The sequence below is a fragment of the Lacerta agilis genome, chromosome 17 (genome assembly GCF_009819535.1).
Source record: "Lacerta agilis isolate rLacAgi1 chromosome 17, rLacAgi1.pri, whole genome shotgun sequence".
Lineage (NCBI taxonomy): Eukaryota > Metazoa > Chordata > Lepidosauria > Squamata > Lacertidae > Lacerta > Lacerta agilis.
Genome location: NC_046328.1, coordinates 28,917,927 through 30,035,625, shown reverse-complemented (window position 1 = coordinate 30,035,625; position 1,117,699 = coordinate 28,917,927). Strand labels below are relative to the sequence as shown.

General features: G+C 47.4%; 54 protein-coding genes, 5 long non-coding RNA genes, 15 other non-coding genes and 1 pseudogene across 96 annotated transcripts; 44 read left to right on the top strand and 31 right to left on the bottom strand.

Moving 5' to 3' along the window:
- Nucleotides 1–1,912: 1,912 nt before the first annotated feature.
- APOA2 (apolipoprotein A2) lies at nucleotides 1,913–7,771 on the bottom strand. The gene is made up of 4 exons (XM_033136094.1): nucleotides 7,647–7,771; nucleotides 5,352–5,433; nucleotides 3,920–4,070; nucleotides 1,913–2,165 (listed from the first exon to the last, which is right to left on the bottom strand). Exons 2-4 carry the CDS (start codon nucleotides 5,401–5,403, stop codon nucleotides 2,051–2,053), a joined length of 318 nt encoding a protein of 105 aa, XP_032991985.1. The 5' UTR covers nucleotides 5,404–5,433; nucleotides 7,647–7,771; the 3' UTR covers nucleotides 1,913–2,050.
- A 7,348-nt stretch (nucleotides 7,772–15,119) lies between these two features.
- On the top strand, nucleotides 15,120–32,233 carry TOMM40L (translocase of outer mitochondrial membrane 40 like). Of its 2 annotated transcripts, none has more exons than XM_033135757.1 (9): nucleotides 15,120–15,674; nucleotides 17,777–17,841; nucleotides 19,877–19,969; nucleotides 21,272–21,373; nucleotides 23,790–23,895; nucleotides 27,624–27,746; nucleotides 29,130–29,206; nucleotides 29,296–29,398; nucleotides 31,428–32,233. In XM_033135757.1, the coding sequence occupies exons 1-9, from the start codon at nucleotides 15,569–15,571 to the stop codon at nucleotides 31,565–31,567; spliced, it is 915 nt and encodes a 304-aa protein (XP_032991648.1). In that variant the 5' UTR covers nucleotides 15,120–15,568; the 3' UTR covers nucleotides 31,568–32,233. The 2 variants fall into 2 exon arrangements, with proteins under 2 accessions (XP_032991648.1, XP_032991647.1); XM_033135756.1 differs by having other exon boundaries at nucleotides 15,121–15,674; nucleotides 17,774–17,841.
- A 1,482-nt stretch (nucleotides 32,234–33,715) lies between these two features.
- NR1I3 (nuclear receptor subfamily 1 group I member 3) lies at nucleotides 33,716–57,194 on the bottom strand. 3 transcript variants are annotated; one of them, XM_033174954.1, is made up of 10 exons: nucleotides 57,062–57,194; nucleotides 56,591–56,681; nucleotides 54,806–55,021; nucleotides 53,612–53,742; nucleotides 44,188–44,384; nucleotides 42,385–42,599; nucleotides 39,692–39,837; nucleotides 37,296–37,412; nucleotides 36,209–36,329; nucleotides 33,716–34,798 (listed from the first exon to the last, which is right to left on the bottom strand). In XM_033174954.1, exons 3-10 carry the CDS (start codon nucleotides 55,006–55,008, stop codon nucleotides 34,660–34,662), a joined length of 1,269 nt encoding a protein of 422 aa, XP_033030845.1. In that variant the 5' UTR covers nucleotides 55,009–55,021; nucleotides 56,591–56,681; nucleotides 57,062–57,194; the 3' UTR covers nucleotides 33,716–34,659. The 3 variants fall into 3 exon arrangements, with proteins under 3 accessions (XP_033030845.1, XP_033030847.1, XP_033030846.1); XM_033174956.1 differs by having other exon boundaries at nucleotides 36,209–36,314; XM_033174955.1 differs by having other exon boundaries at nucleotides 56,605–56,681.
- A 20,681-nt stretch (nucleotides 57,195–77,875) lies between these two features.
- On the top strand, nucleotides 77,876–120,727 carry PCP4L1 (Purkinje cell protein 4 like 1). 2 transcript variants are annotated; one of them, XR_004425725.1, is made up of 4 exons: nucleotides 77,876–77,997; nucleotides 108,699–108,753; nucleotides 118,374–118,642; nucleotides 120,394–120,727. XR_004425725.1 is itself a non-coding variant. In XM_033136012.1 (3 exons), exons 1-3 carry the CDS (start codon nucleotides 77,989–77,991, stop codon nucleotides 118,520–118,522), a joined length of 213 nt encoding a protein of 70 aa, XP_032991903.1. In that variant the 5' UTR covers nucleotides 77,876–77,988; the 3' UTR covers nucleotides 118,523–118,859. The 2 variants fall into 2 exon arrangements, 1 of the variants encoding a protein (XP_032991903.1); XM_033136012.1 differs by lacking the exon at nucleotides 120,394–120,727 and having other exon boundaries at nucleotides 118,374–118,859.
- A 16,463-nt stretch (nucleotides 120,728–137,190) lies between these two features.
- Nucleotides 137,191–153,057, bottom strand: MPZ (myelin protein zero). Its single transcript, XM_033135805.1, is given in 6 exon segments — nucleotides 137,191–139,777; nucleotides 140,421–140,478; nucleotides 141,687–141,822; nucleotides 142,796–143,009; nucleotides 144,194–144,360; nucleotides 152,839–153,057. Coding segments are annotated over 6 exon segments (906 nt in total). The 5' UTR covers nucleotides 152,909–153,057; the 3' UTR covers nucleotides 137,191–139,516.
- A 3,722-nt stretch (nucleotides 153,058–156,779) lies between these two features.
- Nucleotides 156,780–171,618, top strand: SDHC (succinate dehydrogenase complex subunit C). Its single transcript, XM_033174700.1, has 6 exons — nucleotides 156,780–156,863; nucleotides 161,983–162,039; nucleotides 162,803–162,904; nucleotides 165,171–165,232; nucleotides 167,693–167,856; nucleotides 171,034–171,618. Exons 1-6 carry the CDS (start codon nucleotides 156,844–156,846, stop codon nucleotides 171,136–171,138), a joined length of 510 nt encoding a protein of 169 aa, XP_033030591.1. The 5' UTR covers nucleotides 156,780–156,843; the 3' UTR covers nucleotides 171,139–171,618.
- Nucleotides 171,619–174,808: 3,190 nt separating this feature from the next.
- On the bottom strand, nucleotides 174,809–181,052 carry CFAP126 (cilia and flagella associated protein 126). The gene is made up of 5 exons (XM_033136258.1): nucleotides 180,979–181,052; nucleotides 179,863–179,925; nucleotides 179,369–179,449; nucleotides 177,793–177,969; nucleotides 174,809–175,960 (listed from the first exon to the last, which is right to left on the bottom strand). The coding sequence occupies exons 1-5, from the start codon at nucleotides 181,003–181,005 to the stop codon at nucleotides 175,307–175,309; spliced, it is 1,002 nt and encodes a 333-aa protein (XP_032992149.1). The 5' UTR covers nucleotides 181,006–181,052; the 3' UTR covers nucleotides 174,809–175,306.
- Nucleotides 181,053–186,473: 5,421 nt separating this feature from the next.
- On the bottom strand, nucleotides 186,474–188,174 carry LOC117039152 (tigger transposable element-derived protein 1-like). The gene has a single exon (XM_033136221.1). The coding sequence runs from the start codon at nucleotides 188,172–188,174 to the stop codon at nucleotides 186,474–186,476; it is 1,701 nt and encodes a 566-aa protein (XP_032992112.1).
- A 16,950-nt stretch (nucleotides 188,175–205,124) lies between these two features.
- POLR2G (RNA polymerase II subunit G) lies at nucleotides 205,125–275,331 on the bottom strand. Of its 3 annotated transcripts, none has more exons than XM_033135837.1 (8): nucleotides 275,238–275,331; nucleotides 273,218–273,327; nucleotides 271,669–271,828; nucleotides 271,153–271,203; nucleotides 270,917–270,982; nucleotides 270,652–270,723; nucleotides 270,157–270,190; nucleotides 205,125–205,308 (listed from the first exon to the last, which is right to left on the bottom strand). In XM_033135837.1, the coding sequence occupies exons 1-8, from the start codon at nucleotides 275,247–275,249 to the stop codon at nucleotides 205,295–205,297; spliced, it is 519 nt and encodes a 172-aa protein (XP_032991728.1). In that variant the 5' UTR covers nucleotides 275,250–275,331; the 3' UTR covers nucleotides 205,125–205,294. The 3 variants fall into 3 exon arrangements, with proteins under 3 accessions (XP_032991728.1, XP_032991727.1, XP_032991726.1); XM_033135836.1 differs by lacking the exon at nucleotides 205,125–205,308 and adding an exon at nucleotides 231,762–231,938; XM_033135835.1 differs by lacking the exon at nucleotides 205,125–205,308 and adding an exon at nucleotides 269,533–269,715.
- Nucleotides 210,417–210,607, top strand: LOC117039331. Its single transcript, XR_004425752.1, has one exon. It is a non-coding gene; the product is annotated as a U2 spliceosomal RNA (small nuclear RNA).
- On the top strand, nucleotides 252,984–253,105 carry LOC117039339 (annotated as a pseudogene).
- Nucleotides 256,582–256,772, top strand: LOC117039335. The gene has a single exon (XR_004425756.1). It is a non-coding gene; the product is annotated as a U2 spliceosomal RNA (small nuclear RNA).
- LOC117039325 lies at nucleotides 261,036–261,226 on the top strand. Its single transcript, XR_004425747.1, has one exon. It is a non-coding gene; the product is annotated as a U2 spliceosomal RNA (small nuclear RNA).
- A 2,787-nt stretch (nucleotides 275,332–278,118) lies between the features above and the next one.
- On the bottom strand, nucleotides 278,119–303,373 carry LOC117061951 (phospholipase D3-like). 3 transcript variants are annotated; one of them, XM_033174960.1, is made up of 13 exons: nucleotides 303,217–303,373; nucleotides 297,564–297,767; nucleotides 296,342–296,536; nucleotides 295,275–295,532; nucleotides 293,040–293,224; nucleotides 291,886–292,069; nucleotides 289,574–289,688; nucleotides 287,606–287,733; nucleotides 285,953–286,153; nucleotides 284,921–285,060; nucleotides 282,263–282,428; nucleotides 280,594–280,693; nucleotides 278,119–279,524 (listed from the first exon to the last, which is right to left on the bottom strand). In XM_033174960.1, the coding sequence occupies exons 1-13, from the start codon at nucleotides 303,304–303,306 to the stop codon at nucleotides 279,334–279,336; spliced, it is 2,157 nt and encodes a 718-aa protein (XP_033030851.1). In that variant the 5' UTR covers nucleotides 303,307–303,373; the 3' UTR covers nucleotides 278,119–279,333. The 3 variants fall into 3 exon arrangements, with proteins under 3 accessions (XP_033030851.1, XP_033030852.1, XP_033030853.1); XM_033174961.1 differs by having other exon boundaries at nucleotides 296,342–296,419; nucleotides 303,217–303,371; XM_033174962.1 differs by lacking the exon at nucleotides 296,342–296,536 and having other exon boundaries at nucleotides 303,217–303,370.
- LOC117039330 lies at nucleotides 290,483–290,673 on the top strand. The gene has a single exon (XR_004425751.1). It is a non-coding gene; the product is annotated as a U2 spliceosomal RNA (small nuclear RNA).
- Nucleotides 303,374–305,951: 2,578 nt separating the features above from the next.
- On the top strand, nucleotides 305,952–310,653 carry ZBTB3 (zinc finger and BTB domain containing 3). 2 transcript variants are annotated; one of them, XM_033174722.1, is made up of 2 exons: nucleotides 305,952–306,148; nucleotides 307,773–310,653. In XM_033174722.1, the coding sequence occupies exon 2, from the start codon at nucleotides 307,826–307,828 to the stop codon at nucleotides 309,197–309,199; it is 1,374 nt and encodes a 457-aa protein (XP_033030613.1). In that variant the 5' UTR covers nucleotides 305,952–306,148; nucleotides 307,773–307,825; the 3' UTR covers nucleotides 309,200–310,653. The 2 variants fall into 2 exon arrangements, with proteins under 2 accessions (XP_033030613.1, XP_033030614.1); XM_033174723.1 differs by having other exon boundaries at nucleotides 306,069–306,144.
- Nucleotides 310,654–312,039: 1,386 nt separating this feature from the next.
- LOC117061766 (microtubule-associated proteins 1A/1B light chain 3C-like) lies at nucleotides 312,040–315,905 on the bottom strand. The gene is made up of 4 exons (XM_033174724.1): nucleotides 315,590–315,905; nucleotides 315,292–315,347; nucleotides 312,789–312,895; nucleotides 312,040–312,295 (listed from the first exon to the last, which is right to left on the bottom strand). Exons 1-4 carry the CDS (start codon nucleotides 315,627–315,629, stop codon nucleotides 312,133–312,135), a joined length of 366 nt encoding a protein of 121 aa, XP_033030615.1. The 5' UTR covers nucleotides 315,630–315,905; the 3' UTR covers nucleotides 312,040–312,132.
- Nucleotides 315,906–321,984: 6,079 nt separating this feature from the next.
- On the top strand, nucleotides 321,985–342,896 carry LOC117061811 (dapper 1-like). Its single transcript, XM_033174787.1, has 4 exons — nucleotides 321,985–322,404; nucleotides 336,871–337,156; nucleotides 338,377–338,619; nucleotides 340,037–342,896. Exons 1-4 carry the CDS (start codon nucleotides 322,225–322,227, stop codon nucleotides 341,488–341,490), a joined length of 2,163 nt encoding a protein of 720 aa, XP_033030678.1. The 5' UTR covers nucleotides 321,985–322,224; the 3' UTR covers nucleotides 341,491–342,896.
- Nucleotides 342,897–350,256: 7,360 nt separating this feature from the next.
- On the bottom strand, nucleotides 350,257–353,766 carry TTC9C (tetratricopeptide repeat domain 9C). The gene is given in 5 exon segments (XM_033135956.1): nucleotides 350,257–350,640; nucleotides 350,643–350,708; nucleotides 351,825–352,007; nucleotides 352,339–352,594; nucleotides 353,643–353,766. Coding segments are annotated over 5 exon segments (552 nt in total). The 5' UTR covers nucleotides 353,664–353,766; the 3' UTR covers nucleotides 350,257–350,614.
- A 2,825-nt stretch (nucleotides 353,767–356,591) lies between these two features.
- Nucleotides 356,592–376,303, top strand: HNRNPUL2 (heterogeneous nuclear ribonucleoprotein U like 2). Its single transcript, XM_033135903.1, is given in 19 exon segments — nucleotides 356,592–357,019; nucleotides 357,022–357,290; nucleotides 363,404–363,458; nucleotides 363,461–363,536; nucleotides 364,029–364,061; nucleotides 364,063–364,100; nucleotides 364,891–365,035; nucleotides 366,180–366,265; nucleotides 366,379–366,491; nucleotides 366,892–366,999; nucleotides 367,001–367,156; nucleotides 367,842–367,871; nucleotides 367,873–367,965; nucleotides 368,775–368,903; nucleotides 369,529–369,697; nucleotides 369,836–370,036; nucleotides 371,769–371,860; nucleotides 372,428–372,535; nucleotides 373,278–376,303. Coding segments are annotated over 19 exon segments (2,229 nt in total). The 5' UTR covers nucleotides 356,592–356,763; the 3' UTR covers nucleotides 373,350–376,303.
- Nucleotides 376,304–378,282: 1,979 nt separating this feature from the next.
- LOC117061615 (adenylosuccinate synthetase isozyme 2-like) lies at nucleotides 378,283–390,668 on the top strand. Its single transcript, XM_033174523.1, has 13 exons — nucleotides 378,283–378,539; nucleotides 379,648–379,750; nucleotides 380,672–380,740; nucleotides 380,982–381,032; nucleotides 381,140–381,206; nucleotides 384,028–384,135; nucleotides 384,451–384,532; nucleotides 385,063–385,189; nucleotides 385,742–385,896; nucleotides 386,005–386,129; nucleotides 386,991–387,088; nucleotides 388,597–388,746; nucleotides 389,252–390,668. The coding sequence occupies exons 1-13, from the start codon at nucleotides 378,309–378,311 to the stop codon at nucleotides 389,302–389,304; spliced, it is 1,419 nt and encodes a 472-aa protein (XP_033030414.1). The 5' UTR covers nucleotides 378,283–378,308; the 3' UTR covers nucleotides 389,305–390,668.
- Nucleotides 390,669–392,272: 1,604 nt separating this feature from the next.
- Nucleotides 392,273–401,005, bottom strand: GNG3 (G protein subunit gamma 3). Its single transcript, XM_033174524.1, has 3 exons — nucleotides 400,671–401,005; nucleotides 394,239–394,344; nucleotides 392,273–392,701 (listed from the first exon to the last, which is right to left on the bottom strand). The coding sequence occupies exons 2-3, from the start codon at nucleotides 394,335–394,337 to the stop codon at nucleotides 392,573–392,575; spliced, it is 228 nt and encodes a 75-aa protein (XP_033030415.1). The 5' UTR covers nucleotides 394,338–394,344; nucleotides 400,671–401,005; the 3' UTR covers nucleotides 392,273–392,572.
- Nucleotides 401,006–403,196: 2,191 nt separating this feature from the next.
- BSCL2 (BSCL2 lipid droplet biogenesis associated, seipin) lies at nucleotides 403,197–427,099 on the top strand. The gene is made up of 11 exons (XM_033174871.1): nucleotides 403,197–403,383; nucleotides 406,988–407,626; nucleotides 411,354–411,435; nucleotides 413,796–413,939; nucleotides 416,885–417,019; nucleotides 417,459–417,556; nucleotides 418,230–418,371; nucleotides 419,058–419,133; nucleotides 420,785–420,865; nucleotides 424,620–424,703; nucleotides 426,711–427,099. The coding sequence occupies exons 2-11, from the start codon at nucleotides 407,418–407,420 to the stop codon at nucleotides 426,869–426,871; spliced, it is 1,212 nt and encodes a 403-aa protein (XP_033030762.1). The 5' UTR covers nucleotides 403,197–403,383; nucleotides 406,988–407,417; the 3' UTR covers nucleotides 426,872–427,099.
- An 8,630-nt stretch (nucleotides 427,100–435,729) lies between these two features.
- LRRN4CL (LRRN4 C-terminal like) lies at nucleotides 435,730–439,794 on the top strand. Its single transcript, XM_033136260.1, has 2 exons — nucleotides 435,730–436,078; nucleotides 438,411–439,794. The coding sequence occupies exon 2, from the start codon at nucleotides 438,416–438,418 to the stop codon at nucleotides 439,292–439,294; it is 879 nt and encodes a 292-aa protein (XP_032992151.1). The 5' UTR covers nucleotides 435,730–436,078; nucleotides 438,411–438,415; the 3' UTR covers nucleotides 439,295–439,794.
- A 24,599-nt stretch (nucleotides 439,795–464,393) lies between these two features.
- LOC117039268 (zinc transporter 1-like) lies at nucleotides 464,394–468,640 on the bottom strand. The gene is made up of 2 exons (XM_033136360.1): nucleotides 467,779–468,640; nucleotides 464,394–465,875 (listed from the first exon to the last, which is right to left on the bottom strand). Exons 1-2 carry the CDS (start codon nucleotides 468,317–468,319, stop codon nucleotides 465,160–465,162), a joined length of 1,257 nt encoding a protein of 418 aa, XP_032992251.1. The 5' UTR covers nucleotides 468,320–468,640; the 3' UTR covers nucleotides 464,394–465,159.
- A 2,119-nt stretch (nucleotides 468,641–470,759) lies between these two features.
- On the top strand, nucleotides 470,760–482,418 carry UBXN1 (UBX domain protein 1). Its single transcript, XM_033174770.1, has 10 exons — nucleotides 470,760–470,885; nucleotides 472,858–472,952; nucleotides 473,685–473,738; nucleotides 473,837–473,958; nucleotides 474,935–475,013; nucleotides 475,379–475,570; nucleotides 478,208–478,259; nucleotides 478,937–479,065; nucleotides 480,153–480,336; nucleotides 482,044–482,418. The coding sequence occupies exons 2-10, from the start codon at nucleotides 472,897–472,899 to the stop codon at nucleotides 482,091–482,093; spliced, it is 918 nt and encodes a 305-aa protein (XP_033030661.1). The 5' UTR covers nucleotides 470,760–470,885; nucleotides 472,858–472,896; the 3' UTR covers nucleotides 482,094–482,418.
- Nucleotides 482,419–483,873: 1,455 nt separating this feature from the next.
- LOC117039135 (distal membrane-arm assembly complex protein 1-like) lies at nucleotides 483,874–486,250 on the bottom strand. Its single transcript, XM_033136204.1, has 2 exons — nucleotides 485,920–486,250; nucleotides 483,874–484,296 (listed from the first exon to the last, which is right to left on the bottom strand). Exons 1-2 carry the CDS (start codon nucleotides 486,233–486,235, stop codon nucleotides 484,232–484,234), a joined length of 381 nt encoding a protein of 126 aa, XP_032992095.1. The 5' UTR covers nucleotides 486,236–486,250; the 3' UTR covers nucleotides 483,874–484,231.
- Nucleotides 486,251–488,199: 1,949 nt separating this feature from the next.
- LOC117061726 (ubiquinol-cytochrome-c reductase complex assembly factor 3-like) lies at nucleotides 488,200–488,985 on the bottom strand. The gene is made up of 2 exons (XM_033174680.1): nucleotides 488,825–488,985; nucleotides 488,200–488,525 (listed from the first exon to the last, which is right to left on the bottom strand). Exons 1-2 carry the CDS (start codon nucleotides 488,942–488,944, stop codon nucleotides 488,394–488,396), a joined length of 252 nt encoding a protein of 83 aa, XP_033030571.1. The 5' UTR covers nucleotides 488,945–488,985; the 3' UTR covers nucleotides 488,200–488,393.
- Nucleotides 488,986–495,348: 6,363 nt separating this feature from the next.
- Nucleotides 495,349–497,973, top strand: LOC117061785. The gene is made up of 3 exons (XM_033174751.1): nucleotides 495,349–495,605; nucleotides 497,056–497,470; nucleotides 497,888–497,973. Exons 1-3 carry the CDS (start codon nucleotides 495,417–495,419, stop codon nucleotides 497,929–497,931), a joined length of 648 nt encoding a protein of 215 aa, XP_033030642.1. The 5' UTR covers nucleotides 495,349–495,416; the 3' UTR covers nucleotides 497,932–497,973.
- Nucleotides 497,974–498,547: 574 nt separating this feature from the next.
- On the bottom strand, nucleotides 498,548–501,870 carry CSKMT (citrate synthase lysine methyltransferase). The gene is made up of 2 exons (XM_033136332.1): nucleotides 501,773–501,870; nucleotides 498,548–500,141 (listed from the first exon to the last, which is right to left on the bottom strand). Exon 2 carries the CDS (start codon nucleotides 500,122–500,124, stop codon nucleotides 499,474–499,476), a length of 651 nt encoding a protein of 216 aa, XP_032992223.1. The 5' UTR covers nucleotides 500,125–500,141; nucleotides 501,773–501,870; the 3' UTR covers nucleotides 498,548–499,473.
- Nucleotides 501,871–502,952: 1,082 nt separating this feature from the next.
- LOC117039329 lies at nucleotides 502,953–503,143 on the bottom strand. Its single transcript, XR_004425750.1, has one exon. It is a non-coding gene; the product is annotated as a U2 spliceosomal RNA (small nuclear RNA).
- A 1,476-nt stretch (nucleotides 503,144–504,619) lies between these two features.
- Nucleotides 504,620–504,810, bottom strand: LOC117039327. Its single transcript, XR_004425749.1, has one exon. It is a non-coding gene; the product is annotated as a U2 spliceosomal RNA (small nuclear RNA).
- A 5,854-nt stretch (nucleotides 504,811–510,664) lies between these two features.
- Nucleotides 510,665–510,805, bottom strand: LOC117039352. The gene has a single exon (XR_004425768.1). It is a non-coding gene; the product is annotated as a small nucleolar RNA SNORA57 (small nucleolar RNA).
- A 5,202-nt stretch (nucleotides 510,806–516,007) lies between these two features.
- Nucleotides 516,008–519,567, top strand: C17H11orf98 (chromosome 17 C11orf98 homolog). The gene is made up of 4 exons (XM_033136283.1): nucleotides 516,008–516,084; nucleotides 517,295–517,419; nucleotides 517,760–517,857; nucleotides 519,180–519,567. Exons 1-4 carry the CDS (start codon nucleotides 516,049–516,051, stop codon nucleotides 519,332–519,334), a joined length of 414 nt encoding a protein of 137 aa, XP_032992174.1. The 5' UTR covers nucleotides 516,008–516,048; the 3' UTR covers nucleotides 519,335–519,567.
- A 1,002-nt stretch (nucleotides 519,568–520,569) lies between these two features.
- INTS5 (integrator complex subunit 5) lies at nucleotides 520,570–527,880 on the top strand. The gene is made up of 4 exons (XM_033174795.1): nucleotides 520,570–520,621; nucleotides 521,308–521,481; nucleotides 521,967–522,393; nucleotides 523,424–527,880. Exons 3-4 carry the CDS (start codon nucleotides 522,206–522,208, stop codon nucleotides 526,230–526,232), a joined length of 2,997 nt encoding a protein of 998 aa, XP_033030686.1. The 5' UTR covers nucleotides 520,570–520,621; nucleotides 521,308–521,481; nucleotides 521,967–522,205; the 3' UTR covers nucleotides 526,233–527,880.
- Nucleotides 527,881–530,145: 2,265 nt separating this feature from the next.
- GANAB (glucosidase II alpha subunit) lies at nucleotides 530,146–562,454 on the top strand. Of its 2 annotated transcripts, XM_033174796.1 has the most exons (25): nucleotides 530,146–530,196; nucleotides 534,192–534,293; nucleotides 534,986–535,094; nucleotides 535,915–536,042; nucleotides 536,780–536,959; nucleotides 538,359–538,424; nucleotides 542,531–542,630; nucleotides 543,047–543,140; nucleotides 543,367–543,463; nucleotides 543,716–543,896; nucleotides 545,748–545,901; nucleotides 546,650–546,885; nucleotides 548,751–548,877; nucleotides 550,233–550,312; nucleotides 550,411–550,554; nucleotides 551,953–552,049; nucleotides 552,917–553,018; nucleotides 553,861–554,104; nucleotides 554,576–554,640; nucleotides 556,756–556,832; nucleotides 557,301–557,375; nucleotides 559,254–559,367; nucleotides 559,896–560,008; nucleotides 560,584–560,684; nucleotides 561,442–562,454. In XM_033174796.1, exons 1-25 carry the CDS (start codon nucleotides 530,168–530,170, stop codon nucleotides 561,549–561,551), a joined length of 2,925 nt encoding a protein of 974 aa, XP_033030687.1. In that variant the 5' UTR covers nucleotides 530,146–530,167; the 3' UTR covers nucleotides 561,552–562,454. The 2 variants fall into 2 exon arrangements, with proteins under 2 accessions (XP_033030687.1, XP_033030688.1); XM_033174797.1 differs by lacking the exon at nucleotides 538,359–538,424.
- Nucleotides 562,455–566,647: 4,193 nt separating this feature from the next.
- On the top strand, nucleotides 566,648–573,533 carry B3GAT3 (beta-1,3-glucuronyltransferase 3). Of its 2 annotated transcripts, none has more exons than XM_033174868.1 (6): nucleotides 566,648–566,853; nucleotides 568,183–568,272; nucleotides 568,751–568,928; nucleotides 570,187–570,517; nucleotides 571,642–571,932; nucleotides 573,032–573,533. In XM_033174868.1, exons 2-6 carry the CDS (start codon nucleotides 568,191–568,193, stop codon nucleotides 573,128–573,130), a joined length of 981 nt encoding a protein of 326 aa, XP_033030759.1. In that variant the 5' UTR covers nucleotides 566,648–566,853; nucleotides 568,183–568,190; the 3' UTR covers nucleotides 573,131–573,533. The 2 variants fall into 2 exon arrangements, with proteins under 2 accessions (XP_033030759.1, XP_033030760.1); XM_033174869.1 differs by having other exon boundaries at nucleotides 566,648–566,869.
- A 7,732-nt stretch (nucleotides 573,534–581,265) lies between these two features.
- On the top strand, nucleotides 581,266–620,144 carry EML3 (EMAP like 3). Its single transcript, XM_033174562.1, has 24 exons — nucleotides 581,266–581,434; nucleotides 591,409–591,591; nucleotides 592,002–592,101; nucleotides 593,263–593,856; nucleotides 596,485–596,592; nucleotides 597,940–597,968; nucleotides 598,118–598,147; nucleotides 599,179–599,302; nucleotides 600,795–600,944; nucleotides 601,723–601,792; nucleotides 602,810–602,920; nucleotides 605,716–605,811; nucleotides 607,013–607,147; nucleotides 608,809–608,947; nucleotides 611,177–611,328; nucleotides 612,160–612,285; nucleotides 612,374–612,505; nucleotides 613,534–613,601; nucleotides 613,868–613,956; nucleotides 614,693–614,790; nucleotides 614,877–614,964; nucleotides 618,833–618,931; nucleotides 619,289–619,419; nucleotides 619,932–620,144. Exons 1-24 carry the CDS (start codon nucleotides 581,404–581,406, stop codon nucleotides 620,127–620,129), a joined length of 3,081 nt encoding a protein of 1,026 aa, XP_033030453.1. The 5' UTR covers nucleotides 581,266–581,403; the 3' UTR covers nucleotides 620,130–620,144.
- Nucleotides 620,145–623,246: 3,102 nt separating this feature from the next.
- On the top strand, nucleotides 623,247–643,074 carry MTA2 (metastasis associated 1 family member 2). Of its 4 annotated transcripts, none has more exons than XM_033174231.1 (18): nucleotides 623,247–623,447; nucleotides 629,438–629,505; nucleotides 630,653–630,746; nucleotides 633,418–633,535; nucleotides 634,914–634,977; nucleotides 635,225–635,342; nucleotides 635,470–635,572; nucleotides 635,668–635,767; nucleotides 636,653–636,841; nucleotides 637,571–637,645; nucleotides 637,837–637,895; nucleotides 638,007–638,104; nucleotides 638,385–638,524; nucleotides 638,946–639,174; nucleotides 639,264–639,353; nucleotides 639,998–640,140; nucleotides 640,859–641,007; nucleotides 642,150–643,074. In XM_033174231.1, the coding sequence occupies exons 1-18, from the start codon at nucleotides 623,420–623,422 to the stop codon at nucleotides 642,319–642,321; spliced, it is 2,037 nt and encodes a 678-aa protein (XP_033030122.1). In that variant the 5' UTR covers nucleotides 623,247–623,419; the 3' UTR covers nucleotides 642,322–643,074. The 4 variants fall into 4 exon arrangements, with proteins under 4 accessions (XP_033030122.1, XP_033030123.1, XP_033030125.1 ...); XM_033174232.1 differs by having other exon boundaries at nucleotides 623,248–623,447; nucleotides 639,998–640,116; nucleotides 642,150–642,321; XM_033174234.1 differs by lacking the exon at nucleotides 640,859–641,007 and having other exon boundaries at nucleotides 623,248–623,447.
- A 3,103-nt stretch (nucleotides 643,075–646,177) lies between these two features.
- On the top strand, nucleotides 646,178–658,028 carry TUT1 (terminal uridylyl transferase 1, U6 snRNA-specific). The gene is made up of 10 exons (XM_033174635.1): nucleotides 646,178–646,309; nucleotides 648,594–648,784; nucleotides 650,524–650,733; nucleotides 651,334–651,448; nucleotides 651,541–651,671; nucleotides 653,000–653,232; nucleotides 654,068–654,177; nucleotides 655,295–655,417; nucleotides 655,840–655,932; nucleotides 656,858–658,028. The coding sequence occupies exons 1-10, from the start codon at nucleotides 646,204–646,206 to the stop codon at nucleotides 657,904–657,906; spliced, it is 2,361 nt and encodes a 786-aa protein (XP_033030526.1). The 5' UTR covers nucleotides 646,178–646,203; the 3' UTR covers nucleotides 657,907–658,028.
- Nucleotides 658,029–660,441: 2,413 nt separating this feature from the next.
- Nucleotides 660,442–663,472, top strand: LOC117038837. The gene is made up of 4 exons (XR_004425720.1): nucleotides 660,442–660,491; nucleotides 661,920–661,956; nucleotides 662,669–662,703; nucleotides 663,356–663,472. It is a non-coding gene; the product is annotated as an uncharacterized LOC117038837 (long non-coding RNA).
- On the top strand, nucleotides 662,393–662,467 carry LOC117039345. The gene has a single exon (XR_004425762.1). It is a non-coding gene; the product is annotated as a small nucleolar RNA SNORD26 (small nucleolar RNA).
- A 293-nt stretch (nucleotides 663,473–663,765) lies between the features above and the next one.
- Nucleotides 663,766–666,327, top strand: LOC117038838. Of its 2 annotated transcripts, XR_004425722.1 has the most exons (6): nucleotides 663,766–664,100; nucleotides 664,397–664,466; nucleotides 664,825–664,880; nucleotides 665,344–665,443; nucleotides 665,682–665,831; nucleotides 666,277–666,327. It is a non-coding gene; the product is annotated as an uncharacterized LOC117038838 (long non-coding RNA). The 2 variants fall into 2 exon arrangements; XR_004425721.1 differs by lacking the exons at nucleotides 663,766–664,100; nucleotides 664,397–664,466; nucleotides 664,825–664,880 and having other exon boundaries at nucleotides 665,105–665,443.
- Nucleotides 663,883–663,950, top strand: LOC117039348. The gene has a single exon (XR_004425765.1). It is a non-coding gene; the product is annotated as a small nucleolar RNA SNORD31 (small nucleolar RNA).
- LOC117039350 lies at nucleotides 664,188–664,315 on the top strand. Its single transcript, XR_004425766.1, has one exon. It is a non-coding gene; the product is annotated as a small nucleolar RNA SNORD22 (small nucleolar RNA).
- LOC117039346 lies at nucleotides 664,546–664,614 on the top strand. Its single transcript, XR_004425763.1, has one exon. It is a non-coding gene; the product is annotated as a small nucleolar RNA SNORD30 (small nucleolar RNA).
- Nucleotides 665,520–665,590, top strand: LOC117039347. The gene has a single exon (XR_004425764.1). It is a non-coding gene; the product is annotated as a small nucleolar RNA SNORD31 (small nucleolar RNA).
- Nucleotides 666,026–666,156, top strand: LOC117039351. The gene has a single exon (XR_004425767.1). It is a non-coding gene; the product is annotated as a small nucleolar RNA SNORD22 (small nucleolar RNA).
- A 2,854-nt stretch (nucleotides 666,328–669,181) lies between the features above and the next one.
- LOC117039218 lies at nucleotides 669,182–673,418 on the top strand. The gene is made up of 2 exons (XM_033136306.1): nucleotides 669,182–669,788; nucleotides 672,061–673,418. The coding sequence occupies exons 1-2, from the start codon at nucleotides 669,533–669,535 to the stop codon at nucleotides 672,438–672,440; spliced, it is 636 nt and encodes a 211-aa protein (XP_032992197.1). The 5' UTR covers nucleotides 669,182–669,532; the 3' UTR covers nucleotides 672,441–673,418.
- A 1,477-nt stretch (nucleotides 673,419–674,895) lies between these two features.
- On the top strand, nucleotides 674,896–683,722 carry WDR74 (WD repeat domain 74). The gene is made up of 11 exons (XM_033135820.1): nucleotides 674,896–675,037; nucleotides 676,243–676,352; nucleotides 677,254–677,375; nucleotides 678,169–678,232; nucleotides 678,924–679,067; nucleotides 680,058–680,159; nucleotides 680,437–680,537; nucleotides 681,140–681,195; nucleotides 681,995–682,137; nucleotides 682,388–682,444; nucleotides 683,108–683,722. Exons 1-11 carry the CDS (start codon nucleotides 674,977–674,979, stop codon nucleotides 683,306–683,308), a joined length of 1,161 nt encoding a protein of 386 aa, XP_032991711.1. The 5' UTR covers nucleotides 674,896–674,976; the 3' UTR covers nucleotides 683,309–683,722.
- A 4,437-nt stretch (nucleotides 683,723–688,159) lies between these two features.
- On the top strand, nucleotides 688,160–690,880 carry LOC117061883. The gene is made up of 2 exons (XR_004428161.1): nucleotides 688,160–688,235; nucleotides 690,535–690,880. It is a non-coding gene; the product is annotated as an uncharacterized LOC117061883 (long non-coding RNA).
- Nucleotides 690,881–693,730: 2,850 nt separating this feature from the next.
- Nucleotides 693,731–707,852, top strand: STX5 (syntaxin 5). The gene is made up of 11 exons (XM_033174613.1): nucleotides 693,731–693,882; nucleotides 698,591–698,813; nucleotides 700,351–700,421; nucleotides 701,222–701,277; nucleotides 701,921–701,991; nucleotides 702,259–702,375; nucleotides 702,874–702,930; nucleotides 703,520–703,601; nucleotides 703,737–703,837; nucleotides 704,687–704,808; nucleotides 706,010–707,852. Exons 2-11 carry the CDS (start codon nucleotides 698,610–698,612, stop codon nucleotides 706,167–706,169), a joined length of 1,041 nt encoding a protein of 346 aa, XP_033030504.1. The 5' UTR covers nucleotides 693,731–693,882; nucleotides 698,591–698,609; the 3' UTR covers nucleotides 706,170–707,852.
- Nucleotides 707,853–717,754: 9,902 nt separating this feature from the next.
- Nucleotides 717,755–735,662, top strand: NXF1 (nuclear RNA export factor 1). The gene is made up of 21 exons (XM_033174198.1): nucleotides 717,755–717,981; nucleotides 719,325–719,538; nucleotides 721,026–721,167; nucleotides 723,706–723,789; nucleotides 724,792–724,896; nucleotides 725,309–725,389; nucleotides 725,759–725,828; nucleotides 725,980–726,068; nucleotides 726,528–726,635; nucleotides 726,748–726,857; nucleotides 729,357–729,393; nucleotides 729,486–729,554; nucleotides 729,775–729,830; nucleotides 730,588–730,695; nucleotides 731,286–731,344; nucleotides 731,819–731,934; nucleotides 732,433–732,475; nucleotides 732,597–732,669; nucleotides 733,847–734,029; nucleotides 734,188–734,248; nucleotides 734,838–735,662. The coding sequence occupies exons 1-21, from the start codon at nucleotides 717,951–717,953 to the stop codon at nucleotides 734,874–734,876; spliced, it is 1,878 nt and encodes a 625-aa protein (XP_033030089.1). The 5' UTR covers nucleotides 717,755–717,950; the 3' UTR covers nucleotides 734,877–735,662.
- Nucleotides 735,663–736,942: 1,280 nt separating this feature from the next.
- TMEM223 (transmembrane protein 223) lies at nucleotides 736,943–739,516 on the top strand. Its single transcript, XM_033136219.1, has 2 exons — nucleotides 736,943–737,417; nucleotides 738,908–739,516. Exons 1-2 carry the CDS (start codon nucleotides 736,943–736,945, stop codon nucleotides 739,198–739,200), a joined length of 768 nt encoding a protein of 255 aa, XP_032992110.1. The 3' UTR covers nucleotides 739,201–739,516.
- A 666-nt stretch (nucleotides 739,517–740,182) lies between these two features.
- SLC3A2 (solute carrier family 3 member 2) lies at nucleotides 740,183–766,972 on the top strand. Of its 2 annotated transcripts, none has more exons than XM_033174285.1 (10): nucleotides 740,183–740,475; nucleotides 755,812–756,273; nucleotides 758,430–758,603; nucleotides 758,893–758,993; nucleotides 759,823–759,891; nucleotides 760,237–760,301; nucleotides 761,766–761,970; nucleotides 762,881–763,024; nucleotides 764,770–764,880; nucleotides 765,888–766,972. In XM_033174285.1, exons 1-10 carry the CDS (start codon nucleotides 740,385–740,387, stop codon nucleotides 766,233–766,235), a joined length of 1,770 nt encoding a protein of 589 aa, XP_033030176.1. In that variant the 5' UTR covers nucleotides 740,183–740,384; the 3' UTR covers nucleotides 766,236–766,972. The 2 variants fall into 2 exon arrangements, with proteins under 2 accessions (XP_033030176.1, XP_033030177.1); XM_033174286.1 differs by lacking the exon at nucleotides 740,183–740,475 and adding an exon at nucleotides 754,793–755,066.
- Nucleotides 743,813–745,198, top strand: LOC117061447. The gene is made up of 2 exons (XR_004428094.1): nucleotides 743,813–743,913; nucleotides 744,796–745,198. It is a non-coding gene; the product is annotated as an uncharacterized LOC117061447 (long non-coding RNA).
- A 2,266-nt stretch (nucleotides 766,973–769,238) lies between the features above and the next one.
- On the top strand, nucleotides 769,239–778,715 carry LOC117038826 (calmodulin-1). The gene is made up of 6 exons (XM_033135772.1): nucleotides 769,239–769,472; nucleotides 771,991–772,021; nucleotides 772,683–772,826; nucleotides 773,683–773,789; nucleotides 775,463–775,598; nucleotides 778,059–778,715. Exons 1-6 carry the CDS (start codon nucleotides 769,470–769,472, stop codon nucleotides 778,085–778,087), a joined length of 450 nt encoding a protein of 149 aa, XP_032991663.1. The 5' UTR covers nucleotides 769,239–769,469; the 3' UTR covers nucleotides 778,088–778,715.
- Nucleotides 778,716–783,008: 4,293 nt separating this feature from the next.
- RPS6KA4 (ribosomal protein S6 kinase A4) lies at nucleotides 783,009–815,423 on the bottom strand. 2 transcript variants are annotated; one of them, XM_033135770.1, is made up of 17 exons: nucleotides 815,032–815,423; nucleotides 809,743–809,814; nucleotides 808,002–808,220; nucleotides 806,420–806,535; nucleotides 802,275–802,382; nucleotides 800,424–800,504; nucleotides 796,114–796,217; nucleotides 794,976–795,126; nucleotides 793,842–794,003; nucleotides 792,312–792,437; nucleotides 789,675–789,808; nucleotides 788,490–788,583; nucleotides 788,060–788,230; nucleotides 786,616–786,807; nucleotides 785,024–785,183; nucleotides 784,551–784,714; nucleotides 783,009–783,931 (listed from the first exon to the last, which is right to left on the bottom strand). In XM_033135770.1, the coding sequence occupies exons 1-17, from the start codon at nucleotides 815,081–815,083 to the stop codon at nucleotides 783,722–783,724; spliced, it is 2,316 nt and encodes a 771-aa protein (XP_032991661.1). In that variant the 5' UTR covers nucleotides 815,084–815,423; the 3' UTR covers nucleotides 783,009–783,721. The 2 variants fall into 2 exon arrangements, with proteins under 2 accessions (XP_032991661.1, XP_032991662.1); XM_033135771.1 differs by lacking the exon at nucleotides 815,032–815,423 and adding an exon at nucleotides 814,588–814,607.
- A 3,569-nt stretch (nucleotides 815,424–818,992) lies between these two features.
- CCDC88B (coiled-coil domain containing 88B) lies at nucleotides 818,993–851,475 on the bottom strand. Its single transcript, XM_033136218.1, is given in 27 exon segments — nucleotides 818,993–819,248; nucleotides 820,030–820,287; nucleotides 821,472–821,617; nucleotides 822,823–822,918; nucleotides 823,518–823,663; nucleotides 824,841–825,027; nucleotides 827,047–827,190; nucleotides 827,942–828,287; nucleotides 829,681–829,807; nucleotides 829,987–830,130; nucleotides 831,135–831,216; nucleotides 831,713–831,837; nucleotides 833,488–834,375; nucleotides 835,130–835,531; nucleotides 836,243–836,389; nucleotides 836,948–837,106; nucleotides 838,703–838,747; nucleotides 838,749–838,785; nucleotides 839,297–839,397; nucleotides 839,399–839,416; nucleotides 839,765–839,896; nucleotides 843,169–843,252; nucleotides 844,115–844,173; nucleotides 844,895–844,964; nucleotides 846,135–846,243; nucleotides 850,139–850,278; nucleotides 851,354–851,475. Coding segments are annotated over 27 exon segments (4,299 nt in total). The 5' UTR covers nucleotides 851,414–851,475; the 3' UTR covers nucleotides 818,993–819,201.
- Nucleotides 847,549–847,739, bottom strand: LOC117039326. The gene has a single exon (XR_004425748.1). It is a non-coding gene; the product is annotated as a U2 spliceosomal RNA (small nuclear RNA).
- Nucleotides 851,476–853,988: 2,513 nt separating the features above from the next.
- On the bottom strand, nucleotides 853,989–862,950 carry PRDX5 (peroxiredoxin 5). The gene is made up of 6 exons (XM_033174588.1): nucleotides 862,726–862,950; nucleotides 860,954–861,088; nucleotides 859,944–860,075; nucleotides 856,918–856,956; nucleotides 855,411–855,475; nucleotides 853,989–854,345 (listed from the first exon to the last, which is right to left on the bottom strand). Exons 1-6 carry the CDS (start codon nucleotides 862,876–862,878, stop codon nucleotides 854,240–854,242), a joined length of 630 nt encoding a protein of 209 aa, XP_033030479.1. The 5' UTR covers nucleotides 862,879–862,950; the 3' UTR covers nucleotides 853,989–854,239.
- A 1,174-nt stretch (nucleotides 862,951–864,124) lies between these two features.
- On the top strand, nucleotides 864,125–866,761 carry TRMT112 (tRNA methyltransferase subunit 11-2). The gene is made up of 4 exons (XM_033174587.1): nucleotides 864,125–864,296; nucleotides 865,577–865,678; nucleotides 866,264–866,356; nucleotides 866,585–866,761. Exons 1-4 carry the CDS (start codon nucleotides 864,216–864,218, stop codon nucleotides 866,684–866,686), a joined length of 378 nt encoding a protein of 125 aa, XP_033030478.1. The 5' UTR covers nucleotides 864,125–864,215; the 3' UTR covers nucleotides 866,687–866,761.
- Nucleotides 866,762–870,107: 3,346 nt separating this feature from the next.
- Nucleotides 870,108–883,308, bottom strand: ESRRA (estrogen related receptor alpha). Of its 2 annotated transcripts, XM_033174596.1 has the most exons (7): nucleotides 883,105–883,308; nucleotides 879,355–879,700; nucleotides 875,529–875,645; nucleotides 875,235–875,360; nucleotides 873,481–873,648; nucleotides 871,448–871,717; nucleotides 870,426–870,673 (listed from the first exon to the last, which is right to left on the bottom strand). In XM_033174596.1, exons 2-7 carry the CDS (start codon nucleotides 879,686–879,688, stop codon nucleotides 870,426–870,428), a joined length of 1,263 nt encoding a protein of 420 aa, XP_033030487.1. In that variant the 5' UTR covers nucleotides 879,689–879,700; nucleotides 883,105–883,308. The 2 variants fall into 2 exon arrangements, with proteins under 2 accessions (XP_033030488.1, XP_033030487.1); XM_033174597.1 differs by lacking the exon at nucleotides 883,105–883,308 and having other exon boundaries at nucleotides 870,108–870,673; nucleotides 879,355–879,688.
- Nucleotides 883,309–894,233: 10,925 nt separating this feature from the next.
- LOC117039074 (transforming growth factor beta-2 proprotein-like) lies at nucleotides 894,234–904,630 on the top strand. Its single transcript, XM_033136109.1, has 7 exons — nucleotides 894,234–895,050; nucleotides 896,267–896,430; nucleotides 896,920–897,052; nucleotides 898,534–898,644; nucleotides 898,753–898,918; nucleotides 900,629–900,782; nucleotides 904,310–904,630. The coding sequence occupies exons 1-7, from the start codon at nucleotides 894,693–894,695 to the stop codon at nucleotides 904,466–904,468; spliced, it is 1,245 nt and encodes a 414-aa protein (XP_032992000.1). The 5' UTR covers nucleotides 894,234–894,692; the 3' UTR covers nucleotides 904,469–904,630.
- Nucleotides 895,460–895,532, bottom strand: TRNAV-UAC. Its single transcript has one exon. It is a non-coding gene; the product is annotated as a tRNA-Val (tRNA).
- Nucleotides 904,631–915,666: 11,036 nt separating the features above from the next.
- LOC117039306 lies at nucleotides 915,667–919,298 on the bottom strand. The gene is made up of 3 exons (XR_004425743.1): nucleotides 919,257–919,298; nucleotides 916,807–916,847; nucleotides 915,667–915,739 (listed from the first exon to the last, which is right to left on the bottom strand). It is a non-coding gene; the product is annotated as an uncharacterized LOC117039306 (long non-coding RNA).
- Nucleotides 919,299–924,558: 5,260 nt separating this feature from the next.
- Nucleotides 924,559–928,964, bottom strand: LOC117039149 (dentin matrix acidic phosphoprotein 1-like). The gene is made up of 4 exons (XM_033136217.1): nucleotides 928,947–928,964; nucleotides 927,726–928,238; nucleotides 924,739–924,780; nucleotides 924,559–924,624 (listed from the first exon to the last, which is right to left on the bottom strand). The coding sequence occupies exons 1-4, from the start codon at nucleotides 928,962–928,964 to the stop codon at nucleotides 924,559–924,561; spliced, it is 639 nt and encodes a 212-aa protein (XP_032992108.1).
- Nucleotides 928,965–932,812: 3,848 nt separating this feature from the next.
- On the bottom strand, nucleotides 932,813–952,047 carry KCNK4 (potassium two pore domain channel subfamily K member 4). 3 transcript variants are annotated; one of them, XM_033135872.1, is made up of 7 exons: nucleotides 951,997–952,047; nucleotides 944,661–944,977; nucleotides 942,835–942,955; nucleotides 939,514–939,674; nucleotides 938,884–939,070; nucleotides 938,211–938,350; nucleotides 932,813–934,912 (listed from the first exon to the last, which is right to left on the bottom strand). In XM_033135872.1, exons 2-7 carry the CDS (start codon nucleotides 944,916–944,918, stop codon nucleotides 934,382–934,384), a joined length of 1,398 nt encoding a protein of 465 aa, XP_032991763.1. In that variant the 5' UTR covers nucleotides 944,919–944,977; nucleotides 951,997–952,047; the 3' UTR covers nucleotides 932,813–934,381. The 3 variants fall into 3 exon arrangements, with proteins under 3 accessions (XP_032991763.1, XP_032991761.1, XP_032991762.1); XM_033135870.1 differs by lacking the exon at nucleotides 951,997–952,047 and adding an exon at nucleotides 951,817–951,933; XM_033135871.1 differs by lacking the exon at nucleotides 951,997–952,047 and adding an exon at nucleotides 951,469–951,671.
- A 3,111-nt stretch (nucleotides 952,048–955,158) lies between these two features.
- On the bottom strand, nucleotides 955,159–968,712 carry LOC117039147 (GRIP and coiled-coil domain-containing protein 1-like). The gene is made up of 11 exons (XM_033136216.1): nucleotides 968,638–968,712; nucleotides 968,250–968,366; nucleotides 967,858–968,050; nucleotides 967,446–967,582; nucleotides 964,790–964,867; nucleotides 962,175–962,283; nucleotides 959,292–960,271; nucleotides 958,503–958,701; nucleotides 957,719–957,886; nucleotides 956,652–956,808; nucleotides 955,159–955,471 (listed from the first exon to the last, which is right to left on the bottom strand). Exons 1-10 carry the CDS (start codon nucleotides 968,710–968,712, stop codon nucleotides 956,666–956,668), a joined length of 2,199 nt encoding a protein of 732 aa, XP_032992107.1. The 3' UTR covers nucleotides 955,159–955,471; nucleotides 956,652–956,665.
- LOC117061862 (centromere protein F-like) lies at nucleotides 968,656–981,009 on the bottom strand. Of its 2 annotated transcripts, none has more exons than XM_033174844.1 (3): nucleotides 980,323–981,009; nucleotides 970,445–970,641; nucleotides 968,656–968,903 (listed from the first exon to the last, which is right to left on the bottom strand). In XM_033174844.1, exons 1-3 carry the CDS (start codon nucleotides 980,521–980,523, stop codon nucleotides 968,759–968,761), a joined length of 543 nt encoding a protein of 180 aa, XP_033030735.1. In that variant the 5' UTR covers nucleotides 980,524–981,009; the 3' UTR covers nucleotides 968,656–968,758. The 2 variants fall into 2 exon arrangements, with proteins under 2 accessions (XP_033030735.1, XP_033030734.1); XM_033174843.1 differs by having other exon boundaries at nucleotides 970,449–970,641.
- Nucleotides 981,010–983,482: 2,473 nt separating this feature from the next.
- Nucleotides 983,483–994,160, bottom strand: GPR137 (G protein-coupled receptor 137). The gene is made up of 7 exons (XM_033174822.1): nucleotides 992,636–994,160; nucleotides 990,266–990,315; nucleotides 988,647–988,872; nucleotides 987,355–987,504; nucleotides 986,860–986,988; nucleotides 985,635–985,729; nucleotides 983,483–983,885 (listed from the first exon to the last, which is right to left on the bottom strand). Exons 1-7 carry the CDS (start codon nucleotides 992,999–993,001, stop codon nucleotides 983,720–983,722), a joined length of 1,182 nt encoding a protein of 393 aa, XP_033030713.1. The 5' UTR covers nucleotides 993,002–994,160; the 3' UTR covers nucleotides 983,483–983,719.
- A 1,621-nt stretch (nucleotides 994,161–995,781) lies between these two features.
- BAD (BCL2 associated agonist of cell death) lies at nucleotides 995,782–1,003,649 on the top strand. Its single transcript, XM_033174903.1, has 4 exons — nucleotides 995,782–995,964; nucleotides 999,721–999,939; nucleotides 1,002,417–1,002,586; nucleotides 1,003,484–1,003,649. Exons 2-4 carry the CDS (start codon nucleotides 999,795–999,797, stop codon nucleotides 1,003,607–1,003,609), a joined length of 441 nt encoding a protein of 146 aa, XP_033030794.1. The 5' UTR covers nucleotides 995,782–995,964; nucleotides 999,721–999,794; the 3' UTR covers nucleotides 1,003,610–1,003,649.
- A 578-nt stretch (nucleotides 1,003,650–1,004,227) lies between these two features.
- LOC117061912 (glyoxal reductase-like) lies at nucleotides 1,004,228–1,005,609 on the bottom strand. The gene has a single exon (XM_033174902.1). The coding sequence runs from the start codon at nucleotides 1,005,568–1,005,570 to the stop codon at nucleotides 1,004,746–1,004,748; it is 825 nt and encodes a 274-aa protein (XP_033030793.1). The 5' UTR covers nucleotides 1,005,571–1,005,609; the 3' UTR covers nucleotides 1,004,228–1,004,745.
- A 19,396-nt stretch (nucleotides 1,005,610–1,025,005) lies between these two features.
- On the top strand, nucleotides 1,025,006–1,042,964 carry LOC117038840 (sodium/calcium exchanger 1-like). Its single transcript, XM_033135785.1, has 6 exons — nucleotides 1,025,006–1,026,773; nucleotides 1,033,284–1,033,390; nucleotides 1,034,799–1,034,920; nucleotides 1,036,332–1,036,431; nucleotides 1,037,163–1,037,435; nucleotides 1,041,220–1,042,964. Exons 1-6 carry the CDS (start codon nucleotides 1,025,020–1,025,022, stop codon nucleotides 1,041,594–1,041,596), a joined length of 2,733 nt encoding a protein of 910 aa, XP_032991676.1. The 5' UTR covers nucleotides 1,025,006–1,025,019; the 3' UTR covers nucleotides 1,041,597–1,042,964.
- Nucleotides 1,042,965–1,044,595: 1,631 nt separating this feature from the next.
- PLCB3 (phospholipase C beta 3) lies at nucleotides 1,044,596–1,114,745 on the bottom strand. Of its 2 annotated transcripts, none has more exons than XM_033174196.1 (33): nucleotides 1,114,548–1,114,745; nucleotides 1,100,809–1,100,886; nucleotides 1,094,651–1,094,719; nucleotides 1,092,648–1,092,791; nucleotides 1,089,739–1,089,818; nucleotides 1,089,041–1,089,094; nucleotides 1,087,562–1,087,637; nucleotides 1,087,188–1,087,288; nucleotides 1,085,817–1,085,983; nucleotides 1,083,875–1,084,021; nucleotides 1,083,233–1,083,390; nucleotides 1,081,821–1,081,903; nucleotides 1,081,597–1,081,681; nucleotides 1,080,415–1,080,598; nucleotides 1,074,401–1,074,508; nucleotides 1,073,147–1,073,211; nucleotides 1,072,319–1,072,415; nucleotides 1,071,143–1,071,227; nucleotides 1,069,582–1,069,706; nucleotides 1,068,617–1,068,771; nucleotides 1,068,023–1,068,184; nucleotides 1,067,296–1,067,395; nucleotides 1,065,122–1,065,226; nucleotides 1,063,753–1,063,844; nucleotides 1,062,576–1,062,714; nucleotides 1,061,950–1,061,985; nucleotides 1,054,322–1,054,505; nucleotides 1,053,368–1,053,479; nucleotides 1,051,927–1,052,003; nucleotides 1,051,212–1,051,304; nucleotides 1,049,496–1,049,553; nucleotides 1,047,911–1,047,997; nucleotides 1,044,596–1,046,063 (listed from the first exon to the last, which is right to left on the bottom strand). In XM_033174196.1, exons 1-33 carry the CDS (start codon nucleotides 1,114,644–1,114,646, stop codon nucleotides 1,045,899–1,045,901), a joined length of 3,570 nt encoding a protein of 1,189 aa, XP_033030087.1. In that variant the 5' UTR covers nucleotides 1,114,647–1,114,745; the 3' UTR covers nucleotides 1,044,596–1,045,898. The 2 variants fall into 2 exon arrangements, with proteins under 2 accessions (XP_033030087.1, XP_033030088.1); XM_033174197.1 differs by having other exon boundaries at nucleotides 1,062,576–1,062,711.
- Between the last annotated feature and the right edge of the window lie 2,954 nt (nucleotides 1,114,746–1,117,699).

Below are 1,117,699 nucleotides of genomic sequence, written 5' to 3'. Positions count from 1 at the left end.
ACAGTGTGAGGAGGCACATCTCTTTGGGGCAGGAGGCAGCTCAGAGACTGGGGAGGGCAGCAACAGCTGCCCAGAGGACTCCCAAGGAGAGGGGAGAGGAGAGGAGGCTGAGGGAACACTCCACAAGGGAGGGTGTTCGGAAAAAAGTGAGAGGCTGCCAGCCCCACAGGGGTGCTGCAGAAAGAATGTAATTGGTCAAGGGAGCCGTGGACTCAAAAAGGTTGAAAACCTCCGCTGTACAGGAATATACACAGAGAATTATAGAGTTGGAAGGACCATGAGGTTCATTTAGTCCAACCCCCAGCAATGCAGGAATCTTTTGCCCAATGTGGGGCTCAAACTCATGACTCTTAGGGCTGCCATATGTCTGAAAAATCCCAGACATTGCTGGGATTTGAGTTCCAAAAACGGCGTCCTGGTGGAATTTTCAACATCCATTGTAAATGTCCGTGAAAACCTGGCAATCCATGTTGTAAGTGGGTTTCTTTTGTGTTTTTTTTTTTGTTTCGGCCAAAAAAACAACAACAAAAAAAGCTTAACAACTTGGACACACACAAACCCTCACTTTTGTGATCAGATTTTTCACTTTCTGAAATACAGCAACTCTAACGACTCTGAGATTAAGAGTCTTATGCTCTACTAACTGTCCTATCCCTCCCAGCAGTGTGTTTTAAAGATGTTGCTTAACCCCGTGTTTGTAAACCACACTGGGTGCTTCCATTTTAAACAGAGTGTGTTTTATATTAAACAAACGGAGCGTTTGCTGGATCAGAGCAAACTCTACCTTAGTGAACAATATCAGTGGAGGGCAGTTGTAGTGGCAAAGCTGCATGCTCCGCTACCGGGGGGGCAGAGAGCAGGCGGGGGCGTGGCTGGCGCCCTCGGGGGGCGCAGCATGCTGCCCACAGGGGCGTGGCGCGCGTTCTGGGGGTGTGGCACACTGCCTGTGGGGGCGTGGCACGCAGGGGGGCACGCCGTGTGTCCGTGGGGGGGGGGTGCCGCCATGGCACCCAACTGCAATAGTGGTGCCGGGGGCAGTCTGCTCCCTCCACACCCCTGTTCCTCCGCCAGTGGGCAGTTGTCTTCAAGTCCTGCTTGCAGGCTTTCCAGAGGCACCCGGGTGACCACTGCGGGAAAGAGGAAGCTGGAGGAAGCAGCCCTTTCCTCTGTTTGGGGTGGGGTGGGGGCTCTTCTTGTAGCATTGTTCAGAACAGAACCTTCAGTGTAGAGTGCCAGTCTACCTCGGGATGTGTGTTAAATGTACCGTATTTTTCCGTGTACAAGACGCCCCCTGCTTTTGGGGACCCCAAATGTAGAAAATGTGCATATGCACTAACCGTGTATAAGATGCCCCCAGATTTTTAACCTTATTTTAAAGTAAATAAAAAACACCCTAGTATTATACACAGGAAAGTACGGTACTTTAAATGTACAGTGTGGCTTTTAATCAAGGGTTGTTGTTGTTTAAATAGTTGAAGTTCATTACAACAGCTTGAGGAACAGCAAACGGGGGTGATGTACCAGTGGGGCAGGGAACTGCATGGTATACAAGAAACAGATGAACATGGAGGGGGCTGTAGGGTCCCCGTTTGGCACCCACCCCATTGCTTGCCATTTTAAGTGGAGTGGGCATGCAATATCTTGCACTGAGGCTGCAGAATTTGGATGTCACCAGTGGTGGAGGAAGCCTCTCCGGCACCTGGGACTGGGCAGCATCCCATACAGACTGCGCACGCCCTCGGCCGCTCTACAGCTGGGGGGAGGCAGGGGCCATTTTGTCACCCCCCTCCCCGAGTGGCACCCAGGGCGGCTGCCCCCTCCACCCCCCACTTCATACGCCCCTGGATGTCACATAGTCCTGAACTCTGCTCGGCCTGTATCAAAACCCAGACACATGTACACATGCACACACTTAGAGAATAAGGAGCCTTTAATACAACCAGAGTAAGATCCAGCCAGTCTTTGGAATACAAGAAGGTGCTAGGTTTTCCCTAATTGCCTTTTCAGCAGATGATGGGGACGGAGCCTCTCTGAACGCAGCTTCCACTCTTTACTCGGTCTTTTTCTGGAAGGTATTCAAAAGGTTGGAGAAGAACTGGGTAGCCTGCTCCCTGATTTGTTCAGCAACAGGAGTCATCTGCTCTTGTGCCTGCTGCACGTAAGCCCTGTCAGAATGAATAAATGGACGAATAAAAGAATCAATAAGTGGATCAGGCCAAGGGCTTCCCTCCGATCCAGGCACCCCCCAAATTCGGCCCTCCAGATGTTTTGGGACTACAACTCCCATCATCCCTAGCTAACAGGACCAGTGGTCAGGGATGATGGGAGTTGTAGTCCCAAAACATCTGGAGGGCCGAGTTTGGGGGTGCCTGCTCTAATCCTATCCATTTCCAACAGTGATATGATGGACACTTTGGGGAAGCCAACAAGCAAGAGCATGAAGGCAAATGGCTCTCCCCTTTGTTTGGTAGTCCTCAGCAGCTGTTCTTTGGATAGACTGCCCCAGTGCATGGGGGTTCCATTCCTAGCCATATTGCCGATTACGAGTTAATTAATTACATATTTATGCAAGTGGTTAATGCCCAGACTGCTTCTAAGCAGTTCACAAAACGTAAGAACCAACTGCACAGTATGTACATGCAGTTTTCAGAATGCAATGCGTTCCTCAGGAAATCGTTCGTTAGGCAAGAGTTTGCATAACGACGACTTCCGTTATTTGCCATGGGAACATTTCTGATCCGTGATTTGTCCAATCTCTCTTCTCTCTCACTCCATGGCTTCATCCTGAAATGGCCGCAGCCAACCAGCAAAAAGAGAGACAAAGGACAAACTGATTTATCCCTTCTCTCTGCCTGTTCCCCTTCTTCATGCTTTCTGCCCGAAAATGCCTTCGACTGACCAGCAAAGCACAAAAAAGTAAGGAAGTGGGCAAACACCAGGTGTTCCGATATCTGAATCGGATGTTGTTTGGGCATAATTCTTTATGTTTGGAATTTGTAGATAAGGAGCATTCTGATAGTGGGACCTGTGTGCACTGTTAAAATACAGACTCATTTTTAAAGATTCGGTATAATTTAAATGCATGCTGAAACAATCCAACTGAAACATTAATATATAAACGGCCATAATTAACATGTGCAGTGAAACGATCCAATTAAAATGAAACTTCAATTAAAACAAGAGGCTCAGGCTGAGAGAACAAGGGAATGCCTGCATAAATGAGTGTCTTCGAAAGCCGGCAGCATGCCAATGAAGATGGAGCATCTCCTATATCAGCAGGGGGATTGCATTCCACAACACTGGTGCTATCAGGGGAAAAGCCAGTCTCTGTCTGATTCACCACCAGCCAATAACCATCAAGCCCTGGTAAAAGTCCTGTATATTCTGGCGTATAAGACTACTTTTTAATCCAGGAAAAGCTTCTCAAAAGTCGGGGGTCGTCTTATACGCCGGGTGGAGAATCTGCGGTCGAGTATATCTCAAACTCTATATTTTAACTGGAAAAGTTGGGGGTTGTCTTATACGCCCAGTCGTCTTATACACCGGAAAATACGGTAACAGGGTTCCATATGTAGATTTTGGTGCCTTTATTGGGCAAAGGGGGGGGGAGGCTGTATTTCAGGTTACCTGATCCAGAGGTTTTTTTTTAGGACTGTATAAAAAGGTCCTCACTCCATTTCGGTTGAAATGCGATTGGATCTGGTGCTGTTTCGTTCATATGAGTTTTCGATCCGCCTTTTTTTGCTTCGAATTGAAATAATGCCTCTTTTGTACAAGTTTTATTTTTAATGCTTCATCTCCTTACCTGACCATGCTCAATCGCTTTTCGTTCTGTCTGTCTTTCTGAATTGTTGGACTTTTAGTAAAGATACATTAATAAATAAATAAAAAAGATGTGGGTGGGGGAAGAAGCTCTTACAATGTCTGGGCCTTGAATTCTTCTAGCTTCTCTTGTGGCACGAGATCCTTTTTAAAGTACTCAGAGATGCTAGAAATGTAGCCCTGCACTTGCTGCACGACATCAGAAGCCGGGGCTGGAGCCTGTTCCGCTTGCCGCCTGACCACAGTCCCTGCAAGGACACACACAGGGAGACTCGTAAATAGGGGGCCACCCAACAGTACAAAGGGGAAAAGCCGTTAACCAGTACACCTTCTTAGTTCATAGGGAGCTGCCTCATACTGAATCAGACCAACTAGCTCAGTATCGCCTTCGCTGACTGTCAGTGACGCTCCAGGGGTTCCTCCCAGCCCTACCTGAATGACAGGAGCGAGCCAGCAGTAAATCCACACAGTGCATGTTGGAGTTAAAGCTTTATTTGCAAGAACAGGATCTGCAAAGACATGGCTGAGTAACAGGCCTAATGAACATAGGAACCCACCTCCTGGTAGTTTCGCCCCCATGAATCAGTTGCCGAAAGTAAACATCCCTGCCTCCCCACAATTGTCTAGGTCTCCTCCTCTCCAGGGTTCCCCCCCCCCAAAGCAATCAGAGACTAAGCCGGCATGCAGCCTGTCTTTGCTACTTCCACTTCATGTCTCTTCTGGTTCTAGGAGACCAGAGCTTGTCGCAGCAAGAGGGGGAGTCACCCACGACTCTTCAGCAGCCTGATTCATCTCTGCCTCTTGGCCTCTCTCCTCCAACTCTCCTGCTTCTGCCTCCGATTCTGGACTTCTGTATGCCACAGAATCTCCCAGCTCACTAAGCCCTGTTACCCCTTCAGTTTCCAGCACCTCCTCTTCCCAGTCTTCTCCACTGAGATCCAGCGCCGAGGGCCTTCTGTCGGTTCCCTCACTGCGAGAAGCAAAACTACAGGGAACCAGGCAGAGGGCCTTCTCGGTAGTGGCGCCCGCCCTGTGGAACACCCTCCCATCACAGGTCAGGGAAATAAACAACTACCTGACATTCAGAAAAAACCTGAAGGCAGCCCTTTTTAGGGAAGTTTTTAATGTTTGATATTTCTGTATTTGATTTCTGTTGGAAGCCGCCCAGAGTGGCTGGGGAAATCCAGCCAGATGGGCGGGGTACAAATAATAAATATTATTATTATTATTATTATTCTCCCTCTCCTCCCTCTCACCACTCATTGTCGTCCCACAACCACTCCCTGGGCTCTCGGAGATGCCCTTGGGGACTGAACCAGGGACCTTCTGCATGCAAGGCAAATGCTCTACCTAGAGAGCTTCAGCCCTGCTCCTCACGCATGCAGTACCCCCTCTCCTGGGTCCACACTGTGTCGTTCCAAGTTCATTGCCAATGACCCGTTTGCAAATTAAGTTCCACCTGGAAGCTCTCTTCGATTCCCTCACAGTTTGCAATGGAGAACGCTGCCAGCCCCCTTGCCCTACAGTACCTTCCATGCAGCAGACGCTGATCAACAGGATCGCGAGAGCAAACACCTTCATTTTGGCACACCTGGAGCACTCCTCTACTTTCTGGGGGGGAAAGGGAGGATGGGGAGAGGTTGTGAGAAAAGAGGAGAGGAGGCAAGACCAAGCCTTCCTTGCTCCACAGCAAATGCCGCGCACTCTACGGCTTGATTCGTACGCACTGTACCTTTAAAGCGCATTCAAAGCACACACACACACACCCTCAAAGAATTCTGGGCACTGTAGTTTGTTAAGGGAATTGCTGGGAATTCCGTGAGGGGTGAAGTCTCGAGCCCAGAATTCCTTGAGAGAAGAAGATGTGCTTGGAAGGCATTGTGTGTACACGGGCTACACTCACAGTGTACACCTGACACGTGGCTCCCCCCCCCAAAGTATCCTGGGAATTGTAGTTCGTTAAGAGTTACTGGGAACTGAAGCTCTGTGAGGGGTCAACTACAGTACCCAGAATTCTCTGGGGGGAAAGAATGTGCTAGAAAGCAGTGGTACTCAAAGGGATGGCCCACAAACCATTGGCAGTCCACAAGCTATCAGCTCAAAGGCCACGGAGACCCTCCAACAGCTCAGGTTGGGTAGGAAGCTTCAGAGACCAACTATGGTGCTAGTCCCTGGCACAATGAGGCTGGGGGGAAATGATGGCCCACCATATCAGATAGCTTGATAGAAGCATTGCTTTAAAGGTATAGTGCAGGGTTTTCCAAACTCGGGTCTCCAGCTGTTTTTGGACTACGATTCCCATCATCCCTGACCACTGGTCCTGCTAGCTAGGGATGATAGGAGTTGTAGTCCAAAAGCAGCTGGAGACCCAGATTTGGGAAACCCTGGTATAGACTTAGTTGACCAAGTGAATTCTCAGGTTTTTCGTGAGGCAGGTTGTTGTTTTTTTTGTTTGCTAAATACTTTACTGTTTTAAAAACAAAGAATATAGTAAATATGTGAACTTTGTGTACAATTTCCCCCCTCCCCCCCAAAAAAACACTTCACATTTTCTGCCCAACCGCATGGCACACTTAAAAAAAAACCCCAAAACTTTTCATGAGGACTAGAAACTATTGTATCCCTTCTTTTTGGGCAATAGAGAGCAGCCATTCTTGAAGGCTGCAGTGCCTGTGTTAGAGAGGAGACTGAACAGCTAAAGGTGGCAGAAAGTGGGGGGGGGGGACAAAAGGAGAAGGGGGCTGCAACCGTCTACCACCCAGACGTAATAAAAGTAATTTAGAAATCCCAAACTCAGAAAGGTGGCACAGGAGCTTTCTCAATGAAAAATTAAAATGTACGTTGGTGGTGTTGAATAATGAACAATAGAATTTCACTTCCCCCAGTTCAGGTGCTTACGCAACCAAGTTGGGACTAGGGTAGAGGGTTTTAGAGCTTTTTAAAAGGAAATTCACCAAAATCTAAACTTCCGACATGGGTTGCCATATATGCCTGGATTTTTCCTGGACATTTAAGCAATTTTCGCCTGGACACGTTTCTGATTGCCAATGTTCGGGAAATTCCGGAAGTATGGCAGCCCTCGCACTGGGGGTAATATCAGCAGGCTGGGGGAGCCCCCAAGGTTTGCAGAAATAAAGAAAACATTGTGGGGGGGGGGGAGCCTACAGGAAACACCAGTAGCAGCAGCTGAGGACTGAGAATGCCGACTGACTGTTGGGAGGGGAACGGAACCGGTTGATCCCAAGTCAGAGTACTTCATGCTACAACCCTTTGTTGCAGCCTAGTCTAGTAGCAGCCAAACAGCAATTGTCAGGGACAACCCCTCTGTTTCACATTTGTCACCAGCTTCCTTTTTGATTTTCCACTTTCTCATCCTTCTGCTGCTCCAACCTTGACACCTTCTTCCCCTCTTGAGAGCAGGCTAAAATTAAAACTGGGGCAGTGGCCCCCAGCACCGCAGCAGCACAGCGGGGCATAATTCTGACATCCATTGCACAATTGCCACACTTCAGACCCATATGAACACCCAGGAGAGTGTTTTTTTTTCACCCGCCCACTGAAATAACGAGTGCCCCCACACAACAAGGTTTCAACAGCAGGGCTTCTGGATTCAAGGGGAGCATTTCCAGATACACTTGAATTCGGCCGTAATCCATAAAAAAGTCAAGCTCTATTAACAGAAGCTCCACCGGTTGGATTTCTGCCTGTGTCACATAGCTGGTAAAGTTTCAGGATTTATGCCAGGGGGTAAAGTGACAACTCCATTGCTCCACCCCCACCCCAAACCCTTTCTTCTTAAATAAAGTAAGTAAATTCATTCTTACCCAAAAGATCAATTACAAGGAGCCAGTCAACATAGAAGTGATTGTTAGTTTGAGGTTGTAGGCTCTTATATAGGGCATCAAAAGACCAGCCTGTTTCACCCGATCTATTCTCCCTGTTGATTGGTGCTTTTGTCCTGTCCCGTCCCTCCTCCTCCCCTTCAACCTGCCACCACATTGACTGTCCCCTTTGGAAGTGCAATGTGCAATTTCTGCAACTGCTAACTAAGGCAATTCCCATATCAACAGCTCCGGGGTCTAAGGGTTAAGTACACACAGAGGCCCACACTCACTTCAGTGATAACATTTAGCGTGGGCAAGGGAATCGTGGCCATATCAGAGTTACCGTAATGCAGAATGCAAGCCCTGACTTGAGGCAAGCGCCCTCATATAAACCTTTTGGTGCAGTCACATCTAGAGTAACGTGCGCAGTTTTGGCTTCCTCCTTTTTCATGATCCTGGCCTACCTTACAAGGCCGTTGTGTAGGGATGATAAGAACAGAGGAAGAGCCTGGCTGCAGTGGACTGGATCAGGCCAAAAGGTGAACAATTGGTATTCAGAAAAGTTACTGTCTAATAGCCATAAACATCCATGAATTTTTGTAACCCCATTGTACAGTCAGGGAGTAACAAGAGTTTTAACTATGTGCTTCATTTTGTCTCTCCGTTCCTTAATCTTCCAACTTTCAGCTCCATTGCATGATTCTGAGTTCTAGTATTACACAAGAAGGAGAAAAACTACCCAGGCCCCGTGTGCACCAAACATTTAAAGGAGTATTCAAGGAGTATTTAAACGTTAAAAAGTCACGTCTTTTCCCCCAAAGAATCCTGGGAACTTTAGATTGCAAAAATGCACAGAGAGTTATTAGGAGACCCCCCTCACAATGCTACAGTTCCCAGAGTTTCTCCTGAAGAGGGATTATTAAACCACTCTGGAACAGTAGCTCTGAGAGAGGAGCAGGGATCTCTGAAAAACTCCCAGCATCCTTAGCAAACTGCAGACAGTTCCCAGCATTCCTTGGTGGTGGTGGGGGGGGAAGCCATGCTTGTTTAAAGTAATACAATACTGCTTTAAATGTAAAGTGCAGATGGAGCCTGGCCTCACTTTGATTCCCCCTCAATAATGTTATACACCTTTTCGAAGCTAAAAATCCCCAAACCCAAATGTTGTCATCATTCCTCACAGAGGAGTGGCTCCAACCCCTGAACATTTTGGCTGTGCTTTTCTGGGCCTTTTTAAAATAAATAAATAAATAAATAAATTGAGATTGGGCGACCAAAACTGAACAAAGTGTTTTGTGTACATAGTAAGTTTGTCACATGACAGATAAAAATGATGCTTCAATAACTTTCCTAAGGTTACAGACTTAAAAATAAATGGTCCTGACAATAGAAACAAATTCTGCATCTTTCCTCTCAACTCCCCCCCCCTTCATTTCCATGCCAGGAAAAGTTTTATCTTGCTGAATTTGCCAACTGTGATTGCTGTTAAAGGCATGGGAGCTTTGCTGGGGGTGGGAAGGTGGCAACCCTAGACTCTCCTGCAGCTGAACTGGAGCAAGCTCTGCTAAACAATTCTTTGTTTCAATGTTGTCATGTTAGAATCTTCCTCTCTTATCAGTTGCCAACTGATGAAGGGGGAAAGGGGCCTAGCCTGCTCTTGTGCATTTTAAAATAAAGTGACTCTCCAGAAATCAACAGGGGGGAGTTGTTTTCCCCTTCACCTGCACAGAGGATGAGATGGTTGGGCAGTGTTCTCAAAGTGACTAGCATGAGTTTGGCCAAACTGCGGGAGGCAGTGGAAGATAGGCGTGCCTGGCGTGCTCTGGTCCATGGGGGTCACAAAGAGTCGGACACGACTGAACAACAACATTTAAGGCACTATGATGCCACTTTTAACAGTCATCGCTTCCCCCAAAGAATCCTGGGAGCTGCAGTTTGTGAAGGGGGCTACGAGTTATAAGGAGACCCCCTAGTCCCTCTCAGAGTTAGCTACCATTCCCAGAGTTCCCAGGGAACTGTCGCTCTGTAACAAACCTACATTTCCCATGATCCTTTGCAGGATGGCGTGACTGTTAAAAGTGGCATAAGAATGTTTTAAATGCATGCTGTGGATGTGACCATTGGCTGCCCACATTTGGAGACCGAGCTGCTGCAAAAGGCAGAGGTCCTTGCAAAAGAATGTGGCGACCCTCCCTAAAGGTCTTGTCAGCTCACATGAGGCTGGCCAGGGTTTAATGGCTGGGAGGTGAAGGACAGAGTTTGGCTCTAATCTTATCACTGGACATTAACCTCCAACATGTCAGGTTGACTAATAGGGGCAGATGTGGAAGTAGACAAAAGGGGGAAAGCAGTGTCAGCAGAAAAGGAAGCCGGGAGTCCAGGACGTGTAGAGAGGTCCTTAAGAAACTTGACAGACCTGGTCTGTGAGGGAAACCTGTGAGGCAAACAACTCCCTCCCTATCAAAAGGCAGACGGCAACAACCGAAATCCAGATCTTTGGTGTCTTTCCCTTTGACCTCACATGGAATGTGCAACCGTAGTTTTGCTTGGAGTTGCAAATAAAGGTTTTATGGAGGAATGGTTTAAGCCAGTGGTTCTTAAGCTCTCTCCTCCCCCCCCCCCCGGGCCACACTTTCGGAATAAGAATTAGCTCGTGCCACACGGATTTTTTTTTATTGGTAAGAAATATGTTGGGAAACAAAAAGAAACAACAACTAGCAGTGCTTGACTTATAACACAGAACACAAACTACCTTAATAATAGGATCGTGGGACAGCCAGAAAGTATGAAACAATGCAGCTACATTGTGTACCTTAAGTATGTATACAAACTCGGTGAGAGGTGCGAGCTTGCAGTTGAACTTGATGCTCTTGCCCTCATTTTGAAATTTCATTTCCATTTCCTGCAAACAAAAACAATTATTTTGATACTACTGTATGTTGTTGTTGTTGTCGTTCAGTCGTGTCCGACTCTTCGTGACCCCATGGACCAGAGCACGCCAGGCACCCCTATCCTCCACTGCCTCCCGCAGTTTGGCCAAACTCATGCTAGGAGCTTCGAGAACACTGTCCAACCATCTCGCCCTCTGTCGTCCCCTTCTCCTTGTGCCCTCCATCTTTCCCAACATCGGGGTCTTTTCCAAGGAGTCTTCTCTTCTCACGAGGTGGCCAAAGTACTGGAGCCTCAACTTCAGGATCTGCCCTTCCAGTGAGCACTCAGGGCTGATTTCTTTAAGGATGGATAAGTTTGATCTTTTTGCAGTCCATGGGACTCTCAAGAGTCTCCTCCAGCACCATAATTCAAAAGCAATACTACTGTATACTGCGTTGAAATGTTTAAATGTTTCTTTGCTTGTCCTTGAACCTTCCCACCACCTCTCCTGCCACACCAGTGTGGCACACCAAACCCTTTGAGAACCACAGGTTTAAGTAATTTGATGTTTGCAAAGCCGGCTAAGGGCCCACCCACACCTCAGTTTAAGATGGGCTGTGAATCCTGAGTGCCTCCCTTAATTCCCCCTCATTCTTGCAGCGTTTTCCTCCAGCTACTGCTGCCCTAGACTTTTCTCCTCTTCAAGTCCAGAGATTTCCCTTTGCAATGGACGTGGCTTTCCTGTTCGGATTTTCAGGATACAGGGAACCTCTGGGTTTTTGCAGGAGTGGTTCACAATCCACGTTAGGCCCCAAGACTCAGGCAGGCTTGGGGAATAATACACGACTCTCAAACTGGCACAGCCTTTGTGCTTGCTTCTGTACTCTTTCATCTTGGTCAACTTGTGTACGTTTGCAAAACAAGCGAATTTTCAAAACCAGTTCCTCTTCTACTTGGGGGCGGGGGGGGGGGGAAGCTGCCCACTTAAGAGAGGAGGGAGAGGGAGGGGGGAAGCATGGCTAGCACTGCAAGAAAGGCTGGGACCCAGAGGAAGGCCGTGCAACAGGAGACCACAGAAGAGAAGATATTACTTCTTTATTTTTTTAATAACTTTTTTCAGTAACTTTTTCCTCTCTCTCTCTCTCTCTCTCTCTTTTTTAAAAAAAATTGATTGATTGTGTCCCCGGCTTCATTGAAAAAAATCTGGTAACCTTAGCTTGGCTATCTGTGTGTGAAAGAAAGAGGAAACAAACAGGAGACATCAGCGCATAACTATGAAAATTATTAAACACATCAGGATTTCAACTCTCCCCCCTGCAGAAGGGCTCCTAGGCCTTCAACACCTGATGATCATCAGCACCTTCCATCTCGAACTCTACGATCGTCAGGTGAGGCCCAGTTGGCACTGACCTGTGACAGGGCCTTTTCAGTGATGGCTCCCCATTTGTGCAATGCCTCCCCTACTGAGGCGCGCCTGTCTCCATCACTATTAATTACCAGGAGGAATATGACAGCATTCCTGTTAACCCAGGTTTTTGGTTAAATAATACTGTCCCTGTTTTTAATTGATGAACCTGTTTGCATGATCCAAATATTCTTATTAGCGTAAACAAGAGGGTAACGAACCTGAATCAAGTGGGTGGGTGGGGGAGGAAGGAATGAGGGAGAAGAGGGGGGAGGGAACCGTTTTTGCTTCATCCCCAGCATCGAAAATTCTAGGAAATTGTGCATTACAAACCATTGGCTTGGCAGGCATCGGGGCTATTGTACATAAACATGGTGGGCACATTCGGCCTGCTTCTTCCGTCACCACTGCACATCATGTCCCCCTGTGTTTGAAGAGTCGCTGTGTGCTCTTCAGTCCAAAGGCTCAGTTAAGCAATCATCACCCCCGCAGTATTTGACAAAAATAAAATAAATAGATCACCCTCGTCCAAGCTGAAATAATTGGAAAGCATTTTTTTGACAGCTCCAGGGTGCTCCAGGAAAGAAGTCTTAGTTTATTTTGGGGGAGAAAACACAGAAAAACCACACAATATTGAACATCCACACAATATTGAACATCCTAATCCCGAGCAAAATATTAACGTCAACGAAACAGAATCAGCCATCAAAAAACAGACATAAAAAATAATGCACAGGTGAAGGTGGCTCCCAGAAAAAAGGGAATTAAAATAATAAAGGAGATGGAGCTACTCCCGTAAGGAAAGGTTGCTTTCTTTGGAACTTGTTTAGTGAAAAGGTGAGCAGGAGGTGGCATGGAATAATAGAACTGTAGAGTTGGAAGGGACCCCAAGGGTCATCTAGTCCAACCCCCTGCAATGCTTGAACCACCACCAGCCTTCTGGTTAACAGCCAGGTGCACTGACCCATTGCGCCACAAGATTGAAGTTTATAAAATTTACGCCTGGCATGGAGAAAGTGGATAGCGAAAAGCTTCTCTCTCTCTCTCTCTCTCCTTACATAACACTAGACCTTGCGGACGTCCAGTGAAAGTGAATGTTGAAAAATGCAGGGCGGAATCACGCAGCACATAGTTAAACTATTGGAATTTGCTCCCGGGGGAGGCAGTGATGGGCACCAACGAAGAAGGCTTTAAAAGAAGATCGGGCAAAATGATGGAGGCGGCTATTGATGGCTGCTAAGCCTTGGTGGCTCTGTGGTCGGAGGCAGATGCTTCTGAATCCCAGTTGCTGGAAACGACGGGAGTGGAGAGGGCCCTTGTGCTCAGGTCCTGCCTGCAGGCTTCCCTTCGAGGCATCTGTTTGGCCACTGTAAGAACAGGATGCTGCACTAAATGGGCCATTGGCCTGATCCAGCAGGCTCACCTTGTGTTCCAAGGAACCAGAGCTTGGTTCCTAAATTCTGGTTCCTTATTTGACACAGCAGGGCACGAATTTAAGTTTCTTTGCCCTTGCACCCCAAAATAAATACTGGGTTACCTAGCAATCTGGACCAGTTCACATTCAAAGCCTTGATTCTAGCAGGAAAGGCAACAATAGTGCTGGGGTGGAAGGATAGAAAAAAATGGACAGAAGAGGTCTGGTCTAATTATCTTTTTGATTTTATCCAATCGGATATCATTGTAGTCACGAAACAGGAAACGTCATGGAAGGTCAAGGCTACGATGATCAAGACCAGATGGAAGCTCTATTTACAAAGGATAATAACAACCGGAAAAAGACATTCGGTGGAAATTAATGACTCTATGCCCTTGGCTGAGGTCTATTGTTTGAACCCTTGCAATGGACCATGGGTGGGGAGGGGGGTGGGAAGGGAAAAAAGAAAAAAAAAACTGTACGGGAAATTCAATACTTGACGGAGATTATACAATGTATGTAAAAATTCTCGTACAATAAACAATTAAAAAAAAAAACACCTAGCAATCTGAATGTGGCCCTCAAAGCCTCTCTGTCTGGTTCTTATGACTTTATTTATTTAAGCAACACCTCCTGGCCTCTGAGCCTCACCAGCTCTCAGCTCCCTCACTAATTGCTTGTGATTGCCTGGAACAGGCATAGGCAACCTTCGGCTCTCCAGATGTTTTGGACTACATTTCCCATCATCCATGACCACTGGTCCTGTTAGCTAGGGATCATGGGAGTTGTAGGCCAAAACATCTGGAGAGCCGAAGGTTGCCTATGCCTGGCCTGGAAGGTATCTTGGGTGATATCATCCCACACTGACACCACCTTGAACTTCTTGGAAGGAAAAGGTGGTAGAATCATATAACTGTAGAGGTGAAAGGACCACCACCCTAAGGGTCATTTAGTCCAACCCCCCCCCCAATGCAGGAATATAAATGTCAATAAATAAAATTACTACGATTCCCCCCCAACCTTTCTTTTTTTAAAAGCATACAATACAAATTAAAATCCACTAAAAGATTAGAAGGCACTTTTAAATAAAAGTGCTCATCCTGCAGTCGCGTAAAAAGGACACGTTGTCTCCCACCCAACTTAAAAGATGAACACTCCAATTAGGAGCAAAATCTCTGGGTAAACATTTAGTTCGAAGGGAACCCGTTGCGCTCAGTGAGTGCGGAAGATTGCGGCCCGATCCAATGCATTCCTACTCAGAAGGGATCCCAAGTAAGCATGGATTTTAGCCTTCCTCCCCAACAGGAGCCTAGATGGAAAGAACATCTGGAGAGCCACAGGTGTCCCTGATTTAGCGGCTTGAAGCGAGAGCGGCGGTTTCGGAATGTTGAATGGAAGGAAGAAGGAGGCTGCAACATTTCCACCCAATCACAGAACAGTTCCGGGCGGAGGAGAAGGAAACAACAACATCGATTGCAACATTCCTATCCAATCACAGCCCTTGTTTGCTTCCTCTCCTCCGCGCGTTTGTGTGCGTGTGTTGCGTGCCCGTTTCAAACATGGCCGCTGAAAGCACGTGTTGGGCTTCAACCGCTGAAAATCGCTTCCTGGAAGAGGGCGGGTGGGGTCAAGGGGCCCCCAAGATGGCTGCCCCCATCAAGATCACAGAGTGGGTTTCTTCCTAGAGTCTAGTTTCTGGCTGATGCCCCTTATTCCCCCCCCCCAAGCTTCCCCCCGCTTTTTGCCAGGACGTTGCCTGTTGGTTGTTTTTTTGTTTTTTTTTGTATATGTGCCCAATTATCCTAGCTTCTCCTTCTTCTTCTGTGCATGCTCCAGATCTTGCTTTAGAAGCCTCTCTGAGCATCCAAAGCATGCACTGACGGGTTTCCCCCTGCTCAGTACCCTCGTATCCTTTCTCTTCCCTTGCAAACCCCGCACCCCGCAAACCAGGTCCTGTTTTATGTAGCTTCTTGTGAAACTTCGTTAACTCGTTGGCAATAAATATCCGAAGAAGCGAGTCGCCCTGGGATGTTGGGAGTGGTTATCATGGCTGCGGCTGGTGTTAAAGAGCTCCTCTGCTTAAAACCTGGCGTTGCTGTATTCTTTTCTTTAAACTGAGAGGCAGGAAGTGGGACGCAAGAGTTCGTCCAAATAGATTTTTACCTTAAAAAGCAAACAAAACGCCAAACCAATGGGCCAAAGCTAAGCTTCTTAGCGTGGTTCTAGAGGGCCATGGGGAACATGCTGTCCCCTATGCCTGGGCTGCGCAGGGGGGCGCATCGGAAGGAGCCGCTTGCTAACCCGGGCAGCTTCGATGAGCTCCATCGGAAATGCAAAGGTAAGCCGTCGTTTGCTCTTCTCATCCCTCCTCAAAGCTCTCACCTTTCTCATGAAGCCTTTGGCGCAGGCAGCCCCCTAGTCCTCATGATGGTGTAAATCTGTGGTGGGGAACCTCGGGGCTGGGGGCATGTGCTGCCTTCCCCAGGCTGCTCTGTTTGGCCCTCGGACTTCTCTGCTTTGCCCTCCCATAGCTCTGTAGGTAGAGCATCTGCTTCGCATGCAGGAGACCCCTGGTTCAGTTCCTGGCATCTCCTGTTAAAAAGGACCAGTAGGGGAGAGGAAAGGCTTGAGACCCCAGAGAGCTGCTGCCAGTCAGAGTAGGAGTCGCTGCACACTTCCAGACCCCAAGAAACTTTCCCTGTTGCCCGCATGATCTCCCTCTTCATTCCTTCCCCGCGGCTGAAATTCACGAGAAATTCATTCATACCGAACCACAAGGATCACAATGGCTACTTATAAGGAAGATTCCTATGTTCCATGTGGAAGGTCCCCAGGTTCAGCCCCCCAGCATTTCCGCATAGAGCCGGGAGATGTTAATCTGCATAGAATACTGACTCGGGTACAAGGCAGCATCCTACCTTTGAAGGTGACTCGGAAACTACAACTAATCTAGAATGCTGCAGCTAGACTGGTGACTGGGAGCAGCCACTGGGACCATATAACACCAGCAGTCCTGAAAGAACTACAATGGCTCCCAGTATGTTTCCAAGCACAATACAAAGTGTTGGTACAGAATTTTAAAGACCTAAATAGCCTCAGCCCAGTATACCTGAAGGAGCGTCTCCACCCCCATCATTCAGCCTGGACACTGAGGTCCAGTTCCGAGGGCCTTCTGACGGTTCAGTCACTGTGAGAAGTGAGGTTATAGGGAACCGGGCAGAGGGCCTTATCAGTAATGGTGCCCACCCTGTGGAACGCCCTCCCATCAGATGTCAAGGAAATAAACACTATCTGATGTCCCATCCCACAGCTAGGTATTTTACTCAGCTCGAGGTCCCATCCCACAGAAGGGCGTTCACACTGGCCCGAAATCATGTCCTGCCATCTGCCGTATTGGATGGGAAGTATAGGGGGGTTCCTTTGGGCGACAGACTTTGTCTATGCGACTCCGGAGAAGTAGAGACTACAGACCACGTACTTCTCCGTTGCTGCTTTTATAGGGCTTTACGGAATGAACTTATCTCTCCGCTATTATGTGAGTCTCCTGGATGCCCCGAAGAACACTATACTTATTGGCTCCTCTCAGATACCAACCCTAAGGTCACAGCTGCGGTGGCAAAGTTCTGTGCTGTCGCTTTTAAAGCAATAATTATTAATTTTAATGTACTTTAATTTTAAGGCGGCCAACCCCTTTTAGATCAAATCTCAGATCAATTTGAAATTGCATTTATTATTGATTCTGTATGTGTCTTTTTGTGTGTGTGTGTGTGTGCTGGTCGTCGACCGTAATAAAGTACTTACTTAAAACACTATCTGACTTTTAAAAGACATCTGAAGACAGCCCTTTATAGGGAAGGGTTTTTTTTTTTAAAAAAAGTACTGTATAATGTTTTGTATATAGGCTGGACGCCATCCAGAGTGGCTGGTGCAACCCAGTCAGATAGGCAGGGTGTACTACTACTACTACTACTAATAGTACTGTAATAGTAATAGTAATAATCCTCCTTGTGGATTATTCCTCCTTGTGGATAATCCTCCTTGTGGATGTGTCCTTGAGCTATGATAATTCCTCTTTCTTGTTGGGTGGAGGTTGGAGAGACGTGTGCATGCAGAAACCTATCACTTTTTGTGGCTGCAGAACAATTGTGCCTTTGGACAAGTGACTGGCTTCTGCATGTGCTCACACACACTTCTATCGTCCACGCAGGTATGTGTAGGAGGCATTAAGGGAGTTCAAGGATGCATTCCAGTCAGGCAAAAACACTCAAGGATGGGGTGAAGCAGAATTCAAGAGGGGTGTGGCCTGGGGAGAGGGCCAGGTAGAAGAGGATTGGAGGGCCGCATCTGGTCTAGGAATTCCTGGATTGTTCATCTTCTTCGTTTTGTAAGCTTAAACACTGCTTCTGTCTCTCTTCTCCCTCCCTGCTTCTGTTCCAGAAGTCTTCCCCCAGCAGACAGAAGGAGTCAAGCTTATCATTAATAAATCCCTCACCAGCCACTTTCAGGTGCGTACCCTTGCCGCTATTAATCATGCTGGTTATTTTTAGTCGTATAAAGTGGAGAAATGGATCCAGCTCCCAGGGGAAGCGCTGTAGCGCAGTGGAACAGCGTCTGCTTTGCCGGGAAAAAAGGGAGAAGCGGGAAATACTGTTCAATAGTTACCATATTGCTCCCGGTAAGGTGTAAGGGGTGTTAGGGGAGGGGTAGTTCCTCTGGTGGGGGGGGGGAGGAACACGTCATGCTCTTTCTGGGGCAGTGTTTCCACCTTTGATCCCCAGCCTGCACTCAAATCTCACCTATGGCTCCCAGAAGCTGTCACCATGCGACAGCGGCCACACTCTGGCAACGGTTTCGACTGGCAGGCTAAACCAGGTGAGGGGAGCCAGTGGGTCTCAAACCCTCAATGAGTTAGGGGCCTCCCCTGCGCACGAAGACAGACTCTAAAGCAGGCATCCCCAAACACTGCCCTCCAGATGTTTTGGGACTACAATTCCCATCATCCCTGACCACCGGTCCTGTTAGCTAGGGGTGATGGGAGTTGTAGTCCCAAAACATCTGGAGGGCCGCGTTTTGGGGTGCCTGCTCTGAAGGATTGAGTGGACAAGACCAAGCGTGGGTCCGACGGTCAGGAAGGCAGTTTCTGCATGTTCCTGTGTAGAGGGAAGTGAGGGGCAGGTGTGGCTCGTCCACCTGGGAAGGTAGCCCATCTAGGAGAAGGAAACTTCTGGTCCTAAACCTCCACTATCTTCGGGAGAAGAAAAGCGATGGGGTAAAACCTACGCAAACCCAGAGTGGCATCCCTAAGACGGTTGGATGGTGCCTTGTACACTGGAGAGCCAGTGTGGTGTAGTGGTTAGGAGCGGTAGACTCATAATCTGGGGAACTGGGTTCGCGTCTCCGCTCCTCCACATGCAGCTGCTGGGTGACCTTGGGCTAGTCACACTTCTTTGAAGTCTCTCAGCCCCACTCACCTCACAGAGTGTTTGTTGTGGGGGAGGAAGGGAAAGGAGAATGTTAGCCGCTTTGAGACTCCTTCGGGTAGTGATAAAGCGGGATATCAAATCCAAACTCTTCTTCTTCTTCTTGTACGCCTCCTTCCATCAACTCCTACAGCCAAGCTGGTGCCAGACATCTTTCTCTGCTTTCCTTTGGACCACACCAGCAAGGCCAAGAGGAGGGTCTTGTTGTCTGGGCAGCCCAGGACCCCCATGCACACTGCACAGACTTGAACCCGGGAGGCCACTTCAGTCCTGCTAACATAGTGCTTTGACTTCACCCCCTCGAGGTCCACTGCATTGTCTCTTGAGACAGATGGATGCCAACCAAAAATAATTCGCCTAGGGGTGGATTCCTCAAAGGAATTCTCCAGAGAGTTTCTTTTTGGAATAATAGGAAGGGGGGGGGGGATCAGGTTTTTTTGCTGAGGGATGGAGATCTATACACTCCATATAAGGTTTCTTGTGTTTTCCATTGCAACCCAACGAATCAGATAAAAATTTAACACTGCATAGATTTAAGTAATTTGATAATGTTATAAGATAAGTTAAGATATAGATGATATTAATGGATAAATTTTGTAAGAAATTAGAATAGAATTATAAGATTTCGGAAGTTACGAAAAAGGTATTAACAAGGGACGCAGGAGGAGGAGACAGGAGGAAGTCCCACTAAGATGTGAGGAAAGATCTATTTTGTTAAGAAGAATAGTAAATGGTTGTCTTTGTTGTGTTTTTATGTTTGTTATTGTTGATATGTTGTTTATGCTTTTTGTTATGTGAAATTTTTTAATAAATATATATTTTTTAAAAACTAACACTGCAACAGGTCCTCTGTGCTGGGACCACATGCTAAAACATACTTCTGTGTTACTTGTATTTTTGTCTTGGTGTCTTCAAACACCCTGGCACCCAGCCTTACAGATCCCAGAGCTCTCAAACCCGGAGTATGGAGCTATTCTGCTGGATCATGGTGTTCGTGTCTCAAAGACGATAAGATTATCTTCCATCAACGGAGTGCATCTTTTCCTTTTTCTCCTTCCAGGTGACTCATACAATTCACATGAGCACAATTGGCCAATCAAGCTATCATCTCAATGCAACGTATGTGGGAGACCAGCAGTTGAGCCCCACAGAAGTGAGCAAAGCATTTATTTTTTCCCCCTGGGGGTGGGGTTATGACAAGTGGGGAAAGTGCTGAGAAGAGCAACGTGCTTCTAGATATGTGGTCTTAGGGGGGGAGGGTCGTGAAAAGTGTTAATAAAACTGTATTTTTTTAAAACGATCTAGGAGTTGGAGCAACTCCACTGTGAGGAAAGATGAGAAAATCGGGCCTTTTTCCTGATTTAGAAAAGATGTGAAAAGGGGGAATGGGCATGATGGAGAAAGTAGATGAGGAGAAGCTCTGTCAAGATGCTTAGAATCACAGAATTGTCAAGCTGGAAGGGACCCCAAGGGCCATCTAGTCCAGGGGTCAGCAAACGTTTTCAGCAGGGCGCCATTCTACTGTCCCTCAGACCTTGTGGGGGGCCGGACTATATTTTGAAGGGGGAAGAAAATGAACGAATTCCTATGCCCCACAAATAACCCAGAGATGCATTTTAAATAAAAGGACACATTCTACTCATGTAAAAACAAGCTGATTCCTGGACCGTCCGCTGGCCGGATTTAGAAGGCGATTGGGCCGCATCCAGCCCCCGGGCCTTAGTTTGGGGACCCCTGATCTATTCCAACCCCCTGCAAGGCAGGAATCTTTTGCCCAAGGTGGAACTTGAACTCGGGGTCATTCCATGAAGCCACAGGTTGCCCAGTCCCCCAATTTTATATTTAATTAATATTTGCTGATGTTTTGAGAATTCATTTTATTGTGTACTATTATATTCTGATCGATTATTGAATATTACTTTTGAAGTTACGTTTCATTATGACTTTCTGTATTGGATCGGATTGCTATAAGGTGTGTGTTCTTTCTTGTATATTTTGTTGCTGTAAACTCCCTTGTGTATAGAAAGGCAATATACAAGTGAAAAGTGAAATAAATATGTTCTACCCAAAATCCCCCCCCCCCAAAAGAAAAGGCTGTATTTCCTTTCTTCCTTCCATCCTGGTGTTAGTCAGCACCTCTACAGAGGCAGAGATGCTTCCAGAATGGTACTTGGCATGTATATTTGCTCACCCTGACGCCATCTTGAACAAGGTGGAAGAACAAAATGGCAGCATCGATGCGCCATCTGCTCTCTTGAGCGTGGGTTTCTAACTTATTCAGCCTTCCTTCCTTTGAGTGCCAGTTTCTGGAACACACAGGTGGGGAGGCTGCTCTCAAGCTCTAGTGCTTCTTTGGTGCTAAGTTTCAGTGCTTGGGCACAGTGAGGAGAGATGGGCCTCGATCCAGCAGCCAGGCTCTCCTTACCTTCTTCCATTTTCCCTGCTTCTATCATAGGCCTTCCCGACACTCATTGGAGACATTAATAATGCCGGGAGCCTCAATGCTCAGGTGCTCCACCTACTGGCTGAGCGGATACGGACAAAAGCTGTATTCCAGGTAAAAACTACACAGGGAGTGTTTGGGTCTTGAAGGCAAGATCTTAATGCTTTCGGTATTGCCAGGCTGGAAATTCATCAGCGTATATTATTATTTTTGAGTGTTCAATGGTAAGCAACAGGCCTATGCAACTGTTAATTTTTTAAAACCATCCTATCTCCCCCCTCCCACTGTTTTTAATGGTGTTTTGCACTATGTATATATATTTTTTTTACTTTTTTTAAAAAATTATTTATTTAACTTATTATTACATGTGGTTCCTGAAGAGGTTTACATCACTAGATCCATTCAAAGTACATTTCCCCCCCTAGTCCTTCCCCCTCCCCTCCCACCCTCCCCTCTTGACAGACCTTCCTTCTTCAGATTTTTATCCATGTACACAGTCTGTTCATTCGAGCTTGTATGTTTGGGTTGGCTTCACCCCTTTCTATCCAATTCCTGTAAAATGCCCATTTATTTGTAATTCTTTGGCATTTATTTTCCCAGCTATCCTCTGCCGCTATCTGTGCAAATATTTCAGATTGTACGTATTCAAAAACATAATCATTCCATTTTTCCATTTTCCATTTAGCCTTTTCTTTCCATCCCAGTGCAATAACTGCCATTCCGGCTAGAATCATAATCTTATACAGCTCTTGCATATTACTTTTTACTTTGTTATTTCCCAGTATTCCCGAAAATAGCAAATCCCTGTTCACTTCTATATTTATTTGAAATAATCCAGAAATTACCTTTGTAATCTTTTGCCAATATTCCTTAACCAGACTGCATTCCCACCACACTATGTATATTGTTTATGAATTGGTAGTATGAAAATACTTTTCTGAATAAAAATGAATCCTAAATAAAGAAATTCAGAGGTGGCATCTCGCACGCCTGTGAGGCTTTGTCACGTTAACAACGGCATCCTGTCTGAGAGGTTGAAGAGGCTTTAAATCAGGGACTGGGAACCTGGGGCCCTCCAGATATTGTTGACTGGGGTTGATGGGAATCGGAGCCCAGCAGCATTTGGCTGGTACCTATTGGGACTGGTAGGGTCCCATGGAGCCCAACAGTGGGTGGCGCCAGAGCTAAAGACAGGCAGAGCCAAATAATTCTAGTTTTGCCACCACCCTCCTCCCTGCCGTTGAGTTTTGTAAGTGGCAATGCGGCAGTGGCCCAAAGGGCCATAACAAATGTAATAATGTGAACCCCTATAAATCATTGAATATGCCTCTAATAGGAGAGTTATGGTAACCTGCTGCTTTAAGGAACCGGTGATTTCGGCAAGATGCCGTCTCACACTGAGTTAGAGGAGAAATGACGCAGAAAACTTTTGGTGAATGGAAAATATTTAAAGAATACATAAGAATATATTGCAATAATAAGGCCATATTAGCAGAACTAGAGTGATACTTGTAATTAAACAAATATTGAATACTATTGAAGATAAAGGAGTGAGAAATGAAGATCAAAACTGTGCAGACAAACAATGATGTAATGAAAGTACATTAAGAAAGATCGGAAGATTTGTATGTATGTGAGAAGTGGTTATGTAAACCAATTTTAACCTTTTTCTCGTGTTTTTCTTTTTCTTTTTATTTGTTTTCTTTTTCTATTTCTTCTTCTTTTTATTTGTATTGATGAGACTGTAAATATTTTTTAATGTGTGTAAATAAAACCAATAAAGATTACTAAAAAAAAAAAGATAGAAGAACAAGCAAATACGTCAATCACAAAGATGCAATTCATAAGCTAGAACATAAGTTGATACATGGCTAACACAGGTTCCCATACATTGCATGCTAACAAATTGGAACAAATTTCTGAGAACCGAGGTTTAGTTAGCAATGCTTATTGCGCATGCGTATTAAACTGAGAATGAGGTAATGATGGACATGCATACTAGACTAGAATGAAGTAATGAAGAACTTGATTGGTTCAATTTGAAATCCTTTGTTTGAAATGTTATAAATACCCCTCCCTGGACCTTTGGGCGGGGTTACAGGTTTGCGAAAGGATTCGACTGTAACCTTATTGCTTTGCAATAAATGATAATGGGCTCCTAGCTCCTCTAGTCTCTGAGTTTTATTGGCGTAACTCAGAAGATAGGCCATTTTGAGCCTTGCAACATTAACACTGAGACTAAGGAGGGGGGAAGCTGGTAGGCCGTACTGCCACCCCCTGGACTGGTGGTTGGTAAGGGAGGCAGGTGGGAGCTGGGGGGGGCAGACGAGATGGGTGGGGCAGTGTCCCATTTGCCCTAATGGACCAGCCTCCGCTAACATGTGGTCCGCCACCCCTGCAGCCCTGACCTACAGCCCCTTGGGAGCTTTTGCATCTCTGAGAACTAGGCTGTAAACTCAAACTTTTGAGTAATATTCCATGCCCAACCCTGTTCCTGCCTCCCCGCCCCTCCACTTTTCTTATGTTCCAGACTCAGCAGTCCAAATTCGTGACTTGGCAGTTTGATACTGAGTACCGAGGAGATGACCACACTGCCACCCTGACGCTGGGCAACCCTGACTTGATCAGCGAGTCGAGTGAGTGAGTGCCCGTCTGCCATCTTGGCAGTCTTCTGCAATTGCCGTAGGCTTGTTTGCACCCTGCCCCACCCCTCTTTGAAAAATAAAATAAAATCTTAGTTCTTTGGTTGGCAGCTTGTCCAGGAAAATATACAAATGTGTGTGGTTTGCACATGCACATAGATAGATACAGGCAACTCTCCGTTTATGCAGTGGTTACGTTTTGAAGCACCACACAGTTAAGTGAAATCACATATATTGGGAACGCGATTGGAAAAAGCCTGAAAACGCCGCAGTTGCTCTATCCCAGCCTCCTTCCTCAAACTCCCAACTCTCCATGGCCCTCAACGGGCAGTGCAAAGGCTCATGGGATTGCACTTGCAAAGGCTTGTGGGATTGCTAGGTGCTGTTTTCATGCCATTTTTTGTGCCCTTCCGGGGGCCATTTTTGCCCCTTCTGGGTTCACGCGATGCACACATTCGTAGTCACTTGTGCCTTGACTGCGCGCAAATGGAGAGTTGCCTGTACAAATGTAGAGAAGCAGGCAGAGAGAGAGGCTGACATAATGGAGAGAGAGAGGAAGGCAGGCAGTGAGAGGGAGCCAGACACTCTGGATGAATGCAGAGTAAATAGGACATGATGCAGGGTTTCCCAAATGTGGGTCCCCAGCTGTTTTTGGACTACAATTCCCATCATCCCTAGCTTGCGCGGCCACTGGTCAGGGATGATGGGAACTGTAGTCCAAAGACAGTTGGAGACCCTAGTTTGGGAAACTCTGTGGTTAAGAGTGTTGGACTAAGACCTGGGAGGTCCCGGTTTGAATCCCCACTGGGCACGAAACTCACTTGTAGGTAACCTTGGACCAGTCAGCGTCTTTCAGCCTAACTTACCTCACAGGGGTTGTTGTGAGGTTAAGATAGGAGAAAGAGAACCGTGTAAACCACCTCGGGGGGGAAAGGTTGTAAATAAATGTAGCAAAAATATATTTAAAAAGACATTTGGAGGCCTAGAATGGGAGGGAGCCTCCAAGACCAGTGTTTCCCTCGAATGACCACTAGAGGGGGCAACTCTTCCGCAGCTGCTGTGTTGCTTAGCAACCAACCCTAGAGAAGGATGGAGTTTCTACCATGTAACTTAGGGCCTGCTAGACAGTGAAAGGCCCTATGTCACTTGGTGGCAGCTTCTAACATGGGGCAAGAGCACCATGGCTTCTTTGTGGCCTACAGCGAGGCCTGGAGAGGGGTGGAGTAGTAGCCTCGCAGTTGCCCCCTGGGTGGGACAAATTTGCTTCAGTCCTCAACTCCTGACTAGTCTGCTATTTTATTTCTTTATTGAATTCCTGCCCCACTCTTCCTCTCCCAAGGACCCGAGGCAAACGGATTTGCACAATTTAAAAACGGATTAATATTCTACAGCCTTTTGAATGCGTCTGTGGGAAAGGGGGAGGTTATTGTTTGGCTGTTTTGTTTTACTTGTTTTTCATGTTTTTATCCGGTAATTTTTACCCTGTGAACCGTCCTGAGATCTTAATGAGGGTATAGATCTAATAAATAAATCTTAACAAACAAATAAAAAAACAAAAATGAAGCAAAAACATTCTGGAAGAAAGTAAAACGTTCTTAAAAACAGCAACAGTTGAAAACCTCTCAAAGCAGTTCCAGGTAAAAGCATTCTAGAAGCACCCTCAATTAAAAACATCTTCTTAAGTTTCCATTAAATTTCAGCATGGCTGCTTGTAGCATTTTGAATGCCGGGTGTGTGGGAACAGGGAAATTGCCCTGGATCACTTTTGATGAACTACTGAATGAACTGGGTTGTTTCCTTAAGGGACAGACATGAACTGGAATTGGGTTCCTTTTCGGACATGTTGAACTTGAACTAGTTCCTTTTTTAAAACGAACTTCCCAGGCTCTGCTCAAAACTCTGCCCTTGAACTCTGATAATTCCTCTTGGCTTGCCCGAGTGGAGGAGATAGTGTGTTTAGAAGGCTGCCTCCTGTGCAAAGTACAAATTTCCATGTATTGCTTTGTCTACTTTGGCCTCTGGCCCACCCGTCGTTGGCATGTGACAGCTCTTGGGAGGCTGCCTTCGGACTAGAAAAAGTTCCCTCTGTCCGTGCTGATGGACCAGACCTCAACCTAACAACCGTTGCTCTAGAGAAGCCATGGTGATTTGCTCCAACTCTGCTATTTTCCAAGTTGGTGTGACCTATAGAGCAGGCATGCGGAACCTTTGGTGCTGGACTACAACTCCCATCAGACCCAGCTTCTTTTCCAACCCTTCTTTGCTGCTCACAGTAAAATACTTCCCCCCCTTAATTTATAATACTTTCCCATCCATTGCTATTTCCATTGACTCTGCATGTTCAATTCCTCCTTACACTTTTTATCTATTTCCCCAGTCAATCAAGTAGAGTTCATCTGTCCATATAAATCATTAATTGTAATTGCAAATCATATTATCCTCTCATAAATAATATCTGAGTTTTGCAAACCTCACAAACATCCAGAAAAAAAATCTCCTAGTCTACCTTGTTATGCAGTTCCTTTTTCACAAAACAGACCGGTCACCATCCACTTCCCCAGGTTTAATACACTTCCCTCCCATTATTCACAGATTTTCTTTGTTTCTACTTCCATCGGCCCTGGCCAGCATGGCTAGTGATAAGGGAAAAATCGGAAGCTCAGCAAGATCTGGAGGCCAAGAGGTTGCCCATCTCTGCTGTAGCTGCCCCAACACTTGGTTAGCTCAGTCTAGAAGGGGACACAGGAAGCTGGCTTATACTGAGTCGGGCCACTCACAGTTGTCCAAGGAGGCGCAGGTTAATTCTGTGTCCATGGCAGCTGTCTACCAGCTCCATCTGGTATGCAGGCTGAGACCCTACCTGCCCGCAGACTGTCTCGCCAGAGTGGTGCATGCTCTAGTTATCTCCCGCTTGGACTACTGCAATGTGCTCTATGTGGGGCTACCTTTGTAGGTGACCCAGAAACTGCAATTACGGTAATCCAGAATGCGGCAGCTAGACTGGTGACTGGGAGTGGCCGCCAGGACCACATAACACCGGTCCTGAGAGATCTACATTGGCTCCCAGTACGTTTCCAAGCACAATTCAAAGTGTTGGTGCTGACATTTAAAGCCCTAAACTGCCTCAGTCCTGTATACCTGAAGGAGCGTCTCCACCCCCATCGTTCAGCCCGGACACAGAGATCCAGCACCGAGGGCCTTCTGGCGGTTCCCTCACTGCGAGAAGCAAAGCTACAGGGAACCAGGCAGAGGGCCTTCTCAGTAGTGGCACCCGCCCTGTGGAACGCCCTTCCATCAGAGGTCAAGGAAATAAGCAGCTATCCTATTTCTAAAACACATCTGAAGGCAGCCCTGTTTAGGGAAGTTTTTAATATTTAATGCTGTATTGTTTTTAACACTTGATTGGGAGCTGCCCAGAGTGGGTGGGGAAACTCAGCCAGATTGGGGGGGGGTACAAATAATAAATTATTATTATAAAATTATATATTATTATTGTCTAGCTCTGTACTGGCTGCACTGAATGGCAGTGGCTCTCCAGGGTTCCAGGCAGTGATTTCTCCCAGCGCTGCTCTGCCTGGAGATGCTAGGGATTGAACCTGTAAGCAAAGCAGATGTGCTACCACTAAGCCACAGCTCTTCTCCAAAGGGTGTTGGTTATTTTGCAGCTGCATGCAAGTCTTCTTTTTCGGGAGGGACACTGACTTGCTCTTCCTTCTTTGCAGTCATTGTCGTGGCACACTTCCTGCAAAGCATCACTTCGCGGTTAGTTCTTGGCGGGGAAATGGTGTACCACCGGCGGCCGGGTGAAGAGGGGGCCATCGTCACACTTGCTGGGAAGTACACAGGTTGGTTTCCTTTCGCTGAAAGTTTGGGGCGTGATTTGAGGGGCAGGCGCTGGTCCCCCACATACTTGGCCTCCATTTTCCATCCTGATTCTTCAAAGAGCAGCTTCTTGATTTTGCCCGATTCGGCATCAGATGCGTTCAGCATGAAAAACCTTCAGCCCTCCAGGTGTTGCTGAACTACAGCGCCCATCATCCCTGGTCCTTGGCCATGCTGACTGGGGCTGGTGGGAGTTGTAGTCCAGCCAACATCGGGTCGGCTAAAGGTTCCCCACACCTGAACAAGAGCGCACAGAACTGATTGAAACACTTGCAAAAAGGCTAATTTCTCAGTTGCTCTCAGACTTTCCTGTTTCAGGATGTGGCAGGAAGAAGCCTGCATATCCAAATGCTTCTCTCTGTCAGAGGCTTAGTATCAAGGGCAGAATCAGTTTACGGCTGCTAAATTTTCCCCTTCTTCCTTTGCGCCTGGGAGATACTGTGAATAACCCAGCTTCAGACACACACACACACACACACAAAAGAGAGCAGGGATAAAGAACCCTGTGGCCTCCCAGGTGATGGCCACATCCACACCATACCTTTAAAACACTATTGTACGTCTTCCAAACAGTCATGTTTAATTACTGGCACCCAAAGAATCTTGGGAACTGTAGTTCACTAAGGGAACCGAGAGTCATTAGGCTATCCCCCTATTCCCCTCACAGAGCCATAAATTTCAGGAAGGCTTAATAATCAACTTCTCTTCCCAGGGAATTCTGGGATGTAGCTCTGTGAGGGGAATGCGGGGGGCATCTCCTAACAATTCTCAGCACCCTTAGAGAAATAAGTGTGTTTTACTTTCTGAAGGAAGGTGGAAGGAGAGGCAAGGAAAAAGATCTACCCTCCCTCCTTTTTCCCTAAGGATTCTACTCACCCTTCCTCAAAACAGCAGCCCAGTCTGACAGCAGATATTTTAGTTTCCCTGGAAAACTGCATAACGGTTCAAGTGGAATCTTGTAGCCAGGAAAGCTGCATCAAGAAGTGTCTGCCTAGTCTAACACTCCCTAATCTGAACAAAATAAAATAAAAATTTCCTTCCAGTAGCACCTTATCTGAAGAAGTGTGCATGCACATGAAAGCTCCTACCAAGAACTAACTTAGTTGGTCTCTAAGGTGCTACTGGAAGGAATTTTTTATTTTGTTTTGACTATGGCAGACCAACACGGCTACCTACCTGTAACTCCCTAATCTGGCACACTCTTAGCCAGGAATAGAGCCAGGATAGAGGTGTTGTTACAAAGATGTCATTATTACACAAATCTGCCCCCCCCAAACCCTCATTGGGGTCCATGAATTTCAATGTGTTCCTATGTGCTGTGTGTGTTTTTTCCCTCTTTTCTATAGCCCTCAAATGGATAGCCACCCTGAACCTTGGCTATGGCGGGGCTCACGCCAGCTATTATCACCGTGCCAATGACCAGGTGAGTCAAAAAGGAGTTTCTTCAGCACCCCCGCCCATTTCCCACTTTCCTTGGCCAAGTTTGACCTCTTGATTTCTCCCCCTCAACAGATCCAGGTTGGGGTAGAATTTGAGGCCAACACTCGGCTGCAAGACACAAGCTTTGCCTTTGGTTATCAGCTCACGCTGCCACAGGCCAACATGGTTTTCAGAGGTGAGCGAAGGGCTGGGACGCCCTCCCTGTGCGAGGCCAGAGGGTGATCGAATGCCTGACCCTTCCTGCCACAGGCCCTGCTTCCCATAGGCCCTTTCTTCATCCGCCGTTGCCTGTCTTCCTGCGGCAGGAAATGAGTTTGGCAGGGATAGGGAAACTGAGTTCCCGCCTGTCGTGAGCCCTGTGGAGGTGTCGTGGGTGGGGGAAGGGGACGGGAACATCCTGAGGAGGTGGGGAATGAGATCAGTAGGGGCCTCAAGAAATGTCTGAGCTGAGGGGGAGGGCTGGTGATTGAGGAAGCCAGGAGCTGAATCCCGGGAAAGCGGATTGTCAGAGAGATGTCCCATCTTGGACGTCTTCCCTAAGTGTGAGGTTCTGCTGAAGCCAAGCTTGGGGGGCTCTCAAAGCCATCCACTGGAGTCTGAGAGAAACCGGCCAGACTTTTAAGAGCAGAGATAGACTGCATCTCAGCAGCTTGCTTGAGAACTTCCAGTGGTGGGAAATTGTAAACTGGGTGGCTGCTATTGCCATCTTAACTTGGGGGTCCCCCGCTCCCCTGAGGTTCAGGTGGCCTTTACCAGGAGCTGAGTCCCTAGTGCAGTGGTGGCGAACCTTTTAGAGACCGCGTGCCCAAACTGTAAACCAAAACCCGCTTATTTATTACAAAGTGCCCAAACTTCTTGAGATTTTTTTGGGGAGCTTCTGGAGGAACTGCAAGGAGATGAGACCGGCCGCCACTCCCGTCGCCCAAGAGGGAAACATGAGCACAGCGGCCGGGGCAAAAAAAAAAAAAAAAAAACCAACGACGACGGTGCGCGGATTGGAAAGCCTTTTTTCGGGAGACCAAACAGGCGGACAAACAAACACACGCCTCCGCCTCGCCAAGGGAGCGGGGAGGAGCCAGTCACCCGAGGCGCCCGGGAAGCCTCGTAAAGGAGCCGGGAGCGGAGGGAGGGCGCGGGCGGACGCCGCTCAAAGGAGATGAAGACGCAGCAGCGGCTCTCCTTTTGAAGGGGCTTTGGGCCCCACACCTGCTGCTGCCCCTGAAGAAGCGGAGGGTCCTCGTTCCCTCAGCGGACTTGAGGCAGCAGCAGCGACTTCTCCCGGCCGTCCCAGGAAAGCGGCGCCGGCGAAGGCGTGGAGAGGCTGTTGCGCGCGCGCCTCCTTCGTCGTCTTCCCCCTCACTCACTCAGCCCTTGCATAAGGCGACGACCTCTGGCTGCCAGCGTCGACTCCGCCCCTTCACCCGAGGCGGCGGCGGGAGCGCGAGCCGCCCGCCCTCGCCTCCCATCCCGGAAGCACTGGAAGGGCGCGCAGAGCCCCGCGCCGCTCCAGTGCCACGCCCCTCATCCCCCGCTCGCCCACCCCCCTCCTGAGGGGCGGCAAGCGCGGGAGGGAGGCAGCGGAGAGACGGCACGTCGGGGCACCGGAGGGATCGCTGCACCACGGCGGCCATCTCAAGACCTGGGCCGATGGTGCGCGTGCCAGCAGTGAGGGCTCTGCGTGCCAGCTCTGGCACGCGTGCCATAGGTTCGCCACCAGTGTGACAGGACCTCCACTATGGAGCTCCTTGCCAGCAGAATGCCAGCAGAAGTCCACCCTGCTTTCTTTGAGGCACCTTTTAAAAACCTTACAGTTCAGACATGGTTCTCTCTCTGTGTGTGTGTGTGTGTGTGTGTTTTACCGACCAATTTTTATTGATGTTATAGTTAATAGGGTTGCCATATTTCCAAAATCTCAAGAACAACAAAATGAAGTTTTTGAGCTATTTTTAAGGAAATTCGCCAAAATCGCTGTATGTCCGGATTTTCCCAGACATTGCAGCCATTTCCACCCGGACACTGTTTCCGAGTGCCATATTCTGGCTATGTCTGGGAAATTCCGGACGTTTGGCAACCCTATTGTAGTAATACTATGTTTTTCCATAGGGCCCTGATGCCTTATTATCCTTTTTAAAAAATAAAAATCAAATTACAGTTTGTAAATATTTAAACCTACACAAAATGTGCCCCCCGCTTTCCTTTCCTAGGTTTCCTGGACAGTAGCTGGTGTGTAGGGGCTGTCCTGGAGAAGAAGCTCCCCCCTCTGCCCGTCACCCTGGCCTTGGGTGCCTTCCTCAACCACTGGAAGAACCGGTTCCATTGCGGCTTCAGCATCATTGTGGGCTGAGCGCCCTGAAGATCCATCTCTCTCGACTGCGTGAGGCAGTTGGATTTGATTTTGCGAAGCTGCCTGGTCAGAGGGACCCCCGTTCTGTCCGTGTGTCTGTGTGTTTTGTGTGGGCAGAGCGGGGCACTTCACCACAGACTTCTGCAGTGGGGCAGCAATGATTTGGGGTCCCCAGCATCCTCTCAGAGTGTCTGCATCACAGCCCTGCCTTGAGGAGGTCCACAGATTTTTATTTTTATTATTATTATTATTTTGTCTCCAGAAGGACATTTAATGTTATTGGTGTGGCAGGGAGGGAGATGTGCTTTCCTCTGAAAACATGACCATGTATTGTTTTCTTCCAGATTGCGCAAGGCATAAACTCCACGGCAGGTGTTATGGTGTGGGTGACGGGGCAGGGTGCTCATGGAAGCACGGATGCCTTCGTTTGCTGGGGCTTGGAGGATGTCAATCATGGGATTCCCTTGAGGAACTGGGAATCGATGCCATCACTACGTCGGTTCTGGCCCGAAGCTCTGAATTTTGAAGAGGGTGGCATGCCTTGGTGGGCTTGTGGGCATCGTGCCACTCCCCTTGCCTGGGACCGTGACGAGGGCAAGGGCTGTGGCTTCTGTGTAGTGATGGCTTGGAATATAATTAAAATCATGCTGGGGACATTCCACCCCCCTCAAAAATGTGTGTCTTGTTGGTGCTTATTTGGGGGACCTGCAGGAAGTTTTGCCTGTGATGTACTTTGCCCAGGCAGTCACCAGGCAGGAGAAAACTAAGGCATTGCATCTAATACAGGGGTCAGCAAACTTTTTCACGAGGGAGCCGGTCCACTGTCTCTCAGACCTTGTGGGGGGCCAGACCCAGCCCCTCCCAGTGTGGGTGTGAGAGCCAGTGTGGTGTAGTGGTTAAGAGCGACTGACTCGTAATCTGGGGAACCGAGTTCGCGTCTCCTCTCCTCCACATGCAGCTGCTGGGTGACCTTGGGCTAGTCACACTTCTTTGAAGTCTCTCAGCCCCACTCACCTCACAGAGTGTTTGTTGTGGGGGAGGAAGGGAAAGGAGAATGTTAGCCGCTTTGAGACTCCTTCGGGTAGTGATAAAGCGGGATATTAAATCCAAACTCCTCCTCCTCTTCTTCTTCTTCTCCCGAAACGCCCCCCCACCAATGCCACTCACGCCGCAGCCACTGATGCCACCTTGTCTTCGACAGCGGCAGCGTCCTCTGTCTTGGCAGGGCTCAGAGCCCATGCCGCTGGTCTAGGCAGTGGAGGCAGTCTCTATGCCACTGCCACTTCATTCCTGCTCAGCTGCCTCAGCGGGAAGGAAGGGGAGATGCCCAGAGGTGTCCGCGGCTTCTTACTGGCTGCAGGAGCCAATCAGAAGCCATGCCGCTTCACGGAAGTCAGTCTCCACACCGCGCTTGTTTAGCGCAGGGACTGACCGAGCGGGCGGCAGGGTGGGCAAGGTTCACTGGCCGGATTAACGAGCCCAGTGGGCTGTATCTGGCCCGCGGGCCTTAGTTTGCCGACCTCTGATTGAATATGTTAGCTGACTTCTTCTAAAGCAGGGTTTCCCAAACTTGGGTCTCCAGCTGTTTTTACACTACTGTTTTTTGACTACTATTCCCATCATCCCAGACCTGTTAGCTAGGGATGATGGGAGTTGTAGTCCAAAAACATTCACGTCCTCAAAGCCATTGGATGGGAAACAGAATTTTTCGACTTGACCCTGGGGGGTGATCCAGCAGGGCTGCTGTTCTGTTCTGTCAAAATTCCTTGGGGGTGATGGAAGAGCTCAGCATAGGAATGATGGAAAGAAACAGGAGACCTCAAAGGTGTACTAGGAGCAAATTTTATTAAGGCTTCAAGCCTTTGAGCTGCAGTTCAATTAACTTGCCCCTGAAGAAATCTCACAAAGAGCTAGCTAGAAACCTCTTGTACGCTGTCTATTAGTAACTATTTCTGGCCAGCTTGAGGGCCTTCTGGTAGTTCCCTCACTGCTAGAAGTGAGGTTACAGGGAACCAGGCAGAGGGACTTCTCAATAGTGGCGCCCACCCTGTGGAACGCCCTCCCATCAGATGTCAAGGAGATAAATAACGATACAACTTTCAGAAGACGTTGGAGGGCAACCCTGTATCGGGAAGTTTTTAATGTCCGATGTTTCGTTGTATTTTTATATTCTGTTGGAAGCCACCCAGAGTGACTGGGGCAACCCAGTCAGATAGGTAGGGCATAAGTAATAAATTACCATTCAATTTTTCCTGCTCAAAAGTCACTTGGAAAAGTGTGTGCTGCAGCAAAAAATGGCACTGCCTCATTTTTAAAGTGCTGCCAAAAGAGTCTAGGGCCAGAGTGGGGGGGGGGGGACAAGATAGCTTTCCATACTCTGAAGCCTGCTGCGTTTAGGTGCCTGTACTGATTCTGTTCTGGCCCTGGCTTTGCATCTGATGTGCCCCCGGAAATCCTTCTCGAGCTGTAAATAAACACATTTAAAACACACACACACACACACACACACAAATATGCCATCACTTTTTTGGGTGGAGCTCTTTTCCTCCCACAGGAAACCAGCTTCATATGCAAAAGCTGCCCTGAAATTCTCACTGTCTGGGGGTGGGTGGGGAGCCCTGGCAGTCGGGCTTTGCTTTCATGATCTCGGAAGCCTAAAGAGGGTTTTGAAGGGGCAGTGCAGGGGGAGCTTAAAGAGGATCAGTGGATCAGACAAGGTTGGCTGCAAGGAGGCTCAGATGATGCTTGGCTAAGCCGGGATCAGCTTGGGGGTGAGGATGGGAGGAACAGGGTTGGCTGCTATTGGATTAGCTGTAGAAGGAAGATTAGATTGTTTGGGGGGGGGGAACGGGAAATAAGGGTTTGCAGCAGATGGAGGGGGAAGAGACTGCAGTTCTGCAAAAGTAACCAGCCCTTGCTCAGGGTAGCAGCGGAAGGGAGCAATGCCTGACTTTCCAGCAGATCCCTAAAACTACCGGATCTTGAGAGAAGTCTTGGAAAACTTCTGGATCTGGTCTTCCAGCACATATGTCCCTTTTTACACCTAAAGCAAAACATGAATGAAAGATGCAGCATTCTCCTGGTGCAAGCTTTCAGCTGATAATTTCTGAAAGCAGTGGCGTCATGGTGGTGAGGTCCTGGGTGTCGTGGATATGGAGGATCTGCCGCGTATTTTCGACTTTCAGCGTCCTCAGCTCTGTCAGCAACAAGAGAAGTTTGGCATAGAGGAACCTGGAGAAGTGGAAGGGAGAAGGAGGCAGCCATCAGTCCTTGCCATTCCTGATGTTTGATGCTCTCTATTACACACACCAAATTGGCTCCTTGCCTGAGCACCACTTAGGGCCCCATCAGCACCACACATTCAAGTTACGCTGCTTTAAGCAGCTACGGCTTCCCAGTGTGGTGTAGTGGCTAAGAGCGGTAGACTCGTAATCTGGTGAACCGGGTTCGCGTCTCCGCTCCTCCACACGCAACTGCTGGGTGACCTTGGGCTAGTCACACTTCTCTGAAGTCTCTCAGCCACACTCACCTCACAGAGTGTTTATTGTGGGGGTGGAAGGGAAAGGAGAATGTGAGGCGCTTTGAGACTCCTTCAGGTACTGATAAAGCGAGATATCAAATCCAAACTCCTCCTCCTCTTCCCCCCTGAATCACCCTGGGAACTGTAACTTGCTAAGGGCGCTGAGAGTTGTTCAGGAGACCTCCTTGCAGAGCTACAGTTCCCAGAGGGATTTAACAATATCCATTCCTCTTCCCAGGGAATTCTGGGAATTGTAGCTCTGTGAGGGGAACAGGGGGTCTCCTAACAATTCTCAGCACCCTTAATAAACCACAGTTCCCAAGATTCATTGGGGAAAGCGAAGGTTGCTTAAGGGATCTTAAAAGACTAAGGCCCCCATCCGCACTGTATGTTTAAAGCAGTATCATACCACTTTAAGAGGTCAGGGCTTCCTCCAAAGAATCCTGGGAAATGTAGTTTGTGCTGAGCAGCGGTGCCAACTTGAATAAAATATGGGGAGGGGCCCAGGTAAGCCCCGCCCCACATAATCACAGAATGTGATGCACACACAGTATTTGAATGGCAACACCCACCAACTTTGGGTGGGCGACCCCTTCAAATGTTTTATGGGGGGTGTGGCGAAGGGACCTCGGCCCCTAGGAGTTGGCTGCTATGGTGCTGAGAGTTGTTTGGGGACCCCTATTCCTCTCACTTAGAGCTACAGTTCCCAGAGTCTCCTGGGAAGAGGGATCGATTGGTAAACCACTCTTGGAATTGCAACACAAACACGCACACAGCACAAACCTTCGTTTTGCCCATTGTGAAGCATGATAACTAGGGGCTGGGACGTTGGGTTTGTGAGAGAGTGGAGAAGCAGTAACTGTTGGGACAGGTCAGAAAATACATAACAGAAATGTTCTGTGAAAAACTGACCACAGCAGAACACCTATGGCAATCCTAAAAAAACAGGGAGTGTGGTCAGTTGCATACTGGTTGCACGAAAACAATCGCATTTGCAAAATAAAGAGGCCATCTGGAAGCCCCCAAGCAACATCTGGACGGCCACAGGTTCCCCACCCCTTGTAGAGAGCGCCCCCCACCCATCCACCCACCCACCCGCACAAAGCACTTTCCCTGCTCACCTCCCTTCGGGCAGAGCATGTCGCTGGTCAATGTAGTTTTTTAAGGTTAGAGCGATTTTCTCTTGGGTCTGGTCAATCACCTCTCGCTGCGTGACGTCCACGTGGTCTGCAAAGTCGCAGGCTTGGGCAGTGAGAGACAAGGCAGAGAAGAAATGGGGCAAAGGGCGCAGAACTCCCCTCTTGCCCAAAGGGAACACTGGCAAAAAAAAAAAAACCCACCCACCCAAATGGGTTGCTACTTAGTGCATGCTCAGAGGCACATAGGAAAAACATCCCCCTCTTGAGGAAGATATACTCTGCATGCACCCAGAGGCCCTTGTCTGGAAATGCCGGACTTCTTGAAATAAAGAACGAGGTTGACATACTGTGCTGTGAGATACACACACACAAGCAAACAGCACTTTACCCAAGCTTTCTCTGCATCCCTTTTGAGATTCAGTTAATCACGGGAATAATAGATACAGGCCACTGCCCATTTACGAATGGGGTTATATTACGAGGCACCACATGTTTAACTGAAATTACGAAATTGGGGAAGCCTGCAAACACCACCATCCCAACCTCCTCGCTCAAACTCCCAACTCTCCACGGGACTCAACGGTCAGTGCAAAGGCTCATGGGATTGCACTTGCTAAGCGCCTTTTTTGCCCTTTCCTGGGCTCGGTTTTTTGCCATTTTAAAAGTCATTTCCAGGTTTGGCGCAACGCCCGTGCGGTCACACACCAACGGGACATGCATCGACTGGCTGTTGCCTGTATAATACTGCGATTAACAAAAAACATTTATTTATTTTTAATCACAGATATATAAGAACACCTGCATTTTTTATTTCACCTCTCCTTCCAACGAGCTCTAGGTGGCTATACGGTTCTATCTCTGTGCTGTCCTCTGAACAACCCTGTGAGGTGGGCCATGCTGAGAGGCTGCGACTAGGTCAGCCGGTGAGCTTCCTGGCTGAGTGGGGATTTGAACCCTGGTCTGCCAGGTCTTAGCCCAACGCTCTAACCGAGCAGGTGTGGGGACCTCCTGCCTTTCAGAAAGGGTGGCGATGGTGCAATCTGGCGCTACTGGGATGCGGAGGACTTACCCGGGTAGAACAACACCAGGGCTTGGAGCAGAACGTACTCAGCCTCGTGCAGCCTCAGCTTCTTCAAGCTGATGTGGAACTTTAGCAGTGGCTCCAGGTAGACCTGCTGGAATCCAGCTGGAGGAGAAGACAGGGCGGTTGATAAAGTGGGCCTCTGTGTATTGTGGGCCTGTGGTGCTTATGGCATGTAGTGTAGTGCAGGGGTCAGCAACCTTTTCCAGCCGTGGGCCGGTCCACCGTTAGGGTTGCCAGGTCTGCTTCCCAAAAATGGCGGACAAGTGGGGGGGGTGTTAAATTAAATTAAATTATATATTTTCTTACAAACATTTTAACACGTATTAAAATACCATTTCATCATAAAGCTTTTGAATAAAAAAAATGTCCACTATTTTGTGGGAAAAAATAGTGGACATAATGTGAAAAAAGTGGACTGTCCACTCAAATAGTGGACACCTGGCAACCCTATCCATCGTCCCTCAGACCATGTGGTGGGCCGGGCTATATTTGGTGTGGGTGGGTGGGGGATGAACGAATTCCTGTGCCCCACAAATAACCCAGAGATGCATTTTAAATAAAAGGACACATTCTACTCATGTAAAAACATGCCGATTCCCAGACCGTTCGCGGGCTGGATTGAGAAGGCGATTGGGCCACAACCGGCCCACGGGCCTTAGGTTGCCTACTCCGGGTGTAGTGGAACAATTTGCCCACAGAAGGAACCAATCTGAGGTCACACAGGACTGGCCCCTCCAGGATCCTCTGCTGTGCTAAATACTCCCTCTGACCGCAGGAGGGAGCATTCACACAACGTAATCCAATTATGGGTCTCTTGCTAGATTGATTGTATGAACCCCATGAGCAAAATTGGTTCCAGAAGGCGGACAGGTCAGGACTAGCAAGGGGTGAAAGAACCCAGGAAAGAATCCAGTGCCCTAACAGGGCTCGTTTTCCCACTTGGCATCATTTGCCTCAGAAAACAGGAGCGGATTATTATTATTATTATTATTATTATTATTATTATTATTATTATTATTATTTCTAGACCGCCCTTCATCAGAGGATCGCAAGGTAGTTTGCCATATAAAAGCACAAAAATGCATAACATAATAACAAACAAAAAACAATAGCTCATGTGAATTCTCCATGAATTCATGTACCCACACTGCTGCTTCCAGGGTAATCTCTCTAACCCTGCCCAGGAAGCATAATCACAGCAGCCATAAATTGTGCTGCATGCATTTTGTTTGATAGGAATGCTAACAACTGGATTGTACAGACTGAATACTAAATTTATGAAAGTACTAGTGCCTGGAAACAAAAACTGCAAAACAAGACAGCTTTCCTTTGTACAGTTAGCAAAGAGGCTAGGAAATTGATATTCGGAAGTTTTGTGGGAGTTTTAAAATGCTAATGGGCTGGGCCAGTCGTGGCCCACAGTGGCAGCCAGAGCCGTCTCATCCATTGGGGCTGGTGGCGCGGCGCACCAGGGCGCAATGGCCTGGAGGGCGCCTCCGCCCTCCAGCCCCGCTGGCAGCGCCTGCCGGCAGCGCCCTCTGACTCCCGGCAAGGGAGCTGGCCGGCCACGCCACGCCCTCTGGCTGCCCAGCAGAGCACAGGAGCTCTGCGCACCCTTCCAGCGCTTCCGGGACGGGAGGCGAGGGCAGCCGGCTCGCGCTCCCGCGCGCAGCCGGATGGCGCGGCGCAGCCGGGCAGCTCGCGCTCTGCGCGCAGCCGCCCGCCCGCCCGATGCACCGCGAGCTGCCCAGCCACGCCGCGCCGTCCAGCTGCGCGCGGAGCGCGAGCTGCCCGGCTGCGCGCGGGGGCGCGAGCCGGCCGCCCTCTCCTCCCATCCCGGAAGCGCTGGAAGGGCGCGCAGAGCCCCGCGCCGCTCCAGCGCCACGCCCCTCATCCCCCGCTCGCCCACCCCCCTCCCAAGGGGCGGTAAGCGCGGGAGGGAGGCGGCGGAGAGGCGGCATGGCGGGGGCGCCGGAGGGATAGCCGCGCCAGGGCGGCAGATCCCCTTAAGACGGCTCTGGTGGCAGCCACCAACTTAGATGTTTTTACAAAACAATTGAACATATTCATGGAGGAAGAAGCTATCAGTGTCTACAAGACATGATGACGGTGTCCTGTCTCTACTCTTGGAAGGTGGCATGCCTCAGGATACCAACTGAGGGAAACCACAAGTGAAGAAAGTGCTTTTCCACTCAGATCTCATTTGTGGGCTTTCATTAGGGATCCGGTTGGCCACTGTGAGATCAGGATGCTAGACAAGATGGACCACGGCCCTAATCCAGCAGGGCGCTCTTATAGGTGAGCCTGAGAGAGCCCTTGGATGGTGTCCTGCTTCCAGTCACATGGCAGCTGCGGGACTATCTAGACTTCCTGTGACTTACTCAGGGCACCATCTTGGATGGTGTAGCAGTGCTGGCCGCATTCCCAAGCTTTGGTCTCCTCATTGAAGACTGTGTTGAACCGGATCTGACAGATCTCCAGGGTGGCGCCTTTGAGGAGTGAGATTTGATCATCGATTGGCAAACTTCTGGTTGGGGGAGAGAGAAAAAATATGTTAAGCGGTAAGACGGGCTCAAAGTTTCGGAACCAATCGTTAGCCTTGAGGTGGGAAGCTTGTGACCCACTAGATCAGGGGTCAGCAACCTTTTTCAGCCGCGTGCCAGTCCACCGTCCCTCAGACCATGTGTTGGGCTGGACTATATTTTTTCGGGGGAAATGAACAAATTCCTATGCCCCACAAATAACCCAGAGATGCATTTTAAATAAAAGCACACATTCTACTCATGTAAAAACGCGCTGATTCCCGGACCATCCGTGGGCCGGATTGAGAAGGCGATTGGGCCACATCTGGCCCGCGGGCCTTAGGTTGCCTACCCCTGCTCTAGATGTTGTTAAACTATTACTCCATCACCCTTGACTTAGAGATTGGTTCATCTGTCAGTTCTGGTTTCTCTCAGCTTCTTGTCTTTCCAACATCCTCCACATTTCCACATCAGTATTGCAAATTTATTTAAATAATAATAATAATAACAGTGCAAACTTCTCCTAATATAAACATTTGTATGCCATTTTGCCTCATATACATAATTTTGCAGAGCATTTTTCCCTAACAGAATGCATTTTTGCTTGTTGCGTTCACTATTTTTTTTTTAATGCTCGATTTAGTAAACCTTTAAAGTCAACCTTTTCGTTCATGTGACTTGGCGAAAGAACTGTGTTGCAAAACTTGGAGAAGTGCAAATTTCAAAGGCCAGCTGCGTTTTGGTCTGCAGACTGTTTTGGAAAGTTCTAATCGCAGAATTGTAGAGTTGGAAGGGACCTCGAGGGTCATCTAAGTCCAACCCCCTGCCATGCAGGAATCTCAGCGAAAGCATCCAGGACAGATGACCATCCAACCTCTGCTCAAGAACCTCCAAGGAAGGAGAGCCCACCACTTCTTGAGGGAGTCCATTCCACTGGCAAACAAGCAGCTCTTCCTGTCAGAAAGTTCTTCCTGATATAGTGGTACCTCGAGTTACAAATGCCTCAGGTTACAAACGCTTCAGGTTACAAACTCCGCTGACCTGGAAGAGTTACCTCGAGTTGAGAACTCTGCCCCAGGATGAGAACGGAAATTGTGTGCTGGCCCCATTAGCGAAAGCACGCCTCTAGTTAAGAACAGTTTGAGGTTAAGAACGGACCTCCGGAACGAATTAAGTTCGTAACTAGAGGTACCACTGAATTTAGTTGGAATCTACCTTTCTTGTGACTTGGACTGAGCATGTGCTCAGAGGCACCCTGTTCACAGAGCGGCTATTTTGCACCTGGTTCTGGTTGGCAGGTCTCAGTTCTAGATGGAAGCAAGAAGGCAGGGCAGGTGGGGACCATAGCTGTCAACTTTTCCCTTTTCTTGCAAGGAATCCTATTCGGAATAAGGGAATTTCCCTTAAAAGGGGGGGGGGGGAGTTGACAGCTATGGTAGGGACTGGCTGAGGATGGTGGGAGAATTGTTATTATTTTATTATTTATTAAATCGTCCAAGGATCACAGGGTGGTTTACAATATGAAAACACAAAAATACATATCACAGTAGCAAACAAACACACACACACCAGTATTTTGTTGTTTGTTATAAATCCCCCTGTATCCATTATTTAAGCCATCAATCACTGGCTGCTGAGCTGTAAACAACCCCTTTCCCCTCCTCCAAGACAGGGGATGCTCTCCAGTAACTGATCCTTAGAAAGGTAAAGGGAGCCCTGAAACATTAGGTCCAGTCATGTCCGACTCTGGGGTTGTGGCGCTCATCTCGCATTACTGGCCGAGGGAGCCGGCGTACAGCTTCCGGGTCATGTGGCCAGCATGACTAAGCCGCTTCTGGCGAACCGGAGCAGCGCACGGAAACGCCGTTTACCTTCCCACCGGAGCGGTACCTATTTATCTACTTGCACTTTTGACGTGCTTTCAAACTGCTAAGTGGGCAGGAGCTGGGACCGAGCAACGGGAGCTCACCCCATCGCGGGGATTCGAACCACCGACCTTCTGATCAGCAAGCCCTAGGCTCTGTGGTCAAGTCTTTTAAAATCAGTTCCATAATTAATTGATAATTAGTTTTAGATTAATTTCATTGTCTTACAGTGGAGGTGGCTGCCTTAAACACACTCTTTCGGCATTCATCACCCGTGAGTTATCAGCAGGCAATAAGGGACAGAGGTAACCTCTGGGTGACTGGTTTATTGCGCACCCACCCTGATCTGTTTGCACAACCTTCCCGGAGAGTTCAGACAACATTGCGTCAAGCAATTGCCTCCCCACACTTTCCAGCATGTTCCCGCAATGCTTTTTCTTATAGCAAAAAAGGGAAGGGGGGGTTGGGGGGGAAGGAAGCAGGTCTGATGCACGGGAGCGACTTTAATCATATGACCTAAATATGTCCGCATGTGATTGAATCTCCCACACGAAAATAGCAACAGTGTGGAAGCTTCCTTAATTTAGTTCAGAGTTCCCCATTAGTAGTCACATATTGACTCCCAGAGGACGATAGGACTTTGCAGGGGGTGAATAAAGACTCTTTTATTCACAGTGAGGTACTCACCTGAAAGACGGTATGGCCTTGGCAAACTGGATCACTTGCTGGATCATGAAGGTGCTGATGTCGGCAAAGAGCGGCAAGAGGTTGAACACATCGGGGAGGACCTCCTCCGGAAAGCTCTCCATGTGTTCTTGAGGACTGTAGGGGCACATGGGAGGGACGGCAGCATCCTGGGGGCTCTGAGATCTCTGGCTGTGGATGTAGAGACGCACCGCTGGCTGGAGGGGAGACGCTGGTTAGGGGGGGCTCACAATAAATTTCCTTTTGTTGAACCCCAAGACCATCTCAGCTTTCTTTCTTTCTTTCTTTCTTTCTTTCTTTCTTTCTTTCTTTCTTTCTTTCTTTCTTTCTCCCACCAACTTCTGATCCTAAGCATCTAGTCCTCATGAGAAATGCCTGGAAATTGGTCAAGCGGGCCTGTAAGGCAGCCATTCGCCTGATCAGTCGCAGTGAGTTATGGATCATTATTTGTTTATTTGTTTAATGCCTGGCTGGGTTGCCCCCACCGCCCTGGGCAGCTTCCAACAATTATGAAACCACAGTCAAACATCAAAACCTCCCTATACAGGGCTGCCTTCAGGTGTCTTCTAAAAGTTGTGTAGTTCTTTATCTCCTTGACATCTGATGGGAGGGCGTTCCACAGGGCGGGTGCCACTACCAAGAAGGCCCTCTGCTTGGCTCCCTGTAACTTCATTTCTCACGGTGAGGAAACCGCCAGAAGGCCCTTGGAGCTGGACCTCAGGGGCTGAACTATGGGGGTGGAGACGCTCCTTCAGATATACTGGGCTGTTTTAAGGCTTTAAAGGTCAGCACAAACACTTTGAATTGTGCTCGGAAGCAGGGGCGTACCCAGGATCAAAACTAGGGGGGGGGCAAGCCATGGTCGTTCAGGTTGTGACATTTCAGCAAAGAAAGGCGAATGAAACCAAAATTTTAGGAAAATTATATATAATTATAGCAGTGCTTTATTACGGTAGTTATTACGATTATTTGCTTGAATTTTTTTTATTTTTTTAATTCTAGTTACATGTCTTATACCAGGGGTGGCCAACTCCCAAGAGGCTGTGATATACCCCCGTTTTTTGGGGTTCAGCTCAAAGTTGTTGACCTTTTTTGGGGATGAGGAATGCCCCGTTTTTTAGGGGTTCAGTTCGTTTATAGATTACTGACCACATTATGTAAACAGCAAACAAAAACAGCATCAAAAAACAGAAAAACTTTCCCCCCCCAAACAGAAAGCCCCCAAATGGCTGAACAACTCAGTTTCCCAGGATCCTCAGCCCTCGCAAAGGAACTACTCACCATGCAAGGGAACTCAGTTTCCGAAGCTCCCTTGCAACGGCCAAGTGTCGGCCAAGAGCTCAATTGTTATTGAGATTTTGGGAGGGGGAGAAAGACCAGTAGTTGAGCTTTTTTAGGAGAGCTTTTTTTTTCCTTTTAGGCTGCCGATAACCATTTAATTTTTATTATTTTTTGCTTCTGGGGAGGCAGCTGCCCCCTTGCCCCCCCCAGGTACGCCCATGCTCAGAAGCATACTAGGAGCCAATGTAGATATTTTAGGACCGGTGCGATATATTCTTTCCAGCAACATCTGCAGAGCATCGTGTAGGTCTCTCCTGGTCCATGAATCAATTCAGGGATGAGGGACCCCTCTCTAGAAGATGCTGAGCTCCAGTTCCCATCACCCTTGACCATTGGCCAAGCTGGCTGGGAGCTGGAGTCCAACAGCAGCACCTGGGGGGGGCACAGGGTGTTCCTCCCCCTTCATTCCTGAAATAAACCATCTGGAACTCCTGCAAAGCTCACCTGGTAGTGGTTGAACTGAGAGAAGCTGGAGTCAAAGGTTTTCTTGTGGGCTTCGGTGAGTATCTCAATCAGCTGTTCCTGCTCCGCTGTGAGGCCGCTTTCCTCAGGTGGCTCCACTGGGGCCGGACTCTGTTCTTGGTGCTTCTTTTGCTGCCTCAGCGCACGCCTCATATGCAAAGCTTCCTCTGACATTATCACTGTGTCAGAAACGAAAAAGAAGCAGTGCTCAAAGGAGAAGCTTGTGCAGATCCAAGCTGAGTGTCGACCTTGGGCAGGGAACTACCAGGGACCTGATAAACCAAAGGCCCCACCAATAAGGGTGGGTAGTATAGGGGTGAGGGAGGGATTTGATTCACGTCTCCTCTGAAGCCGAATCTTTCCAATCTACACTTTCCGAACGGACCATAACACAGCCATCCTACGAAATTCACACTTCCCTGAATTTTACTATGCGGGTTGTCAACCAAAAAAACCCCCCAGATCTATTAGGCGAAAGGAGGCATGAACATATTGGTAAAAACGGCACATGCACAAAAGCATTATGTTAGGGGGAATTGCTTGCAAAGATGTGTATGTTAAGCAAAACTCCATATAAATATGTGCTCGTTGGGTCACATTTGCACTAAAATGCTGGTGAATATTCACGAGAATTTATTTTTTTTAAACAGAATTTATTGACATTTTCACAAAATAACACAAACCCAACCCCCACACCTACAAATATCAAAACAAATACAAATACACATAATGTCAGGATTCTTCTTCTTATCTGTATACCTTACTAAAAAAAAAATTCTAGTTCCAAATCTTGACGTTTGACTTCCCCCGCCTGTACACCTTCGGTTTTAAAACAATACACTATTTCCTTAACAACTTTTCTCTATAAAAATTTAGCATTACTTAAAAAAAAAAGGAAAAAACACCTTTATCTTAATCTTTGCATTATAACCTAAAACTTAACCAAATATTCTTACAGCTAGACTTATTTCTTCTATCATTTATCATGCTGCTTTTAACTTAGATTCAATATCTCCTTACTTATTTAAAATAAACTTATAATTAACAGACTTCACACTCCGATTTCGGAAACCATGGCAGACCATCTATGTTATACTTTAATTGATTCAGCCCACTCCCCTTTTGTCCATTATCTTCTCCTGTCTTTCACCAGAACCGGATCTCCTATTGTATTCTTCTGAGTGTCCACAGATCCTGATTGCAACCACAACAAACCCTGCATCGAGCTCCAAGATGTTCGCCCTCTCCAATCTGAGTTTCTCCGTGTCTTTGTACCATACTTCTTCTTCTTGTAGAAATCTTAATTCTATGTCCCTCGACCCCGAGCTGCCACCTCGAAGTCTGGATATTAAAAATCTTTCCGTTCCAGGGTTACTGCCACCCCCTGAACTCGGCCCCTGTTCCAGACGGATTTGCTCAGCCATCTCAAACCATCCTTGCAGCACATCTTCCAACTCTTTGCAAAAGTCTGTTTCCATTGAATAAAACTTTCGAAAAGCCTCCTCTGTGGAAAACAAATTCTTTCCATTTATAATCGCACTCAAGGCTCTTAGTTTTCGATCAAGCAGTTCCAGTTGAAAGACAGTAAGCTTTTCCTCCTCCTCCCAGTCCTTCAGTGCCAGCATAAATGCAAAGTCCAGCATCTTCGGGGGGAGGTGGGTATCAGATTGCATTTCCTGTCTTTTCCTTCCTTTGTCTGAATTTTTTCCTACGCAAGTCCGAAACGTCGCCATTTCTTCCAATGCCGGAGTATAAAGACCAAAACTTCAGATGGAGATATTTTTTCCTCAGTTAACCCCCAAAAGGAGATCTCAACAGACTCAGCTTTCAAATTCCAAGTACTTTCAATTGATTGTTGTAGCAGCAGTCACTTAAAGAGTTAATTTCTTTCACCACCCGAAGGGAGAGAGGCGGGCTGCCTTTCTTCTCTTAATCCCAGAGCTTTCCCGGAATACAAAGAGTCAGTCAATTACTCACAGCTTCTGGTTTCTTAGCAACTCCTTAATGATAGGTAGAACAGAGACGCTCATCACGGACTTTGCCGCCGCATGTAAACATCCCGGTTGGGGCATTTCCCCTAAGGCCCGGCTCCGTGGTCCCTTCACCCCCACTCCCCCTTTACAGGGGGTGCGGGGGAAGGGTTCGGAGCGCAATGGGCACAGCCGGGGAGCCCAGGGCACGGGACGCTCTTCCCGTGCCCCAACTGGAGCCCGCTATGCGGTAGCGGAGCTCCTAACCCCCGGGATGAACTGGGTGCCTCGCAGCCGAAGCAACCCACGACCATCCATGATTGCGCCAGCCGCCGGAAGTCGAATATTCACGAGAATTTAAACAAACAAACCCCACAAATTGCTGCAAAATGTGGCAAACTGATTTTAAAATGGGAAAGATGAGAAAACAGAGAGAATCGGAATGAACTGACCCTTCCATCCCTGAGTGAGTGGGATGCGTTTGGTTTCTCTCAGTTTCTCATTTTCCCAGTCTCAAGTACAGTTCTCCACATTTCCACAGCAATGTGTGGATATTTTTTCAAGTCCTCAGGAAAATTCATCAGCATTTCATTTTAGCACAAATTTCTCCTAACAGATACGTTTATATGGATTTTCCCCCTATATACTTTTTTGCAAAGTTCCCTAGTAAAATGCATTCCTATACACACTTTAGGGACTACTCCAATAGCTTCCAATGATTAAATGTGTAAATATGTAGTCTGGGAGCGTTCCAAGGGCCAGACAGAGAGCCATGGAGGGCCACAATTTGCCCCTGGCCGGTGGTTCCCTACCCCAGCTCCTAACCATGGCGCCATGCCGACTCTGTTATTACACACTCTCCATTATTATTATTATTACACATTCCATGGCTAAATTGTAGCTCTTGAAACCAGCTTCTAACCCCCATGGGCTTTGCCACTGTCCAAATTAAGCCCTGTTGCATCATCCCTAGGCTTGGGGGGTCATCTGCCTGTGACAGGCAGGGCACAACACTGTCAGAAAGGTTTTGCCGCTGCATCGGCCTCTTTGCAACGCTGCTTTCCTTCCTTCCTTCCTTCTTTTTTTTCTTCCCCCGCTGTCAGTGTCCAGCTTGCTTAAGATTCTGCAGAGAGAAACCCCAATTGATTTGCAACACTCCTTCCCCCCCCCCCCGGCCGCCCTTCTCGATTCACTTTACACGGGTGCCTCTCGCTAGAAGCTCCTTAATGGAATTCTGCAGAGAAGGTCAGGTGCGATTCGAAGCTGTTTGCGGGCAGATCGAGGCGCTATTTCTTTTCTTTTCTTAAACAACAACAACAACAACAACGTGTGTGTGCCCACGGCTACATCACAGTCCGACTGCAGCACGGAACACCCTCTTGTGTAAGGAGACTGCAATGCATCACCCTCTGACAGTCTCTCGCACAGCGCTGATGCTCCTCTCTCTCCTTCCTCTCTCCACAAAGCCCCGGGGTGGTGTGCAGCAGGATTCACCCTGGACCAAATTATTGTCTGCCCACACACACACCTCACCCCACCCCACTGCCCCCATCAGATTAATCTGTGCTCAGGCAGAGGCCCGTTTTGTGTGTGTGTGTGTTTTTTAATTGGTTTGGCTCTGCTGCCAGCCTGCTCTGAGAGCGAGATCTCTCTCTCCCACCCCCCTTTTAAAGTGTCTCGCTTCTGCAGCTGGAGGAGGGAAATGACTCTATTCTTGCTCCTCTCCGGCATTTCTTTTAATGAAATCTGACCCTTTGGGCCAGTCGATGCAGAGGAAAAGCTGGCTGGGCGGCCTCAAATCCACCCAGCTTTCCAGCGCAGTGTATCGTTCCCTGGAGAGAGGATGCGGATTTGCTGACAGCCTCCTCCTCCTCCTCCTCCTCCTCCTCCTCCTCCTCCTCCTCCTCCTCCCCTCCCTCTCCGCACAACCCTACAGCTGTTTCCAATCCTTCTTTACTGAGGATGGCTTTGCAGAAGCAAACAAGCTGAAGGCTTCTTCTCCTCCTCAGGATGACTCCGACAGATCCTTTGAGAGTGCCCGTCTCCTGCTGTTTACGTGTGTGTGTGTGTGTGTGTGTGTGTGTGTGTGTGTGAATGTTGTTGCTATCATTATAGAGCTGGGGAAACTTTTCCAAAAGGACCACCAAAATACTCAACAAGGGGCTGCAGAAACTCCCGTGTGACAACAATTGGGGACTTTTGGGTTTCAAGAAAAGGCAAGGAAGAGAAGACATGACAGGGTGTGTGTGTGAAACAAGGCTTGGTGTGTGTGGGGGGGGAATGGACAGAGAGGTCTCTCTCATAATATTAAAACTTGGGGACAACCTATGAAGCCCAAATAGAACCTATGAAGCACAGTGGAACCTTGGTTCTCGAATGGCTTAGTTAACAAACAAATTGGCTCCCCGATGCCACAAAACTGGAAGTAAGTGTTCCGGTTTTCTAACATTTTTCGGAAGCCGAACATCCGACGCAGCTTCCACTTGAATGCAGGAAGTTAGTTCCTGCAACCAATTGGAAGCCGCAGCTTGGTTTTCGAACGTTTCGGAACTCGAAAAGGACTTCCGGAACGGATTGCATTCGAGAACCAAGGTAGTTCTTTGCACAGTGCAGAGCCAAACTGTGGTAGCTGCTCCCGCAAGAGGAAGCGATGGCCACTAGGTTGGCCAGCTTTAAAAACAGCTGGAAACAGCTTTAAAAGCAGAACATTGACGACGACAACTAAGGATTAGTTTTTCAACTATACAAAATGAACCCCTAAGGCCAGAGACCTTTCCATCCTCCTGGAAAAGCCTATCAAAACAAACATGCCTTCAGCTTTTTCCTGTAAGTGCAGATAATGGTCTGCCTGTCATATCTCTATATGGGATAAAGGTAAAGGGACCCCTGACCGTTAGGTCCAGTTGTGTCCGACTCTGGGGTTGCGGCGCTCATCTGGCGTTACTGGCCGAGGGAGCTGGCGTACAGCTTCCGGGTCACGTGGCCAGCATGACTAAGCCGCTTCTGGTGAACCAGAGCAGCGCACGGAAACGCCGTTTACCTTCCCGCTGGAGTGGTACCTATTTATCTACTTGCACTTTTGACGTGCTTTCGAACTGGTAGGTGGGCAGGAGCAGGGACCAAGCAACGGGAGCTCACCCCGTCGCAGGGATTCGAACCGCCGACCTTCTGATCAGCAAGCCCTAGGCCGGGGGTCAGCAACCTGCGGCTCCGGAGCCGCATGCGGCTCTTTTACACGGCTGCCGCGGCTCCTGGACTCCGGGGCGGATACGCCCGCCCACTTCTCCAGCTGGCAGCGACCGCCCTCCAGCTGGCCGGCGGCCCGCCCTCCGGAGGCTGAGGGCGCTGCTCAGGGGCGTACCCAGGATCACCTGGCCTTGAACAGCGGGGCAGCAGGGCTCGGAGGCGGTGGGGACGCAGTAGAGGTGGCGCAGCTCAGCCGAGGGCTCTGGCAGGGAGCGCACGCTCCTTCGGGAAGAGATGGAGCTGGGCGAGCGGGAGGGGGAACTTTGAAGACCCCGCCTCCGCCTCCGAAGCAGGCGCCCATGGGAGAGGCTGCCCCCGAGCCTGCCTGGTGGAACCAACCCTGCCCAGCTCCGGGAGTCTTCCTAGCGTGGGAGGCGGCCTTGGGGCGGACAGGGGAGCTCCGGGGTCGGCGGGTATGTGGGACCCCGCAGCATCCAGAGGCAGCTGGGAGACGGGACGGATGGGGGCAGGAAGGGGGCCTTCAGACGCGTCCCTGCACGGGCACTGGAGGCCAGGACTCCTCGGCTGGGTCATGGGACCGCGGGGGAGGGCTGGCCGCGGTTCCTCTCAGAAGGCTGCTTGCTGCTGCGTCGAGGCGACGACGAGGTAGGCAGCTGCGGGCTGGGCCAGGGGCAGCGGGTGGCGGGCGAGGGGGGAAGCCCTCTTTTTAAAAATGGTCGAGGAAGCGGCGCCTGTTTCCCTGCCGCTGCCTCCTTCGCTCCTGGTTCCGCTCGCAGCCTCAGACCGCGCTCTTGCGGGCGCGCGTCTCTCTCCGCCCCGGAGCAAGGCCGGGACGTTTTGCAGTTTTTCCTCTGTCCTGAGTGTGTGTTAGGGGAGCCTTGACAAAGCACCTGTTGGCGTGGAAGAGAGGAGTCCTAACTTGGATCTGTGTTCATGTGCAAAATCTATCGCCATTGTCATTAAGGGGGCAGGGAACTCCCCTAAAAAGGTTTGAACACTACGAACTACTACAGCCACCTGTATGCAAGTCAGAATAAACATCACAGGCTTCTCTGGTGCAATTCTGTGCTTTATTTAGCAAGAGAGGAGGTTGGAAGAGGTGAACATAGCCTCTGGTCTGGAATATTAAGGGTAAAAGACACTAAGATTATTGTAAAAGCCAGCAGTCTTCAATAAGACATGGGACAAACATTTAACACAAGTGTGCAGTTGAGGACTCTTTTTTTATAAAAAACAACAACAACAACAAATCAAATATTTGTATGCTGTTGCAACCCACCTTGGATCAGGCTGTGACCTGGTAGTGGTCCCCAGGGTGGATAAAAATGAATGATTTTTTTTTTATAAAAAAAAAACGGATTTTTTTTATTTAAATCAGATTTTTTAAAATTTAAATCGGATTTTTAAAAATAAAATGCAGTGTTATATTTGTTTTAAATGTCGCAATGGTTTTGCGGCTCCCAGTTTGTTTTTTCCCTTCGGAAACGGGTCCAAGTGGCTCTTTTGGTCTTAAAGGTTGCAGACCCCTGCCCTAGGCTCTGTGGTTTAACCCACAGTGCCACCCGTAATAGGAGTTTAAAGAACCCCACAAGCCAGGGCATGAGGGCAGAAGCCATCTAGCCTGTTTCTAAATATATGGAGGATGGGTATCACAAATGGGATATGGTAGGAAGATTCAAATCCACCACAGCTAAACTTGTTTAGGCCATAGGATGTAATTAGGATTGGGTGAATGTGTCAATTTCAGTTTCTCTCTGTTTCTCGTTTTTCCAATCTTAAGTTCGGTTCCCCAGAGTTCCATATCAGTTTGAAATTATTATTATTATTATTATTATTATTATTATTATTATTACTCAGAATCCTCATGAAAATTCATTAGCATTTAGTGCAAAATTTAGCCTAAAATACACATTCTGTGCAACCCAGTTAGATGGGTGGAATATACTGTAAATAATTAAATTACTATTACAGTCTTTTTTCAAAGCATATTTCTTCACACACACACACACACACACACACTTTTGCATATTAATTTCACTAATATATGCATTTATACGCACACTTTCCCTTAACACATAGTGATGCAAAATTAAGAGAAGCGCAGATTTCTAAAGATGGCTCTGTTCCACACTCCCTAGTGTTTTTAGAAGGTGCAAATGACACAGGTTTGCCTCTAAAAGCAATCTGAAGCAAATTTCTGCCTCATCCCTGGATGTAAGGCAGGGAGTTGGCCTCTGTACCATCGGCCATTTTTAGAATTCAATCAATTCTAATGTTTTTTCTCATTATGCAGCCAAAGGAGTGAAGGAATGGCAAGAGGGGCTGTCGGTGTCCAAAGATGCGACGGGGCAGCCATATGTATTTTTTCTCTCTGTGTGTGTGTCAGCCCCACAGGCAGCTGCTCAGCGCCACTCTCTTGCCTCAGAAGACCTTACTGGGAGAACCTAAGAACATAAGCTTGTGGATTGCTCTCCCCAAGGAGTCACGCCAGGCGCCATCTTTATCTATTTTTAGATAAAGGCAAAGCCTTTTCTCTTTACCCAGGCTTTTGGCCTTTCATTTGAAGGGGGGGCACTGTGGCTGCTTTTAATGGGGCTGTTAGTCCTGCCTTTTATCTGTATAGCCGTGTTATTGGGGGTTTTACTCGGTTGTTCTGAATCCATTTTAATGTATGTCACTTTGCGTCAGTCTGTGGGGAAAGTGACTTAAATTAATAAGATTAGGAGTAGTAACAGTCCATCTGCAGGATCAGGCCAAAGGCCTATATAGTCCAGGATCCTTTTCTCACAGTGGCCAAACAGGTGCAGATGGGAGCTGTTGCCTAGCAACCTCCAACAGGGAAAGCCTGGCCTCCACAAGGACCTGAGTGAGGCCCAGCTGCTACCGGTAAGTATCAGTCCTTTGCCTCAGAGGATCTCAATGGGAGTTTTGTTTTTGATTTTGCCTTGCACGCAAAAGCATCCTAGGGACATCGCTTTATTTCTTTTCCTGATACTAGTCTTGAATGTGATTTTTTTTAAAAAGAAAATTGTGATAATCTGCTATAAGCCACTTTAAGAGCCCCTATAAAACAGGGTAGAAGTTTTCTGAATGTGTAAATAAATAAATAAAACCTAGTTGCATACCCTCCAACATTTCTCTGATGAAAATAGGGGTGTCCCGTTCCATCATGATAATTTTACTATTTATACCCCACACATCTTACTGGGTTGCCCCAGCCACTCTGGGCAGCTTCCAACATACATAAAAAACATAATAAAACATAAAAAAACCTTCCCTATGCAGGATTGCCTTCAGACGGCTCTGGGGTCAGATAACTCCATACCCTCCAACATTTCTGCAATGGAAATAGGGACATCCCAAGGAAAAGTGGGACATTCCAGGATCAAATCAGAAACCAGGATGGTTTCTGCACTGAAAAGGTTGAAAAGGTTCTGCATTGCCTGGTACAGTGGTGCCTCGCAAGATGAAATTAATTCGTTCCGCGAGTCGCTTCGTCTTGTGAGAATGTCGTCTTGTGAAGCGTGGCTTGCATTGAAACGGCTGTGCAGGGGGGAAAACCCGCAAAACGTTTTCGTCTTGCAAAAAATGGCCATAGAAAAAGTTGTCTTGCGAGTCACCACTGCGATCGCAAAACCCTTTCGTCTATCGGGTTTTTCGTTTCGCGAGGCATCCGTCTTGCGAGGTACCACTGTACAGTAATTTGCCTGTCAGGGACTGGACAGAGGAGGAGGAGGAATGGCGGAGACTGCCTCCCCATCCTGACCCTTCCAGGGAGGAGGAAGAGGAAGACAGTATAGATTTATAACAGGGGTTTGAGGGAGGTCACAGCTCAGAGGCAGATGAGGGGAAAAGTTGGGAAATAATGGGAGAGGAGGAGCAGGCAGAGCCGGAACAGCAGCTGGCTGACACATTGTCACTTGAAAGCATTCCAGACCCTCCATCTCCCAGAACCCGGCGAGCCTTTAAAGTAGGAGAGCAAAAAGCTCAAAGACAGAGGGTACTTAGCGGCACCCGTAAAAGTGACGAATGAGGAAGTGGGAGAGACGGGGTGGGGTGGAGATTCACTCGGGACAACACCATTATCCAAGAGGCTGGGTTCTATAGCCTCTCTCTGCAAAGTTTGAAATAAAAAAGGACCGTAATAAACTTTTCCTTGCCTTTATACTTTCCACTGACATTGCCTGGCCAAAACCAAGCAAGGAAGAACCCTGGCCAGCCACACTTACTGTCTTTCCTCATGCCCACGACGAGGCATTTCTGGTAGCGACACGCCTGGCACTGCCGCCTCTTGGCCTTGGTGATGGTGCAGCTGCGGGTGAAGGGGCAGGTGAACTGGATGCCCTTGATGACGGTCCGCCTGCAAGACAAGGGGGGCGGGAACGGAAATTGCCTCACAGTCACAGCGCCACATTTCTCTGACTTCTGCAGCCGCCTGATGTGTATAAAAATGCGTAGACTAAAGTGTGCCTATAAATGCCGCATGTTGGTGACGACTGCACACAAAAACGTCTCTCTAATGTCTCTCTAAGCCAGTGTTTTTCAACCTTTTTTGGGCAAAGGCACACTTGTTCCATGAAAAAAATCACGAGGCACACCACCATTAGAAAATGTAATTTTTTTTAACTCTGTGCCTATATTGACTATATATAAAGTAATTTTTCAATTTTTCCCACGGCACACAACGCAACATGGTTGAAAAACACTGCTCTAAGCACACTAACCTCAGTCGCGAAAAGGTGGGGGGGGGACCCAAACACTGAGTCTTTGCATGCAGGGAAGATGCCCCCTGGATCATTTTCAGAAATGGGGTTACAGAAGCAGTGCTGTCAAGTATCCCGTTTTCCCCGGGATTCTCCCTTATTTCAAGCAGTTTCCTGCTGCTCTCCCTTATTTTTTATTTCCCTTAAATTTCCCGTTTTTAATGGAAGCAGCTCCTCCCCTGCTGGCCAGGGACTGGGTGGGAAGACCTTGCCTACTTGGAGAGAAAAGCCTCAGCCCTCAAAGCAAGTGGGAGCCATTTCCCGTGCTTACAGGGGGGTGCATTCCTCCCCCTGCATCAGCCCCTAGCCGTTGCCACCAAGCCCCTCAGCCGGCCAATAGGGTTAGCTGGTGGGCGGAGCCTGGCTGCCTTTGAGCAGCTGCTGCTTCCTGTCCTGTTTCGATGGGATCAGACAAGAAGACGATGGGGCTCCATTGCGCGGAGCACATGGCTGCCCTCCTCTATGCTCCGCTCCGAGCCTGAGCCCGCTTGGAGTTTACATTGCTGCTCCGCCCACTTTTGCTTCTGGCCCCGCCCACCACTGACATGTGACTGTCCCCGGGATAGGTGAGACTGCTGATCCCTTGTTTTCAAATCCAAAACTTGACAGCTATGTACAGAAGTGGGAGGAGGAGTGGAAACGGAGACGGGGGAACTGTACCGAAAGAAACCCTTGCAGCCTTCGCAGGTCATGACATGGAAATGGTAGCCTGTGGCGCGGTCCCCGCAAACGGCGCACGTTTTCTCCTCCCCGTCGAGGTCTGTGTCGCTGCGGCTGGAGGCCGTGGTGGCTGGGCTGCCTCCGCTGCAGCTGCTCTCACCGTCGGAGGGGCACTGCGCGGCAACCCCACGCGCCGAGGCCATGTGAGCTGCGGTCCTGGTGATGATGTGAAGGGAGGAAAATCGGTGGCAGGCAGGCCCACCGGCCTATGACACATCAGTGCCTGAGACTGAAATTCCAAACAAGCCTATCCCACATTTCACTAAGGTTTGAGAGGGTTTGCCCTGGGCAAAGCGTCCTCTACTGAAGCCCACCTTCTGTCAATGGGTCTGCGGACCATTTTAATTTCCCATAATGCCCTGTGGGACATTAAAATGGTGGCTAGACTAGCCCATCCAGTTCTGCTCAGAGTGCCATGCAGTGGTTTGGTTTTTTACAAAAGGTGGGCTCTGATGTCCCATTCCATAATGATAATCTTACTATTTATACCCCACACATATTATTGGGTTGCCCCAGCCACTCTGGGCAGCTTCCAACCTATATAAAAACAATAAAACATAAAACATAAAAAACTTCCCTATGCAGGATTGCCTTCAGACGGCTCGGGAGTCGGATAACTCCATACCTTCCAACATTTCTGTAGTGAAAATAGAGGCATCCTAAGGAAAAGTGGGACATTCTGGGATCAAATCAGAAACTGGGATGGCTTCTCCAAATCAGGGACGTCCCTAGAAAATAGGGACACTTGGGGGGTTTTCCCCAGTTGATGCCAGTTGCTGAGGCTGGCCCTGCATACAATCCAGCTGCCCCTGTTTTTTGGCCGGATGTGGCCAACTCTGAATTCTTGAATGCGTGTCTCTATTCGTCAAACACGGCTCTGCAGTGTTCGGGCTCCATAAAAGAACTGGCATTGTCTTAAATTTGTCAATTTGGCCGTATCTACACCATACATTTTTAGGGGATGCGGGTGGCGCTGTGGGTTAAACCACAGAGCCTAGGGCTTGCCGATCGGCGGTTCGAATCCCCGCAACAGGGTGAGTTCCCATTGCTTGGTCCCAGCTCCTGCCAACCTAGCAGTTTGAAAGCACGTCAAAGTGCAAGTAGATAAATAGGTACCGCTCCAGCGGGAAGGTAAACGGTGTTTTCATGCGCTGCTCTGGTTCGCCAGAAGCAGCTTAGTCATGCTGGCCAAATGACCCGGAAGCTGTATGCCGGCTCCCTCGGCCAGTAAAGCGAGATGAGCGCCGCAACCCCAGAGTCGTCCGCGACCGGACCTAATGGTCAGGGGTCCCTTTTCCTTTACCTTTACACCATACATTTAAAGCACAACCACTCCACTTCTAAAATCCATGTTCTGTGACTTAATCCCAAAGAAACCTAGGAACTGTAGTTCGTTAAGGGTGCTCTCCTACTTCAAAGCAAGTAAAGGGGAATTACCGGAGTTCAAGGAGACATCGCAGCCAGGCGAAAACACTACGGAGGTTGTGGAGCAGGGCAGGTGAGGGGTGTGGCCTCAGGAAGAGGGGGTGTGGCCTGGGGGTTGTTCCGAGGGTCAGGGAGAGAAGCTTAGCAGGGGACATATAAGCCTCTCAGGCCTGAAGTGCCCCATCCTTGCTGCAAGCAGCGGCCATAAAAGTGGGAATGGAGTGACACCTCTTTGGGGCAGCTGGGGGATGGTGGCTGCCCCAAGAACCTACAGTGCCTTATGAATCTGCATTAAGGCACCTTGAGTTTACCACCTGTGCGAATGTCACATCCAGCTCCTTCCAAGCGCCTGCGCCTTTGGGTGTAGATAAAAGGGCAGCCGTTACGCAACCTGGAAAGGAAAGAGAACGGGGGAGGGGGGAGAGAGAGAGAGAGAGAAGGAAAGGAAAGGTCAAGAGAAGAAAGCAACTCTCTCCTGAGTGTCTGGCTCTGCGGCTGGAGGAGATAAACAAAGAGCTGTGAAGAAGAAAGCAATAAAAAGACAAACCCCGTTTGCGGTCCTGGTTCATTCTGCCCATTCTTCCCCACTTTTGGTATATACCTGTTGTGTACTGAGAAAGGGGGGCTTTGGGGAGAAGCAGCTTTTCCTGACCTCTGAACTTTCCTAGGTCCTCTCTCCCCCTGTCCTGCTCTTCTTCCTCACCATGCCTTCCCCCACTCTTCCAAAGCCACCCCCCCAAAAGAAAATCCACCCCATAAAGCTGGGCTTACCGGTTGAGTTTCCAGCAGCGTGTGTGTTTGTGAGTGGGTGCAAACAAGGGGGGGCAGCTGGGAGGGTGGAGGGTGACGGTCTCCCCACAGGGCTGCCACTCGGTGCCGGACTTCTTGTTTGTCACCCCACTGGCGTTTGTGTCTCCGGGGGAGAGAGAGCAAAGGATCTGCATTGTGATAAGGCTACGTTGAAATTTGTACTTTGGCCTCGAGGGCATGAAGGATTTGGCAGGCACAGCTGGCGTCTGCAGGGCGGAGGCAAGAAAAGCCAGGGGGGGGCACAAGGTGAGGTGAGGGAGGTTAGGAACCAATACGGAAAGAGAGGGAACAAAAAAAAAAAAGAGGGCTGGGTGGAATCATAAAAGGGGTCGGTGGGTGGGTGCTGCAAACAGGATCCTGGCACCGCTGGCTCCACTCCTGCCTTGCTTTTGTAGCTACATCTGTTGGAGTTTGGCCTGTCATGCAGCTGCTACACAAGTACTGGAGCCCTGCCTGATGTGCAGTGGTGGAAGCGGGGGGGGGGGATTAGCGTGAGTAGGAAGAGAAGGGGCAAAGTTTATCTCTAGTAGGGTGAGTTGTGTCCCCCATGTTAAGTTCTGTGAAAGGAAGAAAAATATCAATTTATGTTACTGACGGGAGCTCAGCAACGGGGGAAGGAGTTGGGGGTGAGCTTCTTGTTGGGGGGGGTGCTGGCCTCCCCCTCCTCTGGCACCACCCACATTGATAGTAAGGTAAGAAAATGAGGGGGCGGGGAGAGAAGAAGAAGAGTTTGGATTTGACATCCTGCTTTATCACTACCCTAAGGCAGTGTTTTTCAACCTTTTTTGGGCAAGGGCACACTTGTTTTATGAAAAAAATCACGAGGCACACCACCATTAGAAAATGTTAAAAAATTTAACTCTGTGCCTATATTGACTATATATAAAGTAATTCTCTTGAATAGGAATCAAATAAACACAATTTTTCCCACGGCACACCAGGCAACATCTCGCGGCACACTAGTGTGCCGCGGAACAGTGGTTGAAAAACACTGCCCTAAGGAGTCTCAAAGCGGCTCACAATCTCCTTTCCCCTCCTCCCCCACAACAAACACCTGTCCTTAAGTCAAAACAAAATAAAAAGTAATAAAATAATAAAATCCTTCCAGTAGCACCTTAGAGACCAACTAAGTTTGTTCTTGGTATGAGCTTTTTTTTTGACTATGGCAGACCAACATGGCTACCTACCTGTAACTGTCCTTAAGTGTGTGTGTTCACTGACTACCATTTTTAGGGTTCCTTTATGTGCTTTCCTTCCTGGGTAAGATGAGCAATTCCTGCAGTTTCCATTGTTTCCCCCCAGAGTTTCTCACCTCGCTCATCTTGCAAATTAAGAGTTTGAAAGACTCTCATCCTAGTGGGCTGTGACTGAACTGGTTATCTTTCGACTCCTCTTTCCCTTCAGATTATCCTAACATTATCTTGATGGTCTCCATTCAAGGGCTGAATAGACTGTACTCAGGCAACTAAATTTGCATGTGCTGACCTTTCTTCAAGGTGTGAGGAACTCAAGATATCCCCCAAATGCCTTTCAGGAGACAAGAAGCTGGGATCAGACTGGTACCAGCATCACCAAAGGTCAAGATAAAGTATCTCTTGTCATATTAGGTTATGTCAACCTTTCAAACTTCTGTCATAAACCAGGGTTTCCCAAACGTGCACCTCCAGCCGTTTTTGGCCTACAGTTCACATTTTCCCTGACCACTGGTCCTGCTAGCTAGGGGTGATGGGAGCTGTAGTCCAAAAACAGCTGCAGACCCACGTTTGGGAAACCCTGACACAAACCAGTTCAGACTGACAATTATCTGTTCACAACTGCATGGATCTGACTGGATGTCTTAGAATCATAGAATCCTAGAGTTGGAAGAGATCACAAGGGCCATCCAGTCCAACCCCCTGCCAAGCAGGAAACACCATCAAAGCATTCCTGACAGATGGCTGTCAAGCCTCTGCTTAAAGACCTCCAAAGAAGGAGACTCCACCACACTCCTTGGTAGCAAATTCCACTGCCGAACAGCTCTCACTGTCAGGAAGTTCTTCCTAATGTTTAGGTGGAATCTTCTTTCTTGTAGTTTGAATCCATTGCCCCGTGTCCGCTTCTCTGGAGCAACAGAAAACAACCTTTCACCCTCCTCTATATGACACCCTTTTATATATTGGAACATGGCTATCAGATCACCCCTTAACCTTCTCTTCTCCAGGCTAAACATACCCAGCTCCCTAAGCCGTTCCTCATAAGGCATTGTTTCCAGGCCTTTGACCATTTTGGTTGCCCTCTTCTGGACACGTTCCAGCTTGTCAGTATCCTTCTTGAACTGTGGTGCCCAGACCTGGACACAGTATTCCAGGTGAGGTCTGACCAGAGCAGAATATAGTGGTACTATTACCTCCCTTGATCTAGACGCTATACTCCTATTGATGCAGCCCAGAATTGCATTGGCTTTTTTAGCTGCTGCATCACACTGTTGACTCATGTCAAGTTTGTGGTCTACCAAGACTCCTAGAGTTGAACGTGTGACCAGGCTTGGATTTTGGGTAGCGAGGTCTGGTTATGGCTTTTCATTTCTTCTGGAGAGGCAGAAGATTCCTGTATTGAGCAGGAGGTAGGGGGTTGGAATGGATGACTTTTAAGGTCCCTTCCAATTCTGTGATTCTGGAGCAATGGGGAAACTGTGGCTCTTCAGATCCTGTTGAACTCGCAACTCCCACCAGCCCCAGCCGATGTTCAGGGTGATGTGAGTTGTAGTTCAATAACATGCTTTGACTACAGTTCCCAACCACCACAGCCAACAAGGCCAGTGGACGGGGATAATGGGAGTTGTAGTCCGGCAACATCTGGAAGATCACAGCTTCCCCATCCATTCTATAGTGGGTTGTCAGGAGATATGCTCCTATCTCCCTTTATTTAGCTGAGATGGTCCCTATTTCCTAGTCCCTGGTAAATCATTTTTTGGGAGGGATGTGCATCTTGTTCATATTTTCTGATGGGCATATATTGCTGTCATTGCTATCCTTCAAGCTTCTGCTGTACCCCCAACCTTGGGTTTCCAGAAGTAAGATCATGCATCTTGCCTCTATTGTGCATGCACCTCAATCCATGCGCATAAACCAGGCAATGCACAACCTGCTGTTTTACACCTTGTGCTGGCTCAGAGTGTGCTTTGAAGTGTCCTGCTCATGGTGGCGACTTCTCAGGAATCAGGAGCAGAAAACATGTCTGAATGTGTGCAGTGTATATTTTTTATTCATTACAAACCAGACCTCACAATTTATGGAATTATGGGGTGAGCATTTCAGTCTGGCATCTGAGCTGGTGAAGGTGGGCATGGGACTTCCTGGAGATGCCAGGGAATGAGCCAGCCCTGGCACCCATCATTCAGCCCCGAACACTGAGGTCCAACTCTGAGGGCCTTCTGGCGGTACCCTCACTGAGAGAAGTGAGGTTACAGGGAACCAGGCAGAGGGTCTTCTCGGTAGTGGCGCCCACCCTGTGGAACGCCCTCCCGTCAAAGGTGAAGCTTTTGCCTGTATGAAGGCAATATTTACATTTTTTGCTCCATCCACTTTTGCTTCTGGCCCTGCCCAGCAGTGGCATGCGGCCCCTAAAAAGTTGCCCAGAAGGGATTGTGGCCCTCAGGCTGAAAGAAGCTCCTTAAGGCTGATCCGTATTCCTCGAAATCAGTTCTCATCCCCATGGTGGATTTCCTTTCTCCATGGCCAGCTCTCCTTTCTTCCTGGGCCCGGCACATTTTCCCAGCCAGCACCTGCCTCTTCAGGGTTGCCACTTTTTCTCCCTGCTCCTGCTCCTCTGCCTTTAGTCAACTGCCTGACACGCAGACACTTGCCAGATAATGTCCCTACCCTACCCCACTACCAATTTTAACCTTCCTCTCCAGGCCAATGCAAAGGTTCACCCACAAAATCCCGGCTAAAGACTAATTAAAGAGGTGGCAATCCTGAGAGGAGAAAGGAGAGGAGCAGGGCAGAAGGAAAAATGAACCAGATCCCATCTTTCATTCCCCAGCGTCTGATTAATCCCCCAATCCCCCCGCAATGAAGACCAATTTCCTGCTAATGAAACTTTGAAGAGCTTGATTAATCTGCACTGAGGCAAGCCGGGCCGATCCATTCTTCCCACCGCCGTCTCTCCACTGCACACCCTCCCCACCCCCCACCCCATCTCGCCGGTGGTGGTTGAGGCGGAGAGGATAATTATATTTCAACAGGATGTCTTCATTTTCCTATGACAGCTCCATCACATCCTAGCTTCCCACCCACCCTGCCCTCTCTCCTCCCTCCACAGCCACACAGACCCCTGGGATTCGGTTGGCACAGGAGCAATGTCAGATAGAGAAAGATGGCAAAATCAGAAGTGGTTCCGTAAATTCGCTGAGCAACACACCCACCCACCCTTATTCCCCAGGGCCCGAACTCAGGAACAGAGTGCATGCTTGCATTTAATAATAATAATAATAATAATAATAATAATAATAATAATAATTTATACCCTGCCCATCTGGCTGGGTTTCCCCAGCCACTCTGGGCAGCTCCCAACAGAATATTAAAAACATGATAAAACATCAACATTAAAAACTTCCCTAAACAGGGCTGTCTTCAGATATCTTCTAAAAGTCGTGTTGTTTATTTCCTTGACATCTGATGGGAGTGTGTTCCACAGGGCGGGCCCCACCACCGAGAAGGCCCTCTGCCTGGTTCCCTGTAACCTCACTTCTCTCAGTGAGGGAACTGCCAGAAGGCCCTCAGAGCTGGACCTCAGTGTTCGGGGCTGAATGATGGGAGCCAGGGCTGGCTCATCCCCTGGCATCTCCAGGAAGTCCCATGTCCTCAACCCTGGAGTCAGTGGTGCCTTCAGCCCACCTTCCTTCCTGGACCACTCCCTGAGGGCTGCAGGCCAGAGATGGGCGGAACCAGTGGGCAAAAGTGGGCGGAGCAACGAATAGGATGTTTACCTTTGCACAGGGTGCTAATTTCTCGAGGCGCACACCCTCTCCATCCTCTACCTAGACAAACAAAGAGCACGAGGGCCCAACAGAGAGGACCAGAGGGCCTCACACCCCTGTGGCACATGCCCCTTACCTGTTACTGTGATCATTATACCTGCTGAAAGCACAGAAGTCCCCCCTCTCCCCTCCTGCAGCCAGTAGCCTAATCTTATGAAAACTATGCATCCTTTGGTGAGATGACGCACTTACCCTGTCGCACTGAAGATTGAGCAAAGCTTCTTCCCAGATCCCTTACTGCTCCTGTCGCTGGGGTGGGGGTGCTGCCTGCCTGCCCCCTCCCATAATGGTTGTGGGCCTTGTCCACTCCAGGAAATCCAAATCTCTGCTGGGTTCTCAGCCTGGCGGTTGTGGCGGTCAGCCTACGGAGCCTTCGGGGATCACAGGTGTGGCCAGCGTCCCTCCGCAGTTCTGCTCCAGGGCCCACTTGCCAGGAAATGCCTCCCATAACAAGCTGGGAATGAGACCGGACTGGTTCAGGTCTGGCAAGATACAGGCAGAAACTGGACAGTTGACACCTGACTCTTGCTTAGGATGGGGCCAGAGTGGGGGGAGGAAGATGAATGGGAGGTTGCCTGCTTTTGATGGGGTTAGACGCTCTCTGAAGGAGCGGCTTGGGGGTACTTCTGGATCCTTTGCTGTCACTTGGGGCTCAGGTGACCCAGCTGTGCCCCAATCAAGACAGAGATAGTCCAACTACTGCTGCCTATGCTCTGATAACCTCTAGGTTAGATTACTGCAACATTTTATACTAGGGCTGCCTCTGAAGATGGTTCGGAGAGCCAGTGTGGTGTAGTGGTTAAGAGTGGTAGACTCGTAATCTGGTGAACCGGGTTCACTTCTCCGCTCCTCCACATGCAGCTGCTGGGTGACATTGGGCTAGTCACACTTCTCTGAAGTCTCTCAGCCCCACTCACCTCACAGAGTGTTTGTTGTGGGGGAGGAAGGGAAAGGAGAATGTTAGCCACTTTGAGACTCCTTCGGGTAGTGAGAAAGCGGGATATCAAATCCACACTCTTCTTCTTCTTCAGCTGATGCAAAATTCAGTGACCGGGTTGCTCACAGGGGCAAGACAACTTGAGCATATTATACCGATCCTGGCCCAACTGCCCTGGCTGCTGCTGAGCATCCGAGCCCAATTCAATGTGCTGTTTTTGACCCATAAAGCCTTAAATGACTCAGGGCGACTATATCTCAAGGACCGCCTCTCCCCAAATGAGCTGACCAAGATCCTACGATCTTCCTCTGAGGCCCTTCTTCACGTGCCTCCTCCACGTGAGGTCTGGAGGGTGGCAACACGAGAACGGGCCTTTTCTGTGGTGGCTCCCCGTTTGTGGAATTGCTCTCCTCAGGGAGGTTCGACTAGCACCTTCATTATACATCTTTACAGTGGTGTGCAGTGAAATTTTCCGCAGGGGAACAGTTAGGGCTAGAGGCACCAGTTTGTGAGGGCGATTGCGGGGCGTGTGTGTGTGTGTGTGTGTGTGTGTGTCGTGACGTCACTCACATGAGCATCATGCCTCCCTAAACCAGGCAGAAGCTTCCCTAGCTTTGGGAAGGAGGTGCTAGGCTTTAATACTTTAATTTACTGGGAACATTTAGGGAACTAGCCTAGACCCCTTAGTCCACTGACCGCACACTTCTTCAGGCGCCAGTTCCTCTTTGGCTGATTAATATTCCATGGCCTTTTAATGTGTTGGGTGTGTGTTATTGTGATATATATGGAGACTTGAGATTAAGACTGGAAAAATTAGAAACTGAGGCTGTGTGCACGTTACCATTTTAAAACGCACCTGTGTCACCCTGTTTCTCAGCTTGTTTGGTGGGAAACACGTCAAAATGAGGTAATGTATTTCCTCAGAAATGACCAGCTAGATATGGATTGTGGCTCATGTCATGAGTGTGTCTGCACCTGAGAGAAACCAAAATTGATGGATTTATTCCTCCATCCCCGAGGGGAGACGTTTCCCGCTGACGGCTGTTTTGCTCAGATTTTTATCCCCTGGGGCTTCAATCCATTTTCTTCTTCCTTCCAATTGAGGGGGGGAGAGAAAAAGAGAGATTTCTCCCTGTAAATCTCTGCCTCCCTTGTCACGTTAGAGGCACTGTTCTCCTTTTCCAGGTTTTCTACCTCTGCAGCGAGTGCGTTTGCTTTGCTGATAAGGCGGTGCATCCTGGATTCGGGTATGGTGTTAGGTTTGGAGCCATACTGGAAATACTTCAGCAGGTAAAAAGTGGAGGGAGGGGGAAAATTGGATACATAATACTAGAACCTGGGGCCTGCCAATAAAACTGAATGTTTGAAGATTCAGGACAGACTTACAGATTTACCCAACGCCTAGTTAAACTGTGGAATTTGCTTCCACAAGAGGTAGAGACGGCCACCAACGGGCCATGTCCACACCATATATTTATGTAATAAGCAAAAATCTGCCCTTCTTCCCTTATGGGGCACACAAGAGCCCTTGCAAAGTCCTTTGCAGGTTCTCCATTGGTAGGAGTAAAAAACAGAGGCCAACCAGAGAAGATTGAGAAGCAAAGCAGCTAGTAAGCTTGATCTTTATTGAAGCTGTGGCAACAATGGTGTTTCTCAGGGGAAAAGACCCAGAACCCAGCAGCCATGCTCTTATAAAGACATTTCAAAATCCCTCCTGGAGTCTAGCCCACCACCCAGAAACAGCATCCAATCACAGAAGAGGTGTAACCCAAGACCACTATTTCCCCAGATACATCAGAGCTACATCACAAATTGGGGAGGGTCAGAGGAGGTAACTTGGGAATTTTCCACACCTGTGCCATCTCTCCTTGACCCCTCCCAGACACACATTTCTGCAAAACAAAAGGTTTCCTCCCTGGCTGGTAGGGCTAATAGCTGTTCCTTTGTGAGGGAAATGGCCCATCATGTGGCCCTCAGGCAGAGACTTCTCACCTCCTCCCTGCAGATGAAAACACTTGGACAGCTAGGAGACAAAATGGAGCGAGGCCTGTCTTTCTGTGCTGTTTTCAGACATGTGGCCTTATTTGTTTGGTGAATTAATAACAATTATTATTATATATATATGTATAATTATTTTATATCGTGTTTTTAATATTCGGTTGGGAACCGCCCAGAGTGGCTGGGGAAACCCAGCCAGATGGGCGGGGTATAAATAATAAATTATTATTATTATTATTAATGTGGGGCCTTTTTTGCTCTACCACTAAGCTATGCCCCAAATATTGGTGGTTTGGGAGGAGGGGGGGAGTTGCAGCCTATAGCCAACAGGGGGCAGTATTCCCACATTGTTGTTCATCCATCCTAACCACAGGTGCCTCACTACATCATCTAAGGTTGCTGGCTTTGTAGCTCCATAAGGGATAAACTACAATTCCCAGGATTCTCTGGGGGAAGCGACACACTTTGAATGTATGGTGCGGTCGTTGTGGCCAAAGAGCAGTTCCAGGTGGCGCTGGCGGTAATCCTGCACAGCATTTCCCCATCCCCACACCATCTGGGTGCTTAACCTTCTGCCCAACACAAGCTACACACTTTCAGAGCTTTATCTTAAGGACTAGAAACTTGTTTCCTTTTAAAGATGACTCTCGAGATGCTGGCTCGTACTTCCTTGTTCAATGCTTCATGGGACTGCAACATTGCAGAACATGCACATACATATCTGTGGATGCCTTGTGTTGACAAATAGGTGAGCAAGAGGCAAATTACTCCTCCCCAATTTCTCATAGACTGCCTAATGCAGGGCTGAGGGACCATTTATTAGCCCCAGGTCTGCATTCCCATCCAGGTAAGCGAAAAAGGCACGATCAGAGTTCGAGGACACATTCCAGCCAGGCCAAAGCACCTGAGTAAGGTGCCATAGCAGGGCTGGTAAGCGGTGTGGTCTGGGGAGAGTCCTGGGGGCCAGGTAGGGAGGCTAGGAGGGCCCACATTCAGGCCCTCAGACCTGAGATTCTCCAGTAGAGGTGGATTTAGAGGAGCGTAACTGGACGCGGGTGACACTGTGGGTTAACCACAGAGCTAGGGCTTGCCAATCAGAAGGTCGGCGGTTCAAATCCCCACGACGGGGTGAGTTCCCATTGCTCGGTCCCAACTCCTGCCCACCTAGCAGTTCAAAAGCACGTCAACGTGCAAGTAGATAAATAGGTACCGCTCCGGCAGGAAGTTAAATGGCGTTTCCGTGCGCTGCTCTGGTTTTGCCAGAAGCGGCTTAGTCATGCTGACCACATGACCCGGAAGCTGTACGCCGGCTCCCTCGGCCAGTAAAGCGAGATGAGCACCACAATCCCAGAGTTGTCCATGACTGGACCTAATGGTCAGGGGTCCCTTTAACTTTACCTTTAACTGGTTCACCCGCACTGGGTGCTGAGTTAAGAGGGCACCGTGGGGGACATGGCAACAATGAAGAGCAACAGAATACAAGAGGCAGGGAGTGCCAAATTTTGGCATTGCACAGGGTGCCACTGAAATTTTAAAGCCCAAAGGTTGCCGCTGTCCCAACCCCTGACCTAACGGTTGCTGGAACCTTTGCAAAGAATCCGGTTGCTTGAGAAGGTCTGCACCTTCTGAAGAAAAGGTGACTTACACATCAACTGGGTGTGAACTTTTGCTTTGCATGTTTAAAAGGCTCTGATGGGCCACAGGGATCCTAGCACACACACCCACACACCCACAAATACACACACAACACAAACACCATCAGCATTCTCACAGTGGCCCAACAGATACGACCGGGAAGCCTGAATGCATGGCAGCGCTGCCCATTTGCAATTCCCAGAAACAGCTATTCGGATCAGAGGCATAGGGCTTCCAACACCGAAGGTAGCTGTGTTCTCCTCCGTGAATTTGTCCAACCCTCTCTTAAAGCCATCCAGGCTGGTGGCCATCACTTACTCTTATGGTCTTATTCATCGGCGCCGGGTATATGGGGCACAAGGGGCCTCAGCCCCTTCAATATTTTGAAGCAGGGGGTACAGCCCCCTCCAATATTGAGGGGGCTACCATCCCCGCTGCCCTGGACAAGCACCAGCGCACCAGGTGGGATGCTTGGAGGGTGATTTTCGCCCTCTAAGCCACCCGCCACTATTGCCAGTGTGTCCCAGCAGGTGACCACTCGTCTCGGCACACGTGGCCCAATGGGGGCAGGGCGTCGCATGTGTCATGTCATGCACATGCAGCAGCCCCCCTCCCCAATATGTGGGGCCCAACTTGGCATGGTTGGTCTTATTTAATAGAACTAGGATAACTCTGTTGGTAGAGCAAGAGACTCCTAATCTAGGGGTTGCGGGTTTGAGCCCCACGTTGGGCAAAAGATTCCTGCATTGCAAGGGGTTGGACTAGACGACCCTCGGGGTCCCTTCCGATTCTATGATTCCACTGCTTTAACTACGCACTGTGTGAAGAAGGATTTTGTTTTGAGTGTCCTGAACCTTCCTGTGTTTTGCTTCATTGCATGTCCCCGTGTTCTTGTGTTAAGAGACAGGGAGAAAAATGTTTCTCTCTCCACTTTCCATATACATATACATATACATATATTCCTGCCCCCAACCCTGCCTTCACACATGGATGCTTTAGCTGAGATTTCTGCAATGCAAGGGGTTGGACTAGATGACCCTCGGTTCCCTCCCAACTATACAATTCTATGATTCCCCTCAAGGCATCTGCCTGGCAACTATGAGAACAGGATTCTTGACTAGACGTGCCTTTGGCCTGATCCAGCAGCCAGGCTCTTCTTATGCTTTGATGTGTCTCCCCTCCCCCACCCTCCATACTGAAAAAGCCCAAATGTTGAAACCTTGCCCCATTAGAGAATTGCTCCATTGGGGAGCACTGCTTTCCCCATTAGGGAATTACTCCATCCTTTTCCGAACCTTTTCCAGCTCTGCGATAGGTACCCTTTTTGGGACGAGGCGACCAGAACCGCATGTGGATTTCCAAGTGTGGTCTAGCCATAAATTTCAGAGCCAGCCTCTCTCTCTCTCTCTCTCTCTCTCTCTCTCTCTCTCTCTCTCTCTCTCAGCGTATGAGCAGGGCCTGCCTATATGGGGGTGTGAGTGCATCGCTGCGAGCTCACCAGTGGGAGTATAATTGAAGCTGCTGATGCATGCCAGCCAGGTGGGTAGGCTGCAATCGGAGAAGGACGTGTAGATCCGCACTGCTCTGTCCCCATCAGATCTGAAGCACGCGCCCCGAGTGAGAAAGAGGGAGCCGCTCCAGAGCAGCGGAAGAAGGAAGCCCAAGACAGCCCGGTGTTTGCTTCCTGATGCTTGGAGAGGGACCCGAAACCTGGGCAAGATCATGAGTTCAGTCCACCTTCGCCAACCCGACACCCTTCAGGCGTTTTCAGCTACGGCTAGCAGGGGCTGATGTGAATTATAGTTACAGATAGGGGAAGGCATTCGATGCAGCTCGCATTTAAACACAGACCTGCCCGACGCTTTTCTGAAACAAGTTGCAAACCAAAAACGTGGTCGTTTTTCGAAACCTGCGCTTCTCCGCATGTCAGCAGGTCAGTGTTAAACAAGCACCGGTGCCAGTGAAGTTAACTGGGGAAACCCAGCCAGATGGGTGGGGTATAAATAACAAATTATTATAACTGTTTATTCAAAGAAACCCAAACAGCAGCATAGGCCTAGGGTTTCCAGGAACTCCTCCCAGTAGGTCTTGACCCAATGAGGCAATGGCAAGGACTGAAGTTGCCTAAGTCCCCTCCTCTCCAGGGTTTTTTCCCCAGAGACTGCGTCTGCATGCAACCAATTTGATCCTTTCATTTTTCTGCAGGTTCTGGAAACCACCAGGAACGGGAGACTCCCTGCTTCGGCAGCCTGCCTCATCTTTGTCTCCTGGCCCACACTTCCCTCCAGCCTCCGCTTCAGCCTCGGATTCTGGACTGCCTTCTGCCCCAGCTTCTTCCTGCTCACTAAACCCTGTTGCCTATTCAGCTTCCAACGCCTCCTCCTCCCAGTCTGCTACCTCTTCTCTCTCTGACCACTCATTGTCTTCCCACCACCAGTCCCCTGGCTCTGATTCTTCTTCCCTCCCACCACATCTGTGCATTCAGCCAGTCCATGACACCAAACTTTGCACTGTAAATTGCTCAGCCCAGCAGCTTGTGCACACAAAAAAAGGGCATATGTTAGGCTAAAGTGCGTATTAAAATGCATACTTGTTAAAAAACATAATGTACTAAAATGCATTGCATTGGTGGAAGTCGCTTTGCAAAATAAAAAAAAAAAAGAGGAGGGGGAAAAGAGAGGAGAGATTCGTACGGCACTGCTGGCGAATTTTCAATAGGACTTGTGCTTTTTTTAAAAGCCAAACGAATGAATCGCAAGCTGATACGAAAATGTGTAGAACTGAACTTGAGAGTGGGAAAACAAGAAACCGAGAGACCCTGAAATTTGCCCGTCCCAAGTTGCAGTCCGAAACATCTGATGGGCACCAGGTTGGCGAAGGCTGATTTAAGGCTGATCTGCTGGGTCCATTTAGTCTCCAAGTGACCCAGCCATAGATGCTTCCAAGAAGCCCAAGAACCGGGGCGGAGGGAGGCAAAAGTCCTTCCCTCCCTGGTTCTCCAGCCACAGAATTCGGAAGCGGGCTGCCCCTCATCACACAAATTCACGAATTTGAGTTCTGCACTAACTGGGTCTTGAACATCTAACACTCACAGAGCTGACTTCCCAGAGTCCCCAGGGAAGGGAAATCAGTTGTTAAACCACTCGTGAGGATTGTAGCTCTGGTGGGACGGGGTCTGCAACCAGCTCCCTTAACATACAGTACTTCCCATGATCCTCTGGGGGAAGCCATGACTGTTTAGAAGTGGCATGACAGTGCTGTAAACATGTAGTGCGGATTCAATGTAAGGCTGTTCATGCTTCCTCCTCCTCCTCCTCCTCCTCCTCCTCCTCTTCTTCTTCTTCTTCTTCTTCTTCTTCTTCTTCTTCTTCTTCTTCTTCTTCTTCTTCTTATCCCACCCAACTGACTGGGTTGCCCCAGCCACTTATTGTGAAAACATAATAAAACATTATTTGCTTCTGAAAAGGATCTGGGAAGGAAAGGGGAGCCAACTCTTGCCTCCTTTGATTCAAGGACCATTGATTTGGAAGAGGTGAGCATCATTGGATGAGGAGTGTTAGTGACAGAGTCAGCATTTTGGCCTGTTCCCTGTCTCTCCCCCCCCCCCCGCCCGCAGGGTCTGGCTGTGCCACATTAATCTTTTATCACCTGCTTCTTGGGCTTTAAATTAAACATGAGGAGAAAACAGAAAGGGAAAGCCACCAAAAATATAAAGGCCTTTAATCAGCTCTAAATGGGCCACGGTGGGTGACGGCAGCTGGCACAACGCTGCCTCTCTCTGACATCTGATGTGCTGGGAGTGCAATGGAAGGCGGTGGCAAGGAAGCAACCAAGAAGTGTCAGGCTCACCGGCTCACCCAGTGTCACCTACTCTGACTGGCAGCAGCTTTCGAGGGTTTCAGGCAGGATTGTCTTCCAGGCCTACCCAGAGATGCCAGGGATTGAACTTGGCACCTTCTTCTGCAGGAGCCTTCTGCAGATGCTCTCTGACACTGAGCTACGACCTGTCCTTGTGCTTGGGATCAAAACCAGGGCCTCGGCCGTGCCGCTTCTGCACATCCGGCATTTCTAGCCCGCTTTTCAAGTGCTCGGAGTAATTCGTGCAAATTATCCCTGGAACCCTTGCAACAACCCTTTAAGGCGGACCAACAGCAAGTTGCAGGCCAAGAGAGTTGCAAATGGGTGTGCTTTTTGCTTGCTAATGTTTCACTGAATTTCACAGGAGATTAACAAAGACGTTAATAGTACAATTAAAAGAGTCGAGAAAGGATAACAATTTTGGCAACTCCTATTGCATGAAGGCAATTTGCCCTTGGGTCACTTACCTGATTAAAAAGGTAAAGGGACCCCTGACCGTTAGGTCCAGTCGTGTCCGACTCTGGGGTTGCGGCGCTCATCTCGCATTACTGATCCATGGAGCCGGCGTACAGCTTCCGGGTCATGTGGCCAGCATGACAAAGCCGCTTCTGGTGAACCAGAGCAGCGCACGGAAACACCGTTTACCTTCTCGCCGGAGTGGTACCTATTTATCTACTTGCACTTTGACGTGCTTTTGAACTGCTAGGTTGGCAGGAGCTGGGACCAAGCAACAGGAGCTCACCCCGTCTCGGGGATTTGAACTGCCAACCTTCTGATCAGCAAGCCCTAGGCTCTGTGGTTTAACTCACAGCTCCACCTGCGCTTAACATCCCTCAATTAAATAGTTTTTTAAAAAAAGGATTGGACAATACAATATTAGTTTAGAAGGGAGAAAGTGCATATGTGTGTGTCTATTCTGTTGTGCGTTCATGATGAATTGTGCACCTGATGTTATCAGCAGAGTAATAAGTGGTTTTGCTTTCAGTACTGTTCACAACTGCAAAAGTTTCAGGGCAGACAGATTGCCTTGTTTCTAACCCGTGCAATGCCCTGTAACTCCCTGCTGAAATACAGTAGCTTTTCACGCCACAAACCTTCTTTTTAATCCCGCTTTTGATGCACTGTAAAACAAAAGCCCTGTGCTGGCCCTGGGGGTTTGTCCGTGAAGTGAAGTCCAAGTCCAGTCCTGGGTCTAGGGGTCCAAAGGAGGTCAGTCCGGCAGGGAGCGAGATAGGGAGCAGGTCAAGGTCCAAGGCAGGTGCAGGCACAAGGTTGCAGGTCAACATACGTTTGCAGCTAAGTTGCTCACGCAACTTGGGCTGGGGCTGGCTGGCTTTTATCTGGCCCTATGCTTAGGGCAGCCCCGTTCCTCTGGAGACTCGCCTCTCCTCCGGGCCTGGAGGCAAGCACTCCTCCTGTAAGCACTTAGCTCCCTTCGCCTCTCTGCCTTGAGCCTCTGCAGCTCAGGAGAGGCTGGTGGGTTACTGGACCCAGGGGCTGCATCAGCTTCCTCTGATGAGGCTGGGAGTGGAGCACCTGCAGGCAATGGGTCCACCCTCCGGTCAGGAGCCTGAGCAGACTCCGCTGATGCCTGCACCTGGGGATCCAGCACAGGTGGGGATCCTTCAGGCTCAAGCCCTGGCCCTGGCTCAGCTGGTTCTGGAGGCGGGGAATCCTGTGCAGGCTGGGATCCCTCAGGTTCAGCATCTGAGTCTGACTCCCAGGCCATCACAAGCCCCTTTTCCAGATGGCATTAATGTAGCATCACTGCGGAAGCACAGCAGGACGACTAAGGAAGCAGAGTGATGTGTGGCTGGTCCATTATAAATCCATCCCTAATGCACTATTATTACAGCAATGACATTTTTATTATTATCACTACTACTAGTATTCCATTTATAGCCCACATTTTCTCCAAGGAGTTCACGGTAGCACGCCTAGTCCTCCCCATTTTATCCAGACAACAACCCTGTGAGATATCTTAGCCTAGGAGACAATGACTGGCCCAGGGACTTCCAGGGCTGAGTCGGGGTGAGAACTCGGGTCTCCCAGGTCCTAGTCCAGCACTCTAACCACTAAGCATCACTGAATACACCAGCAAAACAACAGCACACCAATCTGAAGGCGCTGAGTGGGAGAGGAGTTGTCTTCCTGCTCCTAGCCTAGTTACAGGTAGGTAGCCGTGTTGGTCTGCCATAGTCAAAACAAAATAAAAAATAAAAAAATTCCTTCCAGTAGCACCTTAGAGACCAACTAAGTTTGTTCTTGGTATGAGCTTTCGTGTGCATGCACACTTCTTTACTGGAAGGATTTTTTTTTCATTTTTTACTTTTTTGTTGCTCCTAGCCTGACATTCTAACCCAGGCTTCCTCAACCTCGGCCCTCCAGATGTTTTGAGACTACAATTCCCATCATTCCTGACCACTGATCCGGCAAGCTAGGGATCATGGGAGTTGTAGGCCAAAAACATCTGGAGGGCCGAGGTTGCGGAAGCCTGTTCTAACCACTACACCACACTGCCTTAGTAAGATAAGCAAGAGAGAAAAGGCCGTATTTCCCTATATGAACCTGCCCGGGTTTTGAGATCTTCAGGGGACAACTTTCTCTTGGCTCCACCAACCTCGCGGGAACATTTGGTGAGGGCACAAGAGGGGGCCTTCTCCATGGTTGCTCCCAGATTGTGGGATTCCCTTCCATGGAAGTGTAGGCTGGTCCTCTCTCTGCCTTTCTTTCGCCAGCAGGCAAATACTTTTTTGTTTGACTGTTGGGGGAGAGCTGGACCATAAAGAAGGCTGATCGCCGAATAATTGATGCTTTTGAATTATGGTGCTGGAGGAGACTCTTGAGAGTCCCATGGACTGCAAGAAGATCAAACCTATCCATTCTTAAAGAAATCAGCCCTGAGTGCTCACTGGAAGGGCAGATCCTGAAGTTGAGGCTCCAGTACTTTGGCCACCTCATGAGAAGGGAAGACTCCCTGGAAAAGACCCTGATGTTGGGAAAGATGGAGGGCACAAGGAGAAGGGGACGACAGAGGATGAGATGGTTGGACAGTGTTCTCGAAGCTAGTAACATGAGTTTGGCCAAACTGCGAGAGGCAGTGAAGGATAGGCGTGCCTGGTGTGCTCTGGTCCATGGGGTCACGAAGAGTCGGACATGACTGAACGACTGAACAACAACAACAACAACAACAACCTGATCCAAAACACCCACCCTCCCCACTCAAACATGAAAACAAAGACCACCACAGCCGACCACGAATGAACAACGACACCCTAGGCCAACCCCAACCTCTCTCACCACCAAAGGAACACAAGCGAACAGCAGAGAACCTGCACAAGCAACGCTGACATCAAACCCTACATATATATTAAGTAAAATAGAAACATCGTCACACGACCCCACCCCCACCAATCTTCCCCACCCCCTCCGCCTCTTTCCCCCTTTTCTTCCTAACGTCTCAACAAATTTGTAAATATGTTACATGGGGGGGGGGGAATATGAGAGAGAGACATTGCACATACTTTTGTAAATCAAGAAAATCTTTAATAAAAATACATTTTTAAAAAACTGTTGGGGCAGGGTCTTTTCGACGGTGGGCTGTTGTGCGTTTTCTTCTCTTTCTGCTGTGTTTTAAATGGCTTTAAGTTGCTTTCGTCCAGTGCTGTTTTTCAAATGGAAACCATTTCAAAAACATAAACAAAGTGATTGGTGGGGAGGACAATTTTTTTTAATTTTAATTGTATATGTTTTTAATTCATGTTGTAAGCTGCTTTGGGTCCTGCACTGGTGGGGGGGGGGAGAGAGAGAGAAGTGGGATAAACATTAAAATAAAATAAAATAAAATAAAATAAAATAAAATAAAATAAAATAAAATAAAATAAAATAAAATAAAAATAAAAATAAAAAAATAAAAATAAAAATAAAAATAAAATAATAAAGTCCCTCTTCCCAAGAGTTTACAGCGTACTTTCCAACATTGCCCGTGGCAGCAAAGGAAGGAAGGGCAGAAGGAGGCAGATTAATGTCAGGTTGAGGAGACAGCCACAGAAATGAGAATCTTGCTGCTCCCTATAAATACAGGCTTGTATACATCGTGGGTAGGGCTGCCTGTCTCTGCTGTCTTCCTGCATTTTGGATCTGCTAGAAGTTGCATTTCGAGGATTAGTTTATATAGCACTGACTTTCCCCCTCCTCTCTTTATCTTATCTATTTGTTTTGTGCCTCTTTCCAATGGGGTGTGTGTGTGTCTTTTTATTCCATGTTTGTGTCTGTGCTTTTTACAATATTGCAAGCAGCTCAGATATTCCTTTGAAAAACGGAGCAATATATACGTGTTAAATAAATAAAACAAGGGGTTTTCGCTTTTCCTGGGGGGAATTCTACCGCGACAAAGGGGTTACATTCAAAACACGGGCTAGAGCTATGATAGCCATAAAGGGGCTGGACTTCTGTATGGCGCATGTTTAATGGTGCGATTTCAACCCTTGATATCATCGTGTAGCCAGTGGCACAGGCTAAATGCCTAATCCCACATACCTGGGAGTAAACCCCAACGAATTCAAAAGGTTACTCTAAGCAAAAAATTCAGAAAGAATGGAAAATATTCAAAGATTATTTGGAACAACATCACAATTCTGAACACCTGGCAGATATAGATTGATCCTTGTAAGATAAGAAATAGAATGTTTCCCTTTACAATATTTGAAAAAAAATGAAGAAGCAATTAATCAAACTGATTCTGTGTGTGGAGATAATGGGAAAAAATGTTATAATGAGTACAAGTGGAAGTCAGCATTATTCCCATTTTTATTTTCATTTTTTCCTTCTATTTTTCCTTTTGTTTTTTGGTATCTCTTCCCCGCCTTTTTTGTTCTTTTCTCCCCCCCCCTTCCCATTCTTTTCTCCCCCTCCTTTTTCTTTGTGTATTTTTATACATAAAGAACCGGCTAAGAAGGAACTGAGGTGAAGAAATTATGAAAATTTTTGAACATGAAGAAGAGGTAATGCATAATTGTATAAGCAATTAAGTATTAAGTACTGTTAATTGTTAAAGTGAGTCAATTTGTGACTTTTCCTTTCCCCCCCTTTTTTCTTTTTTCTTTTTTTGGCCTTTTCTATATTTTTGTGTATGTGTGTGAAGAACATCGATAGTTTTGCTCTGTTACTGATGTTATTGTTATTAATAAATTCTAAATAAAGTTTTTTTTTTTAAAAAAAAAAGACATCTGAGTAGAGAGGGTTAGGCCCAGGGCCGTCTTAAGGATATCCAGCACCGTGGTTCAAAGATCCCTCAGGAGGCCCTCCCCCCTTTCAAAGATCCCTCCAGCGCCCCCCCTTTCACCTTTTTACAGCGCTGCCGGGTTGGAGGGCAGCTCCTCCTCTGGCGGGGAAGAGGCGGAGGCAGCAAGCTGATGCCGGGAGGCACCGCGTCCAGCCTCCGCCTCTTCCCAGGCGCCCTCCAGAACTTGGCGCAAACTTTTAGCCCTGGTGCCCTGCGCCACTTGCCTCTATGGGCAAGACGCCCCTGGTTAGTCTTGGTTTTGCTGTTAGTTGGGTGGATTCTTGCCAGGGGCGGTTGGGGCCCATTGGGGCTGATAGAGGAGAAGGCAGGGAGCCCAACAGTAGATGGCGCCAGAGACAAGGACAGGCGGGTCCAGCTCCTTTGACTTTTCTCCCCATAGGAGCCCAGATCCCTTCAGCCCCCCCCCCCAATAAAATATTTGAAGAGGCTGCCCCCCAGTTGATGGGCAATGCCGTTCAAATGGTGTGTGTGCACCCCCAATATTTTATTCAAGTTGGCACCCCTGTTTGTCCCCACCCTCTTCCTCTTTCTCCTTCTCCCTGCTGAGTTCTACAAGGGGCAACACAGACCAAGAAGGAGGAAGCTGACAGGCAGGGCCACCCCCTGGGCTGCTTCTTGTAAGTAAGAAGGCTGGCAAGTGGGGAGTTGGCTGAGGGCAGGGTGAAGTCGGTGGGCAGGGCCGTATTTGTTCTAATGGGTCACCCTGGAAGGAAGGGGAGCTGTTTAGACGATAATGTCATAAATCACAGAATCGTAGAGTTGGAAGGGACCCCGAGGGTCATCTAGTCCAACCCACTGCAATGCAGGAACCTTTTGCCCAACGTGGGGCTCAAACCCATGACCCTGAGATTAAGAGCCTCGTGCTCTACTGACTGAGCTATCTCTTCCGTGTATTGCTTTGCTTATTTCATCACGGAGTAAGCCCACCCTGCTGCATTTGGGGTCTGCCCCAAAGTCCTGCCACTGAGAGTAGTCACTATTTTAAATTGAGCGATCTGACATAAAAGTGGAATTCACTGTATGTGTCCCTTTGAGACAAGGGTAGCCAATGCCTTAACCTGCAGATTTAATAGACTCCAGTTCCTTTCACACACACACACACACACACACACACCCAGCATGGTGAGGGGCAATGGGAATTACCTTCCGAAAATGGCTGGAGGGCACAACATCGGCTGCCCCTGCCTTAAGATATCTGGAAAGGATGCAATTTGATTTGGGTAGGAGAAACTTAAAGGGACCCCTGACCATTAGGTCCAGTCGTGTCCGACTCTGGGGTTGCGGTGCTCATCTCCCGTTACTGGCCGAGGGAGTCGGCATACAGCTTCCGGGTCATGGATGTGGCCAGCATGACAAAGCCGCTTCTGGCGAACCAGAGCAACGCACGAAAACGCCATTTACCTTCCCGCCGGAGTGGTACCTAGTTATCTACTTGCACTTTTGACGTGCTTTCGAACTGCTAGGTGGGCAGAAGCTGGGACCGAGCAAGGAGAGCTCACCTCATCGCGGGGATTCGAACCGCCGGCTTTCTGATCAGCAACCCCTAGGCGCTGTGGTTTAGCCCACAGCACCACCAGCGTCCCAATGGCTTCCCCCTCCCCAATTAACTGAACAACCCATCCCCAAACTTGCACCCTCTGTGATCATCAGCTCCTATGGGGAAATCGCATAAATAATTGCTCCCCCCCTTTTAACTGTCTTTTTTCATTTTTAACATGTTTGAAGATTTACAACTGCCCAGCATTCAACTCTGGATTTCAGAAAAGAAGAAATAAATAAATGTCAGGTTGGTGGAAGTTGGGGGGGGGGAGCAGGGGGGAGAGAACCACGTTGATAGTTTAGAATCAACAAGGTGGCAATTCTCTCTCCTCAACGTCTGTTTACTACCTCCATCCCGCTGTATTAACCCAGTTTGCAAATGCAGCAGAAACCACGGGTCTCTCCCATTGGCTGCCTGCACCTGCCACTCAAAGTCCCGGGCTTCTTTGAGTCCGGCAATATGCTATATATGCGAGTGAGCCGGAGACAGAGGGGGGGCAGTGTGTGAATGAGAGCGAGCGAGCGAGAGCGCAAGAGAGGAGAGAGGACCAGAGCATCTTTCTTGGAGCATCCCTATAGGGTACCATCCCGGCGCCATGAGTAAGGTGAGGGGATGCGGGAATTTGGAAGGAGATGGGATGGAGAGGGTCTTCTGAGGAGGGTTTGTGCCAGGAGGGGATTTTTTTGGGGGGAGTCTGCTCCCCTGCTTCCTAAGGGATGACCATTTGGAGGAGGAGGCTTCTCGCCGCTCGGCATCCCCTGGGCAGATTGCGTGACGGAGGTGATTCCCGGGCACTGGAGGCTGGGGGTGGGGAGCGTGGACCAAAGTGGGGAGAGAGAGAGAGAGCTTCATTGTGTGATGCATTCGGGGTGCAGGGAGGAAGGGGGTATATATATAGAGAGAGGAAGACAGGCTCTGCTGTCACCGTCTAATCCATCTGGCTGCGTGTGACCCGCACACTCGATCCTCTTGTGCAAACAGCTGATTGCGTCTGGAAAGAAAAGGAGAGAGTGTGTTTGTTCACAAAGGTTAGCAACCTGCATGGCTAAGGGGTGTGCGTGTGTGTGTGTGTGTGTGTGAGAGAGAGAGAGAGAGAGAGAGAGAGAGAGAGAGAGAGAGAGAGATATGAGTAGTGAGTGTATGAGTGAGAGAGAGAGAGAGAGAACTCACTTGTATGTTGATTTTTTGTAAGTTTGGGGTGTGTGTGTGTGGGATGCCGCTTCTTCTTCTTCTTCTTCTTCTTCTTCTTCTTCTTCTTCTTCTTCTTCTTCTTCTTCTTCTTCTTCTTCTTCAAGTAACCTCCCCAGATAGGGACAAACCGCTAAAATAAACAGAGAAGTAAGCAAACGGTTCTCCAGCAGAGGAAATTTCAGAGAGTGCAGCTTTTTAAATGCACCCTGAATGAAAAGATGGGGGGATCTCCTCTTCCAAACAACAGTCAGAGATACAGCAAGCAACCCATTCCTGTTTTGCATCTGGTTCGCCATATAGAAGGGTGCCTATGTGAGAGAGTGACAGGGGTGCAAAGAAGACCCCTATCCTGTATTTATGCCAAAGTGAGATACAGCTCTGTGCACACAGGAAATTTTGTGTGTGTGTGTGTGTGTGTGTGTATGAGAGAGAAGACTATAAAGTGTGTGTCTAACACAACCCCATGTCTGTTAATCCATAAATTCTGTCTCTGGGTGGAACATAGGAAGCTGCCTTATACTGAGTCAGAGTCAGACCGCTGGTCCATCTGTCTAGGCTAGCTTTGTATTGCTTACACTGACTGGCAGAGTCTCTCTAGGGTTTCCGACTGGGGAAATTCCCAGCCCCACCTGGAGATGCCAGGGATTGAACCTGGGACTGTGTGCATGCAAAGCAGATACTCCAAGCACTGAGCTACCACTTTCCCCAACCCACCTCTCCCTCCTTCTCTGCACATATAGACAAACACACACACACACATTGATCCAAATGCATGTGCTATTAACTCTGAAGCTTGCATTAGTACCTACCATGTGTGTAAGATCCAAACCTGGCAGGAGGAATCCCCATGTCTGGAGCGCCGGGGGGGGGGGAACCCTGACAAAAGCCATGGGATTGTGTGAGATGCGTAAACACACTGTGAGCTGTGCGGTGTGAGAAGTGGGCATTTGGTTATTTATTTTCTCCCCCCCCCCTTCTGTGATATAAGGACTGGTGGGGTGGGGTGGGGTAGTCATTGCCCAACAAGGAGCCACTTTCTCAAGCAATCTGGCATTTTAATGTAGGGAATTCTCTGCCCTGAGATGCGCTGATGGCTGAATAAATAAATTAGGCAGATTTAGGAAGGCTCGCACTCCCTCCACAATCCTCAAGGGTATTTACTTGGAAATAAGCCCCATCTGCATTCAGCGAGGCTTACTCCCTAGCAGATGTGTTTGGGATTTGCAGCCTCGAGGTGGTGGCTAATCTGGGTAGCCTCCATGTTCAGGAATAGCCTACCTGTGATTAGCAGTAGCTGGGGGAGCTAATGACTGTTTGCCTCTGTTCCTCATGGGAAGAAGAAGAAGAGTTTGGATTTGATATCCCGCTTTATCACTACCCTAAGGAGTCTCAAAGCGGCTGACATTCTCCTCTCCCTTCCTCCCCCACAACAAACACTCTGCGAGGTGAGTGGGGCTGAGAGACTTCAAAGAAGTGTGGCTAGCCCAAGGTCACCCAGCAGCTGCATGTGGAGGAGCGGAGACGCGAACCCAGTTCACCAGATTACGAGTCTACCACTCTTAACCACTAACCCACACTGGCATCTGGAAGACAAGCATTTGGCCTTATCTAGACCTAGCTGCTCTTACATGCATGTCAGCTAAGATAGACTGCCTCTGTCCATGGAGTTTGCATACATTGTGTAAATAATTTTTGTATTCATAAAGAACTGCCTTGCAGGATCAAACCAAAGGTAGCCCAGCCTCGTGACTGCAGAGAACCTGGCAGAGAGGGTGTTGATGTTGTGGTTAGTGTTGGACTGAGAGACAAGGGTTCAGATCCCCACTCAGCCATTAACCTCACTTTGGGGGGGGGGGGAAGTGACCTTGGCAGAGGGGAAGCAGGCAATCATATTCTCTTGGTATGGCCTACCTCACAGGGCTGTTATGGGAATGAAATAAAGGAAATGGGGAGCTTTGCGTGCCCCCATTGAACTCCTTGGAGCAAAGGTGGGATAGAATTGTAATCATAAATAACATCATTAGCCCAGGTGCCTCTGGGGTCAGGGAAGGAGGCAGTGAGCAGCACCTCTTATCAGTAGACTGTCAATCTCTTTAAGATATCTCTGAAGGCATCACACATGTGCACCAGAGGAGCAATGGGCCAGACAGACCGTGAGCCTCATCCTATGAGCTTCTCTCCTTAGCAAACTTACTCTGCAAGCACCACTTGTGAAGACCTCCCAACTGTTCTGGGGTACTCCTAGGCTACAACCCCTGATCTCCTAGGCTACAACCCCTGATCTCCTATTGGAGGCAGTACATTTGGGAAACCCCAGGAGTGGAGAGAAGTCCTGTCTGTGAGCGTCCCATAAGCACCTGGGTGGCCGCTGTGAAAACAGGATGCTAGTCTAGATGGGCCACTGGCCTGATTGTCCATGTTCTCCTCTTTGTGTGGTCGCCAGGGCGAGGCCTCTGGCTCACCCTGGTGCTTGCGATACTTGCCTCCAGCCACGGACCTCTTTTCCTGAGGAGGAAGAAGAGGAGCTGGAGGAGGAGGAAGAAGAAGACACAGTGGAGAGAGCCGTTGAGGCGGTCTGTGCCTAAGCAGGGATGACAGGAGCTATTTAGGCGTGAACAGGCAAGGGCTGATTCTCTTAATCATGGTTAATTGCCTCGGAGAGCCCGGCAAGAACCGTAGCTGGTGCTTTGGGCTCAAGGCCGGGAATTGGCACCGCCACCCGCTCCGTCCAGATGGACACAGCCGATTAAACCGGCTCACGCCAGGCTCTGCCAACTCCTCACACCCTCCCACAGCCTGATCGTCCTCGGGTGGGAATGCGTCTTCCACCACTGCAGTTCCTGCTGTAGACCAGTTCATTTCACACCAGCAAGGCACCAGGCCCAGGCTTGGAACCCACTGGCCGCCTGTGGCGAGTCGGAATCTCCTCGTGGCGGGTAGGGAAGAAAGCTTTTTCCCCTAAACAAGAGTTCTTCCTTCCCACCTTTAAGGCTGTGGATATGCCACAACTGACTGGGGTGTGTGTGTGTGTGTGTGTGTGTGTGTGTGTGTGTGTGAAAGAGCAGTAACTTTTTTGTGTAGGTGTATGCACTAGTGGCTCGGCCGACTTAACTGCTGGAGTGCACCAGGTGTTGTGCAACACGTACAGAATTAATGCATTTAAGTTTGGTGGGGGGCTAGTAATCTATTATAATGAACGCGGCTAAGGGGAAGAGAATGGGTTAGGCTTTGATAAAGGACTAAATAGGCTTGGGGCAGAGATATGCGGAAGATGTTCTCTCCACCACAAGCAGCATCTACAGTTGTAATTTCTCTGCTGTGCACGAGACCTTGATCCCCTACTACCCTGAGACCAGGTGGTTTGTAATCCTGTTAAGGGAGTCCCTCCTTGACTTTCCAGTTGAGGGTTCACAACTTGGAGGCCCTCCAGATCTGTACTGAACCACAACTCCCATCAGCCCCCAACCCACATGGTCAACAGTCAGGGAGGATGGGAGTTGTAGTCCAGCAACATCAGGAAGTGCACAAGTTTCCCTACCCCTGGAAAGAACAAACAAGCAGATTTGGGTGATAAAGCATTGCTGGCATGCTGGCAGCGTCGCACAATGGCTAGCATGGTTGGGTTCACTGTGGGAAACTCAGAGTCCATTCCCTGCTCAGTTTTGAAGCTCGCAGGGTAGCCTTTGGAGAGATGTCGTTCCTAGACTTAGCTGACCTCTCAGGGTTGCTGTTGAGATGAAATACTTGAGGAGGAGCAGGGTACAAAGATGGAGACATGAAGACAGAGGCAACTCTCTCTCTTGAGATGAGAGATATTGGCTGCATACAGACCATACATCTCAAGTACATTCTCCCCATCCCACCACCCAAGGAGTCCTGAGAACTGCAGTTTGTCAAGGGTGCTGAGAATCGTAGCTCTGTGAGGGGTAAACTACAATTCCCAGGATTCCTTTTTAAGAGTGTGTGTGCTTTTAATATATGCTGTGTACGCAGCCTAAGTCTGCATCTAGAGAAGAGTTATGCGTAAACTGTAAGCCTACTACAAGCCTCTGTCCATTTCCCTCACTTCCTCCTCCTTCCAACTATAAGGTTGGTTTATTTATTTATTTATTTGCCTCAGCAAGTGCTGGATTTGCAGAATTAATTGTCCTTCGGCATGCATGCATGCCCCGGGAAACTGGATCCACTTTGCAAAACTCAAACACTAAAGCGGTTCTCTCCCTCCCCCCTCCCCCAAAAAAGCCCATCACAACAACATGAAATTTTGAGAAGATTGAGAGAGAGAGAGAGAGAGAGAATACAAAGGCAAATACAAAAAGGCACACTTTTGTTTATCTGCAAAGAAAGTAGCAGATGAAATTTGCAAAGGTATAAATATTCAGAGTTTTGAGGGACAATGAGAAATCTCTTTTCAGACCAGAATAGAAAGCTCGTATCTTTTGAATGACTTCTCAGACTTTGCACAAGGACAGCTATCTCCGGTCTTGGCGCCACTCCAGATGGTTTGGGCTACAATTCCCATCACCCCTCCCTAACCATTGGCCAGGCAGGCTGGGGTTGGTGGGAATTGGGAGTCCAACAACATCTAGCAGTTGGGGAGCCATTTGAGGAAGACTGTCCTGGGGACTGAGCTCAAACTAGGATGTATCACATGGTGGTTTTGGGAAATGTCAACCTTACTTAGGAGAACCTAAGAAGGGCCCTGCTGGATCAAGCCAGTGTCCCCTACAGCCCAGCATCCTGTTCTCACTGGGGCCAGACAGATGCAAACGTAAAACCCGCCAGCAGGTACCTGTGTACAGCTCTCCCCATTTTTGATTCCCAGCGACTCTTGTTAGAACAGGGTAGAGATGACAATGCCGATAATTTTCGCAGCATTTATGCAGTGATTTTCTTTACCTTTCTAAAGTACCGTATTTTTCGCTCCATAAGACACACTTTTTTCCTCCTAAAAAGTGAGGGGAGATATCTGTGCGTCTTATGGAGCGAATGGTGGTCCCTGGAGCCGAATTGCCCAGGGGCCAAAAGCAGATCATGCTTTTTATTTTACAAAGAGAAAAGGGGGTGTTCAAAGGATCCCGCTCAGCAGCTGATCAGCAAGAGATCGGGAGAGAGATAAGAGTCCCGGCTCCCTTTCAGCCCCGCCCTCTTGCCAAGGCCTCCTTTGTTGAATGTGCTGCAGAGGGAGGTTGCTTGTTTCCCCAGCGACATGTTACTGGCTGATTAGATTATCTGTCTGGAAACTGTAGAAAAGGCTCCCTTTCCTTTAGAAGCTGCAGGAATGTGAGTTCAACCCCATAAAAATGGAGCTTTTCCTCTTTGCTTTTTACCCCTTTGCAAAAGGAACTGCAAAACTTTTAGCTGATCCTAAAAAAAAACAGGGTTTTTCCCTTTGCAAAAAAGCTGCAAAACTTTTAGCTGATTCTCAAAAAACCAGGGCTTTTCCCTTTGCAAAAAAAGCTGCAAAACTTTTAGCTGATCATCAAAAAAACAGGGCTTTTAGAGGAGGAAAACCAGAAAAATATTTTTTTTTCTTGTTTCCTCCTCTAAAAACGAGGTGCACCCTATGGTCCGGTGCGCCCTATGGAGCGAAAAATACAGTATTCATGTACCTGTACATATAATGTTTCATTATATAGCCTCACAACAAAATCTGAACCGAGGACTTCATATTTCCACCAGGCAAAGAACTTCAGTCATTTCAAGTCAGAGTTGTTGTCTATAGGGGTACTGGGTCGGCGTGAGATTGTGTCCAAGCAAGACTTCCATTTGGGGGGGGGGGTAGAGTTGGTTATTGTCATGTTTTTGCCTTATTAGGTGTTGAGAAAGAATTGTCTCTGCCTTGCCTCCATCTCCATTCCAACTGGAACACGCAGCTTGGCTTACTTGCCTGAGTTGCCTGGAGAGGATCCCCTAAGCACTTTGGTTACAGCACAGCTTCCCACAAACTGCTAGCTAGGGATGGTGGGAGTTGTAGTCGAAAAACAGCCACAGACCCAAGTTTTGTAAACTCTAGTATAGGGTGAGGAACCCGTGGCCCTCCCGGTGTTGATTGACTACAACTCCCATCATCCCTGACCACTTGCTGTGCTGACTGGGGCTGATGGAAAATGGAGTTGAAGTATCCAGAGGACCGCAGAGTCCATGGTTTAGGAGCTTCCATTAGGTTCACACTTGGCCTCCTGTTAGCTTCCTGCAATTTCATGCAGTGCCTGTTTTGTTCTCAGTGACTAATCTTGTAGCCATCTTGGTATTTTACAACCCTTTTCCATCTCTACCCCTCAGGCTGACTGGTTGAATATTAATAGACCTGTTTATGTGGCCCTATTATTTAAAGCTTCCTTTCAGTCCTTTTTTTAAAGGCCTGTGTATAAGATTTGGACACAGCACTGCTTCTGTTTTAATCAAGGCCTGGAGGGGCCTGACCTTGAACAGGAGTTATCTGGCCCTGCAAAGGAGTGTGTGTGTGTGTGTGTGTGTAAAACAGGGGTAGTTAACCTCCAGATGATGGTGGACTACAACTCCCATCAGCCTCAGCTAGCATAGCCAATGGCCTGGGATGTTGGGGGCTGTAGTTCAGCAACATCTGGAGGACTATAGTTTCCCCATCCCTTGTTTACGAACTGGGTTCTTACCTCAGCGATTGCAGGACCATGGAGAGCTCCCAACAAAGGCAGATGTTGCTCCAAGGCGGCGTCTGGCCCCTTTTATACCTTAAGCAGCATCACATGAACAAGCAGAGAGCCACCCCTCATGCAAAGTTGCAGAGAATTTAAGGAGATGGTGATGTGGTTTGGACCTTCTCAGGTGGTGGGACCTTTGAGGACACAAGCTTGGATGATGTATGGTTTGCTCCTGGCTCCTCACTCTGGAGACATCCTTTTTATTGGGCACTTGTGATTACTTGTGCTCATGATGGTACAAAGGCAATTAATTATATGCAAACCTTTTTTCAGTACTTGCTTGTGGCTGCAATAGTTTTGGGGTGGTTATACTGCTTTGTTTTCTATCAGTGCATGTTTCTGTAACTTCTTTGTAACTTTTTATATCCCCAGTGTTCTCCGGGGAGGGAGAGATTATCCTGGTGTTGCTGTGCTATAACTTCAAAAGTGCCCCCCCCCCGATGGAAATAATGCAACAACACTGAGGTAGTCTTACAGAACAACGAATACAGAGGAATTGATGTGTGGAGAGTCCAGCATAAAATCATGCCCAAATGTGCTGCTACTACATCAGTGACATGTTGCAGCATACACCTGCAACAGACCCGCAAAAAGCCCTGAGATCTGGAGGCTTCAAACTCCTCCTCCTCTGACAATCTTTGGGGAAAATCTCACTGAAATCCAGTGGATTTCAGGGCCAGGGCAAATTTAGTTCTACATTTTCAAAGCTGCCTCCTGGAAGGTGCTGACCTTATTTTTAAAAATACTGATAGCACTATAAATCCGACCTGACCTCCTGTGTGCCTGTTCGTACGCTGCTCTAAAATTGCACAGCTGAGGGAAGGATTTTTTTTTAAGAGTCTGTTTTCTTAGTTGGAAGTTAGGCAGTCTTGTGGCAAAGCTTGTGTTCCCTGTATATATCCTTATTTCTTTTGCTCTGGTGTCATGTCTGGTCAAGGTATTGAAAGCTTAATTTTCCTATTCTCTATCTATCTACCAGTATCTATCTATCTACCAGTATCTATCTATCTATCTATCTATCTATCTATCTATCTATCTATCTATCTATCTATCTATCTATCTTTTTTGGAACTGCCTAGCAGAAGCTGTTTGGGTGCTGCTGACCTTGTTACCGATCATTTCTACTGTTTACTTGTTGCTGTGCAATATCCCCCTTGTAAAATCAGCTAAATTGTGCAGCTCTAAATAAATAGATTATTTTTAAAAAAACAAAACAAAACCCTAGCCTTCCCCAAAATCAACATTCTGCAGTGCTCCGTCATCCAAAACGAAGACGACACTGTAAACGGCTGGGCTGGAATTTCCCACGACCCAGAGGGAGCGGGGAGGGGGGGGAATCTGCACCACTTTGCTTGAAGGCTCTGGTGCTGAGTCGCTCTAATGTTTTGAGAGGAAACGGCTGCATTTTGTGTGAGGCAGAAAGATTGGCAGCGATTCCGGAACCCAAAGGAAAGAGAGAGGTGTTGTTTTCTTCCTAGGTTGGTCTTGCGGTGGAGCTGCACCGTGCGAAGTGAAGGGGTCAAAGAGTCTTGTTTATGCCAGAGGGCCATGGACAAAGAAGCAGGTGAGCCTCTGGCTGCCATTGGCTGGGCTGCTGTGATGCAAGAGAGGGTGACGGCGGAGCAGCCTGTGGAAACAAGGGGAGAAGAAGGAGAGGAAGGAGAGATGGAGGAGCAGGGCTACTATGAGAACTTTTTTCAGCTCAAGGGCTGTATTCTCTCATAGGGACCTTCCAGGAGCCCCATGTCAATCGGGGTCAGGGCCAGAAGTTAAAGTTGTGGAGCAACAAATGTAACACTCGCTTGGACATTCCAGCCACACAGAAGTCAGAGGTGTCTTCACACACCAGGGCCGGATTTAGGTTTGATGAGGCCCCAAGCTACTGAAAGTAATGGGGCCCTTTATATGTCCAGCTGTCCTTTGTCAACAACAAATTGTCACTGTTTTTTGTGTTGAATATATTGTATATGGTAATTTATGGACACTAGGTATCTAAAGCCATTTGCGCATGTTGCCATGCAACCAGTCCATGCAGAATGTAGGCACCCTATATATAGAAATGAGCAAACCAGTGATACTTTAGGGAGCAGGCCAGCAGGCAGGGCCCATTTCTTACAACATAGGAGCCTACACAACACAAAACACTATTGCTGTATGTAGGTTTTATCTTATTTGTTTTTTATCTTATATTTTGGAAATGTACATCCAGTTTTTTCCCCTTTAATTTTTTTGGGGCCCCCAAGAGAGTAGGGCCCTAAGCTATAGCTTGTTTAAAGGTAAAGGGACCCCTGACCATTAGGTCGTCATGTCCAACTCTGTGGTTGTGGCACTCATCTCGCTTTACTGGCTGAGGGAGCCGACGTACAGCTTCCGGGTCATGTGGCCAGCATGACTAAGCTGCTTCTGGTGAACCAGAGCAGCGCATGGAAACACTGTTTACCTTCCTGCGGGAGCGGTACCTATTTATCTATTTGCACTTTGACGTGCTTTTGAACTGCTAGGTGGGCAGGAGCTGGGACCGAGCGACGGGAGCTCACCCCATCGCGGGGATTCGAACCACCGGCCTTCTGATCAGCAAGCCCTAGGCTCTGTGGTTTAACCCACAGCGCCACCTGCTTGTTTAGTTTATACGTAATCTGGCACTCACTCTCACACACACACACCCTTCTGTCATGGACGTGTTGGATGCAGAGGGTGCGAGGCACCAGCTGGGGAACCCCAAAGGGAAGAAGGCTCAGATCCCGGGGATTTTTGGCGGGACAACAGTGAGTGGGCAAAGGGAGAAGATTGGTGGGAAGAGGAAGCTAGAGGGGCAACGGGGTTTAGTGAGCAGGAAGAGGCTGTGGCAAAGAGAAGTCCAGAATCAGAAGCTGAAGCTGAAGCAAGAGAGGAGGGAGGCCAAGAGGCAGCGATAAGTCAGGCTGACGAGGAAGCCAGGTCTCTCCCTCTCCTGCCACAACAAGCTCCCAGGACCAGAAGAGGCATGAAGAGGGAGGAGCAGAGACAGGCAAGTAGGCTGAGTGTCAGATTGCAGGGGAGACTTAGGCAGCTGTGGGAAGGCAATCTTCAGCCTCTGCAACTACCTCATAGGGGCAAGACCTACTGAGAAGAGTCGCTGTGCACATTAGGCCTGGCTTCCCTGAGTAGGCCTTGTTTCTTCTAACAAAGAAGTGGTTTGTTCAGTGACATCCACTCCTGACCCCCTCCATCCAGACAAGCATGAGGCACTGTCACAGTCCAAGGACACTTTGCAGTCAAGCAAAAACACTTGAGGAGGAGGAGGAGGAGGAGGAGGTCAGGGCTGGCGAGGGTCGCAACTCCGGGCAGCGGAGTCTGGAAAGAAAGATGTTATTTATGATGGCTATATTTTGACTTTCCTCCAAGAAGCTCAAAGCTGTGGGTCCCCCCTGCAATGCTGAATCTTCCAAGGAACCCTGAAAGGTGGGTTAAAGAAGGAGGGAGGGAGACTGGCCCAGGCTGCCCAGTGAACATTGATGGCCGAATGTCCGTTTGGGTCTCCCCAGTTCCTAATTCAAGGCCTGGGACCTCACTGCCCTGGCTCTCTGTAATAGTCCTAAGATAGAAGCAGAGGAGAAACCTCCAAGGACAAATGAGAGAGAAAATGAGAGAGTGAGGTTGCATACACACCATACATTTGAAGTGTACTACCTTCCACCCCAATAATATTGAGAACTGTAGTTTGTTTGTTTTTTAAGGGTGCTGAGAACTGTAGCTCTGTGAGAATTGAATTACTGTTCCCTGGATTCTTTTGGACAGCATATGCTTTAAATGTGCTGAAAAAGTACAGTATGTACGCAGCCTGGATGAATGAATGGAAGTGCACAGAGTCGACAGCTGCAGACGACTTAAGTTCCATATATTGATCAGGAATAACCAGCCGCATTTTTGGCTGCCAGCCCTCCGAGACTGCAACATCATGCATATTTATCTGGGAGTCTAAGCCCCACTGAAGTCAATGAAGCTCCAGGCTGGGGGTGGGGGGCTTAGGCAAAGTGCCCTCTTCTGGGGTGGGGGAGGGTGGGGGGCCGGCTGAGAAGTAGCCATAATTCACGAGTTACTGAGCTTCTGGGCCGTTGTCAGTTCCCACCTTGTTAATGCGCCTTTTCTCTTCACCCATGTGTGTGCAAACATAGCAAATTCCCAGAATGCCCCTGGTGGTGCTGTCGCTTGGGGGCATTGTGGGAAAGCAAAAGGGAACCTGGAACCAGCTGCTCAGAGGGCCTGGATTAGTGGTAGGCACTGCCAAGGCCCCGTCCGTTGCCCAGGGGTGCCAGCAGGGCTTAGTGACGGCCCTAAATTAGCTTTACCTCCAGAAACATTTGGGCAAGAAGCAGGGTGTCTTGTCAGTTTGAACGGCAAATGCAGTCACGTGACAGGCTCCTTTGCTTTTAACAGGCAGAAATCCACCAGGTGAAGTTCCCTTATCACCGCTTCTCCACGCTAGAGGGGAAGAAATGTGCCGGCACCTGTTGAATTTCTGACTGTTATGCAGCAGCTCAGAGCACAAGATCCCTACTCCGGGTGGGGAAAAGTCAAGTTGGGCAATGAACTCCTAAATTGTATAGGACCTTTGTGTACTCTTTGCTTTCCTGCCCCTCTTTTTGTCTGCACCACATTTTTGTAGTTGTTCCATGAGCTCTGATTCCTATTGAATTCTCCGAGTTATATATATATGGCTGTGCTGATCCAATCCTTGTGAACAAAAACGGGAAAAAGCTTCTCAGCCCCCTAATAGCTTTCTATTATCTTCTCTCCCCCCACCCCCCGCCGCCGCCTGCTGTTTCTTCCTTGGGAGATTACCCTGAGCATATGCCTCTTCTTTTCTTCTTCTTCGTGTGTGTCTGCATGCAATTGAGATCATTATGGGATGGGCTGCAGTTGCCTCGGCAACGGCAAATGCAGAAGACCCACAGCCCCAAGCAGAAATATTCAAAACAGCGCAGCTTCCAAGACAATTGGTGCGGGTGGGGAGGAGAGAGGGAGCGTGGCACAACTGCCGTCTCGCCACCCGGGGGCGCTACAGAGAGCGAACAGGAGGGTGGCAAAGGAGGAGTTTTGGCTGTGATCATTTCCAGGTAGGGATGAGTGAACAGGTCCGTTGTGTTTCCGTCCCTTTCCTCATTCTTCCAGTCTTGAGGTCTGTTCTCCACGTTTCCACATCAGTTCATGAGATCTAATCCTCATAGAAATTCATCAGCATTTAAGTGTAAACTTCTAAAATACACATTTTGGGGGTGCAGTTTTGCCTAATACTGTACAGTGGTACCTCTGGTTACGCACTTAATTCGTTCCGGAGGTCCGTTCTTAACCTGGAACTGTTCTTAACCTGAAGCACCACTTTAGCTAATGGGGACTCCCGCTGCCGCTGTGCCGCCAGAGCACGATTTCTGTTCTTATCCTGAAGCAAAGTTCTTAACCTGAAGCGTTATTTCTGGGTTAGCGGAGTCTGTAACCTGAAGCGTATGTAACCCGAGGTACCACTGTATAGACATTTTTGCAAAGCATGTTTTCCCTGATTCTTATATGTTCCCTAATAGAATGCATTTTTGAGTGTCATTTTCACGAATAGGTGTATTTTTTAAGCACACTTTGTTTGCAATTTTGCCCATTAGACGCATTTTCTGCAAAGCTACTTTCCTTTACACAATGCATTTTTTTTTCACCTGTTATTTTCACCACCGTTTGCTTCTGTGCACACTTTATTCTAGTATATATATTTTTGTCCTTGTTACTTGACTGGAAAACTGTGTTGCGGAATCCGGAGATGTGCAAATTGCTAAGGATAAAACTGCATTTCAGTTCACATATTGATTGAATGAGAATTTGTCAGGTTTGCCTTTAAATGCAAACTTAAATCGATTTTCTCCCCCATCCCTAGTGGGAATCCCAACATCTGGAAGGTCGCAGGTTCCCCACCTCTGCTCTCAGTTCCTGGTGAAAACACAGTTTGCGGATACCTTGTTAAAGTGTCGCTTGTAGGAGTTCATGGACTTGGGTTCTTAAAAAAAAAAAAAAAGTTTATTATTACATTTATATTCCACCTTTTCTCCAAAGAGCTCAATATGGCATACATACTTCTTCCCAGTGCTATTTTCCTAGAAATAGAGGGCCTGAACTCACCATGAACACCTCCCTCATTCTCTTAGAATGGCAATGGCGCCCACCTGAGAGGTGCCGAAACTGAGTTCCGGCAAATTCTGCCTGGGAAAAACGCGCTGTGTGCAGGAGTCAATTTGGAAGATCCATGACAGACAGGACTCCTTCCTGTCTGTCATGGATCTTCCAAATTTCATTGGGTGAATTTTTAGTTCTGGGAATTTTTAGTTCAGGTGGCAACCATTTTGTGTGCGTTCAAATGACACATGACCGCTGACGTACTGGTTCTTTTGGACCCGGAAGAGGGCAAAACAGGGGTGTAGTGGGTCATGGTGGTCTTATGCATGCTCCGCCAACATGTGCGGGGGCCAGGAATGGGACCCCTGTGCAAAGCGGTCACTTTACTGTATTACTGCAGTGGGGTTGTGGAGAGACGTACCCGTATACTACTAGTATCCTCCCTTGTGCCTGGGACAAATTAGAGGCCGGATCAGTCTGTGTGGCATTGGGGGGGGTGCTCGTGAAATACACATGACATCACATTGCACATGTGATGTCACATTGCATGTCTGATGTCACACCGCATGTGTGACACCACACATGTCGGAAGGCGGCTTCAAGGGGTCCAGCCTTTCAAGATTGGGGGTGAGACCTCAGCCCCGTCCCCGCATACTTTGGGAAGCTGATAGTTGGCACATATGGATGGGAGTTGGAGTCTCCCAATGTTGGGAGGAGCCTACAGATTTCCTACCCCTCTGGTTTAATTGGACAGCCGCCCAATCCCCTTGCTAGCCAACCCCCAGGTCCCTTCGCATCTTTCGGTGAAGAGAAAGCATCTTTTGGGGCCCCAACTCTTAGTATATGTGCTGCCGAAGCAAGCACATGACCCAAACTCTTTATTCCTTGAGTGCGTCTCCCTCATGCCTGGTGCAGAAAAACGGGGCGAGGGAGTTTTAGCAAAAACCGCTTCTCTCTCTGCTTTCCGTTTTTCTGCACAGGCTCCAGCACTCTTTGTCTGTGCAGGGGCCCCCAGGCACTGCTTCCTGTCAAGCGGAAGATAATTTATTTTTCCGCAAGATGGAGTGCTCCAGTTGTACACTGCGCTCTCTCTCTCTCTCTCTCTCTCTCTCACACACACACACACACACCACACACACCAGCACATCGTAGCAGCCTCTCAACCCCCTCTTTCCTTTCTGCCGTTTCCCACTTTGAGTTCATCTTCGTACTCCTGAGCATAGTGGAAGGACAGTATCAAGAATTTTGGGGAGGTCAACTCCACACACCCAAACATTGTCTCCACCTGCATTCTTTTCCCTTTGCTGCATATCTCCTAAGTAAAGGTAAAGGGACCCCTGACCGTTAGGTCCAGTCCTGGACGACTCAGGAGTTGCGGCGCTCATCTCGCTTTACTGGCCGAGGAGCCGGCGTACAGCTTCTGGGTCATGTGGCCAGCATGACTAAGCCACTTCTGGCGAACCAGAGTAGCACACGGAAACACCGTTTACCTTCCCACCGGAGCGGTACCTATTTATCTACTTGCACTTTGACGTGCTTTCGAACTGTTAGGTGGGCAGGAGCTGGGACTGAGCAACAGGAGCTCACCCCATTGCGAGGATTCAAACCGCCGACCTTCTGATCAGCAAGCCCTAGGCTCTGTGGTTTAGACCACAGCGCCACCACTAAGTAGGGACGTGCTAATCTGTCAATTTCAGTTTTCACCAGTTTCTCAATTTTCCCGAGTCTTAAGACTATTCTTCCACATTATCGCATCAGTTTGTGATTTATTTTTTTAAGTCCTTGGAAGTATTGACCAGAATTTTAGTGCAAATTTCACTTAGTATTCAAATCTTCGTGTGCTGTGTTGCCAGATATAAGCATTTTTGCAATGCAGTTTCCCCCGAAATAATGCATTCTTGTTATGATATTTTTCATGAATACATGGTTGTTGTTTTTTAATGCAGTCTTTAACTCCAGTAGATGCATTTTTGTCCACAATACCTGACTTGGAGATCTTGCGTGGCAAAATTCGGAGTAGTGTGAATTCCGAAGCAGATGCCTGGTTTTCAATTTGCACATTGTTCCAAAAAGTGCAAACTGAATAATATTTCTCTCCCTTTGCTCCTCTGAAGGCTGCAATCTGACACACACTTCCCTGGTGAAAGGAAATCCCATTGAATACAGGGGGTCTTAGCCCATGGAGCTCAGCTGGAAGACCACAGCCATTGCACACTGGTGTGATTTGTCCTATCATACAGCTGTTTCAGCCTGAGGGCCACATTCCCTCCCGGGGGCCGCAGGTCATCGGTGGGGCAGGGCCAGAGGCAAAAGTGGGAACAGCTAATTGCATGAGTTTTAGCTGCCTGATTGATTCAATCAGCACAAACGTACCTATAATCTGAATTTGCACTCATGGTGGTATTGGTGTAACTGTTTGAGATCAGGGTTAGGGTTTGTTTCCAATCGATGTGTGTCCTGTAACTTCGTGCTGCAGTCCTGTAACTTTTTCTACCACACATGTTCTGGTAGGATGGGTGGTTGTTGCCCTGTCTTTGCGACAAGCGCCCCCTCCAGTTGGCAGTAGTGCAGTAAATCTTGAGGACACATCGCAGAGCAACGAATAACGTGAACTGTCTAGTATAAATGCACCACTTATGCACTATTATTGCATCAATGATACTATTGCATCAACGACAGGATACACCTGTTAAACAAACCCATACAAGTCTGGGGGGGGGGGACGACATGTTCTTAAAAATGCTTCCCTGCTAGCATCACTCTCCTGTGAAAATAGGAGCTTCCCACGAACCCTAAGAATGCTCCCTCCTAGTACCTCGCCATCCTGGAGAAAAGTGACAAATGGAGTGCCACAGGGTTCTGTCCTGGGCCCGTTGTTGTTCAATGTCTTTATAAATGACTTGGATGAAGGAATTGAGGTGATGCTCATCTAATTTGCAGGTGACACCAAACTGGGAAGGGTAGGTATAGTGGTACCTCTGGTTAAGAGAGCCAGTGTGGTGTAGTGGTTAAGAGGGGTAGACTCGTAATCTGGGGAACCGGGTTCGCGTCTCCGCTCCTCCACATGCAGCTGCTGGGTGACCTTGGGCTAGTCACACTTCTCTGAAGTCTCTCAGCCCCACTCACCTCACAGAGTGTTTGTTGTGGGGGAGGAAGGGAAAGGAGAATGTGAGCCGCTTTGAGACTCCTTCGGGTAGTGATAAAGCGGGATATCAAACCCAAACTCTTCTTCTTCTTCTTCCTCTTCTTATGAACTTAATTCGTTCTGGAGGTCCGTTCTTAACCTGAAACCGTTCTTAACCTGAGGTACCACTTTAGCTAATGGGGCCTCCTGCTGCCTCCGCGCCGCCGCGCTGTGATTTCTGTTATCATCCTGAGGTAAAGTTCATAACCCGAGGTACCACTTCCGGGTTAGCAGAGTCTGTAACCCGAAGTGTTTGTAACCCGAGGTACCACTGTAATGCAGCAGGAGACAGAATCAGATTGGAGAAAGGTGCCAAAACTAACAAAATGGATTTCCACAGTGACAGATGTAAGGTTCTGCACTTAGGCAGGAAGAACCAGCTGCACAAATTTAAGACGGGGGGGACACCTGGCTTGCCAGTAGCACATGTGAAAAGGGTCTAGGGGTCTTAATGGACCACAAGCTTAACACGAGTCAATAGTATGATGAAGCAACAACAAAAAAAGGGCTAAGGATATTCTAGGCTGCATCAACAGAAGTACAGAAATATAGAAATACTTTATTGTCACTGTACCACATGTTTACAGTGAGATTAAATGAGCCCCCATCCCCCCCCCAATCTCTCAGTCCTTGTTACACTCTATGTGCTGTTGTATGATTTGGACAGAGTCCAAATCAAGGGAAGTAATAGTATATTACTGTGATATTTTAATATTTGTTGGAAGCCGCCCAGAGCGGCTGGGGAGACCCAGCCAGATGGGCGGGGTACAACTAATAAATTATTATTATTATTATTATTACCGCTCTGTTCTGCCTTGGTCAGACCACACATGGATTACTGTGTCCAGTTCTGGGGGCCACAATTTAAGAAGGCTATTGACAAGATTCCTGCATTGCAGGGGGTTGGACCAGGTGACCCTCAGAACCCTCGGGGTCCCCTCCAATTTTACAGAGCTATGCTCATGTCCTATTTTATTCTTCTGCCGATGGACAGTCATAGTTATATAACGAAACGTTTAGCATTGTTTGGTTCTGGCCAGTTGTGATTTCATGGCTGTAGTTGCATTACAGGGTTGGGGGAATCTGCGGCCCTCCATACATTGTTGGACTACAGTTCCCATCAACGCCCGGCAGTAGGCTGTACAAGCTGACACTGATGTGAGTTTGAAGTTCAGAATATCTGAAAGGCCCCATCTCCGCTGTATTCTATTCTGTTTAATTTGTACGCCACGGTGAGAGGTCTTCGCCCTCTCAAGGCAGCCTAGAAGCAAATAATAATAATAATAATAATAATAATAATAATAATAATAATAATAATATAGGCAGCAATGATGGCTGCCTATGGCTGCAGCAAGTCAGGCAGAAATTAAGAGAAGTTCCAGCTACTATCTGCGGGGTGTGGAGATGGAAGCAACGGCCCATGTTTTCCCCTCCCTCTCCATAGCTAAGCCCTCTCCTTCCCCTCAGCCCACGGCTCGCCTGTCCTTGACTGACGGCTACAGGATGATGGGTGATGTTATCTCAGCAGGGGTCCAGCCTCTGCAACAGTCAAACAGACCAAAAAAAAAGGGAAGAGAAAACAGCTGGTTCTCGGTGCTGCGTACAGCCCATGGGTGACCCAGTGGGGAGAAAACACATTGTGGCAGAATGAAAACTAAGATGATAATACGAGCTATTTCTGGAAAGGAGCAGGCATGGAAAACAAGACGTGGTTGGAAAACAAAAGGGAGGCAGAGAAAAGCAGGAGAGCTCTTTCCTGTGGGGCTGTGGTTTCCCTCCCTCCCCCCGCTGCGTGCTGAGGAATTATTGGGGTTCATTGCTAGCATGTCCAGGGGTTCCACAATTAGTAGTGCTGCCAGGGATTCCTACACAAGCAGTTGGCAGCAGAGCCTGTGCTACCTCGAGTAACTAGTGCTTCAGGTTACAAACGCTTCAGGTTACAAACTCCGCTAACCTGGAAGAGTTACCTCGAGTTGAGAACTTTGCCCCAGGATGAGAACGGAAATCGGGTGCCAGTGGCGCAGCAACAGCAAGAGGCCCCATTAGCGAAAGCATGCCTCTAGTTAAGAACAGTTTCAGGTTAAGAACGGACCTCTGGAACGAATTAAGTTTGTAACTAGAGACACCACTGTAATTGGACTCCAACTCCCATCATCCTTGACCCTTCACCAGGCTGGCTGGAGATGCTGGAAGCTGGAGTCATCCAGAGGACCACACGCTCCCAATCCTTCCGTTGGAGTAACAGATAGCCTGAGCTTCCTTTCTGTTAGACTGGAGAAAGACAGTGTGGGCCTGAATACTGAATGGGTTTTGGAGTGATGTCCTTTGGCATCTTAGCGCTGAAACTTTGCATTCATTGTTGTGTGTGTGTGTGTGTGTGTGTGTGTGTGTGTGTATTGTCGTTTCCTCTACAGAATGGTTACTGACATAAGCAGACACAAAGTGCAGTGAGAATGATGAGTGTAACAAATAAAAATAAAATAATAACTGAATCTCTACAGCATGTAATGTTCAATTGCCCTATGTACAGATCAATACGTGTCAGTATATTAAATCCGATAATTCAGTCCATTGCTGATAAGCCAGTTGACCTACGTCTTGCTTGGGTTCTCCAAGATGTGGACCCTTATATAACTCTACAGGTTGCTAGATTCCTAACAGCCGTCATCTCGCACAAGAGACAAAATGGGATGTTAGCCGATTACTGATAATTAGATATGTTTTTCAAAAATAGAATTAGACATTGGTTTTAGTTTTGGGTGCCTAAATTTTAACCTTAATTCTTTTTTAGATATGTTTTATCGAAGTGAAAATATTGATCCCTGTGAGTCATGTTATTATATCCGCGGCCTGTATTGGGTCGTTGTTTTATTTGATTTTATCTGATTTTTGATTGACTGCTTGTTTTGTATTGTATGATTGTATTGTAGGATGGACACAAATGCCGAATAAACATCTATCTATCTAAAATAAAATAAAACAGTGGGAATGCAACAGAAAGCATGGAGGACTGCTGCTAAGGACCCCAGCTGCTCTTCCATTTCCACTCAGCCATCCTTCTAAATTTGCACTTCTCCAAGCTTTTGAAATGCAGTCCTCCAGCCACACCGCTGGGCTAGCCCAACAAACTCTTCTGACTTTCTTAAGTGTTCAGGAACACTCCTGACATGGAGGAATACGAATCAGGCCCTCACTAGGGCTGAGCGATATATCATCCCAAACCGGTTTGAAATCCATATTGTGGTCTTGGTTTCATAATTTTTGACCTGGCAATACATTGTGAATCATGGTGTGTGTGTGTGTGTGCGCGCGCGCGTGCATGCTATACAAAATCACGATGTGGGGGAAAACCAGGATGCCAACCAATGCCCCTCTACATGGCTCCTTCCTTATTTCAGACACTGTGATGTATTGGTATATCACAATGTTTAGCTGGTTGTTATGTATTGAAGTTCTCACGCTAGGCCACTAGGGGTGTTGTGTATATAGTTTCACTCTGCCTACTGTGGCTGCAGTTCTCACTCAGGTCCGCACATGCAAATGAAGGATTGAGAGTGCCGCTCACGGATTGGGTAGCTAGGGAGAGAGTTGCTACTGTTGCATGTTACTGAGTACTATATAAGCAGGCTGGCTCAGCCCTTCGGTTCAGTTCTGTTCCAGCCTGAGAATAAAGAGAGCTGCTTGGAGAATCATTGTGTTGTCTGCTATGTCCACCCACTATTTAATACTGGTGATATACCACAGTGTTGAAAACCAGATACAGTGGTACCTTGGTTCTCAAACTTAATCCGTTCCAGAAGTCCATTCCAAAACCAAGGCATGCTTTCCCATAGAAAGTAATGCAAAATGGATTAGTCCTTTCCAGACTTGTAAAAAAAAACCCCTAAAACAGCAATTTAACATGAACGTTACTATCTAACGATACCATTTATCCATAAAGTGAAAGCAATAAACAATGTACTGCAGTCACACAATCAATCAATCAATCAATCAATAGCAGAACTGGATTCCACACAGTACCCAAAACAAAACGAAAACAGCCGTAAAAAGAAAAAATCAATAAATAGCAAAAACAGACAGACCTCAGCGTAACACTCAAAACAGAAGTGTAACACTCAAAAAACGGAGCACATTCGGCTTCCAAAAAAAGTTCGCAAACCGGAATACTAACTTCCAGGTTCGCAGTGTTTGGGTCCAAAGTTGTTTGAGTACCAAGGCATTTGAGAACCAAGGTATCACCCATTCCTAGTCCTCACCCTTTCTTTAAGGGGCGGGGGGTGTCAGATCAGCCCACCCCTCCTGCTATGTGACTAGAATGCAAGGTTTTTGTTTTATAAATTACCTGAGCTAATATGGAGGGTTTCTCCCCGCAAAGTTATACTCAGAGAATGATGGGGGGGGGGAGGAGAATTTGATTCCATTTGTATTTAAATTCCACTCACTTTCCAATACAATACACAGACTGAAACGTTTCCTTTGGAATTCCCCGTTCTCCGGATTTGGCATCGCAGTTCTCCAGCCACGTCATGCGTACTCAGGTGCACACAGAACAGTCAACTATGCAGGAAAAGGCATATAATGAAAACAACGTTCAGAAATGCCTTCTATTTGCAAAAAAAAGAGAAGACCCCATAAAGCAAACTCACATTGAAAAATGTGAAGCACTAAAATGCTGGTGGGTTTTCGTGAAGATTTAAAGAAGCAAAATTGCAAATTGGTGCCCCAATGTGGAAAACTGAATTTAAGATTGGGGAAAGGAGAAAATGAAATGGGCAGCTGCTTCCATCTACATTTCTTCTTCCTTTCTCGCTCTATGTGCTTTCTCGCCACTCCCAATCGTCTCCCTCACCACAGAGCCACAGGGGGAGCATCAGGTGTGTTCTTGGGGCCCACATGCTAATTACACAGAATGGCCGGGGAGCCGGGGAAATCCCCTGCGAGGATCAGGTGCTCTGCAGCAGAACTTGGGAGGCTTATCAGCACATAGCTTGACAGGGAGCGTGGCCTCTGAAGGGAGGAAGTTTGGAAACTGCCATCACAGAGCCTTGGGTAGGCAGTTTGTTGGCCTTTGCGTTTATTTTTAAAACAAGCTGGGTGGGCCTGCAACAAAATGTTGCAGCGCAAAATGCTCCTCTTCTGGATTTGTGGCAGCCAGCCGGCCACGCCACCTTCTCAGTTACACCACTTCGTTCCCCCTCCTCTACAGTTAGAATTTAGCAAATTGTAGAGTTGGAAGGAACCCCAAGGGTCATCTAGAGCAGTGTTTCCCAACCTTGGGTCTCCAGCTGTTTTTGGACTACAACTCCCATCATCCCTAGCTAGCAAGACCAGTGGTCAGGGACGATGGGAATTGTAGTCTGAAAACAGCTGGAGACCAAAGGTTGGGAAACACTGATCTAGAGTCCACTCAGCTTCTGTTCCTGAGGTTCTGGCACAGCTGATATGGAGCTCGATGGACCACTGCTCTGACTCCTAAGGGTGCTGTGAGGAGGCTTGGCCAGGCATAGCCTTTGGGTGCCAGCTGGAACGAGAAGACGGGATCCTGGGCAGATAACGAGATTTGGGAGGCTCGGCTGAGCAATAGCAAGGCAAAGTTAAGCAGATTAAGAGATTGCTGATCTGCCTTAGAGTAATGGAGAGTTTCTGCATATTCACGTGACTGCGGAGAGTAGTGCGGTGTGTTTGTGAATGCTTCCACGATGTAACCTAGGTTTAATGTTGTTTTGCGGAGAGTAGTGCTCAGATGGAGGAACCTGTGATTGTGGACTCCATAACAGCCCCAGGTACAGGAATGCTTTTTTGCAGCTCTTCTCGGAGAGCTGTGGTCCAGAGCTGTGGTCAGCAGACAGGCCCAGACCCTTGGATGCCTCTTTGAATGAGTTCCCTGGGGTCAGTGCAGGTGGCTGCTTAGCTGTAGGGAGTCAGCCCTGCAGCTATAAATATGCAGCTTTGAATTACATGTGCATATATGCATTTACTTATTAAAGGCTTCCAGAGCTGCTTGCAAAATATGACAGTCTCTGCCAGCAAGCTTACGAGCCGGAAGACATGACACAAACAGAAGTCTAGTGTCCAAATCAAGGGAAGTCATGGTACCACTCTATTCTGCCTTGGTCAGAAAACACACCTGGAATATTTGTGTCTGGTTCTGGGCACCACAATTTAAGAAGGATGTTGCCAAGCTGGAAGGTGTGCAGAGGAGGGCAACCAAAAGGATCTGGAAACCAAGCCTTATGAGGAACGGCTGAAGGAGCTGGTTATGTTTAGTCAGGAAAAGAAGAGACTGAGAGGAGATATGATAGACATCTTCCAATATTTGAAGGGCTGCCACATGGACGATGTAGCCAGCTTGATTTCTCCTGCTCTGGAGGGCAGGACTCGAACCAATGGCTTCAAGTTGCAAGAAAGGAGATTCCGACTAAACATCTGGAAGAACTTTCAGGCAGTAAGAGCTGTTCACGAGTGGAACAGACTTCCCTGGAAGGTGGTGGACTCTCCTTCCTTGGAGGTTTCCAAGCAGAGGTTGGGTGGCCATCTGTCATGGATGCTTTAGCTGAGATTCCTGCATTGCAGGGGGTTGGACTAGATGACCCTTGGGGTCCCTTTCCAACTCTATGATTCTAAAACACTATTAACAAAAGAGCAACTTAAAAAAAAAAAACCCCACAAGCTGTCCATTGTGTGTTTGTATTGTTGCTGGTGTCCCTCTGGCTCAGGAGACAATGGTGGAGTGGACCTTTGAGGGTGAAGTCAAACTGTTGGAAGGTTGCAGCATTGAGGTGGTAGAAAAGTTTGTCTTCCTGGGTTCCAACATGACCAGCAGCCCCTCCATTGATACTGAGCTGGACAAGCCTATTGGCAAGGCCGCTGCAGTAATGGCTCACCTCTCCGAAAGGCCGTGGGAGAATGCAATGCCAGCGTCCGATCCCAAGATGAAGGGCTGCCATGCTTCTGTGCTGAGAATGCTGCTTCATGGAAGCGAGTCCTGGACGACTGACAACCATCAGGAGCAACACCAGATACACTGCGTCAGGAAGATTTTGGGTATCACATGGCAGGACAGAATTTCCAACACAGGCCACATTCCCAGCATGTTTTCATACGCACATCACAAAGGATTTGTTTAGGAAGGAACGTAGCTGAGAGGCAGGACACAGGTTGCAAATGCACACGGTCCACCTTTCAATCTCTTGCATTTCGGGTTAAGAGTTGGATGACACTCCAAAGAGGGATGAGTGGTTAGAGCAGGCAGCACCGTGCTCAACGGACTAATGGTATATCCCATGGGTGGGGGACTTCCTGCCCATGGGGTTATATTTGGTCTCTGTATTTGGCCCGCCAGCCGTCATACGTGACATCAGATCTGGGGCAGGAGGAGACATGTAGCCACTTTCTTCACATAAAGCAGGGCTGATCTCTCTGTGCACCATCTGATAAACTGAGGATTCAGTTCTGCAGGGAGAGCTCAGTTCATATTCCCAAACCCTGCAGCAATGGCATAGCATGCGGGGGGGAGTGCATAGGGGCGGTTGCCCTGGGCACAAAATTGTTAGGAGCGCAGAATTTCTACAGCCGGTGCTATCTCAAAACAGCTGCATCCTTCCATCGCTGGGCACTGTTGAAAACTTGCGAACCAAGAAGTGACCTCTCCAGACAACGGAGCAACACTTATTTTCTTATTTCTGAGGTTGCGATCTCCTGGGTTAGGCAGTTGAATGCGCATGCATACTCCCTCCCACCGCGCAGCCTTGGGCTCTGGCAACCTACGCAACGCCACTACCCTGCAGGAGCCAGACTGAACAGGCCACGCACCACCCACAGGTGATGCTCAGTCTGGCTTGGTGACCATCTCCCTATACCCACCTGTGAAAGCTGACCCCCCCCCCTCCACCGGGTCCTTCCACCTGTCACAGTTTCCCCACAGGGTGCGGGGAGATCGGGATCTGGCCTCACCCGTGGAATAGCCACCGATGGCTTGTCTCATTTGGGGAAGCCTCATTATATCAGCAACAGAGCAGAGGCTTAAGGCAGAGCAGCTGGAACAATAATGCCATTATATAAATCCAACAAGTTGTGGCTATAACCTAGATTACAGCATGTGGAGGCCGTTTTTGACCCCATCTTTAAAAGGGGACACCACAGAGCTCGGAAAGGGGCAGGCAAGGACATCCAGAACCACCAAGGGGCAGAGGAAAGTCTCTTCCTTGCGAGGAAAGGATAATGTGTTTTTTTTTCTTGTGGCTATTTGTCTAGAGTGGGTTTTGGGAAGAGGGAGGTTTGTAAAATTATGGATGACGGATAGAGAGCAGATATAGATAAATTCCCTCTCACGTTACACTACAGTGTGGGCCTGCCAATTATTAGTAACTGATCGGCGGCAGATTCAGGAACGTGCAACAAATTGGCTTTTTCACACTGACATAATAATGTACGGGATTGGATGCCGCACAACTGTGACTGTCACAGGCCTTATTAGATGGCTTTCAAAATGGGACTGGATATGTTCGTGGAGGAGGGAGATAAATGGATCCTGCATGGTCAGGGGCAGCCTATAGTATACCATGGGTAGTCAAACTAAGGCCCAGGGGCCGGATCCAGTCCAATCACCTTCCAAATCCGGCCTGTGGACAGTCCGGGAATCAGCCTGTTTTTAGTTTTTACATGAATAGAATGTATCTGTTTATTTAAAATGCATCTCTGGGTTATTTGTGGGGCATAGGAATTCGTTCATTTTTATTATTATTTTTCAAAATATAGTCCGGCCCCCCACAAGGTCTGAGGGACAGTGGACTGGCCCCCTGCTGAAAAAGTTTGCTCACCCCGGTCTATACCAATCAATGGGGTGGCAGCCACAGGGGGGAGGGCCGTTGCTTTCCTGGCCTTGCCTTTGGAAGCAGGATGCTGAGATGGACTGGAAACCTCTGGAGGGCCCCAGGTTGGCAAAGCTTGCTCTCTGGGGATGTCCCTGAAGAGCAGAAGACTTGCAGGGTCCTGGAAAGCCGACAGCTGCCCTTCCGTGAACCATTTCCCCTTCCCTCACCCCCCCCCCTTACTAGTTGTCCCTTGTCCTGCAGCCTTCTATTCTCTCCCCCCACCCACCCGCCCCCAGTTCATCTCCCTGCTGCGCTTCTTCCCAGGATTGCTGAGGTTTGCAGAGCAGGGGCTTAATTGCTGCTTGAGAGTTTAATCACCCACTAGGGTGTAATAAAGAAGCAGATGCTGCAATGCTGCAACCTCCCCGCACGCACAACCGCAATCCCTCCACAAACCATGCAAAAAAAAAGGCGGGGGGGGGGAATGAAGAAGAGTTGCCAGCTTGCATTGTAATGCTCAGTCCCAGCCAAAGAGCTGCCCAGCCTGGGACACGGACTGTTCCTCTTCCCCCTCCCCAAAGCTGACACAACTGCACCCTCGGGCTCAAACGCCTCGTCTTCTCATTCATTTCCTTTGTTAGCTGCAATTGCGTCTATTATTGCTGATGTTCGGTTGGCGAGTGCCGGTGTTTTACGTAGCCAGAACCATCTGCACTCAGGAGGGACATTATCAGCAGATTCAGAGGTGGGGATCCCCGGGTTTGCAAAAGTACACATAAAATCCCCAGGGGGGAAGGGAGGGGGAAAACCCCAAAACAGCCCAGTGAGAACTGAGCGTGACGCACAGAATGCAGATTTACTGGGGGTCTTTTGGAGGAGGGGGAGCAGAGAGATAAAACGGGACATGGCTGAACGGGAACGCTCCACACACCAACACATCACTGCGAGTCCAACTTCTTTCCTATGTTCTGTGAATGTGCTTCATTATTATTTTTTAAAGCTGCCTAAATTAGGGTTACAGGCTCACAGCCAGGCTGTACGTTCAAAGGGCATGAATTTTCTCCAAAGCATCCTGGGAAGCTGCAGTCTACCCCTTACAAAGCTACAATTCTCAGCCTCGCTTAGTGAACTACTGCTCCCAGTATTCTTGCTGGGGGGGGGGGCAAGCTATCTGCTTCAAACGTGTGTTAAATGTGCAGGTGTCACCTGTGGCCACATCTTGTGGCAGTGAGCTCCACAGGCTAAGTGACACATGGAACGAAGAACCACTGGCTTTTCACCCATGCCAGCTCAATTGCCAGTCGTTTGGCTTGGACAAGTCTTGGTATTTCAAGGCCCGAACTACCGGTACATATTACATGCCAATGTGGGCAAAGAGCTGCCCAACAGCCCATTCAGATCTGCTTCTGTTTGGGGCAATCAAATGTGGAGAAGATTCAGCAGAAGGAGGCACTTAAACCTTGCCCTTTCTGCTGTTTTCCAGCTCAAAATTGCCCCCCTCCCCCCCGTGACTTTCTCTTGTCCTCCCACTGTGGAGATTTGAAAGCCTCCCCGTCAGGGAGGATTAATTTAAGTTGAGGCAATTGAACTAATAATTTAGAACACCAGAGGGGAGGGAAACCAATGATTAAATCGGGTTCCGTATTTTGTAAACCATGCGTTTTCTGAAATAAAGACTGCATACCCGTCGGGCTGCGATGACAAATCCAAGAGATAATGGTTTGCAACCAGATTAAGTAGTTGGACTTCCCTGGAGCAACATGCAAAACCACTCCAATCAATGCAGCTCACAAGTGTGTTGAGCAACCCAATTATGTCTGTTTTGAGACACCCGAGGCAATTGTGAGATCAACAGATTTGTGCCATTTCGCTGTACAAATGCAAGGACAGTGAGCAAGACCACTTTACTTGAAGACAAAAAACAACAGAGTGTTGCATCACCTCAAAGCAGCAGTGGGGGAACCTGTGGGCCTCCAGACATTGTGGTACTCCAATTCCCATCAGCTCCAGCCAGCATGACCAATGGTCAGGAATGAAAGGAGTTGAGGTCCAGTAATTTCTTAAGGTTCTCCACCCCGGTCTTAAAGACTAACAAATATATTTTCTAAACACAAGGGCCATAATCAATAACAAACTGTACTGTACAGACCGATTTTTTTTTCAGATACAAAGCTAGTAATTGGTGGAGAAAAACAACTTTTCTCCAGGAGATGAAATGTAAATAACCACGTGGATTACGGAGCCACAGGTATTCATTCTTTGCCACAGCTCTCAACACGTGGAGCTGTTTCCAGTGTTAGACATACTCAGACCCACTGGAATTAGGGAAGATGACTAAGCCTGTGGACACATTATCTGCTTAAAACGCAGCTAAGTCATTACTTTTATCAATTCAGATTGAAGCTGGCTTGGGGATAATGCATCAAAACATTGCATTTCTTTAGAAAAAACGCAGGATAGATGTGGATTTTGGCTAATGCTATGTGAATGGTGCTACCTGAAGCAGTGGTGGTGGGAACACACTCGATGCAGAGTAAACAGGTGTGCTTACAGAGCCTAACCTAGATGCATTAATTTTATCGAGTCAGCTCTGAGTAGGACTTAGTTGGATCCTTGGTTTATAATTTAACTTGCTTATCAGTATTCAAATTCAGACTTAATTTATTATTATTATTATTATTATTATTATTATTATTATTATTATTATTACCCTGCCCATCTGCCTGGGTTTCCCCAGCCATTCTGGGCGGCTTATAGCCTGAGCCTAGTATACCTGAAGGAGTGTCTCCACCCCCATTGTTCAGCCTGGACACAGGTCCAGCTCCAAGGGCCTTCTGGAGGTTCCCTCACTGTGAGAAGTGAAGCTACAGGGAACCAGACAGGGGGCCTTCTTGGTAGTGCCGCCTGCCCTGTGGAACGCCCTCCCATCAGATGTCAAGGAAATAAACTGCCTTTTAGAAGACATCTGAAAGTAACACCGTATCAGGATTTTTTTTTTAATGTTTGATGTTTTATCACTTTTTGAATTTATTATTATTCTGTTGGGAGCCGCCCAGAGTGGCTGGGGATACCCAGCCAGATGGGCGGGTTATAAATAACAATTTGTTTGTTTGTTTATATTATTATATCAAAACATAATAAAACATTAAACATTAAAAACTTCCAGATACAGGGCTGCCTGTATTTAAGCTACATCACATTTTTAAAAGTGGCATTTAATATAACTGGTAGTTTTTTTAAAAAAAAAACTGAATTAATTGAAAACTATTTTGAGCATTTAATTTAATTTCACTTAAAATAATTTTTATCCAGCTGTCTGTGGAGTGTGGAGAGGATTTGGAATGGGGAAACTGCATGAAGCGAAAGCACGGAGGGAACCTTCCTTGTTCCAGCTTCATCTAATGAAGCTGAACATTGAAAAATTCGGGACCAATAAGAGAAAGTCCTTCTTCACAAAGTGAATAGTTAAACTATGGAATGCGCTCCCACAGGAGGCATTGAGGGCCACCAACATGGCTTGCTTTAGAAGAGGATTGGGTAATGTCAGGAAACCCCCCTCCTCGCGGCTGGTAGGGTCGCGGGAGCGTTTACAGTATAGAGAACCCCCTAAGCTGATTACCAATTCGTCCTCCCCCCCCCCGACAGCACCGGAAGCGACCATTCCTCCAGCGGGGAGGGGGAGTTAGAGGCAGGAAGGCAGTGCAGGGGCTCTGAGAGGATGGCAGGCAGAGCCTGAGCACCAGAAATATAGCGGGGAACAGGGTCAGGTTCCCACGCTCTGAGGGCGCAGACGGGAAGGACGGGGCAGGGGGAGGCGTGGGTTTAGAATCCCGCGCCTCTTTTGCTGGACAAAGAACAGGAAGAGCTCATTCCTGGACTCTGCGGAGTGAGGAGATGGATGTTTGATCTTTTGCTCCACTGTACATAGCTGTGCACAATAAAGAACTTAGTTTTTAGAAGTTCTGCGTCTGGCGCTTTACTCATGAGCAACCACTGAACGTCCTTACAGGTAAATTCACAAAAGCTATTGATGGCTACTAGCTATGCTGGCTATGCTTTTGAGGCAATAATGCTTCTGAATACCAGTTGCTGGAACCACAGGATGAGAAAGTGCTCTTGTTCTCTGGTTCTGCGTGCGAATTTCCCACAGGCTTCCTGTTGGCAACTGTGAGAACAGGATGCTGGACCCGGATCCAGCAAGCTCTTCTCACATTCTCATCTTTCGAAACCACCCAAAAAGACTTTGCCCGGTGTAGATCACCTGCTGGCAGAGGTGTAGGAAGGTCAGGTGGTACCCAGTGCGGAAAATTTCTTGTTACCCCCCCCCCCCCATTGGTTCCCCCCCAGCAAAAAATGGCTTTACGTTATTTCATATTTTCTTACAAAGGAATAATAACAAGTAATAATAATAAACTTTTATTTATATCCCGCCCTCCCCAGCCGAAGTCGGGCTCAGGGTGGCTAACATCAGATACATAACATTGGTATAAAATCAAGCAATAATTAAATCACCTCCTAAAAACACCTCAGAATCAAATTAAAGTCTAATTAGATGGCTTTCCACAGGGTTAGGGTTGGGAACAGTAAGTGCTCCACTGAACTGAAATTTCAGCCTTCACAGCATAGGAAAACAGCCAAGTAAACAGCTAATTTGGTGGAGGAGGCTCAAGATATTAACCGATATGCATGAAATTTCATATATAGCTATATAATCCCTAGTATAGTAAGATAAGACCTTTGGAGCAGGCAGTTTTTTTTAAAAAAGGGTTTTTTTATGAACCGCCCTAGTAGGGCAGTAATTGTTCCTTGCTAATTTTTCACTCCCTCCTTTATGGAACATGGGGCGGTCTGCCCCCTACACCCCCCCTTGCTACGCCCCTGCCTGCTGGACTTTTATATTACAGTACACACATTTTTGGAACAGGCAGCAGCAAACTGATCAAGGGGCTTAAGCAACTCCCATACAAGGAAGAAAGGTTTGGGATCTTTTCATTGGGACAAACTTGGCGTAGAACAAAAAAAGTGTTTCAGGGTTAAATCATTTTAAAGAGGAACAAAAGATGCAGAGAGAGAGGTCAGCACATCCCTAGAGGTGCCCGTGAGACACCCACCCTATATAAAGTTCCTCTCCTTCCCTGGCAGCTATTCCGGAAGCTTCTCCTTGCGTGACGTTGACAGGCAAACACGCACACAGGGATGTCTGAATGACAAGGGAGCTTGGAGGCAAATGAGGCCATGTGCCCGAAAATACAGTACGTTCTAATGGAGTGCCCTTTTCTCTCTCTCTCTCTCTCTGCAGCTCAGCTCCAATGAGTCACCGTCCCCCAGTGAGATTCCAGGCCAGGAAGAAAAAGGTGAGTGAAGGCAGCTGGCGCACACACACACACACACACACACACTCTTCATCGTCTCCTCTTCTTTGTTCCAGGCTGCCAACTTCTCTGCCAGTCTCAGGGGCATCATCCCCACACACCCCCATCCTGGGAAAAACCAAGGGTATTTATTTATGTCGCCTTCCACACACGTTTCAAGGCAAAACGCAAAACATGCAATTAAAAACAGCTGGGAAATAGTTTTTTGTTTTTTTTTAATGATGCAGAAAATAACAGCAGATAAATCTGAAAACAATAGCAAGTAGAAACCCATAGGAAAGACCTAGACCTCCAGCTGGGAAAGTTTGTAGGAACAAAAAAATGTCTTCTGTTGTTTCCGGAGAGCACAGATAGTGGGGCACTTACAGTATGTGGACAGGAATGGTGTTCTACGGTACGGGGGGGAGGGAGGGCTGTTGCGGTTTAGTATAGGGTGGCTTCTGGTCCACTGCGGAGGCTACGGCGGACGTGTTTCGCGTCATTTCCGTTTAAGAAACAACGCAGTGCTGGCTAATTTGAGGTTGGGGGTGAGTGCCAGGGCTAGGCACCCCCCGAAAAACCCCCACAGGTTGTTGGGGCTCTAAGGGTCAAGCGGAGCGACAGAGCTCGTTCCTGCCCCAATCTCCCCGAGCAGAACCACTGAAAATAATGGACATGACTCACTTAGGCCACATTCATGCCATACATTTAAAACAGTCATTGACTTCCCACAAATAATGTTGCTGCTGCTGCTGTTTAGATTTATATAGTGCCCTTCATCACAAGATCTCAGGGCGGTTCACAGGATAAATATACAAGGTAAAAACACAAGTAAATTGTTAAAACAACAACAACAACAACAACAACAACAACAACAAACAAACAAACAAAACCCTATCCACACATTTAAACAGCTATAGAATTAGTTAAGGGTGCTGAGAGTTGTTAGGAGACATACACACACCCCATTCTGCTCACAGGGCTACAATTCCCAGAGTGGTTTAACACTCACTCCCAGATAATTTTGGGAATAATAGTTCTGTGAGGAGAATAGGGGTCTCCTAACGCGGGTGACGCTGTGGTCTAAACCACTGAGCCTCTTGGGCTTGCCGATCAGAAGGTCGGCAGTTCGAATCCCCACGATTGGGTGAGCTCCCGTTGCTCGGTCCCTGCTCCTGCCAACAGAGCAGTTCGAAAGCACGCCAAAAAGTGCAAGTAGATAAATAGGTACCGCTCCAGCGGGAAGGTAAACAGTGTTTCCGTGCGCTGCTCTGGTTCGCCAGAAGCGGCTCAGTCATGCTGGCCACATGATCCAGAAAAACTGTCTGTGGACAAACGTCGGCTCCCTCAGCCTGTAAAGCAAGATGAGCGCCGCAACCCCAGAGTCGTCCGCAACTGGACTTAACTGTCAGGGGTCCTTTACCTTTACCTTTTAACACCTCTCTGCATCCCTAACAAACTACAGCTCCCAGCATTTTGGGGAGAAGCCATGGCTGCTTGAAGTGGCACGATAATGCTTTAAATGTATGGTGCGAATGTGGCCTTAGCCTCATTATTTTGAATGGGTCTACTCTGTGTATAACAGGAGACAACCCATAAGACAGACTCCGTAGAAGGCAGCATCCTATGTTCTGATGAGTCTCTATTAAGCCTTCATTAAAAGGAGCTGCTGCTGCACTAACCATGGAAATGCGACTCGACAAGGTCTGACCGAGGGCACTCAATGCCACTTGGGCAAATTGCTGTAACGAGAGAGCGGACGGAAAAAGGGCAGGCAATGGCATCCTGGAGTGCTGGAGAGGAAGGGAAGGCTCAGAGGAGAATGACACTCTGCAGCTGCTAACAGATCCCCTTTGCTGAGCATGACAGCTTATTCCTCTAGGATACTCTTGCCAGACACTCGGCTGCAAAGGAGAAGGGCCTTGATCGCTTAGGGGCGGAACATCTGCTTTGCAGAAGGTCCCGGGATCAATCCCCGGCATCACTGTGCAGAGTTTGCCATTGTCCCCTGTTTGAAACCCTAGAGAGCTGTTGCCGGTCAGAGTAGACAGTACTGAGCTACATGGACTCAGTATAAGGCAGCTTCTCCTGTTGGGGAAGGGTCACAGTTCCGTGACTGATCATCTGCTTTACACGCAGGTTAAATCTCCAGTAGCATCAGGTAGACCTGGGAAAAGGCTCCTTTCTGAAACCTAGGAGAGCTGCTGGCAGTCAGTGCAGACAGTATTGAGCTAGATGGACCAATGGTCTGTTTGGGTATAAGGCACCAAGAAGGAGCTGCCATAAATTCTTTCTCCCCTTCTCTACTGGCTTGTTGCTTGAGAGTTAGTTCTGTTAGCTTCTACCTTTTCTCTAAGGCACTCAAGGCGCCGTGCGTGACTCTCCCTCTTCCCATGTCACCCGCACAACAATCCTGCGAGGTGCTTCATGGCTGAGTGCGGCATTTGAACTCTGGTCTCCATCTCTTGCTCCAGGCCGGCAGTTAGGTCTGGCAAAATGTAGAGCAAATGTAATCAGGACCATGGAGATTTCTTTTAAGGGCCAGGTGCAGGAAGAGGCTCAGTACTGAGAAGCAGGAAGTTTGGAACATAATCGCTCCAACATTTGAAATTCTGAATGTTCTGCAAAAAAAAAAAAAGAGAGGTGGGGGGTTACATCAGAACAAGGAGGGGGAGAAAGCACCCCTCTTCTGTATTTTATTTCGAGTGGAGAGCAGGACTCGGGAGGGCTATGTGTGAAACTCGTCGGTTGTCTTCTTCCCTGCAGGATGGGGAATTAGGACTTGGCAGCAAGAACAGCAGTAAGGATCTGTGGAATGCTGGCAAAATCTGCACCCCAAAAAAATCTCCCCTGCAACTTTCCACAGAGATCCAGCTTCCTTTTGAAATTCATTTGCATTAGAGGCCTGTGTATATCATCATCATCATCATCATCATCATCATCATCATCATCATCTTATTTGTATGCCACCTTTCCATAGCTAAAACCATGATCTAGGCAGCTTACAACATGTAAAAATTTTTACATATTTACAAACATAACAAAAGTAGTCATGGACAATAAATAAATAAAACACACCAGGAAGCGCACAACCAAACTGAACAATTTCGACATAAATCATACGTACTGTATAGTGTAAAGGTAAAGGGACCCCTGACCATCAGGTCCAGTCATGTCCGACTCTGGGGTTGCGGCGCTCATCTCGCTCTATAGGCCGAGGGAGTCGGTGTTTGTCCGCAGACAGCTTCCGGGTCATGTGGCCAGCATGACTAAGCCGCTTCTGGCAAACCAGAGCAGCGCACGGTGACATGCTTTCTGTTAAATAGTGGGTGGACATAGCAGACGACACAGTGATTCTCCAAGCAGCTCTGTTTATTCTCAGGCTGGAACAGAGCTGAACTGAAGGGCTCAGCAGCCTGATTATATAGAACTCAGCTACAAGCAACAGTAACAACTTTCTGTAATTACCCAATCCCTGAACGTCACTTTCAATCCCTCATTTGCTTGTGCGGACCTGAGTGAGAACTGCAGCAGAATGAACTATATACACACCCCTAGTGGCCTAGGGTGAGAACTTCAATACATAACACTTTTGAACTGCTAGGTGAGCAGGAGCTGGGACCGAGCAACGGGAGCTCACCCCGTCGCAGGGATTTGAACTGCCGACCTTCTGATCAGCAAGCCCTAGACTCTGTGGTTTAACCCACAGCGCCACCTAAAAGTAAAATGCAAAAAGATAATATCACCAACACAAAACCATCTAAACAGTGCCCCAGCCCCAGAGTCTGTTCAATAACCTCAGCTTTTCCAGGTGGAATGGGTCGTCTTCCTTTCCATCACACTTCCATTTACTCTGAATTCAGCGCTCTCCCATCACTGGTTTGGAAGCAGTGCACAGAAAACATGAGCCAAAATCCCTATCGATCCTGTCATTTTTTAAAAAATGAAATACTGCATACTGGTGTGTTGCTGCCCAGACTGGCTTTGATCCAAATTGAGAAAAAGAACAACCCAGATGCATGTTAAGCCTGTAATATGTCCTCAGACTTAATTAAGGGCAAGAGAGTTAATTACTAAGCAGCCCATTAGAACTTAAGAACTTACAACTGATTTTTTCATTATTAAACTTGACAGTATGCCTTTGCTTTGGGTCAGGTAACATAATCAAAACAATGTTTTTCCTACATGCACACACACTCTTTTTAAGAGTATTTCTAGGAGTCGGAATCAAACATGGATTACCTCAGGAACATAGGGAGCCGGCTTATACGAAGTGAAAACATCAGCCCACCTGGCTCTGTATAGTCCACAGTGATTGGCAGCAACTGACTGGGCTTCAGAGATGGTTCTATGGTTCTCTCAGTCCTACCTGGAGATGCTGAGGAATGAACCAGAGACCTTTTTCTACTTGAGAGTAGACAGCAGCCCAAAGTGTGAATATCTATTATTATTATTATTATTATTATTATTATTATTATTATTATTATTATTCAATAATAATACTACAAAAATGGTTAATGTGAAATGATGGTGGATTTTTTTGTTATTCATATATTAGTTTCCTTTCATTCCTTTTTTTTTAAAAAAAAATGTTGTGTGTGTGTGTGTGTGTGTGTGTGTGTGTGTGTGTATATATATATAATTTGTCCTTTACCCCCCCCCCAATATTTGTGAATAAAAGATTCCCCCAAAAAATAAAAATAAAAATTTATTTTTTAAAAGGTGGTATCAACTGATAGTGGGGGGGTGGGGGTGGAATTATGTTCAACTAGAAGAGAGAAGAATGTGTGGCCCTAGATGTTGCTGGACTTAAGACTCCTATCCTCCCGAACAACTGGCCACGCCATTTGGAGCTACAGTGGTACCTCGGGTTAAGTAGGCCTACTTATAATTCGTTCTGGAGGTCCGTTCTTAATGTAATGGGATACATAATAATGTGGGGAAGTTAATGTGTGAGCAACACACCCCACTTCCAACTTTCGACGCCCACCCTCCACACACTTTGTCCCTGTTCTAGGCGGCGATTGTGGCCTGAGGAAGGCGGGCTGTCATTCACAGAATGCCAAGGGAAGAGAGGGTGGGAGGTATAGAGGCAGTGGTACTTAGGCCTCATCAGCTAATGGTTGCTAGGCAACCTGGAGGCTGCGATGCTTTCTGCCCTTGCAGCTCTCTGCCTGCGGTTGCTAGGCAACCCAACATCCATGCTGCTGCCCTGCCCACCTCTAGGTCAGGGCTAGGCCATGAAGGCCAGCGACCACAGGGTCTACTGAAAAGAGTAGACTGTGCTCTGGCACCGATGTCCCAAGTTCAAAACACAGGCAGGCCGCACCCCTGGTGGAGGGCAGCCATAAATGGCTACTTCAAATGTCCTGAAGAGTCTTGATCCTTTTTTGGCTTCCCATTTGGATGCTTTTTTTAAAAAAAAGTGCTGTATTTTTATTGGGTTTTTTATGTGCTGGAAGCCAGCCAGAGTGGCTGGGGGAACACAGATAGGAAGGGTATAAATAATAACATTGTTATTTTATTTTTACAACTGACAATTGGCACATGTACATGTTCTCCTAAATCAGGGGACACCAATGTCGTGCCCTCCAGAGGTTGCTGGATACTAACTCCCATCACCCCAGCCAGCATGGCCAGTGGTCAGGGATGATGGGAATTGTAGTAGTCCACCAATATCTGAGGGCATCACATCCGATACCCTCACCCAAGGTTCTTGCCTACCAGCAACTGCTTATTCAGGGCCGGATTAAGGCCCTAAGCACTGAAAATATATGGTTCCCCCCCCCCCGACATGTAATTCAAAATGAAAGCAGTGCTAAACCATACAAAATAAATTGTTTTTCAAAATCACACAAAACTGAGATGCATGCTGAAATTAAAGCAGCTGCTTCTAGATGATGACTTTGATGCTTTTTTAAATATCAAATGTCAAATTCTTCAATAAATCTTTCTTTCGCTGCTGCTCTTGGCTGACACCCTAAGCACGTGCCAAGCCTGTTTATTGGGTAAACCAGCACTCTCTGTCGATTTGATTTAAATATACTGACCTTGTGGAGTGGGAGGAGGAGCAGATCCAGGGCAGGATTTGGGTGGTTGGGACAGAATGAAGACTGAACATGACAGCTTATGTGGGTGAAGCCTGGCAGCATCCCGCGTTTATTGGCTCTTAAGAACCACAACTACCTAGTAGCTGGCAAATGACTGTTATATTGTTCGGGTCTGTGAAACAGGGCCAAGGTAACCTGTAGTCATGGGTAGGCAAACTAAGGCCAGGAATCAGCGTGTTTTCCATGAGTAGAATGTGCCCTTTTATTTAAAATGCATCTCTGTGTTATTTGTGGGGCATAGGAATTTGTTCATTATTATTTTTTCAAAATATAGTCTGGCCCCCTACAAGGTCTGAGGGACAGTGGACTGGCCCCCTGCTGAAAAAGTTTGCTGACCCCTTCCTGTAGCCCTTCAGATTTTGTAGGAGTGCAGCTCCCTTCATCCCTGGCCCACGGGCCATGCTTGTTGGGTTAATGGGAGCTGCAGTCTGACACACTTAACTAACCAATGGCTGCTTGGCTGAGAGGGATCTGTACTTCCCTTTGTAGTGGTGTCTGCTGCCGGTGGACACAGAAGCCGTGGTCCTCTGTCCCCTTCAAACAACAGTTGCTGAGTTACACCGTGCAGAACAGGGTCATTTCGGTCATGTCAGGGGTAGGCAATGTGGTGACCTCTAGCTGTTGCTGGACTCCAATCCCCATCAGCCTCAGCCAGTACGACCAACGTTCAGCGTTGATGGGAATTGTAGTCCAACGAGAAGGTTGTCTTGAAAGACAATGGAACACACCTCCGGAGGCCAAGTCAAACCACTTGATAATCACAGTGCCAGCTATGACTGCAGAGGCTAGTAACTCATTACTGCTGCCTTCTGCATGGTTTTTGATGCATTAGAAGCACCAAAATGACCTCTCTGGGGCGCAAATCTGGGCAGTGTGTATGGAGGTCCTGGGCTGCCCAGACAATAAGACTCCCCTCTCAGACTTTCTGATGTGGCCCAAAGGAAAGCAGAGCAAGACATTTGGCACTAGCTTGGCTGCAGGAGTTGCCAGAAGGTGTATTAGGCGCCAGCCAACCATCTTAGGGATTCCACTCTAGATTTGTGTAGAGTTTACTCATTTTCTTTTCCCAAAGATGTCCTGCAAGGCAGTGGGTAATGGATTTTTCCTCAGGGTTTACTCCCGAAGCCTTCCTCACGGATTGGTACAGCTGCAAGGCAGTGAAGGTTTAGGATGAGAGTTTTCCTCTTCCTAGATGAGCTACCTTCCCAGGTGATGAGTCCCACCTGCCCCTCACGTTCCTCTACAGCACGTGCAGAAACCGCCTTCCCGACCGTTGGACCCACTCTTTGTCCCGTCCACTCATTCCTCCAGAGCCTGTCTTCGCATGCAGGGGAAGCCCCTAACTCATTGAGGGTTTGAGACCCATCGGTTCCCTTTGTTGTAAGCCAAAAATGGTTTATCTTCTGAGTTACGCCAATAAAACAAGACAAGACAAGAGGAGCTAGGAGTCCATTATTGTTTATTGCAAAGCAATAGGTTACAGTCAAATCTTTTTGCAAAACTGCAACCCCGCCCAAAGGTCCAGGCAGGGGTATTTATAACATTTCAAACAAAGGATTTCAATTTAACCAATCATGTACGTCATTACCTCATTCTAGTTTAATACGCATGCGCAATAAGCATTGCTAACTAAACCTTGATTCTCAGTGATCTGTTATTGTGTTAGTATGCATGTTGCGAACCTGTGCTACCTGTAGCCCTTTGTACCATGGATCAACTTATGTTCTAGCTTATGAGCTGCATCTTTGTGATAGAAGTATTTGCTCTTCTTCTATCCCAGTGTGGACGGCATTTTTGCCAAATCATCAGTTTCTTAAAGCGACAGGTTACCATAACTTCTCTATTAGAAGCATACTCAAGGATTTATAGGGGTTCACATTATCACATTCATTATGGCCCTTTGGGCCACAGCTACACCCTCACCTGGTTTATTCTTTTATCTGCCTGAATCATCAGTTTTCTTGGATGTCCACAAATTCTAGAATTATGAGGGAGAAAAACTCTATATCCACTTTTCTCCTTGCCTAGCATAACTTTATAAACTTCTATCATATTGCCGCTTGTTTGCCTTTTCTCTGAACCAAGAAGTCCAAAACGCTGCAACCTTCCCTTGTGGCGGAGTCACTCCACACTCTCAATCACTTTTTTGCGAACGTCCGCTATGGCAGTGTTTTTCAACCACTGTTCCGCGGCACACTAGTGTGCTGCGAGATGTTGCCTGGTGTGCTGTGGGAAAAATTCCAGCCAGAATATCAGCTTTGTGTTCAGCCAAACAGGCCCTGGTTGCGCACTGAATAAAGTATTTTATAATTTTTCATATTTCTGTTTACTATTTCATAATAAAGTAATTATAAAATACTTTCTTTGTGTTTATTTGATTCCTATTCAAGAGAATTACTTTATATATAGTCAATATAGGCACAGAGTTAATTTTTTAAACATTTTCTAATGGTGGTGTGTCGGGGTATGGGTGCTGGAGCTCCTCGTGCACGGCCTTGGACTGGTTATGCACGAGGTACCAGTTGCGGGGAAAGCGGCCAGCGTTCCGCGTGCTTTTGAGCACGGTCGCCGGCCAAGCCTCACAGTCTGAAGGATAATGAGTAAGCCAATTGAAGACTCTGATGGTGTGTGAGTTCCTAGTTGCCTTCTTTAAAGAAAAGTTGCCTCGTGAAATAAAATATATACCCTGACTCTGAATAGGCGGACCCAATTAAAGAAATTAAAATTTTTTACTTTACTCCCCCCTTTAACCCCAAAGGAAGACAGACACCGGTTGTATCTTTAGTGGCTTCGGCAGAACCCGCGTAGGCTCGTCCCCTAAGCTAAGTTCTCCTAAGCTTAAAGACCCTGCGCGCCCGATCTTCCGCGAGGCTAACTAAATAAACTAAAACCGAAATATCTTCCGCGGGCCTAACCCTAGGCTAACCTAAAAGAACCTAACTAAAACTAAAACCGAATGATCTTCCGCGATCTAACTCTAACTAAAGAAAAACCCATCCAACCCGTCCAGCCCGCTCCTAGCCCCCTAAACTTGACTTCAACTAAAACCCAACTAAAAGACATAAACGAACTTCTCCTGCCTAAGCGGGGTGCCTCTGCCTTTTATTAGGGAACAAACGTGACATCATCATTAGTACTTTAACCAATAAAATCACTGTTGCTGCCCTCCAAAAAGGCGGGAAGCAAGTTTAACGCTCATTAACAACTTTGAACATGACCGGATCTACAAAATAAAGGCGGATTAATCTCATAAGTGAACCACACTATTCATTCATGCTTTCACTTTCGCTTTTACGCGCAATTATACCAAAAGTAGACCTCGAAAAACTTATAAAATAACCAAATAAATATGAATCCATGGCGGATCCGTGAAACGTATTCCGACAGTGGTGTGCCTCGTGATTTTTTTCATGAAACAAGTGTGCCTTTGCCCAAAAATTGTTGAAAAACACTGCGCTATGGTGCCATTCCCTACTGTGTTTTCAATGGTGCACCTGTTGATTCTCCACACAGACAAAGCGGGGAGTGCCAAGAAGGTGGTAGAAGCAGAAGAGGAGGAAGTAGACATTGACCTGAATGCGCCCGAGACGGAGAAGGCCGCCCTCGCCATCCAAGGGAAGTTCCGGCGCTTCCAGAAACGGAAAAAGGACCCCAGTCCCTGAACAGCAGCAGCTGCAGCGGGCACCAAACCCACCTCTCCCGTCTCCCATGCCACCCCCCACCCCTCCGCCACGAGACACAGCCTGCCTTACCCTAACGTCCCCTTATCCTACCCATATTAGGTGGGGCTAGTGGTATTTATTTTTTGCACGTACTGTAATATATTCAAAGCAAGGGTGGGACTTGGACCCTCTCCGGAGTTTGGGGAGGGGGGTAACAAACAAAACAGGGGGCTGCCCTCAAGCTCACGTGCCACTCGCCCACGGGAGGGCGCTCCCCTCTTTCCAATAGCCATGATGATAGCCGTGTAGCCAACGTCCCTTCACTGAAAGCCATTGAGAAAGCGCTAGATTGCAGTGGGCAGGGTGGGGAGAGGCAGGGAAGAGAAGGGGGCAGGCCAGCCTTGGGACAGAGGTAGAGAAGATAGCCATTGCTAGACTTGTAATATTTTAATGCATTTTTTTAAAAAAAAAATGTCTGCACTTTGAAAAATTAGCCTGCTGCTACCCCCCGCTGTGGTTTGGCGGGTCAGGTCAGACTTTCCCACTGCCCAATTCAGGGTTTGTTTGTTTGCTAGTAAACAAAATGAAAAGCCTTATAGCTGCTCTTCCCCCACCCGCTCCAATATATAGAGATATAGATATATAATTATACTAATAATAGTTTTTTATTTATATGCTACCCATCTGACTCTGGGTGGCTTCCAGCAAAATATAAAAACACCATAAAACATTTAAAACTTCCATATACAGGGCTGCCTTCAGGTGTCTTCTAAAAGTTGTATATTTGTTTGTCTGTCTGGCATCTGATGAGAGGGCGTTCCACATATATTTGGGATCAGGAAAGCAATTCCCATTAGAAATGGCAAATTAAACAGCCATTCTGAGAACATTCATAGGGAAAAAAAGATAAGTTATTTATAGGTTTTGTGCTCCGAAACTAAACACCATAGTATTATATCCAAACATTAATGGCATGAACGCCACCATTGAGACACGATCCACAAGTCTCTCCCCCCCCCCCCCCCGCCCCAGTGTGCAAAACACACCTCATGTAAAATCCTTAAGAGCAAATGTTCAGATTTCAAAACCATCAATACTGAGACATCCAAACTTGTCAGGTTTTAAATCTCTCATTTTAAAAATATTATTGCATTTTTATCCCACCTGTTCCTCCAGAGAGCTCAAGATGACTTAACATGGCTCTCCCCTTCTCCTTATTATCCTCACAACAACCCAGAGAGTTTTAACATACGCAATCAAGATATGATCTGCCAGAGGTCAGCTGCAAGCTGGTGAAAGTTAGAATCTGCCCAGAGAGCAAATTCCATCGAGCTTTGTGCCACCTGAGCATGTCCTCAAAATTCTAATAGACTTAATTGGCATCTGATCTCTTGCAAACTATATCTCCCCCCCACCCTCCCCAGAATATACTCAATTCCTGCAGACGTGGCAAAAGAAAGCAAACCTTCATGGATTCCTTAAACCATCACAACAGCAGCTAATTCAGAGCCCATTGCTAAGACTCAGAAGTAGTGAGAAGGGAGTAAATATCTGAACTAAGAATGGAAATTTACTGGTCCAGATAGCTAGATTAAAACTGGGGCTGCATATTCACCATACATTTAAACACACACACGGGCAACCCCCCAAAAAAGAATCCTGGGAACTGTAGTTTAAGGGTGCTGGGAATTGTAGCTCAGGGGGTGGGGCAGCAAACTACAGTTCCCAGGATTCTTTGAGAAAAGCAATGTGCTTTAAATCGATGGCGCATAATGCAGCCTGGGCTACAGAAAGCTGAAACAGATCTGCTCCCACAAGATGGGGAGAGAGGAGGGGCAAATCCTTAAACCATCACCAGTTTTAAATTCCAGCGGGTCTCATTTCCCTATTACCAAGCCCTGAGCTAAACCTACAGCCCAGTGACAAGGGCCCCGCAATCCTACCGACGGGAAAGTAATGTCCTTCACGAGATCCACGCACCCTCTGCTCCAGGGCCAGCCTGCTGTTGGGCCAGAAACCGCTCCAAAGATGGCCGCCACATAACTCTCGAGCACTGGCAAGCCGCTCCACCACCCCTACTCCGGTTGCGGAAAACCTCCAACGGGCCCCTCTGCAAATGGCAATCGGCGTCACCACGGGGCACTGACAGAAGCTGCTTTGTGGACTGACTTTTAGCATGTTAATAAAATAATCAGGGGGGAAATGGTTGTGCCTGGTTTTTATCCTTTACATTTACACAAACACACACACAAACACTAATTTGTGGAGCCCATTTGAGTCCAAGGATGGGCTGATATGTGGAGCACTCCAAAACCTGCTCAGGCCCACAAGAACAGATGATCTCAAGAAGTTTTTGCAGAAGCCTGGCAGTTATCACATGACCTGCTCCAAACATTTTTGACCCCACCACCAGCCTGAGTTTCTCCACCTCTGCCCTATACTGGGCCAAACAATAGTACAGTCAAACCTCGGTTGTCAGATGTAATCCATTCCGGAAGACCATTCAGCTTCCGAAACGTTCAACAACCAAAAGCGGAAGCCTCGATACAATAGGGAAACTCAAAACGGAAGCTGCGCAGCACGTTTGGCCTCCAAAAACCGTTCGAAAACTGGAGCGGTTACTTTCGGCGTTTGGGAACCAAGGTTTGACTGTAGAGGCCCAGAACTTGAAGCCCTCCATCAGGGGTTCCCAATCTCTGCCCCCCCCCCGGCTGCTTTAAAAATTGCTGAGGGCCTCGGCAAGTCACTTTTTTTCCCCTCTCCCTGTTGTAGCCTCTGATTTACTGCGCTAGACACCATGTAGTTTTTAACTTCATTTGTATCGCTTCCTTTCCTACACTGCATTTTGTGGCATAAACATCCGAATCCCATAGAAAACAAATCTGAGACACAATAAACAAATGATCAAATGCAATATGAGAAATTCAAAGCAGTGCAAATATAATTGAAATAACAGGATCTGACTATTTCATGAACTGTGCCCATTCACAACCTCTGCTCCCCGACCCACCCTGCTGCCGACCCCTAGCCGCTCGCTGAAAGGATTAGCACAACCTGCTTCGCGGTGTGCTTTTGGCAAAGGACTTGTTTGAGGCTGGAACCCAGCGCTAAGGATCCAGTAGCCCTGTCTCCCACCCCCAGTGGCTGATGTGACAGGACAATGATCCTGCTGGTTCTGGGTGTGCCAGAGCGCTCTCCTGTGCGTCTGAAACTGCTCAGTTCAGCCACACAGGGCAGACAGCAAGAAGCTGATAATGAAAAGGCTCTTTCCTTTGAAAGGAAGCAACAACAACAACAACAAAAATCTCTTCCCATTATCAGCATCTTGCTGCCTGCTGGGAGCTTTGAAGTCCTGACACATGGAGCCAAAAAAATTCTACACTCCTGATGTATAAAGATACATGGTGCGCTGTGCCATAATCGGGAACTAGGCGTAGCTCAGTGGCAGAGCACAGGCAGGCAGAATGTCCCAGATTCCATCCCCAGCGTCTCCAGGTACGGCTGAGAATATCCGATTTGAAACCTGTGGCAGCTGCTGCCAGCCAGTGTAGTAACACTGTGCCAGGTGGACCAATAGTCTGATTCAGTATTTTAAAAAAGCTTCCTGTTTCAAGGGCTGCTAACAAAGCAAAGCATCTGCTTTGAACCTGGGACCTTCTGCATGCCCTAATTCCTAAGACCAGGAATTATGCTTGCCTGGAACCTTGGGAAGCTGCTGCCAGTCAGAGTCGACAATACTGAGCACGATGGGCCAACAGTCCCACAAGGCAGCTTCCTAATCATGTGAGGCTGCAGTGCTCAATACAGAGAGCTCATAAAGCAAGCGAGAGACAGACTTTAAAAATTATCATTGGCAGAAATGCTACTGAAGCAGCAATGCATACAGATTTGGACCAGGCGTCTCCCTTGGCTCCAATGAAAATTCTTTTTTTCGCTGTATTTTATTCTCTTTCTTTGGGCCCCACCCCAAAATACGGTCCCCATCTCCACAAGCGTGCTAATTTAAATATGCAACATCAGAGCAACTGATATGGCTGACTTTGGCTGTGATGTTGTTCCAAAGGAAAGAATGGAATTTGGTTGTCGCAACAATACCCTCCACAGTTTAGGAACGACACAAGTAGCCGACTGGTTCGTAGCGTGCAGATCCGCAGCTCTTCTGAAGAAGGACTTCATGTGACAGAGAAAATTAAGGCAAGCCATCTCTTCTGCGGCCCCCTCTGGGACAGAGCCCTGCTCCAGAACACATGCTCTGCGGAACCCCCAACCCCCTTTGCCAATCTGCTCACGCAGATGGGTATTTTTACTTGGGAAGGAGAAAACATCAAAATATTGTCAAGGCCCGCCTGGCGCATTCAGCAGGATGCCAGCCATCTTGATACTGCAAAGCAAGGAGAACCTCCCTCCGGAGGCCCAGAGCCAAGGAATAATACAGAAGCATATGGGTGCCCCCACCTCACAAGAACAGTGTGGGTTAACAAAAAGTATACGGGGTGTTCAGTGTTGGTTCTACTCAAAGTATCCATTGACTAACCCGTAAGGTAAAGGTAAAGGGACCCCTGACCATTAGGTCCAGTCGTGTCCGACTCTGGGGTTGCGGCGCTCATCTCGTGTTACTGGCTGAGGGAGCTGGGTCATGTGGCCAGCATGACTAAGCCGCTTCTGGCGTACAAGAGCAGTGCACGGAAACGCCGTTTACCTTCCCACTGGAGCGGTACCTATTCATCTACTTGCACTCTGATGTGTTTTCGAACTGCTAGGTGGGCAGGAGTTGGGACCGAGCAACGGGAGCTCACCCCGTCGTGGGGATTCGAACTGCCGACCTTCTGATCAGGAAGCTGTAGGCTCTGTGGTTTAACCCACAACGCCACCCACGTCCTAACCCGTAACTGGTCACTAATAATTTGCAATCACCTTGGCTTATATTACTACTGTAATAATAAACCTAAAACATTTTAATTAATAAAATTATTAACATTTATTATTACCCGCCCTTCACCCTAAGGACCAGGGCAGATGACATTTTGAGATACAATTACAAAAAACACATCCACAAAACGTAACATCTAATAAAAAGCAACAAAATTCGTACAGTTGCTTATGTTAAGATTTAGATTTCCAATGTAATTTTTTTTTTCAATCTTCAAGGCTGCTTTCTAAAGAGAGTTTCTTTTCCCATGTCACAGTGTGCCAAGACACCTTCTCATACTGCTTTCAAGTCAGACTATTGAGCAGAAGGGAGCTTTCAAAATGGCGGGAAGGGATGCCACACCCCATTGCTGCGATGAGGCCAAGAGGAAACGAGTTGCCGAGCCCTAGCAAGCTTGCCTGGCCTGCTCCTTTTTTCTCTCATGCAGAGGCCTCCTTTTTGCGGCTGACCATGTGCTGCATCAGAAGCTCGCTCAGCTGTGGAGAGGCATTGCTGTGCTGCTACATTAGTAGACAAAACATTTGTCGCAAACGGGGCACATATGCACCGCTTGGCTTCAGGCGGTGGGCACGGGCTCTGCCTCTTGGTGCATGCAGCGGGGGACGCCTCATCCTCTTCTGACTCGCTTGCCTCTCCTTCCTCTTGCTAGTCATCCTCTGAGCCCCTTTCCTCTCCTGCATGACTCCCTCCCGCTACTTCTGTGTACATCACTTGGGAACGGGCCTCTTGGAGGTTGCAGGACTTGGTCGGTGGCTGCAGGTGAGGTGGAGCCGCTGGTGCCGGTTCATGGGGGGCCGCTGTATTCTTCATACTGAGTTGTTCACCCACTCTTGCTAAACAAACAAGAACATATCTGTTGGTTACATTTATGGCCAGAGCTGTGGGCAAATGGCCCCTCAAGATTTCCAACTGTATTGGTGGGCAGAGAAATTGGGGAGGGGCCATTTCTTCATTGGGGGCAGAGGGACATTAGCAAGAGGGACATTGTTAATCAATTCTGGGAGGGGAACAAGGGGTCTCCTCACAACTCTCAGATGGGCGGGGTATAAATTATTATTATTATTATTATTATTATTATTATTATTATTATTATTATTATTATTATTATTATTATTACATTGGCTCCCAGTACGTTTCCGAGCACAATTCAAAGTGTTGGTGCTGACCTTTAAAGCACTAAACAGCCTCGGTCCAGTATACCTGAAGGAGTGTCTCCACCCCCATTGTTCTGCCCAGACACTGAGGTCCAGCTCCGAGGGCCTTCTGGCAGTTTCCTCGCTGCGAGAAGCCAAGTTACAGGGAACCAGGCAGAGGGCCTCCTAGGTAGTGGCACCCGCCCTGTAGAACGCCCTCCTACCAGATGTCAAAGAGAAAAGCAACTACCAGACTTTTAGAAGACATCTGAAGGCAGCCCTGTTTAGGGAAGCTTTTAATGTTTAATAGATTAGTTTAATAGATTATTGTATTTTAATATTCTGTTGGAAGCCGCCCAGAGTAGCTGGGGAAACCCAGCCAGATGGGCGGGGTATAAATAATAAATTATTATTATCTCAGCACCCAGAATGAACTACAGTTCCCAGGATTCTCTGAGAGAAACTATGACTGTTACAGTTAATAGCCCTTTAAACCTATGGTGCAGAGGTAGTGGAAGAGGGAAGGGGGGGAACAAAAGTTACCTGGATCATGACATGACACCTTGCAGTTGTGCTCCTCCAAATATTTGGTTTGGCAGTTCGGGCACGTCTGGGACATCAGTGTGGGCACGGTCTTCTGACCAGGGATCTGTAACATGACTTTGGTGCCCGGAGGCAGAGTTTCCATGTTCAGCAGTATCAAGTTTTTATTTGCAGCTCCATTGGCAGGGCTCATGTTAGAAGACAAGGCTGACCCCAGACCACTGACGGTCACCTTTTCTGGGCCTGAATTCACCAGAGGGACAGGAACCAACTGAGGGACTGATATGGCAGGAAAGGCAACCAGAGCTTGCGACAAGGGCTGACCCAACACCAGAGCTGTAGGCCGAGGAGGCCTGGCCAAGGACCCAGCAACCGGTTGGGCTGACCCCAGACCACTGAGTGGGAATGTGACGGGCAACAGTTCTGGGCCTGAATTCACCACCGAGACAGGAACAAATTGAGGGGCAGATATGGCAGGGAAAGCGACTGTAGCTTGGGACAAAGGCTGACCCAACACCAGAGCTGTAGGCCGAGGCCTGGCTGACACTTTGGGCGAAGGGCCAGCATCCGGTTGGGTGCAGCTCCCAGCTGGAGGTACGTCCCCACTTTTGGCCCGTGGTGCACCTTGGCAGATGTGAAACCCGGAGACCCCACAGTGTTTGCAGCAGTGCTTATGGAAAGCCTTGTGGAACCTGTATGCAAACTTATGCATGAAAGGCTCGCCGCAGACTTTGCACACAAAGCGGGGGTTGGCGAGCTGGTGCAGGTGGAGGCCCCTCTTGCTGTCGCAGTCTTTGCAACGCAGCTGCCCCGGAGGGTGGCATCCCCCCTGGGCCACAGCGTGGACGTTGATGTGGTTGGCAAGTTCAACCTGGCTGAAGTAGCGTTTCTCACAATGCAGGCAGGAGAAAGGGCGGGTGCCCTGGTGGCGGCGGAGGTGGGCATCCAACTCGCCCTTCGAGTGGAAGGCTTTGGGGCACTGGGAGCACTGGTGGTGGCGCTCCCCCCTGTGGTAGAGCTGGTGCTTGGCAAGGTTAGAGGGGTCCAAGGAGGCCTTGCCACAAACGTGGCAGCCGTAGGGCAGCTCCTCTTTGTGGATACGGAGGTGCTTCCGCATGTTGCTGTTGTTGGAGAACTTCTGCCCACAATTGGGACATGGGTAACACTGGGGAGCTCTGGGAGGGTTCTCTCTCTGCAGAGCGTTTTGGAGAGGCCTTGCGTCAGCCTCCATTTCTTCAGTTTCTTCTTCACTATCACACCCTTTGTTGCTGGCTGACCCATCTGCATCAAAACCCCCACCATCTTCATCAACAGTGGTGCTTTGATGGCGTAACTTGTACGGTTTTGAGGAATCCCGTTCCCAGATAGAAGGAGAATTTTCTGAGTCCTCACTTTGTTGTCCTGGAGGGGAACAGGAGAAAACACACATACACCGTTAATGGAGCAGTCTTCACAAGGGTTTTCCCCAAGCAATTGGAGACTGCCCCTGTGTGAAGCCAACCTCTCCTCCGCCCTTTTCATGCCTCTTCTGGTTCTGGGAAACAAGCAGGGAGGGGGGTTTGTCACAGCAGGGGCAGGAGACACCCACGATTTTTCACCAGCCTGGATAATCTCTGCCTCTTGGCCTCCCTACTCTCCTGCTTCGGCTTCCGTTTTCTGATCATGGACTGATCACAGACTCTCCCAGCTCACTAAGCCCTGTTACCTCTTCAGCTTCCGACACTTCCTTCTCCCAGTCTTCTCTCTTGGACCACTCATCATAGTCCCATCACTCCCTTAGCTCTGAGCCTTCTCCTCTTGGGGGTTCCCCAGCCTGTGCGTCCCACCTTTCCTCTGCATCCAACCAGTCCATGACTGTCAAAACTGTTAATATTAAAGCTACACGATGCAAGGAGATGCCTCCCTAGAAATCCCACACAACAAACATGTCTGTTCTCACAGAAGCTCTCCGAAGGCTGCCTGCTCCAACCTGACACCCTACTGATGTTGCTAAACTACAGCTTCCATCAGCATTGCCCATTGCCTGGGACTGATGCGAGTTGACAGTCCAACAATATCTGGGGGGCACCAGGCTGGAGATGGCTGGTCTAAGACAGATGGTGTTTTTTTACCTCTGTACATCCCTATTTGTCATTATTGTACAATTCTAAGATGGCTGTATAATTGTCGAAGGTCACACAATCTTAGCAGGGGGCATGGCTGTGACTATCATGAAGTGACCCTGAATTGCCACTGCACTACAGCTGTGGACACCCTCCTCAGCGACACTTACTCATCCCATTGGTTCCCAGGTTCTCATCTTCCATCTGTGACCAGCAGTCCCAGTATGCCAGGAGGGTTTCGATCTCTCTGTCCAGTTCCCTGGATATTTTGTCCAATTCGCTCCTACCAACTTCAAGGGAGAGCAGAGCAGCTGTCATCGGCTCCAGACACTGAGCTGTGGTGTGCGGTGCACAGGATCAGAGAGTGAGAGAGGGCGAAACTGAGTCACCAAGAGGCAAGCCACAAGCGATCACATTTAGCAGCCTCTCTTTCAATAGTTCCATGTGGTTCCTATGAAACGGTGGCTCTGAAATACTGAAGATCAAATCAATAAATGAGGGCATTGGGGAATGTGCTCAACTAAGACCTACTCAAGAGTCAACCCACTGAAATGAATGCACCTAAGTCAGTTGTGTCTATTCACTTCAATGGGTTTACTCCGAGTAGGACTAGCATGGGATGACAACTTCCACATGGTTGGAGCTCGGCTGTGCTGATTACCCCATTCATTCAGATGAGGAAGAAGCTTATAAAACTGCTGTTTTTTTTTTTGTTTTTTAAATGAACTGCCTCACCATTCACCTTCCCAGCCAGCTAGTAGATCATAATAACCCCAATGCCTTTATAGCTTACAGTGCTTGCATTGTGCACATTTGTTTCTAAAATCTGTTTATTTGATCTATAATTCGATAATTGTGATATACTGTTCTCAAAAGTCTCTTTTTAATGGCTATTTTATATAATCTATGTTAACCCGCTTACAGTTTGTTTTTATTAAACGGCATACAGACCTCCCTTAAAAAAAAAAGTAATAAATATCGCCACCCTGTACAAATCTTCCAAAGGCGTCTGCCACAATCCTAGGCAGCCCCAAATCCCCAGGAGGCTGCAGTGCAACTCTAGACGCAATTTCTCCAGGAGCGAAATCGATCACGAGCTCTGACGCGTCTTACAAATATCCCAACCCGATCGATGGCGCCCAATTCCGGAGGAGTGATAAATCCCGCCGGGATCGATAGGCGGGAGTAAACAGGGCCTGGATCCAGCCGCAAAACCGCGACTTGCAGGCTCGGTAAACCCAATATTTTCTTTATCCAATGCCCTTGCCTGCCTCCGCCCTCTCCAAGCCTGGCGCGCCTTTTCAAACTTCCCGTCTCCAAACCGAGCACCCAGAGCGCTAGATCGCCCGCTTGGCATGCAGAAATCGCCGGCATCTCCCGGTAGGGCAGGGAGAAGACTACCCCCGCCTGAAACCCCGGGGAACGCTGCTGCTGCCAGTCAGTGTGGACAAGAATAGACCAGATGGAGCAACAGTCTGACTCGGTACAAATCCACCTTCCTAATCCACGCGGCGCACGGTGTGCTCACCTGCGTCCCGTAGCGCACAATTCGGGGAAGAAAGACCCCCCCCCCAAAAAAAGCTCATAGATATTGCATTGGGGTGTCAGCAGGGGGTGGGGGAAATCAGCTTACCTTGCAGGGCGAAGGCCGGATGTGGGCCGGGAGGGTGGAGGTGGAGGTGAAGGGGGCCAGGCCTGGGCAGCTTTGCAGGGCGGAGTAGGGTGGGCTCTGGAGGCAGCAGACGCCCAGAATAGTTGGCAAGGTGATCAGCGAGCGGAGGAAGCCCCAAACGCTAAACGTGATCCAGCCTTTTAAAGCTGGGGTCTTCCTCACTTTGCAGCTGTGTTGGAATTGGATTGTTGTTGTTGTTGTTGTTGTTGTTGTATATATAGAAATTGACTTTATTCAAACAATTTGTTAACAATTAAAGAAATATACATTTTTCCAATTAACATCCCACACAAAATCCTACTTTTAGCAACGCCACAAACAGGTTACAATCAACTGGTTCAAGTGAATTGGCATCAGAAGGCTGATGTTAAATATACAACTAATATCTCTTTTTCAACTACAGGTAGGTAGCCATGTTGGTCTGCCATAGTCAAAACAAAATATAAAATCAAAAAATCCTTCCAGTAGCACCTTAGAGACCAACTAAGTTTGTTCTTGGTATGAGCTTTCGTGTGCATGCACACTTCTTCAGATACATACCAAGAACAAACTTAGCTGGTCTCTAAGTCTAAGATGCTACTGGAAGGATTTTTTGATTTTATATTTTCTTTTTCAACTGGCACTTCTCTTCTGCCTTTAAACAGCCACCCGACACACATCCTTAAACTGACAAATCTCCTGATTTAGGTGGAGGTGAAACAGAGGATACAAGCCCACATGAAGCTGCACATAGACACGGCCAGTTATTTGTGGGGTTGGTTTTTGTTTTTGTTTTTAAGAAAGTTTGTCAGTAGTTTTGCACTGTTTTAGATGGCTTAGTCCTGTTTTCAGATACTTGTATGAAAAGGTCTACATCCAGACTTTTACCAAAGTGTGAGCAGATGGTTTTTGGAGAAGGGTGTGGTGGAAAAAGAGGCGTCAGCTTATACAGTAGGTAGTTACATGATGGGGCTTTAAATTCTTATACAGCTGATCCAGAGGGAAAAAAGTCAAGTACTCTAGTATCTGGAGTATGGGTAGAGGACCATGGCCTATTCCTTCAGTCGAAAACAACCCTTGAACACTGCTCCTTGGGGCTACCCACTCAATACATAGAGTAGGTATTTGCAGGATAGGTATGTGAACCTTAGCTTACACAACTGATATGGAGAAAGAAAACATAATATGTTTTGAAAACATAATATCATTCCTTTTTAATAGTTGCTCTTGGGCCACCAAGCTTTTTTCATTTTGTTTACAGCTTCTGCACTTTCAAGAGAAACCTACCATGTAGACAAAGACACTCTTCTCATAATTTTGCATCCAATGGCAATAATTTCAATGGCTTAAATTTTTGCCATCTGTTGCAACAGGGCCTCCACTCACCACATGCAGGAGGGAGAAGAACCCTGAACAATGGTGCGCAAGCCCTTATATAGACTTTTGAAATTGCCCATCCTGTAGCTCAAGACCACCCCCCAAAACATCATACATACATCACAGGAGGAGGCAGTCCCCAACAGAAATACATCACAAGGAGGCGGTCTACAACAGAAATCCTGTTACAGGTAGGTAGCCGTGTTGGTCTGCCATAGTCAAAACAAAATAATTTTTTATTTTGTTTTAACAGAAATCCTGTTTGTCAGGATAGCTGACAATCATCACTGATTGCTCCACCTGGGCCATGCCTTTTGAGATGCTAAATACTTAGTTCCTGAATCCAGGTCACAGGCTCACCCTATTCATACACAAATACACCCTTAAGACAGGTTTTGAGTAAAGAGACAATAAGGAGGCTATCCCATTTCCTTCCTCCCCGCAGAGGAATATTTGAGGTCACTGGGAGAGTCAAAATGGCTTCAGGATTGCTCTCCTGTACTATTTCAGACACATGGTTTATATACTTACGTATGTGTTTGCCTTGTACATTTATGAACGTTTATTTTATACTTGGGACCTTAGAATTCTTATAACATTCGCTTACTCAATACATGTAATCCTCTTGAAGACAGACGGCCATTTCTCCTTTTACTCTTGGGAACGATTCCTCCTTCATTGGCTACGTCCCACCCATGGGGCGGGGAAAAGGAAAAAGTAAAAAAGAAAGCTGGCCAGTAAACAGGAGTGAAAAGGATTGGGAACACCATGCAGGTGTTAGAATTGTAGAATTGAAAGGGACCCTGAGGATCATCTAGTCCAACCTCTTGCAATGCAGGAATATGCAGCTGTCCCATACAAGGATCGAACCTGCAACCTTGGCATTTATCAGCACCATGCTCTAGCCAGCTAAGATATCCAGTCTTATGCTGCACAAAAAATAATAATTCATTTTTAGTGTGTGAGACCCCAGAAGCAGAGACTGGTCCTTTAGCTCTTCATACTTGGGATTCTGGGCATGTCCAGAGTGCAGACTGAGATCTCCTGGCTCAGGCTGGGTGGACAGAGCGGGAGCAGTTTACTACCTTAAAAGGGTTGGTTTTCCCCCTTGGGTGTTGGTACTGTCAGAACCCCAAGGAAATGCTGTCTGGGTTTTGGGGTAGGGTTTACTGGTTTACATACCTGGTGGGGGGTGTCAGAATTTTGATAATCTGTACTTCTTTCCAGTCAAGTTGGATTCTGGCACATAAGAAGTAATGACATCATCAGGAGTGGACTTTAGCGCAGAAGTCTAAAAAAAAACCTTGCAGGAGAGCAAGCAGGAGGGCCCCCCAGACATCGCAGGGCTGACGTATCACAAGTAAAGTTATACACATTATAATCTAAATTTTGGGGCTCCGCTAAGACCAGATGTTGCCTAAAGCATCACCAATTAGTCTCAGACTAAGGTCAGGAGAACATGATTGAATACCTTTTATCTCCCTGCTTTCTCCTGACAGGCTGCTGAGATAGTAAGAGTGCAGTGCCTCTTATCTCCTGGTTCCTTTTCAGATGAAAAGTAAAAAGAAATGGAGAGTGCCAGACAGGCTCTTTTGACCACTTTACATTTCCAGCTAGGAGAGAGCAAAAAAAATTAAAATACCGGTACCTTTCAGCCTCTGTAGATGTTATGCCCTGATCTTAAGTGAGTCAAAATGAAGGATGTTTCAGATGGTTGCTATTCTGCAGATCAATCACATACAGACCAGTTAATTAAAGTGGATTTTTCACTGGTGTGCAACAAACCTCCTTCCAGTCCCCCCCCCTTTTTGCATGCAGGATGTCCCAGGTTCAATCCCCACCATCTCCAGGTTGATCTGGGAATATCGCCTGCCTGAAGCCATGGAGAAGCCACTGCCAGTCAGTGTAGACAGTACTGAGCTAGAATCATAGAATCGTAGAGTTGGAAGGGACCCCAAGGGTCATCTAGTCCAACCCCCCTTCAAAGCAGGAATCTCAGCTGTCATCCATGACAGATGGCCACCCAACCTCTGCTTGGAAATCTCCAAGGAAGGAGAGTCCACCACCTTCCAAGGAAGTCTGTTCCACTGCTGATCAGCTCTTACTGCCTGAAAGTTCTTCCTGATGTTTAGTTGAAGTATCCTCTCCTGTAACTTGAAGACATTGGTTTGAGTTCCTATCCTCCAGAGCAGGAGAAAACAAGTTTGCTCCAACTTCCATGTGACAGCCCTTAAGATATTTGTAAATGGCTATCATAGCTCCTCTCAGTCTCCTCTTTTCCAGGCTAAACAGCTCCTTCAAGCATTCCTCGCAAGGCTAGATGGACCAGTGCTCTGACTCAGTATAAGGCAGCTTCCTGTATTCTTATTTGTATCAGCCGTTCATCTGGAACAATGAAGACCAGAATCTTACTTTATTTTAGGAGAAGGACCCAAACTCAGCAGAAGAGCATCTGTCGGATGCAGAAAGTTACAGGCTCAATCTTCGGCATCTCCATGTAGGCCTGGGAAAAGTTTTCAGTCTGAAATGCTGGAGAACCGCTGCCATTCAAGTCTAATACTGAGCTGAGATGACCAATCCTCTGGCTAGCTATAAGGCAGCTTCCCATGCATAGCTTCATGGCTTGTTAAAAGAAAAGTTGGTGTCTGTGGTTGGAATCGTTCCAGCTCCCAGGAGTGAGAGGATCTCCCCGTCTTGCTGAGCTTGTTTTCCGGTGACTGCCTTCCGACTGAAGCCAGCTAGCAAACGCATTTAGATGTGCTAATAGGACGCTCTTGGGGGTTGCAATGTAATCAAGTTGGTGTCCATAATTGCATTAACTAGCCTGAGCTAATTGGACAAGCCCCTAGTTGGTGATGATGTAGGAGTGACTCAACCCCGGTTTCCATTTCTTAAGCGGAGAGCTTGCACTGCAGCTAGGAGAGTATAGAACAGCACGGACTGTTTCCAGCCCCCTTTATAAAATCTTTACATGTTTTCATGTCAATGATCAAAATGTTCTGGCAGCCCTCCCTTAAGTCCTCTTCTTTCACCAGTCAGCTCTTCCCAGGTCTTGTTTCAGCCTGTTGCCCCTTTCCACAATGTTTCACAATCTGGTGCAGATCACTCACACAAGCTTAACTGCTCTTTCCTAGCCCTTGTGTCAAGACAATGCTTACCAGGCAACGCTGAATGCAGTATTTGCTGGGAGAGGGAGGGACAGCTGTCCCAATGATGGGCTTCAGCCAACATCTGATATAGCCCTTTACCACTCTGACTTTTTAAGTGGAGATAAAAAAAATTGCTTTGTTGGAAGACTCCAGTCTTATCCCTGTATCTGGCCTTTTCGACTCTCCCCAGACCACACTCCCTCTTGCTAAATTGCACCTCTCACCAGCTCTCCACCACACCTTGAGTGATTTAGCATGACTGGAATATGTTAGAATAATTCCAAGGGGCCATAAATGAAATGAATGTTCAGAAGTGCACGCATAAACCACATGTCTGAAATAGTACAGGAGACAGCAATCCTGAAACCATCTTGACTCTTAATGACCCCAAATATTTCTTCTGCAGAAGGAAATATCTTAGAAAAATCTCTCCAAATGCTTCTTTTCACTTACAAATCCTGTTTCAAGGGCATATATTGTGTGTGAATAGGGTAGTCCTATGACCTGGATTCAAGAACTAAGGTATTAACATTTCAAAAGAATGGCCCAGACTGCCCAGTAATTCAATGGCCCAGACAGGAGATAAGCCACTCTCTTAAATGTCTCTCTGTGATATATGCATGATGCTTTTGGGTAGTCTTTGGCTAAGGGGTTGGGCAATTTCTGAAGTTTTAAAAGTTATACACACCTTTGTTCTGGGTCCTCACCTCCTTGCAAGGGGTGGGAAACTCTTATGCAACAGAAAAATAAAAGATCTGCCTTGCTTTCACGAAATCCTGCCTCTATCCATTCTTGTCTGACTTATAATGGGCTTAGGGGACACCCCTTGATGGAGAGCTGGGCTGTGAAAGCAAACCCCATTTTTTTTCTATAACATCTTGACTTTAGCAACCTAAAGGCACACTCCATTGTCTTCCGAGACATGAATGCCAGTACTTTTGCCTTTGGATCTGCTCCTGCTGGCATGCAACCCCTGGAAGGGAATGTGGCCCTCAGTCTGAAAATAGTTCCCAACCGTAACCCACCCACCCCCAACTGCATGGGATAGATCTTTCTTGGCCTGGGGCATTAGAGAGCTATTGCCAGTCACAGGTCCAACCCTACCATTAGGCAAAGTGAGGCAGCTGGCAACCTTAGTTGGAGCTGATACTCTTGGAGCTTGTTTTCTGCTAATTGCCTCCTAATTGAAGCTACCTAGCAAATGCATTTAGATGTGCTAATAGGACACTCCTGGGGGTTTAAATGTAATCAAGTCAGTGCCCATAACCGTGTTAACTAACTAGTTTGAGCTAGTTACAGGTGGGTAGCCGTGTTGGTCTGCCATAGTCAAAACAAAATCGAAAATTCTTTCTAGTAGCACCTTAGAGACCAACTGAGTTTGTTCCTGGTATGAGCTTTCGTGTGCATGCACACTTCTTCAGATACACTGAAACAGAAGTCACCAGATCCTTAAATATAGTGGGGGAGTGGGGAGGGGTATTACTCAGAAGGGTGGTGGGAATGGGTGATAGGCTGATAAGTGTGGAAAACCTGTTGACGACTCTAAACGGCTGCAGTTAGTCTTGCAGGGAAATGCAAGGGGTGAGATGGCTAAAGATGGCTTTGTTATGTATAATGAGATAAGAATCCAATGTCTTTGTTCAAACCAGGTTTCTCCATGGTTTTAAGTTTGGTGATTAGTTGCAATTCAGCCACTTCTCTTTCCAGTCTATTTCTGAAATTTCTTTGTATTAAGACAGCTACTTTGAGATCTTTTATAGAATGTCCTGGGAGATTGAAGTGTTCTCCTACTGGTTTCTCTGTCTTGTGATTCCTGATATCAGATTTATGTCCATTTATCCTTTGGCGTAGGGTTTGGCCTGTTTGTTCAATATAGAGAGCTGAAGGGCACTGTTGGCATTTGATTGCATACACAATGTTGGAAGATGAGCAATTAAATAGTCCTGCGATGGTGTGTTTGATGTTGTTGGGACCAGTAATGGTGTTATCCGGGTTTATGTGGCAGCAAAGTTGGCATCTGGGTTTATTGCAGGCTCTGGTACCAGTGTCCATGTTGAGTCCTGTTTTTGTATTATTGTGGGTGAGGAGCTGTTTGAGATTGGGTGGCTGTTTGTATGCAATGAAGGGTCTTCCTCCCAGAGCTTGAGAAAGAGAACTGTCATTGTCTAGGAGAGGTTGTAGATCTCTGATGATGCGTTGTACTGTTTTAACTTGGGAGCTGTATGTGATGACTAGTGGTGTTCTGTTATTTTCTTTTTTGGGTCTGTCTTGCAGCAAGTTCTCTCTGGGTATCAGTCTGGCTCTGTCGATCTGTTGTTTAACTTCATCAGGTGGATATTTTAGTTCTAAAAAGGTTTGCTGTAGATCTCTTAGGTGAGAGTCTCTGTCTGTAGAGTTGGAACAGATGCGGCTGTAACGTAGGGCCTGGCTATATACAATGGATTGTTTGGTATGTTTGGGATGGTAGCTAGAAGCATGTAGATATGTTTGTCGGTCAGTTGGTTTACGGTATAAGGTGGTGTCTATGTGTCCATCCTGTATTTTTATAGTAGTGTCCAAAAAGTGTATTTCTTGCATAGATTGGTTCATAGTTAGGTTGATGGTGGGGTGAAAGTCATTGAATGTCTTGTGGAAGGTGTCCAGGGTCTGTTGACCATGTGTCCAGATAATAAAAATATCATCAATGTAACGCAGGTACAAGAGAGGTTTGAGTGGGTAGGAGTTTAGGAAACGTTGTTCTAAATCTGCCATGAAGATGTTGGCATACTGTGGGGCCATGCGGGTGCCCATTGCTGTGCCGTTGATCTGAAGGAACAGGTCCTCACCAAATTTGAAGTTGTTGTGGGTAAGGACAAAATGACAGAGTTTCGTAGCAAAGTCTGCTGTGTTTGAGCTAATTGGACGAGCCCTTAAGTGGTGGCGAGGAAGAAGAAGAAGAAGAGTTTGGATTTGATACTCCGCTTTTCACTACCCAAAGGAGTCTCAAAGTGGCTAACATTCTCCTTTCCCTTCCTCCCCCACAACAAACACTCTGTGAAGTGAGTGGGGCTGAGAGACTCCAAAGAAGTGTGACTAGTCCAAGGTCACCCAGCAGCTGCATGTGGAGGAGTGGAGACACGAACCCGGTTCCCTGGATTACGAGTCTACCGCTCTTAACCACTACACCACACTGGCTCGAGCCTGCTTTCTAGCTGCTGCCTTTAATACTGGGACTCATCTCTCATAAAACCAGAACTCTGGGCCATAACCAATGGAGCTGAACGTTGGAAGGTTCAGGACAGACAAAAGGAACGACTTTTTCACACAGTGCATTGTTGAACTATAGAATTGGCTCCCAGAAAATATAGTGGTGGCCGTCAGATTGGAGCGCCCCAATTACGTAGGGGTGTCAAACATAAGCAGGGTAGGAGGAGAGTGGGGGTGCCCAAGTTCTTATGTTGGGGGTGCTCCCGAAAAACGCCACTTCCGGGATCTGAAAGTGACTAAGCTGGTTGTGGACTTTTGAGCTCTGCACTGTACATATCTCCACAGTAAAACCTGTAAATATACAGGACCTAAGTCGAGCCTCTTTACTCGCGAGGAACCACAGCAGAACCCTTACATATATCCTCCCTCCACTGTCAAGAGGTAGCTATGTGCCTCTGAATATCCCTGAAACGCAAGCAGGGAGAGTTGTTATTGTGGCCAGGTCCTTCTTTAAACACATTTCAGCTGCTGAAATGGATCCTAGAACAGAAAGGAGACCATCTCTGTATAGAAATGTCAGTCTTTTTATTAACTTCCTTTTTTTTTTAAATTGTGTCATGTATCGTTTTTGGTTGTTGCTGCTGATTTTGAGAAAATGTACACAAAGTTGAGAAAGCCCCACTACCCCCCAAAAAAGGAAATGAAATACACCATCTTACATAACATTTAAAAACAAGAAAACCAAAACACAAAGGCAGTTGACTGCTACGCAGAAAGTATGTGTGTGTGTTTGTGGTTGGCTATATACAAAATATGGAGACGAATCTATTTGCTAGGCCCTACCAGTTGCCAGTGTTGTTAGATTCCTTGCGCACAACTGATAAGGAAGGTTCTGAAGCATTGTGGGGGGAAAGTGTGCAGATACGATATAGCAGAGGATGCAATAATATGTCCAAATGCAAGTACAAGTTTGGGTAGGGGCCCATCCTCAACAGTATGGCGTTTTCCTGGCCTAGCAGAACGATTGGCCTCCAGATCTTTTTTTTTTGCTCACTTAGTGGCCGTTGGGCCTACTAAGTTACGGAGCATGTTGTCATGGGTAACAAGAGTTAATCTGAAAACAGAGGAGGACACATCATAAAAAAAAGAAATGAGGACATAGAAGGTGAAAGACTGAGGCCTCAATATGAAGAGATATTAACCGTGTGACGTCATGTGGCGTTCGGTCACCGGGGAAAGAGAAGAAGAAAGAGAGACTAACAGAAATATATCGGTGGTTAATAACAACTAATAACAACCCTCCTGTGGGTTGAGGATCACACTGTAAGGTTTAACCACTGTCGAGAAGGCTTGTTTCCAGGATGGCTTAATTTCCCTCAAGGGGATTAGTGAAGATGCAGAATGAACCAGAATATCAATGATAAAGGCAGGGAAGGAGAAGGGGATTAGGCATAAGGATGCATGGGAATCTGCCTGAGGCATTTTTCTTATCAAAAAGCCTCATAATTTCCCCCCTCCCTCAAACCTTCACCCTTTGCCTAGAATTCAGCTTTGGGCAAAATCTGGTGACAACCTGGAGATGGGCGAAACCCCCTCCCTGAGGAAATTTGGGGGGTGCTTTGTTTTTCTCACTTCTCCCAAAATTCCTCAGATGCTTCGCTCAAAGCAGGAGCCCCTGAGTGTGTCTAAAGCAAAATTCTGTGGCAAATGCATTGTGCCTTATTTCATTGATAGGCCCTGTGATGTGCTTTTGCAAGGATTGGGGCAAAAGAGAGCTGGCGCCCGAGAGCGAAGGTTAGGCAGAGATGGAGCGCCAGCAAAATACTATCTTGCCTTCTGGAAAATTAGCATTTTCACCTGTTAAGCAGCCAAACAGGAGCTGAAGTAAACAGACAAAAGTGGAATGGTGTGATCTGCGATTGGGGAAGGGAGCTAAACCATCCTTCTGAATCTCAGAGACACGTATATATATATTTGATCCTTGGATTAAAAAGGGGGGAAATAGGAAAAAAATACACCTGTGCTCGAAAAACACCGAGCGGAAGAGGGTTGTGTCACAGCCGTTTGGGCAGTAGAAGGTACCCCTGTCAGGGGGGGGGGGTTGCATGTCTTTCTTGCCAATATTTGGGGGGATTTTGAGGGAAACTAGAAATAGGAGGACACCTGTCTATCCAGGCCTCAAGGCATCGTATCGGGCCTAGTGACTGATGGGAGTTGGACCCCTGTAGTTTAGGGTGAAGGTTCACCCTAAACAGAAGGCCAGGTTCCCATTTACAAAACCAGAAAATAAGCCCAGTCTGTTATTGTCTATCTACAGCTTTCGCATGGAGGTCTTGAAGTTGACAGTGGCGAGACTGGGTCACTCAGGAGAGTCGCCTGTGCCTCAGAAAAAAAAGTATCTGCATGGTATTCAACTAAGTTTTACTCAGAGTAAACCTGTTGAAATGAATGAACCAGGGTCATTAATTTCAGTGTGTCTACTCTGAGTAGCAAAGCATGGGTGGAATGGTGTTCCAAGATGCTGAACCAGCCTGTTTCTAGGCTTAAAAGAGAAGAGGCACCTCATAATGGGGAGGGGGCATCGTTTGTTCCCTAGGATTACCCTGCCTCAGTTTGCCTCATGGTTTTAATGTGCACACAAAGTCCTAGGAGTTATTAATAATGTTAAGTCACTTAGGTGGGTGCAAATTCCCTATGCTTTGGATATACGTATATGATGCGAAAGGCTCTCCATCTTAATAGGGACAGAGACTGGGCAGGAATATGCCCAAATCCCATCAGCCCCAGACTAGATGGGCTATAATGAAGTGTGTAAGAACATGGCGGGATACAAAACCAAGAGGGTTGGATGCAGGGGCGACTATTCCAGGCCTCTCTCCTCAGGACGGAGGGCTGGGATCATCGCCACCTTTTCAGTATCCAATCACTTTTCCGAATCGCTTTTGATGATGTTCATGAGGGCGTTTTTCAGGCTGTTCTTGCTTGGGGACTTGACGGCGGGCTTGAGGCCTCCGGCCTCGAGTTGGTCCCTCTTCAGTTCCATCTCGATGGTCATGACGACCTTCTTCTCGCCCACCTTCTTCTGGGTACCTTCTCTGCCGGCTAACCGCTATTTCTTGGACCTCTTATCGCTTGCCGACTTGGTGAGGCGGCTGTGGTCCAGCATGGCGTACAGGACGGGTTGCTACAGGAGCAGAGGGAAGAATTCAGCAGGAGAGGGGAAACAGGGAGGGTTAAGAGAGTCTTGTCACCACGCAGGAAGCCATAAAATGTGGGCCTGCTTGTCTAGGCCTGCATCCTTTTCCTCAGAGGCCAGATGCCTCTGAGAAGCCAACAAGCAGGAGGATATCAGTGGCTACTAGCCAAGTGGGCTATGCTCTGCATCCACTGTCAGAGGCAGTAATACTTCTGCATGTGGAAGCCACAGGGCAGGAGATAGCTCTTGTGTTTGAGTACTGTTTTCGAGTTTCCCTCAGGCATCTGGTTGGCTGCTGTGAGGACAGGATGCTGGACTCGATGGGCCACTGTCCTGATCCCCGAGGTTCTTATGTTCTTATCATTGGTGTTACATTGAAACACATATTTAAAGCACATGGTTTCTCACAAAAAAAAACCTGGGGACTGTAGCTTACCCCTCTTGGAACTACAATTCCCAGCACCCTTAACAAGCTACGAGTCCCAGGATTGTTTTGGGGAAGCCATGCCCTTTAAATGTTTGGTGTGTGGTCATGACACAGGTTTCTTAAACCAGCATAATATTATTATCCCTCCCACTCATCCCCCCCCCCCGACACATTTCCTCCCCGCTCTCTCTCACACATACTCACCTGACGGCCTCTTTTTGAAGAATCCTTTCCCAGCCTCAACTTCCCTTTCTCCATAGCACTGAAATGAAATGGAAACAAACAAGTCATGCCCTTTGTGCTTACTAGAATGCATGAATGGTCCCTCACATTGGATATGCTTCTGTGCAAGCGAGGAAAGGGCTACACATTGCCAAAGGAAAAAAAGGAGAATACAGGTTTGCCTAAAATTTCCACATGCTTATTTGTATGCATAGATGCAGCTTTAGAAATAATGAATGTTATTTAGAAATACATCTCCCCGGAGAGGTGCAAGCCTGTGTGACTAGGGCCACATTCACACCAAACATATTAAGTGCTATGACACCACTTCTAACATTCATGGCTTCCCCCAAAGAATTCTGGGAGCTGTAGTTCATTAAGGGAGTTGTTAGCAGACCCCTTATTCCCCCTGCAGATATAGAATTCCCATAGTTCCATGGTAAGAGGGAATGATTATTAAACCATTCTGGGAATTGTATTTCTGCAAGGGGCCGAAGGGGTCTCCTAAAAGCTCTCAGGATTTTGGGAGGGAAGCCATGATTGTTTGAAGTGGTATTACAGTACAGTGATTTAAATGTATGGTGCAAATGTGGCTCAGGTGACTTGTGTGCTTGCCTACTTGCTCAGTCTGCTGCTCAAGGGTTGATGGGCAGCATCAGACTTTATGTTTAGACTGGACTTGTGCCAGACAGACTCCTTCAAAACAGAGGACTGTCCTCTATGAATGAGGACAATTCTGATGGGGCAATTTTGGGCATCCCCCATGCCCCTGAGGTCTGGCTGGGCTTCACCAAGAACCAAGACTTTAGTATGGCAGGCCTTGCCCTGTGGAACTCCTTGCTAATAGAAAGTTGTTCAGGAGTCATCCCTCCTCTCTCTGAGACATCTTCTGGAAACTGTACTATGTGGACAGGACTTTTGAACCTGAGATTCTCTCCCAACCAGATTTCCCTGTTATGTTTGACTTTTAAAATTGTTTTTACTGCAGTATTGTGTGCTTTTAGGTTGCCTACCGCCCTGCAATAATTTATAATGCGGTCTATAAATATTTAAATAAACGGGGATGGCAAATGTCATAGATCCCTTTGACTACAGCTCCTGGCACTGTAGTGTAGGGAAGTCTCTGAACGAAGCATTCTCCATGCCCTTAAAAATCTTAACAAGTAAGGAGTGTGTGTATATAGCAGCCAGGGCAACACTCATGGTTTCTGCCCTTCTATGACATGTCCATCCTCCTGGGTGCTTTACCTGAGTCTCCGCTGGAGAGTGGCTTGTCTCCTCAGCCAGCAATACCGAATGAGATAGGCGATCACCAACACAACAAAGACCACGAGCAGAACACCTCCAATGACGGCTCCCAACACAACACCATACCTGGTAGGTACTACAAAGAAGAAGAAGAAGGGAGAACTTTGCTGTTAAAGATGAAAAAGACCTTGAACTGGAGCTTCCAGCCCACAAGCACCACCTGCACCCGGGATGGGGAGCCTCCAAACACCGGGGCCAAACCTGGTCCTCCTGGCCTCTCAGGCTGAGTTCTTTGGTTCTCTAGGGGGTCACCTGAGTCATCAGTCAGCTGACCTCACAAGAGCCAATCACTGTCCTCCAGGCCCTATAAAGCCCTGGCCGCAGGGTTTCCTCTTCAGACAGAGCAATGTGTCTTTAGCATAAGGTCTTTGCTTAAGTTTCTGCTGCTGCCTAAGCTGCTGAGGAGAAGGGCTTTTGTATCTGCTTTGCAGGCAGCAGGTCCCAGGTTCAATTCCTAGCATCCATGCAGTGTTCTTATAAGTAGTTTTCTGACTTCATATACTGTGTTTTAATTCCTTAGCAAGTATTCATACTCTTTTATACACATTCATATCTCTCCCGGCTGCCCCCTAACTCTACCCCACCCCTGGGCCAACTCCTAACTCAGAAGTGGGGAACTTGTGGCCCTCTAGATGTTGCAGTACTCCAACTCCCATCAGCCCCAGCCACCATGGTAAGGAATTATGGGAGTTGTAGTCCAGCTACGACTGGTGCCTCTTAGGTTGCATCCTGCTTACAACATCTTCCTCCTCACACTTCTCTCTTGGACTTACCAAGATGATGGGGTCACCTTGGATCTACCATCTGAGAGAGAAAAAGCAAGCATGATTGCCCTTGCATTCTCTAGATTAGTCATTTTGGAACTACCGGTAGACTTCTCTATCCAAGCTTTGTAATTCCTATCATAAGCAGCTGTGTTATTTTCTTACCCTACAAGCATCTCTCTGTGTTTGAGCGCAGCAGGTAAAGTCTGCTTTCTTAACCAGATTCACAAGCTGTGCTCTGCATACCAATATGATCAGACATTTCACCTGGAAGGGAAACCTTACCATTTTCAAAGACGTAGAGCACGACCTGAGATGACTTCCCCACAATGTCAGGGGGGTTCTTGACATCACATGTAAAGGTGCCGTTGTCTATGTACTCCAGGTCATGGATGACGATGGAACCATCTTTCCAGCGAGGATTACCAATCCACTCAACGCGCTCCTTGAAGCGTCCAATGTCGTCTATGTAAGGCTGGCCTTTGGCATAGTGGAATATCTAAGATGGGATGAGATACAGTCAGAAGGAGTGGATGTGCCCTGGAGGAACAGCTGCAGCTCAGTGACAGAACGGCTGCTTTGCATTCAGAAGGTCCCAGCTTCAATCCCCAGCATCTCCAGGTAAGGCTGGGAAGGACTCCTGAAGCCTGAAGCCCTGCCAGTTAGATCACAGCTACAGCATATATTTAAAACACTCTGATGCCACTTTAACAGTTATGGCGCCGAGCCTCCAAAATTATCTTGGGAACTGTCATTTTTTTAAGGGTGCTGGGAACTGTAGCTCTGTGGGAGGGGGTGTCTCCTGACAACACTCAGCACCCATGGCAAACTACATGCCATAAATTGCATCAGGATGCTTCATTGGAAGCAATTCATAATATTAATAAGAGGAACAGTAAATTGTGCATAAGATGCAGTAATAGTAAAACTAACGTACAAAAATGCAATATATTAATGAAAATTGCATTGCAAAACTGTCAGGGGAAATTGTGGGCAAGCATGTATGTTAATAATGGGAAAATAAGAAACCGAAAAAACGAAAATGAGAGCTTTGCTCATCTCTAAACATGACGACACAGGAGAGAGAGGAAGATGGGATTTCAGGGCCCCTGTCAGACCACAAACGTTTAGCTCCTCTCCTTTCATCTTCCTATTCCATCTCGCCATTACAATAATTCTGTATTTAAGATCTAGTGCCTGGGTTTCCTCTTTTTCCCTCCTCCTCCTCCTCATTCACTTTTTCTTCGTAGATCTATGGGCAGCGACAGTCTTACACCAATATTTTGGTTCTCCCTTCCCCACCTTTTATTTTTATTGGAAATGTTCTGCAATACACAACACGGGAATATATGCACATATATAATGCCGTAATAATCTATTTTGTTGAGTATATTGTGTATATAATCAAAAGGCATAAGGGGAAAGTCCCTAACAAAAATGTACAGGACAACATTATCTTGTATTTTGTTGCAACAATAATGAATAAAAAGGCACCCCCCTTCTCTCTCTCCCCCCCCCAATTGATTATTGTGTTGTGTTCTTTCTTGGATCCTTACCGGATTTGTCAGTTTCAGTTTTTAAACTATCACTAATATCTGCAAGCTGTTCCAGGAGGCTTCTCCCCCTTAAACTGAAAAGCAAAATGAGCTAAAAATGCTTCAGATAAATGCTTCAAATGCTTACCGAAACAGAGTCTCTGCCATTTTCTGGCTGAAAATGCCAGGTGATGGAGATGTCATCGGAGATCCATTCCCTAGACCAAAAGGAGCAGGAAAGTGTAACTTTGGAGCCTACTGTGCCATGGACTTCCCGGTCTGTGTAAACGTGGATGGCCAAAGTTGGAGTTAGCACTGCAAAGGAGAGAAAATAAGAGACATGTATTGCACTCTTTCCTCGTCATTTAATATAAATTAAATTAAACAACCAGGGAACATCACTGCCAGCTAAAGAACAAATTAAAGAGTAAGGTAATTTATACAGTATTTCCAAAAACATTCTTGAATATCTTTGACTGTGGTCCTCTACTCATTCATTGAGCAAAACAAAACAAAACTGCTGTACTTGTACAACCATATGAAGCAGAGAGAACAATTATAAGTATAGATTAATAGTAAAATAAAAAAACAAAACTATAAAATAGGCACATAGAGTGAGTGTAGTTGCATATGGGTTAAAGTCCAAGTAAAGACTATCAGATTATTAGAGCTGCCATACAACTGGATTTTCCTGGACATTACTGGGATTTCAAAGTTGGAAGTGACCTCCGGGGAGAATTTCCGGAAGGCAGCAGCTTGTCCTGAATCTTACTTCTCACTTTTTGAAATATGGCAGCCCTACAATTATGAAGTTTTGTTCCAGATTTGCCAGGCTTGTGACATGGGTTGTCTTTAAAACAATGGATTTGCTATACAGCATGCCATAAAATAATGCCAAAGCATATAAAAAGTGTCTGGGGGTTCTAGTCCTGGTTGAAATCTCACGTTATGCATAATTTTCTCCATTATAGCTATATTTCAGAGTGAGTGATTCCTTGACAAACTGCAGTCATGTGGTTTAAATGTGTGGTGCGGATGTGAGCACAGAGAGAGCCTGGTTTCATCAAAACTTTTCCTAGCAACTGATATTTTCCCTTCCTGTAAGGAAAGTCATTTTCTACCCAAGACCAGGCAAATAATTTTTGTATCAGAGCCAGTAAGGGACTTGTCCCCCACCCTGGCAGTAAAAAAAAAAAGAACAACCACACACCAATAATAATGAATAAAAATCCCACTAATATTTTGCCATCTTTTCATGACAGTTGAAATCAGCCGTCACCAGTGAGTTCACTCTCTCTAATGGTAGGACCGGCCCTCTTAAATCACTGCAGAAACAAGGTGACCTGGAGAGATGCTCAGGCATGTCATATGCTTCCTCTGGCCCGGCGTGTGATAGGCAGACCTACGTGGAGTAGCCATCCCGGGGCCCCATAACCCGAGGTGGAGGTGTACACAGCTCCCTTGTTTGGAAGGAAGAATATGCAAGGCTCTGACTCATGAGACTGGCCCAGTGTGACCGCTCTCTGTAAGACTTTGTTCCTGTCTCCACACCCCCTCGCCCATCCATCTGTAGCGTAGGAGGTTCCTTCTGCAGAACCTTGCTGTGGTCCACCATCGCCACCAAAAGGGGCTGTGGAACATTGCTGATCTACCCAGAAGCCTCCAGGGTGACATTTGGAATCAAAGAGGGCATTGTATGCCACACAATCCCGTCTTTTTGTCATTCCACCCCCGGGTACAAATTCCAACATGTCGGGCAATTTCCCTGAGCCAGGAGATTTTGTCCCCGTTCTTTTTCTTCTCCCCGGCATGGCCAATAAAACAGGCCTGCATATTGTGCGAACACATCCGATCCAGGCCAAGGCCTTTTGCTGCCTGAGGCAAAGGGGCAAGATGGCACCTCTCTCCCTCTTTCCATGTACTGAAGCTGGCTGGAAAGGGAGTTCAATCTTAGGGCACTTTCTGACTGTCGCTATTTTAGGAGTGGGATTCGGTCACAGGCTAGCAACTTTCAAGTCACGCAGTTATTGTTGACCTGCTTCCCTCAAAAATTGGACTTTCTGCCATAAGGAAAGTGAGCAGGAAAAGGCGGGACAACACTTGTTTTGGTACATCATCCACCACAAACAACTCAGGACAGATGCTCGATGGACAGGTCATCCAGAAGAGCCTATGTTCTGACAGAGGTGGCGTCACAGTGTTTTCCACCAAACCTGCCACCCCCTTAGGGCAGTTGGGGAAATTCAGGAAATTCTTACCTACTTCCTGAGGTGGCCATCTGACTCCACCTGGTCATGGAGCCATCCTTGCAACACACCAAAAGCAGGCCGTCAGCCTTGAGTATTATGGCCTGACAGGCTTCCTGGTGGGTTTTGTGTTCTGTTTTGTTTTTGCAGTCCCAGGCAGGCAGGATAGACATAATTATCAAGAAAGCCTAGCAGACCACTGTACACAGCTTGTGTGTTTGCTGCATTTTCCTTGGAGACCTGTAATTTGAGGTTCACTTTACACTGTGTAGAGAAATACCTGCCTTTGTCTTGAGCTTACTGCTTCTCAGGATTTTACTGAAAGCAAAACTTTCCTGGTACTTGTATGCGAGGAAAACGTGGTTGCTTATTTCCTAAAACCAAGCTGGAAATGGCTGACTCCAAAATTTCATTGGGTACGGTCCATAAAACTCTGTCTCTTTACAAATACTGCATTAAACTGGCACGGGGTGGGGAACCCATAAATTTGGCAAAGCTTAACGACTCAGCAACTATAATTTTGGTGGGAACCTGTTTGGATTGTTGTGGTACCTTTCCAAACGGCCTTGTTTTAAAATGCACAATAAATTCTCACTGTAAAAAAAACAAGTAAAGTGAAATAAAGCCCCTAATTCTACATTTTGAAATTATTTGCACAACATGTCTCGATTGGCACATCCCAGATGGTATCATTAAGACGCCCGTAATTGCTATGCTTAGAATACCAAATCCAGAAAGATGAGGGGATTTGTACAAAATAGTCCTGGGCTGCAACACACCATACATAGAAAGCATACCCACCTCACTCCCAAATAAGCTTTATTTTCAATTTATTTTTATGGCTTTTTAACAGAATGGGATTGCAAAAGCAGAAGCTAGCCATATCTAGTGTTTCCATAGTGTAAGTAAGTACGTAAATAAATAAAAACAGAAGTTGTACGTGGCATATCCACTAAAGAAGAAAGAAGTAAAAAACGCAAAAGGGCTAGAGTAGAAATTTAAACTTGCATGGTATTAGTAGGTAAACTGAGGACCAGGTTCCCAGTATTTCCACAGAAATGCATAATGCACAGTTCCACAGTTGCATTATGCATTTCTTGTTGCTCTATCCCAGCTCCTGCCAACCTAGCAGTTTGAAAGCATGCCACTGCAAGTAGATAAATAGGTACCACTGTGGCGGGAAGGTAAATGGCGTTTCCGTGCACTCTGGCTTCCATCACGGTGTCCCGTTGCACCAGAAGGGGTTTAGTCATGCTGGCCACATGACCCAGAAAGCTGTCTGTGGACAAACACTGGCTCCCTCAGCCTGAAAAGCAAGATGAGCGCTGCAACCCAATAGTTGCCTTTGACTGGACTTAACAGTCCAGGGGTCCTTTACGTTTACCTTCTTGCACAGTTGCTGCTTCCACAGTTGGAGGCAGCAATGCTTCTGAATTGCTCCTGAAACTACAGGAGGGGAGAGTTGCTCTTGTGCTCGGGTCTTGATTGCGGGTTTCCCACAGGCATCTGGTTGGCCACTGTGAAAACAGGATGCTGAACTAGATAGGCCATTGGCCTAATCCACCAGGCTCTGCTTATGTTCATATGCGATTTGTAAGATTCACTCATCAAATGGGTAATGAATGACCAGCAGAGAGTCACAAAGTCTTATGGGTCAGCCTCTTTTCTCTCTGCCTTTAGATAATGCTTTAACTTTTCTGATACTGCTATGAGTAAAAGCGCCCCCACTGTAGTTTACCCCTCACAGAACTACAATTCCCAGCATCCTTAACAAACTGCGATTCCCAGGGTTCTTTGTCGGGAGAAATGTGCTTTAAATGTCCTAATTAAATGCACAGTTCGTACAATGACACACATACGCAGTTTGTTCTCATGTTCTTATTGCCTTGGGAAACTTATGCAGAAGGTGCAGAACAGAAATACATTAAATAAATACACTCCCTCCCTCAGATATTAACATTCTTACGAGTAACCTATTTCTCCTTGGTAAGGAAAGATGAACTTTACAAAATTGTCTAGTGCACCTTAACTACTATATTTTTAAAGTTGCTAGTGGAGACATTTGCACATTTCTCACCCTGTACAGGGAATATGGAGTGTACAGTAGTTCAAAACTGCTACATTGCATATACTAGACGGAAACTAGTATAACTGTGGCCCAAGAAACACTTTCTTACTGGGGGTGGTATGTCAATTTAAAGCACATGCCTTTCTGACAAAGAGTCCTGGAAATTGTGGTTTGCTAAGGATGCTGGGAACTAGCTCTGTAAAAGCTAAATTTCAGTTCCCATGATTCTTTGGGGGAAGTCAAGTGCTTTATATGGGCAGGGTGTATACAGCCATGTGCAATCTGAAAAAGGAGGCATTTTATGTCTCTTTGTAGAATGGTTAACAGCACCGTCCAATTTATGTCTGCCTACCTGTAAATTTTATTGAAATTTTTAGAGTGAATGAAAGTGAATATGAAAAAAGAAAAGAGGGGGGGAAATGAAAAGGAGGAAAATACATAAAAAACAAAAGCCGAGGAAAACAACAATAACAAAATAACAAATAAAATGTAATTAAGTTTACAGAACTATGCAGTATATATGTAAGCAGATAGACTTCTTATTTCCCAGTTGTTGTTGTTGTTGTTGTTGTTAGTCTTTATATCCTTCCTTTCTCCCAAGCTAGGAGTCAAGGAAAAGTCTGCCATTATGCAACCTGATCTTTACATCCAACAACACAATCAGAACTCAGGACATGGAATTTTGCAGACCAGCCTGAGACCCTCCTGTCTGGCTCAATGCAGTGGCTGCTTATAGCTGCAGCTTCCAGAGTCCTTCCCTGTCTCTTCCCACCTCGAAATTAGACTGGGGGGAAAGTGTTCTATTGTAACCAATAGCTATTGTAGCTTGTTTGTGGTCAATGGTAGCTATTGAACCTTTGGGACTTTCAGGGCAGAAAGCAGGGAGCCCAACAGTAGGTGGCGCCAGAGGCAATGGCAGGCCGAGATTGCTAATTCTAGGCAGTCTACACATTGCCACTTAACGCCATTTTCAGCGCACTCACACTCCTAGCCTTCTGAAGCTGCTGACATGTGACATTTGCCACAAATCCATATCGAGCCTGTTGTTTCCCGAGAAGTACTGTCGCTTGATGCGTTTTCCCTCTCAAACCCAGGTCCTTGCAGTGCAGCTGCCAGTCAAAGTAGACAATATTGGGATAGATGGAGAAAGAATCCAACTCGGGAAAGGGCAAGCTTCTTATGTCCCACTGATCTTTCACATTCCATTCTGAAGGAACAGCCATATAGCTGGGTGGCAGGGCTACCACTTAGCATGCAGGAGGTCCCAGGTTCAATCCTCAGCATCTCCAGGTTGGGCTGGGAAAAACTCCCTGCACAAAAGCTGTTGCCAGTCAGTGCAGACAGGAATGAGAAAAATGGACCGGGAAAAGCCAGCTTTCTATATTTCTGTTAATGTCTGCATACCCCATACATTTAAAGCGCACACATATTCAAGAATTCTAGAAACTAGTTTGTTGAGGGTGTTGGGAATTGAAACTCTTGTTAGGGGAAAACTGCAGTTCCCAAGATTATTTGGGAGGGGGTGCGGATTCCCCTCCCACCACATTTTCTGTTTCTTGAGTCCACTGCTGTGTTTAGACTGCATTGTGCCACGTGGTTTTTTTCTAATTTCCTTATTTTTAAATTGTCATAACCGTAAACCACACTGGGGGGTGGCAGCAGAGGCACGTTCCCACCGAACCAAAGGGTAGGATATTGCATTTTATTAAATAAAAAAAATCCTGGGGGCCTTCTGCACATCCTCTTCACCATGCAAAGTCTTGCTCAGGCAGCAAAAAAAGGGGGGGGGGCAATCTTAGAGCTCCATCCAACTGGAGACTGGAAAAAAAAACAAGAAAGCCAAGGAGACCACAATCATGTATAAATTGAACTTGTCAGTAAGGTTGCCAGGTTAGGAGCACCTGGTGGTTTCAGGGTCCAGTCCTGAGACCTAGGGATGGCTTCTGGTGACGTCACAGGGGCAGGCCCTGGAGACGGAGGTTAATTGGGAAAGGGGAGCAAAGGAGGGCAGACCCCCACCCCCAACAGAGTCTCTGCTATAATTTGCAGCCAGCTCCTTCTGGGCTGAAGCTTGCAAGCTGCATGCACAGTGCAAACATGTTTTATTATTAAAGGCACACCACACACACCTGGAGATTGAGTCTCTCCACCTGCCACATAGAGGAGGCCAGGCAAACCTGGAGACTTCAGGTCAGACACGGAAGTCTGGCCATCCTCCTTGTCAGGAGGTCGGGGACAGTTAAAGGACATGTATTTCCTAATGGCTTGCTTTGCTTGCACTCACTCTCTCACGCACACACACTATTGATTTTCCAAAAGAGAATGGAAAGAGGTCCCAGAGCAATATAAAATGCATCACTTTGTTCTTCTAACACACTTCTCAGTTGAGATGGAAGCAATTTAAGTTACGACTGCAATAGGTCTTTGTGGCTGTTTAAAAAAAAGAAGGAAAATGATTGGTATTTGGGCAATTTCTGTCCCTGTGCCAAATCATAGAATTGTGGAATTGTAAAGTTGGAAGGGACCACGAGGGTCATCTAGGCCAACCCTCTGCTATCCACCCTGAAAACAAATCAGGGTGTTTGTTCAATGAACAGGTAATCTGAAAGCACCCTGGGATTTTAGGCTTCAAAGTATAAATAGTGACAAAACATATAATGCTAACCCTAACCCTGCGGAAAGCCATCTAATTAGACTTTAATTTGATTTTGACCTGTTTTTAGGAGGCAACTTAATTGTTTGATTTTATACTAATGTTATATATCTGATGTTAGTCACCCTGAGCCCAACTTCGACCGGGGAGGGCGGGATATAAATAAAAGTATTATTATTATTATTATTATTATTATTATTATTATTATTATATCTCATGCTAATACTGAGTCACCATCCTGGACTTCCAGGGATGCCAAAGTTGCATCCCAAAATCACAGGGCTGGGTAGGATCCAGAAAGCCATTACTGTCAACTCCTTTCCTAGATAACGAGATCATCTCTGGATCACCCCAGCACCCCACCATTGCTGCCCAGATCAAACCACATTATAGACTACCACTATGAGGCACAAGTAGCAATAAATATGGGGCACCCAGACCAGGATTCCCCCCCTCCCCCCCCAAAAAAAGATGAACAGTAGTTTCAGGATAGATACAATACATATTTCGCTTGTGGAACTCTTTTCGACATGATTAGACCTATTAAAACCAATTAAGATAGTCATGGTCGTTGATTTCAATGGGTCAACTCTGAGTTGGGTTTAGTTATTATCATTGGGCTGTATCTAAGTCCTACTCAGAGCAACCCCACTGAAATGAATGAGTTTTAGTTAGTTAGTCAGTCAGTCAGTCAGTCAGTTCACTTCAATGAGTCTACTCTGAGGACTAGCATTGGATGAAACTTCTTATTTTTGCTGCTACACATATTACTGTTTTGGTTACAGATTACATCAAGATTAAAATATAAGATTAAAATCACTTAAGTATTCCCCCCCCCAAGTGCCGCAAACATTTTCAACAACAGAAAAAAATAAATGAAAAGGATTAGAGAAAATCACAGAGAATACACAGATCTACTTGGCGTAATAGCTAAACAGGTGCTCCGTGTACAGAATCAGAATTAGCATGAGCAATCACAGCTAATGGTGAAACCTCCAGGTTCAGGGGCAGTCTATCTCTGAATAGCTTATGTGAGGGGAGGAAAGAAGGGAAAGCCATTGCCTCAATGCCCTTCCATTGTCACATCTGGCTGGCTGCTCCTGGGAGCACTGTTCTAGTCTGCAGAAGCTGTGAGCATCCAGATGTTGTTATCAGCAGCTCTCATCAGCCCCAGCAAGCATGGCCAATGGTCAGGAATGATGGGTGTTGTACTCCAACAACGTCTGCAGAGCCCCAGGCTCCCCGTTTCTGAGCTGCGTGAATTGACAAGGCAGCCCGTATGTTCGTAAGGAGCGACTATTCTGCACAATAGCCACGGTGGAATTTGAACGCAAGTCCAGTGGCCCACACTAAATTGAATCACAATCAAGGGGAGCAGGCCCCTTGCGATAGCAAAATGGAGCCTCCTCACTCAGAAGCAGTCTACCTCTGAACACCTCATCATTTGAGTTCTCCTGATGACCACCACCTTCTCCCTCCTTCCCCATGGTTATTAAGAGGAGTTGCAAAGGGGACTGTCCAGTATCTCTGTATAGGTAAAAGACTTGTCCGTTGCTCAGTCCCCGGGAGTGTCCCGATGCCTGCAGCCCTGGAGAGACTCTGCCAGTCAGTGTAGATCGCACTGAGCTAGATGGAACAGTGTTTTGGCTCGCTATAAGGCAGCCGCCTTCCTAGGTTTCCTAACAAGCGGCAAACACTCCTTCGCTTGGAGGTACAGAAGCAGAGATCCAGCGGCCACCTGCCAGAGAAACTTTACCTCTGCATCAATCCGCTGGGGTCAGACTAGATGACCACCACGACCCCTTCCCATCGAAACAGTGACTTACCCATTGTCGAAACCAGTGCCGTGAGCAGAAGAAGGGCTCTCTCCCTCCCTGAGCTGCCTGGGGTCCCCATGGCTTTGCCCCCCTCTCTTCTTTCTTTTTTGGTTACTGTACAATCCCTACAGCCACATGGAGGGGAAGAGTTGGTGATGGAGGAGACGGCGGTTCCTTGGTGATGGGTGCCTCGGAGGGTGGCACCCTTGGTTTAAGAACCTGGCCGGCTCGGGAAGGATGCCGTCTCGGCAGAAACGGCGAGCCAATGGGAGCCTGGCATTCAGTTTCGTGGGGTGGGGTGGGGTGCTTTGGAGCCAAGAAGGGGGAAGAACAAGCCAGAGCGGAACAAAAGTGAAAAGGGCGCATTTATGCCCGCTGGCTCGTTAAATGTTGCTCCACACGCTCCGGCGACATAGCTGGGCAAAAGAGCGGCCATTGTCAAGCCGCATTCTCGGCTGAGGTGTAGGCGATGTCACGGCCTCCAGAAGGAATGCCAGAGGAGATGAAGCCTCAGGGCAAGAACAGTGGAACAGCCTGGTCAAAGCCCTGCATCCCTCTCTTCAGCCTCCCAATGGGTCGTTCTTATAATTCTCCTTATGTATTAAATTTATTGGTCACTTTTTTAACTTAAGCGGCTTACAATGTGTAAAACAACTGAGCACATGATGCTTTCAGACGAAAAAGACAAACAAAGACAACCCTACTTTTAAACGGCAAGATTAAAACATCCCCACCCAACTCAAGGAGGCCACGGACGATTACAAACCAAAGGCCTGGCACAAAATAACATCCCCTCCAGCATTTCTCTGATTAAAATAGCGGTGTCCTAAGGGAAAGCGGGACATTCCGGGATCAGAAACCAGGACAGCTTCTGTAAATACGGGAGAGTCCTGGGAAAATAGGGACACTTCTTGGAGGGTCTGAAATAAATGTTTCTTCTGCGCACCTAAAGGCGTCTAATGATGGCACCAGGCAAACCTCCCTGGAGAAACCATTGCATAGGCAGGGAGCCACCACAGAAAAGGCCCGTTCTCATGTTGCCACCTTCTAGACCTCTCACAGAGGATGCACACGAAGAAGGGCCTCAGATGATGAGATCTGGGTCAGTTCATATGGGATGGGGCGGCCCTTGAGGTATTGGGAGTCCTGAGCCACATAGGTCAAAACCAGCCCTTTGAACTGGGCCTGGAAACTGGCTGCCAGTGCAGTCAGACCATGAATGGTGTTGATTCTACAACCCAGTTTGCTGAGGAGTGAAGCAGTGAGGGCTTGGATTATTCACCCTGAGGGCCACATTCCCTTGTGTGGGGCCACATGTCAGTGGTGGGTGGGGCCAAAGGCAGAACTGGGTGCAGCAGCAAATGCAAAATTTACATTTAATATAATAATATTAATTTAGTATTTATGCAGCCTAGCTTCCAACATAATAATACCGCAGCAAAACATCAAACACTAAAAACTTAATGATACAGGGCTGCTTTCAGATGTCTTTGGAAAGTTGTGCAGTTATTCATCTGACTGATATCTGCTTGACATTGGTCTGTTTGACATTTGTTCAGCAGTTACTTCAAAATTAATCCCACAAAATATCGGCTAGTTTTGGCACATGCTCACCCGCCCACCTACTTTCCCAGAGTCCTTTTAAGATACGTTTAAAATACACCCTGCAAAAATCCTGAGCTGGCATATACCCCCAAAGAGAGCTACAATTCCCAGCACCCATAACAAACTACAGTCCCCAGGATTCTTTGGGGAAGTGGAATATGCTTTAAATATATGGTGTTTACAGAGGTCCTGGAAGCTTTTAGATAGACTTTTATTGTGGGGAAGATGAATGGGTCGGGGATCACCAGGGCAAGCTCAACCCCGAAGCGCATGATCACTCCCTGATCCCTCGAAGCCTTGATCATGAGCCGTGCTTTCCGTGTGATCTAGATCCCTTGCTTGTGCTTGTAGGCACAACATTCCACAAAGCTGGGGCGACTGAGTTTGGACTGACAAAGGAAACTTTGATTTTTTTTTCCAGCTGGGCTAAGCAGTCCAAAGTGGGCGGTTCTGAGGCTTGGTGCTGCAACAAGGACGGCTGGGTCCAAGGCAGGACATCAGAAAGGCAAGGGAACGAGACAGGCTAGGAACGTTGGAAGCTGCTTTTATACAGAGTCAAACCATTGCTCCATTTAGCTCAGTATTTTCTACACACTGACAGGCCGCGGTTTTCCAGGATTTCCATTAGAGATCTCTCCCAACCCTACCTAAAGATGCTGGGGATTGAACCTGGGACCTTTTGTGTGCTCCACTGAGCCCTGGCTACAAGAACAATGGTACCCCAGCCTGCAGGGGGTGTTTATAAGGGAAACCACAGTTGCCAGGATTCTTGCTTAGAGCGTTTAGCCCCAGAATGTCCATGATCTTGGAGGGCAGGTGGGGGCTTGTCACCTCTCCCTTCTCCCCCTTGATGGAGAAAACTGGGATGAAAGTTGTAAAAATTGACTAAAGAGGCAGCACTCCCTATTTGGTGAAACAGTGGAATTATTCAACCTGGGGTGCCAGCATAGCAATAGTGGTGAAAGTGTTGGATTGGGATCTGGGAGACCAGGGTTCAAATCCCACTCGGCCATGAAGCTCACTGGGTGACCTTGGGCCAGTTTTTATCTTTCAACCTAACCTACCTCACAGGGTTGTTGTGTGAATAGATAAAACAGGAGGACCGTGTACTCTGCCCTGGGCTACTTGGAGGAAAGGTGGGATATAAATGTAATAACCTTGACTTGATCACTCACTTCTCTCATTCTCAGTCTAACTTACCTCACAGGGTTGTTGTGAAGATCTAGTGGCAGTGAACCATTTACTCTGCCTCAGGCCACTTGAGAAGCAAGGCTATATTGTTTCATCATTTTACTTCGACAATCTGCCTTTCAGCATTTGGATCCCTGTTGCTTTTGTATTTTGGAAGTTGCTTTGGGCAACTCCTTCATAGATGCGGGAAAACAGCACAATAAACGGTTGAAATAATAAATAAAATACTGTAAAATAAATGGAAATAACCCAGCAGACGTTGAATGCCAGCAGGGCAGCAGTATAAGGTGCCTGAATTTGAAAGACCTCAACATATGCTCAGAAAAACAAAAGTGTGCAATCTCTAAACTTGTAGGTGCCAACCCTTGAACATTTGGCTTAAAATTCAAGTGTTGCCGGCCTGCTCACTCACAAACAGCTGCATAGGATGTGATTTTTCTCTCTGGGCTACTACAATGGAAGATCAGCTGTACCTAACTAAATTCTACTTGGTATGAGAACCAGTGTGTTGTAGTGGTTAGAGTGTTGGACTAGGATTTGGTGGGGGGACGAATGGGCCAGGGGCTCTAATCGTCACTCGGCCATGAATGAAGCTCATTAGGTTTAGGGTAATCATGAACAGCACTTTTGAGCTCCTTGGAGGAAATATGGGATAGAAATCTAATAAATAAATATCCAGAGACCCGTTGAAATGAATGAACCTGAGTTAAGCCATGCCCTTTCATTTCAGTGTGTCTACCCTGAACAGTGAATCCAACTCTGGTGTGGATCTGATAAATTTTATATATGTACATAGTTTTAATTCTATCAATGTTTAATTGTTTTTTTTAAACGACTGTCTTTTTCTAGCTGTTCTTATTTTTACCTGTAAGCCGCCTTGAGAAAAAAGGCGGGGTGTAATATAAATGTGCACATATTATAAATATATAAAATTCCCCGTCCTCCTTTGAGCCCCATGCAAATTAATAGTCCTTGCTCCCGAATAAATAATCAAAAAGAACACAGGTTCTCAGCCTGCGGGAACCGGCAGGGGACGAGAAACCTTTAACGTCTTAAGCAGACGCGCGTTGCCCCCTCTCCTCCGCCGCCTGCTGAAAAGCGCCCTTCCGCCCTTGCTTGCCCTTTGACGACGGAAGTAGGGCAGTGACGTCACCCTGCGCCCTCTTCCTGCTTGGGGAGGGGGCGGGGGGACACTGGAGCGAGTGGCGCCTCGGCAAGATGGCGGTGTCTCTGTTAAGGTGACTGCGGGGGACAGAAGATGGGAGCGAAGCGCTGGGAGGGAAGACAAGGAGTGGGAAGTGGGGTGGGGGTCATTCCTGTCTGTCTGGGAAATGGGGTGTGTTTGTGGAGGGGACTGTTTGTGGGGGGGCACCTGTGCCCTTGGGTGCGACTGGGTGACATTGGTTTTTACCCTAAAGGTGTGGGGTTTTTTTAGCGCCGTTCCGTTATCTTCTTGCAGAAGCTGAAATGCAAACCTAAAGGGTTTTGTCATCCTGCTGCATGTTCGAAGTGCGTGTTCACATGCGTCAGCAGGCTGTGCCTGCCTTTCTGCTTGCATGCACACGCCCCACAACAGTTAGCACATGGGTACATAATGTTTTTGAAGTGCCACATATCTGTGTGCGCATTTAAAGTTGTGTGTGCAGAGAGATGTAATCTGTGTCTGTTTGCGCTCATTCACAATCCCCGCAGAAGTAAGATGCATGCATTTCAGCATTATGCGTACAGCTAAGTATATAAGTATATGCATATAAGTATATAAGTATATGCTGTTGTTCATATTATTATTTAATTTATTACCCACCCTTCACCTTAAGGTCCCAGCGTGCATTACAGCATTAGAACACAAAATTGCAACGCCACGTTAAAACAGTTTGATACCACTTACCTACATAGTTTCAAACATAGTTAACGACAAAGTTCAGTTGGTATAGCATGGGTTGTGGGTTCGAGACCCACATTAGGTGAAAGATTCCTGCATTGCAGGGGGTTGTACTAGATGATCCTTGTGGTGTCTTCCAACTCTACAAATCTATGATTCTGTGTAGAAACAGGTGCTCATTTAGACATATGCAAATGTGCATTCGGAGATGTATAATGCATGTATTTCTGCTTTATGTGCATTGCCATAAATAAAATGTATGAACATGCATCCATTTGCAAGCGGGTGTGTGCACACATGTACACAAGCCCCACACATGCATTCCATGTATGCTTTAATTGAGATTCCTGCATTGCAGGGGATTGGACTAGGTGACCCTCAGGGTCCCTTCCAGCTCCACAATTCTATGATTGCATGTCAGTGTTATGTGCCTATGCACATTTCTGCATATGCATTTATTTGTGACACACCTACCCATAGACCCCCCCACAGCTGTGTTACACTTATGCATTCATTACACATCCACAGGCATTTCCACAAACTGAGACACATGTGTTTGCACACAAGCAGACATGCTGGTGGGCCTTCTCCACACACAGAAGCCATGCACACAGAAGGAGGCAATGAGACTACACCCCTTACCCTGCCTCTAATGTCCTATTCTGTGTCAGCCCTGCCCCGTGGACATTTTTGTGCTGTTATAGGTACCTGCACCAGGAAAGCCTATGTGTGAACAACATTTCACACATTGGTGTTCCCATGATCAGAACCCCTGATCATGCATGGGTCCAGATCACATGCAAGCCTATGCATGACCTTTCATTTGCCTGTTGGTTTTCCCAGTATAGACATCAGTGTCAGTGTGCCATGCATGATGTCAGCAATGCAGTCCCACCAGCCTCTTCTCCATGTGGGCAAAGCTACATGTAAAGCACATGTGACACCTTAAAAAACAACCAGCAAACTATTAGGAGCACACTTTGGTTGTTTGTTTCCTCCAATGCATGAAGCATAATCCTAAATTATGGCAGCTGTGTGTATGCGCTTTGATGGGCAGGGATGAAGAGGAGCGAGGCCAAATGGAAAGGAATTTCATGAAAAACAGACACCGATAAAAGCAGAATAGTTACTATTACTGTCACCAAGGCAATGTTGGTGCAAACGCAAATATCCTGGCACTGGTGACCTAATTAATACCATGTAGTGTGATAAAAAACACACCATTATCTTGATTCAGTCACAGGTTTTCGTTTGATTGAATTTCTTCATCAGTTGTGATTCAATTTCACACTGGAGTTTCCCCAGAAAGCTCTTTGTTTCAGAATGGCTACTTGTAAGATCAGTAGGCTGAAATATTCTCCAGCTAGTTTCTAAATGCTGCCCTTTCTGAAGCCTGGTGTGTGTTCATCTATTCTTTTGTGTACATGTGCTTGCTGCACTGCAAACACGGGTCTCTGTTTGTGCATAAGCTGAAATGCATGCATGTGTTTGTGAGAGTGTTTGCTTTGCATGCGTACACTTATGTGTGTGCTTCATTGCAGTCAGATGTGCATACGCTGAATTGCACGAAAAATATATTTGTGGCACATGTGAGCATGTGTGTGGTAGAACATCTGTGTGTGTCCATAAGTTTAAATATATGTGTTGGCTTGTGGCATTGTGAATACATCTTAGTGTATGCATGCTTTATTGTATGGAAGTGTGCAGTAGTCGTAAAGCATATGTAACAATTTTGTGGAACTATGCACAGGCTGTGTATATGCATCTCTGAACACATGAACTTAAATGCATGTGCAGGTTTATGGCATTGTAGTCATATATGCCCATGCTTTATCAATGTGGGTTTAGATGCACACATCTAAATTTAACATTCGTAGGTTTGTGAAATTGCAAATAGCTGGAAGACCACCTGTCTGTCTGTGTGCATGCGTGCATACAATATGAAAGGTGTGCATACATGTGCAACATTGAACACATGTGCCTGTATGTGTGAGTTGGTTCCCACATGTATGTGCATCACTTATCAAGTGGCAACTTATGTGTGAATGAGCTGTCACGGTTCTGCCACCATGCTCAAGAGTTTTCTTTTCACCCAGTGCCAGTTCAGAAGCAATGCTTTTCCATGGATCTACTTCACATTCTCAACCGCCCTGCAGAAAATACCGGTAATAATGGAAAGCGTCTTAGTTACAGAAAAATAACCATCATACTTTGCCACTCGCTTCCTACGAAACATGTTCATCACCAGGCTTTCAACTGGTCTCAGTTCTTATTTCTTTGCCCCTCTTTCCTGCCTCATTTTGACCTGCCTGTGTCTCATTTCTAGGGAAAATCGGCAAAATTGGCACTGTCGACACGGGCTGCCATATGTCCGGATTTCCGCCCAGACGCTTCTGACAAATGCAGTATTCTGGATATGTCTGGGAAATTCCAGACGTATGGCAACCCAAATTTTACCCAAACTTCCCAGAATTGTCCCTGACTTGGAAGGAACCTGATCTGGCAAAGTGGGGTAGCTGGAAACCGGAGAGAAAATCCTTCACACAGTGAATTGTTAAATTGTGGAATGTGCTCCCATGGAAGGTCAGGATGGCCACCAACTTGGATGGCTTTAGAAGTGGAATAGACAAATTCATGGAGGAGAGAAGGCTACCAGCTGCAGTGGCTTTATTCTGTCTCTACTGACAGAGGCAGCCATGTGCCTCTGAATACCAGTTGCAGGGAATCTCAAGAGAAGAGAGTAATATTGCACCCAGGTCCTGCTTGTGGGCCTCCCACAATAATCCGGAAGACCACTGTAAGAACAGGATTCTGGGCTTGGTGGGCCTTTGGCCTGATCCAGCAGTCCTCTGCTTTCCTTTTTTATGTGTTGATTATCTCCAACACTAGTGTGTCCTTTAGACAAAGTCCACTCCAGTCCCCATCTCTAAACTCCTTGAGCTATGACAGGCTGCCTTGTGAACCGCTGGTTTTTTGCTGGTGTGTCACCTTTGAATGTCAGCCTGACAACAGCTTGACGGGATCTGTCTAGCATAGCTTCTGTAGCTTGCAGGGGTGTGTGTGGGTGTGTGTGGGTGTGTGTGCCTGTAATAAAAAAAGAAAGAAACTGAAAGCCTTAATTTACCTCTTGCTCATGGTGTCAGTTTGGGACTGAAATGTGATGCTCACTGCACTGAAAGAATGACCTGCTATTTTGCTAGCGCTTCAGGTGTGACAAATGGCATCTGCAGAATGAAATGAAAGTTTGTTTTCTTTCTCCCTTTCGCCCCACCAGAAGCCTGCAAACCTTTACCCTTTAGGGCAGTGTTTTTCAACCACTGTTCCGCGGCACACTAGTGTGCCGCAAGATGTTGCCTGGTGTGCCGTGGGAAAAATTGTGTTTATTTGATTCCTATTCAAGAGAATTACGTTATATATAGTCAATATAGGCACAGAGTTAAATTTTTTAACATTTTCTAATGGTGGTGTGCCTCGTGATTTTTTTCATAAAACAAGTGTGCCCTTGCCCAAAAAAGGTTGAAAAACACTGCTTTAGGGGTCCAGGCATGAAATAAACTCCTTTTTGTTATTGGCAGGGCTGGTTTTTCTCGCCCATCTTGGATATTTTGTGTTCACATATGCACATGAATATACCCCCCCTTTTATTAATTTTTTAAAAGAAGATTTAACGTACTGATGGACAAATACATAGCAAGCATTCACCTTTCAAAATTATGTACACACATTCCTTCAGCTCGATATACATAGATTTATATTAAATCTGTAATATGTCACTGTTAGGTCAATAAATATTTAAAACCTTTTATGAAATCCATATATAGCGTCTCTTCGGATGGATCTGTGAGAGTTTTGCAGCGGAAGTTGGGGAATTGCAACCAGCTCCGTTTCTGTCCCTTAACGGTTTGAATGGGTGGTTTCACATTTTATTTAAAAGCCTGGGCAGCCTGAACCTAGATGTAAGCAGACCTGAAATATAATCCATTTCAGACTCATCCATCTAATAGCTGTTATTGTTTGCCACTGAAGAAGACTGCCTGGTCAAAATGCTTTTGGCAATATTGGATTATGATTTACTTAAACCAATGGGTGGCTGGTGATATATTTCTCTGGCTGTGTAGTACACACCATATATTTAAAGTACATTCTCCCCATCCCATTTTTTTTTTACTTCTTAAAGAACTATAGTTCCCAGCACCCTTGACAAACTACAGTTCACAGAACTCGAGGGGGGGCAGACAGGCCTGTACTTTAAATGTATGGTGTGTACACAGCCTTAGTTGCAGTGCCAACATTTTATTTTGTTATTGTGTTGAAAGGTTTTAGACACATACACACCCCAATATAATAACAATAATGGTTTCTGCGTGATTATCAAGCAAAACGTGTTGTGTTTTCATGTTTCTTGCCTTGCACTGTGTCTTGGTGGGAAGAATAAGGCTTCAGTTGTGAATTCAAAGAGCACTTTTGTCTTTCAGATTAGCCAGCCGGCGATGCCTCTGTGTTCGTCTCGGACCGAGACTCTCCACAGGGCAGTGAGTTTATGACAGTAAAAAAAATGGGCTTTTGTTAATTCTCCTCCTGCTGTTTGGATCCTTGCAAGATTCACTCCTCTGCCAGTTTGTTCTCCCATAATTCATGGGCCATTAAAACGACTGGCTAGCTGTTAATGCTGTGATTGGCACTTTATAGAATCTGCAGGTGCTGCTCACAGGAAATATAAATCAAAGGGCGTTCGCTGGTTTACTTGCCAACGACTTGGCTTCAGATGGTCTTCTGTGCCGCTTTCCATTCACCCTATGTCTCTGTGCCCCTCCACCACACCATTATTTATTGAAAATAAAAGTTGCCCCTAAACAAACTTCCGTTCAGAGCCCTACAGGAGAGGAAGTTGGTGCATCAATTTTATTTTATTATTTAAATAATTTTCCTCTTCTTCTTTTTTTTTTAAAAAAACACCTGCTCTTCACCTCCACAAAACTCATTGCAGAAAACAAATGAGGTAGATCCTATCCTCAGACTTACAGTGTCCTATTTTAGATGACAAAAAAGGAAAAGGGTTAGGCAGGAAGGAGCAATAACAGCAACAGCAAAAGTTATGCACCTCCGGTTTGAGGCATTGTTCGTTTAACAAACCATGAGCCGCCCACGAGTCACCCATGAGATGATCGAACCATGGCTTTCCCTCCCATTTTAGGACCCGTCCTGTTCTCTTGGTTGCAATGCAGTATCTTCCCGTGTTCCTAAGCACGGCACAGACCCCAGCGCCATTCTTCTCTCCTGTATTTTCTTTTCCAGCGTGGTCCCCATGGCAACGACGGCAAAGGAGGAGATGGCCCAGTTTTGGGAGAAGAACACCCGGTCCAACCGTCCTGTGTCCCCTCATGTCACCATCTACCAGTAAGAGCTGGCTTTGTTTAAGAAGGGAGGTGTTTGCATTTCCAATTAATTGAGATTAAGAGCAAGATTTAGGACTGGCACAAGAGAAGGGTTGGTGGGTGATTTTTTGCAGCACGCCGTCAACACAATCATATTACATTGGTGGCAGATTTATACTGGGCCATCCAGACATCATTCCACTTTATTAGTTGTTCTGCAAGGCTTCCCCAAGGCTTACTGCATTATTGCCATCTTCTGCTACAGGTTCAGAGTTCCTGTGTTAGCTATACAAAGCCCTAAGCAGCTTTGGCTCAGGATACCTTAAGGACCACCCGAGCCTTCATATCCCAGCTGGATCACTGAGATCACCCAGAGGAACCCTTTGCCACATTGGCAGGAATCCTGAAAGGGCAGTCGAAGAAAGAGCAGCTTACTTAGAGGGAAAGGGGTGGACATTCGGCTTTTATGCTACTGCACACCACAGGGGAAGGTCTGCACCTCTGTGGGTAGAGCATCAGTTTTGCATGCAAGTTCAATCCCTAGCTTCCCCAGGTAGAGCTGAGAGAGACTCCCTGCCTGAAACCTTGGCTCACTGTAAAGCAGTTTCCTATATTCCATTGGCTCCCTGGATGCGGAATTCGCACCCTGTTCCCCTTGCAACATCCTATTCCTTCCTTCTTCACAGTGGTGCTCGGAAGGTCCGGTGCTTTCCCTTTAAGGCAGCCCCTCTCTCCTCCACCGCCCCTCCAGGATTCCTGCCATTGTGGCAAAGTCATTCCTCAGCCACCTCCATAGATTCCTCCATCCCTTCTCCTTCTCATCTGGCTGGATTCCTGGCATAATTCTAGGAACAGGCACAGAATGAGCTGGAACAGTTTCTCCATCCTGGGTGGTTTACACTTGGAGAGTCACCGATTCTCCCCCCTCCTTCCCCAAATCAGTTCTGTTTTGAGTTTATTAATAGCCCACATACACAAACAAGATCCGAAACTCAATATTTGACTCCATATAGTGAGGGGAAAATAAAAAAAAAAAGTACAAGCAATTCCACTAACTGCAACTGTGCATTGCAGCTGAGGAGAGGGCCTTCTCTCTGGTGGCCCCTAAACGGAGGAATTCTGTCCCCACCACAGAGGTGCATTGGGCACACCTTCATTCTTCAGTTTCTGTCATATGCTGAAGACTTACCTCTTTAGCCTGGTCTTTGACACCTGAGAGATGTACATATATGCTTTAGGACCTGCTACCAGCTGTTGTGGCCATTAATCGCCTCCTCGTCCAAGGATTTGTCTAGCCCTCTTTTAAACCCACCCTAGTTGGTGGCCATCGCTGCTTCTTATGGGAACAAACTGCATCGCTTTTTGCACTGACTACATCATCAGCCGGAGACCTCTTCCCTCTCTCAGCCCTTTTTATTTTTTTCTTCTAGTGAAGTTAGATCTGTGCAAAATGTTATTTTTTGGGTTTTACTTTATGCTGATCTGTGTTTTTGGTGCCATCTGAATGCTGGGTTGTGAAGGTTTTATGTCGTTTACATAGGGATTTATTTATTTTTGGTGTGTCTTAACTGATTTCTGAAAACAGCCCAGGGACTTCGGTTGATAGACAGTCTAGAAACGGAGTAGTTGAATAATCATTTGAACAAAGGCTTTAAGACCAGAGTGGGGAGCCATTTTGGCCCCTGGTTATCTCCTTCCACCCTGTGTGCCAACTTGGACAGGTGGGTGGGGTCACCCACCTGTCAATCACCTGATGCTGTGATGATGTCAGGTGACCAAAGGGTGGCTTTCCCCCCTTCCACCTGCCAAAGATCTAGGGCAGAGAGCAGGGTCTGCTTTGCCGGTGCATTCCCTGCGAGGGAACATGTTAGCGAAGCAGCACCCAGTAGGATTTAACTCTCCATTCATCAGCTGATGAGCGGAGGGCTCAATCCTGCTCTCTGCAGGGGTCTGCTTTGCCAGTGTGTTCCTCAAGGGGAATTCGCTGGTGAATCTGCAGCCAGCAGGACTTAACCCACCTATCAGTTTACACCAGCCAATGACACCAGCTGATTAGCCAGGTGAGTGTGGTTTGGAGGAAAGGGACAGGTGGGCCAAATAAGAATCCGCTGGCAGGCCAGAATGGGCCCATTGGCTGCAGGTTCCCCACCCCCTTTATTTAAAAGAGTTTGGTGGGATTGGGTGGGGGAAGAAAGACCTGTTGTGAACTGAACGTTGGTGGCGGTCTGGCTAGACTGGTGCCTTGCTTTGTGCCCAATCTCACTGGCCTCTGTTTCTTCTTCTTTCAGCTGGTCCCTGCCCATGATGATGTCTATTTCTCACCGTGGCACAGGAGCTGCAATGAGCCTAGGTACTTTGGGGTCTGTCCTTTGTCACCTTCCTCTGGACCCCACTCCCATTTTTCAGCGCCCTCCTTACAGCTGAGACCCCCTCACTACAGAACGGCCTGTAGCCTTTCTGCTGTGCTTGGGCTTCCCAGAGGCACCTGGAGCAATGGGAGAATGCTGCTGAATTTCAGGAAATGTATTTTTTGACTTAACATGGGGCATACATATGTGTCATGCATTTAAAAAGTGCTACCCCCCGCCCTTTGCAGTCTCAAGTGGTACAGCCCACTCTCATGCCTGTCAACCAAGAGGCACCTCACCAGATTCATCTCGAGCAGCCAGGGGAGATCGGGGAGCAGAAGAAGATTTTTATTTTTTTTAATGCCCTGGTCAAGTCAGGTCAGGCATGAGAAGCATGACCACTGGGAAGCAGCAGGACAGCTTGGGCCACGTTGGTCCTGCGCTTTGCAGGATGCTCCTTTGGCCGGGGTAGCGGGTGAAGTGTCCTGGGAGGGTTTTGCTGACCAGTGATGGGCAGGTGGGCAGGAAGGGAGCAGATCTAAGAGCAGCTTGGCAGGCTTCGCTCTTGCTAGCTCCGCCTGCCCTTCCCCACTGCCCCTGCCATCCATTCTGGCAGTGCCATCTGGAAACAGCAAGGAGAAGCCTTGAGGCTTAAAAGGAAGGAGCTGCTGCCGCCACTGCCACTCTTCCAGCCAACCCAGGCGCTCTCATCAAGCTGTCCTTATTGCATATCAGCTGTCCCCGGCGCATGTCAATCCGGCTCTGCGTCCCAACTCTCTCCCGCAGGGTTTGCCTCTCCTTGCTCAGCTAGCTGAGGTTGCCTGCACATTGGTAGCTGATCTGTAACTTGCCTGGAAAGGAAACTTTCCTCCAGAAGCTTTAAAGGGCTTTGTCAAAGCTTGAGCCACTGCTAATCCGGCCTTGCTTGTAGCTGTTCTGTGTCTCGCCCTGATGGATGCTCCTTACTCTAGTTGGTGGCCTTATAAGCTGAGCAGGGCCACGGTATTAAGCCACTTGGATTGAATTTGCCATTTTACTGTTTTGTGGTGTCTGATGGTTGGCATTGGCAGAGTGCTCTGCCCAGGGCTGTACAGGGCTGATTGGTGCCTGCAAAACGGCCCACCTGCTGCGCACTAGATGTCATATACTGTATGGCTTGTCTTGGAGGTGTGTGCTGGGCGTAGGTTCTCCTGCAGCATGTAACTTGCATAGCACAGGTAGCAAATGTGAGAGGTTTTTCAGGGTGGTATGTCTGCCTCCCGTATCCTTAGCATCCCTGGGTGATCCCAGACATCCAGAATTTCACAGGAGGGGCTCAAGCTCAAACTGAAATCGAAGGTTTTTGCAAATAAAGCAGATTAAAGTGCTCTGTTGCCATTGCGCAACAAATCCACTTTGCCTCCCCCTAAGATAAGGTCTTTTTAGGGACGCGGGTGGCGCTGTGGGTTAAACCACAGAGCCTAGGGCTTGTCGATCAGAAGGTTGGCGGTTCGAATCCCCGCGACAGGGTGAGCTCCCGTTGCTCGGTCCCTGCTCCTGCCAACCTAGCAGTTCGAAAGCACGTCAAAGTGCAAGTAGATAAATAGGTACCGCTCCGGCAGGAAGGTAAACGGCATTTCTGTACACTGTTCTGGTTCGCCAGAAGCGGCTTAGTCATGCTGGCCAAATGACCTGTAAGCTGTAAGCCGGCTCCCTCGGCCAATAAAGTGAGATGAGCACCGCAACCCCAGAGTCGTCCGCGACTGGACCTAATGGTCAGGGGTCCCTTTACCTTAAGGTCTTTTTGCATATGAACATAAAAAGAACGTGTTGGTTCACGCCATTGTCACATCTAGTCCAGCATCCTGTTCTCCCAGGGGCTAAACAGATGCCTCAGCAGGAAGGCCTTGAGCAGGATCCCTTCACAAGAGGACTCTCCTGTGGCTTCCAGAAAATGATATTCAGAAGCATTTCTGTGTCCTGTGGAGGCAGAGCATAGCCTATCAATGGCCTTCTCCTACATGAATCAGTCTAATCCTCTTTGTGGGTTGCCGTTACTGCCTCCCGTGAGAGTAGGTTTGCAGTTTGTAAAGCGAAAAGCTGGGCAACATGTTGAGAAGTGGGACAAATGAATGATTTAATGGGGAAACAGCCAAACACCCTGCAAAAAGTTCACGGCGGATGCACATTGCTGTATAACTGTCCTATGAACGGTGCTTTTTTAAAAGGAAAAAAAGGTGCCGCTACTCACCATGAAGTTGTTACAGTAAGTGCCACACTTTTCACATGGGGGGGCGCTTTAAGGTGCCAGTACTGCGTATCTTTGAGTACCACCAGAATAAAGCACTGCCTATGAACAAATCGGAATGAATGCTCAGACAAAAATCAGGCGTAGTCCAGCCACCACATCAGCTTTGTGCAGAAGATTGCTTGATAAACAAGTTGTCCAAAGGAGCCCATTTCTCTTGTGTTTTTCTCCCCAGGGGTGTCCCTCTTCGGCTTAAGCGCTCTGATCCTCCCAGGACACTTTGCCGACCACTTGGAGCTGATCAGGTCCCTTAGCCTGGGGCCTGCCCTCATCTACTCTGCAAAGTTTGCCCTGGCTTTCCCCTTGACCTTCCACACCTGGAACGGAATCAGGCATCTAGTGAGTAGCTCCTTTGGAATATGGGTGCAGCTGGGGAGCCTCGCAGCATAAAAGAGGCAGTGGTGGTGTAGTGGTTAGAGCACTAGACTGGGACCTACAGATCAGGGTTCAGATCCCAACTCAGCCATTGAAATCTGGTTGACCTTGTCCTAATCTTCCTCGCACCGTTGCCGCTGTTGTTAATATTAATCATTTATTTCATTCATTATTTATTAAATGTATTTGTTTCTTCTTCTTTTTAACCACCGTTACAATATGGAAGTAAACAAACAGATTGAAGCCAGCAAAAAAAGCAAAAAAAAAAAAAAAAAAAAAAAATCTAAAGGGCAATCCTATTTTTAAAAGGCAGGAATAAAACATCCCACCATACCAAGAAGCCCACAAGCCAAAGCCCTGGCTAAATGTTTTTGCCTGATGCCTAAATATATATATATGAATTCTTCCCATGATGCATCCTAGAGCCATTTGCAATATAATGACATAAGTAATCACTGAGGTCTTGGGAGGAGTCGCTGTTTATGTGTTCAGGATTGCAGGCCCATTTTTATGGAGCTTCCTCCCAGCTGAGGTCAGACAAGCCCCCCCCCCCCCCCGGTTTGAAATTGTAGCCTTTACCAAAGACTTGCTTTTTTTGCTAGCAGGCATTTTAACTAAATTCTGATTTTATAGTTTCAGCTCAATTTTATTTTCACTCTACTGAGTCTGCTGTACACCGCTTAGAGGCAACTGTGATTTAAGTGGCATACAAGCTGCTGAAATAAACATATGAAAATAATTAAAACAATAGCAAAAAAATATAAAAAAAATTTAAAAAACAGATTGAAACAACAGCACATGCACAAAATTGATTCAAACCAAAAGCAGGTGCCGAACGGGATAGAGATTTTAGAAGGCTTATTGAAAGAAGAACTTTTTTTAGCACATATCAGAAAGGCAATAGAGAAAGCACCTGTCTGAAAGCGCTGTGGGAGGGAGTTCCAAAGAGCTGGGGGCTGCCAGGCTGAAGACATAGAAGATAAATTGGGGAGTGAGGAGACCCTCAGGTGCCACCTGGAGCTCCTTGGAGGAAAAGCAGGATAGAAACGTAAAAGGTGGCTGTCCTGGTATTCAGTGATATACTGCCTCTGTACATGGAAGCTTTGCATTGGGGATTCTGCCAGAGGAACATTGCTTGCCCACACATTCAGCAAACAAAAGAGTGAGGTTTGGGCTAGTGGCAGGATGTCTCTGTGTGGGTAGCAGCCTGAGCCAGGATTAACTCGTGCAACTGTGACCAACAGCTTAAAAAAACAACAGCCAGGTGCCTAAAAGCAAAGGGATGGAAAGAGTTGACTTCCTTACTTATTTACTTCCTGCATTTGTATGACCCACCTATCCTTCAAAGAGCTCAAGGTAACACACATGGTTCTCCCTCATTTTATCCTCACAACAACCTTGCGAGGTAGGTCAGGCTGGGGGGCAGTGAGTGGCCCAGAGTGGCCCAGTGAGCTCAAAGCTGAGTGGGGATTTGAACCATGGCCTCCCAGGTCATAGTCCAGCACTCTAACCACTACACCACACATCCTGCACCCCCGGAGCAAGGAGCAATCCTATCGCATGTTTGCATCCTTCTCTGCCCTTTGCAGTGCTGTGAAGTGGCACTTCTTTTCAAAGCAATTAGATCTGTCAAAGTGTTTTCTCTCTGTGAAGGGGTGGGGGGAGAACAACTGCTCTGATTGCTCACTTCCGGGACTCTGCAACATTCCCTTGAAAGCAACTGACTCTTCAGTACTTACCCGGGGCTGAGATTTGGGACAGGCGGTTCTCCCTGGGAGAAGTGTGAGCTCTGTGTGTATGTGTGCGTGTCTGTTTTTCTCTTTAGAGGGGGGGGAAAAACCTTATAAAGGCCAACCCACTGACTCCCTTGCCCAGCTCCTGGGCATCTTATGCCTCTCCGAATGAGCATCTTCTCCTCCTCTTGACTCCAGATAGTATGCATGGATTCTTCTGCCTGCCCACCCCTCCCTTTGCTTTTGAAAAATAAGATCTGGAGGGCGTTCTGGTTTACTGAGAGTCACAATCAGTGGCTGCCCCCTGGGGCAGGGGATGCCGATTGGTGGGCGCTGGGCTTGACAAATGGATTTTGCTCCCTGCACATCAAGTGTGCCCTTGTACATTATTACGGAGGCATAGAAGCTGCTGTCACTCGATACAAACGGCTGTCATCAGAAGCTGCCACAGCTAGAGAGAAGAATATTGCCAGAAGAGAGAAAAGAGTGATGTGTGCACTTCTCTCTCTCTTTCTCTCTTTCTCTTTTTCTCTCTTTCTCTCTGTCTCCATCTCTCTCTCCACACACGCACACACACCAGCATACAGTTGCAGAAAGCAAGAGTGATCTGAGAGAAAACCTCACAAACCTGCAACACTGCACCCCAATACCATACACCTGTCAATTATAGTGCAGCAGATTGGACCTGCTTGCATGCAGAGAAACTAATCTGTGAGCCGAGAAATGCCTTGTGGTGTTGAAAGCAGAGTCGTAAGTAACAGCACTTCCCTGGACACCTCTGGGGAGTAGGAATCTTTTCCAGGGGACGAGGCTAGAGAGGTCTACAAACATTAGTTGTATTTCTCTTTGAGGCCGCAAATTACTGGACAAGACAGGCATGGGATGGCTGCAGGCACGGGTATGTGGATTCATTTATGTATAGATGTATGCCGATTGTATGTCTGGTGTAAATTATGCAAATTACACCACTTACTTTGCAGCTGTCATCATGGTGGTGGAAGTGGGAGTGCAGCAGTGTCCAGAGGGGCCCAGGTTGAGGAAAGCTAGTAGCGTACATGGTTTCTTACCCACCCATCCCACATTATCCTCCCAAGAGCCCTGCGAGGTAGGCTAGTTTGAGATGCAGTGACCAGGCCAAGGTCACCCTGTGAGTGGGGATTTGAATAGTCTCCCTGGTACTAATCCAACATGGGGATGTCTAGTCTTAGGCTCTCCAGATACTGTTGGGACTACAATTCCCATCATCCCTGACCATTGGCCATGCTGGCTGGGACAGATGGGAGTTTATTATTTATTTCACAAAATGCATATAATGGTTTGCTAAAAGAATAAACCAATGAAATAATCAGTTAAAAACAACACTATTTAAAACAACACTTTTGCTTCCCTCTCTCTCTCTGTCTTGTAGGCATGGGACCTGGGCAAAGGATTCAAAATACCCCAGGTCTACCAGTCCGGAGTCCTCGTTCTTGTCCTGACAGTATTGTCCTCCATTGGGATTGCAGCAATGTGAAGCTCTGGCGGAGCAGTCCTTCTCTCGTCCTCTACCACTCCTGAAGTCCTGTTCTCTTCCATCTCTTGAACGGTTTAGTTCATCAAAATCTCTGGAGCAGTAGAAGTTGAGGGGCAGCTTTTGGGCTAGGGAAACAGTCAGGGGTGGGGGCAAATGGTTCACAAATCTGCACATAGTTTAATAGTAAATGGTAATGAGGTGATTCTTCCCTCCCTTCTCAGATCCTCCCAGATTATTGTAGAACCACTCCTTTTTCTGTTTTTATTTTAATGTCCCACATTATCACCAGCCAGAGTTCAAGAAATCCCCCCTCGCCCCCCCCCCGAAGTAAAACCTAGGGCTGGATGCGCAAGACTGCATAGATGGCCAACAGCAGCTGAGTCCTGATTGGCTGAGAAGCTGGCATACCCACAATGCACTGCTTGAGCCATTGCTTTCCTCAGCCGCATGCTTCTTTTTGTTGTTCTCTCCCCCCCCCCACTCCCAGTCTTCCCTCCCCCCCAAAAAGGCTTGAGACAATACCAGCCTTTGTCCCCCGCCTAGGGGCTGAGGGAGCTCCATTAGCACACTGTGTGAGCGAGCGTGTGGGTATATTTTTCACGAGGACAAGGGTGCCCATTGATAAGCGAGGCTCGCAGGCAAGGGCAGCACATTCAGCCGAAGCCACCTCCAGCGGCTGTCCTGTGCCTCACCCCTTTATCCCCAGAATGGTGGCAGCGGCCGTGAGGCTTCGGGCCTGTGGCCTAAGGCTGCCTCTGCTAAGGTTGCTATGGCAACATGCTGAAAGGCTGCATTGCTCTCTTTGTAGGTGTGGGCCGCCAACATGGGCCAGGGGGAAAGAAAACGATGTCATCTTGGGCAAGGGCTGGCCTCGCTGCTGCAGGTGTGAGGGAAGCCTTTGGCCCTCCAGCCAGACACTGCCAAACTACAACTCCCATCAGCCCCAACAAGTATGGCCAGTGGCCAAGGATGATGGGAGTTGTAGTTTGGCAGCGCCTGAAGGGAAAAAGCTTCCCCACACTGGCTCTACTTGGGTGGAAGAACTCGGGTGGTGTAGTTTCAGACCACTTTATCCTGCTCGCCATCTTTGCAGATGGATCCGTCCTGATAATGGGGAAGCTGCAGCCCTCCAGATGGCGCTGGACTACAACTCCCATCACCGTTTGCCATACTCACTGGGAATGATGGGCGTTGGAGGCCTCACATCTGCAAAGGCCACATGTTTCTCCAACCCTGTCGCAGACGAATTATCCTCTCAAACTCTGTAAATACAAGCCCATACTGTACTACCACCTCCTGAAATGTTAAAGCCACACAGCTCCCCCCCCCCCCATGAATGAAGCTGGGTTGCCTCTCTCCACCCTCTGTTCTCCACAAATGAAGCGACTTACTTCTCTGCGATCAGAACCATTGTTTGGGTTTTGTAAAGTTTCCACCTGTTTCTACTACTAATAAATTGTCCTCAGCCTTTTGTGGGGCACATAAAGTTACTGGTGCTATTTATTTGATGTGTTTCTGAATAATCAGGGTATATCACGGTGGGTCTCATCTCACTCAGCTGTTGTATGTCTTGGGTGCAGAACCTGGCCTGGTTTAAAAATACTTGGGCAATTCCAAGATCCCCTGCTGCCCAAGTTTTGGGGAAGAGATTGGTAGCTTCCAGCCCTTCCTCCTCAGGTAGAAACCACAAACCCAGATCTTGTGTATGCAAAAAATGTTCTCTGTTGCTGAGCAGAACTGGTGTGGTGGTGTGGTTCGGCTGCTGCACTAGGACATGGGAGACCAGGTTTCAAATCCTCACTTTGCCATGAAGCTTACTTGGTAACCTTGGGCTAGTCACTGTCTCTCAGCCTAACCTACCTCACGGGCTTGTTGTAAAGACAAAATGGAGCAGAGAACTATGTACATCACCTTGAGCTCCTGGAAGGAAAGTTGGGGTTTAAAAGGTAATATTAATAAATTGTAAGGGTGTACGGCCCACCTGTCCTGGGTTCTTTCAATTCAAACTCTCCATGACCATCTATCATAGGTGTGTGGAATTTTTGGCCCTCTGGATGCGGCTGAACTACAATTCCCATCATCCCTTGCTGCTAGCTATGCTTGCTGGGACTGATGAGAGTTGTACTTCAATAAGACTTGGCCAAAGATTCCCCACTCCTGATCTACCACAATGATAGGGATATTTGCCCATATCAGGTGAGGTTGGTTGATCAGGGTGCAAAACCAGCTGGCAGCCTGTTCCAAAGTACATCTGGACACGTACTTGGTTAAATTAAAATGGAACGAGTGGGTCCCATAAACGGCTTTCAACTGTGACCCAGCTCCAAAAAAGGGCTGGTGACGAGGACCTGGGGGAAAAAATGTTGAGAAAGTGTTCCAGCTGGCTGTGCCTTCTTCCAGGATACAGTACTATATTCCATTTTACCTCCACCCAGTTCCACATGTTTCTCTCACACAAAGACACACACACTCCTATTTCACCAAGATCTCCCCTCCCTTTTCTGCATTTCATGATTGAACAAAATGGGCCCACACTGATCATTTTTGGGTGTGCCCCCCCAAGCCTTAGAAGTTCTAACCCAATATGGTTTTGTACTTCTGCAAACCTTGGGATTCCTGCCCCAACAAGCCTGCTGTTATCTCCCCCTTGCTGGGGGACCACAGCATTCCAGTTTATATCCATCTTCCTCAGACACACACAATATATTCCTGAGCGTTCCCTGCAGCCTTGTATCCTGGTACGCTTCAAAACTAAATCTGCAGTAAAGCATTAATGTTGAGCATAGATGAAGAAACCCCCCCCCCCACCTGACTTGGCAGTGCCTGAATTTCTGATTCTAAGAAAACGGGGGTTGGTGGTGGGTGGTGGGAAAGAAGATCTAACCTGTCTCTCTGTGTGTGTCTTCACATCTCACAGTCTATTAAAAAGGGGAGACGAGTCCCAGATCCCCCCGTGTGTTTTCTGAAAGCCTTCTCTTAAAAGCCTGGCTGCTTTGATGATCAAAAAAAAGATGATCTAAGGCTTTCCTAAGGAACAGGACCTGTGACGGCTTTGCTTCTGTTAAATCAACTGTGCGTATCTATATTACTGGGAAGAGTTTTACTGTCTAAATTTGCCCACCCCCCCAAAAAAAAAAACACGTTAACAAAAGAAAGAGATAATGTTCTGTACGTGCAGGGCGTTAATGAGGATGGAAGCCTTGCGAGTCCCAGAACCAGCAGCTTTCAAGTCAACCAATTAGCTTGGTTTCTCCCAAACACACATCCCTTTTTAAAATGTGCTTGGCATTAACAGATGAGGTTGTGGGGTTTATCTGTTGCTTTCTGCAGAGGTGGTTTCAGGGTGATGCAACTGGCGTGACCTCGCTGCAGGGGGTGCCACAGCAATGCTGTTGCTTTCAGGATTGCCGGCTCTGTCTGGAAACAGACAGATATTTTTTTCTCTTCAGACCAATAACTTCTTTACTTGTCCACAAATGGGCAGCTTATCCTATCCTTGTCGACTCCAAAGAAAGCCCAATGGAGCTTCTGCCCGGATAAATCTGTACAGAGGAAGACGGCCTTAATGAAATCAAAGTGCACACGACAAATTGATTTGACATTCCTTCAAGCTGCCGACAGCCCTCATGGTTTTCCTTAAAATAAAAATAAAAATCAAGACCTATTGGGAAACTGAGATTTTTGGGGTTAGCTTTATTTAGTGTCTATTACCATGAAAACACCCATTCCATCATCAGCGGCCCCTGTGGTTGTAATTATTTAATTTTCTGATTGGCAAAGCTCGGGTTGGTTGTCTTGCTGCCCGCTTGTTCGGGCAGGTCATCTCCTGGGCAGTGTCTCTCAGGCAGGGCTTTAACCCCCTCCTTTTTTCGTTTTTCCTGAGGTTCAGGCGAGTGGAGAAATGCATGGCTCTCACTTGTCTTGCCGGACCGGATGGAAGGTGTTTCTTGGTAGATGGAACAGAGAAAGGGAACTGGGGCTGAGTGGGGAAAGGACAGGGAGGGGGTGGAGAGAAGCCCCAAGGTGGGGCAAGGTGAGAGGGTAGGAGACAGGGAAAGAGAAACACATCCAGGCACCTCAGGACGTCTCGACAGACTGAGCAGAATGGCTTGTTTTCAACTTTCAACTCATTGGTAATAGAATTTTTCCATTTCCAGGCGGACTGGTTCTAACTGGACAGCTCCTCCAGGCCATGGAGGGGTCGAGGAGAGGCTCCCTTCTCCTGCCAATCCGCATCCATGTCCAGCGGGGTCTTCCGGACATCTGGCGCTGCAAGGCTGCCCTTCGTGGTGGGCCGGCTGGACGCCAGGGCTTCGGCCAAAAGCGGGCTCCGTGGATTGGCTTCCATGGAGCCCGGGCGACGCGAAGCCAAGAGCTCAGGGGTGCTGACCCCTTTGGGTTTCCCTTCCAGCGACCGGTTCCAGCCTGAAGCAGGGGCCTCTGCTGAGGCAGCCCTCCTGGCGGCAGGCTCCCTGGAGGTGGGGCGGCTCGGGGATGTGATTTTGGGGCTCCCGTTTTCTTTCATGCGGACATCCATCGAACCGGGCTGGCGCGAGACTGGGATTTCGCTGGTGGCTCGAAGTCTGGGTTCCTTGGGCTCCATCTGCTGGGCATCCGGCAAGTCGTCGTTGTCTTTCATGCGGACGTCAATGCAACCGGGCTGGCGGGAGAGGGGGCCGTTGGGGGTGGCGGGTCCTCTGGCTGCGATGTCTTCCTGAGCAGGCATTTTCCCCGCCGAGCCGGGGTGCTCCGAGGCTTTTCTGGACGATGGGCAGCCTTTGACGGGTGTCTGTTTGCAGTTGCGTGCTGGAGGGTCGCTTGGCTGTGGGGATTTGGGAGGGAGAGAATAGGGGGTTGCCCATCACTGCATAAATCGCTAATAAATAAATCTAACAAAATACTTAATTAAACACATCATCCTGCAGCAGTGAGTTCCATCGTTTAAATACACTGGGAGTGAAGCAGTCCACCTGTCTGTACTGCATCTCCTGCCAATAGGATTCAGTAGAGGATCACTGTTGGTCCATCTATCTCAATATTGTCTGCACTGTCTGGCAGCGGCTCAGAAAGAGAGTCTTTCACCAGCCTTCTGCATGGAAAGCAGATGCTCTACAGCCCTTCCCCAATTCTCCAAAGGCTGCCTGGTTTCCTAAACATTTCTTGTGCCCTCCATCCTCCTTAGCTATCTAAAAAAAGTTTCCTTATACAGGTAAATGTATCCGGGCAGAGTACAGCGATATACAAACAGAAAAAAAAAACCATTAAAAGCAGTACAGATCAATCATTGAAATGACTGGCAACTCAAGAAAATGTCAAAACAACTGCACAAGTCTGCCAGGATAAAACTGCCTCACTCTAGCATTTCCTTTCAACAGTTTTAAGGAACACTTTACAGTTAACCTTTCTGTGATCTCACAGCTATCAGTATGGCAAGCATGAGATTTGGGTTGCATCCACACCGTATACATTTATAAAGCACGCTTGGCAAACATTTAAAGCATGTGGCACTTCTCCCAGAGAATCCTGGCAACTCTCGTTTGTTAAGGGTGCTGGGAACGGTAGCACTGTGTGCAGTAAACTACAGTTCCCAAGATTCATTGGGAGGAGTCATGCCTTGCACGTGGCCAGAAAGATAGGCCTGTCTACGGCCAGCTTCCCTAACCTCATGTCCTCCAGTTTGTTTGTTGGGACTACAACTCCCATCATTGATTATGCTGCCTGCAGCTGATAGGAGCATATCGCAGCACTGCCAACACTGACTGGCAGCAGCTCACTACCTGGAGATCCTGGAGATTGAACCTGGGAGCAACAGCCCTTCAGCAAATACAGGAAACTACAGTTCAGAATTATCGAAACTTCCAGGCAGCAGCTCTCCAGGAATTCAACTGCTGTTTCATACCCTCCAAGATTTCTCCAATGAAAAGAGGGACATCCTAAGGAAAAGCAGGACATTCCAGGATCGAAACATAAATAGGGAAGGCTTCTGTAAATCCAGGACTGTCCCTGGAAAATGGGGACACTTGGTCTGCTGTTTGTTAAGGGTGCCCCCATGCCAGGAACGGCAGCTCTTTGTAGGGTGCAGCCTGTGATTTACAAGTGTGTTAAGTTACAGGTGGGTAGCCGTGTTGGTCTGCCATAGTCGAAACAAAGTAGAAAATTCTTTCCAGTAGCACCTTAGAGAGCAACTGAGTTTGTTCTTGGTATGAGCTTTCGTGTGCATGCACACTTCTTCAGATACACTGAAACAGAAGTCTGTTTCAGTCTGACTTCTGTTTCAGTGTATCCGAAGAAGTGTGCATGCACACGAAAGCTCATACCAATAATAATAATAATAATAATAATAATAATAATAATAATAATAATAATAATTTATTATTTATACCCCGCCCATCAGGCCGGGTCTCCCCAGCCACTCTGGGCGGCCTCCAACAAATACCCAAATACAATACAAAGTCACAAATTAAAAACTTCCCTAAACAGGGAAGAACAAACTCAGTTGGTCTCTAAGGTGCTACTGGAAAGAATTTTCTACTTCATGTGTGTTAAGTGTGCTTCAAATGAATGGTGCAGCAGAGGTGACCTTGGATCTGACCTACAGGTGTCTCCAAGAGGGGGACTCCAAACCCCTACTCCCGCCAGCCCATCCCATTTTACCTTGCCGGTGACTTCCGGGCAGAACCCGTTACAGGCGTTGTTCAAGGCCGTGGACTTGTTGATCCACTCGGTAAGATGGGCGGCTGCATTCACCGAGCGGGACGTGAGGTTGACTTTGGCCGGGGGGATCTTCAGGGGCATATCCCATGTGCCCATGTATGTTCCCCAAGGGGAGGCCTGTAGGGGGAGGCGAGGAAGGACAGGGCTCAAGCACACATGTAGGACGCAAGGACGCAAGCCAAGAGCCCAGCGGCTGGCTCAGGCCAAGAAGCCCATCGGGTCCAGAGTCCTGTTCTCGCCGTGGCCAGCCAGGTGACTACGGGGAAAGCTGCCAAGTAGGACCTGAGCACAAAGCGGCCTTCTTTCCCAATGGAAGAAGAATGGATTTTGAAGTTAATGGACTATGCAGAGATGGCAAAGTTGACAGCAGAAATAAGAGGTCAAAAAGATGAGAACTTGGTTCAAGAGTTGGAGGTTCTAGTCGGACTATTTGATCAAAAACTACAGCCAAATGAAATCGCAAGTGGGATTCGGATAACAGGCAAGGGAAGGAGAATAAATGAATGATGGTAAAGTAACAGGTGGGTAGCCATGTTGGTCTGCCATAGTCAAAACAAAATAAAAAATTATTTCCAGTAGCACCTTAGAGACCAACTAAATTTGTTCTTGGTATGAGCTTTCGTGTGCATGCACACGAAAGCTCATACCAAGAACAAACTTAGTTGGTCTCTAAGGTGCTACTGGAAATAATTTTTTATTTTGTTTTGATGATGGTAAAGTAAGTAATAATGCAGTAGAAAATAAGTAGCAGCTATGGCTGCAGATAAAGGAATACAACAGGAGCATCGCGGATGTCAGGATGGGAAGGCAAAATGTACAAAGTCATTACGCCCAAAGTGAATTGAATAATGTCAAATTTTCTGTAAAAAACTAATCAAGTTATACTTTAAAAATACCAAAGCGCAACAGCAAATCTCCAACGTTTTGTGATTCCCAGAAACTCAGTGGCACATTGCTGCCTCCCACAATGGAGGGAGAACATAGCCATTGCAGCTACTAGCTATTGATGGAATCGAGCATCCTTTTCTCACAGCGGACAGCCAGCTGCTCCAATGTGCAGCAAACAAGCAGGACTCGAGAGCCACAGCAACTCTGCCCACTTGTGAGACCCAGAAACTGGTATTCAGAGGGTGAACACTGGCAAGTGAACATCGCCATCACAACTTGTAGCTGTTGATAGCCTTATCCTCCAGGAATTCGCCCAATCCCCTTTTTAAATCCACCTAAGTGGGTGGCTATCACTACCTCTTGTGGGATCAAATCCCACTGTTTAACCATGCGCTATGTGGCAGGGCTCCAGCGCACACCATCCCTGCCCATTGGCCCGCCAGCTGGGGTTGGCTAGGAAGGCATCCATCCAGGCAAAGCAGAGGAATTATCAGGATTTAACGAGTGTGGCAGGCAGTCCGTAAGGGGCATGGCCTAGGGAGAGTCCTGAGGGCCACACAAAAGTCCTGAAGGGCCGCATTCAGCCCCCCAGGCCTGAGATTTCCCTGTCCCTGGAGCGGAGTCTCACCTTGGAGCGTGGGACTGTCGGAAGCAGGTGTCCTCGGTCATTGGCTATAAACTGTGTGTAACCTTCCCGGGCAGTGGGGTGCTGCAGAGAAGAAGATGGGAAGAGAATGAGGGCAGGAGGAATGGAGGAGGAAGGCCAAATGGAGAAGGAGCACAAAAAACCCAAAGATGCATTTTAAATAAAAGCACACATTCTACTCATGTAAAAACACCAGGCAGGCCCCACAAATAAACCAGAGATTCATTATAAATAAAAGGATACATTCTACTCATGTAAATTCCTGGACTGTCCGCGCGCCGGATTTAGAAGGCAATTGGGCTGGATCAAGCCCGCGGGCCTTAGTTTGCCTACCTATGCAATAAACAGATCAAAGCAAATATAAGTTTCCCCAACACTGGTAAAAGGGTGAGGCTTATTCTGTTGTAGGAGCGCACCAGACCTCAACCTATCTCCAAAGTCCACTCCTTCCACACTCGCTTCCAGAGGAAACTCACCTCCTTAGCAACTCTGGGAAGGTTCCAGTTCTGCAAATTCTTAGGAATGTACGCATCTTCATACTGCAAAACAAAGGGGGGGATTTGAGATGGGACAACGAAACCTCAAGGCAGCAGAGCTGAGATGCAGCAGATTTAGTGCTGGTCCCACAATACCGAGCGATAAAGAGGAAGTGTGCGTATGTGGAAGGGAACCTTGTCTTTCACTTGCAAAGAGATCCAGTAAGTTCCTAGTCCTCATGGTCATGAAATGAAATATATGGGCAAAATGGGGCAGAAATGTCATTGGGGGAAGGGGGTTGCTGTAGAGCTCATTACCCCCTCCCCAGGAAGCAGAATATATTATGCCAAAAGCAGCGGGGGGGGGGGAGAGATGGAAGGAGCAGTTGGGAAATGAGGGGAGGGGGTGGTGGCTCATTGCAACCAGGTCTTGCTTGCAGGCTTCTCATGGGGGCATTTGGTTGGCCACTGTGAGAAGAGGGTGAGAGGGTTTTTCTTCCTGGGGAAGGGAGGGAGGGGGGAAGGTAAATAGGTAGGTTCCCAGATGTGAGGAAGTGGAAAGCTTGTGACAGATAGACCCTGGAGGAGAGTTTAAACGGGGCAAGGGGCGGGCGAGCTGCAGAGACTGTCCTCTACAAAATGAGGAGGGGGGGGTCTCACTCCAAGGGAGGGGGCGAAGAATTCCTCCATGAGGGCTTTATTGCACATGGTTGTTTGTGGGATACGTTGAAAGTGTGGAGAAATTTGCTTCTTCATAGGAGTTTAGGAGCAAATAGGAAAGAAGGATGCCTCTGAACTAAGGAGGAGGAATGGAACTTCTCACAGTAGGGAGAAAAGGGGGGAAGAAGAAGAAGAAGAAGAAGAAGAAGAAGAAGAAGAAGAAGAAGAAGAAGAAGAAGAAGAAGAAGAAGGTGGTTTTCCCAGCCACTCTGGGCGGCTTCCAACAAAATATTAAAATACAATAATTCATCAAATATTAAAAGCTTCCCTAAACAATTTCTCCTTGCCCTGAGTAATCCCATCCTCCCCTCGCTCTTTAATTCAAGCGTTTTATTTTGGAAATATAAGGGGTGGTTTCAATGGGGGGGCCAACCTCTTTTCTCCCCCCCCCCTCACCTGGCCAGAACTGTAGTGCGTTGCCATGCCGCCTCCTCTGCGCCTTTGTTTGGGGAGTATCCTAGCAACGGGGGCTGTGGGCGTGGCTGGAAGGAGAAGGGAGGGGAAACGCGCCAGCCAATGGGAAATCAGGCTCATAAGCCACGCCCAATCTCCACCCTCCTCCCTTTCCTCCTTTTTGTCATTCGAACCAGAGTTCTAAGCCACGCCTCCCTAGTCAACTCCCCTTTTCCCCTCCGCCTTTCCTGCGCAGCTGGGATGCACATTAGGAACTAGAAACTTGTGTTTAGGACTAGAAACTTGTTTTCTTCATTATTATTATTTTTAAAGGAAAAATATCGTCTATTTTTTCAGGAGACTGGGTATCACACCTAGCCTAGCGGCATAATGTGTATTGGAGAAGGACTGCGGGCGGGGAGACCAAGGTTCAAATCCTTGCTCAGGCTGACCTTCCCTATAGGGTTGTTGTGGGCATAAAATCCCCCTGGAGCGCTCATTAGAAGAAAGACGAGTTGGTGGTGGTAGTAGTAGTAATACCACATTCTGTATTTATTTTCCTGCGTGTCTGTAGAATTTCAGTGCATTTGTAACTCCGGTCCTGACTTAATCCTGAAAACGCTGCCAGTCGTGATTTCTAAGCAGTCACTCACAAGCAGCCCTCTCTACCAGCCAGGGCTTGCCACAGCACTAGGTGAGGTGTGTTTGTCGTGGGGGATACGCAGAAACGACCAAGAAAAGCGCCTCCTGAGCATGGGCAGAGTAGTCAGTTCTTGCTACTGAATAACCACAGCCAGGTAGGACAAGGAAATACCAACACCTGAAGCCCTGGAGTACTGCTGCCAGTCAGTGCAGCCAATACTGGGTGGGCCAGTAGTCACTACTAAAGCAGCACCCTCGGTTCCTGTTTAAATCTGATCATTGCTCAAAATCAGAACTATAACCTCACTTTAATGTTAGAAGAAGGGCCATAACTCACTGACAGAGCAGCTGCATTTCATGTGGAGGGCCTCGGGTTCAACAGCGTCACCGCCAGGTAGAGCTGGGCCAGGCCTGACGAGCTGCTGCCAATCCGTGCAGACAGTCCTGGCTTAGATGGTGCAATGGCTTCTGACGCACTATAAGGCAGCTTCTTTTGTACCTAACGAGGCTTTCCTGGAGCTGGAGGTCACCTAGCCCAGCCGAGGCTCCGAAAGCCTGCGGCCGCGCTACATCACCTCTTAATTTCATTATTGCATTTAATTAATCACTGCCTGCAGCAGCAGCAGCACTGAGAGTCGGATCTGTGCGGTATAAATCACCTTCTCCTTTTCCTTCCCCACGTTCCCCAGGGACGCCTGTTGCTGATTTCCCTAATCAGTTTGTGCCATATTTCATGGAAGCCTCGCTCTCTGGGGAGATGAGCCGGCGGCAACCGTGGCCTCTCTTTCGTAGGGAGCGAGGGTGAGCCGGGAGCTGTGTGCTTTTCCTTTGCCCCAGTGAGCTTCTGCTGCCAATAATTAAATTGCATTTGCATGCACTGAGCGAGAGCGACGGATTAATTTACAAGGATAATTAAAGCGGGCCAGACGCTGCCTGGTTTTTTGTTGTTTTTTTGTGGGTCCCGCTCCCCCCCTCCAGCAACGGCTGCCTGCATTTTATGGGAAGACACGTCAAGCAAACAGGCTTCGCTTGCTAATGACTTGGACGCTGAAAGCTGCCAACTTTGCATCTCCCGAGCTGGGAAGCCAAGAGAAGCTCAACCCATCCATTAGAAGAGCCCTGCACCTGCAGGATCAGACCCATGGCCCATCTAGTCCAGCATCCTGTTCACCCTGCAGCCAACCAGATGCCTGTGTGAAACCCACAAGTAGGGTTGCCATATTCCAAAAAAGTAAAAACCAGAAAAACCCCCAAATTGCTGAGCTTTTTTTTTTTTAAGGAAACCACTGAAATACTTATGTATTTTTTGCACAATCCCCAGAGCCACCTTAAGCCACCCAAGCCGTACATATAGCAACCGTACATGATAAGCAAGACCTGAGTGGAAGAGGAACTCTCGCCTCCTGCGGTTTCCAGAAACTGGGGTTCAGAAGTATTGCTGCCTCAGACCTTGGACGCAGAGCATCGCCCTCGAGGACAGTAGCCACCGATAGCCCTCTCTTCCATGAACTTGTCTAATGCTCTTTCAAAGTCATCTGAGTTGATGACCATCCCTGCATCCTGAAGCAGTGAGTTCCACAGTTCTGCTCTGTGCTGCGTGAATTAGGACTTATTTTTGTCACTCGGCTTCATTAGATGTCCCTGTGTTCTGGTGTTATGAAAGAAGGAGAAATGCGTTTCCCTAAACCCACTTGCTCAATGCCTGCTTTTAATAAAGAGTGATTTAATTATAATTAATTGTTATAACTGAAATCTTTAAAATTGTATTATTCAGTGGTTGGAAGGTTACACAGCCTACCTCCCAAGGTTGGCAGGAGGTTAAAATTAAGGGGAGGATCTTTAACACTGCCATGAGTTCCTTGCAAGAAGAGTGAGAATTTTAAAATGTCATAAATAAATTAAGCCTCAACCCCACTTATTGGTGGGGAGGGGAAATCCCTGCCTTTGATTAATCAACTTGAAACTTTAGTTTGATTAATCTACTGCTGAAAGCTTAAAGGCTGAATGAAAACATGAAAAATCCCTGTTGTTGTTTTTAAAGGGTTTATTTCACCATTAAAACACGCACACTCAATTTTCTAAAACAAGTTATACATCATTCTACAGGTCATTTTAAGTTTTTTTTTGTTTTGTTTTTTGAGGGAGGCAGAGGAATTGGCACACGAAGCCACAGAAATTAGGACCAGCACCTCCTCTTCTAAACAGCACCCCCCTCCAATAATTTTATTGGTTTTCATGTAAATACAAGAACTACAGTACTAATACAGCATTTATGACAGCAGTGTTCCCTTCAACTGTCGACTGCAGCTGGTATAGCCACCAGCCAATGATGCCCAGCAGAGGAGAAGAAGGGTGTCGGGGAGCTACAGAGGTTCCAATCCAATCATCTGGCGAGTTTCCAGCTTTCCTGGACACCAGCAAGGCCAAAGGGAAGGTCGCTGAGTTCCTGCAGAGAGAAGAGAGGAAATAGATCTGCAAAGATTGTTTTCTGAAGCAGTGCAACAGTGTCCCCCGGTGGCCACTTGGGGTTATTCCAAACATGACATTTACAAGAACGGGTGCGATTTAGGATCCCGACGGATGATCCTGAATGAACCATAGCCCGTTGTTATTATTTTTAATCATTAAGATGCAAAATCAAGCATGCAACAAAGTCATCACAGAAAGCAGGTGTGAAATCTTGAAGGAGAGAGAGAAAAGGCGAGCAGAGGCGGTAACACTTGCCAGACTTTGGGTGCAATAGAAATTATAAGGTAAAGCAAAATAAAAAATAAAAAGTTCCTTCAAGTAGCACCTTAGAGACCAACTAAGTTTGTTCTTGGTATGAGCTTTCGTGTGCATGCACACTTCTTCAGATGTCCTTTTATTTAAGAAGTGTGTGTTTATCTGTTTATCTATCTATCTATCTATCTATCTATCTGAAGAAGTGTGCATACACACGAAAGCTCATACCAAGAACAAATTTAGTTGGTCTCTAAAGTGCTACTGGAAGGGATTTTTTTATTTTTTTATTTTGTTTTGACTATGGCAGACCAACACAGCTACCTACCTGCAACTGGAACTATTATAAGGTAAAGGTAAAGGGACCCCAACAATTAAGTCCAGTCGCAAACTACTCTAGGGTTGCGGTGCTCATCTCACTTTAAAGGCCAAGGGAGCCGGCGTTTGTCTGCTTCCGCAGACAGTTTTTCCAGGTCGTGTGCCCAGCATGACTAAGCCGCTTCTGGCAAAACCAGAGCAGCGCATGGAAACATTTTACCTTCCCGCCAGAGCGGGTACTTTTTTATCTACTTGCACTGCATGCTTTCAAATTGCTAGGTCGGCATGAACTGGGACTGAGCAACAGGAGCTCACCCCATCGCAGGGATTCGAACCACCGACCTTTCGATCAGCAAGCCCAAGCGGCACAGTGGTTTAACCCACAGCACCACCCGCGTAAGACATGCCAGACTTTTGGTGCAATAGAAATTATAGCGTCTACAAAAACACCATTAACATGGATAGCCCTTATTTCCAGGGGGAAATATCTGCACAGATATTATGCTTCCAGAGAACAGAAAGCTATCAAGCAAGGGAAATCCTTATGAACAGACATTGCTATATAGATCACATGGAAAACTTGTCCCCAGAAGTAAATGCTCTTCCAGTTGCTCAGGTACTGCTAAGTAAATACCTGTCAAGTTATGCTAACACCACCCACAAGCAAAATCCTTCCGACCCTATTTCAAATGTATTTTCTGGTAGGGATGAACGTGCTTGAAGCATGCTGAGTTAATGTGCAGGCAGAGTTACCTCAAATTTATTTAAAGAAAACCAATGGAAATGAAGCGGTTCATAATAATTCAAGGCATGGCTGTACATTTTGTGCTCAAATCAAAGCTGAAAAGGACTTCTGGTTGGGCACCGAGCTGCACAGAAGCCTCGGCTCCGAGGTTTCTCTATTGTTGAGGGGGGAGGGGGAGTCGCAACTCCTCTTCATCCTGGAGAGAAGTGACTAGTGGGGTGCCACGGGGTTCTGTCTTGGGCCCAGTCTTATTCAACATCTTCATCAATGACTTGGATGATGGGCTTGAGGGCATCCTCATCAAGTTTGCAGATGACACCAAATTGGGAGGGGTAGCTAATACCCCAGAGGACAGGATCACATTTCAAAATGACCTTAACAGATTAGACAACTGGGCCAAAGCAAACAAGATGAATTTTAACAAGGAGAAATGTAAAGTACTACACTTGGGCAAAAAAAATGAAAGGCACAAATACAGGATGGGTGACACCTGGCTTGAGAACAGTACATGCGAAAAGGATCTAGGAGTCTTGGTAGACCACAAACTTGACATGAGTCAACAGTGTGATGCAGCAGCTAAAAAAGCCAATGCAATTCTGGGCTGCATCAATAGGCGTATAGCATCTAGATCAAGGGAAGTAATAGTACCACTGTATTCCGCTCTGGTCAGACCTCACCTGGAATACTGTGTCCAGTTCTGGGCACCACAGTTCAAGAAGGATACTGACAAGCTGGAACGTGTCCAGAAGAGGGCAACCAAAATGGGCAAAGGCCTGGAAACAATGCCTTATGAGGAACGGCTTAGGGAGCTGGGTATGTTTAGCCTGGAGAAGAGAAGGTTAAGGGGTGATATGATAGCCATGTTCAAATACAGTGGTTCCTCGCAAGACGAAATTAATTCGTTCTGCGAGTTTTTTCGTCTTGCGAATTTTTCGTCTTGCGAAGCACGGTTTCCCATAGGAATGCATTGAAAATCAATTAATGCATTCAAAAATTGAAGGAACAATAAATTAAGTTTCTAAACATGACAAAAGCATTTAAAAATCACCAAAGTGTACTGTACATACATTTTCTAAGACTCTGGGGGACGACTCGAAGAAGGTTCCTCTTCTACTCTTTGCTTCTTGCTGAAGAACCTGTCCATGGTCTGCTGCTTCATCCGCCTTTTCAGCACCTCCCTGAAAGACGACATGACCCTTGTGTCAAAAGTGTTCGCAAGGTCACATGTCAGGTCCTTGTCAGGGTGGTGCCGCTGTGCAAAAGCCTGCACATCTTTCCACTTCTGGCAAATGTCCCTCAGTTCTTTGGAGGACAGCCGTTCCTCAGTTGCTTCCTCCTCTTCCAGCGAGGCCTGCTCCTGCGCAGCCTCTGCCTGCAGTTCGACCAGCTCCTGGGTGGTCAGCTCATGGTCATGCTCCTCCACCAGCTCGCTGACGTCCTCCTCGGTGACCTCCAGGCCCATGGTCCTCCCCAAGGAAACAATGTCCTGCACCACTGTTGACTCTGGTGCATCAGAGTCACTTGGTGCCACACAGTCCGGCCGCAGGCTGCGCCAAGCGCAATTCAAATTTCTCTGGCTGATCCCGTCCCAGGCCGTGGTGATCATCTTCAAGCAGGTGACGATGTCGAAGTGGTCCTTCCAGAATTCCCGCAGGGTGATGTTGGTGCAATCAGTCACCTCGAAGCATCGCCTGAAAAGCTCCTTGGTGTAGAGTTTTTTGAAATTGGCGATGAGCTGCTGATCCATCGGCTGGAGCAGTGGCGTGGTGTTAGGCGGCAGGAACATGATGTTGATGAAGCTGAACTCCTCCAACAAGCCCTCCTCAAGGCCTTTAGGATGAGCAGGAGCATTGTCCATCAGAAGCAAAGCCTTCAGCGGCAGGTCGTTGTCCAGCAGGTACTGTTTGACAGCAGGGCCAAAAGCAAGATTGACCCAGTCCACAAACAGCACACGTGTGACCCAAGCCTTACTGTTGGATCGCCACATGACACTCAGCTGCTCCTTGTCGACCTTGTGTTTCTTGAAGGCCCGTAGGTTCTCCGAGTGGTACACCAGCAGGGGCTTGATCTTCAGGTCGCCGCTTGCGTTGGCACAGAAGAGCAGGGTCAGACGGTCCTTCATTGGCTTGTGGCCAGGCAACTTGGCCTCCTCCTGAGTGATGAAAGTCCTTTTGGGCATCCTCTTCCAAAACAGCCCGGTCTCGTCACAGTTGAAGACCTGCTGTGGAAGGTAGCCCTCCGTCGTCACAACCTCCAGGAACTCCGCTGCAAAGTCTTCAGCCGCAGGAACATCGGAACTGGCAGCCTCTCCATGTCTGACCACGCTGTGGATTCCAGATCTCGTCTTGAACAGGTCAAACCAGCCTCTGCTTGCCTTGAAGACTTCTGGCTCGCCTGAGGTTCCTGGCTGTTGCCGGACGAGGTCTGCGTGCAAGGCCTTGGCCTTCTCACAAATGACGGCCTCAGTCACTGTGTCCCCTGAACGCTGCTTCTCTTCTAACCAGATGAACAGCAACTTCTCCACCTCCTCCAGAACAGCTGGGCGGTTCTTCACGATCCTGGTGACCCCCTTGGCTACATCAGTCGCAAGGATCTTCTGCCTCATCTTCAGGATGGTCCCGATGGTCGATGGATTCCTCCCGTACTCCCTGGCGAGGTCTGTCACACGCATTCCACCGTCGTGCTTCCGGATGATCTCCTTCTTCATTTCCAGCGTAACCTTCTCCTTCTTCCTCTCGCCGGACTCTGCAGCAGCAGTCTTCTTGGGCCCCATGGCAGCACAGCTCCTACCTTCGCAACCCCCCCCCCCAAAAAAATCAGTGCTTCACATCCAAAAAATTCAAAAGAAAGCACCAAACCTCCCAGAACCTTCCCACCCCCTACTCCTAGACTCACAAGCCACCCCCCTCCCCAAAAGAAAAACACAAAAAAGTTTGGTAAAAACAGCAGTGTCACCCAATGGTTGCAGAGTAACTCCAACTGCCAAAAAATTCAAAAGAAAGCACCAAACCTCCCAGAACCTTCCCACCCCCTACTGCTAGACTCCCAACCCACCCACCCCACCAAAAAAAACGAAAAAAAGTTCTAAAAGTTTAACTTACCCCATGGTTGCAGCTTTAAAAAACAGCACAGTCCCCCAATGAATGCAGACCCCAACTGCCAAAACATTCAAAAGAACACACCAAACCTTCCAAAACTTTGCAAACACCTTCCCACCCCCTACTGCTACACTCCCAACCCACCCACCCACCCCAAAAGAAAACCAAAAAAATGTTGCAGAGTCAACCAATGGTTGCAGAGCAACTCCAACTGCAAAAAAATTCAAAAGAAAGCACCAAACCTCCCAGAACCTTCCACCCCCTACTGCTACACTCACAACCCACCCACCCACCCCAAAAGAAAACAAAAAAATGCTTTAAAGTGTAACTTACCAAAAGGCTGCAGTTTTTATAAACAGCACCGTCCCCCAATGTCTGCAGACCAACTGCAAAGAAATCCAAGAAAACACACCAAACCTTCAAAAACATTTCCATGACTCCCCAGCCACCCACCACACAGAAATCCAAAGCCAGAAATCTTTTTTTTAACAACAGCAGAGTGCCCCAATGGTCACAAGAAAATCAAAAAAATGCCAAAAAACACACCCAAGCTTCCAGATCCTTGCAAACCCCTCCCCAACACCAAGTCCTTGAATCCCAAACACCCCAACCCAAAATCCAAAAACCACAAAAAAGTTTTAAAAGTTTAACTTACCAAATGGCTGCAAAAGAAGTTCTGGAAAAGCTTGAAAAATCACCAAAGTCCTCAAAAACCTCAAAAAAGGCTCCCAGACCTCGTGCTATGAGTTGCTTCTCGAAGTCAAGTCGCAACTGCACCTCTTCAAGCAAGGCACCCTGGGTATTAATGGTTTTACGAAAAAGAAACAAACTTGCAAGACGTTTTCGTCTTGCGAAGCAAGCCCATAGGGAAATTCGTCTTGCGAAGCAACTCAAAAAACGAAAAACTCTTTCGTCTTGCGAGTTTTTCGTCTTGCGAGGCATTCGTCTTGCGGGGTACCACTGTATATCAAAGGGTGTCATATAGAGGAGGGTGAAAGGTTGTTTTCTGCTGCTCCAGAGAAGCAGACACGGAGCAATGGATTCAAACTACAAGAAAGAAGATTCCACCTAAATATTAGGAAGAACTTCCTGACAGTGAGAGCTGTTTGGCAGTGGAATTTGCTACCAAGGAGTGTGGTGGAGTCTCCTTCTTTGGAGGTCTTTAAGCAGAGGCTTGACAGCCATCTGTCAGGAATGCTTTGATGGTGTTTCCTGCTTGGCAGGGGGTTGGACTGGATGGCCCTTGTGGTCTCTTCCAACTCTAGGATTCTATGATTCTACCAGGCTTGTAATTCTGTCAAAAAATGAGATCAGATTGGTCTGACATCACTTATTTTTCAGAAACCCATGCTGACTTTTAGTGATCACAGCGTTCCTTTCTAGGTGCTCACAGACCGTTTGCTTAATGATCTGCTCTAGAATCTTTCCTGGTATTGATGTCAGGCTGACCGGGCAGTAATTGTTTGGGTCCTCTCTTTCCCCCCTTTTGAAAATAGGGACAACATTTGCCCTCCTCCAGTCTGCTAGGACTTCGCCTGTTTTCCAGGAATTCTCAAAGATTACTGCCAGTGGAAGGTAAACGGCGTTTCCGTCCGCTGCTCTGGTTCGTAATTTTACACAATGAATTACAGTATGATTATGTTATTTTACAATGCTCATTTCAGTGCAAAGGCCATCCATTTCCGTGCAAAGGAAATGTCATGCAGATGGGGACATCTGCCCATTTAAAGGAATGGCCACTGCCACACCAACCTCAATCTGTCCTCAGCCAGCCCCCTTCTGCCTGCCTTCCTAGGGAACAACCAGGGTGGGCAGGGCTGCCTGCCAGCTTCCTCTTCCTTAGATTCAGACTTGACTTTGCAAAACTCAGCTGGGAGGGGGAGGAGGAGAGCAATGCGAGAATTATCTGGCCCCACCTGTCATTCTGGCTCCACCTCCTGCCTGGGCTCCCTGCGTTCCCGCTTCAGTCCCAATGCAAACCAGGCACCACGGCCTGGAACCTGCAGTTCGTTACAGTTGCTTGGAATAAGGGAAATATTTATTCTGCAACTCTGCTTTGTTTGGCTTGACAGCCGAGTTTTTGCAGGATGGCTCTCAAGGCGAACAGGAAGTTAGGAACGGGAAACTTAGGGGACCTGTGTGTGTTGTTGTTCAGTCGTTCAGTCGTGTCCGTATCTTCGTGACCCCATGGACCAGAGCACGCCAGCTGCTCCTGTCTTCCGCTGCCTCCCGTAGTTTGGTCAGACTCATGTTGGTAGCTTCGAGAACACTGTCCAACCATCTCGTCCTCTGTCCTCCCCTTCTCCTTCTGCCCTCCATCTTTCCCAAAAATCAGGGTCTTTACTAGGGAGTCTTCTCTTCTCATGAGGTGGCCAAAGTACTGGAGCCTCAACTTCAGGATCTGCCCTTCCAGTGAGCACTCAGGGCTGATTTCTTTAAGGATGGATAAGTTTTAATGAGGGTGAAAGAGGAGAGCGCAAAATATGGTCTGAAGCTCAACATCAAAAAAGCTAAGATCATGGCCACTGGTCCCATCACCTCCTGGCAAATAGAAGGGGAAGAAATGGAGGCAGTGAGAGATTTCACTTTCTTGGGTTCCATGATCACTGCAGATGGTGACAGCAGTCACGAAATTAGAAGACGCCTGCTTCTTGGGAGAAAAGCAATGACAAACCTAGACAGCATCTTAAAAAGCAAAGACATCACCTTGCCAACAAAGGTCCGTATAGTTAAAGCTATGGTTTTCCCAGTAGTAATGTACGGAAGTGAGAGCTGGACCATCAAGAAGGCTGATCGCCGAAGAATTGATGCTTTTGAATTATGGTGCTGGAGGAGACTCTTGAGAGTCCCATGGACTGCAAAAAGATCAAACCTATCCATTCTCAAAGAAATCAGGCCTGAGTGCTCACTAGAAGGACAGATCCTGAAGTTGAGGCTCCAGTACTTTGGCCACCTCATGAGAAGAGAAGACTCCCTGGAAAAGACCCTGATGTTGGGAAAGATGGAGGGCACAAGGAGAAGGGGACGACAGAGTTGGACAGATGGTTGGACAGTGTTCTCGAAGCTACTAACATGAGTTTGGCCAAACTGCGAGAGGCAGTGAAGGATAGGCGTGCCTGGCGTGCTCTGGTCCATGGGGTCACGAAGAGTCGGACACGACTGAACGACTGAACAACAACAACAAAAGTTTGATCTTTTTGCAGTCCATGGGACTCTCAAGAGTCTCCTCCAGCACCATAATTCAAAAGCATTAATTCTTCGGTGATCATTCTTCTTTTATGGTCCAGCTCTCACTTCCAAAACACACACTTACAATTTTATAAAACAAGTGATACATTATTCTATGCAACAGGTGATTTTAATTTGTTTTTTTGAGGGAGGCAGAGCAATTGTCACACGAAGCCACAGAAATTAGGACCAGCACCTCCTCTTCTAGACAGCATTTCTTTTGTCCAAATAATTTTACTGGTTTTCATGTAAATACAAGAACAACATATAACTGCAGGAGGAATACAACATTTTTGACAGAGGTGGTTGCAATCCAATCATTGGGCGACTTTCTAGCTTTCCTGCTGGACACCAGCGAGGCCAAAGGGAAGGGTGCTGAGTTCCTGCGGAGAGAAAGGAGGAAAGAGATATGCGCGGAGAGAGGCTGATTGACGGGCAAGGATTGTTTTCTGAAGCAGCGCTACACTGCCCCCCGGTGGCCACTTGGGGTTATTCCACGCGTAACATTTACAAGAACAGTGACGTTTGAAAGCGGAAAACTCAAAACGAAAACTGTGTTTCCAGTTAGTAAACGGAGACCGAACTCGTTACAGCAACATCGCTTGAAAAGCGAAAACTGAAGGATTTCTTCAAAGGAGACCGAACTCGTTACAGCAACATCGCTTGAAAAGTGAAAACTGAAGGATTTCTTCAAAGGAGACCGTACTCGATATAAAAGCCACTTTTACAGTGAAAGCCGAAGGATTTCGGCAACGGAGACGCAGACTGTTGTGCCTCCGTCGTTTTGGTAAGCAGCTGTTCTGGTACTTGTCTCTGATGGATACATCCTCTTTTACCCGCAATGTTATTGTTTTATGTTGCTCTGATGTTCTCCATTATTACAATCTCTGATTATACAGCACATAATGGGATGCCAGCAGAACCTTGCCATGGGAAGTCGGAGGGTGCCTTGCTGCTACGAACAAGGGGAGGCAAGGTCTCCCAGCCGGATGCCAGCACCCTAACCCTAAACTCAGCCCTAGCCCTAGCCCTAACTGTAACAATAACTTTAAAGTTCAACTTTAATCTAACTCCTCGATTCCATAAAATTCCGCATTACAGCTGACGGCTCCTTGTTGGCCCCCCAAACCTAAAAGTAGTTGAAAAAATTATAACCGAGGAAAGAAAACTATGGACACGACAAAAAAAGACCTCAATGTGCTTCAAAATTTTTTATTGTAAACCGGTGGGTGGATAGAACATGAGACTTTTATTCTCAGGGTCATTCTAGAATTCTCTGTTCTACGGTATCCAATTTTCTTCTTACAATTATGATCTTCAGATTTGTTGTCCGTGTTCTCTGTTGGATTGAACGATCTGCTCCTCCGTAGTTTGTAGATTATTTTAAACGAAATGACGTCTGATAATTTCAAATATCAACAGCCTCCTTCTCCGTGTGTACATGCGTATGTATGTTAATGCGTAGCGTATGTACAGCGATTAGACTTTTCCATATGTCAGATCATCTTACTCCACAATGACTGCATCAAGCGGAGCCGACGAGTTTCTAGGCGAGATATATTCAAAGCTCGGGCGCAGTATATTTAAGCTCCAGCGCAGTGTATTTCGTATTTGTAGAAGATGTGTTATCTTTCTCCACAAAGACTGTATGAAGCGGAGCCGACGAGTTTCTATGCGAGATATATTCAAAGCTCCCGCGCAGTATATTTAAGCTCCAGCGCAGTATATTTCCTATTTGTAGAAGATAGGTTATCGGGCTGTATCTGAATATATATCGACGGTATGCGAGATATATTCAAAGCTCGGGCGCAGTATATTTAAGCTCCAGCGCAGTATATTTCATATTTGTAGAAGATGTGTTATCTTTCTCCACAATGACTGTATGAAGCGGAGCCGACGAGTTTCTATGCGAGATATATTCAAAGCTCCCGCGCAGTATATTTAAGCTCCAGCGCAGTATATTTCCTATTTGTAGAAGATAGGTTATCGGGCTGTATCTGAATATATATCGACGGTATGCGAGATATATTCAAAGCTCGGGCGCAGTATATTTAAACTCCTGCCCAGTATATTTAAGCACCAGCAGCGTAGTATATTTAAGCTCCTGCCCAGTATATTTAAGCTCCTGCCCAGTATATTTAAGCTCCTGCCCAGTATATTTAAGCACCAGCAGCGCAGTATATTTAAGCTCCTGCCCAGTATATTTAAGCTCCTGCCCAGTATATTTAAGCACCAGCGCAGTATATTTAAGCACCAGCAGCGCAGTATATTTAAGCTCCTGCGCAGTATATTTAAGCTCCTGCCCAGTATATTTAAGCACCAGCGCAGTATATTTAAGCACCAGCAGCACAGTATATTTAAGCTCCTGCGCAGTATATTTAAGCTCCTGCGCAGTATATTTAAGCACCAGCGCAGTATATTTAAGCACCAGCAGCACAGTATATTTAAGCTCCTGCCCAGTATATTTAAGCACCAGCGCAGTATATTTAAGCACCAGCAGCACAGTATATTTAAGCTCCTGCGCAGTATATTTAAGCTCCTGCGCAGTATATTTAAGCACCAGCGCAGTATATTTAAGCACCAGCAGCACAGTATATTTAAGCTCCTGCCCAGTATATTTAAGCACCAGCGCAGTATATTTAAGCACCAGCGCAGTATATTTAAGCACCAGCGCAGTGTATTTAAGCAACAGCAGCGCAGTATATTTAATCTCCTGCCAAGTATATTTAAGCTCCTGCCCAGTATATTTAAGCACCAGCAGCGCAGTATATTTAAGCACCAGCAGCGCAGTATATTTAAGGCCTGGGACATAGCTGCTGCCGCTTGCTGCGTGAGTGTTGGGAAGGCCGCTCCCTTCCTGCTAATTCCAACTGGTTTGGGGGGCGAGGCCTGCACTCACTGCTGCACTTTTAATTTGTTTTAATGGTGGTTTTTATATCATTTTATTATTTTTTGTTGGGGGTGGGGCAAATGTTTAGTTTAATTTTAGCGTTGTTCTCTGTTTTTTATTTGTATTATTTTGTTAATTTAGTGTATGGTCTTTATTTGTTTTTTAAGGGGATAGGGGTAGGGCTGCCTGGGATTGGGCCTCAGCCAACAGGATGGCTGGGGCAGGTTCCACAGGGGGGGTAGTCTTGGAAAGACACCCGATCTCAGTGATCATGGGCAGGAGGAGGAGTCACGCTAAGACCAGATCATGTCATTACCGAGGAGGCAGGTTTAGTCGTTGTCTGAGGACTATCCCTGCCTCCAGGTCTGGTCCTGACCGGATGGATACTGGAATCAGCAGGGGATACCCACATGACCTGAAAGTGTTGCTGTGTAATGCCAGGTCAATGATTAACAAAACCACTGCCATCCACGACTTGATTGTGGATGGAGGATTTGACCTGGCATGTGTAACAGAGACTTGGTTGGATGAAGCAGATGGGCCTGTCCTTGCCGCTGCTTGTCCACCAGGTTTCTCTTACGCACAGCAACCCAGGCCATCTGGGCGGGGAGGGGGGGTTGCAGTGATTTTTAGGAAGTCATTAGTTTGCACCAGGCGTCCTATTGGGAAGACCCAGTTTTCTGAGTGCATGTTCTGGAAGTTGGGCAATAGGGGCAGTACAGGATTCCTTTTGGTGTACCGACCTCCCCGCTGCACCAAGGATTCCCTGCCCGAGCTGCTTCAGGTCGTGGCGGATATGCTCCTGGAGACACCTAGTTTGGTTGTCTTAGGGGATTTTAACATCCATGCCGACACGACCTTACAAGGGGCCGCTCGGGACTTCGTGGAAAGCATGGCCTCCATGGGGCTGTCCCTGAATAAGTCTGGTCCAACTCATAGCCGCGGACATGCCTTAGACCTGGTGTTTACCTCTATGGATGTTGGTGATCTGACACTAAGTAAAAGTGAAACAAAAGAAGTGCCATGGTCAGATCACTTCCTGGTGCAACTGGACTTCTCTGCGACCCTTCCCCTCTGCAGGGAGGTGGGACCGATTCAGATGGTCCGCCCCCGCTACTTAATGGATCCAATTGGCTTCCAGAGAGTGGTAGGGGATGCATTATCCCATGTTGATGGCCTTTCAGTTGATTCCCTGGTGGCCCGCTGGAATGCGGAGTTAACCAGGGCTATTGACTGTCTGGCTCCGAAGCGCCCTCTCCGATTGCATGGAGCCCGGACAGCTCCGTGGTTTTCCCCGGAGCTGAGGGCGATGAAACAGTCGCTGAGACGGCTAGAGCGCCGGTGGCGGAAAACTCATTCTGAATCAGACCGGACACGGGTTAGAGCTCAACTTCGAGCCTACCAAGTGGCAATGGCGACAGCGAAGAGGACCTTCTTCGCTGTTTCTATTGCATCTGCAGAAAACAGCAGCAGGAGACTCTTCCAGGTGGTTCGCAACCTAGCAGAACCACCTTTGTCACCGGGGTCTGGTAGGGACCCCAAGATCTCCTGCAATGCTTTTGCAAAGTTTTTTGCAGATAAAGTCGCTCAGATTCAGAAGGAGGTAGACTCCACCGTGGGAGCAGGGCCGGGGCGGGAGAGTGCTAGAGCCCTGTCTAGTCATGTTTCATGGGATCAATTCCAATCTGTTACCTCCGAGGATGTGGACAGGCTGCTTGGACGAGTGAAACCGACCACCTGTCTCCTAGATCCTTGCCCATCCTGGCTTATAAAAGCTAGCCGGGAAGGGCTGGGCGATGGGCTCTGCGCGGTGGTGAATGCTTCCCTCTGCGAGGGAATCTTTCCAGACCCGCTGAAAGAGGCGGTCATTAAACCGCTTCTTAAAAAAACATCTCTAGACCCGGCCAATATGGCCAACTATCGCCCAGTCTCAAATTTACCATTCTTGGGCAAGGTGATTGAGCGGGTGGTTGCTGAACAACTCCAAGCACGCCTGGAAGATGCGGACCATTTGGATCCCTTCCAATCAGGATTCAGGCCTCATCATGGGACTGAAACTGCCTTGGTCGCGCTGGTTGATGATCTCCGGCGGGCTAGGGACAAAGGTGAGAGCTGTTTCCTGGTTCTGCTGGATCTCTCAGCGGCCTTTGACACCATCGACCATAACATCCTTCTGGACCGGCTAGAGGGGTTGGGAGCTGGGGGCACTGTTATACAGTGGTTCCGCTCTTTCCTCCTGGGCCGTGTTCAGAAAGTGGTGGTGGGGGATGAGTGTTCAGACCCCTGGGCTCTCACTTGTGGGGTGCCTCAGGGTTCTGTCCTCTCCCCCATGCTTTTTAATATCTATATGAAGCCGCTGGGAGAGATCATCAGGGGGTTTGGGTTGGGTGTTCATCAATATGCAGATGACACCCAGCTCTACCTCTCTTTTAAATCAGAACCAGTGAAGGCGGTGAAGGTCCTGTGTGAGTGCCTGGAGGCTGTTGGAGGATGGATGGCGGCTAACAGATTGAGGTTGAATCCTGACAAGACAGAAGTACTGTTTTTGGGGGACAGGAGGCGGGCGGGTGTGGGGGACTCCCTGGTCCTGAATGGGGTAACTGTGCCCCTGAAGGACCAGGTGCGCAGCCTGGGAGTCATTTTGGACTCACAGCTGTCCATGGAAGCGCAGGTTAATTCTGTGTCCAGGGCGGCTGTCTACCAGCTCCATCTGGTACGCAGGCTGAGACCCTACCTGCCCGCAGACTGTCTTGTCAGAGTGGTGCATGCTCTGGTTATCTCCCGCTTGGACTACTGCAATGCGCTCTACGTGGGGCTACCTTTGAAGGTGACCCGGAAACTGCAATTAATCCAGAATGCGGCAGCTAGACTGGTGACTGGGAGTGGCCGCCGGGACCACATAACACCGGTCCTGAGAGATCTGCATTGGCTCCCAGTACGTTTCCGAGCACAATTCAAAGTGTTGGTGTTGACCTTTAAAGCCCTAAACGGCCTCGGTCCTGTATACCTGAAGGAGCGTCTCCACCCCCATCATTCAGCCCGGACACTGAGATCCAGTGCCGAGGGCCTTCTGGCGGTTCCCTCACTGCGAGAAGCAAAACTACAGGGAACCAGGCAGAGGGCCTTCTCGGTAGTGGCGCCGGCCCTGTGGAACGCCCTCCCGTCAGAAGTCAAGGGAATAAACAACTACCTGACATTCAGAAAACACCTAAAGGCAGCCCTGTTTAGGGAAGTTTTTAATTTGTGACTCTGTATTGTATTTTGATATTTGTTGGAGGCCGCCCAGAGTGGCTGGGGAGACCCGGCCAGATGGGCGGGGTATAAATAATAAATTATTATTATTATTATATTATAAGCTCCTGCCCAGTATATTTAAGCTCCTGCCCAGTATATTTAAGCACCAGCAGCGCAGTATATTTAAGCTCCTGCCCAGTATATTTAAGCTCCTGCCCAGTATATTTAAGCACCAGCGCAGTATATTTAAGCACCAGCAGCGCAGTATATTTAATCTCCTGCCAAGTATATTTAAGCTCCTGCCCAGTATATTTAAGCACCAGCAGCGCAGTATATTTAAGCACCAGCAGCGCAGTATATTTAAGCTCCTGCCCAGTATATTTAAGCTCCTGCCCAGTATATTTAAGCACCAGCGCAGTATATTTAAGCACCAGCAGCGCAGTATATTTAATCTCCTGCCAAGTATATTTAAGCTCCTGCCCAGTATATTTAAGCACCAGCAGCGCAGTATATTTAAGCTCCTGCCCAGTATATTTAAGCTCCTGCCCAGTATATTTAAGCACCAGCAGCGCAGTATATTTAAGCTCCTGCCCAGTATATTTAAGCACCAGCGCAGTATATTTAAGCACCAGCAGCGTGGTATATTTAAGCACCAGCAGCACAGTATATTTAAGCTCCTGCCCAGTATATTTAAGCACCAGCGCAGTATATTTAAGCACCAGCAGCACAGTATATTTAAGCACCAGCAGCACAGTATATTTAAGCTCCTGCCCAGTATATTTAAGCACCAGCGCAGTATATTTAAGCACCAGGAGCGCAGTATATTTAAGCTCCTGCCCAGTATATTTAAGCACCAGCGCAGTATATTTAAGCACCAGCAGAGCAGTATATTTAAGCTCCTGCCCAGTATATTTAAGCACCAGCAGCACAGTATATTTAAGCTCCTGCCCAGTATATTTAAGCACCAGCAGCACAGTATATTTAAGCACCAGCAGCACAGTATATTTAAGCTCCTGCCCAGTATATTTAAGCACCAGCGCAGTATATTTAAGCACCAGGAGCGCAGTATATTTAAACTCCTGCCCAGTATAGTTAAGATCCAGAACAGTATATTTAAGCACCAGCAGCGCAGTATATTTAAGCTCCTGCCCAGTATATTTAAGCACCAGCGCAGTATATATAATATTTTTATAAAATAAGTTATGCGGTCATGCCATTCTGTCAACGTATTAATTAACGGTGCCAGGTTTTCGGTGATGGAAGACATGTTTGAAAAAAAAGGCCAATCCATAGTGGAGGACACCTGGCAAATTTCCACTTCTCGGTTTTATGTTTCGGTCTGTAAAGGATTCTTCTGAGACACGCTGCCGCCTCTTCCTCTGCAACCCCGGCGATCTTCCAATGCGTTCACACTGGTGCAGCTGGCTTATTTATCTCTGTATTTAAATGACGTCATTATACCTCACTTTCCCACGAAACTCTACAAGATTTTTCTAAGAAAACGACAACCCCAGTGGCCACTTGGGGTTATTCTACGCGTACCATTTACAAGAACAGGGCCCATTTACAAGAAAACCGAAAACTCCAAACGGAAGCTGCTTTTCCGGTGAGTCACCTTAGGTGGTGCTCAATAGAAAATATAAAAGTTTACAGTGAAAACCGAAGGATTTCGTTTTGGTAAGCAGCTGTTGTACTTGTCTTCACCTCTTCCCGCCCTTTCTTTCCCACCCTTTCTTCCTATTTACAAGAACAGGGCCCATTTACAAGAAAACCAAAAACTCAAAACGGAAGCTGCATTTCTGGTGAGTCAGCGTAGCCGCTGCTCAATAGAAAATCTAAAAGCTTACAGTGAAAAACCGAAGGATTTTGAGTTTGTAAGCAGCTGTTGTCTCTGAGAATCCTCTTTTTCCTGAACTGCTGCTGTTTTATGTTGCTCTGATGTTCTCCATTATTACAATATCTGATACAGCACATAACGGGATGCCAGCAGAAACTTGCCATGATGGGAAGTCGGAGGGTGCCTTGCTGCTCATACCAAGAACAAACTTAGTTGGTCTCTAAGGTGCTACTGGAAGGAATTTCTTTTATTTTTTATTTTCTTTTGACTATAGCAGACCAACACGGCTACCTACCTGTAACCTCAACTTAGCCCTACCCCTAACCCTCACCGTAATTTAGCCCCAGCCCTAGCCCTAAAGGTAATCCTAACTTTAAAGTTAAACTTTAATCTAACTCTAAACCTAAACCTAAACCTAGACGCATTCTCAGCGTACGGACCCGGTGGCCTAACAGCAGAATATTATACAAATTAAAGGAGTTTGAAGAAGTTAGGTTACAGATTGGTTACAAATGTTTTCCACTAAATGAAACTTTAAAAAATGACAAAAAGAAAGGATTTAGTCATGAAGTATCAAGATTTCCGAGAGAGATATTAGAACATAATACTAAATTATTGCCAGAAATGTATAATCTGCTCCTGGAATGGGGCACCAAAGAGGGACAGGTCAAATCTGTTATGATAAAATGGGCAAAAGGTGTGGGATACAAAATCAGGCATGTCCACCTGGCAAGCTCTGTTCAGCTTTAAACTCAGGTGAAATCGGGGCCACAAAAAAATCTCTCCCTTCTGCAACCACCTGGCAAGCTCCATTACAAATGATAGACTGGCAAAGGCTTTGGATAACAGATCTGAAATTTACAGCATGTACTTTATTGAAATAGAATTACATGAAAATGATGTACCGGTGGTTATTAACCCCGGTTAAATTAGCAAAAATGTACAGAACAAGAGCAAATATGTGTTGGAAATGTAAAGAAACAGAAGATACTTTTTATCATATGTGGTGGAAATGTAAGGTGGTTAAAAAATCTGGGAAATGATTTACAATGAAATGAAAATGTTTAAAGCAGCTTTTACTAAAAACCAGAAGCTTTTATTACTAGGAATTGTAGGTAAAGATAAATTGAAAGATCAGAGAAATTTGTTTATGTATGCTGCGCCGCCTGCCCGGATATTGTTAGCCCAAAGATGGAAAGAAGAAAGAGTCTCAACCAAAGAAGAATGGCAGACCAAGCTAATGGAGTATCCTGAAATGGTATAATCAACCAGGAAGCTCAGAAGTCAAGATGACAAGAAATTTTAAAAAGAATGGGGAATGTACATTATGTATACAAACGTATCGTAGGCAGATTGACACATTGGCAGAATTTTAAGAGCATTTGTAGTTTTAGAGATTGTACAAATAATTTAGGAAAAGAAATTTTGGAGTAGTAATGATATACAGCTGAAATTAAAATTGATGGAACCCAGGGAGGAGGTTAGAGGGAACAGGCATTCAGAGCATCCCATTATACGGATTTGATATTGTTTGTGTGTGTGTGTGTGTGTGTGTGTGTATCTATCTATCTATCTGTCTATCTTTCAATCTATATACTGCCTTTATCATTTTTGTTACGTATACTAAAAATCAAATAAAAATATATTATAAAAAAGAAAAAGAAAAAGAAGATCAGCTCTGCAAATATCCTTTGCCGGCAGATGCACTCAGGGAAAGGAGGCTGGAACCCCGACTGTGATGTCCACATTGCCAATATGCTGCTGTTTCCACTCTAGAAGGCCCTGTGCCCAACTGAGGAAGTGACTCAGTCTCAGGCTATTGTTCTCGACTGTTCCTTTGCAATAAAGATACTTCTCTGTTAAGCAACCCTTTTTGGCCTGGCTTCTTCTCTGAAATAACCAAACACTAATGAAGAGTGCTGAAAATAATGCCAAGGTATTTCACATCTGGCAAACAATGGACCCCTTTGGTTTCACATAGTACATGGGTAGGCGCGAGTCTAAAAAGCCTGGGACACCCATTTTCACAGCCCTCTAGCAGCTACGGTGGCTCTTTTACCAGAAGTAATGTATTTCACATTAACTCTGGAAGTGTAGACTCAATTCTGACCAAACCAAGCCTCCTAGAGCAAAATGTGTACATCAGGCTGAGTTTGGTCAGAATCAAGCATACATGTCCAGAGTTAATGCTAAATACATTACTTCTCGTAAATGAGCTGCCATAGCTGCTAGAGGGTAGTGGAAATTGTGGCCTGGGCTTTTTAGACAAATATACCCCAGTACTATCTGAAACCAAAGAGGTGCATTGGTTGCCAGATGTTTTTCCTCTTGAGGGAAATATTGCTTGTACCAAGAGACGGATGAAAGCAACTGAAACCTGCCACCAGGTGATGTTTAGAGGCAATGGTGTTGGGAAGTCTCAGAAAATGTCCCTCCCCAACCACACACACAAGTAACACACACACACACACACACACACACACACACCCTGCTTAACGAAAATGTGGTGCTTTCTCTCTACTTTAAGCAATGCATGTAACCTTGCGATGTTCCCCTTCGTCTCGCTGGAGCCCTCGCATGGCCAAGGACTCGCCATCAAGGAGGTGGGAGGAATTCAGTTCTGCTCCCCTTTCAAGCTGCGTTTAGCAAACCCACACCTTCCAAAACAATTCAAAACACAGCCACTCTTAAAAATTCTCACTGGTCCGAAATGCACCATGCAGTTTCTCCAACCAGCCAATGTTTGTGCCTTGTGAGAAAATGACAAAAAAGTGCCTTGTATTAGAAAAAAATTCTTGCCAAACTCCATGGAAAAATGGGATTCTTAGGAGTGACTGGCAATAAAGAGCTGGTGAATGTTCTTCCTAAAGTAAAAAATAATAATCACAGATTGCTCAGAAATGCAGGGAACCAAATTTAGTACCAGGAAAATGGGAAGCATTCCTACTCGCAAATGAAGGGGCCAGGTGGCTAAAGGCAACTGGCTTGGCTCCAATCTCCCTTTCTAGACATCCCATAGCCTTGGCCTGCCACTCATCTGTCCCCAGAAGGCCTTGCTTCACCCACTCCAAGCCACAAGGGAGCTTGTTCCCTGCCGGAAATCCTGGAGCACCTCTGCCAGTCAGTGAAGACATAACTGAGTTGCATGCATGGACCCACATTTCTGATCAGGAAAAGGAGGCAGCTGCCTGTTGAAACCAGCCCTTCCCTGAGATCCATGAGGACAAGAATCTATATTTTAGAGGATTTTTAGCAGCTAGAAGACCATCTGCTTTGCATGCAGAAGGTCCCTGATATAGTCAATGGCAGGGCTGGGAAAGACTCCCTACCTGAAACGCTAGAGACCGGCTGCCGGTCAGTGTAGGCAGTATTGAGCTAGGTGATACCGCCCTTTCCCCCGAAATTAGGATTATGAAAAGTAAAACGCTCTTTCTCTCTCTTGTTTTATCTTTCCTTCCATCAGTATAATAGAAACATTGCCACCCCGACCCCACCCCCACTCACCGTGCCCCCCTCACCTCTTTTCCCCCTTTCTTCTTAATGTAACACTAATGTCTCAACAAATGAAACTGATCTGTGGAAAATGTAACTGGGGGGGGAGAGAGAGAGAGAGATTGCACATATTTTGTACACCAAGAAATCTTTAATAAAAAATATGTTTTAAAAATTAAACTCTACAAGATTTTTCTAAAAATAAAATAAAAAAACCCAGTGGCCAGAACAGTGACGTCATTATACCGCACTTTCCCACGAAACTGTACAAGATTTTTCTAAAAAAACAACAACAACCCCAGTGGCCACTTGGGGTTATTCCACGCGTACCATTTACAAAAACAGTGCCCATTTACAAGAAAACCGAAAACTCCAAACGGAAGCTGCTTTTCCGGTGAGTCAGCGCAGCCACTGCTCAATAGAAAATATAAAAGCTTACAGTGAAAAACCGAAGGATTTTGAGTTTGTAAGCAGCTGTTGTCTCTGAGAATCCTCTTTTTCCTGAACTGCTGCTTTTTTATGTTGCTCTGATGTTCTCCATTATTACAATATCTGATACAGCACATAAAGGGATGCCAGCAGAACCTTGCCATGATGGGAAGTCGGAGGGTGCCTTGCTGCTCAGGCCAAGAACAAACTTAGTTGGTCTCTAAGGTGCTACTGGAAGGAATTTCTTTTATTTTTTATTTTGTTTTGACTATAGCAGACCAACACGGCTACCTGTAACCTCAACTTAGCCCTACCCCTAACTCTCAGCGTAATTTAGCCCTAGCCCTAGCCCTAAAGGTAATCCTAACTTTAAAGTTAAACTTTAATCTAACTCTAAACCTAAACCTAAACCTAGACGCATTCTCAACGTACGGAAGTCCTAATGGCAGACACTAGCATTCCCTTTGAGAAACAGCCCAAGGAAGCCGAGAAGATAAGCTCTGCGGGTTTGAGAGGCAACTAAACAAGCAAAGATCGGAAAATCACCAGGACCCGGTGGCCTAACAGCAGAATATTATACAAATTAAAGGAGTTTGAAGAAGTTAGGTTACAGAGTGGTTACAATGTTTTCAACTAAATGAAACTTTAAAAAATGACAAAAAGAAAGGATTTAGTCATGAAGTATCAAGATTTCCAAGAGAGCTATTAGAACATAATACTAAATTATTGCCAGAAATGTATAATGTGCTCCTGGAATGGGACACCAAAGAGGGACAGGTCAAATCTGTTATGATAAAATGGGCAAATGTGTGGGACACAATATCAGGCATGTCCACCTGGCAAGCTCCGTTCAGCCTAAAATTTAGGTGGAACGCTGGAAGTGTATAGGACTTAGTTGTGACCAAAATATAGCAAAATGTGTACATCAGGCTAGTTTGGTCAGAATCTAGCAAATGAAGGGGGCAGCCAGCTGAAGGCAACTGGTTTACCTCCGATCTCCCTTTCTAGACATCCCAAAGCCTTGGCCTGCCACTCATCTGTCCCCAAAAGGCCTTGCTTCACCCACTCCAAGCCACAAGGGAGCCTGTTCCCTTCTGGAAATCCTGGAGCACCACTGCCGGTCAGTGAAGACAAAACTAACTGCATGGACCCACATTTCTGATCAGGATAATGAGGCAGCTGCCTGTTGAAACCAGCCCTTCCCTGAGATCCATGAGGACAAGATTCTATATTTTAGAGGATTTTTAGCAGCTAGAAGACCATCTGCTTTGCATGCAGAAGGTCCCTGGTATAGTCAATGGCAGGGCTGGGAACGACTCCCTGCCTGAAACCCTAGAGACTGGCTGCCGGTCAGTGTAGGCAGTACTGAGCTAGGTGGACCCAATGGTCTGGTTCAGTGTGAAGCAGTTTCCAGTGTTCCTAATCCTGCCCCACCCCATGTGCAAAGGATGGGAGCAAAAGGAGGTTGGACAGGGGGGCAGGGAAGAGGGAGGGGGGGAAACGGAGGAGGCAGACTTGAACACAGAACAAAAAACCCTTTAATGAAGGGAGGGGGTCATATCCGTCCAGCCTTCCGTCACTCAGCTGCCAACAGTCCAGGATAAAAGGGGTTCGTGGGTTATATAAATACAACTCTAGAAGCCACAGGCCAGGATCTTCCGCACACAGCCAAGGGACTGGTTACTTCAGCTGACAAGGCCTGTGGGGAAAAGCAGGAGGGGGAGATGTGAGCCCACCAACCCCAAAGGTGCAACTGCAATGAACTCCCATTGTGGTTTGAACCTGCATCATGTCCAAAAGAAGCACAAGTCCCCCGAGGGTCAAACAGGGTTGCATTTTAGCCCCGGCCCTATTTAATTTATACATCAATGACATGATCAACTGTCTAACAGCCCCGGAGTTCCACGCCCCCAAATTGGCTGAAAAACCAATGTCAGCGCTCTTGTACACGGATGACGCGGTTCTCCTTTCACAAACCAAAATTGGCCTCAAAAGATTGATGAGGGAATTTTCGGCTTACTGCAGGAGAGAACAATTGCTGGTGAACTGCCAGAAAACTAAGGTTATGGTGTTTGCTAGGAGACACAGAACACACAGATGGGCAATGGATGATCTGATAATAGAGCAGGTCAAGGTCTTCAAATACCTGGGAATCGTCTTCCAGTCAACAGAGTCGTGGGTGGCACATCAAAAATATGCCAGTGAAAAAGCATCTCAAAACGCTAAGATTCTGTTGCACTTTTTCTATACAAAGGGAGGCAGGTGTATCCCAGCAGCCTTAGAGGTATTTCAAGCAAAACCTCTGGCACAATTACTCTACGGGGCTCCAATTTGGACAGGGAATCAGTGTAGCATTCTGGAAACGGTCCAATCAAAATTTCTAAGACAGATTTTTGCCATTCCGCCATGCGCACCAAATGCGGCTCTGCGTCTTGAGGCCAGCCTTCCATCTGTTGAAACACGGACTTGGCAAAGAACACTAAATGACTGGCTCTGTCTAAATCTAAATCCATCTGGGCTATTGCATCTAGTCACACGGGATGTACACAAAAGCTCATGGGTAAAAGCTGTACACCAAAAACTCCTCTTGTGTGTCTTGCATGCACAGCATTTACTCACAATGGGCCTATCCAAGGCAAAAAGCCTCATAAACCAGCGCCTGAAGAATATCGAAGAGCAAAATAAACCTGGCCATCATTAAGAAATTCAGTGCATGGTACATTCATCTTCCCCCCTCCTACCTCGACTCCCAGGCGACATACCTGTCCAATTTAACTATTCCAAAATATAGACGAGCTTTTACGTTGGCCAGATTAGATATGCTACCTTCCGCTGTTCTTGAAGGCCGATTCTCAAAAACACCATTCCAGAATCGACTCTGTCCCTGTGGAGTCGGTAATGTGCAGACTGTGTCATATGTACTCCTGTCTTGCCCCTTATATAAAGACTTGAGGGAAGAGATCGTCACGCTGCTTATACTTGCCATTCCGGGCCACTTGTCTGAGGACCAGAATACCCAGACAACGGAGAAGGTAGCCAGATTTGTTGAGAGGGCCATGAAATTGAGGGCAGCCAGCTGAATGATAACAGCGCCCCCTCATAATTAAAATCTCATTTATTCTTGTTTTAATTGTGCTGAATCCAGATTCAGCTCATTTTATTGGTTTATATAGGGTTTTTATCAGTATCTGTAATATGTGTCTTTTTGATACAATGGCCTGTAGGCTATGCAAATAAAGGGTTAGCCAGGAGCTGTGTGCATTTCCTCTGCCTTAGTGAGCTTCTGCTGCCAATAATTAAATTGCATTTGCATGCACTGAGCGAGAGCGACGGATTAATTTACAAGGATAATTAAAGCGGGCCAGACGCTGCCTGGTTTTTTTTGTGGGTCCCGCTCCCCCCTCCAGCAACGGCTGCCTGCATTTTATGGGAAGACATGTCAAGCAAACAGGCTTCGCTTGCTAATGACTTGGACGGTGAAAGCTGCCAGCCTTGCATCTCCCGAGCTGGGAAGCCAAGAGAAGCTCAACCCATCCATTAGAAGAGCCCTGCAGGATCAGGCCCATGGCCCATCTAGTCCAGCATCCTGTTCACCCTGCAGCCAACCAGATGCCTGTGTGAAACCCACAAGTAGGGTTGCCATATTCCAAAAAAGTAAAAACCAGGAAGACCCCCAAATTGCTGAGCTTTTTTTTAAAAGGAAACCACTGAAATACTTACGTATTTTTTGCACAATCCCCAGAGCCACCTTAAGCCACCCAAGCTGTACATATGGCAACCGTACATGATAAGCAAGACCTGAGTGGAAGAGGAACTCTCGCCTCCTGCGGTTTCCAGAAACTGGGGTTCAGAAGTATTGCTGCCTCAGACCTTGGACGCAGAGCATCGCCCTCGAGGACAGTAGCCATCGATAGCCCTCTCTTCCATGAACTTGTCTAATGCTCTTTCAAAGTCATCTGAGTTGATGACCATCCCTGCATCCTGAAGCAGTGAGTTCCACAGTTCTGCTCTGTGCTGCGTGAATTAGGACTTATTTTTGTCGCTCGGCTTCATTAGATGTCCCTGTGTTCTGGTGTTATGAAAGAAGGAGAAATGTGTTTCCCTAAACCCACTTGCTCAATGCCTGCTTTTAATAAAGAGTTATTTAATTATAATTAATTGTTATAACTGAAATCTTTAAAATTGTATTATTTAGTGGTTGGAAGGTTACACAGCCTACCTCCCAAGGTTGGCAGGAGGTTAAAATTAAGGGGAGGATCTTTAACACTGCCATGAGTTCCTTGCAAGAAGAGTGAGAATTTTAAAACGTCATAAATAAATTAAGCCTCAACCCCACTTATTGGTGGGGAGGGGAAATCCCTGCCTTAGATTAATCAACTTGAAACTTTAGTTTGATTAATCTACTGCTGAAAGCTTAAAGGCTGAATGAAAACATGAAAAATCCCTGTTGTTGTTTTTAAAGGGTTTATTCCACCATTAAAACAACACACACTCAATTTTCTAAAATCATTCTACAGGTCATTTTAAGTTTTTGTTTGTTTTGATTTGTCTTGTTTTTGAGGGAGGCAGAGGAATTGGCACACGAAGCCACAGAAATTAGGACCAGCACCTCCTCTTCTAAACAGCACCCCCCCCTCCAATAATTTTATTGGTTTTCATGTAAATACAAGAACTACAGTACTAATACAGCATTTATGACAGCAGTGTTCCCTTCAACTGTCGACTGCAGCTGGTATAGCCACCAGCCAATGATGCCCAGCAGAGAAGAAGAAAGGTGTCGGGGAGCTACAGAGGTTCCAATCCAATCATCTGGCGAGTTTCCAGCTTTCCTGGACACCAGCAAGGCCAAAGGGAAGGGCACTGAGTTCCTGCAGAGAGAAAAGAGGAAATAGATCTGCAAAGATTGTTTTCTGAAGCAGTGCAACAGTGTCCCCCGGTGGCCACTTGGGGTTATTCCAAACATGACATTTACAACAACGGATGCGATTTAGGATCCCGCTGGATGATCCTGAATGAACCATAGCCCGTTGTTATTATTTTTAATCATTAAGATGCAAAATCAAGCATGCAACAAAGTCATCACAGAAAGCAGGTGTGAAATCTTGAAGGAGAGAGAGAAAAGGCGAGCAGAGGCGGTAACACTTGCCAGACTTTGGGTGCAATAGAAATTATAAGGTAAAGCAAAATAAAAAATTAAAAAGTTCCTTCAAGTAGCACCTTAGAGACCAACTAAGTTTGTTCTTGGTATGAGCTGTCGTGTGCATGCACACTTCTTCAGATGTGCTTTTATTTAAGAAGTGTGTGTGTTTCTCTATCTGTTTCTCTATCTATCTATCTATCTATCTATCTATCTGAAGAAGTGTGCATACACACGAAAGCTCATACCAAGAACAAATTTAGTTGGTCTCTAAGGTGCTACTGGAAGGAATTTTTTTATTTTTTATTTTGTTTTGACTATGGCAGACCAACACAGCTACCTACCTGCAACTGGAACTATTATAAGGTAAAGGTAAAGGGACCCCAACAATTAAGTCCAGTCGCAAACTACTCTAGGGTTGCGGTGCTCATCTCACTTTAAAGGCCAAGGGAGCCGGCGTTTGTCTGCTTCCGCAGACAGTTTTTCCAGGTCGTGTGCCCAGCATGACTAAACTGCTTCTGGCAAAACCAGAGCAGCACATGGAAACATTTTACCTTCCTGCCAGAGCGGTACTTCTTTATCTACTTGCACTGCATGCTTTCAAATTGCTAGGTCGGCAGGAACTGGGACTGAGCAACAGGAGCTCACCCCGTCGCAGGGATTCGAACCACGGACCTTTTGATCAGCAAGCCCAAGTGGCACAGTGGTTTAACCCACAGCACCACCCGCATAACACATGCCAGACTTTTGGTGCAATAGAAATTATAGCAAGTGTACAAAAACACCATTAAAATGGATAGCCCTTATTTCCAGAGGGAAATATCTGCACAGATATTATGCTTCCAGAGAACAGAAAGCTATCAAGCAAGGGAAATCCTTATGAACAAACATTGCTATATACATCACATGGAAAGTAAATGCTCTTCCAATTGCTCAGGTACTGCCAAGTAAATACCTGTCAAGTTATGCTAGCACCACCCACAAGCAAAATCCTTGTGTTGGTCTGCCATAGCCATAGTCAAAACAAAATGAAAAAATTCCTTCCAGTAGCACCTTAGAGAACAACTATGTTCTTGGTATGAGCTTGGTGTGCATGCACACTTCTTCAGATACCTTCAGATAGTTTCAAAGGATCTATGAAAAACAGACAGGTCTGCAGTCATTATATGCTGGCAATTCCTTTTGCAGCCTTTAAGGGTTTCACAGGAAATATTTTTCTTGCGAACACCCCTTTGCTAAAGAGCGCTAATGTTAACTTCAGCACTAATGGTCGGCTTGCACGCGTGTGTTTACAGGATGCTCTCGAGTGAACAGGAAAGGGAAACATTTGCGACCTCTGCTGGCACGTAGCGAGTTAACGGTGGCGCAGCGAATGGCGGGTAAATGGGCGGGTTTATGCAGATTTAGCACCAATGGCCATCAGAGCAACCAGGCAGACGGCTGAGAAATTGACAAGGTCGACAGAATCCACTATTTTTGAGATTGAACTGTCCATCAAGAGGCTGCTTAGCTGAACAACAGAAGCAGAAACATTTTCAGAATGTATTTTGTGGAATTGGAAACGGTGCTGATTCCGAGGGGGCAGTGAGAACTTTGCAGCACCCAGGTACCCACCAACAGTTCAAAATCCGTCCCGAAAGGAGAGCCGCGTAATTTTTGGTGTGTTTGGTATCGCTTCTCGGCCTTTTGGCTAAGATCAAGTGTAGTATCTGTTCTTATCAGTTTAATATCTGATATGTCCTCTATTTGAGGACTATATATTAAATGGATTTTTGGAGCTGGGAGATGGAATAGGGGCTTGCTCCGTCCACTCCATGCATCGACCTGGTATTGCAGTACCTCCAGGAACGGTGCACCTCCCTTTGGGGGGAATACTATTGGTACTAAAAAACAGATTTAAAGAGTTTGCCTGTTTTTTTGCCTCTAGCACATTAGACAAGAAGGCATTCTACTAGGAGATTTGCTTGCATCAACCTGGCGTTGGAGTATTTCTGGGGAGACTATTGCTGCTTCGAAAAGCAGATAGACGTGACTGTAATCTCTCAGCAATGTTAGAAAGGTGGTGCGTCTCCCTGAATCTCTGCCGAGTGGTAATAAAATTCCAGCAGGCCCCAGGCACCCCCTAGGGTCGTGCTTCCTTTGGGAAATCAAGGCACAGGAGACACTAGGATCCTCCCAATCCCCAGCTCAGCTCTCCTATACAGACAAACCACACTGCTACGAAGCAAGCTCTGGGGCCTCCAATCTCTCGCGAACACAATGCAAGAGAAGAAAATAGCATTCTCCCCATCTCTCTCCCTTCCTCCCTCTCTCCCCTCTCCTTTTCCCCAGTTTCACAATTTCCATTACAATAGTGCCTTTTACCGAATGTAAAGGAACTGTGAAAAAGACTCTATGAATTAAATGTGGAGACGCTATATGTACTTTTCCTTTTTTTATTTGTTTACTTTGTAGCACAAGAAAACATTTAATAAAAATTAATGGGGGGTGGGAAATATGATTGTACATCTGGGTCTACTTTGGATACAGTTCACAGCCTTCGCATTTCAGGAGGAGCCCATGCTTCACAGCAGCCCAGGCATCTCTGTGCCTCTCGCCCAGCGTTTGAGACATGTTCAAGTGACAGCCCCACCCTGCCATTCCAGCACTTCACACGTCAACTCACAATATCGCTCTTGTCCCCAAGAGTCTTCACAATCTTCAGCCTGATCCCATCGACTTGCTGGAGGGAGGAGACAATGCAAGACTGTGCTCAGTGGTTGGCTGGTGCCTGTTTGGGACTGGTAGGGTGGAGGGCAGGGAGTTCAACAGTAGGTGGCGCCAGAGCCAGTGACAGGCAGAGCCAAACAATTCTAGTATTGCCCCCATCCTCCTCCTCCCTTCTGTGACACGAGAACGAAGCTGATATAGGGAGGTGCGGTGTCCTACACTAGTTGATTGTTAGAAAGACAGCAGGCAGAGACTGGCTGAGGTTAGTGGAGCCCTGACTCCTTTGCCCAAATTATAGATCAGCCCCCAAACAAGTTTCAAATCTATCTGGCGAAACCACATAGATTTCCCACAGGCATTACATACCATAAATTCCTTTTTGCGGCATTTCAATGTTTTATGGGAAACATTTCTCCTGCAAACACGCCTTGGTTAACATGCTCAAACGTCGATGTCTTCAGGATTTTTATAAAGAATTGTACCAGAAAGGAGATAGATGCTTATCTAGAAAATAATCTACCAAATAAAATTTCAAGAGAAGATCAAGAACAGCTAAATGCATTAATAACAAGAGAAGAATTACAGGTTGCAATTCAGAGTCTCTGACGTCTTATCAGCAAAGTATTACAAAGACATGGCACCACAATTAATCCCGATATTAGCTGAAGTAATGAATAAGATCTTAATTAATGGTCGAATACCAGACTCATGGAAAGAAGCTTTCATTACATTAATCCCTAAGCAAGATACGGACTTATCAAATGTAAAGAATTACCGGCCAATCTCACTACTAAATTTAGATTATAAATTGTTTACGAATATTCTGGCAGAAAGATTGAAAAAGGTATTGAATAAATTGATTCATAGGGACCAAGTAGGTTTTTTACCAGGACATCAAATGAGGAATAATGTGAGAACAGTAGTGGACGTAATTGAATATCTGGATATGAGAATTGAAAAGAAGGCGGCTCTCATCTTTTTAGATGTGGAGAAAGCATTTGATAATTTATCGTGGCAATTTATGGTGAAGACATTAAAAAAGATGGAAGCTGGAGGGAACTTTATAAATGGAATCAAGGCTACTTATACAGATCAATCGGCAAAATTAATTGTTAATAGGACATTATTGGATAAATTTAAAATAACAAAAGGTACAAGGCAGGGCTACCCTATATCTCCACTGCTGTTTATTACTGTTCTAGAGGTCCTGGCAAATAAATTAAGAGAGACAAAGGAGGTAAAGGGTATTAAGATTGGGAAAAGAGAAATTAAACTAAAGGCGTTTGCAGACAATCTGGTGATGATGGTCGAAGAACCACAACAAAGTGTGGGAGAAATGTTAAAGGAGGTAGAGGAATTTGGAAAATTAGCTGGTTTTAAATTGAATAAAGGAAAGACAAAAATGATGGTAAAATATCTGAATAAGAGTGAGAGTGATGAGCTGCAACAATGTATGGCATTATGGTGGTTAAAAAGGTAAAATATCTAGGAATCTGGTTAACACCGAAAAATATAAATCTGTTTAATGATAACTATGGTCCAATCTGGAGAGAAATTAAAAGAGATTTAGATATTTGGAGCAAATTAAATTTATCACTGTGGGGCCATATAGCGAGTATAAAAATGTCTTTACCCAGAATTCTATTTCTTTTCCAAATGTTGCCGGTGATCAAAGGGACGAGTCAGTTCAAAGAGTGGCAGAGGATATTATCAAAGTATATTTGGCAGGGCAAACAACCAAGAATAAAACATAAATTGTTGGTAGATAGAAAAGAAAGAGGGGGGTTTGGCCTGCCGGATTTGAAAATTTACTATGAATCGTCCTGCCTGATATGGCTAAAAGATTGGATGGTGTTGAAAGATAAAGAAATACTGGATATAGAGGGATTCAACAACGGATATGGGTGGCATTCGTACCTCTAGCAAGATAAAGTAAAGGTCCACAAAGAATTTTTAGTGCATGTGTTCCAGAAGCCGTTATATGAAGTGTGGCAAAGATATAAAAATTTATTAGAGAGAAAAACACCAAGATGGTTATCGCCTACGGAAATCTTGACGATAAAAAGTTAATATAGGAGAGAATTGGTTAACGTATGATGAGCTATTAGTATAATCGGAAAAAGATGGAAAATCAAACCATTTGAGCAAGTGGCAAATAAATTGACAGGCTGGATACAATATTATCAGGTATATAATTTATTAAATGAGGAGAAAAGAAAGCTTAATTTTGAAATCAATAAATCCAAATTCCAAATAGAAATATTGGAGGGAAATAGAAAATTGCTATCAAAAATGTATAACTACATATTGGAATGGTATACTAAAGATGAGGAAGTAAAAGAGGTCATGATAAAGTGGGCGATAGATCTGGGACATAACATACAGTTAGAAATGTTGGAAAAGCTGTGGAACCACCATATAAAATTTACAGCATGTACAATTCTGAAAGAAAACATTATGAAGATGATGTACCGTTGGTACTTGACACCGGTGAAATTAGCCAAAATGTATAGGAAAAGTAGTAAAAAGTGTTGGAAATGTGATCTAAAAGAGGGTGATTTCTACCATATGTGGTGGGTATGTGATAAAGTTAGAGCGTATTGGGAGACAATATATAATGAATTGAAAAAGATACTTCAATATACATTCCCAAATAAACCCGAGGCATTCTTGCTTGGTCTGGTAGGTGAGGAAATTAAAGGGAAAGATCAAAGATTTTTCTTATATGCCACCACTGCGGCTAGAATTCTATTGGCACAGAATTGGAAACTGAAAGATTTACCAACAGTAGAAGATTGGAGAATGAAAGTACTGGAATATTTGGAATTAGCGAGGTTGACTGCTAGGATAAGAAACCAGAGAGACCAACAGGTTCAAGCTGACTGGAGTAAATTTTTGAGATATTTAGAAATCTGTAATTCTGTAAATCACTAACAGATATAATGAAGTACCTGCAACCTATTAGAAAGAATGATCATAGATAATGGTATTGTGATGTGGTATATAGAATATGGGATTAAAGGGAAAGCGGATGAATGATGGAATTTAAGAAAACTAAAGTAGAGAGCTGAGAGTGAGAGTGAGTACGGAAGTGAGAGCTGGACCATAAAGAAGGCTGATCGCCGAAGAATTGATGCTTTTGAATTATGGTGCTGGAGGAGACTCTTGAGAGTCCCATGGACTGCAAGAAGATCAAACCTATCCATTCTCAAAGAAATCAGCCCTGAGTGCTCACTAGAAGGACAGATCCTGAAGTTGAGGCTCCAGTACTTTGGCCACCTCATGAGAAGAGAAGACTCCCTAGAAAAGACCCTGATGTTGGGAAAGATGGAGGGCACAAGGAGAAGGGGACGACAGAGAATGAGATGGTTGGACAGTGTTCTCGAAGCTACTAACATGAGTTTGGCCAAACTGCGAGAGGCAGTGAAGGATAGGCGTGCCTGGCGTGCTCTGGTCCATGGGGTCACGAAGAGTCGGACACGACTGAACGACTGAACAACAACAACAAAAGTAGAGAAGGAGGGAAGTCGGAAAACTCGGCGGAGTTTAGACATTAATGTAAAGAATAATCTGACAAATGTGTGTTAAACTTTGTTTATTATTTGAAAATAAAAATATGTTTGCCAAAAAAAAACACGTCGGTCGATGTCAGCACGAATGTTTGGCTTGCACAGCTGTATTTTCACAGACTGGCGTTGAAAGAGCAGGAAGCTGTGACAGGATAACTTTTGGGGACATTCCAGGGACACAATTGCGCAGCGGGTAAATGGGCAGGTTTATGCAGATTGCGCCCCAAAGTAGTCGAGCAACCGGGTAGATGGCTGAGAAATTGGGAAGGTGGGCAGAATCCACAATTCTGGAGAATAAACTGTGCATCAAGAGGCTACTTAACTGGACAACAGAAGCAGAAAAGTTGCCAGAGTGCATTTTGAGGAATTTGAAACGGTGCTCATTCCAAAGGGGCTGTGAACATTTTGCAGCATCCATGTGTTCTCCAAAAGCTCAAAATGCATCCAAATTCTAGGCGGGGAGAAGCAAATATTTTTTTCTTTTCCTGAAGCAGCGCAGTGACCCTCGGTTGCCACTTGGTAGTACCATTTACAAGAACAGTGTACCATTTACAAGAACAGTGACGTTTGAAAACCGAAAGCTCAAAGCGGAAGCTTTGTTTCCGGTGAGTCAGCGCAGGCGGTGCTCAATATAAAAGCCCTGTTTACAGTGAAAACCGAAGGATTTCGTCAACGGAGACGCAGACGGTACCACGGGTATTGTGCCTCGCTCGTTTTGGTAAGCAGCTGTTCTACTTGTTTCTGATACTGCATCCTCTTTTACCCGCAATGTTATTGTTTTATGTTGCTCTGATGTTCTCCATTATTATAATATCTGGGATGCCAGCAGAACCTTGCCATGGGAAGTCGGTGGGTGCCTTGCTGCTACGAACAAGGGGAGGGAAGGTCTCCCAGCCGGATGCCAGGCAGCACCCTAACCCTAAACTTAGCCCTAGCCCTAGCCCTAACTTTAAACATAAACCTTAATCTAACTCTAACCCACTGGCGGAGGAAGATGGTGGTGGGGCCCCCGCACCGCTCCGGGTGTCATTCCTGAGCGGCGGAAACTTTCGGTCAGCTGCCCGCCCGCGACTCTCCCACGCCTACCGCGAGCCGTCGGGGGAAGTAGGGAGCTGCTGCGCTGCTTTGTCGGTTCCTTCCTCTCCCCTTCCCGCTCGCCTGCCTCCTCCAGCCGGCCGGGAGCGCAGCTGCTCCCCCCTTTCCCTGGCGGTAGGCGCGGGAGTCGCGGGCGGTGCGCCTTGCCCCGTGCTCCCGGCTGGAGGAGACAGGCAGTCAGGGGAGAGGACGGGAAGGAGGCAGGCCATCGGGAAGGGGAGAGGAAAGAAGAGGGATCCGTGGGTGCGCGCGCGGCTATCCCGCGCCTGGGAGGGCACCCTCTGCGCCCCTCGGGAGCGCGTCTGCCTTGGGCAGCGCGGGCATATGCTCCGCCACTGCTCTACCCTAACCCTAACTTAGCCCTAGCCCCAGCCCTAACTTTAAACATAAACAGTAATCTAACTCTAAGCATTCTTCTTCTTCTTCTTCTTCTTCTTCGGCGATCACTCCTAGCTGATTGTGGGGAGTTTCCCTTTGACGTGTAGGATCATGGGCGTACGGGGGGCAGGGGGGCAGTGCCCCCCCCCAAGCAAAAAACAATTATTTAAATGGTAATTGGCAGCCTAAAAGGGAAAAAAGATCTCCTAAAAAAGCTCAACTACTGGTCTTTCTCCCCCTCCTAAAATCTCAATAACAATTGAGCTCTTGCGCCGACACTCTGTGTGTGTGTGTGTGTGTGTGTGTGTGTGTGTGTGTGTGTGTGTGTGTTGCGCCTGGCTGATCGTTGCAAGGGAGCTTTAGAAACTGAGTTCCCTTGCATGGTGAGTAGTTCCTTTGTGAGGGCTGAGGATACTGGGAAACTGAGTTTTTCAGCCATTTGGGGCTTTCTGTTGGGGGGGGGGTTTCTGTTTTTTGAAGCTGTTTTTGTTTGCTGTTTACATAATGTGGTCAGTAATCAAATAATTCAGGATTTAGTGTGCTCTTGCTAAAGTTTCTACTGTTTAGAAAATTAATTAAAAGGAATAAATATTTTTTTTAATAATCATTGTGCAGTTTATGTTATCAAAGAGAGTAATTGAGCCATTGGTGCTTCAGCTTGTCCCAGGTTCCTTTTGTGGGGCAGGTTCCAGCCTCCATTGGGGGTGGCATTGTTTTGATTTCTAGGTGGTTTGCCTGTGCAGTTGCAGGGGAATACAGATTTTGTTTTAAGTTCATTTCTGAGGTTAGCTACTACATTTGCGTTTAGCTTTTTGGTTTACTCTGGAGGTAGTGTGGTGTGGGTACAGTTGTTCGGGTGCCATATGTGAAATCAAAGGCCTAGCACGCATCAACTGCCTCCTCAGATCTGTGTAAACTAGTTGGTTTTCCTTGTCTGGGTGTTTTGTTCCTCAAAGGTTGTCACACTTTACAAAGCAGACACTCTTGTGTGTTGCTGAGTTAGTTTTTAAATCAATTATTTCAGAAGGTCTAGTCTCTAAAAAAAGCTCAAAGCTCAACAACTAAAAACGAACCAGACCAAACGGGGCATTCCTCATGCCCAAAAAAAGGTCAACAACTTTGAGCTGAACCCCAAAAAATGGGGCTAGATCACTGCCAGATTTTAATTCTGAAAGTAGATCACAGTCTCTTGGGAGTTGGCCACCAGAGCCGTCTCATCCATTGGGGCTGGTGGCGCGGCGAACCAGGGCGCAATGGCCTGGAGGGCGCCTCCGCCCTCCAGCCCCGCTGGCAGCGCCTGCCGGCAGCGCCCTCTGACTCCCGGCAAGGGAGCTGGCTGGCCACGCCACGCCCTCTGGCTGCCCAGCAGAGCACAGGAGCTCTGCGCGCCCTTCCAGCGCTTCCGGGACGGGAGGCGAGGGCAGCCGGCTTGCGCTCCCGCGCGCAGCCGGATGGCGCGGCACAGCCGGGCAGCTCGCGCTCCGCGCGCAGCCGGCCGCCCGCCCGATGCAGCGCGAGCTGCCCAGCCGCGCCGCGCCGTCCAGCTGCGCGCGGGAGCGCGAGCCGGCCGCCCTCGCCTCCCATCCCGGAAGCGCTGGAAGGGCGCGCAGAGCCCCGCGCCGCTCCAGCGCCACGCCCCTCACCCCCCGCTCGCCCACCCCCCTCCCAAGGGGCGGCAAGCGCGGGAGGGAGGCGGCGGAGAGGCGGCATGGCGGGGGCGCCGGAGGGATAGCCGCGCCAGGGCGGCAGATCCCCTTAAGACGGCTCTGTTGGCCACCCCTGGTATAAGACATGTAACTAGAATAATTTTTTAAAAAAAATTTCAAGCAAATAATTGTAATAACTACCGTAATAAAGCACTGCTATAATTATATATAATTTTCCTAAAATTTTGGTTTCATTCGCCTATCCGTGCTGAAATGTCACAACCTGAACAACCATGGCTTGCCCCCCCCCCCTAGTTTTGATCCTGGGTACGCCCCTGTGTAGGATCATCATGGCAATGAAAATAATGAATAGAGTTGGAGTGATAACACGACCCTGATTAACACCTGATCCCTCTGTGAATGGTTCACTTTGTTATCTGCGATTGTTGCTGTCATATTATCATGGAGGAGCCTAATGATGTTCACAAATTTATATGGGCAGACAATTTTCAGACGGACAGTCCACAGGGCATTATGATTTACATTGTCGAAAGCCTTAGGTCAATAAATGGCATATACAGGGGTTGGTTTTGCTCTCTGCAATTTTCTCTGCACCGCTGTTGAGTGGTGAAAATCATGTCCACTGTCCCCCTAGAAGGCCGAAAACCATTTTGGGATTCAGGAAGGAACAGAAGTACTGTTTTGGGGGGACAGGAGGTGGGCTGGTGTGGAGGACTCCCTGGTCCTGAATGGGGTAACTGTGCCCCTGAAGGACCAGGTGCGCAGCCTGGGAGTCATTTTGGACTCGCAGCTGGAGAGCCAGTATGGTGTAGTGGTTAAGAGCGGTAGACTCGTTACCTGGGGAACTGGGTTCGCATCTCTGCTCCTCCACATGCAGCTGCTGGGTGACCTTGGGCTAGTCACACTTCTCTGAAGTCTCTCAGCCCCAATCACCTCACAGAGTGTTTGTTGTGGGGGAGGAAGGGAAAGGAGAATGTTAGCCACTTTGAGACTCCTTCAGGTAGTGAAAAGCGGGATATCAAATCCAAACTCTTCTTCTACTCTTCTTCCATGGAGGCACAGGTCAATTCTGTGTCCAGGGCAGCTGTTTACCAGCTCCATCTGGTATGCAGGCTGAGACCCTATCTGTCCGCGGACTGTCTCGCCAGAGTGGTGCATGCTCTGGTTATCTCCCACTTGGCCTACTGCAATGCACTCTATGTGGGGCAAACTTTGAAGGTGACCCAGAAACTACAACTAATCCAGAGTGCGACAGCTAGACTGGTGACTGCGAGCGGCTGCCGATATCACATAACACCGGTCTTGAAAGTCTTACATCGGCTCTCAGTACGTTTCTGAGCACAATTCAAAGTGTTGGTGCTGACTTTTAAAGCCCTAAACGGCCTTGGTCCAGTATACCTGAAGGAGTGTCTCCACCCCCATTGTTCTGCCTGGACACTGAGGTCCAGCGCTGAGGGCCTTCTGGCGGTTCCCTCACTGTGAGAAGCCAAGTTACAGGGAACCAGGCAGAGGGCCTTCTCAGTAGTGGCACCTGCCCTGTGGAATGCCCTCCCACCAGATGTCAAAGAGAACAACAAGTACCAGACTTTTAGAAGACATCTGAAGGCAGCCCTGTTTAGGGAAGCTTTTAATGTTTGATGGACTACTGTATTTTAATATTTTGTTGGAAGCCACCCATAGTGGCTGGGGTATCAATTATTATTATTATTATTATTATTATTATTATTATTATTATTATTATCTTTTAGAAGTGTGGTACCATCGGCTGAGCCTAGGGGGAATATGCCATGATTTATTGGTTCACAGATGATCTTTGTGGCTTTAAAGAAATTCTGTGCATCATGAGTGTCGGCTAAGTGCTGGATCTCTTGAGCTTTTTTTAATCCACCAGGTATTTTTTAGTTCTCTGGTTCGTCTTTGAACTTCAGCCTTAGTGTTGGCATAGGTTTTTTTTAATTAGTGGCACAGTTTCTGTCTCTTTGCCAGATCTGAAAGGCCTTCCTTTTCTTGTCAATCATGCGTTCAATCTCACTGTCTTTCTCATCAAACCAGTCCTGGTGTTTCTTGGTTTGGTATCCAATGCTGTAGTTTGTTCACAGGCTGCAATAATGGATGTTTTTACCTTGGTCCAGTGTTCCTTTATGAGGGAATTCCAAAGGCAGATGGACCTTAAGAGTCATTTGGAAGCAATCCCGCTTAATGGGATCTTGAAGGGTTTGTGTTTTCATTTTGCACCTTGGTTTCCTTCCTTGAAGCCTGCGTTGAGGCATAATCTTGATAGCCGTAGTGGAGCGAATTAGTCAGTGATCTGTCCAGCAGTTGTCGGCAATCGTCATAGCTCTGGTAAGAAGCACATCACAGTGATCTTTAGCACTAACATAGTCCAAGAGGTGCCAGTGGTTTCACCAAGGATACCTCCATGAAATTTTAAATTTATTTTTCTGTTGAAAGAGTGTGTTGGTAATAGCAAGGTTGTATGCTGCACATATGATCAAAAGTAAGATTCTGTTATGGTTGCTGTTGCCAATTCGTTCTTTCCCAATAGTCCCAGGCTATTAAATAGAATAGAATAAAAGAGAATAAAAGAAAAAAAATACAAAATAGAATAGAATAGAATAGAATAATTGAATAAACTAAAATAGAAAAGGATAGAATTTGAATAAATTTAAATTAAATAGAATAAAATAATAGATTAAAATTAAATATAATATAATAAAAAAGAATAATAAGTATATATAAAAGAATATAAAAGAATAGGGTAGCATAGGATAGGATAGGATAAAATAAGATAGAATAGAATAGATTAAAATTAAACAGAAGAGAAGAGAAAAATGTAGAATAGAATTGAATTAATTAAATTAAATTAAATTAAATTAAATTAAATTAAATTAAATTAAATTAAATTAAATTATAGAATAGAATAATATAAAATAGAATAGGATTAAATTAAATTAAATAATAGAATAGAATAGAATAGAATTTAAATTGACTTGAACTGAATAATAAAATAAAGTAAAATAAAATAGATTAAAATTAGAATAGAATAAAAGAGGACAAAATAGAATAGAATAGAATAGATTATAATAAAATAGAATAAAATAAAATAAAAGAGAATAAAAGAGAACAAAATACAACAAAATAGAATAGAATAGAATAATTGAATAAAGTAAAATAGAAAAGAATAGAATAGAATAGAACACATTAAAATTAAGTAGAATAGGAATCGGAATAGGAATAGAAGAGAAGAGAAGAGAATGAAATAGAAGAGAAGCGAATAAAAGACACTAGAATAACATAACATGGAATAGAATAACATAAAAGAATAGAATGGAATAGAATAGACTAGAATAGACTAGACTTAAATTAAATTAAATTAAATTAAATCAATAGAATAGATTAAACTTGAAAAGAATAGAATAGAATTAAATAAAATAGGAATAGAATAGAATGGATTGAAATTAAATAGAATAGAATAGAATAGAATAAAAGAGAATAAAAATATAGAATAGAATAGAACAAAGAAGAGAATTAAATTAATTAAAATTAAATTAAATAATAGGATAGGATAGGATAGGATAGATTAAAATTAAATAGAATAGAATGAAAGAGAATAAAAGAGAACAGAATAGAATAGAATCAAAAAGAACAGAGTAAGAGAACAAAAATAGAACATAGAATAGAATAATATAAAATAGAATAGGATTAAATTAAATTATAGAATAAAATACAACAAAATACAACAAAATAGAAAAGAACAGAATAGAAAAACTGAATAAACTAAAACAGAAAAGAATAGGATAGAATAGAATAGAATAGATTAAAATTAAATAGAATAGAATAACATAAAATATAGTATAATAGAATAGAATAGGAATAGAACAAAATAGAACAATATAGAATGGAATAGAAGAGAAGAGAAGAGAAGAGAATAGAATAGACTAAAATAGAACAAAATAGAATAGAATAGAATAGAATAGAATAGATTAAATTTTAATAGAATACAATAGGATAGATTAAATTAAAATTAAATAGAATAGAATAAAAGAGAATAGAGTAAGAGGACAAAATAGAACAAAATAGAATAGGAATAGGAATAGAATAAAATAAAATAGAACAATATAGAATGGAATAGAAAAGAAGAGAAAAGAAAAGAAAAGAATAAAATAGAATAGAATAGATTAAACTAGAATAGAATAATATAATATAGAACTGAATAGAATAGAACAGAATTAAATTAAATTAAACTATAGAATAAAATAGAACAAAATACAACAAAATAGAATAAAATAGAATAGAATAGATTAAACTAGAATAGAATAGAATAATATAATATAGAACTGAATAGAATAGAATAGAATTAAATTTAATTAAATTAAACTATAGAATAAAATAGAACAAAATACAACAAAATAGAATAGAATAGAATAGAATAGAATAGAATAGAATAGAATAGAATAGAATAATTGAATAAACTAAAACAGAGAAAAGGATAGAATAGAATAGAAGAGAGTACAATAGAATAGAAAAGGATAGAAGAGAAGATAACTAAATTAAATTAAATTAAATTAAAAGCAAGAATAGAATAGACTAAACTTGAATAGAGCAGAACAAAATTAAATTGAATTGAATTGAATAGAACAGAATAGAACAAAATTAAATAGAATAGAATGAGATAAAATAGAATAGACTAGAATAGAATAGAATAGAATAGAAAAAGAGAGAAGAGAAGAGAAGAGAACAGAATAGAATTTAATTGAATTATAGAATACAATAGAATTAAAACTAATAGAGTAAGAGAACAAAATAGAACTGAACAGAATAGGAATAGAATAGAATAGATTAAAATTAAATAGAATAGAATAAAAGAGGATAAAAATATAGATAATAATAGAATAAAACAAAACAAAATAGAATTAAATTAAATTAAATTAAAGGATAGTATAGGATAGGATAGAATAGAATTTAAATTAAATTAAATTAAAGAATAAAAATAAAAGAAGAATAAAATTGAATAGAAGAGAATGAAAGAGAAAAGAATTGAACAGAATGGAATTAAATTAAATAATAGAATAGAATAGAATTAAAAAGAATAGAGTAAGAGAACAAAATAGAATAGAACAGAAAAGGAATAGGATAGAATAGAATAGAATAGAACAATATAGAATGGAAGAGAAGAGAATAAAGTAGAATAAAATAGAGCAAAATAGAATAGAAAAGAAAATAATAAAATAGGATAGAACAGAATAGAATAGATTAAACTTGAATAGAATAGAACAGGATTAAATTAAATTAAATTAAATTATAGAATAAAATAAAACAAAATACTACAAAATAGAATAGAATAGAAGAGAAGAGAAGAGACTAGAATAACATAAAATAGAATGGAATGTAATGGAATTAAATTAAATTAAACTAAATTAAATTAAATTAAATTAAATTGAAACAAACAACAGAACAGAAGAGAAGAGAATTTAATAAAATAGGAATAGAATAGATTAAAATTAAATAGAAGAAAATAGAATAAAAGATATAAAATAAAATAGAACAAAATAGAATAGAATAGAATAGAATAGAAATAAGAAAGGGATAGAATAGAATAGAATTATATAAAATAATAGAATAGAATAGAATTAAAAAGAATAAAGAGCAAAATAGAACAAAATAGACTAAAATAAAAATAGAATAGGAATAGAATAAAATAGGACAATATAGAATGGAATAGAAGAGAAGAGAATAAAATAGAACAAAATAGAAAAGAAAAGAAAAGAATAGGATAGAATAGAATAGAATAGAATAGAATAGAATAGAATAGAATAGATAAAATAGGAATAGAATAGATTAAAATTAAATAGAAGAGAAGAGAATAAAATAGAATAGAAAAGAAAATAATAGGATAGAATAGAATAGATAAAATAGGAATAGAATAGATTAAAATTAAATAGAAGAAAAGAGAATAAAAGATATAAAATAAAATAGAACAAAATAGAATAGAATAGAACAGAATACAATAGAATAGAATACGAATAGAATAAAATAGGGTGGAACAGAATAGAATAGATTAAACTTGAATAGAACAGAACAGAATAGAATAGAATTAAATTAAATTAAAGTATATAATAAAATAGAACAAAATACAACAAAATAGAATAGAATAATTGAATAAACTAAAACAGAAAAGAATAGGATAGAATAGATTAAAATTAAATAGAATAGAATAGAATAACACAAAACAGAGTAGAATAGAATAGAATAGAATAGAATAGAATAGAATTAAATTAAATTAAATTAAATTAAATTAAATTAAATTAAATTAAATTAAATTAAATTAAATTAAATTAAATAATAGAATAGAATAGATTATGCTTGAATAGAATAGATTAAAATTAAATAGGATAGGAAAGGATAGGATAGATTAAAATTATAATAGAATAAAAGAGAATGAAATTGAACAAAATAGAACAAAATATATTAGAATAGAATGGAATAAAAGATAATAGAATTTAAATTAAATAATGGAATAAAGTAAAATAAAATAGATTAAAATTGTAATAGAACAAAAGAGAACAAAATAGAAGAGAAGAGAAAAGAAAAGAAAAGAAAAGAAGAGAATAAAAGAGAACAAAATAGAATGGAATGCAATGGAATGGAATGGAATTAAATCATATCATATCAAATCATAGAATAGAATAGATCATAATTAAATAGAATAGGAATAGAATAAAATAGCATAAAATAGAATAGAATAGTTAAAATTAAATATAATAGAATAAAAGAGAACAAAACAGAATAGAATAGAACAGATTAAAATTAGGTAGAATAGAATAGAACAGAATAGAATTTAATAAAATAGGAATAGAATAGATTAAAATTAAATAGAAGAAAAGAGAATAAAAGATATAATATAAAATAGAACAGAATAGAATAGAATAGAATAGAATAGAAATAAGAAAAGGATAGAATAGAATATAATAGAATTATATAAAATAATAGAATAGAATAGAATTAAAAAGAAATAAAGAGCAAAATAGAACAAAATAGACTAAAATAAAAATAGAATAGGAATAGAATAAAATAGGACAATATAGAATGGAATAGAAGAGAAGAGAATAAAATAGAACAAAGTAGAAAAGAAAAGAAAATAATAGGATAGGATAGAATAGATTAAACTTGAATAGAATACAAAGAATAGAATAGATTAAAATTAAATAGAATAAAATAAAATAGAACAAAATAGAATGGAACAGAGAAGAAGAGAAGAGAATAAAGTAGAATAAAATAGAACAAAATAGAAAAGAAAAGAATACAATAGAACAGAATACAATAGAATAGAATACGAATAGAATAAAATAAAATAGGATAGAACAGAATAGAATAAATTAAACTTGAATAGAACAGAATTGAATTGAATTGAATTGAATTAAAGTATATAATAAAATAGAACAAAATACAACAAAATAGAATAGAATAATTGAATAAACTAAAACAGAAAAGAATAGGATAGAATAGAATAGATTAAAATTAAATAGAATAGAATAGAATAACACAAAATAGAGTAGAATAGAATAGAATAGAATTAAATTAAATTAAATTAAATTAAATTAAATTAAATAATAGAATAGAATAGAATAGATTATGCTTGAATAGAATAGATTAAAATTAAATAGGATAGGATAAGATAGATTAAAATTATAATAGAATAAAAGAGAATGAAATTGAACAAAATAGAACAAAATATATTAGAATAGAATGGAATAAAATATAATAGAATTTAATTTAATTTAAATTAAATTAAATAATGGAATAAAGTAAAATAAAATAGATTAAAATTGTAATAGAACAAAAGAGAACAAAATAGAATAGAATGGAATAAAGAGAAGAGAAGAGAAAAGAATAGAATAAAAGAGAACAAAATAGAATGGAATGGAATGGAATTAAATCAAATCATATCATATCAAATCATAGAATAGAATAGATCATAATTAAATAGAATAGGAATAGAATAAAATAGAATAGAAAAGTTAAAATTAAATAGAATAGAATAAAAGAGAACAAAACAGAATAGAATAGAACAGATTAAAATTAGGTAGAATAGAATAGAATAGAATAGAATAGAATAGAATAGAATAGAATAGAATAGAATCGATACATTATTATATGGAACAGGTCATTTTAGTTTTTTGAGGGAGGCAGAGGAATTGGCACAAGAAGCCAGAGAAATTAGGACCAGCACCTCCTCTTCTAAAGAGAAATTTTTTTTCCAAATAATTTTACTGGTTTTCATGTAAATACAAGAAGGACATATAACTACAGGAGCAATACAGCATTTTTGACAGAGGTGGTTGCAATCCAATCATTGGGCGACTTTCTAGCTTTCCTGCTGGACACCAGCGAGGCCAAAGGGAAGGGCGCTGAGTTCCTGCGGAGAGAAAGGAGGAAAGAGATCTGCTCGGGGAGAGGCTGATGGATGGGCAAGGATTGTTTTCTGAAGCAGCGCTACACTGCCCCCTGTGGCCACTTAGGGTTATTCCACGCGTAGCATTTACAAGAAGAGTGACGTTTGAAAGCGGAAAACTCAAAACGGAATCCGCGTTTCCGGTGAGTCACACCGCAGGCAGTACTCAATATAAAAACCGCGTTTACAATGAAAACCGAAGGATTTCGTCGGCGGAGACCGTACTCGTTACAGCAACTGCATTTTAAAGAGAAAACTGAAGGATTTCTTCAACAGAGACCATACTCGATATAAAGTCTCTTTTACAGTGAAAACTAAAGGATTTCTTCAAAGAAGACCGTACTCGTTACAACAACCGCATTTTAAAAGGGAAAACTGAAGCATTTCTTCAAAAGAGACCATACTCGATATAAAAGTCTCTTTTACAGTGAAAACTAAAGGATTTCTTCAAAGAAGACCGTACTCGTTACAACAACCGCATTTTAAAAGGGAAAACTGAAGCATTTCTTCAAAAGAGACCATACTCGATATAAAAGTCTCTTTTACAGTGAAAACTAAAGGATTTCTTCAAAGAAGACCGAACTTGTTACAACAACCGCATTTTAAAAGGAAAAACTGAAGCATTTCTTCAACAGAGTCCATACTCGATATAAAAGTCTCTTTTACAGTGAAAACTAAAGGATTTCTTCAAAGAAGACCGTACTCGTTACAACAACCGCATTTTAAAAGGGAAAACTGAAGCATTTCTTCAAAAGAGACCATACTCGATATAAAAGTCTCTTTTACAGTGAAAACTGAAGGATTTCTTCAAAGAAGACCGTACTCGTTACAACAACCGCATTTTAAAAGGGAAAACTGAAGCATTTCTTCAAAAGAGACCATACTCGATATAAAAGTCTCTTTTACAGTGAAAACTAAAGGATTTCTTCATAGAAGACTGTACTCGTTACAACAACCGCATTTTAAAAGGGAAAACTGAAGCATTTCTTCAAAAGAGACCATACTCGATATAAAAGTCTCTTTTACAGTGAAAACTAAAGGATTTCTTCAAAGAAGACCGTACTCGTTACACAAAACCGCATTTTAAAAGGGAAAACTGAAGCATTTCTTCAAAAGAGACCATACTCGATATAAAAGTCTCTTTTACAGTGAAAACTAAAGGATTTCTTCAAAGAAGACCGTACTCGTTACAACAACCGCATTTTAAAAGGGAAAACTGAAGCATTTCTTCAACAGAGTCCATACTCGATATAAAAATCTCCTTTACAGTGAAAACTAAAGGATTTCTTCAAAGAAGACCTTACTCGTTACAACAACCGCATTTTAAAAGGGAAAACTGAAGCATTTCTTCAAAAGAGACCATACTCGATACAGAAGTCTCTTTTACTGTGAAAACTAAAGGATTTCTTCAAAGGAGACCGTACTTGTTACAACATTTTAAAAGGGAAAACTGAAGCATTTCTTCAAAGGAGACCATACTCGCTATAAAAGTATCTTTTACAGTGAAAAGTGAAGGATTTCTTCAAAGGAAACCATACTCGTTACAACAACCGCATTTTAAAGGGGAAAACTGAAGCATTTCTTCAAAAGAGACCATACTCGATATAAAAGCCTCTTGTACAGAGAAAACCGACGGATTTCGTCGACGGAGACGCAGACAGTACCACTGTATTGTGCCTCCTTCTTTTTGGTAAACAACTGTTGTACTTGTCTCTGATACATCCTCTTCTACCCGCAATGTTATTGTTTTATGTTGCTCTGATGTTCTCTATTATTATAATATCTGATACACCACGTAATAGGATGCCAGCAGAACCTTGCAATGCTAAATCGGAGGGTGCCTTGCTGCTGCGAAGAAGGGAAGGCAAGGTCTCCCTGCTGGATTCCAGCACCCTAATCCTAAACTTTAATCTAACTCTAAACCTAACCCTCACCCTCACCCTAAACTTAACCCTAGCCCTAACTGTAATCCTAACTTTTAAATTAAACTTTAATCTAATTCTAACCCTCACCCTCGCCCTCACCCTAAACTTAACCGTAGACCTAGCCCTAATTGTAATCCTAACTTTAAAATTAAACTTTAATCTAACTCTAAACCTAACCATCACCCTCACCCTAAATTTAACCCAAGCCCTAACTGTAATCCTAACTTTTAAATTAAACTTTAATCTAATTCTAACCCTCACCCTCACCCTAAACTTAACCGTAGACCTAGCCCTAATTGTAATCCTAACTTTAAAATTAAACTTTAATCTAACTCTAAACCTAACCCTCACCCTCACCCTAAACTTAACCCTAGCCCTAACTGTAATCCTAACTTTTAAATTAAACTTTAATCTAATTATAACCCTCACCCTCACCCTAAATTTAACCATAGACCTAGCCCTAACTGTAATCCTAACTTTAAAATTAAACTTTAATCTAACTCTAAACCTAACCCTCACCCTCACCCTAAACTTAACCCTAGCCCTAACTGTAATCCTAACTTTAAAATTAAACTTTAATCTAATTCTAACCCTTACCCTCACCCTAAACTTAACCGTAGACCTAGCCCTAACTGTAATCCTAACTTTAAAATTAAACTTTAATCTAACTCTAAACCTAACCCTCACCCTCACCCTAAACTTAACCCTAGCCCTAACTGTAATCCTAACTTTTAAATTAAACTTTAATCTAATTCTAACCCTCACCCTCACCCTAAACTTAACCGCATCCCTAGCCCTAACTGTAATCCTAACTTTAAAATTAAACTTTAATCTGACTCTAAACCTAAACCTACACGCATTCTCAACATATAGAAATCCTAATGGCAGACTTCAGCATTCCCTTTGAGAACAGAAAAACAGCCCAAGTAAGCCAAGAAGATAAGCTCTGCAAGTTTCAGACGCAATTAAACAAGGAATGATAGGTAAATCATCAGGACCCGGTGGCCCAACAGCAAAATATTATAAAAATTAAAGGAGTTTGAAGAAGTTGGAGAAAATGGAGGCACAAAAAATCTCTCCCTCCTGCAGCCACTTCAGAAGCCCCATTACAAATGATATACTGGGAAAGGCTTTGGACGATAGATCTGAAATTTACGGCATGTACTTTGTTGAAAGAAAATTACATGAAAATGATGTACCGGTGGTACTTAACCCTGGTTAAATTAGCAAAAATGTACAGAACAAGAACAAGTATGTGTTGGAAATATAAAGAAACAGAAGGTACTTTTTATCATATGTGGTGGAAATGTAAGGTGGTAAAAAAAATTCTGGGAAATGATTTACAATGAAATGAATAAACATATTTAAAGCAACTTTTACTAAAAACCAGAAGCTTTTTTACTAGGAATTGTAGGTAAAAATATACAATGGTTGCCCAGATATTGTTAGCCCAAAGATGGAAAGAATGGGAAATGTTCATTATGTACTTACAAAAGTATTGTAAACAGATTGAAACATTGGCAGGATTTTAAGAGCACTTGTAATTTTAGAGATTGTACAAATAACATAGGAGAAATTTTTTTTTGGGAGTAGTAATGATATGCAGCTGAAAAGAAAATTGATGGAACCCAGGGAGGCTGTGGAGGGAACAGGCATTAAGAGAATACCATTTTATGGATTTGATATTGTTTGTGTGTCTATCTATCTATCTATCTATCTATCTATCTATCTATTGCTTTTATCAGTTTTGTTATGTTTGTTGAAAATCAAATAAAAAATATATTAAAAAAGAAGATCAGTTCTGCAAAGGTCCTTTGCCGGCAGTTGCACTCAGGGAAAAGAGGCTGGGACCCAGACTGCGATGTCCACATTATCGATATGCTGCCGTTTCCACTCTAGAAGGCCCTGTGCCCAACTGAGGAAGTGACTCAGGCTACTGTTCTTGACTGTTCTTTTGGAATAAAGATACTTCTCTGTTAAGCACACCTTTTTGGCCTGGCTTCTTCTCTGAAATAACCGGACACTAATAAAGAGTTCTGAAAATAATGCCAAGGTATTTCACATCTGGCAACCCATGCACCCCCTTGGTTTCAGATAGTACATGGGTAAAGGTAAAGGTAAATGGACCCCTGACCATTAGGTCCAGTCACGGATGACTCTGGCGTTGCACACTCATCTCGCTTTATTGGCCAAGGGAGCCAGCGTATAACTTCCGGGTCATGTGGCCAGCATGACAAAGCAGCTTCTGGCGAACCAGAGCAGCACACGGAAATGCCATTTACCTTCCCACTAGAGCTGTACCTTTTTATCTACTTGCACTTTGACGTGCTTTCGAACTGGTAGGTTGGCAGGAGCTGGGACCATACAACAGGAGCTCACCCCGTCACTCAGGATTCGAACTGCCTACCTTCGGATCAGCAAGCCTTAGGCTCTGTAGTTTAACCCACAGTGCCACCTACGTCCTAGTACATGGGTTGGTGAGTCTAAAAAACCTGGGATGCCCATTTTCACAGCCCTCCAGCAGCTACAGTGGCTCTTTTACCAGAACTAATGTATTTCACATTAACTCTGGAAGTGTAGACTCAGTTGTGACCAAACTAAAGTAAAATGTGTACATCAGACTGAGTTTGGTCAGAATCAAGCAAATGAAGGGGGCAGCCAGCTGAAGGCAACTGGCTTGCCTCCGATCTCCATTTCTAGACATCCCATAGCCTTGGCCTGCCACTCATCTGTCCCCAAAAGGCCTTGCTTCACCCACTCCAAGCCACAAGGGAGCCTGTCCCCTGCCGGAAATCCTGAAGCACCACTGCAGGTCAATGAAGACAAAACTGAGCTGCATGCATGGACCCACATTTCTGATCAGGATAATGAAGCAGCTGCCTGTTGAAGCCAGCCCTTCCCTGAGATCCATGATGACAGGAATTAGTATTTTAGAGGATTTTTAGCCAACTAGAAGACCATCTGCTTTGCATGCAGAAGGTCCCTGGTATAATCAATGGCAGGGCTGGGAAAGACTCCTTGCCTGAAACCCTAGAGACCGGCTGCCGGTCGGTGTAAGCAGTACTGAGCTAGGTGGACCCAATGGTGTGGCTCAGTGTGAAGCAGTTCCCAGTGTTCCTAATCCTGCCCCACCCCATGTGCAAAGGATGGGAGCAAAAGGAGGTTGGACAGGGGGGCAAGGTAGAGGGAGGGGAAAAACGCGGAGGAGGCAGACTTGAATACAGAACAAAAAACCCTTTAATGAAGGGAGGGGGTCATATCCGTCCAGCCTTCCGTCACTCAGCTGCCGACAGTCCAGGATAAAAGGGGTTCGTGGGTTATAAATACAACTTATAAAAGCCACAGGCCAGGATCTTCCGCACACAGCCAAGGGACGGGCTGCTTCAGCTGACAAGGCCTGTGGGGAAAAGCAGGAGGGGGAGACGTGAGCCCACCCACCCCAAAGGTGCAACTGCTACGAACTCCCATTGTGGTTTGAACCTGCATGAAGTCCAAAAGAAGCACAAGGAACCCGAGGATGCGGGTGGGAATACGAGCCTACCGTAAAGTAAAATTCACATCCATTGCTCCACCCACTGTCACCTCCCACTCCATCCGCCGCAAGCAATGTGAACCCCATAAATTTACCCAGAGGGAATATGTCCCCCCCAAGCTGAAATAGGCCCCCCACTTCTGTAATGGAAAGATAATCCCATCACACGGCCTGGCTATACTTTAACCCTTAGTGATCATTCAAGCTCCCCCTTCCCCTTTTAAAGTCCCCCCCCTTGAATAAATCAATTATTTTTAAACAGGGTCCCAAAGTTTTCATGTGCTGCATGGATCTTTTGGAATCCACCATGCTGGGAAAAGACGGAAACTTACCAGGGTAAGCAAGCATCCATGAGGGACCCAAATGAAATGAAATGAATAAAATAAAATAGTGAAATGAATAATGAAATAAATAAAATAAAATATATAATAAAATAAAATGAATATAATAAAATGTTAGTTGATTAATCTATTGCTGAAAGCTTAAAGGCTGAATGAAAACATGTCAAACAGCCGCTGTTGTTTTTAAAGGGTTTGTTTCACCATTAAAACACACGCTTACAATTTTATAAAATAAGTCACACATTATTCTATGGAACAGGTGAGTTTAATTTATTTTTTCGATGGAGGCAATTGTCACACGAAGCCACAGAAATTAGGAGCAGCACCTCCTCTTCTAAACAGCATTTCTTTTGTCCAAATAATTTTATTCGTTTTCATGTAAATACAAGAACAACATATAACTACAGTAGCAATACAGCATTTTTTTACAGAGGTGGTTGCAATCCAATCATCGGGCGACTTTCCAGCTTTTCTGGACACCAGCGAGGCCAAAGGGAAGGGCGCTGAGCTCCTGCGGAGAGAAAGGAGGAAAGAGATCTGCGCGGGGAGAGGCTGATTGATGGGCAAGGATTGTTTTCTGAAGCAGCGCTACACTGCCCCCCGGTGGCCACTTGGGGTTATTCCACGCGTAGCATTTACAAGAACAGTGACGTTTGAAAGCGGAAAACTCAAAACGAAAGTTGTGTTTCCAGTGAGTGAACGGAGACCGAACTCGTTACAGCAACATCGTTTTAAAAGTGAAAACTGAAGGATTTCTTCAAAGGAGACCGTACTCGTTATAACAACATCGTTTTAAAGGTGAAAACTGAAGGATTTCTTCAAAGGAGACCGTACTCGTTATAACAACATCGTTTTAAAGGTGAAAACTGAAGGATTTCTTCAACGGAGACCGTACTCGATATAACAACATCGTTTTAAAAATGAAAACTGAAGGATTTCTTCCAAGGGGACCGTACTCGATATAAAACCGCTTTTACAGTGAAAACCGAAGGATTTCGTCAACAGAGACGCAGACCGTACCACTGTATTGTGCCTCCGTCGTTTTGGTAAGCAGCTGTTCTAGTACTTGTCCTCTTTTACCCGCCATGTTACTGTTTTATGTTGCTCTGAGGTTCTTCGTTTTTATAATATGATACACCACATAATGGGATGCCAGCGAGGGAGTCGCTGCTCGTCCCACCAAAGTGCGCAATGACGGGCAGGGCTTCGCTTTGCGCCGCGTACTCTCCCTTCGAGCGAGCCCGCTGTTTAGGAAGGCGCTGGGGTTGCTGCGCGCTGGGACTGGCTTCCCCCCTTACCGACGAGGACGCTTTCCATAAGTTCCCGCTTCAGGATTCCTGCTGTTCGGAGTGTGCAGGGAAGCGGAGCCGACAGCAGGCTCTCGTATGGGGGGGGGGGGCTCGGCTCTGCACTCCTCCCCGCCGCATCAGAGCACCTCGAAGCGCGCCGCACTCGTCCGGATTGGAGCCATGCCCCCCCCCGGCACTCCAGCGCGCCGTCGCCGCCCTCGCGTCAAATGATGTCTGAAAATTTCTAATATCAGGAGCCTCCCTCTCCATGTGTTAATATCTGCTGTATAGCGATTAGACATTACCATGTATCATAGATCATCTTACACCACAATGACTGCATCAAGCGGAGCCGACGAGTTTCGATGCGAGATATATTCAAAGCTCGAGCGCAGTATATTGTAGCTCCGGCGCAGTATATTGTAGCTCCAGCGCAGTATATTTTGTATTACTATAAAATAAGTTATGCAGTCATGCAGTTTTCTCAACGTATTAATTAACGGCGCCAGCTTTTTACACTTGATGCTAAAATCTTCAGGCAGCATGCAAAAGCAGGCTGCTAAAACTAAAAAGCCGCAAAATAGACCCTTACGGGTGTATCTATTAACAGACAGAGGCCATATGATATATATCCTGGCTGATGGAAAGGATGTTTGAAAATAATGCCCAGTCCATAGTGGACGACGCCAGGCAAATTTCCACTTCTTGGATTTATGTTTCGATCTGTAAAGGATTCTTCTGAGACACACCGCCGCCTCTTTCTCTGCAACCACGTTGTTCTTCTAATGCATTCACTCTGTGCAGCTGGCTTATATATCCAGGGCAGACCTAAGCTCCGCCCCTCTGTATTGAAATGCCCCCATCATATCGCACGTTCCCCCGAAATTCGCCCGTCGACGGAGGCCGCTCCTCCCCCGCCGCCTCGCCTCCGCCGGGAAAGGAGCAAAGCGGGCAAGGCGGACTCGCCAGCGGCTCCGAGGGGTGGGTGGGGGCGCCATGTGATATATTTCAGAGCTTACAGGGACAGGGTTAAACCGCTCTGCTCTTGTTACGTGCTGTACTCTGGGTGTGTCTACATACCAGTTTCTGTTCTTTGTGTGTGGGCAACTTTCTCTTTCTGTTCTGCGTTTCCGGGAGTCAGCCAGGCCTTCGCTCTCTCCCGGGAGTCGTAATGCTTCTATAAGTAAATGCTTTTAGATAAGAAAGAAGCTGTCTCCGGAGAGAGTTGTTGCTGCAAGTCCTTACACACAGAGACCTCTTTCGCTGCGTGAGTGACTTTGAAATTACTCCGCTGAAGCCCTGAATCCGGGTTGGAGAACGTGGCGCAGCTGAAGTGAGCTTGATGGTTCAAGGTGAACTTTCCCAGCAGGTTTCTGGACACCGCCCCTCGACGGAGGCAGCTCCGCCGCCGCCGCCGCCTCGCCGCCGGGAAAGGAGTGAAGCGGGAGAGGCGGACCCGCGGGCGGCTCCGTGTGCGTCCTCGATGCGCCCCTGCTGGGCGGACGCTGTGGCGCAGGGCGCCACTGAGCCGAACGGTAAAGAAGCCCCTGAATATGGGGTTTCTCAGAATCATGGGGAGCCACTGCTACAAGGGAAACAAAAAATAATTTTAAAAAAATGAAACTGTGTTCATAATAATTCCGGGGATGGCTGTGCATTTCGTGCTCAAAGTTGAAAGGGCTGACTCAAGGTAATCTTCGGGTGATTTTTGAAGTATCTGGCTCTATAGGTAAATCGTTTCAAACCCGTCCCTTGGCTCTGTGCGGAAGATCCTGGACTGTAGCTTCTAGAAGTTGTATTTATAACCCACGAACCCCTTTTATCCTGGACTGTCAGCAGCTGGGAGAGAAAGGCTGGACGGTTATGACCCCCTCCCTTCATTAAAGGGTTTCTTGTTCTGTGTTCAAGTCTACGTCCTCCGTGTTTTTCCCCTCCCTCTTCCCTGCCCCCTGTCCAACCTCCTTTTCCTCCCATCCTTTGCACATGGGATGGGGAAGGGTGAGGAACACTGGAAACTGCTTCACACTGAGCCAGACCATTGGGTCCACCTAGCTCAATACTGCCTACACTGACCGGCAGCCCGTCTTTAGGGTTTCAGGCAGGGAGTCTTTACGAGCCCTGCCCGCCATTGAACCAGGGACCTTCTGCATGCGAAGCAGATGGTCTTCCAGTTCCAGCTGCTAAAAAATCCTCTAAAAATAGAGATTCCTGTCCTCATGGATCTCAGGGAAGGGCTGGTTTCAACAAGCAGCTGCCTCATAATCCTGATCAGAAATGTGGGTCTATGCAGCTCAGTTTTGTCTCCACTGACCGGCAGTGGTGCTCCAGGATTTCAGGCAGGGGACAGGCTCCCTTGTGGCTTGGAGTGGGTGAAGCAAGGCCTTTTGGGGACAGATGAGTGGCAGGCCAAGGCTATGGGATGTATAAAAAGGCAGATCGGAGCCAAGCCAGTTGCCTTTAGCTGGCTGGCCCCTTCATTTGCGAGTAGGAATGTTTCCCGTTTTCCTGGTACTAAATTTGCTTCCCTGCATTTCTGCAGCAATTACTATTTTTTACTTTAGGGAGAACATTCACCAGCACTTTACCAGCCACTCCTAAGAAACCCGTTTTTGTATGGAGTTTGGCAAGAATTTTATCCTAATACAAGGCACTTTTGTTTATCATTTTCACTACAGTACTGTGTTCATCTCCATGAACACTTTCCCCTCAAATGCACAAATATTGGCTGGTTGGAGAAACTGCATGGCGCATTTCGGACCAGTGGGAATTTTTAAGAGTGGCTGTGTTTTGAATTGTTTTGGAAGGTGCGGATTATTTGATAAACGCAACTTGAAAGGAAGGGGAGCAGAACTGAATTCCCTCCGCCTCCAATGTTGGCGAGTCCTTGGCCGTGCGAGGGCTCCTGCGAGACGAAGGGGAACAGCGGAAGGTTGCATGCAATGTTTAAAGTAGAGAGAGAGAGAGAAAATCACATTTTCGTTAAGCGGGGTGTGTGTGAGTGTGTCTGTGGTTGGGGAGGGACATTTCCCCCAAAAGGAAAAAGCAGCACCATTCCTGGAGACACTGCAACCCCAGGTCCATGTGTCGTGTGGGGAAAGGTCATGATTTTGGCATACTATTTGCCCACACCGCAAGCTCCCTAGTTGGGTGGGAGAGCTGGGGGGGGGGAGAACATCTGGCAACTAATGCACCTCTTTGGTTTCAGATAGTACACAGGTATATTTGTCTAGAAAGCCTGGGACACACTTTCCACGACCCTCCAGCAGCTAGGGCAGCTCATTTACGAGAAGTAATGTATTTAGCATTAACTCTGGATGTGTATGCTTGATTCTGACCAAACTCAGCCCGATGTACACATTTTGCTCCAGGAGGCTTCGTTTCCGAAGTGGTTGCAGGAGGGAGAGATTTTTTTTGTCCCTCCGCTTTCAGCTGAGCTCCAAAGCGCGCGCTGGCAGGTTGAATGAGGCTTCCGAGGTGCTTGCAGGAGGGGGAGATTTTTTGTGTGTCCGTTTTCTCTAACTTCTTCAAACTCCTTTAATTTTTTTAATATTTTGCTGTTGGGCCAGCGGGTCCTGATGATTTTCCTATCTTTGCTTCTTTAATTGCGTCAGAAACTTGCAGAGATTATCTTCTTGGCTTCCTGGGCTGTTTTTCTGTTCTCAAAGAGAATGCTGAATTGTACCATTAGGATTTCCGTATGTTGAGAATGCATGTAGGTTTAGGTTTAGGTTTAGGTTTAAAGTTGGATAAAAGTTTAACTTTAAAGTTAGGATTAAAGTTAGGGCTAGGGCTAGGGCTAGGTTTTGGGTTAGGGTGCTGGCATCCGGCTGGGAGACCTTGCCTCCCCTTGTTCGTAGCAGCAAGGCACCCTCCGACTTTCCATGGCAAGGTTCTGCTGGCATCCCATTCATTATGTAGAGTATCAGATATTATAATAATAGAGAACATCAGAGCAACATAAAACAATAACATTGCGGGTAAAAGAGGATGTATCAGAGACAAGTACAACAGCTGCAAAGTAACGAAGGCACAATACAGTGGTACAGTGCTACTGTCTGCATCTTGACGAAATCCAGTTTTCCCTTTTAAAATGTGGTTGTTGTAAGGAGTACGGTCTCCTTTGAAGAAACCCTTCAGTTTTCACTGTAAAAGACTTGTATATCGAGTACGGTCTCCTTTGAAGAAACCCTTCAGTTTTCACTGTAAAAGACTTGTATATCGAGTACGGTCTCCTTTGAAGAAACCCTTCAGTTTTCACTGCAAATGCGGCTTTTCTATAGACTACGTCACTGCTCTTGTAAATGGCACCCCAAGTGGCAACCGAGGGTCACTGTTGCGCTGCTTTAGGGAAAAAATAATTATTTGCACATCTGCTTCTCCCCGCGCAGAATTTGAATGCGTTAGAGCTGTTGGAGAACACATGGATGCTGCAAAATGTTCACAGCTCCTTTGGAATGAGCACACCGTTTCAAATTCCTCAAAATGCACTCTGGTAACGTTTCTGCTTCTGTTGTCCTGCTAAGCAGCCTCGATGCACAGTTTATTCTCCAGAATTGTGGATTCTGCCCACCTTCTCAATTTCTCAGCCATCTGCCGAGTTGCTCGACGGCCATTGGTGCGCAATCTGCATAAACCGGCTCATTTACCTGTCAGCCGCTGCACAGCTATATGCCTGGAAAGTCCGCAAAAGTTCTCCTGTCATAGCTTCCTTTCTTTCAACGCTAGTCTTTGGTCATTTTAGTTTATTTTTTTTGAGGGAGGCAATTGGCACACGAAGCCACAGAAATTAGGACCAGCACCTCCTCTTCTAAACAGCATTTCTTTTGTCCAAATAATTTTACTGGTTTTCATGTAAATACAAGAACAACATATAACTACAGTAGCAATACAGCATTTTTTTACAGAGGTGGTTCCAATCCAATCATCGGGCGACTTTCCAGCTTTCCTGGACATCAGCAAGGCCAAAGGGAAGGGCGCTGAGCTCCTGCGGAGAGAAAGGAGGAAAGAGATCTGCGCGGGGAGAGGCTGATTGATGGGCAAGGATTGTTTTCTGAAGCAGCGCTACACTGCCCCCCGGTGGCCACTTGGGGTTATTCCACGCGTACCATTTACAAGAACAGTGACGTTTGAAAGCGGAAAACTCAAAACGAAAGCTGTGTATCCAGTGAGTGAACGGAGACCGTACTCGTTACAGCAACATCGTTTTAAAAGTGAAAACTGAAGGATTTATTCAAAGGAGACCGTACTCGTTACAGCAGCATCGTTTTAAAAGTGAAAACTGAAGGACCTACCTACCTACCTCGACTGTTCCTTTGCAATAAAGCTACTTCTCTGTTAAGCACCCCTTTTTGTCCTGGCTTCTTCTCTGAAATAACCGGACACTAATAAAGAGTGCTGAAAATAATGCCATGGTATTTCACATCTGGCAACCAATGCACCCCTTTGGTTTCACATAGTACATGGGTAAAGGTAAAGGGACCACCGACCTTCTGATCAGCAAGCCCTGGGATCTGTGGTTTAACCCACAGCGCCACCCGCGTCCCTGTACATGGGTAGGTGAGTCTAAAAAGTCTGGGACACACATTTTCACAGCCCTCTAGCAGCTACGGTGGCTCTTTTACCAGAAGTATTGTATTTCACATTAACTCTAGAAGTGTAGACTCAGTTGTGACCAAACTAAAGCAAAATGTGTACATCAGGCTGAGTTTGGTCAGAATCAAGCAAATGAAGGGGGCAGACATATGAAGGCAGGCAACTGGCTTGGCTCTGATCTCCCTTTCATTTTGGGGGGGCACTGAAATTGACGTTTATTTAACAGATATACAATGTTTGCCATAATTGTACAATAAACGTTCCAAACGCAAATAAAAAATAAACAACAATTATAATTACTGTATTTGCTTGTTTTGTTATTACCCCTAACCGGTATCCAATTCTATACACTTATAAAATACTACAAATAAATCAATAATATTTTAAATAAGATAAACCAAAAATAACATATCATTGAACGGAAAAGAGAACATAAAAAATAGAAAATCAATAAAAAAGGAAAAAAGGAAACAGAAGAAAAACGAAAAAAACCCCAAACACCCCAAAATTTAAAAAAAACACAATACCAACGAATTTCCCAAACCCATCCGACTTCCTATCAAGCCCAACCGTATGATTCACTCTTACTTATGAGTGTAGTTCAACATATCCACATATCTTCATATATATCCTTATTACACTGTAATATCAACCGGTATCCAATTTTCAATTCATATCCTTCTTTCTACTTCCAAGGCTACTGAAAAGCTGGCATAACTATCCAACCCCTACTGTATTTCTGAACATATATTATATATCTAACCCAATTTAATTGAAATTTTTGTTTTGATCCCCCTCTCAAACTACTGTATTAGTTAACTGGGCCATTTCGGCAAACTCTTCCCTCTTGCAACTTGTTTTGCCATTCTATTATCGAAGGTGGTTCTAGTTCTTTCCACCTGACTCTGATCTCCCTTTCAAGACATCCCATAGCCTTAGCCTGCCACTCATCTGTCCCCAAAAGGCCTTGCTTCACCCACTCCAAGCCCCAAGGGAGCCTGTCCCCTGCTGGAAATCCTGGAGCACCACTGCTGGTCAGTGAAGACAAAACTGAGCTGCATGCATGGACCCACATTTCTGATCAGGATAATGAGGCAGCTGCCTGTTGAAACCAGCCCTTCCCTGAGATCCATGACGACAAGAAGAATCTCTATTTTTAGAGGATTTTTAGCAGCTAGAAGACCATCTGCTTTGCATGCAGAAGGTCCTTGGTTCAATGACCCACAGGGCTCTGAGAGACTCCCTGCCTGAAACCCGAGAGACCGGCTGCCGGTCAGTGTAGGCAGTATGGAGCTAGGTAGACCCAGTGGTCTGGCTCAGTGTGAAGCAGTTTCTAGCGTTCCTAATCCTGCCCCACCCCATGTGCTAAGGATGCATGGGCGTACCCAGGGGGGCAGGGGGGGCAGCTGTCCTCCCCTAGAAGCCAGCTGCCCCCCTAGAAGCAGCCTTGAGTCCCTGGCAGGACATGGAAATACAAACACGCTTCATGCTGCTACTCTCTTTCCTCCTGATTTCCTAATCATGGGTGTACCCAGCGAGGGGCGGGGGGCAGCCGCCCCCCCCAGAAGGCGCCTGCCCAGCAGGGGTGCTGCTGTTGCGCCAAACAGCGGCTGCCGAGAGGGACGTTTCAGGGCAGGGGGATCGTTTCCTTGTTCGACCGCCCTGCTGCCGCTACCGGGCTACTTTCAGGGGCAGTGACAACGCCCTCCTCCCGCCTCCTCTGAGAGAGCAACGGAAGGGAGAATCGGGGCTGGAGGAGGAGACTTCCAGGCGGGAGAGCTTTAGGCAGGCAATGGGAGGGAGGGAGGGAGGGAGGGAGGGAGCGGGTGGTGGAGCTGAGGAGAAATGGGGGGCTTCCCTCCCCGCTCTTCCCCCTCCCCAATCCCAGGGCCTGTCTTGGGAGGGGCACGGGTGGCGGATGCAAGAGGAGCAGCTCGGAAGAGGAACACGATCCTGTGACGTCACGACGCCCCTCCCCCGGGGCGTTTCCTTTGCCTTCCCGGGTACCGCGGAGCCTTACTCCACCACTGGTAGTATCTCCAAATCTGGGAGAGTTGTGTACAGCTAGCTATCAACCAAATGAAAAACAACAAAGCCAGCAGACCTGATGGGATACCTGCCGAAGTCTTCAAAGTGGTTGGAATTGAACTTACACAACAACTTCACAAGCTCATCAAAAAAAATCTGGGCGAGAGAAGAGATCCCAGCAAACTTTAGGGATGCCAAAATTATAAATCTCTTTTAAAAAAAGGTGACAGAATGATTGCGGGAACTATCGAGGCATCTCTCTATTAGCTGCGGCTGGCAAAATTCTGTCAAGGGTCTTAGCAAACCATCTCTTAAAAATATCCGAGGTGTCCCTTCCTGAATCCCAAAATGGTTTTCGGCCTTCTAGGGGGACAGTGGACATGATTTTCACCACTCAACAGTGGTGCAGAGAAAAATGCAGAGAGCAAAACCAACCCCTGTATCTGGCATTTATTGACCTGACTAAGGCTTTCAACACTGTAAATCATAATGCCCTGTGGATTGTCCTCCTGAAAATTGTCTGCCCATATAAATTTGTGAACATCATTCGGCTCCTCCATTATAATATGACAGCAACAATCGCAGATAACAAAGTGAACCATTCACAGTGGTATCAGGTGTTAAACAGGGTTGTGTTATTGTCCCAACTATTCATTATTTTCATTGCCATGATGATCCTACACTCAGTGGCGGAGGCATGGGCATACCGAGGCAGGGGCAGGGGGGGCAGCTGCCCCCCTAGAAGCAAGCTGCCCCCCCAGAAGCAAAATGATCAGTCGTCTCCTGTGTCTGGCTTAAAAAGCAGCGCTGCTACCATTGCTGAGTGCTTGTTCACTGAGACTGAGCAAAGAGGGAAGTGTGAGATCTCCCTGATTCCCCCCTCAAGCTTCCTTATCAATCTGCAGACGTTTTCACCCACCTTAGAGACTGCTTGATAAGAAGCAGGCTACTCTGTGACCTATTAACGCCTAATCCCAGTTGATGGCCCGGGTCGCTAAAACTGACTCCTGCCCCTCCCCCTCGCCCCCACCCTCCATGGTTGTATGATCTCTGGAAGGGAAGATGGAGCTTTTTCTGTGCTGCTGTTTTGATCCACAGCAATCTTTTTGTGAGTGACTTTACCCCCTTGTCCATTGCCTTTAACCCCCTCCCCACCGCCGCCTTTTTTTAACCCCTAAGAAAAGTGTTTGGATGATTTTTCAAATCTAAATTAAAACTAAACAAAGTCTACCTAACTGGTAGTAAACAAACACACATGGTTCGGTGTGCTTGTGTGTTGATGTACTTTCTATTGCTGGATTGATGACTGGAGTATAAATACAGGTAGGTAGCCGTGTTGGTCTGCCATAGTCAAAACAAAATGAAATAAAAAATTCCTTCCAGTAGCACCTTAGAGACCAACTAAGTTTGTTCTTGGTATGAGCTTTTGTGTGCATGCACACTTCTTCAGATACACTGAAATAGAAGTCAGCAGACCCTTATAGTATGTTACTGGAAGGATTTTTTTGTTTTATTTTGTTTTGGAGTATAAATAAGCAGTGATGTTTTCCTGTGCTTTTCAAACAACTCACTTCTTTGCATTTCAGAATACATCTTGTCACTTAATGGTTAACGCTTGCATGCAAATAATTAAAGTAAATTATAAGCTATTTAGTCATAAAGTGTTAGTGTTCTGATATGCTGCTGCATGGAAGAGGTGTGAGTTGCTATGTCTCCTTGCTTTCAGATTCTTATAAAGTAGTTGAGAAGTAAAGGAATATATGAAGAGATGCCAACTTATGTGACCAACATCTGTGCATACTGCACCTGTGAAACTTATATTATGGTTCCTAGCAATTTCACTGCTTGAGTTCACAAATTGTCAAAACCTCATAGGAAAAGCCTGTGTGAATAAATTGGCCCATAAAATCTATGTGTAAGATTGGCTTAATTATCCTAACAGGAGTTATAATTTTTTCCTGTTTAATATTTTGTTTTGAGGTGGAATGTGCTGCTGTTTGTGAGACCAAAAGTATTTTTGGGGGTGGGTAGGGGCCTGCTTTAAATAAGAGTTACCTTAAAAGGCTAACAAATTTAGTATGGTGTAAGCCAGTGGTGTCCAAACTTTTTCCAAAGAGGGCCAGATTTGATGAAGTGAAGGTCCGTGAGAGCTGACCAAAGGGCCGACCAAAGTTGTTAACCTTTTCTAGGGTTGAAGTTGTTGAGGTTTTTAAAGGAATTTACCCCAGGAAATAAACTGCCACAGGGGCCGGATTAAACCAACTGGTGGGCCGAATTAGGTCCCCGAAATGGACTCTGGACATGCCTGGCTGAAATTTCAATTCAGTGGAGCTGAATAAATAAATAAATAAAACCTCCCCTCCAGTAGTTTCAAGCACTACTACAGGCTCCACATAATATCTGTGCTGCATTGTTTACTGTGACAGCACCTGCACTTTGGAACTCCCTGCCTATTGCAGCAAAGCACGTGCCTTTGCTAGACTCTTTTCAGGCACCTGCTAAAAGCATTCTTCCTTAGGCAAGCATACCTAGATGCTTAGGAAGTTGAAGTAGTCAACAACTAAAAATGAACCAAACCCCAAAAAAGGTCAACAACTTTGAGCTGATCCCCAAAAAACGGGGGTAGATCACTGCCAGATTTTAATTCTGAAAGTAGATCACAGTCTCTTGAGAGTTGGCCACCCCTGGTATAAGACATGTAACTAGAATAAAAATTTAAAAAAAATCAAGCAAATAATTGTAATAACTACCGTAATAAAGCACTGCTATATAATTATATATAATTTTCCTAAAATTTTGGTTTCATTCGCCTTTCCCTGCTGAAATGTCACAACCTGAACGATCATGGCTTGCCCACCCCCCTAGTTTTGATCCTGGGCGGAGGAAGGCTCCGCGCTACCCGGGGCAGCGAAAGAAAACAAAAGGGAAGGGCGCTGAGTTCCTGCAGAGAGAAAGAAGGAAAGAGATCTGCGCGGGGAGAGACTGATTGACGGGCAAGGATTGTTTTCTGAAGCAGCGCGTCACTGCCCCCCGTGGCCACTTGAGGTTATTCCACGCGTAGGCTACCATTTACAAGAACAGTGACGTTTGAAAGCGGAAAACGAAAATGAAAGCTGTGTTTCCAGTGAAGGGAGACCGTACTCGTAACAGCAACAGCGTTTAAAAAGTGTAAACCGAAGGATTTCTTCAACGGAGACCGTACTCGATTTAAAAGCCGCTTTTACAGTGAAAACCGAAGGATTTCGTCGAGACGCAGACAGTATTGTGCCTCCGTCGTTTTCGTAAGCAGCTGTTGTACTTGTCTCTGATACATCCTCTTTTACCCGCAATGTTGTTGTTTTATGTTGCCCTGATGTTCTCCATTATTATAATATCTGATACTCCACATAATGAATGGGATGCCAGCAGAACCTTGCCATGGGAAGTCGGAGGGTGCCTTGCTGCTACGAACAAGGGGAGGCAAGGTCTCCCAGCCGGATGCCAGCACCCTAACCCTAAACTTAGCACCAGCCCTAACTGCAATCCTAACTTTAAAGTTATCCGTTTCGAGGAGAACTGGCAGGGGATGGAGCCACGTGCCCGCATTACAGCTGACGGCTCCTTGTTGTCCCCCCCCCTCCCCAACATAAAACTAGTTTTAAAAATTATAAACGAGGAAAGAAAAGTATGGACACGACAAAAAAAACAACAACCTCAAGGGTGCCAATGTGCTTCAAAAATTTTTTTTATTGTAAATCGGTGGGTGGATTGCTCAGTCTGTAGAACATGAGACTTTTATTCTCAGGGTCATTCTAGAACTCTCTGATTCTACGGTATCCAATTCTCTTCTTACAATTATGCTCTTCAGATTTGTTGCCCGTGTTCTCTGTTGGGTTGAACGATCTGATTCTCCGTAGTTTGTGGTTTGTTTTAAAGGAAATAAGGGCAGAAGGAAAGCTTAGCTGGATCCGGTCCCAGGCCCACCTCACGCGGCAGCCTATTCTGGCGGAGTCCACTTAGCCACGTGTCCGCAGGAGGCGCCGGAGCAGCGCGCAGCTCCCTGGGCGCCGCCGCCGCGCTTCTTAATCGCCAGCGGCTGGGTCCGCGCGAAGGTCCAGGCGGGTGCAGCGCCTCTTCCTCAGCATCTTCCTGAGTCGCAGCCACCGGCGCGCTGGAGTGGCGGGGCCCGGGGCCAATCCGGACGAGCGCAGCGCGCTTCAAGGCACTCGGATTCCAGGCGCTTTGAGCGAGCTCGCTGTTTAGGCGGGCGCTGGGGTTGCTGCGCCGCGCGCGAGGCGTCTTGGCCATAGAGGCTAGTGGCGTGGAGAATCACAGCAGGCAGCGCCACGTTCTGGAGGGCGCCAGGGAAGAGGCGGAGGCTAGACATCAGCTCGCCTGCCTCCTCCGCTTCCGCCGTCGCCGCCCTCGCGTCAAATGATGTCTGATAATTTCAAATATCAGGAGCCACCCTCTCCATATGTTAATATCTGCTGTGTAGCGATTAGACTTTTCCATATATCATAGATCATCTTACACCACAATGACTGCATCAAGCGGAGCCGACGAGTTTCGATGCAAGATCCATTCAAAGATCGAGCGCAGTATATTGAAGCTCCGGCGCAGTATATTGAAGCTCCGGCGCAGTATATTTTGTATTACTATAAAATAAGTTATGTAGTCATGCAGTTTTCTCAAAGTATTAATTAACTGCGCCAGCTTTTCCAGCTTGATGTTAAAATCTTGAGGCAGCATGTAAAAATAGGCTGCTAAAACAAAAAAGCCGCAAAATAGATCCGTACGAGTATATCTATTAGCAGAGGCCATATGATATATATCCTGGCTGATGGAACAGATGTTTGAAAATAATGCCCAGTCCATAGTGGATGACGCCAGGCAAATTTCCACTTCTTGGATTTATGTTTCGATGTGTAAAGGATTCTTCTGAGACACACTGTAGCCTCTTTCTCTGAAACCAACTCGTTTTTCCAATGCATTTTCTTTGGTGCACTTTTATAACCAGGCGACATAAGCTCCGCCCCTCTGTGTTGAAATACCGCACGTTTCCTCAAAATTCGCCCGTCGACGGAGGCAACTCCGCCGCCGCAGCTAGGCCGTGAAAGGAGCGAAGCGGGCAAGGCAGACTTGTGGGCTACGAGCGGGTGGCGGCGGCGCCCCTCGACGGAGGGAGCTCCGCTGCTGCCACGCCGCTGAAGCCTCACTGCCGTCGGAAAAGGAGCGAAGGGGGCGAGGCGGACTTGCGGGCAGCTCTGAGCGGGGGGGCGCCGCCCCTCGATAGAGGCAGCTCCGCTGCTGCCTCGGTGCCGCCATCGGAAAAGGAGCGAAGCGGACTTGTGGGCAGCTCCGAGCCAGGGGGGCGCCGCCCCTCGACAGAGGCAGCTCCACTGCTGCCACGCCGCTGCCGCCTCGCCGCCGTCGGAAAAGGAGCGAAGTGGGTGAAGCGGACTTGCGGACAGATCCAAGCAGGTGGGGGCGCCGCCCCGCGACGGGCAGCTCCGCTGCTGCCTTGCCACCCCCGTCGGCAAAGGAGCGAAGCGGGCGAGGCGGACTTGCGGGTGGGGGCACCGCCCCTCGATTGAAAGGAGCTAAGCGGCAAGACGGAATTATGGGCGGCTCCGCGGTTGGGGCACCATGTGATATATTTCAAGCTTACAGGGTTAAACTGCTCTGCCCATGTGACGTGCTATACTCTGGGTGTGTCTACATACGGGTTTCTGTTCTTTGTTTTGTTTGTTATTTAATCATAATTTATTCATTTTATCCAATATAAGAAAACAAACACACAAAAAACATAACATAAACAATTAAACACAACAATACAATATACTATTTTTACCTAATTTTCTTAACATCTTAATGGGACTTCCTCCCGTCTTCCCTTCCTGGTTTCCATTTTAACTCCTATTTTAAGCAGGTTCATCTTGTGGGATGTTACAGAGCAGTCAAACACAACATTGCTAGAGTGGACACGAAGGTGTCTCAGTCCTCCAGCCACAACTTCCTGTTTACCTGGACTGACACAACTTCCTCTGTAACTGGAGATGGGTGTGGTTTCACCTGGGCAGGTTTACACAAAAGCACAGGGGCCAGTCTCCATCTTTCTCTTTTGCATTCCTCTTTTCAACCAGCTACATCTTAGAGACAGAATGCAGCCAAGAGAGGCCTAGGGAAGCCTGTTCCCTTATGGAGCTAGCTTCACATATGTAAATATATTTATCTAAGCTAGCCTGCCTTCTGAGACTGTACTGTAACTCAGGATGATTGTAAGTAAACTCTTATATCTTCTAAAGAGCACTGTGTTGTGTCTTTATTTTTAAAGGGGGAAGAAGGGGAATATACCAGGAATATAAATTCTTCTAGAGGCTTTAGCAAGCCTGTGTAACTGTTTTCTGCTGTGCTTTATAAAGGGAATGTAACTCTGCTAAGTTTGGAGCTTGTTAACAAGCTGGGATAGGATATCTTAAACAATATATCCTCATCCACATTCCTAAACATTCCTACACATCTTCATATTTAATTTTCCTACCTCTTATTATTCATTTAATCAATTATTCATTTTATAACCCATTCTTGCCTATTTTCTTAACTGTCATACTGTATTTATTTTACCCCATCCTTCTTCTTCCTCTTCTTTTCTACTATTACTAGTGCTTCCAGGAACCCCTAGGTATATCCTCTGAATTTCTTATCTTAAACCTTGAAATCATATATTCATTAACTTTTAGAATTTTCCAATTTTCCGACTCCCCCACCTCCCCCTCCCAGTCTTGCAATTCCGCTGACAGATAATATTCCCCAACCCCTCTTCCTACCAGCAGCTTCTCCCCACCGCATCCCAGCGAGTTCCTTAAAAACCCTTATTTAAAATCATTCTCATTTTTTACAGGAAACATACAAGATTTATAACCCAAATCCTTCTCAATATTCCAACAGTCCAGTTCAAATCCATATTAACCTATTTAGAGAGAAATATTCACTTTTTCAACCCACACCACTCCTGGAAATTCCCCAGACCCATAAGTCACCCAGTAAAGTCTGCTGCCTTTCTCTCTTCTTTTGAGCAAATCTGTCCTCTTTATCAGCATCTTCCTTTAGGTAAGCTCCTTTTAGATCAGTTCGCAAGCAGCTCCTCCTTCTTGTTTGTTGCTCTTTCATTTGGAATAAATCTATGACAGGCTTCAGCTCCTTCAATTTTCTTAACAAATCAATGTCAGCTTCATTCTCCAAAACTGCAGCTATGCAGTCCTCCCTTACGTTGCTGCATATTTTATTATTGTTCCTCTCATTTGATAGTTGCGATTCTTCATTTCCAAAATCCAAGTTGACTTTTAACATCTGGTTGGACGTTTTTCAGGTCTGTAAAATTCATGCAATAATTCTAAAGCCTTCTCCTTGAAAGAGGCAGACCATCTTTCCTTAGTCAGTTTATTCAAGGTCAATTTTTTAAAATCTTTGGCCATAACAGAAGTCAAACAATAAGAAGTTCCCACAGTCAGTCTATTGTTTCCACCAGCTTTTTTACTGTGAGCTTTCCACAGACTCATGAGAGCAAACTTAATGCAAGCTGACAAATGGATTATTTGTAACAAATTAATATCAGTCCTGTAAACTTTGAATCTTCCGGGTTGAAAAAGATGATACTTTCTTTCAAATTGTCTTAGTACTAACTTAAAGAGAGCTCGTTGTTCTGCCCGGGGTCACTGCTTCCAGAGCAGGGATGGCTCTTGTCAAATTCCCCTTCGCTGACAGCGGTTGCACCGCTGGTGGGGAGGTGGGTTGTAAATTTAACGACCCTCGATTCACAGGGATCAATTTAACAAAGAAACAGAGCCTTTCCTCCTCCCTGCAGGAGGTAAGGTTTCCAAAGCACTCAGAAAGAAAGTTCGAAAGTTTTACAGCTTTTAAGGTTCCCGGTAATGGCAACTGCCTCCAGCCAGGTCCCAAGTGGAAGAGATCGGCTTTCGTTTTTAGATCTCTCCGTGTCCAGATTCGTAAAGATCCAAATCAAATTTTTACTCACGCTTTTTCTTAACTTATTAATTCCTTCTTTCAACGAAAAATCCGCCGCTAACTGCTGCCGCCAGTCCTGAAGCTCGTGTGAAGAAGCTAGTGATGTCTGTCCTCAGTGTCAAGGAGCTCCGATCCCTCACTCTCGGCTCGCTCCCGCGGGGGCTTTGCCGGGAAGGGGAGGGGAGTCCCCCCCCCAAAAAAGAGGCCCCCTCCGGATCCTCACGTCCTCAGAACGCTCTATCTGAGTTCTTTTCAGGACCCTGCAGCGCTTTTGCATGTTTCCTCCCCTCGCTTTTTCCACACAAGAATCCCGGAGCCCGAGATTCTTCGACCTGCAAGCAGCGCAGTGAATCGGACTAGTTCGGGTTTTTGTTCTTTGTGTGTTAGCAACTTTCTCTTTCTGTTCTGCGTTTCCGCGAGTCAGCCATGGCTTCGCTCTCTCCCGGGAGTTGTAATGCTTCTATAAATAAATTATTATAGATGAAGAGAAGCTGCCTCCGGAGAGAGTTATTGCTGCAAGAGCCAGTGTGGTGTGGTTAAGAGCGGTAGACTCGTTATCTGGGGAACCGGGTTCGCGTCTCCGCTCCTCCACATGCAGATGCTGGGTGACCTTGGGCTAGTCACACTTCTCTGAAGTCTCTCAGCCCCACTCACCTCACAGAGTGTTTGTTGTGGGGGAGGAAGGGAAAGGAGAATGCGAGACGCGTTGAGACTCCTTCGGGTAGTGATAAAGCGGGATATCAAATCCAAACTTCTTATTCTTCTTCTTCTTCTTACACACAGAAACCTCTTTCGCTGCGTGAGTGACTTTGAAATTACTCCGCTAAAGCCCTGAAGCCGGGTTGGAGAACATGGTGTGCTGGACGTCATTGATGGTTCAAGGTGAACTTTCCCAGGTTCTCTCCCTCCTGCAACCACTTCGGAAACCAAGCCTCCTGGAGCAAATGTGTACATCGGGCTGAGTTTGGTCAGAATCAAGCATACACGTCCAGAGTTAATGCTAAATACATTTCTTCTCGTAAATGAGCTGCCATAGCTGCTGGAGGGTCGTGGAAAGTGTGTCCCAGGCTTTCTAGACAAATATACCTGTGTACTATCTGAAACCAAAGAGGTCCAAGCCACAACGTTGCCTGTTCCCTGCCTGAAATCCTGGCACCACTGCCGTCAGTGGAGACAAAACTGAGCTGCATAGACCCACATTTCTGATCAGGATTATGAGGCAGCTGCCTGTTGAAACCAGCCCTTCCCTGAGATCCATGAGGACAGGAATCTCTATTTTTAGAGGATTTTTAGCAGCTAGAAGACCATCTGCTTCGCATGCAGAAGGTCCCTGGTTCAATGACGGGCAGTGCTCGGAAAGACTCCCTGCCTGAAACCCGAGAGACAGCTGCCGGTCAGTGTAGGCAGTATTGAGCTAGGTGGACCCAATGGTCTGGCTCAGTGTGAAGCAGTTTCCAGTGTTCCTAATCCTGCCCCCAAACAATGTGCAAAGGATGGGAGCAAAAGCGGATTGGACAGGGGGGCAAGGTAAAGGGAGGGGAAAAACACGGAGGAGGTAGACTTGAACACAGAACAATAAACCCTTTAATGAAAGGGAGGGGGTAATATCCATCCAGCCTTCCGTCACTCAGCTGCCGACAGTCCAGGATAAAAGGGGTTCGTGGGTTATAAATACAACTTCTAGAAGGCACAGGCCAGGATCTTCCGCACTCAGCCAAGGGACGGGTTGCTTCAGCTGACAAAACCTGTGGGGAAAAGCAGGAGGGGGAGAAGTGAGCCCACCCACCCCAAAGGTGCAACTGCAATGAACTCCCATTGTGGTGTGAACCTGCATGAGGTCCAAAAGAAGCACAAGGAACCCGAGGTTGCGGGTGGGGATACAAGCCTACCGTAAAGTAAAATTCACATCCATTGCTCCACCCACTGTCACCTCCCACTCCATCCGCCGCAAGCAATGCGGACCCCAAAAAATTTCTCATAGGGAATGTAGCCCCCCCAAGCAGAAATAGGCTCCCCACTTCTGTAGTGGGAAGATAATCCCATCACACGGCCTGACTATACTTTAACCCTTAGGGATTTTTCAAGCTCCCCCTTTTAAAGTCCACCCCACCCTTTAATAAGTCAATTATTTTTAAAACTGGGTCCCAAAGTTTTCAGGTGCTGCATGGGTCTTTTGGAATTCGCCATGCTGTAAAAAGATGGAAACTTACCAAGGTAATCATCCATATGGGATACAAATAAAATAACATAAAATAATATAAATGAATAAAATAAAATAAAACTTTAGTTGATTAATCTACTGCTGAATGCTTAATGGCTGAATGAAAACATGACAAACAGCTGTTTTAAATGGTTTGTTTCACCATTAAAACACACACACACAATTTTCTAAAACAAGTTATACATCATTCTATGGAATAGGTCGTTTTCTTTTTCTTTTTCTTTTACGGGAGGCAGAGGAACTGGCACACGAAGCCAGAGAAATTACGACTAGCACCTCCTCTTCTAAACAGCATTTCTTTCGTCCAAATGATTTTATTGGTTTTCATGTAAATACAAGAACAACATATAACTACAGGAGGAATACAGAATTTTTGACAGAGGTGGTTGCAATCCAATCACGGGCGACTTTCCAGCTTTCCTGGACACCAGCGAGGCCAAAGGGAAGGGCGCTGAGTTCCTGCGGAGAGAAAGAAGGAAAGAGATCTGCGCGGGGAGAGGCTGATTGACGGGCAAGGATTGTTTTCTGAAGCAGCGCAACACTGCCACCCGGTGGCCACTTGGGGTTATTCCAAGCGTAACATTTACAAGAACGAATGCGATTTAGGATCCCGACGGATGATCCTGAATAAACCATAGCCCGTTGTTATTATTTTCAATCATTAAGATGCAAAATCAAGCATGCAACAACGTTAAAGAACCTTTTTAATGAGGGTGAAAGAGGAGAGCGCAAAATATGGTCTGAAGCTCAACATCAAAAAAACTAAGATCATGGCCACTGGTCCCATCACCTCCTGGCAAATAGAAGGGGAAGAAATGGAGGCAGTGAGAGATTTCACTTTCTTGGGTTCCATGATCACTGCAGATGGTGACAGCAGTCACGAAATTAGAAGACGCCTGCTTCTTGGGAGAAAAGCAATGACAAACCTAGACAGCATCTTAAAAAGCAAAGACATCACCTTGCCAACAAAGGTCCGTATAGTTAAAGCTATGGTTTTCCCAGTAGTAATGTACGGAAGTGAGAGCTGGACCATCAAGAAGGCTGATCGCCGAAGAATTGATGCTTTTGAATTATGGTGCTGGAGGAGACTCTTGAGAGTCCCATGGACTGCAAGAAGATCAAACCTATCCATTCTCAAAAATCAGCCCTGAGTACTCACTAGAAGGACAGATCCTGAAGTTGAGGCTCCAGTACTTTGGCCACCTCATGAGAAGAGAAGAATCCCTAGAAAAGACCCTGATGCTGGGAAAGATGGAGGGCACAAGGAGAAGGGGACGACAGAGGATGAGATGGTTGGACAGTGTTCTTGAAGCTACTAACATGAGTTTGGCCAAACTGCGAGAGGCAGTGAAGGATAGGCGTGCCTGGCGTGCTCTGGTCCATGGGGTCACGAAGAGTCGGACACGACTGAACGACTGAACAACAACAACAAATGTCCTCTATTTGAGGACTATATATTAAATGGATTTTTGGAGCTGGGAGATGGAATAGGGGCTTGCTCCGTCCACTCCATCGACCTGGTATTGCAGTACCTCCAGGAACGGTGCACCTCCCTTTGGGGAGAATATTGTGGTTCAAAAAATAGATAGAAAAAAACCCAATTTCTGCATCTCATCGAGATTAATTTATCCCGGGGGGAATATTGTTGCTTTAAATAGGCTGCAGGCACCAACCCACCCCAGGGCTGTGCTTCCTTTGGGAAATCAAGGCAAAGGAAACACTAGGGTCTTCCCCCCAGCCCAGCTAGCTGCCATACCTACTAGAGGGTAGTGGAAATTGTGGCCTGGGCTTTTTAGACAAAATACCCCAGTTACAGGTGGGTAGCCGTGTTGGTCTGCCATAGTCGAAACAAAATAGAAAATTCTTTTCAGTAGCACCTTAGAGACCAACTGTGTTTGTTCTTGGTATGAGCTTTCGTGTGCATGCACACTTCTTCAGATACCAATTGCTGATTATCTGAAGAAGTGTGCATGCACAGGAAAACTCATTCCAAGAACAAACACAGTTGGTCTCTAAGGTGCTACTGAAAAGAATTTTCTATTTTGTTTCAAATATACCCCAGTACTATCTGAAACCAAAGAGGTGCATTGGTTGCCAGATGTTTATCCCCCTCCCCCAGCTCTCCCACCCCACTAGGCAGCTTTGTATGAGTATGCCAAACTCATGACCTTTCCCCCACGACACATGGACTTGGGGTTGCAGTGTCTCCAGGAATGGTGCTTCTTTTTCCTCTTGAGGGAAATATTGCTGGTACCAAGAGACGGATGAAAGCAACTGAAACCGGCCACCAGGTGATGTTTAGAGGCAATGGTGTTGGGAAGTCCCAGAAAATGTCCCTCCCCAACCACAGAAACACACACACACACAGATACACAAAAACCAGGCTTAACGAAAATGTGGTTTTCTCTCTACTTTATAAACATTGTATGTAACCATGCGCTGTTCCCCTTTGTCTCGCAGGAGCCCTCGCACGGCCTAGGACTTGCTACCATGGAGGCGGGAGGAATTCAGCATTTCTTTCGTCCAAATGATTTTATTGGTTTTCCTGTAAATACAAGAACAACATATAACTGCAGGAGGAATACAGCATTTTTGACAGAGGTGGTTGCAATCCAATCACCGGGCGACTTTCCAGGCAGCTTTCCTGGACATCAGCGAGGCCAAAGGGAAGGGCGCTGAGCTCCTGCGGAGAGAAAGGAGGAAAGAGATCTGCGCGGGGAGAGGCTGATTGACGGGCAAGGATTGTTTTCTGAAGCAGCGCAACAGTGTCCCCCGGTGGCCACTTGGGGTTATTCCACGCGTAACATTTACAAGAACGAATGCGATTTAGGATCCCGACGGATGATCCTGAATAAACCATAGCCCGTTGTTATTATTTTTAATCATTAAGATGTAAAATCAAGCATGCAAAAACGTTATCACAGAGAATTAAATATTAAATATTAAAACAGAGATGAATGGAGAGCAGAGGCATCAGTAATACATGCCAGACATTTGGTGCAATAGAAATTACCGCAAGTCTATAAAAACACCTTCCAGTAGCAGCTTAGAGACCAACTAAGTTTGTTCTTGGTATGAGCTTTCGTGTGCTTGCACACTGTGTATCTGAAGAAGTGTGCATGCACACGAAAGCTCATACCAAGAACAAACTTAGTTGGTCTCTAAGGTGCTACTGGAAGGAATTATTTATTTGTTTTGACTATGGCAGACCAACACGGCTACCTACCTTTAACTATAAAAACACCATTTACGTGGATTGCCCTTATTTCCAGGGGGAAAGATCTGCACAGATATTATGCTTCCAGAGAACAGAAAGCTACCAAGCAAGGGAAATCCTTGTGAACAAACATTGCTATATAGATCACATGGAAAACTTGTCCCGGAAAGTAAATGCTCTTCCAATTGCTCAGGTAAAGCTGACCAATAGGGCCAGTCACGGACAACTCGGGAGTTGTGGCCCTCATCTCGCTTTACTGGCTGAGGGAGCTGGCGTTTGTCCACAGACAGCTTCTGGCCGGGTCAATGTGGCCAGCATGACTGAGCCGCTTCTGGCGAACCAGAGCAGCGCACGGAAACGCCGTTTACCTTCCCGCCGGAGCGCGACCTATTTATCTATTTGCACTTGACGTGCTTTCGCAGGAGCTGGGACCGGCAACCTTCCGATCGGCAAGCCCTAGGCTCTGTGGTTTTTAGACCACAGCGCCACCCACGTCCTTATTTCTCAGGAACTGCTAAGTAAATACCTGTCAAGTTATGTTACCACCACCCACAAGCAAAATCCTTCCGACCCTATTTCAAATAAATGTATTTGCTGGTTGGGATGAACGTGCTTGAAAGATGCTGAGTTAATGTGCAGACAGAGTTGCCTCAAATTTATTTAATTAAGGGTGTTGCAGCAAGACTCTGCAGACTGAACGAAAACTTCACAACGCAGCAATAGAGAAAAGGAAAGTAAATTTATTGTTTGCTGACAGCAAGCAAGCAGCGGATCAGAGGATACTTCCAAAAGCTGAGCGCCTCACCATGGTAGCCCAGAGGCTTATATACTTTTATTTTTGGCTGACATCATGAAGTATTACATATTCATTAGCTAATTGTTTAAACCACATCCCTCCTCACTCCGTTTAAGGTTAACTCCCCGCTTTCTCACATAAATTCATGGCCATCACACCACTCTGAACAGACTCTCTTGCTTCTTCTAAGCGACATTCCACAGATAAATAAGATGAAGGGAGGAGCTTTACCGTCTCTGGTCAGTACAAAGAGAATAGTCTTCTCCATGGCCACGGGGAGGGGGAGGAAACATCTTGCAGCTACAACTGTGCACGTGACAAACTGTTTCTCACAAGATGGGGTTTCTCAGAATCATGGGCGGCCACGGCTACAAGGGAAACCCCCGAAAATGAAACCTTGTTCATAATAATTCCGGGGATGGCTGTGCATTTCCTGCTCGACGTTGAAAGGGCGCCGAAGCAAGTAACTCTTCAGGTGATCTTAGAAGGATTCTGGCTTTATACGGTAAATAGTTTCTAAGGTTCTATGAAAAAACCAGACAGAAGGTCTGCAGTCATTATATGCTGGCAATTCCTTTGGCAGCCTTTAACGGTTTTACAGGAAATATTTTCTTGCGAACACGAAACGTCCGGCTTGCACAGCTGTTTCTGCGGGATGCTCTCGGATGTACAGCAAAACTATCAAAGGGAAAACCTTTGCGACCTCTGCTGGTGTGCAGCAAGTTAACAGGTACGTGGGCGGGTTTATGCAGATTGCACACCAATGGCCATCGAGCAAAACCGGGTAGAAGGCTTAAAAATTGACAAGGTCGACAGAATCCACTATTTTTGAGACTGAACTGTCCACAAGAGTCTGCTAGCGGACAACCAGAAGCAGAAATATTATCAGAATGTATTTTGTGGAATGGAAACGGTGCTGATTCCGAGGGGGCAGTGAGAACTTTGCAGCACCAGGTACCCACGGACAGCTCAAAATCTGTCCGGAAAGGAGACCCGCGTAATTTTTGTAGGTCCTGTATAGCTTCTCGGCCTTTTGTGCTAAGTCAAGTGTAGTATCTGTTCTTATCAGTTTAATATCTGATATGTCCTCTATTTGAGGACTATATATTAAATGGATTTTGGAGCTGGGAGATGGAATAGGGGCTCTGCTCCGTCCACTCCATGCATCGACCTGGTATTGCAGTACCTCCAGGAACGGTGCACCTCCTTCGGGGAGAATATTGCTGGTGCCAAAATAGATTGAAAGAAACCTAAATCCTGTTTATTACTTTACCTCTAGGGGAGAATATTGTTGCTTGAATAGGCTGTAGGCCCCAACCCACCCCAGGGCTGTGCTTCCTTTGGGAAATCAAGGGCACAGAAAACACTACGGTCCTCCCCCTAGCCCAGCTAGCTGCCATATCTGCTAGAGGGTAGTGGAAATTGTGCCCTGGCTTTTTAGACAAATATACCCCAGTACTATCTGAAACCAAAGAGGTGCATTGGTTGCCAGATGTTTATCCCCCTCCCCCAGCTCTCCCACCCCACTAGGCAGCTTTGTATGAGTATGCCAAACTCATGACCTTTCCCCACACCACACATGGACTTGGGGTTGCAGTGTCTCCAGGAATGGTGCTTCTTTTTCCTCTTGAGGGAATATTGCTGGTACCAAGAGACGGATGAAAGCAACTGAAACCAGCCACCAGGTGATGTTTAGAGGCAATGGTGTTGGGAAGTCCCAGAAAATGTCCCTCCCCAACCACAGAAACACACACACACACACACACACACACAAAACCCGGGCCTTAATGAAAATGTGGTTTTCTCTCTACTTTATAAACATTGTATGTAACCATGCGCTGTTCCCCTTCGTCTCGCAGGAGCCCTCGCACGGCCTAGGACTTGCTACCATGGAGGCGGGAGGAATTCAGTTCTGCTCCCTTCCTTTCAAGCTGCGTTTATCAAATCCGCACCTTCCAAAACAATTCAAACACAGCCGCTCTTAAAATTCTCACTGGTCCGAAATGCACCATGCCGTTCCTCCAACCTTTTGAGGCAAAGTGGTGCGTGGAAATGAACAAAGTGGTGAAAATGAGAAACAAAAGTGCCTTGTGTTAGGATAACATTCTTGCCAAACTCCATACAAAAATGGGTTTCTTAGGAGTGGCTGGAAATAAAGTGCTGGTGAATGTTCTTCCTATAGTAAAAATAATAATCACAGGTTGCTGCAGAAATGCAGAGAACCAAATTTAACACCAGGAAAATGGGAAACAGAATGGAAATGGACGGATCCTTCCATTCCTACTCGCAAATGAAGGGGCCAGGTGGCTAAAGGCAACTGGCTTGTGAACCCCAGAAAATTACTCAGAGGGAATGCAGCACCCCCCAAGCAGAAATAGGCCCTCCCACTTCTGTAGTGGGAAGATAATCCCATCACATGGCCTGACTATGCTTCTTAACCCATAGTGATCTTTCAAGCTCCCCCACTTCCCCTTTTTAAGTGTCCCCCCACCCTTTAATAAGTCAATCATTTTAAAACTAGGTCCCAAATTTTCAGGTGCTGCATGGGTCTTTGGAATTCGCCATGCTATAAAAGATGGAAACTTACCAAGGTATGGTAATCATCCATATGGGATACAAATAAAATAAATAAAATAACATAAAATAATATAAATGACTAAAATAAATAAAATTTTAGTTGATTGATCTACTGCTGGAAGATTAATGGCTGATTGAAAACGAAAAATGTTTTTAAAAAATTAAAAAACATGTTTAAAACATTTTTAAAAATAGTTAATTTTTAATATTGTTAAATGTTAAAAACATTTTTAAAAACATGTTAAAATGCAAAAATGTTAAAAACAGCTGTTGCTGTTTTTTAATGGTTTGTTTCACCATTAAACACACACACAATTTTCCAAAACAAGGTATACTATCATTCTATGGAAGAGGTCGTTTATTTTCTTCTTTTAAGGGAGGACAGAGCAATTGGCACAACAAAGCCACAGAAAATTAGGACCAGCACCTCCCTCTTATAAACAGCATTTCTTTCGTCAAATAATTTTACTGGTTTTCATGTAAATACAAGAACAACATATAACTATAGGAGGAATACAGCATTTGTTGATAGAGCTTGCAATCCAATCACCGGGCGACTTTCCAGCTCTCCTGGACACCAGCGAGGCCAAAGGGAAGGCGCTGAGTTCCTGCGGAGAGAAAGGAGGAAAGAGATATGCGCGGAGAGAGGCTGATTGACGGGCAAGGATTGTTTTCTGAAGCAGCGCAACAGTGTCCCCCGGTGGCCACTTGGGTTATTCCACGCGTAACATTTACAAGAACGAATGCGATTTAGGATCCGGACGGATGATCCTGAATAAACCATAGCCCGTTGTATTATTTTCAATCATTAAGATGCAAAATCAAGCATGCAACAACGTTATCACAGAAAATTAAATATTAAATATTAAAACAGAGAGGGAAGGAGGGCAGAGGCATCAGTAATACATGCCAGACATTTGGTGCAATAGAAATTACCGCAAGTCTATAAAAACACCTTCCAGTAGCAGCTTAGAGACCAACTAAGTTTGTTCTTGGTATGAGCTTTCGTGTGCACGCACACTTCTTCAGATACATACCAAGAACAAACTTAGTTGGTCTCTAAGGTGCGAAGTAATTATTTATTTTGTTTTGACTATGGCAGACCAACACGGCTACCTACCTTTAACTATAAAAACACCATTTACGTGAATTGCCCTTATTTCCAGGGGGAAAGATCTGCACAGATATTATGCTTCCAGAGAACAGAAAGCTACCAAGCAAGGGAAATCCTTGTGAACAAACATTGCTATATAGATCACATGGAAAACTTGTCCCGGAAAGTAAATGCTCTTCCATTTGCTCTGGTAAAGCTGACCATTAGGGCCAGTCACGGACAACTCGGGAGTTGCGGCCCTCATCTCGCTTTACTGGCTGAGGGAGCAGCGTTTGTCCACAGACAGCTTCTGGCCGGGTCAATGTGGCCAGCATGACTGAGCCGCTTCTGGCGAACCAGAGCAGCGCACGGAAACGCCGTTTACCTTCCCGCCAGAGCGCGACCTATTTATCTATTTGCACTTGACGTGCTTTCGCAGGAGCTGGGACCGGCAACCTTCCGATCGGCAAGCCCTAGGCTCTGTGGTTTTTAGACCACAGCGGCACCCACGTCCCTATTTCTCAGGAACTGCCAAGTAAATACCTGTCAAGTTATGTTACCACCACCCACAAGCAAAATCCTTCCGACCCTATTTCAAATCTATTTTCTGGTTGGGATGAACGTGCTTGAAGCATGCTGAGTTAATGTGCAGGCAGAGTTGCCTCAATTTTATTTAATTAAGGGTGTTGCAGCAAGACTCTGCAGACTGAACGAAAACTTCAAAATGCAGCAAAAGAGAAAAGGAAATTGAATTTATTGTTTGCTGGCAGCAAGCAAGCAGTGGCTCAGTGGATACTTCCAAAAGCTGAGCGCCTCACCATGGTAGCCCAGAGGATTATATACTTTTATTTTTGGCTGACATCATGAAGCATTACATATTCATTAGCTAATTGTTAAACCACCTCCTTCCTCACTCCGTTTAAGGTTAACTCCCCGCTTTCTCACATAAATTCATGGGCTTCACACCACTCTGAACAGACTCTCTTGCTTCTTCTAAGAGACATTCCACAGATAAATAAGATGAAGGGAGGAGCTTTACCGTCTCTGGAGAATAGTCTTCTCCATGGGGAGGGGAAAAACATCTTGCAGCTGCAACTGTGCAAGTGACAAACTGTTTCTCACAAGATGGGGTTTCTCAGAATCATGGGGGCCACTGCTACAAGGGAAACCCCCAAAAATGAAACCGTGTTCATAATAATTCCGGGGATGGCTGTGCATTTCCTGTTCGAAGTTGAAAGGGCTGAAGCAAGTAAATCTTCAGGTGATCTTAGGAGGATCTGGCTTTATAGGTAAATAGTTTCTAAGGGTCTATGAAAAACCAGACAGAAGGTCTGCAGTCATTATATGCTGGCAATTCCTTTGGCAGCCTTTAACGGTTTTACAGGAAATATTTTTCTTGCGAACACGAAACGTCGGCTTGCACAGCTGTTTTTGCAGGATGCTCTCGGATGTACAGCAAGCTATCAAAGGGAAACCTTTGCGACCTCTGCTGGTGTGCAGCAAGTTAACAGGTAAGTGGGCGGGTTTATGCAGATTGCACACCAATGGCCATCGAGCAACCGGGTAGAAGGCTTAAAAATTGACAAGGTCGGCAGAATCTACTTTTTTTTGGATTGGACTGTCCATCAAGAGTCTGCTTAGCTGGACAACAGAAGCAGAAACATTATCAGAATGTATTTTGTGGAATTGGAAACGGTGCTGATTCCGATGGGGCGGTGAGAGCTTTGCAGCACCCAGGTACCCACCGACAAGTGAAAAGGCATCGGAAAAGGAGACTCACGTAATTTTTGATATGCTTGGTATCGCTTCTCGGCCTTTTGGCTAAGATCAAGTGTAGTATCTGTTCTTATCAGTTTAATATCTGATATGTCCTCTATTTGAGGACTATATATTAAATGGATTTTTGGAGCTGGGAGATGGAATAGGGGCTTGCTCCATCCACTCCATGCATCGACCTGGTATTGCAGTACCTCCAGGAACGGTGCACCTCCCTTCGGGGGAATATTGCTGGTGCAAAAAAATAGATAGAAAAAACCTAAATTCTGTTGTGAACTTGGGACAAAATTCTGCATCTCATTGAGATTGCTTTACCTCTAGGGGAGAATATTGCTTTGAATAGGCTGCAGGCACCAACCCACCACAGGGCTGTGCTTTTTTTGGGAAATCAAGGCACAGGAAACACTAGGGTCCTCCCCCCCCCCCCCAGCCCAGCTAGCTGCCATACCTACTAGAGGGTAGTGGAAATTGTGCCCTGGGCTTTTTAGAAAAATATACCCCAGTACTATCTGAAACCCAAGAGGTGCATTGGTTGCCAGATGTTTATCCCCCTCCCCCAGCTCTCCCACCCCACTAGGGAGCTTGTGGGGTGGGCAAATAGTATGCCAAATTCATGACCTTTCCCCACACCACTCATGGACTTGGGGTTGCAGTGTCTCCAGGAATGGTGCTTCTTTTTCCTCTTGAGGGAAATATTGCTGGTACCAAGAGACGGATGAAAGCAACTGAAACCTGCCACCAGGTGATGTTTAGAGGCAATGGTGTTGGGAAGTCCCAGAAAATGTCCCTCTCCAACCACAGATAGAGAAACACACACACACACACAAACCCGCTTAACGAAAATGTGACGTTTTCTCTCTACTTTATAAACATTGTATGTAACCATGCGCTGTTCCCCTTTGTCTCGCAGGAGCCCTCGCACAGCCTAGGACTTGCTACCATGGAGGCGGGAGGAATTCAGTTCTGCTCCCTTTCCTTTCAAGCTGTGTTTATCAAATCCGCACCTTCCAAAACAATTTAAAACACAGCCGCTCTTAAAAATTCTCACTGGTCCGAAATGCACCATGCAGTTCCTCCAACCTTTTGAGGGGAAAGTGTGCGTGGAAATGAACGCAGTGGTGAAAATGACAAACAGAAGTGCCTTGTATTAGGATAAAAATTCTTGCCAAACTACATTCAAAAATGGGTTTCTTAGGAGTGGCTGGAAATAAAGTGTAGCGTTACTACCCCGCTTCCCTCCACCCCTTCTCCAGCAAGCAGGGGGAAATAGCGGGGTTTTTTCCCTTTTACTTTTACTTTTTGCCTGTACCCAGCCCTCCGGCCGGGTCACAGAAGGTATCTTGCTGCCACCACCCCCTGGGTCGGGACCTGGCTGTCGCTACAGGCCAAAGCGCGGGGGCCGCTTTCCCTGTACTCCCGCAGACAGCCTCCCCCCCGGCTCAAACAGAGCCCCAAATAGTAAACTAACGGTAGAGTAGCCGATTGGCAAGGACTGGAATAGCCAAGCAAACAATGGAGGGAACAAAACACAGGAACAAAAGTTCTCTAAAATATCTTTTACTTAAGGATCAGTAAAACACAAAAGGCACAGTTTTCACAGAACAAGGCACAAACTTAAAACAACAAAACATCTAATTAACTAGACTCAATACACATACTTGATCCCTCTCCTTCTCGGCAGGGATAGATACTCTGGGACTGGTGGGGTGTTGGGGCGCAGGTCGCTGTTTCTCTGCGCTCCTTTCCAAACACCTCACCTCCTCCGTTGCTGGAATCAGCTCCTCTCTGAGGCTCCTGGCTTCCGTGGTCAGCACTGGCCCTGGGCTCCTAGGTTGCTCCATCCGCTGGAAGAACGGGCGCCCCGCCTCAAAACCACTTTCCCGGGAACGCCTCGGTGTAGACCGGCTGCCCTCCTCTGAGCGCGCCTTGATTTCACTGCTCACAAAACGTCCTTTACTCTCCGACAAGCTGCGCGCGTGGAAGCCTCCCCGCTGCTCATCTCGTCTCCACACCGGCTGGAACAGAAGCGGGTCTCTCGGCTGGACTCCCGCCTGGGCACTTGGGGTTGTTAACTCCTTGAGTCCCGGCAGTTCTATCTCCCCGGCCCCTGCTTCACTGCTCCTTTCGACGTGTGTGGTCAAAAGCTGGCTTGGGACCGATGTTCTCACCGGCACCCTTTGAAACCACTGCTCTTCTTTTACATTTCTCAGTTGGTGCGACGGAGTTCCTCTCAAATCTAAGCCTCGCAAGGCCAGAGAGAGCTCTCCAGAATCTCTGCCTGCTGCCATTTCCTAGCTAGCAAAATAACAAACCGCTTGCCCCTTGTTCGGAAAATGTGCCACAAAACAACGTTTCCTAATTCACTCCTGTTTGCTTGGTCTTTTCCCACCGCTTTGCCACCATGTAGCGTTACTACCCCGCTTCCCTCCACCCCTTCTCCAGCAAGCAGGGGGAAATAGCGGGGTTTTTTTCCCTTTTACTTTTACTTTTTGCCTGTACCCAGCCCTCCGGCCGGGTCACAGAAGGTATCTTGCTGCCACCACCCCCTGGGTCGGGACCTGGCTGTCGCTACAGGCCAAAGCGCGGGGGCCGCTTTCCCTGTACTCCCGCAGACAGCCTCCCCCCGGCTCAAACAGAGCCCCAAATAGTAAACTAACGGTAGAGTAGCCGATTGGCAAGGACTGGAATAGCCAAGCAAACAATGGAGGGAACAAAACACAGGAACAAAAGTTCTCTAAAATATCTTTTACTTAAGGATCAGTAAAACACAAAAGGCACAGTTTTCACAGAACAAGGCACAAACTTAAAACAACAAAACATCTAATTAACTAGACTCAATACACATACTTGATCCCTCTCCTTCTCGGCAGGGATAGATACTCAACTGCTTAGCATCTGAAAGAGCTGGCAAAAGTCCTCAAGCACTCCCCCAGGACATAATGGTTGATGGGGAGGGAAAGTCCTTCGACGCCTCAGCTCTTCAGCGATGATGTTCCAGCAATAGGCAGACTCCAAGCTCTGAAGTCTCCCCCCAGCCCTGCTGTCTCCTTGACACAGCCCAGCCTAGATAAGGGGTTAGCCCACCCCCGCTGGCCAATTACTGCCCTAAGATCGTTAGTCACAGCTGTCACTGATCAGAGGGCAGCTGTGAGTCTGGGCTGTTACCTCCTGAATTACTCATCAGCCTAACGAGCACCAGTTGGCCCCAACCCCATTCTCGTCAGGCCAGGGTGCTTCTCTGAGGCCAAAACTTACATATCTCTCAAGATCTTCTTAAAGGCACCCCCATTTTTACATTCCTTAAAGGCATCCTCCCTTATACAGTGATACCCGCGATTCTAATTACCCCAAGACCTTTATTTCCAAACCAGGGATTTGGTATTTCCCTACACCCTCCCTCCTAAAAGGAAATTTGGGGTTCCAGGCCCCAAATTTCCCTTCTTAATACTACTGAGGTAAATAGTCACCCAGTACCTTTTGGAGCAAACAACCACTCCACAGAGTTATGAAAACAACTTAGAGTATCAGCTGCCACATTCGCCTCTTCAGGAATATGGGTCACTGTGAACTGGCAATCCTGCAACACCCAACTCCCCTGCAGCAATTTGTGATGGAAATTCTTTACCCTCTCTAACCAGCGATTCTACAGACGGTCGTTCCATTAGCTTCGGGAACTGCTCGACCTCGGCTAAGCGTCCGGCTTGCTGGCACCCGGTCAACAAATCCACAGGCCCTGGAGGGCCCCTTTCCAGGCTGCTCGAATAAGCTGGCACCCCCGCCATCCCAGGAGTCACGAATAGCTTTAAGGCAGTCACGTGGTACTCCCTGGGCTTGGCGTGCAGTTTTTTACATTCTACTACATAGCGAACAGCACTGAGCCTTTGTTTTATTACACCAGGCCCTTCCCACTTTGTAGCCAGCTTGTGTGGTCGTACTGGTCTCACAATCAACACACTATCCCCAACCGAAAAACTCTTCTCTCTAGCTTTCCCATCATAACCACACTCCTGCTGACCTCCTAGCTGGATCGGGGCCTCCCCCTCCCTCCTAGGCTGGGCAACCAAACTTTCTCCCCCTTCGGGTGACTCAGCTGTTTCACGTTCCCCAGATGTCTCATTCCCAGGCGTGGGAAGTTCCTCCCCCCCCCGCCCCTCAGCAGTTTCAAGTCCCCCTTCCTCAAGGGTAATGGGCCCCATGCTCCCCCCTCCTTCTCGACTCTGGAAGCATGAGGAATCCTCCTCTTGAGTAGTAGGGACTGCACAAGATGAACTTTCCTCCCCCTCCTCCATAGAGAAAAAGGGTAGTTCTTGCAACATTTCTACTGAGGTTACATTAAGAAGCCGCCTCCCACCTCCCTCCAGAGTCTCGGCCACAGGGGTTGCTTCCACAGAGCAGTCCCCCAGTTCGTTCTTCACAAAAACCTTGTACGCCAAGTCGTTTCCCACCAGGACCTCCGCTGGGCACGCATGGGGCTCGTGGACCAAAACTAGCTGTGGCCCTTCGTACCCCTTATACTCCACCTGTACCATGGCAGTTAGTTGGTCGAATGGGGAGGCTCCATACGGGCTAATCTTCAATCTCTGGGGCTGCAGCTGACCCAGCGACACCAGTTCTTTGGACACGCTCGTAATGTCTGCCCCAGAGTCTCGATAGGCCAATGCCCGTATGCCATTTACCCAGATGGGTGCAGTAAACTGCGCTTGAGCCCACTCCCTATGCGGGGCGGTCACACCCTTGATCTCGGCCAGGCACACGCCCGGTACCGCCGCAGACGCCAAGGTCCCGGCTGCTGACGGCTGGCTCGGCGCAGGTGGGGAAACGCCCTCGCTCCACGCCCTTGCCTGGTTCTTTGCCTGCTGCAGCCTTGCGGCTTCCACGTCCCAGTCCTCCTTCTGTTGGAAGGCCCTTATCGCAGGGGTAGATGTTACTACAGCCCCCTTCCTCTTCGCCCATTCCACACATTCGTTTTTTATGTGGCCAGGCCGTTTACAAAAAAAACACAGTCCAGAACTGGGATTTACTTTCCCTTTGTCAGCCCCTCCTGTCGATGACCCTTTCCCAGGAGACGCTGCCTTAGTCCCTTCGCCTCCAGCGGACATTCCTGCTTTCACACCAGCCCCAGGGGTGATGGTACGCCCCCCTCCCGGCTGATGTTTAAACATTGTGGCGGCGCGATTCTGCCTGAACGTTTCCGCCAACCTGGCCGCCTCATCTAGAGTCCTCGGGGCTTGATCTGCCACCAAACTAGCCAACTCGGGAGACAACGCTTTATAGTACTGCTCCCTCAGGATCAGCTGGTACATATCTTCCAAAGTTCGTATACCTTCCGCAGCCACCCACAACTCAAAGTTTTGCAACATTTTGTCTGCCAACAATGTCAGACTTTCATTCGGACCAGGTCTCTCCACCTCCCTGAACCTTCTCCGGTAGGTGTCTGCGTTAAAACAGTACCGGCGAGACACAAGTTCTTTGAAATGGGGGTAATTGTTACATTTCGAGGCCGGAAGACGCCCCAAGAGTTCTAAGAGCTCCCCCGAGAGCAAAGTCCTGAGCAGCACCACATACATCTCCAGCGGTACCCCCTGGTCTTGGCATGAGCGTTCAAACAACGTTAGATAGCTCAAAACGTCAGTGGGGGGCACGTACTTGGGCAGGAGACGAAAATCCACGTCCCTCGAGCTCCAAACCCTCGGGCGATATGGGGGACCCACTGGCCCCTGATAATACTCCTCCTCCTCCTCCCCTGGGTAATACGACGGCCCCCTTAATTCTGTCCAGCCCCGGACTCGGGGCGGCGGTTCAGCATAGCTTGGCTGGCCTGCTTCGGCCCCTCTGGGACTGGTGGGGTGTTGGGGCGCAGGTCGCTGTTTCTCTGCGCTCCTTTCCAAACACCTCACCTCCTCCGTTGCTGGAATCAGCTCCTCTCTGAGGCTCCTGGCTTCCGTGGTCAGCACTGGCCCTGGGCTCCTAGGTTGCTCCATCCGCTGGAAGAACGGGCGCCCCGCCTCAAAACCACTTTCCCGGGAACGCCTCGGTGTAGACCGGCTGCCCTCCTCCGAGCGCGCCTTGATTTCACTGCTCACAAAACGTCCTTTACTCTCCGACAAGCTGCGCGCGTGGAAGCCTCCCCGCTGCTCATCTCGTCTCCACACCGGCTGGAACAGAAGCGGGTCTCTCGGCTGGACTCCCGCCTGGGCACTTGGGGTTGTTAACTCCTTGAGTCCCGGCAGTTCTATCTCCCCGGCCCCTGCTTCACTGCTCCTTTCGACGTGTGTGGTCAAAAGCTGGCTTGGGACCGATGTTCTCACCGGCACCCTTTGAAACCACTGCTCTTCTTTTACATTTCTCAGTTGGTGCGACGGAGTTCCTCTCAAATCTAAGCCTCGCAAGGCCAGAGAGAGCTCTCCAGAATCTCTGCCTGCTGCCATTTCCTAGCTAGCAAAATAACAAACCGCTTGCCCCTTGTTCGGAAAATGTGCCACAAAACAACGTTTCCTAATTCACTCCTGTTTGCTTGGTCTTTTCCCACCGCTTTGCCACCATGTAGCGTTACTACCCCGCTTCCCTCCACCCCTTCTCCAGCAAGCAGGGGGAAATAGCGGGGTTTTTTCCCTTTTACTTTTACTTTTTGCCTGTACCCAGCCCTCCGGCCGGGTCACAGAAGGTATCTTGCTGCCACCACCCCCTGGGTCGGGACCTGGCTGTCGCTACAGGCCAAAGCGCGGGGGCCGCTTTCCCTGTACTCCCGCAGACAGCCTCCCCCCGGCTCAAACAGAGCCCCAAATAGTAAACTAACGGTAGAGTAGCTGATTGGCAAGGACTGGAATAGCCAAGCAAACAATGGAGGGAACAAAACACAGGAACAAAAGTTCTCTAAAATATCTTTTACTTAAGGATCAGTAAAACACAAAAGGCACAGTTTTCACAGAACAAGGCACAAACTTAAAACAACAAAACATCTAATTAACTAGACTCAATACACATACTTGATCCCTCTCCTTCTCGGCAGGGATAGATACTCAACTGCTTAGCATCTGAAAGAGCTGGCAAAAGTCCTCAAGCACTCCCCCAGGACATAATGGTTGATGGGGAGGGAAAGTCCTTCGACGCCTCAGCTCTTCAGCGATGATGTTCCAGCAATAGGCAGACTCCAAGCTCTGAAGTCTCCCCCCAGCCCTGCTGTCTCCTTGACACAGCCCAGCCTAGATAAGGGGTTAGCCCACCCCCGCTGGCCAATTACTGCCCTAAGATCGTTAGTCACAGCTGTCACTGATCAGAGGGCAGCTGTGAGTCTGGGCTGTTACCTCCTGAATTACTCATCAGCCTAATGAGCACCAGTTGGCCCCAACCCCATTCTCGTCAGGCCAGGGTGCTTCTCTGAGGCCAAAACTTACATATCTCTCAAGATCTTCTTAAAGGCACCCCCATTTTTACATTCCTTAAAGGCATCCTCCCTTATACAGTGATACCCGCGATTCTAATTACCCCAAGACCTTTATTTCCAAAACCAGGGATTTGGTATTTCCCTACATAAAGTGCTGGTGAATGTTCTTCCTATAGTAAAAATAATAATCCCAGGTTGCTGCAGAAATGCAGAGAACCAAATTTAATACCAGGAAAATGGGAAACAGAATGGAAATTCATTCCTACTCTCAAATGAAGGGGCCAGGTGGCTAAAGGCAACTGGCTTGGCTCCGATCTCCCTTTCTAGACATCCCATAGCCTTGGCCTGCCACTCATCTGTCCCCCAAAGGCCTTGCTTCACCCACTCCAAGCCACAAGGGAGCCTGTCCCCTGCGGAAGATGGTTGGATGTTGGGAGGCATAGGAGTTAGAGTGGGTTAGAGACAGAGGGGAAACAGAGAGAGTGAATCGGATTACAGTGTTTCGATGTATTAAAAACCTGTCTGCGTTCACAATAAACTGGATTCTTTGTTATTACGTTACAACCCGACTGAATTGCCGGGGAGAACCTGGTTGGTAGCAGCCGATTAGTGGTCGCACAGGGTCAACAGTCCATGGAACGACCGGGGGATCTGTGTGATTGCCACACCTTGCTTCACCCACTCCAAGCCACAACGGTGCCTGTTCCCTTCTGGAAATCCTGGAGCACCACTGCCGGTCAGTGGAGACAAAACTGAGCTGCATGCATGGACCCACATTTCTGATCAGGATAATGAGGCAGATGCCTGTTGAAACCAGCCCTTCCCTGAGATCCATGAGGACAGGAATCTCTATTTTTAGAGGATTTTTAGCAGCTGGAAGAGCATCTGCTTCGCATGCAGAAGGTCCCTGGTTCAATGACAGTCAGGGCTGGGAAAGACTCCCTGCCTGAAACCCTAGAGACTGGCTGCCGGTCAGTGTAGGCAGTACTGAGCTAGGTGAACCCAATGGTCTGGCTCAGTGTGAAGCAGTTTCCAGTGTTCCTAATCCTGCCCCACCCCATATGCAAAGGATGGGAGGAAAAGGAGGTTGGACAGGGGTGCAGGGAAGAGGGAGGGGGAAAACACGGAGGAGGCAGACTTGAACACAGAACAAAAAACCCTTTAATGAAGGGAGGGGGTCATATCCGTCCAGCCTTCCGTCACTCAGCTGCCGACAGTCCGGGATAAAAGGGGTTCGTGGGTTATAAATACAACTTCTAGAAGCCACAGGCCAGGATCTTCCGCACACAGCCAAGGGATGGGTGGCTTCAGCTGACAAGGCCTGTGGGGAAAAGCAGGAGGGGGAGAAGTGAGCCCACCGACCCCAAAGGTGCAACTGCAATGAACTCCCATTGTGGTTTGAACCTGCATGAGGTCCAAAAGAAGCACAAGTCCCCCGAGAGTGCAGGTGGGCATACGAGCCCACCGTAAAGTAAAATTCACATCCATTGCTCCACCCACTGTCACCTCTCACCCCACCCACCACAGGCAATGCAGCTCCCAGAAAATTACCCAGAGGGAATGTGGCCCCCTCAAGCTGAAATAGGCCCCCCACTTCTGTAGTGGGAAGATAATCCCATCACATGGCCTGGCTATACTTTAACCCTTACTGATCTTTCAAGTTCCCAATTCCCTTTTTAAAGTCTCTCCCCCCCCCTTGAATAATTCAATTATTTTTAAAATCTTTTGGAATCTGCCATGCTGGCAAAAGACAGAAACTTACCAAGGTAATCATCCATGAGGGACCCAATAGCAAACTGCAAAAGAGAGAGATTTTTTTTTTAAAAAAAATCTTCATTTACTTTAAACTCACACTTTCATAAAAAATATACCGAGGCGGTATAGAACATATAAGAATAAAATCAAAAAAAAGTATCCGTTAAAAATATCAATCGAAGTGGAGTAGACCCTTTCCCTCCTCTTCATGTTCTCCTCACAACAGACCTGAGAGGTAGGCAAAGCTAGGCTGAGACACAGTGACTGGCCCAAGGGGAGCTCCATGGCTCAGTGAGGATTTGAACCCTGGTCCCCCAGGTCCCCGTCTAGCACTCTAACCGCTACTCCACACTGCCTCTGAGCCAGGAGGGTGGTGGGTATATGTGTGTGTCCGTGTGTGAACTGCTGTTGCTGTTTTATTATGGCCTGCTGCTTATAAGCTGCCTTCAAAAATCATTTGGTTGAAAAAGTCAGGGTGCAAATAAATACTCTTACAACTCACAATATCGTTCTTGTCCACGCGGGTGCCCACAATCTTCAGCCTGATCTCATCGTCTTGCTGGATGACAATATCCTGTGTTGGGGGGGGAAGGAGACAGCGAAGGGCTGTGCTCAACGACTGGCTGGTGCCCATTGGGGAATGGTAGGGCAGAGGGCAGGGAGCCAGCCAGTAGGTGGCGCCAGAGCCAACAACACAGAGACTGTGGAGGAGGAAGGTGGTAGGCAAAGCCCCTCTCTGAACTGCTTCTAAGGAGAGGATCACTTACCTCATCTACAGTTTTGTAGCATGGAGGATTGGAGTTGGGGTCAAATTCCATTTCAGAGGGAATGGACTGCAAAGAGAATTAAGAGGGGATATGAGCAGCTGAAGGGGAGGCGAAAGGGAAGATGGGCTGATAGTTCTGTGGTAGAGGACGGACGGCATTCTCTGACACCCTCACAGCCCTTCTGGAAGCCGCTGAGACATTGGCCCTCACCCCCCCGCCAAGCCTAGGGCACTTACATGTCGCGAAATGAAGCAAGACATGGGCCCAATTTCAGTGAAGAGTCCGACCTGGTGAGAGAACAACAAAAAACATCACTCTCAAGCAACCCCCATCTTGAAAGTATGTCGGCGTTCGCACAAGGAAAGGCAGGCCAGGACTTTGGGGCAGGCGTCGGCAAAGCGAGTCAGAGGGGCCCTCCAGTGCAACAGGACTTCCTCTTAACAGGGCCTTAACCAGCATGGCTTCCCCCCCAAAGAATCCTGGGTGTTGTGGTTTGTTAAGGGTGCAGAGAGTTGTGAGGCGGCCATTTTCCCCTCGCAGAGATACAGTTCCCAGAATTCTCTGGGAAGGAGGATTGATTGTTTAACAACTCTGGGAACTCTGTGAGGGGAATAAAGGCCTCCTAAAAACTCTCAGCACCTTTCACAAATTCCAGTTCCCGGGATTGTGTGGGGAAAGCCACGACTGTATAAAGCGAGGCTGTAGCACTTGAAATGTACGGTGCGGATGTGGACCAAGACGTTTCACCTCACCTTGTTCACCTGAGTCACAACAGCATCCACCACTTCACCCTTGAAAGGCCGGAAGACGATGGCCTTGTATTTGACCGGGTAAAGGACAAAGCCGCGCCCAGGCTGGATCACACCCGCACCAATGTTGTCAATGGTAGTGACAGCGATTACAAAGCCATATCTGTGAAGGAGGAGAAATAATTAACAATAATTTTATTATTTATATGCCACCCATCTGACTGGGTTGCCCCAGTCACTCTGCGCAGCTTCCAGCAAAATGTAAAAACACCATAAAACATAAAACATTAGGAACTTGCCAATACAGGGCTGGCTTCAGATGTCTTCTGAAAGTCAGACAGTTGTTTATCTCCTTCACATCGGATGGGAGGGCGTTCCACAGTGCGGGTGCCACTACTGAGAAGGCCCTCTGCCTGGTACCCTGTAACTCCTGCTTCTCGCAGTGAAGAAACTGCCAGAAGGCCCTCGGAGCAGGACCTCAGTGACTAAGCGATGGGAGTGGAGTAAGTAAGTTAACTTTTTCCATCCCTTTGCTTTTAGGCATCTGGTTGTTTTGTTTTTTTAAGCTGTTGGTCATAGTTTCATGAGTTAATCCTGGCTCAGGCTGTTTTAACAATAATAAAATACTACTACTACTACTACTACTACTAATAATAATAATAATAATATATTATTTATACCCCACCCATCTGGCTGGGTTTCCCCAGCCACTCTGGGCGGCTCCCAACAGAATATTAAAAACACGATAAAAGGTCAAACATTAAAAACTTCCCTAAACAGGGTTGCCTTCAGATGTCCTCTAAAAGTCAGACAGTTGTTTATTTCCTTGACATCTGATGGGAGGGCGTTCCACAGGGCGGGCGCCACTACCGAGAAGGCCCTCTGCCTGGTTCCCTGTAACCTCACTTCTTGCAATGAGGGACCACCAGAAGGCCCTCCTTAGAGCTGGACCTCAGTGTCTGGGCTGAACAATGTGGGTGGAGACGCTCCTTTAGGTATACTGGGCCGAGGCCGTTTAGGGCTTTAAAGGTCAGCACCAACACTTTGAATTGTGCTTGGAAACGCACTGGGAGCCAATGAAGATCCTTTAGGACCAGTTTGATGGTATATGGTCCCAGTGGCTGATCCCAGTTGCTAGATTAGTCGTAGTTTCTGTGTCACCTTCAAAGGTAGCCCCACGTAGAGCACATTGCAGAAATCCAATCCTGCTTCTCAGGGGGCAGTGGTGCAACAATGTGGGATTGTGGGGTGTGTGTGTGTGTGTGTGTGTCAAAGACCCATTACTATTTCTGCAGCAGAGTACTCGTCTCCAGAACCTTAGAGCTGCCAAAATGCTCGCCCACTGGGTTATGAACCTTCACCTAAAAACAAAGTAAGATTTCAGTCCTCATTGTTCCACATAAAGATCTGATTTAAACTACAGTTACCAAGATTCTTTGGAGGGAAAACCAGGGATGACACTGGTTTAAATGTGCATCTCATCCAGGCCATTGCTGATCTACACCGCCAAACGTAACAGAGACAGAGGATCCCAATATGCTCTTTCACTTACTTGCCCGTGCAAGTCCCCTCCACCTCGGTAAAGAGCTTCTGCTTAACAGTGTTGAGGAGGTTGGGCCCAAAGTAACGAGGGTGCAACAGGATTTCGTGTTCCAATGAGATCTGGAGGCAAAACCGGTGTGAAGCAGAAAGAGACATTAGCGCAACAGCCACTCAGCAAATAGCAACGTTAGACCTGATTCCCACTGCACTGTGACAGCTGGTCTACACAGCCAAAGGAAGGCAAGTGGAGGGAGAAGGCCCTGTCACAGAATGGTGACAAGAGGGGACTCATTGCAGCACCTAGTCACAAGCTTAATTCCAGTAACACACTTGGGTACTTTTTTTAAAAAAACACTTACTACTTTGTCAAAACAAAATCAAAAATTCTTTCCAGTAGCACCTTAGAGACCAACTGAGTTTGTTCTTGGTATGAGCTTTCGTGTGCTACTTTGGGATACTACTTTGTGTATCCCAGAGGCTCAAGGTGCCTGCACATGGTTCTCCCCCTAATTTAATCCTCACAACAGCCCTGCTGCAAAGTAGGCAGAGAAACAATGGTTGGCCCAAGGTCACACGGTGAGTGTCATGGCTGAGTGAACCCAGGTCTCCCAGGTCCAGCAATTAACCACTGCACTACACTGGCTTCTCAAGGAAGCTCCCAGGGTTGAACCTGGGAGCTTCTGCATGCAATGCTCTGAGCTGTGACCCTTCCCCAGTATTTTCAATGAGGTCTACTCCCAGGTAAGCAGGTTTAGGATTGCAGTAGAGAACTGCTGGGCCACCCAAAGATCTGAATCTAGCCCAGCATCCAGATGTCAGCAGGGAGCCAGACAGATGCAGCTGCCACCTGATGTGTGTGCACAGCAACTACTTCAGAGGTATAATGTCTGTGGACAAGGGAGGCTCCATTTGCCATCACAGTCAATAGAGTGACAGAGCCATTTCTGATGATTCAGGCTGATTTGAGAGCTAGAGTGGTGTCGTGGTTAGAATGTTGGATCACTACCTGGGAGACCAGGGGTTAAATTCCCACTTGGCCACGGACCTCATTGCTTCTCAGCCTAAGGGAATTAAATGAGATGAGGGAGAGCCACATATGTCACCTTGTTCTGGAAGGGATTAATAATAATAATAATAATAATAATAATAATAATAATAATAACCTCACCCATCTGGCTGGGTTTCCCCAGCCACTCTGGGTGGCTGGGAACAGAATATTATTATTATTATTATTATTATTAAGAGTTAAAACATCAGACATTAAAAACTTCTCTAAGCAGGGCTGCCTTCAGATGTCTTCTAAAGGTTGTTTATTTTCTTGACATCTGTAGTGAGGGAACCACCAGAGGGCCCTTGGAGCTGGACCTCAGTGTCTGGGCTAAATGATGGGGGAGGAAAATAACTGCAATAAATAAATAAAATCCTATACATTAAAAAAAAAAATCCTCTAAGCTAACAGTCACAAAACAGTGCTGTGCTGGGCTGGAGTAGTCAAGGTTCTGTTCAGGGCAGACTTGCTGAAATCCACGAACAAGACTAGGTTATGGACATTCATTTCAACAGGTCTACCCTGAGTAAAACTCGGCTGCATACCACCTGATGAGGGCGGCAAGTAGCAGCGCTGCGTTTGATCTCCCCTGTCCAAGATCTCCTCCTCTTCCAACTGGGTGCCACCAACACTTGAGTGAACTCCCCAGAGTGGCAACAGAAACACAGAATGCCAGAACTTGTAAAGTTGGAAGGGACCACGGGGGTCATCTAGTCCAACCCCCTGCGATGCAGGAATCTTTTGCCCAAGTGGGGCTCAAACCTGCAGCCCTGAGATTAAGAGTCTCATGTTCTACCGACCGAGTTATTACAAGACTACATAACGACGGAAGGGCCAGAATGTCTCCTTGACGTTACACATCATTCATTTGCCCCCGCGACCACATCTTTCACTTCCCACGTGGGGTGCCCGGGTAGCACTCGAGCAGGAAATGAGGTAAAACCTAAGACTCCCCAGTAATAATAATTTAAAAAATACTCACATGGTAAAACATCCTGGTGCCTCCCTGCGCGCACGCGCGCGTACGCACCTCTTTTCTCTTTTCGAGACCGGAAGGAACGCAGAGACGCTGTACGTTCTAAATGTTGCAAGGCAGCTTCGTCCTGATTGGCTGCGCGGCGATGGGATTCCATTGCCGCCTACGAAGAAAACAGGAAGCTGCCGGGACAGGGGAGGGGAACGTTGCTTGCCTGCGCGTGCGCCTCAGCGGTCGATGCCAGTGCCTATAGTGTCATGGCGGGTGCGCAGGGCTCTCCTATTAGTGGGATGTATATAGTGGGGGGGGGGGGAACTCTTTCCATAGAAGACGTTTGCTAGACATCAGAACATGAGAAGGGTCTTACAGCTGGATCGGCCCAGCCAGCCTGGAATTCAGAGACATATGCTGCCTCTGACCCTGGAGGGAGAACACAGCCAGTAAGGTTAGTAGCCACTCACCTGAGGGTCCAAGGTTCAAATCCTGTCATCTCTAGGTAGGCCTAGGAGAGATTCCTTGTCTGAAACCCTGGAAGGCTGCTGCCAGTCAGTGCTGGCAACACTGAGCACCTAGGTGGACCAATCATCTGACTCAGCAACGTCCTATGTTCCTATGGGAGCTACCTGTAATTTCCCTGTGCTTTGAGGGAGGCTCTCTGCACGTCACCAGAAGCTGTGTATTCAAGGTTTTTTTTCTTAATGGATTGCTTTTAACTTGCTGGAAACAATGAGCAACGAATTGGTTTTAGCAGCTGCTTTTACTCACTTTTTATTTTGTGTGTGTGCTCTTATTTGTCATAGAATTGTAGAGTTGGAAAGGACCACGAGGCTCATCTAATCCAAACCCTTGCAATGAAATAATCTTTTGCCCAACATGGGGCTCAAACCTACAACCCTGAGATATAGAGTCTCTTGCTCTATTGACTAAGCTATGTCATCATACTGTTGTTTTCATATTATCGCTCTTCATTATTAACATCTATATTCTGCTTTTCCTCCAAGAAGCTCAAGACAGCATAGATGCTTTCCTCCTCTCCTTGTTCTATCCTCACAACAACCCTGTGAGGTAGTTTAAACCCAGAGATCATTACCATATGGAAGTGCTCTTTTCTCCATATGTTTGAAACTCCCAAAACGCCCATGAGATACCTGCTGTATCATCATCATCATCATCAGTAATAATACAATTTATTACCCGCCCTTCATCCTACCATCCCAGGGCAGGTCAGAACAATTTAAAACAAAACGTTAAACACAGTTTAAAACAAATTGCAATCCTGCAAGAATAGGGTGGGTCCTACATCTCAGCTGGCAAAAACCAAAGCACTTCCTTCAAATTCCTCCTCAAAACCCACCTTTTCTATGAAGCTTTGGCACAATCCCCTAAACTCCCCATGCCCTGCTGCTATACCACCTTCTGTCAGCAAATCAGAATGAACATTGTCTAGCCTCCTTGCAAATACATCAGGAAGAATGCTCAATAAACAGGTCACTGCATATTATTTATTACATTTATGTCCTGCCTTTCCTCCCAAAGGAGTCCAGGGCAGCAGGTATCAGAAACTCTGGCCCTCCAGATGTTGCTAGACTACAACTCCCATCATCCCTGCCCATTGGCCATGCTTGCTGGGGCTGATGGGAGCTGTAGTTCAGCAATGCCTGGAGGGCCCAAATGTTCTCCACATCCAGCATACTGCATCCCTATTTATTCCTGCCTCCACTTCCGTCCCTTACCCCTGACTCACGTTTTATACTGTAAGCTCCTCAGGGCAGAGACCTGTCTTCCTGTACTCCATAAAGAACCAGAAGCATGGCTTGCACACTTTAGATTATATTGAGAATTAAAAAACTGGTTGGGTGTGCAGTCAATGAATAAGACACCAACAAAATTTGACTTCTTTATTAAAAACACTTGTAATATCAAAAATAAATTCTGCTAAGAAAGCAACTCCAGCCCCAACCCAATCCAAGCCCAAGCATTTCCCTATCCCCAAAGAGGGTGAACTGTCTCACTCACTGCTTAAAGCTCATTTACATTTAGGCTGTAATTCCACAACAATTTTCATGGGAGTTCTATTGAACTCAGTGGGACTTACTTCTGAGTAGACATACACAGGATTGCAGCTTAACGCACATAAATCCCCAACTCTAACATGCTCCCTGAGTTAATTTCCCCCCAAAATAAACCTACCTGAGGACCCTTTCCCTGTCATACTGATTTCTAATTTCCCTGCCTCATCATTTATTTCCAGCTGATACCTGATCTCCAGCTGATATCTGACTTCTGGCTGATTTACCCATTTTCTGATTTTCAGTTGATTTCCCTGCATTGATTCCCTGCTGATTCTCTTCCCTTATAGGGGGTATACAATGTAAAAAAAAGCAACATCACCATCCCTTTAGCAAACCTGTAGATAGCTGCACTGCTAAGATATATCTTTAAAAGATACACACACACACACACACACACACACAACCATGCCCCTAGAATAAAAACACCTGCAGGAAGGCAGCTACGCCTTTCCAAAATCCTGCTCCTGCTCGCAGCACCAGCTGCAGAAAAGGCCCCCTCCCTTCAGAGCTTATCTACACCCATTTCAAATGCTCCAGTACATTCCAGGGTACTCTCATACTGCTTTAACAGGCATGCCTCCCGCAAAGGATCTTGGGAAGTGTAGTGCATAAAGTGTTCTAAGAGCTGATAAGCGAAACCTAATAAACCACAGTTCCCAGGATTCTGTGGGGGAAGCCACAACTAAGAGAATGCTTTAGACCAAGCATAGGCAAACTCGGCCCTCCAGATGTTTTGGGACTACAAATCCCATCATCCCTAGCTAACAGGACCAGTGGTCAGGGATGACGGGAATTGTATTCCCAAAACATCTGGAGAGCCGAGTTTGCCTGTGCCTGCTTTAGATGGAGGGTACAGATGTGACCTTGTTCTGGTCAAGCAGCAAGGGGAGAGCGAGGCAGAAGGCAGCGCCATTCTCTGCCAACTGGGCAACTAGAAAACTTTGGCAAGCTAGCAAGCAAACGAAAAGAAATATTGAAATGTAAACATCAGTCTCTGTAAAGCAAGGCTGGTGGGGCAGCATTTACACGTTGCCTTCTGGGGGCCAGTGGTGAATGGGGAGGGGCTGTAAAAAAGTGGTTGGAGTGACAGTTGTGGCTCATAGCTTTGTCCACAGCGGTGGCTGGTGCCCATTGGGACTGGGGAGGTGGAAGGCAAAGGAGCCCAACAGTGAAGCCAGAACCAATGTCACAGCTTGAACCCACCATTCTAGTTTTGTCACATCCTCGTCTTCCTCCCTGCTGATTTCCACAAGAGGCAACACTGAGGCTACACAGGCGGAAGGTGATAGGCAGGCCTGTTCCCTGGACTGGCTGTAAGTACGAAGGCAGGCAGGTAGGTGAGGGCAAGCTGATGTTGCCCCATTTGCCCTAATTCGTAGCTAGGCTGTGTTCCAGGCACATGCCTCTCCATCCTCCACCCAGGCCAGCAAAATGCACTATCACCGTGGAGCCATAATCCCTGGGGAAAAGGGCTGAGAGAAGGGCCAGGGAGGGATGCCACCTGGGGAGCAGGTGGGCCCAACAGAGATGTCCAGAGGGTCGCATTTGGCCCCCAGGACCAAGGTACCCCCCTACTCCTCCTGTAAAGCAAGGGTGGCCAACTGGTGGCCCTCCAGATTTTGCTGGACTCCAACTCCCATCATCCCTTGCAGTTAATTGGCTGTGCTGAGGCTGATGGGAGTTAAGCAACATATGGAGGCATGTGCTAGAGCGCTCCAGCTCTGGTGGCCAAGCAGCTGTAGCTGTTCCTCACTTGCGCCAACAGAATGAGCGGCTGCTTAGGAGTTTCAGAAGCAGCCGCTCTGGGTCAGACTGATGACCCAAAGAGTCCAACATCCTTCCCCCCCCCACCCCCAACAACGCCTGCTGGCCAGATTCCTCCAGGACGCAAGCGCAGGAGCAGGGGCACCAAGGCAAGAGCTTCTAAACTGCAGGATGTTGAAAGGAGTGCTTCCAGGCCCAGGGGTCAGAGCGAGGCTGAGCCCTGAACCTGTTTCCAGGCAGGGAGTGGAGTGGGCCACCCTCCGCCCTCACTTCCTCGAACATTCCCGGTGTTTGCTGAGCGGCTGAACGTAGGGAGAGTCCCAGTCCCGGATAAACACTTTCTCCAGCTGCTGGCGCAGGGTTTGTCCCGGGGTTCCTGCAGAGGCGTCACTCTGGTTGACGACCAGACCCACGCCTGCAGTGCGGGTGAAGTAATCTTCAGACCAGTTGGAGGTACCTGGCAAAGAGGGAAACACACACACAAACAAATGCACAGCAGATTAGGGATTTCCTGTGTGTTTGGGTGGCTGAAAAATCCAAAGGGGAGGAAGAAGGTGAGGAGGTGGCTTTGGGGACATTCATGGGCTGGATCAAGTTTACTTTGGCTGACTGACATCCAATGTCCTTTTAAAATGTGTTAGGGAGAGGGGGATCATTGGGTTGTTTGTGTTTTTGTTTTTATTATGTATTTTGTGATTTATGCTGTGATTTTATGTTGTAACCACCCTGAGACCTGCAGGTATAGGGCGGTATACAAATTTAATAAACAACAATAATAGTAATGATTGGAGACCCTTGGGAAGAATTATCTAATAAATCTAATTCATAATAACAGTGGACATTGGGGTCCACAGGTCTGAGCTTCCACAGCCTTGAGGTACAGCAACAGTTTGCCACCAGAAGCACATTTAAACTCTCTGACAAGGAAGGGGACCTTCTAAAACTGCCCCTTTGACTTCCTCCTACTCAGGGAAGCAGAGAAGGGCAAAAGACAGGCAAGGATGGGGGTCCAGAGAGGCAGAACAGCAGAGCAACCCACCAAGCAACCCGGTGTATGCCACAGAAGGAGGGTCAAACTTCACATTATGCCAAACGCATCTTTGCATTTCAAGGTGCTAAGGTGAGATTCTCCATCCCCTCTCTGCCCCCAAAGCAAAATAGATACAGTGGTACCTCGGTTCTCAAACATAATCCGTTCCGGAAGACAGTTTGAGTTCCGAAACGTTCAAAAACCGAGGTGCAAAGGGCGGTCTGCAAATTTCATTGAGAAAATTGAGAAACGCGCAGTGGAAGCCGTTCAACTTCCGAGGCACGTTCGAAAACGGAAGCATTTACTCCTGGGTTTTTGCCGTTCAGTTTCCAAAATGTTCATCAACGGAGACGTTCGAAAACCAAGGTACCACTGTACTAGCTTAGAATCATCACAGTTGGAAGGGACTTCAGAGGACATCTAAGCGGAAGCCCTGGCTGCCCCATCACGGAACTGTTAGGGACAGAGCCATAAAACGCAAGCAAGGTCTACGTACCAATGTAGGCGATTCTGTCGGTCACCATGTACTTGTTGTGATTGACGTGCGCATAAGGGATCGGTGGCTGCTCTCCCTCCGAGGGAATGACAAAGAGTTTCTGAAAGGAGAAAAAAGCTGCCTATTACTACCACTAGTGGGAGACGCCTCCTCTGATTCTGCACCCTCCCTAGAGCCAAAGGTAAGGCCTGTTAGCTTCTTTGCAAACTGGCCTGATTGGGTAGGTACTGTCTGGTGCATGGCAGGTGCGGGGAACCTTTCGAGCATCTAGATGCTACAACGCCCTTCAATTCCAGCAAACAAGGCCAATTTGCCAGGAATGATGGGAGTTGTAGTTCAGCAGCATCCGGGGGGCCAAAGTTTCCTCACACCTAGTGTAGAGGTTATAGCAGGCTTCCTCAACCTCGGCCATCCAGATGTTTTGAGACTACAATTTCCATCATCCCTGACCACTGGTTCTGCGAGCTAGGGATCATGGGAGTTGTAGGCCAAAAACGTCTGGAGGGCCGAGGTTGAGGAAGCCTGGGTTAGAGTGTTGGGCTAAGCCCAAGAGGCTTGAGCTGAAACCTTCACTTCTTAAGTTCTACGTTCCTATAATTCTGGCACTCCAGATTCTGAATTGGATTCCTGCGGCTTTCTGAACCTGACTTAACACCATTAACAGAGTGAAGAAGAAGAAGAAGAAGAAGAAGAAGAAGAAGAAGAAGAAGAAGAAGAAGAAGAAGAAGAGTTTGGATTTGATATCCCGCTTTTCACTACCCGAAGGAGTCTCAAAGCGGCTCACATTCTCCTTTCCCTTCCTCCCCCACAACAAACACTCTGTGAGGTGAGTGGGGCTGAGAGACTTCAGAGAAGTGTGACCAGCCCAAGGTCACCCAGCAGCTGCGTGTGAAGGAGCGGAGAGGCGAACCCGGTTCACCAGATTACGAGTCTACCACTCTTAACCACTACACTTTTACTTCCATCTGGATGTCGCTACAGGACTTCATATACAAAATCGGCCAGGCACAAGAATAGTTTTTTCCCTTGTGCCATTAAATTGTTAAATTCGTAGTTGTATAGCTTAAGGGGAGGTAAAATATGGGTGGGGTTTCTTTGCTTCTTTGTATTGTGAGAGGAACAGTGTCTGTATGTTTACATTGCAATGTAGCCGAAACAAATTCCAAGTATGTTGGAAAATGTACTTGGCCAATAATAAATTATTCCGATTCCTACACCACACTGGCTCTCAGAGTGGAGCCCATTTGCGGTGTAGCAGTTAGAACAGAATTTCCACAAACTTGGGGCTGCAGCTGTTGCTGGACAACAACTCCCACTATCTCTAGCTAGCAGGACCAGTGGTCAGGGATGATGGGAACTGTAGTCGAAAAACAGCTGGAAACCCAGCTGTTTGGGAAACGCTGGGTTAGAGCTTCAGACTAGGACCTTCCCCAGGGCTCCTCCAAGCAACCTTTTTATTGCACACTAGTTCTCACAGCGGCCGACCAGATGCCTGTAGGAAGCCCAAAAGCAAGATCTCAGCCCAACAGCAACTCTCCCCCCTTGCAGTTCCCAGCCACTGTCATTTGCAAGCTTGCCGGCTCTGACAGCGGAGGTAGCACCTAAGGGCGCCAAACAGCTTGCATCCAAGCAATCATGTCTGCTTGTTCTCTCTGGTTACGAGACTCACCACTTCAATGGGGCAACGCAGTGGTTCGTAGCTGAGGACTCTGAGCGATTCCAGGAAGATGAACATGGCGGGATGTGAGTGTTTCCAGCAGCTGATGAGGAGACGCACCTTCACCCTTCTATCGCAGGCCGCAGTGCGCAGCGCATCATCAATGACCGGCCAGAACCTGGGAGTGCCGGGCCAAGCGCAACAGCATTATTATACAGGGAACAGGGATTTCTTTAGTCCCCGAAAACCTAAAGCTGTTGGTGTTCCTACAAAACAGCGAAGGCTGCTTACAAACCATACATTGAAAGCCCATGATCCCCCCCCCAGAGTATCAGGAACTGTAGTTTACCCCACACAGAACTACAATTCTCAGCACCCTTAACAATCTACAGTTCCCAGGATTCTTGGGGGACAGAGAATGGGCTTTGAATGTATGATGTGTGAACACAGTCCTAACGGGCCATTTGCCATCAACATCTGAATTCCAGAGCAGATATGTTGTTGTTGTTCAGTCGTTCAGTCATGTCCGACTCTTCGTGACCCCATGGACCAGAGCACGCCAGGCATGCCTATCCTTCACTGCCTCTCGCAGTTTGGCCAAACTCATGTTAGTAGCTTCGAGAACACTGTCCAACCATCTCATCCTCTGCCGTCCCCTTCTCCTTGTGCCCTCCATCTTTCCCAACATCAGGGTCTTTTCTAGGGAGTCTTCTCTTCTCATGAGGTGGCCAAAGTACTGGAGCCTCAACTTCAGGATCTGTCCTTCTAGTGAGCACTCAGGGCTGATTTCTTTAAGAATGGATAGGTTTGATCTTTTTGCAGTCCATGGGACTCTCAAGAGTCTCCTCCAGCACCATAATTCAAGAGCAGATATATGCCACTCTAAAGCTTGTGTCCAGGGCAAGTTCCACTCAGGGTAGACCCATTGAAGTGAATAGGTATGGCCAACTTTAGCTTTAGGAAAACAGGAAGATGCCTTATAAGGGGTGAGAACAAACTGGTCCATCTAGCTCATTATTGTCTACACCAGTGTTTTTCAACCACTGTTCCGCGGCACACTAGTGTGCCGTGAGATGTTGCCTGGTGTGCCGTGGGAAAAACGTCCCGGCCGTTGTTGTTGCCTTCCTTCAGCCAATCAGGGTCAGCCCGCGTTTGTACACAGAGCCGAAAACAGACACCCGCCTTGCCCCAGCAGCGCCGAGGCTGCATTGCACGGCCCTGGACGCGGCAGCCGGGCCGGCCGCCTCAAAAGCGCCTCCCTCCCTCCTTCGCCCTCCCGCCGGCCAATCGTCAGGCCAATCGTCGGAGTTCCCTGTCTCCTCGGCTGTCGGCGTGGCCCTGAAGGGGTCCTGCGCGCTGCGCGCCGCGCGCCCCTTGTCGCGAGTGGGGTTCCGAGGCCAATGTAGGTGCGCACATCTTAGAAGTGGGAGGGGGGTGGAAAGAGCGGGCCGGAGATGAGGAGGAGGGAGCCGGCGGTGGGCGTGGGTGGGGGCTTGGAAATGGCGCGCGCGAGGCGGAGGCCGGGGGGGGGGGGAGATAGAGAGAGGATTCAGTACCAAATTGGATGCAAAACCGCATCTATAACCTCTCAAGGGAAACGTTTCCCAAAGTGCAGTCATCTCCAACCTACATAAATTAAGAATTATTTTGCTGTTTGGAGGAAATAACAAGCCTGGCTCCTTTCAGCTGGGTGAGAGCACTTTGCTAATAAATGATGAATAATTAGGATGTGTAGGTTTCCTTTTGCATTTATTTTGCACTTGCTGGTTCAACCTCTTTGAACTTCCCAAAGCACAAGATCATCACAAAAAAGGGAATCACCACATTGGCTGGGCTCTCAAGTGTGGCATGGCAGTTAATTATATCATGTCAGGATGTTCAGGAGCTTCTCCACTCATGTCTTTGTCACAAAAAGTCACTCAGGTACAAGACTAGAGTCCCTCAGACCTTACTTGGGGCTGGACTATATTTTGAAAAAAATATGAACAAATTCCTATGTCCCACAAATAACCCAGAGATGCATTTTAAATAAAAGGACAGGTTCCAATTCTGTAAAAACACGCTGATTCCTGGACCATCCACGGGCAGCATTTAGAAGGTGATTGGGCCACATCCGACCCCCGGGTCTTAGTTTGGGGACCCCTGCTCTTAAGTCCAAGAATTATAAAATACTTTCTTTGTGTTTATTTGATTCCTATTCAAGAGAATTACTTTATATATAGTCAATATAGGCATAGAGTTAAATTTTTTAACATTTTCTAATGGTGGTGTGCCTCGTGATTTTTTTCATGAAACAAGTGTGCCTTTGCCCCAAAAAGGTTGAAAAACACTGGTCTACACTGATTAGCTCTGCAGGTTTTCAGGCAGGGGATGCTCCCAGGCTGCCTGGAGATATTATCAACTGGATAGCTCATTTCGTTACAGAATGGCGCTGATAATGCCAATGATGCTGGTTCAATCCCCATATAGGGCAGCTGCATATTCCTGCATTGCAGGGGGTTGGACTAGATGATCCTCAGGTCCCCTTCCAACTCTACGGTTCTATGAATCTGTGGCATTCTGCATTCAATGCAGATGCTCCACTGCTGAGCTATGGCCCCTTCCCTTTATGCCTTTATCACTTGTTTGGTTCAGATTTTTATGTGCCTTTTCGGTCCCTCTTTGTCCTACCTCTTTGGTTTGCAGAATGTGCACTGGGGCTCATAGTCCATCACAGCAATGTAGACAAAGTCTTTGGCATCCTCGATGGTGCTCAAAATGGCGGTGAGATCAGAGGTTCTGCCTGAGGAGCAGAGGGCCGGTGGAGAGCTCTGGAACCACAAAATCAGAGAGCTTGGAAGGTGGCAAAAGAGGAGGAGAGGGCAAATCAAGGGGGCTGAGCAACGTACAGCACTTGAGGCTATTCAGTTTAGGAAAAATCAAGAGAGGGAAAGCAGAACATGGCAGAAGTGTTAAAATGATACGCGGTGTGAAGAAAATGGACAGGGAGTTGTTCTCGTAATACTCTCACCTGGTGGTGTGGTGTAATGGTTAGAGTTGTCGGACTAGGACCCGGGAGACTTGGGTTCAAATCCAATCCCTCAGCCATGAAGCTCACTGGATTAACTTGGGCCAGTCAGTGCCTCTTGGCCTAACCTTACCTCACAGGGAAATTGTGAGGATAAAACCATGCTCCTTGGTGGAGAGGTAGAGTGTAAATGCAGTAATGAAAGTCATTCTAACCTCTGACCGACTTTTAACTGTAAAAAGAGGCAGTTGGAGAGAGGAGGTATGGAAGTAACTGGCTGGTGTGGAGGACCAGGAAATTTTGCTTGAGGGAAAAAGCCACCTGGAGGTTTGTGTTCGAAACAGAAGCTCTCAAGTCTACGTAAACTGCCAACCGCCACCTCTGAGTGCCCTGTATGTGTGTCAGTTTTCCCACTGAATAAACCCAGTTCAAGTTCATCTTGTCTCTGACGGCTCCAAGGCTAACGTTTCTAGGAAGTTTCAAAGCATTTGGAGATAACTGGTGGCAGAAAAAGAAGAAAGAAATAGAGACACAGCTACTTTGTGGGTGTAGGCCAGTGAGGCTGAGGGACCTGGGATCCCCACCAGGCCGGAATGTAGCCTACCGTGCAAAGGGAAGAGTCACATCTGTCATCCACCCAGTGTGGAAATGCAGCCTGTGGGCTCAAAAATATTCCCCACCCTGCACCAACTTACAGACAGATACAGCTGACCGCCGGTGCCATTCAGCTGCAGCTTCAGGGGATGAGTCAGGCCAGACTCGGCAGCCAGGTCCGCTGGCCACTTGGGTGGGATGGAGGCCCCGTCTTTCCCCAGGATGCGGTATATGGCAAAAATTCGGTGTAGGTCCCTAGCTAGGCAGCTGCAGTTGTACAGCACGGCGCCCAGCTCTTTAACCTGTAAGAAAGAAGGAACAAGGTGAGCAGGGCCTTGGGAGATTAGTCTGACTATCGAGGCCCCGAGGTATGGGGAGACTTGGGCTTAAGGGAAAACATGGCCCCTCTGTCTGGCCCTCAGGGTACACCCCTCACCAGCCCCACGTTGCACCTTGAACATTTCTGATTTTCTCAAGTTGTATCAACCACCTGCACCTGTTTGACAAAAATGCTCTATGAACTGCAGAACCAGCATCAGCACCAGAAATCAGGTGGGGCTCTTCTTTAAATTGCCCCCTCCGTTGAATGATACTCTGAGAAGTACCAAGCAGCTGAATCCAGCGGCCATTTTAATTACCCACAGAGCCTAGGGCTTGCTGATCAGAAGGTTGGCGGTTCGAATCCCCGTGATGGGGTGAGCTCCCGTTGCTCGGTCCCTGCTCCTGCCAACCTAGCAGTTCGAAAGCACGTCAAAGTGCAAGTAGATAAATAGGTACTGCTCCGGCGGGAAGGTAAACAGCGTTTCCATGCGCTGCCCTGGTTTTGCAAGAAGTGGCTTAGTCATGCTGGCCACATGATCCGGAAGCTGTACGCCGGCTCCCTCGGCCAGTAAAGTGAGATGAGCACTGCAACCCCAGAGTCGTCCGTGACTGGAACTAAAGGTCAGGGGTCCCTTTACCTTTTTATGCCCCTGGTGCAGTATTGCTCTGGGGCATTGTAGCAATTTAAAATGTTGTATGATTATAATCATTGTTCTTACATTTCAGTGATTGGTGTACTATATGACACCGCAGTCTCTCAAATTAACAAACAATACAACAAAGAATCAGTAAAACTTAACCTTCACTATGCCCTTTTCAGCACTTGCTAAAATATATTTTCATTTAGGCAAGCCTATCCAGACAGTCAAAACGTTAACTTTCATTTTCTAAATGTTTCTAATGGTTATTATTAACCGTTTTGCACTGGCAATTTTATTCTTTTCTCTTTTTTTGTTAACGGCTTTGAGGTTTTATTATAATCGAGTGGTACAGTATATAAATTTGTGAAATTGATACAATTAAAAAATAAAATCAGAATATGTATATTTCTAATGCCTACGGAGAGGTTTTTTTTTTTTAAGTCTTCTCACCAAGCGCCTGAAGTTCAACAGGGAGAGAGGACCTGCCTGATCTCAGCCAGGAGAGAGTTGCACAGAAATGGGCCCATAGCTTCTGGGGGTCTTGAAGCACCCCCAGCATTGCTCAGGAATGGCGGATGGCTGCCACTGCTAGCAAGAAAGCCTCCCCCCCCCAGGTCCAACGGACAAAAGTGTGGGCCCAACAGAGTGTCTGACCCTGACAATTGTTTTGTGGGTTGTGAGAATCTCCACCCCGTTGACAATCCCCAGATCACACCCTCAGATGCTTCTAATGCACAGCTGTCCCCCTGCCCATGCTCTTGAACCTGTTTCACCCACGACGCCCAGAGGTACCTGAGTGAGGGAGCGCCAGTCCATGTTGGCACTGCCCACAAAGATGTGCTTCCGATCCACCACCCATATCTTGGTGTGCAAAATGCCTCCCGTCAGGTTCTTCATGTCCACATACCGCACATCTGCACCTGCAGGAGGAAGGGGCAAGAATTTAACGCCAACCCACCTTCCATTTCCCCATTGATCCTAATGATGTTAAGAGGCCTTTGTGTCGTCATCGCTTATAATATGGTGTGTCACGTGCATTCAGCTTTTTGTAATCCTTACGACAGCCCTGCGAGGTTGCATTATTGAAACATAGGAATGGTGTGTTACACCATAGCATGACACTGGTCCACCTAACTCAGCAGTGTGTATACCAGGGGTTGGCAAGGTTTACCGGCCATGGGCCGGATCACTCCCACGGAGATCGTCCGTGGGCCGGACTGGAGCAGCGCGACGTCAAAAATCGCATCTGCGGCTGTGCATGTCCACGGTGCCGGAAATCGCTTCTGTGCATGCCCAGACGCTGGAAATCGCGCATGCGCAGAAGCGATTTTCGGTGTCTGGACATGCACAGACGCGATTTCTGGCGCCGCTCAGGGAGTCCCCGCACCACGCTGTGCCAAACCGGTGCAGCGCAGTGCGGGGACTCGCTGAGCAGGTGGCTTGGTTCAGGGGCGGCTCATGGGCTGGTAAAACAGTCTTCGTGGGCCGCTTCCGACCTATGGGCCACATGTTGCTGACCCCTGGTGTATAGTGACCAGCAGCAGCTTACTGGGATTTTAGGCAGGGAGACTCTCCCAGTCACCTCCATACCTGGAGATGCTAGGGATTGAACCTAGGACCTTCTGCATGCAAAGCAGATGCTCTACCACTCAGCCTTTGGAATTATCTCCCCCTGGATTTTCCTCTGCCCCCTTCATTACAACCCCAGTATTACTCCCCTACTGGAGATACAAGGCTGAAGATGAGGGAGAATGGCTCATTTAAGTCTATGTAGCCTGGTGGCAGAGGTGAGATTTGAACGATGGACTACTTTACTTGTAGCTCAGTCCCTATGCTACTCCAGTTACCAAAAGCAAACCCACTGAGCCAATGCCATTACAGACCACATGCATCCTAAGTCTATGTATATTCTGCCACCAAGGGCAGAACTGAGTGTTCAGAATTCAGCAAGCTTCTAGCCTTCATGCTTGTGAATACAGATTCTCTCCCTTTTAGATTTAGCAAAGTGTTAAAATACAGGCCCCATCAGCTTCTTGTGTTCAAGAAATCACCTGGGAGATCAGCCATTAACCAAAGACAAAGGGAAGTCAGTGATTTTTTTCTGGGGGTACTCAAGGATATGAAGTACTGCCCCCCCCAATAAAAGCACTGGAGAAGGTAATAGGCTATCAGGAAGGCCAGAGGGGGGCACTCTGCCAGATGGCCCATGGCAGGAACCTTCCTTACAGCTCTGAATATATACACTATATGCACACATACACACCTAACTCCAACATAAAACATATTCAAAGTACAGTAAGTCCACAATTTACATGGGGGTTCTGGGGATTGCACCGATATAGTATAAAACACTTGGTTCAATGGTGGGTGGGATTGCCAAAGTCCTTTCTCCTGGATGCCTGTCTGCCTTATTTATTGTTGTTGTTTTGTTTATTATTATTATTATTATTATTATTATTATTATTATTATTATTATTATTATTTTGGTCAAGAGCATAAAGCTGAATGTGCACAAGTTAAATGAGCAGAAGTTGCGGGCTTACTGTACATTCTCGCCCTCAAAGAATTCTGGGCACTCTACTTTACTCCTCACAAGAGTTACAATCCCCATTGACCCTTAACAACTTGCCCAGAATTCTTTGAGGAAAAGAGTGTGCCTTAACGGTATAATATCACATACAACGGCCTTCATTGGTTAATAGTTGAATGTTGAAAGGTTTCCAGGTGGTACCAAAAACCCTGCTCTACGTGACACCTTACCATGGCGGGCCAATTCATCTGTGTCGTACTCGGAAAACTGGGGGCTGTTCACAGCGATGCTGAGCTTCACCCCGCGAGAAGGCAAGGCCCGCAGCAACTCAAACACCGCCTTGCCCTGCAAGAACGAAAAGCACAACCAGACGCTTACTATTGCTATGTATGCATGGAACCTAGAGATGCTCACATCTCCATCTCAAATAGATTTGCGGGTTCATTTCTATGTGCGTGAAGCAAAGGGAGTTAATTTGGGAGGCAGAGTTACCTGCAATTTATTTAATTAAGGAAAGTCAGTAAAAGGATGGTGTTAAACACTCATGACAAAGTTGTACGTGCATTTTGTGCTCAAATCAAAGTTGAAAGGGCAGAAGCAAGTGAATCTTCAGGTAAATTTACTGCTAGGAAATAGCCTCAGAGGGTCTGCAGAACCAGATAGATTTTCTGCAGTCATTACACGCCAAGAATTCCTTTTACAGCATTCCAATGTTTTAAGGGGGAAATTTATTCTGCAGCACTGCTTTGCTCTGCTTCCACAGCTGTTTTAGCGGGATGCTCTCGAATGAACAGCAAGCTATCAAAGGGAAACCTTTGCGACCTCTGCTGGTGTGCAGCAAGTTAGCAGGTAAGTGGGCGGGTTTATGCAGATTGCACACCAATGGCCATCGAGCAACCAGGCAGATGGCTGAGAAATTGACAAGGTCGACAGAATCCACTATTTTTGAGATTGAACTGTCCATCAAGAGTCTGCTTAGCTGGACAACAGAAGCAGAAACATTATCAGAGTATATTTTGTGGAATTGGAAACGGTGCTGATTCCGAGGGGGCAGTGAGAGCTTTGCAGCACCCAGGTACCCACGGACAGCTCAAAAGCCATCGGAAAAGGAGACCCGCATAATTTTTCATGGGTTTGTTATCGCTTCTCGGCCTTTTGGCTAAGATCAAGTGTAGTATCTGTTCTTATCAGTTTAATATCTGATATGTCCTCTATTTGAGGACTATATATTAAATGGATTTTTGGAGCTGGGAGATGGAATAGGGGCTTGCTCCGTCCACTCCATGCATCGACCTGGTATTGCAGTACCTCCAGGAACGGTGCACCTCCCTTTGGGGAGAATATTGCTGGTTCAAAAAATAGATGAAAACTTTCACTTCCCAACAAGGTTATGTCTTGAAACAATGGTGTTGTATGTTCCTGCCACAGCCCCTCCCCCCTACATGATGGTCAGGGGTGTGTATCTCTGCCTCCCAAAGGTTTGCACAGCTCTCTATGGCAGCAGTCCTGGCTAGAAGCTCTGCAGGTGAATGGTGCCTCTGGGAGACCCCTCTCTTTGTGGGGTGGGGGGGGGTGGGGGCAGCTCAGAGACCAGGGGCTGCTGCCCAGAGGACTCCCAAGGAGAGGGGAGAGGAGAGGAGGCTGAGGAAACTGTTCACAAGGGAGGGTGTTCAAAAAAAGAGTCAAAACAAAATAAAAAATAAAAAAATTCCTTCCAGTAGCACCTTAGAGACCAACTAAGTTTGTTCTTGGTATGAGCTTTCGTGTGCATGCACACTTCTTCAGATACATGAAAGCTCATACCAAGAACAAACTTAGTTGGTCTCTAAGGTGCTACTGGAAGGATTTTTTTATTTTTTATTTTGTTTTGACTATGGCAGACCAACACAGCTACCTACCTGTAACCAAAAAAAGAGTGAGAGGCTGCCAGCTCTGCAGGCAATGGGTGACAAAACTGGGCTCCTGAGACCCACAGGGGTGGCAAGAAATAATGTACAGTAGTTGGTCAAGGGAACCGTGGACTAAAAAAAAAGTTGAAAACCTCTGCCCTACCTAATTTAGTAAAGATGCATAATTTTCTGTGTAAAAATTGTATGCATCCTTGCAATGTTCTACCTCTCAAGCACTGGCTGCCAAGGACTAACACATGAGGGATAAATTGGATTCACCTTGCTTTTAAAGGCATATCCAGCTAATTCACACAAACGACACAAACTGCATTACTCAAACACACAGTTCTCCAGATTTTACAATGCAGTTTTCCAATCAAGTAATAATGTGCAAAAAGTAATATTCTTGGGGTAAAGGGTGCATAACAATGCATCTATAAGAGAAAAGAACATACAAAATGCACTCTGTTGGGAGAAACTGATTTACAAAAATGTGTGCATTGGGCAAAATTGCACACAGTGAAATGGCGATGGATTTTCATGTGGCTTTTTAAAAAAAAATGCAAACAGATGTGGAAATGTACAGAACTGAAGCTTGGAAAAATGAGAAACAGAAAAACTGGAACCGAGACTGTCCCATCCTAGCGACTGACCTGCTTCGAAGAGGGATCCTCCACGTGAACATCGGAGTCTCGTAGGGTGAAGTAGAAAGCTGCTATCTCCACACTGCTGTTGGCACCACCCAGGAGGTCCATCCAAGCCTGGTAGATGCTTGGATGGTGAGGAGTCAGCATTTCATAATCCAAAGTTGATGGGATGCTCTCCACCAATACCAGGCTAAAGCCAAGAAAAAGAGAAGGGAGCAGGTGAAGGCTAAAGAAATGCAGTGGTGCTGTTTTCTATGTTGGACAGGTTGGCAACGCCACGGATTTTTGGCTTCTTTTCAGAATCTCTTCCATCCCACATGCTGTGCTATGGTGAGAGGGGTGCGGCCTGGGGAAAGTGCCAAGGGTCAGACCGAGAGGCTTGGAGGGCGAGGTTCTGCCCTGGTTCCCCCCACCCCTGGACTACAACACCCCCAGCTGGAAGCCCTTTTTTCAATGTTTCCTTTCTAAATATAGTTTTATTGATTTCTAATACATAACACTCCTTCATGGATCACTGCCTTGTCGTGGCGAAGGGGCTTGAATAACTCAGGGAAGCTAGGAGCTATGCTAGCTAAGATGGACAGGTCATAGTGGAGAGTTTAGACTAAATGTGATCCACCTGGAGGAGGAACCGGCAAGCCACTCCAGTATCCCTGCCAAGAAAACTCCATGGGCAAAGACAACAGGCATATAAAGTTTGGCCAAACTGCGGGAGGCAGTGAAAGATAGGCGTGCCTGGCGTGCTCTGGTCCATGGGGTCACGAAGAGTCGGACATGACTGAACGACTGAACAACAACAACAACAAAATACGTAACAATTACAAAAGAGAGAGAGAGAAGGATACAAAAACAACCTGCCCCCCCCCCCAAAGGACGGATCAATCTAGTTAAGTTTGCCAAAGTCCAGTCTGTGATTTCGGTAGTTGCTGTTCTTCAGGATTATCAGTAAAGTGTTTTATAAAAGGCTGCCATATTTCAAAAAAAATGTCTACAACATTTGTGTTATGCAGTGCATGTAATCTCTTTGTTAATTGTTCTGCAGTGTGTTTTTAATGCTGTACACCGCACCCTGGGATCTTATGATAAAAGGCAGTACCTAAATTGAATTAATAATAATAATAATAGTTGACAGCCCTTACATACACATGTCCCTTACTTGCCTGCACTGACTACTGCACTCTTCCACCTCATTCCACAGTTTCGGGAAGCTGCTCCATTTCCATGCTTTGTATCCCACCAGCCCCAGGAAGGAGCCAGGGTTTCCGTGTTCCCATGCGAACCAGCAGCCAAAGCCCAGGATAAGCAAGAAGAGAAGGAAACAGAGAACAAACCGATACGGGAGACGCTGAGAAGACAAAAGGGGTTGAGAGGAAGAAGGACATTATTTAGTGTCATCTCCAAACTAAGCCCAATGTACATTTTGCTCTAGGAAGCTTAGTTTGGTCAGAATCGAGTATACACATTTAGAGTTGATGCTAAATAAATTACTTTTGGTAAATGAGCCGCCATAGCTGCTGGAGGGCCATGAAAATTTGTCTCCTGGGCTTTTTAGACCTGTCTACTATGCACTGTCAGGACCCAGGTGGCGCTGTGGGTTAAGCCACAGAGCCTAGGGCTTGCTGATCAGAAGGTCGGCAGTTCAAATCCCTGCCACGGGGTGAGCTCCCCTTTGCTCAGTCCCAGCTCCTGCCCACCTAGCAGTTCGAAAGCACGTCAAAGTGCAAGTAGATAAATAGGGACTGCTCCAGTGGGAAGGTAAATGGCGTTTCCGTGCGCTGCTCTGGGTCGCCAGAAGCGGGTTTGTCATGCTGGCCACATGACCCGGAAGCTGTCTGCGGACAAACGCCGGCTCCCTCGGCCTATAGAGCGAGATGAGTGCCGCAACCCCAGAGTCGGACACGACTGGACCTGATGGTCAGGGGTCCCTTTACCTTTACCTTACCTATGCACTATCTGAAACCAAAGGGTGCATGGGTTGCCAGATGTGAAATAAAAATATTGGTATTTTTTCCAGCTCTCCTACCCCACTATCAGCGTTTCAGGCAGGGAATGTCTCCCAGCTCTACATGGAGCTACTGGGGACTGAACACCACCACCACATTTATTTATTGATTGATTGATTCATTCATGCCCCGCCTACTCTGGGCGGCTCCCTACAGAATATTAAAAACACAATAAAACATCAAATATTAAAAACTTCCCTAAATAGGGCTGACTTCAGATGTCTTCTAAAAGTCATGTAGTTGTTTATTTCCTTGACATCTGATGGGAGGGCGTTCCACAGGGCGGGCGCCACTACCGAGAAGGCCCTCTGCCTGGTTCCCTGTAGCATCACTTCTCGCAGTGAGGGAACTGCCAGAAGGCCCTTGGAGCTGGACCTCAGTGTCGAGGCTGAATGATGGGGGTGGAGACACTCCTTCAGATATACAGGGCTGAAGCTCTACCACTAAGTTATTTATGCCCCTTCATTCTGATTTGTTTGCAGAGAGGTTTGATAGTGTGTCAAAGTAATGCCACACATTTCCCACTGCATTTTCACTATTGCTTTCCTTGTTGCCCAAAGTCAGATCTTTTGTGGAAGTGGGTTTGTTGCACAAGCGCTCCAAAACAACTAGAATTGCACAACCAGAATTTGCTGGTAGGTGACTGAATTTCACCCAAAAATAACGAGTCTGGGGTTGCCCTCTGTCACCCCACTGAGAAAGCAACTATCTCATACATTTCAAACTCTGTGTGTTTTTACCTCCATGTTAATTTTTTTATTTAACCAGATTTATATACCACTTAATCATCAAGAAACCCTAAGCGGTTTGCATAAAACAATATGAAATATTCAGAAGAAACTATCAACACAATCAAACTTTAAAAAGAAGTAGACTAAAAATTTACCAAAATATAGATAAAACCTGTAAGTTTTAAAACTAATGTGCAAAACAGCTTCTGGCAACCTTGAAATTATCAGCTGTGGGAGCCTGCGACTGTTCTGCACATTTTTAGATTTTGCTAAAGGCTGCTTTGTAGATGTTTCTAAATCTGTTTCAGTTTTATTTTTAATTGCATTGCCTCACCATTGTGGCAGTTCTTGCCCTGCCTTTGTGTGGAACGGCAGGCTTGTCTTTGTGCGGAATGTTTAGACGTGCCCAAAGAACAATTAAAAGTTTTAAGCAGGCATCAAAAACAATACGACGAAGGTGCTTGCTGACTATCAATCAGCAGGGAGTTCCGGAGAGTAAGCGCTGCCACACTAAAAGGATTGTTTCCTTGCCAGGGCAAAATAAACATTACATGGCACTTGTGAAAGTACCTGTTCCGCAGACTAAAGCAGTTCAGTGGGAATATATGGGGTATGTTGCAGCATCTGGAGGCTAGCCATGCTTTGGGATTCTCTAATATACCTTGGCCCACTTATGGGGGGCTCCTGCCTGTGAGTCGGCCTTCCTCATGGTTGGCGCCTTGGACCTGGCGGCGATTCCTGCCCTGCTCAGCTGCCCAAGGGCAAGCGTCTCGTTTTCTTCCCTGCCTTGTGAGCTGGCCGTTGTCCTCCTCTGCATCTGGGGCCTGGCCTTGGTGCTTCGTGGCTGAGACGTCTCCAGAACCTGTAGCCGGGCCCTCTTGTCTTTCACCACTTCCCACTCGATGTTTGGTTGAGGCAGCTGGCAAGAGAGGAAAAAGCTCATGTTGTGAAAATCGTATCTCGGCTTCACGTGCTGAGATCAGAGTGAGTCTTTTGATAACACACACACGCTGTCCCTCTGAGCAAGCGAGCTACCAAACGTGGAAGTCTTCCATTTTTTCAGACCAAGGGCCGATTTCCTTTCTAAGTAACTTTCCGGAGGCCACATGCCAGTGGTAGGTGGGGCCGGAAGCAGAAGTGGATGGGGCTACAAATGTAAATGTTAACTTTAAATACTCAAGGAGAGCGTGGCGCATAGCCACTGAGAGCCACGGCATGAAGAGAGGGTATGTGTGGCTGGGGAGAGTTCCGAGGGCCTGACAGAGGGGCCTGGAGGGCCGCATCCGGTCCCAAGGTTCTCCACTCAACCTGTAGTTTCACATTTCATCCAAGTGGGAAAACAAGAAGTAACAGGCTGGAAACAAGCCAGGGTATTAAGCCATGGTTGTAAGCTGGTTTAACATTCTTTCCCCCCGGTTTGGACAAAATTGGAAACACAGTTAAATGGAAGGGTTTCTGGTTTGCTTGCTCCTGCGGTACAAGATGCTAACAGTCCCATGTTCAGTACTCAATGGCATCTCCAGGTATGGCTGGGAGAGATTCCCTGCCTGAAATCCTGGAGAGCTGCTGCCGGTCAGTGCAGACAATACTGAGCTAAATGGATCAGTGGTCTCAGTATAAGGCCGCTTCCAATGTCTCTACTGGGATATGAAAGAAGAGGGCAGCTATTTCCTCAGATGGCTCTGCTTAAAAAAAGAAGACCCGTTATTGTTATGCATTCTTTGTTACCTCCTTTGCCCCGTTTTGGGGTGGGGAAGGCTCCTCTTCCTGTGGCACATCCAGTCTCCTCAGCCTGACAAAGGGGGACTGAAAAGGAAAATGGAGGGATGTCTTTTTATGTTCAGTGAGCCCGGCTGTGGCAGCCATCTTGGTTGTCGTCGTCCTCTTACTATTAATGGACTCTGCCTGTGAACCAAATCCTGACTGACAGAAACAAGGCAGCTGACCTTCCGAACGGTACTTTCCCCATTTATTTATTTATTTGAGCAGTGAAGAAGAAGAAGAAGAAGAAGAAGAAGAAGAAGAAGAAGAAGAAGAAGAAGAAGAAGAAGAAGAAGAAGAAGAGTTTGGATTTGATATCCCGCTTTTCACTACCCGAAGGAGTCTCAAAGCGGCTAACATTCTCCTTTCCCTTCCTCCCCCACAACAAACACTCTGTGAGGTGAGTGGGGCTGACAGACTTCAGAGAAGTGTGACTAGCCCAAGGTCACCCAGCAGCTGCATGTGGAGGAGTGCAGACACGAACCCGGTTCCCCAGATTACTAGTCCACCGCTCTTAACCACTACACCAAACTGGCTCCCCCACCCCACCCTGGACTCCAGCTCCCATCATCTCTGACTGTTGCCAATGCTGACTGAGGCTGATGGGAGCTGGAGTCCAACAACAGCTTTGAGGGCCTGACAAAGAGTTCCCGTATCCCTCCGCCTATTATTCTAGCCCTTTCAACACTCCCTGTTTTCACATTGTCACCTGAATCAGCAATCTGACGCTTGCTTACACAGAAGGAAGTCACGCCGGGTTCAAGGAAGGCCGCACCCACACCACACATTCAATTCACACGACTTTCCCCAAAGGCTCCTGGGGACTGCAGCCCATCCCTCAAAGAGCTACAATGCCCAATTGCCTTTAACAAACCACATCTGCCAAGATTATTTGGGGGAAGCGATGTGCTTCAAATAAATGATGCGCCTGTGTGACCTAGGTGGGTTTTGGCGTGTGGCCCTCGGGACGTTGCCTAGAAAGGAAGGCGGCCCTCGGAGCAGAAAATTTCCCCCGCTCCTGCAAAAGATAAGTAAGTATACCTCCCTGTGGTACAGTTAGTTTGGTCCTGAATTTGGAGAGGAGAGAGAAGGGTTTGGATTGTACACCCCCAGCCCTGAGAGTGACCCTGTCTGTGTTGCACAGCTACGGCCAAAGTCCAGCTGCCTCAACTAGCTGAAATAGACTCACCAAGGGGGTGTCTCTTTCCAAAACGGTTTGCCCGCTGTCTTCGGGAGCTTCTGCTTCTTCCGACGATTGCAAAGGACCTCTGGGGGGACTGGGCGATGGGTCCCTGGCTGGCTCAACCCGCTTCCTGTGAGCTCTGATGCTCTCCCTGGGCGAAAGGATGTCAGTGACACGACTTCCTCCAAAGCTTTGCGGTTCCCTTGAAACCTGCGTTTGAGAAACAGTGCAGAGTCGCGTTGAATGGCAGCTAGTGTCTTACAGTAAATTGGGGCACTTCCTCTTAGCAGGGTTTTTTTTGTTTTGTTATTGTACAAAAAGAGGGTTGGTGACTACACACCTAAAGCACATCCTCTCTGCCCCCCAACAATCCTGGGAATAATCCTGGTGCCTTCCGAAATTAAAAAGATGTTTCAAGGAGCCATCAGAACTGAATCACCCTTGAAGTTTTTAATCAGAGAAAAACCATTGTCAACAGTTACTAAAGGTTGGAAACCCCTTATAGACTTTTGGCGTGGAAAAAGAAAATGAACATGATACAGTGTCCGAACAGCTTGGCTCCTGAACAAATCGGCTCCTGAATGCCGCAAACCTAGAAGTAAGTGTTCCGGTTTGCAAACGTTTTTCGGAAGCTGAACATCCAACATAGCTTCCACTTGAGTGCAGGAAGCTCCTGCAGGCAATTGGAAGCCGTGCCTTCGTTTTTGAACCGTTTCAGGAGTCGAACAGACTCCCAGAAGGACAGATTAAGTTCGAGAACCAAGGTACCACTGTACCATAGCTGTCAACCCTCCCTGCTGTTTCTCAATGCTATATAAGGAAATTTCCCGCAAAAAAAGAGAAAGGTTGACAGCTATGACTGTATCTGAGTTTGAGGACTGAAGATAATATTAGTTTATAGAAAGTGGATTTGTTAGGTGTTATATTGGAGTGGCTGTGTTGAATAATTTTCTAGATATAGCTGACAGATGAGGAATCAGAATTTTTCTTTCTTCTTTTCTGTTTGGTCTAAATAGACTAGGGTTTTTTTTAATCCTTGATGAAAAGCTATCTGATATTAACCTTTAAATTCTTTTTCAAACTTTCAAAAAATCTATTAAAAAAAGAAAAGAAAAGATCCAATCACCCTGTCATCACCCAAAAGGGACTTGAGGGAATATTGGTGCTTGGCGGATTGTGCAAGAGAGAGCGCACGTGTGTGCAAAGGCTGTGACCAAAGGGGTGCCTTCCGCAACCGTTACTTGCAATTAGCGCAAGGCAGCTCCCCTGGGAGTTTCCTCTTGCTGCACAGATGTTTTTACAGTCACAAAGAGATAGGAGCTCTCTGCCCGCCTCCTCTGCCCGCCACTCAAAACAGAAAACTTCCTGCCCTTTGAAAGGAACCTGCGTTGCAAGAGCTGCCTTTGCCCAAGTCAGGCCTCTGAGTGATCTAACCCCAGCATTGCTGTCAACGCTGCCATCTGGCTTTCTGGTTTCTCAGATGGAGAGTCTTTCACAGCCCAGCAGCCTGTGATCTTCTGTAAGGAGAGGTGTCACAAATTGCACCTTTTAATCTCCTGCGTGCTCTGCCGCTGACTTATGGGCCTCCCTAATGGAACAGCCGCCAATGATGGGTAAACCTGCAGCCATAAAAAAGTTACTGGACTCCAGCTCCCATCGCCAGTATGGCCAGTGCCCGTTCCAGTTTGTGGGGGCAGGATGGGCTTCAAGCATGATGCCTTTAGTGTGCCCAACCTCTCTGAGATCTCCCCTTCTTCTCCTCACCAAGGCACCAAAGCCCACTTGTCTGCATGGGTGAGTGCATGGTTGGTGGAGGGTGCTGCTGTAAATTCTCATTTGTGTCACTCCTTGCAAGCTCAGAGGCTTTAGAAGACATCTGAAAGCAGCCCTGAATAGGGAAGTTTAATGTTTAATGCTTTGTTATGTTTTTGTATATGCTGGAAGCTGCCCAGTGTGGCTGGGGCAACACAGTCAGATAGGTAGGGTACAAATAAAATAAAATCATCGTCATCGTCATCATCATCATCATCATCATCATCAAGAAGTTCAAGAAGGATACTGACAAGCTGGAACGTGTCCAGAGGAGGGCAACCAAAATGGTCAAAGGCCTGCAAATGATGCCTTATGAGGAACGGCTTAGGGAGCTGGGTATGTTTAGCCTGGAGAAGAGAAGGTTAAGGGGTGATATGATAGCCATGTTCAAATATCTAAAAGGATGTCATATAGAGGAGGGTGAAAGGTAGTTTTCTGCTGCTCCAGAGAAGCGGACACGGGGCAATGGATTCAAACTACAAGAAAGAAGATTCCACCTAAACATTAGGAAGAACTTCCTGACAGTAAGAGCTGTCCGACAGTGGAATTTGCTACCAAGGAGTGTGGTGGAGTCTCCTTCTTTGGAGGTCTGTAAGCAGAGGCTTGACAGCCATCTGTCAGGAATGCTTTGATGGTGTTTCCTGCTTGGCAGGGGTTTGGACTGGATGGCCCTTGTGGTCTCTTCCAACTCTATGATTCTATGATCATCCAAGAGTTTCTTTTAAACTGGAGGTGCCAAGATGAGAAGCAGGAACCTTCAACAGAGCAAAGTCTGTGCTCTGCTACTGAAATGTGGCACCCTTTCAAAAAGTGGTGTTCAAAATCCAGCTATTGATTCAAGATTCACTCCTCCATCAAATATGAAGTTTGAAGGCCAGTATAGGGAACCTGCGGCCTTCCAGATGTTGCCAGGCTCCGGCTTCCATCATTCCCAGCCAATGGTCATATGCTGGTTGAAGGGAGCTGTAGTCCAACAACCTGTGGAGGGCCAGATATTTCCCATTCCTGGTTCAAGCATTTGACAGATTTGTGTGGCACAGAGGCAATATCCTTCAGCACCAGAGGGAGGGAGGCTGACCCCTCAGGAATGTTTCAGGCCCCTTTCCCGAATTCTCAGCTTTTTAAGAGGATCTAGGGGAAATGTTGTTCCTGCCCTGCAAGTATTCTGGCCAAAGAGAGCAAATAGCCTGAAACCACTTAGGAACCTGCCTGGTAATTAGATATAGAGATACAGATATACATATAGATATATTTTTTTAAAAAAATAGATTTACTTTAATTAAAATGTATGAATTTACTATAAAGGCCGTGAAATGAAACAAATTAGACATCTTACATTGACACTTTTGCTGTTTCACCTTGCCTTAGAATTATACACAGACATATACTGAAAATATCATTTTAAGACCATGGCCATTAACAGCAGTCAATTCACACCACACCAAATGATACATATTTATGCATGATTTCAGCTTTTACTGTGGTTGTTATCTTTTAGTTTTTATTTAATTGTCTTGCTAAGTTACCTTGAGACTTTTGGTACAATGCAACCAAGTAACGCTACTAACAACAGCAATAGGATTCCCTATTGCTGCGGGTTCACAAAATCCATCAGCGTTATTGACAGTTTTGGGATGGAGTTGGGAGAAACATTGTCAACTGCACCCAGAAATCTGAGTTTTGCTTCATTAGCAATCTGCAATAATAATTTCTTTGCTGGTAACTAATAATCAGGAGAAGTATTGTTCTAGCCCGGGGATTCCCAAATTGTGTCTGTGAGTCATCTGTGAGCTTCGTTTAGGTGGTTTGTGGTAGGTCTGTGGAATAGTGGTTGAAGAGCAGAAACAGCACATCCATCACATTAAGCATTCATATTGATTTTTAATTGTATTTTTATTGCTTAACATAAGGACATATGAAGAGCATGCTGGATCAAGGCAATGGCTCATCTAGTCCAGCATCCTGTTCTCACAGTGGAAGCCCACAAGCATGGCGTGAGTGCAAGAGCAACTATTCCCACTTGTGATTCCCAGCAACTGGTATTCACAGAGTCATAGAGCTGGAAGGGACCCCAAGGGTCATCTAGTCCAACCCCCTGCAATGCAGGAATCTCAGCTAAAGCATCCCTGACAAATGGCCATCCAACCTCTGCTTAAAAAACCAAGGAAGGAAAGTCCACAATCTCTCATGGAAGTCAGTTCCTGAAGTTTAGTTGGAATCTCCTTTCTTGTAAGTTGAAGACATTGGTTCGAGTCCTACCCTCCGAATCAGGAGAAAACAAGCTTGCTCCATCTTCCATGTGGCAGCCCTTTAGATATCTGAGGATGGCTATTCAGAGGCGTACTAGAACGTCTTTCGTTATATTGCATTTTACTGCGTTACAATTTGCATTCTGGGCTGTTGAAACGGTAATACAGTCGTAGCTTGGAAGTCGAACAGAATCCATTTCAGAAGTCCGTCCGACTTCCAAAACGTTCGGAAACCAAAGCGTGGCTTCTGATTGCCTGCAGGAAGTTCCTGCAGCCAATCGGAAGCTGCAGAAGCCGCACTGGACGTTCAGTTTCCGAAAATCGTTCAAAAACCAGAACACTCACTTCCAGGTTTCGATCTTTTGGGAGCCAGTTTGTTCGGGAGCCAAGGTGTTCAAGATCCAAGGTACGACTGTACAATTAAATACAATATGCAAGAAATAAGCAGCAGCAAGAATACAGTTAGAAATTATGCAGTGATAAACACATGCATAGGCAAATTCGGCCCTCCAGATGTTCTGGGACTACAATTCCCATCATCCCTGACCACTGGTCCTGTTAGCTAGGGATGATGGGAGTTGTAGTCCCAAAATATCTGGAGGGCCGAGTTTGCCTATGCTTTGTCTAGCACAGCACCGCACAACTGCTACAGCAGGCAGGAAAAAAAATAATTCAGTGGTGCGCCGAGACCCTCAGCAATTTCCAAGTGGTCTGTGGTGCGAGAAGCAGTGCAAGTTAGGGAACCACTATTCTAGATTTCTTCACTGCTGGAAAGGCAGGTTGTTCCCACTGAGGAGCTGTCCAGCTGGTACAGGAAGCAGCTTGGCACTCGGACTGATTGATCCATTGGTCCATCTAGCTGCCTAACTCTGGCAGTGCAAGGGGCTTCCCCAGCCCTGGAACCTGACTCCCTTTCAATGGATATGCTGGGATCCAGGGGCGTAGCAAGGGGGCGTAGGGGGCAGACCGCCCCATCTTCCATAATGGAGAGGGTGACAAATTATCAACAAACAAGTTCATAAAAAACTTTTTAAAAAAATGCCTGCTCCAAAGTTCTTATTTTACTATACTAGGGATTACCGGTATATAGCTATATATGAAATTTCATGCATATCGGTTAATATCTTGACCCTCCTCCACCAAAATAGCTGTTTACTTGGCTGTTTTCCTATGTCGTGAAGGCTGACATTTCACTTCAGTGGAACACTTACTGTTCCCAACCCTAACCCTGTGGAAAGCCATCTAATTAGACTTTAATTTGATTTTGAGCTGTTTTTAGGAGGTAATTTAATTATTGTTTGATTTTATACCAATGTTATGTATCTGATGTTAGCCACCCTGAGCCCGACTTCGGCCGGCGAGCGTGGAATATAAAAAAAAGTTTTTATTATTATTACTTGTTATTGTTCCTTTGTAAGAAAATATGAAATAACGTAGAGCCATTTTGGGGGGGGGGATCAATGGGGGGGGGGTGACAAGAAATTTTCCGCACCGGGTACCACCTGACCTTCCTATGCCTCTGCTGGGATCTGGGCCTGGTAGACTTCCCTGCACGCTCTGAGCATGCACCCCGCCCTGCAAACTTTACCCCGCCTCACCTGTTCTCCAACTTTCTCCGGTTGCAAGCGACTCGACCTTCTCACTGGGGGGTCCCTGGACCTGCCCGGTGTGGGTTCTTTCCTCCTCATGTCGTGTCAGGTAGGAGAAGGAAGAGATCTTCAGCTAGTAGAAAGGATCTCCCACCGCCACCAGCCCCCTCCGAAGATTACCACCGCCGGGTGCCCTGTCCGAAAACGCAAGCAATCTGTCAGGAAGGCTCCGACTCACAGAGACGTTAACAATTCAAAAAGAAGCCCACTGGATGGATTTGAAATGACAGGAGGCAGCAATTGGTTGGCGGGTTGTTTACATATGCAGGCTTCGCTTCTGACAGCTGACTCCTAGTGGCCGCTGTGGAAATGAGAGAAAGAGGAACATCAGCTGGTGCAACAGCAGGAAGGCGAGCAGTCAAGGACACAAAAACAAAGCAGAAGACCTTTTTGTATCTGTTTTCCCCACCTAGGCGAAGGACGTTTGATTGGCCTTCTAAGCCTTCTGGTGCCACCAGGTGTAGGGCTTTGCCTTTGGCAAAGATGTTCAGGGCAGAGCAAGCTTATCATGGATGACCATGCTTTGAAGCGAATTAATACACACAGTGAAAAATCATCCATTAGGGAAAATGAGACACTGCCCCAACAGCTTCAGTCTGCCCTCAGCCAGCACTCACCCCTGCCACCCACTCCTCCATCCTTCTAACAGTGGAGGCAGAATGTATCCATCTATTTTCACATCTATGATGAATCTAAAGGTAAAGGGACCCCTGACCATTAGGTCCAGTCGTGCCCGACTCTGGGGTTCCGGCGCTCATCGCGTGTTACTGGCCGAGGGAGCCGGCGTACAGCTTCTGGGTCATGTGGCCACCATGACTAACCCGCTTCTGGCGAAACCAGAGCAGCGCACGGAAACGCTGTTTACCTTCCCACCAGAGCGGTACCTATTTATCTACTTGCACTTTGATGTGCTTTCGAACTGCTAGGTTGGCAGGAACTGGGAACGAACAATGGGAGCTCACCCCGTCGCGGGGATTCGAACCGCCGACCTTCTGATCAGCAAGCCCTAGGCTCTGTGGTTTAACCCACACCTGATTTCAGAGGCTCTGCTTGTCTGCCCACCAGCAGGTGAAATAAGGCTGGTAACTACAAGGGGGAGACCCCCTTCAACAGTGGTCCCATACCTGCTCTCTAGGAGTTTTTGCCACCTTCTTTTTAAAAACCGTTTTGTTTTACCCGGTGTTTGAACACTGTTAATTTTTGGCATTTCCCTTCTTCCAACATTTGTTGCTAGCTATCTACATTAGCGCTTTTGAATGGTTTAAAGTAGAAAAGCAGGATATAAATATGCCTAATATATATAAAAATGTTGTATATAATTATAAATATGATATATTCTAAATTTTTAAAATGCAATTCATCTATACAGTCGTACCTTGGATCCCGAATGCCCCAGAATTTGGATGTTTTGGCTCCTGAACGCCACAAACTCAGAAGTGATTGTTTGCTAACGTTCTTTTGGAACCTGAATGTCCGACGTGGCTTCCACGGCATCTGATTGGCTGCAGGAGCTTCAGAAGCCGGGATTTGGTTTTCAAATGTTTTGGAAGTTGAACGGACTTTGGTCGGCCCTTATGCATGTTCACTTCATCAAATCTGGCCCTCTTTGAAAAAAAGTTTGGACACCCCTGCTAAAGAAAAATCCATATACACACTGCCTTGAGGAACATATCCGGGAGAACAAAAGGCTAAGGAGTAAACCCTAATCCAGAGTGGAGTCCTTAAAGTAGTTGGGTGGTGTCTTGTATGCCTCCTTCCGGCAACTCCTGCAGCCAAGCTGGTGTCATATGTATTGCTCTGCTTTTCTTTGGATCACATCAATGAGGCTGAGAGAAGGATCTTGTCTTCCAGATAGCTCAGGACCTCCATACACCCTGCCTAGCCTTGCGCCCCAGAGAGGTCACTTCAAACACAGCAAAAACAATATAGGAGGCAACAGTTATGAGTTACCGGTCTCTGCAGCCATAGCAGGTGCTGCGATTCGCAAGTGGTTTGGCATCACCTCCAGAGGCGCACTCCATTGTCAGACAGACGAATGCCGACAATATTGTACACAGTACTTTTCTTTACTGCCGTTTGGGATGGTTCACAATGGACCATTACAACTATAAGCATCCATTTGAAAAACAAAAAACAAAAAGGGGGAAAGACAATAAATGGTTTTTAATTTTTTTGCTGCAAAGCACCTGAAATATGTAAAGCACTTTACTCATACTAATTAATAATAAATATAATAATATAAAATATACTCTTGTTATAATTATGATTATTGTGAAAATAATAAAAGTTTGTTTTTTATTTAGTATTTGTGAGCAATGAGTAATTATGTAACCTGCATATATTAGAAAAATATATGCAAAACAGTATTTGCATAAGCAGCGACACACGGTCCCCTTCCATCGCCTCGGAACTCCCTAGTAACTATGGAAACCGAAGCTCTCCCTCCTCCGGTTCAGTTCTAGGACGATCCCACCAATCGGCGATAAGGGCCAAGGGTGGGGTGACCACTCAGGCTCGAGAAAAAGCGGCGGCGCCTCGCCTACTCCAATTACCGGGCCGAAAGCGGACCGCGGTCGTCGCGGCTGACGGAGCTGGGCTGAGCCAATCGGAAGAAAGAGCAGGCGGAGAGAAGCCCGCCCTTGCCTTCCCCCTCAGCTCCCTTCGGCGCAACGCACTCAAAGACAGTTGGCCGAGAACGGCGACGGGCGAGGAGGAGCCCCAATGAGCGCTGCTGGGGAGGCGGGCGGAGCGGGAGCCACTCAGGAGGCGAGGAGGCAAGAGAGTGACGAGAGGGGCCGCCGCGCAGAGCCCCGCCTCCCTATCGAGCGCACCCAATCAGGCAGAAGGGGGCGGGTCCCTCGAGGCCTCCGCTTTGTGGTGGGTAAGTGGGGGAAAGAAGGCGCTCTTCCACCACCCAACGCACCCCCTGTTGGGGGGGAGGAAGAAGGGCGCTTTCCCTTATAGATATATGTCTGTAGTGCATTGTGGGGGGGAGGAAGCACGTTATCTTCCCCTGAGGGTGGGACCTGTGGAGGGGGGGCAACTTGGGGAGGGGGTCACGCAGTGGGGGAGGGGCAAATTGAGGAGTATTTGTGTTGTTCCCCTGCTTTTATTATGGGGGGGCGGTCACAGAGGCCAAGGCGGGGCAGAAGGAAATAAAGGGGGGTATTCATTATAGGGGGGTCCCCATCATATTTGCAGGCTTCACTGGGGAGGCCGGGGGTGTGTGTGGAAATGCTGAGGTCAGTTGAGGGGGAGCCACAAATGACCCTCCCACCTTCGACCTGATGGGAAAGGAGGTTATTATATAATTATTGGGGGGTTGGGATCAAATAATGGGGAGAAGTTCCAAGAGTTGGGATACAGGGTAAGGAGGGTGCAGAAGTGGGGAACAGAGACTTTGCTCTCCGTTATGGACAGTGTGTGCTGCCATCATAGGAGTACATCAGTGGGCACACAGTTGACCTAGGGAATTTGTGGCCCTTTCAACTTCCATCAGCCCCCAAGTCAGCGTGGTCGGGGGTGCTGGGAGTTGTAGTTCAGTGACATTTGGAGGGCCGCACCTCTGGTTTAGGGAATTGGAAGGTGAACTGGAAGAGAGTGCAAACTGAGGTATTTGATGGTGGGGTTGTAGGTTCAGAATGGGGGAAATTGGGAAATTCTGGATTGGCATTAGTAATCTGGGCAGGGAGCTGGTTGGCAGCCGGTGAAATATTTGCAAACAGTGGAGCACAGTAACGGGGGCGGGGGCCCCCCCTGTAGAATAGGAGTTGCTGTGGGGGTTGTAGGAGACCTTAAGTCAACATGCTGTTGCTTTGCAACTTCCAGATGGCAAAGGCTGGACGCTTGGGAGATGGTGGAGTTTCAGGCGGCAGAGTTGGCAGTGCCCTCTCAGTATACATCTGGCAGTTCCCATGTTTAGTCTGCAGCCTCTCCAGTTTAGAAGGCTGTTAGGTAGAATGGCTAAGAAAAACATCCACCTGAGACCTTGAGGAGTCTTTCCAGGCAAATCAGGCAATGCAGAGCTAGATTGAGATCAGTGTTCCAGCCAGCATAAGGCAGCTTTTAATGTTCACTCTTCATTACTATTTACTCAGATTAATATCCTGCATTGCCTAGGGCACATATCACTAATATTTTTAAGCATTCTGAGAGCAGGCAGAAACATTCTAAAATTACAGTCAGCAACTGATTTCAAGGTTGATCTTATGGTCAGTGCTTAAATGCCATATTCCTCTTGAAAGTCAATAATGAAGGAGGCAGACACCCCTCTTTGTAGAATCTGAGATAGTTGATCTTGGGTTAGGTGCCCTTTTGGGTGCTTTGCTCCCAAGTCATTTAGGTCTAGTACTTACCCCTTGAGTGTATTTCTAGCCAAATGTTTTCTGCATAAATAAAGGGGGAAGGGGTCAACCTCCTAAAAGCCATTTCTTACAAGTTACCAAGTTTCTCTCTCTCTCCCTCTCTCATTCCACATTCCCCCCCCCCCGCTCTGCTGTCTCAAGGAGTCTGGACTATGCTGTTGGTCAGCCCCTCATCGTGAAAGAGCTGTCCCAGCATGGAGTTCCCCAACCACAGCAAGAACTTGCTGCAGAGCCTCTGGGAGCAGCAACACGAGGGCTTTCTTTGCGACTGCACGGTCCTCGTGGGCAGCACACAGTTCCTGGCCCACCGGGCAGTGCTGGCCTCCTGCAGTGCCTTTTTCCACATGTTCTATAAGGAGCGGCTGGACAAGAGAGACTTGGTCTCCATTAACAATGAGATTGTCACGGCGCCCGCCTTTGGGCTGCTGCTGGAATTCATGTACAAAGGCAGCCTCTCCTTCAACGACATGCCGGTGGAAGACATCCTGGCAGCCGCAAGCTACTTGCACATGAACGACATCGTCAAGGTGTGCAAGAAGAAGCTGCAGGCCCGCGCCTTGGCAGAAGCCGACAGCACCAAGAAGGAGGAGGATCCCCTGGGCAGCTCAGAGCTTCTGCCCAGCACCTCCAAGTGCCAACTTCAAACGTCTGGAGCCCAGCCGCTGCCACCCCCTCAGCCAAGCGAAGCAGGGAAGAGCAAGAAACAAGAGTGGAAAGGTGGAGAGAAAATGGTTTCCGAGGAGCCATTGGCCTCCACTTTGGACATGGCGGACACCACGCAGCCAGGGATGGAAGCTCCTCCTCCTCCTCCTGTGAGGCCTCTTCCACCCCCCGTCATTGACATCTCCCTCTCCAGCCCTAGCAGCTCCACCGAAACCATTTCACACAGCTGCTCGCCACCGAGGAACGTAGCTGAGGGTCATGCCGGCCCTCCAGAGAGGTATGTGGAACAGCAGACAGGTGGTCTTGGTGTGTTTTGCCAGAAGGAACCAAGCAGGTCCTCCGTTAAGGTCAAGGTGGAAGCCATCGTGATCTCAGACGAGGAGCCAGACATGATGGATCAACTGGAGGGGCAGAGTGCGGATTTGAGGCTGGAGACGATATTCCAGAGGTCTGCTGTAGAGTCAGGGCCTGCTGGAGGCTGCGGGCGCCACGCCGACAGCTTTGAAGAGCCAGGTGGGATGGAAGAGGTCTCTTCCGAGAGTGGCTTCCTGCCTCAAGAGCATGTCCCCTACCACATGATCCCTGTGCCTGCCGGACAAAGCTTCTCCAACATGGTGACTCCGCCCTTGCACGAACAGATGTACTTGCAGGACTACGAGTCCCACTCCAACTTTGGCATCTTCACGGAGGACGTCCCCACCTGCAAGACGTGCGGGAAGACCTTTTCGTGTTCCTACACCCTGCGGCGCCACGCCACTGTCCACACGCGGGAACGCCCCTACGAGTGCCGCTACTGCATGCGGAGTTACACGCAGTCCGGAGACCTTTATCGGCACATCCGCAAGGCCCACAACGAGGACCTGGCAGCCAAGCGTTGTAAACAGGATGTTGAGAACCCTTCGTAGGGGGCCTATACCCCCGACCAGTTTGGGCCATAGGGCAGGTGGTTCCCAACTGAGCAGACGGACAGTTCCCAACATGCAAGGACAAGAAAAAGCCCCCTCCCTTTTGTAAAACATTGTGCAGAAGCCAGGAGACAGAGAGCCCTAACTATCCAAGCCAATGATGGGGGCTCATCCTATCAGGTTGAACCTTCCCTTCTGGCTTCCTAAACATTTCCCCATCTTGCCCTTGAGAATTTACTGTTTGTTTTTCCACGAGGTTAATTGTTGGGAAGTGCAGGTTTGCACCCGCGTCAACCCTGTGCATCGTTTGGAAGAAGCCGCACCAAATGTAAAAAGAACTGGGGAAGGGGTTTGTCCCCCCCACTCCAGTATTTATTTATGTATAAACTCGTGGCTGCAGGTTTAATATGAAGTTGGAGCAGTATTTAATCTTGAACTGCCCTGGAGATCAGTAATGCTGCCTGGAGGGCATTCTGTTTTGTGGGAGGAAAGGTCTGAAAGCCTTTTGTTCCTGACAGTTGTTGCAAATCAGAATTTCACCTGAGAGGACAGCAGGGGAGATGGGAACAGGGCTCTAGTCCTCCTGGATGCACAGGAAAAGATTGCATAACGCCTGTGAGGAAGACTATGTTGAAAGGCATGGTTCTGACTCTATCCCATCGTGCAGTGCAGGTGGGACTCATTGGCAGAAGTAGGCAGAGTATTCTGTTTCAAAACAGCCCCCCTGCACCACCCTTTGTGACATGTTGGACGTCATTATAGTCTAAAAACAGTGGAGGCTGATGCAAGGGAAAGTGGGGCACTGCCCCACCAACCTCATGCCTGACTTTAGCCCACCTCCATGGCTGTGCCTTCTGCTTACCATCAGACCAGGGGGTGGATCTGCCTGCCATTGGCTCTGGCGCCACCTACTGTTAGTCTCCCTGCCTTCTATCATACTAGTCAGCCTACAAGGCAGCCAGCCCTGTGTCAGGAAGTTTTCAATGTTTGACGTTTTGCTGTGCGTTTATTATACTGGAAGCTGCGCAGAGTGGCTGGGGCAACCCCGTCAGGTGGGTGGAGTGTAAGTAATAAATTATTATAGTCCCAATAGGCACTAGCCCAGTCTAAAGCAGGCAATGCACAGACCCCCCACCAGCTGCATCCCTGTTTTGAAATGTTCCCATTTTACAGACAAGGATCAAAGGCCGAGAGATGGGGCTTGCCGGGGTCATGCACAGCATAGGGGAGATTTTAACTTCTCCTACTTCCAAGTGACTTCCGACCCCCTTTCCCGTTTTCAAGCCCGCTCACTTCAGAGCAGCCACTGCCAGCCTCAGCCTTCCTCCCAGGACTTGCCAACCCTCCCACTGTGAAATGTGTTTCTCCAACCTGTTTGTTCTTATAAGCAGCTACAAAGCAGCCTCACTGCCAAGGATAACCATTTAACAGTAAAAAAAAAAACCAAGCATCAAGTGCTCCAGTACTCTCTCTTCTGTGATTAGTGTGTGAGTGTGTGTTTCTCTCCTCTAAGGCTAGGGGTTCCCAAATTGTGGTCCGTGGCATAGCCACATTAAATACTAACATTCATTTTAAATAGCTTTTTTATTACTTCTCAAACTTCTTACATTGCATTTTACTGAAGTGCAGTTTGACGTCTACAGAATGCGAACTGTAATACAATGTAAGAAATAAAAGACGCAGTAACCGTACAGTTAAAAATCACACGGTATCTAGATTGACACATTACCAGTGCTACAGTAGGCAGATAAATCATGCAAGGAGTCCACCAAGACTAACCAGCAATTTCCAGTTGGATGGCAGGGAAGGGGGCCAGGGTCAGGACTCAGCTGGGGTTCTGCAGAGTTGATCTTAAGCAAAGACTCCTTTGCTTTCATCCATCTTCTTGAGATGTCCAAGAGTCTGAATCAGGCTTCAAGCAGAATTCCTTGATGCCAATTATGTCATTTAGGAAACCCGAGGTGCATGGGGAAGAGAAGAGTGCCCATCCCCCACAAAAGCAGATTTTGGCGTGCAAAACATGTTTTTAAACTGTATTTTCTACTCAAGAGTGGTAGATTTAACATGCAAGGTACAAAGTAACTGAAGTGTTGAACAAAGTGACATTTCCCCCCTTGTTACAGTAAACCATAATTTTACATTTTAAAGCCAGCTGTTCCAATGTTCCCTTTTTCAGAAGTCTTAATACTTGCAATTAAATAGGAAAAACCAGATCCCCTTCACCTCTGCACATGAAACCCTGTGGTTGGGCCTTGAAAAAGGAGGTTGCACTGGCCTATCTGCCACAGGAAATCCAAGAGATGATCTCATTCCAGCGGGCAAAACCCTCACCACACAGCCTACCCCTGGAGCCATCGTCCCCGGATGTCAAAAGAAAGAGTATCGGAGGGAATCTCCCTTTATGGACTTGGTAATGGGGAATATTGGGGGGGGGGGAGTGATGACGTAACCAGCCACCACCCCCTAATTGAAGGATAGGGAACCAGTGACCTTCCTGTTGTTGTTGAACTACATCTCCCGCCATACCTGACCTTTGGGCCAGGCTGGTGAGAGTTGGGAGCCCAACATCGGGAAGGTCACTGGTTCATGCCCATCCCTGACCATCAAGGCAGCCTCCTCCTGTATCAACCTGGGAGCAGAAGGGAAGGCCAGGAAGGACCCAGACATAGTGCGTGATTAGGAAGGCTATGCCTTGGTGATACTAAGAAAGGTGCGGTTTGGGCTACCTCTTTCTCAAGGAGGTAGGGGTACCCCCCACCTCCTTGCAGTTGCCCCGGTGAGTTTCACCTCGGTAGATCAAAACCTATGTTCCAAGAAAACCATAATCTGGTGGGGTGGGGGTAGGGGGTGGGGAGAGGTAGTTGGTGTCCAAAATCCAGGTGATCACACATCTCCCAGACAAAATAAACGAGGAACCCGGGACCCATTTGCCATCAGCCGAACATCTCCTGAGAGGCATAGGTCATATAGAGGAAGCCATCTTCATCTTTATACGTCATGTACACTTCAGACATGGTGGAAGACATGCTGACAAGGCTGCGGTTGCCGTCGACCAGGAAGTAGAATGCCTGAGTGGACCCGATGCACATTCGGTTGCTGAGGGAGGAAACGGGCACGAGTCAAAACACGGCTTCCTGGTGGCCTAAACAAAAGCTGCATCCTCACCCATCCCAAAACAGTGGAGTCTGGTCCATTGGGGTGCATGGCGCACTGCCCTGAGTTTGCCCACACCTGCCCGACTTCTGACTTCCAACCAATCAGGAGCTGGCTCCGCTTGAGATTGGCTCCAACCCTGGCTGTCATTGGCTATAGCTTCGCCTACGACTGGCCTCCATGCCTTCCGCCCCACCAGCCCCAAGAAGCACCAGCTACCACTGCCCCTCCAAGCCTGTTTCCGTGTGTGCCAATATAACAATGAGATTTCTCCCCTGCTCACACACACCGAGCCACAGCATTAAAAATCCAATTAACATAGTCACTGCTTAAATCCAGCCCAACATATGGCTGTAGAAGGACGAGCGACCCAGCCAGATGCTTGGTAAGCCTCCCATTTTTACAGGCTGCCAATACTCCTTGGAGTCTCATTCACCGGATGATTGTGATGAACTGGCCCATGGTGAGGTCTTCGGGGACCAGAAACTTGGTCTTGTCCAAGGCTGGCAACATTTTCTCCTTGGGGTAGCGCTCCAGGATTATCTGCAAAAGAAGAAGAGCCACGTCTGAGATTGGTCTTCAATAGCAGATAGCCAGATTCCCCTGGGAAGCTTAAGCAAAATGGTTACAGCGAGGATAGCCGTTTCCAATTTGTCCAAGTACTCAGATAGACTGCCTTTGTACAGGAAGGCTCTACTTGTCGCCATTATGACTAATAGCCACTGGTTTATCAGCCTGCTGCTGCTTTGCCTGACTCATTTGTTCACTGTTGGACTGGATGAGAGCCAACAAACAAACTCAGTCGAGATAAGGCAGAGGCACTGTTAGTGGGTGGTTCCCTAGACCAGATGGGTGGGAGATTGATGGGGTTACACTCCCTCTGAAGGAGCAGGTTTGTAGAAAGGGGGTACTCCTGGATCCTGGCTCAGGTGGCCTCAGTGACCCAGAGTGCCTTCCATCAGCTACACCTCTATCTGGCCCAGCTACACCTCTATCTGGACAGGAATGGCCTAACTACTGCGGTCTATGCTCTGGTAACCTCAAGGTTAGATTACTGCAATGCATTATACGTAGGGCTGCCTCTGGAGACAATTTGGAAACTTCAGCTAGTGCAGAATTCAGCGGCCAGGTTGCTCACCGGAGCAAGACGGTTTGAGCATATAACACCGATCCTGGTCAGACTGCACTGGCTACCAATTAGTTTCCGGGCCCAATTCAAAGTGCTGGTTCTGACCTATAAAGCCTTAAACGGCTCAAGACCGCAGTACTTCAAGGACCGCCTCTTTCTGTATGAACCTACCCAGACCCTGAGATCATCTTCTGAGGCCCTCCTTTGTGTGCTGCCTCCTTGAGAGGTCCAGAGGGTGGCAACACAAGAACGGGGCCTTCTCTGCAGTGGCACCCCGTTTGTGGAATGCTCTCCCCAGGGAAGTTCGCCTGGCACCTTCATTACGCATCTTTAGGCGCCAGGCAAAAATGTTCCTTTTCAACCAGGCCTTTGGTTGATCCAGTTTACATCCTATGCCCTTTTAAAATGTGTGGGTTTTTTGGGGGGGCTATTGGGTGGCTGTTTCTATTTTTATTATGCATTTTGTGGTTTTATTTCTTGATTTTATTCTGTGAACAAAATTCAATAAATAAATTCTAATAATAATAATAATAATAATAATAATAAACTGCAGGGGTGCAACATTTTAGGAGCAAGGATGTGATTTTATTGGTGTGGGTTCTAGGTGGGGGGTTTTGGTTGCAATTTGGGGCTAAATAATTGTTTTAGGATTTCCCGATAACCATCTATTTTTTGGGAAACTGCATCAGCTGGGATTCAGGAATGTATCACTTAAGCTCAGTTACAATCCTAAAAGAAAAATATTTGTTGCACGGACAGGAAGGTTGAGGGAGGGTTATATATGGAGAAAATAAACAAAATGACAACTGAATTTCTCTCAGTCACATTGATATATTACTTGACTTAATTGATTTAGCAAAGGCAAGCAAGCATGCAGGCAGGCAGTTCACCAATTACAGCTGCTTTGCTCCTTTTGCTACTAAGTAAACCATGGTTTGGCTTAGTACTTATGTGTGAACCCAAGGTTCATGGTTTGTCCTCCCCGAACAAAATGGTGAACCAAGAACAACAAATCATGATTACAATTACTGGTTGTTGGGAGCCAAACAAACTACAAGCCTAGGAACACATAAGGAATCTTAATTATTTTGAAATGAACTAAGCATAAATGTAACAACACGATGGGTTGGGTATCAAGCACAGAACCAGGAGCAAAACAGCCCCAGCTTTTACTCTAAACACTCTAAATACAGTGCTTTTTTCCTGGGGGTACGCAGGAGTATGCATTCCTCTAAACATTTTGTTAATCTTTGTACTTTTGTCCATCTACGGTATTTATTTTTCATGATTTGAATTATAAAATGGTGATTTTCTTGAGTCAAAATGAGAGTACCCCTAAACATTTTTTTAATAGAAAAAATGCACTGCCCATAACTGCCTTGCTTAATTTATTTATACCTCACCCATCTGGCTGGGTTTTCCCAGCCACTCTACACAAACGATTATACACAAACACTCGCTGAACCATAGTCCAGCTTACTTTTAACAAACAGTCCAGTACAGCAAAGCAAGCCCAGATAAACATGCCCCCATACCAATTAACCCAGGGGTAGGCAACCTAAGGCCCGTGGGCCAGATGCGGCCCAATCACCTCAATCGGCCTGCGGACAGTCCAGGAATCAGCGTGTTTTTACATGAGTAGAATGTGTCCTTTTATTTAAAATGCATCTCTGGGTTATTTGTGGGGCACAGGAATTCGTTCATCCCCCCCCCCAAATATACAGTCTGGCCCACCACATGGTCTGAGGGATGGTGAAAAAGGTTGCTGACCCCTGCATTAACCCAACAATATAAGGAGAAGCCTACATACCGGCAGTTTGCCAGGAAACTTCATCCGGATTGTGGCCACTTCACTTTTCCTGGAGGCTAGAGTGGAAAATTACAGAACTGGGTCAATTAAGGCAATAGGGGGAAAATAGGAGTTAGCTCCCCCCCAAAGCAGGACAGCCCCCACCCCAGTTTACCGAATTAATCTCAGCCCGTTGGGCCGGCAGGGGGCGCCAGCAGCCAAACAAGAGCAACTCCCTACTAAGTCCGAAACGCGAGAACGAGCGTTTACACGCGAAAGGGGGGAATAAGTAGGGAGGGAGAAAGAAAATAAGTCTTACCGAAGGTTTTTCGGTGCTTGAACGGGGGGAAAGAATCCATCTTGGAAGGAACCACACTTTTTTCTTAAAAAGGGAAGGGGGAAAATAAAGCTGGGGGAAAAGCAATTGAAGAATAATCGTCCCTGGCGGTAGCTCTGACTTGACTCCTTTGGAGCCGCTTAAATAGTGCGAGAGTCACGCCTAAACCTTTTCCCAAATTGCTTCCAGGATCAGGACCTCCAAGGTCCGGGGAAGGACGTGGAGAGGTGGAGGCTGGGGAGAGCCCACCCTGAGACTCGCCCACATTCAGATTCAGGGGCGGATCTCCATAGGAAGCGCATTTGGCCACAAGGGTGGAGTTGACCGGCGGAACGCACCGCCACGGGACGCAGTTATGACTACTGGCGTGGAAGGAAGGAAGAAAGGAGTTGGACAAAGTTTGTAGCGGAGGTGTCCTCTACCAATGTCAGCTGGGACAGGTGAATGCAATTTTCCAACACTGAGGAAGGATTCCTCTGTATAATAGATGGGTAGGTATGGGCAGGGCCAGATTTAGGTTTGATGAGGCCCTAAGCTATTGAAGATAATGGGGCCCTTTATATGTCCAGCTCTCCTTTGTTAACAACAAATTGTGCTGTTTTTTGTGTTGAATATATGCTATAAGGTAATTTATGGACTTAATAGGTATCTAAAGCCATTTGCACATGTTGCCATGCAACCAGTCCATGCAGAATGTAGACACCCTATACTGTATATAGAAATGAGCAAAAATATTTTAGGGAGCAGGCTAGCAGGTGGGGCCCATTACTTACATCACATGAGCCTACACAACACAAAACACTGTTGCTGTATGTAGGGTTTATTTTATTTGTTTTTTATCTTATATTTTGGAAATGTACATCCAGTTTTTTCCCCTTTAATTTTTTGGGGGGGCCCTAAGCTATAGCTTGTTTAGCTTATACGTAAATCCAGCACTGGGTATCGGTTTAGGGTTGAGCTGTGAACTCGGGAAATCTCAATTACTCGATGGCATTAGGTCAAGCTGCTTTCTTAAGCTGCCCCTCCACAAACCATCTGAAATATTTTTCTATTTCTTTTTTGTCTTTGTAACCCACCTTTCCTCTGAGCAGCTCAAGGTGAGGTATATACATGGTTCTTCCATCTTCTTGTTTTATCTTCACAACAAACACATTAGGTAGGTTAGTGAGAGTGTGCGTCTGGTCCAAAGTCACTTTGTGGAAGAGTGGGGATTTGAACCCTGGTCTCCCAGGCTGTACTCTAACTGCTGTACTGCGCTACCTCTAAGGTCCATTTGCACTACACACTCAAAGTGGCACCATGCCACTTTAAATATCATTCCCCCAAAGAATTATGGGAATTGTAGTTTCTCAAGGGTGTTGAGAGTTATTAGGTGACCCCCCCACGTTCCCCTCACAGAGCTACCATTCTCGCAGGGAACTTTGGGAAATACAACTCATGCCAACCCTGGTGTGTGTCTGTTTTCGTAATTGCTGTTTTAGATAATCATATCAACAAGAAAGAGCCATCGAGAAAAAAGCTAACCACGTACCATAATAACATTAAAATAGGCTGATGACATTACAATAAATTAAAAGACTGTACAGGGTTGTATGTTGGCACTGAATTTATTATTTCAGGACATTGGAGGAGGGGAATCGATCCATCAACTTACTGAGTTGATTTAAATGTAGGTTGTTTTACTGTAGATTTACAGTAGGTTATTTGATCACCATCACAATGAACCAGATCTTTTCCATCCATTCACACTCAGTAGGAGGTATGTTGTTTTTCCAATTCTTTACCATCATTACCTTTGCAGCCCTGATCAGGTAAATTAACACTTCTTGATCACTTTCTGAGATAACATCTTTGAAATAACTTGGTTCCAAAGTAAAAAAATAAAATAAAATAAAAATTCCTTCCAGTAGCACCTTAGAAACCAACAAAGTTTGTTCTTGGTATGAGCTTGACTATGGCAGACCAACACGGCTACCTACCTGTAATTGGTTCCAAAGGTATATGGCTTCCTAGCATATCCAATATAATACTTTGTACCATTTGTTTTCGCTTTAATTATTTAGGAGCAATTCCATAAGTTAGGTATAAAGTCTACTTTAGCTGCACCACATCTACAACAACCATAAAATCCAAGCCTATATATTAAATTCAAAAACCATAAAATCCAAGTCTGTATATTAAATTCAATCTTACAGGGGGTTAGATACCACTGGCAAAGAATCTTATCATTTCCCTTCAGATCTGCCGATATAAATTTAGATGGGGTATTACCCTAAGCTGGGCTTTTCGTTTAAACATGGGACCTATTTTGTAGCTTATGCTCAGAGGCACAGCTAATATCCTCTATTGCTGAGCCAGATCAATATGGGGAACGAGGTCAGGCCTCAAACCCAGTTCAAGTTAAGCCCTATTTCCTGGGCCCAAATATGAATGGGGACAATGGCGACGATTGCCGTCTTTCTCTCTGGTCCTGGGCCTTTTTTATTTTCGTAATTAATTTTATTCCAATACAGTATAAGCCATCATTGGCAGTTCCCCTCCAATTTCAGTCGCAGTTAGAAATTCAGGAATCACGTTGTTTTTGTTCTAGGAACTCCTCTTGCGGGTCAGATGAATGTGTCCTTTGGACAAGAGATGGGAAGGAATTTATGCAATCCTAGCAGCTGACTTCACTCTCAGTAAATAGCTCCAGGCTGTTACTATTATTCAGCACAGTCCCATTATTCATGTGCATGTTCTTGCTTAACAAAGAATTCACAGCCATCGGAGGATACCAGCTTCACATTTAATGCATAAAGCTCCAACTATCTGTATTATCCAGAGATGGGCATGGGAGGTGAGAGAATCGCTGCCTTTTTTTTTTACCCTATTTTTGCCCTTTGTGGATGCTTTGTTGAAATTTGGGGAAGAGTCTTAGTTTAGTGGTAGAACATCTGTTTTGCATCCAGAAGGTCACAAGCCCAATCTCCACATAGGGCTGTCTGAAATCCTGGAGAGCTGCTGCCAATCAGTGTAGACCAGTGTTCCCCAACCTTGGGCCTCCAGCTGTTTTGGGACTACAATTCCCATCATCCCTGACCACTGGCCTTGCTAGCTAGGGATGATGGGAGCTGTAGTCCAAAAACAGCTGGAGGCCCAAGGTTGGGGAACACTGGTGTAGACCATACCAAGCTAGGTGGACAGTTAGTTTGACTTGGTACAAGGCACTAAGGTAGCTTCTTGTTTTCCTCTTTGGGAAGCTCAGTCGTGGAACATCTGCTTTGCATGATGCAGAAGATCTCAAGTTGAGTCTCCCATATCCAAGTAGGACAGGGAAAAAGTCCTCTAAATGCTGCTGGTCAGTGTAGACAAAGCAGTGGTGCTGTGTGGGGTTCAGCTGCTCAAAAAAAGTGGGGGGAGCTCTGTGCTAGGGTCACCAGCACCTGTTGTATAACAGGTGAATGCAAAGTGTTGAGGTTTTGGGGTAACTAGGCAACAAACGCAACTGGGCATGTATTTTTATGTTATCGTTTATTTATTGCAGGCATAGGCAAACTCGGCCCTCCAGCTGTTTTGGGACTACAATTCCCATCATCCCTGACCACTGGTCCTGTTAGCTATGGATGATGGGAGTTGTAGTCCCAAAACAGCTGGAGAGCCGAGTTTGCCTATGCCTGATTTATTGCAATTATTTCCTACTTTCTCCCCCCCCCAAAAAAGGTGGCATACCTGGTTCTTCTGCTCAACTAATCCCCACAACAACCCTGTGAAGTCGATTAGGCTTAGAGGCAGTGACTGGCCCAAGGTCACCCAGCGAGCGTCACGGCCCAGTGGGGATTCAAACCCTGGTCTCCCAGGTCCTAGTCTGATACTCTAACCACTACACCACAGTGACGTGGCACAAGCTGGTGGTGGCTGCATGGATCCAGGAATGTGTGGCGACAATAGTCCCAAAGTGTGGGCCCAGCAACCAAGCATGGTTTTTAAGTCAAGGATCTGCATGCTCCTTTTTTGCTATTATGCTAGTGGGTGGGCAGATGGAGTTCTGGGTGGAAGGGGTTTTCACTGGCATGGGCTCCCTTCCACTAAGGGCCCCTGCTTGTCCTCTAGTCTGACCCTCTCCATCCCAGCAGATCCATCCGAAGTTATACAGTACTATGATATCCATTTTTATTTGTATCACTCCGTATTGAATATTGCGTGATGGCTCAGCGAGAAACCGTGCTTCAGTCATTCCAAATTTTCAGCCCTGATTTTGGATTAATATCTTTCCAGCCTCTCCCTTTAAACTTCAAAAACAAGGCTTCTCATGTTGGCTCATTTCTTTAGTTACTTGGGTCAGCTTCGTCCTCATCTGGGCAGGATGTTGTGTTCTCCTGAGCTTAAGCAGACAAAAGCTGGGCTTTGTTTTGCTCCTTAGGTTAACAATGGCAGGTTAACAGGTGGAAGTGAATACCTGGGACATTGGATGAAGCTGAACTGTTGGAAGGTTCAGGATGGACAAAAGCAAGTCCTGCTTCACACAGCATGCAGCTAAATGGTGGAATTTGCATCCCCTAGTGATGACCACCGACTGAGATGCCTTTGCAAGAGGATTAGACAAATTAATGGAAGCGAAGGCCATCAGTGGAGATGTTCTCTCTTCACTGTCAGAGGCAATATGTCTCTGAATACCAGTTGCTTGGAATCACAAGTAGGGAGAGTGGTTTTGCACTCGGTTCCTGCTTGGGCAGGATACTGGACTAAATGGGCCATCGGCCTGATCCTGCTGGGCTCTTCTTATGTTCTTCCAGTAAAAGCATGAGTCAAGCAGTGAAGTTATCTGGTAGGATCAAAACAATTTTCAGATTATGTTTTCATTCATTTATGACACTAGCAGGAAATACAGCACTTCACTAGCTATTCAGCTAGCCTTTTATCGAAGTCCTTATCTGGACCACGCAATTTTTGCCCCTGGGTTTAGGAATGCGCTACAAGGCCAAGGTTTTATGACTCTCAAACTCTGACTTAGCAGAAATAACTCCTAGCTAAATACAAAGTCACAACTGTGTGGGGGGTGGGGGATCATGAGACTGAATCTAGCTTAAGAGGGAAATAAATCTCATCACATCTTAAGTATGCAAAGTATTTTTTGCAGGAAGAGGCAAGAAGAGGCTGTTTTAAAGAGTCTTACAAGATTTAGGAAATCAAAAGATGTTATTACTTCAATGTGCAACCATCAAAAGCTATGTTTATAGATCTTACAGCTTTTCTCCTTATAGCAAGTGCAACGAGTTATTGTGAAAAACTGGAAATCTCATTCAACAAACCTTTTTTCATCAAGAGACAGCATTGATGGAGAAACGGACACACCAACTTGCATTATTACAAAATGGAACAGGAGTAGATGAATTTAAAAAAACAAAACACCTGGTGTACTTACATCTCTTTTGCAGTTAAAGAAAAAGACACTTGCACTCTTCCAGCCACACATGGGCAACTATGGCTCAGCACTCTAGGCTGATCCGTGTATGAACTTATTTTTATTTTCTTTTTAAATGTATTGAACCTGATCACAAACTATAATGAAGTGGCTGGTCCCCACTGCTGTTGATCTCCATTGCTATTGTTACAAGAAGGCTACCCTGCAAGAGTGGAGAGGCTGTTGGGACGAATATAAACATATTTATATGTAATATCCACTCCAGTTTTCCCTGTCTCCCCTACCCTACTGTTGATTTTTTAGGAATTGTTTTACGTTCCTGTGGGCAGGGACCTCTTTGTATTCTGCAAAGCACCAGGCACAGTGAAGGAATGATCATTAATAAATAATAATGACCATTTAGTTATCATAATGATGACACCGATTAATAATTATTGCAAAAAATAAAACCAATAATTAAAATTTATTACCAACAGATCATATAGATAAGCATATTCTCGGTATGTACTATTAATAAATTACATTTGGGGAGGGAGAGAGGCGGTAAAACCACCCTCGCAAGCGGGTCCTTTTTCATCCTCGTGCGCCTTCTAAGAAGCAAGCGCTTCTGAATTCAATGGGCCTCCTGCTTCCGGGCTGAAGCGCGCATAGCATTGCAGCTAAGTTGGGATCCATGTGGCGCTCCGTTCAAATCCAAGCGAGAAACTTTCCGAACTTTTCGCTCTTTGAAAATGTTGGCGTTCGGCGTGGGCGCGCCCGGGGCCCCTCCCCTCCTGCCTCTCTCTCTCTCTCGGGCCAATCGGAATCCGGCAAATTGATTGGGAGGATAAGGGGGAGGAGAGAGAAAGAAGGCAACCTGTCTCCACGTGACTCTTTCAAAACCTTCCCCTTTGTCTGAACTGCGGGTCGCTTCTTTGCGAGCGTTCGAGTCCGGCGGCGTCTTGTGCGCCTTGGAGTTGGTGGCGCGCTCTGGCGCGTGCGAAGCCGGTGCTTTCCCTCCCCCACGACACGCTTCTGGCGCTGCTTTGCTTGCGACCCCCCCCCCCATTCGACCACCCCAAATTGCGGTGGCCCCTCCGATCCTTGCCTCTAGTAGGGATCTACCGCTCCTCGCCCCCCCCCAAAAGGCCGATCCCCAGCTGCGGGCGCATGAGAGGCGATCTCTCCAAAAGGGACAGGAGCCCGGGGATTTAGAAAGCCGCGTCTCGGTGGGGCCATGGCCGGCCGCAGAGCAGTGCCCCCGTCGCTGTGGTCCGGGAACGAGCGGCTGCGGATCGGGGAGCGCCTCCAAGCCAGCCTGGCCGGGATCTTCGAGCTGGATCTCTTGAGGGAGACACAAAGGGAGACGGTGGAACGCGCTCTGGAAGGGAGCCGGAGAGATGTCGAGCCGCAACAGGTGTGTGTGTGTGTGTGTGAGTGAGTGAGAGAGAGAGAGGTCTGAGGGGGGGAGGGGAGAGAAAATTGTGGGAAAAGTTTGCTTAAAATGTCCTTTAACTGCCTTTTGCACCAAAGAGTTCAGGGCAGTCCACAAAACTGATAATCCACTAATTCACATAACTGCGATTCAAAGCCAGCCGATGGGTACAACACAGTGCAACATATATATATATATATATATCCCAAAACTTTTAAAAAGGAAGTAAGAATAGGGTGCATATCTTAGAACAAAAGGAAAGCTATGCCAAACGCTTAAATGCTCGCTCCTAGGCATGCTTACTCAGGAGTAAATTTACAGGCTGGCATAGATAAGGCCAGGAGCTTGCTAGGTTTCCAGTGCAGGTTTTTAAACTGATCTACTCTAAGCCAGTGTGCAAAGGATTGCAATCAGATAGCCCCATCCCAGGCTATCCATTATATATAATTATACTGTATGCATTATATATAATTATACTGCATGTGCCCCAAGGTATGTAATCTGTTGCAGTTGACCTCTTGCAGAGCTACAATTCCCAGCACCCTTTAAACTACAGTTCCAAGTATTCTCGGGGAGGACTGCTGTAAAGGTGTGACGTGTATGCAGCCAGAGTCCCACTCAGTTCAAAGGCATTTCTGTATCTGATTGCAATCCTGCAGTCCTGCGCACACTTAACTTAGGGGGAAGTGGCGCAGAGGAAGGTGCCTTATTGTACCAAGTCGGAGCATTAGTCTGCATTGTAAACACCGTCAGGCAGTGGCTTGGGGGGGGGTGTTCAAGTGGGGAGTGACAGAGCAGGATAGCTCAGTTGGTAGTGCATGAGACTCTTAGTCGCAGGGTTGTGGGTTTAAACCCCATGTTGGGCAAAAGATTCGTGCATAGCAGGGGGTTGGACTGGATGACCCTCACGGTCCCTTCCATCTCTATGATTCTACATACAAGGCAAGATGCTCTTATTGCCGAGCTACGACATTTCCCCCACTAAACAGTGCTTTACAGGGTTTGTTTTAAAAGACTCTTTACGACGAGCTCATTGCCAGACTTGCTCTTTTATTACATTTTGTCTGTTTTGGCACATGTGGTAAGGCAGTGTAGGTATTTTCTAGAAAGGCAAAGTGTAAATCTGCACATGATAAATTGCACACAGTGAGACTTGTGTCCGAGTAGACAAAATGTGGGCCTTTGGTGTGATCCAAGGAGGCACTTCTGCGATGGGTTGTGCCTTAACTCTTTAGCGATTCACAGCAGGTGCCACTGGCTTTCTAGTTTTTGAGGTGGGGGGAGTAGCTTGCTTTCTTGCTGGTTGTTGGGCAGTGATATCTTCGGGGCAGGACTTTGGGGTGGGGTGAGCAGGAGGGGCCCCAAACAAAGTAGAGCACCCCCCCATTTTTAAAATTAGCTTTTATATAATCACAACAGCAACCAATAACAGAATGAATATATATATAGATACACACAAGAACAGAATCCGAAGTATTCCACACGTCATTTCCAAACAATGTAAATAACACGAGAGAAAATACTGAGATTATCCTCTCTCCAGAACTGGCCATGTTTGTGAGGAGGTTTCCTTGCTTGATTGGATCATATTGAACATAGGGAAACCAATCGAAAAATTGGGAAAGGATCCTTCTGTGATTGACCTCGAGGCTTCTCAACCACACTGGTAATTTTTTTCAGAAATGTAGCCCATTTTGGCTGCACCACTGTTGTAAGGTTTTTTAGAAAGAGCTTTGGGGCCTAGGTAGGTCCGATACAGAAATGCACTTTTGTGTGTTGTTGCTTAAAGGACATACTTGAGACCACTTCAGGAAAAGTAACTTATGCCTTAATTTGGGGGTAGGTTGCAACCTGCTGGGGGCTACCTGTGAGGTGTGGGTGGGGCTACAGGAAAGTCAGAGGTTTTGCATCCAGCTCCCCTTCACTCCAGACAAGCAAGAGGCATTATTGCAGTTGGGAAACCCATTCCAGTCTGGCAAACACGCTCAAGGAGCATCCAGCAGAGGGCTGGTGAAGGACATGGAAGAATCCCAAGGGCCAGACAGGGAGGCTTAGAGCCCCCCCCCCCTGCATCAAGTTCCCAACCCCCACCTTAGCTGAAAGAGATCCAAAGTGTGCCTTGCTGGTTTCATTTGAAAGCCTGTCAGTTGACTACAAGAAGTGTAGTTTTTTTTTAAAAAAAGTTAGCCTATTTAAGAACCCTGGGATAGCTCAGCTGATATAGAGCATGAGACCCATAATCTCAGCGTCATGGGTTTGAGCCTCATGTTGGGCAAAAGATTCCTGCGTTTCAGGGGGTTGGACTAGGTGACTCTACAATTCTATGATGTTGGGCATAGAGATGTGGTTGTTGTTTTTAAAGAAAAGAACAGTCAAACTACAGCTGGGAACACCTGTTTATTGCTTGGAGCTTTTTTTTTTTTGCAAGGAAACATATTCCAAATGATTTAGAGATTTATGGTACTTTGCTGAGTTAAAAAACAAAACATGCAACGACAGGAGCAAGAATTTTGCTGGCTCAAGTTTGGAGACAGCAACGGACTCCTACTATAGAGGAATGGCGTCAAAAGATGGTTGAATATATGGAAATAGCAAAATTGACATCAAAGATCAGGCAACAAGGATGCGAAACTTTTGGAAAAGAATGGGACAGATTTAGGGTATATTTGAACAAGTTATATGGAATATGAGAAAATAAAAGGAAAACGCAAAACTCATAGTTAATTAAAAAAATCTTTATTGGATGATTAAAGAGAATACAAAATAATATTAAGATGGAAAAGGTACAAATGGAATATGATTACATTATTTAGTATTGCTATATATGTAAGTAAAATCTACAATAATATAAGATAAAGTGTATAGAAATAAATTGGAAGGAGGGGTTTCACAATATGAGATCAGAGTAACAACAGGTGGCAGAGGACAAATGCAATAAAGAAGTGTAAAACCGTGGAAACAGATGACAAAATAAAACAGAAGAAGAATGGGGGGAAGCAGAAGGGGGGAATTGTATTTTTGTGTGTGTGTGTTTGTGTTTGTGTTTGTGTTTTTTCTTTTGTTTTTTTCTTTTTCTTTTTCCTTTTTATTCTGTAAAGTTGTATGCAAGCTATGTAAATATAAAATTGATAAGTATTAGTTTAAGTATAATATACAAAACTGTGTACAAGTTATGTATAGGATATAAACATAAGAACACTTTTATTTATACAAACTTTTGTGTGTATATATATGTATATATATATATAATTCATAAATGTTGTATATTTTTGTTTAAATTATAATTATGAGAAAAACTTAATAAAAATTATTTTGGGGGGGGGAACCTGAGGAAGAGTGGTCCCTGCCCCGAGGAGCTTCCTATCTAAAACCTGAGAATGAGAGGTGCAGAGTTGTGAAGTCAGCAGTTGGGGTAGGGTCTTGGGGGATAATGGGAGTGGGGTTGATTTGGAGACAGAAAGCAAGCTTTGGTTTGTACAGTCCAGGTGCCCTGACCTCAGGGAAGGCTGGATTCAGAAGGGCTGTGGCAGAAACTAGGAAGATCAGGCAGGTGCGTGAGCTTAGGGAAGTCAATAAGTAAGGCTTGCCGACGTGGCAGATGTTTAATGAATGTAGGAGAGGAGCTCTTGAATAGAGGAACAAGAAAAGGGGGTGGTAGTCTGGGAAGGTGCAAGGAATGGGAACTATAGAAAGGAGCAATGTATTCAAATGACGAGAAGGGGAGAGTCTGTGCCGACGTTTCAGGGAAATGGTGTGATTCTGGCAGGACCCCGTGTCTTGTGTGCTGGATCTTGCACAGGGCAAAATGTTTACACCAAATATGTGCAAGGTCACAGTCTTGCATGTTTGTCTGGAATAGCGCCCAGGTTCTGTTGTTGCAACCACACATGTGTTTTGGAATCCGCCCATCAGCATCCACCTGAAATGGTGGCGTTGGCAGCAAGGAATCCACTGTTTTGATCCTGAATGGCTAAGCAGGTGGGGGGGAGGGTTGTTTTTGCTTTTCTGGATTCATCCTTCCTTGTTCTGAAAGAATTTGCTAGCAGGGGGGAGTCGCTGCATCGAAACTCGGACAGCTGGGCCACTGAGGAAACAGTTGTTATTAACCGCCCAACAAAGGCTGGTGTGTTGCTTGAAAGTTTGCATGCTCTTCTTCTGGATTTTCCCTGTACGGAGTTGCCCTACCAGTTTTGCGTCAAAGACGTATCTAGTAACTAGCTCCCCGTTTTATATTGCGTACAAAAAAAGTTTCTGCCAAATTGTTAGCTCTGCTTTCTCTCTGTGGTCTGAGCAAGGTGTTTCGGGAAGCTTTTGGCAAATTAATGAGTTTTGGTGAATTAGCAGCTGGCCTAGTTGCAGAGAAGAATATGCCAGCACAGAACACCTTGACATTGGTCTGATGAAGCGTTCTGTCTCTCCTGAAAGCTTGCACAAGCTGAGACTACGGCTTGTTGATGAGGCATCTGTATATATAAATATGCCAGGAAATGTCACTTTCATTTTCTGACTGTTCGTTCTCTCTTAAATCATCCTTGCTAATCGTCCTCATTCCACATCATGTTTTGGTGACTACCATAGTCTGTGACCTGGGATCCTTGATCAGCATTGCCAATTGTAAGTGCAGAATTAGGAAGCTGATGCTCCTTCTGGGATGAATTACGGTAAATTGGATAACACAGGAAGCTGTGATAGACCAGGACATAGTTTTTCCCATCTAGTCCAGTGTTTCCCAAACTTGGGTCTCCAGCTGTTTTTGGACTTCAACTCCCATCATCCCTGACCACTGGTCCTGTTAGCTAGGGACAATGGGAGTTGTAGTCCCAAAACATCTGGAGGGCCAAGTTTGGCCATGCCTGTCCTAATGACTCTCAGGATCCTTAAAAAAAACTACACTTCCCAGAATTCTTGGGGTGGGAGGGGGGCTGTGACTGTTAAAGTGGTATTAGAATTTGCATGGTGTGGATTTGGCCCTACACAAGTCTCACCAAGAGGGTCATTTCTTTCTAACATTTAAAAACAAACTGACTTCTGGGTTTTAGGATGTGGTCAGGGCCTGCCTGTGTCTGGAGTGGAGTCCCTCCTTTGTAAATGAGATCTTCTCTTTTCCAGCAGTCTTGGAATAAAATAAAATAATAAAATAAAATAAAATAAAATAAAATCAGGGAATCTGGGACAGAAACAGCACTTGGTTTTCCAGGCTCCTCTTTGTCTCATGCCGGTAGCAGCTGTTGCTGCAGAGGTCCTCGCCGTGCTGGGAGTCCTGGCAGGTGGGGTTTGCCTTGTGGTTTGGCTTGCCAGCTGTGGGCGTAGGCTGGCCATTCCCCCTGCATGCGTAGGGCGGGGTGAGAGAGCACAGCAAAACAAAGCTCCTGCTGTTCACCACGGTGACTTCCTGCTTGGCACATCTGCCACCTGGAGGGAGCAGTGTCTGTCCCTCTCTCCCTCCCCTCCAACTCCCTTGTTTTTGCTCAGATTTGTAGACCTGAACTACCTGACAGGAGTCTCGCTGATGCACGGTTCTTCTTCCCGTGGCTCTGAGTTTCCATTCTTTTCCTGCATTCAGGAAGACCCTTAACATGCGTTGTCTTGCCCGCTGCAGAACCCCTGCAGGGGATTCTGGGTAGAGCATGCTAAATGCATTCTGGGAAGGGCGTACATGGTTCAAGCAAGGTACTGTACTTGGGGTACAATGAGCTTGCAATGAAGCAGTGCCACTTTATTGAAAATCTAATTGTCAGGAGTCAGCACTGCCTCCTCTGAGGGGCAGCAGCTCTTTCCCAATCCTGCTTCCTGGGACCCTTCTAAGTGGAGAAGCCGGGAATTGAACCTGGGAACTTCTGGATGCAAAGCAGGCACCTTCTTCGTTGAGCTATGGCTTCTCCTAAGCAGCCCATGTAGAGCTGACTCATGTGAGAAAGAAAATCGCGCACTGACTGCACAGCTTTTAGACTACATGTATAGGTGGAGGGATGTTGCCTGTTTAAATTGGCACCTATTACTACTGTTTTTTAATTGCTTAAAAAAACTCGCAACTCCCTGAAGATAAAACATCTGGCATATCAGGACCGAGGCTGCTTCTTCCTGACATGCTATTTTATTTATCTTTTAATATCAGAGTAAGTTGTTTAATATGGAGGACCTATTATTATTATTATTATTATTATTATTATTATTATTATTATTATTAATTTCATTTCTATATTAAGAAAAATTCACAAAGTTTACAACCTACATTAAAACATCAAATAAAACAATCCAGGATTAAGCATTAGTGAAGAACGTAAAGTGTACAATCAAAGCAACAAGATTAACAGGAAACTAAAATATTATCTTAAAGATTTCAAAATAAAACGTTACAAAAAAAAGGTCAACTACAGAATACACATTTAACGCGGCAAAGTTAACTTTTTAAATGTTATTATCAGGAGTTGTTCATACCCCCCAGGAGCTGTTTGCTCAGTATCGTGGGTCCAGCTTTATGGAACTCCCATTGCACTTGAAGTCAGACAAGGGCTCTTTCCCTGTTGAACTTCCGGCTGCTGCTGAAGACTTAAAAAAATAACCAGCAGGCATTCTAACTGAATTCTGATTTTATAGCTCAAATTGATTTTTATCTTTATCCTATTGTTCAGAAACTTTTTACTAAGAGACATTTGAAATTCAGCGGTGTATAAATCATCAATAATAAGTGATTGCTTTCCACATAGGTTCCAAGGCAGGGTAGAAAATAAGAGTAAAAGCAGTTACAAAACAGCAGGGGGAAAATCTCTGATGAAAATAGAGACATCCCAAGGAAAAGCACGATGTTCTGGGATTGAATCAGAAACTGGGATGGCGTCTGTAAATCCATGACTATCCCTAGAAAATAGGGAACGTGGGACCTTCTGCATGCGAAGCAGATGCTCTGTGCACTGAGCCACAGCTCTTCCATAGACGCAGCTTCTATCTTTGCTCAGTGGTGTTGTGTGAAGAAGCCTTTTAGTTTTATTGGGGGGCAGGAAGAGAGAAATGCTAATGGATCGATATAGAAGGCAGCTATGTGAAAAGACCGTGCAGCCATCGTTGCATGCCGACACACCCCTCTTAAACAGCTCGCTTTATTTTATGGGAGAACGAGCTGTTGGTCAAGTGGACAGATGGTAGCCGCCTGCGGGGAGCTCCACCCGTGGCAGGGCGAGGCCGCCGCGTACACCCAGTGACATAATCGTGGGCAAACAGCGTTATCTTCCAGGCTAGGCGAGGAAGGGTGGCATGTCAGGTGAGGGTGGCATGAGATCGGGCCTTTGGTCCATCTAGCTCAGGAATGTCTGCACTGGTTGGCAGAGGCTCTCACCAGGGTTTGAGGCTGGGAGTCCCCCATCCCCCCATCCTACCTGGGGATAACTAGGAATTGAGCCTGGGCAAACATGGGCCTCCATCATCCCTGCCCAGAATTGAGGGCTGTATTGAAGATTGATCAGAGCTTTGCATTCATTCATTTATTGGATGCCTATCCCACTTATTTCTCCAAGGAGTTCTCCATCTCAGTTAATCCTCACAACCCTGTGAGGTTGGTTTTGGCTGGCAGGTGCGAGGTCACCCAGCATACTTCATAGCTGAATGGGGATTTGAACCCTGGTCTCTTTCTCCCAGGCCCTGACACTCTTAACCACTACGCCACACGTTAGCTCTTAAAATACCGTACTGTTCTGCCTCTCATCTGTCGACCTCGGCTCTCCTTATCTTTAAAGTGAGAACAACATCGATCCAGTTCACAAAGTTCTCATGAAGGTAAACAAAAGACTTTTAAAAAAATACAGCCAGTATAAGGCGGGTTTGCCTGTTTTAAGTCATGCACAAAAAAGGCTGGCATTTGCTCAATGTGCAAAGAAGCATTTTGTCCTCACAGCACGTCCTTAATTTATGGAATGTGTTGCCGGAACATGTGGTGGTAGATACCGGCTTAGCTGGCTTTAAAATCAAAATAAAAGGATTAGAAAACCAGAAAACCAGTGAAGGGCTCCGTCTGCCATTGTCCATTAGCCGGCAAAGACTGGAACCTCCAAGTGCAGGGGTAATATATCTTCGATTACCTAATGGCAGGGAGAGACAGCAAGGGAATGTATTTGCCTTCTTGCCTTGTTTGTGAGCTTCCCATAGAAGCATCTGGTTGGCCACTATAGGATTAGGATTTGTTGGATTAGATGAACCTCAGGTCTGACTGAACACTTTTTCTTACTATGTTTATTTATTTTAATTTTTTTTGCATTTATATCCCGCCTTCTTCTCCAAGGAGCACAAAGTGGCCGACATGGTTCTCTTCCTTCTGGCTAAATCCCCAAAACAACCCTGTGAGGTAGGTTGGGCTGAGAGGAAGTGCCTGACCCCAAGGTCACCCAGTGAGCTTTGTTGAGGAGTGGATGGCCAAGTCCTAGTCTGACACTCTAACCACTGTGCAACACTGCTATGTGAGGGACGGAGAGAACATGCGGCCCTCCAGATGTTCATGGGCAGCAACTCCCACAAGCCCCAGACTGCATGGCCGGTGGCTGAAGTTCATTGGAGTTGTAGTCCAACAGCACCAGGCGTGCCATAGTTTTCTCCTCATCCCTGCGCTATGTGTAATGATAATAGTGTGGCATTGGTGTTAATGAGACTATCATAATTTCACAAATTTTATGCTTTGGGGAACAGAAGTTTTTATGGGCAGCTGTAGCTCTGACTGTTTTTGGGGACTGCTAAATTTCACACGCTAGCAAGGTTATGCTTAAAATTCTACAAGGCAGGCTTAAGCAGTATGTGGACCGAGAACTCCCGGAAGTGGAAGCTGGATTTCGAAGGGGCAGAGGAACCAGAGACCAAATTGCAAACATGCACTGGATTATGGAGAAAGCTAGAGAGTTCCAGAAAAACATTTACTTCTGCTTCATTGACTACGCAAAAGCTTTTGACTGTGTCGACCACAGCAAATTATGGGGGGTTCTTAAAGAAATTGGAGTGCCTGATCACCTCATCTGTCTCCTGAGAAATCTCTATGTGGGACAAGAAGCTACAGTTAGAACTGGATATGGAATAACTGATTGGTTCAAAATTGGGAAAGGAGTACGACAAGGCTGTATATTGTCTCCCTGCTTATTTAACTTATATGCAGAATTCATCATGCGAAAGGCTGGACTGGATGAATCCCAAACAGGAATTAAGATTGCCGGAAGAAATATCAACAACCTCAGATATGCTGATGACACAACCTTGATGGCAGAAAGTGAGGAGGAATTAAAGAACCTTTTAATGAGGGTGAAAGAGGAGAGCGCAAAATATGGTCTGAAGCTCAACATCAAAAAAACCAAGATCATGGCTACTGGTCCCATCACCTCCTGGCAAATAGAAGGGGAAGAAATGGAGGCAGTGAGAGATTTTGCTTTCTTGGGTTCCATGATCACTGCAGATGGTGACAGCAGCCACAAAATTACAAGACGCCTGCTTCTTGGGAGAAAAGCAATGACAAACCTAGACAGCATCTTAAAAAGCAGAGACATCACCTTGCCGACAAAGGTCCGTATAGTTAAAGCTATGTTTTTTCCAGTAGTAATGTATGGAAGTGAGAGCTGGACCATAAAGAAGACTGATGGCGGGAGAATTGATGCTTTTGAATTATGGTGCTGGAGGAGACTCTTGAGAGTCCCATGGACTGCAAAAAGATCAGACTTATCCGTTCTGAAGGAAATCAGGCCTGAGTGCTCACTGGAAGGACAGATCCTGAAGCTGAGGCTCCAATACTTTGGCCACCTCACGAGAAGAGAAGACTCCCTGGAAAAGACCCTGATGTTGGGAAAGATGGAGGGCACAAGGAGAAGGGGACGACAGAGGACAAGATGGTTGGACAGTGTTCTTGAAGCTACCAACATGAGTCTGACCAAACTGCGGGAGGCAGTGGAAGACAGGAGTGCCTGGCGTGCTCTGGTCCATGGGGTCACGAAGAGTCGGACATGACTGAATGACTAAACAACAACAAATTCTTAGTGAGACATTTCTTTTTAAAGAGCGGATAATTTTCTCCAGCACTTGAAATTTGCCAGGAGCATTTTGCACCTGGCTGCCAAGTGAAGATGCCTGGGTGCAAGGATGGCACCTGATGTGTCCATCATTTGGAGATTCTTGTCTGGGGATCCTTGGATCTGGACTGTTTTCACACCCTAATACCCCATCCTGTAGAATTCTATCCATTATATTTTATCTGCACAATCTGAATGAATTTCAGGAACCAAACCAAAAAGTTATATTGAAAAATATGATTTTTGAGCTGTCTGGTTCAAAAATGGCAGGTAGACATTATGTTTGGTGGCTGTAACCCTGGTTTAAGGAACTATTTGATGCCTAGTTTATATATCTGAGTTTCTAACACTGATCTTATCTCCCCACCACCACCACCACTCCACGTGAGCCCATCTTCTCAGCAGCTTTTTTGGAATAATGAATACAATTCTATAATTGGTTATTATTCCCGGGTGAACTATATAATCAAAGTATTAACTACCAGTTTTTTGCAACAACAGCAGTCTCGAAACAAGCATTTGGGTTGTTTATTAGTGAATGTTAAATTTCAATTAAAAAATTGACGTAAACACACCACTGTCTTTGCAACGGTTTCCTTCTTATGAATTAGGTATGAGCATGTCTGGTCTTAATAGAGGCCTCAAGGCTGTCATCATAGGAGGCCTTTCTCTGTGCCTACTCCAAGGGAGGTCCACAGACGGTGGCAAAACCAAGGTGGGCCTTTTCAGTGGTGACTCCCTACTTGTGGAATGCTCACCCTGGGGAGACTCACCTGGCACCATCATTACATGTCTTTTTCGCCAGGCTTTTCGCTTCTAATCATTTGCAGCCTCCTTGAGCTGGCGGGAGAAATTTAAACCCATCTTCTGAAAGCAGGACTGTCGTTTGGATTTTGTCTTTGTTTTCTCTTACGCTGGTTTCAATGTGCGCGTTTGTATAATGTCAGTCGCATTGAGTTACCTTGATTTTTTTTATGGAAAAAAGGCAATCAATAGATTTAATTCAGAAAACAAAACATTGCATCTCGCTCCACCGACGTGGCGGATTTGGGGATGGTAATGAATTAATGTGGACAAAATGGCAGCCGCAAACCTGGATCCTGTTAGCTTGGGGGCCCAAGACCAGAGGAACGGCCGCTTCCCTCTGGCAGCCACACACGCCATGCACCCGCCACATGGCACGTGCGTCCGGCCGTCTCGCTTGCCATTTCAATGGGTAGCCAGGAGGCCCCAAGACAATGGCGACAGCTGCCTGGCTTTAGGAGAAGAAAGAGGAGGAGGATAAACCTCCCCCCTTCTCCTGTTCATGTTTCATTCCTGCTGGCTCAGCAAATGGGACTCTTCCCCGCTCCCCCTTTCCTTGCGTGAAGCAGCTGTCTTAACTGTTGTGGGGTGGGGAGGGGAAAAACTCCGTAGGCATGTTGCAACTTTTACCCCTCCAACGCCCCGTGGAGATCAATAAATCTTGGAATCTGGCCCAGGTGCAGTCTGGAGGGGCAGGCAGAGGGTGGGTTAGGAGATAAGCCGCAGCATGTTTGCTTCCTCTTGGCTTTCCGCACCGGTTAATACCTTCGGTTTTGGAGTCGTGCTTTGGTGTCAGCCTGCCTTAGGAACCTAAGAATTGGAAGGGACCCCCCCCTACACACACAATGGTCATCTAGTCCAATTCCCTGCAGCGCAGGAGTTGCAGATGAAGAATCTCTGACAGGTGGCCATCCAAATGTGCACACTGTAAATAAAACGTCTTAAGGGTTTACAGAGAACAGCCAGCCAGCCATGCCCTGTTTCAGGATACTCCATTCCATTGTTCACCCTGCCCTGCCCAGGTCCACCCAGTGAGCTTTGTTGCTGAGTGGAGAGACTGTGCCCAACTGAGCTTTCTCAGCTGCCTTTTGTGCTGCTTTTGGGTTTCCCCCTTCCGTTTGGGTGTTTTTTTTTTAATCTAAAGATTTGTTTGTACTTCTAGAAACCTTGGGGTTTCCCCAAGCCTGCTGCTATCTGCCTCCCCCCCCCTTTTTGTGCAAAAGCCATACTTTTTTGACTACGTAAGGATTAGCAGATAGCGAATGAGTTTAGTACAGGGTTCAATCCCTGCCATAGATGGGCCCATAGTCTGATTTGCTGTAGGACAACTTCTTATTCAGGTGGCAGCCATTTTGTGTGCAGGTTGTGTTCCTGGCCCCCTGAACGTGTCGGCGGAGCGCGCATAAGCCTGCCACATTCTGTCCCTGTTCTTCCCTTTTCCAGATCCAAAACGAGCCATTTGTCGGCAGTCGCACGTCAATTGGACACGCACAAAATGGTTGCCGCCTGTATTCCTATGAGACCGCTTTAAACAGTCATGGCTTCTCCCCAAGGAATCCTGGGAACTGGAGCTGGTTGAGAGTGCTGAGAGTTGTTAAGAGTCCCCAATTCTCCTCACTGAGCTCTGATTTGATCCTGGGAAGACTGTAAGAGGAACCGGGGCTTCCTACCAACTCTTGGCACCCTTAACAAACGGCACTTCCCAGAATTATTTGGGGATAGCCATGATTCTCTCAAGCAGTAGCATAGAGGGTGACTGGTGAGTGAGATTGGCCTCTGTTATCGCAGGCCTGCTATCGTGTGGTGGTGGGAGACGTTCCAGAATGGGGCTTAGCTAGGGCCCCCTGAAAAGCCTGAGGGTGGTTAGCTGGCTTTTGCAAAATGGGATTAGACAAATCCAATGAAGGGACACATCTGTCAGTCGCAAGATAAAAGCATCAGAAACCTCTGTGTACAGAGCGTGGGGCTCCTTCCTTCTATTTCCGCTCTCTGGGAGAAGAGCTCCATTCCTTCCATAGTGAAAAATTACCACCGCACAAAAGAAGAAGGATCAACCTTGAGGTTTACAAATGCTTAAATATATTTAAGGGAGAGACCCTAAGCGTGGGGGGAACAGGCAAAGATAGACTCCTGAGAGCTCGACTGGAGGGGGCCAGGACTGAAACCCAGGTGGACAGGAGAATGGAATGGCGTGACTGAAGGAAGTGGTGCGAAGAATGAGGTTCCATTCTGCATTTTTCGTATTATCTGGATATGTCGTTTCCTGGCTCACATCTGCAGACAGAAGCGGGTGCTGCTGATAGACATTGGTGGAAAAATCTAAGAGCCCAGTGTGGCCTAGTGGTTAGAGTGTCGGGACTAGGACTTTGGAGAGAGACCAGAGTTCAAATCCACACTCAGCCATGAAGCTCACTGGGTGACCTTGGGCCAGGGCCCAACCCGACCTTACAGGTTTGCTGTGAGGATAAAATGTGGAGGAGTGTATGCTACTTTGAGCTCCTTGGAGGAAAGGTGGGGCTTAAATGTAATCAGTAAATAAAATAGACAAGTTTTTAATGCTGCTGAGATGGGTCACAGGTGTGTCCATTCATCGTCACCTCCACCATTTCAAAGAAAAAAATTGGGGTGGAGAAATGGAAACAGGCAAATGAGGACTGCCTGTTTGGAGGAGACGACGATCACGGGTTGGGGAAATGGAGCATTGTGGTAGGTGCCACAGTGCTGAAGACCCAATCCCTCTACTGTGAGGAACAGACCCCCTACTAAGATGGCATCTGCAGCAGGCCCTCATCTGCCAAGTGCGGGAATCAACTGGGTATATAAGGGATGAGACAATCTTCCGTATACCTACATAAAATAAAATAAAATCGCATATTAAAATATATGTCAGTGTCACATATCTGGGTAAAAATAAGGTAAAGGACCCCTGACAGTTAAGTCCAGTCGCAGACGACTCTGGGATTGCGGCGCTCATCTCGCTTTACAGGCCGAGGGAGCTGGCGTTTGTCTGCAGACAGTTTTCCCAGGTCATATGGCCAGCATGACTAAGCCGCTTCTGGTGCAATGGAACACCGAAACCAGAGCAGCGCACGGAAACACCGTTTACCTTCCCACCAGAGTGGTACCTATTTATCTACTTGCACTGGCGTGCTTTTGAACTGCTAGGTTGGCAGGAGCTGGGACCGAGCAACAGGAGCTCACCCCGTCGCTGGGATTTGAACCACCGACCTTCTGATTGGCAAGCCCAAGAGGCTCAGTGGTTTAGACCACAGCGCCACAAGTGTCCCTCACATATCTGGGAAGGCCTGCCTAAAAAAAAATAAAAAATAGTACTACAAAGATGTCTGCCTAATGTCAATGGGCAGGGGGTTGCAGGTGCTGCCATGCTGGAAGATTGATACCTTAAGATTGATACCTTATGAGTGTGGAATGGAGATAATCTGGCACTTGCGAAAGAGCCGGCTGCGCAAATCGAAGTGGTCAAGTGGACATATATAATAATAGCAAAACTTTGAGTTTGGACCGATAATAAAATCAGCAGCCGTTTCCTTTTTCCTCTGCTGTTCTGTCTCACAAAACCCTTGCTTGTTTCCCCCCCCCCTGCAAAAAACAGGAGGACCAAAGCAGCCTGGGCGATAACCGACTGCCCACCACCACTAAGCTGGACCGGAGCAAATCTGAGGACCTGCTGGGGACCCCAACGGAGCCTCTTACCTACAGCTCATCAGAGAACATCGAGGCAGACCCTGGGGTGCTCCGTGCTCACACGGGGGACGGATCAGAGAAGGGATGCCTTGGGTTGCGGATGGTCAGCGAGCAACTCCTTTCCTCTAAGAAAGGTGGAATCAATGGGGGAGATACCCAAGAAATCTTGGAGGCAGACTCCAGGCCCAGCTCAGGTATGCCTGCTCCAGGTTCAGGGGGGAGGAATCTATCTGCCTGGTGGATTGTTTGATTTATTTGTATTGTAAATTTAACAGAAAAAAGAAAGAAAATGCAAGCAGCTAGCTCACATCAGCAATAAGAATTGTCCATCACTTCTGATTTAAATGATTTTAATATAGGCAGTTCATGTGTCCAAATAGATACCCAAACAAGACCAACAATTGTAATATATACGTTCAAATGTAGAAAGGGCAGTTGATTGGAGCATGGTGCTTACAATAATCTATGAACCTTTTAGTCTTGAGGTATAAAGGTTATATTCAATTAGTAGGCCCATTGATTTTAATGAACATGTTAATCGTGTCTGTTAACTTCTGTAGTTCTGCTCTGAGTAGAAATAGTATTTGGACACAACCCTAAGTGTCTGCAACCAGAAGGGTTTGCAGGATCCACTTCCGTTGTCCATCTGTTAAGTCCTTGCACCAGAGCAATGGAATGGAAAAGTGGGTGAACGTCCGAAAATATTGAGGATTTTTCCGAAACAAAGCTAACGCAAACAATATTTTCTGACCAAAAAGAAGACTCCCTCCACAAGACACAGCCACGTCATGCACCTTGAAGATTCATTATGATCATTGCATCCCTATATCTCCACAAATACTTTGCTTCCTGGTCTCACAAGGTCGCTATCCCTACGACAAACCAGTCCTTCTCCCAGAAAACATCTGATCCCTTTTCTTTAAATCCAATTAAACTTCTGTCCAGACTAACTAACTAATTTTTATTGAAAATGTAAAAGACAAGACTGCAAACAATAAATAACAAACACATAAGAGAAATGCCCAGAATTGCAGCAAAGTTAAGTAAAAATAAATAAAATTTAGAACAAAAATCAGGGGTTAATCTGATTTATTCTGCCTCTCTTCCCAAGTTTAATAGTGTGCAGCATAGAGTTCCCAAGATACCAGTCACTGATCTTGAGTGTCAAATCTTTTAGCTATTAAGAGATCCATACATGTGTATTTCTGGCTGGTGTAGCCTATTTGAGGCCTCTGCTCCCACATGTATATATTTAATAACGTCAAACTAGACTGGATAAACTCTGCCTTTTCTTGATTTCCCTCTGTGTAAACAAGACTTTTTGTGTTTGCTTTTTTGACATGTGGCCAGACTTTACCACCTCAGATTTCCACCATGGCCAGAGCACTGCATCTTCTTTCTCTGTGTTTTCCAGGGTTTTACGAGACGAGCGAGATGGGCTCCCTGTCTGATTCCTGCGCCTCCGTCCACAGCGATGGGCCTGGGGGTTCCCGCTGCAGCATTGGCTCCCTCTCCCACTTGCCGGGCCTGCGGGAGTCCACCTTCTCCCGCCCGCGCTCTACCGATGAGGCTGCTGTCCGCTTCCTAGACCTCCAGCTGCAGCGTCTCACCTTGGCAAACGCCTCTGGTGCGGACGGCAGGAGGCCTGTGTCGACAGGTGAGACGCGCTTGCATGAACAGGGACTCTCAGGCTTTGCAAATCGGCTGTGTGCTTGAGCCTCTCTCTACTTCAGCCAAGAGAGGAGTTAAAAGGGGGAGGAATGAGGGAGAACACAATAAAGAACAGACTGGGCTGCACATGTCTGGGGCAAGACTGTAGCTCAGTTGTAGGGCACCTGTTTTGCATGCGGAAGGTCGCAGGTTCAATCCCTGGCATCTCCAGGTAGGGCGAGGATAAACTGAGATCATGTTTACACTGTACAGATAGAGCAATTTGATACACAGTCCTTTGGGGGAATAGCTTGGCTTTCCCCCCAAAGAATTCTGGGAGCTGAAGTTTCTGAAGGGTGCAGAGAGTTGTTAGGAGGCCCCTGTTCCCAACACAGAGCTCCCTTGGAAGATTGTTAAACCATTCTGGGGATTGTGGCTCTGTGAAGGGAATAGGGGCACAAGGAGAAGGGGGTGACAGAAGATGAGATGGTTGGACAGTGTTCTCGAAGCGACTGGCATGAGTTTGGCCAAACTGCGGGAGGCAGTGGAGGATAGGGGTGCCTGGCATGCTCTGGTCCATGGGGTCACAAAGAGTTGGACATGACTGAACGACTGAACAACAACAACTCTCAGTACCCCCCCCCCCAAAAAAAATGACACCTCCTTGGATTCTTTGGGGGAAGCCATGACTGTTAGTGGTATAATGGTGCTTAAAATGTATAGTGCGGATATTGCCCATAAGACAGCTTTCCTATGACCCCAAATTCCACGAGGTGATCCTGACTTCTAAGTTCAGCTTCCTGAGAACCTTCTTTCCTCCCTTTCAGTTTGAACTAACAGGAAGTTTTTCTCTTTATTATTATTTCCTTTTTGAAGCATCCTTACTTTTGGTGGTTTATGAAGATCAGTAATAAGGCAGACCGTGTTCTCAGGCTTATAATAACTGAAAAGACATGACACACAAGGAAAAAGGGGAGGAGGATGAAAGCAAACTCAACTCAGGTGTTATTGTTTTAGTTACGAGATGGCACCCGTCCACCAGGGTAACTGGACTCTGCTGCCATGGGCTGCAGAAACAGCTTTGTGCCACCCCAGAATATCATCTTTTAAATTTGTTTTACTCCATCAGCCCCGCCCAGCAATTCAGAGGTTGTTTATGCACGTGTGAGTTCAAGGAATGATTGAACATGGGCAATGCCCAATACTAGGTCTTTTGAAAATAGACCCATTGAAATTGATAGGCATGAGTACGCTAAGAACATTAATAGCAATGGGTCTGCAGTGAGTCTAACTTAGCTGGCTACAACCAGGTAGCTTCTGCCTGCCTTGAATCCCTGTTAAAGAGACAGTCCATGTTCTACCTTGCCCAGCCTATGGTCGTTGGTTCTTGTTACCCATAAGTCTCTTGTGTTCCCTTGCTGCAGGTGACCTTGAATTCCTCCTGGGCCTCGGAGACTTGTCCCTCCCACTCCCAAAGAACCCGAGTCTCCAGCTGCTGCAGTACAAGTCGGACCTCGTCTCCAGGAACACCAACGAGATCTACCACTACCCTAGCCCCTTGCATGCCGTGGCTCTCCAGAGTCCCCTCTTCACCAGCAGCCTCTCCCAGAGCTCGTCCCAGGAGGAACTGGATGATCGACCCCTGGAGCAGCCTGGCACCAAGTCCCCAAAGAGAGTGGCTGCGTGCTCCAAGGAGCAGCAGAGAGCCCGGTTGGACCAGTACGTGGCCAAATTGGTGCTGCGTTACAAGTGCCGCTCGGCAGCCAGCAGGCCGGAGTCTGGATACCTGGCAGGGAATCAGAAGAGCTTGTCAATGTCCTCTGTCTGCAGTTCTGTCCTGGGTGCCAGCCAGCTCCTGGCGCCGGCGCCCGGGTGGAAGATCCGGCGGCGCATCTCCACCTGCTCGCACCTGCGCTCTCCAGAAGGTTCCGAAGGGGCACGAGACTCCCGGGTTTTGGACAGCCAAGGGGATTTCACTCCGTTTCTGGAGATCTGCTCGGTCCAGTCCAGCACCACCAACCTCGTGAAGGCTACCGAGCCATCAGTGGTGTCCCTGCCGGATCCTCTCCCACCATTTCCAGAACCTTCCATCATCCCCCTCCCAAATAAGCAACATGGCGGATCGGAGAGAGAGGTCCTGGGCTGGGTCAACGGGGCCCGTTGTCACGTTGTCCAGGCTGAGGCTCCCTTCAGAAAGGAGCCCTCGTTGCCGCAGGCCACTACAAATTTTGACAGGCTGTACAAAGGCAAACATGCCTCGCGGGAGTTGGTGAAAGCAGCCGAGAGGCAGGAGAAGCCGGCCGAGAGGAGCTGGCTGAGCCCCCGGGAACTGCTACGCAGGCTGAGCCTTCGCCGTAGGCCGTCTGCTCGCATGGGGAGCAGGGCCCGTGCCAGCTCGGAAATCAATGTCCACGCGGTGGCAGGGCTGGGTTGCCCCAGCGACCCACAAGCCAGCAGAGGCAAAGCGGTCAAGCCAAAATGGACATCGGTCTTGGAGATTTCCAGCAAAGCCCCCGGACGCCAGCGGCTGAAAGCCGGCACCTTCCACCCGCCCCAAGTGCTGAACCGCCACCTTGCCTTTTCCTCTGACTCGCCAACATCGTTTTGCTTCCTGGGCGGCAGCCATCTTGACCTGCCGCCTCGGCAGCGGGCTGGACTTGCCGGCGGCAGCCTTGGAGAGGTGGACGCCACAAGCGCCGTCAGCCTGAACGGGGACTGGATCCTCCATCAGCTTGGGGACAGGTGGCCCCGCACTGCGGCCACGTTGGACTCTGCCGACTTGCCAGTCCGCAGCTTCAAGCTCCGGCGCAGCCGCTCCTTCAAGGAGCTCAAGAAAATGATGTCCCGCTCCTTCAAGGGCTCCAGGACCACCAAGTGACTCCTTCCTCCCCCCCAAAAGGGCCGTAAGAGGTGTTGGGTGGGTGAGTGAGTGGAGGTAAAAGGTGAAGAAGCTTCTTAAGCATTTTTTAGGCTTCCTAGACAAGCTTCCCCAGCCCCTTGGACAACGGGGGTTGTCTCCCGAGTTTTTTCCGCACCCTTATTGCTACGTACATCCTTGAATTTGGACATTAACTCTTTATGCCTCAGGATTTCTCACTGGCCTAAACAAGAACCAAAGATGGACATGGAACTCCAGCGCTTCTTCAATAATGGATTGAGGGGCCTTGAAGCCGCCACACTTAACCCCGGTGGCGGCTGGTGCCCATTGGGACTGATGGGGTGGCAGGAGGGGAGCCCCACAGTAGGTGGCGCCAGAGAGCCAGTGGCAAGCAGAAGCAACACATTCTAGTTTTGTCCTCATGCCCCCTGATGAGTTGGACAAGGGGCAGCGCAGAGACTGAGGAAAATGGCAGGCAGCGCCACCCCCTGGACTGGATGTAACAAGGCAGGCGGGTGGGGGCTGGCTAGGGGCAGACTGAGGTTAGTGGGGCAGCATTGCCTCCGCCCTCATGTACTAGCTTCCACTGAAACCCTTTAATTATGATAGTCTCGCAGCCTGGCCAATATGAGGGTCAGAGAGATGCTGAGTCTTCTACCCCCAATGTCCTTTAAAAGTGTTGCCTTGCCTTGGGTTCCCACCCACCACAAGTATGGTAGGGAAAGCATGCAGATCTCCATAAGTATTTTTATTATTATTTTAGGATCCAGGCCATGCCTTATATCCCTGGCCAATTACTGAGGTATTTGAGGAGGAGGGTGCTTTTCATGGTTCCCCGTGGCTCAGACACACAATTCGTATTGTGTTCGACCACCCTCTCTCTCCCTATTGAACTCCCATCGCTTGGTGACAACCTTTTCCATTTCAGCACACATTTTGCGAGGGGGTTCCCCAGCCCCATGATTCTGTGGTAAATTTTTAACTTGCGTTATGTTCTTACCTCTCTTGTACAACGCTTAGAAAAGGCAGCATGTAAATTATTTAAATAAAAAAAACGTGCAGCCTGTCCTGAGGGACACACAGCCTGCCCGACAAAGTCATTCCCTGGCCGCCATCCGCCACAGTCCTGGAGTTTTCTTTTTGTCAGTTCGAAGCAGGCGGTGAAAACCAAAGAGGGGTTTGGCAGGGGTCCATCGTGTGTCCCTGGTGGGGAGGGAGCTGTGTTAACAGGTTGCAAATCGTCCAGGCCTAACACTGATTTTGAAGTGGTATTAATTTGCCTTTTTTTCTTCAAGGTTTTATATTGCCTTCCTTTTCCAGTAATGGTATAATGCAGAGTTGTGGCACTTTGGATGCCAATGGACTACAGTTCTCATATCACTACCCAATGTGGAGTCGTAGTTAGAGTGTCGGATTAAGACCTGGGAGAGCAGGATTCGAATCCCCACTCAGCCATGGAACTCAATGGGTGACCTTGGGTCAGTCACTGCCTCAGTCAGCCTAACCTACCTCACAGGGTTGTTGTGGGGATTCAGTAGGGGGGTACCTTGTACTTTAGCTTCTTGGAGAAAAAAGTGGTATACTGTAATGAAATAGATGAAATAAGTAATCCTTGGGTAGTCGGGCCCAGTGGTCAGGGATGATGGGACCTGAAGTTCAACTTCAGGCAGGCCGCAGGCGCGCACCCCCCCCCCCCATTCCTAGTGCAAGCTAACCCTGCACAGGGAAGGCCTTCATTCCTCCCCCCCCCCCAATTTCTTCATTTTGGCCCCTAAAGGCTTCCAAAAGTCTTTCTAGATATTTCTGTCTGGTACCGCTGCTACCTTTAAAGGGAGGGGGTGGCTGTGCTCTCATCTGCCTCCCCCCCCCAAACTTTAATTAAAATGGATGAGTAGCCTTTGGCCACCTGGATGTTTCTGAACTACAGCTCCCATCTGCCCTAGCAAGAATGGCCAACGAAGATGGGAATTGTAGTTCAGCAACATCTGGAGGCCCAGGTCTCCCCACAGCAGACTCAAAACCATAGCTTGTCAACCCTCCCTGCTGTTTCCCAATGCTATAATAAGGGAATTTCCTGCAAAAAAGGGAAAGGTTGACAGCTATGCTCAAAGCGAGGTAGCTTTTTTTAACGTCGCCATTTTGTTTTTATCCGTCTTGCTCTTTGAAACTGTGAACCTTACTTCCCCACTACATGTAAATGTTAAGATCAAGATAGAAAATAAAAACGAGCAGTTTGAAATTAGGCGTCTTGCTTGGTCTTGGGAACATGGGATGAACAGTGTGTGTGGAGATTTAAGGATGTTTTCCTACTGAAGTGTTATTACAAAGTGTTGCAGCAGCTGAGTATATATGCCAGTATGTTTTCTGTCCATATATATCTATAACTCTTTACTGGCTGTGACTGTCACGAAGGAACCCTGTACACGGGATAAAAAGCTCCGCTTTCATCCTACGGTGGTTGTAGGTCACTGGAGAGGGGACTCTCCTGCAGAAATAGTAGACTTGGACACTCTTCTGTACCATTGGAACATTGCCCCACTGATCTCCAGAGAATAATGTGCCCTTCAGACGGTGAAAGTCCGCCACCCTTGGTATCTATGATCATACCTCACTGCGTTTTCATATTTGCAATGCACACTGGGGAGAGGTGTGTTCCCACCAAGCCCTGGGTTGTAAAATGGAGTGAGGGGAAGGAGAGGGGGGATGCCAGATTATCCCTCCTATAATTAATCCCTCCCCGCTCAGTGCCTAGAAGCAGGTAGGATATAGCAAGCTGGTTTCTCCTGCCTTCCAGGCACACATTTTTGCCTCCTCGACGCCGGTGCTCCTGGTTATGCCTTGAAAAAGCTGAGCGAATTGCTGTTTACGGCGTGCCTCCTGGCACCGCGCAGCTAATAATAGTAATTAAGGAGGCTGCAAGATGGTGGGGGGGGGGTTCGGCAAGCCGGAGCTTGTTGTCTGGTCCTGCCGCAGCCTTCCAGCCCAGAACGTGCATTTTCCAGCAACAGAAAACCCCCGTTAAACAGCTTGAGTGGCTCAAAGCAGTTTGTATACATTGTCTCAGTAATCCTTAATCAACACCCTGAAAGTAATATTATTCTCCCCCCCCCCATAATGCAGATGTGGAAGACCGAGGCTGAGAGTGACTCGTCTATGGACATGTAGTGAGTCGGTGGCAGAGGTGAAATTTGAACTAGGGCCTTTCTGAAGTGTGGGCATATATTTAAAGTGTTATTCTCCATCCTCGGAGAAACCTGGGAGCTGTACTTTTTGATAAGGGGGCTGGGAGTTATAGAAAGCTGTAGTCCCCAGGGTTCTTTGTCGGGTGGGGGTGGTTACTTTGAAAGTAAGGTTTGAGTATGAAGTCTTAACTACTATACTGCATCAGGAACGCTTCACCAGGTAGAAACTTGCTTCCTATTAGGTGGATTATGAGCAGAGAAGCAGTATAAGGTGAGAGTGCCTTTTCAGCCAGAACAGGCTACACCATTAGGAAGGGAGAGGCAGCCCACATGACCTTCAAGGACAGCAAATAATAAACTACAGTGGTACCTTGGTTCTCAAACGCTTTGGTTCTCAAACTCTGAAAACCCGGAAGTAAGTGTTTCTGTTTTCGAACAATTTTTGGAAGCCGGACGTCCAATGCGGTTGTCGACTATTGTTTCCGGGGCGCCTGCACCAATCAGAAGCTGTGCCTTGGTTTTCGAACATTTCGGAAGTCGAACGGACTTCTGGAACGGATTAAGTTTGATGCTTTTGTTTTTGCCATTTTGTGTTTCTGTTTTTGAGGCTTTTTCGGTTAATTTGTTTCTGTGACTGTGTGGAACACGGTTCAGCTACTGATTTATTGATTGTGTGACTGCGGAAATGGATAAAAGCCCCCTAATACAAACAGTGACTATCATCAGTGCAGGGAAGAAGAATTTTTTTTTTTTCATTTTTATCTACAATACTGTCTTATTTATTTTATAGTAATTGATAATTGCTTTAATTTTATGGATCAGTGGTTTCGTTATTAAAATCCATATTAAATTGCTGTTTTAGGGGTTGTTTTTTATAAGTCTGGAACAGATTAATTTGTTTTGCATTACTTTCTATGGGAAAGCATGCCTTAGTTTTGGAACGGACTTCCGGAACGGATTAAGTTTGAGGGTACCACTGTACTTAGTTCAGGCACGTGGGTTCTGGTTGGTCTCTTGCCTTTTATAACTAACCCTTTTACCCCCACCCAACACTACCAGATCCACAATTGTGGCTGGGTAGAAGCAGTCAGACAAAATAGGGTGGCTGAGGGGCAGAGCTGTTTACTCCCTGCTGTATAAGCCATAAGCCATACACCCCATGACCCCCAAACACAAAGAAAAGTCTACATCTGAGCTAAGAGACAGTGACCGGCCCAAGGCCGCCCCATGAGCTTCCTAGCCAAGTGGGGTCTTGAACCCTCTTCTGGTCTGTCTGACACTTAACTACTCCACACCACAACTGCCTTTTGACTACCCACTGACTACTGTTTGGTGGTTCTAACAAGCCCAGTTAGAAAACAAACAAGCTTTTCACTACTGCAATTTGCACTGTGTACACACTACATTTAAATCGTACACACCCAGAACATCCTGGGTACTATTTTGCTAAGGCTGCTGGGAATTGTAGCTCTGTGAGGGGTAAACTACAGTTCCCAGAGGTTTTTTGGGGGGAGGGGTATGGTGTGTACACAGCCATAGTTAAACATTTAGGAAGCAGAAACCTCTGACCAATAATCTATATCCTGCTCAATCTTCTGTCTGCCTTCGATTTTAGTTCATTGTTATATTTTTGTCACGTATATGAGGAGACAGAAGGCATTTAGTTCCGCCCCCTGGCCTAAAATGTCATACAGGCCTCCTTAAGACAGCTATTTTAATCAATGGAATTTGTTAATAAGAAGCCCGTATCTGCTTAGGAATGTGTTCAGTCATTATTCTGGGTCTTAAGCAGTGTTTAATCCCCCAGGAAAAGGGATTGATTGTTAAACCACTGTGAGAATTATAGCTCTGTAAAAGGAGCAGGGGTCTTCTAACAACTCTCAGTACCCGTAACAAACTACACCTCCCAGGTTTCATTGCGGTGTGTGTGTGTGTTGCCGTATTTCAAAAAGTGAAAATCCGGGCACAAAAGTTGTTGAGCTTTATTGGCAAAGTTGTTGAGCTTTTCTCACTATTCTCCCAGTTGCCTTTAAAAGTTTTGTTTTATTTTAATAAAATTATAATCGTGGAGATCTGTGCATAACAGTTTATCTGCTGTATCTTGGCAAAACAGCCAAATACTGCTGAGCAGTACACACCCTGAACCGATCACATACATACATACATACATACATACATACATACATACATACATAATTTTATTTATATGCCACCTTTCAAACATGCTGAAGGTAGCTTTCAACATGAAAAAATGCAGAACAATGACATGGCAAAGTATGCATACCCTAAATCAGTGTTTTTCAACCACTGTTTCCGCGGCACACTAGTGTGCCGCGAGATGTTGCCTGGTGTGCCGTGGGAAAAATTCCAGCCAGAATATCAGCTTTGTGTTCAGCCAAACGGGCCCTGGTTGCGCACTGAATAAAGTATTTTATAATTTTTCATATTTCTGTTTACTTACTATTTCATAATAAAGTAATTATAAAATACTTCTTTGTGTTTATTTGATTCCTATTCAAGAGAATTACTTTATATATAGTCAATATAGGCACAGAGTTAAATTTTTTAACATTTTCTAATGGTGGTGTGCCTCGAGATTTTTTTCATGAAACAAGTGTGCCTTTGCCCAAAAAGGTTGAAAAACACTGCCCTAAATCATCCTGCTGACCACAATCGGTCACGTTTTTTAAATATGTTACATGTTCTTAAATTATGTTTGTTTTGTGTTTGCTGCCCTGGGTTTAAGGGGAAGAGGGGGTAAATAAATAAGACGCCCACATGTATAAGACAACCCCTATTTTGGGGGACTCAGATTTAAGAAAATGGGGGGGGAGGTGGCCCCCGTGTATAAGATGCCCCCCAAATTTTGGACATTATTTTTTAAGGAAAAAAACAGTTTTATACACGGAAAAATACAGTACCTCTCTGGGGCACACTCAGGACTGTATCATGCAAGTTTCCTTCCTTTCAGGAATTAATTTCCTCTCACTTGTTTGCCTCTGAACAGGCCTTCTTTGGTTGCTGACCTGTCAGCAAATATTGCCACCATGTGGACTAGCTGCTTTCTTTGGCGATTAAAACAACCACCCCAAAACGGTTATCTTCTAAAAGCCAAATTTCTGTTTGGTTCAATGCTACCACACCCACAATGTACACATGCGCAGCACCACACATTCCACAAAGGTATTATGGACACAGAGGCCCATGGGCACCCCCCTCCCACAGCGACCCCACCCACAAAAAGAAAACTTGCTGATGTCTTGCCTTGTTTGCAAGAGGCAAGGTCACAAACGGGCAGTGAGAAAAGCAAACAGCCCCCTTTCCCAGCTGCTGACACGCACACAGAGAGAAGTATTTGTTTAAGAGAGGGAAGGAGACATGCATGGCAGCAATGAAGGATGTTTGCTGGGATGTCACAGCTGGAGGACCGGGGGAAAAAGCAGAAATGACAAGATCGATAAAGGCAGGAGTTCTGACTTTGTACAAGTGCCAACGTGGCTCAGAATTAGAAGCCTCTCGGATTATGTCCCCAGCATTTCCCTTCCCCAACCCTACTATGAACCTGTAGAAGGGGGTGGCTTTAACCCTCACTCAGGACATCCTTTTTACCCTGGCATTCACGATCATTTTGGCATATTGTGTTGTCAGGGCAGCTTACGTGACCCCACTTTCAAAAGTTTCAGGGTGGGACAAACTGCTTTATTTTCCCAGTTGGTGCGGGTCCTGTAACTTCCTTCTGAAATCCTGTGACTTTGCTATACCACACAGATTCCTGTTTAGCCCCCCCTCATTTCTCCCCCCCCCAATTTCTTGCGCTGTGGCACAAGAGTGCCCCCTCCAGACGGAAATAATGTAACGTTGAGGAAGCCTCACAGAACTACTTATAAAACAGGTTTTTTTGCCTCTCCGGTGCAAATCCACCAGTAATGTACTATACTGCTGAATCAGTCACATATACAGAGCTGCCAACTTGAATAAAACTGGGGGAGTCCAGGTAAGCAATACCCATCAACTTTGTGGGCGCCCAGTCCCTTGAAATATTTTATGGGGCGGGGGGGTGAAGGGACCTCAGCCCCTTGCAGAATATACTGGCAAACTCACAACACATACCAGCCTGGAGGGAGGGTCCCTTAGTTACTGGGTGGGATTCTGAGCACTGATTTCCCCTCATAGCACACTGAGGCCACAGTCACAACATACATTGAAAGGCACCCCCCCCAAAAAAATCTGGGAGCTATAGTTTGTTATGGGTCCAGAGCTGTTAGGATACTCCGTTATTCTCACAGGGTTACAATGCCCAATAAGCAATCAATCCCTCTTCACATGGAACTCTGAGAATTGTAGCACTGTAATGGGGATCACCTAACAACTCTCAGCAGCCATAACTACAGCTCCCAGAATTATTGGGGGTAGCCATGACAGTGTAAAGTTTCTGAGCACAATTCAAAGTGTTGGTGCTGACCTTTAAAGCCCTAAATGGCCTTCGCCCAGTATACCTGAAGGAGCATCTCCACCCCCATCGTTCAGCCCGGACACTGAGGTCCAGCTCTGAGGGCCTTCTGGTGGTTCCCTCACTGCGAGAAGTGAGGTTATAGGGAACCAGGCAGAGGGCCTTCTTGGTAGTGGCACCCGCCGTGTGGAATGCCCCCATCAGATGTCAAGGAGATAAAGAACTACTGTACAAAACTTAGAAGACATCTGAAGGCACCCCTGTATAGGGAACCTTTTAATGTTTGATGTTTTATCTTTATTATTATTATTATTTAGTATTATTCTGTAGGGAGCCACCCAGAGTGGCTGGGGAAACCCAGCCACATGGGTGGGGTATTGATAATTTATTATTATTATTATTATTATTATTATTATTATTATTATTAGGTATCGCAGAGCTTTAAATGTATGGTGGGAATGTGGCCTTGATCTTCCTCCCAGCGCCACGATGCTCCCTTTGTGCCAATAGTTGCCTGTGCCTTGCAGGATTCAGACCCAGGTGAAACCCCAGGCATCCTCTCTCTTGGAAGGGTTGGCCTCTTCTGGCATGCAACCAAGGATCACCAATAACCCACCCCAACTGCAATTTTATGTTAGAAGAAATATGAAGAAAGGGAAGCAAACCCATTTTCTTAAACACTGGATGGACTAGCACCTCTTGAGAGCAGCAGTGGCAAAAGCTCCAACACAGGCATGTGGTAGGTGGAACATGCAGACCTCTGGCCTTCCTTTTGTATGGGCAGAGGTGTCTGTGCAATGGGTGGGGTGGGGGCGAGGTCACACGGAGATGCCAAGCATAGCTGACACAACATGATGCCGTTGCCATAGGAGCAAGCCACAGGAGAGGCCTAGTGACGGCTGCTATGGCAACAAAGGGCACCAGAAAAAAAACAAAGCACTGTTGAGTCACCTGCTAGATATGCGTAATGGAAGGGTGGGAGGAGAGAAAGACTCACATTCAAAACTCAGCAATTTCCCCAAAGCCAATATATGAATAAGGAGCTCAGCCTTTCTTAAGTTGTTTCAGTTTCAGTTTCTCCCTCTGCAGAATCAAACAGAAAACAAGCACCACACATACACACACAGTCAAAAGTTACATTTCCCAAAATACTTTTATGAAACAGCGAGGTGGAAGGCAAAAAACGAAACAGAGAGCAAATCTAGCTGGTAGTTCCTATTTTAGCTGCAATGGAAGCGAGGGAATCGTTTAGGGGTTGGCCAGTCCATCCCCAAGCCATTCCGCACCCAAAACAGCAACATTGGATAAGGAAGGAAATGTTGAAGGGAGGTCTCTGTCGCTCACACTTTTCCAGGCTCAATTGGTAATGAAACACGTTTCCCAAGGCACTGCGTCATCTGATGCTTCAGAAGCCAATAGCTATGTATGGCCCACAAAACCAAGATCCAACTCTAGGCCACATCCAGGTGTTTTCAGAGACGACCTGCCGCTTCTAGCCGAACATCCCCATGTACAGCTTCTTTCCTTTTCGTGGTAGCTGTTCAGCTGAGACTCTGTCAGCTGCAAGTAACGCTTCACGTTGGCATCTTCGATGGAGAGATTAGAAAAGAAAAACAGGGAGAGAAAGGGTTGCAAAAACCAAAGTTAAATTTGATTGTTTTTAAAAATGGCGCAATGAAAATTTGGAAGAAGTTGTTTTGTGGGCTGAATCCAGCCCACAAACTGTCAGGGAGGTGCTGGAAGTCAGTGGTAGATGAATCTGCTTTGCATGCAGAAGGTCCCAGGTTCCAATCCTCCATAACTCCAAGTAAGACTGGGAATGTCCAGAGAACTGGAAGAGTTGCTGCTGCTAAGTGCAGACAATATTGAAGATGATGGACCAATGGTCTGACTCAGTATACACAACATGGGGAATCTTGCATTGGGGACCACCTCTGCTAAAATGTACTTCTCTACTGCTTGTATTTTGATGATGATCAATGGTCTCTAACAAATAATTTGACTGACTGACTGACTGACTAGGGATATGTACTGTACTTACAGTTGTACCTTGAATCCCAAACACCTTGGTACTTGGACGTTTTGGCTCCCGAATGCCACAAACCCGGAAGTGAGTGTTCCGGTTTGTGAACGTTCTTTGGAACCTGAATGTCTGACAGGGCTTCCGCTTGGCTGCAGGAGCTTCCTGCAGCCAATCAGAAGCCGTGCTTTGGTTTCCGAATGTTTTGGAAGTCGAACGGGCTTCCCGAAGAGATTCCATTTGACTTCCAAGGTACAACTGTATTATCATAATAATTATTTTAGTTATTAAATGTGTATACTGCCCTATACCTGTAGATCTCAAGGCAATCCACAACATAAAATCGCAATATAAAAACACAAAATGCATAATAAAAACAAAGAGAATAAAAACAAAAACACACTTACACCATTAAGGAACATTCGAAGCACATTCTTTCCCTCAAAGAATTCTGGACACTGTAGGTTATTCCCTCAGGGAGTTACTATTCCAAGCAACGCTTAACAAACTACAAGGCCCAGAATTCTTTGAGGGAAAGAATATGCTTTAAAGGTATAGTGTGTATACAGCCTCAGTATAGGTTAGCTTCATATGTTCCAGATGCCCACACTTGCTCTACAGATCACCAAAGTCAAAGTGATCTGTGTTATGATCCTTCCAGCACCATCTTAGCACCTCTCACCTTTGGGCTGCTTGCTGGTTGCTGCCAGTAGATGGTTGCGGGCTCTGTCATAATCCCGCAAGTGGTAGAAAGCCACTCCAGCTCGGTATAGCGCCTTGGTGTTCTCCGGCTGCCTTTCTAGGACTTTTAGACTGTACTCTTTCACCCGATCATAGTTCACAGGTTCCATTTGTAGGAGGCACGCTGTGGAAGAGGCACACAGCACAACATTGTTACTAGGAGGCCAGCGACAGCCTGGGATTACTCAATGGGAAGGGGTTTGGGTAGGCGCTCTGTGCACGCTCAAAGGTGCTCTCACTATTAGCCAGCCTACAGCTAACAGAAGAAAAATAAATTTATGAAATCACCTTTCATTGTGGATCAATCCAATAATACTGGCTGGAGGTCTTGGACAAGACAGACAAATGGGAGAACTTTATCACCCAGCCAATAGGATGGGATAGCCCAGTCAGTCACGGTCATGCCATGCTTGTGGACTGCATCAGAGACATGTAATAGACTCTCCCTGGCTTACCAGCAAGGTTGTTGTAGCAGTCGCTTTGGGTGCTGTGGAGTGCCTTTTCCTGTTCTGGTGTCACAGGAGGCCTCTCCGCACCAAACTCCTGCAAAGGCGAAGGCACGCTGGGATCCAGCCCTTTCACCTGCAGCAAGGCCCAGTGATAGCGGCTCACGGCAGCCCGTAAACGCCCCTCTTTGTAACAGCGGTTTCCTTCCTCCTTGAAGGCTTGGGCCTGCTGCAGCCGCTGCTCCATGGTTGCTTCCGAAGAAGCCTGGAAGGGACAGGGAGCAGAATAATTTAAAAGATGGGTGCCAGGACACGGATGGACTCCAACTCCCATCAGCCTCAGCCAGTGATCAGGCATGATGGCAGTTTTAGTCCATCAACAACTGCATTTCCAAGGGAATGCAGCCATCATGTTCAACAACGGAATGCAGTCAACACCATGTTGTTGGTCTTAATGTTTGGAGTGATTTGACCCTCTTGACTCTGCCTTTCAACTTCCCCTTTACCAATCTCCCAGTTTCAGGGAAGTCTGGCAACTGGCCATTTATTTTATTTAATGGCACTATAGTCACTGATCCCAACTGGCTCAACAACAACACCACACACAGGAGCACCACTCAAGATTAATTCCAGGGTCACCGCCCCTCTGGCCATTTCCATGACCAACAGTTCTGGAGCACAATCATTCAGAGTATCTAGAAATTTTATCTCTTTGTAATCCTGAGTGGAACACATATGTAGCCAGTCTATGTGAGGGTAGTTTAAGTCACCCATCACTACAACATTTCTTCTTTTGGATGTTTCCTTGAGTTCGTTATTCATCGCAAGATCTCCCTGAGCATTTTGATCTGGGGGAAGAGAGCACGTTCCCCAGTACTAATTTACTCTTGGCACCTAGCATCACCACCCACAACATTTTTTGGGGGGAGGGGGAGAGTGAGTCCGACTGAGGCTGCTGGTCCGTCTAGCTCAACACTATGCAGCACTGACTGCGAGTGGCTCTCCAAAGTGTCAGGCAGAGGTAGTTTCCCCAGCTCTACCAGATACTGGAGATTGAACCTGGGACCTTCTGCAAACCACATGCTCTGCTACTGAGTGATGGGCCATCCTCTCTAAATGTAAAGATTCCAGTCCTCGTGATTCTGAATGATGTGCTGCTTTAAGCAGGAACAAGCGATGCTTCCTTACGGCCAGGCTTCAGAGTTTCAGGCAGGGGGCATTCCCAGCTCTACCTGGGAATGCCAGGGATTGAACTTGGCACCTTTTCTGTGTGCATGCAAGCAGATGCTCCAACCCTCCCCCCCCCCTCGTACCTTTGCTGTTGCGGTGGCCATTGGGATCAAGAGGAGCGGCGGCAACAGCTTCTGGAGCCGGCCATCACCACTTGCTGCTCTGCATGGGCTGCCACACACCCCCCGTGACCTGGAAGCAGAGTTTAAACTGCAAAAAATGGGATGTAGCTTCGGGCAGCGAAATCACGTGACCGGAGTCAGCTGATTTCGGAGGAGGCGAGCGGGAGAGCCGGGGAACAACCAGCCCCCAGGAATGCTGATAGCGCAAACTGCTGGCTTTACACTGTATATACTGTTACCTGGGAGTAAGACCCATAGAATTCAGTGGGGTTTCCTTCTGAGTGGATGCAGACACGTGTGCGTACTGGAAAGCACGCAAGTCTCCTGTGTACGTAGGGAATGCAGCAAAAGTTTTGGGTCATAGAATTGTAAATTGTAGAGTTGGAAGCGACCCTGAGGTCATCTAGTCCAACCCATAGCTGTCATCTTCCCCATTTTTAAGGGAAATTCCCTTATTCCGAATAGGATTCCTCGCAAGAAAAGGGAAAAGTTGACAGCTATGGTCCAACCCCCTGCAATGTAGGAATCTCAGCTAGATGATCTATGTGGCAAATGGCCATCCAACCTCTGCTTAAAAAACCAAGGAAGGAAGTCCACCACCTCTCCTGGGAGTCTCTGTTCCACTGTTGAACAGCTCTTTCTGTCACAAAGTTCTTCCTGATGTTTAGTCGAAACTCATTTATTGCAACTTGAAGCCATTGGTTTGAGTCCTACCCTCCAGAGCAGGTGAAAGCTTGCTCCATCTTCTATGTGACAACCCTTATTATATATTGGAAGATGGCTATTATATCTCCTCTCAGTCTCCTGTTTTCCAGGCTAAACATACCCAGTTTCTTCAACTGTTCCTCATAAAGCTTGGTTTCCAAACCCTTATCACTTTGGTCGCCCTCCTTTGCACACATCTACTGTGGCATCATGGACCAGTGGCTTTAAGAGCACCCCCTTATAAAGACGAACAGTTAAAACATTTGGGACTTTTTAGTATGCGGGGGGGGGATGTGAGCAAGTTGGGGGAGGCCCGGGAGGGACATGAGAGAGGGGGATCAAATTATGCATGGTGTAGAGAAAAAGGATAGATAGAAGTTTTTCACTCTCATAATATTAGAAGTTGGCTCATTCAATGAAGGCAAATGTTAAGATGATTTAGGACAGTCAAAAGAAATTACTTCTTCATGCAGCACATAGAAGGTGGAATTCGCTTCCAGAAGATGCAGTGATGGCTACCAACTTCAATGGCTTTAAATAGGGGTTAGATGAATAACTGGAGACTAAGGCTATCTTCTAATGTATGGAACATTGCTTTAAAAATGTTTGCATATATGAACAATAATAACAAACATTATATTCCCTTCCACTCTCCCTGGACAAGAATATACTTATAGCAATGTTCATACCAATGTGGTATTTCATAAATTGCCATGAACTGAAAGATTTATCTGAATGGGCAGACATAGATGTGTAATCTGAGGTGAAGCCAAATCGGATAGTATTGATGTAAGATGATCTGCATTTCCTGATTATATAAACAGTGAGTGTCATATAGATGTCCTGTTTTTCCTTAGGATGTCTCTAATTTCATCAGAGAAGTGTTGGAGGGTATGGAGTTATTTGACCTCTAGTTTTTAAAATGTTTAATTTTGATTTTTATTTATTGTTGGAAGCAGCCCAGAGTTGGTTGGGTAATAATAATAATAATAATAATAGGATGTCCCTATTTTCATTGGAGAAATGTTGGGGGGTATGGGATTGTGCTGCCAGTCATGCCCACTTTCTGCCACTGACATGGCTGGAACATTTGAAGACTGTGTGTGGTGTCCTGCCGCCAACCTGTGTAGTTTGTGCCTAATCCTTCTCTTTTTTAATGAATTACCAAATCGACCTAAGACATTGTTTTGTTTCATAGTTCTTGATGCACTTGACTACAGCCACATACACAAAGCATTAAACTACCCAGCATACGTGGTAGATACCTTCAGAAATAAAGAAGCAAATGCTTGCAGGTGATGAAGTGAGAAAAAAAGAGGGAGAGTCCCCGTGTTACTGGACGTACTGTGTGTTTTTGGGCGCAGTTTGGGGATCAAGAGAGAAGGCGGAGTGTAAAAGATTCAATAAATAAACCTTGTTACTGGCAAGGGCTCTGTGTCTTTAAGAGTTGCCAACACGTAGTTGGCAACTTAACGTAGAGGTGCTTAATTTAACTGGTGCAGCACCCCCGATTTGCACGCTGCACCTGTCTAATTTCTGCCAGCTATGCAACTTTTGAAAACTAAGCGTCGCTGTCAGGGGCAACAAGATAAAACTCTTCTCTTCTTAATGTGAGGCTTTTAAAGGCAAGATGGCGGCGCCCTCAATTTGAGGTAAAAAAAAAGGCTAACAAGGTTCGCGAGAAGCCGCCCAATTAAAAAGCAGCTTGGACTGTTCATAGGCTGAGTAACTTTGCGAGCTCTTTATTCTGATTGGTGAATTTCAGCCAATCAAAAAATCATATTCCCTTCTTGTAATGCGCCCGCCCAAACGGGCGTTAGCTGCCCGCCCAAAATCTATCACTGCGCACGTAGGCGCGGAAAAACACGCATGCACAGTTCAAAGCAAAAGGGGTGCTTAACAGATCGTTTGAGGAAATAAAAAAATCAACCGAGGCCGCGCGGACTAAAGGAACCTTTTTTTAACTATAGTGGGATCGAAAGAGAAGGAGAGGGCGGGGACGCGAAGAGGCAGCAAGCGCGCATGCGCCGCTTGCTGTAATCGAAAGGCTGCTAGCTATCCACGCCTGCGCGATGTGCCTCTGCCTAGCCGGCCCGTCCTCCGAGCCTGCGCAGCAGCCATTTTCGCCAGGCTGCGCTTGCGCGTTGAAGTTGTCGAGGGCGGGGGAGCCGTGCTTGGGGGAGCGCTCCTGGACGGCGCAGGCGCGGGAACGCGCGCCGAACTCGGACTGCAGGGGTGTAGGCCTGCGCTGAGGGAAGAGCGAGCGAGCGTGAGAGCACCGCGCAGGCGCAGTCCCTCCGGAGCGCCTTTCGTTCGATTAATTCCTCCTCCTCCTCCCCCCCCCTCCGCCCCCCCTCATCCGCGGAGCGCGCGCGCCATGGACGTGAAGCGGCTGAAGGTGACGGAGCTGCGGGCCGAGCTCGGGCGGCGAGGCCTGGATTCGCGCGGCTTGAAAGTGGAGCTGGCCCAGCGGCTCCAGGAGGCCTTGGACGCCGAGATGTTGGCGGCCGGGCCTGAGGAGGCCGGGGCGGAGTCGGCAGCCGCGGCGGCGGCCGGGCAGAGCCTCGGCAGGGCCCGCTTGGGAGGCGGCGGCGGCGGCGGCGAAAACAACGAGGGCGGCGGCGACGACGAAGAGACGAGGAGGACGAGGAAGAGGACGAGGACGAAGAAGCGCTGCTGGCGGACGAGGAGGAGCAGCAGCGGGAGGCGGCGAGCGGCGGCCAGGCCCAGCCCCAGCCCCAGCAGGCCGGCGAGCAGGACGAAGGCCAGGCCCAGGCTCAGCCAGGCGGCAGCGACGGCGGAGTCAACGGCGCCCAGCGGCCTTCGAAGGAGGAAGGAGGCGGCGGCGGGGTTGGCGAGGAGGCGGCGGGAGAGGCCGCGGCCAAGGAGGAGCCGAGCAAGAGGGTAAGGCGGGAATCGCGGCTGGGCTGGTTGCGGGGGGGGGGGGTGTAACGGTCGCTTCGCATCGCGGCTGTTGGCCGCCAGGCAAAGCTCCTGCTTACGTTTTGGTGGGCTGCCTCTGGTTTAGGGGACGCATCCGGCGAAGTTCTGCTCAAGAGCCTCCCCAGCTGAAACGGGCGGACCCAGATTCAGGTCGTGTCGACGAACTCCTGTGGGGCTACTCTTGAGTAGGGCGAGCGTGGTATGCAACCCCCTAGTCCATTGATTTCATGGGCGAAAGCCGTTCCTGAAGTGCACCATTTCGGATCAATGAACTTAGCAGAAGTTTCAATGGGCTTCCTCAGAGCATGGCTGACGTCGGATACGGATGGAAGCACACAGTAAAGCTCCGTGTCTTTATTTGTTTCTCATCAGCATCCTCATTGTTACTGTTACTTACACGTTGTAATATTAGGGTTGCATGCAACCGTGTTCTGCAAACTAGGGTCATTGAAATTAGTAGCCCCGAGTTAGTAACGTCTATTAATTTCACTGGATCTACCCTGTGTATCACTAAAGTTGGATACCACCTTGTTTTTATTCTACCTATTTATTGCCATCATTATTATTACTTATTTGTTGAAGGTGGTTAACTATGGCATTCTCAATATTACCTATTCTCTGTTACCACTAATGCTGTTTTTATTGTTACCCCTGTGTTGTCATTCTTATCCTCGTTGTGAGGCATTCTGAAGGGCAGCTGTGCCTCGACTTACAAATTTAATCCATTCTGAATGCACATTCGTAGGTCGAAAAATTTGTAAGTCAAGTAATTCGTAAGTCGAGGTACCACTGTAACTTGTGTTGGATTGGTGGTGCTAACCTGCAAAACAATGTGCATAGGGATGGGATGCACAGGGTTGCAGCTTTAGTGGTGGATAAGCCCTCTTTAAATCAGTGAATCTTGCTTCTGGGTAAAAAATGTATAGGATTTTGGCGTTGAAATGTATTTTGTGTGCACTTTATCCAGAAGTAAGCTCCCAATTAACATAATAGGATTAGCTTTTGAGTAAACATGTGTATTGTGGTAGATCTCTAATGGCCAAGTGGCTTGTTATTGGTTGTAGAACAGAAGTGAAATTCTTGACAGGTTTACTGTGGACCAACAGGTAAATTCATAACTGCAGAAGATGGTGTTATATCACCAATTACTGCTGTTGTGAATAGCCAGTGTGCAATTTATATGGAGTTGACCAAGCATAGAAATGTCACAATTCTATGGTCTCATCAGATTTTCTGTCATTGTAGTTCTGTTAGTCATGGTACTTTTTTCTGTCATATATAGCCATTCCTGTATATATATCAGTGTAATAGTAACTGAACTCCTATTTCTCCTCTGTTGATGCTTCTTTCCATCTTGTTTCTCCTCTTTCCTCCCCCCTGAATTGAATATTAAATTGGAAGCTCCTCAGGGCAGGGACCTCTTTTTTGTTATACAGTAGTAGAAGTCGATAGAACTTAATTATGTTGTAATTTTTTTTAAGAATCCCATTCAGTGGCAGATTGTGGTCCATAAGAAATTAGCTCTTGTGAAGAGGTGTGCACATTAATGGCTCAGTATAAATAAATAATTATGTATGTAGTGGCTAAATTGTTGTGAGTTAGGAAATATCTAATTTAAATTATGGCTGTAGTACTAATATATATGCTTCCCTGTCTCTTTTTCCTTTTCATGATATGGGTACAGTACTGTATTATACTTTGTCAAGGTTAATGTAAATAAGGTTATTAAGATATGAGAGAGTCTTGGAGTAGAGGAGTGTGAGATTGAATTAGGACAAGGGGTTCTTAATCTGTGGCCCATGGACCCCATAGGAACTAGGCACATAAAGAGATTTTTTTTCATTTACTTCCTGTTACTTTGAGAATTGTCTGGGGGGGGAATTCTGGGGAAGGCGTCAATAGCTTTTAGCACAGGCATCCCAAAACTCGCCCTCCCAATGTTTTGGGACTACAATTCCCATCATCCCTGACCACTGGTCCTGTTAGCTAGGATGATGGAAGTTGTAGTCCCAAAACATCTGGAGGACCAAGTTTTGGGATGCCTGTTTTAGCAGATGCTCAAAGAGGTCTGTGACTTCAAAAAGGCTAAGAACCACTGGACCAGGGGGTCCTTCATTTGAATCTCCACTTAGCCATGAATCTCAGTGCTGACCTTTAGCTTTTCACTCTCCCAATCTATCCTACTTAACAGGGCTGTTATAAGAAAAAATGTTGATCATGTACTCTACCTTGAGCTTAGAGGAGGAGTGGGATGAAAATAGGTGTGTGTGTGTGAAGCACTTGTGAGGAGTCTAAAATACTAGATTAAATTCTTAAGGGCTGGTTCCCTATGGACAGGGATCTTTTTGTTTTGTTTTGCTGGTAAGATTCTTTGTAAAGTTTCATCTATGATAGAACTGTGTGATAAATGTTAGTAATGTTGGAATTATAATTATTATTCAATTTTCTACAGTTGGTAGACAGGGAGACAGGGTTGTTTATACAATTTATCAATTTCTGAATGTTTGCCACAAGAAAGTAACTTGCATAATAAATGCATAAAAATATTATGCATTTTAAGTGTTCAAATCAATGAACATTAGCTTTTTGTTGTGGTGATGTGAAGCTTGTATAAGGATGCATAAAAGTTCACAACAAAGGTGTGATTTGAACTTAAGACTTGTAAATTGTATTCTCACTGCTGTAGGCCATCAGTTTGCTAAGAAGACCTATTAAGTACACTGATGTGCCATGGTCTTGGGCCTTGAACTAGAAGTTGCTGAAAGTGTTTTATTCAGTACTGCTGCCAAATGTGTGTTTAGGGGAAAGCACATCAGACTTCTGTCCTTGATTTAAAAAACAACAAAATCTGCTGGTATCCAAACATAGGTATAAACGGTATTTTCAGTTTGTAAGCAGCTGCAGTTAACCAAACATGTTCTCCAGGCTTATCCACATGAAATGCACTAAGGGGTAACTTCTGTGCATTGCTTGGTTAAGTGGTAAACACTCTGAAAGATTGGTTTGGAAAACTAGTACAGTGGTGCCCCGCTAGACGAAATAATTCGTCCCGCAAAATTTTCGTCTAGCGGGGTTTTCGTCTTGCGGAGCGGCAATGGGAGCCGCGCTCCGCAAAACGAAAAAAAAAAGACGAATTTTTTTTGTCTTGCGAGGCAGCCCCATAGACTTTTTCGTCTAGCGGGGCTGCCTCCCGCTAGACGAATGCTTTCGTCTAGCGAGTTTTTCGTCTAGCGAGGCATTCGTCTAGCGGGTACCACTGTATTTCAGATTTGTGTGTGGTGATGTTTGGCTATTAAGTTCATGAGACCACACGACAGAGTCTTAAGAGGAAAGCTTTAGTTGCTATGTTGTCTCTAAAGGTTTGTTTTATTCCTAAGAAAGCTAGGCAGTTTGGCTACAATCTTAAACACTTGCTAGGAAGTAAACCTTATTGACTATAGATGGGCTTACTTCGTAGGGGAACAGGCATAGGCTTAGGTTATAGCAGTTCCATGTGTGGCTCCTGAGTTGTATGGTTGCTTATTGCTGTTTGCTAGCACTACTTTTGCTACCTGTCTATGGTTGCAAATTGAAATATGCTTTTAAAAAAGGCATGTTATGGTGCATCATTGAAATAGGCTATTCTTGTGCCTATTTAGCCCTATGCTGTTCCTTGACAAAGCAGTTAACATATTGGGAATTAATGCTTCATTCTCCTTAGAAATTGGAAATACATTGAACCCTGTTTTTGAAGAGAAAATTGTGGGGGCATGCGCCACTTTGAGTAACAGTGAACATGAAAGGAAGAAATAGGAATTTATCCTTAGGCATACATTACTTAATACCCTCAAGATCTACATGTGGGCTCAGGGTGTGTCACATCTTTGCCATACATCTGTATTGAAGTTTGATTTTCAGTATGAAGTGTCATCATAGTACTTAACACATGCCTACATCAGTCTTACAGATGTGGAGGCTTTGTTCCTATCTTCTGCATCAGGCATAATGCTACTGAAAGCCTGCAGACCTTAATGATGTAGATGTAAAATAAAAGGTGACTTCCGGCTGGCGACGCCATAGCGGGTGGTCGGGGCTGCTTCGGCTGCGAGGCGCCCGATCCATCCCGGGGTTAGGAGCCCCGCAACCGCAAAGCGGGGCTCCGGTTGGGGTGCGGGAAGAGCGTCCCGCACCCTGGGCTCCCCGGCTGCGCCCACGGAGGCTCCGAACCCTTCCCTTGCCCCCCCTGTAAAGGGGGAGGGGGTGAAGGGACAACGGAGCCGGGCTTACGGGGATATGCCCCAACCGGGATGCAAATGCGGCGACAAAGCCCGCGGTGAGCGTCTTAGTTCTACCTTTGAAGAATGGAGCCAAAGGAACCCGGTGGTCGTGAGTAACTAATTTGACCAGAAATCGAGCTTTTGGAACGATCCGGGGGGAAGGAGAAAGGCAGCCTGCCTTCTTCCCTTCGAGTTAAAGAAGCTAACCAATTTGAGCAACTGCTGCTACAGGACTGCTACAATGTGCTTAAAATTGATACATGAGACTGGCAAACTTTTTTCTTGGGAAGTAAATTAGTGGAAAATATCTCCATTTAAAGTTGCGGTATCTGCGCTCCAGTTTAGGAAAATGGCGATGAACAGAGAGGCAGGAGTAGAAATTTGATACCCACTTCCTCCCCCTCTGCCAGTATGCTGGGCTTCGTCCTTGAACTGGTACTGAACTCTGGACTAACGGACGAACAGAGGCTCACTGCTTTGAAGGTGGAACTGCTGTACAGGAAAGTCAAAGTCTTGTGTGGGGTCTGAAAGAGAACCAATTGCCCACAGAGGAGGCTTTTAAAACTTTTAATACTTTGGAAGAAAGTCTTGCCAAAGAGCTGAGAGGGTGTCTGGGAAGATGGAGAGAAATGAGTGAGCTACTTCGGAGAAGAAACTCGCCTTTTGGGGGTGGCAGTCCCAAGGCGACGGTAAGATTTGTTATATCCAGTCCCCGAGGTGTGAGCTCGGGGGCCAGGGACAGAGAATTATGGTTTTTTACAAGAAGAAAAGGAATGCTACAAAGAACCGGAGAAGCTGAGAGACGACGAGATGGACATCCTGGAGCTCGTGGCAAGGAGAGTTTTGGACTGTGCCTGGATCTGTGGACGCTTGGAGGAGGGAAGCCACAGGGAAATTCACTGTTGATGCCACCAGGAGAAGATAATGGACAGAGGGGGTGTGGGGTGAAACACTAAGTAAAATTTGAAGTAGCCTGTCATGGAATTTTGAAATCGGAGGGCGAATACTGTCAACAATCTTTTTGTTTTATTTTTTGTTTGAATATGAAAGGAGATATTTTGAGTTACTATGTTATTAGCAGCAGTTTAAAGGATAGAAGAGATAGATATGATATAAATGATTGGTGAAGATTCTAATGGAAGAAGAATTATGATGAGATATTACTACGATGATGCATTGTTAGTTAAATGTTGAATATATAATTGTGTGTAACTATATAATTGAATTTGAATTTCAGGAGAAATGGTTATAAAATAGATTAGGGATATGAACTCGAAGGAGAAAGGGCAGGGAAGTCAATGGTCAGATATGGAAATAGAAATTTTCTTCTTAAAGAAAAGATGCAACAAGAAAACTTGACACTGTTTGTATTTGTTTTATCAGTGTATTTGTTTTGTATTTGTTTAATTGTAGGTGTGGGTGTGGGTATATGTTGTTATAAGAAAAAGGTCAATAATTCTTATAAAAAAAAAAAAAAGTAAAATAAAAGGTACGCTAAAGAACTGGAGGCTTGAGAGAATCAGAAAATGTAAGACTTCTGCCCACAGGCCAAAATGGAAAAATGAAGCATATCACTTTGACTTCCAGGAGCCTCACTAAATCCATGGTTAACTGTTAGTGAAAAAGGAGACACAAGGCTTGTTTATAAAGATTTCCCTTAGGTTGATCACAGGGGATTTAGGCTACCCTAGGAGTCCTAGATAAACACCTTATGTGTGTTTCGTTCCAAGGTAAGAGAGGCCAGAAGGGGCTTATACATGCAAGTGTGTTTGCTTTCAACAAAATCACTTTTGTTTTTGTGCTTGTGTTTTCTTACAGCAAATTGAGGATGATGAGAAAGCAAAGCAGGCTGGACCAGATGGAGAACGCCACGGAATAAAAGACAGCGGGATGAGACGGACGAGCACGGCCGTGCTTACTATGAGTTCCGAGAGGAGGCCTATAATAGCCGGTGAGATGTGGGTCATTTTTGTCCAGGAATTCACGCAGGTGGCCAATGAAGTTCATACAGAACACTAACTGGGGGGTTTAGTGCTTTGTGAATGAACGCAAGCAAAGCATCAATTTCACGCACACTCTCTCATCCCACATGGCGGGGAGGAGGACTTGGGCAAGAGTTTAGTTTCACTTTTGCAGAATTGTGACTTAGTGTTGTGTTTGAACCAGAGGGTGGTGGCTTTGAAAGAAACACTTGTAGTATCAAAGTCAAACAACATAGGAACATGGACCGTGAACCTGACTTGTTCTGATTACCTAGAGATTATTTTAATATCTGGTTTGAAAATAATGCTAAATCAGGACGAAGGGAAAGCCGATGTGAGGAACGAGGTTCCAGGGATTATCATGGTGTTTGTAGTATTGCTTTGTTTTCTTCTACATACCGGTTTTTTACTGGATGCATTTTTAAGTGACCTTGTTGGTTGTTCCTTTATATTCAATCTAGATCCAAGTCTCCGCCACCCCAGAGGAGGAGGCTAGAGAGAGGATGATGAGAATGCTGTGATCCTGGACACATGTATGTGTTTATTTTGTATGCTATGTGAACTGTGTAATGACAAATTTAAATATCATTTCATAGAAAGTCAGGATGCGTAGTATAGTAAGGCTGCAACGGAAAGTTTTTGTGTTTTGTGTTTTTCATTAAAAAAATAAAGCAAGATAGCAAGCCTTGCTACTAACTGTGATCAGTTGCCAACCCTAAATAGTATAGAACCTAAAGACTTGGGGTTGTATAAATGTTATTCATACCTGAGTAGACACTTGAATGAGTGGACATACTAACCTAGATTCATTATTTCAAATTCTTGTCTTTATCCATTTCTTCCCTTCACTGTATAAGGCAAGGGTTGGGAGAAGCAAAATGGGAGCAATGGAAGGTGTGGGGAGAAAAGCCCTTTACAAGTGAATGAATTTAGTCCTCTTACAAGAGTGATCTGTTCCTCCTCCAATGGGGTAGCAATCCTGGCCTTCTACTTGTTCAGATTGCTCCCAACATCAGCATGTGATTCTAATTATCCCTGGAGGGAATGTGTCCTTCCCAACAGGAAAAAGTCCCCTTCTATGTTCACTACAATGTATGCCTTTTCTATAACTTAACCTGAGAGGATTTGGGCACTTCAGCACAGAGTGGGGGAACAAGGGGTGATATGTTTAGGAGTTAGAATCATTATGAACAAAAGGATTACAGAAAACTCAAAATCTGATCACTGATCCACACCCCAGGTTTCTCTTTTGAAATTATTTTGCAATGGTAGACATCACACACATGTGGCTTTAAATGCGACCTGCTTTGCTTTCTTGCCCAGATACATCTGATCTCACTTCAGAAGCTACCAAGGACCGCTATGGAGGCCAGCCTCTGTTCTCCGAGAAGTTCCCTAATCTGTGGTCTGGGGCAAGAAGCACACATGGAGTGAAAAAGGGGAAGGTCTGCTTTGAGGCAAAGGTAAGGACGTTTCCTCGGGGGAACACATAATCCACGTTGAGCCTTCTTGGAGCTTTCAAGCAGCAACTGTGGTCTGAGCTAGATCATTTCAACAGACTGCAGATTGGAGTTGTTTTTCCAGATCGGTATGAAGTGGACATTGAGAGTCAGTGTTAGTCATATTCAGAATACGCTGATTGAAATTAATAGGACATCACTAACCTGGGTATATTAATTTTATTTTTGGATACAACTTTACTGCACAGTTCTGTTTTTAAAGGAAATGGAGTCTCATTACTGTGAAGGTTGTTGAGGCACAAGTTAATAAAGTTTATGTTGCCATGCCTTCACTTCCTATTGCTAGTTGGGCCTGCACAACAGCTTATAAACGATGACAAAGGTGTTTTGACCAACTCTTCGGGGCCAAAAAATGTATATGTGTATACACAACATGTGTGTGTTTGAAAGAGAGAGAGAGAGAGTGAGTATCACATGTTGGAAAGGTGAATTTAATCTCCAAGGAATTGAGGCTTGAGCTATTGTTGCTAGTTTATTTTAATTTAGGTCACTGTTAGGTTGCCTAATAACAAATGTTGCCTAAGTGATCCACAGTGTAGAACAAAAATTAAATTATTGCAATAAAAGGCAACAAGCTACACAGCAATAGCTGCAAATGTGTCCTTTAGAAACACATAGTATAATCCAGTTGGTGTTATTCCAGTGATGAAAAGCATCCATTAGCAGCCGGGGGGAGGAGGGAGGCAATTTTTGGCAATTCCACTTCCTCCAGCCCCCCCCCACCAGATTTGCTCTGGATGGGCCCCCAACCCTCCACATAAATTGGATTCCAGCCAAAGAACAGAAGAATAAAAATACAGAACACTTACCCAATCAAAGCAGAAGGCAGTACAGTAGTATAATGTGTAATCAGAACATAATGTGAATTACATATTTCTTTTTTTTTGGTTGGGGGAAGGTGTTTGTACTGCAGAAGTTGCCTTAAATGGATCAGCTGTGAGGGTCAGTTGACAATGGGTCTGCTTGGGCTGATATTTAAATAAGATCATTGTGTCATTTTGCAAAGGGGCTTGGGTGCATACAGCAACCTTTTCTACAAGTTTCCTAACATTGGTCTCAAATGGGCATCGCCCCTTGATCTGCCTTAGGTGACACAAACCTCCCGCTGAAGGAAGGGTCCACAGAGAACCAGTTGCTTCGCGTTGGATGGTCTGTTGATCTCTCTCGTTCACAGCTAGGTAAGCAGTACCTCCTTTCCAGCAGCAATGCAGCGCAACTAAGCTGGCGCGCCTGGGGAAGAAATCGCAGTTCTCAAGGTGAAGTCACCATAGTAAGTGTTGCTCTCTTCTAGGTGAGGATGAGTTTTCTTATGGCTACGATGGACGAGGGTTGAAGGCTGAAAATGGGCAATTCGAAGACTTTGGTCAGCCCTTTGGGGAGAATGATGTGATCGGTTGCTTTGCTGTAAGTGCAGTGAGCGAGGCCTCGGGCCGGCTCTTGAGGGGCCGCTTCGGTATCTTCGGAGTAGGCCGGGGTAGGGGAAAATGAGGTTCTGTACAGCCAAGGTGTAATTAACAACACAAAGTTAACTCCTGCTCCTTTCCTTGATGCAGTGCCGTTCAGGGGACAACCGTGCACTGCATGTGCCGTCACGAGGTTTGCCTTAATGCTTCTTACTAGAACGTCCCCATAACTGGCTGTGGTGTTAAACCAGGGCAGCTAAAAGCCAGCTTTGCCTTCCATTGCTTTGTCTTCAGGAGGCTATTAGAACATGGCTTGGAAAGCATGTGACAGTGTGAAGAAGGTGTGTGTGCCCATTCCATGGGGACTTGCTGGTCACATGCTTGCGTATCCTGTGTTACAGAACTTTGACAGTGAAGAGGTGGAGCTGTCCTTCTCCAAGAATGGGGAGGACCTAGGTGTGGCCTTCCAGATCAACAAGGAGTTGCTCGGTGACCGAGCTCTTCTGCCGCAATGTGCTGTGCAAAAACTGTGTCGTGGAGCTGAACTTCGGCCAGAAAGAGGAGCCTTTTTGCCCGGTTCCTGAGGACTTCATCTTCATCCATGCCGTCCCCGTTGAGGATCGAGTGCGCACTCCCCTGCCACCCAAAACCCCTGGAGAGTGTGAGGTAATAAAACAGACTTCCATGTTTCAGTTCTAGAGGGGCTTCTCTTGCGTTCCAATAGTACAGTGTTCTGATGCTGCTGCTTAATCTTTCTAATGGATAATCTAGTGGTGAAGACTCTGTCTTTTACCTAATTCTGGTGAATTAGGTCACATCCACACATTCCATTTAAATCCAATTTAGCCTGCATGGCTTCCCCCAAAGGAATCTTGGGAACTGTAGTTTGTTGAAGGGAGCAAGAATTGGAATTTTAAATGTATGTTGTGGATGTGACCTTAAGATAGCTTGTGGTCAAGGTATGGGAATAATGTGCCTCCAAACCCAGGTAGATAAACCTCCTCTCTTACTTTTCCCTAGCCCTAGTCTTTTTTATGTGTTCTATTCCATCCTGTGTTTTCATCAGTCTGGGGGCAGGGCATCTCCCAGGAAGGGGATATGTATTGAAAGGGTCCAGAAAATTGTGTATTCTAATTGCAGGGCAGGGAGGGGCAGTAGTAAGAGCGGACCTTCTCTTTGGTTAGCCCCTTGCATTGAAAGGCATTTCAGAGCATAGAGGAAATCTTAATGGAGCTTTGGCAACTGCTGTCTTAACAGGGACTTGCATGGCCCAACAGCACAGTTAGCACCAGTGCCCCTTTAACTTCTAAATTTGTGGGCTTGCTTACTCTCTTCCTGCTCCCCGTTCTAGGTGCTGCTTATGGTTGGGCTGCCAGGATGCGGGGAAAACCCACTGGGCACAGAAGCACATCCAGGAGAATCAAGATAAGCGCTACAACATCTTGGGAACAGGCAATGTTCTCTGCCAAATGAGGGTAGAAGTCAGAGGTCACTTCCATTTTTTCAGTCTGTGTATAATTCCAGAGGGTGAATCTGAGGTCTGAGCTACTTGGGGTGGGGTAATTGCAGACGCACGTGGCGCCTGTGGTCTAACCACAGAGCCTAGGGCTTGCTGATCAGTAAGGTCGGCAGGTCAGATCCCCACGACGGGGTGAGCTCCCGTTGTTTGGTCCCAGCTCCTGCCAACCTAGCAGTTTGAAAGCACATCAAAGTGCAAGTAGATAACTAGGTACCGCTTCAGTGGGAAGGTAAACGGTGTTTCCGTGCGCTGCTCTGGTTCGCCAGAAGCGGCTTAGTCATGCTGACCACATGACCCGGAAGCTGTCTGCAGACAAACGCCGGCTCCCTCGGCTTATAGAGCAAGATGAGCGTGCAACCCCAGAGTTGTCTGCGACGGACCCTAACAGTCAGGGGTACCTTTACCTTTTAATTGCATAATTTAAACCTTGACTTCGCCATCTTGCCTTCATAATCATCTATGTAAGCAAAAGCAAGGTTTTTTGAACTCACTTCTTTGTAGAAGACAGACAGAGTTTTAGAGAAGACAAGAGACGAGCCCAAAACAACCCAAGAATGTCAGCAGGGCAGTATGTGGAGACACCCTGGAATACAGAATTTCCATGAATAACATCCCTATTGTCAGTTCCTGAACTCTTAACTGTGTAAAGTAGTGGCTTGTGTGTGTGTGTGTGTGTGTGTGTGAGAGAGAGGAGAGAGAGAGAGATGAGAGATATATTTCTCCTGATTTGTTCGGTCTCCTTCATAATCCGCCCCCCTTTATCAGACAACGGGTGCTGAAGTTGAAGAGGTACTGGACACTGCAGCTAACGACCAACTGCTTCAGCAAGCTGCCCGTTGTGTTAGTAAACTGTCAGATGCCCCCAGGACAAAGCGAAACTTCATTCTTGATCAGGTAATTTTTACATAAGTGCTGAGGGGGTTTAGTTCCAAGGAGGTAGGCAATGAAGTTAGAAAATCCAAAGTATTCATACAGTCTCCATGCAAGTTGACAAACAGGATTTCTCTGATGACTGGGTACATGAGGAAGGGTCTTTGTCATAACATTTTAGTGGGCCTGTTCTTCTCCATGTTAGAGGAGAAGGCTTAGCATATGGTGATGGTGGTGACATCCAGAAAACGGTATCAGAACAGAAGCAGCTACTGGAAGGGAGAAATATGGTCAGCAGTCAGGGGTGATGAGAGTTGTGCTGGCAACATCCATTCCCCACCACTGGTTATGAGGAGGGTGCTTTTACAAAAAGCAAGACAGGGCAAGGCGGGAGATGAGTTCTTAACATTTTGAACAATGTGGAGAGATTAATTAAACTATCGCCATACTTTTAGAAGCAATTCCTGCCCCTGATCATAAAGGATGGGTTGACCACTAGAAGTCTGATTATCATTAATAACCGTAATGTTTTGGTTCATTTTCATTCCTGCTCGGCTATGGTTTCAGGGAGTCCCTTAATGACTTTTGGCCATTGCCAAGAGGAGGTGCTCTTGCCATCTCTAAGACCCACATGTTTTCTCCCTTTTAGTGTAATGTGTACAATTCTGGGCAACGGCGGAAGCTGCTCCCTTTCAAGGGTTTTGTGCGCAAGGTGATTGTGTTGGTTCCCACTGAAGAAGACTGGGAAGACAGGCTGGAGCAGAGGGAGGAAGCTGAAGGAGAAGATGTGCCTGAGTCTGTGATGCTGGAAATGAAAGGTAGCCTCTGCAAAAAGGGTCTGTGGGAACACGAGCGAAGTAGTGGTGTTGGGGCTTGAGGTTTGTTTTCCCTGTTGAAAAGAACTTTCCTCTAATGATTCTGCACTTCCTCTTCCTCCTGCTTCCCTGTGATCGCAGCCAACTTTTCTCTTCCGGAGAAATGTGATTTCATAGATGAAGTCCTGTACCAAGAGCTTGCAAAGGAGGAGGCCCAGCCCCTCGTCACCAAATACAAGGAAGAGGCCAGGAAACTGCTCCCACCCTCCGAAAAGCGGACAAACCGACGCAACAACCGCAACAAACGCAACCGCCAGAACCGCAACCGCGGCCAGGGATATGGTGAGGGTTTGCAAGTAGCAAGGGCTGCTCTCTGGAGGTACTCCTGACACTCTTCATTCGTCTTTTTGCTGAGGACAGCTGTGGGCTTCCTGTTCCCCAGGTCCCAAAGGAAATCCCGTGCCTCTCTGAGAGCAACACTTGCTTCACTCTTGCCCAAATGACTCCCCTAATCCTGTTCAGCTCATTCTTGGCTCATTGTGGGTTTAGCTTTCTCCCTTTGGAGCCTAGGGTAGTTGTGAGAAGTTCTGACCACGCAAGATAATTGTATGCACACTTAGAGGACTTGGCTGCAGCAGTTTTTTACTAAGATTTATTATTATTATTATTAGTAGTAGTAGTAGTAGCAGCAGCAGCAGTACACCACCCTATACCCACAAGTCTCAGAGCAGTTCACAACATAAAAGATTTGTGCTCATTTGATCCATTAAGTCACATCTGCGGGCCTGGTGTCTTTAGAGGTCACATTCAGACTAACTTCATGGTGCTTCCTTTGCTCAGCCGTCCAGTGACCATTTTTACCAAATGATGTTGGCTGGGGCAGATGGAGGTGTTGGGAGCCCAGCTACATCTGAAGGGCCACAGATTTCCCACCCATGTCCTAAGCTTTCATCACCTCCCCCTCCCCATTATGTACCAGTCTCATTTCCCCTTCCCCCTTGATTGTAAGCATTGTTTCCACCTTCTGGAGCAACAGCCTGGGGCATCTGCTCCCTCAGGCTCCCTCCCACCTTTCCTTTCCAAAAGACAGCTACCAGCAGAGAAGGAGCCAGAGACAAGATTTCTCATTTGAATCACACAGTCACGAGCAATTTTGAAACACCCAAATTCCTTATTCCCTGTCAAGAGTGGTTCATCTTGAGTTACCCCCCCCCCGTCCTTTTGCATAGCTGCTTTCTGGGGCCCCCGCCTGTCCAGCTTCATTCTGTCCCTTGTCTCTGGCTCTATACCAGCTGATCTGTCAGGTCCTGCTACTTAACCCTCTGCTTTGCGCTTCCACTGCCTCTCCATAGCTTCTGCTTGCAAGCACATAACAAAAATGTAGCTTCCACAGTAGAGCAGGTGGTCTCCTTTGTAGTCATTTTGGGGAAGGCTGGAAATATTTAAAACTCTCACTGAGAGTGTTGTTGTTGTTTTTCTTTTTGGCAGCTCAGTCCAGACATCCAAGTATGCAGCACCCTCCCGGGCTGCTGTGTGAGTAGCCTAATGCTCTGTGGGAGGTGGGGGCAAAGCATGGGGAGGTGGGGATGGGAGAAGTGGGGAGGTCACAGTTTACCTTGCTTTGGGGGCAGTGGACTGGGAGGAGTTGGATTGGGGCAGTGGGTGGTGATTCAACACACCATTTGCAGAGAAATAGGCACAGTTAGCATCAGATGGGTCATATTAGTTGTCAGCTTTCTAAGGGAACCGTCTGTCCTTCTCCCCCCCGCCATGCCCCCTTGTGAATTTAGGAAAGTGGGGTGAGGTTTGGCTGGCCAGCAAGCTGCAGGAAAAAGCTTTGGCTGATCCTAATGTGTTTGTAAGTGGCAAATGTTCTATTGCATCTTTGGTCTATGCTTCCTAGAAAAAATGAATGTATCTGAGCTGCCCTGCCCCCCCGGGCTCAAGTGCTGCTTCTCCACACAAAAGAGAGAGAGATGCCAGGTTGACTGCTCAGCACTTCTTAATAATTTCACCTAAGCTGGCACTACTGTCTGACACATCTTTGTTTTGTTACATTACCCCCCCCCCCCAGCTGGTGGCCAACGCCGAGGAGGCTACAACAATCGGGCTTATGGGCAGCAGCAACAGCAGCAGCAGTACTGGGGGCAGCCTGGAAACAGAGGTGTAAGTATATCCCCTTGGATTGTCTTTGCCCAAGTTTGGTAAGTTAGGTTTGATACTCTTAATCAGGAAGACATAATGGGGGTCACTTTCCCCCCCCCTTCCACATTGTGAAATTTCAAGTGATTTCCTTTTAGTGACCTTTGAACCATAGGAACTTGCCTTAGACGAGAGTCAGACCACTGGTCCATCTAGCTCAATATTGTGCTACACTGACTGGCAGTGTATGGGGTTTCAGATTCCAGCCTTATTCCCAAAATGTCCAGGATTAAACATGGGACCTTTTGCATGCAAAGCAAATCCTCTTCCAGTTGCCCTCTGAAGCCACACTGGACTCCTATGGGAGGAAGGGCAAGATATATACAGAATAAAAATAATAATAAAATAACAGTGGCTGGCCCAGCACCAATCAGCCCTGGCCAGTGTGTCCAATAGCCAGGAATGATGGGAGTTGAAGTCCAGCAACTCCAGGAAGGCCAGAGGTTAGCCACTTTTCCTTGAACAGGTTATATGTTAAGGGGCAGTGCCAGGTATATGTCTCTGCATCTAATCTGCTCCTTCAATCCACAGGGATATCGTAACTTCTACGATCGATACAGGGGGGACTACAATCGGTTCTATGGGCGTGATTATGAGTACAACAGATACAGAGACTACTACAGGGACTACAACCGAGAGGTAAGAGGCTGCATACCATGAGTTGTATCCAATGTTAGTCCTACGCAGAGTAGACCTATTGAAATGAATGGAAATGGCTAACTCTGAGGGCCTGCTCTGAGGGAAGCAAGTTGGACACAGTCCCGTGCTTTCAGAATAGTGGTTTTTGCACTTCGCTGTCTCTGCTCCTGGAGACAACTATTGCTGGAACTCTCATCTGCTTTGGTTCCAGCAGTGTTACATCCAAAGGCATCCTCTCTTCAGCTGCTCGTCAGTGATATCTGTGCCTCCTTCATGGTGGGAGGAGATTGGCTGACTCACAGGCATTCCAGACCACAAAAGCTCTGGGTACAAGAAGTCTTGGTTCTAGAATTTCTTAAGAGAAAATTTTGACTTTGACTGGAGTAAAGAAAGGGTGAGAAGTAGGTGATTGATATAGGGAGCCTCGGTTCCTAATCCACCTCTGCTTTCAAAGCAACAACATAACATTATTCAAAATCACCACTTCAGTTCTCCACCTCTACAATAGGACTGTTTATCTGAGATTATCCATTATTTGTGTACTCCAACCTTGCCCAAACCAGGTGCCCTCCAGAGTCCAAAGCCTCTGGTGGGCACCAGTGCATTCACTCCATCAGCGTGTAAATAACATGAATGGTGCCCAATCTGTTTTTCGTAGGAGATGAGAGGCCCTTTGGTCTTGAGCACATTCATACCCTACTAGCCGCATATCAACAACTCTCATTGTCCTTTTTTTTTTTAGTGGCAGAACTACTACCAAGACAGAGACCGATACTACAGGAACTACTATGGAGGATACCAGGGGTATCGGTGAAACCCCAACCATCTCCACCCTTCAGCCAACCAGCGAGGCTCTATTTGGGGGGCAGGGGGGTGTCTGTCACTTCCCAAGACACAACATAATGGATGTGGGGCTGTTGGGGAAAGTGGCAGCAGGGTTGAGGGGGGTGGGAGGGGGAGGTTTAAAAAAAAAGAAATTGTAAATTTTTTTTAAAGTTTGTTGAAAAGAATATTGTCTTATTCTATAAAAAAACAAAAAAAACATTTCAAACCTAGTTTAGACATTTGTAATCAAAACGTTTGCGCAAACAGGAGAGCAGCACTTAGCGCTGCCTGTGATTGGGCAGGAAAACATGACATCATAGAGCAGCTGGGCGGGAAGGGAGGTGCAGGGCCCACATGGCAAAGGGGGAGGCGCAAATGAGGGCATGCAGGGATAAGTGGGTGGCTGTTTGGGCGGAGGGAAGGGGAGACGGGATACAACTATTGGCTTCTCCTAACTCGTGCAGAAAACAGCACTTCCTGAGCATTGTCACTCTGTTTTTCCAGGCCAGGGTGGTGGCGGCATGAATGTTCTTCCTTCTAGTTGAACCAAGGAAACCTTTCCCCATCCTGTAGCCACCAAGAGCGAACAAGAGAGGTCTTGATGTGCCTCTTTCCCTCCCTTTCAGAGTTCGCCCTACGTTTTCAGACAGTGAATTGCCAGGAGGCTTGTTTGACCTCGTGTCGCCCAGGCCACAGAGGCTTTTCTTGAGCTTTCTCCCTATTTCTGCAGGCGCCTCACCTTGAAATCTCAGCGGCTTGCTTATTTGTGACCCATCAGACGGAAGGAAGCGCAGGAGTTTAGTTCGCCACGTTCCCAAGTTCTTCCCTGGTCAAAGCAAGCTGCCTTGGGTGCCCTTCCTGCACCCTCCTTCCTTTCCTCCCAAGGCTTAGTTGGCCCTCTCATCATCTCTATAGTATCTGTCCTCTTTTTTTCCTTTTCTTCTTAAGTGGAGCGGAAAGAACATTTTTCTCAGGGTTTCTGCAGGATCTTCTCATTGTTAGCACCTAACATGTATATAAGCAAAACTGCAAGCATGTAACTGTCACCTTTTGAGAAGCTTAGTGCTGAGAATACCAACTGGTTTTATACAGTCATTGTGGGGGAAGGGGGGTGTTCTGTCCTTGTGGTTTTGATAAACTGGTAGCCTGTGTAAATAGGAACATGGGGAGGGGCAAAGAGGATCTGCGCTTGTGGGGTGGGTGGGGTGACAGGTGTGTATGTGTGTGTGTGTGTGTTCTTGAAAAATGTTGGCTGCTTAATCCTGGCCCTTTGATGAAGCTTAATTATTTTTTCAGTTCCTAGAGGCTTCTATTGATGCTTCCTCTTTTCTTTTTCTTTTTTTTAACCACACTAGTGTGCCTAGTTATAATTCATAAAGCATCCTCTTCCATGTTTGTCCAGTCGTGCAGATGGAAGAAAATCTTAGGCTTCTTGGGTCTAGTGGCTGGTGTTCTTTCCGGGATGTGGGTGGGCATTTATGTGTGTTGCAGGGGGACCTATTCCCCATCCTGTGGGTTGATTTATTTTGCTTCATCATAGGCTTTCTTCCACAGAACGATGGGGGACTTTTTACAACAGGATGTTCTTCCTTAAGACACATTGTGCAAATGCTCCCTAGTTTCTTGGTACCACCTGTTTCCAGCTTGACTAAATTATGTCTGATTCCCAGACACAGGGATTGAAGATTTGCCTCTGTTCCTTGTGATTCACTGTTTGAAATTTTAACACTTGCTTTTCTTTTTAGATTGTTAGGTTTAAATTTATTTTATTTTGTTTTTTGGCTACACAAGAATACTCTTTCCAGCCTTTGCAAACGGTTCTTGTCTCCATCGCCATTAAGAATGCTCGTTCCTGCATCCCAGCCTGACAGAACAGAAGTGGGGAGCCTGCCAAGTCATTTGAAAAGGGGGCTGATGTGGGGTGGGGAGGGAGTGTGGAGGGCGACAGCCACCTCCTCGCCCTCTTGCCTTTTTTCAAATATAGGAGTTAGAGAGAAGCAGGATTCTTCTATCTCCGTGCATGTGTGTATTCAGAATGTGTGGTTGTGTGACAACTGTTTTTATAACAAAGTTAACTGGTATTTTACATGCTTCACGCCACTAGAAAATATTCTTCTGGGGAAGAAGGGGTTGTGTGTGTGAGAGAGTGCGCACGCAGATAGCTTCATTAACTGAACACTCGCATGGGAGCGTGATAGATTGATGCTGTGGAAAGTTGGTCTTGGGCGTGATTACCAGCATACAGAGTGCCAGCAGCCTTGATGAAAGCAAGAAGGTCCTCGGTCACGCCTCTCCGGGGGATCACTTCGAGAAGTTGCTGATGCTGTTCAGTGGAATAGCTTTTTGGAGCTATGGTCCTTTTTAAAAGTAGAATCTCAAAAGAATGACGCACACTTGTCTTCCTGTGTGTGTTTTTGTGTGGGGGGAGGGAATGACTAAAACTGCCGCATCCTAGACCATCAGACTGAGAGATCTTAGCAACTTTAGTAGATGTCTTCTTTTTTCTGCACATTTTTGTAAAAAAAAAAAAAAGGAAAGGAAAAAAAAGAAATGGTAAAAATGACAAAAAATAGAAAAAAAATTCAGCCTGTTTAAAATCTGTTAGTGTTTTTCATGATTGTATGTCTTAGTTGCTGTAGATGGAAAGCTCAAGCGAAACGGAGGCTGTAAATGTTTTTACGAACTGTAAAACGTTTAAGTGGCCAGTAAAAAAGGGTTTTGCCATTGAACATGTAACTGTGTGGTTGTTTACATCTGTAACTTTCTTTCCTTAACAATTCTGGCATATGTAGGTTGAAAAACTTCCATTTTTAGAATAAATAATCATTCGCTTGACTCCACATCCTTCTGTTGCTGCGCTGACTTCTTAGGTGTCGTTGTTTAATGCTTTTGGCTTGTCTGTTCTCTCTCCCTCCCCCCAAAATAAAAAACTCAAAGACCAAAGCAAATTGAGGTTCCTCTTCATTCAGGTGAAAGCATATGGATACAGTCTGTGGCAGCCTTGTGCAACCTAGTGTTCACCAGATATTTTGGAGTACTCTCAACTTCTAACCACTGACCATGCTAGTTGGGGCTGATGACAATAAAATAACACTGGGAGTGTGCAAAGTGTGAAAGGCTGTTTCGCATCTTTTTGTGGGTGATGCAAAATAAGCAATTTGCATCCATTGGTGAAGATAGGATTTCAAAACAGCGGTTTTACACCCCAGCCCTTTTTTAAAAAAACAAACAAAATGAAATCGTATTTAGTGGAGCAGTTCATAAGCACAGACTGTAGTGAGGAGAGAAGCAATGTAGATATTTAGGCTCACGTACCGGTAATTTTTTTGGGGGGGGGGCAGGGATGCCAGGTTGCATTAACACCAACGTGGTCCAAGTAGGATACTGCTCTGCCCTTTGTGTGTTAAGTCTGTGAGTTTCATAATCTTTTCATAAAAGTGCTTTGTCATTTTAAAGCTGGTAACAGTATGGGATAAGGAATCTGCATGTGCAGTTCTGCTTTCCCTTACAATTCTGCTTTCCCTTACAGAGGGTGAAAGGTGACTTGCACATGTTTTGACCAGCTGGTATTCAGATCTAGTTTTTTAAAAGATGGTTTCCTGTGCAAAAAAAAAAAAAAAACCACACACACACCACTAATACTTTATCCATGGGCCCTTAATTCTCTAAATATTTTCCCCATCAAAGCTGTTTGGACCCTGTATCTGCAAAAATATTTTTTTTTTGTTCCAAGGAGCAACAGTTGAAGAGCTAGTTGGTGACTTGCAACTCTTGGACTTTTGGCCTCATCTAAAGGGCAATTTTGTATTGCATGCTTATCTTTCTCTAGGGCCATGACCCCCAACCACCCTATTCCGTTCAGGTAGAGCTGAGAGATGTACAAGACTCATCTAGTTAGATTCCTTGCAGAGGGGATTTGCACATTTTTGGGGCTGGAAAAACCTTTACCAGGAGGTTCAGGCCCAATTAAGCCTGTGGTGAACTACTTTCTTCCCTAATTTTTTAAAAAAATAATTTCCCATGCCAGCCTTGAAAAAAATGCAAAGGGCAGCAGGCACCGCATTCAAAATAGGCTGTCATCTTCAAAAAACATTTAACAAAGCAATGCTATGGAAGTTAATAACTGTAAATAATGCAGCAGCAAGCCACACAATAAAATGAAGCGATAAATAAATGCAACTAAATAGCAATTAAATTAAGAGTGAAGTGGCTTTCAAGCTCGCCTGAGGCCAATAGTTCTGTGGAAGCGGAAAGCTGCCATTGCCTGTCTGAAAATTAGCCTCGAGCCCTTGTTGAGTCTTAAATCCTAACGCCGCCATATCGGATGCTGGCGCTGAGCTTGACTAAGGGCCCATATTGCTTTGAGAAGCGGGAAGTGGCCGCCATCGTGGGTGCTGGCGCTGAGGTTGCTCTGGACGTCGCCATCTTAGCTTGCGGGAATTTTGCCTAGGAGACCTGCAAAAGAAAATTTTCATAAATGGTTTTAAACTGTATTTAATGTTGTGCTTTCATTGTAACCCGCTCTGGAACCTTAGGGTGAGGGGCGGGGGTTTATTATCAATCAATAATAGTTTTATTATTACTTTCAGTTATATTTTATAATACAAGGAAGAGCAGGGTCGAAAAAGAACTAGGAAGCTCCATCTTGTTACTCTAAGACTCCAACTCCCATAATCCTTGACCGCAGGCCCTCTTGGTTGGGGCTGATGGGAGTCGAAGTCCTAACGGCTCACAGGTTCTTCGCCCCCCCCCCACCTCTATTTTCCTCTTCTTTTCATATCTCTATGGGCTCATCTTCATCATTCCGGAGCGGGGCCATGGTCGTGGTGGCCTTCCTCCGCCATGTTGGGTGCTGGCGCTGAAGCCGCCTAGGGCGGCGCCATGTTAGGGTTGGCTTCCGACTCCTCTCCTGCTACCGCTACTTCTTCGGCTGTTGCTACTTCTGCACATGGCGGGAACAGAGAGCGCGGCGACCCCCGGGAGCTTGCTGAATGGAGGCGGAGGTGGGGACGGACCAGAGGAGAAGCGGCCCCGGCTTGGGGCGGCCCCAGCTCCCTCCGGGTCCGGTCCCCAGGGGAACCGCGTGACGGTGGTGCTGGGCGCGCAGTGGGGGGACGAGGGGAAAGGCAAGGTGGTCGACCTGCTCAGCCTCGACGCGGACCTCGTCTGCAGGTGCCAGGTGAGAGACGAGAAGAGAGCCTGCAAGGGAAGTGGGTGTGGGTGGTGTTGGGGGTCTTGCTTAGGACAGAGGTGGCAAGCCTGTGGCTCTCCAGGTGTTGTTGGACTCCAACTCCCATCAGCCGTAGCCAGCAACGCCAGCGGTTGGGGGTGACGGGAGCTGGAGTCCATCAACACCTGGAGGGGCACAGCTTTCCCTCCACGACCCTGGTTTAGGATCCTAAAGTTAGGTGGAGGGTCCTCAGAGGTGATCTGGGGCAGATCCACACACTATACATTTAAAGCACACACCCAAGAAAAATCCTGGGGACTGTGTTTGTTTAAGGGTGCTGGGGATTGTAGCTCTTTGAGAGGTAAACTACAGTTCCCAGGATTCTTTTTATGAGCTTAAAATGATCTGCCTGAAGCATTCCTGATAGGTGGACACCCAGTTTCTACCATGAAGGATAAACCACCACTTTCCTAGGCTTTGTAATGTCCCTAAAGTTTAGTTCAAATGTCCTTTCTTGTAATTTGAACCTGGTCTCACTCCAGGGGTGGGGGACCTTTGGCCCTCCAGACGCTGTTAACAAACAGGACCCATTACTGTTGGCTGTGCTGGCTGGCGCTGATGGGAGCTGTAGTTCAGCAACATCTGGAGAGCCTAATGTTGCCTGCCTTATCCTAGGGCAGGGACACTGGCTCACCAGATATTGCTGGACTCCAACTCCCATCAGCCCCAGCCAACATGGTCAGTCATCAGGAGTTCTGGGAGTTGTAGTCCAGCAGTACTTGTAGAGTCACAGGTTTCTCATCCCTAATTTTGGAGCGGTAGAAAATCAGTTTGGTCCATCTGCTTTGTGATAGCCCTTCAAAACCTGAAATATTTTTTATTCCATTTTGCTACCAAAATAAACAAACCCCCCTCATATAACAACACAACCCAGTTCTGTTGCAGTTTGTGTGTGTTTCTTTAAGCGGTTATATATCGCTTTTCAAAAACCCACTTTTCAAAAGTGGATTGTTTGTTTAGTTGCCTCCCAATTAACCATACCCTACAGGCTGTTAACAAATTAAAAACACCGCCAATGAAGTGTTGCTGTTTTTTTTAACAATGTGTGTCTCTGCAGGGTGGCAATAACGCAGGCCATACCGTTGTGGTGGATTCGGTTGAATACGATTTCCACCTTTTGCCCAGTGGGGTTATCAACCACAATGCCACGTCGTTCATTGGTAAGGATTCTTGTGTGCTTGCCACAATTGTGACTGGCAGCCAAATCAGATGCAGTGAGGGAGCAGATTTGGGGATGTGTGTTCAGATCCCTGCTGTGACCAGATGGGTGGCATCTGACCCTGCATAGACTATTTCCCTTCCCTGCAGTGGATGTTCTCCTTCTGCAGTTTCACCTGTTTCTCTTTGTGTCCCTAGACAGGGATTTCCCCCCAGAACCCTACCCTTCTTTCCACTTGGGTGCTTGGGGTTAGGAGTATGTGTGTTTCAAAGTTGCTGGACACCACTCAGCATGAGAGACTGAAACAGTATATAGTCCCACATGGGAGAGAGACGGGAAGGGAGTGGTTCTGTTGTTCTTTGTGGGACACTATTGCCCTAAGATCAATTTGGGTTCCCAAACTGTGGCCTGCAAGTTTCATTCAGGTGGTCCGTGGCATTTGTGTGTTTAGGGAATCTTTTAATGTTTAATAGATTATTGTATTTTAATATTCTGTTGGAAGCCGCCCAGAGTGGCTGGGGAAACCCAGCCAGATGGGTGGGGTATAAATATATTATTATTATTATTATTATTATTATTATTATTATTATTATTATTTGTGGCTGAAGACAGGAGATGGCACATCCATCAAGTTAGATATTCATATTGGGGGAATTCGACATAGCGCTAAGGAGATCACTCTGTCAGTGCTATGTTTTTATCTTCAGGGGAACGTTTTCTTTTTCCTGTCCGTTCTGCTTTTTTAAAGTGCATATTTTACATTTGATCTGGGCCTGAAATGTTTAATTTTGGTATTTTGTAATGCTTTATTTGTCGGTTTAATTTTGGTTGTAAAACTGCCTTGAGATTTTCAAATGAATCGAGAGGCATACGAACCATTTAAAATTTAAATAAATAAATGAGAGGTTGTCTTCCCTTTCAGGGAACGGTGTTGTCATCCACTTGCCAGGACTCTTTGAGGAAGCTGAGAAGAATCTTAAGAAAGGGTCAGGTGAGTGACACCCCTCCACACAACAATGTGAGGTTCTCCACGCCTGATCTAAAGAAGGGAAACAAAATGGAAAAAATGTGCATGTGATGTGCTGTAAGGCTAGGGTACAGCCCACACCTTTGTCCCTTCTGTATTATATTTGGCTTTCCATGGCGGACTGATGGAAAGTCCACTAATAGAAAGCTCTGTTGAGCTAAGAGATGGAAATGTTTTAAAGCCACAAGTCGTTCTGTTTCCACAGGGCTAGAAGGCTGGGAGTCTCGGACAGTGATTTCCGACCGTGCTCATCTGGGTGAGTGTCAGCTTTCCCTCTCCTGAGGACTAGGACGAATTTGTTGGTGGTAGTGAAATAACAGTTAGAAAGAGACTGACGTATCTGTCCTCTTGCATCTTTCCCAGTTTTCAACTTCCACCAGGCTGTGGATGGAATCCAGGAACAGCAAAGGCAGCTGCAGGGTGGCAAGAAGTAAGTAGGGTGCTGGGGGTGTGGCTCGGTGGCGTAGCATTGGTTGCTGGGGCCCAGGGTGGGCATAGGCATGTGTGTCGTGCAGGGGGTGCACGGGCACTGGACCAGCCCCTGCCACTGCCAGAATGACCCCAACCCCCACCAGAGCAAAGCAGGGCCGCGCTGAGCCACATGCCTGTTTGCACAGTGGGGAGCCCGGTCAGATGACATGGCCCTTGGCGGACGGAAGGGAGTCTTTTTCTGTCTCTGTGGGCACTCTGTCCTCTAGGGCAGGACTGTGGATCCCTTGGTCTCCAGCTTCCATCAGCCCTAGCCAGCATAGCTCATAGTCAGGGATGATGGGAGTTGTAGTCCAGAAGTCCCATAAGCTCAAGCTGTCATTGCCAATAGCCAGGGATGATGGGAGTTGAAGTCCAGAAACATCTGCAGGACTACAGGTCCCCCATCCATGCTTAAAATAAAATGCTTAAAATAAACAGTGACCCTTCGGCCACACTGGTATTTGGTAATACTGCTGTTGCAAAGGTCTCCTGTTATCTCATATAGGTACATTTGAGCTTTGCCACAGATCTAGCATGGGCTCGAGACTATGAAACCTGCCTATTTATTTATTTAAAGCATCGTTTCCATGCTTTTCAGCTGAAAGGACCCCCAGGCCAGTTTTACAGATCCATTTGGTACAAGAAAAAGTCAGTTCCTGCTCTCATCTCACAATCTAAAAGACACAAACACAAAAGGAAAAGAGCTTGGGAGGGAGAAAAGCAAACTCAGTACATTATTTCTTAGTTATGGAGTTCTTATAATGACCAGCTGGAAAGGAAAGATTTCAAGGACAGGTAGAGTCAAAAGTCACTGGTCTTTCAGAGCAGAGGCCCTGAAGTCCCATCTCTCGTCCTCTCCTGTAGCTTGACGTTAGTGGAGGCTGGTCCATTAAGGCATATGGGGTGCTGTCCCACCAACCTCAGTCTGCCCCCAGCCAACCCTCTGTTCTTACCTAAAACCAGGCCAGGGGTGGGCACCTATCGGGTTCCTCCTCCTCCTGAGTCTCCATATTGCCCCTTGTAAAACTCAGCAGGGAGGAAGAGAAAGATGGGGGGACAAATCTAGAATTAGCTGGTGCTGCCTTTTGTTATCTCTGACTCCACCTGTCATCAGTTGTGTTTCCAGTCATCATTTAGCCTCCCTGCCTTCCGCATGTTAAATGTGTGATGTGTATGTGACAAAAACTGTTCATGAGCCCCCCCCCCCCAAGGCTGGCTCAGAGAGAAAAAAGGCAAGGAGTAGCTGCAAAATCTGAAGGAGGGACACGCTCAAAACAGGAAATCCCCTTTTCTCTCAAATAAAATAGGAAAAAGGCCAGTTGAGCTCTAAAGCAAATATTTACCAGCAAAACTGAAGCTATATAAAAGTAAAATTAAGCACAGGAGGTGCAGAAGTGAGCTGTGACAACTGAGGTGCCATCTCATTTTTATGCATCTACGTCTCCCCATTTTCCTGATTCAATCTTTTCTCTTGTCACCTTCTTTTTGCTCACTAAGATTCGGCTTTGTACTGACAAATGACAAGCCTGGGGGCAGAAACCCATAGGAATAGTTTTCCATTGTTTGGGGACTGAGATATTCTCTTGAGCATCGTGAAGGTCATTCAGACCTGCTAGCCCAAGGAGAAACAGATCATGCATCTTCTTCCCGGTGGTACATGATCTCAGCAGCATTTCGTCTTCCCTCATTCCAGAGCCCACGAAGTCATAGACATTTCTTTCCTCAGAACAAGGCATCCCAGGCCTGTTTAAACCTTGAACCAGAGTTCCTTGACCAAAGTTTGCTTCCATTTTGCTCCATAGAAATCTGCTGCTCCCTCATCTTCATTACACAGCTCTCTCCCCTCCCAACCCCAAATAAGCTGAGCTAACTGTTATAAAATGCAAACATACACATAGGAACATGGGGAACTGTCTCTAGCTCAGAATTGTCTCCACTGACACTGGCAGCAACTGTCCAGGATTTCAGGCAGATGCTTTGCCGCTGAGCTATAGTCCTCCCCAATGTTTGCACATGGAATGCCATGTTCTTCCGTACAAAACCCACACTCTTCATCAGAGGTCGCCAACGTGTGTCCTCCAACACCTGCTGCAGCGTCCACAAAATGTCTCTGTAAATATCCCCTCTAAAAACCACAACGTTCAAGAGACATTTTGCCCTTCCTGCTCAGTTCCTGTTTGTAGTGACTGAGCCTCCCCTACATAGAACATCTCCTACCCTTAAACATTCCCACATTTCACTGGATGCCATTCTGAATAAAGGAGAGGTGCAAAGAGCTTCTGTCTTTGAGTGAGCGTGGCTATTGTAGCTGCATCTTTCCTATGAATGGGAGACATGCCTACACAGTTTTGCTGCCCTGTTCCTTTCTCGGCCACACCCCACAGCAGCCATTTTGCGTTATGCCACACTTCCACGGCAGCCATTTTGTGTTACGCCACATGCCCACAGCAGCCATTTTGTGTTTTGCCACACCCTGAGCAGCCATTTTACATTATGCCACATTTTGTGACTGGCATCAATGGCACTCTCTCAAAATCCCAAATGCGCCCACTAGCCCAGAAAGGTTGGCGACTCCTGCAGTCTTCAGGCACGGCCAGGGGTGCCGCACTCAAAGCCCCCATCAGCACAAAGAGAAACAATGATGTTGAAAAACAAATTGACTCCTAATGTATATTTTTAAAAAGTTTGAACTGGTCATGATAGTGGGGGTGTATGTGTGTTTCTCGCGGCTGTGGTTGTTCCTATGAAAAGTATTGTGCCCCTCTGATTCCTTTTTTCAGCCTTGGAACCACCAAGAAAGGAATTGGTCCAGCCTACTCCTCCAAGGCCTCCCGAACCGGCCTGCGCATCTGTGACCTCCTGGCGGATTTTAACGAGTTTTCCAAGAAGTGAGTTGATGGGTGGAAGAGATTATTGTTAGGCATTATTGTAAATTACTGGTGAGGATTGCTTAACCACGTCGTAAAATCCGCTGAGAAGTTTTCATTCGTCTGTTGTTCTTAAGTGGTTCTAACTTGTTTTTAATATTGTTTTCAATCATAAAATAATGGCGAGGTGGTGTACGGCTTGCAGTATGTTGTTTTTGGGTGTTATAAGCCGCCTTGAGCATAGTTTAATGATGGAAAGGTAGCTTGCAAATAAATGACAACGGCGATCGGTGGGGAATGCAGCTGACTCAGCGGCAATCTCTCTCCCTCGCTTAGATTCAAGGTCCTGGCCCAGCAGTACAAGACAACATACCCAGCTCTCAACATTGACACGGAGGCTGAGCTGCAGCAATTGAAGGTGATTATTGGGGTGGGGGTAGGTCTTAGTGACTATTGGGAAAGCCTGCCTGCAGTGATTCAGGATTATTGCATTTTGTTCTACGTGGAGCTACCCTTACGCCTGGTCCAAAAGCTCCATTTCGTGCAAAATATTGCAGCTGGACTGACAGCATATTGACTCAGTTGCTTAAAAGCTCGCCCTGACTGCCTGTGTGTTATTGGGCCAGGTTCATCTGCAAGGTGCTTAGCAGCTTGGGTCTAGGATACCTTAAGCATCACCTGACCCCATATATCCCGGCCTGATGACTGAGATCTTTGGGGTAGTCACTGTTGGTGTGCCCCCTGTGGCTTAGAGGCACTGCTTGTAACTACTAGAAGCTGTGCCATCGGTGCAGTGGGCCCAAACCTGTCGAACTCCCTCCCGATTGAGATTAGGCAGGCACCATCCTTGCTGAGTGTTGGGCGCATGACTCAGACTTTCTTAGACTTAGACTTTCTTGGACTGAGCCCAAAACGGCAACTCATTTTTTAAAAATCAAAACCCGACAGATTTATGCCGAGAGGATCCGCCCATTGGTGAAGGACGGTGTTTATTTCATGTACAAAGCCCTGCATGGCCCACCCAAGAAGATCCTGGTCGAAGGAGCAAATGCTGCACTCTTAGACATCGATTTTGGTAAGCACCCTCATTTTAACACTTGGAATGCAGGAGACCCTTTCTTCCCCTCACAGCAGTGGCATAGCAGTTGCCCCAGGTGCAAAATTCCAGCACCCAGTGCTGCCTCAATACAGCTGTGTGCTTCCATCGCTGGGTTCTGTTGGAAACGGCTTCTCTGTGCGAACCAGGAAGTGACCTTTCCAGACAACGAAATCACTCTTCTTTTCTTATCTCTGCAGCTGTTGGTGATGCAACCGCTGTTAGCATACTCCGTCTGTTTCCCTCCCACCCACTGCCTTGGCGTAGCCCTGGGCACTGGCAACCCACACTATGCCACTGCCTCGCAGAGCTACGAATTCCCAGAGCTCCCCGGGAAGAGGGGTTGCTCGTTAAATTGTGAGGGAAATAGGGGCCTCCTAACAACTCTCAGCACCCTTAACAAACTACAACTCCCAGAATTATTTTGGGGAAGCCATAGTGCTTTAAATGTATGTTGCAAAAGCGGCATTCATTGGAGACTTACAGGCCGCAATTGGCTCGGCGACGTGAGGATTCTCCTTTCCCCACTAGGTACCTACCCATTTGTGACATCCTCCAATTGCACCGTGGGAGGGGTCTGCACCGGCCTCGGCATCCCCCCACATTACATCGGCAAGGTATACGGCGTGGTGAAGGCCTACACCACCCGTGTCGGAGTTGGGACCTTCCCCACTGAACAGGACAATGTGAGTCTTTTCCCTGGGGGGAAGAACAGGAACAAGACTTTGCAGTTGAGGGGGAGACTGGGTTACCCACGAGCGGTTTGATGACCCAGCTTTTCTGCCGTCTTCCAGGAGATCGGCGAGGAGCTGCAGTCGCGGGGGCGGGAATTTGGCGTCACCACAGGCCGGAAGCGCCGTTGCGGCTGGCTGGACCTCGTACTGGTGAAATACGCCCACATGATCAATGGATTTAGCGCGTAAGCCTCTCTCTCTCTCTCTCAACACTAGAACTTGGGGACACCCAGCAAAGCTAAATGTTGGAAGTTTCAGGACAAATAAAACAAAGCTCTTCTTCATATAGCTCATGATCAAACTATGGAACTCACTGCCGCAGGAGGCAGTGATGGCTACCAGCTTGGATGGCTTTAAAACAGGATATCGCCCAGCCCTGGTTCTTTCAAAGGTTTAAAGAACCAAAAGTTGGCAGTGTGGGGTTCTAGAGGAGTTTATACTTTTTTGTAGTGTGTCACTGGAATCCAAAACTGCCAGTGTGGTGTAGTGGTTAATAGTGGTAGACTCGTAATCTGGGGAACCGGGTTCGCGTCCCCGCTCCTCCACATGCAGCTGCTGGGTGACCTTGGGCCAGTCACACTTCTCTGAAGTCTCTCAGCCCCACTCTCCTCACAGAGTGTTTGTTGTGGGGGAGGAAGGGAAAGGAGAACGTTAGCCGCTTTGAGACTCCTTCGGGTAGTGAAAAGTGGGATATCAAATCCAAATCCAAACTGAAGAAGCTCATTATAAGGTGCACATGTGGTCCTCTGATGCCTTCGGTATGACCGCCAGATTCTTGCCCCCGCCTCACATTGAGAGGCGCATCATTTGCGCAGCGAGAGTCGAACACATGAGACATCCATGTGTGCTAATGGCTGTGTGTGAATGACCCAACCTCCACCCCGGGCCCCGCCTACAGCCACACAGCCCCCCCCCGGCCTTCCACCCATATAGGGCCTTTAGTAGCAAACAGGCATTGCCTGCCCCTGTTGTGAATGGAAAGCTGTTCCCATCTCTTGAACCCGGTTCATAACCCTGTAACCGTCGCCTTCTGCTCTGCTCCACAGCCTAGCTGTGACCAAGCTGGACATCCTGGACACCTTTGAGGAGATCAAAGTGGGCGTGGAGTACCGGCTGAATGAGAAACGCATTCCTTACTTCCCAGGTGATGCTGTGGGCCTAGCCCAGGGGTCAGCAAACTTTTTCAGCAGGGGGCCGGTCCACTCTCCCTCAGACCATGTGGGGGGCCGGACTATATTTTGTGGGGGGGAAATGAACGAATTCCTATGTCCCACAAATAACCCAGAGATGCATTTTAAATGAAAGCACTCATTCTACTCATGTAAAAACACCAGGCAGGCCCCACAAATAACCCAGAGATGCATTTTAAATAAAAGCACACATTCTACTCATGTAAAAAAACACGCTGATTCCCAGACCATCCGTGGGCCAGATTTAGAAGGCAATCGGGGAAGATCCGGCCCCTGGGCCTTAGTTTGCGTGGCCTGTAGGCGGTCGGCAACGGGAGGGAGGCTGTTTTAGCCTTCGCCGTTTAGACCTGAGACAGGGGAGCTGCAGCCCTTCAGATGTTGCATGGTCAATGCTGAGGGATGATGGGAGTTGTCCCAACAACATGCAGAGGGCCACAGGCTCCCCACGGTTGGTTTAAGCCCTTATGGGTTATCTCCTTCGGTTCAGAAGACAGGAGGAAAGTGGTCAGGAATGTCCTGGAGTCTGCGTAGAGCAGCCTTCACCACAACCACCCCCCAGCTGGTGCCCCCCCCAGCTGTTTTGGACTACAATTCCCCTCACAGGAGTGCTGTCTGGGGCTCATTGGAACTGTAATCCAAAGCAGCTAGAGAGTCCCTGGTTTGCAGAGCTTGGTGTAGAGAAAAAAGCATGTTTCACTGAGAGTGTGGGTTCAGAAAGACTGCCAAGGGGAGGGAATGCTTCACATAACTCATTGTTAACTTTTGGAACTCACTGCCACAAGATGACCACTGGCTTGGGACAGCTTTTAAGGAGGAGTTAGGCAAATTAATGGATTAGGAAGGTCTACCAAGGACTGTCATAGCTGCATGTTCAGTTTCAGAGGCAGCATGCTCAGTTACTTATTTACCATATATATATATATACTAGCCTGGTCCTTGGAGTTGTTCAGGAATTCAAATAAACAAAAACAAGTGCAGTTCTGAAATGCTCAGTTCACCAGCTTCATTCAGATTGGCATCCAGTTGTATCCAAATGTAGATGAAAACTTGCTCCCTGACCTCAGGAACATCCATGCCATATTTGGTTACAGTGGGTTGTACCTACGTATGATGGGTTTCCTCATGAGTAGGACTAGCATTGACTGCAACCCAATGCCATAAGAGGTCTCCACACACATGCTGTTAGGAATGGGCTGAACCTTTCAAAACCCCACTGATTTCAACCAGATTTTGCACAATGATTCCAGAGATCAAGGAACCTTTCGGAACGGCGCTCATTTTTTAATTGCCGATTTCCAAATCGCACTGATTTTTTGTTTGGTTTCTTAAAGCAGCTGAGCAACCCCCGGGTACAAGGCTGCTAGTAATGAATAAGAATGCCTAGAGACGGCTTAGAGCATAACCAGAAAAACCCAAATTTAACAAGAGCTTCTCTTTCCCCCACCTTCACGGACGTCCACAGCCAACCAGGAGCTCCTCAACAAAGTAGCCGTGGAATACAAGGTGCTGCCAGGCTGGCAGTGCAGCACCGAGGAGGCCCGCAGTTTTGGTGATTTGCCCCCCGAGGCCCAGGGCTACATCCGCTTCATTGAGGATTATCTGGGGTTGCCAGGTGAGTTCAGTGGCCCGTGCAAATGAAACTTCTCAAGCACCCACACTTTGGAACTCCCTGCGCATTGATGATGGGCAAGCAGCTCCTTCGCTGTGGCGTTTCCACATTCCGAAATCTTTCCATTTGTTTGTTTGTTGCTTAAGCAAGGCTGCCCAGGCGTGTGAATTTGACGCGTATTTTAATGTATTTTACTTCTGAATGTAAACCCATTGAAATGAATGGATCTCAGTTAGCCATGTCCGTGAATTTCAATATATCTGAGCAGGATTAGCGCTGGCTGCAACCCTTTATTGTGAAAGGAGGGGGGCAGGAATGGCCAACTTGTTTTTAAACATCTGATTTCATCTGTCCTATTAATGTATATTTTATGTTGGCCAGTTAGAGGTTTTGAAGATTAACAGGCGTGCGTGTATGTATACACACACACACACACACACACACACACACTTTGGATAAACAAAGATGTTTCTCTCTCAAACCCCCCCCCCCTTCCCCTGTTTTGCAGTCAAGTGGATTGGAGTGGGGAAATCACGCACATCCATAATCAAGCTCTTCTGAGGATGGCAGCGAAGCGGAGCAGAGCTCACGTCTTGGAAGGAGGCGGCAGCAACCACAGGCACTGCTCCTTGTCACAGCTATACTCAGTTCACGGACCAATCAGCACATGCGAAATATGGGGATCTTCCCACGCCAGAGGCCAGCCTTCCACCACCTTCACTCAGCTAACAGCACTCCTCACCTCCTTGCCCACTGCAGAGGCTTGTAGCCTCAGTGTAACGGAGACTTGCTGCCTCTGAGATCTTTCCTTTTCTTTCCAGGCTGGTTAATGCCACACACTCCACTTTCCCCTTCTGCGTCTGGTCGTTCTTCTCTTCTCTCTCATAAGGGCCGCTGCCGTTCTGCATCTGGCAGCCTCGGTACTCCTGCGTCTTGTGATGGGCAGGGACACAGTCCCCCGAAATTGTAGGGCATCCCCTCATAGCAGAAAGCAATTCCCAGAAATGGGACAGTTAACTTCTGTTCACTCTGAGTGTGGATTCCTGTTGCTGTCCTCCTGCACTGAAGACGGTGGCCAAATTCAAGCCACGGTTTACCAAGCGTTGAAGAGCTGCAGCAAGCCTTGGCTGCATGCCCTCGTTTCTCCCATCTGCTCTTCTGGCGTGGCTACACAGAGATTGGAAAGCTTTTGCTTCTTTCATTGTTTCTGATCAGCCACAGTTTAGCATGACACCTGAACCCTAAACCGTAGCTAGGCGTTAACTTCATTCAGTTTTGTTCAGGTGAAACAACAAACTGCGGCTCATCGAAAAGCAGGATCAAAAGTTTCCATCCATGATGGAGGGGGATAGAGGGGAAGTGCCTAAGCCAATGACGTGCAGCTCATTTCCGTCCAATAACATTGCCATTGCCTTCTCTCTTTTCTCTTCTCTTCACCTGGTTTTATGGGGAATTTCCCAAAAGATTTAGCAATTTGCATTTAACATCCTGCCTTCTGTGAGTGGATATAACTATGCAAATCAAACCTCCCCATCTGATAGCAGGGCTTGGGGTTTGCGTTGACGTGCAGGAGCACTGCCTGTAATCTTTGGAAGCCCAGGGATGCATTTGAGTGTTCACAGGGACTAGAATCCTGACTATTCTTTTTTATTCTTTTCAACGATAAAAGTGGAGATTCACGGGGCCAATAGACTAGATACCAAAGCGTTCTCAGCACAGACTTGCACAACCACACCTTCCCAACCCAATGAAGTATTCCTGCCATTTTGTGTCTACGCGTGTGTGCATGGGTGTGTTAGAAAGCTCCCTTTGTCACAGTGTCGTCCTTGCCCCCCCCGGGGGGGCTCTAATTTTCAGGGCATTGTTGTGTCTGCCAATTTTCACTGTGCACAGAAATTAGCAATAAAGAACAGTGGTTTATTTTATGAATGGTTTGAATCATGAAGGCCACGTCAGGCCGCGACTGCTCTATTTTTGTACCAGTTGTGTTGAAGGGTTCATACCCCTCCGGCACACACTTCACTAGCTCAAAATGTTGCCAACTCTGGAGCATTTCCTAGCAGGAAAAGGCCAGACAAACTGAGATCTGTGTGCCATAAATGGCCCTCCAGGCCTGTCTGACTTGTGGGACTCTTTCTCAGGCCACACCTTTCACCTGCCTGGCTTTGTGCTACTCTTATGTGTTTTTGCCCAAATGGGATGTGTCCATGAGCTCCGATTATGCCTCTTGTCTGGTTGGAGGATAGACACGGGTTTCTATAGAAACAGCCACATTGCTCCACCCACTTTGCCTCTGGCTCCACCCACCGCTGGCATGTGTGTCCCCACCGCCCCCCAAAACAAGGCAGCCCTCAGGCTGAACAGGTTTCCCCACCCATCCTGTATGATGAATCTACGTTTGATGCCAATCTTGTGACCTTGAAACCTTTTGGGCTCCCGACTCCCATCCACCCCCTACTGTCAGCATGCCCAAAGGCCCCAAGGGATGGTGGAAGTTCGACATCTATTGCTGGCCTCTAGCCCCAGCCAGTTTGGCAGATGTTAAGGGACAGCGATGAGATTTGCGATCCAGCAATGTCTGAAGGGCACCAGCCTGGGGGAGCCTTTGAGCAGCATCAGTGTCATCGTTTTTAACTACATTTATTCTCGAGCTCAGAGAAGACCCTGAAACCAATTGGCAGCAGGTGGGAGAGGAACCAAGTTTCCGGTGGTTCCGTTTTCAAGTTTTCAACACACTCTTGCGCACATGCCCCAGGCAAACCTGGCGCCAGAGTTTTGCAGCCCTGATAACCATGAGTCCATCCATACCTCCTCCTTGCATGCCAGAGTTTCTTTTTGATTTTGTTGTCTTGATCCAGAGTTAGTTGGCTCCGTCTGCCATTGTCTCTGGTTGAACCTCCTGTTGGGCTTCCCTGCCTTCCACCCCATCAGCCCCGATGGGCACCAGCCACCACTGGGTTTGACCCAGTACAGGGCCACTTCCTGTGTTAGCATCGGCTGCTCAGGCTGGGGGCTGACCGGAGCCAAGAGTCCAACAACAGCTGCAGGGCCCACAGGTCTCCCCTGACCCCTTAGCAGATCCCTCCCCATCTCTCCATCTCAAAACCACTCTGGCCCAGCTTGAGTGGCTCCAGTTAATTTTATTACTTTCTGTGCTCTCTGATACAGTGTGAGTTGGGCAGGTGTGTGTGGCACCAACCGCCTCGGCCTGTTTTGGAAGAAATCAAAACCCTTCACTCTTCCCCCTGGGTAGAATTATTTTGCGGGGAGGGTGAAAGTTTTCAGTCCCTCTGGCCATTAGGACCGAAACTTGGTTGAAATAGGTGGTGGATAGCGGGGGGGGGGGGCAGTTTGTAGCAAAACCATCCATAGATTGGGCATACAGTAGGGGGCGGTTAACACCTCTAGGTCTCGTTTTGGGGAGAATGGGTGCCTTCTTCCTCCCACCCTGTGTTGACTGTGGAGGGTCCATTTAGAAGGAAATGGGAGGGGGCGCTGTATCCATATCACTTGCGGAATTTGAATTGTTGTGCTTGGTTGAAGTGTATGGAGACGTTAGCCTTGCAATGGAACATGTGGAGGGGGGAATTTGAAAGTGGAAACCTCGACATGTGCCCTGCCAACCCCTTCCCCAAAACAGCCAAAACTTGGGCTTGGAGGTACATTGTAGCCTTCTCCAGCACAAACCCAATTCAAAGCTGAGCAGTGATAAGGGTGTACCAGGACTGGAGGATGCGAGGGATGGGGCGGGGGGGGGGAGAGAAGGAAATCTGAGCAGCCCAGATGCCCCCCTGGGCCCAAGGGGGTGAGGTTGGGAGACAGACATAGCTCAGAGGAGGGCACAGAAGAACTTTTTCTCTCGGAACGGGTTTTCGGAGGTGGGCACAGGGGTGATGAGGGGGTCCTCGCAGGCGTGGGCGTCGCAGTAAGTCATCAGGTCCGCAGCAGCCTTGGAGACCTGTCGAGGGAAGGGGGAGGGTTGAAAACTCCAGCCTTCTGATGATGTCAGTTTATAAAATGACGCATGGCACAGAGAAAGCGGATAGAGGAAAAAGTTTTCCTCCCTCTTAACAGTAGAACTTGGGGACTTCCAATGAAGACAAATGTTGGAAGACCCAGGACAGATAAAAGAAGTTACTTCTTCACACAACATACAGCTAAAACTATGGAACCCACTCCCATAGGCAGCAGTGAGGGCCACCAACTTAGATGTCTTTAACAGAGGATTGGACAAATGAATGGAGGAGAAGGCTACAATGGTGCCCTCCATACATTGCTACACTACAACTCCCATCAGCCCCAGCGAGCATGGTCAGTTGCCAGGGATGATGATTGGAGTTGGAGTTCAGCAACATTTGGAGAGCCACAGGTTCCCCTGCCCTTATCTAACCCAGCAGTGGCTTTCATAGGATCTCTTGCAGAGAAGGCTCTTTCATCCTTTTAACTGGAGATGATGTGCTGCGAAATCTGGTACATTCTGCATGCCAGGCATGTGTTTTACTGCTGATCTTTAAAAAAAATAAAATTGCTTGTTTTGTTACCGGTTGTGTTTATCTACCGCTTTCCTGCCGAGGGGCCTTTTCTGACTATACAGTTCAGTAAAAGCTCGATCTTGCCACATGAGGGTGCATCTGGACAAGCCATGTGTTGCTTTGCAGTTGTGACTGCTTCACATTCTTCGCACGTGTCAAAACACTGCAAGGGGTAATTTGATTCAATGGTCCTTGAGCGCACACACGGACTTGTATGGATGCTCCGAAGCGAAGTGGTTGAGCAGCTGCTCTGCCTGCAGAAGGTACCCGCCGTACATTTAAAAGCACATGGCAGGATGTTGGACTAGATGGGTTTGGGGCTGATGCAGGAGGTCTCTGAAGACCAGTTGCTGGAAATCGCAAGTGGGGAAAATCACTGCTGAACTTAAGTCCTGCTTGCGGGCTTTGGGGCATCTGGTCGGCCACTGTGAGAACAGGATGCGGGACTAGATAAGCATTTGGCCTGATACAGTAGGCTTGCTCTACTGTGGCCCTTGCCACCTTTAGATTGTAAATTCTTTGGGGCAGGGACCTGTTGCCCCCTCCTCTGCAAAGTGCCACATGTACTGATAGTGCTACATAAATAAACACCAGGTCATATTTTTTGGGTGATTTTTTTAAACCGATTTTCCAAATGTGGAATGCCAGGTCATTTCCCCCATCTAGCCCAATACTAGCAGCAACTCTCCATGGTTTCAGACTGGGGATGTTCACAGCCCTGCCTGGAGACATCAAGGATCTTCTGCATGCAAAGCAGATTCTCTACTACTAGAAATGAGAAGGGGTGAGGAACCTGTGGCCCTTGAGTGGCTGGCACTACAAATCCCACCAGCGCCAGCCAGCGTGGCTAGGGATGATGGGAGCTGGAGTCCAAAAGCATCTGCAGCGTGTGCATCACACCTGACCCCAATGGGGGAAGCAGTAATCTACTGCCCTTTTGGCCCCCTTCCTCCTATTTCCTACCTTTATCCTGCACATGCTGGCCTCAATCTTCAGTTGCTCCACCATCTTCCGGGCCTGCCCAATACTCATAGTGCTGTTTACTGGAGTTTCGCCCTTCATGAGGATTCTGCGACAGAAATCATGGAGCAAAATATACTATAAAAACACTGGGTGTTTTTAGATGAGGTTTTTTTTAAATATAAAAAGAGGATTAGTCAAATGTATGACGGAGATGAGGTCTCTCAAGGGCTATTTAGTAGCTAAATGGAACCTGCATGTTTGGAGGCACTCTACCTCTGGACACCAGTTCATAGGGCCAAATAACAGCAGGAGGCCATTGCCTGTAAGGGTTACATTAGAAACACATGGCATCCCCCAAAGAATCATGGGAACTGTAGTTTACCTCTCACAGAGCTACAATTCCTAGCATCCTGAATGAACTACAGTACCTAGGATTCTTTTTGGTGGGAGGGGAGGGGAGGAAATATTATAAATGTATGGTGTGTATACTCCCTGCCCCTGCTTGGTAGCTTCCTGGCATCACTTGGAGAAACAGGATCCTGACCTGGATTAATTTTTGGTCCAATCTAGCCTAAAGTGCTCTCCATCCCACCACTTTTTTATGCATCTTTTAGCCCACCCTTCAGTGAACATGTGTCAGGCCAGCCTACAACACGGATGATAAACTGGAAGTACAAAATACAGAGTTGCATGGAAATTAACACCTCAACAGAGCAACAGCATAGGAATGAAACGCAACAGGTAAAAAAAAATCACACCATGAGTTTTGGGGGCATTTTGAGACGGTCTCTTATTTGTGGGCAATATTAGTTCACATAACAGCAAATCCAGGTTGTGCACTTATAGATAATTTGGGAGATCTTGGGCAATAAGCCCACGTCCACAAAAGAACAGCCTTTTTGCGATAAAGAAAGGAATGGGAAGAGGCACTGGAATAAGTAGGATGACGCTTGCTTTGAGGCAACATCGTCTAATCTCCCCACCGATGAGTGAATGCTTGTTAAATGGCGTATATCATCTCATCTCCCTGCAAAGCAATTTAGGAAGAAACCTCCATAAACAGGCTGTCTGGAAGGGCCCCTACGTTACCTGCTAAAATCCTATGCAAATAAACATTTATTTGCCTGGCAGTAGAATAACATGAAAGACCACATCTACATCGTTAATTTAAAGCACTATAATACCCCTTTAAACATCCATGGCTCCACCAAAAGAATCATGTGAACTGTAGCTTGTTGAAGGTGCTGCTGGTTGTTAGGAGACTCAATTACAGTGGTGCCCCGCTAGACGAATGCCTCGCTAGACGAAAAACTCGCTAAACAAACGCATTCGTCTAGCGGGAGGCTGCCCCGCAAGACGAAAAAGTCTATGGGGCTGCCTCGCGTCTTTTTTTTTTTTGTCTAGCGAAAACCGTTGTTTGCATTTCCGCTTCGCTAGACGAAAAAACCGCTAGATGAAAAAATTCATAGAACGAATTATTTTCGTCTAGCGGGGCACCACTGTACTCTCATGGAGGTACAATTCTCAGAGTAGTGTTACAATCAATCTAGGGCTGCCATTCGTCCAGATTTTCTCAGACTTTTCTCTTTTTTTTGGCCAACTTTTTAAAATTGATTTTCCAAATTTCAACCCAATCTTCACTGATTATTACAAATCAATACCAATTTTATAAAAAAATTAATTAAATGACTATCCACTCGCCATTGTTGATGCAACCTTAGCTTCTAATATTACTGCGTTAAATCTTTTACATTATCTCCAGTTACAACCCATTACCCAAAATTATCCCTTGTCAACTGTACTCTTAGCCGTTTCCATTCGTGTTGAAACATTATTTAAAGCATTTACATACTTTTGTAAAAATTCAGGTGATAATATAATACTTTTTTTCCTTCCATTCTGTGTGTGACAGTTCTGTATGTGACGATCTTCATTGGCCTTATCCTCTGCCATTTATATCAAACGGATTTTCCCGGACATTACCAGGATTTAAAAGGCGGAATTGACATGGGTGGTGGTGGGTGGATTTCCGAAATGCGGCGCTTTGTCCTGGATCTTAGGCAAGGTTTTTACCTTTTGAAATGTGGCAACCCTAACCAGGGAACTCTGAGAATTACAGTTCTGGGAAGGGAACAAGGGTGTCTCTTTACAAAACTCAGCACCCCTGAACAAATTGCAGCTCACAAATGAGGTGCCACAGCTAAGGAGGCCCACCCCTAAATTGCCACATACCTAATTTCCAATTATTATTTTTATAATCCAGAAGAATTATATACCCTACACCACCTAGTTTTCCTCCTGTGAGTACTTGTTAAAGACAGGGTTGGCAAGGGAGAGTTTGAAATGCAAATACTTTGAACAATGGAACATAGGATGGTGTCGTTGCTCAATCTAGCACAGTATGTCTACACTGAATGGCAGTGGCTGTCCAGGGTTTCAGGTAAGGGGCGGTCCCAGCCCGAGCTGGAGATGCTGATCAGCGAACCTGGGATTTTATGCACATGCAAAGCAGATGTTGTGCCACTGGGAGCATGATTGGGAAATCGACAAGATCCAGTGGTGATGTTGCCATGAAAGTGGTGCATTGGGTTAATCTTGATAAAGGCTGGAAGGGTGTTGCAAACTCCTGGCACTTGAGCAGTCCCTGTCAAGGCTTCTTTTAAACAAGAAGATGTTAGCTTGAACCTAGACCTGTTTTCCAAGGTCAAAGCTTCAAGGGGAACTAGCTGCCCTCCAGACATTTTTTTTGGACTCCAATGCCCATCAGCCCCAGCCAGCATGGCCAATGGTCAGGGATGATGGGAGTTGTAGTCCAGCAACGTTATGTTTCTTTCTTTATAAACCACACTTTCATATAAAATATCATCAGGCAGCATACAGACAAAAACACACAGTATTGCAATGAGAATATCAAAGGCATCAGTAAAAGGTGGCTGGCAAAGCATCTCGAAAGACCTGTCTGGAGAAAACAGTTTTTAAAAGATGTCTAGAAATGAGCAGGCATGGCTCCTCCTGCCGAACCTCCGTTGACAAGGAGTTCCACAAAGCCGGGCCTCAAATGGCCGGCCTCTGTTAAAAGCAAGCCAAACCTCGGGTGCAGCAATGCGGACGTCCCATCTGACACCTCAGCGATCAAGAGGGAGCATGAGGGGATCAGGTGGGCCTTAAAGTACTTAGAGGGGCCAAACATCTAGATGACCGCAGGTTCCCCATCCCTGGAGCGTTATAGTGCTGGTGGAAGTGCCTCTGAGCACATACGGAGTGCCATTCCCAATTGCCAACACACACCCTGCACTTCCAATTGGGGATTGGGAGAAAAGGTTTCCAGGAGGACTCTCTCATCAGCCCCAGTTGGACTCTCTCATCAGCCCCAGCATGCATGGCCAGTGAGCACATCTGGAGAGCCTCAAGTTCCCCACCTCTGGTTTAAAAATAAAAAAAAGGTTTTAAAAGGCTGCAATCCTATACCTGAGAGTAAACCCCACTGAACTTAACAGACATAGCGCTAGTTACAGTAGGTAGCCATGTTGGTCTGCCATAGTCAAAACAAAAAATAAAATAAAATAAAAATCCTTCCAGTATCACCTTAGAGACCAACTACCGGTAAGTTTGATAGGATTGCTGTCTGTGTACCTGTTTCCCCCCCTGCTGCCACACAGCTGTTCCCTTCAATTTATTCTCACAACAACCCTGTAAAATAAGTTCGGGTTTGAGCCCAGAGTCACTTTATGGATTTATTTAGAAACATTTATAGAGCAGCTGGGGCAACCCAGTGAGATGGGTGGGATACAATTATTATTATGATGGTGGTGGTGATCATCATTATCATCATCATCATGCTTAATATTTGAAAAATCTCTAGATATCCCGCCTTTCCTCCAAGGAGCTCAAGGTGGCGTGCATGGTTCTCTTCTGCCCCATTTTATCCTCACAACAACCCTGTGAGGTGAGACAGACTGAGACACAGTGACTGGCCCGAGGTCAGTGAACTTCATGGCTGAGTGGGGATTTGAACACAGAACACTGCCTTATTCTGAAGGCTCATCTGCACCATACATTTAAAGCTGTGCCATACCATTTTAAACAGTAACGGCTCCCCCCCCCACCAAGAATACTGGGAACTGTAGTTTTTTAGGAGACCCCCTAAATCCCCTCAAAGCGCTTCAGTTCCCAGAGTTCCCTAGGAACAGGGGTAGATTATTAAATCTTGCTGAGAATTGTAGCTCTGCAAAAGGAATGGGGTGTTTCCCATCAACTCTTGGCACTGTTAACAAAATGGCAGCTCCCAGGATTCTTTGGGGGGAGCTGTGTCTGCAGTGGCGCTATAAATATATAGTGTGGATGGGGTCTGAGTCAAATCAGCGGTCTGTAAAAGTGTTGTCAACCCTGACTGGCAGCAACTTATTAGGCCCAGATAGGGACTGTTCCCATCCCAGCTAGAGACAATGGGGACTGATGGAGTTCTAGCAATAACCTAGGCCTGGCCTGAGGAAGAGAGGTACAGCCCTCAGGCTAAGGAGTCTTGATTTAAGCCAAGATCTAAACCAGGAATCTGGTGGTTGTATTTTTAATGGCCTGAGGACAAGAAGGAAAGGACAGGCTGTCTCTGCGAGAAATGCAACAGTACTTTCCCTCATCGATCCCAAATATATAGGGAGAAAAGTTCAGGCCTTGGGGTTTGCTTTCCTGGTATTTGAAAGCCCCGGTAGCCAGCCAGTGCATTCCTTTTTCCTTTTCTTAAAAAGGTTTCACAGTCTGCCAAATGAAGTGACTGCAGAGGGCCTTGCAAGGGGGTTGTTGGGATAGGCGACACAAGGACCCCTGCTAGTGGTAAGGTGGGTTGTAAAGCCAACATGATGTTCTCCAGACTTTGTAGTCAGACTATATAGGTCCCATCAGCCCCAGCCAGCATAGCCAGTGGACAAGGATGATGGGAGCTGTAGTCCAGTACCTTCTGGAGGGCATCACATCAGCTCATCCTGAGAGGAAAGCCCTTAAACTAGAGATGGGGAACCTGTTGCCCTCAAGAAGTTCCTGGACTTCAACTCACATCAGCTATGAGCATTGGCCATGCTGGCTGAGGCTGATGGGAGTTGTAGTCCAAAAACAGCCAGAGTCTGGGAAACACTGACCTAAGCCATCCACTCCAGGATATCATTCCATTCAGTCACACGTGTCTTCAATTTAAGACATTTCCTTTGGGGCCTCAGCCTATATGCAAGTATACAGTAGGCATCAAGGATTATTGTGGACAGGTCATAGCTCAGATGCAAGCACCTGTTTTGCATGCAGAAGGAACCAGGTTCAGTCTCCAGCATCTCCACCCATGCCTGAAATCCTGGAGTGCCGCTGCCAGCTGGTGTGTAGACAATAGCCTACTGAGATAGATGGACCAATGATCTGACATGATATATGGCAGCTTCCTATGTTCCTTAGCGTATTAAAACAAAGGTTCATAGCTCAAGTTGGGCCATAGCTTCAGTGCCCTGCCTGAAACCCTGGAGAGCTACTGCCAGTCAGAGTAGACAGTACCTAGCTAGATGGAACAATGGTTTGACTTGGTATAAAGCAGTTTCCTATATTCCTGCAGTGAATGAATGCTATATGAGGGTTTAATTTCTCCACATGAGTTCCCCCCTTTTATTTCAAGACAAAGAAGCTCCCCCCCATTATATCACTTCCTCTCTTTACAGTCCACCTTCCATGAGAACAAATACTCACCCCATGAACAAAACCCAATCCTTTTTTAAAAAAAATTGTTGCCCCACCCTCATCTCTCTCCTTCCTTTTTCTTTTCTTATTAGATGCAAAAAAATAAAAGCAAGGGGTGGGGAGTGCAGAAAATCTATATCAGGCAGGGAGATGTTATGAAGCATGAACAAACGGCAGTTCCATTTGGCTGGCATCATAATTCAAGCACCCCCACTATGATTTCACCTTTTTGTTGGTTCCCCTACCCTTGGCATAGCTGTGGGGAAGGAATCTCTGCCCAGAAGCCCTTTCCTCTATTTCTATCTGCTTCTCCTCCACTCCCCACCCCCAACCCAAGCAATCCAAGGAACGTAGACCATGGAAACACAAAGCTATGACGGCTACTCACCCCCTCCTTCTTTTGTCTACTCTCTTGCCACATTTTATTTATATAGAAAAGCATTTATAGACTAGCAGTTCACACAAGGCAGTGTGCCACACAATACATACAATAAGAAAATCTATCACACTGTCAGAATTGTGCAAAATGGTCATTCAAATCCCTGGCTGGTCAGAAAATAAATAAATTAATTAAACATTTGAATAGGCCCGTCAACATTAGGTCTCTGCCCTGGAGAGGTTCCATATGCCAGACATCCTAATCTTCTCTCCCTGCATGCGAGGAGCCGCCTTCCACCACCCCCCACCTCAAAGTTGATGGCGATTTCCCCCAATACAGACCTTTATTTTGGATCCCTGTTGGGAATGAAGAGATGGGGGTGTAATTGTGGGTGCCTGCTGTTGATTTTTATCAGCCTTGGGTGTGTTCAGATGATCTGGCGTAGAGAGGAAGACTCTGGTCCTCTCTCCCCACCTGGACTTGAGGGTGGGGGTAGAGGAAAGGGTGTGGGTGTTTTTCACACGGCACCTTCCTTCTTCCTTCCCACCACCAAAGCGGTGACTCCACCCTGGTGTCTCCCCAGTACTCTCCTCACCTCTTCCAGGATGGACCTTAATTAAATAGAACTGGTACCTAGAGGATGCTCCAACAAGCCACTTAAGGCTGGGGCTGAACCATCCCTGTGGCAGGGGTGGTGCTGGTTGTGGAGGAGGTAACCCCCCCCCCCCACATGGGTTTCTCTAAAAAGACAGCTGCTTTTCTGGAGTGGAAGGCTACAGTTGCTATGGAGGAAATTTAATTAAAGTTGAGAGACATGAGGTTGTGTGGGGGAAAACACAGCTAAGGAGTGGAGGCTGCTGGCCTACACACCCCTCATGTGTGTAGTGGTACAGGCGCATGGGAGCTGCAGTACCATGTCAGCATCTCCCTTTCATTTGGAAATCTGACATCAATGCACACTGCCTACTTTTCTCCCCTCCTTCCAGGCTTCTCACCCCCCCCCCTTTCTAAATAGGCACAGCAGGTACACAAGCAGCTTCCACTCCCTGCAGCACCTTGAACTATGTGTAATGTGGGAGGCTGAAAGCTGAAGGAAAGAGAATGTTTTATTGTCTCTGTTTTCCGCATGACAAGCCTTCTTTGCCACTCCAAAGCATTGCCTGCTCCTTCACATGGAGAGAAGCTGCCGATTTCCATCTTCAGCTATCCATCTTCATTTATTCGGAGGCCTAAATCCCTGCATTTCCCCCAGTAGAAAGGGGACCTAGGCGCATGACAGAAACCTACAAAGCTACACTGCAATGAGCTAGAATCACTGATCCCTCTAGCATGCAGCAGTATACACTCTCCAGTTTTTTTGGACACCCCAGGTGTTCTTGGAGACACAGAGGATTGAACCTGGGACCTTCTGCATGAAAAGCAGATGCTCTGCAACTGAGCTACAGCCCCAGGGGACCCCTTTCTTGGCCGTTTATTACCCTACTGTATCTTCCCTTCTGCTTCCCCTTCTTAGTGAGGGAGGAAACAACAGAAGAGGCCTGCTAGATCAGGCCAAAAGGCCCATCTTGTCCAGCATCCTGTTCTTACAGGGGCCAACCCAATGCTTCTAGGAAGTCCTAATGCAGGAATATATGCAAAGTTTCACAAACTAAGGTTTGCTGGAAGTGCAGCTCATCCCCCTGTAAAATAAGGGATATTTGCATTAATTGTATTTTAATTTTTATACTCTTGTTATAATTTTTATTATACCAAATGTCTGGAATGGATTATTGATATCTCTGCCCCATGGGTGCTGTCAATGAGGAGTAGAGGGGTAGCAGCTACATCAATCAAGTAAATCAATTAAAAATACTTAACTGAGGTTCTGCCCCCCCCCACATAAAGCCTGCCTCCCTAACGTAAGTCCTGGCTACACCCATGCTTTGCCCCCCTTTTGTCTTTGCTTTGATGTTTCATATCTCTTTCCTCTGATGACAGAAAAATATTTTAAATACTGTATTAAAAAATAAACTGTCATTTTTTGATAGACGCTGTACAATTCGGGTTGTGCATTATTTTTTCCAGGAATGCCATGTACCATACTTTCTGGTTCCAATAAGATAAAGTTGCTCTCTGAAGATCATTTCAATGTTTAGTTATGAGGAAGCGTGTTACCATTAAAAGATGCCCAGCTAAATTTTTCTCAGTGTGTGGAATGTCGGCATTTTGAATGATAAAACAATGTGCTAACACCAGTTATGGGGGCCCGTCCACCAGCTGCTTTCGAATTTCCTGTATTTCATCAAAAAGTAGATTCCAGAGTGTACAGACCTGCAGGCAGGTCCATCACCTGTGAGAATATGTGCCTAACTCAGCACAGCCTCTCAAGCACCTTGGTGATATTTCAACATTAATCCTAGACAACTGTACTGGGGCATTTAGGACAGGCATAGGCAAACTCAGCCCTCCAGATGTTTTGTGACTACAACTCCCATCATCCCTGATCACTGGTAGTCTTGTTAGCTAGGGATGATGGGAGTTGTAGTCCCAGAACACCTGGAGGGCCGAGTTTGCCTATGCCTGATTTATGAGCTCAAAGCAGCTCACACTATTCCGCCCTCTCCCCATTCTATCCTCACAGCAATCCTGTGAAGAGGACTGGCCAAAGGTCACCCAGTGAACTGAGTGGAGATTTGAACCCCAAGCTTCCTTCCCCCGCCCCCAGCACCATTGTCCTTGGCAGAGGATGGGAAGAGGCCTGGTTCCCCTCCTCCTCCTCCTGCACTGCTGCTGCAGTCGCCATGGAAACGGGAGGCAGGCGGGCAGCATCAGCATCCTTCTCCCCACGTGACTGGAAGATGCTCGCAGCAGGAGCGTTTAAAAAAGAGAGAGAGCCCGCCTCCTCCTCTTCCCTCTCCCTCCCCGCCCGGAGGATCGGCAAGGGCGGGGCCAAACCCGGAAGAGGCAGTACCAGAGCCAGTTTTTGGAGAGGCAGAAGAAATAAGAAGAGGAGGGGGAGCGAAGGGGGGGGGAGGAGCTGCAGCCTCAAGCCGGCGCTGGAAACAACTAACTAAGGTGGTTTAATTCTCATCCCCCTTCTGCAAGTGTAGCTGGGACCAGAAGTCCAGGTGTATAATTATCTGTTCCCGCATATGTGACTGGGACCCAGGCGTTCGGGTATCTACTTTTCTTCCTCCCCCCCCCCCCATCTGTGGCTAAAACCCAGGCGTCTGGGTGTCTAATTATCCGGGGGGGGGGCTTTAGTTTTGGTTGGGACACAGGGGTCCAGGGGTTTAATTATCTTCCCACCCACCTAGTTGTGGCTGGAGTGTGTAAGTAGCTTTCTGACCTCCTTTACCTGTGTTTGGAACTCGGGTGTCCTTCCTTACACACGCACACCTGCTTTCGAATGAAACCTCGGGGTGCATGCTTGCTTCTCCTCAAGCTGTCGTCCGTCAAAGGTGGGATTTAGGTAGCGGGAACTCTCCCCTCCCCCACGCAAAAAAACAAAACAATATGGGATGCAATTCGGAAGTGCAGAAACTTACCTTAATCCCCTTGTTTCGGATGTATATTTAAATCAATGCCCGCCGCCGCACATACAAAATGCCTCCTTTTTCATCAGCGGTTTTATTGGTTGGGAAATGCTACAGGGTCTTTGCCTTTGCTAGCTTTTGCTAAACTGTGACCTGGTGTGTTAAGTATCTTTTTTAAACAACAAGATTTAGCTAGAATTGAAACTGGGCTCCAAGTTCTGCTTGGAGTAAACCCATTGAAATCCATGTGCTTAACTTAGTCATGTAACTACTCTGAGTAGGACTAATATTGGATGTGACCAGATGTTGGGTGTTGGTGTGTGTGTGATAATAGTGTGCACGTAATTGGGAAAAGTGCACACCTTGGGTGGTTTCAAAAGAGGGTTATCAGGGCTATCACAATGTTCATGTGCTGCCTTCACTGCCTTCAAATACCAGTTGCTGGGAAGTCGCTGTGGAACTCTGGTCCTGCCTGCAAGCTTCCCATTGAGGCACCCGGTTGGCTGCTGTGGGTAAAATATGCTGGACTAGTTGGGCTTTCAGCCTGATTCAGCAGGGTTCCTCTTCTGTCCTTTTGCTTACCAAAGGGCCCAGACCTTAATTGGAGCTTAGTCTATGTAGCTGAAACTCTGGAACTGGGAGAGATAGTAACTAGACCAGGGTTTGCTGGTTGATAGGAGCAGAATGAAGTGGATCAGTGAGGGTTTCTGATTCTCAGTAGTTTAATAGCAAGTTTTATGTATATCTGAACCTTGGTGTTCCCCAAATATTAATGGGACTTTATATACTTGAGTGCTGCGACAAAGTTGCTGTTTAAAACCCCAGGTATAGAAATTCTCTGTCACTGCTGGCCTCTGTTTATCTTTCAACCTCCATCTTTCTTGTATAAATGTGAGTACAGCATTAATTACCGTAGTTGTCTTTGATAAGGTCTTTCTGATCTTTTTTATGCTACTGGTACCTTCAGAGATCTAGATTATTTAGGGAAAGACTTGTTTGTTGAACTGTGCACTGAATCTTTCATATCTATAGGGAGGATATAATTATAGTGTATGTGCTGGCTTCCTGATAAGGATTTCTATATTCAATTAGGAAATGTGCTCTGTTATCTGCTAAGGACTATGTTGTGGTTGTACTTGTATACTGGTGATTTCTTCACCATTCCTGGGTGTTGCTTTGACTATAATTTGGAAGAACAGCAGGTAGAAAAATAAATTTGATTGTGGCTGGCTGGCTGCGTTTTAAAGTTTTGTATTGGAATCCTTGGACCAGAATAACGTAAGTATAATTTAGAGTTTAGAAAGAAGATTCCACCTAAACATTAGGAAGAACTTCCTGACAGTAAGAGCTGTCCGACAGTGGAATTTGCTGCCAAGGAGTGTGGTGGAGTCTCCTTCTTTGGAGGTCTTTAAGCGCAGGCTTGACAGCCATATGTCAAGAATGCTTTGATGGTGTTTCCTGCTTGGCAGGGGGTTGGACTGGATGGCCCTTGTGGTCTCTTCCAACTCTATGATTCTATGATTCTATGATTCTATAATTTGTTTGTGAATATGCTGGTTATCCCAATGGTGTTGCTTACTGGGGTGCAGTAGCTAACGACCTCAAGCTCCAGAACCAGCACTTTATATCCAATTCTTACCTAACTCTCCAAGCAACTATTTTGCACCTGACTCTATTTGAGTAACAATAAGAAGAAGGAAATACCGTAAGTAGCTCATAGAAGCTGAAAGTTTGGGCTTTACTGCCTTAGAAGCTTGTCCTTTTTTCTTCAGCCACCTCTTTCTCTCTAAAGTTCTGTAAACACTGGTTCTGTTCTGCATTGAGGTCTCATTCTCACTGAAATGTCAGCTTGTGTCTGAGCTGTCACTCTTCATCCTGCAGTAGGCGGCTTCCTACTGAATGTATATCCCTGCATGTAGAAAGTTAGGGAAGTTAGAGTTTTCCCCTACCTTTCTAGTTTTCTGTGTGCAGGGATATTTTACTTTTGGGAGGGACATGGGCCTTTTTCTTTGCATGTGGGTGGGGGTAGTCTGAAGTCGTGCAACTCTGATATAATTGTTGAAAAATTAGGCCAGGACATGGAAAGCATTGAAACAGAATTGTAGAGTTGGACGGGACCACAAGGCCCTTCTGTCCAACCCCCTGCAATACAGTGGTACCTTGGGTTACGAACTTAATTCATTCCTGAAGTCCATTCTTAACCCAAGGCGCCCATTCCCTACAAAGGCCTCCCGCGGCCCCAGAAGCAGATTACGTTCGTATCCCAGGGCAAAGTTCGCAACCCGGAGCACCTGCTTCTGGGTTTGCGGAGTTTGTAACCCAAAGTGTTCGTAAGTAGGACGGTTCGTAACCCAAGGTACCACTGTACAGTAATCTTTTGCCCAACGTGGGGCTCAAACCCATGACCCTGATATTAAGAGCCTCATGCTCTACCAACTGAGCTAGCGGTTCCCTCATCAGGAGAAGTGAAGTCGCAACCTCCCTGAGGAACACCCTTCATAGCTGTCAACTTTCCCCTTTTCTTGTGAGGAATCCTATTTGGAATAAGGGAATTTCCCTTTAAAAAAGGGAAAAGTTGACAGCTATGACCCTTCAATCAGATGTCAAACAAAAAAACAACTATATGACTTTTAGGGAAGTTTTTAATGTTAGTTTTATTATTCTTTTATATGTGCTGGAAGCTGCCCAGGGTGGCTGGGGAAACCCAGCCAGATGGGCAGGGTATAAATAATAAACATTCTTATTATTATTTGCAATAAATCTCTGGTATGCGCTGATGAGGGTAAGTGCATCAGAGTTGCTGGTTTCCATTGTGATTATTGTTGAAAAACAAGACACGTTTATGAAATTCTTTAGTCCAGAGGAGGAACTCAGGTGTTCCAATTCCTACATCCCATCCCTTTTCCCTGTTTGCCGTCTAACCCTTTGGTCTCTCCCAGAAGTTTGATACTCCTTGCTTGACCATCTACATTTCCTCTGGATCCTCTGTTTTAACTCTCTCTATCAATGGGCTCCTCCTTCCCTCTTCTGTTCACCCTTGTTTAAAATTCACCCCAGTTCTGTTCCCTGCAAAATCTGGTTTCTCTGCGCTGAGATTTTTCCTCTGACCTTGGATTTGTCATCTTTATTTCCCTTTTCTCCAGGCATCTTCCCGCCCAGGATGGCGCTGAGCCCGCAGAGTTCCTGATTCCCACGAGGACGGTGTGCTGTGTTAGGCAGCCCCGCCATCCGCCATGAGCCGGAGTCACTGACCCCCAGGCCGCCCCAACTTTCTCATGGATATAAAGAGCCTGCAGAAAGCTAAGCGACGCAAACAGGGCAGCATGCGAAGCAGGAGCCAGAATCTATTCCCTGAGTAGGAGGCCTGGTTGCCATCCAGCTGGGAACAAGGGGAAACTTTTTATTGTTATTCTTTTTATTAGCCTCCTCGTTGCCTGAGGATCTGCGGTTACATTCCTGGTTTTTCTCCCAGTTGCCGTCGAAGGCATCGAAGCTGCTCAGTGCATTGACTCCTGCCGGTTTGTCGACTTCGTTCCGCTGGATCCCTCTCTGTTGCCTTCTCCTCCCGGCGCCATGGCGGGCAGCACCGGACCCTTCCTGCCGTGGGCGCAGGAAGTGGCGATGCTGTTGATGCTCCGTGTGCGCCGGACCGTCCTGCAGACGGCCATTTTGCTCTGCGTCTTGTTGCTTCTCCTCTGGATCTCGGTCTTCCTCTATGGCAGCTTCTACTACTCCTATATGCCTACGGTCAGCTACGTCAGCCCCGTCCACTACAAGTTCAGGTCAGTTTGGGGTTGGTTTCCATTGTAGTGTCCATTGCAGTCTTCTTTTGGGCCCTCCACCAAGTTAGCTGGGGTGGGGGTGGGGTCTTTTCTGTGGTGGCACCTTGGCTCCAGAACAGCCTTCCTGAGAAGCTTCTCCTGCCACCATTGCGGGTGTCTTTCAAGTGCCAGGCTACAACTGCCCTTAGTTTGTCTGAGCTTTTTAACTTAAGTGTGGCTTTTATGCAAAGTGTTCTATACCAGGTGAAAGAAATCATAGCTAATCTTCCAAAACAAGCTGGCTCTGGCCTGCCAAATTTGTGTCGCTTCTGTTGGATTATGTGCCTGCAATATGTCATGGCAGTAGACTTGCTCTAGTGCAGTGGTTTTCAACCAGGGTGCCTTGAATGGTGGTCAGGTGTGCCGGGGGCAGCACCGCCCTCTATCCCTCTTTCCCTCCCTCCCTCCCTCCCTCTGATGCGCTCTCACACCTTTACCTCCAAAGGCTTGTGCAGCTGTTTGTTGTAGCAGCCCTGGCTACAAGTTCTCCAGGGGCGAATGGTGCCTCTGGGGCCGGCCAAGGGGTGCTGGTTACTGGGAGCTGAGTGGCCTCTGGGTAAGTAAGCGAGTGGGCGAGGATTCCTGAGGAGAGGGGAGAGGAGAGGAGGTTGAGGGAACCCTCCACACAAAAGGGGGAGTGTTCACCAAAAGGGTGAGGGGCTCATGGCTCAGCAGGCAAGGGTCGACATACCAGTAACTGAGCTCCTGAGACTCAGAGTGCATTTCCCACAGGGGAGCCACAGAAAGAATATACTTGGTCAAGGGAGCCCATGGACTCAATAAAGTTGAAAACCTCTGCTCTAGTGTAACAGTTTCCAGAAGAGTAGCTCTGTTCGTCTTTGCTGCAAAAGACTAAAGGCAAATCTTAGGAACACAGGAAGATGGGCCCATTGGATGCAAGGTTGAAGAACGCTGGTTTGCTTCATCAGATTATGGCGCTACTTCCTCCCAAACCTTTTGGCGTCAATGTTGGTGGGGTTGGTTTTTCTCCTCCCTTTGATCTTATACACCCTACACCCCCCCCCCATTTTTTAATCTTGCTTTTGGTGTGTGTGTTTGTATTTGCTTGCCCTGCGAGGAAGCCACCCACCGTTCTACCACAAGGTGCTGTTTTGGGTGTGGACCTGCCCTCCTTCTGCTTCTCTGCCTCAGGTGCTCCAGCCACACCTGAGGCAGCGACACAGCCAAAAGCAGAGGCTGAGCTAGGAGGCAGAGTCGACTCGGTGACTCACGGTGAGGCGCAGCAACAGGCTTTTCTGTGGCTGGGAACTGTAACTCTCTCGGCAAACAGTTCAGTTTTCAAACTATCCTCCCCATCTCGGCCTGCAAGCTTATGTATGGGTGCAGAGGTTGGGGGTCGCAGGAGTCAAGATCTGGATGGGGGAGGGAGTTGTTGTTGTTGTTGTTCAGTCGTTCAGTCGTGTCCGACTCTTCGTGACCCCATGGACCAGAGCACGCCAGGCACGCCTATCCTTCACTGCCTCTCGCAGTTTGGCCAAACTCATGTTAGTAGCTTCGAGAACACTGTCCAACCATCTCATCCTCTGTCGTCCCCTTCTCCTTGTGCCCTCCATCTTTCCCAACATCAGGGTCTTTTCTAGGGAGTCTTCTCTTCTCATGAGGTGGCCAAAGTACTGGAGCCTCAACTTCAGGATCTGTCCTTCTAGTGAGCACTCAGGGCTGATTTCTTTGAGAATGGAAAACCATAGCTAGAAGTTGCCTTGCACCATGTCAAACCATTGGTTCATCTAGACCAGTATTGCACACTCTGGCTGGCAGAAGGAAGTCATTTCCTCATCCCTACCTGAGACCTTCCGCAGCATGCAAAGCCAGTGCTCTGCTGCTGAGCTGCAACCCTTTCACTAAACACGCCTTGAGGGGCCCCAGTTCTCAGGTGGCTTACCATTGCTTGGGGTTGTATCTCTCCCAAATTCAGCGGGGGGACGGGACTTCTGTAACTGTGGCTTAGCACCAAAAAAAGAGCCTCGAACAAAAAAAGCTAGTATATGTGGGCAAAAAAGTAGGCCAGCAGCTTTTTGCCTTGATACGCTATTTCATTGTTGTAGGGATTTTGTTCAGTGTGAAGTAGCACAACCCAGACACAGATTTAGGCCCCTGGTGACAATGAAGCCAAGAGTCCGTCTGAGGTGAAGGCAAGGGCTGTAGCTCATCAATGGAGCACCTCCTTTGTGTGCAGAAGGTCCCAGGTTCAAGCACGGCATCTACCAGTGGGTCTTGGAATGCCCCCTGCCCCGCCTGAAATATTGGAGAGCTGCTGCCAGTCAGTGTAGACAACACTGAGCTAAATGGAGACCTGACTTGGTATAATACAGCTTCTACTGGTATGTGGGGTGTCCAGGTGGCAATGGACACTTGAGAATGCTGGAGGCAGCTATCTTGGCAGGGGGGGAGGATAGTTTAAAATAGCTCTGGTGGCTAGAGCAAATTCCCTACGAGAAAATGTTCCAGAGCTTTTGCAGCTTTTTAGCTCAGAAAAATGTAAGAAGGGGAAGGTCAAAAAATTATGTTTGAAAAACTGGATAGACGTGCTTTTTTGCTCTCCCCCCATCTTGGATATTAAAACTCTTACGTTGTTGCTTTCTGTTTTGAGTTTCTTCCCACAAGTCATCCCAAAGCAATTTACAGTATAGAAACATACATAAAATAGTTACATATATAAACAACAGTTAATTGCAGATATATCTATATCTATATATATGTGTGTGTGTCTGTGTGTATAAATTAAAAATAAATAAATATAAACACGATACAGCACATACATAAAATCATTTCAGATCAGAGACAGATTCCAACTGTTGCCCCATTGACTCAGTTGGCAGGAGATTAAGGGGCTGGCCAAAGGAAGTACTAACTCCACACAGTGTGTATATATATTTGTGGAATTTGCTGCACCAGGATGCCTGCGGTGGCCTCTCGCTTAGATAGCTTTGAAAAGGGATTAGAGAAAAAATTGAATGGGGTTGGGGGGGTGAGGAGAGTTCTGTTAAGGGCCAGCAGTTGTTGTCGCTAAGTAGATCCTCCATGTCAGGAGCCAAATTCCTCCGAGTACCAGTTGCGAGAGAGAGCTGTTAGCTTTGTGCCCTCCCAGAGACACTGTTGCTGTTTTGATTATTAACATTAACTTTACCACCCGCCCTTCACTAGCAAGTCCCAAAGTGGGTTACAGCAATTTATAACCCGTAAGGAAAAACGGTAAGAAAATAACTACATTCGCAAGAACAGGGCGGGGCCTGGAAACGGACATCTCAGGTGTCAAAGGCCCAGGGCAAAGAGCTGTGTCTTCAGCATTTGCCAAAAGCTGTACAAGGAAGAAGCCAGGCGCACCTCTGCAGGAAGGGAATGCCGCAACTTAGGGGCTGCCACAGAGAAGGCCCTGTCTCAGACGACCAAAACTTCTTAGGGAGGTTGAATTACCAGAAGGGCCTACTCTGCCGATCTTAACACCCAGGAGGATCTGTAGGGAAGGAGGCCGTCTCTCAGATACTTGGGGCCAAAGTCTTTCAGGGCTGCTTAAACACTACCATGAGCACCTAGATCTGGAAATTAACTGGCAGCTAGTGTTGCTGTTTTAGAACAGGGGTTATATCCAAAGGAGTTCCATCCAGAAACCAGGTCTCTGAAGTTCTGAAAGTGACCTTGTTTGGGATCTTTTGTGTCGTCCCCCCAGGACTGACTGTGGCCAAATTGGATCAGATCTGTGCTCTTTCCCTGTTGCCAATGTTTCTTTCATCAAGGACAGCCGAGATCGGGTGAGTTTCTGTCTTCACTGGCCATTGATGTGCTTGGCACTAAATTTGACATGTAGGCTCATCGCTGTTGTCTTGAATCAAACAATGGAGATGTGGTTGAGAAGACTCTGGTCAAGGGACATTTCCCCCCATCCCGCAGTCTGGCTAACTTCTTAACTGGAGATCAGCACCTGAGAATTGCCAGTTAAATCGGGAACTTGACAATTTGATTTAATCAGTTAAATAATTTCAACAGTTTATACACCACTTAATTCCAGTCATCACAATTGCATATGGTGCCTTGAGCCCTTTGGAGGATGCGGGTGGCACTGTGGGTTAAACCACAGAGCCTAGGGCTTGCCGATCAGAAGGTCGGTGGTTCGAATCCCCGCAAGGGGGTGAGCTCCCGTTGCTCGGTCCCAGCTCCTGCCCACCTAGCAGTTCGAAAGCACATCAAAGAGCAAGTAGATAAATAGATACTGCTCCGGCGGGAAGGTAAACGGCGTTTCCATGCACTGCTCTGGTTCGTCAGAAGCGGCTTAGTCATGCTGGCCACATGATCTGGAAGCTGTACGCCGGCTCCCTCAGCCAATAAAGTGAGATGAGTGCTGCAACTGCAGAGTTGTCCGTGGCTGGACCTAATGGTCAGGGGTCCCTTTACCTTTACCTTTTACATTTGTTTAGACTTCTGCATTCCATGGTATAGCAAAATCCCACAAATCCCCTTTTCCAGAGCTTGCAAGAAACTGCCTGCTCAGAACAATTGGTTGGTGAATAACTCCCTGAGCCGGATAATGTTTTAATATTTGTTTATACTGCTTGCTATAATAAAAAATCTCAGTCGTTTTCATTTAAAAAATAGAAGTAAAAACCGTAATATTCAGTGAAATGTCCTAAAAACTAGACAAAAAGAGAACAAGGCTATATATATATCTCTCTCACAGATGAGACTGAGCTGTCTACAAAATGAGGGTGAGACCCTCTTTTGTCTGAAAAACTCAGTTCCAAAGCTCTGAAGTGTCTTTCATCACAGTCCTAATTAATTCTTATTGGGGCGCAAGTTCCTTGGGAGCAGATTCTAAGCTCTGCCGGTGTCCCAGAAGATGTGCCGGGTTTCTTTTAAGAAGTAATTTCATCACCTGCACCCCAGACAATGGTATTCCTGGAAGGCATGGGATAATTTTTTTGCAGCAAACTGTCTCCAGTTTATAAGTGAACCTTAATTATAGCATGCAGATTAGACCTTGGGCACTTGGGCAGAAATGCCCAGTTCAGCATCTTTCGGAAGGGCTTCTAGCTCAGTGGCAGAGCACATACGAAGCTCTCAAAATGTGCCAGGTTCAAGTCCCTGCCTATTGACATTAGGCAAATGGCATCACTGCCCTCTTTTCGTTTATTTATATTTTATTTCATAATTTTCGTTGAAAAATGAAAAGTTCAAAATTACAAGTACACTGAGAAGAAGAAACAAGGAATAGTACCCATGTACAAAACAAAAGGGGGTGGGATCACTATCCTCTTTTTAATGCCGGCTGAAAATTTCCTTCTGTTTCAGTAGGCCTACCCAGACATTTAAATGTCTTAAACATGTCTTTATTATGAACTATATATATTTTTTATTTTATTACAGAAGAGTTTGCCATTGTGGGTTCTTCTGGGAGGAAGGCAGGATATATAAACTTAATAAGTAAAGAAAATGGATTGTGGATATAATGCAAAATCCAGGTCCATGGTCCGTGTTCCTGACAAGTTAGGACACTCTTATTGTTCCCATTTTACAGATAAAAAGACTGAGAGAACAGCACCTAGCCAGAAGCCTGAGATGAGATCTGGGCCTGGGCCAGAGACTTCCCAGCTTGTGCTCTTGGCTGCGATGTTACACCCATTATCTGCGGCCTCGCAATTAAATCTATAAAAAAATTGCTGCCCCATAAAAATAAGATTATACCAGCCCACGGGTGCCTAGCCTAAAAAAGAGAGGAGCGGATTGAAATTTTCTCTTAAGGTTATCCTACCTAGTCATCACAAGGAAGCAGAGAAGGCCCATAGCTCAGTGGCAGACAATCTGTTTTGCATGCAAAAGGTCCCCGGTTCGATCCCTGGCATCTCCAAGTAGGGCGAGGTGGGGGCTTCCTGCCCGAAACCCTGCAGAGCTGCTGCCGGTCAGTGTAGACAATACTGAGATAGATGGTCTGACTCGGTCTAAGGCAGCTTTCTATGTATTCCTTTCGAAGGGTAAAGAAGACTGCTGCTGCAGCACTTGAATTGAGTGCAGAGCTAGCCTTAATCGTTTTAAGATGTTAGAATCCCACTGATTAAATGTGAGGGTGTGTGTGTGTGTGTGTGTGTTGGTGTTTCTTTATCGCCTTCTCTGCCCTCAGGTCCTCATGTACGGCCAACCGTACCGCATCTCGCTGGAATTGGAGCTGCCAGAGTCGCCGGTCAACCAGAACCTGGGGATGTTTATGGTGGTCATTTCGTGTTACACCAAAGGTGGCCGTATCATCTCCTCTTCGGCCAGATCGGTATGACCAGGGTTTGTGGGGGAACTGCATGGGTGGAGCAGGAGCAGGTGAATGGTGGTCTCTCCCCAGTGACCTTTAGCTGGAGTGATGACAAGAGAACTGGCCTTTTCTGCAGTATTCCCCCTCCCCGTTTATGGAGCCCCCCTCCCAGGAAGCCTGCCCGGAGCCAGCCTTGGCATAATTTCAGCAATGGGCAGGTGTGCTTTTGTTTTCCTAGGCTTTGGGCAACACCAGTGATATATACTTGCGGGTATAGGGCTGTATACAAATAATAATAATAATAATAATAATAATAATAATAATAATAATAATAATAAATAATAGCATTGCATTTGGTTTTAAAGTTTATGTACAGGTTTTATTGTATAATTTAGTCTGTTGTAAATTGCTTTGTGCCTTTTTTGGTGCAAAGCAATGTTCAACTTTAATAACCCTAAACATGACACAAGCAGCGCTGCATTTTTTAAAAAATTTTTTAAGGAACAAACATACCTGCTTCTAACTATGTATGCAAAGAGCTTGGACTGCTGTGTACGTTCGACCTTAGCTTCTCTCCCCTTCCCCATGCTGGTTGGGGCTGACGGGAGTTGTAGTTCAAAACATCTGGAAGGAACCAGGTTGTGTTTGTCGGGAGCAAAATGCTAGACCTGACAGTCTGACAACCTCGCTGCATGATTCTTTTAAAATACAGTCATACCTTGAGTTGCGTACGCTCCATGTTGCGTATGTTCAACTTACGGACCTCCGCAACCCACAAGTCCTCCCCAGAGCGCGTGCAATGCACAGGTGCGCAAAAGCATTCTGTGCACTTCGCGCATGTGCAGAAGCACAAAAACGCGCAAACTTCTGGGTTCTGGGGGGGGCATTCGTTTTAAGCACGCCCGTGTTACATAGCATGATCCGGAACGGATCGCGCGTGTAACATGGGGTACCAATGTATATATATTTTAAATTGAAAATTTATAATAACACAAAGGGAATATTCAAGCAAACCAACAAGGACGAGCGATGGACAATGTAAATTTGACAACAGCAACAAAACAAAAGCCTGTAAGCTTGTGTATCTATCCACAATCAAGGATCAAGTCAATTGATGAAAGCATGTTAAAGACGGTACAACCAGCCCTCCAGAAAGAAAAACTGAATAGTAGGTTGTTGAACTGCTCCTGGGCAAGAATTACTAAAGGGAATAAAAAGCAGTCAGTCATAATTGAATTTATCTTTCTCACACTTGATCCTTAATAATGTAAGCAATTCAATTATTCTGTTTCTATGTTAAAATTATATTAAGTAATGGAAACAAAGCAGTCAAGGTGCGATCCTTGAAAAGCCATCCAGTGTATTGGTGATGGATCCCAGGCCACCATCTCCATGTATAAGTTCTTCTTGGAGGGGAGCTGTAATCTTTATAGAAAACAACAGCTGATTGCGCAGCACATGGTCAATAGCCAAAGTGAAAGGAAAGCTTATTGATTCGTTCTCTGTCTCTTGTCTGTTTTGTCTCCCGAGAGGCTTCCCGGTCCCGTGGGTCTTGTAGTCCCAAGTGCAGAGCTTACACCGTTTGGTTGGCTATAATCCAAAAAGCTTTCTTTTCTCTTTTGGAACATACTATCTACAGCTTTTTAAGGCAAGATGGGTAGATTTCATGAGGGGCAACAGCTAAGGCTAGATTTAAATATTGCGCCACGTTGCAAACAGCCATGCACAACAACTTAAGTTTTGGAATGTGAAATAGATTGTGATGCAGAGGAACCTATGGATATCATTGGCTACATGAGAGTTGGGGACTCTGTGGCCCAGCACATGATGTTGGACTCCAGCTCCCATCATCTCTGTCCATCGGTCATGCTGGCTGGGGCTGATGGGAACTGAAGTCCTGCAGTACTATTGAACTACAACTCCCACCATCCCTGATGGGAGCTGGAATCCAGCATCCGGTGGGGCACAGAGTCCCCACTTCTGTACTATATAAAATAAGGTTGCTTGACTTACATTTTGGGAACGGAGGTTGGAAATGAGCGTTCCGTAGTATGGGCAGGTGTCCATGCGGTCATTTTTTTTTTTTATTTTACCATTGAACTATCCCTAGGCTTGGAAGAAGCTGCCATACCAGGTGGGATACAAAACCATTAGAAAAATCCACCCTGCACCCATCATAGTATACCTCCAGTGCATTGGCTTTTTTAAAAAAAAATAAGAAAAAGATAGTTGGCAACCTCTGGGGTGTTTAAACCCTCTTAAATGTTGCCCTCTTCTGTGATACTCCATTCCACTGCTCTCCCAACAGCCGGTCAGAATTCTGTGGCCATTCTCACTATTCACTGGGCTGTTTGGGGGGAACTCCCTCCAGTACCCTCTAATTCCCCCCCCTAAAACAGGCATGGGACGCGGTTGGCGCTGTGGGTTAAACCACAGAGCCTAGGGCTTGCTGATCAGAAGGTCGTCGGTTCGAATCCCCGCAATGGGGTGAACTCCCGTTGCTCGGTCCCAGCTCCTGCCCACCTAGCAGTTCGAAAGCACACCAAAAAGTGCAAGTAGATAAATAGGTACCGCTCCAGTGGGAAGGTAAACGGCGTTTCCGTGCGCTGCTCTGGTTCGCCAGAAGCAGCTTAGACATGCTGGCCACATGACCCGGAAGCTGTATGCCTGCTCCCTCGGCCAATAAAGCGAGATGAGCGCCGCAACCCCAGAGTCATCCACGACTAGACCTAATGTTCAGGGGTCTCTTTACCTTTAAAACAGGCATGGCCAAACTTGGCCCTCCAGCTGTTTTGGGACTACAACTCCCATCGTCCCTAGCTAACAGGACCAGTGGCCAGGGGTGATGGGAGTTGTAGTCCCAAAACAGCTGGAGGGCCAAGTTTGGTCACCACTGCCTTAAAAGATGCTTTGCACTCCCTTAACGGTGACCCAGTGACCGAGTCCGCGCTCTCCCTCTCTCCTAGGCCATGCTGCACTACCGCTCGAGCCTGCTGCAGATGCTCGACACCTTCGCCTTCGCCAGCTTATTCTTGTCCGGTTTCACAGAACAGAAGCAGATGCTGGACGTTGAGCTGTACTCAGACTACAAGGAGGACTCGGTGAGGGGATGGCATTGCACTTCTCCTTGATTTCCTGCTTCCTCTAGGGAAGACATTCACTTCAATTCAATTCATGGCCATTTACAGCATTTAAAAACAACTTCCTGTTTCCCATTTCCTGCCAGTCCTTCATCCCTGACAATATTTTTCTCCCACCATCTACTGGGGTAGTTTGCCGACCTTTGGTCCTCACCCTGCGCTCAGCTCTCACACTGTGGCTCCTAGAAGCTGTCAGCCTTGCTTCCCAGGCAAGGTCTGCTTAGTGCAACATCTCTGGGTTAGCTACATCTCGCACGATCTCGTGGGATAATCTGACTTCCTTTTTTGGGGGGGGGGAAGAGGGATGATCTCTCTGCATTTTGGGTAGGCACAGGTCTTTTCTGTTACACTGACACACAAAAGATGAATCGGTGGCCTTTGCTTCTCTTTCTGCTTGTAGTACACACCAACAGTCGGTGCCGTGATTGAAATCCAGACCACAAAGATCCAGATTTATGGCGCCCAGCTGCGCATTCATGCCCATTTCACTGGACTGCGGTGAGGACTGTTGTTTATTATTTATATCAGTGTTTTTTTTAGATTTCCTCGACATGTCAAAATACAATGGACTTGAAGTAGAAATCATTTGCAGTACTACTGCAAGGCAGAGGTGATTCACAGTTCATTTCACCCGGCAGTTGTGGTAACTCCTTCCTTGAGTAGTTTGGAAAGTTTTGAACTAATTCAGTGAACTTTGTTAAGCCAAACTAGTTCATTGTAAGCACAGAGAAAGGAGGAAAGGCTTGTTTGGGCCTCTGTCCACAGCACACTCCAGGGAGCAAATTGCAGAAGGGACAGTTGCAAAATCAGATTTTAAAAACCACAGAAAAACTATTATTATTTAATGTATTTATACCTCGGCTTTTCTCCCTACTTGGAATTCATGGCCATTTAAAGCATTTAAAAACAACAGTATAAAATTCAAAGTAATACAAACAAAACTTGATACAAATGATAATTAAAATACATCAGGGCACAGGTGGAACCAGCAATTGAAACCCAGTTTGCCCTGACAGCAGCCCAGTGACAGACACCTGCTTCTTGCTTTCCAAAGGCCTGTGTGAATAGGAAGGATAAAAGAGAGGGAACCAGTCTTGCGGGGGAATTCCACAATATGAACAATGCACCTCTTAACACGTCCCCCCTTCCTTCCTGCTCTTGTCTCCCATAGATATCTGCTCTACAACTTCCCGGTGACGTCCGCCATCTTGGGTGTGGCCAGCAATTTCACCTTCCTGAGCGTCATCGTCCTCTTCAGCTACTTGCAGTGGATCTGGGGCAGCGTGTGGCCCAGAGAGTCCTTTTCGACGCAGGTGAGAGACGGTGCCAAGGATTGGGGTGAACTACACTTTGTAACTTGTCACAGCCCTGGTTGTTTGGCGCAAAAGGAGATGTGGTTGGAGCAAGCCCACCGCACCTTCCCTTAAGTCATATAAATGAACCACTACAGAACATGTTGATAATAATAATAATAATAATAATTAATAATAATAATAATTAATAATAATAAATTTATTATTTATACCCCACCCATCTGGCTGGGTTTCCCCAGCCACTCTGGGCGGCTCCCAACAGAATACTAAAAACACGATAAAACCTCAACCATTAAAAACTTCCCTAAACAGGCCTGCCTTCAGGTGTCTTCTAAAAGTCAGGTAGTTTATTTCCTTGACATCTGATGGGAGCACTTTCCATAGGGCGGGTGCCACTACCGAGAAAGCCCTCTGCCTGGTTCCCTGTAACCTCACTTCTCGCAGTGAGGGAACTGCCAGAAGGCCCTTGGAGCTGGACTTCAGTGTCTGGGCTGGATGATGGGAGTAGAGATTGCTTAATATACCAACCTGTACAAATGAGTTACAGCACAGTATACCGTACACTTCCCTCCACCCCTCAACTGAGTCTCAGTAAAAGAAATCTAAAAATTGGGAGTGTTCAGTTAACAGAATTCTGATTTCCGTCCTGTCTTTTTTTATCTCTTCCCCACCCCATCCCTGGGTAGTCATCTGGCCGGGAAAGATCCGGAATGCTTCAACAGTCAGAAGACATCCGCCGACGGATTGTGGTCCCTAAAGAAGGTACCGTGGACTTGGGAGTCAAGGGTGGTTTCTTTTAGGGCTGTTTTGGTGGCACCTTCCCAGGTATGGAGCATTCCCTTCTCCAGTTGTTGCTGGACTCCCAACTCCATCAACCCCAGGCAGAATGGCCTAATGGTCAGAGATCATAGGAGTTGTGGTCCAGGAGCATCTAGAGCCCCCCGCACTGCTGGCTACTGCTGTCTTAGGCCACATTCACACCATATATTTAAAGTGCTATGGTATCACTTTAAATAGTCATGGATTCCTCCAGAGAATTATGGGAGCTGCAGTTTAAGGGTGCTGAGAGTTGTTAGGGAGAGTTTTGTTTTCCCCACAGAGCAACTATCCCACCCCCACCCCCCCAGTGGTACAACAGTCAACCCCTCTTCACAGGGAACTCTGGGAATTGTAGCTCTGTGAGGGGAATAGGTGTCTCCTAACAACTCTCAGTTCCCAGAATTATTTGGGGGAAGCCACCCATGTTTAAAGTGGTATCATTAGTGCTTTGAACGTATGAGAATCATCAGTTGCTGATGTTTTCGTGTTCTTCTGTTTTCTGGCAAAGACTTTTTGTTTTCCCCTCTCTGAAATTTATTTTTGTTTTCACACTTCATTAAACAGAACACAGCAAACTTCAGCGAGTGCATTGCAAATTTCAGAGTACAACAAGTCTTCATTTCCTTTCAAAGATATATATATATAGCAGCTGAGTCCAGCGTTCCTCACATTTGGTTTATTCATTAAAATGACACCTCTGTCTCAAAAGAACTTTGGGGTGTTGGCATTCTAAAAATCGCCCTTCTTTTCAATGGCATTTTAATAACTCTTTAGCATCTTGTATATCAACATTTCAGGCTCTTTTATATGGCATTTGGGATATGTCTGCCCTTTACAAAGTTGTTTTTCTAAAAAAAATTATCTGGACTGTGGAATCATGCCTGCTGTTTGTTTTCATCTCTGCTCTAGTTCTTGCCTTGTGTTTTTGTTGGATTTTAGAGAGGGTTTTTGTTTTGTTTTGGCACAACATGGATTTTGTTTCAAAATTGTTTTGACTTCCTTACCTTGGCATCTGCCCAGAGGACCCAGGCTGCGGGGAAAGTGATAAATAAAAGGAGCTAAATTCTGAGCTTTACCTGAGGGTGCAAAGCCCCAGGCCCCAGCTTAGTAACGGTTAAAAACCCATTCTCTCCCCTTACTATTAATTTGTTTAGCAACATTTTTTTTTCAAAACAGAAGTCAAAACAGCCGCTGGGATTTCAGGGCAGCGCTTGACAAAGTGTTGGGTTGCATCCAGCTTAAGTTCTACTCAAAAGTAGACCCATTTAAATGAAATAGGCCCAAAGTTGGCCATGTCCATTGATTTCACTGGAACTACTCGGAACAGGACTAACACTGGATACGACCCACCATTCCCAGCAAGATTAAAATGCTTAGCTGCGAGGGTATGTGACTGTATTTCAGGTATTCTTAAATGCTTTAAATGTGTTTTTATTTCATTTCTAATTGTTTCACTACTTTGCTTGCTAACCAGGGCTCCTCTTTGGAAAGAAGAGCAGGATAGAAGTTTTGGCAACAGCAGCTGTGACAATGCAACAAATAAAATTATTTCGAACTCTTTTTTTTTTTTTTTTGGTTGCCTTTTGTTCTACAGGCTCTGAGGAAATAGAGGCTGCCTCACGTCAGCCAGAGGATGTGGGGGCTGATGAAGAGGAGGAGGAATTGTCGAGAGCAGGTCTGTACTTTTTTTAGATGCTCTATTGCCTTTCGGACAATTGCTTTAAATATATATACCATTGCTCTTCTGGATCAGACCAAAGGCCTAGATGGATCAGGAGTCTGTTGCCCGCAGTGGCTGGCCATCTTTCTTGGGGGGGGGGGGCTAACTTGCTGCCTTCCCTCACTTCCCTTCCATGCAGACTGTCCTTGAACTCCAAGGTGGTTTTGCTGGAATGTGTCCTTGAACTCTGATGATGCCTCTCACTCGCCTGGTTGGAGGATATACAGTCGTACCTCGGAAGCTGAACAAAATCCATTCCGGAAGTCCGTTCGGCTTTCGAAACATTCAGCTTCCAAAGCGCAGCTTCCGATTGGCTGCAGGAAGCTCTTGCAGCCAATTGGAAGCCCCGTTAGACGTTCGGCTTCCGAAAGCACGTTCAAAAACCAGAACAATCACTTCCAGTTTTTGATCGTTCAGGAGCTGGAACGTTTGACTCCCAAGGCGTTCGGGAGCCGAGGTACGACTGTACAGGGAATTGGGCCTGTGCAGGGTGGGGGACAGCTGGGTACACTTGCTCCGGGCCTCAGAGGGCTAAGCTGGGCAGGGGGACCTCTAGGGGACTGCCAGACTTTATGTTGTCATGCCAATAATGCCATGGGCCTCTCAGCAGACTGGGGACTCCCACCCCGGGCCTCAGACAAGCTCTGCGCAGGCCTGCAGGAAATGCTGGTGATTTAATGGGATGGAATGGAGTAATCGGGAAAGAGGCTAGCTAGATCCTTGGACAGGAACATCCCACGTTGCAATATTTTCTTTCCAGCTCCGCTCATTGAATTCTTGTGCTTATGATATTGTACATGGTCCAAAGGTAGATACAAAATGACCTTTTCTTTTTTTAAAAAAAATAAAAATAAAATAAAATATTTATTTGATCAAAAAGATATAATTGATTAACGGTAAAATAAACAAATAAAGATAAAACAATATAATTCATTTTCAACTAGATGACGACTAATTATTTTGTTAGGATAGGATAGTGTTCAAAATATGCTACTACTCGGAATTCGTTTCAGTTTCAGGTGTGAATTATGATAAGACCTTGAGGAGGACATCTTGATATTTTTTTAAGCATTTTTTTATTATTTTTAAAAAGTGCATGTTACTACATGTCCAGTATCAATTATAACGATCAGTACTTTTTCTCAGGGATCGTGAACGCAACAGTTGACATCTACTTAAAACCACACATTTCACATACACCCACCCACACCCAATGCATGGTGAAACCTCACTTAGTAATTAATTCAGCATATTTATTAGTGGCATTATTTGTATTCAGGTGCCTCAAAGCAATTTGCACGCACTCAATGAAATAACTATTAAAATCAGATTAAAAACAGCAGTAAACTGTTTTAAGATACTCATCTGATAATATATCTAAAAGGGACAAGTCTTATCCACCCCACTGAGTTGGTGAGGTGTGGCTACTCTGTTCCCTTCCATGCATGATGTACCGTATTTTCCGGTGTATAAGACGACTGGGCGTATAAGACGACCCCCAACTTTTCCAGTTAAAATATAGAGTTTGAGATATACTCGACCGCAGATTCTCCACCCGGCGTATAAGACGACCCCCGACTTTTGAGAAGATTTTCCTGGATTAAAAAGTAGTCTTATACTCCAGAATATACAGTATGTCATTATGACCTTAAAATTTTGCAGAAATTAACCTCTGGACCAATTTCTCAACATAACTCGTATCTGGATCTGGTTCTCACCCCATCTGGACAGGCACTGTGCCAGCTGCCTTAAGATTTCGTAATTATGCACAACATGAAATGGCCCTGTCTTTGGTTTTCATCTTGAACCCACTGAAAATAAATTGGGTAATCTTGTATTGTAGTGTGTGAAGGGCGAAACCTCCTCTCCTGCATCCCATCCCTGTTCGAAGTTCATGGTTTTAAAAGCCTTGGACGTGTCCCCTCACCTACTGGCAAGTTGCAAGGTCCCAGTGGTGTAAGCTGTCCATATACCCACACAGAGTGAGAGTTGTCTTTCTCTGTACCATCTCTGGCTTTATGATACCTAGAGCTAAATTTTAAAATCCATTTTTCCAAAAAAAACCATTAGTTTTTTGCACAAAATTTGACATTGTTCATTTCACTTACATTTGGACTTCATGTCCTTATGTCCATAATGGTCCCTGTTGCGTTCCCTTTATCTGCTGCCATAACTGCCATTTCCCCCCCGTTGTATTCTAACTTAACGTTTGTTCATTTATTCTAAATAATTTTTACTTTTGAATTCCTGTCCGTTTGCTATAATGCAGGGGCAGGGACTCATTTTTGTCCCCAGAGCCGCATTGCCTTCTGGAAGCCACATGGCAGTGGTGGGAGGGGCAGCAAATTTAAATGTTTACCTTTGTGCGGTGGGCTAGTTTCTACATGCATTCGTGCAACCCCGCTCTATCTCCATCCGGACAAGCAAGAGGCATTACTGGAGTTCAAGGACATGTTCCAGACAGGCAAAAAATAGTGAAGGAGGGTGCAAAGTGAGGCTGGCAAGGCATGTGGCCTCAGGAGTGTGGCCTGAGGCTCCCCACTCTATTTTGTAATGGGTTGAATGAGGGCCAATAAGCCAAGATTTGAAATTCAGCTCTACAGAATTCCCTGTGGGTTGGTGGTTCTCATGTCCAGGCATGAGGCAAACAACTTGCTCTTTTACTTTTTTTTAAATAGCTTTATTTAATTTCAAACTTATAATATACAACCATATCAAATCAACCAATAGAAACAAATAAACAAATAAACAAACAAGAAGCATGTAATCTAGACATCATAATCCACAAAAAATAATATGTGAAAAAACAAAACACACGGAAAAAAGCAAAAAAATATAAATAACGATTAAAAATTGGCTTCCAATTGTCTGTATATCGCTTCCCTTAATAATAATACAAAACTTGCTATACCTTATACAATAATTGAAAAATAAATAACTAAATCAATAGCTCACATTTTAATATAAATCTCCCCACATATATCTCAATCTAAGCAAATCACCAAATCCGTTCTTATACCTTCTTTTTTCAGATAGTCTTCCACATATTTCCACTCAGCCTTAGATCTTTGTTTTGATATATTTCGAATTGCTGCCGTCATCTTAGCCAAATTCATGAATTAAATTCACAACTTGCTCTTTTAAATGAATTATGTCACCCTGTTCCTGGAGTCAAATGGTACAGGTCAGGTGTAAATAATGATTCTAAAAATCTAAAGGTGCTGAAAAAAATGACAAAGGAGCTGACGAAAAACAACAACAAACATCTCTGGGGAAGGGCCAGAGCATTTGCTTTGCTTGCAGAAGATCCCAGGTTCAATCCCAGGCATCTTATCCTTAGGATAGCTCAGTTGGTTACAGCCTGGTGGTGACGACGCCGGGGTTGCAGGTTCGATCCCCGTCTGGGACAGCTGCATATTCCTGCATTGCAGGGGGTTGAACGAGATGATCCTCAGGGCCCCTTCCAACTCTATGATTCTATGATCTCCAGACAAGGCTGGGAACGACTCCCTTTCTGAAAGCCCTGGGGAGCCGCTGCCAGTCAGTGTAGACAGTGCTGAGCAAGATGGACCAGTAGACCAACTCTGTTCCTATGAGGGCGTTCCACCAATGGGGTATTCTGCCGTGATTTCCATGCCATCCCTCTTTTCAACACACGATTTCCAGCCTACAGGCCGGGCTTGATTTTCTTCTTCTTGCTTCTGCCCAGTTGCTGAGATGCAGGCCCAAAAGAGAAATCTGGAGAAACATGATTCTGGGACAAGGTCCAGTCTGGACAATGGGATGAGCGAAGGTAGGTGGCACATCCTGGTCCTCACCTGAGCTTCCTCCACCCCCCACCCCCCGATCCATGTTTTGCATGCAGTATATGCCGTACCAATAAGCAAGGAGACTCTGCAGAGCTAAAGGGACACACACATACAGCATAGATATGCATGCACCCACCCCAGGGTGGGGAATTTCAGGCCTAGGGGCCTAAATGTGGCTCTCCAGTCTTCTCTATCCCACCTTTAGGACTTTCCCCAGGCCACGCCCATTTTCAGCCTTCCTTCACACCCATCTTAAGCAATTTGGCCATGGGCAGCAGATTTAGAAGGCGATTGGGCAAGATCCGGCCCCAGGGCCTCAGGTTGCCTACCCCTGCTCTTCATAGCCCCCAGCACTCTTCCTCAAGTGCTTTCTCTGCCTGGAGCACATCTTTAGACCAGGGGTAGGCAACCTAAGGCCCGGGGACCAGATCCGGCCCAATCACCTTCTCAATCCTGCCCGCAGACGGTCCGGGAATCAGCGTGCTTTTACATGAGTAGAATATGTCCTTTTATTTAAAATGGATCTCTGGGTTATTTGTGGGGCATAGGAATTCATTCATTTCCCCCCGAAAAATATAGTCCGGCCCACCACATGGTCTGAGGGGCGGTGGACCGGCCCCCTGCTGAATCATAGAGTTGCTGACCCCTGGCTTAAGCTGTCATGGATGCTTTAGCGGAGATTCCTGCATTGCAGGGGGTTGGACTGGATGACCCTTAGGGTCCCTTCCAACTCTGCAATTCTATGATTCTGTTATCCTTAGCCCTGCCCTCTTTGTTCTCTGGCCCCACCCACTTCATGGTTACTATGGGAAGTCGGCTGTGTCCTGCTGGTCCTGATTATATAAATTTCTCTCACACACTGATGCTGTTGCTTTCTAATATCAGGGAGCAGCTTTCGGTAGCATTTCACTTCCTTTCTAGGAGGGGCTAGAAAGAGAGACTTAATTTTTTAAAAGTGAAAGTTCAGAGTCTGCAGTGGGGCTGGATGATAGCTGGTTTTCAACATATTGATATATCGCCAGCTAAACATCGCAATATACTGATACATCACAATGTCTGAAATAAGGATGGAGCTACGTAGAGGCATTGGCAACTTCACAGTTTTTCTTCCATCGTGATTTTTTTCCGGCGCCTGCTCTTGTGATTTGCTGCCCCCTGCAGGAAAGAGCTGAGCCTGCAGAGTTAACATAGGCTGTCTTCACATTGTGATTTTTGCATAGCACACACACACACACACACATCGCGATTCACAATACAGTGGTACCTCTGGTTGCGAACGGGATCTGTTCCGGAGCCCCGTTCACAACCTGAAAGGTCCGCAACCTGAAGTGCCGCGTCTGTGCATGTGCGCGACGCAATTTGGCGGCTTCTGCGCATGACGTCATTTAGCACTTCTGTGTATGCGCGAATTGCCGAACCTGGAAGCAACCCATTCTGGTACTTCCGGGTTCGGCACGTTCGTAACCCATAACGAACGCAACCTGAAGTAATCATAACCCGAGGTACAACTGTATATTGCCAGGTCAAAAATTATGAAACCAATATCATGATACGGACTTTCAAACCAGTTTTGTATATCGATATATCACCCAGCATAAACTGTAGCATCTGCTTAAGGTCACAACCGGAAATTTCCACGGTCTCAGTGGTGCCAGGTTGGCAACTGCTTTTATAATGTCTTGCAGAGCAGTCCTAAGGTGGAAAAGAGACCTAGAAATGCTCTTGATACCCATTTCATTGTATTTATGTTATTTTTAAATTATTATTACATGGTTATTACTAGTATTAGTTTTGAATCTCATATATTAGTATTAATAACACTAACGCTGTGGTGTTACATTTGGATTAAATTAACAGTTAATAGCTGAAACTGAGCTACGAGCCCCAAAGGCATGCCTCCCGCCCTCCCGTTTGAAATGCCTGGATACCGGGGGCGCCTCTCTCCAACATGCGGATACTGATTTATCTCCTGTTTGCTTATTCATTCGCAGAGACGGAATTTGAGTCTGTGGACAATTCCACGCTGCTTGCTGAGGCCAACTTCCCAGTCCTTTCCCGGGAGGGGGACCCCTCAAGCCTGCTGCCCCCAGGGGCCAGGACCCTCACGCCAGACTCAGAGATCCGGCAGAGAAGTACTTGCTCCAGTTCCTGAAAAGGGGGGGGGGGCGGGCGGGTCTGTTTGCGGCCGCACGAGCCCCTCCTCAGCCTTTTGCACTGCTCCCAATAGCTTGCACCCACCACAGGCCTTGTTCTCCAAGGGGAGCCTCTGCTCCCAGCTTGTGTTTACATTCCAGCTCCTTTTTCTCTTCCCCCCAACCCCACCCCCTACTCCTCACCCGGAGACACTGTAACTTAAAATAAAGATTTACCTGCTAACGAATTAGTTGCCAGCGTATTGCAAAAACTCTGGGCTGGAGAAAACCCATGCTGTGAATTCTGGTGCACTGGGAGGTGGGTTTGGTTTTTTTTTAAGCCATGTAAACCCTGGACTAGTTTAGAGGCCTAGGATGAGCCTTACGGCCCATCCACCTTTCCATTTCTGTGTGATTTCTAGGTCTGTGATTTGTAGGCACAGGTAGCTGAGCTTCCAGCATTGCAGGGGTTTCGACCAGATGACCCTTGGGGTCCCTCCCAACTCTATAATTCTACGATTTAGGGATGCGGGTGGCGCTGTGGTCTAAACCGTTGAGCCTCTTGGGCTTGCCGATCGGAAGGTCGGCGGTTCGAATCCCTGCCACGGGGTGAGCTCCCGTTGCTCTGTCCCAGCTCCTGTCAACCTAGCAGTTCGGAAGCACACCAGTGCAAGTAGATAAATAGGCACCGCTGCGGTGGGAAGGTAAATGGCGTTTCCGTGCGCACTTGTACTCGTCACGGTCCTCCGTGTGCCAGTAGCAGTTTAGTCATGACCCGGAAAGCTGTCTTTGGACAAACGCCAGCTCCTTCGGCCTGAAAGCGAGATGAGCGCCGCAACCCCATAGTCGCCTTTGACTGGACTTAACCGTCATGGGATCCTTTACCTTTTTACCTTATTTAATTTTACGGTTTATTATTTTTGTCCCAGCGCTTTTCCTGGGAAAACCTGCTGTTTACCACTGATTCAGGTGTCAACCAGGTTTTCCGCAGATCAACGTTTGTTCTGATTCAGTAGGAAAACCCACAGGGTTGAAAAAATGCCTGCTCAGATCATGCACCCAGTGCCTCGATTCTGCAGCACAAACAGAAGAGTGGACGAGCCCTTAGGCCCCTTCTCTGCTATGCATTTAGAGCAGTATCATCCCACTTTAAATAGTGCTGGAGTTGCAGTCAACATCAGATTGCACTACCTTGGCTTCCACTGGGACAGGGGTTCAGGGGTACCAAGGATAGGGGGTGGAAGATGCTTTGGCCCCCTCAATATTGGTGTGCAGGGGGCTGAGACATGCCCCCCCCCAATATTGAGGGGACTGCCATCCCCTGCCACTGCCAGGCAAGTGCCTGGAAGCCGGACAGGGGCTGGGACAAGCAGAGAGGGAAGAGCGTCCTCTGCGTGTGCCCCCCTTCCATGCGGGGGGCACGTGGGGTGAAGCTTTTTTGTCCCACATGTACCTTTGAGGAACACCAGAACACTCTTTCTACCAGGGACGCGCGGGGTGAAGCATCTTTGCCCCACGCATCCCTTTCCAAAAGGTAAGGCAAAGGGGTGAGTGGGTGGGCCAAGTCTGCCTGTCTGGACTGGGGTGTGTGTGTATCAGACGTGTGGCATGCACATCGAGGGGTCCCCCAATCTCAGACGCAACTCGGCGCGCCTGTAGGGCTTGCACATTCAGTTTCCAGAATAAATCACGCCGGCTGAGATGCAAGTCTTTTCTGTCCGCACAGGTTTATAGAGGGTTTTCTCCTTTTTCCTGACGCAGAATCTTGAGTTGCTTGATTGATGGTCTCCACCACCACCAACCTGCATGAAATACACCCAGGAGGTTGCCTTGGCTCAACACTCATGTTCCTTTGGCTGTTTGAGCTGACACTTTCTCAATTAATAGGGTTTTCTGATAATCGTCGCATCCAGAGGAGGGTCCCACCCAAAGTGACGTCTTTCAGTTTGCAAAGACCCAATGTTCATCTGGCCCGTCTTGGCTGGGAAGGAGGGCCTGTCTGCATTCCAGAGGCAGCTAGTAACTCTCCCCTCAAATTCCAGCCCAGTGGTAGCGGTGATGACCCTTATTGCTCCACACGCCCGCTGGGAGGGTGTGCTCACCTCGCAGTGCAGGGGGCGCACACTGTTTGCTTCCAGCAAGACTAACGTAGGTCACATGTTGTTTGCCAAACTCCCATGGTGCTTTGCTGGCACTCCTAACTAAGCTTGGTGATGTCACGCAGGATTATGCGAAACGCTTTGCTGAAACTTGAGTTTGTTGCGGCAGTACCTGTCTGTCCCTCCTGGGTTGCTTTGGAAATGTGGGCAGGATAGGGGATGAAATACTTTTTTGGGGTAGGCCTCTCAGTTTGAAGTTTGAAGCAGGAGTGAGGAAACCCGCAGCCCTCTAGTTGGTGCTGAAAAAGAAACCCAGTTTTCCTCAGTAACTGTGACCAGTTCAATCCCCTTTCAAATCTTCTGGAAATTAGGTGGGCATTTTGCTCCTCACTCAAGGCAGATGATTACATAGGAAGTAGGGCTGGGTGATGTCAGGTTTTCAACATTGCAATGTATCGCCAGCCAAACATCGCCATCTGGCAATACATTGGGATGTTGAAAGGCAGCTTGTTCCTCCCGCCTGGCACTTCTCCCCTGAGGGGCGGGTAGTTTAAAGAAGTTTAAAGGAGTCCCCACCCTGCCTCTGGCCCATCAGTGGCGGAGGAAGCCGCTCGGGCACCTGGGGCGGTGTGCCCAGGGGCGCAGCGAGCCGCCATAGGGGCGGGGCGAGGGCACAGCGAGCCACCCATAGGGGTGGGGTGCACTGCGGGGCCTCCAGAGTCTGCCTGCCTCCCCCCACTCAGCTACCCTACAGCTGGGGGGAGGCAGCAAGTGTACCGTTTGGGCAGCGCGGAGCCTGCTCGCGCCCAAGCCACTGCGTCACTCCCAGGAGAGACTCGTGGCCCAGGCACGCTGCAGACGCCGCGGTGAGTGCTGCCTGGCATTTTGTCACCCCCCTCAGTGGTGACACCCGGGGCAGACCGCCCCCACTGTACCCCCCCTTCTTCCACCCCTGTGGCCCACATTCCTGTATCAATTTTGTATTGGTGAAATGCTTGATATTTATGCATGTTCACGTACTCTTAGGTTAAGTGGAGCAGGGATTCACGGCAGGACAACAAAAATGGATTTTGCGAGCCCATGTGCTCACTAAGAGAGACTTAAACTTCCAGCCTGGAAGGAAAAAATACCCACCATCTAATACTCGGTGGGCTGAGTATTAATGTTACATGTTAAACGCACTATTTATAAACGCCAACTTCACTTGGATAGCTGGTTCCACATGTGGATGGCATATGTTGAGCTGTGTGTGCAAATGTTGAGTGGTATACAAATTTAATAAATAATAATAATAATAATAATAATAATAATAATAATAATAATAATAATAATAATAATACAGATGGATGGACTGGTGGTGCATATTGTATCCTGCAGCTTCCGGCAAGTTGTAGGAGGTGAAGAGTTGCCCTTAGGCTTGGCTTCTCCTTGCAAGCTTTCCATAGGCATGGGACTGGCCACTGTGAGGACAGGATGCTCGGTGATCCAATGTACAGGTGTCTCCCACTTACATTCTGGGGCCCTGCCATTTGTAAGTGAAAAATTGCGTGCATGGGGAGCATCCTTTAAACACCCTCTCTGCCGCTCTCCCGCCAATCCAGACCAAAAAGACTGTATCCAAAAATATTCACAACTAGAATTGAAGCTCGGGGCCGGCTGCATGACGGCTGCTGCGTTACCCCGCAAATCAGCTGCTAGGCGGGGAGGCTGGGCAGCCTAAACAAAGCCCAAGCCTCTTCGGAGTTTCCTCTGCCCTCACTGACATCCTCTTTGGGCTCCAGGGAGGGTCTCCTCATAAGCCATGAGAACTCTCCTGCTCTCTCCCGCCATTTCCAGGTTTGAATAGAATTATTCCCCCCCCCACCGGCACTGCAGGGTACTAGTCACGCACGAGCCAACCATGGGTAAGTGGGGGCATGCCTGTATTGTTAAGCTGACAGGTTTTTCCTTCTTCGTTTTCTTTCCTTCAAATAAATTTGCATTAAAAATAAATTAAGAAATGATTCGCCGCCGCCACCTTAGGTGCGAATTTTCTAAATGGAAACTCCCAGCGTGCATTGGCCATTTGTCATGAGGTCCACCTTGTGTCTCATCCTTGATTGCCAAACATTCTTCTCTCTCCCGTTCCGCTCCTCCACCTTTTCTCCCACAATTTGCCAACCAAAACCTCGGCTTATCGGGTTGTACGTGGAGCAAATACTCTGAGCAAGCTGTGTGCCAGAAACACACCCACACCCACTCATTCTTAAATTATGCAAGATTAGCGGAATTTAGCACCACTCACTTTGAGGATTTTCTGTGAGGTTGGAATTTTGCGTTTCCATGGTATAGAAACTGGCACGTAGTGTATATGAGCAATTCTGAATTCCATTGAGCTCTTCCAAGTTTAATCATGCCGGCTGTTTTCAGAATTAATTCATACTCGGCCAAAGCTCTCTCTCCCCACCCCCATCCCTCACCCCCCCTTTTTTTTTTGCTGGAAAGAGCTTTTGCTCAGGAATGCAGTCCCCTTGCTTAGTCAGAGACTCATGATAATGACTCAGCACAAATTTAGACAAAAGCGGATTTTGAAAAGCAACGTCTCAGTCGTGCCCTGTGCCCCAGTTCTTCTGACTGAAATTTAATTAGTATTCCCCTAATGTGCAGTCGGTCCCACTTGCTTGTCCTTATAATGTGTGGGCAACATTCGTTAATTAAGCTTGCGTTTCTCCTCCTGTTTAAAAAAAATTCCTTTCCCCTATCCCCAACCCTTTTTTTTTTTTTTTAAATTTTTGCAAAGGAGATCTTTTGAGAGGAGCTGTATCAGCTGGGAATAAAATAATTTGAAATGTTGGGATGTTAAAAGTTTTTTTACAAGAGCTGTAATGTGAGGAGATATGATTGTTGTTGTTGTTGTTCAGTCGTTCAGTCGTGTCCGACTCTTCGTGACCCCATGGACCAGAGCACGTCAAATATCTAAAGGGCTGTCACTTGGAAGAGGGAGCAAGCTTGTTTTCCCCTGCTCTGGAAGGTAGGACTCGAACCCATGGCTTCAAGTTACAAGAAAGGAGATTCCAATTAAATATCACATAGAACTTACTGGTGGGAGGAGCTGTTTGACAGTGGAACAAAGTCCCTCGGAAGGTGGTGGACTCTCCTTCATTGGAGGTTTTCAAGCAGAGGTTGGATGATCACCTGTTATGGATGCTTTAGTTGCGATTCCTGCATTGCAGGGGGTTGGACTAGATGACCCTCAGGGTCCCTCCACCTCTACAATTCTCTGACTCCATGGAAGCTTACAGGATCTGAAAGCAGCCGAAGAAACGTGTTCCCAATTAGTTAAGGCAAATGATCAATGTATTAATGGACTGGCAGCCGCCGCAATTCAGTGTTCCTTAAACTTGCAAAAGCTTTCAACATGCATTTTGAATATGGTTGTCTGCTTTTGCATAGTCCGACACAGGCTGCGTGCCTCTGAGCATGTACAGAGTACCTTCCCCCCCCCATCAACAGAGCAACCCCTTTTAACTCAAAGGGCAAACTGCTTTTCAGATCACATCAGAATCTTGAAAAAAGTAGCTTTTTTTAAAAAAAAAAAAAGGCAGTGTAAAATATGGTAGTTCTCTAAACGCCCCATTCGTCCCGGAAAATGTCTTCTGTTTCTACAAATGCTGAAAGCACTGGATGCAAACCTTTGGAGGTTTCTGGCCTAGTTTTCATGTTGTCTTGTTTGGGCAACTGAGGAAGAAAAGGAGGAAATCTTAGTAAAATCCTTGCCGCATGGCAATTGCGGCAGGCTCAACAGTTCCAAAGTTAAGCTCATTTAGGAAATTCTAAGGGTGACCTCCTTGTTTGCTGAATTTCCTTGCAGAGGAGCTGAGGAGCTCTGCTTTGCTGTTGCCAGGAGCTGGCCAGGGTCATATCCTGAGCAGCTTTATGTGCAGCTGGTGATGGAGTGAGTGATCTGAGGGGAAGTGGAATATTAGTTGAAAAGTGAGGTTGCCTTTAGGGGAACTATTGCCACACTGGGGAATTGGGGCCGTCACCTCTTGCTGGTTTTGTGTGGAGCGAATTCCTGGGGTCCCCAAAGAGCCCACTGCTGACACAAAGCCTGGACCCTCCTTTTTCTCCTATGTTGGTCGCTGGATCTGTCTCCCATCTGCAGTGTGGAGGGCTGTTGCTACCAGGGAAGCCCAACAAGGAAGGGCCTTAAAACTTTAATATGAGATCACTGGTTAAGAATATGTTTTTAATTGTTTCTGAGATGGCTTTAAAAAAATCCCACACCCCTCATTATGGATGCATTAGCCAGCCTGGGCTCATTGTGGAGGAAGGGTGGGAATCTATACGGAATAAGTAAATTAACATCACTATCTTACCTCAAAACTCTTCACAAAGGCAGCCTGAGGTATACAAGGGACACCTCATTCTGGGAAGTAATGGAGGGAATCTAAGGAGACATATTTTGTATTGTTAATAAAGTTGTGTATCTCCTTTATTTCGATCCCTGTCTGCCAGGATTTCAAAATGCTGTTAAGTCTGTGTGGCCTCAGTTTTCCCACCTCTAAAATGGGAATTATACTCTGCGGTAAAATAAAGAAGGTGAAGTCTTTTGAGTACGTCAGCGTCAGTCATAGATCTTTGCCTGCTCATGATGGAAGACAACTGTGGGTTATCGAAACTTCATTCAACAGAGGGGGGGGCGGGATTTTCTGTCTGCTGTCGATTAGGAAAATAAAACTAAAACAATAAGTTGTTTTAAAATAGGGTTGGGTACATCAAGTAGCATCTCTCCAGCACAATTGTTTTGTACAATATTACTTAAGAGTCAATAAATTGTCTATATTTTATTTTCCTTTTCAATTCTTCTGCTCTTGGAATGACCTCATTAATAAATGAGAGAATGCAGGATTTTTGGCTCCTGGATTTTTCCTGTTGGCTGATGTGGACCGGAGACACTTGGTGCTGGGCGTCCCATCACTGCCTTTTAATGTTCTCTCTCTTACTCATTCACTCACTCATTCGCTGTCTCTCTCTCTCTCACACACACACACAGAGAGCCAGTTTGGTGTAGTGGTTAGGAGCGGCAGACTCGTAATCTGGGGAACCGGGTTCGTGTCTGCACTCCTCCACATGCAGCTGCTGGGTGACCTTGGGCTAGTCACACTTCTCTGAAGTCTCTCAGCCCCACTCACCTCACAGAGTGTTTGTTGTGGGGGAGGAAGGGAAAGGAGAATGTTAGCCGCTTTGAGACTCCTTCGGGTAGTGAAAAGCGGGATATCAAATCCAAACTCTTCTTCTTCTTCTTATATGTCTTTAATGGCTGTGCACAGGCCATAAATTCAACAGAATAAGCTTCTCTTGACATGGGGGGGGGGTGCAGTGTGGCTTCACCTGCTGAACATCTGCCTGTCTTGCGGCTCATAAAATCACAATAGGCCTTTTTTATGGGGGAGGTGGCAAGCTTATTCCCTATTGGTTTCCATGTGTGGTCTCTTCTTGAGCCTCGCTGTCCTTGGCCTCAGTCCTTCGGCTTGCAAAATGGGAAGAAAGCCCAGCAGTAAAGAAAAAAGATGATGAGGTCCTTTTGGAATGGAAGACAAATAAAGAAAGCAAATATGATAATATAAAACAAAATTAAAAAATTAAAAAAAATTCCTTCCAGTAGCACCTTAGAGACCAACTAAGTTTGTTCTTGGTATGAGCTTTCGTGTACATGCACACTTCTTCAGATACCTGAAGAACTATTCTTACATGGGCAAACTGATTCAGGATGCTCATCCCAGACAGAGGGAGAGGCATTTTTCCTGCTCCCAAACCAGCACTGCCCTGCCCTGCCTGGAGCCATACACTCACCCAGGTCTCATCCACTCATTGGAGCATCAACACAGACAAAGGACGCTCTCCAGGGATCATCTTACATCCAAAGCGGTGCCCAAAAAAACAGTGATTTACAGTGCAGGGGGGGGGAACCTTCCAGATGTTGTTGGGACTCCCAACTCCTGAAGTATGCATGCACACGAAAGCTCATACCAAGAACAAACTCAGTTGGTTTCTAAGGTGCTACTGGAAGGGATTTTTTTTATTTTTTATTTTGTTTTGACTATGGCAGACCAACACAACTACCTACCTGTAAATGATAATATAAGCGAGGGGTGGGAAACCTGTGGCCTTCCACTTCCATCATTCCTCACCATTGGCTGGGAGTTGGGAGTCCAACAACATCTGGAAGGTTTCCCCCCACTGCACTGTAAATCACGTTTTTTTGGGCACCACTTTGGATGTTATGGTAAGATGATCCCTGGAGAACGTCTTTTGTCTGTGCTGATGCTCCAATGAGGGGGTGAGACCTGGGTGAGTGTATGGCTCCAGGCAGGGCAGGGCAGTGCTGGTCTGGGAGCAGGAAAAATGCCTCTCCCTCTGTCTGGGATGAGCATCCTGAATCAGTTTGCCCATGTAAGAATAGTTCTTTCCCCCCCTCCTCTTGGGATTGTGACACAGCACACACACACACCATTCCCTGTCTCCTGTCAGGTCTTTTTTACACACACTCTGTCTCTCTGTCTCCTCTCCTCAACTCTTCTTTATTCCCTCTCTTACCCAGAGGAGGGATTTCCGAGAAGGACGTGAATAGCCCTTATAAGGCACTGTTTGTTTTCTTTCCAGGCACCTGCCAGGGGGGTCCCCTGTCAAGCCAAAGCATTTTCCACGCCCATTAAGCTGCCTTGTACTCATTCCCACTGGCTGGGCCCAGCTGTAAAGGAGGGGGGGGGAGAGGAAGAGGTGGTGAAGGGGGGTGATGAGATCATCCCACGAGGAGGATATAAAAGTTTGGGTTTTTGGCTTCGCAAGAGGCCACCACTTTGCTAGTTCCCGGCAAGCCAGCGCAAGGAGCTCTTGCTTATCATTTCCACGGATACCACAAATTGCTCCTCAGCCTTTAGGCGGCAATCATTGTGCCCCCCCACCCCCATACAGGCAGCTTTTGATACACACGCACCACATTTCAGCACCACAGGCTTTTGGTCCTTGCCTGGTGGGTCCTGTTATTCCTGAAAACAGCTCCATCGTTCTTTCTTTCATCGAGGGGCAGAGACCCTTCCCGGCCGCCTGTTGCCTAGCAACCAAAAGCAGACATCCACCATCCAGGTGAGTGAATTTGCCCCCTTGATGCACACCTCCTCCTCCTTGCCTCTTAAGTTGTGTTCCTTTTGGGGTAAAGCAGGAGTGGGGGGACCTTTTTGGTTTGTTGGGGGGGGGGCATCACATTCCCATCTTGGGGGGGGGGGTTTGCATACTAGCAGCGGGAAGAGCCAGAAGTAAAAAGTCGGCATAGCAAGAAAGGTAACTTTTATGTTTGTATAGTAATCTGTTTCGTACACATGCTCTATCCAGGCAAGCAAGAGGTATGTTCAAAGTCCAAGGGCACATTCCAGCCTGGTAGAAACACTTAAGGGAGGTGGTAGGCACGGCTGTTGAAGGGCCCAGCTCAGGATATATACATGCAATGCATTTGAAACACATGTACTGCCACGCCACAAGAATCCTGGGAACTGTAGTTCGGCCCGCACAGATACACAGTTCCTTAACAAACTATAGTTCCCAGGATTATTTGAGGCATCCTTTAAATACATGGGGTATGTGCAGCCTCAGGAGGGGTGTTGCCTGGAGAGGGTCCTGAGGAGGAGGAAGAAGAAGAGAATAAGAGTTTGGATTTGATATCCCGCTCTATCACTACCCTAAGGAGTCTCAAAGCAGCTCACATTCTCCTTTCCCTTCCTCCCCCACAACAAACACTCTGTGAGGTGAGTGGGGCTGAGAGACTTCAAAGAAGTGTAACTAGCCCAAGGTCACCCAGCAGCTGCATGTGGAGGAGCAGGGAAGCGAACCCAGTTCACCAGATTACGAGTCTACCGCTCTTACACCACACTGACTCTCAGAGGAGCTGGCAGAGAGACCTGAATGTCTACATTTGGACTCCAGGCCTGAAGGTCCCCGTCTCCTTGCTCTAGATCCTGCAGGAGGCAGTGACGGACCCTCTGGTTCAGGGGAACTCTACATCCAAAATCAGCAGAAGCAGGAGAGGCAGATCAGATGAGGCCTGTTGCCTTCACGCCTTGCAGGTCACTTCTGGGTACAGAGCGCTTGACTAGATGCAACCTTGGTCTTATGCAGCATGTCAGTGTTTGCAAAGGGAGAGCTCACTCATCCCCCAACGTAGGCTGTGAATGCACTGTGCATTTAAAATATATGCAAAACACATTCCCCCTAATAATAATAATAATAATAATAATAATAATAATAATAATAATAATAATAATAATAATAATAATAATAATCCTGGGAACAGTAGTTTGTTAAGGGTGCTGGGAAATGTAGCTCTATGGGGGGTAAACTACAATTCCCATAATTCTTTTTGTGAGGTGCTTTAAATGTATGGTGTGTACTCAGCCAACATCTGGAGGGTCACAGGTTTCCTCATCCTGTGGGTTACTACTTCTGATTCAGACCTTGGCTCCAGCCACAAGCATGCATAAATCTGGCTACGCACATGCCGTCACCTCGTTCAAAATAGTAATGCGTAATGTCAGGTCTGGTGGTTTAGGAATTCTGAACGTTTCACCATATGGGCTGACAGAGAAAGATGAAGGGGGGGTTATTTTATTTTAGATTTGTATTTATATACGACTTAATAATCATAATTTATAAGCAGTGTACATACTTTTTTTAAGAGCACTGTACAAAGAATAAGAACAATTAAAATAAACCCTAGAAATGGAGAAGAACCTTAAAATGCTGAAATAGCCATTGTCAAGCACCTGCAGTTCGGCAGGGAACAGGCCAGGTTCTTATCTCAAGAGAGTAACTACCACAGGATTGAACCTGCAATTTTGAACACACCGCTTCTGGTAGTTACGAGCCATGTCTCTGAACCGTAGTAGACCACTAACCGAGACTCCCTCAAATATCTCAGAGTTTGGGCAGAGATATATGGTCTCTGTGATAGTCTGGACCCAAGTTGTGAAGGGCCTTGTAAATGGGGTTTGTGATATCTCAGCCGTTAGAGCATCTTAATCTCAGGGTTATGGGTTCAAGCCCCACGTTGGGCAAAAGATTCCTACATTGCAGGGGGTTGGACTAGATGACCCTTGTTGTCTCTTCCAACTCTATGTTGATTCTATGACTCAGTATAAGGCAGCTTCCCATTTAAAAACAGCTCTAAAAAACAATGACTTTTGATTAACTTAAACTGCTTATCGCCTTCTGTACAAATAATAGTTTGGGATAACTTTGGTTGTTTATGTATTGCATAAATACGAGCTTCTGAGTTAGGGTGGGACGTTTCATTATTTATCTGTATGACATTGTTATATGTTGAAAGAATTAATTAGGAAAAAAATAGTTGAGGGGGGATATTGAAAATAAATAAAAACATCCCTATTTTCCCCTTCTACTGTGCTTCTCTTCCCTCTGTTACCAGGAGCCATGCAAATCCCGGGGCTGTTTCTGGTAGCGGCTTGGATCCTGACCCTCTGCCCCCAGGCATCACCGACAAGCATGGGACACCCTTTGCCCGTGCCCCTGAAAGAGAGCCCCCTGTTCCCGCATCCCTTGGGGAGCAACGCCCCAGCGGTGAGCAAAGACAGGACCTCACCACCTGCTCCGGTCAAACCTCCTCTGGATTATCCTGACGATCAACATTACGATGACTATGACTACCCTCTGACCTCAGAGCCCCAGACGCCCGGCCTCCCACGGCAGCCCCATCACCTTTGCAAATACAACCCCTGCCAGCACCTCCAAGTGCCCTGTGAGGAGCTGAGTAGGGCTAGCGGGTGCTTGTGCCCAGGGGTCACCGGCCCAGATGTGCCCCCCGAGCCGCCCCGCCTGCAGATGGTCCACACGAGTGAGGTGGCAGCGAGCATGCGCTGGTGTGCGCCTTCCTCCACAGTGCAGGAGTATCGCTTGCGCTATCAGTTGGTCGGCGAGGACTTCCTCTCCGGCCCGGCCCTCAACAACACTTCCCGCTTGGCGGCTGTCTCAGGGTTGCTGCCAGGTCACGAGTACCTGTTATGCATCGTGGCATCCAACCGGGCCGGATCCAGCCCCATGGACGATGGCACCCGGCAGCACGGGCCGTGCCGCCTCGTCTGGACCCCTGCCCACCAAATGCCCTATGTCTACATAGCTGCGGGGCTGGCTGCCACCCTCATCCTTGTGGTCATCTCTGCCTTGGCCTGGCATTTCTGCGTCCGCAACAAGAGGAAGCATCCTCACCGTGGGTCGATGGACAATATCCTCGACGCTGAGACAGGCCTGGATGGCGCGGCAAACAGCTCTTTCCGCAGTGAGGAGCAGCTCTGAGCAGGGTGTTGGCGTCTACTGGCAAGATGGCATCTCTGTTGCTTCAGAGTTAGAGGCTCTGTTTCTTTGTGGGAGCTTCACTCGACGCCCTTGCTTTCAAAATGCTGTGTCTGTTGCTGCCTCCAGGGTGGAAGGGGCAGCAATTTTGTGTTATCCAGGCCTTTTTTTCAGCCAGTACTCAGTTCTGGTACCTCTCAGGTGGGCCATTGCCATTATAAGAGAACAAGTGAGGCATTCATGGTGAGTTCCAGCACCTCTTTTTCTCAGAAAAATAGCACTGGTGCCATCCATGCTGTCTACACAGAGGTGGCAACTGTTTTCTTCAGAGATGTTTTCTTCAAAGGCTCTGTCGTTTTCGTGGACCTTCGCCCAGCTCTATTCCTGCTGCCTCTAGGGCAGAAGGGGAGCGATTCTGAACTCTCAGCGCAGGGGAATTTGAACCAGTCCACTCCCCTGATCTTTCATGGCCTGAGAGAGGGTGCACAGACAGATCTGACCTGAACCACTTGTGCTCTACCAGGGCTGGACTTGCCATTAAGCAGTATGAGGCAGCGGATGCAGGCAGTTAAGAAGCAGCAGCAGCAAAATGTTAGAGGACAGGGCCCATTGTGTTGGCCTGCTTTCCTTGGCTGTCATGAACAACACTGTTCCATTGTCACCAGTGCTGAAGTAATGCTCAACGTTGAGTCCAGTATGATTCTGTATGTGGATTGGACGCAGGGCCAGTGAAGGGTGTGGCCTGGGGAGAGCGGGTGTGGCCTGGGGATACTTCCAAGGGCCACAGAGAGAGAGAGAGTCGGAGGGCCAATTCAGACTCCGAGCCTGAAGTTCCTCATCACCATCCTACAACATACTGTTTCTTCTCCAGCAAAATGTTTTGGCTCAACCCTGTACTCTAAACACACCCTTTGGGGAGAGGACTGCAAAGAACTTGTGTCATAGTCACTCTTAACTCCCCAAGTGCCCAGTCAAAGCCCCATGGCTCAAGAAGAAGCCATGTATTCAGATCCTGCCAAATTGTCATTTCCAATTCTTTCTTCTCTTGAAAACGATGGCTGCTCTTTGGGAGGGATGTGAAGACGGTCTTTTAAGATGTTGCGAGAATCTATGTTTATTTATATATTTATTACCAGAGGTTTTTTTTTAAAAAAAATAAAATAAAAATAAAACAACATTACAGAGGTACAAAAGTTCAGAGATATCTACAATTAGCGGTGGGGGAGAAATTTGATTCAGTTCACGTTAATAGGTGAATCTACCTCTGGGAAGAGACACAGCTCAGAAGGTAGAGCTTCTGCTTGGTGGGTAGAAAGTCCCAGGTTCAATCCCTGGCATTTCCAAGTTAGGTTTGGGAAAAGACTCCTGGTCTGAAATCCTGGAGAGATGCTGCCAGTCAGTGTAAGCAATACTGAGCTAGATGGGACATTAGTCTAACTCAGTATATGGGAGTTTCCTATGTTCCTACCTAATTTGCAACTTTCCCAAAACAAAGCTCAAAAACAGTCCCATTGTTTGAAATTTGACTTCTCTGAATTTTGCAGAGCAGTTCTCCAAATCATGTGTAGAAAAAATGCTTATGCTAGATTGAAGCGTTCCTAAAATGCATATATCTGTAGGGAGAGGGGGAAGCATTACAAATGCATTGTATTAGAGGAAACTGATTTACACAAATGCTTATATTAGACACAATTGCACACCAGCATGTGTGCATTAGGAGGAATTCGACTAAAATGCTGATAAATTTTAATGAGTGCAAACTGATATTGAAACGGGGAGAACTGAATTTAGTATTAGAAAGATGAGAAATGGATAAAAAACAAAATGGCAGATTTGCTCATTCGACGCCCACTCCAAGCCAGATATTCTCATAACTGCACATTGGTGTTGATTGATTGTCGCTGGAGGAATCGGAGTAGAGTAAAATCCTAAACCGTCATTTCCTGGCGTGGCTTCGTTCCTTATTTATCTTTTCTTTCCGGAGAACCTCAGATGAGTTATGGCAGCCTTACCCGACCTGCTGCCCATCCCTTCAGATGTTTTGGAACTACAACTCCCATCAGGCAGAGCCAGCCTGGTGAGTTGTAGTCCAAACCATCTGTAAGGCACCAAGTTGGAGAAAGCGGAGTCAATGGAACTTCATTGACTCTTTCCTGACACACACACACACACACGTGTCATTGCATCAGGACTTGAGTTTCCGTAGGCGGCTGTCCTTGGCAGAGTTCACAGGCTTTTGGGTTGTGTCCTGGAAAACTCAGTGTTTTCCAGATGTGTGTTGTTGAAGGAAGGCATGGGAACGGTGGGAATTTGGGAGTGCCTGCCTCTTGGCCGAGCTGGGACAGCATGTACCCATAGGCCTCTGGGAATATGGTAGGGTTGAGGAGGTGGGGACTTTCCCTCCCTGAGCATCTCTTGGATTCCTGCCTGCCTACCTCAAAAAGCAGATGTGAGAAAGTCTTCCCAGAGTGAGGCCTGTTCCTGTCTTGGGTTCTGAGTCAAACTTGGCCCCATCTGCACCATGCGTTTAAAGCAGTATCATACCACTTTCATGGCTTCCCCCCCCAAAGAATCCTGGGAGTTGTAGTTTGTTAAAGGTGCTGAGAGCGTTTAGGAGACCCCTGTTCCTCTCACAGAGCTACAATTCCCCAAGTGGTTTAACAGACCATACCTCTACCCGGGGAACTGTGGGAATTGTAGCCCTGTGAGAGGAATTAGCGGGGAAGAGTTTTGGACCCCACCTGCACCCTGCTTCATACCACTTTAAATAGTTATAACCCCCCCCCCAAAAAAAATTAATCCTGGGAACTGTCGTTGGTTAAGGGTGCTGAGAGTTGATAGGAAGCCCCTAATCCCCTCACAGACCTACAATTCTCACAGTTCCTTGGGGAGAGGGATTAACGGTTAAACTGGAACTGTCCATCTGTGAGGGGAATAGGGAGCCAATGGTCTGACTCAGTATAAGGCAACTTCCTGTGTTCCTTTATCTGTCTTAATGCAGACCTCTGTAAATAAGAAGTAAAATTTGCATGGATGCTTAGATGAGGTTTAATTTCTTCACACCATCGTCAGTAATGCCCTCTTTGACCCGGGCATCGATGGTGAGGTAAACAAGGCAACATGTCTTTGTGAAATTCCTGCTTCTTGATGGCTAGGCGATGTTGGCAGGAAATGGTTGGCATGAATATATACGTAACAAGTTCCCCTTCGGACAGATCAGTCACATCTGCGTGTGCTGTGCCAGCACACTCAGGCAGAGCAACGGCCGGCAAATTGTTGCGCAGCACAATCACATTCATTGTTGGTTTCAACACCACCTTCAGTCACCACACACTTAGAGCACACACACCCCCTGCACAAAGCACCCTGGGAACTGTAGTTGGTTACGGGTGTTGGGAATTGTTGTTCCTACAGGATTCTTTGGCACCAACTTGCTCTCACAGACAGGCCAGAGCCACAAGCACAGCGCCTGATGTGGATTGTAAGGTACAGGCCAGGTTGGCATGAGCAACCTACCTGACCCCAAACCAGGGCTTTTTTTTCAGCCAGAACTCACCGGATGGAACTCAGTTCTGGCACCTCTCAGGTGGTTGCCATTGCCATTTTAAGAGAACAAGGGAGGCGTTCATGGAGAGATACAGCGCCTATTTTTCCAGAAAAATAGCACTGCCCCAAACCATTTTGAGCAGGGGTGGAGAACCTTTTAATACCTGGAGGCCACATTCCTTTCTGGGTAACCTTCCTGGAGGCACATGCCTATGGCAGGCAATGCCAGAGGCAAAAGTGGATTGGTCAACAAACCTAAAATATACCCTTATACAGTAGGCCAGTTTGTGCACACATCTCTCCAGTCAGGCAAGGAAGAAGCATTATCAGAGACTGAGGACATCCCAGTCAGGCCAAAACACTTCAGAGTTATAAGCTTTAAGAAATAATTCGGTAGAAAAAGAGACCGTTAATGGTCAGACTAGTTTATTTGTGAAGCAAATAGCCTAGGCCAGGTCTGCTCCTTATCCACTTTGTAATGTAAACTTGAGCCACTGTGTTTGGATCTAGTGACTGAAGAGATGGAAGATACTTCTGAAATAAGAGATGAAATAAATAACCTAGCCAGGTCTGTTCATTATCCACTTTGTTATGCAAACTTGGGCCAAGGCATTTGAAAGCTGAAGCTACTTCTGGAAGAATCGCTACAGCAGCGTGTGGAAACCTTTTTGCTACCCTGGCTGGAGATGTATTTTCTCGGCACCAGGGCATTGGAGAGTCCCTCATAGGGGTCCATGGTAGTGTTTTAATCAGCCCATCTACATGTGGGTGAACCTGTTTCCTGCTTTACAGAAGACAGTCCTCTTTTTGACAGGCTGTCTGGCCGAAACTCCCTGCCCATAGAAAGGCAGCGTGGCAGGAACAGCATTAAGCAACCCATTTTTTACATTCAAACAAAAACTAGTAGGTGTGTGTGGCAAAGGAAGAAAGGGTATACAAATGGAGAATTCCCTGGATGCCAAGATCCAGGTTTGGGACAATAACTATTTGGTGAGAGAACCCCATCAACTAGTTAAAATCACAAAATATGCAGCAAAGGAAAGCATGGGAATATCAGCTGTTAGACCTTTTATAATATGCCATTGTGAGTTCCAAAATAGTCCACCCCATCATAGAAAAATACAAGATTGGTAAGTTAAAAATGGTTTACTTACAAACTCTTCAAAGGTCAGGTTCATGTGCTTTTCTATCCATCAGTCAGAAAACACAGGCGATACCACTTGGCTTAGTTTCAGTGTTGAAAGTTCTATTGGCACAGATAGAACACAATAATGGCTTGTTAGAGCCATGCAGTCTGAGCTTGGAACAACCATCTCAGATCTCTTTACATGCTGAGCTTCTTGGGTAGACTGAGAGAGAACAGTAGGCCTGATTACCTGGTTCCTCCCAAGGTAAGTCCAGCATGACAGCTTACTCTATGGTTTTAACCCCTGCATGTATTAGTTCAACTTAAAATCTCTTTCCTGCAGGGAAAACCTGCAGTTTTGTGCTGAATTGGAGCAAACAGCAATGGGATTTCCCCAGTATTGGGAAGGTTTTAATGTCTGGCGTATTGTATATTATTTTATATTATGTTACGCCGTCCTGGGGCAACCCAGTCAGATGGGAGGGGTACAAGTAATGAACTGTTGTTGTTCCAATTTGTTGCTAAGGAACAGGTTTTCCGGCCGGAGAAAAGGCAAGAAGTGTGGACAAGCCCTCTAACAGGGGCCTCTCCTAGTTCTACTTAGAGATGCCATTGGGAATTGAACCTGGGACCTTCTGCCTGCCAAACAGATGCTCTGCCACTGAGCCACAGCACTTAAACCTCTCCACTCACTGCTACAACAGGAAAGGAACGTGCCCTCTCAGGGTTCTACGAAGCCCAAAATATTTTAGGTTGTGAACACCACCCCAGGGAGTGTTCTGGCTGAACACATAAACCCTCTCCCTTGTAAATCCTTGTCTGTTTATGCTTTTCCTGAATGTTTCCTTCTTCTTTGTTGCCCTATGCCAGGGACAAGAGTGAATCATATGTCTCTTTTTAAAACTAGGATTGCGTTGTTCCCCTACCCCCACCCGCAAATTCTGGAGAGCGGGGCCGTGTAGGAAGTGTTTATAGCCTTGGGAAGGTGGGGTGAGTGGGGAGGGTTTTTTTTTTGAGACATAAACAGTCTAGGACTCAATGCACGAGGTCATACTGCATTGGGTTTGAGCACGCTCACAAACATGTGTGCCATTCATGCGCAGAAACCCACCGGGCCTTGATTTAGATCCCAGATGAGCACACATTCATGTAACACTCAAAAGCTTTTCTTTCACACATGTGCGACACAGAGAATCCATCTTCAGTTATGTAATTTTTTAAAAAATGTTAGCTTAAAGCAACTGAGGGGCTGTGATTTTCATTAGAGCAGCAGCAACAACCAGAGAAATGAGGGACAGTTAAAATAATCCTGCCCATGTGCCACTTTTCACTATCAAAATTAAAGACTCCCATAGCTAGGGATGGACAAAGTTGACAGTTATAGTTTCTCCTTTTGACAATCTGTATTTTCACATCTCTTTGCGAATTTGTTTTTTAAGAATTCCTTGTGAATATTCATTAGCATTTCAGTGCAGTTTTTCCTAATATACAGTGGTACCTCGGGGATGCGGGTGGCGCTGTGGGTTAAATCACAGAGCCTAGGGCTTGCCGATCAGAAGGTCAGCGGTTCGAATCCCCGTGACAGGGTGAGCTCCCGTTGCTTGGTCCCTGTTCCTGCCAACCTAGCAGTTCGAAAGCATGTCAAAGTGCAAGTAGATAAATAGGGACCGCTCCGGCAGGAAGGTAAACGGCATTTCTATGCGCTGCTCTGGTTCACCAGAAGCGGCTTAATCATGCTGGCCACATGACCCCGAAGCTGTAAGCTGGCTCCCTCGGCCAGTAACGCGATGAGCGCTGCAACCCCAGAGTTGTCTGCGACTAGACCTAATGGTCAGAGGTCCTTTACCTTTACCTTTACCTTACCTTGGGTTACAGATGATTCAGGTTATAGATGCTTCAGGTTACAGACTACACTAACACAGAAATAGTACCTCAGGTTAAGAACTTTGCTTCAGGATGAGAACAGAAATCGTGTGCTGGTGGCGTGGTGGCATCGGGAGGCCCCTTTAGCTAAAGTGGTACCTCAGGTTAAGAACAGTTTCAGGTTAAGAACGGACCTCCAGAACGAATTAAGTTCTTAACCCGAGGTACCACTGTACATTGCATTTATATGCAATTTTACCTAATATACACATTTTCTTTTGCAAAGCAATCTTAAGAACATAAAAATCACCTGTTGGCAAATCTAGTCCAGCATCCTTTCTCACAGTGGCCAACCAGGTGCCTGTGCAAATCCCTCAAACAGGACCTGAGTGCAGGAACATTATCCCTACCCCCACCCCATGATTTCCAGCAACTGGTATTGAGAAGAATTACCACATCAAACCAAGGAGGCAGAGCATAGCTATCATGACAAGTAGCCATTGATTGCCCTTGTCTCCATTAATTTGTCAAATCCTCATTTAAAGCCATTCTAAGTTGGTTGCCATAACTTCCTCCTGTGGAAGTGAGTTCCATAGTTTGACTATGCTTTGCATTAAGAAGTATTCTTTTGCATTTCAATGCACACTTTATCCCAATAAATGCATCTTTTTACACATTAGTTAGCTGGAGAACTGCATTATGCAATTCAGAGAGCTGTGAGTTTTGATGGAGGGTTGTGTTTCGGTTCACGAATTGTTTCAGATCAGTGTGAATCTGGTAGGTTAGCCTTTAAAAACTACTTATATACTTGAGTATAAGCCTAGTTTTTCAGCACATTTTTTGTGCTGAAAAAGCTGCCCTCGGCTTATACTCGAGTGAGGCGGGCGGTGGGGGCGGTGAGAAAGAAGCCCTTTCTCTCCGCTCGTGCCGCCACCTGCTCTTCCCAGTCAACCATTCCTTAAGAAGTGTACAAGAACGGCGGTTCTTTACTCTCCCCAGGCAGCTTGTTCCATTCCTGAACTGCTCGCAAAAATGCAAACTTGGCAAAGGAGGAACAGGAAGGAGCAGCCCAAAGGGCTGCTTTCGGGCTGCTCGTTCCTCCTCCTCCTCCACAGCGGCAAAGGTGAACCGGCTTATACTCGAGTCAATAAGCTTTCCCAGGTTTTTGTAGGAAAATTAGGTGCCTCGGTTTATATTCGGGTCGGCTTATACTCGGGTATATACGGGTAATCCAAATTCTGTCCCATCCTTACCTGCAGCTGATACAAATATGACCATGTGCGTACCTCCACACAGTTCCTCTCAACATCTAATTGCAAGTCTCCCATAATGTTATTTTAGCCCTTACACATAGGCCACCCTGGCCAAGCCTTATTTGCAGCAGGACTTAAGAGATCATTCTTTATTACATTTTTATCCTCCCTTTCCTCCAGAACTGTGGAGATTGTCCACATGCTGATTCCTCCTTTCCTTTTAACCTCCCACTAACAACCCTGCGAGGAGGTTACGCTGTGGGACAGCAACTTGCGCCAAGGCCAACCAGTTAATTTCCTGGTTGGGGTGGAATTAAATTTAGGACAGGCACAGTGTGTATAGTTCCTCTTCCCCCTGTTCTATGATGTGAGGGATAAGAAGCCACCATTTTGGAAATCAATCCTCTTCATAAAGCAAATCTGTTTGTGTGTGTTGCCTTTAAAAAAAAAAAGAGGCTTCATTGAGCAAATTCACTTGGAGGCGTCTAAATTGGTTTGTTGGCATCAGCAGAGCATTCCCATGCTCCGTTCATTTTTTTTTCCTAAACATATTTATTGATTTTCCAACATATATTTCCAATTACCAAACAAATTACAATGCCAAATTAATTATACAATTCCAATTATAACAATTCCAATTATGCCAAATTTTTAACTTGTGAATTCCCCATGTCTCGGACTCCGGAGCGCTTTCTTATGATCTTTTCCAGTTGCTTCATAAAGTCAATATTTTCACAGCCTCTGATAAATGCCAGCAAGCAGACACTCTTATAGTAAATAATGTCTCTGTGTGGAAAAAGCCATCCTCTCCCAATATCGCATTTCGGCTGACGCCATCTTGAAAGTCTCTCATAAATCAAACTTGTAAATCAAACTGCGACACACCAATTTCTTCCCCTGTGAGCCGTCCCCACTCTTTTCCGGGAGGGCCAGACCCTCGTAAATTCCACTATCAATCGTCCATCAAATCCGGCTTCTCCCTTTGAAGTGGTGTACAGCTCCACAGGCTATCATCAGCACTCGGCAGTTAATTCTAGCTGCGTCACAGCCAGCCGAGGATCCTCCATTTCTGTTGAGTCAAGTCCAGATCAAGTTTCACCTCCACACAGTTTATTTTTGTAATTTCCATTCTAATTTCCATTCTGTCTTTAAAGTCCACTTGCCATTTGCCTGTGAAAGTGGATTTTCTAGGGGGAGGTTTCGCCCGTGTTAAGTAGATATTGAGGCAAAACAAACGGAGATTCCAGAGCTTACCCCCCCTTCTTTTCCCTCCTTCACATACCAATGTAAAGTCCGCGTCTTCTTCCAATCTTCATTCTTAATCACTCAGGGCTGCAGTTAGCAACATTCTTCCCACTCCTTTGTCCGAGACATGCCCAAAATCTTTAAACAAATTTATATATCCAATTAAAGGGAGCGTGCACGAACGGGGCCGGCTCCAGGAGCTGCATCTGAAAACGAGCCCTATGTGCCCAGACTCCCCCACCGGTCCCGAAGGACCCAAAGCGGGTTAAGGAGTACCGCGGGCAAAGGCAGCCCTCCCCGTCGTCCCGGGGAGGTGGGAGGCTGCTTACTCCCATCGCAGCCGCCAAATTAACTCGTGATAGATAGCAAAGATGTTAAAGTCCGCCATCCTCCCGCTGTGCACGCCGGGAACTCCCTCCCATGCTCCGTTCATAGGGGTTTTTGTTTTCTTTTCCTTGCTTCTTTCATATTGAGTTTCCCCCCTTCTCACCCAGCTCAGTCTTCCAGTAAAATTAGGAAGACAGCTGTTTGCCAGGAATGTAAAAGTCTAATTCCCAAGTGCAGCTTGCCATCCGTAAACAGACTCAGGATTTTTCCTTGATCACATGGAAACATGAATTGGAAGATGACTTGATCCAAAGGGATAAATGACTATTTATTTCTGCATCAAAGATATATATTTTTCAAAACAACCCCTGGAACTGAGAGTGTTGTATCTATGCAGTGGGGCTGCCATACGTCTTCAAAAAAAAAAAAAAAAGGTCAGCACAGGCCGTGGGTATTTAAGATCAAGGCCCCAATCAGCTGCACGAGAACCCCAAATTAATAGGATGCGGTAATGCTTCTAAATAACAGTTGCATAGCCTTCAAGTGTCCTGATTTTCCAGGGAGAATCCCAGAATGACAAAAGCCACCCTGGTTTCTGATTTTACCATGGAATGTCCCCATTTCCCCCGCCAGAGTGGCAATTTTGTCCCAATAATAATAATGCAAATAAAGAACACTTTTTATAACTCCGCATACACATTCTATATTTGCACTTAACTGCCTTGTGGTCCGCATGACGCTCTTATTTTTAGCCTGGCAATACTGGCACTGGAGGCTCAAGGAATGCAGAAACCATTGCCAACTGGGCAGGCAAGCCACAAGCAGGTGGCATACAAAGCTGCTTTGATTCTCCGTCCTCTCCCTAACTCAAAACAACTCCGTTTAGCTTGTGTGTGTTTGCTACCAAGATATCAAGTCTGAATTAGCTTCGTTCTCTCACTGGGGCAATAAAGCTGTGACTGGGCTATGTTGCCTCCGTCTGGAGGGCGGTTCATCCCTGCACATAGAAGACTAGCATGTCAAGAAGCACCCTTCTCTCTGAGATGCTAAGTAAGTGCCAGTGTTGCACAGGTTGCAGGTGCTCACCCAGGGTTCAGTTTCCTTGGAAAGAGGGCCGTAGGAGACTGTGGTGTCTTTATTATATATGGTTTATTTGCACCTGAGGTTGGATGTATGATGGAGGGGCTCAGAGCATTAACACCCCAGAAAGTCTTGCTTCTCCCACAGTCATAGCTTTCGATTCAAGCAGAAATCAACCATGGCTCTCACTCTCTGACTTCTGCCTGACTTCTCACAGACTCTGACTCCAGGTGATGGAGGGGCTGGTACAAAAACAACAACACTTCCTTTCTTATACTGATGATCCCTACTTAGGACCATTAACTCACCAAGAAACTTGCATGGCTCCTTCAACAATGTTGTTGTTGTTGTTCAGTCGTTCAGTCATGTCCGACTCTTCGTGACCCCATGGACCAGAGCACGCCAGGCACGCCTATCTTCCACTGCCTCCCGCAGTTTGGCCAAACTCATGTTCAACAGTGGAATCCCCGCAAACTCACAACACTATTGTTGGCATCCACCTGTCTTGAGAGACAATGGAGTATGGGGGGAGGGTTGAAGTCGGCTGTGTTAGCAGTGACTTGCCTAGGGTACAAGCCTGGGCAGTGTGTATGGAGGTCCGGGGCTGCCCAGACAACAAGACGGCCTCACAAATGTGGTCCAAAGGAGACCAGAGCAATGCGTTTGGCAACAGCTTGGCTGCAGGAGTTGCCAGAAGGTGCCATCCTTCTGTCTTAGGGATAGGGACTCCACTCCAGATTTTGTAGGGTTTACTCCTTAGCCTTTTATTTTCCCCAAAGACATCCCACAAGGCAGCAGAAGTTTAGGATCAGAGTTTTTCTTTTTCCAGATGGGCTACCTGCCCTGACTGATGAGTCCCATCCGCACCTTCCTTCTGGGGAGACTACTGCTAGTACAATACTATTTTAAAATAAAATAAAATATGCATTTTCTCATTTTGATGTTTTTAATGGTGTTTTATGGGATCCCCCCCCCCCGCTGATTTTATATGTTTATTATATGTTACCTACCACCTTGATATGTTTTTGTGAAAGTTCAGATTATAAATACATGAAGAAAATTGCGATGATGTTCTAATCTGGAAAGACCTGGAAAGTCTAGTGTGAAGGAAGGTGGGATTCCAAAAATTCTTTCAGTGGGTTCCGCCATCGCCTCTTACAGAAGTTCCTTGTTCACTTGCTACCCGTCTATGAAGGAAGCTTCTGTTCAGTACCTGTTTTCCTTGGTCAAAAAGCCAGAGGAGCTTTGGTGACCATCACATTGGGGCCCTCACACATGCAGACCCAGGGCACATATTTCTTCAGGACTGACTGAAGCAGAGCCAATCTCACCCACCTCAGATGGACGGATGTTTATACGCCCTTCATTGAAATTATGAACGTCAAGTGCTGGAGGTTTTACAAACAAGATTCCATTTGAGTGTCTTGTTCTGCAACTCAGACAGTCTGGAAAGGAGTCAGAACTAACGGCTGGTGCTAAAACTTCATTAGTTTGTCCTTTTCCATCCCCCTGGCAGCCAAAAAGGGGTATGAAATTTCTACCACACCCTTTCTGTGCAAATTAGGCTGTGAAGACGGGCCGTGCTGCTTGTCTGAAGTACATTTAAAGCACACAAACACACCAAAAATTATGGAAACTGTTGTTTTTAAGGGTGCTGGGAGTTGTAGCACTGTTGGGGGTAAACTACAGTTCCCAGATACTACTTTTTTGGGGGGGTGCTTTAAATGTATGGCGTATATGCAGCCTTAAAATGCTGGTGTCTTGCCTCTATCCAACCCATCACTGAATAACGTCCAGCATTTCCTAGAATTGAAATGTGGACATGGTTATAACCTGTTGCGCAGCTGAGAGAGCAAGAGACAAATGTGGGCAGAGCAACTATTGTAATTTTTACCTTTGCAGAGTAGGCTAGTTTCTACACACATAAGGCTCTTCCGCACTTGCACTTGAATCGGAACAAACGGATTGACGTTTGTTCTGATGGAGTGTTAGACAGCGGGTTTTCCTGGGGAAAGAGGCAGGGCAAATGGAAAGCTGTTCGGACCCATCATGCCTAGAAAAGACATGCAGAAGTGTGGAGAAGCCCTTAATCACACACCCTTCTCTATCTTCTACCCAGGCAAGCAAGAGGCATTGTTAGAGTTCTAGCCAGGAAAAAACACTTCAGGGGGGAGTGAAGCTAAGCCAGTGTGGTGAGTGACCTGGGGAGACTCCCAAGTGGCCAGAGAGAAAGAGATTATTGCATATATTAGTATTGTGCAGTTTGAAGCAACTGGATGCGTGAAAACGGAGTCCTTTTGGAATGAAGCATTGACCAGAGCCATGAAAATATTATTCAAAGTTTGCTTGCATAACTTTCTTTAAAACATAACAAAAACCCGTTAATGATACATCCATACAGTTCCATATCTTGTGCATATCAAGCACAGGCAGAGCGTATTTTCAAAAATAACTTTAAACTAGGGTTGCCATATGTCAAAAAGTGAAAATCCAGATACAAAAATTGTTCAGCTTCTTTGCTTCCCCCCCCCCCCAACATTGGGGAAAAAATGAAGGTATTTTTTAGGACATTCACCAAAATCTACACTTCCGACATGGGATGCCATACGTCCGGATTTCCCCAGACATTTCAACAATTTTCGCCCGGACACCGTTTCCGACGGCACACGGCAGCCCTATTTAAACAGAACTGAGATCATAACACCACCCTGTTCCAGCTTCCATTAGACTGGAGCTGTTTACAGAGAAGAGAAGAGAAGAGAAGAGAAGAGAAGAGAAGAGAAGAGAAGAGAAGAGAAGAGAAGAGAAGCTGTTTACTTCAGAAGAGTCTTACAGTACACATTTTTACTCCAAAAGAACCAAAACGGTGACCTAAGGTTGCTCATTCATGCTGTTAGCTAGCTAGAGAACAACAACCAGAGTGCTATTCTAACATAGCCCCCATGTTAAAGCCTTTTACCAATGTGCATTTAACCATTGTCAAATAAACCAATTATACTTAACAGATATTCCCCTCACAGAGCTGAAATTTCCCAGAGTGGTTTGACCATCAGGGAACTCTGGAAATGATAGCCCTGTGAGGGTAATGGGGGTCTCCTAACAACTCTCAGCACCCTTAACAAACTACAGCTCCCAGAAGAAGAAGAAGAAGAAGAAGAAGAAGAAGAATAATAATAATAATAATAATTATTATTATTATTATTATTATTATTATTATTATTATTATTATTATTATTATTTGGTGGTGGTGGAAGCCACGATTGTCTAAAGCAGTATCCTAGTGCTTTAAATGTGTGGTGTCAATGTGGCCTTTGTCGTGTGTATGTGGACAAAGAGAACAGTCAAGATGGTTGCTTAGGAACATGAATTCTGAGGGAGGCCCAGCCTGGGAGGGTCTCCGGTGCCGCCATCTTCTGACGCTCTCGCGTATCCCCCAAACCTTTTTAGCCCTCTTCACCAAAACTCTCAGGGAGGTCCTCCCAGTTTGGCGCGAGACCTCTAAGCACCAATTGAAGGCTCTTGCTTCATTTCCCCTGATCCAGGCAGATGGGGAGCAAACAGCAGAAACCTGCAGCCATATCTGCACCCGAGTTGCTCAAAGTGAAGATCATCTACTGGTGAGGCAGGGAGAAGTTTGTGCATCGATCGGTCAGTCCCCGCGTCTGACCGCAAGAGGATGTGCTCCTCTGTTACCCACTGCCGCTATACAGCAAGCATGGCAAGAGTGGTCGGGCAACGGCCCGGAGACCACAGTTCGAATCCCCACTCAGCTGTGCAGCTCACTCAGGGTCCTTGAGGGCCAGTCGCTGTCTCGCAGCCCAACCTACCTCACAGGGGTGTTGCGAGGGTAAAATGGGAGAGCAGGGAGGACCATGTACTTGAGCTCTTCAGAGGAAATGTGGGGTATCAACTTGGGTGCCCACGGGCAATTTTGGGGGGAGTGGGTTAAAATAAAGCATTAAAAGTATTTTTGTGGGGGGGGGGAGCAGGATAAGTTATCACAAAACAAGTTGTGCCTGTACATTTTGCCCTGTAGCTCAGGTTCTACAAATGCTGAAAATGTACTATGTATATATAAAAGAAATCCGTGAATGTGGAGATTATGGTACATCGGGAAGGGGGCCCCCAACTGTCCCTCATTCCTCCCCCCCTCCTCAGATACCCATGGATATAAATGTAGTCTATACTGTTGTGAGTTTGGGGGAGGTAGATTGTATGCCTGTAATTCTTAGATCAAAAGGAGGATTCAAACTGCTGAATCAGCCAGGCATGGGCTATAATGGCCCCGTAAGTATAGGTCCTTAAGGTAACAAAGGAAGTGGCTCTGTGCCAGAAGGCGAAAGGATAAGCCCCCTCTCCCTCAGCTGCCTGGAAGTTAATAAAACAAAAGGCCTGAGAGGCGTGTGAGTGTAGAAGTTAGGTGGAGGAGGAAGCCAGAGAGAAAGAGAAAGAGGCATGCTTGGTTTCTGTTTGAATCCATGGCTTTAGCTATAAGAGAAACAAGATCCTCTTGGGGTGTTAATAATGCTGTGAACCCCTCCATCCATAGGCTCAGGTGGTATGTAGGTATAAATAAACCATAAATCATAAAGACACCACAGCCTCCGCTGTCCCTCACTCCAAGGAAACCAAACCCTGGAACCCCTCACACCACTCAGAGATTGGAGTGGTGTGCAATAATACTGCATATTTTGGAAAGTTGTCATCTTTGGTTAAAATATATTTTAACCAATTTTTGCATGATGCGGCTGCTAAGATCAAGGCGCAAGTTTCCGTCCGTGTTGTAATACAATTGGGCACCATTTTGAATCAAGATTGCAGATGGAACTGTTCAAACCTGCACTTGTTTCAAAACCGTGCTGGTTCATTTGGTTTCCTAGAATTCCTCAGCCAATCGGGGTATGAGGCTGCTGGTAATAAAATGAATAGAATCATAAAATGTTGGCAACTTTATGAACAGACCGTTTGTTTTTCTTTTGTTTTGTTTTAGAGCCGAATGAGGGTACAAAAGTCGGGTAAGTGTCCCTTGCAGGAGAACTGTTCCTCCTCCCAAATATCACCCCCCCACACCGCTTATTCTGCCCTGAGCACCCCACCACTACTGAATCCCCCAATTCATATCCTTTGTGTTTCCTTAGTCCCCTTCAAATCTTGTGATTCTCTGAATAACAGTTTCTGGGAATTACAAACGGGGGCAAGCTACTGTTCCACTCAGGTCCTGCTTGCTGGCTTCCCTGAGGCATCGAGCAGGCCATTGTGAGAAACCGACCTAGCCTGATCCCGATTTGGCCTGATCCTGCAGGGCTCTGAGTACCAAAAAGTTAGGGGAGAGTTGCTATCGTACTCAGGTCCTGCTTGTGGGCTCCCTTCCCGTTGGGGCATCTAGCTGGCCACTGTGAGAACAGGATGCTGACTAGATGAGCCTTTGGACTGAACCGGCAGCCAGGCTTTTAAATACCCCTCCTTTCTAAACCCCAATGTTTAGAGTTCCGGTGAGGAGGGGGTAGGGCAAATAGCGCTGCTTCCCCAACAGGATGTGGGATTAGATCTCCGCCTGCCGCCTTTTGCTTTGAAAGAAAAAGAGCTGGCTACATTCTTCTGTGATTCATCTCTCTAGTTCTTGCAGATTAAAAAGCTCCTGGAAAAATGCTTCCCGAACATGCTGGAAATTGTAAGTGATGTTCCTCTGGGGGCGGGACAGGGGACACACCTGGGGGATAGGAGGAAGAAGTCTGGATGCGTTGCGGTACCCTCCGCACCATACATTTAAAGTTCTGTGCGTGGGTTCCCCAAAAGTTTCGTGGAGCTACAATTCCCAGCACCCTTAAAAAACCTGCAGTTCCCATGATCCTCAGGGGGAAGCCAAGTGCTTTAATTGTGCCTTAAATGTATGGTGTTGGTGTGACCTTGAATAGTGATCTTTGGTGTGAGCACAGGAATGTTTATTATTCCATCCATGTCACGCCCTTTCCCCCAAGGTGCCCAGGATGGCATCGTTTCCCCACACGCACTGTCACCCTCACAACGACCCTGTGAGGTAGGATAGGCTGAGTGTGAGTGGCAGGCCCAATGTTTGCCCCATTACGTGCTCACAATGACCCTGTGCAGTGACTGGCCTCACCCCACCGCATTTTAAGTGTACAACAACCCTGTAAGGTAGGTTAGGGTGAGAGGGAGTCGTGGGCGCAAGTGCGCACCCAATTTTATTCTCATAATGACTCTGTGTGGTCGATTAGACTGAGGGAGAGTGACAGGCCCAAAGCCTTCCTCCCAGTTTTTCCTCTTTATTTCCCTCTCTTCTTTTCCTGACTCCACTCCAGGTTGGGGAAGTTGGTGGTCAAGGTACCTTTGAGGTGGTTCTTCCAGCATCCGATCAGGTTTTGCACTCGAAGACGGTAAGTACCACCGAAATGGGCTCCCTGATTTGGCACACGCACCTGGTACACACTGTACATTTAAAGCTCCCCCTAAGAATCCTGGGAACCGTAATTTGTTATTTATATTATATTATTTAAATTTCTATACCACTTTATATTTTTAAGAAAAACCTCAAAACGGTTTGCAGCATATTAAATCAATAAAACATAAATAAAACAATCTGAAGAAAGTCAAATATAGAGTATACCAAGGGTCAGCAAACTGTCCACTGTCCCTCAGACCTTGTGGGGTGCCGGAGTATATATATATATTTTTGGGGGGGGAATGAACCAATTCCTATGCCCCACAAATAACCCAGAGATGCATTTTAAATAAAAGCACACATTCTACTCATGTAAAAACATGCTGATTCCCGGACCGTCTGCAGGCTGGATTTAGAAGGCGATTGGGCCAGATCTGGCCCCCAGGCCTTAGTTTGCCTACCCATGGAGTATACAGTCAAAGCAACATAAGACAAAACTAAAATATTATCTTAAAGATTTCAAAATAAAACATTTAAAAGGAGGTTAACTACAGAATACATATTTAACCTAGATTATAGATCCAGGGATTCATAGCTCTGTGAGGGATAAACTACAATTCCCATAATTATTGGGGCAGGGCTAGAAATGTGCATTAACAAATGAATGCTTTGTACTAACACATCCACATAACACATTTCTGGAGTTCCTGGAGAATATGACTGCATATGGGTTTGATTCTGCCGTAAGTCACAAAAACGTACAACCTACACACAGTGGTACACCCAGTAAATCCACAACTTATACACATTTAACTTGTGTGCCTACAGCTTTGTGTGTGTGGCAAAAAATAAAAATTAAGAAAGGGCAGAAAGTGGGGGGTTGCAGGAAAAAATGACTAGGCAAACCCACCCACCTTTGAACCCAATATGTTTTGACAATACATGGTTTTTGGCTTTAGGCATGATCCCCGGAACGTACCCTCACGTAAATTGTGGGCTTGCTGTGCAAAACTGGGGGTCCCTTCCCTTGACTGAATCATAGATTCATAGAATCGTGGAGTTGGAATGTATCCTAAGGATCATTTAGTTCAACCCCTTGCAATGCAGGAATCTCAACGAAAGCACACATGACATATGACCATATGACTCCTGCTCCCAGGGCCATCTTTACCCACGGGTGCAAGGGGCGCAGGGCACCCGGGTGCTGATTTCTGGGGGACACCAGATGTATACCTACTGTATACCAGTCCCTCTCGATTGGCGGCAGTGAAAAGCAAAGGAGCAAAAGTTCCCGCCCCCTACCTCCGTTGCTGTTACTCCATAGCGTCAAATATTTCCAGGAAACAAAAGCAAAAGCATCCCCCCCCCGCTGCGTCATTGTTACAGGTTAGCGACCCCCCCAAAAAAAGCTCAACAACTTTGAGTTGCCCCCCCCCAAAAAAGGTCAACAACTTTGGCTTCCCCTCCCCCCAAAATAGCTCAATAAAAGTTAATTTGGAGAAAAGGCAGGAACAAATATAGGAGATATACTTCAGAGGTCCAGATTGTGGTGACCCCGGAAAAATTAACAATTTGGAGACTGCAGTTTGGTTTTTTTAATTGTTTTTAATTGGATTATGATTGGATTATCTGTTAATTGGCTGTTTTTATTGGAAAATTAATAAAAATGATTTTTTTAAAAAAGTTAATTTTGGGGCAGCTAAACTAAATTTGGGGGTGCTGGGCGGATCTTTGCACCCTGGTGGTAAATATGCTAAAGATGGTCCCTGCCTGCTCCCTTCCAGAGTTGCCAGCTGGGATGTTCTGCCTGCCTTCTACATTTCTATGAGGTAGCTGAACACTTAGAGCTGAGGTGCCCCCTAGTGCCCATACCTCTCCCAACGTTTTAAAAAGCCCGAATAAGAAAAGAGTTTTTCCAGGTACCCCTTCCAGATGGGCGGTTGTTGTTGCAATCATTGCTGCTTTTATATGCAGGTATTTCACAGCATGTAGATGATGCTCTCATCATGCAAATGCCAACCTGTACTCTTCTTCTTCTTTTCTACTTATAATCTGGATTTATCATTACTATTTATTGTTATTTAAACAATTTCATTTTTATGTTATATACTCCCACCCACATCACCATATCATAAAAATCTGTGCAATGTGCAACAATATATATATACAATGATACATTAAACACCATGAGAAAAAGTACAAAATAATCATTTAAATGACTGGCCAGTCAGCCTGCTGGCGTAAAAAAAAAGTACTCATGAGATGACAAGAGACCATCTATATTTCTGTATTGCAGGGGGGTTGACTAGATGGTCCTTGGTGTCCCTTCCAACCTCTAAAATTCTATGATATACTGTTTAACAGCTCCCCTTGGCTTACCTCCCCCTACTTAGCATCACTGGGGTGACTGTCCCACGCCTCTCCTTTCTGTTCCTGGCCCAGACACTCGCTTTCCTTAACCCACCTCTACTCACAGTGATACAACACAAAGAAAGACAGATTCAACCATCCCAGCCAGAGAACACACCAACTCTCACCTGGGGCTTTGCCTCCCACCCAAGGAGACACTCTACCACTCGCCAATACAGCCTCTCACCCTGAAAGGGTCAAGTGGCTTTGTCCTTCAGTTATCCGTCTACACACCACTGGTCTCTTAACCTGGAGAGCCCTGAATGAGCCTCTGACCTGAGCTATCCAGCAGCTCAGATTTGGCAAAGTGCAATGGTTTAAGGTGGAGCTCCTCTGTGATCTAGCAGATGGTTTCGTGTGTGAGAGACTGGCTCAGTTTCTTAGGGAGTTTCGCTCAATTTGTCAATCCAACTCCATAGCAAACATCAACAAAACATGGAACCAATTGGTTTTCTATTAGCTTGCGATTAAAAAATAAATAAATACTGGAAGGGGCTGGTGGGGGTCTAGGGGCAAAACTTGGGAGGCCTAAGTAAGAGCTAGGGTGAATCCTGGTAACTCAGGATTTATAGGCAAGCCCTCAGACCTGAGCTTTACAACAACTCAGGTTCAGAAAGTGTAGGGATGTTGCTAGACACTTAAAGGACTGGTGGCACCAAGCCCACACTACCAGTTTGCAAAAATACATAGGGTTCCTCGGAGCAAATGTAAACAGCAGGTGACCATGTTTCCACTAGGACTGCACTTTGCACGGTGGCCGGTTGAGCTGCAAACAAAGTAAAATAAATATATAAAGTTTGAAAAATGAGGGAGGGGCAGGAAAGCCCTCTGGGCCACCCCCTGACAACACCCTTAAAAAGTGCACACCTTAATTCAGTTTGCAGAGGAACTGAAATTGTGGGAGACGAGCTCCTGTGTGGTTTAGCTGCATCTTGCTAATCTGATTGGTTCACATGACTGGTATTGATGTGCTCCTGAGAATTGATAGCCGTACCCCCACACAAAGAAAACTAAAGGGAGGAGGGGTCACTTTCCATGTTGCATCCATTCGTTCCAGTTTTTACTCTTCTGGACATTAAAAAAAATAATCAAAAACTTTGCCAACCACTCTTTGGGTTGTATTATCCAATGCTAGTCCTGCTCAGAGAAAGCCAATTGAAATGAATGAACATAAGGCCAACCTGTTCATTAACGTCAATACATCTATGCTGAGTAGGACTAGCGTGGGATAGAAGCCTTTGTACCCAGCTGCTCAGACTGTGGCACATGATCCCCCTTTCATCCTTGTAACACAGGTGTGAGGCAGGTTAGTCTAAGTGGAAATGGCTGGCTTAGTGTCACCCATTGAGCAGGGCGCTGAACCCAGGTCTCCGCAGTCATCACATTCTGACACTGCAACTCAAGGATGGGGGAACCTGCAGCCTTCCAGATGTTGCTGGACCTTGACTTCCATCAGATTCTGCTGACTGAGGCTGATGGGAGCTGAAGTCCAACAACACCCAGAGGGCCACTGGGTCTCCCACCGTGAAGCCTTGCCCTGTAGGGCTGTTCTGCAAAAGTCAAAAGAGGGACTAGTAAGGCGTCTCTTTTTCCCTCCCTGTAAGAATGGCGATGGGTTCGTGGACACCAATGATAAGGTGAAAAAAATCTGCAGCGGCATCAAAGCGAACCTGAAGACCAAGAGCAAATGGAATCCCACAAAAGAATTAGAATCGTTCGCAAACGTGGGTGCGCAGTCGTCAGTAGAAAGCCAAGGGATCGGCAAATCAGAAACCAATCCATCACTGCAGCTGGCTTCAGAACAACCATCAACAGTGGTGCGGGTGCAAGAACGGCGATCAGTACCGACGCCGAAGCCGGAACAACCGTCAACGGTGAAACAGATGCTGCAGGTGCAAAAAGGCTGATCAGCACCGGGGCCGGCATTTGGACAACCATTAATGGTGGAACGGATACCAGAGATGCCAAAAAGCTGATCAGCACCGAGGCCACCGTTTGTACAACAGCCAACGGTGGAACGGATGCTGGAGATGCCAAAAAGCTGATCAGCACCGAGGCCACCGTTTGTACAACAGCCAACGGTGGAACGGATGCTGGAGATGCCAAAAAGCTGATCAACACCAAGAACGCCATTTGTACAACAGTCAACGCTGGAATGGATGCCGGAGATGCCAAAAAACTGTTCAGCACCAAGACCGCCATTAGTACAACAGTCAACGCTGGAATGGATGCCGGAGATGCCAAAAAGCTGATCAGCATCAAAACCGCCGTTTGTACGAGAGTCAACGCTGGAATGGATGCCGGAGATGCCAAAAAGCTGATCAGCACGAAGACCGCCGTTTGTACAACAGCCAGCGGTGGAACGCATGCTGGAAGTGCCAAAAGGCGGAACAGCACCAAAGGCGGTATTTGGACAACCACTAACGGTGGAACGAATGCCAGAGGTGCAAAAAGGCTCATCAGCACTGAAGGCGGAGTTCGGACAACCATCTTCGGGGGAACGAACGCTGCAGGTGCAAAAAGGGCGACCAGCAGCACCAAAGCCGGCATCGAAGCAACCGTTAACGGTGCAACGGAGGCTGGAGGTGCAAGAACAGCAGCCAGCATCAAATCCGGCATCGGAAAGATCATTCACAGTGGAACAAATGCTGGAGGTGCAAGAACAGCAGTCAGCATCAAATCCGGCATCGGAAAGATCATTCACAGTGGAACGAATGCTGGAGGCGCAAGAACAGCAGTCAGCATCAAATCCGGCATCGGGACAAGTGTTAACGTTGGAACAAATGCTGCAGGAGCAAGAATCAGCAAATGACGAAGCCCCCATTCCAGGGAGGCCCGCATTCATCAAGTCGACCAGGTATTGGGGTGCTGGGGGATTGGTAGAGTCTTTAAGTGATGGGCAGAAATACTTGCTTGGGGAGGCCAAATTAGGCTCGCAGGCCCGGGGTTCACCCTCAACCCATTTTAGACAAAGGATGAGAAGCCTCAGACCAGCCATCTCCGGCTGACCCTTGGGCCACACTCCCTCCTCAGGCACACCACTTCTCTCCAGGTCACACCCCTAACTGATACTCCTATTTTTCACTCATACAGGAGGGAATCAAAACATTAAAACTCTGCCACTTTGCTAAACGGCAGCAGCAGTTCTTTGCACTTTGCTTGAAATGTTTTGAAAATTATTGACCAATTTAGAGTTCCTCCTGACATCCTTCTTATTGTGCACCCATGATTATTTGTGCTCATGATGGTGTCGGGGCAGTTATACACAACCCCACTTTCGGTACTTGTTTGTGCCTACAAAGGTTTTGGGGTGGACACACTTCCAATCTGCCCATGCTTTGAAACTTCCTGCTAAAATCTTGCAACTTCTTGAGCACTCTTTCCACACTCTCCATAAGAGCATAATAAGAGTCCTGCTGTATCAGGCCAGTGGCTCATCTCATCCATCATCTTGTTCACGCAGTGACCAACCAGGTGCCCCAATGGGAACAAGACCTCAGCACGAGAACACTCTCCCCTTTTGTAGTTTCCAGCAACTGACATTCAGAGGCCTAGTGCCTCTTGACAGTGGAGGGATATTAGTCAACACAGCTAGTGATTGATAGGCAGTGGCGTAGCGTGGGCTGCCAGTGCCCATACAGAATATGCATGTGCATTGAACTTCCTAACGGCCTCTGCATGACCCAGCAGATCACAGCCGCAGAGATAAAAAAAGAAGAGTTATTTTGTTGTCTGGAGAGGTCACTTCTTGGTTCGCATGGAGAAGCTGTTTTAAACAGAGTCCAGCAATGGAAGTGCATAACTGTACTGAGGCAGCACTGGGTGTTGAAATCCTGCACCCCTAACAATTTTTGTGGGACGCGGGTGGCGCTGTGGATTAAACCACAGAGCCTAGGGCTTGCTGATCAGAAGGTTGGCGGTTCGAATCCCCGCGACGGGGTGAGCTCCCGTTGCTTGGTCCCAGCTCCTGCCCACCTAGCAGTTCGAAAGCACGTCAAAGTGCAAGTAGATAAATAGGTACCGTTCTGGCGGGAAGGTAAACGGCGTTTCCGTGCACTGTTCTGGTTCGCCAGAAGCGGCTTTGTCATGCTGGCCACATGACCTGGAAGCTGTACGCCGGCTCCCTCGGCGAGTAACGCGAGATGAGCACTGCAACCCCAGAGTTGGACACGACTGGACCTAATGGTCAGGGGTCCCTTTACCTTTACCAAATTTTGTACCCAGGGCAACCACCCCTGTGGCCCCCCACGCTGCGCCACTGTGGATAGCCTTATCTTCCGCCATCAGATCAGATCCAGTACTGTAGTATAGTGGGCCCCGATTCAGGCCAAGATGAGAGGGCACCTCATGCCACACAGCTCTTCCCTTAGATTAGCTGCAAAGGAGGGACCTGTAGCTTAGAGGTGAATCTGAAGTTCTCTCTTCCACACAGCCGTCCAATATACACTTTGCTGCCTCCTTTGCCTCAGTCCAGCCTCTCACTCTTTCCTTCTGCTTTTAAGGGTGGGGAAACCTCTCCAGAAGCAGAGAAAATAATGGCGGGTGGGTCCTCCTGGCCTACTCATTTAAGCAATTGCTGTTCTAGGACGGCCAAATGGCTTGTGCCAACCACACCTTGCTCTTGCCACAACTGTGAAACAACTTCTGCCCCCACAAAACTCTGCAGCATCGAGTTGCAAGTACTAGGCTGGCCAAACCGGCCAATCTGAATTTCTCTGTTTTCCTAAATTTGGTTCTCCACATTTCCACATCAGTTTGCTGTTTTGTTTTTCCCCCCAAAGCCCTCTTGAAATTAATCAGCATATTAGTGTGAATTCCTCTTAATTTGCATTCTTTTGGTGTGCAGTGCACATTTTTGCAAAGCTATTTCCCCTGATGCACTGCATTTGTGCCTTTTATATCCACGGATACATGCATCTTTATGCACACTATGTTACCCTGGTGTATTCACATTACTTGGCTGGGGAACCGCACAGCAAAAAGCGGAAATTTTGGAGGGTGGCTGTGTTTTAATTCACGTACTGTTCCAGGAAGTGCGAATTCTGTAGATCTGCAAGCTGATTCAAATTTCTCCTACATCCCTCCCTGAGTACCCCTTTCCTAGGTGGGTGCCCTGCTGATCCGCTTTCCTTCTTCCTTCAGGAAGTGAAGGTGTCGTTGGAGAGCAGATTATGACGGGATCGTCCGAAAAGGTGGAGCGACCTTGGGCGATCTTTGATAACCCTCTGCCCTCCCCAGCTAGGATCCCCCACCTATCTGGCAATAATATTAATAATAAAAATTTGGAAAATCTATAGGATTGTATTATTATTTGCTTTAGCAGGGTGTGGGGTAAGGAGTGGGGAGGAAATCATTCCTGTTGCAATCCTGGGAATCGGGTATTAGAAACACCAGTACCACATTTTTTCCCCTCCTATTTGCCCTGTTTGCAGTTTACATTATAGCAGAGATGGTGGCATCAGAACTCGGCACACGAAGGTAGGAAGTGGGGTGGAGAGTCCTTGGGTGGTATCCAACTAAATCATAGGGATGGGGAAATCTGTGAGTTTTGGTTTCTCTTAGTTTCTCATTTTTCCAGTCCTAAATTCAGTTATCCACATTTCCACTTCGGTTTGTGAACATTTTTATAACGTCATCAGCATTTTAGTGCAGATTTCGCAAAGCATTTCTTCCATGTTATTTCCACAAACAAATGTATTTTTAATGCTCGCTTTACTGCATTGCAAAATCCAGAGAGGCATGGATTTCAAAGGACTGCTGTGTTTCAGTTCTCAGATTATTTCAGAAAGTGCAAATTATGGTAGGTAAATTTGCCTTTAAATGTGAACGGAATCAACCCCCCCCCCATCCCTCCTTGGAATAGACCCTACCTCTGAAACCAATGCCCATGGTTCTGCATGCAATAAAGGAGGATTCTGTGGCCTATGTAAATATTTCGTTCATATTGGGTGGACTTCTCTTGATTTGCATAATTCACTTTGTAAATTGTATCATGAGGGCTAGAAACTTGCATCTAAAGGAAACAATGCTGAGATTCCCAGGAACCTCAAGCATTGCGCCCACTCGTTCGAAGGACATGGATGATGTTTGGCAGTGGAAGAGACTATCTCGGAAGGTAGTAGACTCTCCTTCGTTGCAGGTTTTTAAACTGAGATTGATGGCTATTTAGCTGTGGCACCTGCATTGCAAGGGATTGGACTAGATGACCCTTTTGGGGGGGGGCTCCCTTCCAACTACAATTATATGATTCTCTATGAAATTGAAGCTGCTGTGTCTTTCTAGTGCTTCCCTCTGATATTGTTAAATGCAGAAATCAAGCAGTTTGTTCAAAGATATATATTAAACACTACATCACCAAGAGGCACAGCCCACCATTGTTTCTCGTTGCTTCTCTTCAGTACCATGTAACAGTGCATGTGTCCCAGTCGCACAAAGACTGCAAATAGTCCAGTCAAAAACCTGCGGTTACAAGTCATAAATCTCCCCTGCGCCTCCACCAATTTATTCCTGTGGACACCCGTAGGATCACCTAGCTAGAAAGCAGGGTGCCTGTAGCAGAGAAAAATGGAAATTTATGAGGTACTCTTCCCCTACCCCCCAAGTGGTGCATCTGCTCAGCTCACACCGTGGTCTCGTATTCCATGACCATGGCAGGGAACGGGGCCAAGCACCTCTTTCGTGGCGCCCCCTCGCACCACCCGCCGCCCGGACCAACGCCAAGATTTGGCTGCACTGTGGCGGCGTGAACACCATGCTCGCAGAACACCCGCTGGACCCTGTCCATCACGGCCTCGCACGTGGCCACGTCCCGGAAGTGCACGTGGGCCGTGCCCACTAAGCTGCTGGGCCCGTCCAGCTGCCAAACGCGGAGGTCCCGCACGGCCACCACGCCTTCCGTGGCCCGCAGCTGCAGCTCCAGCAGCCTCAAGTCCAGCTCTTCCGGTGCGGCCTGCATGAGGACCAGAGCGGAGCTGTGCAGGGCCGGCCACGCCAAGCATAGCAGGGCCACGGACACAGCCACGGCGAGCCCAGGGTCCAGGTAGAGCAGCCAGCAAGGGGCGTGTCCCCAATGCAGTGCCTCCGCAGTATGCCAGGCCCAACAGGGGGACCTGAGGCAGTGGCTGAGGCAGGCTGCATCACCCAGGCAAGGAGGCCACAGCAGGTGGAACATGAGAGAGTACAGAAGGACGGCCGCAGGGCCCAGGCAGGCGACCACCCAACCAAGGCAAAGCGTTGTCCAATGCCCCAGTTTTTCTGAGGGTGGCATGGGGCTGGCCTCCCTGTCCTCCTCCATCCAGGGCTGCCCGTTGGCCGAGGAGCCGTTGCCCAGCAGATCTGTAGATGACGAAAAAGAACCAAAGCTTAGAGAAGGGACAGGCAGGACCAGAGGCCCTAAGCAATTAAAAGATTTTGGTGCCCCCATATATATCGAATTCGAAATATAAACAATAATAACCCATTTTAAAAATTTTCGAAATGAAATTAAACCTACAGTAAGATGGAAAATAATGTTTATTTTTGTATACTTCCGCTTTATTTGAACAGATTTCTCCTACTCCTTCTAATTGCCAAGTCTTTGATCAGATCCTCAAAACTAACCATAGGTAACATGTTTGCTTCTTTTTTATTTTTTATTTTGTTTTGACTATGGCAGACCAACACGGCTACCTACCTGTAAATGTTTGCTTCTGTACTTCATAGAGATGAAGCAGCCAGCCAGCCAGCCTTGTTGCATAGTTGCATAGCTCAATTTCAACTGAGCTGAGCAATTGGTAGCCATTAATGTTAAAAATCTGGCAATGGAAAAGTTCTCTGGTGACCTGCTTGACCTTGATGCCCCAAGCAGGTGATTATTTTGCTTAATGGTTAATCCAGCCCTTGGGACAGGCCTGAGACATTTCCTTATGTGGGAGTTAAGAGGTGGATGAGCTTGTCAGGTTCAGTTTCTCTCAGTTTCAAATATTTCCAAGTTTAGAGTTGGAAGGGACCATGAGGGTCATCTAGTCCAACCCCCTGCAATGCAGGAATCTTTCACCCAACATGGGGTTCAAACCCATGACCCTGAGTCACTAACATATCAATTTTTTATGCACACTTAAACTGAACAAATTTTTGGGCACATTGGTGTGAAGAACTGCAGTGCAAAATTGTGAGAACTGCAAATTTCGATGGATAGGTGTTAGTGCCTTGGTTCAAGAAGGGCAAATAGGGTAGTTTTTCATTAAAATGCAAAAGGAATCTAATTTCTCTGCCATCCCCAGATGTACATCACAGAAAGGAGAACTGGGGGAGCAAAGAAGGTAAGATTTGTCCTGCTAGATCAGATCCAAGGTCTATCTCAGCCAGCACTGTTCCAAAAAACTGCCCCCTGAAGCCTCTGAGAAGCCAATAACCTTCCCTTGTTGTTTGTCCACAGCAGTTAAGAGCAGATTGAATATGGAGGTGCCATTTGGCTATTCTGGCTGGCTGTGTCGATCAGCCTTATCCTCCACTGCAGCCACCTCTACTGCGGAAGAGGCAAGCCATTTTTCCTAAGCACAGCTTGCCTCTTCAGCCATCATCGGAAATTTCTTTAGAGCATTAACCTTGCTATTTTCCTTAAGGTTTCCAATTTTCTAACTACTGGATTAGAACCTGTGGCCCTCCAGATGCTGTTGGACCCAGGTCATTGGCAATGCTGGCTGGGGCTGATGGGAGCTGAAATCCAAGAAACATTTGGAGGTTCTCCACCCCCAGGATTTGATAGCCCAAGCGTAGCCAATGTGGTGCCTTACACAGATCGCTGGACTCCAGCTCCCATTAGCCCCAACCAGCATAGCCAATAGTCAGGGATGAAGGGAGTTGGAGTCCAAGAACATGCAGAGGCCACCACATTGCCCATACATGAGACAGTCCATTTGTTTCTTCCTTCCCTGCCCCCCTCACACTCACAGTGCAGGCTGCTTCATTAGGGCAATTGGGGCACTGCCCCACCCACCTCAGTTTGCCCCCTACCAGCCATACCTGCCCGTCTAAATTTCTTACAACCAACCCAGGGGGTGTCACAACCTGCCAGCTTCCTCCTCCTCAGTCTGAATGTTGTCCTTGTAGAACTCAGCAGGGAAGAGAATGTGGGCTCTGCGTGCCATTGGCTCTTGACTCCATCTGTCACTGGCCCCGATTCTGTCTTCCACTGGGCTGCCTGCCCTCTGCCCCGCCAGTCCCAATGCTCCCCAGTCACTGCTGCGCACAAACTCACCTTCCATCTCCTGGGCACAGCTGTCTCCTTCGGTCACCCTCCTCCTGCTGCAGCACGGCCTCGTGCCTGGGTCTTGGGGATGCTGGCCATGCAGTCCCACCCTGGCAAGGTGGATCGGGATCCCCACGGCCCCGATCCCCATAAGGGTCAACGCATGCTGTGTGACGTGTGGATCAGCCACCCTGCGGAGTGCCTCGGGCAGGAGCGCAAGGCACAGGGCGCTCAGGAAGATGGCGCTGGCTAGGGTGCCCGCAATGCGGGCTCGCACCCACCCGAAAGTATTCCTCCGACTGGGGTGTCTTCCGGTCGCCAGCCAGGCATCGGTCAAGGCCACAGCAAGAGCCAGTGCACCTCCCAGGGTGTGGAATGCACAGGAAAGCAGGAGCAGTGAGCCGGTCACTCGGCTGGCCACCAACTCTACCAGGAAGAGGCAGGCAGAGAGGCAGAAATGGCCGACAGGCCAACCTGTGGAGCCCACCACTGCCCACAGAGGCGAGGAGCCCTCACCCATCCAGGATTTATTTCTCGGCTGGGCTCCCATCTCTGCCTTCTACTCCCAGTCAGCTGTCACTCTGGCCTCCGATCTCTTCCAACCTGTGTCCTCTTCTTTGCCTTGATGCCCACCTCTTCTTGCCCAGTTCTAGACCTGCTTATTCCTCCTTCCGTCACCCCAGCCCCTGGTGCACGCTCTCTCCCAATCTTAGATGTTGCCCGGTTTCTCCAGAGACCCAGGCCTGGCCTCTGCCCTGCAATCTGTTCCCAGTTTCTCGCTCTCTCGCTGTGTGTGTGCTTTACACTTGAATAAAGTTTTGCACTCGGAGACCAGTGCACACTGCCCCTTGGATTCCAGGGGTCCTTTAAAGAGGCAGCTCTCTCTCTCTCACACACACACACACACACTCAGACTCTCTCTTGCCTTTGGCCTTCTGCCCAGGCTTCCACCAGCTGCAGAAACCAGGTCATAATGATGCATGTGATTCTCCCCCTGCCACAATAGGAGGGAGGAGAGTTGCAAAGATTCCGCTCCCCCCCCCCCCAAACAAACCCTACTAGGGTAAAACGCGAGGGCTTGCGAGGTCACGGTTCTGGTGTATGTGAGGTCTTGCAGAATATTCCCCAACAGTTCCCATCCCCATGACTGCTCTGCAGCCAAAAAACAAACAAACAAACACAAAAAAACAGCTTAGCAAATGCCAGTCGCCACCAGCTTCACTGGGGTGGGGGCAGAGAAATGCATTTGCTAGCCTGGCTGAGCTTTGTGTAGACTGCAATCGTAGCAGTGGATGTGTTGAACCGTTGTCTTGCCTTGGTAATGGACTGGATGAGAGCCAGGAAACTGGAGCTCCATCCAGACAAGGCTGAGGCACTGTTAGTGAGCGGCTCTCTAGACCGGAGGGATGGGAGGGTTGCCTGCTCTTGAGGGAGTTACACTCCCTCTGAAGGAGTGGGTACGCATCTTGGAGGTACTTCTGGATCCTTTGCTGTCGCTTGAGGCTCAGGTGGCCTCAGTGGCATGGAGTGTCTTCCATCAGCTTTGCCTGGTGGTCCAGTTGCGCCCCTGTCTGGACAGGTATAGCCTGTCACCTTCACTCTGGTTACTTCTAGATTAGATTACCGCATTGCGTTATATGTGGGGCTGCCTCTGTTCAGAAACTTCAGCTGATGCAGAATTCAGCGGCCAGGTTGAGTCCCTGATCTGGATGGCTTTCAAAGAGGATTAGGCAAATTCGTGCAAATTGCAAGCAGGGAGAATTGCTGCTGCCCTCAGGTCCTACTTGCAGGCTTCCCATTGTGGGGAATCTGGGGGTCTGGTTGATCACTGTGAAAACAGGATGCTGGACCCAGCAGAGCTTTTCTGATCATCTTAGGGGACCTTGGGTCTGGCTGCAACCCTCACCATCCCTGCATCAAACCCTCCTTGGGTGTTTTTGCCTGGCAAGACTCTGACCAACCTGCCAATCACCTGGCATCATTATGTCAGGTGACTGATGGGCATGTCGTCCTGCTCACCTGGGAACCGCAGAAGAGGCTTTGCCAGCCCTATGCTCAGTAAAGCTCCCAGCATAGGGCTGGCAAAGCTGCTTTCTTCTGGGATCAGCTGCATGATGGAGCTCCCCACATGAAACTCAGCTGCACAACTGGTCCTGCCTCACACCTGATGTCTCATGTGGTGTCAGGTATGGGGCAAGTGGGTGTAGGTTGGGGAAAATGGATCCCCCCCTGTGCCAAATTGGGAACTGTGCAGGGTCAAATCTGGCCTGAGGGCCAGAGGTTCCCAACGCTTGCTATAACCCCTGCAGCCAGTGAATGAATGAATGAATGAATGAGCAAGTGAAAGAGAAAATGTGAATGAAAGGGATATGATAGAAAGAAAACAGAAGAGAAAGAATGGGAGGAAAAGAAAAAGAGAGCGAATGAAAAAGAGAAAGAGAAAAATAGAAGATTAAAAGAATGAAAGTGTGAAAGAATAAATAATAATGAATGAAAAATAAAAGAATGAAAATAAAAAAGAAATAAAAGACAGGAAAACTGAACTAAATAAACATAAGAGAAGAGAGAATGATAGAAGTGAATGAGAAAAAAGACTACAAGAGAGAGAGAATTCAAAAAAGGGCAGGCAGAAGGAATGGAAAATAATTAAAAGGTAGAAAGAACGAGGGGAAGAATAAATGAGGGGAAAAGTATTATAACATAATGAAATTGTAAAAAAAGAATCAATAAATGCAGTAATAATTAAATGAATTGAAAGAGAAAGAAAAGACAGGTGTGTGGTGGCCTTGGGGAGGGATACATACATACATACATACATACATACATGTGTGTATATATGTGTATGTGTGTAATAGATAAAATCGCTTTGGCACAGATTTGACCACCTCGAACCGTTTCCTGCCCCTTTAAGGCGAAGCTCTCCGCCGACCCCACCGATCGCGCACCCTTTCTGTCCCTCGGCGGCCGCCTTCGCGCATTCCGGCAACCTGGCCACGTGAGCCAAACAGCGGCCGCGCGACAGACCCGCCGCTTCCGGTGCGCTTTTGCTGCTGCCGCCGCCGCTGGTGCTGCCGCCTGGGAAGAGAGAGCGAGAGCGCCGGTCCCTCGGAGCGCAGGTGAAAGGCGGGGGGGGGGCGCTCCTTCTCCCGCCCCCTGGGAAACGGCAGTAGGGGGAAGGGGGCTCGCTCGTACAGGCCCCCTCCCCACCTGGCGCAGCCTGCCCTGCGGGGTTCTCCCCCCATTCCCCAAATATGCGGTCCCTTTAAGAAACAGGGAAGGGCCCCGCCTTGACACCCCCCTTTTCCAGCCTCGCGTTTGGCTCCTCCCCTTTCCAGGTCATTTACTCTAAAGACCTTTGGGGGGTGGCTTACATTTAACCCTTTAAGATCTATGGAGGAGGGGGGAAAGCTGGGGCCATTAAGCGTAAGAAATGGCTGGGTGGGTGTTTATGGGACGAATTTAAACCCCATAGGTCCTTCCTCTGGGGATAAGTAAGTAATATGTGCATTTTATGTATTTGCAAAGTTTTATAAGAGGTGTAAGTTGAAACCGCAGATAAAATCACCACCAATAATTAGCACTGAAACACTGATGAGGTCAGTAAAATTTTGAAAGCGAATCTAGGTAACTAAATTTGTGTCTTTGGGTAGGTTTGCTATAATAATGATGATAATAATTTAAAATGTATTCCGCAGGCTTCTTAAACAATATTGTGAGGGTGGACACATCATGCTCCCTCTGGAGCAATTTTCCACCTTTGTTCCTCAGACTCAGCTCTCAGAAGCTGTCAAACCCTCAGTGAGTTAAGGACTTCACCTGCATGTGAAGACAGGCTCCAGTGGATTGAGTGGACTAATAGTGGGTCTAACAGTCATGAAGGCCCAGCTAGTTCAAAAACTGCTAGAATTATTGATGCTTAGAAAAACTGCTATAAGCTGCTCTGAGCCTGTGTGATAGAACTCCTGGAACTCCCATTGGTCCTTTTGTCTGGGGTTGATGGGAGTTGTAGTCCAACAACCTCTGGAGGTCACCGCATTGGCTAACCATGTCCTCAGATACGGTCAAAACTCAGTTGTTGAACGTAATCCGTTCCGGAAGACCATTTGACTTCTGAAATGTTCGACAACCGAGGCGTGGCTTCCAATTGGTTTGCAAAAGCTTCTTGCACTCAAGCAGAAGCCGTGTTGGACGTTCAAGTTCCGAAAACCGTTCGGGAGCCGAAACTTTAAAAAACGAAGCCATTCAAGAACCGAAGTTTGACGTGTAGAAATTAACCAGCGAAACCTCCGCTGGAGTGGAAATACAATGATAGACGGACTTTTCCCTTGCTCATTTTTTTCTACCTTAGCAGGCAGCTGTTAAAGGCAAGAGTGTGGGTGGCGTTCGGGCATTCAAGGCCTTGGCTGCACACCCTGATCTGATAGTCCTCTCCAAGGTTGGGAGGTTTGCTCTCTCTTAACTACAGAGAGCGCAGAAGAAAACAGGGCACATTCTGGGAACAGAATGGTGGCGGAGTTGTATTAACACGACAAAATCGTGACCAGCAATTCTGTGTGTGTGTGTGTGTGTGACTTTTAAGCCATTCTTGTTAAAAAAAAAAACCCTCCCAAACTGGCATACAATAAAGTATCACATAAAGTATGACAAACAAATGAGGATTCCATGTATTATCAACTGTGCCAGTGCAGAGTGATAACTTTTGACTTCGAAGATAACTTTTGACTGTAGCTTTGTTACAGAAATCTTAGGACAAATATTTGCTGGGTGGCACAGATTGTTCTGTTGTACAGATTGCTCAGTGCTCTGCCTGGGGTCACAGGCAGCATGCTTCTGAATACCTAGAAACCACAGGAGAAACTGCTTGCCAGTTTCCCACAGACATCTGGCTGGCCACTGTGTGAACGGTGGAGGCTGGACTGATCCTTTAAAAAAATTCTACTTTAAAAATTTAAAGTATTTTAAAAAATACTTTTAAAAAATTCTATCGTGGCTCCCGGAATGTTATTTCCTTTTGTTAACCTCTTCCTTTCACTTTCGCTGTTAAAGGAACTAACACAAATTTCAGGGCTCCTCCTGTTTCTTTTGCAGAGTTTGCTGGCAGTGGTGGTGGCAGCCCAGCCCAGCAGAATGGAGGCTACAGCTCTGGAGAGCCTCATTGAGATGGGCTTCCCCCAGAACAGAGCGTAGGTGTCCGTCCCTGGGGAAGGGTGGGAGGCATGCGAGGGTTAAAATGGCAAGGCCAGCCCTTCTGGTCCCACATCTATTGCCCAGAAGGCCTAGAAAGAAGAAAACTGGATCTTTGCAAGACCCCCTTCTCTGCTCCCAGTGTATATGTGTGTTAGCTTGCAGGTGTATATGTATATGCTCCCAGTGTATATGTGTGTTCAGACAAGCAGTACTAGACCATGGCCATTGGCCTTAATTGAAAATCAGCCTTTACGAAAAGCTGTAGCTCAGTGGTAGAGCATTGGCGCTGCCAGTCAGTGTGGGCAATATTATCTCAGTGGTCTCACTCAGTAGAAGACAGCTTTCTGTGTTACTATTTGGGAAGGGCTACAGCGTCTACCTGGCATGCAGAAGGTCCCTGGTTCAATCCCCAGCATCTCCAGGTTGGGCTGGGGGACATTCCGTGCCTGAAATCATAGTATAGAGCAGCTGCCAGTCAGTGCAGGCAGTATTGAGCTAGGTGGACCAACGATCTGACTCTATACGGCAGCTTCCTTTGTGGGCTTTACTTAATTGTTGCAGCAAACCCTATCGTCCCGCAACCTGCATCCCACCCTAGATGAAGGGGAAGTTGGGCTGGGGTTATGAGTGCCCTGTGTTTCCAGCACTTCTCAGAAAGGCACAAAAAATGTAGAATAGCCCTGTATTCATATGTAGTTCACTATCTCTTCCCTCTCCTTTTTACCCAGAGAGAAGGCCCTAGCGCTAACAGGGAACCAGGGCATTGAATCAGCAATGGATTGGTGAGTATTGGGTCCTTTCTTCCCTCCTGCGGACGAAACCCTTGCAACCCTCTTTTTACCAGTCTTCGCCTGAATGGTGCCTCTCTCTTAACTCCCAGGCTCATGGAGCACGAAAACGATCCTGACCTGGACGAGCCATACGTGCCCCCGCAAGGCCACGTTCTGAGCACAGAGGAGCCACCCGAGGGAAGGACGCCAGAGTCAGTGCAAAGTGGATCAGGTCAGAGCAAATCTGGAGAACTTGAGGTGGGAGGGACCCTCATCAGGGGGTCCTGTGCCTGGCCTAGTTCTTACTATCACCTGGGAGAGGAGGGGGAGATTGGAAATTGTTCCATCCAGCCAGAATTGAGCTCCTTCGAACCTCCATCTCTTTCCACTGAGGGCAACTTTCCCAGAGGTTCTAGAACAGGAATAGCCAACATCTCGCCTTCCAGATGTTGGACAGCAACTCCCATCATCCCATTCCAGGCTGGGGCTGATGGGACTTACGGTTCAGTAACAGCACGCTGGCCCACCCCTGTTCTGGAATCCTGCCAGCAGAGAGCCTTGCTTGGTCAGTTAGATTTGTCCAAGAAAGATCTATGCTAAAAGCCGCGAACCAAAATCTGAATGTTTCCGTTGCTGCTTCTTTGTCAGCCTTCTTCCTTAACATTCTTGGCTCTGGTTTTTCTCCCTCTCTCATTATTCATCTAGAGCTCTGGAAGTACAATGTGGGAACGGACGAAATAAAGTCCTTCTTCCCAAACAGTGTATGGTTAAATCTGTGGAGTCCACTCACAGTAGAATCATAGAGTTGGAAGGGACCCTGAGGATCAGCGACTCGGATGGCATTAAAAGGGGTTTAAACAGATTCATGCAGGATAAGGCTATCAGTGCTTACCAGCCATCAGTTCACCCTCCAATGCCAGAAGCAACAGCAGCTGGAAATCACAGCTGGAGAAAATTGCTGTTGCACTCAGATCCTTTGACCTTTATGTTGTGAACCGCCCTGAGATCTACGGGTATAGGGTGGTATACTACTACTACTACTACTACTACTACTACTAATCCAGTGAACAGGCTCTTGTTATGTTCTTATGTTAATTTCTCTTTTTTTCTTTTTCTGCTCATCCTCAAATATAGGGATTTCCTTGCTTGTCTCCTTGGGTTCTTCCAAGCCCAGAGGGTAGCAACATAACAGGTTTATCTCCCCATAGATCCCACGTTAGAGGAGCTGACGGAGGAAGATAACCGACGCCCCCTGAGCGAAGAAGAGAAGCGGGAGCAGACAAAGAGGTAATCCTAATTCTGGTGGCTTTAAATTCTGCAACCTGAAAACCCGGATTCTGCGACTAGGCTAAACATGCTAAACATGCAAGCCTGCAAGTCCGTCCCCCCACTTTATGTGGAACTTGGGTCCCTATGTGGTATTGGACTTCTAGCATCACCAGTTGTCAGGGATGATGGGACTTGGGACTTGGGGAGTCCCAATGAAATCTTTATGGTTAGGTAAGGCACCTTTGCATAATTATGCCGCGAGGTGAGCAGGGCACAGAGCTGCACAGAACACCGAAGCCCTCCCAACTCCACCTTCTCTCGTTTACGGCAGCACCCCTGTGGCGTATGAAATCTCCCGGGGGAATTTCCCCATGTGCTTTCAGGATGATGGAGCTGATCACTCAGAAGCAGCGGGAGCGGGAGGAGCGAGAGAAGCGGGAGAGCATTGAGCGGGAGAAGCAGCGCCGGAAGCAAGGCCAGGAGCTCTCCCTCATCCGCCAGAAACTGCAGGAGGACGAGATGAAGAAGCTGGCTGAGGAGAGGCGCAAGGAGAAGCTGGAGGAGAAGTTGGCCAAGTGAGAGCCTGTGGGGACCCAGAGGGGGGCTGGAAGGGGAGGTGGCTGCTCCTGTAGAGTGGAGAACAGCAGCAGACCTCTCATGGCCTGCGGGTGCTTTTAACGCCTTCCCAAATCAAAGCAAAAGAGCTGCGAATATAGGAAGTAGTTGCTTCTCTGTCGAGTCTGTCCATTGGTCCATCTAGTTCAGTGCTTCCCAAACTTTGGCCTCCAGCTGATTTTGGACTACAGTTCCCATCATCCTTAGCTAGTAGGGCCAGTGGTCAGGGATGATGGGAGCTGCAGTCGAAAAACAGCTGGAGACCCAAGTTTGGGAAACACTGATCTAGCTCAATATTGCTGGCAGTGGCTGGCAGCAGCTCTCCAGAGTTTCAGGCATGGAGTCTGTCTGTCTGTCTATCTCTCCCCCAGCCCTACCTGGAGATGCTGGAGATATTTTAACCTCCCTGTGACATGATAATTGATTCATTTCACCTGCTCGCTCCCTCCCTCTGTCTTTCAACGGCTCGTAACCAACCAAAAACACGCCTTGCATTTTCATATTGATTTTGATGTGTTGCTGCGAGCTGCGTTGAGCCTTCCTTTTAATGGGAAGGCAGGATGACAAAACACTTCTACGGCACAGTCCTACACTTGCCTAACTGGAAGCAAGTCCCCTTGATTTCACTGAAGCTTACTCGCGAGTAATTGGGAAGAAGGCTGCCGTTGTAATGAAGAGGGCTTCCCTGACCTGATGCTCTCCAGGTGTTGCTTCTCACTTCCTTTATATCCCACCTTTCCTCCAAGGAGCTCATGGTGGTCTGCATGTTTCTCACCCTCTCCATTTTAGGTTTGGTTGAGAGATACAGAGAGTCATTGCCATGCTGGCCGTAGATGATGGGAGTTGAGAGTCTCAAGATATCTGGAGGGCATCAGGTTGGGGAAGGGTGGTTTAGAGCAGGGTTTCCCAAACTTGAGTCTCCAGCTGTTTTTGGATTACTGTTCCCATCATCCTTGACCAGGGGGGGCGGAGGGGGCGGGGGGCCCCGGGCAGCGACCCTGCTGGGGGTGACACATTGGGTGTTGGCCCCGCCCATTGGGCTATTTTTTTAACTTTTTTTAAAAAAATATATTTTTCGGCTATTTTCGGCACTGCCGGGGTGGAGCCGCAGGGGCCGGCAGTGAGTCGGGGTGTCACCCCCCTCGCTGGCCGCCCCTGTGGCTCTGCCCCGGCAGCGCCGAAAATAGCCCCCGCCCTCCAGCGGCTTTTCGCGCCGCTGGCTGGCTTGCGGAGCCGGGGCAAGGAGAGGGGCGGGCCAGCGAAGAGGGGTGACACCCCTCTTCGCTGACCTGCCGCTCTCCCTGCCCCACTTGCGCTCCCCCGAGGGGGGCCGGGCGGGGGCTTTGGGAGCCTCTGCGGGCAGCAAAGAGTCCCGAAGCCACTGCTGTAGCACAAAGGGGTGCCAGGCTGCGGCTTCGGGGCTCTTTGCAGCCCGTCGAGGCTCCCAAAGCCCCCGCCTGGCATCCCCCGGGGGCGGGGCGTCGCCGCGTGTGCGTGCGTCATGACGTCATGACGCACGCACGCGCCGCGATGCCCCGCCCCCCAGGGGTGCCTCTTGGCTTCCCGCCCCGGGCAGCCAAGGGGCTAGGAACGCCCCTGTCCTTGACCACTTGTCCTGCTAGCCAGGGATGATGGGAGTTGGAGTCCAAAAACAGCTGGAGACCCAATTTTGGGAAACCTGGGTTTAGAGCAAGTGGTCTGTCTGTCTGTCACCCACAGTGTGTGAGTGTGTGTGTGACTGGGGGTGAGTGTCCAGATCTATCCGAACACTGGAAAGGAAAGGACACGATTCTAGGTATATGTGCATAAGAGTGGAATTTAGTACTTTCCCACCACCCAGACTCTGCCTTTTGGTGGTAAATGGGCAGACGGCTGTGGTTTCACTGAATCTGCAGTTTCTAGTCGAAGTTTTGCTGGAAGATGTTTTGGGGAAGGGGAGCTGCAACGTGGAGTCAGGTTGTGGAGGGGAACTTGTGTGATGCTGGTGGAGGTCCTTGCCATAGGGCAGCTGTGGGGAAACTGTGCCCCCATGGAAGTTGCTGGACTTTACTTCCCATTGTCCCTGGCCATTGGCCACAATTGCTGTGGCTGATGGGAGTTGTGGTTCAGCAGCCTGTGGAAGGCCAAAGGTTTCCCACACCTGCAGGTGGCAAATGCTGTTAGTGGGATAGGATGGGAAGCAAAGGAATTCCTACCTCCCTAGTATACTTGAAAATCCTTCCCAGGTCACACCTGACCTTTCTAACCTTTCTCAGGTTCGTAGCCTTGAAAGTTTCCCAGCTTTTTTCATGGGAGATGGGGCAAGGAGCATGAAGCTCAGTGGTTAGAGCTCTGCTTTGCAAGCACATGGTCCCGGGTTCAATCCTGGGCTTCTCCAGTTAAGACCACTCCCCCAAACCCCGGAGTGTTGCTGCAGATGAATACTGAGCTAGGTCTTGACTCTGTACAAAGCAGTTTCCTTTTTGCTGCTGGGACAACCCCATTCTTGACACAAAGACTGCTATCAGATGACACTCTCTTGTGATCGAGTTGCAGCCTCCCTTGCTCTCCTAATACCCCACCCCACCCCACCCCATGAAAACTCTTTTCCTTTCCAGGCAGCGGGTGCGAGAGAAGATAGAGCGAGACAAGGCTGAGAGAGCCAAGAAGGTAAGCCAACAGCAGAGGCTGGGAAAGGGGTGTGCTCTGAGTGTCATATTTTTGCTCGTGGCTTCCTTCCACGAGAGATGTGGGTCCCACAGGTGGAAATAAAAACAATTAAAAGCACTCTGAGACCCTCGGATGAAGGGTGGTGTCAAATTTAATAAATGGTAATAATAATAATAACCTAGTCCAACCCCTTTCAATGAAGCAGTCACCACTACAGACTCCTTGACAGATGGCCATCCCTCTGCTTAAAAGGAAGAAGAGACCACCGCCTCTCATGGGAGTCCGTTCCCCTTTCAAACAGCTCCTGCCGCCAGAAAGTTCTTCCAGATGTTTAGTCGGAATCTCCTTTCTTGTCATTTGAATCCATTGATTTCAGATCCCCCCAGAGCTCCCATCTTCTATGTGACAGCCCTTTAAATGGCTGAAGACTGCTCTTGGTCTCCTCTTCTCCGGGCTAAACATGGCCCAGCTCCCTCAACCGTTCCTCATAAGGCTTGGTTTCCAGACCCTTGATCATCTTGGTCGCCCGGCTGTGCACACTTTCCAGCTTGTCAATATCCTTATTTGCAGACAGGGCTTTCTGCCTCTAGAGTGCAAGCCTGCACTGAGAACATCCATCAGGGTGACGTTGGGCGGCTGTCTTTTGTCAACTGACCCACCTCTCCTTTTCAATTCAGTTTGGCGGCGGCTGCAGCAGCTCTTCGCAAGGCTCCACCCTGCCTGAGCAATCGGCACCCACACCGGTTCCCTCGTCACCCAGCCAGGAACCCCCTGTCAAGCGAGAGTATGATCAATGCAGGATACAGGTAACTGACTGCGAGGCAGGCTGTGTGTTTGTGTTTGTGTGTAGAGAGCTGCTTGTTCTCATCTGTTTCTTGCATGTACCATAAGCCATTCTGCTTCCACTATAGAGCCATGTGGTGGCCAGCCTTAACCTTTTGCATTCCTGCCGTAAAAGACTCCCTGAAATCTTCCCTGCCTAATGCACGCAGAAGTAGACCATGCCAGGTTATGTGGTCCAGCCATGCAAACCGGAGGAGACGGCAGTTCCAAACTGGCCCCTGCTATGAGCCTCCTTTCACCCCTCCCCCTTTAGTTTTATTGATCTTAAAATAAATACAGAAGTAGAACCATGTCAAAATGCAATTAACAGAAAATGCAAACAGCGGTTCAAGCTCAGACACTTTGCCCAGGATGCACAACCGAAAAGGACAGCCTGGTCAGATGATACTAAATCTATACATCCCATTCTTTGATCCTTATTGGCATATCTCATAAAACCAGTCAGAGAGTAAAGAAGGGATATTCCCTGGGACCCACACAAAGGATAATGGGAATGCAAACCTACTTTTTCCAAAATAATGGTAATTCTTCTTAGTGTTTCTGTAGTGCTTTCAAGCGCTTCAGTGCATTATCTAGCTGTAATCCTTACACAACAACCCTGCAAGGCAGGCCAGTATTATTATTCACCACATTGCAGATGGGCTGGTGGTGGGGGAGTGAGATTGAGGGCTTGCCTAGTAAGTCCACCTAGTATTTTCATGGCAGAGGCAAGGCTCCAAATGTTGACTTCCTGACTGCAGCTCAGTATACTTTGCATGCAGAAGGCACCGGGTTCAATTCCTGGCATCTCCTGGTAGGGCTGGGGGAGCCACTCCCTTTCTCACCCTCATCTGGTCACAGTGATCCATGCAATGGTCACCTCCTGACTTGATTACTGTAATGCGCTCTACGCGGGGCTGCCCTTGAAGCTGACCCAGAAACTCCAGCGGGTGCAGAATGCTGCAGCGAGGCTCTTCATGGGGTCCTTGCCACAGGATCACATTCATCCAGTGCATCCAGATGCGAAAATCATGCACAATTTCAGATCCACTCCTCCTCTGTATTCCTCAGGTGAGACTGCTGGACGGCACGTCGCTCACCCAGACGTTTCGAGCCAAAGAGCAGCTGGCCGCCGTCCGGCTCTACGTGGAGCTGAACCGCAAGGACAATGGTGACGAGCCTTTCCACCTCCTCACCAGCTTCCCGCGGCGTGTCTTCACTGAGGAAGACATGGAGAAGCCACTGCAGGAGCTGGGTGAGTCTGAGGTTGCTGGGGTAGGAAGAGGGAAGGGGGTGAGCTTTGCTTGCAGTGTTTCCCTTCTGCTACTCCGTGGAGGACGGAGGAATTTTTGGGCAGGGAACCTCTGGGTCACGAGCCCAGTTTGTCCCAGCACAGCTCCCAGTTTGGCCTACAGTGCCCACCAAGCTACGTCCTGCTCCTAATACCTTATGTGACGTCAGGTAGAGATGCAGCCGGTCTGGCTGTGCATGGGGAGCTCAGTTGCACAGCCAGTCCATGCAGAAAGCAGGCTTGAAATCACTGCCTATCAGCTCACACGTTTTGACTTCAAGCTTGTGGATTAGTTGTGCACTGTGTAAAGCGCTTTGCAAGCCCTGAAGTCCTGACAATCATCACCCAGAGTCAGGTGAGTGACAGGCGAGCAGGGGAGATGAGCACCCGCCCCCCAGCAACACCAGGTTCCCAACCCATCCTAGGCCAAAGCAGCAGCACTGTCTGTTGGAAGCTGACCCATTTTATGCTACATCTAAGAACAGAGAGAGCCTGCACCAGAGGAACTGGTGACCTAATTTTTTTAGTTGCTGTTTTGTTAATACTGTTTTATAGATTGCAATTGTTTTATTGAGGATTTGTTAATTACTGTATTTTTCGCTCCATAGGGCGCACTGGACCATAGGGCACACCTTGTTTTTAGAGGAGGAAACAAGAAAAAAAATATTTTTCTGGTTTTCCTCTTCTAAAAGCCCCATTTTTTTGAGGATCAGCTAAAAGTTTTGCAACTTTTTTGCAAAGGGAAAAGCCCTGGTTTTTTGAGGATCAGCTAAAAGTTTTGCAGCTTTTTTTGCAAAGGGAAAAACCCTGTTTTTTTTAGGATCAGCTAAAAGTTTTGCAGCTTTTTTTGCAAAGGGGGAAGAGCAAAGAGGAAAAGCCCCATTTTTATGGGGTTCAACTCACATTTCTGCAGCTTCTAAAGGAAAGGGAGCCTTTCCTACTGTTTCCAGACATATAATCTAATCAGCCAGTCACACGTTGCTGGGGAAACAAACAAACTCCCTCTGCAGCACATTCAACAATGGAGGGTGGGGCTGAAAGAGAGCCGGGACTCTTATCTCTCTCCCGATCTCTTGCTGATCAGCTGCTGAGCGGGGTCCTTTCAAAACTCCCTTTTCTCTTTGTAAAATAAAAAGCATGATCCTCTTTTGGCCCCTCGGCAATTCAGCTCCAGGGACTACCATTCGCTCCATAAGACACACAGATATTTCCCCTTACTTTTTAGGAGGAAAAAAGTGCATCTTATGGAGCGAAAAATACGGTATTTCATACGATTTACGCTGCATTGCGTTATTATGTATTGTTGGTACTCCATTTTGAGATTCATTTGAATGAAAAGCAGCCTAGAAATACATCCAATCAATGCAGAAGCTGCTGAACTCCAGCTCCCATCAGCCTCTGCCAGCATGGCCCAATGCTCAGGATGGGAGTTGCAGCCCACCAATATCTGGAGGGCCAGTTTTTCCCCACGCAATTGGAACACACACATTTCATCATCCCAGACTGTTGCCTGGCCCAGTTCTAGGGAGCCAGTTCCCAACTTCACCAGAATAGTACATAAATATTGACCGTTTTGCTCAGATGACCACCTCACCTGCCCTGCTAACTGCTGGATGTGAGTTTTCCCCCATTACCTCCCACTCTCTGCCTCTCTTTGTGTCTCCTCTGTAGGTTTGGTGCCTTCTGCTGTGTTGATCGTAGCGAAGAAAGGCAACAGCTGAAGTGGCTCTCCTCCTCGCTCTCTCAGCCCCCGCCTTCCCTCGCTGCCGGAGGTGACTCTCACCTGACCCATGTGCTCTGTCTCGGGGGGGGGGGGGAGTGCACATCCCAGCCCCTCCTGGTTTTCCTAACCAACTCTGCCCACAGAGACTCCAAAGCACCACCATGTTTTGGGGCTGGGATTCCGAATCAATGACGGGGTTGGATGAAATGGAGAAAAGTGTTGGGCTTCCCCTCCTGTCGGGGAGGGAGGGGCAAGGTTGCAACTTGACTTCCTCTCTTCATGCCACACACACACACCATGAATAAAACCTATTCTCTTCTTTCCTTGCTTCTTGTGAGAATTCTTTATCCCATTTGTTAAGAGCTAGGGCACTCGGAGTCATCTAGTTGGCATCAGGAGGGTAGTGCCTGGGACTCTCATCCAGGAAAAAAGCTGCTATCCTCCTGCCTTGTGTCTCTACTCAGGGGACTTTGATGTATTTAATAGGGTTTGTTTTTGTTTTTTTTAAACTGAACTTTCTAAAAAGAAAGAAAAATGCAGACAATGCAAACCAAATCATAACAAAGACATGATGTTCTGTGGGTACAAGCAAAGGGAGGAAAGCTGGTGGTCCAGTCCAACCCAGCGCTCAAGACATTCAGGTGAATAGATCTGTACAGAGTCCAGATATCAAGAGAATTTCCTGGTCACCTCATATGCTGCCAGTTGAGTCATGGCTTCTGTCCTCTGTAGGGGTGGTGAGGATGTTACCTTCCTGTATTAGAGTGTTAGACATTTAGCCACTCTGTCAGGTTCTACAAGACTGGTACATAATTCAAGAGAACATTAACATCCATAAATCTCAAAGTACTGAAAACCGTATTTATGCCGCTGGTGACCTCTGGCTAAAAGGGTGTGACTTCATGTATTCATGAATGAAGTTTCTACCACACTCCCCCCTCACCAAGCAATTAAAAATGTAGTAAAGAACTTACTTTGAAACACCCTTTCATCATTGTCAGCTTTTGGGCACCAGGTTAAGACAATTGTATTTACCAGGCCTTTGGTAGTTAAATTAGCCTCTACGATGGTGTTCATGTTTTTGTAGGGTCAGATTAGCATTTTAGGAATTTTGTGTTGTACATCATTTTAAAATTTTCTGGTTTTTATATTATTTTGTGTTTTTATTTTGTTCAGTTGCTTTGAGACTTCCTGTATAAAGCAACTAACAAATGTAATGAATAGCAATAATTTTAAAACATTAACACCTGAAAGCTTTTTTTAAAAAAAAACACCAGCCACCTGCCCTCGCAGCTAATAATTTCAAAGTTCCTAGAAACAGTATATTTAAGGTATCAAAAGACCTGGGTGAAGAGGACTGTTTTTAAATTCCACCTGATTGTTCATAATGAGGAAGACAGGTGCATCTCAATTGGGGGGGGGGGATTACACAAATAAGGAGCCACCACTGAGAAGGCCATGCTGCTTATGGGGGTCACTGCCAATTGGACAAACCTTCCAACAGGGTCCTGGATGGCTGGTTTTTGAGCAGCTCTTTTAAATAAGTTGTGTGCAATTGTAGGAATCAGTGTCTCTTGCAACTGTAGCAGCCTCTTTTAACAGCACTCAACAATTTCTAAATTAGTTTTGCATCCTTTTAAAAACTCTATTGAAGCCAGTAGCCCTCCCTGATCTCTTTCACAAATTGTGTTGTGTGATGGAGCGAGGAACCTCTTCCTTCCACTGCTCTTTGCATGCTGCTGCAATTAAGATAAAAAACAGGGAGGGGGACCCCTAAGTGAAACTACAGCCCCTGATGCGGAAACAGAGCTTGATTTAATTAAAACAAATCCAGTTAAATGTTTACATAGAATACATGGTGCTTAGGGGTGTTTTTTTTAAATGCAGGAGGAAGCAGATTTTCTCCCCTCCCAGCTATGACATACATCATAGCTTCTACTGACAATCTCCGTCGTAGGGAAAGCACGATACACTAAAGTCTCTGCAGAGGGTGCACGGTGTCTTCTTGGCATATAAACCAGCTTGCCACAGACATCACAAAAAAATCCAGGGTATTTCCCTCCATTAGTCTTTTATTGGCTACTGCTGCCAGATCCGGAAAAAGATGGTGGGCATCCAGTAATGGGGTACTGCTATTCACTCATCTTTCTTGTAGCTTCCAACTGGGTTTACCCACACGGTAACACCCCAACACAAGAGACCTGGAAGGGAGAAAAAGGAAAGCGTGTGAGGGGTGTGGCCTGAGGAAGAGTTCCAAAGGCCAGATAGAGGGGCCTATTTGGCCCCCTGGTCCTGAGGTTTCCCACCCTTGATTCTTAGTCATCCAAGGATGTATGCCACAAACAGCAGGAAGAAACAAATGGAGCCAGTGGCAGAGCTGACTTCGAAACAGACATCTCCAATACCCCGTGCAAGACGAGGGAAGAGAAATGATTGCTAGTCTATCTGATTTAAGGGCAGATTTCCTGCCCCATATATGTGGAATGATTTGGACTGTAGGAGGAATATTAGCACTCCTACTGAACCAACTTTCCCAAGTACAGTTTGTGGGGGGTCACCCTAGAAAATAAGGTGCACCTCTGAGCATAGATCAACCTCTGAACAAGAAATGGGCCTCAGTAATTAGATAAGTGGAAGATAAAAGTAATGACAACGGTTATTCACCAGGACACAGAGCTTCCATGGTCAACAGCATTCTACCTGCTGAGGGCCAGGTGCTGGAAACAAACAGGGTGGGAGGGGGACGACTGTCCTGACGCCCTGCTGAAGAGCGAATAAAACACTTGGCCGTAAAGAAGTCTCTGGCCTAGACAGGGAAGAGCTGCTACTTGGCTCGCAGAAGGTCCCAGGGGCTGAATCCCCCAAGGGCATCCCCAGAAAGGACCATGAGGAAGGGAATCTGGAGAGCTGGGGCTACGTTGTAGTAGGCAATATTGTCCTGATGTGCTACAAGGTTTCCTATGCTCCTGTTTGAAAACAGCACCTTCAGTTCACAACCATGAGGACTAGAACCTTAACTTTTCCTAGAGGCAGAGGCAGTTGATGTCCCTTGGGACTGGCAGGGTAAGGTCTGAAATCCACACCCACCGGCTCAGAAGGGCAGGCACAGTTACCTTTACTACAGTGAGCACAAATGCACTCTGCATATGCTCGGAGGCGACTTCACCCAAATGTCGACCTCACAGTCGGTCCTGGCGCTGAGCCCAGTGCCAGATTTACGTATGTGCTAAACAAGCTATAGCTTAGGGCCCACTCTCTTGGAGGCCCCCCCCCCAAAAAAAAATTTAAAAGAAAAAAACCCTGGATGTACATTTCCAAAATATGAGATAAGAAACAAAATAAAACCTACATACAGCAACAGTGTTTTGTGTTGTGTATGCTCCTATGATGTAAGTAATAGGCCCCACCTGCTGGCCTGCTCCCTAAAATATCACTGGTTTGCTCATTTCTATATATAGGGTGCCTACACGCTGCATGGAATGGTTGCATGGCAACATGTAGCATGCAGCTGCAGACTGCAGTGCAGCACAATTGAATATAGGTCAAGCTGTTGTATCTGCTATCTAATATTGAAGAGTGCTTGTAGACTGATGATCAGGCAGCACAGACTAAGGGTATGAGCATATATTCAACACAAAAAATAGCCACAATTTGTTGTTGACAAAGGACAGCTGGACATATAAAGGGTCCCATTACCTTCATTAGCTTAGGGCCTCATCAAACCCTAAATCCGGCCCTGGTGAGCCGCACCTCAGCCTGGAGCCGCCCCGCCCCCGCCCCCCCGGAACTGGGCTCCCCGCACCTCTCTGCGCCCCCTCACTTACAGATGGCGAAGGTCATCTGGGCGATGTTGCCCATGCTGGGAGGGATCCTGTGGCTCATAATCCGGAGGGGCCCCGAACAGACGAAGAAGGAGGAGGCGATCAATGCCCCCCCGCTCAGGGCGCGGCAGCTGAAGCAGGACCAGAAAAAGGAGCGTTTCTGCTCCGGTGAGGAAGCGGCGCCCTGGACACTCGAAGACATGCCTCGGCTTTCCTGCGGGGGGAGGAAGATGGCGGCGCCCGGAAGCCGTTCTGCTTCCTGTCCCTCGTCTCGGTGGAAGCAGAAAGGGGGGCGTGCACTGCAATGGGTGTCCGGCATGCCAACAACTCCCCTATCGATTGGTTCCCCCATCGATTTGGATTGTGACGCTGGCTCCCGGCAGCGTTTGCAAATGGAGGCAAATCTCAAGAGGAGAGGAAGGGGGAATTTCCTCCCTCCAGGAGATATTAGTTAGGAAACATCAAGCAGATTACTCCAGCTATTTGCCCACTTCTCCATCTGTATAAAAGCCGGCTTTCCAATATTCTTCAGTGGAAGAATAGAACTGAGGATAAGGCTTTTGCAAGGGAAAGGGGCTTATGTAGGCTGTGGCGATAGCAGGTTTGATTCTGATGGGTGGGCTTCATAGAGAGCAGGTTTAGTCCATGCTTTGGCTGGCCTACTAGGGCAAATCATAGAGTGGGAAAACTCCAAGGGTCATCTAGTCCAACCCTTTTGCAATGCAGGAATCTCAGCAACAGGTCCCCCATCCAATGCGAAACCATACGGGGGCACTGCCCTGTCAATGCATCATCCCACAGCTAGCCGTCACTTGCCTGCCTTCTGATATACAACCAGTCCAGGAGGCAGCCCTGCCTGTCAGATTTCTACTCCTTTGTGTCAGTGTTGCTTCATGTAAAACTCAACCAGGAGGAAGATGGGGACAGTACTAGAATTACATGGTTCCAGCTCCTGTTGGGCTCCCTGCCTTCTGCCCCAGCAGTTCCAAGGGGTGCCAGCCACCACAGACTGCACCCAAATGGTCTTCATAAGATTTCTCATTCCCCCCCCCCCCACGCATGCCAATGAATAACTGTCATTCAGTCTAACGGGGAAACATTTAAGTCAGGGGTGAGGAACCTCTTTCTCCAGTGATGACAAACTCGAACGTCCATCACCCCTGACCAGGATACTGAAAGAACCATGAATTATGGGAGTCCAACAACTTTCAGCAGTGCACAGGTTCCCTAAGTACTGTTCATGGCAATGTTACTGCTCATACCAAGAACAAACTCAGCTGGTCTCTAAGGTGCTACTGGAAAGAATTTTCTATTTTGTTTTGACTATGGCAGACCAGCACGGCTACCCACCTGTAAATGTTACTGCTGTGAGGGCCCAACCAACCTACCATTCCATCCCTAGCAATGGATGGCCTGAACCTCAAGTGATAAGAGGTCATGGAAGACAGGGGTAAGGAAGCTTTTTTTCAGCACAAGAGGACCATGTTCCTTTCTGGGCAAGCTTCTGAGGACCACATGCCAGTGGTAGGCAAAGCCAAAGGCAAAAGTAGGCACTACAATGAATGTTATCTTGGTACAGTGGTCTAGTTTCTACACAATTACCTTGGTACCCTCCACCCAGGCAAACATGACGTAGGATCAGAGTTCAAGGCTGCATTCCACCCAGGCAAACACTTCTGAGGCACAAAGCAGGTGAGAGGAGCAACTTGAAGAAAATTCTGAGAATCAGATTGGGAGGCCTGAAGGTCTGCATTTGGCCCCTGGGTATCCTGCTCTGGCTGTAAAGTGTATGTTGTCATCATACAGACAACCTGGCAAAATATAAGCCCCCTCTCTCTCTACACACACATATTTCTATCGTAAGGTAATGGGACCCCTGACCATTAGGTCCAGTCGTGTCCGACTCTGGGGTTGCGGCGCTCATCTCGCGTTACTGGCTGAGGGAACCGGCGTACAGCTTCCGGGTCATGTGGCCAACATGACTAAGCCGCTCCTGGCGAACCAGAGCAGCGCACGGAAACACCGTTTACCTTCCCGCCGGAGCGGTCCCTATTTATCTACTTGCACTTTTGACATGCTAGGTGGGCAGGAGCAGGGACCAAGCAACGGGAGCTCACCCCGTCGTGGGGATTTGAACCGCCGACCTTCTGATCGGCAAGCCCTAGGCCCTGTGGTTTAACCCACAGTGCCACCCGCATCCCTAATTCTAAATTTCTATCGTAACTACAAACTTTTTTTTTACAGCTAGTTTACAATAAACCCTTAAATAAGTACAGATGTCACTGTGATTTACAAAGGAAATTTTATCGCTCAATGTTTACACCAAAGCAAGCCTTAGAGCAAGAAGAAAGAAAAAACAGAAGAACCGCTCCATTGAAGAGACAGTAAAGTCCTCCTAGATCCAGCATGGAGCAGCTTCTGCAAAGTTCTCAGTTTAGAATAGAGTCCAGCCAGCACAGACTCTTTCTGTTTCACTGCTATTTTTTCCAGGGCCACGGCTTGTGAGCCACATTCTCATCAGTCTTCGCTGCCTCTTTCAGGATCTCCATTACCATGGCGTTATGTCTTCGCCGCTCAGTCAACACCTGTGGGGTATCTTCGGCAAACTCCTGGAGAAAGAAATAAAGATGTTTAGAAGATCCAAGAGAGGTGCCTTCAAGGATGAAGTCAAACCGCTGGAAAGTTGCCGCTACGGCTATAGAGACAGACACGTGCCCATTGGGGCCAGTATATTCTACTCTGACTGGCAGCAGCTCTCTCAGGATTTCTGGGGTCTCTTTCTCGTCAGCTGCTACCTTTAGCCGGAAATGCCACGGGCTGAGCCCGGGCTCCCCGCATGTGCTCGGAGCGGCACCGCCGCTTCCTCTGACCTCCACCGCAAACCACGAATACTGGAGCTTTCGCCCACCTTCGCCATCTCCTTCCTGCGCGCTTCGTCCGGCGCGAACACGGCCCAAAGCACAACTCCAACGCCCGTGAATCCCGCCACGAACACGATCCCCTTTGCTACGCGGTAGGCAGTCCCCATTGAAGCAAACGACACCCAAAAACACCCCCGAAAAAACAAGCGGGAAGAACCAACCTCCCTGGAAGAGCGAGGGGAAGAAAAAAGGTGACGCACCACCTAGGAGCAGATGTGTGTCCGGGCTAGAGTGTCCCGGCCGCAACCTAGAGATAAGAAAAGGAGAGAGTTTTGGAGATGTTAACGGAGCGCCAAAGAGGGAAGGGAGTCTTGCTCTTTCTAACTCGGGTCTTCATTTGTGTTAGAAAAATTATTTCGTATTTGGTTTTTTTAAAAAATTGGTTTTTAAAATTGCCCTGAAAATACCGTAGCTCGGTGGCAGAGCATCTGCGTTGCATTGCACAAGATTCAGTCCCCAATGGCATCTCTGAAGAAGCTCCTTGAATGAAATCCTGGAGAGCCGCTGCCAGTCAGTGTAGGCAGTACTGAGCTAGAAGGGCCGGTAGATGATCTGATGGAAGTAGAAGGCAGCTTCCTCTTCTTTATTTTCTTTTCTCTGTGTTACTCTGGAGGGAAAGCGAGGCTGATGCGAATTGTAGTCCAAAATATCTGGCGGACACCAGACGGGTGAAGGCTGCCTTTGAGAGCGCTCAATTTACCGCATGCTCCTTGCAATCCTGTTTAGCAAACTAAGCTAAACGCTCTAAAACTGCCAAGCCTGCCTGATATTTATTGGCAATTGGCATCTGTTGATTGCTACTAATTACCTTATGTGACGGGTTTCTTTTCCCCTGGAAAAATAAAGCACGGGGGGGTGGGGCGGAATCCCACCTCACATCACTGGTAAAAAATATGCCCAAGGGGTGATTTTATGGTGTGTTGGAAACCTTATATCGGATCTTAATGTCTCATAATGACCAAAGAGCAGAATGAGATTATCCTCGTATTCATTATTTTTAAAAGGTAAAGGACCCCTGTCAGTTAAGTCCAGTTGCGAACCACTCTGGGGTTGCGGTGCTCATCTCGCCTTATAGGCCGAGGGAGCCGGCATTTGTCTGCAGAAAGTTTTTCTGGGTCATGTGCCCAGCATGACTGAGCCGCTTCTAGCGAAACATAGCAGCACACAGAAACGCCGTTTACCTTCCCACCGGAGCAGTACCTATTTATCTACTTGCACTTTGACGTGCTTTCGAACTGCTAGGTTGGCAGGAGCGGGGAGCGAGCAAGGGGAGGAATGAGTAATTAACAGTAGAAATAAGTAAAGTGCATCTACCTTGCATGCAGCAGGTCGCAGGTTCAAGCCCCAGGACCCCCAGATCTGAAGCCCTGGAGAACCACTGCCAGTCAGTCAAGAATCAGAGAATTGTATAGGACCCTGAGGATCATCTAGTCCAGGGGTAGGCAACCTAAGGCCCGTGGGCCGGATGCGGCCCAATTGGCTTCTCAATCTGCCCCGTGGACAGTCCGGGAATCACAATGTACTTCAGTGTGTCCACAGTCGGGTAGTGTGATTTTGTGGCTATGTGCACGTGTACACATTGAAAGGCCCCCATCTGTTTTCAGGTCAAATTTCTGCATTCCTGTGCACACCAGAGAGGGGAACAGTGTCTTCACCCAATACTGCTTAGCTGATTTGTTTCCCCGAACTGGCAAACCCCACCTGCCACAGAATTCCTATTCAAGGAAGATGTCTTCTGCACATGTGAGCCGTCATCTGCCTGAACAGTACACATCTCAGCTTGCATTTTCAAATCAGGTGGCAGGTGGTTTTTGGGGAAATGCATCAGACAGCAGAATTTCTAGATAGACTACGGGATACAGATGAGTGTGAGGCTTCAAATGCCTGCGTTGGGACCACATTGGAGCCAGAGTTTATGACAATGTGCACACAGCCTATGATGGATTCCCTTCTCCCCTTAATTGGATTATCATCAGATCTGGGAAATCCAAATTAATTGGAGGGCGGGGGACTTGACTGAGGATGCTGGGAAACCAGACACAAGTAACTTAATATCCACATTAAATTTATGAGTGGATGAGGGCATATCATGTCAGAGGATGCTTCACAAAAATGGATCACATGATAGGAGATGTGAGGTTGTTGCCTGGATGAACTGAAGCTGGATAATGCTGTTAATGTTGATTGCCCCTTGAGGGGTAATCCTTCAGGTGCCATATTGTTTACCAGCCCTTGCTCCTGTGCTGTTAGAGATGTCGGTAGACTAGCACACTCCTCTCTGAGCCATTTAAATAGAAGCCCCAGAGTTTGCTCTTGCCTTGCTGGGTGGACAACATTCTGATTTGAGTATCGTTTTTCATCTCATCTCATCTCTCGTACCTTCTTCCACAGTAATTTACTGATGCTGGGACTTTATTGTGAGGTTGCCTTTTTTAAATCGATGGGTGCCTCCTTCAGCGATGCACATGCATCGGAAAGGTTAAATGTATTATTATTATTTTTAAAAAACCAGAAGTCCAACTTGAGGGTCAAGCCGCTATTAAAAGCAGAGGTGCAGGCCCAGCTGGGTTAGTTCCATCAGTTGGCAACCGCTTACACCTTGATATTTGCAATGAGGCACACACAAAGGACAGGAACCACCAATGTCTGCTTTAAGTAAGGCATTCCCCACCCTTGGCACTAGCCCTGTGACAATCTCTGCCTTGAGCTCATTAGCTGTGCTTTGAGTTTCCATGATCTCAGAGGGCGATTAATATCCAGGGAAGAGAGATGGATGGCCAGTGTCCTGGGGTGACCTCACCCCCTGGATCTGGAAGCCCCTCCCTCTCTCCCCCCCCCATTGCTCTGTTATTCTGTCCTGAGTCTGGGGAAGCGAACACCCTCTCTGCCCCACCAATTCCACCAGACAAGGAAGAGGGATATTTCCACTTCTGCCGGAAGAAGGTGAGCCCTGGGAATTGGAAGAGGATCCACCCAAGATCCCACAGGATCGATTTCCAGGAAAAAGGTGAGAAACTGAAGGGGAGGGGTAGAGAGTTCCTCTTGGCAGATTGCCAACTGCACCTGCTCTCCTGCCTTGTTTTAGGGGAGTTCCTATAGGAACATAGGAAGCTGCCTTAGGCTGAGTCAGGCTGTCGGTCCATCTAGCTCAGTATCGCCTGCACTGACTGGCAGCAGCTCTTTCAGGGTTTCAGAGAGGAATCTCTTCTTCCCAGCCCTACCTGGGTTGAATCGGGGACCTTCTGCATGCAAAACATGGAACCACTGAGCCATGGTTCCCCCCCCCCCCAAATAAAGTAAGATTCCATGGTTCCTCATAGTTCTGAAGGCAAGAGCCGATTTATTTCATTTCATTAAGTTTATATCCAAGCCTTGCTCCCAAAGGAGCTCAGGGTGACAACCAAAAAGTAATAAAACAATTAAGAAATACTGGAATACTGGGGGGGGGGAGGAGCCAGTGGGAAAGGCTTCTTCAAAAATGAATGCCTTTAGCAGGTGCTGAAAATAATATACAGTACAGGAATATGTGAAACTGCCTTTTAGCTCAGTCCATCTAACTCAGTTATTGTCTACACTGACACATCAACCATAGATAGATAGGTTGGGGAGTCAGTTCTGGTAAGGAATGTGTAGCCTCTTTAGTTACCTGTTAATTCCCAGACCCAATTTCAACATGCTAGTAAATGAGGACTTCAGTATGGTATGCCACACATTCTGCAATTGGAACTTTCCCCTCTGGTTCTGCTCCTGTGCCTTGTGCACCAGAAATATTTTTAAGAAGAGTGAAGCTTTTATTCAGGGTAGAGACAAAATATTTGAGGTGGGGAGGGGAAGCTTCACCTCTTTAATTTCTACATGTCAAGAACATGTTTGTTTGTGGTTGTTGTTTTTTTAATGTGGCAAAGTTCCCAAACAGCTTCTCTTGAGAGCGCTCACACCCACACTCTCCATTTAAAGCACATCTCTACCACTTTGTGTCTTCCCTCCAATAGTCTCGGGAGGAGTTGTAGCCTGTTATGGGTGCTGGGAACTATAGCTCTATGAGGGATCTCCCAACTCCTCTCAGCACCCCTTGGCAAATGACAGTTCCCAGGATCCTTTGGGGGAAGCTGCGACTGCTTAAAGCAGTATAGGAGCGTTTTCAACATGTGGTGTGACCTCAGATTCTGACCAGCCCAACTTTGACATTGCTGCAAATCCCTTAGAGTTTAGGATTGCTTCAGGAGTTATAAGACTCTGCATTTAATGAGTCTGCCGTGCACCGGAGGAGAATAATATTTCAGGTCCAGGGAGAGAAGGCTCCCCCAGCTGGAATATTTTTGCCACAATAACACCCTGTTATAAGAAAAAACTGCTCCTTTTGCCCTTATGGGGAACCCAAGAGCCCATATAGAGTCCTTAAGTAGATTCACTATCGGTAGGAGAAAATAACAGAGGCCAACCAGAGAATATTGAGAAGCAAAGCAGCTAGTAAGCCTGAACTTTATTAAACTGTTGCAACAGGGTCCCCCACTCTCCCCACACAGGGAGGGAGGAGAGGAACCCAGAACATTGGTGTGCAAGCTCTTATATAGACTTTTGAAATTGCACACCCTGTAGCTCAAGACCACCCCCCAAAAAACATCATACATACATCACAGAAAGAGGTGGTTCTCAGCAGAAATTCGAGCGTGTTGCTTCTCTCCTGTCTGCCAGGATACCTTATAATGCCTTATCTCTGATTGCCTTTTCTGGGTAGCCTAGCCATTCCTTTGAGATGGCAAATACTTCCTGAATCTCTTACGCACAGAGCCGTCTCATCCATAGAAGCCGGTGGCGCGGTGCGCCAGGGCGCTGGCCGCCCCAGGGGCGCCCCCGCGAGCCCGCCGGCATACCGGGCTCCTCCTCCCCAACCCGCCCCCGCCCCCACGGGCAGGCGGGCACTCGCGCGCCGGCGGGCGCGCTGTAAGCCGCCCGCCCTCGCCTCCCAGAGCCCCAGCTGGAGCGCTGGAGCGGCGCGGGGCTTTGCGCGACCTTCCAGCACTCCAGCTGGGGCTCTGGGAGGCGAGGGCGGCCGGCTCGCGTTCCCGCGCGCAGCCGGCCGCCCGCCCAATGCAGCGCGAGCTGCCCAGCAGCGCCGCGCCGTCCAGCTGCGCGCGGAGCGCGAGCTGCGCGGGAGCGGGAGCCGGCCGCCCTCGCCTCCCATCCCGGAAGCGCTGGAAGGGCGCGCAGAGCCCCGCGCCGCTCCAGCGCCACGCCCCTCACCCCCCGCTCGCCCACCCCCCTCCCAAGGGGCGGCAAGCGCGGGAGGGAGGCGGCGGAGAGGCGGCATGGCGGGGGCGCCGGAGGGATAGCCGCGCCAGGGCGGCAAATCCCCTTAAGACGGCTCTGCTTACGCATATTGATAGTGTGCTCAGCTTAACATATACTTGCCAGGCTGTATTTACAGGGAGGTGTAAGCCAGTCCAAAGACAACTGAAACAAAATAAAAAATAAAATAAAAATTCCTTCCAGTAGCACCTTAGAGACCAACTAACTTAGTTGGTCTCTAAGGTGCTACTGGAAGGAATTTTTTAATTTTGTTTTGACTATGGCAGAGCAACACCTACCTGTAACAAAGACAATTGGAAAGCTTTCCCCATTTCCTTCCTCCTCGCAGAGAAATGTTTGAGGTCAATATATAACCCCTTCACACAACATGTTCCATGTGGGTCTGCTCTTCTCAGAGGGAAGTAGCAGGCTGCCTATGCAGCTGGGGTCACGTCACCACAGACCCTTTGCTCCACATGCAATGACGGGATATAATGTGGGCATATTTTATGGCTGAAGGATTATCTGGCCACGAGGACAAAGAGCTTTAGCACTTCCGTGAGATCCCAGGCCAGAGTCAGGGCACTCAGACCCTAATCCTTCTTAAGCGGCCGCAACCTGAGCTCTCTGCTGTCAAAGAGGGATACGATTCTGAGGCTGCACGCACACCTCACATTCAAAGCAAAACATGAAACAATCATGGCTTCCCCCTCAAAACAAGGGGGGCGGGCGGGGAGGAGCTGTTGTTTGTTATTACAGACTGTCCAAGTGTCCCTGTTTTCCAGGGACTGTCACGGATCTACAGAAGCTGTTCTGGTTTCTGATTTGATCTCGGAATGTGCTGCTTTTCCTTAAGACATCCCTATTATTTTATCAGATTGATGTTGGAGGGTATGCGTTAAGGTTGCTGAAAGTTGCTCAGAGACCTCTCTCTTCCTCCCGCAGAACTACAAGTTCCCCGTGAAAAGATATTGTTATACCTCTTTGGGAACTGTAGTTCTGTGAGGGGTCTCCCAACATCTCTCTGCACCCTTGACAAAGGACTGCTCCCCATAATTCTTGTCATATTAAAAGAGTTTAAAATGCTTGTAAAACTCTGTTGGTTCTGATGACACAAGATGAGGCTGTGGCGACTGTGTCCTCTCAGATCTTGTTTTGCTTGTGTGTGTGTGTGTGTGTGTGTGTGTGTATTCATTTTTATTTTTTTGTTATGGATAGGGGCCTCAAAAGCTGGAAGGGGCCTGAGTCTCTCTGGACCTCTTGAGAGAGTCTGCTCTCCCAGATGCAGTCATGACTGAAATGATGAGGGGCTGTGAGGGCCCTGACACCCCGTGCGAAACGTGTGCTGCGTGCCAGATGTCTACAGGAGGTCTGGATCCTGCCGTGAGTGGTGAGCCTGGTCCGAACACTGATCAGGAGATGCAGTGGATCTCAGCCAGGGAGGACAGTTCCCACCAAGCGCCTTCTTTGAACACCCAGGTAAGACGGGAACGCTCTTTCGAGCTGCTGTCCACCTCCGTCTTCAGATAATATAATTCCCCTACTATGCAAGTTGAGCAATTTCCCTTATCCTTCTCATCCAGTGTCTAAAGCACGAATCAGAAAGCCAGTGAATGCCCTCATTGATGCTCCCTGTTCACTAGGGTCTTGGCAACTGGGACATCCAAATGCAAGCTTTGCCGGAGTTGAACTGCTAGCTCTAAGCAGAGGCTCTGTGGGTCAGCTCTGCTGCTTTGTCTATTCTGCAATTAGAGTCTCCCCCCCCCCCAAAAGCAAGTTTTATTAATCAGAAGAGCCATATTTACCAGGAAAGAAAACGGCAAACTGGAGATGATGTGAGCAACACAAACCTTATCCAAATGCATAACAATTTGCTAACTGCAGAATTGTAAAGTTGGAGGTCAGCTAAGCCACTGGCTCCCATCAGCCCCAGCTGGCACAGCCGATGGTCGGGGATGATGGGAGTTCAGTGAGGTTTCCAGAGTCCAACTCCCCCCAGCCCCTCCGATGGTCAGAGGCGAAGGGAGTTGTAGTCCAACAACATCTAGAGGGCTACAGATTCCCCACGGCTGAGCTAGAGCAGCCCAGTAGGTGGTTGTTTGGCTTCTGCTGGAGGAAGGGAGAACCCACCCATTCCTCTAGGGCAGGAGTCCCCAAACTAAGGCCCGGGGGCCGGATGCGGCCCAATCACCCAATCCTGGATGGTCCGGGAATCAGCGTGTTTTTACATGAGTAGAATTTGTGCTTTTATTTAAAATGCATCTCTGGGTTATTTGTGGGGCATAGGAATTCGTTCATATTTTTTTCAAAATATAGTCCGGCCCCCCACAAGGTCTGAGGGACAGTGCACTGGCCCCCTGCTGAAAAAGTTTGCTGACCCCTGCTCTAGGGCATTGGCTCCATTGTCAAATTCGCTCTGACCATCCATAAGCTGCTTGAAATCTACCTCCCTGTGACTTGTAAAGCCCCCACGGCTGCATGCACACCACACATTTAAAGCATGCGACTTCCCCCAAAGAATCATGGGAACTGCAGTTTGCCCCTATTATTCCCTGCACCCTTAGAATCATAGAATCATAGAGTTGGAAGAGACCACAAGGGCCATCCAGTCCAACCCCCTGCCAAGCAGGAAACACCATCAAAGCAATCCCGACAGATGGCTGTCAAGCCTCTGCTTAAAGACCTCCAAAGAAGGAGACTCCACCACACTCCTTGGCAGCAAATTCCACTGTCGGACAGCTCTTACTGTCAGGAAGTTCTTCCTAATGTTCCCAGGATTCATAGGAGGGGGAATCCTGAGCTTTAATTAAACACTTGGTGTGCAGCACCCAGCCTAGTCTAAGTCCTGAATTCACAAAATTGTGTACGTGTGAACAGGCCTTCCGTCCTTTGATTTGGGTTAAAACTTCTTCTAAACTTCTCTCTTCAGCTCTTCCTAAGCCCTCCCCAGGGCCTGGGGGCAGATCCCTTCCGGAGCTCCCCCTCGGAGTCATGCGGCGACCTCCCTGGCGAGACCTACGAGGAGATGTCCAGGGACCCCCTTGAGCTGCCCTGCGAGGAGATGTGCGTCCGGGCAGCCCCTTGCGGGGGCCAGTGCCCAGAATCCCCATGCGAGGAACTGTGTGAGAGTGTCTTCAAGCGGCCAGCCTCCCGGAGGCTGTATGAAGACGAGTGTTATGTGGAGACGTGGTCAGGGAAGTCTCGCCTGCCCTCCATTGTAGTGGAACCCAGCGAAGGGGGCGATGTGGAAAGCGGGGAGCTGCGGTGGCCCCCCGACTTCACGTTGCTGGAGGAGGCTGAGCAAGACGAGCTCTTTGCTGACGGCGAGGAGGCCTTGGGGGCAGGTGAGTGTCCTACTAGTGCCCACCCCGCAAATCCCAACTTGATCTGTGGGTGGGCCTTTTTTCAGCCAGAACTTGCTGGAACTCAGTTCTGGCACCTCTACTTTTATTTTTGTTGTTTTGGTTTAATTATTTACTTACGATTTAGCTTGTATTTTATTCTATTCTTGTGAACTGCCCTCAGATCTTTTGATGAAGGGTATAATAATAATAATAATAATAATAATAATAATAATAATAATAATGGGAGAGGTTCATGGTGAGTTCTGGCAACTCTTTTTCTAGAAAAATAGCACCCTAGTATGCCACACTTTACTGAGTGAATACGGCCCAGAATCCTCTGTGAGAGATTTTCAGGTTATCCAGGCCCCAGGTCCCCCTGTAACCTCATCCCCTCTTCCCGTTTTCTTGTTTTCCAAGGATTGTCGTCTTTCGACAGCGATGTGGAGGAGGTGCTTCTGTAACGTTCTGCCCAACGTTCCTCCGGGACAGATGGACAGAAACGGCAGCTTCCCGACGCCATCCACGTCTGATCCCGACTTGGCAACATCTTGGAAAGGGACTCCGGGCATCGCCTTGGAAAGAAGCAAAAGTGGCTTCTTGCTGTTTTGTTTCGGGGTGTCTCTCGAAGGGGTAGCAGACCCCCCCGCCCAGGCAAAGGGGCCTGCAGACAAACATGGCAATGGCGACTTCAGCGTCGTTCTATCAACCGGGATGAACGTCTGTCAGTGGAGGATTAGGCCTAAAGCTCCTGCCCACAATTCCATCTTCTTTTCCATTTAGCCCTTGGCTTAAACTGGGGCAGGAGAGGCAAATGTGACTCTCTAGGTCTAGAAATGTGAAGGCTTGGGAGGGGAAAAAAACATGGAATAATAATATTTTTTAAATAAACCCCCCCACCCCGGCCTTCACATCTCAAGCCAAACCTCTGTCTGGCCCTTGGGACTCTTTCCAGTCACCTCTGCTCCTCAGACACACCCGCTTTCCCTTAGGCCCCCGAAAGGCTGCCTAAAAGAGAATGTGGCCCTCAAATTGAAAGGGGTTCTCCACCCTTGTTTTTTTTTGCCTGTGCCTAAATCTATATACATGCAGACCTGGAAGGAGCAGGTCTGTAGCTTGCGGGTAACTCCTGGATCCAGCCCTGTCACTGAAGCCTCAGGTGCTTATTTCGAGCTTCAGCCAGTTTGCCAGCTTTTGGACAGAAATGACTTGGCCACTGTGTTCCACCCTCTGGTAACTTCCAGCTGGATTACTGCAACACACTGCATGCGGGGCTGCCCTTGAAGATAGTTTGGAAACGTCAAATGGCCCAAATTGCAGCAGCCGGGTTAATGTCTGGAGTTCTCAATTACTTAGGCCCCAAATAACCGGTATCTGAATGGCTGCCTCTCGAGTGTTAGGATTGGCTGAGTGGGCCCTGTTAGTAGTTCCACCACCCTCACAAATCTGGGGTGGTGGCAGATCCTCAATTGTGAAATTCCTCCCCACAGAGTTGTCTATGGCACCTACGTTATGTAATTTTTGTCATATGCCGAAGATTAACTTCTTTGACACCTCAGGTATACTGGTATGTATATCTTAGAACCCACCCTATTCTCTCGACTGTCATTTGTTCTAACTTATTTTAAAATAATGTGTTTTTAAATTGTTGTAACCCACCCTGGAACCCGATGGTGAAGGGTGTGTGAGAAATGTAATAAACGAGAAGAACTCTCAACCGGCTCATTTTCATTCCCTTTTGCCATTCCTGTTGCTTTCTCCCTCCAGCTCTTTCTTCCCTGGGTAGGCTTGCTTACACAGAAAAAAGTTTTCAGCAGACATTAAAAACAGCACAGCAAAGGCGCCTGCCTCAAATCAAGTGGCGGGGAGTTCCAGAGAGCAGATGCTGCCACACACTACACAATTGATTCCTCGAAGAGCATTAGCTAGCACCCAGTTTCTGAACCCCAGCTGGCCTCGAAGGTTTTACTTCACCCCCATAGGATACAGTTTTTTCGGTTCCTCTTCTATTTGGCAGCTCCACTGGTCCCTGAAGAGTCTGGGCTTACTACGTAAGCGTAGTAACAGATGCCACTGATATGCGTGATTTCCTTCACGGTAACTTTCACCCCCCCTGCCTGTTCCAAAAACGGTACCCTGGCATCCGGATCCTCATCGGAAAACTGAAGCAGGTTCCCCGTGGGCCTCAGCACCCTCAGGCACTCTGACACCAACGTCTTGGCTCTTCCCGGGCCCTGGGGGCATCGTAGCAGCGTATCACAGGTCCCCTTGTCGAGGATGAGGTGGAACGATCCCTCCTCGAAGGTGCTGCTCAGGGCAGTGGCATCGGCAAGGTAGCAGTGCAGTTCTGAAAGAGGGTGCCCCGGTGGGGGGCTCTCCCTCACCAGCTGGCGCAGGGAGTCAATGGCTGGAGGGGAGAAGTCCAAGCACGAGATGTGAAGTTGCCGGAGCGAGTCTCGAAAGAGCCCCAGACTTAAAGCAGACGTGCCGCAGCCGACGTCTAGTATTTGGGTCCGGCCGGCCAGCGAGCTCTGAAGGAAGGAGAGCAGGAACCCAGAGACATCTTCATAGGAAAAGAACCAGTCAAAGTGGCCAGGACGTGAAGCTCCTCTCTCCTTTGCGGTGTAGAAGCGGTCCCAGGCGTCACGGCGGTCCATTTGCCGAAGGAGATCATCTGGAAGATGGACGGAGGCAGAAGGCGCCGCGTGTCAACTGCGAGGCCACATATTTGCTGGACCCCACAAAATTTAAAACTAAACACGCAGGGTATTCTCCAGAGCGCAATCCTAAGCACATTTACTCAGAAGTTAAATCCAAGGTGGTTTACCTTTTGGCATTAAGCAGCCCTTTTTTGTGACTTAGAATCATAGAATCGGAGAGTTGGAAGGGACCCCAAGGGTCATCTAGTCCAACCCCCAGTCCCTCCAATCATGAACACAGGTGTTGTGTGCTGACTGAAATGCAGCTAAAATGGGACCACCAAGAATCAAGAGGAAGGAATCGGCATGCTCAAGGCAAACTGAGATTTGCCAATGCACCAACACCACGGAGGAGAAGGGGGGAAAGATTGGTTATATTCTTTTTTTAAAAAAAGTTTGGGGGGGGGGGGAAATGATAACTTACACTTAAATCCTGCTCTTACACAGTGTTGTAACGTGGGGTTAGTGATTTCGGTAAGTGATTTCAGCTCTCTGACATAGTAAGCAGGAGGCAGTTTCTTCACATAACAATTATTTATTCAGGCAACAAGACTGACTAACTGAGGAGAGGGAAGCTACATTTCTAGGGACCGGGAACTTGCTCGAAAGGGGTACATTTTGGAGGGAACAATTTCAAGCAATCACAATGCTGCCTTTTGATGGAAACCAATAAGACTGAGGATCCAAATACAGCAGCTTAAATGACCCAATAGTAGCTGTTCCTTCTGGAACAGAAAGGCAGTTACTTTACCCTAATGCAAATACAGACAATAGTAATACAGATATAAAAACCATTGAATCAATACACAACACACGGCATGATCTCTCATCCAAGGACTGAAGCACAAAACTGCTTAGCTTCTGCACCTGATGCTCTCAGACCAATTGTGTGTGTGTGTGTGCATGTGTGAGTGCGAGTGTGTATACACACATAAAAAAATTGCAGACAAACAGCATAAGACTCTTTACATAGCAGAGCATTCCTGTTTGGGGTTCCCTCCATCTGTGGTTGTGTATACATTTAAAGCACTCACCTTCCCTCAAAGAATCCTGGGAAACGGCGCTACAATTCCTGGCACCCCTTTAACGAACTACAGCTCCCAGAAATCTTTGAGGAGCACGTGTGCTTCAGATGTATGGTGCGTTTGCATTCAGAGCGAACGCTCCTTTGAGCAGGCAACACCATCTTAATAAATCTCCCAATCCAGAGGCATGCTCTGAGAAGAAGAAGAAGAGTTTGGATTTGATATCCTGCTTTATCACTACCCGAAGGAGTCTCAAAGCGGCTAACATTCTCCTTTCCCTTCCTCCCTCACAACAAATACTCTGTGAGGTGAGTGGGGCTGAGAGACTTCAGAGAAGTGTGACTAGCCCAAGGTCACCCAGCAGCTGCATGTGGAGGAGCGGAGACGCGAACCCGGTTCACCAGATTACAAGTCTACCACTCTTAACCACTACATCATGCTGGCTGAGCCCAGCCGCAGCCTAAGCTTGATGCAAGCAGATCAGGATGAATGCTCAGATCCCTTGAAAGGAGCCTTTTGCAAACCTTAATTGTGCAAAAGCTCCCTGCCCTCCCTCTCTCCTTGGCGTGAGAGGCACCCACCTGACCAAGAGGAAGAGGAAGAAGCAGAAGAAAGCGAGGAGCACACCAGGGTCCTGAAAACACCCCCGGGACCTTTCAGCCAGCTTGCTGCTGTTGCTGCTGCAGCCATCTTCGGGACGGGCGGGAGGAAGGGGGAAGGAGGAGCTAAGGAGAGTACAAGGAGGAAGTGGCTCAGCCTTGCAAAGCCGCATCTGTAGCCCCACCAGCAGCAAGAGACAAGCGGCATCTGGGTCAACTGCAAAGCAGGTCAAGCTTTTGCCACCATTTCCCTGATGTGTTTCGCTGCTGCTCTGCCACGTGGGAGGAGAAATGTTGAATAATCCTTGGAGGGAGCATGGACCCACCGATGTGTACTAGGGAAAGGGGTTGAGGTTGTTGGTTATCTGCTAATTGAGTGGGTAGGAGTATTGCTTCGTTTGCTGTTTGGGTTTTGCTAAGGTTGCTTGATAGTGTTTATTGGGCTACGGTGCTGTTGCGATTCTTCCTCGAATTTATTTATTTTAATTCATACAATTTAGACACCGCTAAACCCCTCAAAGAGGTCTACTATTCCAGACTTTTGAAACGTTAAAATAACATACGACTAAAAATAGATTAAAACTCGCATCGACTGTATAAAAACTTGCGCACGCTTGCAGGAACAAAAATATTTTTAGCAGGCACGGGAAAGAGTAAACTGAAGGCCTGATATCAATAGGCAGGGAGTTCCAAAGTGTACTTGTGCTGCCACCCAAAAAGAATTGAGTTATTGAAAATGCGGAATGGGTTTTATGTGGCATGTCTATGTTGCAGACACGTTTCATCTTTAAGCTCACATATAGGATTTAATTCCCAAAGCTTCAAACGTTGTTATGGGGTCGAAGCCCTTTGTTATTGTGAATATGTGAATGAGCATGCTGGGATAGCTCAGTCGGTAGAGCATGAAACTCAGCTTCAGGATTCTGAGTTCAAGAGCCCCCGCCCCAATTGGGTAAAAGAGGCGGATGGGCTAGATGATCGCCAGAGATTCCTTCCAATGGAACATAATGGGTGCCTTTCTTTGAGACATGAGAAACCGAATCAAGCTTACACAAAGCATTTAAAAGAAACATCATATTTTCGGTCCAAGATAAACCACAGCTAAGTAGCACACAAGGCACTTAATTATCTATTTTTTGAAACCAGCAATATTCCCCCCGAAGGGAGGTGCACCGTTCCTGGAGGTACTGCAATACCAGGTCGATGCATGGAGTGGACGGAGCAAGCCCCTATTCCATCTCCCAGCTCCAAAAATCCATTTAATATATAGTCCTCAAATAGAGGACATATCAGATATTAAACTGATAAGAACAGATACTACACTTGATCTTAGCCAAAAGGCCGAGAAGCGATACCAAGCACTCCACAAATTACGCGGGTCTCCTTTCCCGATGCTTTTACAATTGTCGGTGGGTACCTGGGTGCTGCAAAGCTCTCACTGCCCCCTCGGAATCAGCACCGTTTCCAATTCCACAAAATACACTCTGACAATATGTCTACTTCTGCTGTCCACCTCAGCACCCTCTTGATGGACAATTTAACCTCAAAACTAGATGATTATTTCGATCTTATCAATTTCTCAGCCGTCTGCCTGGTTACTCCGATGGCGATTGGTGCGAAATCTGCATACTCCCGCCCATTTACACGTCAGGGTCCTTGTAACTGTTAACTCATTGCGTGACAGTACAAGTCCTATAAGTTTCCCGTTCCTAACTTCCTGTTCCCCTTGAGAGCCATCCGGCAAAAACTCAGCTGTCAAGCCAAACAAAGCAGAGTTGCAGAATAAATATTTCCCTTATTCCAAGCAACTGTAACGAACTGCAGGTTTCCAGGCCGTGGTGCCTGGTTTGCATTGGGACTGAAGCGGGAACGCAGGGAGCCCAGGCAGGAGGTGGAGCCAGAATGACAGGTGGGGCCAGATAATTCTCGCGTTGCTCTCCTCCTCCCCCTCCCTGCTGAGTTCTGCAAAGACAAGTCTGAATCTAAGGAGGAGGAAGCTGGCAGGCAGCCCTCCCCATTCTGGTTGTTCCCTAGGAAGGCAGGCAGAAGGGGGCTGGCGGAGGACAGATTGAGGTTGATGTGGCAGGGGCCATTCCTTTAAATGGGCAGATGAGATCTAATGTCCATATCTGCATGGCATTTCCTTTGCACGGAAATGAATGGCCGTTGCACTGAAACGAGCATTGTAAAATAACATAATCATACTGTAATTCTTTGTGTAAAATTCTGCCACAGCAGACAGCTAGTGGAATAACTTGACTCTTGTTGGAAGGCAAACTTCAGCAGAAAGGAATCAGTGCTGCTTGTGAGGAGCAGGAGTAAGGACGGAAATTGATGCCTTCTTAAATCTCTAATTTATTGGGCAGCAGTGGTGGGGAATTCCTGAAATCTGCTGCACATTTGTTAACCTGTTCATTAAAATGCCAGGCATTGTGTAGTCAAAATGGCGCCCTCCCTGGAGATATAAGCAGGCAGGACTGTTTGGAAAGTACAACAAATATATATATATTTAAGGGGGAAACCACCAATGATGACTCAGTGGCCATGGAATGCTGAGCGGTTGGGTGGGGAGGTGATTGGAACCTTTTAGAAATACAGCCTGGCTGGTTAGAATTTGGAAGTAGAACATTCTGAAGCAAAACATACTACTTGTTTCATTTTTTATTTTTTTCTAAACCAGCGGTGTTCTTCCACAGAGATGAAGTGCCATGTTCCTGCAGGCACTGCAAGATCCAAGGATTTTTTGTATGTAGCTTTGAACTAACGCAAACATTTTTGCAGGAAGAACAAGTTTTTTTCTATTTTTGAACCAGCAGTATTCTCCCCAAAGGGAGGTGCACCGTTCCTGGAGGTACTGCAATACCAGGTCGATGCATGGAGTGGACGGAGCAAGCCCCTATTCCATCTCCCAGCTCCAAAAATCCATTTAATATATAGTCCTCAAATAGAGGACATATCAGATATTAAACTGATAAGAACAGATACTACACTTGATCTTAGCCAAAAGGCCGAGAAGCGATACCAAACACAACAAAAATTACGCGGCTCTCCTTTCCCGATGCCTTTTCAATTGTCGGTGGGTACCTGGGTGCTGCGAATCTCTCACCGCCCCCTCGGAATCAGCACCGTTTCCAATTCCACAAAACACACTCTAACAACATTTCTACCTCTGTTTTCCAACTCAGCAGCCTCTTCATGGACAAAACTAGATTATTTAACCTCAAAACTAGATGATTCTTTCGATCTTGTCAATTTCTCAGCCATCTGCCTGGTTACTCCGATGGCGATTGGTGCGAAATCTGCATAGACCCACCCATTTACCCAGCAGGCACTGTGAAACTATTAGTTCATTGCGTGCCGGCAGAGGTCCCAAAACTTTCCCTTTGATAAGTTTCCTGTTCTTACGAGAGCTTCTAGCTTGAAAAGCTGTAAAAGGAATTTCTAGTACTTAATAACTCCCGACAATCTATCTGGTGTCACGTAGCCTTAGAACAATTTACCGGTAAATCCAGATCCTTTTAAGTTTACCCGGTAAGGTTTACTTGCTCTTGCCCTTTTAACTTTGATTTCAGCGTGAAATGCACAAGTTTCCCGAATGATTAAGAACACCTTTTCATTTATATTCGTTTTCTTTAATTTAAAAATTGGAGATATATCCACCTCCAAATTAACTCATAATGCTTCAAGCACTATTAAAAGAAATAGCAAATATATTTGAGACAGGGTTGGATGGATGTACGTAGTTTGTGCGTGCCCTTAAAAAACAATGGAAAGGCATGGTTGTGGTAAAATAGCTTAAGACTTGGTATGTTTTTTATATAGAAGTTTATCGTTCCAGCCCAAAGGAATGACAAACCCACAGCAACAGTACCAATAAAATAATACAGCACAGAGCTTACATCCCCAATATGAGCCAACATCCATGATGTGAGAGGACACCAACAAATTCAAATCCAGCCTTTCAACTGGATTTATAGCTATTTTATCTAATGTTCTGTTTTTAATGTTCTGTTGAAAGCCGCCCAGAGGCTGGGGAAACCCAGGCAGATGGGCAGGGTAGAAATAATAAATTATAATTATAACTAGTGGTTTCAGCCCGTTAAAATAACGGGCACGAGAAGATATGTGGTGATTTTTTTTAAAAAAACTCACTTTTTAAAAATATTTCTTTTTTGGGGGGGGGGGGTTTAGAAAATCCACCAAGCTGGTTTCCCAGTCCTGGAGTCGACTAAAACGAAATGCAACTTCTTCCAAGAGTTGAGCAAAGCTCCCCAACCCCAGCAACATTCTGCTTAACTGAGCAATGATTAGGAAAGGGTTAAGAAGCCTGCTCTGTGCACCTTTGGCTCCAGCGGCACACCCCCTCCAGCCAGGAATGAACGGAGTGGCCGGATTCCGGACTGGCCCCGGCTTTTCAGCTTTTTTTTTTTCAGGCTTTTCAGGGTGGGGAGGAGAAGGGGAAGAGGCTGCTGCCTCCGTAGCTTCCTTAAGAGTTTTTGCAGCCTGCCTTTTAGAGGAAGAGACAGAGGGGGGGGTGCTATGGATTTTGTTCCTTTTTTAAAAAAAACCCGGGTGCCTAACGACTGGGCGCGCGCCCTGCCGTTGCTAACCAACTCCGCGGCCCTAGCAACAGAAGGCCGCTCTCCACCGCACCGGCACCGGCTTTTCAGCTTTTTTTCCAGGCTTTTCACGGTGGGGAGGAGAAGGGGAAGAGGCTGCTGCCTCCGCAGCTTCCTTAAGAGTTTTTGCAGCCTGCCTTTTAGAGGAAGAGACAGGGGGGGTGCTGTGGATTGCGGCGGGGAAGGTAGAAGGGGGTGTGGCAACGGGGCGATTGCCAGGTGAGTCACGCTGCTCCAAGTTTCCTTCTTTTCTCCAAGAATACTCAATAGTTGTTTGAGGCCGCGCGGGGGCTGCAGCCGCGAGCCCGACCGGCCAGGGGGCCAAAGAGGAGGCGCCACAGGTACACTGCAATGCCTCCCTGCAAAAGGGAGCAAGCGAGTTCGCCCCTCGGGCTCCTCCGCTGCTGGTGCTGCTACCTCAGGAAGAAAAATCATGGGAAAAGGGGTTGGGGAAACACGGCAGCCCTGCCCTGACTGGCTCCGAGGGGGGGGGGAGAGATCCAGCCAGGGACCCCTCTTGCTCGCCGTCAGAGACAGAGGAACAGGAAAAGGAGCCGCGTTTCCCCCGGAGGAAGCATGGGAGGGGGCTTGGAAGCGGCGCCGGAGAGTGCGCAGGATCGCGGGCTGAAGGGGAGAGGGAGAGAGTTAAAGCTCGCGGGGGAAGAAGAAAGGGCGCATTGTGGTTGCCGAGCTGCTGCTGCGTGGCTTTGGCGCCTTCTTCCCACCCACCCCCAGCCTCCCTCTCCCAGCGGGGCAAACCATTGCCCCCCCCCCACACTCCCGCTCTTTGCAAGGCCTGGGGCTCTTGTTTTAGCGGCGGCAGCGGCAGCGTGACCTTCCTCTTCGGCCTCCCCTCTCTTTTGGAGCCCAGCGTTCCATTTCAACCGCCCCCTTCAACTGCCGCCGCTGCTCCCGGCCCGATGTCTCTCCATCCAATCCTTGTGTCCCTGGGGCACATGCTCAGTAGCGCAAACCCAGAGACACACGGACTGGACGCAGAGACACTTGCATTTTATATATATAGATTATTATTAATTTCCCCCACTTTCCTTCCCTTTTTTGAAGCCAGTGCATAGGGAGCCACTCTGTGTGTGACAAAGATATTGTCCTCACTCAAAAGAAACTAGAGCATTTCTGTCAGGGTGTAACAGGCTAACAGATGAGTGATGTCTTCCAGCTAATGTTGGCCACAAATACCAAAGCTGTCTGCGTGGGGACAATGCAGTGGTCATCAAAGACTGCAGTTGTGTTTATAAAGTGATGCCTAACTCAATAAAGACATTTCTAAAGGAAGATGGCAAGAGTTTGGTCAGGTAACTAGCTCTAAAATGCTGTGTTCTCGAGTGGATACCAAGGCGAAAATCTGTTGTTGTACATCCCTTCTGGACTGTATCCAGAAGAGCCACTCCCTTAGGTAAAGGGACCCCTGACCATTAGGTCCAGTAACGGACGACTCTGGTGTTGCGGTGCTCATCTCGCGTTACTGGCCGAGGGAGCCGGTGTACAGCTTCCGGGTCATGTGGCCAGCATGACAAAGCCGCTTCTGGCGAACCAGAGCAGTACCTATTTATCTACTTGCACTTTGACGTGCTTTCGAACTGCTAGGTGGGCAGGAGCTGGGACCAAGCAATGGGAGCTCAACCCATCATGGGGATTCGAGCCAACCTTCTAATCAGCAAGCCCTAGGCTCTGTGGTTTAACCCAGTGGCACCCGTTGTACATCCCTTCTGGACTCTATCCAGAAGAGCCACTCCCTTAGCTGACACTTATTCAAGGTCAAATAATACGAGTCTAAAATATATTGACAAGTGGCTTTCAAACTTGTTACCGTCCAATTCCATATAGTACAGTGCAAGAAAACACTCAGTAGGCATAGTAGCAAATAAATATATATTTTAGCTGAGCTCAGTCCACTCTTGCCTTAATTGTTAGCCATCTGTATTCTGTATGAGTAAGAGCTGCTGATACTTTTGATAGTAGAGTATTGCTGGGGGGTGGATGGGTTGAACTTGTTTCCAAAACTTTAATGGAGTTGGAATCAGAACCAGAGTTTTCAACACCAGAGCATTTGGGTAAGCGCTTTACCACCAAATATCTTCAGGGAAGGAGGTTTAATCAGCTGCCCTCTCCCTTATTGTTGACAAAACTTCGTATCAATGCCCCTATGGTTTTCTGTGCTTTGACTTCACTGCCTCCATATGACCCAAAAGTTATCTAAACAAGCGAGTTAGTTCTAGAGCCTGCTGATAAAACACCATCAGCGTTAAGAGTTGTGTCTGCCAAAAATCACAATACTGTGGTGGTGTTGTTTAGTCATTTCCAACTCTTTGTGACCCCATGGACCAGAGCACGCCAGGCACTCTGTGTTCCACTGCCTCCCGCAGTTTGGTCAGACTCATGTTGGTAGCTTCGAGAACACTGTCCAAACACCTCCAAGAGATTTCCGAGGCCCAAACGAGAGAGGGGAGTACAGCAGCTTTTTCTTCACCACCTACAGCATTCAGCTGCATTGGCTGTCCACATGTTCTAGAGCAGTTTCCCAACCTTGGGTCTCCTAGCTAGCAACACCAGTGGTCAGGGATGATTGGAACTGTAGTCCAAAAAAAGTTGGACCCCAAAGGTTGGGAAACACTTGATCATTGTGGTGCCCCTCCAATCACTGGGCACCACTCCCCCCCACCCAATAGTTTTCCATGTGACCTAGAACATGTCCTTGAAGGCTGATAATGCCTCTTACTTGCCTGGAGCTAAGAGGAGTGTGCATAGAAACTGACCTACCGTACAAACTTAACATTTATACCAATTGCTCCAACCACTTTTGCCTGTGGCCCTGCCCCACCAATGGTTTGTGGCCCCTGGAAAGTTGCAGAAGGGAAATTGCCCTCGAGTCCCACCCCGTTTATAGTGCCATATTGAGAGTCCAGAGGGTAGTTTTCAGCCACATTTATTATAAACTTATGTAACACACACACATGCCCATCAGCAGATATTTCATGGAAGACAACAATGTAAGATAGCAAAAAAATTAAGAGAGAAACGTTTACAACAGAGACAGCCTAAAATGATGTACAAGTTGGATTTAGCACAATTACAAGTCCTGGGTGAACTTTTAAGGTGGCCATACCTGCCACTGAAGAATACAGTGAGGGTGCCAGGCAAGCCACTCTTAAGATGGTATCCTATAATATACAGCGCTAGCTCAAAGGCTAGTGGCAGCATCCCATAAAAGCCCAGTTTCATGCACGAAAAATCAAGGAGTTCAAGATTAACGCTTGAATTAGATTTTGGCTGCTGTGTAAAACCTATGCCAGGATAAAGCCAGCTACACAATTGTATTTATATCCAGCATCATTTGGACCCTTATTCCCAGGGGTGCTCAGCAGACTAGCTGCTGCCCCTACTGCCAATATCCACCCTCCCTGCAACTGGACACCCCCCCCCAAGCCTGCACCTTTCTCTTTGTGGCAGCAGCCTCGCCACGCCCCTCTTCCCTCTCTGCCACTTCCAGGCTCTGAGAAATGGCATGGTAGGTCAAGCCAATTAGGGAACTAGGGACTCTTCTAATTCCTGGGGCCTATAGTCAGTGCCCAGTTGGGCTGCGTGCTGGCACCTGGCCTGCAGAACCTCCTCTCCAGATTCTGGGGCCCAGACTTTAAGACCCTTGGGCACCATTGCCCTCTTCTACAGTAGCCTTTAGCAGCTTGAATAGTCTTGCGCCTTCAGTTCCAGATCTCTGCAGAAGTTTTTAAAAGCCCTGTGGAGAAAAAGGAGAAATTATGCTTAAGGGTTTCTCTCCCCCCTCCCACAAAACGCCCCCCCCGTCTCTACAGGGTCTAGCTCATAGGAAGGCTAAGGCTTGGGGGCCAGAATCTGCCCCAATGCCTCTAAATCCGGCCCCAACTTGTTTTTACAGGAGTACAATGTGTCTTTTTATTTAAAATGCATCTCTGGGTTATTTGTGGGGCATAGGAATTTGTTCACCCTCCCCCAATATAGTCTGGCCCCCCACAAGGTTTGAGGGACAGTGGACCGGCCCCCTGCTGAAAAAGCTTGCTGACCTCTGCTAGCTGTTACAACTGGCCTCAATCAATTCTGAGTGCCCCCCACCCCATATTTCCACTGGCTCTAACCAGGATAGCCAAAGGCCAGGTCTGAGAAGGGGTTGTAGTCATCCCTCATCTGAATGGGCACCCTGTTGGAGATGGCTGTGGTAGAGCCGTGACAGGTATAGAGCTTGTACTTGATCCAACACGCCTTTTGTCCCAGTGCTTGAGGATAGAACCAGCAGATGGCAAAGCCGCTGGCACCGAAGACAGAACACTGGGTGGGCATTCCTGTACCTCCGGACATTACAGAGCCGGGCACTGGGAGACCCGGGCCTGCCAAGAAAAGGAGGAGCTGGGCTGAGGTGAACCCCTCCCCCACCTTTGTAGCAGTTACACAATCAAGCACACACACCAATAAGCAAAAACCCCTCTTTATAAGCCATAGGAAGAGATCAAGAGTAGCCAATGCAGCTTCGCAACTCCTATCACTATAATATTGGCCTGATGGGAGATGCAGTCCTAACGAAAAGTAGAAACAACAGGCGACTCTCCAGGTCTTGCTGATCTACAACTCCCATAATCCCTAGTGACGCTTGCTGGTGCTGATGGGAGTTGGAAGTTCAGCAAGATCTGGAGGGCCAGAGGTTCCCCGTATCTTTCTTTATAGCTAGATGCACCATGTGAAATGCTTGAAAGCAGTGTTCTCGTAACGTGAAGTATTAATAAAGTAGGGTTGTCATTTTGAAAAACAAAAAACGGGGTCACATTTGCAGACTGCTACTTTTAGCTACGGATCACTATGACAGCTCTAATTTTAAATACCCCTAGGCTAGAGAAGCTGTGATATATTGCTAGTTGCAATGCTCTTAACTTTCAACAACAAAATAATAGCAACACAATTTAAACTCGTGTATCGGTACAAATACAAACCAATACCTTTCCGTCACTTTCAGATGCACTTTGTTCCTCTTTCTGACACTGTCTGGCCTAAGCGTATTTCTCTGTAGCTCTGATCTTGTTCAACAACTGCTTATTGCTTAAGAGATAGGCATGAAATTCCTCGCAAGTAAAGTGCTTATAATTATATTGTACTAGCAATATACTTCGCAGTGATTCAAAGGGTAAGTTGCCTCTTTCTTTGCTCCACTGACTTTGCATCAGAGAGAAGATGCGTTCCACATTCGCATTATGTGGTGCAATAGCAAAAAAAACCTGTGCAATCTTCAGAAGTTCTGACTGGCACATGTTTTCGCAAGTCTCAAAGTATTTGGTCCACTTCTGATGCGCTTGTAGATTAATGAACTCATCATCACCTTTGTATCGATTTACAAACTTCCTGAGGTTGAAGAATTGATCAAAGCACTTCCCATTATCTATGGACACATGCCTGTCCAGGAGAAATTTTATGGAAGATTCTACCTTGTCCCACTCTAGTGACTCACTAAGAGACATCCACATGAAGCATGAAAACTCCTTCATGGGCTCCATCCATTTTTCCAGATATTCTATGCACCTGTCATATAAGCTATTTACTTCTGCACAGAATTTGTCACACTCGGCACTAAGACCCTCCTTACGCTTTTCTGCTAGGAGGCTCTTAACTTTGAGGCACATAAAGTTGTTGCTCTTACGTTCACTAAGCATGTTATGAACACAAAGCAGAACTTTCAGAACTTCTACAACTGAATTATTGTCCCTTTCGAGCTCTAAAATATTTGAGTGAAAGATACTCGTGAGAGACTGCAAGTGCAATAAATAAACCTCACTGAACTCGTGCTCAAAAAAGTTTTTTAACACTGTTGGTGGTTTATTCTGCGAGAGGAAAAATGCCTTCACAGCTGGAAACGCGTGAATGAGTCTAGTGATGCTTGGAAATAACGACAACCACCTTGTCTTGCTATGCGATAGCAGCTTTTCGTATTCAATGTCCGCAAATTCACAGTACTCCTTTAACTGCTCTGTTCGGACTCTATAGATATGAAAGTACTGGTATATCCTGAAAATGATGCCCTCAACATCGACATCTAACGTTTCTGCTGCCTGCTGTACACAGTTATTCAAAATGTGTGCTGGACATCCCATACCAATTAAAGTTTTGTTATCTAGCTCATTCTTCAACTTTGCAAACACATTTCTTCCTTCTGAATCCCGTGGCAACCCTCCAACCATTGTGTTGCAGTTGCCGCCTGTGAACGCTATGCATTTCTTTAACAGTCCTTTACTATCAAGAGTTTCCTTCACGTAGGATGAGATTGTATCTGCATTCTCATTGGGTTGGCTTTGCATTTCAATTATTTTGGACTGCAAACCACCACTTTTCCAGTCAAAATACTGAATAACTATCGGAAACACCTTTACCGAACCATGGTCACTCCCGTCAGTAGAAACTCCGCAAAAACCTATTTCATTTTCTTCAATGCTTTTCAAAACACTTTCTAAACAATCGGGTGCCAAGACAGAATTTACAATGGCCTCCGTCTTGGTTTTTGCACTTGAAAATATCCTTGCAATATCGTAATCTGGGAACGTAGTCCTCAGTGCGCCTGATGTGCACACCATCATGTCATAATTGTTGCGGTGCTTAACAGTGTGAAAAGCGAAAGTTCCCTCTGCTGCGGTTACTTCATCTTCCAAATTGAAACCCGGTTTTGCGAAAAAGTCAGTTAAGAAAGAAGCTTCTCCCTGAATTGCTCTTTTGTGTTTTTCGGAATCCACGTGTGATTGCAGGTTGAGTCCTCCTTTACATGCCACAGAAACAAACGTACCTGGTTTACATATCATGCATTCACCTTCGAAATCGTCTCTACCTCTTCTAAAACATGTATACTTCTTCTGCAGCTTGGCAGAAAATTTACACTTTCTTTTTGGCATTTTGACACGTAGAAGCGCAACACCTACAAAAAAAAAGTTGTGAAGTAAGTTACTGAATACGGTGCTACTATATATGACCATTAACATTCCCAAGAGCACCTAATAGAGGGACATGTAATTGTCCATGTGGCATTTACGGCAAATGAAGCACATTCTGCAGCTTATGTTGAAAGCCCTGTAAAAAAATAGGAATGATCTTAGCTTCATTGTAATAAGACAGCAGCCTAGTCGTTCTTTATTTTAACAAAATAGTCTTAACTTTCCTTAAAGCTTCTAGGAGTGAAAACAATCACATTTAAAGACAAGAACATTAGGCTCAATAGGCTGCTGGAAGTTGAATCCCTCTGTGCTTTAAAGAGGCACATGAAAACTTTCCTAACTTTGCATAGAGGATGGAAAATGAATTTTGAGTCTTATTGTTCAGAACCGCAATATTGCTGGCTGCTGTGTGACAGTATAGTAGCTAGTGTTAATTCTATTTTATTGTGAGGAACCTCTCTGAAATGAAAACTGATTTGTCTTTATTCTTTAAAATAAAATAAAGGTGAAAAACTGGGTAAGAGGAACCTGGATAACAGCCCCCGAAACAGATTTTGGACATGCCTAATCTAAAGGGATGTCACACGGAGCTTGTTTTCTGCTGCTCCAAAGGGTGGTAGGACCCCAACCAATGGTTTCAAGTTCCAAGAAAGATTCTGATCAAAAGAAAACCTACAGAAATACTACAAAATAATTCAGAAGTCAGCTTCCTCAGTGAGGAAGTGCAATGAGGAAAGAGCCTTGCTTCCCACACCCTCAATATATTGTGACCTGCAGTTATCTTTATTGATAACAGTTTAGGAATTATTTAATGTAATGGCTAAGAGTGAATTTCTGTTTAATTGTTATTCGCTTTTGCTTTGAGAGTTAATTGTATTGTGTACCATTATATTCTAATAGACTGAATATTATTTTATTATCTGATACAAGTCATTTCATTTTCATGTGTTGTTATGACTTTGTTATCAGAGAATCTGCTTCGTTTTCTTCTTGACACTGCCTTCCTTCAAGCTCAAAATAGCAGCTTAGCAAGTGGAGGGGGGAACATACACATAGCTAAGGAACAGTGTTGTAGGAATTTGGGGTCTTTAATTTTCACTTCCAAACTGATAAACTGCTTCTCTGCAAGGAAGGAGGGGTTGGCGGAACCTTCCCATTATCTCAGGAATTAAAGTGAAAATCCTTGGCATCCTGATACCAGTCCCAGACAAAGGGTGTGATTAACTTTGCTGGGAAGCAGGGAAATGTAAATATCTCCTTTGTTTCCAATTGATGGGTTTGGTGGAGGGCAGGGTCCAGGATGCTCAGATCACTGCTACCAGACCCTCCCAATTTGTGATGTAGTTCTGATCTATCTGTGACGTATGTATGTTGTATGGAGGGGTGGTCTCGAGCTGGAGGGGGAGCAATTTCAAAAGTCTATATAGGAGCTTGCGCTCCATTGTTCTAGGTCTTTTGCTTGCGAAACACCCTGCTGCAACAGTTTCTAATAAACAAGGCCTTGCTTTGGGAGACTCTGTATTTGTCTTTGCGCTGTGTTGTCGGGAAGGGGCTCTTAAAATTATAGTGCTCTTCCCAGGGTTATGGACTCCCCTTTTGGAGATGGACCCAGTTACAGAATTTTTATAACAACAGGGCACCTCTTGAGTGATTATCCCAGCAAAGGAATTTGTTTTCAGTACCACAACACAACGCACAATCCTGTCACAATTACTGTCAGCAATTAACATCACTAGCAGGGTTGATTTAAGACTTGTAATAAGAACCCTTCTCCCTTTTTATTTTAAGTTAAACTTTAATGTCTTTTCGTAATGAGTGAAATTAGAATTGGAAAAAATGTATAAAATGCAATGATTTTGAAAGCCATGAGGCAGGAGGGAAGGAAATCGATGGGCTCTAAAGAGCCAGAAAGATGAAGTGGATAATAATGTTATGACTGTATATCACTAAATGGAAAAACTAATAAAAATTATATATACACGTATATAGAGAGATCCACGGGCGGACACCGGACCTGCTCATTAAACAACTTTCCCCGGTGCTCGTTTACCCCGGAGGAGGAGACAGAAAGGCTCGATGCCTGAATTCCGGCGGGGCTTATGATCCCTGCTATGGAGCGCAGGACGAGCCGAGGAGCAGGCAGGAGACACGAGAGGCAGCGCGGGGGAAGCGAGGATGGAAAACATGGAGGCGCGTTAAGGCGCACAGCCGCCACGTGGCTCCCCTGCATCTACCCTATTTAGGCTCCCCCAGCCCACAAGGCAAATAGGATCAGGCCACCTGCACAAAGCCGACCGAAATGCCCCTGCGGGTCCCGTTTGATCCCCAGCCTCTGTAGGCCAACGAAACCCAAGCAGCCTCCCTCCCTCTTTGCTACTCACCTCGCTTGCAGAAAAGAAAGAGGAATCCTCCGCCTCCTCAATTTATATTTCAGCCTGGAGCTCTTAGGCGCCACCTCGTGGCCATTTCTTAAAAAGAGAAGTACAGTAGGGGGCGGGAATAGTGAGGAGCCGATCCACAACTCCTGCCCTTTCATTGGCTGTTTCGATGAATCAGGGGCGTGGCCTTGGGTAGGGGGCGGTTCTTCCAGCCATAGCGGAGGTTCTCGCTATGCGTCTCTTACCCGGAAGTTAAACTACAAGGTATAAGGAAGTAGGCGAGAAGGGTGTCACGTGGGTGAAGCATGGGAGCCACTGGAAAAATCAACCGGCCGCGGACGGTAATTGAGCTTTTCTCTCCCCTCCCGCATCTTGTTCCGGGCTTTTTTTTTCCCCCATGGCTCTTATTTTTCATGTTTTTTCCCCAATGGGGCTAATAATGTCTAGCATTAGTCTAGAGGAGGGATGGAGAGCCCGCGGCCTCTCCGATGTTGTTGGACGCCACCTCCAATCAGCACCAGCTAGTATGGCTAGCGATTGGCGATTATGGGAGTTATAGTTCAGCAGGGGTTTGGAGGGCCACAGGCTTCCCTATCTCTTGTTTGTTTGTTTATCACATTTGCATTCTTTTAGAAAAAATAACTCCAAGGAGCTTAAGGTGCTATACGTGATTCCCTTCCTCACAACCACCCTGTGAGGTAGATTAGGCTGAGAGACTGACTGGCCCCAGGCCACCCAGTGAGTTTCATGGCTGAATAGGGGTTTGAACCCTGGTCTTCCAGGCCCCCCCTCTAAAAAAGCAGCATATGAAATGGGAAGAGTCGTAAGGTGGTAGACTGAGCTTCATTTGGTGGGTGATGTCTTTTTTGAAAGCTTGCCTAGTTTAGATTTCCTATCTTTTGAAAACTAATGCACAGGGAAGATAAACTGAAGGCCACCCTTCTTCCTTATGTGCTAGCTTTTTACTTGTGAGGATGGTTGTTGGTTGTTGAAGCTGAGCTTTTAAAAATACCCTCAATCGTCAATCTCAAGTATCGTACTATAATCTTTTATACTGCACTGGGATTCTCCCCTTTTGTTCTGCTGCCATGTGTGGATCCAGCATTGAACTGTGGTCATAGGTTGGTGTGGATGTGCTATTCTTGAATGCTTCTCTGGTAAGAAAAACAACAACACCCTGCTTGTAGGACTAAATACATTAAAAACAGTTCAAACTGGTTACAGGTAGGTAGCCGTGTTGGTCTGCCATAGTCAAAACAAAATAAAATAAAAAATTCCTTCCAGTAGCACCTTAGATACCAGCTAAGTTTGTTCTTGGTATGAGCTTTCGTGTGCATGCATACTTCTTCAGATACATACCAAGAACAAACTTAGTTGGTCTCTAAGGTGCTACTGGAAGGAATTTTTTATTTTATTTAGTTCAAAACTGAAACAGCATACACCTAAAATGGGACCGCCAACTAAAGATCAGGCAAATTCTTGGAGGGTGGCTACTAGGATGTTGTTGAGATGGTGACTTGTGTGTCTCAAAGTGGCTTCTCTCTATTTTAGGAGCTACAGAAAAACCTTTTCAAAAGGCGCCGCGTCCTTAGCAAGCAGAAGAGAAAGAAGCACCGGATTGTAGGTGCTGTAGTGGATGAGGGGCTGATCACCATTCATCACCTAAAGAAACGTAGGTGAGTTATGCTTAGCCTTGGAAGCTCTGGGAGAGTTCACTCACTGAGAAACCAAAGAAGAAATCAGAGTGTGGTCATTAGGATAATTTGCAGGAGGGCAGTGCCCAGTACTGCTCCCAGCCTTGAGATGGCCATGGGGACTATAATCTAGAGAAGTGGGGAGAGTGTAAGATGGATTGCTTGGCTTTTTTCTGTCATACTTGCAATAAAAGTGGATTTGGCTGGGGGTCACATCCGTGCCATGCATTTTAAAGTACCTTGCAATCCAGCAATGCGTGGTTTAAAAACCCAAACTTCTCCTCTTTTTGCATCACCACCTCCCTGCCATTTCCCTCTCCAGTTCTAGCTCCCGAGCGAACATTACCCTCTCTGGGAAAAAGAAAAGGAAACTGCTGAAGCAAATCCGCCATTCCACAAAGGAGAAGACAGAAATGCAGGGTAAGCATTTTTTAGGGCCAGTTCATCAGTTCTCCCCCACCTCCTACCCTGGTCGCTTAAGCAGGGAAGCCTTAAATCAGTATTTTAAATACTGAAATGCTTAGGGGCTATGGACCATTTTATGCATTCAGCAGATGGAATGGGTGGGAATTTTCTTGGATTTTGCCACTTTAGGTTCTGGAGGGGGTGTTTGCATATTTGGATGACCCTGTCCCTACATAGTAGAAAAAGATTAAGCTGAATCTACTTTCTGGGCATGCTGGTTTTCTGCAGGAATTATTATATTTTGTTCCCAGGGTGTGAGGGTAAGGCGGAATGGGAGCCCCACTTAGAGTCTGAAGTGGTGCTGTCAAAGAAAAGCTTTAGTATTTGGTTTTGTGGGATGTGTAAAATTGGTTCTCTGCTACAGCCTGATTAGTTATGAATATATGAAGCCTCCTTTTAACAGGGATCTCATTGCTCCTCAACTCCCATCAGTTCTAGGTATCATGGCCCAAAACATCGGGGTGATGGGAGTTGGAGACTAGCGACGTCCAGAGTGCCACAGACTTTGTACCCCTGTCCTTGACACATGTCCCAGTCAATCAGGGATTACATAAGAAAGGCACCGACAGAGGTGTAAAATAGGAATGGGACTCCAATCCTCATCAGCCCCAACCAGTATGGCCAACAGTCATGGGTGATTGGAGTGGCAGTCCAGTATTAACTAGAAGGTCACGGTTCTTCTACCCCTACCTGACATTTAGAAAATACCTGAAGGCAGCCCTGTTTAGGGAAGTTTTTAATCTGTGACTTTGTATTGTATTTTAATATTTGTTGGAAGCCGCCCAGAGTGGCCGGGGAGACCCAGCCAGATGGGCAGGATACAAATAATAATAATAATAATAATAATAATAATAATAATAATAATAATAATAATAATAATAATTATTATTATTATTACTTTTGTTGCTCCAGAGAGCAGACAATTTTGTGCTCAAATGGGGGACTGCTCAGAGGAGTACCTTGTTCTCACAGGTGCACTTAGCTTTTAGTGTTGCAGTTCCAGCCCTCTGGATATAAATGATTGATTGAAATCAAGTGGGTGCTTGATGTCATGATTTTTGGGTACCCATTGAAGACATGTTTTGTTCAAGGAGGCTTCCCTTGATAGGTGTTATGGTCATGTATGATAATTGATTGTTTGTGGATATTGTTTTTAGAAATTAAAGCTTTTAGAAACTGGGGTTTGTGTTTTATCCCATTTTTAAATTGCTTTAATGGCAGTTGCTGTACCACTGAGCTACTGTTTTTAAAGTTCTTTTTCTCTCTCCTTATTGCAGTTGACCTTTCTCCAGGTCCAAATAAAAATGCCCAGAGTGGCAAGCGGAAGAAGAAGAAGAAGAATGGGGGGGAAACAGCTGGCCCAGATGTAGAGATGGCAGAAGTGGAGCCTGCAGCAGAACTGGGGAGCTCAGATCTTCCTTTGCAGTCTTAAAGCTCAGTCTCTTCACTCTCTTTTGTTGCCTGCTGGCAGAACTCTGGGGTTAGTGGCAAGGGCCATGGCAGCAAAACCAGGAAAGTCATAAGGATTTGGCCTTGAAGCTCTTTAACCCCATGGACTTTGATGTGGCTAGATTTCTGTTAAAAACACACATAGTCTTGAGAGGTTTGCTGGACAGGCTGCAACTGTCATGTTCCTTTGGATCTCCGGATATTGTTGTACTACAACTCCCATCATCCCCTGGCCTTTCGCCATCTAGATGGGGGCTGATGGGAGTTGAGGTCCAACATCTTCTAGAGGAGCACAAATTCCCCATCCCTAAACTAAAAGTAAGGGTGAGGGACATTTTTTTCTGTTTGAGGATTGCATGTTGATGTTGGATGGGGTGTCAAAACAAAAGTGGGTGGGGCTATACCTGAAATGCACAACATGGATACTGTGTACACATGCAGACTTTCACTTGTCTTCTGTCATTCCCCCCCCCCCCAAAGCTATGGGGCTTGTTGGGGGTAAAGCATTTTGGGTTGTGTGTGCACTTAATGAAGACTGCAGCTGAGGAGGGACATTTTCTGCTCAAAGATCTCTCGCCCACCAGTGCAGTAACTAGGCTGGAAAGCAGTCTTCATTTGGCACCAATATAGAAGCCTTTTTTCCAAGCCTAATTTTGGGGTACAATTGGATTTTTGGCAGATGTTCCAGGGTTGAGATATTGTCCCAATAAAATACTTGTAGCAGAAAACCAGTTCTGTGTCCCGGCTTCCAATTTCTTCCTTGCTTTTTGTGTGTTTTTAGTGGGGGCGGGGAACAGTATGTTTCTGGGCTATTGGAAGGAGGAGTTCTGGATCAAAAAGAAAGGAAATCTGTAATCTGTAATTTACTATCCTTCAGCAAGAGAGAGAGTGTAGCAACTGTTTACCAAACTGGGAGCTGCTTATGTGAATTGATTGCCACCAGCCAAGTGCTGGCGATTAGTTGACATCTCAATAGAATGGAGCCCCCTCAATCCCCGGGAGTAAGTCCCCGTGAACTTGTACTGTCTGTCAATAATAATAATAAATAAAAACTCCAAAGGGCTCTTCCGGCACCTGAAAGGTTAACAGGGTAAGGAATAATGCAACAGCAGGTGGGAGGGACCCGCGGCGGATCGGGCCGCCGGGCGATTCGAGAAGCGAAGGGGCGGGCTCATGTCGCGGGATCCAATAAGAAGCCTCGGCGGGGCCGATAGTCCTCGGCGGGAGGGGGAAGTCAAGCGGGATCCAAGATGGCGGCAGCGGCAGGGAGGTGAGAGCGAGGCTCACTTGTGGGGTGGCGGCTATGAGGGTGGGTGTGGGGGAAGGGCTGTTTTCAGAATGGGTTCCCTCCCTCCCCACCGAAGACCAACTCTTCATTCCTCCTGAATTACCCTTTAACTTCCGTCGCTTCCCTTCAGTCGCCTTATTCCCGCCCTCCGACCCCACATGGTCTCCCCGCCCCTATTGTGCTTCCACGTCGCTTCTGGAATAGACCTCCTTCCCGCAGGGCGCCCCACAGGTGCGCGTGCTGCTCCTTGCCCCGCATCGCCAGCCCTGCGCACCCACCCAGCCAATGGTCCCCGAATCCCTTGCAGGACCCCTTTACATTTCTGCACCCCCCCCCATAAGCCCCTTCTAAGGCTTGCAGCAGCAGACCTCTTACAATGCAGCCACCTGCCTGTACGTCTGTCTACCTGGGCTGTGCGCACACGATGCATTTAAAACACCCAGTGCAAAGAACTAATTTACCCTGTCGTGGATCTACCGTTCCCAGCGCCCTTAACCAACTGCACTTCCCTGGATTCTTAGAATCACAGAATTGCAGGGGACCCTGACAGTCATCTAGTTCCACTCCTTGCAATTCAATTGGTACTCTAAATGTATAGTGTGGATGTGATCCATGTGTGCAATTATTTTTTATTATGAGACAGATAATCCAAAATCACCATTTGACAGACCTGAGTTCAAGAGACACTAGCCCAGAACCACCTAAACAAAGCCGTGACTGCACGGTGATTTTGAATGCAGTTTGCAAGTTCCCGATCGGCATCTGCTTTGGACATGAGAACAGGATTTTGGGCTAGATGGACCTTTGACCTGATCCAGCAGGACATCAAGCACTGGTGAGCGGTAAGGAAAATTTACCATCAAGAAAGATGCATTAGTGGGCGGTAGGTATAAAAATGACTACCCCTGGTCTAAAAGAAGTCATAATGACAGCTTTCAAATTACAGGCCCAAAGCCAGGATGAAAAGTTGCCCCCACACCTTTTGATTTTTAGAATTATTTTTAAGTAGTGTAAGTCAATGAAATGTATATTTGTTTCCCCATTTTTAGCTTGCAAGGCTCTTGAGGTCAGGAATCTGTTTTGTTACTCTGCCGCCTGCTTCTTTTCCTTCCTGATCAGTTGATTACTGTACTTGGTCTTTAGTTTTCCCTTGTATTTGTACAGAAATCTGAAAGGATAAACCGGGGGTGGGAGGTGGGGTGGAGGGTGAGAACGTGTCATGTGCTTCCATGATGATGATTAATGGTAATACTAAAAGTAGATCATGCTATTAAAAAATCCTTTTGGGCTTTTAAGGTGCCACAAATGTTCTTCTTTTTTTTAACAGGTGACGCATACATCTCAGTTTTGGCAACTGCCCTATAAAAGAAGCAAAAAACTATTCTGACTGGCAATTAGCAAGTGAATGCAATTGAGGAACGCTCCTCCAGTTAAAGCTAAGAGTGACACGGTGTTTGCCATCCATGGGTGCCAAGCGTTACAATGGAAAGTGGAACGCTAATCTGAAGGGACGGCAGGCCTGCACGGAACTATTTTCCAAGGGGGCACTTTCTGTGCACTGTTTGTATGCTTCCCTCAACGCCGCTCAACCGCGCACAGGCGCAGAAAGGAAGTAGGGGGGACAAAGGGACTGGTTCTTCTGCAGCTTTTCTCCCCTTGGGCGGTATGTCCGCTCTGTGTGATCCCCCGGGGGTGGCAGGTCCTCCAGGGTCCACCCCCAGCCCCAAACCAGCAGCTGCTTCTCCATCGCTCAGGTACTGATTCTCTTCTTCTCTCTCCTCCTGCCACCTGTAAGGGACTAGGACGCCCCCTTTACTCTGTCACCACCCAGTCCCCTCATCTTTGTACAGAGGGTGTGGTGATGGTCACTTGCTCTGGTGGCTCTGGAGAGGAATAATTACTATTAACATCAGTGTGCTTGTGACATTTTACAGAGGTCCCTGCCTTGAAGAGAATGCAGTCTAAAATCTGAAGAGAAGTGGTAGCGGGGAGGGTTAACACAGGGAAAGCATATGTACCATTTATGTGCATCTTGGGTGAAGTTGCTGCTACTATTGTGCACAGCAACAGGGGTTGGACTAGATGACCCTTGGGGTCCCTTCCAACTATGCAAGTCCATAAGGCTTGTTGGGAAATTCAGAGGCAGAGCATCTGCTTTGAGCGCAGAAAGTACTAGGTTCCGTACCCTGTAACATCTCCAGGCAGGGCTTGGAAGAACTGCCTGAAGCCCTGGAGAGCCACTGCCAGTCAGAGTAACCAGTACTGAGCTAGCTGAAGCAAGGATCTGACTTGGTATAAAGGAGCTTCCTACGTTAACGTGCTGGATCAGACTCGAGGCTAATATTTACAGAATAATTTTTGAAAGGAAGCTCTCACCACTGGACAACTTTCCCTTACCTGGGTCATGTTTTTCTTGTGAAAAGACACATGCTTAAAGTTCAGATATTTAGCAAATCACATTTTAAAGCAAATTTAAAAAATCATTAACACCAGCCATTGTTCATAAAGTGGACTGTGAGCTTATGAATTAAACAGAACACTTTTCCAAGCTGGATGTGGGGGGCGGGAATTGAAAAGGGAGAGAAATGCTTCTGTGGGAACACATGATGATAAACCTAATTTCTGTTGTGAGATGGTAACAGAGTAAGCCCTTGAAAGCAAATTAAGGCCCCACCTGCACCATACATTTAAAGCAGTACCCATACCACATTAAAACAGTCTTGTTTAGGAACGTTGACCCAGGATTGATGCTATGTTTCCTTCTTTTTCCTTTGCCTCCTGTAGTTCGCAAGAGCTGGCTCAGGAAATCAAGGCCTTCCTTAGCGGTGTAGACCCTTTGCATGGCAACAAACTCACCCTGAAGGAGCATGCCCGATGTGCCATCCTGCTGCTGCGCAGTCTGCCACCTGCTCGCAGTGCTGTCCTGGACCACCTCCGGGGTGTCTTTGACGAGTATGTGTGCACCTACTTGCTGGACCTGGAGAGCAGCGAGGGTGGGCTGGGCTCCATCCGCTCCCAGGGTCCCAACCTGGATGACGTGGTGCAAGAGATCCAGGCCGTGCTGTCCGAGTTCGTCCGCATGAACCCCAAAGCATGGGCAGCCTTGGTCTCGGCCTGGTCCATCGACCTGATGGGACAGCTGAGCAGCAAGTATGCTGGCCGGCATGGCGTGCCCCATGCCAGCAGCCTCAACGAGCTGCTGCAGCTGTGGATGTCCTGCAAGGCTACTCGGACACTAATGGAGATCTACACGCAGTGCCTCTCTTCCATGATCAGCACCTGCCCGGATGCTTGCGTGGATGCCCTGCTGGACACCTCAGTCCAGCACTCTCCGCACTTCGACTGGGTGGTGGCCCACATCGGCTCGTCCTTCCCCAACACGATCATCAACCGCGTGCTCTCCTGCGGGCTAAAGGACTTCTGCATGCACGGCACGGCCTCGGCTGACCTCCTCCTCTTCCCTAGCGCCACAGCGGCAGACAAGAGGGTCCCCAAGATTGCCTCCGTTGTGGGCATCCTGGGCCACTTGGCCTCCCGCCACTCCGAGAGCATCAAGCAGGAGCTGCTAAGAATGTTCCATGGGAGCCTGGGCCCCACGCGGGATCAGCAGCAGAAGGCCACCGTGCCCTTCTTGCTCCAGCTGGCCGTCATGTCTCCCACACTGCTGGGCACCATCTCGGCCGAGCTGGTGGACTCCCTCAAGCCGGGCGTTCTCAACCAGCTGCACCAGCACTTTGCCTCGCTTCCTCGGGAGGATCTGGAGAACATGGTCAGCATCGTGGTGCACCTTATCTGCCAGACGTCGGGAGGAGCTTACCGCACCCTACAGTTCCTCATCAACACAGCCATGCCGGCTTCTGTCATCACCACCCCAGGCCTGGCCGTCCATGACAGCGTGCGGGAGGCTTGTGACCGTATCATCCAGCTGCTGCTGCTCAACCTCCAGAAACTTGTGTACAACCGGGGCTCGGCCAGCTTGGCCGAGGCCCCTCCGCGGCCGGTGCCTTTCCTGGACGAGCTGAAGGGCCACGTGCGGGAGCTGTGTGTGGAGACGCTGCGGCTGGAGAGGAAGCGGTTCCTCTGGCAGCACCAGCTGCTGGTCCTGCTCTCCGTCTACTGCACCCCCAGCTGCGCCAGCGAGGCCCTCTTCTTTTTGCTGACGCTGGCCAAGAGCCAGGAGGAGCTCAGCCTGGCCACTCAGCTCCACGCTGTGCTCAGCTCTTGCATGAGCGACCTGCTGCCGGCCACCGTGAAGAAGTGCGTGTGCCAGGTCCACGCTGGCAGCCTCTCAGAGCAGCACATGGCTCAGCTCTTCCAGAACCTGGCCTTGATCATGCAGAGGGAGAGCGAGGGCCCTGCCTCCATGGGCCACCAGCTGGGTCAGGCTGTCGCGTCGCACCTCTATGACTTCGGGCAGCTCCTGCTGCACTGCAACCCGGAGGTGGCCCAGGTGGCAGCCTTGCTGCTCTCCGTCTGCCCCATGCCAAAGGCCATCCGGCCGGCTCACCTCCTTTTCCTCATCCGCTCAGCCGTCCACCACTTCTTCCTGGTGTTGCGCTGCAAGTGCCCCACGGGCATCAGCTATGGAAGCCGCCTCCTCTGCTGCCTCAGCGGGGCTTCGCCAACCGCTGGCAAGGCCATACTTCAGTACCTGGTGGAGGGGGCCCTGCATCCAGGGAACGCTGAGCTCTTTGGTGGGCTGCCCGAGCCTACTGCAGTCGGGAACGACCCTGCCGCCCTGGAAGGCACCAAGGTCTCCCTGCTGGATATCAACCGGCGATTTATGGCCGCAGTGAACTTCTCAGGGAGTGTGTGGTCTGTGTTCCATGCCGGCGTGATTGGGAGGGGCCTGAAGCCGCCCCACGCCCCCTACCAACGAGAGCCAGAGGAGATCTCCCACAACGTCCAGACCTTCCTGGGGTTGCTGCTGCGTTGCTGCGGAGCTGAGCGCTGCGGCCCGGAGCCCTCCCAGCATGCTGCCGTCAGCCCTGAGGCAGCAAAGACGGTGGCGGTGGTGCTGGTGGAGACCGTCTGCCCTGACATCACCAACAGCGAATTGGCGTGGCCTCCGGAGGAGCACACCCGCAACACAGTGGAGCGGGACATCCAGATTGGGAGGGCTTTCCGCGACAACCCCCTGCTCTTCCAGCTGCTTAGCCTGGTGGCGGCGGGGAGGCCGGCCCTCTGTTACTGCTCAGTGCTTCTCCGCGGCCTCCTGGCGACTCTGATGGCGCACTGGGAGGCTTCGCGGGAGAACGACACCACCAGCTCCCCCTGGCACCTGCAGGCCTCCTGCGCCCTGGTGGCCTGCATGGGCGAGGGCCACCTCCTCCCACCCGTGCTCAGCAACATGCATGAGATTTTTGACCAGCTGGTGCCCTTTGAGGTCCACCTCTTGCTCCTCAGCGTCTGGGACTACATGCGCGACAACAGCCCGCTGCCGCAGAAGTTCACCTTCAACGCTGGCACAGGGCTCTTCTTCCGGGACTTCAGCAGAGACACCGACATTGGCAAATACCTTTGCGTTCTGCACAGTGTACTGCATAAAAACATTGACCGGCTGGGGCTGCTTTCGGGCCGCTTCCAGATCTAGCTCCCCTTTTGGTGCTTTCCCCCCTGTGGGATTGGTCAGCCTGCCTGCCACTGTCAGGGGAGGGAACATCCTGCCTTTTTAAAAACTCTGGTTTTGATTGTAAGCAAAGCAAAAACTGCCATCTGACTTGTCCAGGTGTGCAGCAGTTGGGGGTTGTCACGAGAAAGAAGGAACAGAAGGTCCTTCTTCCCCAGGCCTCATCTCAATCCTCAGCTTTGATGCGATGCCACCCCAGCTGGTGTTGGCAGCTTAGTTTGCAGAAGGACCTACAAAGTGTGAGCTGAAAATGAAGTTGCAAGTAGTGAGATGTTGCTTCAAAATCACAACATGCAACAAGTAGAGAGGTTGCCAGGATAACCTGGCACTTGAGAGGGTCAGAGGCCTCGGTTAGAGCCAGACGGTAGCAGTATGGACACAGTCTTGTGTGCCATGTGATATGGTTGTCAATGTCAACTGACATAGCCATATCCAGGTAGCTTGAGGGGAGAATGCCTGAAGCTTTTGCATTTCTCTACCTTGTTTTTCCAGATCTGTAAGACCATATCCTATGGTCATATATGGCTGGTTTCTCAATGTCTTGCCATAGTATTGCTATGACCTGGAAATCTGTTAAGAATCCCACGGAGGTTACAATCACTGAGCAGGTACACATTCCTAAATGCACAAGAATGGGGAGGGGGTAAGGAGGGAAAATTTGGTGAATAAATTCTGGTGCAAACCACCCCTCCCCCCCAAAAAAACACCCCAAACCCATTTCCCCGTAATAAAGGACAAATAGATTAAGTAATAATCACTTATTGGGCTGCTCAGTTGGTGAGTGGGTATAAGAACATATAAATATTTCTAGTTACACAGAGCTGGTGAAATGTTGCCCTCCTGAAGAGCTCTTGGAAGACTTTCATGTTTCTGGGTTATGCAGAGCTCCTCTGTGGGCCCAAAATGCAAATGCTTCAACATGAGTAGGGCCCAGTCAGTATTGCCTTGCTTGACATGAGAGTGTTTTCCCCAGACTGCTTCACTAAACTAAGGATTTGGGCAGGTGAAGCTATTTGCCTGTTTGGCTGCTTCTTAGAGTGATTGCCCCCTACTACAATTCCTGGTGATGGGGGTTTGCCACATGGGGTTGTAGCCAGCTAAGTCCTATTCATTGAAACTTTGATTTCAGTAGGCCTTCTCTGAGTAGCACTTGGATACAACACTTTGCATAAACAGACGTGGTCAGCTTATCCTACAAAGCAGAGGGCTCTTCTCCAGAAGGTTTCTGATGCTGTTGTACGGGAACAACTGACTATAGCGCCAGAACTTAGCTAAACTTATCCGTGTGTACTTGAGCACTGATCTATATAGCCAGTCCAAAGAGAGATGTCCCCATATTGGTACCAGAGCTTCACTTGTGTGTGACAAGAGTCCTGCTTGACCTCCTTGTGCCTAAATGCCCTCTGGGCAATTGCTACTTTCCTTTTCAGGGATGATTCAAGTGCTAGAAAGAGGTCATGTGTAGCACGGGGTTCTTGCTGTCAGTCATTTTCAGCAGGGCTGGAGGGTTGCTGACCTTTCTGTTTTTGCATCATCACAGCCCAGTTGGGTGGTTTTTGTGGGAGGTGATGGGTTAAACCGTTTTCTAAATAATAAAAAAGTGAAGAAGGAACTTCTGTCCCTTTGCTTTTTTCAGTTAGAAACAGGGGGCTAAGAGAGTTTCCATCTGGATGGCGAAATAAGTAGTTGCAACAATGTGATTATTGAGCAAATTTCAATTTCTTTTTTTAAAAAAAAGGAAAAGGAGCTTATATGACTCTGGAGCTGGCTTGGCATACAAAGAGCAGCTCACACAGCACTAGCACTTTGTCCAGAAACAGTGTTTCTACAAATTCTTTTTAATTTGTAAAAAAATAATCATAATAATTAAATGACAAATTCCAGCCAGCAAAAGAACACCAGTGGCCTTCCACCTGGGGTTGCTCAGGGGTTTAGGATGCCAAGGAAGATCAGTGCAATTTTGTGATCTGCGGTTAGAATAAGTACTGTTTCAAAAACCACAACTGCCTACGTCCCCTCCTCTCCAGGGTTTTCCCCCAAGCAATCAGCGACTGTGCGTTGCCAATCCTTTCTCCACCCTTTTCAGGTGTCTTCTGGTTCTGGGAGGCAGGGAGGAGAGCTTGTCGCAGCAAGAGTGGGAGACACCCTTGACACTTGATCTCTCTCCTTCCACCCTCCTCCTTCAACTTCTGCCTCTGATTCCAGACTTCTCTCTGACACAGACTCCAGCTCACTACGCCCTGTTACTTCTTCGGCTTCTGACACCTCCTCTTCTCAGTCTTCTCCCTTGGACTACTACTCATTTTTATCCCACCACCACTCCCCAAGTTCTGAGCCTTCTCCTCTTGGTGGTTCTCCATCTGGTTTCTCCCACCATTCCTTTGTGTCCAACCAGTCCATAACAACAAACAACTGTCCAAAATATGTAGTAGATATACAAACAAACATAAGAACCCTGCTGCATCCAGCCTCCTGTTCACACTGACAGATCAGATGCCTCACAGGTGGACAGAGTGCTGTTGTGCTCATGTCTTGCTTTCAGGTTCCCCACAGGCTTCTGGTTGGCCACCGAGAACAGAATGCTGGACTTGATGGGTCAATGGCCTGATCCAGCAGGTGTGTCTTACCTTCATAAGACATTCTTACCCATGGATTTGTTGCCATCCAACTGTCATTGGGCTCTAGCTGTCATCAGCTCCGGCCAGCACAGGCAACAGGGAAGTAGCAGTTCATCAGTACCTAGAAGGCCACAAGGTCACCTCAACTCTAATCACTACACCACACTGCCTTTCTTGATAGCATAGCATTCAGTGTGGCTTTTACCATGTCAAACTTCTTGGCAGTGGCTCTGTAGGGTTTAATTTTGGGTAAATTCTTAGCCCTACATGGAGACACTAATGATTGAATTATTGGGACCTTCTGCATGTGAAGCAGGTGCTCTGCTGTTGCACTATGGCCCTCTCACCATTGACAGCTACCTGATCCTGTTAACTGACGACTGGTGCCATATCCACACTGTACATTTAAGCTGCATGGCTTCCCTTGAATAAAATGGGAACTGTAGTTTAAGGGTGCTGTGAATTGTAGCTCCAAAGGGTAAACTGCAGTTCTTGGGGGCGGAGGCGCCACAAGTTTTAAAGGGGTAGGAATTAGCTTTTAAAATTTTTAACTAAATCATTAGAAGAGAGGTGTGTAAATAAAAGAGGATATACACGGCTGCAAATGAACAGAATGTAGTTGTTGTTGTTGTTCAGTCGTTCAGTCGTGTCCGACTCTTCGTGACCCCATGGACCAGAGCACGCCAGGCACGCCTATCCTTCACTGCCTCCCGCAGTTTGGCCAAACTCATGTAGTATAAGCCCTCAAAAGAAAAATAGTTCCGCTGGGTTTGGGGCATTGCAAGAGGGCAAGAGCTCAATTGTTATTGAGATTTTGGGAGGGGGAGAAAGACCAGTCGTTGAGCTTTTATTCAGGAGGAGAGGTTTGTTTTTTTTTACTTTTAGGCTGCCGATAACCATTTAATTTTTTTCCCTTCTGGGGCGGGCAGCTGCCCCCACCCCCCCGTACGCCTATGGCTCACTTTCTAAAATTTCAGAAAGGGACCAGGACCAGTCCAAGACGCCTTTCTCAGAATCGGATCCGATCCCTCCATTCCCGGCTACAGGGAAACGTGCCTTTGCCGCCGTGCTTTCGCTGCCTCCGGTGTACGCACGCGCCTGGAAAGCCCGCTCATGAATAATGCAACAGCGAGTGGGAGGGACCTGCGGCGGAGCGGCCCGCCGGGCGATTCGAGAAGCGAAGGGGCGGGCTCATGCCGCGGGTTCCAATAAGAAGCCTCGGTGGGGACGGGGTGGGGCCGATAGTCCTCGGCGGGAGGGGGGAGTTAAGCAGGATCCAAGATGGCGGCGGCGGCGGCAGCGGCAGGGAGGTGAGAGCGAGGCTTACTTGTGGGGTGGCGGCTATGCGGGGTAGGGCGTGGGGGGAGGGCTGTTTTCAGAATGGGTTCCCTCCCTCCCCACCGAAGACCACCAACTCTTCATTCCTCCTGAATTACCCTTTAACTTCCGGCGCTTCCCTTCAGCCCCCCGCTCCCTTCCCACAGTCGCCTTATTCCCGCCCTCCGACCCCACATGGTCTCCCCGCCCCCATTGTGCTTCCACGTCGCTTCTGGAATAGACCTCCTTCCCGCAGGGCGCCCCACAGGTGCGCGTGCTGCTCCTTTCCCCGCATCGTCAGCCCCTGCGCACCAACACAGCCCATGGTCCCCGAATCCCTTGCAGGACCCCTTTACATTTCTGCACCCCCCATAAGCCCCTCCTAAGGCTTGCAGCAGCAGACCCCTACAATGCAGCCACCTGCCTGTACGTCTGTCTACCTGGGCTGTGCGCACACGATGCATTTAAAACACCCAGTGCAAAGAATCCTGGGAACTAATTTACCCTGTCGCGGATCTACAGTCCCCAGCGCCCTTAACCAACTGCACATCTCTGAATATTTTGCGGGGTAGCTAGGCCTCCCAATGTATGGTGTGGGTGTGACCTTACTCTCATTCATCTCCACAATTGTTTTTTATTATGAAGCAGATAATTCATTATTTCCATTTTGGCAGACTGAGTTCAGGGGACACTAGTCCAAAACCACCTAAGCAAAACCAAGGCTGGGCTGTGGTTTCAAACTTAGTTTGCAAGATTTCTCTGGGGATCTGATTTGGATGTGAGAACAGGATCTTGGACTAGATGGGCCTTTGACTTGATCTAGCAGTCCATTTCTAGCCCATTGGCTAGTCTGCTGTGCTCTGTACCAATTATTAAGAAGCACAGCACTGACCCTTTTTGCTTGTTGAGCATTTCATATTCAATTACATTCGTTTTGTATGTTCTTGAGGACTGGAAACTTTCTTCTGCTGAGATTTACAGAAAACTATGAAAATGATTTGTACTGTAGACTGTGCTCTGTGCAGTTGTGAACACTGATCTGCACATTTTTGCATAGCCATGGGTCTGTGCTGTAGAGCTTCTGATTGGAGATGCCACTGGCAGTCAGTGTCAAGAATGCTGGGTTAGATGGACCGTTGTGCCAACTCAGTACAAAGCAGCTTCCTATGTACCTGTGCTGTGTTCACAGCTCAGTGGTAGAGCATCTGCTTTGCATGCAGAAGGTCCCAGGTTCAGTCCCCAAAATCTTTAGGTAGAGCTGGAAGAGACCCCTTTCTAAAACCCCGGAGAGCTGCTATCAGTCAGCTTAGACAAGGCTGAGCTAGGCGGACCAATAGTCTGATTCTATATAGGATGTTTTCCTATGTTCCCTAATACCCATCCCAATTGTAATTCTTGTGATTGAAGCATGGCATGGTTGTGATTATTTCCCTTACCGGTAGTTTTGTTCTTGTTCTGTGCTTCAGTTCAATAACGCCAACCTTGTACATAATACTTTTCAAAATAATGTGAATCACCAAAAATGACAAAAATAAAGGGGCAGTTTTTCTTTTTACTAAAACTGCCTTCAGAATTTAGTGCTTTTGCAAGTGAGGTCTTGGCCGGCCCAGTGTGCTGATCCTGCTATTAGCACATGGCTCCTGCTTTTCAGCCTTTGATCACTCAAATGCAGCATGTGTAGAAACAGGCACTGACCTTCACACCAGCAGTGGAGAGCTGTTTGCCCTTTGCACTCTCCCCGTGCCCATAGTTTTGTCTCTAGAAGCTACTTCCTGATCACTGACTGCACAGCAGATGGCTGGATCACATCTTGGCATTCCTGCTATGAATGAGCCTGTGCTTCAGGAACAGGCGTTGGCAGATTTTACAGTCGCATCTACTCTATACATTGAAAGCACTCTCAAGCCTCTTTAATAGTCATGACTCCCCGTTTCCTGCTCAAGAATCTTGGGAACTGTAGTTTGTTAAGGGTGCTGAGAGTTGTTAGGAGAACCTTCAAGAGCTATGATCCTCTAGTCTACATCCTTCACAAAACACAGCTTCCAGGATTCTTTGGGGAAGCCTTGATTGCTCAAGTGGTATAAAAACGCTGTTCTTATTATGCATTAACATATCAATTTATTTATTAAAATGTTTATAGGCTGCATTTAAAAAAAACATATAGCAAGTTGGTATACAGTGTACAAAATTACATTAAGAGACATAAAAACATCAGTAAGAACATCAGTAGATATTCATTGGCAAAAAGAAATTCACATTGCAAAGGCCTTTCCCCCACAAGCCCCACCACCCACAGTTTTTTTGGAGATACATGAAAGGAGGCGGAGATAATTCCTACCAAACTTTCACTGGCAGGAAGTTTCACAAAGCAGGGCTTACCGAAACCCAGGGGTGTGGGGGACCACGAGAAGCACTCCATTGTAGGATGCCAGTGATCAAGGTAGAACATAATGGTGAGGCAGGGGTTTAAATGTGTTTTGGATGTGAGCAAGGGCTGTTTAGGTGGAATCCTGTTTAGGTGGAATCCTTTTACTAAGGCCCCAAGCTCCACCATTCAGAGAGACAGGTATTAGTGACTGGAGAAGAGGAGGAAGCACCTTGTGGGCCAGAAATGGGGATAATGTGTGTGTACAAGTACAAATCCCCTTGAATGAGCTGCATATGTGGGATTCTAACTGCCTAATTTGGGGAGAGAGAAAAGCTTTTTCTTGTTGCTGTTGTTAAATAATTAGGAGCCAGAACCCCTTGTTGATGTTCTGCCAATGCTTATTTGTGTGAGAGAGTGCATTTTTGCATGCCTGCCTAGACATATAATTTGGTTACCTACATTTTACTCTTTTATTCTGCGTTTTAATTGTAATGGTTTTGTGCATTTCTAATTGGTTAGTAGATTTCAGCTGTTGTTTATCTATAGTTTTAGTTGTACACCACGTAGCGAGGTTTTAAAAAATTATGTGATTTATAAATCTCCCGCATTAAAAAAATAAAATCATGTTGTGTAGGTCAGGCACACGTTTAGTGCTTTACAGATCCTAGCTTCAATCCCCAGTGCATCTAGGTCAGGCTGGCAAAGCCTGTTGTCTGAGACCCTGGAGAATTGATGCCAGTGTAGACAGCAGTGAGCTAGATGGAGCAATGGTCTGTTTTGGTGTTAAGCAGTTTTCTCTGTTCCTATCTGGTGATCAATAGATCCTGATCTTTCTTTTTGTCATTACTACACTGCACATGAGATAAGGCAATCCAGAAGCCATCTTTCAGTTGAGAGCTTGCGCAGGACCTGTGTTTTTTAAACACTGTGGGGAAGGGCTGTAGTTCAGTAGTAGAGCATCTGCTTTGCATGCAGATGGTCTCAGCAGTCCTGATTACCCCCACCCCCCCAAGGATGTTGTTTAATGCTAGAGCATGGTTCTCTTAATGTCAGAGCCAAGGGTTTGAGCCACACATTGGGCAAAAGATTCCTGCATTGCTGGGGTTGTACTTGATGACCTTCATGGTCCCTTCCAACTCTACAATTCTTTGATTCCATTATTCTATGTATCTTCTGGGGACCATTCCCATTCTCGTTTCCCCTTTTCAGTGAAGCAATTGAGCAGCTTGTGTCAGTGGGATCTTAGCTTTGAAAAGGCATCCTGTGCCTGTGCTGCTTGGGTTAGGCTGGTTTAGGAATTCCAGATGGCATCTGGGCCTTAAACTACATCAAGGTAGTTGTAGGATGAACCTTGTTGGTTAATGCTAGCTGGCCTGGAGCAGGCACCTTTAATGAGACCCTGGTCCATCTAGCTCAGTATTGTCTGCACTTGCTGGCAGCAGCACTCCAGGGTTTCAGGCAGGGAGTCTGCCCTACCTCTACCTGGAGATGAATCTGGGGCCGTTTGCATCAAAACGTGCTTGCTATCTCTGTGAGCTAGCGGCCCTCGAGTACATCTGGTGGTGGGGAGCCTGCAAGTTAACAATGTGTCGCATGGAGAAATGTCTTCCTTCCCAATAGACTCAAGATGGCAGCTCTTGCTTGGTTGGCTCTTTCCCTGGCTGTTGTCTCTGCTGTGGACAGAAGCAACTTCAAGACATGCGACCAGAGCTCCTTTTGCAAGTAAGTTGGGTGTCTTATCTCTGCTGTCAGAGGAGGACTCTCAAGTGGGGGGAGCGTTGCTGTTTCACTCGGGTCCTGCTTGTGGGCTTCCCTTAAGCATCTGTTTGACCAGTATAAGAACCAGGTAGGCCTCTGGCCTGATCCAGCAGGCTCTTATCTTCTTACAATAAAAGCATCAGTCAGCCATTGATAGCCTTAATTTTGACTCTCCCCACCGGTCAGAGGCAGTATGCCTCTGAACAGCAGTTCCTGGAAATCATTTGCTGTTGTCCTCACGTCCTGCTTGCAGGCTTCCCACTGAGGCATCTGGTTGACCAGTGTGGGAATAGGATGCTGGACTTGATGAGCAGTGCTCGACTGATGTTCTTGCTATTTATTTCTTCATTGTATTGCTCCAAAGGAGCCCAGAGTGAAAAATAGCAGCATTAAAACAATATTACTAAAAGCAGCTTAGAAACATTTTTTCAAAAAAGTTTAAATGTTTGTCCTGGCTGAGGAAAAAGGGCTGGCACTTATTTCCTCAACAAGATTCCTGTTCCCTGAGGAAGGGATGAGGTCTTTTCCCTGTGCCGTGAAGTTTCCTCTTGTGGCTACGAGTACAGAAACAAACAAGCTTCCTAAAATGGGAGGGGAGGATAGTAAAAGGTGGCCCTGATCATTTGCCTCCAGTAACCATGGTTTCCTCTCCCTAGGCGCCAGAGGAACGTGGAAGCTGGGAGTTCACCCTACAGGGCGCTGCTGGAGTCACTGCAGCTCAGCCAGGATTCCATGAAGATCCAGCTCATCAATGAAGCAAACAAGGTGAATTGACAAGTTGAAACCCTAGGTAGCCAGGGTGGTGTAGTGGTTAGAGTGTTGGACTAGGACCTGGGAAATTGGGTTTCAAATCCCCACTCAGTCATGAAGCTCTCAGGGTGACCTTGGGCCAGTCGCAGCGTCTTGACCTACCTCACAGGGTCCTTGTAGCGATTAACTGAAGAATGGGGTGAACCATGCACTTTTTGGAGAAAAAGGTAGGATATAAATGCAATAAATAAGCAAATAAGCTCTTCCGCTTACCTGCTTAAGAAAGCTGGAGCGTCCAGAGATCTCCATGTGGTCGCGATGGGACCCATGTAATTCACAAAATACACCTGGCACCTTTTTGAACACTGGTTGGAGGGCATCTGCCCTGGAGGAGAGAGTGCTTGACTAGAGCGCCAGATTTATGACCTGGTATAAGGTGGATATCCTACATCTGTGTAGCTCAGTGGAAGAACAGGTGGCTGGTGTAGAGAAGCTCACAATTTCAGTCCCCCTCTTCACTAAAAACAACCTCCATTTGCAAGGCTGGAAAGGGCCTATTCTGAATTTTTGGAGAGCTGCTTCCTGTCAAACGTAGGCCACGCTTGTAAACATACATGTATCAGGCAGCAGTCTCAGCTGTGGGGCTGGACCCTTAGTGTAAAACAGGGACAGGGAACCTGGGCGCCCTCCACATGACATTGGACTCCCATCAGCCCCTGTCAGAATTGCTAGTGGTCAGGTATGATGGGAGCTGTACTCCAGCAACATCTGGAGGGCCATAGATGTTCCCCACCTCTGGAAAAAGACAAGACTTGACCCTGCTCTCTTCCTCCAGGTCCCTCTCCTCCTCGAGCTCTATGGCTTGAAAGGGAACATGACCCGGATCCGGATCAATGAGTTGAACCCGCTCAAGCCCCGCTATGAGGTACCAGATGTGTTAGTCCAGGACCCGCCCACTACCAGGTACGCAGATGGAGGGCCATTTATGCATCCTAGCTCACCGTGGGTTGGGAGGAGAAGGCACAGTGGTTTAGTGTAGGGGCAGGGAACCTCAGGCCCAGGTTGGGATTGTTGCCCCACCCACTTTCCCCCTCAAGCCCCACCCACCACTTGCATGGGGCCTTCAGAAGGTTGTCTGGAAGAGAATTCGTCCCTTGCACTTGAAAAGGTTCCCTGCTTTAAAGGGAACCCTTACCCCTGGGGTGGGGGAGCAAAACAGCCTCTGCCCTTCCTTTCTGCGCCGGAAGATCCAGCAAGATCTTGTCGGGGCCTGGTTGATTCCCACCACAAAGTAGCAGCAGTCTATAGTAGGGCTGGGTGATAGCTTATTATCGACATTGCGATATACTGTTATGTCACAATGTCAGAAATAAGGATGGAGCTATGTAGAGGCATTGGTTGGCTTTACGGTTTTTCCCACATTGTGATTTTTGCATAGGAAATAATAATATTTGCTATGCAAATTACACATACCATGATTTGCGGTACATTGCTGGGTCAAAGATCACATTATGAGCTTAAAACCGGGTTTGGACAAAACATCAATGTATCGCCCAGGCCTAGTCTATAGAATAGCACCCAGGATCTCGCAGGTAGCCATGAGGATATCTTCCTGCCCTCTCTTTGGACACTTCCCTTTCTTCATGCCACCCGCTCTGTTCTTTCCCCCTTAATCCTCCCACCCCCTCCTCCCACCAAAGATTATCTGTCACAGGCCGGGACGATAACAGCGTGGAGCTGTCCCTGGGCGAGGGGAACCACAAGCTGATTCTGACGGCCAAGCCCTTCCGCATGGACTTGCTGGAAGGGCGGGAGCTGGTGCTGAGCGTCAACTCCCGGGGGCTGCTTGTCTTTGAGCACCTGCGGCAGCGGAAGGACTCGTGAGTACCGGGGCCGTCGGCACAGGGGAAAGGGAGGGGAGTGCTGTTCCTGGCTTCTAGGCAGCTTCTGTCTTCCTCAAACAACAAAGATCAAGCAAACAAGCAAGGGAAAGGGGATCTGTCAACGGACAAGGTTGGGGTGTATCTGACAGGTGGGAGCCTGCTGCTTTCAAGTCTTCTAGGAAAAGCGGCTGACCCGGGGAAATGGGGTGTAGAAAGGAGAGGTCAGCCTCCTCTTCCAATTCACATCCTTTCCCTCCCTATGGGTCTACCCTTCCCATTCCAGAATGGGTTGGGGGGGGATATTCGGTATGAGGCAGGAGTCCTGATTTGTGGAAAGCGGGGACGGCCTGTTTCATAGAATAATAATTTGTATAGTTGGGCGGGACCCAAAGAGTCATCTAGTCCCAACCCTCTGCAATGCAGCTAAATAACCCTTTTAGCTTCAGTCCGCTTTTTCTTCCAGCAGGAGCAAGGGTTGCTCCCAGTGAGCTATGTAAGTGCTTCACAGGTGTCTGCAAAAGGCGCCTGTGCCAAGAAGCCTTTCTGGATGTGTTTTTAACCCCCTCTCTCTCATTGGGAAGTGCTACCAGGCAAGACCTGGTAAGAAGATGGGGCTCTGTTGTGCTTTTCATCTCCAGCCTCCCACCAGCGGGGGTCACTGTAGTGATGTTTCAACCTCCATTCGGGGCTGGGCGAGCGAGCAAAGGCCTCTTCCTATGGGTTTCACGCCCTCTCTTTGGGACACAAGGCCAGAAGTTTCTATCATCCAGGATGTTGGAGAAGAGGGAGGGGTCAGCCTTCCCAACCTGGTGCTCTCTGGGTGGTGTTGGACTATGGCTCCCACCAGGCACAGCCCAATGGTCAGTGGTGATGGGAATTGTAGTCCAGCAACATCTGGGTGAGCTGTGCTGCCGTGAGATCCTGGAGGCTGAACTACATCATCTCCAAGATCTCTTCCAGCTCTGTGATTCATTCTCTAGAGCGAGAGCATGTCACAAGCACATCTCTTAAAGCAGGGCTAGGAAATTTGATTTCCTCTGCTGTTGGGACTCCAAATCCCATCAGCCACAGCTGTCCTGGCTGGGTCTGATGGGAACTGAAGTTCAAAGTGTCTGGAGGACACCAGGTTGAGGGAAGACTGTGCTAGGGAAAGCAGCAGGCTTTCTGTACAAGGGGTGGGAAGGGGGTCTCAGTTTACCCACCCTCCCCCCTTTTCCCTACCCTGCTCCCCAGCCCCGGTTGTCCTGGAGGGGAGAGCAGGGCCATTTTCAGGGGTGGTTGGGGGGGGCTGGCTGGAGGGATGTGTCTCTACGTCTCTGGGATTCCTTGCACTGACTCTCGTTGTGTTTTCTGTTTTTGTTGGTTTGTGCCTGCCCCTCCCGCTCGGCCCCCCCAGTTTCTCGGATAAAGTTAGTAGCACGGTCGTTAGCATTTGGGATAGGATCAAGAACCTTTTCTCTAGGTAAATCTGCAGCTTCTGCTACTGTTTCTAAAACCTTCCCCACCCACCCACCCCCGCCGCCGCCTAGACAGTGGCTCTGCCATTCCCTGCCCACCTTTACCTGTGCCGTATTTGGGAATCCCTGTGGTTAGTTGCTGCCCTCTCAAATCCTTGAGGAGTGTGCGGCAGCCTTTAGCTCTGTTTCCAAGGTGTGCATGAACGCATTTGACTGTCCCGATTCCTGCAAACCTTGCCTTGAGTAAGTTCATGAAGTTGAATTCATTGCGACTCAGTGCTGGCAGCAGCCAAATCAAAGTGTCCTTGTTAAAAATAAAAGTAAAAAGTCTGGGTGTGACCCAGCCATAGTTAAGTTGTTTTTCTTTCAACATAGTAAAGTTGAAACCCAATGCTTAGGTTTATTCTGTTTTTCCTGAAATTGTATTATTATCATTGTTATTGCCACCCCATCAGTGTACATGGCATCTTACCAGCAGTGCATAGGGAGGTGTGGGGAACCTGTGGCTTTCCAGATGTTGCTGAACTACAACTCCCATCATTACTGACTTGCTAGGGCTGATGGGAGTTGCAGTTGAGCAACATCTGGAAGGCCAACGTTTCCCCAGTCCTGACATAGGCAGCCTAAAATCTTTAGACAGTGGAGAATTACAGCAAATGGGAGGGAAAGGGTTTGGGCAAAATCCTGGGTTTTGGTTAGGAATGAGGACTGGGAGGATGAGCCAATAGCCTTGGGGTGAATGGGATTTTGAATGGGATTTGAATAAAAATGAAGAGGAAGCTGCCCTACCTCCAGCTCAGTATTGTCTACACCGACTGGCAGCAATTCTCTAGGGTTTCAGGCAGGGGACATTCCCAGCCCTAACTAGAGATGCTGGGGACTGAACCTGGCACCTTCCGCACGCCAGGCAGGTGCTCTGCCCCTGAGCTATGGCCCTTGCTCACACATACCCATGCTCAGAGAGATGAAGTTCCAGGCATAAAGGCATCAAAGCATGCTTCACTTGGTCTGGATCATGTCCTTTTGTCCTTGTCGCCTATGATTTCTAACTCAGACCTAGGGTGTTAAGTAATTTCCCCAACTCTTTCACACATTTTGTTTGCTTGCTCTTTAAGGAGAAACACAAAGGTAGTGTGCAAATGAGGCAAATAGATATATAGATATGATACAAACGCATACCAGAGAAATATTGTGGCACCTTAAAGCAGGGGTGGAGAACATCACTGGCCTTCCTAATGGTGCTGGACTACAATTCCCATTTCCCCCGATCATTGACCATGCTGACTGGGGGCTGGTGGGAGTTGGGAGTCCAACAGCGTCTGGAGGGCCACAGGTTGCCCACCCCTCCTTAAAGGCTTACACCAGTGTTTCCCCAAACTTGGGTCTCCAGCTGTTTTTGGCCTACAACTCCCATCACCCCTAGCTTTCAGGACCAGTGCCCAGGAATGATGGGGATTGTAGTTAAAAAAACACCTGGAGACCCAAGTTTGGGAATCGCTTGCGTACATGCTTATTGTGGCACAGTTTCATGTCTCTTGAGTCCGCAAAAACATCTGCCGTGATAAGAGCGCAATATTCAGCGATAAACGTGTCCCTAAATCCAGTGAGGTTTACTCCCAGGTAAGTGGGTATGGGATTGTAGCCTAAATTTATTAGTCTTGTGTCGGGTAGCCTATGTGGTGCCTGTTGTTGAGACTCCAGCTCAGCTAGCATGGCCACCAATCAGGGATAATGGGAGTTGTAGTCCAGCAACCTCTGGAGGGAGCCACATTGTCTGCCGCTGCTAGAAGGTGCTGCAATATTCTTCTCTCTGTACATCATGCAGTTAAAGGACTGTTATAAGAGTGCCATAGCTGGTTGCCACATCTTCAGAGTGCACTGGGTGGCAACGCTGGGCAGGGGTGGAGACCCTGTGTCCCTCCAGTTGTTGTTAGACTCCAACTCCCATCACCCCTAGCCACCTTGGCCAATTGTTAGGGATCCTGGGAGTTGTAGTTCAATGTTCACAGGCTCCATCAGCCCCAGGCAGCATAACCAATGGTCAGGGACGATGGGAGCTGTAGTCTAGCAGCATCCAGTGGGCAAAAGGTTCCTCATCTCTGGTTTACTGCCATGTAACGTGTGGAGAAAGTATTGCGATTGTGCACGCAATTTGCAGGCTGTGGTAAGCCGAAGAGACCAGCCTTGATGTCGGGTCCAGCTTTCTGATATGTTTCTTATGGTCTCGCAAAAAAAGCAAAGAAAACAAATGAAGTGAAATTCCCGAATGTTTGTCTTTCGAAGCAAAGTGTGCCAGTGTAGGAGACCAAGAAGACCCATTTTGCCGCTCATTCTGTATAATGCATTTCTAGTTGCGGAAATGTTGGACTTTTTATTGCCTCTTTTGGTTATTCTCCGTGCTGGTTGGTATCTGGAGGTTGCTGCTAATAGAAATTGTTTCATACCGGAGAGGGAGCTCACGCTTTTAAGTCCTTGCCAGAAGGACATGCTGATGGGCTGCTTGGTGCTGTCTCCTTTCTCTATTTCTGTGTAGACCATGTTTAGTCCTAGATGAGAGCTTGCATACTTCCAAACCCATGGCCCTGTAGGATTCCCTTTAAACTCACACACCGTGCATCAGGGGTCTTATGTATGGCTTGGTGACAGCAATCCAATACATGAGGAGCCTTCCTTAGATGTTTTTCTCCCTTAAAAAGTACATAGAGTTGAAACTGGAAGTTGGAAGAAAGATGTCCTGTTTCAGCTCCATGTGCTTTTAAAGCCTTAGATTAATTCTGCTAAATATCTGACTTTTACCTAGATTTCTTGGAAAAACAAGGTCCGTATGTGTGTGCTTTTCTCTTTCTGTTTTGTGGGGGGGGGCAGGGGGAGAGATCCAGCTGAGGGGAGAGAGAAGTGGCCAGCGGAAGACCCTAATTCAAAATGTGCCCAGACATTAAAAAGTTGATGTGCCCCAGTCTAAGGGAAACCCTTGGCCTTCTAGATACTGCTGGAGAACAACTCCCATCATCCCTGACCAGTGGGCCACAGATTCTCAAGCCTAAGTGAAGACCTGCGCGCACACACACACACACACACACACGTAACAGGCCGTTCCACTCTCTCTGAGAAGTGAGTGTAGTTTTCTAAAACCTTGGAATGCATTCCATACTGCTTACCTGCCCAAGGGAACCCCTTGGCACATTGCTGATGAACCCACATGCATTTCAGAGTATATCTGAGTGAGCAAGTGCTCTGATTGTTCAAGGAGCCAGCTGTGCTTGTTTAGGGTGCTATCTTGTTTGTGTGCTATCTAGCTGTTGCCCCACGCAAACCAAAAGAGCCGAGAACACATGCAATATCCCTCTTCTCTGTTCTTTATGGGGTAAGGATAGTAATTCCTGGGGCAGCCGCTCCACTGTAAGACCTCTCGGTCCACAACCCCAGGCACACTTGCATCTTGAAGTGCAAATTCACTGAACACCACAGGGCTTGCTTCAGGAATGACATGCATAGACCTGCCTGGTTTAGTTGTTTGGCCATCTGGGTTTTCATCAGCTGCTTGTTAGATGTGCAGATGAATAAATAACATTTCTAATGAGAAAACCACCCTTGCAAATAAGCCTAGAGCAGTCATAGGCAAACTCGGCCCTCCAGATGTTTTGGGACTACAACTCCCATCATCCCTAGCTAACAGGACCAGCGGTCAGGGATGATGGGAACTGTAGTCTCAAAACATTTGGAGGGCCGAGTTTGCCTATGCCTGACCTAGAGGCACAACTGCAACACCCCCTCCTTCTTTAGGTGCAGGACGAAAAGCAGCCAGTCCAGAATGAGATTGGCAACCATTTCCAAGAGCCCAGCGGGTTTGGAGCTGAGGGAACCAGAGCCTGGTTTTGCACTGTCCTCCGCCCCACAGCTGCCCACACTTCCCCTTCCCCTGCTAACTGGCTGGGCTGTGAATTGGTGTGTGCTGTGCTGCTTGTAGTGGACTAACGGTTCCAGCATTTCATTTGGGCTAGGACAAAGTTGGGATTTTGGTTTCCTTTTCCTTTCAAGCTGCCTGGATGGGGTGGGTGGGGGGATTCTAGGGCTCAGCCTTCCTTTCTCCCCCTCCCTTATTTTCTTCCAGAGAACCACCAAAGGAACCAGCATCAGAAGGGGAGGGGGCTTCTGAAGCCTCAGATGCCCCTTTGTCAGCGGAACAGGAGTCTACAGAGAAAACCGAGCAGGTGAGCACAGGGTGGGAAAGGTGTTCACCTGCAGTAGCATTGAGGAACCTGTGGGCCTCCTGATGATGGGGGGCTCCAACACAAAGCCCCAGCAACCATGGCCAAAGGGTGATGGGAGCTGATTCTTCACCCCTGCTCTGCAGGGAATAAGGGAGCTGAATGCTGAACCATAATGATTGTGAAGTGAACCACAGTCATGCCAAGCCATGGTTTTTAATGAAGTGAATGAGCCTCTTGGGCTCACTCACTCTTCCCCCAGCACTGCTTGGAGGAAATCAGAAGCTTCCAGTTCCAGTTTTTCTTAACCACAGTTTGTTGGATCCCAAGACTGAGAAGCAGTTAACAATAACCGTGGTTTGCGTGAAGCACATCGACTTGAAATGGTGGCTTGAATTTCCTTTGTGTTGTTCTCGCAGGGTGAGGAAGCACCCAAAGGGGCTAGTGAGACAGAAGAAGAGCCAGGAACTTGGGAGGAAACATTCAAGACACACACGGACAGCAAGCCCAATGGTAAGTCCTGTTAAGGAAGGCAGCTCCAGAAGCATTTTGTTACGGCCCACTTGGCTTAACGAACCATGGTTTCAGATCCTTGCAAACCATGGTTTGTTGCCAGTGCTGCCAAACCCTACTTTGGTATTGAAGAGTAAGACACCTTAATGCTGCTCCACTTGCCTTCTTCCTAGCCTCCCTCCCTCTTTCTTTCTCTCTCACTTACTCGCCCTCTCTCATTCTGCAGGTCCAACATCCGTGGGGCTAGATTTCTCGTTCCCGGGTGTGGAGAACGTGTATGGGATTCCAGAACACGCAGACTACCTCCGGTTGCGAACCACTGAGTAAGCCGGGGACCTGACAGTCTTGTTAGCAATCGTGGTGGGATTCCCTGCGCATCCACGCCCCCTCCCCTGCCAATGGAGCTTAAGCAGTTGCAGGAGGGTTGTATGTGTGTGCCCTAGAGATTGCGGGGTGGGTGGTGTGTTGCTTTCCTGGGCGCCCCAGATGGTGTCACGAGTGTCAGGGAGGCAGCCGCTCCATTGGATTCTCTCTGCATTTCCCCCTACTGTTTCTAATTGCCAAATCCTTGGCAGGGGAGGGGACCCATACCGCCTCTATAACCTGGATGTCTTCCAATACGAACTTTATAACCCCATGGCTCTCTATGGCGCTGTTCCTGTCCTGCTGGCCCATAATCCCCAGCGCACTCTGGGCATCTTTTGGCTCAACGCGGCAGAGACTTGGGTGGACGTCACCTCCAATACAGCAGGCAAGGTACTGTTCCTCCAAGGGCGCGTCACCCCTCTTACTCCTTGTGTAAAACATGTTTTCATTCCTGCATTGCAGGGAGTTGAACTAGGTGACCTTCGCGGTACCTTCCAACTCTACAGTTCTATATTTCTAGGACAAGGAGATGGCTATATTTTTCCTCCAATGTTAGCCGCAGTATTCCTCTGAACCCCAGTTTCTTGGAATCACAGATGGGGAGAGTTATTGTCACGCTCCTGACGTGCTTGCAGGCTTCCCAGAGATCTACATCTGTTTGGCCACTATGAGAACAGGATGCTGGACTAGATGGGACTGTGGCCTGGTCCAGCAGGACTCCTCTTATGTCCTCCCTAGCTGAGACACATTGCACGCACCTGTATGAGACCCAAAGCAAATTGAGGTCTAGTGACTTATTCCTCATCCAGCTATAATGCAAACTATAGGCCACATCTGCACTATACATTCAAAGCACTGTGATACCCCTTTGACAGTCACGGCTTCCCCCAAAGAATCCTGGGAACTGTAGTTTGCTAAGGGTGCCGAGAGTTGCTAGGATACCCCTGTTCCCCTTACAGAGCTGTAGTGTAATTCCCAAAGTTCCCAGGGAAGATGGATTGATTGTTAAACCAATCTGGGAATTGTAGCTCTGTGAGGGGAATAGAGGCCTCCTAACAACTCTCTGCTCCCTTTACCAGTTCCCAGGATTATTTGGGGGAAGCCATAACGGTTAAAGTGGTATCGTAGTGTTTTGAATGAGCAGTGCTGATGTGGCCATAGTTTCTCCTTCAGTTTCTTCTTCCTGGGTTAGTTGGTCTCATCTGCTTTCTTCAGAACTGGCATCTCTCATAGTGGGAGGAGCCTCTCCTAGTTTCAGTCCTGCTGGCTTTGAAGGAACAGAGCTGCCAGCTCTTAATCTATCGCCTGTGCAATGTCCACAATAGCTAGCTAGGATGGACATTTCATTTGCCTCCCTGCCCATGTGTATTTCAGTGGCAGTTGAAAAAGGGATGAAGTGCAACACCTTTGGCAATCTTCCCCCTGCTGCTGGTAGCTTGAAAATGATGCTTATTGGAAGAGTGGCCATTTTGCATCCTTTAAAACACAGAACTGCAAACTGTGTGTAAGCTCCCCTGGCAAAGTGCCTTTTATCAAGCACACACATACACACCCCATGCAAGCCATTCTGATTACCCACAATACTCAGATGTCAATTGCACTTGGCGCACCCACACCCGGGAAGGAGGGGGCAGGCAGGTGGATGCCAGGGGCTGACCTGGTTCAGGTTGTCATGGCAAAGTCGCCTGCTGCAAAAGAGGAAGACAAGGCAACGCAGGAAAGCTTGTTTATGTAAAGCCAAACTATGGTTTGTTATTCCACATGAGCTGATTGAATAGTTTGTCACCAGAGCCGTCTTTCCCATAGGGCTTAGTGGTGTGTTGCGCCAGGGCGCCGGCCTCTCAGGGACGCCCCAGCAAGCGGGGGATCTGTGCGGCTTTGCCGGCAGCCTCCCTTTTCCCTGCACGCCCGCCAGCTGCGCCCTGTGAACCGTAAGGCTGGCGAGTGCGCAGTTTGCCTCCCAAGCCTCTGCGGGGATCGCTCTCCTCCCAAGGAGGCTTGGGAGGGAAGCTGTGCTCTTCTCCTGCAGAGGCTTGGGAGGGGCACAACTTCACTCCCAAGCCTCTGCGGGGATCGCTCTCCCGCAGCAGCATGGGGGAGAGTTGTGCCCCCCCCCATGGCAGTGTGTAGCTACGGCCACCCCAACACTATCTGGTAATTTGGGGGGCGCTGGGCAGATATTTGCTCCCTGGCGCCACATCTGCTAAAGACAGCCCTAAAGACCCCCAAACTCTTTCACAGACTCTGTTTGGGAAGATGTTGGATTACATGCAAGGAGGAGGCGAAACTCCGCAGACAGATGTTCGCTGGATGTCTGAGAGCGGGATCATAGATGTGTTTCTCTTGCTGGGCCCTACGCCCAATGACATCTTCCGGCAGTATGCATCCCTCACAGGTGAGTGGGACAGAGATTGTGTTCACTCTGCTTTGGGAGGAAACTGGCTTTAAACAATGGCAGGGATTATCTATTTCCTTCTTTTCTTACCATACTCGTCCTCAGAGTAGACTGAAGTCAATGGCTATGATGAAGTCCTTTTTTTTAATTTATACTTTAAGCAAAGACCCCCAAGCAGATATACAAGTATGTAAATATCATTAAGCTTCTGTTACAATCAAATAAAGACTATTTTCATAAAGTTCCTAACAGTATATGTAGACTAGCATTCTCTTAACAAGGCTCCATTTTTGCCACAAAAAGCACGTCTGTCTCTCCTCTATGACCCATATTATATTTGTTAATTTTATAATAACAATAATGTTATTATTTATACCGCTGCACATCCAGCTGGGTTTTCCCCAGGCAATCTGGGTGGCTTCCAGCACATATAAAAACTTAATAAAATGCCAAACATTAAAAACTTCCCGATGCAATTCAACCGTAGATGCAATATCCTCCAAATTAGGGGCTCTCATGTTTTTTTCCAAATGTAACAGTTGTTCTGGCAGCAGTCAAGACTAATTTTCTGTCCCTAAGTCCATTGCTTTCAGGGGGTTTGCTTTGAGTTAGACTTAGCCGGAGGCAGCTCTCTCCAGGACAAGGTGGGCCCAGCAGTCTGACTTGGTTTAAGTCAGCTTTTCTCTGGCCCACCCTCTGCGGGCATGAAGGTAGGCAGATGTCCTCGGCTGACCTTCCTTTCTCTCAGGAACCCAGGCCCTTCCTCCGCTCTTCGCCCTGGCCTATCACCAGAGCCGCTGGAACTACAACGACGAGGAGGACGTGAGCACAGTGGACAACGGCTTCGATGAGCACGACATTCCGTATGATGTCATCTGGCTGGACATTGAGCATGCTGACGGCAAGCGCTATTTCACCTGGGATCCCAACAAGTTCCCCCGCCCCCGGGAAATGCTTCAGGGCCTGGCAGCCAAGAGGCGCAAGGTGAGGTTTGAGGATACGTCCCTAGCACTTAAGTTTCCCTGCGGGGACCTTGGGGCTTCCGCATACCCCATGATCATCTGACGTGTGCCAGACATTAATTACATGTAACCATGGGCCTAGAGCCTGGGTGGGGAACCTCAGGCAACAATGCGGCCATCCAGGTTTCTCTGTCTGGCCTCTGGGACTCTCTCCCCTGGCCACACTCCTCAGTGGCCCTGCTTTGCACAGCAGATATATTATTATTATTATTTATTTATACCCCGCCCATCTGGGCGGCTTTCAACCAAATATTAAAAACAATACAGCATCAAACATTAAAAACTTTCCTAAACAGAGTTGCCTTCAGGTGTCTTCTAAAAGTCAGATAGTTGTTTATTTCCTTGACATCTGCTGGGAGGGCGTTCCACAAGGCAGGCACCACTACCGAGAAGGCTCTCTGCCTGGTTCCCTGTAACCCTACTTCTCGCAGCGAGGGAACTGCCAGAAGGCCCTCGGCGCTGGACCTTGGTGTCCGGGCTGGACAATGGGGGTGGAGACGCTCCTTCGGGTATACAGGACTGAGGCCGTTTAGATATTTTTGTATGGCTGGAATGTGGCCTGCAGCTCTGATCATCTTCTTCCTTCCCTGGATGGGGGATAGGGAGGGGTGCTTGAGTCCTGTACGAACGTAAAATTAACATTCGTTGCTCCGCCCATTTTTGCATCTGATCTGGCCCTCCACTGGCATGTGTCCCTCAGAGGGTTACCTACAAGGGAATGCGGTCCTAGTGCTGAAAATCGTCGTCATCATCATTTTAAATTTGTATACCGTCTTTCTATCTTACAATACTCAAGGCGGTTTACAAGCTGAAGAAAAAATGTACATCTTATAACAATCTAATGCAATACAAAAAAGTGATAATAAAACATAACTTGAAAATAGGCAACCTACATCAAAAAAGTAACATTCAACAATCATTAGAATAGTATTAAATATTAATAATAACATATAAAAGTTAAATAGAAATCCACTCAACAGTTACAATAAATAATTTCTAAACTATAATCAATAAAACAGCGGCAAGCCACAGTACATAAAATAATACAATACAAATTGAGAAGCAGAGACTAGAGGGTTGGGCAAGGCAGGTGGAAAGAGGCCTTGCCTCATGAAATCTTTCCCCTCACAGTTCTTCCTTCAGGAACAGCTTCCTTATGAGGACTCCTAGGGTCGGAGGGTGGGGCAAGGCAGGTGGAAGGAGGCCTTACCTGACAAAATCTCTCCCCTCGCCTGCTTCCCTACCCCTGCCTTCTTGTTGGCATCCATCTGTCCAGAGAGACAATGGAGTGTGCCTCCAGGGGTGAATTCAGACTGCTGTGTTAGCAACTCAGAAGTGACCTCCCTGGGTCACAAGCCTGGACAAGGGTGTATGGAGGTCCTGGGCTGCCCAGAAGACAAGACCCTCCTCTTGGCCTCTCTGGTGTGGTCCAATGGAAAGCAGAGCAATACACTTGGCTGCAGGAGTTGCCAGAGGGAGGCGTACAAGGCCTCCTCCTAGATGGGCTACCTTCCCAGGTGGACAAGCCCCACCTGCCCCGCACTTCCCTCTACAGCATATGCAGAAACCACCTTATTGACTGTTGGACCCACTATTGGTATCGTCCGCTCAATCCTCCGGAGCCTGTCTTTACCTGCAGGGGAAGTGCCTGGCTCACCGAGGGTTTGAGACCCATCCAGCTTTAGTGCCCTGCTTAGCAGTCTCCCCTGTCACTTGTAAATGATGCAGAGGAAGACAAACAATTCAAATTTGGTCTTTCTCAAGGCAGGGGGCGGTGCTCAGCCCAACCACTTTAATCCCTGGCCACCCATGTTTTTCTCAACTCAGATGGTGAGCATTGTGGACCCGCACATCAAGGTGGACAGTGCTTATCGGATCCACAACGAGATTCGCTCCCGGGACTTTTATGTCAAGACGAAGGACGGCAATGACTACGAGGGCTGGTGTTGGCCAGGTGAGGAAAGTGAATTTGGTTGGTGAGGCAGGAGACTTGTTTTGATGTGCTACTGGCATTTGGGGCCAGCCCCAACTGGCAGTCATGTGGGTCGGCCCTCTTGAGTGGCAAACCCTTGAATGCCACGAAAAGGGCAGAGGTTTCTCAGGTTTCGTTATACATTATAGCAGCGGTCAGAATTTTCCATGGGAAAAGCTGCAAAGACAATAGGAAATCAAATGAAGTAGGTTTACTTAAGGGAGCTGAGATAACAACTAAATATTGTAAAATGAACAGCTATGCTTAGAGCCAAAGAAAGATTTAGAGAATCTATAAATGGTTGGAGTCTAGTAACACAATATTTAAAGAAACCTAAAACTAGCAATCTCAGGAGAAGGAATACATCACAAGTGGCCCTCCTGATGTTGCTGAACTACAACTCCCATCATCCCTCACGGTTTTCCACACTGGCTGGGGCTGATGGGAGCTGGATCCAAAAACTTCTGCAGGGCAGGCACCACACTGACTACCCCTGGAATAGATTTTAAGCATTTTAAAATATAACTTACACCCACCCACCCACCCCGAAATGTGGCTGGATTATGGCCAATATTATGGATTATGGTACCTTGGTACTCAAACGGCTTGACTCGAACAAATCGGCTCCCGAACGTCGCAAACCCAGAAGTAAGTGTTCCAGTTTGCGAACGTTTTTCGGAAGCTGAACATCCGACGTGGCTTCCGCTTGAGTGCAGGAAGCTCCTGCAGCCAATCGGAAGCTGTTTTTGAACGGTTTCGGGAGTCAAATAGACTCCCAGAATGGATTAAGTTTGGGAACCAAGGTACCACTGTAACTGATTATTCAGTGGCGATTAAAATATATATATATCTACTATATAACACGGGTGTCCAGGGATCGACCAGGGACAGCCCACGATTGACCAGTAGATCACAATCGACCGGTTGGACAGGCCTGCTGTATAATATTTAAGCTATTAAGTAAAGCTTAGGAGATCTTGACAAGCAAACCACTCAGAAATATGTATACATCTACCAATGGTTCTATAACAACAATTTTACTGATTTGTGTTTCTTCATATATTGCACTGTATTGATTATTTAATTGTTTATAGCGCACAATACATACTGTTTATCATAAAATTTATATACCGCTTGACTATAGAAAACCTCAATGAAAGCGGTTTACAGAAAAGAATAAAGCAGCAAGAATAGTAGTAAAAACAAAACATTTTTAAAAACCAGCAGTAAACAAAAAACATCATTTTATTCTGCATTTTTTAAAACTATCAGGTGTTTAATATTTGTTAAACCAAAACGGAAGGGTCTGGCCTAACTCTCTGCCTCCTTTTGCCCAGGCTCAGCAGGCTACCCGGATTTCACCAACCCAGAGATGCGTGCCTGGTGGTCCAGCATGTTTGGCTACGACCACTATGAGGTAGGCAGGTGGTTTACCTCTTAAGCAGGCCTCTCTTCAGCTTTGGCACATTCTTGGGCCCTCTCCGCCAATTGGCTTTCCCTCTCCTTTGGCTTCAGGGCTCCATGGAAAACCTCTACACCTGGAACGACATGAACGAGCCCTCCGTCTTCAACGGCCCCGAAGTGACGATGCACAAGGATGCCGTGCACCAAGGGGGCTGGGAGCACCGCGACATTCACAACCTGTATGCATTCTATGTGGTGAGCGCTGCCTTCCTTTTCTACTCGCCCTTTCTGGGCCAAGAAAAACTGAAGTCCACGACCTGACCGGTCTGTTTACGAATGAAACAGCTTTTGCTAGCTTGCTCTCCTGCATATATGGCTGGGGTTGATGGGAATTGTATTCCAGGGCATCTAGAGGGAACCAGATTGGTGAAGGCTGGCTTGAAACATCTCTCTCATCTGGTCTTCCAAGGAACTCAAGTGGGCTGGGAAGTAGATCAGGATCTGCAGGAAAGATCGCTGGATGTTTGCGGACGTATTTCTTATTCTCATGGCCAGTGGCCAGGGTTAATGGGAATTGAAGTCTACCAGGCAGAGGCCCTTCTCGGTAGTTGCGCCCACAATAAACAACTACCAGTATCTGACTTTTAGAAGACATCTGAAGGCAGCCCTGTTTAGGGAAGCTTTTAACATTTGATGGATCATTGTATTTTAATCTGCTGGAAGCCACCCAGAGTGGCTAGGCCTAGGGAAACCCACCCAAATGGGCGGGGTATAAATAAATTATTATTATTATTATTATTATTATTATTAATTGGTAGGGGGTGGCACAGGCTTCTCATCCCTGGATCAGTGTGGCGTAGTGATTAGAGTGTCAGACTAGGACCTGGGAGACCCCCTAATCCCCACTCAGCTGTGAAGCTCTTGGGCAACCTTAGGCCAGACACTGTCTCTCAACCTGACCTACCTCGGAGGGTGTTGTGCAGACAAAATGGGGAGAAGAACCATGGATTTCACCTTGAGCTCCTAGGACGATAGGTGGGATAGTGAATGAATGAATGAGGTCACCTAGTAAGCTTTTTGGCTGAGGGAGAGTAAATCCTAGGTCTCTCTGGTCTAAGTTCTAACTGCTAGAGCACAATTGAGGAAACTAAGCAGGCATGAATCTGATCAGTACTCTGTATGGGACACAGACAAATCATAACTTCTAAAATTTGTGTTAAATTTAAGAGTTGGATAAATTATAACCAATTAGGTTGTTGCATTCCCCACACAGATTGGTGTAATTCCTCTTCTACATAAAAACGATTGATTACAGTTCTGCACACTTTTGTTACTCATGAGGAGGGGCAAGGCGGTGAGCCAAGCTTCTCAGATTTCAACAGCCCCTTGCAGGAAGCCAAGCATGTATAGCCATGAGGGCTTGAAGCTTGCTTTATTTTATTTTTAAATCCGCAAAGCAGAATTCTGCACCTAGAACCACATCCTGCACTTTGTTCAGCGTTCCATCAGAATCATAATATATATACACGTGCCGTATTCTGTTTGATGAGGGAGGCATGGGCTGCAAGGTTTCTGGGCTTGGGTTCGGGTGTTAAGTTTGATCATGGTTTGAAGTGTCCCCATAACACTTCTTTTTTCCCCCACTGCCGGCAGCAAATGGCAACAGCGGAGGGGCAGGTGAAACGCTCGGGAGGCTTGGAGCGTCCGTTTGTGTTGGCTCGCGGCTTCTTTGCCGGCTCACAACGCTACGGTTAGTGGTGCATGAGATGGGAGGAGGGAAGAGTCATTGCTCAGTGACAGAGCACCTGCTTTGCATGCAGAAGGTCCCAGGTTCGGTCCCCCGTTGCATCTCCAGGTTGGGCTGGGAAAGACTCCCTGCCTGAAACCCTGGAGAGCTGCTTCCAGTCATTGGAGACTGTCCTGAGCTACCTGGACTGATGGGCTGGCCCTGTACAATATGGCTTGCTATGCAGCAGACCTGTAGGAAGAAAGGCCTGGATATATTTGACAAATAAATAAGACAGAGAATCATAGAACTGTAGAGTTGGAAGGGACCTCGGGGGTCATCTGGTCCAACCCCCTGCAATGCAAGAATATTTTGCTCGAACTCACTACCTAGCTGTCCCAGGATGAAAACAAGCGGCTGATTAAAAACAAGCCAGTAGGTCAGGGTAGTTTAAAAAACATGGCACAACATTAAAATAAAGAACCAGTCTGCCATGTAAATTCTGCTGCAGAGGTTATACCAATTCAGTAAAGACTATTAAGCTAAAAGCTCCTTAAGGAGCTAGGGGTGTGTGTGGAGGGGGCAGGCATGCAGACTGTAGGCAGGCTTCCAAGGCAGGGCTGAGGACACCTTTGACCTTCCAAATGTCGTTGGACTCCAGCTCCCATCAGCCCCTGCCAGTATGGCCAGCAGTGAGGGGTGATGCGAGTCCAGCAGGTTAGGGTCACAGGTTTTGTGCTCTAAAGGCTGTCATCAAGGAGTCGACAAAACAGGCCTTCCTGGGGAGGGGAGTTTCAGAGCCTAGGTGAGGCCACAGGAAAGTGACAGGTTAAGAGATGATCTGTGCACAGGTTGTTTGCTATTGCACCTTCTTGTTGTCACCCTCTGTAGGGGCTGTGTGGACAGGTGACAACGCAGCGGAGTGGGACCACTTAAAGATCTCCATCCCCATGTGTCTAAGCCTGGCTCTCGTGGGCATCTCTTTCTGCGGAGGTAAACCCTGCCGGGTTCAGATAACCCGTGTTGAAGAAGTTGGTCCGTGGCTTAATAATAATAGTAATTGTTAATATGGCACTTCTGAATGCTCTACACATTTGGCCTACTTAACCATGTAACACTAAACTGTGGTTTAATTCTTCATGGATGAGCCTCCATAAGTCTTTGGGAAGCATCAGACTCCTTCAGGCTCCCATCTCCTCCCCCTACACTGCGAGAAAAAGGACATACACCGAGTTAGAATCTCAGTTTGGTGTTACATACAAACCGGGAGTCATGCTTTACAGGAAACAATGGTTAGTTGCTGAACAAGCCAAATTCAAACCATTGTTGGCTGGAAACCACGACCTGAAAATTGTACAAGCTACTAAGCTGAGATTCATTGAAAGTGAAACTGAATTCAGCAGAAGTCATCTTTCCAGCTGCACAGAAGGGGAAGGGTCACCTGAAGCCAACATTTGGTTTGCTGTTACAGGAGGCTCATCCATGTGCTTTAATGTTACTTGTGGACACTACCATTTATTGAGATCCTTAACACCAGGGGTGGGGAGCCTGGACTAAATTCAGCCCTCATGACTCTCCCCAGGCCACACCCTTTCACTAGGCCACACCCCTCACTTTGCTTTGCATCCTGCTTGAGTTTTTGCTTTGGTCAGATGTGTCCAACTTGTGATAGGCTTACAAGTTCCCCATCTCTGCCTTAACCATCCTGGCTCTTGTTGGCTTAGAAGCAGAGTGCTGGACTACTTTGACCCTTGGTTCCTGCTGAACTGGGCCGCTCTTGGCATTCTTAAAGGATATTAAAAGTCTCAATCTTTCTCCTGCCTTCCCTCCTCCAGCCGACGTGGGTGGCTTCTTCAAAAACCCTGAGCCGGAGCTGCTGGTGCGCTGGTACCAAGCGGGAGCCTACCAGCCTTTCTACCGGGCGCATGCCCACATGGACACCACCCGCCGGGAGCCCTGGCTCTTTGGCGAAGAGAACAAGGCCATGATCCGGGACGCTGTTCGCCAGCGCTATGCCCTCCTGCCCTTTTGGTACACCCTCTTCTACCACAGCTACCGCACTGGCCAGCCTGTCATGAGGTGAGCGAAATGGTGTGAGGGGGTCTCTCCATTTTAGGAAAGAGTGACTTCAGCTACCTGCACGTAGACTGCCTATATAGGTTGGTGGTCCAGTTTCAGCAGAGGTGCTGTTACACCAAACAGGGGCAGCAACCCTGAAAGCCTTACTCCAGGTTACTAGCTGTGGCACAGCTGCTCCACCTCCAGAGACCTTTGCCTAAAAGGAATGAGAGCTTTGAGCAATGGAAAGCTGATAGCAGACCAGAACCTCAGAAACGGCATGAAATCTAAACTGAGTGATGCCTGAAGCCCTAGATTCTTTTTCAGATTTCTAGCCAGCTGCAAACCAGGGTTTATCAGTTCACACATTGCACCAAAGCAATAGTTTCAAGGCTGGCTTGGTGTGATGTGTGAAATCAGCTGGTGTGGCAGATGGAGCTTTCCCCACTGCTGTTTCTCTACTGCTATCACTACTGTTTTCCCTCTCCACAGACCTCTTTGGGTGGAATATCCCCAGGACACTACAACATATGCCATTGATGACCAGTATCTGCTTGGTGAGTGTGGTGAATCCCAGGGCTGATGTTGCTTCGCTTCCTGTTCTCCGGCAAGAATCTTTACATTTTAACTTCCAATAGCCATTTTGGTTCTTGAGCATTACAACTGAGAAGTTAGGGGCACACTTCCTTGAGTTATCTTTTCTGTGATCCCCAGGTTCTATACATTTTTCTACCATGGGGATATCTGCAGGCCCTGCAAAGTCTTCTATATCCTAGCTGCTGCCAGCAGCCATCTTACCTATTCTTGAGATTATAAGCATTGGCTTTTCCAAGTTTTCTGCAATCACTATGGGCCCCTCCAGACTGGTGAGGTTTTTCTCAGGGTCTTTTCTTGCAACTTGTCATTGATGTGATAATAATGCATTAGTCGTGGGTTTATACTGAACCGTCCACCCATTCTGGCGCTTCCCCAATATCACCATATTTTTCCACTCTTGCACTAATAGTGCACCAAAAGAGGGGCGAAAAATAAAACTGGAACACAGATGATATAAAAAGTTACAGGGTTTCAGAAGGATGTTGTGGGATGCTGATTCAAAACAGTTGAGAGAGAGAGAGATGTTTTTCTTCCCCTCATAATACTGGAACACAGTTTTATCCAGTGAAGCTGAATGGAGATTCAGGACTGGCTAAAGGAAGCAGTTCTTCAAAAAGCACATTGTACATACATAGACTATAGAATTTTGTTCCACAAGATGTAGTGATGGAATCTTTTTATTGAAGACGATTTCTGGAATTGTATGTGGTTAAAGTTCCCATTAATCTGTATCATGTAGGATGAGGGAATAAGCATTAAAAATAGTCCCCCAAAAATGGTATATGAGCCCAATGGGGCTGTTTCTAATGAAGATAACTAATTCCATACTATGTTGGAGAGGGTGTAAGGAACGGGGTCATTCCAGCATATGTGATGGATTTGTGGACAAGCATCACAGTTTTGGACTGTGGTCTTTGCAGAAATGACTAAAATGACTGTACAGCAGCTATCAGAACTGGCCCTGTTAAACATTTTCCAAAACAGCAACTGGGACCAATGTTTCAAACCTGCAGTCTTCTTGCACCTGCCAAACTTGTTGAGGGAGGGACCAAGAGGGTAACACATTATCTAATTGGTATAAGATGGTTTGACAGGTTGCTTTTGCTGACTAAAGGAACAGAAACACAAAGGTTCTTTTGTGGTAGATTGGCACTGTTTTTTTGTTTATGCAAACAAAGATGAAATGCAGAGACATTGGATGCAATGCAGCATGCAAAACTTTATGGCTGCTCTGAACATTGTGGGCTTGAACTTTGATACTTCCTAATGGGCTGCATGGGGACGCGGGTGGCGCTGTGGTCTAAACCACAGAGCCTCTTGGGCTTACCGATCAGAAGGTTGGTGGTTTGAATCCCCGCGACGGGGTGAGCTCCCGTTGCTCGGTCCCTGCTCCTGCCCACCTAGCAGTTCGAAAGCACATCAAAGTGCAAGTAGATAAATAGGTACCGCTCCGGCGGGAAGGTAAACTGCGTTTCCGTGCGCTGCTTGGTTTCGTCAGAAGCGGCTTAGTCATGCTGGCCACATGACCCGGAAGCTGTACGCCGGCTCCCTCGGCCAGTAAAGCGAGATGAGTGCCACAACCCAAGTCGTCCATGACTGGACCTAACGGTCAGGGGTCCCTTTACCTTTTAATGGGCTGCATTATTAGATTCATGCTTTTGTTTTGTTTTATTTTACTTTAGACTTCTCTTGCTTGCTCTATGAGATGAGGAGGGGATTGTTTTGCACTGTTAAAATTGTGTTATTTTTTAAAAAAATAATGTAGTGAAGTCCAGCAGCTCAAAAAGGGGATTAGACAAAATATTGGAGGATGTGGCTGCCAGTGGCTGTTGGCTCTTTTTGCCTGTAGTATCAGAACCAGAATACCAGTTGCTGTTGGGTTCAGGTCCTGCTTGTGAGCTTCTCTTTGGCATCTGGCGGGCCACTGTGGGAACAGAATAGTGGACTAGATGGTCCTTTGATCTGGTCCAAACAGGGCTCCTCTAATGTTCCTAATTCAGAGGCAGATTACAAGCGGAGCAGTTAATGCAAGTTTCTAGATCTCATGCTTTTATTCTGTTTTCTTCCCTTTGTAGGAGATGCCTTGCTGGTTCACCCAGTCACGGCTCAGGGGGCCCGAGGTGTGCAGGTCTACTTGCCTGGCAAAGGAGAGGTAAGTGAGGCTGGCAGAGTGGAAATGAGGCGTGATGGGAGAAGGAGAGTCGGAGCTCCTTTGTCAGAGTGTATAGCACAGAGATTGAGCAACTCTGGCAGTTCCTTGGCATTACCTGTGTCCAGCGCTAAGGAAATGAAGGCTGCGATGACCCAGAGAGAGAAAGAGGAGACAGAGAAGGGGTGGTAAAGGGAGAGAAAGTAAAGGGGATGGCAGAGAGACAGACATAGACAGAAGGGATGGCCCTGCCCACTTTAGGCTCTGGGACCACCTGCTGCTGGCACGGGGTCCCACATATTGCCTATGAGGGGCTGCAGCCCTCAACAGAAGAAAGCACAAGATTGGCCAGCCCTGTTTTAAATTAAACCTGATGCTCCCCAGCACTCCCAAGATTCCGTTTGGAGTTTGGAGTGACAAGTCCTGTGGATGTCCATAGTCCTCTCTAACGTGCCTTTTTCCACTGTGCAGGTTTGGTATGATGTCCACACTCACCAGAAACTTCATGCGCCCCAAACCCATTATTTAGCAGTTACCATGAGCAGCGTAAGTCAAAAGGAGGGAGAGGGTTGATGTGGGGTGGGGGTCCCTGGAGGAAGGAAGAGAACCAAGACAGGGATGGAAGCCTTGCTTACCTGGCCACTGGAGGCTTTTGTCTCTCAACACCCCCCCCCCCCCTGGAACCACCACTTAGGATTGTATATTTGAATTCCACTTATGAATCTCTTTCTACGAAACCTCTCGAAGCGATTAACAATAGTGGGTTGCCACAAGCTGAGTTGTACTCAGCGTAGACTCACTAAAATTAATGGACCTCAGTGAGTTTCCTCTGAGTAGTACAGTCGTACCTCGGGTTACGTACTTAATTGGTTCTGGGTAGCTGTACGTAACCCGAACAACGCGTTTTACGCAAGCGCAAAGTGCACAGAATGCTTCTGCGCATGCGCGGATTGCACGCGCAGCGGGTTACACTTCTGGGTTACAGGAGGACGTAACCCAAAAAGTACGTAACCCGAAGTGTATGTAACCCGAGGTACGACTGTACTACCATTGGCACCAACATTTTTTTAAAAAAACAAATACCAGTTTTATATACAGTTGTACCTTGGAAGTCAAGTGGAATCCATTCCGGAAGTCCGTTCGACTTCCAAAACGTTCAGAAACCATAGCATGGCTTCTGATTGCCTGGAGGAAGCTCCTGCAGCCAATTGGAAGCCGTGTTGGACATTTGGGTTCCAAAGAACATTTGCAAACCGGAACACTCACTTCCAGGTTTGCGGTGTTCGGGAGCCAAAACGTCTGAGTACCAAGGCGTTCGGGATCCAAGGTACGACTATTTTGGAAATAATTCAAATCCAGTGCACATACAGACTAGGGTATTTTTTGTTTTTTGTTTTTAAGTGTTGTAAAAAAGCACCAAAAAGGCAATAAAGACATTTCTATACCACCTTCTTTCAAAAGACCACACAGTGGTCTTACAGTATAGTAACATACATAGCATAATAGCACTATGCTACAAAAAATAAAACCAGGTGGATAGCAATCAGTGGTGCATAATAATTCCTAATACACAATACTTATTTATGCAGTATAGCATAGAATATATCATGAACAATGCAGAATAGTGTCAACACAGCAGCAAACTCTACAGCTTAACCCCCTGAAAAATACAAGTCTCATAATGCAAGTTATAGTTGTTGTTTATTTTATTTGTTCCATTTCACAAGATTTAAAAGACTATTTGATTGTAAAAAAAAAAAGTGGCTTGCAAGAAGAATAAAACAATACAATTATCAGTTTTAAAAACGGCTTAAAAACAACTATTTTGAGCATTCATCGAGTACCGGTAATTAAAATCAACAGTGAGCTAAAAACCCAGATTAAAACACATGTCAACATCTGGATAGGCTTGTCTAAGCAAGAAAATTATATTTAAGACCACATTTAAAACAATATAGTCCTTAAAATGCTCATCCTGTTACAGAAGGCTGCATCCAATTCATTTCTGCTCAGAGTAGAAATTAATGGCTCGATGTTAGTCCTGTCCATTGATCTCATTGGGTCTTAAGTAGACCTAACATTTACCACAACCCACAATATCAACTACTGTTCTCAAGTTCAACTCTGAAACACAATGCATATTTAACAGCAGCTTTATGGAAAATAACCGAGGAGCTGGGAGGGATACAGTAGATGTCCAAGGGATGTAGGAAGCAGCGCAACTCGAGCGTTGCTCGCAGTGGTAGAGCACCTGTTCCCAGGATCATTCCCTAGCATCTCCAGGTGGGGCTGGGAGAAAGAGACTGAGAGATCCCTGCCTGAAACCCTGGAGAGCTGCTGCCAGTCAGTGCAGACTGAACTAGTGGGACCAGCGGTCTGATTCAGTATAGGCAGCTTCCCATGATCCTCAATGCCTCTCTGCAGATTCCTGTGTACCAGCGTGGCGGCAGCATCGTGGCTCGGAAGGAGCGGGTCCGGCGATCTTCGGACTGCATGTACAACGACCCTTACACCCTCTACGTGGCCCTGGGCCCCCAGGTGAGTTGGGAAGAAGCAAAGTGGGACAGAGTTGTGGGAGAGATGCTCTACAGCAGGCTTTCCCAAACTTGGGTCTGCAGTTGTTTTTGGACTACAACTCCCATCATCCCTAGCTAGCAGGTCCTTGCTTCATCTCCTCCTTGAGCATTTCTGCCTGGCTAGGATACATCCTTGAACTCTCATTTTCCTGGAAGGAGGAAGGAAGCAGTGTGTGTAGGGAACTAGTCTACATTGCTATACTTTACTGTCTTTGCCTCTGGTTCCACCCACCGCTGGTATGTGGCACCCAGAAGGGAACGGGGCTCCTCAGACTGCAGAGGTTTACCCATCTCTTAAATCCATTTCACACCACTGCCCTGATGGGGAGAGAATGAAAAATCTGGGAGAGTGGCAGCAGCAATGAACAGGAAGAGACTGCACAGAGAGTGTCTTGACCATGGTAGCTCCACTCTCTCCCAGAACCCACCTGGTACAGGATTTAACTAGCAGGACCTCCTCGCTTTCTGTGTCCCCCACTCCCCTTTACAGGGCACAGCGCAAGGAGAGCTTTTTGTTGACGACGGGCACACATTCAACTTCGAGACAAAGGGGCAGTACCTCCACCGCCGCTTCAGTTTCTCTGGCAACACGTTGACAGCAAGGTACCAAGCCTCCCTCCTCTTTCCCACAAAATCCCCACCCCGACCACCTGTCCTGCCTGGTTGGTGCTGCTACTTCTGACTGAGGTGGTCAGCCTGTGATTGCACTTCAATTTGCAGGTGGGGCGGTTGCAGGGTTAAAGGCTCCTCGCCCCACTCATGGAAAGTTAACGTGCCAGGGAAGAGCAGTCCTGCCCAGCCCTGACATGCTAGGTTTCTACATGCAAGGATTTTCCCCGTAACTGGTGGCCATTCAACCACTAACGCCCCCACCTAAAGTTTGGAACAGTACAGCCCAGATGTGGTGGGTCTGACTACCTCTTTAATAAGAAGGCCAGAGTTGCCTGTTTTAATGTAGTTTCATATTTATTTATTTATTTATTTATTTATTTGATGCTCCCAAGACGGTCATTTGCTGATGCTGATTGTTTTATTGTAAGTCGGGTGAAAATGTTATGTTTTGGGGGTGGGATTTAGGCACCATCTTTGTTGCCTTTTAAGTAGAGTTTGAGACCACAGTATCACTTCCCTGCCCTCTAACCCCGCTTTCCCTGCCTTTGTTTTCTCCTGTCTTCCAGCTCCGCAGACCCGAAGGGCAGCTTTGAAACTCCGGCCTGGATTGAACGGGTGGTGATCCTGGGAGCTGGGAAGCCAGCGGCAGTGTTCCTCAAACAGAAAGGTGAGTGATTGGAAAGGTCCTGGGCAACATCCACTGGCATCTCCATGTTGTTGTTTTTTGGAGGACCATAGCTGAGTGGAAGAAGACATGTTTAACATGGAGAAGGCCCAGGCTCGGTCCTGGGTGCCTCCAGTTATAGAAGGAAGTAGGCATCCAGGTGATGAGGGAAGACTCCCCTCTGCCTTGGCACCTGGGCAGGATAGACAAATGGTGCCTCATTTCAGTAAGCTGAAATATGGTCATCTAAGCTGGGTCATAGTGGGGCTTTCTTAGGAGGAAAAGGAGGGAGCCAACATCTGCTGGGGGGAGTTGTTGTGGCAGGCAGTGAATACACCCCAACAACAAAAAATTAATGGTTCCCCCCTGTATCCATAAAACTTGAGCAACAAGTTTCCTATGAACTGAACTCTGGTGTTTTGTCTGTGTGCACTGTGAGAATTTTGGGAATGGGGAAAGCGGCATATTAATTTTAATCTAATCTACGGAACACTTTCAGCTAAGATTTACAGCAATGGGGGATCTTTGGCCCTCCAGATGTTGCTGGACTGCAACTCCCAGAATCCCTGATCATTGGCCCTCTTGGCTGAGGCTGATGGGAGCTGTAGTTCAGCAACACCTGGAGGGTCACAGGTTCCCCATCCTTGAGCTTAACCCAACTTCAAACTGTTCTCTATTGGGGAAGGATGGCACTTTTTTCCTCAGCTGTGCTCACCTCCTCTCTCTCTCTTTCTTTCTCTCTCCCACCCAATCCTAAAAGATGTTGCAGAGTCTCGCCTGGATTTCACACACGAGGCTGAAACGTCTGTCTTAACCATCCGGAAACCTGCAGTCAACATTGGGGCAGACTGGAGCATTTCCCTGCGATAATGCCACGAGGCTGGGCGGGAGGGCGGGCAGAGGGGTTCAGCTGGACAAGAGGGCTAAGGAAACACTCAAGCAGTGTTGGGGAGTTCTGTGGTGCCTCCCCTTTCACGGTCATGTGGGAAGGGAAGGCTAGGTGCTCCCCACCCTGCAGGGGCTCAAGTCCAACATCCTGTACCACTCAGGCATGTCTTGGGAGGGGGCGGTGGCGACGATTGCTTCCACCCCTTCCCCTCCGATCCTGGCTTGGACTCTTTCTTTCCCCCCTGCGTGTGGTTCCATAGATTAACTTTAGCAATATTTGCTGTAGAATGAAGAATCTCCGGGTTGGAGTTGGTTGAGACTCTCGTTTCCCCTCTGCCGGGGGTGGTGACTAAGAAAGATCTCTTCCCTTCTCACCCCACCCCACTCACTGGAGTTGCAATATTGGGACCAACCATTTTGAGGGGCTGGGCCTTTCCAGAGGGGAGGGATAATTGATTTGGTCTCCTCAGTTTCCTATCCATCTCCACTTCCCTCTTCATCTCTCTCTTGCCCAACCAATTCCCAGCTCCAGTTACTGACCACAAAACGATTGACCTTGGCAGGGGTTGCCTTTTAACCTTTTCCTTGCCAACAGGTGAATGTATGGAGAACTCCCTCTTTCATTGTTCCCTGCCCCATGCCGCCACTCGCCATAAACAACAGGGCAACATGTACAGCTAGCTCACTTGTGGGGAACCTTTGGCCCGTGAGACATTGCTGAACTACAACTCCCACCATCCCTGGTCATTGGTCATGCTACGGCTGATGGAAGTTGTAGTTCAGCAGCATCAGGTTCCCCACACCTGAACTAGATCGTGGCCGTTCTCTCCCCATGCTCTCTTTTACCCACTAGTCCCAATACTTTCTTATTTCTCCCCCCCCCCCCACCACCAAAAAAAACCCTTAATACTGTGAGTGAGAAGGGATTTCTATTTCTTTCCGGAGTGGGGATGGGGGTTATCTTAGTGTCAGTGAATCACTGGCACTTCTATTTATATAATTTCTTGGGGGAGGGTAGATGAGACAGATCATGTGAAGGGAAAGGGGAGGCAAGGTATGGTTTGGTTAGAAAACCAGGCCCTGGGTTATGAGAGCAAGCGGAAGCGAATGTGGAGCGGGGTGGGTGGGGGGTTGTCCCGCACAGAGATCTGGAAAGGAAGAAATGAGTGGCGGGTGGGCGGGGAAAGAAGCTGCTAAGAAATCAGGCCCCTTTCCTGCCAGAAAGTGAGGAGAGGGGCCCATCCTCCTTGGGGTGGAGTGGGACTGGCAGGATTTTTTCTTTTTTACTCTTCTCGCTATGCCTTCCATCTCTCCCGCTCCTGCTTCCAGCTATCACTGCTCCTGCCCCCTCTCAGGCTAGGCTGCCTGGCTTGCGTTTGGCCTTGGCCGTCTTGTGTGTGTACGTGGATTAACATTCCTGGTCCTGGCTGGTTCTCCCTCGTGCATTTGCAGGCAAAAGGCCCAGAGCGAGTCTTTTATTTTCTTTTTTTTTAAATCGTCAAAATCCCTTCTTTAACACACACACACACACACACACACACACACACACACACTCATACACACTTCCTCTCCTCCCATGCTTTCTTGATTGTGATTTCATCTGCAGGTATAAAGCTTTCACTGACTGGGTGTTTTGATAAAAGATGGACAATAAAAAACCCATTAAAAATACGTATTTTGGTTTTTAAAATTCTTTTGATAGCTGCCATAGATTACGCATGACAATGTCAGAGGCATCTGTTTTGCTGCATGGATGCATAGTGTATTCAAGTCAGGGGGGACCATGAGAGCAAAGAAAAAGAGGCAAGCCTCATAATAGTAGCACATATAAAACTTTTTTTTAAAGGAATATTGAGCTGTGTTTGGATTTCCTCCCCTTTTCTGGGGGTGGTGGCCAGGAAACTGGCCATTTGGACCAGTTTCTTATAGCAGGGAAGGAAACATGGTGCACTTTCAGATGCTATTGGACTCCCAACTCCCATAATTCCTGGCAACTAGGAAGCTGCCTTCTCATCCAGACCATTTTGGACCATCTAGCTCAGTACTGCATATCCTAGCTTTCAGCAGGGCTCTCCTAGCCATGCTTGGAGATGCCAGAGATTGAACCTGGGACCTTCTGCATTCAAGGCAGATTCTCTGCCACTGAGCTACGTCTCTTCTGTTCACCATGCTAGGTGGGGCTGATGGGAGTTGGAGTCCAGCATGTAGAGGCTCATAAGTTCCCTGCCTTAGACCATGTGGGATGAATTGGTAGGTATTGCTACAATTCCTCTGCCATAGAAGCTTTCTTGTTTTCTCTGTTGAATTTGCATGGGCAAAGTCTGCACCCAGTGGTCTGCACCCATTTACATAATCCATATTGGGTCTCCCCATAACTATGTGACAATAAAACATCTTATGCCAAAAGCTTATGTAGTGTAGTGGTTAGACTGTCAGACTATGACCAGAGAGACCAGGGTTCAAATCACCAGTTGCTCAGGGAGGGAGCTCTCGCTTGGTGACCTTAGGCCAGTCACAGACTCTCAACCATAACTTAATTCATAGGGTAGTTGTGGGGATTAAAGAAGTATGGGGAGAATCCTGTATGCTACCTTGAGCTCCTTAGAGAAAACGGTGGGATATAAATGTATGAATGAGAAAGAAGAAAACTAGTGTCTGATCTGAGGAAGTGTTATCTAGTCCACACATGTGACACCATAATAAATTTGCTAAACCTTTTAAGGCTCTGCAAGACATTGTGTGCTGTTTTTACTTAAGCATGTCACCTCCCCACCAAAAAAAGGACACTGGTTTGCCTAAAAATGGCCAATTTAGAGAAACATTTTGCTCTAATTTAAATATAAATGCAATATAACTTACTGTCATGGGGAGCAAGACTGTGACCAGGTGACCTCTGTGCCTCCTCCACCCACTGTCCCAAGTAGCGGTGCTAACTAGATGCACAAATTCAAGTCCTCTCCCTTCATAGGGTGCATTCTTTTTAATCTGGATTTGGGTCACATCCATACTATATATTTAAAGTGCAGGGTGCTGGGAGTTGAAGCTCTGTGAGGGGTCCATTGTCCTCTTAGCCCTTCAAACATAGGAAAGTAAGACACGCGGTCACCCTAATGAATTAAACTCTCCCACCCTATTGTCAACATGTTTGCATTCGACACGTAGGCAGGATGCCACCTACATTTCTAAAATCACTGAAACATCAACCTTTTGTCAAACACCTGTCAATTGTACCATCCCTCTTCGTGACTTTTTGACCACTCTGTATGACGAAAAAAGGGTATAAAATGTGTGCTTTGTTTTTTGTTCGGGGTTCTCTCTCTCTTTGCACATGCGGAGAGTGGGGAACCCTGTTGCAACAGTCTTTATCTTTGCAATAAAGGATCGGGCGTAATCGCCGTTTTGCTTCGACTTTGTCTCTAGAGTCGGTCTCTGTTTCCTTACTCCTACCGATTTGGAGCCTCAATATCGGGCATTAGGACAAAGAGTGTTTTTTATTAATTTCTACAACAAAACGAAACAGCTCTAAGCGCAGCAGAAGAGAACAAAACGGAGTGCAGTTGAACCTAGGGAAAACATTTCAACGTTATTTCAACATTTCAGAAGAAAAGGCATGAAGCAATCAGGAGGTGGGGGGAACGGGCCAGACGGGGAATAGCTGCACCGGGGAGCCCTACACGAGAAGGGACCTCTGAAGGACGATAAAAGCGGCTGGACCGGAAGTGCTGTGTTGGCCGGCGCGGGGGACTCCGTGGGGACCCCGGATACGATGAAGGGGGCTTTGAGCAGCTGAGGATCGTAGTCCCCCTAAACCTTCTCCCTCCTTCGCCTCGGGTGGCAGTAGCAGAAACGTGGTGAGCACCGGACTTTGCTCCGTCGCCATAGCAACGGTGTCACACCGTCTCCCTTCCCATGCCGGGAGACGGGGGGGGGGTGTTGAACGGCAGGTGGGGGCGTCGGCGTGGGGTTGCTGCTGCGTTCTTAGGAAAAGATGGAGAGGTTCTGCTTAAAGGGGTGCCCCGAGCCTCCATGATGCTGCAGTGCTGAAGGTTGCACAGTAACTGCAAGGGGAAGGGGAGGGGCTTTAGCATGGAAGGAGGGAGAGAGATCTCATCAGGGCTTGGGGGTTCCTAAAATGAGAGGTTGCAGGGGCTTAGGAGTGCTTGCATCCCACAAGCCAGCAAGCCCTTGCTCTCTCGTCCTAGGAGTGTGCGTGATAGAGACGCAAAGGCACTCTGTATGTGCTCAAATGCCATCTCCGCAACTCCAAAGGCATTTACGTAGCTTGCAGGCTTCAAACTGTCCTGTCGTCGTTGGCGAGACGGTTTCCTGGTAAAGGTTTGGACTTAGGGCAACATTTCCTCCCTACAGAAATGGGAAACCCATTAAGATGCTCTATCCCTAGAGGCTGTCGTGGGATTTGATGGATTCTTGAATGCTCTTAAGGATTTTTGGACAGTTAGATAGAGCTGGCAACCCTGGTCTCTGAAGAATGATGAGATGTGAGGGTCCAGACACAATTGCTCCTGAGTCCCTTATTTGATGCTGTGGAGCCCACACTGCTCCTTGTTATTCCCAGGAGCTGTAAGCAGTGAAACAGGCAGTGAAGCAGGCTGCTGAGATAGATTTGCTAGGCACTTTCAGGATAAAAACTACGCTTTGGAACTCCCTGCCCATTGATATTAAGTAGGCACTTTCACTGTACTGCTTTTGGCACCTGCTAAAATCTTTTTTGTTTAAGCAAGCCTACACAGACATGTTAATCTGGCATGCATATGAAGACATAATTTTATTTTATAAAGTATATATTTTTAAACTGCTGCTTTTCTTTTGAAAATAAATTAGGCTAACTTGTTTTTATCATCAGATTCTATGGATAGTGTTTTGAGTTGTATCCAACAATGTTTTACTCACAGTAGACCTACTAAAAACAATAGTCATGTTTATTAATTTCAGTGGGCCTACTCTGTGCAGGACTAACACTGTATGCAACCCTTTATATTTTATGTAAACTGCGTAGATGTTTTTATGGTTAAGTGATATTTTTTAAAAATCTTGTTAACTTTTTTTTTTTTATCTCTCATTTTTGCATTACTTAGATGGCATGGGTATGACAAGTCCTGTTGAAGTGCCCAGTGCACTGTCTAGTTTGGCTTTATGGGATCAGGTTCAGCTTTTGAGGCCTGAGGATGTGGACAAAGTACATTGAGTCATTTGGCTAAACACTTGCCCTCTCGATCCTTTGTTTGTTGTGGTTTCCTTGAGCTAGCCAGAGAGGGCTGACCAGGTGAGTCCAGAGTGTGGTAAGTACATTATTGTGTGACAGTGCCAACTGCTTTAAAAAGGTGGTTGTTTATCTACTGCTTTATGACAATTACCTCCAGGTTGCAAATATGCCCCTCCTCAGCAAGAGACTCAAGAGGGTAGTGGTGGCCCACCTTTGAGAAAACTACAGTATCTCGATATATTTCTATCTAGGTTTAAACCGGGTTTTAGCACTGAATCAACCTTGGTTGTGCCTTTAACAGGAGAGGGGCAAGGGGAGTGTGACCACGTTACTCTTGCTTAATCTCTTTGTCCTGTGAGTTGGCAGTACCATTTTATAGTGGTTCCAATGCTACTTACAGGACCAGTTTCAGAGAGTAGCATTGGGTGACTATGAGTTGCCTCCAAGTCAGTTCTGCTAAGAGTAGACACACTGAAATTAATGAACCTACCATGCCTATTCATTTCAGTAGGTTCACTCTGAGTAGGAACACTGCTTCTAACCCTGCATCTCGGCCCCCTGGCAATTATGCTGCCAAGTGCTACAGGTTAGCATCTGGTTCCCTGTTCTGGTTGCTGTCTATATGAAGCCATTGGGAGCAGCCGTTTGGGGATTTGGAACACAGTGCCATCAACACGCCGATGATGCCCAGCTCTATTTCTGTTACATTGGAGTCAGGTGAGGCTGTACAAGTCCAGAACCAGTGCCCGGAAGCAGTGATTGGCTGGATATAAGGGCCAGTAAGCTGAAACTGAATCCTAACAAGCAGAAATCTTGTGTGTCAGTGGTTTACAGCTCAAGGAATTGGAATGTCTGCCTACTCTGGACAGAATAGCACTCTCCCAAAAGGAACATGTTCATCATCTGTGTGTATTCCCTGGAGTTGTCTTTGTCACTGGAGCCTATGTCACTTCAGTACCTGTGAGTTCTTTTTGTGTCTGCTTTGGCTGGAGTGCCAGTAATAACCATTCCTGGGCTGGTATAGCCTTACTACCATGTTTCACACATCGGAGTCTTGATTGCTGTAATGCGCTTAACGTGGGGCTACCCTGGAAGCTGCAACTAGTGTAAAATGCAGTAGCTAGGGTGGCAAGCGCGGCGTCCTTCTGTGTACATGTTTACACCACCAATTTAACTGTCATGAAGAATCCTACAATGTGTTAAGGGTGCTGGAAACTGTTAACTCTGTGATGTCAGTGCTGTTCGCAAATTACAGTACTGCGGATTCTTTGGGGCAAGCCTTGACTATTAAAGTGGCGTAAGAGTGCTTTAAATGTATGGTGTGGGTGGTATCTTAATTTTTACCTACAGAGCCGTGTGTTGACCTTTGTTTGATGTTCATCTCTGTAGGCCCTGCCATGAAGGTGAAATTGAAAAACGTGTTTGTCATCTATTTCCTGGTGTCGGTGATCGGCCTGATGTATGCGCTGCTGCAACTGGGTGAGTGGCAAAGGAGGGATGGAGGTGTCCTGTTGTTATTATTTAATGGACTTGTAAATCATCCTTCGTGATAACTTAACCTCTCGAGGCACTTTAGCCAGCAAAACAGTAGAAACGTAAGAAGAGTCCTGCTGAATTAGGCCTAAGCCCCATCTAGTCCAGTGCCTGGTTCTCAAAGTGGCCAACCAGGTGCCTATGAGAAGCCTGTGAGGAGAACCTGACCACAAAACCAACTGTCCCTACTTCTGATTCTTAGCAACTGGTATTCATAAGTATACTGCCTCTGACAGTGGAGGGAGGACACAGCCAAAGTAGCTAGTAGCCAATTTTTGTAAGGTCGTGAATTTAAGCTGCGCTTTAACTTTTCACGGTCGGAATTTGGAAAAAAAGTGAGGCTTATATTCAGGCCAATACAGTGTATATATATATGGATATTATTGCAGCAGTTGTGTGCTAATGTTCCTCCCTCTGGTCTCAGGACAGCCCTGTGACTGCACCCAGCACATGAAGTCAGCCAGCGACCTCATCCACGCCAAGGAGAAAAAGCTGTCCCAGCTGCAGAATGAGCTGAAGAGGCTCCAGGGCCGGGAAAAAGTCCCAGAGCCAGCAGAACAAGCCTTGCCGGTCATTTATGCCGTCACGCCCACCTACACTAGGTAAGGTGCCAGATCCTCGGTGGTAGGGGGGCAGTGTCAGTTTGGGGTCATATTTCGGCAGCTGAGGGCATGACTTGCATGAAGAAGGATCTTGGGAGGGAAAGACTGTGGGAGAGGTGCTGCTGATCAGAGGAGACGCAGGGGGGTAGGAAACTGCCAGACCCTCTGGTCCCATCTCGCTCAGCATTGTCTACACTTCGACTGACAGCGACTGCAGGCTTTCATACAGGAGTCTAGCCCTACCTGTAGAAGCTGAGGTTGAACTTGCGACCTTCTGTATGTAAAACAGATGCTCTGACACTGAGGTAGAGCCCTTCCCTTAAGACACGGGAAGCTACCCATATACCAAGTCAGACCACTGGTTCGTCCATCTCGTATGTGGCAGCAGATCTCCTGGCTTTCAGGCAGGGGTCTCTCCCGGCCCTGCCTGGAGATGCTGGAGATCAAACCAGCAACCTTTAGCAGGCAGAGCAGGGGCTCTACAACTGAGTTAGGGCCTTTCCCCTAAAAATAAACAGAGGTTTTCATCTTTGTGGTTCTGAATAGCAGTCTGATTTAAATAGGACCATATCCAATAAGCTTATTGTGCTGTCCAAAGCCCATGGCAATTACATTATAATGTACCAAAATACAAATGTAGTGATAATAAAAGTTTCCTGTGTTGCAGGGGGTTGGACCAAAGGGTCCTTTTGGGCCCCTCCAGCTCTGTGGCTCTATGAAACAAATAAATAATAAACATTGATAGTATAAAGGAAAGAAGAATCAGAAGTACCTCCAGCTAACCCAACTTCAGATTAAACCTCCCAGTCTCCCAAAACAATTTATAGCAACATTATCTAATTCCCCCTTTCTAATCCAAGAGCCACTTTATGTGTCCCAAAGCAGTTAAGTGTCGCTCAGAATAAACTGAGCCATTCCTTCCAGAAATTTTTCTTCAGTCACTGTATAAAGGACAGGTTAATAGATAGTGAATAAAATCTTCCACCAGATATTGGCCACAAACACAGAATCTGTGAAATAGAAATCTAGGAAGCTGCCTTATACAGAGTCGGACCATTAGCAGTGACTCTTCAGGGGTTTCTGACAAGGGACATTCCTTGGCCTACTTGGAGATGCTGGGGGTTGAACCTGAGACCTTCTGCATGCTCTGCTACCAAACTGTGCATGCCCCTCCCAAAGCTGTGGCTGGATTATCTCTAAATCTGTCTCCCCAATTTCTCTCTTGCTTCCTTCTCTTCGGCCTCCTCCTCCTCCTCAGGCTGGTCCAGAAGGCGGAGCTGGTGCGCCTGTCGCAAACCCTCCTGCACGTGAAGAACCTGCACTGGATCGTGGTCGAGGATGCGCCGGCCAAGACACAGCTGGTCTCGGAGCTGCTGGCTCAGAGCCACCTGCGCTTCACGCACCTGCACGCCGAAACGCCCAAGGAGCACAAGCGCAAGGAGAATGACCCCAACTGGCTGAAGCCCCGGGGGGTGGAGCAGCGGAACCTGGCACTGCAGTGGCTGCGGGAAAACCACGAGCTGGGCAAGAAGGCGGTGGTGTACTTTGCGGACGATGACAACACTTACAGCCTGCGCCTCTTTGACGAAGTCAGTGCTGGGAGGAAGGGGGTGCAACAGATTGGGGGCGGGGGGGATTGCAGTTCTCCTAGATTCCAGAATGTTCCAACCTTTTATTTTAACAAATACAATGGGGAGGAGGAGAAAGAAGCATTGTCAGATGATACTAACAATACAAATCTTCCCTCGGCTCTGAGTTAGCCCCCATCTGCACTGTGCATTTAAAGCAGTATCGTGCCACTTGAAATAAAATAGAAAATTCTTTTCAGTAGCACCTTAGAGACCAACTGTGTTTGTTCTTGGTATGAGCTTTCGTGTGCATGCATGCACACGAAAGCTCATACCAAGAACAAACACAGTTGGTCTCTAAGGTGCTACTGAAAAGAATTTTCTATTTTGTTTCGACTATGGCAGACCAACACGGCTACCCACCTGCCACTTTAAATAGTCATGGTTTCCCCTGAAGAACCCTGGGAGGTGTCATTCATTGGGTTTTTTTTTTTTAATTGCTAGGCGGTCCCTATCCCTCATTACAGAGCTGTAATTTTCAGAGTGGTTTTACAAGCAACCCCTCTTTCCAGGCAGGGTTGCCAACTTGAATAGGGACCATGGCCCCTAAGAGTTGGCTCCTATGTTCCCAGGGATTTAACAAAGTTTGGGGTTTGGGTGGGATTCCGTGGGAGTAAATGGATACTCCGCTATCCATACATAGGTGCCTAAGTAGCAAGCCTCATAGCTGACAGCGGGGGTGGGGGTTGAACAGAAGGAACTACTCCTTACATACTAAGGTTACAGTCCTAACTTATGTGACTTGCAAGAAGCCTGCATTGAATTCTGAGACTTCCATCTAAGTAGACATGGCTCAGGTAGCATGGTAAACTAGCATGTGTTAAGCAGGATTGTTGGGGCACTTTAGGGGAGAGGTTCCAGGTTACCACAAGAGATGGGAATAAACAGATTGTTAAATAAAGAGCTGCAACCAGGCAACGTTGGTCTCCAGAAGGTGTTGTTGTTGTCGTTTAATTTATAGCCTACCCAGGGCTGCAAACACAGCCACAGTTTTTAAAGAAAGTGTTCCAGAAAATTGAAACATTCTAAAAGCAGTTTTAACAAACCCTCTTCTTCCTTCTTGGCTCCACCCTGTCCCCAACCAGATCCGTTCCACCAAGCGTGTCTCTGTGTGGCCCGTCGGCCTGGTGGGAGGCCTCCGTTTTGAGCGCCCCCTGGTGGAGAGCGGCAAAGTGGTGGGTTTCTACACGGCCTGGAAGCCCAACCGGCCCTTCCCCATGGACATGGCTGGCTTTGCCGTGGCCCTCGATCTCCTCCTGGCCAATCGGGAAGCTCACTTTGACTTGCTGGCCGAGCGCGGCTACCTGGAGAGCAGCCTGCTGCAGTCACTGGTGTCGATTGAGGAGCTGGAGCCCAAAGCTGACAACTGCACCAAGGTGAGCAGGTTGGCAGACACCAGTAAAACTGCTAGCAAATTTGCAAAGCTAAGCAGGGGCTGGTATGGTTTCAAATTGGATGGGAGACCATGTGTTGAGATTCCTGCATTGTAGTGGGCTGGATTAGATGACTCTCAGGGTCCCTTCCAATTCTATGATTCTATTGAGTCCCCCACAGATTCTAGTCTGTGATGAAAAAGGAGGGTGGGAGCAGCCTGGGAGCCACACTCTCCAAGGCAACAGCTATTTCCAACCTGGCAGTATTTTTGACCGTCATAGGGATGAGGAACCTATGACCCTCTAGATGTTGCTGGACTACAACCCCACCAGCCCTGATAATTGGCCACGCTGGCTGGGGCTGATGGGAATTGGAGTAAAACAACAGCTGGAGGGCCAGGACCTCCCCATCTCTGCTTTACACCTCTGTAAGTGCATTTAATAATGTGATCCCTGATTGGTTGGGACATGGAGACTACAGGTCCCACCAGCTATTTATCATTAGTCATGCTGGCTGAGGGTGATGGAAGTTGGAGTCCATCAACATATAGAAGACCACAGGCTCCCCACTCCTGGACTGCAACTTCCCGCCAACACAAAACTGTGCTGTCTCCGACTGATGGGAGTTGGTGTCCAAAATATCTGGAGGACACCTGGTCAGGGAAGGCTGCCTTGAATCCTGACCGGTGTTTTAGCAGATGACCAGCGCAAGGGCAGAGTGTGTGCGCACGACATTCATTAATACATGGTTTCACTTCCTCAAGCAGCAGGAAGTTTGCAGCAGCTATTTTAATGCGGTTTGTCTCAGACGAGGCAGGCCTGATGACAGTCAGATTCCCATCGAGAAGTTCCTTTTTGAGAGGTCGAGAAGAAATTTTGCACAGTTGGTACAGTTGCCCCCAAGGGCAGATGGTCCTACTGCTCTTCCTCACATAATGGTTGACGGTGGTAGCCTCTGTAAATGGAAAATCTTTGTATGTTTGCCCCTGAAACAATACATGTTTGAAAAGAAAAAGGGATGGGGTGGGAAGACGAAAACACAAGCAAACTCGGGCACCAGTAGTAGAGAAATGAAACAGAAACACCTCTTTTGATCTTGCAGGTGCTCGTCTGGCACACCCGGACCGAGAAGCCCAAGATGAAACAAGAGGAGTTGTTGCAAAAGCAGGGTCTGGGCTCCGACCCCAGCATCGAGGTGTGACTGGGCTCCGTTTGGCCAATGAGACAGTGGCGCGGCCTCCATGGGGTGTGGGAGGAGCTAGAAGGACTCGGACAAACTCGATTGGTCACAGATGCTGAAGCCTTTGACTGCCACTTCCCTGCCTATCCATGAACATGCTGCCCCGGAACTGTTTTTATTTATTAAGGATGAGCTCCCTGTTCTTATCCCCCAGCATGGAAGGCACACTCTGTCTCCAGTGAGAAGAGACTTGATTCACAACTGCTGCTATCCCCCCCCCCGCCTTCCTACTGCTGGGGAAATGCCTTCTATTTCGGTGCCCTCCCTCTTTTAAAATGTTTCTTCATTGAATGCTGCAGCTTCCTACTGGTGAAAAAGCCCCCTTTGCTTTCCCCTGCTGGCTGTTCTGACTCCCCCCCTCCAATGCTTTGTTCCCTCCTCCCTGGCAACATTTGTCTTATAGTCTGACTGCTCTCTCCTGTAACAAGAGTGCTTGAATGATGTTGATTGGTATTGGGAGGGGGACCTAAGTGAAATCCAAAAGTTCATTCCTTTGGAAACCCCACCCCTAATTTTAGCCACCTTTAATCTTCTACTTAATAAAAACCAGTTGCATAAGGCAGCAATCACAACACTACTGTAACAGTTCCTAGGCCACATCCCCACCCACAGGAGCAAAAACAAAACAAAAAAACAGGAAAGAGGAAAGAGGATCCCCAAAAGTAAAGCCTCAAGAATCCAAGTGGCAATGAAATCATGACAGAAGTAATGGCTCTTTAAACATGAATATGGAAGCATTTACAGATTACGTGTATGAAAATTACAAGATTTACATTTGTATTGTGAATTTGTATTTTATGCACGTACAGGTGAAACTCGAAAAATTAGAATATCGTGCAAAGGTTCATTTCTTTCAGTAATTCAACTTAAAAGGTGAAACTAATATATGAGATAAACTCATGACATGCAAAGCGAGATATGTCAAGCCTTTATTTGTTATAATTGTGATGATTATGGCGTACAGCTGATGAGAACCCCAAATTAACAATTTCAACTTTGGGGTTTTCATCAGCTGTGCGCCATAATCATCACAATTATAACAAGCAAAGGCTTGACATATCTCGCTTTGCATGTCATGAGTCTATCTCATATATTAAACTCCAGTAGCTAGCTAATGAAGACAATTGCTTACATAAATGGATTTTTCCACGATATTCTAATTTTTCGAGTTTCACCTGTATATCGGCACCTGCTTATGCCTGTCTGTGAGAATGAAAAGGGTTCAAGGAGGTTAAGCCTGTAGTAGCTCTTGCTGCAATTCTTCGGAAGAAAAGTTGGAAACAGCTGGAAGCGAGGATAAGGATTCCTGTGTCTCTCTTCCTGCTGATGTGTTCTTTCCCCAATCATAGCATTTTTCTTTGAATCAGGGATTGGGGAACCTATGGCCTTCTGGACATTGCTGGTCTCCAGCTCCCTTCAACTCTGATGCCGTTGGCCCTCTAGGACTGATGGTGGCCAGAGTGCAACAACATCAGGAGGCCCCACAGGTCCCCACCACCACACCACCCCTTCTTTCTAGGAAGGACAGAAGCCCTTGCCAAGCCAGGGGCCTGATCCTGGGGAGGGGCTGGTTCCTGTTCCCCATGAACTCTTTGAGTGTTTCTGTGTTGTGTCCGCCTCAGTTTGCATGTGTTGGTGGCTGTTCCAGCAACTTGCATGCTGACCGCTCAATAAACATGTTGACTTCCGCTGCTTCCTCTCATTTGTACCTCGGCCTGCCTTAAGATGCCTTGATTGACCCCTCTGTAATGCAGGGTGGTCCTCCAGGGGTTCTTGGACTCCAACTCCCATCAGCCACTCAGCCGGTATGACTATTGGTCAGAGGCAGGGCTGATGGGATATGTAGTCTAGCCACATCAGGAGGGCCTGACAAGTTCCCCATCCCTGCTCTGTTGACTGACCTGTTATTGCGGTCTTCAGCAGCTGGGTCCCATCTGGATGTTTTGGACTACAATGCCCATCAGGCCTGAGATGGGAGTTGGAGTCCAAAACATCTTAAAGGCATCCCAGTTGCTGAAGGCCACTTTATGGGGTCTCCATAGCTTCCATCTCCACCGTGGACAATGTCTCCAGCTACCCCTGCCCCTTTGGTCTCTCCTGCCTCTCCTAAGACGGTGTGTTCTACACACACAAACACACAAACCTTAAATTCTGTGCCCAGGCATGCCAAATCCTGCACCAGTACAAAGTGAATTCTGCAACTTGCCCAAAATCATGCAAATATGTCAAATGTGCATACTTGCCTCTTTTTTGTGTAATGTCTTGTGAGATATTGTTTTCTACTCATGGACAGGAGGACAAAGCTTAGGTGCTGGTGACTTGCCACGAGTTACTGGGAATATTATTCACAGTGCAAGCCTGTGTGTGTGCCTATTCAGAAGTAAGTCACATTGAGCTCCATTGGAACTTCCTGTTTTGGAGAGATTTCAGCAAGCAGCACCCACATAAGGTGATTTAAAAAAAATGAAAGCTGAGCGTCTCCGAAGAATTAAGAAACCACTGCAGACATGCAACCCTGTGTTTCCTCTTGTCCCTTCCTTCACCTTTCTGGCATCTTAGTCAAGCTTCACAGTTAAATCTGCTTTTTTATGTTTGCGAACTGATTGCAGCAGAAGCTAGAGGATCTTTCTTCCCCCGCATACTTTGGCAATGCTTGTACAGTGCTTCACATTCAAGCCAGATTAGTTTCTGAAATGCCTCTCCCATACCCCATTCATACCTAAGCATCTCTAACAGGGATGGGAATCTCAAGCCTGGTGGCCAAATGTAGCCCCCCAAGCCCCTCTGCCTGGCCCTCGGGAGACTCTCTGGGCCACATAGCCTACTGACCCTGCTTCATACTCTCCCTGTATGTTTTCTCCTAACTGGAACATGCTCTTGAATGATGAGTTTTCTTGTTTCCCAGGGCAGAGAGGTGTGTAGAAACCTTTTTTTTTTTTTACAGGAGTACAAAAATTAACATTCATTGCTCTGTCCGCTTTCACCTCTTGTCCCACCCACCACCAACACATGGCCCTTGGAAGGGAATGCAACCCCTGAACTAAAAGAGATTCCCAATTCTTGATCTATAAAATCCCATTCATTTACAAACCTGCCTCCCGGTATCGAGACAACAGTTCACAGACTCAAATCTGCTCTAGTTGGCTATACTTGGTGGAAGTATGAAACTCTGTGGCTTGGCCACATTGAACACCTTGGGGGCAAGGGACAAGCCTGGTGTCACTGACACCCTGTTTTTCCACACCAGATGGCATTCCCTTCATCGCTACATAGCTACACCTTCCCTCCCAGCTTCTAGGAGTGGAGATCAAGGCTTCCAGGGAAGAGGGCGTGTCTTCCGGGCTGACGTGAGCCTCAAGACCAATCCATTTCAGCTTTCTTAAAAATTGCAGCCAGCATCTCAGGAACTAGTTTCCAGTAGCTTAAAGTATTGCTCAAGAAGCTGATTCAATAGCTGAGGTCAGCCTTCGCTGGGTTCAACGTGTGCCTCTTGCCAAGCTGCTATGTTCTGGGAAACGTTGAGAAAAATGATCAAGGAGCTGTAGCAATTCCTCCGGTGAAGGCAGGTACATTAGGGCAAATGTTGTGCTGCCCCACCTGATTGCCTTCTCCCATCAGCCAGTCCAGGGGGTGGCCTGGCCTGTCAGCTTCCTCCTCCTTAGTCTCAGTGTTGACCCATGCAGAACTCAGCAAGGAGGCTCCACCTATCAGGGCCGGATCAATACCTTTAGAGACCCTAAGCACTTAAAAGATTTTGGTTCCCCCATGTACTTTGATTTCAAAATATAAGCAATAATAAAACTACAATAAAATTGTATTCTTCAAAATGAAACCACCTACAGTAAGATGGAAAACAATGTTTATTTTTGTATTCTTCCACTTTATATTGGGGGGGTCCTACTTTTTCTACCGTATTTTCTGGCGTATAAGACGACTGGGCGTATAGGATGACCCCCAACTTTTCCAGTTAAAATATAGAGTTTGAGATATACTTGACCGCAGATTCTCCACCCAGCGTATAAGACGGCCCCCAACTTTTGAGAAGATTTTCCTGGATTAAAAAGTAGTCTTATACGCCAGAATATACAGTAATTGCAAAGTCCTTGATCAGATCCTCAAAACTTAACTTATGTAACACATCTGCATCTGTACTTAGTAGAGATGAGGCGTCCAGCCTGCCTTGCTGCATAGTTTTTCTGTTGGAATTTTTAATATACTTCAGCTGAGAAAATGAACACTCAGCTGATCCATTTGTGACCATTACCAGCAATGGAAAATGCCTGTGGTGCTCCCCTCCCTTGATGCCTTAAGCACGTGCCTATTTTAGTTATTCCAGCCCTGCCACCTATTATTGCCTTTTGCTCGGCCTACTGTTGGTCTCCCTGCATTCTGCCCCAGCAGTCCCAAAGGGCTCCATCTACCACGAAATCCCCCTATGAAGAAAGGTTACGACATCTGGGACTTTAAAAGTTTGGAGGAGAGGCAAGTGAGGGAGGACATGATAGAGCCGTATAAGGTTGTGCATGGTGTGGGAAAAGTGCATAGGAAGATGTTTTTGCTCCCTTTCTCATCATTCTAGAACTTGGGGCTATCCAATGAAGCTGAATCATAGAATTGTGGAATTGTAGAGTTGGAAGGGACCCCGAGGGTCATCTAGTCCAACCCCCTGCAATGCAGGAATCTCAACACGTGGTCGTCCACCTATTGGAAGATCCAGGACAGACAGAAGGAAGGGCTTCTTTACACAGCACTTGGTTAAACTGTGGAACTTGCTTGCTCCCACTGTGAGAACAGGATGCTGGACTAGATGGGCCTTGGGCTTGATCCTGAAGGACTCTTCTTCTGTCGAACCTCACAAGAGGGACGAGGTGAAGCAGCAGTTCCCTCTGCACAATTGATCCAACTCGGCCCAAAGGTCAGCAATGCCTTTGGGGGAGGGATTAACCCCACCACCACCGGCTCCACCTTGTTTGCTGGCCACTCAAATCTGGAGTACAAGTGGTGTTGGGAGTTGGACGTCCACACATCCTGTCCTGCTGGAAGAATAAGTTCCTTCAGCAGCTTCTGATTTTCCAGGCTGAAAAAAACTGAAACCACCAGCCAGGGCCAGGAGCCAACAGAAGTCGCTTATCTGTATAAAGCTTTCACCAGACACTTCCTCCTCTGCGACTTGCTTGAGAATGCAAGAGACTTGTATTCCCTATAAAGATGTATATTTTAAAATGTTTGTTTTTCAGATTTTCCCTTTTAATTTTTTTTCTCTTTTCATTTTTTTGTATGTTTTCTCCCCCCCCCCTTTTTTTGTATATGGAATATGTACATGTATTTGTAATACAGTGGTACCTCGAGTTACAAACGCCTCAGGTTACAAATGCTTCAGGTTACAAACTCCGCTAACCTGGAAGAGTTACCTCGAGTTGAGAACTCTGCCCCAGGATGAGAACGGAAATCGTGTGCCGGCGCTGTAGCAGCAGCAAGAGGCCCCGCTAGCGAAAGCACGCCTCTAGTTAAGAACAGTTTCAGGTTAAGAACTGACCTCTGGAAAGAATTAAGTATGTAAGTAGAAGTACCACTGTATGTAATATGTAATATCTATATGGCTAAATAAAGAGAGAGAGAGAATGCAAGAGTCTCCAGTCCTCATGTTCCCCAGCTGAGGATCAGTTTCCAGCTTTATGGGCTGAAGAAAATAAAGCAAAAGTTCCTTTGCTTGGCCAAAGGAGCTAGGGCAATCTATAGGCATGCCTGGTCATCTATTTCATGGGCTTAATTTGAGGACAGAGGTGATGGCGGGCAAATCCTTCCTGAGGGTAGGCAGTTTATGATATGCTGAGGCCCGTAAATTCAGAGAATGGGCAGACTTCAGGCTTGCGGGATCAACGTTGTTTTTTTAAAAATAGAGCCGGTGAAAGCTGCTCCATTCAGGCTAAGGAAGTGCTGCCCCACCAATCTGTAGTCTTCCTACAGACTGCCTCCACTTGCCTGCCTTCTGACTTGCCAGCTGCCTAGTGGATGGCACCAACTGACAGCTCCCTCCTCCTGAGTATCAGAGTTGTTGCCTGACAGAACTCCTCAGGGAGGAGGTGGAGGACAAAGCTAGAACTGGTTGGCTCTGCCTGCCATTGGATCTGGCGCCACCTACTGGTGGGCTCCCTCCTTTCAGTCCAACCAGTCCCAACGGGCACCAGCCACCAAGGTCTGCCAATCAGAGCTGGGTGCAAAATAATGGTTGAGGGGCAGTGCTGGCAGCAACCCAGAAATAAGGAACAGGGTGCCTGTAAGCACATGCTCAGCCCAGGAATTTCTCTTTCTGACACCTGCTTCTCTTTTTTTGCCTGTGAAAGGGCCAGATCGCTCTTACCAAGGGACTCTGAACTGATTCCATGCAAGTCTCCTGCCCACCTTCCATCTATTTTGTCTCTCCCCCCCCCTTCAGTGGTGGCTTGTGCCCAATGTGACTGGTAGAGAAGATGGCAAAGGAACCCAAACTCTAGGTGGAGGTGGAGCTAATGATAAACAGAGAAAACTGACTCAAGGTTTCTCCCCATCCTCTTCCCTGTTGAAACTCTATAAGGACAACACTGAGATTAAGGAGGAGGAGTATCACGAGCACTGATAAGCAGTGCTACCCCCTGGGATGGATGTACGTAAGGAGTCAGGCATGTTGGGGCTGGCAGGATGCCTCCTAAGAACATACAAAGGGCCTGGCTGCTGGATCAATGGCCCACCCAGGTCAGCATCCTGTTCTCACAGTAGCCAACCACGCCCACCTTCGATTCCCAGCAACTGTTATTATTCAGAGGCATACTGCCAGGCCTGACCTCTCTGGCCTCTTACTTACAGAGAGTCCAGGGGGTGGCACTGCTTGCCAGCTTCCTCCTCAGTCTTGCAGTTTCACTTTTGTAAAATTCAGCAGAGAGGAGGAGGAGGAGGATGGGGACAAAAAACACGAGAGAGATTGACTTGGCTCTTCCTGTCATTGGCTCTGGCGCCACCTACTGGTGGGCTCCCTGTCTGCCACCCCATCGGTCCACACTAACCTGTGCTCTAGCAGAAAGGACTCTCAATAGATCAGGTATGAAAAGCCAGCACAGACTCCAACTCCTATCAGCCCCAGCTAGGATGACCAATGGTCAGGGCTGATAGAAACGGAAGAGGTGGTGACATAGCCCCCCCCCCCCATCCCTGGGTCAGTGTGGTGTAGTGGTTAGAGCACTGGATTAGGATCTGGGTGACCAGGGTTCAAATCCCCACTCAGCCATGAATGTCACTGTGCAACCCTGGGTGGGGGGGGACGACAGTCACAGCCTCTCAGCCTAGCCTACCTCACAGGGTTGTTGCAGGGATAAAGAGGTGAAGCTCATATGCCAGCTTGAGCTCCTCAGAGAAGTGTGATATAAACCCAATTGCTTTCAGTTGCTGTTGTTTTTAATTAGTCAAGAGGTGTACAAATGTTATGAACTAAATAAAAATGATAAATGTCATCATCTGAGCATGAAGCTCTTGATCCCCAGGGTCGTGGGTTCGAGCCCTAGCTTGGGCGAAACATTCCTGCATTGCAGGGGGTTGAACTAGATTGACCCTTGTCCCTTGTGGTCCCTTCCAACTCTACAATCCTATTATTCTATGACCATCTTTCCTGCCTGCCTGCCTGCCTTCCACAGCCCCTTCCGTTCTCCATAGAGAAATCACGCGTCAGGAGGACTTTTCCAACTCTCTTCGATCAATTGGAGAACCTCCAGCGAATAACTCTCCCACCGCTGCCCCCTCTCTCCTCTTTCCAATTTGGTCCAGCAGAGCGCCGGGGTCCCGTCGCCCCCTCATCTCCCCGCTGGCCAGTTCTTTCCTGTGGGTCCAGCCGAGCACTTGAGAAACTAACTTTAAAAAAATAAAAATAAAAAACAAAGCAAAAAAAGCCCAGCGAGGCGCGAGCTAAGACAGCGCGATGCAAGACTTGTGTGTTTTTTCTCCTCTCCCTGCAAGGGAAATGACATACCGCCCTTCTTGCTTCCTGGGGGTGGGGGGAGCCCGGCCCCAGCAGCGCGATCGGGACAGGGCGGGCGCTTCTGCTGCTTTTGCTGCCGCCGCCGCCTCCTCCTCCGCTCGCCGCTTCCCGCAAGTCCCCGGGACCTTTCTGGCTACTTCATCGCCTGGCGAAGAGGGGGACCGAAAAACACGCGATCGCCGGCTCGAGAGCGCATGGAAGCGCGGCGCGGCGCTGCTCCGCCACCACCATGGACGGCTACCCGGAGCGCAGCCCCAACGGTGAGCTTGTGATTTATTCTGATTTTATTTTGTTTTGCCCCGTGCAAAAATCGACGCCCTCCGTTTCCTCCCCGTCAGCGGGGCTTGGGGAAACAGGAGCGCGGAGGAGTGTTGCCCCGCGCCCTGGCGCAAGGGGGCGCTGGAGAGAGGTGGGGCAACAGAAGCGGGGCGAGGTTGCGAAGCGGCTTGAAACGAGCGCAGCGCGATCTCTCCTCCCCACAACATCCTTGCTTCCCCCCACTCCCGGATGATGTCGGGTTGGGAGCGCAGAGGACTGGAGATCGCCTCCGCCCTGTGCCCAACAACACAAACGCGGATACTTGTGGCGTAAAAACAAACAAACACGTGGGTGAAGCTGCAACCCGCGTTCAACGTCCTGGAGAATTTAAAAGGGACACAGCAAGCCTTACATCGGAGTAAACAAACGAAGGATCGAGTTGTCCAGCTTATAAACCTAGGCATGCTCACTTGGGAGTTAAAGCTGAATGCGCTTACTGAGTGGTAAACCCCATAGAACACAGTGGGTCTGATATTATTATTATTATTATTATTATTATTATTATTATTATTATTATTATTATTATTATTATGCCTGCTCTGCTGCTTTTATGGAATAAACAAGCAAAGAATCCAGCTCCCCCAACTTGCAATTATTACTCGTTTCCAAGCACCTTAAAACCACTAGACTGTGGTTTGCAGATGTGCAAAGGTTCAGGGGGCATTGTGCTGTTGAGCAAGGGCAGATTCTGTTGCTGTTAAGGAGCTCGGAGGCATAGGGTGAGAGAGAGTTGTGTGCCTATTGCATGCAGTGTATGGTTGCAGAGGAAATGTGGGTTGGTTTGGTGGGAAGGGTTTGAGATGTACGCACTGTGTGAATCTCGGTGGGGGGGGGGGAAATCAGGAGGTTTGTGTGTGTGTGTGTGTGTCCCTGTGTAAATATACTACGTCACCATAGGAGGAGAAAAGTGTTGTGTATGTATATGTGTGTGCGATTCTGTGAACAGAGTTTCCACACTGGAAATAACATGCAGCCTGTGTGCAAGAACATTGTGCATATGAGGTTTGCACACGTGTTTTTCTTCTTCTTTAATCTGAGAAGCGTGTGCAAATGTCTTGTGGATGTGGATTTCCATAGGTCTACAGTTAGTGTGCTGGAAGACTCTGCCCTCTGTGGTACCTGTGGTTGCTGGATTACAACTCCCATCTACCCCTGATCATTGGCCATGCTGGCTGGGGCTGATGGGAACTAGAGTCCAACCGTGTTTGGAGGGCCATGTTATTCTGCTATACACTTTTGTAAGTGCATTTAATATGTGATCCCTGATAGGTTGGGACAAGATTGGTCTAGAACAGGGTACAGGGAAACTGTGCCCCCCCCAGATGTTGCTAAACTAAAACTACCATTGGCCCTGATCATTGACCATGCTAGTGGGGACTGATGGGAGTTGGAGTCTAGCAGTATTTGCTAGAATGACAGGCTGCCCCCTCCCTTCTAAAGCTAAAAACTGTAGCGACAATATTTATAACGCCTTCTAAATAACACCAAAATTTCCCCCCAAGTTTGTGCATGATAGAATCTTTATCCCTGCAAATCTACAGTGGTATTTCTTCCTTCTGTTCCTAGGCAAAGAACCTGCAGGGATTCGTTCCCTGCTTGGGATATATTTTTTGCATATAAACAAATTCACTCACACCCTGACATACTTCTCATCAGTCCTGAGCCTTAGAGGAAGCCATACATTGCAACATCTGGAGTTAAGAGTCAGTAGAACAGGACATGACCAGTGTGGATGTGGGGTGGAGCGTCTACATTTCAGGAGCCACCAATTGAGTTCATTCCTTGCCCCCCAAACTTTTAAAGCAAAACCCACCCCAAGAAATATTGGGAACTGTAGTTTGTTAAGTGTGCTGGGAATTGTAGCTCTGTGAGTTCCCAGGATTCTTTTAGGGGTGTATAGTGTGTAATCCTGTCTGTTTCATCTTTATTTGCTGAGTGAGACATAAAAGCCCACCCTGTATTTAGGGCCTGGAATGGGCAACCCTCTTGATTTTCTGTTCCCACAACAACCCTGTGAGGTAAGGCCACTTCTCTTTTTACAAAAGCAAGTATTACTTGTTTAATCATATTCATATCCCTCCGTGTCCTACAAAGAGCTCAGGTCTGCTGCTTGTCATCTTATCCTGCACAACAACAACCCTGAGAGGTAGGTTAGGCTTAGAGAAAATGACTTGAGCAAGACCACCCGGTTTGCTTCATGGCTAAGCGAAGACACAAAGCTTTTTTGTTTGCCACCCTTTGACTACCCAGACCGTGAGCTGAGAGCAAAACAGGGTGACTAGAGGGGTGGTAAGCGCTAACTAATATGTATTAAGAGATCTTCATTTGTGACTGTAATTTCGAGTGGCAGTTTTTCACTGGGGTTCCTCAGAAGCTTATCAGTGAGAAGATTAGTCAACGGTGCACAAGATTTCCTGGCTTATCTGTCATTGCTACCCATCAGATGTGCAGCTACAGAGGAGTATTTGGTGTGAGCAAGAGTGCATTATCAGTTCAGAAGAAACAGTTGTGATGAGGCCTAAATATCTAGGATAGCGCCCCATGTGAAATGAGCAGACTCTTAGAAGATATCCCAGAATCCTTTGCAAGCAGCTGTGATTCAGCAGGGAAGGTATAAGTTCCCCCAATGGTGGGAAGCTTTATAAAAAAAAACCCAACCCAACTGGGTTAGAAGCAGTAATGTTCTGCCTAGTTTAGCAGAGTAGTTAATAGTGTGACCTGGAAAGTCCCTCATTCAAATCTTGCTTCAGATAGTGTCTCACTACTAGGTGTAATTAGGCAAAACTATATAGAGATAACACAGGCCTACTTTCAAAGGCTGTTGCTTGCAGCCTTACTTTACCAACAGGAACAAAGAGCTCCGAACACCTGAAATACACTATATATAACACCTAATTTAGCTGCAGCTGAATCTGAAAACTAGCTCCTCCTTTTGCCAGTATAATGAGATTGCAGTCTTGTTCTTCGGCTTCCAACGCCAGGTGTGTTATATGTCCCAGGCTGGTCTTTCAAGTGGTGTGTCGTAAATTGGGGCTTCCTGGACAGGTTCCTGCTTTTGGTTCAAACAAACTGGTGGAGAGTGGACTTCATGCTCAAAACCAAACTTTCATGGAAAAGAGAAGTTATGTTTGGGTGTATTGAGACACAACTGCCTTGTACATTTAAAACAGTATTCTGCCACTTTGAACAGTAATGGCTCCCCCCAAGTATTGTGGGAACTATCCTTCATTAAGGGTGCTGAGTGTTGTTAGGAGACCCCTATTCTCCTCCTTATTCTCCTTATTTTTGCTTACGCCGTACCTTGCAGCCACAGTTGTGAAATCCAGAGCAGCTCAGTCTCCTGATTGCATCTCATCCTTCACCCTTTGGCCTACTTTTTTTTGGCTTGCCCTGCCAAACATAAAGCAAGTCGGCAAGATCAAATTATTTCTTTTGGATTGAGTTATCCAGAATCAGCTTGTTCCTCCTTGCTTGCAGTTCCTCACCTGAATTCGGATTGTGCAAATGTACATTTTGTAAATGTGCATCGTAGGAATGGAGCAGAGGAAACCAGACCCCTCGCTCACTGACTAAGATGCCTCCCCCAACTTGCAAAATTGTGTAGACTGAATCAACCTCCAAAGTTATATGAGAGAAATAATTGAACCAGTAGCAGATCACAAGAGTTTGAGAGTGTGTCAAGAAACACAGGCTATACGGAGGTCACACCCACACCATACATTTAAAGTACATGAGTTCCCACAAAGAATCCTGGGAAGTGAACTATAGTACTGTATGTGAAGGGTGCTAGGAATTATAGCTCAATTCCCAGAATTCTATGGGGGAAGCCATTAAATGTATGGTGTGGATCTGATCCTGAGTCAAACCACTGGTCCACCAGCACTGTATTGTCGGCTGGCAGTGATTGTCTGGGGTTTCAGATGGGGGTTCTCTCTATTTCTTGTTTGGGAATACCAGGGACTGAATCTGGGACCTTCTGCATGCCAAGCATAGGCTCTACCACTGAGCTAAGCCCCTTCTCCTGTGGGCTTTTTCTCAAGAGAAATATAGACAATGCTCTCTTTGCGGAATTTGGTTTGTTTTGCCTCATTCTGCTCTCGATTTAAAGTTGTCTTCTTTGAAGTGGAAATAAGTTTAGTGGGTCTTATCCTTCTCACCAACGACAGACAGACACACTTATAAATTTACTGGTACTCATTCTCTCTCTCTCTCTCTCTCTCTCTCTCTCTCACACACACACACACACACACACACACACACACACATTCTGTTCCCCAACTGGGTGCTGAGGTAAACTGTGGGTGTCTTTGCCCCCTTCCTCTCTCCCATATGTAGCCCGGCAACCAAAGTGACTGAGCCAGACATGAGTAGCTGGGAAAACCCCAGTCAGGCCTAACCCAGCCTTGTGAAGGCTACATTTGCAAAAAAAAATTCAAAATGAGTTTTTTTTAACAAAGGTATCTGCAGTGCTTAGGAAAAACGAACACCCAGTTACCGGTATGTCACATGGCACATGAAATATTGTAGTTTAACACATATAAAGACTTAAGTTTGCCACATAAGAATTTCAGAATTGTGGATGGGTGTGACATGAAATTTATTAGTAAAATGAGGACACTTTTTTGCATCTGTGGTGCTGGTGAAGGGGACAGTTCAAATAGGGAATGTGGGGGGTGGCAGCACCCAGTTATGTTGCTTGACGCGTAAAGTGTTGTGGTTTAACATCTTTGGAAACTACGTTTGCCACAAAAGAATTTCAAATGGGGAAACTCCCCCCCCCCTTTTAATCAGTGATGCTTTTTAAAAAGGTCACCCTCGGTTATGTTGCTTGGCCTCTGAAGCATTGGTGTTTAATGCATAACGGATGCTTATTTTGTTTATGTATTTACGTATTAACGTATTTATTTATTAGATTTATATACCACCCTTCATCACAAGATCTCAGGGCGGTTCACAAGATAAAATACGTTCCAGTCTAAGATGCTGTGCCATTTCAGAGACTGGAAGCATATATATAGTTGACAGCCTCAATTTCAAAATGACTTGGCTCTCTTCTCCACCCCCTCTGAAGCCAAGGAGAGGCTTAGGAAGCGCCTGTCCCCGAAGGTTTAATTCCTGAGATGAGCACCTTGCCCAAAAATGTCACCCAACGTGTTTGGCGGGAAGGGTAGAGGGCGTGTGTGAGTGTGGGGGCGATTTTTCTAGTGGAAACTGCAAGGCCCAAGAGGGAGCAGGAGGATGCTCTGGCATTTCCATGCACACAGCACACCAGGGCCTGGGCAAGGCTATAAGACTCCTGAAATCCTGTATTTCTTTATTGCTTTTTTGGGTGTGGAGCAGGGAAGGTGTGGTGTAGAATTCCTCAGTCAGGCCCTGTCAGAAGGTGAGACTAGGAAGCAGAACCTTCTGCCTTATTCTGTAGACTGGGGTGGTAGATCATCAGGCCCTTGGAACTCTCCCAGACTGCAATCCTCTCCTTATGCTGCATCCTGCACTGGCCTTGCTTCATACCCCAAACATATTTTTTGTGGTTGGAATGTGCCCTTGAATTCTGATAATGCTTGCCTGAATGGAGGATAAAGTGGGTGTGTATGTGCAGAAACAAGTCTATTGTACAAAGGTAAAATTAACATTTATTGCTCCGCCTACTTTTGCTTCTGGCTCCACCCACTGCTGGCAGTGGCCCTCAGAAGGCTGCCTAGAAGGGAATGTGGCCCTTGTGTTGAAAAAACTTCCCTACTCCTGCTGTAGATGCCACAGGGCACCATTCGGGAAAATACGTGGCTGAATGAGGATTCGAACTCTGGATGCAAACCTCCCATTCTAACACTGACCATTGGTCTAGCCTGAAATTTCAGTGGGCAGGCAAGGCCCTCCTGCCCTATCCCTTCCCCTTTTGAGTTGACCATACTGGGGGCGAGGGAGATGTGAATTGAAAAGGTCACTGAAAAAAATGCCTTTTTGTTCAAGGGTTTTTGGGGGATGAGTGTGCGGAGGAGGAAAATCTGGACAAAGCAGAGCCTGTTTGGACTATTATTTATCTTTAAAGCCCATCTGATTTCTGTGTTCCTCAGCACAGAGACGAAATAAGTCTCCATTTTTTTTTGTACCAGCTTCTCAGATCCAGGCTTCTTTTGAGTCCTCTCCACATCCTCTTTTTGTTGGACAGAGGCCTTCTTTACTGCCCACTTCTCAGTCTTTGGTGGAGGGGGGGGTAGTTGAGAGAGAGGAAGGAGGCAATGTGGTTTCATTAAGGGGGGTGGTATATCCAACAGGAAAATAACCCCAGCAAGTCTTGCTTGTTGGCTCAGGCTGGAAAACACTTCGGTCTGCTTCGTCACATGCAGCAAGATTGCCATCTCCCTCTGTTTTCTTTGTATAACTTCCAGCTGGTGTGTTTGGTACCTTAAAGAAGAAGGGGAGGGGGGAATCTGAATACTGCACTATTTTATATTTGCATCCACTTCCATACATTGCGAGCTATTTATGAGCCATTGATAGTCTCTTGCTCCATAATGGCAAGATCTAGGACACAGTGAGATCTCCTCTATGTGCAATTTCCTTCTCACTCTTGCAGTCCTTTTCCTATAGCCTGGATCATCCCTGTGAAGTCCCCATCAATGCCTTTGTCCCCACCCCATCTCTTCTATAGCCCACCTTTTTCTCTTAAGTTTGATGTGGCATACGTGGTTTTCTCCCTTCTCATTTTATCCGCACAACAACCCAGGTTAGGTTGAGAGGCAAACTACAGATTTGAACCCTGGTCTCTCCCAAGTCCTGATCTGATATTCTAACCACAGCACCACACTGGCTTATGTTAAGATGGGATGTGTCATTGAGCTGCAACAAAGCCTCTGAATTTTCTGGATGGAGAAAGGGGAGCATGTGTATTGAAATCTCTTCTGCACAGCTGGAATGAACCATGGTTGAAGTCACATCTATTGCTCCACCCACTTTTGCCTCTAGCACCACCCACCACAGGCATGCAGCCCCTGGAAGGTTGTTAATGGGGGAAATGTGGCCCTTGGGCTGAAAAAGGTTGAGAGAATAAAATAAACTTTAGGTTTATTAGCAAACAAAGCCATTCTGAATACAAGCTTATGTATGGCCATTATAGAGTTGTGAGGTGTACGAAATGAAAGTCCAACAATAGCACCGAAGAAGCAGCAGGAAGGAACTAAAGTCTGCGAGAAAAGCAATCTACTCAATAAGGAATCAGCAAGGGAAGAACACATTGCCTTTCTGACCCCTGCCACCACAGTTACATGTGTCATTGCTTTACTCCCAACAATAAGAACATACCAAAGCCAGGGCATGTTGTTTGCTGAGGCAAAGTCTCAGCCCAGACAGGAAATATTTCCTAGCCCTTTTCCGCCAAGGAGGCCTTGGTTGGCCAAATACGCATTGAAGAAGAAGAAGAAGAAGAAGAAGAAGAAGAAGAAGAAGAAGAAGTTACATCACTAAAAATGGAAGATGACAGAGGACACAAATTTGCATAAAAATCTGCAAATGTATAGCTGCAAATTGAGAAATAAATAAAAACACATGTCACTTGCCTGCCTGCTCAGTCTACTGAAGAGCGGTGTAGCTAACTGTGGGTTGGCAATTTCAAGGCCACTCCTAACCTCCCTTCTTGTGGTTCCTTACCTTTAAACCAGACTTGGACTGGACAGCCCTCAAATAGAGGTCACTTTAGAGAACTGTCCTCTGTAAAGATGTGCTTTTTAGTTGGGGGGGGGGAGGCTTTTAGATCCAGAGAGAGGTGTATCAAATTGGTAGATGGCCTGGAGAAAGTGGCCAGGCCTCTACTTTACGCAGGTAGACAAAATAAAGTACATCTTCACACAACACATAGCTAAACTATGGAATTTGTTCCTGCAAGATGACTACCAACTTAGAGGGGATGGTTATCAATGGATATGTTCTACATACTCTTAAGGAGCCAATGTAGCTCTGGATATCAGTTGCTGGGAACCGCAAGTGCCAAGAGTTACTCTCACACTCGGGTCTGGCTTGTAAGCTTCCCAGTTGGCCACTGTGAGAACAGGATGCTGAACCAGGTGGGCCGTGGGCCTGCTCCAGCCACCCTCTTATAGGTTATGGGAAAGGGGTAGTAAAGGGTTAAGCCATCTGGACACCCTTGGTCCTCTGCGTCTCCCGCACATCCTTAGAGCACCCAGGGGGGCAGGGGCCCCATGTTGTGCAGCTGACGGTGGCGTCAGGAATGTCTTAAGGCGGGAGTCGTTTCCTCCCAACTGCCACTGTCCTCCGCTGCCAGCACAAACAAGGCCGGTTGGGCATGAGGCAAGAACTGGGCTTGCTGCCTGCACAATGTGGGCCAGAGGACCTAGCTTGAACCAAGCAGGCCTCTCCTCTCCTCTGCCTCCCTCCCTCCGTGAACTGTGGCACCCCAGGATGGGCCTTGTGCGGGAAACCTTAACCATCTCCCCCTGCTGTGTTAATTATAGACACTTGTGACCATTGTGGCTTCTGGCAGAACGTGTGTGTGTGTTTAAATGCAGCAAATAAGGGCCAGTTCTTCTTGGTGTAGGAACACACAGGCTCTGGAGCTACACAAAAGTCATCACTCTTGGGGGAACGCTGCAATCTCCAGCGCTGAAACAGAAAAGCTGCTCCTAGGGGTTTTTTCATTTGGGGGGGGGCATGTTGCTATTATTGTGCTCTATGTAGGAGAGGGGAATCTGAGGCCTGAAAGAGGCTCTTCAGACCTCTCCATGTGGCCCTCTGAACTCTGCCCGGCCAGGCTCCCTCTCCACAGCCCTCACCAGCTCTGCTTCACAACCTTCTTGAGTTTTTTTTTTTTTTTTTTTGCCTGGCTGGAATGTATCCTTGAACTCTGATAATGCCTCAGGCTTCTCTAGATGGAGGATTGAGGTTGTGTGTGTGTGTGTGTGTGGAAACTGGCCTACTGTACAAAGGGAAATTTTACATTCACTATTCCACCCACTTTTGCCTCAGACCTCGCCCACCACTGGCATTTGGTTGTGCCCAGGAGGGAATGATGTGGCTCTCGGGGTCAAAAAGCTTTCCCCTTCCTGATGTAGGGCTGCCAATGTACCTGGTGTTTGTTTTTTATAGTAATGTAAACAGCTCTCTGCCCTGAGGATGTTACAGTGTGAATTTGGAGGAACTGGTTTGGCACTGGGTTCAGGACAGACTTTTTTTTTTAAAGCCTTTCTTTGGCGCAATGTAGAGTTAACTTTAAGAAATACAAAATAAATCCATGCAGCATTCATCTAAAAGTGGCTAGCCCACATGGGACCCTTCAGGCACAGAGGCAGTATGCCCCTACATAACAGATGCTGAGGACAAGCAATGGGGGAAAGTGGCAACCTTCCTTCTTTTCTCATGAGCTTTCCAAATGCATCTGTCTAGTTGTTGTTTTGGAAATGGCATGCGAAAGTAGATGGAGCTTGGTCTAGTTTCTAGCAAGGCAGTGCTTATGATATCTTAGGAACACAGGTATACTCTGACTCAGGCTGTTGGTCCATCCAGTTCAGTACTGCCAACACTGACTGGTAGTGGGTCTCAGGCAGGCAGGGGACATTCCCAGCCTGACTTAGAGATGCCAGAATTTGAACCTGGCACCTTCCGCATGCAAAGCAGATGCTTTCCCACTGAGCTACAGCTCTTCCCCAATACATTATTAGATAGTTCCCCAATTATAGATGAGGTTAATGTGGCCTAACCCTGTTACGGGTGTGGGGAACATTTAGCCCTCCGGATTTTACTGAACTACAGCTCCCATCAGCCCCAGCAAGCATGGCCAATGCCCTGGGATGATGGGAGTTGTAGTTCAGCAACATCCAGAGGGCCAAAGGTTCCCCTTAAGCTGCCCTCCTGCATTTTAAAAGCACGGGTTCTCAAATCTAATTGCAGCTCCCTCCTTTGGCAGGTGAGAACCTCCTGGGTAACAACACCATCCTGCGCCACCCGGCCTGGCTCACTGACCTCGATTCCCGACTGCGGAGCCAAGAGGAGGAGCTGACGCTGGTGAAGTCGGCGTTGGCAGACGCGTTGCGGAGGCTCAGTTTCTACGACCAGCAGATCCCTCTGCTCAGGCAACAGCTGCTTGAAGGTGAGGGTGTCAAGAGTCCCAGTAGATGGGCAGCTATCTATTTGTTTGTTTCATAAAAATGTATACACCGCTTGATTGTTTTTTTTAAAAAAGGGAAAGACCCTTGAAGCAGATGGTAGCTTTTAATTGGAAGAAAGGTGCATATATACAGGCGAGGGGAGGTGAACCTTCCTAACTGTACCTCCCTGCTGTTAGGCGCACAAAATGATTCCCTTCACCTCAGGTCAGACACCAGAAGTGAGCCATGGAGAGTGACAAGTGCCTGGGGTAATGGAAAAAGGTGCCTGGGTGAGCAGGGGGGTAAAGTGGAGGTGGAAATCAGACCCCATCCTCACATGGCAGGTTGCTTACAGCCATCAGATTGCTTCATGGGAATGGTTGCTTTAATTCAAATTCCTTTTTCACTGCAGCAAATTCTGGTCTGTCAGATGCCAAAGATCCTACACTCCTTCATCAAGACAATGGTGCCTTATGGAGCCTGCCTGCTGCTTTCTCCAATGATTCTTTCAGGTACTTGCCAAGGGATCTTTAAGGGGGGTGGGGAATTGAGGCCCAAGCAAAGACTGTGTTTATGGGACCACCTGCAGCTCACTCCCAAACCATGGAGGCTGGTCTGTTAGGGCGAACGGGGCCCTGTCCCACCAACCTGCCAGCCCTCAGCCAGCTCCCACCTGCCTGCCATCTTATTGATAACCAGTCTAGGAAGGTGGCCCTGCCTGTTTCCTCCTCCTCACAGTGTTACTCATTGTATAACTTGGCAGGAAGGAGGATTAGTTGGCTCCACCTGCCATTGACTCTAACTCTGCGTACTGTACCTGAGAGTTTGTAAGTAAAAGGAGAGGAAGTGCTGTATAGTGGTGGAGTGAATGAATGAATGTTTACTATTATGACTAATATTAAAACCAGAATTTCAGCATAATTTTTTTCATAAACATTAAAACGGACAAAGTGGAATTTAACAATCAATATACCAATTAAATAGATTTAAAATATGTATCCAAGGAAATATAAACTCAATGATTTAAAAAAAAAACAACCAAAAGAATTTGACTGTGAGCTGTGTCAATTTATGACTGTTTGTGGAACTGTGTGATGGAGTAGCTAACTAAGTATGTTGTTTGGTTGTAAGTTGCTTTGGGTTGCCTTGGGCAAGATAGAGTGATTCACAAATTTAAATAACAACTACTACTACTACTTCTGTTTGAGGGAAATTCTGTTGTTTTCACAGCATCTCAAGCTGCAGAATTTAGTCACAGAGAATATAACACCATTCCGCCGCCCCGCCCCCCACAGAAGTGTTTTCTTGCACTTACTGCTCACTTTATTGATTTGTTATTACATTCGTATCCCAACTTTCCTCCAAGGAACTCTCTCCCCGCTCCCATTTTATTCTCAGAACTATTCTTTGAGGTTGGTTTGGCTGAGAGGCAGAGACTGGTTCATGGCCAAGTCGGGATTTGAACCCTGGTCTCCCAGATCCTAGCCCAGCACCCTAACCACTACACCACCAGTGGCACAGTAATTGCATAATAACTCCATCATCTGGGAGGAGAGCTTGGCTTTCTGAAACACATCTGACATGTTGACTTTTTAAATGGGTGTATAGGGTGTTTACAAGGATGATTGAAACAAGGTGGCATCCCACAACTCACGTTGTGTTTTGGTTTGCAGGTCCACTATTGCGCAGCAACCTGGCGGCTACAGGGAGTCAGTGCCTTCAGCTGAAATGGCCCAGGGCTCACCAAGGGTCAGCGTTGGGACGCAAACAGAGGAGTCCTCCATGCTGGAGGCAAAGCAGAGCCAGTACCTAAGCAACGGGCATCTTAAGCATACAGAGAGCTCAGTGGTTCAAGGACGAACAGACCAAGCCCCTTCCACCTTTGAACAGACAGGCTTCACAGAGGGCTTAGCCAGTGGAGGCCCTCTGGAGCCCGTTAAGAACTCCTTTGGGTTGCAGGCCGAGGGAGGAAGAGACCCAGGATTTGCCTTGGAGTTGCAAAATGTTCAGGAGGAACCCCAGGCTAGAGGCCCTGGTTGCCACCTTCCTAGGACTTGCCCCCACGAAACTCAAGATGTCGGGGAGCCTCCCCCTGAAGACAGCAGAGACAAAATCTCCGGCGTGGGGCAGTCCCAACCCCCAGTTCAGTCGCTGAGTCAGCTGCCAGCATCCCCTGAGCCTCCGTTGGAAGTGGGGAGCAGCAACAACAGCACCCCTGCCTCACCGGTCCCAGCTGTGCAGAGTTTGATGTCCAGCAAGAAAGAGCTGTGAGTTTGAAGGCTGAGGGAACTGGGCTGGATTATTCTGGGAGAGAAACGGAAAGAGGGAAGAGTGTTTCAGAAGGTTTTCATTGCTCTGGATTTAGTCTTGTGGGTGTTTAAAAATAAATAAAAATCAACAAAACTCCAGAGTCCTATTCCCAAATCCAAGAGAAAAAATGTTGTTTAAGACATGCAGCCTATCTGCCAGAGACCATAGCTTCCTATATGCATATGCCTGGGTTTAAGGCTGGGCGGAGATGAAGTTTAGTTTAGTAGGTTGGAGCAGCGAGCCAGGATTCCTAGGTTTTCTGTCTGATTCTGGGTGCAGGGCAAGACCCACCCATGGCTTGATATTATGTGAAGAGGCTGTGTGCTCCCTTCTCCCCTTGCATGATCTGATTCATTTAGTTGCCTCCTTTTGTATATGTTTTTTATTCAATTAACATATCCTGAAGAGTCTCTGCCAGTTAGTGTAGGCAGAGCAAGATGGACCAATGGTCTGACTTGATATGAGGTGGATTCCTATGTTCCAGATACCATGGCTGACAGCAGTGCTATGTCTTTCTCCCTGAGCTCCCTAGCTTGCTGCACTCAGGTATGGCAGAGGATGTTGTCCCATTGCTGGTGTTGAAGATCCAGCTGCCGGTTTAGTTGGATTCAGTACATTGAACATATGTGAACATATGTTCCACCCCTGGTGTGACCCACTTAGGGTCAGGATATGATCGTCCTGCGGCTTCCTGCACACCTGTTCAAAACTGATTAACCTACTGAATGGATTTAGGACATTGGTTGGGAACATTTGTGGCCCGGTGTGACAGATCTTTACCTCTCCCTACCCCACAGGACAACTTTAGCAGATGGGCGGGACCACCCACATGTCAGTCATCTGACATCCTAAGTGACAGTAAATGACAGACAGGTGGGTTGCCCCACCCACCTGCCAAAGTTGACCCACAGGGTTGGGGGGAAATGGAGACCATTCAGGATTGAACTTCCCATGCACCAGCTGATAACGTGGTTCTCTCCTGCTCTCCAGCCACATCTCTACCTGCTCCACACCTGACACCAGCTGGACATGGTTGGGGAAAGTTTTCTCATAGGCCAAATCAGGAGGGCTGGCGGGCCAAATGTGGCCCACAAGCTGGAGGTTCCCGATTTAGGAGAAAGGGAAACACTGGGGCTGGCCCTATCCATAGACAGCCATCTCAGGCAGATGGTTTTGGGTATCATGAAGGAAACAAAATGGGAGCCAGTTATTTATTTATTGCTCCACGTTTCCTGTCAGAGAAGAGGAGAGTCATTTGTGAGATTTTCTGCCTCAGATGCCAAAATCGCGTGACCAACCTTGGGTCTGGTGTATGTTGACTTGGGGATGCACACATTCACCTCAGGCAGTGAAATGTCTCATGTCGGCCCTGTCTCTGGGTCACTTATTGTCCTGTGATTCACCCTTTCCCTCCCCCTCTACCTTTCTGAGCTTCTTTTCCTGCTTGCTCAGAGGAGCCCGCCCCTTTCTCTCTTGGCTGAATTGAAGGTTTGGTAAAAACCAGGCTCTATTTGCAGCTGTGGGCAGAGTGTTGCCCCCACACCACAAGGCCAAAGGCGGCTTCTTCTTCTTCTTCTTCTTCTTCTTCTTCTTCTTCTTCTGGCTGTGAAGAGCTCTTCCTCAGAAGAAAGAGCCTGTCTGCTTCTGCTTCTGCTTCTGCCACCGCCACTTCTCCTTAGAAGAAGGGGATGACCAGAGATGCTCCCTCTCAATGGCCTAAAGCACCCTGAGGAGAAGCAAATCAGCCAATATCCGTGGGTGCAAAATAGACTCACAGCAAAGAGAAACAACTACTGCTCTTACAGGCAAAGGACAACAGGGGAGTTTTTGACTGCGGGATGCATCTCTGTTATTTATTTTGTTTAACACAATTTCTATTCCACTAGATTGTAAGCAAATCTCTAAGTGGTCTACAAAAGCAATGATTGAGTTGCATCCATAAGAATGTAAGAAGAGCCTGCCTGCTGGATCAGGCCAGAGGCCCATCTAGTCCAACATCTTATTTGCACAGTTGCCAACCAGATACCAAAGGGAAGCCCACAAACAGGACATGAGCACAAGGACAGCGCTACAAACTTGTGATTCCCAGCAGATGGTGTTCAAAGCTCTACTAGCTCTGACAGTGGAGGTAGAACGACTGTACTCTAAGTAGATCCACTGAAATTAATGGACCTGAGTTAGGTTTTGTCTGTTAATATCAATGGGCCTACTTGGAGCAGAGGTGCTTCCAGCTGACCTGTTTATTGAGCATTTTCCCCCAATTTGTTTGCAGGGAGATTAGACGACATTGGCTATTTGATTCCACTCTGATTTATTTGTGGGGAGCACCAATCATGTTGCACGAAGGGACGTTTCATCCCACCCTTCCCAGTGCATTTTCCTGTGACTTTTCTTATTGGAAAAAGACTGATTTTTCAAGGAAGTGAATTTGTTGTGTAAGAGCTCCAAGTCAATTCTATTTGCACATCCTGAATATGTTCTTGAATCCCACCTGAAAGTAGCGACAGTCTAGCTCTGTAGGACTAACGTTGGATATGACATTATAGTGCGGCAGCTTACCTATTTCCCCTTTCTTTCTTTTCCAGACTGCGGAGAAACAGCTCCTCTGACAAACCCTCCAAAACCAAGCAGCGCCTCTCCAAGAAGGCAGCATCCTCAGCCAACCTCTTCAACCACTCCAGCAGCTTTGAGAAGTGAGGAGCACACAGGCACATACCATGCACCACCCTGATTTTTCTGACTTAGGGACATGAGTGGCATTTGGTTGTATTTGACTTGAGGGTGGGGGAACATGCACTCTGTGCGTGCTCACAAGCACAGTGCCACCCCAAGGTTGCACCCTGGATTGTTTATTTATTTGGAGATGCCCAGGGGCAGTCTGTGAAAAAAAGAAAAGATAAGAAAAAAATACACTAATAAAATATAACCTCAATATCTTAAAGGAGAGGGCGGGGAATAGATTTTAAAATATTTGCCTGGTGCCAGAAATATAACCATGGTGCAGGTGGGCTTTTCTGGAGAGGGAATTCCACAACCACAGCACCAACACCAAAAAGACTCTGTCTCCCACTTTGGAATGGGGGGGGGGGAGAGATTTGAATCAGTCCACATTTAAAGACAAACCCAGCAGATCTGCATTTTCCAAAACAAGGTATGAACCAAAACACAGCTATCTTTTGGAATTTGAATTTCTCCAGATTTTGCAATGCAGTTCTCCAGCCCCGTAATTTGTATAGAAATTCAGGATATGTGCATAGAAATGCATATATTAGAGAAAATGAAGTACCAAAAAAATCATTGTATTATGGGGAATAGGTATTGGGAGATATTTGCACTAAAATGTTGATGAATTTGGAGGAAGATTTTTTAAAAAATGCAAATAGATGTGGAATTGTGGAGAACTGAATTTAAGATTGGGGAAAAAATGAGATGCTGAGAGAAATGGAAATGGACAGATTTGCACATTCCTGCTCTCTGTCTCTCTTGCTGGTTGCTGTCCACCTTACCTAACACTGCAGGGGCACCTGGAGGAATATTACTGAAGATGACCTCTGGTGACTCTGGCTGCTCAGTATAAGCCAGGGATATCCGATATGGTGCCCTCTGGGGGTTTTGGTTTCCAACTCACATCAGCCTGCATGGTCATTGATCGGGGATAATTGGGAGATGTAGTCCAAAATATCCAGAGAGCACCATGTTGGCTAATCTGTTATCTACAGCACACACAAATACACATAGACATAGACACACACCATATATTGCCCTGTTGGGTTTGGTTATGTTTGCTCTGTGGGGAATGATAGGGTATTGTGTGCTTGCTCTGAGACAGTTTTCTTCTTAGTGCTATTTTTCTAGGAAAAGGGTTTCTACAACTCACCATGAACACCTCCCTTGTTCTCTTAGAATGGCAATGGCGCCCACCTGAGAGGTGCTGGAACTGGCTGAAAAAAAGTCCTGGTTATTCCACAGTTCCTCCTAAGTTACCTACCACACACGTATACCCTGACCGGACCCTTTAATGTTCTGTTTTCTCTTTGCAGCCGAACAAAGGATCCCTCCCTAAGTCCAGGTGAGTCAAGGATGGTGAAGGGGACAATAAAGCTATTTGGTGGGTTGGAGTTGTAGTCCCCAACCTCTGGAGGGCACCAGGTTGGTGAAGGCTGCTCTAGGGAAATTTCCTATAAATGCCTAATGCTTTCTCCCTCTCCCTCTGCATAGGGCCACTGAGCGCTCGACGGATGCATCAAGGTGAGGCTTCAGAAACGGTTGCATTGGAGAGTTTGGGAGAAGAAAGCAGGCAGGAGTTTTTCTCCCTCTCTCTTAACACCATAACTTGGGGACATCCTATGAAGCTGAAGGCTGGAAGGTTCAGGGCAGACAAAAAGAAGTCCTTCTTCACACAGCGCATATGGGAGTTTGTAACTCGGGAAGTAGAGATGGTCACCAGATTGGATGACTTTAAAATACAATTAGGCAAAATCCAGAGGACAGGGCTATGAAGGCTAACTGTTGGAGGGGGTATGCTTCTAAGAACATATGAATAACCCTGCATTCTGTTCTCATAGTGGCTACCAAGATAACTGTGGGAAACCCTCCAGCAGGACCCAAACACAAGAGGACTCTCCCTTCCTGTAGCTTCAAGCAACTGGTATCCAGAAGCATTACTACTATCATGGCTAGTAGTCACTGATGGCCTTTTCCTCCAACAATTTATGAATGGTGGTTTCTGGAAACTGCAGGAGGGGAGAGTGCTGTTGTTCTCGGTTCCTGCTTGCAGGCTTCCCATAGGGACATATAGCTGGCTACTGTGAGAACATGATGTTAGACAGGACTGGTCACTGGCCTGATGCAGCAGGCTCTTCATAATGGAAGACAGAACATCTGGAGGTGCTGGTGGAGTTAGGCCACATCCACACCATACATTTAATGCACTTGTGACAGCACTTTAAACAGTAAATGCTTCCTCCAAAGAAACCTGGGAGCTGTAGTTTTCTTTCTCTCTATCCAGCCCTATCTTAGTACCCTTAAGAAACTACAGCTCCCATGATTCTTTGGTTCTCCATCCTTAAGATAGGAGCTTAGGCAAAGTTTTATCACTTGATTCTCCTGGTTGCATCAGGAGACCTGAAAAGGGGGTGGTGCTTGGTCGTTTGAGGGGCAGGACCTCCATACCAGAAGACATGCAGATTAACTCCTTGGGCCAAGGTGGGTTTGGCATTTGTTGTGCTCCAGCTGCTGATGCCCACCTGTTCCCTCCTTCTGTTTTTCTGTCCCTTTAGAAGGACGTTCCACGAAGATGTTCCTGCGTGGCCGCCCCATCACCATGTACATCCCTTCTGACTTCCTCAACTACGAGGAGCTGCGCATGGAGCTGCCAACGGAGAAGCTGAAGCTGGACTGGGTGTATCCTTTGAGGAAGGAGGAGGCCTCCTTCCTTCATTCGCCGCCCTCCCGCTGCAGCCTTTTCTAAAGCACAGTAGCCACCACAGAATAACACTTGTTTCCCCAGTGAAACCCATTCAAGGATGGGTAGCCAACCTGGTGCCCTTTGGGTGTTGTTGGACTCCATTTCCCATGAGTTCAGCCAGAATGGCCAATGATCAATGATGGGAGTTGTAGTTCATGATATCTGGAGGGCACCGAGCTGGCTAATGAGAAAATGAGAGACTGAGAAGAATAGAGTGAGAGGAATAGAAATGGACAGATAAGGATTTGAGGGCGATCTGGCTGCGACATCAATCACCCCATTGATCGCCAGGGTTGATTTGGCTGATCTGGCTGGCTAGGCGGGTGTCCCCTTCCTCCCTCACCATTGCATGTGCATCCCTCCCAAAGCTGCGAGCTCGGTGGAAGAGGACGACCATCGCAGATAGAAGGAGTATACCATTCTTCAGTCAAGGGTATACGATAGCTGCACTCCCCTGCTAGAACCTCCAAACAAGCTCAAGAAATGTAATATAACGCTCATTCCCTTTCTCCCTCTCCCCGCTCCCTCTCTCCTCCCCTCTCTTTCTCTCTGTGTTATCTGCCTTACCCCACATGGCCGTGGCACCTGGAGGAGTGCCTCTGAGGAGCACTGACTGTGCCCTATAAACCAAAGGTAGCCGACATGGCACCCTCCAGGATTTTTGGACTCCATTTCCCATCAGCCCCAGCCAGCATGGCCAACGGTCAAGGATGATGGGAGTCGTAGTCCACAATGTGTGCAGGACATGAAGCTGGCTATCTCTGAATTAAAGCATGCAGTTCTAGGGCATAGGAGGAGGATTATTATTTAAATTTACACTTAGATTCCATCTTCTCTGTTTTTTGTTTCTAGCTGACTAGGTTGAGGGAAAGAAGTGCAGCTCAGTGGTAGAAATCTGCTTTGCATGGAGAAGGCCCCAGGTTTAATCCTCGGCATCTCCAGATATAGCTGGCGGGGAAACCTCCTGCCTGAAACCTTGGAAATCTGCTGCCAGTCAGTGTAGACACTACTGAGCTATATAGACCAATGGTCTGATGGGATTAGGCAGCTTCCTATGTTTGTATTATTATTATTATTATTATCATTATCCCAGCCTTCCTCTAAGAAGCTCAGGGTGGCATACACACATCCCACACTTTTATCCACACAACAACCCTGTAAGATAGGTTGGGTTGAGAGTTAAGCAAACCAGTTCAAGGTCACCCATTGAACTTTGCAACTGAGTAGAGACTAGCACCCGGTTCTCCCTGGTTTGAGTCCCACCATTTGGGCCCCTGAAATAGTGGCCTCCCTCACAGGGGTGTTATCACGAAGGTGACAGAGCCATCGCTTGAGTCCCCAGTGACACAGAGAGCAGGCAGGTGTGGCTCCCTTGTCCTCCCTGTTTTGCATTTGTGTCGGTTCTTTGCTCCTTGACGCCCGTCCCAGATATGGGTACCGGGGCCGTGACTGCCGCTCCAACCTCTACGTGTTGACGTCAGGAGAGCTGGTCTACTTCATTGCCTGTGTGGTTGTGCTGTATCACGTGCAACATCGCACACAGCGCCACTACCTGCGGCACACTGACTGCGTGCGCTGGTGAGTTGTGGGAGCCATTTCCCAGACCTGCAACCTACTCCAGCACTCCTGTGTATATTACCTGTATGTACACCCACAACGCAGGGACAGGCGCAGGAAACATACAAATAGCTGTGCTCACTCTCCTATGATGCAAGAAATAGGCACTCCACTACAGACACCCAGTCTCACCAGTGGTGGCTGGCGTCCAGTGGGACTGGTAGACTGTAATTTCCCAAAGCAAATGACATGCAGAGACAGAGCCAATGACAGGCAGAGCCAACCGTCCTCCTCCTTGCATCACTGAGACAGGAAGAGGAAGAAGCCAACAGGCAAGGCCACCCGCTGGCCTGGTTGTAAGTAAGTAAGAAGGTAGGCAGGTGTGTGGGGCTCGGAGGCTGAGAGCAGGCTGAGGTTGGTGGGGCAGCACCCCATTCACCGAAATCATCCAGCAGAGGCAGATTTAGGGGGCAGCGCAAAGATCACTTAGTACAAAAGGTGAGAGGTGGGGGGGGGGGGGAGACGCTGAATTTTGGTGTTGCACAGGGTGCTGCTGAAATTTGAAAGCCCAAAGTCTGCTACTGTGATCAGGCTCCACTAAATCTCACTAACAATGAAATGGAAGAAACTTAGTGAAAATTGTGAGTCCCTGTGTTCTGGTCAATGGGGGGTGAGGGCAGAGAATTGATTGAGCAAAGTGGTTTTCACTTTCTCTGGAGTGATGGGGTTAGTTGACTTTGAGTTTGGGAGCAGATGGTGGATCGCGCCCTTTCCTCTTGTGATTCTGTGCTTTCTCCAGCCTAGCAGTGCATCCTGACAAAGTCCGTGTTGCTTCGGGGCAGATGGCTGGTGTGGACAAGGATGGCAAGGTAAACCCCTAGATCTGGGAGGGACCCAAGGCTGTGATTTCCCCCCCCCCCCCTCATTTCAGATATATGGCTTACAAGCTTTTTGTCCAGAGATAATATTAATTGGCTGCAGTGGTGCCATCAGATTTCAGACTTTGGGGCAGAGAGTTTTGGGGATCCACTCAGCAAAATGAGCCAGAGTGATCCCAAACACAATAGGGCTGGTGGCCTTTCACATTTTGAAGTAATGCAAAATGTTGTCCAAACCAGTGTTCTTCAGTCTTGGCACCCAGATTTCGCTGGACTATAACTCCCCATAATCCCTAGCAGGGATTATGGGATGATTGGAACTGTAGTTCAACAACTTGCTTTTAATTTCTTTGTGCTTTTAACTTGTTCTTAGCTTGTTACGATTTCATTGTTTGGTTTTACGTTTTTACACTGCTGTAAACCGCTGAGATACAGCGTTATGATACAGTGGTATATAAATATTTTTGTAAACAAATAAACTTCTGGGGATGCAGGGTTGAAAAACACCTCTTCCTGCCTCCCAATCAGACCACGCTAAGTCCAGGATCTAAAATTACCTAACTGCCGCACTGCCTGGTTACACAGACGTTAAAGATGGAATTCAATAACCTATCAAAACAGAATGCGCTTAAATGGCAAAATCTTCTATTGGTCTGGCTACTGACGGCAGCGAAAGTACAAGCAATGCACTCCTTCAATCAGCAAACAAAGCATTATAAGGTGTGAATAACAAATGGAACCCATAAATAAAGAGTGTGTGTGCACGCACAAATCAAAAACCAAGCAGGTGTGAGTTACTTAAGGAAAGGAAGATATTCGTGTTATTAAAAAATAACATTTTAAAATTAATTACTTTGTGATAGATAGATAGTCCATTTGAATTAATATTCTGCTACTAGCAAACTAGCAATGTGCTTTCTATATACAGTACTGGCTTGTTTTGATCTCTACCTCTTTTTGCTCTACCTCTTTACACCTTTCTTATTTCTCTTCCCACTCGCCTTACAGCCTCTGCAACCCTCTGTTCACATCTGGGACTCGTCCAACCTTAACACCCTGCTAGAAATTGGTCAGGGCAGCTTTGAGAGAGGAGTTGGTTCCCTTGCTTTCTCCACGGCTGTGAGTGTTACAACTTCTCCATCCTATATGTTGGTTCAAGGAAAAAAATAGGTATATAAAAAGGAGAATTTCTGGATGCCAAGATCCAAGTTTGGGGCAAGTACTCTTTGGTGAGAGGACCCCAAGAGTGGTTTAAAACTACAAAATATGCAGCAAATTGTGGAAACACAGGCTGTTAGACCTTTAAAATATGTGCCCTTTAAAGTGAGTTCCAGAAAGTCCCTTTAAAAGTTTATTTCCAAAGTCTTACACTTCCCTAAGCACAGAAAAAAATCCCACATGTTTGGTAAGTTGAAAAGGGGTTTGCTTTTGAATGCTTCAAAGGTCAGGTTCATGTGTTTCAGAGCACAGACAGTAAAACTTATTTACAAAATTGTGAAAGTTCCTAAATTATTAGTATATAGGAACTGAAGACTGGCTTGTGAGAGCCATGCGGTCTGAGTTGGAGCAGTCATTTCAAACCTCTTTACACACTGAGCTTCTCAGGTAGACTAGGGGTGGACAATATGCCTGATCACCTATTTCCTCCCAATGTAAGTGGACATAGCTACTAAGCCTGGCAGGACAACTTACTTCATGCATTAATTAGACTTCAGCATGTTGGTTATATGGGACTGGTTATCCCACACTGAATACTATTATACACTTACTCTCTTGAGCTCCGATCCTTATATATCACTTTTAAAATTACGTATATATTCCACTTTTAAGTTTGATAAGTTAACCCCATTGGTCCCTGAGCAAGCAGTGAGCTAACTGTTTCACACCATAATGCAGGCATAGGCAAACTCAGCCCTCCAGTTGTTTTGAGACTACAATTCCCATCATCCCTGACCACTGGTCCTGTTAGCTAGGGATGATGGAAGTTGTAGTCCCAAAACATCTGGAGGGCCGAGTTTGCCTATGCCTGCCATAATGGAGCCTTGTGTTATGATCATAGGGCCCATCATGTAGGATGCTACAACCTACAATGGCTATGTTCTCCCTCCATTGAATGAAGCTCATGGACCACTGGTGGTCCCCATATCACAGTTGGGGAACCCCTGTGGTAGAGCATCCCCTTGGCATGCAGAAGGTCCCAGGTTCAATCCCTGGCATCTCTAGTTAGGGCTGAGAAAGGCTCTCTGCCTGAGACCTTTGGAGAGCTGCTGCCAATCAGTGTAGAGAATATTGAGCTAGATCGGGGGCAGCAACCTGCGGCTCCGGAGCCGCATGCGGCTCTTTTACACGGCTGCCGCGGCTCCGGAGCTCCGGGGCGGATACGCCCACCCACTTCTCCAGCTGGCAGCGACCGCCCTCCAGCTGGCCGGCGGCCCGCCCTCCGGAGGCTGAGGGCGCTGCTCAGGGGCGTACCCAGGATCACCTGGCCTTGAACAGCGGGGCAGCGGGGCTCGGAGGCGGTGGGGACGCAGTAGAGGTGGCGCAGCTCAGCCGAGGGCTCTGGCGGGGAGTGCGCCTGAGGCGCGCACGCTCCTTCGGGAAGAGATGGAGCTGGGCGAGCGGGAGGGGGAACTTTGAAGACCCCGCCTCCGAAGCAGGCGCCCATGGGAGAGGCCGCCCCCGAGCCTGCCTGGCGGGACCAACCCTGCCCAGCTCCGGGAGTCTTCCTAGCGTGGGAGGCGGCTTTGGGGCGGACAGGGGAGCTCCGGGGTTGGCGGGTATGTGGGACCCCGCGGCATCCAGAGGCAGCTGGGAGGCGGGACGGGATGGGGGCAGGAAGGGGGCCTTCAGACGTGTCCCCGCACGGGCACTGGAGGCCAGGACTCCTCGGCTGGGTCGTGGGACCACGGGGGAGGGCTGGCCGCGGTTCCTCTCGGAAGGCTGCTGGCTGCTGTGTCGAGGCGACGACGAGGTAGGCAGCTGCGGGCTGGGCCAGGGGCGGAGGGTGGCGGGCGAGGGGGGAAGCCCTCTTTTTAAAAATGGTTGAGGAAGCGGCGCCTGTTTCCCTGCCGCTGCCTCCTTCGCTCCTGGTTCCGCTCGCAGCCTCAGACCGCGCTCTTGCGGGCGCACGTCTCTCTCCGCCCCGGAGCAAGGCCGGGACGTTTTGCAGTTTTTCCTCTGTCCTGAGTGTGTGTTAGGGGAGCCTTGACAAAGCACCTGTTGGCGTGGAAGAGAGGAGTCCTAACTTGGATCTGTGTTCATGTGCAAAATCTATCGCCATTGTCATTAAGGCGGCAGGGAACTCCCCTAAAAAGGTTTGAACACTATGAACTACTACAGCCACCTGTATGCAAGTCAGCACAAACATCACAGGCTTCTCTGGTGCAATTCTGTGCTTTATTTAGCAAGAGAGGAGGTTGGAAGAGGTGAACATAGCCTCGGGTCTGGAATATTAAGGGTAAAAGACACTAAGATTATTGTAAAAGCCAGCAGTCTTCAATAAGACATGGGACAAACATTTAACACAAGTGTGCAGTTGAGGACTCATTAAAAAAAAAAAAAAACAAAAAAAACAAATCAAATATTTGTATGCTGTTGCAACCCACCTTGGATCAGGCTGTGACCTGGTAGTGGTCCCCAGGGTGGATAAAAATGAATTTTTTAAAAAAAATAAAAATGGATTTTTTTTTATTTAAATCGGATTTTTTAAAATTTAAATCGGATTTTTAAAAATAAAATGCAGTGTTATATTTGTTTTAAATGTCGCCATGGTTTTGCGGCTCCCAGATTTTTTTTTCCCTTTGGAAACGGGTCCAAGTGACTCTTTTGGTCTTAAAGGTTGCAGACCCCTGAGCTAGATGGACAGAGAACTAACTCTCTGTAAAGCAGCTTCCTATGTTCCTATCTCCTTCCAGGACGAGGGGGCATACTTATGTGTGATAGACGAGTCCAACGAGCACATGCTGTCTGTCTGGGATTGTGCTCGTGGTACCAAGCAGGCTGAAATCAAGGTGAGTACAGTGGTGGTGGTTGTTATTTGAACTTGTTTGTTGCCTATTACACAAAAAGATCTCCAAGCAACTCACAACATTTTAAAAAAGCATAAAGGTAAGTAAAAACAAAACAAAACATGGTAATAAGAACACGTGCACACAAAAATACATTCAGTTCATAAAAAATATATGCAAGGCAACCCCCAACAGCAGCAGTAGAAGGTTTAACAGTCTGAGTAACAGCAAACAGCCTCATTGTGGTCCATCAAGAGTAGTCACTTGGTGCTGAAAAGGTGTCAGCAAAGGCACCTGGTGGGCCTTACTGTGGATAGCTTCCACAACTGGGGAGCCAAAAGACCCTCTCTCTTGTCTGTGTGGAGAGGCCTGGCTTTGCTGTCTCATCTGATTTAAATGCGGTGGGTGGAATTTGACTTTGCACTATTACAATTGTTACACCAGTGCAAGCATTTTTGTCAAACAGCAGCTTACCCCCCCACACACACACACACCAAAAAAGGATAATCATAATACATAAGAAACAAAAACATTAAAATATTTCTAATTGTATAAATAGCATAATTAAAAACACCATGAACGCCCAGCAAAAATGTTAGGGTTTTAGCTGGCATATGAAAGAGTCAGGGTAATACCGGGTATGCACCTCAGCAAGGAGGTCATTCCACAGAGGCAGAGACACCACCTAAATAAAAAATAAAACAATAATATCAATATTTTGGGTGGTGGCTCCTCATAACATCATCATCTCCATCATAATCATCACCACCACCACCACTATTATTATTATTATTATTATTATTATTATTATTATTATTATTATTATTATTATTTTACTGCTTAATGCCAAAATAAGCTTCAAAGTGATTTACAAAGCTTAAAAGCCAGTTATAAAAATATAAACATCTATAATTCAAAGTACACAATGAAACAATCCCATTAAAATAACAGCAATGTGAAAAGTGCCTTTCCTTCAAATCATTTCAGGGGTCCAGCAATAAGGTGGTGATCTGCTTGTCTGGAGGGTTGGTCTTCCCTGCACACACAACTAAGGTTAAAAGTCACCTTGGGAGACTTACAACACTTTGAATAATCCTTGTGGGCATCTTTGGTGGTGCTGAGAGGCCGCATCACCCTGATACCTTCTTCCTTCCACTCCCCACCCATGTTGTCCTCCACCCATCCACCCCATTGCACCTTGCAGAGTACCAATGAATCTGTCCTGACAGTGGAGTTCAACCCCCAAGACAGCAGCAACATAATCACCACTGGGAAATCTCATGTCTATTTCTGGACCTGGAGCGGAAACAGCCTAACAAAGAAACAGGGAATCTTTGGGGTGAGGCAATGCTGCAGTGTGTGTGTGTGTGTGTGTGTGTGTGTGTGTGTGTGTGTGTGTGGCGGGGGAGTCGTTGGTAAAGTTGGGGGCCTTAAAAATAGAGAACAGGGAGGGAGAAGTGGGGAGGGAAGGCTTCCGAATGCCAGGCCTTAGATCAAGCACCCCCAAACTCGGGTCTTCAGCTGTTTTGGGACTACAAACTCCCATCATCCCTAGCTAACAGGACTAGTGGTCAGGGATGATGGGAATTGTAGTCCCAAAACATCTGTAGGGACCAGTTTGGGGATGCCTGCCTTAGATGGTCAACCCCAATTCTTTCCTCGGTGAAAATACGAGTGCTAAATGTGGTGGCAGAAAACACCCAGCACATGCTCAGATGCACCCTTTTTAGCTAGCTACGTTTTTCAACCAGAGTTTTCCTCAACTGCCTTAAGCCCTGTCTTGATAACTTAATGATCACATCCACGCTATTTGTTTAATTCACATTTAAATCACATGGCTTCCCTCAAAGAATCATGGGATCTGTCATTTGTTAAGGGTGCTAGGAATTGTAGCTCTGTGAGGGGCAAACTACAGTTCCCTGGATTCTCGGCGAGGGGCAGGCTGTATGTTGTGGGTGTGACCAGTGTTTCTGCTGATATTTTATACTGTCCCAGTCGATGCTCGCTACTCAAAAGTCTCTCATTGTTTCCATGCCTTGCCTGGCGTTAGTTGTTTGTCCAAGTTAATCTTTCTCTTTTCTTCTTCCGATGTAACTCTTCGCACGCATGCCCAGATCGCTATGCTATCATTTGCTAACTTCAGTGTTTTACCTTGGGCAGAATTGCAAGTGCAAGTTCCTGCTTGAACAGCTTCTTCTTCTTCTTCTTCCTCCTCCTCCTCCTCCTCCTATTCTTTTTCTTTTCAACAACCCAAAATCACAGTAGCAGTGCATTACATTGTTACCATATACAAATAAAAGGAAAAAAGAAAGAAATGGTAACACACCAGTACTGTGTAAACCAAAGCCTACATATTTCCCAAACGGGCATGGATGGCAGGAGCAGACTTTGGTAATAGAGCACCCTGAGCGGGGACAAAATTTGGCGCTGCCCTCCCTAAATATTTCTTATTTTCACAATAATGCCCTTTTTATTTATTACTATTTTGTGCCCCCTCAGCTCGGCGCCCTGTGGGGGAGGAACAGCCTGCACTGCCCTAAATCCAGTACTGCAGACAGTGAATGTTTGGCATCTAAGTCCAAAGCATGAGAAATAAAATACCACCAGATGGTGTAGAAGCATTCTGGATCCTCCATCCCTTTGAAGACACATAATTTATGTGTTTATTTCCCCCCCACAATAGCCAAACTCCTTCAGTTCTTGTACTACAAAGACAAATGTAGACCCCCCCCCCTTGAAATTTTCCATTACTGGGCTATTGAAATCCTGGTTGCAGCTTACATCTGTGTTGAAAGTTATTTAGAACAACAAGCTTTCATGCCGTCATTCCACATATTCAGCAATGACCATTAATAGAGAAGCCTGAAGAGGCGATTTACGTAATTATTTTAGATATTTCTTGATAAACTTCCTGCTGGAACTTTGAGATACAGGAATGAATCTCACCCAGTTCTGCCCAGCCATTGTTGTATCAGCATCTCCCTTTCCTGATCTTTCCAGAAATACAAGAAACCCAAGTTCATCCAGTGCTTTGTGTTCGACACCAACAGTGATGTGCTGACCGGAGACTCGGAGGGCAACATCCTGACTTGGGCCAGGGTGCCTGCTGACATCCGTACACTGGGCAAGGGGGCGAAAGGTATGCGAAGGTGAATAGTGATAGCAGACCATGGTCTGCTAGGGTGGTTCCTTGGGCATATGCTGATTTGCATACAATTTGCGTATGCTATGGGATGTGGACAGACACAGATTTAGAAACAATTACAGGGGGCTCTCCACTTGTGCGCTATCGACTTGTGTCAGGCCCGTCTTAGAGGTATCTGCCGCCCTGGCGCAGCGATCCCCCGGCGCCCCCAGCCTGCCGCCTCTCCGCCCGCCTCCCTCCCGCGCTGGCCGCCCCTCGGGAGGGGGGGTGGGCGAGCGGGGGATGAGAGGCGTGGCGTTGGAGCGGGCGCCCGCGCTCCGGCGGGCAGAGGATGAGGGGCGGGCGGACGGGCGCTCGCGCACCGGCGGGAGGGCGGGCTGCAAGCCGGCGGGGAGGCGGGCTGCAAGCCGGTCGCCCTCGCCTCCCAGAGCCCCAGCTGGAGTGCTGGAAGGTCGCGCAAAGCCCCGCGCCGCTTCAGCGCTCCAGCTGGGGCTCCGGGAGGCGAGGGCGGGCGGCTTACAGCCCGCCCACCCGCCGGCGCGCGAGTGCCTGTCTGCCCATGGGGGCGGGGGCGGGGGCGGGTTGGGGAGGGGGAGCCCGGTATGCCGGCGGGCTCACGGGGGCGCCCCTGGGGTGCCCTGCGCCCTGGCGCGCCGCGCCACCGGCCTCTATGGATGAGACGGCTCTGACTTGTGTGTATACGCGTGGTGCTGGGAAATAATGGAGGGAGAGAGCTGGAGAGTCCTCGTAATTTGCAAAGAGACGCTTCCTGGAGCGCAAAGAGGACTTCAGTTAGGGTGGAGAAGAGACTGGAGGCTCAGTGGGGCTTTGTTTAGGCTGCTCACCTTCCCCGCCTAACAGCTGATGCGTGAGGTAGCGCAGCAGGAACAACCTGTTTTCTGTGTGTCCTCCAGTCTCCAGCCAGCCCCAGAGCTTCAATTCCAGTTGTGGATATTTTTGGTACAGTGGTACTTCAGTTGTCGAATGCAATCCATTCCAGAAGACCGTTCGACTTCCGAAACGTTCGACAATCGAGGCGCAAAGGGTGGTCTGCAAAGTCAATGGAGAAAATGGGGGGGGGGGTGCAGTGAAAGCCGTTTGACTTCCAAAAAGCGCTCGAAAAGGGAAGCATTTACTTCTGGGTTTTCGACGTTCAAAAACTGAAACGTTCGGCTTCCAGGACACTCGAAAACCGAGGTACCACTGTACAGCATTTTTTAATCTGGAATGGAGAGAGAGCGGCCGAGCAGGCATTTAAAGGGTGTTTGGTGCGTGCTCCCCAATTACGCAATTTTCACTTACGCGTGCAGGGCGCCAGAACGTAACCCCAATGTAAGTGAGGAGTCGCCTGTACTATAATATAAATAGATATACAATGGAGAGGCAAAAAAGATGGACCAATGGACTGACTGTACAATAGGGCACCTTCCTATCAGGGCTGTCTTACCCATAGACGCTAGTGGTGCGGGGCACCAGGGCGCCAATTTCTGGAGGGCACCCGTCAAGCGTCGGCTCGGTTTTTTCCCTTTTAGCTTGCAGGCATCAAATTCTGCGGGGCGCCAGAAGGCTAAAAGGGAAAAAAACGGGCCGACATTGGCGGGAGCGGCACATGTGCCCTTGCTCACTCTGCACAGGCCCTCTCGCTCACTCGGTGTGCTCACTCGCCCAACGAGTTGAGGCGCAGGCATGCACGGCGCCCCTTCTGCTAGCCGTCTTCGTCTTCAAGCCGGGCATCAGGCGCCGCAGATTTCCACAGGGCTGGCTTCCCTGTCCCACTCACTTCCCTTGCCCGCCTCTGCCATGCCACGCCAAAGCAGCGCCACACCTGGAGCCTCCGCCTGCCGTGGCCACCACGGCACAAAGCAGCCAGATGAGCCAGGAGGCACTGCGGCCAGCCTCCGCCTCTTCCCTGCCGGAGGAGCTGCCCTCCGGCCCCGCAAAGCTACCCCATCCTGTCCCAAGAGGCTTCCTCCGCTGCTGCTGTTGTTGTTCCTTCCCTAAAAAAAGTTGACAACTCTGGGAAATGGGTGTGTGTGTGTGTGTGTTGGAGGGATCTTTGCACCATGGCGCTGGATATGCTTAAGACAGCCCTGCTTCCTATGTTCCTATGGAAAGGCATGCCAACAGAAAATCTGGCACCAGTCTCCATGTCGCATCACCAAAAAGTAATACAAAACCGAACCAGGGTTTGACACAGGTGTGTTTTTACCTCTCTCTTTACAGAGACATACCAGATCAGCAAGCAAACGCGAGCCCACGAAGGCAGCATCTTCTCTCTCTGCCTGTGCCGTGATGGCTCGGTGCTCAGTGGGGGCGGCAAGGACCGGCGCCTGGTCCGGTGGAGCCCCAGCCTCTCCCTGCTGCAGGAGGTGGAGGTAAGGGAAATGACTGGATCTGCACAGCAGCTCTTGGAGATTTCTTGGCATATATTAATAATCACCATATCCTTTAGCTTAGGGGTGGCTAACCTCATGTGGCCACAAGGCCACATTCACCCTTGGCCTACTCTTTGGGTGCTGCGTGCCAGGGGTGGCTAAAAGTGGACGTGGCCACCTCACACATTTTCACTTGCAGCCTGAGGTACACTCACCCACCCACCCACCCACTCAGTATCCTTTCTGACAGATCTGATGATTAAAGAAGAAGCCGTTTGCATCCCCATCAAAGCAGTGACCTCTGTTCACCCCGGCCCTGAGTCTACTTCAAACATTCTCCCACCTTTTTGCCCCAGCCACCAGAATCAGTAGGGTCTTTGGGGTGGTTTTATCTTTTACTAAAATGTGCTTGGGGATCTGGGGTTAGCCTCTTAACTGTTTTTGCCTCTCAGTGTAGGTTTGCACCCAAAGGGAGGATACACCTTATGGTTAAGGCTTGTTGCTCAATTAAAGAAACATTTGCTGATTTAATCATATGAATTTTAAAAATCTCATTGGGTGGTTCCCTCTGGTTTTGTTTGACCCGCTTCGAGCCCATCCCTGATGGAGAAAAGTGAGTTGCTATAAGTCCTTAAAAATAACAAAAGGAAATAAGGCAAAGTAAGTTGAAGCATTTAATTTCCACGTGGGCATGTGGCCCTCAGAAGGTTGCCCAGAAGAAAATGCGGCCCTCAGACTGAAAAAGGGTTTTAATCCATCCTTGGATGAATCCATTAAACTTTACATGCAGACCAGCTTTATAACGCCTGCTGCTGCTTATTTTGCAATCAGATTCCAGAACAATTTGGTGCCGTCCGCACCATTGCCGAGGGTGACGGAGGGGAGCTGCTGGTAGGGACCACGCGCAACGCCCTGCTGCGGGGGAGCTTGGCAGAGGGCTTCCGGCCCATCATCCAGGTAAGGGGGTGGGTCTGGTCTGGTCACAGGGCCTCCTCCTCAGCTGCTCCTTCCTTCTCCAGCTGCTTCTCATGCTCTTCCTTTGCAGGGGCACACGGACGAACTGTGGGGGCTGGGCACTCACCCTTCGCAGGACCTTTTTGTCACTTGCGCCCATGACAGGCAGCTCTGCATGTGGGATAGTGGGGAGCACACGCTGGCTTGGAGCACCACGCTGGAGGTAACTGGACCCGGGAGGGGAGGAACATGTGGCATGGCCCAGAGGTGTCGGCAGTGACATTGATGTGGTACCGTTCCATGGAATGGGCCAGTGGACATAGTTTCCTGAGAATCAGTTTGGATGGCTTTAAAAAGAGGATTAGACAAATTCATGGAAGGCAAGGCTATCGACAGTAGCTTAGCCATGTTGTCTATGTTTTCCCTGTCGGAGGCATTATGCCAGTTACTGGGAATCACAGGTGGGCAGAGTGTTGTTGTGCTCATGTCCAGCTAGCAGGCATCTGGGTAGACCAGAAGTGTTGTTTCCGTGTGATCATCCTACACAAAGCGGACACGAAACACATGAAAGAAGTGAATTCTTGTCCTGTTGGAAATTTCATTCAGCAAAAAAACCCTCTCTGGCTTCTATACAATGAAAATTGCACTTAATGAGAACTTAATGTATTTACTCAAATCTAATGCTCACCTTTTTTGGCCAACTTACATTGCAAAAATTAAGGTGCACATTAGATTCAATGGCATATTTACATTTGACAGCAAATACGGTTTTTTGGTTTCAAGGTTCTGAAAATTGAGGTGCATATTAGATTTGATGGCGCATTAGACTTGAGTAAATACGGTAAGATAAACGTGCTGGATCAGGCCCAATGGCCTATCTACTCCAGTATCCTGTTCTTCCCAGTGGCTGATGAAATGCCTCTGGGAAGCCCATGAACAGGATGTTAGTGCAACAGCATTCTCCCTCTGCTTGTGATTCCCAGACATTGGTTTTTAGAGGCATAATGTCGCTGACAGCAGAGGGGAAATATAGTTGACATGGCTAATATCCACTGATAGCTGTATCCTCCAGGAGTTTGTCTAATCCTCCTTCATAGCCTCTTTCCACCTGACTGGGGCAGTTCTGTGCTTTTAACACACTGAATGAATAGCACCGTATCCAGTTAGCCACCCTATGTCATGACAGTATTTACAATAAATCTCATGTTGTATTTACAGTATTTACAATAAATCTCTTTCTCTTTTCTCTAGGAGACAGGGCTCTGTGCTGACTTCCATCCAAGTGGGAAAGTGGTCACAGTCGGGTTCAGCTCTGGACGGTAACTACTTGTTCCACCCCACCCTCGCCTCAACTTTTGCACATTTGGGAAGGGCAACCCTGCTTCGTTAATAAGGGTTGCCAATTTCTTTTCTGGCCTTGAGAACACCTGTGTGAAAAGCAGAAAATCAACAGGTTAAACTTCCTCCCTCTGGCCAGAATGCAGTTAGTGGGGGAGCTTTGTCCTGTTAAATTTCAGAAAAGAAGTGCGCCCTTTGGTGTGGCCACTGGCTGCTGAGAGAATCTCTTGTTTTCTCCCTCCAACAGATGGGTGGTGCTGGACACAGAGACGCAACAAGTGTTGTCGGGCTACATAGATGGGAATGAGCAGCTCTCAGTAGTGCGCTATTCGCCAGGTTAGGCTGTTGCTTCCTTTTTCACCGGTTCCTAAGTTTCCACATAGGAAGCTGCCTCATATTGAGTCAGACCTTTGGTCTATCTAGCTCAACTGCATTTGCACAGACTGGCAGTAGCGCTCCAGGGTTTCAGACATCTGAAGGCAGCCCTGTTTTGGGAAGATTTAATGTTTGATGTTTTGTTCCTTTCCCTTTTATTGGAAACCGCTCAGGGTGGCTGGGGTAACCCAGTCAGATGGATGGGGTATAAGAAATAACATTATTATTATTATTATTATTATTATTATTATTATTATTATTATTATTATCATCATCATCATCAGCTATACCTGGAGATGCCAGGGATTCAATCTTTGACCTTCTATATGTAAGGCAGATGCCATACCACTGAGCAAAGATTCCTCCCCTAAAATGAAGGAAGATTCCAGTCCTCATGGTTCTAGCTGGATAGCTGATTTAAATAAGAACATAGGAAGCGTTCTCATCTCAAGTCAGATTGCTGGGTCCATCTAGCTTTGTATTGTATATACTGACTAGCAGAAGCTCTTCAGGGTTTCAGACAGGGGACCTTTCCCAGCTGTCATTGGAGATGCCAGGGATTGAATCTGGGACCCTTCTGTAATCAAAGCAGATGCTCTGCCACAGAGCCTTCGTCCCCACCCCACCCTTTCCTTTGGGGGAATTTGTTTCTCTGTCCTCCCCCCGCCTCTAACTCTGCTTTTACCTTCTTTGGCAGATGGGGAGTTCTTGGCCATTGGCTCCCATGACAATTTCATTTATATCTACAGCGTAGAGGACAGTGGGCATAAATACACCCGCTTTGGCCGCTGCACGGTGAGCATATTATTGATTGGTTCATTGGTAAGCACAACCAGACCAGATGCTTCCTAATCTGCACACTCTCTCTCCCTGCACTCCAGGGACACTCCAGTTTCATCACACATCTGGACTGGTCCAAGGATGGGAAATTCATCATGTCCAATTCTGGGGACTATGAAATCCTGTACTGTAAGTTCCATGTCTGAGCAGGTGGGGAAGGGAAGCTACATGTTTGCTCAAGGTGAAAACCCTGAGATGACGACTTCCGAATCACAAACCTCTTTTTAAAAAAATCAGAAAAATCTTCTGCCCTGACGTACATTGTGTGGTAATTCCTTTAGCTACCAAGGTGTAGAGCTGCTGTTTTATTTCTGCAGTAAGGCCCATTGGTTAGGGAAAGAGAAATTTGGGAGAAGTCCCTGAACTGGCAGAGAAATGGAAGATCCTGAGCCTTTAGTTAATTCTGAGACCTGATAGTTGTTCCCATGTGGTGATCTGGTCTCTGTTCACTTCCAGACCACCTGTTTATTGAGCATTCACTGTGATTAGTTTGTGTGGAGCTTAGATGACACCATATATTTAAAGGACATCCAACATACATTTAAAATACATGAGTCATCCCTGTTCCCCCGACTCAAGAATTCTGGGAACTGTAGCACATTAAGAGTTCTGGGAATTGTAGCTCTGTGAAGGGGAAAACTTTAGTTCCCAGGATTATTTAGGGGAAGAAGGCTGATTGCCGAAGAATTGATGCTTTTGAATTATGGTGCTGGAGGAGACGCTTGTGAGTCCCATGGACTGCAAGAAGATCAGACCTATCCATTCTGAAGGAAATCAGCCCTGAGTGCTCACTGGAAGGACAGATCCTGAAGCTGAGGCTCCAATACTTTGGCCACTTCATGAGAAGAGAAGACTCCCTGGAAAAGACCCTGATGCTGGGAAAGATTGAGGGCACAAGGGGGAAGGGCATGGCAGAGGACAAGATGGTTGGACATTGTTTTCGAAGCTATGAACATGAGTTTGACCAAACTGTGGGAGGCAGTGGAAGACAGGAATGCCTGGTGTGCTCTGGTCCATGGGGTCGCAAAGAGTTGGACACAACTAAACGACTAAGCAACAAGAATGTGCTTTAAATGTGCATTGAGTGTACATTCAGTGTGTAGTGTTGAACTGCCCAAAGTGTTATCCCACATTTTCTAGTGCATTTCCTCATCCCTAATAGCAAAAGTCTGGCTTTCGTCGGGGGGCAGGTTTGATGCACAGGTTTGATGCACAGGTCTCTCATTTGGCTTTAATTGTGCAACCTGAAAATGCCAGTATGTATGTGCCTGAATTGTTGTTGCCATCTGTCTTTCTCAGTGCACTTCTGAGGGTGAAGTCATACGGCTGCTGCGTTAGCAGCACTGGAGTGACCTCCCCAGGGTGCAAGTCTGGGCAGTGTCTATGGAGGTCCTGGGCTGCCCAGAAGACAATAACCCCCTCTCTGCCTGTGACTGAATTGTACCGGAAAATATCTTTTTTTAAAATAAATTTTTATTATTATTTTTCAAATATACAACCAATTAATTCAAGATCTAATACAAGTTATATCCCATAACTCCGCCGAGTTTGACTTCCCTCCCCCGCGTCAGTCGGTTTTGTAGTCCAATCTTATCGCACAGTTTTTTATTCCTCCATATTAGTCTATGTCAAAGGTTTATTCCAATCCTACCAGTGTCTTCAAACTTCCTCTATTCAATCTTAAATACTCCACAAATTTACTCCAATCTTTTTGAAACCTCGAGTCATCCTGGTTTCTGACCCTGCCAGTCAGTTTTGCAAGTTCAGCATATTCCGCCATCTTCGTCTGCCACTCATCAATCGTTGGTAATTCCTGTAATTTCCATTTTTGGGCAAGCAATATTCTTGCGGCAGTTGTTGCATACATGAACAATCTTTTGTCTCTCTTAGCTATTTCATCTCCCATCAGGCCCAATAAGAAGGCTTCAGGTCTTTTTGGGAAAGTATATTTAAACATCTTCTTAAGTTCATTATAAATAGATTCCCAAAAGGCCTTAACCTTGCCACAAGTTCACCACATGTGATAAAAACTCCCTTCCTCCTGTCTACATTTCCAACACATCTTATCATGCATTCTATACATTTTTGACAATTTTACTGGAGTCAGATACCATCTATACATCATTTTGTAAAGATTTTCCTTCAAGGATACACACGCAGTGAATTTCATCGTCTCTTTCCATAGTTTTGTCCATGCATCGTATTCTATATTATGCCCAAAATCTATAGCCCATTTTATCATTACTTCTTTCGTCAACTCATCTTTAGTATACCATTCTAACAACAAATCATACATTTTTGTCAAAAATTTGCCTTTACCTTCTAACAGCTCAGTTTGTAATCTAGATTTTTTCTCCTCAAAACCAATTTTTTTATCTTCTAACATCAAATTATTCACCTGATGATACTGTATCCATCCTGTAAAAGTATCTTCAATCTGGTGATATGGCTTTAACTTCCAACCTCTCTCCGTTCTCATTAACAAATCCCCGTATGTGGACCTTCTACCTTCCATATTAACTTTCTTTAGTGTAAGCACATCAATCGGTGAGATCCACCATGGGGTTTTTCTCTCCAGAAGACTCTTATTCCTATCCCAAACTTCAAAAATGGCCCTCCTTATCACATGGTGCGTAAAACCTTTATGCACTTTTGCTTTGTCATACCAAAGATAGGAGTGCCATCCAAATCTATTATCATGTCCTTCTAGATCTAAGAGGTCAGTATTCTGTAATGTCATCCATTCTTTTAGCCAGCACAAACAGGACGCTTCATAATACAACTTCAAGTCCGGCAGGGCAAAGCCCCCTTTTTCCTTCTTATCTATCAGCAGTTTGAATTTTATTCTTGGCTTCTGCCCTTGCCAGATAAATCTTGACAAATCTTTTTGCCATTCTTTGAATTGTCCTGTTCCTTTAATTATCGGAATCGTTTGAAATAGAAACAACATCCTCGGTAAAACATTCATTTTAATTGCAGCAATTCTTCCACTAAAGGATAGTTTAAATCTAGTCCAAACTTCTAGATCTTTCTTAATCTCTTTCCAAGCTGGTTTGTAATTATCTTCAAATAAATTAATATTTTTAGGCGTTAACCAGATTCCCAGATACTTCACCTTCTTTGATACCGCTATACCAGTTTTTTGCTCTAATTCTTCCACTCTCTCTTTCTCCATATTCATCACCATCATCTTTGTTTTGGTTTTGTTTAATTTAAATCCTGCAAGTTGACCAAATTTCTCCATCTCATCTAATATTTTCGGAACACTGCTCTGGGGTTCCTCTACCGTTACCACCAAATCATCCGCAAAGGCTTTTAACTTAAATTCTTTTGCACCAACTTTAATTCCTCTTACTTCCGGGCAATTTCTCAATCTTTTAGCCAAAATCTCCAGGACCATTATAAATAATAGGGGTGACAGCGGGCAACCTTGTCTAGTGCCTTTTGTTATGTCGAAACTCTCTGTTATTTCATTGTTCACTATTAATTTTGCTCTTTGGTCTGAATATATTGATTCAATTCCTTTCAAAAAGGACCCCTCTATTCCCATTCCGGCCATACTCTTCTTCATGAACTGCCAAGAAATATTATCAAAAGCTTTTTCCGCATCAACAAACATTAATACCGCTGGTTTATCATTCCTGGTTTCCAGATACTCTATTACATCAACAATATGTCTGACATTATCTTTTAACTGTCTGCCAGGAAGAAAACCTGTTTGATCTTTGTGAATTATTTCATTCAATATTACTTTCAATCTTGTAGCCATAATATCTGCGAAAAGCTTGTAATCATTGTTAAGTAATGAGATTGGTCGGTAATTTTTAACACTTAATCGATCTGTCTCTTGCTTAGGTATTAAAGTTACATATGCTTCTTTCCATGTACTAGGGATCTGTACCGGAAAATATCAAGATCCTTGGAGTGCCCTCTCTCTGGGCAATAGCCGGGAATCCTCTGCAAAATTAACCCTTACTTTTGCATGTCTGGTTCTCAGGGGATGTGGCCGGGGGTTGCAAGCTGCTGAGGAACCGCTTTGAGAACAAGGACCGTGAATGGGCCTCATATACTTGCGTGCTGGGCTTTCATGTTTTTGGTGAGTTTGGAGGCGAGATAAGAAAGACAAGCCTACTCCACTGGTTTTGTTGGGAAGCTAACCTGCTGGGTTCTATGTGCTAACCAAGCACATGGTGGGGGGAGAGAACATAGTCAGATCATTGGCCCATCTAGCTCATTACTGTGTACTCTGACTGGCAGCAGCTGTCCCAGGTTTCAGGCAGGGAACTTCCCCAATTGTACCTGGTGATGCCGGGGATTGATCCTGGGACCATCTGCATGCTCTCTGCCACAGAGTTGCATCCCCTCCCTGTAAGATTCTGGCCTTGATTTCATCTTGTTCTCCATAGTACTCATCACATCTCACTTCCCCCTCTCTCTTTCCATCTGCTCACAGGGGTGTGGCCTGACGGATCGGATGGCACCGACATCAATGCACTTTGCCGCTCCCACAACGAGCGGGTGGTGGCTGTTGCAGATGATTTCTGCAAGGTGCACCTCTTCCAATACCCTTGCGCCAAGCCCAAGGTAGAATGGAGTCGACTTGAGGTGGGGTGGGAGAAGAGGTTGCTCACAGGCAAGGATTAATTGAGCTCTAAACTGGGCTAGGCTGGGGATAAGGACATGAGTTCTGTCTTCTGATCACCATTCTAGGCTTGGGTTGTTTTCCTTGACTTCAGAGGGTACCGCTCTGTACTTTCAAACTTATCCCACACTGCAGGCTGGATCCTGGTGACTCTAGGCTCTCCCAACCTAATCCAGTCTCTTATGGATCATAGGCAAGGCTACTTTTGCCACATTCCTGCATCTGTGCCACTCAGCTAACCTTTAAGGGTATTTCTAGGCCAAAAGATGCTAGCGGTTGTTGGACTACAACTCCCATCACCCCTTACCATTGCCGATGCTGGCTAGGGCTGATGGGAGCCACAGTCCAGCAACAAAATCTGGAGGGCACCACATTGGCTTTCCCGTTCCTGGAACATGCCCTTGACGATGGCACCTTTTCACAATGTTTACCCACCTTTTCTTCTTTTCCACAGGCACCAAGTCACGTCTATGGGGGCCATGGGAGCCACGTCACCAATGTGCGTTTCACGCACAACGATGGCCACCTTATCTCCATGGGGGGCAAGGACACCAGCATCTTCCAGTGGCGAGTGGTGGGTGGCAGCCTTGCCCGCAGCCAATCCCTCTCTTCTGCCTCAGTCTCCTCCCAGGATGCTGGGGTCAGCACCTGAAGCCAGCGGGAAGGGAAGAAGCAAAATCTCATACCCCAGTATGGTGACTAAGCCTTTGCAAGAGAGGACCTCCCATCCCCGTGACTCGTTCTTGTGGACTGAGTGCTCAGGTTGATGGATCCGTGGAAAGGCGGGAGTCTCTTCTCCCTGCCAACTTAAATTTCCTTTGGCTAACAATGTGATTTGCTTTATTAACATAAGGGTGGGATCAGCCAGGATAACTAGCAATCCTAGGCTCAGGAGAACTGGCACCGTGAAGGAAAATGTCTAGCCTGTTGTGTGTGAGAAGGCAGAGAGACTTGTCTCTCAGGCAGGAGGTGGGGTTTTTTGTTTGTTTGTTTGTTTGTTTTGGGAGAAGGACTACTTGTGAATGGAGAGGGGAAAGGGGTGTAGATTTGGGGAACTCTCTGGAGAATGTTCCCTTTGAACCTCAGCGATGTTCCCCTTTCAAGCCTGAAAGACGCTGGATTCTGTTAAGTCCAGAGAAGATGGGTAAATGTCTCCATCCACACACCCCTCTCCTTACTGCCATCCTTCCGTACTTCGTTTACATTCCTAGTGATTCTGGCAGGGGCTGGATCTGATGTGTAAATAGCAAGCGCAAAGAAAGGCCTTAACACTGTGAGAAACGCAGAGAAATAAACCTTTGCATCTAGAGTTCTGCTGTTCCATGTCTTTTTTTCACCCTGGACGTGGTGAAGGGGGGCGCAAGGACAAGGACTGCAGCAGGAATTTGCGGCCTAGCTGGTAACCATGGTTACCCAACAACACAGGGTAACCTGCAGCATAATATTTCAACTCCCAGTGACACCAGTGTATGTTGGGACATATTTTTATAGGAGAGGGGAGTGAGGGGGAAAGAGATTTTTTTATTTATTTTAAGTGCAGCTTCAGTGCGGAGTTTTGAAATCTACATGTAGTCAAATAATGACCATATGCCCCGTAAGTAGCAACTGTAACAGAAGCCTGGGCCCAATTCAATGTATGTGAAGTAGAGAGGGGCAGGAAATGTTTCCTTTGCTTAAAAAAAGTGTGTTTCTGTGTGTGCACATGGTTAGGTTGTTTCTGAAACAGACGGGGAAGATGCCAGTATTGCTTATTATTGTTGCACTTTCCCAGTCTCTGAGCAGTGCGAGATTCCAGGGTTTCCAAGTACACTTTAACCAGGATCCATGTTTCCTTTTGGAAATGAGGCACAGTGGAGACTGTGGTGATTTAATGTCAGATGATTTATTTACACATATATACAGCTTGAGCCTACGATGGAGGGGTTCACAGCATTTACACGCCAGTAGTCTTGCTTCTCCCATAGCTACAGCCCTGGATTCAAACAGCCATCAGCCAGCCTGCTCTGCCTGCTACTTTGCTTCTTGATTACATCATTCCTCACTCCAACCTCTCTAACCTAAAATCTGGCTTTATCTTCTAATTAACCCTGAATTGAAATTTGCCATCTCATACCAAGTTTTTTTGGTCCTTTGTAGTCTCCTTACTTGTTTTGTTTTGTAATCTAAGAGGTAAATGGAGTATCTCCTAGCATATATTTAGCAGCCCTAAGTTCATTTGTATAACAGGTGGCTTATGAATAAGCAATAAGCCTGCAATTTGTGTGCATGTAACTTGTGTACATTCAGCTTCATACACTTGGAAATTAAGAATAAATAAATAAAAGGGGGTGGAAAGGGGTCCAGGAAAAAGGACTTTGGCAATGCCACCCACCACTGCACTCAATGTGTTTTGACTACCGGTATATGCATTTTTTGACTACCGGTATATGCATTTTGGGGACCCAGGTGGCGCTGTGGGTTAAACCACATAGTCTAGGGCTTGCTGATCAGAAGGTCGGTGGTTCGAATCCCTGCCACGGGGTGAGCTCCCGTTCTTTGGTCCCAGCTCCTGCCCACCTAGCAGTTTGAAAGCACGTCAAAGTGCAAGTAGATAAATAGGTACCGCTCCGGCGGGAAGGTAAACGGCATTTCCAGGCGCTGCTCTGGTTCGCCTGAAGCGGCTTAGTCATGCTGGCCACATGACCCGGAAGCTGTCTGCGGACAAATGCCGGCTCCCTTGGCCTATAGAGCGAGATGAGCGCCGCAACCCCAGAGTCGGACACGACTGGACCTGATGGTCAGGGGTCCCTTTACCTTTACCTTTATATGCATTTTTGGCTTTAGGTGTGATCCCCGGAATGTAACCCCTGTGTTAAGTTGAGGGTTTACTGTACTTCACATTGGTAAAATAGTCAGTCGTACCTCACAGGGTTGTTGTGAGAATAGAAAATCACTCTGGGCCCTAAAGGCATGGTGGGCTTATAAGTCTTCAGCAACAAATACAGTAAAGAGGGAGCAGATAGGACTGTGCACAACATACATTTAAAGTGCATCAGCCCCCTCCTAAAGAAACCTGAGGACTGTAGTTTATTCCTAACAGAGCTGGGAGTCCGAGCAGCCTTACTAAACTACAGTTCCTACGGTTTTTTGTGGAGGGGACAGAACTCTGCTTCAAATACACGGTGTGTATGCAGCCCACGGCTGGTTGTGGAATTATTATACTGCATATACTAGGGGCAATAAATAAAATGGACAAAGTGAAGTGGATGTAGGCGCACTTTCGAGTTAGAACTCTTTGGCATTCACCCAATAGGTTTCTTGCATTCTGCGTAGCAAGAAGCGCCAGCACATTCCAGGAGGAGCAGGGGCGTTGAGGAAATAGTTAATCTCTTCTCTTGACACCGAAAATGAAGACAGCCGAGCGTCGCGGCCTTGCGCCTAATTTGCGAATAGTGACGTAAAGACGCCAAGGAGCGTTCTGAACTCTTGCCACTAAAGAGCAGTCCAGACCCGTCCTCCCTCCCGCTTATAGCGGGGAAAGGTTTGTTTTACGGAACGACCCGAAGCTATCCGGGAAAACACGAGTGGCCCTCGTCCATTTCCGGGTATGGTCAGCAGACGTCGCCCTCATTCATCCGTTGGTAGTATTGGGGGAGGGGGAAAACTGGCTGGGGAAATCCCCGTCTCTTTCCGACCTCTTTTCCGTAAAAGCCCGAGATGCTGTAAGGAAAGGCGTGTTCTTTCGACGAGCGAGAACCGGAAAAAGCCGATGATTTCCGAAGATTCCCGAGGGGGCTTTCCGGAGGTTCCCGAAGGACTTGAGGCTTGGCCGGCGCCGGCGCTCGCTGCGTGAGAGGGAGACGACAACGGCGGCGGGAGGCGATGAAGAGCGGCCGGGCCCGGAGTTCCTGAGGGGGCCGCGGCGGGCCGGGCCGGGAGGAGTTGAAGCGCCCCACAGGCGTCATGGCGGCCAATATGTACCGGGTGGGCGGTAAGGAAGGAGAGGGGGGCGGGGGGAGCGGGCTTTTTTTTTTTTTTTGGGCCTGTGGGGGGAAAATGGGGGAGGGGCGAGACACGAGGGGAGGAGGGGTTGCTGGCTGGAGGGGGGAATGTGAGGGGAGAGGCAGGGAACGAAGGGGAAATTAATAGGTGAGGGGGCTAAAGGGGTTCAGCCCCAGGGGTTAAAGATAGAGAGAGGGCTGGTGGGGGAGGGGGGTGTCGGGGGGTGCATTGAGGAGTTGGGGGAGGGGACCTTGTCTCACCGAGGAGGTGAGGGGGGCAGGGGGGCTAAATGGAGGGGGGCTGGACCCAGGAAGTTTATTTGTAATGTGAAGGGGGGGTTAAAAAAAAAACCACCATGGGGAGTATGGTGGAGTTTTGTGTGTGTGTTTATAAAGTTAGTTGTGGGGACTGGGTTGTGGATCAGGGGGGTTGCTGAGAGGAGCAAGGAGGCTGGCTGAACTACCTAGTTTGTGAGGTAAAAGGGTTTGAAGAAATAAGGTGGGTGAGAAAGAAATGTGGGGTGTTTAGGTGTGTGTGAAAAGAATAAGGGGGGGGGGTTAGTTCCAAGCAGTGGGATGGAGACTTGAAGGGAGGTGGTTTGGTAAAGTCAAAATGGGTTAGTGAAGGAGGTTGGGGGGGGGTGGGCTGGCTTTAAATTGGGGTGCTGTGGGGCAAAGGGTGTTCCTAAGGAGCAGGGAGGGGAGTTGTTGAATGAAATAGTTTGGGGTGGTTTGAGGTTTGTGAGGAATACATGGAAGCACTTGGGTCTAAACAGGTTTGGGATACTGGGGGCTCCAAGAGGGTTTGTTTCAAATAGTGGGATAACGTTTGGAAATAATTTGCTTTAAGGTACAGTAATTGAGTGGAGGGAGGTTTTTTTTGGGAGGGGGCTAATACTGGAAGTAGTAAAATTAAGAAGCAGGCATAGTGGTAGTGGTGGGACTTAAAAGTGCATGTGGAGCAGGGTGGCGAAAAATAGATATACGAAGGTTGGGGAATATTAAAGAGGTATAGGGAGGAAGCTATTAAGCGGTCTAGTAGTAGCACAAAGATTGGAAACCCAAGGGGTTTGTGTGAATGCACATGGATGTGTGCATATTGGAGGGCAGTGCGAAAGAATAGGTTGGGGTACTGAGGATAAGATATGCGGCTGGACAGGGCAGTTGGAGGCATGAAGGAGTTGGTTGGAGGACTCTGCTAATTTTGTGGTGGATGGGGCAGGCTTAAGAATTCAAAGCCTTTGGAAAAAGGTTTAACTTGAGTAGAGTTGGCGGTTTAAGAGTCTGATAACCCCTTTTGGAGTTTGGAATTTGGGTGAAAGAATTTGCAAGGGGGACACTAAAATTAAAGTTTGGTGGGAAACATGATTATTTCCTCTCTCCCCTGCTAAACAGTTGGCTGCAGCAAGTGAGAAGAGGGTGAGCTATTTTCAGTCTCAGATGTGGTGGTAGAGAAGTGAGGTCCAAAGGATTGGGGTGGGTGGGTGAAACAAGGCCAGACTGGTGGGAAATGGGGGGGGGGGGTTAAGTATTGGTAGAAATGTCAAGATCTGGTTAGTTGTAAAGGGAGGTGTGAGGAGGATGTGGTTGGTTCTGGGAGAGAGTGGGAGCGAAGAAACAGATGGGGAAGAGCGTAATACACTTAGGGGCCGCACAACTTAGAAGTTGTGCAAAGGTTCTTGTTGGATTTGAGCTGGGGGTAGTTAGAAGTCTGGGCCTGTCAGACTGGGGGGCAGGGGGGGGCAAGGAGAGTGTTTTGTGCACGGAGTTAATAACAGGATGCTAGAGAGCTGGTTTTAAGAGTCTGCAGTATGTGAGGTGCTGGAACCTCCATAGTCAGAAGCAATATAGATGATGGGGGGAAAGCACTGGAGAGAGCCATTTCTATGGTTCCTTGCTTACAGACTTCCGGGAGCTGTCTGCTTGGGGTTTGTGGTGCTGAACTAGGGTTGTAGCCAATGTTATTCCTACGCAGAGTAGACCTATTTAATTTAATAGCAGTGACTAACAAAGGTTCATTTATTCCATTGGGTTTGCTCTGAGTACAACTTAGCTGGAAACAACCCAGTGTTTTTCATCTTTGGTCAATTCAGAACACTCTACCAATATATCCCACCCCACCCCCATTGCCAATATATCCCACCCCACCCCCAATGCCTCCAGAATTCCCAGTGTCACAGGGCCATAGGTCAGTGATAGAGGGCACAGCTTGTAGAAGGACCCAGGTTCAAAAAGTTCCGGTAGCAGGGCTAGGAAAGACACATACACACAGGGCTTTTTTTCAGCTGGAGCTCATTGGAGCTTAACTCTGGCACGACTCAGTTGGGCGCCATTGCCATTCTAAGAGAACAAGGGAGAAGTTCATAGTGAGCTCCAGCACCTCTTTTTCTAGAAAAATATCATGGCATATACATACTCATGTTTGTGTACACACACAGGAGAGAGAAAGAGAAACATGCTACTTGCAGTCTGATTTGATAATAAGGGGCTGGATAGGCATATGTTCAACCGTCTCCCTGTTTTTTTCCTTTCACCTTCAAGCTTCTCATCCTTGTATTTAAAACCTGCTGCCCTCATTCTCTCCTACTCTCCTGTTCACAAGCTGTTGGACCCCTTAGTCACCTCTTCCCACTCTTATCTATCTCTTTAACCACCCTGCAGCTCCCTTGGCCTGGAATATCCTCCCTCTCCCTTGTGACAATTCCCCTCTCTTCTAGGCCCCTTCTCTGAAGACTTAACTACTTCAGCCAAATGGTTGGCTGCCATCCACCCTTTGCTTGCTTTGTTACCTGACTCTCTCTCCAAGCCTGACTCTCTCTCTCCCCCCCCCCACCGCTTCTTAATTTCTCCACCACCTCCTGTTTAATGTGGGCTGAATCTGAGTCACTCATATATTGCTTATACATAGTGGCTAGTACTGGTAGGAAAACAAAGAACTTATTGGTAGTGGTGGAAATAGGCCTTGTGGAAGTGCAACAGGCAACCCAACCCTTTCTTACATATCAGACAAATGACTGGCAACCACAACTGGATTGGGGCTTGGGGCTTGGCTACTGTGGAGACCAGGGATGATAGTCTCTATATAGTTATATTGTGTGGCTGGCTGGCCTTCTGCACAATGGCTTTCACCTTCAGCATTCCCATAGTGGTGATATTGGCTTGCTTTTATGTGATTGTCATAAAGATTCAAATATAGTTGTGAAACACTTTAGACAGAATGGTTTCCAGCCTTTTCCTGGCTTTAGCCACTGATAGGTATGATTTGCACCTAACAAAAAACAAACACCCTATAACTCTGTGTGGAGGCAGCCTGCCTTTTGTAGCGTGTAAAAAAGAAGAGGAGTTTGGATTTGATATCCCGCTTTATCACTACCCGAAGGAGTCTCAAAGCGGCTAACATTCTCCTTTCCCTTCCTCCCCCACAACAAACACTCTGTGAGGTGAGTGGGGCTGAGAGACTTCAGAGAAGTGTGACTAGCCCAAGGTCACCCAGCAGCTGCATGTGTAGGAGCAGAGACACAAACCTGGTTCCCCAGATTACGAGTCTATCGCTCTTAACCACTACACCACACTGGCTCTATGCAGTGTGGGAAATTTGCATGTAGTGCTTCTGTTAATGATGGGGAGAAGCAGGGCACTGAAGCCTCATTCCCTAATCAGGGTTGGTGAACCAGTGTCCCTCCAAAAACTGCTGGATTACAAAATCCAATACAGTACAGTGGTACCTTGGAACTCAGATGTAATCTGTTCCGGAAGACCGTTCAACTTCTGAAACGTTCGAGTTCCGAGGAACTTTTGAAAACTGAAGCACTTCCAGGTTTTTGGCGTTTGGGAGCCGAAACGTTTGAGAATGGAGCTGTTTGAGTTCCAATGTACCTCTGTAATTCTCAGTGACCAACAACATCATTGGAGAGCCAAAGGTTCCCAATCCCTGCCCTAACTATTAGAATAAATGTGAGGAACCTTTATTCCTCCTGATGTTGCTGTATTACAATGCCTATGAGCCCCGGCATGCATGACCAGTAGCCAGGGATGATAGGAGCTGCAGTTCTGCAACATATGAAGGTCCAAAGTTTCACCACACCTCCCATTAGAAAATTCTGGTTTCTGCAGCTTCAGTAGGCTTTCCCCCCCACCCTGTGCTTTCAGGCTCACCTTTTTAAAGGTTCGAATTCTGCTTGCTTTAAAAAGTGGGAAATGAAAGATGCTTATGTTGAACTCTTTGTTTTGCTGTCAAATTCCATGGGGGTACACACAGCATAACTGCAGAGAAGTGGGAGATTCACAGCTCTGAGTGTGGGACTTCTAGTAGAATTAACAGAGGGTGCAGTGGAGAGTGGGGTGAGCTGCAGGGTGGCAAGTCTTGAGGCTGGGCCAGAGGGGAGAAACATTGAATAGTCTTTGTCCTGGATAAAATGGGATGGGCTGACCTAGATTAGATAAATCTTCATATTTTTCCTAAGGCACTTTGATGGGTTTGATGAATATAATCAGGGGTCAGCAAGCTTAACGCGCCTTGGGCCAGTGTCTCCAGCACCAATCTCTGGAAGGCGGGGGAACGTGCGCGCATATGCATGGGCCTCCTCTAACCCGGATGTGCACCAAAAATAACGCTTGCGCATGTGCACAAGCTATTTCCGGTGCTCCTCCAACCCGGAAGTGGGTAGCCTTGCAGCGCCGGTAAGAGTGGGCAGCAGGAGTCACCGTGGGTCGGATAAACAAATCCCTCGGGCCTTATCCAGCCCGCGGCCCTTAGTTTGGGGACCCCTGGATATAGTATTCCTATACACAGTATGTACTTGAGCAATGACTACTAGCTATGGTGAATGAACAGAACTTCCATGTTCAAAGGCAGTATGCAAGGGAAGGTGGTTGCCTTTGTGACATGCTTAGAGACTTCCCAGAAGCATTCTTGTTGGCTGCTGTGGGAAATGGGATACTTTATGCAAATGGCCTTTGAAGTAATCCAGCCAGGCTTTTCATATATTCTTGAGGTGTATCTATGACAACTCCTGTAGGTGTCAAGAGCATGGGGTGTAAATGGGGAAGTCTTTAGTTCAAATCTCAGCTCGGCCATGAACTTGCCAGGTAGTATTAAACAATCTCCCCAGCCTCAGGCCCTTATCTGTACAGCATAACAGGGATAATATTCCTTCTGGCCTGTTTTACAGAGGGGCTATCAGGATCACTCCAATCAGGGACAGACAGAAGGTGATTAAGGCCTCCTGATCGATTTCTGGATGGCCTGCAGTAGCTCAGCAAGGGTCTCTGACTCTTCATTATTTAACAAAAACAGCAATAAAAAAGCTCCCCACCTTCCCTCAAATAGGCTTCTGAAATGAGTAAAGCCTGGGAAGAAACCAGGAGCAAATTTTCATGTCAAAGGACTTGCAGGAGGTTATTTCTTACAACTTCCAGGGCTGAGCATTACAAATGCCTCCTCCACTGGCAGTGCTTTGCACCCGTTTCTAATTGGTGGACTTTGAAGGTCTCGTAAAAAAAAAAGCACAGGTTGCTTGCACAACTTACCTTTGATGCACATTCAAAGCACATACCTCCAAAAATTATAATCCTGTGAGTTGTACATTATCCCTTACAGAGCTGCAATTCCCAGCACCCATAATAAATTCGAGTTCTCGGAATGGGCTTTAAAGGTATGGTGTGTACACAGCCACAGTCCTGAAGTTTTTCTGCCTTGGCTTAAATAACATCCATGAAGCATTTAAAACAGGGTTGGGGAACCTGTGGCCCTCCAGAGTACAGTTCCTATGATCCCTGACCATAGAGCATGCTGGCTAGTGTTGATGAAAGGTGGAATCCAGCAATATCTGGAAGACCACAGAGCACCCTAGGAGGAAAAAAGTTAAACATGTACTTACATTGTTGTTTCAGGAGCCAGTGTCTCCTGAGAATATGTTCCTGCTTTCCAGCTGCTGCTTCTTCCACTCCCTCATTGCCTTTCGTTTTGCCCCTCTTACAGATTATGTCTACTTTGAGAATTCCTCTAGTAACCCCTACCTCGTCCGCCGCATTGAGGAGCTCAACAAGGTAATGACAGCGCTGGTTGCGGGAGGCAGAGAGATGGGGCGGGGGGGGGGGTGCTGGGCTGCATGCCTTGGGGGTGCTGGACCTATTGTAGCCAAGGAAGCCAGGATATTTGGGAGCTGAGGGAACATGGGGGTGAAGTAGGAAGCTGCTGGGTGTGGTGAGGCACTTGAAAAGGATCCCGGTAGTCCCCATGACTCAGAAGCCATACATTTTGTGGTCTCATGCCTCTGGAGCTTTCTTCTGCTTGAGGTTACCATATTTTTCACTCCATAGGGCGCACCAGACCATAGGGCGCACCTCGCTTTTAGAGGAGGAAACAAGAAAAAAATTTTTTCTGGTTTTCCTCCTCTAAAAGCCCTGTTTTTTTGAGGATCAGCTAAAAGTTTTGCAGCTTTTTTTGCAAAGGGAAAAGCACTGTTTTTTGAGGATCAGCTAAAAGTTTTGCAGCTTTTTTGCAAAGGGGGAAAAGCAAAGCTCCTTTTGCAAAGGGGGAAAAGCAAAGAGGAAAAGCCCCGTTTTTATGGGGTTCAACTCACATTTCTGGAGCTTCTAAAGGAAAGGGAGCCTTTTCTACAGTTTCCAGACAGATAATCTAATCAGCCAGTCACATGTCACTGGGGAAACAAACAACCTCCCTCTGCAGCACATTCAACAATGGAGGCCTGGGGAAGAGGGCGGGGCTGAAAGGGAGCCGGGGACTCTTATCTCTCCCGATCTCTTGCTGATCAGCTGCTGAGCGGGGTCCTTTCAACACCCCCTTTTCTCTTTGTAAAATAAAAAGCATGGTCCTCTTTTGGCCCCTGGGCAATTCAGCTCCAGGGACCACCATTCGCTCCATAAGATGCACAGATATTTCCCCTTACTTTTTAGGAGGAAAAAAGTGCGTCTTATGGAGCGAAAAATACGGTACATAGACACGCTTCAGGTGCATGGCAAATACTTCCTTATTCCAATGGGCATTTTTAAGGTAGTGTTGATGTTCAGCTTTATGATGAGTTTTCATTCTGTGTTTACTTTTATGTACTAAGACTGGCTAATGATTAAGTGGTATACTGTAGAAATACCTTACATAAATAAGAACAAGATCTTGAGGCTACTGTTGCCTGCCCACTAATAAACAGCGTTGCCCCTCTGTTTCAACCCCTAGACGGCCAATGGCAACGTGGAGGCCAAAGTGGTGTGCCTGTTTCGACGGCGTGATATATCCAGTAGCCTCAACAGCCTAGCCGACAGCAATGCCCGTGAGTAGTGGGGTCCCTGGTGTGCTTTGCATGTTCTTTGGAGCCAGTAGCTGTGGAGTATATTTGGGTTGGGGGTGAGATGTTGCACTGGCCTGTTGGGCTGGGTAGCGTGTGTGTCGTGTGTCTGGGAATGAGCCTTTGGCAGCCTCTCTGGTGACACCGGCTGTGCTGGAGGAGGTTGTGGGGGAGAGGAGAGGCACAGAGGTGGATAGGGAGCTGTTGCCCTCAGGCTGGAGCAAGAGGAGGAGGGAATCAACCTAGGAAGAGAAAACAGGAAGGGAGTGTGTGAAAGGCTGCCCTACCCTCTTTCCGAGAGCAGTTGTATCTGAGAGTCCTGGGAAGCTTCTTTCTATCCTGGCAGAAGTGGAGACTTAAGCAGATTTACTTGGGGGAGGGTGTTTATTTTTCTCCACCTGCTTGCTCACAGATCCAAAATACAGAGTAGCATTTAGTTGCTGGCTGTTTGCATAATACAGTGTTTTTCAACCACTGTTCCGCCGCGAGATGTTGCCTGGTGTGCCGTGGGAAAATTACTTTATATATAGTCAATATAGGCACAGAGTTAATTTTTTTAACATTTTCTAATGGTGGTGTGCCTCGTGATTTTTTTTCATGAAACAAGTGTGCCTTTGCCCAAAAAACGTTGAAAAACACTGGCATAATACATTGACTCTTTAAAAACTTTGGCAGGGGCCAGATAGGAGAATAAGGTGCGTGTAGGTTTGGAACCTTTATGCTTTTCTGCCTTTGGAGAGGGGCCTATAGGGTCTTTGCGGAACTGAATCCCGGTGGTGTTGAAGGCCGGGAGGTGACATCTGCCTCTGGCCCTTATAAAGCCTAGCCGTCTCTGAATCCTGGCACAGTTCAGCTGCTGAAGGGTTAACAGAAGTAGGATGGGGTGGGAGGAGCTTGCTTGGGGCTTCCTGGTCTCTTGGAGCAGGGGCTGTGACCTTGACTCTGTCCAATCAGGCCAGAGGAGGAGGAGGAGGAGGGCTGGTTCAAGGCTGCCTCTAATCCACAGGCCCACCTTTCCTTTGCAGAGGGTTTCCTGAGTCAAAAAGCAGGGGCGGGAGGGGAGGGTGGAGTAAGCATCCTTCAAGTCCCTCCCTGGGACTCTGCCAAGTTCTGAGAAGCAGAAGGGGGTTGGGAGAACAATGAGGCTCTTGGTGGAGGCTGCTTTTAGGAGGGTGGCTGAGTGAGTGTGTGTGTGTGTGTGTAGACAGAGAGAAACTGACATACAGGCACATGCTGTGTTGCTGGAGAGGGGAACGGAAATGACGACCCTTTGACAGCAGCGAGTAGGGCACTGCTCTTTTTTTCTTTTTTAATAAAAAGGGAAAATTAGGGTTGCTATCCTAATCCTGCTTAATTTGGGAGTAAGCCACATTGGAGTCAAAAGACTCCTGAGTAAACATGGCTAGATCTATGCTGGGAAATGATGAAAAGGTTGCAGTATCTGAGGTACTTTAGTAGTTGGTATTTTTTTGGGGGGGGGGTTGATTGGGTCGGGGATCATTATAGGTGTTAGTTACAATTGGAGGAGGGAAAATATTTCTCTCTTTCTCATAGTACTACAACTCAGGAACACCCAGTGAAAATGAGAGGCAGTCGATTAAGGACAGACAGAAGGCTTTTCACGCAATGTGTATTTAATTAAACGATGGAAGTCGCTGCCATAGGATGTGGTGGTGGACTACAACCAATGTGGCTTTTAAAAGAGGATTAGACAAACTTTTTTTTATCCTTGCTCTTCAAGCAGAAAAGGTTCTCATTTTGTATTTTTATGTTGTGAACTGCCCTGTGATGATGTCCAATTGTCAATAAGACAATCTCTGCCTCCAGGGTAATTATCTGCAAGATATGAGACACAAGGAACAAGGCATGGGGACTAACAAGGGGTGGAAAGAAAGCTCAGACACCAGTTCTTAAACCTGTAGTACTTAAAACAACCAGCTGGGATGGAAATCATGTAGGATAGCCTGATGGCATCACCCTTGCTAGGTGACTTTGTGGGAGAGCTAAAGGCAGCTGTTCTCTTGGCAGAAGTGCTTCTCTTTTCTCCCTTTGTTCTACAGCTTGGTAGACTCATAGTGGGAGAATAGGTGTATTAACAGCATGATACTGAGAATAGAACCTCCATGTTCAAAGGCAGTATACCTGTTTGAATTTAATTTATCACCATTAGATCCAAGCCTTCCTTCAGTGAGTTCAGGGAGGCAAACCCCATTTTAAACTCACAACAGTGCTGTGATTTTAGGCTTTGGGTGTGAATGTGTGATGGAAATAGAGGCAACCCAATGACAAGGAAGTATTAAAACCCACATTCTCCAAGTGCTGTTTTAACTATTGGCACCCTGGTTCTCAGACATTAGAGAGAAATAGGAGAGGGCCCATTGCATTTCTGTACTGCATGTGAGTTTCCATATATGTCTAACTGGTTGCCTATGGAAGCAGAGTGTTGGGTTGGGTGGGCCTTTAATTTGATCCAGCAATCCAGTTTTTATGTATTTTGAAAAACCTGATTTTAGCCTTTTGAGTAGTCTTCATATTGATTTGGGGATGACTGCTGGCTAAGTCAAAGGAGCCACGTTTTGTAGTTTCTGGGGGAGATGGAATTCCTGGAAGTGAACACCTTTATCTTCTGCCTCTTTCTCCCCACACCCCAAAACAGGAGAATTTGAAGAAGAGTCCAAACAGCCTTCGGTGTCGGAACAGCAGCGGCACCAGCTGAAACACCGGGAACTCTTCCTTTCACGCCAGTTTGAGTCTCTGCCTGCTACCCACATACGGTGAGGAGAAGCTGGAGACAATTGTTTTACATATATATATGGGACGTGGGTGGCGCTGTGGGTTAAACCACAGAGCCTAGGACTTGCTGATCAGAAGGTTGGCTGTTCGAATCCCTGCGATGGGGTGTGCTCCCGTTGCTCGGTCCCAGCTCCTGCCCACCTAGCAGTTTGAAAGGACGTCAAAAGAGCAAGTAGATAAATAGGTACTGTTCCGGCGGGAAGGTAAACGGTGTTTCCGTGCGCTGCTCTGGTTCACTAGAAGCAGCTTTGTCATGCTGGCCACATGACCCAGAAGCTGTACGTTGGCTCCCTCGGCCAGTAACGCAAGCTAGCTGGCCCGTTGCAGTGACTTTTTTGTGAAATGGAAAAGGAAGATCTAGATCTATATAAATGTAAACTGTCCATGCCCACAGCTTCTCCCGTTGAATTTCTGCCTGCCTCCTCTCAGTCTTTTCCCCATTTCTTCCTCCCTCCACACAGCTTCTCCCATTGAATTTCCACCTGCCTCCTCTCCGTATTTCCCTCCATTTCTGACTGCCTCCACACAGCTTCTCCCGTTGAATTTCCTCCTGCCTCCTCCGTCTTTCCCCCCGTTTCTGCCTGCTACCTTCCCCTCCCCCACACTTTCCCTGGTCACCCCAAAACTCTGTTGCTTACTGCTGTATAATTGCAAATGGAGCTCGTGTTCTGGAAAGCGGCTTGTCAATTGCTGTGGTCTGGGAAGGCGTGCACGCACACGCAGACGGCTTCTTCAGGGGTTGGTGGCCTCCATTTTTGCCCCGCGCTACCATAGCAACCTGGCCTCGCAACGCCGCCTGGCCTCAAAGCCCGGCTTCTCTCCTGTCTCTTGAGGTTTTGTCATGTAGTAGCAGCTCTACCCCCCCAGCCGCCTCTCTGTGAACAGCTGCCTGCTTGTTATGCGTTGTCGGGCTCCTTGAGGTGGCGGTTGAAAGTTAGGCCGCAAATGGTGGACAGTTGTTTGAGGCGGCGGCTGAAAGTTGTCGCCTCGGGAGTTGGGTGGCGCCTTTCTATTGGTTGCTGGTTGTGATGTCAGTGCTGTTGCTGGTGACATCTAATAGGCACACCATTTTTTTGCGTTTATTCTTTATTTTAGGTACGTCAGGTGTGGTTTTTTTGAAATTTTATTATCCTATATTATTCCCTGATGGTCATGGAATGCTGTGTCCTAATTTGATGCTGTTTGGTCCAGCAGTTACGGAGCAAGTTGGTAACACCTGCGCACGCAATGGGAACATTTATATATATATATATAGATAAAATCACTATATTTGTATAAAAAATAAAAAAAATCAAACAACCATACACACACAGTTGAGAGAGCTGCTAGGCTAGACGCAGGTTCTGTTTGTCTTTGCAGGGGGAAATGCAGTGTTACGCTGCTCAACGAGACAGACATCCTCAGCCAGTACCTGGATAAAGAGGTGAGGCAGGTTGCGTAAAAAGGAATGTATGTGGCTTCTTGTAGAGTCCCAGTGTTCTGGACTTGGGATAAGAGGGTATCATCCCTCAGCTCCATCAAACAGAATAGTAGGGAAGGCAGCCCCCGACTTATGTTCTCTTTAGGCTTTGCAGAAGGAGTGAAGACATCCTCCTACTGCCAGGAACTGAAGAGACTGAGGGTTTTAAGGGTACCTCCTTTTAACTTTCCATGCCCCTTTTCCCTCCCAGGATTGTTTTTTCTACTCACTGGTCTTCGACCCAGTTCAGAAGACTCTTTTAGCTGACCAGGGTGAAATCCGGGTTGGCTGCAAGTATCAGGCAGAGATCCCAGAGCGGCTGGCAGAAGGTGAGCATGGGAAAAAAAACACGCACCCTTGATCACTGAGCAAAAAGAAAGAAAGAAAAGTTCTTCCCTCGGTTGGTGGGATCATGGTGGTCTGTGCATTGACAACCCCACTCTCATACACCCTCAGGAGAATCAGACAATCGAAACCAGCAGAAGATGGAAATGAAGGTGTGGGACCCTGACAACCCTCTTACTGACCGGCAGATTGACCAGTTCCTTGTGGTGGCTCGGTGAGATCCGGCTGGGGGGTGTTGTGGCTCCTCTTGCCAGTCTAGCTCCAGCTCCTGCGGGTCATTAACCCTCCCTTTTCTTCCTTCAATGCCAGGGCTGTTGGCACCTTCGCTCGCGCCCTTGACTGCAGCAGTTCCATCCGGCAGCCCAGCCTTCACATGAGCGCGGCTGCCGCCTCCCGTGACATCACGCTGGTGAGGGGGCAAGGAAGGAGAGAAGGGCAATAGCTGTGGGTGGGGCATCACGGGTGGGGCAGGGCTGTATATTATGTATAGATAAAAAACTGCACCCAAGCCCTAGGTCAGGAAGAGCCGAGGGTTGAATCCAGTGTCAGTTCTACTCCCAATTCATGGAAGTTACTAGGCATTACTAACTTGGATCCATCAATTACAGTAGGTCTGCTCTGTTGGATACACCCCCGAGATTTGCAAAATGCTAATTTAAAACCATGCCAATCCTCTTATTTTCACAAAACTGTCCTTTTAACAAACAAACAAACAAAAACCAGCTTGGTATAATTTATTCAGTTAAGACAGGTGAGGGACAAGGAAGTATTCTACTGACATTTGGATCCATATTCAAACACCCCTCTAGCATTGTTTTCAAGCCTGTGTTTGCAACCATAAGGACTAGGAGCTCAATTCAAACACCACACAAAAGCATATATTAACCATAGTTTACCACTGGAACCAACTGGTTTTTGAGCTTCCTTACTTAGAAGGAGAAAGCCATGGTTGTGAGGCTGTTTGTCTGCTCCCTTGCCCCGGCCCCAATCTGCTCAGCAGTCTGCAAAGGCCCCCAGAGGCAGAGCAGTGGCTACAATTCAGATTTGTTGATTCAGACATGGCACCAAACTATAGCACAATCTGCTTAACAAACCATGGTCTGGTTTGCCAGCTGGTTGCAAATCATGGTTTCTCAATTCAAACTTTGCATCCAGCCATTACAGCTAAGTTTCCTGGAGCTGATGTGGGGGTCTGAGATTCTGAGGAAACTTAAGTTCTGAACCCAGTGCTACATTCAGCAGACTGCACAATCCCAAGTCGCACAATCTCTTCTGTCCCCTTCTGTCTTGGCAGTTCCATGCAATGGATACATTGCAGCGGAATGGCTACGACCTGGCCAAGGCTATGTCAACACTGGTGCCCCAAGGAGGCCCCGTGCTGTGCAGGGACGAGATGGAGGAGTGGTCGGCTTCCGAAGCCATGCTCTTTGAGGAGGCCCTGGAGAAATATGGCAAAGATTTCAATGACATCCGGCAGGACTTTGTGAGTTGGGGCTATGGGTTGGGTGGAAAATAATGGCCAGAGTCTCCTGTGGCTCTACTTTTTACCCCCTCCTCTTCCTTTCCCCCCCAAAACTGGGAAGGGTGGCATCTCCCCCACTCTTGGAAAAGGGACATAATCATTTCTCCTCCTGATAAGCAGACAGACCCAGTTTCTAATTTGCACCAGGACTCCGTATATGGGATGCATGTAAAACTGGTATTGTGTACAGAAGTGGTTTTCAACCAATGTGCCATGGCACCCTGAGACACCTTGAATGATGGTGGGGGAAGCCACGGGCAGCACCAGCCTCTGTCCCTTCTCCTTCCCTCCCTCCCTCCTTTTAATAGATAGATTAGATCGCGTATATTAGATTGATAGAAATGGCCATGCGTGGTGGAAGCAAGGATTGCAACACCTACGAAGCGCGCCTCACAGGAAATGTAGTTCCTATGCCCCGCCTCCACCTTGGAGGGGGCTACACTGCCCGCAGATAGGCTGAAGGGGAGCCGCAGAAAGAATGTAGTTGGTCAAGGGAGCTGTGGACTCAGAAAGGTTGAAAACCTGGTGTGCAGAGTTCCTTCTCTTCCAGATTCCAACTGCTTCTCTAACTGTAGTTCGTCCCCACCAACTGGAGGGCTGCCCAGAGTCAAATGCCAGCTCCACCCCCCTTCAAAATGGTGGGTTGGGCCAGTAACTCTGCGTTCCCTTGAAGTCTTGTCTCTCTTGCAGCTCCCGTGGAAGTCCCTTGCCAGCATTGTGCAGTTTTACTACATGTGGAAAACCACGGACCGATACATCCAGCAAGTGGGTGAACTGATCTCTGCAGAGCTTTTGGGGTTTGGCAGTGAGGGGGGAAGAGTCCCGTTCCTTGCCCAGAGGCTGCACCTGCCTGTGGACCCCCCCTAACCAAGTGGCTTTGATAACGTGGGACTCAGGCAGAGACCCTGCGAAAGGCAGCATGTCTTGACCTCCCCACATTCTCCTTTTCCTTGCAGAAAAGGTTGAAAGCAGCGGAAGCTGACAGCAAGCTGAAGCAGGTGTACATCCCCACCTAGTGAGTATTCCCCACCCACCTCAGAGACCAGCAGGGACAGATGTATCCAGAGTTCAGCCTGGCCTCTTTAACAGCATTTGTCTTCTTCCCCATCCCTTCCACACCACCCAGCACAAAACCCAATCCAAACCAAATCATCTCTGTGGGCTCCAAGCCTGGCATGAACGGGGCTGGCTTCCAGAAGGGGTTGACCTGCGAGAGCTGTCACAGTGAGTACCTGCCGGGGGGGGCACTGTATCTCTGAGGACAGGGAAATGGCACAAGCCAGTCCACCCCTTGCACAGTGCAAATGGGTTTCTGTTCATCAGTGGTGACTGACAACAGCGCTGCTGTGTTTCACTCAATGTGGGTGGGCTCTGTGTTGGTTCACCCACCTGAGTTATTTGCCTCCTAAGCTGGTGGGAGGGGGGGGAGAGAGAGAGAGAGAGAAAATCTAGGGTTTCACCTATCACGAGTCCATGATCCCTCTGCCTCCTTTTTGCCCCACAGCCACCCAGTCAGCACAGTGGTATGCTTGGGGTCCCCCCAACATGCAGTGCCGCCTGTGTGCCTCCTGTTGGATCTACTGGAAGAAATACGGGGGCCTGAAGACCCCAACACAGCTCGAGGGAGCAGCCCGCAGTGTCACGGTAAAGCCTGCTCTAGTATCGCTAGTCTCTGGTTTGAACCTGAAGTATAACATTTGCTGTCTTCACCAAAGCCTCTAAAATTGCTATATTCTTCTGGGTTCTACCTGTAATGGCTACTAGAAGCAGCAAATTTAACAGTGAAGGGGACTTTGCTCAGAGGATTTCCTGGCCTCATCGTTCTTATCTCTCCATGAAAGCAGCTTTGCCCAGGAACAAATGGTTGGCTTTTTAGATTTTGATACCACATTGGCAGGTGGTACAGTGCTGGCCTCTTTTTGTTACGTTTTCATTGATGTAGCTGGCATGTTGCCACATGCTGGTTCTTTCCTATTCCCTTTACTTTTGGGTGGGGGGTTGGGGTCATTTACTTTGCAAGCTGAATGGGGATCTCACCACATTGCCTCCTTCTCCCGTTTTCCAGGAGCCACACTCCCGGGGCCACATGTCTCGGCCAGAAGCCCAGAGCCTCTCTCCCTACACGACCAGCGCCAACCGGGCCAAGCTTCTAGCCAAGAACCGGCAGACCTTCCTGCTGCAGACCACCAAGCTGACCCGCATTGCGCGCCGCATGTGCCGGGACATCCTGCAGCCGCGCCGGGCTGCTCGTCGTCCATATGCACCCATCAACGCCAATGCCATCAAGGCAGAGTGTATGTTTTATGGGTGTGGTGGAGAAGGGCTGCTTGGAACAATGGAGGAGCTGACGGATCTCATTCCTGTTATTTGCTCTCCCCTCCAGGCTCCATCCGGCTTCCCAAGGCCGCAAAGACGCCCCTCAAAATTCACCCTCTGGTGCGGCTTCCACTAGCTACCATTGTCAAGGAGCTAGGTAAGGAGACAGGGCTAGGGCTTATGTCTCACATCTCTTGACATTGGCCTGATCTCCAAATCACAATTATTGCCACCGTTTTGTGCACTCCTTTCTCATGTGTGATTTCCCCTCTCCCTTCTATGGTTTTGCTGTGATGTTCAAATCAAGGAAAAATATGACTGGAATTAACTGGGATTTCCTCCGAACAATGATTTCCAGACAATCCTGACTTGCCACATCATGGGACATAAAAAGGAATTGCACACTCCCCCACCCACCATTCCACAACCCATTTGAAGATTGTGTCCCTGATTGCTGTTGCTGGGAATTGCAAGTGGGAAGAGTTGCTATTGCACTCAGCTTCTGTTTGTGGGCTTCCTTATGGGCTTCTGGTTGCCCACTGTGAAAGCAGGATGCTGGACTAAATGGGCCATTGGCCTGATCCAGCAGCCAGGCTCTTAGGTTCTTATGGTATCTGTCTGGTGTCTTGGAATAGAGGAGAGAGGAAGCTTTGGCCCAAATAAGCTGGTTTCTCCTTCCAAAAGCATCAGATGTTTATAAAAAAACAAGGGAAAAGCAAAATGGGAAGCAAGACTACTGGGGGAAATCCTGTGTTTCTCTTCAAGAGTTGCCCACCTAAGACAATACTCTTGTTCTTCCAGCTGCACAGGCTCCCCTGAAACCAAAAACCCCCCGAGGCACCAAGACACCCATCAACAGAAACCAGCTGACCCCGAACCGAGGCTTGGCTGGCATCGTGGGCAAGCGGGCGTACGAGAGTGTGAGTGCCGCTGGGCTCTGGAAGGTGGGCATCGAAGGGCGGCGGTAGTGTTTGGGTGTGATTGAGTGTGATGTTATGGAGACTTTGGGCAGGGAGAAGGGATGTAATAGCAGCAGGCATAGTAGAGAGTGTCAAAGGATTGTATCCGGTGTTAACCCCACTCAGAGTGAACCTGTTTAAATGAATGAACACAACCAAATTGGTTCCATTGAAATCAGTGAGCCTTCTCTAAGTGGAGCTTGGGTGGGTACCACCTTACAGTTCTGAAAGTTTATTTTGTATGCTTGTGGGAGGGGAAGACCCACACATTTGAAACCCTAAAAAGGGCAGAAAAGGCAAATAATATTTTTTTTAAACAAATTGCAAAATTGTTAGTGTTCACCGTGGCTGATGCTGCTTAAATTCCCCGTAACTCCTTTTTCTTTTTTTCCTTGGGAGGGAAGGAATATGTTGTTTCTGGGGTTCTGTGTTCTTTCTGCGCCTACATCTCTCTCTCTCTCTCCCTCTCTCCCTCTCTCTCTCCCCCCCTCCCTCTCTCTCTCTCTGTAAGTTCCTCTCTGCAGTTGGTGGGGAGGACGGGTAGCCAGTTTTCCCGCAGCCAGGCAGCATAAGACTCCCCCTCCCATTTCGGGGCAGGGCGAGTTTGACTCAGGATGGGGGGGGAGGGCGGGAGCCAGCAAGAGGTGGACACTGCCTTTTGGGGTTTCCTCTCGCTGATAGCTCTATGTGCGACTGGGTGCAGGTGGCAGGGGGCGGGCTCCCCTTCTCGGCCAACGGGCGGCCCATGACTTCCGGAATGAGGTCGAGCACTCAGCCTGCCATCAAGCGTCAGAAGCTGAACCCGGCCGACGCCCCCAACCCAGTCGTTTTTGTGGCTACCAAGGACACCAGGTACTGGGGAAGGGATTTAAAACCAAAAAAATGCAGTTGGGGTGAGCAGGAAGGCGATGGAAAGGGTGGTGCAGTGGGCAGGGTGTTTAGCTTATCCCTTCTCTGGCACAGGGTTGGTACTGGCCTCTTCTGTTCAGGGCTCCTGCCTGATATGGAGGCAGTTTTGTGCCAGTTTTCTTATCAGGAGCAAACAAATTAAAAATTGAATTCCCTTCCCTCCCCAAAAGTCCTGACAGCTATTGCTGTGTGCTACATAATGTCCTTGGGACATCTACCCACTTACCCACCCCTCTTTTCTGCAAAAACTCTGGGCGCAGAGAGATGCTTCACTCTTCCAGACGGTCAAGGGCCCTAGGTCAAGAGGTAGCAACCCAGCCTGTAATTCACCTGGGAAATTTTAGTCAGGTTGTTGCACAGTAGTGGATTCTCTCTCTCCTCCACCTTTCTGCCACAAACAGGGTGTGATTAATGTGCAAAAAAAAAAAGATTTTACTTGATTTGTTTGTTACATATTTTTGGGTTTTCATCAAATTCTGGAGATTTTAGATAAAAGTGTTAGGTGCCAAAAGCTCAGAAGGAAATATGCACGAGGCCCCAGAGTGTGCTTCCGCTGTTCCCCATTGCACAAACAAGGTCTAGAAAATGGCCCTTCTACATTTTAAAATGGATGCAAAGAAATTCAGAAACACAGGCATTCTGCAGAAGCAACAACCTATGCCTCATAATTATTGGTGCCCAAGGCACAATCTTTCCCTTTTTTTAAGGTTTTGTTTTTAGAAATGGCAGGTGCTACAAGCTGTGTAGCTTTGGCACTGGCAACAAGGTTTTATAAACCCTGTCCGATGCTGTTTAGAGACAATCCCAATGTCAGGCCAGAGCTGCAGTTGGAGTGAAAGGGAGTTTAAAAAATACAAGCTGCAGTAGGTGCTGGGATGGGTTGAAATAAAATATTGTTTATGGGCCCCACAAAAACTGGGCCAGCCAGGCGTAGGGGTTGTTTGTGGCGCTTCCCTGCCAGGCTGCTCACTGCGTCTTCCATCATCTTCTGAGGCGCTGCATGCACCACGCGGCCTGTCCTCTTTGGTTAGGCTCTGCAGTGTTTGTGCCCCTGACGCCCTGTGCCTCTTCTTTCCTTCCCCCAGGGCGCTCCGCAAGGCCCTGAGCCACTTGGAGATGCGCCGTGCTGCCCGCCGGCCCAACCTGCCGCTCAAGGTGAAGTCGGTGCTGCCCCTCCGGCCTGTGGCGGCTCCTCTGGTACCCGTACCCCCAGCCCATCCTGCCAGCACCAGCGAACCCATCATCCTGGAAGACTGAGTGCTGTTGCTTCTCTGGCGCCCCCTCTAGGATCCTTGTAACCATCTCACCCGACACCAACACCCCTTTCCCGCCTCCAAGGCCTGTCTGGCAGAGAGAACTTCAGAGCTCCAGTTGCCAAGCATTTGCTGGGATTGGCACAGGCGGGAGGGGGGCATCTCTTTCCCTCTTCCCCCCCTGCAAAGTTCGATACTGGACACCCTTCATTTCCCCCCTTTTATATATATATATGTATTTTTTAATTTCCACGGTTTCCCTTTCTTTTTTTACCCTCCCCTAATAATTCAGACTTGCGCACAAAGCTGGCCACTTCCCTCCCCGCCCCATGGCAGCACCGTAAATGCAAGTTGTGCCCTCTTCTGTGTGTGTGTGTGTGTGTGTGTGTTTGGGGGTCAGGGTGAAGAAGACTGTAGGGATGGCATGGACTTGGGGAAATACAGAACCCCTTTCAGAATGACTTCCATTCCACCCCTGCAGCTGTTTTTCCTTCCTCTTTTTTTGTCTCCATGTCTCTCTCTTCCTCACCCCCCCCTTTTTTTTAAGTTGCCCTCTGGTCCCAAATACCCATGTATCTGGGAAAAGAGGGGCAGCCCCAGCTGTCTGTAAACATGGCTACCCTTGCCCCTCCCCTCAAGCCTTTGACAAGCCCATTTTTTGTACATGGTTTGGAGAGGAAAAAAGTCAGGTTTTTTTTAAGTCAACCTCTTACTGGTTCTTATAGCAACAAAATAAATAAATGCTGTTTTCTTCACACTTCCTCTCCTCTCTTTTTTGCTTTTGTGTGTGAGGGAGCTTGTTTTAGGAAAACTTGGTGCATGGGTTTTGCTCCTTACAGGGAGAAAGGGTTTAATTTTATTTGCCTTGTGTTAAGAGTGGATAGTCTGGACCTACATAGGTTATTCCCCTCCCCCTCCTTTCTCCCTTCTAAATTTTGCAAATGCAGGAAAGAGAACATCACTCACTTCTTAAATAAGACACACAGATAAAGTGAGTGCTGAGGACAGGATAGAAATAATCAGGGAGGCTCTCGTAGACTCAGTATGTTCACAGTCTGTTAAAAAAAAACCTGTGCTTTTCCGAGACTTGTCCTCCCAGTGTAACGACTCCCACTTCAACACTGGAAAAACACTTGGAGGCTCAGTTTAACTTTTCATTTCAATGGAAACAAGTCCTCACTTTTACCAGTTTCATCCCTGCCGTGTTGATGTGGGCCCTCAAAAAGTTCAGTTATCTCATGCAAGAGGATGGTGGAAACGGCACTGCCTTTCCGCTCTTAGCCCAGACAGTCTTCTAAGGCAAATCCCTTCTCTGACAGGCTCTACAGCTCTCTACTAATCTCCCTTCTCGGTCCTCATCTGGGATTAAACTATTCAGATTATGGAAATGCCTGTAGACTAACGTCTGTTCTGGTTGTGAATAGCATAAAATGCACAGCGGCTTTTCAGGAACATTGGGAACCTTTCCTGCTGAAGACAGGCTGTAGCAATGGAAGGTGGTGGTGGGGAGAGAGAGATCTTCAGGAAATCAAGAGACGCAGCATGGGGCCGGTGTTGGAGGAACAGGAAGCCATACAGAGCCAGGGGGTTACACCATCTCCCGCCCACGCTTTCTTACCCAGCGTAATGCACGTGTTTCCTACTCATAACTACTGGTCTCAGGAGTGAGGATTTGAAAGTTTCAGAATGAAGGGGGTGTTGGCTGTGATTGGTGACACAGTAACCCGAATCGCTCATGAATTGTCACATGAGTACCTTCCAAGCTTGGCTACCTACATGTTTGGGCTTTGTAGTAAACCACATTCTGGGACCCTGAGGCCAATTTCCTTTCCAGGGGCCTGCTTCACCTGGAGCAGGGATTTCTAAACTTCTTTCCCCCACGAACCACTTGAAACTTGCTGAGGATCTCTCTGGACCACCTAATGTTACTGTGGCGCCCCTTATAGCAACTGTAATGTGCTGTGCTAGCTGCTCTAGGAATTTTATTTTGTATTTTTATTTATTTTATTTCTTATACAATAAAATACAGTATTCCATAGAATTCAGACTAGTACAGTAAAATGAAATGTGAGCTCTTGCATATTTTCTCCCTTCTCGCACACTGAACCAACCTTGTAGGGCAATGGGAGCTTTGAGGATTAAGTGCAAGATTTAGTTCTAGGAAAGCTGAGAGGATAGAAGGTTGCTAAGACAAAAGTAGGTGCCAGTAAGAATATCAGAAGAGCACTGCTGGATCAGTCAAAATGGTCCATCTAGTCCAGCATCCTGTTCTCACAGTGGCCAACCTGATGCCTCAAAGGGAAGCCCACAAGTGGGACCTGAGTGCAAGAGTTCTGCAGTTTCCAGTAACTGGCATTCAGGACACTGCCTGCAGTTATCTATGATGGCAGTGGGTTTATTCACAGCGAGGGCCAGATTCCCTTCTGGGGTGGCAGGAACATGCCAAAGGTGGGCAGCAGCAGAGGCAAAAGTGAGCAGCGCAATGGAAGTTATTTGTACTTTTGTATAGGCGATAATGGGAGTAAAGGCCTCTGCAGCCTTCCCAAGGCTTGAATTTCCTGTTTACGACCCAGCGGCAGTAGTACCAAGAATTCTGTCTTAACTTGCCCAGGACAGAGAACCCCTCACATGCCTGAGGCTTCGTCAGCCTTTGGCTGCTTCGCTAAGCTACCTTAATGGTGTGGGTGTGCAGCTGGAAGCTGCCATTGTGCTCCAAGTCGTTTTAAATGCCGGGAACTTATAAAGGGTATGGCCCCTTTTCCAAAAGAGCTGCCCCACTATGAAATCTGGGTCTCTGAAACTTCTGTAAAAGGAACTACCAACCATTACCTATGAGCAAGCAATGCCAGAGGCCTGCAGGTAAGCTGGTAACTGCCATCTATTCAGAACATTTTTAAAGTGGGCAATTCCTCACAACACATTGCTGGTACCTTTCGTATCACCCTTTGATGACCTCCTGGCAATACCTATTATAACTATCCTTACACACCACGGCTACTTGGTAACCCAGGATGGGGAACCCAAGGGCTTCTCTAGCTAAACCTTGGGATGTCTCCCCAAGCCACACACTTTGCCCAGCCACATCCCTCAGCGTCTCCTGCTCTGCACCCTCCTTGGGCGTTTTAGCCTGCTTGGAATGTCATTGAACTGTGAAAATGCTTGCTTACCAGGACAGAGGGGTGTTGGAGTAGGGGGTCCCACCCATTTGTGTCTGGCACAGACCTACTACCTTTGTTACCTTAATGGCCCATACTTAGAAAGCTATTACCTCACCTGGAAGCTAGCCTGGCTATTCCTGGAACTGAAGCAGTGCTGGATCCAGGAATTGGAAGGGTGCTCAGGCATACAACCCTACCCCGCCAAAACTCGTACCGATAGCAATACATACACAAATATGTGAAGGGAAGGGGAATAACATGTGTAAGGAATCTAATATGAGGTAGTTTTGGGGGGCTATGTGGGTGCAGAAATGGAAGTAATTCGCCTCCACCATCTTAGCTGTAGGCAAAGGGATCCCTCCTCCTTCGCTTTCTCAGGACAAACTTCCCGCCCTCTGCCTTGGGCGAGAGGGGAGAACCACAATCGTATTGGTGGGGGGACTTTTCTCTGTCCCTTTGGCAGGAATAAACTCGGTAACGCCACATGCGGCTTCTACCACGCATATGGCGACCGCCGAATCGCAACCGGAAGCTGGTTATCCAAGCAATTTGCCCTGTAGCCCTAGGAGCAACAACGGCGCGTGGAGGAAGAGAGAATTGCGACTATACCGGCGGAACTACAGAGCTGGGGAAGTAGCGTGTAACACCCGAGCTCTTCCGGCGGAACTTCCGGAGCCAAGCATGGGAACCATCGGGGACCTATTTATTGGAAGAACCGGCCGCTGGCTATGGGAGTGGCAAGCGCCGGAATGGCGGATTCGGGGCTGGGAGATGTGGAGTCTCTGCCCCGCGGGGGCTTTCGGTGTCGCCTCTGCCATGTGACGGTGGCCAATAGTGAGTGGGGCCAAAGGTCGGGAGGTGGGCCCTGTGCTGCGGGTGTACAAAGGCACTGGTTTTATATTGTCTTATGCACGCACACAAAAAGAGACAATGTGCAACTCGGTCTGATACTCTGCACGTGGCCAGAGGCACTCTCTTCTCTGTTGCTCAAATGCTTCCAAGACTGAACTTGGACTCGAGTTAAGTATTCTGTCTCAGAATCGCAGTAGTGCAAAGATCGATGGCCCTTCAGGCTCCCAGCGCTGATGGGAATTAAGAGCCCAGCAACGTCTGAAGGGCTGCAGTTGCCCAGTCCCTGCTGCGGGGTTACTCTTCTCCCCACCCCTTGCCAAATTCCTGTGTATTTCAAAACTTTTCAACTGAAGTGAAGGTTTTGGTGATATGAGGAAGCTGAGATTAAGGAAAACTTCACCTGTTGCAGGTTTTGTTTTGTTTTTAGCCTTCTGAAAAGTAAAGTTACTTAAGGCAATCTTGCCTTACTTATGAACAGCAGCTAATTTACAAGAGTCCTAAACCATGGAAAGAAACTGCTTTCCTTGTGTTCTTAAGCAATGAATATATGTCCTTTTCCCTTTAGTATGCACATGGAACAGTGGTCTTGTGAAAGGGTCCCATGCAGTTAAAATCAGTTTCGTATTCCTCTATACACTTTCCAAGCTGTTGACATCTAGAACTAGGGAGGCAAAAACGCTCATGGCATTCCACATTTGGCCTTAATCAGTTATTGAAAAGCATTATCCATACCAATTTTGAGTGATATTAAATTTATATACTGCCTTTCATCTGAAGATCGCATGGCAGTTTACAACATAAAAACACAGTAACATAATGGCAGAACAACAACACCACCCCTGCACATTTAAATGTCATATATTGTTGTATCAGTCAGAGGCCTGGTTTAAGAGTAATGTTTTCGCCTGGCACATAAAAAGATGTAATGAAGGCACCAATTGTGCCTTATATAAATAACTCCTTATTTTTGCAATGCAAGCAGCTTACAAACAGATTTCAAAGTGATGGAAGACCACACCTTTGCCTCCCTCATACCTGATGTCACATAAGACATCAGGAGTAGGGTAGGTGGGTTGTAGTTTTGGGGGAAATGCCCTTGTGAAGCCCACCACAATACCAGTTCAGAATTTGCATGGCTTATACCTGATTTTGATGTCATTTTGATGTTTTGGGCATCGTCTGCATATTGGTGCTACCCAATACCAAATCCCCTGATTTCACCCAGCTTCATATGGATGTTAACTATTTTTATTTGTGTGTGCATGTTTTGTTAACAGATTCATTTGAAAGTGAAGGTTTCAGGGTATTTTAAGTGGCAAGTTACTTTAATCGCCCCCTGAGCCTTATCTCTCAGCTCCATCATTGAGATAATCCACAGGAGCATTGTAATTACAGAGTGTTACAGAGGCCTGACTGACCTCAGCTAAAAATCAGCCATTTAGTGTTGCTGGTCCCATGTGATGGAAAACTCCAGCATAGATTTGGCAGGCACCCTCACTTTTGAGTTTCAAGCACCTCTTGAAGACTTTTTTATGTTGATATCTATTCAGTTTTAAGAGTAGACAAGCATTTTAATGATGACTTTGTGTGTTAATGGCATTTTATGATTTGCTGTATTTGTATTGTATATATCGTAGTAGACCGCCTTGATATTTTACATCAGATGGCGGAATGTAAATACTTTTATATTATTACCATTTATTTATTCAACTTGTATCCAGCCCTTCCTCCCAAAGGAGCCCAGGGTGGCAAGCATATCACTACAAAAATAATTCTAAAACCAATATAAGTAGGTACCTTTGGAGTTCTGTGTTGGAGTAAGTGCAAGCATAGGCAAACTCGGCCCTCCAGATGTTTTGGGACTACAACTCCCATCATCCCTAGCTAACAGGAATAGTGGTCCGGGATGATGGGAATTGTAGTCCCAAAACATCTGGAGGGCCGAGTTTGCCTATGCCTGAGTAAGTGTGTTGCAGTCCTGGAACTGTTTTTATTATACTTGGTTTGCATTGTGTTGCTTCTAAATGTTTATTGATGTAAACCAGGTTTCCTCAACCTTGGGCCTCCAGATGTTTTTGGCCTACAATTCCCATGATCCCTAGCTAGCAGGACCAGTGGTCAGGGATGATGGGAATTGTAGTCTAAAAACTACAGGGCCGAGGTTGAGGAAGCCTGATGTAAACTGCTCTGGGGTCATCGTGTCAAAAGGGCAGTATTAAAAGCTGTTTAAAATAAGCAAACCAAACCCTTGGTTTTTCTGCTGCAGAGCCCAGCCTGGATGACCACCTTCATGGGAAGAAACACCAGCGCTTGGAAAACCTCCGCACTGTCCGGCAGGCCCAAGAGCTTCGCAGTGTGTTTGTCAGTGGTTTTCGGAAGGGGACACCAGCCTCTGAGCTGAGTGATTATTTCCAGTCCTATGGGGAGGTAGCCAATGTGGTGATGGACAAGGATAAGGTATAGCCTTTGGCATATTAGTAAAACCTCAATAGCTGCTTCTTGGGAACAATTGAAGCAGGGGGTCCATCTAGCTCAGTATTGTTTACTCGGACGGGCAGCAGCTATCCAGGGCTTCAGGGGGGTTCTTTCTCATTCCTACCTGGAGATGCTGGGGATTGAACCTGGGTCTTTGCGTGCCAAGCAGATACTTTGCCACTGAGCAAAAGAAAGAGCACATACAGCAAGAGACATAAAGCACTATATAAAAAATGGTTTCAGTTCTCCCTTTCATTTCACAGAGAATGATACCATCCAAGAGTGCATTAAATTTTCTTTTGGGTTCCTACCACTTTCAATAGTTAACACATTCCGTTTGAATAAGCTTTGCAGGGGAGTAGGAAAATAAACTTTATGAGACAGATAAGAACATAAGGAGAGCCTGCTGGATCAGGCCAGTGGCCTATCTAGTTCAGCATCCTGTTCACACAGTGGCCCACCAGATTTCCAAAAACAACAGAGAGAAAACAACAACAACAACAACAACAACAACAACAACAACAACAACAACAGTACATCTTCATAATCAAACATAAAAAGAATAAAGTTGACTTCCCCCTAATCCCTTCCCTGGTTCTATTGTTTATCATCATACCACATCTCCATTTCATATTGAAAAATCATTGAAATGACTTATTGTCTATTCATAATGTCATTACAAGTATTTCTAAAATCCTGCTAATGTATTAACCTGTGTATCAGCCCAGCAGCTGATATTCAGAAGCATGCTTCCTCTGACAGTGGAAGCACAGAGTGTAGCCATCCTGGCTAGTAACCATTGATAGCTATCTCCATGAATTTGCCTCCTCCTCTTTCAAAGCCATCCAAGTTGGTGACCATCACTGCCTTCTTTGGGAGCAAGTTCCATAGCTTAACAATGCACTGCATGAAGAAGGACTTTCTTTTATCTGTCCTGAATGTTCCAATATTCAGCTTAATTGGATGTTCCCAAGTCTATGAGCGAGGGAGAACATTTCTCTGTCCACTTTCTCCATGCCGTGCCTATTTTTTTTACACCTCTGCCACCTCGCCTCTTGCTTGCTTTTTTCCTTGAAACTACAAAACCACAAATGCTGGAACCTTTCATCATAGGGGAGTTGCTCTCTCCTCTTGACCATTTTGGTTGCCCTTTCCTGAATATTTCCCAACTCCACAATGTCCTTTGTTCCCAAGACTTAAAGAGGCTTAACCTTCAAAAGCTTTTCACATGCAGCTTTATTGGCAGTGAATTCCATTGAACACAGTGGGACTTCTGAGCAAACACCCATAGGAGTGGGTTGCATGTTTTCAAAATAACATTCCAATGGGAAAAGTCCAACTGCAGCAGGCCTAGGGAGTTCACAGTCATTTTAATGACCATACTATTCTGCTAGTAATGGTCTTTTAGAAATGTTTTTATTTTGCTGTACACTGCCCTGACATTTTTGTCAGAGGACAATACACAGAAATACTTCCTGCCCTCTGGACCACCTAGCTGGAGGAAGAATTATTTGTTAACCCAGAAAGCTTTCATCATGCATTTCAAGTGCTTGTTTGTCCTTATAAAGGGTGTTGTTTCTCTTGATCTGTTCATTCTGTTTTAAAGACATTAATCTATTAAGGCTCAGCATGCATTGTAGCAGCTTCTGCAGGGCAGGAGGAATGTGAGATGACCCAGAAACTGACATTCTTTTCTTTTCTCTTGCCTCACGCACTGCTAGGGAGTCTATGCGATTGTGGAGCTACAGAATGAGACAGTGCTGGAGAAAGTATTGGCAGAGCCCCAGCACAGCCTGGGGGGTCAGAAGCTCCGTGTCAAGCCTCGAGAGAAGAAGGACTTCAAATACACGCCCCCCAGGAAGCAGGGGTCAGCCAAACAAGGACAGCTGAGCCCCGAGAAGCTTTCACAAAAGTTGTGCCAAGCTGACAATGTGCGTAAACTCTGGTTTCTTTGTCTTTCCCTGTCTATAACTTATTCCTGATCCAAGTGCTGGAGGAGACTGAATGGATGTGGTTGCTTGATAGGGCTAGCAACAGCTTTAAAAGTTTTTAACCCAAAGCCTTGCTATTGGTCTCCCACCGGCAGGTGGGCAAAGGGCTGTAGCTCACCGGCAGAGTATTTGCTTTGTGTGCAGAAGGTCCCAGGTTCAATCCCTGGCATGGGAAAGATTCCATGTCTGAAACCCTGCAGAGCTGCCAGACAGTGCAGACAGTAAAGAGCTAGATGGATGTAATGATGTGATTCTGTATGAGGCAATTTCCTGTGTTCCTCTTTAAACCAGCTGTTCAGTTAGGATCATGAGGACTGGAATATTCCTTTGTTTTTAGGGGAGAAACCATAGCTCTGTGGTAGAGTATCTGCATGCAGGAAGTCCCAGGTTGAAGCCCAGGCATCTGCAATTAGAGCCGGCAAAGACTCCTGTCTGAAATCCTGAACAGCTGCTACCAGTCAGTGTAGACAATACTGGCCTAGACGACCCCAGTCGTCTGACTTGGGTATAAGGCAGCTTCCTTTGCTCCTATGTTTCCAGGTGGATGCCCAGATGTCTTTGATGGTGCAGCTCTTTGAGTTCTCCGAGAACGAACGACGCCTGCGGGACTTGCTGGTCACTCTCTTCCAGGAGGTGTTCCTGGAGTTTTTCCCTGGTAAGCTGCTGCCCTGGACCTCTGCTGATTGCCACTGCTCCAACCTTGGGTCTTCATTTAACCTTTCACCCACCCCACCCCCCGATGCCCAGGTTCTGCTGTTCTCCCCTTTGGTTCCTCGGTGAATGGCTTTGATGTCTCTGGCTGCGACCTGGATTTGTTCCTGGACCTCGAGAAGACAAAAAACTTCCAGGCCTCTGCCAAGCGGCCTAGCGGGCCACAGGTGAGACCCAGAGCAGAGGACATTAACAGGTAGAGGGAGTTACGAATGTATCCTTCAGTCTTTCTTAGACTAGGGGTGGGAAACCCTTTCAGCCTGACAGCCACCTTTCCTGCTAGGCAACCTTTCAGGCAGTGGGTCATGGCATGTGGGCCTTGGAAGCCTACCCAAAAAGGAATCTGGCCCTGAGACTGAAAAAGATTACCCGCTCCTGGTAGTGTAGTGATGCCGTCCTCCATTAATCAACAGCCCTAGTTGTAGCTGCTGTTATTCTTACATGGATCTGGCTGCCATGAGCTGAGGGTGATGGCTGCTACCTTGTCAAATTGATGGAGTTGAGGTTAGTTGACTGTTAACCACCATGATGTCAAGTGGAACATCCCTGTCCAGAGGCAGTCTATTTCAGAATTCCAGAGGTCAATGGCATAGGAAGCTGAATCAGTGGAGTTCATAAGGGCCTGTCCTCAGCTGGCCCCGGCTTACCCACTTCCTTACTTCCAGCCAGTCTAGGAGGTGGCACCTAGTCTAAGTTTTGCCTTTGTAGAATGCTGTAGGGAGGAGGATGGAGACAAGAGCAGATCTTGTTGGTTCCATCTATCCTTGGCTGTGGCTCCCCCTACTTCTAGGTTTCCTCTCTTCCCATCCTGCCCGTCCTAAAGAGCACTAGCTCTCACAGCTTCCAAGGAGCCGCATGCAAAAGTGGGTGGACTAATGGATGTGACTCTCTTGCTTTTGTACAGCAGGCACTCACAAGTCAGAGGTTGTAAGGGTGTGGAGCAGGGCTGGAGAAGGCGGAGTGGCCGGTTAGCGATGCCTAGAGGTCTCCATTCTCTCCACCCTTGCTTTAGGCCTCATCTCCACTATACATTTAAAGCAGTATTCTCCTACTTTTAAACAGTCATGGCTTCCTCCCAAAGAATCCTGGGAAGTATAGTTTGTTAAGGGTGCTAAGAGTGGTTAGGAGACACATACCCCATTCCACCCCCACAGAACTACAGTTTCTAGAGTGGTTTAACAATCAGTCCCTCTTCTCGGGGAACTGTAGCATTCAGGAGGTGCCAGGTTCAATCCCCAGCAGAAAGATAGCCTGTCTGAAACCTGTTGCCACTTGGACAGTGCACAGTTAGACGTTCCGCTGTTCCAACCTGGTATAAGGCAGATTCCTACACTGAAAAGAGGTCTGCAACGCACTGGAATCTACATGAAGTGCTGGGAGAGATCTGAAACCCAGGAGAGATGCTGCCAGTCAGAGTAGCCAGCACTGGGCCAGACAGAGAAACAATCTGATTCAGGATAAAAACAGCTTGCTCCAAATGCACCTTCTCCTCCAGGCTGAGGACGGAACCAGCGTGGAGCTGGACTCGTGCTCGGAGGACTCGATCCTGAGCGATATTGACTTGGCTTCTGCCACAGTGCCTGAAGTGCTGGAGTTGGTTGCCACCGTGATGCGGAAGTGCGTTCCGGGAGTCCACAATGTCCAGGCCGTGCTGACTGCCCGTCGGCCAGTTGTCAAGTTTTGGCACAAGGAATCGGGCCTGCGTGGTGACATCTCCATAAACAACAAGTACGGGGGCTGTGTGTGTGTGTGTGTGTGTTTGTGTGCGTGAAACCCTTTACTAAAGTTTGCATTGTTGCATTACACCTTTGGCCCTCCTGGATGTTGCTGAACCACAACTCCCATCACCCCTGGCTGTTGCCCATGCTTGCTAGGGCTAATGGGAGTTTTAGCTTTGCAACATCTGGAGGGCCAAAGGTTCTCCACATCCATCTTGGCCTTTCCACTTTATTATTATTAATTTATTGAATTTATAGCCTGCCTTTCCTCCTAAGGAGCCCAGGGCGGCAAAAAAGTTACACGATTTAAAAACCAAAAATAAAGCAAATGCATTCTACAATAAATTAAAACATACTGAAACTAGTTACAGATAAAACATTCTAAAACACAATTACAATGTGAAACATATGCTTTCTTCCAATGATCTCAAGGTTCCCAGGAATAGTATTCTTCAGCCACCAAATGCCTTGATAAACAGGAACAGATTCCTCATAAAAGTTAACAATGATGGAGACAGGCACACCTCACTGGGGAGGACATTGCACAGTCAGGGAGCCACCACTGAAAAGGTCATGTCACAGATCAGTGCCAGTTGGGCAGCCCCCAGTGGTGGCACTACGAACACGACCATTCAAGTACGTGAGGTCTCAGGGAATTGTTTCTTAGGAGTTGATTTCCTCTCTCATTTTGGTGCTTGATACTTTCAAAATGAGACAGATGTTGCAAATGAGACACTTTCCCCACATCCATTTTAGCTATGTGCTCATGGGGCGCAGGGTAGCTGCCTCGTTGTGTCAGGGTCCTGACTTACTGTCCTCTTCTCCGGATTCTCTCTCCACGGTAGGCTGGCCATCTGCAACACGCGCTTCCTGCAGCTTTGCACGGAGATGGACGAGCGAGTGCGGCCTTTGGTCTACGTAGTGCGCTATTGGGCAAAGCAGCAGGCGCTGGCAGGTAAAGTGGAGAAACAAGGGGGGGAGGGGACTCAACAGAACTTGTGAATGGAGAGGACAGCCCATAGCAACTCAGTGGTGGAGCATCTGCTTTGCATGCAGAAGGTCTCTGGTTCAGTCTTCAACATCTTTAGCTTGGGCTTGGAGAGACTCCTTGCTTGGGTCCCTGGAGGGTTGTCGCCCATCAGTGGAAACACCTGAGATGTAAGTTTTTAGGACCCCCTTTATTCCTTGGACTGCAGTTTGTTTAAATACAGTGGTACCTCTGGTTACGAACAGGATCCGTTCCGGAGCCCCGTTCGTAACCCGTGATGTGCACAACCTGAAGTGCCACATCTGCGCATGTGCGCAATGCGATTTGGCGCTTCTGTGCATGTGCGTGACATCACCACGCGCTTCGGCGCATGCGTGACGCGGCGAACCCGGAAGTAACCCGTTCTGTTACTTCCGGGTCGCCGCAGTGTGTATCCCGAACGTACGCATCCTGAAGCGTTCGTAACTAGAGGTATGACTGTGCGGAATTTTAAATTGTTGTAACCTGCTAGTGAAGGGCAGGTAAAAAATTTAACCATTGTCGTTTGGAGCTACGAAAATGCCATGGGTGTTGGCTACAAAATGGCTGCCGTGAAATGTCTAGCCTAACATGGAATGGCCACCAAATCTAAAAGAGCATGAAGACTGAGAGATGAAGGCCTACAAAATAATGTGGGCATTCCCCACGTCCCACAACCAGCCACCCCATCACTGAGGAAAGGGAACCTGTGCCAGTCACTCCCTCATTGCTTCTGTCCCCTGTTCAGAATGGAGGGGAGGGGTAGGAGCCAATCAAATGTAGGTATGCTTAAGGGGGGCGTGTTCACTGTTGATTGGCTGAGCCAGTGCAAACAGGAACTGAACCTGAAGAGCAAATGTCTACTGTGCACTTTGGGTTTTTAGAGGTATATTTACTGAGACCTTTCGTAGGTACCATGAGGGTTTCTGGCAACCAAGGGCACCACGTTGGTGATCCCTGCAATAAAGCTTCTGCAGGCAATCGCCCAGGGAGGGAGGGGTCCGGTGGCAGTGGGATGCCGGAGCTTTATTTCCACTTAACAGCTGCCTCCTTTCCTTTCTGACAGGGAACCCATTTGGCGGAGGCCCCCTCCTCAATAACTATGCCCTGACTCTGTTGGTGCTTTTCTTCCTGCAGACGCGCACCCCACCCATCCTGCCAACGGTCGCCCACTTGAAGGAACTCTCAGGTACCTACCCTCCCACCTCAAAAAAGCAAGCTGGGGTTCTGAACAGCTTTATTTATCGCTTAGCTAGATCCTGGTTTTGCCCTCCTTGTTGTTATTTATGTTGTACAAATTGTCAACACCCACTTTGGGCTTCCTTGTGAGAGGAAAAGCGAGGTGCAAATATTGAACAATATTCCCAGTCCCTGCAGCTACTAGCTACACACAGACGTATTTGGACCTGTCTGTTTTGGTGAGATCACTAGGAATGAGGACAGCGATTCATTTGATGCTAGGGGAGGGGAGGGTTCAGGGTTCATTTTGTTTTTCGTTTTTTGAAATGTAAAAGATTAATAAACCTAAAGATTAATAGAGTGACACACACAAATGTAATTTTCCTGGCTATGCTTCTGGAAAGAGTGTTCTCACTCTCCTCTGCTCCCTAGTGGAAGAGGAACACACTGTGGTGGATGGCTGGGACTGCAGCTTCCCCAAGGATTCTGCACGGCTGGAGCCCAGCGGGAACAAGGAAGATCTTTGTGAGTTGCTCTCAGGAGGTTAAAACTCAGATTAAAGTGCAAACTTTTCTGTTAATTTTCCTTTAAATGTGCAGATGGGAGTCTAGGACATTGGCCATAGTTATGTGGGACAGTATCTGCTTTACATGCAGAAGAAAGTCCCCCCGTTCAATCTCCAGGTTGGGCTGGGAATGTCTTGTGCAGGGGTCCCCAAACTAAGGCCCGGGGGACGGATGTGGCCCAATCACCTTCTAAATGCGGCCCGCGGACAGTCCAGGAATCAGCGTGTTTTTACATGAGTAGAATGTGTCCTTTTATTTAAAATGCACCTCTGGGTTATTTGTGGGGCCTAAAGTCCTGGAGTACTGCTGCCAGTCCATGTGGACAGGACTGAGTTAAATGGGTGGTCTGCCTCTGCATAAGGCAGCTCCCTTTTTAAATCTTCAGTTTATTTAGAACAGTGGTTCCCAAACTCGGGTCTCCAGCTGTTTTTAGAATACAACTCCCACCCCTAGCTAGCTAGACCAGTGGTGAAGGATGATGGGAATTGTAAGCCAAAAGCAGCTGGAGACCCAAGTTTGGGAAACACTTATTTGGAACCATGAGGGCTGGAATCCTTATTTTTAGGGGAAGGAGAGCAGCTCGATGGTGAAGCACCTGTGTTGACTGTAGAAGGTTCCAGGTTGAATCCCAGGCATCTCCAGGTAGGACTGGAGAAAGATTCCTGGTAGAGCTGGGATGAGATTCCCTGCCTTGAAACCGACTGCTGCCAGTCAGTGTAGACAAGACTAATGCAAGAGGGACCAGTGGTTTGACTTAGTATAAGGGAGCTTCCTATGTGATGGAAGCACTGAATTGCTGTTGGTAGTACTTTGTGCACATACATATGTGCAAAGCCTCCGTCGCATCTCCATGGCTCACTGGCTGCCGGCCTCTTAATTTCCAGGCTCTCTCCTGTCCGAGTTCTTCCGCGTCTTCGAGGACTATGACTTCGCTGGCTGCGTCATCTCACTGTGGGAGGGCCGTCCACTGCCTCTGCCCAGCTTCCCGTCCTCCTCTGAAGCGGACAGCAGGCTCAAGCTGGGGCCCTTCAACCTCCAGGACCCCTTTGAGCAGAGCCACAACGTCGCCGCCAACGTCAACGAGAAGACGGCGCTGCGGTTCCAGCGCTGCTGTTGCAACGCAGCCAAGTACTGCCGCAGCCTGCAGTACCAGCGCAAGTCTAGCAAGGGCAAGATCTGGGGGCTCGTCCGCCTGTTTCAGCCAGGCGCCACCGAGGCTCCGGTTGCTGAGAGCCTTGTCATTGGCCTTCCCCTAACAATGGCGGTGCTGCCCGCCCAAGCCCATGAGCTTCTGGGCCAGGCTGGGGACTTCCATCTGCTTTGGTTCCAGAAGGTCTGTGCTAGCGTAGCCTTTGTCTTAAGGGACGTGCTCAAATGTAGCTGTGTGGAGATGGGGCAGGGGCTTGGGGAGGAGCAGGATGTCGCTGAGGTGAAACAGGAAGAGGAGGAGTTAGAAGCAAAGACTCAGCAGCTGTCAGTAGGGTCCAAGCGTCCTCTAGACGAGGGAGGGAGCATTGTCTCTTCGCCCGCTAAAAGGCTGCGGGTTGATGATTTGCTCCCTGGTGAGGAGAGCATGACCTGGAACTGCGCCGCCTGGCACCGCATGTGGCTGGGCCGCCGCCGCATCCGGCGGCAGCTTCAAGGGCCGGAGCCCGATCCCCAGCACCAAAAGGCCAGCTCCTTGGAGCTGGAAGCAAAAGTGTCCGAGGCCATTTCCCAGCAGGAGCAGGAAGCAAGGCCCACAGACCCTCTCTTCCAGTTCAGAGTTTGTGCCCAGGCCAGCAGGGGTGGCACTTCCCGCGAGCAAGACACACGCATCAGCCTGAGATTCTCGACAGACCCTGAGCAAGCGTCCGTCTTCCAGGAATTCTTCCACTTCCTGCAAGGTTTTTTGCCCCGAATGGTGGAGCAGCACCTGGTTAGCAAGGCCTGAGTCCCCCGAGAGAGGGCATCAAGCTATGTATTCGTGAACAGTTACAGATTTGTTTGTATTTATTTTTGCATATTTTTCTTACTGCCAATGCGAATATGAAAACATGGCCAAACCCTTTTCCACGTCTCTCATTCTTTGTTTCATTTATTCTTATCCTGCCTCAAAGTGACAAGAGAAGGCGCACAGATTTAACCTTTGTGTCTTTGCAGCCTGGTAGACAAGGTTGGGGAACCGCTAGCCTGCAGACCAAATTTGGCCCACCAAGGGTCCCCTAGTGCACAAGGCTGTTTTCCCCAAGTCATGGCCACCCACCCCATACTTGATGTCATATGTAACTTCAAAGAAACAATTGGGAAATCAAGGTGTGCTCTGGTGGTTCCTTTGCTGCACTGAGGCATGCTCCCCGCTTGGTCTGGGAGAGGAAAGTGATTGGCATCAAAACTGCTGCTAAAACAGGGACCCTCCCATTTTAACAATGGTTTCAGTAGAAACTGCTTTCCTCCCCTGGAGCAAGAGTCAAAGAGCAGCACAGAGGTCCTGTCTGAAAACCCTTCTGCAAACAGTTCACTCAATCTGCAAGTTAAGAACTGCAGTTCCGGTGAACCCACTGAGCCTTGGGTGGTGGCCACCTGGGGCCTTTTGCACCACTGGCCCACTGCCAGCCAATACGCTTACTTGGGTAGCTTGTCAGGTTCTAGTTGGGGAAGTCATTTCCTAGTGATTTTCAGTGGTAGGTGGCCAGATCCTTTTTGGTGGGGGTCCCGGGCTTTAAAGGGCTCAGGGCTGCATCTAATTCAGTATCATTTGTGATTGCACAAATAAACTGATGGTGATTCTATTTCCACTGTCCCATCAGCTGTGTGATAAGCAGTTGAATCTCAAAAACTCTGAATTGTCCTGACTTTGTCAATTTCTTGATAGTCTACCTGATTGGCCTGGCAGCCATTAGCAACATATTTGCATAAACATTTCTACTTTGCCTTAATGCTGTGTGGTTCTGCCTTTGCACAGGAGATAAAAAGATGGGTTCCGTTGTATGAAACTTGCTGTAAGCTTTGACTTGCTTCCCAATAATTTTTCCAGGGGAAGCAAAACGTTTTCAGATGATGAGTTCGGGGCGAAACAGCACACCAGAAAGAGGAGGAATAGCAAACTTGTTTGGAAAGCCTTTGTATACATGTCCCGGGCAGGGGAAGAAATAGAATTCTGCACATGCTCGGGGCCGTTCTCGTTATCACTAATACTACACGTGCCCCAGAGAATGGCTGAAGGAGAAAGACTCGATATTCTGCAGCTCCGTTCCTTTCTCCGCCCTCCGCCGATCGAGGCCAGTTGTTGTTGTTGTTGTTCAGTCGTTCAGTCGTGTCCGACTCTTCGTGACCCCATGGACCAGAGCACGCCAGGCACGCCTATCATTCACTGCCTCCCGCAGTTTGGCCAAACTCATGTTAGTAGCTTCGAGAATACTGTCCAACCATCTCATCCTTTGTCGTCCCCTTCTCCTTGTGCCCTCCATCTTTCCCAACATCAGGGTCTTTTCCAGGGAGTCTTCTCTTCTCATGAGGTGGCCAAAGTACTGGAGCCTCAACTTCAGGATCTGTCCTTCTAGTGAGCACTCAGGGCCGATTTCCTTGAGAATGGATAGGTTTGATCTTCTTGCAGTCCATGGGACTCTCAAGAGTCTCCTCCAGCACCATAATTCAAAAGCATCAATTCTTCGGCGATCAGCCTTCTTGATGGTCCAGCTCTCACTTCCGTACATTACTACTGGGAAAACCATAGCTTTAACTATACGGACCTTTGTCGGCAAGGTGATGTCTTTGCTTTTTAAGATGCTGTCTAGGTTTGTCATTGCTTTTCTCCCAAGAAGCAGGCGTCTTCTAATTTCGTGACTGCTGTCACCATCTGCAGTGATCATGGAACCCAAGAAAGTGAAATCTCTCACTGCCAGTGCGCATGCCAAATCGAGGCCAGTGCGCATGCCAAATCCCTGCGTCCTTTGTATTATACGTGCTTTAAGTTTTTCTATTGCGCTTGCGCAGTCCTCTTCCCGCCCTGCCCTTTCGTAATATATCCTAGAGACAATAAGGACATCTGAAAAAATAGAGCGACACACAAAGGCTATACTTCCGGTATCAATTGAAAAGGAGATGAAGATGGCCGCCATTGACCATTTTAAAGGGGGGGTAGTAACGCGGTTCTATACCTTCATATCTTCATGTTAAAAGCCCCTTAATTCTCCGCTCCAGAAGTTGTGTCGTGCAGACAGGGACAGAGTATGAAAAATCCGTAATACTATTATCTTTCGAAAATAGTACTGACTATCGCAGGGACAGAAACAAGGCCTTAGAGCTCTCTATTTTCTATCTCTATGGTCACGGTCGTCTTCAAGCAGTTGTAAAAGAGGGCGCATGCGTTATAACGTCTCAATGCACGCGCTAAACGGGCGAATTCTGTAAAAGGCGATGGCCATTGGGCAGAAAGGGAAGGCAGGGAAGAGTTCCCGGCAGGCTCCGCGGCTACCGAGTATTTAACCCTTCGGCGGGCGAGCTCTGTTTCTCTATCTAAGGCAGTCCTGCAGCAAGGTATGTAAAGGGCACGGGAGGGAGAATTGTTGCTTTTAAATCCGGTGCCATCCGCGACTTGTGGAGGGTTTCAGGCCTGCAAATCCCACTGAAAGGCTTCTGTACTCTTTCCCTCATCTTTGGGTGTGAATATTGAGTAGCCCTTGAGCGTTTTTGTTGAGAAAGGATGCGATCAACGGGCCGCGTATGATCCTGCAAGCTCATGCAACGCTTAATTGGGCGCAAGGCCCTTGGATCTCTTGTGGGACTTACTTCTGAGTAAGCATTCGGCCAGTTCTATATAAGAGGTGGCTGAAATACAAATGAAGGTTACTTTATTTGCCATTTAAGTGTAATTAATACTTGATTTGATTTCATTTTTTAATTGCTTCACATAAAATATCTCGCAGCGATTCCCGATGCCTGGAATAGGTAGATTTTTGTATGTGCCTGTGGACGCTTAAAAACCCTACCGAACTGGATGCCTATCAGAAAATGTGAACATTATGGGTGTTACCCATAATACTTTTTTAAAGTTTATATTCCATTCATCAACCACAAGGCTGCCAGGCTACAGTGTTTATAAGCTAATTTTTACAGATTTATGCAACACAGGCCATGAAGCATAAATATGATGAAGGCTTACAGCAGCCTAACTTACTATTATGGATCTGATCCAGCTTGTGTAATACTTTCTGTGATGCTAATTCTATGCTCTATTGTTCAGAAAATAATAATGGTTAGGGATCCAATGATTTTTTAAATGGTGTAACTATGCTGTGTTAATCAGAAAGAAATCTCTTTGAGCTTGGTGCAATATGCTTCTGAGAAATTAGGCATAGGTTTCCATAACTTTTAAGGAGGGTCTGCTTTAGATCTTTCTGATTAAAGTTGGTCACTGGAAATTGAAACCCAAATTACCTTCACAGAGTACTCTGGGGAGTAATTGATAAACCACTTTAGGAATTGCAGCTCTGTGGGAGGAATAAGGATCCCCTAACAACTCTTAGCACCCTTAACAAACTACAGTTCCCAGGATTCTCTGGGGGAAACCGTGACTGTTTAAAGTGGTAGAATGCATAGCATTGGTGGGGCCCTAGACTTGGCGTTATTGTAAGCCATCTGCTCCAACCCGCCACATCAAATCCATAGTGAGGTCATTCCCTAACAGACTGCATTTGCTTAAAAACTTTTGAGGTCAAGTCTGGTTTTGGTATAAATTCCCCAGCCATAAGGGGGATGTGGCTGGAGCTAGTGCACCCTCTGTATATTTAATGTCTTTCTCTGATGAAACTACACAGACCTGTACTGAAAAGTTCTGTGAGGACACCATTTTGTTTCTGAGAATGGACTCCTGGCTGCCATAGTCAGTTACTACTTTGTAGGATTATAGTATATAACTTGGAAATGTGTAGCTTATAATCGGCTGTTGGCTTTTTCTCCCTCCAGACCTGAATTTGCAAGATCATGTGCGACTGCTTTCCAGGTGAGGTTTCAATCAAATGTGCTTAAGCTGTTCTTTGTTACATACTTGGAAAAATGAGCAGTTGTTGGGCAATTGATGTTTGGTACATGGGAGGTTTTTAAAATATAATATGCTGTGTATTTACATTGATGTCCAAACATAAAATTTGAAAATGTCCTATGAGGTGTACTGTATTTGAATACCATGTTTTAGAAGCTAGTTCTAACCATTGTCTAGCATGTTGCAGAGGAGGTTTGGGTTATAACTCTGCAGTGTTTTTGATCCTTCAATTCATTTCTTGCTGGGTGGCTGTGTGTGTGTTTGAACAGACCCATGAAGCCCACTTGCTGTTTCTGAAGACCTTAGAATGTTGTACTTGGTACCGCATAGCTCAAGCTGTTAAAAAGAGCACTTCCTTGGGTGCCCTTTCTAGCCATTGTTACAAGGGCATCAAGTGCTACAGAGATGAAATCCACGAACTCTCTCTTTCTGAGGCTTCAGTGGAGAAAACCTTTACCAGATTCTGAGTAGCACTAGCCCTGGGCATCAGTGTGGGAGATGGAAGTAGATTTTGCCAAAATGCCCTGACAAAATTGTTGTATGTCCGAGACACAAAAACCATGTGGTCAAGTTGTGTAGAATCTCCCCCTCACACACACTTTTGGTATAGCAGCGTTAGTGGTTGGAGGCAGTGTGATATTTATATATTTATTTATTTCTCCCCATTCTACAGCTGCAAGAGTCATTGGCGATGTGTCTGTACCACATGTAAGTATTTTATTTAGATTTATAAAGTCTGCCAACCCCATTTTTAAAGTGCATTGAGGACATGCTCAAAGGAGCTGTAATTAAAAACAATACTCCATTCACCACTTCTGTAACTGCCACTTTGGCTACAGTGCTCATTGAATAACGTGACCAGCTGGATAATGTAGAAGCCCATTTCCCTTAAACTTGAGATATTTCTGTTTATCTAGTCACTGTAATTTTTGGTGATTTGCTCTCGGATCCAGAGCAAGGGGGAACAAAACCTGGTCCTCTTGCATTGTATGTTGACATGTACAGTTTTATTATACTTGCATGCTATTTACAGAACTAGTCCATTTGAGTATGAGCAAAGTAGTCTTGTTGCAGCCAGTGTGGCAAATTTCTAGTGGGAGGGGGCAGAAGGATTTCTTCTCTGGACAAATCCTCTGGGTGTACTTCAAAAATAGAAAGCTTCCAGCACACCCTACCAGCTGTTTTGAGCTCCTTTTTGCTGCCTTACTGTGTTCAGTGATGTTTAACATTGACAAGCATATATCTGATGTCTAGTGATGTCAGCTTCCTATCTGAGAACACAAGACCTTCTAGCTTGCTGAGGGAGGGAGGAAGGAATGGATGGATATATAAAAAATGCTTCTGATTTCCTTAATTACAGGATGCATATTCCTGAACAAGGAGCAGCTGTGTGGAAAACCCTTAAGAGGTATGTTTGAGGACCAGTGCATCTGAATGATGGGGAGGCGAGACCTTTGGGTGCTGGGTGTGTTTCAGTCGTTTGCGCTTGACTGTTTAGTTTGAAATGATGACCTACGTTGATGGACGACATTTAGTCTCATGGCAATAGAGTTACCAAAGCCCTGATCAAACTGCTGCTCCTCCGTGTAGCAAATGCATTCTGTCCTAAGTTTCCTTTTACTGAACAAGTTCTTGTGTCCTACACAGGTGCCATGGACCCTGGCCAAAAAAGGTGAGTATTGGAGGTACAGCTCATTTGTGCATTATTTAATATAGGGGTGGGGATATTGTTAAGATTCCCAGCTCCCATCAGCCCTGGCCAGCATTAACAAGGATTCTGGGAGGTGTAGTTGAGCCACATCTGGAGGACCTGACATGTTCCTAATCTCTGGGTTTAGTGTATTGTTGCTCTTGCTTCTGTATTGCCACCCAACTTGCACCTGCTGTCTCCCCAGTGATGAGACTTTTACCGCCCCAGTCTGATTTCTTGTGACTGAGTGGTCCTTTCTGAGGCTTAAGAGCTCAGCAGGACTTGGGTGAGGTTGGAAGGTCATAGCTGCAAATCAGGACTTAATAATAATAATTTTCTCTTGCTTTCCAGGATCTGCTGTTTCTTTCAAACGGCAGAATGGAGCAGTTAATTTAAAAGACTGTGCTTCCAACAGGTACGTTTTTTTCCTCGCAATTGAACAGCCACATGCTAGCAAGAAGAATTAAGATCTAGGAATCTCAAACCTAAAGCATCACTCTGGTCCCAATGAAGAAATCCTAATGCGTCTTATCTTCTGTTTTGGCGCCAGAACCTGCAAAGGTTGAACCCACTGGGGCCAGCAGAGGGGAAAGATGAAACTCTGCTCCAGAAGGAACTGTCTGATGGGACTTAGGTCTGATGAGGAAGGGCTGTAGATCAAGTTCATTTTTATATGCATTTATATACATAGATGATTTTTCTTTCCTTCAGAATGCAGTACATACTCGAGAGACTCCCTTGTGGACTAGACTGCTTGTCCTCCTGTCTCCAAAGGAGAAAAGTGAGTTTGCATATAGCTCTAACCTTGCTTTTCTCTCTGCTAATAGTCAATTCATCCACCCCCCCCCCCCAGTTCCCACTGACATGATGATCTCACTTGGAATCTCGTTCGGCTGAATTTTGCTGTTGAGAAGCGGAATCTGAGCATCAGTTGGGAGAGTGTCTAAGCTGGAGGTGGTGGTAGTTGCTGTATCAAAACTGGCTAAATAATGTCCCAGCCATTACATTTCTGCTCCAGCTTTTAAGCTAATGGGGTTTCTTCAAATTTGAAGATTCCTTCTTGTGGACTAGAGGTAGTGCTTGACAATTTGTTTCTTCTGGATTTCCCCCCCTAAATGGTAAAACCATCTTTCTTGCAGAATGGTGAACCTGAATTGGGCCCGCCCTCCCTCCCTCCCTGATGGAGATTGAGCAGGTAAAGTTTATCTGATAGGTAAAATGGTAGCACGTGTGAAAAACTTAAAATACAATTTTATTCATGTCTGCTTGGAAGTTCAGTGGGGCTTACAGCCATGTAAGTATAAAGGATTGAAACCTTCGAATAGCTGGCTTTCCAGATTACAGCTCTCTCTGGGGGATTCCGGAAGCCCTGCTCCCTGTAACTTTCCAGTATGCATTAAAAAGAGGACTCCATAGCAGCTCTCTTGTGCCTTGAGCTGTGTTTTTCCAGAGGACTCCCATAAGGAAGTTAGGAAAGATGGAGCAGTTAGTTGCCTGCAGTTTTAATGATGAGTTTCACTAGCTCACTTTGATCATTTTATAAAACCATGAAAATGTTTGAACAGCTGAAAAACTGCAAAGAAACAAATTAGGTAGACTAAGCAGGATTTTTGGGCCTTGGGTCTGATTGTGTGTGTGTGTTTTTCCCCTCCTTGTAGATGACTCCCTGAAACTAACTATAGTCCTAAGCTAGCTGCCAGACCATTGGTCCATCCATCTCTGCATTGTCTACATGAACTGGCAGCAGATGCAAAGAGGGTAAGTGCTTGCCCTCCACAGTTGGGTGTGTGTGTGTGAGAGAGAGAGAGAGAGCGCACTCCCTCCTCTTCCCAAGTTGGCTCCAGTGATGAGATTGTTACCGCCCCAGTCTGATTTCTGTGACTGAGTGGTTCCTTCTGAGCCTAGGAGCATGGCAGCGACATTTGTGTAAGAGGTGGGAGATCACAGTTGCTCTTTGACTTCATTATACTTAACATCTGTTTTTTCCTTTTAATAGAAGAGCTCAAATTGGACAGTGTGGGACTCCTACTGGTCTTTCCAGTAACTGGTAGCTTCCTTAGTTGTGATATTGCTGCAGCATTGATTCCTTCTAGCCCACTTCACCCGGCCTGTACAAGATCACCCAGCCTTGCTTTGCATCCAACAGGTGAGCTTTAAAAACTGACCGCTCTAAGAGAACAGTAGGGCAGGCAAGTGGGGGGAGAACCAGGGTTGATGGGAGTTACAGTTGAGCAACATTTGAACAGGCCACAGGTTCTGCAACTCTGGGGGCTAGGGGAAGGATTGAGGTATTACATAGTCCCAGAACATGAGCTTTTGGTATTGTGGTATGGGGAGGGGTCCCAATGAGGAGATAAGGCAACATGTCTTACCATCTGTCTTGGCTCCAGAACCTGCAAAGGTTGAACCCACTGGAGCTGGCAGAGTGGAGAAGAGGAAACGCTGCTCCAGAAGGAGCTGTCTGATGGGATTCGTGGGAGGACAAGCGCAGTGGTTGTGTATGGTTTTGATTTGTCACCTATAGTGACTCATCTTTGCTGTCTTTGTTTTCTTTCTCCCTCCTGCCCTGCCCCGCCCCCCTTCATACACAGGCATGCACAGTTGGAGACTGTTCTCAAGATGATCAGCAAGTTGTCAGTGCTTTAGCACTTGGAGTGGGGGAGTGTCTATAGCTCTTGAATCATCCAGACCACAAGAAGGGAGAATCAATCCAATGTTATTGTTTGTAGCCAGTGGCCATTGCAATACAATGTGAATACAACGCACAGTTGCAAAACGACAGTGTTTCCTAACTAACTACAAACTAAATTTCATAGAAATGCATTGTGGCCAGTACTGAATAAATTACATATGTGTGACACATTGCCTTTTGTGTTTTTTCTGAGTCGTGGTAAAGGGTTGTCTGTAGCAAAGTTGATGAGTGGATATTTCTTTACACCACAATATACAGGGCTCTTCTGTATCCATTCCAGTAACTTGCAAATGGCAGAAATTGCCTTGTTTCTTCATATGTATTTTCCTGAAATTGACACTCTTTGCAAATGTGATGGAGGGGAGAGCTGGGTATGATAATTGATACTTGGGTATAAAGTTACATCTGGTAAAAGGTTTCTTTTCCTTCTGCAAGCCAAGGGAACTCTTGACAGCTACACAGCGCCATCTGCTGTGTCTATAATAACACCAATTCACAATGTCAAGCCACTCGATTCAGTGGATTGTGAGAGCTCATAAGCTGTCAAGTTGTGTTTCCATACACACATTGCATGATGCCCTTACGTGATTTACATAGTGTGTATATAAGCCAAAGAACTGATGTTAAAACAAAAGTTGTTAGACAAGGGATAAGATGATTTAAGTCTATACATTCTATTCGTTGACAACCCCAAGCCTTAGCCTCTTGAGAAATTCCTATGAATGTTTCCCCACTGCTTGTTCCTGCAAAGGACAGCAAGTAATTGTTAGCATGTTATTGATATCGGGATGTAAGGAAAAAACAGGAACTGGCAGGAAGACATTTTGGGGCGACAAAATTATTCATGCCTGCATAACTTCTGTTTCAGTGTACCTGAAGAAGTGTGCATGCACACGAAAGCTTATGCCTAGAACAAAGTTGGTCTCGGGTGCTACTGGACAATTTTTTTAGTTATTTTGCCTAAGGAAGTGTCAATGACTTACCTTTAAGCTGTGAAACTTATCTGTAAAACTGGTGTACGTCCTTTCTATGACTTATTTCTAATGTATGACATACTCTTGTTGTGAGGACTGCGAGGAAATCACCTGTGGATCAAAAGGTGTTTAAAAAGTTATATCCTATTAAAAGACATGGCTTACAAGCTGCCTTGCTTACATATACAATACTCTGGTTGGCCTCTGCTTCTCTCTGACCAATAAGAGACCTTCCTGAGGGACTATACAGGCTCTATAAACCTCATAAGGGACTTAAAGAAATTTTTCTTGTAACCTCAGTGCTGAACGATGCATTTGGTAGCTGGGTGATGTATAAACCTGGTTCTCCCTAAAGTTCCTTAGCTAGAAGGCTCTTCCTGGTGGCTGTCACACCAGTCCAGTGGGTATCAACAAATGTCAAGTTGATTTCACGGAGTCATTGACATTAAAAAAAACCCAATCTTAAACAGACTTGGCAGAGTATCGGGCCTCACTCACCTCTGCTTTTTGACCTCCCTCCCCTGCTTCAGCTTCTGCCCCTGACTTGATTTCTTTCTGCCATAGACTCCCAGCTTACTAAGCCCTATTACCTCCTGACATGACTTCTCAGTCTTCTCCCTCTGACCACTGAGCCTTCCCTTAAGAGTTCCCCAGTCCTTTGCATCCAACAAAGGTGCCAAGTTGCCTCTGGAAGAGCCAGACACTGAAGCTGTACCACACTTCGGCTCAGCGGCTCCCTCAACATTGAGGGGGACTGGCCCCCTTCCAAGAAATACTGAGGGGGCTGAAGACACCTCAGCACCCTTGAGCTGGCACGCCTGGCGTCCAATGTGTCCCTGGCAGTTTACATCTGTAAAATAAGCTTTCCACACACGCTATCTTTCCAGCCAAGCAAAAGCATGATCAGAGTTCGAGGTCATATTCCAGCCCAACAAAAACAGGAAGGTGGGAAACATGGCCAGAGACGGTTGTGGCCTGAGAGGGTTGTGGCCATTGGGGGGAGGGATAAGACCTGATAAAGAGTCCCAAGGGTCTGGGTTGAGGTTCCCCATCTCCCTGCTGTACTGGAAAGGACTGCATGGGAGATGTTTATTCTGTCTTTTTGCCACTGAGTCATGTGGATGAACAGCAAGGCCTGTAGCAGATTTGGGGTGAAAAGGCAGCAGCAGCAGCAGCAGCAACAACAAAAATCATACTGTATGTAGTTTGTTGCTAATTGTATTTTTACTGACAGAGCAAGGGAGAGTGTTTGTCGGGTTTTCACAAAGTCACTTGGCTGGCTTTGGGTGCAAGATGCTGTGACTTGCAAATTACCATATGTAGTGATGGGATCTGATGAGAATCATTTGCCAGACAAATGATTCTGGTTTGACTACACTGACTGGCAGCAGTTCTCCTGAGTTTCAGACATGAAATATTTCACAACGCTACCTGAATGTGCCAGGGATTGGCATGCATGCAAGAAATCTGCTTGGTTTCACACGGGACATTTCCAGCCCTTAAGAACACAAGAAAAGCCTGCTGGGTCAGGCCTATGGCCCATCTAGTCCAGCATTCTCACAGTGACGGGAAAGCCACAAGCAGGACCTGAGCACATGAGCGCTCTCCCCTTCCTATGGTTTCCAGCAACTGGTATTCAGAAGTATTACTTTGGGGGCAAAGCACAGCCATTGTGGCTGGTAGATATTGATAACCCCCTCTCCTCAATGAATTTGGTGTCCATCAGGAGTGAGTCACACAATTTAACTCTGCGCTGCATGCAGAAGCCTTAGAGTGAACCTCTGACTCCTTGCATGCAACGTCGATTCTTTATCAACATGACTGGCTCCTCAAGGACTTCGTCTAAAAACATGCCTCCCGAGTTGTTGTTCTGGGCACCGTCCCAGAGATCAGCAGGGCAAAGGAAGCCGCTCAGGCTTCGGCGGCAAATCCAGGCCTCGCCCCCGGCCTCTGGCATTCCAAGGCCTCTTCTAAAAACGTCCCTTGGCAGTTGTTATTCTGGGCACCCACCCAGCAGCTTCGCAGGGGCGAAGGAATCCACACAGTCTCCGGCAGCAAGTCCAGGCATGCCGCCGGATCCAGCCCCTCGTTAGCCTGCCCCCTTCCTCTCTGTCTCTCGGCAGCGGGAACCTTGGTCCTGGCACCGACCCACAGCAGGCCTCGGCCCCCCTGAAGCGTGCGATGGGTCATCGATGGCTGGCTTTGGCTCTGATACTGGCTGCCGCAGCTGCTCCCAACCGCACGGCAGGCAACGTGCATGAGTCAGAGGTCCCGGGTGCACCCTGCCCTCAGGAAGAGAACCCGGCAGCGCCGTCGGGAGAGCAGCACGTGGCGGCCAGGTTCAGCACATGCATGTTGCAGTGCGCTGCGCAGGCGATGCTCGGGATGGTTGGCGCCAAGAGCTCCGTCTCCTTGAAGCTCAACGAAGGCAGGGAAGGTAAGGGAGGTGGAGGGCCACCCAAAGCAAAGCTGCCATGCCTGCCTTGGAATCCCAGCTGCGTAGCCAATCGAGTGGCAGCAGGGAGGGCCCCACAGGCTCCACCCCAGGGTGGCTTCCCTGCTCTGCTTGCAGCTGCTGGGTGTCACAGGAGCTACAAGGCCTGCGAGTTCTGTGGGGAGGGCAGGGGAAGAGGCAGGGTGGTCACTTTTGCATGGAAGATATTCCATAATCTTCCATAATCTTCGTGTGCATTAGTTTATATGTTGAAATGCAAAGGTGTAAATAATTACGGGAGACAACCAGGGCTTTTTTTCCCAGCAGGAACTTGCCAGAACTCAATTGGCGCCATTGCCATTCTAAGAGAACGAGGGAGGTGTTTGTGGTGAGTTCCAGCACCTCTTTTTCTAGAAAAATAGCACTGGCGACAAACATTTTACGCGCGTTCAATATGTGCACGACTGCGCACATGCGCATCGCCAAGAACCTGGAAGTGGCATGCAAAAGGGGGGGGTGGCCTCCGAAAGAGCGTGAAAACAGCATGAAAACAGTGCCCAGCAATCCCTTTGCAAGTGCAATCCCAGGAACCTTTGCACCGACCACTGAGGCCTGTGGAGAGTTGGTGTTTGAGCAAGGAGGTTTTGAGGGCGATTGCAGGCTTTCAAGGGCGTTCCCAACACACGCAATTTCACTTAATCGTGCGGTGCCTTGGTACGTAACCCCCTGCGTAAATGGGCAGTTGCCTGTACAGTAATTTAAATACCATGCTCCTTTTTCGGCTGTGTACACCTGGTTCCTCTCCCCCCCTGGGAACAGCAGTATAGTAGTTTGTTAAGGGTGCTAGGAATTGTGTAAACTACAGCTCCCAGGATTCTTTGGGGGAATGTCAAATGCTTTAAATGTGCCTTAAATATATGGTGTGTTCACAGCCATAGAGAGGATCAGTCTGTGTACCTCCTCCATCTGCTGTCCAGGTGCCAGTGCTGATGGGGGTGGGGGGCATAGCTAGGCTTTATCCCTCCCACTACATGTAATATGGAGTTAATATGTGCCTACCTTACAGGGTTGTTGTAAGGATAGCTGAGGTAGCGCATGGGGACTGTTTTGAAAGCAAGAAGACACAGGAAGATGCTTTATACTGAATCAGACCATTGGCATGCCTTTCTCAGTACAGGATGGTCTACACTGACTGGCTGCAGTACCTCCAGGGTTTCGAGCAGGGTTCTCTCTCAGCACTATCCAGAGGTGATGCAGATTGAACCTGGGACCTTCTGCATGTAAAGCACTACCACTTTTGCTGCATTCTGGTTTTGCAAAAAAAACAGAGCAACTGTTAAGATGAAGGACCTGGAAGTCCAAACTATATAGCCATTGAACTGTGCAGGGTCTGTGGGTTATTTTAAATATATATCTGAAGAAGTGTGCATGCACACGAAAGCACATACCAAGAACAAACTCAGTTGGTCTCTAAGGTGCGACTGGAAAGAATTTTCTATTTTGTTTTAAAAATATATGTTTGCAGGCCTGTCTTAAAGAGCCTTTGCTATCTTGCTCCTCTGCCTGACAGCTACTGCCCTGACGGACTCTGCCCTGGGAGGAGAGAAGTGTTGGCAATCTGATCTGAGGCAATTTGGCCGCGATTGCCAGTTGATGGGAATCACAAGCAGGGGAAACATTCTTGCATTCAAGCCCTGCTAGTGGGCTTCCCAAACGTACCTATGAGATTGGGGCCTAATCCAGCAGGACTCTGAATACCAGCTGCTGGGACTTGCCAGCCGCGAGAGCACTGTTGCACCCAAGTCCTGCTTCCCACTGGGGCCTCCAGTTGGCCACTGAGAAAAGGATGCTGGACTTGACGGAACTTTGGTCTGATCCAGGGTCGTGGGTTCAATTCCCACATTGGGCAAAATATTCCGGCATTGCAAGGGGTTGGACTAGATGACCCACGTGGTCCCTTCTATGGTTCTATGCAGTAGGGCTCTGCTTAGATTGCTGCTGTTCATTTATTTGATTTCATATCCAACCCTTCACCTTAAGACGCCAGGGAAGGTTACTGCAACTTAAAATTAAATATTCAAAACCGTTTAAAATAAAGTACAATCACACAAATTACGATCACAGGCACAAGGCGGGTTGAAAGACCTGGGCAAATGTTGTTCCCAGAAGCACCTCATGGTCACTGGCACACTCCTTCAGCTGGTGGAGCATACTGAGGCCTACTTTTCTGGATGGATGCTAACAATCCCCACCCCCCCTTCGTTCTCTTTAACAGGTGAGGACCACGAATTTTGCTGGATGCTGCATCTCCGCTGCCAGAAGGGAGAGAGACTCACCAAAGCCTTTGTCCTCCTGAACCTGGAGCAGCCCCCGGGGGGAGGCCAGCCGCCTCCCTACAGGCTCCTCCTCACCACCCCTCCCTCCCTACGCCAGTACTTGAGAGCCCGCCAAGGGAACCGACGTGTGAGGCTGTTGAGCGGGGAAGCCTGCGGTGTCCGCTTCGACGTGACGGAGCCCTTCCTCAGCGCCGAGGGAGGCCAGGAGGCCAAGATGTGTGTCAAGGCTGTCTGTCCGGAGGACGATGCCTGTGGGGCCTTGCGTTGCCCGCCTTTCTTGGCCACTTTGTGGCGTAGCCTGCCCAGGCCGGATGGCTAGACAACAGGAAGGTGGATGGGCTCGCTCCACAGTGGAGTATGATGCCAAGCAACTGTTGGGACTTGAGGGTGTGAGGGAAAGGGCACACAGACTGACATACGCACAAACACACACTCCAGTTCTGCCATTAGCACGCCGGAGGTAGTTTCCTGACAAACTTTACTTCAGAGTTCATTTCTACTTGGCAGTGTCAAAGTTACGTCAAACAACGGAAGTAGATCTTAATATATATCTATATACGTATACGCTGCAGGGAACGTGGAAGGAACCAAAGTATCAACCAAGAGTCGCCAGCATGGTACATATGGGTGCAATGATGCCTTTTCATATCTTCCCCCGAGGCTCACAAAGCCTCTGAGCCCACGCTCAGTCTCTTTGCCCCCCTTGTCAAGAGGGTGGTTATCTTTTTCTCCTTTGAAATGTACAAAGAGCTGAAGGAGGAAGTTGGAAGAATGATGCTCTTTCCCGCTTCCTCTTTCAGCTCTACGTGCTTTCCAAAACTCAGATGAATACTACTGGATCAAACTTTCCCCCAGATCCCCTAGCAAAGCAAAGACCGTCTCTGCACGATCTGTCTTGGGTGGGATAGAGAGAAGTGACCAGAGTGGGTGGTGTCCACATGGGTCTAAAACGGTTGGTGACCGTTGGTATAAGCTAACAAGTAGGGATATACATTTATAGTATACAAAGTGTCACTACTCCCAGGTTGCAACTGCTGCAACTTAAGGGGCTCAGCTGGGTGCTAGGTGGGTCTAGCAGAGCTCCAGGTCCACGTGGTATGCTTAAACTTGCTAACACAACTATCTTAAATATGCTTCACCCACACTGCCATTCAGCATGTGATGTGCTGTGAGCACCAGAAGCAGGTGGGAATGGAGGCTGCTGAACTAACAGCAGCTGTAGTCTGGAGGAAAGGCCATAGCTCATTGCTAGAAACATCTGCTTTGCATGCAGAAGGTCCCAGATTCAATTCCTGGTATCTCCTAAACCCCTGGAGAGCCACAGTCAGTGAGTGTATGCAATACTGAGCTAGATGGACCAATGACCTAACCCAGTACAAAGCTTCTTCCTACAGTAAGACAGCATGAAACAGGATTCTCTCCCCCGTGGCACGGCCTGGATGTCTGTACCGCACACTAAATGCTTATAGATGTCAAGTTAAGATGCATCTTTTTCTTCAGGCTATGGAGATGACTGATGTCAAGCATCGTATTTTCTGCTGTTGGAATTTATGTTTTATAATGTCCTTGGTTTTGTGATTTTTATATATTGATGTATTTTAATGGACTGTAGTTTACTGTCCTGGGAATTTTTGAATTGAAAGGTGGAAATCTAATAAAACATCATCATCATCATAAATAATGATACAGCTGTCTCTCCCCTTTGACGGTAGATCCCCGAGTAAGAATGTGATGAGCTTGAATCCTGCGAAGGCAAACACATCGTGGATGAGTGGTTTCCATGCCAGAGAAACTGGTCAATTGCCTTCCCTGGATGGGGTTGCACTCCCCCTGAAAGGGTGGGTATGCAATCTGAGTGTGCCTCTGGATCTAGCATTGTCACTAGAGGCCCAGATAAACCTCAGTGGCTAGAAGCACCTTTTACCAGTTGCTACTGGTGCGACAATTACAGCCATTCCTGGACTAGGAGAGCATGACCATTGTAATTCAGGCACTGGTGACTTCTGTGATCTGCGGAACTGGCACTGTAAAGGTGCCACATATATGTTTTCCACACTTGGAAGAAATTGATCTTTTAGCAGCTATGCTTTGGAACTCCCTGCCTATTGACATCAGGCTGCGTTTTTTTGGTACCCAAGGTCACCTCAGTGAGGGCCGAGTGTGGATTCAAACTCTGGTCTCCAAGGTCCTAGTCCGACACTCTAGTCTAGCCCCTTCTTGGTAGTGGCATTCACCCTGTGGAACGCCCTCCTATCAGATGTCAAAGAAATTAACAACTATCTGATGTTTAATAGAAGACATCTGAAGGCAGCCCTGTTTAGGGAAGTTTTTAATTACTGATGTTTTAATGTATTTTTAATCTTTTATTGGAAGCCGCCCAGAGTGGCTGGGGAAACCCACCCAGCCAGATGGGCGGGGTATAAATAATAAAATTATTATTATTATTATTATTATTATTATTATTATTATTATTATTATTATTATTACACCACACTGGTTTCCTGTGCAGTTATTCCTGCAGGGCTCACCTGACGCTATCCCCCTTTCGGAGCTCTATTTGCCTGCAAAATAGTCTCCTTCCCCAGCTGAAGCTCACTCAGTGGGGTCTAGGCAGGAAGAAGATCCATAAACAGCCCCGTCCCCTCGCTATCAGGAAAACAAAGGGACCACCAGGAAAGGGGAACGGCGTGCCAGTGGGATTGCTAAGAGTGCAACACCGAGGAAGCCGCGCTGGCGAATCAGCGTGGGGCCTTAGTAACATTCTCTTCCGGTGTTACACTCTAAAGCGTCCGGCTCAACAGGGATTTCGGGACAGGACGAGCCTCGGGAAGTCCAGAGGCGGGGCGACAGTAGAAATGGCGTCTCCGGCGCGGGGTAACCACGTGTGGGTGGGGTCCGAGACGGGCATCCTGAAAGGTAATGGAGGATACGGGGCTCGACCGCTACTTGGGGTGGGATGTCTATTATTCAGCGACGCTGGGAAAACGGAGAGCCTTATGTGGCTTTCGGGGAAATAACTGAGGAGGAAGTGTGGGTAGATGCTGTTCCTAGTGGCAGGAGGGGGGTGAGGTTGCCCGCACATTATAGGTAGTACATGTGAAAGAAGGGAAGGTGATGGGGAAAAGAGGATGGTTTCTTGCATGGTGAGCATATATGTGTAGACAATGAATGCTTGTTTGGAGGGCGGAAAAAGTGGGATAGGAATATGAACAAAAGAGGCTAGGGCAATAGGCTTTAGTCATAGTGGCTCAGTGGAACCTCCAGCTCTAGAGGCAGTATACCTCGGAATTTGTTGAGGACAAGTGAAAGGGGAGGGCGGTTGTCTTCATGCCCTGCTTGTGAACTTCACAGAGGCATCAAGGTTCGCCAGTGTTGAAACTGTGATCCTGGAATAGGTGCACTGTTGGGTTAGGTCCAGCCCAGTTCATGGTATGCTTGTAATGGGGAGGGGGAGATAGGGACACTGTGAATAAGGTCTCTAGACACAAAGGCCAGAGGAGATACAGAGTGAGGCTTATGTGGGAGAGGAATGCAGCAAAAGCCTTTTACATAAATACCTATCGCTTACCAGTCTAGTAGCGGGATGCTGTTGCTGTGCCTTTAAAAGGAGCTTGATCAGCTAGGTCTTGTAAAGTGGGGATTCCTTTAAATAATTATTGGCTGTGCTGGCTGGGACTGGTGGGAGTTGTAGTTCAACAACATTTGGAGGGCCACGGGTTAGTCACTCCTGGTGTAGATCAAGTCCATGTTAAAGGTCACAGTGCCAGGAATGGTTGAGAAGTTGCCAAACCTTCGTCATAAGACTTAGCAGGAGGGAGCTAGATTAGAACACTGCCAGGAGCAGATAGAGGTCCACTAGCCCAGGCATAGGCAACCTTCGGCTCTCCAGATGTTTTGGCCTACAACTCCCATGATCCCTAGCTAACAGGACCAGTGGTCAGGGATGATGGGAATTGTAGTCCGAAACATCTGGAGAGCCGAAGGTTGCTGACCCCTGCACTAGCCCCTCAGCTTCCCCTTTGCTGGTGGTGAGTGACACAGGGAGAGTTTGCCATCAACCTGTTTCTCTTTCCCCCCCTTCCCAATAATATCCCTTTCGTTCTCTTTTCTCCTCCTTCTAGGGATCAACCTGCAGAAGAAACAGGCCACAAACTATAAGTCAGGAGATGCGGTACTCAGTCGACATGAAGCTGTTACTGCCATGTGTTGGGGCGATCCCTACGAGTCTGAGGTAGTGGGGTTGCCAACTCCTAATGCAGCTGGCACATTTTAGGGGACTGGATGCTGGGAAAGAAAAACAGGATACCTCATTGTATGGGTAGCTCCCTGTTGGACTGTTGGTCCCTCTAGCTCAGTATTGTCCAATCAATCAAACTAACTAACTAACCACCCAACAACAACCTTCCCACAAACCCATTTAAAAGGTTGTAGAATATTAATCAGCTAAAGGGAAATATTTTCACCTGCAGCCTAAAGATGTATAATGAAAGACAAGCCTCCCTCACAGCTCCTCGTGCATAAGATCTGTGCATCTAAGCCATGGGGGAACACTAACAGAAAATCTCCTGAAGACCTCAGAGTTTGAGCAGGGATCATGCGTGCCTGAAGTATCCTGGACTCAAGTTGTTGAGGATCAGTACAAGAACATTGAACCTGACCAAGAGTCATGTGGGCAGCCAGTGCAAGCATTTGGGCACTGGAGTTATGTGCTGGTGATAGTCTGTCACCACCAACAGTCTAGCTGCAGTGCTTTGCACCACCCGGAGCCTCCGGAACAGGCCCAAGGGTAGCCCCACGCAGGGTACTTTGCAGTAATCAAATACTGTGGCCAGACTATCTCTGTCTAAGAGTGGTTGTAGTTGGCATACCAGCCATGGCTGTAAAAGGCCCTCCTTGCCTTTACAGAGTCTTCCTTGTATTGTCTTTTGTGACTGGCAGTGTCTCTCCAAAAGCTTTTCCTATCCCCTGCACTTGAGGGCATTGTAACTGGCGATGCCAGAGGTTTGAATCTGGGACTTATTTTTGCATACATTCTCTCACTGAGGTGCAGTCACTTCTCTGAAAGAATGCAGCGAGGGAAGTGCACATTGGTTCCTTAATAGTTTGTTTTCTTTCCTCTTGTTTCTTCCCAGATCTTTGTGGGATGCCTTGATGGATCTGTCAGACTGTTCAGTACTGAGAAGGGCAAGTTTACTGAGTCACGAGACTGTCTAGGAGGCGAGGGACCCTTTTGTGGCTTGGCTGTGCTTGACAAGTAAGTCTGAATCCCTTCAAATCCTTAGCCTTCATCTACCTCAGGGAAAGGACGGGCTTCATGTCACTTGATATGACACCCATGGATTCAGCAGAGATGATCCTTGGGTGTTTAGAATGCACTCTCTTGGGCTGCCACACACATACGCACACCGAACTTCTGAGGTAGAACTACCAAAAGTACCCTCTGTACCAGTCTCAGCACCTGAGAAGATCTGTAGTGAAGGAAGCAATCTTTCAGGTATTTTAGGGCCTAAACCTCAGGGGTCCTAATTGGCTTGTAAGACCAATTTTCTCCTAGTCACCTGCCCCAGGTGTGAGGCAGATAAAGATGTAGCTATAAAGGAACAACCAGGAACCTTAATCTGTGCCAGCATGGTTCAAATTCAGAACCTTTTAAGTTTGGTACCCTGCAGGCCCCAGAGATTGCTTCCCCTTGGAGGTCCTGAGCATAGCTGTCAACTTTTCCCTTTTCTTGCAAGGAATCCTATTCGGAAGAAGGGAATTTCCCTTTAAAAAAGGGGCAAGTTGACAGCTATGGTCCTGAGTGGTGCCCGTCAGCTGATCAGTTGTGACTTCAAGCCCCCTTCCTGATTGAACATTGGCTGTACAAATGTGTGTTCTTTTCACTGAGTTGTAGGAGGTAAGGCTTTGTGGTATTTTTCCTTCCTTGGAAAGGATTGCCACCAGCACGTCTATCTATGCATTCTCCGCATTTATGGCAAATTAATTTCCCTTTACCTCCCTCCCCTCTTATCTCTCTTCCCTTTTCATGGTTCAACCCATTCCTACAGTTCCCTTATCACCTGTGTACAGTCTGGTTTGCTGAAGGTCTGGCGGGATGCTTCATCAGAAAATGTGAGTCCTGTCTTGGTGCCTGGGGGAGGGGGAGAGGTGGGCTCTAGGCCACACAATGGCCTTTTAAGGAGTCACAAAGCTTTTTATTGTTTGTTTTCAATTTTTTCTATATATGTTTGCAGTCTGAAGTGCTAGAAACTTGTTGGGTTTTGTTTGCTGAAAGAGCTGATATGTTCAGGAAGTTAAATTATGCAGATTGTATCCCATACTTGTCCTACTCAGGGTAGACCCATTGAAGCTAATGAGCTTAGGTTTGTTAATTTGAGTGGGACTCCACTGAATAGAACTTAATTGGATTCAACCTATGACTATACTCCTGTGGAACTGCACCTTTTACACAAAGTGGATTTCTCGCCACCCTCTTTGATGTTGGCATATTTTGGGGAGGAACTGAGAATGAAAGCGGCTTCCCCAAGGCCAGTCATAGCTACTTAGCTGAGGTTTATGAACCTGCATCTGGCAGGTCCTCGTGTTAGGTAGCCTGCCTACATATAGAACCATAGAATCATTGAGTTGGAAGGGACCCAAGGGCCATCTGGTCCAACCGCCTGCAATGCAGGAATCTCAGCTGAAGCATCCATGACAGATGGCCATCCAACCTCGGCTTAGAAACCCCTAGGGAAGGAGAGTCCACATGTATTTGTCTTGCCTTTGTACACCTTCACCACTAACTCTATCTCTTGCATTGCAGCTGGAGGTCCAGGTGGGCCCTGGCGTGTGCCGCATGCGCCAGAACCCGGAACAGCCTCATCGCGTGGCCACAGGTGGGAAGGAGAACTGCCTCAAGGTGTGGGACCTCCACCAACCACAGGAGCCCATCTTCCGTGCCAAAAATGTGAGTTTGCTATACAGTGGTGCCTCGCAAAACGAAATTAATTCGTTCTGCAAGTCGTTTTGTATTGTGAAAATTTCGTCTTGCGAAGCGCGGTTTCCCATAGGAATGCATTCTGCGGGGGGGAAACCGCAAAACATTTTCGTCTTGCGAAGGACGACCATAGAAAAATTTGTCTTGCGAGTCACCTAAAAAACCGCAAAACCCTTTCATCTAGCAAGTTTTTCATTGCGCGAGGCATTCGTCTTGCGAGGTACCACTGTACTGTGTAAACAGCCTTGGCACCTTTCTCCTTTTTAGTGCACAGATAAGGGCGTAAGAAGAGCCCTGCTGGATCAGGCCAAAGGCCCATCTGGTCCATCATCCTATTCCTGTAGTGGCCAACCAAAAGCTGGACTTGAGCACAACAGCAGCTCTCCCCATTTGCAGTTCTCAGCAGCTGCCATTCAGAGGCACATTTTGCCTCCGACTGGGGTGGGAGAACAACATAGCTAGAACAAAATAGGAAATTCTTTCCAGTAGCACCTTAGAGACCAACTGAGTTTGTTCTTGGTATGAGCTTTCGTGTGCATGCACACTTCTTCAGATACCTTCTTCAGGTACACACTTCTTCAGGTGCACACTTCTTCTTCAGGTATCTGAAGAAGTGTGCATGCACACGAAAGCTCATACCAAGAACAAACTCAGTTGGTCTCTAAGGTGCTACTGGAAAGAATTTCCTATTTTGTTTCGACTATGGCAGACCAACACGGCTACCCACCTGTAACTGGAACATAGCTAGAATCCATAATTAGCCTTCCCTCCATGAATTTGTCCAATCCTCTTTAAAAGCCATCCAAGTTGGTGGTCACTACCGCATCTGATGTAAGCAGATTCCCTAGTGCAGTTCAGGAAAGATCTTTTTCCTTTTCAGATTCTTCAGGATGTTTAATGTATTAGAGAATGGCACACTCTTGCCTTCTTTCACACCATGCCTTGCCATCTTGTCCACAGGTGCGGAACGACTGGCTTGACCTGAGGGTCCCTATCTGGGACCGGGACATGCAGTTCCTGCCTGGATCAGAGAAAATTGTTACCTGCACTGGACATCACCAGGTAGAAGCTGGGGAAGAGAGAGATCTCCACTACATATTTCGGAAAGTTATGCATTTGTTCTCTATGCATTTGGACATCTCTTGAGATATCCTAACCAAAGTTTGCACAGTGCTTCCATGTGTCCCTCGGAACACTGTCCAGAAGGGCTGGAAAAGGTTCCCCATCACTGCATTATAGCATTTGGGAGCATTATAGGGTGGTTGCTGTTGTTGTTGGGTCTTTCATCTGAGGATGAAGACTTCTACTCTTCATCCTTTTGGTCTTCTTCTGCCTCCAGGTCCGGATCTATGACCCTAGCTCCCCACAGCGGCGCCCTGTGTTGGAAGCCACCTTTGGGGAGTACCCACTCACTGCCCTCTCCTTGACACCTGACACAAAGTGAGTCTTCTCCCCAGTGATTGGAATGAATGAGTGTGGTTTAACAAAGTTCAATGAATTAGTTCAAACATCTCCCCCCTACACCTGAATGCAGTTCCCATATTTGCCAGGTGAATTAAATTTGAATGAAGTTTGTTTCAAGGTGGAACTTGGAACGATTTCCAGTTCATCTTCAAGTTCATATTACAAGTGCTTTTCTTCTTCAGAGATTCCTTGGGCATTTTAAGTTTAAAGATCATAATTGTTGGGGTAAATAAGCTAAATTATTCACATTCTGCCATGTGGTTGTTGTTGGGCTTTTTTTGTTAGTCTTCTTAAGTATATTTAATACTTTAGCATAGCAGCTTGTAGCATTCTGAATGCCGGAAAAAATTGCTGAGGATTATTTGTGTGAACCTGGACTGAATGTGAGCAGAATTATTTCATATTGTAAAGGGACAAATGTGAACTGGAACAAGTTCCTTTTTTAAAAATGAACTTTTCAAGCGCTGGATACAATCCCCAGCCTGCAGTGTCCTTGGCTGCTCACACCTAAGTGCCTACATGGATGCTGTCCCTTTGCAAAATTGGAAATATATAATTCCTCCTTTTTCCACTTACAGTGCTGTTGTTGTGGGCAGCTCACGTGGGGATGTGGCAGTAATTGATCTACGGCAAGGTAAGTAAGAACCAGGATGATGGAGTGGGGAGCGGGTTTTGGATCTGAGGAGAATCTGGAAAGAGAGTTGCAGAGGAACAAGGTGGGCTAAAAACGGAGGGCAGAAGGAGATATTGATGTACAGCTGGAGAGGCAACTCTTTGATGATGGGAAGGTTCTTTAAAGTGAGTGGCAGACAGCAGCATTTGGCCAGGCAAAGTTCTTCTGCTATGCTTTTTAGTCAAAGGTTGTTGCCAGCCTTTGTGGTCACATTTTCAAGCTGGGGATGCAGACACCACACTCTCACTCTGAAACTACACACACCCTTGTACTGTGCGGCCTTGTTCTGTTGGCTACAAGATGGTTCCGTACCCCAAGGAAGACCAAGTGGGGAAACATGAACAGTAGAAGACCACCTCCCTTGGGATCCTGTACTTGGAATCTTGTAGTCTATGAACCACAACCAAGTGCAGGAGACAAAATGTCCTGTTTTATTCCACACAAGCGCAAAGAAAAACCTTACAGCTTTTTCTTCAAGTCTGCCTTTGCAACAATATCTTACTATTTGAAGATGTGTGCATGCACACGAAAGCTCATACCAATAACAAACTTAGTTGGTCTCTAAGGTGCTACTGGAAGGATTTTTTAATTTTGTTTTGACTATGGCAGACCAACACGGCTACCTACCTGTAACTATAATAAACTTGTCATGCTGTCACCAAGCTGCAGTTCACTACATTCCAAATTCCACACTTGAGTAGTGTAGCCACACCATACCTGCCGCTCTCATAACTCAGCCATTGTTGTCGTCTTGTGACAGGGCGGTTGCTGAAGTGCCTCAAAGGCTTCGCTGGGAGTGTCCGTGCCATCCAGTGCCACCCTGTGCTTCCACTGGTGGCCTCGTGCGGGCTGGACCGCTTCCTCCGTGTGCACAACCTCCAGCACAAGCGCTTGGAGCATAAGGTGAGGAGGAGCCCAACGCGACAATGTTGCTGGTGGTTGCATATAGATGGTGGGGGGACCTCCCATCAGCGCCAGCCAGAATGGCCAACATTCAGAATTAGTGGGTGGTATGATCATCTCTGGCTATTGGCCATGCCAGCTGGGGCTGATGAAGCTTGAGTTCAACAGTGGCTGGAGGACATCAACATGGGGGCAAACTGGTGGCCTCCTCTCTGCTGCTTAACTGAAATATGTCTGTGTTTGGTTACAGGTGTATCTGAAATCTCGATTGAACTGCTTGCTGCTAACCAGCAGAGAAAAATGGGAGGTGAGTCGAGGCTCTAAGCACGGAGCGGGAGAAGAGGGGAGGATTGTTCTGTCTGACAAGTTGAATGCTTGCACAGATGGAAGATTGTGTAATAGCACAACATTTAATTCCACCCCCATGACGAAAATAGGCAATCAAATGTGATGGGTTGTATCATCTGTTAGTCTTACTGAGAGTACAGTGGTACCTCGGGTTACATACGCTTCAGGTTACATACTTCGCTAACCCAGAAACAATGCTTCAGGTTAAGAACTTTGCTTCAGGATAAGAATAGAAATCGTGCTCTGGCGGCGCAGTGGCAGCGGGAGGTCCCATGAGCTGAAGTGGTGCTTCAGGTTAAGAACAGTTTCAGGTTAAGAACGGACCTCTGGAACGAATTAAGTGCGTAACCAGAGGTACCACTGTATACCTATTAAATTAACCAACATTAGGGCCCATTAGTGTCAGTGGACCTACTCTGAGGATACACACTTACTGTAACAGGAGACATGAGTCAAGAAATCATGGGAATGCCTGTGTAAACAGGTGCCTCTTTAAAAGCCAGCAGCATGCCAATACAGATGGGCACTCTCATATTTCAGCAGGGAGCACATTGCATGCCACTGATGCCACTAGGGAAGCCTGTATTAAGGCGCAAATACATCATTGATCTGCTTTCTCCAGGATGATGGTGCCGACCCTTCAGCTGACCTCCAGAGTGACGTGAAAGAGGAGGAGGAGGTGGACGAGATCTGGAACTCAATGGAAGTGGTTGCCACCAAGCGGAAAGCAGAACGGCAGCCGTGCTCTGACGAGGGGAGGGACGCACCCCGAAGGGACAAGGGCCTCAAAAAGCCGAAGAAGATTAAAAAAGCTGAATCTTGATATCTGGGTGGGGAGGGGGGTTGGAATGACATTTGGTTTTTAATAACGAAGGAGGCAGGCATCACCAAAGTGCCTGAATCTCAGCCTTGGACATGGGTTTGCCACAAGCAAAGGCCTTGGCTGGTCATGGGAGAAAAAGAGACAGAAACGTGAGCTGCTTTCTGCTGCCTCTTAGGACAAGTTTGCCATGGGAGGGCTTTTAACCTCACAGCAGCCCCAGGTTGTTTTTTGGATCTGGGGGGCTGGTGTGGCAGGAATGTGAAGTTTTATAGCAGGGGCTTCATTTCAAGAACCTTATGGAGACAACACATTTTCCCCCTGCATGTTTGAAATTCTCAGTTTTCCTTCTCTCATTTTGGCTGCTGTGCAGTTAAGACCGCTTGAAGCTATTAAAAAGTACCTTCTTGCACAATATGTTCTGAATGTGGGCTGTTTTTCCCCTTGCAGTGTCTCAGGTAGGAGAAAGTGTCGCCATCCCCTGTCCTGCTTAACATTTCCATTTCCTTTTTATTTTTAAGGAGTGTGTAGGAGTGATGTGTGGAAGCAACTTCTAACTCCCAAGTTTGGGACCACTCGGGATATGAATATAATAATATCCTAACTTTTCCGGGCTTCAATGTGGCTTACACAAATGGAAACAACACAGATAGAAGTTGAAAAGTAATTAAACGATAAAAGAATTAAAACAACACAAAAACAACTTACTAAAACACAGTAAAAACAGCACAGCACTAATGGAAGCCCTTTCCTTTTTAAGGAGCCAATGTGGTGTAGTATTTAAGAGTGATAGACTCGTAATCTGGTGAACCGGGTTCGCGTCTCCGCTCCTCCACATGCAGCTGCTGGGTGACCTTGGGCTAGTCACACTTCTCTGAAGTCTCTCAGCCCCACTCACCTCAAAGAGTGTTTGTTGTGGGGGAGGAAGGGAAAGGAGAATGTTAGCCGCTTTGAGACTCCTTCGGGTAGTGATAAAGCGGGATATCAAATCCAAACTCCTCCTTTTCTTCTTCTTCTTAAAAAAAAAGTTAGTTCCCGAAAGTCTACTAGAATAAAACATTGTTTTCACCTGCTGGCAGAAGGATAACAAGGAGGGAGCCAGCCTAGCTTCACTAGGAAGCAAGTCCCCAAATCTGGAAGGCCTCCTTCCACATTCCCACCAAATGTGCCTGTGAGGGTGGTAGGGCTGAGAGAAGGGCCTCCCCCAAAGATCTCAGAGCCTGGGCAGGTTTGTGTGGCAGAATACGGTCTTTTTAGAGAGCCTGGGCATAAGCCGTGTAACACTCACTATAGGTCATAACCAACACTTTGAATTGAGCCCAGAAACAGTCAGTGGAGCTGTTGAAAAAAAAGGACTCCCTACAACCAGCCTCAATCAAGAGTGCCTGCAGCTCTTCGTTTGTTGGGAGTTTTCAAGCACTTCAAATAAAGCCCTACATAGAGCATGTTACAGTAATCCAAATGGGGTGTAACTAAGCTAGATGAGAATTCTCCAGGAATGGGCGCATCTGGCACATGAGATTTAACTCTGCAAATGCATTTTTGGCCACTGCATAAATCTGGGCATCCAGGCTTGGGGCCGAATCCAGTAAAATACCCCAGACTGGGAACCTGCATTTTCAGGGGGAGTGTTGCCCCATCCAGGATCAGATTTGCTGATTTATCAAAATGCATACTGCTATATTGTAGAAAAGATCAAAACAGGTTTGCAACAAGAATGTCAAGAGTTGTTAAGGGACCGCTATTCCCCCTCACAGAGAGGGACAGTCTCCAGAGTGGATTAAACATGAACATGTTTTCCTAGGGAACTTCGGATATTTTATCTCTATGAGGGGGGAACTCCAGTTCCCAGGATTATTTGGGGGAAGCCACAATAGTTCAAAGTGGTACAATACTCCTTTAAATCTTCAGTGCAGATGCGGCCCAAGATGGAGGGGATGAGTGGAAAACCCACAGTCCCCGTGAGGAAAAGCTAAAAGCATTTATGGTTATTTAACTTAGAAAATGTGATGGGTATGATAGGTCTATAAAATAATAGTAGGATTAGAAGAAGAAAAAAACTCTAGAAGCTCAGGGTCATCCATGAAACTCCTTCATACAACATGGTAATTTATGTAATTTTGCTGTGGCCCTGGGGCTCAAGACTACTGGCTTACAATACCATTGGGCAAATCCATGCAGGTCAGCTCTAGTAATCCCACTAACAAAAGTAGAGACTCCATTTCCAGCAGTAAAGGTAAAGGGACCCCTGACCATTAGGTCCAGTCACGGACGACTCTGGGGTTGCGGTGCTCATCTCGCTTTATTGGCCGAGGGAGCCAGCATACAGCTTCCAGGTCATGTGTCCAGCATGACTAAGCAGCTTCTGGAGAACCAGAGCAGCGGACGGAAACGCCGTTTACCTACCTGCCGGAGCGGTACCTATTTATCTACTTGCACTTTGTGCTTTCGAACTGCTAGGTTGGCAGGAGCAGGAACAGAACAACGGGAGCTCACCCCGTCGCAGGGATTCGAACTGCCGACCTTCTGATCGGCAAGCCCTAGGCTCTGTGGTTTAGACCACAGCGCCACCCGTGTCCCACAGTATTCAACCTCTGAAATGCATGAAAAGGTATTAGCAGAGGAAGGTTATATCCTTCATGAGCTTCCCAGAAGCCTCTGGGTTGTCCACTGTCAGAAATAACTGAATGCAACCCCTTAGCTCCACTGTGAAGAGAGCAGTTTAAGTCAACAGACTTGTTAGTAACGGCCAGTGATTTTACTGGGTCTGAGCAGTAAGAGTAAGCTGGATATCACTCATTCCTGAGATTCCTGAGGGGGAGCCACTGTGGAGACTGGTCCATGAGGGCAAATGGGGGACTCCCCCACCAACCTCACTCTGCCTTCAGCCAGGGACCAGCTGCCTAATTTTTTTTTTACTGCCAGTTGGGGTGAGTCAGTCTGCCATTGACTGTGGCTCCACCAGAAGATAGGCTTCCCTGCCTTCCACCCCAGCAAGTAGCCACGTTGGTCTGTTGTAGTTAAAGAGTGCTGTGGCACCTTAAAAGCTAACAAATGCTATGGCATCATCTTTCAAGGGCTACACCTGCTTCATCAAACAGACCTTTAATCTGACCCAGCAAGAGCTGCTCATATATTCCCCCTCTTTTAAAATGTGCTATTACTATCAAGAAAGCCCTTGATGAATACCCCCATCACAAAAGTACACTTGTATCAGTTATTATTAATAGTCCCATAAAAAAGCTTATTAAAATTTAGGCTTAAGGTTCTACCCAACACATTTCTCTTTAGTTCTTGCATTTATATCCCACCGTTTTCCCCAACAAGCTCAAGGCGGCATTCATGGTTCTCCCCCTTCTCATTGAATCTCCATAACAACCCTGTGAGGTAGGTTAAGATGAGAATGAGTGGCCCCAACTAATTGAATTTCATGGCCAAGTTGGGATTTGAACCCTGGTCTTTCCTGGTCCTGGTCCAACACTCTTACCACTGTACCACACTGGGATTTTAATCATGACAGACTAACACAGCTTTCATACTATATATTGTATGTGGTGTGGTGTGTGATTCAAGAGTGGTGGACTAGGACTTGGGAGACTGGAGCTCACATCCCCACTTGGTCACCATGCTGCTGTCTCTCAGCCTAATCTGGGCATGGGGAACATTTAGTCATCCGGGTGTTGCTGAACTACACCATTGGCTATGCTTGCGAGGGTTGATGGGAGTTGTAGTTCAGCAACATGAAGGGCAAAAGTCCTCACAGGGCTGTTGTGGGGGAACTATGTATCTGTATGTGATCTTGAGCTCCCCAGAGGACTGGTGGGATATAATGTAATAATAATTCTATTATTATTTAATGCTGCAATCTGCAGGACTGCCTTTGCTGATTTCTCCACCCAACATCTCTTGTATCCCACAACTACCCTATCTGCATTTTTGGATGCAGTTTGGGAAGCTTTCTGTGTCATTCTGCAAACTATCCCTACTCCAAAACTCTCATCATTTACAGGGGCTTGGAGAGGATTTGTGGAGCAGAAAAAAGGATGCCCATGTATTCTCTCCCTCCTCTCTTGGAGGCAATATGCTGGGAATCACAAGCAGGGAGACTTGCTGTTGCACTCATGCCCTGCTTTGGGGCTGCCCATTGTGTCATCAGTTTGGCCATTGTGAGAAGAGGGTGTTGGACAAGATGGCCTGATCCTTTGGCCTGATGCAGCAGCCAGGCTGCTCTTAGGTTTTCAAGGCAATGGGATTTGCTTTTGAGGGGAAAATGTGGCTTTAATGCCCCTGGCAGCACAATCGTATTTTTATTTTTTTGTACCATATATTTGTAAACTGCTTAGAGACTACTGTAGTTAAGCAGTATACCAAATTGCTTAAACCAATACATAAAACCCGAAGTAAGTCTCATTCAGTCTGTATGGGATTTACTCCCTCCTAAGGAAACGTGCATAGGATCGCAGAACAAATTTTTTCCTTTTTTTTTCAAAGGAAGACGGTGGATGATGGTGGGCAGAGTGAGGCGAGGCAACTTTCCTCCGCCAAAGTTGGAGCCGAGGCGAAAGCGTGACCTCACAAAAGCCGCCTAGGGAATAAGGCTGTGGCGGCGGCGGCGGCAGGCCCCTTTGGCGGGCCGGGACGGGCCCCGTCCAGGCGCCGCGCGGCGGGCGATGGGCTGTGTGGAATCCAATGAAGTGCTTTCCTCCGAAGAAATAGAGAAAACAGTATCAGCCCCACCCACGCCCCAAACGACTGCTCCAGCCTCGGAAAAAGGTGACGCCTCCTCCTCCCTCTCCTCCGCATCCCCGATCGCAGGAGGGAATCCCGCGGAGGGGTTTCCCTCACCAGAGCTAGGAAAAGTCGGGGAATCCCCAGCGCCCTGAGCACGTGGGCGGGCAGGCCCTCGGATGGAACCTAAGGGGCGAGCGAGGTTCGAAGAGGGTGGGGCCTCGGGAAGGGGCGGAGCTCGCGCGTGCACGTGGGAGGAGCTTGTGGAGGAATCGGCCCAGGCAACAGGAGGGAGGATTCTGATGGGAGGAACTTGACAGGGGTTAGTTGCATGTTTTCCATTCCTGCTATAAAGCTGAATGAGTAAATGCAGTTTCCAACTGCAATAAACCAGCTGTTAGTATGCTCCCTATTATTATTATTAATTATTATTATTATTATTATTATTATTATTATCATTAATTCTGTTGGGAGGCACCCAGATGATTTAGGAAACCCAGCCAGATGGGTATTAATAATAATAATAATAATAATAATAATAATAATAATAATAATAATAATTTCACATCATCCCAGAGATGTGATGCTTTCACTTTTAAACAAAACACAGTTGTGTGATCACGGTCCAGACTGGTTAGTAAGAACAAGCCAGGATCAAGCTGAAATCTCAAATCCTAGCAAGTTCTAAAACCATCACTCAACAAACCAAGGTTTTCTTAATCATGTGTGTATAAAAGAGAAAAACAGGGTGCACGAGTCCAAATGCTCACTGTGGCTTGTTCACACTGTAGGAAATAATCATTTCACATTGCAGCTTTTTCGGGGCGCTTATATATTCATACATTTTTTCCTTGTAGATTTAATTTAAACCAGAAGCTGCCTTATACATTAGAGGATACACTTGCTGGAATTCCTTCCTCAGCACAATTATTAAGCCCTGTCCTTGTGGATCTGGCCACCCTGAGGAGAATATGATTCTAAACAAGATCATGATAATCTAATTTACAACCTTTAAAACTAATTAGTAAATAGTGAAATAATAACCTAATATAAATAGCCTTTTCAGCTTCTTACCAATGTAGGAGAAACTGATATAGATTTTTTTTTTAAGGCTGCAAACCTCTGCACATGCATCTGCAAGTAAACCCAATTAAACAAAATGGGGCAACCTCTGGATGAACATGCATAGGATTGCTTTATAACACTGTAGACTGATGCTAGATTAGCTAACTGCAAATAATCCCAAACCTTGATAGCCCTGCAGAACAGGGGTGGGGAACCTTCCAGATGCTGCTATCCTACAATGCCCATCATCCCATTGGCCACACTGGCTGGGGCAGGTAAGAGGTAAAGATTTGAAGCATTATGACCAGATAATGAGTAATAGCTCCACTCTATTCTCTGCTGGTTGGAATATATGTGGGGTAGTTCTGAGCACCACATTTTAAGAAGCATGATGATAAACTGCAGAATGTTCAGAAGAGGGCAACTGGGATGGCGAATGATCTGGAAAGCATGTCCTATGAGAAACTGTTGTGGGGGACAAGGAAGAGGAGCACGGTATGTTTACCCCAAAGAAGCAAATATTTAAGCAGACATGATAGTGGCCTTCAAATATCAGAAGGCCCATCACACAGAAGATGAAGCAGACCTTTTTTCAGTTGCTTCAGAGGACAGGATTATGACCAGCAACAGTGACCTGCAGTCAGTGGACTAGGGGTACTAGGCTAGTCCCCTAAATGTTCCTGGTAAATTAGAATATTAAAGCCTGGTGCTTCCTTCCCAAAGCCTGGGAAGCTTCTGCCTGGCTTAGGGAGGGAGGCGTGATGCTCCAACAGAGTCCAAGAGCCCTCCCGCCACCTTCCCAAAGCCGTCCCATAGGCAGCAAGACTCCAATAATCTGTCAGAGGCCTGGCGCTTCTTTCCCAAAGTCCAATAAGTTTCTGACCTGCTTAAGATGCTCACACATACATCTCCCCCCCCCCCGCCCCCCATCACCCTTGCAAGCTGGTACTTCTGGCCTTAACTGTTCCCCTATGAAAAATTTCGTTGCATGCCATGGACCAGCGAGTTGTATCTAACCAAGTTATACTGAGAGTAGACACATTAATGGATAGAAGTTCATCACATCTATTCATTTAAATAGGTCTGCTCCAGACATTACAACCCAATGGATGGAAACTGGAACTTGGAGCCTCCATGCCTGAACTTGCTAGTGCATCCATCTTAATTACACCAGACTTCTTCCAACACACAGGGCCTGCTTGTGGGCTTTCTATAGCCACCTAGATGGCTCCTCTGAATAGAGGACTAGATGGGCCTTTGCCCTGAGCCAGCAGGGCTTTTCTTCTCAATATGCTGCCACAGCGTCCCAGAACAGCAAGAGTTTCAGTGGCAGCCAATGTTACCCAGCAAAATTGGTGATTGTGGCTAAAGCTGCCCTGGTTTTGCTAGGTTTCCCCCCCCCCACCATGACATTATCTTATAATTTTTGTTTGCAGTGAAAAAAAAGAGAAGACATAGCTTAAAGGAAAGGTGGACAAGTGGGAGAAAGACATCTACTGAAGATCTGAGCCATCGGACTGAAAGCACAAAGATCCATGTGATCTGGAGACGTGTTTCTGTCTTCAGCACACGGCGAGATTCCTTGAAGAGCAATAGCCCAGAAGTGGCTGGGCCCAGTCATCTGAACAGCGATCAAGAACCTCATCCCAATATCTCTGAGTAATTTGGGGGAACTCACTGAGGAGAGAGAGAATGTGGACAGAGAATACAGAGCAGGCTATGGCAGCATTGCTGCAAAATACAGGCAGTCTTACAGCTAAGGGGAATAAACTTTAACTATCACGCATGGCTTTCTGTGAAATTCTTGGCTGCCCGAAACAGCAATGCCCATTTTGATAACGGTCAGGAAGAGAAAGGAGAGGATTAGTAATGGGATGTGAGGAATTCAAACAGTTTTTTGGTGATCGTAATTAATTATGTGGGAAAGGGTTGGACAACTTGTGACCCATGAACACAGAGCAACAGCCCATGCAGGAAGTAAAAGCCTGCCGTTTTATTCCTCACACCCCTTCCCATAAGATGCTTTGATGGACAGACCAGAGAAAAAGTTAAAATTTTCTACACCGGGGGCCAGCCGCAGGTTTGAGGGACAAGAGATACCTTCAGTAAGCCTCACTGAGCAAGAGATGAGGAAACCTCAGGCCTGGGAGCCAATTGTAGCCCTCCAGGCCTCTCTACCTGGCCTCAGAACCCTCCCCAGGCCACAACCTTCACTGGCTCTAGGCAGAGGCGTAGGAAGCCTCTCGGGTGCCTGGGGCGGTGTTGCCGCGCGGAGGCACCCCCTGGGGATGGGGCGATCTGACGCATGCGTCGTGACGTCATGACCCATGCGTCAGGACAGACTGTGCATGCCCGGAAATGCGGGCATGCGCAGTCCATCCTGCCGGTGCTGCTGCTCCAGCGGCAACCCGCCGAGCGAGCGCCGGCTCCTGGGGCTTCCCCGTCCTGATCGCACGGGGCAGCCCCATAGCGGCGCCAGTGGGTGGACCCCGGAAGGGCCGCGGGGCGGAGCGGCTTCGCTCCACGGCTTGCTCGGGGCCCGCCAGCGGGGCGGGGCTGGCCCAAGTGTCACCCCCCCTCCCCTGGAACACAGGACAGACTGCCACAACCGCCCCCCTCGCGACGCCTGTGGAGCCTCTAGGTGCCTTTGCCAAGTTAGAATGTGTCCAAATCTGATCATACCTCTTGCTAGCCATGATGGAGGAGAGAGAGAGAGAGGGGGGGGGATATGTGATTGTGCATAGAGACTAGCCTACTATAGAAAGGTATCATTTACATCTGTTGCTCCATCCATTTTAGCTCTGGGCTCACCTGCCACTGAAATATGGCCCTTGGAAGTTTGCCCATAATTAAATGCCACCCTCAGGCTGAAAGGTATTATCCACCTCTGATCCACTGTCATTGCAACTCCTTTGCCTTGCCATTGCTTGGTAGAGCATGCCAATGAGGAAGCAGGCAGGGGCAGCAGCTCCTCGTCACTCAGTGCCACTGCTGCTTCTCCTCTCTGGGCCAGACCAAGAGGTACAGTACATGAGTAGGCAGTGGTTAGACACCCTGTTCTTTTGGCCTTGTGACACCTTTAAAATGCAAGAAGAGGCAGGTGAACAAGCAGCCAACAGTGGTGTAGAGGGTGAGCAGGTTCAGCAGGGCCTTTCAGCGTGCCCCAAGTGTGCCAACCGTTGATGCCACCCTGCACATGATAGAGAAATATAGTCCCAGCAGACAGAACAGAAATATTCAGGGTATTCCTTTCCTTTGAAGATTCTTAGTTTATGTGTAATTTTTCTTCACTGGCCAAGGTCCATGTGTTTTCATTGATAGGGATGTTGCTGATGACTAGACTATTTAAAATGACAATTTGTTAAGATTTATTTTAGTTCCTCTTCCTCTAAGTTAGACCTCTGTTCGCTATCTCTATACGTACTAGGTTTTTAGTTACTACATTCACGCAGAGCTTGCTACATTCATACTTGCTTGTTTAGGATATTCAAAAAAAGAAGTTTTTTTCTTTCCAAGTGCCATCTTGCAGCCACAACAGATGGTGGGTGGGTTAGTTGGAAAACTGCCAACAGTGTTGGATCTGGCCTGCCCAATTTGTAGGTTCCAAACTGAAATTATGTTGTGGTTTACTGTGCACTTTACCTGGTAACACAAATACTCTGCCCCCAAGGAGCTTATAGCTGAAATATTGCCAGTGGGGTGGGGGAAAAAACAAAGAGTAAAGAAAGGAAACAGATGCTAGAGCGTATCAAGGTAACATTTCATTTGACTACCAACATAAGAACACAAGAAGAGTGTGCTGGATCAGGCCAATGACTTATATAGTCCAGCAGCCTGTTCACTCTGAACAACTAGATGCCGGTGGGAAACCTGCAAGCAGGACCTAAGCACAAGAGCTGCTGTGGTTTTCAGCAACTGGGATTCAAAAGCCTTACTGCCCCTGACAGTGGGGGAAGAGCATAGCCATTGACAGCCTTATCTTCCATTAAACTTTACTAGACAATGCACAAGGAAAGAATGGAGAATATGACCTCTTTGTAGTTCTCAATTGTAGTGTTTCAGTAGTACTTCATTTGATTTTGGGGGACGGACTGTAGTTGAGTGGCAGAACATCTACTTTGCATGTAGGTCTCAGGTTCAGTCTCTGGCATCTCCAGATAGGTCTGGAAACATCCACTGCCTGAAACCCGGGAGAGCAGCTGCTAGAAAAAGCCTCACCAGCCGAATCTCTACCTGTCACAACGTTTCTTCTTCCTCTTCTTCTTCTTCTTCTTCTTCTTCCTCCCAGTTTATTGATTTACGTTACGGCCCAATCCTACGCACATTTACTCAGAAGCCAGCCCGACCCATTTCAATTACAGCTTACTCCCAGGTAAGGCCTTTATTCTGGAATGCAGGCCCCGCCGGCTCTTGGTTGCCTAGCAACAAAATCCCGACTCTACACTCCCCCCCCTCGTTTTCTAAGGATCCCAGAAAGCGCCCGCCTTTTGTCGCATAGCAACAGAGCCCCGCCTCCCCCAACCGCAACGTCAGCGAAAAGAAGCCGCGTCGCTGGAGGGGCGGGGAGGACGTATGCGGGCGCGCGGGCGCTGGCGGAGGAGGCGCCGCTAACAGACGTCGCTCTCGGCGTCGTGCGTGTGACGTCCGGCGCCGAGGGGGTACGTGGCAGTGACGTAGGCGGCCCGCCCTCCTTTCGGCTTGTTTGGTCGTTCGATCCGGAGGCCGGTTGTTCGGAACTGAGGAGTGAGGCAGCGTCTAGAGCTAGATCCGGGTCCGCGAAGCCGGTGAGTCGGGGGTCCGTCTCTCTCTCATATATATATATATATATGCCTCAGGTTTCGCCGTCACCCTCCGCTACTCTTGCCGAGCGCGGTGCTCTTCCGTAAAAGTTCCCCCACCCGGTGTGGTCCCCCCTCCCGCTTCAAAGAGTTCCCCCCTTTTTAAGAGACAGCGGCCGAAGCCCTTTTCCCCCTTCGTGTGTCCCCGTGAAATGTTTTCCCCTTCCCCACAGATTGTGGTCTCCAATCGCTTCTCTTTCGTGCACTGCTCCAAATCCCTCCCCCATCTTATTGGTCCAAGTCCTTCCTCTCGTGTGTCCTCACCCTCCCCTTTCTGACAGGAATGAACGCTTTTCCTCCTCCTCTTTTCCCGGGTACCATTACGGATAGAGGTCTCTCTCCCCCCCCCTTCCAACTCTCCACTTTCCTCTTCCACAGATAGTGGTTAAAAACCTTTCCCTTCTTTCAACCTCACCTGGATAGCTCAGTTGGTAGTAGCACATGAGACTCTTAATATTAGGATTGTGGGTTTGAGCCCCACGATGGGCAATTTCAGCATCGCAGGGGGTTGGACTAGATGACCCTCGTAGTCCCTTCCAACTCCACACTTCCATTGTTCTATGTGTGTGGCAGCCCCTCAAGAAAGGGCTGTAAGTTCAGTGGTGGACCGTGAGGACTAGAATTTTAATTTGAGGGGAACGGCAGTAGCTCAGTGGTAGAGCATCTGCTTTGCATGCAGAAGGTCCCAGTTCCCAGCATCTCCAGGTTGGGCTGGGAGAGAGCACTTGTGTGAAACTTTGAACACCCACTGACAGTCAGTGTAAACAATACTGAGTTTGATAGGCCTGGCTGTGTGGAAGGCATAAGAACATCCTGCTGGATCAGGCTACTGGTGCATCTAGTCCAGCATCCTGTTCTCATGGTGGCTTAACAGATGTCTCTAGCAAGTCCACAAGCATAATTTGAGTGCACAGCACTCTCCCTTGCTGTGTTTTCCAGTAACTGATATTCAGAATAATCCTGCCTCCAACTGGAGGTAGAACATAGCCATTATGCCTGGTAACCATAGCCTTATCAGCCATGAATTTGTCTAATCCTCTTTTAAAGCCATCCAACTTGGTGGCCATCCCTGCCTCTTGTGGGAGCGAATTCCATAGTTTAACCATGCACTGTATAAAGAAATAGGTTCTTTTGCCTGTCCTGAATCTTTTAGCATCCAGCTTCCTTGACTATTTTCTAGTTCTAGTGTTATGGCAGAGGCAGCTTCCTATGCTACTTTGTGTTTTACTTTCTGTCTTGGCTTAGCTTCATCTATGTTTTCAGAAGCATCCCAAGCGGCCCACAGTTTCCCTCGCCCTGACAAGCAACCCATGTTGTCCCTTTCTGAGGGTGATGGGGGAACCCCACCTTACTCTCCTTCCCACCACCCTTATCCTACAGATTGAGCTTTGGAGGGTGCAGTGCAACTACAGTAATGCTTCTGGCTTTAAGAAAGGAAGGGAGGGTTGCAGCTGGTCATCTGGGTAAGGGGTTGTTGCCGAGGGTCCAAATATATTCCAGACTTTCCCCCCCTTTACTGGAGAGGGGAAGGCTGGAGATGGATATTGAGCCAATGCTGTTCACAGTTTGGTGCTGAAGGGGTCTGAATCCCACACTTGCACTGGGGTTTCTGAGCCCCTCTGAACCCCCAACACTACTGCAGGCGCCCTGCCTTCCTTCCTCTCATAAAGTTGTAGCTGCAGTCCTGTATGCCCTTCCGTAGGTGTAAGCCCCATTGAATACAGTGAGGCTTATTTTCAGGTAAAATTGCAGTGAGGGAGAGGTACAGAATCCCTGTGCTCCAAGGCTAGAGGTAATTTGTTGGCTTACTGGGTAGACTGCGTTTGAACTGGAAGTTCCTTTTTGACAGTCCTGGTTTATTGTCTATTGGTAGATCTCTTCCTCTTCCACGACCCTTTCTAATGCTTTCTTTTAAAGCTGTCCTAGCTAGTAGGCACTTCACCAAATCTTCAGGCAGTAAGTTTGATACATTTTTAAAATACTGATTTTATTCATATTTGTCATAGAATAAACAAAAATATTACATTCAGAAAAAGTCAAAACAAATAGCCATAGGTAGAGGTTTCAGATTTGTTGGTCTTTTCAGGGTATTCACTTTTAGTGGCGCAAGTTTTACTAGCTGCCCATATCCACAGTGCAAGTTTGATTAAGTAAATTGTCCATTGTACTGCATGAAATAGCATGCCTGTTCCAAACCTGCTGACTCTGAGAAGGGGAAACAGTTTCTCTTTCTCCACTCTTTGTTAGACAATTTGTAATAATAGAAGTTGCTGTAATATTTCCTCCCCTCTCCCAGACGGTTTTTTTCTCTATAAAAAAGAAAGCCCCAATTGACTTCAAGCGCAACAGCCCCTTGATAATTGTAGTCATACTTTTCTGCACCTTTTCCCATTCACTTATATTGTTTCTGCACAGTATTTCAAATGCAGCTGCGTTGTATGTTTATGTTAAGCAGGGCCAGGGGATTCCAACTCCCATCAGCCCCAGCCAGTATGCCCACAATTAGTTTATTCTTGCCAATTGGATACTACTCTGCTATCTTTGAAGGTGAAGGGTGATCTAAAAATGCTTCTTATAAATATAGTGAATGATAAAGCTTATGCTACAATAAATCTGTCTCCTTATGCTGCCACAAAACTCTTTGTTATTTGTGTCAGCAAGGTGGTGGCTTGGAAGACTGATAAACTTCTGTTATTGTTAAGCGATTCAGAGCTTGTGGGGACAGTAGATGTTAGTTCATACAACCACAAAGCAGCCAGATTCTTACCTACCCAATTGGCATCATTACTTGGGCCTTTGTGAAATCTAATTTTCCTCCCACTGAATTAGGAGTGGCAGTTTTTCAAATCCAAAAGGAAAGCAGCGAGACATAGGAATCTCTTGGATTTGTACTGAGCTCTTTGGGGGAAGAAGCCATTGCTAGTAGTTTAGAGCAGTGGGTTTGTCCTAGGGCACTGGGTGCCTTCGTTTGTTTTTCAGCTTAGTTCTGGTGGAGATCTGAGTTAACATAAAAAACATGGAAGGAGCCTGGCTGCTGGCTCTGACCAAATGACCTGTCTAGTCCAGCATGTGGCCACTCAGATGCTCCAGTGGGAAGCCCACAAATGGGACCTGCGTGAAATGGCACTCTCCCCATCAATGGTTTCCAGCAACTGGTATTTAGACCCATACTGCTTCTGACAGTGGAGATAGTAGCCATTGGTAGCCTTATCATGTTAGCGAGGGTGTGTGTGTGTGTTGGCAGCCAAGTGGCAGGACAAAGTGGCCTGCTTCAGGAGTGGTAGGGATTGGTGTCTGAGCAGTGCAGCAAATACTTTTTGTGTTGGCCCTACTGGGGTGGTTGTGCCATTTAGGCTCTGCTTCAGACAGGAAGATGTCATAAATACTACGAATTCTGTGACAAAAAAATCAAAACTCTTAGCTTATGAACTAATAAGAAATTCTAGAAATATATCACGTGTATTCAAGGACAGGGAGGAAAACACCTTTATGAAACAGAAGAGGTTGGTGGGGCGGGGGGAATGTAGAGATTTCTACAATGAAATATATCAATATAAAGTAACATATAATATGCAAATTAGGAGTTATCTCAGTGAAGTGAATCTAAGACCCCTGGACAGAGATCAACAAAGTTATCTATCTGAATCTATAGCAGAAAATGAAATAGGAAAAATCCCCTTAAACTAAAACCTGCAACCACCCCAGGATTGGATGTCTTCATCTCCTTTTTTTTTTTTTTTACAAAATGTTTAAGGAGCAATTGTCCTAAAACAGGGAGGCTATTCAACTTTATGCTCTGAGGGCATCAAGTACCTGCCACTTGGAAGGAATCGCAGCTGATAGAATTTCAGAAACATGAGACAGATGCCATTTTTGTATACTGTACTAGTATTGACCTATAGTACTAATTAATCAAGATGCAAAGATTTTTAGGAAACTTTTGGCAGACGGGTTGACATCCACTTCTCTTATCCGCAATTGTAGACACTGATCAACTAGGATTTGTTAAGGAGCAGCATATAGCTGATCCTATTAGGATATTAATTAATTAATGCAGCCTATCTGGGGCAGGGGGAACCAAGAAAAGTAACATTGATAGTATCATTCTAGTAAATCATTTGACAAATAGGGCTGGGAGAATTTATTCAGCATGGTCCAGAAACTTCAGCTAGTGCAGAATTCGATGACCGGGTTGTTCACTGGGGCAAGGCAGTTTGAGCACATTGCACCCGGTCTGACCGCACTGGGGACCAGTTAGCTTCCGGGCCCCCCCCCCCCACAAAAAATAATTGTATTGCTCACTGATGCTCCTTTGGGAGGAAGGGTGAGATATAAAATTAATTAATAAATGCAATAATAAACACCATACTTGAAAGAAAGGGTTGCAGGCTTTAAGCCAGTGGTGGAACTAGTGGCCCTCCAGATGTTGAACTACAGCTCCCATTATCCCTGTCCACTCAGCTGCTACCTGGATCATGGGATTTTGAGTCTAACAACTTTTAGATTGCCACTTGTTGATTTAAGTATTTTTACAATGGGGTGGGGAAGCCTGTCTGGTGAAATTTGAGAGCAAGGCCAAAATTTTCATTGCCAGGTGCTGATGACCACCTCTCTCTCTCTCTCCCCCCCCCATCTGTCTGTCTGTCTCTCTCAGCACCAGGTTATGAGCCTCCATGAATACGAGGAGACGCCACGGCTCTAGAAACACTGAGCAGGGCGTTTACCTGGGACCTTCCCAGACGCAAGTTCTGCCCCCGCTCGCTGCCACCCCTGCCGCAAGCCCAGTTGCGCCGCCTCCTCCACAGTGGGACACCATGTCGTGTCAAGATCGCACCCAGGAATTTCTCTCCGCCTGCAAGTCCTTGCAGAGCAGACAGGTGAGTGCCACTTTAAGGCTGAGTTGGAGGCAAGCGGATTTGGATAGACCTAACTCTTGCGGCCAAGGTAGAGGACTCCTGCAATTACACCTCTCAAGGCTGTAAATCAAGGCATGGGAATGGGTGGAGAATGCCCTGATCATGTTACATGCGCTGTTCTTGATGTTAACTAAGGGCCAAGTGAGATGATACATTAACAGCAATTAATGTGCATGATTTGTGTGCGCGCGTGAGAGTGATTGAATGTGAGTGTGTGAGTGAAGCATGGCCTGGATCCCAGGAAAGGGGAGTTTCACTTTCCCTAACTTTCTTGGTGCTGATGAAAATCCACCAAGGGCACCTCCCCCACCCACCAAGCTTCTATTAATTCCCAGGAAAGAAGTTTCCATTGCCACAAATAGAGACTTTTCTAGTGTTTAATGTCACATTATGTAATTGTGATTTTAAAAAACCTGTTTTATTGTTAAATTTGTACACCTCATTGAGAAGGCTTGTAACAGGATAATGGGATTATTTTATTGGGTATATTAATTATGTGTGTTTCACATTGTAATGTTTTAAATGGGATTGTTTTGTTGTGTATTTTAACGATCAATGTTCATATATGTTTTGTTTGCGTAACTGGCCTTTATACAGCAATATGTAGTATATAAAGTGGTACCTTGGTACTTGAACAACTTGGCTCCTGAACAAATCGGCTGCCGAACGCCGCAAACCCGGAAGTAAGTGTTCCGGTTTGCAAATGTTTTTCGGAAGCCGAACTTCTGACATGAATCTCCTGCAGCCCATCAGAAGCTGTGCCTTGGTTTTCGAACAGTGGAATGGATTAACTTTGAGAACCAAGGTACCAATGTAAATAATTTTATAAGCTTAAGTGGCAGGTTGGTTATTGTTAACGTTATTGTCACCATAATCAATTTATGATTGGATTCTACACTTATTGTCAATGCAATGTATAACAAAACGAGCAAAATAACCAGATAAAACACAAAACCCAGCAGATACACTTAAAACAAAGCTGAAACTATACCCGCCCCCAAAAGACACTCGTGGCATAGATCCGTTTCTCTAGTGGAAAAAGCCTGTTGGAACAAAAATGTCTGCTATTGTTTCCGGAAAGTGCAGATAGTAGGGCGTCTGTTGTATCCTGAAAGGAACGCCATTCCATCAAACATGGGCAGCCACCCTAAAAGCCCTGCTCTGAGCTACTATGGGGTGGGCTTCTGAGATCTTTAGAACTTGCAGGAGAAATTCTCCCACAGACTGCAGGAATTTCCTGGGTACATAAGGTTGGCATCTAAAAATGCTGGAGACCCAAAAGAAATAAAGTTGCATCTTTTTGTACTGGGCCGTCATGTTGTTTGTTTGGAGACAGGGAGCGAAGCGTGGCTGGTATTCTGACAGGTGTAGGTAGAAATTTTTCCACCTGGGAGAAGTTGGGCAAGTAAAAAGAGAAGCACCCGGGGTTACTCTTTTTTCACATTTTTGTTTATATTCTTAACACGGTCTCAATTGTCTTTCATTTTCTTTTTTTCAGAATGGGCTTCAGCCAAACAAGCCAGTGCTGAACGCCATTCGGCAAAGAAGCGAATTCACTGTCATGGCCAAGTGAGTTTATCATGGGGACGTTTCAGGGACATATGAGAATGTAGCACTGCAGGGGGATCCAGAGAAATAGGTTTTCCCTATACAGTGTCGGGAGCCCAGCCCCACAGTCATCAAGGTCCAGCACTCATGGCTGGTGAGATGGCAGGTACTGGAAGCAGGGAGTGGGGGTTAAGTTGGTAAGTAGTTGGAAACATGGAGGACAAGCTTGGAGGAGGGCTGGGGAATCTGTGGTCCTCCAGGTGTTGAACTACAGCTCTCGTCAGCCCTATCTACTATGACCAACAGTTGGGGACGATGGAAAGGTTCCCTAGCCCTTGCAAGAGGTCCGTGAGATCTCAATGGAAACTGGAAACCACGGCCGCTTCTCCTTGTTTCTCTTGCAGCAGTGGGGTTTAGGCGATACGCGTGGCGGCTCTGGAGAAGTGAGGAGAAGCAGTAGTGAGAAGTCCACAAGATCTTGCTGTGGAATCCAGTAGCTGCAGCTGCTTCTCCTTGCTTTACTGGCAGTGGCTCCAGAGGGGTGAGGAGAAGCAAGAGGGAGATCTTACAAGAGCTCTGCAATAACTTGCCGTAAGCCACTACCACTTCTCCGGCGGCGGGCAAGGCCTTTTGAAAATGTGGAATGTCGAAATCCAGCACATGGGTGGTCCAGCACTGTGCATAATCACTCATTGCCCCTTCCAATTTTAAGATTTGTTAGTTTCATGTAACTTGAACATCTGATGATAAAATGGAAAATTAGGCGAGGCGGTTGAGTTCTGCATCTGTTGTTGTTAATTTCAACTCCTTGTGATTCTCAGGCGGATTGGGAAGGACCTCAGCAACACTTTTGCCAAGCTGGAGAAGCTAACGATCTGTGAGTATTTGGAGTGTGGATGAAGCTGGAGCCTACTGTGGGGAGTGGGGGGAACCGATCCACACCACGCAGTTGCTGGCTGAGTTTTGACTTGTCATTTGATGTCGATGAAAAGCTGGGGAGATGTTGGGATGCCAGGGGAGTGGTGTACACAGTGGTTGACCATGAATGCTGTGCTTGGACGAAGGCAGGGAGCTGGGCTGAGAGCAACTGCGGCACCTTAGCTTGTCCTGTCTAGGACAAGCTTCCACTTCCATAACGTGGAAGTCACAAGTGAAGGGAGAGGGGCCGGGCTTGGTTAGTGAGAATGGGAGTTAATATAGAGGGCGGGGAGCCTCAGGGCCTCCTGATCTAGCCCTCAGGACTGTCCCCAGTCTATGTCTCCCCTTATGGGCCTTACTTGAAACCTACCTTGAGTGTTTCCACCTGGGCTGTGTCAACACCTCTTGCCTCCTTGAACCAAAGGCATAGGGAGGTGTGTGTGCAGAAACTATCCCACTCTACAAAGGTTACATTGATCTGCCTATGCTTGCTTCTGGTCCCACCCACCATGTGGCATGTGGCTCCTGGAAGGTTGCCCAGAAGGGAATGTGGCCCCCAGACTGAAAATGGGTTAATGTGCTACACTTTTCTGTATCTTCAGTGGCCAAGCGGAAATCTCTGTTTGATGACAAGGCGGTGGAGATTGAGGAGCTGACTTACATTATCAAGCAGGTGAGCTACAGGGCCTCCTCTGCCCTGCTCCTCCTTTGGCTGCCTTCTTTCTGCTGTATGACTTGGAATGCCCAGTGAATGGAGAAGGAAAGCTGAGCAAGTGCCAGAGAAGGTGGGAGGCACCACTGTGGTGCGGCATGCTTTGCTGGTTGCCACCTTCTCCTGCTCCTCCTCCAAGCTCTCTTAAAGGGGCGGTCTCCCGATCGAGTGCCTCTTGGCAACCCTGCATTGCCTCTTCAGGCAGTTCCTCTTTCTCTATCTCAACAGGACATCAACAGTCTGAACAAACAGATCGCACAGCTGCAAGAGTTTGTCAAGGCAAAAGGCAGCCAGAGTGGGAGGCACGTGCAAACTCACTCCAACACCGTGGTGGTGTCACTGCAGGTCAGGCCTAAGGCAGAGCGTTGAAAAAATGCAAGCCTAAAAGTTTGCGGGCCTTAAATGTCTTCAGAGCCAGAGGGTTTCCCCCATCCCAGAAGAACAGGACTTGGGTGCTGTAGATAGCTCATTTCCCCCCACAACTCACAAGCAATAGAATAAATTCTGACAGCTTGGAAAATAATATGCATAAATTATTCAGCTTGCAGAACTCATCTTTTTTTCTTGATGCAGAATTTTGAGGTATACGGTTCATGCATCCCTGCTTGCCTTTTGGATGTTTTGGAACACAGCTCCTATCAGCCCCAGCCAGCACCTGAGGTTGAGGAAGGCTGTTGTAGTCTTATATGTATTAGACATAAAGAAAATGTTCGTTCCCTAGCATGGGATTAGCAGCAGTGACAGGGTATGGATGTGGGAATAGGTTTTTTTTCTGGCCAGAGAGGGTGGCAGGAAGGTCAGTTTTTGCCTTCCTCACTCTTCTTCCCTTCCCTTCTTTTCTAGTCCAAGTTAGCCTCCATGTCCAACGATTTCAAGTCTGTTCTGGAGGTGCGGACAGAGGTAAGTTGCTTGTACGCCACCAATCTCAAACTTTGTGAGCTTCCGTTGTTTTAGCTGCTGCACATAACATAAATAAGGCAGCTCTTGACCACACACACGCACAACTATAAACACAATTATAAAATGAATGCCTTATCAACCCTGATCAAAGGCAAAAGCATATGGAGACTGCTTAAATTTGAACCTTTGTTATCTATATTGTTATCCCTCGTTTGGAGAAAAATGGGCTAAAAAAAGCGGAAACAACAGTGTCAAGTTTCCGTGAGAGGTGGTGAAAAGTCTGTGTAAATTGTACAACCTTCTGGATCACCATCACTAGATGTAAAGCAAGCTTGGGGAACCTTTAGGCCTCCAGACGTTGCTGAAGTACAACTTCCATCAGCCTCAATGGCCATGGATGATGTAGTTCAAGCAATGTCCGGAGAACAAATGTTACCCCCACACCTGGAGGAGCTAGTGATATTATGCATTGCATTGATGTGTTGGCAATGGGATGATAGGGAAACTTTAACTTGTGCACATTAAGACCCACCAGCCTGAGCGCCTTGATTGCTTGGCTTGCCCTGACCCTCCCAACTTCCTTCCCCAGAACCTTAAACAGCAGAAGACTCGGCGAGAACAGTTCTCCCGCCCCCCGGTCTCCGCCATTCCCCTCGCCGCAAGCAATCTAGGTGAGTTGGAGCAGGGAGTCCCCTGGTGCCAGAAGGAACTGGAAAGTGGTGCTGCAGGTACCCCATTGAAGAAGGGAAGGTGGTGTTGAAATGAGGTGGGGGAAGCAGTCTGACCTCGCTGTCTGGTGTCCACAGGTGGCTCCGCTATGCTTCAGGACGAACGTCGGCACTCGGGGGACGTGGCTATTGACATGGACAACCGGGCCAGCCAGCAGTTGCAACTCATCAATGAGCAGGTGCCTTGGCATGGGGAGTGGGTGGGCCTGCACTAGACATTTGCACTAGAAATAAGGGATGTGGAACAATGGGAGAGGCTGACTGGCTTTATTTTGGGTGTTGTCATTTTTTAGCTTCCCATGGCTGAGCTGTAGGATAAGAAACATCTGTCTACAAACAAAAGCACACATGAACAGTCATGTCCCTGGTGGAACTCCCTGTTTCTTCTGGGCAGCTTTGCCCTCTCTCCTTTGGCAGCCTTGCTAATTGTAGCCTATTGTCTTGGGGGAGCCTGCCAGAATTGAGCCCTGCTTTGGGTTCTCACATCTCACATTATAGCAGGAGTGGGGAGCCTGGTGCCCACAAGCTGTTGTTGGGACTCCAACCCCCACCCTCCCCAGTCATTATGGCCAGTGGTAATGAGAGTTGTACTTTTAACACCTCCTGGAGACCCTGACAGGTTTCCCATCCCTGTCCTAGACACACATCCCAATCAATCAGGGATCAAATATTAAATGCACTTACAGAGGTGTGAAGCAGGGATAGAGAGCCTGTAGCCCTCCAGGTGTTGTTTAACTTGAGTTCCCATCAGCCCCAGCCAGCATAGCCCGTGTTTAGGGATGATGGGAGTTGTAGATGGGAATTGTCGCCAAAACCACCTGGAGGCCACCAAGCTGCTGAAGTCTGCTCTACATCATCAGTATTGACCACCACATGGCTTACTTGCAGTTGTGCCATATCCACAGATCTGCCTGGTAACAGTGGTACAGAAAAGAGATCAGGCAATCACAGAATTGTAGAGTTGGGAGGGACCCTAAGGATCATCTGTTCCAAACCCCTTGCCCACATCATCCGTTCCTCTTTTGTAGGATACATACATCCAGAGCCGGGCAGACACCATGCAGAACATCGAGTCTACTATCGTGGAGCTGGGCTCCATATTTCAGCAGTTGGCGCATATGGTTAAAGAACAAGAGGAGACCATCCAGAGGTAGTGAGCAGGGGAGAAAAGCTCTGTTCCTCTCGAGGCAGCCAGCGGATTGCAGCACAAGGGTTGTTTGGGAGGAGGCTTGTGGGGAAGACTTAAGAAGAGCCTGACTGCTGGATCAGGCCAAAGACCCACCAAGTCCAGCAGCAACTCTCCTTCCCACTTGTGATTCTTAGCAACTGATACACAAGGGCAAACCACCCTCAACAGACAGAGATGATCCTTGGGGCGACTCACAAATATTGGGTTCATCACTTGACTACTGCAGCCAGCAACCAGCTGCCGCAAATAAAAAGGGATGGCGTTACACTGGTCTGATATGTGCAAAATGCACTGTATGTTATTTCAATAAGAATCCTGGGAGGCAACTTAGTGTTGCTGTTTCCATAGGGTTATTCCTAGGGCATACCCAGTCAGCTTGTTGCCGAGGCAAGGTATGAACCGGCAACTTTGCTGCTGATAGCGTAACTATTAGGGCCTCTGCCGAGACGTGGCCTCTTGGGGGCATTAGCTGTGGCCCTGGTAGGGCCCACTTCTGAAATCTGAGCCCTCTTGAAAAACACAACACAGCACTCCCAGTAGCGACCATCTTTTTGTTTTCAATGAGGCACCTAAAATGGCCATTGTGATAAAAACATGGTGGCAGCCATGTTTTTTGACCACAATTTCCCAGTTGTGTTGACTGGCAGGGCACTGCTGGAGTTTGGAAGGCAGGGGGCATGGGGAGAGAAGGGAATGGCCGCCACTTGGCAATGCTGCAACCACCACCATAAATATCCAGTCCCGCCCTAGAGGGTCAACAAACCCTAAAGGAGCACATCAGAAGGCTCCCTGCTAAGGGCCCCTGCGGCCCTGGCTACTACGCTCCACCAACTATTGTCCTGACCCCAAGTGCACTCTGACCTAAACACTTTTGTCCCCTAAAATCTCCCTGCTTAGATCGATCCTCCCCTCTTTCAAGCTTTACTCTGCCAATGAAGAGACTGTGCCCCAGAGCAGGTGTGCGGGACCTTTGGCCCTTCCAGATGTTGCTGAATTACAACTCCCTTCATCCCTGGCCATGCTTGTCGGGGCGGATGGGAGTTGTTGTACTGCATCGCCTGGAGGGCCACAGGTTGTCCTTCACCCCTAGAGGCGAGAAGCAAGCTGGCAGCTCCTCCCGAGGGCTTCACCTGCCCTTTTTTCTTTTTTGCCAATCCTGTAGAATTGACGCCAACGTGGAAGATGCTCAGCTTAACGTTGAAGGCGCCCACACGGAGATCCTGAAATATTTCCAGTCCGTCACATCCAATCGGTGGCTCATGGTGAAAATCTTCCTCATCCTTATTGTCTTCTTCATCATCTTCGTGGTGTTCCTGGCCTGATGGTGGAGGCAGCTCAACCGCCCACCACCAGCTCCTCCTCCTCCTCCTGCAAGAGCCGCGTTGGGACGCTGGACTCTACTGTTCTCTTTGTAGCCGGCCTGGGGGCAGAGTCATTGCTGCTGCCCACCATGTGCCTGGTGCCGAAGGGGGGCCTGTCCTCGCTCATTTGTGACTCTCTCTTTTTTTGGCTGTGGCTCTTGGCCTGGAGCGGTGGCCACCCCAATCGGAGTGCAATAGCATTTGGACTACGCTGTGAAGGGCTCTGCCCCAACAAACCCCCTTCTGCTCCCCAGATGGGATACAATCCAGTGCGGGGGCATGTCTGTATGTAGCGGGACCAGGATCTTGCATCTCTTCCCCTCCTCTGTTCTATATATTTCCCCTTCCCCTTTGGGACTAAACAAAAAACAACACACTAACAGAACCCCTCCCTTCCCCTTTAAAAATATTACCGATACCTTGGTGTGAGGTTTCAACTTCCCAGCACGGGCTCCCTCTCACAATTTGTCGGGGAGGCAGCTGTATCTCTCAAGTTACAAGGCTTGTCTTGCGTGGGCCTGATGGGGGTTTCTCCCCCCTCTCTGTTTTCCATATTTAAGTTTCTTCCTTGCTGCTGCCTAGGCATAGAGAGCTCCTGTGTGCAAGGAAGGTTCTCTGAGTCTCCCATTCTAGACAGAGGCAGATCAAGGGGCAGCCTTCCTCGTTGCATCTCCCGCTCAAGGGAGAGATTTCTCACTGTGGCTGATTTACGCAGACCAAATATGTTTTCCCCTGTGGCTCCGATCCTCCTGGCTGACGGAAGTCAGCAGGGCTTGGGCAGAGACACTGACACCCCTTTTAGTTGCCAGGCACCCTATCTCTCCCTCTCTGAAAACAGATCTAACTCTATAGTGCCTCCTCCATGCTGTCAAACGGTTCAGGCTCATACTGTCGTCTCCAACCCCCCCCCCCAAAAGTGGAGAAAGTGTCCTTGCTACCCCAACCTTACTAATCATTATAAGCTAGTTGATACTGATATAACTGCAAAGCTCTAATCCTTCTCTTCCCCTGCCCCAACCTCTCTTTTGTTAGTAGCCTATGCTAAGGCCATTTCAACCCCCTGGCCTGGTTATGGTGGCTGAGCAGGAACCCACCTTAATGTCACCACCACCACCTCCTTTTTTGTTTTTAGGTGGTGGGATTTTGCCCCCGCCCCGCCCCTCCCCAGTTGCAATGGCCTTAACATTCCACTCTCAGTTTCTCCTGTGCTCTTTCAGATGAGCGGAGGGTGGGGTAAGGGGAACCTGCTTGTCTGTCATTAACCAGTGTGAGATGGTGGTGCTACCCTGTGATCTAGAGGAGAGAGTAGCACCGGCTCTTGTCTGAAAGCTATTTTTAAAAAAGGTTTTACTTTAAAAACAACAATAACTACAACCGAGTCTTCTGCCCCTTCTGTTGCTGGCACACTAGCCTGGATTGCAAACATTTTTATCTGCTTATGCCAGCCTGGGCCAAGCTGGTACACGCCAGCGTATTGTGGGCCACAGCTCCCATCTTCCCCAGTCAGCGTGAGTGGCTGGGGCTGATGGCAGTCGTAGTCTTAAAAACCCCGGAGCGCATCAGCTCGTCCACGGCTAGCTTAACACTTTGCCAAGATTAGCTCCCCAGTCTGTGTTGCAATTAAAATCTACATGAAGATACAGCATAAATGAGTGGGGTGCAGTTTCTTCTGGGCCTTGGCCACTGGTTGTACAGTCCATCTTCCCAGCTCTTCCTTACAGAGGAATGTAGCAGAAAGAGCTGCAGCTGGAGGTTCTGGCTGAGATTTTTTCCGGCCCCTAAGGAAGCTCCTTTGTGCAAGTCAGGTGAGTTGGTTAATTTAACTTGGTACTGATTCTGCATCTGACACTGGCTTGCTTGGCTCTTAGGCAGAGGGCTGTCCTAGCACAGGCATTAGAATCCAGCTCTCCCTTCCCAAAGAAGTATAGCCAGCAGGTGTTCTTCCTGATTGAAAATGCCCAGAATAACTCCTATCTTTCTTTTGTTGTTTTTTATAAGAATTTATTAAATTTTAACAATAAAACACACACAAAATACAACACTACAAAAAACTACAAAAAATACAAAAATCTTAACAAACAAACACTTATTTAACTATCCTTATCTTATTCCTAGCTTTCTTTTATTGGTTGAATTTGCTTAGATTGAATTCGACCTACCCTCCAGATATTGGGCTCCCCTCTGCCCCAGCTAGTGAGGCCAAAGGTTAGGAATGATGGGAGTTGTTGTCTATACAGCAACATCTGGAGGGCTGTTTTTTACCCTTGAACTACCAGGTGTGGCCAACTCCCAGGAGACTGATCTACTTTCAGAATTAAAAACTGGCAGTGATCTCCCCCCCCCCCGTTTTTTTATTTTATTTTTTTAGTTCTGATCAAATTTGTTGAGCTTTTTTGGGGGGGGGAGCTGCCAGGATCTACCAGTGATCTTCCACAGATATCTGGTGATCTACCAGTAGATCACGATCTACCTGTTGGACATGCCTGAACTAGACAGTGTTGCTGCAGGCCAATCTACACAGGATCCTCGAGTTATATTGGTGGGGGGAAGCGGAGAAATAAAGCATGACAGAACAACAGCAGGCCGGAAAATATTGCAGCTTTGACTGGGAGCTCCAGGTGGGTGGAAATTAGGTCATGATTTTATGAGTCTCTGTTTTGAATAGTGTTGATATTGGGTCATAAAACCTTTGACCCAAGTAGTGCTGCTGGCCGGCACTGCAATCAATCACCTTTACGATCGTCTCCGACATCAATGGCGCCCAGGCACACTTCTGCTGCGTCCCGAGCGTTCTCCAATTGCAGAGTTAAGCACAGCGTCACGATGGCTTTTTAGGTCTGCTTCTCCGTGGCGTCGTGAAATAACTTGACAGACGCCAGTGCTACTAAACTAAACTAGACTTTATTTAGTAGCACACACACACAAGTCCTCCAGACTTGAGCTGCATGCTTGCAGCAAACTAACATTCAGCAGTAACACACAGCAATAAGGCAGAAGAATGCAGAGAAGGGGAAAGTGAAACCAAACCTCCCCTTTTCTAGACAAAGGAAAAGTGCCCGTATTACAGTGGGCAAGGCTAAACTCCCAGGATCAGAACGCCTCTTGCATCATTAACTCTAAGATGCCCAGAAAACCTGACACCCCCTCTCGTTCGCAATCCTGGGTAGACATATATACATTTCATTTAACATTTAACCCATCACAGAAAACTTCGTGTTTCTGGAAACTCAAGGGCTTTGTGAATCCATCGGCAAGATTCATTTCGCTAGGACAATATTTCAACTTGACCACATTTGTCCTAACGCTCTCATGCACATTTTTGAACCGAATATCCAGATGTTTGGTTTGTGCGTTGAATTGACCGGATTCAGCCAACTTCAGGCATGGCTGGTTATCCTCCCATATGGTGATGGGTAGGTAACACTTCTCACACACTTCCTGCACTAGGCACTTGTAGAATTCAAGCTCTCGACACATTTCTGAAAGAGCACTGAACTCTGCCTCAGTGGATGACAGAGCAATTAAACTCTGCTTTTTTGACCTCCAGCCAATTACCGAACCTCCAAATTTTACCACCATTCCGGAAATTGACTTCCTGTCTGAGCCGCAAGCCCAATCAGCATCCACCCAACATTGGAGCTGTTCATCACACTGGGCTTTGCTGCCTCTCGGCTCAGCAGATTTACCAGACCTGACCTGTCGCCCTCAAAACCCGGAGGAGGTAGCATATAGATTTCCTCCTGCAGCGGTGCGTTTAAGTAGGCGACATCAATGTCAAAATGAGCAGCTTCTGCGCCTCTCTGCGCTGCTACAGCAAGAAGCAATCTCATTGTTTCACTACGGGACGTGGGTGCATAGACTTGTGAGTAATGCACTCCTGGCCTCTGACTGAAACCTCTTGCCACCAATCTAGCCTTATATTGTGGCTCTCCACTTGCAGTGGGTTTCAATCTATAGACCCAGCGACAGCTCACAGCTTGCTGTCCAGCTGGCAGAGTTGTCAGCGTGAAAACTCCAAGAGATTTCATGGCACTAAGTTCTTTCTCCATTGCTTGTTGCCACTTGCTGGATTCTGCCTGAGGTAATCTCTGCACCTCAGCGAAACTTTCCGGTTCGCAGTGAGCAAAACCGGCCCAAACATTAGTGGCTTGGAACTTGTCAGGAGGTTTCCCCTTTGTAGTGCGCTTGGAACGCCGTGGCACCACCGGTGACTCGCCCCCTGACCCAGACGTGCTGGACTCAGCCTGAGAGTCCCTGGCGTCTGGTGAACCACCAAGCGACCTACTGCGCTTGCTATGTCCCCCTGGACTGGGCTTCCCTGTTGGAGACCTTGGAGACCTACCTCGCTTGCCTCTCCTAGCTACTTCTGGAGATGTGGGTGCACTCCTTGGTTCTGTCTTCACCTGTCTCTTTGGGATTGCCCCCTCTGACACTGCACCCTGGTCGTGTTCGGGAATGCGGCCCGAAACACCAGCAGGTTGACCACCTTCTGCACGACTAGCAGGTGTAACTGGCTGATCTTCATAATCAAGATCGCTGAACGGATCTGTGAGCACCTCAGGATTTCCATGAATCCTTCTCCAGCCTTGCTGCTCACAAAACTCAGCGCTCCTGCTGATTATGACTCGTGAACGATCGCCATCTGGGAAAGCAAATCTCCAGGCTTTCGAACCTGTCTCGTAGCCACAGAAAATCAACTTTTGTGATCTTGGACTGCCCTTTCTACGCAAATGTTTGGGGATAAGAACCCAAGCTTCTGCCCCGAAGGTCCGAAAATAGTGGACCTTGGGTTTCTTTCCATAGAGTAGAAAATAGGGCGTGGTCCCTATCACGGAACTATATGTCCTGTTAAGAGTGTGGCAGACAGTTCTCCAGGCTTCAGCCCAATAGCATCTTGGCAAGCCTGAATCAAACAAGAGAGCATCTACTGCCTCCTGCATTGTTCTATTCCTCCTCTCAGAAACACCATTCTCTTGAGGAGAATAAGGAGCAGTTTTTCTATGCTTGATACCTTTGGCACGAAAGAAATCCTGCAGCTTAGATGCAGTAAATTCTGTGCCTCGGTCTGTCTGAAACGCTTTCACGCGGGTTCCAAACTCCACCTCTACTGCTTTCACCCATTCTATAATCTCCTTCGCTGTTTGCCCCTTGTCTTTGAGCGTGAAAATCCATCCTGCTCGACTAAAATCATCAGTGAGACAAAGAACATAACGAGAATTACCCATGCTTGGCACCCCCATCGGACCACAGAGATCCGCATGCACAAGCTCGAAAGCTTGCTTGGTCACCCTATCAGACGATGGGTAGCTGCAAGAATGCACTTTGGCTCTTTTACAAGCTCTACAGTCTAGAAACTTGGAGCACTCCTTCATTTTACAACCATCAGTGCACTCTACCTGTTTGCGCACGTATTTCCAATTCACGTGCGAGAACCTGCGATGCCATAAATGCAAACACTGATCATGCGTGGGTAAGTTGGCATACTGAGCTTGAGTCTCCTCAGAGATGCCATTACTTGTTTCAGCACCCTGCGCCCTCTCTGTGGCGCTGTTGTCAGTTTCCAGCATATACACCCCATCATGGCCTTTCACCTGGACCAATTGTTTCCCATCTTTGGAGATGGTGCATACCTGGTTCCCAAAACTGACCAGATAACCTGCATTGTCTAAAGCTGAAACAGAAAGTAAACCAAATTTCATACCATCTAAAACATACACATCAATGTCATCATTAAGACAAGGCATGAACATAACACCAGTTTTGGTAACAGGTCTTGTGGTTGAATCAGCCAGAGTGACTGCAGTTGCATCTTGGATCGGCCTGCAGTTCCGCAACTGGCTGCTAGGTGGCGCTAGATGTCTCCCCGCACCACTGTCTATTAACCAACGCAGCTTGGGGGTAGCAACTGTCTTTCCAACCAAGGCATATGCAGCTGCTTTGCAGTGGGCTCCAGCCCCTCCTCTGCTTGCTCTGGAAGGTCCTCTTCTCCCACGACGTGGTCTTCCTTTCATCTCCCGGTTGCCATGGAAACCATCTTTGAAGTCAGCCTGATCGCAGTCTGCCTGAAGATGGTTATCAGAATTGCATAGATAACAGCGCTTAGCTGCAAAAGCTTTAACAGAGCTCTCAGCGTTTTCTCCACTCCTGGGCTTAGGCAAAAAGCAACCCCCCTTAACAGCTTTCCCTTTCTCTCTCTGCCTCCGGTCCTGTTCGTCCTGCAGCCTCCCAGTAACATAGTCCAGATTCAACTGGCTTGCAGGCATGGACTCCAGCGTTAGGGAAAGAGTCTCATAACTGGGGTCTAGTGAGCTCAGAAGGATATAGACCTTTTGTTCCTCTGAAAAAGGAACATTCAGCTGTCTCAACTTGTTGAAGAGTGCCAGCATTTTGGCCACATGTTGACGCACACAGCCTCCTTCTTGCAAACGTAACTCAAACAGCTGTCTAGTTGTATGAAGTTTGGCACCAGCTGACGTTCTTTGAAACACACGCTTAAGACACTCCCAAATTTGGTGGGCATTAGTGGCAGCGTCTATGTGCACCATCAGCTCTTCCTCTATGCCCATGACTATGTGAGCAGTAGCCCTCTGGTCTTTCTTAAGTGCTGCAGCAGCTTCAGCAGCAGGGGCTTGAACTGGTGGGCTCTGAGTACAAGTCCAAAGATCTTTAGCAATCAGAAATATCTCCATTTTCTTGGCCCAATCTTGCCAGTTTCTCCCATCCAACCTTGGAAAAGGTGGCACGAAACTCTCATGGGACTGCGCCATCTCCCCCCTGGGGCTTGAGGTAACTCACGTGGCTGCAAACTCAGCACTCGCCTCTCAGCTCCCAGCTCCGGAAAACGGCTTCTCTTCACCAGCGAGGTTTCCCTGCTTTGTGCCTCAAAAGCATGGCACAAAACAGTCCTCCAGCTGGGCTATCAGCTGCCGGCCCCGCAGACATGCAGACCTCCCGTCCTGGCAATCAATCTCCTCAGGACGCCTCGCCATCAAAGCGTAGCTTCTTGGCAATAAAGCAATTAAGCCATTAAGCCATAACCTGTTTTGAATAGTGTTGATATTGGGTCATAAAACCTTTGACCCAAGTAGTGCTGCTGGCCGGCACTGCAATCAATCACCTTTACGATCGTCTCCGACATCAATGGCGCCCAGGCACACTTCTGCTGCGTCCCGAGCGTTCTCCAATTGCAGAGTTAAGCACAGCGTCACGATGGCTTTTTAGGTCTGCTTCTCCGTGGCGTCGTGAAATAACTTGACAGACGCCAGTGCTACTAAACTAAACTAGACTTTATTTAGTAGCACACACACACAAGTCCTCCAGACTTGAGCTGCATGCTTGCAGCAAACTAACATTCAGCAGTAACACACAGCAATAAGGCAGAAGAATGCAGAGAAGGGGAAAGTGAAACCAAACCTCCCCTTTTCTAGACAAAGGAAAAGTGCCCGTATTACAGTGGGCAAGGCTAAACTCCCAGGATCAGAACGCCTCTTGCATCATTAACTCTAAGATGCCCAGAAAACCTGACAGTCTCCAACTTAGACTATGTAAGGTAAGACCTTGGAAACATCCATTTGCCATCCTGCTGGTAGAAGCTGTGTAATTCCTTCCTCACCCTGGGGTGTAGGGACCTAAATGCAGAGCCAGGGCTTGGCTTTGTGCCTGCAGTCACCACTGAGCAATGTGAAGTCATAACTTCTGAGCATGTGGCGAGTGCAATTCCTACAGGTACACCTCTAAATAACCACACCATACACAGCTCTTCCTTATCTTCTAAGCTAAGGAGAACACTCTTGCTACAAGAGCAATTCTCACTTTAGAAACATAGTTGGTTTTTTTTAAGGCACAAAGATAAGCACAGCATAGGAAGAAGAGAACATTTTCAGTTTTGTCTTTAGGCAGCAGGTGGGCACTACGAGTTGCTCGTAGTCCTGGTTGATGGGTGGCTCTTGTGAAAGACTCAAGAGGAATACCAAGAACAAACTTAGTTGGTCTCTAAGGTGCTAATGGAAGGAATTTTTTTTATTTTTTATTTTGTTTTGACTATGGCAGACCAACACGGCTACCTACCTGTATCAAGAGGATATGTGTTGTATAAACAGATGAAAGTAGTGAGTTACACTCCACTGCGATCTTTATTGGCCTGCTTTGTATAAGGTGGTCTTTCACTTAAAATCTACAATGCAAAAATATAGGGAACTTTTGGCATTCTAGATGCTGCTGGATTACAAACTTCATCATCTCTGAGCATTGGCCATGCTGCCAGAGGCAGATTTACATTAATTTTATGCCTCTTTTACATGTTTCCTTTTAACTCAGAGCCCCCCAAAGCAGCAAACGGAATATGAATACAAAAGAAAATGCAATAAAAGTACAATAAATAAAATTTCATCTGCTGTAGTAGGCAGCATTGGAACTAAATTTAACTCTTAGGATCAGGCGTATACTATAAACTAGACAATAGCCACAGCCAGGTACCCCACTGTGTGGCTCTTGCTGCAAGAATGAATCACAGATAATCAATTTTCCATGACACTGTCAATTTGCTTTTAATGTTTGCCAACCTAACAAAAGTACCTAATGTTAACTCAAACTCACCATCTCTCCTCTTCAGTTTGTGTCATTCTTAGAGCTGTAGATTGTAGATCTCCCTTTTCTGGTTCTCTGGTCATGTAAGGCCGTGAATACATTCGTTATTCATTGATGTAGAATTTTAAGGTTCATTTTTCAAGCTGTCTGGTTTTGGATTTGGGCCAGCAGTAAGCCTGACTGAGCTAAATGGAGATTACGTCCTTGAAAGTGTGTTTGGAAGTACAGTACAACCTTAGAACAAACAGTAATGATAGTGTTATAAACAAAAATCTGCCCTTATTCCCTTATGGGGTACACAAGAGCCCTTGTAGAGTTCTCCATCGGTAGGAGAATATAACAGAGACCAGCCAGAGAATATTTAGAAGCAAAGCAGCTGTTCTGTTGCAACAGGGTTGACCTCCCCACACACAGGAGAGCAGGGGAGGGACCCAGAACAAAGGAGCGCCTGCCTTGGAGTTCAAGATCACCCTCAGAAGCATCACACATACATCACAGAACAGGTGCAGCCCAAAGCCCACCCCCCAGATACATCACACCTACATCACACAAAAAGGACCTTGATATTCTTACAACAGTAGGATGGGTTTCCTAGCAAAGGCATCCATGATGGCTAGATTAACACACAGGCCTCCACTTCTAGTTCCTTAGATCTCTGCTGGGATGGAAGTGAGAGATACACAGAAAACAGTGAAGAATCCAAGGTTTGGGCAAAGGTACAAAATGCTTTGATAAGGGGCACTCCTTGATTTTCTGATTTGAACAGACCCTGTTTATTTGGAGATCAAATATTTTAATGGTATCTGGGATTAGGTAGCAGGTGCCTCCCTGTCCCCAAACAACAAAAAGTAGCAGCAAAGATTGAAATCCCTGCTCTTTGTGCAAAAATGTATTACTTTTGCAAAGCATTGCATGTGCATGCAAGTCAGTGCAGCATGAGGCTTCTGTATGCAACTTGAGTGTGGGATTTGGCTTGGGAAGGAGCCTGGGTGGGGGCATTTCAGTAAATGAACTTTTTGCAACTTTAGGAATGGTTTTATGGAAAAATAAGCAATACTCAAAAGTGAATTTCAGCAGGGGTTGGCATCATTTAAGCATGTGGGATTTTTATTTTATTTTATTTTGCTAGAGCCCAGAGGTCCGTCAGCAGAAACAAAGAGCATAAAATGTACAAAAATTAGGCTGCTGATATAGTCATGAGGCTCAGTTCCAGGATGGAGGCTTTAGACTGAACAAGTCCCACAGGCAAGGGGTGTGTGTGTGCAGATTCATTGTTCTTGTTAAAAGTCAGAAATCCTTGTTGAGCTATATGCACTTTTATTTGTGTACGAGTGGGGTACCTATGGTTCTCCAGCTGTTGTTGGACACCCAACCCTCAGGCTATATGGACAATGGCCAAAGTTGATGCGAGTTGTACAGTGGTACCTTGGGTTAAGAACTTAATTAGTTCTGGAGGTCCGTTCTTAACCTGAAACTCTTCTTAACCTGAGGTACCACTTTAGCTAATGGGGCCTCCCACTGCCGCTGTGCGATTTCTGTTGTCATCCTCAAGCAAAGTTCTTAACCCGAGGTGCTATTTCTGGGTTAGCGGAGTCTGTAACCTGAAGTGTCTGTAACCTGAAGCGTCTGTAACCCAAGGTACCACTGTACTCCCAACATCATTTGTAGGGCCATAGGTTCCTCACTCCTGACACAAACCATATACATAAAGCCCTAATTATCTGGGACTCTTGATACCTACAAGAACACCTTTCTATATACAGTGGTACCTTGGGTTAAGTACTTAATTCGTTCTGGAGGTCCGTTATTAACCTGAAGCGTACTTAACCCGAGGTACCACTGTATTGAGTAGCCAATGCAGTGCTCCCACTCAGATATTGGAACTCTCAGGTCAACACTCAGGTCCCATCACCCTCAGCCAGTGTGGCCAATAGGGATGATAGGATTTATTTTATTTTGTTTGTTTATTGGATTTATATATTGCCTTTCTACCAAGGCAGCCAAGGTGGTTTACAATTTTAAAACAATAAAACAAATATATAAAATGTTCAGGGACATATGACAGGGTATTTTCTGTAGTGGTCTCCTGACTCTGGAGCTCCTTCCTTCAAGGAAATACAGACAACCCCCACAGTGGGTAGTTTTAAGGAACAATGAAAGTCCCACCACACCTCTTTTTATTCACCATGTGTTTGGAGGAACTATTTTTTTTATCCTTCTGTCTTACTCTGCACATCATAGAACTCTATAGGTGATATCCTTGATATATCATACAGAGACATGCATGTCATTTCTGTAAGCTGCCTTGGGCTCCATATTGAAGGAAATGTGAGCTGTAAGTCTTAACTAATAAATAATATAAATTAAAAAATAAATTTAAAAAAAATCACCCACCCAGGGCAGCAGATCCCAAGCTGCTTCCTGCTTCCTCCTGTACTACACTGCAGGGATGTCCGAAGATATTCTCTCCCTCCAGTCTACATTTTGCATTGGCATGCCTTTTACAATCTCGAAAAACTCAACAAAACGACCACAGACGTTTCACAGGAGTGTAAAAGCGCAGGGGCCTCCTGTTTGTATTTTATCTTTGCCCCAGCCCTGTTTGCTTGGTAGCTGCTGCCCAACCACAGCTGCGCGCCAAAAATAAATAAATAAATGAGATTCCTCCATTCATCCCTACGACGAGCGCCGCTCCCCATCTCCGCGATTGTAGGTGAAAGGGTGAACCGGAGGAGTCGTCCTCCTCCTCTTTTTAAACGAGCCGGAAGTAGAGCCCCGGATGCGGAAAGCTCTAGCCGCAGCACCTCTATGGTCACAAAGCCGAGCGTTGAGGGCGCGCCTGACGTAGGCGCGTACTATAATCACCGGAGGGCGGGAGCGCGTTCGTTTCGGGCATGCGCATTGAGGCGCGTGGGGGCCCCCTTCAGTTGGATGAAAAATACTTCGTGAGGGAAAGCGCGGAGGGAGTCTCTCTCTGGCTTGGCTTTCCAACCGATTCGAGAGCGGATTGATCATCACCGCCGTCATTCTTACTGCTCCTGCTACTATTGTTTTCCATCTTTCGAGCGAGAGGCGGGGTGCGTTTACCTGTCCGCCTCCTTGCCCTCATCCCGAGCTCGGGGAAGCGCCGACGCTCCCTCAGGGCCGCTTCCCTCGATGGCCGACGGAGGAAAAGGAGGCTACAACGGTGAGGAGAGGAACGGGGGCGGGGGGGCTCTTGAGCAGCGGGGGCGAGACGGTCAGGCCGGGGGATATTTGGGGTGGGGGGCTTCGCTGGCGTGAGGGGTGGGAACTGGGCCGAAGCCGAGAGGGTACTTCTAAGACACGGGTAGCCATCCAAACGTGTTGCGCCTCCGGGTCCCATCCGCCCCGAGCTTCTCTAGGGCACAGGAGTCAACTCCTAGGGGAACGAGGTCCCTTCGGCTCCCCCAATGAGATACTTGAAGGATCCGCCTCCCGCTCCCCCCCCCCTCCATGTTGATGGGCATTGCCATTCACATGGCGTGTGTGCGTCTCGTGATCGATTGTGTGGGGCACCGCTTACCTGTCCCCCCCCCCATATTTTATTCAAGTTGGCACCCTTTTTTTGGGGGGGCGACTATGTGGGCCGCTGGCAGTCCTGTGGAAGGAGGGATGGAAGACGAGGAAGGGTGGGTCGGAGAGGGGGTTGGGGGCAGTGGGCCGGCATGGGAGTGGGGAGGAGCAAGAGGGTGGGGGCAATTAAGGCAGGGAATGCTTTAGGGCAGAAGGAAAGAGGAGGTGAAGACAGTGGATATTAGGGGGGCAGAGGGGGATATGGGAAGAAGGCGTTATGGGGAACCTTAGGCAGGGGGAGAGGTTCCTTTTTGAGAAAAGTTTAATGGAGCTTGAAGGCTTGAGAGTCAGCTCTTTTTTGTGTCTATAGTACTATCAATGTCACACACACACACACACACACATGTATCACTGACAGGGGTAGGAGAACCTGGTTTTGTACAAAAAGGAAGCAGGGTGGCAGGTGACAGGGGAAGCTCCTTGGAGATAGATAACTTTCCAGAGATAACCAAGAAGAAGATTTGGATAGAGTTAAAGAACACGGAGAGAGGAATTCCATGATTTCAGGTCCTTGGGGGAAGCTGAAGGGGGGCAATGGTGGTGGTGGATAGGGAATGGAGACTTGTCAAGAGGAAGTGAATGGGAAGGTGTGTCATAGTTTATGATATCCTTTAGTTGTCTGTGGAGAACTCAGAAGCATGAGGGAACCTTGTTGAATTTTGTAGGGAGATCAAAGTGTAGAAGAAGGCAATTGGTGGTCCAGGGGTAGTCAGTGTGGTGTTCTGCAGACATTGTTGGGAATGCAGCTCCCTTCAGCACCAGTCAGCATGGTCAGTGGTCCAGGGATGATGAGAACTAGAATCAAACTATGTCTGGAAGGTGTCATGTTGGCTATCCCTGCTCTAGTTTGCTTTCTGAGACTTGCCTGGTGTGATTGTTTCTCTGAATACTTTGCTTGACAGCCCTCTGACGCTTCAATTTTTTGCCCTTACATAGAACATGATGACCGTGTGGGTGGAGGTGGTGGCAACAGGGGCTTCCCAGGGAGGAGGCGAAAAGGTCGAGGCCCCTTCCGAGGAAAGATGTACAGTGAGATGAACCATCACCCAAGGAACTGGAGCGGCCCAGGCCCCAGTCCTCGTAGCCGACTTGAAGAGGAGGACGGAGATGTTCTCATGAGTGACCCTCATGATGTGCTGCGATCCCGCTAGTAAGTAAAGTGTTCTGTTGGATGGACATAAACATACTTTAGTTTGTAGGCATGCTGCTGTTGCTCAGCCTCAGTTACCCCATCTGTCAAATGAGAACAGTGACTTATATCAGAAGACTGTATAGTTTTCAGCAAAGAGAATATTCATTCCTTTTTCTTGGGAAGTACACTGGGGCAGAAAAGTGTGATTTGCAAAAAGAATAGATGTTCCCTATTAAGGACACTTTTTTAAAAGTTTTTTTTTTTTTTTTGCTGGTGAACCATTTAAGTGTGTGGATTTCATAAGATCTCCAGCCAACCCCATAGAAAGGTTTTTGTAGAAAGTCTAGGAAAAACAAGGGGACCATTTCTTAGGGCATCATTTGGTTAAAGGCAGGATGTGAATAAGGTCAAGGAGCTGGTATTAACGAAGATCAGAATGGTAAAAGCCTGTGACCTGCTCTCAGAACAAAATCGAAAATCGAAAATTCTTTCTAGTAGCACCTTAGAGACCAACTGAGTTTGTTCCTGGTATGAGCTTTCGTGTGCATGCACACTTCTTCAGATACACTGAAACAGAAGTCACCAGATCCTTAAATATAGTGGGGGAGTGGGGAGGGGTATTACTCAGAAGGGTGGTGGGAATGGGTGAAAGACTAACTGCAGCCGTTTAGAGTCGTCAACAGGTTTTCCACACTTATCAGCCTATCACCCATTCCCACCACCCTTCTGAGTAATACCCCTCCCCACTCCCCCACTATATTTAAGGATCTGGTGACTTCTGTTTCAGTGTATCTGAAGAAGTGTGCATGCACACGAAAGCTCATACCAGGAACAAACTCAGTTGGTCTCTAAGGTGCTACTAGAAAGAATTTTCGATTTTCGATTTTGTTTTGACTATGGCAGACCAACACGGCTACCCACCTGTAACTGTGACCTGCTCTGTTTTTAATGCTCTAGTTTACAGGCCCTCACACACCCTAGTTTAAAAAAAAAAAAGCTTAGAAGGTGGAGCTCTTTCAAGGGACGCGAACCTTTATTGCCTAACCAGGTACAGGTTCTCTGCTGTGGGGAGGGACTCTGCACATTTCCTGCACCTACAAAGATTGAAAATTGAGGTCATCTGAATCATTCCTCAGCATAGCACTTAACTGGCTGCAACCAGATGAAGAGTCTGTGAAGTAAATAATTATAATCAGGGAACTGATAATTGAATGTATTCATCGTTTGGAAAAAGGGCTAGAATCACAAGTGACCTAGTTCATTGATTAAAGTTAAGTTGCGGGTATAATTACCATTTAAATGTCTGGTTAGTTCTGTAACTTTTTTTTTTTGGTGGGGGGGGGGAAACCAAATGCTTTTTATTACTGCTTTGTCCACAGAAACAAACCATCAGAGTAGAATAACTTGAGTGTTTGATCCAGACTTCCTTGCTGGGCAAGGTTTCTCATATCTTAATTTGACACTCTGCTACACTCCATACTGAAATCTAGTTTTCTACTCCTCAGCACTCCTTATGGTCGTCCAAACAGAGATCGGGAGCGGGGAGGCCTAAGCAATATAAGCCTCACAGTGAGACAGAATCCGAGTACCCTAGAACGGCTTGGCCCCAGAAGTAATGCCCCCAAGAAGAGCTGGTTCAAGATTTCAGTAAGTCACATGGGGGAGGGGAGGGATTTGGAAGCAGAGCTTGAAGGACCCCTGGCTGTTGTTGGCAGAGGTGCTCTGTTCCTGTAGAGTTGCTGTTTTGACTGACTCTTGCTTATTCAGTTCCTAAGCAATGCTGCGTGTTGTTGGCTAAACTGCTTAGATTCTGAAGGGGAGGGTGAGTCTGGCAAAATGCCCTCCTAAGCAAAGAAGAACAGGCCAAGCAGGGGACTGAGAAAACAGCAGACCAGTGGCAATGAGGCCAAGGTAGGAGGTGAGGACAGAATATTGAATGTTCCAGAAGCATGAGCAGAAAGAAAAGAAGTGGGCAGAGAAGAGCTGTAGAGGTGAGATTAGCTCTCATGCACACTTTGATCTGAAACAATCAGTCTAATCTTTGTGTTAATTCATTGTTAATTATTTAACAGAGCAGCTGCTTTACCTGAATAATTTTCACACTTGAGTGTGCTGAAAACACAAGGAGCTACTGTTCTGCTTTTTGAGTTAGGCATGAGAACATTGTTTTGCAGGGGAGAAAGGGAGCTTCCCAGTTTCAGTTCTGCTGGTAATCTGCAGGTCAGTCCTTCCCCCACATGGTAGCTTTGCAGTCCCATGTGGTTTGGGAGGGGAAAAAGCTAAACCTCACAGGATTGGAGTTGAGAGATTGCTGCCTCCTTTTATAACAGAAACAAGCAGCACTATGGTTTGACTTTGGAAACCAAGCCTCTTAACACTGTGTATTTGGGGGGGGGGGAGATTAAATGCATTTATTACTCCAATTTCTATCTTGCCTTTATGCATATAACACCCAAGAAAGCTAACAGTGGGCTGTATCAAATGTTAGTCCTGCTCAAAGTAGATGCATTGAAATTAACCAATATGACTAACTTAGGCCCATTCAACCTCTGCTTAAAAACCTCCATGGAAGGAGGTGCTGGTGACACAGAACCTCCAAACAGCAGAATACCTCTCCCAATGGTTCCAAGTAGATGTTTAATAGCATGAGAAATGAGATGGAACCCCAAGAGATGCAATTGACCATCAACAAGGGCATCAGACAGGATTCACATGGCACCATCTTTTGAAACTGTTGCCCTAAGAAGGACTAGAGCCACCACAAACTTGTGTCTCCAAGTCCCATCACACCCAGATTGTCCAGAAGGTTGATGCTACTGAAAGCTGCAGAGAGGCCCAGGAGAACAAACCAGGAGGGGTGAGCTCCCTCTTTTTGCCCAGAGACATTTCCCAAGAATTGAAAGCTGGGAACTGGCTAGAAATTATCCAGTATGTGAGGGGTTCAGGGGGAGCCCCGCCTTTAAATATCTTAGCACTACCCTCTGTGCTTGGTGGAACAGTACTGTCTTGTGACAAGGCATTTGCATCTCCCCACTGGCAGGTTTTATGAGCCAGGAGGAGCAGGGACTGAGCAGTCAGGTCTCACTTCTCCCAACAGTCCACGTCCTTGAGTTGCACATATTGAAATGTATCCAGAGACGGTTTGTACTCGCGGGTTTTGCCCTTGTGTATAGTTGATACTAAATATAGCTATACCTAAGCTTAATGGGGTTAGGAACTTCGGTGAAAGTCATCAACCATTGGATCTAGACATGTTTCCAAATCTTTTCCTGAGCTGATTCTCCAGCTGCAGGCTTTTATATCTGATTTATTTCTCCCAACATGCCCAGCCATTCAGTGTATATGCCTGGGTCAGCTGGTTTTGCTAGAGAGCCAATTTGAGGAGGTGTCAGAGGGTGATAGGCCAGAGCTAGGAATGGAGGAGAAATTTGTGCAGTCTGCATTTTAAAGCAAACATACCTCATTTGCTGATCCCAGACTTACATGTGAATTGGAACGTAGCTGTAAATAAGATGACACATTTCTCCAAATTTTGCTCCACAGTTTTGGTTCAAACATGTGAATCTTTTTGTGGTGGATGATGCATACAAAATTCATTTTTGTTAAGCAGGAAAAAGCATTGAAAGTAGTAAACAGATATATTTTAGGGGCAGAATGTACACACTTTGTACTCAATCTACATACAACTTCTTGTGTTACCTTTATCCACAAAGAAAGGGAAGGGATGGGCATATGATTGACATAGAAACAGAATGAAAATAGGCTGATTTGTGCATCCCTAGCCAAAGCCCTTCAGTCATCAACAATGGACTTCCAGTTCCATAGCCGTTGCACTTTCCTAAATTGGAACTCAAAATATTGCTGCTCCCATTTCACCTATTCCTAGAATTCTCAAAACTGCCAGGAAGAAGCATCTCCCTTTGTTCTCTTTCCAGCTGAATTGTAGCATTTTTAATTCCATAGGTTACAAAATGGGTACCTCCCAGGTTTCACCTTTCCAGATTAGCCAAAAGCTTTTCTTTCTTCCCCACTGATGCAGTGAAAAATGTCCCCAACCTACCAATTGGCAAATGGACTTGAGAGCGGGATATTATTACCATGTCAAAGCTGTGGTATGGTTCTACTTAAGACCTTTCTTGCCTTAATTGGTTTTTTTTTTTTTTTTGCTTCCCCCCCCCCCTCCAGATTCCCTATGGAAGGAAATATGAAAAGGCCTGGCTGATTAATGCCATTCAGAATTTGTGCAGCGTCCCCTTTACGCCTGTGGAGGTAAGAGAGGCATACACATGCTCCCTGGGCAAGAATTTTCCTTTCTGTTTTACAGAATTGACAGTCTCGTGAATCACAAATTGTGTGCTGCAATAGGAGCTGGGGTGTTCCTTGAAAACCACCATGTTGGATGTATCCAGCACCCATTGTCATTTGGATTAGGAGGCTGTATGTGGCATTGATTTGATTTTGACTTCTATCCCAGTTAAGTCAATTGCCAATGATATTCTGATGGAAGTTGCACCATCAATACTCAGATTATAAGGTGCTGGGCAGGGGCTGCATTTCCTTGGGTGTGCCCAGTATTGATTCTACTCAGAAAACTTAGCTACTGTTTTTTAGAAATGCCAAGCAAGAATGTTTGGTTAGAACTGGGGAAAGGAGGAGTCAAGGAATGGAGGTTGTGTGAAGTTCCTCAACTTTCTCCCATAATTCAAGCTCTATACACTAGCATCCCATGCTGCAGCTGACGGGTACAGGGGAATCCCTGAGTCACCGCCATTGCTTAGAATGCCCAGTTGCTTCTATAGGGCTTAACCACCTGAGCAGGATGCCAGGAAGCATTAATTGTAATTCTCTGCAATTGAAGGGAGAGGTACTGCTCTCTTTCCCCCCCCCTCGGAACCAAACAAGAAAACGTTTGTCATTTTTGAACATCTGAGTGAAATGTGCCTTCAATTTTAATCTAGGAAAAAACTTAATTCTTTCCTAGATAATTCAGCAGTTTTGGAAATACTAGTGCTAGTGAAATAAAAGTATCATGAAGGAATGTGTAGATCAGGGATGGCATGAGGCTGGCATTAGCAGGAAGTGTTAGTGATGGGGAAACTTAAAAGCCCCAAGCCCTGCACCTTCTGGTCACTCAAAGCTGTGCCCAGAGGCATTACAAGGCACCTTCCATGTTGTGTAGTCTTTAATAATTATGAAGATCAGCTCCTTTTTTTCTAATTAAAGAAGAATGAGCTCTGTCTCACACCAACACCTTTCCCCCTCTTGCCGCAGCTACACTATGCCAATAATCGGGTGGTGTTCTATGTGGAAGATGCCACTGCAGTCAACGCCCTCAAACAGGTGTCTCGAAAGATTGTTGCACCAGATGGCTTCAAGGTTGGTTTGTTTTCCTCTGTGGGCCTGGAGCTAGTGGGGGGGGGGCTACATGAGGTTGGAGGGCAAGGAGCTATGTCCAGACTAATGAGGGTGCTTGATCAGTTATAGATCTGACCTGCCTCATGTGATCGTCCTTTGCTGACACAGCTTAGATTCAAGTAGTGCCTGCAAAGGAAGAAAGGAAAGAATCAGGCGTGCACTCTTAATTATTTCCTTTGAAGTTGTGAGGTCAGGTGATTGAGAGATGGTCAACCTCGCCCATCAGCCAGAGTGGCTCAAAGGGGAGTGGGGGAGCTTAGGATCCAGCCCACCTGCAAAATCTTGTTCCCCAGTCCTCTCTACATACATTAATAGGATGCCTGGAGAGGGATTAACCAGTACCCATCCAATCACCAACTGGCATTTCTTTCAGGTTGTGATACTTTCAAACCCATGCAGTCCACCAACATCTGTCCAGCGTGAATTGAAACCAGAGGAGATTGAGCAGCTGAAGGTGAGAGGAATGTGCCAGAACTTCAGTACTATTGTTTTGCCATCTACTTGCCAGTCTGCCCTGCATTCCCAGAAGTGGTTTGTGTCTGGTGTTTTTCTCTTTGGGAACCTGACAATGATCCTTGATTTTAAACTGTCTCAAGAGGTTAGCAAGTTGGAATGGGAGATGCCATCTGTTTAGTGGGAAAACAATTCCCTGTTCAGGTTGTGAATATTGTACTGTCTCTTCCTAACCTTAGTTTGTTTGTTTTTTTTCTTTTGCTTGGGGTACTGAGATTCTGTTCTTCCCCTTAAGCAGGCAGGAATAAGCCTGTCCAAGATTCCATCTGAGGCCTTATCTATCTAATGGAAATTTTCTCTCTCCTTCCAGCTTTGCATGAGTAAAAGATACGATGGTTCCCAGCAGGCCTTGGATCTAAAGAACCTTCACACAGATCCAGGTAGGTCACCGTACTCACCTTTTCACTGTTGGGACTGCTGTTCTTCTATACACCTAGAACAATGGTTCCAGCTTCAGGGGCGGAGGTGGGTTTCTGTTGCAGATTCCAGCTGGCAGTGAAGTGAGATTCATGCTACTTTTTAACTCCCCAGATCTGGTAGCCCAGAACATTGACATGGTGTTGAGCCGCCGAACCTGCATGCTAGCTGTGCTGCGGATCATCCAGGAGAACATTCCTGAGGTCATCCATTTCTCTCTCTCTTTCCCTCTCTTCAACCCAGCCTTTTTCTTGCCTTGGTGCACTCGGGGAATTTGTGATTTCTCTGAAATTTCATGCTGAAAAGTTTTCAGCGTGCCCTCAAGTGAATATGAACCCTTGTAAGTAAGTGGTCCGTGGTCCATAATTACAAACCATACACCAAACCTCCTAGAAGGGGTGGCGGTATTGGGTTTGCAGTTTTTTGTTTGTTCGTTCTCGTATTTATCGTGTATTTTGTGTCTTGTCTTCTATTTTTATGTTGTGAACTGTCCTGATTGACAGATGGAGGGTGGTATACGAATGTAAATAAATAAATAAATCTTACTGTAGTTTAATTTATTTTTTAATGATTTTTTTAATACAAAAACTGCCTTGATGGCAAAAAGCACATCTCTCACTCACACCTCACAATTCCCACCCCCCCCCAATCTGTCCTTGCAGCTCCTTTCTCTGAACTTGAGTGACAACAAGCTCTATCGGCTGGATGATATGGCTGAGCTGCCGCAGAAGGCTCCCAACCTGAAGATCCTCAATTTGTCTTCTAACCAGGTAGGGCTGGATGCTCACTAGCTCAGCCTGAATCTTCCATTGGGTAAAATCCTCACTCTCTTCACTATGCTCTCTCTCCCTCTCTCTTTCTTTCCCTCCTGGCTCCCTTCAGTTGAAGACAGACCGTGACTTGGACAGGTTAAAAGACTTGAAGCTTGAGGAACTGTGGCTGGATGGCAACCTGTTGTGTGATAGCTTCCGTGACCAGTCTACCTACATCAGGTGAGCAGTAGCCCTGGGGCTGCCTAAGATGTCCTGGAAGGGCGCACCTCCACCTACCCAGAGGATATTCAGGGCATGATTAAGATATTTCTTGCCAAAAGGCTTTTTTTGCCCTCCTAGTGGGGTGCCAGATTGGTTATTTTGACCTCATAGCACCATCTGCCTCGGCTGCTGCCAAATCTCTGAAGATGCTGCATCCCATTCCTGGATCCTGAGTTGTGATTCTTGTGATAATGGTTTTATTTCAGCCAGATTGGAGCACTGCCCAGCCCCGTCTCCTCCCCCACCCCATATTGATATTACTACATTTATTAGCTGAAATTTGCTTTTGTGGATGATCTGCCATATCGCACCTCCCAGCCACCCCAGCCTTGCTTCTCTTCCTTGTGAAATCTTCCTTTCCCCCTCCTCCGCTTTCCTGTCTGCCTTCCACTCTCCGCTCTGCACACACCACTTGCTTTTCTCTGCCCCCGGGGCTCTAGGACCTCAGGATGCGCAGCCTTTTCCATCCTCTCAAGTTCCCCTTGTGCACTGCCACCCTCCTTTGAGCCTGCCATGCTGAGCCACCTTGCTCGTGGCCTTGCCTGCTTCTATATTTATTGTGGCTCCCCAATGCTGTACCTGGAAGTACCATATTGCGCAGAGGCACACGGAAGTCTTTCTTTTGGAGAATTGAAGCCAAGCTGCTAAATCCTGGGGTGCCCCTGGTGCGTTTGGCTCTCACAGATGGCTGGTTAGCCAGTGACGGGTAAGATTCCTTGCGGAAGGAACGACCTAAGACAGGCACAGTCGCACAGTGGCCAAATGGAGCCCTTCCGCCCGCCTCCGGGGAAGTTGGCAAACACAAGGCACCAGAACCCTCCTTCACAGGCTTGTTGGCAAGTAGCTTTTGGACAGCCTCTGCGCCATTTCTAATGGGGAGACTTTTGCTTCTTGATGATCTGGGAGTGACAATGGTGCTGACTCTGGGTGGAGCAGCAGCAGCAGCAGCAGCCTGAAGTGACAAGCTTCTTGCAAGTAAAACTCTTTCTCCCTCAGTTGTACACTTGGAAGTCCTGTTGGTGTGTGGCCAAGGCTTCTGTATCTCTGCAGGGTTGGAGCGTCAAGTGGGGCAGTGTGGAGGATGGATGAGGCTGTGCATCAGTAGGGAGGAGTTTCCAGGCCTTTTTTCTTTGTTTCCATCACTCTTGCGTCCCTCTGCTTCTCCCTCCCCCACCCCCACCCGCATCTTCCGTGGTCATTAATTAGATTTGGGCCTTGATGCAGGAACTCTCCCAAAGCTGTTTTAAGTTGGGTACCAGGAAGTTGGCTCAGGCATCTCCATGACCAGTGGGAATTCTTGTCCATTCCCCTACTTTCCCTTCCCTGCCCCTGCCCTCTGGCCTCAGTGGAGCGCTCCTCCTATAAATTGAGCCATGCGGGTGAGTACACACTCAGGTAAGTGCAGAGGGAGACTTTGAGTAGCATGGCTTTGGAGACTTCTGCCTCTCGCACCCGTGTGCATGTGTAAAACTACCACGGGAAGAGTACCAGAGCATTTTACTTTAAAGACTGTGTTCTGCTACCTGCTAATTTTTTGAAGTTGGCTAACTGTCACTCACCCTTGTATGGTATCAAGTGACAGAACCATAATAGTGAAATTGATCAACTTTTCCCTTAAATTGTCTGGCAATATTAAAGGAAAGCTGACTCGGCATTTTCTCCTAGGTGAGGCTTGAGTCAGATTTTAATACACAGGGTGGGAAATGTCAAATATAATCAGATGTCTCTTTAAACTGGATTATAGTAGTTGTCTAATCCAGCATAAGCAACACAATCATTTTAATCCCATTCGTGTTGCTTCTTCCGTGGCTAACGGAAGATGCAGCTTTAGCAACCCGTCCCTGATTTTGTACACGTTCTACCTTTGTTTAAAATGCTTGTACGTGTAAATTTCTTAGGCTTCCAAAGAAACATACAGCTTGAGAGCCTTGGGGGGAGGGCTTTTGTTAAAAGGTTCTGGTGAGTAATGCCACCATTTCATGGTGTTTCTCCACGCTCCTAAGAAGGCCCAGATACGTGGAATGAAACCCTGCCCCTTGTGGGACATGTCTCCTACGTTCTCCCATTTGGGGAGCTGACTGTTGCTCTGTAATTCAGAATCCAGGAAGTGAGGTGTGGTGAGGGTTCTGAATCACCAGTGGGCAGCCTATATAATTTGGTGGGCATCTGTTTGGCCCAGGATAACAAATTGATAACCCTCCACCTCCTGACAGCAGTTGAGGCAACTTGTTTTTGCAAGACTGCCCATCTTGCTTTTAAAGGATGCTTTAGAGAATGATGGCCAGTGGCCAGAGCGGGTAGAGGCCACAACAGGATGTAGTTCAGGTAGCACTGGCTGTAGTAGGAAGATGGTGGTAGCAGAAGGTGGGGACCACCAAGGTAGGCCACGGGTGGGGGGAGGGCAGTGCTCTTGGGGCACAAAGCTCTTTCATTCACTCCTTTTCCCCTTTCTGACAGCGCCATCCGCGAACGGTTTCCAAAGCTGCTGAGGCTGGTGAGTGAATTGATCAAATTCCAGGTGGATTCTGAGCCAGCTTTTGTATCTGACAGTACTGTTGCCTTACCCATCTGCCTCTCCCATTACAGGACGGCCATGAACTCCCCCCTCCTATCGCTTTTGATCTTGAAGCACCTACCACGCTTCCCCCTACTAAGGTACAGAAATACTCAGATGGGGCCGGGGACAGGGCCTGTGTTGCTATTGCACTGAGAAAACTGGCGCCTTTCGAGCCCTTGCTTCAGTCCCATTGCTTGGTGTGGGCTGTAGCATAGCATGCCTTAGGGCTGGTGCTGAGAGGGTACTTGGTAGGTTTTGCTTGGTGTTTGGGAGGAACAGATTAACATCCGGCTTCTCTCTTTGACTCTCCTCACTCAGGGCAGCTATTTTTGCTCTGAAGACTTAAAAGCGTTGATCCTGCGATTTCTGCAACAGTAAGTAGAGTTGTAAGGTCTTGTATGTTAAAGAAAACCAGATCCCCTGCCAACAAGTTTATAACCTGGGGGATTTGGCACACACAAAAAGGGAAGCTGGAGGAAAAAAAAGAGAGGGTAAAGATCTTCAGTTTTAAGTTAGTTCCTGGGAAGAGGGTAGTGGTAATGATGCTGGCTGGCATTTGAAACCAGGGTTTGAAATTGCATTCCGGTGTTTAAAACTTGGCTAGCAAAAAAGGATCACTGACTGTACTGTAATTGAAAGAAGCAAAAGGGTTTATTGAGGCACAGTACCCAATACAATAGGGATGCAAGTGGCGCTGTGGTCTAAACCACTGCGCCTAGGGCTTGCCGATCGGAAGGTTGGCAGTTCGAATCCCCGTTACGGGGTGAGCTTCCGTTGCTAGGTCCCAGCTCCTGCCAAGCAGTTCGAAAGCACATCAAAGTGCAAGTAGATAAATAGGTACCGCTCTGGCGGGAAGGTAAACGGCCTTTCCGTGTGCTGCTCTGGTTTCGCCAGAAGCGGCTTAGTTATGCTGGGCACATAACCCGGAAAAACTCTCTGTGGACAAACGTCAGCTCATTTGGCCAGTAAAGCGAGATGAGCGCCGCAACCCCAGATACATTCGCGACTGGACTTAAGTTCCTTTACCTTTTTACCCAATACAATGGAAATAACATAATAGAAATAATAAAGCGGCTAAAGCCTCCCTTCCATTCTGGCTGTTTCTTTAGCAATGTTTGTATTCTCCCACAGATATTACACTGTCTATGATTCTGGGGACCGGCAAGGGTTATTGGACGCCTATCATGATGGAGCCTGCTGCTCCCTGAGCATCCCCTTCTCACTACACAACCATTCCAGGTAAGTTTATGCTTCTGACATTCGTTCCCTTGCCATGGGAGAGGACTGCACATTGCCCTACCTCTACACTGTGCTTTGGTGTGACATGGTGTAAGACAGGCTGTGTGACCCTTTCCAAAGTTTCTGTGCCAAGATGTGGGGTATTTTGCAACCTATACTAAGTAAACAAGAGTTGCTTGTATTAGTCACAAGGAGATTCAAAGAGCTGTGTGTGGATCTTGCACATGCCTCCCATTCAAGTATTTCATGCTTTGCAAGCAGGAAATCTTTTTGTAAGATGCATTTGGTTGCACTGTGTTGATTGGGAAGAAGATTTGGTGTTAAATAAATCTTAACTAGACTGTTCAGGGGGCAGAGATTTCTGGTACTTCCACAACTTACTTTTTAAAAAATCGTCATACCAAGGGAGAGACTAGGTTGAAAGTACATGGAGCTGCTTGCTTGACTTTGGAGCCAGCCTTAACTCTTAGCATGCTGCCTCCAAACCCAACATTTTGCCCACTGCAGCCAAGTATACACCTCCTGCTATGTAAAGAAAGACCTGGGGAAATGGGTAGGCGTTTATGTTTATGTTCTTGTTTTGTCTGCAGGAGCACTCTGGCTGAATACTTCAAGAACAGCAGGAATGTGAAGAAGCTTAAGGATCCCAGTAAGTAATGACCAGTGGCAGGGGTGGGGTGGGTGTACAAGGCTACAGACACTTTTAAGGACAGTGTGTAATCAGAAGTGTTTCATGGGAGACGGGCCCTGCACAGTGATTCTGCTGTGGAGGTTGGGGCTCCAATGCACAAAAGAGGGGAGCTGCAATGGTGAAAGGATTTGGGACAATGCTCAAATCCACACCGAAGCCCTTGCATCTCCTTCATTCATAGCAGTCCAGTTGTGGAAGAGGATAACAGAAAAGCCCCTGATTAAAGTGAATAAACTGCATTGGTTGGCTATTTTGGAACAAGAGCAGTGATTTTTGATTTTTTAGGGTTAGGGCAGATGCTCCTAAATTAGTGGACTGTCCGCCACAACACACACACACACACATACACGTGTATCTGCTGCTGGTTTCTCCACTTTGGGTAACTTCAGTGAAGATAGTAATTGACCTTCCCTCTGCTCTCTCTGCCCCCAGCCATGCGCTTCAGGCTCCTCAAGCACACAAAACTAAACGTTGTGGCCTTCCTTAGCGAGCTCCCGAAGACTCAGCATGACATCAACTCCTTTATTGTGGACGTCTGTGCCCAAACGGTGAGTCAGGGGAGAAGGAACTGGCCAAGCACTTACCACCTTTCAAGGAGTAGGTGAGATCAGTGGGCAACAAGAAAGATGAGGAATGGGTTGTTGGTTGGGTGGAGATTTGATGAAGTTGAGAAAAATTGCTCCCTCTATTCTGGAAGTGTGTTGTTCAGCTGGAAATCTTGGAATCTGGAACAAAGTATGATCCCCCCCCAATAAGTACATACCCCCCTATTGCTGCTCACTCTTCGATAAAACAAAGGCAATTTACTTCCAGGAAAACCATCCATAGATCTCTTTTTATGCTGCTACTGTTTCAGTCCTTTTAGCCTGTTTTCAGTTGGCATGATTGTAATTTTTTCTATTGCTGCGTATTTATCACGTAAGCGACTGAGTATTTCATTACAGAAAGGTGGGGTATACACCCTGATGTTAAACGCTGTATCTAGCATCTGTGTAGGTTGCTGCCACAATCTCTTTGGACTTGAGACCCTTCTTTTCTCATTGCAGAACACGCTGCTGTCTTTCACCGTCAATGGGGTCTTCAAAGAAGGTGAGTGTGCTGTTAAAAACCTGCTTTGTGACACATCCTGAACAGTAGAAAGCCAGAACATTTGCAGCACCCAGTGCCCCTTCTTTAAAACTAACCAGTGCTTTCTTTCTAAATTCTACAGTCGATGGCAAGTGTCGCGACTCGGTGCGCGCCTTCACCCGTGTGTTCATCGTCGTGCCTGCTGGCAATAATGGGTAAGGGTTATGAGCTTCAGGGCATTGAGAAATCCAGGGATTGCAAGACAGGTGTGTCTCTGAAAAGGGCAGGTATTGGGAGGATGATGAAATATTTATAAGGGGATGAGAGACAGAGCCTTAGCAGCCTTGTTAGTCAGAAGCTGGGGACGTCAAAGGCTTTTAAAAATAGCCCACATGCTGGAGGCATCGGGGGATTGGCCAGCTTATGGAGGAGCAATCTGATTTCTGCCAGTGATTTATATCTGTACTGGTGGACCACTGGCCTATTTCTAGGGGACAGCCTGGCGCTGGTTGGGGAAGAGCCCTAGCTCAGTGCTAGAGCATCTGCTAGGCATGCAGAAGGTCCTAGACTTAGTCCCCAGTATCTCCAGGTGGGGCTGGGGGGAAAACTCGCCTGAAACCCTGGAGAGCTGCTGCCAGTCAGTGCAGGCAATACTGAGCTAGACCCAACTGACTTGGTATGAGGCAGTTTCCTGGGTCACAATTCTTGCAAAAGATGCGGGGCTAGCATTGATTTTGGCATTTTCAGAAAGCATGTTAATGTTTAGAAGCAAGGGGGATGACAGATTAGTCATGCCTTAACAGTTATAGTGTTCCAAAGTATATATTCTCAGTATATTTTAAAGTGGTTCCTTGGAGGACAGTTTTAAAAGCCAGGCCATCAAGACAGGTTGATTGCCACCTGATATCCACTCTGCTCGAATCTAGCGACAATTCCTTTTTGCTGTAGTTGACTTTCCACAGGAACAGTGGGAGCATGGTTCAAAGAACATCATGCTAGTGTGTCTCATTTTTTCTCTGATTTCAGGACCCATTTTACTGAACATTGGCTAGATGCACTTTTAATATTTGCCACACTTTTTGCTACTGTTAGAATATGGTGACCTTCTCTCCTTAGTGAAGGCAGAAGAAAGTATACGTCTAGCCGTTGCTTCTTTATTTATGGGAGCATCCTGCAGTGCTTGGCAAGAGATGCAAGCAAGCTGTAGGAGGCTCTGTGTATGCCTTTGCAGATCCTAACCTCTGTTTGCCACCAGAGGGGTGGCCAGGAATAGTCAGGTCTCAGACTGAAAGGGGGTATTCTGGCTACCCTACCCTCGACATTTCCTCTTTATGTTGGGTGTTGAGCAGCCCCTTCATTAACCACTGCTGGCTCTCTTCCCCTCCTCCACAGGCTGTGCATTGTGAATGATCAGCTATTCATTCGTAAGGCCACCAACAAGGAAATCCGCAAAGCTTTCGTCATGCCAGCGCCCACGCCCTCCTCCAGCCCGGTGCCCACGCTCACGGCAGAGCAGCAGGAAATGCTGCAGAATTTCTCACTGCAGTCGGGCATGAATCTTGAATGGTCTCAGAAGTGAGTCTGGAATTTCTGGGGGCTGGCAGTTAGGAAAAAGGAGTGGGAGGTGGTCTTGAGATCAGGGTGGGGGGCAGGGAGGGAAAAGCAGTTGCAAAATGAGATTAGGTTAGGCTGCTGTCTCATGACTTTTATCATCTCTCCCTACCCTTGCCCAGGTGCCTCTTGGACAATGATTGGAACTACGCTCATGCGGCCCAGGTTTTTACCCAGCTCAAGGTGAGTGCCCTGGTGCCTTCCTAGAGTGAGACTACTAGAACCTCCAGCCTTAAGAACTGGAGACAGAAAGTGATGGCTGGGATGGATTTGCACTGCACTGCAGTTCTGTTACAGGGGAAAGCCCTGGATGGCTTTTCCTTCATTCTCAGGGTCTGATGTGCCATATTTGAGGGTCATGCCCCCCCCCTCCGAGGAAGTTTGCAAGGAAAGCCATCCCCTATGTAATATGTCTTGATGTGTGTATTCAGAATTATTTGAAGCAACAGCATCCAGAAACCATTGCTGTTTGTTTCTGCTCTTTTGCTTTTCATCCATAGTGCAGTAATGAGAAGCTGATATGTAGCAGACTTTGCCTTTGGACGGGTGACTGTCCTTAGAATATTTTGTCCCCTTACTGGCCTCTTAACTGACCTTTGGAAGAGGAGTCAAGTACTGATTTGGGAAAACTTTTTTTATCTCAACCCTGTGAGCCTGGGGAAAACCCCTGGGTTCTATTGACAGCCTCATGTTTGTCTCAGTCTCCTTGTAGAACCAGACATGGAGGAGAGGTGGTTGCTGTTAACTTCTTACTCTTCCTTTTCTCTTCTAGGCTGAGGGGAAGATCCCAGAAGTGGCTTTCATCAACTGAGCGTTTGCCACCATTGCCCTTACCAAAGCCAGCCAAGCAGCGTTTTATCCTTTGGGTTCTTGTTTTGTAAATAAATGAAAGTTTCACTATGTAAATTAAAGAGACTCCTACCCTGTTGTGACTGTGAAGGCTGCACCTGTCCGTGTTGCCATTGGACTGTGGGCAAAGGCAGTGAAAACTTCCTTGTGGAAGAGGCAGCACCTCCTGCCTGCAGCGACAGGTGCCATGTTGAATTGCTGTGTACACTGATTTTCTAACAGACACTGACGACCGTGGGAATTTGGAGGAAAGGCACTTGATCGTTTTTGGGTTCTCCCACCTCCCTTTTAATTTGAAAAGCTGATTTTTAGCATACCTTCTTTTTTCTGCTGCTACCGACTTGGGAGTTGTCTTGTATGTGCCTAGAGTGAGAAGTAGTCAGTAGTTCACAACATGCAACAAGGGTTATATCCCTAGAGGGCAGGGGGAAATGGTACACCTCCAACCTGCAAAAGGCAGCAGCAGCAGCCCTGTGTCCTTTGAGGCACAATTGATCATCCTGATGTCGCCAGAGAGACAGTGGGTTTCCTAGTTCTAGGTTGCTTTAGAGGACTTTAGGTATGTGAGACCCCGGTTGGATGGATGGCCTCTGAAACACAGCCCTTGCAGGACGTCGGATTCGCTGTCACACTGCTTAAATGAGAGGAAGCTTTGGGGTCCGCACACCTAGCAAGCTGTAGCTTCCGTGTTTCTTTTCTGCCTGTAGTTCTTGAAAACACTGTGTTTAGTAAAATTGTTATTAAAACCTTGGTGTGCATTCATGTGTTCTAAACTAAAGATAAGATCACTTCCTTTTACTACGTGGATTTCTTTTTCCTTTTTGGCCATGCACGACTTATAATTGTGGAAGTTCTGTCAAATGTACAAATTATGTAAATAAGCATACCTTCCCATCTTTCATAATCTTTTATTACTTTAAAAAGAAGTGTGTAGGGAAGTCCTAATGCTTTGGCCTCCTGCCCTGAGTTTATTCTGCTTTCTCTGAAAAGGAGAGCAAGGTTATGTTATCTTTTATTTCTTCCCAATGTAAGATGGCTTCTCTTGCAGCCCTGGAGATCTGCAAGATTCCCTGCTCCTTGTTAAATACAGAGACGTCACTCAGTGACCCAGGAGCCTTGGACGAAGCTTTATTTTTTAAGACTGTGATGGAGGAAGGTGTTATCCAACACTGAATTGTGCTTAGGTGACCAGAATTAGTTGGAAGGGGACTCACAACTCATTAAGTCAAAACCCTTTATCAGTGCAGGGAATCCACTGCTACAACAACCCTGATAGATAGCTATCTACTTTTAGTCTAAATCCTTTTTTTAAAAAACATTCATTTTTAAACAAAATTTATATACAATTAATATTAATTTTAGTCTAAATCCTTTTGCAATATGAACCTGTTAGTTTGGGTCCTACCCTCTGAGCAACAGAAAATAAATTGGCTCTGATTTATGCCAGGAGTAGTGAATGCAGCGCCCTCCGGTAGTTGCTTGACTCCCAACTCTGAATAGCACCAGCTAGTATGGCTAATGCCACAAGGATGTTGGAAGTTGGTGCCTTGCAGGTGATGTTAGACTATCTTTTTACTCACCCTGGCCTTTACAATAGCTCTTCAGGCTTCATCAACTCTTAAATCTGTCATCCAGGTTGAACAGACCTAATTTATTCAACCTTTCCTCTTAGAGTTTGGGTCTCTAGATCCTTCTCCATCTTTGTCACCTATCCTCTGTACATGACGCGTGTGGCATCTTTTTAAAATTATTGTTGCAGTCCTGGCGCTGCACTCTTCACAATTTGACAATTCTCTGAGGCAAAGTATGTGCTTTCAAGGTGGTGCTGTGTGCACTTCCTCAGCCTTGCCAGTTTTGGTAGCTGACCGGAAGCTAAGGCTGCCCTTCCCAACGATGGCGCCCGAAACGAGCATCCGCCCATGACTATAGAGAAGGGGAAGTGGGTTAAAAAGAAAAGGGAGGGGAGAAATACTACAATTCCCATGAGCCTCTTGGGCTGCAGCCGACCTTGGCAAAAGCGGTTCAAGAATGTTGCACTGCACATGGCGAGCTGCGCTGCGGATCGGGGGGCTGGCAGGTGGGGGGTCCCGAGGCTGTGGGGTTTGGAGGCTCTGGGGCCCCACGAGTCCACAATACCCCGTGCGCTTTTGGAGCTGGGGCGCGCGAAGGGCGCACGCCGCGGAGCTGCCTTGGCGATGGGGCGCGCGGGGAGTGCAGACCGCCTTCCCGTTGGATACTAATGTGCCCCGGGATGTCTTGCTTTTCCAGCACGATCGAGGCCGTTTTTTCCGTATTCTTGGGCTGTTCTGCGCCGGCCAGTTCGTGTTCTGGGCGTATCTGGCACACTTCGCTTTCTACGGCTTGCAGGACGTTAGGGGGAGCCGGCCGGAGCCGGATCCCCAGCATGGGAAGCGCCCTCTGCCAACTCTACCGGGAGGAGCCACGATACAGTTGAGCTCCAACAAGTGGCGCTTCGGTTTCACTGCTTCTTGCCTGACCGTGGGTAAGGAAGGGCTGGATTGCTCTGCCCCCTCCTCCTCCGGGGTTACTTATTAGTATTGGTTGCTCTTCGTTGTTAAAGAATTGTAGAGTTGGAAAGGACCGCGAGGGTCATGTATTCCAACGCCCTGCAATGCAGGAATCGTTTTGGCCAGCATGGGGCTTGAACTCAAGACCCTAAGATTAAGAGTCTCATGCTCTAGCGATTGAGCTATATGCCACGATGTGCATGGCGCTTTGTGCATTTTTCTAAGCAAAACAAAAAAGAGCCCTAACCCCGAGTAGTTTACAGTATAAATTGCAATCTTACTTTCATGAAATTGTAGGTTTGCTTCTTGTTGGTGACAGATAGTATGTGGGGCACAGCAGGAAAATGTATCCAAACGTAATATTGTGGCTTTCAGATCCGTAGATTGTAGCCAACTAAGTTCTACCCCCAAATAGAGCCATTGGAATTTATCTAAGTAAGGCCCCTATCTGCACTATACATTTAGAGCAGCATCATTGCCACTTTAAACAGGCATGGCTTCCCCCAAACAATGCTGGGAACTGTAGTTGTTAACAGTACTGAGAGTTGTTAGGAGACCTCCCCTGCCATTTCCCTCACAGAAATACAATTCCCAGAGTTTCCTGGAAAAAAGGATTGATTGTTAAGCCACTCTGGAAAGTGTAGCTCTGTGGGGCGAATAGGGGTCTCCTAACAACTCTCAGCACCACTAACAAATGGCAGGCCCTGGAATTCTTTGGAGGAAGCCATGACTGTTAAAGTGGCATAATAATGCTTTAAATATCAGGTGCAGATGAAGCCTCAGTCATGCTCCTTTGTTTCAGGGGGTCTCCTCTGAGTAGAATTAACATGGATACAACCCAATAAAAATAAGATAGCCATCTGTCAGGAATTCTTTGATGGTGTTTCCTGCTTGGCAGGGGGTTGGACTGGATGGCCCTTGTGGTCTCTTTCAACTCTTATGATTCTATGATTCTAAGACACTCCCTGCCCAACTCAGGCTTGTAACCAGGACCAAGGATCAGATCCAACATCCATGGCTGGGGCAGGTGGGAGCTGTAGTCTGAAACATCCATGGAGGCACCAGGTTGACACAGGCACCCAAATGTATCAAAGCAGGCGCAAGTCCAGTTTCTGTGGGAAATTGCACAGGTCGGGTGCTACCACAAAACAGGCCTTTCCTTGATAGAGGTCTGTCGCAGCTCAGCTGGCAGAAGCACCTGGGCCTTAGTCCTAAGCCATGAAGGTCTTTGAAGGTCACAATCTCTTTGAATCAGATCCAGAACCAGAGTAGGAGCATATGCATTTGTGAAGCGCTAGTACATTATGATTAAATTTCCTAGTCAGAAACCCAGCAACTCAATTCTGAACCTCCTGCCATTTCTGAACCATCTCCCAGAGCAGCCTTAGGATATATCAAGCATTGCAGTAGCCTGACCAGTAATTTATCTCAGCTCGACTTGTCATCCTGCTCTGTTCCTTTGCAGGTTCTCTGATCTTGGCGGCAGGTTTTGTCTTTTCCCGACGCTCTGTGAGCCGGATCTTGCTACACCGAGGTGGCCAGGAGGTGACCTTTACCACCTATTACCCCTTGGGCTTGACCTCATCCTTCACGGTCCCTCTTCGCCATGTTTCCTGCATGTCCCATCGTTCAGAGGTGCCAGCGATGATGCCACTCAAGGTTAAGGGGAGAGCCTTCTATTTCCTGTTGGACAAACAGGGACGGATCACCAACACAAATCTTTTTGACATCACTGTTGGCGCCTATCGAAAGCTGTGAAGCACTGCGCTGCTAGAGGGAAAAGGCTCAGGAGAGGGCCCGTCCTGCATCCTGGGCTGTTGTGCAGACGGAGGAAGATGGACTGGCCATATCCGGCAGACAGATCCCAGGCCTAGAAGCAGCTATTAAATGGCTTCTTAGCCCTTCTGTGCTTTGAAAAAGGCAATTGATGCATGATGTATTGGGGTAAATGGAAACTCAACTGGAGAGAGAGAGAGAGGGAACGAGAGAGCGAGAAAGAGAGACTGAGATTGCACAGAGTTGCCTTGGATCCTGAGTTGATTAGCTTGTTTGTTAAAAATCTAGAAATCACCAACCTGATTTTTGCAGGGTTTTTTTGTACCTCCCCACACACCATTTTTCAGCTCAAGGGCCACATTTCCTTCCGGGCAGTCTTCTGAGGGCCACTTGCCAGTGGTGGGGGGGGGGATGCAGAGGCAAAAGTGAACAGAACAATGAATGTAAACCTGACTTTTGTTAGAGTACGCTAGTTTCTACACACACCAATTTGTATCCTCCATCCATACAACCAGGAGGCATTATCAGAGTTCAAGGCCGCATTCCAGCCAGGCAGACGCCTTCATGATGGGAAATGGGGCTGGTGAGGTGTGGCATTAGGGTTGCCAGGTGTCCACTATTTCACATTATGTTCACTATTTTTTTCACAAAATAGTGGACATTTTTTTATTCAAAAGCTTTATGATGAAATGGTATTTTAATATGTGTTAAAATGTTTGTAAGAAAATATATAATTTAATTTAAACCCCCCCCCCCCGCTCCCCCCCTGCTTGTCCGCTATTTTTTGGAAGCAGACCTGGCAACCCTATGTGGCATGGGAAGAGTTCTGAGGGCCAGGCAGAGAGGCCTGGAGGGCCACACTTGGCCCCTGGGGCTGAGATTCCCTATCTCTGTGATAGACACTGAACAGTCAAGTTTGTGCACCCCCATTCCCTGTCACTGCCTTTCCATTCCATGATAATTTTGCCTGTTGAATTTCTGTCTGCCCCCCCCTCCCCAAGTGTTGTGGGGAGAGGGGACCAACCAAAGTTGACGATTGTCTCCTGTCTTCTTCCATTTCGGTGTGGTCCCACCAGCCACTGCCAAGTCTTGTTTTCCCGCTTGAGTAGAAGCTTCCTTGGCCACTCTGGTTGCCACGGAAACGCGTTGGTCTTAGTGGCATCAAGATGGCTGCCGTGAGGAAAGGGGAGCTGGGCGGCGGTGAGACTCCGGACATGCGGCTGGGAAGGAGAGAGCTAGAGAAGGAGGGGAGACGAGGTAACTGTCTGCCGCTTCCGAAAGTAGCTTTTGCAGCCTACTAGCTGCCCCTTCTAACCTTGCATTTTGCATTCTCAGTACGGCCTCCCCTTCCGCTCTCCCCTTCTGTTCTTTCGCATTAATTTCTAAAACAACGGCGATAGAATAAAGCCCCCCTCCTTTCAGAAGTGTGGCACTCTGTGCATGCTCAAGGGGAGGCAGTTTCTTAAGCCTCTTGTTCAAGCTGTTCTGTGGTTTGCAAAATAATAACCTTGTGGGCCCCTGTCCAATGGATTTCATGTTGGGTCCATTTTTAATCACCCGACCCTCTTCTTCCTCTCCTAACATATATAGGAAACCCTCCCAATTTGATAGTATTGTTAATTATAAGGATTTTTCCTGCCCCTTCTCAAAAAAACCATAGAATAGTAGTCAGGGGTCTTTTAGGTGCTCCCAGCAGCAAACAGCCCCCCCCCCCCGAGTCTCTCTCTAGCTTCACAACACCCCTGTGAGGTAGGTTAGGTGGAGAGAGGGAGGGAGGGAGAGACCAGCTCAAGGCCACCCAGTAAGCTTTATGACTGAGTGGAGGATTTGAACCTGGGTCGTCTGTCAAGCAATCTAACCTTGTTGGTTTAGCACAGGGGTGGGGAACCTTTTTTCAGGCCCAGGGCCGCATTTCCCTTCTGCGCATCTTCCCAAGGGCCACATGACAGTGGTGACGGGGGCCAGAGGCAAAAATGGCTGGAGCGATTAATGTAGATGTTAGCTTTGTACAACAGGATAGCTTCTTCAGGCATGCTCCCCTCTCTGTCCTTCATCCAGAGCTGTAGCTAGGTGATCTTGCACCCCTGGCAGAACCGTCCAGATTGTGCCCCCTAGCCACGGACAAATTACCTCTTCTTTCTACCTTCCTTCCAACCCCCCCCCCCTTCTACCCATTCAATTCACCCTGTATTAAAAACCATTTCCTATGAGACAATAATCAATATTTATATTTATGGACATATTTAAAGCCGATTTTGCACCCCCTATATCACCTGTGCCCCTGGTGGGGGCCCACCTTGCCATCTGCTAGCTACGGCCCTGCCTCCATCCGGGCAAGTGCAAGGCATCGCCAAAGTTCAGAGGCACATTTCAGCCAAGCAAAAACACCCAAGGGTATCTGTGTATCTGAAGAAGTGTGCATGGACACGAAAGCTCATACCAAGAACAAACTCAGTTGGTCTCTAAGGTGCTACTGGAAAGAATTTCCTATTTTGTTTCACCCAAGGGGGTGCGAAGCAGAGCTGGAGATGGGGTGTGGCGTGGCGTGAAGATAATTCCAAGGGCCAGATAGGGTTAGAGGGCTGCATTTGCCTTTCAAACCCGAAGATCCCAACCCCAGTTTAAACAGTATGCAAGTTAAGAACCATATGTTTTCTCTTTCCTCTCCCTGTCCTTTCCATTCTGGAAAATGGCAGCAACTCCCCCCCCCCTTCCTGCTACATCACATTCCCATTTTGGGTGGCTCAGTTGATTTGAGCCAGCCGTTTGGACCCCCTCCTCTCCTTCCCCCCACCCCACAAAATAGACCACGCTTTATTTTATTTTAAATTGTTCCAGGGTTTCTGTGCAGCCCCTCCCTAGGAAGCTGCAGAAGAATATTGCTGAAGTAGTCTTAACACTAGGCCAAAGTCCCAAGTCTCACTGACCTCGACAAACCCAAAGCATTTTGCTGAAAGCGTTTAGGTCCAGTTGGATTCAGAGTGATGCAAGTCACTCAGATTAGGGAGAAGAAACATAAGAAGCTGCCTTATACTGTCTCAAATCCTTGGTCCGTCTTGCTCAGTTCTGTCTACACTGACTGGCAGCGGCTCTCCAGGGTTTCAGGCAGAGCATCTCCCCCGGCCTGACCTGGAGATGTCATTGTGCAAAGCAGATGCCCTACCACTGGAGCTAAATCCTCGCAAAGAGAAACCCAGTACACCAAGGAAAAGGGTTCTAAGCCTAGCTTCCTCCCTGATGTGCTAGGTTTTTTAATGTGCTGGGAATATTGCTTTTAGGATATGAGGGAGCATTTAGCAATGTGAGTTATGGAACTGGTACAGTCCAGACACAAATTTACCACTTCCAGGCTCTGTGAATCTTGAACTCTGCCCCCACTCTGTTGTGCCAGGGATTGAACCAGGAATCTTCTCCTTGCAAAGCCCCTGAGCTATGGAGGGGGCACCAGTTTGAGAGGTTGCAGTTTAGTGGCAGAGCCACTGTTTTGCATGCAGGAGGTGTTTAAAATAAGAGAGGGGTTTTAAGTTTATGCATGGTGTAAAGCAGGGGTCAGCAAACCTTTTCAGCAGGGGGCTGGTCCACTGTCCCTCAGACCTTGTGGGGGGCCAGACTATATTTTTTGGGGGGAGGGAATGAATGAATTTCTATGCCCCACAAATAACTCAGAGATGCATTTTAAATAAAAGGACACATTCTACTTAATGTAAAAACATGCTGATTCCCGGACCGTCCGCGGGCTGGATTGAGAAAGTGATTGGGCCGGATCTGGCCCCCGGGCCTTAGTTTCCCTACCCTTGGTGTAAAGAAAGTGGATTGGAAGCAGGTTTCTCCACCCCCTAACCTCATAATACCAGAACCAGGGAATAGAGAACAAAAAGACGTACTTTCTTCACACAGCACGTGCTTGGTTGCTCCCACAAGAGGCATTGATGGCTAACCAACTGGGATGGCTTTAAAGGAAGATTAGAAAAAGTCATGGAAGATAAGGCTATCAGTGGGTGCTAAGCCTGATGGTGATATTCTCTTGCCACTGTTGGGGGCAGTAATGTACCTCTGAATACCTGTTGTTGGGAATCACAAATGGGGAGAGTCGCTGTTGCGTTTATATGCTGCTGGTGGGCTTCCCATTGGGGCATCCCTTTGGCCACTGTGAGAACAGGATGCTGGACTAGATGGGCCTTTGGCTCCAGCTGCTATGTTCAGAAGGTGCAAGGTTCAGTCCCAGGTATCACAGGCAATAAGGTAAGAGAAGCCCCTTTATAGCTACCACCAGACGGAATAGACCCAGATATAAGCCAAGATCTGACCCAGTACAGTATGTCTGTACCAAGGAACTGGATATCCTGACATCCGAGACAGGCACTCAGATGGATGCCCTCGTTGAACTCTGGTCCATTCACTATGCAATCCTAGCCTGCTCTGAGTTAAGTGTTTGTGTAAGAGAAACACCACTCCAAAATCTTCCACTGAGAGCAGCTGCCTCACTTTTTATCTTGATGGGGTCACCTGGCTCAAGGATGTGATCTTGTGGTACATCATTCCAAAGAAATATGAGCCTTTTTTCCATTGATTTTTTATTTATTTTAAACATGCTCAGTAATAGGCGTGGTATTTCCAGATCTCCCTTGAAACCCCAAAGACTTGTAGATTTCATTTTAACATAGGGTTTCTATTTGTCCAGTTTCAAACTTGCAGGTCTTTCCTTTTTTTTTGTTAAGAATTTATTGGGTTTTAATAATAAACATACACAAAATACAAACACTACAAAAACTACAAAACAAAATACACACAAACAAAACACACATTTATCCATCCTTATCCTTTTTATAATCCTTAGTTATGGACTTCCTCACGTCCTCTCTTCTGCGTTCATTTCTAATCTTCTTTAGTAACTTTATAACATTGTAGAATCTTCTTTCTCACACCTAATCTTAATCTTACAATCCTAAACAACAAATCTCAAATCTTATTCTTATCAAACTAAACATTACATTACATAACTCAACTTCTTGTATCCTCTCTTAACTTAACTTCTAATACTGTAGCCTATATCTCTTCTGATTCCAATTTCAAATATTAATAAATCACATCTTATCAAATACCTAAGTGTTTCTTCCAGTTCTCGTACACCGTTTTCCCTCTGGTTTCGGAATTCCGTGGTCAGCCTTTTTTCTATATCCCCTTTAAATATTCATCCTTTACCCCACACCCCTCCTGTCCATCCCAACCCTTGCCTTTTCCCTTCCCATCCCCCACAAGTCCCCCCCCCGAGTCCACCCTTTCCAGCTCCTTCTTGTAGTTCTATTATTTCCATCATGTCCAGTTTTAAACTTAGTATTCTTCGTTGTAACTTCTTCTTTTCCAGATTGTAACTTTCTTCTTGGTAGATAGTTACTCTGGCAACGTCATAAAGTATCTCTTCTTCGTTCTCAGCTGCATATTGCATTTTCCATAATTGTTGTTCTTGAGCACTTGGGCTCACACCCCTAGCGCTCTCTATTCTGTCCAGTCTGTAGGCTCCCAGCCTCTCACCCCTAAGGAGCTTTCCTTGTTTTTCAACTTGTAACAAACTTGCAGGTCTTTCCATCTCTCTTTCCAATTTATTTTATTTACTCATTACAACAAATGCAAATACTGTTAACCTGGACAGTTTTTACTTAGTTTGATATGTTTTTAATAGTCCAAGAGACCAGTGGAGATGGCTTAATTGAGTCAAGAAAGACGACTCAGAAATCATTTTGAATGCTTTATTACAACATAAAATATTATTGGGACATGCACCCCTAACACCAGTAATCTAGTATATTTTGAAAAGTTGTTTCTCAGTTTGCAATGCTTCAGACACTTCTTAAGATATCGTAACAAAATTTTGTGTGATGGTTCCTGAGATCGAGGAGCCAGTTTTCATCTATGTTTCTATACAGTTGGGTGCCATTTTGAATCAAAATGGCAGACTGGACCTTAAAAACTTCACTGATTGTAACCACTGATTTCAAACTGCTCTGTTTGTATGTATGTATGTATGTATGTATTGTTTCTAAAAATTCCAAAGCAACGTCAGCTCAAAGGCTGCTAATTAACAAGAGAAGATGTGCTTATACACATTCAAATCTTAAAATACACTGGATGGTTGATCATCAGACCACCAAGTGGGCACAGGTCTTACCTAGTTAAGGTGGATGTTAATTGAAGAAACATCAGCTACAGATAGTGATGAGTTGGAATGCTGTCTCATAAGTCCAACATTGTGTTAGAACTCAATAAAGCGCTCTCTTCAGGGCCGCAACCTCGCACGGTGCCCCCAAACATACATTTTTAGGCAGTGTGAAAGCACGGCCCTGAAAAAAAGCATGTATTTTGGGCTCCGTGATCTCATGCGGGTCATGTGAGTCACACAGGAGCATGGACAGAAAGACGTACATCCCAGTTTTGGGACTTGGCATGTTGGAGGGTTTGGAAATACAATTCTCAACACAGTGAGAAAAGCTATGATAAAACAACATGTATGCCTGCTTGCTCAGCTCTTGAGGTGCTGTTGATGAGCAATTTCAAGGGCCCTCCAGCACCTGCTCACCTTCCTTTTTACTATATATTCAGTTTATTATTTATTCAATTTATATCCTGCCTTCCTTCCCCGAGGAGCCCAGGGTGGCAAACACACAAACAAGAAAACAGTTCAAACATCTTACAAACAATTCCAATTAGGCTACAGGCTGGGAAAGTCCTCTACAGTGGTGCCTCTGGTTAAGTACTTAATTCGTTCCGGAGGTCCGTTCTTAACCTGAAACTGTTCTTAACCTGAAGCACCACTTTAGCTAATGGGGCCTCCCGCTGCCGCTGCGCCGCCAGAGCACGATTTCTGTTCTTATCCTGAAGCAAAGTTCTTAACCTGAAGCGTTATTTCTGGGTTAGCGGAGTTTGTAACCTGAAGCGTATGTAAACTGAAGCGTATGTAACCTGAAGTGTATGTAACCCGAGGTACCACTGTACTTAAAAGGCTTGTTGGAAGAGGAAGGTCTTCAGCAGGCGTCTGCCTAATATTTAACAAGAAGGACACCCACAGGGTGGTTGTCATGATACTAAAAGCCAGATTGTGTGGCATCAACCTTTTGATAATACTTTATCTGCAGGAGGCCCTCACCTGCAGAGTGCAGTGGTTTGTTGGGTATGCAGTGAGACCAGTGCTTTTTTCCAAGAAAAATGGTGCTACAACTCACCATGAAGTTGTTACAACAAGTGGCCGGGCGACTTGGGGCAGCCCTGAACAGATGCAGGTTTGACAACAACCATGTTCACCACTCACGGAGATGCTAAAAACTACTGCAAGCTCTCTCCCTAGATGGTTTGGAGGTCGCCCCGGTTCTGGTACAGGTCAAATAAATGCGCCCCCGCCTCCCTCATTCTCTTAGATTCAGGCAGGTGTCTAGGGCAGCTCGGAAGGGCCCTTGTGCAAATGTGCACGTGTGCAACAGTAGAGGCCTGGCTGGAAAGCTCAAAGCCCGACCCTGCTACACGGGGACAGAAAAGGAAATACAAATCGGCCCCGTGCCGTAGCTTGACCAATCATGGCTAGGAGAGGCTAAGAGTTAGGTGGAGTCATATATTTTTAAAAGTGTAGCCTCTCATGTGCGGGCCAGCTTCCATTATGACTTTAAATGTTGGTCTGGGGCTTCTCAGAAGTCCGTAAAGGCAAGAAACGGGCGGGGGGAGCACCAGCCTGCAATGGCACCCACTTGAGAAGTGCCAGAACTGCTCTCTGGCATGCTCTGGCTGAAAAAAACAACAACACTGGGTGAGACCATCTTTCAGGTATCCTGGTCCCAAGCTGGGTAGGGCTTAACACACCAAACCCAGCACCTTGAAGCTAGCCAGGTGGCTGATTGACTATTTGTCAATCAAGGGGGTGATCTTCAGATAGAGGCCTGCACAAAGTGGGACCGATGACGAACCCCCCAAATTTCCATTCCTTGGGTGTCTGCAACTGTATTTCTAAGCCTTCACTGCACGGGGGCAGGAGGGAAATGTGACATCTGTTCTGGGTTTTTATTACTGTTTTGATTCTGAGAACTAGCGCATTTTGGCGGCACAGCCGGTTCTCGGATTGCTTGCTTCCCTGGCACTAGGCCTGCCCTGAGTGTGATTCGCAGCCTCTACAGACAGCACAGCAGTGGTACACTAAGGCCTCATCTGCACGATACTTATAAAGCAGTATCATACCACTTTATACAGGCACTGGTTCCCCCAAAGAATCCTGGGAACTGTTAAGATTACCGAGAGTACTTAGGAGACCCTTCCTCCCCGCAGAAGAGCTGCCAATAGTGGTTTAGCTATCAATCTCTCTTCCCAGGGAACACTGACAATTGTAGCTCTGTGAGAGGAATAGAGGCATCCTAACAGTACCCTTAACAAACTACAGTTCCCAGAATACTTGGGGAAGCCATTACTGTTTAAAGTGATATGATTCTGTCTTAAATGTATAGTGCAGACAAGATCTAAGTGATTGTGGCAGAAGTGATACCAAGGGGGGGGGATGCAGGACAGACTGAGGCTACGTACACACCATACGTGTAAAGCACACACGTCCCTCAAGAATCCTGGGAACTGTAGTTTGTTCAGGGTGCTGGGTGTTGTAGCTCTGACAGGTAAAATAGAGTTCCTAGGGTTATTGGGGGGAGTGTGCTGTGTGGTGTATATGCAACTTCAATGCAAACTGGGCTGGAATTTGAACCAAAGCTTATTGAGCTTGATTCGACTCATACACTCTGCTGTTTAAGAGCGGTTGATACTCTTTCCCTTTCCTTCCAATCCTGCAGTAACGGGCCAAAGTTTAAGCCCTGAATTGCTGCCAAACAAAGTTCTGCGCCCAAGGACCTTGAGTTCCGGGGTTGGCCCAAGAAGGGGGAAGAACGATGCTGGGAATTATGGCCCTGCTCTTTGACCACTAGAAATCATACTCAGCGATTTATCTGAACTCAGCATAGTTTCGGGCCTATTATTGTATTCTTAAGGACTAGAATCTTGGGAGTTTATTAATTCAGGAGGTTGCGTTCTGCAGTACTGATTCCCTGCCCTTGGCACAGTGGGGCTGCAGAAGCATGAGAACTGAAGTAGGTCTGATTTGAGAGCCTGATCTTACTGCCTGGGATCCTCTGCTGGATTCCTTTGCTGGAATAACCGGCCACAGTGGTTACAAAACAGTGGGAGGCGATGAGGTTTCCTAACTGCAATGTTGTTGCCAAAGCGAGGGAGCTCATTTGCCTTTCTGGGGCAAACGCGGATGGGAAGGTAACATCTCTGACACAGATAAAAAGTTCAAAGTTTGTTTACAACTGCAAGCATTTTTCAAACCGTTTCAGCTCAGTGGACTGGTCTGTGGCCAAAGCATTCAGCTCTTTTTGAACCATAGGGGGTGGCGGGGGGGGGGGAACGGACTCATGCTGCTCTCTGGCCAAGAGTGCCTTTATCTGTGTGAACTCGAGTGAGTCTCAGAGGGATCATGCAACAGGAGTGTGTACCACCGACCATTAGAGAAGCAGATAAACATGCGGCAATAACATGACACTTTATTTTCTGCAGCCTGGCAAGGACCCAGCCTTTCTGCTTGTTCCGAATAACATTGAGTGGCACAACAACAGGAGGAGGAAGGATTCTGGGAATTCAGGGAGGAAGATTGTATGGTGTAAACACACTGGGGGAGGACAGCATTTAATGCAGGGAAAAATAGGGTCACCAGAAATTCTGTGCATCACCCACATTCAATAGTCCATCTTAGCAAGAAGCATTAATAGAGGTGCATTGCAGCCAGGCAAGAACACCCAAGGAGGGTGCAAGGCAGGGCTGGTGTGAAGCTGGGGAGGGTGTGAGGCCCGCAGAGGGCCAGATAGAGAGGTCTGGAGGGCCACCTCAGGTTTCCCTAAGTTCCTTTTGCCTTCCAGGGGTTGCTGAACTGCAACTCCTAGCACTCCCAGCTAATGTGGCCAATGGCCAGGGACACAGAGAATTGTGGCTCAACATCTGGCAAGTTAAATGGCCCCTACACACCTGCCCTAATTGTGGCAGGTATAAAAGACACAAGTGCAGGAGCATATTTTAAAAAGGCAACTGACCATCTTTTAGCCGTGTTTCCAACAAGTTCAGTGCCATAAACAAAATGGGTGCTCTTAGACCTTCAGTAAAATCCAGATATTTAAATCAAAGCAGTGCCCTGCCCCACACAATGAGGCCCCACATACTAGCATCATGGTTAATCCGGCTCTAATAGCTGCTAGGCCCTGAAAAGGACAACCAGAAAAAATGACATTGTTATGTGTGCCTTGCTTTATCCCTGCTTTGAGATGCCTGACTGCTCCGATGGGATTTCAGATCTGGGATTCAAAGCTGGCTCGGAGCCCAGGCCTTTATAGAGGCTACAAGATCTGGCCTGCAGGCCGGCCTCCTTCTCAGCAACGTGGGGTGAGAAGCACGTGGATCCCTTACTTAGCTCTGGGGCAGCCTCACCCCTGTTGAGGCTTCCTCCCACCTCTCCTCCTCCTCCAGCCCTGGGCTGAACACAAGCCTGAACGTGATGGAAGCCTGACCCAAATGTTGGACAGGTATTTGATGGAAATCAAAAGAGGAATGGTTGGAGTTGAAGAGTCTTGGGAGTGAGGGTGCTCAGGAATGAGTGCCCTTCAGGAGTTGGGAGAAAATTGCTAAGGGGAAAAAAGAGGAGATTCCATTCTGCCAGCATTCTTTGCCCAGGTCCTCTAGAAATAAGATATTGAGGTCCCGTGGTTTCTCCCTTGGGTTGACAAGCCCAACTGGCTAGAATGTTTATATTTATTTCAGTAGTGTAAGTAGTTAAGATTTATACCCTGCTTTCCAACAATGTGGAGCTGACGAAAAATCAGACATGTTTGTTTGTTTGTTTGTTTGTTTGTTTGTTTAGGATTGCCATATTTCAAAAAGTAAAACCAGCATTTTTTTAGTTAGGAAAACCTCCAAAATTGTTACTTGCCAAAGATCCAGGACAAACTGGTGCCTTCCAGAAATTCCCCCTGGAAGTCCCTATTTTTTATTATTGTTACCAGTCACTAAGTTTATACAAAAGGAAGTTTTAAAGTGACTGAACTGGATAACACAGAAATTTTAAACAAGAAAACATTAAAACATAAATACAAAATCCATAAAATGTGCATCCAGTAAGACATTAAGAAAGCCAATCCACTCTACTAAAAGATGAGCAATACTTTAGGCGGCATGTGCGTACAAAATACAAATACAACCATTTTTCATAATATATAATGTTGGGGCATGGAAGTGCTATTCCACGCCAGCTGATTACTACCCAGACATGCCTTGGTTCATGATGCCAGTCAGGGGCGCCATCTATTCATTTTCAATGAAGAGGCCGGGGCCCACCAATGTTTTGCGGCAACATGTACACATGCCTTAGAGCATCAGCACAACATGTCAGCACCATAGCTGTCAACTTTCGGATTTGAAAATAAGGGATCAGCAGTCTCACCTATCCCGGGGACAGTCACATGGCAGTGGTGGGCGGAGCCAGAAGCAAAAGTGGGTGGAGCAGCAATGTAAACTCCATATTTGTACATTGTGAAAGTACAGTAGTTCCTACATACAGACATGTTTGCCAAACCTTCAAGCAAGAGGCGTTAATTATCAGAGTTCAAGGTCACATTCCTACCAGGGAAAACCACAGGCTGCGAAGCAAGGCCAGTGAGAATCCACCCACCCACCCCCCGCTAACCCTATTGTCTAGCTGAGGGGCTGGGCAGCAGCTGATAGGGGCTGATGGAGGGGGCCAAATACGGCCCCTGTAAGCGCAGGAAATGGCTCCCGCTTGCTTTGAGGCTGCAAGGAGACGAGGTCTTCCCAGTCCCTGGCCAGCAGGGGGAGGGGGAGGAGCTGCTTCCTTTGAAAAACGGGAAATTAAAGGGATATAAAAAAATAAGGGATGGCAGCAGGAAACAGCTTGAAATAAGGGAGTTTCCCGGGGAAAACGGGATACTTGACAGCACTGATCAGCACGCCCCATAACATGTGAGTGACATCAGCACGCCGTGGGAGACTAGGGTTCAAATCACCCACTTAGCCATGATGAAACCCACCTTGGGCCAGTCACTTGTCTCTCAGCCGAAGCTACCTTACAGGGTTACTGAATCGCCTCTTGCTGGGCTTTTTGTGTGCACCAGCCCTTCACAAATGTATGCAGGTCTGTTAGATGTACAAAATGTCTTGTGTGGTTGAGGCACTGACACCCCCTCCACCAGTTTAGGTGTCAGGATGTTTTGGCGGGGGGCGGGGGGGGGATCCACTTAGCTAGAGGGGAGAGGGAGGTCGAGTTAAAAGAGCCAAAGTCTGCTTTCAGTCTTGGCTTGTCTGAGAGTTGTTTACTGCCCTAGCAATGAACATTGGGATGGGGGAGGGAAAGAGAGAGGGGGGGGGAGAGAGAGGAGGACTGGAGCTTTGACAAGTTTTGCTGAGTCAGGCGATGCGGCTTAAGGTGGAAGACACACAGCGGCTGGCTTCTTGCTGGGGGGAAAAATCTTATTTTTTCTTCCTACCAAAGGAATTCCAAGATCAGCTGAGGCAGCGCTGAGCCTGCACAATTTCTGACAAGCTAAGCACTGTAAAGAAATGATAAGATGTTTGGGGCTTTCTTTTCTTATTTTAGGGAAGGGAGGAAAAGGCAATTGTGCTTGGGAGAGACACGATAATGAGATTATGCATGGATTATAGATGGTTGTTATTTTCAGGTGGGATTCAGTCACATGTCACCAAATTCATGTTGCACAATTATAATTGATTGGGAGGTCTTGCAACACAAAACTGCTTTTTGTGATAAGGAAGGGGGAAATGCACTCAAAAGTGTGTGGTATAAACTTTGCTTTGTCTCAACAGTCGTCTAACCTTAGAGGGTTTTTAAATAGTTTTTTTTTTGGGTTTAATTAACAAGGATCATAGGAAAAATAAATGATAAAATAAAGAGACCAAGTCTTCTCACGTCGTTTGTATATCACAAAAATAGCATTAAAATTTTGTACTAATATCTGCAACAAATGCGTCAAGCCTTAGAGGTTTTAAAGAATATTCAGCAGTTTCTAAATGCTTTAACATAAAACGAATAAATAAAATAACCTCCCCACAAGCAAATCAGGATGAATGCTGATTAAACAGCCACCTTCATCTAATCTCCTATAGGAATCTGGCTGGTCTCTGTGAGAACAGGATACTGGACTAAATGGGTTATTCGCCTGATCCAGCAGGCAGGCTTATATTCCCCTGCAAACAAATCAGGATAAATGCAGCAGAAGGCATTTTTCAATCCTAATTTCAGCGTGGCAGATACTCCAGGAGAGGCCTCTGTGGGTGCATGTGTGCCCACAGGCCCACATTAACAACCTCTGTGTTCTAGCCTCTGTGTTGTACAGGATCCCTGCACGATTTCATGCCTGCTGCCCACTCCTCAAAGGAACATTGTTTGCACTTGAAAGCACCCAATTTAAGGCAGGGAATAATCAGTTGCTTCTTGCAATTGTCCCAAGGCGGATGTCTACACCTTTGATCTCCCCACAGATGCCGCCACAGAGGCTCAAAGTCTGACATTGACTCCCGCCCTCTTCGTTTCTGGTACAGTTCTGTCTTGGAGCTGAAATTATATAGGAAGGAAGGATCTGAAAATTGCCCCCACTTTCCTCTTCCCACTTTTGCCTTGCCTGAGCAGCATAATAATGGAGCACTGAATGATGAGAAACTGGCTGGGAAGTTATTTCCTTACTTTAATTGTTTAATTTTTGTTACTTATTTACTTCCTTCCTTTTAACAATTGATAGAAGGTCCTCGATCTGGGATGGGAAGCCTGCAGGCCTATGCAGCTCTCAGATGCGAAAAAGTTCATAAAAGGACAATTAAAAGTAATCAAGGGGGTTGGAGCAACCCCTCCTTGAGGAAACTTCCAGGGCATTTTAGTTGAGAAGAAAGGCTAATGTGCCAGTGGAACATGTTGTTGTTTGTTGTTGTTTAGTTGTTCAGTCGTGTCCGACTCTTTGTGACCCCATGGACCAGAGCACGCCAGGCACTCCTGTCTTCCACTGCCTCCTGCAGTTTGGTCAGACTCATGTTGGTAGCTTCAAGAACACTGTCCAACCATCTCGTCCTCTGTCGTCCCCTTCTCCTTGTGTCTTCAATCTTTCCCAACATCAGGGTCTTTTCTAGGGAGTCTTCTCTTTTCATGAGGTGGCCAAAGTACTGGAGCCTCAGCTTCAGGATCTGTCCTTCCAGTGAGCACTCAGGGCTGATTTCTTTAAGGATGGATATGTTTGATCTTTTTGCAGTCCATGGGACTCTCAAGAGTCTCCTCCAGCACCATAATTCAAAAGCATCAATTCTTCGGCAATCAGTCTTCTTTATGGTCCAGCTCTCACTTCCATACATTACTACTGGGAAAACCATAGCTTTAACTATACGGACCTTTGTCGGCAAGGTGATGTCTCTGCTTTTTAAGATGCTGTCTAGGTTTGTCATTGCTTTCCTCCCAAGAAGCACGCGTCTTTTAATTTCGTGACTGCTGTCACCATCTGCAGTGATCATGGAGCCCAAGAAAGTAAAATCTCTCACTGCCTCCATTTCTTCCCCTTCTATTTGCCAGGAGGTGATGGGACCAGTGGCCATGATCTTAGTTTTTTTGATGTTGAGCTTCAGACCATATTTTGCGCTCTCCTCTATTACCCTCATTAAAAGGTTCTTTACTTCCTCCTCACTTTCTGCCATCAAGGTAGTGTCATCAGCATATCTGAGGTTGTTGATATTTCTTCCGGCAATCTTAATTCTTAATTCTTTTGAGGGAAAGAATGTGCCCCGAATGTATTTTAAAGGCGCAATGTGTACCCAGCTCAGGGACAGCCAACAAAGCTGAACAACAGGCGAAAGGAAGGATTTATTCACACAGCTCATAGTTAATTTGGAATTTGTTGCCATGAGAGGCAATCATGGCCACCAACCATCCAAGAGTGACCTCCTAAACTTATAATGGTCATTTTCTTTCTTGCATATTGCATTTTGCTGTATTAAAATTTGACTCTCATAGAAACATTGCGATGCGATACAGTAAAATAAATGGTATAAGAAACAAAAAAAGCAAAAAAAACCCCACAAAATCAAAAATGTACACGAATACTGAATAGGATGGACGTGCTCTCTTTCATCTTCAATCGCGAATCCACAGAAACGCTGTGGATCATCAGATGAAGCTCACTGGCTGCTGCTGGTTGCCCGTGGACCAGAGTTTGAGAATCTCCAGCCTAGCAGCATCCCTGTTGGCTGTCTCCTCCTGCAAAGCATCCCTTAGGTTCTCACCAGCATGAAAGCTTGGCTGGAACCTAAGGCAGTATACCTCAGTTACAGGTAGGTAGCCGTGTTGTCTGCCGTAGTCGAAACAAAAAAAATAAAAAAAATCCTTCCAGTAGCACCCCAGAGAACAACCTCAGTTAGCAGATACCTGGCTGGGACAAACAGTGAGGTGGGCTGCCATGCACCTTTATGCCTCGCGTGAGTCCCCAAAAGCATTTGGCTAGCTGTTCTTAGAGGCAAAGAGAGAGAGAGAAATGGACTTATTGTCCCAATTTTTTGTTGCGGGGGTGGTGGTGGTGATACGTACTCAAACGCCTTCGCCATCGTGAGGTTGGCGAGGCAAGCTCTGTTCCACCTTAAGAGCCGGCCTGGGGGAGCCGGGAGGGCGGGGCGGGGGAGGAGGCTCCGAGCCTATTTTAGCTGCCGGCCGGCGAGGCTTTGCTCAGAATCGGATCGAACCGGATTTCCTCGAGGAGCCAAGTGCCGGATCGTTCCAGGTAGAAATTGGAGAGGCTCCACCTGCCGGGCTCGCTCCCCATTCCCCTGATTTTACACCCGCTTCTACTACGCACTAGATACATCTCTAAAGTTGGTATCCAGAAAGCGGATAAAGGCAGAAGGGAAGATCTGGGTTACGGGGAGGGGGTGATGGTGGATAGGGTCCGAGGGAGGGGGGGGGCAGCGCAACGCCTCGGTAAATGGAGCTTTATGTTCAAAATCCCCCTTTCCCTCTCCATAGGGTTGCCATTAGAGAGCGTGTGAATTTTACCCCTTATAATAGGGAGGGGAATGTATTTGGGGTTAATGGACCCAGGGATCTAATAGGGGTGGCATAGTGACTGCTGCTAAGGTTTTTTTTTGGGGGGGGGGGTGTCTAGTCTGGCATACATAAGGAGGTATTTCTGAAGAGGGCTTTGTAAGGGGGGATTTACTAGTATCCAGGAAGATAGGCAGTTTTTTTGAGGGACGGAGGTTTAAAAATGGACTTTGTCTTAAATTTCTAAAATGAGAGGTTCTAGGGTTTGAGCCTGCTGAAAGGTTTTCTGTTCATTGTGGCTGCCTTTGATGAACCCTCTCAGTTGGATGCATCCAGGAAGGGTAGCCCAGAGGCAAACTGGTCTCTCTGGAAGATGGGTGTGATGGGTCAAGAGGAGCCTTTTCCCCAGAAAGGCCTTGTGAACTAAGGGGGCTCCCTCTGCTCCCCCTCGATCGCTTCCAAACCGCCTGCTTCCTTTTCCCCAGGTGGCACCATGACATCCCCAGGTGTAATCCCCGACACGGAGCTCGACATGAAAGATGTGGAGCTCAACGAGATGGAGACCGAGAAGCAGCCCATGAACGCCTCTTCCCCACTGGCCAGCTCGCCGGGCAGCCTGGGCGAGAAGAATGGGGTCGTGAAGGTGAAGGTGGCCGAGGAAGAGGAGGAGGAAAGCGCCATGGTGGCCAAGTTCACTGGCCTCTCCAAGGAAGAGCTGCTCAAGGTGGCCGGCACCCCCACGTGGGTGCGCACCCGCTGGGCGCTCCTCATCCTCTTCTGGCTGGGCTGGCTGGGCATGCTGGCAGGGGCCATCGTCATCATCATCCAGGCCCCCCGCTGCAAGGACCTGCCCAAGCAGGAGTGGTGGCAGAAAGGTGGCATCTACCGCATCCAGGACGTGGCAGGGTTCCAGGACTCAGCAGACGACAACGTGGGCGACCTGGCAGGTGGGTGCTGCAATGGGGGGACGGGACGTGGGGGGTCTTTCCTCCCCACAAGTCCTAGCTATTCCTTTGTAGGGGAGGGCAATGGCTCAATAATTAAAGCCTTGAAGGTCTCTGGTTCAATCCCCAGCATCTCCAGGTAGGCTCTGGGAAGCTGCTGCCAGTCAGTGTAGACAGCACTAAGCTGGATAGACCCAGTGCTGTGACTCTATAGGAGCCGGCTTCCTATGCTCTTAAGGACATTCTGTTTGAAGGGTTGTGGCTCAGCATCGGAGCATCTCAGGTGGGTGGGTGAGATACCATTGTTTCTAGATTCCCGGCTTTCAAAAAGAAAAAAGAGCAAGTATCTAGCATTTGTAGAACCTGAGATGTGAGACAAAAAGTACAAGCACTATTTTTATTTTTGTGTGTTCAGAAACCAACCTGATTCCCCCCCCCCTCCCATCTGCTTGGAAAATTTATTTCGGACTTGCAGGTCCAGACATCCTAGTAGTAATGTGATGTAATTAATGGGCGCAGCGCTTGTGTGAATGCCAGTCAAGGACGCTTCCCTGTTCACTCAACGGCCTTGAATGCCTGGGAGCGGGGGGGGGGGGAACCCACCATGAATATCTGCCCACCATGCTAGTTGACAGGGTGTTGTTGCTCAGAAGTAACTGATCTGCTGTAAACAAAACTTGAGAAGGTTCCTGGAATATAACCCGGGACCTATGCTTGCCTGCCCTTAACGCACCCTGCCTATTCCTCTCTCCCCTCCACTGCAGTCAAAACAGCTATTTTTCAATGCAGAGTTGCTGGCTAAGGTCATTGCAGGCAAGTCCGCAATGAGGCTTCTATGGCTCTGAAAATCGCCTCCTGGGCAGTTCAGGATCTCCCTATTGGGCTTTTCTTGCTGTGCTCAGCAGCGCTCTGAGTACATGTGATTAGCAGCTGCCTCTCCACCCCCCCCTTCCCCTTTGCTCGCTGCCCATCGAGAAGACTGGTACCAGCCAGACTTCCCTGTGCCAAGCAGCCGGTTCTATCCGGCTTTGAAGCAACCACTGGCCTTTGTTTCATCAGTTCCTGACGTCAGCGGGACGCTGACTCAGCACGGAGGCGGCTGGCTGGGTAAACGATTCGCAGGGCTCCACTTCCTTCCTTTCCTGCACTGTCTCACCCTGACCCTGCTTCCTGTGAGGAGATCAGGCAGATAGAGCCTCGTGGCTGGTTGTGTGAACCTGTGTCCTTATTTGCTCAGCTCTAAGTGCTTTTGGGGGTTGGGGGGCACCCAAAGCTCAGGAAGGGCTTATTTTCTCCCTCACAACATCCCTTTGAGTTTGGAAGTTTGTTCCCGGGCTAGTTATTAATTAATATGATTTATAATAAATACAATAGAATAAATAAGAAAAGCTGGGCTAGGAGCAGATTCTTCTTCATCATCATCATCATCATCATTATTATTATTATTATTTGTTAGTACCAAAGTTTATATACTGTAGATCTCAGGGTAGTTCACAACATAAAATTACAATATAAAAATAATAACAAAAAGAAACCAATTACACAAAATAATGGTACCACTCTGTTCTGCCTTGGTCAGACCACACCTGGAGTACTGTGTCCAGTTCTGGGCACCACAGTTTAAGAAGGATATTGACAAGCTGGAACATGTGCAAAGGAGGGCGACCAAGATGATCAAGGGTCTGGAAAGTTTTATCTCTACAGCACTGAGGGCTGGAAGGCTCTGCTGGATTTCTTTATTTACTCATTATGTTTACGTTGCACACAACTGCTGTGCTCTGTTGCAAAATGGGAACCATTGCTAGTGTCTTCCAAACAAGCTATGATTTGTGTAAGTCAATGTTTCCCAGTTTGGATGTAACAGGAAACTATGGTTCCTGACTCAAGTCCCTGCTCACACAAAAGGAGGGGCAAAGTTCGTGTCAAGGAGCCACAGTGCGCGTGCATATTCTGGCTTGTAAAGTCAGGATTTGATCTTCTGAACTCTGCTTATTAAGTCTGTGGCCATAGTTGGGGCTGTTAACTCTGCTGGCTGAGTCCTACATCATCTCTGGAGCTAGAATTGAGCATGGGATCAACTGTCTTGCTGCACTGGCCGCCCAACCTTTATTCCCCCTTCCCCCCCCCATAACACCTTTGCTTTCTTCCTGTTGCTCCAGGTATGAAGCAGCAAATGGATTATTTAAGTAAACTCAAAGTGAAAGGTTTGGTGATTGGGCCTCTCCACGTCAATCCTGAAAACGACTATGCCGGAACCAACCTCAAGGACATTGATAAAAGATTTGGGACGCTGGACGAGTTCCGGGAAGTCCTGCAGGTGGCAAAGAAAAAAAGTAAGGGCCAAGTGTAACCACAACAGCTACTAGCCATTGCTCTGCTTCTGAATACTACTTTCTGGGAATCACAAGGGAGGAGAGGTGCTGTTGTGCTCAAATCCTGCTTGGGGGCTTCCTGTTAAGGCACCTGTTTGGCCACTGTGAGAACAGGATACTGGGCTTTGGCCTGATCCATCAGCCAGGATCTTGCTCTTATATCCCTTGCTGCGGTTCCGGGAAGAGGTCCCTGCAGAAGTCGTAGGAGTCACCTTTCTGACTTGTGATGTGCCTTGCCTCTCTCTTTCAGGCTTGAAGGTGGTTTTGGATCTGACCCCCAACTATCACAGCCAGTCACCTTGGTTCAGCCAGGAGATCCGTCTTAACAGCGATTTTCAGGACAAAATGAAGGTGAGGGAGGAGTGAAGAGAGTTGCTGCTTTCTTGCCCACCCCCAGGTCTAAGGTTCCCCCCATCTGATTAATAATAATAATAATAATAATAATAATAATAATAATAATATGCCACCCATCTGACTGGGTTGCCCCAGCCACTCTGGGCGGCTTCCAACAAATGATATAAAACTGCAGTAAAGCATCAAACATTAAACACCATAGAATTGTAGAGTTGGAAGGGACCCCAAGGGTCATCTAGTCCAACCCCCTGCAATGCAGGGCTATGCAGGTGGCCTATATAGGATTTGAACCTGTGACCTTGGCGTTATCAGCACCATACTCTGACCAACAGACCTAACTGGTTTGAGTCTAAATACTTTAGATCGAACTTAAAAACTGAAGAAGTGTGCATGCACACGAAAGCTCATACCAAGAACAAACTCAGTTGGTCTCTAAGGTGCTACTGGAAAGAATTTTTTATTTTGTTTTAAAAACTAAACTAACCTGTAATTGGTCACATACCCCAATCAACTTGGGGTGGTGCACATAGCGTTATTGGCCTTGCAACAATCCTATAAGGTAGCCTGAAATAGATTGTTTTCCCCATAGCCGCCCAAGCAGCCTTCATGGTTGAGGGAGGGGTCTGAGCAATGGCCTCCTTAATGTGAAACAACACTCTTGTTCCTTATAGCAGGTGGGCCTAAATAAAACTAAATTCACCAAAGGCTAATTAGCAGGGACTGAGTGGGAGGAATCAACCAACACAACAGGATTTGGGATTTTTTTAGTGACCCTTGAGGACTAACTGCTTGTCTGGTCCTGTTTTCCCCCCTTTCCATCCCTCAGGAAGCAATTACGTTCTGGCTGGAGGAAGGTGTCTCTGGGATCCAGATCGGAGGCGTGGAGCATTTAAATGTACGTGGTGAGCCCATCCCAACCAATCTCCATTGATTCATACTTTTCCCCACCCTGGTTCAGGGCACGAGCACTTAAGGGACAAAATAAGCTGCTATTAAAGAGTGGTGGCCTCCTCTTGTCAGATATATTGAGGCTGTTTTTTCTTTCAGTGGGAGGGACTTTTGGGTTGTACAGAGTGGAAGCTCAGTGGCAGGACACCTGCTTTGCATGCAGAAGGTCAGAGTAGTCATAATGCTGCTTCCTGCATTCCTTCCTGTTTGGGATAGTGGTTGTGGGGTGGGGCTTGAAGTTCCTGCCCTCTACGTGCCTCCGTCTCACTTGCCCAACATGTTATTTCCCCAGGACACCCAAATCCTGAGTGAATGGAAGAACCTGACGGAACAATACAGTGTGGATGACCACACCAGGTGGGTACCTCCCCCTAAGACACACAGCTTCCTATTCTGATCCCCCCTCCTCCTTTAAGCTCACAAGCTGTACTGCATTTACATAGTGACTTACATAAGAAAAAATAAAATAAAAAATTCCTTCCAGTAGTACCTTAGAGACCAACTAAGTTTGTTCTTGGTATGAGCTTTCGTGTGCATGCACACTTCTTCAGATACACTTCAGATAAGAAAACAAAACCAAGTTGATAAATCTGTGCCAAAGCAAAATATCCTTCTGCCACACCTCCCCCCGGTTTTCTCTTAATTTTTTTAAATTCTGCATTTTGCTAATAATGAGTGTAGGCAGGGGTGCCAATTTGAATACAATATTGGGGTGCCTAAGTAAGCCCTGCCCTGCATAATCGATCATGTGATGTGGTGCACGGACACCTTTTGAATGGCAATACCCATCAACTTTGAGGGGGCCTGGTCCCCTCAAATATTTTACTGGGGTGCCGAAGACCCCTCAGCCAGGCATAGGCAACCTTCGGCTCTCCAGATGTTTCGGACTACAATTCCCATCATCCCTGACCACTGGTCCTGTTAGCTAGGGATCATGGGAGTTGTAGGCCAAAACATCTGGAGAGCCGAAGGTTGCCTATGCCTGCCTCAGCCCCTAGGAGTTGGTTCCTATGAGTGAGGGCTAAGATGCCATACAGGGCACCGGAAAAGCCCCAGTGGCTTCTGAGCTTCTACTGAAGACATGACAACCCCAGGCCTATTGGATCCATATTCCATTTAAAAAACGAAAAGCAAAAACCCCCAGCTTCTAAACATACATGGTGTAGTTGTTGGATTATGACCTGGAAGAAAAACCAAGGTTCAAATCCCCACTCAACCATGAAGCTCACTGGGTGACCTTGGACCACTCACTGTCTCTCAGCCTAACCTACCTTGCAAGCTTGTCGTGCAGACAAAATGGGGAGGCCCAAGTATGCTGCCTTGAGCTCCTTGGAGGAAAGGTGGGATACACCAAGCATCAAAATATATCTATATAATAGAAATAAGAAAGCACAGTAAAATCAACTGTGCTGTGCTTGGCCCACTGCTTGTGTCACCTTGATGTCACTCAGCTGCCTCCCATGGTGGTCATTCGTTTGAGCCATCTCTCAACGGTGTCTGGTGGGGCAGAAGCAGGAGCCCAGCAGTAAGCGTACCCAGAGCCAATCCACAGGCACAGCCAACTAATTCTAGTTTTGCCCTTCCTGCTGATTTCTGCAAGGGCAGCACTGAGACTAAGGAGAAGGAAGCTGAGAGGCAGGGCCACCCCCATCCTGGACTGGGTGTAGGCAGGAAAGCAGGCAGGTGGGGGTTGGCTGGGGGCAGACAGATCGATGGGGCAAGTTCTCCATTTGCCCTAATGGACCAGCCTCCACTGATCTCCATCTCTCTCTCTCTCTCTCTCTTTCTTTCTCTCTCTCTCTCTCTCTCCTTCTCCTGCAGGGTGCTCATTGCAGTGACACGCAGGCAGGATGCCGAGGGCATCTTCTCCCTCCTCAACGAGACCACAGGTGTGGATCTGCTGAGCAGCCAGTACCTCCTGGGGCTGGTGAAAGACGGCCAAGAAAATGGCACACGAGGGGAAGTAGCCGCCAAGATGATACGCCAGTACATCCAAGAAGCTGGAGACAAGTGGCCCAGTTGGAGTGTGAGTGGCAGCCTTGGAACCAGACTGTGTGGTTGCGTCTGCGTACGCGTGTGTGGGAAAGAGAGCAAGAGGAGTGGTTGGCCACTGTTTGTGGCCTGTGTGTGGTTGGAAGCAGTCTTGCGCAGATGGTGAGGGCAGCTGGATAAACTTGCCCCAGCCCTCAAAGGGCTAAGCTGACTGGGCCCCCCGCCAGGGAGTGGCTGCTTTTTTTGTTTAAGTTAACAATGTTATAAGGGATGCGGGTGGCGCTGTGGGTTAAACTATAGAGTCTAGGGCTTGCTGACCAGAAGGTCGGTAGTTCGAATCCCCGCGACGGGGTGAGCTCCCGTTGCTCGGTCCCTACTCCTGCCTACCTAGCAGTTCAAAAGCACGTCAAAAGTGCAAGTAGATAAATAGGTACTGCTCAGGCGGGAAGGTAAACAGCATTTCCATGTGCTGCTCTGGTTCGCCAGAAGCGGCTTTGTCATGCTGGCCACATGACCCGGAAGCTGTACGCTGGCTCCCTCAGCCAGTAACGTGAGATGAGCGCCGCAACCCCAGAGTCGGACACAACTGGACCTAATGGTAAGGGGTCCCTTTACCTAACAATGTTATTATCACGAAACTCCTACCACCGGGTCTCGGACAAGCTCTACACGGGCCTGGATGAAGGGTTTGTGTGTGTGTGTATGTGTGTATGTGAGAGAGAGAGAGAGAGAGACTGAGAGAGAAAACCCAGTGGAAAAAAGAGTTTTTCTGTTGCCTGCCATGCTTGCATTTGCTTGCATGGAATTTCAACCATCGGCCCTTCAGCCACATATGGTTGAAATCGTGTGAGTTAAATGCAAGGGTGCCACGGGTGAATTGAAGGTGAGCAGGCCATTCTAACCCAAGCTTGATTGGATGCTGACTGTCCATCCTCCTCCTGCAGGTGGGAAGACCCGACGTTGGCCACTTGGCCTCTCCGATGGGCGAGCCTCTCCTTCGCCTCTTCCACCTGCTGCTCTACACGCTGCCAGGGACGCCCTTCACGGACTACGGAGATGAGATCGGGTTGCGGGACCTGCCGGGACAGGTAGGGGTGCAAAGTCAGGGTCTGGGTGCTTTGCTGACGGGTGGAGGGGCAGATATGGTGGGGTAGAGTGTGTACTTCACAAGCAGGTTTAGTTCTCTGTGTCTCTGGGTAGGGCTGGCAGTTTCCCCCCACCTGAAACCCTGGAGAACTGCTGCCAGTCATTGTATATAATACTGAACTCAATGGACCCAATAGTTTGTCTCTGTATAAGGCAACACCCTGTAGTTCTAAGTAAGATGCAAGCAGTAGTCTGTGCAAGGAACCTGCATGTCCTTTGCTTCAGGCAGCAAGGTCTGTTTGTTCTGTTGTTGTTGTTGTTGTTGTTGTTGTGCAAAGGGTGTGTGGGAGCAGGAAGGGTCAATGAGGCTCAGGAGATACGGCAGGAGATACAGCAGCAGAGGGAAGTTTTCGGTTCTTTTTTCTGGTGGTTTCAGGAAGCTAGATGGGCCCATGATCTGATTCTATACAAGGCAGCCCAGTGGAAAGGCACCCGCCTTTTCATCAGCCATAGGCATGTAAATGTGGGTACACAGTTTTTGAAGACTGGAGAGAAACCAGAGAAAGTGCTTGTTGTGGGGGGAACATGGGGAGCATTGAAAGGTGCCGGGAGCTTCAATGTCCCCCACAGATGTGCAGGAGAGGCATTCCTTAGCCCCTGCTGCTGGATAACCCAGTTCTTGCCAAAGGATTGTAGTTTTCACTTTATGAAAACAAAAATCTTGGCAGCACAGCAAATGCATTGCAAAGGGGCCTGCTGTTTCTGGAGTTCCCATGGCTTCTAGCATGAGGTGCACAAACAACAGCCAGCTGCTCTGTGGGCGGATGCTCAAGTAGCAATATCTCTTTGTTTGGACCATTTTAAGGCTTGCTCTGGGTGCAGGGAGCAGATCCTGAGTCTGTAACATGCTGGAGCTGGTGAAATACCTGCAAGGGCAGGGATGAGGAACTGTGGTTCTTCAGATGTTGCTGAACACCCAGCTCTCATCAGCCCCAACCAGCAGGGCCAATGGTTGGGGAGGGTGTGAGTTACAGTCTGGCATGTGGAAGACGACAGGGTTCACACTGCTGTTCTGGACACATGTCTCAGCCAATCAGGGATCACATATTAAATGCACTTACAGAAAAGTAAATCAGTGCTGGGGGTCCTGTGCACCTTGTCTGATGGTCAGGGATCTTGGGAGTTGTAATCTGTGGGGCATGGATTCCCCCTATCTGTCTTAGGGGATCAGATCTGGCCCAGTGGTGGTCTCCCCACTGCATAAGAAGAACCCTGCTGGATCATGCCAAAATCCCATCTGGCCTAGCATTCTCCTACCACAGCAGCCCAACCAGAGGCCCTTATGAGAGCTCTCAAGCAGTACCTGGGTGCAGCCGTAACTCTATCCTCAGGTTTGATTCCCAGTAACTGGGATTCACAGGCACGATGCCTTGGACAGTGGATAGAGAACATAGCCATCATATTCCACCCCACATCATATATAGAAATGCAAACTTTTGTATTTTTATAATGTGTCAAGCTTCTAAGGGGCAGCATGGAATCTGAGCAAATTAAATGGACAAAAACATTACTTATATTTGCATTGTGGTTTTTTGGACTTGGAAATTCAGATTTCTTCCTGCAAAACACTGGCGGCGGCGGTGGTTTTTAAGGTGCAGCAACGGGTCGTGTGTGATGGTTCTTGTCTTTTTCTGACCCCCCCCCCAAGTTGCACTCATGCTAATAGTAAGTTCTTTTCTCCCTCCAGCCTGCAGCCTCCAGTGTCATTCGTATGCAGTGGGATAATTCAGCAAACTTTGGCTTCTCGAAAGCAAATCAGCAGCAGGTTAACACAGCAGCCAGCAATGTCACTGTACAGGTGAGTTGCAGGAGTGATGGGAGAAATGTGGGTGGCTCTTGCTACTAATTTGCAAATTATATGGGGACACATGCCAGCATGTCACAAATAAATATATCCCCAAAATACTCAGCTTAATGCCAACAAAAACTCCATCTAGCCTAGCATCCTGCTTCTGTGGTCAGCCAGATGCTCCCATGAAGCTCACCAGCAGGGCATGAAGGCAACAGCCCTCTCTTGTCATAGGAACATCAGAAAGACTCCTTGTACTGAGTCAGGTCGTTGGTCCATCTGGCTTTGTATTGCCCACACTGACTGGCAGCAGCTCTCCAGGTTTTGAGGCATGCGGCATTCTCAGCCCTCCTGCAGGGGCTGGGGATCGAACCTGGGTGCAAGGCAGTCTCCTCTGTTCCCAAGCATTCTTCTCCAGACAAAGTCCAGCCAGATAACTCAAGAGCCAAGCCCAGTGTAGTATAGACCACTGGTGCCAGTTAGGTCATTTTTAGACTTTGGACTTAACCGTCCAGCATGGAGGGCCTCTGGTGCTGATGTCTGCCCATGCCTTCACTTACCTCAAAACTGGGAAAATCTGGCCCTGCTGTGTTTGGGGCTCCCTCCTGCTCATTCTGCTGAATTGGGGCCCTGGACTTCTGCCTGAAAGGCCTCCTTTGCAGGCACCATCGAGCAGGAGAGCTTTCTGTTGCTGCTTTCCCCCAGTGCCTGGTAAGCAGAGGTTTAAGCTGCATACACACCATACATTTAAAGCACATTCACCTTCCTCCCTGCAATAATCCTGGGAACTGTAGTTTAACACACACAGCGCTACAGTTCCCAGCAGTACCCCTAGCAAACTGCAGTTTCCAGGATATCTGTTTGCTTGTACTTACGGTAAGTTTATGGTGTGTATGCAACTTTAATCGCTAAGATTTTTAACCCTGGTAACGCTAGAAGTGGTTAATGAATAACTTTCCCCTTGTCTCTCTCCTCTCTCTCTTTCTTCCCCTACCCCTTCTGCACAATCCCTGCAGTCACAGAACAGCGACCCGAATTCGGTCTTGTCGTTCTTCAAGCAGCTGAGCGAGCTGCGGGGGAAGGAGCGCTCCCTCCTTCACGGCGAATACACAGAGGCTGAAACCAACAACCCGAGTGTCTTTGCCTACTTGCGGGTCTGGGACCAGAACAAGCGCTACCTAGTGGTCCTCAACTTTGCTCCCAGGGACCAGACCGTCTCCATAGTGACGACCCCTCCCCTCCCAGACGAAGTGACAGTGGAGCTCAGCACGCAGCCCACGGAGGAGAAGAAACAGCTGAGTGTACGGGAACTCAGGCTGGCTCCGTCGGAAGGGCTTCTGCTCAGTTTCCCGTATGTGGCCTAGTTTGACTTGTGCCTCCCCCAACCTGACAGGGAGAACAGGGTCTGTGCAACTGTTCTTGGAAAGGAGCAGCATCTGAATTCTTGAAAGGGCGCAGTTTTCACAGCATTCTGATCTTCCTCTCTCCTGTATCACCTGAATTTTTTTTTAACATCTGTCTCTTCTCTCCCTCTGCTCCCCTAATTCCTTCACTCCTTGTACATTCCTTGACCTGCCAGTATTTGGAAAAAAGAAACTTTTTATAGTAGGAGGGGGGAATATGTGGACCCTCGGGATGTTGTTGAACTCCGACTCCCATGATCCTTAGCCAGGGTGGCCAGTTGTTGGGTAGGATGGGAGTTGTAGTTCAATAACATCTGGAGGGCTGTGGGCGGGGTCCCTCACCTGTGGTGTAGAGCTTAATGTCCCCACCACCACCGGATACACTAATTAACATGTCATGTGTTTGAACAGAGACTGTCCACGGATCCAGTTTTGATTTATCATTTCCACATGGTGTGTGTGCTTGTCATTTGGCTGGGCAGCTTTCTTCCTTGAGAACTGACAAGTAAAGTTATATGTTTTTGTCCAAACTACATGCCCCAGCTCCTTCTAAGCCTCTGTACTTAAAACTTTGTGGAATGTATATCACTGCAGGCACATAGTGTCCGTGCGAGCCTGTCCTGTTCGTGTGCCTGTCCTGTTTGCCAAAACTGTTGTGAACTGGTATGGAATGAGTTTAATAAATTTCTCTCTGCTGACTCTTGTGGTTTCTGTTCAGAATGGTAGCATTTATGCATGTGCACAAAGCCTCTTTCAATTCCCCTGGTAAATCCCAACTCATTCAACAGCACAGTCGTCAGTGGCAGGGGTAGAAGTAGTGCAACTGCCCTGGACTTACCCCCTCAACAGCGTGGGACCAGGTTACTTAAGGGTACCTGTGCTCCTCAGATGGGCCACCACTGAGAGTAAAGCATGCTTAGATTGTACTAGAAACCAGTAATCTGGAATCAATTATCAGCCGAAATTAGACAGGCACCCAAGTGTCTTGATGGCTAGTTGCCAACTGGATATGTTTTGGTTTAAGAAGTCTTTCTTTAAGGAGTGACCCAGCCATTTATGGAATATTAATTTTATATCTTGTTAAGATTTTTTTTAAAGAGTTTGTAGGAATGGTATTCATTGTTTGTTGTGCTTTGATGGCCTCAGGCTGTGACACGGTTTTATACATTTGTAAAAGGGGAGCATACATTTGTAAAAGGGAGCATAATAGCTGTAGCTAGATAAAGGATTGAGTCTGATGGAAGCCCAGCCAGATGGGCGAGGTATAATAATAATAATAATAATAATAATAATAATAATAATAATAATTACAGTGGTACCTCGGATTACATACGCTTCATGTTACATACTCCACTAACCCAGTAATAACGCTTCAGGTTAAGACCTTTGCTTCAGGATAAGAACAGAAATTTTGCTCTGGCGGCGCAGCGGCAGCGGAAGGTCCCAATAGCTAAAGTGGTGCTTCAGGTTAAGAATGGACTTCCGGAACGAATTAAGTACATAACCAGAGGTACCACTGTATTATTATGGAGGAGAGCCAGCTAATGAATAATCTGTGGATACTAGCAGGCTGAGGCTTGGGAGCCACAGACAATGCTGTGTTGAGGATTGGGCTGTGGGTTTGGGGTACACTACATAACTTACACCTGGAAAAGACCCTGATGTTGGGAAAGATTGAGGGCACAAGGAGAAGGGTACGACAGGATGTGATGGTTGGACAGTGTTCTCGAAGCTACCAGCAGTGAGTCTGACCAAACTGCGGGAGGCAGTGGAAGACAGGAGTGCCTGGCGTGCTCTGGTCCATGGGGTCACGAAGAGTCGGACACGACTAAACAACAACAACATAACTTACACCCTTTCCCACAAGAAGTGGGATGAGTATGAATTATTCCTGCAAAAAGAAACTATTGAATGCATGTGAAGTGTTGTTAACATGTTGAGTTTTGGTACTTGTCTCTACAGTGCCTGCCTATGTACCCTTCACACACAATACTCAAATGTGCTTCTTGTTACTGCCAACTCATTTAATTATTTTGTGAATTAGGTATTTAAAAATACAATCTGTGAAATCCCTTGGAATTTCAAAACGCTGGAAAAAGGATGGGGAGAACCTTTACTAGGAGCCCTGCAGATGTTGGACTCCAACTCCAATGAGCCCCCAAGACTAATGGGGAAGGATGATGGGAGTTGTAGTTCAGCAGCACCTGGAGGGATACAAGGTCCCCAGCCCTGAAGTAAAATGACAAAGGAGAACAGGACAGTTTAATATGCCTTCTGGCTTGCACTCTTTATAAAGACTTGAGGAATGAGCTGATCACCTCTTTTATTGTCCATTCCCAGTCGCCCAGCGACTGCCACAGTGTCCTTTCTCTTGGCAGATCAAGATGAGCAAGTGACAGCAAAGGTTGCAAAGTTTTTAGCTGGGGCAATTAGAGTAAGATTCACTAGTTGACTATTGATTCAAAACCCTAAAATGTATTTTATATAATCGACTTTTTATTTCTATTCTTTGTATATCGTATTGTTGTTTTATTGCTATGGCAGATGGCTGACGCAAATAAAGATTGGTTCATTCATTCATATGCTCCCAGCAGTCCTAAATAGGAAAAGAAATAGGAATTATCACACCCAGCCATCCCGTCTAACAAAAGCTCCCTTTTACTTGTGCCCCCCTCCATTTCCACCTCCCCTTTAATCACCCTCTAAAAAATACCGCCGACAGCATTCCTCTCTCCTCCCCAACTTCCTCTTCCCCGTAACCCACTTATTTACATCCCCGCCCCCTCCTCCTTCCCGGCCGCCGGCTCACAACACGCCCTATATCCTCGCGGCTTTCCCTTTAAGCTGCCTCCCCTGACGCAATGCAGGTGAGGCTAGGCCAATGGGACGTCGGGCGGCGGCGCACGTGACTGCGGAGGGGGCGGGCCCGGGGGTTATTTAAAGGGCCGCCTTTCCTATAGCTGCGGCCGTGGTTGCCGGGGGCTCGCCGGAGGGAGGGGAATGCGCGTGCGCGCGGGGCCCGGGAAGTAACGTTCGGCGCTTGCCGTTAGAGCAGAAGAAAAGGAACAGGAAGAGAGCGAGCGAGAGCGCTTGCGCGAGCGGAGCAACGGCGACGACTCAGCCCCGGGTGGAGGGAGACGGACGCCAGCCAGGAGCTGAGAGGTCGCAGCGCCGCTTCCCCTCCCCCACGTCACCATGGTGAGCGAGGGAGGGGGGCTTAAATGGGGAGGGAGCTAAGCGTGAGGTCATGTGAGGAGGGGGGTCTCGACCTGCCACCCCCCACCCCGCAGTGTGGCGTCTTAAGGAGGGGAAGGGGTCAGGCCCCATTTCTCAATGGAGGGCTATATGGGGAGGGGGCCCTCTCCAAAATGAAGATGTGCGTGTTGGGGAGGGGTCTTCCATGATGGAGGTCTCACGATGGTCAGGTTTAAGATAAATAAGGTTTTTAGGATTCGCAACCCCTCCCCTAAATAGGATGTGCGTAGAGTTGGGTTAATGAAAGATGGGGGTGCTCCGATGTCTGATGGGGAGGGAAGATGGGGGCTTTTGTGGCTTTTATCATATTACTGGGTCATAGGGTGGGGGGCTGGGACATCCCACAAATAATGGCATATTATAAGGTGGAAGCTTATGAAGGTAAAGAAGTGGGAGGGGTTCAAAGTGTCTTTACCCCTCCCACCCCCCATTTTTATTTTTACCCATGTTGGGGGTTTGATGAGCTGGAAGTGGATGGGTTAAAAGGAGATGGGTGTAGAGGAAGAAAAACCTGTACATGGCCACCTTTCCCCTCCCTTTGCGAAGGATGTGGGGGTGATGAAGTCTAAGGGGAATCTTTTAACTGCTCCCCAAAAGCGGGAGGAGTCAAGAAAGGAATTGCCTCAAAAACAGCTGCACCTGTGGAACACCCTCCCCTTAAAAATGAAGGTGGAAGTCTTCTTGGAATGTGCTAGGGGGTGGAGGAGTCCCAAAAGGCCTCATAAAAGTATGCAGCACTGGCTTATAAAGGTTGGGATGCTGAGAAAGGGGTTTGCGTGTCTTGAAATGGGAAGAACATAATAATTTGCAAAATTCAGAGCAGGTGGATAGAAAAGGGGGTGCCTTTAAAAGGAGATTCTGTTGTGTGACTAGAAAACCTCATTTTGAGGGCGCTTGAATTGCTGAGAAAGGGAAATGATAGTGGACACCTGATGGGGGAGAAAATAGACTTGTGTATGCAAGAGGGGGTGAGAGTAAGAAGTGGGGGACACACCCTTCAAGGAGTTGTGTGCATGCTTGAGAGAATGACTGTGCTTAAGGCATCTCCCCACCCAAGTTTAAAAACAATATAATGACAATATATAGACAAGGGAGGATGCATAGGATGCATATAGACAAGGGAGGATGCATAGGAACATTGGACTTGATTGTGAGGAGTGGATAGTAAATCAAAGTTTTTAAAATGCAAAATAATGTGCTTTGTATAGATCCAGATCATTGGTCCATCTTGCTCAGTACTGTCAATACTGACTGGTAGTGGCTCTCTGGGTTTTCTGGCAGGAGTCCTTCCCAGCCCAGCCTGGAGATGCTGGGGCTCCAACCAGGGACCTTTTGCATGCAAAGGAGATGCTCTTCCACTGAGCTACAGCCCTTACCTAAGGCCTTGTACAGATTGAGAATGGAAATAAAAAGGGAGGAGGGGTGAATCCCAAGACAGATGATGGGGTTGGGAGATACAGTATGAGCAGACAGGAGTGAGGATCTGTGTTTGTTCTCCCTCTCCCTCATGTGGTTTCCATTAAAGAATGAAGTAGTGGAAAGAGGAGAAACTGGAAAGAGAAGCTTCCCTGAGAGAGGATTAAAACTCCCCTTATGATTATAAAAGGAGAACATTGAAAGGGATAGTGTGGTGTTGGTCACCCACCTTCTGATGAAGAGGGGAGGGGCACATGCTCCCAGGCTCTATTGGGACCTCCGACTGTAAAAACATAGAGTGTAGCCTTCTTAGGGCAAAGGCCTCCCTCCTGTTTTTGTGCTTATACCGCTTTGTAAACCACCATAAATGTTGGTTATAAATAGAAAAATGCTAACAATCTAAAGTGGGTTATTGACACAGGAACTTGGAGTATGTTATAAGGCTACATAAGGAAGGGTTAGGAGAACTTGAAGTAGGTGAGGTGGGAACCATAGGTGGCAGGAGCCCATCCAGGTTTGGAAGCGGGCAGTACGGGATGCGTGGAGAAGAGTGTCAGAGAGGTGCTGGCGGCCTCATGTTGTCCTTCCTGAAGGCTGAAGGTGATGGACTGTACCTTGGGAAGAACATCTGCTTTGCATGCAGAAGGTCCCAGGTTGGGCTGGTAGAGACCCCAAGCTGAAATCCTGATGAACTGCTGACAATCAGTGTTGACAATCCTGAGCTTGATGGACAAATGGTCCAAGTAAGCATAAGGCAGCTTCCTATATAAGGCAGGCCTGTGGGGGTGTTCCGTTCTTAGTCCAGATCACTCCCTCTACCTGGGTTGAGTGCAGATTGTGAGTCTGCGGGAGAGAGTGGAGGCAACAACTGCATTGTTCAGAAGTCAATGAATGTGTGTGTGTGTGTGTGTGTGAGTGAGTGAGTGAGAGAGAGAGAGAGAGAGAGAGAAATGGGGTGCAGCTGTCATGGACTAGGAAGGTGAGGCCTGCAAAACTTACTGATTTTCTCTCTCCTCCCTCACCATTCTCTATGGCCTTCCTGCAGGCTGATCAGCTGACAGAGGAGCAAATAGCAGGTGAGAAATTATCTTGCTCCTGGGGACAGGAATATTGGCAGCATCTGTCAAAATCTAAAGGGTTGGTGGTACCAGTTGTGTAGCATAAATGCCAAGAGAGCCAGCAATTGGTGCTGGACTTGGTCCTCCATCCAAACTCTTGCTTGGCCCTGAACGTCCTAGCTAAACTCTCTGCCTCACAATCTCCCAGCCTTTGCTCCTTTCATGTGTAAAACAGGAGCATGTGTAATGCCCTTCCTCAAAAGCACTTCTTTGAATACTGCTTGACCTCATCTACCCTACTGATTTGAACACTTAAAGCTAGCTGAGTGTACCTTGGAGGGAGAGGAGGAGCATGCTGATGTAGCTGCGTCCTGAAAAAAATGCTATTAAGACAGTGGGTGTTTGGGCCCAGTATATTTTAAGGGCTGATGCATTAGGGCAATTCCATCCCCCAGCAAGACTTGGATAACATGCATGGGGGAATACTAGCGTTCTGCCCCCAAACACAACCTGACTACTCCTTCCCCTCTCCACACCTGCCAAGGTTTAGGAGCAGGTTACAAATGTACTTAGCTAGCCCCTTTCCTTTCTGGTTTCCTTTCTGAGTTTGGGGGTTGGGACTTGGGTTGGAGGGGGTAATATCTGACCCTGAGCTGTGTCTCTTCCCTGCCTCTCTCAGAGTTCAAAGAGGCCTTCTCCCTCTTTGACAAGGATGGCGATGGCACCATCACCACCAAGGAGCTTGGCACCGTCATGCGCTCCCTGGGGCAGAACCCCACCGAGGCGGAATTGCAAGACATGATCAATGAGGTGGATGCTGATGGTGAGCTGGGCACTCAAGACTCTGGGGACGGGTGGGAAATGGGGTAGTGCCGGAACAGGTACTGGATTTTCCTGGCCTTCCAGTTAGGATTGTCTTGTTTCTTTGGTCCATTTACGTGGTGCAGGTGGGAAATTGACACATTTATTTTAGTCTTTGTAATGTGCCCTAGTGAAAGGTCTCAGGTTTGGGTAACAGTGGTTGCATCCTACAAGATGCATAAGCCCCAATCCGCATTGGTCAGGGCCAAAGTAGAAGATGGAAGTGAACATTTGGAGGATGCTGGGTCCACAGCAGCCTTTTGGGTGCAAGCGACAGCAAGCTGTCCTTGGTGTACTGTTGAAACCTGGGCAGGAAGGTGAGGAGTTGCCTTCTTGAACTCACAGGCTGATCCTAGTGGAAGGACAGCCTGGCTTGGTTTGCAGGGGTTTGCCACCCTCTGGGCTGATTATTCACCCACCACCCAACTAGGGTCCTGCCCTAGTTGTTCGTGGGTGAACTCCCTTAGCTGCTTTCCCAGCTTGAGGATAACCCAAGTGCAATCATGGAACGTTGTGGCTCCTTCCTAAAAAGAGCAGGGCCTATCTGGCACTTAAATAGCCCTTTCCCCTTATTCCCCTCAGTTACTTGAACACACACCTGAAACTGGGTTTCTCCACCCACTCTGGTGTCTGGCAAAGCCATTGTTGCCCCATCCAGGGGGAAGAGGAAAGCGTTTCCAGTAGCCATTGTTCCCTTAAAAAGTATTGACCCTGCTAGGTGGGAGGGCAGACCAGCGGACAAGACTTCCATGTTGCTACACAGGTGATCTCAGCAGCAGTTTTTTAGGCACAGCACTAAAGAGCTGACCCTTCTCCAGGGAATGGCACCATCGATTTCCCAGAATTCCTCACCATGATGGCTCGGAAGATGAAGGACACAGACAGCGAGGAAGAGATTCGTGAGGCCTTCCGAGTCTTCGACAAGGTAGGGGGGCTAATTTTGTGACAAAAAGATGTTTGCTAGGATTCTACACAACTTGTTCACTAGTGGGACCAGAGGGAGTGGCATTCTGCACATGCTCAGCAGCCCTTTTCTCCAGTGGATGGCCTACAGCAGGAGAGATGTTTATTCCAGGTGTGGGGATCCTTTGGCCCTCCAGATGTTGCTGAACTACATCACCCATCATTGGCAATGCTTACTGGAGCTGGTGGGAGTTGTAGTTCAGACAGAGTGCCTGGCGTGCTCTGGTCCATGGGGTCACGAAGAGTCGGACACAACTAAACAACAACAACATCAGCCAAAGGTTCTGATGTATCCCAGCATATGAGAGTCTTTAATTCCAAGGCCTCAGGATGGACTTGGAAAGAGATTTCAAGTAGCCCAAGGGTAGGAATTTTAGAGCTGAACCTGAATGCCAAAAGTTCGTTAGTTTTACTGTTCTAGCAATAGGATTGGTGTGACCTAACACCAGCTTTCTTGCTGGCTAAGTGCTGTTCTTCCTGGTTGGGATCAACACTTTCACAGAGGTTTTCCAGTCTCTGCCCTTTTAGATCTGCTGCCTTGGTTTTTCTTTAAAGCAAAATTATTCCAATGATTGAGAAAAGGTTGTAGAATAGAAACTCTTGCTTTTTAGCCAGAGATTGGAAATTGCTGAACGCTTTTCCTAGGAACTACTGGCGGCAAGTCCCGTAGTGGTAAAAGCATTTCCCCTTAGTGTCAGCCATTATGATCCTCCCTCTTCTCACTAGAGAGAATGGTTTGGTGTCCTGCTAGAGATGCAGTTGGTTCACATGGGAGAACAGTGAAGCCAGCAGGTCTGGCTGATGCTCTGCGTGAACTGGGGATGGAGTTTTAAGTGCTTCCTAGACTCCTTTGTGAGGTGCAGCTTTTCGGTGAGTGCAGTAACATTCATCACACGTTCAGTCTCCTTGAGTCGCTTTAGGTTTTACTCTGGGCGCCAAATAAGCCCTGGGGCAAGAACTCCACTTCCATCTGAATCCAGGCCACTTGGCCAACTGGCTAGGACATGAGGAATCTATTTCCCAGGTTATCACACATGTTCCCCCTCCCTTCTTTCCAATTAGAGAGAAAATGTCAAAACAAAACAAATCTGCAAATAGTTAAAAAATAATTTAGAATCAACTGTAAATTTGTAGAGAGGAGTGGAGAAAGGGTCTCTTCAATCTTTACAGAGGAATAAAAGTGGAAGGAGAGAGGAAATAACTGAGTTAGAAGCCGTGTAGCTTGTTTGGAAGTATTGTTCCATGGTCCACAGCGGAAAGGATCAGTGTGGGGGTTAAGAACATAGGAAGAGCCTTTCTGTTGGATCAGGTCAAAGGTCCATCTGTTCCAGCATCCTGTTCCTGTTCTTACAGTGGCCAGCAAGGAGGACCACAGCACAACCACATTCTCTCCTTGCATAAATAGTCACATGCATCTGTGCTTCTTCTTTATGTTTCTTTAAAAATGCTTTAATTTTTGCTTTATGGGGAAGATGGACACGCCTGCTGTGGATGGAGTAATAGGTTATTATGGGTGTCAACGTCCTCTGCCTCTCTCCCTGGGGGCAGCTCTCCGTGGTCTTTCCAGGTTTTGAGGGGTGGAGCTTGGCTTGGCCCAGCTTTGTCTAATGCACCCTTTCCTGGTTGCACACACAGGATGGCAACGGCTACATCAGTGCTGCGGAGCTGCGTCATGTCATGACCAACTTAGGCGAAAAGCTGACGGATGAAGAAGTTGACGAAATGATCCGGGAAGCTGACATAGATGGCGATGGACAAGTCAATTACGAAGGTGAGGAGGGGAGTTGGATGCAGTGGCACGAGTGGCACCACAGAGCCTCCATCCTCTTGGGCAAGTCGTCTTTCTTTCAATGGGTCTTGCTCAGGAATGCCCCACATAATTTTCAGAGATTTGTTTAGAAAGATGGATGCTAGAAACTTGTGTAGATCTTTAAGAAAGCCCCAAGAACCTCAATTTTTTTTAAAGTGATGGTTTTGATCTATAAAGCCTTACGTAGCTCAGGATCTCAGTACCTTAAGGGCTGCCTCTCCCCATACAAACCAAACTGGACCCTGCACTTGTCATCTGGGGCCCTTTTCTATATCCCCCTCCACGAGACCTTGAGAAGGTGACAACACAAGAACGGCCCTTTTCTGTGGTGGCTCCCCGCCGGTGGAATGCTCTCCCCAGAGAGGCTTGCCTGGCGCCATCATTACATATCTTTAGGAGCCAGGTGAAAACATTCCTCTTTACCCAGGCTTTCATCCATTAAATAATCTATGACCTGTTAGATGTGGGGGGATTCTTACTATGATTATTTCATTATTAAGCTGTACATTATGTTTTTGTGCTGTGTAAACTATGTTCTGCCCCAGGGTCTTTGGATGAAGGGCGGTATATAAATAGAAATAATAATAATGGTTAATGATGATGGTGATGAAAGGGCAGACTCTGGCCCTGGGACAAATAGTACCCTGGGCGAAAAGAGCCTTCTGTGTGCCCCTCCCCCATGGTCAGTTTTGCAGGACTGCTCACAGGGCTTATGGGGACTTGGGCAGGTGTGGTTTGCCCGTGCTACAAAGACTGGTGCATGTGTGTATGAAGTCGGGGGCCATATGAAACAATTGTTGCATGCACCGACTACATGGGAGAATCCTTGCCCGCAACACCTCCTTGCCCTGGGATCAAATCGCCTGAGAGATGTGCTTCAGTTTGTGTGGATAATGGAATAGGGTTTGGCTTGTTCTCCAGAGTACCTCCTCCAAATCCCAACCCCCTTCCGGTGGAGCTTCTTTCTGCTTCCCGGAGCTACATCTCTACTGGTTATGATCTGCTGCTGGCCTTCTCTCCACTGCTCTCATAGGAAAGCCTTGTGGAGTTGTAGGCCTCTATTCATCATGTTCGGCACACATCATGGCTGGGGCTGCAAGTCCCCCTCCCTGAGCCCCATCACTCCATCAAGAAGTAGGCCATTTGTTGGAATGAGGTAACCAGGCCGGCAAAATCCCCCAGGCCCAGGCTAAGGGTAGATTGGTCTCTTATCTCATTATTTAGTATTTCATTGTGAATATGAGGGTCGGATTCACAATGAGTGCAGTAGCCCAAAAGGAATCTTCAAACGGGAGATCTGTACTTTTGTTGACCCTGCTCATGTATCAGCTGAAGGGTGACTTGAGCAGCTGGAATTTCGCAGAAGTCCATGGGGATACTTGTACATCCTTTACAAGCTACCAGAAGAGGCACTTACCACCCACTGTATGTATCTACACAGAGCGCTCACTGATGGCAACCACTCCAACATCAGTGGTGCAGATATTTGTGCTAAGCTGGGTCACCTTTGTCAAATTATACCTCCTGGTAGAGATGCCTTGCAAGAACATCCATAATACCAAAATGACTGATGTCTTCCCAAACATCTGAGTAGTACTATGAAGTCTCCTGACACATTTCCCCCCTACCATTGACAGTAGCAAGCACAGCTTTTCAGAACTGAAGTTTATCAAAACATACTTACTTTCTTTCCATGCCAAAGTTGTTGAGCTTTTTGGGCAAAATCACAAAAGCAGTTTTTGAGCACTGCTGACATGGACTGTCATATGTCTGGATATGTCTTGGAAAATCCAGACCTATGGCAACCCTAAGTCAGCACTTAAAAAAAATAAATGCATTATAAACTGGCACGGGGACAAATAGAAGAAGACGCCTTCAACCTGGCATGGCTCCCCTTTATCACACACACAGCCCAACAAGACAGTAACAAAAATCCACCAACAGCATACAAATCAATATGGCTAACCTGATCCAAAACACCCACCCACACATGAAAACAAAGACCACCACAGCCAACCACACCCTAGGCCAACCCCAACCTCTCACCACCAAAGGAGCACAAGCGAGCAACAGAACCTGCACAAGCAACGCTGACATCAAACCCAACATATATTAAGTAAAATAGAAACATCGCCACCCGACCCCACCTCCACCAATCTTCCCCCCCCGTCCACCTCTTTCCCCCTTTTCTTCCTAATGTCTCAACAAATGAAACTGATTTGTAAAAATGTTACATGAAAAAGTACGAGAGACAATGCACATACTTTTGTAAATCAAGAAAATATTTAATAAAAAACACAATTTTAAAAATCCATTATTTTTATCTTTTAAAATGCATAGGTAGGAGATGATGTTTGGAAAGGTGCCTGTCTCTTGAATGTCCTGATTTACTTCCCTCTCCTGTCTCCTTTGCTCCTGTAGAGTTTGTACAGATGATGACTGCCAAATAAGAAAAGCAGCTGTCACCCCTTTCCCTTTCCCTGTGCAGAATGGAAGGACTTGTCTGCTTACCATAGAAATCTTCTCCAGCTCCTCCTGTCTGTCCGGCACTCAACGCCTCCATTGATGCTTTAGCGGTTTGTGGCCATTCTCTGCTGTCTCTTCCCCCTCCCTCTTGGGTTACATGCTAGTGCCCGCGGTGGGTGCAGCTGGGATGGCAGGAAGCCAATGGAGAGCCCTGGCCAGGAGAAGCGACGCAAGGCCCCAACTCCTAGCATTGTGGGTGGCCCAGTGGTGGAGAGGAGCTGCCGTAGTGAAGGCGCCCCTCCACCCTTGGCTCCACCGCTGCCTTGCGCCTGCGCTCCCTCCCTCTCCAAAGGCCACACCCCAGTTAGCGTGTAACCCTTGCATCCATGGACTGTTTTGTTCAGCTGAGTGCCTCCTTCCGCCATCTGCAGTTGTCTTCCTGGGAATATCTGCATATCTTGGGTATATTGTAACTGTTAAACCTCTTAATAATTGCCGTGCCCTACCCCCTCTTCCCTTACCTTCCAGTGGCTTCAGGGAATGATTCTGTTCCATTCCAGTTGGTGTACGGTTTCTTTTTCTTCTTTTGAATAAAGTCTGTGTGTTTCAAAAGGGTGGACCCAGCGTGCTTTGTCTAAAGACAGTTTGCTCCTTCAAGGCAATAGGCTGCATCATCTGTTCCTCTAACCGGCTTGGAAACATATCGATCCTCTTCCCATGCAAAGAGCTCCACAGTTCCTTTTTCATTCTTGTCTTCCTAGAGAATAGCATTTTCTCACAAGCTTCCCACCTTGTGTGAATCATCACTGGGACTGTTTCTAGTTCTCCTTTGGTTGTGGGTGGCTTAAAAATGGGGCAGACAGCCAATGGGGCATTTTAGCCTGTAGGGAGGTTTTATTTGTGCATAAGGGGTGTTTATGATGACCTCAGAGCAGCACCATATTGGTGGAAGTCAGAAGCTACAGCACACTAGGAGTCCAACATGGGAAACAGTCCAAAAAGTGGGCAAGGCAAGAGAAGGAAATTATACACTGGCATCCAAAACTGCAAGTGTGGCCACAGTGGGGATCCTTATGGGCAGATGATGGAGGCTGCAGTTGGATCTCTGGGGCCTAATGAAAGCACAATCAAGGGATCATCTTGAGTTCTGCATGTTAACCTTGACACATACCCTGTTCCAGGCCTCTTGCACCAAGCTGTGCAAATCAAACCAGAGGTTGGGTCTGCTCTTCTGGATTTGCTGCAGGAATGCATCAGCATTTCCATTTTGCCTTTGGATTATCCTGGCTCCAGCATATGTCTATGAAATCAAGTTCAGTCTGGCCAGGTTTATCTCGTGACTGGTAAGTGCTCCAGTTTTGGCTAAGTGGGCGATTGGACCTTCCTGTTGCAATTGGAGAGGGAGGCATGGGCTTCCCAGTGCCAAGAGTAAGACAAAACACTTTGGCTTCAGAGGTGATTTTTATTTTCAAATAAAAAATACACAAGGTTTGGTTGCATGGATGAGATGCCCCGATGGCTGGTTCTTGGCCTTTTGTGCTGCTTAGAGAAGGACTTAAGAATACATTCCCACTCAATCGTCCACCATCTCTTCAGCATAGAGTATGGGGGATATGGCAATTAAGACACACATACACACACACGCACGTATAAACAGAAACACACATGGATACCCAGTTCCCCAAGGAGGGGGAGCACCCTCACTCCCCAAATGAAAAAAGCTGCCAAGTGCAAAAAACATCATGAACGATGGGGAGCAGCTGGCAAGACTCTTTTCGGTCAGCATCTCTGCTACAAATCTAAACTTTTAAAACGGCAGTTATTGTCGTGCTATTCCCAAAAGTGGAAATGTAGTTTTGGTACAGGTGCTGAGAATTCCTTGTTTGAGAGCTTTGCAGTTTATTTAAATACAGTTCCTTAGCTGAGAGTCCACTTAAAACAAGTTAGATGGTTCAAATAAGTAGCATAGACATATGCCCAGAGTTTCTCTGTTAAACACTGGCCCATTCACACTGGTGACGAAGCAAGAATGAGTTCTCCTGGGAAGAACAGATAATGTGTTTCACACTCGCTCACTCCCAAAGGGAATGGAAGCAGAAGAGCTGTTTTGGGACCTTCTCCCCATCATATTGTGACCAAAACAAACACATTTTCTCTCTAGTCCATTTTCCTTAAATCAGCAAGAAGCATTTGGGAGCTGCCCAGGAAATCCAATTCATCTCCGAAAGAAATTGCACTTTGTCATGCCTAGGAAGGGGGGAAAAGGTGGGTTTTTTTGGGGGGGAGGAGGGAGAATATTATCTGCGGTTTCACTTTCCTGGCCCTCTATATCAGTTAAAGGGGGGGCGGGGTGGAAATTTTGTGAAACACAGAAAAGACTGCATTTGGTTAAATATTTTCCCTCAAGGTGAAGACTTTATATTTTAACACCAAAGCTAGATTAGCTATAAATAGTGAGGTGAGAGCAGTTTTCTTCAGCTGTTGAGAATGTAAGGTGATTTCTGGGGGAATTCAAGCTAGTTAAGAGGCTGAACTCACTGCATATCCTGGGTAGAATTGATACAGCTAGTCAATCCATGGAATAGATTCCAAAATTTCCACTTTTTGGGGTTGGCAAGGGAGGAACCTATTATTTCCCTCTCTGGCTTCAAAGTTACCAGGTATGGTAGTTTACATCTCTAATTGCACTTCCCTTTAAAGTGACTAACAATGCACTCTATGTCTACTCAGAAGCAAGTGCTATTGTTTCAATGAGACTTCCTTCTATGTAAATGTGTAAAGGATTGCTGTCTAAACCTAATTCTCCCTTTTCCTCTATTATTTCAGGGCATTCTGGCATCTTATTATTATTTTACTACAATAACATTTTCATTCCAGATTAAATAATCTAGACAGACACATACACATGCCTTTCTATTCATACACTTGCTGTATACTAGAATTTATTAGATCTGGGCCTCAATAATGATTACCACCTTAACACAGTTCTGCATCTTTAAGAAGAACCTGCTGGATCAGGCCCAAAGCTCTATCTAGTCCAGCATTTCATTCTCATAGTGGCCAGGCAGATGCCTATGGAGAACCCACAACCAGGAAATGCGGACAGCAGTCTTCTGCTGTTTTCCCTCCCATTATCCAGAAGCATGGTGCCTTTGAGCCGGGAGGTAGTATACAGGCACTAGGATTACAGTGGACGCTCGGGTTGCAAATGTGATCCGTGCGGGAGACACGTTTGCAACCTGCACCGTTTGCAACACACAGCGCTGTGTCTGCGCATGCGCAGGTTGTGATTTGGCGCTTCTGCGCATGCGCCGAAACCCAAAAGTAACCCGTTCTGGTACTTCCGCGTTCGGCATAGTATGCAACCCAAAGACACGCAACCTAAAGTGTCTGTAACCCGAGGTATAACTATAGTAGCCATTGATAGCTTATCCCCCTTTAAAGCCATCCAAATTGGTGGCCATCAACTATGGCTGTGAGTTCCATAGTTAATTATGCACCTTTTAAATAAGTCCTCCCTTTTATCTGTTCTGAATCTCCTACTAGTCTTCATTGACTGATCTCAGGTTTCAGTCATTCCCCCTTAGTCTGATTAACAAATGCTAGGTAATTAGAATCCCTCTGTGCTCTATAAACACATAAAATTATTTGCTTTTAAAAGCTTGGACTTCTGACAAAATTTGAACATAACCTTTCTGCAACAGTAGTGTAAGCAAAATGGGGTTACAAAAAACCCACAAATTAATCACAGAATTGTAGAGTTGGAAGGGGCCCTCAGGGTCATCTCCAACCCACCTGCAATGCAGAAATCTCAACTAAAGCATCAGTGACGTATGGACATCCGACCTCTGCTTAAAAACTTCAAATGTTGCAACATGACTTTCATATTCATTTATACAGTTATAGATGGGCTGGGTCTTAGTAGTAAAAAAATAAATCCGAATTTTGGAAATGGGATCTCTGTGCAAACTTCCAAGTTGTGATGAGTGAAATTCTAAATTTCTGTTTATTTTAATGATCCTATCCAAGCTAGTGCAACCAGGATCCTGCTCTCAAATTAGAAGTGAGCAAAATTCAATGCTTCCATTTTGTCTGTCTTAAAAAGTAGGAAATAACTGGTTCTAACTAAAATCTGATTCCAAGTGCAGTTACAAGGTGTTAACAGAATTGGATTTAACAATGTGATGAAGTTCCTTCCCCATCTTTCTACATTTTATCTTGTTCTACCTCTTAAGTGAACAAGGAGATGGGAAAGATTTCTGAAGCTGAGAGAATGATTTTCTCCCTTCCCACTGCTAAATTCAAGTGTGTTATCACACAAACTCCACCCCTCAAGCCTGCCTGCAGCATTTTTTTAAATAAAAAAAACATACAGATATTTCTCTCTTTCTAAAAATATACTCTCTCCCCCTCAACATTCCCACCCTCTCATCCCATTTTTGTTTCCTGAAGTGCCTGAGCTTTAATATACAGAATCTCCCAGCACAGTAGATTCTGCTATCATTGTAAGGCAAAATCCAAAGACCCCTTTTGCATTATCAGAAATTTGAGGGAATCCCTCAGCAGACATCTCCTCCCAACTTCTATCCCACTTTTCTGTAGAGGTTCCTATTTGGCTTGTTAACCCATTTGCATCCATGGTGCATCCTATATTAAATTAAGTGGAGAGTGATTCTGTCCCTTCCCCCCTGCCCTGCCCCATCCCCTCGATACTCCGCCCTTGTTCCCTGCCTTGAGACTACTTTCAGCCTGGCCCTGCTCCTCTGGGTTGTATCCCCAAGTAGACCCATTGAAACAAATGTTCCCAAGTTAGCATGCCCATTCATTTCAGTGGGTCTGCTCTGTGTTGGAAATTTTCCTTGGCACCCAGCTGTGTGCCAGGAAAAAAACCTGCTTGTTGGTTTGTTTTTTGCTCTTTTTTAGCCGCCTTTCCCAGGAGAAAATGTCTACACACACCCTCCCCCGATACATGGCTTTGGACTCAAAGGAGGTAAATCCACGTCTTACAAAAGCCATGATGAAGTTAATGAAAATAGCTCAGCTGTTTTTGGCTGGGTTCCTTTTCAATTGTAACCCCTGACCTTAAATCGCCTGACTCCAGTCCCTCAGGAAAAGGGACCAGCCCCTCTTGTGCTTTCAGGGGGAGGGCTGGGATGGAAAGGAATCACCTCCACGTGGCCTCCACTTGATCAATGTAAAAAAACTCCGCACATACAACCCAACCTCTCCTGGCCCTGCCTTTGCAATGTGACAGCAGGCCCTGAACCATCAGAAAGGGAACACGGGTTTGATATTTAAAAAGGTGTGGTGCCTTGTTACAGGGCTGCCCTATGGTCTCCTTGTTCTTCCTACAGCAGCTGAGTGCCCTGCAAGAAACACAAGGAGTCGTCCTCTGGGCAGGGGGTGGGGGCTGCAAATCTTTCCCCGCAGAGAGTTTTCCTCCGAAAGACGTGGGCCACTTTGAACAACAAAACAGACCCCATCATGAATGAAGGTGGGGGTGGGGGTGGAATCGGGGGTTGTGGTGGAGGGAGGGGGCTTCCTCCCTCAACAGCAACATAGACAATAAATACCCACTTCCCTCCTGACCAAGCGATGCACCTCCTCTCCCCAGGGTGCTATGAGGGAGGGTCGTGGAAAACTCTGGGAACCTTGGCTTTGTGGGGGCGAGAAGAAGTCGCGGAGGAGGAGGAAGAGGAAGAGGAGGAGCTGCTGCTGCGACGGGCTTCGGCGCCAGTGCTCGACATCTTCAGTTTGCGTCGCTTGGCAAGGGGGGCGTGCTCCACGCTCTTCAGGAAAAAGCCTTCGCGCTTGCCCTTGTTAAAGGCCTGGGAGAGGAGAAAGAGTTGAAGCTCAAGGGTTTGTCCTTTTGTCTTTTGTTTCGAAACCCTAGCCAGCTTTTTTTAGGCTTGTGGGCAAAATTTGGGTTTTTGAAGAAGTGCCAACCCATCTGGTCAATCTCTTCCCACTCCCCGAGATCAGCCAACAACCCTCTCCAGAGAGCCGGAAAGAAAGTGCTTTTCCAAGTGATCTGGGATCAGATCCAGTAGAATTAAAACTATGTCTTTGAAAGCACACAGCTGAAAGAGGAAGTGGGGAAGACTTTCCCCACTTCCTTCCACTCTGCATACTTTTCAAGGGAGAAGGTAACCACCCTCACTCGATGGCAAAGCTGCCATCCAACTGCCATTTATTCCTCTCAACACTCAGGCCCAACATAACATGCAAAGCAATGTTGGGGAAACAAGATGGCCATTGCTCCAGAGGAGCTTTGCCACGCCTTAAGGTTCATAGGGTGAGTGTAACCTATGAACCTTGCAGGCAGCCCCAGCATAGGAGTGCCCCCCCCCCACTCCTGGCAGGATCCTCTGAACCCTGGTGCCATTACATTTTGTCTCATTCGGTTCCCCCAAAGAAACTTCCTGCTCGGGTTGTCCAACCTCTTACCATAAAGGCAACGTTGACGCCAGTTCGCACGGCAGGCCCTGAGCTCTCCAGAATGTCCGGAGTCATGAGGGGTGTGGAAGAGAGGGCACTTCCATCTTGGAGCCACTCGCTGTAGCGCAAGCTCGACATCTTCAGCCGCTTGACAGGATCCACTGTGAGGAGGCCTAAGAAGAGAGCAAGTGAGGAAGAGGGAAGACGCATTAGCAATGTTACAGACCTGCTGAAATCCCCAAATCCACAGATAACCCTCCCTGCTTCACCATTTGATTTGAGGGTTGTTTTTATGGATACAAAGGAGCTTCTTTCAGTCTTAAGCCTGGTTCCCCCCCCCCCCTAAAAAACGTTCATAATCTCAAGTGCAAAATGTTTTTACCTAGCACCAACAGAGCCCCCCCCCCACCTTCCCATTCTCAGACAGGAACACGCCATGTACATTTTCCCCAACTGGTGCCTTAAGCGTATTCCCCCATCACCTCTAACCAGCTCCTTTGCCTCTTCGGAAACGTTCTTCCAGGCCTCGCCCTCCAGGGAGAATTGCCCCTCCTTGATCTTGTGCATGATCTCAGCTGCATGGTTCGCTGCGCTCCCTTCCTGACTGCTGTGGAAAGGGACCTGCCCAGAGAGCATGGTATACTGGAAGAGAGAGGACGGGAGGAGAGAAGGACAGAAGGGACAATTTATGCAACCTCAAAGAGTTATTGCTATTAAAAAAAAAGTATTTAAGTGGTTTCCAAAATAAGTACAATTAAAAGCAATACAACTACAAACAGAAACACAGTGAGGAGTAAACTCAATTACCAGAAAACGTAACTTGTTAAAGCTGCAATAAAAAAGGTAAAGGTAAAGACCCCCTGACAGTTTAGTCCAGTCGCGGATGACTCTGGGGTTGCGACGCTTATCTCGCTTTACTGGCCGAGGGAGCCGACGTTTGTCTGCAGACAGTTTTTCCGGGTCATGTGGCCAACATGACTAAGCCACTTCTGGTGTAGCGGAACACCGAAACCAGAGCAGCGCACGGAAACGCCGTTTACCTTCCCGCCGGAGTGGTACCTATTTATCTACTTGGACTTTGACGTCCATACCTGAACTTAAATAAGCACCAGGTTGGCTATTGGCGGGGCTTTCTTCAGCTGGAACTCACCAAAACTGAGTTCTGGCATGTCTCAGGTGGGCCCCATTGCCATTATAAGAGAACAAGGTAAACGCTCAGGGCGAGTTCTGGCACCTCTTTCTCTAGAAAAATGGCACTGGCTATTGGGCTGCAAGACATCCATCTCTTTGTGAGGGCTATTATGTATAAATCCTCTCCTCAAGGATACATGTGAAGTCGCGAGGCACAATAAGAGTTTTCTATTTACAGAGTTGGTAAAGGGAAGCCATACTTTCTCAAAGTGGTCTTTCTTTCTGTTCTCCCTCTCTCTCTCTCTCTCTCTCTCTCTCTCTCTCTCTCTCTCTCTCTCTCTCGTTTTTTAATTGTAAACTGTAATTGTCAGGAGACTTAGGGATAGGGAGGGATCAAAATAATACAGAAAATCAGTAACTACAAGTGACAGAAAGAAAATGAATCTCAGTTTTTTAAGAGTACAATATAGCAAGTTACTAGCTCTCTTGCTTTGCTGAAGGAAGCACAGGAAAGAGATCAAGAAGTACTAGAAAGGGTGAAGGTGGTGCTGGATTTGGAGGGAGGTCCTGGCACTACTAATCAGGAATGGGATGGGATGCAGGGTTCGGGGTGGGGTGGAATGAGGGGGTGGGGAAGGAGAGAAGGAGACAGGATCGTTGCGTGGCAGGGGGCAGTGAAATCTGCAAAAGAAGTTTCTGCACACTCATTTTAAGTTGTGCCCTGCCCTGCAATCTAGGATGATTTAAGGCAATATATAGATGCTTTATTAAATATGTAAAGAGGCAGCAAGGCTGCTTGGGAAAAGGGGGAAAACCAGGAGAAGAGAAAGGAATGGAGGAGCTTGTGTTGTGGCCTGGATGGCGTCCCCCCCTCCCTAGGGTAACCACAGCCCTCAGGCCAGTCCCACTGACCTCTCTTCATTTGCATCGTGTCTCCACCTACCAAGATAACCCCCAAGCTCCAGAGGTCACAGGACTCATCATAGCCCCCATCCTGCAAGAGTTCAGGCGCAGCATACTGCAGGGTGAAGCAGGGCGTCTGCATGGGCTGCGAGTTCTGGGGGCGCAGGCGGGCAAAGCCGAAGTCAATCACCTTCACGGGAGCTCCTTCCGACTCGTCCGCGTACAGGATATTCTAAGAGGGGTCGCACCAAAAACAACAGCCAGCCTGGGTCATCTCTCCTTTTTTTAGGGTAACAATCAACAGCCATGCCTAGACAGAGATCTTCTCAGAAGAGCACCCTCCCCATCCCTGCAGCAAACCATAAGTCCCATGCGCCAGCTCTTGTGAGTTCTCTGGTAGCCTCTGAGCTCTCATTTGTGACCAGCCAGTGGCCAGGCGTGTGCCAGCTGTACCCAGAGCCCTTTAGGGCCAGTGGCCACCCCTGGAATTTTAAGGAAGTTCCGTGGGCACCAGTCACAAAATGGCTGCAGTGGGGGTGCGGCACGACACAAAAATGGATGTCACGTCTAAAAGAGTAGGAAAAGAGCCAGCACCACAAAATGGTGTGGACATCCCTCCCCCACCCCCAGGGAAAAAAGGACAGTTTCATGTTTGCTGTGTGCTAGCAAGAAATCCAGCTTTTACCATGGCGGCAGCTATGTTCTAGAATGCTCTGCCTATTTGTACTGTTTTCAACACCTGATGAAAATGCTTTTGTTTGGGTGACCCAATCCAGACATGCAATTTTATAATGTATACTACTTAACTCCTCTCAGGAGTAGATCTACTGATGGCAAGGAGTCTGTTCTGAGTAGGAGTCAGGTGGATCCAACCCTTTATTTATACAGTGGTGCCCCACTAGACGAATGCCTCGCAAGACGAAAAACTCGCTAGACGAAGGCATTCGTCTAGCGGAAGGCTGCCCCGCAAGACGAAAAAGTCTATGGGGCTGCCTTGCAAGACGAAAATTTTTAGTCTTTTTTTATTTCGTCTAGCGAAAGCGCGGCTGACATTGCCGCTTCGCTAGACGAAAAACCCGCTAGACGAAAATTTTCGCAGAACGAATTATTTTCGTCTAGCGGGGCACCACTGTATTTCGATAATGCTATTATTGTTTTTAAAGTCAGTGTAAATATCTTATACTATTTTATGTAAACCGCTGAGAGATTTATGTATTTATTTGGTCTATAAATGTTGCTAAATCAATAAAAACTTCTTGTGGTCTTCACCAAGCCTTGCTTGCCGCTGAGTCCCAGAGAACTTAGGGGAAGTGTGTGTGTGTGTGTGTGTGTGTGTGTGTGCGTAAGAGAGAGTTTGCTTTGCTGTTGCGCTGTCATTTTTCAGGAGGCATCAGCAACCTCGTTGCCTGTTCTCTATCGTGGAGGCTGTGGGCCTCCTGTCACCTCTCTCTCCCTCCATCCCCCACCCTGCTCTTCCCCGTTACCTCAGGCTTGAGGTCACGGTGCACTACCCCGGCGTCGTGCATGAAGCTGATGGCAGAGACCAGGCTGCGCATGATCTGGCTGGCTTCCGACTCGCTAAAGTGCTGCTTCTTCTTGATGCGGTCAAGGAGCTCCCCGCCCCGGAGCAATTCCATCACCAGGTATGTGTGGTACTGTAGGGAAGGAATGTGCCAAGAAAGAGAAGAGAGCAGCTCAATCCCAGGAAGAACTACCTGGGAATAGGGGGCTGTTGTCGCATCTGGCTCTGTGAATGGTAGGCAGCTTGAAGTGTCTGGATTGGCCAGCACTTGCTGAAGTTCTAGGAGTCTGGCCTTCTTTCTTTTCCTTGCCCAGCCAGTAGAGCAGTCTCCTTAGCCCTCTCTACAAGGAGGGCAGAGGGAGCCTGGTGTGGAAAATTCACAGGACCATTACCTGGTCATTATGGACGTCATGCAACTTGACAATGTTCGGGTGGGCTTCGCAGATCTGCAAGGCAGCCACTTCGCGCTGTGTGTTCACTTCCATCCTGGATTAGAGGTTGGGGTGGGGTACGAAATAGGATTGCTTTTTTATTGCAACATCATACAAAGCAGCTATCAGACACATGGAAATACACTGCTACTTAATCTTTACTGTCCGGCAGAGAGAAGTGAAGAAGGAGCCAATGGCCAGGACCTATAAATCAAACCTCCAATCCATTAGGAACATAAGAAGCGCCTGCCTGCTGGACAGGCCAATGGCCTATATAGTCCCAACATCCTGTCCTCACAGTGGCCAACCAGATGCCTGTGGGAAGCCTGCAAGCTGGACATGAGCACTATAGCAACTCTACCCTCCTAGTTTCCAGCTATTGGTACTTTTTTAAAAACAGATTTTGTTAAGGTTTTAAAAAAGATATACACAAATTAAGATCAACTACAAAATAACTTTTTATAATACAAAAGGATTTTAAAAAACTAACCCAAATAAAAACAAAAACAAAGGAAGAGGAAAGAAAGAAAGAAAGAAAGAAAGAAAGAAAGAAAGAAAGAAAGAAAGAAAGGAGGGAGGAGAAAAAGAAAAGAGAGAAAAAGAATACAGGGGTACTAACTGGCATTTAGAAGCATTGCTGCCTCTGACAGTGGGTGTAAAACACAAGCCATCAGGGCTAGAAGCCACTAACATTCAGAAAGTAATTAAGGCTCTGTTGGATCAGAACAAAAGGCCCATGGAGTCTGGCATCATGCTTCCTTCTTGGAAGCTTAACAAGCAGGACATGAACATGGGAGCACCCTTCTCCTGATTCTGGCAAGTGAGATTCAGAGGTAGACTGCTTCTGAACCTGGGGGTTCTATTCAGCCTTAGTCAGTGATGGAACTCTCTTCTTCCTCCACATCCATGGATGTGACCAACTTGTGACAGTGAATTCCCTTGAACTGGTTATGTATGGTGTAAAGCAGGTGTGGGGGAACCTTTGGCCCTCCAGGTGTTGCAGCAGCGCCATTCTGATGTTCTTATTGAAAAAGAAAATGTCCATTTTGACATTGTTCATTGTCAAAATGCCCTGCAAGTTTCTGGGCAGAAGAATTCCTTTGGGAGGGGGAAGGAGTGTGCATGGCAGTGAAGAGGACCAAGTACCTTTTGCTGATTATCTTGACGGCGAATTCTGCCCCGTTCTGGCGCTGCCGGCAGCGGCGGCACAAGGAGAAGCTGCCTTCACCCAGCGGCGTCTCTTTCAAGTCCATCTCATACTTTTGGAAGAACGAAGAATCCTGGACAGAGGAGGAGCAGCTTTAGAGCAGAACCCACAAAGAACTTATCCCAAGCACAAACCCACCCACACTGGGGTGAGGAACATTTTTGGCCCAGTGGGGTGGAGCATTACCTCCCTACATCCCCATTGGCCAACATTGGCAGATGGGCAGGACTACCCACTTGTCAATCATCTGACACCATAGCACTATCAGGTGACTGACAGGCGGGTGGTCTCACCCCACTGTCACAAGCTCACCCAAGGCAATGCGGGAGAAATAGGATTGTCTCCAACTAAGTTCTACTCAGAGCTGACCCACTGAAATTAATGAACCTAAATTACTCATGTCAATCAACTGAGTGTGAATTTCATCAATTTAATCTGCCTACATGCTTGAGATTAAATAGCAAGAATAATAACAATAACAATAATCTGTTATGAATACACAATAAACCTGAAAATGAAAGATTGTTTGGACTTTTAAATGCAAAATAATAATAATGATATGATGATATTGGTGGTGCTAAGCAGCAGCCAGGTAGCTTTGACAAAGCCTGGATAATAAACAATTAATAATAAACAATAAAGCCTTTTAGGCCACCATTTTTATTTTTATTTTTTAAAGTATCTCTGAAAGTGGATGGAAACCTTCCAGGATTGCCTTCCTGGGGATACAGCTGCAGGATGCCTCTAGATATGAATGCCCAGGCACACGTATGACTGGTTCCAGAATGTGGGACAATCAGGCCTTGGCACCAAGTCCAAGGGGCAGCTCAGCCAGAGGGGTGGGGGGGAAGAAGTGTGTTTCTCTTGGGACAGCCCTCTGCTGACACAGCCCAGTGCCCTTCCTGCTTCACCATGGGCCTCCCAGCTGAAAACAGATCATTATCCAGCTGCAGTGGTAGCCTCTGGGGCAGGCAATGAAGGTCTTTTGCCCAGGAGCCCACCAAAACTTAGCGCTGCAGGTAAGCCACTCCTGCACACCTGGCTTCTCTTGCTAGGGAGTTTTTGCCCTAGCTTTGGGACTGACAGGAACTATCCACCCCCAGATGTGAAAATGTTGTGAGGGCATGCTTTGAAGTGGTTGTCTGGAGAAGCCCTGGGTGGAACCAACCTCAAGCAACGTTGGTACTGTTGTTTTCTGCCAATTAGGGCACATTGTGGGAAGGATCAGAGAATGCTTCCCTCAGCAACTGCCCGGTTCTCCCTAAGGCACTAGCTCGTGGGTGAAATTTGGCCCGCCAGGCCTCCTCATGTGGCCTGTGAGGCCATTTCCTCCAAACTACATTCACCTGCCCTGTGCCCGAGGTGGGGCAGGTAGAGAAATGGCTGGGAAACATGTTAATCCCTGCAATGACCCTGTGAGGTAAGTTCAGAGGCTGTGACTGACTCCAATGTCACCCAGTGAGCTTCATGACCGAGTGGGGATTTGAACCCTGATCTCCCAGGTCCTAGTCCAACACGCTAACCACTACACCACCCTGGCTTCCTAGAGTACATCTGCTATGGGGCAGCAGTATAAATTAAGTAGGTAAATAAATATGAGGAAAGCAAAATGACACTTTGAGAAGGATCTGAAATATTATCCTTGAAGCTTGAATTAGTTTTATTCTGGATTGTTTTCTTTGAGATTTTTTCTTTAAAATATAAAGTGGTATAGAAATGAAATTGACAACAACAACAGAGCTGAACTCCCTACATATCAGCTGATGAGTGGGGAGTTCAATCCTGCTTGGTCATTATTCCATCCCTGTGGGCCAAGTTTGACCAATGGGCAGAACCGGATGTCAGGGACTGGCAGGACGAAGAGGAGTGGTGGGAGGTACCAGCTGGGCAACTCTCAAAGGAAAACCCAGGGGAGGAAGGCTCAGAGCCAGGGGATTGGTGGTGGGACACGGAGGAGCGGTCAGAGGGAGAAGATTGGTGGGAGGAGGAAGCTGGAGGGGCAACAGGGTTTAGTGAGCAGGAAGAACCTGTGACAGGGAGCAGTTCAGGCTCCAAGGCAGAAGCAGAGGAGGCGGCTCAAGAGACTGCAGAAGAATCCTGGAAGTCTCCCCCTCCTGCTGCAACAAGCTCCCCTCCCCCCAGACTCCAAGAACACACAGAGTAACGAAAAGAGCAGGTGTGCAGAGGCAGCTTGAGACTGCCTGGGGAAAATCCAGGAGAGGAAGAGCCTTAAGGGTGGTAGGAGGTGGGGACCTTCAGCCCTGGCAACTGGCTGAGTTGTATTTGATTTCCTTGAATAAAGAGTTAATGTCACAGGCATCAGAAATTTGCTTCCCTTCTTGCTGACCTGCTTCTGACTCCACCCACCTGCCAATCACCTGGCGGTGGTTCCCCCACCTGTCAAAGTTGGGCTGCAGGGTGTGTGTGGGGGGGGAGGAGATAAAGATCTGGCCTGCTAGGCCAAAAAAGGTTCTTCAGCCTTGCCCTAAGCTCGAATGCTTTCACCACCACGGCCAGAGCAGTTTCCCCCAACCTTCTGTGGCTCCCTGTGTCTCCCTCCCAAGGGCGGACGTTACCTTCATCATTGCACTGCGGGCCACAGCAGCGCTTCCTGGGCGCTCCCCACCCAGTGCCGCTTCGAGCACGTCAGCTGTCACAGCGTTGCGGTTGAAGAGGATGGAAGGAGCAATGAAGGAGTATCCCTTTAAAAACAAATCCATGCAGAGGTTGCGAGTCAGCAGGGTCCTCTAGAGTGCATTACCCTAGTGCATGCATCTTTATGCACATTCCTCGGGCTGGGGAACTGCACTATGGAATTCAGAGAAGTGCAGACATTAAAGGATGGCCGTGTTACAGTTCGCGTATTGTTTTGGAAAAGAGCACATTTGATTACTTTGCCTTTCGATGCAAACTACATCGCATATCTCCCCAATCCCTAGTTTGGAAGGGCTTTCAGCCTGCAGTTCCGTGTCAGGCCACCTGCTCTGCATGCAGGAGGTCCAAAGTTCAAGTCTCTTTGCATGTCACCGTAAGCCAGAGTACAGCACAGCATCTCGTCCGATCCCAGGACTAAGGTTAAGGTCTCTCTCTTAAACCGTGACCTGCAGCCATAGGACCTGCCATGTGGTTAAGGAGAAGATAACCACGATCCTGGGTTCAGATGACATACAATATTTGGCTTAGCACTGACCTAAAAAGCTGATAGAGGAGTAAAACAGCTACCATCTCCTCCTTGGGTTCGTGCGAAACCACGGTTTGGCTTAAAGTGACATGTGTATGCAGCAGATTTATAGATAGTTATAAGCTATATAGACCAATGGTTTGACTCAGCAGACGGCTGCTTCCTATGTTCCTGCAGAATATTTGCACATTTGGTTTTAGGCAACTGCAAATTAGAGAAGGAAAATGAGGAACCTCAAGACTGCAGTTGAAAAAACGAGCAGCCGGGAGAAACCTGGAGGGTTGTTTAAAAAAAAAAAAACCAACAAAGGGGGAAAAACACAAAAGCACTTTCATTCTAACGATGTGCTCCACATAATGAGGAAGTGTGTGCAAGATACTTCCTGAAAATTATCAGATTAGGAAAAAGAGCTGCATTTGAGCTGGGGAACGATTCTCATCTGCAGCATGCCTCAAACAACATAAACATTTTTAAAAATGATTTCAATGTAGGGCTCTGGTAACATTGCAATCAGTTGTTTGCTGGGCAATTGATCAACCCTGAGTGCTCACTAGAAGGACAGATCCTGAAGTTGAGGCTCCAGTACTTTGGCCACCTCATGAGAAGACAAGACTCCCTAGAAAAGACCCTGATGTTGGGAAAGATGGAGGGACTTTTCAGGGACTTTTCTCTGATCATTCTCTCCAGAGTATATCTCCCCTGAGTCCTCTTCCCCCCTCCCACTCCCCCCAAAGCATGTTAAATGCTCTATGATTTTTCTCACAGGGACTCCCCCCCCCCCAGTCTGCAATTCTGTCAACTTCTCTCACCTGCACCTTTTCCACCTTCTCAATAGCCTTTTGGAAACAGGTGCCAGGAATTTATGCCCAGCATGGCGACAACTGCAAGCAACACTACAGGTTGAGATCTATCCTTTGGCACTCACCTGGAAGAAACGTTCAAGGCTGGGGGGAGTCCCAGCGGGGGAGTAGATGGGCTCCAAGCTGGTGAATTCCTCGGCAAAGTTTCGCACGTCTAGCTCACTGCGGATGAGGGGTTTGAAGGGGGGCTTCACCGTGCGTGCCGCTAGCTCTGTCCAGTCCAGACCCTGGGGGAAGAGGATGCCAGGTGAAGGAGATGGCGAACATTGTGGAAACAGGCTGCCGTGACTTTCCCCCATAGAATCCTGGGAGTTTCAGTTGTTGCTGTTTTTAAGCAGGGCTCTGTGGTCTTAACAGAGAAATAGTCAATGGCTTCCCTACAAGCCAACTGGTTCCTTGCACGATGCAGTGACAGCTAAAAGCATTTGAAAACCAGCTTGTATCAGAGATTTATAAGAGCAATGAGTGGAAGGGCTGGGGAGTGGCCCACCTAAGTCAGGGTTTCCCAAACTGGACTACAACTCCTATCATCCCTTACTAGCAGGACCAGTGGTCAGGGATGATGGGAACTGTAGTCCAGCAACAAGTTTGGGAAACAATGATCCAAGTCTAAGGCTTTCTCAGTCTCAGTTCCACATTGTGAGGCCCACCTGGCATCTTTGCTGGCATTTTTTGACACCAGGTAGAAACATACCGGGTACTTCTTCTTCCAGGCTTTTGATGGGTTATGTTGATGATTTATTTGATTTCTCATCCACTCTTCTCCATAAGGTGCCAGTGCAGCTTACAGCAATTTAAAATGGAATATTAAAGGAAGTTTAAAGCAAACTAATGTCACAAGGATAGGGTGGGTCGTAAAAATAAATATATCACTTGTGGAAGGCCATGGAAAAGAGGTGCACCTTCAGCATACCGTGGGAACTATATAATGAAAGTATCAGATGCACCTCTGAATTCCACAACATGGGAGCTGTCACAGGGAAGGCCCTCTCCTTTCTGAAGGTGGTGGAACTAGCGGCTATGGCAGGGGGTTTGTTGGGGGTTTTTTTTTAATGACCTGTATAAGTTATATATTTAAGCAATGCTTATGCTCCTCCAAATGTTGTAAGCGACTTGGATGTGGGGGACAGAAGGAGCTGAGGGATGGTGATAAGGCTGGCTCAGATGGTACACTTTGCAACTCGGGTGCAGGACCTCACCTTGAAAAAGGGGTGCTCTTTGATCTCCTGCGCTCCAGTGGGCCCCGAGCCCAGACGCTTCTTGGGCTCCTTGCACAGCAGCTTTTGGAGCAGGTCACGAGCCACAGAGCCAATGAGCGACGGGAACGGAGGGTTGCATTTCAGGATCCGCCTAGAAACCAGGCACAGACTCGTCATTGGGGAAAGTCTTGCCCTAAATCCATCCATCCATCCACACACACACACACACACACACACACACACACACTGTCTTACTTTACCTTTCTCTTACAAATAAATTCATGGAGGATAAGGTTACCCATGCCTATCAGCCATGATGGCCACAGGCTCCCTCCCAGGATGACAGTGAAAGCGAGAGGTAATCACAGGACAAACAATGAGATAGGGCAATTGCCTTCCTGTCCCGCTTGTGGGCTTCCCAGCCACATCTGGTTGGCCACTGGGGAAGCAGGAGGCTGGGCTAGATGGAATTTTGATCAGAATATCACCATCATCAGTTAAATTGCTATACCGTCCTTTTCCCGAGGATCACAGGGCAGTTCACGATATAAAAACGCAATACATACTATAGTAACACTCAAAAAGAGTCATCCCCACAGCACGATCCAGCAGGACTGTTCTTAAGTTTTTAATGTCTTGTTCTCTTTAGCTAGGGATAGCCAATGGGGTGCCGCCCAGATGCTACTGAACTCTAACTCTCATCAACCCCAGCTAACGTAGCCAGTGGTCAGGGATGATGTGAGTTGTAGTTGATGGAGGGTGCCATATTGGTGACCTCTGTTTTAGCCCTTGACCCACCAATCAGATCCTGCCACTCTTGGTAAGCCCCATCCTATCACAGTCCAGGCCCTGCTACTCATGTCAATCCCCTCCTTTTGCCCTATCAACTTTGGCGTCTCCCACTAAATATTTTCCTGCTACTCATCAACTTCTGCCTGCGCCTGCTCTCTCACAATACCCATCAACTCACACTTCTGACGCTAATCCATTACCCATCAGCCCAAGCAAACTCCCCTCTGTTACCCAGAAGCCCTGGCAGCTCACACCAGCAGCTCTTGTTTCTCCAGTATAGTCAGTCCATCCTGCCCACCAAGACCCTGTTTTCTTTAACCAGTGCCAAATCCCACACCTGCCTCACCTGGACACCTCGGCCTGCGAGTTCTTTTCCCCCTCCAGCGTGAAGGGCGAGGCACCTGTTAGCAGCTCAAACATCAGGATGCCCAAACTCCACCAGTCCACAGACTACAAGAAAGGGGCAAAAAGCATATGGGGTGACAACAGGGGGTGGCAGCAGCAACAACAACACATATCCTTTCCCCCCCCCCTTCCCTTCCTATTAAACACGTCAAGGTTTCATTATCCTTTTACCTCTAAGGTCACGTCTACACCATACATCTGTGTGGATTCCCCCCAAGATATCCCTGGAAACTATATTGTGAACGGTGCTGGGAGTTGTAGCTCTGTGACAAGACACAGTTCCCAGGATTCTTTGGGGGAAGCCATGACTGTGAAAGCGATACAAGTTTGCTTCAAAGGTACAGGGTGGATGTACCCTAAGAAACAATCCCAATACCCAACCCCTAGATTTGTCAATTCAGCCACGAGGGTCAAGCCAGTAAAACAATGCTCTATATCAGGAATGCGGGGAATCTGCTGGAGGTGTTGGACCCCTCCTCCCATCAACCCCTGTCAGCACAGTGAAGGCTGGTGGGAGTTGTAGTCCAATGACATCTGTTAGGCCGCAGGTTCCCCATCCTTGCTCTGCATTAAAGTGGCATAAATACAATATAAGTTTGCATTGTAAATCCATAGAGATAAGTGGGTGTTTGGAGAGGGCACTACAGATTATTTTTGGCTTTTCCTATGAGGTGGATACCCTAGTGGATTACAGCAGCTGACTGCACTGCCCACAGCTAACAAGTTCAAATACTTTATGCCCTTTAATTCCTTGTTTAATTCCTTCTTGTCTCTAAAATGATCTTTCTGAACAGTTTGCCCAGGGCGCTTGAGTAAGGTGGGCACAGCAGCTTGGGAGAGATGAGTGGCTGTCCATTGGTAGGATTCTTAAGAGTCAGATACCCCCATTCTTGACTTCATTTCTGTGCTGCCTTTTATCAAGGCATGCTTGTCTCTAATTGGGGCCTCTGGAATGGAGGAGGCGTTTCCAGCAGCTGAGAGCACCTATGCTGGATAAGGGCTTCGGCTGCAAAGCCAGCAGCTGCAAGTTTTAAAATCCCTTGCATGGTACTTTTGCTCTGTAAACTTGCTGGAGTCCAATCCTCAGACATAGGAATCGAATGCTGTGCAACAAGCCTCTATCTTCCACTACCCATACCCCTAGCGTTTTTTTTTTTTTTTTTTAAATTGCAATCTAAAACCAGCACAAAAAAGTTAAATAAAGCATATAAATCACTTACATGACCTGCTTATTTGTCAACTGTTATTTTATAAAAAATTTAATGGCACACAATTTCCCCCCACATTCAAATAAACCTACACAAGTGTGTGTGTGTACAAATCTGCTCCAAATCCCAAGCAGTCAAAAAAGAAATTAGATTAAAATTAAAATTAAGACAACCTGTTGGGCCTTGAACTCCCACCTGTTGGCTCCCCAGCCCACCTCTCTTCCTCACTGGGCTATTCCAGCAGATTAGCAAAGATCTGCAGAAGTCATTCTTGAGGCTCAAGTTTCAAGCAGCCTTTTTGAACAAAAAGACAGATGCACCCAAGCTTACAAGTAGGATGTAGACCCATAATAACGGACTGTATAGGGCTGGGGTGGCCAACTTCCAAGAGACTGTGATCTACTCACAGAGTTAAAAACTGCCAGTGATCTCCCTTTTGGGGGGTTCAGGTCAAAGTTGTTGAGCTTTTTTTTAGGAAGGAAAGCCCTGTTTTGGGGGGTTCAGGTCATTTTAGGGGTGCAGGGCAAAGATGTTCAGATTTTTAGGGGAGCCAAAGTTTTTTAGCTTCTTTGGGGGAAGCCACTGATCTACTGGTGATCTACCACAGACGTCCAGTGATCTACCGGTAGATCACGATCTACCTGTTGGACATGCCTGCTATAGGGCAATGGCTTTGCCTGAGGGACTAAGGGCACTTACAAACTGCATCCTGAACAAAGGCCCTAGAAGCTACAACTCCCAAGCCGGCTCCACAACAGGGGTGGGAATTCTCCAGCCTGTGGGCGAATTTTGGCCTGCTAGGAGATTCAGTTTGGCTTGCAAGGCCACTTTCCCCAAACCATGACCCCCCCCCTCAATCAGCTGACACCCGCGGTTGATGTCAGATGATGGGTGGGGTTCAATCCTGCTGGTCGCTGCTTCAGGTATGTATTCCCACAGCGAGTGCATTGGCAAAGCAGATCCCTGCAGAGAATAGGATTGAACTGTTCAATCCTGCTTGGAGCTGATTCGCCAGTTTGTTTCCTGTGGGGAATGTGAAGGCAAAGCAGACCCCTCCCCCCATGTGGGTCAACTTTGACAGGTGGGTGAGACCACCAGTCACCTGGCGCCAGATGTGTGGCCCCGTTCACTTGTTGAAGTTGGCCCACAGGGGTAAATATCTGGCCCGCTAGGTCAGAAAAGCTCCCAACTCCTGCTTCAACAGAAAGAAGAGAGAGAGAGAGTTTAAGCTGTCCAGGGGATTTGAACTCTCAACAGCTGGCTCTTGAAGACAACAACTGTTGGGAAATGTGCATCAGAAAGTCATTCTTAAAGTTTCCATTCTGGGTGGCCACTGGTGCAAAAAAAAAAGAAAAACAGAAATGAAAGTCATCTGTTGGGACTTGAACTTTTCAGAAATGGCCTAAAGCAGCTGCTGAACAGTAGGTCTTGCATAGTCTAGGGCAGAGGTGGGGAACCTTTCTCTCCCCCCCCCCGATGTGGGTCTTCAGTTCCCATCAGCCCCCTCCCCCCAGTTCAGGGGCTCCAGGACAAATGAGATTTTCTAAGTTAAGAGATGAAGTCAACAAAGAGGGGATTTGGACGTGTAACTGTTTGGTTCTATAGTCAGCATACTTTGCCAAGAAGTCTCAGAGCCAACTTTTAAAGGGATACGAGAATCTCCCTAGAATACCATTCGAGAATCTAGTGTCTGCAGTTTCCAAACAAAAACGAAACCGCAGCCAATCAGAACTTCTTGTTGTTACTTTTGGGGTAAGCCACTCTTGGGAACTGGCTGAAGGCTTTGCTTAGAAGGGTCTTCAGTGGGCTTCCTTGACCAGAGAGAAAGTCATTCAACATTAAATAGGGATTCAAACTCACAGGGGGGGGAGGCCTAGGGACCTAGCCACTGGGCTACAATTTCCATCAAGAAGGCTCATTGTAGGTATTCCAATTCTAAGTGGCCTCTACAGTACAAAAGAATGAACAAAATGAAGAACAAGGAGGATTTGAACTCACAACTGGTGCCTCGCTTGGAGCTAGCAGAAACAAGCAAGAAAGCAACCACGATTTGCAAGAATCGGACAGGAAATGAAACATGCCAGTTTCCATGCCTTGCTGGGATGGACTACTGTATTAGGATTGCTAAATTGGGAGCAGGGGTGGGTGGGAGGAAGGAGCAGGTTGAAGCTGATTCCATAAAGGCATGACCAAACTGTACGCTTTGGTGGTATTTGGGTCTCCCCGCCCTTACAGACCAATATGGCTATCTTGCTTTTTGTTTAGGTTGAGACTCTCCGATTTCCAAATTGCATACAGCATACAAATAATTAAAATTTCTGCCATGAAGCCCAGTCATTACCAGAACCCTGTATTTCTCAAACTAACCCCTCCCTCCCTTCCTTATGTGCATATACTGCTTAATTACTATATGGTACAACTTCCACAGCAATTTCTGTCTGACATGCTGTTTACAAATGAAGCTCTGATCAGTTGGTTCTATGTACTTAGCTTGTTAAATTTCCCTTGGAAAAATAAGGGCCGCCCTCCTCCTAATGCAGGTGTGGGGAAACCTCTGGCCCTCCAGGTGTTGCTGAGCTACAACTCCCATCACTCTGGGCCATTAGCCAGGCTTGCTGAAACTGGTGGGAGTTGTAGTTCAGCAACATTTGGAGGACCAGAGGTTGCCCACACATATTTTCATGCAAAGTCATTAGTATTCATTTCTGGATTTCCTTGCAAATAATGATCTGTTCCTTGACCTGCCAGATTCTGCAAGGCTTTGTCCAGAACCCAACTAGTTTCTATCCTGGCTCCATCCTAACCTGCCAGATTTGCCTTGGCCAACCCTTAATTCAGTGGGTTCCACACCGGCTCTGCCCTTGACCTCTTGGATTCCACCCTATCTCTGCTCCTAATCAGCCTGTGGATGAGTGAGGTGGGCGAAACCGTATTTTTGAGTTATGAAATTAGCTGCTTTCCTTTTCTTTGCCTGCCAGATTTGCACTGTCAGAATGATTGCCCCAGTTTCCAATCCCTCCCCCATCTACGCCACACAGCTCACCTTGCCGTGTCCACTTTTGCTTCGGACAATCTCTGGGGCCATGTATTCAATGGTGCCACAAAAGGAGAAGGTCCTTTCTTTCTGTAGTGGTGGAGAGCAGATGACAAGAGAGAGAGAAAGGTACAGAGAGTCAGAGGGAAGGGGAACACTGAGCATATCCAACTCCAAATCAGAATGGGGGCCTACCCTTCTTGAGTCTCCCAATTTTTTTTAAGCTAGGTGCTGCTGCTGTGCTTTTAGCACCACTTTAGCTTCCCCTGCCAAGGTTGGAAACAGCACACCGCTGTTAGAGCCATAAGAGCAGGGCTGTTTTCTGTTTTCCTGGTCAGTTGGAAATGTGATCCATCTCAGAGGACTGAGTTTATATGAACAGGAGATTATGCAGCACCAATGAAAATAGGGATGCGCTTGCATCAACCCTCAAGGATCACTTTATGAGCCCATCTTTTCACCTACATACACACCCCAATATACACTGTTGAAGGCTCTTCATTCTTAGGCTGTATGCTGTCTTTAGCTGTGCACACACCATACATTTAAAGGACATTTAAAGCACATGGCTTCCTCCAAAGAATCATGGGAACTGTAGTTTTCAAGGGAGATTGTAGTTCTGTGCAGGACAAATTACAGTCCCCAGGATTATTTGGGGGAAAGGCAGGTGCTTTAAACGTATGGTTTGTATGCAGCCTTCATTTACTCTGCAATAGCACTGACCCAAAAGCCAAGAGGCACATGCTTCTTTTTTCTGACAAAGATTCAAAAACACAACTGTCCTCTGCAATGGTATCAACACTTCCAAATATAGCTTGGCAGCTGTGGTGTGTAAAATGGGCAGGCTGTGCACACCATGGTGCCTTACGCTCCATGCACGTGTGCCGACCTACATGTGAGCCAGAGACAAAAGGAATCCATCTCCTTTCCCATCAACCCACCCTCTGCACGCGTGCGCACACACACACACACACACACACACACAGAGACTCAGAGGCACACAGACTCAGAGGTTTGATTTCTGAGATGCTGGGGAGGGAGCTGGACCCTGAGGAATGACAACACGAGCAGCTCATTGCTCACACAATTCTAACAACACACCAGGAATAGGGGCAAGAAAGCAATGCTGTCCACATTGAAAACACATGATTCCCCCCCCGAATTCTGGGAACTGTAGTTTCATAAAGTGCTAGGAATTGCAGCTCTCTGTGTGTGGGTAAACTACAGTTTCCAGGAGTCTTTGGGGAAAGCCATGCTTTCTCTTTCTTTCTTTCTTTCTTTCTTTCTTTCTTTCTTTCTTTCTTTCTTTCTTTATTCTTTAATAAATAGACCGTATCTACTGCTTTGAATGCAAGAAAACCTCCAATGTGCTTTAAATGTATGGTGAATATGCGGCTGTATGGTTCTAACCTCACACTGTAGGTTCAGAGAAGTGTGTGTGTGTGTGTGTGTGTGTGTGTGTGTGTGTGTGTGTTGATTGCAGCTTGTTCTCCAATGACAGCTGGCTTTAACCCTCTAAACCAGGCATGGCCAAACTTGGCCCTCCAGATGTTTTGGGACTACAATTCCCATAATCCCTGACCACTGGTCCTGTTAGCTAGGGATGATGGGATTTGTAGTCCCAAAACATCTGGAAGGCCAAGTTTGGCCATGCCAGCTCTAAACCATCATGGCTGTGCTAGCTGGGCTGAGTTGCAGCCCAAAATATCTGGAGGGTGCCAGGTTAGTGAAGGCTGCTCTTAACTGTCAACCCACAATTCCGTGGCTCCCTAGATCTTGACCTATCTCATAGGTCTTAACACGGATAAATCTCTTGGGATGAGGAAAGGAGTATGCAGAGCCAGGGGGAACAAGACTCACATCCTCAGTCACAAATTCCTTGCTCAGCCCGAAGTCCGTAAGCACCACATGTCCCTCGCTGTCCAGTAAGATGTTCTCCAGCTTCACGTCGCGGTAGATGATGCCGAGCTATGGACAAGAAAGGGTCAGTGTTGAAAAGCTTATTGTGCAAATTCAGAGATGCGGACTAGGCTGGCTTCCTGCTTTACAACCTTCCACCTCAATGATAATTGCTAGATATATCGCAATGTTGAAAACCAGAAATTGCTCAGCCCTAATGAAGATAAATGAAAGCAGGATCCGAGTGCAACAGCACTCTTTCCCTACTTGTGATTGATTCCCAGCAACTAATATTCAGATGCACACTGCCTCCAACTGTGGAAGTGCAACATAGCAAAACTGAGCTCAGAAGTGTTTCACTGAGCAGCAGTGATGAAGTTCCTTACATACACACAACATTTGTTGCAAAGGTATGGCATGAGCTGCTTCTTAGCTCTTGAAAGAAATGCTACCCTCCATGAGGGGTGTGAGGGGTGTAAGGGGTGTTAGGGGAGGGGTAATGCCTCTGGTGGGGGACACACGTCATGCTCTTTCCGGGGCAGTTTGTCCACCTTTGGTCCCCACCCTGCACTCAGCTCTCACCTGTGGCTCCTAGAAGCTGTCAGCATGCAACAGCGGCCACACCCTGGAACAGCTTCGACTGGCCAACTAAACCAGGTGAGGGTAGCCAATGGGTCTTAAACCCTGAGTGAGTTAGTGACTTCCCTTGCATGTGAAGACAGGCTCTGGCGGACTGAGCGGATGAGAGCAGTAGTTGGGTCCAACAGTTAAGAAGGCGGTTTCTGCACATGCTGTAGAGGGAAGTGAGGGGCAGATGGGGTTCGTCAATCTGGGAAGGTAGCCCATCTAGAGTGCTCACTAGAAGGACAGATCCTGAAGTTGAGGCTCCAGTACTTTGGCCACCTCATGAGAAGAGAAGACTCCCTAGAAAAGACCCTGATGTTGGGAAAGATGGAGGGCACAAGGAGAAGGGGACGACAGAGGACGAGATGGTTGGACAGTGTTCTCGAAGCTACTAACATGAGTTTGGCCAAACTGCGAGAGGCAGTGAAGGATAGGCGTGCCTGGCGTGCTCTGGTCCATGGGGTCACGAAGAGTCGGACACGACTGAACGACTGAACAACAACAACAACAAGCCCATCTAAGGGAAGGAAAACTCTCATTCTAAACCTCCGCTGCCTTGCAGGATATCTTTGGGAGAAGAAAAGGCTAAGGAGTAAACCCTACAGAAACCTGGAGTCCCTAAGACGATTGGATGGTGCCTTCCAAGCAACTCCTGCAGCCAAGCTGGTGCCAAACATATTGCTCTGCTCTCCTTTGAACCACATCAGCTAGTCCAAGAGGAGGGTCTTGTCATCCAGGCAGCCCAGGACCTCAGTACACTCTGTCCAGGCTTGCACCCTGGGGAGGTTACTTCTGTGCTGCAAACGCAGCAGTTAGACTTCACCCCCGGCGGTGCACTCCATTGTCTCTCAAGACAGACATGCCCACAATCCTCCATGAGTTTGTCTCGGAATATATTTACCGGTAAATAATAAGTTCAAGGTCTTTGAATTAGAAAGGCCCCAAGTTCTGTTCCATTTGCACAGCATTGACGCTACCTGGGTGGCCTCCCACACACTTGACAATAATAATGGTATTATCATTGTTGTTATATTGTACTGTATCACATTATTATTTTAAAGAACATCATCAAAGTACATAGCTCTCTGCAGAATAGCTCATGCAGAGCTGACCTTACGATGCACGCAGATCTACGCTAATCCACTCACTTTAATACAACACATCCTCAAACATATAATAAAGCCTATTCAATCAATTTTTTAAAAAAGAAAAGACTACCAACAGTTGAAATATATTGCCGAAATATTAGTATTTCTAACAGCCTCATATGCATTTAGTAATGTATTGGGTTGTAGCCAACTCAGTTAGTCATGGCCGTTATTTTCAGTGGGTCTACTCTGAGCAGGACTGGCATTGGTGACAACCCATTTGATCCAGTGAAATTTCTTGTTGCAACAGTTTACAGGCCAAATAATCTCAAGCTTCATGAGATCAAGCCTTTGAGTGCAGTGTCAGGTCCATTGTGCAGAATGTTTGACAGATCTTTGCAGAGTAATACAAACAAAATAAATGCAAATCCCTGTCCCGAGTAATTTACAATCTAAGGTGATAAGCCTCTTTCTCTGTTAAGAGTTGCATGCCCTTGGGATATAATTTGTCAGGGGGCCACATACAGCTAATGGGCGGGGCCAGAGTGAAAAGAGGGTGGGGCCAGAGTAAAAGCTGAGTGGGCAATGCTCCTTTTCTCTCTCTCCTTCCTGCCGCACCTTTTTCTTTCTGTATGCCAACTCCTTTCCTTCATTTCATAGAATCATAGAACTGTAGAGTTGGAAGGGACCCCTGAGGGTCATCTAGCAATGCAGGACTCTCAACTAGAACACACATGGCAGGTGGCCATCCAAACTCTTGAGGGCCAAATTAAGTTAGGCCGAGGGTTGCAAATTCCCCCTCCCAATGTGTAGTTTTGATTAGCAGGTAGGTGGAGAGAGGCAAAGCTATTGATCTAAGAGAGAAAAGGAAAGAAGTGGGGAGGAGAAATAGCTGTGGCCTTGACAGCATTTGAGTTTCCGCTGGGAGAGAAGTGAAGAAGCTCTCTGAAATGAAAAACTGCCTTATATGGTCAGGTTATTTGTCCATTCAGTTCACAGTGATTTACTCTGACTGGTAACAGATCTTCAGGGTCTCAGGTGGGAAGCCTATAAGACCCTGGTGGCTGGTGCCCATTGGGAAGTCAGGGAGCCCAGCAGGAGGAGGAGCCAGAGTCAATGGCAGGCAGAACCAACTCATTCCAGTTTTTTGCCTCTCCTCCTCCTCCTCCTCCTCCTCCTCCTCCCTGAGTTCTACTAGGGGCAACAGGAGAAGAAAGAAGGAAGATGACAAGCAATGCTACCCACGGGGCTGGATATAAGTAAGAAAGCAGGCAGATGAGGACTGGCTGAGGGGCAGACTGAGGTTGGTGGCTCCACTGCCCTGATGGAGCAGCCTCTGTCGCTTTCATATCCACACTAGACATTATTGTGGGGAATAGGAACGAATTCCTATGCCCCACAAATAACCCAGAGATGCATTTCAAATAAAAGCACACATTCTTCTCATGTAAAAACACCAGGCAGGCCCCACAAATAACCCAGAGATGCATTTTAAATAAAAGGACACATTCTACTCATGTAAAAACACACTGATTCCCAGACCGCCCGCGGGCCGAATATAGAAGGCGATTGGCCTGGATCCGACACCCGGGCCTTAGTTTGCCTACCCATGCCCTAGGCTCTGTGGTTTAGACCACAGCGCAACCTGCGTCCCTGAGACAATTAAGAGTACACAAGATCAAATACTTGCAAAGTTCAAGCAAACTGTGCTGTATTATTCAATAACTAATGAACCATATAATCGTTAAACTGCTAGCCTTCTTGAACAACTTCTTCCTTGCTTTCTTGTTGGTGAACTTATCATTTTGTCCAAAGACATTTGCCAAGCAGGTTTTCTGCTGGGAGCTTAAGGTGGCTAGGCTCCTCTTGCCCTGTGGAAGGTGATCCTTTGCCAATAACCCACAATCTGTGGGATGGATCCAGTTCTGTGATCATCCTGCAGCTTCTGGTGCACATCCCTGTCCCAGCCCATCTCACAATGGCCAACTAGATGCCTCAATGGGAAAGTCACAGGCAGAAACTGAGGGCAACGGCACACTCCCTATTTGTGGCAGGTATACAGATGCACGCTGCTTCTGATAGTGTGTGATCCACTGAGTAACTGAGCACCAATCACAATGGCTTCTTTGTCTGCATAAGATAACTGCTTCCAGCCTGGTAGAGTCCCGGGGGGGGGGGGGGCTTCTGTGACTGCTGTTTGCATCAGGCACAGCTGTTGCCACTAGGAGTATCCCTCCTGAAATGGAGGGAATCTGTATGAAGATGGCCATGGGGCACAGCCCTTCATCCCCAATCCAGATGTGTTATTTACTTTTTGAAGAGCATCCATGCGATTATACTAACAGCACAACCCTGCCTGGTTTGGTCACACCTCTCTCCCTTCCCACTTCTCACCTTATGTAAGTGTTCAAGCGCCAAAATGATCTCCCCACTGTAAAACCGCACCTCGTCCTCGGAGAAGTGGTCCCGTTGGTACAAGTGGGTGAACAGCTCCCCACCGCTCACGTAGTCTAGAAGGGAAGAGGGAGGCAAAAAGGTTAACTAATTCCCAGGGTCCAACCTGAAAACAATCCCCCGGCCCCCCACCTTCAAAATATTATGTCCTCCTCCTGATTCATGGCTTTCATCAGATTCTCAAAGGGGTTCATGACCAAAAATGGTTAGGAATTCCTGTTCAAGATGACTTAGGACCAGGATACTTCAAGGACAGCCTTTTTCCAAATGAAACTGCAGTGTTATTTATTTATTCCTCGTAGAACTTTCTGTGGGTCTCTACATCATCTGAGATGAGGTATGTCATGATCTGCCTTTGGAACTCACTTGCCAGGGAGATATCTCTCTCACCCAACATCCTCTTTGTTATCTTTTTTTGTGCCAGAGTGAAGCCTTCATTTTAAATTCACCCAGGCTTTGTGGAGTGTTCAGTTTCTGGACTAAAGACTTTCTCTGACTTTTTTTCAAAGTTCTCCCATTGCAATCTCCTTCTGTTTTAACATATTGATTATTACTGACGTTATTTTGTCTTTATGAATAAAGAGCTTCCCCCCTCCCCAGAAATTGATACAATTGTTGTCTTTTAAACAAATTGTCAAATTCATTAGAGAAGTTGTATACGAAAAGCGATATGCTTAAAACAAATATTTATTTCTCCCCCCCAACCTTTCAGAGACCATGTTTATTTTAATTTTACTTCTCCACCCTCCAACCACTAGTCCTTCTGTGTTTTATGCTGATTGTTATTATTTCATTGCTGGGATTTTAATTGTATTCTTATTTGGGGTTTGTTTTGTCCCTATTGCTATGCTTAATTTTGTTGAGTCCCAGTTTAGGAGAAAAGAGGGATATAAATACATTAAATCAGTGGTTCCCAATTGGTGGTCCATGGACCCCAAGGGGTCCACATAACCCACCCAAAGTGTCTGTGGCACCACTCACATAACAAAAACTACGAGATATCAAAATTTTCAAAAGTAGGGGGTCCACGGCTTGGCTTTTGAAAAACAGTGGGTCTACAGTATTTAGCTAATTGGGAAGCACCACATTTAGTAGTAGTAGTAGTAGTTGTAGTTGTTGTTGTTGTAGTAGTAGTAGTAGTAATAACAATAATAAGTATAAACCACTGTGTGGTCATTCCACCCCATTGAAAACCAGCATACAAAACCACAAAATAAATACCGTATTTTCCGGCGTATAAGACGACCCAGCGTATAAGACGACCCCCAACTTTTCCAGTTAAAATATACAGTTTGAAATATACTCAATCGCAGATTCTCCACCCGGCGTATAAGACGAACCCCAACTTTTGAGAAGATTTTCCTGGATTAAAAAGTAGTCTTATACGCTAGAATATACAGTACATAAGTAAGGCCATAACAAATATTATTTGAAACAGAATCATTGCCTCCCCTCATCTCTCCTCCCAGTTCCATGTCCCCACCCCACCCCACCCCGGTTTACACTCCCACGATGCTCATACCTAGGATAAGGTGAAGCTTGGAGTCTGTTTGGAAGGCGTAGTGGAGCGTCACAAGGAAGGGCGACTGGCGCACATGTTCCAGAACCATCCGCTCAGTGCGCGTGTGCTCTGTTGTTTTGGCCTTGGTCACAATGGCCGCTTTGCGCAGCACCTTCATAGCATACAGCTTGCCAGCATCGTGACCGCTCAGCTTGCGAACCAGGAACACCTTTCCATAGGCTGGAGTTGAAATGGCAGGTGGGTTAGGATGGCCATCCTCAGAGCCCCCCCCCCTTACTCAACCCCTACGCCTGCTACCGGTATCTTGTGGGCATTAGGGGAAAGGCCTTTTAAGCCAATCGGGCCTTTAAAAACACACACCACACACTGCCTTTGTTGTAATAGGCTGCAATCTAAATCTCTGGTCTGCCCTGCTGGCTGGGATGGGGTGCAAGATGGGGTGGAGGTCTTCCTCCGCCCGACCTAAAACAGCTCTACCAGCCTCCATCTGCTGCATGACACCAGTTTCACTCCTCGGGTGCAGATCACACTAGCAGTAATGTATAAAAACCCCTGATGGCATTAGGTCCCAATCCATTTATCTTGGGGTCTGAGGTTCCCCACTCCTACCCAATGGCTGCCTCTATTTCCCATATTCTCAGTTCCGTTGCTTCTTTTAACTGCAGTGTGTAGAAAGCATTTGATTTGTGTCATTTTATGAATGTCTTTAAAGTATTTACACTGTGCCTTTCTATCAAAAGTATTCAAGGCAGCTAACATAAACAGCACAATATTAAATAAATAAATAAATAAATAAATAGTTATAAGACTGGAACATCAAATAAGGCAGGAGCAAAGCAGTATCCTTAGAAGGCTTCAAACTTCTTTCTCAAATGCCTGACAGAATTGAACTGTTTAAATTTGCCACAGATGAACATATCTGGGGGGGGGGAGCCTGGGTGCCACCACTGAGAAGGTCCTGTCTCCAATGATGGGGACACCCAGCGCAGGCCCTGCATAAGGACAAAACAGCTCTGCCAGATCAGATCCAAGACCCATCTACTGCAGCATCCTCTTTCCCATAGTGGCCCATCTGATGCTTCAAAGAAGTCCAAACGCAAGCTGAAGCAACAAATAGCTTTTTTTCTGTTGTTATGTTCCTAGCATCGGGTATTCAGGGGTAAAGTGCTCTTGCACATGAGGGATCTATTTAGGTATCATAATGAATAGCCATTGTTAGACCTTAGAAAAGGAAGCAGGTCCATATGGCGAAAGCATGCTTAACTCAATGATATTGCTTTATAAAAGGGGTTGAGTATGGCCTTCCAGAATTACCCCCCAGGTCACACCCCTCACTGACCTCCCCCCAATTCCTCCAGGTGTTTTTGCATGGCTGGAATGTGTTCTTGAACTCCAAAAATGCCTTCTGCTAGTCAGGATGAAGGGTAAAGAGGGCGGATGGGTGCAGAAACTAGTCTGTACAAACATAATATTTACATCTGTTGACCCACCCAACCCATATATGGCCCTCAGAAGGTTGCCCAGAAAGGAATATGGCCCTTTAAAAAGGTTCCCCGTCCCTGCCTTAAAGACTATCAGCAAGTAACTCCAAAGAATTTTATTTTTCCACATTCAGTTTCTGACCACTTTAGAAAACTCGGCCATTTTCTTATTGATTGTTATGCATTTGTGAGCAATATTACCTCCCCCCCCCACCCCCAGCAATAAAATAGATTCTATGATACAGCTGCTTTCGACTCACCTCCGGTGCCCAGGACCTTGAGTAGTTCAAAATTCTCCATGCCAACTTTCTCCTCATGGCCTGTCAAGTTTGCTGTTGAGGGGAAATTCAAAAACATACACTTTTCAGGTGGGAAGAACAAGGCAGAGCTGGGTGTGTGTGGAAGGAGAGGCTGCGTGTGAAAGGAGAGGTGTGTGTGAAAGCCCTTTCCTGACTTTCCAGCTTTCCATTAAAAATGAAACGGATAAAGAGTAACAGTGCAAACCTAACCTTGCCTACTCAGAAGTAAGTCCTATTCAATTCAGTGGGGCGCACTCCCAGGTAAGTGGGATTAGAATTGCAGCCTAAGACCCCAGTCCAACTAACACTGGTCACGATTTGATTCCCATTGAAACTAATGGAACAAGTTCATTGCCAACCTCCTTGCTTTCAGTGGGATCCACATCATAAACCTATGCAGTACATGTCTACTCAGAGGAAAGCCCTGCTGAGTTCAATGGGAGTTACTCCCAGGTAAGTGCAGAAAGATTGCAAGCTTAGGACTGGATCCAGTGTTGTGTTAGTCCTAATCAAAGACCCACTGAAATTAACTAACATGACTGAGGTCCATTCATTTCAATGGATGGACTTATGCGACACCACCCCTAGTCTTCACGAACTTTAGTTGGATTGAGGTCCACATATTTTACTTAATGGAGATAGAAGGGCCAGGCATGGGGGGGCAGTGTGAGCCATAATCTTCTCCATTACTCATAAATAAGTTAAATTTGATTCTGCCTTCTGGCATTCTGGGGCCTATTGCTATTACAAGTACTGTATTAATAATAAATATAATATTATTAGATACTGTATCTTAACCGGCCTTCAGCACAAGGTCCTAGGGCAGGTTACAGCAATGTACCATTACAATACTGAAATAAGCTAAAACAATTTACATTCAGAAGATTTACAATGTGTTACAAGAGACTGGTGCTTATTTTTTTTCCAAACAGTATTGAAGTGATTTAAGCGGAATGAAATAACTTTTAAATTAAACATGCTGGCCCATTTTTTTAATGAAGGTAGTCACTATTTATTTATTTATTTATTTATTTATTTAACATCTTTCTAGAAAAGAAAATCAGAAAAACTGACAGAAAGCATTTACACTGGGTATATATTATAGCGTGTTGGGCTGTATCCAACGTTAGTCCTGCTCGGAGCAGACACATTGAAATGAATGGACCTGGCTAACTTCAGCCTACTATTTTCAACTTGAGTGGAATTTAGCTGGATACAACCCTTCGGATCTTGCGAATGATGCGTTTTGCTACACCCGTTTTCCCAGGTGTCTACACTTAGGCCCAGCCACCAGGACCCAGCACAAAATCTCTGGCTATGGGGCACGGGAGGGGGCATTGTGCCAATGGTGATGAGCCACTTCTGGCCCTCCTTTTCCTCATGGCATACTCCCTTTGCTCTCGCATGGCACCCGTCCCCACCCTCTTCCCTGGGGTTCTCGGGTGCAGAGGGGAGGAGTTCCCATTTCCGGCCTATGAGTCACAACTTGGCCAACTCTGAGAGGGGAGAAAAACGGGCCTGCACTTGCCCACAGGAACACCTAGTCCAAGAAGGCCTGCCACAAAAACGTAGCCACTACGAAACACCCTCTGTGGGGCTGCCGCCCGGTGGCTTATAGCTTACAGTGTTTTCTAATTCATTGCCAATTGCACATTTATGGCCACATCTTCACTTTAAAACAGGGTGCTGTGGGAAATAGTTCCCAGTAATATTTGGGGGAAAGCCATGACAGTTGCGGTGGAATCCTGGTGCTTTAAATACATGTGGATGTGGCCTATATATGGGTATCAATATTTTCTTAGTCTTATATGTCATGCTTTAAAAAGAAGGTGTGTGGAGAGAGAGAGAGAGAGAGAGAGAGAGGGAGGGAGGGAGGGAGGTGTTTTCCCTTAATTGTTACCCTCCTCATTCTCATACCCTCGCAAATAGCTAGTTTTGTTTTATTTATTGGCTAAGAGCATCTCACTAAATAAGAAACCCAAGTCTCTTGAGTGTATTTAAAATACAGTTGTCTCCCCATTGGTCTCCTTAAGAACATGCTTTTAATGCCAGCAGCCTCAGCTCTGCTACCCTGGTGGGAGGAAGGGAGGGCTATAAACTGGAATAACAACAACAACAACAACAACAACAACAACAACGTATGCCACAACAGTAACATTCACTTAGAGCATGTGCAGAGTGCATCTGCCATCAAGGAGTTTCTAGCAAATACAGTTTGCAAGCAGACAGCTCCCCTGTTTTCCTGTTATATAAAGCACTCTCTCTCTCTCTCTCTCTTTTTTTATGAGAAAATACTCAGGGGAAGACCAGGTGCTCAAAGACTGTACAAATCGCCATGCTGGATCAGACCAAAGTCCATCTCATCTGGCATTCTGTCTGCAAGAGAGGTTTCTGGGAAACTCAGCAGCAAGGCATGAAAGTACAGTGGTACCTCTGGTTACAAACTTAATTAGTTCCGGAGGTCCGTTCTTAACCTGAAACTGTTCTTAACCTGAGGTATCACTTTAACTAATGGGGCCTCTCGCTGCTGCCGCACCACTGCCACGCAATTTCTGTTCTCATCCTGAGGTAAAGTTCTTAACCCGAGGTACTACTTCCAGGTTAGCGGAGTCTGTAACCCGAAGTGTTTGTAACCCGAGGTGTTTGTAACCCAAGGTACCACTGTATACCGCCTTCCTCACAAGCAAGGCCTGCTCTCTGTTCTCAGCATCTAGTACTCAAAGGTATACTACTTCTCAACATGGAAGTTCCACTTTTGAGTCAACACCTTTGCCCAATCAGGTGCCCACCAGATATTTCGGACTACAGCTGTACTAGCTGGGACTGATGGGAGTTGTAGTCCAAAGAGTCTGGAGAGCATCAAATTGGCAAAAGCTGCAATAGACAACTCCACTTTAAAACCCACCTGGCTTGCCCTAAACTGGGGTGCATGGAGGAGGAGGGCAGCAGTCATCTATAGCTTAGGCTGCCATGTGCAGTTACCTGTATATGATTCTGTCTGAGATATTCAAGTGCTTTTGAAGGAGAAACGAGAGTGGATGGAGTGCATTTCAGGTCATGCATAAGGAAGTAGCATGGCCCGACAGACGGTGTGATTGAGCAACTCCTAACTTTCGCCCAAATTAAGACATTTGCCCCAGCCTGGAACGCAAGGTACAGTTAGGATGCTTCTGCCAGACTCTCACATTCTGCTTCTCATATGCCAAAAGGATTGAGAAACATGTGCCTCTTGTGTGCGGTGTGTGTAAATCAGGCATGGGGAACGCTTGGCCCACCTAATGTCCATAGATTCATAGAATTGTACTACAACTCCCATCCACCTTAGCAAGCATTGCCAACGGCCAGGAATGGTGGGAGTTGGTTCAGCCACATCTGGGGTAAACAGCCAAGGTTCCCCATGCTTGATGTAAATGGATTTTAGTCTGTCAGGATCTCCGTTTCTCATCTGTACAGTGAACAGAAAAAAGGCTACACACACACACACAAATTATTCCAAGAATGGTATCGGATACCATGTTTTATTTATACCAAGGCTCAACCTTTTTTTTTAAGGGTGGGGGCTTTGCCCTAGGAACATGCAAATCAACAAACGAAAGTACCTCTGACCGAGGTGCTGTGGAACCTGTGTCCCTCCCCCAAGATGCTGTTGGACTGCAACTTCCATCATCCCTTTCCATTGACCATGCTGGAGGGGGTTGATAGGAGTTGGGGCCCAACCATATCTGCAGGACTCAGAGCTGTCCCACCCTTGCCTTAAGAGCAAAGACCTTTGCCTCATCATCACAACACCCACCAAGTTGTATCTGGAAGTGAAAGGTCAAGCTGTTTGGATCAGAAATGGTGGCCTCCCTGCAAGTTTGCACCACAAAGTATGCAATCATTGGTACCAACTATATTATTCGCTATTTCCCCACCGCTCTTTAAATGGAGGATGCTGAAGATGGCCAGATCGTTTTAAGAGCCCCTCTCTTGCAGCCAGCCTACTTTTTTTTCAGTGGGGGGAGGAGGAGAAGGAGCAGATCTCTTACTCCAGACAGCCTTCGCCAGTACAGTGTTCTCACAAACACACACACCACTTCCCACCACCCACCTGCCAACCGCCTCCAGCCGCCCCTACATCTCCCTCCCCTTGCCCCCACCTGCCAATCCAGGCGGGGGCGGGCTGGTGATTCAGCAACACCCACCCCCACTCCAGCTGGGTCGGGAGGCGGGGCGTGCATAAATTAGGGCGGAGCTCCGCCACTTTGAAAGATAACACTCTCCCAGGCCCTCGGGTGGGATAGATAGGAAAGGGTTCTCTTTCTCTTTCTCGCTCGCTCTCGACTCCCGACGTCTCTCCCCAACCCCAGGCGGGTTTAAGCGTTGCCCAATCGCGCCCTCTGTCTCTCGGCAAAGGTCTCCGGACACAGCCGAGCCGGGATATCCGCTCTCTTAGCAAAGCTGGCTGTTTTAGCAAGGGCAGAAAGCAACTGGTGTCTCTCCTCCTCCTGCGCCCAGGTCACGTTTATCCGCCCTCCCCGAAATCCTGTGCATCACCGCCAAGATGACTCTCGCTCTCCTCCCTTCCACCGACCCAGTTTCTGCACCGAGATCTGCAGTCACCCCCAATCTCCATAAGCTCCTTTATTTATCACGGACAAGAAGCGGGACCTGCGTGCCGTTGTCCCCACCGCGGACAAAACCCCTATTCCAGTTTATGCGCTCCAGTTTGATCTCACTCCAAATATTAACGCCGCGCACTCCTGATCGTGTTTACACCGCGATCGGCGCCCATAAGAAGCTGTGCAACCTGCCGACACCCCCCACCTCCTTGTCTCTCAACATGCGCCTTCCTAGGATCAGGTCGATACGCCCCCCGATGCGTTCCCTGCGCTCCAGCAGCGCCCTCTCCTCCTCCTCCTCCACGCGCCTCCAACCGGGTCCTTAGCCGAAACCCAGGGTCCCACCCCGCCGCCGCCACTACGGTGCGCCCTGCTGGGGGTCATCTTGTCATTCCCGGAGGAAGAGGCGCCGCCTGGAGGGTCAGGCGTCCTCCTGACCCCCTTCCGCAGATTCTCATCTGCGGGACCCTCAACGAGCCAACCCCACCCCCTACTCCTCGCGCTCCGGAGATCCCACCCCGGGGCGCCCGGGCCAGCGGCTCCACGTCTCCAAGGACCGCCCGCGCGCGCGCCAAGGGGGACCCACCCAGCTGCCCCCTCCCTCCACACACACATGCCCGGCTCTCCTCCCCCTCGATCGCCTGGTTACCGTCAGTGAGAGGCAGCTCCACCATCTCCTCCTCGGCTCCGCCGTCCCCCATGGCCAGGCCGGCTTCTCCTTGCTCCCTTCCTTGCCCTCCTCTCGCGCTCTTCTCCTCCTCCTTCCTCCGCTTTGGTTACATGGTGCGGGCCCTGCGCTTCCTGGTGCAGCAAGCAGCCCGCCGCCGCCGCTGCCTCCGCCGCCTCCAGGCCTGACTCAAGCGGCAGGAATGTGACAGCAAGCAAGAGGAGGAGGAAAAAGCCCAGGGAAATCAGGGGACCCGCCCCAGGGAGGGACAGGGGACCCCCTTCCTGCTTAACGCGCCCCCTGCCCGAAGTTCCGTGTCACCCCCGTGCCTGGATTCCCACCACACACGCACACACGCTCGGACTTCCTGCGGGCCCCGTCTCGGCCAATCCCAGGGACACGCTGCTTCTTGGGGAGGCGCGCTGTGTTTTTCTCGCTGTCCAGCGCCTTGCACCCCTGCAGGAGCGCGATTGTTCCCGAGGTTCGTCGCCACCTACGTTTTACTCTGAGTAGACCCATTGGAATGGATCCAAATTAGGGGCTGTACCTGCAGCCAATGCTCGTGCTACAGACCCATTAGAGTGATTGTACAGGACTGACTTAGGACCCTTAATTTCCGTGGGTCTACTCGGAGTAAAACTTAGATGCAATATTTAGGCATGTCCATTTGTTTCAATGAGTCACAGGACTCCTCCAGATAGATAGATAGAACATTGTGCAAGTGAATTGTTGGTGTGGTGTAGAGGTTAGAGTGGAGGACTAATCCCTGCTCAGCCATGAAGCTGGCTGGATGATCCTGGTGACCAGTCACTGCCTCTTAGCCTAACCCAGGCATCCCCAACCTTCCCCTCCAGATATTTTGGACTACAATTACCATCATCCCTGACCACTGGTCCTGTTAGTTAGGGATCATGGGAGTTGTAGGCCAAAACATCTGGAGGGCCGCAGGTTGGGGGTGCCTGGCCTAACCTACCTCACAGGGTTGCTGTGAGGATGAAACGGGGAGGGAAAGAACCATGTTGGAGGAACAGTAGAATAAAAATGTGAGTTAAATAAATAAATGGGGAGGTTATGCATGATAGCACATGGAAATGATGGTATGGTGTCTCTGCACAGGACCCAGAATATGGGAAGCACAATAATAAGCCATCCTGCTACATGGAGATTGGCATAACTCTATATATTATTTTGGAATTTATTTAATTCTTTATTTATTAAACGTGCATACCGTCCTTCATCTGACGATCACAGGGAGGTTCACATCATAAAAGTGGGAACACAAAATACATAATAAAACAAACAATAAATCCCTCCCAGATTCTGCTGTGGATTCTGCTAAGTGGACTCTGCCAGTTTTCCAAGGTCTCCCATGTGGATTGATGGGATGGGAGACAGGAATCAGCCTGGGCAGGTCAGCTTACTCACAGAAACTTTATTTTTATTTTTTTGGTCATAATTGAGTAGAATGTTTTTCCTCCATCTTTTATTTTTTGTTTGTTTATTGCACACTTATATTCCATCTTTTACTCCAAGAAGCTTAATGTGGCACACACGGTTCTTCCTCCCTCCCCAACCAAAACAATACAATAAAATTTAAGAACAATACATTGAAAAAAATCAAAATGCAATTAATTCCAGCAGTTGAGCTAAAATGACAGGTTAAAACCTATGCCAGTTTTTGTCTGAGTGCAGGCTTGTCTAAACAAAAAAGTTTTTAGCAGGCTTGGGAAACATTTTGTACAGTGAAAGCTAAGATGATCTATATAGCCCAAATGTCAAGTGGCGGGGAGGTCCGGAGGGTAAGTGTCACTGCGCTAAAATATTTCTTCCTTACAAGTGTAAAACAAATAGCATGTGGCCCTTTTAATAGTGCCAGTTCTGCAAAATCAAAGTGGTCAATGAGGCATATCTGGGGAAAGGTGTTGCCTGGTGCAAGGTGCACAGAGCATTGGCTGGAATGGACGGAGAGGGATGGTGGAACAATAGTCAGGCTAGCTTGATTGTGACAGCCGTGGCATTTTGAAACAGGAAGGAAGGGATTGTGCAAGGGAAGAGAAAAATCAGCAACTAGGCCATGAAATAGCCTGTCTTTGGCCTCTGCTGGTAGGAAATCAAAACTATGCGGGGGGTGGGGGGAGCTAGTGGAGTGTAGGAACTTAAAGCAGACGTTGCAGAAGTGGCTAGTGTGCGTGTGTGTTTTGGAGGTGCTGCACACTCAGTTTGCATCCTCACTGGGAACCAGATTTATTTGAAGTTTTCACCTCTCCCAGTTTAGCCTGTGATAGCAGTGGCTGCACCTTCTTGGGTATGGTGCCCCCCCCGAAGGCAGGGGAGCCCAACAGTAGGTGGCGCCAGAGCCTGTTACAGGCAGAGACAACCGTAGAATTTGCAGAGTTGGAAGGGGCCACGAGGGTTGTCTAGTCCAACCGCCTACAATGCAGGAATCTTTTGCCCAATGTGGGGCTCAAACCCATGACCCTGAAGAGTCTTCTCATGCTCTACCAACTGAGCTATAGATGTCTGTGTCTAGTTTTGCCGCCATCCTTCCCACTCCCTGCTCAGTTTTACAAGGGGCAACACAGAGGTCAAGGGAGAGAAGCTGAGAGCCTGTGCCACCCCCACCCCACCCCCGGACCAGATGTAAGAAGAAAGGGAAGGTGGGGGGCTAAGTAAGGGCAGCTCAGGTTGGTGGGGGTGAAAGCTTAAAACTGTGTACCTAGGTAGATAGATCAGGATCTACTGCAGTGGAGATGAGGGCATATGGGGCACTGCCCCACCAACATCAGTCTGCCCTTAGCTAGCCCCCCGCCTGCCTTCTTTCTTGCAGTAAATCCAGCGGGTAGTCCTGCCTGGCAGCTTCCTCCTCTGTAGTCTCAGTATTGCCCCATGTAGAAGTCACCAGAGAGGGGGAGGAGGATGGGGGCAAAACTAGGATTACTTGGCTCTGCCTATCATTGGCTCTGGTGCCCCCTGCTGTTGGTGTTGCCTTCCACATCACCAGACTCAATGAGCACCAGCCCAGACTGATCTCTGGGTTATGTGCCACAGGTCAGGCAGGGCTTCCAACTCTGTTGTTTTAACAGCAAATTTTACCTTTATACAGTAGGCTATTTTCTATACATATTATTATTATTATTATTATTATTATTATTATTATTATTATTAATACCCCAGCCACTCTGGGCGGCTTCCAACAGAATGTTAAAATACAATAATCTATTAAACGTTAAAAGCTTCTCATAACAGGGCTGCTTTCAGATGTCTCCTAAAAGTCTGGTAGTTGGTTTTCTCTTTGACATCTGGTGGGAGGGTGTTCCACAGGGCAGGTGCCACTACCGAGAAGGCCCTCTGCCTGGTTCCCTGTAACTTGACTTACTATCTCTCACACACCATTTCTATCCTTTCCATGCAGCAAAGCAATAAGCATTAGCAGAGTTCAAGAACACATTCCTGCCAAGCTGATTTGCAGCAGCCATCCAGGATTTTCGACTGGATTTCCCCCCCTAGAGTGACCTGAAGATGCCAGGGACTGAGCCTGGGACCTTCTGCATGCAAACCAGATGCTCTACCACTGAGCTACGGGCATTCCCTGAAGACACGGGAACATAGGAACAGCTCTTCCCTGTCAAAGTGATATAATGCTACTTTAAATGTGAAGTGTAGATGGGACATCAGCCAAGGTGTTATGTTACCAAAGGCAAAATAAGCTGGCACCTTTGTGAGCTCCTCTCCCATTCCCTGGCAGTAAAAATGCACTAGTAATAATAAATAACAGTTTGCTGCTCTTTAGTGGCACCCTAAACCAGCCGCCTCACTCTCCCAAATGCTTGGGTGGCCCTGCTTCTTTTGTGGGAAAATGATCTCACGCACCTCCTGCAACGTCATGGTGCTAAACCAATGTGATGTTTTGTGCTGTTCATATTCCACTCCCAGAAAGACTGGATTGATAAATAACCATAAACTTTATTTTTAAATACATTACTTAACTGCAACAATTCAGGCCCATCACCCTTCATACATACATATGTGCACCCATCCAAATGACACTCTGTGCTTTGCATTCGTTTAATGCCTCCCCATCGTTCCAATAGGATGTTCACATCAGTTCAGGTTTGGAGAATCTGAGAGGGTGAGCCCTCTTCCTCCACAACATCACGATGGACGCTCAGGGGTTTGTTCCTCCTCACCCAGTGGTGGTCCTGAGAAAACCAAAACAGAAAACACACAATGAATTGCAGAAGCTGCGTGGGGCAATGGGTCAGTCCATCTGGCTGTTAACCAGAAGGTTGGTGGTTTGAGCCCACACAGAGATGTCTGTGAGCAAGATTCCCTTCCAACTCTACAGTTCTAGGATTCTGTGAAAATATTTATTACAGCCTCGTATCCTTGCTTTTTTCTTTTCTTGCTTTGATCTCTTCTTTTTCTCCTTTGTTGTTGTTGTTATTATTGCTTTTTGTGAATTAGAAAATCTATCTATCTTCTTATAATTTTGATCCCCACCCCCTGCTCTAGGGTGCAGGGTGCAGAGGCCTAATTTTGGTAAAGAAGAAGGATTTGTCTCCTAACACATTCAGAAAACAGCAGTTGCGAAGGAACCACAAATTTCTTGCCATAGGACCTGCTTTTCATGCTGGAGGTCCTAGGTTCCACCACTAGCACCTCCACTTAAAAGGATCCGGGCCTTTCCAGATTGTCATTATTCCCAAGTGAGAGATTCCATCACCTAACAGTGAATTCAGGTTATGCAACCAAAGCTGATTTGGAGGTCCTGAGCAAAAATAAGGCCCACTTCCCCAAAAGGCAGACCTATCCACCCCTTTGCAAAGGCTCTCCCATGGGCATAGCCAATATTTTTTTCCGGGGGGCAGGGTTTTGTTAGGTGGGCAGAACCTCAGATTTGTACTGATTTAGGGGGCAAGTGCCCCCTGCCCCCCCCTTGGCTATGCCCATGGGCTCTCCCCACCCCCTCTCTCATCTCACCTCTCTCTTTGTCGCTCTTGGAAGTCTGGCTTGGAACTTCCCACTCTGCCGCAGCTTCTTCGAAGGAACCCCCCAGCATTCCAATGCGGCGCTGGCGGAAGCGCTGGCGAGGGGTGTCCTGCTCTTCTCCTGGGCATTCCACCGCAGGCAGCCGTGAGCTCAGCCTATGGCGGCGGAAGGGCGTCTGTTGGCCATCCAAAACACTGAGGGTGCTGCTTGCTTTGCGGAGAGGGGCTGGTGAGCTGGGGATGCTGGAAACTTTGAGGGCAGCAGGGTTAAGAGGAGAAAGGAGGCAAGTCAGGAGACAGCAGAGCTGGGCAGGTGGTGCCCGAGAGAGAGGCCCCAAACCTCTCTGCAAGGCTCCATAATTAATAACAATTTGATTACTCACCCACCCTTCACAAGAAATTGAAATACAACACTAAAAGGCTTTTTAAAAACATTAAACACTTTGCTCCACAACTAAATCCTGCATTAAGAAAATTCTGCAACCTTGTTTACATTATGCCAATACATATAATGTTTTGTTAATCTGCATCATTTATTCTGCATTTCATATGATTTATTTTAAATTTTATTTAAATATTCATAAACTGCACTCCTATATAAAATTTCACAAGGCAGCATATGGACTAAAAACATAGCATTACAATAAAAGAAACTTGCACCGTCTGTTTAAAATAACTGAAAGCTACAATTTTTGGGAGGGTGAATTCTGATCACAACATAAAATCCCATGCTTGTGCAGTTATGATCCTGGAATAAAAGCATCTCTGTTGGTGGTCCTAATTCCTTTCTTCCATTCATTTCATTTCTTGCCCTTTGGTGTAAAAACATCGCCAGGAGAGCTCACACAATTATAAAAAGGAAACAAAAATACCTTAAAACAGGCACAGGAAACCTGTGGGCCCTCCAGATGTTGTTGGACTCCAGCTCCCACCAGCCCCATCCAACATGGCAAATGCCAGGGATGCTGGGAGTTGTAGTCCAACACCATTCGAGAGCAGGAGAAGGGGAACTTTTTCAGCCTGAAGGCTGTATTCCCTTCCAGCAACCTGCTTGGAGCTTGGGGTCATGCCAGTGGTGTTTGGGGCCAAAAGCAAAAGAGGAGAGAGCAACAGGTGTCAATTTTCTTTTAATACATTAGGCTGCTTTACACTCACACACCCTTCTCTGTCCTCCAGCCAGGCAAGCAGTAAGCATTAACAGAGTTCAAGGATACATTCCAGCCAGGCAAAACCATTCGAGGAGGGAGAGAGTTGTTGAGAGCCAGACAGAGAGGCCTGGAGGGCTGTGTTTGGCCCCTGGGACTGAGGTTCCCCATCCCTGGTTCCAGAGAGCCACCACTTCTGCCCTCATGCCTTCAAATAAACTAGTGAAAGCTGAGAGCAAAAACCTCTCCACTGCCCCTGCTGCCACGGCTTTCTCCTCCCTTCCTTCACCTGTCCCATCAGCCCCACGTCCTTCCTGCCCTGTTAGGCTCTCGCTGCTCCCGGCCCCCTCAGCCATGGGGCGCAGCTGCTCATGGGGGGCTTCCCGGCGGTGTTTCACCAGCTTCCGTATTTTCTCAGCAATCCAGTTACTCTTCCTGTGAGGTAAAAAGCGAGTTGAGATAAAAGAGTTGTGAGGAGGAAAGGAAAAGGGAAGCTAAGGGATGGCCAGTTAACAGGAAGGACCTTCTACACCCAGTGCATCACTGGACTATGAAAAGTGGTAAGTGACAGTCGCCAGTTTGGATTACTTTAAAAAACAGCTACATCTACTAGTCATGATGGCTATATTATCTCTGGCATAACCAGACTCTGTATCAGAGCTCTGCAAGATTATGCTTGGAATAAGAGAGAATAAAGTATGGCCCTGTTTTAATCTGCTACGTGTTGGGAGGGTGAAGAATTAGCCAATTGGAGCATGCTTGTCACAAGCTCTGCTAGTGATATAAGAAAACATTGGGGTTAGCTTTTACAGCCCAACTCCCCATCAAGGGACCCAGTATCATTGTAGGTCAGAAAAGAAAGAGTAGAGGCAATAACCAATTGAAAAATGCAAGGCTGATCTTTATTTTCTGTTGAAATAGCGTCCCCCCCACCACCCTGCCTTGCAAGGAGGCGAGAATCCAGAACAAAGGTATGTGGCAACTTTTAAAGTCGTTAGAAATTACCCAACCCTCAGCCTAAAACCACTCAAAAGCATCATACGAATGTCATAGAAAGAGGCAGGTCTGCAACAGAAATTTGAGTGTGTTACTTGTCTCCTGTCTGTCAAGACACCTGATAATGCTTGCTGATTGCCTTTTCCTAGCCAGTCCGGCCCATTCTTTTGAAATGGTAAATATCTCAGTTCTTGAATCCATTGCCACAGGCCTACCCATTCTGGTGAGAAGTTTATCTATTTGAAGGATTTGTAGGGTTTTTAAATGAAAAGAACTATTGGGAAATGTTTTTCCAAGATACTTCCTTCTACTCCATAGAAAATATTTGGGTTCATTAAGAGAGTTAAGATGGCTTCAGGATTGCTCTATAAAGTATCTGTTTCCCCCCGGAAATATTTCCTAATTTTTGAAGGGTGAAGGATTCATTTTCTGTCCGTGGGGTGGGGTTCCACTATGTGTGTATCTTAAAAAATTGTGTAACACTAGGATTTAGAACAGACAGTTGGGGAACCTGTCAATCCCTCCAGATGCTGCTGGAACTGCCACCATGCCTGACCTTTAGCTGTGCTGGAGGGGGCTGATGCATTAAGGGTTCTTATGAAGACCCCAGGGACTAGAAGTTGCCAAATTATTCTTGGACTTACTTGCCACGAGGAAGTGCTGGCTCCAGCACCCGGTACTGGTCCATGATCTTCTCCACCAGCTTCTGCTTCTCCCGACGAAGCTCACCCAGTTTGTCTCTAAGGAGGAAACCGAGTGGGATTTAATGCCAAGGTCTTCCAGGGTGCAGGGGGTGCTGGAGGTGTTCAGGACAGCACAGAAAACTTCAGAGGAGACCCTTATGGAGTTCTTGTCTTTGGATGTGCAGGCATCTACTAGGGCCACACAGCTATCAGCTACCCGATGTCACACACTTGCATCTGGCACTCAATTTAATTAGCACTGAAGGGAACCCACACTTGCAAAGGAACAACCAGGAACGACTCTAAGGGCTGTTCTTTTGCAGCTACAGTTTTAAATGACACACGTGGAGGAAAATGGTCTTGTGGGCTAAATCAAGACCCCTGGTGGGCCAAATCTGGCCATTGGCCTAGTGGTTTCCCATGCCTGCTTGGCAGATTGAATTTATTCATCAACTGATCAGCTACTATTCCTTTAATCAATAACTACTGTAGCTTTAGGTCCATTTCCATTTGTTTCAGTGGCATGCATTAATTCGGCCTGTGGGCAAGAAGTTCCCCACAGATTTCATTCATACACCAATCAATCAGCTACAATTTATTTAGTCTACTTAGCATCTGTCTCTACTTGTTTCACAGGTGGGTTGTCTCCCACTCACAGGTACTGGCGCTGCTCCTCTTGGTAATGCTCCCGGCTCTCCATGCTGTGCTCCAGCAGGCGTCTGTTCTCCCTGCTTAGCACCTGAATCTCTTGAAGAAGGTGTCGGTTCTCCTCCTCCTGGTTCCCTTTCAGCTGGGCCAGCAGCTACAGGTTGTGGGAGGTGGGGAGAAAGAGCATCCCATTAACGGGTGGAATTAACACCCACCTGTTAACAAACACACAATGCACAACACCCGCATGCCACCAACTCCACAAGCTGACTCAACAGGGATTCTGCTGAAAAGGGTACCGCTGCATTTAGGGCTCTCCGTCTCTCCTGTCATGTGTGAGGATGCTCACTTTTGTCGTGATGTCAGCACACCATACATTTTCCTTGCCTCAGCTAGGACTGACGTGATGCAGGAACGCACCATGTGATGACAATGTGGTGGGTTTCTACACTACTAAGGTGTGGACATGTCCTCTCCATCCCTCCATGTTAATAATAATAATAATAATAATAATAATAATAATAATTTATACCCCACCCATCTGGCTGGGTTTCCCCAGCCACTCTGGGCGGCTTCCAACAGAACATTAAAATGCAATAATCTATTAAACATTAAAAGCCTCCCTAAACAGGGCTGCCTTCAGATGTCTTCTAAAGGTCTGGTAGTTGTTACCTTATTAGCAGTATCCATATTGGATGCAAGGCCTCAAAAACCTAAATATTCAGATACATGCAATTTCATGTGGCCATCCAGACCCCTTTATATGGCCCTTGCAACTAGGCCCAGAGGCAAATTTAGGACAGTGTGACCAGTTCCACTGCATGGCTGGAATTGAGGCTACTGTACAAAGGGCAACAGCCCCGTCCATTAGTCCACCTACATTTGCCCCAGCCCCACCCACGCTAGGAATTCTAAGAAACCCCCAAATCAGTGCAGTTTCGAAAGGTTCAGTCTTCCATCTTGATTCAAAATGGCACCCACCCAACTGTAGCCAAACACAGGAAAACCTGCTCCTTGATCTCAGGAACCATCATTTGAGACTTGGTTACAATCTAAGAGGTGTCCAAATGCAGAGAATGAACTACTTTTGAATAGAGGCATTCCCTCCTATGGGTGAGACATTGGGGGATGCCTCTTTTTAAGAAGATGCTGGCTGTAATATATGCCTGCTTCACGTGAAAGTAGCAAAAGGTATTCCCACATATTATAACCAGCATTCTCAGATCAAGTGAGCCAAGGAACAGCTTTCTCACTTGATCTGCTGCATACATGGACTAGGCCAGTAGATGTGTGTTATGTATAAGGGGAGAGGATGGGGAGGGTATCCTTACTTCACACTGGGTGCTCAGGCGCCCCAGCGCAGTGTCCAGTTGCTGGTTCTGCTCCTTCAGGGCGTTGCTCTCAGCCTCCAGCCTAGCATGCTCCAGCTGTAGGCTGGTCACCCGGTTCTTCATTCCTTGGAGCTCCCCCTGGAGGTCGTCCCGTTCACGTTCTGTCTGGCCCAATGCCTGCTTCACCCTGGGGAATCATAGAATCATGCAACTGTAGAGTTAGAAGGGACCCCAATAGTCATCTAGTCCAACCCCCTGCAATGCAGGACTCTTTTGCCCTATGTGGGGCTTGAACCCACCACCCTGAGATTGAGTCTCATGCTCTACCAACCGAGCTATCCCAGAGTAGATGGCTGGGAGTGTGACAGAGCGCTTGCCGGGTACAAAGGAGGTCCTTGTCCCCTTGGCCTATGTGGTGGGGAAACTCAGGTCTAGGGGCCAAATGTGGCCACCTAGGCCTCTCTATCTGGCCCTCGAGACTCTCCCCAGGCCACGGCCTGAGCTGGCCCTGCTTCCCACCTTCCATGAGTGTTTTTGCCTGCCTGGAATGTGTTCTTGAACTCTAATAATGTCCTGTCTCTCCTGGATGGAAGACAGAAAGGAATGTGAGAAACTAAAGGTAAAATTTACATCCATTGCCCCGCCCACTTTTGCTGCTGCCCTGCCCACCACTGGAATAAGGCCCCCGGAAAGTTCCCCAGCAGGAAATGCGACCCTCAAGCTGAAAAAGTCCCCTACCCAGGGGCGTCGCTGGGGAGGGGCGGTGGGGGCGGGACGCCCCCAGTGACAGGGTGAGCAGCGGCGGGTGGGGGTGTCAAGCGGCGGCCCCTCCCGCCACTCCCACGCGCCGCCGCTCCCTCCGTCACCCCCGGAGCAGCAGCACATGGATGGGGTGCTTCTGCCGCTTTTTTTCGGCGGGGGGGGGCGACCCGCGAGGGGGGTTGTCACCCCCTCCTCGCTGGTCACCCCCCCCGCGCCGAAAAAAACCGCGGGAGGGCGGGCGGGGAAAGCCTGGAAAGGAAGCAGAGCAGGCGCGTTTAAGCGCCGCTCTGCTTCTTTTTCCGCTTTCCGCCGCTTTTTTTTCGGCGGGGGGGCGACCAGCGAGGTGGGGGTCACCCTTGTCACCCCCTCCTCGCTGGTCACCCCCCCGCGCCGAAAAAACCGCGGGGGGGGGGCCGGGGAAAGCTTGGAAAGGAAGCAGAGCAGGCGCGTTTAAGCGCCGCTCTGCTTCTTTTTCCGCTTTCCGCCGCTTTTTTCGGCGGGGGGGGGGGCCGACCAGCGAGGTGGGGGTCACCCTTGTCACTCCCTCCTCGCTGGTCACCACCCCCCCGCCGAAAAAACCGCGGGGGGGGGGGCCGGGGAAAGCCTGGAAAGGAAGCAGAGCAGGCGCGTTTAAGCGCCGCTCTGCTTCTTTTTCCGCTTTCCGCCGCTTTTTTTCGGCGGGGGGGGGCGACCAGCGAGGTGGGGGTCACCCGTCACCCCCTCCTCGCTGGTCACCACCCCCCCCCCGCCGAAAAAAAAACCGCGGGGGGGGGGGGCGGGGAAAGCCTGGAAAGGAAGCAGAGCAGGCGCGTTTAAGCGCCGCTCTGCTTCTTTTTCCGCTTTCCACCGCTTTTTTTCGGCGGGGGGGGGGGGGGCGACCAGCGAGGTGGGGGTCACCCGTCACCCCCTCCTCGCTGGTCACCACCCCCCCCGCCGAAAAAAAGCCTCGGAAAGGGGGAAATCCCCCCTTTCTGTATACACGTGCGTCGTGACGTCATGATGACGTCACGGCGCGCGCATCGTGCCCCTCCCCCAGGGGGTGCCTCTGCGCTGCCGCCGCCCCCAGCAGCGCAGAGGCTAGCGACGCCACTGCCCCTACCCCATGCCTAACCTCTACCCCAGTGCTATTCTCCATAAATAACCTGCAATGATTGATAGTGCCCTAGTGTCAAGCTCACCCCATTTCCTGAATACTGCACAGGTGTAAATAAAAGATGGTGGTCAAACAGGTCACCTGATGTTATTAGGAGATCTGGCAATTGACAGATGGGCAGCTACACCCACCTATCTAACTTGGCCAGTGAGGGTGATGGGGGAAAGAGCTTGGCCTGCTAGCCAGATCCAGTTGTTCACTGCTACATAAACCCCTTCAATAAATAAGTATCAGCGGGTTTGGGGCACGCCCACAAGGGCTGGCTCCCACCCCCGCACACACCCTCCTTACCGCTCATGCTCCTCCTTGAGGTGGCTATGCAGTGCTGCCAGCTCCCTGTGCTGTCGCTCGGCTTCCTCCAGCCGCTCCTTTTGCCCCCGAAGTGCTTCCTCCCGCTGCTCAAGGCCAGTTTTCTGCCCCAGCAGCTCGCTGTGCCTGCGGGAGGAGAAGACTGGGTTTGACTTAGGCAGACGTGCCATTTAGGAAAAGGCCTTGTGCTCCCCGCAAAATGAAAAACACTGGGGGTTATGTTGCTTCGCTTCTTGTCATTTCTGCTCAGCACTCTGGTTCCAAAGAAATGGTTCTCTCACGTTCTCCTAAGGCAGGAATCAGGGGAATCTGTGGCCCTCCAGGTGGTGTTAGGACTACAACTCCCATCATCCCCTGATTAGACAAATTCAGGGAGGATAAGGCTATCAGCGGCTACCTGTTATTCATAATGATGATAGGTTATAAATATAATGAACACATAGTGTTGCCTGTGGTTTAGAGCAAGGATGGGGAACTTCAGGACCAGGGTTCCCATGCGGCTCTCCAGACATCTGTATCTGGCCCTCAGGACTCTCCACACAAGCCACACCTCCTCTCCAGTACTGCTCCACCCCCTCCTCAAGGACATTTCCCTAGCTGGAACGTCTCCTCAAACTGTGATAAATTGGCAAATCTAGAATATAGCTGACTGTATGGAGGTAAAAGTCACATAGTTCAACCCACTTTTGGCTCATCACTGACCCTAACCTGCCTCACAGGGCTGTGGTGAGGATAAAATGGGGAGAGGAAGAACCACATACATCACCTCAAACTCCTTGGATGAAAGGTGGGGTATAAATGTTATAGAGAAATAAATATAAATAGGCACACACACACACCCCACCAACAACTTACAGATTCTCTGTCCCAGATTTACCTGCCCTGCAGGTCACGGTGTTCTTGCTCCAGGCTACGCAGCGCCCCCTTGAGGCTGGCATGTTTCCCCAGCAACCCCTCCAGGTCAGATCCCTGCCTCTCGTGCAGCACCGTCAGGCGGTCGTGATCACGCAGGAGGGCATCATAGCGCCCCCGCCACTCCTCCCTCTCCTGCTGGGCACCCCGGGCTTCTGCCTCCAGGATGGACAGCCTCTGCCGCAGCTCCAGGAGCTGGGATTCCAGTAGTGTCTTCTGGGAATGCAGAGATGCTGCCTCCACCTGCCAGGATTGCAGCAGGGATATGAGAGCGAGACACAGACGCATTGTAAGCTCCTTGGGGCAGGGACCTTGGAGATTTAATCAATCAAATGACAATTGCTCATACAATCCTGAACAAGTAAATTCAGCTGATTCACTCTCTGTTAAGTATGTATATAATAGCAACCTTAGGCTATGTACACAGCATACATTTAAAGCACATTTCCATCCCCAAAGAATCATGGGAACTGTAGTTTGCCCCATCAGGTAGCAGAGGGAGGAAGAACATGATGCCATTCAGGATTATCATGGAGATGCTTTCAGTTACAACTGACAAATGGATAGTTGGAAGTCACGTTTATTCATATTTCTTCACTTTTGCTTTTATTATACTCATTTCTTTGCTTTTACCCCCCCACCCCTTCCTTTTAGCCTGAAAGACATGTTGGATTTTCTGCTTGAATCCAAGCCTGTGGCTATGGGAGAAGCAAGACTTTCTGAGGTGTTAATGCTGTGAGCCCCTCCACAGTAGGCTCAGACTGTATATAGGTGTAAATAAACCACATATAATAAAGATATGTCTCCAATATACATAATTCCAAAGGAAATACAAACCCTGGATAAGCGCCTGGACCCCCTGGAATCCTGCACTGCTTGAAGACAGGGGCGGTGTGCGACATTATTATTACCTTTGATTTTTTTAATCGTCTTCTAAACAACTGGCTCACAACAATTTTCACATGAAGTAATTAAGAACAATTTAAAATGCAAAAAAGCAAATGCATTCAGAACAAAACCCTGTCTAAGTAGACGCTTGTGGTGAAGACCCATTTATTCGGCTGGGAAAGCCTGTTGGAACCAAATTGTATTCAGTTGCTTCCAGAAAGTGCAGGTAGTGGCTTACCGGTACCTGTTTTATCACGACAGGGATGCTATTCCACAGAACAGAGGCAGCCACCCTAAAAGCCCCGCTCCAAGTTACTACAGAGGGAGCTTCTGAGATCTTTGGAACTTGCAGCAGAAATTATTCCACAGACAGCAGCATGTACTAGGTGTGTAATATATAAGAAGAAGAAGAAGAGTTTGGATTTGATATCCCGCTTTTCACTACCCGAAGGAGTCTCAAAGCGGCTAACATTCTCCTTTCCCTTCCTCCCCCACAACAAACACTCTGTGAGGTGAGTGGGGCTGAGAGACTTCAGAGAAGTGTGACTAGCCCAAGGTCACCCAGCAGCTGCATGTGGAGGAGTGCAGACACGAACCCGGTTCCCCAGATTACGAGTCTGCCGCTCCTAACCACTACACCAAACTGGCTCCACCAAGGATCTGACTCTGTGTAATAAAGCATCTTCCTATGCTCCATGGACTTGAGAAGGTGGGAAGACCTGGATCCATGTTCCCAGGAATCAGCTCCCATCCCAGGGGCAGAAGAGGCAGGGGTGCTTACCTGCAGTGCGTTGTTCTGAGCCTGCCACCTCCCACTTTCCTCCTTCACATCGGAGCTTTGGCCCTGCAGCCCCAGCAGCGCCACCTGCAGACTGCTGACTTGCGAGTCCAGCTGGGTGAGACGATCAGTTAGCGCCGATTTCTCGGCCTGCAGAACGGCGTTCTGTAAAGACAGCACCCAGGTGAAATTGGTATGTGGTAGCAAAGTTGGAATGCCTTCCACAGCTGGCTGGGGAGGTGATCTCTCCAAAGACATATAGCACTGGAGCAGGACCAGCCTTCACCGATCTGGGGTCCTCCAGAGGTTTTGTACCACAACTCCCGTCATAGCCGTCTGCTCACCTTGCGTTCCACTTCAATGAGTCTTGCACTCAGGGCCTCGTTTCTGGCATTAGCCTGGAGTGGCAACAGGCCTGGGTTATGTTCACTCTGTCCCTCCTGGGTCACAGATGGCTCCTCCAAAGGAACAATAAAGCCACTCTTTGCCTGGGGAGAGAAAACAAAAGTCTAGTTTTGGGGAACACCCAGTTTCTGCATTGCGAACCTTTGTGCCTGAGGGGAATTGCACTGCAGTGGTTGAGGCCTGGGCTCAACATCTTCAGGAGCTGCCAGGGCTCCATAACTGGGCCATCGATTGCCTCCAGGTAGACTATCTGAACTTGGCAGCTGTGTATCATTTCAGTTTCCTACAATGATCCCACGACAAGGGCATTGTGGGATATTGAAATGGTGGCTCCAAGCCACCCAGCACACTAAAACCACAGAATGCCATCGCTCCTTAGGGCAAGGGTGGGCAAACATTTTCAGTCTGAGGGCCACATTCTCTTCTAAAGCCTTTGGTGGGAGGGACCAGGAGCAAACGTGGGCAGAGCAATGAATGCAAATTTTTCCTTTGTACAGTAGGCTAGTTTCTACACACACTCTCACACACATCCAGGGAAGCTAAGAAGCATTATCAGAGTTCAAGGACACATTCCAGCCAGGCAAAGCACTCAAGGAGGCTGAAACAAGGCTGGTGAGGGGTGTGGCCTGGGAGACTGGGTGGGGCTGAGGAGATGGTGTTGTCTGGGAAAGCCCTGAGGGCCAAATATAGGGGCCCGGAGGGCCACATTTGTCCCTGGGACTGACATTCCTCACCCCAGCTGTAGGGCCCCCTCAAACCTAGAATGAGCCTTGCCTGGGCTACACGTGAGACAAAACAAGGTGGTACAAGAGGTAAAATAGATTGCACCACTTCACACTGTAGGTGGCAGGCTCACATCTTTTAATGCTAACCTTCATTGAAGACGTATTCAAAAGGAGCTTTCCCCTCTTGCAGTGGTACAGTCTGCGCTTCTAAACTTAGGACACTACCACCTCATTCTGTTGCTCATGTAGTCCAGGTCTAAGGGCATGAGCCCAGAAGTGCCCTGATGAGAGGACACCTTTGCAAGTTCTCACCTGATGGTTGTTCATGTGTTGCTGATTGAGGGCGGCGCAGTTCCTCAAGCTGCCTCTTGAGTGCGCTGTTTTCCTCCTCCAGTTTCCATCATCTTCCCATTACCGGTAGTAGAGCTCTTTTGGTTTTCCTCACTATAGGCATCATAATGCCAGGAAGACAGGAAACATACATTAATCCCAGGGCTTGCCAACATGGTACCTTCCAGACATAGGGTGTACATTTCCCATAGTCCCCAGCCAGCATGGCCAATAGCAGAGATGATGGAAGTTGTAGTCCAAAAATTCCCTTCAGCCCAGTCAGGACAGCCAATAGCCAATAATACCCTGCATCATCATCATCATTAAAATTATCTGGGCTTTTTTTCAATAAGCGGGGAACCACCGCAGAAAAGGAGGGTTCTCATGTTGCCACACTCTTGTCCAGAGGGCCTCAGAGGATGATCACAGCGTCCAGGTCAGTTCATATGGGGAGAGGCATATGAGGCATACTAGTTTCACTTATTCGGACAATGGATAATCCACAACCGTCCTCTTCAGGAACTGGCTGGGAGAATTCTGGCCCGGTATGTCAAGAATTCTGGACATTTGAAAACCCTAGCTTAAATTGTGCCATCACTCAGTAACCTACCTGTAGTGCTGCTGCCTGCTTTGCATCCCAGCCTGTGGGCTCTCTTCCTTCTTCAGCAGCTGCTCCTTCAGCTGAGCCAAGACAGCTTCCCTCTCCTTCCCCTTTGCCTTCTCTCTCTGGAGCTCCTGCAACAATTGGCATCATTTGAAGGGTGAGAAATTGAGGGGGGTTGGGGGTCTGTGAAGCAGTTTCTTTGCACTGTTCACCAATCCCTTACAATGCATACCTGTCACCGTATGTCTACGGTTCAACTGTATTGTTATTTTAACATGTTGTGGTTTTTACATCAACTTTACCCTTGTTATTATTATTGAATGGGCTAGGGGTAAGTGAGGTTAGGACTGAGGCCTAAAAAGCATCCTCACTTTGTCGATTAGGTTTATTCAATCTGGCCCTGAACCCTGGATTAGCTGCAGAGAACAAGGGCGTGGAGTTACACCCACCCAAATTGTTGCGAAGCCGGTTTGAGAAACAGGGCAGCTCATAGTTATACGGAACTCACTCCCACAGGAGACAGTGATGGCCACTAATTTAGATGGCTTTGAAAAGAGGATTAGACAAATTAAGCAGAGAAGACAATTTATCGATGGCTACTAGCCATGAAGTGTATGCTGTGCCTCTACAGTCAAGAGAGGCAGTGATGTTTCTAAATACCAGATGCTGGAAACAGCAGGCGGGGAGAGTGCTCTAGTCCTTGGATCCTGCTTGTGAGTTTCCCACAGGCATCTGGGTTGGCCACTATGGGAACAGGATGCTGGACTAGATGAGCTATGGGCATGATCCAGCAACAATATGTCAAGCAGTGGTATTTCACAACAAAGTGAAGGATATACATATGCATTTTGGACAACAGTTGTGCGAACACATATTAAAAAGCCAGGACTGGAAGCAAAGCGAGTGCACGGTAAACACAGCCCTATTTTCCCACATTATTTTGCAAAAGGATCAGCAACTAGCAAAGGCTCAGTCTGTGGTCCACCAGAAAGTGGTACAATTAATCTACTTGGCTTTATTTTATAAAGCCTCTGCAGCTGTTCTTGCCCTGTAATGCCCTCTAGCGGGCAAAGCCAAATGATAAAACACTTAACATATGCAAGCAAACAACAGTATTTTAAACTGGCGGGAAACAATGCCAGGGAAATTTGGAGAAATGTTGTGTGTATGGTATGCACAGCAATAAGGCAGCTACTTACACATCGCCAGAGAAGAGGAGCACACAGACCTCCATGCAGCTTGTGTGTACAAACTTGCATGTATCAATAGATGCATTTTGAGAAATAATCTCACCATAGCAGGGAACATGACTGACCAGGGTTACACACCATCCATTTAAAGCATTTTGATGCCACTTTTAACATGCATGCCTTTGCCCTAAAGAATCCTGGGAGCTGTAGTTTGTTTTGAGTCCTGGAACTTGTGACTTTGAGAGGGTAAAACCAGTTTCCAGGATTCTTGAGGGTGGGGGGCGCCATTTGTTGTGCGGATGTGACCATTGGTGGCAGAGGCAAGCACCAGAATGTTCTCAGTGGAAGTCTGGGAGCTGCCATTTTAATTTTCCCACAAGGCCCCAAGTGTCACTCCTGGATATTATGGGGTACTTAAAAGGCAGCCTGGTGGGGCAGGGATTTATGGTTTTTTACTTACTTACTTACTTACTTACGGCATTTACACCTGTCCCTTTAACTTTTGTTTAAGGAGCCTCAGGGACAGGCTTGATCCCAGCTCTTATGTTTATACTTGCTTGACCCACAAAACATAGCCAGTTTCTCTTTTACCTCCTCCAGGAGGGCCGAAGCCTTTTGCTTGGCGTCCATATCCTTCCTCAGGTTTGCTTCCATCTGCTCCAGCTCCCCGAGACGCTGGGCGGCCTCCCTCAGGCTGCTGACCTCCGACGCCAGCTGACGGCTCTGGGCCTCGAGGTGGACGAGGCGCAAGCTCTGAGCCGCCAGGGCCTCCTCCTGGGCCTGGGCCTGGGCCTTCAGGCGCCGGTTGTCTTTATCCAGCTGCCGCCGCAGGTTCTCGGCCTGGCTCAGCATTTCCTCCAGAGCCGCCTTCTCGGCCTCCGCCTGAGCCAAAGTCACCTTGTGCTGCTCCAGGCTGCGCTGCAGGGCCTCCAGCTCCCGCTGGGCCTCGCCCAAGTCCTCCGCCGCCTGCCGGGCCTTCTGGGCCAGCTGGGCCCCCTGCAGACGCTCGCCTTGGAGGCTCTGCCGGGCTTCCCTCAGCTCCAGCTCGGCTTGGGTGGCTGCGGCCTGCAAGGCCTGGGATCCGGCCCGCAGCGCTTCCTGCTCTCGCTCCAGGGCCTGGGCCTCCTCCACCAGGCGCTCCGTCTCCGAGCGCCACCCCTCACGCTCTCGCTCTCGCTTCTCCAAGATGTCGGCATGGGCCTCCTGCAGGCTCCTCAGCCTCTCTTCCAAGCCCGACGCACGCTGGGACTCTGCTTCCCGCAGCTTTTCGGCCTCCCTCAGCAAAGTCCGAGCTTCCGACAAGGCCGCCTCCATCCCTGACACCAGAGCCTCGGTCTCTTGCTTTGGGCCCTGGCTTTCCCGCCTTTCTGGGGCCAAGGCCTCGCTCTCTCGCCGCTTCTGGGCCTCTGGCAAATGTCCTCCGGGGTCTGAGGCCTGCTCGCTTGCCTCTGACCGCACCTCGCTTTGCAGCGCTTTTAGCTAGGCGGGGCACACAAAGGACAGAATTCATTAGCGCAGTGGGAACACCAACCTTTTCGAGCCAGTGGGCACGCTTGGAATTTTGCTAAAGTGCCGTGGGTGCCTGCCACAAAACGGCTGCCATTATGGTGTAGCATAGCACAAAGAAAATGGCGGCTCTGGGTGTTTTTTTGGGGGGGGGGAGAGGCCAAGCTGGTGCACACAAGAACTGAGCAAGAACAGCAAACAGTCTATTGTGCATTGTGTATTTCTGAGATACTGGTGGGCATATCAGTGCCCACGAGTGCTGCAATGGCAACCCCTGTTAGTGTGCCACATGGAAATTGCCCCCCCTCTCCCCGATCCTTTCCTTAAGAAACAACTCCCCCCATATGCCACCCCCCTTACCCTACCATGCCTGAAGATCAGCTAGGGGAGGCCCCGTTTTGTGGGCCTCTTTTATCAGAAACTCAGTTGATGGGCAGGGACTTTTCTGCTGTGGCACCTTCCGTACTTAAGTCTCTGCCAAGGGAAGCCCACTGCCACTGATTTGCATCAAATTCCCAGGAAACAACGCTTTCAGGATGTTGGTTGTCCAAATTATCAGAGGGAAGAGGAAACTGTCACTGTGTCTGGGGTTAAATGTCATGTTCTCTAGGGACAGGAGGAGCTTTCTGAAGGAGCAGGGACCGTCTTGTTTTAGTTGATTATAGGTATGGTGCTCTGGGAGGCTTTTCAGCTGAAGAGCGGGGTACCAAATGCTCTAAATAAATACCTCTCCATCAAGGAATGTGTTCTTTGGTTCCAAACTCATAGACTTGCTGGGATCCTCCAGGGCCTGCTGAAGCCTCCTGCGCAGATCCTGGTTCTCCCTCTCCAGGGTCAGCAACCGACCGATGTCCTCTTTCACCTCATCACTCAAGAGAACAGGCCTTTCGGAAGGATCTAGATAAGCAGATGAAGGGAGGGGATACATGTCTGCCTCTAGAATGACTCTGAGGATCTTGCTAGAAAATGGAAAGGCACGGCCACACTCACTACCTGGGGCCCAGCCACCTTCTAGTTCTTCCGCACAGAGAATGTTGATGGGCTCTGCTAAACTTCGCCTCAGCTGCCTCTCAAGAGCCATATTTTCTCTTAGAAGCTCCTCTGTCTGCTGGTAGAGCTGGTCCCGTTCCTGTATACAGAGTCTATGCTTAAATTTCATGGTGCTGTACAGTATTTCATGGATATCAATTCGCTGTTAAATTTCATGCTGCAGTTCTGGTCACCTCACCACAAAGAGTTGGAAAAGGTTCAGGAAAAGGGCGACAAAAAATGATCAAGGAGATTGAGTGACATCCCCATGAGGAAAAGTTATGACATTTGGCACATTTTAGTTTAGTCCTCCCTGCTGAGTTCTACAAGGGGCAACACAAGGTTTTATGTTGCGAACCGCCCTGAGATCTACAGATGGAGGGCAGTGCACAATTTCAATTAGCAGCAGCAACAACAACATGGAGATTAAGGAGCAGGAAGCTGACAGGCACTACCACCCTCCAGACTGGATGTAAGCAAGAAGGCAGGCAGGTGGAGGATTGAGGGCAGAGCGAAATAATAATAATAATAATCTTATTATTTATACCCCGTCCATCTGGCTGTGTTTCCCCAGCCACTCTGGCCTGCTTACAGCACATAAAAAAAATGTAATACATACAATTTCCCATACAATGTATGGGGGGGGGGAATCCCATACATACATGGTTGCCTTCAGATATCTTCTAAAAGTCAGATAGTTGTTTATTTCCTTGGCATCTGATGGGAGGGCGTTCCACAGGGTGGTTGAAAGTTTGGGGGGGGGACATTGCCCCATTTGCCATATGGAGGCAGCTTCGCCTGGGTCTCTCACCTCTTGGGCCTCGTTCAGGTAGCTTTGCAGATGCAACTTCTCCTTCTCCATCTGGCTCAGGTGCTTCCCCCGGGCGCGAGCAGCCTCCAGCTGTCCTTCCATCATGGCCTTTGTCTCCAGCAAGGCCTGGGAAAACTCACGCTCCTCCTGCCCATCCAAATTAACTCATCAAACACCACAGCCAGATCTGTGTGCCTCAGTGCCTCCCCCCGATGTTCATGCCACCCGGCAGGGGCAAGCGACAATAAAGCTCCAGGCAGCTCCCAGTGAGAGTCTGGGAGCCACCATTTTAAATACCCGCAATGCCCTTGGCAGAGCTTTACTCCTGGGCAAGGGTGAGGAATTTGTTCAGCATCAGGGCTGCATCCTCTTTGGGGCAACTTTTCGGGGCCAAAGAGTAAGTGGTCAGAGCACTGAATGCAAATGTTGCCTTCATAGAGTAGGCTAGTTTCTATGCACATGCATAGTCCCTCTTCCTGGGAAACTCTGGGAATTGTCATTCCACGAGGGGAATAGGGGATTGCCTAGCAATTCTCCACACCCTTAACAACCTACACTTCCCAGAATTATTTGGGGGAGGCCATGTTGAATGTGGCATTGTAGTGATTTAAATGTGTGGTGTGAATGTGGCTGACAGGGGACACACACACACACACACACACACACCCTTTGTTAACTGAATCAGTGGCCAGCTGTCAACCTTACCTTCAGCTGGACACGGCACTGCTCCAAGGCAGGCAGCCGCTCCCTCAGGGCTGCCAGCTCTGCCTGAAGCCGCTCTGTCCGCAAGGCCTTTTCCCGCAAGGCGTCCAGCTCATCCCGGTACAGCCCAGCCAGGCGGGCCTCGCCTACCAGTGCCCGGTTCTGGTGAAAGCAGGAGAACAAGTTAGAAATAAGTGGCATGGTGAATTAGGCACAAGGAGGCAAGGGTTAAGTCACCTGGGGTTGTTTGGACTCAGGGTCCCAAGAAATACTATTTTGTCCCTGCCAGAGCTGCAGCCTCACAGGGAGAGGGCTGGGGAGGGGGCTGGTCTCCTCAGGTCTATTCTAGGCTGTGGGTCACCTATGTGGCACCCACAGGTGCCAGTGTGCCTGCCAGTACCTCCTATGGCACCCACGAAATGTCTCACCAAATATTTCTTCCTGCTCAGTTTGCCCTGACTCAGCCTCTCCTTCATCAAACACATCCCCTTAAACATGCCCACATTTCATTGGATGCCAGGACTGGATCCTCCACCCTCCTTTCTGTTCGGAAGAGAGGTGCAAAGGAAGCTTCTTTCTCTATGAGTGGTGGCGGCTGATGCAGGTGCCTTTTCCACCATCGATGGGGCATGCGATGGAGGGGCATGCCTACACCATTTTGTTCTCCTCACCTTTTTTCTGTCCTGTAAGACATACCATCCAACTTTTCCCATGTCACAATCTCGCCCCCCCAAAAGCGCTTTATCATAGCCCGAGAGTGAGCAAAATTGCAGCACCCAAAATGGCCACAGCGATCTTGCACGAAAAAACAGGATGTCCCATTTTTTCCAGGACACTTGGTGGGTACGTTAAGATGGGGCAGTCATTATGCCATGCCCCCACAGCAGCCTTTTTACGTTATGCTGCACCATGCCTCCACAACAGCTGTTTTGTGACTGGTGCTCACAGCGCTTTCTTCAATATTCAGTATGTGCCCAGTGCTCTCCACTTGTCCTGCCCTCAATAAGGTTGCCAACTTTTCCAGGCCTCGTCCCTAAATGGTCAGCTTCTGTTTCATTAAAACAAGGAAAGAAAGGGAGGCAGGGAAAGAAGGCACCAGGAGTTACTTCCAACTGGGCTTTTTCACTGCCCTTCCCATCACAAGGTCAGCTATCACCAGCTGCCCTGAGGGAAGGATGACACCACCTGCTTCTGTTCCAGCTGAGTTGCCCCTTCACATCTCCCACCAGCTGCCCAGTGAGGACCCCCAGTGACCTGTCATATTTGGTATCATTACTACAAGCGTAATAATGTCTTTTGATGTAAGCCACCTCAGAAGGATGTGGTTTTGGGAAAGGCAGGAAGTTATTTACTGAAAGTATTTATAACCCTCTCTGCAGCAGGGAAAGGATAAAAAAGGGGTTCTTAGAAATGGCTTTGCAGTGACCAATAATCAGCAGTTCCTGTTTTACAAGCTTGTGATCTAAAAGACACGACACACAAGGAAAAGGGGAGGGAGGGAGGGAGGAGGAGGAAAAATCAAACCCAGCACCAGTTCTTAATTACAAAATTCTGGCTTCCTGCAATTGTTCTGGACTGGATGTTGGATGGGGCCAGGCCGGTCTTCCCCCCTTGCCATGAAGCTCTTTCTGGCAGGCAGGGGTGCAGCCTCCCAGTGGCCCTTGATTCTATGGCCCAGTAGCATAGGCCAGAGTGTGCACCTTCAGCTCCTCTGTGCCAGGGCAACTCCAGCCTTCTGCAGGGCTTTTTTAGCAGTACCTCCTGCCGCATCTTTTGAAGCTGCCCCTCCAAATCCTTCCGTTCAATCCTCTTGATCTAACAGCTCCTCCATCTTCTCTTCCCTGGGGGTGGGGAAACAGCACAGTTTTTATTTATTTATTCATTTATTAATTAAAAGTGAGTTTTTATTTGCAAACGCTCTAAGAGGAAAACCATACGTCACATTTTTGGGTGTTTCCCTGAGTTAATGAGCTGATTGTGTATTACCGCTCCAATACCACCGTGACCACAAATCATCATAAATGCACAATAGAATTGATAGATGGTCTGGAAGGAGCTCAGAGTAATCAACTAAACGCTGTGCCACCAGTATAGAAAAAGGAGTCAGCCATATTTTTTCAAAAAAAAGAAAAAGAAACATCGTTTGGAACTTATATCAGATACCCCAAAATGTTCATAGGCGATCAAGGGTCCTGTTGATGCCCTTGCAGAGTTAGGTGCAGAAAAATTGAAGTGGGAGATTAGCATCCAGTCCCCAAATCTTCTCTAGAACTGCTGTGGCCCCCACTGTTTTTTATGCCCACAGATGCCCACACCCATGCCTGACTTCTTTTAGATGTCTGCCCCACTCACAGCTCGTGCTGCAGACCGCCGCACCTGGCCCGAGATTCAGCAAGCTGCACCCCAATATGTTGACGGTCCAGGGGGGTGACTAGGGGGCGTTCCTGTTCTTGCTTGCAGCTCCCACAATTTCTGTAGAGGGAGATAAGAGTAAGGATAAAGCCATGTGGGTAGAGTGTGGCAGGGAATGTGGTCCTCCAGGCCTTTTCATCAGGCCCTTGGGACTCTTCCCAGTCAACATCACTCCCTGAGTATTTTTGCCTGGCTGTAATGTGCCCTTGAACTCTGATATGCCCTTCTGCATGAGGGATGGAAGTTAGAGAGGGGTGTGCCCCAAATTGTGGCTAGATTCAGGGTGTCATGATGCTCAAACAGATCCCAGAGCATCTCTGGGCCCAGGTGCCATGTTTCTCTGAAAAAGCCAGCACTTTGAGAAGAGGGCAGGCATCAGAATCACACACAGCCCATCGCATCCCCCACCTCCAAGCCCTGCGTCTCGCTCGTGCACCAGCTCTTGATCCGAGACACCACGTTTTGGAGTAAATGTTCTGTTTCGGAGGGGTCCCAGTTCCTCCATTGCAGCCTCACCATGTTCTTGGGCTCCTGAGTCCCCTGCGAAGGAGAGGAAGTTGTGCATGAGAACATGCTGCGGCACTGACCTCTTGTATGAGACACACAAGAGTTGTCTCGGGATAAACTACCGTATTTTTCCGCTCTATAGGACGCTCCGGACCATAGGGCGCACCTCGTTTTCAGAGGAGGAAACAAGGGGAAAAATATTTTTCTAGTTTTCCTCCTCTAAAACCCATGGTTGGTTTTTTTTTTTTGGTTTTTTTTGAGAATCAGCTCAAAGTTTTGCACCTTTTTTTGCAAAGGGAAAAGCCCTGCTTTTTGAGGATCAGTTCAGATTTGTGCAGCTTTTGTAAAGGGGGAAAAGCATTGCTTACAAACCAGTAAGCACCAGTACAAACCAGTACAGACCAGTAAGCACTAGCAGGTAATAGGAAGCAAGAGGAAAGCAAACCAGTACAAACCAGTAAGCACCAGTACAAACCAGTACAGACCAGTAAGCACCAGTACAAACAAGTACGTGCCAGCAAGTAATAGGAAGCAAGAGGAAAGCGAACCAGTGCAAACCAGTACAGACCAGTAAGCACCAGTACAAACCAGTATGCACCAGCAAGTAATAGGAAGCAAGAGGAAAGCGAACCAGTACAAACCAGTAAGCACCAGTACAAACCAGTACGCACCAGTACAGACCAGTGAGCACCAGTACAAACCAGTACGCACCAGCAAGTAATAGGAAGCAAGAGGAAAGCGAACCAGTGCAAACCAGTACGCACCAGTACAAACCAGTACAGACCAGTAAGCACCAGTACAAACCAGTACGCACCAGCAAGTAATAGGAAGCAAGAGGAAAGCAAACCAGTACAAACCAGTAAGCACCAGTACAAACCAGTACGCACCAGTACAGACCAGTAAGCACCAGCAGGTAATAGGAAGCAAGAGGAAAGCAAACCAGTACAAACCAGTAAGCACCAGTACAAACCAGTACGCACCAGTACAGACCAGTAAGCACCAGCAGGTAATAGGAAGCAAGAGGAAAGCAAACCAGTACAAACCAGTAAGCACCAGTACAAACCAGTACAGACCAGTAAGCACCAGTACAAACCAGTACGCACCAGCAAGTAATAGGAAGCAAGAGGAAAGCGAACCAGTACAAACCAGTAAGCACCAGTACAAACCAGTACAGACCAGTAGGCACCAGTACAAACCAGTATGCACCAGTACGCACCAGTACAGACCAGTAAGCACCAGCAAGTAATAGGAAGCAAGAGGAAAGCAAACCAGTACAAACCAGTAAGCACCAGTACAAACCAGTAAGCACCAGTACAAACCAGTACAGACCAGTACGCACCAGCAAGTAATAGGAAGCAAGAGGAAAGCGAACCAGTACAAACCAGTAAGCACCAGTACAAACCAGTACAGACCAGTAGGCACCAGCAAGTAATAGAAAGCGAAAGGAAAGCAAACCAGTACAAACCAGTAAGCACCAGTAGGTAATATGAAGCAAGAAGAAAGCAAACCAGTAAGCACCAGCAAGTAATAGAAAGCAAGAGGGAAAAAAGTAACAGCCCCAAATGGCTGAAAAACTCAATTTCCCAGGATCCTCAATTTCCCAGGATCCTACTGTGCAAGGGGCCTGGGCGGAGCAGGAAGGGAGCTAGCGGGTTCCTTTCAACACTCTCTTTCCCTCTTGTTAGTCTTTAGCTCTTTCTAAAACAGAAAAAGCAGGATCTGCCTTTCCCCCCTGGGCTCCAGGGACCATGCATTCGCTCCATAAGACGCAAAGACATTTCCCCTTACTTTTTAGGAGGAAAAAAGTGCGTCTTATGGAGCAAAAAATACGGTAAATAAGGTTATGGGCATCTGGTGAAGACATCCCTGCCCTGTCGCTGGTGTAAAAAAATCAACTTGAAATGCAGCAGGGCGGCTGAAGTATAGGTGGATTCCCATGAGGCAAGACACAACAATAACAGCAAGAACCTTTATTGAACTACTTAACTGGGAAACGGGCAAAGCAACTCCTTATATTGTTGTTGTTGTTGTTGTTTAGTTGTTTAATTGTGTCTGTATCTTCGTGACCCCATGGACCAGAGCACGCCAGGCACTCCTGTCTTCCGCTGCCTCCCGCAATTTGGTCAGACTCATGTTGGTAGCTTCGAGAACACTGTCCAACCATCTCGTCCTCTGTCGTCCCCCTTCTCCTGTGCCCTCAGTCTTTCTCAACATCAGGATCCTTTTCTAGGGAGTCTTCTCTTCTTGTGAGGTGGCCAAAGTATTGGAGCTCAGCTTCAGGATCTGTCCTTCAGGGCTGATTTCCTTCAGAACGGATAGGTTTTATCTTCTTGCAGTCCATGGGACTCTCAAGAGTCTCCTCTAGCACCATAATTTAAAAGCATCAAATCTTCGGCGATCAGCCTTCTTTATGGTCCAGCTCTCACTTCCATACATCACTACTGGGAAAACCATAGCTTTAACTATATGGACCTTTGTCAGCAAGGTGATGTCTCTGCTTTTTAAGATGCTGTCTAGGTTTGTCACTGCTTTTCTCCCAAGAAGTTTGTCACTGCTTTTCTCCTAATTTCATGACTGCTGTCACTATCTGCAGTGATCATGGAACCCAAGAAGGTAAAATCTCTCACTGCCTCCATTTCTTCCCCTTCTATTTACCAGGAGGTGATGGGACCAGTGGCCATGATCTTAGTTTTTTTGATGTTGAGCTTCAGACCATATTTTGCGTTCTCCTCTTTCACCCTCATTAAAAGGTTCTTTAATTCCTCCAATTTCTGCCATCAAGGTTGTGTCATCAGCATATCTGAGGTTGTTGATATTTCTTCCAGCAATCTTAATTCCGGCTTGGGATTCATCCAGTCCAAACTGCTTATATACATTCCTGAAAGCCTGGGCCACTCCCACTCGCAACGTGACTGGGTGTCTAAACTTCCAAGCTGCAAATCACGACTTCAAGGGCCAATGGTAGAGGCCCAAATCCTGAAATGTTCTCTGATTGGACATCATGTATCAAATCAGAACACAGGAGCTCAGAATCCTTAGTCCAGACTCAAGCTCAGGCAAACACAGACCACTGAATACATAACAGCGGTGAAGGAGGGAATGGTGACAACCTCACTCACTGCGTTTCAAGCCATGGGTGTGTACATATAGCCAGTGCTTACCTCACAAGTTCTCCTCACAACATTCCTTCCATTTTGCCTGGGGATTTGCACTATTCATACAAGGCTTGAAGTGCAAAGCATGATGGGAGAGGAAAAGTAATACAACCCATACTCTTCCAGCTCAAAACCCAGGCCCAGCCTTACCTCTTGGATGGAAGAAGCCAAGGCAGCCTGGGTGCTGATGTCGAGGGTCTGGATTAGGCCAATGATCTCATCTCGCCTTTCACACTGTTGGGATGTTCAAGGAGGGCAATCAGGTTCTCTTACACATTTAAATCACATGGCTTCCCCACCAAAGAATGCCCTGGGAACTGTAGTTTGTTAAAGGGTGCTGGGAATTGTAGCTCAGCGAGGGATAAATGACAGCGTCCAGAGTGGAGGAAAGTGCTTTGAATGTGCTTTAAAGTGTGTACAATCAGTGGCGGACTTGGAGCTCTCAAATTTCTGCGCCCGTTGCCTCTCATACTTTCATTCTACAGCATGTTTTGGCACCCCGTGCAGGGCAGCGCCCAGTACAACCGCACTGTTCGTGCTACCCTAAAACCACCTCTGGTAAAATGCCCCAAACACACTTAGTTCACACCCACCCACCATACATTGAGTATTTCTGGATAGGTAATGAATTTGGGGAGGATGCTGAATTGGGGGGGGTAATCTAGGTTACGAGGCAGGGTATTAATTTGGGGAAATCCATTTGCTTTGTTTTTATTTTAGTTGTGACTTGCTTAATACAAAAGGGGGGTATCTAAACAGCTTACAAAAGGCACAGCATAAAAACAGACAACAATACCATACCATACCATCATTACCAAACCCATAAAACAGACCAAGCAACAGCCAAAAATGTCACCAGCAACTGAGCAGTTAACATCATCTGCCAAATGCCTGGGAGAAGAGCTACGTTTTTATCTGATGCTGAAAAGGATATTCATGACAGGGTCAGGTGGGTCTCCCTGGAGGTAGCATTCCACAGACAGATTACAGGAGCCACAACCAAAAATGGTACCTTTCCCTTGTCATCACCCACCAAACCCCCCAGCAGGCCAAATTTGTGCCCCCCCCCGCCCACCCATTCCACACTCCAAAGTACCTGGACAGCACTCCCAAGCAACAGCAGCAACAGCTTCTTCATCTCCCCAACAGCCTGTGCTGGATCACACCATTGCAAGAAAAATGGGGAGAAAGTGTTACTGTGATATTTGAAGGCAAATGCATCCCCATGCCTGGTCTACAAGGTCAAGTTCCAGAGTTAAATTTTATCTCTACTGGGTTATGGCTTGCAAATATTTTTCTCGCCAGATTTGAAGGAACACAAAGCTTGAAGAAAGCCTTCTGATGGCATGGGTCGTATTTGGTAAAAAGGAGATCAGGCAGGATTCCGCAGGAATAACAACAACAACAACAACAACAACAACAACAACAACAACAACAACTATCATTGTTATTACAGCTGTACCTCGGTTTACGAACTTAATCCGTTCTGGAAGTCCATTTTTAAACCAAAACCGTTCTTAAACCGAGGTGTGCTTTCCCTAATGAGGCCTCCCACCGCCGGTGCCCTTCCACCATTCGGATTCCATTCTTAGACCGAGGTAAAGTTCCCAAACCAAGACACTATTTCTGGTTTTGCGGAGTTTGTAAACCAAATCGTCCTTAAACCGGACTGTTCTTAAACCGAGGTACCAGTGTATTTTATTTATATGCTGCCCATCTGACTGGGTTGCCCCAGCCACTTTGGGCAGCTCCCAACAAAATATTTTTTAAAAAACACAATAAAAGATCAACCGTTAAAAACTTCCCTGAACAGGAAAGTTTGGATCCATCTGTTCTGGTGGTTTCAGCACCACAATCTTTCTCCCAATAGGCCTACCTGTGAAAGGATCTTGGGCCAGAAGATGTAAATTAGGAGGCAACGAAAGAATCAGTTGTTGCAAATCGTTCTGGGGAAAAGAAGAGAGAAATAGCATGGAAGGGGAGAATAATAACAGATAATAAAGTGATGTTGTACTTATTCCTCAGCGTGGGGTAGAGTCAGTGTGCTGTAGTGATTAGAGGGTCATGGGAGACCAGGGTTCAAATCCCCACTTGGCCATGAAGCTCACTGGGTGACTTCGGGCCTGTCACTGCCTCTAGGCCTAACCTACCTCGCAGGGTTGTTGTGTCTGTGAAATGGGGGGGGGGGGAGAGAGAAGCATGTATGTCACCTTGAGCTCCTTAGAGAGAGTGCTGAGAGTTGTTAGGAGACACCCCCGCCCACTTCCTCTTATAGAGCTACAATTTTCAGAGTGGTTTTAACAGTCAATCCATCTTCCCAGGGAATTCCGGGAATTTCTAATCACATTGAAGAAATCACAGCTCCCATAGTTCTTTGGGAGAAGCCACGAATGTTTAAGGTGGTTTCATAGCGCAAATGTATGGTGTGAATATGTCCTCAAATTACACCAGTTTAGCCCTGGCTAAATTGGTGTGAAGGACATACAGTGGCATATATCTGGCTCAGCTGGGGTGAGGGATTTACATCAGTGTAGCTCCCGTTGCTCGGTCCCTGCTCCTGCCAACCTAGCAGTTCAAAAGCACGTCAAAGTGCAAGTAGATAAATAGATACCGCTCTGGCGGGAAGGTAAACAGCATTTCTGTGCGCTGCTCTGGTTTCGCCAGAAGCGGCTTAGCCATGCTGCCACATGACCCGGAAGCTGTCTGTGGACAAACGCTGGCTTCCTCGGCCAGTAAAGTGAGATGAGCGCCGCAACCCTAGAGTTGTCCGTGACTGGACTTAACTGTCAGTGGTTCCTTTAGCTTTTTACCCCTGGCTAAGCCACAGCTCAGCCGGGAAAGCTCAAGTTGTGCTAAATCCATACTCTCTCATCCTGGTGGTTGGTTGGTTTCGCTCTGTTAGTGACCAAACTATATAACGACATAATCCATACACCGAACATTGCTGCTTCTATTAAAATACTATAACAACAACATATTAGAACAATTATTTTATAAAGCACTGAAACCCCAATCAGTTTCCAGCCTTTTTGTGACATGGGTTGTGTCAGGAACATGTGGGGACACCAGAGCAGAAGCCATGGGTTCAGATCCAATGTGTGTTAAATCCTACTCACCTGGTAGAACCTGCGCAGCCGCTGCAGAAGGCCCTGGAGCATTTGCAAGCTGTGTGCCTCGTCGTTTTGCTCACTCCACGGAGGTTGCGCTCCCCCAGGAGTCAGGTCTCTAGGAAAGGTAACCAGGCACACTGGAAGAATGAGTGGAGGGAAATCCTGTCCCCAAAGATTTATCTCTCTACCAGCAGCTGAGAAAATATACAATCGTTTTACTGGCCTAGCCAAGTTTAAACAGGGAACAGTTATACAACAGACTGGTTCAGCAAGTTATCTCACTCCACAATAGATTTTGGGAACTGTAATTCTACCAGGATGATCTGGGAATCACTAACATATAATGGGAACTGTAGTGTATGCCTCAAAGGGCTAACCATGGGTTGCAGAATCACAACAAATAGATATAGATAGATAGATAGATAGATAGATAGATAGATGAGCAGTGGAGGTGCAGTGGAGTGTGAGAAGAGGTGATTGCAACATTTTGGAAACAGAGCCTGGCTGGTTAGGATTTGTAAATACAGTAAAACATTCCAAAGCAGTACATTATGCTACTTGTTTCATTTGTTATTCTGAACCAAAAGTATTCTCCGCCAGAGGGGAGGTGCAATCCCAAGCTGATGTAGGGGTTTTGGATGCAGTTTGGACTAGTACAGTATACATTTTTGCAAGCAAATTCTCCTGATATAAGGCATTTTTGTACGTCATTTTAAGCTGTGTGTTCATTTTCACGCACACTTTCCCCAAACGAAGGCATTTTTGTAAACATTGGCGGGTCAGAGAGCTGCAGAGAACATTTCCTATAAGTGTGAATTTTGAAGAGTGGGTGTGTTTCAGTTTTCCTGTTGTTTTGGAAAGAGCATATTTCATAAATTAAAGTTTTGGGTTTTTTATTATTATTTAATGTGATTTTATTAAATTTTCTGTTTTACAATTTCAGATAAGCATTTTACATACTTCAGATATCATTGAGTTTCCTTCTTCTATTTCTGTGGTTCATTTTACATATATTAAAGGTAAAGGTAAAGGGACCCCTGACCATTAGGTCCAGTCGCAGTGCCACCAGCATCCCTTTTACATATATTACATAATATATATTTACATATATTGCATCCCTGCATATTTGACATATTTGGCATATCCTATGCCATTCAGTTTTCTATTATTACATCCATCAAAACTTATTCACATTGTTGAATTTATCTGTCGCATTTTCAGCTGTACATTTTCCCTGTATTCAATAAACATTTTCCAACCTTCTTCAAACATTTTACAGTAAATGAGAGTGGAATCAAACCACTTACACACAGAATCCTTTGTTGGGACAGTTATGGTAAGGTCTTACTGTAAAATTGTAACATGTGAAAGATACTATGAAGTCTTGTCTATTTTTTGAACCAGCAATATTCCCCCCAAAGGGAGGTGCACCGTTCCTGGAGGTACTGCAATACCAGGTCGATGCATGGAGTGGACGGAGCAAGCCCCTATTCCATCTCCCAGCTCCAAAAATCCATTTAATATATAGTCCTCAAATAGAGGACATATCAGATATTAAACTGATAAGAACAGATACTACACTTGATCTTAGCCAAAAGGCCGAGAAGCGATACCAAACACACCAAAAATTACGCGGGTCTCCTTTCTGGACGGATTTTGAGCTGTCGGAGGGCAAGTGGTGTTGCAAAGCGCTCACTGCCCCATTGGACTCAGCACCATTTCCAATTTCACAAATGCACTCGGACAACGCTTCTGCTTCTGTTGTCCAGCTAAGCAGCCTCTGGATGGACAGTTTAATCTCAAAAATAGTGGATTTTGTTGATCTTGTCAATTTCTCAGCCGTCTGCCTGGTTGCTCTGATGGCCATTGGTGCTAAATCTGCATAAACCCGCCCATTTACCCGCCATGCGCTGCGACGTTAACTCGCTACGTGCCAGCAGAGGTCCCAAAAGTTTCCCTTTGATTCTGTTCTCTTGAGAGCATCCTGCAAAAACACAGCTGTACAAGCTGAACTTTCCTGCTGACATTAACATCCGTGCTCGTTAGCAGAGGATTGTTTGCAGGAAAAAATGTTCCCTGCGAAACACTGAAATGCTGAAAAAGAAATTCCTGGTGTGCCACGACTGCAGAAAATCTTATCTAGTTTCATAGACGCTTTGAAACGATTGGCCAGTAGACCCAGATTCTTTTAGTTTACCTGAAGATGTACTTGCTTCTGCCCTTTCAGCTTTGATGTGAGCATGAAATATGCAGGTGAACCCTGAATGATTCATACGATCTTTTTTTCTTTTTATTGATTTTCCTTAATAGAATGCATTGGAAATATCTCTATTTGCAAATTAACATGCTTCAAGCATGTTGAAATGAACCACAACTATATCTGAGATTAAAACTAGATATAAAATAAAAAAAAAATCCTTCCAGTAGCACCTTAGAGACCAACTAAGTTTGTTCTTGGTATGAGCTTTCGTGTGCATGCACACTTCTTCAGATACACTTTTTGAGATTGGGATGGAAGCTTCTGTCAATTTCGGTTCCCCAGGTTTCTCATTTTTTGAATCTTAAATTCAGTTTTCCACGTTTTGCAACAATTTGCAAATGTTTGGTTTTTTTTTTTTAAAATCCTAAGGAAAATTCATCAGCATTTTAATACAATTCTCCCCACATTTTGGTTTGCATATTGTTTTGGAGAGTGTAGATTTGATAGATTCAGCATTAAATGTGCAGGGAGTTAAATTTCTCCTCCATCCCTAATTAGAACCTGGTTGGCTGGTCAATTGGTTGCAACTGTAACAAAAAGGAGGCTTGTGACATGTCAAAGACTCCCGAATTAATTTTGGCATACAGTTCCATGGACATATTACTTCTGAATGTCTACTTTAATTATTGTTGTCCTTTTATTAATAATATTAAAAGCATCCAAAACAACCTGATGTCTTCAATTTAATAATAATAAAAAATAATCTGAGCAGGATTTAATCCGATAATTAGCTTTCATATACAGTTACTGGGTTGCAGGGGATATAAATTCTGGGAGCCACCCAAAAAAAACAAGAAAACTTAAGAAATCTATTAACTTAATCATACCTAAGCAATTGAAAGAGTGTTTACTTCCCTGGGCAAATTTTCAGTGCACATAATAATTTAAGGATTCCCCTTAAGTCCATCAAGCCTGATGTTCTGTACTGTCAGTGGCTATCCAGATGCAGACTTTCCTGCTTGCCCCCCCCCCAACCACTGGTATCCAGTGCCATGCTACCTCTGAATAGGAGGTTCCATTTAACTACACTATGTATCAACAATGGGGAATCTGTGGCATATCAGGTGAAGACATCCCTGCCCCCACCCTGTGAACAACAGCGTGAACAATCCCGTGTAAATGCAGCTTCAAACACAATGCGGGGATGACCTCACTGCTAATATAATATAATATAATATAATATAAATGCATTTGTTCTGATTTGCTTGCAAAGTGGTTATATAGCAATGAGCATTCATTCTGATGTCATCCTGATTTGCTTGCACACCGTTTGCATGTGCATTAATCCATCCCACAGTGCATTTCCCCATCTCTCTCTCTCTCTCTCTCTCTCTCTCTCTCTCTTTCTCTCTCTCTCTCTCTCACACACACACACAATATGTTGTTACAGGACATCAGAACATTGTGAATTAAATTGTGCAAACCTAAATTTCTCAGTACTGTATCTGCTTCTCATTATTGCTACTGTTATGTTTGTATCTCACTTTTCCTCTGAGGAGCTCAAGGTGTCATATATGGTTCTCCAATCCATCTCTCCATTTTATCCTCATAACAATAACAATATTGGGAGGTAAGTCAGGGTAAGAGATAGTGACTGGCCCAAGGTCACCCAGTGGGTGGTTTATATTCTGGTCTCCCAGTTGTTATTACTCTAACCACTGCACCACACCGTCTCTCACTTGAATCCCTCCCAGAAAATACTGACACTCTGGAGGTGCCCCAGTGATCCGCTCAGTACACTATGACTCACATTATCTCCATGATATGGATGAGGGTGTCCCCACTGACCAGCTTGATGAAATATTCTTGTGCTCCCTCATGTCTCTTCTTCCTATGGGGGGAAGGGGGCTGACCAGATCTCGAGTAAGTCAGAGTCTCCAAGGTTTGCACCTGTAGGGAGAAGAGAAATTTGATTCAGTTCACATTTATAGGTGAACCTATCTAATCCTCACTTTCATATCCTCCAACATTTCTCCGATGAAAATAGGCATGTCCTATTCAATAATAATAATAATACCTCATACCAAGCTCATACCAAGAACAAACTCAGTTGGTCTCTAAGGTGCTACTGGAAAGAATTTCCTATTTTGTTTCCTATTTTGTTTCGACTATGGCAGACCAACACGGCTACCCACCTGTAACTGGAATAATAATACCTGTATCTGTCTGGGGTGCTCCAGCCACTCTGAGCGGCTTCCAACATACTGTATATAAAAACATAGTAAAACATTAAACATTGAAAAAACTTCCATATAAAGGGCTGCCTTCAGATGTCTTCTAAATGTTGTACATATAGTTACTTATCTCCTTGACTTGGGGGTCGCACAAGTCCACACCCTCCAACATTTGTCCGATGAAAAGGAAAAGTGGGACGTTCCAGGATCAAACCAGAAACTTCCGTAAATCTGGAACTATCCCTGGAAAATAGGGACACTTGGAGGGTCTGTGATCTGGCTGGAAGGCTTTTCATATGTTCTTAAGTCCAGTGCCCAGTTCAGCAGAACAAACCACCAGGCCCCCATGGCTTACCACATTTCAAAGGAAGTGAAGCAATAGGCCTACACATTACCAAGTACAGTACCGGTAAATAACCCCAATTTAACAAGTCTACATTTACTTAAATGCATTCACGAAGCTTAATATTAGGTGGGTTCAGAAATAAAGCTTCCCAAAATCCTTGTTCTACCAGGTTGGAAACCAGGGTCAAAGTGTTTTCTGCTCGGTATGTGTGTACCAATTATGTGTGTGTGTGTGCACACATACGTACACACAGACAAAAACAAATAGTCTATCTGCCCAACTTGCCATAAAATTATGCAGCAGACCACTGGTATCAGGCGACATATTGCCAAAACTCCCAGGCTCAGCATGACTTCAAAACCAAGGATATAAAGCCCTTATTTAGGGGAACCCAGAAGAACAACACCCCCTCGTCTAAACTTCCTGCCCCCCCCCCGATGCTCACCCAGGTGACCAGCGGCCCCGAGACAAAATCTTCCAGCATCTCAGTGACATCTCCATCCATGGTGCCATCAAAGGGGCGCCCTCTCCTTGTGGGTGTTGGTTGCGCCTTCTGTTCTGTGCTATGCGCTGAAAGCTTAAACTTCCTTCCGTAATCTTGGGCTGATGAGACTGATCGGTGGGTGGGGGGTGGAGGGAGGGAAGCAAGAAAGGAAGCCACATAGGATGAAGGGACTGATTTCTTAATTTCCGCCACGCAGGAAGCCGCCAATACGAAACATGTCCTCGACGAAAGATTTCCAATGCTCAGCGCACCAGCCTGAGTGAGACATCGCAGGCTTGCTTTGCAGGAGAGGGCAAAGCTGACTTCATTTCCCGTTCTCGCTGCAGAAAAACCACACTCGAGAGGTGGCAATGGAAGAACGGAGAGGGAAGAAGTCATCTGTCGCCACCTCAAGGTGGCCTGTCAGGTTTGTGGTCCGAACTGTCGGTTGGTGGAAGAGGCCTGCCTTTCGCACATCCGCTATGCTGGAATCCTAATAGTGAGCCAGGCTTCGAGGCGATGGGACCACGAGGCAGGAAGCTCCACTGACTCCTGTCCTGACACATCAAGGGCAAAGACCTTCAGGTTCGGGGGCCAAATGTGGCCTCTCAGGGCTCTCCTCAGACCACATCCCGTGGCCGTACCCCTCACTGGCCCTGCCGAGTGTTTTTGCCTGGCTGGAATGTGTTCTTGAACCCTGATCCTGCCTCTTGCTGGCCTGATTGAGAGAAAAGGGTAGGCGAGTGTGTAGACCACAACTAGCCTGTGGTTCAGAGTTACAATTTTTATATTAATGGCTCCACGCCCACTTGCCTCTACCCCCACCCACAACTAGCATGTGGCCCTTGGGAGGTTGCCCAGAGGGGAAGGCAGCCCTTGGGTTGGAAAAGATTCCAGCCCCTTGACCACTGTGGCCACATTCACAGCACAATTATACCACTTTATATGGTCATGGCTTCCACCAAAGAATCCCGAGAACTGTAGTTTGTTAAGGGTGCTGAGAGTTGTTTGAAGAGCCATATTCCCCTTAACACAGCGCTGCAATTCATAAAATTCCCTAGGAAGAAGGGTTGGTGATTACACCCCTCTGGCAGTTGTAGCTCACCAGACAGGGCATTCCGCAAATGGGGTACTACTACCAAGAAGGCCCTGTTGCAGGCCAGCACCAATCAATTGCAATTCCAATTTTGTGATTAGACACAAGATGAAGCAAAACAGAAAAATGCATTGGGTGCTGAAAGCAGACTCTGTTGGGACATGACGCAGTCAGGGGCAGCAGCTGGCCACGATAGGAAACAGAATTTGTGGCAAACTTTAGTGTGAGAATTAGCGCCCGAGAAAAATACGAAAGATTGCTTCATCCACAGGCCTCTTCAGTCTACTCTCTTAAGAGAGACTCAGCTAAAAATAAATCTCTTGTGAGGAAACCTTTTTTTTTTTTTTTTAGCTTCTGCTTCAGATTGAGCTAGTGACACGTTGGGGAAACTATGAACCCATCTTTAGTTTCAGAAGGGCTGGAAAAGCATCTTTGGACATGGAAAAAGTGGTGCCTTTTGTTCCTGTGGCAGCAAAATAGCTTCCACTCATACATAATCAGAGGATGACAACCCAGCGCCCACAGGTGCCTGGGGGCCCACCAGCAGCTATGGCACCTGCAAAAGGTCCCAAAGAATACCTCCCCTCAGAAATCCACAGGGGCCAAAATGAGGGGAAGCATGCCTGTCCCATTTTGGTTCCTGTCTTTTACTGCTTTTAGATGCAGCAGCCATTTTGTGCAATTACCATCAACTTATTAATCACCTCCTGAACAACTGCCCCAAGGTGATTTATATACACAGTGGTACCTCGGTTTAAGAACAGCCCTATTTATGAACTCCGCAAAACTGGATGTAGTGTCCTAGTTTGTGAACTTTACCTCGGTCTACGAATGGAAGTCGAACGGTGGAAGGCCTCATTAGGGAAAGCGCGCCTCGGTTTAAGAACGGTTTCGGTTTAAGAACAGACTTCCAGAATGGATTAAGTTTGTAAACTGAGGTACCACTGTGAATGTAATTTTTATTTATTTTATTTATTATTTCCTGTCCATTTGACTGTTTTCCCCCAGCCACCATACCTTTAAAGCATTCTTATACCACTTTAACAGCTATGGCTTCCCCCAAAGAATCCTGGGAACTGTAGTTTGTTAAGGGTGCTGTGAATAGTAGCTCTCTGAGTGGTTTCTTCACAACTCCTAACATGCTCAACAAACCTACAGTTCCCAGGATTCTTCGGGTGAAACTGACTGTTTAGAGGCTTCCCCCCCAACTGGATAAATAAGTCTTTTCCACAAGCATCCACCTCCGTTAGGGTTTTAGTGTTGCTTTAAATGTTTTAGTGTTTGTTTGTTTTTTTGCATTTTAAACTGGTTTAAATTATGTGTAAATCACCTTGAGACGGTGCTTTAGAAGACGATTAATAATTCAACGGTAACAACAACAACAACAACAACAACAACAACAACAACAACAACAACAACAGGACAAAAACAATAATAGCAATAAGCAACTGAATGCCATCTTGGCATGGGTGAACCCTCAGTTAACAGAAAACCACAATAGAGAAATCCAGTATAATTTTTATTTCAGGTAACATCGTCCAAGATAACGGAGTCAAGACAGAGAAGGGATTCAAAGCAGCTACATACATATCCCTGCCCTTGTAAAGGCCAAATCCTAGAAGCTGTGAGGGGGAAATAAATCAGCCCACCATCCCTTCTGCATACTAAGAACCAGGTGAGGGTGGGTGGTTTTGTGCGTCTCTTGCTGTCAGGGTTTAGGATATGGGTTTACAGCCACGATGTCCCAGGTCTCAGAGCTGAGATAGGATGTTGCTGGCCAAACTGCAGGTGAGGCCTGTGCCATCCTCTTCTATGTTTAGGGCCTTCACCACACCATCTTCGACTACCAAAGAGAACCTGTAGGGGGAGACAGAGAAGGAAGACACACCCGGCTCAGGACAAGGAAAAGTTTAGTTTTTTACAGCTGGATGAGGAGAGAGTTATCAGTGGTGACTTAAGAAGGAAGCTGGGCCCCATCTGCACTATACTAGTTTAAAAGCAGTGTCAGGCCACTTTAAAACAGCCATGGCTTCCCCCAAAGAACCTTGTGAACTGTAGTTTGTCAAAGGCGCCGGGGCCCCTATTCCCCTCAGAGAGCTAAAATTCCCAAGCAGGCCCAAAAATGATGCAGGAAATGAACCTGCCTAATATCAAAGGGCAGGGAGTTCCAAAGTGTAGGCGCTTCAACTCCAAAACAGTGCTTTCAAAAACAGGCAGAGCTGCAACCACCTGAGCAGTTCTAACAGCCAAGCTCTCCAGAGTGGATATGTCAATTTTGGTGTTCTCGGTTTCTCATTTTTCCAGTCATTTTATATTCAGTTTTCACATTTCTGAGGCAATTTGCTACATATATATTTAAACCTGATAAAATTCTTCAGCATTTTAGTGCTAATTTTATCCTAAGAAACAGCATTTTTTATACAGTTTTGACTAAGCTCCACATTTTTTTGCAAGCAATTCTGCACATACAAATTTTTTTAAAAAAGAGATTGGATGGCAATCTATCAGGGATTCTTTAGCTGTGATTCCTGCATGGCAGGGGGTTGGACTAGATGACTCTTAAAGAGTCCATTACAATGCTACCATTCTATGGTTCTATTAATGTATTCAATTATGCACATTTCCCCCTAATGTGCACATTTTTGTAAACATCTTTTGGTTGGAGAACTGTGTCACAAAATTGAGATGCATGCAAATTTCAAAGCAGGGCTGTGTTTTGGTTCTCAATTCTCAGTCTGTTTTGGAAAGCGGGGATTTGCTTTGGCTTTAAACGTAACTGAAATGAATTTCTTCCCACCCCCCAAGAGAAGATGTGCAGCAGTTTGGAGAAAGGCAGAGGCTGGCTCTTTGTTCTTTTGCCCTTCTGCCATCCAGGTCTTAAAGTTCTGCCTCTCCTACCCCCCAACCCCCAGTTCCCTTTACCGTTTGGATCGTTGGGTCCCAAAAAGTTCCCGGAGTGGCTCTTTGTCCAGCAACAGGTTTGTAGCCTGTGTGAAAGGGGAAACAATTGGGTGGGAACTTAGAGGAGAGAAGAAGGGAGATGCATACTGGCCCTGTTATAAAAAAACAAAAACCTGACACCCAGGGGTCCATGTTTTGCAGGCATCATTAAATACTGCCACTCTCAGCTGTCAAATGGACTCCTGTTTCCTGGATTGACTCTGGCCTATTTTCCCTCGCTACTCCTTATTGCCAGGATCTGCTTCCCAAACACCTCCAGTTGACCCCCTAAAAAAAAAATCTTCTCAGGAGCCTTTGGATCTTTCCCTTAGCCTCTAGATGGAGGAACCTCAGATAAAGGGGTCTATTGTGGTTCTCCAGACCTCTTGTTCTGATCCTCAGGACTCTCCCCCAGGTAACACCCCTCACTGGTCCCGATTTGCACCCTCCTTGAGTGTTTTTGGCCTGGCTGGAATGTGTCACTGAAATATCCAATTACGGTTCTTGCTTGCCTGGATGGAGGATAGGGAGAGGTTGTGTGTGTGTAAACTAACCTACTTACAATTTACAAGTCTTGCTCTTCCCCCAGGCAGCACTGGCATGTGGCCCCTGGATGGTTGCTTAAAGGGGAATGTGGCCCTCAGGCTGAAAAACGTCCCTAGCTCCCTCATGGCCCCACATGATACTTTATTGCAGCCTTGTGCAACTGGGTTCCCTTCAGATGTCACTAGACTCTTGTCTCCCATCAGCCTCAGTTGCCTGGGGCAGAGTAAGGATGGTGGTAAAGATGGAGCAGCTGGGCTGCATAGGCGAGGGGTCTTTCCGAGCCTCTGGGGCACTTGGCCAGTACCTGGCCTTGCTGAGCAACTGCTGGCATCAGGCCTGCTTCCTGCTCATGCCTTCACCTCCTAACTTGCTCTGTTGTTTCTCTACGTTCATTGTAGACCGTGGTCCCTTAGGGGTGGAGACCTAGTACACATGTTCTTTCTGAAGTGGCTATGGACATAGGACCAATCTATGCAAATAAATAAATAAACCACCTTTAAGTGTCAAACTGACAGCCGTATGGAGGTATATGAAGTGGCTCTTTGGGGTCTCAGACAGGGAGAGGGTCTTCTCCAGCTGTGCTGCTCAGGATCCTTCAACCCAGAGATCCTAGATGTGTGTTTCGGGGCAGCAAGGAGGACAGAAAGCCTACCTTGATACTCTGCAACAGGGGCTCTTGAGGACATTTCATCAAACCACACCCTCCTGTTCATCAGCAGGGAGTGCGCAGTGTTGAAGCAGACACCTCCACCCCTACCCCCCCACAGGCCAACTTTGATAGGTCAGCTGAAGAGCCTGTCAGTCACCTGATCTCAACATGACGTCAGATGATTGTCTGGTGGGTGGCCCCCTGCCCACCTGTAAAGTTGAATTGTGGAGGTGGGGGACAAAGAGCTGGAATAAGGTTTCCCCAGCTCTGCCCTACAACAAGAGATTTCAGTACCTTCCCAAATGCTCCTGTGGGATCAGCCAACATCCGGACCTGAGGAGAGAAAACAAAACACAAACATTTAAGGGGACCACTGCTATTCAAACAGGCATAACTGCTGCAGGCTCAGCAGTGATGTCCAAGAAGCACGAACCTTTAAAAGGAATTTGTTACAAAAGTTTAATAACTGCTGCCATTTGAATGGGAGGACTGTGCCTCTAGGCTGATCTGTGAATTTCAGTTTCTCTCATTTCCCCAATCTCAAGTTCAGTTCTCTACATTTTCACATCCGTTTGAGATTTTTTTAAATTTAAGCTCTCATTAGAATGCATCGGCATATTAATTTCTCCTAATACATATGTCTCTTTGTATTCAGATTTGCCCAACATATACATGTCCGCAAAGTATATTTCCCCATATATTATGCTTTCCTTATGTTATTTTCACTATTAGATGCAGACTTTTCTGCTTCTGTCTGGGGCAGAATTCCCCTTTGCTCCCCTTGCAAAGAAAACAATGGGGAGGGGATGCCCGAACTGTACTTTTAACATTGACCGGCAACAGCTTTCCACCTTTTTAAGCAGGAGTCTCTCCCTGAGCCCTGCCTGGAGATGCTGGGGATTGAACCTGGGATGTCCTGCTTGCAATGCAGATATGCTCTGCCACAAATCTACAGTCTTTCTCCTTTACGCAAGACCAGAACAGAAGGACTTTGGTCAGATCCTGCAAGGCAGTTCTGAAAAGGAACACTCTCTGTTGCAAGCCAGCTGTTGCATAACCAAACGAAACAGCCGTTCCCAGAGTTACACAAGCAAGTCTTGCCAGTACAGTGCGCCTGGAGGACAGAGCAGAAAGCACTTCTAGGAGAGACGCATGTGCTGCTTTGCTGAGGCCAGGATCTCGGTGTCTTCCCACCCCCTCCAGACAGCCTCGCTCAGCCATCCTCCCACTTCTACCATGCCCATTAAACAAATACACCTAAAGCCAAATTAACAGGAAAATAAGCTTTTTTAAAAGAGAGAGAGAGAGAGAGAGAGAATGAAGAGAAAGATCTGTGTATTTGTCTGGGCCTGTCAGCCAGCATTTCCCCTAAATTTCAGATAGTTGAGGGTGAATACAGAAAACAGCTCTGACTTTTTTTTGCAGCCTAAGGCCATAGCTTTGCATGCAGAAGGTCCCAAGTTCAATCACCTGTGGCATCTCCAGATAAAGCTGGAAGAAACTCTCTGGACAGTCACTGCCAGTCAGTATGGATGGTGTATTTTTGTGAACCAATTAAATCTTTGTGTAGTTTTTTTTTTTAATTGAGCGTTATGTAAATTTTGTTAAATAATAGATACGACAATGCTGGGCTAGATGGACTAATGGCGTGACTCAGCAGAAAGCAGATTCCTGTGTTCATTTAAACCCCGCTTGCCATTCTTTTATAAAACAAGCGAAATTTATTAATACAACAACAAAAGGAAACTATTATTATGTAGGTGACTCCCTGCTTGAGGAATGCTCTCGCTGGGGAAGCTTGTCTGCTGCTGTAATCACATAGCTTTAGGAGCCAGACAAGAATATTTCTTTTCTGGTAGGCCTTGGCCTTTGGCTCTAAATAATCTGTGGCCTGTGTTCTAAGAATTGGTAAAGGTAAAGGTAAAGGGACCCCTGACCATTAGGTCCAGTCGTGTCCGACTCTGGGGTTGCGGTGCTCATCTCACATTACTGGCCAAGGGAGCCGGCATACAGCTTCCGGGTAATGGCCAGCATGACAAAACCGCTTCTGGCGAACCAGAGCAGTGCACGGAAACGCCGTTTATCTTCCTGCCGGAGTGGTACCTATTTATCTACTTGCACATTGACGTGCTTTCGAACTGCTAGGTGGGCAGGAGCTGGGACTGAGCAACAGGAGCTCACCCCATTGCGGGGATTCAAACCGCCGACCTTCTGTGCCCTAGGCTCTGTGGTTTAACCCACAGCGCCCCCCACGTCCCTCTAAGAATTGGTACCCAAGTTCAGTTCCCCCACCTCTCCCTCACTGGCACTTTCCCCTTGGGTGTCTTTTGTTTGCTTTTGTTTTTTTAGATTGTAAGCCTGAGGGCAGGGAGCATCTTGTTTTAATCAATTGTACATAAGCCACTCTAAAGAATATACAAAGAGACCTTGGACAGCCCAACGGCCTGTGCAGTCCAGCCCTCTGTCCTCGCAGTGGAGACCCCTGCAATGGGAAGCCTGCAAGCAAGACCTGAGTGCAATGGCAATTCTCCCCCCTTGCAATTCCCAGTAGCTAGTATTCAGAGGCAGACTGCCTATGACAGTGCAGGGAGAACAGCCGCCTTGGCTAGTAGCTACTGGTAGCCTTCTACTCCAGGAATTTGCCTAATCCAAGCTGATGGCTGTTACTCCGTCTCATGGTTCCTGCCATATGTTTTTTTTTAAAAAAACAAAACACTTCCAGATTAGTTTGCAGCAATCCACCTCCCTCTGCCACTACAAGTATAGGAAGAATTCCCTCTGGCCCTCTTAACTTTTTATCCTCCTCTCTCTTCCGCTATCTAAATTCATTAACATACCTGGATTTTGAAGAGGTGATTTGCTTAACGAGGAACCTTTGCCTATCTGGAGACACAAGCCAGGCCTGGGAGAATCACAGAAGCAGCAGAGAGAGCATTTTCTGTCCCCATTGGGGCATTGCCTCTGTTCTTATTTGGGTTTGTACTGTTCTAGTGGGACTGAGAGAGCAGGGGATGAGAGCGAAGCATTTAACTCACTACTTTCCCTGCACAAAGAGTCTTTAGGAGCAGATAGGAAGCTGTGTTTGGTCCCTGTAGCTCAATATTATAAATTGTTGTAATCTACTGGGTCATTTGGGTGAAGGGCAGACTACTACTACTACTACTAGCAATAATATTTTTTAAATTTATATGCAGTTGCCCAAATGGCAAACCCGTTGACTGGCAGTGGCTCTCCAGGATTTCAGACAGGGAGCAAGAGACAGACAGAGACCATAAGGACTAGAAACTTGACTGTTTTAAAAAGTGTGACTTTCCCATTACCTTTCCTTCGGCTTTGTGAGCCTTTCCCCACTCACTCATGACGAAGACGTCATTGACAGACAAGCAGGCGATGACCTCCACTCCTTTGCCCTTCAGCTGTCCTGCCTTCTCCACGTAGCCTGGGAGGTGGGTCTGTGTCAGGGTGTGGGTGCAACAGGGAAGAACAAACTATCAGATACTTTCATGGGGTAGTCCATAAAGGGAACAGGGGAATAAGAATAGCAGAAAGCAGAACCACGGATGGGGAGCCTGCATCTTTTCAGATATTGTTGGATTGATGGTTGGCCATGCTGCCTAGGTCTGATGGGAGTTGGGAGTCTACTCATCTGGAGGACGCATGTTCCCCATCCCTGATGTAGGTGTTCAGGCCAGAAGTTCCTAGGCTGAGAACACACCATTCTTACTAGACGCCACTCCCAATTCTTAGCCTGAGCCAGGCCAGCTTCCCAGCCATGGTTCTCATGGGTCATATCTGACCACAATGACAGCATCAGTTTGAATGCTAAGATTTTTTACTTAATTCTTTTTTTTTATAAAAACCATCCTTCATCCAGAGGGCCCCAGGGCGGTTTACAAAAGATTTCTTGTCGTTCTGGCTTTCCTACAGCTCTTGCCAATGTACCATCAAATTTGGATTCAAAGACTGGGATGGGTGAGGCCCCAAATACACCAGCTAGGCTTGCCAGTTAATGGAATTCTCAACAGATAAAAGGCTTGACATAGAAGATCAGTGCCAAGTATCCTGGGAACCTTATGCTGCATGATATGGAGAGGGCAGAAGAATCAGACTAAACGCTAACTTTTGTTTTTGTATTTCATTTGTTTGTTTTTCTTACCATTATTGTCATTCTGGGGATTTCGTTCATGTTTTTTTGTTATTTATGATCTGTAGCCTTAATAAAGGTGCATTAATTATGATTTGCAGAATTAATAAAGAAAAATTAAAGAAAAAGGTTGGGACTGGGCTGGAGGGGTGTGCGGAGAGATGGACACACCCAGGTCTTACTCACTTTTGAACAACCTGGAGTGAACGCACCAGGCACCCCAAACAAGATCCCCTTCTTGCCTGTGAAGAGGCTCGCCACATTCACCTTGTTGCCAGGGTCACCCTCGTAGACCTCCACGCTGGGCAACTTGTCTCCAACCTGTCAGAGAGAGGAAAGAGCAGTAAAGCCCACAGGACTCGCTGTCCTCTTAATTCAGGAGGAGGGGAAACCTTTCTCAGCCCGAGGGCCACATTCCCTTGTTGGCAACCTTCTGAGGGCCACAAGTAACCCAAACCCTGATCAAGGGGAATGAGGGCACAAAGCTGCTGCTCAGTAGGGGAGCATCTGCTTTGCATGCAGAAGGTTTCAGGTTCAATTCTCTGCATCTCCAGGTCAGGCTGGTGATGTCCCCCCTTCCTGAAACTCTGGAGAGCTTCTGCCAGTCATTGTAGACAAAACCCAAAGGTCTGACTTGGTATAAGGCAGCTTCCTATGTTTCTATTTTGCTCTGGTAGTGGGGACTCCGAGGTATCAACTGAATTCAGGCCTAACGGATGTGGGTTTCCCTGCAGTTCCCTAACCTTAAACGTATGTGGTAAAGCACATGTGCTACGTATGGATCAAGGTTTGGTATTCAAATGGGGCAGGCAAGGGAAGGTTAGAGGGATCTCAGATAAGATGTCTCTTCAGCCTTTCTCATCTTTGAAGGACTAAAGTTCCCATCGTTCCTGACCATTATTGCATAAAAAGAAACCTAAAGGTTGTGTTCTATGGGGCTAGGTGCTTTCCCACTGCCCTTCTCACCCAAAGCTAGGTTCTAGAAAGTCATGTCCCATTTTTATCTGATGGAACCCTAGAAAACTTTAAGAATTGAATTTGATTGGCTTAAGTGTGGGCTTAATGTCTGGAGCAGCTGTGCTCTTTCCCACTGCATTCCTTGGTTTGACATTCACTCTTGTACTGGGCGGGGCAGCCCCACAGATCAAGGGCGGCCTGCCTTTCTACATGGTCAGGGATGCACCCAATTTGCTGGGGTGTCTCTTTCCCATTAGGGCTTGTTACTGCAGAGGCCAAGGACTAGAGATCTCAGGAGCCATCTGTCCTCAGTGAAGCTGTTCTTCTGCATGGGGGTGAGTGGGCTTGCTCTATGGGGCTTGAGGAGTTACTCTTTTCTAAAGGCTTTCGATAGCATAGACTCCAGAGCTGGTGGGCTGCAGGGAGCTGTGAAGCAGCATGTTCCCTCCCCCCAGTAAACAGATCCCAGACTACTCTGAGGTCGGAGGTTTTTTCCTTTTTGCAATGGGGCTTCCAGTGCTGGCGTTCTATAGGACAGAGGAGTGTCCTACTCTCTATGGGACTGTTCATTGGCATGGGAGCAGGGTTTATTACACAGGCGTGGGGCGGGGGCTACTTTTCTGCAAATGCTTTCTATTGCATAGGCCCCAAAGCTGATGCACTGTGGAGAGCTGTGAAACAGCCCAGTACTCACTCGGGCTGTTCATTTGCAGGAGAGGGGTGGGCTTTCTATTGCACGGATCCCCAGATGGAATTCTATGGGGCTGGGGCTGTTCTTTTCCAATGGGGCTTCCAAAGCTGGCCCGTTCTCTGTGTCTGTGGGGCTGTCCTTGTCCATTGCGGGAGGAGGGCATATTCTGCACAGACCCTGGTGGGCAGATGCCCTATAGGGCTGCCTGGCTACTATGGGGCTGGAAGGGGGCGCTCTTTTGCAAGGGGCTCTGGAGAAGAGGGGTATTTTCTCTCTCTCTCTCTGCAGACTCCCTTCTCCTAGGTCTCACCTTGAGGGCCGCCATGGCTGGTGCTCCGGTTGCAAAGGCCCGCTGAATGATCCCTGCTGCCGCCCAACCCTTTCCAAGAGGGGAGCCTGGACTTGCTCCCCAGCGGCGACTCAGCCAACCCAGCACCTCCGCCCCTTTCCACCCCGTTGCCATGGAAATCGCGGGAGTGACAGCTGCTACGGCAACCCCGGCCCTTCGAAGTTCTCCTCCTCCAAGACGTGCAGGCGCAAAGCACCCAGGCCCGCTCTTTAATTCCACCGCAAGGGGGGCTAGTGGGAAAATTTGAATCCTCATTTGCATGCTTCGGAATTATCACGATTGGCTCAGCCAGATTGTCCCAGTTCTACGACCGTGTAAAATAATCTTACTCGGCTACGAGTGATCGCCAAAGAAGAAGACGACGACTCAGAAATAAGTCCCACTGATTTCAGTGGCACTTACTCACAGATAGGCGTGCAGCCTACTTTTGCAGGATGTGAACATATGGGCATTTATTTCCTAAAAGAGATCGAAATCCTATGTACGTCCTATTGAACACCGTGGGAAATTTGCTCGCGAGGAAGCACGTGTAGCCTCAGCAGGCAACCCTCTCGTATGTTGCTCACTCGAGTCGGAATTAAACCTCATGAAGCTCAGTAGGACCTACTCCTGAGTAAATGTGGCACAAGCATGGGCTGCAGCAGGTTGCAGTCTTTATGTACATTTTCTCGGGCGTAAGCAACATTGATGTTTAGTGGGGTGGCTCACTTCCGAGTAAGACTTTCTATACGCCACGCGTATTTGGGAGTAGGCCAATCCTTGCGTGCACAGATTTCCATGTTTTTACTCGCAAAGTAAATCCCAGTGATTTTAGTAGGGCCTGACTTGGGAGTTGTGTCCCATAGGTTTGAACGGCATTTATTTCCCGAGTAGACACAGGAGTAATCTGCAAGGCTGCAAAGCACCGCAGTTCAGTGCTTACTTGGAATAAGAACACTGTTGCTGTTGGACAGAGGAAGTGACTTCCGAGTAAGCACGTGTAGGATCGCGCTTGCTTGCTCGGGCTTCTTTGCATTCTAATTTCAAACGTTTTGGCTTTCGAGTTGCGTAATAAGGCCACTCCTCGCTACTTTGTATTGTCAAATAAGCCTGCCAGTTCTATGATGTGCACAGTGTGCACTTTTTTTGTATACCGATTGCGCTGTTTACAGACACTTAACAATATGGCTATTTGACACATTTCCAAGCAACCTCGGGTTAGAAAAGAAACGCTGCCCCACCCACAGCTCCACGTGGTTGGGAACACAAATTAACCGGAACTGACTGGGGGAAGGTCAGGTTTCCCATACGCGCGGGAGGACCGTTGCGCATTGTCGCAGGAAGTAAGTGATAAAAGACCGCCGGAAGTGGGTGAGAAGAACCGGCATTTCAACCAAACCGGAAGTTGTCCGAAGCTTATTACGCACGCACATGTTACCTTCGCTTGCTTTGGTGGCCGCTGTCCTAAAAACATGAAGCTCCTGACGCACAACATGCTAACCTCCCACGTGCGAGGAGTGAAGCCTGGTGGAGGATTCCCCCTTCGTATCCAGGTAATGGGGATTTCTTCAGGCCACGCCCACTTTTCTGCTCTAGAATTGGGTGGTGGGAGCGGAGTATATATAACGTGGGGACTTGACAGCCAGGGTCCCTTCTTCACACTCACCCACCACTTTGTTTTTGCTGCCTAACTGGAATTTGGTGTTTATGGTTGCTGACAACAATCACCAGTATTTAGTACTGTATCTGCTTTATGGTGCAGGCTTCCTCAAACTCAGCCCTCCAGATGTTTTGAGACTACAATTCCCATCAACCCTGACCATTGGTCCTGCTAGCTAGGGATCATGGGAGTTGTAGGCCAAAAACATCTGGCTGAGTTTGAGGAAGCTTGCTATAGTGCTTGCTATGAACAATCATTTAGTTGAAAAACAACGCTGTAAGGTTGAGCTTTGTTTCTTTCTTTATTGTGTTTCTATCCTACCTTTTCTCCAAGTGGCTCAAGGTGGAGTATGTGGAATATAGCATTGCTGTCTTATATCAAGTCAGATTGTTGGTCCATCTAACTTTGTTGAACTCTCTGGTAGTGGCTTTCTGGGGTATCAAACAGAGTCTCCTTGGAAATGGTGTATATTAAAACTCTGATTTATTTAAACACACACCTTCCCCCTAAAGCCACTTGCAAGTTATGTGACAAGTGAATTAGTGGCTTTCTAGTTCAGTTCAGTTTCTTAGCCACAATACTACATCCACTCTCATTTATATAGCACATTTCATGTGCTGAAATTTCTTTATTTACATTGTTAGAAATCTGCAGACCATTATTGTTGTAGATTTGTGGTGCAGAAGTAATACACATCAGTTTTGTCATATATGCCCACAGCCCAGTCCTACGTAAACTGTATTGGCTTGGAAATAACCCCATTGAGCTCAATGGAGTTTGTTTCCAGAGAGGTTGGTATAGGTTTGCAACATTAGTAAGTTTAGTGCCAAAATGGAATTCTATACCTGGGACTTCACATGTCATGCCCTTGTTACGACACTGCATGTGACATAAAGCTCTGTTGCAGGGGTGGCCGATGTGGAGCTCTCCAGATGCCATTGTACTACAACTCCCATCAGCTTCTGCTAGCATGGTAAGGGATGATGGGAGTTGTAGTCCGAGTAATCTAGATGGCACCATGTGCACTATGCCTGTTCCAATATCATGCTCTCTGTCCTCCTCCCCCTCCTCCGGCAATCCTATTTCACTTAGGGAAATGCAAGGGAGGAAATATTTGTTCCCTTGTTCTTTGAGCCATGCTGCTCTCCCATCAGCCTTTCCCCCCTCTAACAGGCCACAGAAGTGAAGGTGAACAATGTAGATTTCAACCCGGAGTTCACAGCACGGATGGTACCCAAGGTGGAATGGGCAGCTTTGGTAGAGGCAGCGGAGAGTGTGAGTAATTGGCTCTGGATGTTTTGAGGGGTAGGGGGAGACTGGCTAGAATTATAGAGGTGTAGTCTCTTTTTACCCTTCCTACAGTCAATTGCTATTTATATTTTTGTATGTGTGTGTGTGTACACACACACACAATTTCCTTCATTTACTGTAAACCGCCCTAGGAATTTATGAACTGAAGGGTGTTGTATGCATAAATAAACTTGTGTTTAGACTTCTGCACAGTTGGGGGAATGGACAGCTTGTATGTTTCAAGTGAACCAAGTGACATAGGAAGGGGAAGTAGACCACAGATTTTCAAGTATGTTACTTGACTGGTGGAGATCTAAGGCAAAAGAGCATATAGGTTCCCCGCAGCCAGTCAAGACTGCCTGTGGAGGACAGAAAAGTTTTCCATCCCTGACTTGGTGGAGGTGGGCCCACCCTGTCTTCTGCCACCACCTGAGCAGACAAATGCCAGACTGAAGCTTGTGGGTGGAGTAAAATATCCAGTATTTGGTGGTTAAAGAGAGAAAACTGGTCCTTGAATAGTGGAAGGTTGTAAAAATGGCACAAACGGTTATATTCTGCACCCTCCTGCAGTTGGGTCACCGATCAGACCTGCCCCCTGAGCCCATCCCTGACTTCGAGAAGAATGAGGATTTCCTTCGAAAAGTCCATCATGTGCTGATGGAGGTAAGGGAACCTCTTCTTTGCCTGTTTCCCACCCCAACCCACAGAAACCTGTCATAATGCAGAGTGTGACCACTAGCCTCAATTTCTAGGAACAAAATCTAGCAGCTTTCCAGTGCTCCGATATCTCCACCTATCTTCTTTCTCTTCACTTTGCCACTTCCTGTTTTCAACTCCCAAAGTGGTGTGCAGTTCCCTTTACCTGCTGTTTTTATATTTCTTCTTGTGCAGGTGGAAGTGGTTGAAGGTGTGCTGAAATGCCCAGATACTGGGCGTGAGTTTCCCATAACTAAAGGGATACCCAACATGTTGCTGAGCGAAGAGGAGACATGAGCTGGTTTGTGTCAATGGAGCTTTGAGAAGCAAGCCTTGTGGGTGAGGGGTGGGTGGGATATGTTGTTGTGGAAAGCCTAGCACCCTTATTTTTCTGTTGGGGGAAGGAGATGCTCGGAATATAATACTGGGTTGCTTTTTATGTGCATGTAAATAAATGCAAGTTCTTGAATCTCGGCGATGAGTGTCAATTTAACTGTGTGGATGTCTTGTCATTGCCCCTCATTGTGCAGTTGCTTGATCTCCCCGTTTCTCAGCCTTATTCTTCACCGTTTTTAAACAGATGCTTCTCTTCTTCCTCCCCCAAGAATACAGAGTGGGTTTAACTGTGCAACGGAATGAGCTTGCAAAGTTCCGAGGTCCCAGAATGAATGGCGGTATTTTAGACTGCAGGCAGGGAATGCCATTTTTGAATGCACTCCTATATCAGTTTATTTAAAAACAACACACCTTAAAAGTAAAAAGCTATCCCAGCAACAGGAGCAGGAAGGCTCTAGCCCTCCCTGATGTGCTAGGTTTTTTGTTGAATGTGCAGGGTGTTCTTTGCAAATCAGGACAGCTTTCCAGAGTAATTTATGGCCTGCAGATGTATGTGGCTCAGTCATCTGTGGCCTGATGCCATTTGTTCAAGCAGGCAAAGTGGTGCTATCCCATCACCGCTCAGAGTCTGCCTCAGTTATCAGGAGATAGAATTTCCTCATCCTGAAATTTGAGGGGGTTAGATGGGAAAGTGCATTCACCCTCCCAGAGTTCCAGTCACTATTACAGAGAATTCAGACATCGAGATGGCAAAGCCTTTTTGATCTGAGGACCACACTGACACTCGGCCACCCCTCCAAGGACCTCATGCCTCTTTCAGCTGGAACATGTGCCAGTGGTGGGTGGGGAAAAGCAGGCGGGATATTGGAGGAGATTCCATAAATTTCTACAAATGCACAAAGATCTCTTCATCCAGGCAAGTAAGAAGCATGGATTATCAGAGTTCAAGGACACATTCCAGCCAGGCACAATCACTCAGGGAGGCTACACAGCAAGACGAGGAAGGGATGTAGTCTAGGGAGAATTCCAAGAGTCTGATAGGGAGGTGGCGATTTATAAATAATAAATGTTGCGATGACCTCCTACCTTCATGGCTTATACAAAAGAATTAGACAGATCATTTCTCGTGGAGAACATTATCAATGGCTATCCTAAGCTCTGCCTCCACTGTCGAAGGCAGTATGGGCCTCTGAATACCAGCTGCTGGGGAATCACATGTGTGGCGGATCCTGACTGTGGGAATCCCATTGTGTTATCCAGTCAGTGTGAGAACAGGATGCTGGACTGGACAAGCTGCCTCTTATGTTCTTAAGTCTTTGGGAAGAAAAACTGAACTATATATCAGAAAGCCCCAGCGTCACAGCCTCCAATATTTCACTGATGTAAACAGAGTTGTTTGTAAGACCTCCAGCTAGTTTATCCCATTTGACCACCTTATGGATGGTTTCTTAGGCCGTTCATTCATTCCTGGGGTGCTTGTAATTTAGATGACAAGCTCAGCTAACTTTTTTCCTAACAGCATACATTGCTCTGTTTGGGGGGGGGGGCAGCCGAAGTTGTTGAGTTTTTTTAAGAAATCAAGGTTTCTTGGGAAATCGCGGGTAAAAATACATTAGCTGCTGCTGGGGGGGGGGCACCAGAAGCTCAGGTAATTCAGTACTTTCAATGCTTTTCAGTGTTTGTGGGTCCAGAGGGCGCACCTGCCCCCTTGGGCTATGCCAATGTTTTCCCCCCGGCCTCATCTCACACACACACGCAGGAAGACAACAGCAGACAGCAGTTGACTGTCAGGCCGCAATGGCCTTTTTAATTTGTTCAGTAATAGAGCTCTCTATGAATGTGTATGTGTAGCCGCCTATACACAAATCAGAGGTATTTATAATATGTACACACACATAATTTAATACAAAAAAAATTATCCAGCTTCTCCTCTCCCCTTCCCCCCCAACCAGGGCAAGGGAGGCTGCAGCCCCACCTCCCGTGTGGGGGGAGGGAAAGGAAGTGAGCCAGAAATGGGGTAGATTTCTTTTTTCCTGCAACAAATATACAGTAAAATATATTGCTATGTACACGGCTCTCAGCTACAGGCCATACAGCCTCCCTCCTTGGTTTAAGTTAGAGCAGGGAAGCTGCAGGCCACCGCAAGTGTTGTTGGACTCCAACTCCCATCAGCCCCTGCAGCCAGTGTGGCCCATGGGAGTTGTAGTCCCAACAGCTGGTGGGCCAACGCAGCTTCCCCTACCCCCCTGGTTTGGCGGGTCAAAAGGGAATTAAGGAGAGGCGGGGAAGAGGTTTTATTTATTGCTTTGGGTGTAAGATGGGGTTGGCTTAATGGGGACGCAGGGAAGAACTAGCTGCTTAGCCTCGTAGTGTGAGGGGAGTTGTGGGAGGGGGGTTGATATGAAATCACACCTGAAAAAAAGCACAAATTGCCTTTTTAACTATTGCTACAAGGGAATTTAAGTGAAAGAACTTTGGATGGAGCGTGAAAGGCTCTGCCTTTTCCCTTCTGCAGAGGAGGAGCGGGGAGGGGGGGGCTGGACTCCCACCATTGCAGCCGCACACTCAAACACACCCCTTTCCCCAATTTTTTTAAGGCAGACTCCATGCAAAGCAGAAACGACGTAAGACACAACCTTCTCTTCCCCCTGCATCACGGGGACCCTCCCCCAAGTTTTAAAATTATTATTATTATTATTATTATTATTATTATTGCTTATAAGTGATAATGCAACATTCCCAGAGGGAGGGTGGGTCTTTGTGAGGGAAAGAGAAATGGGGAGCGGACTATCGTCCCCTGAGAGACGCCCTAATGAAGAGACTCGGTACTAAGGAGGCAGAAAGAAGGTCAAGAAGAAAAGAAAAGTGTTGTGGGTCTTCCTTCCCCTCCCCAAATCTGTCTCCCTCCTTATTTCTGGAGAGCTGTGGATCTATGGTTTCGACACTCTCACCCTCATTAAGGTGCATTTGGCTGGGCCCAGCCCAGGGGCAAAACCAAGATGGCGTCTGAGTGGTGCAGGAAAGAGGCCGTGAACCTGCCGTCTCTGCTCTCCATCCCGTGCTATCCCGTAGCTGCATCCTGGGGCAAGAACAAACAATTCAACACCCCCCCCCCAACACACACACACGTGCACACACACACAACCCTTCCCAACAACTACCCTTCCTCTCCCCCCTCCATGCCTCGCAAATGCAATATGGCTTCCAGGCTAGAGCTACAGTGGCTAACACCCCCCCCCGCCCTCCCCCAAGTTAATAAATTAAAAATTAAAGTATGGCTTCCAGTGTGAATGTCAAAACTTTCTCTGTCTCCCTTTCTCCCTGTCCCACGTTGCGGCAGCCCAGCCTCTGACATCCAGAAGGGCTGGTGTTTTTTTTTTTAAACTTCTCTGCCTCCCCCATGGGGTCCGTTCTCTTCAGAAAAGAAAAGAAAAAAAGTCGGCCTCAGTGCAAAGCAATGGGCAGCTATCACATTTGCATACATTGAAATGCGTTTTTTTTAACATGAGACAGAGGAGCAGCGGTTCCGGGAGGGGGAGGAATTGTGTGGGAGGGAAAAACCCAAGCCAGGCCTTTGGCCCCCCGTTCCATTTCTGCACGCGTCCCGTCCCCCCCACAACAATCCCCGATAACCAGTCAGTCTGTACTTTGCTCCCCTCCCCAAATCCTGTCCCCCGCCCTCCCCTCCCGGCCTCCTCGTTCAGTCCATCATTGCTTCCAGCATCTCCAGGAAAAGCTTATGCATGGGGACCTTGCCCTCCAGTTTGAGGCTGTAGAAGTGGTGGAGGACGCGGGTGGCTGTCTGGCGGAGGAGGGGCAGCGTGAGGAGGAGGCGGCCGGCCCGGCGGGGCTCCTCGGGGCGCCTCGACGCTTCGTATTCCAGCAGGGCCTCGTGTAGCACGTCCCGGAGCCGCTGCACGGCTGCCATGTCCTCAATATGCACAGAGTCTGGAGGAAACAGGAAGGGTGGGGAATAGATGCACACAGAAGCGATTAGGACCATCCTAGCTTCAGTTTGCCGTTCTTGGACAGGGGCAGCCTGGCCATGGTGATTCATGCACTGAGATTGCTGAGGGGCACTTTTTAAAACCTGTATAGGGATGTTTATAATGTTTGATGTTTTATTATGTTTCTATATATGCTGGAAGTCACCCAGAATGACTTGGGAAATCCAGTCAGATGGTTGGGGCTCTATTATTTATACATACATACATACATACATACCCTGCCCATCTGGTTGGGTTTCCCCAGCCACTCTGGGCAGCTCCCAAAACAATATTAAAAACAATATAAAACATCTAACTTCCCTAAACAGGGCTGCCTTCAGATGTCTTCTAAAAATCGTGTAGTTGTTTATTTCCTTGACAACTGATGGGAGGGCGTTCCACAGGGCGGGTGCCACCACCGAGAAGGCCCTCTGGCTGGTTCCCTGTAATCTCACTTCTCGCAGTGAGGGAACCACCAGAAGGCCCTTGGAGCTGAACGATGGGAGTGGAGACGCTGCTTCAGGTATACTGGGCAGAGGCAGTTTAGGGCTTTAGACTTAGGGATAGTCACACACCCACCTCACAGGGTTGTTGTGAGGAGAATATGGAGAATCTGTGCAGAGCAATGTATGCCACACCCTGGAGGAAAGGTAGGATATAAACACAACAATAAACATTGTGGGAAAACACCCCACCTCACCCGCCTGGCACTTCTATGCCTGTGAAAGGGACTCACCAGAGTTGGCAAGCGCCAAGGCCTTGAGAAGCACATATTCCTCTCGCTCCAGGCGCAGGGCCCGGTACTTGCGCACAAGCTGCAGAACCACCCCGCTGAGCTCCAGTAGCCCCGCCGCCCTTGCCGCCTCCTCGTCCAGAGCAAAGTCCTCTGCGAAGACGATCTCGTCCTCGCAGGGCAACGAACGCCAGGCCACCCCCAGCAGCAAGACCTCCAGCCACACGCTCTGCAGTACAGACATTTGGTCCGCCAAGGACAGCGCCGGAAAACCTGAGCCAGGAAGGACAGAACAGGAAAGAAAAAGATGAGGAGGGATTAATTCACAGCTAACTAGCTGTTTGCAGGGTGGCCTGTGGCGAGCAGAAACTGATTCCAAGCAACCAAGTGTGGATGCTTGGAAATGATTTATTTATTTTTTTGGATGAGGTTCCTGTCAGGTGGATTTGTTGCTGGTTGACTGACTGAACCCAAAGAGTAATCATTAATGGTTCCACATCATCCTAGGGAAAAGTGACAAGTGGGGTACTGCAGGGTTCTGTCCTGGGCCCATTGTTGTTCAACATCTTTATAAATGTGTTGGATGAAGGAATTGAGGGGAAGCTCATCAAATTTGCGAATGACACCAAATTGGGAAGGGTAGGTAATGCAGCAGGAGACAGAATCGTAATTCAAGATTACCTTCGACTAGAGAACTGGGCCAAAACTAACAAAATGAATCTCAAAAGAGACAAATATCGGGTTCTACACTCAGGCAAGAAGAACCAGCAGCACAAATATAAGACGGGGGACACCTGGCTTGCTAGTAGTACATGTGAAAAGGATCTAAGGGTCTTAGTAGACTATAAGCTTAACACAAGTCAATAGTGTGATGCAGCAGCAAAAAAGCTAATGCTATTCCAGGCTGCATCAAGAGAAATGTAGCTTGGGAAGATGACCCTTGTGGTCCCTCCCAACTCTACAATTCTATGAATAGAGTGGTAATATTTTGCCTTGATCAGACTACACCTAGAGCACCATGTCCAGTTTTGATCACAATTTAAGAAGGATGCTAACAAGCTGGAATGTGTGCAAAGGAGGGCAACTAAGATGATCCAGGGTCTGGAAGCCAAGCCTTATGAGGAATGGTTGTGAGAGTTGGGTATGGTTAGCCTGGATAAGAGGAGACTGAGGGGAGATATGATAGCCATCTTCAAGTATTTAAAGGGTTGCCACATGGAAGGTGGAGCAAACTGTTGGAGTATCAGGTTAACACAGGGTTAAACCTGGAGAGGATATGACATCCCACAGCTGGATGTTGACATTGTTGTATTGCTATTGCTATTCTCTGTGTGTAGTGGTTGCTTGTGTGTGAGCTGAAGAGCACAATGCAAGAAGAATGTGCTCCAGGCTAATCTGTATATAGTTTGCAATAAACGTAGTTTTTAGAAGAAAAGCTACAGACTCCGAAGCCTTTATTAAGCCAAACAATCCAGGGACGAAGCTGCGTTTTGCTCTGCTGAGACTGCTAATTAAAGTGCCTAATGGGGAAGCGCACGGACCCAAGACGTGAGTACACGATGGCCTGTCGGCTCAGAAACCCCCCAATACTTCTATACAAACTTGTATTCTCCTGCTTCAGAGGGGAGGACCCCCCAAAATGGCTTCAAGCTACAATAAAGGAATTTCCAACCGGACATAGGGAAGAACTTTCTGATGGCAAGAGCTGTTCTACAGTGGAGCAGTCTTTTCCAGAAAGTGGTGGGCTCTCCTTCATGGGAGGTTTCTAGACAAAGTTTGGATGGTCATCTGTCATGGATGCTTTAACTCCACACAGGTAGCTAGGAGTCGCTGGGAGAGAGTGGATGGCAGAAAAAGAGAGAGCAATGGGGTGCCCCACCCACCACCACCAGCTCTGGATCCCAACGGAGTATTCCTGAGCCTTGTGCCAAGCTCAGCAATGGACCAGAAGTCGTCATGGGTCTTTGGACAGTGGCAAGGTAGTATCTGCGCAACAACCGGACAGGCATGACCTCGAGCCAACCCTTCTCTCTCACCTGGTATGTTTTTGGCCCAGCCGATGATGACCACGATCTCCCGGTCAGCCAGATCGCACAAAGTGCTCGCTGCTTTGGCGGGACTGTCAGGAAGTGCAGGGTCGGGCATGGCGTACAGCTTCTCAGGCTCCGCCACCAGCAAGTGCGACACCATTGTGTTCATTGGAGCTGCAGGGAGCGGGGGTGGAAGAAAGAATGGTGAGGATCAAAGATGAAAGAAAGAGAAGTGTCAGGAGTAAGCCGTACACTCCAGATTCACAAATCTCCCTTTCTGGACTACAACTCCCATGATCCTTGATCATAGACTATGCTGGCTTGGACTGATGGGAGTTGGAGTCCAATAGAGTTCAGAGAGCCACATGTTCCTCAAGTCTTGATCTAATCAGGGAAGTGGGCCAAAGGAGGACCCATGTTTCTCTCTCATCTTTCCTCATTTTGTCATCAATCAGCTGTATCTGCCTGGCTAAGAGCCATTTTAAACACAAGAAAAATCAAGATGACACAATCCTCCTGGAACTATGGCACTCCAGAATGCACCACATATTGTGTGTTTGTGGGTAAAACACATGTCTGAACGCTTCCCAAGGATAGAACAACTTCTTCCCTGCTTGTGGGAAGTTAGCCTATTAGGGATCCTGGAATAACGGGGGGGTAGTTGCTTTCAGTATTTTTAGTACTTTCTGTTACGACAATCAACGATAACAAACTTCAACAAAGTATGCAGTAGTGATGTTCTGTTCACATTACCCACTTTCCTTTTTGAATTTGCATATGCGTTACAACCCATTAAAGCACTGACGACTCTGCGGACAGCATAAGCGGGATTTATATTTGTAAACTCCTTAGAAGCCTGTTTAGCAGTAATTCACATATAAACAAATAAATAAGCTTTCTCTCGGATGCACCCATTTTTAAATTTACACTAGAAAGGGGAACAATCAATTGTTCAATGCCCTGCCCTCTCAATAGTACAGGCCAGGAGGGCAATACTGCATGTTCTACAACCCGAAAGTGTAGATGTTAAATCCTGGCCTACGCTCTCTTCTTCTTCCTCCCAGGGTTGTGCCTGCCAGGTTGCCAAGGTAACAAGCATTGCTCACATCAGAAACCCTTTCCAAGGGGATAATTCCACAGTGAGAACAGTACCATTCGTGGCTCCTTAAGGTTAGAAGGAGAGACAAAAGGAAGCCCAGCTTCAAAAGGGGGGAAAGACAGAGCATTTTCTGGTTCAATAAAACACTCCGGAGTCCAAGGAAAGCCAGCCTATATGAGACACTTGTAGGGATAGAACCTCAGGTCCAGGAGTGAAATGCGGCCCTCCAAGCCTTTCTATCTGGCCCTCAGAACTCTCCTTGGGCCAGACCCCTTCACTGGCTCTGCTTTGAACCCTCCTTGAGTGTTTTGGCCTAGCTGAACAGCATCCTTGAACTCCAGCAATGCCTCTTGCTTGCTTGGAAGAATGGTACAGACAGGTGAGTGTGGAAAACTAGCCCGATGTACAAAGGCAAAACAAATAATTCTTTCCGTCACCCTCTTTTGCTTCTGGACCTGCTCACCGCTGGCATGTGCCCCCCGGAACATCGCCCAAAGGAGAATGTGGCCCCTGGCTTGAAAAAATGTTATCTGGCTCTGGGATGGAGACAAAGTCAAGTACACTTCTGTATGGGTCACATGCCCTGGGCCCCTTTTGTCCCCAAACTCTTCTGGATAAAAGTCTGGGGTTCCGGGGGGGGGGGGGCACCGCAGTCCTTTACCTGGTTTCTTGGTGGTCGCCGTAGCAATCTGTGGGGTGACGAATGCACTGGGGTAAGTGGCACCCTCCACCTCAGGCCGGCGCTTGTACTTCTGACGCCCTCCTCGCACCCGGTCGAGACGTACCCCTGAAGAAGACCAAAGTCGATTCAGAACATTTTCAACCTGTTAGGAGTTTGCTCTTCCTCCTGCAATTCCCCTCCCCTCCCAGCCATTTCACATTCGCTGTGCGCCCTCCCGCCCCGTCAACCTTGGTGCCCCGTCAGAGGTTTAGGCCCCGAGGCTCAAGGCCGTACCTTCCTTCAGCATGCCCACACGCAGGCACTTGGTGAAACGGCAGGCCTGGCAGGCTTTCCGGCGCCGCTTCGTGATCTCGCATTCGTTGGTGGCCGGACAGCTATACTCAATGCTGCCTGAGAGAGAAAGAGAAAGGGTCGGAAAGCTAAAAAAAACCCTATAGTATAAATAATATATATGTAGTTATTCAAAAATATTAATTTATTTATTGCATTTATATCCCCCCCCAAGGAGCTCAGTGTGGCATACATGGTTCTCCTCCGCCCCCATTTAATTCCCACACAACCTTGTGAGGTAGGGTAGGCGGAGAGGAAGTGACTGAGTCCAAGATCGCCCAGCGAGTTTCCTGGCTGAATGGGGATTTGAACCCTGGCCACCCAAGTCCTAGCCTAACATTCTAACCACTGTACTTCTTGACCCCGACTTTTGACACTTGAGGTGTATATTTTTAGGACACACCTAATTTCTGTGTGATATTGAAGTACTGTGTAAACACACACACACAATATTTCAATATTAATAATGTTTTAATTGTTGTAACCTGCCCTAGGACCTTAGGGTGAAGCTCAGGTAATAAACTGTAGTAGTAGTAGTAATCAGCACTGGCTCTTGCATTTTGTTGAAAGAAAGCATTTTTATATCAAAATGATGTTTTCATTTTAAGTGGAAGCTTCAGTCATGAGTTCCGAGTTTTGGGTTTGTTTGTTTTTTTGGTCTCTCACCCTTTAATAGGACATTTTAAATTCAGATGTCTTGTAAGGACATCTCCTTTTGCCCACACTTTCCTGACCCTGTTTTTCATTTTTTAATTTGTTTAGTTTCACTGGATTTCTGTTTTTAATTTGTTTTTAGAAGCTTTTTACACTACTGTTCTACTGTTGCTGGATTGTTGTTGCTTTATTTTTGTTTTAATAATATCGCTTAATGCTTTAAAGTTGTACACCACTTAGCAGAGGTTTTTTTTTAAAAAATTAAGCAATGCTTCTAAATAAATAAAATAAAAACCTATGTTGCAGCAAAGAAGACAAAAGTTCGCAGCTCGCGTTAGTCATACACAGAGTAAACTCCACTGAGATGAATGGACGTGACTAATTTAGGGTCATTGCCAGTCAGTGTCAGTAGATAATACTGAGCTAGATGAAGTAATGGCCTGACTTGAGATAAAGTAGCTTCCTATGTTCCAAATGCCGCAATAGCCAAGTGGAACCTCCAGGTGCAGTAATAGTATACCTCAAATTACTTGTTATGAGGCGGGAGAGGCTGCTGCCTTCGCAGCCTGTTTGTGGGCCCTTCTTGTGCTTTTATCCATCAGCCCCTATCCAGTGCTACAAAACAGACCAAGGAAGCGCTATCAGTGCTAGGATTCAGGAATGACACAATTTCAGGAAGTATTTCTTCATGGAATACATACTTAACTTATGGAATTCCCCCACCACAAGATGAGGCAACGACACTGAGCTGAAATGGCTCTTTTCTTAAATTCCGTAAGTTCATGGAGGAAGAGAAGTCAATTGGGAAAAGTGTGCGGGCTCAGTCGTACAGCATGAGACTCTTCATGCTCAACATTTTGCCCAGCATCGGGTTCAGGCCCGACGTTGGGCAAAACATTCCTGCATTGCAGGGGCTTGGACTAAGTGATTCTCATGGTCCCTTCCAACTCTATGATTCTAGGACATCCAGAGAGAGAGGGAGAGAGAGGAAGAGAGAGTCTGCCTAAAGCCACATTCATACCATACATTTTAAACAGCATTGTACCATGCTAAACAGCCACATCTTCCCCTAGAGAATTATGGGAGCTGTAGTTTCTTAAGGGTGCTGAGAATTGTTAGGAGGAGGCCCCTATTCCTCACATAGATAAAAGTTTCTGATAATTGTTAAGCAACCAATCTCTCTTCCCAGGGAACTCTGGTAATTGTAGCTTTGTGAGGGGAATAGGGGTCTCCTAACCGCTCTCAGCATCCTCAACAAACTAAGGCTCCCAGAATTCTTTGGGGGAAACCATGTCTGTTTAAAGAGGTATCACAGTGCTTTTAATGTACGGGGGAAACGTGGCCAAACATGGTGAGGAATCCCTGAAGAACAGCCAGGACCAAAAGAAGAAGTTAATAACATGAAAGGAACCAAAGGCCTATCCAATCCCAGCATTCTGCTCTCACGGTGGCCAACCAAATGCCTATGGGAAGACCACAGGCAGGACATGGAAGCAACATCAGTCTCCCTACTGGTATTCGAAAGGTAGGCTGCCTCTGATCCTAGAGGTAGTCTAGAGCAGTGTTTCCCAAACTGGGGTCTCCAGCACTACAACTCCCATGATCCCTAGCTAGCAGAGCCAGTGGTCAGGGATGATGGGAATGTAGTCCAAAACCAGCTGCAGGCCCAAGTTTGGGAAACACTTATCTTTTCCCAAGACTTTTGTCTCTCCACACTGTGCCACATTTTATGCACCTCTTCCCGCTTACTCTAAACTCCCAAAGCCTCAAATACTGGAGCCTTTCCTCACAAGCACACCCAGGGATGGCTATGGGCAGAATTCCTGCATTGCAGGGGGTTGGACTAGATGACCCTTGGTCCCTTCCAACTTTACCATTCTATCATTCTAAGGGAGTTACTTCACCCCCTTGTTCAGTTCTTTTTCTTAACCTGTTCCAGCTCTACAAGATCCCTTTTTGAAGCATGGGAGCCAGTACCGTACATAGCATTTCAAGTGCGTACTGCACCACAATTTGCATAAAGACATAACCTTGGCAGGGTTTCCCCCCACCCCCCTTTTCAAACCGTTTCCTAAGGATTCCCAACATGGAATTCACATTTTTCACAGCTGCTGCACACTTGATCGCAGCAATTTAATTATAGTACTTCTTACAGACCAACTTGGTAAAATGCATCCTATAGGTTGGTGCTGTTTTCCACAGCAGCTAGGAATTTACATTCAAAAGGTGTTTTTTGGGGGGTGGGAGGGTTATGGGAGACCTTTTAATGATTTTAACGACGTGATGTGCTGATGCTGGATGCTGTAAATGTCAATTAAACTCTGTTAATGGAGAAAACTATGTGTGAGCAAGAAGCGAGGGAGTTTGCTTTTGCAAAGCCCTTTCATAATGTGCAATAAAGTTCATTCATACTCACGACTTCCTACAGTTTTATTAATCTCCACAAGTAAAAGGGACTTCTTTCTCCACCCCCTCCCCAAGTAAGCTGAACATTTAGGAAAGAGACCTAGAACATCCCTGAACAGCACAGGCCCCCCTCCACACCATGGTGCCAGCCCTGTTAACATCTATTCACCGTGATAGTTAAATAGAACCTCACTTTTAAGAGACAGTCTACCAGGGGGCAACAAGCGTCTCAGAAAGGTCTGTCTGTCATCGGAACAACAGGATGTGAGACTAGATCAGGGGTGGGGAACCTGGATCCTTCCGGACTACAACTCCCATCATACTTGACCACTGACAACGCTCACGGGGACTGATGGGAGTTGTAGTCCATCACCATCTGGATGGCCAAAGGTTTCCCACCCCTGGACCAGATGACCTGATCCAGCAGGTGCTCTTTCTTTTTAGGAACATCAGAAACTGCTTTATAGCAAGTCAGCCCATTGGTCCATCTAGCTCAGTACTGCCTACCCTGACTGGCAGCTGCTCTCCCGGGTTTCTGGTAGTGGGTATTCCCAGCCTGACCCAGAGATGCCGGAAATTGAGCCTGAAACCTTCTGCGTGCAAAGCAGATGCGCTCTCACTGCCCTTCCCCAAACAAAGACCCCTTTTCTTCCCTAACAGTAGGGGACCCCCAGACTTCTCTTGCAGCGCTCAGGCAGGAGTGGCCTACCTTGGATAGTCCTCTTGAAGAACGCCTTGCAGGCCTCGCAGGAGGCCACGCCATAGTGGTACCCTGAGGCAACGTCCCCGCACACCAAGCACAGCCGCTTGGGCATGGCACTCAGCATATACTTCCCCCGCCCCGGGGGCTCGTCTGGGTCGTCATCATGGCGTCGCCGGGAGGCCCCCGTCCCGGCAGGCAGCACCCCAGCAGTCTCAAGCTCTTGTGGGGCTCCGCTGGCGCTGGTGTCAGAAGACCCACTGGGGCTGTGCTGGGCGAGGCTGTCTGGGGAGGCCGGCTCCGTTTTGATGAAAAACTCTGCCCGGCGTTCCCGGGATGACATGGCTGGAGAGGGCTGCAGGAAAGAGGACACAGATGGGGTGCGTCAGAGAAGAGCTGCTACAGAATACAAAAAAAAACCCCTGAACCAATGTTGGGAAATATTTCCCTTTCCTAGGTCACATTTACAACACTATTGATGCCACTTTAAAGAGCCATGGCTCCCCCCCTTCCCAGAATTATGGGAGGTGCAGTTTATTAAGGGTGCTGAGAGTTGTCCGGAGACCCCTATTTCCCCCCCAAAAGATACAACTGCTAGAGCTCCCTGGGAAGAAAGATTGACTGATAAATCACTCTGTGCACCTTTAATTCCTAGGATGCTTTGGGGGAAAGTCACGACTGTATTGAGTGCTTTAAAATGTGTAGTGCAGGTGTAGATCGAGCATCTTAAAAACTGACTGAGTTGCACAGGTTAAGTCCATTTTCTACCAAATAAAAAATAAAAAAAATGGCCGGAGCCCTTCAATGTGATAAAACTTAAAGGTGGTGTTCAAAGGCAGATCTTTAAAACAACGATGATTAATCCGTTTCTCACTCGGAAGGGACTACAATCACAGAATTCGGTGGCTGGGCTGTGACAAAGAGCAGAGAGCCACAGTGCGCCGTCCCAAATCCTACCCTGTCAATTGGATGTGTGTCACAAACCCACTACCCAATCAGGGACCAGCATGGAGTTTTTTTGGGGGGGGGGCTAGGCCAGGTTAGCCAACTAGGGGGAGAATCTGACGACAAATCAGTCAGAAGAACCGAGTCAGGGCGTGGGGGGGGGCGGTACGGGACGGGACAACAGCCCCAGTAATTTCATCAACCTGAGTTTAGGGGGCCTCCAGTTCCACTGGTCAATCTGGGGAGCTGCCCCCCACTGAAGGAAGTGATAGCGTATACCCCAATTCTACATTCAACTCCATTAATGGAGGCAGAGCAAGGAAGAGCTTTTGGGATGGCCAACCGTGGCTTAATTCAGACAGGCCAAGAGACTCTCTTCAAAATTTACTGCCCTTTTGGCACCATCCTATGTGTGGAAATGCGGGGGGAGATTGTTCCGCGCTCCATGAAGGCCCTACCATGTAGGCCTCCCCCCGCCCCCTTATCTTGTCAACCTACACACTGTCCACCCCACACCTGCTGGCCTGGGATCCAGCATCCTGCCAGGAGAATGGAGGAGCCTCAAGGTCACTCCAGGGAGATACAATCAGGCACCCAGGCAGGGCTGGAGATGGCATCAAAGGCAGTGCACTCTTGCTGCCTCCAGTCTGGTCCTGTCCTGTCCCTCGGCCGCCTCTTCGGAGAACAGTAACATTCTGGGGCTTTGGGAGTTAAATGTAAACACGCAGAGGACAGGAATAGCCGCTTGGCTCAGCAACCTGACATCTCTTCTCTGACCCCTCCCTGCCCCTGCAACTTCAATGCAACAAAGATTAACCCTCCCACACATGAATTGTGCTCCCCCCCCTCCATCTCCTGCACACCTTAGGTTAAGGCTCTCTGCCCCCCACCTCTTCGGGGCACTGGATTGTTGAGGTTTCCTCCCATAACCATCCAAGATTTCATGTCCTGGCTACAAATTGGGAGGTGTTGTTGTTGTGTCTCTCTGCCCTCCCCTTTCTGAGTTTGGAGAAGGGGCAAAAGTGACCACGGAGAGCCGTTTTTAAATACCCCTCCTCAAAGCAACTAGGCCTGCAGTGCAGGGTTGTGAGGAGGAAATGCAAATATGACTTTTGAATTGTACTGCTTTCACATTTCGACGTTTGCCGCCCTGGGCTCCTTTGGGACGAAGGGCGGGATACAGATTCCGTAAAAACATAAAATTGATAAAAAATACTGTATTACTAATAATAAGCGCCTGCGGTTCATTACCCAGCATTATTAATGTGTTCTGAGCAGTGCCCTGAGCTAAAGAGAAAGTCCAATAATCATCCTGGGACAGTGTCTTTAACTCCAGGCACGCAAGACACCTCTTAGCACACGCTCTGCCCCCGCACCCCTAAGTGACACCCCCTCTGTGTCTCTATTAATAGGTTTACCCTCCCCACTTTTGCCAGGCCAGTCAAAGGACCTTTGTCCTCTGTGGATCAGTGCATCATCACTTACCCAATCGGGGACAAGAGTAGAGTTTATGCAAGAGGAGGAGGGGAGCAACATGGGCCAGAGAGAGGGGGCTAGGTGACATTGCCCAACTTTCTCCCACCCCACCACACACACCCCAGCAAGCAGAAGCCGTTCAGAAGAGTCCATGTGCACATCGGCCACAGACTTCCGATCATTCTCAGGACTCCATAAAGCAGGAGACTTTGTGAAATCAGGGCAGCTGTCTGAACCTCCCGGACACCTCTGCACACCAAATCCCTGCAGCTGAACAATGTGCGGTCATGTTTTCTTGGGCTCCATGTGGAAAGCCTGTGTGCCCATGACCTTTGACCCTTCTGCAGTTCACTTCTGTCACTCTCCCCCCCACACCCCACTTACTATGGGCCGCAGTGCCCCCTAGTGGCCGAATGGTGAGGCCAACTGGGCAAAAGAGACAGGGCACTCTCACGTCTGAGCCCTCTCCGTTCACACGTGCCCAGGCGCGCATGAGTTTGCTATGCACATGGCTGCGAAAAGGTTTCCCCAACCTGGCAGCCGCAGGGGGTATATGCGAACCGTGTCTGTACACACAAGGGAGACTTCTCCACTCATCTGGGCGCAGCACATCAACATCTCCATGTGCGGCTGTGAGCACATCAGTGCGCCCTCCTTGTACATACGCAAGCATTTCTTTTTCTCTTTCCATGCCCTTGCACCTAGGCAAGCAGGCCTACACAGGTGCCTACGTGGGACTCACCCACACCCGCACAACACACAATATCCGCACTATGTGACCTTAAATCATGTCCCCCACCCACCGCCGGCTGCGCCATGCCCCACACTGCTTGGCCCCGGGTCTGCGCACTCTGCTGCAGGAGCAAGAGCACGACTCTGTCTGGCGGTGTCAACAGGGAGAGCCACACAAGCACTTTCATGCCCCTAGTCTGTGCCCACACATTTCTCCACTCCCCCCACACACATGATTTTTGCCCTCTGCCACACTAACAGAGGCACTGCAACAGACGTGTGTACACCTGCCTGCCTGCCCGTAGTACACCGATATCTATTTGCATGTGAGTGAGTTCTGGCGCACTTGGGGGCGCCGGCGCGTCTATCGACGCGCGTCTGCCCCCGAGCGGGGGGCACCGTGGTGTGTCCCCCACCCACTTCCAGAAGCCTGCCTGCCCCCGCCCCCTGTTTTCTGGCTCTCTTTCCCTGCAAGGCAACCAACCTCCCACAACGAAAGCGCCGGTCACATGGAGCCGGTTTGGAGAAGGGGGCTGGGATTGGGGGGGGGCGCGATCGTCAGAATACACCCCGCTTCCTCCTCCTCCTCCTCACGATCACACTGACCTTGGTCGCAGGCAAGGGGGGCTGGGAGCTGCAGGAAGCGCTGGCGGCGGCGGGGTCGCAGCTGTGTCCGAGCGGGGCGGCTCAGTGGCCCCGCGCGCCGGGGACCGGCCGGGCCATGGGCTGGGGCTGCGCGCTCGCTCCTCGCTCCGGCTGTAGGACACAAAAGGACATCGCAACCCACTTCCTACTCGGCTTCCTCCAGCTGGTGGGGGCGGGGCCTGGAGATGAATATGCAGAGCAGAGGGGCGGGGACAACGCGATTCCCCCCCCCACCCCACCCGCCCCGTCTCTCCAAGGCGCTTGCTGCGCTCTTCTCAACAACGCGCGCCGGCCGCGGCTGCTGGCAACGTGGCGCCCGGAGAGGAGCAGCAGCAGCAGGAGGAGGAGGACGCGGGGCGGGCTAGGGAAAGGTCGTCTCTTGCTTAGCGCCCCCCGCGTGGTTGGGCGGGGGGGGGGGCAACCAGCCCGATCGCGGGGGGGGGGAGACTTAGGTGCGTGCGCGTCGGTCCCGCTCTCCCCGCAGCCCCGCTTCTCAAGGTCACCCGGGAAATGGAACCTACCAGTTAAGGAGAATGAGCTCCGTGGAGCCTCCACTGCCAGGGGCACTCTACCTACTGGTAGGACAAGCAAGGAGAAGGGACAAAAGATAAGGAGAGCTTTCCGCAGGCAGGTTCATTGCCCACCGGCCAGTCTTGAGCCAGGCACAGCCGGCATTCGGTTCTTCTTGCCGTGGCAGCCAGAGTGCGGTTGACCTCCGCACGGTTTCCAGAAGCGAGTGAAGCATGTGAGATCCTGGCAGCGAAAACAGCAACAGAGTTTTGTGGTACCTTAAGGCTTAACAAATGTGCTACCCGCAACCTTCCCCAACCTATCGATGTTTCGGGCTACAAATGGCATCACCTTAGCCAGCATTACTTCATTTATTATTATTATTATTATTATTAATGTTTTATGTAGTTATACATGATATTTTTTTTACAATTATTTGTTACAAGTGGGTTCTGCAACAAAATGTTGCAGCGTGGAGTGCTTCTGGTCTTGGCAACTGCTAGCTTGCCAGCTATGCCCTTTCCCAGAAAACTCCGTTCCATTCCCCCATCTGCTTCCACATCCCAACAGTCAGCTAGCATTTTGTTCCCACTGAGCATGCTCAGTCCTTGAGCTGAGTGTGAGTGTGAGTTCCCCTTAGGATTCTTCCCCCTTTAAAGTTTTTTTGACCAGTAAGCCCACAACATACATTCATTTTTCTTACACAAACACAACCTTACACGGGCATCAAACAAACAGATAGGAAAGACAAGGGGGAAAGCCAAATAGGCAGTAGGGGGGAAAAAAGTCAGGAGGAGGCGGGAGAGCAGGAAACAACAGTTGGCCTTCCCATCAGCCATTGCACTGACCCTGGGAGAGTGTTTGGGCATCAGAGTTGGAGAGTGAGAGAGGGCCTAGCAAGGGCATGGAGAGCAAGCGGAGGTGGTCTGAGAGCAAGCGGAAGGTGATCTTAGCTAGCCCTCCTGGCTTTACGTGTTTTTGCATTTGTGGGCTTACTGTATTTGCAAATCTTGAGGCTCCCTTGAGCCTCCTCATGCCTTCCTCTTTTGCACGGACAGTGCTGTTTCAAAAGACTTGACCCTTAAGAATGAATTCACTATAAGTAGATAGGATTATTATTAATGTTAACGACAAAAGCTTGAAAGATTGCCACTACCCAGTGCCGTCTTTAGCAGATGTGGCGCCGGGGTGCAAATACCCGCCCAGTGCCCCCAAATTACCATGGATAGTGGAGGGGGGGAAGCTGCACACTGCCAGCCATGGGGGGGTACGTGCAACTCCCCCATGCCGCTGTGGGAGGGCAATCCCCACAGAGGCTTGGGAGGCAAGCTGCACGCCTGCCAGCCATATGGTTGACGGGGCGCAGCTGGCAGGCGTGCAGGGAAAGGGGAAGCAGCCAGCAAAGCCGCGCAGCTCCCCCACTTGCTGGGGCGCCCCTGAGAGGCTGGTGCCCTGGCGCAATGCACCACTAAGCCCTATGGGAAAGACGGCTCTGCCACTACCATAACGAGACACAACAGTAAGTGAAACTAGCTTAGCAAAAGCGAGCCGGCTATGGTTTGGCTTAGCGTTACGTCCAAACTTGAGGATTGTAGTTTATCTCCCCAGACAAACAAACCACAAGCAGTAAGACACAGAGCAAACCTTTGGCTACAAATCTTGGCAACCCAATCATGGCAGAGGAGGATCATAGAATTTGGCACCATATCATAGTGTGTGAGACAAAGGGGGGGTGGGAGAGAGAAGGAGAATTATTGGCCCAAGGCCACTGAGTCCGTTCATAACTGAGTGGGGATTCGAACCCTGGTCTCCCAGGTCCTAGCCCAACACTCTAACCACTACACCACACTGGTTCTAGGCTGCCTTTCAAGACATCGCCCTCTCGCAAAACTTAAGTCCATGCTCATATCAAATTCATTTTGAACAGCTGAAAAAAAGAACGATTTAATTAAAACTAGCCATTTAAAACCAGCAGTGATATGTGCTGTTAGAAAAGGTCGGCTGAGCCCAGCATTTAAATTACAAGCACCAGGGGAATAAATGGGTTTTAAACAGGCCTTTAAAACCATCAATAAGGTGATCAAATCCCTCTTTGCATCTGTGAAATGTTGCAAGGTGCGATACTTGGGCTCTCTAGCTCTCTGATCCACTAGGGTTGCTGGATCAGGCCAATAACCCATCTATTCCAGCATCCTGTTCTCACAGTGGCCAAATCCCATCTATTATTATTATTATTATTATTATTATTATTATTATTATTTATTCCGCCCTATACCCGCAGGTCTCAGGGCAGTTCACAAGATAAAATCACAATATAAAAACATAAAATACATAATATAAATATAAATAATATATATAAATAAAAACAAGAACAACACCAACCCCCCGCCAACACATTTTAAAAAGGGCATTCTGTTTAGCTGTCTGAAGGCATTCTTCCTTTTATCTGTCCAGAATCTCCCACCATTCAGGATTGTTTGTTTGACTTATATACCGCCCTTCATCAAAAGATATTCAGGGTGGCTCCCAAGATGAAAACACGAAATAAAAGCACAAATAAATAATTAAAGCAGAAACGACAAAACAATAACCACCACCACCACCCTCCCACAAATGCATATAAAAAGGCTATAGAATATTGACTAGCCAAAGGCCTGGTTGAAAAAGAACATTTTTTTTTTTTTTGCCTGGTGCCTAAAGGTGTATAATGAAGGCGCCAGGTGAACCTTCCTGGGGAGAGCATTCCACAAACAGGGAGCCACTGCAGAGAAGGCCCCGTTCTCGTGTTGCCACCCTCCGGACCTCTTGTGGAGGAAGTACACAAAGAAGGGCCTTGGATGGTGATCGCAGAGTCCGGGATGGTCTATATGGGGAGAGGCGGTCCTTGAGGTATTGTGGATGTCCCTGGATTCTAGTATTAAGAGAGATGGGGCGGCGGGGGGGGGGAGTGTCTCCCTGTCCGCTTCCTCTACGCTCCCTGCATAATTTTATACGCCTCTCTCATGTCCCTCCCTTTCTTGCCTTTTCTCTGAACTTGGAGGGGAAAAGCCCCAAATGTTGTAAGCTTTCCTCGTGGGGGAGTTACTCCAACTCCCTCGATCCTTCCAGTTGCCCTTTCCTTGCGCAATGGCTTTCCCGCCTGGTGTGGGGCAGCGTGTTTCCAGCTGGTACCGGTTCTAATTGTTCCAAAGGGCGGGTGGGACCCACATGCGAAACCCGCCGCGCAACAAAGCGTCCTGCCCTGGAGCTCAGCTGCCTGCCCGGCCCCTTCTCGGCCTCCTCCTCCTCCTCCTCCTCCACCCCACCAGCCTTCACAGGCATACCCTGCCCTGTCTTCTCCCACCAACCCCAAACACCCTGCACACGCCCTCTTCTCCTGGAGCGAACCCACTTTGCTTTGAGCGGAGGAACCAGCCTCAGCTACTCTGCCTGTTTTGACAAATCTTGAGTCATACGCTCAAGAATCCTGCAGGGTGTGGGTGTTCCTTTTCATCTGCCATCCCTGCCCACCCCCACCCCCCATACCACATCACCCTGCCTGCCTGCAGATCTGGCAGTGTTTCACAGGTGGGGGTTGTCCTGCCTGTTGCAAAAATGGGATTTCCCCACCCCGGGTTGGAGGTGCAGGCCAAAGCTTTGGATTCTGAAAGGGCCAAAACACAACCTTTGAAAACAGCATCCTACAACAGCAGTAGGGACCCCTCAGGGCCTAAATGCAGCCCTCCAGACCTTTCCATCGGGCCCTTGGGACCTTCAGCATTGCAGAGGGTTGGACTAGATGGCCCTTGGGATCCCTACAATTCTATGATTCTATGACTCTCCCCATGGCACACTCCTCGTTGGCCCTGCCTCACACCCTCCTTGAGTGCTCTTGCCTGGTTGGAACATGTCCTTGAACTCTGATCACACTTCTTGCTTCTGACTGCATGTAGAAGCGATCTTCTTTTGTTGTTGTTGTTGTTGTTCAGTCGTTCAGTCGTGTCCGACTCTTCGTGACCCCATGGACCAGAGCACGCCAGGCACGCCTATCCTTCACTGCCTCTCGCAGTTTGGCCAAACTCATGTTAGTAGCTTCGAGAACACTGTCCAACCATCTCATCCTCTGTCGTCCTCTTCTCCTTGTGCCCTCCATCTTTCCCAACATCAGGGTCTTTTCTAGGGAGTCTTCTTTACGATCTTCTTTACGAAGGGAAAATTTACATGGCTTGCTCCTCCCACGTTTTGCCTCTGGCCCCTCCCACCACAGGCATGTGCCCCCCCCCAGGAGGTTGCCCAGAAGGGAATGAGGCCCTCAGGCTGCAAAAAGGTTCCCCACGTATTGAAATCAGCTCCCTGTGGGAGCACATCTTGAGGGCGCCAGCTCCCCGGCAGAGGAATTAAGCCAATGGAAGCCAGGCAGTAGTTGTGACATCTGAGAGTTGTTAGGAGGCACCTATTCCTTCCAGACAGCTTCAGTTCCAAGAGTTTACTGTGAAGGGTGGAAGAGGATATAGCTCAAGCACTCTGAGAATTGTAGCTTTGGCATCTGTTGATGGAGGAGAGGTCCATAGCTGGAAAAATCATGTAGCCGCCACATAGATCTAGGAACAAACACGAGAAGCTCCCTTCTGCAAAATCAGCCCTTTGGTACATCTAGCTCTGAATTGTCAGCTCTGTCTGGCAGTGTCTCTCCAATGATTGATTGATTGATTGATTGATTGTGTTTCTATTCCGCTTCTCATTCAAATGGATCTCAAAGCGGCTTACAAACAATGCACAGCAATAACGTAACAGAACATAATAGAAGATCACAAATGAACAAATCATCAATGAAACAATTACAATCTATGAAACACTATTAACAAAACTGTGTTCCGGGCAGGGAATCTCCCAGCTCTACATGGAGATGCCAGGGATTGAACCTGGGGCCTTCTGCATGCTCTGCTGCTGAGTGACAACTCTTCCTCCAACTTCGTTTAGCAGACCTCTTTGCAGAGAAACCAGGAGTCCTGATGGGGAATGTCCCCTGCTGAAAGCCTAGAGAGCTGCTGCCTGCCAGTGTAGGCAAGCCGAGACAGATGGACCAGTAGCCTGACCATAAGGCAGGCTGCCTGTGTGCCTAAACCAATAGCCCCCCCTCCCCATCTCTTGGCAAGTTATTAGGAATTATCATTATTTATTATGGGTTATTCTTATTATTATGGATAAAAATTGTGGCAGATTGAGAGTATATGGGTAAAAATTGTAGGAGAGAGAAGCAACGCTGCGGGTGTCTGCTATAGATCCACCAAGCCAGACTGAAGACTTGGATGGTGCCTTACTAGAGCAGATTACCAAACCTCCAAAAAGGGGAGAAATAGTAATCATGGAGGACTTCAACTTCCCCAATATCTGTTGGGACTCAAACTCTGCCAAGAGTGTAAGGCAGGGGTCCCCAAACTAAGGCCCGGGGGCCAGATGCAGCCCAATCGCCTTCTAAATCCAGCCCACGGATGGTCCAGGAATCAGCGTGTTTTTACATGAGTAGAATGTGTCCTTTAATTAAAATGCATCTCTGGGTTATTTGTGGGGCATAGGAATTTGTTCATTTTTTTTCCAAAATATAGTCCGGCCCCCCACAAGGTCTGAGGGACAGTGGACCGGCCCCCTGCTGAAAACGTTTGCTGGCCCCTGTCTAAGATTCTATGATTCTATGAAGCTTTGTAGTCCCAGCACTCACTGCTAGATGTCACTCTCCTCTCAAATTGGGGTTCAGGGAACCTAGACACGCTTGGTTCAGTTTAGAGTTTCTTTCTAGCTGTGCTTGACAGGTGCCACTCTTGCCTCCTAGTGGTAATGATGTAACTTAGCAGTCCTGGTTGATTTATTAAAAAGAGAAAGAAAGGATTTGGCTCCGCCTAGAAGCCTCAGACTCTTGAACTGGAGCTTATGGCTGGACCAGGTGAGGGTAGCCAATGGGTCCCAATCCCTCAGTGGGTTAGGGACTTCCCCTGTGTGAAAAGACAGGAAAATGGTCCTAAACTTCCACTGTCTTGCGGGATATCTTAGGGAGAAGAAAAGACTAAGGAGTGGAGTCCCTAAGGCGGTTGGGTGGCACCTTGTATGGCTCCTTTCGGCAATTCCTGCAACCAAGCTGGTGCCAAACATATTGTTCTGCTTTCCTTTGGACCACATCATTGAGGCCGAGAGGAAGGTCTTGTCGTCTGGGCAGCCCAGGACCTCCAGATACACTGCCCAGTCTTGTGCCCCAGGGAAGTCACTTCAGTGCTGCTAATGCAGTGGTTTGACTCAGGACCGTCTTAAGCATATCCGCCGCCGTGGTGCGAAGATCCCTCCGGCGCGCCCCCCCCCCAGTTTCCCAGAGTTGGCGGAGAGCGGCGGACCCGCTGCTGGGTGCCCCTGCTCCCTCAACTCCTCAGCATCCCCGTGGCTCTCTCGCGCGTGCACTGGATCCTGAGTTGAGGGAGCAGGGGCGCCCAGCAGTGGGTCCGCCGCTCTCCGCCACCTCTGGTGTCTCCTTGGGTCTCCTCGGAGGAGGCGCCACGCCGAAAGCCCTACAGAGGACTTTCGGCGTGGTGCCTCCTCTGAGGAGACCCAAGGAGACTCCCGAGTCCGCGGAGGGCGGCGGACCCACTGCTGGGCGCCCCTGCTGGGGGGCGGGCACTGTGGTGCATGGCGCCACTCAGCCAAATGGGAAAGACGCCTCTGGTTTGGCTTCACCCATGGAGGTGCACTCCATTGTCTCTCAAGGCAGACGGATGCCAACAGCAAGAACAATTTGTTTCTATTATCTGGAATTTTAATATGTTGCTTTTAAGCTGCCTTGAATCCGAACTTGGGAGAAAAGTGGGATATAAATTATTGTTGTTGTTGTTGTTGTTAATAATAAAATTGCTAGGATTTTGTTGCCTGAGCCTGCAAAAAAAAGGTGTGCGTGCGTGCGTGCGGGGGTATCATTGTGAACCTGGAAAGCCCCAGTGGGCGGGTGGTGATCTGGTCTGGGAAAATTGACCAGCCCCACAGCACATACCGGTAGTTCCTGGACAGGTGCTGCTAGCCCAGAAGGTTGAGGGAGGTCACATGGCTCAGAGGACTTTCAACTTTACCCCTCAGCTTTCTTCCGAACCAGCTCAACCAGTCCAGGAGAGTCCCACTCCGTTGGTGGTGGGGAGAACTGTAGCTCAGTGACGGAGAACAGGCTGTGCAAGCAGAAGCTCCCAGGTTTGATGCCTGGCATCTCCAGCTGAGAAAAGGATCAGGGAACAGGTGATGGGACACATCTCTGCCAGGAGATGCCAGAGAGCTGTTCATAATTGGAAATAATGCAGGGCTCCTCTGGACAGACCTGTCTGTTGAGCACTCATCCTGATTCACTTGCAAAAAGCTCATGCAGAGGTTAGATTTTGATTGCAACAACACCATATACTTCAAGTACATGGGCTCCCCCCCAAAAAATTCTTAGGAACTGCAGTTTGTTAAGGGTGCTGGGAATTGTAGCTCTGTAATAGATAAACTGTGCTTCCCAGGATTATTTGCAGGAAGCCAAGTGCTTTAAATGTAAGGTGTGGATGTGGACTATATCTTAATTGTTGGCAGGTTATACAACAATGAGCAGCCATCATCCTAAAGGTAAAGGTAAAAGGACCCCTGACTGTTAGGTCCAGACGACTCTGGGGTTGCGGCACTCATCTCGCTTTACTGGCCAAGGGAGCCGGCGTACAGCTCCCTCAGTCATGTGGCCAGCATGACTAAGCCACTTCTGGTGAACCAGAGCAGTGCACGGAAATGCCGTTTACCTTCCCGCCGGAGTGGTACCTATTTATCTACTTGCACTTTGATGTGCTTTCGAACTGCTAGGTTGGCAGGAGCAGGGACTGAGCAACGGGAGCTCACCCTGTCGCGGGGATTCGAACCGCCGACCTCCTGATCTGCAAGCCCTAGGCTCAGTGGTTTAGACCACAGTGCCACCCACCAATATCACAGAATCATCCTAAAAAATTTTGTGGGTGGGGTGTTTACATGTCTTCCCATAAATCATTGATTTATTCTGCACTTTTCAGTGTATTTCCCCATCATTTTCCTAACCACAAAAAGTCATTAAAAAAAGATGATTTGTTGCATTGGGGCGACAGAGTGGTTTAATCCCCTTTAAAAGCACAAATCTAGATTTCCAGTGTGCTTGGGTCGATGCCTGAACTGATTTAGCAAAGGACAGGAAAAACTACGCAGCTCCATGACTGTAAGAATTGCTGCCCGAGTTTGCTTTTTGTTTCTTCCCTCTCTACCCTCCTTGGGGATAACTGCATCTGAGGGCATCCATCCTTTTGCCCTCAGTCACATTGCTGCCCACCCCTGGCATCTCATCTGTGTCAGCCACTGGTGAATGAACTCTCCACTTATGACTCCCTGAAGCTCATTCTCCAGACACTCTAAAACAGAAAAGAAAAGGTGGAGGGGGCGGGGCTCTATGATAATTAACCTGCTGACAGGAAAATGAAGCAGAGGCCAAGCCTTGCTCAAGGCCTGGCAGTGGGACAGAAGGCCAAGCACAGGTTGGCATGGGGCACTTGTTCTGCCCGCTGCTAATGGCTTGGCCTGCCCCTATTAGCGCAGGAGCCAGCTCCCCGATCAATCTTTTCCAGCAGACACAGAAGAATCACCAGCGATCAATACGGGCCTAACAGCTGAGTGGCTGTTAGGTGTGCCCAGGACTGATCTTGCATGCGGCCCAGCCTATGGAAAATCCAGAGTATTGTTGGTTACTCAAGTTGTGCTATCACATAAACTCTGCTGGCTCAAAGCACAGGCCCATCACATTCTGGATCGCCTACAGGTCAGAGAACATCCTCCAGTCAGTGGAGGTTGGCACTCACTAGGGGTGACCATAAAGAAGTCTGATCGCCAAAGAATTGATGCTTTTGAATTATGGTGCTGGAGGAGACTCTTGAGAGTCCCATGGACTGCAAGAAGATCAAACCTATCCATTCTTAAAGAAATCAGCCCTGAGTGCTCACTAGAAGGACAGATCCTGAAGTTGAGGCTCCAGTACTTTGGCCACCTCATGAGAAGAGAAGACTCCCTAGAAAAGACCCTGATGTTGGGAAAGATGGAGGGCACAAGGAGAAGGGGACGACAGAGGATGAGATGGTTGGACAGTGTTCTTGAAGCTACTAACATGAGTTTGGCCAAACTGCGAGAGGCAGTAAAGGATAGGCGTGCCTGGCATGCTCTGGTCCATGGGGTCACGAAGAGTTGGACACAACTGAACAACAACAACAAGGGTGGTAGGGTGGAAGGCAGGGATGCTGACAGTAGGTGGCGCCAGAGCAAAAGACTGGTGGAGCTAGAGTCAATGATGGGCAGAGCCAGCGAAGTCTAGTATTGTCCCCATTAACACTGAGACTAAGGAGGAGGCTGGCGGCCAGTGCCACACACTCGACTTGTTGTCAAGTAAGGGAGAGAGGCAGGTGAAGAATGACTGAAGGCAGGCAGACTTCTCCTAAAGGACCAGCCTCCACTGCTGCCCATTGGCCATGCTGGGTGGGACTGATGGTTTGCTGGAGGCTGACAATGGGAGTTTTCCCATCTCTGCAACTGTTGGCTCAGAGTTATAGCTTGTAACTGCTAGAAACTGGACGTTCAATGTATTGATCCCAGTCCTGTGGAACTCCCTCCCGATTGAGATTAGACAGGCCCCCTACTCGCTAAACTTCAAGCACATGGCAAATACTTTCTTACTCCAGCAGACATTTTAAGGTAGTATTTGGGGGTTTAGGTTAAAGTTTAAGATGAGTTTTTTTTTTTAATGTTGCTGAGAAATGCTTATATTTCAGTAGTACGATAAATAAACAAATGCCTGCCCCAGAACTTTTGCAGGTGCAAAGCGTATTGGAAGAAGGATTGTGTCTAACTGCCCCGATACCATCGTGAGCACAAATCATCATGAATGCACAATAAAAAAGGATGTCTGGAGGGGCTCTCAGAGAAAAGAGAGGTGTCTTGTGTTTTGTAGGTGAGTGAAAGAGTCAAAAATTCATTCGTAAGGTGTGTTTGCTACCAGAACCCTTAACAGGTTCTTTCTCACTCTCTGTAAGAAACTGCTCTTTCATGCAATTTACTAGCAAACCACCTCACCTTTCTTGAGAAACACTGGAGTGCATGTGTGCGGGGTGTGTGCCTAGATCAAGTGGGATCAATATCCAAGCCATTCTAAACTGGTTAGACTTGGATAGGTAGATTTTTAATCTATATATATTTTGTGTGGGGTTTCCCCCCTAAAAAATAATAATTGCCCAGCAATTTCCCCGTTGCCCCAAACAGCTGAAGCTCCTGACTCAAAGCAAAAGAAAAAGGCCTACGTTCCAGTAATCTGGCACACGGAAAGGAGCCACCTCAACATCAGAGAAGCTTAAGATGCAGTGGGAGAGGCCAGGAAGAGGTGCATCTGGGCAGGGTGCATGGTCCAGACCTCTTTGCGAGGCTCCGGGGCCCTTCTCGATCAATGCTGGCTCTGTGGAGCGAAAGCATGTGGCAGGAAGGGGGTGGAGGATGTGTGGGAAGGATTGGGGGGGTGTTGGAGGGTGGGAGACAGCTTGTCTCTGAGTGGCTCTCCCAGCTTCCTGAGGCGATGGAGGGAGAGAGCACTGAGCAACTCCTGGCTGTTTTCAGCTGCTTCTAGCCCAACAGAAAGGGCTGAGGCGAGAGAGATGGAGACAGCGGCGCACAAATACGACGACGGCGCAGAGGAGAAGGTGGCCTGGTCCGCCCACTGCATGTGACTACAGCCAGCTTTGCGCCAGCCCTTGGGCTCCTGCAAGACTCCCCGAGGCTTTGTGGGCTTGTCGAGAAAACTTCAGAAGCTCCCCGACCCCCTTTTGGGAGAGGACCAAGACTTACCGTTTCATCATCAGGCTGCGACCAACCCCACCGGGACGGGCGGCTGGCTCTCTGCGTTGTCCAGAAGAACTGGCAGACTCGAGGTGGCCTAGGTTGCCAGCCTAGAGCAGCCGTTTGTCACCCCCTCTTATTTTGGCTTTTGTGGAACCTGGCACCCCCCAAACATGCTTTTCCTGGTGCTTCTGGCCATGCCATTGGTGATGGGCCCCAGTGGCACAGCCATGGCACTCTCTACCTGCCAGACCTTGGACTTGGAGGTAGCCCGGGCACGGAGGGTCCAGGCCGTGCGAGGCCAAATCCTCAGCAAGCTGCAGCTGGCAACACCTCCCGAGGAAGAGGAAGGGGTGCCCGAACAACCGCCCCCCGAGGTGATGCTGCTGTACAATAGCACGCGGGAGTTGACGCGGGAACGGCCGGCCTGCGGCGGACGGAGCACCAGCAGCAGCAGCAGCAGCGAGGAAGAGGAGTACTACGCCAAGGAAGTGCGGCGGGTGGATATGCTGCCCGCCGGGCATGCTGACAGTAAGGGGCGTGAAAAAGGGGTGGGAGGTGGCTGAGCCTTGGAGCGGCCAAAATGGCCCTCGGTCAAAGCTCAGAGTGTGTGTGGGGGGGAGGGGGGTGAATCCATTAGGATGGCAAGAGCAACCAAGACTGGGGAGAGGTCTGTCGGGGAGGGTGAGTCATCATAATACCTAAATGGAGCCTCCATGTCCAGGGGCAGTGTACCAGAAGCTACTCCTCTTATTATGCCCTCCTTGTGGTATCTGGTTGGCCACAGAGAGGAAGTAAGGGCTGGATGGGCCCTTGGTGCAATCGCAGGAATGTAGGAAACTGTCTTTTTATACCGAGTCAGAACTTTGGTTCATCTAGCTCTGCACTGGCTGGCAGTGGCTCTCCAGGGTTTCAGGCAGGGGACATTGGCAGCCATGCCTGGAGATGCCAGGGATTGAACCTGGGACCTTCTGCATGTAAAGCAGATGCTCTTCCACTGAGCCACAGCCTCCCCCCCCCATAGGACTTTTAGATGTTCTTGGAAGGCAAGGAAGAAAAATGCTGAGGACTCACCCACAGGTGCCTATTCTCTACTCAGTGACTGCATTTGTTTGTGTGAATGGGCTGTGGCTGATTGACTATCAATGGTTTCATATCACCATTCAGTCATATTAGGCCGTTGTCCCGTGCACAGCTAACATAAAACAGCGAGGGAGCTCAGATCATGCAGAGGGTTGCTTGCCGACATTTAATCCAGTGGTTCAAAAACGTTTTTTCCTCTGGGCCACACTTTCAGAATAAATATTTTGCTTGTGCGACACCAAATTTTTGATCTATAAGAAATGTCGGAGAACAAAAAGAACTAGCAGATGCCACTCAAATTGATTAGTTTTTTTGCGCATACATTTCAATAACCCCGAAGTTTGATGGTCAGTGGTACAGATGTTGTAATGCTGTTGTGATCTGTCGTGGAACTACCCCACTGAAGAAGACAGAAGTGGTTACTCAGATGTCATTGCTGGTTGAGAAGGAGGACCCCTTCAACAGTTCAAGCTTCAGGGCCCCCAAAGTGTAGGTCTGCTGCTGTCTGCCAGGGATTATTTTGTTGCAGTTCCCGCATCGCAGGGGGTTGGACTTGGGATCCTTCTATGAGACTATGAAAATAGGTTAAAAGAGCAGCGGTCATTTTCTTACCTTCTTCCTCTGATGATACCGTCAACTTCTTTGTTCTCCTCCCTCTCCACAGACTCCATCGCTAGCACCCAAGCCAGCCCCTTCTTTCGCCTTCTGCGTTTCGACGTCTCGGGTGCAGAGCGCAACCTCAGCAGCCTCGTTCAGGCCGAGCTGCGCATCTACAGGGTCCCAAACCCCCGAGCGCGTGTGATGGAGCAACGCGTGGAGTTGTATCAGGTCAGATCCCCAAAGTGCCTGAGAGAGGGACAAATCAATTGTTGACAGCTTCTTTTTGGGTTCTCTTCAGTACAGTTCTTCACATTTCTACCGCAAATTTGTGAATACCTCTCTAATAGACACCTTTTTCGTATGCAGTTTTGACTAGTGCACCCATTTTTAATTGCAATTACTCGTAATAGAAGGCATTTTTGTATGTTAGGTTTTTTTCCACTGACGTATGCATTTGCGTATGCATTTCCCCTAAAATATACATTCCTTCCTACACTTTTGGTTGGATGGAAAACTACACTGCAAAATTCAAAGATGTGCAAATTTCAAAGGATCAGTGTGTTACAATTCGTGTATTGGTTTGAGAAGCACAAATCTGGTCGTTTCTTCATAAAATGCCAACAAACTGGTTGCTTCCTCTGGTTTTAAATTTTATAAGCCGCCTTGGGGACAGTAGGGTGTGACATTTTAATGAAACAAAATTAATAAACTCCCCAGGTGGTACGGGCAAGAGAGCCTTCAGGACCAACCCAGCGTTACGTGGAAAGCCGAACGTTTCACCCAACTGATAGGGCTGAGTGGGTATCCTTTGATGTCACAGACACCATCAGCCAGTGGCTGGATAAAAGAGGTGAGTGCCCCTCTCTTCTTAAAACTATTTGTATTGAGGGAAGATTCTTCACTTGGAAAATATTCAGAGTTGTATCTAACCTTAGACCCACACAGAGCAGACCCCACTGAAATTAATGAACTTAGGGCCATTGTTTTCAATAGGTCTCCTCCCAGCAGGACTTATTTGGATACAACCCTTAATTTATTTATTTTTTTGACGGAAGGGGAAGGTTACTACCTGCCTGGCTTTTTCCCAGTCTGCCCCCATTTTCCCAACATCTTGTTAGTGGTCAACTGCAGCCGTTTCTGGCGTTTCTCCACTCCTACCCAAGCCATCATCACACCAACCTGCTGCAACAGAGGAGGGGATGCCTCTACCACGTCTAGGCACTCCCTCTCCTTTTCCAACTCAGCTCAGCTGAGAAGCATCCTGTTCCTTTAGCAGCCTTGTATCAACTCCCCACCCCTATATAAGCCCTGCCATTGTTTGTGCTGGTTGGGGCTGATAGAAACTGGAGTTGGAAGGCCAAAGATTCCCCATCTCTAGCCAGTGGAGGTTGGTCCATTAGAAGAAGAAGAAGAGTTTGGATTTGATATCCCGCTTTATCACTACCCGAAGGAGTCTCAAAGCGGCTCACATTCTCCTTTCCCTTCCTCCCCCACAACAAACACTCAGAGACTTCAAAGAAGTGTGACTAGCCGAAGGTCACCCAGCAGCTGCATGTGGAGGAGCGGAGACACGAACCTGGTTCCCCAGATTGTGAGACTACCGCTCTTAACCACTACACCACACTGGCTCTCATGGGGCACATGGGGCACTGCCATGGGTGTAGCCAGGATTTTTTTTGGGGGGGGGCAGGACTTTTGTTAGGGAGGGCAGAACCAATGTGATTGGTCTGTTAGTTAAGTATTTCTATTGTTTTACTTGATCTGGAGAGAGGCAGCTGCCCCCCCTGCTCCCCCTTGGCTACACCTATGGGCACTGCCCCACCAGCATCGGCCTGCCCCTCAATCACCTGCCTGCCTTCTTATTTGCAACCAGCTTCCTCCTCCTTAGCCTCAGTGTTGCCTTTTGTGGAACTCAGCTGGAAGGAGGAAGATGGGACAATGAGTTGGCCCTGCCGGTCACTGACTCTGGCGCCACCTACTGCCGGGTTCCCGGCATTTTGGCCTACCAGTCCCAACGAGCATCAGCCACCACTGTCCCTGGCATATAGGATTGCCACCTCATGTGTGTGTGTGTGTGTGTGTGTGTGTGTGTGTGCTGGGCTTGAACCTGTGCCTTTTAACATCAGCCATGCACAGAGAAAAACATTTCCTGGAATCAAGATGAAGGGATGGGGGAAAGCATCACTGGCTCAATTTCTACGGTGTGGGCCAGACTGCTGTTAAAAGGCACACAGAAGTAGCAGGCTGAACATAATTTGCTTCTGTGCTTTATGGTGGCATGATCCAAATTCTCCATTTTAATTCTCCTCCTCTCTGCATCTTCTTCCGCAGAGAGAAACCTGGGCTTCAAGTTGGGAGTGCATTGTCCCTGCTGCACTTACGTCCCTGCTGGAAACACGATTAACCCCAACCACAGTGAGGAGCTGGAGGCTCGGTTTGCAGGTACTGTATGGACATAGGCAGGGACACTGGGGGGGGGGGGATTTCAGCACCACCCTCTCTCCACCCCTGGATTTGTGAGTCACGCAGCTACTTCCTATACACACACAGGCCTGGATGACGATCTTATCAAGGAAGCCTGGAAGGGGCGTGCAAGGCCCCCAGATCTCAGCGGCAAAGCTCCGCACCTGATCCTCACTCTGCTGCCCCCCCACCGGTTGGAGTCCCCACCCAAGGGACGCCGTCGGAGGTCAGCCAACACTCCCAGCTGCGCCAGGTGAGGAAGCAAAGCTGTTCAGAGATACCAACATTGTGTTGAGCCCTTAAACATCCTAACAGTGTGTGTGTGTTTTGTGGTTTGGGAGACTAGAAGTGTCACTGGTGTCAACGAACCGTGGACGACTATCAATTTCATTTACTCATTTTCCCAATCTTAAATGGAGCTCTCCACGTTTCCATATCAGTTTATGATTTTTTTTAATCCTCTTGGAGATTCATTATCAATACAGCATGGATTTCTCCCAATATACATATAAACTTTTTTTTTTTTTGCAAAGCATTTCCCTCCTAACACAAGGTGTTTTTGCATATTATGTTCACGAATATATACAGTTTAATGCACACTTTCCCTGGTAGGTACATTTTTTTTTGTATACAGGATATTGTCTGGCTGGAGAATTGTACCATGAAATTTGAGATGTTCCAATTTTGAAGGATAGCTGTGTTTTGGTTCACACATTGTTCCAGAAAGTGCAGATTAGGAGGTATTAAAATGCAGAACCTCATCTCAAGTCTCTGCTTTGCTTCTGCAAACCACCCTAAACTGCTCTCCTCCTTAGATGGGCAACTTATTCCTCATCACCATCTCAATGATCATTAGCTGCGATTCATCACAGGGGGTTGGACTAGATGACCCTTGGGGATCCCTTCCAACTCCACAATCCAATGATTCTGTCTCATCCTAATACCTTGAGTGTTTCCAGCCTGGTGCTATGTTCAGGTGCCATTCAATCACGTACCAGCACATTCTGGCTGTGCAATTAAAGCTGACCTAGAGCTCTGGCACAACAAACCCACCTCCCCCACCACCAATTCAACTTTTTACTATGCGGGAAATGATGGGAAAGTGTACTGGGAAGGGCGGAACTCACACATGCTTGGTGCAATGTCGTCTAACTTCCTTGCAAACAAATCAGACTGAATGCTCAATAAATAGCATTCTTCCCCACAAACTTTGTGCAAACAGGTCAGGATGGAATGCTCAATAAACTGGCCATCTGCAAGCGACCCTTGTTTCAAGGAGTTCCACAGACTTCTGGGGAAGGGAGGGGGAAGAGGAAGGTATTGGATGAATGACCCTAGTGATTGATCGATGGTGGACAGTCCGTACACCCTTTTACATTTTGTTGGTTTTTCCTTATGCAGCCTATCTCCACTCTTCAATGAGAGTGATCATGCGGGGTATAACAGCCCAGCCAGTGCTTTTTAAGGGATCATCTGGATTTCAGAAACTGAGCACAGTGATCACCCCCATCTCCTGTCAGTCCCCATTTTCTGGCAGACAGAATGATCCCAGCTGTGAACACAGAGACTGTATGTCTTCCTGAAGTGACTCAGTGGCAGGGGGAATAAAATTCTTTAGTGGTTACTCTTGATCTTCTTGTGCCCCTTCCCTCCTTTAGCAAACACCCATCTATCCCTAAAAGGCAACCTAAGAGAAAATAAAATTTAAAATATATTTATATACATATATAAAATGAGATTCAGGCAAGCAAAAGGGGTGTTATCAGAGTTCACAGACACATTCTAGCTAGGCAAAAATATTTGGGGCATGAAGATGGGCCAGGGAGGGGTGGGGCTTGGAGGGAGTTATGAGGGCCAGGGAGGGAGGTGCCCCCCACTCCTGGTTTACTTGGTGTGTGGACCCCATCCTTATGATTCCTTCTCTCCACTTGCACCCACTCCCCAATTCCCCATCTTGCTCCAGGAGTACAGACCAGGGCTGTTGCCTGCGCACCCTGTACATTGATTTCCGCAAGGATCTGAAGTGGAAGTGGATCCACCAGCCCAAAGGCTACAAGGCAAATTTCTGTGCAGGGAACTGCCGTTATGTATGGAGCATGGACACGCATTACAACATGGTGAGAGGGGCACACAAGTGGGCAGGTGGTGGGTGTCCCCCCCTGAACCCCCAGCCTGCAGCCAACCCCAATTCTATTCTATCTCTGGGATCTCCAATTCCACCACCCTTTGTGCCAACATAGAACCTCATGGAGAGGGAGAACGAATACTTGTTATTAATTCAATGGGTGATAAGTCAACTAATTTTTACTCAGAGTAGGCCCCTGGACCTAACCTAAGTTAGCCATAGTTATTAATTTTAATGGATCCATCCTGAGTTACAATATTTTATTTATTACAATATTTTATTTATTTTATTTCATTCATATTTATATGCCGCCCTTAATCATAAGATCTCAGGGAGGTTCACAGAATAAAATACAGGATAAAAACAAGTACAGTAGTACCTTGGAAGTTGAACAGAATCTGTTCCAGAAGTCTGTTCAACTTCCAAAACGTTCAGAAACCAAAGTGTGGCTTCCGATTGGCTACAGGAAGCTCCTGCAGCCAATCGTAAGTCGCGGAAGCCACACTGGACATTTGGCTTCTGGAAATTGTTCGAAAATTGGAACACTCACTTCCAAGTTTTGATCGTTCGGAAGCAGATTTGTTTGGGAGCCAAGGCGTCCAGGATCCAAGGTACAACTGTAACTAATTAAAGCAAAACAATAAACATGTTTTAAAAGGCTGCAGATTAGTAATCAGCCAAAGGCCTGGTTGAATGGGAATGTTTTTGCCTGGTGCCTAAAAATATGTAAGCAAGGCACCTGCCAAACCTCCCTGGGGAGAGCATTGAAGGAACAGGGAGCCACTACAGAGAAGGCCCATTCTCATGTTGCCACCCTGCGGACTTCATGTGGAGGAGGTACACAAAGCAGGGCCCCAGATGATGAACGCAGAGTCTGGGACGGTCTATATGGGGGAGAGGTGGTTCTTTAGGTATTGTGGTCCTGAGCCATTTAAGGCTTTATAGGTCAAAACTAGCACTTTGAATTGGGCCCGGAAGCTAATTGGCAGCCAGTGCAGTTGGGCCAGAAGCTCAATGGAGACGTGCAAGAAAATATGCTCCTATTCCAGGATACTCCGTTCCATCCCATCCCTCCCCTTCTCACAGTTTACTCTTCCAAACATGGGCCCTTTCAGATTATCTCTATTTTTGGGTGGGATATAGTCACATACCGGATGTCACACTCCAGGGAGTCCTTGTTTCTGAAATACCAGCTTCTCACCAAAGTACCTCACTAGCATAGACAGGGTTGCTGCTGCAGTGTAGCCCAAACAAACCAAGGTCAAACACAGGGAACCCAGAAGGTCAAACCAGGATCTAGAAGCCAGGTCAGGAAACAGTCCAAGGGCAATATCACAGGGTAGTCCACAAGGTACAGCACAGCAAGGAGGAATAGGCAGAGTCAGGAGTGAGGAACCAGAGACCTGTGTTGTATCCAGCAACTGGAAGGTTCAAGAAGGAAGCCTTATATCAGGGGTCAGCAACCTTTTTCAGCTGTGGGCCGGTCCACCGTCCCTCAGACCATGTGGTGGGCCGGACTATATTTTTGGGGGGCGGGGGGCGGGGGGCGGGAATGAACAAATTCCTATGCCCCACAAATAACCCAGAGATGCATTTTAAATAAAAGGACACATTCTACTCATGTAAAAACACGTGCTGGATTGAGAAGGCGATTGGACCACATCTGGCCCCCAGGCCTTAGGTTGCCTACCCCTGCCTTATACCATCTGTTCTCCTAAACCACATTCTAACCACAGCTGCTGGCAGTGAAGGAGTGTAGGGATTTTTTACTCATGAGTAGAAACATAGAATCTTAGAATTATAGAGTTGGAAGGGACCTCAAGGGTCATCTAGTTCAACCCACTGTGATGCAGGAATCACTTACTCACAAGTAGACCCCTTACTCACAAGTAGCCTGCTGACTCTGTGTCCATGGATGCATACTGTGCCATTGCTTTTCGGCCTGGATCTGAAGTTTCTGGCGTTGGCACTCTTAAGGACCAGACTCCACCTCCTCCTCTGACCTTTCAAGAGGTTCTTCCTCAGGTCTCAGTCCAGAGGACCCCTCTAGGTATCAGTCCAGAGGATCCAGGGGCCCCTGCCTGCTTCTCAAGGTCCATGGCCTGTTGGGTGTCTGGTTTGGCCTCCGAGGACGCCACGCCTGGCACCCGTTCAGGGCTAGGCATGATACTGGCAAGAATTCAGGTTGTACAGTTATTGTTGACTGGAAGGAACAAACCTGCTTCCCCAAAAAGATTGGACTTTTTGCGACAAGGGAAGTGCATTAGAAAGTGTGGGATAAACACTGTTATCCAACCTCCCTGTGAATAAATCAGAGTGAATGCTCAATAAATAGCTGACATCATCTAATCTCCAAGCAAATCAGGATGAATGTTCAATAAACAGGTCATCTGAAAGCGCCATGATACTCAACATTCCAGGTCTATTGAGCATGCTTGGGCTATTTCTTTTTGGGGGTGGCAGTACCCCATTTGTTTTTTAATTTTTTGTACTTTTGAGCTTCTTAAGGTTCCCCTGAGTATATTACTACTTGTCTCTGGCTTCATAATTGTTCCTTTTGGGCCCAGTCCTGCTGCCACTCATCATTTAAGTTCACTGTTAGACAGAGACACATGGTGGCCCTATATAATGTCATGTGCTAGATAAGTGGTGGGGAACCTGTAGATAGTGACATAGGGAAAAGTCAATTTAGGTTGCCACATTTATCAAATTCGCAGTTTCTGGGATATTTTTTTTTTTAAATCCTAATTTTGTGATTCAGATCTCCATCCAATGTTTACAAAAATGTCCACAAAATGAATATATTAGTGAAAATAACATGCAAAAATGAGTTATATTAGGGGAAACTGTTTGCAAAATTTGCAGACTAATCAATTGCATACAAAATAGCACACAAAAAATGTGTTTATTAGGAGACATTTGGACTAAGATGCTGGTGAGTTTTTTTCATCACCCTCTCTGACCTTTGGCCCTGCTGAATGGGACTGATGGGAGTTGGAGTCCAACAACACTTGGAGGGCCATTTCATTTTTCCAAATATATCTTCAGTTCCCCACATCAGTTTGCAAATTCTTTTTTGCGAAAGAAATCCTCACGAAAATTCACCTGCAATTCAGTTTGAATTTCTCTGAAAACACAGAAGTTTGTATGCTCTTTCCCCCTAAAATATAATGCATACCTGTATGTTAGTTTTAGTAATATATGCTTTTTTAAAAAAAGAAATGCACACTCCCCCGCCAATGTACACATTACTTGGCTGGGGAACTGCACTGAGTTTTGGTTGGCATGTTGTTGTTTTTTAAAAGATGTGTGAATTTGGTAGATTCGCCTTTAAGTGTAAACTGGATCCAGTTTCCCCCAATCCAATCACTAGACAGGAGTTCAAGGCGTCTGGGCAGCAAGGAAGAAAGCATGTCATCTTTAAAAAGGGGATCTCTGGGTGGTTCTGGGTTAGGGACAGAACTAGAGAAGAAGGCATGTAACTTAACCGCTTCTCTCTTCAATCCCAATATCACGCAGGTGCTCCCCTTGTACAACAAGCTGAACCCCGAGGCCTCGGCTGCCCCATGTTGTGTCCCCCATGAACTGGAACCCTTGACCATCCTCTACTACGTTGGCCGCTTGCCCAAAGTACAGCAACTCAGCAACATGGTTGTGAAATCCTGCCGCTGCCGCTGAGTGTGTGTGTGAGGGGGGCAGGAACCGGTTTCATGGAAGGTGGGAACTGGACTAACTGGAGTAAAGGGACATCCCTTCTCATCCCTATCAGTCTCTCTGTCCCAAGGCTACTGGGAAAAGGATTCTCAACCTGACATTATTCCATCCCCACCCACCCCGCCAGTACAGTGGTACCTCGGGTTAAGAACTTAATTCATTCTGGAGGTCCGTTCTTAACCTGAAACTGTTCTTAACCTGAAGCACCACTTTAGCTAATGGGGCCTCCTGCTGCCGCTGCGCCGCCAGAGCACGATTTCTGTTCTTATCCTGAAGCAAAGTTCTTAACCTGAAGCGTTATTTCTGGGTTAGCGGAGTATGTAACCTGAAGCGTCTGTAACCCGAGGTACCACTGTACAAGGCTCCAGCATTTGTCTTATGCCATCGGCTCCCAGGGAAGAGCCACCTTCTCCTCCTTCTGTGGCTCCACTCATCAGCAAAAGACTCTTCCATCTTTCCCAGTTCAGTTCACAAATCAGTTTGGTTCACAGATAAGTGCCTTGCCCTTGCTTTTCTCCCAGATACTTTGAAAGGGATTGGTGGGGTGGGGTCTCTCTCCCATGGATGTCCTTGAGCTACCAGTAATTCCTCTCTATGCACACTCAGCACTTAATTTTTTCAAAAGAAAAATATACTCTGTGATTGAAGCTGGTCCGGATATCTAGCATCCTAGTCTCCCCGAGGGTGGTTACTTGGTGGTATAAGATTGGCTCTCAGTGCATGCTCAGAGGCACTCTCCCCTTTAGGATTCTTTTACATATTCCAAGTGTGCAGGCCTCGTGCAAACTTTTGGATTATCCACTTGGCTCAGGTCAAGCCTGAGGTCCATCTAACCTGGGATCTACCAAATCTAGTCTTCAGTTTTCTTGGGAGGAAATCCCGCAAGTACCATGCTAGCCACACACACACACACACACACACACACTCAAAACCAAGCGCCTGCTGAAGGCTTGGCTCAGTGGTAACAAGTGCAAACACAGGGCAGAGAGGCAGGTTGACAGACAAAGGATCTCTTGATCAGGAAAGAGGAATATAGAGCAGTAGGATAAACAAGGCTGTGTGCTTAAGTGTTGTATGAAGGGGGGGGAAGGAGGGAGAGATAGGAAGGGAGGCAGACAGAGCGGGCTGGTGGGGGTGCTCAGCTCGGCTGCAGGTAAATATTTGAGAGCAGAGCTTCGTGGTTTCGGAGCTGTGTGTAAACACAGCACAGATGAAAACGCAGAGCCCTCCTAGCATCTCCCTGCCCTGATGCTGAAAGTACTTCTGCACACCATGACAGTGCATAGTTTAAAACTATGGCAATTGCTCCCAGAAGAAGTAGTGATGGTCACCAACTTGGATAGCTTTAAATTCAGAGAGGGTAATAAGACTATCAGTGGATACCGACCACGATGGCTATGTTCTCCTTCCACAGTTGGAAGCTGGATGCCTCTGAATCCCCATTGCCAGGAACCTCGAGTGGGGAGAGCTGCCATCTTGCTTGTGGGCTTCCCATCAGGACACCTGGCCGCTGGGAGTACAGGATGCTGCACTAGATCTGCCTTGAATTGATCCAGCAGAACTGCACAAGACCACAAGTGGTTGTACTGAACTGAGAAGGTGAAAAAACCCAGCCTAAGGAGGACTATAGAAACAGGGAAGGAGTTTTTGGAAATGGAGTTTCTCTTGCCCTAAATAACTTTTCTGCCCCCATTATCTGCCCACACCCTCAGCGGTCAGTAAGCTTTCCATAGCTACTAAGCACACTTAGTCCTCGCTGAGCTGTTTGGGAGAGTGTTCCCTGCCCCCACACTTTCAGGTTTTCTGGCCCTTTAGATTGTTTGTACTTTGACAAATTTTGGGGTCTCCCAAGCCTGCTGCTCCTGCTCCCTCCCCCTTGTGTGGGGGTGGTGCTGTTTTGGCTACATAAGCGTGATGATAAATAGAACACCATACATACATAGGCCCGAAAGCTTCAAAGTGTTGGGTTTTTAATTTTTTTAAGGGTCCAATTTGTCCAGAGCAGCAATAATTCATCTTGTTGGGCTATTGAATTAAAATTATTGTGGGAAACAGCACTGTCATCTTGTCCCGAACTGCTTGAAATCTATGGTGTATACACAGCCGGACAACAACAGCTGAATTCTGCACCCAATTCCATATTCTCTTCCCCTCCTTATTTATTTTTAACTGCCTCTGCTCATTTTTTATTTTATTTTTTGTAATCATAGTTAGCTTGCCTGTACCAAATCATTGCTTAGTGATTGTGATCAGTTTCCAAATAATATCTGCATTCATTAAGTTACTGTAAGCAGCTCTGTGAAGGCTTGTGTGAAAAAACATGGACATAAAACATGCAAATTGAAACAAATGCTGCACTCTCACAGACTCGCAGCACACACGCTGGTCCCGTGCCCTCCTTTTCTGCCCCAGCCCACGGGGGGCGGGGGAAAACCACAGGATGGGGCGGGATGAAAATACACAAACATTTACTTGTTCTCAGGGTGGTTTCAAGGTACTGGTGGGCAAAGGGTAAGAGGGGCGTCGTTTGCACAGCATCTTCACTCAAAGAACTCTTCTTCCCTGCAACTGGAGGTGAAGCAGTTCCACCTGCTGCTCCATCTGCATGGTGAGAGGGTGATCTGGTCCTAATTTGCTGTGGTAGTCTGAGGAGGGGTGGTAGAGGGGAAAGAGGTTAATTTTTACATGCCACACAATTCCGCAGTTTCTACCTTCACAATATGGTGGGGTGCATAAGTGATCTGAGTCTCTGGGACCTTGCCCTGACTCTCATGAGACGAACCTTGCTTGATCCGGCCAAAGGACCATCCAGTCTAGCATTGCGAGAAGCCTGCAAGTTGGACCCGAGGGCAACAGAAACTCTGCTCACCTGTAATGATTCCCAGCAGCTGGTATTAAGCAACATATGAGAAGCCCGCACCTCTGCAGGAACCTCACCCTCTATGACCATGAGAATATAAAAAGACCCTTGCTGCCAGATCAGATCAGTGGCCCACCATGCGTCCTCTTTTTCCCAGGACACGTCCTCTTTTTGAGGGACAAAATTCAAGACAAATTGCATTCATTTGCTTTGAATGGCCACCAGTGTCATAGCGTCCTATTTTTTTATCTTCAAAATATGGCACCCCTAAATTCTAGTCCCGCATCCTATTCTCACAGTGGCCAATTGGTGGTTCTGCTCCTACTTCCAGGGTTGTTTCCAGAAAGCAGTTTTGGCAGGCAGGGCCAGTGCTTGATGCCACGAAGGCTTTCATGTGGTGTCCTGCAGGGCTCCATCTTGCCCCCATGTAATTCAACATCTATAATACTCCTCACACAGCTACAATTCTGAGAGCAAATCCCCTTTCCCAAGGAACTCTAGGCATTCCAGCTATCTGAGCAGAATTGAGGTCGCCTAACAACTCTTAGCAGCCTCAACAAACTGAAGTTCCCAGGATTCTTTGGGGGGGAGCCATGACTGATTAAAGTGGCATGCTGCTTCTTCAAATGTATGGTGCAGATGGGGTGTAAATTACAATTATCATTTCTGAATTTTGTATCTAAACATATAAATTAGCATGTACACATTTTACATAAGTCCTCCCACTTTGGGGCAGGGGGGGGGCAATGTGTAAGTGGAGGTTTGACTGCAAGAGGGATGCCACTGAGGGAGATGTGTCCTTGTGATCACAAAAGCGGGCTAGACTTGCAATGCACAAGCTTCCTCACCAAACAGGGTTTCCACTAAGATGTCAAACACTTCTTCCTCCATCACTTCCTGGAGTGGCATGGGCATCTGTGGAATGGGTACATGAGTAAGGGATTAGGGAGATACGTTTAAAGTACATACAGAATCCCTTGATCGCCACTACCATCACTCCAAGGTGATATTCTGCTTAATTTTTAAATTCAACCATGTCCCCCACCCCACCCCTTGTGATTTTAAAAAAAACCTGAACATTTTGAAAATTTTAATAATAGCAATGGTTTTTTTATAATTATTACAATTAAATTATTATGTATCATCATTTCTTCAGATACCTATCTGAAGAAGTGTGCATGCACATGAAAGCTCATACCAAGAACAAACTTAGTTGGTCTCTAAGGTGCTACTGGAAGGAATTTTTTTATTTTTTATTTTGTTTTGACTATGGCAGACCAACATGGCTATCTACCTGTAACTGTATCATCATTTAACATTACATTTATTCATCTCCAGCTATATAAACGGTCTTGAAATGACTTATAATTGTAAAAAAACATACAAGTCCAAAGTCCAAAAGGAACATTAAACAGAGGGCTCATCCACACTTCCTTTTGTGTTGTGTTTCTAGGCACAGGTCTGGGCTTTCCAAGTCCATGTCTGAATGCTGGTTTTTTTTTTGTTCCCCCCCCCCTTTTTTTTGGTCCTGGGGAAAATCTGCATTTTGCTGCTGAATCAGAGCAAACGGCAGTCAAGTTTGCAGCAGATTGCCATTTGCTCTGATTCAGCAGTAACTTGCGGGTTTTCCCAGACAAAGTGCCGGGACAAAAAAGGCCACTTGTATATAGATCTGGAAAACCTGGAGCTGTGCCTAGAAAGCACAGAGCAAAGGTACCTGTGGCTCAGCCTCCAGGAAAGAGGTAGGGAACCCTTTTCAACCCAATATTCACATTACCATGTGTGCAACACCTTACAGGGGCCACATGGTACTGGTGGGTGGGGTCAGAGGCAGATGTAACTTTTACCTTTGTACACAGTAGGCTAGTGCAATGCAGAAGTGGATGCAGCAGGAGGCAAAAGGTGGGTGGGGCACGGTATACAACATTTATTTGTGTACAGCAAACTACACCCCCCTTAAAAAAAAAACCAGAGGTTCCCACAAACCCATACACACCTCTCTGTTTTTTCCATCCAAGCAAGCAAAAAGGCATTGTTTCAGTCAGGCAACAGTACTCTAACAGAGTGCAGCACAGCCTGGGGAGAATGCTGAGGGCTTGATAGAAAGGCCTGGAGGGCCACATTTGGCCCTGGGCCTGCGGTTCCCCAGCTCTGCTCTAGGGGAAACATTCAAAGTGTTTTGAGGACTATACTTCTCATCAATAAATAACACCACCCAAAAGTGAAGTGGTGATATGTACAGGTCACTGTGTTACTTGCAATACAACTGAAAGGTTGAGTTGTTGAAAGAGGCTTACAGCTATTTTGGTGTCCCGCTCATGTTTCATTAGCTTTTGCTTGTAAATTTTATCCTAGGACAAAAGGAAAAGGACCAGTCAGTTACGGATTGGCAGCTTCCCCCCTTTTCAAAGCCACACATCAGTACCCAGGGATTCCAGTCCTTACATTAGATATAGGTTCTCTCTGACAATGCCACCACACTCAATATCTCAGCTACATCAAATCCAGAGACCAACCATTCTCCTTCCCCCACCTTGTGATGGAAGGATTTCTCCATTTCAGTTTTCCCTGTTTCTCATTTCCAATCTTAAATCCAGTTCTCTACATTTTGCAGCAATCTTCAGGGGCTTGTTTGCTTTTTTTAAAAAAAATATATTCGTGAAAACTCACCAGCATTTTTGTATGAAATTCTTCCAATAAACACATTTCTATATGAAGTTTGAACTAATACCATCGTTTTTGCAAACAATTTCCCTCTATCTAATGCATTCTTATCTGTCCTTTTCATGAATACATTTGTTTGTACACTGACTTTCCCCTAATAGAAGCATTTTTTTTGCAAACACTGGTCGGAGAATTGCACTGCAAAAAATTCAGGTAAGCGCAAGCTTTGAAGGATATCCGTGCTTCAATTCACATATTGTTCTCAGAAACAGCAAACCGGATAGATTTGTATTTAAATGAAATCAAATTTCTCCTCCATCCCTCCTCCCCACCTTGAATCTGGATGACAGATTTTGCCGCCTGAGGAAGAAAACCCAAATGTGGCCTTCCCCTATGGTGTTACCGGTAAATATAAAATCTCTGTTAGCAAGGGTTGCCCATCTTTCTTCCCTTCCCCTGAGAGGAACCCATTGCTCCATTGTCTTAGCTGCATCTACACACACCTGAGTAAGCTGGCCCACGTGATACCCATGTTGGTGGGCCATCTTCCAGTGGCCTATTTTTTGCCCCATGTTCCAGACGGAGCTTCCTGTGTGAAGTGAGGAAACAAGGCGTAAGAAGCTGGACATAGGGTAAGGACAGGCCATTTTGGTTTCTTATTATTCCAGTCTTAAGCTGAGCTCTCCACATTCTCCTCATCAGTTCACCAACTAGTTTTTTTTTATAAAAAAGTCATCCTGAAAATTCACCAGCATTTTCAGTGTGGATGTCACCTAATATACACAATTCCCACGCAAACTCCAAATTTCCATAATAGGACATACTCCGCCATGAAACTCACTGGGTGATCTTGGGGCTAACCATGGTCTCTCAGCCTAATCTCCTTCACAGGGTTGCTGTGAGAATGAAATGGGGAGGAAAATAACCATTTATGCCACTTTGAGCTCCTCAGAAGAAAAGTGGCATATAAATGCACACATGACCCTAGGATATGCATTTCTCTCGATTCCATCAACATCAGGGGCATGGTTGCTGGTGACAAGAAAGGGAGCCTTTTCTGTGGCTGCTCTCAGATTGTGGAATTTCTGTACAAGAGCAGCTAGACTGATTCTCTCCTTGTTATCTTTCACCAGCAGGCTAAGACCTTCCTATTCAGACAAGCTTTTGAAAACTAAGATGCAGACGATGCTGATCACTAGGTTGCTGTAAGCTGCCCAGAGTGGGGTATAAATATAATAGTCAATGGGGGGAAAGAAGAAGAAGAGGAAGAAGAAGAGGAGGAGGAGGAGGAGGAGGACGAAGATTGCTGCCAGGGCAATCTATTATTTGCTGGTTCTAAATGTGCTTTGTTGTAGCTCAACTAATATTTTTAACTTGTTTGTTTTCATTAATTTGTATTTTATAATGGAAGTGTTAAGATGCTGAATCCCAACTTGGGAGAAAGGCAGGATATAAATACCTTAAATAAATAAAATTAAATAATTGTATGCATTATTTGACTGGGGGTTTGCATGGCAAAATTCAGAATGCAGAAGGATGGGTGAATTTGGGTCCATCTATTGTTTCAAATTCAGGATGAATGTGCCCTGAAGCACTGGTAGATTTTCAGGAGAAGTCTGGGAGGGGCAGGGGCAGGCCCATTCACTTATCTAGGGGCCGGCCCTTCTCAGCGGTGGAGCAAGCGGATCGGACGCCTGGGGTGGCGCGCGTGCCTTGTGCCAGGGGAGGGGCCAGCCGCCCAAAGGGTGGGGCGAGCCGGGGCAGGACGCTCCATGGGGCCTCCAAGGAGTCTGCCTGCCTCCCACTCATCCACTCTACAGCTGAGGGGGAGGCAGCAGGTGGACCATTTGGGGCAGAGCGGAGCCTGCAGGCGCCCAAGCCACCGTTTCACTCCCAGGAGAGACATGGCTCGGGCGTGCTGCAGGCCCTGCAGTGAGTGTTACCCGGCATTTTGTCACCCCCCTCAGTGCTGACACCTGGGATGAACCGCCTCTACCGCACCACCCCTTCCTCTGCCCCTGGTCCTTCTCCCACTCCAGTGATACAACCTCACCTGCGGTTGAATGCAAGGATTCACCCTTGGATGTGTCATCCTTTGCAGCTGCTGCATCCTGTTGAGCAGGAGTTTAAGAGTTTAGGAGCAAGAAGAAGAGGAAAAGAAATCTGTTAACTGAAAATCACTCTGGAAACTATACAAGTAGGGCTGCCATACATCCAGTTTTCCCCGGACATATCCAGGATTCATCCATCAGAAATAGCATTCAAGCAGAATTTTCAAAAATTGATAAAATGTCTGGGAATACATGGGCATGTGGCAATCCATGTTGGAAGTATTGGGTTTTTTTTGGCAAATATCTTAAAAAATGGCTGGAAAATGTCAAGTTTTCTGGAGATTTTGCAACAACTCAATAGCTCAACAACTGCAATAGCTCAACAGCTTCTGTGTCTGAATTTTCAGTTTTTGAAATATGGCGACCCTAATACAGATCAAGGCAGACCAACATCAAAAAGACAGCCACAACAACGTTTAGAATTTGCACTAGTTCACCTGCATCGTGATATTTCCAAGAACCATAGAAGACAGGTCCGTACGATTAGCCCCACATTGCAGGGTAAGGAGTGGCTTGCCTAATAAGGCCACTGTCCTAACTTTCACTGCTGGGTGAAGTACTCTGACTCAAGTTTCTGCTTCTGCCAAATTATTTAATACAGAAATTTGACCGATACATAGGCAAGGTGGGGGTTAAAAGGTACAGCAGGCATGGGCGTAGCCAGGGGCAGCAACTGCCCCCCATCAAGTAAATAAATAAAAAAAGATTTAACTAAAAGTAGAAATTGTAGAAAGATTTTGACATTTTCCTGAGCACTTGGGGCCAAAAGAAAGTAATTTAAAACAACTTTTACTGAGACATTTCATTCTGAATCTGCTAGACAGAGCCATACAAAGGGTGATGACAGGTGGGTGTCCTGCCCACCCCACCCCGGCAACATCCGTAAATTCTGACTACACCCGTGGCAGCAGGTGAATTGTGAGCTGAAATGGATGTTGAGCCAACAAACTACCTGCCCCCTGTCTCTTTCTTTTGAAGAGCGAGGCAGGTCCCAAGATACAATGTGGCAAGCTTTTGAACACTGGCTTCATGTGCTGATGATCGTCTGTCCCCAACAGCAGTCTCTGAAGGGCTTTGAACATGGTTCAGTATATTGAAGCATATGCTGCAATTGCCTCAACCCATGCCTGCTGTGTTCATGGCCACCTCCTCCAGTTAGGAAGAGGCAGCAGTGGATGCCACATGACATGCATTAAAACTCAGCATGCTCAGATAACTTCAGAGGGACCACTAATGATCCCGGTCCTTCGCCTCCTATGCAGCTGGCTTGGTCTATAGCAGGGGTCCCCAAACTTGGGTCTCCAGCTGTTTTTGGACTACAACTCCCATCATCCCCAGCTAGCAGGACCAGTGGTCAGGGATGATGGGAATTGTAGTCCAAAAACTACAATTGTAGTCCAAAAGCAGGAGACCAAAATTTGTGAAACCCAGAGCTAGGCGAACCAGTATTTCAACTTGGTAGAAGACAGTTTCCTATGTTCCTGCCATATGAGGACCCATTCAAGGCTGGCAAAAGCCCTCAAGGATGCCAGCCTAGATGTGCCTTTGGGCTGGTCCAGTCTTTTCTTCTGTTTACATGATACACCAAGCTTGCCAAGAAGGGCCACAGATAACCATCCTACCAGCAAGGTTTTATTGGGCTTGGTGGCCACAGGAAATGCCTAGTGTCACACACTCTGGAGGCTCGGTCCAAGCAGCAGGTGGACAGTTTTCCTGAATACCAAAAGCTTACCGTTCTCTGCACTCCCTACCTTCTTTTTTTCCTTGGGAGAAGTCTCAAAGGCCACTGTACTCTTGGTACTGCAGGAAATGATGAGGGTGGGGGAGGAGAGATAGATCGAGGCTTAGAGTTGACAGGCTGTAGGAGAAGGTTCATAGATAATGGGGAGAGGGGAGGCAAAGCAAAGCCACCTTTGGTCAATGTTGTGGTGCTAGAGCACTTGCTCAGCATGCAGAAGATTCCAGGTTCATTCCCCAGCATCCCCAGGTAGGACTGGGAGAGACCCCCACCTGAAACCCTGGAGAGGCAATTGTAGGCAATATTGCACTAGACAGATTAACAGTGAGGGCCAATGGGGCAGTTGTTTGGGGTGGCAAATTTGAGGAGGCGTTGCATTGTGTCTGGGAAGAGATAGATAAGGAAGAGGACAGGAGAGCCTCCCCGATCCTCTCTTCAAGAGGTACCAGCTGCATGCCACCCCTGGCGTGGCTCTTACTCCTTCCAGAAAGGCCATCATATTGTGAGAGTTGAGTTTGTACACAGCTCTCTCATTTCTAGGGGCAATAAATGTTTTCTGCCCAGGGGCAAGGGACACAATAAATACTTGTGATCTCTAACTCAGTGTAAAGAATGTTATTTTGTTGTGCCTACAAAGGGAATAATCTTTCATTATTATTTATTCATTAAATTTGTGTACCACCCTTCATCTGTGGATCTCAGGACTCCTCTCTGTCTGAGTCTGCGCTCATATTGCGACTCTCAGCCTCTAACCCTGTCCTGGAAGGCTCTCCTCCTCCTGACCCCCCCCCCCAATCACTCAAACCATCTGCTTCTAGCACCTCCCAGCTCATCCCTTCCCCAGATTGCTCCCCAGTGTCCCACCACCGTGATCCAGGATCTAAGTTGCTATCTTCTGTGTCCTCCCTGGTTGGGGGGGTTCTAAGGCAGGCAGCTCCCACTACTCTTCCTCATCCAGCCAGTCCTTGACACTTGAGGAGTTTCCCTTCCCTGCGCCCTGTGCTTTTTGGCAACACTGGCTGGGGCATCTCTGCCACAAATTTGAAAGTAGGCACAGCATTCCAAGGTCACCCTCACTTGGATTCATACCTTGAAGAATGGAGGTCCGCTTTCTTTGACTTCGTCTCTTCCTGCAGTGACATTTATAAATTAGAGGGTGACTTTCCAGCAAAAAAAAAAAAAAGCAGGAGGGGTCTCCCCTCCAAAGGGCTGGCTTACCGTTTTTTGAAGTGAATGAAGCAATACACGCACAATATAAAGCAGAGGAGACGAACTTGGTGCCCCCCAGGTTTTGCTGGACTACAACTCCCATCTTCCCTGTCAACTGGCCAGGCTGGCAGGAGCTGATGGGAGTTGAGTGTCCAATGATATCTGGAGGGCCACACTTTAGCCAACGTGGGGCTCATAAGACCATAAAAGCACAGAGTCTAATATTAGCCAACTGCACCACTCAACTCTATCCCAACCCATGGATAATTTGGGCAAAAAGAAGAAGAAGTAAAGACCTGATACCATGGAATCAAAGAGTTGGAAGGGACCCTGAGGACCATCAAGTCCAACCTCCTACAATGCAGAAATATGCAGCTGTCCCATATGGGGATCGAACATGCAACCACACTCTAACCAACTAAGCTACCCAGGCATATTCCCTTACACACTTTCTCCCTGTCTGCCACTTAACACATCTTAAAGAGATGGAGGGTCCAGGTAAGTACCTTGCAAAATTGCCGGTACAACTATTGACCTTCAAAGTGCCTCCCCCCCCCCCGGCCAGCAATCCAAATATGCTGGGATGAAAGATAAACAAGAATAAGCGACCTACCTCATCCTCAGATAAATCCTGGCTCAGGATCTGAGTTAACCTTTAAAACAGAGAGAAGGTCCTGTTCAGAGAACCATCCTATTTTTCAAGAGAAAGCACACTGGGGAAAAGGTGGCCTACAACAGAAATTTGAGAGTATGGCTTGTCTCCTGTCTGTCACGATACCTCATAATGTTCACTGATTGCCTTTTCCTGGCCATTCTGAGCCATTCTTTTGAAATTGTGAATACCTTGACTCCAGAATCCATTTTCACAGAAAAATGCATAGATATCTGCTCTTTTGACAAGTCTGCTTGGAGAGTTATCAATACTTCTTATAGCAGTTTCACAAAGAGGAGTCTCATGAATAATGTGCTGCTTTGTGACTGGGGGAGTCTTGAGGCTGACTAGGGGTCAGACATGGTTGCTTTATTGCTCTCTGTACTAGTTCAGTGCAAGTTTTACTGGTAACAGTGTCACTTCACTAAGAAATTGATGGATTCACCGAGAAACAGGGCTAAGTGAAAATAACCACTGTAAATAGGCACATTTGGATACTAAGTTACCATTTAACTGAGTTATGTCGCAAAGGCCATTTACAGAAGGGCTTCGGGCTCTGGCAATCCACGCTATGCCACTGTCCTTCACTTCTGCCCCCCAGCAATTCCACTGCCACCATGCACCAAACTCACTAGGAGATGGGGCACCTCCTCAAAATATTGCCGCTTGGCTTCTCCACCCCAGTGGTGGGGCGGGGAACTGACTGGCAACATGGCACTCAGGAATGCCCCAGCACTTGCTGAACTTGGTAGGGGCCTAGGTGCTCCTCAAAGCATTGTTGTTTGGCTTCTCACCGTGGTTTTGGAAGATGATCAGCAGCACCATGTAGTGGAACGCTTCCCTCTCGGTGGCAGAAGTGATGGGGCAGGCAGAGCACCACCTCTTTTACTTCCACCACCTGAGATGGGTTTCTTCAGTCCACCTCATGGGTGGGCTGACTGCTGATTCTGAACACATATGGAGGGCCACAAGCTCCCTACCCCTGCCCTTGGCTCTTGACAACATTTCTGCACAATGCCATGAATTTGAAAGTACCCACAGCGTTCTAGAGCATTTCTGTTTTTGTACCTTGACTCTTTCAGGGACAGCTGATGCTTCATTTTCATTTTCTGCAATAACAGTGATACATTAGAAGGCACACTATGCTCCATCCCAGAAAATGCTCCCTGCATCATCATCATCACCGCCATCATCAAATTAAATTTATATCCTGCACTTCCTCCCAGAGTCTACAAACAATCACATACACTCACAGGTAATACTTTCAAGGTTGCCAGGAACAGAAACTTTCAAATGCCTGGGTAATCAGGAATGTTTTATAATTCCTCTCGAAAGTTACTAAAGAGAGGGGAGGGCATCCACAAATGGGGGACGGTCACTGAAAAGGCCCCATCATGGGCCAATGCCCACTGAGCAGCACTCAGTGGTGAGGCAGCACCACCAGGGTATCCCTTCTAGTCATAGGGCCCAAGGTGGATGATATTGGGAAAGGTACTCTCTTTTGCTAGCACTAATATTTTTAATTGGGCCCCATAGTTCACTGGCAACCAATGCATCGTTTTCGGGGCTGGTGACAAAATGGTCCCACCGAGCTGCCCCACTTGCCTATCTAACAGCTGCACTCTACACTAGCTGCAGCCTTCATATAGTCTCCAAGGGCAGCCCTGCACACAGTGCATTACAGTAGTCCAGATAGGAGGTCAGCAGAGCATGATCAGCTGAGGCCAGTACACAACTCTGTGAACATTCAGTAACGCCTTCATCTGTTTGGGATCTGAATCCTTGAAGGACTATCTCCCTTCCCATGAACCTGTCCACACATTGTCTGGTAATTAAGGTGGCCTTGCTCTTTGAGTCTCTGCTGCCTGAAAATGTGGAAGGCAGGGAAATGCAGAGATACATAATTTCTCTTCAGGGGCACCTAGGCTGTGAAACTCTCAGCTCCATGAGATATAGCACATTACTTTCCGAAGCACATTTAGGGATAATCTTTTTGGATATGCTTTTTTTTTGGAGGGGGAATGCTTTTTAGCAACTGATTTGTCTGCAGTTAACGTTGGATAGTATTGGCTGCTCATTTTATTTTATTTTTATTTTTTAAATGCTGCTTTCCTTCTTCAGGTTTTAGTTTCATTGTTTTCCTGGTGTATGATGAGATTGTTTGAAGGCCTGAAAGCCCTACGCAGCATGGAAGGAGCAGGGTACGAATTCTAAAACACACACACATGCATGCACCCCCCCCACCAATACCTGTCTCCCAAATCTCTCTATATTGTATCTTTTGCAACCTCCAGCTTGCAACCCCACTGTACCACTAAGTCACCATGTGACCATAAGGCAGTGTTTTTCAACCTTTTTTGGGCAAAGGCACACTTGTTTCATGAAAAAAATCACGAGGCACACCACCATTAGAAAATGTTAAAAAATTTAACTCTGTGCCTATATTGACTATATATAAAGTAATTTTTCAATTTTTCCCACGGCACACCAGGCAACATCTCGCGGCACACTAGTGTGCCGCGGAACAGTGGTTGAAAAACACTGCCATAAGGAATACCCCTGGTAGACCAGAGCAAATGGCAGCCGAGTGGTGAAGATGCACCTATTTAGCCCTGGCCTTTGACACCTGTGTTTTCAGGACACACACACCCCCACTCCTGCAACTGTAATTATTGTGTGTGCAGTATATTTTTACTGAGCTTTTAAAAATCCTAAACATGAAATCAATGGCACAATAACAATATTTTTCATAACCAAGTCAGAAATTGTATCATAATAAGGATGGGGAAGAAGGCAAAGGAAAGCAAACAACAATCACTGGGCAAATGTAAAAAAAATAAAAAATCACAATCTTCAGGGATCATATCCAGTAAGAATAACAAAAGAAACCTGTTTTATACTGCAGTTTCATGAAATGGGGGGTACAATATATATATATATGAAAAGGTACGTAAAGAGAAAAATAACAAAACAAAAAGCTTCAGATTAAACCACATTGACTGTTATTTGTTTTCAGAGTTTTTAATTCTGGATTTTAAATTATTTTAACTTGCCTTGGAAACTCATGGTCAAGGGCAAGTACTGTATTATTATTATTATTATTATTATTATTATTATTATTATTAGTCCTTCACCTGGCTTGCCTTCTTTATTTTTAAATGAAAAGGCAGAGGTGTCTGGTGCATATTGTGACTGGCAGGGCACAATGCAACCAGCACTTCAGTAGATAACAACAGCCAGAGCCAACTGCAGGCACTGACTGAGCTAACTAATTCTAGCTTCGACCCCATCTTCCTCCTCCCTGTTGGGTTATAGAAGGGGCAACGCTGAGACTAGGAAGGAAGAAGGTGACTGATGGAGCCACCTCCCATGGTCAGGTTCTAAGGAAGAAGGCAGGCAGGCAGGTGGGGACTGGCTGAGAAGTTGGTGGGGCAGGGCCTCATTTGCTCTCCAGCATGTAAAGGGATCCCATGGTTCATGGATGAGAGTGCAGAACAAAGATAAATTGAGATGCCTACCTGGGTGCTGGTCGGCTCGGAGCTGAACAGTTTAGCTAACCTTTAAGAAAAAAAAGTAAGTCCAGGTCAAAAATATGTTCTGTTGCCTGACAGCTTCCATCTCTATTGTGGCCAGTAGAGTTGCAGCAAATTCAAAAGTTCAGGGCCCCTACATGATAGTCACAGTCACGTCCCCTTCTAAAATGATACAACCTTCTAAGATTATAGATGGAGAGCTGAGTTCTGTAGGCGTTTGGATGCCTCCTTCCAGCAACTCCTGTAGCCAAGCTGGTGCCAAATGCATTGATATGCTTTGCTTTGGAAAATATCGGCGTGGCCAAGAGAGAGGTCTTGTTATCTGAGTAGCCCAGGACCTCCATACACACTGCCAAGGCTCGTGTCCCAGAGAGAACAAATAGGGATATATTGCAATGATCCATATGTTGTCTTTAAGCTAGTTCTACTATTTTCTGGGCACACATGCAGGCAATGGTTGTGCTCTAGTATCTTCTTTTGGAGTGAATTAAGTTGACTTAAGTTGTGTTTCACTTGAAGTCCCATGGTACGTAACAGAACTTGCACACCATCCTCTGGAAACCAAGGCACCTTGGGATTTCAGTCTTCCTAAATGCTTAGATTTTGAACCTATACAGAACGACTCTTCCCCAGTGTCCTTCCCACAGCACCTTCTCCAGAGTGGAGCCAATCCTCAGTGGCTGCTTCTCCTTTCACTCTGATTGGCTCCAATCAGCACAAAAAAGCGATAAGACTACTTCCCAGTGACTAAGGAAGCTCCCCTTTCATGCTGATTGGGAGATACCACAGGGAGGCTTTGTTCTCCTCTAAATACTTTTGGCACCCTTCCCGCCCCAACAGATTTGAAAGTGGTTGTACCAGCCCATGATTATCCCAGTTTCATACCTTGGATGCATATTCTTTCTCTTATACTTTTCTGGCACATCTGAACCTTTCTGCAATAATGTTTATAGATTAGAAGGGACACTCCAGCAAGAGTTAGCTCCACCTCCACCCCACCCCTCACTGACAAAACTCACACAACTTGACTCGCTGTCCGCTATGGCAAAATTTCACGTAATCAATTACATTACTGTATTCCACACCATTCCCAATGCATATTGGTGGTGGTAAACTGAAAACTATGACAGTGAATAACAATTGCATTATCTGTTTTGATTTCCATCCTGGATATGAAACAAGAAAGCAAACATTGGCAATCCCCCCCCCCCCGCCCCCATTTCTCTTTTCATTTGAGTTCTCTGACAGCCCAACCCCTGTCTGCTCCCTCAACCCCAGTGAATGCAGCACAGAGCCATATGAGTGGCCCTCTTCTCGAACCTGCCCATCCCACTACAGCTTGTCCCTTATAAGTTCATTATTGAGCTCCACTATGACCGCAGAAAATCAGAGCACATTGGGCCTTGTTTGCACGTGACAATAAACTATGGTTTGCCTCAACATGCCTCTCCCCACTACCTTGGTTTATTTCTCATTTGCTGCTCATGGATATCTGGGGGCAGGGGGGACTGTTGTGATATTATTACAAGCCGAGCTGCAAAAGCCTCAGCAGCGATGCTCACATGACTATGTGTCTGTTTTCATCCTGTGAGAAAGCCACTAGTCCTTCCAGCTTTCTCACACACGTGATGTTTTTGTACTGTACTATTGTACTCCTTACTTTCGTGTCTGGCTCAGAGATGCTGGACACCCTAATGCACAGCTCTGACTTACTGAGCTTGCAAGCAGAGACATACTCTGCATTTTATCTGCAATAAAGTAGTTTTTAGCCTTAATGGCTTGTGTGTGTTGTTCTTCACGCTGGAGAGCAATCGCATATTAGCAATGTGCCCCTGGACTCAAGTAGCCAGGAGGGCACGCAGGCTTCGTCCCTACCTGGGGGTCAGTCTCACAACTTGCCCCCACGGGAAGTTTCATAACAGGGACTACATATGAAAGGGAAATGGTGGGGTCACTACCATCTAGAAGCACAGTTGATGTACAGTCAAAGTCCCAGAATAAAATGTTGTTTGAATGCAGACCAAGAGGTTAAGTGCAAAGAGATGGGGGATTATGTAGAGCAGCATTCTCCTCCATGGCAGGGAGAAGTATTAGGAAGGGAGGTTCTTTGAACCTATGAAAGAAACAGGATAACGGGAACCCTGTCATTAAACAGAACAGTTAGTTACTGAGAGCCAGTATGGAATAATGGTTAGAGTGTTGGAATCAGACCCAGGAGAGCAGGGTTCGAATCCCCACTCAGCCATGAAGCTCACTGGGTAACCTTGGGGGCCAGCCACCATCTTTTAGTCTAACCTAGCTCACAAGGTTGTTGTGAGGATGAAATGGGGGGACGGGACCATTTACACCACCTCGAGATCCTTGGAAGATAAAGGTGGTATATAATTGAAATAATAAATAAATAAATGTAAATAAATAAATAATACTGAGCCTATAAATGAGATGAGGGATGAGGTTTTGATCTCAACAGAGACAGATGCTCACCAGGTGTTGTTGTTGTTATTATTATTATTGTTATTGTTATTGTTATTATTAAGCAGCACCCTGGGGTTCTGAAAGCACCCAAGAAACCTTAGGGATGGTAGGGGTAGGAAGAAAACCCCTCAAATTATGATCCAAGTTTGGACAACATTGGAGAGTTTTTGCCTAGATAGAATGTCTCCTTGAGCTAATACCTCCTGCTTGCCTGGACGGAGGATAGAGAGGGGTGTGTGAGTGTGTAGGTAGAAACTAGCCTACTGTACAAAGGAGCATTCTTTGTTCCACCCACTTTGGCCTCTAGCCATGCTCACCTGTGGCATGTGGCCCCTGCAAAAGTTGCCCAGAAGGGAACACTGAAAAAGGAGTTCCCCACTTGTGTCTTAAGGAGATTGGCAGAGCCTCCAGGTCAGCCCCTGGCAACTTTCCTGGCATCACTCCCTGACATTTAAAGGTGCTTTAGCTTAACATTCAACAGTGATGGAACAAAGCAAGATTTGAATGTATCAATACCATTTTCTGGAAAGTAGAAAGATCCCGCATGATTCTCTGAGTTAACCTTGAAGAAAAAGAGACAGCTCAGGTTAAAGTCACATCCTGTTGCTTGGGAAAAAGTGGGGACTAGTCAGGTTGGGGTGTCTTTCTTTTCCCTACCACCTCCCAATAGTGGTTGTCCCAGATCATATCAATAAGGGTAACAAGAACCAAAGAAAAGCCCTGCTGGATCAGACCAAAGGCCCGCTTAGCCTCTCAGTGGCCAACCAAATGCTTGAATGGGAAGCCCACAGGCAGGACCTGAGACCAACAGCACTCTTCCCACTTGTGATTCCCAGCAGCTGGCATTCAGAGGCATACTGGGACCGTGGAGGCAGACTGGGGTAGTGTGTCGCTTGAGGTGAAACAAGAAGTGCCACCTTGACATGCTGCCGACGCTTCTCTACCCACCCTGCCACCTCCGCCTCTGAAGAAGAATCAGTGCCAGTATTAGCACCAATTGCAGGCAAGAAAGATCTCGCCTGATTTGTGTGATTCTGTATGGGATTCCAGCCGAAATCGGTGCCATTACTGGCACCACTTCTGGGCCATCACTGTTAGGGGCAGGGTGCCCTGTGGGGCTGCCGCCTGGGGGCCTGAGGTAGCCACCTGAGACTGCCTGGCTCTGGAGGCAGAACATAGCCATTGTGGCTGGTAGCCCTTGGTAGCCTTAATCTCCATGAATTTGCCTATTCCCCTTTTAAAGCCATCCAAATTGGTGGCCATCGCTGCCTGTTGGGGGAGAGAATTCTATATAACTATGCACTGTGTGAAGAAGTGCTTTATTTTGTCTGCCCTGAATCTTCCAACATTCAACTTCTTTGGATTGCCCTGTTTTGGCCTTTTGTCATTCAGCCCCACCCATCTTGAGATTGTTTCAACTACCTTCCAATCCTAAGTGTGTGTGTGTGTGTGTGTGTGTGTGTGTGTGTGTAAAGCATTGGTGAATTCCATAAGTGGTAGGTTCCTGATATGCTAATCCCTGGTGGCAGGGGAGTTATCCCCAAAATTGTATTAGTGCTGACTGGCTAAAAGCCTGTAGCTGTGGAAACTGATCTGCTTCCCCTGGCACTGCTAATGGTTTGCCTTTTAAGGCTGTTTCGGGAAACATGGATGCTAACTGGAGGGAGGGCAAGATTGTGGGCCAGGATTAGTTTGCTCCGACCCTGCCCGATGGATGCAGGAAGGGAACTGCTTGTTGAGTGATGACCACATGGAATTTTAATTTGGGCATGTTTGTGTCTCCATGGTCAGAAGCAGGGGGAGTGGAGGCCAGTCCATTAGGGCAAATGGGGCACTGCCCCACCAACCTCAGTCTACCCACAGCCAGCCTCAACCGGCCTGCCTCCTTCCTTACAACCACTCTAGAGGGTGGCAATGCTGCCAGCCTCCTCTTCCTTTGTCTCAGTTGCCCTTGTGAAATTTAGCAGGGAGGATGAGGATGGAGACAAAACTAGAATTAGTTGGCTCCACCTGCCATTGGCTCTGGCGCTGCCACCTGTTGGGCTCCCTTTTTCCACCCTACCAGTCCCAAATGGGCAGCATCCATGACTGAGCCACCCAATGGCCACCTTCCCGCAAACGCTGCTGGAGGGAGTTTTGAATTCTGAAGCAGAGGGGGCAGTAGCCCTTCCCTTTGTCCGGAGATCTCTTGGGTTTCCTGGGCAAACCGAAGGGCGAGGCTTGGGCCTCCTCTGAGCTTTCAGAAGCCTGGCCTTGGATGGCCCCCTGGATGGAGGCATGTGGCAAACCCAGGAGCTGCCTCTGGGGCTGTTGAGTGTCTGAAGCCACTGCCACTGTTGCTTTTTAGGGCATGCAGTACTTGCCTCGCTCCAGGTGCTGGCAACCCACACTACACCACTGCCTAGATGGACCAATTATCTGACTCAATAGAATATAGTTTCCTACATTTCTATGTTCCTACACTCTGGGAGCTTCCAGACAGCCTGTTTATTGGGCACTTATCCTAGATTTTTTGCATGGAGATTAGAAAAATGATGTCTATTTAATGAGCATTCTTTCCCGTTTGTGTGAAGGTTAGACAACATTGCCTCAAAGCAACTGTTATTCCACACATGCCAATGCACTTCTCTTATTTCAAAAAGTCCCATCTTTGGGGAACAAGATTTGTCACACAAGAGCTTCCAATTGCACAACCTGGATTTGCTGGGATGTGACTGAACCCCAACCTGGAAACTAGAAAAGCTCTTGAAGCATTCTCAGTCCTATGTCAATCAGGTGAATTAGTCATTGCACAGGGCTTGGTGCAGGGGTCTTACTTAGCAAAGTAGCCAGGTGCTTCAAGTTCTTCCAGAGGTTTCTCACCGATCTCTTTTATTTTCTGTAAATTGAAGTTTTAAAAGTTTTAAAAGCACACCCAATGTGCACTCCCAACCCAGCCTCATATGAGAACCAGAGGTGGTGGGGAACTCCACTTCTTGCCCAGCTTTCTTACCTCTTTGTGTTTAGCCCACAAGCTTCCAGCACTAGATGGTCTGAAAGAGCGGCAAAAAAGTGTGGGGGGGGGGAGAGAAAATAAACAGAGTTCAGGTAATAGAAAGTACTCAGGTTGTGTGTGGAAGGAGGTCAGTGGAAAGTCACCCACTTTGCATGCAGAAGGTCCCAGTTTCAATCCCTAATGAATCTCCAGGTAGGGTTGGGAAAGGCTTGCTGCATCAAACTCTGGAGTCAGTCACTCTAGACCAGGCATGGCCAAACTTGGCCCTCCAGATGTTTTGGGACTACAACTACCACCATCCCTAGCTAACAGGACCAGTGGTCAGGGATGATGGGAATTTTACTCCCAAAACATCTGGAGGACCAAGTTTGGCCATGCCTGCTCAAGACAATACTGAGCTAGATGAACCCAGTGGTCTGACACAGTAACAGGTTGCTTCCTAGAACTGAAGCACTGCATTTTAAGGGCAGTGCCACAGATCAACAGAAAGAGCACCTGTTTTGCATGCAAAGGACCCCAGGTTTAACAACACACAACACACAACAACAACAACAACAACAACAACAACAACAACAACAACAACCCATCTGGCAGTGGTTCCCCAGCCATTCGGTGTCGCCACCTCCAGGTAATACAGTAATTGTCGAACGGCTTGGCTCCTGAACCAATTGGCTCCCAAACACTGCATACCCAGGAGTGTTCTGGTTTGCAAACATTTTTTGGAAGCCAAATGTCTGACTCGGCTTCCAATTGAGTACAGGAAGCTCCTGCAGCCAATCAGAAACCGCGCCTTGGTTTTTGAATGGTTCCAGGAGTCGAACGGACTCCCGGAACGGATTAAGCTCGACAACCAAGGTACCACTGTACTGGTAATATAAGAATTAGAAACTCAAGGTGTATTTTTTTTTATTTTAATAATGTTGCAGTGCTTTGCTTTTAGTTAGAATGCATGAAAGGTTTGCTTTCTGTGTGAGGGTCTTGTGGGCCTGCATTTCACAAACCTATGCTCTTAGGCCATAAGCAAGAAATCTTATCTAGCCCTGTGAGCCCTGAGTGTGGCACAAACACAAGGTCCCGCAGGATGTTATTCTAAGTCTACCATGTGTTAATCAAAAATCCTTGAAGCTTCCTGAAAGATAGAAGGAGGAACGTCAATAAAGACGGATCATGAGCTAGGTTGCCAGGGTAACGTGTGACATCCAAAACCTAAAATGGTCAAATGACCTAGGCATTTCTGGTCACCACAAGGTAATTAGGGGGTGAAGCTGATGGAATGGAGCCATATGTGTTTTGCTTCTCATGACCTGTAACCCTTCCTGACATAGGTTTGAGAATGTTTAGATGTTTTATGATTCTTTGCTTGCTGTGTTTGAACTACTATATAAGATTTTGTTCTGATGTGCCTTGGGACAGACCTTTTTAACTGGCATGTTGAGTTGAGCTCTGTCCTATTGCAACAGAAATAAACACTGGGTCCCTCCTGGATGATGGACTTGAATTAGTTTCCTTGGTTCCATGGTTTATTTAAAAGGTGGTACCTCACCTGGGTAATGAACAAGGTGGTGTAGAAGTGAATTCTTACCACAACGGGAAAGCCTAAGACCTTTGATAGCCCCTGCCTGTTTGAGTCAGTATAGACTAGACAGACCAATGGTTTTACTCAATGTAAGACACTGTTAGAGAAAGAAAGGGAGTGGGGGAATCAACTGTGTATTGCAAAACACTTAGCAGCAGTCATATGCAATGGCACATACCTTTCCAGGAAATTGGGGTACATCCAGTGTTCGCTGGTGACAATGCAGGGCAGCATGTGGGCACGTGGAAAAGTGTCCCCAGATTATTGGCTTGCTTTCTCCACCTACCCACAATTGCTTGGAGCTTGGAGCTACTTGAAGGAAAGGCACTCTCCGCATACAAACCATAAATCAATAAGTACAGAGTTGTCTCCCACCAAGTAGACGCCTTCAAGTCAATAGACTTTAGTTAGTTGGTACATTCCTCTCCTGGTCCTACCCAAAGCCAAGGCTTACCCACACCTCCATTTTCCCTCCGACTCCCCCCCACCCCGGAAACCTGATCTCTAGCTCTGAATCGGAACAAACGGCAATGGGGTTTCCTGTTTGTTTCAGTTTAGCACTAAACAAGGGAAAGTGGAAGAGCAAAGGCAAAGCCACTCGGACCTGTGCCTAGAGCAGGGGTCCCCAAACTAAGGCCCAGGGGTCGGATGCGGCCCAATCGCCTTCTAAATCCGGCCTGCAGATGGTCCGGGAATCAGCATGTTTTTACATGAGTAGAATGTGTGCTTTTATTTAAAATGCATCTCTGGATTATTTGTGGGACTATATTTTTTTTTCAAAATATAGTCTGGCCCCCCACAAGGTCTGAGGAACAGTGGACCGGCCCCCTGCTGAAAATGTTTGCTGACCCCTGGCCTAGAAAGTCCACTTGGGCTTTCTAGTCAAGGGATAAGAGAAGTGTGGGCGAGCCCTAAGTCATGGTTTGGCTAAGTGTTGTATCCAAGCCTGTGGTTTGTCTTGCGCCAGACAAATCACAAGCTGGGACCGAGGTTTGTTCTATGGCATATCACTTGTGGTTTGTTAGTTTGGGGGAGAAAAATGCTGACCCCAGTCGGCCTCAGATGCAACACTGAGCCAAACCATGAGTGAGCCCCAGGAAGCGTGGCAACTGCAGCACTGGGGGTGGGGTGAAGTGGTTGCAATCTTTACTCCGGGAACTTGCCTGTTTGCTAGTGCTAAGCCCGTCATTGCTTTGCCATTATTATTTTGAAATGCACTCCAAGCCAATCATCACTTTGATTTTTTCCAGTGTAGGAGGCAGAAAATATCTGAGACTCACAGCACTGCAGGCAGGGGGCGGGTGTGTGCGCATGCACTATGTGGTGATGCTAATCTCTACATGTGGGACAGATTGAGGCAAGCTAGTGCTTTTTGGGGAGGATTCTCTTACTTCTCCCCGTTCTCGTCCTCCTCTTTGCTTGATAAAGAGCCTTGTTTCCCATTGACCTTCTCTGAGGATTCCTCTGCTTCAGCCTGCAATGATTCACTGTCCCTGCTTTCCTGGGTCTCAGTGTCCTCCTCAGTTTCCTCCTGGGTGTTCTCTTCTTCCTTTCCCTGCTTGGACATCTCCCTCGCCCTGCCTTTCCCTGCTTCATCCCATGACGAGGAAGGCTCAGTTTCTGCACTGGACATTCTCTTTGCCCAGGCTTTTCCTACTTCACTCTGAGATGAATCACGCTCCGTGTCCTCCTTGGACTTTGTCTGGGCTTTCTCTACTTCATTCTGCAATGCTAGGCTTCCCTTCCTTTCCTTGGACTTCTCTGTTGCCTTGCCTTTCTGTACTTCATCTTGAAATGGTGGACTCTCCAATTCCGCCGCCTCCTGCTTCTCAGCTAAGAGGTTCGCCAATTCGCCCTGCAGTGCATTATCCGCTTCTTTCCTGATGGCCTTCTCCTCTTCTGTTAGCTTCTCTGTACTAGCCTGTAATGTCAATTAGGGGGAGAAATTCATTTCAGTTCACATTTCAAGGCAAACCTTCCTAATCTGCACTTTTTGAAACAATACACGAACTGAAACACAGCCATCCTTCAGAATTTGCACTTCTCCAATTTTTTATCTTTTTTTTTTGCAGGTCCATAGGAACTTACCTCCTCAGTCCCACCTTTCCAAAGCAGGGGGGGGGGAAACCTCAAAAAGGAATCTCCCTTTCTTACCCTGCTAGAAGAAGAAGAAGAAAAATCGGCTCTTGGAGATGCTGGGGGGTGTTGCTATTGGGGGGGGCTATGCCACTGCCCCCTTCCCTCTGGGGGGGAAAGAAAAGAAAGAAAGAAAGAAAGAAAGAAAGAAAGAAAGAAAGAAAGAAAGAAAGAAAGAAAGAAAGAAAGAAAGAAAGAGAGTTGAAGTTTAAGTTGAAAAATGTGTCCTCCTTCTTTGTTTTTGGTGGTTTACAAAAAGAAAACCTAAACAATTTTGGTTAAAAAGAAGAGGGAAAAAAGGCTCAGCAATTTCAGAACTTTGGGGGTGCTGGGAATTTTACTTTTTGAAATATGGCCTATTTTCAGTAGAAGATTTTTCTTCAAGACGCTTAGGAATAACCTGAATACAACGCTCAAATCAAGTTCTTTTTAAGTGGAAGACAACAACAACAACAAAAAGGAATCAATGCCTAATCCCACCTGTTCCAATTACCTGTTCTGTTGTGCCCATAGTAGGCTTCTTCTCTTTCCTGCTGCTTCTATCCATTAGGAAGCCTCTTCTATGTGTGGGGAAAGAAAAAGAGAGAGAGGAGGACTTTCCGTTATGACCCATGCCAATCTCCAGTGGGTTCTGCAATAGGCCTTCATTCCCTTTCTACCAAGCACTTTACTTCTGTGGCCCCCTCAATTTGACATGCTTTGCCCAGCCATCTCCCCCAAACCCTGGTAGTTCACGCACATCAGGGGTGAGCAACCTTTTTAGGCCAGTGGACATTTTGAGAAAGTGCCGTGGGTACCAGTCCCAAAATGGCTGCTCTCACTATGTGGCATAACCCAAAATGGCTGCATTTGGGAGTGTGGCATAATAACCAATTGGCTATTTCTCCTGAGAGACGCCACACGCAACATGGACAGGATCGGGTTGCTTATGGGCAATTCCTCCTGAGTAAATCCACCAAAAGTGAGGAGTGGGCAAAGTCTTCATAAACCCAATGGAGAGGGGTTCTCACATTTCAGATTTATGAGGCCCAGGACCAATCACAAAATGACGTTGTGGGCCAAAGCCAGTCACAAAATGGTGACAGGTGGAGGCAGAGTTTGGCAGAATCTGCAGGCAGTTTACTCACTTCTTTTTTTTACTGACACTAAACTTATCTTTGGAAATTACTAAATTCTTTGACGTGGCATTTTCCTTGCGGCAAGGAGTTTCGTAGCTCAGTTTCCCTCAACATAAGTACAAAAGGTGTTTAGGTTTTTTTTAAAGCTCTTTAGACTCTTTGGGCCCTCTTAAGCTTAAAGATTCTTATTGCTGGAAAAGCGTGTTCGCCTCTCTCACCTCCACCCCTGTGGAGTAGGAACAGGACTTGCAAAGACTTCCTCTTCTTCTCCAACGAGAAAAACAACAGGTCCTTTACAATATGGCGAACGCCACACAAGAGAGCCATTCAGCACCATGGCAACAGAGAACAACAGACCCTTCCTGGGTTCCATCCGCCTTCCTTCCCTCCTTTGCAGTTGCCGGTTTCTATTTTAAATTATACAGGGCTCGTTCTTGTTCCTCTCATAGCACCCAAACACAGGTTGTGCGTGCACACTGTGCCTTTAAAGCACATGTGAAGCACATAATTTCTCTCAAATAATTCTGTCCTTTACTCCACACAATTCACGGCAACCTTTTAACAAACTACAGTGCCAAGGATTCTTTCGGGAGGGAGGGAATGTGCTTTGAATGTTCTTTAATGGAATAGCGCGTACCCAGAGACGCAGATACATTTCAGGACTTGGAGCAGGCATTGGTGCCCACCAGTACTTCCTATAGCGCCTGCAAAGGTTTCAGGAAATCAGCCCTTAAAAAAAAATCTATAGCACATAAAACCCTGCTCTTCCTGCTCAATTTCCTGTTGACACAAAGGTCACATTCACACCATATATTTACAGCACTATTACACCACTTTAACGAAGGACAATTCCCGGGATTGTTAAGGTGTTGTCGTAGCAATTTAAATATACAGTGTGCTGTGCCTCTCCTATACTGCAAATACCCCCTTAAACATGGCAATATTTCATTGCACACCTGTTTTGTATTAAGATTGGCTGCAGTTCTCACTCAGGGCCACCATTATGCAAATGAAGGATTGAGAGCTGCCGTTCACTGATGGGTTAGTTAGTTGGAATTTGTTACTGTTGCAAGTTACTTAGTATTATATAAGGCAGCCAGTTATGCTGTTGTGTCAGACACAAGGAGCAGTTCTAACTGCTGGAATAAAGAGCTGTTGATCTAAAAGCTGTGTCCTTCACCCATCTTTCCCACAACTTAACAACACCCACCCCTAGCAGGGCTGAGATTGCATACCCTCCAACATTTCTCTGATGAAAATAGGGGTCCTGTTATAAATAATAATAATAATAATAATAATAATAATAATACCCCACCCATATGAATGGGTCGCCCCTGCCTCTCTGAACGGCTTCCAACAGATATAAAAGCATAATAAAACATTAAACATTTAAACAGGGCTGCCTTCAGATACCTTCTAAAGGTTATATAGTTATTTATCTCCTTGGCTCGGGGGTCACCTAACTCCATACCCTCCAACATTTGTCCAATGAAAATAGGGACATCCTAAGGAAAAGCGGGACATTCCGGGATCAAATCAGAAACCGGGACTGCTTTTGTAAATCCAGGACTGTCTCTGGAAAACAGGGACACTTGGAGGGGCTGGGATTGTCCCCAGCCTAAAATCCTGATACACAGGAGAAAAGGTAGCTGCCTCAGACCACTGGGTTCATCTAACTGAATATTGCATACACTGACTGGCAGCAGCTCTGTTGAGTTTCAAACAGGGAGTCTCTTCTAGCCCTACCTGGAGATGCTGAAAATTGAACCTGGGATCCTCTGGCCTGCAAAGCAGATGCTCTCCCAATGAACTACAGCACATCCAATGTAGTGAACCACAAGCAGAGCATGTAAATGATGCTATGTTTCCAATGGAAACAGGATGAGGCAATTGTACTTCCTGTCCTACCAACCACAACTGTCCCCATCAATGCAAAAATTATTATTTCTCAGTTCCCTTTCATAAAGCATGCTTCACTCTCTCGCTCTCTCCTGATGGCATCCCAGCTGTTGGGGTTTTGTTTTTTTTTGCATTACCTGGAAATTTCACTTAATCACCATACTCTTTCCCTTTCCCACCCATTTTGCAGATCATTAGAAAATCCAATAAATAGAACATGTGGCCCATTATACGCCCTTAGGGAATTCTGTTATTTTTCTCTCTCTCAGCTACATTTTGAGTCATCTCCCTCAACTTTAAAATTAAGAGAGGGCTCTGGTTGCCAGAAATACATAAGAACGTTTGGAGTGTTTTGTAAAGTGCATTATACAAATGTGACACTAGGTGGTGATGGTGAGCTATGGCAAATTCAATATATTTTTCAAAACTTTTTTTAAATAAGCATTTTCACAACTTTTTAATATGTGCCTAGATTCCACCAAGGCCTCAGATTCCTATACCTTACCATAAACAGTCAGGCGGCATTGCGGCTTGGCCACGGCCATGTCACCAATCCAGAGGCTGGCTGGGGAGGACTGCATGGCTGCCTGCGCCAGTGGCAGGCAGGCCTGGGCAGTGGCATAGGAAGGGGGGGTGAAGGGGCGGGGCGCCCCGTGTTCCAGGCTGGAGGGGGTGACACTCTGGGCACCCCCCCCCCCAGCACGACACCCAATCTGAGCCCCGCGGACGCCGGGGAAAAGCCACGCTCAGCGGCGGGGCTCGCAAACCTGCTTGGCGTGTGCTTTGCTATTTCTGGCTTGGGCAGAGGCGAGGGGCGGACAAGGGATAAGCAGAAGTGTGGACGAGCCTTAAGTCATTGTTTGGCTAAGTGTTGTATCCGCCCCCAGGTTCGCCACCCCGGGTGGCGAAGTGACTTCCTCCGCCCCTGGGCCTGGGAATGGGGATTCCCCAGGGTGTGGGACTAACCTGTCTGCCCCGGGGGGGGGGGGAGTGGGAATTAAGGCCAGCCCAGCACTAACCCCCAAATAGTGCTATCAGTTAGATAAGGCCAGCTGGAGCAAATGCAAACTTTCTTATGACAAACTTTCCTTCCTTCCTGCATTCCACCTAGGGAAGCTTTTTGGCCCAGTGGACCAGATCTGTCTCCCCTCACTTCGCAGGCCAACTTAGACAGGTGGGTGTAGGCTTGATGTTACCTGGTGACATCAGCTGACTGACATACAGGTATGGTTTAGTTGGCCAAGACGGACCCACGGGACAGAGGTTCCCCACCACTGCTGTAATTTAACACGGAGACGTGTCTCTTTGTGATTAATACAAACAAACAACACAGACACACAGATGCTTCTCGTGTAGTTTTGGTTTTAATTTCTGGAAGACCAGACCAATAAATAAATAAATAAATAAATAAATAAATAAATAAATAAATAAATAACTTCCAATATACAGAGTCAAGAACAGGCACATTTGTGAAGTGAAAGATGGAAGACGGGGAGAGATGAGGGTAGCCTTCTCCCACACTCTCTTCTCTATAGTTTGGGGTGGCTGCAGAGCCTTGCCCCATGTAACCAAACAGCCCTTGGAGGAAGCCCAACCAAGAGGGAGCTCCTGTAGGGTTAACACACTCCCAAACCTTACTTACCTCTCCAACATTACTGGATTGCAGGGAGGGTTGGATAGGGCACCCCCCCAATGCAGTTGTTGGCATTTTTTAAGGCAATCACACCCCAAAACAGCCTTCCCAGGCACCCCATGGTAGGGATAGGCAAATCTGTCGATTCTGGTTTCCCTCAGTTTCTTATTTTTTCCAATCTTAAGTTCGGTTATTCACATTTCTACATCCATTTGTAACTGCTTTAAAAAAAGAAAGAAAAAAAGCCTTCATGACAACTCATCGGCATTTGAGTGTGAATTTCTCCTAACAGACACATTTTTATAAAGCAGTTTTCTCCAAACAAAATGCATTTTTTTGCACTTTGTTTTCAGCGCTATAAGCATTTTTACACATACTTTACCCGCCAAATTATGCATTTTCCTACACATTACTTGGCTGGAGGACTGCAGTGCAAAACACAGAGGAGTGTGAATCTCCAAAGACGGTTGTGTTTTAAGTTTCGGGAAGTTCCAGTTTGGTAGGTTGGCCTCTAGATGCGAACTAAACCAAATTTCTCCTGCATCCCTACACCAAAGCAGTAGTTTGTCACGGGCACTGAGGCTTCTCAATAATGGCGACATCTGTTCAGACATCTACTCTGTTAAAAGCCCAATGCTAACATAATTTCGTGGGGGGAAGGGAACAACAGCTATGAAACTCATTCACACTTGGTGTGGCTATTCGCCTAATTTGACTCACAAGGCAGGAGGAGTTTTGTGCGTGTGTGCTTGGGGACAAGGATGATCAAGAGAGCATGCAACAGGAAGTAGACCTGGTGCTTGGAGCCAGAGTGGGTGGGAGAGATGTTGAGCTGTCCACCCACTCACAAGGTGCAGTTCTGGAAGATTAAAGGAGGACGACCATAACAGGCACACAGGTTGAGATGAGGCTTCCAGTGATGCTCAGGGAACAGGATTATAATCCTGCTGCCAGGAGGAAGGCTGAGTTGGGGAGCACCATGCGGAGAGGAGAGCGGTGATGCCAGGTTTTGTCCCAGTGTTGGCACAGCAAAGAGGGTGGCGTTCCTAGTGTCTATGGAAACGGGGACAGAGCCCAGCTGGCAGCATAGAATGGGATACCGCAGTGCAGAGGGTTTGTGCCAGGGCACACAAAAAGGCGGGCACTTAGCACCTCACGGAAACAAAAGCCGAGACGCTTTGGGTTTCACTCTGCTGGGCACAGGAGGAGAGGAACAAAGAGAACTGCACCAATAGGTCGGAAACTTGCTCCAAGACAGGCTTTGGCCTAGCCCTAGCCTTAGACAGGTTCACCTTTGTCCTGGGTCAGGCTCAACAGGACCATGGGCAATCCTGGTGGCTGGCCCGTGTTGGCACGGTGCCGTGCCCGAGGGCGCATGCGGCGGGGCAACCTGGCAGAAGGCGGCCCTCCATCGCTCAGCGCATCCGAACTCTCGTCAATGAAGGCCAGGTTTTCACCCGCGTAGTCTATAGGCCGCAGCTGGGCCACACGCTGTGCAGTACCTGGAGATGGGCGCGGGGATGGGGGTGGCGGTGGCAGCAGTGGGGGTGGTAAAGGCGGCAGCTGGGGTGGCAATTGCTGCTGCGGTGGCAATTGCTGCTGTGGTGGCAACTGCTGCAGCGGTGGTAGTGGCAGTGGCGGCAGTACCTCTTGGCTGTCCCCCTGCTGCAACATGGCCGAAGGCGACAGCGGCTTCCCTTTCAAGGTGCCCACTCTGTGCAGCTTTTCTGGAAACGCCATGTTTGGGACACGGAGCTGGGAGGCCACATTGCCCGTCCAGGAAGCAGCATGCGCAGTCAAGTCTCCCATCTGTAGGGAAATAGGAAGGGGGAGATCTAGTTATGACAGGAAATTAGGAACATGTAAGAACTATGCTAAAAGATCTATCTAGCATGTTATTTCCCCTAAAGCAATATCCCCTAATGCAATACATTTCGCATGTTATTGTCGTGGATATATTCATTTTTATGCACACATTTTTATATGCATTTTTGTAAACACTGGTTGGAGAGCTGCATTGCTAATTCCGGATAAATGCAAATTCTAAAGGACTATAAAGGATATAGGAACACAGGGCTCTCTGTCTTATACTGAGTCAGACCAGTAGCTTAGTATTGTATACCTTCCAACATGACTCAGATGAAAATAGGGACGTTTCTCATTCCCCCAGCAACTGATCCTCCTCAACCCCCTTTGTGTGTGTGCGTGTGTGTGTGTGTTGCAGCAGAGCATTTCATATCAGAAGTCCAAGTGCCACCACTGCCACACCAACGAGACCCAGGACACACACCCTTCACCACCCTGAGAAAAACCCTTAATCCTGGTTTTTTTTAAAATTTTATTCTTTAGCAGATTTATAAACAGGGAAACACACGTCAATAAATAAATTTTTGGAAAGGGCAAGATTAGATGCAGATGCACAAAGCACTTTTTTAAAAAAAGCAAGACTCCTTGTGCTCTGTTCCGCTCCCCCTTTCTTCCCACCCAGGGCAGCCCTGTCCTCTGCCTGCCCCTCAGAGCCGGCACATCACAAGGGGCTGGGCCTTGGTGACTGCAGTCTCTCCTTCTCCTTGCCCAAGGGAGGAGGCCAGCAGTGGCAGCCATGGAGAGGCAATGGGATGCCGCCGCCATCTCTTGGGACAAGTGCTGGCTCATCCTCTCCCCTGAGCTAGGCAGTGGTGCCGCTGGTGGAGGAAATAGGGACATCCAAGGATCAAATTAGAAGCTGGGATGGCTTTTGTAATTCCAGGACTATCCCTGGAAAATAGGGACACTTGGAGGGTATGGTATTGTCTACATCAAGTGTGGGGAACCTTTGGCCCTCCACATGTTGCTGAACTACAATTCCCAGAAGCCCCACTACGCCTGGTCAATGGCTAGTTGCAATTCAGCAACAGCTGGTGGGCCCAAGGTTCCCCACACCTGGTATAAACTGACTGGCTGTGGCGCTACAGGATTTCAGATTGGGAGTCTCTCCCAGGCCTATCTGGAGCTGTCGGGGATTGAACCCAGGACCTTTTCCATTGAAGGCAAGTGCTCCACTCCTGAGCTACAAGGATTCTTGTGTTTTGGTGCTTAGTGATTGACTCCTTGAATCTCTCCTGCAAAATATTTATGCTCCAGAGGCAACTTTCAGCGGTCGTTTTGCTGCAGCTGATTTTCACGTCTACCCCTCTGCGGCTGCATTAGGAATTATTTATTTTTGTTTGCCGTCAGCTGACTGCTGACATGCCTATCATGTGTGATGCCCTGCTACACCCATTGCATCCCTGTTGAGGCAGTTCTCCCTTGCACCCATGCCCAACGAGGCCAGCCACAACTTGGGTACGGTAGGAAATTGTGCTGAGCAGCAGTTGAGGGGCTACTGCATTCCCGGCCTTGCAAACCGCTTCACCACCAAATAAAATTGAGACCCGCTGCAAACACGTACATATTTCTCCTTAACCACCCCCTACTTCCCGTCACTGTGCCTGGTCATGTTTCCAAGCTCTTTGCCCGTACAGGGGGTGCAAAATGCCACCAATCATTTCCAGCTGTTTTTATTGCCTTTCGTCTGAACGCCAGGGTCAGCGAGAAAGAAATGGCTTTCAATTAGGCAAGCCGCTTAATGAGTTTATGTACAAAATTGATGCCATCTGCTTTTTTTAATTGGCAAAAGGGGAAAAGCTTCAAAACTCGGAGGCTGCAGATTCTCGCCTTCACTTTGAGTTATGATAGAGTACCACCAGCACAAGGAACGCTGTTTGTGGGTGGGGATGAAGAGCACTGTAGGAACAAGGCCCCCCCAATTTTTGTATATTTGCTTGCTTGCTTGCCAGCTGTTAACAGTGGCTTGATCTGCAGACTTCTACCTTCACACTTCCTAGACACCTTGCTAGCGGATCAAGTTGCAATTTGAAGGGCAATAGAGGAGGCTAGGTTCGCTCTAGACGAAACACAGGCTGCAAACCAGGAGCGTGGGACTTTTTCAGCTCAAGGGCCACATTCCCTTCTGGGCAACCTTCCTGGGGGCCACATGCCAGAAGCCAAAGTGAGTCATGGATGTAAATTTTGCTTCTCTTTCCTTGAGCAAGGCAAATAAGAAGCATGAACAGAGCTTAAGGAAACATTCCAGCCAGGCAAAAACACTAAAGGAGGATGAGTCACAAGGGCCAGATAGAAAAGGCTGGAGGGCCACATTAGATCCCCAGACCTGAGGTTCCCAACCCTAAAACAAACCTTGGTTGCTGCTCAGGAGTTGGCCTGGACTGGAGCGAGACAAATCATGAGGCTAGATTCGGACAACAACTCTGGCTTAGCTCACAATAGCACAGCAGGAGGAGAACCAGGGTAGGGGAGGAGCACAGCAGTCAGGGTATCGTCTCCAGTGTGGAACTCTCACACGTTTGGGTTAGTAATCTGTACAAACTGGGCCAATGCTGGTCTATACAAACAAAACAGCCTTTGACCTAAGCTCTAAGGTGGTTTCTAATGTATGCGTCAGAGGTTACACCATTGGCTTTTGGGAGTTGTGGGGACTTAACAAGAGAACCTGGAGGCAAAGAGGGAAGGGGTGTCAGAAGGAAAATGAATGGATATTGATTTGTATATATTGTGTTTTTGTAATATTTTGTTTAAGTTGTCTGTTGTCGCTTCCATTTTTGGTACACTGCTTAAAGATATTTCTAATATATTAAGTGGTATAGAAATTAAATAATCAGTCAGTCAGTCAGTCATCACCACACCACCATAACAGGGAAATACAGGGAGAAGATAATAACAGGTAGGGTTGCCAGACCTCCAGGTCTGACCTGCCTGAAGTCTCCAGGTTTGCCTCACCTCCTCAAGGTTGCAGTTGGAGGGCTTGAATATTCAGGTGAGCTATGATAATAATGAGGAGGAGGAGGAGGAGGAGGAGGAGGAGGAGGAGGAGGAGGAGGGTGTCCACTCTCATTCTCTTCCAACAAACCTCCATCTGCCCTGTGACATCACCAGGAACCTCTCCTAAGTCTTGAAATCTCGGGGTCTGGGGTACTCCTGACCTGGAAACCCTAATAATGGGGCTTGTGAAGGACATAGAGATGATACAATGGGCCTATCGAGTGCACTTGAAGCACAGTGTCCTCACCTCAGCCCTTGTGCGCCGGGACAACACCCTCAACCAGTTGCCAATCATAGTCAGGATGGAGGCAAAGTAGGCCAAGCCCAAAAGAATCCAGACCACCACCAATGGCTGGTACCACAGGTATTCTTCGCTTTTCGTATCACCTGGAAGGAGCAAAGTTTAAGGCAAGACACTTTGTAATGAGCACTCCCACCACCACCAAAACCGGTAACTCTCCACCTTAGTACAGAGGGAGGAAGAGAGAGGCAAGAGGGGTGGTCCAAAGAGACTCGATTGAACCACTTTGCTGAAGCTAAGTTAAGATCATGTATGGTCAATGCCTGGATGAAAGGTTCTGTCAGGAAAAACCCAACTAAGTTCTCAATTGGAATAGACCAATAGGGCGGCATTTTGGGCTAGTCTTAGGCCACATCCACTCCATACATTTAAAGCACTATGGTGCCACTTTAAACAGCCCTGGCTTCCCTCAAATAATTCTGGGAAATGATAGTTTGTTAAGTTTGTTACGGGCACTGAGAGGAGATGCTTATTCCCCTCACAGAGCCTCAGTTCCCAGAGTCCCCTGGGAAGAGGGGTTGATTGTGCTCCGGGAACCACTCTCAGGGTCAGAAAGGGGGATCCCAATGCACCCCACCCCACCGGGCTCACCCCCTTCATTTCGCCCCACGGCACCCACCTGCCACGTAGTCGCCAAATCCAATGGTGGTCAGCGTGACGACCACAAAGTAGACGCTCTCTAAAAGGGTCCATCCTTCCACCCTCTGGAAGATGATGGTCGGCAGGGAGACGAAGAGGAGGCAGCCAATGAGGATGAAGAGCAAGGCCGAGAGGACCCTCACAATGGTAGCACTGACCTGCCACTTCTGCGGACGGCAGGGGAGGATAAGGAGGGAACGGGATGAGGTCAATGTTGAAAAAGTCAACAGCTGATCCAAGAGGCAGCCAACTCCTATAAGTACAATTTCCCCCCCAAACAGCCTGTCTAGACTAGAGGCTACACACAGGGGGCATTCTTGGTGCCCACAAGGTCCCCCTCTCCCTGATGAAATTGAGGAAGGCAAGCATTATACTGCAGTCAACAAAATAGGCTGGTGTGTGTGTGGTTGTGTGGGTGTGTGACATGCCCATAACAGCTTCTCAAAAAAAGTTAGGAAGTTCACAGAATGGCATTGGTGCCGGCAAAACAGGCAGATGTCCTGAGCCCTGTGCAGCAGGAGGTCCCTGCAAATGAATGTGGGCAGAGAAATGTACAGGTGGTGAGGAAAGGCTGGAGAGAAGCTGCCCTCCAGGCAAGGATTTTGCTCACCAAGAAAATGTCCTCCACTTTGCCAATGGCTTTCCGAAGAGACGATCCCAAATGGTCCCCGACTCCTGCCAGCAGCATGCCAAAGAGAGGAATCCCCACGAGGGCATAGAAGATACAGAAAAGCCGGCCAGGGTCAGTCTTGGGGGAGATGTTCCCAAACCCTGTTAGGGCAGGAGAAGATAGAGAGGCAGAGAGAGAGAGTCAGCAGAAAAGAGAAAGTGCTCCTCGATATTGATCCTGTCTGTTCTAACGCTCTGGCTCAGACTACTCCAACCAGGCACCCTCCGAATGTTTTGGACTACAGTTGCCATCAACCCCAGGGAACAAAGCTCCAATAGGCACATGGTCTTATTGTACAAATGGAGGAATTGGGTTCTTGGCTTTTTAAAAAGCAAGTTTCTACTCTTTACGACTGCGAAAACAGCCCTGAAAGTATGTGGGCCGCTGAAGATACAGATGCTTAAAAAGGCACTTTTCATATTTGGATACTAATTCTGTTTTTTTGTTTTTAAAAAGCAAGTTTGTAGTCCTCAAGGTTGTGAAAACAGGCTTGAAAGTGTATGTGCAACGTCTTAAAAATACCTTTCCTTACTTTTACATCTGGATGTTTAATTCATTCTGACGGTAGTTCTGAAACTGTTGTCGTGGTTTGGGATATTTTTTACTGCTAATACCTTGAGTACTGCAGATTTGACTGAACTGTGGATTGTTTTATATTATTATTACTGGTTTTTGTTAGCTGCTTATAATTTCTTCTGGAAGATGGACAGGATATAAGTTTTTTAAAAAGATATAAGTTTTTTAAATACACAACAAACAAACAAAACTGAGGGGTTCCCCCATCCACCCAATGAATCCAATTGGCAGCAGATTCAGGGCTAACTTATGGAATTCACTGCCACAAGCTTAGACAGATTTAAAAGGGGGTTAGACAAATTCATGGAGGTGATCATTTAGCCATGAAAAAAGAAACAGAGCTTCTCAGTTCAGAAGCAGTCTACCACTTGCCAGGCAGCAAGAACAGGAAGAGTACCATTGCACTCCTGTCCTGCTTGGGGGGCTTCCCACAGGCATCTAGTTGGTCACGGTGACAACAGGGTGTTGGACTAGATGGGTCTTACATCCTTAATACTCTGTGGGGTAAGAAAGATGCACTCTTCATATCCTCAGAAGAAACCTTTGCTTCTTTACTATTACCCTAGTCATTGTTCCAGGCACAAGGCCTGGCTCAAAACAAAATGTTGCCCAGGATGTACACACACAAAATCCAACCCCCTTGTTCCATTTCTGCTTCCTTGATTTTTGGAGAAGTGCCTGGATCAGCCTCTGTCCCAATCCTGCAGACTCCAGCAAAAATAAGCAAAGCCTCTTAGCTTCTTTGCTCAGCCCCAAGTTGTAAATCCTTTGTGTGGCTCCCTGGCACCGTCTTGAAGCTGCAGCCAGCTGGCTGCATTGATCACCCTGATATACCCACTCCTAGGTCAGTTATGCAGGAGGCAGCGATACACACAGCCAGACCAGGGGTCCATCTAGCCCAGGCACGTCCAACTCCCAAGAGACTGCAATCTATTCACAGTATGAAAAGACTGGCTGTGGGGCTCAAACTCATGACCCTGAGATTAAAAGTTGCATGCTGTACCGACTGCGCTATCTCACATAACCAACAACACCTGGAAAGTCCACAGGTTCCACCTTCCCACTTTACACCTTGATAAGTACATTTAATGGGACGTGGGTGGCGCTGTGGGTTAAACCACAGAGCCTAGGGCTGGTCGATCAGAAGGTCGGTGGTTTGAATCCCTGTGACGGGGTGAGCTCCCGTTGCTCGGTCCCTGCTCCTGCCAACCCAGCAGTTCGAAAGCACATCAAAGTGCAAGTAGATAAATAGGTACCGCTCTGGCGGGAAGGTAAATGGCGTTTCCGTGCGCTGCTCTGGTTCACCAGAAGCGGCTTAGTCATGCTGGCCACATGACCCGGAAGCTGTACGCCGGCTCCCTCGGCCAATAAAGCGAGATGAGCGCTGCAAACCCAGAGTCGTACACGACTGGACCTAATGGTCCCTTTACATTTACCTTTAAGTACACTTAACATGTGGTCCCTGATTGGTTGGGACATGTGCGTAGCATGGGGAACCTGTGGCCCTCCAGATGTTGGGCTACGACTTCTGTCTCTGCGAGAGATTTGCAAAACACTTTTGAGGGCAAAATGACACTTGGATCCATGCTGAGCCAGGTGCCACAATTGGTTCAGGCTCGTTGAAGGGCTCTGGACCATTCATGAATTGCACCTTGCAGGGTCAGCTTCAGTTGTTGCAACCTGAGGATGTGGACCGGGCGATTATGGCCGTGAGGCCAACAGCATGCCCTCTTCATCCCTGCCCATAATGACTGCCAAATCTAGCAGGAGGGGATTGATTGGAGAGATTCAATGGATGAGTCAATGCTGCACCACTGGAAGGAGTTATGCCTTCTGCCTTGAAACAGCCAGTGGTGAGGCTCCTCCTAAAGAGGTGCTCCTTGGATGCAGATATTTTGGAAAACTATAATATTACTTTCCTGGGCAAGGTGATTGAGGGTGGTAAAGGTTAAAAAAGGTAAAGGACCCCTGGATGGTTAAGTCCAGTCAAAGGAGACTATGGGTTTTGCGGCACTCATCTCGCTTTCAGGTCGAGGGAGCTGGCATTTGTCCACATACAGCTTTCCGGGTCATGTGGCCAGCATGAGAAAACCGCTACGGGCGCAATGGAACACCATGATGGAAACCAGAGCGCACGGAAACGCCGTTTACCTTCCCGCCACAGCAGCGTGCTTTCGAACTGCTAGGTTTGGCAGGAGATGGGACAGAGCAACGGGAGCTCACCCCGCCGCACGGATTCGAACCGCCAACCTTCCGATCGGCAAGCCCCAGAGGCTCGGTGGTTTAAACCACAGCGCCACCCGTGTTACCTTTGAGGGTGGTGGAGGCAGATCAGCAGCAGGTATGCCTAGATGAAACAGATTATCAAATCCAGGGCTCAATACCGGGCCATGGTGGGGCGCAGCAGCAGCAAAACAAATGCAGAGGTAAACGGCAAAAACCTCTTTTTTAAAAATGAAGACATGGGTGTCTAAATGCATGCAGGTGGCTCCCAGGACTGGCAGGAGCTTTCCATAGTGTTTCAGACCTGACAATACCAGGGATTGAACCTGGGACTTTTTGCATGCAAGGCATGTGCTCCAAACACTGCTCTACAGCCCTTGCCAGACTTCCCTGTAGCAAAGCAAAGAAGACAGCCACGCTTTCCCTCTGTCTCCTCCCTCCTCCCCATCAGATCCCAGATACCGATGGTGGTGATCACGGTGCCAGCGAAGAAGAAAGCGCTGCCCATATCCCAGTGCGAGCTGTTGGCGTTTGTGCTGTTGATGGCAGGCTCCACTCCGACGCCCATGGCATCGCCCACTTGCTGAGAGGAAGGGCACAGGAAAAGGTTAGGACCAAGCCACCCAGGGCCCAGCATTCCAGCGCAGCCGTAACCCCAGAGCACTGAGCCAGACCCCTTCACCCAAATGGAAGCAGCCTTATACAGAGTCAGATCACTGATCCATCTAGCTCAGTACTGTCTACACTGGCTGGCAGTGGCTCTTCAGGGTTTCAGGCAGGGGACATTCCCAGCCCTGCCTGGAGACGCCACCAGGGATTGAACCTGGGGTTTTTGTTTTTATTTGCATGCAAGGCAGGTGCACTGAGCTACTGCCAGGAGCGATCCAGCAGCAAATCAAACGGAGTAGGCAAAGTTAACTCTTTATTAGGAGGGGAAAAACAGGATCCGCACAGGAGTGCTAGGCCTAATGAGCACAGCAACTCATCCTGCTAAATTTTGCCCCCAATGAGGCAGTTGTAGGTCCTCGCCTTCCCACAGCTGCCTAAGTGCCTTCCTCTCCTGGGTTTCCCCCAATCTGAGTCTAAGCCTGTGTGTCTACCTCTGCTCCTCCCACTTCGTGCCTCTCTGGATTCCGGGAGACAAGAGGGGAGGGGAGAATGTCGCAGCAGGAGGGGGAGACCCCTGTGCCTCTTCAGCAGCCTGACTCATCTCTGCCTCTCGACCTCCCTCATCCCACTCTCCTTCTTCTGATTTTGAGCTGCTCTCTGCCACAGACTCTCCCACCTCACTAAGCCCCGTAACCCCTTCAGCTTCTGACATTGCCTCCTCCAAGTCTGCTCCTTGTGACCACTTATCATCATCCTACCACTAGGGCTGGGCAATATAACAAAATATAGTTCAAAACCGGTTTGGTATTCCATATTGTGATATCGGTTACATCATTTCAACCTGGCATTATATCGCGAATCAGAGTGTGTGTGTGTGTGTGTGTGTGTGTGTGTGTGTGTGAGATACACTCAAACCTCGGTTCATGAACACCTCTGTAAGTTTCGGCTCCTGAACACCAAAAACCCGGAAGTAAATGCTCCGGTTTTCGAACGTTTTTCAGAACCCGAACGTCTGACGTGCAAGAAGCTCTTGCAGCCAATTGGAAGCTGCGCCTCGGTTGTCGAATGTTTCGGAAGTTGAATGGTCTTCCGGAATGGATTAAGTTTGACAACCGAGGTTTGACTATATAAAAATCGGAATGTTGGGGAAACCGTGAAGCCGACCAATGCTTCTCATGATTCCTTCAGCCCCCATTAACTCTGCCAGCTCAGCTCTCCCCTGCCTTCTGCAGGGGGCAGCGAATCAGGTACTGGCAAAAATCAGGACGCAGGAAAAACCGTGAAGCCAGCTCATGCCTCTACATAGCTCCATCCTTATTTCGGACATTGTGATATATTGCTATATCGCAATATTTAGCTGGTGATATATCAAAATGTCGAAAACAAGGTATCGTCCAGCCCTTGTTGTTGTTGTTCAGTCGTTCAGTCGTGTCCGACTCTTCGTGACCCCATGGACCATTGCACGCCAGGCACGCCTATCCTTCACTGCCTCCCGCAGTTTGGCCAAACTCATGTTAGTAGTTTGGCCAAACTCATGTTAGTCGTCCAGCCCTACCCACTACCAACCCCTGGGCTCTGAGCCTTCTTCCCTTGGCCGTTTCCCAGCTGGTTCCTCCCAGCATTCCTCTGGGTCCAACCAGTCCCTGTTCTTCCCCACCCCTTTGGCCTCCAGCTCTCACCTGGATGAGGTCCTCGAGGTCCTCAGCGGCTACACATTGGTGTAGCTTTAAAAACTGCTCCAGGTAGGCTTGGATCTTCTGCTGCTGGTGGATCTCATAGGGCTGCTCCAGTTGGCGAAAGACGAAGGCACCTGTGACCAGGTAAATGAGGACCACGGAGAAGAGGGCCAAAACGGTGGTCCGGCGCATCACAGTGTTGCGCTCCGGCGGCCGTGGGCTCAAGATAGACTCCTTGGACGGGTAGCAGACTACGGGCATAGAGCCATGATGGTCGGGGGGGCAAATGGCGGGGGGTAAAGGTGGCGGCGGATAATTCACTGGGGGGGTGTACAAAAGAAGAAGAAGAAGAAGAAGAAGAAGAAGAAGAAGAAGAAGAAGAAGAAGACGAAGACAGGATGAGTCCACCTTGCTCTACTCCAAAATCCCCCATCCACATCATGCCTTAAAGCCTCGGGCTCACCCCCTTGAGGACTGACAAAAAGGGTGTATTTCTTCACACTGTTAACCTCTGGAACCTCCTGACACTAGCTAGGACAGCTTGCGGGCGGAAAGGAGGAGACACGTCCATGGAATATGGGTCTGTTGCTAATCCCTAGAATTCATAGTTGCTAGCCTGGACAGCTCTGAAAAGAAGAGGAGACACATTCGCAGAGGACGGGTCTGCCGCTAGCCTCTGGAACTCCCTGCCACTAGTTTGAACCCCTTTTGGAAAAAAGGAAGCGGTGACAAATTCAGAAGCAGGGGAATTGTGCTGCCCACTAATCACAAAGTGGGAAGGGGTATTGGGGTCTAGTCGATGCTCCCTGCTGCTCAAGGCAGGATCTGCAATGCAGGATGCATTGACAGCATCCCTGACCAGGTGGCCATCCAGCTTCTGCATTGATAGCGCCCCCCAGTGGTGGCTGGTGCCCATCAAGCCAGACTTGATCCCCTGGGAACTGTAGTTTGTTAAGGATGCTGGGAAAGATAGTTATGTGAGGAGTAAACTACAGTTCCTGCAATTCTTTTTGTTTGGGGTGTTTTTTGTTTTACTTTACATATGCTTTAAATTTATGATGTGCATGCAGTTCAAGACCTCTGGTTCAAAAGCACTCCAAAACCACCTGCTTCCAAAACCACCGGAAGCAGGAAACATTGAATTGTAGAGTTGGAAGGGGCCCTGAGGATCATCTAGCCCAAGGCCTGCAATGCAGGAATATGCAGCTGTCCCATATGAGGAATCGAACCTGCAACCTTGTTGTTATCAGCACCATGCTCTAACCAACTGAGAGGCAGGTCAGATGAGGACTATTGCCTTCATGCCTTGCTGGGCGCATCTGGGTACAGAACACTCCATTAGACACAGCATTGGCCTGATCCAGGATGCCAGTGCTTAGAATGGGAGAGCAGTTCCCTCTTTTCTCCTGTCCCCCAATACAGGCAGAATTTAAAACACATTATTTCACCCAAAGAATCATGTGAGCTGTAGTTTACCCCTCTCAGAACTAAAATTCCCAGCACCCTTAACAAACTACAGTTCCCAAGATTATTTGGGGGGAGCCATGTGCTTTAACTGTATGGTGCATGCACAGCCTAAGTCTAATATCTTCCCACCCCTTTAAATGAGCAGAAACGTGATGTTTCTTAACCTTAAAAATGTTGACCCAAACAACTTAGCATTGAGCAGTCTCGTCAATAAACGTTACTCTGATTTAAAGAATACGGCAGGGGAACTGCGACGTTTAAAAACAAGATTGTTCCTGGTCAGAGAACAAAACTTTTTTTTTTAAACAAATTTCCACAAACTGAGCACAGACTCACCCTTAGAATCAGTGCCGGATTTACGCATAAGCTAAACAAGCTATAGCTTAGGGCCCTACTCTCTTGGGCCCCCCAAAAAAATATAAAGAAAAAAAACCCCTGGGTATACATTTCCAAAATATAAGATAAAAAACAAAATAAAACCTACATACAGCAACAGTTTTTTGTGTTGTGTAGGCTCCTATTTCTTACGTGCAAATGGCTTTAGATACCTATTAGGTCCATAAATTACCATATAGCATATATTTTTTGTTGTTCAGTCGTTCAGTCGTGTCCGACTCTTTGTGACCCCATGGACCAGAGCACACTAGGCACCCCTATCCTCCACTGCCTCCCGCAGTTTGGCCAAACTCATGTTAGTAGCTTCGAGAACGCTGTCCAACCATCTCATCCTTTGTCATCCCCTTCTCCTTGTGCCCTCCGTCTTTCCCAACTTCAGGGTCTTTTCCAGGAAGTCTTCTCTTCTCATGAGGTGGATCACTGCCTTGTCGTGGCGAAGGGGCTTGAATAACTCAGGGAAGCTATGAGCTATGCCATGCAGGGCCACCCAAGATGGACAGGTCATAGCGGAGAGTTTAGACTAAATATGATCCACCTGGAGAAGGAACTGGCAAGCCATTCCAGTATCCCTGCCAAGAAAACTTCATGGACAAAGCATATATTTAACAAAACCGAAATCCAGCCCTGCTTATAATGGTTCCTTCCCTGGGTCTTCTACGTTAGGGGCTCGAGCTATCCCATAATCTCTTTGCTCAGCTTGCTCCCAGCGCCTAGGCTGGGTGGAAGAGTAGAAAACAAAGCAGGCTATGCTCCCCCATGCAGACTCCACACTTCCCACTTCCCTGTGTGCAGCTGACTGCGAGTGGTATGTTCCACTCCCAGTCCCTCCTATAAAATTTCCCTACGGCACGGCAGCAACCAATGTGCTATACAGTACTTCAACTCTTCCTCTACCCCTGCAATAAATATTCATTTGAAACCTGGAGCAATAAAGCAACACTCAAATATTGAGTGTTGCAGTCCTGTGCCACTTAACTTGGGAGTAAGTAAGCCACATAGAACACAACAAAACTTAACTTCCAAGTGGACAGATAAAAGGCTTTGAGACTTTGGGAAATGTTATGTTGCAGGTTTTTTTTTAATGGCTGAGTGTAAGAACTGCAGAAGCTGACACTTCCTATTAATGCACACTCATTTTCTAGTTATATTGCAGATCTTAAGCTATTCTCCTCCCCCCCCCAAACGGCTGTTTGCAAAATTGCAAATCTTACTCCTGATCTATACATGGAGACTGTATTAGTTCTTAAAAAGAAGGAGAACTTTAAGAATGAAATACTGTATTCACAAAACATCAAAAGTCCTGCTTGTCTCATACCACCACCCCCGGGTCCTGGATGGGGGTCCTCATGCCCAGGAAATGCCCACTCACTCATTGCTGCTCCCCAAAGAAGGGACAAAAATGGACCGGCAAAATCAGAAAACGCAGAGCTGGAACAAATCAGGGCAGCTCTCCCAAAACTTAGTGCATTTGGAAACTCAGCCCCAGGGATGAAGGTGTCTGGTATTAACATGCCCGGACGAAGGAGAAAGAGACTCCACCAATCTGTACCTAGGGCACACTTTCTTTCACATTGGGGAAAATTTCACAGTGATGGGTGCAAGGGGTGGGGGAGGACTATGATCCCCCCACCGGCATTCTTCCCAGTGCCCTCCCCCCCCCTACCGGCATTATACACTCACCTTCAAGGCCACCGATTGTAGTCCTGACATGGTCACTACACAAATGGGTTGGTCCTTTTATTGCAGTGATGGGGGGGGTGTTTCTGTAGCAGCTGGTAGCCCTTCCCAGCACTGCGCTGAGGGTGATGTCTGCGGTGCAGTGGGCCCCCTGCCAACCCCCAAGATCCCAAGGATGGCTCCAATTAAACTGAAGACAATTCAATTATACGCTACCCTCTCTCCAAGACCCAACTCCCCAGGCACATCCAACCAACCACAGATGGATGCAAAGTGCTTGTGTGGAGTCTGCCAGGGACAAGCACCTCCCCACACCTTTTGGGCAGCTCTCTGTTCCCCAGATCTACCTCTCCCATAGTATATATTGGAATGGGGCCGGGGGGGGGGGGTCCACTGAAACCAGGGGAAGGCTGCTTGCTAAGGGCAGTGTACCTGCCACTAGTTGTCGATCAAGGAAAGGGGATCGTGCCTTTCCGGAGGGGGGCAGCAGAAAACAGACTCTCCTCACTGCCATTCCTGGAAAAGAGGCGTTTGTCCATCCTGCCCGAAGAAGTGCTCTGTGCAACATGGAAGCTTGCTAGGGTAGGCCCACCCTTGGCACAGCGCCGTAAAATAACAGAACCACAGAATTGCAGAGTTGGAAGGGACCATGAGGGTCATCTGCTCCAACCCCCTGCAATGCAGAAATCAGGGCTCGGACCCAAAACCCTGAGATTAAGAACCTTGTGCTCTACCAACTGGATATCTTTGAGGCATATTGCTACGGGTGTTGCACTCCATTTTTCCTTCACACAGCATTTATACACCCATTGTTGATAACACAGAGCACCTCTGCTACACCCCTTATTCCCATCTCACCATCGCTCTTACATACCGGTACCTACTCCAGATATCGCTCATTTGCGCCCATACTAAACAGGAAGGGCGACAGGTCAAGAGTAGAGCATCTGCCTTGCATGAAGAAGGTCCCAGGTTCAGTCCCTAAAGTCCCCAGGCAGAGCCTTAAAAGACATGGGAGAGAGATGCTGCCAGTCAGTTTAGAGAGTCCTGAACTCAATGGACCAGTGGTGACCATGTTGTAGCCCACTAGGACTGGTAGGGTGGAAGACTGGGAGCTCAACAGCAGGTGGCGCCAGAGCCTATGATGAGCAGGCCCACCCCCTGCTTGGTTGTAAGTGAAGAGGGCAGGCAGGTGGGAGCTGCTTGCAGGGCTTAGGTTGATGTCTAGTTAAAATATGGAATCCCTTTCCATAAGTGACAGTGATGGCCATCCACCTGGGTGGTGTTAAAAGGGGATTAGGCAAATTCACTAAGAACATGTTCTCCCTCCACTGTCAGAGGCATGCGCAGTATGTGCCTCTGAGTGTCAGTTGCTGGCAATCACAGCAGAGGAGAGCTGCTGTTGTGCTCAGGCCCTGCTTGTGGGCTTGGCACTGGGGCACCTGTTAGGCCACTGTGAGAACAGGATGCTGGACTCTACAGGCCTTGGGCTGTGTTCAAGTAAGTCCTACTCAGAGTAGCTGCATTGAAATCAATGTCCACGACTAACTTAAACCCAATGATTCCAGCAGGTCTGCCCTGAGTAGGACTTCATGGGATGCCACCACATTTCAGATGCAGATGTGTGTGGAAAGAAATTGGCATCTACATGTATTCACAATTTCCATGTGTTGTTGTTTTTTTAATCACTATATGGTGTTTCTCCCTTGCTCCCCTCTAGTTATTTATCCTACCAAGGACTTCAAGGTGGCATGCATGGTTCTCCCACGCACACAACCTGCCCTTGAGGTAGGTTAGGTTCAGCGACTGAGGCTCTGTGTACCATAAATGTAAAGCAACATGGCTTCCTCCCCCAAAGCATCCTGGGGACTGTAGTTTGCCCCTCACAGAGCTATCCTGCCCAGAACCCTGCGATTTATATCCCTGTACACTTCTGGCATCCGACAAAGGTCCGTATAGTTAAAGCTATGGTTTTCCCAGTAGTAATGTACGGAAGTGAGAGCTGGACCATCAAGAAGGCTGATCGCCGAAGAATTGATGCTTTTGAATTATGGTGCTGGAGGAGACTCTTGAGAGTCCCATGGACTGCAAGAAGATCAAACCTATCCATTCTCAAAGAAATCAGCCCTGAGTGCTCACTAGAAGGACAGATCCTGAAGTTGAGGCTCCAGTACTTTGGCCACCTCATGAGAAGAGAAGACTCCCTAGAAAAGACCCTGATGTTGGGAAAGATGGAGGGCACAAGGAGAAGGGGACGACAGAGGATGAGATGGTTGGACAGTGTTCTCGAAGCTACTAACATGAGTTTGGCCAAACTGCGAGAGGCAGTGAAGGATAGGCATGCCTGGCGTGCTCTGGTCCATGGGGTCACGAAGAGTCGGACACGACTGAACGACTGAACAACAACAACAACAACACACTTCTGGCGTCAGGCATCTTTTAACATTTTTTTAAAGCACTCGCACCCCTGCACTTGCTCTCTCTCTCTCACACACAAAATTCCTCTCTCCCTCTTTTCACATCCTCTTTGCCAGTTTCAACACACATGCTCTATGTGTGAGAGAGAGCATGCATGTGCATTAATTATGCTTTCATTTCACAACATACAGACAGACACACATATTTGCAGTGTCCCATCCCACTGGTTTCTCCTTACATACACAAATCAACCTTGCATGTAAACACACATGCACTGATATAAGGTGCTCTAAGTAGCACCTTAGAGACTTAGTTGGTCTCTAAGGTGCTACTGGAAGGAATTTATTTTTTATTTTGTTTTGACTATGCACTGATATGCGTTCATCACCCTCCCCTGCTCATTTCTCTCTCTCTCTCTCTCTCTCTCTCTCTCTCTCTCTCACACACACACACACACACACGCTCACATCTGCCCTGCTTCAAGCACTCAGCCTGTTTGTCTTGCACTACCACTTTTCCCTAGTGTGTCCCTCCCACGCACACGCTCGCACTGCCCCAGACGCTGTTAAAGGTTCACTATTTCCGACACTTCCTCTCTCACACTCGCACGCTTGTGCTGCCCCCCCCGTTCCCTTTCCGCCTGCCCCTTTCTCACCCACCAACCCCTACCTTGCTCCAAGCCCCCGACTTTGCTGACTCAGCCTATGTCAATGTCAGCCTTGCGCTGCTGCCTCTCCTGCACGCTCCCTCGCCACCCTGTTTCCACAAGGCACCCCCTTGGCATGTGGCTCCAATTTCCCGGCACCCCGAGAGGGAAAAAAAAGAGAGAGTGGGGCAAGCATTGCATACGTACCTGGAAGCCGGCAGCCCCACTAAAAGCGACAGGACTACTTGCTCCCTAGTAAACAACATGTTTCGCAACGGCGGCGCCTCGCCCGCTTCCCAGCCTCTCGCTCTCTTTCTTTTTCCGCCTGCGCTGCTTTGCAAAGGCAGGAGAAGCCACTCCACCAGCACAAACCATCCCTGCTTCTGCTTACACACACACACACACAGCTTCCAGACAATGCCTTGGAGAGCAGCCTCCCCTCCCCACACCCCCCAGGCCTCCCTTTCCCTGCAAAGTGCTAGGGGTGCAAGGATGCAAAGGTGCTTTGCAGCGTTCAGCCCTGGGACCCGCCCGAGCATCCCTGCAGTTACTCACTCTCGCTCTCTGCAGCAGCAGCAGCAGCAGCAGCAGCGGCTCCTCCTCCTCCTCCCTTCCTGATGCTGAGGCTGCCGGCTTGCCCCGGGCAGGTGAAGCCTCCCCGCTCCACCCCACCCCACCCCACCATCAGCCTGCCCCACCTTCACTCACAGCTCGCCCACCAACCCACCCACCCACCTCCTCCTTGCCCAGGCGGTGCCACTCCGCCGCCAGACAGATGGAGCTCCAGCGTAGCCCGGGGAGACGCAAGCGAGGTGCCGTGGGTGGGTGTTAACCCTTTGGGGGGTGGGGTGGGAAATGGAGCAGGGAGGGAGGGAGGGGGTGGTTTGGGGGCAGAGGTTTTCAGGAGGCGAGAGCTGGCTTGCCTTGCCTGGGGAAGCCAGGTGTTCATTGCTAAAGATTTATCACCGAGACAAATAAAACACACACGTATTGGCAAAGCATTGTGAATAATTGAAAGTGGCAAATCCCAACACACACACACCCCAAATTCCAACCTCAAAACCATTTAGGGAATGAAATAGTTTGGTTTTTGGAGAAAAGGGTAGGAAAAATATTAATGGGGGGAAACAGACACTTTTAAAAAACCATCCTCCTTGGTATGCAGGGTTTCTCAACAGACATGCCACGCTTTTTCTATCTTCTACAGGTTTTTTTATTTTTAATTGCACTGCTTTACCACTTGGGTTGTTGCTGCTCTGGGCTACTTTGGGAGGAAGGGTAGGATAGAAAATAAAATAAATGGGTGGCTTTTTGCAATGGGGGGGGGTAAAGAAAGAGGTGCGAGATTTAAAAAAAGGTGACATCACAATAATTAATAGTAGTAGTAGTAGTAGTAGTAATATAATGATGTCAACTAGCTTCCTTTTTATTTTGCACTGTCCAGATTTCTCCCATAGCATTACATTTATTCTATGTTTGCTGAATTGCTGCCTTTTGGAATTTACTGCTAGTTTTTTTTAACTTGATTTCTCCGCACCACCTGACGGTATTTTGATAACACGGACATTTGTCGTAAGCTGCTTTGGGCACCATGGTGGGGAGGTGGCATATAAATGAGCTTAGTGACTCAATCCATCACTGGTAAAAAACCAGCAACCCTGTGTGTACATAGGGTGCAAAGGAGCATCCTTTGTGGAGATAGGCAAAGGGTGCTTGATGACGGTATAGCCAGTTAATCTTTTGGGTGACTAAATGTGATGAATCTTTCTGAGTCTGCATCTGTAGCGGAGTCATTTTTAGATTAAAAAAAATTATTTACCGTATGTGCCTCCCCCTCCCCGTCTCCTTTGGGAAGAAGGGCAGCAGGACATATATTTAAATATATTATTTTCATTACTATTACTACACTTTCCTACCCTAAAACTAAGTAGAAAAAAGAGGGGGGGGGGGTGTCACATCTACATCACACATTTGAAGCACATTTAAAACACACTGCTTCCCCCAAAGAGCTCTGGGAAGTGTAATATTCCACTCACATAGCTAAAATTTCCAGCAGCCTTCACAAACAACAGTTCCCAAGTGAAGTTGCAGGGGACCAGGCAGAGGGCCTTCCCGTTAGTGGCGCCCTCCCTGTGGAACGCCCTCCCACCAGATGTCAAACAGATAAACAACTATACAAAAATTTTTTAGAAGACATCTGAAGGCAGCCCTGGAATCCGGTAGTTTTTAAATGTCTGATATTTTATTGTGTTGTTTATATTTTGCCGGAAGCCGCCCGGAGTGGCTGGAGCAACCCAGTCAAATGGGTGGCATATAAATAATAACATTATTATTATTACCACTACCCTGCTAAATGCAATGTCAGCGTGGTTCAAGAAGACTGAGATTTCTCCCCCCCTCCCCGCCATTTCATATTGAGGAATCCAAGACAGAGTGGGGTGTGTGGTTTATTTTATTACGGATTGGTAACTGATTGGATGCTGCCTTTCTGCCAAGGCACCCGAGGTGGTTCACAGTTTAGACACCAAAAGAAACACACAATATGGAATGGAGACAGATTGGCAGAGTCCACTCATGTCAGCGGGTTCCTGATGGTCTGTGTGCTCCCTGGCTTGGGCTCCCCTTGCTTCTGCCTGACCTCAAGGCATGCAAGTCTCCAGCAGCCCCCAGTGAAGGTAGAAGAGCAGCAGCAGGAGGAGCTATCATCACTCAGCAGTAGAACACCTGCTTTGCTTGCACAAGGTCCCAGGTTCAATTCTTGGCATTGCCTGATGAATCAGGGGAGGCTTTTGAAGGCCACGTTATCTTCTGGTGCAACCTTGGGATACCGGTGGTGGGCAGAGCAACAGAGCAGCCGGCATTCTCCGTGGCAGCCCCTAAGATGCAGGATTCCTTCTTCCCAGAGATGCTATATATGACACCTTCAGCGTACAGCTTCTATCATATGCTGAAGACACGCCTCTTTACCCTGGCCATTAATTTCAGCAAGTCTACTCCCGAGTTGCTCTAGCTCTGGATACAACCCCATGTTTTGGAACCGCCCTTTCCCTGCCACCGCAAATTATTTTAAACTGATTTGAATCTTGTTGTTATCCTGGGACTTTATGGACAAGGGTGGGTAAGAAATCCAGGAATTATTATCACCTTGTTATTAATAATAAAGCTGTAGATTCTCACCCCTCCCACAAAGATATAACTATCTCCCCTTCTGAAACCTGTGTCTGTGTGTAATATTTATGTACAGTATAGTGATTCTGCTTAGGATAGCTTTGTTCTTTGCCTGTTAAGTAGCCTTCAGGATCCTTACCTTTTTGCACTTGGCTTTGGGGGCAAACACCATCTTGGCCATCTCAAGTGGCAAACGCTCGTGGCTTGCCAGCTTCCACGCAGCATGTGTGTGCAGTGTAAGCCCATCACATGCGGTTATCTGAAAAACTGGTTGCAGCTGCGATGCTCTGTGTTGATTTTGCCACATCTTCCATCATTCGCATTACTCCAATAACAAACCACACACACACATACAAAATCGCTTTTAAACAGCACAATACTCCTGGCAAGGTAGGGGTCTCTGGACTGCCCTGTTTACTGCAACAACCCCTGCTCTCCCAGGTAAAAAAAAAAAAATGTGGAGGGCAGGAAACCAACTGCAGCCATGTGTTCCATCCTCTTCGCTACTGGTTACTCACTTGGAGCTATGGAGTCTGTGATTGGCTGTCAAATAGGGATGGCCACTGTGGAAAGATGGTCTCCTCCAATGATGGGCGAGGGGTGGTATAAATCCGGGAGGGATGATTCTGCCTTTTCTTCTAGTCTGTTCCAGTGGATGCTCCCCAAATACCCTTCCTCATTTCCAAAAGGTCCTCTGGGTATCAGAAGGATGCAGGTGAGGGAGGTTGGGGGCTGGGGGGGAGGGCGAGGAGGAGGATGAAGACTGAAAACACTTTCCCCCCTTCGGCTTAGAATGCCTGTAAGGAACATCATCTTTTCAGAAACTTACGAAGCGTGGCAGCCAGGGAACCGAAAAGGAGAATCTAGTGCACAGTGGCAGAGATCATCAGCCCATCTCCTTTCAGATCAGGAACCAAGGAAGCCCACAGCAGGGTTTTCCCACAGAGACACTCATCTTTTGGTGGCTGCTGCAGAAATATTGGCGCAGGTGGAAAAGGCCAGGAACTCCTGTGGTACAATATGGAGAGAATGATAACCTGTGCTGAGACAATTGGGGGGGGGGGGTTAGGGAGGGAGGGGGGGGAAATGTTACGCGTCTCATACTAAAAGAGGGAGGAAGTTGCATTGCCAATATGCAGTGAGGGAGAAGACTTGGGACTGTCTGCTCAGATTGGCAGTTTTGTCTCCTGGGTTTTGTCTTCTCCATCAATTGCTACCTGAGACCCTTTTAAATTGGAGGTGCCTGGCATGCTGCTCAACCACTGAGCTATCGTTTCTTTCCCTTTCACCCCACTCTGTTTTCGCTTGAACAGAATGCTTAATGGGTCTAACAGCAGTGGGGGGGGGGGAAACACCCATCATCAACTGACATTACAGACAAAGGAACCATCAGCTTGTGCATTTTAAATTAAACAGGTAAGTTAATGTGTAAGCCCTCCAAACGTCCAAATAGGCATCCACACGAAATTGAAATATGGCATATGCTCAAATGTAGGCAGGACCAGGGGCGTTCCTAGCCCCTTGGCTGCCCGGGGCGGGAAGCCAAGGGGCACCCCTGGGGGCGGGGCGTCATGACGCACGCACACGCGGCGACGCCCCGCCCCCGGGGATGCCGGGCCGCCACTTCGGGAGCCTCGTCCGTGCAGCGCTGCTGCTCCCGGGGTGACGGAGGGAGCGGAGGCGCGTGGGAATGGTGGGAGGGGCCGCCGCTCCCTCCGTCACCCCGGGAGCAGCAGCGCTGCACACACCCGCCTAGGGGCGGCACGAGGGGCGGCCCGCCCCCACCCTACGACGCCCCTGGGCAGGACGGCAAGGTCCTCAGACAATCATAATACTGTGTAGGGTTGGAAGGGACGCCTAGTGCAGGAATCACAGCTAGAGAAATGTTGACAGGCGGCCATCTGAACTCTGTTTGGAAACCTCCAGTGAAGGAGAATTCATTGGTTGTGGTCCTCTCCTCTGGAGCAGCAGAAAGCAAGCTTGCTCCAACTTCCATGTGACAGCCCTTTAGATATTTGAAAATGGTAACAGACGGTCGATATTTATCCTACTGGAGGTTGCAAAATCCTCTGTGTGTGTATGTGTTCTCCTGACACTAATCCCCATATGTCAGGCATATAATTTATTATTGCATTAAAATGCAAACAGGACTTCCACACCCGGCTCAAAACTGCAGCTGGCTCCGGGGCGGCGCAGCTGTTTTGGACACCAGGATCTCTTACCTGGCAGGCTGTTCTCAGACGCCCGTCCCCTCCTCTGCCTCAGGGGAATCCTCTTCTGGTTCTGCTCGCGGTGCCAGCTGGGCAACGGGGGCACTTCCCAAAATGCCCCGGCGGAGAACGTATGGGCAAGAGGGACCGGATGGGATGTCAGCAAAACCTGCAGGGGAGAAACGAGGCCAGATTTGCTAAAGCAGACACAGGGGTGGGGGGGTCCTTTCTGCTACATTTTCAAGTTGAAAAGAATCTACTTTCACCTGAAAGGTTTGCATGCAAACTATCGTATGCATTCCCCCTAAAATAGTACCATCCCATGCTCTTCAATGCACTTTCCCATTAAACAAACATTTTATATACATTCTACTAACCGTATTTCTGGCTGCATTTTTGTTCTGCTCAATTCATTACGTCATAGTTGTGGCGCCAGCTAGGCTTGGCTCCCAATGCAGTGGAACCGGTCGCGCTGCCTTAAATCCGCCTCTGATTTAAAGCACTGTTATACTGCTTTAACAGCTACGGGCTGTTGCTTGTTAAGGGGGCTGAGAGCTATTAGAAGACCACTAACTCCCCCCACAAAGCTGCAATTCTCAGAGTGGTGTAACAATCCATCTCTCTTCACTGATAACTCTCAGAATTCTGGCTCTGTGAGGGGAATAGAGAGGCCTCCTAAAAAAAGCTCTCAGCACTCTTAGCAAACTACAGTTCCCATTATTCTTTGTGGGGAGCCATGGCTGTTTAAAGTGGCACCATAGTGCTTTAAATGTGGTCTGTTTAATTGGGCCATTCTGCTACAAAAAGCCTCCTCCAACCCTCCTCAAAGGGCCAATGTCGAGCAGTGGCAGCTCAGAACAGGACTTTGGGGCAGATGCCCAGGGCCTCACTGAGCAGATAAACAAGAGTAGCCAGGCTTGCTGCTAACCTTATTTAAAGTTATGTAAAAATAACCATCAAAAAATGGTTTCCACCATAAGCCCATTAAGTCCAGACTCTAAACTCACCTCATGGCACCACTGATGGCCTTGTGGTGCTTCCTTTTTCTCTCTCCCCCCGCCCCCCAATTTCCCACATACCTTTCATGACCACCTCAGGGAGCCCATACGGTTCATACTGAGTGTCATCAAAGGCCACAGAGACACGTTCCCTGCGCCGATGGCCACACTCTGGTCCCTCAGTTTGGGTCTGGACATTTCGTCGGCTCCCCTGAGACAAACACTCTCTCTTCTGGGAAGCATCAGGAACTGCAAGACACAGACCTTGAATTAGGGTACATATACACCAGATATTTAAAGCACCCTACCCAACAATCCTGGGAGTTGTAGTTTGCCCCTCACAGTTACAGTTCCCAGCACCCTTAGCAAACCGGGGTTATTGGGGCAGCTGTGTGCTCTAAATGTAAGGTGTGCTTGCAACCTAAGGACGGTGCGATGACAAAAGAAGAGATGTCCGGTTTCCCCCATGACCTTCCTGTGCTAAAAGGAAAAACATTGCCATTTCAAAAAAAAGAGAGAGAAATATTTGGCTCCATGTTCATCCAAGGAATCCTGGGAAATGTAGTTTGTTATGGGTGCTGAGAGCTGAGAACACTAGTCCCCTCACAGAGCTACGATTCCCAGAGTTCCCTGGGAAGTACTCTGAGAACTGTAGCTCTGAGGGGAATAGTCTCTCAGCACCCTTAACAAATTACAGTTCCCAGGATTCTGGGGGGGGGGAGGGGAGCCATGGCTGTTTAAAGTGACATCATAGTGCTTTAAATGTAGGCTGCAGATGATTTCCCAGTGCACAAAACAAGGTATTCCTCTTCTCTTCCTCCCCCAGTTTGGATTCTCTCCCCCTATATTCTATGCCCCCCCTTACCATCTGCCGTCTCGGCTGCTTCTCTGCCGTTTCCCGAGCCAACCAGTTCAAAGGGGCCAGTGGTGTCCTCCTCTCCTCTTTTCTGGCGCCAGGCCTCCCAGGTAGCCAGCTCCTCGCGCAGGACCAGGTTTTCCTGCTGAAGCTGGGCAAGAGAGGCCTCCAGCTGCAGACAGAGAGTCACCCATGAAAACAGACACCACTAAGTGCTCGCCCACACTTCCGCTTGCCCCCTGCTTGGTTTGCACTTTCTAGACATGGGTCAGAGCCGTTTTCCTCTTGCCCAATCCTTTCCCAGGGAAAACCCAAGCTTCAGCGCTAAATCGGAGCAAACATCAATCCAGAGAAAACCAGAATTGCAGCTCGCTCTGATTGAGAGCCTAAGAGTGATTTCCCCCAGGGGAAAGCAGTGCAACAAGTTGGATAGCCTGAGGCCTAATTTCAAAAGGCTGCTTACAAGAGATCAGTCCAGACACCTGGCAAGAGGTATTTTGTGCTTAGCACCCACCCCAATATATATATATATATATATATTCCAAATGCCATCGCTCTCTCTTTCTTTAAATAGTGTAAGCCTCAGATCTGGCTTTTTTTCCCTTCACCCTCCGAATTCCTTTTCCTTTTGTGCAGTGTCTTTTACGTTGCAAACCACAGGCAGGTACCGATAGCATCAATGACCTTTGTAAGCTGGTGTAGGGGCCTTTTGTTTTGGCAGAAGAGTGGGACAAAGACGTTTTAAACAATTGAAATCCATATAAGATTCCTAGCGAGCCTCGAGGAGAATAAACTTACTTGTTCCTGGATTCCCGGCTGCACCTGCTTCTCTTCGGGCAGACGTCCCGCTAGACCAACGTCCGCAGTGCTCAACATGCCTCCCTGCAGCTGGGCCGACACCAGAGGGACCTCCGAGATCTCGCTGTCTCCGCGCACCTCCAAGGTGTTTGAGGGGCCTTCTGCGTGGTGCCCCTCCGCCTCCCTCTGTCCCAGCAAAGCCCGCAGCCTCTGGCCCTCGGCATCCGCCATTTCCAAGGCTTTCTTGGTCTCCTCCAGCTCCTGGCGGAGGCTCCTCATCAGCTGCTCCTTCTCCTCGGCATCCGCCAGCAGCTCCTCCACGTGGCGGCTCTGGGTCTCCATGGCTCGTGCCAACCGCTCCGTCTGCCTCCCCAGCGTGGCCTGCAGGAGCTGGAGTTTTTCCTGGGCCAAGATGGCTTGGGCCTCGGCTTGGGCCTTGCCGGAGGCCAAGTCCAGGAGGTTCTCCTGCAAACCTTCCACATTCCCCTCCAGGTCAGGGGTCCTGCCTCCTTGGCCCTCTGCCTCAGCCTCCCTGTGTGCCTGCCGTGTGGCTGGCGCTGGGGCATCTTCTCCTGTTTCAGACGTCTCTACGTCTGAGGCCAGCTCCTTCCCCAGCTCTGCCGCTGTCTCGGGCTCAACCGCCCCTCCATCCTCCTCAACCTCTTCTGCCACAGAGACTTCCCCACCGGTCGCCAACACCAAGGCCTGTCCTTTGCTCCTGGGGGCCTGGCAATCCCCATGGATCTCTGGGGAGTCCTTTGTCTTTTGCCAGGCCGCCGCTCCCACCATTGGGCCCAACTGCCTCTCCTGGGCCCAGGCCCGGCTTTTCTCTTGCTGCCAGCAAGCCTCAAGGAGGGTTTTGCGTTGGCTCTCTGAGGCATCCAGGCGCCGCCGCAACGTCAAAACTTCGGTTCTGAGGGCCTGTAGTTCCTCCCGGCCCCGCTCCGTACTCTGGGCCCGGGAGCTCGGTGAGGGAAAACCTGAGGAAAGTGATGGCAGAGAAGAGAAGGCCTGAGAACAGTGATGCATTGTAGTTAAAAGAGATAAAATCACAATTTCACACTGTGGTGATCATTTGGGTCTTACATTTTAAGTGCACACTTCCAAAGCATCCTGGGAATCGTAGCTTACCCCTGTACGGAGCTGTGGTTCCCAGCACCCATAACAAACTACAGTTCTCAGGGTTCGGGGGGGGGGGAAGCTATGTGCTTCAAATGTGCTTCAAAAGAAGCCTCAATTAAAACAAAAATTGAACTGCACGCGGCAAGTTGCTAATGCTGGTGGGTGTCTGGAGAGAAAAAGCGGCATGCGAAATTTCAGTGGGTCTACTCTGAGGGCACAGTCATATATAGCAGAATCTGATTCAGGCGTTCCTAAATCAGGAGTCAGGATCTGGAGACAAAAATATTACGTTCTACCATTCCGTGTATAAATCTTGCTTGCAATGCTCCCTTGTATTAATATATATATATATATATATATATATATATATATATATATATATATATATATATATATTATTGGTTGGGGAGGAATTGATCGTAGTGCTAAGGAGATCACTCTGTCAGCAAAAGCATTTCGGCTTGCCTGGTGGAAGGATCTGTGTGTGTTTCCCAATCCCCCAATGACTTGGGCGACATGGGGGGCAGAGGAGGGAACCAATGGGGGAGAGCCTTGTGCAAACTTTCACTAGTGGGATGCATTCATTGAATCCAGCCCCATAGATTTCTTTTAAAGAAACATATAATTTTAAAAAATCCTCCATTCTCCAATTTTTTACACCTGGACAACAGAAAAAAATGATTTAATTAGAGTTCCTGGAAGTTCAAATGCAATCTTCTGAATATGAATGCACATTTCAATTACATGTTTTTTTTATTACTAGGTATTACACTTATAAATAGCGACACAGACACGGCACTCACCTCTGACAGTATCCATCAAAAGAAAAAAATATTCCTGTTCCTCCCCACTCAGGAGGACTTCAAACATAGTTAGTGGGGGAACCAGTTCACCGGTTTGTCATCCATTAACTAAGTAGCCTTAAATCATCCAAATTTAGGATTGAGGTTACAGCCCTAGTTTAAAGGGCTGCTGCTCCTTTAGAACTAGTATAGGTAATAAAATCTGGAGGAGCAGCGCAGTGCAGTGGTTAGGGACTAGGACCTGGGAGACCAGGGTTCAAATCCCCCCACCCAGTAATGAAAGCTCACTGGGTCATTGGGGGGGGGGGCTGTCACAGTCTCTCAGTCTAGCCTAACTCACAAGGTTGTTGTGAGAGTGAGAGTGAGAGAGTGAGAAGAACCATTAACTCTTGAGCTCTTAGGAGAAAAAAATTGGAGTATAACTATAACCAAGAATGAACACATGAAAGAAAAGCACAGTTAACAAGAGTTTTAAAGAAAAAGAAAAATCTTCTTGGTTTATTAACCTGCAAACTTGTTCCCTTGGCAGCAAGGGATTACCCTGCAACTGAAAAATGCCTTAATACAGTACAAGCAAAACAGGGTGGAATCCAACTAAGTTCTGCTTGTAGTAAACTTTTTTTAAATGAATGGGCCTAAATTAGCCATTAATTTCAACAGTCTACTCTGAGTAGGACACTGGATAAAACCCATACACCTACATGAAAGCTACATATAATACAAAATATAATTATTCCATATCTATACCATAAACGTATGCAATATATGAAATACTATACATAACACATAAAATATAATTACAATATGAAAACACATTTCTATATAACCATGACCAGGGATAAATAGAACAAGGATTGAAGGCTCGCGATTCTCGCAAAGACGAAAACAAATGCAGGCTGCTCTTTATATCCCTGCCATCTAACACAAACACACACAAAAACAATGTGCAGAGTCTCACCTTTCAACTTGGTGTGAGCTCCCCGTTTCTCAGCCGGCTGCTCCAAGCGGGAGGAGCTTATGCTACGACGGCTGCCACTAGAGGGCACCTTTTCTGTCCCAAGCAGGCCCTGTTTTGAAAGTGGGTGTTAAGAGCAGAGAGGTCAGAGGCACAAGGCGGATTGCCAGTTTTCCCACCCATGTCTGTCCAACGGCTGCCTTGATACCCCCCACTGCAAAAGAGAAAGTTGGCAAAAGAAAGGAGTCCGGGTTGTTGTTTTCTTGGAGACTGTTACAGGTGGGTAGCCGTGTTGGTCTGCCATAGTCGAAACAAAATAGAAAATTCTTTTCAGTAGCACCTTAGAGACCAACTGTGTTTGTTCTTGGTATGAGCTTTCGTGTGCATGCACACTTCTTCAGATACGATGGACTTCCATTTCATGCAGCTCAATGTGGTGCCTTCCATAGTTCCATAGGTATCTGAAGAAGTGTGCATGCACACGAAAGCTCATACCAAGAATAAACACAGTTGGTCTCTAAGGTGCTACTGAAAAGAATTTTCTTGGAGACTATTACTCATTTTTTTCTGGTCATGGCCTTTTCCCTTGTTGCAAATATCATGGCAGGAGGGCTGAGTTAAAACAACTCAAAGAGTACTTTATTAATTTTATGGTAAAATGACATTCCAATAAAACCTGCAGAGTGTTGTTCCATGCTTACATCAGACACATGTAAGGAAAAAATTGGGTGCGGACACTGTCAAATCACCGAACCATTTAATACATTGCTAAGGCTTCAGCTATTCATGACTCTCTATAAGCAAGCACCAGTGTCTGCAGGTGTGACATTAACCCCATTCTCTTTTAACTAACTCCAACTCTCCACAGGCCTCAATGGTTGGCGCAAAGGCTTCTGGGATTGCACTTGCAAAGGCTCCTGGGATTGCTAGGCACTGTTTTCGCACCATTTCTGCCATTTCCGCAATCTTTTAGGGCCGCTTTTGCCCCTTTCCGTGCCACTTCCAGGTTCGCAGCGATGTGCACACGGTCGGTTGCCTGTGCCTTGAATGCATGCAAATGGGGAGTTGCCCATACATATTTTAAGAAATTCAAAAACATGGAGAAGCGGAAGTTCCATGGCAGAACACCTGCTCTGCATGCAGAAGGTTCCTGCTTCAATCACAGTTTAAAGAAGTCTTTCTTAAAGGGAATTCTCTCTGCCAGAGGACCTTAGACAGCCACTGCCAAGAATTTAAAGAGAGAGACCAGCATCCTGGTCTCACAGCAGCCAACCAGATGCCTATGGACAACCTGCTACCAGGACCCAAGCACAAAAGAAATCTCCCTTCCTGTGGTTTCCAGCAACTGGTATTCAGAAGCATTGCTGCCTCCAGCTGTGGAGGCAGAGCAGTAGGCCTCTCTTCCATGAATGTGCCTAGTCCTCTAGGTTTGTGGCCATCACTGCCTCCAGTGGGAGCGAGTTCCATAGTTTGCACTGCGCAAAGGAGGACTTCTGTTTACCTGTCCTGAATCATCCCAACATTCAGCTTTATTGGGATGATCTGTTTTTTTCCATCCTGCTACAAGTCTTCATTAACTTTGTGACATTTCAGTGATGGCGTTATCATAAATTGCTGCTGCGTCCCAGTGCTTATTTTGCACCCATGGATTCTTTGTACTGCAGTTATGCCTGACCTCACTGTTTGAAAACTGTCCATAGCACATGCGTATGGTTTACATTATATACTATATTACAGGGGTGGCCAACTCCCAAGAGACTGCGATCTACTCACAGAGTTAAAAACTGGCAGTGACCTACCTCCTTTTTTGGGGTTCAGGTCAAAGAAGTTGTTGAGCCACGTTTTCTTAGGGGTGAAAAATGTTGAGCTTTTTTTAGAGGAGCCAAACTTGTTGAGCTTTTCGGGGGAGCCAGTGATCTACCACAGACGTCCTGTGATCTACTGGTAGATCACGATCTACCTGTTGGACGTGCCTGCTATATTATATTATATTATATTATATTATATTATATTATATTATATTATATTATATTATATTATATTATATTATATTATATTATATTATATTATATTATATTATATTATTGTTATGAGTTTGGGGGAAGAGGATATAGGCTATATACATCCGGGGGCACTGTATCTTAGGCACATCAATAAAAAAAATCTTGTTACTGGGGGTGTTTTTTGTATAAAAAACAGCTGAACAACTTTGGGGGTGTCCTGGTTTTTACTTTTTGAAACATGGTAACCAAACTTGTGGTTAGTTAGAAGGACGACGAAGCCAGAGTTAGAGTTTAGTCGCAGTGATGTGACCTGTAAGTAAAGCAGCAAGCCAGAGTGAGTTTGAGAGCCGTGATTGATTTCTGTTTGAATCCAAGGCTGCGGCTATGAGAGAAGCAAGACCCTATTGGGGTGTAAATGCTGTAAAACCCTCCACTGTAGGCTTGGATTGTATATATATGGAAATAAACCATATATCATAAGGACACCTCGGTCTCCACTGTGCCTCATTTCCAAAAGAAAACACGAATCCCAGATAAGTGCCTGAAACTCCTGGAAACTTGCACCACTCAGAGATTGGGGTGGCGTGCAACAGTATGTTAGGGAGATTAGCCCACCTTTTGCTGGTGCCTGCTTTGGCGCAGGTCTCCCACATCCACCGACGGCCGCCTCCCTCTGCTTTCCAGGGAGCTGCTCTGGAACAGAAGAAAAACAAAGGAACTCCAATCCATTAGAGGGAGGCAATAAATGTCAACCGTTGCGCCGCCACTTGAAACATCTTCACCTGAGCAAAAGCCCAGTGGCCGTTGGGAGAGAAGGATGCTGAAATAAATGGGCCGTTGGCCTGATCCAGCAGCCAGACTCTTGTGTTATTAAGAGGGAAGAGCACCCCATGTGTCATTGTATGATGGGCTACGCTACAGCCATGAGGGGAAAGGCAGATGTGTCTAGGCCCCAAATCTACACATCTATCTATGCACCCTGTTGCCAGGCAGTTGAGGAATTATCACAATTCAAGGGCACAGCACAGGGCCATTTTGAGGAGAGCGAGGAGCAAGGCTGGTGAGGAGTGTCATCTGGGAGGGAGCCTGGGCTGGGGAAAGCCCTGAGGATCGCATAGGGAGGCCTGGAGGCCCCACACTCCCAAAGAGGCAGGAATTGTGAAGCCCTAATCGTTCCCCTGGTGTTGCAGCCAATGGAGAGGCTGGATTGGACTGCTCTGCAGTCAGCATCTTGCATAAAAGTGCCTGTCGTCCCCCGTCCCGTCCCCTGCAACCTCCAGCGCTGCCAAGACTCCCTTGACCTGTTCCCGAGAAGAAGCTTGTAAAAAGGCACTCGGCTGATGAGCCGCAGCCTTGTAAAACTCTCCACCTGCAGATTGGGGGCCGGCAGGGAGGGAGGGCGATGGGAAACATTGGCTGCTACCTTCAGTGGCATCTCCTGCGAAGAAACACAGTCGATAATTAATGGTGCTAATAATTGCGCCCGGCCAACCGACGAGGACACAGGGCCTCGTAAAACATGTCAGGTGGTGCATGAGGAAAGGGGGGGGGGGGATACCAAACCAGCAAAGTTGCTCTGTCATGGTTTTGCGCAGAGCTGGGGCCAGGATTTACCAACAGTAGCTGGTGCCCAATAGAACCGGTAGGGCAGAAGGCAGGGAGCCCACCAGTAGGTGGCGCCAGAGCCAATGGCAGGCAGATCCAGCTAAAGCTACTTTGGTCCCCATCCACCTTCCTGCTGAGTTCTACAAGGGGCAACACTGAGACCAAAGAAGAGGAAGCTGGCAGGCAGGTGGGGGCTGCTTGAGGGCAGGCCGAGGTTGGTGGGGCAGTTCCCCATTTGCCCTGATAGACCAGAACTTCATGATGTGGGTTGGTTTATCTTTTTACAAGGCAGGGGAAGCCTCATTTAAAAGAGAGTGGGGTGGTTTGGGGATCATTTCCATCCTTTCCTTTTGCAAATTCATAATCACAGTCCTCCTGTGCTACCCCAGCAAGGGGCAATAGATGCACCCTATCTGCGGGGGGCTGGGGAGAGGGGGAGGCTAACACTTTGCCACTTCTGAAAAACAGGTGGTGGAGCTCAGAGCCCCTCTGGAAGCCTGAACTCCTAACTGTTACAGGACAGGCAGGTAGGACACAGGAGCTGTTTAGGAATTGAAGAGTTGAACTAGGGAGGGCAAGGCCTGGATTCAAATCAGCCCAGATCCCCACTCTTGGATGGGGCCGCTAGAGCAAGCATTGCAATCATTCTTCCTCTGTTTGGAATATTAATAGCCTTCCTCACAGGGTTGCTTGTGGAGACAAATGAGGCCATTACGGTGAGGCACATACCCCCTGCACAGTTAAAAAGCAAAATTAACAGTGCCCTTCGCAGCGGACAAGAGGATGCCTTATCACTTTTGGAACCATGCAGGATTAATGTCTTTATGTGCCCCTCCCACAAAGAGCCCTGCCTAATAATAGTATTTCTTAAAAGGAGCCACACAGATGTGTGCATAAATTTGGTTGGGATTAGATACTTATAAGGGACGTGGATGGTGCTGTGGGTTAAACCACAGAGCCTAGGGCTTGCTGATCAGAAGGTCGGCGGTTCGAATCCCCGCGACGGGGTGAGCTCCCATTGCTCGGTCCCTGCTCCTGTCCACCTAGCAGTTCAAAAGCACGTCAAAGTGCAAGTAGATAAATAGGTACCGCTCCGGCGGGAAGGTAAATGGCGTTTTTCGTGCGCTGCTCCGGTTCGCCAGAAGGGGCTTTGTCACGCTGGCCACATGACCCGGAAGCTGTACGCCGGCTCCCTCGGCCAGTAACGCGAGATGAGCGCCGCAACCCCAGAGTCGGACACGACCTGACCTAATGGTCAGGGGTCCTAGATACTTATAGGCTGCAGTCACCCACATCCTGCCATTTCTACCACTGCTGCCTCTCTGTGTGGATGTGGCAAATTTATTCCACAATATGGCCCACCAGGGTCTCACCAAAATGTATGAGTTTGCTGCCAGCCTGGTTTTGCAAGACCCAGAGGTTTGGTCAACCGGGCTACAGTAGCATAGACCGTTCCCATTGCCTCAACACCAGAAGTTTGGTCAAGCAGGCCACCATGGTATAGACGAAGGCTGGCACTAGAGCTGTGTGCTTAGCCTTAAGTCAACCTTAAGTTGGAAGGGACCCTGATGGTCATCTAGTCCAACCCCCTGCAGTGCATAAAGCTTTTGCCCAACGTGGGGCTCGAACCCGTGATCCTGAAATTTAGAGTCTCATGCCTACTCACCTCCGTCTGGCCGCCTCGCTGCTTCTTCCACTGAGCCAGCTCAGCTCGGATCATGTCCAGCTGCCCCTGCAAATTCCATAGTTCCCTTTCCTTTTCTTGCATCCGGGTTTCTGCTTTGCCAAGAGCGAGTCTCAACTCTGAATGGCAGAGGAGGGGAAAGGAAAAGCTGCTCAGGCAGCGGTGGGGAACTATTTCCACCCCGAGGGCCACATTCCCTTCTGAGGGCCACGTGGTGGGCGGGGCCAGAGTCTAAAGTAGGTGGAGCAATGATGCAAATGCTGCGTTTGCATGGTAAGCCTCACACATTCCCAGCAAGGCCAGGGAGAATTGTGGTCCAGGGAGAGTTCTGAGGGCCGGGCGGAATTCTGAGGGCCGCATGGTTTTTAAAAACCTACAGACCACGTTCCGATACCTTGATTTTCTTTCTCGAGCCTCTCTCCCATGGATGCCAGTTCCGAAGCCATTGCATGGGCCTCTTCACCATTCTCTGTGGGGATGGGGCTCCCGGGTGGGGCACTGGGACAAGCCGCTTCTTGCTGCCAGGAGGCGGTGGGGCTCTCCTTCCCGCAGGGGCCTCCAACGGCAGGGCTGCTGTCCTGAATCTGCTGGAAAGTGGGAAAGGAGTAAGAGAAAGTCTCATGGTCCAAGACCAGCTTTAAAAGCAGACTCTGCCAATCTGATGCCTTACAGGTGTCCTAGACTACAAGTCCCATCAGATTTAACCAGCACTGGCTAATGGCAGCTGGAGTCCAGAAAGCCTGGAGGGCACCAGCTGTTCCAAAGCCACATTAAAGCAATACTCACACTTGCTCCAGCTGCAAGGGTCCTGCTAAGCTCTCCTTTGGCCTCGATGCCACCTAGAGAACAGAGGGAGAACTGGTTGCCCGGGGAACCAATTTGGGCCTGCAGATTGAATAAAGCCTACCTGTGGTAGTAGGTTATATAGACACGAGCAAAACCACTCCGCTGTGGACTACCACCCCATCTCCAAGCCACCAGAGTTTTGATTTTCCTCTTCCCTCCGTGTCACTTTTCCCTTGCGTGTCGTGTTTTGCCTTGTTTTCAGATTGTAAGCCTGTGGGCAGGGACGGCCCTTGTGGGAGCTTTTTTGGCTGAAGAGTGGGGGTACAAATGCCCTAAATAAATCTAAATCCCTCAACTGACAACCCTTCCTTTTCCCTCACCCCCTCACCCCCCCCTGCCACGAAGTCACAGACGCTGCCTTGACTCTTTCCCGTGACTCTTCAGCCGCTAATTCCACCTCCATCTGGCAAAGCCTCTAATCCCCGGACATAGGAAGAGGCGCCTCTTGCTCACTGGCTTGGCCTAAGAGGACCCTGTGCCCTTTCCTCATCTTCCGGTTTCTTACCTTCGGCCCACGGAGTGGAGGAACCCCAGCGGGGGGGCAGGAGGGCCAAGTGGGACTGCGACTGCAGCTTGTCCAGTTCGATTTGGCACCTGGAGGGAGGCAGAGGGAAGGAAACAGGAGAAAGGAGATCCTCCATGGTCATAGGCAGTGTACCTGTGTGTACCAGTCTGCAGTGAGATCCTGTGCCTGGGGGACTTTTTACTCCAGCCAATGGAATGTATCAGGTGTTTTTTTTTAAAAAATGCTTCATGGGGTGTTCCAAATAAAGAACTGATCCAGGAAAGTAGAATTTAAGAAGTTCAAATCTACTGGCCCAACGTATTTTGTTTAGGGGCATTATATGACCCCAAAATACGTTGGAATTTGGCTTGGGATAGCAAAGCATCCTCTCAAAAACCAAGACCCTCCAAGCATCCCTATTTTCAGGGACAGTCCTGCATTTTACAAAAAAGCCACCTGGTTTCTGATTTGACCCCAGAATGTCCTGCTTTTCCTTAGGACGTCCCTATTTTCATCAGAGAAATGTTGGAGGTTATGGAGTTATCCGACCCCTGAGCCACCTGAAGTCAGCCCTGTATATGGAAGTTTTTAAATGTTTAATTGTGTTTTTATATATGTTGGAAGCCACTCAGAGTGGCTGGGGCAATCCAGTCAGATGGGTGGGGTATAAATATAAATATAAATATAAATATAAATATAAATATAAATATAAATATAAATATAAATATAATAATAATAATAATAATAATAATAATAATAATAATAATAATAATAATAAACTCTCCATCAGGCTTTATGTTTTGTCCTTGACAAAGAAGTCAATTGGAGTGGCTAGGGCAAGTGAATCAGATGGGTGGGGTATGAATGAATGGAGGTTTTGTGGTGGTCACCAGCTTGGAGGGTTTTAAAAGAGGATTAGACAAAACCCATTGCTATCACTGGGTACCAGCCACAATGGCTACGCCACTGTTGGAAGACGTATACCTCCGATTCCCAGTTTCTGGGAATCACAAGTGCAGAAGGTTGCTGTTGTGTTCAGGTCCTGCTTCCCGGAGGTGTCTAGTTGGCCGCTGTTAAGAACAGGATGCTGGGCTACATCTTTTCTATTTTTACCCCACCCACCCTGATCCATAATTCAAGAGGATAATATTGTCCTACCTTACAGGGTTGTTGTAAGACTTACTGAGCGAATGTAGACAGAGCATTTTGCATGCTCCAAATGCCAGCTTTTATTACCAAAGGAAGCTCAGAGATTTTGCTACCTGCAGAGGTTTATGGAAATCAAACTCATCTGCATATATCCGCTGACGGTGCTATAATTTCTTCTGTTCCTGTAAGCACCAGGCAGACCAAACGGCTGTCTAGGACACTGAAGCCCTGTCCTTTGAGCCATGGAAATCCAGCATAGCTCCTTTCCCTCTGGCTTCTGCGATTTCATCAAGCATTGCGCCCCTACTTCCTTCACGGCCTTTAAAAGTTGTTCCTAGGATCCCTGCACCTGGCTACTGAATTCTGCACCCACCTGACAAGCCTGAAAACCTGTGGGGCACAGACTGCTGCTTCCGTCTCTGTCCTTGTGACGCCAATCCCACCGACCCCACAAGTCCCAGCCATGTTTCCTGTACTGTACCTACGCAGCTCTTCTTCCAGTTCCGTTTGGCGTCGGGTCGCCTGAGCGAGCTGAGCCTCCAGGCAGCTCAGCTGGGCTTCTTTGGCTTGCAGCTCCTGCGCCAACCGCTGACGGCTACGCTCCAATTGCTCACATGCCTCGGCCAGACTCCGGTTCTCCTGAGAGAGAAGGGCCCATGAGGCCCGTTCCTCATCGTGCTGCAAAGAACAGCGAGAGATGAGCAGCGTTAAAACAACAACAAATACAAAAACACAGTGTGGTTTGTGTCCACGGAATCATAGAATTGTAGAGCTGAAAGGGACCCAAGGGACATCTAGTCCAGCCCCTGGCAATGGAGGAATCACAGCTCCAATCCAGCCCTGCTCAGAGGAGACCTTTCGAAATGAATGAAAATGCGTCACTCAATTTCAGTTCAGTGAAAACTCTGTTGGATGCAAACCAATGTTGGTTATACATCAGGGATGTGGCCCTCCAGGACTCTCTGTCTGGCCCTCGGGAACCTTCCTGGGTCACATAACCATATTTTGCACACACAGCTCCTTTTTGCCTGCCTGGAATGTGCCCTTGAACTCTGATTGTGCCTCTTGCTTCTCTGGATGATGCACAGAAAGTTGCGTAGGGTTGTATGTAATATTTGCATTCCTTGCTCCACCCACTTTTGTCTAGGGCCCCACCCACAATTAGCATGCGGCCCTCAGAAGGTTGGCCAGAAGGGAATGTGGACCTTGGACCGAAAAAGGTTCCCCATTCCTGCTGCACATCATGCCTATATACTGTAAAAGGTAAAGGTACCCCTGACCATCAGGTCCAGTCGTGGCCGACTCTGGGGTTGCGGCGCTCATCTCGCTCTATAGGCCGAGGGAGCTGGCGTTTGTCCGCAGACAGCTTCCGGGTCATGTGGCCAGCATGACTAAGCCGCTTCTGGCGAACCAGAACAGCGCACAGAAACGCCATTTACCTTCCCGCTGGAGCAGTACCTATTTATCTACTTGCACTTTGACGTGCTTTCGAACTGCTAGGTGGGCAGGAGCTGGGACTGAGCAATGGGAGCTCACCCCGTCGCAGGGATTTGAACCGCCAACCTTCTGATCAGCAAGCCCTAGGCTCTGTGGTTTAACCCACAGCGCCACCTGCATTCCTCCTATATACTATGCTGTAGTGATATTCCTTGCTCCAAAATGTGATTCAGCTGGGTACATTCTGAACACTCCCCACTAAAAAAAATCATGACCCATATAAAGATACTGCGTTGTTTCCCCTGGTTTATTGCACTTCCAGTGCTTTTTCCCAGTTTGCAGTCTGGTTTTTTATTGGCCAAGAAAACACACAGATTATAGACATATTCCTGAGTTTTTCTCCAGTATCACGAGAGCTAGAAGCTTGCTTTTTGATAAATTACAAAAACTTGAAAAGATTCATATCTTTCTTTCGCTTACTACAAATCTCCAGTCAGCTATGGATCTGCGAATTGGCCTGGGCTTAATCCTCAACCTCTGAGCTATGGGGAAATAACCACACTGGCCTACCCTGCAGGGTCCGTGCAAGGACTCTGAGATAGTACATGCGCCATAAACTGAACGTATGGGAACAGCAATACATAAGCACTATGCAGAATAACAGCCAAGACGGCATATTGGTTAATGCAGCCGTCGGCAACTAGTGCCCTCCACAGGTTGTTGGACTACAGCTCCCATCAGTTCTGGCTGGGGCTAATGGGAGTTGTAGTCCAACAACCTCTGGAAGGCACCAAGTTGGCAAAGGCTGGGTTAATGGTATAAGTTTCGGGTTTTGTTCAAATATCAGCTCACTCATAGCTCACAGGAGATTAAAAGCAAAATTATTTCTTAGCCTCAGGACCCCAGCAGTCTTGAAGGTGGCTTGCTCAGTTGCTGACTCTTGATAGGCCACCTCCCAAGTGTTATTTGTTCTTAGGGCTCTTCTTCTTTAAACAGAACAGAGGACCATCCTCTTTAAAGTAGGACACATGGTCACTCTGGGCTAGGAACTCTATGCAGCGTGTCTGCAGTGAACGGGGAGGAGACTAATGTTGTTCTACCTTACAGGGTTGTTGTAAGGATAGCTCTGAAGCACACCCAAAAAGCACTGTATAAGTTCCATGACCCAGGTGCTCGAACAAATAAACTGCGTACATTTGAGAGTTTTCAGGGGTGGGGAATTCCCACCACCCAGATCGAGGGCCACAAAAACCCCAGCTACCTTACACACACACTTTCCTCTATCTTCCAGCCAGACAAGAGAGAGGCATTGCCAGAGTTCAAGGTCACATGCCAGCCAAGGGGGGGGAAAAAGGAGGACCAATGAGGGAGTGGAGCTGAGTATATCATACAGCCTGATTCCTGAGAGCCAGAGAAAGAAGCCTGCGGGCCACATTTGACCTGCAGGCCTAAGGTTCCCCACCTCTGGATTAATGCAAAGTGTTGGTGCTGACCTTTAAAGCCCTAAACGGCCTCGGTCCTGTGTACCTGAAGGAGCATCTCCACCCCCATCACTCAGCCCGGACACTGAGGTCCAGCGCCGAGGGCCTTCTGGCGGTTCCCTCACTGCAAGAAGGGAAGTTACAGGGAACCAGGCAGAGGGCCTTCTCGGTAGTGGCGCCTGCCCTGTGGAACGCCCTTCCATCAGAAGTCAAGGAAATAAACAACTACACGACTTTCTGAAGACATTTGAAGGCAGCCCTGTACCTTAGTTTATGAACTTAATCTGTTCTGGAAGTCTGGTCTTAAACCAAAGCGTTCTTAAACCAAGGTGTGCTTTCCCATAGCAGCGGGGGACTCAATTTACAAATGGAACACACTCAACAGGAAGCAGAACATGTTCTGCTTCCAAAGCAAAATTCACAAACCAAAACACCTTCTTCCGGGTTTGCAGCATTCTTAATCCAAGTTGTTCATAAACTAAGCTGTTCTTAAACCAAGGTACCACTGTATCCGGAAGTTTTTAATGTCTGATGTTTTGTTGTGTTCTTTTATACTCTTTTGGAAGCCACCCAGGGTGGCTGGGGCAATCCAGTCAGACAGCCGGGGTACAAGTAATAAATTTGGAGAGTATAAATACCTTCCAAAATTTTTCGGTGAAAATCGGGATGTTCTGTTTAATAATAATAATAATAATAATTTAATTATTTATACCTCACTCATCTGAATAGCTTGCCTCAGCCCCTCTGGGCAGCTTCCAACATATATAAAAACATAATAAAACATTGAATGTTAAAAAACTTCCCTATGACTTCCGGTTAGGTGCCGAGTCAATGGCGGACGGGAGTCCGACGGCTCCGTCCTCCGTTAGGCGATAGGGATCTCCGTGCCTGCGCCACGGGTCCCTTAAAGCCACGGGAAGAGCGTCCCGTGGACCGACGGCTTCGTGGGTCCCAGACGTGCTGTCTCCGCTCCTGATTGACCCTCGTAAGGGGGAAAATCAGGCGAGCGGAGCCCCAGCACGGGACTGAAGAAGCGACTGCCTGCGGAGGATCAAAGCAGCGATCCCGCCAGACCTGAGCACCCGGCACTTCCTACACAGAAACTTCCAAAGAAACTCTGTAAGTTAAAATACTGGATTATTTTACAAGTTTAAAGAGCACTGCTTGCAGAGGAAATTGCAAAAGGAAGCCTGTTCCCTTTGAACTGTTTGCGCGAGCTTGGTAGCGCTAAAAGATCAAAGCCGCGACTAACGGGAAAGTTTTGCGAACTCTGCCAAACTTTTTAAAAGTGGATTAAAAGTTGCTTAAAGGTTGTTTAAAGACTTAAAAACAGTTGATATGGCAAAAGAAGAAGCCCCTCACCCTCTGGATTAGGATTCCGGGTCAGTAGCGGGCTGTGATATATTGTTGCCATTCTTTTTTCTTTGTTGGTGTTTTAGTGACTGTTTACCAGTGGAGACATTTTGATTTCTTTGTAACCAGATACAAGCTACTTTTTGGACTTTGGTGGTAACACTGCAAGCTAGAAACTGTTACTGACTTGGGCTATATGAAAATATACCCTTCTTGGCTGTAAGGAATTTATATTGTGGAAAATTCAAACTCTTTGCCTAAAAGCTGGATCTTTGGGACTGTTGTGGGCTCCTGGCTCAGCAGTCTCTTTGTTCTCGGAATTGAGCTGCTGGCCACCTGGTGTTTACTTTTGGGACTGTTGGCCTTCTGCTGTGAATGTCTGAGATTGTTACCACAGCAACTGGAGTGACCTTGAGATTACAATTGCAGAGCCCACAGGAGATGGACACTAGATCAAAAACAGCTGGTTCTAGTTCTGCACAAAAAAGAGGCTCTGTTTCCCTAACTCTACAGGAACAAATGGAGAAATTGGTTGTTAGTGTGGCAGAAATTGCAGCAGGATTGAAAAGCGTTACTGAAGGGTTGAAACAAACACAAGATCAAGTTTCATCAGGAAATACAGCAGTGAATTCAGCAATAGAAAAATTACAAGCTGACATAAAAGCTGATATTAAAAATTCTACGCAGACCCTGGAAAAATCAATTGGGCAAATTGAGGAGAACGTAAGGAAGAACAGAGAAGAAATTAATAGAATTGGGCAGGAGGTGACCACCTTGAAAAAGGACTCTGAAGAAATTAAAGTGGTCAAAGAAAAAATAAAAAAGGTGGAGGAAAAATTGGACAATTTGGATTTGGAGCAGATAGAGAATATTGGAACACGACAGAGAACTGTTGAAGAGTCTCTCGCTTTTCTGCAACTACATCAGAGAGAGGGCAACATCCGTCTAAGGGGTCTTCCAGAATTGGAAGGGGAAGACCTAAAAGATTATATTGTGAAGCTATTTTCAGGATATTGGGAGCTAGAAGAAGTTAACGTCTCAGCGCGCATAGTGAAGGCCTTCAGATTTGGTCCAAGAGGTTCCAGAGGAAAGAAAAGCAACAAAACAGTCAGCGACTGTTTGATTGTGCTACACGACCGACACGATAGAGACTTTTTTCTGGATTTGCACTATAGAAACAACCTGGTGGTAGAGCAGAATAAAGTAATTTTTTATAAGGACATCCCCAGATTTTTCCTGGACAAAAGAGTTCCTTACAACGACTTGGTGACTGAGCTCAGAAAAAGGAAAATTCCCTTCAGTTGGGAATTTCCAGAAGGCCTGGCATTTACGTTTGAAGGAAAGAAGATAAGAATAAGGTCCTTGGCGGAGAAGCAAAAGTTTTTGGACAAGCATCAGGAACAATTTAAAGGCACACCACTCGACCCAGCACAATTATACAGGTTCCCAGCGGAATTTCCACCACCGCCGGGACCACTAAGTTTACCAGGTTCAAGCCAGGATTCAGAGAAAGACAAGAAAGGAGAAGCAACTGGAGGAGAAGAATAAAGAAAGGAAAATGGCGCTCAAGCTAATGACATGGAATGTCCGGGGATTGAATCAGAGACCAAAGAGACGCAGAGTGTTTTACAGCATAGAAAAGAAGAATTTGGATATAATATGTTTACAGGAAACCCACATAGCCCGACGTCATAAAAGATTACTACAGAACAAAAAATTAGGCCAAGAGTTTATATCATCGGACAAGGTCAAGAAGAGAGGAGTAGTGATATATGCAAAGGAGAAATATAGCCCAAGACAGCTTTTTAAAGATGAAGAAGGGAGATACATCGCAATTGAAATTAATATACAAGGCGAAAAACTTTTGATTCTGGGACTTTACGCACCAAATGATGGAAAGTCAATTTTTTATAAGAAAATACATGATCTGCTGTTGGACTATTTGGATTACAAATTAGTTTGCCTTGGAGATTTTAATGGTGCAGTTTCCACATTAATGGATAGATCTCAAAGAACCAAATTAACGAATGATGGGAAACTCCCAAAGACTTTTTTCGAAATGGTGGACAATTTGAATTTGGTGGACTCTTGGAGATTAAAAAACCCTACAGATACAGAGGCAACTTACTTTAGTGAATCTCAGCAGTCATGGTCGAGAATAGATTACATTTGGATTTCGAATGAATTGGCTCCAAAAATACAAAAGGCAGAAATTGGCCCTAAAACTCTTTCAGACCACAATCCGGTACAGTTAAATCTAAAAATGATTTCCAAGGATTCTTTCAGATGGAGAATGGATGACGCTCTGATGAGAGATACCAAGCTAGTAGAAAGAGCAGCGAAAAAGATGAAAGAATATTTTCAGATAAATTGGAGTTCCGAAGTGGAGAAAAGAATTGCGTGGGATGCAAGTAAAGCTGTAATGAGAGGATTCCTCATTAGTGAAAAAGCAAAAAAGAAGAGACAACAAAATGCAGAAATGGAGAGATTGTTGAAGTCAATCAAAGAAAAGGAAAAAGAATTGAGAGGGCATCCCAGATGTGTTAAAATCCAAAAAGAAATTAAATACTTGCAATCCCAATATGCTAATATAATGAATCAGGACATTGAATGGAAAGTGAAAATGATGAAACAAAGAACATTTGAATCGGCTAATAAGTGTGGAAAACTACTAGCTTGGCAATTGAAGAAAAGACAAAAGGCAAATGTCATCAATAATTTGGTAGTAAATGGAAAAAACGTGGAGAAACCGGAGGAAATCAGATGGTGCTTTCAAAGATTCTACAAGCAACTGTACAAGGAGGAGAAGATAGATGAAGTAGAAATAGACCGATTTCTGGAAAAGAACGGATTGCAAAAAGTCCCAGAGGAAAAACTAGTTACTCTCAACCACCCAATATCGACACAGGAGATAGAAGATGCAATAAACAACATGCAATTGGGGAAGGCTCCAGGACCGGATGGATTAACAGCAAAATATTACAAGACATTGAAAGACTGGCTATCGCAGCCGCTAAGAGAAATTTGCAACAAAATATTAGAAGGAGATAGGGCACCAGAGACGTGGAAAGAAGCCTTTATCACACTGATTCCAAAACCAGATACTGACAAGACTCAAATGAAAAATTATCGTCCAATATCCCTTTTGAATGTGGATTACAAAATTTTTGCAAATGTATTGGCTACAAGGTTGAAAAGAGTGTTGAAAGATTATATACATAGAGATCAAGCAGGTTTCTTGCCAGGAAGACAAATTAGCAATAATACGAGAATTATTGTGGACATATTAGAAAAACTGGAGAGAAACATAAATACAGATGCGGCACTACTGTTTGTTGATGCAGAGAAAGCATTTGATAAAGTTTCTTGGATATTCATGAAAAAGAATTTGGAAAGGATGGGAGTTGGAGAAAAATTTCTGAATGGCATCAAGGCCATCTATACAGAACAAAGAGCTAAAGTAATAGTAAACAGTGTGATATCGGAGGAGTTTGAAGTTGAAAAGGGAACAAGACAAGGGTGCCCTATCTCCCCTTTACTTTTTATTACGGTCCTGGAAGTCCTCCTAAATATGATACGAAAGGATAAACAGATAAAAGGAATACGTGTGGGAGAGAAAGAATACAAACTACGCGCCTTCGCAGACGATCTGATGTTATCCCTGCAGGAACCGGAAAGCAGTGTCCCCAGAGCCTTGGAAATAATTGAACAATTTGGACTTGTAGCTGGTTTCAAATTAAACAAACAGAAAACCAAAGTTTTAGGAAAAAATCTGAGTGCAGAACAAATCCAAAGAATACAGGAAGGCACTGGCCTCAATTTTGTTAAAACAGTAAAATATCTAGGTATCAATCTCACAACCAAGAATTTGAACCTGTACAAGGACAACTACGAAAAACTGTGGATGGAAATAAAGAAAGACATGGAGATATGGACAAGATTGAAATTGTCGTTAATGGGAAGAATTGCCGTGATAAAAATGAATGTCCTACCAAGGATGCTGTTTTTATTCCAAGCCATACCAATTTTGGACAAACTGGATTGTTTCAAGAAATGGCAAAAGGACTTATCAAAGTTTATATGGCAGGGCAAAAAGCCAAGAATCAAGTTTAAGATTTTAACAGACTCTAAAGAGAGAGGAGGCTTTGCCCTGCCGGACTTAAGACTTTATTTTGAAGCAGCGGCCTTTTGCTGGCTAAAGGATTGGTTCAAACTAGAGAACGTTGATGTATTGGACTTGGAAGGATATGACAATATGTTTGGCTGGCATGCATACCTTTGGTATGACAAGGTTAAGATCCACAGAACTTTTAAGTCTCATATAGTTAGAAAATCCTTGTATCAGGTCTGGACTAGATATAAAGATTTGTTAGAGAGAAAGACCCCTAGATGGATTTCTCCAGTGGAGGCCAAAGCCTATAAGAGACCGAACATGTCTGCAAACTGGTTAAGATATATGGACATATTGCAGCAGGAAGGGGACTCTTTTAAGCTAAAAAGCTACGATCAAGTGAAAAGCCAGGTCCCCGACTGGCTGCATTATCATCAGGTATATGAAACATTTAAAATGGACAAAAAAGTTGGTTTTCAAGTAGAAAAATCAAAACTGGAAACAGAACTGATAGAATCGAATTTTAAAAACCTTTCCAAAATGTATAATCTCTTGCTAGAGTGGCATACGAAAGATGAACTGGTTAAATCGTCAATGATAGACTGGGCGAAAGATGTAGGACATAATATTATGATGGATGACTGGGAGAGATTGTGGCAAAAAGGTATTAAATTCACTGCTTGTCATAGTTTAAGAGAAAATATAATGAAAATGGTTTATAGATGGTATTTGACACCAGTTAAGATAGCTAAGATGAATACCAAAATGTCAGATGTATGTTGGAAATGTAAACATGCGAAAGGTACCTTTTTTCATATGTGGTGGTTGTGCCCAGCGGTAAATGCTTTCTGGGATAAGATTTATAACGAACTTAAGAAGGTAATGAAGGTTACCTTTTGTAAGAAACCAGAGGCATTTCTTCTGAGCATAACTAATGAAGAGATACCCAGTCAGGATAGAGTGTTTTTTATGTATGCCACAACAGCAGCTAGAATCTTATTGGCAAGAACATGGAAAGGCGAAGAGATACCAACGGTGGAAGAATGGCAGATGAAGATGATGGAGTATATGGAACTCGCAGAACTGACCGCCAGAATCCGAGACCAGAGGGAGGAGATGGTTTCACGGGATTGGAAGAAATTTAAAGACTATCTAGTTAAATCAGTAAAATTGAATATTTGAGCAGAATTAAACAGAACAGCGGCTTTAGCAGGTATATGTTAGATAAAGTTGTTAGCAAGATATTTTTGTGTGAAAGATTTATTTGTTAGAAAATATGTTAAGATTTGGTGTTTAAATTAAGATATAATTAAGTAAAGTAAAGCACATTAAAAACTGAGCAAATGTGAATAGAATAAGATACAAAGCTACCTAGAAGATATATATGATTCTGAAGACAGTGGAGGGAATGGGGGAAGTCCCCTAAAATAGAGAAGATAGCAACAAGAAAAGTAAGAGGATAAGTGTTAGTTTAAAGGTTTGTATATGTTTCTTTTTTATTGTAATTGTTTGATTGTGTTTTTGGTGTTGTGTTTATGTATTGCATTTTTGTATTGTAAATGTTGGTGTTTATGTTATGTTTTCTTTTGTCTTAATAGAAAATAATAAATTCTTAAAAAAAAAAAAAAAAAAACTTCCCTATACAGGTCTGCCTTCTAAAGGTTGTACAGTATAGTTACTTATCTCTCAGGCTCAGGGGTCGCATAACTGCACACCGTCCAACATTTCTCCAAGGAGAATTGGGACACCCTAAGGGAAAGCGGGACATTCTGGGATCAAATCAGAAACCGGGGCGGCTTCTGTAAATCTGGGATCGTCCCTGGAGAATAGGGACACTTGGAGGGTCTGCATTATTGTTATTATAACAAATGGAGCCCCAAACCGGAACCACAGAAACCCCTTGCATGGCGGATGTGCCCAGAGGATGGGAGACTCTTGCCAGGTACAAGCTCCCTGCCCCACGGCCCCTGCAATTACCTTCTGCCTCTGTTTGTGCATCATGGCCTCGAGGGTGTCCAGCTGCACCTGTTTCTGCTGCCGCTCCTTCTGCAGGCGCTCCAGCCTCTGCTCCACCTCGGCGATGGCCCGCAAGGCCCGGGACGGCAGCCCCACCTTCCATTCCTCACCTGGCCAGCTCATGGTACTCTCTAGAGGTGCTCCTGTCGGGGCCCGGCTCATGAAAGGCTTCCGTTTCTCCCCACAACCAGGTTTCTCTCTGGCCTCCCAAGGACAGACTGGTGGGATTAAAAAGCCAGCCAGGGCTTACAGCAGCGTCATGCAGAGGAGCTGCCAGGATACTTTCCTGTGCAGCCGGCCGGGCAGGAGCAGGTCAGCCTACACCTAAGGCTGGAGGGCATGGCAAAGACCCCCAGTTACGAAAAGCAGCTGCCAAATCTCAGGGCTTCCACTAAACTCTAATTGCCACCTTCTTGGGATCTCTAGGGAAAGGAGTTTAAACTGGTCTCAGGGTGGGGAATTAAGAGCACACAGTCGGGCGGTTTTAATTTTCCCGCTGGGCCAGACCTCAGCCTTCCCCGCCATTCTAAAAATTTAATCCTCCTGATTTTTTCCAGCTTGCCCTGCTTAACATTCTCATGCAATCTGCCTTTTCTCCTCCCTTCTAGGAGCGTGCAAAAATGAGGAAGATCAAGCGGGCATCAAATGCTCTTTTTTAAAAAAAAAACCACACACACAGAGGGGAATCAGCAGAGGAGCATTAAACCTCCACTAAAAAAAAAACACACAAAAAAACCCTGTCTCTTGTGTAAAGAATTAGGGTTACTAAACTCCACCTCCTGCTTCAACAGGCTTCATCCAGGGGCTCCCTAGCCCCGCCTCCTGCACGTTAGGGGTGGAGTTTCAAGCCCTACAGAGGCCTTCAATCAGAAGCAGAGTTTAAGCAGCCCACACATCACTTTACAGTGGCTTTCCCTCTGTTTGATTCAGGTGTGGATTGCAGTGGAGGTTGCTTCATTCGAGTGAACTCCTTCCTAACTTTTTACAACCAGTCTTCAGGGCGGCCCTGTTTGCCAGCTTCCTCCTTAGTCTCAGCGTTGCCCCTTGTGGAGCTCAGCAGGGAGAAGGGGACAAAACTAGCATTACTGTAGTTGGTTCTGCTTGTCATTGGCTCTGGCTCCACCTAGTGGCGGGCTCCCTGCCTTCCGCCCTACCCATCCTGACAGCCACCATTGGCAAACTGTGCCTTCTGGATGCCATTACGGGGTGTGTGTGTGTGTGTGTGTGTGTGTGTGTGTGTGTTTAAAGTATTTTTTTATTAAAGATTTTCTTGATTTACAAAGTTATGTGCAATGTCTCTCTCGTTATTTTTCCCATGTAACATTTTTACAAATCAATTTCGTTTGTTGAGACATTAGGAAGAAAAGGGGGGAAGAGGTGGGCGGGATGGGGAGATGGGTGGGGTGACGATGTTTCTATTTTACTTAATATATGTAGGGTTTGGTGTCAGCAGCTTGTGCAGGTTCTCCGTTGTTCGCTTGTGCTCCTTTGGTGGCGAGAGAGGTCGGGGTTGGCGTAGGGCGCGATTGTTCATAAACCAAAGACCACCACAGCCAACCATTACGGTGCGTGTTGAGTGAGGGGTGGCTTCCAAAAGCAGTGAACAGGGGCTGTAGCTCCGCTCTCTCTACTTAAGTCCAAACGGGAAGTGGAAAAAGCAGCCAGTGACCTGCAGGCCCAGGACTGTTCCTGGCATTTTTGCTTTCATTGGAAGCACAGGCTGTTTCGCCAAAGATTTAAAATGAGGAGATCTCCCCTACTGGTACACAAGGCTATTTTCTCAAAGCCACACCCACCTGCCACACTCCTGAAGTCGTGCAGTGTCAGGTGTCGGGCAGGTAGGGGTGCGGCTGCAGAAAGCAGGTCTTAAAACGCTCCATGTATCAGCTGGTGTGTGGGGGGGGGGGAGTTCAATCCTGCTCAGTTCAGATTCCCCATTCCTGAACCCTGCAGGAAGCAGGATTGAGCCCCCATGTATCAGCTCACACATGCAGAGTCCACTTATGCTCAGGTGCGCCAGCCAGAGTTCCCTTAAAGGTTTCCTCCCTCTCACCGTGTTTAGGGGGGAAAGGTAAGTCTTCCATTTATCCAAAACAGACAGCAATAGTGGGCATTCAAAACAGCCTAGCACCCTTTGGGTGTGTCCAGAAGGCAAAGCCAGAGAAGGCAAGGGGCTGGGGCCCAGTGGATCCTGGAGGCCTTTAAATAAATATATAAATAAAAATCACACCATTTCCAAAGAAACCCATACTTTCCCATGGAAAGCCAGAATGCCTGTGCACATTTTATTTTGGGGTGTGTGTGTGTGTGTGTGTGTGTGTGTGTGTGTGTGTGTGAGAGAGAGAGAGAGAGAGAGAGAGAGAGAGAGAGAGAGAGAATGTCCTGGATACTTTACAGATCTAACATTTACCAAAAAGAAAATAAATATTTTGTCACGTGTTTTAATCTGGTTTTAGCTTATTGTTGATTTTAATAAGTGTTTGAATGTTTCAAATACTTGTCATTTACCGATAATTTTATTTATTCTTTCTGCAAACCACCCGGAGGTTTTGTTACAATCAAACAGTATATAAATGTTGTGAAATAAACAGATTCACCTGTTCCATGGTACTTATTCTGCTATGTTTTTATGCGTAAGAATGCTTGAAAAAAGTGATTTTTGTTCAAAGGAATGCGGGAAATGTAGCCCTCAAGACGGGGCTCCGATACCCATTAATCCCCAACCAGCATGGCCAGCAACATTTGAAAAGCCAGAGGTTTCCCCCATTTCCGCCGCAGCACAACTACAGAAAACCACACACAATGTCGCTAACACAAAGGTGACTTTATTGTTAAGTGGGGGGGAGGGGGGCCATGGAATAGCACCAAAACTGCAGCATGTCTAGCAAATAACAAAAAGGCTACTCCAAAACACCGCCGCTACCAGCTCATGGGAAGAGGAGGGAAAGGAGGAAGCCCCCCCCCCCGCCCCACAGACACATTTGACCAGAATTCATTTAAACAATGACATCACAGATAAAACTGAGCCCGCCCCTCTCCTCAGTCCGAGTCGATTAAAGTGCCAAGAGTTCTCCATATACTATTGGTTAAGTATCTGGGGTGGGGGGGCAGAGGGGGGGCTGTGGAAGGAGGGGGGAGAGCTTAAGCATCAAGACCGAGATGCCAGCAACAACAGCCAACCCAGCCCCCCCCCCAAATGGCTAAAAGAAATAAAGCTGGCTTTTCCTAGAGTTTGGGGAATGGTGTGATGGTGCTTACAATACCGTGTGTGCACATCCCTGCTCCTTCATAGAAACCTGTCCTACATCAGTAGTGATTCCTGGGTCTTCACATCAGTGCCCCACAAACCCCGCTCCCCTCAGTTCTGCGGGGTGGAATAGAGGCTGTGGTGGTGGCTGCCGGACACCGTGGCCTGCGAGAACAAAAGGGGGGCCGTGGGAGGGGGCCCCCCAAACCAGTCCTGCTCCCCGCTGCGGTTGATCGAGCCGTACCAGCTCCCGACGCTGCCCAGGCGTCCCGTCAAGCTGGAAGGAAGCGGGGGGGGGGGGGGAACGAAGAGGCAATTTGGGTGGGAGGGGGGGAGAAGGTATGTGAGTGTTAGGAAGCAAAAGGAAAGAAAGGAATTAGACCAGTGGCTTCTAACACACTGCCTTGTTTCCATAACACCCCCCCCACTCTATAAAAAGTGTAATTCAGAACAGTAGTTTGCACAACCCACTAAGGAAGATATATCACGATAAAATTCAGAACAGTCGCTATTAACGGCACATTTATTCAAAATCCAATTGAAACTACTTAAGTTTAATTAATTCAACTGGACAGATAGACTCGATCCAGTGGATACCAGCTCTTCAGAGTCTGAAATCATTTACCCCTCATCCCCTCCAGCCTAGGGGTGGCCCGACCCACTTTGGGAACCCCTGAATTAGGTAAGAGATGGGGCTCAGTGATGCTGAAGCACTTGGGACAATTTTTCTATTCCACTGGGCCTAGGCAGGCAACTTAGGAATACAGTATATCCTTCCACAATGGTTTATTGATGTTTAACCTTTCTGTATGTTTTTATTGTATAGCTTTAAGTTTTATTGCTATAAGCTGCTTTGATATATATATATATATTATGACACAGCAGTATAGTAATGATTTTGTAAGTAAAACAACTGTTGGTACGCTGTGCCAACTTCATCGATGGAGCTTTTAAAACTTCCAGGCATGGAAATGATTTCCGTTCCACCTCCGAGGGGGCGGAGAGCCAGTGCAACGATGGCAGTGGAGCTGTCAGTCAGGGACCGCACACCCACCCCAGTGTAGTGCTAGTGGGTCAGGGATGGGAATCTGGGGCCCCAGGAGGACTCTTCCCAGGGGTTTGGGAAGTGAAGAGCCAGGGGGAGGGCCAAAAGGAAAGCAGTTGCCCCTCTGCCAAACCCTGGACATAAGACACCCCAAGTGCACAGGCCATTGAGCCAACTCATCCTGGGTCAGAGACTAGCTGGATGTGGCAGACGGGGGGGGGGCAATGACAGCCCAAGAGCCCCCTCCATGGAGGACATGGAAGAAGAAGACAGACTCTGGATCGTGGTAAAGGGACACTGGGGAGCAGTCTGGGCAAGGGATGAACTGGGAGGTGCTAGAAGCAGGGGGTTTGAGGGGGTCAGGAGAAGAAGGGCCTTCCAAGACAGGGTTGGAGGCTGAGAGTCGCAGTGTGAGCGCAGACTCAGACAGAGAGGAGTTGGAAGTTGCCCCTGCTATCCAGCAGCAGGGCAGGGCAATCCCAGTTCCGCTGGCTCTCCTCCCCCGGTAACACCCGGATCGAGGAGCGTCATTCACATTGCTGAGCAACGAGCCAGATGAGGAGCCCACCCCTCGACGCAGACTTTGTCTGCTTCGGAGGGATCCAGAGTGAGAGGCTAGAGGGGAAGGGCAGATCCAGCGGTCAGTTTCAGCAACGTGCCCAGCTGGATTAAGACACAGCCAGCTGTGTTGTTACTTTCTGTGAATTTCTTGTCTCGTGTTCTTTCTTGCCCTGTGGATGACCTGGGCTCGCCTGCAGCTCCTTGACATCGTGTGAGTGAACAACCTCCGTGGGAGAGCATCTGCTTGGCATGCAGAAGGTCCCAGGTAGGTCTGGGAATGTCCCCTCTGGGAAACCCCGGAGTGCTGTTGCCAGTCAGTGCAGACAATACTGACCATTGGCTTGACGTCTGTATAAAGGCAGCTCCCTCCTGAATCAGGAGGCTGGGACAATGGCGGCCTCAGAAAAGAAGAGAAATTACCTGCTCGTCAGTCCTTCGCTGTCGCGCTGCCCGGGATGGTCGAAGAAGTAGGATCGGGAGACCCCCAGCTGCCGGTTGAAGACACGGCTGGCGCTCTGTGGGGAGGAAGACACCGTTACTGGGGACGCTGCTCCTGCGATCCGCCTTTCCCTGCAGGATGGCAAGGTAAGGCCCTTTCCGGTGCCCCCTGTCTTTTAGCCAGAGGCCTTGCCAGTGGATTGCACCCAAGGGATCCAAGCTCTTAGCCTTGGGAGATGCCACTGGAGGAGAGCGCAGCACCCACAGAAATAGCTGCACCCGGAACACCAAGAAGCTCCATCCTTCTCGGTGGTGCCCCCCGAGCTACGAAGCTCCCTTCCAAAAGACTTTCACCAGCTGTCCTCATTCTGGTGCCCTGCAAATGTTGCCGAACGGTCTCCCTCCATAGCTGTCAACTTTCCTTTTTTTGCGGGATATTCCCCTATCAGTACTATAGTCTATAATATAGTACTGATAGGGGAATTTCCCGCAAAAAAGGGGAAGGTTGACAGCTATGTCTCCCTCCGGAGGTTATGGGCTCTCCTTCCTTGGAGGTTTTTCAGCAGAGGTTAGATGGCCATCTGTCATGGATGCTTTAGCTGAGACTCCTGCACACAACAAGGAGCCTTGTTGTCTCTTCCAACTCTACAGTTCTCTGATTCTATGACTTTCAATCCATCCCAGCCAGCATGGAGACATGAAGCTGGCTCAGGCCAATTTGCACCTTGTCCCTATGATGCAGGTGTTTTAAGCAGACCTTGGGGAGTTTCATTTTTGCCGCTGCCTTCAGCTAGACAGGAAGTGGCTTGGCTCAGAACTGCTGAAGTGCCTGGTGCTGTATCTATGGTTACCTTTCTGCCCTCTCTTTTTTTTTTGAAAATGCCGCTTGGGGAGGGCACGCCTTTCAAAAGCAGTTTAAAAATACTTCTGAACAAATCTAGAATTCCTTCTGCTTTACGACAGAAAGACAAGAACCAGAATTTGTCGCGGCGCTTTTCTTTTCTTTTCGCCTCTGCCTGTGGCCCTCGGAAGGCTGCCCAGAAGGGAGTGTGGCCCTTGAAAAACGTCCCCCACCCCTGCTGCACTGAGTGATACTCTCATAATGGACTTGAGGCAACAGCCCCCTGCCTCCCCCTGCGCTTTGGGCCTCTCCTTCCACTGCCTTTTTGCAGTTCTGCTCCTCTCCCAACCAGCTGCTTCAACTCACCATATCCTGAGCTGGCCGGTGCACCCGGAAGAAGCCGACTAGCAGAGTCGTGGGCAGCAGCTCCCAGATGAAGAGAATGAGGCCGAAGATGACGTAACCTTGGTCTCCCAGGTCCGTGATCAGATCTGCCTGGAAGGGGAGGGAGAAGGGAGACAACTGAGCAGCTGTTCTCCACTGGGGTGGAAGACAGAGAGCCCAATAGCTGGTGCAGCCAGAGCCAGTGACAGGCAGAGCTGGCTGTAAGTTGGATGACAGGGAGGTGGGGGCCGGATAAAGGAAGGGTGAGGCAGCAATCCTCTCGCCACTTACCTGGGAGTAAGCCCCAGTTCCGAGTAGACACAGTTAGATCTGCACTGCTATGGCTGCATCCAACACACGAGTCGACCCGCGGAATTTAACGGAGCCCAGTCCGTTGTTTCGTTCCGTTGCAGCGGGTCTACTCCTGAGTAGGAAGGGTGGCCCTTAAGGAACCCAAACTTAGCCCGTCCTGCTCACCTGGTCAGATACGTTGTACCAGTCATAATCGAAGGAGTCGAGGCGGGTGCGGGAGGACAGGGCCAGGGCTGCCAGGTTGTAGCAAGCTCGGCTGGCGTAGAGCAGGACGATGATGCCACCCATGGCGGCCGTTTGGCACAGCGAGGTGCCCTGTCACAGAAAAGGGGCAGACAGGAAAGAGAGACCGGTCAGTGGGTCTCAGCAAACTCTAATCAAGAGAGCCTTGTGGTGCCTTGGAGCTGGCCGTGGGACCCCGGTGACCCACCAGATATTTATCAGACCAAAATTCCTATCGTTCCTGACTGCTGAACAGGCAGCTGGTGGCTGATGGGAGCTTGAGTCCAGTTGGATACCGCTGAACTACTGCTCCCATCATCCTTAGCGGCCTTAGCGGATACTGCAGCTGTGACCCACTCCCATGGCGACAGCTCCGTGACTACTGGGGAGGAAGGTCTCGGGGAAGAAGAGTGTCATCACCTTGAGGAAGAGGGAAACATTCCCTTAGAAAGGACCCATCCTTTGGGGGACGAACACCTATCCTCTTTTACTGAGGGTACTTCTCTTGGGGGTGGGGGCATTGTGGTAGTGGCCGATTCAATCATTACAAATATTGGTAGCAGGGTGTGTGCGACGGGCATGCAGATCCCAGGGCAGACAGGCTGCCTGGCACAAAGGTTGCGGATGTTGCCCGCCACCCAGATAACCTGAGGAGTTGTCAGTGTGCTGCCACCGACACTATGGGGGAAATGTAACTGCGAGGTCCTGGAAACCAAATTTAGGTTGAACCCTGCCATGTGGGAATCCCTTGCAGACGAGCACAGTGCCTGGAGTCAGGTCACACATCTGTAGCAGTGAGCAGAGGTGGAATGACCGCTGGGAGGAGCGCAGAGAGAAGAAACGCCATGGTTCATCTGCAGCAGCACAACCGGACACCTTCATCTGCCCCAGCTGCAACAAAACATGTCTCTCCCCTATCTACCTCTACAGCTATGACCTTCCAGCAGTTTGACTTCCAAAGGCACACTCCTCCATGTTCCCCTGAGACAGAAGGATGCCAGCAACAATGTAAAGTGCTAAAAGCCAGGACATCCAAGGCAGCTTTCTCCGACATGCCACCAGTTCCAAGGCCAGCTCGGCAGGTGAAACGCTGCGGTCTCGGTGCATGGATGAGATGCCACTGCAGCAATGTCAAACTCGTTACCTCCCAACCCTACCGTTGAAGAGCACAGGGAGAAGAAGACTCAGCAGGCCCCAGATCTCCCCCGCCCCGTGCCCCCCTGGCAAATGCTCACCTTGGCTTCCAGGTAGATGCGAGTGGAAGGAGAACCCCGGGCGACGAGGCAGAGGCAGAGGGCCAGAGAGACGGCCCCCAGCACAAACAGCGAGTCGCTGATGAGGACCCGTGCCAGGACCACGGCCCAGGGCTCAGCGCGGCGCCCCCGCACCAGCACGGCGCACACCACGTTCACCGCCAGGAAGAGGAGGCTGGCACCCAGGCATGCCCCTCGCACTGCCAACCTGGGGGAGGGAAAGCAGGGAGGCAGAGTTAGCGCGGCTGCTGGCCCCCGTGGCAATGCTCTGCCTCCATTGTCAGAGGCAGACTGCCCCAAAATGCCAGGTGATTGGAATGGCAAGCAGGGAGAGAGCTAGTGTGCTCGGGTCCCACCGCTTGCAGGTTTCCCACAAGCGTCTGTCTGGCCACTGTGAGAAGAGGATGCTGGATTAGATGGGCCTTGGGTCTGGCCTAGCGGCAAGGCTCTTCTAATGTGCAGTGAGAGACCCCTGGCCTTGGGAAAGGTTCAGATTTTGAGCCGCTCTCCAGCTGCAGCTCTGTAGCTTTCCGGTGGTGACAGCTCCTTACACCCATGCTAAACTGCAGCTAGTGTTGGTTTATTAAATAAAGGTGATCCGTGATTCATGAACCACAGCTAAGACACAGGGCCAGGTTCAGCCAAGCAACTTTTAGCAAGGGTTAGCATGGTTTATAAACCATAGCTTAGTGCTGCTTGCGAGCCAGGCCACTGAGAAAGAGAAACTGGAAGAGCACAGAAGAGAAAGGCCTGCTGGAACAGACCCAGGGGCCCTCTAGTCCAGTTGGTCATTTAGCTGTGTCCAGTCAGACGCTGCCAGCAAGCCCACAAGTAAAAGGCACGAATCCCACCTCTGTTGTCTTTCCTCAGCATTTGGTGGTCCGAGATAGATTGCCCCTGAACATGGAGGCTCCATCGGGAGGCCTGTCCTCCCTAAATTTTCCGAAGCCCTGAAAGCCATCTAATGGCAGTGTGCGGGAATGAGCAGATCACAGCTGTGAATCTCAGGCAAGCTCCTCCCCATACTTCAGGGGTGGGTAACCTTTCTCAGACAGAGGTCCAGGCTACCTTCTGGCCAACCTTCCAGGGGCCACATGCCAGCGGTGGGTGGAGCCAGAGGCTAAGGTGGGCAGAGTAATGGTTAATTTTACCTGTGCACCATAGGCTAGTTTCTACGCACACTCACAAATGCCTCTTCATCCAGGCAACAAGAGGCATGGTCAGAGTTCAAGGACCCACTTCCAGCCAGGCAAACAACTCAGTTTTGAGACTTCACCCTGTCTCCTACTTTTGTATTGCAAGCTGTAGCTAGAATGCTGCTGGGGGAGTGTATTTATAATTTCATATAATGTTGCGATTTTGCCTTTTAAACTTGCAATCCTGCATTCTCCATTTATTTGCCAGCTATTTTATATGAAGAGCCACATTGGGTTTATTTTAATTTTTAATTTTAAATGGAAAATGCAACTGGTGTTTTTTTTAATTAAAAAAAATACTAGAATGCTGTATCTTTTTTCTCCCCTGACACTTGAGAAGGATATATGGCAAAGCGGAAGAATGCAAGATGTTATGATGTTACACACAAATACACATCTACTCACAGGCCTTTGGTCAGTTCAGGGCGGTATTTCGCTTTGGCCTTGAAAACCACCTGGAGGGGAAGGGAAGAAAGGGGCAGGGATTAGCAATTACAGAAAACAAGCAGGAACTGCAACGAACAACCATAGCATAACTTCGCCTGCTGACAAGATAGTCGGGTAGAAGAGCTAAAAAGAATGACAATATCTTTCACATCTGGAACCCCATGTGCCACTTTGGATTCTGATGGCACATGGATAGACGAGGCTAAAAAGCCCCAGACAAAAATGTTCACGGCCCTCTAGCGGCTAAGGTGGCTCATTTACCAGAAGTAACGGATTTAGCATTAAATCCGGAAGTGCATTCACGATTCTGTCCAAACTAAGCCTCCTGGTGTATATTTTGCTCTTGTGCTCTGAACAGAATGCAGAAGGCCACCTAATGACTTCACGAGCCAGTATGAGATTTGAATCCGGAGCTTTCTGGCTCACAGCTCAGCCTCTTAGCCGCAACATTGTTCTCAGGTTTCTTTGCTTTCATTTCACATTTTTCCATTTATATCCCACCTGTTCCTGCTCAAGAAACATTTTATCCTCACAAAAACAGGTAAGGAAGGAGAAGAGACTGTGACTGGTCACCAAGTGAGCTGCACAAGGATTTGATCCCAAGTCTCTCAGGTCCTAGCCCAGTCCTCTAACCACTAAAAGGTAAAGGGACCCCTGACCGTTAGGTCCAGTTGCGGATGACTCTGGGGTTGCGGCGCTCATCTCACTTTACTGGCCGAGGGAGCCGGCGTTTGTCCGCAGACAGCTTCCGGGTCATGTGGCCAGCATGACAAAGCCGCTTCTGGCGAACCAGAGCAGCGCACAGAAACGCCATTTACCTTCCCGCCGGAGCGGTACCTATTTATGTACTTGCACTGCGTGCAGCAACTAGATTTGCGCAGCAAGTCGAAATTTCAGACCCCACAAAGTTGGTGGGCATTCCCATTCAAATGGTATATGTGCACTGCATCATGTGATCAGTTATTCGAGGCAGGGCTTACTTGGGCCCCCACAATATTTTATTCATGTTGGCACCCCAGTGGTGGCACCATCACAAGCAGTGATGTAAGTAATGGTACAGAGCCTTCTTGGTGGTGGTGCCACCAAGGCTTTTGGGTCTTCTTTCCTCTCTGTGAAAATTCACCTGGCTGCCTCCGTTCTAGGCGCTTTGTGAATAAGTACTTCCTTTAAAAAACAGTAACCGGGGCAAAGGTCGGTGGGGAAGAGCCGTAACTCAGTGGCAGCAGAGCATCTGCTTTGCATGCACGATCTCTCAGTTTAGTCCCCAGTCTGAAACCCATGAGAGTTGCTGCCAGTCCGTGCAGACACTGCTGAACTAGATGGACCCATGGTCTTGCTCTGTTTAAGGCAGCTTCCTTTGGTTTATCCTGAATCTCCCAGCATTCAGCTTTATTAGATGATTCTAGTATAATGAGGGGCAGGGAGAAAGCTTCCCTTTCTCTACACCGTACATAATTTTATACATGTCTACCATGCACCCCCCACTATTGCTTCCCCCCCAAAAAAGCCCAAATTGTTGCAACATTTCCTCACTGTTGTTCCAGCCCCCTGATCATTTTGATTGCCCTTTTCTGCAGAGGAACGGTGCTTTTGATCCTGAAACTAATTAGTTAAGAGCCATTTCATGACTAGTAGCCATGAGATCGTGAAGACAGACGAACAGGGCAGAATGACTGGTTGAGAATCCAAGGCAGCAAGTGTGCAAAGGTTGAGGCCAGAGGGAGGGGACCTGTGGCCCTCCAGGCACTGGCGGACTCCAGCACCCATCTGCCCAGGCCAGCATAGCTGATGGTCAGGGATGATGGGAGTTGCAGCCCACTATCATCAGCAGGGCCGCAGGTTCCCCATCCCTGGTTTAGCAAGCAATATAAAGAGCCCATATTGGAGGGAAGAACCAGGCTGAGAACCACGTTCCTTGGGGTGTAAGCTTCTAGAGCCGGGGGACACACACACACAAGTGGTGGGCAGGGCCAGAGGTAAAAGTGGGCAGAACAATGGAAGTGACTTTGTACAAGAGGCTACATTCCAGCCATTTTAAAAAAAAGGACCGAGGTTTCTACCTCCTCACTCTACACAGCTCTCCATCCTCTTTCTAGGCAAGCAAGAGGCATTCAAGGAGGGGGTGGGGTGGAAGGTCTGGAAAGAGTTCCTGAGGGCCAGGTGCAGAGGCCTGAAGGGCCACCATTTGGTCCTGGCGGCTGGAGTTCATCCACCCTCAAGGCCCCCTGGGATGTTCCCATCCACAAAACTGACCAAGCATTCCAAGCAGCCATCTTTTACCCACAAGCCACCTGGGCAAGCAAGCAAGCACCCCCTTAGAAGAGTTACCTGGGCAAAGTACAAGTTCATGAGGGTCAGCGTGAAGAACTGCAGGCAGACGGGGCAGCAGTAGAGGAGCCAGAAGAAGAAAGGGCTCAGGTGGTTGGCTTTGAGGGTGTTCTTGAAGTAGAAGGAGAAGAGCGTGGTGCGCAGTGCAGCCCAGAAGAGGCAGAGGAAGAGGAAGACAGTCTGGTAGCTGAACTTCTTGTGGCGATAGAAGAGGACCAGCCAGAGCTGGGCGTAGACCGAAAGGAAAAGCAAGGCATAGAGGCCTGTGTACAGAGCCGTCAACCCAACCTTGACGGCCGGCGGGAAGGCCGGGGTGAGGCGCGAAGCTGGCACAATCGAGCTGAGGTTGCCAAAGGTCTTTTCCATCTTGAATCCTGGCGAGATGGGTCCCGGTCCGGTTAGCAAGGTGTCATTTCCAGGGGGCAAGCCTTCGAGGCAACCAGAACCACTTTCTTAAGACGGAGGAGCTGCCCCCGGTTTCGGTAGTTGGTTACATCCTTCAGGGCTGCTGTGGGAGACCAGCCCCTCAAGCAGATGAATCAAGGGATTTTTGCAAGTTCCATGGGAAGCGTGGAAGGGATTGGAAGCAGGAGAGAGAAGGGGAGAAATGACAGCTGGCCCACCCACCCTTCTTTGCTAAGAAGGCATGGAGGTGAGAACCAAATCCAATTCTTGCTGTGAAAAACAAACAAACGGAAGACTTCTCCTATGCCTGGAAATGAGCTGGGTTACTTCAAGTTCTGATCCTGTCAAATGTTCAGCAGGAATAACAAGACACCACCCGAGGGGCTGCCCCCTCCCCAACCTAGGGCTCTTGCATCCCACCCCAGGATCAGGTGGTGAAAGGCGACTGGGTGCACCTGTCGCTTGGCAGGTCCTGAAGCGGTTCCTCAACCACCCAGATTTCAGGGACACGCCTGTTCAAAGTGCTCGGACACCAGGGTCCCTTAGTCCTTCGATGTCTGGGTCCCTTGATTACCTCCTTCTCTGGAAATCCCTGGTCACTTGGCTTCGTCCTCAGAGAGCGGGACCCGTTTGGCTTTCCTTTCCCGGAAGCTCAGGTCAGGTGCCCTTCGCTCCAAATTTCCAGGTTACCTAGAATTCTTCGTTCTGCTTTCTCCGCGGTATCGGACACCTGGGTCCCTCGGCTTCTTCGCCTTCTCCAGTTTGAAGCGCCGGATGCCTGCGTCCCTTAACCCTTGTCTTCCCAGGCACCGGGGGCTCTGGTTTTCAGACCCTCGGGCACCTGGGTCCCTTTTGTTTCCCTGACTAAACCTCAATATACCTGGTTCCTTTAAGCCTCCCCCCAGAAGGTCGGATGCCTGGGTCCCTTGGCTCCTTCCGGATTCGCGAACAATAAGCAGCTCTTCCTTTCCTTTTGCTGCCTTCTCCCCCAAAAAATGGGAAGGGGGGAGAGGAGACAGAGAGAAGGTTCCCAGGCCTTAAGCAGCTCCAGCTGCGTTCCTTCCTTGTAGCTTCGAGCTGCGCGAACTGAGTAAGGCCCGCCCCCTCCCTCTCACCGGCTTGGCGTGACGAAACCTGCGCCCGCTCTAGCACCCTCGTCTCCTTTTACGCAAAGGACGTAAGCGGCTTTGTGAATGGGACAGGCCGCAGAAAGTCACCCGGCTAGAGCGTCTGCGCTCCTTCCGGTCGCCATCTTAAGTGTGGGCAAAGGAAGCTGACCCTCCTTCTTTACACTTGTACGGACCCAGAGATTTCTGTGCGTTTCCAGGAAATGCTCCCCCCCTAACTATTCCCTCCCAGTTCTGTCCTAGTGCCCGGTAAGGGCACCTTCTGCCCGTATTCCCCCAATAAATCTGCAGGGACTATGAAACCCCCAACTGCTCCATTATGTTTCAACGTTAAGTCCCTATTGATGATAATATGGGATTGTCCCCGCCTATATATCACAGAAACCCCTAATATCAGACTAGCAGCAAAAGTGCCTCGCTTGCGGCACAATTCTAGCCATGTCTTAAGTCCTACTGAATTCCCAGGTAAGTGAGGAGAGAGCTGCAATCTTCCTTGCTTGCGTTTGGGTAAGCGTCATTGAACTCAGTGATAATAAATATTGCTTCTGAATAAAGGATTGCACGGTGAAAGGCAATAATTGTAGTAACTTTTAAATGAAAAATAAAGATGGCCAAAGCTGAGAGGCAGTGACTGGCCCAAGGTCACCATCTGAGCTTCAGGGCTGATCAGGAATTTGAACTCTAGACTCTCAGGCACTAGTCCAAGGCTGTTGCCACTATATCTGTACCAATCTGGGACTAAAGGTTGGCACACTGGCTATGGGCTTATTTTGCATTGCGCTATTGCAGTTTTGTGTTATATTTTGTGTTATTGCAACCAGCCATAATCCCTTTATCAGGGGGGGGGGGCTTCATGCCTTCCGAAGAAATAAACAGATAAACATTGGGTAACATCCTTTCACTGTGAAATATGCGAGATGTGCCATTGATCTGTGTGTTGCGCCACTGAATATCTGGTATGCAGAATTGAATTGTGAATTATGATGGCCATTTATTTACGGCTATATACCAGTAAATCAGGGGTCCCCAAACTAAGGCCCGGGGGCCGGATGCGGCCCAATCGCCTTCTAAATCCGGCCCGCGGACGGTCCGGGAATCAACATCTTTTTATATGAGTAGAATGTGTCCTTTTATTTAAAATGCATCTCTGGGTTATTTGTGGGGGCCTGCCTGGTGTTTTTACATGAGTAGAATGTGTGCTTTTATTTAAAATGCATCTCTGGGTTATTTGTGGGGCATAGGAATTCGTTCATATTTTTTTTCAAAATACAGTCTGGCCCCCCACAAGGTCTGAGGGACAGTGGACCGGCCCCTTGCTGAAAAAGTTTGCTGACCACTGCACTAAATAAATAATCTGGATATATTTAAAATGGTATTTGTTTAAGGAAGGAAAGAAGATCCAGAGATTGGCTCCGTTGAGAGTGATATTTGCGTAGGTACATTTGAATTGAATTGAATGTAAACTCACAGTGCCATTTAGCCCTACTATAACAACGCAAAAAGAATACTTCCATTCTTTTTTTCCTTTTTGCAGGTACTTCTGCGATTTGCATAAGCATTTTTGAGAATTTACCTTATCAAATGAGCGTGCAGAGAGGAGGGAGGGGGGGTAGAAAAGGGGGTGGGAGGAGCCGAAGGTAGCAGGAGGAGGTGCGTTCTTATCTCTCCCTCCCACCGTGACGTTGACGACCTTGATTGGGCACGGAAGCTGGCAGTTCTTCATCGCCCCGGCGACTGTGGCTGGATCTCTGCTGGCTGTAAACAGGAGGAAGAAAGAAAAGAGTGACCCTAATTCTGGTAATTGAGGGCGCGGGTTAGAGAGGGGTGAATGGGTTGGGTAGAAATAAGAGGAGGAGGAAGAGTGAGGTGGTGATCCAAAATTCTGAAGGGAAGAGGAGTTGAAAATTCCAAGATCAGGAGAGGGGAGAGAGAATTGACCTGGAAAGGAGGAAGCGACCCTAAAATTTGGAAGTGGGGGGGGGGGTGTGAAGGAGAGAAAAACCATCATTGGAGCTCCCCAATTCAGGGGACTGAGGAAGCAAGAGAGTGCAAAAATGGTACTAACAGGAGTTGGGAGAAGGAGAAGGAACCATTACTATTAAGGGGAAGGGGCTTTGAAATAGATCATGGGTTTGCATTCTTCTGCTCTCTCCTCCCCTTCTTCCTTGTGTGTCACGACTTTTTTTTTTCAACTGTAAGCCTGAGGGCAGGGAGGGACTGTCTTATTACTGTTTTTTTTGTTCTTAAACCAAGCTGCTTTGGGAGTTTTTCTGACTTGAGGGTGTTAGTTGAAAATGCTTTCGATTAAAAAAAAAATCTAAAACCCACATTGCGGCAATACCTTTACTGGGACAACCGCAAAAAATGTTGCGCAAGCATATGCGCGCTTCTCAGTTCTCCAAAACTCTTCTTCAGGGTTGAATCGGTGAGTAAGAAATAAAACGCAAAAGCTTGCGTGCTGTTTTGTAACATTTTTGGTTGGCTGAATAAAGGTGCTGCTCTAAGGTGGATTTTGGTTTTTCTTCTTCTTCTGGGCTATCTTTTGCTTATTAAAAAAATAAATAGAATGAAGGGCAGGTCCCCAAAGGTGGGGGCTGCTAGAGCAGTGGGGAATAGATCCCGAAGCATTACTATCTTAAATACTCAGAATGGTAAAAGAGGTTTGTAAAATGACATGTGGGGTGGAAAAAGCAGATAGAGAGAAACTTTTCCTCCCTCTTATCTCGCAAATGTACAGGTAGTGATGGCCACCAGCTTGGAGATGGATAGCTTTTCTCTCAGTCTCATAATTCTAGAACTCTGGGCCAGCCAATGAAACTGAAGGTTGGGAGATTCAGGACAGACAAAAACACATACTTCTTCAAACAGTGGGACATAGCTGAATTGTTGAATTTGCTCCCACAGGAGTTAGTGATGGCCACTAACTTGGACCGCTAACTTATCCTCATGTGTAGCTCAGTTGGTAGAGCATGAGACCAGGGTTGTGGGTTCAAGCCCCACGTTGAGCAAAAGATTCTTGCATTGCAGGGGGTTGGACTAGATGACCCTCGTGGTCCCTTCCAACACTATGATTCTCTGCAAGAAATATGCATGTGGTTCTGTGCAAGGATGGCTGTAAAAGAGAATTAGGCAAATTTGTGCAGGGTAAGTGGCTACTAGCTGCAATGGCTGTGTTATTCCTCAGCTGTCCGAGGCAGTGTGCTGGGAATTGCAAGCAGGGAGGGGACTGTTGTGCTGTGGGCTTCCTTCGGACCTCTGGTTGACCGCTATGAGAACTGAAAGCTAGACTAGATGGACCACTGGCTTGATCCAGCAGCAAGCAGGCTCCACTTACATAGAATGCTAGATCCTGCGGTTTTGAAAATGTGATTGGCAGTAGACGTAGGGCAGAAGCAGGGAAAATTTCGCAGGAAGCTGAACAGACTTGTGGAACTCACGGTCACAAGATGCAATGACCATGGCTGCTGGCCAAGTTAGCTTTAAAGGGGGATTAGACCAATGAATGGCTGTGTTGGTTGTATGGATCCTCCATTTGGAATACAGGTTGGTGTGTGTATTTATGGGAGGGGACTGTCTTCATGCCTTGTTTGTGGGGGTTCCAGAGGCATCTGGAAAAGAGGATGCTGGACTAGGCAGGGATTGGTTGGATGCAGTCAATATCTCCGTAAACTAGGGATGGGGAACTTGTGGCCCTGCTGATGTTGCTGGTCTACAGCTCCCATTATCCCTGATCACTTGCCTGGCTGGCTGGGCTGAAGGAGTCCTGCAACATCTGGAGGACCACCGTTTCCTCATCCTTGCAGTAAACGAATGGGGACCAGGATTTCGGAAGGACCGCCTCCACTCATGTATAACTGTAAAAGTCTTAAGATTTAGCTTTTGAGTGTCTGGTGACTGGTTTATGAATGAGGCTGGCTGGTAGGAGGGAAGGTCTTTTCTGTGATGACCTGCACCTCTGGAATACACTCCCCCCCACAAAAAATTTTTACAGCCGCACCCTTTATTAGCCTTTAGGGACGCCTTCAGACTTTTTTATTCCAGTTGGATGGTTTTGCAGTGCTTTCTTTCAGCAACTTCTTCAGCTGCTGTCAAACTGTTGTTCTTTAAGTCCATGTTATCTGCCCCCGCTGTCCCACTTGTGGACTTCCCTCTGAGGAAGCTGATTGGGCACTGAGAGTACAGGATGCTGGACTAGGTGAGCCATTGGCCTGATCCGGCAGGCTCTTCTTAATATAAATAATAATATAAATTATTACCATTTTTGAAACATTACACAAACCACACCCTGAACGTGGAGCCGGCATAACCAATCTGAAAAGCATGGCAAATTCCCCTCCTGTTCCTCATGATCTTGAAAGGAAACGTATGTGAGCAGAAACCTAAACGCTATTTCCGTGTGTGTTTGTGGCTGAGTAAGATTTCCGGTCATCATCGGAAGAAACCGCGTGGTTTCATTCCCCAGGAACAATGGGGAATATACAGAAGAGTGGGCTGGGGAGGATGTGAAAGGGAAAAAGGAGTTGGGGGAAGCCTGATCTCTGAGAGAACAAGATGCTGGACTAGATGGGTCTTTGGTCTGATACACCAGAATCTGCTTATTTTACTTATGCTGCTGCTACTTTTAACTGATCATGCCCTGCTGTTGTTATTATATTGTTTTAATAAGCTGCCGTTGTAGCATATCAACTTATTTATAAACTGCATTGGGAGGATAATTTGCCCATGAAAGCAGTTTTTTTTTTAAAAAAAAAAAATCCATTAAAAAATCTATCATTAAACTCTTAACAGCAGCCCTGCAAGTTAGGCCTGTCTTCCCTGCTGCAAAACAAGGGTGGTGGTGGGTGGCTGAACCTAACATAATCACTTGCTTTTCAGTGAGTTATCAACTTCCTGGTTCCCAGCTGAGTGCCTTAGTCATAGGAACATCGGAAGAAGCCTTACCCTGAGTCAGAACGCTGGGCCATCTATCTCAGAATTGTCTGCACCAGGGCAGGGAACCCATTGCCCTTTAGGTGCTGCTGGACTCCAACTCCCATCAGCCCCAGCAGGAATGGGCGGTGGTGAGGAATGATGGGAGTTGGAGTCCAGCAATATCCAGAGGGCAATGGGTTCCCGCTTCCTAGTCTACATTTACTGGCAGTGGCTTCTCTGGGGTTCAAGATGGGAGTCCTCTCCCAGTTCTAGCTGCAGATGCCAGGAATTGAACCTGGGACCTCCTGCATGGTACATAGGAAGCTGCCTGTCTAGTAAAGTAAGATTCTAGTCCTCATGGTTCTGTTTGAAATTGGAAGCTGCCTTACACTGCATCAGACCATTGGTCCATCTTGATCAGTATCCTCCAGGATTTCAGACAGGGAGTGCCTCCCAGCCTCACCTGGAGATGCCAGGGATCGAACCTCAACATACCTGGTTCCCTTAAGCGTCCACCCAGATTGTCGGACACCTGGGTTCCCCGGCTCCTTCCGGATGCTCTGCCACTGAGCTACAGCCCGTCTCTTGGCTGTCAGAGGAATCGCCTTCTTTCTGATCTCCGTGCTTCCTATCCCTCCGCAGTTCTGCCGACGACAACCCCCACCCCCCTGGAGAACGGCACATTGGGCGTTGGGGGCCATGCCAGCCCCCTGACAATGTTCCACATTGAGGATGATGATGATGAAGAGACATTCCCGCCGGGTGAGAAGGAACCGCAGGATCTCAAGCTGACCAGGAGGAGCGTCGCAGGAGGGGACCAGGCCCCAGGAAGCCCAGGAAGTCCTTCCGCTGGGAATCCAGGTATTTGGGCTGGGGCAGAACAAGAGCATTTCCCTCTCCCTCTTCAGGGTTCCCCCTAGACCTCGGCTCCCCAGTTGTTGCTGGAATGTAGTTCCTATCAGCCCTGACCATTGGCTCAGCTGGCTGGGGATGATGGAAGTGGGGCAGTGAGTGACCTAGTAGGGGAGGAAGGGAACCTTCTGCCTCTCTCCTGCACCCTGCAGGGGAGGGGAAGCCTCCACCCCGCTCTATACCCACCATAGAAATCTGTCAGACCATTGCTGCATCTCGCTCGTTAGACTTGTGTGGTGTAGTGGTTAGAGTGCCAGATTGGGACCCGAGAGACCAGGGTTCGAATCCTCACTCAGCCATGAAGCCCACTGGGTGACCTTGGGCCGGTCACTGACTCTCATCCGAACCTACCTCACAGGGTTGTTGTGCGGATTAATAGCAGTAGGGGAGGGGGGAAACCATTTTGAGCTCCTTGGAGGAAAAAGTGAAATATAAATGAACAAGTAAACAAATAATAACGAATACACTGACAGGCAGTGGCTCTCCAGAGTTTCAGTTAGGGGTCTTGGCAGGGATTGAATCTGGGACCTTCTGCATGCAAAGCAGAGTCTCCAACACTGAGCTGCAGACCTTTCCTAAAGAACCACCACTTTTTCCTCAAACGATGCTTTATTTTAGAACCCTGCATTGCAGGACTAGTTGACCCTCAGGGTACCTTCCAATTCTAGGATTTTATGTGAGCTTAGTGAAGCCTAACCTGGGAACCAAGAAGCTGCCTTAGTCAGACCACTGATCCATCTCACTCAGTATTGCCTGCACTGACTGGCAGTGGCTCTCCAGGGTTTCAGGCAGGGTGCTGTTCCCAGACCTACCTGCATGCAAGGCAGATGATCTGCTGACCTGCAGCCCTTCCCCAAAAATGTTTTTATAAGAGGGTCCCTCTTCTGCCAGTCCTCAGCACGCTAGTGAAAATGTTTGCCAGTTAGTAACTTGCCTTGTTGGTTAGCTCAGTGGTGCTGAGAACATCAAGGTTACAGGTTTGATCCCCGTATGGGTACATATTCCTGCATTGCAGGGAATTGTACTAGATGATTTGCATGTCCCTTCTGATTCTGTGAACTTTTGTGGGCTTCATTCTCAGGGCAAGACTGACTAAACCGATTCTAAAATATTGGCTCAATAACAGGGCCATGATTAGTCACGTTTTGTGCTGAGCTTTGGGAAGTGATGGAATCCTTAATTCGTTTCTAGCTTTTATGAGGTCAGCAGAGGCCACAGAGATTCTCTTGACTTTTTCTTGCGCCCAGAGGATGGACGGCGGAATCTGCCTTGCTGATGCTGTGAATTAAAAAAATAAGTGAAGATAATAAATGTAATAAAACAAATTAGTGATAATGGAAGGAGTTGTGAGAAGAATATTAAAGGGGATCATTTAGATCAAGAAAGCCGTGTTCTTCCATGAGAAATGTGCCAAGTAGAATTGACAGAATATCAGGGCAATCCCATACTTATCTATTTAGAAGTACAGTACAGGCAATAACTGATTGACGCAAGATTGTGCACATATGCATGGCGCCGAACCAGGAAGTAACCTAAAAACTAATATGACAGAACGGGGTGTGTGGAATGCTTTATTTACATGGGCCCTATGGATGGGGGGGGGGGTGTCTCGGGACATAACCCCTGTGCAAAATGTCTAAGGTTGAAATTGTACTCCCAATATGTGGAGGACCAAAGGTGCTCCAATCCTGCTGTAGATCAACTGAGATTTCTTCAGTTAGGTGACAGCTTTATTATCCAGCCTCTTTTTTAGCAGCTCAAACCAATGTAGCACCCACATTTTATTTTTGTTCTGAAAGACTGCCTCTTTCCTAACATACCCTCTTGGGTGTTAGGATCAGCAATGGGGGGCCCTCTTGGTGCTTCCCATCACCCCAAACGCTTAGAGGAGAAGTCAGTTTCTGTCATGCTGAAGATGTAGCTTTTTGACAACCGAGATGTGTTTTGGGGTGCCCACCCTGTTCTTGCGACTGTGGGTTGTTTCAATACTGCATTGTATTTTAAATTGTTGCAACCCACCCCAAGACCTTAGTGTGCAGTACAGGTAATTAAACTGAACTAATAATAATAATAGTGAGATCTCCACAACCACCACCCTGGAAGTTGGTGGACAGTGGCTGGCAGTGGCTTTGCGGCAGAACAGGGCCTCAAGCAGGCCTCTCTGAGCCATGTCTATTCAGTACACCGCCTTAACCCTCTAGGCCAGGCAGAGAACCAATAGCCCCCCAAAATGCTGCTGGACTCCAGCTCCCATCATGCCTGGGCACTTGCCATACTGGCTTGGGCCCCTGCGAGCTGGAGTTCAATAACATCAGAAAGGACTGGACCTTGGCCTGTCTTACAGTCTAGCAGTTTCCACTGCCGTGTTGTGGCAAGTGTGGCATAACCCCCTTTCCTGTCCCACCCCCTTCTTCCTCCTGTGCCAGAGCTCCGGCGTCGCATTGGATCCGACCCTCCCTTGCCAGACCCAGAGGCCCTGGATGAGGTGGGCACTTTCCGGGCACGCTCACGCTCTGCCCCTCCCATCCTGTGGGCAGCCCAGCGGTACGGGAGGGAGCTGCGCAGGATGAGTGACGAGTTCCATGGCGAGCTGCAGGTGAGTCTGGCTTGCATACAGAGAGGTCCGTCCTTCCCAAGGGAGAGGTGGGATTCGTTGCCGCGGGCAACCTGCCTCTGAATGCCAGCTGCTGCCCATCACAAACGGGGAGAGTTGCTGTTGTGCCCAGGTCGCATTTTTGGGCTTCCCACTGAGGCATCTGATTGACAACCAAGGATAACAAGGTCTTGGACTAAGTGTCCCTTAGGTGTCAAGTAGGCAGAGATGTTTTTCTCCCTCCATCCATTAGGCCATTAGTAGCCTAATCCTCCATGAATTTGTTTAATCTAATAATAATAATAATAATAATAATAATAATAATAATAATACGTATTTCTTATACTCTGTCTACCTGACTGGGTTACCCCAGCCACTCTGGGCAGCTTCCAACAAAATATAAAAGCACAAAACAAAACAGCACACATTGTTTCCCAAGACAGGGCTGCCTTCAGATGTCTACAGAACGTCATAGAATTGGTTATCTGTTTGACATTTGATGGGAGGGCAGGTGCCACTACTGAGAGGGCCCTCTGCCTTGTTCCCTGTAACTTCACTTCTGTGTGGGAACCACCAGAAGGCCCTCGGAGCTGGACCTCAATGATGAGGGTGGAGATGCTCCTTCAGGTATACAGGGCCAAAGCCATTTTAAAGCCATGTGCTTTGAGTAGAACTAACTTTAGATACAACCCAAAGAATCTGTGCTTCTCTAGATGCTTTTGGACTCTAGGTCCTGTCGGCCTCACCTGGCATGGCCAGTGGTCATGGATGATGGAAGTTGTAGTCTAGCAACACCAGGAGGGCCTGTCAGGTTTCTCATCCTTGATGTACCAGCCTGCTGGATTGAGAGGCGCATGTCGGGAAGAGGGGGTGATGCCACGTTTTCCTTCTCTCTTGCAGAAGTTGCCGCGCCCCAAGAGTGCAGGGACAGCTACCCAAATGCGCCGGACGTTGGGCTGGAAGGAGGTTCTGCAGTCATGGTGGCGTCGGAATTCCCCAGGCAATGGTCCAAGAAGCCCCCCATGACTGTATCTTGCTGCTGTCCATTACAAATGGTGGGGTTTTTTTTTGGAAGGAACAAATAAAGGGTGTGTGTAAATCTGTAGGGTTGATGTGGCACATGGCTGGTGTCCCCCCAAATTCGGGGGATGCTGTGATCATTCCTCTGCACCTCCACACCCCCACCCCTAGGAGTTTTTTTTTACTTAGGCCACTTTAGTAGGACATGTTAAGAATTTAACCTGCTGCCCCCTATGCACGGGATCCCACCCCTTTCTCCCCTGCACCTCCCCTATAAGACCCTTAATTTTGAGGGGATCTTGTCTTGCCCTTTCTAGAGTGTACTTTTTGTATTTTAAAAGAGAGAAGAAAAAAACACTGAACAAAACCACTGTATGGATTAATGAAACGAGAACCCGACTTTCTCCAACCCTGCCTAGAGAAATTTGTATGCCCTTTTATTATATGTTAATAAATGTTTATTAAATACTTTTCTGGCTTACAGCACGTCACTGCCTATTCCTTCAATTCAAGCTCACAGCGACAACCCCCAGATTACCATTCTGACTGCAGTGGGGTCAGGATTGCTTTAGCTGCCTCGGGAATGAATGTGTCGAAAGAAAATTAAACTCAAAGGGATGCAGAGAAATTGAATTCCTGTTTAATATCACTCTTTTCGTCTTACAGCAGCAATAGGGAGCCTGTGGGCCTCCAGATGCTTTTTTAAGACTCCCAGCTCCCTTCCTCCCTGACCGCTGGCCATTCCGGAGAGGGAGTTCAACCACATCTGGAGAGCCACAGGTTTCTAGCCCTGCCCTAGAGTTCTGTTTCCGGGGGGAGGTGGTAAATGCAGAGAGGAGCAAAGCCTGAGTTTCTCCATCCACTGGTAATTTCTCCTCTGAATTTAAAAGCTGGCTGATGGAACTGCAATGTGATAAAGGCACTGCTTTCAAATGGGATTCTCCAACTGGGTGGAGATACAGTCCTGAAATTATTATATTCAGTCTCGCATTCCCCCATGTCTCTGGCGAACGCCTGGTCTGCCAGATGTTGCCGGACTCCAACTCCCACCATCCCTGACTGCTGATTATGCTGGCTGGTGACCTGGTGGGAACTGTAGTCCAGCAACATCTGGAATGCCCATCTTTCCCCCCACCCCTGCTCTAAGCCACATTGGTGGGATCCCAGCAATAGCGCTTCCCACAATCCAATGCACCCAGCTCCTCCATATCCGCTGGGCTCAACTCCCAACCCCAGAGCTGGCTGTTTTCCACCACACGGCTCGGGGTGGCAGACTTGGGGATGACGCTCACCCCTTGCTGCAGAGCCCAGCGCAGTAAGACCTGGGCAGGCGGGCGCCCGTGTCGTGCAGCGACCTTCACCACCTCTGGCCGCCCCACCAGCTGGCCGGTCCCCAGCGAGGAGTAGGCCTGCAGGTGGATGCCGTTGCTCCGGCAGAAGCCCAGCAATTCCACCTGCGCCAGTTCTGGGTGGAACTCCACCTGGAGGACGGAGGGGGGCACCCGGCACACTGCCAGCAGCTCCTCCAAGTGCTTGATGCTGTAATTTGAGACCCCGATGGCCCGGAGCTTCCCGGCCTCGTGCAGCCTCTCCAGAGCCCGCCAGCTCTGCTGCCGCCGTTCCCGGTTGCACTCGTCCTCCTGCGGCCGGCCTTGGGTCCCAGGCCAGTGGATGAGGTAGAGGTCTAAGTAATCACAGCCCAGCTCCTCCAGGCTACGCAGGCAGGCTCTTTCAGCCGCCTCCTCCCCCTGGTCCCTTGGGCTCAGCTTGCTGGTTAGGAAGACGTCTCCCCGAGACAGGCCGTGGCGCGGCAGCAGCTCGCTCAGAGCGCGCCCGATGGCAGACTCGTTGCTGTAGACGGCGGCCGTGTCCACCAAGCGGTAGCTGTTCCCAAGAGCAGCGTCCAGGCTGAGACGCACGGCCTCCTCGCCCCGCAGGCGGAAGGTGCCCAGCCCCAGAAGAGGCATAGGGGCTCCACTGTTCAGCCATACCGTGCGCTCTGGTGCCCTGGAAGAGATAAAAGTGAGGGTCATATATTCCACGGTGCCACTTGGGAAGGTCTGCTGCACTCTGCCGTCCAACTTTCTGCCACAGGAAGGGTAGGAGCTGTGCCCCTCGAGATGTTGCTGGACTCCTGTCATGGACTGACTGGGCACAGAAGAATGGTGGGAGGCACCAGCTGGGGAACCCCAAAAGTGAAGAAGGCTCAGAGCCCGGGGATCGGTGGTGGGATGAGGATGGGTGGTCAGAAGGAGAAGACTAGGAAGAGGAGGTATTGGAAGCTGAAGAGGTAACAGGGTTTAGTGAGCAGGAAGAGTCTGTGACAGAGAGCAATTCAGAATCACAGCATGGAGAGGAGGGGTGGGGCAAGAGGCAGAGGTGGGTCAGGCTGCTGAAGAAGCCAGGGTGTCTCCCCCTCCTGCTGTGAACAGCTCCCTTCCCCCCCTGGTCTCCCAGAACACGGAATGAAGAGAGTGGAGCAAAGAGAGAGAAGGCGAAGGAGCCTTGGGTTACTGGGGAAGATCCCGGGAAAGAGAAGTCTCAGGGAGCAGTGGGGACCTCCAGTCCTTGCAACTGCCTCATTGGGCCCAGACCTACTGGGAAGAGGTGTGGTGACCACTAGGGCTTAGCTGTTTTCTTTGAATAAAGTTAACTTCACTGACACTGAGTGTTGCTGACCTGCCCCGACAACTCCCAGCAGATTGGCGTCCTCCCACGAGGACCACAGGATCCCTATCCTCCTTCCATCTCTTTGGTAATAGAAGCAGGTTGTGGGTACCGCAGGGCTGCTGCTCTCCATCCCACCACTCCTCATGTTGTTATTTGCACCTAGCAAAATGAAGGACAGGCATGGGGCAACTGTGGCCCTACAGATGTTGGGGCTGCAATTCCCACCATCCCTAACCATTGGCCATGCTGGTTGGGGCAGATGGGAGTCGGAGTGCAGCAACACTTCGAGGGCCACTATCCCAGGCAGGTACCTGGTCCAGCCTCAGCTTAGATGCATCCAGGAAACCAGCGAAACCACCTCTGTTCCACCGTCAAGCAGCATTAGGAAATTAGCTGGACGGGCCTAACCCAATACAGCCGTTTCTGCGCTTGGAACGATTCCGAGCACGTCTACTTGGAGGTGAAGTTTAACGGGGTTTGCTCCCTAAGAAGTGGGCTTAAGATCCGAGCCTCGGAAGGGATAATTAGCAAGCGGGTATGGACTGAAAATCAGGCGTGTGTTTGGGTTTCTCTGCGGGAATCTGCAATTCTGGAAGCACTGTTGGGCGCAAACGCTTGTGCAAGGAGTGAAAACGGGTAAACCACACACCCTTCGTCACATGCAAAAATTAAAGGTGGGGCAGCCCCTGGCTTCCCTCCCCCGCGGAACCCTTACCAAAACGCAGGAAGCTCCCGCGACGCCCGCTCCATGGCTGCTCAAGGACGCGTAGGCGGAGCTGAAGTCTACTATCCAATCGCCGCGCGAGGACCAGGGACGAAGGCGTGGCGCTGGAGAGAGGTGGGCGTGGCTCATCGAATGTTGCTGAATGAAAGGAAGGGTTCGAACGCGGGAAGCGGCGCGTGCCTTTTCCCAACACGGGGGAAGGCGATTAATTAATGAATGGCGCGACTGCTGGTTCGCCCCAACCGCGGCCACCTCCCTATATGCCCTGGCCTGACGAACAAGCTGCACTCCAAATCCCATCATCCCTCAATATTGGCCACGTTCAGAATAGCGCCGCAGGATGATGGGAGTTGTAGTCCCAATAACCTCTGAATGACCGCAGGCCCAGGGTTCAGCCCTACCCAGCCTTGGGCACAGCCAACTTTCCCCAACGAATTCTGGGAGCTGGGAGGGTGGTGGGAATTGTAGTTCTGTGGGTGGGGGGGGTAAACTACAGTTCCCAATATATTTTTGCGTGGGGAGAGGGAGCCGCATGCTTAAAATGTATGGTGTGTATAGGACAGGGGTCAGCAAACTTTTTTCACTGTCCCTCAGACCTTGGGAGGGGCCGGACTATATTTTTTGGGGGGGGGGGGAATGAACGAATTCCTATGCCCCACAAATAACTCATAGATGCATTTTAAATAAAAGCATAGCTGTCAACTTTTCCCATTTTTTAAGGGAAATTCCCTTATTCTGAATAGGATTCCTCGCAAGAAAAGGGAAAAGTTGACAGCTATGAATAAAAGGCCACATGTAAAAACATGCTGATTCCCGGACCGTCCGCGGGGCAGATTTAGAAGGCGATTGGGCCGCATCCGGCCCCCGGGCCTTAGTTTAGGAACCCCTGGTATAGGATGTCTCCTCAGAGGAGCCATCAGAAAGAAGATGTTGGTGAGGCAGAAGTGGAGTTTGATGGTGGAGAGGACCAGGGCACAGTCCTGCAGAATGTCCCAGATGCCATCCCTGGCATCCTCAGGTAGGGCTGGGAATGCCCTCTGTCTGAAACTCTGGAGAGCCTCTGCCAGACAATGCTGAGCCAGATGGGCCAGTGGTCAGACTTTGTGTAAGGAAGCTTCCTACAAATCAAGGGACTGGGACGCACCATGGCTCAGTGGCAGAGCATCTGCTTGTGGGTGGAGATTTAATCCTGAATGGCATTTCTAAGCAGGGCTAGGGGAAGGCTTCACACCTGAAAGGGGGGGGGGGAGGCACTGCCACTCAGTGTAGACCAGCCTTTCTCTATCTTGGGTCCCCATATGTTCTTGAACTACAACTCCCATCATCCCTGACCACTGGCCATGCTGGTTGGGAATGATGGGAGCTGCAGTAGAATAACGTCTGGGCATTTAAGTTTGAGAAAGTCGGTGGACTATATTGAGCTAGATGGACCAACGGTCTGATTTGATTAAAGGCCAACTTCCTATGTTCCTCCTGGGGAGACCTACTGACACCGCCTTATATTTGTGATTCTTTAATTCACACCCCCCCACACACACACTATTTATCTGTGCCATTTTAATTACAGGGGCACACACATTATTATTGTTGTTTATTGTTGACATCTTTCTGTCTCAAGAGAAAATGGGGTGCGCCTCTGGGGGTGACGATAAACTGCTGCATTAGCAGCACCGAAGTGACCTCCTCTGGCAGCAAGCCTGGGCAGTGTCATGTGTATGGGTGTCCTGGGTTGCCCAGACAACAACACCCCCCACTCAGCCTCTCTCAAAGGAAAGCAGAGCAATATGTTTGGCTCCAGCTTGGTTGCAGGAGTTGCCGGAAGGCATTCATTATCATCATCATCATCATCATCATCACTGTTACTGTTACTATTACTGTTATTATTCTTTCACATACTCAGGCATCTGGTTGGCCACTGTGAGAACAGGATTCTGGACTAGATGGGCCATTGGTCTGATCCACCCAGGAGCTCCTTATATTCTTAATGTTGGTGTGTTGGGTAGGTGGGTGAGTGGAATGCCTGGGCTGAGCCCCAGTTCAGCTCCCTGGCTTGATCATTCAAAGGCTAGGTTCAAATCTCTGCTGAGCCAAAATAACTTGCTGGCCTCTGACCAATCCCCATCTCTTAGCTTAATGTCGCAGGAACAATTTATTCTCTATTGGCAATAGGCCGTAACACAAAAATATCTGTGTAATTATACAAGAAGTCCAAGAGTTATAAATAAATAACCTGGAGGAAAATTGTGGACTTCCATATGTTGTTGGACTCCGAATCCCATAAGCCCCAGCCAACCATGGCCAATGGTCAGGGATGATGAGAGTTGTAGTCCAGCAACATTTGGAAGGCCACAAGTTGCCTAATATCCACAAAAACATTCACCACCCTTTTCCAGTCAGTGCACAGCTTCAATCTAAAATCAATTCCATGAGTGCCAACGTAAAGCCAGCTACTAATCTAGTGATGACCCTCTGGGAGTTAGCCAGCATAGAACTGATTTTTTGCACATCCAACCGATACCATCACCCCTTTTGTAACTCATTGAGAAACTTAAGACAAGCTTCCTCCAGAACTGTATACATTGCTATGTGTCACAAGGAATGCCTTCCACAATTATTTCCCATCATTCCCTGCCCACATAACCAAAAATGGAGCAGCCTTCTTAGCTGGGCATTGGGTGTCCTCCCTAAGTTCCAGAAAACAAGTCCATTATGGGCATGCAAGTAGGAATTTGTTTATGGGCACCAGAGTTTAAGAAGCTAGAATGTGTCCAGAGGAAGGAGACCAAGGTCTTATCCACACTTCTGCTTGTCCCCTGTGCAGGCCAAAGCAGTTTTCCACCCCCACCCCCCGCTTTCCCAGGGAAAACCTGCTTGTTAGTGCTAAATCAGAGCAAGCGTCAATCTGGAGAAACCCCAAATTGCCATTTGCTCTGATTGAGCATTAAAGAGTGGTTTTCCCCAGGGAAAGCAATGTCCAAGAGGATGAACCCCAAAATGAAGGACAGCCTGGAAACCAAGTCTAGGAATGGTTGAGGGAGTTGGGTTTGTTTAGCCTGTAGAGGAAAAGACTGAGGGCTTCTCACCTTGCTGCCTTGTCCTACCCCTTTCCCCTGGGGAGAACCTGCTCTTTGCTGCTGAATTGGAGCAAACAGTCGGGTTTTCCACTGATTGACATTTGCTCTGATTTTGTAAAAAGGAGCGGGTTTTCCCAGGGAAAGTGGCACTGCAAACGGGAAATCTCTTGGACCCATGTTTTCTAGGCGTGCAACAAGCAAAGGGTGGATGAGCCCCAAGAAGTGATGTGGCGGCCATCTTAAAATATCTGAAAGGGCTGAAAAGTGGAAGATGGAGCAAGCTTGGTTTTTTTGTGGTGCCAGAGAATAGGACCCAAATTGATGAATTCAAATTACAAGAAAGAGGATTTCAACGAAGCAGTACAAAGAGCTTTCTGAGGGTAAGAGCTGTTTGACAGTGGAACAGACTGCCTCAGACAAGCAAGGGGAAATGGAAAGGGAGGGAAGAGGAAAAAATAAAACACAGCCACCAGTTCTTAAATGGTTCTTCTTCATAAGATAATTGAAATCAACAGTAAGCAACAGCAACAACAACAAAAAGATTAAAACGAATGTCAACATTCTTCATGCCTGGACAGGCTTGCCTTAACAAAAATGTTTTAAGCAGGTGCTGAAATGAGCACACTGCAGGCACCTGGCTGATGTCAATGGGCAGGGAGTTCCAACGTGTAGGTGCTGCCACACTAAAAGTTCAATTTCTTACAATTGCAGAACAAGTATTTATGGCACCCGTAGCAGTGCTACTTCTGTAGACTGAAGTAGCCAAGATCGATTCCTTACAAGTGCTGTAAGATTCTGTTGACAACTTTATTGAACTACCCCCAACAATATCACTAGGGGGTTCGTTGATAGTGCCTAACCTGTTATTTCTTTTGTACAGTCTAATATAATTCATACATTTTTTTTATTAAAAAAACCAATTTATAGCTCTGCCAGAAGGCCTTGGCAATGTTCACCAGAGTTGTCCTTCCAATAAAATATCATTGGACGCAAATTTGACGGATACTGGGAGAGGTTGTGTAAATTTAATACTTTTGGCAAAACTTCAATTATATTTTCTCCTTGCCAAAAAAGTGGGGCGGGGGGTGGGGTGGAACACAAAAATTGGAGAGTTGGTAGCAGTAGCAGTAAATTGCCAGCAGAGAGCACCACACACCACATGGTACTTTGAGGGTGGAGGGAGGGAGGGAGGGAGGGAGAGAGAGAGAGAGAGAGAAATATCATATACTGCACACCTTTCCTTTTGGGGATGGAGAAGCTATAAGGAAATACCATCCCAGAATCCTTTTTTTTTTTTAAAGAATTGCAACATCTCTTCTCTAGATCCCACACCTGAAACATCCAGATTCACCTCTTGCTGTGGGGTTTTTCCGCTTGCCTGACTCAAGTCACACCCCAGCACCTTAAATATCCCTCCTGATGCCCACACACAACCTTTCTCAACAGTCTGCAAATCAGGGTGATGTACCATATGAATGCCGGAAATTGCCTGATACTCACTCTTGGCCTATCAGTATCAGGCTCTTGGCCTATCTAGATCAGTATTGTCTACACTGACTGGCAGCAACTCTCCAGGGTTTCAGGCAGGGGTCTCTCCCATCTCTACCCAGAGATGCCAGGGATTGAACCTGGGACCTTCTTCTGCATGCCAAGCAGATGCTCTGCCACTGAGCTAACAACAACCTTCCTGCTAAAAAGAAAGGTTCTAGTCCTCATCATGATTCAGGATGCCCAGAGCTGCTTCAGACAGAAACATAGGGAGCTGCCTGATACTAAGTCAGACCATTGGTCCAGCTGGCTTGGTATTGTCCACACTGACTGGCAGCAGCTGTACAGGGTTTCAGGCAGGGGTCTCTCCCAGCCCTAACTGGAGATGCCAGGAATTGAACACAGGACCCTCTGCATGAAAAGCAGATGCTCTACCACTGAGCTACAATTTACCAGCTGACAGCTATTTTCCTTTCTCTACCTGACTGATGAAGTGGGGGATCCTGGGGAAACCCGCCTCCCCTCCTTCTCTTCCTCCCCCAGATCAGACAGATAAGTGGCAGTCCCTGCTGCTTTGAGTAGGGAAATTCCTTCTTCCCACTCAAGTTGTTCCAGAAACACACACACACACACACACACACACACACACACACACACACAAAACTTGTGCTCTGTAATAACCTGCAGGTTTCTGAATAAAGATATCTACTGGAGGAGCGGAGATGTTTGCAGCTCTGCAAACTGGGCAAGGGTTAGGAGAAGGTAGGCGAAGGGACACAGGGAGCAGTTCAGGACAGAGCTGACACCACCACCCTTTCCCTTTCTTCCTTCCAGCCCCCACATCTTGGCCGAGGGAGCCAGCAGAAAGTAGGGACCGCAGCCAGAGGAATAACACCGCGTGCCCAGAATACAGAGCCGGCCAGGCAGCCGAACGGGCGGAGGCTGAGAGAGAGATGGGAGGACCTTTCCTGCACAGCGCCTCCTGGCTGCAGACGCTGGGACTGCTCTGCTTATTGGTCTGGGTGTTTGCCGAGTACCCCTTCCTCTCTGCTCTGCTCTGCGACCCCGCAGCCCCGCCCTTCTTCCAAAAAGCAGGAGGAAAAAGGACCCCACATTTCTGTGCTTCAAAAAAGACGCTCTCGCCCTGCAGCGCCTCCTGCTGGAAGCGGAGAGGATTGGCAGTGGCAGGGAGTTCCGCTGGCGCCCCTGCTTTTACGACCACCATCACCACTGAGTTGATGGGCTTTTCTGCTTTGTGGTGAAATCCCTTATCTTTGGGGTGGTGAATCTCGACCAGGCACGGATTATCTTTTGGGTGGTGAATCTCGACCAGGCACGGATTAGCCAGCTTTCCTTCAGCTTTTATACATTGCTATGCAATCTTGGGGCCGGGGCGGGGGGATGGGAGAAGAAAGGGACTGCGTGATGGTGGGGAGGGAGGAGAGTGTATGTCTGGGGAGGGGTGTAAGAAATTGGGTTTCCTATACAGTATGTCAGAAATGGGGAACGTGGTCCCCCAGATGTTGGCCGTGATGGGAGCTGGAGTCCAGCAAAATCTGGAAAGAAGAACGGCAATTGGGGAGGAATTAGGATTTTCCTGTGAGTCCCCTGGGAACTAAAGTCCTCTTTTTTAGACCTCTTTTATAGAGGTCTAAAAGAGGTCTAAAGTCCTCTTTTATAGATGACAGGGTCATTCTTGGTGGATTACAGTTCTCTCTTAGTCATTGAAGGTGAGGGTGGTACTACACGGACTTCCTTATTGAACACTGGAAGGATCGCATCAGATTTGGGGCTGTGTGGGGAGAATTAGGTTTCTCGTTCCTGGATAACTGGGAGGGATTAGGTTTCTCCTCGGAGAACTGGGGAGGGGATTAGTGTCTTCCCCACCGCCTCAGGTGACACCCCTGTAAATGTACCCCCGCAGGATCTCACAGTTGGTCCCGGTGGGGGAGCAGGTAGGGTCCTGTTGGTAAGCGATGGGAACATAGAACATAGAACATTATATAAAAACCACCTCGGAACACAGGAAGCTGCCAGATCCCGACGCATGTAGCTAAGTGTTGCCAACACTGTCTGGCAGCGGCTCCCCTGGGCTCGAGGCAGGATTCTGTTTCCTACCTGCAGATGCGGGGAATCGAACCAGGGACCTTTCTGCATGCAGAGCAGATGCTCCACCGCTGAGCTACGGCCCACTCCGGGATTTCAGAAGGCAGACATCCCCATCCCTACTTGCAGGTGCCGGGGACCGAACCTGAGAGCCTTCTGCACACCGAGCAGATGCTCCAGCCTGGAGTTACAGCTCTGCCCCAAAGGGGAGGGAAAGAGTGATGGAGTAGAAATGGGATCTTCTCATTAGGGTGAGATTTGGGTCCCTCTCTCCAGCACCTGGCAGGAAAACCCTGGGACATCCTTCACTCCCCCTAGGAAGCCCCTTCCAGCCTCCTCGCACCCACACCATCCAGACTTTCCTTGCTTATCTCCCCACACCCACCCCCCGCGCGCGCCTGGCTGTGATCTGCATCCCCAAACAACCGGCCCTCCCAGGACAAAATCGATCGGGCTGGCTGATGGATGGTGGCAATATGGTCCCTTCTGGTGTCTGTGGGTTTGATGGAGAGGATGTGGTACCCTGGTGAGATCCGTGGTGGGAAGCAGGAGGAGGAGGAATAGGGAGAAGATGATCCGGGGAAGAAGAAGAAAAAAGACAGCAGGGTTTTTTGTTTTGTTTTTTGGAGCAGCGACATCTCCCCCCCCCCACTGCTCCATTGCAGAAGCTGCGCGCGGTCCTCCCCGCTCCCCCCACCCCACTACTTCGCCCGCCCCACCAAGACTCTCTCCAGGGTGGAGCAAAGAGGAGAGGAGGAGGATGCTGGTCGCATAATCTGAGCATCTTCTCTGTGCCAGGGACCGGGAGAATCTGCTGGGGAAGGAGGAGGGGTGGGTAGAGAGAGAGCTGTTTTGCTGGCACCCCAAAGCTTCACATTGGCGGCCCCCCTCAGCCAGGTCTAATAGATCCGCTCTTGCTTTGTAAGCAAAAGGGGCAGAGCAGGCTGCGGGGGGGGGCACAGAGGAGGAGAAGGGAGCGCGAGGCACCCGCTCGCTTGCAACATGGACAAGTGATTGAAGGCGACAAGTCAGCTCTCCGTCCCAGCCTGCAGCCTCTCCCCCAACATAGACACCTGCCCCCCCCCCCCCGCTGGTGGATCTGCACGGATCTGAAGGGAGGAGGGGGCAAGGAGTCGCCCCCTCCCTTCCGATTGACTTCTGCCTTTGGCTGTAAAGACCTGAGGACAACCAGGTGAGGAGCTGTGTTGGGGGGGGGAAGTGGGGGAGAAAATACCTGGGCTGGGGTATTAGAGCGGGAGGGAGGGGTGTCCCCTTGCGAGGCGGGGTTCCTCTGGATGCAATTCAGGAAGTAAGGAATTGTGATTATTTTCTGCAGTGAATTCTGTAGAGGTCTTACCGCCCAGTCCCATCTTTATACAGTATATAAAGAAGTTAAATGTGGCAATAGAATGGGTTTGTTTGTTTGTTTGTTTGATTGCGGGGGGGGGGAGATTTTTTTTTACAAAAATCTGTCTATATGTGCCCCCCCAAAGATGTCATGTTGTGTGCTCCCCCTGGGTAGAGGTGGGCTTTGTGGAGCAAACATGCATTCCTAAGATGTTTGCTCTGAGAAGGATGGGGTTCAGACACGGTGTGTTGGGGAGGGAGGCAGAGAACAAGGCAGGGAGATTGTAGCCAATTGAGCTCTACTTAGAGTAGACCCAGTGGAACCCATGGACCTAAGTTAGTGGTGTCCATTTGCTGTGAGTATTATAGTGCCTGGGAAGGAAATGGGTAGCTGGTCGTTTGGGGAAGTGGGGATGGGATCAGAAAAATTGGGGGAGGACATAATAATAATAATAATAATAATAATAATAATAATAATAATAATAATAATAATAATAATAATAATAATAATAGAAAGCCGGGATGGTTAAAATGAGGGAGGAGTATTATTTTCGGCTCAAGGACCAAGAGGTCTCTCCCACTGTTCCTCAGCTCTATACCTCCCCAGACTTGGGAAAAATACACCCCATGCATTTTTAACTGTAACACACACGTACATGAGCAGAGAAGTTTTAAGGTTCAGTGATCCCAGTCAAATTCCCCCCTCCACTTTCCCCCCAAACACACACAGAGTGCAGATTTCTCGGCTCATCTCATTGCTGATTCTCTCCCATACCTCTTTCCCCAACACCCACCGCTGTCCAGGAATCACTTTCAACACAAACACAACAAGAAACAGAGAGCCCCGGCTGAATCTTGGCTCCTGGCTGGGACTGCCAGTGCCAAGGATTTAACCAGGGGGATTCCCTCCCCCCCCTGCCCGCCTCCACACACTTCCTTTTCCTCCTCCCCATCCACTCCGTGTGAAAAGAAGTTGCAGGGGGAGGGTGGGGTGGAGGGTGGCTCCTGCCTTCAAATCGATGGGAAACCAGCAACAGGAACTACTGCACCAAGGCAGAAATTTGGGGGGGGGGGTGAGGAGGGAAGCACGTGGGTGCCTAGCCTGGCACCAGCCTGGGCACATTTGCACCGCCTTGCACGAGGGCATCCGCTGAGTCTTGTGCTGAGCGGCAGCAGGAGTGCACACTTGAGGGGTCTCCCCCCCGCCCCCATATGCATGAGGTCAGGCTGTGTGAAGACTTTTAAAACACTTTAATTTTTTTGCTAGGAAGTGCCTTGCAGAGCAATCGCAACAGGGTCTGACATGGAACTCTGATGTTCCTTGCATCTTAAATGTGGCACAATTCTGGGGAAAGGCTCCATGGTACAGCATGTCAGCATCTGCTTCGCACACGAAAGAAGGTTCCATGTTCAGCCCCCAGTGTCATCTGCAGGGAGGGATCCTTGCCTGAAATCATGGAAAGATGCTGCCAGTCAGTGTGGACAGTACTGGCCTAGATGGACCAACGGTCTGACTTGGTGTATTGCAGTTTTCTAGGGAGAGGCACGAACCCGTGCAGAAAGGGAATTTGGTTGGGTGAGAGTTTGCAAACGTGCCGGGGGAGGTTTCGGAGGGCCACGCATATAAGAGAGGGCCCGGCAGAGGCTGAATTGTTCAAGGCAGAAATAATTGCAAGCGGAAAAAGGCACGCGAAGCTGTGAGGGGTCAAAAAGGGCTTGCAAACAGAGGACACCGCTGATTACTCTTTTTGCCACAGGTGTCTTGGGGGCAGGCCCCACACAGCCTGGTGTTGGACGGACACAACTTGACTGGCTGCATCCCAGTGGGTAGCTCCTCCTGCCAGGGTGCCCCTGTTCTGCAAAGGAGCCCTGGGCACATGCCACTTTCCCTGCCTCCCCCAGGGGATTCTTGGGATGTCCTCTTAGAGCCAAGGCCTGGCACAGCATCGCCTGCTCATGCCCCCTTGGCAGTGCCAGTTGCCGCTGCCAGTGAACTCGGATGGGAGCTGGCACCTGCTCAGGGTTGGCCCCTTAATGCTGTAGAGGAGGTGATGGCAAACACATTACCACACACACACACACACACACACAGGACATTATAAGCGAAGGAAATGGAAATGCCTATTTGGTCTGGTCTGCTGGATACGTGCAACCTCAAACCCAGAGCAAACGCCTCTGTCACATCCCGCCCAGGCTGCAACTTTCTATACAGACAGGGCTTTTTCCCCCAGCCGGAACTCAGTTCCTGGACCTCTCAGGTGGGCACCATTGCCATTCTAAGAAAACAAGGGAGGTGCTCATGGCGAGTTTTGAAAACCATTTCCCTAGAAAAATAGCACTGTATACAGGCATATATAAAGTGTGGTTCAGCCCTTGGGGAAGGGGCAGAGCTCGGTGGCAGAGCATCTGCTCTGCATGCAGAAGGTGCCAGGTTCAATCTCTGGCATCTCCAGGTGGGGCGGGGAATGTCCCTTACCTGAAACCCTGGAGAGCAGCAAGACTGAGCTAGGTGGACCAATGGTTTGACTTGGGATAAGGCAGCTACTCCACAGCTTGGCCTCTGGGCCCGATTTCAGTGCTGGAACCATAAAAAGAGAGCACATCTCAGCATGCGTAAAGTACCTGCTCATCTTTGCACCTCAAGGCCTGACCCTTGTAAGATGAAGGATGTACATAGGGGCCCATTCAGTCCAGGATCCTGTTCTCAGAGCGGCGAAATGGAAGCCCTAATGGGAAACTGCCCCCCCCTGCAGTTTCCGGCAACTGGCATTCAGAAACATTACCAGTTCCTACAGTGGGGGCAGCGGGCTTCTGAAGCCCAGGGTGCAATTTCCAGGCTGACATATCCATCAGTTTTGTTTTTCCTGATTTGTAGAAATACTGCCCTTTGCGCCCATGCGTCAGCTGCGCACAGAGGCGCATGTCGAGCTCCTTCACATAATCTGTGTGTCATCTTGCCCGCTTGCTTGCCTTTGCCTGGCAAATGTGCCCCTTCCATGCGCTCCTGGTTCGCTGTCTATTGAATATATTCTCATCCACAATGGACATTTTTCGCAGGCTGTGGGCTGCCCGTTTTCAGTAGCCTTTCACCTGCCTGTCTGCTCTTTTTTTGCTTCGGGACATTGCCTGGGATCGTGCACTCCTCCCTCAGCACAAATGCATGTGCAATTAATGCCACTATCTTTTGCATCGCATGACAGAGCTCTAGCTACCACTTTCCTCTCCTGATTTGGCCAGTTCACACTTGGCTACTTCCCTACTATGAGCTGTGCAGGAAACTAAATGCTCACTGCACCACTGATAAAGAGACCACATGTGCGTTTTGCTGCGCATACAATGCCATGGGAAGCCCCGGCAAGCAGCTATCAGATGCATTTTCTCAAAACGGGTATGTGTTTGGAGAATCAGAGGCTAGAGGAACAAGCAAGGCACCCTCCTCAGTGCTTTACCACCTTAAAACCAGAAGGTCGGTGTGGGGAAAGCAAACTGTGTTTGCATCACGTATAGTATTTTCTACAGAGCCGTAACCTCTGCTGGGAGAAAGAGAAGAGAGGCTGGCCCTGGCCGACCCCTCCAGGGAGAGGGCAAGCAGAAGGGGAATAATGGGGGATCACCATTCCTCTCTGTGCCCCCCCCCCATGAACGACCCAGCACAGAAAGCAGCGGTGGATTAATGGCGGGGATTACAATGCCAGATTGCCCAGCCAAATGGGCACAGGGACCAATTTAGGACAGAGATGTATGGGAGGGAGGAGGGATGAGACACTGAGACAATGGGAAAGAAGGAAGGATCCCATGGCCAGGGATGCATGCTCCCCTGCTGCTTCCTGCTTTAAGGTCTCACACAGCTCCTCTGACTTGTACAGGAGCTGTACAGAAGCCTTCCTGAGCTGGCGGTGTGTGTGTGTGTGTGTGTGTGTGTTACATCTGCAGAAGGAAATTCCCTGCTTTTCCTCTTCTCCTGATCTAATCATAGGAACACACAAAGTCGCTTTATACTGAATCAGAACATTGGTCCATCTAGCTCAGTATTGTCTACTCTGACTGGCAGTGGCTCTCCAGGGTTTCAGACTGGGAGGATTTACCAGCCTTTCCTGGAGATGCCAGGGACTGAACCTTCTGCATGCAAGGTGAATTCTTTACCGCTGAGCTACAGCCCTTCCCTAATCAAAGATGCCACTCTGCCCTTGGATTCAACAGTCCCCCTCTGCAGTATTCATCAGTGGGAGAGCAAGTGGCCAGGAGGGCAAGTGATGAAAGAAAATCCCTGGTTCGAATCTCGCCACAAATTCACTAGGTGGCCTTATTCTCCCAACTTCCAACACCTGCAGTGTGTCAGGAGGGAAACAATAGTACAGTGGTACCTAGGTTTCAGAACAGTCCTGTTTATGATCGCTTCGGTTTACAAACTCCGCAAAACCGGTAGTGTCCCGGTTTGTGAACTTTACCTCGGTCTAAGAACAGAATCCAAACGGTGGAAGGGCACCGGCAGCAGCAGGCCTCATTAGGGGAAGCGCGCCTCAGTTTAAGAACGGTTTCGGTTTAAGAACGGACTTCTGGAATGGATTAAGTTCGTAAACCAAGGTACCACTGTACTGCCTACCTCTTTTCAGGGTTATTATAACTCAGGATGGAAGGCTCTGTCGATTTCAGTTCTCTCGATTTCTCATTTGTCGGATGAGAACAGTCAGCTGTAAGTAGGAATGCAGGCAGGTGAGGGGCTGGCTGAGCTCAGACTGAGAAGTTTGTTTGTTTATTTATTTAATAAATCTGTATCCTACCTTCCCTACAAGGAGTTCATACATGGTTCTCTCGCTTCCCATTTTAATTCTCATTTTATTCAACCCTGTGAGGTCGGTTAGGCTGAAAGACAGGGTATATCCCAAAGTCACCCAGCGAGCTTCATGGCCAAGTCAGGATTTGAACCCCGGTCTCCCAGGTCTTAGTCCCACACTCTCGCCACCAACCCTACACTGTCTCTCCGTTTGATGGGGCAGTGCTCCATTTGCCTCAATGGGTCAACCCCCTACTGAACCCCTGCCCACCCCCATCCTCCATAGCTTTGGGGAAGGATCGCTCAGATCTCTCTCCTCTTCCTTAGCTGGGAATGGGTCCAGAATCTGGTTGATATCCCAAGCGTCCATTTCCCACAACTAGAAATCAAATATAATCAGCCCAAAGGCTGGTTAATCGGAATAATAATGATAATATTTAGTATTCCTAAAGCATCCAGGCACCTGGCACCATACAGCCACCGAGTTAAAAAGTAACAAGCCTGCAGACTTACGACCCGGCGACGCTTGATTTTTACAATGCCGGTTTTGATTTCTCTCTTCCACTTTCCATACCTAATGAGCAGCGTTCAAACAGTCACAAAGTCTAAATGAAAAGGTGCTTATTGACACTGCAACAGCCTCTTATCAGGTGCCGGCTTCTGAAGCGGAATGCATTAGCAAAGGGGCCCATCATAATTTCCTTTAAAACACACACACAAACATAGTACACAGAATGGAACACATTAAGAATTTAAATGGAATACTTAATCTGGCTCTGGTCACACTTATTATGGAGCTGAAATGCATTCCGTGTCTCTGCTGTTATGGGGAGGGGGGGTGGAGGGAAGGAAGGAAAGAGTGTTGGCATTTTGCGTCAGTGTGAACGCATTTAAGAGCTTGTGCACCACCAGAGGCAAACTGCCCCCACCGCTTAAGTTCTCAAGACTCAGGAAAGGAGTCTGAAATCCGAAAATCACATCTGCGGGGATGCACAAACAACATTTAAAAAAAAACAACCCTCCAGAATGGTAGCTGTGTTAGGCTGTGTACATATTATTGGCTAATAATAAAAATAAAAATTGCAGCAAGCTCGTTCTTTTTCCTCAATTTGAATCGAAGCTGGTTTGGGGTAGGGGAATGCATCTAAGCGTACTCTTTCATAAGCAACGGCGGGAGGGATATGGATTTTGGGTAATGTCATGTGTACGCCGCTTCCTAAACCAGTGGTGGAAGCCAATGGTTGCAAACGGGAATGCGTACACACAGCCTTAGACTCTAGCAGCAAAAACAACGGTGAGTTTTGGGGAACTGTAAAGCAAATGTTGTTCCCAACCTGGTGCTGGAAAGGCAGACCAGGGACTCCTAGGGATGTAAGAACAGCTCAGACCAACAGTTCATGTAGCCCATCATCTTGGTTCCCCTCAGGGGCCAGTCAGATGCCAGCAGGATCCGCAACCAGAACAAAACGTAGTGTGGAGTGCCCAGGGTTTCAGCCTGCTGTGCCTTCTCCCAGGATACTCCATTCCAATCAGGCAGCCATGCCCTCTCCTGGATACTCCATTCCAACGCCCCCTTCTCTCCACACCCACCCAGTTTTCTGTTTATCCACTCAATAGACATCCAGTGTTCTGTGGCTGCTGAATACTCCGTTCTGAGCCAGGAGCTGAAGATGACAAACCTCCCCTCAGTGTTTGTACCTCAGTAACTGATATTCAGAGGTAGACTGCCTCTGGACGTGGAGGTGCCATTCCTAACTATCATGGCTAATAAAGGAAGCTCTGCTGGATCAGGCCAAAGGTCTGTCTGTTTCCCTGCTGGTACTGTTTATTTCCTGGGATTTGGGGCATCTAGCCTCCAAACACAACTATTCTAGGTAGCCATGCAGAAGCCATCAACAAACCTATGGTTTGTACGTAGAAGTAGCAGCAGCAATAATAACAGAATACAGTACTGTATATCAAATATTAGTCCTAGTTAGAGCATGCCTATTGAAAACAATAGACATGACTACATGAGTTCTATTCATTTCAATGGGTCTGCTCTGAATATGGTTTAGTTGGATACAGGCCAACAATTCTTTTAAAAAAAATTATATGGCCAGCTATTTATGAAATTATCTAAGCTGTCTATAAAGGGAAATAAACCTAATACTTTTCTTTTTAAATGCAAAGCACAAAAATCAAATTAACACAAATCAAGAGGAATTAACAGCACAAAGCTTTCTAGCAAAGGCAGAAGAGTAGTTGTAGTGATTCTTTCTTGAATTTCTACAGCCAGCCATCAGGAAGATTCCTTAAGGCTGTTCACGAAGTGAAATAAGCATAATTAAAGAAACACCGCCAACACCCTAATAATTAAAACAAAACTAGTATAAATAACAGCACAGAATTGAAACAATTTGTTGCTCAGCGTAAAACTGCAGTGGAAGAGCGAAACCATAAGGTTTGTTTAAAAACACATTAAAACGGCCGAGGCGGAGGCCCATCTAATCTGCTTTTAAAGCTTTCTAAGCCAGAGTGAGTGTTGTAAGTCAATTACGCACCGTGTGAAAAAGTGCTTTCTTGTGTCTGCCCTGAATCTCTTGCCCAATCAATCAATTTCACTGGGATTATGATGCCCCCCGTTGCCCCAGCTTGGTCCAATATGTTGAGAGAATAACAAAAACTCCCTAGCCACTCTCCAAACCCAGCAGCTTCATTTTATAAACCTCTCATAGGTAAACAACAAGAAGTAGCAAGGGCCATATAAGAACATAAGAGCCGCCTGCTGGATCAGGCCAATGACCCGTCCAGTCCATCATCCTTTTCTCACAGTGGCCAACCAGATGCCTGTGGGAAGCCTCCAAGCAGGGTCCAGGCACCAGATCACTCTGCCCTCCTGTGCCATCCAGAAATTGGTACTCAGAAGCATTACTGCCTCCAGCTGGGCAGTGGCCTTTGAGAGATAGCTCCCCCCCCCAAAGCTGTCCAAATCCTCTTTTCAAGCCATCCATGTTGGTGGCCAATACAGACTCCTGTGGGCGTGAGTTCCACATGCTGTGCAACTATCCTGTTTTAAGTGTGACATGCCGGAATTACAGAAGCCGCCCCAGCTTCTGATTCCATCCTGGCATGTGCTGTTTTGGATCCCGTACTTCCAGAAGCACTGTGGTGGCAGATGGGTGGCGGTGGGCAGCCAGCGGCGTTGGCAGGAAAAGGTGCGTATCACCAGGATGGTGCAAGGTAGGGAGTGGTGGAACCCAAGAGAGAGAGCTGAGAGAGGGGGCCTCATCGAGGTCGTGTCCCGATTTGCCTCACCAGGATGTTGGAGGGTACAGTTCCATAATTTAACTCTGTGCTGTGTGAAGAAGGACTTTCTTTTCTCTGTCCTGATTCTTCCCACATTCAGCATACCTGAGTTTTAGCATCAAAAGAGAGGGAGAACAACTTTTCTCCACCCACTTTCCCCATGCCACGCATAGTTTTATAAACCTCCATAGTGTCACCTCTTAAGTGCCTGTTTCCTTGAAACTAAAAAGCCCTAAACCTTTCTTCGTAGAAAGAGGAGGAGAGAAATCCATGGAGGATAAGTCCATCGGTGACTATTAGCCACAATGGCTAAGTTCTCCCTCCGGTTTCGGGGGCAGTGTGAATCTGGATACCAGTTGTTGTGAACAGGGCTGTCCCATGGGGCAGACTTGAGGCAGTTGCCTCAGGCAGTGGAATCTCGCCTTCAAGGGAGCCTCCCTCACCGACCACCAGGCAAGTGAGGGGAAGCAGTGCTGGGGGCTTCCAGTGAGATCTCACAAGATTTCACAGAGCTCACAAGAGTTCCAGAATGTCTTGCCAGAAGCTGCTGCTGCTGCTGCTGCTGCTGCTGCCATGCAACCCTGGTAAGCGAGGCTTCAGCAGAGGGGCAGCAGCAACAGTGGGGCGGGCAGCATATTCCTGTTTCGCCTCAGGCAGCAAAATGGGATGAGCCACGCTAGCTGTGAATCACAAGTGGGGGGGGGTGTGAGAGTGTTGTTCTTGTGCTCAGTCCTGCTTTGGGGAACCCCATGAGGGCATCTGGCTGGAGGATATGGGCCTTTGACAGGCAGCCCTTTCCTACACCCAGAAAACTGGAACTGCAGAAGCTCATGAGAAGTAGGGTAGTGAAAGGCAGACCTTCCCTCCTTCGTTTCACCAAATGTTTATGGGGTTTAAATCCGTGTTAGCAACTGCACGTATTCAAACAGGGATTGGTAGTTATTCTGGATTGATGAATGGGGGAACAAAGGCGTGATTGTGCCTCTGTGTCATCGGTGCGGACGGGTGTCTAGAGGAAAAGGCATGTAATAGCTCCTGCAATTCTATTCTTGGGGCCGGGGCTGGAATCTATTTTTCAGCATCAGTAGGCGGTGGTGTGCGTGGGAAGGGGGGGAGGGAAAGGAAAGGGATGTTGCTGTCTCCCCTCTTGCAGAAAAGGAGTGAACAAGGAAGTGATGGGGAGGACAGAGAGAGCTCCTTTTGGAAACATGTTAGCCCAGAATTCTGGAAGTGAGAAGCTTGGAACACAGAAGTGACGTTTCTGGAATATCCTAGTATCGAAAGAGGGCCCTGTGCCTTTAGATTGACAATGGACTCCAGTCTCCCATAAACTCTGTGGACAAAATAAAAGCATGATTAATCTAATTTACGTACATACCGGTAATTTTTTATTTCCGTATCTTCTTTCAGTTCCTGATACACGTACTCTTCTTCTGCCACCAAGTCCAAACCTTCATTATCTTGTCTAGTCAACGCCTTTTCTAGACTGGCTCTGAGCACAATTCAAAGTGTGGTGCTGACTTTTAAAACCCTAAACGGCCTTGGGTCAGCCCTGTATACCTGAATGAGTGTCTCCATCCCATATCATTCAGCCAGGACACTGAGGTCTAGCTCCGAGGGCCTTCTGGCAGTTCCCTCGCTGCGAGAAGTGATGTTACAGGGAACCAGACAGAGGGCCTTCTCGGTAGTGGCGCCCGCCCTGTGGAACGCCCTCCCATCAGATGTCAAGGAGATAAATAACTATACAAGTTTTAGAATACATCTGAAGGCAGCCCTGTATTTGACGTTTTATTATGTTTTTGTATGTGTTGGACGCTGCCCAAAGTGGCTGAGGCAACCCGACAAGATGGACGGAGTATTATTATTATTATTATTATTATTATTATTATTATTATTATTTCACTAACACTCTGTCCCCTACCTTACAGGTACTGTCTTCCGCGCCATGTCACTCCTGTCTCAACTGAAGGCTTCGGCCTTGCTGATGGCCTTGTTCCTCCCTTCACCGCTGGCGACGGTGGGTGGCCATGGCGGCACACACGGCGTTGAGACAGCTTCCCCGGACGGGGGCAACCACACCGCCAAGTGCCAAGAGGCCACTGAGTGCCAGGAAGGTGTGATCCTGCCAGTGTGGTTCCCACAGAACCCCTCTGTGGGGGACAAGGTGGCAAGGGCCATTGTTTACTTTGTGGCTCTGATCTACATGTTCCTGGGCATGTCTATCATTGCTGACCGCTTCATGGCCTCCATAGAAGTCATCACCTCACAGGAGAAGGAGATCACCATCAAGAAACCCAACGGGGAGACCACCACCACCACCATCCGCATCTGGAATGAGACCGTCTCCAACTTGACCCTGATGGCACTGGGTTCCTCAGCCCCTGAGATCCTGCTCTCCATCATTGAGATTGTGGGCCATGGCTTCACCGCAGGAGACATGGGGCCCAGCACCATTGTCGGCAGTGCAGCCTTCAATATGTTTGTCATTATCGCCGTCTGCATCCATGTGGTCCCCGAGGGTGAGGTACGGCGCATCAAACACTTGCGGGTCTTCTTTGTCACCGCCGCCTGGAGCATCTTCGCCTATATCTGGCTATACCTCATCCTGGCCTGGTTCTCTCCCGGCATAGTGGAATTGTGGGAAGGTCTCCTCACCTTCCTCTTCTTCCCACTCTGTGTGCTCCAGGCTTGGGTGGCTGACAGAAGGCTCCTCTTCTACAAATATGTCCACAAGAAATACCGGGCGGACAAGGCCCGAGGCCTGATCATCGAGACCGAGGGTGATACTGGCTATCCAAAGCTGGACATGGAGATGGACAACTCTCTAAAGGAAGGATCCGAAGGTCTCGTGGAAGCAGGGAAGGACCAGGATGATGAAGCTCGCAGGGATATGGCCCGCACCTTGAGGGACCTCAAGCAGAAACACCCAGAAAAGGACATGGAGCAGCTTATCGAGATGGCCAACTATCACGTGCTAGTCCAACAGCAGAAGAGCCGGGCTTTCTACCGCATCCAGGCCACACGCATGATGATCGGAGCAGGAAATATCCTCAAGAAACATGCGGCAGACCAGGCCCGCAAAGCCGTTAGCATGCAGGAGGTGCGTGCGGAAGAAGACGAGTCCGTGACCAAAGTTGGCTTCGAGCCAGCACACTACCAGTGCTTCGAGAACTGCGGCTCGGTGGTGCTGACCGTGGCCCGGCGGGGAGGGGACCCAGCCTGCGTCACGCTGCGGGTGGATTTCCGCACGGAGGACGGGACGGCCAACGCCGGCTCAGACTACGAGTTTGCGGAGGGCACCTTGCTCTTCAAGCCAGGGGAAACCCACAAGGAAGTGCGGGTCGGAATCATTGATGACGACATTTTCGAGGAAGACGAGTATTTCTACGTCCACCTCAGTAACGTGCGGGCAGCTTGGGCCGAACCGGGCCCTGAGCCTCCCCCCAAAGCATGCCTCGGGCCTTCTAAGATGGCCACTGTCACAATCTTCGACGATGACCATGCCGGCATCTTCACCTTCGACGGGGCCTCCATGCGTGTGAGCGAGAGCGTGGGGGCTGTGCGCATCAAGGTGCTGAGGACCTCGGGGGCACGCGGGAGAGTGGCCATCCCCTTCCACACCATTGAGGGGACCGCTAAGGCCGGAGAGGACTATGAGGAGGTAGCCGGCAAAGTGGAGTTCCAGAATGATGAGACCATGTAAGAGACCAGGGAAGGCAGTTTGTTTTTGTCTTTGAAAAGGTTGGTGTGGGCACTGTGTACTGAAAACACGAGCAGGGATGCTGTGACCCACACAAGAGGGCCACACAACTGGATGGCTTTAAAAGAGGATGGGGGAGAGGGAGGAATAATAGAGCACGAGTCTACCAATGGCTGGTTAACCATGATGGCTATGGGGAGGCTGCCAGGAATCACAAGTGGGGAGTGGGTAGGTGCCGCCACACTAAAAGCCCCACTCCACTGTGTAGAATGGTCCTCCTGATAGGATGCCATCTGCAGGATGCCCTCTCCCGCAATACACAGTGACTGATTAGGTATATAATGCATGAGACCGGGGATGGTTCACCCATGAGGCAAGGTGAGGTGACCACCTCAGGCCACAGGATCCACAGGGGCAGGAGAGAGGGCCTCCAAGGAATTCATCACCCATTGCCTCTGTAGCAGTGGCAGTGACAGCTGCATCAAACTCATCGGAGGCCAAATCTGCCTCCTCCTCTGCAGCCATGGTGCCTCTACAGTGGCCTTTCGGTCAAAAGGAGGTGCTGCTTGGCTTCCTCCTGTCCCTAAGGAGGAAATGGCAGGGGCTGCCCTCTGCACCCACCTGGCATGTTTCAGCCCCCTCCCCAACCATGGCAGCCTTTGATTCCCATTTCAACCATAGGGGGAAGGTGGATTTATCCCCCCCCCCACCCTTTTCCTAATATAGATCTTCATTCACCCTTTTTTTCCCTAGCAGGAAGCACTATTTTGCAGTTTGCCTCAGGTGGCAAAGTATATTGGACTGGCCTTGGGCAAAATGATATTTTAGGTATCCTGGCCCCAGACTGCATACAGTAGTCTGTGGCTGTTACTGTTGTACGTTTTATTCCACTGGGTTGTTATCAAGCAAAATTGAGCCTTGACTGGAGTCCAATGAATGTTAGTGACTTGTTAGCATGTATAGCTAGGGCTCTGCAGCCCAATACCAGCACCTTGAACCTAGTCTAGTATAAAAGGTAAAAGTAAAGGGATCCCTGACCATTAGGTCCAGTCGCGGATGACTCTGGGGTTGTGGTGCTCATCTCGCTTTACTGGCCGAGGGAGCTGGCGTACAGCTTCCGGGTCATGTGGCCAGCATGACTAAGCTGCTTCTGGCGAACCAGAGCAGCGCACGGAAACACCGTTTACCTTCCTGCGGGAGTGGTACCTACTTATCTACTTGCACTTTGACATGCTTTCGAACTGCTAGGTTGGCAGGAGCAGGGACCGAACCACCAGAGCTCACCCCATCATGGGGATTCGAACCGCCGACCTTCTGATCGGCAAGCCCTAGGCTGTGGTTTAACCCACAGCGCCACCCGCATCCGTAGTCTAGTATAGGGTTGCCATATTTCAAAAATAAAGTTGTTGAGCTTTATTTTTTTTAAGGAGGAACGCACAATTTTGTTGAGCTATGGCAGCCCTGGTAGCTAAGTGGCAGTCAGAGATTGCTTTCCCCATTCCTCCCATCACACCTCCCCTCTGGAAAATGTCAACACAGCTCATTTCCCTCTTCCCAACCCCCCAACCCATTCTCCTCTAGCTCCTGAGATACAGTGGTTTGACGCAAGCAGAAATTCAGCTGCAGAGTGTTGCTTGGCTAGAGCTAAGAAATGGGAAACAGAATTAATTTTTTAAAGGGTACAGAGCCTGAGGACCCCCAGTTGTCAATAGATTACAACTCCCATCATCCCTGCCTGGGCATGCTGGCTGGTCCAACCGCACCTGGAGGACAGCAGATTCCCCACCCTGATTTAATAAATGGGAATAGCATGTTGAATGTCTGTTGCACATACCAGGTTTATGTTAAAAGGCATGGGAAGAGGCCGATGCTGGGGCAGGAGTGGCAAAGCTCGATAAAGGTGCTCTGTACATACTCAGTGGCACCCTTCCTTCATGATGCAACTTCCTTCATGGTGCAACATGAAAGAAAGGCACACACTGCCATAGGTCAGTGGTAGAGCATCTGAAATGCTGTTTTGAAAATGAGGTGCTGCCTTTATTAGACTCTCTCTCTCTCTTTTGGCCTGTGATGCCTGCTTTAACTGGCAGCCAATCCCTAGGGTTGCCAGGTCTGCTAGCAAAAAATAGCGGACGGGGGGGGGGTACAATTAAATAAAATTATATATTTTCTTACAAACATTTTAACACGTATTAGAATACCATTTCATCATAAAGCTTTTGAATTAAAAAAATGTCCACTATTTTGTGGAAAAAAATAGTGAACATAATGTGAAAAAGTGGACTGTCCACTCAAATAGTAGACACCTGGCAACCCAACCAATTCACGAGGTCTTGAGTAGACAGCAGTCTTTTCCCGTCACCTGCAATCGGAGGCTATTAACCTGGATAACACACCCATACCTTACAAGTGTGCTGGGATAAAAGGGACATTCTGTTTTTTTCATGCAAGACCTCGGCAGCCATTTTGAGTGCCACGATCTTGTGCACTCTCACCCCGAAAAGCTGCATTTTTTTCACAGCAAAAGCAAGGTGCAGGTCACGTGACTTTCATGGGGGCGTCTCCTGGAAGGCGTACGTCCCGGTTTTGCATCAGAAAAAGGCGTACGTCCCAGTTTTGCAGGGAAGGGCTCCATAGTTCGATGCTAGTTTTGCACGCAGAAGAAGGTCCCAGGGTTTCAACCCCTGGCATCTCCAGCTAGTCCTGAGAGACGCTTCCTGTCTGAAACCTTGGAGAGCCACTGCCAGTCAGTGCAGGCAGTTCTGAGCTAGATGAACCAGTGGTCCGACTCAGTAGAAGACTCTTTCTTAAGGACGTTCGCTATGAGTGGCAGGAGGTCCCAGGCTCCATCCCTCAGGAGCAGGCAGCATCCTGTGCTCACACATCCATCTCAGAAAATTATCTACTCATAATTGCTGCTCGGCTGCCTTGTCGCCAGCCTCCAACCAACACCACCACTCACCCCCAGCATCCCTCCGGCTTTGTCAGACACATGGAATTAATTTCTTGAAATCTTAATCTTTCACCCGTCAAGCTGTGCTGCAGCAACCTCCAGCTCCCAATTTGACAGGCTCTGACCTAATTGCACGAGAGGGGGAAAGTGGGGTGGCGGGGGGGAAAGAGCGGGACGTTTGGCCGACGGCACACGCGGGAGAGAGCGTGAAAGCACCCGTGCGTGGGGGCGAGCGGCTGGCAGGCCGTAAGCTGACGTGTGACGGAAATGGTGCAAGTGCGAGCAGATATAAATGGGTGCTGTGTGCCAATAGAGAGGAGCATGCAGGAGTTTGTGTGTGTGAGGGGAGGGTGGTGGCAGACAAAAGTGAGTGTGAGTGAAAATTTATGGGATGCGCATTTATGTGCTCCTTTGTGAACTAGCGGAGAGCAACGTTTCTTCCAGAGGAAAGCGGGTGGGAAATTACCTCACGGCAGTTGCTCTTCAAAATGGGGATGTGGTACCACAAGCCCTTGAGGCCTCTCTCTGGCCCTTGAATCTCTCCCTAAACTGCACCCTTCCCTGACCCCTTTGCACCCCACACCCTTGAGTGTTTTTGTCTGACTGGGATGTGTCCTTGAACTCTGCAAGAATGCTTCTTTGTTGTCTGGATAGAGAATAGAGAGAGGCGTCTGTGAGGGTACAGGTATGTGTGGAAACTAGCCTCCTATAAAAAGATAACATTGACATTCGTTGCTCCGCCCACCTTTGCCCTTGGCTCCACCCACCACTAACACATGGCCCTTGGAAAGTTGTCCAGAATGGAATACGGCCCCTGGGCTGAAAAACCTGCCCCGCTCTACAAACTCTCTCTCTCTCTCTCTCTCTCTCTCTCTCTCTCTCTCTCTCTCTCTTACACACACACACACACACACACACCATTTGCTCTATTAGTTTTAAAGGGTATGGCTTTTCTTTTCTTTTCGTGACAGCCTCACTCACAGAAATGGAAGCAGGCAAAGTTTTTATTCCACATAAAGATTTTGGGCCCTCCGGGTGTTACTGAACCACAACTCCCATCAGCCCCAGCAATGACAGGAGTTGTAGTTCAGCAACATCTGGAGGCCCAAGACTCTCCACACGCCTGTTTCATTGGAGTAAGAATTAGACCTGCTTAATTTACGTGTGCCAGGCAGCTTCTGTAAAAAGTGCAGGAGCCATCCCTGTAAAGGAGGTGGCAACTTTACCTCAGTTTTTTGAGGTATCAGTCAACTGGACGTTAAAGAAAATGCTATACCTATACCTATACCTATACCTATAATCTATACCTATACACAAAACCACAGCCTCAGAAGAATAAAGGTGACATGTGGAACTAACAAGCATAGCCGTTCCAGGGATATTACAACATTTTGCTATATTGCCACCTGTTCAAGTGATGGATTTATGAGACCCCCTGAAGGAAGATACTCAGAAGTGCCTCTAAGGATCGAGCCAGGAAACCAGCTCATAAGAGGATAAATTATGTGTTCTCTATCCCCTTAATAAAATCTACAGTAGAGAAACAGACACGAGGCTGTTTCAAGCTCAACATGATCGCAAGGGCGACAGCACCTGTCACTGAAGGGAACTTCAGCAAATCTGTTGCTGAGGATGTTGGGAAGGCAAGAGGTTAAGACAGCCCAGTCAGAAAAAAAACCGCTCTTCTGTACTTACATACCGCTAGAAAATATAGCTGTGGCATGCATTTGATCAGATTTGTTGTTCTGACGCAAATGCGGCAGAGTTTGGGGATATGTCTCCGTGTCAGTGAGACCTGAATCTTAAGAGACGAAAGGGTGGCTTGGCTTCCACCCCCTTGGCAGCCCTATAGCATTGACGTACCCACATATATTCCCATCCCATTAGTACCAAGCCGTCTCTTTGTGTTTGTAATTAGGGAACTAAAAACAGATGGCATCAAGCGAGGCTCCGGCTGCTAGGCTCCGCTTAGCGTACCCGGAGTGTGTGTGCATGTGTGTGTGTTGTGCCACAGCTTGGCGAGAGCGAAGCCATGGGGTCATGCATAAGCAGGGATGAGCTCGAAGGAGCAGGAGGTGGGGAGGGTTGCTAACTTCTCCCTGCTGGCCCCGCTCCTCTGTGCAGAGGGGGCCGGTTCTGGGGCAGAAGGCAGGGGCCCCAATGGCAGGTGGAGCCCGAATGGATGACAGGCAGTGCCTGGGTGCATAGCTGTCAAGTCTCCCTTTTTTGCGGGAAACTCCCTTATTCCAAGCCGTTTCCCGCTGCTATCCCTTATTGTTGATATCCCTTAAATTTCCCTTATTTCCGGGAAGGAGAGTTGGAGTCCGGGGACTCCTTGGGTCCCTGCCTTTCTCAGCCCTGCCTGCCTGCCTGCCTGCCTGCCTGCCTGCCTGCCTGCCTGCCTCAGAGGACTGTTGTGGGGATTAAATGAGGACTAGGACCAGGGAGCTCCTTGGAGAAAAAGGTGGAATATAAATACCTAATAACAAACAGACAGACAGGCAGATATATAAAGAAGAAGATAAAATAGACGAATGTTTCTCGGCAACAGGTGCTCCGATTAAGCATTGCTGCCCCTAACTGGAGGCAGAGCAGAGCCAACCTGGCCAGAAGCCATCAGTGGTCCTCTCCTCCTGCATGAATTTGCCTAATCCTTTTCTAAAGCCATCCAAGTTGGTGGCCATCACTGCTCCCTGTGGCAGGGAGTTCCAGAGGTTAACCGTGTGCTGCGTGAATAAGTGCTTTCTTTTCTCTGCCCTGATTTCTCCTTCCTGGGAGCTCTTTCCTGGGTTAAATTAAGTTGTAGCCTGGGGTGATTACCGCGGCGTGGACTGTCCCTGAGAACTGTAGACTGTCCCCAGGACAGGTGAGGGTGCTGATCCCTTATTTTCAAATCCAAAACTTGACAGCTATTCCTGGGTGTGAGTTCTGCACACCCAGATCCCGTGCTAAGATTTGGGTGGGGGTGGTCCAAGCTTCTCTCTCTCTCTCTCTCTCTCTCTCTCTCTCTCCATAATTGACCAGCGGTGGCTGGGGCCCATCAGGGCTGTTAGGGCAGAAGCGAGGGAGCCCACCAGTAGGTGGCACCAGAGCCAACGGCAGGCGGAGCCAAATAATTTTAGGTTTCTCCCCCATCCTCTCCTTGCTGATTACTACAAGGGGCAAAGCTGAGACTACGGAGAAGGAAGCTGCCAGGCAGGGCCACCTGCTGGACTGGGTGCAAGGAAGAGGGCAGGCAGGCCGGGGCTCACTGACGGCAATTTGAGGTTGGCGAGGCAGTGCCTCGTTCTCCCTAATGCACCGGCCTCCGCTGCGTGTGACTTTTAATGGCTGCCTGCTATGCCGAAATTAAGCCAAGGAGTGCTTTCCCTGTTGCTTCACTTCTGTGCCAAAGAAAATATAGGCTTATTAAATTTCCATTTGCTGGGCTACGAGCAAGGCCAAGGCCAGGCCCAGGACAGGGGGGAAGCGGGAATCGGGCAGTACCTTGGGAAGATCGTTTCCTGCATTAGTCTGCCTGCTCCAGGGAACCCATTATTTTCTCCCTCGTCCCCAGGAGATACATCGAAATTAAAATTATTGACGATGAGGAGTACGAGAAAAACAAGAACTTCCACCTGGAGCTGGGGCCACCAGAACTGCTGGACACAGGTCCACGGCATGGTAAGGGAAAGATGGGGAAACCTGGTGTGTGTGTGTGTGTTGTTGTTGTTTTAGTTTGTATTATGTGATATATGTTTGTGTTGTTATATTGTAAACCGCCCTGTGATCCTTGGATGAAGGGTGGCATAGAAATTTAATAAATAATAATAATAATATGATTTGCAGGAGAGACATCCTAAGATACTTGATGGGCAGGGTGGGACGTGGGGTGGGCTACTCAGGGATGAGGAACCTCGGACTTGGACGGGACGGGGCGGCGCAAATGTGGTTCTCCAGGTCTTGCAAGCCTGCTGTACCAAGGTCAGGTTCACATTCATTGCTCCGCCCACTTTTGCCTTTGGTCCCACCCACCACTGGCTTGTGGCCCCTGGAAAGTTGCCCAGAAGGGAATGCGGCCCTCAGGCTGAAGAAGGTTCCCTTCCCCTGAGCTTATGGCAGAAAGACATAAGGAAGACATGGTACTAGAGGAGCCCTTTATTTGTAGGGTTGTGTAATCCAAGATAAGTTTAAAGATAAGGAACTCTCAGAAGAGAGAGAAGTTGTCCACCCACAGGGAGTGAGCAGCAGCCAGTCAGCAGACTAAGCAGGCACAAAGGTCATTGGCTCACACTCTTCCCTAGAATCATAGAATCGTAGAGTTGGAAGGAACCCTGAGGATCATCCAGTCCAACCCCCTGCAGAAATGAAAAGTGTTGGGTTTTTTTTCCAGATTATAGTCACCCTGTCTAAATTCGCATTGTCCACATCATACATGTAAAACACTCTGTCCCCCACCCCCAAATAATCCTGGGAACTGTAGTTTACCCCCCACAGAGCTGCAATTCCCAGCACCAAGCTCCAGTTCCCAGGACTCTTAGCGGGAAGTCATGTGCTTTAAATGTATGGCGTGCACACAGTTGAAATTAACACAGCCCTAATTAATGCGAAACCCTGTCCTCTTTTTGGGTGACGCTCAAACGATTGCAGGGTGATTCAACTCCAAGAGCAACATTTAACTAACTTGCCGAATTGGTGGGGGGAAGGCTTTGCCTCCAGGGTTCTATGATCCTTGCTTTTTAAAAAGAAAGAAAAGAGGGGAGCACAAAGAGAGATTGCCAACTTCTTTTCCTACTTCTGCTCCCCAGCTTTTAAACAGTAGGCAGGCAGGTAGAAGTTTAGCAGGTGGTGGTTTTCATGAAAGTGATAATAAAAGCTTCAGCTTCTGCATGCCAGGCTGCTGTTTCAAAGGCAGAGGGGCCAAATTGTTAGGAAAGCGGGCAACTTTGGGTCATTAAGGAGATGGATTGAGGCAACTGGGTGACAGAGGAGGTTAGATAGTTGGAAAGAGGATCCTGGAGACTGGCAGAGAGGAGATGTTGGGATTCCAGCCTCTCCCTATGTGCCTGTTTTCTCCCCAATCCCACCCCAGGTGACTCCAATGAAAACCGCCTGCCTAACGGAGAAGAGGAAGCAATTGCCAAGATGGGGTGTCCTAGCCTTGGAGAGAACCCCAAACTTGAAGTTGTTATTGAGGAATCTTACGAATTCAAGGTAAAAAGACACTCTCTCACCTGGCACTCCCTAGCACGAAAGACTTTTCAGTCACAATCCCCCTCCTCACACCTCAGCATCCTCCACCACCCCTCCCAGTGGTGGCTGGTGCCCATTGGGACTGGTAGGGTAGAAGGCAAGGAGCCCACCAGTAGGTGGCAGCAGAGCCAATAACAGGCAGAACCAAATAATTCTAGCTTTGCCCTCCTCCTCCTCCCTGCTGAGTTCTACAAAGTTGAGACTAAAGAGGAGGAAGCTGCCAGCAAATGCTATCCCTTGGACTGATTGTAAGCAAAGAGATAGACAAGTGTGGGTGGACTGAGCTTGGTGCGGCGGTGCCCCATTTGTCCTAGTGTGCCAACCTTCAATTTGCCCCATCCATTATTTTTTTAAACAAACAAGATTATTTGCAGTTTGGAAAGTGACAGGGAAATGCGATGAAAAGTGTGGGATGAACGAATGACTAACAGGAAGATGTTTAAACAGTCCGCAAGCAAGGTGGGTGCCCATTGTCGTATAACTACCCCATTAACAAATCAGAACAAACGCTCAGCAAAGACCGGACATAGTCTGGCCACTGAGCAAGCAAACCAGGATGAATGCTTAATAAAAAATGTTGTCTTGAAAGAACCCTTGGGATTTTGAATAAGGAACCAAATCAGGAACCAGCTCCTTGCCCATAAACAGAGGCTGAGAATCCCCCGGAATAAGGACCTGAAGTTTGAACATTTCTGTTTCCCCACCCCCTCAACCCCTGCCATGGACTTTTGGGCCACCACAAAACACCCAACCCTGCCAACTGTGAGTCTGCCCCCTACAAAACGCCCTCGCATCTCGTTCACCCTCCAAGCCTTACGTGTTTTTCACAATCTGTTATTGAGTGTGATGTCCCTGTGTCAGTTATCATCTCATCCCTATGCACTCAATAGATCACTGCCCTCTGCAGGTGAGGGCTTCCTGCAGATATCACCTTGTCTGGACTTCCATTCCACACAATGCAGGAATTGTGCCTTTGGTATCGTGGCACTTTACTTACCTTTTGGAATTCCCTCTCTTTGAATATATATAAGTTAATAATAACAAATTTATTTCTGAGGTGGGCAAACGTCCGTCCTGGTTCTTTATTATAAACAGAATTGTTTCCTTTGAATCTGTCTCCCAGTTTCTCACGCCACCTTTTGCTCCAGTGCCCTTGTCATCATGGCTGGTTAGGCAGATGGCAGGGTGGCACGGTGCCCAAAGATGCAATGACATTTCCCACGCCATCCCTGACCACGGGTGCTGAAGAGCCAAGAGGAGGAGGATAGCAATACTGGTGGTGGAAAGGGGTCGGCGCAGGGGTGAAGTTCCATAGGGACTAGCCCCTTCTGCCCTTTTAAAGTTCTCACCTCCTCACACCCCTCTTTTCCAGAGCACTGTGGACAAATTAATAAAGAAGACCAACTTGGCCCTCGTCGTCGGCAGCAGCAGCTGGAGAGAGCAGTTTGTTAGCGCCGTAACCGTCAGCGCTGGTAAGAAAGAAGATGGACTTGGGACAGAGGGTGAATGTTGGGACAGAGGGTGTAGTCAATTTCTGGACACCACAGATAGCTGCTTCCAGTCACCAGCCACAACACGCTCAGACGTGTATAGCCTCATCCCTGTGGAAGGCATTTTGATGAGAAAAATAAGAAAAGGGGGAAAAGACAGCAGGTCTCTGCCTCAAAGAACTTTTCATTCTCCCCACCCCCTTGCCACTTTGTGATTATTATTTTTAATTCTCAGGAAACTTAACAAGTTACAGTTCCCAGGATTCTTTGGGAGAAGCCATGAGCTTTAAATGTATGGGTTCGATTGACCTTTGGGTAACTTAAAATGGCAGCGAGCCACCGTGGATGGGAGCAGAGCTTGGCTCTCATTCGAAAGCGGCACAGCCACCTGCCACTGAAAAGCACCCATGGGAAGATGGCAAATGGCAGTGCAGCTGGGTCAGGCCCCCAAGGCCCCCTCACCTGGCCCCTGGGGCCCTCAGCAATTGTCTGCCTTGGCTAGCTACTGTTGCTGGGCCTGCTCTCCTCACCACCATAAGAGATTTCCTTGCCCCATTTGAAATTCCTTAACTGCCTGCCCGCTCCCTACACTCACATGAGGTAAGCAAAAAGGAGGCTAGAAGAAAGACTAGGAGCTGTGGGGAGGTTCGCTAAGGTGGATTAATAGGCGTCGCTATTAATTCAAGGTGTCTCTCTGTGCTCCTTCCCTCCAGGTGACGACGAGGATGACGACTCTGGCGAGGAGCGCCTCCCCTCTTGCTTCGACTACATCATGCACTTCCTGACGGTTTTCTGGAAAGTTCTGTTTGCCTTCGTGCCGCCAACCGAATACTGGTGCGGCTGGGCCTGCTTCTTCGTCTCCATCTGCCTCATCGGAGTCCTCACCGCCCTCACCGGAGACCTGGCCGCCCACTTTGGCTGCACCATCGGCCTCAAAGACTCTGTCACAGCCGTGGTTTTCGTGGCCCTGGGCACCTCCGTGCCTGGTCAGTGAGGGGCGGCAAGCGGGGAAGATCGTATCAGGGTCAGGAGTGACCTCAGTGAGGGGAAGGGTGGAACCGCCACAGGGCAAATTGTATTTTATGGTCAAAACAAAATAAAAAATTCCTTCCAGTGGCACCTTAGAGACCAACCAAGTTTGTTCTTGGTATGAGCTTTCGTGTGTGCATGCTCATACCAAGAACAAACTTAGTTGGTCTCTAAAGTGCTACTGGAAGGAATTTTTTTTTTTTTTGACTATGGCAGACCAACACGGCTACCTTTATTTTATGGGTTCTCTTGGCCCTGATCAGCTGGGAGGAATCAAGGTTTCTTCCCTCTTCCTGTCCTGAAAAGCTTTGCCTATTTAAAATTGTTGTAAAGGCACACTAGCCAGGCCAGTTAAAAACAAAACAAGCCACCAAACTATCCCGAAATAGGCATCACATTGCTTAATGTAATCTGGGTATCTGAAAGGTTGGCTCACTCCCCACAGACCACCCCTGGGGAGAAATCGGCAGAGGGGCCTTCTTGGGAGCTCCCCTGCCCTCAGATGTTCAAGGAGGAAGTAGGGGAAGGTCCGAGAGAAGGGCTTTCTCTGTGGTAGCCCCCAAGCTGTTTCATTCCCTCCCCAGAGGTAAATCCCTCATTGTGCAACTTCTATCATGTGCTGAGGAAATACCTGAACACACAGTCTTGGCCTCTGGCGTAGGGACCTTGTGGATGAGGTGTGGGTAAGAAGCTGAATGGATAATAATAATAATAATAATAATAATAATAATAATAATAATAAACGGTAATTGCTGCCACCATGGGCTCATTCGGGGGGACAGGCAGGATATAAATTGAATAAATAAAATGAAATAAAAGGATATTAGTTAATTTGGGGCTTGAAGAGACCTTTGGCCTATCCCAAGGCAACAGAGATATTATCATTATTATTAGCCAGGGGTCCCCAAGCTAAGGCCCGGGGGCCGGATGCGGCCCAATCGCCTTCTCAATCCGGCCCGCACACGGTCCGGGAATCAGCATGTTTTTATATGAGTAGAATGTGTCCTTTTATTTAAAATGCATCTCTGGGTTATTTGTGGGGCCTGCCTGGTGTTTTTATATGAGTAGAATGTGTGCTTTTATTTAAAATGCATCTCTGGGTTATTTGTGGGGCATAGGAATTTGTTCATTATTTTTTTCAAAATATAGTCTGGCCCCCCACAAGGTCTGAGAGACAGTGGACCGGCCCCCTGCTGAAAAAGTTTGCTGACCCCTGTTATTAGCCTTTGTTGCCTTGGGTTAGACCAAAGGTCTCTAAAAACACACATACAATCTCTAACAAGTCCAGGGCAGGGCAAACAAAGGACTTCAATAATTTTAACAAATACAACATTGAAATCAGCTAAAAGAGATCACAGTCAAGAAAGCATCCAGTCTCTCCTTTAACAATTTTTTTTACTGATTTTCAACAAATTATTTTTTTTTTTTTAAAAATCTATTAAAGAAGCCTCTGGGTGGTGGATAGACTTTCCTGCTTTCTTGACTGCAATCAAAGAAGCAGGGAGGTCTGTTTGCCATCCATACACTTAACAGCATAAGAAGCAGAGTGTGACAAGGCAATGACTTTCCAGGATGGTTTGTCTCACAGCACTCTTTACATAGACTTTGTATTTTTAACTGTCAACAGCTTATAGCCATTGATAGCCTTAATTTGCCTAATTCTACAATCGAACACACACACACACACACACACACACACACACACACACACACACACACAGTGAGCCTCTCCTAGTTACCTGGGAATAAGCCCCATTGAACTCAGCAAGACATACATCAGGGCAGACACGTATAGGATTGCACTGTAGGGTACAAATATGCTTTAATCATAAACCAGAGCAATCCTATAAATCATAGCGGGGTACCGTTTGCCAGACCGAGGGCCGCATTGGCCTTTGGGCAGCCTTCTGAGGGCCACATGAGGTGGGTGGAGCCAGAGGCAAAAGTGGGTGTTACCACCTTCCGCCTCTCTGTCCCTGCCCAAAGTTAAGTATTTTATTTTGCCTTCTAGTTTATTATGTACTAAAAACCCATATAATTCCATCAGCCCAGAATAAAAGGGCAAAGAGGGGAGAGGAAAAAAGGCATTTATGCCTCGAGGAAGAAAATGGATGTTTTTAGCTCTGCAGTCCTACAGACAGATCAGAGCTTTTTCTTCAGATCTAGACTCTGGCCAGCCCACTTTTTCTACTATACTGCAGAGGTAGGGAACCCACAAACCTTTAATTTGTCCCCAGAGGAGCTGCTTTTGCAAAGTGCTTCCCCTCGAACTAGCAAGATAAATTATTGGAAGGTAAGTCATAGAATCATAGAGTTGGAAGGGACCATGAGGATTATCCAGTCCAAGCCCCTGCAATTCTGGAATCTTTTGCCCAATGTAAGGCTTGAACCCACAGCTCTGAGATCAAGAGTCTTGTGGGCTATCTCATTGCTTTAATTTGTTAATATTGGCAGCTAGGAACCTCAATCAGTTGTCCCGATAATGAAAGTCGTTGTGGGCTGATGGGAGATGGAGGGCCAAAAGTTCCCCATCACTGGATTTCTGGCGTGCACACACACCAGGGGCTCTAACAAATCCTAAACCTGCTCTTGCTATTTAGGGTAAGCAGAGCGGGGGCGAGCCTTGGGTCCATATTAATGGCTCGGGATGAAAGAGCAGGAGACTCTCACGTCTCAGAACATGTGGCCGACAAAGCCAGAGGCGACGGCAAGAGGATTGTCGGGGAAGAGAGGCGGCTGTATTTAACAGGCAGTCTGGAGAACAGGATTAGAAAGGAGAAAACTTGCCGTCTTGATGAGCTGGTGGAGAAATGATGATAAGGCTAAATCTCATATTGAGAGAGAGGGAGAGCGGGGAGCTAACCCTGCAAAGTGCTTAAATGCCCAAATATATATTACGTCACAAAGAATGAAGGGTTCTGGAGAGGATTGGGAGTACGATTGCGCGGCAGCGTAATACAGATTTTTGCTTATATTTTATTTTGCAGACTTTTTTTAAGGCTTGACAAGGGGGAAAATGGAGACATTAGTTTTGGGAGATTTGCTTCCTGCTCGAACAATTTGTTCTGATTTCGCAGTGTCCTGGGAAGTTGTAGGGTTGCTGTACCCGTAGCAGTGCCGGATTTAGGACGGTGTGGGTGGTTAGCCGAGGGGGCACAAAATGATGATGATAAAACCTACATTAATACGGGAGGGGCACCAATCTTGTCCTTGCTCTGGGCACTAGGGTGCCATGTTACAAAAGTCTGCCCTGCCCTTAGCTTCCCAAAATTCTGACACACTTACTCACCCCTTAGATGAGAAATGGAGAATACTAGCATCGAAAAGTGGCCCTCCAAGCTCTGTCTGGCCCTCCAGTTGCCCTAGGCTGCATCCCACTCACCAGCCCTGATCTGCACTTTCCTTGAGGGCTTTTGCCTGCCTTGAATGGGTCCTCATATGGCAGGAGCATAGGAAACTGTCTTCTACCAAGTCGAAATACTTGTTCGCCTAGCTCTGGGTTTCCCAGACTTGAGTCTCCAGCTGTTTTTGAGCTACAACTCCTGTCATCCCTGACCACTGGTCCTGCTAGCTAGGGATGATGGGAGTTGTAGTCCAAAAACAGCTGGAGACCCATGTTTGGGAATCCCTGGATTAGACAATACCCTGTGTGAGCCTCAATGTGGTTGGAAGGAAGCATGGCCGTAGCTCAGTGTGAGAGTATCTATTTTGCAACCGCCTTCTGCCCTTTTGTCTCTGCAGATACCTTCGCCAGCAAAGTTGCAGCCATCCAAGACCAGCATGCCGATGCCTCCATTGGGAATGTGACGGGCAGCAACGCAGTCAACGTCTTCCTGGGCATTGGGGTGGCCTGGACTATTGCAGCCGGATACTGGGCCAGCAAAGGCCAGCCCTTTCGCGTGAAGCCTGGCAACCTGGCCTTCTCGGTCACCCTCTTCACCATCTTCGCCTTCTTCAGCATTGCGGTGTTAATGTACCGGCGCCGCCCACCCATCGGCGGAGAACTGGGCGGTCCCCGAACCCCCAAAATCCTGGCAACCCTCCTCTTCCTGAGCCTATGGCTGGTCTACATCCTCCTGGCTGCCCTGGAAGCCTACTGCCACATTAAGGGCTTCTGAGAGACAAGCGCAGACTGGGAGATCCGCTTTCGGGCTTGGGCTGGGGGAGGCCCCTGTCCAAACCTTGGGAAACTGATCCCTGGGGGTGGAGGGGGAGAAAGGAAAAGGCAAACCCTCCCTCCCCAAGTTGGGAGACCCCTTTTTTCTCAAGCACATGAGAACACCTTCACTTCCACAACGGTTCAGTGAAGACTTTGGCCGACGCCAGCCATGCGGTCTAGTACTGTAATGACTAAGGTGGTAACAAAAACAGGACAAAGCTACAGGGTCGAATTCTGGCCAAGGCTTCTGCGAAGGACTGATGGCAGAGTTGCCCGCCTCCGTTTGGAGAGAGAAAATGCCAAGCTATTAAGAACCCTGATTTTACACACATCTTAGGGGTGCGACAGATTCAAGGGAGGCTGAGCCAGGGCATATAGGCCACCCCCTTCCACACTGACCTGGGTGAATTAGTAGCCTCAGAAAACAGTGGGATGGGGGGGGATATTGACCAGCCCTGCCAATTATTCTTATCCTTGCAAGTACTGAAGGACCAGTTAGTTGGACACAACTGTCCTTCCCCTTGCAAGCCTGGCCACAGTTTCTTGCAGCGACAGAGAGGGGGCGCTCTTTGCATTCCAGTGGATGGTAATGTAATGATGTCAGCAAAAGTGGAATTTTAGTTGCAAATCAAGGTTTGTGCTATCTCCCTCCTGTTCCTGGCCAAATGATCCTAAGAAGGGTGGGGGCAGAGAGAGAGAGAATAGATAGAAGGGGAGAAGGAGCCTAATCAGCCAGTTTACCATGTTCCAAGCACAGTCAATACCCTCCGAAAAACCTGCACTCTTTACAAACTCCCCAGAACAGCACAAAAATCTCGAAACAGCAAAAAACAGAAATATAGCTAGATCTAGGATAGCTGCTTTCCCCTCCCTTCCTCTTTCACGGCACAGCGCTCCCCCTTCCCAAATTAACACTTCCCCCACATTAGTATTCGACTCCCTTTTTCTGTACAGAACTCAGATTTCTATTTAGTTGAGTTTATTTTACTTACAAGGGGGGAAGCCCCCCAGAAATTATTTTATTTTTATTTAAAAAGAAAACCCACAGACCTCCAACACCCATGCAATTGTCTGCCCCTTCTCTGTCCCTTAATGTGGACACCCCCTCCTTCTGTCCAGACGCCATGGCCGCTGCGCATGGTGCTTCCCTCCTCTCTGGGAGGGGGCCCCCGACATTGGTACGTCCCATGCCTCAGTTTGCATGGTGGCCCCTGTGACCCCGACCCATACAATCTTGTGTGTCTGTAAGTCACTCTGGTGTCTATGCTTGCCGTTCGTCTTTTGCACCAGTGCCTGCCTGTTGCTCGTGCCTGCTGTCTGGTTTTCCAAAAAACCAAAAAATGTGCCCTTCCTCTTATGTCCTGTTGCCTGCGCTACCTTGGATTTGTGTTGTGTTGTGTGTGTTTTCTAAAAAACAAAACAAAAAAAACCACCTATTCAAAACTTATTCGAGAAAGCTGTGCATTTTTAAATATATATATATGTGTGTGTGTATCATCCTATTTAGAAAAAAAACCAGCATTTCCCAAACTTGGGTCTAAGGTTCCCCGCAAGCAGGACAAATGGTCTTATCCACTTCAATTGTCTTTATGGACTTCCAACATGCAAGAGGATGGTCACAGAGGAAATGGTGGCCTAACCCAGCTGGACTTTGCTTATCCCACTCTTTTCTGTTGCTGGATTTACAGGATCCCGAAAGCTTAAGGTACTCCTGTTGTTGAGACTCAAGGAGGTGTGGCTTAGCTTCTGACTAGGTGTTTTGGACAGGTGCACATCCTTCATTTTCTCCCTCCCAAGTGTGCCAGGTGGAGTGCAAATTATACTAAGGCTACATGACTTGAAACACAGCAAGGTTGCTCCCTGCTATGTTTCAAGTCACTTTCTTACACAGCTGTATGGCGAGAGAGTGGGGGATGACTTTGCGCCATACCCATTATCTGGTTTGTTTCCCTGCACCAAACTCCAATGTTCTCATCTGCATACGTGCAAAAGCTGCCTGAATGCTACACACCTCAGCTTAGCTGTGGCTTCGGTTTTCTAACTGGACGTAAACCACAGGATACAGAGGAACTGTGGTTAACATCATGAGTAAAGGTAAAGGGACCCAACTGTTAGGTCCAGTCGCGGGCGACTCTGGGGTTGTGGCGCTCATCTCACTTTTTGGCCGAGGGAGCTGGTGTACAGCTTCCGGGTCATGTGGCCAGCATGACTAAGCCACTTCTGGCGAACCAGAGCAGTGCACGGAAATGCTGTTTACCTTCCTGCTGGAGCTGTACCTATTTATCTACCTGCACTTTTTGGGGTGCTTTCCAACAGCAAGGTGGGCAGGAGCTGGGACAGAGCAAGAGGAGCTCACCTCGTCACGTGGATTCGAACCGCCAACCTTCTGATTGGCAAGCCCTAGGCTTTGGTTTAACCGACAGCGCCACCTGTGTCCCTTATCCTTAAGATGTAGTGAGTCACAAAGGGGTGGAGCATGAGAGGTTGCCCTGAGGGGAGGGGCTTAGAAAGGCTCAGCCTACTTTCCACCTTTGGCCACACCCACACCATACATTTAAAGTGATATGATACCACTTTAATCAGTCATGGGCTTTCTCCAAAGAATTATGGGAACTGGTTTGTCAAGGATGCTGAGAGTTGTTAGGAGCCCCCTTATTCCCCTCACAGAGCTCCAACTGCCAGCATTCACTGTGGAGAGGGACTGCTTGTTAAATCACTCTGGGAATGGTAACTGCAAGGGGAAGTGAGCCGGGAAAAGTCTGGACTTTTACAAGGAGAAGACGTGGGCCAAGTGTTCCTACAATAGTAATAAAGCCAAAAAGCTGGCTTAATAAGGGAAAAGAAGAGTGGGGGGGGGGAAGCTATCTATTCCATCTATTCCACTACCACACCATTCCTTCTCCGAGCCAAGGAAGAAACAGAAGGCAACTGAATTACACATTTATTACATATGTTAAAAAAAAAAGTTAAGGCAAGAAAAAAAAATTACATCCATAGGAAGGAAATGAGAAATAAAAAGAGGGGGGCTCTAGGTTGTCTTCCTGCCACAACCTCACATGGGCAGAACAAAAGCCCCCCCCTTTCCCCTTTTGCTCTTTGCGCCCATCCCCCAAAGCAGCGAAGGACCTGCCTCCCAGGATTTTTTAATTAGCCCTTTTGTTGCATTGCCTTCCCAAATCTGTCCACCGCTGCCCCGCCCCCCGAGCTCCTCACCCCATAGAAAGGGGAGAAGGATGAGAGGGAGAAACATACACAGGTTGTGTTACATACCATAAGATCTAAAGTGCACAACTTCCCCAAGAGAACCCTGGGAACTATAGTTTGTTAAGGGTGCTGGGAATTGGAGCTTAGAGAGGGGTAAACTACCATTCCCAGGATTCTCGGAGGCCGGGGAGTCATGCTCTAAATGTACAGTGTGTATGGAGGCCTGGCTCTCCTTTGGTGAGAAAAGCCCCGGTGGATCAGTCCCACGTATCCACACTGTAAAGTGCACAACATCCACCAAAGAATCCTGGGAGCTATAGTTTGCCCCCTCACAGAGGAATAGTTCCCTGCACCCTCAACAAACAACAGCATCCAGAATTCTTTTGGGAAGACATGCGCTTTACATATGCAGGCAGCCCCACTCCTCTTGGGGAAAGTGGAGGTGTTTTCCCACAGGTTTTTCCCTCACATGTCCCATCGTTTTTATTTTTTTAAAGAGGAGGATCTTATATTTAAAATAGCCCTTTTTGCTTCCTTCCCCTCTGTGGGGGGGGGGGAAGTATTGGGGAGCAGGGAGTATGGGAGATCCCACCCTCCCTAGATAGTGCATTAAAAGAAAAACACAAAAGAGGCCGCCATCAGCTGTCATCCTCCCCGTCTCGCCCCCACGACGTGTGAGGTGCGCATGAATGCATGTTGGTGGTGCCAGGGTTGCCTGACACTTCAGCCCTCACCAGTCTTTCTTCCAGCTTCAAAAAGCACAGACCGAGAGGTTGGGAGAAGACAAGTTGCACTTAGTTAATGAATTAAAAAAATTAGTTTAAAAAAATAAAACATTTGCTCTTTTTGCTCTTTTTTTTTTTTAAGGAAAGGGGGTGGGGGAAGCCAAGTGCCTTTAGTGTGTGTTTTTCTTCCATAGGCTCTGCCCCGCAACACACTTTTTAAGAAGCCCTGGGATGGCGGGAGATGCCCCAAAGATGCCTCCCGTTTCTCTCTTGCGCGTGTGCGCATGTGCACATCAAGACTGTGGCCACTGCCAGGTGTCCTCCTCCAAGTCTCACAAGATGGTCAGGTCTTCTTCGGGAGGGGTGGGGCCGAGGGGAGACCCAGGGGGGTGCCCGTTGCTGATGCTGCCATCCAGCTCTTCCTGCAGGTAACGGCGGATCTCCTGAGGCAGGGTGAGGCCCTCCAGCTCGCACTCGCGCTCCAACTGGGCTGCCAACTGGGGAGGAATGGGGAAAGGGAGAAAGGAGAGAAGCGGGAAGGGAAAGGAATGAACGCGCTCTGATCTCCGCAACGAGCCGTTTCTAATCTTTCACGAAACTCAAGGGGTGGCTCTATGCCCGCCTGCTCCACCGCTTCCATCGGTGGCAGGGAGGCATTCTCCTAAGTGGCACCGCTGCTCACCTTCCCCATCCCCAGAAGTCAAGTGAATGGCAAGATTTGAAGGAGCACGCCTGGTCCCACTGGGATTGGCGAGAATCGGGGTGCAGCGGTGGTAGTGGAAGCGGGACACGGTGGGAAGGCACAGGAGGCGGCAATTCTCATTTCGCCTCCGGTGGCAAAATGAGATGGGCCACCCTTCACACACACACACACACACACACACACACACACACACAGAGAGAGAGAGAGAATGAAGGCTGCTAGAATTTTGCATCACAGGTCTCTATGCAGGGTGTGATTATTAGGCTGCCATCCCTTTGGCAGGTGGGCAGCTCCAACAGCATGGAGAAGGGCCATAAGCTCGGTGCTAGCAGAAGGTCCCAGGTCCAATCCTTTGCCATCTCCAAGTAGGGCTGGGAAAGACTTCCGGTCTAAAACCCCGAAGAGCTGCTGCCAGTCAGTGTAGACAGTACAGAGCTAGATAGACCAATGGTCTGGCTCAATATAAGTCAGTTTCCTATGTTCCTATTAGCAAAGGGGCATAGCTCAGTGGTACAACATCTGCCCTGCATGCAGAAAGCCTGAGATTTGATCCCTGGCATTTCCAGGTAAGGCTGTTGACGATACTTGGCTAAATGGACTCAGCTCCCTATCTTTTTAATCTTCCTCTGGCAGCCCATTTCTGCTTGCAAACACACACAAAAATGGGAACGCTCCCGAGGCCTGAGAACTTATAGCCAGAATGAACACACAACTCGAATTCGTAGAAGAAAAGCAACAGTTAGCAAACACAACTACGTACACAACAGAAACCAATCCTAAAACCTCTGTAACACCACCCATTCTTAAAACCCTAGAAACAGAAGACTTGGAGCCTAAAACACAAGCAGAGAGGGAGAGAAAGAGAAAGAGAGAGAGAGAGAGAGAGAGAGACACAGAGAGCCAGAGCGAAGGACCCACACTCTCAGGAGCTGCTGGAGTCAGTGGGAAGGCTCTTCACGCTGTTCAGCAGATTGCAAACGCTTTACAGCAAGGCCACTTTGAAGCGCTTCCTCGATGGCCTCAGCCCTCAGGCTGCCTGTGTGTTAACACTTCAAATTGGCTCAACAATGGGAGGTCTTTGGTGCTGGCAAGCGCAGAAAGTGCTCTCCGGCTGGGTGGCTGCCAGGTGACTGGAAGACGCAGCTGCTTTATGACTTGGCAACCAGCCCTAGAAGGTGGAAGCAGTAGCCTTAGCCTGGGCCTTTTTGTCTGCCAGAGGCCACAGGCTGGTGGTGGCTGGGGCCAGAGGCAAAAGCGGGCAGAGCAACTAAGACAGATTTTCACCTTTGAGCAGGAGGGTAGTCTCCACACAAAAACACACATTCATACACCTGCCCTCTATCCTCCATCCGCACAAACAAGAGGCATTATCAGAGCCCAAGAGCTCATTCCAGGCAGGAAAAGCCCTGAAGGAGAGTGTGAAGCCTGGGGAGACTTCTAAGGGCCAGAAAGAGAGGATTGGAGGGGCGTTTTTGGCCCCTGGGCCTGAGGTTCCCCGTCCCCTGCCCCTACGGCCATTCTTTCAAAAGAAAAGGTCTTCTCTCCAAGATTCCTGCATCGCAGGGGGTTGGACTAGATGACGCTTGTGGTTCCTCCCAACTCTACAATTCTATGACTCCCAGAAGTATTTGCCGCACTCACCCGCGGCTCTTCGTCCTCAATCAGCTGTAGTATCCCCTGGTGCCCTGCCAGTAGCTTCTCTTGGCGCCGTTTCTGGGCTTCCTCAAGCTTTGGGATAGAAGGAAGACCAGAGTCAGTGAAGCAGTGATAAGGTTAACATAGCTCTTTTTTTGCCAGTTTGCTCAGACTTGCATGCTGCACTGTTTCCTAGGGGAAATAAGGCCTACCCCCCCCTCCCCTTGGTCATTCCTACCTTTGATGCTTCCAGGTCGGACCCCTGTAATGCACCTACACTTGGAGATGGTCCAGAAACTTTAATGAGCTGAGGAAGCAGCGGCCAGAATTTGTGTGTCTAGGGCTGGCAGGATGAACCATTCTTAGGTCATAATTGGATTCCAATTTGTTTCCAAGCTCATTTTTTTAAAAAATAAAAATAAATAAATAATGCCAGTTTTGAATGTTCTAAATTTACAACCTAGGAATCAGGGTTATCACAGAAATCGCCTCTTTTTCTACATACATGTGTGGGATTTGTGCTCAATGTGAAGCTTTCCTTGTGTTTGCTTTGCCAAGAGAAACGCTGTTTATGGAGCTGAACAAAAGGGCCTTTTCAGTGGTGATGCCTACTCTATGGAGTAGATTCCCAGGAAAGGCATGCTGGAGTCCCTCTTTTGCCTGCTTATAAATTGACCCTTAATATTTTGTTACGACTGGTTTTAATTGGGGTGGGTTGTGTGGTTTTTATGTTGCTGCACAGACCACCCTCATATATTTTTTTATGAGATAGCAGTATATACACACTTTTATGAGAAAAAATACAAACAAAATAGCAATAAACACAACATTGTTTTTTTAAAAAATAAAGCATCTGTTAAAAATGCTTTCGAGTTACCGGTATGTACAAAATAAATATTTAAATGATAGCAATAACACGTTCATACGTGAAAACAAATTAATGTGAAAAATTCCCAAGCAATCAAAAAATGTTTTCTAACCAACACTACTGTTGTATGTTACTTGCTGTGCATGTTGAAGATGACAATAAAGACTTACAAAAGAAACACAAACACACAAATTCACATGCAAAACAATTTCAAATCCAATGCTGTACTGCACAGATAAAGGATGGGATAAAATTTTCTCCACTTAAAAGGGTCATCAAAAAATGAAGGTCTTCAATAGGTGCCAAAAAGGTGACAGGGGTGGCTTGCCCAAAGCGAGGGAGTTGCAAAGCGTAGGTGATATTTCAAGAGTGATATCTGGACTCAAGAGCCAGCGTGGTGTAGTGGTTAGAGTGTTGGTCTAGGACCTGGGAGATCAGGGTTCAAATCCCTTCCCAGACACAGCTTTGAGGTTTTTCTACAACCAAGCAGTGTGTGTGTGTGTGTAAAAATAAAATTAAGTTTAATGTCCAATTTATAAAAATAAATGGACACTGTATGCCCTTGGGTCAGTCACTGCCTCTCAGCCTAACTTACCTCACAGAGCTGTGGTAACTTCTGGTTTTACCCTCACAACATGTGGCACCTTGAGCTCCTTGGAGGAAGGTGGGATAGAAATGTAATAATAATTGAAAAAGGAATAAAAATGGGAATGGGAAACTCACCCTGCGAATGGAGTTCACCGACTCGGTGATATGTCTCCTGTTTATCTCCGTCAGTTCCCTGAGGGAAAACGAAGAGCCTTTTCAGGATGAGAAGATAAGCCCTTGTTTCCAAGTAAAAAGCCCCATCCTCTCCACACAAACAGGCGCAAGACACTAGTCATAAACCGAAGCAATCCCACCACCTCTTCAAGCAACCAAGGTCGGGGTCCTCAAGAACATGGCCCGATGCTTGAGGCCCAGTAGCTCCCATGCCCTTAAGGGTTTGCCCCCTAAAAAATGTGTGCTCCTGCAAACCATAGCCAGGGGAGGCTGGTGCCCACTGGGGCTGCTATGGCAGAAGGCAGGAAGACCAATAATAAGTGGAGCCAGAGCCAATGATAGATACAGCCTAATCACCCTGGCTTTCCATCCATTCTCCTCCCTGCTGAGGGGAGCAATGCCAAGACTAAGGAAGAGAACACTGAAAGACAGTGTCACCCACTGGTCTGGTTTGTAATGAAGAAGGCATGCAATGTGTACAATGTGGGACTACATTTGAAGGTGACTCGGAAACTATAACTAATCTAGAATGTGGCAGCTGAACTGGTGAGTGGGAGCGACAGGGAAGATTTTTGGTTTTTTTGTTTTATAATTTTTTATTGGGTTTTTGATAATTTTATGCATATAAAACATAACCATTTCAGATATTAAAATACAAGGTTCTTTTGAACCTTCGGACCTCCTACCTTCCCTCCATGGGTTCCATGTTTAAGTTTAAATTTGCTGCATCTTTTACCATTATCCATCTATTATATAACCATAATTGCCCATAAATAATTCCACATTACAAGTGTCACATTACAGATTTTACCTGTTTACAAATTTACAAATAAGATAAGTTGTTAGTTGAAGATTAAGAATAATGGTGAATGAGTGTTATAATAGTTACAAAGTTACTAAAGTAAATTAGAATTGAACGCAGAAGAGAAAACGTGAGGAAGTCCCCCAAGTAAGAGTTAAAATAAGGTTATAATAATTAGATTGGTGTGGTTTAGTGTTTTCGTAGGGTGATAGGTATGTATTTGTTTTATTTGTTATTTGTATTCTGTGGTGTGTTTGTTTTTATATGTAGAATGTATGTGTTTTATTTGTTATTTTGTGTGGAAATACCAATAAATTTTATTTAAAAAAAATATAAATACAAACTTACTCCAGTCTTTAGAAAATTCTTTGAGATAAAGTGCTATAAGGGTGCTTCGGACGCATGGTTAAGATGTGACCTAAGATAACAACACTAGCAGGGTTGCAAGAAGACTTATAAAAAGGTAAGAGCAGTTATTGTTACATTTATTTAAAAACCATGACATTTTGAATGAGTGAAAAGTAAACTGGAAAATGTATAAATGCTATGATATAAAGATTAATTTTGAAAACCAAGAGGCGGGAGGGAGGGAAGTTGATAAGCTCTTAAGAGCAAAAGAAGTGGATGATGAGGATGTGTTTAAATATTATTAAATGGAAACTCAATAAAAATTATTTTAAAAAAGATGTGATCTCTAAGACACTACTATGAACTTAAGGATACTGTTTCTCTCCATTTATCTCAGTTTAGGTTTAATTTTGGTTTAGATTTTTTTTTTAAAAAAAGAAGATCACGCCTGCTTTGATCTTACTGGAAAAGCAACCGTAGAAAGCAGTCGAGGGAAACCAACCCATCCCTGAGCCAATTCAACTCACACGTCCTTTTTGCTCTTCCTCTCCCGGGATTTGGCTTCAGTGATGCTGTTGTGTCGTTTCCGGTCCAGGATTTTCTGAAGCTCCTTCTTCTCTCTAACCAAAGGTTTGGGGGTGCAGGGAGGGAAAGAATGGGTGTGGGGCCTTGCCTGCAGAAGGTCCCAGCTTTAATCACTGCTACTTCCAGGTAGGTCCGGGAGAGACTACTGTCTAAAACACTGGAGAACCACTGCCAGTCTGTGTAGACAACACTGAGTAAGTTAGACCAATGGTCTGACTTGGTATATGGCAGCTTCCTAAGTTACTATTTGATTAGGTATTTCATTTGGAACAACGAGGACTAGAAGCTTACTTTAGCAGAGCAGCAATGAAGCACCTGCTTTGCAAGCAGAAAGCTGCAAACCCTCCGCTGGGAAAGGCTCCAGTTTGAAACCCAGAACAGCTACTTAGCGTAAACCAGAGATGGGGAGCCTTGACTCCGACTCCCATCAGCCTCGGCATGCATGTCCAGAGGTCAGGCATGATGGGAGCGGCAGTCCAACAACCTCAGGAGGATGAGAAGGTCTCCACAGAGCTAGCTGGGCCTCAGTTTGACTCTGTCTTAAGGCAGCTTCCTATCAAAAAGGCGAGCAACATCTGGGGGAGGCGGAATAGCCCCTGAGAGTCCCCAAGAGAGGCTGCTGCCTCCGCTCCCATGTTGCCTTATGCCAGTACTCACTTCTCACTCATCTCCTTCAACTTCTTCAGCTGGGCAGCCTGGCATTCCCGGGCAATCTCTCTCAAGCGCTGCTGGGCCTGAGGCAAGGATGGGGGCAGCGGGGTGGGAGAGAAAGGGCGGCAGGAATTAATATCCCTCTAAAATGGGCCCAGTGTGTGTCTGTTGTTATTATCTTCTAAAAATTACTGGCTGGTTGTAAACAAATAAACAAATCCCAGAGTGGTTGAGAAAAGTGACGAAACAATGCAACAATTAAAAACAACTGTTTTTGCTTATTTGCTTACTTTACTTACTTACTTAAATATTGCACTAGCCAAAGGCCATGGCAACACCCAAAGAAGGGGAAAAGAAAAGGAAAAACAGCAGTCGCTACATATGTAGTAAAACTATGGTCAAATCCTCCAAAAAATTCTTATTACACAGAATAAAAAGTAATTCTCAAATAAAATGTGCAAATTAGATCTCAGAGTCCCCATTTCAATTGGCCGCTGGCCCATCTAGTTCTTTCCTCCTAATCTTCCTAGTTTCCAGGGCTTGGTGGGCCACCTTATAAGTCACAGAGTCATCAGTATCTCTCCGCAGCCTTTTCACCCTCTCTGCCCAGGTCAGATTTGTTTCGTTCATGAAAAGGGTCTATCATCATCATCATCATCATCATCATCATTATTATTATTATTATTATTATTAAAATTTCTATACCTCCCTTCATCCTAGGATCACAGGGCGGTTTACAGCATAAAAACACAAAACCCTTAAAACAAAAACAATAGCTCTCACCTATGGTTTAAAAGGTCAGATTGTTTAATTAGAAGAGGAGCATTTTCGCTGGCACCTAAAGATATATAAAGAAAGGTGCCAGGGGAGCGCATTCCATAAGTGGGGAGCCACAGCAGAAAAGGCCCATTCTCATGTTGCCACCCTCCAAACCTCTTGTGGAGGAGGCAAAGAAATCAGTGAGTTTTTTAATGTTTGACATTTATTGTGCTTTTAATATCCTGTTGAGGAAACCCATGGGTGGGGTATAAATAAATAAATTACTACTACTACTACTACTATTAGGGCCTCAGGTGAAGATTGCAGGGTTATATAGATGCTACGATGGAACCCTGTGGGACACCACTGCCAAACAGCAGCCTCTTATGACTACTTTCTGAAAATGGCCCCAGAGGTACGAGCAGGACCACAGGAGCCGAAACTACCACTACAAGACATAGAACCACCCGCTCAGACATCTCAAGGTCTTTGTGCAATTGACCTTTGTGCACACACACAAACTTTCCCAGCAGGGACAGGGTGGTGTGGGAACAGGGATGCTGAATCTCAGGGCCGCCAGACGCTGTTGCTAGCTGGGGCTGATAAGAGTCTAACAACAACATATGGACACCCACAGCACCTCTGGCTTAGAGCTCACTCTTTTAAGCCCCGCCCCGCCTTTAAATACCTGGCGCAGGTGCTCTCGCTTGCAGTCCCTCTCCAGCTGGTGCTGAACCTCCCGCAGCTGCAGCAGACCTTGCATCTGGCTCTCCTGATCCAGCTCCAAAGAACTTTGAGACCTACAGGGGGAAGGAAAAGAGGGGCAAGTTGGCAAGAAATGGTTAAGACTGCCGCGCACAAGCTCAGGTAGAACGGGGAGCACACAGTAAAAGTCAACAAGGAATGAGTAACCAAGCAGATGAAAGAGACTGGGGGTGTGTGTCATATACCGTCCCCCTTTTCCCTCCCAGTAAAATCCTGCCTCTTGGGTAAGTTCAATGGCAGCTGCTACCTGCTGTATCTAGGTGAGGGGTAGGGGTGGGTGGGAGCCCTATAATAGGCAGAGCCAATCACAGGCAGAGCAAGCACACACTTCTGCTTGCCCCAGGCCCAGAAAAGCACAGCTCTGAGCAGTTTTCTGCTTTCCCCGTGCTTTCTAGGCAGGGGCCCAAGCAGTTTTGCCTCTGCCCTGCCGCTTTCTCCTACCCATCGACTTGTCCATTCCTCTTCTAAAGCCACCCCAAAACCAGCCTGCGCTCTGCTTATTCCAACCCCCATCCTTGGACAGGGATCTAGCTGGCTCTAGCTGTGCAGAGCGATAGGACTCTAGAATTGGAAGGGACCCCCGAGGGTCATCTAGGCCAACCCCCTGCAATGCAGGGATGGCAATGCAAGAAAAAGAAGAAATGCCCTTCTGCTTTCCTCTGAGAAAAGTCGCGGTTTACCACTGAATTGGACCAACAGCAATTCTGCAGGTTTCTGTTTGTTTCTGTAGGGAAAGCTGCAGGACAAACAGAAAACCTCTCGGCCAAGTGAGGTGTGGGTGAGCCCTCTGTTAGTGTGCTCCAGCAAGACTTTCCCATGAAGGCAGCTCCCCCGCTTCTAGCCACGGACGCACGAGCCCAAGCCAGTCCCCTCTCACCCTTCCTGGCTGCGCAACCGGCTTTTTTCCCCCTGGGAGAACTGGGCGCTCTGCTTCTTGTTTTGGCTGCAGATCTTCTTCATGTGCTTCCGCCGGAGCTCCTTCAGCTCACGGTACTGCTTCTTCAGCAGCTTCACAAAGGACTTGTGTTGGCGCAGCTCCTCCAGGGACTGGGGGGACACTTCTGGAAGATATCCCCCAAAACACCCACCCAGGCACAATAGGTTACAGAATATTGTTTTTTTTTTTTTTATAAAATTTTTTATTTTCTATTAAGACAAAAGGAAAACATAGCAAAAACACCAACATTAACAATACAAAAATACAATACATAAACACAGCAAAAAAAACACAATCAAACAATTACAATAAAAAGAAACATATACAAACCTTTAAACTAACACTTATCCTCTTACTTTTCTTGTTACTATCTTCTCTGTTTTGGGGGACTTCCCCCATTCCCTCCACTGTCTTCAAAATCATATATATCTTCTAGGTAGCTTTGTGTCTTATTCTATTCACATTTGCTCAGTTTTTAATGTGCTTTACTTTACTTAATCATATCTTAACTTAAACACCAAATCTTAACATATTTTCTAACAAATAAATCTTTCACACAAAAATATCTTGCTAACAATTTTATCTAACATAAACCTGCTCAAGCCGCTATTCTATAATTCTGCTCAAATATTCAATTTTACTGATTTAACTAGATAGTCTTTAAATTTCTTCCAATCCCGTGACACCTTCTCCTCCCTCTGGTCCCGGATTCTGGCGGTCAGTTCTGCGAGTTCCATATACTCCATCATCTTCATCTGCCATTCTTCCACCGTTGGTATCTCTTCGCCTTTCCATGTTCTTGCCAATAAGATTCTAGCTGCTGTTGTGGCATACATAAAAAACACTCTATCCTGACTGGGTATCTCTTCATTGGTTATGCTCAGAAGAAATGCCTCTGGTTTCTTACAAAAGGTAACCTTCATTACCTTCTTGAGTTCGTTATAAATCTTGTCCCAGAAAGCATTTACCGCTGGGCACAACCACCACATATGAAAAAAGGTACCTTTCGCATGTTTACATTTCCAACATACATCTGACATTTTGGTATTCATCCTAGCTATCTTAACTGGTGTCAAATACCATCTGTAAACCATTTTCATTATATTTTCTCTTAAACTATGACAAGCAGTAAATTTAATACCTTTTTGCCACAATCTCTCCCAGTCATCCATCATGATATTATGTCCTACATCTTTCGCCCAATCTATCATTGACGATTTAACCAGTTCGTCTTTCGTATGCCACTCTAGCAAAAGATTATACATTTTGGAAAGGTTTTTAAAGTTCGATTCTATCAGTTCTGTTTCCAGTTTTGATTTTTCTACTTGAAAACCAACTTTTTTGTCCATTTTAAATGTTTCATATACCTGATGATAATGCAGCCAGTCGGGGACCTGGCTTTTCACTTGATCGTAGCTTTTTAGCTTAAAAGAGTCCCCTTCCTGCTGCAATATGTCCATATATCTTAACCAATTTGCAGACATGTTCGGTCTCTTATAGGCTTTGGCCTCCACTGGAGAAATCCATCTAGGGGTCTTTCTCTCTAACAAGTCTTTATATCTAATCCAAACCTGATACAAGGATTTTCTAACTATATGCGACTTAAAAGTTCTGTGGATCTTAACCTTGTCATACCAAAGGTATGCATGCCAGCCAAACATATTGTCATGTCCTTCCAAGTCCAATACATCAACGTTCTCTAGTTTAAACCAATCCTTTAGCCAGCAAAAGGCCGCTGCTTCAAAGTAAAGTCTTAAGTCCGGCAGGGCAAAGCCTCCTCTCTCTTTAGAGTCTGTTAGGATCTTAAACTTGATTCTTGGCTTTTTGCCCTGCCATATAAACTTTGATAAGTCCTTTTGCCATTTCTTAAAACAATCCAGTTTGTCCAAAATTGGTATGGCTTGGAATAAAAACAGCATCCTTGGTAGGACATTCATTTTTATCACGGCAATTCTTCCCATTAACGACAATTTCAATCTTGTCCATATCTCCATGTCTTTCTTTATTTCCATCCACAGTTTTTCGTAATTGTCCTTGTACAGGTTCAAATTCTTGGTTGTGAGATTGATACCTAGATATTTTACTGTTTTGACAAAATTGAGGCCAGTGCCTTCCTGTATTCTTTGAATTTGTTCTGCACTCAAATTTTTTCCTAAGACTTTGGTTTTCTGCTTGTTTAATTTGAAACCAGCTACAAGTCCAAATTGTTCAATTATTTCCAAGGCTCTGGGGACACTGCTTTCCGGTTCCTGCAGGGATAACATCAGGTCGTCTGCGAAGGCGCGTAGTTTGTATTCTTTCTCTCCCACACGAATTCCTTTTATCTGTTTGTCCTTTCGTATCATATTTAGGAGGACTTCCAGGACCGTAATAAAAAGTAAAGGGGAGATAGGGCACCCTTGTCTTGTTCCCTTTTCAACTTCAAACTCCTCCGATATCACACTGTTTACTATTACTTTAGCTCTTTGTTCTGTGTAGATGGCCTTAATGCCATTCAAGAATTTTTCTCCAACTCCCATCCTTTCCAAATTCTTTTTCATAAATGTCCAAGAAACTTTATCAAATGCTTTCTCTGCATCAACAAACAGTAGTGCCGCATCTGTGTTTATGTTTCTCTCCAGTTTTTCTAAAATGTCCACAATAATTCTCGTGTTATTGCTAATTTGTCTTCCTGGTAAGAAACCTGCTTGATCTCTGTGTATATAATCTTTCAACACTCTTTTCAGCCTTGTAGCCAATACATTTGCAAAAATTTTATAATCCACATTCAAAAGGGATATTGGACGGTAATTTTTCATTTGAGTCTTATCAGTATCTGGTTTTGGAATCAGTGTGATAAAGGCTTCTTTCCACGTCTCTGGTGCCCTATCTCCTTCTAGTATTTTGTTGCAAATTTCTCTTAGCGGCTGCGATAGCCAGTCTTTCAATGTCTTATAATATTTTGCTGTTAATCCATCCGGTCCTGGAGCCTTCCCTAATTGCATGTTATTTATTGCATCTTCTATCTCCTGTGTCGATATTGGGTGGTTGAGAGTGACTAATTTTTCCTCTGGGACTTTTTGCAATCCGTTCTTTTCCAGAAATCGGTCTATTTCTACTTCATCTATCTTCTCCTCCTTGTACAGTTGCTTGTAGAATCTTTGAAAACACCATCTGATTTCCTCCGGTTTCTCCACATTTTTTCCATTTACTACCAAAGTATTGATGACATTTGCCTTTTGTCTTTTCTTCAATTGCCAAGCTAGTAGTTTTCCACACTTATTAGCCGATTCAAATGTTCTTTGTTTCATCATTTTCACTTTCCATTCAATGTCCTGATTCATTATATTAGCATATTGGGATTGCAAGTATTTGATTTCTTTTTGGATTTTAACACATCTGGGATGTCCTCTTAATTCTTTTTCCTTTTCTTTGATTGATTTCAACAATCTCTCCATTTCTGCATTTTGTTGTCTCTTCTTTTTTGCTTTTTCACTAATGAGAAATCCCCTCATTACAGCTTTACTTGCATCCCAGGCAATTCTTTTCTCCACTTCGGAACTCCAATTTATCTGAAAGTATTCTTTCATCTTTTTCACCGCTCTTTCTACTAGCTTGGTGTCTCTCATCAAGGCGTCATCCATTCTCCATCTAAAAGAATCCTTGGAAATCATTTTTAAATTTAACTGTACCGGATTGTGATCTGAAAGAGTTTTAGGACCAATTTCTGCCTTTTGTATTTTTGGAGCCAATTCATTCGAAATCCAAATATAATCTATCCTCGACCATGACTGCTGAGATTCACTAAAATAAGTTGCCTCTGTATCTGTAGGGTTTTTTAATCTCCAAGAGTCCACCAAATTCAAATTATCCACCATTTCGAAAAAAGTCTTTGGGAGTTTCCCATCATTCGTTAATTTGGTTCTTTGAGATCTGTCCATTAATGTGGAAACTGCACCATTAAAGTCTCCAAGGCAAACTAATTTGTAATCCAAATAGTCCAACAGCAGATCATGTATTTTCTTATAAAAAATTGACTTTCCATCATTTGGTGCATAAAGTCCCAGAATCAAAAGTTTTTCGCCTTGTATATTAATTTCAATTGCGATGTATCTCCCTTCTTCATCTTTAAAAAGCTGTCTTGGGCTATATTTCTCCTTTGCATATATCACTACTCCTCTCTTCTTGACCTTGTCCGATGATATAAACTCTTGGCCTAATTTTTTGTTCTGTAGTAATCTTCTATGACGTCGGGCTATGTGGGTTTCCTGTAAGCATATTATGTCCAAATTCTTCTTTTCTATGCCATAAAACACTCTGCGTCTCTTTGGTCTCTGATTCAATCCCCGGACATTCCATGTCATTAACTTGAGCGCCATTTTCCTTTCTTTAATCTTCTCCTCCAGTTGCTTCTCCTTTCTTGTCTTTCTCTGGATCCTGGCTTGAACCTGGTAAACTTGGTAGTCCCGGCGGTGGTGGAAATTCCGCTGGGAACCTGTAGAATTGTGCTGGGTCGAGTGGTGTGCCTTTAAATTGTTCCAGATGCTTGTCCAAAAACTTTTGCTTCTCCGCCAAGGATCTTATTCTTATCTTTTTTCCTTCAAACGTAAATGCCAGGCCTTCTGGAAATTCCCAACTGAAGGGAATTTTTCTTTTTCTAAGCTCAGTTGCCAAGTCGTTGTAAGGAACTCTTTTGTCCAGGAAAAATCTGGGGATGTCCTTATAAAAAATTACTTTATTCTGCTCTACCACCAGGTTGTTTCTATAGTGCAAGTCCAGAAAAAAGTCCCTATCGTGTCGATCGTGTAACACAATCAAACAGTCACTAACTGTTTTGTTACTTTTCTTTCCTCTGGAACCTCTTGGACCAAATCTGAAGGCCTTCACTATGCGCGCTGAGACGTTAACTTCTTCTACCTCCCAAAATCCTGAAAATAGCTTCACAATATAAGCTTTTAGGTCTTCCCCTTCCAGTTCTGGAAGACCCCTTAGACGGATGTTGCCCTCTCTCTGATGTAGTTGCAGAAAAGCGAGAGACTCTTCAACAGTTCTCTGTCGTGTTCCAATATTCTCTATCTGCTCCAAATCTAAATTGTCCAATTTTTCCTCCACCTTTTTTATTTTTTCCTTGACCACTTTAATTTCCTCTGAGTCTTTTTTCAGGGTGGTCACCTCCTGCCCAATCCTATTAATTTCTTCTCTGTTCTTCCTTACATTCTCCTCAATTTGCCCAATTGATTTTTCCAGGGTCTGCGTAGAATTTTTAATATCAGCTTTTATGTCAGCTTGTAATTTTTCTATTGCTGAGTTCACTGCTGTATTTCCTGATGAAACTTGATCTTGTGTTTGCTTCAACCCTTCAGTAACGCTTTTCAATCCTGCTGCAATTTCTGCCACACTAACAACCAATTTCTCCATTTGTTCCTGTAGAGTTAGGGAAACAGAGCCTCTTTTTTGTGCAGAGCTAGCACCAGTTGTTTTTGATCTAGTGTCCATCTCCTGTGGGCTCTGCAATTGTAATCTCAAGGTCACTCCAGTTGCTGTGGTAACAATCTCAGACATTCACAGCAGAAGGCCAACAGTCCCAAAAGTAAACACCAGGTGGCCAGCAGCTCAGTTCTGAGAACAAAGAGACTGCTGAGCCAGGAGCCCACACCAGTCCCAAAAATCCAGCTTTTAGGCAAAGAGTTTAAATTTTTCAGAATATAAATTCCTTAAAGCCAAGAAGGGTTTATTTTCATATAGCCCAAGTCAGTAACAGTTCCTAACTTGCAGTGTTACCACCAAAGTCCATAAAGTAACTTGTATCTGGTTACAAAAAAGTCAAAATGTCTCCACTGGTAAACAGTCACTGAAACACCAACAAAGAAAAAATGGCAACAATGTATCACAGCCCGCTACTGACCCGGAATCCTAATCCAGAGGGTGAGGGGCATCTTCTTTTGCCATATCAACTGTTTTTAAGTCTTTAAACATCCTTTAAGCAACTTTTAATCAACTTTTAAAAAGTTTGGCAGAGTTCGCAAAACTTTCCCGTTAGTCGCGGCTTTGATCTTTTAGCGCTACCAAGCTCGCGCAAACAGTTCAAAGGGAACAGGCTTCCTTTTGCAATTTCCTCTGCAAGCAGTGCTCTTTAAACTTGTAAAATAATCCAATTCTTTAACTTACAGAGTTTCTTTGGAAGTTTCTGTGTAGGAAGTGCCGGGTGCTCAGGTCTGGCGGGATCGCTGCTTTGATCCTCCGCAGGCAGTCGCTTCTTCAGTCCCGTGCTGGGGCTCCGCTCGCCTGGTTTTCCCCCTTACGAGGGTCAATCAGGAGCGGAGACAGCACGTCTGGGACCCACGAAGCCGTCGGTCCACGGGACGCTCTTCCCGTGGCTTTAAGGGACCCGTGGCGCAGGCACGGAGATCCCTATCGCCTAGCGGAGGACGGAGCCGTCGGACTCCCGTCCGCCATTGACTCAGCACCTAACCGGAAGTCCTAGGTTACAGAATATTGTTATCCACACACAGCAACAAGACAATGAGAGAGAGCACGTGCAGCGCAAGGCAGTTCCCACCTGCCCCTGTCCACAAGTTTCTCTCTGGAGCCATAAGGACTAGGGACTTGATTCCAGAGAAAACTAAAAATGAATGTCTGTGGTTCCACAGTTCAAGACTTTTCCTCCCCCCACTTGAAAATTGGTGAGGGTCTTGGAAGATGGGTTAAATACTGTATTTTTCCATGTATAAAACTAGGGGTTTTTTTAAAACAAAAAAATAGGTTTAAAATTGGGGCTCATTTTATACATGGGTAGTGCTGAGGGATGCTTTCTTAATTTGGAATCCTTAAAAATAGGGGGCGTCTTATACATGGGGGCGTCTTAGAAATGGAAAAAGATGGCATTATACAAATAAAAAACATTCACAACTTATATTTCCACAACAGTTTCCCCCCCTCCAGCACTGGCATCAAAACCAGCATCGCATTATGAAAATCTCAGATTCTAGGACAGGGTCTTGCTAGCCTGTGCGATAATTTATTTATTTGTATTTCTAATTAGATTTATATTCTGCCTTTCCTCCAAGGAGCTCAAGATGGCACACACTGTTCTCCCCTTCCCTATTTTACCCTCACAATGACCCCGTGAAGTAGGTTAGGCTGAGAGAGCATGTCTGGCCCAAGGTCACTCCATGAGCTTCATAGCCGAGTGGGGGATTTGAAGCTAGGTCTCCCCAGTCCTAGTCCAACACTCTAACCATTATGCCACACTGGCCCTGCCTGGGCAAAATGGCCTCGGTCTCCATTAGCCGAAGAAGTAAACCAAGGACAAGAGTCAAGGACAGAAAAAGTTCAACTGGGCCGCAACGCACAGCCCTGAACGGGGCTTGCGGGCCCACAGTTTAAGAAACCAGTGATCTAGAGCAACTGTTCCCAGTTATGGGACCCTAGATGTTGCTGCACTACAACTCACAGCAGCCCCAGCCAGCATGGAGGAGTGATGGGAATTGTAGTCCAACAGCATCTGGGGACTCAAGGCTGGGAAAGGCTGGTCTAGAGGACCTTTGGATTCTATCTTCAAGGGTGCTGGCACAACAATGTCTTCTTACCTGCAAGGATGCTGGCAATCAGATCGTCCCTTTGCACTACAGGGTTGAGAGAAGGCGAGAGAGTAAGAAATGAGAAACAGGAGTTAAAACAACGAAAGGGGCATGAGGGTATCCTTTTAGAAGTTTGTTCTTAAAACACGGATCCAGGTAAGTATGGGGAGGTAGTGGGGCACATTCCCAGAAAATGTACCCACTGCAAGGACAGCAATTGTGGCAGCAATAACCCCAACTGTATAAACCCCAATTGTGCTTTCCCAGAACTTGTTTATTGCTAGAAGGCTGCTACTGGCAGTTCTTGGGAGCGGGCAGATCAATAGTAAGAGTTTAATAATGAATATGCCGCTGACTTGCCAAAATGCCTTCTAAATGCTTTACAAGTATAAAATAGATTATAAAAAGTATAGCCACACGTGATTCGTTGTATTGAGTTGATTGGCACCATAAAGAAAGCAATTGGAAGATGCTGGGACCGAACAACGGGAGCTCACCCCTTCGCCGAGATTCGAATTGCCGACCTTCTGATCAGCAAGCCCTAGGCTCTGTGGTTTAGACCACAGCGCCACCTGCGGGGTCTGGAGGGCTGCAATTGGCCCTTGGGGCCTGACGTGCCTTGCTTTAGATCTTACCTTGACTGGGAACTACGCTGGGGCTCCGGGTTGGGGGGAGCAGGGGAGGTGGGGGCTTGTGTGCCTCTTCGGTGGGGCCAGCGGTCACGCCAGAGGAACTTCTCGACACCGATGTCCGTGGCTTCTCTGCATTCTCCTGCTGGGGAGGAGAAGTAGCACAGTGGCAAATTCAGAAGTGCGGGGTCCCTTCAGGACAGTCACACCCTCACCCTTCTAAGATTGCACAATAATACTGCAATTACACAACTGTAATAAGAAGGGGTACGTTGCCGTTGTCAGTGCCATGTGCTGCCTTTCAGCTAGATCTGCTATTTTCTGTGCAAGTACATGATTTGGAGTGCTCCAATATCTTCTCTCAGAGGGACTTGCGTTTGGCCTGAAGCTTCGTTGTACGTAACAGAACTTGCACACCATTCTCTTGAAAATGAAGCGACCCTAAATGCTTAGCTTTGGAGCATGCAGCGGCTAAAAAGACCCCCTTTCATGCTGATTGGGCAGATGTAGGATGCTGGAGACAGAGACCCTGCTTCAGAAATAGTAAGGACCGTTACATCACTGGCAAGGAGGGGGGTTGCCTGCACTTCCATAGGTTTCATCCCTTGTCCTACCTTCTTAACAACAGGTGAATCTGTCTCTTCCCAGTTTCACATGGCTTCTATCATAAATCCATTTTCTGTCTTAACCATCACCTTTTAAAATCCCCATTCTTCATTCAACTTTTAAACCCACCCTTCACCACAAGATGCCAGGGTGGGTTAAAGCCATTTTTAAAAAAATATTAAAATTAGTTTAAAAGAAACACTATTATTTCCTCTGAAAAATAAATACGTATTTTTTTAAAAAATACTGGTACACACTTGTAAACATGACAGGCTGTATCCAAATCAGCTTTATTCTGACATTAATGAACCCAAGTTAGCAGTGTCCATTAATTTCAATGGGTCTACTTTGAGTAGGACCAACACTGCATACAACTTTTTTTATTACACACTATGCCCTTCTAATACATTTTTTAAAAGTAGAGGATTCCACCATGGCAGAATCCAGAGAACAATGAAACCTGAGGGGTAACCGTGATCCAACCCACTTGGGGAGGTGCAGATCAGGTCCAACAGAAACGAAACCCTTCCAGCCCCACATCCGCTTCCCTCTCTGTGTGTGCCACGGCTGCCCTCACCTCACTCTCTCCTATCAGAGCCACAAGCTGCTTGGCTCGCTGGTCCATTAAGCTGACGTGTTTAATGGGGTTGATCAGAGCCTCTGCATAATCTGAGGGAAAAAGAAGATTCATTAGTTTTAACACATGAGGAAGCCTGTTTGTGTGTGTGTGTGTGTGTGTGCGTGCTTGCAGCAACTGAAGTAGACACAATGAAATTAATGGATCTAAGTTCATCACCGCAACACACACAAAAAAATTAGAATATCCACATCCCAGTCTCCAAAGTTGGACTTAAGACACAGATTCCTTATGACGTACTAGCCCTGCTAAAAAAAAAAAATTTTTTTACACAAGCCTATCCAGACACATAGAATGTTCACATGTGTTTTAAATCTTGCTTTTAGCTTATTATTAATTTTAACTATTTTTTTTCTGTGCTTGCTTCAGCAGCACATATACTGATTTTAATTATTTTTTCAATCATTTCAGATGGCTGATTTAAACATTTTTTAAACTGCTAATTTTATTATTGGCTATTCTCATTTGTAAACCACTTTTGAAGTTTTATTACAATCCAGAGGTGTATAAATCTTGTGAAATAAACAGTCCTACTCAGAGTAGACCTACTCAGAGTCAGCAAGTTAATGCACATGGCTAACTAGGTCCCTTAATTTCAGCAGGGGTACTGAGAGCACAACTTTATTCGATACAATTAATTTAATAAATGAATAAACACAATAGAACACAACCCAAAATTGGGTAAGAGCCCCTCCAAAAAAAGTATGTAAAGTGCTACTAAAATGTATCCAAGAATAAAACACAACTATAATCTCACAAAAAATGTGAAACGTAACAAAGAGGTGGATAAAATTACATGGAAATACAGCAGGTTGATAATGCCTCCTAGCAGCAGTCTGATGTGACTAAGAATAAACAGATCTATACTGGAGACGAAACGTGTTTCAAACCCCAATGGGTCTTCCTCAATAGTCAAGGTGAGCAGGGTTCAAAGCACATGATCAGGTACAAGCAGAAAGGTACCACCTTTTCACATCAGCTCATATATCTTCTATTCTCCTGGTATTCTCCAGTAGCCTTCTAGATACTATTGGTCAGGCTCACCTTATCATCAATACAGATCAGCCAAGCGGCTAACCTTCAGCGACAAATCATGTGTCCCCATCTGCACTGTATAAAGCGGTATCATATCACTTTAAACAGGCATGGCTTCCCCCTCAAAGAATCCTGGGAAATGTAGTTTCCTCGGTTTGGCAATGAGAGTCGCTAAGAGAACCTGTTCCCCTCACAGAGCTACTACAATTCCCCAGAGTTCCCTGGGAAGAGGGAATGAACGTTAAACGCCTCCCACCCCAAGCATTCAAATTACTTTGGTGATCATCTGGGATGTAGTCGTAGGCTTCAGTATAGACCAGCAAGGCTGGGAGGCAGAGGGGCTGGTTGCTTTCACTGCGCAGGCAAATGTAGTGGTAGCCTGTGGGACAAAGGGAGGGGGAAACACAGGAAAAAACCCAGTAAGACCGGAGAGGTGGACATTCAGGGGCAGCAGGTGCAGGTGGTTAGGAAAGGCCAATACTTGGAAATGGAGAGGGAACGGTCATTGGTAAAGCATTGCTCAGCAGGCAGAAGGCGCCAGATTCTGTCATTAGGAATCCAGATGTTGCCGGACTCCAATGCCACGTCCACACCATGTACCTATTTAAAACTGAGACTTCAGTGTCACCGGCTCAGTCATGTGAAATAATCAGCCAGTAGAGATTCAGCAGGTTGTTCCTGCGCCCCCTTTTAAACACCTGCTGAAAACCTTTGTGTTTTGCCAAGCCTGCGCATGCACTATACATGCTTCTTCCAATGGTTAATTGATGTATGTTTTTAAGTTTTTTTTTATATGGTTTTTCTTGTACGGTTTCATGATTTATTGCAGTAAATCGCTTTGATTTCTTTTTTAGACATGGGGGTATACACATTTGGTTTTTTAAAAAATAAATTAATAAATGTAAATAAGCAAAATATCACTTTATGCAGTCATGGCTTCCCCCAAAGTATCCTGGAAACTGTAGCCCGTTATGGCTTCTGAGCAGGGGTGCCAGTTCCAGGGGGCAGAGCTCTTTTGTTCCCCCCTATATATCTGGGGTAGGTTCTGCCCCTCCTATGCTCAAAAAGCATGGAGGCAAAGCAACACTCGTGACTGGCTTCTTCCCCTCCTGCCACAACATTGGTCTCCCCACTCGCCCTCACAAGATGGCACCTCTGGTGCTGAGAGCTGTTAGGAGATCCCTATTCACCTCACACAGCTGAATTCTTTGGGAGAAGCCATGACACTAAAAACTGGAATATGGGCTTTAAATGTTTGGTGCAGATGTGCCCTAACTTCCATGAGTCTCTGCCAAGCACAGCTGCTCAGCTAGTGACGGGGGTTGTAGCCCAACAACATCTCACAGGGTCAAACTTCAACAATCTCAAGCGTTGCGGGAAGACTTTGGAGTATCGGGCACCTTCACAGCTTCAGGCACTAGCCAATCATCGCAGTGCCTTTTCATTCAATTGGTGTATTTTTGGGGAAAGGGCTGCAGTTCATTGGTAGAGCAGATGCTTTGCATGCAGGAGGGATCGGGTTCGATCCAGTTAAAAATGATCCAGTAGCAGATTGTGGCAAGAGCTCCCTCTCTGCCCCAGACCCTGGAGAGCAGCTGCCAGTCAGAGTGGACAATACTAAGCTAAGCAGACTAATAAGCTGAGCTGATATTAAAGCGCCTTTCTGTGTTTATGGTCCTTGTACGGCAAATTATACAGCACACTCATAGTGTGTGTGTGTGTGTGTGTGTGTGTAGGTGGGGTGTGTGTGTACACATAGAGGTACAAGGAGGAAAATGATTTAGTAAACAGTGAGGCCAGAAGGCCATGAAATGCAAAGTAGCGGGTTTCTGACATTTCTATGCAAAGCACAAATGTATACAAGATAAAGACCGCATTTCCGGTGATAAATCAGCCCAGCTAATCTAGAAATCTAGACGGCTGCCCTTATTTTGCACGCATTTGGCTCTCCACAGAAACACTGCATATCCACTCTTTACACTTCACGGCCTTTTGGCTCTGCTGTTTAAAACGCACGTGCATGTAGGTAATTAATAAAATCTGCTGCCTAAGGATAAACACTTCTACTTTCTGATAAAGCAGGCTATAGGCTGGGCATAGATAACCTTTGGCCTCTCAAGGGCTGCAATCCCTTGGAGGTGACCCCTGAGGCGCAGCATGCTGGCTGTGGGTGGGGCAGCAGAGGGCAGGGCCTCAGCAAAAAGGGGGCCGTGCCACCCTCTTCTCTCCCCACAGCCACCCCCCCACCAGGCTGCTGTGGGGAGAGACACATAAGCTTACTGAGGGGCACATGACTGTTCAGGATAACCACCAATGCTCTAATGCACAAAAGATGGCACCAGAATAAGTATTTTACAGCGCTGTCATGTCTAACCTCAGAAATAAGCCCCGGTGAGTGGAACGGCAGTATCCCAGTAAACAGGTATGGGGAGGGGAAGGGGGGGTCACCTGAACGGATGGCAGAGACGGGCAGTATCCGATGCCCCACAAATTTGCCCCCCTCTTCAAAGACAGCTATACGCAGTGAGGCTAATGTAGGAAGCACCACCTGAGGGGACAGACAAGACAGGTGTATTATTAGGGGAAAGGCAGAAACAAAAAGACACGACACCTTACATTGTCATTTTTAGAATCGGAATTTGAGGGATCCTATAGGTCACCTAGTATGGCCCACTGGCTGATGGAGGAAATTCAGAACATCACCGATGGATGGCTGCCCAAACCTCCACTTGGAGGGCTCCATGTTTATCATGCCAAAAGCCAAAACAGTTGGAACAGTCCCACTTGCTTAACTTACGCAATAGCCATCTACATCTTGTAAGACCCCCTCCACACTACAAGTATGCAGCTGTTTCATACTATTTTCAAAAGAAAGCTGCAAGCTGTAGTTTGACAGGGGTACAAAAAACTGATAAGACAGGTCTAGCTCTCCCTCAAAGCACTACAATTCCCAAGGTTGTTTGGGTAAGGGAGGTAGCAAATATTAAACCACTTGATGGCATTGATCTGTCCCTACACAGGCAAGTACAATTAAGAAAATGCACTCTGCATAAGCTCAGAAGCGCTCTTATTTTAGGGAGGCTCAGATACCAAATTCAAATTAGATTTAAACATAGACGTTATTATGGCTTCTTCAAGAGCCGAGTCCTTGTGCGAGAACTGCATTCACCAATACCTTGTGGAACAAAAAAGGTTCCTCATCCCACACTGGGTTGAAAGAATTCCCCTGTGATGTCCGCGTCCGGAATTTGCGCTTGGTGTCCACCGGCAGCCCAAACATGTCCACCTCAACGTAGATGCCCACCCGCTTATCCGAAAGAAATTGTCCTGAGATTATCTGGGAGTGGGATGGGAGAGAGAAAGAGAGAGAGAGAGAGAGAGAGATGGGACCAAATTTTTACTGTTTATAAAGTGAAACGTGTTAACTCGTCTCTATATTTTTCATTGGGAGGACAGTATTGTTCAAATCCTTGTTTTAAATCAATGTGGGGAATCTGCCTCTAGCAGTTGCCCAATCAGGTTCAAGCAGAGCATGGAAGAAAGAGCTCCCCCTCTTTGTTTAAGTCTCCCGGTAATATATTAAGCTGGCAACTCGTCATAGCAACAGCCCAGGGGCGAGGAACCTGTGGCCCTTCAGAAACTACTGAAAAACAGCTCCCGTCACCTCTGACCACTGGCTATGCTGCTGGGAGCTGGAGTCTAGCAACATCTGGAGGGCCACCAAGTTCATCATCCCTGCAACAGCCCTGCAAACCACCACCCTTCGGACCTTCACTTTGACGGTATTAGCCACGATGCCGTCAATGATATCTTCGGTGAAGGGGTCAAAGAGCTTGTCCTGGCGCCGCATGAACTCTGGCTTGAGCAGGTACCCGCTCCGGCGATTGTACTCGAAGATGCCCAGGTTCAGCTGCATTGGCAAGTCTGGGAAAACAGAGATTCAAGCACAAGTGTCGATACATCATACAAGCGAGAACAAGAAATATTCTATCCTTCCTCCTCCCCCGACTCTTGAAACCTCCATCTCTGAACAGCACAGAGCACAGAGACTCTACAGCAGGGATGTGGGGAAGCTGTAACCCTCCAGATGTTGTTGGCCTACATCTCCCATCATCCTTCACCACTGGCCATGCTGGCTGGGGCAGATGGGAGTTCAGCAACGTATGGAGGACCACAGGCTCCCCATTATTGCCTTATGCATACGTGAAAGTGAACTGTGTGTGGTTAGATCTCTCCCTCTTTAATTTGGTAGGAAAATAAGTCAAGAGAGTTGCCATGGGTCTTTCCTGCTTCCGGCCAGCTTAAACCAAAACGCAGACCACCAGCCATGTTTGGCAACCCACCAGCACCAGAGGCTTAACAAGCTTCTTTTGTTTTTTTCCCCTTTCTGCCTGGGACTGTCAAAAAAAATGCAACCCAGAGGATGGGAGGGCTGTTCCTTTCTTTCATATGAAAGCCATGTAGTCTCAGCGCTGTGGGCCCAAAAATGTGGAGTTTCCTCTGAACTGAGCTTGCAGAGTATCAGACACACGACAAGGACTTTCTTATTCCAGAAGTCATTTGGTTTGGTTTTACTGTCACATTCTCTGAATGGTTTATTTTTCACATACCCTGCTTAGAAATGCTAATGATTAAGCAGTATATAAATGCCGTGGATAAAATAAAACACATGTGAAATAAGTTTCTAGCCCTCATTGTTAGCAAGCAGAGGGGGGGAAAGAGGATGGCACTTACCAAGCGACTGGAAATTGAGTGCCACCATCTGGCAGCCGGCATTCCAGAAGACCTGAGGCATGTAGTTGGAGGAATCCACTCGGGTCCCTTTGGGGTATATCCGGCTCAGCTGCTGCTTGTTGTATCTGGGCAAGGGGTGCTTGTCAAGGCAACAGCCAACGAGAGCACCTCAACTCTACCGTGGCCATCAATGATCATGGATCAGCTGTGAGCACTCAACGTGCCCTTGAAGGCATTCTGTTTTCTCAGGCTCTCAGTCCCTCTTTCTAACATTAGTCATCAATTACTTACACACACACACACACACACACACACACACACACACACACACACACACATCAAGATGTAACCCAAGGGTGGGAAACCTTGTCAGCTCAAGGGCCACGTTCTCTTCTGGGCCATGTTCCAGGGGCCACATGCCAGTGGTGGGCAGGGATGAAGGCAAAAGTGGACGGAGCAATTAATACAAATTTTACCTTTGCACAATAGGCTAGCTTCTACACACGCTGCTGGAGAAATCCTGGAGCGCTGCTGACAGTGTAGACGCTGGCCAGGAATGGAGCCTATTGTACAAAATGCAAGAATCCTATACATTGCTCCACCCACTTCTGCATCTGGCTCCACCCACCATTGGTATGTGACACACACACACACACACTTGCCCACAAGGGAACGAGGTCTTCCAAACGGAAACCGGATTCCTCACTCTTGGCCTAAGAGAGACCAATGGTCCAATCCAATAAAACTGATGTCATCCCTTTGTTCATGGAGAAGGCTTAGACTATCTGACTTTACCACTGAGCATTTGCGGTCACACCCCCAACTCCTACTGATGCCTGGGTCTACAGAATGAGCCCCACATACATAACCTCCTATCTTGGATTTTCTTTCCCACAGTTCCCAGAAGCAGGACACGCAGGAGCCAGTGCCAACTAGTGCCCATTGGGACTAGTAGGACAGAAGGCAGGGAGCCCAACAGTAGGTGGTGCCAGAGCCAATGACGGGCAGAGCCACTCCTGGACTGCTTGTAAGTAAGAAGGCAGAATGAGCTTGGTGGCCCCATTTGCCCTAACGGATCAGTCTCTACTAACAGAAGTGGTTCCAAGCACTCAAAACAGTTGTACCATTCACTGTTGTAGCGAAAAAGGTGCTGCCACAGGGATTCATCTAGGGCCTCGTCTAGACATTTAAAGCAGTACCATACCCCTTTCAACAGTCATCGCTTCCCCCAAAGGATCCTGGGAACTGTGGTTTGTTAAGGGTGCTTACAGGAGACCCCTATTTTCCTCACAGAGCTAAGGAGTTCTCTGGGAAGAGGGGCTGACTTGCTACACCACTCTGGGAACAAAAGCTCTGTGAGGGGGAATAGGGTGGGTGTGTCTCCTAGCGAGTCTCAGCACCCTTAGCGAACTACCGTTCCCATGACTCCATGGGGGAAGCCATGACTGGTTGAAGTGGTAGGATAACTGCTTTAAAGGTACAGCACAGATGAGGCCTAGGGGCTGCTCAGCAGTTGAGGCCCACTCTGCTTCAAACCACCATACATCACCAGGCAGGATACTCAACGAACTCCATGGGGCTGTTGGTCAGCTGCTCCAAACCTTTGGTCTCCACGAAGGAAGACATCTCGTAAGATTTGTTGCGTTCTTGGGAGGAGAGAAGTAAAAAAAGGCACCGTGTTAATGCTCCACGTTACGCAGACAGTCTTGCGCACACACCTCTCCCAATCTGCCTATTGCTGCTTCTTCCCTATCAGGGGAATATTTACACACTGGGGCAGATGTCAATGGGGAGAGGGTCATAGAAAGCATGCACTTCGAATGCAGGCGGTCCCAGGTTCAAGTCCCTGGCGTCTCCAGTTATAAAGGAATCAGAAAAATATCCTTTTCTGTCAGAGACCCTAGAAAGCTGATGTCAGAATAGAGAGTGATAGTCAGACACCTTTTCCAAACATAGGCTGCATGTGCACCATTTAAAGCCCTGGGTGCGACTGGAATCCAAGGCCACATCCACACTATACGTTTAAAACAGTATCTTACCACTTTAAACAGCAATGGCTCCCCTGCCCAAAGAATCCTGGGAATTGCAGTTTGTTGAGGGTGCTTAGAGTTGATAGGAGACACCTTATTCCCCTCACAGAATTACAATTTCCAGATTTCTCTGCGACGAGAGGTTGAGTGTTAAACCACTCTGGGATAATGAACATAGCCATGTTGGCTAGTAGCCACTGCTAGCATGAGCCTCTATAAATTTTTCTAATTGTATTCTGAAGCCATCCATGTGGGTGTCCCTCAACATGCCCACATTCACGCCATACATTTAAAGCAGTGTGATGCCACTCTGAACAGTCATGGCTTTCCTCAAAATAATTCTGGGAGATGTAGTTTGTTAAGGGTGCTGTTAGGATACCCCTGTTCCACTCACAGAGCTAGAATTTCCAGTGTGTTTTAACAATCAATCCCTCTTCACAGGGATCTCTGGGAATCGCCACTCTGTGAGGGGAATAAGAGTCGCCTAACAATTCTCAGCACCCTTTACAAACTAAAGCTCCCAGAATCCTTTTGGGGAAGCCATGACTGTTTAAAGTGGTATCACACGGCCTTAAATGTATGCTGTGAATGTGTCCTACATCTGGATGGGGAGTCTGACAATGCATGGAGGGCCACAGATTGCCCACTCCTAAACTTACACCAACGCCTTACTGCCAGCATCCATCCCCCTCCCCGCTCTCACTCACTCCTGGCCACCTCGAAGCATTTGAACTTGACAGGTTCAATGTAGTTCACCAGTGTAGACATCTCTTCTGTGGCATTGACCTCGCTGCTTGCGGTGCCCTGTCACAAAGGGGAGAGGGGAGGACAAGGGGAGATGGAAACAGTTTAGAAAAAAAATGTTTAAGGTCACATCTGGACCATATGTTTAAAGCACTCTTTAAACGTGTGTGTGTGCGCACATACGCACACACAAATATATATACACACGCATGCGGCTTAATGCATGAAGTGATGCCAAATGTCATATTCCTGTTACTACAATTTATGGGGAGAGATGATGGCCAAATGTGATGAAGCATTTAAAGTTTTTTGGCATCAGCCCACCTGCCATTTGTAGTATCAAATTCTATTATCATTATTACATTTCAATCCCACCTTTCCTCTGAGGAGTTTAAGGTGGTGTCCACCACTCTCCCCTTCACCCTTTTCTCCTCACAGCAACCCTATGAGGTAAATTAGGCCTAGAATTGCCGACAGACCCTCTAGGCCTCCCAGTGATCTTCATGGCCAAGTAGGGATTTGAGTGATGGCCTTCCAAACCTTCCCAGTCCGACACACTCTTAACTGCTACACCACATTGGCTCTCCAACCCAGAAGTCTGCTTAAAATAAAGTGTAGGCCTACACAACACTCAAACCAGTCCCCTTGACATCGGTGATGGGGACCCCTCTGTTGTCGGCCTACAACATCTCCCATCATCATTCTGGACGACACTGGCTGAGGCTGATGGGAGTTGAAGTCCATCAACATCTAGAGGGGCCACGGGTTTCAGATCCCTGCTTTGCACGCACCTCATCTGTCGTGGGCTTTTTGGGGTCCGGCTGCTCTTCCTCCTCTTCGCTCTCAGCTTCACGGTCTGGACATGGAAGGAAGGAAAGGGGTTAGAAGCAAAAAGCCAAAATGTAGTTAAGGTGGGGGGAGATGATTCCTGAGCCCTGAAGGGCAATGAGTTGAGGGCACATTTAGAGTATACTACAAACTTAAAAATAATGGATTAATGTATTCCCACTCCCCATAGAATGGGTGAGAGAGAGAGAGAGAGAGAGAGAGACATCACTGAGGCAAGATTGTGTTCTGACCTGCTGGCTCCTTCTTTCCCCAGAAGCAAAAGTAGCCAGCTTGCTCCAATTTGAAGTCTTGCTCTAACTTTTAACAGCCCCAAGTGGGTTATGAGCTGCTGAATCCGAGGATCACAAAATATGGTATCCTTTTATTGATTTTGTTAAGATAAGCATATTGACTTATGGAACCTTGTGGAGAGACACTTTCATTAGATTGCCTTTCTTGAAATGTCTAAAACTGCAACCATGAGCTGCTGTTTTACTTTTCTTTCTATACAACTTCTAAGCCCTGTTTTCCTTGTGTGGGTATGTTTTGTTACTTGAAATTAAAAATCAATTAAATTAAACAAAAAACAAAAAACAGCAGCAACAGTGAATACCAATCACATTCCCTGCATTGACTTCTGTTCCAGACATGGCAAGAATAAGCGAACACTGGCCAGCCATTTCCCTTACTGATTTTTTTTCGTTAAATTTTTAATACTTTATTGCTCAAACCAAACCATTAAAATCATTAAAGAAAGGGATTCTAACAAGTAAGATTCAACAAAATAAAGCAGCATTAGGCTGAACATTATCATTAAGCTACTTATTCCAAAGCATTGCAAAAAGTAGCCCTTTTACCATTAACATGTTAGGCTTTTTATATGTATTCTTTTATAATAAGTTAACTTAATCCTTCTTAATGTAGACCAAATTTTGTCAAACTATCTACATACAGTCAGAGATGTACCTTCCCTCAATTTTTAGGCTGCAGTTATACTATTTCTCAGTGTTTTCAGAGACAGCATACTTCAAATAACCGAGTAGACATATTTTGCGTTCTAAGGATACATGGTATCCTAACATGTCCGGAATACTAATTGTATGCATTTCCAATTTCCTCTCCAATTTTCATTTGAATTTTCTGGCAACTCAACTGACAACTCAATTGGTACCTCAGGTACTTCAGACAGCCTCCTGTCTTCCCCAAAAGACACTCACCAATAGACTTGCGGGGTTCAACCAGCTTTGCGATTCTTTCGGAAGACTTCTCCTCACCGTTGGTCATGACTGGTGACAGTACCTCAGCCTGCTCTGCAAATGGAGAGCCTTTTTTGGGGGGGGGAGGTCAGGGGGCAAGGGAGGAAAACAATAAAAAATTGTGAGCGGCAGGAAAACGTAGAGCTCACGCAATACAAGGGTTAACTGAGAAGGGGGCTGCATATATACCATGTACTGTATATTCTGGCATATAAGACTACTTTGTAATCCTGGAAAATCTTCTCAAAAGTCGGGGGTCATCTTATACGCCGGGTGGAGAATCTGCGGTCAAGTATATCTCAAACTCTATATTTTAACTGGAAAAGTTGGGGGTCGTCTTATACGCCCAGTCATCTTATACGCCGGAAAATACGGTATTTAAAGCCCTCAAAAGCACCCTCAGAACTGTGGTTTACTCATACAGCTACAATTTTCAGCACCTTTAACAAACTACAGTTCCCAAGATTCTTTGCGATAAAACATGTGGATGGTGTGTACGCAGCCTATTTTCCAAAAGGGGAAAACAAACAGAGAAACAAATCTTAATTCTTGTACCTTTGAACAGACTCTCACCTAAGAGATCTACAGCAAACCTTTTTAGAACTAAAATATCCACCTGATGAAGTTAAACAACAGATCGACAGAGCCAGACTGATACCCAGAGAGAACTTGCTGCAAGACAGACCCAAAAAAGAAAATAACAGAACACCACTAGTCATCACATACAGCTCCCAAGTTAAAACAGTACAACGCATCATCAGAGATCTACAACCTCTCCTAGACAATGACAGTTCTCTTTCTCAAGCTCTGGGAGGAAGACCCTTCATCGCATACAAACAGCCACCCAATCTCAAACAGCTCCTCACCCACAATAATACAAAAACAGGACTCAACATGGACACTGGTACCAGAGCCTGCAATAAACCCAGATGCCAACTTTGCTGCCACATAAACCCGGATAACACCATTACTGGTCCCAACAACATCAAACACACCATCTCAGGACTATTTAATTGCTCATCTTCCAACATTGTGTATGCAATCAAATGCCAACAGTGCCCTTCAGCTCTCTATATTGGACAAACAGGCCAAACCCTACGCCAAAGGATAAATGGACATAAATCTGATATCAGGAATCACAAGACAGAGAAACCAGTAGGAGAACACTTCAATCTCCCAGGACATTCTATAAAAGATCTCAAAGTAGCTGTCTTAATACAAAGAAATTTCAGAAATAGACTGGAAAGAGAAGTGGCTGAATTGCAACTAATCACCAAACTTAAAACCATGGAGAAACCTGGTTTGAACAAAGACATTGGATTCTTATCTCATTATACATAACAAAGCCATCTTTAGCCATCTCACCCCTTGCCTTTCCCTGCAAGACTAATTGCAGCCGTTTAGAGTCGTCAACAGGTTTTCCACACTTATCAGCCTATCACCCATTCCCACCACCCTTCTGAGTAATACCCCTCCCCACTCCCCCACTATATTTAAGGATCTGGTGACTTCTATTTCAGTGTATCTGAAGAAGTGTGCATGCACACGAAAGCTCATACCAGGAACAAACTCAGTTGGTCTCTAAGGTGCTACTAGAAAGAATTTTCGATTTTGTTTTGACTATGGCAGACCAACACGGCTACCCACCTGTAACAAGATCAGGTGTGTTCTTCCAACTAACTGGACTAAGACCTGGAAAACCAGAGTTCAAATCCTCCCTCAGCCAGTAAGACAGTTCACTGGGTGACGTTGGGCCAAACACTGTCTCTCATCCTAACCTACGTCACAAGGTGGTTGTGAGGATAAAGCGGAGATGGGACGAACAGCGTTCACAACCTTGAGTTCCTGGGAGGAAAGGTGGGCTATACAATGAATAAATAATACTGTAGATAGAATTCTAGAGTGTAAAGGACCTCAAAGATCAACGCAGGCAATCCTCTTATAGGGTAGCCATTCAGTCTCTGCATTAAAAAAAAACCAACAACAACTCTCTAACCAAACTGAACTCACCACCTTCTAAGGTAAATCTGCTCCACTAAACTGTTTGTACCAGGCAGAAGTCCTTCTCAACATTTAGTTTAAAATCACATTGTCATTTCTGAACCCTTTATTTTGGGTCCTACACTCTAGGCGTGACAGAAAAAAAGTTTCCTCCATCTTCTATGAGACAGGCCTTCAAATACGAGAGCAGTACATAGGAAGATCTGGCCTGGACCCCAAATGAAGGGAGGGGGATAAAACTCCAAAGGCTTTGAAATCTCAGCTTGGGAGAAAGGTGGGAGATAAATACATTAAATAATGATGATGATTAAAGACCTCTCCCCTCTCTTTGGAGGAAGCGGCCCTGGCATTTTCTGACCAATGAGAGCCATAGCCATGCTTGTAAGGTAGGAGGAGAGCCGACGTCCTGTCTCCCAGGTAGGCATCTTAAGCTACCCTTCTGCATTTGAATAAAACTGGTGGGAGATATGCGACTCTTGGCTTGGGGGAAATGGCGTGGAAAAGAGTCCAGGGCTTTTTCTCTACAGCCCTAATGAGTCGGTGCCAAGTATTGTCATTGTACTCATCAATGCCAGGCTAAAAGAGCTGGAGAGCAGCAGTATTAAACATTGATGAGTCATATTCTACGCTGTGCTCTTTCCTGTGCCTGCAGTACCTATACATGTGTGGGGAGATACATAGTGTGTAACACTGAAAGATTGCATCTCCCTTTACCTGGCTGAAAAGATTCTCAGGTGAGCACCTCCTCTCGGTCCCATTAACATCAGAGGCACAGTTGGTGGCAACCCGAGACAGAGACAGAGACAGAGAGAGAGAGACAGAGAGAGACAGAGAGAGAGAGTGTGTCTTTTCTGTGGCTGCTCCCAGACTGAGGAACTCCCTCCTAGGGGAAGTGCAATTGCCTCTCTCTTTGTTGCCCTTCCTTCAGAAGGCTAAGACCTTCCTGTTCAGACAGGCCTTTGGAAACTAAAGTGCAGACAAAGCTGGCCGGTGGGACACTGTCGGGGCAAACTGTACTTGAATGGCTGGCTCTACATGTGTTTTAACTTTTGGTTTCAAATAGTTTGTTTTTATATTTTATATTTCATAATGACGTGTTTTTTTTAAAAAAAAATGTTCTAAGCCACCTTAATTCCCAACTCAGGAGAAAGGCAGGATACAAAGACATTGAACGATTACAGCAGTTCTGCCGCTTTGATGCAGAAGCTTCCCATGTTCGGTTCCTACCACCTCTAGTTAAATGGAGCCGGGTTCTCAACGATCGCTGCTGCTAGTCAAGGCAGACAGCGCTGGGCTAGAGGGAGTGCCGCTCTGACTCTTGACAGCTAAGCTCAGGTGTTTCAAGGAGGAAGCAAAAGCAGGGGGATTTGATTTGCACGTACTCTGCCCCCGCTTCTGGGTCTGATGCAAAGGAGGAAGGAAACGTGTGCTGTGCCTCGCATCAGTCTCCAGTATAGTTTTCTTGATTCGTAAGAAGACATAAGAAGTGCCTGCTGAATCAGGCCAAAGGCCCATCAGGTGCTGCATCCTGTTCTCACAGTGGCCAACCAGATGCCTGTGGGGAACCAGCAAGCAGGAATCGAGCGCAAGAGCACTCTCCCCTGCTGTGGCTCCCACCAACTGGTATTCAGAAGCATTTCTGAAGAATGCAGAGAGCAGAGCTTTCATGGATGGCTAGCAGCCATCAATGGCCCTCTCCTCCATGAATTTGCCTGGTCCTCTTTTAAAGCTATCCAAGCTGGTGGCCATCACTGCCTCCCGTGGAAGCGAGCTCCAGTTTTAACTATGCACTGCATGAAGTTCTTTAGGGTTGCCATGTGTCCTCTTTTCCCAGGACACACCCTCTTTTTCAGGGGTGAAATTTCTGCCTGGGTGGATTTTCTAAATTTGCCAAAATGTTCCTGGCTATACTTTCTGGATGAGACACAGCCATAACTGGTGGCTGAAGGCTTGCTTTCCTCTTCTCTTCTCCTGCCCCCTTCAGCAATAGATCACAGCTTCTATAGCCTACGTATAGTGCGGGTATCTAAAATGAGAGTCGCCACAGCGTTCCCTTTTTCGCTCTTCAAAATATGGCAACCCTATCCGCCCTGAATACCCCAAGGCACAAAAGGAAAGGGGGTTGGGAGGGAGGAGGAAAAGAGAAAACCCAGGCACTCTTTTTTAGTTGCTGAGTTCTCGCAATGACCATCTGGAATTGAAAGATTTCAGGCAGGGGAGCCAAAAACCGCTGGTATTTCACAGCAGAATGGACGGAGAGGCCCTGCAGCCCCTGCTCTCCCCCTTCCCTTTAGTCTGATGGACCGACCGCTGCCAGATGCCAGCTGAGGGAAGAGTCTGATGGAGCTGGTCTTTCAGGAGAACAGATGGGGATACCAGTGATTGAACCTGGCACATGAAGAACATACGCTCCACTACTGAGCTATTCTGAGCCCCCCACCCCACCCCACCTGCCATCTCCATGCTCAGTGGGGCAATAACATTGCAGAGCTCTTTTGTCTTCCCCTGGCTAGCCAAAAGCAGAGCAGTAACAATAATAAGAAAGATAAAACGGTCGCTTCAGCTTACACATTATAGATTCTAGTTGAAGAATGAGTTAGCTGCTCAGGCAAGCCTGCACTCATCTTTTGCCAGCTACAGATGAAAACAGATGCTCATCTGAAAAGGTGGGGACAGACTACAACCAGTACATCGCTGCGGTGCTTAAACGTTGGGCACTGTGCCAAATTCAAGGTTCTGGTATTAATTTACAAGGCCCTTAACAACTTGGGGCAGGGATACCTTAAGGGAGCTCCCAATTCCTCACATCCCTGCCCAATCACAGAGTTTGGCAGGGGGTGGTGGTCTTTGTTCGTGGCCCTCCCCCAGAGCTCAGAAGCATGGCTTGCTTCCTCCTGGAGCCATGCATTCCATATTGTGGGCCCAATTCTGAGATAAGACAGGCCTCTCTCCCTGTTGAAATTCAGGTACTCAACAAAGACCTTTAATTCCAGCAGGCATTTAAGAACCGTAAGTTGTATAAGAACAAGCACGAAGGAGGTTCCCAGCCTGCTCCTAGGTCCTTATAATATCAGTGGAAACAGTTGGTCTTGGCGAGTATTAACCGCTTCCAATTTTAACCTGAAGATTGCCACTTGACCAGTTTTAATTTTAATTGTTTGAATTAATCGTGGGATGTATCTTAATTGATTGATCACTTGTGTTATGCATATCATTTTATTTATATGATGTTAGCCGCTCTGAGCCCAGCTTTGGCCAGGGAGAGCAGGATACAAATAAATTAATAAAATAATAATAATAATAATAATAGTCGTGTCACGAAGAGTCGGACACGACTGAACGACTGAACAACAACAACAATAATAATAATGCCTATTTATGGAACCTTAAGCTTCCCCACACACAAAAACACACAACGCAATCCTTTCCAATAATAAAAATTTCAATGCTTGGTACAGATATGACATGCAATATAATAAATTCCCACAACTGTGCAGTGTAAACTAAAGCAGGCAAAAGTTATTTTGTTATGAAACCAGTGACCAGAAATGCTTAAGAATTGCATCTGACCACAAGGGTCTTTTGCAAAATCAGAGGCAGTAATTTACCATTGTGTGTGTTAAAATATAAACAATGAAGTAATGGAGAAAGATTTCCACATTTTATCTCCTCTAGCCTCTCTATTGCACTCTGTCGCTTTCTCCTCCACAGCTAATCACCAAATTCTACTCCCATTGAGTAAAATACATGCAGTATCCCCTTTGTGAAGCAACTTCCATGCATGCAACTACAAGTAAGAACGTGCTGATGTCTTTTAGCCCGTGAGTTTTGTTCTAGATGCCGTATCATTTTGGACCGATGGGTTCTTTTATTGACTGTTGTGAAAAACTGCCTTCTAAATATTGGAAATAAATAAATGCATGCACCCTGTGTCCAGAAAAACCCCCGTCTCTGCAAATAATTAAGATGCATACCTAGCGCAGGAGAGCCTGGCTCACCCACTCCGGATGAATCGCTGTAGGAGCTGGGTGTCTGCTCCAGGAGCCTTTTCCGAATGCTGCCTTCAGATCCCTTGCCGTGCACACGGCGCTTCTTATTTTTCACCAGGATCCGGCCCAACAACTCCTGGGGACTTGGCAAAGCTACACCAGGCTGAAGCTGTGGGGGTGGGGTGCGGTGGGTGGAGCAAAATGGAAGATGTCAGCAAGAGCAGGAGATCTTCACAGACTAGGAGACAAGACGGGTACTGATGCCCTCAAGAGATAAATCTATTCACAGAAAGGAAGGAGGTGTAGCTCAGTGGCAGAGCTGTTTTGCATGCAAAAGCCCACAGGTTCACTACCTGGCAGCTCCAAATAAGATCTTGGTCTGAAATCCTGGAGCAGTGCTGCTTGTGAGTGTGGACAACAGTGAACTAGATTAGGGTGGCCCAACTTTTCTTACCATGTGGGCTGCAAGAGCACTTCAACACAGAACCAACTGGCCGCACAATGCCTTGTCGAGCGGGGAGGGGGGGTGAAGCCAAAATTTGACACCGCAGCCCTCACACTGCCTTCCCAAAGTCAGGTAAACAAGGTGCCAGGCTTTGGGAAGAAGGTGCGAGGCTCTGGCCGGGGCCTGATGCTCTCCCACCTCCTTCCCAAAGCCGGGAAAGCACTAATTAGGCTTTGGGAAGGAGGAAGGAGGACTCTAGGACCCTGTCAGAGCCTCACACCTCCTTCCCAAAGCCCAGCGTCTCTGAGTGCTGCATACAGCCCTTGGGACTACCCTGAGCTAGATAAACCAAGAGGATGTATTCACCAGATGCCCATTACTTGATTTGTTTCTCCAGGCCGAACTCTAATTCACTGAAGCTGTCAACTGAGCATGTGCAATGGCTGCCCGAGCCGTACACACCTCAGCTTCACCACAACTTCCGTTTTCAAATCGGATGGAGGCTGGTTTGAGGCAAAGCACATCAGACAGAAGCTACAGCTACAGGGTACCTGTGGATTGTGGCTAACATCAGGTGTACTCGGTTTCAGAAACCAGCAGTGCGAGCGAACTGGAGCCGGATTAACTGGTCACCTGTACACAACCTAAGTAAGGACCGCAGCCGCTCCCAACCAACCCGCCCACATGTCATTCCCCTGGTTGATCTCGCTCCCAGAACACACCGGATATTTATCCAAAGGATCAATAAGGAGAGCGTCCCCAAATATGCTGCGGCAATACTCTGCCATCTTCGCCTGCTGCTTTGCCCTGGGGAAGGAAAACAAGAAACACAGAGGAAAGAAAGGTCATCAGTCACACAGGCCTCTCTGATCATACGGCGCTGTAAGAAGGAGAGGGGCAAGGATGACAGTCTCAGACAAGCCACTGCGGCACTACAACTACTCACGAGTCAACGTGGTTCTCAAATGAGAGGATAACAGGGAAAGGTGAAGTCTTGAAGGCACTTTCAGCAATGGCCTCTATGACTTCCTGTAACAGAGTGAGGCAGGGAAAGGGGTTAAGGCCAGAGTGGGGGATGTTTTCCAGCCTGAGGGCCATATTCCCTTCTGGGCAACCTTCTGGGGGCCACATGCCAGTGGTGGGAGGGGCCTGAGGCAAAAGTGAGCAGAGCAACCTTTGCAAATTTTACTTTTCCACAGTAGGCTGGTGTCTACGCACACACAAGTCCCTCTAGCCTCCATTCTGACAAGCAAGAGGCACATTTGAGCTCAAGAAAGTACAGAAAAAGTGAGATGTGAAGCAAGGCCAGTGAAAGATGTGGCCTGGGTGTGGTATGTGGAGTACTGAGGGCCTGTGGGGGCACAATTAGCCACCAGGCCTGAAGTTCCCCACCACTGGGCTAAGAGGTCAAGAACACTTATTTGCTTACAGAGGTAGAGTTAGAGGTGGGTGGGGGGAGGTTGCTACAATGGACAATAAACTTAAGAGAAAGTTCCCCATCAATATGCTGACATGTTTCAGGAGGATTCTGCTCCCACACCCAGGCCTGGAACAAAAGACTGAACACAGGGATGGGGAGCCTCGCAGCCTCTAAACACGTTGATAGACTACAACTCCCATCATTCCTCACCATTGGGTCATGCTGGCTGCAGCTGATGGGAGCTGGAGTCCCACAGCAGCAACTGGGAGAGCCACAGTTTCTGCTTCCATGACTAAAATGATATCAAGCAGGGCCTGGACCTCTGAGTTCTCACCCTTGTTGGATAACTGGAGCGTCCATGATCAGAAGCAGTTCAGATTTCCACCTGACGATGCCAACCTCGGTCTCATTGGTTGCAAATAAGCCTTTTAAGGTGGTATTCCAAGCTTACCTCAGGAACAGGTGTGGGGAACTGTTGGCCCTTCAGATATTGCTGAACTACAACTCCCATCAGGCCCAGCATGCATGATCGGTGGCCATGCCTGAAGGGAGTTGTGGTTCAGCAACATCTGGAGGGCCAACAGTTTCCCAAGACTTGTTTAAAAAGGACCCTCCAGCTACAGATTTGGGATGTTTCCTCCTCCCAGTTTAAATCGTGAGGGAAAAACACTCCCTTCCAAATAAGTTGCGGGCAAAGGAAGGATATCATCACCTTCACTCCCAAGGAACAGTACTTATTTCAGAAGTCTCTCAGCGTCCCACCCTCAATGGGACTCCTGCTAACTTGGAAGGGGCGCAACAGGCCAAGTAGGCCGCCATTGATCTGTTAAGACATGCTGAAAAACTGGAAATGGCAAACACAGGTAGGGGGGGTGGGCGACCCTTCTGTTGGCCTTGGGGACCCTTGCAAATGGCCAACCGTGCTGAGTGCCAGTTACCTTGAAAGGGATTTCGGTTGTCATGGTGAATCCATGTGTGATGAAGGGCTCCTCGTCTTGGGGGCGCCCCTTCCAGCAGTCCAGCTCAATGCAACGGCAGCCACTCAGCAACACCTGCCGGTACATCTCCACTGAGGAATTGCCTGTCAGCTGCCCAGCTTTTTTGAAGGGAGAGGGAGAAGATGATGGGGAAATGTTAGATGCCTGGGGAGAGGAGAGACACCCAAGCAACGATACCAGAGCTCAAATCCTTAGAAGAGGCAAAATAAAACGTGAAATAAAGAAGGCCAGTAACTTTGAGCACAGAGGAAGACACTTGATTTCCAGCAGGGATGCATTTTCTGCACAGCCGGTCTCGCACAAAACAATTTCACTTCAGGATATAATGAGGAAGAATTGCTCTGCCACAAAAAAGGGCAATCATCTTTCTCAACCCCTATTTTCCTACACCTCCCAGAGTTCCCTGGGACTGACTGTGAAACGACACTTGAGAACTGTAGCTCTGGGGGGGGGGGAGAGAACAGAGGGTCTCCTGACAACTCTCGGCTCCCTTAACCAACTACAGCTCCCAGAAGACTTTGGGGGTAGTGCAGGTGGCAGGCACCCACATTCAGGGCGCGTGTCTCTGTTCGGTGCACATACCTGTGAGGTAGGTATTATGTGAAGAGTTAATAAAGTAGCTGCTTAACGGCTGGGTCATGTCGTCACTTAAATCCAGCTTTTCGGGGGGCACAATGGTGTTCTCTTCTCCCCCCAGGTAGCGGCCAAACCCTTCCATTGACATCTGGTCTGTGGAAGGACAGACGGGGAAAGTAAAGCAGGTTTATAGAGTAGGCAAGAGAAGAGGCACGCTGAAATAAGTGGGGGCAGGACTGTGTTTATCTGTGCCCCACTTTTATTTATTTCATACATCTATACACACACAAACACACACACACACACAACCAGGGGTTGCTCCCCCTGCTCACTCCTCCCAACAAGCCCTTTGCCAACCCTCCTTTTCCCACACCTAACCAAAATGCCCCCTCTTTGCACTTCATTCACCCCTTTGCCTAACCCCCAAGTCCATCCCCACTCCCCTCAGTTTGCTGCAGCCCCTTTTAAAGGAGGGGGGAGGCTCTTCACAGAGCAGTTTGCCAAACCGCTCTAATAACAATAACAATAATTTTATTATTTGTACCCCACCCATCCGACTGGGTCGCCCCAGCCACTCTGGGCGCCTTCCAACATACGCAGAAACACAACAGAACATCAAACATTAAGCACCTTCTCCCTTCTCTTAAACAGCTTGCCTGGGCTGTCTGCCACCCACACTGCTTGCTCGCTCGCCTGCCTGCCATTATACTGGAATTTATTTCTTAACATTATTATTTCTTATCTTTATATACCGCCCTTCATCTCAGAGCGGTTCACGAGATAAAAATGCAGGATAAAAGCACAAAATAAATAGTTAAAATGAAAACTAAATGAAAGAATAACAACAACGCCCCCACCACCACCAAACACATTTAAAAGGCTGTAGAGTATTAATCAGCCAAAGGCCCGGTTGAAGAGGAACGTTTAGTCTGGTGCCTAAAGGTATATAATGAGGGCTCCAGCTGAACCTCCCTGGGGAGGGAGAGCATTCCAGAAATGGGGAGCCACTACAGAAAAGGCCTATTCCCATGCTGTCGCCCTCCGGACCTCTTGTAGAGGAGGCACACAAAGAAGGGCCTCAGGGGAGGACCTCAGGGTCCAGGTCAGTTTATATGGCGAGAGGTGGTACCTTGAGCTATGAGGTCTTTAACATGCAACAGCCATATTTTGCATGCATATAGGTAGGTATAAAGGTAAAGGGTAAAGGGACCCCTGACCATTAGGTCCAGTCGCGGATGACTCTAGGGTTGCGGCGCTCATCTCGCTTTATTGGCCGAGGGAGCCGGCGTACAGCTTCCGGGTCCTGTGGCCAGCATGACTAAGCCACTTCTGGCGAACCAGAGCAGTGCACGGAAACGCCGTTTACCTTCCCGCCGGAGCGGTACCTATTTATCTACTTGCACTTTGATGTGCTTTTGAACTGCTAGGTTGGCAGGAGCAGGGACGGAGCAACGGGTGCTCACCCCGTCATGGGGATTTGAACCACCGACTTTCTGATCGGCAAGCCCTAGGCTCTGTGGTTTAACCCACAGCGCCACCTGCGTCCCTATATAAAGGTAAAGGGTAAAGGGACCCCTGACCATTAGGTCCAGTCGCGGACAACTCTGGGGTAGGTATATACACTCTGTAATACATGAACACACCCACACACCCACACAAGAATAGACATAAACACCCACCCACACATACACACAATATGTATACACGTCCCTGCTTTATATCTATTTACACAAACACACCCAAAGACAAATGAAACTAAAAAACAGTAACGGCCCTACAGTACAGTACAAAACAATACCTCCTGCCCAGTCCCAAAAACAAAAAAATTGAGCAGCACATTTTAAAAACATCTGCCACCGCCTCCACCCACTCTGTATTTCTCCATAATCACCACCACCACTTGCATATCCCAGCCCAAATTCTGGAGAGGGCGGGGAGGGGGGCTCACCACGCTGCTGGAACTGTTGGTTGGGCTCATACTTGTTGATTAGCTGGCGCACCTGCTCCCGAGTCAGTGGCGGGTAGAGGATCTCGTTGAGACGGGGGTCTCTTTGCTTCTGGTTGATAAAGTCCATCAGCTGGTCCAGACTGAGGTAAGGCTTCCCCTTGGCTCCGCTGTTTGCAAAGGAACAATCAGAGGGAAGGCAGAACAATGGCGCTTTGGCCGGTTCCAAAATTTGCAACTGATAAAGGAGGCACCCCCGCCCCTTAGAATTAACAGAACAGAACAATTCATTATTGCCCAAGCCAATTCACGTAGTCACCTGAGAGACTTCAAAAATGCAAGCCAAACCATTCGTGCCGAAAACAGGAAGCTTGGGCAACATCAGGTTGGGAATTCTGGCCACACTGAAAGGGCACCAAGAACTACCAACCCAGAACTACCTAGAGCAGTGATCTTCAGCCTTGGGTCTGCAGATGCTGTTGGACTACAACTTCCATCATCCATAGCTACCTCAGCCAATGGTCAGAGACAATGCGATTTGCAGCCCAAAAGCATCTGGGAACCCAAGGCTGAAGGAAAGTGGTCTAGAGGAGAAATGGGGATTTGTGGTCCAAAAACATCTCAAGGGCTACAGCTCCCATCAGTCACAGCCAGCACAACCAACGGTCATGAAAGATGGGCATTGTAGTAGCCCTACATGAGCAGGGGCTCATGTCTCACCTCACCCCAATATAGGGCACTTCCATACTGGTGCTTTTTTGTGAGTGTATTCTGCAGCATGTCATTGACGCAACAACAGTATGTTTGTGGTGGATATATACTGGACTGTCCGCACGTCATTCCCTTTTATTAGTTGTTCTGTAATGCTTCCCATCTGGAACGACACTCTTGCATTATAGCGCAACGAAAGCAGGGTGAAACCTCCCCCCAGAATGTTTGCAGAGTGTATAAAGTTACAGGATCTCAGCAGGGAGTTAAGGGATTGGAAACAAGCAGTGTGTCCGCCCTGAAACGGTACAAACAGGCACAAACAGTACTGGAAGTGGGATTGCATATAACCACTCCGATCCCATCATCACAAATTATCATCGGAGCACAATGAAAAGGACAATTGGAGAGGCCCCACAGAACACTAACATGAACATTGCTTATTCGGGATGGCATCTTGTTTAATCAGGATTATATTGGTTTTTGTGTAACTGTTTTGGCTAACATTTGCATAATCTGTTATCAAACAGAGGAAATATAAAGACACGCTGTACTCTTTTCCACAGTAATCCTCAAAACAAGAGACCAAGTCCGTTTCCTCGCTTCAGATACCCTGTCCTTCCACACCACTGTCCCTGCCCCCCCCCCAGCTCTCCTTTTACTCACATTTCCAGCAAGATCTTGTCTATGTCTGGGCGAAGGCAAAGCTTGTTCAGGAAGCGTTCAAAGATCTCCAGGGTGAACTCTTCAGGTTTGATAGATTCGCTCTGGGGAGCCGGAGAGGAATAAATAAATAAAAGTAAGAAAGACAGTGTACCCCAGAGAAAACACTACAGTTCTGGGGAGGCCGGGTGAGGGTCAGGGAGGAGGCGGAAGAAGAGAAGGAAGAAATCAGAGATAAGAATGGAGTCAGGGAGTAAGGCTGGCTTTATGGCAGCAAGACCAAGATTCAGGAGGGAGGGATGAGGAATGCTGGAAAAGGGAGGAGAAGGTGAGCAGGCAAGAAATCAATACATTTTTTAAAAAAAGAAAAGACATACCCTGTTAAAATTAAGACCGCAAGACTCCAGGGCCGTCTCCACCCGCTTTTTGTCAGCTGAGAACATTTTCAAGATGCTACAAAAGGAAGGAAATGGGAAGCTCTTTATCAGACTTGCAGAGCTAATGAAGGTGGGAGCAACAAGCCAGACATGTCGGAAGGAGACCAGCAAAACAGAAATTGGCCAAAAAAGGAAGAACATACGCTATACAAAAGGAAGGGTAGCCAAGGCAGTGCCTTCCAGATGTTGTTGGACTACATGTCCCATCATCCCCAGCCGCTGGACATGCTGGCTGGAGCTGCTGGGGCTTGGAGTCCAACCATTTGTGGAGTGTACCATGTTGACTATCCTGGAACTAAGCTTTTTTTAAAAAAGAGAGAGAGAGAGAGAGAGAGAGAGAGAGAGAGAGAAGCAAAAGGCATCCTGACTGGGGTATTTAAACAGATACAGGTCAAAGGCCACCTGGGGCCAAAGGGCAGGGGGAAGGAAATTAAGCTTCAATGGAGCTGATGGGCGTGGGGTGGAGAATTTCCTTATCAGGTTGTGGCCTACTGGTGTGCACTCTCCAGTTTCCCTCTGTCTATTTCGCAGACTGCACATGCAAAGAGCGAAAGCAGCTGTTATTCACAAGGAAGCAGGCCTTCCTGCTGGGGCACCCACTAGAGAGTCAGACAGCTGCTTCAAGGAGCCATCTGGAGTGCCAGCCCCTCAGCAGGTCTCCAAAAGTAAACCCTGCCCAACCACACATCCCTGGGCACTGTTTCAAACTGGTAAATCTTCAGGAGGGGCAGCTGCCCTTGCAATCAGGGATGTAAGGAGGCACCATTTTCAGTTCCATCCTGCATTTGCTGGATGTTTCTGTTCTGCTGCAGTTCGCTTCCTCTACAAGCTACGTTATTTGTCTTGCCGGCCTCTATGGCAAAATTACGCACTTTAAATAATTAAATTATTGTTGTCATTATAGTATTCCACCTTATTTGTCTCGCCGTCCTCTATGGCAAAATTACGCACTTTAAATAATTATGTGGTTGTGTAATGATTACTTAAATTATTGTTGTCATTATAGAATTCCACCTTATTCATTGCAACACAAAGGAAATGCAATGCAAATCGGGGGCGGGGATGGCGAGAACGTAATCAATTACGTATCATTTACAGACTGAAAGCAAAAATGGCGAATACAGATCCTAATTGCCAATTCGATTTCCATTCCAGACATGAGACACATAAGAGGGACACCTGCAACTTCTGCTCCCATTTCCATTGGAATTCTCTGACATGGCTGTTTGCAATGCCCACTTGGAGTTGAAGGGTGGGCTATAAATAGAAATAATCTCTCTTTAGAGATGGAGTGACACCTCTCTCTGAGCAACAGACCCTAGAAGCCGAACCTTCATCAGGGGCACCACACAGAACGTGGGCCTCAGGACAGAAGAGGGAGCAAGCACAGCTGTTTTGTAGGTGAAAATATAACCTTACTTCTTGACAGGGATCCTTGCATCCTGATTGACCTGGATCTTGAGCCGAGTGTACCTGTGAGGTTATAACTGAGAGTCAGCTGTTTGGCACAAATTTGCTTTCCCTCCTACTAACCTATGCAAGACAGCATGGACAGGGCTGTCCAGCTCAGTCGAGAGAGCAAAGGATCATTGTGTCCCTCCCACAACTGTGATAAGGTATTTTAATTCATTATGACTGTCCCCTTTCAAGCAACGGAGCCCCACCAGCCCTTACAGCAGGCACGGAAGGTATTTGGCCCTCCAGATGTTACCAAAATACAACAGTTCAGCACTATATGGAGGGCTGAAGGTTCACAACACATATCTTACAGGTAAATAGGTAGAACATCCTATACTTCGGCCTGAGCCAACAACAAGAAGCCAGCAAAACAAACCACAAAGACCAACCACACCAGAGGACACAAATCCAGAGGGACATGGGAAGCTGCCTCATCCCAAGTCAAATCACTGGTCCATCTAAGCTCAGTATTGTCCACATTGCCTGGCAGTTGCTCTTTGGAGTTTCAGACAGGGGTCTCTCCCAGGCCTACCTGGAGGGGATGATACTAGGGACTGAACCCACAACCTTCTGCACGCAAGGCAGACGCTCTGTCACTGAGCTGTGGCCCTTTCCCAGGAGTCTCTACCCTGTTTAAAAATGGTAGAAAGTCGACTCACGCTTTTTGCAGGAAGGTGTTCCGCGAGGCGTTCTGAGCCAGGATGTTTGTGGATAGTTTGAACAGCTCCTCAGTCCACAACTAGAAAGGAGAGGAGAGGCAGAGGAAGAAAAGGGTGAGGCCAGCCGCTCTCATCTGCCCTTCCCCATCCCATTGGCACACTCAGGCCTAACGCTCCAGCCCATACCCTCGAGTTCGGATCATTAACCAAGTTTGGCATGGTTGAAAAGAAAAGAAAAAAGCTGTATCATTTGGAGCTTTTGAAGTTACAGAAAAAGTGTTGTATTTATATTTATTGGCAACATTTTTGCACCTTCTAAGCAACTTACACACTAAAAAGAAAACAATGACAACATTAAAATAAGATAAAAGCAGCTATAAACAAAAAATAAAATACTCAACCAGCAATATATTTAAAAGGAACAAGTCCTACCCGCCCCACTTAAAAGAAGAGCACAGGAAAGGTCACGAACATAATTATCCTCCCAATTAGAAACCATTAAGCCTGGGCAAATAAGAATGCTTTTTGCCTGGTGCCTAAAAACAGACAGTGATGGCACCAGGTGTGCCTCCCTGGAGAGAGCATTCCACAAACAGGGAGCCACCCTTGAAGAGACCTGGTCTTTTTGTCTCCCATGCCTCTCTTGGAGGGGACGCAGATGATGTGTGTTTTAAGCCAGTAATGTATACACAGCCCAACTTAGGCCCACCAATTTCAACAGGTTTGCTCGGAGTGAGATTTAGCCAGCTATGATTCAAGGAAAGATGCAAGAGAGAGGCTTATAAATTGTGCACAGTATTGTTATTTAAATGGATATTCCCATCAGTCCTAGCAAGTGTGGCCAATAGCCTGGGATGATGCGAGTTTTAGATCAGCAGAGCCTGCAGCCTCCCAGCAGTTTACAAGGTCAGTTTGCTTCAAAACACCCACTCAAATTCCTCAACCATCTCTAAGAGAAGTGGCTACTACTGGCATATACACCCCCCCCCAAAAGTGCACTCTTAATGATATTATTGAATATTTCAGTTTTTTTATTCTCTCTCCTCCTCCATAAATTGGTTTTAGAAACCAGGACTGGGTTAGTGCAGGGGGAATACAGGTATTGACAAAGGAACAGGAACAGCAGCCAAAAACCAGAAAGAATATGGATACCTATCCTTACAGCATCAGTGACAAAGCTAAATAAAAAATAAAAAAAATCCATCCAGTAGCACCTTAGAGAACAACTAAGTTTGTTCTTGGTATGAGCTTTCGTGTTTTTATTTTGTTTTGACTATGGCAGGCCAACACAGCTACCTACCTGCAACAGTGACAAAGCTGTAAATTAAAGCCAATTATAAACCAAGATTGATTAAGCAACAGAACTGTAAGCGCATTAGAGGAACAAGGTCAAAGCCTCAAAACTGGGGATGGCCATTCATTACAAGACACTAGTGAAGGGAGGTTGTTTTGTATTCTCCAGCCTGCGATCATTTGTGATCTGTGAAAGTATCTAGCAGGTTCAAACAACTGGATTCTGGGTTAGTTCTTCTCTGGGGGTGGAAAGTCTGGTGCTCTCCAGATGTTGCTGAACACCACCTCCCATCATCCCTGACCATTGGCCAGGCTGGTTGGGACTGATGGGAGTTGGAGTCCAATCCCACAGGTTCCTCCTGGGGCTGCTCTGAGCATACACTCCCAAGTGCACAGTTTGCAAGGAGTGTGAAAATGAAGTGTCAGGCAGCTGTTCTGCAGCACCCCACAAAATAAAAAACAAAAAATGACAAAGCAGTTTCTGGAACCTGGAAGATAAGCGTAGTTTATCACAACATGGTCTATTTGCAGATTAATTCATACAGATTTATCATATAGATTTACCTTATTTGTCCCACGCACTGGTTGCCAGTCCAGGCCCAATTCAAGTTGTTGGTGCTAGATCCAAGTACCAAGAAGACAGCCTCACACAGTATCAGCCATCTCAGATCCTGTGACTCGCAGGTGAGGCCTTGGTGGTGGTACTGCCACCAACTGGGAGCTGCCCAGTTAGCACTCCCCTATGAAAGGGCCTTCCTGGTGGTGGCCCCCTGCTTGCGGAATGCCCACCTTGGTGTGCAGAGTCTGCCTCCTTCCATATCAACATTCGTGATGTATTTAGAGACATTCCTGTTCACTCAGGCCAAAAGATACATTTCCTGGCAACCCTGAAATCATTGGCTGAGATAATTTGTTTTACTGCTTTTAATGATATTGTTTTAATGATGCATTTGCTGCCCTGGGCTCCTTTGAGAGGAAGGGGAGGTTATAAATTGAACAAATAGTGGTAAGCAACAACGGAAGCAGCCGCAATGCTGGAAATGGGATGCTAAGGCACTTATATGAAGATGAATAATCCATCTCGAACAGAAGAACCTCCTTCATCCTTTAACGGAAGTTTACTGTGTGGCGAAACCTTCCAGATACTGGCTCCATTTGCACTGTACATTGACAGCAGCCTCATGCCATTTTAAACAATCATGGCTTCCCCCCAAAGAATCCTGGGAACTGTAGTTTAAAATTGCTGAGAGGTGTTAGAAGACTCCTATTCCGCTCACAATTCCCAGAGTTCCCTGGGAAGAGGGGCCAATTGTTAAACCACCCTGGGAACTGTAGTTCTGTGAGGGGAATGGGGGAGGGTCTCCGAACTACAGCTCCCAGGATTCTTTGGGGGAGGCCATGATTGCTTAAAGTGTTATACATAGTGCAGATGGGGCCATTGTTGGGGTTCAACCTCTCAGCTACCCTAACCACCAACCATGCTGGCTGGGACTGGTGGGCACTGAAGTCCCATTATCATCTGGCAGGGCCATAGGTTCACCCTTGTATTAAAGAACTGTTGCTTTCTCAAAAAAAAGAAAGAAAGAAAAGAGTTAAGTGTGATACTCCTGCCCTACCTTGGCCGTATCATCCGGAACGACTGCCATGAAGTTGAGGAAGCTGACGTTGACAAAGTCTGGGCCATGCACAACCGTCACCAGCATCTCCTCGGGCCGCTGCTCTGCCCCACCAAAACCAAGAATCTCCCGGATCTTCGGGTCCTACAGAAGTCACAGTGCAAAGGAGAGAAGTTAGCCTGACTGGCACCAACGGCATTCCCAACCCTAGATGCCTAGCGAATGCCGTTAAACACACACTCTTTGTGTTATGGAAATAGCAGCCTGGGACCTGGGAAGTTAACTCTCTTCCCTCTGCCAGGGTGCCAACAAAAACAACCTCTCTGGAACTGCATTTCACAGAAAGCTCCCGTTTCAAGCTTCCCTTGAAATGCAAATAGCAGCTTCAGAGGAGGGACAAGGAAAATCTTTCCATTTCGCTTTCTCTTGGTTTCTCATTTTTCCCATCTTTAAATTCACATCACTTACTTTTCCAAAAGCCCTCTTGAAAGTTACTCAGCATTTTAGTGCATGTTCCTCCTAATAAAGACATATTTATGTATGCAGTTCTGCCTAATATGCATATTTTTTTACAAAGCAGTTTCCGCTAGTATTGTGCAATTTTGTATGTTACTTTCACTAATATTTGTACTTCAATGGACAGTTTACCCCCAGTTTAAGCAGTTTTTGTACATACTGCTTAGCTGGAGAGCGGCGCTGCAAAATCTGGAGATGTGCTAAGGTTAAAGGACGTCTGTGTTGTCAGTTTTCACATTGCTTCAGAAAGTGTGAATTGGGTGAAGTTTGCCGTGCAATGCAAACTGAACCAAATTGCTCCTCGGTCCCTATTTCACAGAGGAGTTTTTAAGGTATCACTCAGTGGAGAAACAGTGGTCACTGTGCTTTGTGCCTAGATGGTCCCAGTAAAAAAAGATCTCGGAAAGTATCCTGCGGCACAATGGGGTTAGTGTGTGTGTGGCTGTTAACCAGAAGGTTGGTGGTTCGAGCCCACCCAGGGATGGCTGTGGGCAGGATTCCTGCATTGCAGAGGGTTGGAGGAGTAGATGACACTTGGGGCCCTTTCCAGCTCTACAACTCTATGATTTCATGATTCTATCTATTAGAGACCCCAGAGAGTCACTGGCAGGAATACAGGCAGCACAGCAGCCCAGGGCTACATTCACACCATACATTTAAATCAGTATCATATTACTTTAGATTGTCATGGCTTCCCCCAAAAAAATTCTGGGAGCAGCCATTTGTTAAGGGTGCTGAGAGCTGTGAGGAGGTCCCAGTTCCCTTCACAGAGCTACAATTCCCTGTGAGGACATTTTGATTGTTAAAGAACTCTGGCAATTATAAGTACTGGGAGTGGAAAAGCGATCAGCCAGCAACTACAGCTTCCAGATTTTTTGGGGGAAGAACCCATGGCTGTTTAAAGGGACACGGGTGGCGCTGTGGGTTAAACCACAGAGCCTAGGGCTTGCCGATCGGAAGGTCGGTGGTTCGAATCCCCGCAACGGGGTGAGCTCCGGTTGCTCGGTCCCTGCTCCTGCCCACCTAGCAGTTCGAAAGCACGAAAGTGCAAGTAGATAAATAGGTACCGCTCCAGGCGGGAAGGTAAACGGCATTTCCGTGCGCTGCTCTGGTTCACCAGAAGCAGCTTAGTCATGCTGGCCACATGACCCGGAAGCTGTACGCCGGCTCCCTCGGCCAGTAAAGCGAGATGAGCGCCGCAACCCCAGAGTCGTCCGCAACTGGACCTAATGTTCAGTGGTCCTTTTACCTTTAACACTGCTTTAAGCGTATGGTAGGAATGTGGCCTAGGTAGACTGACCAACAGGCTTGGTTCAAAACAGCTCTGTGTATGGCAGAAACCTGCAGCTCTTCAATGTTGCTTGAACTGCAGCTCCCATCATCCTTCACCACTGACTATGCTGGCTAGGGCTGATGGGATTTGGAGTCCAACTACCTCTGCAGGGCCACAGGCTTCCCCGTGCCTGGTGGAAGGGAATCACCGTTACCTTTGGTAGCTTGGCATAGCGCCCAGTTCGAGTGTCACGGATACAGCTGATGTCCAAAACGTCAACTTCCTGAGAGGGGAAAGAGACAGAGAAAGAGAGACAAAGAGAGAGAGAGAGAGTTCTTGTCACTTAGTGCTCTTTATTAGCAGAAACTGCATATTTCCAACAGCCTTCTCCACTAACGAGAACTGCGAAACGTGTTAATTAGGTTAGATAATGAGGTCTCTTCCCTCCGCGGCAAGTAATGTATTAATTTTAGCTCCTTTTTTGCCAGTTGCCATATTTCATACAACAGACGCTTACTTTTGCATAATTAGTTTAAGGAGAGTGTGGTCGGGGGAGGGGGGGGAAGACGCCAAAACAACAACAACAACACACATTTGTATCCATTATATTTTGCTTGCAGCTACCCATTAGAACAATTTGCCGCTTTGTGTTCAGGAGTCATAATGCAAAAACCTACTTTCCTGCTCTCTCTGTAATGGAACCAGAAGGAAACAAATTTTAATTTTATTGTACTAGCTTTCCATTAATTACCACTGTGAGTTTGCGGCTTTTTGTGAAGTCCTTAAAACTTTAAGAACATAAGAAGAGTCTGGCTGGATTGAGCCAAAGGCCCTCAAGATGCTCATGGGAAGCACACAAGCAAGACCTGAGTGCTCTCTCCCGAACTTGGGATTCCCGGCAACTGATACCCAGAGGCATATTTCCTCTGACAGTGGAGAGAGAACACAGCCATCATGTCTAGTTTTGGGTTGTTGTTGTTATAGTTGTTGTTCAGTCGTTCAGTCGTGTCCGACTCTTCGTGACCCCATGGACCAGAGCACGCCAGGCACCCCTATCCTCCACTGCCTCCCGCAGTTTGGCCAAACTCATGCCAGTCGCTTCGAGAACACTGTCCAACCATCTCATCCTCTGTCGTCCCCTTCTCCTTCTTTCCCAACATCAGGGTCTTTTCCAGGGAGTCTTCTCTTCTCATGAGGTGGCCAAAGTACTAGAGCCTCAACTTCAGGATCTGCTCTTCCAATGAGCACTCAGGGCTGATTTCTTTAAGGATGGATAAGTTTGATCTTTTTGCAGTCCATGGGAGTCTCCTCCAGCACCATAATTCAAAAGCATCAATTCTTCGGCGATCAGTCTTCTTTATGGTCCAGCTCTCACTTCCATACATTACCACTGGGAAAACCATAGCTTTAACTATACGGACCTTTGTCGGCAAGGTGATGTCTGCTTTTTAAGATGCTGTCTAGATTTGTCATTGCTTTCCTCCCAAGAAGCAGGCGTCTTTTAATTTCGTGACTGCTGTCACCATCTGCAGTGATCATGGAGCATGGTTTTGGGTACCTTTCCTCAATTATGAGCACTCTTTTTAAAAAAAGTCACTAGCCTTTTTACTTGTAGAAGTAAGAGAGAAGATGCACACAAGTTATTCAACCCAATTTCTTAGCTTAATACTCAATAAACCATTTCCATTCCTTTCTAAAAAAGTTTGTTGTCCTGATTTCTTATTCTTCCAGTAAGTTTCTCCATTTCTGCCTATTAGTTTCTGTATCAATTCTTCTTTTGTCGGGACCTCTTCATCGTTCATCCTTCAGGCAACAGGGCAAATAACATTCTTTTGGGCAAATAACATTCTTGCAGCTGTAGTCGCATACATAAATAAATCCCTATACTGCTTGGGTAGTTCTAATCCCATAATTCCCAAGAGAAAAGCTTCTGCGGTTTTCTTACGAATGTTATCTTACACATCTTTTTCAATTCATTATTCATCATTTCCCATTAAGCTTTAACCTTATTACAAGACCACCACATATGAAAAAGCTGCATTCTTTCACTTTACATTTCCAATGCTGATTCGACTTTGATTTATACATTTTTGCCAATCTACTAGGTGATGGGTACCATCTATATAGCATTTTCATATAATTTCCTCTTAAACTATAACATGCTGTACATTTTATATCCGCATTCCATAACCGTTCCCATGCTTCCATTTCTATGTTATGACCAATATCTATTGCCCAGTGTATCACTGATGATTTCACTTGTTCATCTTTTGTCTCCCATTCCAATAAAATCTTGTACATTTCAGACAACACTTTAACATTACAATTTAACAGTTCTCTCTCTGATTGTGATAGTTGTTCTCCTAAGCCCCGCTTCATATCCTTTTTAAATATTTCATTCAAATGATTATATTGTAACCATGTTGTTAACATTCCTGGTAATTCCCTAAACTCTTTTAAAGTCTGTGCAAGTCCTATTCTTGCCAATAAAGAGTTAACTCGAATGTGTATGGTGTGATTTATTGCTGGCTCGCTCCTGTCATGGGCATTTAGAGGCATATTGTCTCTAAAAGAGCCCAGCCTCCTCCTGAACTCACATGGCTTCCCCTATCCGAGGTCCTCCTCCCGCATGGCCAAAAAAGAGCATGGAAACTTTGGCTTTTAGTTAAGCATAGCTTGCTGTGTTGCCTAAACTAGAAATTGTGGTTAACATTGCCTATGAGTAGTAAGCAAAGTACTTCATGGTATTGAAGTCAGCATGATTTGCACCTAATCCTAGGTGACGCTAACCACAGTTTGTTGGTTTGGGTGAACTGACAAACCACGATTAACCAAAAATGGAAGCTGCGTTGGAGGGGAGGAGAAGAGAGTATTGCAGGAGCCTAGGGTGAAGTCAGCCTCATTCGTGTTTGTGACTTCATGGCTGGATTGCTGCAATGCACTCTGTGTGGGACTTTGCTCGTGCTGAATCTGGGAAGCTGCAGTTAAGTAAAGAAGGCTGCAGCAAGGTTGCTGGCAAGAGTGAGACTTTGTCATCATACGACACCTCGGCTCAGAGATCTGCACGGGTTGCCCGTTTACTACCGGGCCAAGTTCAAGGTGTTGCTGTTAGCACAAAGTCCTTAACAGCTTGCAACCAATTTACTTTCAGGATCGTCTTACTCCATATATAATACCTATTCGACTGCTTCCTTCTGTGAAATTGGGACTCCTACAGGTGCCACGTAATACTCATTCTGCAGTTGTAATAAATCAATCTTTTGCGTGTGGCAGCAGCACCTACACTTTGGAACTCCCTGCCTATTGACACCAGGCAGGTGTTTTCACTATTGTCTTTTCAACACTTGCTTAAAATGTTTTTGTTTAGGCGAGCCTATTCAAACATGTAGGATACTGAAATTCATTTTAAACTCTTTTGCTTAAACAATATATAGAGGATAGTATTATATATATATATATACTGTCTTTTCTCTGTTTTATTTTATTGTCTTTAATTTTAAGTCATAACTCAGAGGCTTTATTACAATCAAGTTGTATAAATGTTATGAAATATAAAAATAAAGTAAAATGAAATGAAATGAAATAAAACAGAATGAAATGGAATACACTGACTTTGCAGACGCTCTCCAGGATTTCAGGCAGGGAAGTGGTAGACTCTCCTTCATTGGAGGTTTTTAAACAGAGGCTGTGTGGGCATCTGCCAGGGATTCATTATCTGTGATTCCTGCATTGCAGGGGGGGTTGGACTAGATGACCCTTGAGGTCCCTTCCAACTCTACAGTTCTGTGATCCTGCCATTCTATGATGCTCTCAAAGCCCCGCTTGGAGATGCAGGGGAATGAACCTGGGACCTTCTGCATGCAAAGCAGATTCTACAGCCCTTCTCCCATATACTGCAGTCCTAACACTGGGGTCAGATGAGCTGGCATTTCCTGCACGCCCCCAACAGACAACAGAGTGCTTTGATTTCCCTTTCTCCAAGACATTCTGCTAGGCACGGCCTCTCTCTTTTTCTCCCCCCCCCCCTTTCAGTTCCCTTTTTGCCATTCAAGCAGCTCGGGCTGTATATATAGCTACTTAAGCTAACTGTTTTGTCCTGGGCGGCTGCCAGATGCAAAAGAGCTTTAACCACAGGGAAATTGTGTGGTAGCAGTAAAAGAAGGAGGAGGGGGGGTGGCAGGAAACAGGGCTTCCCTCCAACCAAAAGGAAATTGCTGTTAGGCGTTGGAGTGGGTAGGAAGACAGGATCAAGAGAGCTCACCCAAAGAGGAAGGACTTGGGGGTGCAGGAGGTGGAGGGGGGGAGGAGGAATAATTTCTCCTGGGGCTCAAGCATCCCATGCGAGCCATAAACCCTTGAAAGACATTGCCATTGCTTCTCACGCAGCACGGCAGAGAGGGAAATGCATCCATAGAGGGGCTTATCTTTTAAACCAAGAATTCAATGGTTTCAAAACAGCACTAGACAAATTCACGGAGACGGCTATAGCTATAAATACTGCTTCCAGTGTGTGTGTGGGGGGGTGGTTAGATAGCAGGCCTTGGGACGCCAGTTGCTGGGAATCACAAGTGCTGGGGGAAGGGTCCTGCTCGTGGGCTTCCCAGAGCCATCTACCACATCCCCACTATTATGCCTCTTTGATAGCCATCAATACTTCCCCAGAATCCTGGGGGATTTGTTATGGGAGCCCAGAGTTGTTAGGAAACTCTATAACTCCCTTCGCAGCGCTACAATTCGCAGAGTTCAAGGAAAGAAGGGTTGATATAATTCCCCACTCTGGGAATTATAACTCTGTGGGTGGTTTCTGTGACGGACACCCAGCCCTTTAAACGTGCTGGAAATGTATGGCACGTACGGAACCTTGAGAGCACAGATTCACATCTGGCCACCAAGCTCACTGTATGCAGCACAGGTCAGCCATTTCCTCTCTTTCAGTCTAACCTACCCAGCAGGGATGTTAGGAGGATTACAGGCAGCGTTAAAAGTTGAGACGTGAATGCTAGGAGCTAAATGGCACCTTAAACCTAGGTTATGGGCGCAACATCGGAATGTCTACACGCGCTTTTTTTATAACAAGAACACAAAGCTTGCTGCTAAAATGTTATGTTCATTTTCCACATGGTTTAGTCCTTTCCCTGCCTGCCCCCCTAATACACTTTAAGAGGGTCTCTTCTCTAGTTTTCAGAGAGTAGCTGGAAGTGGGGAGGCAGAAAAAGGTCCTCTTTTCCTTCCACTCTGCAGTTTTAATCGGAAATCTTAAGACGCAGTACTGCACCCCCAGAGCTCAGAAACTGCTTGCGCTGATGAAATTCCCTGTCACAAAATGTTCCTAGAACAATGGGAGTTTCGAACGCTGATTATAGGGGAGGCGATTGTATACTCCACCATTAAACTTCTGGGAGGGTTTGGGAGTCTTTTTGAGAAAAATGTTAGGGCCACTTCGGAAAAAGTCGCATTCAAGTTGCAACCTGCCCTACTGGTGTCAATGCACGATGAACTCTGGGCCGTTACTGTCTGTTACAAGTACTGAGGTACAACGGCCAAGTTTTGGGGTGCAGGTCTCCGGAGGATTCATTATGAAGCCGGAAACACAAAGGAAGCAATTGGGACAGGAAGGAGAGCAGCAGCCGCTGTTTCAATCAGTTTTTTTATTTTCTTTTTAAAAAACCCACTCCCTCCCTTTCCGCCTCTCTCCCTCTCTTTGGCTCCCACCCCAGAATTCTTGCCAAACCAGCTTAACGACTCAAAAGGCATTGACAAGAGAGTGGAATGAACAGCCCGGGCCTCTGCACATATCACTCCTTCCCCTGGGGCCAGTGAACTGCACGCAACCCCAAAGCTGGGTGCCCTGTACTTTCAACACCTTCCAGCAAGGGGCGCTTGGAGAACTCCACTATCCAGCCACCCAGCGCCATCCCCAAGTCACAGGCAAGCAACCACATGCAAGCCCATTTAAAGCACTTGGCTTCCCCAAAAGAATCCTGGAAACTGTATTTTGTTGGGAGTGCTGGGAATGCTGCTGCAGCGAGTGATAGACTACAGTTCTCAAGATTTGGGGGCAGGGATGTGCTTCTGAGGTACAGAGTGCACACAGATAGACGCAGACATGCACACACCCTCGCAATGTCGCCGACCTCAAAAGATAAAGGACATGCTCATAAGCGCCCAAGAGTTTCCGGGCTTGGTCACCCGTCACAAGTGATAAGAAGCTTAACTTTTAAAAAACGAAATGCATATAAATAAAAATGCAGTTTGAAGAGGCTGGATGGGAGGGAGGAAGGGAGAGAGAGAGAGAGAGAGAGAGAGAGAGAGAGAGAGAGAGAGAGAAGAGACAAACAGAAAGACTTCTAAAAGCAGAGTGCATATATCTACCATATTTGGGCCAGTCCAGTAGAGGAAAAATCCTTTAGGGTCAACCCGTAAGGTCACCAGAGTCCGGCTTGTTGGTTCCTAGGAATAGAGGAAGGGGGGGGGAGAGAGAGAGAACAGTCAATACTCTTCCACCAAGTCATAGATGACAACTTTCCCAAAATTGTTTATTATATGTTGATCTCCTCTGTTTTCTGCAACTCACAGGGGTCTCCCACTCAAGGGACAGGTCCAGTACACAACTGTCAGCTTCGGAGATTTGCCAGCTGTGTGCCAGGAGCCATCAGGCAGTACTTTTAAACAACAACAACCTATTACTTGTGAAATTTATATAATCCACCTGGCCCCGGGATGGCAGACAATTTTTAAAAAAACAAACCCTCCAACTTTAACATCTTGAAAATCGTCTTTAAAACAATTCAGAAACAGACGCAAACAGGGAAGGATCTTTACATAAAAGGCATGTTGGATGAGGAAGGTCTTCAGGAGGCACCAGCAAAACCACCTTCCTAATATTTAGCAGGAGGGAATTGCAAAGGGTAGGTGCCAAAACCCTAAAGGCCCAATTCCTACATTCTGTGGGAATGGGCCTCCTGGTGAGATGGCATTTGCAAGGCATAATGATCAACTAGGTTTATAAGGGATGGAAGCTTCAGGCCTGATTGCTGTAATGTGCTTTACCTGGGGCTGCCCTTGAATTCGCTCCAGAAGCCACAGCCAGTGTCAAAGGGCCAACATACAGTTCATTTAATTTTATTTAACAGAATCCCTGCTCCTGCCAAGCTAGCAGTTTGAAAGCACGTCAAAGTGCAAGTAGATAAATAGGTACCGCTCCGGCAGGAAGGTAAACGGCATTTCCGTGCGCTGCTCGGGTTCGCCAGAAGCAGCTGTCATGCTGGCTACATGACCCCGAAGCTGTACGCTGGCTCCCTCGGCCAGTAAAGCGAGATGAGCGCTGCAACCCCAGAGTCTTCCGCGACTGGACCTAACGGTCAGGGGTCCCTTTACCTTTACCTGTATATATTGCTTAATCACCGAAATCTGTAAGCAGCTTGCATACAATATATAGCATAAAAACAATAAAAACAAGCTCACCTTAAACCACTTTTTGAAAAATGTAAATCAGACTGTTTAAAAAATTATTAAATAATTATGATGATGTAGTGAAACAGATGTCTACACGTGTGGGGGCGCTTTCTTGAATGAAAAAGGCTTTTAGCAGGTTCAATGACGAATTTACATGCATCCACACACATTGCGCCGAACACAGAAGTGACTTTTAAAACGGCAAAAATGGCCCAGAAAGGACGAAAAAGGCACAAAACCAGCACTTAGCTATCCCACAAGCCTTTGCACCGACCTTTGAGGCCTGTAGAGAGTTGGGAGTTTGAGCAAGTAGGTTTGGAGGGAGCGCTGCTGTTTTTTAAAGGGCGTTTCAACAGTTTCCAGAGGTTTAGAAGGTGTCTGCCGGCTTTTCCAATGGCGTTTCTAATATAGGCGATTTCACGTAAATGCTCAATGCCTTGGAACATAACCGCCACATAAACTGGGAGTTGCCTGTACAGCGAGGGCAGTTGCTTTTGGGGGCAACCCACAGATAATGCCTCTGCTGAAAGTGTTGCACTGGCTGTCAGTTTGCTTCTGAGCTGGATTCAGAGTTTGACTACTGGTCCCGATATGGATCTGAACCAAACTGCCTCACCCATTACACCCCACCCCAGTCACTTAGTTCTGCAGGTAAATATGTTCATTGTCAGAGGCACTAGGCTCCTTAACACCAGCTGCTGAGAAGCATGTGAGGAGAGTTTATGCTGTACTCAGATCCTGCTTAGGGCGTCCCATAGGGGGAAGAGGATTCTGGGCTAAACAAGCCTTTGGTCTGATCCAGCAGTCGGGCTCCTCCTCCTCCTCCTCTTCCTCTTCCTCTCCTTTTTCTTTCACAGTGGTACCTCAGGTTACAGACGCTTCAGGTTACAAACACTTTAGGTTACAGGCTCCGCTAACCCAGAAATTGTACCTCGGGTTAAGAACTTTGCTTCAGGATGAGAACAGAAATCGCGTGGCGGCGCAGCGGGAGGCCCCATTAGCTAAAGTGGTACCTCAGGTTAAGAACAGTTTCAGGTTAAGAACGGACCTCCAGAACGAATTAAGTTCTTAACCCGAGGTACCACTGTACCGCCCTATACCTGGGGGTCTCAGGGCGGTTCACAGAATAAAAGCAAGATATAAAACCACAAAATACATAAGTAAAAACAACCCAATAGCCCCCCCACACACACACACAAAAAACCCACATTTTAAAAGGGCATAGGATGTAAATCGGATCAACCAAAGGCCTGGTTCAAAAGGAACGTTTTTGCCGGGCGCCTAAGGGTGTATAATGAAGGTGGCAGGCGAACTTCCCTGGGGAGAGCATTCCACAGACGGGGGGGCCACTGCAGAGAAGGCGCCTTCTTGTGTTGCTACCCTCCAGACATCTCGAGGAGGAGGCACACGAAGAAGGGCCTCCAAAGATGATCTCAGGGTCCAGGTAGGTTCATATGAAAAGAGATGGTCCTTGAGGTGTTGCGGTCCTGAGCCGTTTAAGGCTTTATAGGTCAAAACGAGCACTTTGATTTGGACCCGGAAACTAATTGGTATCCAGTGCAGTCGGACCAGGATCAGTGTAATATGCTTAAACCGTCTTGCTCCAGTGAGCAACCTGGCCGCTGAATTCTGCACCAGCTGAAGTTTCTGAAACGTCTTCAGAGGCAGTTCCTTATGTTCTTAAGATCTGCTGATGGCGCCACACACCCCTGCAATAAAGCATGTTGCGACTCGAGCATGTACTTTTTGCCTTGCGCTCCCAGTTCTCTGGAATTCTCTTCCCTTAGAAGTCAGGCAAGCCCCAACATTGTACAGTTTTCAACGTTGGTTGAAAACTTTTCTCTCCAGCTTTCTCAATTTAGTCGTTTTTAAATTATCATTGATTCATTAATTGCCTTCTTAAACAATCACTGCAAAGCGACGTACAATTTTTTTAAAAAAGCATGCAAACAGCAGATGTGGGTTTTTTAAAATAAAAACTAAAAACTAAACTAAAACCATATAAAATTGCCGTGTCTAACTAAGATCCATTTATTCAGCTGGGAAAGCCAGCCGCAACAAAAATTACTTCAATTGTTTCCGGAAAGTGCAGAAAGTGCCTCAAGAGGAATGCTGTTCCACAGAGCAGAGGCAGTCCCAACGAAAGACTTATATAGAGTCCTATAATTAAAGAGCTGGAAGGGACGCCAAGGGTCATCTAGCCCAACCCCCCCCCCAGCAATGCAGGAATCACAGCTGAAGAATCCCTGACAGGTGGCCATCCAAGCTCTGTTCGGTAACCTCCAATGAAGGAGGGTCCACCACATTTTCCCCGCCATGGGTAACTCCATTCCAAAACAATTTGAGTTGGAATCATGAAGTATCTACCTGTAGAACAGTTTTATACAAGCGTAAGATTTCATCCCCTAATGAATCCTGGGAACTGTTGAGGGCTTAGCGGTCCTTGTAAGAGAGGCCCAAGCCCTCTCACCTGAGACTCCAACTTCCAAGGGAGAAGGGGGGTGCCGACATCACACACATGACATCGAGATGTCGGGAGGAGCCAGTGGCAGAGCCAAGCGCAGTGGCAGCATGGGTTCAATGGCCGGCAGCTCCATCTCCTACTGCTGCTGCCGCAAACGTTGGCTACAGTCTGCTTCCCTGCTCCTTCCCCTCTGTGGCAGGAGGAGGAGAAGGAGCCGGCCACAGAATCTGGGCCATGCTCGGCTCGGCTCTTGGCCTCCTCTGCCTCCTTTGAACATTGGGAGGGGGGTCCAGCCTTCTCCCCCAAAACATTGGGGGCCCCAAAATGGCTCGGTCCCTTGGAATTGGAGGCCTTGCCTCTCACGGTAGTGCCCAGTGTGCAGCAGCTGTGAAAAAGGCAAATTCCATGCTAGGAGTCATTAGGAAAGGAGCTGAAAATAGAAATGGCCAGTTTCATAATGCCATCATACAAATCGATGGCACGACCGCATTTGGGGGTTCCATTCTAGTCACCTCACCTGAAATAGGATATCGCAGGTTCAGGAAAGGGCAACTTAAACTGAAACTGGTTTTTATACAACTGTAATTCTTTGGTTGTCCCTTCCAGAGAATCCTGGGAAATAAGAAAATGATCAGGGGGGTGTAGCAACTCCCCTGTGAAGGAAAGGTTACAATATTGAGGCCTTTCCGGTTTAGAAAAAAGGCAAGGAGACATGATTGAGGTGTATAATGCACAGTGTAGAGAAAGCGGACAAGGGTTTCCCCCCCCCCCCTCTTGTGTAACACTGGAAGGAAGCATTACTTCGCACCGCGCAAAGTTAGAATTATGGAATTCACTCCCACCTGAGGTAGTGATGGCCAACAACTCAAGGCGGCTTTAAATGAGGATTAAACAGTTTCCTCATTGTGAGACTGTAAGCTACAAGAAACCAGGCAGAGGTCTTTCTTGGTATTGGTGCCCACCCTGTGGAATGCCTGTCTGTCAGATGTCAAGGAGATAAACAACTATAGGCTACCTACAACTTTCCAGAGACATCTGAAGGCAGTCATGTATTGGGAAGGTTTTAATATTTGATGTCTGGTTATACAGTGGTACCTCGGTTTAAGAACAGTCCGGTTTAAGAATGATTCGGTTTACAAACTCCACAAAACCGGAAATAGTGTCCCGGTTTGAGAACTTTACCTTGGTCTAAGAACGGAACCCGAACGGTGGAAGGGCACCGGCAGCAGGAGGCCTCATTAGGGAAAGCGCGCCTCGGTTTAAGAACAGTTTTGGTTTAAGAACAGACTTCCAGAACGGATTAAGTTCATAAACCAAGGTACCACTGTATTTTGAAATTCTGTTGGAAGCCACCTAGAGTGACTGGGGCAACCCAGTCAGATTGGTGGGGTACAAATAATAAATTATTTATTATTATTATTATTATTATTATTAGACAAATTAATGATTAATGCCTTTGTTTGCATTCATTGTCAGAGGCAGTATGTCTCTGAACACCGACTTCTGGAAATCCCAAGTGGGATCAGTGCTGTTGAACCCAGGCCCTGCCTGCTGGCTTCCCACTATGGCATTTGAGTGGCGAGGCTGGGAGGGAGTTTCATTTGTTGATGTTAATTCCTTAATTCTGTTTTTATCTGAAAAACCAATAAAGTGTGTGGTGTTGTTTTTTTAAAAAAGACAGAGGCTTCAGGAAACCCTGTGGTGTGCTGAAGTACAAAAAGACCTTTACAGAAAAACAAACAAACCTAGAGATGGAAAGCCCCCAAACATCTTAGTGATGACTGACCATGTTCAGTGGCCACAGAACAGCGACTGACTTCAGGGGGTGGGAGAATAATATAATAATAATTTATTATTTATACCCCGCCCATCTGGCCGGGTCTCCCCAGCCACTCTGAGAAGAGAAAACGAGACCTGGAGGCTGCCTAGCAAGAGAAACCCACAATAGGAACATTTGAAGCTGCATTATCACAGCTGGTCTATGAAGCTCAGCATTGTCTCCACACTGACTGGAAGCATCTCTCCAGGTTTTTCAGGCCAGGCGTCTTTGCCAGCCATACCCAGGATTGAACCTGGGACCTTGTGTATGGAATGCAGGTGCTCCACAGCCAAACTATGGTTGCTCCCCTCAAAACAGAAATTCTAGTCTTCATGGTTCTCAACAAAGGACCATTTTAAATAGGAACACAGGAAGCTGCCTCGTGCAGAGTCGGGCCATTGGGTGTGTCTAGCACAGACTGGCAACAGCTATCCAAGGTTTCAGACAAGGGACTCTCCCAGCCCTACCTGAAGATGCCAGGGATTGAACCCGAGACCGCTAGCATGCAAGGAAAATGCTCTACCACTGAGCTATGACCCTTCCCAAACATTTTACTGTGACATGTTATCATAGGCCCCCCCTTGTGACTATTAAATTCAGCCTGCAAATCTTTCAGTCTTTAACTTAGACCCACCCAGTTTGGGGGGAAAGGTTCTCTCACTACCATCACCCAAGCTCTTTAGGGACTCCATCCTCACCCCCACTTGCCCTCAGTCCTTTTAATACCTTTTATCTACACACAGCTTACATCACCACTCACTACCTGAAATTAGCCTCGGAAGTGGAGGTGTGTAAGAGACAGCTTAGGAAATGGAGGAGAAAGAGCCTACCACTCATCTGCAAAAACGCTTAATAGGTTTCATTAGGATCTGCACAATAAGCTCGGGTCTCCAGCCAAACAGCAGGAAAGAGCCCACGCCCAGATCCGATGGCTTTCAAAGCAGGAACGCTCCAAAGGAGACCCCCTAAGTCTTGCACAGGAAAGTAAGTGGCCTGGGAAAAGTGGAGAGAATCAGGCTTGGCGTCAGCACCAGGCATTTTCTGGCAGCTGCCAAGAGCCCCCTGGCACCGGCTGGACCCCCTCTGCCGCCCTAGTCCTTTAGTTTACAATTTGCCTTGGGCTGTATCCATGTTAGCCCTCCTCAGAGTAGAGCCATTGAAATCAATGACCATGACTAAGCTCAAGTCCATTCATTCCAATGGGTCTCCGAATAGGACTTAGTTGGATACCACACACCACAGGGGTAGTGCCCTCCAATTTAGTTGTTGAAGTACAACTCCCATTATCCCTTAATTGTAGGCCAAACTGAGTGGGGCTGATGAGAGTTTGAGTCCAACAACCTCCAGGAGAGCATTGTGCTGGCTTCCCCCGATCCACCGTGAGGCAGGCAGCTGCCATTGTAAATGCGTAGCACAGCACTGTGGGAAACCTAAAGTAGCAGGTAGCTCACCATCAGGCTTTTCCTCCAACATCAATTTATTTAAGTGCCCAGGGTGTGGGATATGAATTCTAAAAACAAACAAACAATAAATAAATAAATAAATCCACCTTAGCTACTGGCCATCACAGTATCTTGCAGCAGCTAATTCCACAGGTTAACAACGCACAACTCCTGTATCCACACCACCCAATTATACCACTCTTAAGCAGTCATGTCTTCCCCCAGAGAACCCTGGGAACTGTAGGTTGCCCCTCAGAGAGCTATAATTCCCACCCACCCCTTAACAAATGACAGTTCCCAAGATGCGAATGTGACCTATGTGAAGAAACACTTCCTTTCGTCTTTGCTCATTCAGCTTCCTTACACAACCCACGGTTCTGAGGGAAAGCGGAGGGACCTCTCTCTCTCACTCGCTTTCTAAACGCCATGTATAACGTTGTAAGTCTTAATTACGTCGATTATGTCTCCCTAGACTAGATTAGGAAAACTGTGGCATTCCAGATGTTGATAAGACCCCCTCTTATCATCCCTGGGCATTAGCTACGCTGACTGGGGCTGACAGGAGTTGGTTTGGAAGCTTACAGCTGAAGTTCTAAGCTAAAAAGCTCAATCGTCTCTCAAACTTTCCTAATAGAGAGGAGTTGTTTCGGCCCCCCTGATCATTTCAACTGCACTCTCCGCTACTTTCTGCAGCTCTGTGATATCCTTTTTTGAGACTGGATAGTCAGAACCATACATAGTATTCAAACAGTTGGAGAATTTCCCAGGTCTGATTTCCCCGGTGGGGGAAATGGTAGCAACTGCCTCAGTCTCTCTTTGCTCTTTGTCAACTGAGCCTGCCTCGCAGGGCTCTTGTGTGGATAAAAAATTTTTTTTGGGGGGGTGTCTGTGTTGTGGAAGGAATCTCTGTGTTTGCTAGGAACGAGGAAGAGAGTCATTCTACTTAGGGTAGAGCCATTGAAATTAATGGTTCCCAGTTAAGCATGTGGATTGAGTTTATCGGGTCTGCTCTGAGTAGGACCAACATATTGGAGACAACTTGTAGTTTAATAGAAATCATAGAATTGTAGAGTTGGAAAGGACCACGAGAGTAATCTAGTCCAACTCCTGCAATGCAGGAATCTTTTTGCCCAACATGGGATTCGAACCCACGACCCTGAGTCCAAGAGTCTCTTGCTCTCCTGACTGACATATCCTGAGGGGTGCAACAGGTTCATACAGATGGGTGGCTTCACTGGGGCTTGTAGGATTAGACAGGGCAACCTGAATGGGGTTTTGTGTGTACACTTTCCAGCAAATGAGGAGCTCATCTTGAGGTACACATTCTTCCTCCTGCATTATCCTGATATCAGGGGGCCCTTTTCCTTCTCTTAAGTACCCTTGAAATCGTTGCTGGCATGCGATGGCGACATTGACATTTAAACGTTTTGGGTTATTTTTGGGGGGAGGGGAAATGCCTTGTGTTTTGCCTTTCCACCCTCTATCTCTCCTCACCCTGCCCCAGAAATATCAATGTGTGAGGATTAGATACTATCCCTGCCTGACTTCCCCTCCGCCCAGGTTCTCATTTTTACAGCGGTTTCCTTATCATAAGTGGGAGAGCCTGGAACAATGATTCCCATTCAATGTTCCCACGGAGATAACAGTCCAGAGGGCAGCTGATGAGGGACGGGCTCTCTGTGTGGGTGGGTGATGTAAGATTTGCGGGATGGGGGCATGCTGTTACAGAGCTGCTTGGAAATGGCCCCCCACTCTGGAGTCATTTGCAGTGTCCGGAACCAGCTCCCGGCCTCCAGTGCCCACCCCCATTTCCTTTTCATCTCCAGACAGATTTCTAGGGTCTCTGGGTATTTAGTGTGCTGACCAATGGGAGTGCATATGGTCTCTATTAAAATTCCTGTCTTGTGAGCTCCCCCCATCCCACTAATACAGGGCCTAAGGGGGATTCCCACAGCCCTGTGATGCCATGGATGGAGGGGGGGGGGTGAGTTTGAGATGGTGCGCTGAGAACAGCCAAATCCTTTTAGATGACAAAGGCAAAGTGTGGGGTTGTGGGTAGGAGCTTCATACAGTACAGGTAGTTGCTTCTGTGTAGTGTGGAGCGCAGTGCAGTGAAATAAAATATTTGACGGGGGAAATAGGTTTTTGTGTGCATTTTTATTTTAATCAAATCTTTGCAAGCTGGCCCAGCAAAATGCAGGTTACCCTGTTTGTATTTATACGGTTGGGCTGCATTCTTACTGTACATTTAATGCACATTTTTGGCCTGCAGAATTATTGGGAACTGTAGTTGGCTAAGGGTGCTAAGAACCATAGCTCTGTGAGAGGTGATATACAGTTCCCAGGATTATTGGGGAAGGGGGTGGGTGGGCTTTAAATGTATTGTGTGGAAGCAGTCTTTAAAAAATGGAGGAGGCTTGGTGGTGTGTTTGTGGAACCTTGATTCAATATGTTTTTATTAGATTATCATTCCTCCCTGCAAAGAACTCAGAGCATACTGGGTTGGGGTTTTTCTCCCTTTGCCACTTTATTATTGCAAGAACCCTGTGAGGTAGGTTAAGTCAAATGAGTGGTAACCAGGATCTCCCACTGAACTGCATGGCTGAGTAGCGAGATTTGAATCCAGGGCTCGAGGTTTATGAGTCGGTGCGTCTGCCCAAGACTTATTTAAGAACTCAAATGTGAAATTGCTGGTATAACAAAAATAATGTTTTTTACTGGATGATTAGGACATAGCTGAGCACGACACTATTTTTTTGAAAAGGGATACAGAAATGATGTCTCTTAGCTTAATGTCTGTCCCATGAGAATTGGTCTCTAAGGTGCTACTAGAAAGAATTTTCCATTTTTGAGAACTGTTTTGAAAGGAAACGGATGGGAAGGGGGAAATTGGGCGCAATTTGCTGCTTGAAATTCTGGCCCCGCATATCTGGGGTGGGATGCTGGGGAATGAGGAGAACCAGACAGGGGAGGGGAGAAGGGAAAGTATTCCTTGTTTCCCCATGTTGTTTGCAATGTTGGCTGGGCAGATGCGCTCTCCATCTTTGACCGTTCCAGGCAAGAAACAGGATTCCCCCGAGAGAGGATTTGTCCTCACAGCTGTTTGAGAAGCATTTCTGAGGCGAAAGGAGGGGGGGAGAAGAGGGCCATTGGGGGTGTCATTTGGCAGACACCTCAGAAACATGTTTCCTCAGGCTGTGCAAATAGTCATTAGATTCACATCCTTGGGTAAAAAAAGGTGGGGAGAGAAAGTAGCAAACAATCAGTGTGGGGCATAGAAGAAATATGGGCAGTTGAGGGTTGCAAAATCCCTTGCTTTCCCTCACCGCCAGATTATATCAAACATGCACACGCATGCACCTCTCTCAGACCAGGCCCACTTAACACCCATCTTGCCTCCAAAACAGCCTGCCCCCCCTCCCAGCACCAATGTGGCCTGGCACAGGATGCCACAAATCACTAGGCCCACATACCCCGCCCCACACACTCTATAAATTGGCCACATTTTAGAAGAGATATTCTGGGCGGGGGGTAGGGGCAGAGACTGGGTGAGATTGTGGGTGTTTGCAGGAATTTTTCCAGCAAGGAAGAGTAAAAGGCTGAAAGGGGGGGAAGCAGGCTAATTCCTCACCCCAAAATGAAAATATTGTCTGACTATTTTGCCTCCAATCTCAGGTTCTACGAATGCTAAAAACTTGACTCATTGGAAAAAAAGAAAAGGAAATTGAGAATATGGTTCCTCACCAGGAGGGAACCTCACCCTTCCCCACCCCAGAGTGAACACCCACAGATCAGACGCACAACTGTGAGCGTGTTTACACACAAACCACAAACCAGTGTCAGAGATTTCTTGTTAACACCAAACTTTCACCCAGTTTTCCTCTAACAGAAGGAGACAGACTGCCCCATCCATGCTCATCCTCCCCATAATATTCTGACATAGGAGTCTGGGGTGTGTATACAAAACACACACACACACACACACAGAAAGAGAGAGAGAGAGAGAGAGAGAGAGAGAGAGAGAGAGAGAGAGAGAGAGAGAGAGAGAGACTATCACTTTGCGTGTACTGGAGCTTCCCTTAGCATTTTTCCTTAACAGTTTCAATCAGGACAAGTCCTGAATTCCTTCCCTTAAGTCCTGAATCTTCTCTACTAAGGGGTGATTGCCTGCCCCCCACTATCTCCCCACCCCTCTCCCTGACACAAAAACCCCCCTTGATCAATGAGAGGGGCCCAGGCCCATTGATATAGCTTGTATGTATTTTTTTTTCTTGCCTAAGGCTCTGGGCTTCCTTTTTTGGGGTTGGATAAAGCAAAAGGAAGGAAGACCAAGAGGGCTGTTGTCATAGTGCTTAGATTGTGAAACCCCCAGCAGGGCGAAAGGAGGGAAAGTAAAAGGGGGTGGAGGCAGAAGTCAGAAGCAGCTTGTTCCTGCCCCCCAGTAACCAAGGCCCCAAGCGAATGAAGGAAATAATCAAGGCTTTCTTATTTCTGCACCACAATCACTGGGCCCTACTGAAGTGATCCAGTGGGTCCATTCGCTGTAAACACCCAAAGCCTCATTCAGGCTGATCTGCCAAATCCACCCCCACAATTCAAATGCCACCCCCATCTACTCATTCTAGGTTCCACATATACTATTTACGTATTGGTTTTTAACCTCACTCTTCCACCAAGGGCCTCAGGCCTCTACCTCCCTCCCAGTTCTTCCAAAGCAACTGTACTCTATTCCGAACTTAAAAATGGAAAGCATAATGCTAGTGGTCAACAAAAGAGGTTTAAAGACTGTCTAAAGGCAAATTTTAAAAAATGTAGTATAAACACCAACAATTGGGAAACACTTGCCAGCGAGCGCGACGATTGGAGAACAGCCTTTACCAAAGGTGTCATGGGCTTTGAAGACACTCGAACTCAGGACGCAAGGGAGAAACGGAAGGCACGCTTGGCAAATCGACACCATGATCAACTCCTGCCTAGAAACCAATGTCCCCACTGTGGTAGGACGTGTGGATCCAGAACTGGCCTCCAGTCACTTACAGACTCATTGTTAAAACCGTGTTTATGGAAGACAATCTTACTCAGCTACGAATGATTGCCGAAGAAGAAAAACTCTCCCCACACCCGACACCATCTGCCCATCTCCAAGACAGACCCAAACTCATAGACCCAAAATTGAAGCAAAGGCAGTCTCTGAAGCTCTAAGTGGCTCAGTGGGGCAGGCCTGCATGCATCTGCCGCAATAATGCACCCCACTGAGAGCGCCCCATGAGCATACACACACTCCAAAGGCTTAGCCAGTCCCCTTGAAGTCAGATTCCCCTATAGAGAACACCCATGTCCCATAGAGAGCCCCCGTGAATTGCAGTACACAATCTCTTTTTTTTAATAAAAGAACACTTCAGGTTCATAAAATGCACACACACCAAAATCAATATTCAGGGCACATGGGAATATAAATGCACCGGAAACTAGATGGGGGTGGGCTGGGCTGGGGGAGAGACAGGGATAGAGGGCTGGCAGTCAACAGAGGGTCCAAGAAAGCCTCTCTCTTTTTACAAACACTGAGAAAAAGTTGGAAATGTTTGAGGGGGGGGGGGGCGGAAATGCTTCTTGTCTCCCTAGATACCACTCAGCACACTGCACATTTTTTAAAAACCCTTCCGGCGCAAGGAAGGCAAAAAGATATCTCGATTTGAATACTTAGGGAGGTTAAAGTTCCTGGAAAAGGGAAAAAGGCAAGGAGGGGTCTGTCTCCAGAAAGAGTCAGGCTAACAGGAGAAAAAGAGAAAGCAGCAGGAAGAGTGGGAGGGCGGAGGCATCAACCCGGTGCCTTGACAGCTCAGGGCAAGGGAGCCTTGGAGAGGTCACGCTTGGGGGCAAGGGGGACAGGGAAAGGAGACAGGGGAGGGTCAGGCTTAAGTTTGGAAGTGGAAGTTGGAGGACTGTGTTGGAGATATGCTATAAGGGGGCTTCGTGGAGAGGAAAAGGCAGCTTTGGGGCCCACCAGGAAGGTCTTTTCCAAGGAAAAGTGACTCTAGAAGAAGAGATAGGGTGGGGTGAAACAAACAAGTCAGAGGGGACCCCCTGTTTTCTCCAACCCCTTCCCTGGTTGTTGCTCTGCTGTGAATTGTGGGTGTGTGGGTGTGTGTCAAGAAATAGAAGCCAAAAATAAATAAACAGCAGAATTAGAGACTGGGAAGGGGGCTTCCCAAGACTGATGGAAGTCTTGGGGGGGGTCCCCACTTTGAGAGAAAACCATGGGGAAACTGCAGATAAGTGAAAAGGGGAGGGATTTGTTTCTGCAACAAAGTTTGCACCAAGCCGCCAAAAAAATAAATGAATAAAATAAAACTCAAATGTAAAGAATTGGGGAGTTTGCAAAGGAATGGAATTTAGGAGTGTTGTAGGAGATAAGGGGGGAAAGAGGCGGAGAGTAATGTAGAGAGGGAGTCAAAAAGGAGGTCTAAAGTGAGGACAGAGGAATAATGTATTTCCCTCTACAAGAAGGGAACCCCCCATAAGTAAAACAGTGGGGTGTAAAGATACAGATAGGGGACGACAAGATTGCTTCCCAGAAAGGATCCACCACCCCACAAAAAAAACCCAGAGGCAGCAGCAGAATAAGAGAAGGGGGAAAGCAGGGGAAATGGGCAAACTACCAAATCTTTACTTTGGAAGTCAAGGGGTTCCCCCAAAAGTAAACCAATGGGGTACACGGGCAGGGGAAAACTGTTGTGCAGAAAAGACCGACAATCTGAAGCGAGGGGATAAGCGAAGGAACGGGGGGCTTCTGGTGCCCCACGCACCCACCCCACTGAAAAGGGGATCCTCTCTAAGATCAAAGCAATCCTGCAGAAGGGAGGGTGGCTATTTTGCAAGAAAAGTTTGCAACGCAAGGAAGGGGGGAGACGTCCCGCCCTCCGAGACTCACCTCGTCCCATTTGATGAACTTGCTGCCTTTTATCAGGGTCTCCGGGACCTTCAGGGGCTCCAGCTGGAGCGCGTGGACCTCCGGGCGCGCCCCGGCCATGGCTGCGGCGCTCCTGGCCCGGGACCCCCGCTGCCCGTGCGGAACCGCCGCCGCTGCCTCTCCCTGGGCGGGGACTGAGCGCGGGGGTGGGACCGGCCCGGGAGAAGGCGCTTAAAGAGACCGCCCGGTTCCTTCTTGGAGGGAAGCGGAGGAAGGAGGGAGGAGGAGCTGCGTGGCGGGGTTAGGAGCGAGGACTCCGGCGCGCATTGCTCCGAGCGCGCGTAAGCCCCGCGGGGATGGTGGCGAGGGTTTACTTCTGGATAAACCTGCCCGGGAAAGTAGGCCGTGCGGTGCAGTGGTTAGAGAAGCTCCAGATGTTGTTAAGACTCCAACTCCCACCATCCCTGACCAGTATCCATGCTGGCAGGGGGCTGATGGGAGTTGGAGTCCCAACAACATCTGGAAGGGAGCCTGGCCGCCGCCCCACTTCTTAGTTTAGGGTGTCAGATTCAGATAGGGGGAGACCCGGGTTCAGTTTGTGCGTCCCGCCAGCCACAGAAATAGGAGAGGTGAGTGCCCCCCCCCCAGGCACCTGGATGGCCGCTGTGAAAACAGGAAGCTGGACTAGATGAGCCATTGGCCTGATCCAGCAGGTTCGTTTTTTCTTCTCATGTTCTTATGTCAAGGCCAAACAGCTTCTTCTGGAAAGCTCACATTTTTTTTCCACATAGCAGCAAATTGGTCCTCTGAGATAGACTGCCCTTATGGCTGGAGGCTCTACTTAGCTTCCACCACTAAAAGTAGACAAATTCTCTCCATCCTATGATCAGTGCACTGTGGCAGTGTGGACCCGGGAGAGACCAGGGTTCAAATCCACACTTGGCCATAAAGCACACTGGATGGACTTGCGGAGAGTCACTGCCTCTCGGCCCAGGGTTCTGGTGTGGGCATAAAATGAGGGGGAGAAGCATGCAAGCCACCTTGAGCTCCTTGGAGAAAAGAAGAAAGGATATTAATTCAATCTCTTATTATTATTATTACTATTATTATTAATTATCTCTTTAGCTCTCAGCCAAACCTACCTCATAGGGTTGTTGGGAGGATAAAATCCACACATGTATTCTGAGACCATTGAAATTCCATCTAGGGCCATGCTGCCAAAACAGCGGAAACTTAATCCATCAACCACTTTTCAGGATTTCTGAAATCCCAGGACCTGTGATACGGGTCTCTTTTGAGGAACTGTACCTTTGTCCTGCAAAGGTGGTTCCCTACTTCTGTTCTAAAGGTTGCAGAAAAAAATTGGGGGAAGTTTTGCACCCATTTTGATTATTTTTTCAAAATAATTTTTATTTTTTATTAACTATAACAACTACAAAGAATAAAAAATAAATTCACATACATTATTTTGTTTGGCATATATTGCCGTGACTTCCCTCAGACCTTTCAAATGGCTTTCAGATTTCTATCTTAATTATATACTTCTTAGTCTATCATTGCTTACAATATCATATGCGAATTAATCACTATAAAAAACCGTAATTGCAATAATATTTCTACGTCTTGCACCCATTTTATAAATTATGGGAGAGGGAAAGTCCTGGGGTGGCAATTATTATGCTGCTGGATGTTGGGTGGTGGTAGTCAAGGAACAGCAAATGCGGAAAGTGCTTTAAGGCTGGCTATATATACATTTAAAGCACACCCTAAAAAAAAAGAAAAAAGAATACAATACTACTTTGTTCAGAGAAGCTTCCTCGGTGATGCCCCTTTCCCCCCATCTGCACTCTTTCAAGCCGTTTCATTGTACTTTAAACAGTCATGGCTTCCCTCAACGAATCTGGGAACTGCAGTTTGTTAAGGGTGCTGGGACTTGTTAAGAGAGAGCTCCGTTCCCCTCGCAGAGCTACAATTCCCAAAGTTCCCTGGGAAGAAGGGTTATTGAGTATTAAACCACTCTGGGAATTGAAACCCATTGAGGGGGGGAATAGGGTTCTCCTAATAATTATCAGCACCCTTAATGAACTACAGTTCCCAGAATTCTGCAGTGAAACTGCTTGAAATAATGCAGGTGAGGCCATTGTTGCTGTTCAGAACAACAAGAAAAAAATTAGGAGAAAAATACTGTATGCAAGAACTTTTGTCGTATAAAACATTACTGAATTTCAGCAGGATATGCACTGCTTGGAAGGGAAGCGGTGTGACCTCCCTGAAAACCTTTGCAGGTACAAACGGTATTGAAAGTGGGAACCTGTGTGACTACAGTATTCGGATAGAACCAGGAATGCAAATCATCACGAGTGTGAAATAAAAAGGAAGTCTGGAATATGGTGTGTACTTAGCCACAGATGTCAGCGAACTGAGGGGCTTGCTTGTTAAGAGGGCAGCATGTCATGCAAGCCTAAGCAAAATGAAATCTAAGTTGCAAGCCGCCTTTGGGATTTACGGTTGTGGGCCCTTTAAGGAGGCAGAAGAATGCTGCGGCATTGGGTCATAAACATTAAATGTCGCTTGTTGCTGATCTTAGACGGGATGGGAATTTCCCCAGCTCACAGCTCCTGGCCTTAGTTACTCACACAACAGCTACAGTACACCATCTCCAGTGAAGAAAGGCCTAACTAGGAAAGGGAGATTATGGCCTTTGATATCTGGGTTGTGGTGGTCCTGGCCTTCTCCTGCTCTCCTTTTCCACTGTGTGATGTTCAAACTGCTGAACAAAGCTGCATACACACCATAGAGCACATTATAAAGCACATTTCCCCCCCTCCAAGAATCATGGGAATTGTAGTTTGTTAACGGTTCTGGGAATTGTTACTTTGTGAGGAGCAAACTACAGCTCCCATGATTCTTCAAAGGGAATCATAGAATTGTAGAGCTGGAAGGGTGCACAATGGTCATCTAGTCCAACCCCCTGCAATACAGGAATCTTTCACCCAAGGTGGCGCTCGAACCCACAACCCTGGGATTAAGAGTCTCAAACTCTACCGACTAAGCTATCCAGCTGTACTCTTTCAAGGTACAGCCATCTCCCTAGTCCAAAACACAGGCCACTACACCAGACAGACTCCATGGCCTGTGGTTGCATACTCACCATACACTGAAAGCACATATCT

Bases quoted from the DNA above. Each gene is read 5' to 3' on its own strand.
- APOA2 (XM_033136094.1), bottom strand. From the start codon at position 5,403: ATGAAGGTGTTTGCTCTCGCGATCCTGTTGATCAGCGTCTGCTGCATG. The intron at 4,071-5,351 runs GTACTGTAGGGC...GTGTCCTTGCAG, and splicing joins CAGCGTCTGCTGCATGGAAG to GGACTGTGGTCAGGCGGCAA. The intron at 2,166-3,919 runs GTAAGAGCTTCT...TCATTCTGACAG, and splicing joins GAATTCAAGGCCCAGACATT to GGCTTACGTGCAGCAGGCAC.
- TOMM40L (XM_033135756.1), top strand. From the start codon at position 15,569: ATGGGGAACATGCTGTCCCCTATGCCTGGGCTGCGCAGGGGGGCGCAT. The intron at 15,675-17,773 runs GTAAGCCGTCGT...CTTCTGTTCCAG, and splicing joins GCTCCATCGGAAATGCAAAG to AAGTCTTCCCCCAGCAGACA. The intron at 27,747-29,129 runs GTTGGTTTCCTT...TCTTTTCTATAG, and splicing joins ACTTGCTGGGAAGTACACAG to CCCTCAAATGGATAGCCACC.
- NR1I3 (XM_033174954.1), bottom strand. From the start codon at position 55,008: ATGGCCTCGGCGCGTGGGGTTGCCGCGCAGTGCCCCTCCGACGGTGAG. The intron at 53,743-54,805 runs GTACAGTTCCCC...CTTGTCTTGCAG, and splicing joins GGCTGCAAGGGTTTCTTTCG to GCGGACCGTCATCAAGGGCA. The intron at 34,799-36,208 runs GTGAGCAGGGAA...CCACTTCTCCAG, and splicing joins CATGCTCTGCCCGAAGGGAG to GTTCCTCTATGCCAAACTTC.
- PCP4L1 (XM_033136012.1), top strand. The intron at 108,754-118,373 runs GTGAGTGAAGGC...TTCTCCACACAG, and splicing joins TCCAGGCCAGGAAGAAAAAG to ACAAAGCGGGGAGTGCCAAG.
- SDHC (XM_033174700.1), top strand. From the start codon at position 156,844: ATGGCGGTGTCTCTGTTAAG. The intron at 156,864-161,982 runs GTGACTGCGGGG...TTTGTCTTTCAG, and splicing joins ATGGCGGTGTCTCTGTTAAG to ATTAGCCAGCCGGCGATGCC. The intron at 162,905-165,170 runs GTAAGAGCTGGC...TTCTTCTTTCAG, and splicing joins CCTCATGTCACCATCTACCA to CTGGTCCCTGCCCATGATGA.
- CFAP126 (XM_033136258.1), bottom strand. From the start codon at position 181,005: ATGGCAACGCACTACAGTTCTGGCCAG. The intron at 179,926-180,978 runs GTGAGGGGGGGG...TTTGTTTTGCAG, and splicing joins CGCACTACAGTTCTGGCCAG to TATGAAGATGCGTACATTCC. The intron at 179,450-179,862 runs GTGAGTTTCCTC...TCTTCTCTGCAG, and splicing joins TTCCCAGAGTTGCTAAGGAG to CACCCCACTGCCCGGGAAGG.
- LOC117039152 (XM_033136221.1), bottom strand. From the start codon at position 188,174: ATGGGGCCCAAGAAGACTGCTGCTGCAGAGTCCGGCGAGAGGAAGAAG.
- POLR2G (XM_033135837.1), bottom strand. The intron at 271,204-271,668 runs GTGAGGTGAAAC...TTCTCTCACCAG, and splicing joins TTGTGACTCAGGTGAACAAG to GTCGGACTCTTCACTGAAAT. The intron at 270,191-270,651 runs GTGAGTTGTAAG...TCTCTTTTGCAG, and splicing joins GCGTGGACAAGAACGATATT to TTTGCTATTGGGTCCCTCAT.
- LOC117061951 (XM_033174960.1), bottom strand. From the start codon at position 303,306: ATGAGGAGGAAAGAACCCACACCGGGCAGGTCCAGGGACCCCCCAGTG. The intron at 295,533-296,341 runs GTAACAAAGAAT...CTCTCTTGCCAG, and splicing joins CCCAAAACGGGGCAAAGGAG to CTGCCTCAACCAAACATCGA. The intron at 293,225-295,274 runs GTATATTAGAGA...TTGTCTTCTCAG, and splicing joins CCCCCCATAAGTGGGCCAAG to CGTCTCCCGTATCGGTTTGT.
- ZBTB3 (XM_033174722.1), top strand. From the start codon at position 307,826: ATGGAGTTCCCCAACCACAGCAAGAACTTGCTGCAGAGCCTCTGGGAG.
- LOC117061766 (XM_033174724.1), bottom strand. From the start codon at position 315,629: ATGGATTCTTTCCCCCCGTTCAAGCACCGAAAAACCTTCG. The intron at 315,348-315,589 runs GTAAGACTTATT...TTTCCACTCTAG, and splicing joins CAAGCACCGAAAAACCTTCG to CCTCCAGGAAAAGTGAAGTG. The intron at 312,296-312,788 runs GTGAATGAGACT...TTCCTCCCTCAG, and splicing joins CAGTTCATCACAATCATCCG to CAACCGAATGTGCATCGGGT.
- LOC117061811 (XM_033174787.1), top strand. From the start codon at position 322,225: ATGGCCGGCCGCAGAGCAGTGCCCCCGTCGCTGTGGTCCGGGAACGAG. The intron at 322,405-336,870 runs GTGTGTGTGTGT...TGCAAAAAACAG, and splicing joins GAGATGTCGAGCCGCAACAG to GAGGACCAAAGCAGCCTGGG. The intron at 337,157-338,376 runs GTATGCCTGCTC...TGTGTTTTCCAG, and splicing joins AGACTCCAGGCCCAGCTCAG to GGTTTTACGAGACGAGCGAG.
- LOC117061615 (XM_033174523.1), top strand. From the start codon at position 378,309: ATGGCGGGAACAGAGAGCGCGGCGACCCCCGGGAGCTTGCTGAATGGA. The intron at 384,533-385,062 runs GTGATTATTGGG...AAAACCCGACAG, and splicing joins CTGAGCTGCAGCAATTGAAG to ATTTATGCCGAGAGGATCCG. The intron at 385,897-386,004 runs GTGAGTCTTTTC...GCCGTCTTCCAG, and splicing joins TCCCCACTGAACAGGACAAT to GAGATCGGCGAGGAGCTGCA.
- GNG3 (XM_033174524.1), bottom strand. From the start codon at position 394,337: ATGAAGGGCGAAACTCCAGTAAACAGCACTATGAGTATTGGGCAGGCC. The intron at 392,702-394,238 runs GTAGGAAATAGG...TTCCCTCGACAG, and splicing joins CCAGCATGTGCAGGATAAAG to GTCTCCAAGGCTGCTGCGGA.
- BSCL2 (XM_033174871.1), top strand. From the start codon at position 407,418: ATGGCGGGCAGCACCGGACCCTTCCTGCCGTGGGCGCAGGAAGTGGCG. The intron at 417,557-418,229 runs GTGAGGACTGTT...TGTCTCCCATAG, and splicing joins GCCCATTTCACTGGACTGCG to ATATCTGCTCTACAACTTCC. The intron at 418,372-419,057 runs GTGAGAGACGGT...ATCCCTGGGTAG, and splicing joins GAGAGTCCTTTTCGACGCAG to TCATCTGGCCGGGAAAGATC.
- LRRN4CL (XM_033136260.1), top strand. From the start codon at position 438,416: ATGCAAATCCCGGGGCTGTTTCTGGTAGCGGCTTGGATCCTGACCCTC.
- LOC117039268 (XM_033136360.1), bottom strand. From the start codon at position 468,319: ATGGGAGCCCAGCCGAGAAATAAATCCTGGATGGGTGAGGGCTCCTCG. The intron at 465,876-467,778 runs GTGAGTTTGTGC...CGTCATCTACAG, and splicing joins CTGTGCCCAGGAGATGGAAG to ATCTGCTGGGCAACGGCTCC.
- UBXN1 (XM_033174770.1), top strand. From the start codon at position 472,897: ATGGAGGCTACAGCTCTGGAGAGCCTCATTGAGATGGGCTTCCCCCAG. The intron at 473,959-474,934 runs GTCAGAGCAAAT...ATCTCCCCATAG, and splicing joins GTCAGTGCAAAGTGGATCAG to ATCCCACGTTAGAGGAGCTG. The intron at 479,066-480,152 runs GTAACTGACTGC...TGTATTCCTCAG, and splicing joins ATGATCAATGCAGGATACAG to GTGAGACTGCTGGACGGCAC.
- LOC117039135 (XM_033136204.1), bottom strand. From the start codon at position 486,235: ATGCCGGACACCCATTGCAGTGCACGCCCCCCTTTCTGCTTCCACCGA. The intron at 484,297-485,919 runs GTAAGTGAGGGG...TCTCCCTTCCAG, and splicing joins CCAGATGACCTTCGCCATCT to GTCTCTTGTGTTGGGGTGTT.
- LOC117061726 (XM_033174680.1), bottom strand. From the start codon at position 488,944: ATGGGGACTGCCTACCGCGTAGCAAAGGGGATCGTGTTCGTGGCGGGA. The intron at 488,526-488,824 runs GTGGGCGAAAGC...TTCTTTCTCCAG, and splicing joins GCAGGAAGGAGATGGCGAAG to GAGTTTGCCGAAGATACCCC.
- LOC117061785 (XM_033174751.1), top strand. From the start codon at position 495,417: ATGACTGAAATGATGAGGGGCTGTGAGGGCCCTGACACCCCGTGCGAA. The intron at 495,606-497,055 runs GTAAGACGGGAA...TTCTCTCTTCAG, and splicing joins CGCCTTCTTTGAACACCCAG to CTCTTCCTAAGCCCTCCCCA. The intron at 497,471-497,887 runs GTGAGTGTCCTA...TTGTTTTCCAAG, and splicing joins CGAGGAGGCCTTGGGGGCAG to GATTGTCGTCTTTCGACAGC.
- CSKMT (XM_033136332.1), bottom strand. From the start codon at position 500,124: ATGGACCGCCGTGACGCCTGGGACCGCTTCTACACCGCAAAGGAGAGA.
- C17H11orf98 (XM_033136283.1), top strand. From the start codon at position 516,049: ATGGGAGCCACTGGAAAAATCAACCGGCCGCGGACG. The intron at 517,420-517,759 runs GTGAGTTATGCT...TTCCCTCTCCAG, and splicing joins CATCACCTAAAGAAACGTAG to TTCTAGCTCCCGAGCGAACA. The intron at 517,858-519,179 runs GTAAGCATTTTT...TCCTTATTGCAG, and splicing joins GGAGAAGACAGAAATGCAGG to TTGACCTTTCTCCAGGTCCA.
- INTS5 (XM_033174795.1), top strand. From the start codon at position 522,206: ATGCTTCCCTCAACGCCGCTCAACCGCGCACAGGCGCAGAAAGGAAGT. The intron at 522,394-523,423 runs GTACTGATTCTC...TGCCTCCTGTAG, and splicing joins GCTGCTTCTCCATCGCTCAG to TTCGCAAGAGCTGGCTCAGG.
- GANAB (XM_033174796.1), top strand. From the start codon at position 530,168: ATGGCGGCGGCGGCGGCAGCGGCAGGGAG. The intron at 546,886-548,750 runs GTGAGGTTTGAG...TTCTCAACTCAG, and splicing joins TGGCAGCCAAGAGGCGCAAG to ATGGTGAGCATTGTGGACCC. The intron at 550,555-551,952 runs GTGAGCGCTGCC...CACTGCCGGCAG, and splicing joins ACCTGTATGCATTCTATGTG to CAAATGGCAACAGCGGAGGG.
- B3GAT3 (XM_033174868.1), top strand. From the start codon at position 568,191: ATGAAGGTGAAATTGAAAAACGTGTTTGTCATCTATTTCCTGGTGTCG. The intron at 568,273-568,750 runs GTGAGTGGCAAA...CTCTGGTCTCAG, and splicing joins GTATGCGCTGCTGCAACTGG to GACAGCCCTGTGACTGCACC. The intron at 568,929-570,186 runs GTAAGGTGCCAG...CCTCCTCCTCAG, and splicing joins GTCACGCCCACCTACACTAG to GCTGGTCCAGAAGGCGGAGC.
- EML3 (XM_033174562.1), top strand. From the start codon at position 581,404: ATGGACGGCTACCCGGAGCGCAGCCCCAACG. The intron at 612,286-612,373 runs GTAAGGGGGTGG...CTTCCTTTGCAG, and splicing joins GCTTCCGGCCCATCATCCAG to GGGCACACGGACGAACTGTG. The intron at 614,965-618,832 runs GTAAGTTCCATG...TCTGGTTCTCAG, and splicing joins GGACTATGAAATCCTGTACT to GGGATGTGGCCGGGGGTTGC.
- MTA2 (XM_033174231.1), top strand. From the start codon at position 623,420: ATGGCGGCCAATATGTACCGGGTGGGCG. The intron at 623,448-629,437 runs GTAAGGAAGGAG...CCCCTCTTACAG, and splicing joins CAATATGTACCGGGTGGGCG to ATTATGTCTACTTTGAGAAT. The intron at 639,354-639,997 runs GTAAGGAGACAG...TTGTTCTTCCAG, and splicing joins TACCATTGTCAAGGAGCTAG to CTGCACAGGCTCCCCTGAAA.
- TUT1 (XM_033174635.1), top strand. From the start codon at position 646,204: ATGGGAGTGGCAAGCGCCGGAATGGCGGATTCGGGGCTGGGAGATGTG. The intron at 648,785-650,523 runs GTATAGCCTTTG...ACGCACTGCTAG, and splicing joins TGGTGATGGACAAGGATAAG to GGAGTCTATGCGATTGTGGA. The intron at 650,734-651,333 runs GTGCGTAAACTC...CTATGTTTCCAG, and splicing joins AGTTGTGCCAAGCTGACAAT to GTGGATGCCCAGATGTCTTT.
- LOC117039218 (XM_033136306.1), top strand. From the start codon at position 669,533: ATGGGTCATCGATGGCTGGCTTTGGCTCTGATACTGGCTGCCGCAGCT. The intron at 669,789-672,060 runs GTAAGGGAGGTG...TCTCTTTAACAG, and splicing joins GCTCAACGAAGGCAGGGAAG to GTGAGGACCACGAATTTTGC.
- WDR74 (XM_033135820.1), top strand. From the start codon at position 674,977: ATGGCGTCTCCGGCGCGGGGTAACCACGTGTGGGTGGGGTCCGAGACG. The intron at 681,196-681,994 runs GTAAGTAAGAAC...GTCTTGTGACAG, and splicing joins AGTAATTGATCTACGGCAAG to GGCGGTTGCTGAAGTGCCTC. The intron at 682,138-682,387 runs GTGAGGAGGAGC...GTTTGGTTACAG, and splicing joins ACAAGCGCTTGGAGCATAAG to GTGTATCTGAAATCTCGATT.
- STX5 (XM_033174613.1), top strand. From the start codon at position 698,610: ATGAATACGAGGAGACGCCACGGCTCTAGAAACACTGAGCAGGGCGTT. The intron at 698,814-700,350 runs GTGAGTGCCACT...TCTTTTTTTCAG, and splicing joins AGTCCTTGCAGAGCAGACAG to AATGGGCTTCAGCCAAACAA. The intron at 701,992-702,258 runs GTGAGCTACAGG...CTATCTCAACAG, and splicing joins TGACTTACATTATCAAGCAG to GACATCAACAGTCTGAACAA.
- NXF1 (XM_033174198.1), top strand. From the start codon at position 717,951: ATGGCCGACGGAGGAAAAGGAGGCTACAACG. The intron at 731,935-732,432 runs GTGAGTCAGGGG...TTCTCATTGCAG, and splicing joins TGGACGTCTGTGCCCAAACG to AACACGCTGCTGTCTTTCAC. The intron at 732,670-733,846 runs GTAAGGGTTATG...CCTCCTCCACAG, and splicing joins GTGCCTGCTGGCAATAATGG to GCTGTGCATTGTGAATGATC.
- TMEM223 (XM_033136219.1), top strand. From the start codon at position 736,943: ATGTTGCACTGCACATGGCGAGCTGCGCTGCGGATCGGGGGGCTGGCA. The intron at 737,418-738,907 runs GTAAGGAAGGGC...GTTCCTTTGCAG, and splicing joins TGCTTCTTGCCTGACCGTGG to GTTCTCTGATCTTGGCGGCA.
- SLC3A2 (XM_033174285.1), top strand. From the start codon at position 740,385: ATGGCTGCCGTGAGGAAAGGGGAGCTGGGCGGCGGTGAGACTCCGGAC. The intron at 761,971-762,880 runs GTGAGTGGCAGC...CTCCTCCTGCAG, and splicing joins ACAAGTGGCCCAGTTGGAGT to GTGGGAAGACCCGACGTTGG. The intron at 764,881-765,887 runs GTGAGTTGCAGG...CAATCCCTGCAG, and splicing joins CCAGCAATGTCACTGTACAG to TCACAGAACAGCGACCCGAA.
- LOC117038826 (XM_033135772.1), top strand. The intron at 772,827-773,682 runs GTGAGCTGGGCA...ACCCTTCTCCAG, and splicing joins CAATGAGGTGGATGCTGATG to GGAATGGCACCATCGATTTC. The intron at 775,599-778,058 runs GTGAGGAGGGGA...TTGCTCCTGTAG, and splicing joins TGGACAAGTCAATTACGAAG to AGTTTGTACAGATGATGACT.
- RPS6KA4 (XM_033135770.1), bottom strand. From the start codon at position 815,083: ATGGGGGACGGCGGAGCCGAGGAGGAGATGGTGGAGCTGCCTCTCACT. The intron at 806,536-808,001 runs GTATGAGCATCG...CTTCCCTTCTAG, and splicing joins CAAGCTTCACCTTATCCTAG to ACTACGTGAGCGGTGGGGAG. The intron at 786,808-788,059 runs GTAACGGGGAAG...GACCCCTCTTAG, and splicing joins ACCGTGACCTCAAGCCTGAG to AATATCCTGTACGCGGACGA.
- PRDX5 (XM_033174588.1), bottom strand. From the start codon at position 862,878: ATGGCAACGGGGTGGAAAGGGGCGGAGGTGCTGGGTTGGCTGAGTCGC. The intron at 860,076-860,953 runs GTGAGTAAGACC...ACCCTGACACAG, and splicing joins TCACTCCAGGTTGTTCAAAA to ACCCACCTCCCAGGCTACGT. The intron at 856,957-859,943 runs GTAATGGGAAAG...TTCTCTCCTCAG, and splicing joins CTCACAAAGCCGAAGGAAAG to GTCCGGATGTTGGCTGATCC.
- TRMT112 (XM_033174587.1), top strand. From the start codon at position 864,216: ATGAAGCTCCTGACGCACAACATGCTAACCTCCCACGTGCGAGGAGTG. The intron at 864,297-865,576 runs GTAATGGGGATT...CCCCTCTAACAG, and splicing joins GATTCCCCCTTCGTATCCAG to GCCACAGAAGTGAAGGTGAA. The intron at 865,679-866,263 runs GTGAGTAATTGG...ACCCTCCTGCAG, and splicing joins TGGTAGAGGCAGCGGAGAGT to TTGGGTCACCGATCAGACCT.
- ESRRA (XM_033174596.1), bottom strand. From the start codon at position 879,688: ATGTCATCCCGGGAACGCCGGGCAGAGTTTTTCATCAAAACGGAGCCG. The intron at 871,718-873,480 runs GTGAGAGAGAAG...TTCCTGGCTCAG, and splicing joins CTGGGCCAAAAACATACCAG to GTTTTCCGGCGCTGTCCTTG. The intron at 870,674-871,447 runs GTGAGTCCCTTT...TGTTTCCTCCAG, and splicing joins CTTGGCGCTTGCCAACTCTG to ACTCTGTGCATATTGAGGAC.
- LOC117039074 (XM_033136109.1), top strand. From the start codon at position 894,693: ATGCTTTTCCTGGTGCTTCTGGCCATGCCATTGGTGATGGGCCCCAGT. The intron at 896,431-896,919 runs GTCAGATCCCCA...TAAACTCCCCAG, and splicing joins AACGCGTGGAGTTGTATCAG to GTGGTACGGGCAAGAGAGCC. The intron at 898,919-900,628 runs GTGAGGAAGCAA...ATCTTGCTCCAG, and splicing joins AACACTCCCAGCTGCGCCAG to GAGTACAGACCAGGGCTGTT.
- LOC117039149 (XM_033136217.1), bottom strand. The intron at 924,781-927,725 runs GACGAGAACGGG...TGCCGCTCTTTC, and splicing joins CTTTATCAAGCAAAGAGGAG to AGACCATCTAGTGCTGGAAG. The intron at 924,625-924,738 runs GTAAGAAAGCTG...TTCAATTTACAG, and splicing joins TGTGGGCTAAACACAAAGAG to AAAATAAAAGAGATCGGTGA.
- KCNK4 (XM_033135870.1), bottom strand. The intron at 939,675-942,834 runs GTATCTGGGATC...CTGCCCTAACAG, and splicing joins CACCGTGATCACCACCATCG to GGTTTGGGAACATCTCCCCC. The intron at 938,351-938,883 runs GTGGGTGCCGTG...TGCTCCTTCCAG, and splicing joins ATTTGGCGACTACGTGGCAG to GTGATACGAAAAGCGAAGAA.
- LOC117039147 (XM_033136216.1), bottom strand. From the start codon at position 968,712: ATGGAGGTGGAATTAGCGGCTGAAGAGTCACGGGAAAGAGTCAAGGCA. The intron at 968,367-968,637 runs GTGAGGGGGTGA...TACCACAGGTAG, and splicing joins TGACTTCGTGGCAGGGGGGG to GCTTTATTCAATCTGCAGGC. The intron at 967,583-967,857 runs GTATCGGAACGT...TCTGCCATTCAG, and splicing joins GCTCGAGAAAGAAAATCAAG to AGTTGAGACTCGCTCTTGGC.
- LOC117061862 (XM_033174843.1), bottom strand. From the start codon at position 980,523: ATGAGCCGGGCCCCGACAGGAGCACCTCTAGAGAGTACCATGAGCTGG. The intron at 970,642-980,322 runs GTAATTGCAGGG...TGTTCTTTGCAG, and splicing joins TGCACAAACAGAGGCAGAAG to CACGATGAGGAACGGGCCTC. The intron at 968,904-970,448 runs GTAGGTACAGTA...GCCTCCCTCCAG, and splicing joins GGAACTGGAAGAAGAGCTGC to GTGCCAAATCGAACTGGACA.
- GPR137 (XM_033174822.1), bottom strand. From the start codon at position 993,001: ATGGAAAAGACCTTTGGCAACCTCAGCTCGATTGTGCCAGCTTCGCGC. The intron at 987,505-988,646 runs GTGAGCATTTGC...TTTCTGTGACAG, and splicing joins GCATCTACCTGGAAGCCAAG to GGCACCTCGCTGTGCCAAAC. The intron at 985,730-986,859 runs GTGAGTTGAAGC...TCCTCCCCACAG, and splicing joins ACCGGCCAGCTCAGGATATG to AGCGCCAGCCGTGTCTTCAA.
- BAD (XM_033174903.1), top strand. From the start codon at position 999,795: ATGTTCCACATTGAGGATGATGATGATGAAGAGACATTCCCGCCGGGT. The intron at 999,940-1,002,416 runs GTATTTGGGCTG...CTCCTGTGCCAG, and splicing joins TCCTTCCGCTGGGAATCCAG to AGCTCCGGCGTCGCATTGGA. The intron at 1,002,587-1,003,483 runs GTGAGTCTGGCT...TCTCTCTTGCAG, and splicing joins AGTTCCATGGCGAGCTGCAG to AAGTTGCCGCGCCCCAAGAG.
- LOC117061912 (XM_033174902.1), bottom strand. From the start codon at position 1,005,570: ATGCCTCTTCTGGGGCTGGGCACCTTCCGCCTGCGGGGCGAGGAGGCC.
- LOC117038840 (XM_033135785.1), top strand. From the start codon at position 1,025,020: ATGTCACTCCTGTCTCAACTGAAGGCTTCGGCCTTGCTGATGGCCTTG. The intron at 1,033,391-1,034,798 runs GTAAGGGAAAGA...ATCCCACCCCAG, and splicing joins GGACACAGGTCCACGGCATG to GTGACTCCAATGAAAACCGC. The intron at 1,034,921-1,036,331 runs GTAAAAAGACAC...CCTCTTTTCCAG, and splicing joins AGGAATCTTACGAATTCAAG to AGCACTGTGGACAAATTAAT.
- PLCB3 (XM_033174196.1), bottom strand. From the start codon at position 1,114,646: ATGGCCGGGGCGCGCCCGGAGGTCCACGCGCTCCAGCTGGAGCCCCTG. The intron at 1,071,228-1,072,318 runs GTGAGTGAGAGC...TCTCCTCCCAAG, and splicing joins ATGCTTCGAGGTGGCCAGGA to AACGCAACAAATCTTACGAG. The intron at 1,047,998-1,049,495 runs GTGAGTTTCCCA...TCTATCCCAAAG, and splicing joins CGGTGAACTCCATTCGCAGG to CTTGAGGAAGCCCAGAAACG.